At 40.7% G+C, this 1,153,433-nt stretch overlaps 3 protein-coding genes and 2 pseudogenes across 5 annotated transcripts; 1 reads left to right on the forward strand and 4 right to left on the reverse strand.

The window, feature by feature from the left end:
- Positions 1-168,525: 168,525 nt before the first annotated feature.
- On the reverse strand, positions 168,526-185,352 carry MTNR1B (melatonin receptor 1B). The gene is given in 7 exon segments (XM_053656925.1): positions 168,526-168,596; positions 168,599-168,643; positions 168,646-168,856; positions 169,151-169,263; positions 185,127-185,241; positions 185,243-185,307; positions 185,310-185,352. Coding segments are annotated over 7 exon segments (663 nt in total).
- Positions 185,353-194,994: 9,642 nt separating this feature from the next.
- LOC119052913 (COP9 signalosome complex subunit 2-like) lies at positions 194,995-196,518 on the reverse strand (annotated as a pseudogene).
- A 45,280-nt stretch (positions 196,519-241,798) lies between these two features.
- FAT3 (FAT atypical cadherin 3) lies at positions 241,799-891,438 on the reverse strand. 3 transcript variants are annotated; one of them, XM_053656924.1, is made up of 29 exons: positions 891,065-891,438; positions 868,761-868,859; positions 754,189-757,497; positions 596,157-596,471; positions 434,824-434,885; positions 372,312-372,626; positions 369,346-369,556; positions 357,036-357,175; positions 339,755-340,030; positions 337,086-337,296; positions 328,460-332,533; positions 324,237-324,433; positions 323,078-323,231; positions 320,226-320,459; positions 295,363-295,752; positions 292,706-292,920; positions 291,371-291,508; positions 290,897-291,040; positions 287,866-288,063; positions 283,999-284,797; positions 273,507-273,641; positions 271,507-271,664; positions 264,857-265,325; positions 253,165-253,318; positions 250,664-251,319; positions 247,599-247,712; positions 245,490-245,549; positions 244,644-244,679; positions 241,799-244,024 (listed from the first exon to the last, which is right to left on the reverse strand). In XM_053656924.1, the coding sequence occupies exons 3-29, from the start codon at positions 757,478-757,480 to the stop codon at positions 243,402-243,404; spliced, it is 13,770 nt and encodes a 4,589-aa protein (XP_053512899.1). In that variant the 5' UTR covers positions 757,481-757,497; positions 868,761-868,859; positions 891,065-891,438; the 3' UTR covers positions 241,799-243,401. The 3 variants fall into 3 exon arrangements, with proteins under 3 accessions (XP_053512899.1, XP_053512898.1, XP_037006228.2); XM_053656923.1 differs by lacking the exon at positions 868,761-868,859; XM_037150333.2 differs by lacking the exons at positions 241,799-244,024; positions 244,644-244,679; positions 245,490-245,549; ... (21 more) ...; positions 434,824-434,885; positions 868,761-868,859 and adding an exon at positions 589,878-589,945.
- LOC119052915 (cell division cycle protein 123 homolog) lies at positions 409,644-410,636 on the reverse strand (annotated as a pseudogene).
- Positions 891,439-951,724: 60,286 nt separating the features above from the next.
- Positions 951,725-952,765, forward strand: LOC119052917 (immunoglobulin-binding protein 1-like). Its single transcript, XM_037150330.2, has one exon. It carries the CDS (start codon positions 951,725-951,727, stop codon positions 952,763-952,765), a length of 1,041 nt encoding a protein of 346 aa, XP_037006225.2.
- Positions 952,766-1,153,433: the final 200,668 nt, after the last annotated feature.

Below are 1,153,433 nucleotides of genomic sequence, written 5' to 3' on the forward strand. Positions count from 1 at the left end.
TATATGAAATGTTAAAGGTACTTATTTAACAGAAAGGTCAAAACTATGAACAATAAAATGACAACAAATATACATCTATCAACAATTGAATCTAGAACAGAGTAAGCACACAACTAGGACAGAAAGAAAATCATGGATACAGAGAGCATTTTGATATTTGCCAGATGGGAGTGGAACATGGGGGAATGGGTGAAGTGGTCAGGGGAGTAAGAAGTACAAATAGGTGGTTACTGAACAGCAATGGGGATGTAAAGTACAGTATAGGAAGTGGAGTATCCAAAGAACCTATATGTATGACCCATGGGCATGAACAATGGTGTAGAGATTGCCTGAGGCAGTGGAAGGTACTGGGTGGAAAGAGCAAAGGGGCAAAATCAGGATGACTATAACAGCATAATCAATAAAATATAATAAAAGAATCTTTCTTTCAGTCTTGGGCATTCTTGAGAAAAGCTGGATACTCTTATCAATTTAAACAATGTGATATATTCATTAGAATAAATGGTGGTCTTGCTGGAGATGGCTATAGGCTGATCACTGACCCAATCATGTCCCTGAGCACACTGTTCTTGGTTGCTGGGTTTATTTATTACATAACCCATGGCTTATGGAGTACAGCTTCCGAAGGATGGAAGCATGACATGCGCACCTCCAACTACTCTGTTACTAGCAAGGTATTCAAACTGAGGAACCCAAGACTCTGAAGCTTCCCCATGGATGGTCCAAAATGGGCACTTGGAAGCTCTTGCTAGTGAACAAAAATCCGCTTGTGACAGAAGTATAGAAAAGTGCAATGTCTATTTTCACCACTGAAACTTAACAGAAAGTCATATGTTCTTTGCTGCAGAAAGAACATGGCCACCCATGAACATAGTCAAAGTTCTGAAGGTGACTTTCCAGATAACTCTGAGGGACCCACAGATGTACAAAATTTTAAGTCCTAGCCTGAGCAGCAAACTCGAGAATTGTTTTGCTCTGGATGACACCTTTAGATTAGAAAACTCTCATCAAATCTGGGTCCAGAAAGAGGACCAATGGTTCACTAATGAATTAGACAACAAAATAAACAATGGAATTATCCAGATACCAGCAATGGCCAACAATGCCCAGCCTCCTTAAGGACATGAGACCAACTCTGAAGACAGGCATTCTAGGGGACCAACTGGCTGACTTTGCTGTCAAGCTCATCCCAGACCCAGGGGAGTCTTGGAAAGCAAGTAGCATCTCCAGTACAAATGTATGGCAGCCTGGAGAAAGCCTCAGAGGCAAAGTTTACTCTTATTCCTTAGATAAAAACATTATACCCACCTCTGAAATCCTAAAAGACCCTCCAGGGTGGCGTTGCAAGGCAGGACAGAGGCCCTACAGAGAATGCTGGAGGAAACTCACATGGCTTCCCGGCTTCCCGCTGTGCCTCCTGGGATGCACCCTGAAGGAGCCTGTGGGGAAGTCCCCTCACTGACCTGCCTGTTGGCCAAGTGCCCATTTTGTTCTGTTGTTGATGACCAAGTAATTTTAAAAAATTCTTCTTATTATTTAAGTAGTACATGTTTGTTGTAGAATAAAAAATAAACATTTAAAATTCTTCCTTGATTCTGTCACTGTTGTTAACATTGGTGTTCATTTTCATGCACATAGGTATACACACTCACGTATTCCAATTGGGGAGGGAGAAGTTAACACAAATAACTTATACACATAGCTGTTTAACGAACTGCTCTTCAAACATTAGTACATTATAATATGAAACATTTTGCATGTGGATGTGTACACTTACGGCAACACTTTTAATATTCTCACAGGATTCTATTGTATGAATGCATCATTTATTTGACCCATTTCCTATTCAGTTAGCTGGTAAATATTATTAATTGATCACCTATTCTTTGCTAGAAATGGGGGGTGTAGCAATAAGCAAAAGCATAGTCTGCTTTAAGGGAACCCGCACTGCAGGGGCGGAGACAGACAGTAAACATGCTCAACAAGCGCACACAGAAGGGCGGCGCTGGTGTGTCAGCATCTAACGACCTCTAGCCTTCATCCCCTGCAGGAACCTGGTATGTGCAGGAAGCCCGGGTAAGGTTATTTCAGTCAAAATGCCCAATAAAACTGACCCAGACATGACTGCACAATTAAAAGGAATTTTTAAAACCCAGTTTTAGGTTTTTCTCTATAAAACTGAGGTTGTATTTGGGAAAACTACACAATCTGCATAAATCAGCATTGGTGCCGTCTCTCACACACGCACATTGCTCTATACCTTAACGGTGAAGCATGGGAGCAGGAAAAAACTTACAATTCCATTATTGCAAAAATATTGAAAGATCCACAGCATTCCTAATGTCCCATTTATGTTTAGTTTTTCACTTTTGCAAAATCTAGAAGTTAAGCATTCTCATGCTGTTTGGAAGTGTAAATTAATCAACATTTTTGAAGACAGTTTGGATGTGTCAAAAATTTTAGGTGTACACTCTACTTTTTATGAAGATATATATATATATCTGAACTAGATGCACACTGTAAAAACAAAATCACACAATATGATAGAGTATATTGGAATACAATCTTCTTTTCAGTCCCTAAACCCAACCCCCCTAGTCACCCTGGTCCCTCTCCAGAGAAGATCACTGTTAGCAGTCTCTGGTATCACCTTCCAAGAAGAGTCAATACAAAATACCTGTGTCATAGCAATTCCCATTCTAAAAATCTATCTAACAAAAGTAGTGGCACAAATAGGTGTATATACACAAACAGATGTATAAGGATATTCATTTTATAAGTGTAACAGAAGAATATAGAAACAATCTGAATTTCAACAATAAAGAATTTATAAATTGTGACAATCTATTTTTAGGAATGCACCTATACAAAGAATGAGGAAGATCTACTGTATTTATCATGTACAATACATTCCCATGTATAATGCACACCTATGTTTTTGAGCCAAACTTTCAGGAAAAAAAACCCTTTCATTTTAATTTTTTAATTCAATGTTTTATTTATTTATATTTAGAAGCAAAACTGATTATCATATACCAGGGCGTTATTTTGCATATGGATATCATTATTGCTTTCTACAGTTATACTTTTAACACATAAGCATAAATAAAATAATGAAAAACGTTTATTTAAATACAGAATTAGTACTACCCATGTATGGTGTGCATCCTTATTTTTTCCTAAAAAATTTGGGCAAAATAGTGTTCATTATGCATGGCAAAATATGCTATATGTATCAACCTGGAAAAAGTCTCTGACACATACTGTTTGGTAAAGAAAGCAGAAAATACGTATAGTTTCATCACATTAATAACAAATAATCCTGTCTGAGGTATGCATATATGTATATATAGTATATAATCATGTACATGTCTACACATACATTGTTTAAATTCATACATATATGTATATATGAAATATCTGGAAGAATCACATATCTATTAACAGATAACTTTTCAAGAAAGAATTGGGCTAGAAGAAATGAAGCATTTCTTAACCCTACAGTTCCATATTGTTTGAGATTTTTACTACAAGAATGTGTTTATGTATTATTTATATAATAACTTTTAAAGTAAAAAAAACTTAGTAGCAGTATGAATAATTTTGGGTTGTAAACAGTAATGAGGTGTTAAGCTGGGAATGGTATTTACCTATTTTTTGACATTTAGATATTACACAAATTCTATGGTTATCTGTGAGCACCAAATGCCTGTGTTCTGTATGTTGAGCAGTGGCAAGGACCATGGACAGGAAAATATAACAGTAATAAATTTATATTACAAAGGCCACATTACAAACCAATGGAGCAAAAAGAAACAACAAGATTTGGATATAATTGATTAATCAAAAAATGAATAATAAAATTGCAGCTTTATTACCAAAAAGAAGTAAGGAATCAAGGTAACTACCATGTTTCAAAATTCAGTATAATTATTTTTCTATTTTTCTCACATTTTAAAATTAAAATTTCGATATTATTTTTAAGGTTATAAATCTCAGATGGCAAAGCTATCATCTGTATTTATCTTTTATGATAGAAACATTGACAAAAATTATTAAAGTTTCTTATCATATTATTCACAAAAGACTATTTTTTCCTGAAGTGTCCTGAAATACAGATAAACCCCATTTCATTTCTTCTCTGTTGGTTAGAAACAGTATTGTTACCGAACAAGAGGTCCGAGGGAGGGGCAATACAATATTCGGCCCACCTAGGGATGCCAAAAACTGCTATACAACAGGGGCCCCTCCTAAAAACAAAATACTAATATCTACTGGGCTCTTCTGTCCACCGCCAATTGGAAAGACATCTCTCAATGCCAGAGATTTGTGAAAAGGAAACAAAATGTTTATTTAATGCTATTCAGGCCTAATGCCTCCACTAAAATATCAAAGTCCTTTAGGTTGTACACCTACACCCACACAGCGCTCCCTTCTCCCACTGTCCCAACTCTGGGTACCGTAAATCAGGAAAAGAGCACACGTCTGTGTTTCAGGCCGCTGGCACCGTCAGCTGTGTCACTGTGCAGGATCTCGAGTTAATCCAAAGTACTGTGGTACCTTCTCATGGTCCACTGGCAAGAGTCCTTTGTACCCAGTTCCAGTCAAAGTCTCTCTTGCTTTTCAGGCCACGCGGCCAAAGGGGGCACCCCAAAGCTGCGTGGGCCTCTTCTACCAAAGCTGCAGGGGTTCGCACTCCACCAAAAGCACGTGGCTTTCTTCTTCACCTGGCTGCAGGGATCTCCATTCTGCCCCAAACGGCGTGGCCCTCTCCTCACCTGGGCAGTTATCCCCTCATGTCCTGGAGCCAGTCTTTTCCAAGCTCTCACCCAGGCCTTCTCACTCCAGAGCGCAGACCCTAGTTTCCATCTTGAGTCCCAGTCCTTCTCCCTGGCTCCAAACTTGGCCACAGCTATTTATACGTATCTATGAAACCAGTTAAAGGTTATAGATATGTTAAATAATCATTTCAGAGGTTAGCTGCGAAACTGTTGCTATGCAAAACAGCTCTCAATGGCCCTGCTCCATTCCTCCCTCCCTCCTGGGGGGGCTGGTGAGGACATCTTATATGTCTCTCCAATATTTCTATACACTTTGAATTCTGGACACCATTCCAAATCTTTTCTTAGGGCCCCCCCTTGGCTGCACCCTGTATCAGTATGATATGGGAAACTTTGAAAAACCTCTGTTTAACCTTTATTTGCCCAGGCCCCAGGTGCCCTAGGGAGAATGATGGGGCTGTCTTGGAGGGCAGGTGGCTGGATAGTCAGTAGGACTGGAACTAGCACTCCGCTGGGAAAGCAAATAGCTGGATAGTCAGTAGGACTAGAACTAGCACCCCCCACTGACAGAACAATTATCACATTCTGCTTCTGTATCCTACGTTTGTCACGTAGACAGGAAGACCCCTAAGTTATATAACCCTCCAAGAATCCTTTGTTCGGGGCTCAGAATTTGGAAATTGACTCCTCTGAGCCTGTGCACGTTAAAATAAACCTCATACTCCAGAATCCCTCAGTGTCTGGTTGCTTCGTTTTCCTATAACATTATATCACAAAATACTATGCTTTAATCAAAACTGACAAATATTTTAAGCTCCAAATGTCATTCTTTACTATTATGTTTACTAAGTTATTTATCAATTATGAGAATCATTGTGCTTAAAATGTTCATTATATAAAATCTTTACCCCAAACAATGCACACGAATAGTGCTTATGTTGGAGAACAGTTGTATTATAATAATAGGTGTGATTTATTGAATGGTTACTGTGACCCAGAAAACATACTAAATGCTTTGCCCACATTGTCTGATTTACTCCTCACAATTCTGGGAGGTAGGTGCTATGATCCCCTGCGTTTCACACACGAGGAAACTGAAGCTGAAGGAAGGTAAGTGGCGTGCAAGATCACACAACTAAACACAGGGCACAATCTGTAAGGTTTAAACTGCAGTCTTGCTTCAGACCCAAAATTCAGTCTATATCCCCATGCCTCCTATGTTAGTAAAGAGATCTGAAGAAAAAAACTTGACTTTTTTTCATGCAGCACTTACTCTTAAAAATGTCAGTTTATAAAACTCAGCCAAGTATAGTTGGAAGAAAATACCATTAGTTTTGAGCTTACAAATAATTTTTAGCATCAAAGAGGAAAAAGCAAAATAAAAATATTACATAAATGGGTTTTTCTTTCATTTTCCATAATTGATAGGAGAAGCCCTGGGAGACCTTTGCTCACCCAAGACCCCAGGAGCCATGGGAGAACAATAAGGCCGTCTGGGAAGAACAAATAAAGCAGATAAAGCAGATAGCCGGATAGTCACTAGGACTAGGGCTAGCACCCCCGCAGATAGAACCAATTTTCACATTTAGCCTTTGAACTCTGCTTCTGCCCCGTAGATAGAAGTAATTACCGCATTCTGCTTCTGTATCCCGCTTTGCCACGTGGATAGGAAGACCCCTAATCTATATATTCCCCAAGAATCTTTTGTTCGGGGCTCAGAATTTGGAGAATGACTCCTCTGGGCCCGTGCACGTAAAGGAATAAACCTCGTACTCCAGAATCCCTCGGTGTCTGGTCGCTTCATTTCCGGTAACATAATGAATGGCGTATCCCTTAATGTTTCTGTTTGGTCTCTGTCTTTCTAATTATAATGCACATCTCAGCAAATGTGTTTAAATACTTCAGGGCTTTGGGATTTGTGAATCCTTTCACATTTAGCATTTTACCAACAACAGTTCAGAATTTGAAAATTTTAAGCAAAATTTATTCACTTAGTTTGGACTATGATAAAGCATCTCAGAACCATATTGCCACTGTAAGTTTAATATGTGACATTATTTGTACATTACTTCCTTCATTCATACAGCTGTTTAATTTTCCCTGACCTCTAGTGACAGGGTCATAACAGAGTACGTAAAGTAATTTGAAATTCAGCCATTTTGCTTATTTCGTCTTAGGACTTCACATGTCTTGGATACAAGGTCTGGAATTACAAAGAAGGACAGAGCTGCCAGAGTCACGCAGGCGGCCTGGAGAGGGTTCCTCGGGAGGCTTTGTGTTGCAGCTTTACTGAGATACCATTTAGATAGATGGTCCCCTGTTCAGAGGGCATAGAACCCTCAGCGGCACCTCTGCACTGCTGCAGATGACCACTTGGGCCTCGGGGTGTGGCCGGTGGGAGGGGTGAGGAGCCACTTAATCACCGAGAGAACTACTTTGAACACTGTCAGTGGTCTTATTTTGAGTGATTTTCCAAAGTACAGAAGTCATTTTGCAGTAGTTTTTCTTAAATTTCAAGTGATAGAATTTAAAATTTAAGATGTGTTTTAAAACATCAACAAAATTGTATTGTATTTTTGCTATAATCAATTGTATATTGTAAACATAATTATTTTATCATGGTTTAAAATTTTTACGCATTTTCTTTATCCTATGTTGCTGACTGTTTAAGTGAGATTGTAAGATTTTGTGTAGGAGACCAGGGGCAAACATTTACTGCAAATTAACTTCCTAAAATTCATGCTAAATCTTCTGAGGGTGAGTGTAACTGGTTCAACCACTTTTGCCTTTTCATTTGCAAATATCCCTCTTCTGTGATGTGATTAGAGGCATTGATTCCTTTGTTTTCTGTAAACTGTGATGTGATTAGAGGCATTGACTCCTTTGTTTTCTGTAAAAGGTAACCGCCTACAGCAACCTGTGCATAGTAAATAAGGACCATCCTGTAATGTGCTGAGAAACCCAATAAAGGTCGGTCACAGCAACCGCTGGGGCTTTTGCTTTCCTTGAGAGAAAAGCCATGCTGCCCCTTTTCCTCCACAGGACTCGGAAGTCCCTGTGAATGTCTCATTTCATCCATAATGATGCAGACACTGAGGGCTGGTGTCTGCATCGATTTTGTTTATCAAAGCAACTATTATGCGGTGACTTGCCTATATCATGAATTATTTAAGATTTTTATATTTTAATTAGAAATTATTTCAAAAGTCTTGTCCAGAATGTTATCCTTCAAAGTTAGATGCTTATCAATGAAATAACTACAGAGGAATGAGGGGAAATAACCTATAACCAGTCATGTTCAGAAATAACTACTGTCAATGATGAACATATTTTAAAAAATCCCTCCAGTATTTGTTACTTGCCAATCCTGATTTAGCCACAGCAATTGATAGTTAATTCTATCAATTAGCAAATACATCATTTCTATCTAGTAAATACAAATTCTATCAATTAGTAAATACAAATTAGTAAAGATAGTAAATACATAAATTTTGGAAATAGCCCCATCACCTAAATGGCAGAATAACCAAAGATGCTGGGCGTTTACCACCACCCTTCTATTCCCCCCACCCAATGCAATAATAGAAAATTAAAAAGAATACGGTGTTTTCTGAAAATCTATGGCATTCTCAAAGCTTATGATCACATCAAGAGGATACTTCATGAATGATACATTTCAATGCAGACAAACAGTTCACGTCTACCAGTGGCGAGCCTGTTTTTGTACACGCTGAGTGAGACTACTCCAGCTGCAAGGTCTGGCAATGGTCTCAAATCCGGTGTTGCCCTTTCCTGCAGCCTTGGGCCCTTGGACCTTCCCAGTTTCCTGTGAAAGTGTCAGTCAGTTGAGCACCAGTTCTGGTGTTTTTGGTCATTTGGTTCTACCTGTAGCTTAATCATGTTTATATCCACTCTTGGGAGGTTCCAAAGCCTACTTAGATTTTTGTGGGTAATATATCAAATGAGCAATACACAGTTCATCTGAAAACAGTAGCACCCAGCCCTATATATTATTTTCCAAGGTCTGTTGCTTCACACTGAACAGAGAAGGCACAAGTGGTGATTATTTAGTCTGATTCTTTCATTTTTTGTATTTGGTTCTCAATAAAACATGCCATGTGGATGTTGAGTAGTGTAAGAATGGTGCTGCTCCTGACGAGTGGGTGTTAAATGTTTACATTTTATGTTTGCAGAATTATTTCCCTATAACTGCATTGTTTTTAGTAAAATGTCATTGAATCTCATCTCTGAAGTACATTGTCAGTAATGACCCAGGCCCCTTTTGTAATATTTGGAAGAAGAGGGACTGCATGTCATGAACTAGGAAATGCATATTTATTTATTTATTATTTTATTAAAACAAATTTAAATATAATTATTTTTCAAGTACAGTTTTCTGTCTTTTACTCCCATCCCAGCCCCCCCCCCGCCCCGTGCTCCCCACCTCCCTCCCATTTCCACCCCCCTTAGTTGTTGTCCATGTGTCCTTAATGCTAGTTCCTGTAAATCCTTCCCCTTTTTCCTCTGAAATTCCCTTCCCTCTCCCCTCCGGTCACTGTCCCCCAATTCTCTATTTCAGTGTCATTGTTTTTATTTTGCTTGCTTGTTTGTTTTGTTGTTTAGCTTCCTGTTAAAGGTGAGATCATATGCTATTTGTCTTTCAATGCCTGGCTTATTTCACTCAGCATAATGCTTTCCAGTTCCATCCAAGCTGTTGCTAAGGGTAGGAGCTCCTTTCTTTCTGCTGCATAAAATTCCATTGTGTATATGTACCATAATTTTTTGATCCATTCATTTACCGATGGGCACCTAGGTTGCTTCCAGCTCTTGGCTATTGTAAATTGTGCTGCTATGAACATTGGGGTGCATAGGTTCTTTTGGATTGGTGTTTTAGGGTTCTTAGGATATAATCCCAGCAGTGGAATTGCTGGGTCAAAAGGCAGATCCATTTTTAGTTTTCTTATAAAATTCCATACTGTTTTCCATAGTGGTTGTACCAGTCTGCAGTTCCACCAACAGTGAACTAGGGACCCCTTTTCCCCACAACCTCTCCAACATTTGTTGTTTGTTGCTTTGTTTATGATAGCCATTCTGACTGGTGTAAAGTGGTATCTCATTGTAGTTTTAATTTGCATCTCTCTGATAGCTAGCGATATTGAGCATCTTTTCATGTATCTCTGGATCCTCTGGTTTCACAGAATTCTACAAAGCATTTAAGGAAGAGCTAACTCCTATTCTTCACAGACTATTTCAAAAAATCCAAAATGATGAAAAACTCCCAAACTCTTTTTATGAAGCCAGCATCGTCCTAATTCCAAAAACTGATAGAGACACAACAAAAAAAGAAAACTTCAGGGCAATATCACTGATGAACATAGATGCTAAAATTCTCAACAAAATATTGGCAAACCGCATCCAATAATACATTAAAAAGATCATACACCATGACCAAGTGGGATTCATCCCAGGGATGCAAGAATGGTTTAATATTTGCAAATCAGTAAATGTAATACATCACATAAACAAAAGCAAAGATGAAAACCACATGATCATATCAATAGATGCAGAAAAAGCTTTTGATAAGGTACAACACCCATTTATGATAAAAATACTCAGCAAAGTGGGAATAGAGGGAACATTCCTCAATATAATAAAGGCCATATATGAGAGACCTATAGCCAACATCATACTCAATGGGCAAAAACTAAAATCTTTTCCATTAAGATCAGGGACAAGACAAGGATGTCCACTTTCACCACTTCAATATAGTACTGGAAGATTTAGCGACAGCGATCAGACAAGAAAAGGAAATAAAAGGCATCCAAATTGGAAAGGAGGAAACAAAACTGTCATTGTTTGCAGATGACATAGTAGTGTACATGGAAAATCCTATAGACTCTACTCAAAAACTGCTCGAACTAATAAATGAATTTGGTAAAACAGCAGGTTATAAAGTCAATATCTGGAAATCAAAGGCATTTTTATATACTAACAATAAATCAGCAGAAGCATAAATCAAGAAAAAAATCCCATTTGATATGGCAAAAATAAAAATAAAATATCTGGGAATAAACCTAACCAAGGAGGTAAAAGACCTGTATGCAGAGAACTACACACATTGAGAAGAAAGAAATCAAGGAAGACACAGACAAATGGAAACATATACCATGTTCATGAATTGGAAGAGTTAACATCATCAAAATGTCCATACTACCCAAAGCAATTTACAGATTCAATGCAATACCTATTAAAGTGCCAATGGCATATTCCACAGACATAGAACAAACACTTCAAAAATTTATATGGAACCATAAATGACCCTGAATAGCAGCTGCTATTTTGAGAAAGAAGAACAAAGTAGCAGGAATCACAATACCTGATATCAAATTGTATTACAAGGCCACTGTAAAGGAAATGCATATTTAAATCAGTGACAATGTTCTAGGCAGAAAGCCCATGGGAATGAAAGACCAGAAGGAGCAAAAACTCATGCAGCTCAACATGCAGTGTCTGAAAGTTTGCTCCGCATGTTATTTGTGTGTTTTGTGCAAAATTCCTTTTTAGTAAGATATTTTAGATCATTGTTAATGTGCAGCATTTAGCATTAAAATACATTAACCTTTTTATATGCTTTGGAATAGCAAGTTTGTTTTTGATGATTTCAAGTCATGATTTCCAGTCTCCTTTGAAGCTGTCAAACTTTTTATCAATTTCTTTTCTACTCATACAACATCATGTGTTAATGTCATTAAGCACATTAGAACTTTGAGACTATAACGTAACACTTTGACTTGTAGAAACAGGATTGGAGTTACAGAGAAATTTGAGCATGAGTGTGTTATTAGTTTATATTAGTTTTACAGTTAACTAGCACTGTTTCTAGGATAGATCATTGCACTATTGCACTTTAACAACTGATATGCTTTCAGAAGTGTTCCATTTTATGTTTGATTGCTTATAAGCCATTTCTATTAATATAGGTTTTGGTTAAACAAGGAGAACCAGGTATTCCTACTGTATCATTTGTTATAAAGCCAGCTCCTACTTGCCAGCCAGCATGTTGCAGTTGATTCAGAGAAAATGAACTCTTATTAGTTAATGTAGTCAAAAATACTTAAATTCTATCCTGAAAACAAAGTCTATTTGTTAAATGCCCTAGGTTTTTAAAATGCAGCATCTAAATACAAGTTTCCCTCTTAAATTTGTTAAGCTAAAGATATACTTGTTAGTTTTATTTTGGAACATTTTGAGCCTTTAAAATATCTTAAACATTTGTGTTTTTTAAATAAATTATAAAGAAGATTTCTGTCAGGCAGAATTTAATGTGAAGCCACCTACCATGTCTTATAAACGTTGCTTTTTCAACTTTACAAATTTAACACACCCATCACCTTACCATCAGAAAATGATTTTGACCAAGATCTGTTACTTAACTCTGTAGATTAGGAAAGAGACAATAATTCTAATTCTTTCTACGTACTTCTTCCTGGTTCACATTCTGTTACCCTTTAATGTATATGGACCATTTATAAAACGATTGTATTGTTGGAAATGCTTAATTATCACAAACACACACAGAGCATCTCAACTCTCACTCTGTTCACTGAACGGTTCTCATTTTGTCACACACCCTCAGCTGCTGGTTGTTACAGGTGTGCACTCTTCCAAGGTGGTAAAGGCGCAGTGCATTCACACCAGACTTCCTAAGAGAAATGCCAGCCTCTTAAATGAAGCTACCACAGAACTCCTTTAACAATACAGAGGAGCTTGATTTTAACTAAAGCAGCAAACTTCCCTGTAAGCCGTTGTTAGACAGTTCCGTGCAAGTCCCGCCATGCTGTGTTGGAAGGTGAAGGTGAAGACACGTCAGTGTGTAACAGTACAATCAGCTGCAGGTGAGTGAAGCTGCCATGGGGTTACAGACAAGACGTGGTTCACAGTATGGGCCAGTGAGTGCTCCCCATAGGAAGACTTAACTCCTCAGTGTTGCCCAGGCACAAGCCTGCAGGTTTTGAGGTCAAAGCCATCTGTCTTCAAAATTGCTGTTGTGGGTTGGTTTGATCATTAGTCACCCATTAGCTGTGGAGGGGCTGCATTAAGCCCCATGACCCCAGGACACTTCTCTAACCGTTAGAAACCCAAACACCACCACTGTCATTAGCAGCCCTCTTCAATGCCGACTCTGTGTCCTTTACATTTTAGCATCGATTGTGTTTCCACTGATCTCTCTTAGTTTTTTTTCTGAATCAGGACAAACAGGTTTTTCCCCTAAAAGGAGAAATATGAAGAGATAAAGAGCACTGAAGCAAAAATACATAGTGTGGGGTATGATCAGAAAACTTATAAGGAAAATAGAAAAATGGGCAAAGGACCTGAATAGAAACTTCTCCAAAGAGGACATACAGATGGTCAAAGACATATGAAAAGATGGTTGGTGTCACTAATCATCAGAAAAATGCAAATGAAAACCTCAATGAGATATCACCTCACACCTGTCAGAATGGCCATTATCACTAAATCAACAAACACGTATGGGTGAGAATGTGGAGAAAAGGGAATCCTCATGCACTGTTTGCTGGAACGTAGATTGGTGCAGATTGTGGAAAACAGTGTGGAGTTTTCTCAAAAAATTATAAATGGAACTGCCTTATGACCCAGTGATTTCACTTCTCAGAACATATCCAAAGAAACCCAAAATGCTACTTAGAAAGAATACATGCACCCCTATGTTCACTGAACTATTATTTACAATAGTCAAGATTTGGAAGCAGCCCACATGCCTATCAGTAGATGAGTGGATAAAAATCAGGTGGCACATGTATGTAATGGAATACTACTCAGCTGTTAAAAGAAAGAAGAAGGAAATCTTGCTTTTTGTGACAGCATGAATGGACCTGGGGAGTATTACGCAAGTAAAATAGCCAGTCAGAGGAAAGACAAATACCATCTGATTCCACTCATGTGTGGAATCTAATGAACAAAATAAACACACAAAAATAGAGACAGATGCATAGATAAAGAGAACAAACTCTTGGAGGAGGTGGGTAGGAAGCTGGGTTGAAGAGGAGAAGAGATTAAGCAAAAACAAACAAATAAACGAACAGGCACAGACACAATAAGGTGATCACCAGAGGGAGAGGAGGGCAGGGAGGGAGGGGAGGGCAAAGCAGGGTAAACTGCGGCAACAGGAGTCCTGACTGTGGGTGGTGAGCGCAAGGTCCAGTGTGCAGATGACGTGTTCCAGAGCTCTGTGCACTTGAAACCTGCAAGGTTTTGTTAACCAGCATCATCTCAATAAATTCCAGTTTAAAAAGGAACAGAAAAGAAAAAGCAAGAATAAAATAAACGTGTGGCATACAAACTTCACATTTAAGATACTGGGATCTTTGTTTTTGTCATATTCCAATACATAACTTAGGGACTTGAGAAATGTCAATGAGATCACTCTCTAGGTCCAAAGAACATTCATTGCCTTTTTGTCATGGGGCCATTAAGAAAAACTACCGGACTGTTTAGACAGAGATGCAGCATACCCCGGGCTGGTTCTGAGTAGCAGGCTTCCCAGTTCACACCGCATGCTGAGTTGTCTGCGGGACCCAGACTGAGCTCTCTGAGGGCTGGCTGTGCTGGCCCTGCTCCCTGCTGTTTCCCGAGGAACCCACACCATGCCTGGCACATAGGACACTCTCAGACTTGAACAACATGAGTGAGAGTTGGCACACATTTTGTTTTAGAATTACTTATTCAGAAACAGGAAATAGAATAGTAAAGATATACATTCAATACTACTAAAAGAAATCAATATAAAATATACAATATCATTAAGGTGCCATTAAAATACTCAGAATGGCACATATCTGTATTATTTCAAGCCAGCATACCAGCTTTTACATTTTTTAGAACCTAGCTAACTTAAGTCTTTAGTGAGACCAAAGTTTTTTTCTCTTTGCTTTTATTTGCATTAGACAGACCATATCTGAATGTTTAGCTTTTCAATTTAGAGACTGTCCATAAACTTATTGTCTGATTTACTACATTATGGCCTTAATACACTTATTTCTCCAAATTTCACTTTCCTCGGGTGTAAATTGAAATAATATCACTAATCTTGCAAAAGATGCTGCATGTAATGTACATCAGGTGCTTAGCATAGAACAAATATTCTATAATTAATATTTTAGAAATACAACTACTACTCATTTGTTCTTGATAAATTCCTATCCTATTTATTTCCAGACAGTGTTTCAGCATGTAAAAATTCTTTAGAATTCTAATTTTCTTACCTATAAATTAGTGATTCTCCTAGGTTTGTTATCTGCAAATTTGGTAAACTTTTCAAAGCCAGTAGTGAGAATATTTGAACAGGACAGAAGCCAATGGCCCATCCATCAAGGTTGTAGAGTGGGTCCATGATGTTCTTCAAAGCTCTTTGGATACATCTACTAGCAAGAATGCTCATAGCAGCATTATTTACAATAGCCAAGTGCTGGGAACAGCCTAAGGGCCCATCAGTAAATTGGTGGATCAAAAAACCATGGTACATTTACATGATGGAATACTACGCAGCAGAAAGAAGGAGCTCCTACCCTTTTCAACAGCATGGATGGAACTGGAGAGCATTAAGTGAAATAAGCCAGGTAGTGAAAGACAAATACTATATGATCTCACCTATAAATGGAACCTAATTAACAAAAGAAACAAATGAGCAAAAAGAACCAGAAAAATGGAAATAAAGAACAAACTGACAGTGACCAGAGGGGAGGGAGGAGAGGGATAATGGGGAAAGTAGAGGAAGGGTTGAGTCAAGAAACATGTAGAAAGGACCCATGGACAAAGACAATGGCAGGGGAAGATTGAAAATGGAAGGTGGAAGGTGGAAGGTGGGTAGGGCATGGGCAGGGGAAAACGGGGACAACTATAATTGAACAACAATAAAAATTTTTTTAAAAATTAAAAGATTTTTTCCCCTGAAAGTTTGGCCAAAAACGTGAGTGTGCATTATACATGGCAAAAATGTGTTAACATCTCAAAGAGCATAGTACTTGGCAGAGTGGGCTTTCAGTAGATGTTTCTAAAATGAATACAAATATGTGTCTAAGTGGAACAGAATAGGAAACCCAGCAATCAACCCACACTTACAGGGTCACAATCCACAGCAAGGGAGGCAGAAATACACATTAGGGAAAAGGTGGCCTCTTCACTAAATAATGCCATGAAAACTGGACAGATGCATGCAAAAAAAACCAAACAAACTGTGGACAACTTTTTTACACCATACACAAAAATAAACTCAAATGGACTAAAGACTTAAATGTTAGACCTCAGAACCATAAAACTCCTAGAAGAAAACATAGGCAGTGTGATCTCTTTGACATCAGTCCTAGCAATATTCTCTCCAGATGTGTTTCCCAAGCAACAGCAACCAAAGCTGCTAGATGGACCTAACGCGTATTATAACAGTGAAATGAGTCAGTCAAAGAAAGACATACACCCTGTGATTTTACTTATAGGTGGAATCTCAAAAAAAATCAACAAAACAAATCAGAAAAAGACTCATAGATAAGAGAACAGTTGCCATGGGGTGAGGTAGGAGGTGAATGAAAAAATGAAAGGTATTAGGAGGTATAAACTTTCAATTATAAAATAAATAAATCACAGGGGATACAGCCAATAATATCGTAATAATACAGTAATAGTATTGTATGCTGACCTACTAGATGACCATCTAGAGCTACTAGATGATGATAAATCTAGTAGGTCCATAAGTGTCAGGTCCCTACGTTGTGCACCACCTGAAACTAATGTAATATATGTCAACTATACTTCGATAAAAATATATATGTGAATATAAGAATAATACAACACTACAAAACATTTCAGTCATTAATTATTATGGTAATTATTACTTCGACTAGAATCTGCCCCATTAAAAGCTGAGTATATAGACCTATGCAGGGAAAACCACAGGGAACTGCAAATTTCCTTTCACAGACACTAGCGTTGGGTCACAAGCTCCTTTGGGACAGTTTACGTGCCCAACAATGAGCGCCCCACAGGAGTTCCAAGTAGTAAAAAGATAAAGCTAGTTAGAGCAGAGGCGCTGCAGGTCAAGGCAGGCTGCTTCCACAGGAGGTTAGGAAGGAAGTGCATGTGATATATTGGTGAGGTCCCAGGTGAACTGAAAGAAGGGGAAACTATTATGATTTTCACCCACAGTCCTTTCCTTAGTACCAGAAAGCACTGAGATGTATAATTCTCACAATGAATTCTATAATCTATAATAGAAACAGATTATCCAAATAATTTTGACATCAACAATCATCTGCTCTCCCTTACCTTATACATCGCTTACCTTCTGAAGATACCATCACCACCAGCAATGCCCACCCCATCCACAACAGCTCTGGTGAGTCTAAAAGGAGCAGTTTCAGGAGTAGGAAGGATTGTACCCTGTTCAAAAGCAACTTCTAATGTAAAAAATACAGTGAGATCAGGAGGTTCCAAAACTAATGGACTTTCCTCCCAACTGGCACATAAACTTTATAGAGGCGCCAATTTGCCATGCACATCCCCTCAGAACGACAGCACCCAGTACTTCACTCTGTTTCTGCTCTGTCTGACCTCCTCTTTTAGGAGGTCTGCCTCAAGTTAAACAGACATCCACTACTTCTGGACATAATTACAGAAATCTTGATTACAAGATGACTTATAAAAATGAACTAGTTACAGGTAGAACTTAAAATGCAGAGGATACTTGACATATATATGTCAATTTATATTTATAAAATTCTTCATCTCTTTCTGATGCAATTCAATTTTACTCTCTTAGTAAACTGCTTATGTGGATTACACTGAACAATTTCTGATTTCCTAAAACTGCGCCTTCTTAGAAATCGTCAATTCTACATTCTAATCAAAACCTCCTCTCCTTCTGCACACACTGAACAGTCTTCAAACTCACTGAGATTTCCAGTCCACTGGCCTCTCTTCCTTCCCTGCTCAGCTCAGAGTACAGGCTGCGAGGGTGATTGCTCTCACTAGAACCTCAGACCTCCATGTCTCACCACACCTCTCATTTCAAACTCAAACGCAAACTACTTAGTCCTTCTATGTTTAAAATAAAGAGGTTTTAGTGACAACCTAAAATTGAGGAACAGCACTGAAGGTAAAGCGCTGTTCAGCAGACACCGCAGAACTGACCTGTGGCTGACCCGTGGTTTAGGCCCTGGTTTAGAAGTGAAGACGCAGGGGCTGGAGACACGGTGCAGCTCAGGGCCGGAGCATGCAACGGTTAATGCGGCTCACGGTGTGATCGCAGGTTACCCCCCACTGGGGATCAGACCACATTCCACCTGAGGGGCCAGGTTGAGCACATTAAAATAATTATGTGCTTTAAAAAAGTATTACATTAGATAATTATGTAATATATTCCTGCCATATTACTTTTAAAAGTGACTAAAGGATGTGATGATATTTTTTCTTTGCTTAGAGGAACACAATGAGAGGTCTCATTTTAAAGTAATAAGAATTTAAATGAGATCAGAAAAAGGAATATCATTATTGAAGTCTGGGGAGAGAGATACTTTTATAAGTGAATGCATATTCACTTATAAAATTGTAAGTGGACCAAAATTATAGTAGCTGATAGTTATTTGAACAGACACAGCAAAAAGAGGCAAGGGATTACATGGAGAAAATGGAAGCCTTTTCATTTTTAACTCCTAGGGCACAGTGAGAAACTAAAATTATTTTTAAAAACCTTTGACCCTAGCTCTGGCTGGCATGGCTCAATGGACTGGGTGCAAGCCTGCAAACCAAAAGGTTGCCAGTTCAATTCCCAGTCAGGACACAAGCTTGGGTTGCAGGCCAGGTTCCCAGTAGGGAGCATGAGAAAGGAAAACACATATTGATGTTTCTCTCCCTCTCTTTCTCCCTCCCTTCTCCTCTCTCTAAAAATAAATAAAAATCTTTAAAATTTAAAAAAAAACCTTGATCCTAAAAACTCTCAGTTGTTCAGTTAAAGGACTCACTTCCCTACAATTCTCTGCAACAGAAGATTACCCAGTGCAGTCACCTATTATCAGTCCTTCCAAAAGATATTAGTGAAGAAGTGGAGGGTGTTGAAGCTATTAGATAAAAACTAAGTTTTGGATCACACATGAATGGTATTCATCAGGACCTTCATGTCTGTAATTACAGCATTGCATGTGATTTTAAAGAGAGTGACATATTAGGCTCTATAATTAATATACCCCTACAGAGAAAAATAACATAGCAAGAGGTGAACATTCATTCTTTAAACACATACTTCTTGATATAATAATAATAAATCATTGAAAAGCTCAACACTCCTAACCTTCTGAGGTCTCCTACTTCTAATAATATGTATTATTTTGTTTGCAGCCTCAACTTGATCCTATTAATAGAACACAAAACAAAAAACAATGCACAAGAAAATACCCAAAGACACTTCAACCTTACAGTTGTAATAACAAAAGAAAGATAAGAACGTGTGCACACACGTAGACAATGCAAGGACTGTAACCCTTGGGTCCAGACCAAACAGGCCCCTTAGGAAGGAAATAGATAAAAGGTACAGTAATCTTGAGAGTAAATGCACAGGTGCCTTTTAAATCTATTTGTTAGTTGTTCATTACTGTGAGAGAAAATGTGAAATACTATTGGTACCTCCTATGCTTTGAGAAATATTCAGAGATTTTGAAGCAATTTTAGGTGGAATCATAACAACAAAGGATTACAAACTGAGGACAGTCACAACACACATTCTCAGAATTCCTGAGAACTAAAAAAAATATTCTGGGAAGATATGAATATCACGATTCAAAGTGTTATGCATGTTTAATCCAAATACCTCATCAAGCTGACAGCTTTGTTTAGGTGCATTTTTAGTTGTTTGATTTCTTACTGCTGCCTCTCATTTGCTCAAAGATCATCTTTGTTTGCATTTGCTAAGGCCAGTACAGCAAACAGAGTGTGATGGGGGTGATCGTTGAAATTCTAGAGATGATCTGACAGAAAATGAAGAACTATGACTTTTATGCACAAAACCAAAAAGTAAAAATCCACAACCATTTTAATTTTCTGTAACATTATGATATGTGTACCCGTGCCAGATACCACAGTGGGTAAGGTGTGTGTGAGAGAGACAGAGGTCTGTGAGGAAGAAGAAAGAGAAATTAAATAACTTACATGCAGTGAGAGGAGATAAAAGGAAATCTTCATTCCTGTCCTTACACAGCATAATAAATAAGATTGAAATTTTTTTTGTATTTCCATTTCCTAGAATGGAACAGCAGTATATACTTGATATAGTATATAATAATATTAATATGAAAGAAAAGCAATTGTTATTTTGATTTTCAGGTTTACTCACATTTTTGAGGACTCCATGAAATCCTAGACCTCCCTTATCTTGCTGCCCATTCTAGTAGCCAATTGGTACATAAAAGGCAAAAATTTATATCATGGAATCTTCATTCCATCTTTCCGTCATTAAAAAATACAAAACTAGTAAACAATACATTTCGAATCAACACATTCTCAAATCGAAGCAAATAAATTACTCTAAAATAATGCTCTCCAAATAACACAACCACCTAGTGACTGTTAATAAAACTTCACTAACTATGCTTTTTTCCTTGTCATTTATGTTATTTGAAAGTCTTTATGATTGGTAGTCTAGACTGATTCACCAGTAACTCATAGCATTTGATCCTAAATGAATCTGCATTGAGAACTGATATACTTGACCTGCTTCTATTCCAGTGAATTCCCAGGAGGACAAACGTGGCTCTGAGGACCACAGTGATCTTGACTCCTGCAAGTTGGTGCATAATAAAATGAAATACTTATTACACCCTTTATGCTGAAGGTACAGGAATGTGCACCAGTAGCAGAGATTGGTTATACCTGTTATGAGTCCTACCATTCTTTTCATCCAGCAGGACCATTTTACTTTTAAGCTTCGAATTGATTGCCCTTATATATATAATTCACATAACTTTAATGTTAGGCGTCATCCATGAAGTCTAACACTTTTAAATAAAAATTCACAAAATACTGCTACCTTGATGCTTTCTTGCAAACCTTTGAACTCTGGAGCTCTCTGCAAGCTCAGAGGAATAGTGTAAGTACAATTTAACTAAAATGACTGATGGTTTCAATTACTGGGTTAGATTTTATTAATACAATAAATGTATAAATACAATGAATACAATATTTTTCAAAGTGGAAAAATATTTTTTCATTTACAAAAGTAATTCACTAGAAAAATTCCAGAAAAGCATAAAGTAGTGGGGGAAATCCTTCCTGTGATCACATCATTCGAACTGCTTTTTGAATCTCCCAGTCTAGCATTCTGGGTACTTTCCTGTGGCAACTGCACAGAAACAGGAAAACAATGACCTAAATTCTCTCATCTCCATATAGAACTGAATCATTGCAGCTAATTAAGAATAACTATGTGTACTTGAAACTATGTGTCCTATGACCACTGAACCAAGTACTAGGGATACAAAGAAGTATACATAATCCATGACACTGACAGACTGATGCCAAAGCTTTTAAAGCGCAGGGTGGAATACTGGGTTGAAGTAGACAACTTGCCTTCATCATGCCATTGACTTCAGAAGCCCCAGAATTTTCTCACCAGGGGGAACACAGATGAAATATCCACATATCATGCCCTTCTTCACTGAACAGGCATTAATGTAATTTTCAACTGCTTTCCATAGGAAACGTTTATGATCCTCATTCAGTACACAAAGACCATCCATCCAGCTCCAGATCTCGCTGAACATTTACTGTGTATCTTGCATTGAATAATTAAAGCAAATCACAAAAGCCATCAGATTTTATAGAACTACAAAATCATGCATGATATATAACATGAATAAAAAATCAGAAAAAGCAAAACTCTGAGGATTATAAAAAAACAAACTTACGCTTTTTCTTTTTTTGATTCTTTCTCTCTCTCTTTTTAACTTTTTGTCTTAAAATAAGTTTGTGCAGCACTGACCACCTGATTTTGCTCAGTTGCTTGGGCTTCATCTGGAAGAGTGGAAGGTTTCCATTTTGATTCCCTGTCAGGGCACATTCCTTGCTTGCAGGTTCAGTTCCCATTTGGGGCATGTCCGGGAGCCAAGCAATGGATGTTTCTCTATCACATCGCTGTTTCTCTCCCTCTCCCTCTATTCCTCTTCCTCTCTCTCCAAAAAGAAATAAAATCCTTAAAAAATAAGTTTGTGCAATTAAAAAGCTATTCTAGGCAACTAAAGATAAGGTAAAAGCATTTAGTTAACTTCGTCTCTACTTACACTAAAATTAACAGACAAAAAAAGTCTTGAATAAAAGTTTTAATTATATTAAAATAGGTAACTGTTTTGCATTTAATTTCCAATCATATCACTTCTCACCTATGATACCAACAAATCAAAAAGCAAAATGGAAAGCTAACATCCATATACTCTACAATGAACTTAGAATCAAGACACAAATTCATGCTCTGAGTTCTGTGTGTCTGTATACACACAGGCACTTTGTATCTGTACATCTTGTCACTCGTAGACACCCAGTTATCTGTCATTGGTCTGAATGGTATGCTCCCTGATAAGGCCCACTTCCTCTTTGGCATTTTTCAGGAGAGCCTGTTTATTTTCAAATTCTATTGATTTTGTGTATTGTAATTTTCAGTTCTCTGGTACTGAATATCTGAGAACCATGCTAATGAGAGAAATGCCTTCATTTTTCCATCTCTTTCTGTTTTTATTGTTGCCACTGTTACAGACGCCTCCCCTTCCCCCCACTCTGCCACGTCCAGCCAGCCTTCACTCTCATCCCCAGGCCTTCACCACACTATTGTCTGTGTTGATGGGCTACGCATAACACTGCTTTCTTCATCATAATTTCCAGCCAATGCTACTGTGTTAAAAACATTCCATTTATATTATACTTATAGGTATGAATGGTATCTAATCACTCAGGTCAAAGAAATCCCTACACTCATGATTAACTTATTTATGTACCACCTAAATTATATGAAGTACAGTATTTTCTTGACTTTGTAAATAACTCTGATATGGACAGCTTATGTGTGTAAACAACTGTGCAAAAAACAAAGGCTGTATACCATTTAGAGATAAGAATGTGAATTCTGTCAAGATGGAGGTGTAGATAGATACATTTGGCCTCCTTGCGCAACCAAAAGGACAGCCACCAATTTAAAAACAAAAAGCAACCAGAACTGCCAGAAAATCAAACTGTGTGGAAGTGTGACAACCAAGAAGTTAAAGAAGAAACATTCATCCAGACCAGTAGGAGGAGTGGAGATGGGCAGCCAGGGCAGAGAGGACTAACAGCAAGGTGGTGACCAGGCAGTCCCACATCATGCATGGAAAAGCTGGGAAGAACAACTCAGGAGTGAGATGGACTGCACAACCCAGGTGTCCACAGCAGGAAACTAAAGCCTCAAACCTTTGTCTGTAAAATCCTGTAGGAGTTGTGGCCACTGGAGAAACTTCCAGCCTCATGACAGACTTTGTTGGAGGGACCCATGGGGTCCTAGAACATACACAAACCCACCCACCTGGGAATCAGCACCAGAAGGGTCCAATTTGCTTGTGGGTAGCAGGGATGTGACTGAAAGAGGGGCAAGAACCAAGCGAGTGGCATTGTTTCCCCTTGGACCCCTCCCCTACATACAGCACCACAACTCAGCAAAGTGGGTTGCCCCACCTTGGTGAATACCTAAGGCTTTGCCCCTTACAATGTAACAGGTGTGCAGAGACAGAGAAATATGGCACAAATGAAAAATAGATCAAAATTCCAGAAAAAACTAAGCAATGAGGAGAAAGGCAACCTATCAGATGCAGAGTTCAAAACACTGGTGATCAGGATGCTCAAATAAATGATTGAGCACAGCACAAAATAGAGGAAGAAATGAAGGCTATGCAAAATGAAATAAAGAAAAATATACAGGGGGCCAAGAGTGAAGGGAAGAAAACTGGAACTCAGATAAACAATTTTGAACAGAAGGAAGAAATAAATATCCAACTGGAACAGAATGAAGAAACAAAAATTCAAAGAAATAAGGAGAGACTTAGGAACCTCAGGGATAAATTTAAATGCTCCAACACCCAAATCATAAGGGTGCCAGAGGGAGGAGAGGAAGAGCATAAAATTGAAAACATCTTTGAAAAAATAATGAAGGAAAACTTCCTTAATCTGGCAAAGGAAATACATTTCCAGGAAATCCAGAAAGCTCAGAGAGTACCAAGTAAATTGGACCCAAAGAGGAATACACCAAGACACATCATAATTAAATTACCCACGATTAAAGATAAGGGGAGAATCTTAAAATCAGCAAGAGAAAAGGAGACAGTTACCTACAAATGAGTTCCAATAAAACTATCAACTGACTTCTCAAAACAAACCGTACAGGCAAGAAGAGTCTGGAAAGAAGTATTCAAAATTTAGAAAGACAAAAACCTATATCCAAGATTACTCAATCCAGCAAAGGTATAATTTAGAATGGAAGGGCAGATAAAGTGCTTCCCAGACAAGGTCAAGTTAAAGAAGTTCATCACCAAGCCCTTATTATATGAAATGTTAAAGGGACTTATCTCAGAAAAAGAAGATAAACACTATGTACAGGAAAATGACAATAAACTCATAACTATCAACAACTGAACCTAACAAACAAAAACAAAGACAAACTAAGCAAACTAGACCAGGAACAGAATCACAGAAAGAGAGATCACATGGAGCATTATCAGTGGGAAGTGAGAGAGGGGAGAATGGGGGAAAGGTAGAGGGAATAAGAAGCATAATTGGTAGGTACAAAATAGACAGGGGGAGATTAAGAATAGTATAGGAAATGGAGATGCCAAAGATCTTACATGTATGACCCATGGACATGAACTAAGGAGGAAAATGTGGGTGGGAGGTGGGGTGCAGGTTGGAGGTGGATACAAGGGAAAAATGGGACAACTGTAATAGTATAATCTATAAAATATACTTAAAAAATTAGAGACAATTATATTATGGTTTTCATGTTACACTTACTTAGTGAGGTAAGTATTTCCAAAGTCAGTTAAACTAAGGAACTAAGAGGGAGAAACAGGAAGGTTGAAAGGGGCGGGAGTACTGAGTCCTCTCACTCCTGGTTGGGTGGTTGGATGGTTGGATGCAAATGGATAGCAAAGGCTGATTTGCACATTCCGTAATCAGCTAGTTTTATAGATAACTGAGTAGAGAAATGATCAGAAACAATTTGCTGAAAGAGTAGCTGTTGGTGGGAAATAGAAGGAAGGTACATTTGAGCTTATCTTTCACATATGCTTCTTCTTTTGTAACATGCTGTTTCACTCTGCCGTAAAGTTATTTAGAGCTACAACAGTAATAATATATGAAAAGGTGAAATCATACTTTATTTACTTTTGAAATGGATTTGGCCTTGATGGAAAGGTCAAGTGTATTCCCAATAAACAACTGTCTTAATGGCTGCTAGAAAGTCTGCACATGTTCAGTACGAATGCAACAATCATATGTCTAACTATTACACATTACATGACAGCAACAAGGGAAAATTTCTTTTTCGAATATTTTTGACCTGCAGTTGGTTGAATATGCTAATGTGGAACCTGCTGATATGAAATCTGAAGACAGGAAGGGCTGACTGTAACTATAAACAATAGAATAAACAGGACTGAAGAGCCCTTTCTGTCACTCTTTTTGGATCACAGACACCTTAAAAAATCTGATGAAAGCTATGGACTATCATCTCACATAAACTGAAGGTTAATACTTCCCCTCCACCAAGGGATCCAGGAATCGTAAGCTAGAAATAGGCTGCATCGAGTAAGTAGTAACACATACGTGACTTTTTTGTTTTAAATGGCCTATTTCATGAAAATATTGTTTCTTCTAAGACACAGTTACATGTCCTTCCTATTTGCAGTTCTAATTTTCTCCTTAGTTTTTCCATCTAGGTTGAGTTACTTAATAAAACCTTTCACTGTGGTAACAAAAGACCAGAATGGAAAGGAACCTAGATGTTACCTTTTTGAAAATTAACATTAGTGAGTTGTGACATGGTAATGGCTAAGAGCACTGGTTTTGAGTAGGATTCAGCTAGGTTCAAATCACCTGCATAAAAAAAAATCCATCAGGATCACCTACTACAAACTGTATGATTTTCAGCAACTTAACTGCTTAAGTCTCAGTTTCCTTATTTGTGAAACCTGGGAACAATATACACCTCAGAGAGTGGTTGCAATGAGTAAATAATGCTTCTAAAGTTGATGAATAAATGGCCTATCATAGAGTCAACATTTAATTGTAGCTATTCTGAGGCACTGAAGTTCAGATATCACAGATCTTCAAAGTATCAGGCTTGGACTTAAACTCAGGTTCTTACCCTTTATTCTATGTCTCATTCATTCTCTCTCGAGAAACTTTTTTAGTTGTATTCAGAACATTTTTTTATTTTTTTAATCTATTTTTTTATTGATTATGCCATTACAGTTGTTCTATTCCCCCCTTCATTCCCCTCCACCCTACCACCCCCGGGTGAACCATTACCCCCCCTTTAGTGTATGACCATGTGTCTCAAGTTCTTTAGATTCTATATTTCCCATACTATTCTTGCCCCCCCATCTATTTTCTATCTACTGTCTATGCTACTTATTTTCTGTACCTTCTCCCCCCTTCTCCTCCTCCCACTCCCCTGTTGCTAACCCTCCACATGATCTTCATTTCTATGTTTCCACTCCTCATCTAGCTGTCCTTTTAGTTTGCTTTTGTTTTAGGTGTGGTTGTTAATAACTGTGAGTTTGCTGTCCTTTCACTGTTCATGTTTTTTTAACTTCTTTTTCTTAGGTAAGTCCCTTTAACATTTCATATAATAAGGGCTTGGTGATGATGAACTCCTTCAATTTGATCTTATCTGAGAAGCACTTTATCTGACCTTCCATTCTAAATAAAAGTTTTGCTGGATAGAGCAATCTTGGTTGTAGGTTTTTAGATTTCATGACTTGGAATACTTCTTTCCAGCCCCTTCTTGCCTGTAAGGTCTCTTTTGAGAAATCTGCTGACAGTCTGATGGGGACTCCTTTGTAGGTGACTGTCCCCTTAGCTCTTGCTGCTTCTAGGATTCTCTCCTTCATTTTAATCTTGGCTAATGTAATTATGATGTGCCTTGGTGTGTTCCTTCTTGGGTCCAACTTCTTTGGGACTCTCTGAGCTTCCTGGATTTCCTGGAAGTCTATTTCCTTTGCCAGATTGGGGAAATTCTCCTTTATTATTTGTTCAAATAAGTTTTCCACTGGTGGCTGTTCCTTTCCCCCTTCTGGTACCCCTATAATTCGGATGTTGGAGCGTTTAAAGATGTCCTGGAGGTTCCTAAGCCTCTCCTCATTTTTTTGAATTCTTGCTTCTTGACTCTTTTCTGTTTGGCCATTATTTGCTTTCTTCTGGTCCACCCCATTGATTTGAGTCCCAGTTTTCTTTTCATCGCTATTGGTTTCCTGTGCAATTCCATTCATTTCAATTAATTTTGCCTTCATATATTTGTCTAATTTGTGGCTATAATCAACCAGTTCTGTGAGGATCCTGATGACCAGTGTTTTAAACTGTGTGTCTGAGAGTTTTGCTATTTCTTCATTGCTTAGATTTATCGGCTCTGGGGCTTTGAGATCTTCTTGAGCCATTTTTGGTCTGTTCGCGCCCATTAAGTATGAGGAGCAGAGCCTTGGACTCCCAGGTCACTGGGTTGTGATGCTATATGTGGGGGCGTGGTCAGAGCGGGGAAATGGTGGCGCCCTCCGCTTGCCGTGGGGACCGCTGGGTCCCGGTCCAAGGTCCAATTGCCCACTCCCTCGCTTGTCTATCCGCGCACAAATGCGCGACCACAGTCAACCTGCAGCCCTGCTCCCTTGCTGTTTACCCGAGGTCGCTGGGTCTCTCACTAGGTCCAACCCTGAGCCTGGATTCCGCACGCCTGAGTCCCTCTGACCAAGATTTCCTGTGCTACCCTGGTTCTCCAGCTGCTGGTTTCGCCTCTTACAGGTCAGGCTGAAGAATTTGTTGTTAACAGACTTCTGAAAAGTTCAATTTTCTGTGTTCTGGCTGTGTTTTCTGTTGCTAATATTTAGTTGTCTCTAAACTTGGTTGTGTGAGAAAGCACAGAATCTGCACCTATGCCTCCATCTTGGCGGAAGTTTTTGTTTTCAGAACTTTTATCTTCTCCAAGGCCCACCAATCTCAACACCGTTCTACCTCAAAGATAAATCTGAAATAAATGATTCAAAGATAAACCTGCCTCCCAACACCAAGATAAGAGATGCTTTCAGCTATAGTTAAAGCTTCTTATGGGCTTTTTTCAGAACAGAATCTATTACAAAACAATAAGGTGAACCAGTAACTCTCCAATCAGAAGCCAAAAACAGGAAGGCCTAACACTTCTTTTTCTAAGAATGGAGTGGAATGGTATGAGGAGAATAGTAAGGAATTAATTTTTAAGATGTAATGCATTTAGGTTAAACAAATTTCCACTTTCTCCCACCTGTTCCTCCCACTCTCTACCAACTACTGCCACAACCACAGTACACACTCGTGAGACATCCGTTTTTGCCTACTCAAGTTAGAGGCCTACTACGTTACTTCTTCCATGTTCTCGTCAACACTGGAGCAGTACAGATCAGTCAGATGACTGACTCACTTTGGCAATTCCTACATTCACTGTTAAAAATCTACTGAGAAAAAACAGGAGCAAAGATACTATATTGTAAAACAATTGATCAGACACAAGAAAAATAAACACTGCCATAGCACAGTATGACCACAAAGCACCATAGATTTTGAGGGCCATGATACACAGTAAAGTGATGAAGATGATGACTGAGACTTTACACAAACACGATTGGTCAGGAGGCCTGTGGGAGGGGTTCTCATACTCTACATCACTGCGAGAACCCTACAGGAAGGTCTCTGTGCTCACAGTAAAGCTCTATGGTGGTAATGACCCCTCCTGTAACCCCTTTTCCCTCCTATAAAGAGCTCTCCACGCTGTGCCATGTGTGCAAGTGGGCTACCGTGTCTGCATGCACTGAGTTGTAAACCTTTGTTTTTCCTGAGTAAATCCCTTTTGGTGACAAAGCACCTAATTACTACTATTTTCCAGTGGGCAAAAGAAACTTGTATCTTATAATAAAGGTACATAAAAGAGACCTATAGTTAGATTTATGAGCTAAAAGTAAAGAGAAAAGTTAAAAGAGAAGTAATGCAACTAAAAGTAACCTAGAAAATAACTTCTTTCCCATCATTTTGTAGATGAAATAAAATAACACTTCAAAAGGACACATGATTTAGCAAAAGTAATGATGCTACTGGTACAGTTAGCACTGGTACTCAGAGTTCCTGACATGGATTTAACCTAAGTACTACTCTTTTTTTTTTTTTAATATTTTATTTATTTATTTTTTCGAGAGAGGGGAAGGGAAGGAGAAAGAGTGGGAGAGAAACATTAATGTGTGGTTGCCTCTCGTGAGTCCCCTGCTGGGAACTGGCCTAGCAACCCAGGCATGTGCCCTGACTGGGAACTGAACCTCGATACTCTAGTTCGCAGGCTCACGCTCAATCCACTGAGCTACGCCAGCCAGGGCCTAAGTACTACTCTTAACATGAATTATTACAGGGAGATATAAGCATCACACAAATTAAGTACAGCCCCTGGCAGCTACATCACTTCAAAGAATCATGTTAAAATTCAGCCAACAGTAACAAGCCACACTTCCAAAACCAAAACTGAAGATGTGCTATTCATTAATCACCCCTTTTGTCTCCTCAGGTAGTCCACAACATAAAGCATCCTTCTCTGTGACTTTTTACCCAGGCGACATCGGGAGAAGTGCTCTGGCTCTGACAAACAAAGACGCCTCCTCTCAGACCCAGGTGCACTTGCTTAAGCCCATTCTTCCTTCTGCGTGTGTGCGCCTGCCTCCCTCGGCACTATGGGGGGTCCAGTGGGCAGTACCGAGCACCAAACTGGTTCTTCATAAATATGAATTGATAAATGGAATGTAATGGCATTCCTTTTCTTTTAAAACAAACTATTATGCTTAATAAAACCAAGGAATTAATCGTGATTTGTATTTTCTTTCTGAAGAAGACTAATTCATTGATTCAATAAATATTTATCTAAGATCTTTTATGTTCTAGGTACGCTATACAACAACGAATAAGACAGACTATTTTTGACCACCTAAAACTCACTAGCTAGCCTGAGAGACTCAGTACAATGTGATAAATACTATGAGAAGAAAAGTTTAAAATACCTTAGAGGAGTATAGAAAGGAATGTGACCTCAACAAAATAAGTTTCAGAGAAAAAAGTGAGATCTGGAAAAAGAGAAGTGGTCCAGCAGGAGAGTAGGAAAGGACAGTGTTTCAGGCAACAGAGATACTATCTGAGATGCTGGAACAAGAGAGAACTTGAAGAACTTACTGAAAGAAGTTCAATATGGCTGAACCACAGAGAATTAGAGCGGTGAGGATGCTGGGAACAAGATTATTTCACACAGAATTGGCAGGACTTGTAATGAGGTGAGACATATGAGAGAGATGTCTGGCTTGGGCAACCCCATCCCATTCATGAAGAGAACACAGCAGAGAAGCAGGCTGGGGGAAGGGAAGGGAGATGTAAGTTTCCCTTCAGCCAGTTGAGTCTGAGGTGCACGTGGGACATGTGAGTGAAGGCAGTGAGACTTACAGACATCAGAAAAGATAAACCACTTAATTTGATAGAAATCTACATTTACTTTGGTTTTCCATAATAGAATTTTACTTGTAAAGTTTCCATTTTCAATGAAGGCAATGAAAATATTGGTGCTGTACACAGACTTAAAGCCGGCTGATTTTGCCTCTGAAAAATTGTAGTATCATATGGAGGCACAAATGGTAAACGTGAAAAAAAGTCTTGGCCGTGTTCAGGACAATAAATTGTCAGGTTATCATAGGCAGTGATTACATGAAACTTGGTAGATAATAGAATTGTTTTTAACACTGCTTTAAATTACATAATACCTAAGGTTTAAATGCTTATTGGTAACTATGTATTATTTATACATGTATTTCTCAACTTAATATAAGGAGATCTAGGTAATTTGCAAAGCCTCTGTGAGAATTTTTATTTGAGAACTTCCATTACAATTTCCTAAAGGAAATTCATATAAGCATATTGTGGGTTATTTACATGAGCAATTTATAATCTAGTGGGACCACAGAATGGGCATCCCTGTTTACGTTTGTAACTGTGTTATTTCAAAGAGATTTGCGGTTGCCATTAGCCAATAGAAAAGAACACGCATAAAACATGAAGCAGAGCAAAGTGAAGTCTAAGTGCCATCACAGTCCTGTCAAATTAAAGTTGCACTAGTGAAGTCAAAGCAACTGAGAAATCATGACCTATGCCGAAGTCACTAGTCAAGGCCAGGAAGACAATTTAGGTGAAGCACATATCACATTAAATTAATTCGTCTCTTATAATTGTATTGGTCTTAAAATACAGTAAGTGAATTTGCACATAGTTTTATGTTTGCACATAAAATACATGAATACAATATATTAAAAACAATTAGTTAACATTACAGGTCTATGAATGTTTCTTTTTCTCAAATTAAAGTTTGAAAACCTGACCCATATTGAGTCCTCAACTCTGCACACACATGTAATGTGCACCCGGTTCCTGGTGGCATTTCTCCTGCTCTGAGCTCTTAGCATGGGAAACATTATACTCACATAGCATGGAAGGAAAGTTAGTTTATGAGAGTAAATAAATTATAATCCAATTTTTGTTTAAAAAAACTAGGGGGATACATAGCAAATGCTACTTGTAATTATTCTAGGTTATAAGCCTATGGGTAATTTTAAAATTTATATTAATTTTCTTTACTTTCCACAATAAATATAATTTTGTAATGAAAAGTTTGCTTTTAAAAAGGAGTTGGTCAGAGATTTAGTAGGAACATTCCATCATATCTCCAATGCAGCACCCATAATAGTTGCCTGCACATTTGTCTGCTTTTTCCTTTGCTAGGATACAGGGTCTGACTTGTTCACACATATGTTGCCAGTGCCAAGCACAGTGCTTGACACGTGCTGAATGCTCGACCAGTTGCTCCATGACTAGTAGCCAAATTTACTGAGGGAACACCATCCATCAAGGATTATGTCATTGAAAGCTTCCTACATTTGTTATCTCCATTCTATAGGTGAAGAAACTGATGTTTAGAGGTTATGGAATGAAACCTACAAAGCAACTTGATGAAATTCAAACAAATCTATGTTTCTCTAGAATGGAGACATAAACAGTATAAATGTGAGAAATTTAACAGAATATCTGAGTTTAAACTTGCAGGGGTTGTGAATGAATTCTTTTGTTAGGAGTTTCCTAACCAGTTAGTGAAAAATCCCTGAACATGTGAGGAAAGTAGATTTCTCCATGATTCATTTGTATCTTGGAGTGAGTACCGTGAATCATGTATGAAAACACAGTCTGACAAAGTCAGCTTTCACTACAGTACACAAACACATTCAGTCAATAGTGTAAGTAAAAACAATATATTAAAAATGTCATTCCAACAAAATAAAAAGACAACCCACAATATGGGAGAACATATTCACCAATACTTCTGATAAGGGGTTAATGTCTGAAATTTATAAAGAACTTACAAAACTCCACACCAAAAAAGAACAACCAACCCAATTATACACTGGGAAAAGGATCTGAATAGACACTTCTCCTAAGAGGACAAACTTCTCCAAAGTGGACAGATGGACAGTAGACATATGAAAAGTTACTCAACATCACTAACTATCAGAGAAATGCAAGTTAGAACCACGGTGAGATGTCATCTCACACCTGTCAGAATGGCTCTCATCCATAAATCGACCATCAACAAGTGCTGGCTAGAAATGTGGAGAGAGGGGAACCCTGTTGCACTGTGGGTGGGAGTGCAGACTGGTGTGACCACTGTGGAAATCAGTATAAAGATACCTCAAAAAATTAAAAATGGACCCTCCTTTGGACCCAGCAATCCCACTTTGGAACCCAAAACACTAACTCAGAAGAACATAAGCACCCCCATGTTCATTTCAGTGTTCTGTACAATCACCAAGATATGGAATCAGCCCAAGTGTCCATCAACAGATGAGTGGATAAATCAACTATGGGACTTTTACACAGTGGAATACAATTCAGCCATAAAAATAAAAAGAAAAATTTACCCTTTGCAACAGTGTGGATGGACCTGGAGAACATTATGCTAAGTGAAATAAGCCAGCCAGAGAAAGACAAGTATGATATAATTTTACTCATATGTGGAATCTAACAAAGAAACTGAACTAATCAGGAAAATGGGGCAGACTCATAGATGGAGAGCAGGATGACAGCTGGAGATGGGGGAGGGTTTAGGCAGTGGAGGGATTGAGCAAAAAGGCAAAAGGACTCATGGACAGGGACAACAGTGTGGTGATTGCTGAAGGTATAAGGGGACTGAAGGGTAATAGAAAAGTGCACAATAAAGACTAAAAATAATTAAATAAATAAATACTAAATAACTTTCATTCTGAGTTACTAGCATGTAAGTTTTAATAAATTGATAGGTGAATAGACCATAAGCTCAATGTACTGTTAAAAATATACAAAGACCATGGGCACCACAGAGTGGTTTTGAAGAAAAAAATTCCAACTAACCTGAAATATCTGAATAAAACTATGTGGTTAGTTAAAATGCTAATTGTTCAATTCCAGTATAGGCATTTTATATAGAATGAAACAGAATAGTACTTACAAGTGAAATTATGTCACTGCTGTAAACAAATTTTATTTATTAATCTTATTTAAAATACATTTAAATTATATCTGGCACAGTTTTGCAGAGATTTTCTATAGAAAGTTTGTATTCCTTAAGTGTTTCATTTTTTACACATTTTTTTTTTAGTAATTTGCTATTGGTTTTTTAAAAAGGTACACAGAGACAGAAGATTGACTTTATCTTGAGAAGCCTAAGTAACAACTGAGGATCTCCAGCTGAGGCAGGGGCAGGCGAAAGCCACCAAACCTCTGTTCCCGGGGCTGTGGTCATCCTGGAGCCCCAGAATCCTGATGGTGACCATGTTTTCTGGATTTCCACCAAGGCCGCTTCTGCTCACTGCCTGCCCCTGCGGCACCTCTTCTACCTGCTGGTGCTTGACATTCTGCAAGGCCAGGGCGTTGGACCACAGGGATTCCAGCCTGGCCTGCAGTGGCCCTCCTGAGACACCTGAGAGATGACTGTGTCTTCTCTCATGGTTTAAGGGGGTGGAGCCCTTGAAGCCAGGGTCACTGATGCATACCCTTTCCCACAATCCAGTCTTCCACTCCATGGTAAATGTGAGCTCTTCTTTCTCAGTGCCAGTACACTCTATCAGTAGGTTATTGGTCTGGGCAGAAGGCACTGAGGCCATGGCCTCCTCCCCTCCTCCTCCTGAGCCTAGGAGCCCAGGGTGAGTCAGGGTGTTTTGCCAGCCCCCAGGCCCTGCTGACCCTTGCTCTCTGGCTCTGTCCCCTGCAGCAGGGCCACCACAGCCTCAAGCTGGGCTGCTTGGAGAGCTTTCAATGCTTCTAATAGGGGGGTGTGACCTTGAGTCTGAGCCCCAGCTTCTCTGCAAGCAGGGGTCTGAAACATAAATTGGTTGTTACAATATCATCATGGTGATGTAAAATATGGCATAGGGAATATAGTCAATGATATTGTAATAACTGTGTGTGGTGTCAGATGGATGCCTTTCAATAGGTTTATGGAGGTGATCACTTTGTAAATTACATAAATGTTTAATCACTATGTCATACACCTGAAACTAGTATAATAGTATGTCAACTGTAATTTAAAATTATTTTAAATATTATCATTAAAACAGGTATGGGAATACATATTTATTCAGCAGGTGCATTCAGATGACAGGTGCTGAAACTTACACCTCAGGAGCTTCATGGTCCATTCACTGTGGTTCCCAGTGTCCTGTGGAAGTTTGTATTCCTTAAGTGTTTAATTTTTTACACAGTAATCTGCTATTGGTGTTTTATAAAAGGTACAGAGAGACAGAAGTTTCACTTAATCTTGAGAAGCCTAAGTAATAGGTACGATTTGTTGCTCTTCTGTTTTTGTAAGAGGAAAAATACCATGACAGGTTTATGACCCCTCAGGTCTGTTGAGGGTTGTTGACCAAGGAATTCCCACAACTGCTGGTCATGGAAGGCTGTGCTGGGGAAAAGGCATCCTGCTGATCTGAATGATCAGAAATCAGCTGGAAGATGATTAGGGATAAAACGTTCCATTAAGTTCACAGTGAAAACATGGCAGGTAGACACTACTGCCAATCATTTATTTCCCCCCAAAAAGGAGGGAGTGTTTGGAAGAACACAGGTGAAAAACACCTACTGATCTTTGATAGATGCTCAGTCGTGGGAAAAAATTCTTTGATACCCCATCCCCCAAATGGTGATGAGGTGCTCTATTATACCAAAAATAAATAAATCAACAGATAGATAAATGCGAAGGGGGCAGAGAAAGAGAGAAAAAGTAATCTTGCAACCAGCAAGCTGACATTATTCTAATATCTATTGTGATTTTATTTTCCAGGGATTAAATGGATAAAAGAAAACTGAGCTGATTAAGTATTTGAGTTGTGAAATTCCTGCTCTAGACTACTCTGAAAAGTACTAAGACTGTAGCAGAAAAAAGTGGCATGCTTGATTTTAATAAAGGCCCCACATATCCCAGTTTGGATCCCCCATCTTAATGGTCTATGGGGAAGCACCTGGCAATTTTCTTATTATCTGTTTGTCTAGTCTACTCTCCCCAGAATTTCACATGGACCGGGTCTAGTATATTCATCATTATATCAAATGCCTGGTCCATAATAGGGTTTCAGTAACTTTGTACTATAATAAAAAATTAGAGTACAAATAAAAATTAGAGTACAAATTTTGTACTCTAATACAACAATTTTCATTAAAATACTTGAAAGGAAAGAATGGCAACTTAAAAGAGCAAGCTTTAAAGTTATTGGAAAAATTTATTTATGTGAAGTATCATTCTCATTAAATGTCAGATTAAGTAACTGGTCTCATAAACAAAGTCTCACCAGTCTTGTTAAGTACTCACCAATCTTTTACCATTGTGTTATTATTCAGGTAGGTCAGAATTAGGAGGGAGCAGTGAAGTTTTTATCTTCACCTACCTCAAAAGCCTTAGGGTAAGACAAATCTTTACTAGGTTGTGCAGCTACCTTAGAGAAATCTACAGGCCTCACTTCTCCCAAGCACCTTCCAAAACATCTACATGTAGAATTTATATTTCAGTAGAGTTACAACTAAGAGATCATACAAGGAACAGAAATTTCCTAATTTCCAAGTAGTAATAATACCATTCTGTCATTGTTCCAGAGTTGTCTTTCTCAAATATATTTCATAAATTGAAGGAGCTACAGAATACTGTATCATTTCCATTACATTTCATCCATGTGGGCAATACTTTTCCCTATATTTTTTTATTCAAGGGATACATTATTTAGTAACTGAATATAGATAATAAGGGTAAGAGTTTAAACAGCTATAATAAGAGTATCAACATTCTTTAAAAACTTATAATTTTAAAGGTGATATGTACGTAAGGACCACAAATCTTAAACACTCACTTCAGCAAAAACTCACACATACAAAACTGCATGTGTGTGCACACAAAACACTCAGAGCTCACAGTCATTCAGCCAAGGAGTTTACCTACAACTTCCCTTTTATCAGTGTGAGTGGACGTCATCTCGGATAATGGCCACCAGCTGACTTCATGCTTGACCATTGTGCCATCTTCTGGGTTATCTAGGAGAAGTTTGGAAAACATTAAACTATAATGGAAATGGCACTTTTGTTTACCATACGCTTACATATTAAAATGATCTGACCAGGAAGCTGATATAAAATTTTGGGGAAGGGTTTTAAATCATTAGCACTTTAACAATATAAAGTGATAACAAGTGTATCCTCTAACAAGAATGTTTGAAATCAGAAATCGACTGTAAGAAGAAATGAAAACACCACAAATATGTGGAGAGTAAACAACAAGCTACTAAAAACCAGCTGGGTCAAAGAAGACACAAAAGGTGAGGTCAAGATATCTATAAAAATAAAAGAGAACGGCAATATATGATATTGAAACTTCAATCTAAATACAATTTTCCTGAAAATGGGCAAGATGGACTTGTTTACTTTTTCTAAATTCTTGTTTATTTTACTTCAGTTGTCCCAAGTTTTTTCCCTCACCTCCTTTGCCCAGATCACCCCACCACCCCAAAGCCCATCCCCACACAGACGTTCCTGTCCCCTGGTCACTGAGATGTGTTCTTTGACTAATCCCTTCTCTTTCTCTCCATCCCTCTTCCTCACTGCTTTGCTCTGGAATCTGTCAGCCTATTCCCTGTTTCCATGTTTTCTGGTTCTGTTTTACTTTTTATTTAATTTTGTTCATCAGATTCCTCTTAGAATTGAGATCACATCAAAACTTTGGGGTGTAGAAAAGTGGTAGTTAGAGAGAAGTTTGTATCCGTAAAGGATTCTATCAAGAAATGAGAAATCCCAATTATATAACCTAATATAGTGTCTTAAAGAATTACAAAGAGGAAACCAAAAGGAGTCCAATGTCAGCAAAATATAGAAAAAAACAAGAAGTAGAGAATCCCTGACCCAGTGGCTGGGTAGTAAAGTGTGTTGTCCTTTATAGCAAAGGGTCATGGATTTGATTCCCAGTCAGGTCACATACCTTGGTTGTGGGTACAATCCACAGATAGGGCCCATAAGGGGGCAAAGAATCCATGTAACTCTTACACTGATGCTTCTCCTCCTCCATGTGCCTCCCTCTCTCTCTCTCTCTCTCATCAATAGGCATACCCTCAGGTGAGGATTGGGACAAAAAGTAAAGAATAAAAATTAGAGCAGAATTAAATGACAGAGAGAGTGAAAAGATTATATAAAAATTAATGCAACAAAGAGCTGGTTCTTTGTAGACATTCATAAAATTGATAAACCTCTGGCAACATTCATTCAAGAAAAAAGAGAAAAGACTCAACCAAAATCAGAAATGAGAAACAAGTTACCACAGATACCACAAGAATATAAGGGGTCATACAAGGATACTATGAAAGGCTCCATGACACTAATTTCAGTAACATGGAAGAAATGGGTCAGTTCCTAGAAATGTATAACATCCCTGGAGTAAATCACAAAGAACTGGAAAACCCAAACAGACCCATCAACAGTGAGGAAACTGACACAACCGTCAAGTACTTCCTCAAAGGTTGAAAGTCCAGGACCAGAGGGCTTCACTAGTGAATTACACCAAGCACTCAAAGAAGACTGGATACCTATTCTTCTTAAACTCTTCCAAAAGTGTGAAGAAGGGGAAAGGAAGATATTTCAGGATATTATATTATGTCTCTTAGATATCATCTATGTGGGCAATACTTTCCCCTATAATTTTTCATCCAAGGGATAGATGAACTAGTAACAGAACATGGATATTAAGGGTGAAAGTTTAAATATAGCTACTGTGTGAGAGTGTCAAAAGATGTTAAAACTTACAATTTTTGAGGTATTATGTACATAAGGACCACAAACCTTAAACATCATTTAGCAGAAAATCACACAGAATATACATATTAAGGATGTAACAGAATATTGATACTAACAATGAAAGGAAAACAATATGGGTATTAAGGATGAAAGTTTAAATGGAGCAAGAGCTTTAAAGGTTACAATGTTTTGAGGTGTTATGTACATAAGGACCACAAACCTTAAACACTTTAGCAAAAACTCACACATATACAAATGCACAGGGGTGAACACACGTGTTATATTTCCCATGTGTGTTCTCACTACCCAAATAAAAACAAAACATTTTTTGAACACCACTCATTCTCCCTCATGCCCTTTCACAGTCATAGTGGAATTGATTAAAAATGCCCACAAATTTTGTGGTAGATAGTTCTTCTTTCAAAAGGTGAAGTCCCATTACCCACCTGTTAAGTGTGAGCTGTAATTAGTGACTCTTTTCTAACAAAAAGAATGTGTACAAATCTTTAACCCTCTGATTAAATTTATCTGCAACTATTTAATTCTTAGATGCTTTTATAAATTAAATTGTAATTGAAATGCAATTTCCACTTGGGACTGTTCACTGCTGGTGTACAGAATCATGACTGAATCATGGGTCTTGATCTTCTATGTGCAACTTTACTACACTCATTTATTAGCTCTATGAAGGCAGCTTTCTTATAGATTCTCAGGGATTTTCTATGTGTATAATATGTCACCAGTGAACAGAGATACTTCTACATCTCCCTTTGCAATCTGAGTAATTCTTATCTCTTTTTCTTGTTCAATTGCTCTGGCTAAAACCTCTGATACACTGTTGAATAGCAGTGGTACAAGTGGGCAAACATTTCACATTTCTGGTTTAGGGGAGAAAAGTTTCAATCTGTTACCACTAAGTACAAGGTTAGTTGTGGGTACAAAGATTTCATCACACAGGAAAGCCACTTAGGGTTCTTGTAGCAAAGGCACTTTGTGGCCAATGGGAACATTTATTAGTTAAAGGAAACTTCTGGGGTATCATAGGTTCTGCTTCTTGGGCTGGGCCTAAATGCACAGCTGTTTTCTACTTGTGAAAATTCTTGAAGGTCTATACACATGATCTGCACTCTTTCCAGAGGTAAGATCTATTGCAATAAACAATTTATGAAGAGAAGTGTCCTCCAAAGAGACTCCCAATGAGAAGAAAACTCCACTGAGAGGCAGTAGGGTCTGCAAAGCAGCTCTTATTCTTTCATTTGAAACATGCTGTCATGACATCTTCAAGCTGATTTCAATATGACTTTCTCTTCTGCCATCACCGACCTAAATACCTACACTAGTCAGGATATTGGTTCTGTAGCTTGAATTAGGGTACTCCATATGGTGATGGTAAAGGATTTGATTACAGTTTTAATATTTGACTTTAATTCAGCACTTCGAGCCCTCAATTCTCATTTTTGTCATATGAAAGTATATAAAGTACCTGACATTTATAATATATACCAGAATCCAACTTATTTACACCTTAGTGATAAATAGATGAATCTGAATTTCTTAAATACTTACCAGGCAACATTTTCAAAGGGACAGTTATGCATATGTGTAAGTGACTAACATTTTTATTCATATATATATTTGTATATTACATATACGTATATATACACACACATACACACACTCATATACATACATGAATATATAGGAATGAAATAGGGTGGCTTTGGATACTTGAACTAATAGAAATATGACTTAGCTAGCCTTTTTTGAAAATATTATGAAATGACCATTCAAACAAAATACTCAGAGCTCACAGTCATTCAGCCAAGGAGTTTACCTACAACTTCCCTTTTTTCAGTGTGAGTGGATGTCATCTCGGATCACAGCCACCAGCTGACCTGGAGCATCACCATGTGTCATCTTGTGGGTTATCTAGGAGCAGTTTTGAAAACATTAAACTCTAATGGAAACAGCACTTTCTTTACCATATGCTTACCTATTAAAATTATCTTCCTGAAAAGCTGATATACAATCTTTGGGAAAGGTTTCACATCATGAGAACTTCAAAAACATTAAGGATACCAAGCACATCCTCTAACCACAATGCTCAGAAATTAGAAATCAACTGCAAAAGGAAGTGGGGAAGACCTCACATATGCGGAGAGTAAACAAAAAGCCACTGAAATCCAGCTGGGTCAAAGAAGACATGAAAGGAAAGGTCAAAAACTATATAAAAGCAATGGAGAATGGCAATATATCCCATCAAAAGTTAAATTTCAAAACAATTTTCTTGAAAATGGCCATAGTAGGCTCGTTTATGTTTTAAATTCTTGTTTACTCTACTATAGTTATGTCAGTTTTTCCTGTTTTCCCTTCTTCCTCCAACCCACACCCCCAACTCACAGCCTGTCCCCACACATTGTCCTTGTCCCTGGGTCACTCAGATGTGTTCCTTCACTAATCTCTCCCCCTTCTCTCCACCACTCTCCTACCACCCTTTCCTCTGGAAGCTGTCAGTCTGTTCCCTGTTTCCATGTGTCTTGTTCTATTTTGCTTCTTACTTAATTTTGTTCATTAGATTCCTCTTAGACGTGAGATCATATCAAAACTTTAGTGTTGCAGAGGACGTGGTAGCAAGAGAGAAGTTTATATCATTATAGGTAGGCTTATGTAGGAGACCATTCTGTGTGGCATGGGCCAAGCCCCCAGTGGCAAACATTTACTGCAAAGTAACTTCCAAAAATCCATGCTAAACCTTCTTAGGACCAGTGTAACCAGTCCAACCACTTTGGCCCTTTTCATTTGCATATATCCCTCTTCTGTGATGTGGTTACTGGAATCCTCTCCTTTGTTTTCTGTATAAAATAACCACCTAAAGTGAACCCGTGCATGGTTAATGAGGACCTTCATGTTATGTGCCAGTATGACAATAAAAACTCATTGAAGCAAGGGCTGAGACTTTTCGCTCCTTTTGAGAGAAAAGCCATGCTGTCCCTTTTCCTCCACAGGACTCGGGAGTCTGTGAATATCTCACTTCATCCATAATGAGGTGGACACTGCAAGCAGGTGTCCACATCACCCTTACATCAAGAAATAAGAAATCCCAAGTAAATAACCTAATACAGTGTCTTAAAGAACTACAGAAAGGAAACCAAAAGGAGCCCAAAGTCAGCAAAAGAAAAGAAATAGAACAACAAATAGAGGATCACTGGCCCAGTTGTTTGGTAGGTAGGAGTGTTGTCCTGTACAGCAAATGGTCCTGGGTTTGATATCCAATCAGGGCACATACCTCACTTGTGAGTACAGTCCGCAGATCAGGCACATAGGGAGGCAACAAGTCAATGTCTCTCTCAGGTCGATATTCTTTCTCCCTCTTCCTGTGTCTCCCTTTCTCTCTTGAATCAAAGCGAAGTGGGAAAAACCACAAATATGTGGAGACTATGCACCTGAGGGCATACCCTCAGGTGAGGAATGGGACAAAAATAAAGAATAAAAATTAGACCAGAACTAAATGATATAGAGAACAAAAAGACTATAAACAAGTGAAGGCAACAAGGAGCTGGTTTTTGAAGAAACTAATAAAATTGACAAACGTCTGGCAACACTCACTAAAAAAAGAGAGGGAAGACTAACAAAATCAGAAATGAGAAAGAAGTTACCACAGACACCACAAGAATACTAAGGGTTATCCAAGGGTACTATGGAAACCTTTATGTCACCAAATTTAATAACGTAGTACAAAAGGGTCAGTTCCTAGAAATACGTGACTTCCCTGGACTGAATCATGAAGAACTGGAAAATCCAAAGGACCCATCACGGTGAGAAAACTGACACGGTGAGAAAACGACCATCAAGAACTTCCCCAAAAGTTAAAAGTCCAGTACCAGAGGGCTTCACTGGTGAATTACACCAAGCACTCAAAGAAGACTGGTTGCCTACCCTTCTCCAACTCTTCTGAAAAGCTGAAGCAGAGGCATTACTTCCTCACACATTTTATGAGTTCAACATAACCCTACTACCAAAACTTGGGAAGAGTAATAGATATAAAAAAACCACTACAGACCCATATCTCTGATGAATCAGGATACAAAATGCCAGCAAGTGAAATATAATGATACATTAAGAAGTTAACATTAAATGTAGCACTGATGAAGTCGGGTTCATTCAAAGGGTACAGGGATGGTACCAACACATGCAAATAACCCTCTGTGATATTCTAAATTAATTAACAAAATTGAGGTTAAAAATTACATGGTCATATCAATAGGTGCAGAAAAAGCACCTGAAGGATACAACATCCATTTATTATGAAAACACTGAATAAAATGTATAACAAAGAGAGCATACAACCTAATAGAACCTATATGACAAACCCTCAGTGAATATCCTACTCAATGGTGAAAAGATAACAGCTTTTCCTTTAAGCTCAGGGACAGACAGGGATGTCCAGTCTCACCACTAGTATTCAACACACCACTATTGGAGATCATAGCCAGAGCAATGAGGCAAGAAACAGAAAGAAAAGGTATTCAAGCTGGGACTGAAATAGTACACTTGTCGCTTTTTGTAGATGATGATTCTTTATGCAGAAATTGTAGAGACCCCCACCCAAAAACTGTCAGGAACAATAAAACAATATAGTAAAGTGGCAAGATAAGTGAACAAAAATCCATTGCACCCCTGGTCTTGCATGAGTTGGATCCCTGACAGGCCTCCCAGTTAAGAGTGGCAACAAGAAGAAGTGAGAAGGGGACCACCTTTTTTTGTGCTCATCTCCCACGAGGTAAAGCTGTGCCGTGTTGTATCTAACTGACTTCCACAGTGCGAGGGGGAGCGGATTACACAACCATGGAGGAGATCAAGCAGCAATTCAAGCAGGACAGAAGAAGCTCCAAGAAGGGGGCCACAGGAGTACTTGCAGAGGCCTAAAAGCAAGAAAGAGAAGTTGTTTGAGGAGGGGAGGACCTGGACCTGCTGGTGACAGCAAAGTCAGAGTCAGTGCAGTGTGACCACCCCAACCACACATTCACCATGACCACCATCCTGAGCAATCGTTTGGGTGTGTCTGAGGAGGAGGTGGCATCTACAAAGAAGCTGATCAAAGCCTTCCCCAGGAAGACCAGGGCCCCCCTGCCATCCCAGGAGATCTCTTCTCTCAGGACACCTGCATCAGTGCTGCACACAGTAGCAAAGAGTCAGGAGGAATCATCTCCAAAAGGCTCGGAACTCCAGTGAGAACGCGGGAATGCTACTCACCAGCAAGACTGACTACTGGGGGCTGAACAGTGAAGACCCACACAGCGCTCAGCAGAGAGTGAGCTCAAGAACCAGGCCAGTCCCAGCACAGGCTGCCAGGGTCTGCCCTGTCTCTTCTTGGCTGTCCCCACAAACCAGCCTGTATCCAGGCCTGAAGCTTTTATCCCAGAAGTAGTAGGGTACCTGATAGAATACTACTCAGCCATAAGAAAAGATAAAATACTGAGAAGGATGGATCTTAAAAATAATGACCCTAAGATGCCTTGGCCCGCGAGGCAGTCAACGGGGTCCGCCGATATACCTGTAACGGATGAAGGGGGATGGGACAGGAGGCGCGAAGAATGGCAGCAAGACAAAGGATTCTGATCAAGCTGCAAATTTTATTTCAAAATGGGGGGAGTTATATAGAGGAGGGCAGTGGAGGAAGTGCAGTGGATAGGTGGTTTCAAAGCGTGCTCTAGCCTGCGATTGGCCGGGGGGTGCATGGCGGGCGCGTGATCAAGGCACTGATTGGTGTGCCACCCGCATGTCCAGGAGGGGGAGTTCTATGGCTCCTAACCGCAGCATCCTGTTATTCAGGCGCAACCTTCAGGTCGGATTGTATCAGCCTGTTTCAGGCTTATCCCAGCCCCCAACACTAAGAGAAATAAGTTAGACAAAAAATGTGAAGAACCATATTGTTTCACTCATATGTGGGATATAAAACTGAAAGCAACAAATAAATAAGACAAACACATAAACAAAAATTCATAGACACTGACAATAGTGTCGTAGTTACCAGAGGGAATGGGTATTAGGGGAGATGGTTAGTTAAGGGTAGAGGGGACCAAGGATATAGTGATAGAAGATTGGACTTAGGATAATGGGCACCCAGTGCAATATACACATAATGTGTCACTGAATTGTACACTTGAAACCTATCTAACTATAGTAACCAATGACACCCCAATAGATTTAATAAAACCATAAAAATTAAGATGAAGGAAATGTACTTGAAATTGTCTATAATGAAATCATGTAAAAGTGATCAGCAACATTTAGCAGGTAGAAAGAGAAAAACGTCTTAGGTTGTACAGAAAAATTAATACCTTAGCAAAATCACAAACAGAAACACAAAAATCATTCAATATTTACCTAGAAAGAACCTGGAAGTTTTAATGCCTAGCATTCAGTCTAGACCAGCATTGGGAATAGAAATTTTGGCAATGATGAAAATATCCTATAATCTGCACTTTGCAGTGACAGCCACTTAGCTGTATATTACTACTGAGAACTTGACATGCGCTAGTACAAAGGAGAGAGCCAATTTTTATTCTATTACATTTTCATTCATTCACATTGAAGTAGCTACAGACAGCTAGTGGCTGTATTAAACAAGGCAGCTCTTAGCCAATAAAATATGCAAAGTAATGAGAATATAGATAGAGTGTTTCATAATTTTATATATGTAGATCTCAGAACAGTTGCAGTAGAAACTCCGATTTCAGATGGTTAAAACCAAAATAAGTCTTAAAAAGTACTGAGCATAAAAGGAGCAAGGTAGAAATATGAAATTAGAGGCCACACGGGATGATGAAAATCAGCACAAAACTAGGACGAGATTGCCCCCCCCCAAAATAGTATAATAACCCAAACTCTAATGAACATAACTTGTTTTCTTAGGTTCAGCGAAGCTAGAAACATGTATACATATGTGAGTATATAAACATACAGAAATACACACAACACACATAGTTAAATTGTGTTTAAAATGAGACAAATTTCTTTTCCCTAAATAAGTTGGAAAGAAGAAAAAACAGAAAAAAGGAAGTTGGAGCAGTAGACTGACAGATTACCTTGTGTGCTGGCTCTAAGGAATTCAGGTTCCTTTCAGGAAGCAGGAAGTTAACACTTTTTAAGCAGTAGAATAACAAGACCATGTTTGGTTTGCAGAAGCCATTCTGGCAGAGGTGTAGGATGGATAGAGTGGGAGAAGTGGAAGGTGAGGAGATCATGAGGAAGACTTGTGTTGTTAGAGGAGAAATGGTGAGGGTCTGAAGTAAATGATGAGGATCTAAGTTCATGGCAATTAAGACCAGAGCATGAATTTCCAAAAAATTCTTTTGAAAAAGAGTGGGTACAAATGATCTGCCTCATGGAAATTAGTTCCTTGAGCTCTGATGGGTAGGGCTCAGTTGGCCAAGCATCGTCCTCCAAAGCCAAAGGTCACAGGTTTTATTTCTGCTCAGGGCACACACAGAGGTTGCAGGTTCAGTCCCTGGTTCTGGGCCTGTACAAGGACAACCCACTGATAGTTCTCTTTCACAATATGTTTCCCTTTCCTCTCTTTCTCCATCCATTTTCATCTCTCTAAAAAAATTTAAAAAACACTAAACTTTAAAAATAAAGAAAGAAAATAAAATGAAATAAGTACCCTGAGATGGTCTCATAAGCTCCATCCTTGAATCTTCCTCTTCTGGTGGTTGTCTCTGGAGATATATCAGTACTTCAAGCCTTGTCAACATAAAGGTGCCAAAAACACTTACTGAGGGAAAATGGTTAATTTCCTAAAAGGGAAATGGGTAAAAATGGGTTTGTTTTTGACATTTATAGGTTAGGTCCATGATATAAAACTTAAAAAAAAAACAGTAAATGCCTTTTATAAACACTGACTCATCTCACTGTCACTGTCAAACAGGTTAGAAGTAAATGGTTTCTTCTGCTTCAAATCCTACAATGTTTTAGTTTAAACTCTAATAAACTTCTTCGTGATACATTGTTACATTTTAAGAATATTATAGGATGCTCAACTAGAAAGAAAAGCTTAAGTTTCTATGTGTTTAGTACTGTAGCTCTAGTTTTTGATCTTAACATGCTTATGTATATTTTCATAATGATATATAGCAAAATATAGAGTATAAAATTAAATATAATGAGATTTCTAAGAAATATATACTTGAACATACTTTTGAAATTCATAAAGGTTGAAACAAAACTAAAATTTCAAAAACTCTGTAAAGTGTTAAATATCTATAATTCAAATATTAAACATAAACATTTTCCCTCAAAAATCAGATGCTAATTTTAAGATATTAATGGACCTTATGCATATGAAAATCAAGCATACATTATATTGCCCCTTCAATATTTAAATTAAAATGTTAACGAGGAACTTTGATATTTATACTTGTACTGCCATACAAGAAAATATATTAAGACTCAGTTTTTTATTTAAGTGTTGAACTTATGTTATCCTTCCATTTCATGTTACTTTAGTAAATGTTAACTTTAGTAACATCCTTACAGTAGTTACTGCTGTTCTGCACACCTGGCTTACTAGGGAGAAGGTATGTAAGTTCAATGGGAAGGCCTGATGTAGAGAAAAAAACATAAAGTTCCAGAAAACTCTTTTGACATAAATTCATTCCAAAGTCATCTTAATTCAGCAGCTCTAATTCTGACATGGTTTAACGTGAAAGTCACTTTTCTATTCAGTTCCTTAAACCTGAAAAAGACAAGTGGCTTAGCAAAATGGCAGCTCTTCTCCCGACAGAAACACGGGAAAACAAGCAGAACAATGAGTTTGTTTCTCTTTCATTTGTTCATTTGTTTTTGGATTCCACATGTAAGTAAAACCACACATTTTTCCTTCTCTGTCTGACTTTAGCATAGTATCCTTTAGGTTTACCCATGTTATCACAAAGGGCAAAGTTTCATTCTTTTAAGGTTGAGTAACCTTCGTGTGTGTGTGTGTATGTGTGTCACCTCCTTAATGCAGTCATGTGTCTTTAGACGCATAGGTCACTACCATTTCTTGGTTATTGTCAATAATGCTGCAAAGAACATAGAGGTACATAAATCTTTTTTGTATCTTTGTAGATCAATATCCAGAAGTGGAATTGTTTGTCATATGGTAGTTCTATTTTCAATTTTTTGAGAAACCCCCATACTGTTTTTCATTAGCTGCACCAGTTTACACTCCCACCAATGGAAACAAAGTCAGAACAAATTGAAGGTCACTAGATAGATCTGGGAATAGAATAAGGGTGCAGAAGATGAAAAAGATTAGGAAGTACAGGTAGCCAGTTATGAAAATAGACATGAGGGTTTAAGGTACAGCATAGGGAATACAGTCAATCATATTGTAACTGTATATGGTGTCAGATACATACTAGATGGATCAGGGTGATCATGTCATGTGATACATATGAAATGTGATACATGTGAAAATACTGTCCATTCATATAGTCTAATGACTATATGGTACTATGAGAAATCAATATAGTATAGTATGTGAACTATAATTGAAAAATAAATTAGAAACATTTAATAAATAATGCAGCAGCTATGCAGCGTGCCATGAAAAGATCTCTAAGAATAGTATAATATTAATTATGCTGGAAGAGCTTAGAGACCAGGGAAACTGAAGACATGGTGTATCAAAACTCATGGGATGCAGGAAAAGCAGTGCTGAATAAAAATAATATGGAGCTGTAAACACTTACATGAAAACTAAGACTTGAGCCCTGGCTGATGTGGCTCAGTTGGTTGGATGGTCACCCCTTCACTGAAAGGGATGATTCCTGGTCAGGGCACATACCTAGGTTGTGAGGTCATACTCTGGTCATGGCATACACAGGATGTCCACCAATGGATGCTTCTCTCTCTCCATTTTCCTCTCTCTCTAAAAAGCAATAAAAATATCCTCAAGTGAAGATAGATGAAAAATGAAAAGAGTTGAAGAACACTAACCAACACTGACATAGAATTAACTCCAATATTTCTCAAACTCTTTTAAAAAAAAATAGAAGGGGACACTTCTTACTCATTTGATGAGACAGGTATTTCTCTTATTCCAAGACCAGATATGGACTCCACAGGAAAATGATAATGTCCAATACACTTTATGAATATAGATGAGAAACTTCCCAACAAAATACTAACACACTCATTCTGAAGCATAGAAAAAAATTATATGCCATGAACAAGTAGGATTTACCCCATGAATGCAAGAAGAGGTCATACAAGAAAATCACTCTATATGATACATATTAATCAAATGAACTTAATTATTGATTACCATAATAACTACAGAAAAGGCAGTTAACAAAATCTAACACCCTTTCATAATAAAAACGCAGAAAAACATGAATAGACAGGAACTTCCTAAGTGTAATAAAATGAACTGATGAAAACCCCACAGATAACCATTTAATCAATGTTGAAAGACTGAAATATTTCTCAATGGGATCAGGAACACAACAAGGATGCCCATTTTCATTTCTGCTATTACATATTACACTAAGTTTCTGGCCACAGAAATTAGACAAGGGGAAAAAAGGCATCTAAATCTGAAGGGGATAAGTAAACTACATCACAGGTGGCATGAATTCATTCATATATATATATATATATATATATATATATATATATATATATTTCTCAAAGGATCCATCATAAATTTACTAGTGGTAACAACATACACACTGAGCAAATTTGTAGGCCGTAAGATCAACATAGCAAAAGCACTTGTATTTCTATATATCAGTAAAATCCACCCATGAGAAAAATTAAAACTTAATTTTATTCTCATTAGCACCTAAAAGAACTACATACTCAGAAATAAACTTAGAAGCAAGCATGTGAAAGACTTGTACATTGAAGACTATAAAGAATAGATGAAAGAAATTGAAAATGTCTAAATAAAAAGAATGACATCCTGTGTTCATGAATGAGAAGATAAATGATTGAGATCTCAATACTCTCTCAATGAGTAAATATTCCAAGCAATTTCAATCAAATTTCATCAGCCTTTTTATATAAATAAAAATACTGATCATTAAATTCACATGGAATTGCAAGGAGCCCCAAAATAGCCAAAGCAAAGTTGAAGAAGAACAAATCAGAGGACTCACACTTTCAATGTGCCGAGATATGTGAAAAAACTTTCAAATAAAAAAGACCCAAACAACTGAATTTTTAAGTGAGATAGAGATCTGGAGATTCTGTCCCCAAGAAAGTATATGTATGGATGGTAATAAGCACCTGAGAAAGCTCTCATTACCCACTCAGAAACTACAAGTTAATGCCCGGAATGAAATACCAGTGTTCACCTATTAGAATAGTGAGCATTAACAACCATTTTGAAAATCATCAGATCTTTCAGGGCATGTGAATAAACAAAGTGGCATATTTCCATACAAGGAAATACAAGTAAACAATTAAAACCAACACACTATTGATTTAAACATGACTGAATCTTTAGAAACTATTTTTAGTTCTTCTATAATATCAACTCTAAACAAGTTAACTGTGCCCATGCTCGCCTGGGGGACTCTGCAGCCCAGGCAGGAGTACCTGTGCAGCACTAAGGAGGGGATGGGTTTGTCAAGCTGAGTGGGAGCTCAGGGGAGCAGGGGCCCTGGCCCAGCCAGCAAACACAGGCTGCAGCTTTGGCATCAGCACCTGTGAAAATGTGCAGTCCTATTTAGTCTCTTCAAATCACAGCTGTCTTACCTAATGTGAAAGGAGAAAGCAGGCCATCCCATTGCCCAAGATCTTACCAATTCTGCCTCCTTTGGTTTCTGTAGTTGCCAGCTTCCTTTGGTCTGGAAAGAGACCAAGACTCCTCCTTCATATTTGCCTGCACCACCCCTTCATCTCCAACCTCCTGTTATAGACAGTACAACCTCTCGGACCCCAGAGAAAGGAGAATTAGATTTGAAAGTTCATATCAGCTCCCTCTTCACCATTCTCTGGCCGCTGAACAAAGCCTGTGCTGTGACCCTGTCTTGGGTTTTATGATGTTCTTGGCTGATACCTAGCAGAAAAAAAGGCCCTGCACTGGGGCTCAAAGAGAATTCTTCCTTCTTCAATAAAAACTCGGTTGATGACCCAAAGGTTTTCTGACAAAGCGATGGTGCGGCCAAAACTGCAAGGTTTTCCTGCTGGTGACAGAGAGGAGCCCCCGAGAGGAAGCTACTTAGGTGGGGTGGTGTCCATGGGGGTGACATCTGTGTGGGAGGCAGGCTTGGGAGCCAAGCCCCAGGACTTGCTGGTTGATGGGATTGCAGCAACTGCCCAAGTGATTGGTAGGTTGGTGGTCCTACCAGCTCCTGAGGTGCCCACAGCAGTGGCAGGGTAGCTGGGTGTGGAGGCTGGGAGGGACCCCCCACTGGATGCCACGTTGCTGGTGGTGCCCAGCCCTCCACTGGAAGGGTGGGCGCTGTGCTTGGGTGCACCTCCTAGGGTGGGAATTAATGTGGGGGCAGTGGTGCCCCCAAGCACAGGGTTGTTCTGAGGGTTGGGGCCTGCGGGCACTACGAGGGTGCCCCAGCTAGAGAGTTTGCGGGAATTCTGGCCCAGGCCTCCCCAAAAGCTCTGAGTGGCTGTGCCAGAGGGACCAAGGGCAGCAGTAGCTGACCCAGTGCTGGCCTGTGTGCCAGCCTGTGTGCTGGACTGTGTGGCGGCCTGTGTGCCAGCCTGTGTGCTGGTCTGTGTGCTGGTCTGTGTGCTGGTCTGTGTGCCGGCCTGTGTGCCGGCCTGTGTGCTGGACTGTGTGGCGGCCTGTGTGCCTGCCTGTGTGCTGGTCTGTGTGCTGGTCTGTGTGCCGGCCTGTGTGCTGGCCTGTGTGGCGGCCTGTGTGCCTGCCTGTGTGGTGGTCTGTGTGCTGGCCTGTGTGCCCAAGGTGGCCAGTGTGGTGCTGCCCAGGGCTGTCTGGCCTGCAGTAGAGGTTGGGGCCTGGGCTGGGGCCGCAGCTGCCAGTTTTCCATGTCTGGAGACCCGAGGAGGCCCCAAGATACGAGCATAGGAAGGTGGCGTCGTGTCCATAGGGGTCGGATCCATAGCGGTCGTGTCTGCTGGGGTCGTGTCCATCGGGGTGACGTCCGAGTCCGAAGCAGTCTTGGGAGCCATGGCTGTGGGTGTGCAGGCTGAGGGGCCCGCACTGCCTGCGGAGGTGACTGGCAGGCTGGTGGACCAAGAGGTGCTGGGAATATGAGCGGGAGCAGTCCCTGTGGCAGGCTGCAGGGAGGACCTCAGAGGCTGTGGAGCACCGCAGCCCGACATGGCCTCTGGGTCACCCCGCAGAGCGCTGCTGATGCGCTGCCAGATTGCCTTCTTCTCAGCATCCAAGTCTTCAGGCCTGACTCTGTAACCCAGCTCAGGCGCTGGTGGCAGCCTCAGGGGTCCCCTCTCCTGCGTGGCAGCAGAGGAAACTTCCTCTTTCGGGGCCTGTCACAGGAAGGTGAGCGCCTCCTTGAGGATGGTCTCTGATCGCGGGTGTCACCTGGGCCACTGTCAGGCTGGCTCTTCCTCTGAGATGACTGGCAACTGAAAGAGGATGGTCTCTGACCGCGGGTGTCACTTGGGCCACTGTCAGGCTGGCTCTTCCTCTGAGATAACGGGTAACTGGAAGAGGATGGTCTCTGACCGCGGGTGTCACCTGGGCCACGGTCAGGCTGGCTCTTCCTCTGAGATGACTGGACACTGGAGGAGGGAGCCTGAGGGCCCTGCTGGCTCACTGTCTTTGTGAGCCTCTGGGGCAGCCTGGCCTGGCGAGTGGCAGGCTGCCTCCTCCTCTCCACTGGCGGGAAGCCTCGAGTGGAGCTGTAGGAGCTGGTGATGGCGTTCCTTTTGCAGCAGGAGCTCCTCACAGAGGCCTGGGGTTTCGGGCGGCTTCCGTGTTCTGGGCCCCTTTCCTGATGGGCCTGCCTCTCTAGGACGCTGGGCTCCTGCTCCTGCTCAGGCATCACTCGCCTTTGTCCAAAGGCCTTCTGATGGCAACGCCTGCAGAAGGAGGTAAGGGCCCCCAGGAAAAGGCACTGGGCCCGGTGGATCCTCCGACACAGTCTCAGGAATGTTACAACAGGCCATGGCCGCCAAATCCGCAGGTACTTAGGGCAGCGTGGAGGAGAATGGACAACTGGCTGCTGCTGCTGCGGGACCAGCTGGTGGGCGAGGTGATCACCACACTGGCTTCCCCGGCCCTGGGGTCGGGGATGGGGGCAGAGTCTGCCCAGGTAAGTGCCCGTTGGGCGCTTCATGAGGTCTGTCCTCGAACAAATAGCGAACAAATAGCCGGATCTCAGCAAGCTCCTCAGTAGCCAACAATACTGTTGAAAGCCAAGAGCCAACTGTTGGGCCTGTTGCTAGGATACACTGGGAACTCCCAGTTGGGGGGTGGGGGTTGGGCTCGAGGAAGGATGTGCTTGGCAAGGTTCTGGGGGAGGGGCGTGCCCAGAGGACCCTCGAGGACCCTTAGGTGCTTCTGGATCTCCAGCTGAGGCAGGGGCAGGCAAAAGCCACCAAACCTCCATTCCCAGGGCTGTGGTCTTTCTGGAGCTCCAGAGGCCCGATGGTGACCATGTTCTCCGGATTTCCACCAAGGCCGCTTCTGCTCACTGCCTGCCCCAGTAGCACCTCTTCTACCTGGTGGTGCTTGACATTCTGCAAGGCCAGGGTGTTGGACGACAGGCATTCCAGCCCAGCCTTCAGAGGCCTTCCTGAGACACCTGAGAGATGACTGTGCCTTGTCTCGTGGTTTAAGGGGGTGGAGCCCTTGCAGACAGGGTCACTGATGCATATCCTTCCCCACAATCCGGTCTTCCACTCCACGGTAAATGTCAGCTCTTCCTCCTCAGTGCCAGAACTATGGATCAGTAGGTTATAGGTCTTGGCAGAGCGCACCGAGGCCATGGCCTCCTCCCCCTCCTTCTCCTCCTCCTGAGACACTGCCTCCTCCTCCTCCTGAGCCTAGGAGCCCAGGGTGAGTCAGGGTGTTTTGCCAGCCCCCAGGCCCTGCTGACCCTTGCTCTCTGGCTCTGTCCCCTGCAGTGGGGCCACCACAGCCTCAAGCTGGGCAGCTTGGAGAGCTTTCAGTGCTTCTAGTAGGAGGGCATCTCCTTGAGTCTGAGCCCCAGCTTCTCTGCAAGCAGGGGTCTGAAACATAAATTGGTTGTTACAATATCATCATGGAAATGTGAAATACGGCACAGGGAATATAGTCGATGATATTGTAATAACTGTGTCTGGTGTCAGATGGATGCCTTTCAATAGTTTTATGGAGGTGATCACTTTGTAAATTACATAAATGTTTAATCACTATGTCATACACCTGAAACTAGTATAATAGTATGTCAACTGTAATTTAAAATTATTTTAAATATTATCATTAAATCTTAGGTATGGGAGTACATATTTATTCAGCAGGTGCATTCAGATGACAAGTTCTGAAACTTACAACTCAGGAGCTTCATAGTCCATTCACTGTGGTTCCCAGTGTCCTGTGGTATCCACCTTGGATGCTAAATCTTTCACCATCCGGATCCTTTGCTGCCTCAGGTAGTCTTTAGGGAATCTGGGCATGGAAAGAAGGAAAATGGGGAGATGTCTCAATGTCACCTTGGGACTCTACCCAGGACTATAGCTATGACAGGAGAGCATGTGCCTGATTCCAGGTGCTGTTCAAAGTGTGGTCTCTGAGCTGTGTGTCTGTGAGCTGTTTGTTCACAACCAGGACAATATCAATCAGACACTGAGCTGACATATAGGTGCTGTTGAAACACCTAGTGGTTGGAGAGCCAGCTCAGTGCTGAGCTGCTTGTGAAGGGAGCTCATATTGTGCACATAGGCCCCATCTCAGTCTGTGATGTCCTGGGAAAATGACAGAGCAGGCCCTTCACCACAGACAGTTTGAGACACACTCATCTCAACCTTGTTAGGATCATTGTCATTTTGAAAACAACCTATCATCAGCATTTCATTTTGTTTCATTCAAACTGAATCGATAAGAAAAACAATGGCAAAAATGGAAAGTTAAGCCAATAATAATTTGTTTGAGTTTTAGGTTAGTTGCTTTTTAGACAGATAAAGTAGTAATATTTAATCCTTTTCTTAGTAGCTTTGGAGTAGTTTATACCAGTGGCTTTCCCCTTCCTCCATTTCCCCTTGTTCCTCAGTATGAAGATCTTAATTTTATCACAGGACAGCAATGGGATCATCTAAATTAAGTACTACTACATGACTATGGTTATTAAGACTCATGGTTAATTTAGTTGTGTGTAATATCAAGAACAAATAATTCGGTTGTTTTTTCCCCGTAGAAACATGTCCAAATATTAGTTCAGAAACACTTTAACAAAATGTACATTTCCAATGAAAATTGCTTATTTTATACAACAACAGTAATTTAAAAAGGAAATGAGATTTCGTATTCACCAAATGTAAGGCCCATGTAGTTGGAGAGGATAAGGGTACATGGATGTTCAAACAGGCTGTCCTCACCTGTATCTTTCTCTCACATTGGGTATGCAAGCACTTGAGGTTCTATAATTGTGAGAATCATGAGTATATTTTAAATATTTAAAAACCCTATGCATGGATATGAAAACAAAGTCCAAGAATCAGAGACCATCAAAAGTGTCTAAATTTATAAAAGGACAGATTATGAAAGGAATCTATTAGAACTATTAGATATGAAAATACAGAAATTAAAACTAATCATTTCTTTAATGAGTTATGCCAGTTAGAGATAGATGAAAAAATATATAGAAATGGAAATAGATTTGACATATTTTCCCAGCTCAGATATACAAAGAAATGGAATATTCAAATAAAGCAGTGAAATAATAAGAAACACAGAATTGGAATATCTGATCATCTAATTTTATTCCAAGGAGAAAATGTAGATAATGAAGGAGATAAAACATTTGAAGTAGTAAAAGTCGAGATATTTATTTTGTACTTTGCATTATAAGCCAATACTTATTTTTTAATTTAAATTATTTTATTGTTGTTGAAGTAGAGTTGTTTGTATTTTCTTTCCACCCATTCTCTTCATTGGTCCCACAACCACCTCCCTCACTTGCTTCCATCCTCCCCCTTGGTTTTATCCATGTGTCCTTTATAGCAGTTCCTGAAAACCCTTCTTCTCACTGTCCCCTCCCACCTCCCCTCTGGCTATTGTTAAATTGTTCTTAATTTGAATGACCCTGGTTATATTTCTTTTGCTTTTTTCTTTTTTAAAATAATTATTTTATTTTTCTTTAATTACAGATGATTGCATTTCTCCCCAACCACTCCCTCACTACCCGAGCCAAACCCACCTTCCCCCTTGCTTCCCCCAACAAAAGCTCGGTATTCATTAAATAATAACTCTCTCTTCATCTCTCCTTTCAGGCCCTAGCAACCTGTATTTTTTATTTTGGTACCCACTTATACATGAAATCATATAGTATTTATTCTTGTGTGTCTGGCTTGTTTCACTTAGCACAATGTTTTCACGGTCCATCCATGTTATAGCATATTTCCAAACTTCACTCTTTATGGCTCAATAATATTCTATTGTATGTGTATGTCACATTTAGTTTATCATTCAATTTTGATGATGCACTCTTGTATTGCTTCCAGCTTTTGGCTATTATGAATGATGCTGCTATGAACACTGGTGTACAAGTATCTGAGTCCTGCTTTCAATTCTCTTGAATACACGCACCTAGGAGTGAGATTGCTGGGTCCTCTGGTTGTTCTCTGGTTCACTTTTCGAGAAATTTTGCCAAAGTGTTTTTCACAGGAGTTGTCCCAGTTCACATTGCCAAGTACATTGCATAAAGGTTGCAATTTTCTCTACATCTCACCACCACTTGTTATTTTCTGTTTTTGTAAAAATTATTGTTATTCTAGTGGGTGTGAAGTGGTTTTCATTTGCATATTCCTAAGGACTAATGATGTAAGATCTTTGACAAGTGAAATCTTTTCATACGTTTCTTCACAATTTGTATATGTTCTATTAAAACATGTCCATTAAAGCCCTTTGCCTATTATTTCAATATTTTTAAAAAATTTGTATTATAAATTTTCCTTTACCCATTAGTCCCCTTATACCTGCCTCACCCCAGTAATCAGCACACTGTTGTCCTTATCCATTAGTCCTTATGCTGTTTTGCTGAATTCTTCCACGCCCTAACCTCCCCCACTGTAGTAGTCATCCTGCTCTGCATCTTGGAGTCTGTTCTCATTTTCCATTTTAGTTCAGTTTCTCATTATATTGCACATATGAGTGAAATTATATGCTTTTTGATTTTCCCTGTCTTGTTTCACTTAGGGTAATGTTCTCCATGTTAATTTATAGTGTCCCAAAGGGTAAAATTTTCTTCCTTTTCATGGCTGAGTAGTATTGCATTGTGTAAATATCCCATCATTGTTTTATGTGTTCATCTATTGATGGACACTTGGCCTGCTTCCACATCTTGGCCATTCTAAGTAATGCTGCAATGAACCTGAGGTGGCATATGTTTTTGGAATTAGCGTTTTAGGTTTCACTGGGTTTTGTCATTGTTGAGTTTAGCAGTTCTTTATGTATTCTGGATACGAATTCCTTATAAGATATATGATTTGAAGATGTTTTCCTTTATGGAAAATGATGGACTTTCACTTTCTCTTTCCACAAAACTCTTGAGTTTGATGAAGTCAAATTTTTATTTTTTGTTGTGTGTCTTTTTGGTGTCATTTCCACCAAGTCATTGCCAAACCTGATGTCATAAATATTTTTCTCAGGGTTTTCTTCTAGAGTTTTAGAATTTTATCACTTAAGGTTAAGTCACTGATCAATTTTGTGTTAATTTTTAAGTATAGTGTATGGTGATAATCAAAACTCATTTTTGTGTATTAAATATTCCGTTTTTCCAGTCCCATTTGTTGAAGAAGCTGTCTTTCCCCAATGAATTGTCTTGACTACCTTATCAGAAACTGACTAGCCTTATAGGTGAGGATCTAGTTTGAATTCTCTATTCTATTCTATGGCTGTACATGTCTGTCCTACACTCGTGCCATATTGTTTTAACTACTGCAGCTTGTTAATAAGACTTCAACATCAAAAGGTGTGTGCTCTCCAATTTTGCTTCTTTCCCCCCAAATTGTTGTATTTATACAGGTTGCCCTGAAATTACACAAGAATTAGAGGATGGACTTATCTATATTTTGGGGGAAAATTAGAGTTTTTGTAAAAATTGTATTAAAACTGGGAATCATTTTGTATACTATTGAGATCTTAAGAATATTCAGCTTTCTATGCATGAACAGAGGAAGTCTTTCCACTTATTTAGGTTTTCTTTCATTTCTTTTAGCAATGTATTTTAGTTTTTAGCATACAAGTTTTTACTTCTTTAGTTAAATTTATTTCTAAGTATTTAAGTCTTTTTAATGTTTTTGTAAATGGATTTCCTTTCCTATTTACTTTTGAGATAGTTCACTGGTGATATATGGAAATAAAATTCACTTTGATTGTTAATCTTGCGCTCTGCAAGTTCCCTGAATTTATTCATTAACATTAGAAGCCACTCTGTGGATTCTTGGGAATTTCTAAATCATAAGATAATGTCACCAATGACTAGAGGCAGTTTTATTGTTTTCCTTTACAATTTGAATGCGTTTTTTAGCTTGTCTAACACTTTTGACTAGACCATCCAGTACAATGTCAAATCTTAGCAGTAATAGTGGGCATTCTAATATTTTTGCTGATATTAGGGGTAACATTTTCAGTCTTCCACCAGCAGGGAGTAGAGTGGAATGTTCAAGGTAATGAAAAGCAAGGACTGACAAACAAAGCTACTTTATCCAGAAAGGCTATCATTTAAAAGTGAAGGAGAAATTAGGAGCTTCACAGACAAGAAAAAACTAAAGGACACAAAACCAGTATTGCAACTAATGTTAAAGGACTTACTTCAAGATGAAGGAGAAAGAGAAAGAGGAGAAAGAGAAGAAGAAGGAGGAGCCATAGGAGTAGACGAAGGAGGAGAAGAAGAGGAAAAGTGAAAGTAAAAAACAGAAGAAAATCAGCTACCAAGGGAATGACTATTGATAGACTTGTCTATCAATAGTCACCTTAAATGTAAATGGCTTAAATGCTGCAACCAAAAGACAAAGGGTCACTGAATGGATAAGAAAACAAGACCCATATATGGGCTGCCCCAGGAGACCCATCTCAAATCAAAAGAAACACAAAGGTTAAAAGTATAGGAATGGACAGAGATATTTCATGCAAACAGAATTTTATTAATAAGCTGGGATAGCATTAATATCCGACAAAAGAGACCTTAAAACTGAGGTTATCTTAAGAAATGAAAAAAGCTAATACATACTGATAAAGGGAATAATCCACAACGAGCATATAACCATAATACATATTTACAGACCCAACATAGAAGAACCTAAACACGTAGAGCAAATATTCATGGACATAAAGGGAGAGGGTGACAGAAATACAGTCCTTGTTGGTGCTTTTGACACTCCATTGACTTCAATGGGCAGAACTTCTTGACAGAAAACCAATAAGAATACAATGGCGTTAAAGACACATTACAACAAATGGATTTATTTGATATCTTAAGATCATTTCACCACAAAGCAGTAAAATATACATATTCTTCAAGGGCACGTGCAATGTTTTCTTGGGTATGCCACATGATACAATGAGTCTCAACAAATTTAAGAAGGCTGAAATCATATCAAGCTTTTTCTCTGATCACAGTGCTGTGGAACTAGAATTCAATCAAAAGATTATCCTGAAAAACACACAAAGACATGGAAGCTAAATAACATGTCATTAAACAATCAGTAAGTCAACAATGAGATCAAGGAAGCAATGAATAGACACCTTGCAGCAAATGAGAATAAGTCCACAAAAATCCAAAATCTGTGGGACACTGGGAGAGCAATTCTAAGATGAAAATTTACAGAATAACAAGCGTATCTCAAAAATGAAAAAAAAACATGAATAAGCTCCAATAACCAATCTACAGTTAAAGGAATCTAAAAAGAAGATCAAAGTCTAAAGTGAGTACAAGGAAGAAATGATATAAGAAAGAAACACATGGATTTAAAAAAAGAATACAAAAGATCAATGAACCCAAAGCTGTTTCTATGAAAACATACTACTGACAATCCTTTAACCAAACTCATCAAGAAAGAACGAAATACAAATGATTTTAAGAAAGCATTAGGAAAAACTATATTGTAATAAACTGGACAATGTAGATGAAATAAATAAATATCTCAACACACAAAATCCTCAGAAACTAAACCAAGAAGAATCAGGGGAACTAAATAGATAGATTAGACCTAGTGAAATTCAAGCAGCAATCAGAAAATTCCTCAAAAACAAAAGCCCTAGGCTAGGTAACTTCACAGACAAATTTTATCAAACATTCTGGAAGGAATTAATACTTCTGCTTCTCAAACTATCTCAAAAAATTTAAGTGGAGGGAGGCTACTAAACTCATTTTCCAGGCCTTCATTATTCTATTTCCAAAACCTGATAAAGGCACTACAAAGAAGAAAAGATATAGGCCAATGCCCCTGATTAACATAGACACTAAAAGTAATCCAAGAAATATTGGCAAACTGAATACAGCAACATAAGAACAAGATCATACAACATGATCAAGTGAGTTCTATTACAGGAATGCAAGGTAGGTACAACATTCACAAATAAATAAATCTGATCCCCCACATAAACAAAAAGGACTAAAACCACATGATCATATCAATAGATGAAGAAAAAGCATTTTATACTATCCAGCACACATTTTATGAGAAAAAAAATCTCAGCAAAGTGGGAACAGAGGGAACATACCTAAGTATAACTAAATCAACTTATGACGAACCCGCTTCCATGATCATGCACATCAGACAAAAACTACAAATGTTCTCCTTAACACTGAGAAAGAGACAACTGCTGTTGGGAATATTGGACAGATGCATACAGAAAAAATATGGAACTAGATCATCTTTTTACACCAAACACAATAATAAATTCAACAGTGATTGAGCAACAGATATTAGACCTGAAAGCATAAAAATCCTAGAAGAAAACTTAGGCAGCACAACTTCAGACCTTGCTCATAGCAATATATTTTCACATATATCTTCCGAGGCAAGGAGAACCAAGAAACAAACATTAAACAAATGTAACTACATCAAACTAAAAAGTTTTTGCACAGCAAAGGAAAATATCTAAAACATCTACAAAATAACCCCCAATAGGGAAGAACACATTCACCAATACTTCTACTAAAGGCTGAATATTTATAAAGAATATTTATAAAGAACTTACAAAACTCAACACCAGAAAAAAAACAAACAAACCAATTATAAACTGGACAAACGATCTGAATAGAAACTTCTCCAAAGAGGACATACAGATGGCCAAGACACATATGAAAAGATGCTCAACATCATTAACCATCAGAGAAATGTGAATTAGAACTATGATGAGATATCATCTCACACCTGTGAGACTGGTTCTCATGTATAAACCGACAAACAACAAGTGCTGGCAAGAGTGTGGAGAATGGTGTACAATTTTGCACTGTGGGTGGGAATGCAGACCACTGCAACCACTGTGGAAATCACTATGTAGATACTTCAGGAAGTTAAAAATGGACCCTCCTATGGACCCAGTGATCCCACTTCTGGTAAATATACAATGGAAACCAAAACACTAACTCAAAACATAAGCACCCATATATTCATTGCAGTGTTCTGTACAATCACCAAGATATGAAACCAGTCAAAGTGTCCATTAATAGATGAGTGAATAAAGCAACTGTGGGACATTTACACAATGGAATATTAGTTGGCCATAAAAAGAAGAAAATCATACTTTTTATGACAGTATGGATGGACACAGAGAACATCACACTGAGTAAAATAAGCCAGTCAGAGAAAAACAAATACCAAATGATTTCACTCATAGGTGAAATCAACAAAGAAACTGAACTAACAAGGAAAATGGAGACACACTCATAAATGGAGAGCAGGACCATAGACAGAGATGCAGGGGAGGGGTTAGAAACATACAAAGACCATGTGTACCTGAGAGTGTTCTTAAAGAAAATGTTCAGACTAAACTATAATATCTCTATGAAACCATGTGGTCAGTTAAAATGTTAATTGGTCAATTCCAGTCTAGGCAAGTTGCATATAGTGAAACAGAATAGAACTTGCAAATAAAATTATGTCTCTGCTATGAACAAAATTTATTAACTGAATTCATTTTAAAGATGTATTTTAAATGATATCTGGCATAGTTTTGAAGAGATTTTGCACTGAAAGTTTGTACTCCTTCAGTGGTTCATTTCCTACACTGTAATTTGCTATTGGGCTTTTTAAAGAAAGGTACTGTACACAGAGATAGCAGTTTGACTTAAGCTTGAGAAGCCTAGGGAACAGGTACAACTTGTTCTTATATTTTTGTAAGAGGAAAAATACCATGACAGGTTTACAACCCTTCAGGTCTGCAGAGGGTTGTTGACCAAGAAATTCCCACAACTGCTGGTCATGGCAGGCTTTGCTGAGGAAATGGCATCATGCTGATTTGAATGATCAGATATCAGCTGGAAGATGATTAGGGATAAAAGGTTCCATTACATCCAAAATGAAAACACGGCAGGTAGACATTACTGCCAATCATTTACTTCCCCAGAAAAAGGAGGGAGTGTGTGGAAGGAAATAGATGCAAAACCCCTATTGACCTTAGGTAGATTCTCAGCAGAGGGCAAAAATTCTTTGAACCTGCACCTGCAAAATAGTAATGAGGTACTCAAATATGCCAAAAATCAACAAATAAACAGATAGAAAACTGGTAAGGGAAGCAATGAAAGAGAGCAAAAGTAATTTTGCAACCAGCAAGCTGACATTATTCTAATATCTACTGTGATTTTATTTTGCTGAGAATAAATGGGTAAAAGAAAACTGAGCTGATTAAGAATTTGAGTTGCGAAATTTCTGCTCTAGACTAATCTGAAAAGTACAAAGATTCTAGCAGAAAAAAGTGGCATGCTTGATTTTAATAAAGTCCCCAAATATCCCAGTTTGCATCCCCCATCTTAATGGTCTATGGGGAATCACCTGGCAATTTTCTTATTACGTATATGTCTAGTCTACTCTCCCCAGAATTTCACGTGCACCTTGTGTAATATATTCATCATTATATTAAATGCCTGGCACATAATAGAGTTTCAGTAATTTTGCTCACTAGTAAAAACATAATGATTTTCTTTAAAGTACTTGAGACCAAAAAAAAAAAAGTGCGGCAACTTAAAAGAAAAATCTTTAAAGCTACTGTAAAAGTTGATTTTTGTGAAGTATCATTCTCCTTGAATGTAAGAATAAGTAAATGCTCTCAGAAATAAAGTCTCATTAAGTACTTACCATCAACTACTGGTTTATTATTGATATTCAGGTAGGTCAGCATTATGAGGGAACACTGAAGTTTTTATCTTCACTTACCTCAAAGGTCTTGGGGTAAGATGTATGCTTACTAGGTTGTGTAGCTACCTTAGAGAAATCTACAGAGCCCAATTTTCCAAAGCACCTTCCAAAAACATCTACATGTAGAGTTTATATTTCAGTAGGGTTACAACTAAGAGATCATACATAGAACAAGCAAATTTTTCAAGTCATAAGATCAGTTATGTTCTTACACAAGAGCAGCAATGCTCTTGACCAGCAATGAGAATCCTGCAGAAAATTATAAATACCAGTTCCATTTTTAATAGAATGTAAAAAAACTAAATATGTGCTAGCATACTTAACAAAAACTATGAAAGATTTCTATGCTGAAAACTGTAAAGAATGGATGAGAGAAATTTAAACTATCCAAATAGAGAGGATGACGTGTTGTGTTCCTAGATTAGAAGGAAAATTACTGAGAGGTCAATACCGTCTAAATTGCTACATGTTATATGCAATTCAGATAAAAATTTCACCCTTTTGTACTTAAATAGAAAAGGTGGTCACCAGATTCACATGGAATTGGAAGGAGCCCAAACTAGCCATAGCAATTCTGAAAAAGAAAAAATTGGAGGACTCGCTGTATTACAAAGGACATGGGACCAAAACAGGTTACAAACCTATTAAATTAAAAAAAACAACAACACACAAATAACTATTTCATGTGTGAAAGTGATCTGAAGATTCTGCCCAAAAGAAAGTATAAGGATGGTAATAAGCACAGGAGAAAATCCTCCTTAGTCATTAGGAACTGCACATTAATTCCCCAATGAGATACCAGTGTCTACCTAGGATAATGCTTAGCATAAAAACCATTTTGAAAACTGTCAGATCTTTCATGGCATGAGAGTAACCACTAGTGGCATATCCATCCCATGGAACGCTACTAAACAGTAAAAGATAAAACCCTATTTATTTAAACAAGATGAGCTAATCTACATAAATGATTCTGAGTCCTCCTAAAATATCAATTCCTAACGAGTAACAGTGCTCCTGCTGCCCTGTGTGGCTATGCAGTTCAGGCAGGAGTACCTGTGCAGCACAAAGAGGTGAGAGCACTTGCGGGAGTTCTTGCCCAAGCTTCCCGCACAACACTGAATGGCTGTGCCAGAGGGAACAAGAGCAGTAAAGGCTGGCCTGGAGCAAGCCTGTGTGACCAAGCTGGCCTGCGTGGTATTGACTAGGGCTGGCTGGTCGGCAGTAGGAGTTAGGGCATGGGGTGTGGTGGAAGCTTCCTGTTCTAGTCCTCTACAATGAGGGGGAGCCCCTGGAAAAATCATAGGTGGGTGGGGTGTTGTCCATTGGGGTGACCTCTGAGTTGGAAGCCAGTTTGGCAAGCCTGGGACTATACTGGCTAAGGGGCCAGCACTCCCTGCAGAGGTGACTGGCAGGCTGGTGGATGAAGGGGTGCTAGGAGTAGGGACAGGAGCAGGCCCTGCAGCAGGCTGCGGGGAAGACCAGCAAGGCTCTGAAGCATCTCAGCCTGAGGTGGCCTACACATCACCCCACAGCTGTGCTGCCACAGTGCTTGCTTGTCTGCATCAACATCTTCGGCGGTGACTCTGTAATGCCATTTAGGAGGGCATTGACAGTCTCAGGCGTTCCCTGCGCCTGCGCATCAGCAGGGGAACCTTCCGCCTACTGGGATTCCTCAAGGAATCCCTTGAGTTCCTCAAGGATTGATTCTGCCCTCCAGTGTCACCTTGGCCCTTCTGAAGCTGGCTCTTCCTCTGGGCAATCACAGCAGCTGAGGTGGGAGCCTGAGGCCCCTTCTACCTAACTGTCTTTGTGAACCTCAGGGGCAGCCTGGGGAGGCAAATGGCGGGCTGCCTCCTCCTCTGCACTGAAAGGAAACCTCCAGTGGAGCTGTAGGAGCTGGTGATGGCATTTCTTTGGGAGAAAGAGCTCCTCACAGTGGGCCTGGGGTTTCAGGTGGCATCCGTGTTCTAGGCCCCTTTAATGATGGGCCTCTCTCTGTGACTCTGGAGTCCTGTTCAGGCATCACTCTCCTTTGTCCACAGGCTCTCTGATGAAGACACCTGCAGCAAGACATAAGGATCCCCAGGAAAAGGCATAGGGTTCTTGCAGTCCTGAAACAAAGACTCAGAAATGGGGGAACACAGGATGGCCACCAGATGGGCAGATACATAAAGCAGGATGACCGTGGAGTAGAAGGAGGTTCAGGGACAACTGGGTGGCACTGGCAGATCATGTGTTGGGTGAGGGGAGCATTGTGCTGGCTCCCTGGTACCCAGGGTGGGGGATGGGCAGTGTCTGCCCAGGTAAGTACCCACTGGAGTCTTTGGTGAGGTGTGTCCTGGAACTAACAGTAGGATCTCAGCAAGCTCCTTCACCAGCCAACAACACTGTAGAAAGCCAAGAGCTGATTTTTGGGCCTGTTGTTACAATACTCTGGGAACTCCCAGTTTGCGGGTCTTGGGTATTTGCTTGAGGAATGAGCATCATTTCCAAGGTTCTAGGGGGTGGGGTGCACCCAGAGGACCCTCAAAGACTCTTAGGTGTTTCCTCATCTCCACCTGGGGCAAGAACAGGAAAATTGCCATACTTCTGCTCCCCAGGACTGCAGTCATCCTGGGGCCTCAGAGGCCTGATGTTGACTGCATTCTCTGGGCTCCCACCACAGCCACATCTGCACTGTGCCTGTTCCTGCAGTCTCCTCCCACTGGTGGTGCAGGTTGTTCTGCAAGGCACAACCTTGGACCACTGGGACTTCATCCTGGCCTTCAGGGGCCCTCCTGACACATCTCAGAGATGACTACGCATACCCAGTCACCCTTGCAGGGCATTGAAACCTTGCAGACAGCCACTCTGACGTCCACCCTTCCCACAAGCCCATCTGCAACTGGGTAGTAAGTATACCTCTTCTTCCTCAGTGCCAGAACACTCTCTCAGTAAGTTATTGGCCTTGGTAGAGGGCACAGAGGCCATGAAATCCGCCTCCTCCTCTTCCTCAGACACTGCATCTTCTTTCTCCTGATCTCAGTAGCCCAGGGTGAGTGCTGGTGTTTGCCAGCCCCACACCCTGCTGGACCCTTGTTCTCTGCATTTGTCCCCTGAACCAAAGCCTCCACAAGCCTCAAGCTGGGCCTCTCATAGAGCTCACAGCACTTCTAGTAGGGGGGTATGACATTGAGTCTGAGCCACTGCTTCCCTACAAGCAGGGGAGAGAAGCATAAACTGGTTGTTACAATACAGTCATAGAGATGTAAAATAGGGCTTGGGAATATAGACACTAATATTGTAATAACTGTGTGTGGTGTCAGCTGGATACTATTGAATAGGTTTATGAAGGTGATCACTTTGCAAATTATATAAATGTCTAATCACTATCTCATACACCTGAAATGAATATAATAGTATGGCAATTGCAATTAATACTTATTTAGAAAATTATGAATAATCCCTGGTTGGTGTTCCTGAGTGGATTGGGTGCTAACTTGTGAATCAAAGGGTCACTGGTTGGCTTCCCAGCCTAGAGCACATGCCTGGGTTGCAGACCAGGTCCACAGTAGGAGGTGCTCAAGAGGCAAGCATACATTGAAGTATATTTCTCTGTGTCCTTCTCTTTTCCTATATCTAAAAATAAGTGTATAAAATCTTTAAAAATTATTAATAAAACTTAATGATGGAAGTATGTATTTATTTAGCACATGCATTCAGATGAAGGGTTCCTAAACTTGAGCCTCAGGAGCTTCATAGACCGTCCACTGTGGTTCCCAGTCTCCCTTGGAATCCCACCTTGGATGCTAAATCTCGCACCATTAGAAGCCTTTTTCTGCCTCACATACTCTTTAGGGAATCTGGGCATAGAAGGAAGTACAATGTGGCTGATGAGGAGGTGTCTTAATGTCATCTTTGGACTCTCCCTAGGACTATAGCTATGACAGGAGAGGCTCTGCCTGACTCCAGGTGCTGTTCAAAGTGTGGTCTCTGAGGTGTGTGTCTGTGAGCTGTTTGTTAACAATCTAGGAAAATATCAACATTTTATCATTTTCACTATGTATTATCCATGAGGGTAATATTTTACCCTATAAATTTTTTACCTAAGGCATAGATTATCTACAAACAGAATATAGATACTAAGGGTGAAAGTTCAACATAGGTACTTTATGAGACTGTCAAAACTTTAAAACTTACAATTTTTGAGGTTTTATATACATAAGAACCACAAAGCTTACAAACTCATTTAGCAAAAACTCACACATAGACAAATGCATGCATGTGCACACACGTACTATATTTCTAATGTGTGTTATTAATACCCAGCTGAAAGAAAACAGAATCTTTTCTGCCTGCCAGAGAGCTTCCTCATGCTCTTTCCCAGCCATGGTGGAATTTGTTAAAATGTTCACCAATTTCTTCATACATTATTCCACCTTTCAAAAAGTGAAGCCCAATTCCTCTCCTCTTAAGTGTGTGCTGTCCTTAGTGATTCCCTCCTAACAAAAAAAAAATGTGCACCAATCTTTAATGCCCTGAATAAACTTATTTAATTATTCTTTCAAAAATTTACTCCTTAAAAGAATTTAATTCCTAAGAATTATTCTTAAGAATTTATTTAACTCTTAGATGCTACTATATATTATATTGTAAGTGAATCGCAATTTTGTCTTTGGACTGTTCACTGCTGGTGTACAGAATCATGACTGAATTTTGTGTCTTGATCTTCTATCCTGCAACTTTACTAAATTCACTCATTAGCTCTATTAGTGTAGCTTTCTGATACATTCATTGAAATTAAATGTAGATATAGACACATTATATGTAGATATACACACACAAACCACACATGTATCACCTGTGTATAGAGATGATTTTACTTTTCACTTTCCAATTTGAATAATACTCTCATTTTTGCAGTTGATTGCTTTGGCTAAAACCTGATGTAATGTTGCATATCAGTTGGTAAAGTGGGCAAATATTTCACATTTCTGGTTTAGGTGAATACACGTTCAATCCCTTACCACTAAGTATGATGTTAATCTTGGGTACAAAGATTTCATTCTACACAGGAGAGCCACTTAGGGTTCTATTAGCAATTGTGCTTTGTCCCCACAACCAGTACCACTATGCACAAGCGGCCCACCTGTTGGTTAAAGAAGACTCCTAGGGTATCATAGGTTCTGCTTCTCCATCTGGGCCTAAATGTACAGTGTGTTCTACTTGTGAAAATTCATGAAGTTATATACATATGACCTCTACACTTTCCTGACTTAAGATCTATTTAATTTTTTTAAGATTTTATTTATTTTTAGGAGAGAGGGGAAAGGAGGGAGAAAAACAGGGAGAGAAATATCAATGTGTGGTTGCCTCTCACTCTCTTCCTACTGAAACACAGCCTGCAGCCCAAGCATGTGTCTTCTCTGGGAATAGAACTGGCAATCCTCTGCTTCACATCTGGCACTCACTCCACTGAGCCATGCCAACCAGGCTGTAAGATATATTTCAATTAAAAAAGTACAAATAGAAAGTATCCTAGAGTTAGACTTCCAATGAAAGGAAAGTCTCCCTGAAAGGTAGTAAGGTCTGTAAAGAAGTTCTTATTCTTTCATTTTTCTCAGTTGAAGCATGCTGTCATGATACTTTGAAGATGATTTCCATGTGACTTTTCTCTTCTGTGATCACTAAACATAAACACCCTACATTAGTCATGATATTAGCTGGTTACCTGAACTTAGGGTGCCCCAAATGGTGATAGTAAAGGACTTGGTATGTTTTTAATATTTGACTTTAATGCAGCATTTTAAATCCTCATTCTTATTTCTGCTATATGAAAATATACAAAGTACCATTCCTTTGAAATATATACCAGAATTCAATTTATAGAACTTTGGTATAAATAGGTATATCTGATTTTTCTAAATATTTACTGGGCACAATTTTGAAATGGACAGTTATGCACATATGTAAGGAGTAACGTTTTACTTCATATATTTATATATTTGTACACACCCCCATAAATGTATATGCGCACACAAACGTACATACATACATGAATGTCTAAGAAAGAATAATATGAAGAGGGTGGATTTGGGATACTGGAATGAAGCAGAAATATTACTGAGCTAGCATCTCACATTTCCCTTAACCCCAAATGACAAACTTTTACAGCTATAGAAAATATTATGAAATGACCCTTCAAAGAAAAATGTCTGGCCTCACAGTCATTTACCCAAAGACTATACCTGAAACTTCTCTTCTGCAAGTGTCAGGTGAGTCCATCTTGGAGAATGGCAAGAAGCTGACAAGAGCGTCACCATTATGTCATCTTGTGGGTTACCTAGGAGAAGTTTTGAAAACATTAAACTACAATGGAGACAGCACTATTCTTTACAATATGCTGCTACATTGAAACCATCTGACCAGAACGCTGACATCAGTCTTCTGAAGCACCATAAGAACATGAAATGATATCAACCATATCCTCTAACCAGAGTGCTTTGAAGTCAGAAATTCGGTGCAAAAGGAAGTGGAAAAAACTGCAAATATGTGGAGAGTAAACAACACTCTAGTAACCAAGCTGGGTCAAAGAAGAAATAAAAGGTGAGATCAAAATCTATATAAAACCAAAGAAAATGGCAATTACATCATGTTGAAATGTCGAATTAAAAAATATATTTTTTAAGTGGCCACAATTGTGTGTTTCTTCTTTTAATTCTTTGTTATTCTATTACAGTTGTCCCAATTTTTCCTGGTTGCCCTCCTTCCCCCTACTCACCCCACCACCCCACCCTCCATCCACACTCTTTTGTCCCTGTCCCTGGGTCACCCAGACCTGTTCTTTGACTGACCCCTCCCCCTTCTCTCCACCATCTCCCTCTGCCTTTCCTCTGGAAGCTGTCAGTCTGTTCCCTGTTTCTGTGTCTCTGGTTCTGTTTTGCTTGTTACTTTATTGTGTTGATTAGATTCCTTTGATAAGTGAGATGCTATGAAAACACTGGGGTGCAACGAAATTGGTAATAACAGAGAAGTTTATATAATGATAAACTTCTGTATCAAGAAATGAGAAATCCCAAGTAAATAATCTAATATTGTATCTTAAAGAACTACAAAAAGAAAAACAAAAGGAGCCCAAACTAAGTGAAATAAGAGAAATATACAAAAAGTAAAGCACAAGTGGCTGGTCAGATGGGTAGGTAGCAGTGCTGTCCAGTACACCAAAGGGTCATGGGTTTGATGCCCAGTCAAGGTACATACCTCTGTTGTGGGTACTATCCTCAGATCGGGCACATAAGGGAGGCAAGCAATCCATGTCTCTCTCGCATTGATGTTTCTCCATCTCCTTTGTGTGTCTCCCTCTCTCTCTCTTTAATCAATAGGCATATCCTCAGGTGAGGATTGGAAAAGAAATAAAAAATAAAAATCTGAGCAGAATTAAATGAAAGAGGAAAGAAAAAGACTATACAAAAACTTATTGCAACAAAGAGCTGGTTCTTTGAAGAGATTAATAAAATTGACAAACCTCCGGCAACACTCACTAAAGAAAAGAGAGAAAAGAATCAATCAAAATCAGAAAAAAAGAAGTTACCACACACACCACAAGAAATACAAAGGATCAACAAGGATACTATGAAAGACTCCATGACACCAAATTCAATAACAGCAAATGAACTAGCTCCTAGAAATATACAAACTCCCTAGTCTGAATCAAAAAGAAGTGGAAGATGGACATAGACCCATCAGCAATGAGGAAAGTGAGACAACCTTCATGAACTTCCCCAAAAGTTAAAAGTCCAGGACCACAGAGCTTCACTAGTGAATTATATCAAGTATTGAAAGATGACTGAATATATATCCTTCTTAAACTCTTCCCAAAATGTAAAGAAGAAGCACTGCTTCCTAACACATTTTATGAGGCCAACATTATCCTACTACCCAAAACCTGGCAAGAGTAGCACACACACACACACATACATACACACACACACACACACACAGAAACTACAGACCAGTACCTCTAATGAATACACATGAAAAATACCAGCAAATCCAATACTGTGAAACTTTAAAAAGATAATATTTGATACAACACTGATCAAGTGGGGTTCATTCCAAGGGTAAAAGGGTGGTTCAGCATATGCAAATAACTCTATGAGATATACCACATTGATTAACAAAATAAAGGATAAAAATTATATGACTATATCAATTGGTATGGGAAAAACTGATAGGATACAACATGCATTTATTATGAAAACACTCAATAAAAGAACTCTCCAAGGAAAGCACCATAACCTAATAAAAGGTTTGACATATTTCACAAAACCTCAGCAAGTATCCTACTCAGTGGTAAAAAGATAAAAGTTTTTCCTCTAAGTTCAGGAACACAACAAGGATGTCCATTCTCACCACTATTATTCAACACAGTACTACTGGAAGTCCTAGCCAGAGTATTCAGACAAGAGAAAGAAATAAAAAGCAACCGTTTGGGGAATGTCGAATTATACTGGTCACTTTTTGTAGATGATATGATTCTTTATGTAGAAACTGTAGAGACCCTATCCAAAAACTGTTAGAAACAATAAACCAATATAGTAAAGTGGCAAAATACAAAATCAGTGTACAAAAATCCATTGCATTCCCTCTCTTGGATGAGTTGGAACATGGGCAGGCCTCCCAGTTAGGAGCAGCAAGAAGAAGCAGCAAGATGGGGACCACCTTGGCTGGTGCTCAACTCTCAGGGGAAAAACTGTGCCATGGTGGCATCTGACTGGCTTCTACTGCAAGAGGGGGAGAGCAAGAAGAGAGCCATGGAGGAGATGAAGCAGTGACTCAAGCAACAGAGGAGCTCTGAGAGAAGAGTCACCAGGAGTACTTGCAGAGAGCTCCAGGGGGCGAGACAAATTGTTTGTGCAGAGGAAGAACTGGACCAGCTGGTGATAGCAAGGTCATAGTCAGTGTAGTGCAACCACCCCAACCACACAGTAACCTTGACCACCTTCAGTGACATGGACAGCCATATCTGAGCAAGGGGCTGGTTCTGGTCTGAGGAGGAGGTTGGATCCACTGAGAAGCTGACCAAGTCTTTCCCTGGAAGTCCAGGGACCCCTGCTTTCCCAGTGGATCTTCTTTCTCAGGGTTTCTGTATCCATGCTGCACACAGTTACAAACAGTCAAGGAATTATCACCAACATGACCAGGACTCACCTAGAAGACCTGAGTGCTACTCAACAGCAAGACCCAGAAATGCTGGGTGAACAGTTAAGTGCCACACAGTGCACAGCAGAGACTGAGCCCGAGAACCAGCCAGACCCCTGCCTACGCTGCCAGAGTCTCTCCTGTCTCCACTTGGCTGTCCCCTCAGACCAGCCTGTATAGAGGCCTGGGGCTTTTATTCCAGAAGTAGTGGGGTATATAATGGAATACCATTCAGCCATAAGAAAGATAAAATACTGCCGTAGATAGATGCTGATAATAATCATGCTAAGTGAAATAAGACAAAAATGTCAGGAACCATATTATTTCACTCATATGGGGGATAAAAAATTAAAAGTAACTAGTGAACAAACATGACAAAGGAACAAACAAAACCTCACAGATGCAAAAAGCAATATGGTAGTAATCTGAGGAAGAGGTATTGGGGATTTGGTTAGAGGAGGATAGAGGGGGCCAAGTTCATAGTGACAGAAGATTGGACTTGAGCACCCAATGCAATATACAGATGACGTGTCATTGAATTGTACACTTGAAACCTATATAATTTTATTAACCAATGACACCCCAGTAAGTTTAATAAAGTAATAAAAAATAACTGTACTTGAAGTAAATGTACTTGAAATTGCCTATAATAAAATCACATAAATTTGATCAGCAACGTTTAGCAGATGGAGAGAGAAAAACATCTTAGGTGGTACAGAAAAGTTAATACATTAGCAAAATCACAAATAGAAACACAAAAATCATTCAACTCTTAGCTAGAAAAAACTTGAGAGCATGTTTTTTTTTCTTTACCTCTGGCATTCAGTGTAGACCAGCACTGAGAAGAGAATTTTTTACAATGATGGAAATATTCCATAACCCACACTGTCCAATGACAGCCAATTAGATGTTTGTTACTAGCGAGAACTTTCATGTGCTAGTACGATGGAGAGAGCAAATTTTTTTATTTTATTTAACTATTTTTCAAGTAGAGTTTTCTGTCTATTTCTCCCATCCCAGCCCATCCAACCCCATGCTCCCTACCTCCCTCCCATTTCCACCCCCCTTAGTTATTGTCCCTGTGTCCTTTATACTTGTTCCTCTAAATCCCTCCCCTTTCTCCCCTTAAATTCATATTTCTATTGTCGGCTTGTTGTGCTAAGTATGTTTCAAGGTGTATTTTGAACCATCTAAATTCAGAGTTTCAAGGGCATCTGTTTTGGGATCTACGTATATAGACCATACAGGTCTATACATGGTCTAGACCATACACAGGTCTAGACCAATGAAATACCCAAAGCAATGAGAAGAAATGATAGATGCTTCATATTTTGCATATATGTAGATCCCAAAACAGATGCCCTTGAAACTCTGAATTTAGATGGTTGAAACCAAAGTACACCTTGAAACATACTTACCACAACAAGACTACAATAGAAATATGAAATTAAAGGCCATACAGAATAATGAAAATCAACAAAGAAACCAGAAAAGCTTCTCTGGAAACATACTTAGCACAACACTCTATGTGCTTTTTTATGTTAAAGAAGCTAGAAAGATGTGTATATGGTGTACCTATATAAATGTATAGACATGCACATAACACAAAAACTTAAATGATGTTTAAAATGAAACAGATTTCTTTTATCAAACAGATTTCTTTCCAAGTAAGTTGGAAAGAAGAAAAAAGGAAGTTGGAGCAGTAGGCAGATGCAGATTACCTGGTGTGCCTGGCTCTAAGGAGTTCATGTTCTTTTCAGGCAGCAGGAAGTTAACACGCTCTAAGCAGTAGAATAAAGTGACCATGTTTGGCTTGGAGAAATTATTCTGGCAAAGATATAGGATGGACAGAGTGGGAGTAGTGGAAGGTGAGGAGACCATGAGGAAGACTTGTGTTTTTAGAGGAGATACGATGAGGATTTCTCCTGAAGTAAATGATGAGGGTCTAAGTTCATTGCAATTAAGCCCAGAGCATGAATTTATAAAAGATTCTTTCGGAAAGGAAGAGGTACAAATGACCCACCTCTTTAAAATTAGTACCCTGAGCTCTAATCAGTAGGGCTCAGTTGGTTAAGCATCATCCCCCAAATCCAAAAATCATGGGTTTGAATGCCTGCCAGGGCACATGAGTGAGCTGCAGGTTCAGTTCCCAGTTCTGGGTGTTTGCAAGGGCAACCCATGATCTTTGTCTTTCGCAACTTTTTTCTCTCCCACTCTTTCTCCATTTCTTCCCCTCTCTCCATAAAAAAATTAAGAACAGTACACTTTAACAATAAGTTTAAAAAATTAAATGAAGTGAGTATCCTGAAATTCTCTCATAAGCTTCATTCTTGGACCTGAAGATTTTTCAAGTCCTTCAGCCTTGTCAACCAAAGGGCACCAGAAACAATGAAAGAAAATGGTTAATTTTCTAAAAGAGAAATTAGTTAAAAATGGAATTTCTTTGGACATTTATTGGTTAGGTCCATGAAATAAAACTAAAAAAAACAAAAAAACAAAAAGGTAAGTACCTTTGATAAACACTGACTCGTCTCACTATCACTGCTTGTCAAACAGGTTAGAAGTAAATGGTTTCTTCTGTTTCAAATCCTACAATGTTTTAGTTTAAACTCCAATAGACTCCCGCATGATACATTATTAGATTTTAGCAATGTTATAGCATGCTCAATTAGACAGAAAAGCTAAAATTTCTGTGTTTAGTACTGTAGCTCTAGTTGTAGATCTTAACATACTTGCCTATATTTTCATATTGATACATAGCAAAATACATAGCAAAGAATGTATATTAAATTAGAAGATTTATAAGGAAAAGTATACCTGAGCATAATTTTGAGGTTTATTAAGGCTAAAAGAAAATTAAAAGTTAAAAACTCTTTAAAGTGTAAATATTTATAATTCAAAACTTAAATTGTCCCTCAAAGAACCAGATAGTAATTCTGTAGATCCTTAAAGACAACATAATCAGAAATAGGATCTAAAAGTTTAATCTTGATCTAGAGGTTCCCAGTATCCTTGTTACCTATCACTAAGGATTTTAACAAGTCCATTACTTATGCACAATTTCAAAAGAAGAAAAAAGCAAAAGGAGAGAAATGCCTCAGTTGTATTGAAAGTAAAATACCAAACACATTGTAATATGTGATAACTCTGCTAACCTAATTCAGATAAAATATTCCAATGACTTGTAAGGTACCCAGCTATTCCTGTTTCACTGGTTTCAAATAATATAACAGACAGTAACATGCTTCTACAGGGTGGACACTGATGTGTAAAAATGCCAATATTACCAAAACGCTTAATTTAAGTAATACTTCACACACCATCACAGTGGTGCCAACTGCTATCCCTAGATTTGACTACCTTTGCATTTCACCACAGAAGACAGAAACTGGACTGCCGCCAAGATAGAGGCATAGGTGGAGATACTGTGCTTCCTCACACAACCAAGTTTAGAGACAACTAAATAATAGCAACAGAAAACACAGTCAGAACACAGAAAATTGAACTTTTCAGAAGTCTGATAACAACAAATTCTTCAGCCTGACCGGTAAGAGGGGAGAAACCAGCAGCTGGTAGAGCGGGGTAGCACAGGAAAACTCGGTCAGACGGACTCAGGAGCGTGGAAACCAGGTGCAGGGTCCAACCTGGTGGGCAACTCAGCAAGCAATTGTGGGGAAACGGCGAGGGAGCAGGGCTGCGGGTTGACTGTGGTTGCGCATTCATGTGTATCACAAGCGAGGGACTGGGCGATTGGACGAGAACCAGCAGCCCCAACGGCAATCGGCAGTGGAGGGCGCCGCCATTTTCCGCTCCAACCCCGCCTCCACATACAGCCTCATAATCCAGCGACCTAAGTGGCCCCGCCCCTGTGAACAACCTAAGCTCTGCTCCACACCCAGCTGCTAGAAACAGCAGAGGGGGACGCCATTTCCCCGCTCTGACCCCGCCTCCACATACAGAGTCACAACCCAGCGACCTGGGAGTCCAAGGTTCCGCTCCTCACACTTATCAGGCGCAAACAGACCAAAAATGGCTCAAGAAGATCTCAAAGCCCCAGAGCCTATAAATCTAAGCAATGAAGAAATAGCAAAACTCTCAGATGCACAGTTTAAAACACTGGTGATCAGGATCCTCACAGAACTGGTTGATTATAGCCACAAATTAGACAAACATATGAAGGCAAAACTAATTGAAATGAATGGAATTACACAGGAAACCAATAGCGATGAAAAGGAAACTGGGACTCAAATCAATGGAGTGGACCAGAAGAAAGCAAATAATGGCCAAACAGAAAAGAGTCAAGAACCAAGAATTCAAAAAAATGAGGAGACACTTAGGAACCTCCAGGACATCTTTAAACGCTCTAACATCCGAATTATAGGGGTACCAAAAGGGGGAAAGGAACAGCCACCAGTGGAAAACATATTTGAACAAATAATAAAGGAGAATTTCCCCAATCTGGCAAAGGAAATAGACTTCCAGGAAATCCAGGAAGCTCAGAGAGTCCCAAAGAAGTTGGACCCAAGAAGGAACACACCAAGGCACATCATCATTACATTAGCCAAGATTAAAATGAAGGAGAGAATCCTAGAAGCAGCAAGAGCTGAGGGGACAGTCACCTACAAAGGAGTCCCCATCAGACTGTCAGCAGATTTCTCAAAAGAGACCTTACAGGCAAGAAGGGGCTGGAAAGAAGTATTCCAAGTCATGAAATCTAAAAACCTACAACCAAGATTGCTCTATCCAGCAAAACTTTTATTTAGAATGGAAGGTCAGATAAAGTGCTTCTCAGATAAGATCAAATTGAAGGAGTTCATCATCACCAAGCCCTTATTATATGAAATGTTAAAGGGACTTACCTAAGAAAAAGAAGTTAAAAAAACACGAACAGTGAAAGGACAGCAAACTCACAGTTATTAACAACCACACCTAAAACAAAAGCAAACTAAAAGGACAGCTAGATGAGGAGTGGAAACATAGAAATGAAGATCATGTGGAGGGTTAGCAACAGGGAAGTGGGAGGGGGAGAAGGTACAGAAAATAAGTAGCATAGACAGTAGATAGAAAATAGATGGGGGGGCAAGAATAGTATGGGAAATATAGAATCTAAAGAACTTGAGACACATGGTCATAAACTAAAGGGGGGGTAATGGTGGGGCTGGGGGTGTAGGGTGGAGGGGAATGAAGGGGGGGAATAGAACAAGTGTGACGGCATAATCAATAAAAAATAAATTTAAAAAAAAAGAAGACAGAAACTACCAGGTTATATTTACTAGATGAAAAGTACTAGGTGTTCAGTTATTGAATGTTTGCAACCACTAAGTTATTGAGAATGTTTTTCACCATTTAAAGAATACTTTCACTCCAATTGTGAATTACACCAATGATACAGAACACTCAGAACTTTATAAGAATACTTTACACATGTATTTCCAATATCATTTTGAAGGTGACTTACAGAATTACTTGTTCCTGAAACTCCATCTGATCATCAACTAGAGGTATAAGTGTGCCAAGAATAACACAAATGAGATTTTCTAAAGCATCCTTGCAGTAGCTCACTGCTCTGCTGCAAACCCAGTTCACAAAAAAGGAAGAGGCTAGGTAATGACATATTAATAAAATGAGAAAGCTTGATACAGAAAGAGATAAAAACAGTTACACCCTGGGTGGTGTTGCTCACTAGACAGAGCCCCAGCCTGTGAGCACCAAAAGGGTTGATTCCCAGTCAGGGCACATGCCCAGCTTTCCCATCAGGTTCCCATTCAGGGCTTTGTGAGGCACAGCAGACAGGTTTCTCTCGCACATCAATGTTTCTTAGCTTTCTCTTTCTCCCTTCCTTCCCCTGTATCTAAAATTAAATAAATAAAATATGTTATTGAAACAGAAGAAAAGAGGCTCCAGTAAAGTCCTTTGATATAAACTCATTCTCACATCACTTTAATTCAGCAGCTCCAACTCTGATATGTCTTGACATAAAAGTTACTTTCATATCCAGTTCCTTAAAGCCAAACAGAGAAGCATCAGCAATCTCCTCTGACAGAAGCGCTGACCAACAAGCAGAACTATGAACTGGTTTCTACTTCTTTGTTAATTGTTTAGACTCCACAATAAGTGAAACCATATAGTATTTGTTTCTTTTGTTTTCTTTAGCATAATACTCTTTAGGTTTATCCCTGTTGTCACAAATTGCACAATTTATTTCTTTTTATGACTGAGTAGTATTTCTGTGAGTTCGTATGTGCCACGCCTTTTGATCCAGCCATCGCGGGTGGACACTTAGGTCGATACCATGTTTTAGCTGTTGAAAAGAATGCAACAAGGAAAAGAGGGGTACATATGTCTTTTTTGGATATTTTCAGATTAATATCTAGAAATGGAATTGTTGTGCCTTGTGGTAGTTCTATTTTGATTTTTTTGAGAAATCTCCATAATGTTTTCCACAAAATAAGGAAGACACATGGGAACAAAACCTATGGGATGAAGGAAAAGCAGGGCTGAGAAAAATATGGATAGGTAAACACTGACATTAACAAGATGACTGGAATCCTGGCTGGTGTGGCTCAGTTGTTTAGAGGGTCATGCCCCAACAGAAAGGTTGTGGGTTTGATTCCTGTTCAGGGCACATGCCTAGACTGTGGGTTCCTATCTTGGTCAGGGCACCTATGCAACATCAACCAATCAATGTCTCTCTCTTTCTCTCTCCATTCCTTTCACTTTCTATAAAGCAATAACAATAAGTATAAAAGAAAGAAAAAAAACCTTTAAAGAAGAGAATCAAATGCTTAGGAAGTATTCACTTGACTATTTCTCATATTTTTCTAAAACAGACTGGAAGAGAACTTTTCCCAACACATTTGATGAGACCAGCACTTATCTTACACTAAGGTCAGATAAACACACCACAGGAAAATTATAATATTCAATGCTCTTTATGAATATACATGAAACACTTCTCAACGATGTACTAACAAACTCAATCTGAAGCATAGAAAAAGCATGAAACACCATGAGCAAGTAGGATTTTCCCAGGAATGTGAGAAGAGTTCAATATAAGAAAATCAGTCCATATAATAGACATTAATGGAATAAAATTCAGTGTTCATCACCTCAGTAAACACAGAAAAGGCATTTAACAGCCTGTCATGATAAAAACACTGAGGAAAACATGAATAGACAGGAACATTCTCAACATTGTAAAGGTAACCCATGAAAACACCACAGATAACAACATAATCAATGTTGAAAGACTGTCGGCTTTCCTACTGCGATCAGAAAGAAAACCAAGATGCCCATTTTCACCACTGCTATTCAGTACTTCTGGCCAGAGCAATTCCACAAGAAAAATGGTGTAAAAATGCATCCAAATGACAAAGGAAGAAGTAAAACTATATCCCAGATAACATGAATATATATATTTTACAAAGAGTCCACCATAAATCTACCAGCGGTAACAACAAACACACTGAGCAAATCTGCAGGTCATAAGGTCAACAGACAAAAATCAGGGGAGTTTCTATACAACAGCAATGAGAATCTATGAAGAAAATTATAAAAACCAGTTTTATTTTTAATACCTTCTAAAGAACTAAATACCTGCAAATCAACTTAACCAAGGCCCTTAAAGACTTGTACACTGAAAACTATGAAGAATGAATGACAGAAATTTGAGACGTCTAAATAAAGAGAATGGAATGCTGTGTTCCTGGGTTAGAAGGCAAATTACCGAGAGGTCAATACTGTCTAAACCAGTACACATTATATGTGATTTCAATAAAAATTTCACTACTCTTCTTATGTAAATAGGAAAGCTGGTCACCAAATTCACATGGAATTTCAAGGAGCCCAAAATAGCCGAAGCAATGTTGAAAAAGACAAAATTGTACGATTCATATTTTTATAAAGGTATGTGCCCAAAGCAGGTTAAAACCTGTTAAATTAAAATTTAAAAAAATGAATAACTGTATTTCATGTGTGAGAGTGATCTGAAGATTCTGCCCAAAGAAAATATGTGGATGGTAATAAGCACAAGAGAAAGTCCTCATTAGTCATTAGGAAGTACACATTAATTCCCCAATGAGATACCAGTGTCTACCTATTAGAATGTGTAGCATAAAAACCATTTTGAAAACTGTCAGATTTTTCATGGCATGTGAGTAAACAAATACTGTGGCATATCCATCCAATGGAACACTACTAAACAGTAAAAAGTAACACCCTATTGATTTAAACAAGATGAACTAATCTTACATAAATGATTCTGAGTTCTTCTAAAATATAATTCTATAGAAGCAATTTAGGACCTGCTTCCCTGTGGGGCTGTGCAGCCCAGGCATAAGGACCTGTGCATAACCAGGGAGGGGAGGGTTCTGTCAAGATGAAGAGGAGCTGGAGGGAGCAAGGATCATGGCACAGCCTCCAAACACAGTGGCAGCTTTAGCACCAGCACCTAAGAGACCGTAGTATACATTTTTTGTTCTTACATGTCATAGATATATTGCACCATGTAAGAGAGAAAGTAGGCCATCACATTGATCCAGATCCTCACCAATTCTGTTTCCCTCTTTTCCTTTCTGCAGTTGCCAGCTTCCTTCATTCCTGAAAAGACCATGAAGATTCCCCCTTCTTGTTTGCCTGGACCACTCCTTCATTTCCAACCTTCTAGTACAGATAGCACAAGCTCTCAGAGTCCAGCAAAACGTGAAGTACATTTGAGAGATCCACTCCCACTTCGCCATCCTCTGGTCAGTGAAGAAAGCCTGTGCTGCGACACTGACTTGGGTTTCATGATTGTCTTTGCAATACCTCACAGACAAAAGACCCTTCCTTGGGGCTCAAAGTTCTTAGTTCTTCTGTAAAAACTCAGTTTATGGCCCAGTGGATTTCTGGCAAAGTGATGGTGGGGCCCTAATAGCAAGGCTTTTTCCATTAGACCCAGAGAGGGTACCCTGGAGGAAACTTAATTTGGTAGAATGTCGTCCATGGCTATGATCTGGGAGTCACAGAGAGGCGGGGCAGCCTCTCCTCCAGAACTGCTCACTGATGGGCCCCCACTGATTGCTGAACTGATTGGTGGACTAATGGTCCTAAGAGTCCTCTCAATGAATACAGAAGAGGCAGGGAAGCTGGGTGTGCAGGCCAGGACACACACCCAACTTGACCCCACCTGACTGCTGATGGTGCCAAGCTCTCTTCTAGAAGAATGACAAAGGAAGAAGTAAAACTATATCCCAGATAACATGAATATATATATTTTACAAAGAGTCCACCATAAATCTACCAGCGGTAACAACAAACACACTGAGCAAATCTGTGCACTGTGCCACCTCCCAGGATGGGACTTAAGGTGGGTGCATCAGTACTTCCAAGCAAAGGGTTGTTCTGAGGTTCTGGGGCCTGTGGTGGTTATGAGGGTGGTTATGAGGGTGCCCTGGCAAGAGCACTTACAGGATTTCTGGCCCTAGCTTCCCCCACAGTACTGAGTGGAAGTGCCTGAGGGACCCATAGCAGCAAAGGCTGGCCCAGAGGAAGCCTGTGTGCCCATGGTGGCCTGTGTGGCGCTGCTCATGGCTGGCTGGCCTGGAGTAGAGTTTGGGGCCTGGGATGGGGTGCAAGCTCTCTGTTTTTATCCTGTGGAGTCAGGGGTAGCCCTGAGAGATGATAGGTAGGTGGGGTGGTGTCCTTTGGGGTGACCTCCATTTCTGAAGCAGACTTAGAGCTCAGCCTGAAGATGTGCAGGCTGAGGGGCCAGGACTCCCTGCAGAGTTGACTAGTGGGCTGGGAGATGAAGGGCTGTTAGGAGTAATGATAGGAGCAGGCATTGCAGCAGGCTGTGAGGAAGACCACAAAGGCTCTGGAGTACTGCAGACCAGGATGGCCTCCACATAACCTGAAAATGCACCCTGGATTCACTACCACAGTGTTCTCTTGTCTGCATCAATATCTTCGGTCTTGAGAGTATATCCCAGCTGAGGAGGCAGTGGCAACGTCACAAGTGGTTCCCCGAGCCTGGGGTGCAGCAGAAAAACCTTATGCCTTAGGGGCCTATCAGAAGCAGGTGAGCAGATTCCTCAGGGATCGATTCTACCAAAGGCTTTCACCTTGGCCCTTTTCAGGCTGGCTCTTCCTCTGGGCAATCAGAGCAGCTGAGGAGGCAGTCTGAGGGGTCTGCTGCCTCACTGTCCTTGTGAACCTCTGTGGCAGCCTGGCCTGGCAAGTGGCTGGCTGTCTCCTCCTCTCCACTAGTAGGATACCTCAAGTAGAGCTTTGGAACTGGTGATAGAGTTCTTCTAGGAGCAAGAGCAGGAGCTCCTCAGAGAGGTCTGGGGTTTCAGGTGGCATCTCTCTTCTGGGACCATTCTCAGATAGGCCTGCCCCTCTAGGACTGTGTGGTCTTCTACCTGTTCAGGCATCTCTTTCCTGCTTTGTCCACAGTCTCTCTGAAGGCAACGTGTGCAGAATGAGGAAAGGAAACCCAAGAGAAGGCATAGGGCCCTTGGGATCCTAAAACACAATTTTGGGAATGTGGGAACATGGCATGGCCAGTAGATAGGCACATACATAGTGCAGGACAGCTTTGGAGTGGATGGAGGTACATGGAGAACTGGGTGTCTTGGTGGACCAACTGGTGGGCGAGGTGATACTATGCTGGCCATCTGGTACTCTGGTTGAAGGATAGGGGTAGAGTCTGCCCAGGTAAGTGCCCATTGGGCTCTTTGATGAGTCTGTCCTGGAAGAAATAGTAGGATCTCAGCAAGCTCGTTTAGCACCCAACAACACTATTGGTAGCCAAGAGCTATCTCTGGTGCTTATTGCTAAGATACACTTGGAACTCCCCTTTGGGTATGGCAGGGGAAGGGAAGGAGTTAAGGTTCCCTTACCAAGGTTTTGTGGGGAGGGGTGCACCCAGAGGACCCCTTAGGTAATTCCCACTTTAGCTGGAACAGGAGCAGGTGAAAGCCACCAAACAACCTCCGGTCCTCAGGGCTGTAGTCATTCTGGAGCCACTGAGGCTTGAGGGTAGCTGCATTCTCTGGGCTCCCACCACTGTGCCTGTCCCCAAAGTCCCTGGTGGTCCTTGTTGTTGTGCAAGACAATGACTTTGTACCACTAGGACTCTATCCTGGCATGCAGGGCCCTCCTGACACACCTCAGAGATGACTATGCTCTCCTAGTTACCCTGGAATGTGGTAGAGCCCTTGCAGCCAGCTACTCTGGTGCCCACCCTTCCCCCTAACCCCATCTGCCACTGGGGGATAAGTGTCAGCTCTTCTTCCTCAGTGCCAGACTGCTCTATCAGTAGGTTATTGGTTTGGCAAAGAAGAGTGAGGCCATGGACTTGTCCTCCTCCTCTTCCTCTTCAGACACTGCCTTCTCTTCCTCCTGAGTCCAGAAGCCCAGGGTGAGTGCAGGCATTTTGCCAGCCCCAGGCCCTGCTGGACTCTTGCTCTCTGCCTTTGTCCCCTGCCTCAAGGTCACCACAGCCTCAAGCTTGTCCCCTTGGCTTGTTCACAGTACTTCTAGTAAGGGGGCATGACTTTGCTCCTTAGCTTCTGCTTGCTAGCAAGGAGAAGTTAGAGGCATAAATTGGTTGTTAAAATGTAGTCATGGTGATGTAAAATACAGCATGGGAGTATAGACACTAATATTGTAATTGTGTGTGGTGTCAGATGGAGACTATTGAATAGTTTTATGGAGGTGATCACTTTGTAAATGATAATGCATGTCTAATCACTATGTCATATACCTGAAATGATTTTATAATAGTATGTCAACTGCAATTAAACATTTATTTTAAAAATTATGAATAATCCCTGGCTGATTGATGCTCCTCAGTAGATTGCATGCTAAACTGCAAATGAAAGGGTCACCACTTCACTTCACATTTTAGGGCACATGCATGGATTGCAGGCCAAGTTCACAGTAGGGGTGCACATGAAGCAACCATGCATTGATGTTTTCCTCTGTTTCTTTCCCTTCCCCTGTATCTAAAAGTAAATAAATAAATTTTTAAATTATAATAAGACATAATGATGGAAATACATATTTGTTCAGCAGGAGCATTCAGATGAGGTGTCTGAAACTTACACCTGAAGAGCTCCATAGTCCATCCACTGTGGTTCCCAGTGTCCTGTGGAATCTCACCTTGGATGCTAAGTTTCCCACTATCAGAAGCCTTGGCCTGCCTTAGTCAGTCTTTAGGGAATCTTGGCATAGAAGGAAGCACAATGCGGCTGATGGGGAGGTGTTTTAATGTCATCTTTGGGTTCTTTCTAGGTCTATAGCTATGATAGGAGAGGCTCTGCCTGACTCCATGTGCTGTTCAAAGTGTCATCTTTGAGCTGTTTTTCTATGAGCTGTTTGTTAACCATCCACGACAATATCAATCAGACACTGAGCTGACATATAGGTGCTGTTGAAACTCAATGCTGAGCTGCTTGTGGAGGGAGCTGGTCCTGTGCGCACAGGGCCTCATCTCAGCCTGTGATGTACTTGGGAAAATGACAGAGCTGGCCCTTCATCACAGACAGTTTGAGACACACTCATCTGAACCTTCTTAGGATTGTTGTCATTTTGAAAACAATCTATCGTCAGCATTTCATTTTGGTTCATTCAAACTGAATCAATAAGAAAAACAATGATAAGGGTGAAAAACTAACCCAATAATAATTTGTTTGAATCTAGTTTAGTTGCTTTTTAAAGAAATAAAGTACTAATATTAAGTCCTTTTTCTTATAGTATTTTTCTCATAGTCTTCTCTTGTGAGATTGTGAGTTTTTGATTACTTGTTAAAAGCTCTCTGAAAATTTACTGCCCCCCCAGAGTCTTCTTTCATAATAAAATATGCATAATATAATATTCATTGTTTTATCTACTCATACATGTACACACTTCAATGACATTAACTGTGTTCCCAATGTTATGTAAACTCCACCACTGATTATAATCAGAGCTTTACATCATTCCCAACAAAAACTCAGTATTCATTAAATAATAACTTTCTCTTCATCTCTCCTTTCAGGTCCCAGCAACCTGTATTATTTATTTTGGTACCCACTATACATGAAATCATATAATATTTATCCTTGTGTGTCTGGCTTGTTTCACTTAGCATAACGTTTTCAAGGCCCATCCATGTTATAGCATATGTCCAAACTTCACTCTTTATGGCTCAATAATATTCTGTTGTTTGTATATGTCAAATTTTGTTTACATTCAATTTTGTTGATGGACTCTTGGGTTACTTCCACCTTTTGGCTATTATGAATGATGCTGCTGTGAACACTGGTGTACAAGTATCTGAGTCCTGCTTTCAATTCTCTTGGATGCACACCTGGGAGTGAGATTGCTGGGTCTTCTGGTTGTTCTCTGGTTTACTTTTTTTTTTAAATCAGGATGATCTCTCTTGACTCTGAGTTCTTTTTTTTTTTTTAAAGATCTTATTTATTCATCCTCAGAGGGGACAGAAAGGAGAGAGGGAGAGAAATATCAATGTATGGTTGCCTCTTGTGAGTCCCCTGATGGGAACTGGCCTGCAACCCAGAAATGTACCCTGACTGGGAATCAAAGCATGGTTTCTGGGTTCCCAGGCCCGCACTCAATCCACTGAGCTAAACAAGCCAGGGCTTCTGGTTCACTTTTTGAGAAACTTTGCCAAAGTGTTTTTCACAGGAGCTGTCCCAGTTCACATTGCCAAGTACATTGCATAAAGGTTGCAATTTTCTCTACATCTCACCACCACTTGTTATTTTCTGTTTTTGTAAAAATTATTGTCATTCTAGTGGGTACAAAGTGGTTTTGATTTGCATATTCCTAAAGACTAATGATGTAATATCTTCAACAAGTGAAATCTTCATATGTTTGTTGACCATTTGTATATGTTCTTTTAAGACATGTCCATTCAAGCCCTTTGGCTGTTCTTTTGATATTTTTAAAAACTTTGTATTATAAATTTTCCTTTACCCATTAGTCCCCTTATACCTGCCTCACCCCAGTAATCAGCACACTGTTGTCCATATCCTTTAGTCCTTGTGCTGTTTTGGTGAATCCTTCCACGCCCTAACCTCCCCCACTGTAGTAGCCATCCTGCTCTGCATCTTGGAGTCTGTTCTCATTTTTCATTTTAGTTCAGTTTCTCATTATATTGCACATATGAGTGAAATTATATGCTTTTTGATTTTCCCTGTCTTGTTTCACTTAGGGTAATGTTCTCCACGTTAATTTATAGTGTCCCAAAGGGTAAAATTTTCTTCCTTTTCATGGCTGAGTAGTATTGCATTGTGTAAATATTCCATCATTGTTTTATGTGTTCATCTATTGATGGACACTTGACCTGCTCCCACATCTTGGCCATTCTAAGTAATGCTGCAATGAACCTGAGGTGGCATATGTTTTTGGAATTAGGGTTTTAGGTTTCACTGGGTTTTGTCATTGCTGAGTTTTAGCAGTTCTTTATGTATTCTGGATATGAATTCCTTATAAAATATATGATTTGAAGATGTTTTCCTCTATGAAAAATGATGGACTTTCACTTTCTCTTTCTACAAAACTCTTGAGTTTGATAAAGTCAAATTTTTATTTTTTGTTGTGTGTCTTTTTGGTGTCATTTCCACCAAGTCATTGCCAAATCTGATGTCATAAATATTTTTCTCAGGGTTTTCTTATGAGAGTTTTAGAATTTTACCACTTAAGATTAAGTCATTGATCAATTTTGTATTAATTTTTAAGTATAGTGTATGGCGATAATCAAAACTCATTTTTGTGTATTAAATATTCCGTTTTTCCAGTCCCATTTGTTGAAGAAGCTGTCTTTCCCCAATGAATTGTCTTGTTTACCTTATCAGAAACTGACTAGCCTTATAGATGAGGATCTAGTTTGAATTCTTTATTTTATTCTATGGCTGTACATGTCTGTCCTACACTCGTGCCATATTGTTATAACAACTGTAGCTTGTTAATTAAACTTCAACACCTGGAGATGTATGTTCTCCAATTTTGCTTCTTTCCCCCCAAATTGTTGTATTTATACAGGTTGCCCTACAATTAAACAGAAATTAAAGGATGGAGTTTTCTATATATTGGGGAAAAATTGTAGTTTTTCTAAAAATTGTATTAAAACTGGGGATTATTTTGAATACTATTGAGATCTTAAGAATATTCAGCTTCCTATGCATGAACAGAGGAAGTCTTTCCACTTATTAAGGTTTTCTTTCATTTCTTTTAGCAATGTGTTTTAGTTTTTAGCATACAAGTTTTTACTTCTTTAGTTAAATTTATTTCTAAGTATTTAAGTCTTTTTAATGTTTTTGTAAATGGATTTCCTTTCCTATTTACTTTTGAGATAGTTCACTGCTGATGTATGGAAATAAAATTCATTTTGATTGTTAATCTTGTGCTCTGCAAGTTCCCTGAATTTATTCATTAACATTAGAAGCCACTCTGTGGATTCTTGGGAATTTCTAAATAATAAGATAATGTTATCAATGACTAGAGACAGTTTTATTGTTTTCCTTTACAATCTGAATGCATTTGTTACATTGTCTAACACTTGTGAGTAGAACATCCAGTACAGTGTTGAATCTCAGCAGTAACAGTGGGCATCCTAGTATTTTTGCTGATATTAGGAGTAACATTTTCAATCTTCCACCATCAGGAAGTGGAGTGGAATGTTCAAGGTAATGAAAAGCAAGGACTGACAACCAAGGCTGCTTAATTCCAGAAAGGCTATCATTTAAAAGTGAAGAAGAAATTAAGAGCTTCACAGACAAGAAAAAACTGAAGGAGTTTGCCAACACCAAACCAGTACTGCAACTAATGTTAAAGGACTTGCTTCAAGAAGGGGAAAGAGAAGGTGAAGGAGAAAGAAAAGAAGGAGGAGGAGCCATAGGAGTAGAAGAAGGAGGAGAAAAAGAGTAAAAGTGAAAGTAAAATGAAAGAAAATAAGCTACCAAGGAAATGACACTAAATACTTGTCTATCAATAGTCACCTTAAATGTAAATGGCTTAAATGCTCCAACCAAAAGACACAGGGTCACTGAATGGATAAGAAAACAAGACCCATGTATAGGCTGCCCCAGGAGACCCATCTCAAATCAAAAGAAACACAAAGGTTAAAAGTATATGAATGGACAGAGATATTTCATGCAAACAAAATTTTATTAAAAAGCTGGGATAGCATTAATATCCAACAAAAAAGACCTTAAAACCAACGTTATCTTAAGAGATGAAGAAAGTTAGTACATATTGATAAAAGGAATAATCCACAAAGAGGATATAACCATAATAAATATTTAGACACCCAACATAGGAGAACCTAAACATGTAGAGCAAATAGTGATGGACATAAAAGGAGAGGATGCAGAAATACCATCCTTATTGGTGCTTTTGACACTCCATTGACTTCAATGGGTAGAACTTCTGGACAGAAAACCAGTAAGGATACAGTGGTGTTAAATGACACATTACAGCATATGGATTCATTTGAAATCTTAAGACCATTTTACCCCAAAGCAGTAAAATATACATATTCTTCAAGGGCACATTCAATGTTTTCTTGGGTATGCCACATGATACAATGAGTCTCAACAAATTTAAGAAGGCTGAAATCATATCAAGCTTTTTCTCTAATCACAGTGCTGTGGAACTAGAATTCAATCAAAAGAATACCCTGAAAAACACACAAAGACATGGAAGCTAAATAACATGCTATAAACAATCAGTAAGTCAACAATGAGATCAAGGAAGTAATGAATAGGCACCTTGCAGCAAATGAAAATGAGACCAAAAATATCCAAAATCTGTGGGACACTGGAAAAGCAATCCTAAGATGAAAATTCATAGAATGACAAGCCTATCTCAAAAAAGAAAAAAAAACATGAATAAGCTCCAATAAACAATCAACACTTCAAGGAATCTGAAAACAAAAACAAACGAAGTTCAAAGTGAGTAGAAGGAAGGAATAACACAAGAAAGAAACACATAGATTCTAAAAAAAATACAAAAAATTCAATGAATCAAAGCTGTTTCTTTGAAAAAATACTATTGACAATACTTTAACCAGACTCAAGAAATACAAATAATTGTTAAAAAGTATTAGGAAAAACCATATGCTAATAAACTAGGTGACCTGGATGAAATGAATAAATATCTCAACACACAAAATTCTCAGAAACTAAAGCAAGAAGAATCAGGGGAAGTAAATAAATAGATTAGACCTAGTGAAATTGAAGCAGAGATTAGAAAATTTCCAATAAACCAAAGCCCCGAGCTAGGTAACTTCACAGACAAATTTTATCAAACATTCTGAAAGGAATGAATACCTCTGCTTCTCCAACTATCTCAAAAAATTTAAATGGAGGGAGGCTACTAAACTCAATTTCCAGGCCTTCATTATGCTATTTCCAAAACCTGATAAAGGCACTACAAAGAAGAAAAGATATAGGCCAATGCCCCTGATAAACATAGACACTAAAAGTAATCCAAGAAATATTGGCAAACTGAATACAGCAACACAAGAACAAAATCATACAACATGATCAAGTGAGATCTATTCCAGGAATGCAAGGTAGGTACAACATTCACAAATAAATAAATCTGATCCACCACATAAACAAAAAGAAGGACTAAAACCACATGATCGTATCAATAGATGCAGAAATAGCATGTTATTCTACCCAGCACCCATTTTATGAGAAAAAAATCTCAGGAAAGTGGGAACAGGGGGAATATACCTAAGTTAAGGCAATTTATGACAAACCCACTGCCAGGATCATACTGTAGATTTTGTAGGAAAAATCTGCAAGTGTTCTTCCTAACACTGATAATGATACAATAAATGCTTTGGGGAACATTGGACAGATGCATACAGAAAAAAATATAAAACTAGACCATCTTCTTACACCAGACACAAGAATGAATTCAACAGTTAAACAATAGATATTAGACCTGAAACCATAAACTCCTAGAAGAAAACTTAGGCAGCACAACCTCGGACCTTGCTCATAGCAATATATTTTCACACATGTTTTCCAAGGCATGGAGGATGAACAAACATGTAACTACATCAAACTGAAAAGCTTTTGCACAGCAAAGGAGCCCACCCCCACAATAAGAAGACAACCCACAATAGGGGAGAACATATTTGCCAACACTTCTGATAAGGGGTCAAACCCAAAATCCATAAAGAACTCACAAAACTCTACACTAGAAAAAACAAACAAACCAATTATAAACTGGACAAAGGATCTGAATAGATACTTCTCCAAAGAGGACATACAGGTGGCCAAGACACATATGAAAGGATGCTCAACATCACTAACCATCAGAGAAATGCAAATTAGAACCATGATGAGATATCACTTCACACCTGTGAGACTGGCTCTCATGTATAAACCAACAAGTGCTGGCAAGAGTATGGAGAATGGGGAACACTTTTGGTTGTGGGTGGGAATGAAGACTGGTGCAACCACTATGGAAATCAGTATGGAGATACTTCAAAAATTAAAAATGGACCCTTCTTTAGACCCAAAATCCCACTTCTGGGTATATATACAATGGAGAACAAAATACTAATTTGAAAAAACATAAGCACCCCTATGTCATTTGCACTGTTTTTTTCAATCACAAAGATATGGAAGAAGCCCAAGTGTCCATCAATGAGTGGGTCATTTACATACTGGAATATTAGTTGTTCAGTAAAGAAAGAAAAATTTACCCTTTGTGACAGTATGGATAAACACAGAGAACATTAAGCTCAGTGAAAAAAAAAACAGTCAGAGGAAAACAAATACCATATGACTTCACTCATATGTGGAATCAATGAAGAAACTAAACTAACACAGAAAATGGGGACAGACTCATAGTTGGAGACCAGGATGACAGCCAGAGATGGGGGAAAAGATTAGGCAGTGGAGGGATTGAGTAAAAATGGAAAATCTCCCATGGAGATGGACACCAGTAAGGTGATTGCTGGTGGTATAAGGGGACTACAGAGTAATAAAAAATGCAATACAGATTAAAAATAAATTAATAAATATGAAATAAATAAATAAATTTCATTGCACGTGACTAGCATATTAGCTTTTAATATATTGATGATGAATATACAATGAAGTCAATGTACTGTTAAAAACATACGAAGACTATAAGAGTGTTTTTAATGAAAAAATTTTAATTAAGTTACAATATCTGTATAAAACTATGCAGTTAAGTACAAGGCTAATTGTTCAATTCCAGTCTAGGTGTGTTGCATATAATGAAATAGAATAGAAAATAGAAATGAAGTTATGTCACTTCTATAAACAGAATTTATTGATTAATCTGACTTTAAAAATGTATTTTAAATTATATCTGGAAATGTTTCGAAGCAATTTTTCACAGAAGGTTTGTATTCCTTAAGTGATTCTTTCTTACACAGTACTTTGCTATTGGTTGTTTGAAAAAGGTATTGTACACAGATATAGGAGTTTGACTTAAACTGAGAGGCCTAGGTAACAGGTACAATTTGTTGCTCTTATGTTTCTGTATAGGAAAAATACCATGACAGGTTTACAGCCCCTCAGGTCTACAGAGGGCTGCTGACCAAGGAATTCCCACAACTGCTGGGCATGGAAGGCTGTGCTGAGGAAAAAGCATCATGCTGATCTGAATGATCAGAAATCAGCTGGAAGATGTTTAAAAATAAAACATTGCATAAATCCACAATGAAAACATGGCAGGAAGACACTACTGCTGATCATTTATTTCCCCCCAAAAAGGAGGGAGTGTTTGGAAGAACACAGGTGAAAAACACCTACTGATCTTTGATAGATGCTCAGTGGTGGGAAAAAATTCTTTGATACCCCATCCCCCAAATGGTGATGAGGTGCTCTATTATACCAAAAATAAATAAATCAACAGATAGATAAATGAGAAGGAGGGCAGAGAAAGAGAGAAAAAGTAATCTTGCAACCAGCAAGCTGACATTATTCTAATATCTATTGTGATTTTATTTTCCAGAGATTAAATGGATAAAAGAAAACTGAGCTGATTAAGTATTTGAGTTGTGAAATTCCTGCTCTAGACTACTCTGAAAAGTACTAAGACTCTACCAGAAAAAAGTGGCATGCTTGATTTTAATAAAGGCCCCACATATCCCAGTTTGCATCCCCCATCCTAATGGTCTATGGGGAAGCACCTGGCAATTTTCTTATTATCTGTTTGTCTAGTCTACTCTCCCCAGAATTTCACATGGACCTGGTCTAGTATATTCATCATTATACCAAATGCCTGGTCCACAATAGGGTTTCAGTAATTTTGTACTGTAATAAAAAATTAGAGTACAAATAAAAATTAGAGTACAAATTTTGTACTCTAATACAATAATTTTCATTAAAATACTTGAAAGGAAAGAATGGCAACTTAAAAGAGCAAGCTTTAAAGTTATTGGAAAAATTTATTTATGTGAAGTATCATTCTCATTAAATGTCAGATAAGTAACTGGTCTCATAAACAAAGTCTCACCAGTCTTGTTAAGTACTCACCAGTCTTCTACCAGTGTGTTATTATTCAGGTAGGTCAGAATTAGGAGGGAGCAGTGAAGTTTTTATCTTCACCTACCTCAAAAGCCTTAGGGTAAGACAAATCTTTACTAGGTTGTGCAGCTACCTTAGAGAAATCTACAGGCCTCACTTCTCCCAAGCACCTTCCAAAATATCTACATGTAGAATTTATATTTCAGTAGAGTTACAACTAAGAGATCATACAAGAAACAGAAATTTCCTAATTTCCAAGTAGTAATAATACCATTCTGTCATTGTTCCAGAGTTGTCTTTCTCAAATATATTTCATAAATTGAAGGAGCTACAGAATATAGTATCATTTCCATTACATTTCATCCATGTGGGCAATACTTTTCCCTATATTTTTTTATTCAAGGGATACATTATTTAGTAACTGAATATAGATAATAAGGGTAAGAGTTTAAACATAGCTATAATATGAGTATTGACATTCTTTAAAAACTTATCATTTTAAAGGTGATATGTACATAAGGACCACAAATCTTAAACACTCACTTCAGCAAAAACTCACACATACAAAACTGCATGTGTGTGCACACAAAACACTCAGAGCTCACAGTAATTCAGCCAAGGAGTTTACCTACAACTTCCCTTTTATCAGTGTGAGTGGACGTCATCTCGGATAACAGCCACCAGCTGACCTGGAGCATCACCACTGTGCCATCTTGTGGGTTATCTAGGAGAAGTTTGGAAAACATTAAACTGTAATGGAAATGGCACTTTTGTTTACCATATGCTTACATATTAAAATTATCTGACCAGGAAGCTGATATAAAATTTTGGGGAAAGGTTTTAAATCATTGGCACTTTAACAATATAAAGTGATAACAAGCGTATCCTCTAACAAGAATGTTTGAAATCAGAAATCGACTGTAAGAAGAAAGGAAAACACCACAAATATGTGGAGAGTAAACAACAAGCTACTAAAAACCAGCTGGGTCAAAGAAGACATAAAAGGTGAGGTCAAGATATCTATAAAAATAAAAGAGAACGGCAATATATGATATTGAAACTTCAATTTAAAAACAATTTTCTTGAAAATGGGCAGGATGGGCCTGTTTACTTTTTCTAAATTCTTGTTTATTTTACTTCAGTTGTCCCAAGTTTTTTTTTCTCACCTCCTTTGCCCAGATCACCCCACCACCCCAAAGCCCATCCCCACACAGATGTTCCTGTCCCCTGGTCACTGAGATGTGTTCTTTGACTAATCCCTTCTCTTTCTCTCCACCCCTCTTCCTCACCGCTTTGCTCTGGAAGCTGTCAGCCTGTTCCCTGTTTCCATGTTTTCTGGTTCTGTTTTGCTTTTTATTTAATTTTTTTCATCAGATTCCTCTTAGAATTGAGATCACATCAAAACTTTGGGGTGTAGAAAAGTGGTAGTTAGAGAGAAGTTTGTATCCGTAAAGGATTCTATTAAGAAATGAGAAATCCCAATTATATAACCTAATATAGTGTCTTAAAGAATTACAAAGAGGAAACTAAAAGGAGCCCAAAGTCAGCAAAATATAGAAAATATAACAAGAAGTAGGATCCCTGACCCAGTGGCTGGGTAGGTAAGTGTGTTGTCCTTTACAGCAAAGGGTCATGGGTTTGATTCCCAGTCAGGTCACATACCTTCGTTGTGGGTACAATCCACAGATAGGGCCCATAAGGGGGCAAAGAATCCATGTAACTCTTACATTGATGCTTCTCCCCCTCCATGGGCCCCTCTCTCTCTCTCTCTCTCTCTCTCTCATCAATAGGCATACCCTCAGGTGAGGACTGGGACAAAAAGTAAAGAATAAAAATTAGAGCAGAATTAAATGACAGAGAGAGTGAAAAGATTATACAAAAATGAATGCAACAAAGAGCTGGTTCTTTGTAGACATTCATAAAATTGACAAACCTCTGGCAACATTCATTCAAGAAAAAAGAGAAAAGACTCAACCAAAATCAGAAATGAGAAACAAGTTACCACAGACACCACAAGAATACAAGGGGTCATACAAGGATACTATGAAAGGCTCCATGGCACTAATTTCAGTAACGTGGAAGAAATGGGTCAGTTCCTAGAAATGTATATTGTAACTGGACTGAATCACAAAGAACTGGAAAACCCAAACAGACCCATCAACAGTGAGGATACTGAGACAACCATCAAGTACTTCCTCAAAGGTTGAAAGTCCAGGACCAGAGGGCTTCACTAGTGAATTACACAAAGCACTCAAAGAAGACTGGATACCTATTCTTCTTAAACTCTTCCAAAAGTGTGAAGAAGGGGAAAGGAAGATATTTCAGGATATTGTATCATGTCTCTTACATATTATCTATGTGGGCAATACTTTCCCCTATAATTTTTCATCCAAGGGATAGATGAACTAGTAACAGAACATGGATATTAAGGGTAAATATTTAAATATAGCTACTGTGTGAGAGTGTCAAAAGACTTTAAACTTACAATTTTTTGAGGTATTATGTACATAAGGACCACAAACCTTAAACATTCATTTAGCAGAAAATCACACAGAATATACATATTAAGGATGTAACAGAATATGGATATTAACAATGAAAGGAAAACAATATGGGTATTAAGGATGAAAGTTTAAATGTGGCAAGAGACTTTAAAGGTTACAATGTTTTGAGGTGTTATGTGCATAAGGACCACAAACCTTAAACACTCTAGCTAAAACTCACAAATGCACAGGGGTGCACACACGTATTATATTTCCCATGTGTGTTCTCACTACCCAAATAAAAACAAAACGTTTTCTGAACACCACACATTCTCCCTCATGCCCTTTCACGGTCATAGTGGAATTGATTGAAAATGCCCACAAATTCCGTGGTAGATAGTTCTTCTTTCAAAAGGTGAAGCCCCATTACCCACCTGTTAAGTGTGGGCTGTCCTTAGTAACTCCTTTCTAACAAAAAGAATGTGTACAGATCTTTAACCCTCTGATTAAATTTATCTGCAACTATTTAATTCTTAAATGCTATTATAAATTAAGGGGATAGTGACCAGAGGGGAGAAGGAAGGGAAGTTAAGGGGAAAAAGGGGGAGGGATTTGGAGGAACAAATAGGAAGGACACAGGGACGAGAACTAAGGGGGGGGAGGAAATGGGAGGGAGGTGGGGAGCAAGGGGCAGGGGAGGCTGGGATGGGAAAAATAGACAAAAAACTGTACTTGAAAAATAACTAAATAAAATTTAAAAAAAAAATTGTAATTGAAATGCAATTTCCACTTGGGACTGTTCACTGCTGGTGTACAGAATCACAACTGAATCATGGGTCTTGATCTTCTATCCTGCAACTTTACTACACTCATTTATTAGCTCTATTAGGGCAGCTTTCTCATAGGTTCTCAGGGATTTTCTATGTGTATAATATGTCACCAGTGAACAGAGATACTTCTACATCTCCCTTTGCAATTTGAGTGATTCTTATCTCTTTTTCTTGTTCAATTGCTCTGGCTAAAACCTCTGATACACTGTTGAATAGCAGTGGTGCAAGTGGGCAAACATTTCACGTTTCTGGTTTAGGGGAGAAAAATTTCAATCTGTTACCACTAAGTACAAGGTTAGTTGTGGGTACAAAGATTTCATCCACACAGGAAAGCCATTTAGGGTTCTTGGCAGTTTGCGGCCAATTGGAACATTTATTAGTTAAAGGAAACTTCTGGGGTATCATAGGTTCTGCTTCTTGGGCTGGGCCTAAATGCACAGCTGTTTTCTACTTGTGAAAATTCTTGAAGGTCTATACACATGATCTGTACTCTTTCCAGAGGTAAGATCTATTGCAATAAACAATTATAAATAGAAAGTGTCCTCCAGTGAGAGACTCCCAATGAGAAACAAGACTCCACTGAGAGGCAGTAAGGTCTGCAAAGCAGCTCTTATTCCTTTATTTTTTTTATCTGAAACATGCTGTTATGACACCTTCAAGCTGATTTCAATATGACTTTCCCTTCTGTCATCACCAAACCTAAATACCTACACTAGTCAGGATATTGGTTCTTTAGCTTGCATTAGGGTACTCCATATGGTGATGGTAAAGGATTTGATTACAGTTTTAATATTTGACTTTAATTCAGCACTTCGAGCCCTCAATTCTCATTTTTGTCATATGAAAGTATATAAAGTACCTGCCATTTATAATATATACCAGAATCCAACTTATTTACACCTTAGTGATAAATAGATGAATCTGAATTTCTTAAATATTTACCAGGCATCATTTTCAAAGGGACAGTTATGCATATGTGTAAGTGACTAACATTTTTATTCCTATATATATTTGTGTATTACATATATATATATATATATATATACACACACACACACACATACACACACTCGTATATACATACATAAATATCTAGGAATGAAAATTATGAAAAAGGGTGGCTTTGGGATACTTGAACTAATAGAAATATGACTTAGCTAGCCTTTTTTGAAAATATTATGAAATGACCATTCAAACAAAATACTCAGAGCTCACAGTCATTCAGCCAAGGAGTTTACCTACAACTTCCCTTTTTTCAGTGTGAGTGGATGTCATCTCGGATCACAGCCACCAGCTGACCACGAGCATCACCATGTGCCATCTTGTGGGTTATTTAGGAGCAGTTTTGAAAACATTAAACTCTAATGGAAACAGCACTTTCTTTACCATATGCTTACACATTAAAATTATCTTCCTGAAAAGCTGACATACGATCTTTGGGAAAGGTTTCAAACCATGAGAACTTCAAAAATATTAAGGATACCAAGCACATCCTCTAACCACAATGCTCAGAAATTAGAAATCAACTGCAAAAGGAAGTGGGAAAGACCTCACATATGCGGAGAGTAAAGAAAAAGCCACTAAAATCCAGCTGGGTCAAAGAAGACATGAAAGGAAAGGTCAAAATATATATAAAAGCAATGGAGAATGGCAATATATCCCATCAAAAGTTAAATTTCAAAACAATTTTCTTGAAAATGGCCATAGTAGGCTCGTTTATGTTTTAAATTCTTGTTTACTCTACTATAGTTACACCAGTTTTTCCTGTTTTCCCTTCTTCCTCCAACCCACACCCCCAACTCACAGCCTGTCCCCACACATTGTCCTTGTCCCTGGGTCACTCAGATGTGTTCCTTGACTAATCTCTCCCCCTTCTCTCCACCACTCTCCTTCCACCCTTTCCTCTGGAAGCTGTCAGTCTGTTCCCTGTTTCCATGTGTCTTGTTCTATTTTGCTTCTTACTTAATTTTGTTCATTAGATTCCTCTTAGACGTGAGATCAAATCAAAACTTTGGGGGTGCAGAGCACATGGTAGTAAGAGAGAAGTTTATATCATAGGTAGGCTTATGTAGGAGATCATTCTGTGTGGCATGGGCTAAGTCCCCAAGTGGCAAACATTTACTGCAAAGTAACTTCCAAAAATCCATGCTAAACCTTCTTAGGACCAGTGTAACCAGTCCAACCACTTTGGCCCTTTTCATTTGCATATATCCCTCTTCTGTGATGTGGTTACTGGAATCCTCTCCTTTGTTTTCTGTATAAAATAACCACCTAAAGTGAACCCGTGCATGGTTAATGAGGACCTTCATGTAATGTGCCAGTAAGACAATAAAAACTCATTGAAGCAAGGGCTGAGACTTTTTGCTCCTTTTGAGAGAAAAGCCATGCTGTCCCTTTTCCTCCACAGGACTCGGGAGTCTGTGAATATCTCATTTCATCCATAATGAGGTGGACACTGCAAGCAGGTGTCCACATCACCCTTACATCAAGAAATAAGAAATCCCAAGTAAATAACCTAATACAGTGTCTTAAAGAACTACAGAAAGGAAACCAAAAGGAGCCCAAAGTCAGCAAAAGAAAAGAAATAGAACAACAAATAGAGGATCACTGGCCCAGTTGTTTGGTAGGTAGCAGTGTTGTCCTGTACAGCAAATGGTCATGGGTTTGATTCCCAAGCAGGGCACATACCTCACTTGTGAGTACAGTCCACAGATCAGGCACATAGGGAGGCAACAAGTCAATGTCTCTCTCAGGTCAATGTTCTTTCTCCCTCTTCCTGTGTCTCCCTTTCTCTCTTGAATCAAAGCAAAGTGGGAAAAACCACAAATATGTGGAGACTATGCACCTGAGGGCATACCCTCAGGTGAGGAATGGGACAAAAATAAAGAATAAAAATTAGACCAGAACTAAATGATATAGAGAACAAAAAATTATTCAAAAATGAAGGCAACAAGGAGCTGGTTTTTGAAGAAACTAATAAAATTGACAAACATCTGGCAACACTCTAAAAAAAGAGAGAGAAGACTAACAAAATCAGAAATGAGAAAGAAGTTACCACAGACACCACAAGAATACTAAGGGTTATCCAAGGGTACTATGGAAACCTTTATGTCACCAAATTCAATAACATAGTAGAAAAGGTCAGTTCCTAGAAATACATGACCTCCCTGGACTGAATCACAAAGAACTGGACATTCCAAAGGACCCATCACGGTGAGAAAACTGACACAACCATCAAGATCTTCCCCAAAAGTTAAAAGTCCGGGACCACAGGGCTTCACTAGTGAATTACACCAAGCACTCAAGGAAGACTGGTTGCCTACCCTTCTCCAACTCTTCTGAAAAGCTGAAGAAGAGGCATTACTTCCTCACATTTTATGAGTTCAACATAACCCTACTACCAAAACTTGGGAAAAGTAACATACAAAAAAGACAACTACAGACCCATATCTCCGACGAATCAGGATACAAAGTGCTAGCAAGTGAAATACGATACATTAAAAAGTTAACATTAAATACAGCACTGATGAAGTCAGGTTCATTCAAAGAGTACAGGGAAGGTACCAACACATACAAATAACCCTCTGTGATATTCTAAATTAATTAACAAAATTGAGGTTAAAAATTATATGGTCATATCAATAGGTGCAGAAAAAGCACCTGAAGGATACAACATCCATTTATTATGAAAACACTGAATAAAATGTATAACAAGGAGAGCATGCAACCTAATAGAACCTATATGACAAACTCTCAGTGAATATCCTACTCAATGGTGAAAAGATAAAAGCTTTTCCTTTAAGCTCAGAGACAGACAGGGATGTCCACTCTCACCACTAGTATTCAACACACCAGTATTGGAGATCATAGCCAGAGCAATGAGGCAAGAAACAGAAAGAAAAGGTATTCAAGCTGGGACTGAAATAGTACACTTGTCGCTTTTTGTAGATGATGATTCTTTATGCAGAAATTGTAGAAACCCCCATCCAAAAACTGTCACGAACAATAAAACAATATAGTAAAGTGGCAAGATAAGTGAACAAAAATCCATTGCACCCCTGGTCTTGCATGAGTTGGATCCCTGACAGGCCTCCCTGTTAAGGGTGGCAACAAGAAGAAGTGAGAATGGGACCACCTTTTTTTGTGCTCATCTCCCACGAGGTAAAGCTGTGCCGTGTTGTATCTAACTGACTAATAGTGCGAGGGGGAGCGGATTACACAACCATGGAGGAGATCAAGCAGCAATTCAAGCAGGACAGAAGAAGCTCCAAGAGGGGGGCCACAGAAGTACTTGCAGAGGCCTAAAAGCAAGAGAGAGAAGTTGTTTGAGGAGGGGAGGACCTGGACCTGCTGGTGACAGCAAAGTCAGAGTCAGTGCAATGTGACCATCCCAACCACACATTCACCATGACCACCATCCTGAGCAATGGGTTGGATGGTTCTGAGGTGGAGGTGGCATCTACAGAGAAGCTGACCAAAGCCTTCCCCAGGAAGACCAGGGCCCCCGGGCCATCCCAGGAGATCTTCTCTCTCAGGGCATCTGCATCAGTGCTGCACACAGTAGCAAAGAGTCAGGAGGAATCATCTCCAAAAGGCTCAGAACTCCAGTGAGAACCCGGGAATGCTACTCACCAGCAAGACTGACTACTGGGGGCTGAACAGTGAAGACCCACACAGCGCTCAGCAGAGAGTGAGCCCGAGAACCAGGCCAGCCCCAGCACAAGCTGCCAGGGTCTGCCCTGTCTCTTCTTGGATGTCCCCACAAACCAGCCTGCATAAAGGCCTGAAGCTTTTACCCAGAAGTAGTGGGGTACCTGATGGAGTACTACTCAGCCATAAGAAAAGATAAAATACTGAGAAGGATGCATCTTAAAAATAATGACCCTAAGAGAAATAAGTTAGACAAAAATGTGCAGAACCATATTATTTCACTCATCCTTGGGATATAAAACTGAAAGCAACAAATAACCAAATAAGACAAACGCATAAACAAAATTCATAGACACTGACAACAGTGTGGTAGTTACCAGTGGGAATGGGTATTAGGGGAGATGGTCAGTTAAGGGTAGAGGGGACCAAGGATATAGTGATAGAAGATTGGACTTAGGATAATGGGCACCCAGTGCAATATACACATGATATGCCATTGAATTGTATCTTGAAACCTATCTAACTTTATTATCCAATGACACCCTAATAGATTTAATAAAACCATAAAAATTAAGATGAAGAAAATGTACTTGAAATTGTCTATAATGAAATCATGTAAAAGTGATCAGCAACATTTAGCAGGTAGAAAGAGAAAAACATCTTAGGTTGTACAGAAAAATTAATACCTTAGCAAAATCACAAACAGAAACACAAAAATCATTCAATATTTACCTAGAAAGAACCTGTAAGGTTTTAACATCTAGCACTCAGTCTAGACCAACACTGGTAAAGGAATTTTCTGCAATGATGAAAATATTCTATAATCTGCACTTTGCAGTGACAGCCACTTAGCTGTATATTACTACTGAGAACTTGACATGCGCTAGTACAAAGGAGAGAGCCAATTTTTATTCTATTACGTTTTCATTCATTCACATTGAAGTAGCTACAGACAGCTAGTGGCTGTATTAAACAAGGCAGCTCTTAGCCAATAAAATATGCAAAGTAATGAGAATATAGATAGAGTCTTTCATAATTTTATATATGTAGATCTCAGAACAGTTGCAGTAGAAACTCCGATTTCAGATGGTTAAAACGAAAATAAGTCTTAAAAAGTACTGAGCATAAAAGGAGCAAGGTAGAAATATGAAATTAGAGGCCACACGGGATGATGAAAATCAGCACAAAACTAGGACGAGATTGCCCCCCCCAAAATAGTATAATAACCCAAACTCTAATGAACATAACTTGTTTTCTTAGGTTCAGCGAAGCTAGAAACATGTATACATATGTGAGTATATAAACATACAGAAATACACACAACACACATAGTTAAATTGCATTTAAAATGAGACAAATTTCTTTTCCATAAATAAGTTGGAAAGAATAAAAAACAGAAAAAAGGAAGTTGGAGCAGTAGACTGACAGATTACCTTGTGTGCTGGCTCTAAGGAATTCAGGTTCCTTTCAGGAAGCAGGAAGTTAACACTTTTTAAGCAGTATAATAACAAGACCATGTTTGGTTTGCAGAAGCCATTCTGGCAGAGGTGTAGGATGGATAGAGTGGGAGGAGTGGAAGGTGAGGAGACCATGAGAAAGACTTGTGTTGTTAGGGGAGAAATGATGAAGGTTTGAAGTAAATGATGAGGGTCTAAGTTCATGGCAATTAAGACCAGAGCATGAATTTCCAAATAATTCTGGGTTCTGGGTCTGGGTCTGGTTCTGGGTCTGTACAAGGGCAACCCATTGATAGTTCTCTTTCACAATATGTTTCCCTTTCCTCTTTTTCTCCATCTGTTTTCATCTCTCTAAAAAAAAATTAAAAAACACTAAACTTTAAAAATAAAGGAAGAAAATAAAATGAAATAAGTACCCTGAGATGCTCTCATAAGCTCCATCCTTGAATCTTCCTCTTCTGGTGGTTGTCTCTGGAGATACATCAGTACTTCAAGCTTTGTCAACATAAAGGCGCCAAAAACACTTACTGAGGGAAAATGGTTAATTTCCTAGAAGAGAAATGAGGTAAAATATGGGTTTGTTTTTGACATTTATTGGTTAGGTCTATGAAATAAAACTAAAAAAAAAAACCAGTAAGCGCCTTTGATAAACACTGACTCGTCTCATTATCACTGTCAAACAGGTTAGAAGTAAATGGTTTCTTCTGCTTCAAATCCTACAATGTTTTAGTTTAAACTCTAATAAACTTCTTCATGATACATTGTTACATTTTAAGAATATTATAGGATGCTCAACTAGAAAGAAAAGCTTAAGTTTCTATGTGTTTAGTACTGTAGCTCTAGTTTTCGATCTTAACATGTTTATGTATATTTTCATAATGATATATAGCAAAATATAGAGTATAAAATTAAATACAATGAGATTTCTAAGAAATGTATACTTGAACATACTTTTGAAATTCGTAAAGGTTGAAACAAAACTAAAATTTCAAAAACTCTGTAGTGTTAAATATCTATAATTCAAATATTAAACATAAACATTTTCCCTCAAAAATCAGATGCTAATTTTAAGATATTAATGGACCTTATGCATATGAAAATCAAGCATACATTATATCGCCCCTTCAATATTTAAATTAAAATGTTAACAAGGAACTTTGATATTTATACTTTTACTGCCATACAAGAAAATATATTAAGACTCAGTTTTTTATTTAAGTGTTGAACTTATGTTATCCTTCCATTTCATGTTACTTTAGTAAATGTTAACTTTAGTAACATCCTTACAGTAGTTACTGCTGTTCTGCACACCTGGCTTACTAGGGAGAAGGTATGTAAGTTCAATGGGAAGGCCTGATATAGAAAAACAAAACAATTAAGTTGCAGAGAACTCTTTTGACAAAACTCATTCCAAAGTCATCTTAATTCAGCAGCTCTAATTCTGACATGGTTTGACGTGAAAGTCACTTTTCTATTCAGTTCCTTAAACCTGAAAAAGACAAGTGGCTTAGCAAAATGGCAGCTCTTTTCCCGACAGAAACATGGGAAAACAAGCAGAACAATGAGTTTGTTTCTCTTTCATTTGTTCATTTGTTTTTGGATTCCACATGTAAGTAAATCATGCATTTTTCCTTCTCTGTTTGACTTTAGCATAGTATTCTTTAGGTTTACCCATGTTGTCACAAAGGGCAAAGTTTCATTCTTTTAAGGTTGAGTAACCTTCCTGTGTGTGTCTCTGTGTCTGTGTGTGTGTGTCCCACGCCTCCTTAATGCAGTCATGTGTCCTTAGACGCATAGGTCACTCCCATTTCTTGGTTATTGTCAATAATGCTGCAAAGAACATAGGGGTACATAAATCTTTTTTGTATCTTTATAGATCAATATCCAGAAGTGGAATGGTTTGTCATATGGTAGTTCTATTTTTAATTTTTTGAGAACCCCCCATACTGTTTTTCATTAGCTGCACCAGTTTACACTCCCACAAACAGAAAGAAACTCAGAACAAATTGAAGGTCACTAGCTAGAACTGGGAACAGAATAATGGGTGCAAAAGGTGAAAAAGATGAGGAAGTACAGGTAGCCAGTTATGAAAATAGACATGAGGGTGTAAGGTACAGCATAGGGAATACAGTCAATCATATTGTAATCACTGTATATGGTGTCTGATAGGTACTAGATGGGTCAGGATGATCATTTCATGTGACACATAAATGTCTAATGACTATATGGTGCTATGACTTGAGCACTGGCTGTTGTGGCTCAGTTTGTTGTATGGTCACCCCTTCACTGAAAGGGATGATTCCTTGTCAGGGGACATACCTAGGTCGTGAGGTCATACTTTGGTCACGGCATACACAGGATGTCCACCAATGGATGCTTCTCTCTCTCTACCTTCCTCTCTCTCTAAAAAGCAATAAAAATATCATCAAGTGAAGATAAACAAAAAAATGAAAAGAGCTGAAGAACACTAACCAGCACTGACATAGAATTAACTCCAATATTTCTCAAACTCTTTTAAAAAAGAATAGAAGGGGACACTTCATACTCATTTGATGAGACAGGTATTTCTCTTATTCCAAGACCAGATAAGGACTCCACAGGAAAATGATAATGTCCAATACACTTTATGAATATAGATGAGAAACTTCCCAACAAAATACTAACACACTCATTCTGAAGCATAGAAAAAAAATTATATGCCATGAACAAGTGGGATTTATCCCATGAATGTAAGAAGAGGTCATACAAGAAAATCACTCTATATGATACATATTAATCAAATGAACTTAATTACTGATTACCATAATAACTACAGAAAAGGCAGTTAACAAAATCTAACACCCTTTCAAAATAAAAACACAGAAAAACATGAATAGACAGGAACTTCCTAAGTGTAATAAAAAGAACTGATGAAAACCCCACAGATAACCATTTAATCAATGTTGAAAGACTGAAATATTTCTCAATGGGATCAGGAACACAACAAGGATGCCCATTTTCATTTCTGCTATTACATATTACACTAAGTTTCTGGCCACAGAAATTAGACAAGGGGAAAAAAGGCATCTAAATCTGAAAGGAATAAGTAAACTACATCACAGGTGGCATGAATTCATTCATATATATATATATATCTCAAAGGATCCATCATAAATTTACTAGTGGTAACAACATAGCAAAAGCACTTGTATTTCTATATATCAGTAAAATCCACCCATGAGAAAAATTAAAACTTAATTTTATTCTATTAGCACCTAAAAGAACTACATACTCAGAAATAAACTTAGAAGCAAGCATGTGAAAGACTTGTACATTGAAGACTATAAAGAATAGATGAAAGAAATTGAAAATGTCTAAATAAAAAGAATGACATCCTGTGCTCATGAATGAGAAGATAAATGATTGAGATGTCAATACTCTCTCATAGAGTACATATTCCAAGCAATTTCAATCAAATTTCATCAGCCTTTTTATATAAATAAAAATACTGATCATCAAATTCACATGGATTACAAGGAGCCCCAAAATAGCCAAAGTAAAGTTGAAGAAGAACAAATCAGAGAACTCACACTTTCAATGTGCCCAAATATGTGAAAAAACTTTCAAATAAAAAAGACCCAAATAACCGAATTTTTAAGTGAGATAGAGATCTGGAGATTCTGTCCCCAAGAAAGTATATGTATGGATGGTAATAAGCACCTGAGAAAGCTCTCATTACCCACTCAGAAACTACAAGTTAATGCCCGGAATGAAATACCAGTGTTCACCTATTAGAATAGTGAGCATTAACAACCATTTTGAAAATCATCAGATCTTTCAGGGCATGTGAATAAACAAAGTGGCATATTTCCATACAAGGAAATACAAGTAAACAATTAAAACCAACACACTATTGATTTAAACATGACTGAATCTTTAGAAACTATTCTCAGTTCTACTATAACATCAACTCTAAACAAGTAACTGTGCCCCTGCTCCCCTGGGGGACTCTGCAGCCCAGGCAGGAGTACCTGTGCAGCACTAAGGAGGGGATGGGTCAGCCAAGCTGAGGAGGAGCTCAGGGGAGCAGGGGCCCTGGCCCAGCCAGCAAACACAGGCTGCAGCTTTGGCATCAGCACCTGTGAGACTGTGCTGTCCTGCTTGGTCTCTTCAAGTCACAGCTCTGTGACATGATGTGAGAGGAGAAAGCAGGCCATCCCACTGCCCAAGATCTTACCGATTCTGCCTCCTTTGGTTTCTGTAGTTGCCAGCTTCCTTTGGTCTGGAAAGAGACCAAGATTCCTCCTTCATATTTGCCTGCACCACCCCTTCATCTCCAACCTCCTGTTATAGACAGTACAACCTCTCGGACCCCAGAGAAACGAGAAGTAGATTTGAGAGTTCATATCAGCTCCCTCTTCACCATTCTCTGGCCGCTGAACAAAGCCTGTGCTGTGACCCTGTCTTGGGTTTTATGATGTTCTTGGCTGACACCTAGCAGAAAAAACGCCCTGCACTGGGGCTCAAAGAGAATTCTTCCTTCTTCAATAAAAATTCGGTTGATGACCCAAAGGTTTTCTGACAAAGCGATGGTGCGGCCAAAACTGCAAGGTTTTCCTGCTGGTGACAGAGAGGAGCCCCCGAGAGGAAGCTACTTAGGTGGGGTGGTGTCCATGGGGGTGACATCTGTGTGGGAGGCAGGATTGGGAGCCGAGCCCCAGGACTTGCTGGTTGATGGGACTGCACCAACTGCCCAAGTGATTGGTAGGTTGGTGGTCCTACCAGCTCCTGAGGTGCCCACAGCAGTGGCAGGGTAGCTGGGGGTGGAGGCTGGGAGGGACCCCCTACTGGATGCCACGTTGCTGGTGGTGCCCAGCCCTCCACTGGAAGGGTAGGTGCTGTGCTTGGGTGCACCTCCTGGGATGGGGGCAGTGGTGCCCCCAAGCACAGGGTTGTTCTGAGGGTTGGGGCCTGCGGGCACTACGAGGGTGCCCCAGCTAGAGAGTTTGCGGGAATTCTGGCCCAGGCCTCCCCAAAAGCTCTGAGTGGCTGTGCCAGAGGGACCAAGGGCAGCAGTAGCTGACCCAGTGCTGGCCTGTGTGCCTGCCTGTGTGCCAGCCTGTGTGCTGGACTGTGTGGCGGCCTGTGTGCCTGCCTGTGTGCTGGACTGTGTGGCGGCCTGTGTGCCTGCCTGTGTGCCTGCCTGTGTGCTGGACTGTGTGGCTGCCTGTGTGCCAGCCTGTGTGCTGGTCTGTGTGCTGGTCTGTGTGCTGGACTGTGTGCCGGTCTGTGTGCTGGACTGTGTGCTGGACTGTGTGGCGGCCTGTGTGCCGGCCTGTGTGCTGGACTGTGTGGCGGCCTGTGTGCTGGTCTGTGTGGTGGTCTGTGTGCCGGACTGTGTGGCGGCCTGTGTGCCTGCCTGTGTGCTGGTCTGTGTGCTGGTCTGTGTGCTGGACTGTGTGGCGGCCTGTGTGCCCAAGGTGGCCTGTGTGGTGCTGCCCAGGGTTGTCTGGCCTGGAGTAGAGGTTGGGGCCGCAGCTGCTAGTTTTCCACGTCTGGAGACCCGAGGAGGCCCCAAGATACGGGCATAGGAGGGTGGCGTCGTGTCCATAGGGGTCGGATCCATAGCGCTCGTGTCTGCTGGGGTCGTGTCCATAGGGGTTGTGTCATCTGGGGTCGTGTCAACTGGGGTGGTGTCCATCGGGGTGACGTCCGAGTCCGAAGCAGTCTTGGGGGCCATGGCTGTGGGTGTGCAGGCTGAGGGGCCCGCACTGCCTGAGGAGGTGACTGGCAGGCTGGTGGACCAAGAGGTGCTGGGAATATGAGCGGGAGCAGTCCCTGTGGCAGGCTGCAGGGAGGACCTCAGAGGCTGTGGAGCACCGCAGCCCGACATGGCCTCTGGGTCACCCCGCAGAGCGCTGCTGATGCGCTGCCAGATTGCCTTCTTCTCAGCATCCAAGTCTTCAGGCCTGACTCTGTAACCCAGCTCAGGCGCTGGTGGCAGCCTCAGGGGGTCCCCTCGCCTGCGTGGCAGCAGAGGAAACTTCCTCTTTCGGGGCCTGTCACAGGAAGGTGAGCGCCTCCTTGAGGATGGTCTCTGACCGCGGGTGTCACCTGGGCCACTGTCAGGCTGGCTCTTCCTCTGAGATGACTGGACACTGGAGGAGGGAGCCTGAGGGCCCTGCTGGCTCACTGTCTTTGTGAGCCTCTGGGGCAGCCTGGCCTGGCGAGTGGCAGGCTGCCTCCTCCTCTCCACTGGCGGGAAGCCTCGAGTGGAGCTGTAGGAGCTGGTGATGGCGTTCCTTTTGCAGCAGGAGCTCCTCACAGAGGCCTGGGGTTTCGGGCGGCTTCCGTGTTCTGGGCCCCTTTCCTGATGGGCCTGCCTCTCTGTGACTCTGGGCTCCTGCTCCTGCTCAGGCATCACTCTCCTTTGTCCAAAGGCCCTCTGATGGCAACGCCTGCAGAAGGAGGTAAGGGCCCCCAGGAAAAGGCACTGGGCCCGGTGGATCCTCCCACACAGTCTCAGGAATGTTACAACAGGCCATGGCCGCCAAATCCGCAGGTACTTAGGGCAGCGTGGAGGAGAATGGACAACTGGCTGCTGCTGCTGCGGGACCAGCTGGTGGGCGAGGTGATCACCACACCGGCTTCCCCGGCCCTGGGGTCGGGGATGGGGGCAGAGTCTGCCCAGGTAAGTGCCCGTTGGGCGCTTCATGAGGTCTGTCCTCGAACAAATAGCGAACAAATAGCCGGATCTCAGTAAGCTCCTTCAGTAGCCAACAACACTGTTGAAAGCCAAGAGCCAACTGTTGGGCCTGTTGCTAGGATACACTGGGAACTCCCAGTTCGGGGCTCGGGGTTGGGCTCGAGGAAGGAGTGTGCTTGGCAAGGTTCTGGGGGAGGGGCGTGCCCAGAGGACCCTCGAGGACCCTTAGGCACTTCTAGATCTCCAGCTGAGGCAGGGGCAGGCAAAAGCCGGCAAACTTCTGCTCCCAGGGCTGTGGTCATCCTGGAGCCCCAGAGTCCTTATGGTGACCATGTTCTCCGGACTCCCACCAAGGCCGCTTCTGCTCACTGCCTGCCCCTGCAGCACCTCTTCTACCTGGTGGTGCTTGACATTCTGCAAGGCCAGGGCGTTGGACCACAGGGATTCCAGTTCAGCCTTCAGGGGCCCTCCTGAGACACCTGAGAGATGACTGTGCCTTGTCTCATGGTTTAAGGGGGTGGAGCCCTTGCAGGCAGGGTCACTGATACATACCCTTCCCCACAGTCCGGTCTTCCACTCCACGGTAAATACCAGCTCTTCCTCCTCAGTGCCAGAACTATGAATCGGGTCTCGGCAGAGCGCACCGAGGCCATGGCCTCCTCCCCCTCCTTCTCCTCCTCCTGAGCCTAGGAGCCCACCATGAGTCCAGGCATTTTGCCAGCCCCCAGGCCCTGCTGACCCTTGCTCTCTGGCTCTGTCCCCTGCAGTGGGGCCACCACAGCCTCAAGCTGGGCAGCTTGGAGAGCTTTCAGTGCTTCTAGTAGGGGGGTGTGACCTTGAGTCTGAGCCCCAGCTTCTCTGCAAGCAGGGGTCTGAAACATAAATTGGTTGTTACAATATCATCATGGAAATGTGAAATACGGCACAGGGAATATAGTCAATGATATTGTAATAACTGTGTCTGGTGTCAGATGGATGCCTTTCAATAGGTTTATGGAGGTGATCACTTTGTAATTTACATAAATGTTTAATCACTATGTCATACACTGAAACTAGTATAATAGTATGTCAACTGTAATTTAAAATTATTTTAAATATTATCATTAAATCTTAGGTATGGGAGTACATATTTATTCAGCAGGTGCATTCAGATGACAAGTTCTGAAACTTACACCTCAGGAGCTTCATAGTCCATCCACTGTGGTTCCCAGTGTCCTGTGGGATCCCACCTTGGATGTTAAATCTCCCACCATCAGAATCCTTTGCCTGCTTCAGGTAGTCTTTAGGGAATCTGGAAATGGAAAGATATAAAAATGGGGAGATGTCTCAATGGCATCTTGGGACTCTACCCGGGACTATAGCTATGACAGGAGAGCATCTGCCTGACTGCAGGTGCTGTTCAAAGTGTGGTCTCTGAGCTGTGTGTCTGTGAGTTGTTTGTTCAAAACCAGGACAATATCAATCAGACACTGAGCTGACATATAGGGGCTGTTGAAACTCAGTGCTGAGCTGCTTGTGGAGGGAGCTGCTACTGTGCACATAGGGCCCATCTCAGTCTGTGATGTCCTGGGAAAATGACAGAGCTGGCCCTTCACCACAGACAGTTTGAGACACACTCATCTGAACCATGTCAGGGTCATTGTCATTTTGAAAACAACCTATCATCAACATTTCATTAGTTTCACTAAAACCAGAACAGTGAGAAAAACAATGATAAAAATGGAAAGTTTACCCAATTATAATTTGTTTGAGATCTGGTTTAGTTGCTTTTTAGAGAGATAAAGTAGTAATATTTAACATTTTTTTCTTATTAGCTTTGGAGAATGTTTTATGGGTGGCTTTCCTTTTTCTCCATTTCCCCTTGTTCCTCAGTATGAAGATCTTCATTTTATGACAGGACAGCAATGGGATCACCTAAATTAAGTACTAATACATGACCACGGGTATTAAAGACTTGTGGTTAATTTAGTTGCTTGTAATATCAAAAGCAAATAATTAGGTTCTTTTCTCCTCCCATAGAAACATGTGCAAATATTATTTCAGAAACACTTGAACAAAATGTACATTTCCAATGAACATTGCTTATTTTATACAGCAACAATAATAAAAAAAGGAAATGAGATTTTGTATTCATTAAATGTAAGGCCCATATAGTTGCAGAGGATAAGGCTGCATGGATGTTCAAACACGCTTTTATTCTCCTGTATCTTTCTCTCACATTGGGTATGCAAGCCCTTGAGGTTCTATAATTGTGAGAATCATGAGTATCTTTTAAATATTTAAAAATCCCATTCATGGATATAAAAACCAAGTCCAAGAATCAGAGACCATCAAGTGTCTAAATTTATAAAAGGACAGATTATGAAAGCAATCTATTAGAACTATTAGATATGAAAATACAGAAATTAAAACTAATCATTTCTTTAATGAGTTATGCCAGTTAGAGATAGATGAAAAAATATATAGAAATGGAAATAGATCTGACATATTTTCCCAGCTCAGATATACAAAGAAATGGAATATTCAAGTAAAGCAGTAAAATAAGAAACACAGAATTGGAAGATCTGATAATCTAATTTTATTCCAAGGGGAAAATATAGATAATGAAGGAGATAAAACATTTGAAGTAGTAAAAGTCGAGATATTTATTTTGTACTTTGCATTATAAAAGCCAATACTTATTTTTTTAATTTAAATTATTTTATTGTTGTTGAAGTAGAGTTGTTTGTATTTTCTTTCCACCCATTCTCTTCATCCCTTCCACACCCACCTCCCTCACTTGCTTCTATCCTCCCCCTTGGTTTTATCCATGTGTCCTTTACAGCAGTTCCTGAAAACCCTTCTTCCCACTGTCCCCTCCCACCTCCCCTCTGGCTATTGTTAAAGTGTTCTTAATTTCAATGACTTTGATTATATTTTGTTTGCTTTTTCCTTTTTTTAAATAATTATTTTATTTTTTTTAACTACAGATGACTGCATTTTCCCCCAACCACTCCCTCACTATCCGAGCCAAACCCACCTTCCCCCAAATTGCTTTCATCCTCCCCCCAGTCTTGTCCGTGTGTCTCTCATGATAGTTCCTGAACCCATTCCCCTCATTATGCCCTTCCAGTTCCCCTCTGGTTACTCTCAAATTGTTCTTAATTTCTATGTCTCTGGTTATTTTTACTTCCTATTTTCTTTTGTTGATTATGTTCCAGTTAAAGGTGTGATCATATGGTATTTGTCCCTTAACGCTTGGCGTATTTCACTTAGCTCTCCATTTCCAACCATTCTGTTGCAAAGGGTAGAAGCTTCTTCTATCTTACTGCTGCATAGAATTTCATTGTGTAAATGTACTATAGTTTTTTGATTCATTCATTTACTGATGGGCACCTAGGTTGGTTGCAGTACTTGGCTATTGTAAATTTTGCTGCCATGAACATTAGGGTGCATAGGTTCTTTTGGATTGGTGTTTCAGGGGTCTTGGAATATAATCCCAGCAGCGAAATGGCCAGGTCAAAAGGCAGTTCCATTTTTAGTTTGCTAAGGAAATTCCATACTGTTTTCCACACTGGCTGTACCAGTTTGCATTCTTACTAACTGTGCAGTAGGGTTCCTTTTTCTCCACATTGTCTCTATCACTTGTTGTTTGTTGATTGTTTTATGATGGCCATTCTGAACAGTGTGAAATGGTATCTCATTGTGGGGTTTTTTTTGTATCTCTCTGATGGCTATTGATGCTGAGCATTTTTTATATGTTTGTGGGCCCTCTGTATGTCCTCCTTGGAGAAGTGTCTGTTCAAGTCTTTTGCCCACTTTTAATTGGGTTTTGTGTCTTCCCAGAGTCTTGTAAGTTCTTTATGTATTTTGGAGATCAAACTATTGTCTCAGGTATCATTTGCAAGTATGTTTTCCCATACAGTAGGTTGTCTTTTCATTTTAATGATGTTTTCTTTGGCCATGCAGAAGCTTTTTATTGGATGTGATCCCATTTGTTCATTCTTTCCTTTATGTCCCTTGCTGTAGGGGATGTATCAGTGAAGATATTGCTGCATAAAATATCTGAGATTTCTCTGCCAATGTTTTCCTCTAGGGCTTTTATGGTATCACAACTTGTATTTAAGTCCTTTATCCACCTTGAATTTATTTTTGTGTATGGTGTAATTTGGTGATCAAGTTTCACATTTTTGCATGTGGCTGTCCAGATCTTCCAACACCATTTGTTGAAGAGGCTATTTTTACTCCATTTTATGCTTCTGCCTCCTTTGTCAAATGTTAATGGGCCATAGAGACTTGGATTTATTTCTGGGCTCTCTATTCTGTACCATCAATCTATTCTCATGCCAGTACCAGGCTGTTTTGACTACAGTGGGCTTGTAATACAGTTTGATGTCAGGTACTGTAATCCCTCCTACTCTGTTCTTCTTTCTCAAAATTGCTGCAGCTCTTCAGGGTCATTTAGGGTTCCACATACTTTTTTGAAATGTTTGTTCTATACCTGTGAAATATGTCATTGGCATTTTAGTAGGGATTGCATTGAATCTGTAAATTGGTTTGGGTAATATAAACATTTTGATGATGTTAATTTTTCCAAACCATGAACATGGTATGTGCTTCCATTTGCTTGTGTCTTCCTTAATTTCTTTCTTCAATATTGTGTAGTTTTCTTCCTACAGGTGTTTTACCTCCTTGGTTAGGTTTATTCCTAGGTAGTTTATCTTTCTTTTTGCTATATCAAATGGGATTTTTTTCTTGATTTCAGTTTCTGATATTTTAATGTTGGCATACAAAAATGCCTTTGATTTCTGAATATTGACTTTGTATCCTGCTGTTTTGACAAGTTCATTTATTGAGTCGAGTAGTTGTTTTGTGGAGTATATAAGATTTTCTATGTACGCTACTACCATGTCATCTGCAATCAATGATAGTTTTGCTTCCTCCTATTTACTGTGGATGACTTTTATTTCTTTTTCTTGTTTGATTGCTGTGGCTAAGACTTCCAATACTATGTTGAATAGGAGTGGTAATAGTGGGCATCCTTGTCTCATTCCTGATATTAGTGAAAAAGTTCTAAGTTTTTGCTCATCGAGTATGACATTGGTTGTAAGTTTCTCTTATATGGCCTTTATTATGTTGAGAAATGCTCCCTCTATTCCCACTTTGCTGAGTGTTTTTATCATAAATAGGTGCTGTACCTTATCAAATGCTTTTTCTGCATGTATTGATATGATCATGTGGCTTTTGTCTTTTGTTTTGTTTATGTGCTGTATTACGTTTATTGATTTGTGAATATGGTACCATCCGTCCATCTCTGGGGTGAATTCTTTTTGACCATGTTGTATTATCTTTTTAACATATTGCTGGATGCAGTCTGCTAATATTTTGTTGAGGATTTTAGTGTCTATGTTCATCAGTGATATTGGGGTAAAGTTTTATTTGTTGTTGTTATGTCTTTATCTGGTTTTGGGATTAGGTTGATGCTGGTTTCATTAAAAAAAGTTTGGGAATCTTCCATCTTCTTGAATCTTTTGGAATAATCTATGAAGGATAGGGGTTAGCCCTTCCTTAAATGCTTTGTAGAATTCTGTTGTGAAACCATCTGGTCCAAGGCTTTTGTGAGTTGGAAGCTTTTTGATTATTGTTTCCATTTCATTGGCTATTATTGATTGGCACAGGCTTACTGCTTCTTTTTCATTGAGTTTTTGAAGATTATGTTTTTCTACATATCTGCCCATTTCACCTAGGTTTTCAAATTTCTTAGCATACATTTCTTCATAGTAATTTCTTATAATCCTTCCTTTTGTATTTCTGTGGTATCAGTTGTAATCTCTCCTCTTTCACTTCTGATTGTATTTATTTGGGTCCTCTCTGTTTTTTTTTTTTTTTTTTTGAGTCTGCTTAAAGACTTGTCAATTTTGTTTATCTTGCCAAACAACCAGCTCCTGGATACACTGATATTTAGAATTGTGTTTTTGGTCTCTATGTCATTTAGTTCTGCTCTGATCTTGGTTATTTCCTTGTTTCTACTTGCTCTGTGCTGTCTTTGTTGTTGTTCCTCAAGTTCTTGTAGGTGAGCGGTTAGGTTGTGTATTTGAAATAGTTTTATCTTTTTTAGGTAGGCCTGTATCACTATGAACTTGCCTCTCTGGACTGCCTTGGCTGTGGCCCATAAGTTTTGGATTGTTGTGAGTTCATTTGCATTGGATTCCAGAAACTTTTTTATTTCTTCCTTAATCTCATTCTTGATCCATTCATGTATAATAGCAGTTTCCGCTATTCAAACTCCCCTAGTTTGCATATTTTTTAGTTTTTTCCATGAAGTTGGTTTCTAGTTTCAGTCTCTTATAGTTGGAGAATGTGCTTGATATGATTTCAATTTACTTGAATTTGTTAAAGGATTTTTGTGTCCTATCATGTGGTGTATTTTTGAAAATGTTCTATGTGAGTTTGAAAAGAATGTGTATTTTGCTTCTTTGGAATGAAAGGCTCTATAAATGTCAGTTAAGTCCATTTCATCTAAGGCATTGTTCAATGCCACAATATCTTTGTTGATGTTTTGTTTGGTAGATCTGTCCTTTTCTGACAATGGGGTGTAAAAATCCCCTAGTACAATTGTGTTGGTGTCAATATCTTTCTTGAAGTCTTCCAGGATTTTCTTTATGTATTCAGGTGCTCCTATGTTGGGTGCATATATATTAACAATGCTTACATCTTCTTGATGGATTCTTCCCTTGAGTATTATGAAGTGACCTTCTGGGTCTTTTAATGGCTCTTTTTTTGAAGTCTATTTTGTCTGCTATGAGTATTGCTACCCTGGCTTATTTTTTCCTGTTCATTTGCTTGGAATATTTGTTTCCAGCCCTTCACTTTCAATCTATGTAGCTCTTTTGTCCTGAGGTGGGTTTCCTATAGGCCATGTATGTGTGGGTCCTGCTTTCTTTTCCATTCTGCTATTCTATGTCTTTTGATTAGGTTATTTAATCCATTTACATTTAATAGTATTATTGATATGTGCTTATTTATTGCCATTATTTCATACCTGTGATTCTCCGTCTCTCACTGTTTTTCTTCTTGTTCTTATAGCAGACCCTATATAGCATGTCTTGCAGAGCTGGTTTGGAGGAGGTATATTGTTTAAGGCTTCTTTTGTCTGGGAAGCTTCTTGTTTGGCCTTCTATTTTAATTGAAAGAAAGAAAAGAGGAGGAAATACAAAAGAAAAAAAGAAAGTATTAAAAATTTAAAGACATTAAAAAGAAAGGAAGGAAGGAGTTAAAGAAAGGAAATATGGAGAAGAAATAAAAAATGTAAGGAGGAAGGAAAGGAAGAAGGAAGTAAAAAAAATAAAAATTAAAAGAAAAAAAAGGAAGCCTTCTGCTGGCTTTAAACAAGCCAAACCAGTTCTGATGGTCTTTTTTGGCTGCAACAAATTGGGGGGGTACAGATATGTGGGGCTGGGTGAGAGGTGCCACTAGGTGACTGGGTCAGATGCATTCCATCCAGGGGTTCTGCAGGCATGAGCGCTTGACCTCTGCCACTGGGGTGGGACAATTAGCTGCTATACTGTGGGTTCAGGCATGCACTGTCCCCAGGGCTATGGGTCTGAGTTCTGGGCAGCTGCTGAGCTGGGAATTTGGGTATGCACTGTCCAGTGGGCCTCAGGTATGAGTGCCCCATGTCCGCTGCAGTAGCCATGGAGGCTGGGGTGTTGGATCAGGTGTGCTCTGCTCTCAGGACTGTGGGTATGGGTGTGGCCGTTTGGCCTCAATGCTGGAGTGGGACTGGTGCTGGGCCCCCTGTTTGGCTGCCCCCCATTCCTGAGGTTTTAGGTGTGTGTGCACATAACCAATGCTGTGTCAAAGGCAGGGCTGGGTGGGGGGTGGATGGGTCAGTGGTACACGGCTGGGGTCATGGGTGCAGCTGAGTGCCCTCCTCTGCTGGGGCCAGGATTAGAGACTCAGTTGCAGTCCTGGTAGCAGAGGTGGGCCCATGGCTGAGGCTGTGGAGGCTGCTCAGGCCCAGTGGTGGGGAGACAGGGGTGACTTCCCTGGGGAAATGCCCCAAACAGCTGCTGAGTGCCTCTTGTTTTTTTCTTTTTGAAAAATTCTTTCTGCTCAAGTCTGCCATTCCATACAAGGGCCTGGCCTCTCACACAGCTCAACTCTCCAACAAGACCAGGGACTGTCCAGGTCAGGGTCCCTCATGGCCCAACTCTTCCCAGTCCGTATCCATAGTCTCAAAGGGTCTACACAGCACCCCTGTGTTTGCTACTTCATCCTTATTGCCCCCAGCAACTTCAAGCATCTAGGTTCATCTGGTGGTCCTCAAACCTTCTTCGGCAGGTCGTGGGGGGTGACTTTGCCAGCAAGTTCCCCCACCTGCCAGGGATGAAAGTAACACTACCAAGACATGATCTTCACAGGGAGGAGAGGTGGCTAATCTCTCAGAGAAGAAAGGCCAAGAACCCCTTCCTCAATGGCTTTTACTGGGATATAATACACAGGAATAGAGGCGGCAAGGATCAAACAGTAGATAAAATTTCAAAGAAATATGAGGGCTTAATCTGAGTCAGTGTCTGTCAGGAATGGGGGTTACAGAAACTTTGGGAGACATACTCATTTCCTGCTTAGACCCTTACCATATGAATGAAAGCACTCTTTAAAAAGCAGTCTTCACAAGACTTTCAGAAATTCTTACTTATGCTGATCACCCAGGATACAGCTCTAGCAGGGCTAAGGGCTGCACTGCTTCCCCCATCACAAGTTTTCAGGCTTCAGTGGATTAGAGCCAGGAAATGCTTCTCCCAGAGGACATGGGGACTTGAGCTATGTCAGAATAGCGAGGGGGAGGTGAGGGTCTATCACTCCCTCTTTGTTGCAGTTTCCCGAGTCCTTCCATGATGACCTCCCAAGTGATCGTGTCTGGCTTAGGTTGCCCCTCTTCTGAGGGGTTGTAGCTGTCATTGACTAACCAACCATGCGTTGGGGGCAGGGGACAAGCTTTGTCTCCTTAGTGGCTCACATTCTGGAGGTTGCTCACTCATCCTTTGCCATGGGAAGCATTTACAATTCCTGAAACCAGGCGAGGCAGTTTCCAACAGCAGGGGAGGGAGCCATTGACCTGGCTGTTTCCCAAGACTCTAATATCAGACTCATGGGGCTCCGTACCTGGGGCTGCAGCCATCCTGGTCACTGCACTGGTCGCTGGTCCCAAGGACCTTATTGTCCCAAAGCACTCTCCTTGCCATCTGATTTTTTAAATGTCTTCTACAGTTTTGGTGTCCAGTCTTCATATATGCTGAGGTACCATTGGCTGGTCACTCTGTTCCTCAGAAGACGGGCTAGGTTTTCCACCCATGTGCAGGGGAATGTGAACTCCACTCCCACCTTTCCCTCCTCCTTCTTTTTTTATTTTATTGTTCAAATTTTTCCTGCTTGGGCCACTGGAAATTCTTTCAGTTGGCTCCTAGATCCTTCTGATATAAACCCATCAATGTAAGTTGGTGGGTTTTTTTGTATTCTTTTTTTTGGGGGGGGGGACTACTAAATCCCGTCCGCTCATTTGATTTCCTGCCCCAGTTCTAGAATCAGCCCTTTCTTTAAAATGGAGGGCAGGATTTTTAAGATATTATTTTTTCCACTTTACAACTGAGATAATAGAAGCAGATTAGGCTAATCATTTAAGTTCCCAGAGCTAGTTAGAATAACTATATAATAAAATTAGTATAAGAATCCCAGGTTCTTTCCACTGGACCATAGTTTTTACCTGCTTAGTTGATAAACACTATGTGGTTCTGCGCAGGAATCTCAAGTAAGCACAGACTTTTCATAGTTCTTAGCACAGAACCCAGTCATTTGCTGAGAATTGTAAGGTTCTAAATGTTGAAATCTAGTAGATGTCACACTCTAAATAAAAGAGGAAAGATGGGAGTATTAAGAAGACTTGTGATGAAACGTTGGCTAATCCATGGAGCAGTTGTCATCTTTCAGAGAATCAGGATTTCTGTGGGGGTCTGAGTAGTTCTTGGAGCAGGAAAGGGCCCCTGATATGGATGCAATGTCTGCCAGGGCTGCAGGGACCCTGTGGCTCCAGTCACAGGAGCCAGGGCTACCTGGTAGGAAGCTTGCTCTCTGTGTAAGCCCCAAGTCTTCCTGCACATGGTTCTTGGTTCTACAGGGAGCTCATGGAAACCTCTGGGATCAGCTAACATAGAAATGCTCAGAATAATTTATGATGCTTTGAGTATAAAGTTGGCCTTCTGAATCAAGCTGGGAATTAGTACACAAACTCTGTGATTGAGGCCTTCAGACATTTTGGAGGCAGACTGTTCTCATCAGCACATTTCCTGGAAAAGATATTAAACTACCACATTTGGGAGATAAGCATGAAGTATGCTCTTTCCATGACCAACACCCATTAATGTTCACATCCTATCACTTGGGGCAAAAAGCATTTCTTAATCAAAATTGACCAGTGGGATTTATCAAACTAAACTCTGTTTTCCCATTGATTCGTTTTCGTGAAATTCTCCAGTGCTGATCGACTGATTCCCAAGGAAGCTCTCCTATTTTCAACGTAAATTTTCAAATGTAATTTTCAATACTTTATTGCTACATTAAGTTAACCTTATTAAAATAAAAAAATTTATACAGATTCTCTTGCCTTCTCCAGTGTACTATTTTAGCCTATTGCCTGCATGTTTAGAGGCCCCACAAGAAAATTAGGATAAATTTAGCTGATGAATCATCCCCAACATTGCTTGTACTATAGTCTCTATTTTATGGATCTCCATGATTTCATCTTAAACAAAGGATGTTAACATTCTGGATAAACAACACCATTCCCAGAGGGCATATTCAAAGCTCTGAATATGCATGACAGTGGTCTGATTTATATATAATAAATATGTTCAATTCTGCCCTTTGCCTATGTGGATATTTAGCAATGAGCTTTGATAAGTATTAGGGAGCATCTATATTGGTCAGGGTCTAGACAGACACAGAAAGTGTGGCAGTTATTTTATAGCATGGAGAATTTAACATAAAAGATTGTTAGCTAGATGTCAAGATTTGTCAACAAAATAGGTAACTAAGAAGTTGAATAGAGAACTAAGATATCACAGAGGTAGCAAAGGCAGGAAGCCACTCACATTCTGGGTTAGGAGAACAGAGGGAAGAGGTTGTGATTATTAAAATTCAGAAGACTGAAGAGCTGTAACTTAGATGTCAGCATGGGGGGCGGGTAACTTCTCAGGTGCTCCAGGCATTTCTGTGCATGGCAGAAGGGCCCCAAGGACCTGAGACACCCACCTCAGAGGAAGGGCACCTGCTGACTGGTGGTACAAGTCTGGATCCATGAATATTGGAGAAGTTGCTGCTCTTAGGATGAATCCCATGGTCATGGAAAGAGATACCTGTTCCTAGGGGACATTGGCAGGAAGGGAGGCCAGGCCATGTGGATGGTGGCAACAAGAACCTGCTCTGGAGTCAGAATGACTGTATTTGCACCCAGCTCTGCTACTTGCTAACTCTGTGAAAGTTCCTCTAACTTTTGGCAAGTTACTTAACCTCTAACAGCCTCAGTTTTCCTGTACATAAAATGGAGCTGGTGTTCTTTATCTGACACTTCTTATCTGAGGATCCACAGTGCCAGTCTCTATAAGGTGCTTGGAAAAGTACCTCATACATAAATCCCAAGTGCACAGTGGCTTCTGTAGCTGTTAATAAATGCATGAGGGTGTAAAGCAATGCTTCTTATTCCAGGGTGATACTTTTTTCTCTCAAGGGACAGTCATTGATTCCTGAAAATATTTTTGATTGTCACATCTTGGGGGACATGTGTGGCATCTAGTGGATAGAGGCCAAAGATGCTGCTTAACACTGTAACATACAGGAAAACAAATAATAATATGGCCTAAACTTCAATTGTGCTAAGGTTAGGAAACCTTGGTTTAAATACAAACCAAAAAGTATGTTCTAAAAACTGTGAAGAAGTAATAATTCAGAGGGAAGAGAGCTCAGCGAAGACAGGAGTTGTCTGGGCACACTTCAGAGAAGAAAAGCCCAGAAAGATAGGTGGATTTGCCTGAACAATGTGGAGTAAAAGGGCATTCCAGGCAGGGGAATGACAAGGCAGAGGCTTGAAGGTGGAACCTTGTCTTCTTCTCTGCCTTTGTTAGTAAGTTTACATCCAAACCCTCAGAGAGATGGTATAAATCACTGACTCTGAAAGGGAATGTCGAATGTGAGTCTCCATTCAGGTTGCTTTTCCCATGGAGATCTCAGACAACCACATGTCATCATTATGCGGGAGAAAATGTTCCTGCATGATATATCCTGGACTTACCTGTCTGTTAATCTCAGCATTTCATAGATTTGGCACCGCAGTCAGACAAATTCCAGATGATGGGGGGAGGCCAGAAAATTTGGCTATTTTTCCAGACTAACACCTTCTAAAAATTATTTGTCCTTTAGAAGTTTGATGACTTTTCAAAGTTTTTATTGCAATGTTTCCATCACCATTTAGCCCTCTTATATACTCTGCCCCTGCAATTACCACACTGTGGTCCATGTCCATGAGTCCTTTTCCTGTTCACTAAATCCCTCCACCTCCTAATTTCCCCCCAGTAGCTGTCATCCTGCTCTCTAGAGATGATTCTTTCTCTATTTGGCTTGTTAGGTCAGTTTGTTCATTAGACTCTGCATATGATTAAAATTGTATGGCATTTATCTTTCTCTGACTGGCTTATTTCAGCATAAATTTCTTCAGGTCCATCTATATTGTCACAAAAAGTAAAACTTTCTCTTCTTTTTTTGTGGTGGAGTAATATTCCAGTGTGTAAATGCCCAAAAGTTGTTTTATCCATTCATCCACTCAGGGATACTTGGGCTACTTCCATGTCTTAGCTATTGTAAATAATGCTGCAATGTATATAGGGGTGCTTATGTTCTTTCAAATTAGTGTTTTGAGTTTCTTTAGGTATATTCCTAGAAATGGAACCTGTACTCAGAAAATTATAGGATATAAAAGAAATTAAAGAAGATACAAATAAAGTGGGAGCACATACCATGTTCATGGATATAAAGAAGTAGCATCACTAAAATGTCTATGCTACCCAAAGCAATTTATGGATTCCTATCAAGATTCCAATGATGTATTTCACAGAACTAGAACCGATATTTCAAAAATTTATATGGAACCACAAAAGGCCCCACATAGCAACAGTGATCCTGAGAAAGAAGAACACACTTGGAGGAATCATGCTACCTACTATGAAGCTATACTATAAAGCCATTGTAATCAAAACAGCATGTTACTGGCATAAAAACAGGCACATAGATCAATGGAACAAAAGACAGAGACCAGAAATAAACCTACACCCTCACAGTCAATGGATGACTTCTGAGAACACTGGCTTTCACAGGAAGCCAACCAGTCTGGCTAAATCACTGCTTGGCAAAATGCTTGGCCTTGGATCCAATCCTTCACCTTATGCAAATGACCTTACACAGTTCTAAAAAGACACCCTGTTACTCCTATTGTTTATTTTTTAATGCCTTTTTTAAGTGTCATTACCAAAGAAATCATTGACCCATATTAAGGAGCTTATATTTTATGTGGTCTTTCCGTTTTATTTCAGATCTCATATCATGTATTTAATCCATCTTGACTTACTTTGCTCTGTATTCCCATGATCATTGCAGTATTATTCAGAACAGTTATTATCTGGAAACAACCTAATTGTCTGTCAGTGAATGAATGGATAAAGAAGACACCATCCATATTTACAGTGGAATATAATTCAACCAAGAGGAACAATGCAACCCTGCCATTTGCAACAATATGGATGGACCTTGTGGGCACGTGCTCAGTGAAATAAGTCAGAAAGAGAAGGACAGAAGACTTCCACCAAGATGGAGGCATAGGTGGATAAGCCGTGCCTTCTCACATGACCAAGTTTAGAGACAACTAAATATTAGCAATAGAAAACACAGCCAGAACACAGAAAATTGAACTTTTCGGAAGTCTGTTAACAACAAATTCTTCAGCCTGACCGGTAAGGGGCGAAACCAGCAGCGGGTGGAGCGGGGTTGCACAGGAAAACTTGGTCAGACGGACTCAGGCGCGCAGAATCCAGGTGCAGGGTTGGACCTAGTGAGCGACTGAGCTAGCGACCTAGCCAGCAATCACGGGGAAACGGTGAGGGAGCAGGGCTGCGGGTTGACTGTGGTCACGCACTGGTGCGTGGATAGACAAGTGAGGGAGTGGGCGATTGGACTGGAACCCAGCCTGTCCCCGGGGGAAGCGGCAGGGAGGGCGCCGCCATTTCCCTGCTCTGACCCCACCTCCACATACAGCGTCATAACCCAGCGACTCTGAGTGGCCTGGCCCAGGTGAACCACCTAAGCCTCTGCACCTCATCCAGTGGCAAGAAACAGCAGAGGGTGCTGCCATTTCCCCGCTCTGACCACACCCCCACATACAGAGTCACAACCCAGCGACCTGGGAGTCCAAGGTTCCGCTCCTCACACTTATCGGGCGCAAACAGACCAAAAATGGCTCAAGAAGATCTCAAAGCCCCAGAGCCTATAAATCTGGGGCTTTGAAGAAATAGCAAAACTCTCAGATGCACAGTTTAAAACACTGGTGATCAGGATTCTCACAGAACTGGTTGATTATAGCCACAAATTAGACAAATATATGAAGGCGAAACTAATTGCAATGAATGGAATTGCACAGGAAACCAATAGCAATGAAAAGGAAACTGGGACTCAAATCAATGGAGTGGACCAGAAGAAAGCAAATAATGGCCAAACAGAAAAGAGTGAAGAAGCAAGAATTCAAAAAAATGAGGAGAGTCTTAGGAACCTCCAGGACATCTTTAAACGCTCCAACATCCAAATTATAGGGGTACCAGAAGGGGAAAAGGAACAGCCACCAGTGGAAAACATATTTGAACAAATAATAAAAGAGAATTTCCCCAATCTGGCAAAGGAAATAGACTTCCAGGAAATCCAGGAAGCTCAGAGAGTCCCAAAGAAGAAACACACCAAGGCATATCATCATTACATTAGCCAAGATTAAAATGAAGGAGAGAATCCTAGAAGCAGCAAGAGCTAAGGGGACAGTCACCTAAAAAGGAGTCCCCATCAGACTGTCAGCAGATTTCTCAAAAGAGACCTTACAGGCAAGAAGGGGCTGGAAAGAAATATTCCAAGTCATGAAATCTAAAGACCTACAACCAAGATTGCTCTATCCAGCAAAACTTTCATTTAGAATGGAAGGACAGATAAGGTGCTTCTCAGATAAGATCAAATTCAAGGAGTTCATCATCACCAAGCCCTTATTATATGAAATGTTAAAGGGACTTATCTAAGAAAAAGAAGTTAAAGAAACATGAACAGTGAAAGGACAGCAAACTCACAGTTATTAAAAACCACACCTAAAACAAAAGCAAACTAAAAGAACAGCTAGATGAGGAGTGGAAACATAGAAATGAAGATCATGTGGAGGGTTAGCAACAGGGGAGTGGGAGGAGGAGAAGGGGGGAGAAGGTACAGAAAATAAGTAGCATAGACAGTAGATAGAAAATAGATGGGGGGCAAGAATAGCATGGGAAATATAGAATCTAAAGAACTTGAGACACATGGTCATAAACTAAAGGGGGGTAATGGTGGGGACGGGGAGTAGGGTGGAGGGGGATGAAGGGGGGAATAGAACAACTGTAACAGCATAATCAATAAAAAATTTAAAAAAAAGAGAAGGACAAATATTGTATGACGTCAACTGTATGTGGAATCTCAAAAGCCAACCTCATAGACACAGAGACTACAATGGTGATTGCCAGAGACCTGGGGATGGGGGGATGGGGTCAGCTGATGTTGGTCAAAGGGTACACACTCCAGTTATACAATGAACAACTCCTGGAAATGTAATTGATGTACAGTGCGGTGATTATTATAATTATCCTGTATATATGTTTGAAACTTCCTAAGAAAGTAGATCTTAAGTGTAACCATCACAGAAAAGAAGTGGTAACAATGTGACATGACAAGGTGTTTGCTAACACTATGGTGGTGATCATTTTGCAATAATAAGTGCAGCATATCAACAGGTGACACCCCTTAAACTTATACAATGTCATTCATCAATGAAATTTCAATAAGCCTGGAGGAATAAGACCCCAATCACTTTCCAGACTGTGCCATAAATGAGTTGCCTGGAAGTGCTCATGTTTAAGAAGAAAGAGACTGAGGATGCAACCTGTGATGTTCATTGAACAAGTCCATGTATATCTCTTTGCCTTAGTTTTCCTTACACTGCTGCTTCATAAGTTTAGACTTACACAAGGCTACTCATGAATGAAATTTCAATAAAACTTAGGAAAATACCCCGATCACACTGTGCCATAAATGAGTTTCCAGAAAGTTCTCATGTTTTAGAATAACGGGGTTGAACGTCTAACCCTGCTACCAGTAAACCATGTGACTTTCCTTGAACAAGTTCATGAATGTCTCTTTGCTTCAGTGAAATTTAGGAGATAGAAAAAAGACTTGCTTGGGTTAGTTTGAGGTATAAATTTCTGAGGTTTTATCTTCCTTCTTTCTTTTCAGAATCTAAAGTCTCCTGGTCTTCCTTATCAACGTTAAAAACATTAGCTTTTTTTTTTAATCCTTTTTTTTTTTTCTGCTGGAGTGAAGAATACATGAAGATAGGGATTGATTTACTTTAACTGTAAATCTTTGGGTGTGTCTTCAGCACTTAGAGTATTTCCTGACTCATAAGGGAGATTCAATAAATATTTGTTGAAAGGTGAATGATCTCAATTCTCCCACAGTCTACAGGTTGAAACAGAAAAAAAAAAAAAACAGGGAGAAAGAGAGAGGACAATAGGTGTTTGAGAATGCCCACTTGGCACAGTAGAATAAGAAAAAAGCTTCAAGATAGGTTACTTGAGCTGAGCTTGTAGTATGAGTAAAAGTTTGCATGGGCAAAAGTGAGGGAGAAGACTATAAATAAACTATGAGGTATGCTAAGGCTCAAGAAGAACAAGAAGCAACTTTTTTATTCAAACACTACAGATTGCCATAGTTCAGCTCTGGCTGGGCATAAGATGCTTCAGGGCAGACATGAAAAGATAATCTGAGAGGAGGGCCAGGACTCAGGGATCTCTGTGTTCCAGGTGGCTCTCATCTTCAAGAAATGCAGAGCAACCAAAGGGCAGTCACATGACCAGACTGGGATGTGACAAAGCTTTTACTGGAGCCATGGGGAAATGCGGGCCCCAGCAAGAGAAACAAAGTGGGGTTAAACACAAGGCCTGCCTGTGGCTGAGAGGGAGATCGTAGATCTCTAATCCATCAGATCTTCTGAGTTATGCTAGGTGTGTTATATCGACTATTATCAGGGACATCTCTGCTCTTCAATATAGTCTACCAAGTTCTGAAAAAAAATTCAAAACTGAAAACACCCGATAGTAGAATAATTATTGGGTATATTTTTTCTAAGCTCAAGTGAGATGTTAATTGCTATTTCCATCACTAAGTGTTCCGTACTTTTAATGTGATGACTGGGTTTGAATGAGTTTTACAACAGCCAGGTTTCTGTATTTAGGTCATATTGTAGGCATTTCCTTGGCAATTTCAATAAGATATTCTGCCATCATCTTGCCAAAATGCCTGGCAGGCTTTGTATAATGTATATGCAAATATTTGTTTTGAACTTTGAATTTTCCCTACCAGATTCCTTATTTCTGGAAAAATTAGCAATATAATTATTTTTTAGAGTGAACACAGTAATTTATTCAGGTAATTAGAAAGGAAATTATACACAACTGAGTACCATAATTGTTTTGAAGTCAGTAGCTAAAATTTGTAATTAAACACATTTCATTTTTAGTACATGAATAATCGTGCCTCACTCTTCTATCTAATGGGCATCATAAAAATGTTAAAGCAAATTTTCAAACAAAAATTTTCTTTGGGTTTAGAAGTTAAACTTAAAATTTAAATTAATGAAAGTTAGAAAGTCAGATATTAGAACCTAACCCTATGCATTCACCACATACTTTTTCTTGACATTTAAACTATTGGCTCAAGTAAAGAAAGGCAGTTTATCTTATATATGTGTATTCTTTTTGCTAATTTGGTAGTCCTCTTGTTTTCTATTCCTTATGTCTTTTCTATAATACAAAGATATATATCCCGACTTTGCTTGTCCATCAATCTGAAATCTACAGAATCCTAAAAAATCTAAAAAAAATTAGAAAATAAAGTTAACAGATAATATTTCATTTACTATAAATGGAGTACACAGCACTATCTTATTGATGTTATAGCAAACTGCTTTAATAATTTAAGACAGTTAATATAGATGAGTCATTGCTGAATTTTGGGAGATTTATGGCCTAATGTTTTTCGAACTGTTAGCTCCCATGTATAAAGGCCACCTCTACTTTTTTCTTTTTTAATATATTTTATTGATTATGCTATTACAGTTGTCTCATTTTTTCTCCCCTTTGTTCTTCTCTGGCCTACACTCCAACTCCCACCAGCATCCCCCCTATTTAGTTCATGTCCATGGGTCGTACATATAAGTTCTTTGACTTCTACATTTCCTATACTGTTCTCAACCTCCCCCTGTCTATTTTGTACCTACCATTTATGCTTCTTATTCCCTGTACCTTTTTCCCCATTCTCCCCCCTCCACATCCCTGCTGATAACCCTCCACATGATCTCCAGTTCTATGAATCTGTTCCTGTTCTAGTTGTTTGCTTAGTTCATTTTCTTTTTTTCTTTTTAGGTCCAGTTGTTAATAGTTATGAGTCTTTTGTCACTTTACTGTTCATATTTTTGATCTTCTTCTTTTTCTTAGATAAGTTCCTTTAACATTTTATGTAATAAGGGCTTGGTTATGATGAACTCCTTTAACTTGACCTTATCTGGGAAACACTTTATCTGCCCTTCCATTCTAAATAATAGTTTTGCTGGATATAGTAATCTTGGATGTAGGTCCTTGCAATGACTTTGAATACTTCTTTCCAGCCCTTTCTTGCCTGAAGGGTTTCTTTGAGAAATCAGCCGATAGTCTTATGGGAACTCCTCTGTAGATAACTGTCTCCTTTTCTCTTGCAGCTTTTAAGATTCCCTCCTTATCTTTGATGTTGAGTAATGTAATTGTGGTGTGGCTTGGTGTGTGCTTCCTTGGGCCCAACTTCCTTGGGAATCTTTGAGCTTCCTGGACTTTCTGGAAGTCTATTTCTTTCACCAGATTGGGGAAGTTTTTCTTATTTGTTCAAATAAGTCTTCAATTTCTTGCTCTCCCTCTTCTCCTTCTGGCACCCCTGTGATTTGGATGTTGGAACATTCAAAGTTGTCTCAGAGGTTCCTAAGCCTCTCCTCATTTTTTTGAATTATTGTTTCTTCATTCTGTTCTGGATAAATGTTTATTTCTTCCTTTTGGTCCAAACCATTGATTTGAGTCCCAGTTTCCTTCCCTTCACTGTTGGTTCCCTGTACATTTTGCTTTATTTCACTTTCATTGCTTTCACTTTTTTCCTTTATTTTGTGATTATATTGAACCAGTTCTGTGAGCATCATGATTACCAGTGTTTTGAACTCTGGATCTGATAGGTTGGCTATCTCTTTATTGCTTAGTTGTATTTTTTTCTGGAGTTTTGATCTATTCTTTCACTTGAGCCATGTATTGTTTTTGTCTTGGCACACCTGGTAGGTAGGAAGGGGAAGAACCTTAGGTGTTCATCAGGATAGGGCAACCCATTTTGCTGTGTTTTGGTGCTGTATGTGGAGGAGGGGTCCAAAAGGGTACAATGCTGTTTGCTCAGCTCTCGGTAACTTTTAGTCATTTCTCCTGCTACCCACAAGCAAATTGGATGCTTATGGTGCTGATTCCCAGGTGGGTGGGTTTGTGTATACTTTAGGACCCTGTGGGTGTCTCCAATGAACTCTCCTGTGAGGCTGGGAGTCTCTCCTGCTACTGCAACCCCCACAGATTTTTTTCAGCCAGAGGTTTTGAGGTTTTATTTCTCTACATTGGAACCCTGGGTTGTGTATTCTGTCTCACTCCCCCATTGTTCTTTCCAGTTTATCCACACGTGAATGTGGGACAGCCCACTCCACCAGCCACCACCTCTCCTGGTCCTCCAGTCACACCTTGCCTTGTGTCCATCTCTGCCCCTCCTACTGGTCTAAATGAATGTTTCTTCTTTAATTCCTTGGTTGTCAGAGTTCCATACAACTGGATTTTCTGGCAGTTTGGTTATTTTTTTATTTTTAAATTTGTTGTTTTCCTTTTGGTTGTGTGAGGAGGCAATGAGTATCTAGCTACATATCCATCTTGGCAGAAGCCCCTTGCAATATAATTATTTCTTACCAGACAATTCCAGTGTCACCAAATGGGATTATGTAGAAACAATGAAGGAAGGTTTCTGAGCTTTTCATTGTTGTGAGACTGATCATGGCCTTCAGGACAAAGAGACATGCTGCTTATTGAAGCATTGTGTTTTTCTTTTCCTTTTGTGCATTCACTCATGTCATTGAATGGATATCAGTATCACATCATTACAGTTTACCAGCCTCAGCACTCTGCTTTAATCAGAGTTCTAACTACTTTCAGCTGCTACCAATGAACTCTGGATGTGGAAAGAAACACACCTTTAAGTAAGCATACTAAAAACTACATTTGTTCAGCTTTTCAAGGTCAGTGGACAGGTATATTCACAGGTTTATTGACAGTAAAGATCATAGTGACTTTTTTTTCCTGCAGATACAGATGATCATGTTGCACTTTCATCAAATTGACTCATGTGTTTTTTTCTCTGTTCATGGAAGAGAAACTCTTAATTCAGTCTATTTTTTATTTTATTTAACTTGGAAAAATCCAGAGAAGTTTCAGCTGAAACACTAATTTTTCTCCCCATTGAGCATCTTCTGCACACCTGTTCAGAATGATTGTGAAGATATTTTCCAGACTTGGAATATCATATAAAGAACGATGACTAATAGTGTGTGCTCTACTGAAAGTACTCCTTTCTGTTCCATTCTTCAGGTATTCACTGTGCACTTACTATGTGCTTTCCTCACATCACAGGGCTGCTAAAATTTTTCAGGGGTGCTCCACTACCTGAATAAAATTCAGACCACTTATCCTTGTGTCCTAGCCCTGACTCTGGTGATTCTCTTCATCTTCTTCCCCCAGCTACAACCAACACACACACACACACACACACACACACGCACACGCACACGCACACACACACACACAGATGCTTCAGACATGAGTCTCCAAATGTAAGTACCATTCCTCCTTTTGATCCTATCCTTATGCTCTGGGCACTGCCTAGAGTCCTCCTTCCCTCCCTATGTGCATGGTTGCTCATCATTTTTCAAGGATACCTATTACAAAAAAACTATGGTGTACTAATAAATATTTTACAATCACTTGTCTAGAAAAATAAGCAAATAAAGATATTTGCAGCATTTACAGAATTTCATGGAGTAAATACTCCCATTACAGCAATTTCATTCCACCAATGTGGTGTCACTACATGCAGAGCTGAGAAGAGATGAGCAGTGGCCCACCATGATGAAATATTTCTATCATCAGATGCAATAAAATCAAACAATCTTAAGAACATGATAGGAAAAGAGTATGAGTAATTAAGAAACAATGAGTGGATTATTTATTACCTTTATTTTTCACATAGTTTACTTATAACATATTTAATTCACTTTTTGATAATGGCTATATTTAAAAACTGAACACTTGACCATTGTCTCTTGTGAGCTGGTTTCAGCCAGCTCCAGCACACCAGTGGGTGGACACTACCACTGCTTGCCTAACCCACAGAAATCTCCCTCACTATGCATTTACTGTGTTTGTAACTATTCTGACAATTCATTCAAGCAAATGATTGTTGAGATCCTACTATGCACCAGAAATTCTAGCTCAGGGATTCAGGCAAAAAGCACACAGGGAAATAAAAATACAGTTTCAGGTGTAATCACTTCCACCAAAAAAATAGTGACTTGCAGGGCAGTGAGTGGTACCATTTATGATGAAAAGATATGGAGAGGTGAGGCAGATAGGGGCTGGGTTTTAGATATGTTAGGTTTCGGATGCCTTTTAGATATCTAAGGGGAGAAGCAATCAGACAACCTTTGTATGGATTCTAGAGCTGAGAGTAGAGCCAAGGCTGAGGGTATAGCTATGGGTGTCATCAGCATAAATGGCATTCAAAGTTACAGAAAAGGAAGAAATAATTCTCAGAAAGATGAACGATGGAGAAGGAAAAAGTACAGGAACCTGATAAATTCAACATTTAGAAACCAGGTGTTACAGACTAAATTGTGGACCCATCAGAATTCATATGTTGGATTAGTAACCCCCAGTACCTCGGAATGAGACTATATTTGGAGTCAGGGTCTTAAAGAGGTACCGAAATTAAAATGAGGTCACACGGGAAGGCTCCAATCCAATGGACGTGTGTTCTTAAAAGAAGAGGAAGTTAAGACATAGACGAGTTCAGAGGAAAGGTCATGTGAAGATACAGGGGGAACAGAATCATCTGCAAACCAATGAGAGAGGCCTCAGAAGTCACCAACATTGCTGACACCTTGATCTCAGACTTCTATGCTCCACAATTATGAGAGAGTAACTTCCTGTTGCTGAAGCTCCCTAGTCTGCCCCTAGTCTCTGGTGCTTTGTTACAGCGTCCTGAGCAAACTAACACACCAGGCAAAGATAGTAACTGTATTCTGCTTTCCACAAACTGTTCACACGTTTATCTTCTTGCCTCAGCTACACTACACACTCTCTGAAGACAGGAACTATGTATCTTCCCAGTGTCTGCCATACAGGTGGGCTTCTCATACTTACCTTGCAAGGCTTTAATTGGGCCCAATGGCAGCAGCACTGGGGGCTGGACCCTTTCATACAGAGCAGAAAAGGAGCTGAGAACACCAGTATCTTTGTTCCATATGAGGCCTTTCCCAGGCGTTAATCACCTATGGGGCAGTGTGCAGTGGTATAGGAGCATTTAAATGCCTTACATTTGTCTTGCATCTCATAATTCACTTCAACAGCTTGCAAGCCAGGCTGAGTTAGCATTATCACAACTGTTCTGCAGCAGAGACAGTGAGCCCAGAGAGGGGCAGAGAGAGAGCCAGGTCTGGGGCAGAACCCAGAATGAAATTCAGATTTTCTGTCTCCCTGTCTGTTTGTGTTCCTGGGGAGATTTTGTTAGAAAGGCTGATTCCTCAAGGGAATCCCTGGATCTAAGAAAGTATTGACTTAAAAGTACCATAAGGAGTGTAAGGCAAAGGCTCCCCAAAGACCAAATAGCATTTAAATCTAAGAAGAAGAAATGAGTCTCCATATTGACATTGGAAGTAAACGAATTTGTGTGATGCATTATTCAGAAAAGGCACTCTTTAACATGATCCAGAGTGTCGTTTCACTTTATTCGGTGGAGAATTTATCATTTTAGTAATGAACTCTGAAGTTCCAGAGGCAAGAACACTTCCCACATTTGTAAACACAGCCAGACTTCCTTTGTTTTAAACATGTGACTGAAATGCAGCTTTTGGGTACCAACAAGGAGATTAATATAATCTGTCTGTCCATACAGTGTTTTTCTCCAAGGACAAACCTTAGAATACCAAATGATGGTTTTGATGTTCCTCCTAATGCAGTCTCTCCAGACACTTCAAAGACTGGAATGTAGTTATCTAGCCCAAGTTGCTTTTTCCATCTTTGTTTTTGCACAAAAGGTAATTCTTGCAGAGCTGGTGAACTTGTAAGTGCCTGCTTGTTCTTTGAATCAAGTCCTCCATGTATCAGCATCCCATTTCCCAGGCTGTAGTCATTCCAGGTACCTAGCTATCTGGAAGCCACATCTTAAACTTTTCTGTGCATAAAACTGCACAGAAAGGTTTAAACCATCATATGCATTTTAAGAAAGAACGAATAGCCCATTTATTTTTGTGCTTAGTTTTGGTTTTATTTTCATCTATACTTTTAAAGCCACATTAGGTTTGGTTTTATCTACTTGTATCCAGAAGCATTCTAAGAAAAAACATGATTTATAAATGTTTTTTTCTCTTCTAGTTTACCATTTAGTTCTGTTACATGCTATTTTTCCTCAATTTTTAATATTGTGTCAAAATACATGTAACTATTTGCTCTCTTAATCATTTTAAGTGTATAGCTCAGTGATATTAAGTACATTTATACTGTTGTACAACCATCACTATTCACCGATAAATATGTATGTATTTTTATATGTACTTTATGTATTTTTTTAAGTCAGCAAATTCTCAATTGTTAAGTCACATCTGCAGTCCACATAATAATCCACACATGTCACAGGCACGAGAAATTGAGAGGGCAGAAGGGGAGGTTCGCCCGCCAGAGGGGAGCTGTGGACTTCATGGGGAGAGAGTGATTGGTTGAGGACTGAGAGTTCCTTTGGAGGCCAAGGAGTATTTTGAGAGAGGAAGAGGACGAGAGTATGGCAGTCAGAAGTTGTGTTCTAATGTAGTCTAAGATAAGAAAGCTAATGTAGTCTGAGATAAGAAAGAGGGAAAATTTCAAGAGGTGTGGTCTAAGAGGAGGTAGCTGAAATAGAATGGAGATGAAAGTTATGGAATTGAGGAAGCCAGCTGAAAAGATAGAAAAATGTCCTGTTTTTGGTCACTCGTGGAGCTGTCCTTTTGCCTACGGAGCCCCTCTTTGGGTCCTGACTCTAGGCTCTGTCAAAGCTCCAGTTCTATCCTTTTATTTATGGCCTTAAATTAGCAAACATTTAGATGGTTAATCCCACCAAGTGGTGCCCCAGCTGTCCTCTTGGCAGAGGTCTGGGGTGGACCTCCAGGAAGATGGACAGGCCTGGTGTAATCCTGGTAAAATGGTTCAAAACTATAAAGAATTCATGTTCACATGCAATGAAAACACACTCCATGAAATAGCAATTCCTGTAACAGTATCATGTGCACACGAGGGGGTTGACTTAGTGTCTGTGAGGGCTCTGAGAGAACTTACCTTGACACTTAGGAAGAACTGGAACAATTTTGGGGAGAGGAAACAGGTAAAATGTGAAAAGTATGTAACTTGCTGGACACTTCATGGTTCATTCGGCAGACACAGTCCTGTATATGCACAACGACAGCTTAAAGAAAGCTCAAATGTTTTGAAATACAATCTCCTGCCTCCAAATTTGGACATGATAAGGGGTATGAAGGACTGTGGGTGGTGTGAGGAAAGAGGATAAAAGTAGTGTGATCTAATCTGAGGAGTCTTTCCCTGAGGAAATGATGTTTGGGCTGATATCTGAAGGATGAATAGGTGCTGAGTAGTAACAGGGGTGGAGGAGGGTGCAGAATATTTCAGCAAAGGTCAAAGCACATGCAAAGGTCCTGAGGTGAGAGAGAGAGAAAAATAAGTTTGAGAAATTTTAAGTGGCTACTTTGGCTGAAAACTAATGATGGTAATTCAGAGTGACTAATCTAGGGAGGCAGGTAGGTTTCTCAGTTTTAACTAGCCCATCTATGGCTGCAAGTAACAAAAGACTCTCAGTTGTTTTAGCAGAAGTCCAGAGGTAGAACGGGAGGCATGACATGACTTTGTGTGATACAAGGCCCAGAGGCCTTTCATCCCTCATCATCAACATTGGCTTTCTTTTGGGATTGGTTCTCATCGAGGTGGCTATTGACAGCTCTAAGCTGCACTCACTTCAGAAACAGAAATGAACTTCTCTCTGGTATCTCCTTCTTATGAATGAGATATCCTTCCCAGAAGCACCTCTCTAATACACACACACACATACACACACACACACACACACACACACACACACACCAGATAATTCTGTGATGGAAGGGAAGTGTGTCACAGGCTCACACTACACCAGTCCCTGCTGAGGGAATGGGAATTATCATAATTCACTGAATCCAGATTTATCTAGGATCTGGTGATAAGGTTCCCTTCCAAGAAGTCAGGTATAGAGCTGGTGGACACTAGGCAAAATTGAGGCTCTGCCAGCAAGATATAAGGAAAAATGGATGCCCAAGTACTTGCCATAGCTTGTAGGCCACAATAAAAACATGATCTTTAAGACAAAAGCTGTTTGTGTGAGCTCTCTCTTGCTCTCTCTCTCTCTCTCTCTCTTTGGGAAAGACCTCAGTTAAATGGCCATGAGTCATAAGTTTGTTTTAAAAACACAGTTTTTCTGACATTAAAGAATTATGTTTTTAAAGTATCATGGCAAAATGAAGGCAATTCTTAAAATGTTTCTACATTCCCCAAGTGTCCATCAGTGGATAAAATGGCTATGGGACATTTGCACAATGGAATACTACTGGATTGTAAAAAAGAAGAGAACATTTTATCCTTTGCAACAGTATGGATGTACCTGGAGAGCATTATGCTAAATGAAATGAGCCAGTCAGAGAAAGACAAATACCATATGATTACACTCATATGTGGAATCTAATGAACAAACTGAACTAATAAGCAAAATACAGACAGACTCAGAGAAGACAGGCTGACAGCTTTAGGTGTGGGGAGTGGTTGGGGGTGGAGGGATTGACCAAAAAAGAAAATGGGCTCATGGACATGGACAGCAGTATAGTGATTGTGGGGTCCAGTGGGGAGGAGGTGGGTGGAGGTCGACAAGGGTATAGGACGGATAAATGCTAATGGAAAAATACTAAATAAATAAAATGTTACAAAAATTTTAAATGTTTCTATATTTGCAAAATTTCTTTTGGTAGGCACCAACCTCACTATGTACATTTTTATTGTTTTTTAATAAAAATTATAATTGAGATGTAAATAATAGAGTAGAACACACTAATCTTAGCCATGTAATTTACCAAATTACTCTACATGTAAATACTTATACAACAACCATCTGGATCACGCATGACATAAAACATTTTCAGCATCTAAAATGCTGTTGTCCTTTTCCCAGTTGATCCTCCCAACCCCTGCAAGAGCTGCCATTATTTTGACTTCTCTAATTATTAATTCTACCTGTTCTTGAACCTCACATCAACAGAATTATACTGTGTGCACTTGGGTGTACTCTTTAGTGTGCCTTCTTTCACTCAACAGAGTTTTTAAGATTCCAAATTGTCGTGGTGTCCATGCTCTCTTAAGAGACTGTCCTTTGCCCCTGAATTGCAGTGCCTGAACAGACCTAGGCATATATGATCACCATTATTAAGTGACAACTCAACAAAGGTCCCTTAAGGGTGGCTGACAGGTGGGTTTTGATGCCGTTGTAAATAGTATTTACATTTTCCAATTGTTACGAACAACTGCTAGCCCATAGAAAAACAATTATTTTTTTATATACTGCATTCAATGAACATGTTAAAATAACTATTTAATTCTAATAATTTGTCTAATTACACAACTGGCTATTCCTTTAAAAAGTTAAATAAAAAGGTAAAATTAATTTTAAGACTGTTTTATTTAACCTAATGTATGTAAATAAATGATCATTTTAGTATGTTATCAACACAAGATACTTTACACTTTTTTATCTCATATGAAGTCTTCAAAATTCAGTATTTTACATTACATCTCAATTCAGCCTAGCCTCATTTTAACTACTTAATAGCCACTCATGTCTAGTACTGGATAGTGTAGTTGTAAGTTTGATTGGATTCAGAATAAGCATTTTTGGCAAGAATACTTCATTAATGATATTGTATACTTCACACATAACATCGCATCAGGAGGATTATGGTGTCTCATGATTAGTGATGTAAGTTTTATCACTTGATAAGTAAGGGGGTGATCATCAGCTTCCTTCTAATATTACTAAGCTATATTTTCACACTTGTTAGTTGGAAATCTGTGGGTTAATACTTTGGCACCATGTAAATGTCCTATTCCCCAGCCAAGTTTTAGCCGCAGATTTTAGCTACTATTGCTAATAATGCCTGCCTGGGTCATCTATTATAATGGGTGCTGGAAACCACTGATTTTCCAATTCCATATTCCTTTTGTATTATCCAGTATATTCTGTAAAGAAGAGCTTTAACTTATCCTGTTCCCCTTTTTTTGAGGATCACTGTGGCTTGCGGGTTTTTATTTACTTGGCATTTTATGATTAACTAGTTTTTCGTATTCAAATTATTGCAAAGTTTAGTCTCTTCAAGCTCATTTCTATAAAGCAACTAGTAAATTTGTTTTTTACTTCTCTAGACTCTTGCCTAAATAATAGCTTTCCAAAAGACTTCATAATCCGTTTAAAGTAAAATATCAGTAACACTTCTGAATAGCAATATTCCATATTCTACAACATGTCTGTATTCTGGTGGTTTTTAGATGTTCATGTCTTATTCTAACATTGGCAGGATTGTCTTTTAGCCAGAATGTAAAAATATATTCATTTTTTTCGTCTAAGTAACAGTAGGGTTATTTATTTTTTAAACAAAACAACCAGTGTTGGGGCAATAATAGACTGCTACTTCCAATCTCCCACTCTCCACAGACATGTATCTCCTGACAGGAGTTCCGTCAATGCCAAGATCAAGACGACTACAATCTGTCAGTCGCAAACTGACTGATGGAGGTTTGTTTACTTTGTGTTTCCTTATTGGTGAATGTTCGCCCTTTCCCCAAACTCATACCTTCTCCAAGCTAATAGACTAAGAAATCGATTTGACTCTGTTTTAAAAGAAGGAAAGCAGGGGGCATAAAACTCTCTTTCCTTTTATAAAATAAGCCAGGCTTTCCCTTAATTAGCAGCTGTACTCATTCAACAGCAGCATCATCTTTAGTGCCCTAGATTCAGCAGACAAGCGTGTTTGGAAAGCTGCCCATCTTTCCATGCCTCAGTGTTTCCTCAGTATAGACAATGGAACTGGTGGTACAGGGAGCAGTGCTGGAAGTGTCCCTGCCTTGACCTGGTGCTTGCCTGTGCCAGGCAGCATGACAAAGCAATCAGGGTCAGCAAGAACACACAGGACACACTCCTGTAACCCTGCTCTGACCTCGGGGCTTCTTGCTTATGTTATTGCATCTTTTTCAGCAGAAGTGCTGGGTTTTCTCTGTAGCATCAATTCACATTGGCCAACCTAAGAAACAATATAAACAAGACTTTTGGTGAAGATGGCAGCATAGGCAGAAATGGCTCATCTCTTCAAACAACCACACCAAAATTACAACTAAAATATAGAGCAACCATCACTCAGAAATATCATAAATTGGGTTGAATGGAAATCTGACAACTACAGAAATAGAGAAATCACATCAATCCAGACTAGTAGGAGGGGTGCAGGTGTGGAATGTGCTAGTCCCTCACTCATGTGTGGCGGATACAAATATGGGAGGGATGTCTCAGGAGCAAGGAGTCCCAGCCCCACACCAGACCCAATAGTCCAGTGCCAGGAAGATAAGTCCCCACAACTTCTGGCTGCAAAAACCAGTGGAGATTGAGTTGGTATTAACATTGCTGAAGGTCCAAGTGGTTTCTCTTGAAGAACACACACAGTGACTCACCTTCTCAGACTCACTTCCTCTGAGTTTCAGCATTGGAGTAAGAGCTTGAAAGGTACCAGCAGTATACAGGGAGAAAGTGAAGTGTATGGCATTGAGGCAAGCAGAGGCCATTGTTCTTTTTCTAAACCTTTCCCCCACAGAGCCAAGCTGGTTCCATATGTAAGACTCCATCAACCTGAAAAAAAATGCCCTACCATGACACTCCCCCCACCTTACCCAACTTACAGGTTCTCCCAAGCTGCTTTTCCATATGACTGTCTGGTCTTAACTCATTCTTTGAAACTTTCTAAATCCTCTAACAAGCAACAGCTGTCCTCAGTGAATCCCCAGTGCCACATACTTCTTGCTAAGGGGCCATAGCCTGGCATTAGTAGCAGCCAGCCTAGATTCACAGCTTGGCTTTACCTGGGAATGTCCAAGTCCAGAAAAAGTAGCAACCACCTCAGATTGCTTTATAGCCCAGACAGGATGGCCCCAGGCAAAAAACAGGTTGGGGCTGACCTTGGCCTGCACCACCCAGGAAGACCCGGAGCCTATGCACCCAGTGGACAGCTACAGACCATATCAGAGGACCACCATACTGCTCCCTGCCAAGCTGATCCTCCAAGGAGGATGGAAGTTTGTGGTCAGTGGTCACAGCCAGTCCTTGCAGCTGACTGGCCTTGGTAACTCCCTCCCATTGACTTGCCAGCAGCAATCAAGGCTCAACTACAAGAGAAGGGAGTACTCAGCCCACACAAAGAGTGTACCTTGAGTACCCAGCTCGGTTAATAGAGGTGGTTGTGTCACTGGATCCTATGGGATACCTATTACTTTAGGCCATGCTACCAATACAGGGAGTCATGGTAGTTCTACCTAACACATAGAAACAAACACAGGATATTGCCAAAATGAGGAGACTAAAAAATGTGGTTCGAATGAAAGAAAAGTTCAAAACTACAGAAGAAGAGCTATATGAAATGGAGATAAGCAATCTATCAGATGTAGAGTCTAAACACTGGTTATCAGGATCCTCAAGGAACTTAGTGAGGAATTCAACAGCATTAAAGAATGCCATCAGAAATGAAGTATACACTAACTGAAATAAAGAACAACTTATAGGGAAACAATAGTAGAGTGGATGAAGGTGAGAATCAAATCAATGATTTGGAATATAACAAAGCAAAAATCAACTGACCAGAATGAAGAAGAAAAAAGAATAAAAAAAGACTAGTGTAACAGCCTCTGGGACAACTTCAAGCATTCTAACATTCATATCATAGGCATGCCAGAAGGAGAAGAGAAAGGGGAGGAAATTAAAAATATGTTTGAAAAAAATAATAAAAGACAACTTCCCTAATTTGGTGAAGAAAATATACATGCAAATCCAGGAAGCACAGAGGGTCCCAAACAAAATGGATGCAAAGAGGCCCACTCCAAGACACTTCATAATTAAATTGCCAAAGATTAAAGGTAAAAAGAGAATTGTAAAAGCATCAAGAGAAAAGCAGTTAGTTACCTACAGAGGAATTTACATAAGACTATCACCTGATTTCTCAAGAGAAACTTTGCAGGCTAGAAGAGATTGGCAAGAAATAGAAAGTCATGAAATGCAGGTATCTACAGCCAAGATCGCTTTACCCAGAAAAGCTATCATTTAGAATCAAATGGCAGATAAAGAGCTTCCCAGACAAGAATAAAAGTAAAGGAGTTCATCATCACCAAACCATTAATATATAAAATGTTACAGAAACTTATTTAACAAAAAAGAAGATCAAAACTATGAACAATAAAATGACAAAAATACATATGTATCAACAATTGAATCTAAAAAACAAACTAAATAAATGAGAACAGAGAGAGAAACATGGATATGGAGAGTTTTGATGGTGGTCAGATGGAAAGGGGGTTTGAGGATATAGAGATGAAGGGATTAAGGAGTACAAATAGGTAGTACTCTATAAAAGAGAAGTCTAAATTTTTTAGCTATGGCTTTACCCATGGCCCTTGGGTCATGAAACAGTGGTGTGGGGATTGCCTGAGGTAGTGAGCAGTGCTGAGTGGAGGAAACAAAGGGGAGAAATGGGACAACTGTAATAGCATGATCAAAAAATATAATTTAAAAAGAGAGTACTAGACATCAGATATGAATTAATTCCATCTTTCATGGAATGCATTTCTAAAGAAATGCATTTTTCAAGCCTGCAACAGGTAAGAATGAGGTAAGTTCTAAGTAAGGATCTGGAAAGGGTTGAAAGTGAACATATAAACATGTTTTTAGTACTCTTCTTAAAACAGAATGTAAATCTTTCCTTGTAGAACTAAATAGCAGACAAAGTTTTTTTTTCTGCTGAGTACCCAACATGAACTTTTTTCTTTTTGATAAGAATTACATAATGTACTGCTTCAAATTTCTTCTAAACTGACAGGAAAGAGCTATAGGCTTAACCAGATTAACTATGAAAAACTTTGTAATCTGTATAATTGGATTCTATTTTCTGCCCCTGGTCAATATTCCTGTATCGACTTACAACTTTTTGGTTTTGATTAATAGTGCGTATCTGTGATTTGCCATTATATTGTATGTATGTAAGATACTTCACATCTTTGGTAAAAAAAAAAGGTAAGGGCAGCAGGAAGAGAAAGGAAAGCAGGGGATATAAACCTGGAAGAGGAAACCATGACTAGATTTTAGCATGGTTTCTTTAAGTTACAAGTCATGGTGGACTAATCTAATTTTCTTCTATAATAAAGGGTTAGCTTGGACCAATAGATAAGAAAAGTAAGGGGCATAGGCACCTCTGTTATTTGTACCTTCTGAAATGCCACAATACCTTTCTGGTCAGCTTGAACACATCTGTACTTACAACAAAGCATCAGGCAGATTCAGACTGCTTGCTTTTAAGCCAAGGTGAATCACAGGAAGCTTCTGGATGGCAGAACTTATGCATGGGCCCAGGCCCTAGCCCCAGGCTCAGTGTCTTCATCAGTGACTTGGATGAAGACTTCAAGAGTAGCCTCATCACAGTTCTAATGCAGACCTGCCATCAAGATGGAGGTGTAAGTAGACACGCTTCACCTCATTGCACAGCCATAAAAAGGATACCAACTAACCTCAAGACAAAAAACACCCAGGACTTCCAGAAAATTGAAGTGTATAGAGGTCCAAAAACCAAGGACTTAAAGAAGCCATAGTCATCCAGATGGATAGGAGGGGTGAGATGGGGAGTCAGGTCAGAGAGGACATGGTGTGGTGGTGGCAAAGCAGCAGCAGTGGCCACCAGAATTGGCATTCCCACATTCCCATGTGGTGAATAAAAATTAGGAAGAATACCTGGGGAGTGAGTGATCTAAGCCCCAGGCAAGTTATGCAGCCTTCATTTCCCTAGCATGGGAAATAAAGTCTCTTAAATTCTGGCTATAAAAACCAGTGGAGTATCAAATAGCAGAAGAAACTGCCAGTCTCTCAGGAGAGTTCATTTAAAGGGTCTACACAGTCCTAGAATATACACTCTGGGGACCAATTCCAGGGCAACAGCTAGAGGGGTGCCAGTCACATAAAGGAAGTGGGTGAAGTAACTGGAAGTGGGGCAAGTGCTGAGCAAGCCTCCAGCAGCCAGACAGTGGCATTGTCTTCTGTCTGACCTCTCCCCCATATACAGAGGCACAAGGCAGTGAAGTGGGTTGCCCCTCCCCGGTGAATACCTAAGTCTCTACCCCAGACGACTTAACAGGTGTGCTAAGATAGGGAGTCAAAGCAGCTCTACTTAATACATGGAAGCAAACACAGGGAGCCTGCCAAATTCAGGAGACAGAGAAATATGACCCAAATGAAACAAAATGGAGATAGCCAACTTATTAGATACAGGATTCAGAAACACTGGTGATAAGGATGACCAAAGAACTCAGTATGGCAAAACTATAAGGGAAAAAATGAAAGCTATGCTAAGTGAAATAAACATCCACAGGATACCAAAAGTGAAGGAAAGGAAGCCAGGGTTCAATCAGTGATTTGAAACATAAGGAAGAAATAAACAATCAACCAGAACAGAATGAAGAAACAATAATTCAGAAAAAAGGAGGAGAGAATGAGAAGACTCTGGGACATCTCTCAAGTGCCAACATCAAAATCATAGGGATGCCAGAAAGAGAAAAAGAAGAGCAAAGAATTGAAAACTTATCTGAAAAAATAATTAAACAAAAATTCCCTAATTTGGCAAAGAAAATAGACATACAAAATCAGAAAGCACAGAGAATCCCAAACCAGTTGGACTCAAAGAGTGGCACACCAAGACACATCACAATTAAAATGTCAAAAGTTAAAAATAAGGAGAGAATCTAAAAGCAACAAAAGAAAAGCAGAGAATTACAAAGGAGTTCTCATAATACTATTAGTTGCTTTCTCAAAAGAAACTTTGCAGGCAAGAAGAGACTGGCAAGAATTACTCAAAGTGATAAAAGCAAGGACTTATAACCAAGATTACTCTATCCAGCAAAACTATCCTTTAGAATGGAAGGGCAGCTTAAGTGCATTTTAGGCAAGTTAAAACTAAAGAAGTTCATTATCACAAAGCCCTTATAACATGAAATGTCAAAGGGACTTATTTAAGAAAAAGAAGGTCAAAACTGTGGACATTAAAATGACAACAAACTCACAACTACTGATACTTGAATCTAAAAAAACAAACAAACCACGCAACTAGAACAGGAACAGAATCATAGATATAGAGATAATTTGGAGGGTTATCAGTGGGAAAGGTGAAGGAGGAGAATGGTGGAAAAGGCACAGAGATTAAAAAGCATGACTGGTAGGTACAAAATAGGCAGGGGCATGTTAAGAACAGTATAGAAAATGGAGAGACCAAAGAACTTATATGCACAATTCATGGACATGAATGGGGGGACTGCTGGAGGAAATGAGCATACCAGGTGGGGGGGGCAAAGGGAGAAAATTCGGACAACTTTAATAGCATAATCAATAAAATAAACTTTAAAAAAAGTTCTAATAAGGTATATCATAATCTGGATAAGTCATGGGCTTGGTGTGAAAAATTACTACCTTCAAGTTCTATCTACCTTTGCCCACATTCATTTCATATTGGATGAGCTAGAGCTGAGCCTTACTTTTATTGCCTATAAAATGGGAATGTTAATAATACCTCCAGGCTTGTTGTGAAAATTAAAGTCAATCTATTGGGCACCTGGCATGGAGTAGATAATAAATGTTGAATATATTTGATGACATAATTAGGATTGAAAAAGATTAGGCAGGCTGGAGAGAGGAATTGAAGCTACTAAAATAACATGGGATCATTGTATTTTATAATTTTGAATTTGGTTGAAACAAACGAAAATAAACTGCCAAAGTTTAGGGGAGGGGAAGCTATGGGACTAGCTCTCTCTACAAACCTGACTGTGCTGGACTCTGACAGCTTCACTTTGTGTACCCATTTTAGTCAAAGCAGACCCTGTGAGGAAACCAGGAGTTCTTAACCAAAAACAAACTTCAATATGTTAGTTGTGTGACCTTGCATGGCCCCAAGGACATGAGCTGCTGGTTATTGTCTCCTAGCAGTTGCTGCATGGCAACATTCTGGTGCTGAAGCACGCAGATCTTACCCTGGTGATCCGTAGATCCAGTGCAGCTACTGGAAAGCATTTGCTAAGATGCATCTCTCTCATTCTATTCCTCTTAAATCCACCTCTTTACTGCTTTGAGCACATCTCAGGAAAGCGCTGGCCGTACTTAGAATAAATTCAGAGGTAGAATTTTTCCTTGGTAAGAACCAGAGATATTTTGGGTTATTATCTTACCTGAACTGATTAACTATAGCTCCCAATTCAAGAAAATAATAAAAATAATCTCTTCCACTTATTTAATTCTGCCTGAAGAGGCTGGAAGGAAGAGGAATTTTTTCATCATAGTCCTTTTCACCAGGTCTGAGGAGAAACAAAGTTGCCCCACTAAACTAAGTCAGCAGAATTTGGGGAGCAGCCACTGTGTTTTAGGTACCACATTAGGAACATAAACATTGATGATGTTCTCTCTTGTTGGTCCTCTTAACTGGTCATGGTTCAGTCACAACAGAGGCCACAGATATTCCTTAAGAAGTTATTGCTTGTCCCTGAATTAATCTTCCCTCCATCTCCTGTGACTTCACAAGTCAGTTTTCTGAAATCTCCCATCTGCTTGCTTTCTAACTTTTCATCTATTCTCACTTGATTTGTATCTTAGTCTCAGACTCTTCCCTTGGCTCTGATGCAGAAACTCACAGAATGCTGCATTTAGATTACCACTGAATCCCACACCAATCCCACAGGCAAGGGGAACCCAGGCCAGGTTATTGCAGGTCCCGCAAGCAGCCTCCCCTAGGCCCTTACCACCCAAGAAAGAAGGCGAAACCTCAGTGGATCTGTCAACTTGCAAGGCACTCCAGATCCCCCTGCTTATTCCACAGCCAATTCAACTTGAAGGCCCCCTCATACATGCCCTAGAACTCCCAAGTGCAGAGCAGGTGGTCTCTCTGAATTCCTTGAAAAATAACTTATGCAAATACACAGTGATTTAATGGTCATGTTAACAGGTGTTCCCAGGTCTTGAATGGGATAGAAAACCTGTTGGATTCCTGCTCACCTTCAGTGTTGTCTGGTGGATGATAAGCCTGAACCTGCTTCAAAGTCAGCCTTGCCTCTTTGCTTGACATCTCACAGCTTGGCTGCCCAGCTGACTAATGGTCCACACAGCTGTCCCCCAGCCTTCCCAGTGACTTCTGCATCGAGTACCATATGCTCACACTAGAATTCAGGAGCTCATCTTGGCAACTTAAACTGTGGCTACATTTCACAACTATGAATTTTTCTGTCCTTAACCTATCTCATCCAAAAACAAGTGTTATTCCCCAGGCTTGAAGGGGCTGGAACATATCTATTAAGAGAAATTGTATAGTGTAGCCAGAAGAACTCTGGACTAAGAGGAAAAAACACTAAAATTTATCAAGCACCTACTATTTCTTACTATGGTACTTAATCTTCATCACAACCCAAGTAGCAAATACTTTTATTTCTGCTCTTCTTGGAAGAAAACTGCAAGACTCAGGAACATTAAATAACTTGCCCAGTGCCATGTTGTTAATAAAAGACAAAGCCAGGTCCACCTGGAAAGCCCATCTCCCCCCACGACCAGCCTCCTTCGAGCAGAGGCCCATCCCTGTCACTTACTTGTTGAGCCCAGTGCCTCCTCTTTCAAATGGAAATGCCTGAACTCACAGTACTTGCAATATCCAATGTGAATGCGTATGTGAAGGCATTGACAACTCTAAAGCCCTGACTACACACATGAGACCAGACTGTTGACCTCAAGGAATCTGCATGGGCTCTCAGGGCAGGAACCTTAGGCCGCAATCTAGAATTGAAAGGCAAATTTGCAAGGAGTTGGAAAAGGGAGGGATGCTGTTATAAAGCTCAGGTGCCTTTGTTTCTACCCTTCCTGGGTGTGTCTCTGCATGAGGACTTGAAGACTGTGATTCAGAGTCCTTCTTGTCTTGGCTCCTAGGCTAAGAGGCGGGAAATAGCTGGTGACATCCAGGTATGTATATCAGCTGTGAGGATAGTGTGACTTTTTCTCTTTTCTGAGAAGGGGAGGAAGAGGGCCCTGCAACCTTTGGGAGAGGGTAGAAATAGCAGTGAATGCCAGTGGTACTCACAAGGGCACTGGGTAAGACCAGGAGAAACCTCCCTCCTGCCTGTATGAGCCAGGAATTACAGTGGCCCAAGAGACTGGACAATAGAATGAGGACCTTCTGGTAGCAGCTACAAAGAGTTTGAGAGAGCAGCTCCAATAGGGACTCCCAGAAGGAGGCCTTTGACACACAGTGGCATCTGAGGCAAGGGCACAGGAAGGTCTGAAGGGTCATCATTGGATTGGACTCTCCAGATTAATTATGGAGAAGAAGTTCTACTCACTGGTTGGTTAGGATTCACATGTATGTTAAGTTGTTGAAGAAACTGTAGATCATTCTTTATAAACTCCCCTAGATTCACTTAATCTCTCCACTTCACTCCTCTGCATGAAAAAGATTAACCTGGTATTTCTTGTGAGGGTACCAGTCAATTTTATACAAGTATGTGATGCTAAAATAAGTCAACTTATTCATCTTTTTATATCAAGAGTAACATTTTTTCTTATAACAAAGTCAGTGCATTTTCAATAATGAAAATTAGAAAATGCAGACAAGTGATAAGAAGGAAAAAATATCCATCATACTATGACCTGGAGATGGTCCACTGATGAAATCTCTTGTGGAATTAACCTTTTGTGTATTTTCCTATACATATATTTTCTGAAAATAGAATTAAGTCATCCATGCTGATTTGGTGTATGCTTTTTATTCACCTGACAATAGATTTTTTAAATATTAATAAATATTAGTCTACAACAGCATTTTAAAATATTTTCTTTTAGATGGGAAGGGAGGGAGAAAGAGAAGGAAAGAAACATCGGTGTGTTGTTGCCTCTTGCACACCACCCTATTGGGGACCTAATAGGATGCCCAACCCAGGCATGTGCCCTGACTGGCAATTGAACCAGCAACTCTTTGGTTCACAGGCCAGTGCTCAATCCACTGAGCCACACCAACTAGGGCTTCAACATCGTTTCTGATGGTGGAACAACATTCCATAGTATTGATGCAACTTGACTCTTCTATTGGTTGAACAATTAGTTGATGATTTAATTTTTTAATTTTGGGGATACATTTAAAATAGATCTAAAAGTATAAAGAACAACACTAAAATACCCATATGAAATTGTACTTTGACTACATAGAAAAGATGATAAAATTTTTGTAGTTAAATATTTGTACTTACCTTTAATTATATCAATGAGATAAATTCTTATAAGTTAATGCCTGGCTGTAGTTGTATGCACATTTCCTCTGAATTTTTATTTTGAAAATATTCAAATGTATAAAAAATCACAAGAATGTACTCTAAGCAGTACTTTTTCCAAATTTTCATTATTTTTCTCTACAAATTTATATGGGGAAGTATTAAACACTATAAACATTATGAAACTTTACCCCTATACTCCAGCTTGCATGTCCTAAGAACAAAGTCATTAACCCACTTAACCACACCATTATTGTACCCTCAAATTTTAACATTGATTAAAAATGTACCCCAAATTTCTGCAAGTATTCTCCAAATACCTTATTACTTTTCCCCTACATTTCCAGGATTCATTGAAAATTTATGCATTACCTTTGGTTGCCATGTTCTTTTAGTTGTATTTAATATAGAATAATCCTTTTGTCTTTTATTTTCTTTCATGTCTTAGTTATCTATTGCCATGTAATAAATTAGTAAAAAAAAAATTGCCAAAACTCAGTGGCTCAGGAAAATTCTAAATATTTATTGATTCAAAGTTCCTGTGGCTGAGGAATTTGAGAATGGCTTAGTTGTGCCGTCCTGGTGTGGGGTCTGTCAGAGTTTGCAGTCAATAAGTCACCTGAGGATGCAGTTATCTAAAGGCTCTTTTGAGGCTGGGGGATCACTTCCGGGTGGCTCACACACACATGGCTGATAAGATGATTCTGGCTGTTGACAAGAGGCCTCAGTTCCTTACCACAATAACCTCTCCATAGGGATCTATAGATCTTTCTCATGACCTGGCAATTAGCTTCCTCCAGACCGACTAATCCAAGAGAGTAAAAAGAGAAATCCACAGTGTCTTTTATGACCTAGCATTGGAAGCTATGGGTAGTAAATTTTGCAATACTATATTATTTACACAGGTCAGCCTGTTCAATGTTAGAGGGTACTGTACAAGGGCAGGAGCACCAGAAGGCTAGGACCATTGAGGGACCACCTTGGAAGATAACTAACAGGCATGACATTGACATTTTCGGAAAGGCCAGGCTAGTTGTCTTACAGGATACCACAGGTTCTGGATTTGTCTGGTTGTTTCCTCCTAACTAGATTCAGATCATGTGTTTTTCCCATTGTATTACATCAGGGGATACATAATGTCAACTTTTGCTATTAGTCAAGCTAAGTTTGTCCACTTACTTGAGGGAGTACAGCATGTACACTAAGTCTTTGATTCACTGTTATTTTCTTGACGGTCTCTCTTGATGAAGCGTCAAACATCACATGTCAGCTGATTCCTCCACAGAAAATTTTTAAAAGCTTTAGTGTCCTTTTATACTACCAATCATATAGTAGCAACCAGCTGTGCATGTTTATGTTGATATTTATAGGTATTCTGAACTGAAGAATTCAGTAGAGAGAAGGTGAAGGGGCACACTAAGGAGTGAATTCACTGAGGATAGAAGCTGCTTTTTTTTGGCCCTGGCTGAGTAATTCAGCTGGTTAGAGCATCATCCTGATACTCCAAGGTTGCAGGTTCAGTTCCTGGTCAGGGTACATATAACAATCAACTAACGTATGCATACGTCAAACAACAAATTGATGTTTTTTTTCTCTCTTTCCCCCTCTCTCTAAAATCAATACATAAAAATTAAAAAAAAAGAAAAAAGACATCTTTTTTCTTTTGTATTCTTATTGTCCTTCACACTGTTAAACAAATAATAGTAAACATGTGTTGAATAAATAAAAAAATAAACACAATGAAAGAAAACAGAAATAAAGGGGCACTTTCTAATCTATAAAAATATAGAAACCAAAATAGTAACATTCACCAAAAACAATGAGTAACTACCCGGAAACTATCCCCTCCCCTTCCTTCTCTCAAGGCAGATTTAGGTGCTTCTGTCCTTGCTGTCCTTGGGACGTGCCATCATATCCTGACAGTCCAAATCTCCAGTCTCCGTGGTTCATTAGATAGCACAATGAACTCCACATCAAATCCTTCCTTTCTCTGCCATGAAGATAAACTGCTCACATGACATCTTGATCCTTGCTCAACTACTTTGTCATTCCAGGAAGGAAGTAAAGTGGAAGTAATGATATTTTCCGAATGGTGAGAGCCAAGATAGACGAAATCGCCCCAGCTACTCTGAGTGCACTTCTGTGTTCAGACTTATCCTCTCACATTCAATTCTATTTTCAATTAGTTTTCTCTGTGTCATATTGATTCATGAGACCTCTCTCTAAGTTTCATGAAATCATGGTAATATGTCCCCTGGTGAACCAAATAATTAAAATAACGTGTCTTATTTTTTAACTCCTTTTTCTTCTATAGGAAAAAAATGTGGGAAAGCCCAGGGCATCATGGAGTTAAATTCCCTGCTCTTAAGCCAGGTCAATGGAGAATGACCTGCTTGGGCATTTTCTATCTCTGATTCATACACATAAATGCAAGAACTGAGCAGCCCACAGCACAATAGAAAGAAGAAAGGAAAATGAATGAGAGAGGGAAAAGAATTTACTACGAGCCTCCTGTGTCTGGACTGAGAGAAACACTGACCCATAAGCTACCTCACCTGGTGGGCATTAAGAGCTTGCTCAAAGCAATAGGCAGCCAGGAAGTGTAAGGTGCAACTTTAAAGCTAGGTCTCTGCTGCCAAAGTCAGTGCTCTGAACACTATGGCACCACACCAGTATGCCTTTCTTAAGTTAGGATAAAAAGCCCTCAACCTCCAACCTTTTGAGCTCACTTCTCACTGAACACATTTATATACACCCTAAATTCCAGCCACAGAAGATGATTCTCCAAACAAACTATACACAGTAAAGTTACTGAGGGTATATATCTCAGTAACTATCTAAGAAAATAAAATCAAGATCCATTCTACTCACACAAATAGTAGTCGTCTGTACCTGCTGCTCTACACCTTTTGCTTTTTTTTCTTATGCACCCTGGAGATCCTTTCATCTCAGCTATAAAGAGCTTCTCTTTCTTTAATGGCATCGTGGTGTTGCAATGTAGGGCTATGCTGAGGTTTATTGGCCTGGTCCCTTATGTCACATGCTTAAGTTGTTTCCAATCTTTTCCTCTAACAAACTATGCTGCAATGATCAACCTAGTACTTTTGCACAAAAAAAATGGGTTTATCTCCAGGACAACTTCGTAAAAGAAGAATTGCTAGATTACATGTCAGTGCATTTGTAACCATGAGCGATCTGATCATGATTCCTGCAGGGCTCACGCCAACTAATACTCCAACCAGCAACCCCTGAGAGGGCTTGTTTCCAGTACCACTGCCCACACAGCTCATATTCATTTTTCATCACTGACAGTCTGATAGGAAAAATAAGACTATACATTTCAGGTCTTCATGCCTTTGCATTTGCAGTTCCCTCTACTTCATACAGGTGATCTTTTGCCTCCCATAGGTAATCTCCTCCCTACTCTGTATTGACCAAAGGCCATTCTCTCTGTGAGGACAACTACAGTTCCCACAAGCGTATGAAATGCTCCCACAGCACTTGGTCCTTTCGCTTCTATTCACCTTCCACATTATTTGTTTACGTATCTCTCTCGCTGACTTTTTAAAATCCTCACTTGAGGATATGCTTATTGATTTTAGAGAGAAGAAGGGAGAGACAGACAGACAGGGAGACACCTATGTGAGAGAGAAACATCAATCAGTCGCCTTGTATAGGTGCCCTGACTGGGGACTGAACCCTCGACTTAGGTATGTGGCCTGATCAGGTATTTAACCTGCAACATTTTGATGTATGGGGATGATGCTCCAACAAAATGAGCCTTCGGCCAAGTGGCTCCCTGACTATTAATTTCTTTAAGACAGTAATTCTGACTTATTCACGTTGATGTGCCCAGCACACAACACCAGGCCTAGCAGATAGGTGCTTGTTTAATAAATTTTTAAAACACTTTGATTGCATTTGGTGACAAAATTTCTCTTCTCTGACTTACTTGGGTGGTAACCTGCCACAGTGAAACATGTATAAGCCAGGACCCTTCTCTGGTTTGCCACTGAGTACCTACCCCTTGCAGAAAAAAGAAAAATGGTGACTCGGGATGGATTGTGGAATTGATGATCAGAAGTGACCCCATACTTTCTGAGTATGTCCTGGCTTTGACTTCTGAATGCATGTGAGCAAAGATGGAAAAATTCCATCATATGTGCCAGGCTCCAAGGGAGCTCATTTCATCCATGACTAAACTAGAATGGTGTCATAGCTATAATATTTCAGCCACTGAAAATTTTGCTTGCAAATTTGCCTTGCTAAAATGGAGGGTTATATTATTGTCAGACAGAATAAACCAGACTTCTTTTAAATGAAGACATGAAGCTAGTTTGTACACTAAGTATGAATCTTAGGATCATGGCAACAACTCTTGACTACTTTGAAAAGAAAATGAATGTGAATTTATTGCCAGCCCTGCTCATTTTTCTCATATATGAGTGTTTCTTTCTCCTACCCACCTCTCAGCTAGGTTAAATAAAAAGGAATAATGATTTATCATATCTATTTACCTTAATCTCATTTTTTCCTCACCATAAGAAATTCATATGAGTACTGACATTAATTAATTCCAGCTTCATCTGTCATGTAGTTCAACAGTTAATCTAGTCTCATGCATCTGACAAAAATATAGTATTCTGAAATCTGTAGTGGGTGAAAAAGGAGGTCATAAATCTAAGACAGCATTCGTGTCTCCTCCTTTTGCCTGCTACTCCATCAAGTACAGGTAGATACTGGCTTCTGGAAAATGCAGGAAAGAGAACCATCAAGATGGATGGACTTAGACCTAATGTGGAGGTGTGCATAACCATGACCAGTGTCTCAGTTCCTAATGACCCTCAAAATAAGAAGTCTATTATGAGAAATGTTCATCAGAAATTTTAAAGCCTTCACTATGAGTCAGTACTATTTCTAATATTTCTTTATATTGTATTGTGAATTCCTGTTTTTCTTCTACAACCTAGACCAAACAAGCTCTAATTGTCCAGCTTTGGAGATTCAACCAGAGGCCAAGGTCTGTAGTACCGCCCCAGTTACCCTAAAAAGCACCAACACCTGCCTGTCTCCCCCTCTTACAGCCTTCTTATCCAGAGCTAAGAACATTTTTCCTTCCAATGTGAGCTAGGCCCAGCCCCATACACTGGTTGGTCAGTGGTCATTTTATAAGTGAAGAGATACCTTACCATTGTTCTAAAATTGGGGTCTGTTTTTTCCTTTATGGCTCTATAGCTGTGGCTTTGTCAGAAGGATCTCCCTCACTCTTGCCATCTTGCTCTGCTCCACTCTAAGGGCTGAGGCCCACCCCCTGCACTGAGGATTTTGGCTAGGCCTCAGATTCCTGCTGCCGACCACATTCCAGCCTACTTTCCTAGCCAGCCACCTGGGGATAAGGATATTCTGCGAATCCCTGGGACCAGGTACACTGGCTGATTGCTTCAACCTACTACTTCTCACTATTGTCCCCCCAAACCTGGTCCGAGGTGTTGGACATACTTTTTTCCAATACTACTAATGCAACTCCATCTCCCCATTAGCACCAGGAGAACTGAGTTTATACAGACCCTTCTCTATCTGATCCTTTTGCTGTGGATAAGCCATTCTTTTTCAGTGATCTCATGAGAGATGACAAAATTCCAGCTATTTGATACATATAAAAATTGTTTTTTATTTTTAATTGTTATTTCCCCAAATAAGACATGCTGAGAGAGGGAGGAAGATATTAAAAATAAACACACTTTGTTTCAGCCAAGATGGAGGCATAGGAAACTTTTTGCTTCCTCTCACAACCAAAAAGAGGATAACAACCAATCTAAAATCAATAAACAACTAGAAAAAACAGAAAATCAAACTGCATGGAAATCCAACAACCAAGAAATTAAAGAAAAAGTCAACCAGACAACCAGACTAGTGCGCCAAGACAGAGAAATATGGTCCAAATGAAAGAACACAGCAAAACCTCAGAACTAAGCAATGAGGACATTGCCAACCTAACTAATGGAGAATTTAAAGCTCTGGTAATTAAAATGCTCACAGAACTGATTGAGCTTCATTTAAAAAATGAAAGAACAAATCAAAGATACCCAAAATGAAATAAAGCAAAATATTCAGGGAACCAACAGTGACAAGAAGGAAACCAGAATTCAAAGCAATGATTTGGAACAAAAGGAAGAAATAAACATCCAACTGGATGAAAACAAAGAAACAAGAATCCAAAAAATGAAAGGAGGCTGGCTGAGGATTCTCTGGGACAACCCAAAACATTCCAATATTCAAATTATAGGGGTGCCAGAAAGAGAACAGCAGCAAGAAATTGAAAACTTATCTGAACAAATAATAAAGGAAAACTTCCTCAATCTGGCAAATGAAATAGACTTCCAGGAAGTCCAGGAAGCCCAGAGAGTCCCAAAGAAGTTGGACCCAAGAAGGAACACACCAAGGCACATCATTTAAGTTACCCAAGATTAAAGACAAACAGAAAATCCTAAGAGCAGCAAGAAAAAAAGAGACAGTTACCTACAAAGGAGTTCCCATAAGGCTATCAGCTGATTTATCAAAAGAAATCTTACAGGCAAGAAGGGGCTGGAAAGAAGTATTTGAAGTCATGAAAGGCAAGGATCTACATCCAAGATTACTCTATCCAGCAAAGCTTTCATTTCGAATGGAAGGGCAGATAAAGTGCTTCCCAGATAAGGTCAAGTTAAAGGAGTTCATCATCACCAAGCCCTTACTATATGAAATGTTAAAGGGACTTATCTAAGAAAAAAGATAAAAAATATGAGATATAAAAAGATAAATAAAATGACAACAAACTCATAACTATCAACAAATGAACCTAAAAGAAAAGAAAAACAATTAAAACAAAAACTAAGCAAACAGCCAGAATAGGAACAGAACCAGACAAATGGACATCACACAGAGGGAGGTCAGTGGGGAGGGGGAAGGGAGGAATAGGGGGGAAATGTACAGGGAAGAAGAAGCATAATTAGTAGGCATAAAATAGAGAAGGAGAGATAAAAAATCATATAAGAAACAGAGGACTCAAAGAACTTACACGTACAGCCCATGGACATGAACTAAGGGGGTTGGATGCTGGAGGGTTGGAGGGGCAGGGTGGAGTGGGGATGAAGGGAGAAAAATTGTGAAAAATGTAATACCATAATTAATAAAAATACTTCTTTTTAATTTTTTTGTAATATTTTATTTATTTATCTTTAGAGGGGAAGGAAAGGAGAGAGGGAGAGAAATATCAATGTATGGTTGCCTCTCATGCATCTCCTGTTGGGAACTGGCCTGTAACCCAGGCATGCACCCTGACTGGGAATTGAACCACAATCTTTTGTGTTCATAGGCCCGCACTCAATCCACTGAGCTACACCAGCCAGGATAAAAATACTTTTAAAAAGAAAAAATAGTAATAATAAACACTTATACCATAATATACACAATCTACACACAATTGTCTTATGTCTGTGGTTTTATATTTAACCCAATGTGATAGATACATTCATGTTAGTTTAAAAATCTACCCTATGTTATGAATACCTACAGAGTATTCCATAATTTATTTGTACTGTTTTTTATTTAACCATGACTCTGTTGAAATATACTTAAATTGAATCCAATTTTCAGCACTACAAATAATGAGGTGATACACATTCTTATACCAAATGGTACACATATTTCCACAGTTGGAGAGGGTCAAGATGGTGGCAGCAGTGTAGGAGGACCCTGAACTCACCTTTTCCCATGAGCAAACTCCAATACACAGGTATGCAGAGAGCAATTACCCCTGAGAGACAACTGAGGACTGAACGAGCAGCTTCTGAGCAACAAACTCAAGAAAGAGACTGAATAGTGAAGGCTGAGAGGCCAGGGGAGCCCTCTGGGAGCTGTTGGAGCTATCCCCCCCAGAGGAGTTGATGAGCACCATTGTTTGCTCCCCTCCATTTGGAGAGGGCTGGTGGGAGCTCTACTGGGAGGGCAGGGTGGAGGAGGGGTGGGCTTTGGTGTACCTGCAGGACGACCTCACCACATTCGCTGCTACATTGCCGGGAGCCTTTTCCTCCAAATGAAGGGAGTTAGCAGAACTACACACATTTGGCCTTCCTAATAAAAGCTTGTCAGACTTAGCAAGCCAGTACCCCAGGCATCTTTAGTGCCTGCCCAGAGCCAGGGAGCTCTCTGGTAGACTGCAGGAATTCTTCAGGGTCAAAAAAGGCCAGTGAACACTATTGTTTACATATCCTTCCAACTCCCAAGTGTGGGCAGGGGTTCTATCCAGGTGCTCTGGCTGCAGGTCCCTGCAGTGCACTCTCAGATTGTGTCAATAGAGTCCATTATGGCCCAAATAAAGGGAGCAAGTAGAATCAACAGGACATTATTACAGGCACCTAGCCTCTTCACCTGGAACTGCTGTCTCAGTAGGCCAGTGCCAGATGCCTTAGGCACCTAATGAGCTCCACCAGTCTGCTAAGAGCACCTGACACATCAGCCTACACAGAGGCTGCTTTTTCAACACTGTCTGATTTATATAAAGAAACATAGATGGTCCCCTCCCAAAAAGACAGAAGAATATCTTTCAAATGAAAGAACAAGAAAATCCCCAGAAAAAAACATTAAAAATTGAGGTAAATAATTTTCCTAACAAAGAATTTAAAAAATGGTCATAAGGATGCTAAACAAACTTGAGAGTGGAATGGAGGAACTTAGGGAGAACTTCCACAAAGTTAGAAAGTATCAAAAACCAAGTAGATCTGAAGAATACAATAGTTACAATGAAAAATACAGTGTCTGACACAAATAATGCCCCCTTTTCATTACAAAATCATAAGCATGTAATTCTCTAACATAACAATATCACACTCAAGTACATCAGATAATATTTTAGGTTAAAATGTTCAAATTAAAACTATAAATTATTACGCCCATATTATTACCTTAACAACCACACTCAGCAGGTCATGCTTGAGCTGGCCCCTGTATATTAGACAGAATCAACAGCAGACTAGGTGATACAGGACAGATCAACCACCTGAATGTAGACTAGCGGAAATCAACCAACCAGGGTAGCAAATGGCAAAAAAAAAATTAAGTGAGGATAGTCTAAGGGACCTCTGGAATGACATCAAGCACTCAAACATTCACATGATAGGGATTCCGAGAGGAGAAGAGAGAGAGAAAGGGGCAGAAAGTATATTTGAAAAAATAATGGCTAAAATCTTTCTTAATCTGATGAAGGAAACAGACAAAAAGGTCCAAGAAGCACAGAGAGTCCCAAACAAGATGAACACAAAGAAACCCCCAGCAAGACATATTATAATTAAAGTGGCAAAATTTAAAAATAAAGGAGCAAGAAGAAAATGAGTTATACTCAATGGAAACCCTATAAGGCTATCAGCTAATTTCTCAGCTGCAACTTTACAGGCCAGAAGGAAGTGGCAGGACATTAAGTGCTGAAAGAAAGGAACCTACCATCTAGGATGACTTACCCAGCAAGGTTATCATACAGAATTTAAGGAGAGAGAGTGTTTTCCAGACAAACAAAAACTAAAGAAGTTTATCGCCATTAAACCAGCTTTGCTAGGAAGCTGGTGTGAAAGGATCTTTTTTAAGCAGAAAAGAAAAAGCCATAACCAGAAAATATAAGAAAGGAAAAAATCTCATAGGTAAAGCCAAATATTTAATCAATACAGCAAATCAGTTATTTAAAAGGTCAAAGAAAAAAGTATTAAACTCAACTCAAAGCATAATAACTAGTTAGGAGACACACAACACAAAATATCTAAAATATGACATTAACAACAAAACATAGAGGGGGAATGAAACTCAGTCTTTATAGAATGTATTAAAACTTAAATACTTATCAGCTTAAAATAGACTGTTACAGATACAAAGTGATATACATAAACCTAATAGTAATCGCAAACCAGAAACCTATAAAAGATATTCAAAGAAAAAGATAAAGCAACAACAACACCATCATTACCACCAACAAAAAAAATCACTAAAGCAAAATAGCAAACCGCAAGGGATGAGATCAAGGCACAGAGAACTATAAAAACAACCAACAAACAGTTAACAACATGGCACCAAGTACATACTGTCAATAATCACTTTAAATGTAAAAGAATTAAGTGCTCCAACAAAAAGACATTGGATGGCTGAATGAGCTAAAAAGCATGACCTGCCTAGATGCTGTTCACAACAGACTCACTTCAAATTGAAAGACATGGACGGAAAGTGAAGGGATGGAGAAAGATATTCCAAGCAAATAGAAACAGAAAGAAAGAAGGCATAACAATACTCAAATCAGACAATATAGATTTTAAAATAAAAAGATATATTAAAAAATGCAAAGCAGGTATTTCCACAAGTTAAATTGGTAGATATATACATATAAAATGTTGATGACTACTAAAAACCTGTTTTATTAAAATTTGCATTTCTCTGCAATAGTGAATGACAATTCTCATGTCCTTGCTAACACTGTCTTCCTTCTTTTGCCAGTTTTCCAATCTGGTGAGTGAAAAATTTTATCACATTAATTGGCATTTCTTTGATGTTTGGTTGAGTATATTTTCAAAGGCTTACTAGTCATTTCTATTTCTCCCCTATGCATTATGTCTTTTTGACCTTAAAAACATTTTTATATTGTAAATTTTTTAGAAACCATAATTTAGATATCATTACTTTTTGAAATATGTTCCAAATATTTTCTCTTCATCTGCTATTTGTTTTTAAAACTTTATTCATTAACTATTTCACCAAGTAGTGTTTTAAATTTCTAGTAGTCAAATCCGTCAACCATTTCCTTTAAAGTTTCTGGATTTGGAAAGGCCTTCCACACACCCAAATGATAAAAATGTTCTTTTTTTCTCTAGTACTTTCATAGTTTCATTTTCTATGATTAGTTCTTTCATTCTTATTTTGCATGATGTGAGTAAGGGCTCTTACTCCACTTCCTCCAGCAGGAAAAGAGCCAAGTGCAGTTTGTTACGCCCTCTGTTCTTTTGTCACTGCCCTGTGGTGACAGTTTCGGTATACTGCATCCCTCACCTGCATGTGTCTCCCTGGACCTGTTTCTGTTCTGCCGATCTGCCTCTATATCGCTGCAGTGTGCTTTAGGTGAGACCGGGATTAAATGACTCATGCTATACTAAGAATAGTTGACCTTAATTTATATTCATATAACACCATTGAATACAACTTTGGTGTTCTGTGAAAAATTTTAGAAGAGGATATCAAGTGACTTTCTTTAACACAGGTCCTTTGGGATCTATGTTAGCTTCAGCAGAGTGGAAGAAAAAGTGATTATATGAATCCGAAACTTCAGGACAATTTAAAAGTGTAACTCTTCAGATTCCATTTCCTATAGCCAGTCTAAAGATCTGCGGGAAACGTCTGTTCATTCATTCATTGAGTTTAGATTTATTGCACACTTCCTGTACATTACATATACCATATTAAGTACAGAAAGAACAAAAACAATAAAGAAACAGACCTTGCTGCCGAAGAATGTATAGCTTCATTAGGGGACACAAAAAATGTCAACAAGCTTTGGGGTTAAAAGGCATGAAAAAGATAAGTCTAAGATAGAGTGGTGACCCAAAGCGGGAATACGTGAGCTCAGGGAAGAGGAGCAGAGACACAGCTGAGTCCAACAGGATAAATACGAGTGCACGAGGTAGAACAAGGCACACAGCACACCCAGCAGAGCCAGCCCGGACAGAGGCACAGGCTGCAGCTGGCCGGGAGCCCTGGGTAAGGGTGAGAGCTTCCAGGAGCTGGAGGATAGAGAAAGAGCTGGATGCAGCTGCCGTTGTGGCAGTTGGACAAACAAGCAAAGAAAAGGGCTTTTGAACTCCACAATGTGGAGAAATGGAAGGATGATTTCCACAGGAAGATGAAATGATCATTTTTACATTTTGGAAAAATAACTTTGGTTGGAGTATGGAAAAGAGATCACAGGAAAATGGTATTAGGGCCACAGCGACTTGTATGGGGTTGTTGTAACAACCAGGCTACTGTGACAGTGTCTACTCACAGAGAGATGATGAGAGAGAGACAGGGGCTCATACAGCCTGTGACAGGTTCAGGAGCCAAATTGGTTTTCTTCAAGCTTCATTGAGAATGATTCATTATCTAAGGAGAAAAAATAATTGAGAGATTCTTATGGGTAACTAGGTAAACCAGGCAACACAGTATGTACATAAACAGAAAACTGGGCGGTAAAAGTTGCCTACAAATAGAGTCTTAGGAAGATTTTTCTGAGTCACTAAAATAAGAGAGACTTAATCCTAGGCTACGTTATAAATTCCATCCACCCTAATCTCCCTGACTGAAATTTTGAGAGGGGACATCCGTCTTTTTGAGGTCAGTTCAGAACAATGACTGGCTTCAAGTACTCTTGAAGGAGTCTCCCATCGTAGGGCTGGAGGTGTGTTCCCCACTTAAGCAGCAGAGGTCTGGAAGCTAATATGTTTGAAAAACAGGTCTTCCCCACTACTCCACCAGGATGTAACCCACTGCATTTCCTTGTGAACTGAAAAAGAACATGTGCATTTTCTTGTGTCTTAGAAATTTGCACCTGTGTCTTTACCCAAATTTATACTTTCTATTCTTTTCCTGTCAAATTGATTAGTTAATATTTGGGGAGGGTCAAAGAACCACTCCTCATGTGATCCTCACACGTGGAATAAAGTTTCCAGTGATTGACAGGGGTATCATCCATCTCAAAGTACTGAAACCAGAGGCTAAATCAAATGGAGAGGCATTGGACAGGTTCACTTCTTCTACCTTTCCTGATAAAGGCTCTGCCACTTGTCAGAGGATATGGTTGTTATGGTGACAGCATGGAGGAGGACGAGGTGGAGGGTGAGTAGAGAGGGCAAACTGTGACAGTAGAGTAAAATGTGACAAGGTAAAGAGCTTCAAGCATGCTTGTTTGGACTTGCGTAACCTTTCTTAAGTCTTAAGACATCCATAGCCTGTTGCCGTGATGAGGCCAAGAGGATCTAGATCAGCTCCTCTCCGCCCTGTCACTCAGCCATTCTTGCTGAGCCTGTCCCACTGTGCCTCACTCATCTTACTCACACTCGCTGACTTTTCTCCCAAGGTTTCTGTCATCTCCCAATGCTATCCTGCTTCCCTTGTGACAACTCCAGCAATCCATCCATCTTTGTCCACTTACGCCTAAGCTTTGGTTAAAAATGGGGTACCTGTGCACAGTCAGGGCTGCGTCGACATGGAGGTGGGGTGCTGTCGCCTGATTTTCCTCAGCAGCACATCCAAACATGAGCTCCAGCCTCACAGGATCCCTAGGACACGCATAAAGCACCCAGCACAGTGCCAGGGACATGTTTCTAGTAGGATTTATATGAAAGAAGGAAGCAGACAACTACCTCAAAATACCAAACCAAATGTACAAAAACCAAGAGAGAAGGAAGACAGCTGCAACAGGGAAGGGTAATGCCAGGATATGCAGACCGATGTGCTTTTCACTGTGGATTTCCAGTGCATGTAAGAGAACAAAGAAACTAAAAAAAAAAATCACGAAGCACTTGGAAAAGAGCAGGAAGAAGTCTATTTTGTAAAGCCAAACACAATTCTAAATTATAACAGAGATCTTATTTTTAGAATTTTGTGTTAGGGGGAAAAACCCAAAGATTTCACATTCCCTTTGACTTGTTCTGCTTAAATGCTTTGGGAATCTTTAAAACCACCTTTGGAAGAAGCTTGTTTTTCCCTGGTCAAGTGCCTGTAGGTGGCGCTGCAAACAGCAATAACACAGATCCATGCACAGCTCTAACGTGAGCAAAGGAGGGGGACACCAAGAATGAGCGAGTGAGTGTGTGTGTACATTGGGGGGGAGTTGTTCAGAGAAGGGAGTGTCCTCATGGAGTGAGGACAACAGGCGTGACGGCACACGATCATGGTCTCTGACAGCAGGCTCGAGGTTCCTCCAGCGGAAGAACCACGTGCGGTTGTGGATCTCAAGTTGTCGGGTTTGACCTGATGCTTGTCAGCTCGGCAGAGATCCCCAGAGAGCCTCTTGGTCAAACCAAGCTACATTTACCAGGCCCGTGTGTAAGGGAGAACACCACATTGACAGTCTTAGCAGTGTCCCAGAAAGGGGACTCAGGGAGGGTGTTTGTAAGGTTTGGAGGGTCCAGATTTAAGGAGTTGAAGGGGGGTCCCAGTGGGTAAATAGCTGGGATTGGGCAAGTTCTGTGACATGATTGTTTAGCAGTAGCACACCTTGAGAAGTAAACTGCTGTTTGCTATGAAGCCATTTGCCCAGGTGAAGAAAACCTATTGTTCTTGTAGCAGAGCTGTTTGCTGAGATAAACTCTGCCAGAATTAATCAGTTTATAAGAATTTCCTAAAACACACAGTGAGATGATATATTAATATAAAACCTTATCTTTCAGGACAAAATTTCTTTCGTGAAACAAGTGAAGTTTTGTTGACACAGGTGGTCTCAGTTCTCTGTTTCACAGTTAAGGTATAAGGTCGTCCGATTTTCAGGTTAGTGCTTAGAATGAGATAGAAGATAATGGGAGAAGGCGCCTGAAGGGCGGGCTGGTGTAAGCCACAACTGCCAGGTAGCAGAACAAATAAATAACTTGTAAAAACCTACTTGAAATCTGTGGACTTTACCACTGCAGTGTTGCTGCTTTGGTCACCTGCTTTGTCTTCACATTGCTGCCACCCAGGTAAAGTTTTCTTTGTATTTTTCCTAGAATTTAAAGTCTTGTAAGTGGTCCCCCACCCTCTGGTGCCTCTCCTTCCCCTCCATTCTACACGCTGATGCTGCTCTCAGGTTACCTTTGCCGTCACGTAACTCAGGCCCTGTCACCGCCTCCCACCCTGATCACACAGCTCTTGGACACTCACAGTTAGCCTTCTGCTAGATCCTGGCCCTTCCACTCATTCCAACCCCTGCATGTCCTGTGTGTTCATGAACACCTGTGGTGCCTTCGTACCTCGTCCCAAGGTCTGCAGACCTGGGAGGAGGGCACTGTGAGTGGGACGTGAGGGTGGCCTCCAAGTTAAGAAGGGTGTGACTAACATAGGCACAGTCTATTGACCTCTGTGAGAAAGACTCAAATAGAAATCAAGGTGTGTGATCCTTAAGGTTTAGACTGCCTTAGATTTTGTCACCTTTAAAAGTGGTTTTCTAAGCTGTGCACTCAGTGTATTAAAAACAAACAAAAACCTGGCTTTAAGAAAGAGGGTGAACAAAGTACATGAGTTTCCCTCAGTCTTGCCTACCAGTTTCTCCTTCATTATAGACGAAGTTCTGATACAGGGTGCAGCCAAGATGGGGGACCCAAAAGGGATTTGGAATGGTGTCCAGAATTCAAGGTGTATAGGAATTATTGGAGAGACATATAAGATGTCCTCCCCCCTCCCCCCACAGGTGTGAGTTGGGGGAAGGGACACCTGGAGCAGGAACATGCAGGGCTGTCTTGTACAGCCACAGCCTTGCAGCTAATCCATGGCGTGGCCATTTAACATATCTATAGCCTTTGGCCAATCACTTGAATATGTTAAATGGCTTTGGCCAGGCTTGGAGCTGGGGGATGAAGTCACTTCCCCTTCAAGACGTAACTGGGGGCAGGTCCCCCGAGTTACAGCGCCTGCATAAGAGCTTGGAGAAGATTGGCTCCAGGACATGTGGCCACGCCTGCCCAGACTCATGATGGCAGCCCAGTAAACTTGTAATAATACAGAAATACTGGCAGGTGTAACTGGTTGCGGGAGGAGCCTGAAATGGGGGTACAGAGGAAGACTGGTGTGGGGATTTGAACCCAGACACAGCAGCCATTTGAGGGGGAGCCACACGGTTTGGGGCAGAGTGAAAACCCCCTCTTGCCCAGGTGAAGAAGAAAGCCACACGCTTTTGGTGGAGTGCAGACTCCTGCAGCTTTGGTAGAAGAGAATCACGCAGCTTTGGGGTGCTCCCTTTGGCCGCGTGGCCTGAAAAGCAAGAGAGACTTTGACTGGAACTGGGTACAAAGGACTCTTGCCAGTGGACCATGAGAGGGTACCACAGTACTTTGGATTAACTCGAGATCCTGCACAGTGACACAGCTGACGGTGCCAGCGGCCTGAAACACAGATGTGTGCTCTTTTCCTGAGTTAGGACAGGGGGAGAAGGGAGCGCTGTGTGTGTAGGTGGATACCCTAAAGGACTTTGATATTTTAGTGAAGATATTAGGTTACTATGTTAAGTCTGTATGGCGTTAAATAAACATTTCCTTTCCTTTTCATAAATCTCTGTCATTGAGAGATGTCTTTCCAACTGGCGACTGAAGATTGGGCCCAGTAGGTGGTCTGGACCCACCTACTGGTATTAGTATACCATCCACTAGAGTCCGGGCCCTGGTGTGTCTGTTCTGTAACAGTTTTTGGCATTCCCTGGGTGGGCCAAATATTGCCCCCCTTGGACCTCTGTTCTGTAACAGTTCTAGGGATGGGACAACTACTATGTGCCAGGCCTAGGGCCCGGCACTTGACTACCCAACAATCGTTCAATCTTCTCTGTGACCACAAGAGGTCGCTATTATCCCCCACATTTCACAGAAAAGGGACCTGGATGCTCAAAAAATTTACACAAGGAAGCTAGGTTCTCATTGCTAGTAAGTGACAGGTCAGCATTTAACTTCTGATCTGTTTGATCCCCATATCATGCTGTCTTGGAGGCTGAACCTGCAAATCCAAGTTTCAAAAGGACACAGCAACTCCACCTCGATTCCATAAGTCTGCTGCATCCTCCTGTTGCTGCTTCTTCCTCAAGTGACCAGGTTGCTCATGTAGACCAGCCACGGCCCCAGGAACAGCCTTCCACTCACAGCTCCCCTCCGGAGCTCAGCAATGCTGCTACCACTAACGCTGCTACTGAGGCCATTCCTCTCATAGCACCCCTCCACCTTGGCTAACACTGACGGGTACTTTCTCTGGGTCAACCGAGCTCTCTACAGACATGGTTACATTGCCTTCTGGGGTTGGCAGGGTAAGGCATTTAGAAAAGTATTTCAGCTTAAACCATTGATAGCTTGAATTCTTCCTTTTTTTTTTTTTCTCGTAAGTGTTTGACTTCACATAGCCAAAAACTAACATTAACTGTTTCTGGTTCTGTCAGATCTGTTCTCTCAAAGTTTTACTGTAGCTTTCTTTTGTATCAGTATATTTTTCTTAAGCCTGGGAAAGCCACAGGTCCCACTGAACACAGGATGATCTGCTTTGCAACTATTATATTTACATGGTCATGAACAGTTTCCTCTTTCATTTCCAAAGTGTTTGCTTATCCTTCTTAAACCTGCTATTGCAGCTAGGGAGAACCGGCAAATGTTTTGCAAGGCCGTAGGGCTCACTGCAGGCTGTAACTCTACACTTCTCTCAGAAAGCTTCACCCTGTGGGCATCTTTGCAGACAGCGTGTAGGTCCCACCTGCTTTCTTCTCCTGGGGGTGGGGTGAGGGGAGCTTTGTTCAAGTGAATGATGCTGGGTGTGTGTGCACAGTGCCTCTCTCCATGCACCCCTAGTGGTCCGGCCATTCCAGGAGTGGGCTACATCCTTCACTTCGCAGGATGAAGAAGAAAATAATGTGATTTGCAATCTATACTAAGAAAAGCAAAGAAACACGAGGGCAGAGAATGTTTGTGTCCCATATCAAGACATATTTCCCTGCCTAAGGAAAGCCTTCCTTAGAAAGCATCTATCATCCACAGCAGTGTGCACGCTCAGCCTGAGAGGCGATCGTGTTAAGGAACCCAATTTGGAAGCTGCAACTTGGTCATGTTACCGAACAACAAGAGGTGGTCTGAGGGAGGGGCAATACAATATTTGGCCCATCCAGGGATGCCCAAAACTGCTATACAACAGGGGCCCCTCCCAAAAACCAAAATACTAAAATCTACTGGGCCCTTCTGTCCGCCGCCAATTGGAAACACATCTCTTAATGCCAGAGATTTGTGAAAAGGAAACAAAATGTTTATTTAATGCTATTCAGGCCTAATGCCACCACTAAAATATCAAAGTCCTTTAGGTTGTACACCTACACCCACACAGCGCTCCCTTCCCTCTTGTCCCAACTCCGGGTACCGTAAATCAGGAAAAGAGCACACGTCTGTGTTGCAGGCCGCTGGCACCGTCAGCTGTGTCACTGTGCAGGATCTCGAGTTAATCCAAAGTACTGTGGTCCCCTCTCATGGTCCACTGGCAAGAGTCCTTTGTATCCAGTTCCAGTCAAAATCTCTGTTGCTTTTCAGGCCCCGCGGCCAAAGGGGGCACCCCAAAGCCGCGTGGGCCTCTTCTACCAAAGCTGCAGGAGTCCGCACTCCACCAAAAGCATGTGGCTGTCTTCTTCACCTGGCTGCAGGGATCTCCATTCTGGCAAAGCTGCGTGGTTTTTCCCTTTCACCTGGGAAAGAGGGGGGTCCACACTCTGCCAAAACCACGTGGCTCCCTCTTTCACCCCACCAACAGGGGGTCCTCACTCTGCTGAAACCGCGTGGCTCTCCCTCATCTGGCCAAGCGGGGACCCTTCATGTCTCGGAGCCAGTCTTTTCCAAGCTCCCACACAGGCCTTCTCACTCCGGAGCCCAGACCCTAGTTTCCATCTTGAGTCCCTGCTAGTTCCATCCTGAGTCCAAACCCTTCTCACTCAGGAGAGCAGCTCATAGATCCCATCTTGAGTCCCAGCTACTCCCTTCTCCCCTCTAGTTCCTTCTTCCTTCCCCCTCCTGCTCCAAACTTGGCCACTGCTATTTAACATATCTATGAAACCAGTTAAAGGTTATAGATATGTTAAATAACCATTCCTCCGGAGGTTAGCTCCAAAACTGTTGCTATGCAAAATAGCTCTCAATGGCCTTGGCTCCATTCTTTCTTCCCCCTGTGGGGGGGGGGAGTGAGGACATCTTATATGTCTCTCCAATATTCCTATACACTTTGAATTCTGGACACTTTTCTAAATCTTTTTTGGGGGCCCCCCTGTCTGCACCCTGTATCAGTCACACAGTAATAAGTTTCTATTTTTTAACTTCCATGTGCAATTAGAAAAACATGATGCTACTGTGGCAATTAAAGAGCAACTACTCTTGATTAGAGGATTCCTGGAAAGCAAGAGCCCCCTCAGAGATAATCTGATTGAATGAGGAAGCAAAGGTGAGGGTATTTAGAAGGAAAAGAAAACCTCTGGCCTGGAGGTAATCTAAATTGCTACCAGTGTTGGTGTGCCTGTCAGATGAATGGGTACACTCTGCAACACTTGCGCAATGGGGCTTTGCATGATACACACACTATTTTCATCAGTCATACACAACCACATAATGGATGGCAGAAACCATGTGTGACTCCTGCCTACACTCCCCTCTCCCTGCCAAACCCCGTGCACAGTGCTGACACAGGGGTGACAGTCCACGAAAGAGTCCAAGTGTGATAGCTGACTCGGCACGTGGCAAATCAGTGCCACCATCCCTCTTTCATTCCTAGCCTGTCATTTGGCTGTGGACACTGGCCCCCTGATGGTCAGTGGCAGATTGCTTCATCTCACCAGGCCTTTGGTTGACCTCGCTTCAGGGTAAGGTCACCCATCATGCATATTTTGACCTGGTCCAAGAGCATGCTGGGGAGCTTACTGATCTCTGAGCTTACACCTTCCTACCAGGACAGAAACAGTGCTGATGCTCTGGGAGTACACTTCAGCTCTGATTACAGTCTATCAGCCCGAGACTTTTCAAAAAGTGCACATTCCAGATGGGATGGAGATCTGTTGGTGTGACTGATTAATGGACAGATAAAGATATGAGGAACTTTTGGCCACAGTTTTGGCTTGTAGCCTTTGGGGAAGCAAGGGAGGCTCTGGGTCTCCTGGGAGAGGAGGGCTCCAAGGAAGAGTGCTCTCAGCCCCTGTGGTTGGAACCCTGTTAATAAAAACCTGTTTCCTTCAACACTAATTATTGGGCCATGTGTCAAGACACCAGGTGGCAGAGCCACTGTTTGCTTGGTAACATTACGTGTCTCTCAGATTGAGCTTTGAACTGGGAGGCCTTTCTGGGTAGGACTCTCCACACCCAGCAACTGGATCTCAATGCTGGCAACCAGGGCTGGAACATCTACCTTTCCAACAGTTTGGTCCAGGACCTCCAAGGGCTGCACCGGATTCCTAGGGCCTTCCTCAGATTTCCATGATGGAATCCTTCCTCATAGAGCCCAGAGGATTTGCTGATATTTAACAAGGTCCCAGGTAACATAACTGAGTATGGTACCTGGCTTGATTCCTCACATTACAAGGGAAGGGAGAGCATCAGCAGAGTGCTGAGAATTGGCATCGGTCTCTTCCCTCTGGAAAGCAGCCACTGGCTCAGGTACCTTCTCCCTCTCTTTGGAGCTCCCAGGCATCTCTACTTTTGGGGTACTTACCCTCCGCCACCTTGTTGCTGCCACGCTTTCCAGGTGTGTGTAGAGGGGGAAGGTGGCCAAAGTGGATGCTGCTATCGGACAGACTTGGGCTCCACAACTAGCTTTGAATTCAAAAGCTCTGTGGACTAGCAAGTCATTTCACTTTGAGTTTCAGTTCCTTACTAAAAATAGGAATTATATCTTCTCGAAGAATTTTATTAGGATTAAATGACATAATGCTTACCCAGTGCCTGATACAAAGCCAACATCTCATGCATGTCAGTTGATCTTATTTGTTAATACACCATGGCCTCCCAGAGGGCAGATGGTGAGGTTTTTGTTGCTCCTGCTGGACCTGGCCCTCGGTTAGTATTTGTGGATTGGAAGACAGATAGATCTGTTGGTGCTAAACAAAGACCTGAGATGTCTAGAGATAGGAAGCCCATAAATAAACTAGTCATAAGAAAGAAGTTTGGGTGGAGCGGCCCTTCTCCATTGCCACACACATCTTCCCCTTTCTCTTTTCGTGCATTCCTTTGTATGTGTGTGAGTGTGATTTCTTTTTTCCTTCAAGGTTAGCTTTCATTTTACGTAGTTAGAGTAACAGTAAAGACTAATGATTACTGAGTGTTAGCCATGTGTCAGGCCTTATCCTCAGCTCTTCATCTGAGTTATCTCAACAAATCCTAGGAGGCACTGGCATGATCCCACATTTTAAGATAACTTAAAAATGCAGAGGTTTAGGGACTTGCTTCAAGTCACAAGCTTGAACTTGGTGGTACCAGGAAAGGAACCATGCAGACTTTGTGTTCCAAGTGCCTGAAGACTGTGCATGTATGTGCACTTGCAGTACATGTACACATACACTGTGACAAGTACCTATACACAGATCACACATGGTGTGATGTGTGGCATGTACAATGTACATATGATGGTGAGGTTGGGGGCAATGCATGTAGTATGTGTAGGGAAGGTCAGTGGGGAAAGTGTGGATGGCTTGCCAACTCCCCGCAGAAGTTCTGGTTCAAAAGTCCATAGATGATGCATGCAGGCAGCTGTTGAAGTAAGCCAGAAAGTAGCCCATGACAAAGAGCCCTCTGGCACCTGAGGAGCTATTTCTTTTGGGTTGATGCTCACAGCAAAGCTGATGCTGTTCAGAGGGGCCCAGCAGATGGTGAAGATCACAAACACCAGGAACATGGTTAGAAAGTTCCGGATGATGCTGGGCCTCAGGCGCAGCCTGCTCTCTGGCTTGGCCTTCCGACCAGCCTGGAGCATCAGCACCCAGAGGCGTAGGGGCTGAGGCTGGAGCAGAGAGCAAGCCATCTACACTCTCTCCCCCAACCTTCCCTACACATACATACATGCACACACCAGCACAAGTACACTGTACATGCCACCATATCACACAATGTGTGGTCTGCATATGTGCACACATCACACTGTACACGTACACATACCACAAGTGCACTACACATGCACACCCTTGCTGAGGCCTGAATGCAGCCACGCTGCCATGTGGGTAGACACATGGCATGGTGGCTCAGAGTCCAGTCCTGAAGAATGGGGTGGATGATGCTGTGGGTGCTCCCATCTCACAGTCTCTGCAGGCCTCCCGGCTTTGTCTGCATATTCCCAAGCTTCCTGAATGGTCTGCCTCCTCTGAACAGAACATTCTCCAGGATCACCAAGCTCAGCCCTCCAGAAAAAGCCTCAGAAAAATCACACAACCATTGATCAATATGCTTTAGGCATATTCTGGGCCAGCGTCTTAGGAAGGAGATAGGACGTAATCTAAAGTGTCTGCGTTCTAAAACCAACACTGACTCATGAATAAAGCACTGAAAACCTGAAAGTTTGGGCAACATGAAGTTCAAGGCATGAGCTAATGCCATTGCTAATGCCATTTGTTTTATTCACCAGGTGCTACACTTTCTGAGCTCCTACTACTGTGTGTCCAAAAGATAACCTTCCCACCAGAAGAGGCCCTCAAGGACACAGGAGGTGCTAGACACAGTGCTTCAAGTCTGCTGGCCACTTGTCACACAGTAAATGCCAGCTGCCAGCCTTGGAGTGGCTGACACAGAGGGCAGATGAAATGGATTTGCAGGAGGGACTCTCCAAAGAGGCAAGGACACTGATAATCCACTGCCACCATGCATCTGTTCTGCATGCCAGAGACTGAAGTGACCAGCCCAGGGGTCCAAGGTCCAGGCATATGGATAGAGGCCCTAAGGCACAGTAATAAGAGAGGCCAGGCTGTAGTCTGGCTTCAAGAGGGTTCAGGTAAAGGGAGGCTCAGAACCACCCAGCTGTGAGTTCCCCCAAGTCAGACCTTTAGGTGAGGTAGACCCCAGACTTGCAGACCCCACAATGTGGAGAAAGAGCTATCTTCAGCCCTCCCCTGGCCAGACACACATGCTCACCCCACCTCAAGGGAGCCTCTGTGAGACATGCTCCATGTCCTTGGGGACTGGAGGACCCACAGGCAGCCTTCCTGAAGCGTCTATTTTGGCCTCAGAGGTTTGGGGTCAACCCCACTCAGAGCCTACAGAGTAGAAGTTTGTTAGCTCCCTGGAAGTTCCTAGGACCTAGCTACTTCTAGGTCCTGAGCTAGGTCAGGGCCCAAAGGAGACAGGAGTTAACTGAATTGAAAGAGATCACTTGGACAATTAGAGGGTTGTAGGGTGAGCTTCCCTGTCTCTTGAGGGTAAAGGATACTCTGGCCTGCTGGATTCCTTCCAGTCAACTCTTTTGGGGAATCTATTTATTTAATGGGATAAAGCCCCCTCATATTCTTCCTGGTTGGTACTGCAAGGCAAAAATGCACATCTGAGGAATTCCTTGAGGTGTAGAGGGGTCTCCTGCTTCTCTACTTAATTCCCAGCTTTGTTCACTGTCCCCACTGGTAGCTGTCTGTCTCTGAGTCCCCTGTTCAGACCTCACTTGGTCCCCAAAGACTTGCTCTCTTGAAATTCTTGTTTTCAGCTGAATTTAACATGTCCTTTTGACATTTGAAGGTGGTGCTGGGAGTTGGAGTGACCTAGGGTAAGCTCAGTTCAGCCACTTTCTGGTCTAGTAAACTTGGTCAGGCAAGTTATTGAACTTCTTTCTCAGTGATGATTCCTTCATGGGTTCCCTCCTTGTCTTTTAAAAGCCTCCTTTCTCTCCTCACACACATTGTGCATGGCTGTTTCTATGAGGAAAACCACTTCCTTCCAACAAAGGAATCTTGGTGTCTGCCAGGCCTGCTAAGCGGCAAACCAGCTTTTGGCACCTGCGAGTATGTGGGGAGGAAGTCAAGAGCTGCCGGAGCCTGTGGCAGCTTGTCCAGCTGTTTCCCCAGCAAAGCCAGTCAAGCTCTGTCATTTTAATGTGGCTCATCCCCTGATAATGCCCCAGAGGCTGGCAAACAGCTGGTAAATAGTGGGAAAACACATTCAACTCCACGTGGAAAGTGATTCAATTAATCTCCCCTATTACTCTGGCTGTTCTTGAAAGGCTGAAATCAACCAGTTCCTGCTGTAGAGTCCTATAATCTTCTGGCTTTCTTGACACCAGTCAAAATTAGGTAGATAAAGCTCTCATTTTTTCCCCCATCTGGAAGAAGCCAGGCCCTATTTGGATGACAGTCAGGGAAAGATCCAGTCGTCTATCCATTTCTTACCCAGACAGATGAGAAATCAACCAGGATGCACACAGCACTGCTCATCAACTCCTGCACAGGCTTCTAATGAATATTCACATCACGAATCCTGGTGTCCCCTATTTCCTCCATTAGGCAGAACATGTTAGTAGAGACAGGCAACAGAGTTTTGGTCACTAAATGTAATTCTCTTCCATGTTCATACACAAATCATAGCCCTTCATATACCAGCCATCACGATCCCCTCCCTCCCTCTTTCCTTGCCTCTTCTCTCCTTCTTTCTGGGGAATCTATTTCCTAATGAGAACCTGGTAATCTGGGAAAGAGCCAACAAGTGTTGAGCTACCTAGTCTTCATCTCATAGTAGAATTCTGGAAGACAAACCTACCTCTAATCCCTTGCTCTTTTCCCTGTGGCCACACTGCATGTCCGTGAGAAGTTGGCTGAATTTCAAGTGTCCCTCATCACTGAGCTAAAATAGGCAATGTACAAATACACAGTCATTGAGTTATTTACTCAACAAGTATTGCTAAGTATCTACTAGGTATGGGGGCTCTGCCTATGCAGGGGCTCAGACAGAGTGGTAATCTAGACAAAATACTCCATCCCCTTACAAAGCTCAGGATCCCATAGAGGACACACTTAAGTAAAAACATGGTGAAGTGAGGCTTTCAATAGCAAAGTCAACATATGGTCTATTATTTCTAACAGGATTAAACTTCCTGCGCCTTGAGGTTTTTTTTTTTTTTATCTTCTATCTATCCAAGCACATAATGCCTTTGTTGGGCCCCTACCCTGCTTGGGGAAGGCAGTGATGAATGAAAGACATGGACACTGCCACTGAGATGACTCATGCCGCCGGGGAGCAGAAAGAGCAGGGAACAGTGCCCATCTGTGTGGTGAGATCTGGGAGAAAAGCCAGCATGAGATGGCAGGAACAGTGGCGTGGGGCTGGGGAGAGTGTCGGGGGACAGGACTGCTTGGGCAAGACAATTCAAGAAACTGGACAAAATCACCAAGATTCTGCAAAGAGGCTGCCTTCATCTCAGAAATAGGATTTCTCAAATAGGCTCTTGTATGGGAGAAGGCATAAGGAATTATAATAATCTCCAAATGAATGTGATATATTTTTATTGTTTTTTAGGGATAGGCATTTGAAGTCATTGTGAACAGATCATTTATTAAAAACTTGATTCCTTACAAATACTAAAACAAATCTTTCCTATTAATATAAGCTCCTAATTCAATCACCAAATTCTTTGAGAGCGAGGATTGTTTTCCTCTTAAATCATATTGTTTATGAAAATCCTAGACTTCTGGTAAAGATGGCAGCATAGATAAACATGGCTCAACTCCTCAAAAAAACACAAAAATTACAACTAAATTATAAAACAACCATCACTTAGAACCATCAGAACTTGGGTTGAATAGAAGTCTGACAACCAAAATATATAAAGAAAATATTAGAGGAATTCAAGAAAGATATAGACAGCAACACAATTTTAGTGGGGATTTTAACACCCCACTATCAAAAATGGACAGATCTTCCAAACAAAATATCAACAAAGACATTGCGGCATTAAACAACACTCTTGATGAAATGGACCTAACTGATATATACAGAGCTCTTCACCCCAAAGAAGCTAAATACACATTCTTTTCAAATGCACATGGAACATTCTCAAAGATAGACCACATGATAGGACACAAAACGAGCCTCAACAAATTCAAGAATATTGAAATCATACCAAGCATTTTCTCTGACCACAAGGGACTGAAACTGGAAACCAACCCCAAAGGAAAAAACCCAAAACACCCAAAATCATGGAGACTGAATGGTATGCTATTAAACTATGAATGGGTCAAGAATGAAATTAGGGAAGATATCAAAACGTTTCTGGAAACAAATGAAAACAATCTCACAACAACCCAAAACTTATGGGACACAGCGAAGGCAGTCCTGAAAGGGAAGTTTATAGCAATACAGGCCTACTTAAAGAAAATAGAAACATTTCAAACAAACGACCTTACTCTACATCTGCAAGAACTCGAGGAACAACAACAAAAACAGCCCAAAGCAAGTAGAAGGAAGGAAATAACCAAGATCAGAGCAGAACTAAATGACATAGAGACTAAAAGCACAATTCTAAGGATCAATGAATCCAGGAGCTGGTTCTTTGAAAAGATAAACAAAATAGACAAGCCTTTAAGTAGGCTCATCAAGAAAAGAAGGAAATGAACACAAATAAACACAATCAGAAATGAAAGAGGAGAGATTACAACTGATACCACAGAAAGAGAAAGGATTGTAAGAAATTACTATGAAGAACTGTATGCCAAGAAATTTGAGAACCTAGGGGAAATGGACACATTTCTAGAAAAATATAATCTCCCAAAACTCAATGAAAAAGAAGTAGAACACCTGAATAGACCAATAACAGCAAAAGAAATTGAAGCAGTAATCAAAAAACTCCCATCACACAAAAGCCCTGGACCAGATGGATTCACAGGAGAATTCTACAAAGCATTTAAGGAAGAGCTAACCCCCATTCTTCACAGACTATTCCAAAAAATCCAAAATGATGGAAAACTCCCAAACTCCTTTTATGAAGCCAGCATCATCCTAATTCCAAAACCAGATAGAGATACAACAAAGAAAGAAAACTTCAGGCCAATATCGCTGATGAACATAGACGCTAAAATCCTCAACAAAATATTGGCAAATCGCATCCAACAATATATCCAAAAGATTATACACCATGACCAAGTGGGATTCATCCCAGGGATGCAAGGATGGTTCAACATTCGCAAAACAGTAAATGTAATTCATCACATAAACAAAAGCAAAGACAAAAACCACATGATCATATCAATAGACGCAGAAAAAGCTTACGATAAGGTACAACACCCATTTATGATAAAAACACTCAGCAAAATGGGAATAGAGGGAACATTCCTCAATATAATAAAGGCCATTTATGAGAGACCTACAGCCAATATCATACTCAATGGGCAAAAACTAAAAGCTTTTCCACTAAAATCAGGAACAAGACAAGGATGTCCACTTTCACCACTTCTATTCAATATAGTATTAGCAGTTTTGGCCACAGCGATCAGGCAGGAAAAGGAAATAAAAGGCATCCAAATAGGAAAGGAGGAAACAAAATTGTCACTGTTTGCAGATGACATGATAGTGTACATGGAAAGTCCTATAGACTCTACCCAAAAACTGCTCAAACTAATTAATGAATTTGGCAAAACAGCAGGATACAAAGTCAATATCCAGAAATCAAAGGCATTTTTATATACTAACAATGAATCAGCAGAAGCAGAAATCAAGGAAAAAAATCCCATTCGATATAGCAAAAATAAAAATAAAATATCTGGGAATAAACCTAACCAAGGAGGTAAAAGACCTGTATGCAGGAAACTACACAACACTGAAGAAAGAAATCAAGGAAGACACAAACAAATGGAAACATATACCGTGTTCATGGATTGGAAGAATTAACATCATCAAAATGTCCATACTACCCAAAGCAATATACAGATTCAATGCAATACCTATTAAAGTACCAGTGGCATATTTCACAGACATAGAACAAACACTTCAAAAATTTATATGGAATCATAAATGAGCCCGAATAGCAGCTGCTCTTTTGAGAAAGAAGAACAAAGTACGAGGGATCACAATACCTGATATCAAACTGTATTACAAAGCCACTGTAATCAAAACAGCCTGGTACTGGCATAAAAACAGGCACATAGACCAATGGAACAGAACAGAGAGCCCAGAAATAAGCCCAACTCTCTACAGTCAATTAATATTTGGCAAAAAGGGCAGTAACATAAAATGGAGTAAAGATAGCCTCTTCAACAAATGGTGTTGGGAGAACTGGACAGCTACATGCAAAAAAAAAATGAAACTTGAGCACCAACTTACACCATACACCAAAATAAATTCAAGGTGGATAAAAGACTTAAATATAAGCCGTGACACCATTAAAGTCCTAGAGGAGAACATTGGCAAGAAAATCTCAGATATTCCACGCAGCAACATTTTTACAGATATGTCCCCTAGAGCAAGGAATATAAAGGAAAGAATAAACAAATGGGATCTCATCAAAATAAAAAGCTTCTGCATGGCTAAAGAAAAGAGTATTAAATTAAAAAGACAACCAACTGTATGGGAAAATATATTTGCCAATGATACCTCAGACAAAGGTTTAATCTCCAAAATATACAAAGAACTTACACGACTCCACTCTAGGAAGACATCGAACCCAATTAAAAAATGGGAAAAGGACTTGAACAGACACCTCTCCAAGGAGGACATACAGAATATCCAGACACACATGAAGAGATGCTCAATATCGTTAGCTATCAGAGAGATGCAAATTAAAACCACAATGAGATATCACTTTACACCAGTCAGGATGGCTATCATAAACAAAGCAACAAACAACAAATGTTGGAGACGGTGTGGGGAAAAGGGGTTCTTAGTTCACCGTTGGTGGGATTGCAGACTGGTACAACCATTATGGAAAACAGTATGGAATTTTCTCAGAAAAATAAAAATCGACCTGCCTTTTGACCCAGCAATTCCACTGCTAGGATTATATCCTAAGAATCCTAAAACATCAATTTCAAAGAACCTATGCACCACAATGTTCATAGCAGCGCAATTTACAATAGCCAAGAGTTGAAAGCAACCTAGGTGCCCGTCAGTAAATGAATGGATCAAAAAAATGTGGTACATATACACAATGGAATTCTATGCAGCAGAGAGAAAGAAGGAGCTACTACCCTTTGCAACAACATGGATGGAACTGGAAAGCATTATGCTGAGTGAAATAGGCCAGGCATTGAAGGACAAATACCATATGATCTCACCTTTAACAGGAACCTAAACAACAAAACAAACAAGCAAACAGAAGAAAAACAAAGACACTGAAATAGAGAACAAGCGGGCAGCGACCAGAGGGGAGAGGGAAGGGAATTTAAGGGTAAAAATGGGGAGGGATTTTGAGGAACAAATATGAAGACACAGGGATGAGGACTGGGGGGGAATGGGAGGGAGGTGGGGAGACAGGGCAGGGGGGTCTGGGATGGGAGAAATAGACAAAAAAACCCTGTACTTGAAAAATAACTAAATAAAAATATATATTAAAAAATAATAAAATAATTAAACGTAAAAAAAAAAAGAAGTCTGACAAAAATGAAATTAAAGAAACCACATCCATATCAACTGGTAGGAGGATGGAGATGCAGACACACCCATGTGTCCTAGGTGAAAATTAGGGGGAGATAGCTGAGAATCAAGGAGTTGTAGCCCCACAACAGGTGCCCCTGCCCAGGGTTCCAGTACAGGAAGATAAGTCCCTGTAACTTCTGGCTGCAAAAAAAGTCCCCAGTAGGGACTGAGTCAGTGGAAGAAACTTCTGGAGTCTCAACCAGTTCCTACTAAAGAACCCACACATGGACTCACCTACCCAGACTCACTCCCTCTGAGCTCCAGCAACAGGTTAGCAGCTTGAAAGGTACCAGTGGCATACGGGGAGAAAATGAAGGGTCTACCTAATATCTAGGCGAGAGCTGAAGGACAGCTTTCTTCCAGACAGAAAGGCCATTGTCCCCTTTCTGAACCCTCCTCGCATACAGCCACAGAGCCTGCAGGTGGGTGCCATATCTGAGACTCCATCAACCTGGCTAAGCAAATCTGCCCCACCATGGAGATCCCCTGAGGTTATACCACTCAAGTTACAAGTGCACTCAAGCTGTTAACAGAGACTTTTCCATACAAATGACTGGTCTTGGCTCATGCTTCACAACTTCCTAAATCCCCTCAAATAATCAACAGCCAGAAGCAGTTAGCCCCAGCCCCTATGTCTCTTGCTAAGTGGCCCCAGGTGCTGCACTAGCAGTAGCCAACTGATATTCACGGCTTTGCTTCACCTGAGAATGTCTAAGTCCAACACAAGTAGCAACCATCTTAGATTGCTTTATAGGCCAGACAGGGTGGCCCTGGGCAAAACACAAGTGGGGGCAGACCTCGGCCTTCACTAAGCACAAAACCCTAGAGCCTATGCACCCAGTGGACAAAAAAACAGGGACAGTGTTAGCAGCCTATGGGACAAATTGAAGCATTCCAACATTGGCATCATGGGCGTGCCAGAAGAAGAAAAAGAGCAAGAAGTTAGAAATCTATTTGAAAAAAATGATGAAAGAAAACTTCTTTAATTTGGGGAAGGAAATAGACATGCAAGTCCAGGAAGCACAGAGTGCCAAGCAAGATGTGTGCAAAGAGACTCATCCAAGATAGATCATAATTAAAATGTCAAATGTTAAAGATAAAGAGAGAATCTTAAAAGCAGCAAGAGGGAAGCACTCAGTTACCTACGTGGGAATTCCCATAAGACTGTCAGCTGATGTGTCAAAAGAAACTTTGCAGGCTAGAAGGGAGTGGCAAGAAATATTCAAAGTCAAGAAAAGCAGGGACCTACAGCTAACATTGCTGTACCCAGCAAAACTATCATTTAGATTGAAGGGCAGATAAAGAGCTTCCCAGACAAGAAAAAACTAAAAAAGTTCATCATCACCAAGCCATTATTAAATGAAATGTTAAAGGTACTTATTTAACAAAAAGAAAATCAAAACTATGAACAAAAAATTGAAGAAATACATATCTATCTACAATTGAATCTAAAAAACAAGTGAAGCAAACAAGAAGAACAGAGACAGAATTGTGGGTACAGAGAGTGCTTTGATGGTTGCCAGGTGGGAAGGGGGTGCGGAGGAATGGGTGAAGAGGTGAGGTGATAAAGAAATACAAATAGGCAGTTACAGAATATCCAGGGGGATGTAAAGTACAGTATAGGAAATAGAGTAGCCAAAGAACTGATAGGCATGACACATGGACATGAACAATGGTGTGGGGATTGCCTGAATTAATGGGGGGGTGTTGGGTGGAGGGGGAGAAAGTGGAGAAATTGGGAGAAGTGCAATAGCGTATTCAATAAAGTATAATTTATAAATCCTAGAAGTTGTGGATGAATTGTATAAAGGCTCAATTGAAATCTGATGTCACTTTAATCAAAGGAGGAAAGAATTGCTATGCAAGCTAATAATGTAAACAAAAATAAGATCAGAAATATTTGTACCACTTAAAAGAAGAAAATATATGAGAACATAACCATTCACTTAAAAAATAACTATGTCCATTACAAAACCTCCTGCCATAATCATCAAAAGAGATCACTTGGTGAGACTTATGGCAGCATTTTATTACTTTAATAATAACAACAATTTGGTATAGCCTCTTAAAGTTCATAATGTGTATTTACATAAATTGACTTGAATGTTTCACAGCAGAATCCCTTAATGTTGATAACATAATTTCCACTTTATAGATCAAAAATCTAACACTCAGATAATGTAAATTGTTTATAGCCACAGAGAAAAAGTGAGAAAGAACAAGAAGAGAAACAGGAGGAGACCAGCAAAAAGAAGACAGGAAGGCAAAAATAGTAGGGGAAATATAAAATCTAAAGAACTTGAGACATGTGGTCATAAACTAAATGGGGGGATGGTGGGGGAGGGAGTATACAGGGTGGAGGGGAATGAAGGGGGAATAGAACAACTGTAATGGCATAATCAATAAAATATATTTAAAAAGAAATGTCAAGTGGATCAAGGGCAACAGTATAGAGTTTCTTGGATATCTCCCAAAGTGAGAAAGAACAGAAAAATGCCCATTTAGCTTGGCAGTTAGGAGAACAACAGTGATAGGAGCAAGGGCAAATTCTGTTGAATGTTGGAGAATGAACTTTTGTGCTGCAGGTTGCTCTTGATCAGGTCTGCCTTCAAGGGAAGGAGAGAAATGGAGCGGACTTAGAAGGTATGTCCTTTGACTGCGGATTGTTCAGAGGTTTGTTTTTTTTCTCTCCCTCTTTATTTTGTATGTGAAATACTTATATTTGGCATTTAATAAGCACATAGCTATTTTAGCTACTATGATTGTTGTTTTTATATTATTATTAGTTGCATAGGAAGAATAAGAAAGAAGTTCAGAGTGCTGGACTAGATTCCAGTGAGATAAGCTGGGGGATGAGGATGATGAAGACGGAAGGTGTTGCCTCTAGAGCATGAACTCTTTAAGAATTGAGGCTTTGGACTTTACTTCCCAACTCTCTATCTTTTAGTCTTTCAGCAATAAATATTGAAAATAGTAAGAGTTAAAAGCAGTATCAGTATCTTTTGAGTTTTGCAATATAGCATGCTAAATACAGAACCTAACTTTCTGGAGAGAAAAACAAAAGCAATCAAACATGCAAGACTTCATATCCCTGCGCTACTGAGAGCTACATATAGGAATTAAAGAGGATTATGAGCTTTCGTGATTATTTGGCTAAAGAGGTAATTATAAGATTTAAAATGTGTTCATTTTTGCTTGGTGAAGAGATAATAAGGTTTACAGAACTGAAATGAGGTTAAGGAACTTATTTAAGAAAAAGAAGATCAAAACATAAACTGGCTGTCCGTGCGCTGAGCCCGGCCGCAGGGGAGACCTCTTCCAAACTATCAACAATAAAATGGCAAAAATAGATATCTATCAACAATTGAATCTAAAAAGCAAACAAAGCAAACCAGAAGAACAGAGACAGAATTGTGGATACAGAGAGTGCTTTGATGGTTGTCAGATGGGAAGGAGTGTGGGAGAATGGGTGAAGAGGTGAGGGGATTAAGAAGTACAACTAGTTACAGAATAGTAGTTACAGAACAGCCATAGAGACATAAAGTACTGTATAGGAAACGGAGAAGCCAAAACAACTTAGACGCATGACCCATGGCCATGAACAATGGTTGGGGGACTGCCTTAGAAAGTGGAGGATACTGAGTGGAGGGGGGCAAAGGTGAAAAATCAGGACAACTTTAATAATGTGATCAATAAAATAGAATTTTTAAAAAAAAGATACCTGCCAGGCTGAACATTCCCATCAGGAAGCCTGCAGCACGCTCGCCTGTCCCAAAGAAGAGGTGGCATTGCTGGGCATTTGCAGGACCAAGTAAACAGAGTAGATGAGGTCCTGCAGTCAAATCCTTCAAGTTTTCTTCAGGAAATCCACTGTCATTTTTAAAAAGATTTTATTTATTTATTTTTTAGAGACATGGGAAGTGTGGGAGAAAGAGAGGGAGAGAAACGTCAATGGATTGCACATGTGTCCAGACCAGGGACGGAACCTGACCCCAGGTCTGTGCCCTGACTGGCAATCGAACTGGCAAACTTTGCAGTATGATGCCTAACCAACCGAGCCACACTGGTCAGGTCTCCATTGTCAAATTTTTTATATCTTTCCTCCTTAAAACGACCAAAATGTCATAGAAATGGCCATGTGTCCACTCACTAATATCACCTTCCTAATAGCTTCTCTAACCCAGTTGTACCATTAAGAATCCATTGTTAGTCCCTGGCCAGTTAGCTTATTTGGTTAGAGCATTGTCCTAATATGACAAGGTTGTAGATTTAATGCTCAGTCAGGGCACTTCCAAGAATCAACCAATGAATGCATAAATAAGCAAACAACAAATTGATGTTTCCCTCTCTCTTTCTCTCAAATCAACCAATAAATTAATTAATTTAAAAATAAAAATAAGAAAGAATCCATTGTCTGACCATGGTTCCTGGCTATTGCCTGAGAAGTCAGGGTCACTGTGTCTATGGACCAGGAATAACTGATGCTGTTGGGCTTTCTCCTTTGCTAATGGAGATTATCCTGACATTACAGTAAGGATACATTTCTCTCAGCTCTCTTCTGTGTGGCTGACTATCTAGACAGTGCAGGTAATGATAGCAAGCTCATAATTTATGAGCATCTTAAAGGGCCAATTCTCTAAGGGGTCACTGGAACACAGTTTTAGCCACAGTGAGGCTGGAGCCTGCTGGCCACAGAGTAGCAATTAGGGAGCAGACACACCTTCATGCAGATGGTGCTCATCAGCCTTCAAGAACAAGAAGGAGGTGTACCTTGAGCTATCAGTGCTGAAGGCAATTTGGTTCCATGAGAACTGTGCTAATTTCATGAGCAGTTCTGAGTACTGTAACAGGCCTACCCCACTTCATGAAGTAATGCTCCGGCCCGCGGAGCAATCAACTGGGGCTCGACCACCTACCTAGAACAAATGAGTTGGGGGGACAAGAGGCGCGAAGAATGGCAGCAAGACAAAAGATTCTGATCAAGCTGCAAACTTTATTTTTCCGAACTGGGTATATATATGGGGGGAGGGAGAGATTAGGTTGCTTGCTATTGGCTAGCTTGAGACAAAGAAGGGCCCGCTTATTGATTACTTGGGTGCAACTGGTACTCGTGGACACCTCATGTGCCTGTAGCCGATTGGCTTGTGGAGCGCACAGGTTCCTGTAATCAACGCAATGTTTTTAGCTAGAAGCCAGGTGTAAGGTTCCCAACAAAGCAAAATTAAATTTTGTTGGTCCCACTGCTTTCCTGGTATCTTATCTATTTTCTATTTGTCTCAACATACCTGCATTCAGGGTTTACTGTGTACCTGGCTCTGTGGACAGAAATGGAATAAAAGTGTCAGTATTCAATGAGTTCACATTTCAGTGGGGAGAGAAAAACACTAAAAACAAAACAGTGAGGTGAGGGCCATAATGGGAGGGCACATGGAGGCTGGAGGAGAGAAACGGTAATTTTACCTTCCACAGTGTTAATATTAGAAACATTGACATGCCCTTAGGGAACCCGAGGAAGGGATTTGCAGGAGATATTCACTAGCAGAAAGGAGGCAGGTTGCATCCCAAGAGGAAGGTAGTGAGTGGGTCAGAGAGCACAGCAGAGTGGGACAGGCAGCAGCCCACTGCTCCAGAGTTGAGCCTTGGTCTGTGCATGAGGGCAGTCACTGAAGCAGGGGGAGGGAGCAGCGAGAGCCATCTGGGGACTATGAACACAGTTTGCTCAAGAGATAATAAGGGGGAAAACTGCAGTAAGAGTAGAGAAGACAAGGAAGGGGAAATCTGAGACATACTTAGGCAAAAATCATGAGGATTTGGGGAATGAAGGAACAAAGAATAACTCCCAGGGATCAGGTGTCTGGGGGAAGAAGAGAGGAAAGAGATTTAAAAACTTGCACCAGGTTACCCTGACCAGGTGGCTCAGTTGGTTGGAGCATTGACCTGTACACCAAAAGGTTGCGGGTTCTATCCCCAGTCAGGGCACTTATGGGAGGCAACTGATCAATGTTTCTCTTTCACATCGATGTCTCTCTCCCGTCCTCCTTGTCCCCTCTCTAAAATATCAATGGCTATATCCTTGGGTGAGGATTAAAAAAAAAAAAACAACTAGCACCAAGTAAACCAAGGGAATAAAAAAAAAGGCCCCAAGGAGAGAGTGGCTCTCAGTGTCACACAGACAGAGGGGCGTGTCTGAGGAGGCCAGGCCCCAGAGCACCGAGGAGGAACTGGAAAGCCGTGAGGTGGTCAGCGGATACAAACTGTCGTATTAAGGTGTCTGGCCAAGAAGGAAGGAAATTAGAGGGAGGTATATAATCAAGAAAAGATTCTTTTTCTTGTAAACACAAGAGACCCCTGGGTATATGTGCACACATGCATGTGTGTTGCCCATCTCTGAAAGAGCCCATCTCTGAAAAAGTCATCTGAACACACGCAGCAGCAGAAGCGGCACAGGGGACAGTCCCGGAAAAATGACAGTTACTCTGACCACTCACCCTGCCGGCAGGAGCATCCCAACTCTGAACAACAAGGGGCTGCCCCACAGAGAAATTGGTGTGTAACAGGCAAGTAAAGAATACTGACATCTGCTAAGAAAGGAGCTATAACCTTAATATGACTGTGTGCCTTGGTTATTAGAAATGTATTCTCTTGTTACTCCTATCTTCTCAATACCAAAGGGTTAAAGAAGCAGACTTAATTACAGAAAGATCTGAGGTAACTTTTCCTTAAAGAAAATCCAAACACTTCGGTAGAAGACCTGATTAGTAGCGGAATGAGTGCTAACTGCTCAAATTTAAGTTTTTAAGCATTTGTTGAAATCTTACTCTGCCAACATTATTTGAAGTCAATATTATGATTTTTCATTACTATCATTAATAAAGACAAGAGTCACATAAAAACTGGTAAAATTACATGACCAGGGCAGTCACCAGTGTGTCAGAAAACAATGTCATTTGGCTATAGTGTTTTTTTTTCTGGTGCTGAGCTGTAGCAGATTTGACAGGAGGCAGGAAGGATGGAACGGAGGATGTGGCTGCAATTAAACATGCACATGACCTGCTCCTACCATGCTCTCAAATCAGCGAGGTTTCTGTGAACCTGGCTGGGAGCACAGGGAAGGCCAGAAGTGTGGCAGAGACACTGGTCCGCCTCCTGCCCTCAGCCACCTCTCTTACAGTAGGTAGCCCGAATTACAGAGCTGGGTGGGCCTACAGCCCACCAAGGCCTTCTCCAAACACCGATTAGTCAGGGAGAGAAGGGGCCAGTCTCAGAAACTGAGGGACGCCGTCCTGCCTCCCCCTGCCTCTCTGTGCAAGAGATGAATGTGTGGCTGCTGCAGATGATATGATCAGCATTATGCAACACAGCTTTCTCATCGTAAACTGCTTTTATCTAATACACAGGGTTTTACTCAAAGGACACGGTAATATCTTGAAAATATTCCAGATGATACTAGCCACTACTACTGAAGTGACTTAGTTAGAAAGCTTACTTCTTAATAATGTTGTTTTCCTTATTATGGGTAGAAGCTCACTTTGTGGGGGCAGGGAGTTATTCTTTAGATAAAAATCCTAGAATCACAGGGTCACATGAAATACAAACATAGAACCATTTACTAAAAATGATCGTTCTGAATGGTCCAGCTCTTTAGAAAAGTATGTTTAAGGTACATAATTGGCTTTCTGCTGTTGCCTTTTCATTTTAATTCATGTCATACATTAACTGCCTCTAAGACCCAAACTGGGGCATTACAAATTGACAAATAGGTCATGAAACTTCTTCCCAAGCAGAAATGGTCAGCACACGCCAATGACCCTTCTCCCACCCCCTACTTCCCACCCCCACTCCCACCCTGTCTGGTTTTGTTCCCTTGCAGACTTGAGTGTGGGAAAATAGAAATGAGCATGGACTGAATGGAGAAAATATTTTCAGGATTGCAGCACTATTTAAGACAAATCATTGTTTTAATCTTGGGTTAATCCCACAAATGCCCTGTTCTTAGGGGGAAAAAAAACCCAAAAAACAGACAAGCAAACAAAAAAAAATGATATCTCATAGCAATCTAGCTCAGTCCAAGCAGAGCCTGCAGGTTGCTGCATTTGCACTTTCTTGGTTGGAACTGGATCTTCAAATGACTTGGAGATAACTTCCTGACAGGAACCCCATCAGGTTGCTTCCATCCATTTATTCATTGTCTCAGCAAACACTTTCTAAGCACCTACTGAGTAAAGCCACAGCGCTTGAGGAGAGAGTGAGAACTATTAAAGATCCTGAGATTTCTGTGGCCAGAGAGGCGCTGCATCTGTACCTGCATAAATTGCAGCGCCAAGGGAGCGATGTTGTCCAGCCTCCTGGGTTCCTACAGATATTGCTCCCTGCCCCAAAATGCACGCATGAAGAACTTTCCCCAATCCACGCTGGCAGTGATGCGCCAAGTGCGCGCTCAGCAACTGCAGAAAACAGGCTTCAGAGACACATGAGGCACGTGGGGGAGGTGCGGTGGCGTCGGAGGCAGCAACTCACCCTAACTTTTGAGTTCAAGAGCAAATTTGGGGACGAAGTTACAGAGACACAAAAGAGGAACCCGGGACTGAGGAGGGACAGGGCAGCGGAATGCAGGGTCAGGGTGAAGACCAGATGCTAGGGGACGGCCTGAGCCCAGAAGCAGGCGTGGAGCTTACCTGCAGAGTTACGGAGCTTGCGGTTTCTGAGCTCCGAGAGGGTGACCAGCCCTGAGAGGTTGCTCAGGACGTCCACTGAGGTGGTGAGAAGGTGGCGAGGAAGAGCACTGCAGACAGAACGGAGGCCGAGGATACCCCTGATAGGTGCATGCAGCTCACCCCTGCCAGCCTGGCCTCAAAGCCCGCCCGCCTCGCCGCAGTCCGCAAAAGATCCCTTCTCAGGCATCTCAGACCTTCTTTCGCTGCCCTTCAGCCACCGCCCCTTCTTTGACGCAAGGCACGCTGTGCGCTGAGATGCACTTCTCCTGTCCTCTTCTCTGTCCAAGCGGCTTGCGCTAGCGAGGATGCAAATGGGAAAAGAGCTAAAGGAGGTAATTAAGCAAGTCTGAGAAGGGAGCGGAGAAAAATATGGGAACAGGAGGAGAACTTGAGGTGCAGGTGTTGTCAATAGGAGTGGATCCCTCGGCAGCTCGCTTAAGAGCCGGTGCAGCGGGGAGCGGCTTGCTCTGCTACACAAAGACGAGCATGTGTCTTGTTCTGCTCAGACTTCAGTTCTGGAGCGCACCACTGATACAGGGTGCAGCCAGGGGGGACCCCCAGAATAAGATTTGGAAGGGTGTCCAGAATTCAAAGTGATAGGAATATTGGAGAGACATACAGGATGTCCTCACCGCCCCCCCCCCCCCACCAAGGGGGAAGGGATGAATAGAGCCAGGGCCATTGAGAGCTATTTTGCATAGCAACAGTTTTGCAGCTAACCTCTGGAATGATTATTTAACATACCTATAGCCTTTAACTGGTTTCATAGATATGTTAAATAGCAGTGGCCAAGTTTGGAGCCAGGGAGAAGGGAGTAGCTGGGACTCAGGATGTAACGAGGGGCTGCACTCCTGAGTGAAAAGGCCTGTGAGAGAGCTTGGAAAAGATGGGCTCCAGGACATGAGGGGATAACTGCCCAGGTGAAAGGGAAAACCACTCAGCTTTGCCAGAATGGAGTTCCCTGCAGCCAGGTGAAGAAGAAAGCCACATGCTTTTGGTGGAGTGTGAACCCCTGCAGCTTTGGTAGAAGAGGCCCACGCGGCTTTGGGGTGCCCCCTTTGGCCGCGTGGCCTGAAAAGCAAGAGACACTTTGACTGGAACTGGGCACAAAGGACTCTTGCCAGTGGACCATGAGAGGGTACCACAGTACTTTGGATTAACTAGAGATCCTGCACAGTGACACAGCTGACGGTGCCAGCGGCCTGCAACACAGGCGTGTGCTCTTTTCCTGATTTACGGTACCCGGAGTTGGGACAGTGGGAGAAGGGAGAGCTGTGTGGGTGTAGGAGTATACCCTAAAGGACTTTGATATTTTAGTGGAGGCATTAGGGCTGAATAGCATTAAATAAACATTTTGTTTCCTTTTCACAAATCTCTGGCTTTGAGAGATGTCTTTCCAATTGGCGGCGGACAGAAGAGCCCAGTAGATATTAGTATTCTGTCCTTGGGAGGGGCCCCTGTTGTGTAGCAGTTTTTGGCATCCCTCGGTGGGCCAAATATTGTACTGCCCCTCCCTCGGACCTCTTGTTCGGTAACAGGGACAGATCCCAGAGCAAAGCAGGGGAGAAAGTTACACTGTCGGCAGCTACAGGAGAAAGGTTAGCCTGTGCTGTTTATGGAGCACTTGCTGTTTACCACCAGGAACATAGGCGATGTCTCTTTATAAAGCCGAGACAATACTTTGATAAATTTATGAACATCTATTTAAACTTAATAATACTTAAATAGATTCAAGGTCAATACTTGGGGTTATTATAGGTTTTAGAGGGGTCAGAACAAAAAAGAAAAGATATATAGGAAAGAAGAAACTTAAATGCCCTTTATTTAAAATGTTTCAGCATTTACTCTGATAATAACAATAGCTACCTCTGTAGAGGGCTAAGGTTATGCCAAGCACTGTGTTAAGCATGTCTTGTATCACTAGATTACTAAAATATAAAAGGCCGATAAACACAAATTTGGCAAGGAGGTGAAGCACCTGGAACTCTCACACATGGCTTTCATCAGAATGCAAAATGGTACAGCCACTGTTATGAACTGTTGGGTAGTTTTTTATAGGCTTAAACCATCCTGTGATCAACAGTGACATGCATATCAAATAAACAAAACACATGCCCACAAAAATATCTGTGCAAGAATATCCAGAGCAGTCTTATTTGCAGTAGCCTAACCCTGGAAGCAGCCCAAGTGTCCATCAACAGATGTGTGGCACACTCCTACAATGGAGTGCTACTCAGCAATAAGAACTACCAATACTCACAACAACATGGATTCATCTCCAAATATTCTATTGAACAAAAGAAGCAATGTACAAAAGAGTGCATACTATATAACTTCATTTATATGAAGTCCAAAACTGGAAACATTAATTTAAAGTGATAGAAATCAGACAATATTTGCATTTGGGGGTGAAGACTGACTGGAACAGAGTACAAATTAAATTTCTGGACTGTTATTTGTATGTGTGTTTTAATATAAATTATACTTTCACCCCCAACCCCAAACACAAAAACAAAAAGGAAGAATGAGCCCCGGCCAGGTAATTGGAGTGTCATCCCCATATGCCAAGGTTGCTGGTTCGCTCCCCCATCAGGGCACATACAAGAAGCAACCAGTGAGTGCATCAATAAGTGGAACAACAAATAGATGTTTCTCTTTCTCCCTAAAATTGATCAATAAAAAAGTTTTCTGAAAATTTTTTTAAAAAGGAAGAGTGCAGTGGTAAAAGAGGGACTCTGATGAGGTGATGATGCAGAAGATGATAGTTAAAGGAACAAACTCCCTGAGAGGTGAGCTCATCCAGGAAGGGGTATTGTTGTGGGAGTAGAGAGGCTTCCTACTCCACAGTGGAAAGGAAGCAGACGTCAGGTGCCAGTTCAGAAGTGCTTCTTGACTGGTGTGAGAAGATGAGGGGGCTCCTTTCTGGTTGCTATATTCTTGGGAAGTTTGAGTCTCCCTCATTAGCCAGTATTCAGGGGGTGAGAATGTGGGATGTGTGCAAATGGGAGAAGGTATGGAATATCATTTAAGGAAATGAGAGCATTATGTAGGAAAGCATGACACATATGTCAAGAGAGCAAGTGTACCTGTACTTTAAGACTGAGGCAACAGTGGAATCTAAACTTTTGTCATCTGTGCACCATACCGGAAGAAGATTGTCTTGGGCCATACATTAAACACTTTGTGACATGTAATCATAAAAAGCCTCATAATACTTTAAGTAAATGTATGATTTCTTGGTTGGGCTGCATCCACAGCCATCTTGGACTGCATGAGGCCATAGGCCCCAGGTTGGACACCCCTGTGCCAGCCAGCTACGTAGGGGGGTGTTAATGACCAACTTGGAGCTGCTGTGGACAGGCACAGAAAAGGCAGAGTGAACTTCAGTGAGGATTGGGGTTTGCCAGCCAGGAGTAAATAATATAAGGAAGTTCAAGGACATGATGGGAAGATTGATGTACATTAAATGAGGGGTGATGAGAAAATATAAGGGGGCTGGCTGATAGACCAGGAAAAAGATGTTGGATCAAGGAATTACAGGCATTACAGGGATTGGATTCAGAGAATTATGGTGAGTGAATCTGAAAAAACAGACTGAGGTATTTTAGAGACTGACTTGTTTGAAACTGAGGTTTCTGAGGGGCGCAGATTCTATTGATGCAAGGGCTCCAATGGTGATTGTGGGAATGGGGTGCTTTCCCAGATGAGGGAAAGCTTTTTAGAAATGAGAATCTCAAACCTGAGAAGTCAGGGGGTGGATATTATGGGGATGAGATTTAAAAAACAACAACAACAAAACAAAACCTGTGAGTCAAGCGGCAAATCCCCAGTGACTAAGATGAAATGACCAGCTAGTTGGTAGGAGAGTTACAGCTGGAAGAAGGGACAGTCAAGCTTTCCTTATCACACACACATATATATCAAACATGTAATGGCACTTCTTTGGCTTACAAGAGCCCTCATATCAATAAATGAGTTGAATACAGTATAAATGGCTATAGTTCAGACACACTAACAACACATATTTGATTAATTGAGCATGAAACAGGAGTTTGTCCTATGTTACCCTAGGATGCGATGGTACACACCATGCCATATCCACAATAAGTATATCTCAAGGCGTGTGGGCACTAAGAGTTGGGATACTCTCTACCTAATAAGTCAATGTTGTGTCTTGGCACAGCTGGCCAGGCTGTGCCTTAAAAAGGTAGGGAAATGATGCAGCCACTTTGGAAAACAATTTGGCAGTTTCTTACAAAACTGAACAAATACACTCTTACTGTGCAATCCAGCAATTGCACTCCTTGATATTGTCACCAAGAGGTTGCTGCCGCCAACCTAATACCAGTAGGAGTCCCAATCCAGGAGGCAGAAAAAGGAGAAATTTTTTCAGGTGCACAGAATCTACCAAGCTACTAACAAGACAAATGAAAGCAAATCTAGAGAGAGGAGTCACAATGGTGAGGAGGTTGGAGCTATGACACCTGAGGTGATGGAGAGCAGTGCTCAGACTTAAGAGAGAGGGTGTTATATTCAAGGAACTGAGAAGACATCTCTGAAGGCGTAAGATCAGGGCAAAGAGGCTAGAGACTGGACTATGGAAATGGACAGGAACTTGTCCATGTAAGCCTCAAAGGCACCTTAAAGACTCTGGACTTAATTCCAAGTGCAGTGGAATCTGTTGAGGGGTTATGCAGGCATCTGTACCAGCCCCACTTTTGCAGTCCTCCCTTCCGATGCAGAGAGGATGTCTATAGCAGAAAGTGATTCCCATGTTAACATCCAAGTGTAGAAGGGGGGCGATTGCCTCCACTGTTCCAGGCTGGTGGACTCCTAACCTAAGATGATTCCTTTCACAATAGGTGAAACCAATAGTGGCTGCAACAGCAAAATAAAAGTAATGAGAAGAAAACTCAAACTCTGAAGAAGGCAAGGGAGAGAGACAAAGGAGAGAGGTTCAAGATTCTTAACTAGTTTCTTAACAAAACAAATCAACATTTTGAATAGCTCCAGAGTGTCCTAGGATTACAAAAATGAGCAGGGCTGGTGTTTCTCATACCTGCTTTCAAGTCCAAACTCAAATCCAAATATGCTCACAGAAGCTCAGTTTCCTACATCCCCAAAATAATATCCTTCACTCTGGATAGTGCTTGAAACCTTTTCCAAACCATTTTTACATATGCTGTCTGGTGTCTCCTCTTAACAGCTCTGTGGGGCCTGAGAAGCAGGTATGGTTGTCTAGCTGGAAAAAAAGGAAACAGATTCTCAGAAATAAGTAACTTGCCAAGGTTAGTGGCTGGTGATTGGCCAATAGGATTCTGTTACCCAGTTGTCTAACAAAATCCATTTCCTTTATTGAATGCATGATGGTTTTTATTTCTGTGGTATGAAACGTACAAAGAATATAATCAAAACTTTCTTTTGGTAGTCAGCTCCAGCATGGCTGAAACAACCACTTGCCCTTTCAATAATACTATCAATAGTCATATTAGCAGCCACAGCTCATACTGAATATTTACTATGTGCTAGATAGACATTTGGGATACTTGGATTCTCTCATTTAACCCTCACATCTCTATGAGTTGAATATGATTACAGTGTACTGTGAAGAAACTGAGATTCAGAGAGTTGCCCAGCTAGTGGGCCTCAAGTCTAGGATTGGAACGTAGGCTGAATCTAAAACCTGGCACGGTTCTGCTCTCGAATTGGGGAATATCAAAACATCTGGACTCTTCTCCACCTCATGAGGGGAGATAAGGAAGCTCATCAATGCTGGGCATGTTAAGCCATCTGAGAAAATGGTCCTATCAGTTTTGAAAGAAATGGTTTTTGTAGATTATTTAGAAGATAAGCCACTGCCTAGCATCATGAAGCTGCCCTAATCTTCCCTTAAACTGAAGAATAGTCTGCAAAGAAGAATATTACACAAGAAAAGAGTAAAAACAAAACAACAGAAGCCTCACCTTTGGGGCAGTCTGTCTTAAGTCACCCAGCACATGGCCATGGCAGAGCCCCACAGAGAGGTCCCGGAGTCAAGCCAGGACAGGCAGGGTCAGAGCAGCAAATGGCCACCACTGCTGGGTGCAGGATCTTTGCCTGTGCTGACTTTTTCTTTCCCTTTGGAGGAAATGTGAGAGTGAGAACTTCGGTCCTGGTTATTTCATATTTCCAGGTCAACTAACAGCTCAGTGTTCATGCAGGAGGGGCTGACCCTTCCCAGGGAATCCACTGAACACCAGGTCAGTGTATCTCTATTAGCACACACTGTCCACACATGGTCTTAGTTAGCCAAAGAAATTTATATAATTACAATTGTTTAATGTTTGATTTATTGGAAGATTTTCATTTATAGTTTTCAATTTACCAGAACAGTATACTTTCCTAGCAAAGAAAAATTGTAGCTGAAGATCAAAAGCAGAAATATCCGAGTGAAAGGGCTACGCCAATGGTGTGATGGCTTTGACTTCTACAGAAGAAAATTTATTTTAAAATCTTAATGCTTATTTTTAAGACCTGGGGATGAGGGGACCCAACCATAAGGAAATCAGTGAAAGGAAGAGCTATTAAGGAAGCAAAGCCCCGGCAAGAGCTGTACTGTCCAGAGGCCCAGGTGGATGTTATCTCCTGGGGCAGTGAGTGCTGACATACAGGCCTGGAGCTTCAGCTGGATGGAATGTGTGAATACCTGCTGCCTCTCGGGGGCACAATTTTTTTTTATTATGGCAGAATATCCAAGGCTCACAGAAATGCTGTTAGCAGACTGGGCCTCTTCCCCAGAGACTGGCTGTCAACACCCCGGAAGGGCCACAGTTGATAATGCTGCACCTTTGCCTCCAAGGCCAGTCAGTAGAACATTCAACCTGAGGCAGAATTTTAAACATGAATGACTCAGTCTAGGTTCTCCTTGTGGTGGCTTAACTAGAACTATTTTTTTCCCCGCCAAGTTAATTGGCCAGGTCTGGCCTGGTTTATCCCCAAACTAAGCCTAAGTTGAAGTCTTCACTGCAGAGATTTGAGTCTGCTTCTGCACTTGGAGAAGCAGCCCTTGATAATGTCCTGTGGGGAATGTCTTTTGCCCCCAAGGCCACCAATCCCAAATGAGCCTCAAGAGTGCCTAAAGAAGAAGATATGAATTAAATGTGGAAACCCAGCTTGTGTGTAAAGGTCTGTCATCACCAGCACTATCAGGCAGGAGGCAGAGCTCGGATACCCATCCACTGATTAGTGAACTCCCTTTGAGCTCTCCTTAGGGAATGGATGATTTGACTTGGAAAATGGTTTGTCCTAAGAGGAGACTGAATTCTTACCCAATGCCTGGGGACGTCATTAGAGTGGATGAGCCTTTGGCTGAAACTTCTCAGAATTCACTGCTCATTGTTTCACCCAACACACACCTGTCATCCCTTAGGTCACCGCCCCCATTTCTGCACACAGGATCCTTCTGGCACCCAAGACCTACCTTCACCATTAGGATAAAGTAAAACAATGTTGGTTCTTTCATGGGATCTACATCCACAGACCTGTCACTGTGACCGTCTACTCCTATAATCTTTTCTTTCTGTCCCTGCATTCCCTGGCCAGTGCTACAGCCAATAATAATAGTTTTTTTCTTGAGCATATTCAGGTAATGTGTTACAACTTCCTATATATTACCTAACATGAAGTCTCCAAAGTATACAAACTTATTCATATTCATTATTCATATTTTATAGGTGAGGAAACTGAGGCACAGAGACATTAACTAATTTTCTGAAGGCCATAGAACTAAGACTGGCAGGCTCATGTTCATCTGATTCTAAAGCCTCTTCACCATGCTTGTCTGCTTGGTTAATAATATCTCAGAAATACATAGTGTGGTAGTTAAACCTAGAGCCAGACTGCTAGCTGTGTGACCTTGAACAAGCTGTTTAACCTCCCTGTGTTTTCATGTGGTAAAATAGGGATAATAATGCTCATGTCACTAACATGTCATGAGGATCAAATGAAGTGATATAATGCCTGGCTCATACACTAAGTAAATGTTACCTATTATTGTTACATTTTCAAGGGCTTTCACTTTATACGTCACTTAATCCTCACATGCAGAGCCAGGAATGTTCTCATTTTACGCTGAGTTTCCAGGAGATTAAGTTGGAGTACCCAGGAGGTGACAGTGGTGGGGAAGCCGGGGCCACAAACAGACTTTGGACACCTCTGTTCCACCTGCCCTCTTGCACTCTTAAGAGTACGCTGAGATATCTGGCCCTCCCTAGGTTCCAAAACATCTCCTCAGGGTCCATGCTTGGGAGTTTGCCATGTTCTGCCTTGTACAGACAACTGACTCAGAACAGGCTAGCTCCTGCATTGAGTGTCTGGACACATATTCTTTTCTTCTATTTCTTTCTTTCTTTCTTTCTTTCTTTCTTTCTTTCTTTCTTTCTTTCTTTCTTTCTTTCTTTCTTTCTTTCTTTCTTTCTTTCTTTCTTTCTTTCTTTCTTTCTCTCTCTCTCTCTCTCTCTTTCTTTCTTTCTTTCTTTCTTTCTTTCTTTCTTTCTTTCTTTCTTTCTTTCTTTCTCTCTCTCTCTCTCTCTCTCCCCTCCCTCCCTCCCTCCCTCCTTCCTTCCTTCCTCCCTCCCTCCCCTCCTTCCCTCCTTCCTCCTTCCTTCCTTCCTTCCTTCCTTCCTTCCTTCCTTCCTTCCTTCCTTCCTTCCTTCCTTCCTTCCTTCCTTCCTTCTTCCTTCCCTTCTTCTTCTTCTTCTTCTTCTTCTTCTTCTTCTCCTTCTCCTTCTCCTTCTTCTTCTTCTTCTTCTTCCAATTTCTGTGTTTCTCTGTTTATTTTGCTTCTTGAAACCTAAGTGACACTATGCCACTATAATTATGGGGTTTCATCAAAACCTTTACTACACTGCAGATACAGAAATATAAGGACACATTTTTTTGGAGAACTGATATGTTGCAAAATGCAGCAAACATTTTAATTTCACATGAGACAAGCAAGTGTTAAAAAAGGTGTGCATTTCAAGCTATTGCAGGTTGTTTGTGAGAAAATTTTTGCAGGTAAAACATGTTTAAATTTAACCAACCATAGTGTGTTAGTGTGTTTAAAATCAGGGCATCCTGGCCAGGTGACTCAGTTGGTTAGAGCATCATTGTGATACACCAAGGTTGTGGGTTTGATTCCCAGTTGGGGCACATACAAGAAGCAACCAATGAGTGCACAAATAAATGAGACAACAAATTTATGTTTTTATTTTTCTCTAAAAAAACCAAATCAATCAATCAATAAAAATTTTAAATTAAATTAAATTAAATCACAACAGTTGCCCTGGCCAGGTTTCTCAAGTTGGTTCTCATGTTATCCTGATATGCCAAGGTTGCAGGTTTGATTTCCCACCAGGCACATTCCTATCAACCAATGAATGTGTGAATAAGTGGAACAACAAATAGATGTTTCTCTCTCTTCTCCCTCCTTTTCTTTTTCTCTCTAAAAATTAAATGAATAAATGAATGAATGAATAAACAAATAAATGAAATCATGACAAAAGTCTTCTCTTGGTCATATTGCCTGTGATGAATTACTATTACTACGCTGTTTTATGTTTAGGAAAAGATTTCAATACAGTCTAAATCCCATGCTACTGTGGTTTTCTTCTGGAAATTTAAGCTGTTTTTTTGTTGGGATAAATGCCACAGCAACAGGCAAACCAGCTGATCATAAAAAGCACTTCTGCCATAACTTTCATAATTTTCAGGACACATCAACTGACAGTAGTTTTGGCATTCCCAGTTCTTTTAAGAACTATATCTCTGTACTGTTGCGTTAAGTATGTCTGTAAAAGCTTGTTCTCTGTTAAGCCAGTTAACTGACCACAGCCTGGCTGAGAGAATTTGGTGTTTGGTCCATTTATCTAGTGCAGTATATTGGGCACTACCCCTCTTCTGATGATCCAGTTCAAGGAGTTGGTTACTTGACCAGTTCAGCCAGGAATAGTATTGTCCAATATGCACTGCACCAGCAAGCTCTCCACATCAGCTACATTGATGCTTGCCTCCTTAGAAATAAAAGCTGCTTGTGTAAGGTTTAATTAATTTTACGAGCACTTGTGTAGTGATGTTTTGCAAAAGCTCTTCAGTGTGTTCCCTTTAAAAGAATTATCCATGATGTGGCTGTAATTTGTTTTCAGAATCTGTTCAAATTTAATGATGCCATTATTCTGATAGGCACTTACTAACTTCATCATTGTGTTTCATAATGAATCATTTTTTACTATGTGGCCTTCTATAAGTCAAATAGATTTACTCCCAATTTCATTAGCATATTTGCTAAGACCAAATCACCACGAACTTCCTCCCTCATCATAATTCTTGAAGGCTTCAAAGAAATCAGTTGTGTGCCTTTTCAAACTCACATTCTCTCAAGTGCATATGACTACTGCACCCTCTGATGATGCCTGTGATCAGTGGGCGAGGGATGGCAGATGTGATATGAGTGACTGTTCATAGAGTGCTCCAAATTGTTTGTCGTTTTCCTGTGCTATGTACCTTTGAATTTCCAAAGTATAAATTTTTAATAACTGTATACCCTTTTTCAAGTCATCTTTTCCATCATCAGTCTGGCGGGACTGATATAACTGTCATAAAATGTGATGGAGCTTTCCATATTCTTCTGGTTCTAAATACAATTTTCCAAGCTTTGTGTTTGCCTTAAGCCACACTCCATCATTCTTAGCATCTTTAAAAGTTTCCAGTGTTGTTTTGCAGAATTCCTGTAGTAAACCTATCTGTTCAGAAGTAGAGACATAGTCAATAATTAAATTAATGGATTTTTCGGAATAATTTCTTGTGACTGTATTCTGAATATAGGTCAGTGGTTGTTTGTATCTGTTCATCATTTCTGGGAAGTTTGTCAACTTGAAATTAATCTTAATCATTTGTTTCAGTGCTTTAAATACTCATTCTCCCTTTTCACCTTGAAGTTCCAAAATCTTCTGGAAATAGCTTAACTCTCTTTTTGGGTCATCTTCCTTTAACACAGGAATTTCAAACTCATTTTCACTGGGGGTCACATCAGCCCTGTGGTTACCTTCAAGTGGCTGAATGTAATTTTAGGACTGTATAAATGTAAGTACACCTTAACTAGGGGCAAGGAGCTCGGAGCTGCTGCTGGGTGAAAATAAGGTGCCAGGCTGCATAAAACAAGGGGGAGGGCTGGATTTAGCCAGAGAGCCTTGTGTATGCCACCTGCATTTTAAGGCTTTGGAATTATACCATTGAGTTTCCAAATCCACATTTGGCTCAGAGCTACTATCTTCAGAGTCTTCTAGACTGTAGTCCTCTCATCATCAGGCATGAAATTGTCTTCCATAGCAGACATCTTGGCTGGGAACGGGGAAGGGGCAGGCCCATGTTCTATAGGCACAAAAAAGTACAACCAGAGAAGTTATAAATGCCTAGTGCATGCATAAAAATGTCTCTAAAATACAAACACTGGAGCTACTATGTGTAACAGTCTGGTCTATATTGGCATGGTATTGAGGGTCTTACTGGCAGTTCTCTGACATGCTGAAGGAAGGTGAGGGAGTGAATTTGCAGCCTTGACCAGATTAAAGCTAAACTATAGCTGATGATGATGCAGGCCTCCTTCTAACATGAAAAGGAGGTGTAGTCTCAGCATAAAATCTTTGCTCAGCCCACCCCTCCACCCTCAGGATGTACCAGACATACCCTCACATCCTCTACCCTTTGCTCTCACCTCTCTCCTTCTCAATGGGCCTACTCTTCTGACTATAATAGAAAATCTTAGGGCCTAGATTCTTCATGACACTCATTTATAGTCGAATACCTCATTCTTTTATCAGACACCTCATATGTGTTTCCTGTTCTTGGTTGGTAAAATGCAGTCATCACACCTTTGTCACTCTAGTCATTGCCACTCACTGTGGCACAGTCCAAGGTAACCCAGCATGGCTGTCTCCTTCTCACCTCAAAGCAACATAGATGTGACTGACTACAAACACCTTGAAGAGCATTGTAGATTTTTTTGATGTCTTGAGTATCCAGGGCAGGAGATTGTGTAGAGGCCTCATGGCAAAATATTTTAAGATCCTTTTAAGCTGCTGCCTCTTTTCTTAAAGTTGCTTACCCTTTAGCAACTGTTCTTAATCTCTCTCTTCTGCTTTTATTTCTTTTCCCCCAGGCTTTCTCTTCCTTTCTAGATTTTCTGTCTTCAGTACGTTCTTGAGCAGAGAAATGTTGCCCTCTGAGAACACTCTTACCCATCATTTTCATTAGCAGAACACTTCAGTGTTTCTTTTCTTGCTCAGTCTCCTTCTTCAGCTGAAGGAAGGAAATTCACCATTCTTAGAAATTAGTAACAGTGATAGGAAAACCTATGATTGATTTTTTCCTATCCTGCAATACTGTCTTATAATGGGAAAGAGAGAACAATGTTGAACATATGTTAAGTACCCATTATATACTACAGAAATTCTTATTATATGTTCAAGTTAGTATGCATTAGCCATCCAGAAATAAGGCAATTTACTGAAGAATAAGGTCCATTTCTTCAGGGAGTAAAATAAGTTTTGCTTGACCACAAACTTATGGCTCATAAGGTACTTTCTAAATATTTTAATTAGAAGTCAACAGTTGGGTATATGAAGATCTCACTTAGAAATATTGACATCTGGCTTCTTGTGAAAAACTGGGCATTTGGCATGCCTGGCCTGATGTGGAGTGGCCAATTTAGCACAGATCAGCCAATTTAGTCCAGAGACTGATTTATAATCCTCTAAAGCACCCATCTTAGGCCCTGTTTTTCAAAGAGAATCAACTAAATTTTGGCAGTCATATCAAGGGGGAACTGGGAAGGCACTGATAGAGCAGCAAATGACATTACTTCCAGTATGCCTAATTGTATCTTTTCTCCATAAAGACAATCTGTTAATTGGATAATCATATGTGACCTAATTTGCATGCCTTTATAAATCTTTTTATGTAAATAATTTTAAGAGTTAGGGAGAAAGATGTCATTGTTTTACCATATAACTAGATTTTTTTGTTTTAGAAAATATGATAGTTAAAACTACATAGCTCATTTTCCAGCAAAATTGGTGCTCCCTGGGTAATACAGAGAATCTTGAGGCTATGGTGGAGGAATGATGTTAGTGCTGGGGAAATTACTCCCTACTATCCTTGGAGGAACATTGGATTCATTCGTGTTTATGCTGGCATCTCTCTACAGTCTACTTCACCTTGATTTAGAACCCACTTGGCTCCCTACTGGTTTCTAATAAATGTACCCTCTCTCCCTCAATACACCAGAATAATTTGAGAATGGACTGTGCCATCTTTTTTCCCTTTTTAGCCTTCTTAGTACATGACATGGTGTCAAACATGAAGTAACTGTTTAAAAATGCTCTTTGAATGAATGAAGATCTTTTTCTGGAGAGTGGAAACTCTCTGAAACACCTCCTGTGGCTCTGTCCCCTCTTATAGCTCTTCCTCATTGCTCCCTTCTCAGTGTTGAGAGAGACTGAACATAGTGGGAACACTGGAAAGGAGTGGCTGGAACCAGACCTACCTCCAGTTTTTCCCACTTTAATTCCTGCACATCTGAGTCTAGAAGACTCGTTTGAAGAATTTATTTTCACTCTGGTTGGGTGGCTCCGTTGGTTGTAGTATCATTCCACACACCAATAGGTTGTAGGTTCCATCCCTTGTCAGGGCAAATACCTAGTTTCAGAGTTTGATCCCTGGTCACAGTGCATATGGGAGGCAACCAATCAATGTTTCTCTCCCATCAATGTTTCTCTCTTTTTCTCTCCCTTCCTATTTCTTTCTAAGATTAATGAACATATCCTCTGGTTAGGAATTTTTTTTTAAGGATGAACTGCCAGTTAAGATGGGAGCATCACCTCCTCAAACAACCACATCAACATTACAACTAAATTATAAAACAACCATCACTCAGAACCATCAGAAATTGAGTTGAATGGAAGTCTGACAAGTACAAAATTAAAGAAACCACATCCATTCAGACTGGTAGGATGGGTGGAGATGCAGAATGGGTGGACCTCACACTCACGTGTGGTTAACAAATTTCAGTAAGGATATCTCGGGAGCAAGGAGTCCCAGCCCCACACCAGGTCCCACAGCCCCAGGGTTCCAGTGACAGCAAGATAAGTCCTTATAATTTCTGGTTGCAAAAACCAGTAGGGACTGAGTCAGTGGAAGGAATTTTTGGAGTCTCAACTAGTTCCTCCTAAAGAACCCACACACAGACTCACCTACTCAGACCCACTCCCTCTGAGCTCCAGCACCAGGATTGCAGCTTGAAAGGCACCAGTGGCATACAAGGAGTAAATGAAGGGTCTACTATGAAGGTGAGAGCTGGGGGACAGCTTTTTTTCAGACAGAAAGGTCATTGTTCCTTTTTTGAACACTTCCCTCAAAAAGCCACAGAGCCTTCAGGCAGGTGCTATATCTGAGACTCCATCAACCTGGCTAACACTGGTTGTATTGCCATAAAGATATCCTGAAACTCTGTCCCACCCAAGTTATAAGCCCACCCAAGCTGTTAACAGAGACTTTTCTATATGAATGGCTGATCTTGAATCATGCCTTATAATTTCCTAAGTCCTCTCAAACAAGCAACAGCACCTCAGTGAGCCCCAGCCACCATACCTCTTGCTAAGTGGCCTCAGGTGTGGCACTACTAGCAGCCAGCCTAGAGTCAAGCTTTGCTTCACTTGGGAATCTCCAAGACCAGCAAAAGTAGCAACCACCTCAGATTGCTTTATAGCCCAGGCAGGGTGGCCCCAGGCAAAAAACAGGTGGGCGCTGATCTTGGCCTGCATCACCTGGGAAACCACACAGCCTGTGCACCCAGTGGACAGCTACAGACCACATTGGAGCACCACCACTCTACCCCTGCAAAGCTGATTCTCCACAGAGGGTGGAGATTGGTGGTCAGTGGTCACAGCCAGTCCTTGCAGCTGACTGGCCTAGGTAAATCCTTCCTATTGACCTGCCAACAGCAATCAAAGCTCAACCACAAGAGGAGGGTATACTCAACCCACACAAAGGGAGCACTTCAAGTACCCAGCTTGGGTGACAGTAGAGGTTGTGCTACTGAACCCTATAGGACACCTACTACATTAGGACACACTAACAAGGTACGGAGCCATAGAGCTCTACCTAAAACACAAAAACAAACACAGGGACCTGCCAAAATGAAGATAAAAGAAACATGGACCAAATGAAAAAAAAAAATATCAAAACTCGAGAAAAAGAACTAAACAAAATGGAGATAAGCAATCTATCAGATGCAGAGTTCAAAACACTGGTTATAAGGATGCCCAAGGAATTTAGTGGGGACCTCAACAACATGAAGAAGATCTAGTCAGAAATGAAGGATTCACTAATTGAAATAAAAACATTTACAGGGTAACAACAGTAGAGTGAATGAAGCTAAGAACCAAATCAATGATTTGAAACATAAGGAAGCAAAAAGAAACAATAACAACAAGAAGAAAAAGAATACAAAAAATGAAGATAGTGTAAGCAGCCAATGGGACAACTTTAAGCATTCCAACATTCATGTTATTGGGGTGCCAGAAAAAGAAGAAAAAGAGCAAGAAATTGAAAGCCTATTTGAGAAAGTAATAAAAGAAAACTTCCCTAATTTGGGGAAGGTAATAGACATTCAAGTCTGGGAAGCAAAGACAGTCCCAAACAAGATGGATGCAAAGAGGCCCACTCCAAGACATCATAATTAAAATGTCAAAGGTCAAAGATAAAGAGAGAATCTTAAAAGCAGCAAGAGAAATGCACTCAGTTACCTACAGGGGAGTTCCCATAAGACTGTCAGCTGATTTCTCAAAAGAAACTTTTCAGGCTAGAAAGGAGTGGCGAGAAATATTCAAAGTCATGAAAAGCAGGGCCCTATAATGAAGACTGGTCTATCCAGCAAAGCTATCATTTAGAATCAGAGGGCAAATGAAGCTTCCCAGACAAGAAAAAAACTAAAGGAGTTCATTATCACTAAACCATTATTATATAAAATATTAGAGGGACTTATTTAAGAAAAAGATCAAAACTATGAACAATAAAATGGTAATAAATATATGTCTATCAATGAGTGAATCTAAAAAACCCACAACCTAAGCAAACTAGAAGAACAGAGACAGAATCATGGATATGGAGAGCGTTTGGATGGTTGCCAGATAGGAGGCAATTATCAGGGAATGGGTGAAGAGGTAAGGGGATTAAGAAGTACAAATAGGTAGTTACAGAATAGCCATGGGGATGTAAAGTATACTACTATAGGAAATGGAGTAGCCAAAGAACTTACACGCATGATCCATGGACATCAACGATGGTGTGGGGATTGCTTGAGGGATTGTGCAGTGTTGGGTAGAATGAGACAAAGGGAGGAAAATTGGGACAACTGTAATAGCACAATTAATAAAATATAATTTTAAAAAAGATTTATTTCCCTCAAATTGAGGAGGAAGAACTTAGGCAAGGTGCTAGCTGTGGCAAATTTTTCTTAGAGGACAGGGGTCTTTGCTCAGGGAAGGGAGTGGGTTATGGGTAAGCATCACTGCATCATTATTGCCTGTGGGTGTGGGCTCCCCAGAAGGGGCAGCCAGTTGGAAACCAGGTTCCTAGGTGTTACGTGCTACCCACCATGCAGGACCAACCAGAGGTTTTGATGGATGCCTTCAAATATCCTCACACCATACCTCAAACCAGTCACTGGAACTTTATCCTTAATGCTTTAAAAAGGAATTTACCATAGCCATCCTGAATTCTGCTGTTGGCAGCTATGATCTTTTTTGAAACATAAAGAAATTCTGAGCCAACATTTTCAAATATCCAGAGTCTATCTCACTTTTTAAAAAAATCAGCAGATCTGGCCTTGGCTGAGTGGTTCAGTTGGTTGGAGCATCATCTGTACACTAAAGGGTTGTGGGTTCCATCCCTGGTCAGGACACATACCCAGGTGCCACGTCCACAGTTGGATCCCTTCCTTGACAAAGTCAGGAGGAGAGGTCCAAGACTTCAAAGAAGCATTTTCCAACCTGGTGGACGTGGCATGGAGGGCATGTTTACTCCCCGAGTCAATTTTAGACATATCTAATACACAGAATAAGAATAGGCCCCCTGTGACAGCCTAACCAAGGCAGACAGCCAAGTTCCTGTTCAGACCAAGAAGCATAGTAACATTAACTGCAAAAGCCAACGAATCCCAAATCACTTGCCAGCTGAAATCGCTTGCCAGCTAGAATAGTATAAAAGCTTCAGCCTTACTTTCAATAAAGGTCTTCAGAGCATCACCTGCCTTGAGCTGCGTAGTTGCCTGATTTCCGCGCCGAATCCTACCTTCACCTCGAGGGGACCCTTAGACCCGCTGCGGCCGGACCGCAGCACCCAGGTTTCAGGTTCAATCTCTGTCAGGTTACATCAGGGAGGCAACTGATCAATGTTTCTTTCTCATTCTTTCTCTTCCTTCCTCTGTCTCTAAAAAAAATCAATAAAACATATCCTCGGGTGAGGACTTATAAATAAATTTTAAAAAATCAGCAGCCAAGATGGAGGCATAGGTGGAGATGCCGTACCTTCTCACACAACCAAGTTTAAAGACAACAAAATTTTAGCAACAGAAAATACAGCCAAAACACAGAAAATTGAACTTTTTGGAAGTTGGATAACAACTAATTCTTCAGCTGGACCGGTAAGAGGGGTGAAGCCAGCAGCTGGCAGAGTGGGGTTGCATAGGAAAACTCGGTCAGACAGACTCAGGCGCGTGGATCCCAGGCATGGGGTTGCAACAGGCGGACCCAGCTAGGGTGGAGGGCATCAGGTGAACTGTGGTCACATATTCTTGCGCAGATAGACCCATGAAGGAGTGAGCAGTGAGATGAAGGGTGCAGGCCCCATAGGTGGGAAACAGTGAGATTGTCCCGCTCTGACCCCACCCCCACATACAGCGTCACAACCCCGCTGGGCAGCCCGGCCCTGGTGAACACCTAAGGCTCCGCTCCTCATACTTAATGAGTGCAAACAGACCAAAAATGGCTCAAGAAGATCTCAAAGCCCCAGAGCCAATAACTGTAAGCGACGAAGAAATAGCAAAACTTTCAGATGCACAGTTCAAAACACTGGTGATCAGGATGCTCACAGAACTGGTTGATTTTAGTCACAAATTAGAGGAACATATGAAGGCTAAACTAATTGAAATGAAGGGAATTGCACAGGAAACCAATAGTGATAGAAAGGAAACTGGGACTCAAATCAAGGGAGTGGACCAGAAGGAAGAAAAAAATGACCAAACAGAAAAATATGAAGAAACAAGAATTCAAAAAAATGAGGAGAGACTTAAGAACCTCCAGGACATCTTTAAACACTCCAACATCCTAATTATAGGGGTACCAGAAGGGGAGGAGGAACAGTCACTAGTGGAAAGCTTATTTGAACAAATAATAATAAAGGAGAATTTCCCCAATCTGGCAAAGGCAATAGACTTCCAGGAAATCTAGGAAGCTCAGAGAGTCCCAAAGAAGTTGGACCCAAGAAGGAACACACCAAGACACATCATCATTACATTAGCCAAGATTAAAATGAAGGAGTGAATCCTAAAAGCAGCAAGAGATAAGGGGACAGTCACCTACAAAAGAGTTCCTACCAGACTGTCAGCAGATTTCTCAAAAGAGACCTTCTAGGCAAGAAGGGGCTGGAAAAAGGTATACCAAGTCATGAAATCCAAAGACCTACAACCAAGATTACTCTATCCAGCAAAACTTTCATTTAGAATGGAAGGGCAGATAAAGTGCTTCTCAGATAAGATCAAATTGAAGGAGTTCATCATCACCAACCTCTTATTATATGAAATGTTAAAAGGACTTATCTAAGAAAAAGAAGATAAAAAATATGAACAGTGAAAGGACAGCAAACTCACAGCTATTAATAACTATACCTAAAACAAAAGCAAACTAAGTGGACAGCTAGATCAGGAGTGGAAACATAGAAATGAAGATCTCATGGAGGGTTAGCAACAGGGGAGTGGGAGAAGAAGAAGGGGGGAGAAGGTACAGAAAATAAGTAGCATAGATGTAGGTAGAAAATAGACAGGGGGGAGGGCAAGAATAGTATGGGAAATATAGAATCTAAAGAACTTGAGACACGTGGTCATAAACTAAAGGGGGGAATGGTGGGGGTGGGGGTGCAGGGTGGAGGGGAATGAAGGGGGGGATAGAACAACTGTAATGGCATAATCAATAAAATTTTAAAAAATCAGCAGCTCTGACATCTCTGGCCTTACTCCCAGCCTGGCCTCCATGGCCTGGACTACATGGCAGCTACCCATGTGGAAGAGCTATTCTTCAAGCCCAACCCAAGCTGATTCACTTAGCCATTGTGCCTGCTTGGCTACTGAAAGCACCCAAGTTCAGGACTCCAAAGCTTCATTAGCCTTAAGACATTTAGAGCAAATGCCAACTTTGGAGCAAATGCCATCAGGGTGCAGAGCTCTTTGGGTTATTAGATCCTTTCAACGATAGCGTATTATCTGTGTATAAAATCCATGTGTATAAAGAGAAAAATAAACCTCTAGTACTCTTTCCACCAATCCACAACTGCCTGACCTTCACTTCTACCTAAGCCCCAGCCCACTTCCCTGTGATGTGATCTCATTGGCTGTGCTCGTCCATGCCCTGCGTTCTTGCCTCTGAGCTCATGTTCCTAATGAACAGCTCAGACTTGGCAGCTTCCCTCAAAGCAAGAGTCTGAGAGCAAGAAAGGGTGCTCAAGTCAGAGTTACAGCCTTTTTGTAACCTAGTCTTGATGATACCAATCACTTTTGCAATATTAGATTTATTAGGAGGGAAGGGTTTACACAGGGACATGGATACTAGCAGACAGGTGCCATCTGCCACACATACCTTCCAATTGTTCTTCTCTTCTTTACCCTGTCCTTGCTCAGTCCCTTGATTCTTCCTTCTAGTGCTTATTGTGAGTCTACCATGGTCTGGAGCTTCGCCAGGCCCTTGGAATTGTGGACCTAAGAAAGAAGGTGCCTGCTAAGAAGGGCTCCTGGTGGCTAACTGGGCTCAAATTTTCAAAAGCAGAGTTTAGCGGCCATTTCTACCCAGGGGCCTCTCATGCAAACCACACTTCAGGAAGCAGGAAGCTGCCTGCCTCCTGCACTGTAGTGTTTCTGCCACCTGAGTCAGCCTTCCTAAATGAGTTCCTGAAATCCTATGTGGACCAATGTGACTGAGACCATCCCTATCCAACCGGGACTCTGCAGCTATAGCCCATCAGCATCTTCACCACCGAATAATCAGAGCAGCTCCATTCTGACCAGTCAGGACAGTGCCTTTTGGACCAAACTATGAGGATTTGGAGTCTTCATTTGCATAAGGACAGATCAGTCAGGGACCAGAGGCAGGGACTATTGTTTATATAGTCCCAGTTTCCCTCTTCCACCTACGACTGAAGACTGTATTGCTGTGCTGGAGCTGAAGCAACAGAGATATCTCACCAGAGCAGATCAGCGCAGGGTAGAGCAGATGGGCTGGGTACAGGGCCAAGCTGTCTAACAGGAGAGGGGCCTGGCCCCGGGGCCACCTCACCCCAGGACCTCCTAACAGCAGGGCTATTGCACAACCATACTGCTTTGTAACTGAGCTGTAATACCATTGGGCTGTTCCACCACCATGCTGTTCTCATAGCCCTGGTGTATCACAATTGAGCTATTTTCACAGAATAAAGTTTCCCTCTTTGCTGCACCCCAAATTAAGGATTCCTGTTGATAAATAGGTGCCAACAACCACCAGCTGACAGAATACAAAGTCTGAGAACACTGAAGGTCCCAGCCTAGTGGAATAGAAAGATCCAATAAAGTTAATTGTTTCCCAAGCTTAAGTCGATGTTTTTTATTAAGTTGATTCTCTTCTAAAATACAACCTTACCCTAAGCCAGTTCTTCACTCTGGCTGCTCATTAGCAGCACAGAGAAAGGCTATTTAGCCCAGAGGTGAAGGAGACATGGCTGTCACAGAGCAGTTCTTCCTACTGCTCCACACTTACTCTAGCATTCACTTAAGCCCCAAGTGGTCACCCACAGGGAGGAGGCAGCTTTCTGCACTGTGACTCCAAGCTCAGTCTCCTTATTTTCCCCACGCCCCATCCTCCACCAAAATCCCCCACCTCTAACCCCTTTAATCTTTCATCAACAAAGGGGCAAAACTACCTTGTTTCACCAAGACACAGCTTTCATTCATGAAAAAGAACCTGGGTTTCTAAATTAGAGATGGTACAGTTTTGTGGGCACTTGTGACCCCAAGTGGTAGAGAAGGGAAAGCACATGCAGTGAAGTCAGGCAGGAAGGAAGCATCGCTCACGAACAACCTCGAGCCTCCATTTACATTATGCAAAACAGTGTCTGCAGGGGGCAGAAGCAACACACAATGGTAGGATAAGACTCTCCCGCCTCTGACCTGGTGTTTGGAGCAGTTTTATTCACATCTAAGCAACCATTACCTCTGCCAGTACAGAAACAGCCAGAAGATATAAGTGCTCCTGTTTTTTCTGCATTTGTCTTTAGTTATTTGAAGCAAAATATAGGAGGAGCTTCTCAAACTTCCCAAGAACCATTACTGGCCAAGAGGACTAAGTAGGTGATCAAGGGACTAAGGGGCTAGTCCTAAACTGCAACAGCAAAAGTACAATTGTTTTGAAGTCTCATGTTTCATTTTAAAAACTCATTGAATACAGCATTCTGATGCACTCATATATCACTATGCCTAACATAAAAATGATAGTTCACCCAAATCTCTGACTGAAAGCAAACTTGTAGAAGGACACACCATCTTTACGCAGAGTACCCTTGAGAACAAGGTGAAGGGCATAGAGAACATATGGCTGCCTGGGGCCAGGCTCAGCTGATTCCAATCCCTGCCCCGTATTTCCTGTCTGTGTGATATTGGCAAGTTAGCTGCCCTGAAACACAGTTATCTTGTCTGTAAAAGCAATGTGAAGCTCTGAGCTCTGGAGAGAGCCAGAACTACTGAGAATGGTAATACTATTGTTGGTACAGTGTTTCACAAGTTACCAAGCATTTTTATGTGTTATCTTGTTTTGATAGGGTGCCTCCATGTAGCAGAAAGAGCAGATTTTGGAAGCCATAAACCTCTGCGGACGCCCAGCTCTGCCACAGAGTGGCTCTGTGATCTTGGGCAAGTGACTTAACCTTAGAGAGAATCCACAGCCTTCTCCCAGAAAGATTTGTGATAACAACGTCACAGGCTTTGGGGATCATTAAACAAAATGTGCCTATAAGGTGGGCATTCTTTCATAAGTGAGAAGTCTTCCGGTGCCTGAAAGCAGCTGCAGTGGGTGGTGAGCAGGCCAGTCTGCAGTCAAACTGGCTCAGCTCTTACAAGCTGGGTGGACTTGGGCAAATTACTTAACATCTTTGAGTCTCAGTTTCCTCAAAGCAAGATAAAAATGATATTTTCTTAGAGGGTTCTGAGGATAAACTGAGTTAACATAAGACATATTAACCACCAGAGTGGCTTACTCACAGAATGTTAGTACCCATGTGTGATCAGCTGGACATACTATTGTCCTGTCCAGGTGTGAAAGCAGCGGCTCAGAGTGGTTCCCTTCCATGAGAATGATTCCCTTCCCAAGTGTAAAACAAAGAGTTGAAACCAGGTTATGATTTAAGACCCAGTAGTTTTTTTTCACTATAGCCCAACAGGGCCTCCTAGGAGTAGAGGCTTCCAGTGGAAGCCTCAGATCCCTGGGGTGGGCCCATAAAGGGCAATGCTCACACAATATTCCCAAATGCAAACAACAACGATTCTCAGGCTACTCACTTCTAGTTCATGAAATAATGCACTCCAGTTTCCTGGAGAGGTTATAGAATAGACAAAAGCCCTATGTCTAATGGAATTTCTCTATGGGGCTTAGCAACCTCTCAGCTACCTTAGATGCTGTAGGAAACCAACATCATCCTTCTGATACCTACATGGTTCCAACAGAGTTATAACATGTAAAAGTGGAAAGGGATCATAGATTGTTTTCTCCAAACAGGTGAGGAAATTGAGTGCCGCAGAATGTAGACCACTGATCCACACTCCTATATTTATTTTGATCTGTTCTATTCAATAGCCAGATACTTTCTCACCTGGACCCCACCAAACATGCTCCCCAACCTATTGAAGCTACTGTACCCACCCCATGTCATTCTGTGTCCAAAGTGTCAAGTCTTCTCCTTTCCCTTCAAGGCTCCAAACCTCCCCACTCCACCTGCTCTCTCCCAACCCATGACCTTCCTCCTACTTAATACACAGAGAACAGAGATGCCATGGGGGGAATGTGGGTAACCTCCACAGATGTACCTGCATTGTACCACCCCCTCCATCTCCTTGCCTGCCCTTGGAGAAGGGGGTCTTTACTAGTTCAGTGTCTGGATGCCACTCCACCCAGCCTTCTGAAGGAACTTACACATCACTGATTTGTCTTGCTCTCCCATAAGTCTCCCACAGAGCTTCCTCTCATCAGCATTTGCACATGGTTCTACCTCTCCTATCTTAAAAAATCCATGGATGGTGCCAAGTGGGTACCACTTTGTGAAGTATATATTCTCTAACCACTGTGTTGTGTACCTGAAACTAATGCAAACTAATACTGAATGTCAACTGTAACTGAAAAACAAAATGGAAAGTTCTTCTAATTAAGAATTTTTCATATGAAAATTAATTAACTAATTAAAAAGAACAATGAAAACCTTCCTTGATTACACAGCTCCCTCCAGATACTTCCTTTATCTTCCTCTTCCCCTTTGCAGTCCATTTTCTTCAGCATTGTCCAAACTCGTGGCACTCCCTACGTTTGCCCCAACTTGCTACAAGTCCCTCAGTTGGTCTCCCACCCTCATTATACCATCAACACCGCCAATGCCAAGATCAGCAGTGAATGAGGTCTATATCAGTTCATTGGCAAATACAACATCAACGATGCTGCAGACACTCTGCCAGGTGCTGGGAACACACTGTAAACAAATAGCAAAGATCCTTGTCCTCATGAGGCTTACCAGCTAGTCAATATAGGAATGCAAAAGTTCAGTATTCATTTCACTTCATCCTCAATGGAAGTTGATCTCTCACTTATTTTTTAAAATAGCTGGTACTGGGTGTCATTTTTCTTATAGCTGGTACATTTCAGAATTTTGTGTAAACTTATTGTCATCCTACCTGACTTTTTAAACTTGTCATTTATTTTTCTCATTCCAAAGATTTTTACTGAAGACCAGATATGCTAAAGGCATACCTGGATGTTGGGAAATAACAGTAAAAAATAAAAAGGTAAACATTTCTGTCCTCACAGAGTAGAAAAGTGGATGGAGAGTGATAGGTGTGAGTGGAGGTCATATAGGTGTCTCTTCACAGAGAAGATGTCATGTACCTTGGAACCAAGTTCTGCCACATGGGAGCTCCAGGCAGAGGGAGCATCTGGTATGAATGTCCTGAGGCAGAATGAGAGGATGAGGAGCTGACAACAAGGTCAGCTTGTAAGAGCTGAGCCAGCGTGACTGCAGCGCTGCTATGCTCCCCAACCACTGGGCAGCTGCCCCCAGGCATTAGGGAGTTACCACTTATGGAGACATGTCCACCTTCCAGGTTGGATGGGTGGATGGATGGGGGAGTATGTGTGCTGAGTCGTGCAGATCCTTGCAGTCCACCATAAAGACTATGGCTTTCCTTCTGAGTGAGCAGGGGGCTGGTGGAGGGTTTTGTGGCAAGGAGAGATGTGATCGGACATGTGTTCTGACCACTCCGACTGCCTTATGGGGAACGGGGATGATGGCAGCTGAGACCAGTGTGCTGGTGGTGGGGGGCTTAGAAGTCATGGAATCTGACACTGAATCTCCCCAGGGCTCAGCCAACCCTGGCCGTTCTCCCTAGTGAAAGCCCTGTAATGAGATGTCACTTAGGTGACCTCATGTCCTCCGCAGCTCCCCTTGCCTTCTACTCATTGACAAGTCCACCCACACATCTTCTCTGAGTTCCCTTCTCAGCTTCTTCACCTGATTTTCTCACATTTAACTCATCCGAAGCTGCAGGCAAAGAGAACTTTTAAAATGCAGATTTTATCATATTATAACCCAGTTTTAAGTCCTTAAATGCCTTCCCATTGTTCCTACATAAAACCTTACAAAACAAAAATTTTATTACATCCTGAAGTATCTCACCCCTTCCTACATCTCTAGTCATTTTCTGTACCCTCTCCATCTTTCTGTGCACTCCAGACATAGTAACTTTCTTGTGGATTCTTCCCACTTCAGGGCCTTTGCATATAATGCTGAGTCTTCCTAGAAGACTCTCTCATATCTGCTTTTCCTTCCATATCCTCTAGGTCTCAGTTCAGGTAGCTTTCCAAGGACAACCTTCCCCAAACCTGAGATGAGGTCAGGGACCTGTCTTCACATGCTCACAGTACCTTGGAATTCCTTTTTCACAGCATTGTCAACATGGGAGTGAATTATTTGCTTATGTAGTGATTCAATGTTTGTTTATACTATGCATTTCATACTGTGTCTGTCTTTTCCTCATGCTACCTCTGGTGTCAGGGGTAGAGCAGGCACAGAGTGGTACTGCCACCAGCACAGAGGCCCAGGCCTAGCTCCTTTCCCTTCCTTCCTCCGGAGGCAACACCTCCCATGGGGTAAGGAGACAGGGCCAAGGGGAGTTTTCTATCCGAGGTTATATGCTCTTCCTAGAGGCCCAGCATCCTGGAATCATCTACCCTGAAGGCCCACAACCTACTTCCATGACTATATGCAGGTCTCACCTGGCTCTAGCCTTACACATGTGGATGATGCCATCAGGTGAGCACCATAGTCCTGAAGTGTGTTCACAGTTGATGACTGTACATACAGCTGGGACACACAAGCTAGAGCATCCACACTCCAGTGTGCAAGGACACAGGTGCAGAGTTGAACTGGGGTGGGGAAGAAGGTGGCAGGCCATAGGCGGGGCTAGGGCCCTCAATCCTTGCACTGACTGCCACATCTGGGCACAGAACTCTCAGAATTCTAAGAATTATAAATTCAAACCTGGCTTTGCAGTTCACCTAGAGAGAGAATTTGTCAAAGAATCATGGGCATCAATCCCCTCAATGGCGAGTACATTTTATTTAAGGCAAAGATCCAGTTGCCGTGTGAATAATCTGTCTATGAAGGGCGATTTTCCCCCCTCAGGGCAGTTATTACTTGGACGCTCCTTTTCCATAATTCGGTGACAAGTATAAATAACCATAATCGTTAAGATCTCTTGGGTGCTTAGCCTCAGGCACTGTTTTAAGCCCTTTCTATGGATTAATTAATTTAATACTAATGATCCTAGGTACTAGTACTAAAGATAAGTACTGGCAAGATTGTCATTTTACAGATTAGGAAACTGAGACTCAGAAAATTTAAATGGCTTGCCCAAGATCACACAGCTGGTAAGTAGTAAAGCTAGAGGTACATTCACAGACAGCTTCTGCTCTGTACATAACGCCAGGGTGTATGTGGGAGCCCAAGTCCTCCTGTGCCTCCCCATAGTTATCAGTCCCTGGGGTTGACTAATATTCTCATGCCTAATTTCTACATTCAGTCTCCTCTTGTAGATTTATAGGAATGCAGAGATAAGACAAAGAGCATCTTGTGGTAAAGAAAGTTATTGAATTTTCATTTATCAATCACAGCATCAAGAGGCCTGGATGGGAAAATAAATCATAAGCTCCTCAAAGATGAATTTTTCACATGCTGTAAACTTTAATTAGCAAGAATATTGACTTTCTGCAAATGCTCTTTTTTCACCTGGTAGAATTCCACTGTCAGAATGGAAAAGCCCAAATCCCGAAGTGAAAGTAGAGAACCCCCTTCCTGCTTTCTGGCCATAGGATCGCCAGCAGCGAAGCTCCAAAGACCCCCAGGTGCAGTGTAAGCCAAGCCAGGGTTAGAGATTGTGGGGAATAGGATGGGGGAAAGAGGAGGGGACTCAAGGTTATGGAATCCCCAAGTACTATGTCCCCAGCTGCAGATTTTCAACAGATGCCGATGTTCTCCCCTGGGGGCAGGAGATGGAGGAAGGGGCGCCATTACCAAGGTCAGGCTCAGTATTAGCTTGATCTATGACCTACCCTGGGGACATGCAGAAGCCACTGGAGGAACATGGGGTAATCTCAGGCAGTGTCAAAGTGTCAATGTTAATCAACAATTTAAATAAATATTTTTGCATGATAAAATGTTCTTATGTCAGTGTTGTTATAGGAAAACTGATATAATTCTCTGTAGCATTATTCCTAACTGCAAAAAAATGAGAAATACCTTCTTAATGCCTTAAGTGGCAGTGAGTTAAGGTCAATGCTCTTTCCCTCTTTCACTTAGGGCTGCTACAGGAATGAAGTGAGACAGAATATTTATATGCTCAATACGGTTGCCATTGACTCATAACTATGATTTATTGAAATGATGTAATGTAAAGGTTTCCGACACATGGTAAACACTTAACACATTGACTAAAACAAAACAAATCAAAACAAATGCTTAACAAATGACTAAGCTTAAAAGAACAACCCTCTCCTTCCAGGCTCCCATGGATGTGTCCCAAACCAGAGTGGTTGAAGTAAAGCGGACGGAAGACCTGGGAACGTCCCGACGATTCCAAAGCAGGTAACAAAATCCAGGCTTCACCATCAGATCTCCTAAAATACAGATGGCAGCCCTGGCTGGTGTAGCTCAGTGGATTGAGCGCGGGCCTGCGAACCACACGATTGCGGTTCGATTCCTAGTCAGGGCACATGCCTGGGTTGCAAGCCGGTTCCCTGCAGGTTAGTTCCCAGCAGGGGACGCACAAAAGGCAACCATACATTGATGTTTCTCTCCCTCTCTCCTTCCTCCCCTTCCCCTCTAAAAATAAATAAATAATAAAAAAAATTAAAAAAAAACATCTATAACCTTAATTTAAAAAAAAATAAATAAAATACAGATGGCAGCACAAAGTTCTCGGGACACTTTCAGTTCATTACAAAGTGTTCTACATTCTTGAATGGTTCAAAAGTCACATTTGTTGTGTATCAGCAAGCACTTTAAGTTTCCACTTGTAGTTGTCTCCTGACTAAATCTGACCTATTGCTTGGGACAGTCACCTGGACTTTTCCATCTGCTTGGCCTCCCAACCTGTGGCCCAGGTGGTTCTGCCCTTGTTGTCATGCAGCTTCCTTCTGTAGGTCACATGGGCCTGGACATGAGAAGCCTGGAAGTAGGTTCTAGCCTTGCCCCGACCCTGCTTTACCAACTGGCTTCAGCAAACTATTGGGCTGTGTGAGCTTCTGTATCTTCATCTGCAAAATAGTGATGCTGGCTGGTTTACCCTACCTTTCACTGTGTGGTCGTCATGTCCGAGAGCCCGGTGGACTGTTACCTCTTTCCTGAAGACTTTACTGAACCCTCTCACCCCTTGACACCCTGTTACCATGCCCCACCCTGGCACTCCCCTAGCTGTGTGCTCATCTCTCTCCCAAACCACTTTGGATGCTGCATGTTTGGTGTCATTTGTTTTCCTGCCTCCCTGGATCTCAGCCTCCTTGGTGCCTGGAGAAGGTGGTGCTCAAAAACGTCTGATGAATGAACACTAAAAAGCACAAAGCTCTAAATTAAGCAAACTTATCAATAAAAGTCTAGATATTTTGGGCGCCATGGGCCTATTATAACTACCCAGCTTTCCTGGCGCAGCCTCCAGACAGCTCCTGACATCAGTAAATGAGTGGATGAGGCTGCATTCCAGTGAGAGCTTATTTATGGGCACTGAAATTTTAATTCCATATGATTTTTGCATGCATTAACTATTATTCTTTCTTTGATTTTTCTCAACAGTTTCAAAAAGTAAAAATCATTCTTTGCATATAGACCATACCTGTAAACTGCAATCATTTGATCAATTCTGTGCTACTAGTTATTGGAGGGAAGAAGATTATTGATGTTTCCAAAGTTGACCTTGTGACCTTCATTTCAAGCTCAAGGGATCTTTTAAAACTCCTTCTGCTTAGAGTCCCAGCATATTTATTATGACTGAAAATATTCAACATTTTCTCAAAAGCCAAGGTAAAATGCCGCTTTTACTACAAAGGCCTGGAGAGCAAAAGGCATTTGCACTATACTAGGAAAGCAATATTCCAATGGGGTTATGTGTCTCAGCAGCCTCCATGGGAAAGAGATTGTAATGGTGCCCAGCTCACAGGGCTGCTGTGGGGAGAAAATGAAGCAATCCACAAAAAGCGCTCACAACTGCGTCAGAAGGTCAATGTTCTTTTTTCTTATTTTATTCTCGTTATTTGACAGTGAAGCAAGTCACTGATGTGGCAACTATAGTGATAATCTTTGCAGTTTACATGCAGGCCCCTGCTTTGTCCAACTATCATCAGACTCAATCAGAGGCAGGAGCCCTTTGCCCTCCCAATCCAGAGCCAAGGGGGCTGGGTGGTGTATGGGACTCGCAGCTCCTCCCAGGCACAGATCTCGTGGATCCAATGGTCAGAGACAGGACACTGTTTTGTGCTCTAATGATGTGAAAAAATGACAGCAATAGCTTCACTATAAAGACTTGGTTCTCGTGTGTACAAAATCAATAAAGGTTGAAGGGGTCATTTAAATGTCCCAGATATAGTCATACAACATTTTATTTTTAAAAAACAGCATGTTATAGGTAACATTTAGAAATCTGGGGATTCGGGAAGGCTTCAAAACATCTCTTATAATGGTTAAGTGCCAAAGATAAGCGGGAGTGTGATTTGTTCCCTCATGAGAAGCGTGGCCACCATGCGGACTGCTCTGCTGTTCCAATTTTCTGTGCTCTCAGCCAGTGTTTTCCAAATAGTGTTTCTCAGTACATTAGCTCCACGAGTGGCTAACAGTGTGCCTCTAAAAAAGGATTCCCTAAATATGCATGATGGATCTAAGATGCACTTTTTTCTATAAAACAGGGATCCTGTAGAATTAAAGTGCGGATTGCTCTGTTCACACCACTGATGAAGCTGCTGCTTTATCCATGCTAATGAAGACACAATTCTCCTGAGATTACATTTTTATTGGTTTCTTGGGCACTTAAAACATACAGATTATTGCTCAGTTGGGGGTACTTCTCCAGAACATTAACCTCACCAATTACTAGTGAATTTTCTTCATTATTTCTTCTTTTTTAGTTTCATTTTTCAAGCATTAGAAATATAGATTTCTTCTATATGTTTATGATAGCCTCAACACACCCGACTAATCTGAGCTCATGTTCCTTCTGTCTTTATTCCTTCTGTTCTTGCCAAGTCTTTTGACTTCAGTAATTAATCAACTGTTTTGACATTTACTTTGACTTTTTCTACTTTATAACCATCCTCTCCCCAACCCTTATTCTCTGCATGAAAGCTAATGATGTTTATGAATCTTGTTAAAGTGCTACCTCATTCACTCACTCAGTCAATCAGTTGTTAAACACTGAGGACCTATTACGAGCTGAACATTGTTGTAGGATCTGATCTAAAGGATCAGCGAATAAATGGATTTACTCATCCATGTCTGTCGGGAAGATCTGTTTAATAATGCATGGCTAGGTATGATTATCTTTTAGAGAGAAAGTGCTCTATAAATCAGGAGCTATTATAATATTTACACGTTGGTTTCATGAAATACCATATAAGCAGTTTTCACTATAATACAAATTTTGGTAATTTGCATTTATATAGCACATTATTGGCACAACAGCTTTGTCCCTTTGAGTAGCTTCATTTAAAATGGTTTTGTTTTAATTATCTCTCACACAGCAACTATAAAATGATTGTAAAACAATTTGTAATTATGAGTGTTATCTGTAAATGCTAAATAACAGTTAAATTTTAAACACTATGCAGTGAAATCTGACATTTCTCAGGATAATATTTGTTCATTCACCTGATGTACTGTCAACTCTGGAGCATTAACATCTGGAATAGGGAAGATGTATGTCTGGGGAGGTGGGGTCGGGAGTGCGCTTGCCTTAGGAGCATCTCAGAGGAAGGAAAACTTTGTTTTATTCTCCTACCATCTTACCATCTCTCAGTAGATCAAATAAAATTGTTTCCAAAGAAAACCAAGGTATTCATAAAGCATGGATGTATTCATGGACTGATAGCTTGCATTCAGATGTATAAGGTGCTTTAAATATTAGCTAATAACTGGACACAATAGACATCTGAGCACATCCTTCATTTAATGAACTGTGCAAATCACTGTGAATGGCATCTTGAAAACAGCACTGAATGAGTCTGTCAAGATCCCTGAGCATCCATCCAACAAAGGAAGCACCTGGTAACATTTACATAATCACTTTTCTTCTCCAGTGCTCTGAGAATAACATCTATTTTTGCCAGCACTGCAGAGTTAAGTTTAAAGCTCTCAATCTCGACTCACTTTCTGTATAGTTGCTCTGTGGGTCCCTCATGGAGCCTATGGTTTCATGTCCAATCCATTATCTTATTCTCCTAAGGACTCTTGGAGGACCAGGGCAGGGATAGTACTGGACCTGTTCTATAGCCTAAGAGCCTACAATTCGGAGAGTATATTAAAAAAAAAACTCACTCACATTTATACAGTGATAAATAAGAGGTAGAACCTGAATTTAAGATGTCTAGAATCAAGGGAAGGAAGGGTGCTCCCAAATATGAGATATCTACAATCCGATTTTCTCCACATCACAGGCTTCACAATGACAAACATTAGAATTGCATATATGTACTTTTCCATTGCTACCTTAATGAATGATTGAGCGAGTAAATGAATGATTAAGTAGGAAGTTCTATGCTGATATCCTCTACTTACTTCTCAAACACTTGCTGCCTTTAAAAGGATGTACCCTGGGACATTTAATTTTAATTGTGTCCTTAGCATTCTCTTCTTATCACCAACTTTATCACCATCTCATCCTGCTTTCTTCTCCACCCCTGTTACACCACAGAGGAAAGGAGCCCCTTCTTTGTTCTAGTTCTTCCCCTGAGATACTTCTTTGAGAAGATCCTGGAGCTAGAGGTGGGGCAGCTTGGACACTTTCAGTCTCCATTCTGTGCCCTACTCTGCCTCTGAAGTTCAGAATCTACTTACTTTGGATTTATATTCCTATCTGGCCTATGATCCAACATAAGTGGAGATTGGGTGTCTCAAAATTAACTATAATCCTTGCAGAAAGAGATGCTCCCTTTAGAGCACTGGAGGAGAAAAATGATTATGTAAATATTACCAGGGGCTTTTTTTCTTGGATGGAGGCACTTGTGGTCAAATCAATCAGCAGGATTCATTGATGGTCTGTGACCCCACTGCTTGTGTATTGCAATACTCTACTGTGTGAGCGTATAAATGTGTAACTCTACCTGGCCTGCGAGTTCCTAGAGGTATGGATCCTTGCACAGTGCCTGGCAAATAAATGTATATGGACTCAAATCTGATTGAATCAGACTTGCCTGAGCTTCATACTCCATACCTCAGATGGAGGTTCTGCTCTAGAATGCTGCCTAGGGGACTTCTAAAAAGGAAATGTGTTCTGGCCAGGATAAGGATGTTGTTTTTAGAAAAGAATATGTCTTGATTAAAATTCCAGGTCCACTGCCTATGCACTCCTTGTATGTATGGCTTAGACACTTGTTTTACTTCTCTGAGCCATCTGTAAATAAAGGCAGAAGTGCCCATCCATAGCTTTGAGGTGAGGACTCGTCAACAGAAGGTGCTCAGGAAATATTTGTTGAATGAATGATGCTTAAATAGTTCAGAGGAACTGCTTTCCATTTCAATGGTCTTTGACTAGGACTTCCCACGCTGATTTCTCCCCAAAGTTGTCAAGCTTTGGAAAATAAAGGTAAGGACCATCTCCCTTTATCCCTATTCCCCACTGCAGCTAAGGCTACTTGTGCAGAAAATCACTAAAGTCACTAAAATATTAAGTCCTTTGTCTCCTCCAGTGCTTCCACTCCAGCTCCATGGTTTGGTATGGGGTTAACCCATCCTTGTTTGCCACCTTATGCTTGACTCAGTGAGAGCAGGTATCATGGTCTGTTCATGGGGCAAGACCACATCATGCAAGATGCTCTCTAAGTATCAGTTGTGAAGAAATAACATCTTCCTGTTACTGAGCAGCACTAGGTGTCCTGCCATCACTGCCCTCTAGACAAAAGTTCCAGAGGCAAAGGTTTGATGATAAAGGAAAGGAGTCGTTAGTCAACAGCAGTTACTTAAGCCTTTCAAGTCACAGCTTTCATCACTTAAGCCTATCAATTAAGGCTAAACTCTAACACCTGTGTTCTCCAATCTTTTCCCTGTTAGTTTTTAGTTACCTTCTTTCTGTAGAGTTAGTTTACAAACTAAAAACAACATAATGTACAAAAGCTACGCAATTTTGGAAGAATGGCAGGCTTCTGCCTCAGAGCCTGTTCCCTCTAGAGCACTCAAAGAATGAACCTGCCACCCTCTGCCAGGACAGCTTGATCCTAGGTTGTGCCTGAAGTTCCTTCCCTTACAAAATACAGTCCACTGGGAAATGCAGGCGGCTGCAGTGCAGCATGATGATCCAGGCATCCTCGAGGAAGAAGAGCCTGAGAACGAGCCTGAGAGCCCAAGCCAAATCAGAGCAAGAGCCTGAGAGAGAGCCATCTCAGGAGCCACAGAGCTCTTTCTAAGCCAGAGAGACAGCTCTCTTTTTATTCCATTGGCCCTGGAGGCATCCAGCTTGTCAGCCAAGTCTGTCCTAGACCACCCACAATTGCCTTCACAAACCCCTTCTACAGTCCCTCCCTACTTCTCCCCCAGTGATGTGAGTTATTAATCAGATCTCTTTGTATCATTCCTACTTGGAATTTTATTTCCTACATCAGCAGGTCTGCTAACTGGATATCTTCTTATCTAGGTGATAGATCAGAACCCTGGGAAAGTTGGCTTTCTCCACTCATGAACACACTTGAAAATGGGATGAACTAAGTGAAAACAATTCTTTAGCTGGAGAAAGTTTATTTTATAAATTAGGATACCAGAAGCTTGGTTGCTAGAAGGAATTGGAAAAGGGGTCTTCCACATGTCCACTTCAACCGAACCACTTCTGGGAGATACCCACTTAAACAAGCCCCAGACAAAATAGTTGGACACCTACCAGAGACACAGAAGACCTGCAGTGCAGTAACTTCATCACTTTGTTTGCTTTCGGCCTGTTTACATGGCCCAACAAAAATAAACTTCTGTGGTTCCTCTAATTTCTCAGTGTTCAGTGTTGAACATTTATCATCAAGGTTCCCCATTATTCCAGTTTGTTTCATTTTGTGTATTTCTTCTCAAACATGCTGGTTTTATTGTGCAGACTCGGTCTATGTCTGTGATGAATTCTGTGTTCCGAAAGTTGGATGAAGTGTGGGAATATCATAGCTACACCTCTGTTTGTTAACTGTAGAGACTGAGGGGCTTTGGTTAACAGTTGTGTAAATAGGGAAATTAATAGATGGATGTATTTAGTTCATATGCCAATATTGGGGGCATCATCAGCATCATCTAGTCGTTCAGGCGCTGACCCTCCAAGTTTGGTTTTCACGAGAGAGTCACCTCTTCATGGACTAAGCTTTGCCCAGCCAGCACATTTTGATAATGTGACTTCATTTATCTCTGTGACTTCTCATTGCATTGTGCTTATTTTAAATGGCTTTATTTCCTCCTGTCTGAAATCTGCCTTACAGCTACTATAGATTCATCTCTAATTCTTAACCATCCCATTCCAAAAACTCTGATGACTTTACATTTATGAATTATAAATACCATTCAATAAAGTGATAGTGAATTGCCAGATCCCTTCAAATGAGTAAATATTGGTAATGTTTCCCAAGCAACAGCCAGTTATAGTAGGCAGGGGATTCATCCTATCAGGAACACTTATATTTCAGCTTATTTCAATGTCAGGAAACCTTACTTAATTGTGATTATTCTTTCTGTTCAGAGTCAGTCAAGACCACAGTGATAATATGCAAATGGATTAAATGGAAGAAGTGTAATAACAATTCCTAATGGGGAGACAGTCTGGCTCAGAAGTAGCCTGGAAACCCATTAGACTGAGAGGTATCACCCTGTTTCTTCATTATTGTCTTCTGTGGCATTGGGGAAATCATTTTGTATATATGTGGGCACTTTACCTCTCAGTGGGTAAAGTCTGGCAACACAAGACAGAGAGAGAAAGACAATAGCAGAAACCAGGTATTGATCACTTGCCCTGTGCCAGGCACTGTGAGGGAGAATCTCATTTAATCCTCAGGTTCAGCAAGAGATCAGTATTACCTCCATTTTACAGATAAAGAAACTGAAGTTCAAAGATACTAAGTTCAGTGGCTGGTCAGTAGTAGAGGCAGGATTTAGAGTCAGGTCCATTGGACTGTGAAGGGAAATTATCTTATCTATTTATTTTGCCTTTGTGCTATTTCCGAGAGGCTAAAATACGAAAGGTGGTAATCTAGTCTTAGGCTATGATTAGCAATTTCAGACCAAGAGAAGGAAGTGACCAGCTCAATTACACCCACTGGGTGGGCCGCAGAGTCAGGAAGAGGTCTAAACTCTGGCCCTTTAGAATTCATAGCAGAGTCTTCAGGGTACAGCATCTAGTTCTTGACCCTGACTTTAGGGAGAGGGGGAAAACATTGAAAGAGTCATGAGCTCCAACCTGATGGCATGTGCCCCCGTTAAAGCCCATGCTATTTTTCTCTCTCTGACCCTCTTTCCTCTGATGTCAAATGTATGTAAACTGTACCCCCTGGCTGAGGCCCCATCCCCTCCATCCAGGGCTGCCGTGGTGGCCCCTAAGGAGTACCCTGCCTCCACTCTCAGTCTCTTCAGGCTTCTGACCACTTTATGAACAGAATAATTTTTCCCATAGACTAATCAGCAGATTTAAGTGGGATGGTTACATAATTAGATTTACAGTTTAGAAAAATTAAACTCTGAGGAGTTAATGTATAATCATCTTCTCCTGATCCCTCCAGCCACCATTCTCTCCCACCTATTCACCGCCCCCCAGGCAAATTGAGTGCAGGACAGCTCAGCTGATTCCTCTGCCAGGTTTCCCTCTTGCCCCTGTGGGGCCCTGAAATGTTCACCGTCTTGAAGACCTAATAAAGCAGGAGTGTCAAACTCATTTTCACCGGGGGCCATACCAGCCTCGTGGTTGCCTTCAAAGAGCCAAATGTAATTTTAGGACTGTACAAATGTAACTACTCCTTACCAGTTAAGCAAGAGCTCAGCACTGCCACAGGGTAGAAACAAAGTGCTAGGCCAGATAAAACAAGGTGGAGGGCCGGATTCGGCCTGCAGGCCTTGTGTTTGTCACCTGTGCAATAAAGCTTCTCTACGAAGCTCTCATCACCTCCTCAGACACCTGAAGAAGCCTTGCTCAAAGTCCTCATGATTCATTCATTACATTACAATACAGTTGACCTGTGAACAATGCCAAGGTAAGGGGCACCAACCCCCTCTACCTGACCTCATATTGATTTTGACTTCCCAAAAACTTAACCAGTAATAGCTTACTGTTAACCTGAAGCCTTACCAACAACATAAACAGTCAATAAAACATATTCTATATATTATATGTATGATTTACTATATTCTTGCCATAATGGAAGCTTAGAGAAAAGAACATTATGAAGAAAATAATAAGAAAGAAAAAATACATTTATACTACATATTGAAAAAAATCCAAGTATAAGTGGACCTGCAAAGTTCAAACTTCTGTTATGAAAGGTCAGCTCTATTTTCTTTGTATTCTGTCCTCCCTACCTGAGTGCAAACCCCTCAGAGACAGGGGCTGGATTTCTCATATTTCCATCTGCAGCTCCCAGAGCAGAGCCAAGCAGTGGCCTCTCCCATATGATGGTGGAATAAGTTGGCTAAATAAATTGGCACCTTCTAGAGGTGACGTGATAAGGACAAGATACTGATTCTTCATGGTTCTTTAGGGGTAAAGATGCAAAATGGCTGCTTAAGAATGAGCAGGATGCTCTATCACATGGGCCTTGGGAAAACCAAGAACCCCAAATGTCCAGACTCCTGGCCTCCCACTGCCCTGGCACAAACACAAGTTAGGGAGGAGAGTGGGAGAAAAAAGTGAGCATTTACTGGATGTGTGACTGAATTGTGTGGATGACTTCCGCAGGGAAGAATGAAGAGACCTGGCCTTAGAGAAAACCCCAAACAGCCCCAGCCAGACTCCGTGCAGTCTGAACAGACCTCCTTCAAAGTAATCAGAAGCTGCAAAATGGGACAAGCCTCAGTGGAAGTTGCTGTCTTCCCAGGAACCTGACAGCTTTGGAGAAGAGAGGCCGGGACTGCTCCCTCATCTGGGGTGCTCAGCCTCTCGCCGCATTAGGCACTGCTTTCTCTAATAAATGCTGAAAGAATGAGTGACCAGCCACCAATCTGCACCTTAGTCTTCAAGAGTCACCTGCACAAAGTCTGGAACTGTGAAGAATTTATTTTCTATGTTCTCCTGCAGCTCACCTTTTGTGGTTTTTAAATTTCCAGGTTTTTCCCTATCACCACTAAACACTCCCAGTAATTTAATTAAATGAGTATTACTAGACCTCACCCACTCTTCTTCCAAACATCTGACCAGTCATGGGAGAAGCCTAAGATTTGGCCCCTGGGGGTAGAGAATGGCAATTCCTAACCACTAAGTGCTCTGGTTTCAGATTGGGTCGGAACCGGAAGAGGGTGGGTTCAGCGTTGGGTTTATAAAAGCAGGAAGCAAGAAGTTCTGACTGCACAGCTGCTGTAGTTCTTGCTTTGCGTCTTTTTCTTCAGAGATGAGGACTTCTAGGGGAGTAGCTGTAAATATAGAACATCAGGGTCTCCTGCCTTGGGAGTGAACCAGAGTGGGGAGCGGTAGGCTGAGCCCCAGGTGTTCTAGAAAAAGGAAGGTGGCTGGAAAAAGAATAGGATAAAACTGCTGGGAAGTAGCCAGTATGGCTGTCAGATTAGTCAGGGTGCAGGTAGGGAGCTGACTGGGGGAGCCTAGGCAACTCAAGTTGATGTTTCAGTTCATACCTACCATCGCCTAGACTCTGGGCATGGCACTGAGTGAGGAGGGGATGCTGGAGAGGATCTGAGGATGAGATGAGGACAGATTCTCACTAATAGCGATGCTGGTCTGGACAGAGGAGAGAGGTCTAGTTCGAGGCCAGCTGGGAGTGATCCACACATGGAGTGGTATCCCCTGTTTTTAAGATTTTGCTAGGAGGTGCTCACCATGAACATACACCTCACTCCTTTGAAGGAAATGAATCAACTGCACAACAATTGCGATCACTTTTTTTAAAACAAAGCATTAAGCATCAAACATTGAAAGTGTGATCGAGATGTGCCAAATCCTGGAAGGACTGTTGGAGTCTTTTCCGCAGCCACGTTGGGAATGTCATCCCTTCCTGACCATTTCTGAGACTTTTTTTGTCCAAATGTAGACTAGGTATGCTGTGGCCTATTTTTCCCACCGATCATCTGTTCATGCCAATCAACTTGACTCCCTTTCAAGTGCAAATCTCCCAGGAAATCCCAGACGCAGCACAAACCTAGAAATAATATCAGGATGACATATCAGAACTGCCACCACAACAGGTATCAAGCTCACCTGTCTTCAGTGCTGGGAAACCTGTCAAATTCCAGCTGTTGTCAGCGTGAATCTGCCTAATGGGACCTGGATCAACCTCTGGAAAACCTCCAGCTTGTCAGTGTCACCGAAGGCCTCCCAGCCTGGGTCTGAGAGCCAGCTGGACTGATGAGCTGTGGCAGGGGTAGGATGCAAATTGCTGGCTTGTTGGTTCCCCACCCCCTCCTTGGGTCTGTGCAAAACTGCTAGTCCTTTTTGTCCTCGGAAGACATGCTTTGTAATTCTATCAGTCACAGACACAGGCTTGCTCGAAAACACTGGGGCACTAAACTTCTTAGTGGCTGGGTTGCTGATAGGTACTCAGCAAACTTTTGTTGTGCAGTGAATGAATGTCAACAAATGTTTGTTGAAATACAAGAGTGTCTGTTTGAATGGCAATTTACTTTCTTTTCTTTTTCCTTATTGAGGTATATTAGTTTCAGATGTGCAACATAGTGATTTGATATTTGTATATAGTCATGTGCCACTGAACAATGAGGATACATTCTAAGAGATCCTTCACTATGTGATCTTGTCACTGCATGAACATCATAGGTACACTTACACACACCTTGATGGCGTAACTTACTGCACACCTAGGCTATGTAGTATATAGACTGTTGCTCTCAGGCTACAAACCCGTATAGCATGTTACTGTACTGAATGCTGTATTCAATGGTAACACAATGGTAAATCTTTGTGTAGCTAAACCTATGTAAACATAGAAAAGGTACTATATTGATACCATGTAAAGGATTTTAAAATGCTGTACCTGTGTAGGACACTTATCATATGGAACTTGCAGGACTGCAAGTTCCTTTGAGTCAGTGAGTGAGTGAGTGGTGAGTGAATCTGAAGGCTCAGAACATTATTGCACACTCCTATAGACTTTATAAATGCTGCACACTTAGGCTGTACCACATTTATCAAACAACATGAGAATAAATCAAGCACAAGAAAGATGATGTAATTAAGAGATGCAGTTAAAGGCTGCTGGCAGTATAACATGGCATACTCTTATAGCAAACTTTTGGTTAAAAAATAGTGAGAGTACACTATGAAATAACTAAAGAAGTCTAGTATAGTAGGTACAAAAACCAGGAACAAAGACATTCATCACCATCATCCAGTACTGCAGACCGGACACAGCTGTCTGTGCTAGACTTCTGTAAGGCAGGCACTGCCGCAGGTGTGCTTACACCGGCACCACCTCAGACCCGCGAGAAGAGGACGGTGCTACGAAGTCACAAAGACTTCAATGTCTGTCACTAGGTGACCAGGATTTTCAGCTCCATGATTATTTTATGGGACCACCGTTATATATGAGGTCTGTTGGCCACCAAAACATCCTGCACTGTGAAGTGATTACCATGTGTAGTTAAAACCCTTCACCATAGGTAATTATAGAATTTTTTTCTTGTGATGAGATTTTGTTAAGATTCACTCTATTATCAGCTTTCAAATATTCAATATGGTATCAGTAACTACAGTCACCATGCTGTATTTTACATCCCCATGACCGACTTATTTTATAATGGGAAGTTTGTAACTTTTGGCTCCCTTTACTCATTTTGCTTATCCTTCCTCCCTCTATGCCTCTGCCCCACACTTCTGGAAACCACCAATCTGTTCTCTGTATCTACCAGCTTAATGTTGGTTTTCTTAAAATATTCCACATAGAAGTGAAATCATATGGTATTTGTTTTTCTCTGAAAGACTTATTTCACTTAGCATAATGCCCTCAAAGTCCATCCACATCATCACAAATGACAATATTTGATACTCTCTTTTTTTTAAAGTGAGTAATAGTGTGTTGTATAAATGTGCTACAATTTCTTTTTTTTAAATTTTATTTAGTTATTTTTCAAGTGCAGTTTTTTGTCTATTTCTCCCATCCCAGCCCCCCCGCCCTGTCTCCCCACCTCCCTCCCATTTCCCCCGCCCCAGTCCTCATTCCTGTGTCTTTCATACTTGTTCCTCAAAATCCCTCCCCATTTTTCCCCTGAAATTCCCTTCCCTCTCCCCTCTGGTCGCTGCCCACTTTTTCTCTATTTCAGTGTCTTTGTTTTTATTCTGCTTGCTTGTTTGTTTTGTTGTTTAGCTTCCTGTTAAAGATGAGATCATATGGTATTTGTCTTTCAATGCCTGGCCTATTTCACTCAGCATAATGCTTTCCAGTTCCATCCATGTTGTTGCAAAGGGTACAATTTCTTTATCAATTCATCTGTTGATAGATAACCAAGTTCTTTCCATTTCTTGGCTATGTAAATGATGCTACAATGAATATGAGGATGCAGATATCATATCAAATTAGTGTGTTTTTTTTGATAAATAACCAGAAGTGGAATTGCTGGATTATATAGTAGTGCTATTTTTCATTTTTTGAGTAATCTTCATATTGTTTTTCATAGTGGTTGCACCAATTTGCATTCCTACCATAGTGCACAAGGGTTGTCTTTTTCCACCTTTTTTGACGTTTATTTCTTGTCTTTTTTCTTTACCGTGTTAACAGGTTTGAGGTGATATTTCCTTATGGTTTTGTTTAATTTCTCTGATGACTAATAATTTAGATATATCTACATGTACCTGTTGGCCATCTGTATGTTTCCTTTAGGAAAAAACTGTCTATTTAAATCTTCTGTCTATTTTTTAATTGGATTGTTTGGTATTGTTTTTTGCTATTAAATTGTATGAGTTCTTTACATATTTTAAATGTGAACCCTTTACCAGATATACGCTTTTAGAATATTTTCTCCCACCCAGTAGGGTGCCTTTCCATCTTGTCAATGATTCTCTGCCGTGCAGGAGCTTTTCAGTGAGATGTACTCCCATGTGTTCATTTTTGCTTTTGTTGCCTTGGCTTTTGTTGTCACACCTAAAAAACTTCTCACTAAGACTGATGTCAGAAAGCTTACTGCTTACGTTTTCTTCTAGGAGTTTTATGGTTTCAGGTCTTATGTTCAAGTCTCTGATCCATTCTGAGTTAGATTTTGTGTGTGGTGTGAAGTAAGAGGTCCAGTGCAAACAGTGCTGGTAGGTGGGGCAATCCATCTCCTTAGAAACCCCAAGACCATTTCTTTGCAGCACTGCAAGGAGAACTGCAAGAACTGACCAAAAATTGGCACTGCAGCAGTGCAGACTGTCATGTTAGGGATCTGACGTTTTACTTGAGTATATACCTGCTGGTTCAGAGCCTCCTCATTTACTCCTTAATATAACGTTGCAAATGGATCTAAGGCATCTTGGGCCGTCACAATTATTAGGTTTTTTGTTGGCCAGTATTGGTGACCTCTTCTCCTTTGTTAGATCTCCCTATGCCCATTCCCGAGACCATGTGGTACAACAAAGCCAGTCTCAGACTGAGTGCCCGCGCACATATTTCTGTTGGCAGGCATAAAGCAGTCATATGTCTGTTGTAGGATTTGATGAAGTCTCAGCTATTTTTCCTTTCAGTCTCTGATGAGCATCTTGCATGCTGGTAGAGGACAGCACCTGGCTTCAGCTAACCTTGTGGCAGACAGAACCGCCTTGAAATAACAGCACTGGGTAGATTCCTTAGGCCCTGGCTGCTGCTTCAAAGGGTAGAGGCTACTGAGCTTACCTGTTCATTCAGGAAGATACCTATACAATAGTTCTAGTCAACTCATCGGTCAACTGTACTGGTTTCACCAGTGAAAACCCTTTACTAATATTCCTTATGACAAACAACAACCCTCTGATGCCAGCCGGAAATAAATAAGGTTGAGGCTGGCCTGACCTGTGTGGTAATAGCATTTCTGGGGAGTGGGGTTCTGATTACTCTTTCAAATGCTAAGTAACCACCTATAGAGTGTGTAGGCCCCATTAGGGTTCTACAATCACCCTTACTGTGTAAAATAAAAGTGCCCTCTAGACCACTTGTCATATTCAAACACTCTATATGAAGTCGTTGGGCCCACTCTTCCCTGAGAGATTATATGATCCCAACCCAGTCCCACTACCTTCCAAAAATCCAGGCTTGCTTTCCTGGTAGCAGGTTTCCTTCCAGTTCTGGATCAGGCTGGAGAAGCATTCAGGCCATCACTGAATCCCCCTATCAGGAGAAAGCCTGCTGTACCCCACAGTTGCCTCGGCTCTAACAGTCCCTGGCTGCAGAGTTGACCCAGCTTCCTCAGACCCACAAGGAAGCACCCTAGCCTCCAGAATGCTGAGTACTACTCTGTCTGTCCTATTCCAGGGTTCTCAAAAGCTTCCTGTCTGGTCAAATGTTAAGTCCATCTCCTCTGGCTGATTTGGGAGGCTCCATAGCTCCCAACCCACTCTCCGGGGTGGTCTGTGCTATGTGAAGTGAACACGTCCTGAGCTGACATGCACTGCTCACAGGGCCCGGCCATTCAGCACTCTGGTCATAGTGGGTAGGCCTTGATCCTGCAGACTCACTGTGGACACCATGCTTACTTACCCCTCATGACTGAGGCCAGGAGGTTGGGGAACCACTTACCATTCAGTCATTCACTCCCTCTTTTAGCAGATATTGACTGATGACACACATGCTGAGCTGGGCTGAACACTTAGTCCACCTGGCTATCTGTCTCTGAAGGAGACAGACAAATGACTAGGAAATTATACTATGATATGAGAGATGCTGTGACAGGGAGAACGGCAGGAGGCTACTGAAGGATAGAGGGGCAACAACAAAGCTTGAGGAATCAGAAAACTCAGAAATACTGACCCTAAGAAAAGCATGTTCAAAGGTTCAAAGGGGAGTCAGGCCTAGGAGGTCATGTGGCTGGCTGGAAGACTGGGACTGTCAAGAATGGGCAGGATTTTGCAGGGCCTTGGTGTCAAGCTAGGGAGTCTGGACTTCGTGGTGATAGTAGGGAGGGGCCATGGAGTGCTCAGGGGACAGCTGCCCTCTAACGAGCACTGCAGGCTTTGAAGTGTCTCAGAAAGTTCACTTGGGCCCTGGTGCAAAAAAGAACACTACGATAGACCAAACCTCATATTCCATTCACTGCTAGGTGGTCAGGTAGGTACTCCTTCCCACTTTTATTAGCACTGAGAGGGCCTGGTAATGATGGCATCCATGTCACTGGCATGGAGAAAAAGAAGCAAGACTCCATCAGACCGAGAAAATCTCTTCCTGGGGTAGAAGTTAAACTGAAACTCTAAAATGACTCTATTGTCATGTGTCTGAATACAAGTGATTTCTTTTTGTTCTATTAAACCAAGCCCCAGATACTAGAAACGGAAATCCAAGCTGCCATTGCCTATTCACATAAACAACTGGTATTTTGGCCTTGGATGGAGACACACCGGCTCAGGTTTACAGAGCTGCTTGCGTTTGATGATGACAACATAATACAGCTGAGAAAAGTCACCCTATGGAAAAATCTGTTTTCCTTCTGTTCTGAAAAGAAAACTCACATGACATCAGAGACAGTGAGCATGTCCAGCATAAACATAGAGCACAGCAGACAAATAATCTCAAAGAAAAATCTGCCCCCGACATTTACCTATAGGCCAAATGGAGGGTAGAAATAGTTTCAGAGAAGAACTTTATACCTTACCCACTTACATTCCCATTTCCCATAATTAAGCGAGTCCTAATTATTCCCTATATTGTCTCTGCCACATTAGTTCTCTGAGACAATGGTGTGTAAGACAATGGTGCATAACTCAAATACAGGGCCAATCTAAATGAGAAACAGGAGAGGACTCACGGGACAATTGCATTATTCATGAAAAGACATCAGAACAATTGGAGGATAACATTAGATTTTAAATCACAGTGGCAATTACAAGACAATTATCCAAAATGGTGTAATTGCCGCAGCTACAGTGTATGTGATAGAACCTACACAGTGTTCATGCCACTTTCTCTAATGCCATGAGGAAAACAGGTCTGTACATTATAAGTGAAAATTCTGCAGAAGAAAACATTTGTAGTTTCTCCCCCATGCTCCACACAGTTAACACCCAGAGCCTAAATGAGAAATGGAGCCCATGGCCATGCTTACATCTTTCAGGACCCCTTGCCTTGATTAGTCCAAAATGTGCTGCTTTCAGTTATTCCACTGTCTTTGTGTGAGTTTCAATCCAAGCACAGAACCTGAACCCCATTTTTCCTAGATTTTCTTAGCCAAGGATGCCCCATATAGGGCAATAGATAGTCAATTGATTTGGAGGCAGCAAACTGGGGTCTATTAACTGTTCTAATACTGATAGAATGATTTAATATCTGCTATTACAGAGGTAGCTACCAGGTACTGAATGCAAGATACTTCTCATAACTTACTGAACTTACTCTCGTGACTCTGAATTTTCATGCATTCATTTATTCAACAAATATCTATCCAATATCTTCTTTGTGTCAGGTTCTGTTCTAAGAGCTTATGACCAAAAAAACCCCTGTCTTCCTGGAGCTTCCCTCATGGGAGTCATTTTTGCACAACACTCATGGGTACTATGGGCTGTCTGCAGCACTGGTAGAGCCAAATGCAAATTGGTGCCAAAATATTCTCTGCTTCATTCTTTATCTCTGTCTTTCTGTTCCATTTCTCTTTCTTCTACTGTCCTTTCCTTGTAACTATGGATATTTTCAAATATGTTCAACAAACACTACTTCAGCACCTATTAATTTGACAATATGAAGCAAATTTTTAAATGGGCATACCCTTTAATTGAACAATTTCAGTATTAGATCTTTATCATATGATATACTTACAGAGACTTGCTAAGATATCTTCAATGATATACATTGCAGTGTTGTCTGTGACAGATCCAAACTGGAAACAGTGCAAAATGTCCATCAAAAAGGGGACTGTTAAATAAACTAGGGTGCATCATCCACATAGTAGAATACTATGCAGCTGCCAAAACAATGTGATCAAGGAAAATGTCCAGAGACTCCCATGAAGTGAAAAGGGCAAGTTTCAGAACAATGTATACAGTTGGACCCTTTCTGTGTAAATTTCACACACACATAGAAGAAAGGCTGGAAGGATATGCATCAAGATGTTATCTGGGAGAGCCTCTAGGTCTTCACTTACCTTTTAATTTAAAATGTACACAGACTCCTTTTGCAGTTAAAACTGTGTGAAGGACATGGACCATCTCCGCAGCTTGGGGCACCGGACCTTCAGAGATGACTAAGAAGGCGTGGTTTTCTGACTTGGAGGAGGGTGATGGTTAACACTATGTGGCTGTGCTATGGTGTCCAGATATTTGGTAAAACATCATTTTGGTTAAAAGTTATTTTGGTCAAAAGTTATTTTGAAAAGATGTTTTTTTCCCAATGAGGTCACTATTTAAATTAGTGGACTGTGAATAAAACAGATTATCCTCTACAATTCAGATGAACTTCATCTAATCAATTGAAGGCCTTAACAGAACAAAGAATAACCACCCAGAGCAATGTTCTGTCAGCCAACCATCTTTAGATTTGAACTGCAACTCTTCCCAGAGTCTCCAGACTACTGGTCTACCCCATCAGATAGACAGAGATGGAGACAGCAACAGAAATATACTGTTGGTTCTCTTTCTCTGCATAACCTTGGTGTGGTTTAGTGTCTAATGTACACTCCCAGGGGAGGGTATTTGGGGCAAGCCCTTAGGCTAAAGGTGTGACCACACAAGTGGACATGCAGGGGTGACTTGGGGATGCTTTGGAGCTCCATAATACCCTTCAGGCACCCAAAATAAACTTAAAAATTAAGAGTTTACTTGCCCTGCCAAAGTAGCTTTAAGAAAGTCCTCATAAGCTATCATAGAGATTTCTTCTGGAGAACAAAGTATGAAGTTTTAGAAATCCCCATTCCTTGTGACCAGCAGGGCACTGAGGCTTGGTTTCTTGGTTTCCCAAAGCCTCTTGGCAGCATCCATATCCCCAGGGGCTCTCATTTTTGAAACAAGATCCTTGGCTCCCCACCCCAGTGGACAGGCCTGTGATTCAGCCTCAGGAGTTCAAGCATTCTTCTCATATCTTCCTCCCCTCAACTCTCCTGTCTTGGAAGCCCCATCTTCCATGAATCCATGCACAGCCCTCAAGTACAAAGAAGACAAATGATTAAAACTTAAATATGATGACTTCGTAAAAGCAAGAAAAGTATTATTTATACAGAATGACTAAATAGAATATACAATGATGTTAGTACTGTAATTACACCTGTAAAAAGTATGCAAATGAGTCAAAGACTGTAAGGTAATAGCAGAAAACAAAAACAGAAATTATTAGGATGGTAGAATTGTAGTGAGTTCTCCTTCCCACAAATAAAAGCTTATTTAGTTCTGAGGGGCCGTGTGCAGTTGGCCTGGGTACCAGGCTCCATTCTCTTCAGGTGGGAGCTTACTTAGGAGGGATTAATTATGGGGTGTTTACTGAGTGCTTTTCTTACTCTTCTTTTAGTGGGGCAAAGAGCAATAGAATCCTAAACTCAACAAATAGAAAATAAAGACATTTAGAGGCATTCTGCTTTTTTAAACAAAGAAAAAAAGAAAGAAAGAAAGAAAGAAAGAAAGAAAGAAAGAAAGAAAGAAAGAAAGAAAGAAAGAAAGAAAGAAAGAAGTTCAGTTAGCACTGCTGTGGTTGCTTGTGAATCAAATCATGTCAATCAAAATGGAAAACTGGATGACGTCTTTTTGTCTGAGGAGCACAGGGCTGGCTATTTCTCCTGGGCTTATTTCGTATTTCTAAGCCTCCTTTAATTAGAAACTAGAATCTTCACACACACCACGTACCCCTGGTATTTGCACCTGTCAGCAGCATTTCATGAGACTACCACCGCAGTTCTGCAAGGTAGATGTGGTTTGTTAAGACCAGTTCTTGAAATCTAGGTATCAGCAGGGTTGGCTCCTTCTGGAGTTTCTGAAGACAGATCTGTTCCATGCCCCTCTCCTGGTTTCTACAGATTGATGGCAATTCCTTGCTGTTCTTTGGCTTATAGACAAGTTCCTTCAATCTCTGTCTTCATCTTCACATAACATTCTCCCTGGTATGTGTGTGTTGTGTCTCTTTTTTCCTCTTCTTATAAGGAAGGCAGTCATATTGGCTTGGGGCTACCTTAACCCAGTGTGACCTCATTTTAACTTGCAATGACCTTATTTCTAAATAAGGTCACTTTCACAGGTTCTAGGGGTTAGGACTGCAATGTATCTTTTCAGGGAACACAATTCAACGCACAACACAGGGAGTCAAACCCAGGCCTCTCTGACACCAAATCTGTGTTCTTAGGTGGGGCTCTGGGAAATCTTCATAGATAGCACAATTAAAGTAGGAATTTTATAGGCACAAAATGAGGCAACAGATATGGTAAAATCATTCTAACAGCCTTGAAAATGCATGCTGGATAATTGCTGTATTAATAAAAAAGCATTACAAGTATACATGGAAATATTGAAGTAATCACCACTGAAATAATGTGAAAAATAGGTAATTCAAGCACAGTAGATTACAGCACATCAGAAGGTGGATTTAATTCTTAATTTTTAACTTGATGAGTACTAATTGGAGATTAAAAAGTGATGACAGCCTCTTCCTGTCAAAAAAGTTGTAATTCCTTGGTAACTGGAGTTTGCCTCCATCATACATAGGGATAATTTATTCATTCCCCTGACCCCGGTACATAATAGCAGATAATGAAATAAACACACACACACAGTTACAAAGGGAGCAACTGTGTCTGATGAGTGTTAAGGAAGACACAGTACTCAATTGCAATTTTCACCCAAATATTTTTAAACTCTGAGAATTATTTCCATGATTTACATTCAATCCTTTGATCTTGATTTTCACTGGGAAATCAAAATCAAAAGAAATAATTTAATTTGCTGACTGCACTGTATGAACCTTGCTCTATACATTATCCCACTTTAAAATTTATGGCAGGGGATGAGAAAATTGAATTTTCTCATTGTTGAAAATGATCGGAATAATTTAGTAGCATGCCTCCAGGTTATGGTTTCTCTAATTACCTTGTATCCTGAATTCTTAATTAATTGTATTTCTCAGACATGAAAGAGTCCCTTTTCACTCAGAGCCCGTCCTAAGCCTCTCTCCGTGCTAAGCGAATTATTTACACAGTCAGTCTTATCATTGCACTTCAGTTTTGTCCCGGAAGTTGTTGCCCTTTTGGTCATTTTAATCTCATTCCTCTCAGAGTCAATTTCCTACCATGTGGAACAAGCATCTGGACTGCTAACCTTCACACACACCGGGATCTCCTCATCTGTCACTGAATTCCTTTGTGACCTAGTTAAATGTCATTTTTTTTCTGGGTCACAGAAATGACACTACTTAAAGTCTCTGCCTCAGAAAGTTGCTCCTGAAATTGGTCAGGACTCAGTTTCATTAGAGAACGACTGGGTTAGAGATGATGAGCCTCGATGCAGATATGTAATAGCACCAAAGCCCTGATCCTCCTACCTGTGCAAAACACATTTATTTAAGTAAGATACTGGATAATGCTCCAAAGAGTGTTCTCAGCCAGCATGACTCCAGAGAACACCTGAGCTTTAATTCAAAGATTATTCTTTTCTATTAATAGTTTTAATCATTATGACTGAACTGTTTCTCCAGCAGCCACACTAGATGAGATCCCTGGAAGTGATTAAAGCTCATTTTACACAGTGGGACTTAGATAGAAATGAGGAAAAATGATATATGGCTACCATTTGAGTGCTTATTATTTGTCAGACACTGCACATACATAGCGTCAGTGTCTTCTTGGAACTGACTTATTTTGTAGATGAGGCAGCTGAAGTACACAGGGATTGAGTAACTCACCCAAATTCACATAGCTGGTATGTATCAGAGTCCAAGTCAAATACCCAGAGTGATTTCCAGACCTTCAGGGGCATACGAATTACCTGAAGGGCTTGTCAACACAGCCATTCTGACCCAGTGGGGCTGGGTTTCTGTATTTCTAGCAAGCTCCTTCCTGGTAGATCAATGCAGCTGGTTCATGGACCACAATTTCAGGAGCAAAGTACAGCATCCAGAGCAATACATCATGGTTTCTTTTAATGTTCCCCTTCCCTTTCAAACTGACAAAAGCTCACACAGAAATTTATGTTTTAAAGATTTCTTTCTGCTTTTCGACATTGCAGAGATGGATATTCTCAAGGTTAACAGTTGTGCAATAACAATCATCCAGACACACTGGATGTTATAAGAACCTCAGCATTCACGCTCTATAGAATTTTCTTAGTAATCTTCTCTTGGTAAAATTTGTCTTTCCTGGACCCTTTTGTCCAAATGTATGACCTGGATCCAGGAATTCAGTGTTTCAGAGAGATGAGCTCTTGGTGATTCTGCCAGCCAGCCCTCTGGCCCTCCTCTGTGAGCCTTGTCCTGGGAGGGCAGAGAAGAGGGCCACAGGTGACAACATTCATAGAAGTGGAGAATTAACGGGTCAGTTCTCATGGTGCAGGCAAGTTGCAATAGAAGTCTCCAACCTCAGGTCTCCTGAGAATCTATACTCTATGGCTTCTGGAACACAGGGCCAGTTCCATACACTTGATAGAGTGAGCTATGTAGATACTATATACTCTGTGAAACTGTTGGTGGGGTTACTCTTTGATGAAGCCATTTCAAAGGCAATTAAAATGGGAGAAATACTCTTATTTAAAAATAGACATATTATTTGACATGCAAATTCTGCTTCTAGAAATCCATTCCTCAGAAATCCTCACATGTGTGCTCACCTGTTTATGGGAGCATTGTCTGCAATATCTGAACATAAAAACAGTCCATCAATAAGGGCACAATTAAATAAATTATGGAATCAACACAGTATGGAATACAGTGCAGCCATTAATTATAGTACTGACCTGTAAAGATATCTGAGGCAGATTGTTAAGGAAAAACAGCAACCTTCAAGACAGTATATAAAATAGGACCCATTTATTCAACAACCCCATTTATTACATATGTGCTTATGTACATACAAAGGGAGTCTTTATTAGCTGATCATTTTTGGAGACAACTGTAGGGGTTCTTTATGACCTTTATCCTGTCTTCCTTTTCTTGATAATCTTGTATTTCTCAGGGAAGAAAGGAGAGAAAGGAAGAAGGAAGGAAGGAAGGAAGGAAGGAAGGAAGGAAGGAAGGAAGGAAGGAAGGAAGGAAAGAAAGAAGGAAAGAAAACCAAACTAGAAAGAGGGAGGGAGGGAAGAAATAGCAATAGAACAAGTAAAGAAACTTTTTTTTTAAAGTTTTTGAATTTTCTACTTCTAAGCCATTTGTTCCTGCTCTGCTTTTTAGGCTGTTTTAATTTGTTTGCCACTTTGTTTTAAGTTATCATCTATTGTTAGATGTTTTGGTTGTTTCAAATATTCTTTGTTAAACAAAAACAGAGTAGCAGAGTTGGCTGAAAATTAATTAGAATTTAAAAACAAAATAATGGAGATGAAAATGGAAGAATTCTGAGAAATGGGCCAAAACGCTTCCAGATGCATATTAGGTTGTACACCCAAACTAGAGAAGTTATCCAGAAGTAGTTACTGGAAATGACACTTTACTCACATCAGCATTGGACAGCATCATTGAGTGACCAGCTTGCATTCACCTGGGATGTTGTGGCAGAATTATGTTGGTCGGATCCTTTGCTTCCACATAAGAGAGCAGTACTATGCAGACCACATGGAATGGTCCACGGAAAGTGGAAATTGTTGATTACAGAGAGTTTGGGCAGACAAAAGTATCCACTGCAGGTAGAAATTCCAGATGGATTGTGCAGGGACTAGGAGTTCCAGTGCTATTCTCTGTAAGGCCTGCTTACCAGGTTGGTCTTTGGCTGGTGTCTGGGAAGTTGAATTTTGAGAGTGTTTCTACTGTTTCACTATCCCTTATGCTGAACACCTGCATTCTTTCTGGGAGTCTGGAGTTCTGGGGTACCCCTGGCAGAGGTTAATGATGAGACTATAGTCAGACAAAACTATAGGCACTGAAAGCCTAATGAGCTTCCTAGGCTAGCAACAGCCAGGAGCACAGCTGTATTCCAGGTCCTGAGCCTTCCTAGGGAATCGAACCTGGGAGTGCTCTTGAGGACCCCTGACCCAGGCACAGAGAAAGAAAATGACCTTTCCACAAAGACTTATTTCCAAGCTTGGAACCAGCCCTTTTACCTCAAAGAACCAGCAGAAAATGAAGACTGACATGAAAAGACTTCTCTTTTCCCCAACGTACCAATGCTATTTCTTAATTGACATCTCTGGGTTCCACTACCATTTTTGCAGGATGAAGGGAGATTTAAACTGATTCTCTTTCTGCTAAGGGTGGCCATGCAAAAGACATGGGCATGAGTATTTTCATAAATACATCACTGTGGTGTTGGATTGAAAGGCAGAAGAGTTCTAGCATTTTCAACACCTGCCTCTCCTGAAATCTTTCTCACTGAGATCACTAAATTCACCAAAATGAGAAAGGATTTACACTGGAGACATCATTAATGACTTTTTCAACCAAAAACATTTAAGGAAGGCCAGTATTATACTGGGAAACTGGGAAACAAAGATGGTGTAGATGCAACTCAAGTAGCTTATGGTCTTGGTGGCGCCGGCAATGATCCACTGAAAGTGGGTCCTGCTGGCTTGTAAGAGCCCACTGTTAGACTCAGAAATTGTGTGAGCTGGTTCATATTACCTTGGTGGTTTGAAATCAGCCATGATATGAGTACTAACACCATAGAAATTAGCAAATGAAACAAACTGGGGCTCCCCCTTTTTTATCTGGGCATTAAGCTTTTACCCCATACCACTATGGGGATGGACAGGTGATTGGAGGATTGTAGCACACATAACTGCCAGCACAGCAAAGATTTCAAGGAACCAAGTGCCCATCCAGGGGCCATTCTTTAGCAAGTGACTCCAGAATCCTGGTCAGCATGGGGCAGGGACAGTTCTGCTGCCAGCCCAGGCAGGGCACACCTAGTGACAGCCAGCAGCAAGGTCCTGGCCCTTGCTCACAAGGCAGGGCAGAGGGTCCCTCCCTGTCCTGTTCTCCCTGGTATTAAGCTAACTTATTGTGATGTCACTTCTTCTTCAAAGGATCACTATGTCCTTCTCACAACTCCTGTATGTATTTTGACTTTCACTCTGCAGAAAACTCTCTAAGGCTATTTGCAGGAAAACTCGAGTGTTAGCCATGTCCCAAACTTCTGGATTGATTGATTGATTCATTCATTCATTCATTCAGAGGGAGTGGAGTACTGGAGAGGCCACCTTAATGGTGTGGGGTTGCGTTGAGGAGAGATTTCTGCAGAGGTGGATCTCGACGGCCCTCATGTATCCTAGTTTCTATTGCTGTTTTCATTTTCATCAGGGAAAAACCTCACAGGGTATGTGGGCAGTAAGAAGCTGCGTGAGATTCCAGCATGTGCACACCAGAACCAGTAGAAGTCTATCTGGGGATGAGAAGTCTCTGAATAAATCCACCCCGCCCTGCAGAGTGTGACTGCCCAAGTGCCACGTGAGCAGTGGCCATAACTGAAGACAAATAAAAGGAAACGCTTAAGAAGACTCAACACGATTGCTAGTTTTGTTTTTTACTTTTTACTTGAAAACTTGTTTTAACCACCAAATTTTGTAAGTTATAAACCTGTACACTGTTGAGTTTTTGTTTTTGGCTGTCTTTTTTTGTCACTTTTGTTTTTCTTTCTTTTTTTTTTTTTTTAAGAAAAAGAACACCAGAGTAAGAACTGCCAACAGCAATATATGCAGAAACAATCCCTTTCCATAAGGGACAAGATCCACTCTGAGTGTTATCTTTCCCCTTTGCATAAGGTTTGGTGTGAGAGGCGTGTGCAAGTTTAGGGGATTACACATGTGTGTGAAGAAATGATATATTTCATTCAGAATCTGAAATGGCATAGATCTCAGGTACTTAGTAACTGGGCAAAACACACTCACTTAAAAAATGTCAATAAAAAACATTTCCTTGAAAACAGAGAAAGTTAAGTGAAAACAGTAGAACCAAAGAAAGTTTACAGTACATTTTGAAATGATTAAAAAACACCATTTTCAAATTTAAAATCCTTTTTGTAGGTGTGTGTAGTTACCTCAAAAGTTTGCAGACCGACAGCATGGATGACTTAGAAGTGTATTCGACCCCCCAAATTAAAGCATCCTGATAGGCATCAAATACAGTATCTACAAAAGCTTGGAAAATTGAAACCATTATATACAATTTTATAAACATTTTAAACACCAAAACGTACATCTTTTACAAACCAGCCTGTTTGCAACAGGTAAATATACAAGACAATCTCTCTGGTACAGTGCTTAAAAAGAACTGCTTCCATTTCCCGACACTTTTGTCACTTCCTGAAATGCAGTAGTACGGGCTCATAAAATTGTTAAATAGTAGCAACTCAGGTCTTTGTTTGCTGGAAGGGCACTACAATACACACTCACGGGTCCAAACACGCTCCAAATGGCCGTACGATCCTCTAGTGCATCCTGAACATTGGAAGAGACGTATTATGGCCTTTGTGTAACAGTACACACTTGTAATTATTGCTTTTCATTATTACATAAGGAAAGAAAACCTTATATTCTTTTCCTATCTCTTAGCCAGCTGGCTAACTATTAACTGATGCCAAACCCACAAATGGGACTATAAACCCTAGAATTATACAACCAGAAGCTTAAAGACGCTGTGGATTTCCACTAGAATAATGTGCAGTCGAATGTTGCAGGACAGAAACCAGGAAAAACACACAATCATCTTCTCACAGACCACACAAAATGAGGGCAAAGAAGAAATGCCTTTTCAAGTTCTCATGTCCCATGTTTTGAAGCTAAAAACATAAGACATAAAAGTCTAATTGCTTTATCAATATTTGAGTACCAGAAGAGCAGCAGAGGAGAGAGAGCAGATGATTATCTGGGTATCCCTTGCAAAGTGAACACTAGATCTTCCTGAATTATCGCACATGAAAGTGTTCTCTGGACCTGAAATGATTTATTTTGTTATCTCTTTTCTCAATTCCTCTGCCTTTGATTATGTAGACACTGCATTAGTGGGAGAGTGGCATGGGAAGTAAGTAGGAGTTGGTTGATGGTGTGTGCGTGTGTGTATGTGTGTGTATCACTTATTTGCTTTTTTCCAGGCTGTGCTAGTGATACGTAAGGGAAGTCCCAAGGAACTCCCAGGAATGCAGCATAAATTCCTTCCCACACCTTTCTCTGATAAGAAAAACCTCAAATGCCTGGACGTGGCCTATTGCTATCACTAAGCTTTCTACAGTGGTGCTTCATGAACGGTCAGGACATGAGCATGTGGAAAGTTGGCATGGAATGAAACTCAGCAGCAAAATGGTCATATGAGAAATGGAATAAACACCTACTTTTACAGCCCCAGAGCTTCTGCTTACATATGACAAACCTCGATAGTCTATCCACTACCGACTTAACCAGAAAGTGTGCAATGCAAGTAAAGTGCTTTCAACAGGCTGCAGAAAATGGCTTCCAGGAGGTGCCACATACATTTGGGGGAAAAAAGGAATAACACTAATTGGCTTAAATATTTTCCACGTTGTTCATCACACTGGAGGGGGATAGGAACACACACCAGAACTGGTAGAGGAAGGGAAAAAGGAAAAACAAAAATGCAACCAGTTGGTAATATTATAAACACAGTTTCACCATAATTGATGACTAGTCTGGGTTCCATTCTGTAATTATCATTCCATCCTCATTTGAGAAAACATTCATTTGGTAAAAGCAGCATTTTGATACATGTCCAAAGACATGTGTGAATTCCATAACTGCACCCTTCCTAGTGGGACTGCTAGAAATCATGAGATCAGGAGGCTTCCAAAGAAATGGCATCCATGATCTCTAGCATTTTCTAAAGGAATAATGGTGGGAAGTCAGCAGGTCCAGCAGATGACATGCCCTGGGGAGGTCAGTGGTGGACAATGTTATATAGAAAGAGTAGTGGCCACGTGGATGTTCAATTACTTGACTTCCTATGTGAGCTTGGGCAAGTGCTTTCCCTACTTCGGGCGTGTTTCTTCTTTTATAAAAATAAGAGGGTTGGACAAACAGATCTTAATGACCCTTCCAGATCTTTATATCAGTAGACAGCCCACCTAGTTCCATCTTGGCCTGACTGAAAAACCTCATAATCTACAGGGAAGTCTAATTTTCCAAAAAGTAAAAAGGTACAATGTTTAAAGGGTAAGAAATCAAAATATCACAACACATGCTTGTTTGGTGTGCATTTAGGTGCAGAGCTATTCTGCAGAAAATGAGGGGAAGCTATCCTGACGAAAGAGGTATTTTATGTAGGTCAGAGCCAAGGGAGGGCACGGTTTTCTTGGGTGGCTTCACAACTGCATTAGGATCTATTTATTCCTTCATTACTGTGTCAGTCAGGCATTCTCCCCAGAGGAGATGCTGTGTAAGCAGTAGTGACTCACTGGCATTAATCTTGTTCTAATATTTCCTGGGGGCAAGAAATGAATTGTTGGTTTTACTTTGATGGTTTTTATGACATTGCATTATCAAAAGTGTAGCAGTGATTCTATTCTAGACCATTAGTTTGTCATTTTCTCCATGATTTTGCAAATGTGCTTCTTACAAAAGAAGAATACCAAAGATTTTATCCTCAAAAGCAGCCTTAGTGAAATTCATTTATGTCAAGACCACAGTGCAGATGATGCTTCCATGAGTAGGTCTAGCCAAGAGATAGGAAAAGAGGAGAAGCTGAAAAATGGGAATTGTTTCCATGTACTCAGGAAGCTTGACAATGGAAAGGAATTTCTTTTAGGACAAACTTCAGAAACACTGACTCCCACAGAGAAGTGGACCAAACACAACTGAAACAACTAAAAATATGATCGAGCGGGTGATACACAGACTCAGGGCAGCACAATGACACACCAGTGCCATGTGCCAACAGAAACTGTGCACACAGATTTGCTCATTAAGCAGATAGTGCAAATATACATTTATTCACCATGGCCACTGCACATGCAACCATAATCTGACTGAAGCAAAAGAGGAAAGTCACTCAACTTGTCAAATTTGAGCTTCCAGTATTGAGTTACTGTGTTTCCAGTGGAATGCTTCCCTTGTCAATTTTGGAAACTGACAGCCAAAGTCCACATGTCAGAGGAGAACCCCAGCATGTAATTAAACAGCACACATTTTTCAAATAAGTGTTTAGTTTTGGAAAATTATAACAAAATACTGCTTTTTTAAAGCATGGTTTTGCTTTAAGGTAATATAAATGGCAGTATCAAAATAAAGTTAGTTGGACCGGAGTAAAATATGGCATTTGGTGCTTCTCTCTCACATGGCAGAGATTAAAGAAAGTGGAAGGCCTGCCTCACAGGCAGGGTTTTCAACAGAACTCCCACGAACTCCCTAGAACTCCCACGAGAGCCTTCCTCAAGAGCAGCCTTGCTGAGTGTAAGCCCACGTTTGTGCATCGGCCCGGACACACACACCATTGCCATCCATACCTAGGAGCTAAGCTATTTTCTTCTTTTTAAACTATGGAATTGCATTCATAGCAATGATGCTAACCAATTTAGAACAATACTCAGATGCTATTTGCATTGTCAAAAATTGTGATTATCTGGCTGAAAACTTTGAAAATGTTATATTTTTTTCTAAATTTGTGGATTCTGCTTAAACCTCTAAGTATCTGTCATTCTAGAGGACAATGTATTATTTGTTTTCTCTTTATTTCCTGCTTCTCTGGACCAAAGTCAGTTTCTGCAGCAGTGTTATGGTTGTAGCTGCTTCTAGGCCTGTAAACTGGAAATAGATGCCCATCGTCTTTCTGGTGGTTGAATAATATTAACATCCCCACCCCACAAAATGGAACCCACAAAATGGAACCCCCAGATCCTCCGATTCCTCTTCACCACACCTTTCTCAAAGATCACAAAACCCAGCTGTATTACATTGGATGCTTAACACAAATAAACAAAAATAACTAAGCATACTAAACATGTTACCTAAACCTAATTTTATAGCTGAAAATTGGGCAGCTTATAATAAAAAATAAAGTTGATCTTTAAAGGCTTCAGCCCATTTTCTTGTTTGTTTCATAATAGTTTGTTCTTTCCTTCTGCCTAAGTGACTAACTTTTCCAACAACAATAAGTAGCATTTCCCTTTCCCCCACTGGCTCAATATCACATGCCTCTTTGCTCATCACCAGTTACTAATACTGCAAGGACTGACACTGTAACACTTCGCAGGGCGCAATACTGCACGAAGCCACATGAGAGTGACTGTGTAACCTAGGGGGTGAAATTTATTCCCCCTTTAAAAAGTTGGTGAGCATTCCTGGTTCTGAACGCAGGTACAAACTGCAAGGGCTGTCGCCACCTCTCAGAAACAAGTTCTGAGCCTTTCCTTTCTGCCCAGCCGGAGTCAAGCTGGCTTGAAGCACTGTGACTTGTGAAGTTCCTAGTGGAAAACACCACATTTCCTCCGTGCTCAGTGCACTACTCTCCATGCAGACACAAGCCCAGCCAGTGTCCTTCTGTAGCAAACAGGGCAAAGCACCAGAGGTGCATCCTCTTACACTTGGGTCTGGTGTTGAGTCTCAATAAAGGGAATGTGAAGGTTGGCCAGGCTGAGCTCCCCCACGCTCTCGTAGTCACTCATGGCTACTTCCGCATCGTCAAATCCACAGTTGGCCGACACATCTGAGGATGAGGTGCCTCTGGAATTGTGCAAGGATAGAGACACACTGTCTGCTGGGCCTGCAGTCTCTGTGCCCTGGTTCATGTTCACAGCAAAAGTACTAAATTCACAGGTGGCAGGCGGGCCCACCAAATCTGCTTCATTGGGGAATGAGTGAGGTGGGAGGTACTGGCTGGGATGGAACTGGGGTCTTCTCCTGCAGTCTGAGCTCAGTGTGCTGGCCAGTGAGACAGGCTGGGAGGGGGGCAGGGTCTCGTACTGGTCTGGGAAGTCCTCTGGCAGGGGAGGGGGCAGCTGGTCCTGACTCAAGAACTCCTCTTCATGAGGGGGTGGGTACTCGCTGTCAATGTCGTACCCACCCAGGTAGTAATCGCTCTCCAACTCCCGCGTGCTTCCCTGGTGTGCAGACCCTCCCTCGTGGTTCTCAAAGTTGGGCACCTCCTCTATGTCGGATAGGCGGGCCGCTGGCATCCAGTCAGAGGTGTCCCAGTGATAGGCTGCGAGTAAAAAAGCCACAACAGTTACTTTCCTCAAGGCTGGAGTTGGGGAGGGTTTGGAAAGAGAAGGGACCTGGCATGCAATTAACATCCAAGAGATCCTAAGAATCCAAGTCATGTGCATGCTCCTTACAAGGGTGGGTCAGGGGCCAGCCATGCTCTGGCCCTGGGAGAACAGGCGGTGGCAGCTCTGAGAGGTGGTGGCTGGGTGCTGCAGAGCCTTACACTCAGCCATGCCATAAGAGATGGCCAGCGAGGGCATGCTGAGGAGACACTGTTCTAGGACCTCCTCCCGCCATCCTTTCTTCCTATCCATACACTAAGTGAAGAGTGAGGCTGGCGACATGCTCGCAGAGAGAGCGTTGCATCAGCTGTACTGTGGACCACAGAAGGCAGGGAGGTGTGCACGCATATGGATGAGCTGCACGGCAGGGGAGTGGTTGGGAAGGAATGTGGGCAGGGAGCTCACCTCCAATACCAAGCTCACAAGACACCTGAACATGCAAAATTCAGACCAGAGGAACTCAGAATAAATGGAGGGAGAGGGACAGGGCAAGAACAAACTCAGCAATTGAAAACACAGAAGTAAAATGCTATGCTGGGGGCGTAGCAGCGTCACCTCGGTTGTAGTTCTGCCCTTGATCCATGACAGACACTGTTTAAATACAAAGTGAGAGGTCAGACTGACAATCCAAGTCATGTGAAGAAGGCAAATGAGAACATTTGAGATGCCTTAAAAAATGCTATTTCTCCCCATTGCTATTTAGGTAATAAAAAGATAAATGTGGCTCAGTGGTTGAGTGCTGGCCTGTGACTCAAAGGGTCACCAATTTGATTCCCAGTGTACGGCACATGCCTGGGTTGAGGGCCAGGTCCCCAGTAGGGGGTGCATAAGAGGCAACCACATATTGATGCTTCACCCCCTCTCTTTCTCCTTCCCTTTCCATCTGTAAAAAATTATAAATAAATACATAAATAAACAAACAAACAAACAAATAAATCCCATCTACACCAGACTGTAATTGTATTATGTCACTAATATAAATTATGTCACTAATATAAATTACGTGATGGAAATCAATCCTCATTATATTGTAGGTGTGAATGATTTCTCAAGCATTCCCAGGTCATAGTAGGTGCTCAATGAATACATGTTGAATGTAAGGATAGATTTAGTATTACTCTGGATTCCAAGTAATTGGGTACTCTTCTTTTGGAAGATATTTTATAAAAAGAGCATCCCACATATTTAAAAAATATGAACTTGATTTTCTCTAAACTTTTAAAATTCACCTCAATACCTGGAGAAACATCCAGGGTCTCCTCTGAAACCACCTCTTTACGAGTCCCCCCCCAAGTTGTCAACTGATTAAAATCACCCCTAGTTCAAAGTAACAAGGAGGCAATCTTTCCAAAAGAGTAAGTCTTTACACAAAGAAATGCTATGGAAGAAAAAAGTAAATACCTTCATTTTCTATAGTGTCAACTACATTGTTGACAAGCTGAATGACAGTCACTATGGATGCTTGTGGCCAGGAAAAGAAGACAGGAGGGAGGGGAAGGACAGCTTCAGGTTAGTTATGTATTGTAAACATACGTTAATTTTTATCCACAATAATGACCACAGCGAAGGTGCGCACACAAACCCCTGGAGACTTCCCACTGTTGTCTATGGGGCAGTGATCCAGTGGACACTTTTTCCTGCAGTCCCAGGATTCTGGGACCAGAAGGGGAATGGCAGCAAGTCTGGGGCCAGGCCTCCTGAAAGGCACGATGGGCAGGGATGTCTGGGTTATAAATCCCACTTCATGGCCCAGTGAAATCAATCTAAGAAGGCAATGGCTCATCAAGCTCATGCTAATTTCTTGCTAGTAACTCCCAAAGACTCTAGGGGAAGACCTCACTACTTCTGAAGAGAATTCTCTGTTGGTCAGCCATGCTGCTCCAAACCAAACGCCATGATGGAGGATGAACTTGCAGGACTCACGGCTTCACACTCACCTGACACCACTCAAACCTAGAATGATCCAAGGTCCAGCTCACACCAGTGAAGTGTAGAGAGACATCAGCATTTAGGCTCTGAAATGGTTAGAATCTGGGAAGGTGACTTCTGTGCTCTATATGAGCCGACTTAGCACCTGGTACTAGCAGCTTGTGGCCAGACAATCAGGTTTAAAGCCCATGTGCTGAAACTTGCACCCACTGCCTGCGTTAGTCAGCACCAATCCAGAATGCTAAGCATGTAAGGCCGACTTGAGGGCACACAGAGCAGAGAGAGCCCATGAGAAGAGTCAACCCAGCACCGCTGCCGGAGCTGCTTCCTGGATTGTGGGAACTATCTGTTCCCAGTTGTTTCTCTACAAAACAAACCAGTGGCAGCTTTTCTTCTGCTTGGGGATGAGAGAAGGTGTGAGCATCCTGGTAAACAGAGCTGGAGGCGTTCCCCTGGCCTTCCGAAAATGGCCAGAAGAAATCCACTGTTACAGGGTCTGTTGCCCCAGCCAGTCAGGTATGCTGTGGCTTCTGCAGCTCTCAGGAATACTGGGTCTCGGGGGTGGAAGTGATTCAAGGGTGGGGATAGTGAAAGTGGACTATTTTACTTCTGGGATTGCTATGGCCTTCAAGCTCACCTGGTTCTGCATTTACCTGGGGGCAAAGACAGTGTTGTTTTAATTTCACGCTTCTGGGTACACAATGTCCAGCACTGTGTTCAGCACACAGAAGAAACTCAGCAAGGGTTTATGGGTTGAATGATTACATAAATTAACAAATACTCAATTTTTGCCAATTGCTTATAAATGGGAAAATGACATAGGGGAAGGCCAACTATCTCTGTGAATGACAATTTGAAATTATTCTTGGTTCACCACTCTTGCTGCCTCGTGACCATTTCTGCTCCCTCCCCTGCCCTGAGGAGAACAACCCATCCTCCAAAGCTGGCTCCTCGGCTCTGGAAGTCCAGTTCAGCAACCTCTTCGTTCACTTAAGTTCACAGGAGGGAGAGGTCCACGAACCACGGGGAATTGCATACAGCATTTTGGGTGTGTGTGCATTTTTGTAAGGAGCTGATCCATGGTATTCAATAGATTCCTCCAAGGCCATGAACCCAAATGGTCATAAGGGGAATTCAAATGAATGAAGAGGTCACTTCTGTAGGAAGGGTGTATTGCTTCTGAACTTATTTCTAATGACTTGGAGGTTGGATATAGAGTGAAGGCATAATCATTAGTAAAATTTAGAAATAAAATATAAACCACACTGTTTGCTAGAGAGCATCATTTGGGATACGGCAGTTCCGTCACAAACCAAATCGAAGAGGGTGCATTGCTGGAGGTCCAGGGGAACCTTGTCAGCCTCTGACTGGATCCCTAGGTCTGCTCACAACTGCAGCTCAACAGAACTTCCTTCAGCAATTACGCCCAACAACGGAGCCACCTGAAAACCTGGTGAACACGTGCAGGGACCCATGAGCAGGGCAAGAAACAAAACTGGTCACATCACCTTCCTTTCAATCACTGACTGCTGGCACAGGAGGCAGAAGTCGCCCCAGGGGATCAAATCCATGGCTTCTTACCATTGTCATCGCCAGAATCTGACTGGAAGGAGCTCAGGGACTGAACTTCAGAGTTGCTGCCTTTATTGCTGCCTGCAAAGCAGGTCACTTCTCCCGGGTCTTCAACTCCTTTGTCTTCGTGGACAGCCAGAGAACAAGCAGAAATGCCACTGGTTACCTCGTGTGTATTTGCATCCTGCCACCCCAGAGTTCACTTCTCGGAGCTCTTCCATTTGCTCAGAGAAAATAATTTAGCTCCCCAATGGAGAATTGATTGTGCCACGGGGGGCAAAGGTCCGTCTGTCAATCAAGTGATTTACATTATGGCTACAAAACCCTTAACCCGTGGTAAATGAGCTTCCAAATAGCTGACAGCCGAAAGTAGCAGTTCTCTCCTCAAAGCGAAGCCTAAGTGAAGAGTGAAATGAGGATGAAGTGCCTGGGTTGCTCCTTGCCATTCAGAGTTCATTTAAATCATTTACATGGACCGATGTGGTGTCAACACCAGGTTAAATGAGATTACTTTTCAAATAGGGGTATAAATATTTTATAGGCAAGAATGCTATTACATTTATCCTAACTTCCATCTCCCGGGAGCAAGTGGCGTTCTCAGCACTGCCTCCTAGAGGGCAGTGTCACCCCATTTTTGGGAGTGATGGTGTTCGGCACTCAGGTGAGAGGTAGTTAGCAGCAGGGTAGGGAGGGATGGGCTGGTACCCACACACTGCCTCCCTCTTTGCCGCACAGATACAAAGGCAGACGGAACCACTCCCCCCTCCCCAGGCCTGCCTTCTTGTTTCTTATTTGATGGACTGAAGGAAGCAATAAAAACAACCCATATCTTGAAACTGTCAAGTGGAAAATGAATTAGCCACCTAAAGACTGTCTCCCCAGATAAATGCCTTGCTTAACAAAGAAAGAAATGTATTCAATAAAAACCCAATAATACTTTGGAGGAAAATGCGTTTATGGGCTTGACGTAGTTTCCCAAAATAAGGCTGTCACATTACAAGTAGGTGGAGGGAAATGATCACTAGGAAAATCTTCAAATCATCACATAATGTGACAGTACAAAGAAATGGTGACTTGTGATTAAGGAAAAAGTTTCTGTCCGCAGCGGGAGAAATCCCTGTCCCTTCTACTATGGGTGATGTCAGCAGCGGGCAGTGGCTCCGCATCTGCTGTCGGATGCTAAAGACACGGCCAAGTCATCAGTTGGATAAACAACTGATATAAACAGAGAGAGACACACCAGGGAGGAATTCGCCTTCCAACAGCCGAACCACGGAAAATACAAAGATGTGCCTCGGAAAAGCACGCTGTGGGCGCCAGGCTTAGGCCTGAACACAAGGGAAGAATCGACAAATGGTCTGCACTGGTGACGCCCTGGCTGTGCACCCAGCTGCTTTCTCTGCTCCTCCATTCATTCAAACTCCATTTCTCACTGTTAAATAATAAAACAGCCTTTCCTTCAGCCAGTGATTGGCAAGGCTTTGGTAAAGCCCGACTTTACAGATGATTTGAGAGAATATATTTATGGTGAAAGCTCAAAATATAAATGTGCCTCCAGAAAAAGAGTCAGACACCCCTCATATGTCGTCTCCACTGATCCAGGTACGTCTTGCTTCCGGAAGGTCCTCTTCCACAGTTTCCTGCCTAAATTTTACCCACGGGCACAGACACCAGTAGGAACGCCCCCTTCCTCCGTGAAGGCACCCAGTATCTCCTCAGCTATGTGAGCTCTTTAGCTTCATTAGAAATCTGCCTCTCCCCCTACCCTCTACCCCAACATATATCATAACAGTCCCAGGGCATCTCTGCCACTCAAACAGAAAGCTATTTGGCCTGATGAAAAGTCATAGGTGACAAAAGAGCTTGTCTTAGTTTCATCCCACTGCTGTTGAGGCAGGGACAACGATCACCATCTCTCACCTACATGTTCAAGGACACCGCCTAATTAGTCTCTCTGCTTTCCTCTTTCTTTGGTCCTGTTTAGTCTCTTCTCCAAGGAACACAGCCATCTTTTTAAAATGTAACTTAGATCAAGGCAATCACCTGCCTAAAAACACTCACTAGTCTTGCTGTTAAAGTGAACCCACTCTCCCCTCATGCTCACCGAGCTCTGGCTACATGGTTCTCCTCCATGGTCTTCAACATGTCTTTCCCACCCCAGGGCCTTTGGACCTGCGGCCCTTCCCTTCGTCAAGAATGCTGCTGCATGAAGCTAGTGGAGTGGGACACACCACCATCTGGCCCAGCCCACTTCTCCCACCTGCGGTTCGCCCTCTTGTCTCATGGGCCCTGCATTCTAGCCAAATAGAGTGACTTGCTTTTCTTCTGATCACAGGGAAGGCCCTCCTTTCTGCAGATCTAGAATCCCACCGTGATCCAACTCAACTGTCCCTCTGCTCTTCTCAAGTCTTCAGTCCATAGGACTGGAAATGCTCTCTTCTCCCGACCTTCCAGAGAGTACCTTCTGTGTATTCACTTACGCAGCTGCACTGCTTGCTTTGTTCCAATGGTTCAGTATTGTGAGACGAGAATGGGTTTTAGAGTTTGGCAACCCTGGATTAGAGTACCTCTTATTAGCCTTTACCAGGGAACAGACTGACAGCTGTCAGGGGATGGGGGGAGGAGGGACTGGATGAGAGAAGGTGGAGGGATTAGCCATGGAACATCCGTGCATAACCCATAGACACAGACAAGAATGTGGTGATGGCCAGAGGGAAGGGGAGTCTGGGGACTGGGTGGAGGTGGGCAAGGCAGGGAAAAATGGGAACATTTGCAATATGTCAACAATAAAAACAAGGTTAAAATAAGTAAGTAAATAAAAGACTCTTAATAGCTTTGTGACTGTGGGCACCTTATGATGCTCTCGGAGCCTCATTTTCCCATCTGTAAACGGGGATAAGACCCAGATCGATTTTTCAGGGCTGAAACGTGAACGCTCAATGCCGCAGCATGTCGCAACGTGTGCTGTGTCCCAGCAGGTTCCCTTTCCCTTCCCTAATTCCCTTGTCAAGTGACCCCCGCACACCTGCGGCTTCCCCGTGAATGACAGAGGAATAAATAACATTCCTACTCACTCTCAGTTCCTGCATCCCAGCCATTCTTGCGGATGGAGTCACAGTCGGAGCGGCAGGGCGACACGGCTGGGAGGTTGGGAGCCACACTGCACACGACCACACCGCGCCTGGCGGTCAGGATGCGCGGGGACTCAGGGTGGAAGGTGGTCATCTCCTGGTGCTCGCTGCCCAGCCCGTCCACGATCTTATCCAGGTTGCTCCTGGAGTCGCTCTGGAAGCACGGGGTGTAGGCCATGGGGCGCACGGGCACCTGCGGGGGCCCCACCTCCTGGTAGACGTTGCGGCCGTCCCCGCCGCCCCGCAGGTTCCGGAAGGGGATGCCATTGCTCTTGTTGAGCAGGGCGGCCGTGGCGGGGTCCTGCACCAGCGTGATGTTGTTGCGGGAGTAGTTCTTGCGGAAGACCTTCTTGCGGAAGACAATGAAGAGGACCACCAAGATGAAGATGATGAAGAGGACCACGGCGATGCCGATGAGCTCCTCCTTCCCCACGTAGGAGTGGCCGGCCTGGATGTTGGGCACCACCACGGGGCGCAGCCCGCAGTACTGGCCCACGAAGCCCGGGGTGCAGTTGCACAGGAAGGAGCCAAACACGTTGACGCAGGAGCCCCCGTTCTCACACTCCTCCCGCTCACACTCGTTGATGTCTTCTTCACACCTTCAGGGCCAAACATACACACACCCCCCTTTCAAACAGCAGGCCTGTATATTGGAGCTTGATTTAACACTGACTTTAAAAGAAAAGAAAGCACCTGAAGGGTGCGTGAAGCTCCGCACAAATGGTGTGATGGTGTGTGTGAGCGGCAGCTGGCCGCAGTGGTCAGCATGCACTGAGATATTTCTCCCACCAGTGTTCCCAAACGGTCTGACCCTACCCTGGTGGGAGCAAGGGGAAGGCCGTCTTGGGAGAGAAGAGAAGGAGCAGAGAGAGAAAGAACAGATGCTGCTGAAGAGGTACTGGCTTCCAAATCCTTGGGCCAGATGCACTTCAGAATTTAAAATTTTGCAACTTTAGAAATGTCACATAGTATATATCTTACATATTATATAAAATACACATCCCCACTCCAGGAATTGGTGCTGGCATAGGACCCACAATCAAATACACCAGTGTTTCAACAGTAAAACATATGGATATTGACATTTAGTGAAAGAAATAAGGACTTAGACATAGCCTCAAAGTGGGTTTGGCTGTTTTGGGCAGCAAATTAGTTTGCCACTAATTTATCCTCAATCCTGTCTGTTCCTGGAGCTTTGGGGTTTTGTAGAACTGCAGATAAATATCTGTAAAATTACATATTTCTATAAAGAGCTTCCTGAGAGTAGGAAGTCTTTAGTTCTGATATCTTTCTACAGTGGTTACAGTAATTTGGGGGAGGCCTACACATCTACACATCTTCTAGATTCTATGCTTATATTAAAAACCAATGGTAATGCAGATTATCAGGAAAAAATGGACTAAAACACTGTAGTGAAAAATAATTTGCTTTGAGTATAATCACAAGGCAAACATTTAAGTATTATTATTTCTTAGTTCAAAATTATTAGAGCACACAGACCATTTTTCTTTCACTTTTCTTTGCTTCAGCAATTGTTCCGCTATGTTTACTTAAAGGGCCCATCACCTACCTACGTTTCTGGTAATTCGCTTTGTAAAATGTAGTCAAATGTCCCTAATTTGAACAGATTGAAACCAGGTCAGTTGGAAATTAGTCAGAAACACAGAGTATTTAAAAATAAGTGCAGCTGTATTACTTTAAATTTCATCCAGCGATTCAAAGTTGGTTAAGTATTTCCTGGCAAAGTCCTCAGAAGATTTGCTTTAATGAATATATAAGACTGATCTGCAATTAGGATATCACTTCCTTGAGAGTATATATATGATAAAAGTATATATATATATATATATATGATAAAAGTATATATATATATATATATATATATATATATATATACCTCACCCATCCTTGATGGCTTTTAAAAGTATATACACTTTTAAAAGCCATCAAAAGTGTGTGAAAGTGGCACTTTACTAAAAACTTAAAATACCCCTTTCCATTCATTCGCCTAGCACTTTAATTTTACTATTTCTTGGTGGGGGCGGGCGTTTCAAAGGAAGGGTGAGGTTTAGTTTCTCAGAATGATCACGAAATGCTAGGCAGTGGAGTCTGGTGAACGAATTCTGGGGAAATGGATAGTGTGTCTGCCTCACAATTACACTGGAAATATTAGGGGGCAGAGGTGACTTTCTTTAAAAGAACCATTTTCTTGCTTACAGGACACACAGTAATTAAATAAAAATTGAAAAATTTAGAGAATTATAAAGTATATAAATTACCCAGGACCCTGTTGACATTTTAGTCACTTGTAAGCACTCTTTATATAAAGATATTAACCCTTTGCCCGTCCTTTTATGGGTTAATATTTTATCCCAGTTAGTTGTTTACCATTTTGTTCCCTAAGCAGCAAGAAACAGCATAACCACTTGAACAATCTCACTTACGTGACTCCAGTGAGCCCAGCTTTGCAACTGCAGATGAAAGTATTTCCTATGGGGTCGCAGGAGCCTCCGTTCCGGCAAGGGTTTGGGAAGCAGGCTGTGATCTCAGATTCACAGTTTCTCCCCGTGAACTGTGAGAGACACGTACACTGATAGCCTGGGGAAACAGAGGGCCTCGTAAGCCACAGGTGCTGCCGGTAATACTCAGAGTGCACGGACTCGGTTACAACACATCCTCCTCATTCCCAGTGAACCCAATCGAAGGCAGATCCTGACTCCCAAAGACGATTAGCAAATTGGTTATTCTGAACTTGGAACACAGCTTTTCACAAAAACGGGAAGTAATAATTTGGATCTCCCACTAGTCCACACAAATTCACCTAATTAATCACATATATGAATGACAGTGAGAATGGTAAGAGGCACCCAAGGAACACCCAAGATTCCAAGAACAGAGACCAGGATGGGGAGAGAGATGCTTTTCCAACCACACTGTTATTGTACAAGACAGGATCTTTTTTTCAGATAGGAGTTTATCATAGGTATCACCCTCACGTTATTAGGGCACATTCTACAGTAGCTGTTCAAGAAGTGGTTTGTTTATAGAAGGTAAATGTGGTGAGACCTTGCATAGCTGGGTGTATCTTTATTCCACCCTTACACCTTTTTGATAGTTAGGTTGTATATGGAATTCTAAGCAATTCCCTCCGAGTTACTTTATAGAAATCCAAAGTTGTTTCAGTTCCTCAAGTTTATACGTGACCTGGTTTCTTTTTCTAAAGGCTTGGAGTGTCTTATGTTGTCCCCAGTTTTCTGAGCTTTCCCTGTGATGGACTTTAGTGTGGGTTTATTTTGATCAGCGCTGGGTACTCAGTGAGCTTTTACAATCTGGGGAAATTTTTCTCTAGTTATTTCATTGATGAATTCCTTTGTTTTCTCTGTTCTGTCTTTATGGAAGTTTTATAGTTTGAATTTCAGATCTTTTGGATCTTCCTTGAATGTTATCTTTTTCTCTTATCCCTAAGGGTTTTTGCTTTATTATCCACTACATCCTATGGGTTTTTGCTTTATTTCTCAACTTTTGAAACTTTTGTGAGATTTTCATTTATATTGTTATTTTCTAAGGATTGTTTATTTGCTTGCGAGGTTTTCTTAAAAAAAAACCATATTGCACCCTGCTCCTATTCCTTGGTTGCAATATTTTCTCTTATTTCTTTGCAGATACTAATAATATTTTTAACCCTCACCTGAGGATATGTTCATTGACTTTGGAGAGAGAGGAAGGGAAGAGAGAGAGAGAGAGAGAGAGAGACAGAGAGACAGAGAGAAAACATCGATTAGTTCCCATACACACTTCAACTGAGGATCAAACCTGCAGCCTTGGTATGAGCCCTGACTGGAATCAAACCCTCAGTCTTTTGGTGTACGGGACAACACTCCAACCAACTGAGACACATGGGCAGGATGATATTAACCATATTTTTATGAGGTTTTCTCCCTGCATAGTCTTCTCCAAGTTGCTTTTCTCTTCTTCTGTGTTTCGGTCTCTGTCATGGTAAATTTTTTTGTCAGACTGATTAGGCCATGGAGCTCAGCTGTTGGTCAAATGCCATTCCCGATGTTGCTGTGAGAATATTCATGGATGTGATTAACATGCATGATCAATTGACTTTAAGTAAAACAGATTACCCTCCATAATGAGGGTGGGTCTTGTCTATTCCACTGAAGGTCTTAAAAAGAAAGAATTCTGCCTCAAGAGTGCAACATAGAAATCTTGCCTGAGTTTCTAGGTTGAGAATTTCAAATTCAAGACTAGAAAATTAACTCTATTTATGTAAATTTCCAGGCTCCTGGCCAGCCCTACAGATTTCAGACTTGCCAGACCCTACAATCCTGTCAGCCAATTTCTTAAAACCCATCCATCGATCCATCCATCCTATCGGTTCTGTTTCTTTGGAGAACCTTAATATAGTCCCACTTTCAAGTTAGAGGATTTTCTTCCTTGTCTGGTAATCCTGGCTTATCATCAGCTTATATTGTGGTGGTAAAAACTTGAAATCTGATAGAAAGTTCTAAGCACCTGAGTGGGGCTTATTAGCCATGATACTGTGTCAGTACCTCTGACTGGGTCATTTTCTCTGGTAATTGCTCTCACCATGTTCCCAGAGGGAGGGCAAAGGCCTGATTTCTAACATTCAGAAGACTGGGTGGTGGTAAAGGAAGGGTAGTTGTGGGTCTCAGCATCCAATGAGCACATCACATTTACTTCCTCAATGAACACTGGAAATGACCATCCTCACTCTTGTTTGAAGGGCTCTAGGGCTAATCTCTGCTTCTCAAGTGATCAGAGACCGCTGTTGGGATTTTGTAGATTGATCTCTTATAGGTATAAGATATCTAATCATATATAGATTGAAATAGTGTATGCTCTCGTCATCATTTTTCTGAATCCAATGCTGCAGAGAACTTTTTTCCTGAATAGGAGGACGTTACGATTATGTGTGAGCGTTCACAGGTTCAGAGACAGACAGACCATCTTAAGAGGCAGGGGTGGAGTTGGCAAGAGAGAGCTCTTTACATTTTTAAAAGGAGGGAACTCTGTAGCCCGAACCTCTCTGGCACCGAGAAACACAGAGGGCCAGGGATGGAGGCTCCAGGAGAGACACTCTTAAATGCAACACTGATGGAGTTGAAGGGAACTAGCTTATAAGGAAAAACCATTATTAATACAAACTGTGTCCAATATGACCAGCCTGAAGTCTATGGGCAGGTGAGGTGATGTGAGATATGCTTGCTTCAATTATGCTGATTTGGGGTTATTCTTTTCCAGTTTGGAAAACTGCTCACTTAAATGGAATTGCTGAAAGCAGCTGGGATTGGGAAAAATGCTTCTTTGTGTCACCTGGCCACTCCTTAGTTAGGATGGCATGCCATTTGGAGGTAGAGTAACTTGTGAGGATAAATTAGATTCCTTTTTAAAGGAATCTAAACAGGAGGGGTGGGACTTTGGAAAGCACGTCAGTGATGATAAAGAAGGGAAGTCGTGAAGGGGGAACCTAAGGCAAGGTGGGTCAGCTCAGGTACAACTCCTCCCTCCCCAGCTTCTCTCTGGCATGATTCTGGCAATTGCGCAAATAAAACTATAGCAGAAATAGTAGGGGGGCCAGGGAGGGGTAAGGAGAAACTGTCTAGAAATAAGGAACATTTGAATACTATCATGGAAACTGGATTCTGTAAGGGTTGTGGGTTTGATTTCTTTGATTTGATGTCTCTGTGTTCTGGAAAACCAGAATTTAAAACTAGTACCTCTAGTGCACTATTTTACACCCACACATTTCTTTCTGCATTTTGCCATTTGCATTATCTTTTGTGGGATGTCTAGTGCTACCTGATGCAGCAGCCAGCCTGACTGATTAACCTGTTCACCGACTGAGTGCCTAAGCAATAGGCAGTAGAGTGCTGGAGCCAGCTTAGACAGGGGTGGGAGAGCTGACTATGTCATGGGCAGACCGGTTCTTAAAACACTGGTAGCCTGACCTCAGCCATGGTGGGAGTATATACACTGCAGAAATCAGTACATGCTACAAATCAGTGCATTTAGTTTTAGGGAGCTGGCTTGCCAGCACACTCCTGGAATAGGGACTATGGCAGGCACCAGGGATACAATGACAGAAAAACTATGGACATCATGAACACAAAGACGCTATGAAACTGGCATGATGACAGGCACAGGGTGCAGTGGCAGCACAGAATGGGGACATTGGACCTATGCTGGAGAAAATCATGCATGACAGAGGAGCTCAATCTGAGAAAACTTGCTCAATCTGAGAAAACTTGAAGATGATGATGATGATGGTAGCTGACATTTATATGACATTTATTATGTGCTAAGCAATTCTGAGCACTTTACATATATTTTATCATTTAATTCTCCGAAAAGGCTTATGAAAAAGGGATTATTATTATTCCCATTTTATAGATGAAGAAACTGAGGCACTAAGAAGTAGATTACTTACTCAAAGCCATGAACCTAGTGTGGACTTGAACAGCAGTAGTCCGGCTCCAGAGTCCTGAACTGTTCACTATTATCTTGAATGAATTTTCCACAACCACAGTTCATCACACTCTCCATCTGGATCTCTCTGTTAATCTAAAGGCAAACCGTGTAGGATCTATTCTCATAATCTCAAACCCATGGACCTAAGGAAGTAGAGACCCTTTGGAAGAAATTGTGCTTTTTAAAACTTTAAGTTTGGAGGAGTTTTTATGTTAACACAATGCAAGGGAAAAGCAACTGGATTTTTTTAAGTGATCAGATTTTTTTTTAATGAAAAAGAGTGGTATCTATTGTTGGCTCTATGAAAGAGGCTTGTTGATCAAAATTAACCTGTTCTCACGAAGTATTATTTATGACCTCATTATCTCAGCATGGGCCCTATTATTAATAATTTTTATAATAACAGTAAGTCTGCCATAATGATATTAAGTGATCGAAGGCTTTAATGGTTTAAAATCACTTTCAGTCACTCTATGAAGGATAATAATAGTCCTACAAAGGAAAATAAGAGGCCTATTAACATCCCCACTCCATGGGGTGTTAGAGAGGTTAGCAGCTTGTTCAAGGACATACAGCTAGTAAATGATTGAATTTGAACTTGAACCCAGGCTTTCAGTCTCAAATCTTTCTACAAGATTGTACTGGCGTTGGAACTTGTCAGTGAGCCAGAACTCATTACTTGCTAAGAATAAGGCAGGGGCTTGTAGTTACTTCCCACCAATCGCAAGGGAGCTGCTGAGACACACTGAGATTAACAGTATCAGACACCCTTTTTGGGAGCCAAATAATCATCAAATAATAAAGATAACAGCAAAATAAAGTTTCTTCTCTTCTCAAGCATTGCTATATGCTGATACACAACACAAATAAAAGAGACAGAATTTCAAGAGATATTCAGGCATTATTTGGTCATACATTATTTCAATTTTTATAAATGTAAAAGAAAAATACAATTCAGTGGATAATATCAAAGCCTTGTTTTTTTAATCCTTACCTGATGATATGCTTATTGACCTTAGAAAGAGAGAAAGAGGGGTAAAGAGAAAGGGGGGGGGAGACCCGAGAGAGGGAGGCAGAGAGAGATGTGAGAGAGAAACATTGATCAGTTGCTTTCCATAGGCGCCCTGACCAGGGACTGAACCTGCATCCTTTTGGGACAATGCTCCTACCAACTAAGCCATTTGGCCAGGGCTCAAAGTCTTATTAAAAAGAGTGGATGATTTTCTCTGGGCTGGGGGAGAATATCAAAAAAGAAAATCATTAGCAAGAACAGTAGCTTATTAGGTACAAAAAATATGCTAAGAACTTCCTGTGCATTTTTCTCATTTAATTCTTGATAACAACATTATGGCGTAAGGATTATTTTAATAGTTATAAATGAAGGAACTGAGGCTTAAATAAGTTGGTTTGCTAAAAGTTACACAGCCAATAAGTGGCATGTACCACTTTATACGAGTTCCCAGATTTAAAAAAGACAGTCATCTTACAAGTATTGAGATATGCATTAAAAAATATCCCCTCCCAAAACAAACCTCAAAGCAATGCCACAGCTTCTCTCCCCTCAAATCTGGCAGAATGAGAAGTGTATTTTTAAGCCTTGCCTCCAAGTTGTGCTCCTGTTTATAATCCTTCTACTTTCATTGAATGCAGATGGTTTTGAAATCTGCACCCAGATGAACGTAAAATGCTCCCTCCTTTCCTTGCCCAAAGAAGGACATGGCAAAATCTATCAAATGGCAAAAGTAGAAGTGGTTTGAGCAATTATAGAGTGAGTTTGGGCTGTGTAGGTAAATAATCAAGATAACTCCTATTTTACTTCTTTGGCTTATTAGTCATTTTCCAAACTGATTCATTCAGGTAATGGCCTCAACCCTTGGCCCTGCTCGCCAGCTTAGATGAACATCACTCTGATCGGGTTTGGCTGCCTTGACAAGGAAACATCTGCCTGATGCACAAAGGTGGAAATAATGAAATATGTGCAACTACCACTTGGGATCTGAAGTCAGCATCAACCCCTGTGTTTGCTTGCTGAGTTACAGATTTCATTTAGAAATTCTGAGAACTTCCATGATTTGGAGAGGCAGCTATGATTTGGTGGCGAGGCCCTGGATGTAAGCGTGTGTCCCGGCTGTTCCCCAGCAGCTGGGTGTGATCACAGCCGAGCCGCCTGACCTCTAGGAACCCCCTGAATTGTATCCAATAATTGAGCCCGACTAAAGCCCATTTCATAGAGGATAATAGTTTCTGGATTCATCCACCACAACACAGCACACAAACCTTAGCTGCTTTATTGTTGTAACTATCATAATTGCTATGGATTCTGAAATTTCTGTGTTGCTTATAGGCTACACAATTGAAAGCTATGGGAATTTTTTACTCTTTTAGGCTGAAAGTTGGAAAATATTGAAACCTGTAGTCTATATGAATCTCAGGTAGTACGAGAAAACTAGAGGGTACATTATCACGTGAAAGGCTAACTCCGAGTGCGGTGAGCTCAGCCATGTATCATGGCCCTCTGCCATTACCCCACCATTTCAACTTGTAGTCACTCGGACTTTTCTCTTCCACCAAGCAGGGTACACACAACACCCTAAGACCTTGTAAAATAAAAACCTTTGAATGCTGGCCTGTACTTTTCCCTAGGAAATCTGGCTCATATTTCATATATCGTATATTGATTGGGTCAAACCTCTAATATTGTCTTTGAGAGTCTGGAAACATTTAATGTGTTAACAACACTAGGCACACAATAAATCCTCACCTTCTGGCATGTTCTTTCGTGTCTGCAATACAACCTGACTGGGTTTTAAATTAGTATCAGTATTATACAATTTATGCTGTTACCACAAGATTTTTCCAAAGTATAAAAAAGTTAACTATTTAAAAGCCACACAGAAAAACATCCCCCCCCCAATAAACTGTAAATCTCAGAATCTCAGTCAAATTACATCCACAGTGTATTCACTGGGAACCTGGTTTTTTCTTCTCTGCCCTCTGTGTTCAGGGGGCTGGTGGGCCCAACACATACAGGGGAACTCTGTTCAATCCCTGTAAGCCAGCTGTGAGGGGACGGAGGCCATGGGGTTGAATCCACTGGTCACAGAAACAGCAGTGGAACCCCAGAATTTAACACAGAGCTCAGCATAAACTGAGCACTTAATTAAAGTTCAATGGACTGAATTTACCCAGACCATACAAGTTAGGGACACAAAATATGTATTCAGTAATGCATCACCCAAAGTAGCATGGATGGCTGTGTTGCTGAAAACACTTCTATGCCCGACTACTTGTAACATCTAAGAACTTGTCATTTTGTGCAACTTGCTTAGAAGGAATAGGTCAACACTGTGACTTTTATCTTTGAAGGGAAGCTCAGGGGGACTCCTTTGACTGACTGGGGAACCAAGTTCAATCATAATATGAAAACAATTATAAAAATATGAGATGAGCATCTGACATTCAATTACTAAATGTGCTATGACTGCTTAGCTCTTCTGGAATTCACTGACTCACGTTCTTGCAAATACAGAGTTTACTGAGATCCCCAAGTATCAGTTGCTGTCAAACTCAGACGTGCATAGTACCTTGGAGGCTTGTTTAAAATGGACATCCATGAATTCCATCCATGCAGATTCTGAGATTCTGACTTGTATGTTTGCGTCTTCCCCCACCCCCAAACTTTTCACCAAAAAATTGTTCTTGGTAGGAAGTTCAGGAATTCACAAATACAGTTCAGTGACACAGCAGAAAGTCCCTCTGACCAGACAGCCGGCCATGGAGGCAGGTAAGCAGATGCTCCTTTTCCCTGAACAGTCAAGAGGCTCTTCTGTAGCAAAGTGTTATTTTAATCAGGTCTTCAGGTAATGCAGATGCACCTCAGAGTGTGAGAACCACTATGTGCAATACACATACCCACAAAAAACTAGTGTTCTCAGGTTTTGGGGCAGTGAAGAGAAAGAGAGAAGAATCAGTCTATCACCTAGGAATCTTGTTAAAATTCCAATTTACATTCAGTAAGTTTGGGGTGGATCTGAGATGCTGTGTTTCTAACTTTCCCAGCGATGTCAATGCTACTGGTCCCTGGAACACCCCTTGAGTGACAGGATAAGAGCACAGGTTGTGCACGTCTACATACTAGGACCCACTTTCCTGGCTGTGTGATGCTGGGAAGCTACTTAACTTCTCTGGACTGTTTTTTAATCTGTAAAATTGGGGTAGGGGGAGAAGAATAGTGCCGGTCCCGGAGCATTGCTCTGAGGATTGTGTCACAAGCAGAAACACTTGCTAGGTAAGTGCTTCCTTATCTAGGGCCAAGCACATAGCAAGCATCTAACAAACAGTAGCTCTTATCATTTAAAATTGTACCAACTTTTCATTTTAAGATTTAGACTTTCAGTCTCATGCAAAGCAGTCTGAATGACTATTTTGTTTTACCAAATTATAGTTTAGCCTCAAATCCATTTTCCTGTAATGGGCTTAAGCTGAGCAGGGAAAGGCATGAGGACCATGGACTCCTTATTCCGACTGCGGCTGCTCCCTGCCCACTGGGTCTGGAAACGTAGGGGTCGGGATGGGATGAGACCGTTTCTCCTCCGCAGTGGTTGCTATTTCCAGTTCATGTTTATGAACTACATATAATTTGAAGGCTTTACCAAAAGAAAGCCTTCCCTCTGTGGTTGATTTACAGAGTCATATTTACACTCTTATTACAAGTCAGTGTTCTGGGCCCTGACTCCCCTGGGGTCCCCATGGCTTGCTCCCGGGACAGCCAGAGTCACAACGCTGGTCAAACCTGCTGACTGTGTCATTCTGAGCTGGCAGGCATGGCTCCCTTGCCTCTCATGCCCAAAGTTTGATTGTGTTGGATGTGGTGTAATCAAAACCTCGCTTTTCTGACAGAAAATGCTCCTTGCTGTGAGTTGCCTGTTTAAAAAACCCCAAATGTTCTAGTATAATGTGCTAAGGTGACCATAGTCTGAGAGTTGGCCAGTCACTAGGAGAGCCAATGACCAAAAATACTCCAGCATTTCTCAAGACATCATGAAAATGATTGTGCTAAATATGTGTCCTGGGAAGTTATAGTAACACATAGCACAGGGTCCCAACAATGGTTAGATGTTCAAACAGTGAAATTTTGCTATCAACACTCCACTTCGCATGAAGTCACGTTTTAAATACTTCACTTTCTCTAGCTCAAATTTCCTCTTTGAATACGGCGCGCATTCCAGCCTTTGATCTGGGGAAGCACGACTCCCTCCCTCCTGTTATTAGACACCCTTGGCAACTGGAGGGAATTCTTCAAGGCATGAATATTCTTTCATTAATGACTCAGTATTATCATTCTTTTAATCTATCACTCATAACTAAGATAATTTTTATTTTAAATAACCTTATAATTAACTACATAGTTCAATGGACAAGAGTTAAAGAAGCCAGATTGTTGGTTCTTTCCTTTCTTGTCCCCGGCCCTTGCTATTTGGCACTAACTGAGGGGACTTGCAGACAGGACACAGTGACCAACAAAAACTACTCTAATATGAACAGATAATGGGGTGAGCAAATGGATTCTCTCTCTGCTTTTCTTAGAAGCCAAGGCCTTATCCCTAAAGCCAGGAAGCAAACAGGTGCCTCCTCACACAGCAGAAGACAAGCCTCCAGGTACAAAGGAGAGACTTGAGCGGGTAAGAGGCTCTATCATTTTGAAGACAGAGCACCTGTTGTGGAACCCCAGTCCCAACCATTGGTGGGAGTGGGGAGCAGAGGGACAAAGAGGAGTATGAGCGCATGTAGGGTGGCTGACCTTGACCACTGTGGGCAGGGCTGGACCCCTGGGGAGGGGAGAGGGAGCTCTCTAGGTCCTGTGATAAGTCTGTGACAGGTGGGTACTCGGTGCTGGAATCTGATTAAACCAAAGGGGATTAAAAATAGAAGAAAATTGCTGTTTGTGATGTGGGTTATAGTCATTTCATTAACATACCTGCACTGAATACTTAGCTCAAGGCAATTAAAAAAAATTACAATGCACTGTAAAGAGCAAGATTCCACCATCTTTTCCCTTAATATAGTGATTATTATTATTTTTAAAGATAACCCATGGTGGAAGCTCACAGCTTTGCCAGCAGAAACCATGTCCTGCCATGTTAAAAGTATGTTACAATTTGTGGCTGTGTACCCAGCATTTGACATGGAGTGGTGTTCTATTTCAACCCAATTTAATTACATGCTCCTTTTCTGTATTGTAGATGGCTCACACTAGCAGAATTGTTTTTGCCTGCTGAAAAACTGGCCATGACTTGTCATAATGGGCTGGTTTATAGAACCACCGAAGTATAGTTAGTGCCCATCGTTTGGGAATTATGGCACCATAACAACCCTTTATTTACATATACTGCTGAGATAGTAAAAACAGCAAATAGATTTCTTGAATCGAGACTGCAGAAATTTTCCCCCAGGGCACTTGGGCCTCGTTGTGGCAGTAACATATGCAGGTCTGAATAACTTTGGTGTCTGTATTTCGGCCGTGCATCATTCCACGGACAGTTTATAACATTCTAATAATAAAATGGACTCTAAATTTGGAGTTGGGCTTCACGAACATTAGATAGTAATGTGCATGGCAGCATCTCTAAGTGATTTGTGAGGGAGGTTTAAATTTGCTAATCACACCGCCACTGAAAGACTCTGTCCGAAAGTGGCTGCAGTAGAATCTCTGTTTGAGAGGCGGGGAGGTGGTGAAGGCTTCAGCCAGGAGAGCGCCTGACCTAGTTTGTGTTAACACACAATGCATAGGAGTAAACCTGGGATTCTTTTATCTTCGGAATCCTAGGACTTCAATAATCTTGGTATTTTCCTCAAATAGTAGATGCCCTCTCTAAGTCCTCCCACCCCTTTATGTGGGGGAGGGGCACCCTGTTTGTTCGTTCTTTCACCTTTATGATGTATCTTTGGGGAGAAAATGATTGGGGTCAAGCATCAAATCCTCAATGACCATTTTTCCATCTGGAGATTTCATGTAAATCGGCCTCTCCTTATTCTTGACTTTCCACTCCTTTGTAGGGAGGGGTGTCACTAGACTTATCTTTAATATACACATTTCAAAAGCATCTCTACTATATTTCTATTCCTGAGGTAGGGGGTTCATGGCCACAGCACCCCTTTAGCTTCAGGTAAAGTTATATGTCTATGTGTGGAAGCGTTTTGTGCCAGTTGTCACGTGGTCTTCATAACTCAGACTGCTACCAGTCACTTGCAGTGACATGCAGGTGACTCAACAGGGTAAAAACTTAAAAGGAGATCCTGTTCCTCCAAGCTGCCAAGGCTTGGAAGTGTGTGGTGTGGGGTGGGCAAAGGAAGGGGCAGCTGTGATAGCATCTCCTGACTCCAGTGGCCACAGAGTCTGTGGGTTGTTGCAAATGGATTGTCTAAACTGGACACTCCTGGAATTAACTGCCAAGCTCTCAATCCCCCCCAAGGGGATTAAGAAGATTTACTGGCATCTTGGCTAAATGCTGGTCTCTGGGTGAGCACTTGGGGTGGTTATGCAGGTGTGAGAGAGGGCCCGCCCTCCCGCAAGTCTACCACTCCCATCCCTTCACCCACCCCTGCCCCTACAGGGTGCCCAGGGCGTAGCGCACTCACCCCCAGAGGGCAGGCCGGAGCAGCTGCCCCCGTGCTGGCAGGGGCTGCGCTCACACGCGTCAGGATACAGCACGCAGCCCAGCTTCAGCTCGGTGAGGCCCACCACCTCGGCGAAGCTGCTGCGCTTGTTCTGCAGGGGCAGCTCGTTGTTGTTCAGCACCACTGAGTCCAGGCAGCCCTGGAAGCCACTCAGCACCTGCGTGACCCGCGTATCAGTCAGGCTGCGGATGTTATCTGCCTGCACCAGGGCCCCGAAGTAGATGGTACTCTCGGTGCTCAGCGTCTGGAAATAAAGGGGCGCCCTGCGCCGTTCCACGTAGCTGTCGTCCAGGGACAGGCTGGTGAAATTGCGGTTGAGCTCCAGGAAGACCGAGTGCCAGCTCCCGTCGTTGACGGCGCGGCCTGAGATGCCCAAGAGTCCGGGGCCACTGCCACAGTCCAGCTGGAACCACAGCTTACCGTCTATGATCTGCGTGGGGAAGGACACCAAAGCGCTTTTTAATATGCTTCTGGCAATAAGTTCCTGTACACTCTGTTTCCAAACGGGGAAGAGGAAGGAAAAGGAAGACAGACTTTCCAGGTCGCTAAGAGCTAAGGAGATATAAAGAGCATGTAAATTCATAGAAATACACTGAACCAGTCTTTCCGAAATGTTTAATTTGAGATAGACCCCTTAGGGATTCTCGCAGCCTCACTCACTGTCACAAATAGACTATATATCTCTACCTATGCTTGGGTATGTTTCACAGACAACTCATTCCTAGGGGCTCATTTCTGTCGCTGTGGCTGCATGGATTCCCTGTTGCCCTCTCTTTCTGCATAAACTTTGTGGGCTCGTGCCACATAGACATGCACACTAAGTAAGAGGTAGGAAGCTCTGTGAACCAGGCAGAGCCCTGGGAATTGAGGAATGAGGAATCAGACTGGGGCCTCGTCCTGCATCACCCCGGTCACCTGGAGAGAGTCACCGGGTTGACCTCTCTGGGTCTGGGATCCCTCATCTGCAGAGCAGAGACAGCTGCAGTGGCTTATTTTACAAGGAGACGATGTCCACTGTAGAATGGTTAGCCACCTCAGACACTGTTAGTACATACACACTGTGCTCTGTGATACAAATGTATGGATGTAAGAAAACTGGAGACAAATATTTATTTTCTTTTCAGAGAGCTTTCATGAGAAATCTATGCTGTTGTCTTTGTCACTTTTTTGTTCAGCAAAATGGACTGAATACATATTGCAAATCATACCAGAATACTTGCTTAGTGACAGCTCCTGATACATATCCATATTTGTATTTCGATGTGAGTAATAAAATGATCAAATGCAACTTTGGGGACCACCTTCTTCTGCACAGTCCATCTGCTGTTGTGCTCTGTGGCTACAAAGTAGTGTCCCTAGTCTGTCGAGGAAAATCTGGTGGTGAAGGTGCACCTCATGTAAGGTTTTATAAAAGGAAGTATTTGATTAATATAGTACTTGGTCCATTCCCCCTTCAAACCTACACTTTACCAAGTCACAGATTCACCCAGGAGAGCTGACGTTTCTCCGATGTGCTCATATAGTTTGAAGCTCTGTAACTAAGAACCACACAATTATCCCACACTGACATGGAGCACTGGTAAGTTTCATTTTTTTCTTTTCTGTTGAAAAAGTAACACCACTTTTCGGCAGTAACACTACTGAATGCACAGGAAACCAGAGGCCTACGTGATCCTCAGCTTTTTGAAAATAAAGCTCATTTGTATCTTCAAAATTCTAAGCCTTGTTTAGATGACAAACTAGAATGCTGATGCTGAAAGCTGCCTTGCAAAACATTAATCTTTTGCAAGTTCACGAGTTTATTGTGCCAGAGAGAGAAAAGAGTACTTTCATATGCTCTCAGACTGGAAAATTATACTATGATCATATTTCGTTTTTCTCTGTCTTCATTCAGAACAGGGTTTACTCAATTTTAAAGGATCTCTCTTTTAAGAGAACAAAGCTTTCTCAAATCAGGGGGCAAGCTATTTTAGTTGAAATTGAGATGTGCATGAAGCTGTAAGAAAAGTCTACAGCAATGATCTGAAATTGTGCCGGGTAAGGGGAAGGAGGCAATTTCTGCAATGAAATGCATAATTCAGAGAGTGTGGCCCTAATATCTCATGTTATAAGATATTTCAGTCCTTAGGGTTGTTTCAAATTGGTGATGTGCTTTAACTCAGATCTTCAGTGGCTTGGGCTTGGGAGACAATATATCAGAACTGTAAGAAGTCTTCTTGTAGGATTTTGAGTAAAAAAGTTTAAATTATGTGACAGAGTCTTACTGCCTCAGATCCTTGGTGTGTGGCTAAAGAAAATTTACTATTATCATTAAACTTGTAAGGGTGGTTACCACATGTTCTTTGAAAAGGAGACTTTTAACAAACCTATTTTCATGGCTGCCATTAATCTCTACCTGGCACACAGCAAGTTCTCAAAAGTACGTTTTAAATGCATAAATGAATGAGTAAATTATCATCCCAGCCCTCCAAATGTCTTCTTGTTATGAACACTCTTGGGCTCCCAGCCTGTTTGCCCCGGTCAGAGGCCCAAATCCACTACCGACCAGCCATCACTGTGGGCTGGTCACCGAATCTCTCTGAGCCTCAGCTTCCTCACAGGGAGAAAAGGAGTCACTGTATCTACCCACAGGAAAGTGAGAATAAAAACATATGTATGTGAAAATACTTCATTAACTTTTAGGTATGTTATTATTGTAACATGTTAACCCACTTCTCAGTGTTCCTCTTATATAGACCATTGAAATTCTGGAATGTTGTGGGAGGCTTCCCTGTTACTCCTCTGACCCATGGTAGAAAGATCTGGACGCTCCATGTGGCTGAATGAGCTTTCCCTGACCATCTCCCTGGGATGGTAACTAGCTGTGTTTGAGAATCACCAAAATGAAGCACTATATCATCGTAACTTCTCTCAAAGATAAAATATGTGATATTTTTATAGTAATAACCAAGGATGGGTGCTTTTGCCATAATACTGGACCTAAAATCTGGCATAGGGAAAAAGTTACTTGTGTCTGGCAAATCTCTCCTGGTGGTCTGACGTGTTTTCCTTACAGGTTCGAGGACAACCACAGGACCAGTCCCGCCATCTTCACTCTTGCTTTGGCTGCTAGGAAACTCAGAGTCATGGTTTGTGTTCAACTGAATTAGAAAGCCTGGGTCTAGGTGTTTAACGACCATATTCTGCCCTTCCCCACTTCATTGGTTGGCTCTTAATATTTTGTTTTTATCTTCATGGTGCTTTTATTTTGCTGCATTTGGATGTTCATGGTAAGCCTGGACTCTGTTTTGGAGGGAAACTGGGTGTCAGTGGCAGACAGACGAGTGAGCACCTTCACCGCTACTTAGAGGTAGCAATGCTCCCTATCCATGAGCATTTTCACTCCTTGAGTTCTCTGTGCAATTCTTTAGCTGTCTTCAGGGAGTGCCCTCTACCCCACTGATTGTCTTAAGTACTTTTTAGAGAATGCACTCTAAGGGGGAAAATATAAACAACCAAGAGTGCAATTTAAACAATGCATTTCAGTATAGTCATTGAACCAAAGTACAAACTACATACTGTACATAAAGCCAATGAAATTAAATCTTGCACAAGCTAAAAATCTTGTTCAAATCCCATAAGTGGATGGATATTCCCGGCCACTATAGGAGAATATCTGCAATAGGTCAGTACAGCTGTGTCCTGCTTTGGGCAAACCCAACATGTGAAAAGCAAACTCAGAGAACAGACAGATTGGGGGTGATTATTCACCCCACAAAGGGATTAATGGGCGAGTCCCTTTAAATAGTACCTGTTCCTAGTTTATTAGAATTCCATTTATAGAGAATCGATTTATACAACGTTCAGAAACATGCTTGTTTCATGAAATACAATCTACCTTAGGAGCTAGAGCTGCCTTAAAGGTTTAATTCTTCTTCTTTTTTATCCTCAGGGATCTAAACATTTTAGACATTTGCCAGTGAGGTGTCAAATGACAAGCTCTATTTTAGGGTCAAGCCATCCAGGTCCAATATTTCTTCCTTCTCAAATCTAACACAATATAAGAGATTTGTTAATAGAGAGTATTTCCTCAGAAAGATGCTCCATGACTACCAGGTTTTTTGAAGGAGGAAAGAGAAAGATCAGTGACACCCAAGCAGAACCCCTAGGAGCTGGTAGCTCTGAAGAAGCAGAGATTTTTTTCCAAGCAATTATGCCAACCCCCACCACTCAGGGCTGCTAGAAAGTGATCTACCAACTGAGGGCAGGGTGCCTTGGGGCCAGGAGAGAATAAAGACAGGGCTTAGGTCTTTGATTTTTTTTCCTTACACCATGAATATTTGATTTGAATAAACTATTCTCTAAAAGTACACCTCCAGAGTGAGTGTTTTGAAAACACTGCTTTAGATCCCCAGTCAGGGCACATATAAAAATCATGCAATGAATGCATAAATAAGTGGAACAACAAATTAATGTTTCTTTCTCCCACCTTTCCTCTCTATAAAATCAATAAATAAAAATAACTTAAAAACACCACTTTCCTTTCCAGAGCTGAAATTCTCTGGGCTGAATGAGAAAGGAGAGTGGGAGAGTCCCCCCAAAAGTAGCCAACTTTTTTTTTTTAATATTAAATTTTATTTAGTTACTTTTCAAGTATATATTTTTTTTATCTATTTCTCCCATCCCACCCCACCCCCCCGCCCGGTCTCCCCCCTCCCTCCCATTCCCCCCCCCCCCCAGTCCTCATCTCTGTGTCTTTCATACTTGTTCCTCAAAATCCCTCCCCCTTTTTCCCCTTAAGTTCCCTTCCCTCTCCCCTCTGGTCGCTACCCACTTGTTCTCTATTTCAGCGTCTTTGTTTTTATTCTGTTTGCTTGTTTGTTTTATTCTTTAGCTTCCTGTCAAAGGTGAGATCATATGGTATTTGTCCTTCAATGCCTGGCCTATTTCACTCAGCATAATGCTTTCCAGTTCCATCCATGTTGTTGCAAAAGGTAGTAGCTCCTTCTTTCTCTCTGCTGCATAGAATTCCATGGTGTATATGTACCACAATTTTTAGATCCATTCATTTACTGATGGGCACCTAGGTTGCTTCCAACTCTTGGCTATTGTAAATTGTGCTGCTATGAACATTGTGGTGCATAGGTTCTTTGAAATTGATGTTTTAGGATTCTTGGGGTATAATCCTAGCAGTGGAATTGCTGGGTCAAAAGGCAGGTCAATTTTTATTTTTCTGAGAAAATTCCATACTGTTTTCCATAATGGTTGTACCAGTCTGCAATCCCACCAACAGTGAACTAAGGTCCCCTTTTCCCCACACCCTCTCCAACATTTGTTGTTTGTTGCTTTGTCTATTATAGCCATCCTGACTGGTGTAAAGTGGTATCTCATTGTGGTTTTAACTGCACTCACTCTTGGCCACCAAGTGCTACCTGACAATACCAGGGTGGGCAAGTAAAAGTCTATGTCACAGGGGAAGCCACTGGCGTTCATTTCTCTCCCTCTGGAATTAAAGTCTGGGCACCTATTTGACTTGTATGTGACCTATCAAACAATCAAAGGACGGAAGCTAGAAAGGTCCACCATGATTCCATTTGAACCTGGCGATAGAATCCAAGGAAGGAAACATTTCCAGCCATCTCCACTGACATTTCCTGCTGGACCCACTCTGTATATCTCCAAATGCACTTACAATGGGCTGGTATGGTACCCTGGCAAGAACAGTGTCAGATTAAGCATGTCTCCCTCCTTCTTATTGCTCCACCTAACAATGCTGGAGGACTTCATCTGCCCTACAGATGCTCAGAATGTGATTTCTGATATGATAAGATGCAGTGGCCACACTGAGAGCTGGGAGAGCATGGGGATAAAGAGCCTGGAGTGAGGGAGGCTGGAATGTTGGTCCTGGCCTTGACACTTATGAGCTGTACACCTTAGGGAGATTACTCAACCTCTCTGAGCCCCTAGCTTCTCCATCAAATGGAGTGATCACATACAACAAATGTATTACATTAACTATATAATAAAAATTAAATGATGCATGTAGAGCTTCTGGTATTATTTCTGTTGCTGTTTTCATGAAGGCACCAGAAGCTCTGAGTGGAATACAAACACCAGACTTGCTCTAAAGGAAATCTGGCTGCCTGTGGAGGGTTCCTGAGGCTGGGAATTATTTTCAAAATTGGGCTACTTGTGTCACGATGGCACATATGGAATCTTCTGTGCCCCAGATCTCCAACTTCAACTTGAGCAAGAACAGAAGTTGCTTTCAGAGGTCAGCAGAAATGGAAGAGTACACAGCCAGTCTTTTTAAAGGACTACCCTCGCCGTGGAATTGATTAGGAGATACGTTCTAACGAACTGTTGAGTGATTATAGCTTAAAGGGGGTTGGCCCTTGAACCCACTCTAGAGAGAGATGCCCCCATCTGCCAACAGCCAGTCGTGAGACTGAATGTGCAAAAGGAGACAGGGCATTGGCACACTTCCCAGTTATGCTGCTGTTCTCTTTGCCCCAAAGTCTGCTTCTGGTCTTCCGACTTTAAAAGACAAAATGATTTCAGCAGCCCCCAACCAAGAGCCAAAATACTGACATGAGAACTGACTGCGGGACAAGATAACCCATTCTAATTACCTTCAGAATTATGCAGGGATTCGCTCTGGTGTACATTATAATCCCATTGCTTTGCAGTGTTCGCAAACGCAGAGCTAGCTTAAAGTCCTCTTCTTCACTATTTTCCGAAAGCCGGTATTTGATGTAACTGTTTCCAGCAAAGCTGAGAGAAGTGTGCCCTGAAAAGACCATAACAAGAAGACACACATGCTTTTAACTTCCAGAAATGAGCAGGGACACATGAAATCACCCAACAACTACCAGGCAAGTTAATTAAAGACCATGGGAAGTTAATGAAGGCATTGAGGAGAAACCATTTTTGATTAAAAACTGATTCTCCATTTCAGGTCACACTCTAATTTCAAAGTGAAAAAAGAAAACTATTAACTAGTCAGATGCCAAAACGTCTTGCTTGCCTAATGACAAGAGCCGCTTGGTCAATTCTATAACCTGAATTTTCCCAGTGTCGCTAAATTCCCAATTCCCACCTTCTAAAATTAGCTCTATTAAAGGACAGCTCGTCACACCCACTCCCGTCACTCAGGCACTTTAGTGAATGTGGGAAAAAGGAAAATCATGGCCATTTTCAAAGAATATCCACATCCCCCACGTATCCTAAGGCCGAGTATCCGAGACGGGGCATTTGCACTGATGCTAACAGAGATAACTGATACAAAGGAAGTTCAAGTCTTGTGCAGCCACGATTCTACCCTCTGACCATTAATTTCAAGGCTCCTCTTTCTAGAATTTTTAGCTCTCCTCACATCTCCCTCTTTTTTTACTGTCTCCAACTTTATGTTTTAACAAGCAAAGTAATGGTTGAAAAGCTCTCTTGCTGGGGTGAAAGGTGGAAAGTTTGAAAATATACCACATGGACGATAATTGTGGAGAATCAAACATTTTCTATATAGAAAGGAGAAGGGAGATGGGCAGAAAGAGACTTCTGAAGTTAGGAGGCCGGCTCTATTGTCACCCTGCACACCCGCCTACGATGTGCATGGTGTGTGAGTTGGGGTGGGGACAGCATAACTGTCTTTCAAGTCTAAGCCTCAGATGACTTCAAAAGCAAATACGCTGGTGATCCCTTCACTTAACAGGCAGCTCCATTCCTGAAATCAACTATGAAAGAGCTTTGGCTCTTATTTTCAAGAACAGTGCTGCTCTTTGCAAAGGCTGACTTTCTAGAACCCAACGCTCAGCAAGGTGCCTTGCACACACTAGTCAGGATCATTTTTTATTTCCACTGTAATTACTATTCTAGTCATTGTTCAAAACATTCTTGGGTTCCAAAATGGGTATCAGTGTTCCTATGTTTTACATGTATCTTCTACCAAAAAGAGGGTTTTATTAGTACCAGAAATGAACAATATTCTCTTTAAGAAAAAAAGTCATAGAGAATACATAAATCAAATGAAGTACTGAAACTTAGGGAAGATCAGAAACAGAGGATCATTTGGATTGAAAGAACATAACTACTGATTTCCTTTCTTTCTTTCTTTAAAGACACGGAGGAGAGTGAGCACACACCGTTTGGGGAAGACGCAGTCAGCAAGATGTCTCCACTGGAGCGTGGAGAGTCTGCTTACTTGGTGCTCAAGCCTGGGCTTACCCACTGGAAGGCCAACTACACTGGCTCAGCTCTACCTTCTGTTGGTCTCTGTTTTGGGGTTATGGCCTTGGGCAGCCCTCTGAACATCAAAGGTCGTGCCACAGATATTCCAACTCCTCTGCCTCACCACAATTTCACATCCTCATCCACATGACATGACTGAAAACACAGGTGTGGCCTCCCTGTTGTATCAGGAGTCCACAGTCACTGCATGTGTCCTTAGCCCAGGCTGCAGCTGCAATAAATGCCAAGCACCTTGGAGGGCAGATGTCAGCGATGGTCCATTCTGAAGGACAATGTTGCATGCAGACACACGTGTCTTCTGGAAGGGCTAGGGCAAGTATAATTTACTCAAGGGCAAGTGCTTCAGGAATATGAACTTAGACCCTCATCATTCCAACCCAGTCTTCACCTGAGCACTCTCCAAGTTTCCCTGGTGGACACTGGCAGAGGAATGGTCTCCTGCTGGCTTCGTAACCAACACACTGCATGTCCCCTGGACACGGCTTCTCCACGCAAGGATCGTTGGACCCTGGGCATAGCCCTCCTGTGACAAAGGGAGAATATACATGATCAAGACAAAGGGAATCACCCTGCACTCCAGGAAGCGCAGGGATGGTTCAAGAGCTCAATTCTGTAGGCTCAGAGCTGAGAGGCAAAGAGGCTGCCCAGAAGCAGGAGCACCTGAATGGGCTTCATCTGGGGTGGTGCCCATCAAACACCCCTGCATCTGCTGAAAGCTTGTAGCCAGACTCCACTTGGTTGGATGCAAAGAGTAAATGAGCTTTCTGTTTGAGGATAAAATATGCTAAGGTTGTGAGTGGTCCAGCTTCAGCAGAAAAAAATTCACTGTACAGCAGCTCTGGTAGTGTTTCTTGGAGTGGGGTTCCTACATGCGGTGGCCATTTGAATGCATCACTTGAGTTTAGATTCTTTTTTTTCACACCCCTCTCCTGCCCTGGAAAACTAGGAGTAGACATCAGAAAATGTCCGCTACTGTTCTCGGAAGGGGAGGGCTACTTTTCTAAAGAGCACAGGGCGGGGGTGGGGGGCCTGGGATGGGAGAAATAAACAAAAAAACTGTACTTGAAAAATAACTAAATAAAATTAAAAAAAAGAGAAGTATCATAAAACTAATGATAAATTGTGAAAGCAGAATTCACATTGTTTCCTAATCCCTTCTGCTACAATAGGATTGTATCGATTAGCTGTAAATGTGCCTTAGCAGCTATCAAAAATAGACTTGTCCTTGGCAAAGGGAGGCTTCCCTTCTGCTTGTTCCACGTCCACAGCCCAGTGAGATGAAAGGTTAATCCCTCTCGGAGGAAACCCCGGGAAGCAGATTAACCGACGAAGGCAGAACGCAGGCCCCAAGTGAGTCATTTTGGAACTGCAGCCATAGCAAACATGGGCCCACTGACCGAACTGCTCTTTCCACAGGCCCTCGTACTTCAGATGTAATTAGGCCACTTTCAAGCTGGTGAGAGTTTAAGTGGTAAAAGAACTACAGAACAGGAGACATTAAAAAATAACCCACAACTAGGTTAGCAGTGGCCTTCAGGAACACCCCTTCTTGGGAACCTAGAGCAAGGCTGGACATCGGCAGCTTCTCTGCCCAGTGAGACCTGGGCTGTTCCCACACTCCTCTCCATTCGAGCCATTTCCTCACCGGTAAGCATATGGTTCCATCGTGCGGGCATTTCTTTGTCCAGGAGTGAGCAAAAACTTAATGCTTACAACACATAAACATTTTAAAACCTGTAATCCTTGAGAGGAGCAGTACAAGTAGCAGCAGCAAACTCAGAATTCATAAATCTTATTTTCCACTGGTTTAGAGCTCAGCCAAAAATGATACTCTTGGCAATGGTCCAGCTTATAAAGTCTTCGAAGATGAAGGGATTTTCAACTGAAAATTTAGAACGATCTCTACAAATGGTTCTAAAAATGCATAATTGCCCTGAAACACATCTTCCCATTTTGGTTCCAAGAAATCTTTATTCCTGCCACTTGTTTATCAATATTTATGGAACTTAAAAAAGCTGTTCAACCACCTTATGATCTGTTTCAAGGGTTTTTTTCATAACCAGTTTTAAAATAACTCTTGGTGCATATTCATTCAACGAATAATTTTTCAGGACCAGTGAGGCAATAGGCCTGTTCAGTAAAGATGGAAGGAAATGATCCTGCCTCTTCCTCCCCGCAGGCAACAGCAGCACACCAGTACAGCAGGATAAGGAAACCACTTTCATAGAGGTATGTGAGTGCAACAGAAGCCCCAGAGAAGGAAAAATTGTGTTTCGTGGGAGAATGTCAGAAGTCTTGCGTAGGAAAGGGGCATTTTAAACGGGCTGGAAGGATGAGAGAATGAATGAGGGCACGAACCAACCACAGCTGGTGGCTTAACTGCATCCCTGTGTTTGTATTTATTCACGGAAAGTTCACAACTCTCACAGCTGGCCCGTGGCTGTCTCCACGAGTGGCCCCCTCTGTTTCTGACGGCGTGCACACTTCTAGGTTGCTCCTGAATGCTGACTGGTTAGTATATGCTTACAAAATGCAAAAGGAACCCCATGCTGACTTCTGTCACATGGAGGCGGCAACGTGCTTGAATAAATAACAAATGCATCCCTTTTAACTCTGGATTATCTGGACATTTCCTTCCAGTTAGACACAGAAACAGTAATTTAGATCTTTAAGAAACCAGTTGCTGGGTGTGTCCCATTCCATGGACATGCCTCTCTCTACTCCCATTTTAGCCAGCCTAAGGATATCCTTTCCACAAACGTCTACGTTTCTCAGATACAGCTTATTTGTTACATAATCTTTTCTGCTCTAACGTGATGGCTACAGTGCTAAGAAACTTTGCATCATCAAAAATCCAGTTAAAAAGCCACCGATTCAAAGGGGAAAAGAGGGCTAGATAATTTCAGACCCACAATAGCAAAGCTACTTCTCATGCAGGAATTATGGTCACTTTAAAAAAATTGTTATAAGTGTATATAATAAAAACTAAACACTATATTTCAAAATAAATATACACTTGGGCACTTCTCCCTTTTGTTCACATGTTTCGGCCTTTTCTTTTACCATCAGTCCTGCCCTGGTAGTTAGCACAGGCTTCCCTGGTAGTTAGCACAGGTTTCCCCTTTACCACTCACATCACTTACACTGGGTTAAATCACGGGACCACCTGGACCCACAAGTGAAGTTCAAACCCATAGCTCTTCTTCACCTTTTTTCCTTATGTCATGACTACAGAACTCATATAATTGCATGCAGCACATTAATGAATTACGTTAGAGCCAATTCCTATTGTGAAAATTCTAGCTGGAGGATATATACAAATATATTAATACAAATATTATGACATATGCGTTCTAAAATAAATATGTTAGATATATAATAATGTGTATTTCTATTTATTTCTATTTCTATTCTATTTAAAAATAGAGTTTTTTTTCAAGATAAAGAGGTCAGTTCTTGGCGAGGTATTTTTCTCCTGATGCTTTAAAAATCCTCAGGTTCTGTCCTCAGTCCTGGCTGAGATGGGAGGAGCCATAAACACGTGGTCTCCAGCCGCAGCTGTCAGATTGCTGTGCTCACAGCCCACTCTCCTGTGGTTCAAGGAAGCACAAAGGCAGGTGTGAGCCTGGAGGCCCCTGTAAAGGTCCCTGGAGGGCCTTCCTAGGTGGGAGCAGGGGTACGCGTGTGCCTAAAGTGCAGTCTATTTCGAGTACAGCAAGACTTGTAGTTACCGACAAACAGGTTTTCCAAAACTAAATCCTCCCCATATGCTGTGTTTTGGTTCTTCCTTCCCTATGCACTGAGACAAGAAATGAGATTCTTTCTGAAACAGGTGTTGTCAGAAGGATTTGATCTTTAAATGCCAACCCTGAAAAATGCCACGTCCCTCAACTTCAGATGTGCCCGGGTCTGGGTCCTGGAGACAGATTCCTGGGGATAATGAACATCTTTCATTATCTTCTCCGGCAACATAAAATCCAGTGTACTGGTAATGGTTTGCCAAGGGGTCCCCTTGTTTTTAGAAATCACGTTTACATCACGCCCTTTCAGGCACTTGTGCACACTTTCCACTGCAGAGAGCCTTCCAGTCCCTGTCTTTGTGGTGGAAAGTGCCTCGCCAGCTTCCGAGTCACAGTGAAGAGACAGCAGCGTCAGCTCCTGTTGGCTTCTGGGAGGAAGTCATCTTATTAACTATCATTAAATAATCCAGGTTTAATTAGCTGTGCTGTTTAATCAGTGACAGCTTATGGGGATGAGAACTCTAGACCTACATGCTCGGCATCTCCTGGCACCCATCAATCTGCTGCCAGGATGAGCGTGAGGCAGAAAGATCCCACTTCATCAAACAAACTGACGCCATTTGTGGTAGGTCAGGGCAGGACAGAAGGAGCAGACATTTTTAGCAACTGTCAGAACACAAAGCAGGCGGAGAAGGCGCTGTCCCCCATTCCCGGGGACCCTCTGGAAGGTGGGGCCGTGTAACAGAACATGGTGCTGCTCTGACGAGCAGCAGACCTGGATTTTGGCCCCAACTACTTATTCCATTTATTTACTACGTGGCTCTGAAAAAGACTGGGTCTCAGTTACTTTTTCTGACAAGTGAGGATAATGATTCTTCATAAGGTTGTAAGAATTAAATAGGCTAATATATGTGAAAGCAACTTGCAAAGAAAAAAACACTTATAGTAGAAACAAATCACTGCAAGGTCCCCAAAGTGGGGACACTCACTAGCTGACTCAGCAACATGGCAGAGACCTGAACTCCAGTGTCATCTTTTTCTTGCTGTCCTTTTTGGGCCCAATTCATGGCCTGTAAATTGACAGGCCTTATGAAATACTGAGTGCATGAGAGGCACAGAATAAAACCTGGAGCTTTTTATTAGCAGTGCCGCAGGCCACGTGTGGCCATGGGACCCCCTTTCCCACTCTGTAGCTCTTCTTTTTTTGCAGGCTCTCTGCGAGGAGAAATGTCTACACAATGCAGCCACTCTCCAAAAGAAGGTTTCCCACCTTCTGAAGTTTGGCTCAGATGGAAATTTAGGTCATTCTCTACCAAGTTAACAGTGTGCAATTCACTTTAGCAGAAGCTTCAGAGCTTTGCAAACTGCAGCGAGGAAAAAAGGTAATCCTCTGGAGGCTTTAGAAGGTTCTCGCTACCACAGATAATGACTCTTCTCTCTTCCTCTCCCCAGGATTCCCACAGCCCCCAGGATTAACTCAATGCCTTTAGCTAACACATCAATATCTAGCTGTGATTATTACAGCTACCACTATGAGCTCATTCAAACTCTTGATTTATGTCTCTGCCTAATTATACTGAGAATCCAATAACTAATGGTTAACAATATACTGAGAATCCAATAACTAAATGGTAAGCACCTTGAATTCACATGCTTTGCCAAGGTGTTATGTCTTGGCAAATGCCACAGAAGTCAATAATCTTCCCCTCAATTTTTGGTCTGCATGAAATTTTAAAACACCTTCTCCTAAGGTCTCTTGGCTTTGAAATGGTCTACTCTGGTTCTCCCAGAAGCACAGGATCATCTGTGATGGTGTTTTCTCGGCTCAGTCCTATTTTCTGGATGATTTTGCTAAAGGTTAAGAGTAGTTTCATTAACGACAACCTCTCTGGGGCATTTGTGCGTGAGCTCAATATGCGAGGAGGTATCCACACGTTGAGAAGCTGTGTCACCACTGGGTTAGATGCCTCCGACCTCTCCTGGCACTTTCAGACTCGCACGCTGGACGTGAGGGGTCTGCAGAGATGCATATGTTATGAATGAAAGATGGACACCTTCTAGTTTGCAGGAGAAACCTGGTGAAGATTTAGAGACAATAGTGGAGGCTATTCGAAACCTCTGGGATTGGGACTGCTGGCTGTCCTCCAAGAATCGGCATTAACAATCCCCAGCCCAAGAGCGAGCACAATCGCAGATTTTTGTCTGCTTTATTTAAAAAAAAAATCAAGGCTAACTTTTAAGTATCTTAGTGCCTCCCAGAAGCCTACATCATTTCACTTGACTTTATTGTGCTTATTAGAAGCACATTACCATGGCTGCCTATCTACCATGGGCTTGCTTACCTGTCCTGTCCACGTCCCTCTCAGGACTGTCCTGGCTTCACACCATCCAGCTCAGCCGAGCTCCTCGTGGTCTGACCACTGCTGGGTCATGTTCCATGTGGGTGGGGAACATGTCCAACTCACTCACCGTTGTATCTCTCCAGCACCCTGACTGGGATCCGGCATAATATTCCGTTCCAGGCAGAGTGAATGAGCAAATGAAAGGGTGCCCAGATCCCTGGATCTTCCTCCCCACTGCTCCTTAAAATGTATTCTCTGCCTGGCATAGACCCAATAAATCAGCTGTATTGCTTCCAACGCCTTTTGTGGACTCTCTCTCTAATTAGGACTGAGGGCACCCCCTTTATGTCTCCTCTGTGTCCCACCTCCTGGGTAGTGGGGGCAACTCTTTATAGCTCCTATCTGTTTAAGAAACTTCTGCTGTTTGACTAGGAAAAGCTGATTCAAGAGCTCAAAATAACTACCCTTTAGATATCTGGATGGCAGCCGATAGAGGAGGAGTCAGACAGGTCAGGTTCTGCTGAGGATGGCTTCGGGTGACATTACAAAAAGGTGGACTTTGGTGCTCTGTCAGGGAGAAGGTGTACCAGGTCCATCTTGTGAGGTGGTGAGCACCTGGCAGGATGTGTGAACACTGGCTGAAGCACTGTGCCAGGAGTAATGCAGACAGGGTGTCTACAGTCGGTGACTTTCAGGCTCTTTCCAAGTCTGCGCAGAGGTAGTGGGGTCGAGTAGGTAAGACGGCCAGTCCTTGCTTGGCCGTTTATTAGCTCTGTGACCTTGATATTTCTGATTTTAGTTTCCTAAGCTTTTGAAGAAAGTTGATGACACACGCCCTTTAGGGTTATTGTAAGGGTTAAATGCAACTACATATGTGTATGTCTAAAAAACAGGATGGTAACTGGTCATGGCTCAGTAAATGTTAGTTGTCATGTCTGTCCCTGCCTTCACCTGTGCACTGAATTGCACCATTTCTCACCTCCATTCTTTTGCTCTAAGGCTCCTTGGCCAGGAACCCTGTCTTTCCATGTCCTGCCTGATTCCTGGCACTCTTTCAGACCTTCAGCAATGGGCTTCAGTGCTCCCTTTACCTGCCCAAGCAAACCTTTATGACAGTGCTATAGCCCATGTTGAAGGCACGGCTGCTGCTGTGTCACCTCGGCTTGGGGTGAGCTTCACCCAAACACTCCACCCACTTTATGGGGAACTCTGGGCTCCATTCTGTGTCCCACATCTGAACCAGGAATGGGCAGATCGAGCTTCTACTTCCACCATCAGTCATAAACACACTGGTCTTAAACGCTGATAGCCTCACAGCATGTTCATTCTCCTGGACAAATGTTTCCTTTTTGATATATTTCTGGACCAGACTTACGAAAAATCTCCAAAATAGACAATCAGCCCAGCCCCATGGACTGCGCCTGGAGCTCTGCCCACTCACTGCTTCTGTGGGGGCTCAAGGGCGTCTGTCGCACCCGTTTACTTAGGTCAGTGTCGGGTTTCTTCAGCCAAGTGCAGATGTCCACCTAGCATCTGAAGTTAACTAGGCACGATCTCACAACATCAGAACTTTGTATCTCTTGAACTTCTGTTCAGATGTGATGCTTGATGGTGGCTGAGATTTAATGAACCAACTGGCACTAAAAGTCAAGTTTGCTCTCATTTTCTCAGAGCAACTTGGCATTTGGGTTCAAGAGGCTAACGATGTTAATTGGGCCCAAAAAGTCCGCATGAGAAAAAGAAGTTAGGAGAAGGATAATTACTGAGGCCAAATCTGTACAAATATTACTATGTAGCCTTTATCATTCCAATTGTTCCGCCATGTGATGGGAAGGTCCGCTGAATGAGTCCGCCGATCTTCCAGGGCAAACTGACACTGGCTATGGGTATGTTTGTGTGAGTTGAGGGAGACATTTACTGAATTCAGTTATATCTCCTTTCCAATAAATGAGAAGAGGCCTAAAATGCCTAATGCTTTCCTTAATAGTTCTTCACTGTATTTTTATTTGAGAGGACACTTTATAAGAAGTGAGAGAGCTGTTACTATTATATCTAAAAGCTTGCCCCCTGAACCTGGAGAAAAAATTTTTTTCTGCTTTATCTTGCTGTGACAGTTCTCAAAGTTTGATTTTCTGACCACTAGTATTAGAATCACCCAGGCTACATGTACAGATCTGAGGCTCCACCCAGAACCTCTCATTATATATTTGTGTGCGGCTCAGCAACGGGCATTTCTAGGAAGCCCCACGGGCACTGCGGTCTGAGAGACCCTCTGCTATCTGGAGATGGTTGTGGTGAGTCTGGAGATCAGTCTGCCAGGAAAACGGGGTTATTTGAGTATTCCCACAGAGTATGTAGTACTGGGGTTATGACTCACATAAAACATGGAAGTCTCTGTTCTTAAGATGCAGATAATACAATAGGGGCTCTAAATTACCTTTACTGAATCAGCCTGCCATTCTCACCAGCTACATAGCCCTGGGCAAGGCACAGAGCTATCACATTTATAAAACGGAACTTATCATACATCACCTGCTGAGACAAGACTGGGCCAGATGACCTGTTGGGCTCCTTTCACTGTTAAAATCCAGTGTTTTAGATTATAGCTTAATTATAAGAGTGACTTGAAGGTGAGAAGAGTCTCCAAGGTAGACTCTTAGAGCTCCTGCACAGAGTTCCCAATGAAGAAATGTTTGCTTTTCAAACCGAAGCTTCCTCTTGGGCTGTCTGGGGGCTGAATCACAAAAAAATCCAGCATTCTACATTTCCCGGCAGTAGGAAGATCTGCGAGGACCAGAGGACAGGAGTCCTGGACAAGGACCACACCTTGAAACCTGCTGCATTTAAAACATCAGTGTCTCGTGTAAAATGCAGAGCAAGACCCCCTCTTGCCAACTAAATTCAACCCTTCTACATTTCTCCTGTGAAGAAATTCTGCCAATTCTGCCCCCGACCTGTCTCTTCTTGATGAACTCATACTCACCTCTCAAGGCCCAACACCTAGGTGATCTCTGGTATACAAATGTCACGGAAAACTTTTTTCTGCCCACAATCGGGACTTGTCCTTTGTATGTCCTAGCATTTACCAGAACATTTTTATTGCTAACAGGTACTCGCAAGCTGACTTCACAATAGCCAGCTCCCGAGGGCAGGGATTGTGCATTTTTTTTTTACTTAGAATCTTCAGTGCCTAGGACATTATTGCCTCCACAGATTTTTGCTGAATGAAACACATTTTCAGAGCTAAAGGACTAATTAGCTGCTTTAGTTTCTCTTGATAGGTCTGCAACTGTCCTGTGGTGAATGCTTTTTGAGCCTTGCTGTGAATGCTGTACAAAAGCCCCAGCAGAGCTTTGGTGCATAAATAAGTTTGCCTACAGGAGAAATCTAGGTGTGACTCAGACAGCTGGCATTCATAAATCCTGCATGTTGGTGGTATCTGCCAGAAAGGCATTGCACCTAGCGTGCATGCTTTGATTTATTTTGGGGCTAATTTACATATTCAACAGGTCAGGCATCACTGCCTCTACCTGATGAAAACACAAACAGAACTCAGTGCAGAGTAAGTGTCTAGAACTCTTCCGGGCTGCTTGGAGGCTGTCAAAATGTCTCTTAAAGGAAGCCATGATCTCCATGGTCTTTCTCTGATGAGCTTATTTTCCAAACTGCAGCCAGGAACTTCCCACAAGGGAAGAGGCCAGGGGCCCCGCTTGTCCCTAATTATCTGGGGGGATGTTTTACAAATGGCCTTTCTTCTGGCTACAGTCCCTTTGGGCCAAGTTCACTCTGGCTAGAAGTACTCTGGGTGCAATTTTCTTAGAAGAGAGCAGTGAATTTATAGCTCCGCATGTCAGAGAGAAGAAAAGAGGGAGGGAACAATGTTTCCCGCTGACCACTGTGGGCATGTTATTCTGTGCAGTTATGGCCTCTGACCAGGAAAGGTCAAGGTTCAGTGGCTCTAGTTACATCAACAAACATGAAGCATTCCATCTCTGCTACTCAGAGGGCTGAATCCATCCCCCGACTGTGCTCCCGGATGTCTGGCCTGTTTTCCACTGAAGCAAATCTAACTGACTTGCCCTCTGCAATAGCTTCCTAACTTGTTTCCCTGCCTCTGGCCTGACCCAGTCTACTTCATCCCCTTCTGCAGCCAGCATGCTCTCTGGGAAAGATGGGGCTGACCCTGTTACTTCTTCACCTCAACTCAGCCAATGGTTCCCATAGCCCTGGGATCATTTCTAAGATCTTCATCCTGGCTAACCCTTGTGTGGTCCTGGGCTTGCTTACAAGTCTCATTTGTCATCACTCTGGGCTGCTCCCAGTGACAGGAAATCTTTTTCAATCCCCTCAGTGCAGGTTCCTCTCTTGCCCTTAAGCCTTCCTCATACCAGGTACCCATCTACCTGGAATGCTCCCTTTCCCCTACCTGTCTTCACATGTCTGATTCCTACTTATGCTTTATCTCAGCCTAGAGATACTCCCTTCAGGAATCCTTCCCACTGGATTGGCTCCTCTGCAAGGACCTGGTACTTGCCCTAAAGATACTTATTGCATGTGCTCAAGCTAGCTTGTTTGTCCATGCTGCTCAGAAGCTGTAGGCTCCATGGGAGTGGGGGCTGAGCTTGTCTTGTTACCCCCATAGCCCCCGAATCTTTCATGGTTTCTAGGCACATAGTAGGTAGTCAGTAAATATTTTGTTGAGTGAGTGAATGGGCAAATGCACACTTACCAGGAATGGTAACCCAGTCTACTCAAATCTCAGGCGGTGAGGTGGGAGGGCACTCTATGCCACACTCACCGTTACAGGTGCAGCGCACGTTCCTGTAGAAACGCGGACACACGAAGCTGATGCGAGCCGTGCTGTAGGTCATGAGTGCATGGGAATCCAGTGACAGGCCCTGCTCACAGTGCTGCTCCTGACAGTCCAGCCCCGAGCAGTTCTTCTCCAGGATGGCTGAGATGCGCATGACATTCTCCAGATGTCTCCTGGCATTGGACAGCTTCTGGATCAGGTAGGCCGGCTTGTAGAACTCACTGCTATGCATCTCCACGGCAAACAGCATGTCTAGCTGGTTGGTGCCCACCACGGGCTGGATGCTGATGATGTGCAGGGTGTCCTGCTTCTGGGTGAGGACCACGTTCCTCAGGGTACGCCGGAACCCGTGCATGTGCAGCCCCACAAAGTCCTCGGGGGACACGTCCTCAAAGCGTATGGTGACGGTGTTCTGCAGCATCTCATGCACCAGCTGCTCCACATGTACGACCACATCGATGGGCACCTGGAAGCGACCATCACTCACTGACACATTCAGGACATACTTGCCACTGTCCAGACCTCCCAGGGCGATAATTTTCCCATCATGACTGTTAACTTTGAACAAGCTTTTCTGCTCCGATTTCAGGGCAAATGTGAGCACGTCATACATGTCTTGATCTGTGGCATGGATCTTCCCAATGACTCCACCAGGAAAGTCGTCCTCCATGGTGACGATGAAAATTTCCAGAGGAATGGCTGTGGGCTTGTGGATACTTTCCTCAATGACCCGTATGCGGATGTAGGAGTGAGAAACTTGCTGGGGTTTGCCTGAGTCTTTTGCCTGAAACAACCAAGAGGAAGACAAGGAACTAAGGAAAAAATCATAATCATTTAAAAAACAACAAAACTTGCAATATGTCTTCTCCTTTTACCACATTCACTTCTCCTTCCACTAGTCTGAAAAATGCTGCAGATGTGTATTTAAGAGGAGTGATTTGTCACCTTTAGTCCCCATATGCACACTTTGTTATAGACAAGGACATGTATAGACATAATAAAGCCAGTAGGGGTGAGCAGTGATGGAGGCTAGAAGGTGCTATGAGATCCAACCTGCCTAAAACAGGCTGGCCTTGTTTTAATTTTGCATAGCACTGGCATTCCCTCTTGGATATAAAAATTAATTTTTATTTATTGATTTTAGGGAGGGTGAGGAAACAGGGGAGAGAGAACTTGATTTATTGTTCCACTTATTTATGCATTCATTGGTTAATTCTTATATGTGCCCTGACTGGGGATCGAACACACAAACCTTAATAAATCAGGAAGATGCTCTAACCAACTAAGCTACCAGGCCTGGGCAGAAGAAAAACTTTTGTTCTGTTCAGATTCTTTCCTTTTGGTTGGACAAGATGGCGCCTTTCTGCACATTTAAGAAGCAACGTTAAGTGGAAATTACACAAAATTAAGATTTAGAATAAAGAACGGTGCATGAAAGGAAAAAATTAGTATCCTGAATGAAACCTTATTTGTATTCCTTCTTTATTTTAGAATCGATGGAATGGCCACTCTGACAACCGGTGCTGACTGAACACCCACACACATCCCGTGAACGTAGTTTTTTGTTGTGGGGCTTCAGTGTAGGGCAGGCTCCCATGGGCTGGATCCTGGGGAGGATGTCCAAGGAGGCAGGGCTGAACTGGACCTGGGGAGGGGTGTGCTTGTATGTGGAAGGCAGCGTACAAGCAGGGGCTTGGGCATCCCACAGACTTGACTTCAAATCTTGGTCCTGCCACTCACTACGTGTCCGGCTTTGAGTAAGTTACTTACCCTCTCCGAGCTTCAATTCTTGTATCATTAATGTGAGTAAAATAGTATTTATGTCACAGGATTCTTGTATAGTGAGGATTAAAAGACTCTAATTGCGAGTGCTTAGCACAGACCTGACCCACAGAAGTACTTAGTACATGACAGTTAATGTGATTGTTGTTAATTGTATTATCAACCTCACCACATATTTATTTGATGGTCAATGTGAACCAGAGAGGCCAACAGGGAAAATTCATATAGAACAGGATATGTTTAGCAAATTAGGTTGAACTGGAAGTCAAATGGTGGAGGGTCTCAAAGGACAGTGATGAGTTTGAACTTTGTAAACCAGAGGTTGTTCACTCAAAAGTCAGAGGCCAGAAAGATGACAGAAAAGCATGAGGCAGCTGAGTGTAAGGTAATAGACTAGTGGGCTTTGGCCTGAGAAGGCCTGGAGAGTCATGTCTGCCTAAAGACCCTGAATTCAGAACCTGAAAGTGTCGGGGCCAGGATTTGGCCCACAGACCCACACATTTTCAAGCACTTGGAAGCCCCAGATGATTTTAGTTTAGGGCTGGGGTTGACATACCTTGTCTGTGAAGGTCAAGGTAAGAGAGAGTAGTTTAGGCTTTGAGGGTTATGTGATCTCTATCAACTGCTCAGCTAGGGTTCCAGCACAGAGGCAGCCAAAGAGCATATATAAATGAATGGGCCAAGCTGTGTTCCAATAAAACTTTATTTATAAAAACATGCTGAGGGCATGATGTAGTCTAGGAGCCTTAGTGTGTGGGCCCCTGGTTTAGGGGAATGACAATCAAAGTAGAATGATTACTTTGAAGGGGATAGAAAGGGATCAGAAGAGAATGAAGCTGAAGCCAAGGGGCCTCATCCCCAATGAGGCCTCTGCAGTGGTACGGGGCTGAGGCCATGCAGAGTACACAGGGCAGGGGCACAGAGAGGGTAGCCGATGCACACAGGGACCTTAGGAAGGCAAACGTGCAGGACTTGGTGGTTTACTGTAAGAAACAGGGAGGAGGAAGCCTTCTCTCATGTTTTCTGAGTCTGAGTGGTGAACCTGCTCTGTAAAAATCAGAAAGGGCAGGCAATGAACTATGCCTGCTTCTGTGAGAAGGCACTGGAAATCTCTCTGTGCACTTGAGCACATACACTGTGATATAAAATTATTTACATAATATTGTTGCAGGAACGGGTGGCAACTGAAGCATTCACTGATGTGCAGAGCCAAAAGTCATTAATTTGGAAGGTTTCATGGAGCACAGTAAGCCATAATTCATCAAAAGAAATAATGTACACAATCAAATGGTATACCAATATGAAACTTATTATGGTTATTATTACCACCATTAATAATGACTCCAGGTTTCCCTCTGTGGCAATTGTATACAAAAATTCAGTGACTGTATACAGTTACTCACTTTCACTGATGGGACCCAATTCTTGGTACTGGCAAAATTCACGGATAGGAACTTTTTGGTGCTCTCTCATTTCTTGCTCCTACCTATGCCCATTTCCTACCTGTCACTTCTGCCTCTTTGACCCATTTCACTGTGCACAAGCCAATGAATGACCTTGAGGGAGCAGGGATGTTGGGAGGCCTTTGCCAACTAAGCGTTTGGTACTCTCCTGTCTCATTGAGAAAACTTACCAATTAGGGGTCTCTTCAAAAGCAGAAGCCATGATTTGGCTCCATTACATTAGGACCAAGACTGATAGACTCCCCAAGTCGGGTGACATCACAAATACTACTCAGTACAAAGCAGCAAGCCTTGACCAATTAGTTGTCTTTGGGGGTCATTTAGAACCCTGGGAATGTTCAGAATGCAGATATAGGCCCTGAGACTGTCTGCCTGGTACATCCTCAGGAATGTCCCTCCTGAACTATGATGCTTCCCTTCCTTCCTGTTCAATTTTACACACAGAGGCTGCTTTTATTGGTGTGAAATTGAATTTGAGATTAAAAGGGGAACTTTCCTGCATGGTAATGAATTATGTTGACTTGCTCAGCAAAGGGAAACCAACCAATGGGCACAGAAACCAGTCTGAGAGAAAGCCAGCCTGACGGGGACAAGAACAAGGCCGTACCTGGACACGCAGCATGTATTCTGGAGACTCCGTGTGCTGGAAGACCACAGCTGACCTCAGCGTCCCATGCTGGTCCAACATGAACTCCTCCTCCTCATTTCCCGACAAAATAGAGAACGAGAAGGGTGGCCCATTGTGAAAGGAGTCTCTGTCTGTCACCACCAGCTGTAAAATGCTGGTGCCCACTGGCTTATTTTCCTGAATAACAGAGTATATTAAAAATGAAGATAAAATTATACCTCTCTCCACATTTTAAGAAACCCCATCATTACTGGCTGACAGTGCTGCACTAGAGAACAGGCCTTCAGAGGCAGGGATTCCCTGTGATATTATCGTGCCTTCTGAAACTATGCTGGCATCTGTAAGCATCATGCTTCCCATCCTTGGCTGCCTCCCCACAACTGCCCCATGAGACAATGAGCTGCAGGTGAGAACACAGGACTTCCCCTCGAGTGGATTTACAGATTCCAAAGATGGTGTTCCTGTGCCTTGTCCTTGGAAAGACTGGAAATGGGCTGAGTTCCCGGGTACGGCTCTGGAAATATATGCCGCTCACTCACATTTGTGATTACATCAAAAATCCTCACAGGCCAAGAAAACATCAACCTTTGGGGATCAGAAGGCACTTCCTCACATTTGTCACAATGTAATTATGCTGAAGCCCAACACTGTGACGCAATGTCACAGTGTTGGACTTCTGGAGGGGGCATCCTGGCAACTTCCCAGTACATATACAAAAATATATGCCAGGTGAAAAGTGGGCTTTACACCCCAGCCCTCATAGCAGTTTTGCCACGTTTCATGAGAAAAGGGAAGGGGGGTAGAATGAAGTTGGAAATGAAGAGAAGAAGATCCTAACTTCATCAGAATTTTTGGAGGCCCTGATGTTATTATGCAAGCAGTATTTTGCAGAACCTCTCTGCTTTCCCCCCCAAATAGAAACACATTCTTTCTTGGCTCAAAGGTTATCCTCGCTTTGGAAATGCCATATTAAATTCCTCTGTGGCTCAGGCAGTGTGTCCCTTGCCTCATTCTGTTTTGACTTTAGCATCACCACAGCCTGAGCCTAAAGTCAGTTTCATTAGTTCAGGCCTTCTGATGACAGCGATTTAGGATTAAATGGGTTTGGGTCACAGAGATGAAGACAATGATACACTGATGTTTGGAGGGGAGTCATGCATGGGGCAACACACGCTAGCTTTATGTGCTGAATTAGCCTTATAAAAACCATGTGTTGGAATAGGAAAATTAGTCTTGGTTGAAAAAAAGGAGAAATACTTTTTGAAGGAGAAAGAGAGAAGGACCTCAAAGACCCCTTATGTTTCTCCTTGTCTCCAGCTGGCTTTTGGTCATGGGGAACTAGACATGTTCTCCCTTGGGAATCAGTCATGGAACTGCCTCTGCCCAGCGTGGACTTACTGTGTCACGCTGACAGCATATTCAGCACCACACAAAACAGAAGTCTCATTGATTTGTTTGCTCAATCTATAAAGGCCATTTCCTCTATAGAAGTGGGGGGAGGGGAGGAGAGAGAATGCGTGCCCTAGGGTCACCAGCTGAGAAAGAAGCACAAAGTGTAACATAGACAGGCCCTGGTGCTGCAGACATAAGCCATGGTCCCTGCTCCCAGACAGAGGTTCTCAGTCCTCTCACTGCTCAGGACTTCTTGTTGCGTGCATGAAAGTGGACTGTCAAGCTGAAGGATGTGTGTCATCAAACCGAACGTTTAGTAGGCAAAGCCCACTTTGTTCAGGGGCAAGCACACTGAGGTAGAGAGAGCAGGGAGGGCCACGTGGTGGTGGGGACAGTCCTGGGAAGAGCGGCTGAGAGGAGGAGGGATAGAGGAAGGTGTAGACCCTGTGTGAAGCTGTGAGCAGGAGATAGAAGAACACACAGTGGCTGGAAAAAGTATCAGAGAGGAGAGGAAAGCCAAAATACCACCAGGTGAAGGAACCGGGTTTCGCTGACAAGGGCGGGAATGAAGCAGAGTTGCTGGCTTTATGCCTGCCTCTCAGCCTCATTCCAGGACATCTCAGTGGTGCAGGGGGGAGCCAGCTATGGATGGCCAGACTCAAAGTCTTGAATGTTACTCCAAAGGGGTCCCTCAAAACCTGGCTCACTTTCATCTTGCCTTCTACCCACAAAGTAGGGGGCTCTGTGAGGCATGATTCTGAAGCCAAATTGGATTGGACAAGAGCTGATTCTCTTAGAATATCTGTGGTCCCCCCAAGGCAAGTATATCAATCCCTGTCTCCTCTAAGTCTTCCACACTGACATTATTCCTGGACTAGGTTTCCTTATCCTCCTGATGTCAGGTTTTCAGCTTCTAGAAATACTGGGAAGTAGAGGTAGCTCAGTGCCTAGTAGTGTGCTCATGAAATATCTTTTGAGTAAGGAAAAAAATAAATGGGAAAGAGAGTCACTCTGACTGCAGAATACTAGCAGGAAGTAACCCTAACCTGCAGTCTAATTTTAAAGAGTTAGTGGATTTAAAGTGCTAAACAAATTGCTTATGGAAGAGTGACTGTAGTGAGTAGAGGCTCTAGCTTGATCCCCAGTCTTCATCGGACTGATAACACAGTTGTATAAATCTCCCTCCCATGCCAGCATAGCACAGAGTGGTGATAAAGGCAACCTCACCGTAGAGAGAAAATAGTTTTTGCTGAAGACATACCTCAGTTCTAATCCTGACATTACCACTTAGCTGCTTGATCTTGGGTGAGCTACTTACCTCCTCAGATCCTAGTCCCTTCGCTGTACGGTGGGGCCTGGTCCACCATTCCACTTTGTGGGGCCATGGTGGGGACAGAAGGTGTATGGAAAGCACCTGACACTTGAAAGAATCCCATTGGTGATGGCACTCATTAACATTAATCAGTTGCAATAGAAGCACCAGCTCTTTTTATACAAGCTCTATGATTGGATGAGTTGATATTAAGTAAAAACAATAATGAACCATGAACAGTAACCACAGCAAAGAAAGAAAGCTGAGTGCATAAAGACAAGTACCTGACAGGCAAGATTTGCTCACCTGAATCACAGCAGTATAGTTAGCAGGTGTAAAGACTGGGCTGTTGTCATTCACGTCAGAAATGTCAATGTTGACAGTGGCAGTTGATGACATCACAGGAATGCCGCTGTCTACGGCCTGGACAAGTAGGGAGTATCCAGACACCTGTCAAAGCACAAGGGCTGACAGTGAAGAAGTGCTGCGCTTCCTTCCTTCTGCACCCGCTCAGAAGAGCTGCGGGCTCTGCTCTGCTCCCTCCACTTTGGTTCTAAACCAGAGTTTCTCAACCTCAGCACCATTGACATCTATTTGCAGAAAATTCTTTCAATAGTCTTACCCAATCATTGTGCTGCATTTTAGCCCATCCCAATTTGTGCACAGTGTTTAGAACGGACACTCTTCCTACTTCTACTCGGTAAGGCTGTGCCTGATTTCAGTGAAGGGATAGGCGTGGATGGGAGTGGATGGAAAGGGAGCTGCCCTGAACTAGCTTACCCGTTCCCGGTCCAATTTCTTCTTAACCTTCACAAGTCCCAAGACAGGGTCCACAGCAAATTCATTGTCACGATCTCCACTCACAATGGAAAAATGAATCTGTCCATTGGGCTGGCTATCAGCATCTTCTGCTATTAGCTTCACAGGATATAAGCAAAACAAAGAAATGACATGACAAGAGAAAAGGTTTATTTTTAGGGTTTCAGGTGACTACCAGTTGGCACAGCTCTGAAAGTTGTCTTAGGTGCTATACTCATCAGTGACAGTGATCATGACCCCAGTGGGAGAGGTGGTGGGGTTGGCTCCAGGAGGAAGCCGCCACTGCTGGAGCTGCCATTTTATTCTGCTGATTTTTACCTGCCTGCAGCCTAATACTTATTAGGCCTGATTTTCTGCAGGCCTTGAGCTAGTAAGGATAGAGCGGAAGCTAACTGATAGGGATACTCCTGTGGTCCTGTTCCAGTTCTGCAAAACAATGATTTCTGTCACCGCGCTGGGCATTCTCTCAACCCATGCATTTCTATGTTATGGAAGACTAAGAATATTGCCTTTCCCACCTGGGCAACACACATCCCACTGTCTGATGCTCATGTTGGTGGTGCTGGGATTTATATGTGTGGAAGCAGTTTCATAATGTCCAGGAAGGAGCAAGGACCTGGAAAGTCTATATCTGATGTGTAAAGAATGCACACCCACAACTTAGTGCTGCAGGAGCCAGAGATGAGGATGGATGGAAGAGACCTGTCCAACCCAGGGATGATGGGGATGGCAAGGATGGGATTGATTGTTTCCAAAATGTAACATGTAAGTCTCAGAGAGCTGATGTTCTCCCAATACTTCATTTATTCTTATTGGTATTAGAAAAAAAGTCCTTCTGGAAAGAAGAGCTCCTGTAAGAGTAGCCGACTCATCTTATACTTGCTCCCATTTGTAGCTGCCTTTGCGTGTGTGCATGCACATGCACACATAGGGGGCTGGAAGGGATTTTATTCTATCCTTAGCTACCTAATAACTTGTCATCTAATGTTACAAGCTAGTAGGGGCCACTGTTACAAATTCATTTCATGGTATGTTTTGGTCTCTCAAAAATACATTCCTGGGGAATTGTGATTATCAGTGACTTGTAGTTTGATATAAATGCATTTTTCAGACCCTTGCTGACAGGCAAACTGAAGAAGGACAAGTTGAAAGACTCGTGCCTGAGGAGAGTTACTGGGGACAAAAAGACATTGAAAGGAAAAAAATGTGAAGAGAATCCACAACAGACTTTGCCCACTTTTTCACTCTGTTGAGGACTGTTAGTCCCAGACATCTGGGCCTCCCACTGGCACCTACCAAAATGACAGAGTCCCCAACCAAGGCATCTTCACTTATGACAGCACTGTAGATGTCTTGACTGAACTTGGGAGGATTGTCATTCACATCTGTGAGGTCGATGTTCACAGTGGCCACGGCGCTGAGAGCTGGGGTGCCCCCATCTTTAGCTTCCACCACCAGGTAAAACTTCTTGCATAATTCATAGTCCAGGACTTCAGAGACTGATATACCCCCTTGGAAGAAAAATGGGGAGCTTTAGATTGGATTAGGAAAAACCACTGGTCAGCAATTCCATGATCATGGAAATACAACATCATCCTCGGCCAAGAATATTAGATAGTCCGGAATTTGTTTATTTAATTTCCTGCTGAGTCTGATTAATGCTGCCAGTTAAAAATGTAGCTATGCATCTGACACAGCACTGAAGAAATGAAGTATATGCATGTTTCTATAATAGTTCCTGAGCGTCTCTCAGGCAACCTGACCGTCTGGCATTATTCATCCTCGTGTAACTGGGAACGGGAATGTGCAACTGGGGACAGGAACAACATCCCTGGTAAGTGCATCTCAGTTTTTCAAGTAGACTCAGGCTCACTGGGAATGAGCTGAGATGTGTGGGTGCAAGTGCGCGACCCCAACCCTGGTGAGCCAATAAACGCTTTCAGACAGCTGCACTCTCATAAAAAGTCTCGTTCCCTGTGTCCCCGGTCTTCAGCTCTCTGTTCTTATCTAACACTGTTATGAGACAAAGAGGGCAACGATTGCAAAAGTGTGACAGTATAGTGACAAAGTAGAAGAGAAAATACCCGGGAATTAGTGGCCAAATAGTAAGCATGAGCTCAGTGTCCACCACTACAGGACAGCAATAACATCTGTGTCACCGATACATTTAGATTAAGCAAATAGGAGGCGTGGAAGCAACTAGCTGGGTGCCATCCCTAGGAGAAGTTCCATGAGAGCTATTTCCCTCCCGTGCAAGCCCTTTCTAGTGAGGAAACCCAGTGCTTCCTTCACGCCGCAGTTGGTAACTGGTCACTGAGAAACAATCAGCCGGCCCAAGGTGCGTATGTCACATCTATTCACAGTAGAATGTGCTAAGTCTGCCCTTCTACTTAAGGTGAGAAACAGAAGTCATACCTGTACCAAGAGTCTTTTTCTCCCCATAATTAAGTTTTCTTGCTAATTATCACCCTTAGCATCTTATGTTGCACCCAGTCTTGTTATTCAGTGCCAAATTTAAACAGCACTTAACCATTTCCCCATGGTGTTTATATAAAAATGGACATAACGAGACAGGCTAAGGCCAATGCACATTTAAATGAGGAAAACTTCCATACATTTTAATTTGAAGTAATGGCCTTAATAAACAGAGTTGGTGCTGGGAGGAGCTGCTAATGTAATTCCTCCATCAATATTTCCACCTCCCTATACTTAAGGGCAGGGACTATACCTCCTTCATTTTTTGTACCCTCCATAGCATGGCAGTGTAATTAGATGTTAAGCATATATTCCAAAGTCAGCAAGATGTGAGTTCAAATTCTGAATCCTCCACTTACTCACAGTAGGCATTGGATAAATTATTTAATCTCTCTGAAGTTCTGTTTTTCTCCTATGGAAAATGTGAGAAATAACTAGTGATTTAATAGGAAGCTGGTGCATTTGCTATGTTAAATGAGCATTGCTAATTTTCCTAATTATGATAGTCTCATGTTTGTATTTATTTACTGGACTATCCAAATGGACCTCCTTTGCCACATTGTGCAACAGGTACATATTCCTTGAGTAATGGGGGAATTGTGTCCCATGGCCAGAAGGTGTGAGAGTCTCATCTTTCTTATCTGCAAAATGGGACTGCCTTGCCCACTCATGAGGTAGTAAACAAATGAGAATATCCACAAAAGTGCTTCAGAAATATTAATACAAACACTGCATTCAAATTATCCCTAATCATTATTAAGCCTCTGATGAAGAGAAAGCCCAGGGGTTTCTCTCATTTTTTTCCCAGGCACCTTTTCTCCAGATGATGCCACATCTTCCCCTGGGGTGTGAAAGGCATGTGGTGAGAGATGACAGGGTGGGGCCCAGGAGCAGTGAACAGGACTCAGCTACGGAGCCAACTCCAGCTGACGGCGGTGCCAGGTGAGGAAGGCCTGCAGGTCACTGTCAGGTTCCTCATCAGTGTCTGCCTTGGTAGGCGACCAGAGAGTGGCAGCCTGAGTGTGGATGGTGGCAAACAAACACTAATCTCCAGGAGCACTTCCCAACTCATAAACACACAGTCCAAGTTAGAAAACAAAGGAACACACAGAAAAAATAGGGAAATGAACAAACAAACTCTTGTGCTCAGTGTGCAAAGAACACTTCCTCTCCCCATCAAAGAACCACAATTACTGCTCCCCAACCTTCCTGTGGGAAATCCGGGAGACAACCTGGGGGTCAAGCATCTGCCAAGTGGGTCCAAAGTTAGGAGCTTTGAACTTAGAGGGGCATCCTCAGAACTCAGAGTGCCAGAGGGCACTCGGGCCTGCCTGTAGGCCCTGCTGTGAGAAGACTTGTTTCTGCTGCAGGAAAGTATCAGGAGGAAAAGAGCCCACCAAGCAAAGTGGTTACGGGGGCAGGAGCTGAAGGAGAACAGAATGAAGCCTTGAATTCTAAGTAGGCTGCTGTCTACTTACCTGTCTTTGGGTTGATCCTAAATTTCCCTTTTTCATTCCCAGAACGAATGAGATATGTAATCTCAGCATTTGTGCCAATATCTTTGCTGGTGGCAAAAACGGCAAGGACTTGAGTGCCAGGGGAGGTGTCTTCAGGCACAGTCACCAGGTAGTCTCTCCTTTCAAACACAGGAGGGTTGTCGTTAATGTCCAGGACAGTGATGGTGACGGTGGCAAGGGAGGACAGGGCCTGTCCAGGGCTCTGGTCGGTGGCCTGCACGCTGATGTTGTAGGAGGGCTGCTGCTCCCGGTCCAGCGGCTGCTCCAGGATGATGATGCCAGATGACTCATCAATGGAGAAGAAGCCATCAGCTGAGTAAGCCAGGGAGTACACAACCTTCCTGTTGATACCTGCAGGAGACGTGACAATGTGAGAGCAGAAGGTGCTATCTGACCCTCTGCTCTAGCATCTGAGGACTGTGCTGACTTTCGAAGGACCACACAAGGGAAAAGCAATCCTAACCCACAGCTTTGGTCCTACAAGGATGTAAACTTCAGTTTGTAAAATATATGCAACAAAATTAAAGAGTAAGGAGGTAAAAATATTGGCAACAAATATCAGAAATAGTTGCATATTCCTAATATATTAAAAGAAAAATTAAGATGCCAATAGATATGAGGGTGAAAAGATGTGCCACAGAAAGGCAAATATAAATTAATTGACTACTTCAACAAATGTTTATCTAGAATCTATCAAGACTATTTATTCTAGATGCTAGAGAGTCTATCAATGAACAAGAGCCAAACATTTCCTGTGGAAATTTTTACATCCTAGTAAATTAGAAATCAACAACAAAGAATAAAACTAAGTGGCATGGAGTGAAAAGGGAGAAAAATAAAACCACAAGGGGGGGGATGAGGAGTGCTGTGGGGGATGAGTATCTGGGAGATGGAGAGAAGGGCAGTGATTTTAAATAAGGTGGTCAGAGGAGGCCTTGACATTTAAGTGAAAACCTAAAGAAGAGGAGGGAATGAACACGACTACCTGTGGGGAGGACCCCCCAGGTGGAGGCACATGCAAGTGCAGAGGCCCTGAGGTGGGAGCCCGTCAGCTCCGTTTGAGGAGCACTGTCGAGAGGACTGGTGTGACCAGGGTCAGGAAGGGAGAAAGAGAAGATGAGATCAGGGAGCAGACCCTGTGGTGGAGCGAGCGGGGAGGGGTGGGAAGGTGGGAAGCCACTGGAGGGCTTAGGAGGGGAGTCGTGTAATGTCCCTTGGGTTTTAACAGGATCACTCATGATGGTTGTGAACAGGATGAAGAGCAGTTAAGAGGGAAGGCAGGGAGAGCAGGTGGAGGCTTCCACAGGAATACGGGTGCGTGAGATGGCAGCCCCAACAGGGGGGCGGGGAGGAGGGAGAAGCAGCCTGGTCCCAGATCTATTCTGAACGTGTGGGTGGTGAGAAAAGACTGTTTTCTGATTGGGGAGCTGGCAAGATATGGGATGTGACAGAAAAAGAACATTCGAGGATGACTTTCACCCAGGTTTTGGCCTGAGCAAGTGAAAGAGGGAGTGATCACCAGCTGAGATGGAGAGTGTGCAAGGGGATGAGGATTTGGATGAAAGACCAGGATCCCTGTTTTGGGAAAATTAAATTTGGGATGGACATTTTATATTTAAGTGGACATTCAAGTAGGAAGTTAGGGCAGGAGGCTGGAGAGCAGAGAGGTTCAAGCTGGAACTGTAAATTTGAGGGTCATCAGCATTTAGAAGGTCTGCAGAGCCAGGAGAATGGGTGAGTTCATGAGGGAATATAGATGAAATCCAATGGCCATGAGCCTGGAGCACCCCGTCAAAGAAGGGAGAAGATCTAGTCCCAGGGGGATCTCCAGCTCTACGATATAAAGAAATGCACTTAGTTACCAAAATACAATTTTATCTCAATAGGTACTAAGGCAAAAATGTATCAACCAGGAAACGTCCATTAACAACCACTGAGTCAGCAACTGGTGACTGGGTTTACTTCTGGTTCTGAAGACTGATTTAACTGTTTTTATGATAGGATCTCAGCACTTCAAAATGGTTTCTAAATGTCAAATTTGCTGGTAGTTAAGATTTACAAGAAGCAAAATTTAATTATCCATAGGCTGAAAAAACACCCAAATCCTCTTAATGAGAACAGTCATCAGTCATGACTTTCCCTCTGACAACACCTGGCAATGACTTTTGTGAACCATGGACCCCAGAGTATACACCCTTAGAGGGGAGGGCCTAAGTCTGCGTTGTTTTCTACCTTCACAGCTCACCATGGGGATGGACATTTGGCAGTAACTCCCCCAGTGTACATTTCCCTTAAGCCAAATTCCCAGCAAACCAATAAAATCATACATCCTGAGCAGATGGCATAAATCGCATTATGTGGCTTTCGCCAAAAGGTCAACACTAAGAGCTTGTTCTTGGTTCCATTCCAGAGAGTCCATTTTTTCCAAAGTTTGATCATTTACTTAAATTTATCTCTCAAAACAACCACTCTATGATATATAAACAACAACCTCTGATTTCATAGGTAATGAGATAAAAAAAAAGAGAGGCCTTCCTCTTCTCTAGAAATAAGGCCCCAGAGCAGAGGTCTTAGGGGAGGTTTTTGGCTATATTTAGTGTCTGGAAGATTAAATTCTTTAGCATAGCTCTCTGGGGTAAATGCACAGAGGGTTGTGGAGGTGATTGAAATTGTACCTAAAAAACAAGTCATTGCCCGCATGTCAGAGCTGGGTGCATGCCCCAGGAGATACCTTGACTAACTGGGTGGTCTCAGGACACCTGTCAAGGTCACAGAAATGAATTTATGGAAACATATCATTGATTTACATAAGTATACCACATAAGTTTCTAGGTTTTCAAATCACACATTCCCCGTGGATTTAACATCCACCCCCAACATATGGTACAGCAGTCTCACCAGCAATCAAATGGGGCAGGAAATCCATCCGGGGCCTTTCCTCAGAGCAACTGCTGACAACTACAAAACCCACTTCACTGACCCATAAACCAGGGCTGATGCACTTGTTTGGTGCCATCAGGGTTTTTTAGGTATGCACCAGAGAAAAAGTCCTTTTTTCCCTACGCTTCTTGCTCAATCTGCTTAAGGATTTAAGATCTGCCCCCAGAGACACTTCCTCTTCAGGCCTGAAGATCATTTGGGAAGGTAACTTTGGACTCCCTGCCCTGAAAGCCCTGGTGCTTAGAACAGCTGAGTTGGGAGAGGAGCTGGATGCACACTGTGCTGCTGTGTGAGGCCCCTGGGCCTGAAGGGAACGTGCTTTAATGGCTGCCTGTGTTTCCTTCCCTGGGACAGAGAGCTGGAATCTCATTAAACACATCTCCTACATTCCTGGTCTTTGCTTTCTCATCTAGCCTTATTCAGATGCATCAGGCCCTGCTCAGATCCCCAAGCAGACGATGCTGTCTCCTCCCAGCATCTGCTCAGCGGGCGAGCCTTGTGGTTGGAGCACTGTGTTTACAAGGCTGACATTAATCAGCCACACAAAGACCATGGCTCCCCTCCGGGTAGAGTCTGTTAATTTAAACTCAGTGACAGGGTTTTTCTGCTTTACCACAGCAGAAAACCACCTCCACCCCCAAAGTGGCTGACCTTAACTCCCCCCACCTCCCCATACATTTTGTTTCTGACAGTATCTTGGGAATTCACGCCACAAGGAAGGGGAGATTTATTGTTTACCTCTCCTTTCTGTGACCAATCAGACCGATAGAGAAACAAGACCAGAAAAGGTAGGGGAAGTGGGGGATCCCAAATCAATGAACCGGCTAAATTGTATCATTTAAGATTTGGTAGCTTTCAAGAAAAGAGCAGGATTTATTTTTGGAACATACTAACTTCAATTGAGATAAAATTGTGATGGATTTCAATGATTTCTAGAAATAAAGTCAGATCTATAGATGCCAATTTGGAGGCAGTACTTTTGGTGTACCAGTTTTTTTTGCTGTGTTTCCAGGCGATGGGGTGATGTCTTTGTGAAATGAATGCAGGTCATATTCCCAAAGTGGAAACTTTCTATCCAAGGGCATTTGATAAATGCCATCCTTCAAATCACCATCACTTTGCTACATACCCAGCAGAAAAGATGAACCCGGGCAGAAGAGTCGCTTGCTAATTGGTCTAATGCTCTTACTGCATGTCACAATGCGTTACATTAGGTATAACATTAATCCATCATTTTGCCTCTGTGTTGTTTAAGTATGTAATTCTGTTCTCCAATTTGAGTCTAATTTAATGAGGACGGAGCTACTTAGCTTCTTAAAATGCTGAAATGCCAGGCTACCAAGAGAAGTATGACTTTCATCGCAAGTGAAGTTTCTGCACGTTAACTGTGGCAAATGGAGCAGGACTTTGGAGGATTAAAATTAAGTAAAAAGAGAATGATTAAAATTCCTATTTGTTCAAAGGAAGTAATCGGTAGTGGCACTTTGCAGTGTGGGGTTGGAGGACAAAAATAGCACATGAAATTCCCAGTAGGAAAGGCTGGGAAATCCTGGGATGGCTTGCCAAGGGCATCTCTACTCCTTCCCTTGAAAGGTTTCTAAATAGAGGTGAGGTCCCTTTCCATTTGGCCAAATGGGAACATGAATGTTTTAGATATGGGACTGTCAATGTGGTCCAGTCTGGAAGACAAGTCACCTTGCTGCTAGCCCATGATCTGTCCAAACTATACAAGTTAACTTGGGCAAGTCACTTCACTTCACTGTGTCTCAGTTCTCTTCACAGTTAAAATGACAGAACCTGGGTCTGTTGAGGTCTAAGATTATCTTCCAGCACTATGATTCATTTCCAAGTTAAACTAATGGCACTGGTTTTGTTTTTACTTCCAAAAGACTGCCCTTCTTCCCCAACTGCCCATGAAGTTGCTAAACCTGAGCATAAGTAGGCCATGTCACCAGCGGAAAATTTCACAGTGACCTTGACCATGATGAACTATTGGATTTCCTGGGTATAAAGAAAACTTAACAGAGCAGATTCATACCCGTTCAGTTAAGTGTTCAGAATTCACACATAATAGGGTATAGCAAGGCTCTTACACCTCCATGAGAAATGACACCCACTGTTAGGATCATCCCCGAGGACCTAACCCAGTGTCAGAATAACACAGCTTTATTCAAAATTGCTAAAGGTGTTAAAGTCAGAACCAAATGGCAAGAGAGGGCAGCACAGCAAGTGCATCGTGACGTTTTTCAACCTGACCTTTAAAAAATGTTTTCTTCCCTTCTCCAAAGATCAAGCTCCCTAGCTGAAGGAACCTAAGGCCAGCTCTGTTACACTTCCTCTGAGGTCTTGAGTTGGCGGCTGCTTTGGCTCTGGCAGGGCAGGGCCTTGTCCTAGATGCTCACCACTATACCCTCCAGCGACCACACGGGGTCTGACCTGCAGGCAGTGCACACAACACCTGGGCTGCACCGAGTTGCTATAAGTGGGCTTTTATAAAAAGGTTTGAATATACATGGAATACATATCTGGGGAAGAAATAGTTTGAAACAGTGTCGATAATCAGATTGTGGTAACAATTTAAATTTTGGTTCTAATGATCTTTATATCAACTTCATTAAGGCCTCATAATCTATATAGAATAGCATGAGCAAGTTTTAAGCGTCCAGCTCACAAACTCTAACAAATGTATAAGCCCATGAAATCACCACCCTCATTGAGATACAGAACAGCATAACCACTCCTTAAAGTGAGTGTTGCGCTGTGGTCAGTTGCATGATACCATGCCCTGGACGATCTAATAACTTGGTTTTGAACCAAAATTTTCTCCTGCCTTCATTAATGCCTATTCATCAGTGCTTAAAATCTCACAAGCATATTTAGATTTCATAGCTTTTATGATCCAGGTGTGGTGATTAAGACATGCTCTTATTTAAACTATAAGGATTATACTTTAAAAGATGATAAAGCTTTGGTTCTTGAATATGTCACTGTATTCTTCTGCTACAGCCTCGTGCTTAAAAGACAGTAGCTACTTTTAAGGAATGCAAAGGTTCTGTCTTCCTCACAGGAAACACTGGTTATGACCCTGCCATTTAATAAGGATTAGCTAAGAGCCACCTGTTTGATTGCCACAGGCTCTGCACTGAGGACAAGGTCACCCAAAAGACATCATCCTGAACTCTAGTAGCTTAGCAAGGTAACAAGGAATTACTTAAACTAGACAGCTTCCTGAGTGTCTTCCCCCCAAAGCCCTCTCCCACCTGAATCCGAATGTTGGGTTCTTTGGATTATACTGCCTATAGTGAGGCCAGGTCTCACAGCCAGGTGAGGCTCCCCACCCCTCTCACCTGGATGGATGCAAGACTCCTGATTACAGACTACCTCAGACTCTATCCCCTTCCAGCCAAACTCAACCAGAGTTAAGTTCTTAAAACTGGATCCAGTCTTGCTTCCAGCTGCTCCAGATAGTACTGACCTCTCACTTCTTACAGTCAGAAGTAAAAACTTGTGAGAATGGCCTTTAGTCTTTGCAGTCTGCTCCACTTCCATTATGCACTGTCTACTCCACTTGCTCCTGAAGACACGGTGCACGTTTACCCCTCGGGCCTGGGCCTGTGCTCTTCCTTCCACTCAGAGCACTCTCTTCCCCTCATTTCCTTATCAAAACTCTATGTATTTCCAGGGTCTCCTCTGGCACAGTTTCCTTAATTCCTCAGTTACTTCCTTCTTTTTGCTCCCTTGACATTATTTTTGCATTATCGTTAGTTATATTTATGTCCTTTTTCCTACTCAGTTAAGGTATCTTTTAGGCAGAGGGGCTGTGTCTTATTATCTTTGTACACTATACTGAGCCCAAGGATATTTAATATTAAAAATTTAGATGGGAGCTTCTGGCCAAGATGGATGAGTAGGTGGAAACACCGTGCCTCCTTGCACAACCGAGTTTAAAGACGACAAAGTTTTAGTAACAAAAACGCAACCAAAGCACAGAAAATTGAACTGTATGGAAGTATGACAACGATGAACCATTCATCCAGACTGACAAACCAAAACATTATGGCTCAAGCAGAAGAACAATTCAAAGCCCCAGAGCCAATACTTCGGGGTTTTTTTTTTTTTTTAAGATTTTATTTATTTATCTTTAGAGGGGAAGGGAAGAAGAAAGGGAGAGAAATATAAATGTATGGTTGCCTCTTGCGCGTTCCCTGCTGGGAACTGGTGCAACCCAGGCATGTGCCCTGACTGGGAATCAAACCGCGATCCTTTGATTTGCAGGCCCATGCTCAATCCACTGAGCTACACCAGCCAGGGCTGCAGAGCCAATACTTCTAAGTGACAAAGAGATGGCCAACCTATCAGATGCAAAGTTCAAAATACTGGTGATCAGGATGCTCACAGAACTGGTTGATTTTGGTCACAAAGTAGATGAACAAATGAAGGCTACACTAAGTGAAATGAAGAGAAATGCACAGGGAACCAATAGTGATGGAAAGAAAACTGGGACTCAAATCAAAGGGGCTGTGTCTTATTATCTTTGTACACTATACTGAGCCCAAAGTATCTTTGAACTTTGCATTATCTTCAGAAGGAAGAAAAAAATGACCAAACAGAAAACAATGAAGAAACAAGAACTCAAAAAAATGAGGAGAGGCTAAGGAATCTCCAGGGCATCTTTAAAAGTTCCAACATCTGAATTATAGGGATAGCAGAAGAAGAAGAGCAAAAAGTGGAAAACGTATTTGAACAAATAATGAAGGAGAACTTCGCTAATCTGGCAAAGGCAATAGACTTCCAGGAAATCCAGGAAGCTCAGAGAGTCCCAAAGAAGGTGAACCCAAGAAGGAACACACCAAGGCACATCATAATTACATTAGCCAAGATTAAAATGAAGGAGAGAATCCTAGAAGCAGCAAGAGCTAAGGGGACAGTCACCTACAAAGGAGTTCCCATCAGACTGTCAGTGGATTTCTCAAAAGAGACCTTACAGGCAAGAAGGGGCTGGAAAAAAGTATTGCAAGTCATGAAATCCAAAGACCTACAACCAAGATTGCTCTATCCAGCAAAGCTTTCATTTAGAATGTAAGGACAGAGAAAGTGCTTCTCAGATAAGATCAAGTTCAAGGAGTTTGTCATCACCAAGCCATTATTATATGAAATGTTAAAGTAAATTATCTAAGAAAAAGAAGATAAAAATATGAACAGTGAAAGGACAGCAAACTCACAGTTATTAACAATCACACCTAAAACAAAAGCAAATTAAGAGGGCAGCTAGATCAGAAGAGGAACCATAGAAATGGAGATCACATGGAGGGTTAGCAACAGGGGAGTGGGAGGAGGAGAAGGGGGGAGAAGGTACAGAGAATAAGTAGCATAGGCAGTAGGTAGAAAATAGACAGGGGGAGGGCAAGAATAGTATGGGAAATATAGAATCTAAATAACTTGAGACACATGGACATAAACTAAAGGGGGTGTGGTGGGGGAGGGGTGTGCAGGGTGGAGGGGAATAAAGGGGAAATGGGACAACTGTAATGGCATAATCAATAATATATATTAATAAAAATGTACATAATACCTTCATAGCTCTATTAATAAGCTATTGCTAAATAGGTGTCTGTACTTGTGAAAAATACCTTGAAATGACCTAATTTTCTAAGAATAAGTATGGGTTGAATAAATTATAGTACATGCATTCAAAGAATACCATATATACATACCTATATACATACACACATGCCATAATAAAGTATAAAAATATATATAATGAGACAGAAATACAGGGTGGGGCAAAAGGAGGTTTATGGTTGTGAGTACGTGAAACACAGTTTATTCTTGTATTACTTATTACAAACAACAATACATCTACTTTTGTCCACCTTGTGTATTATAAGCAGGTTGCAATACAATACCTAGTTTATGAGCCCATTTTTGTAAAGAAAAAAAGGCAGAAAGGACTTCTATCAAAAAGCAGCAACAGTGGTTAGACCGACTTGTTTTTTTCTTTCTGCTTGTCCTAGATTTTATACAATGGACACAGGTCATGTTTGTAATAAGTAAAAGAACTATTATAAAAATCACATACATAGAAAATAATTATTTAATGTCAATTTTACAGAGAAGTAAAAATTTCAAGGTATTTTCCAGACCAGTTTAATGCTTACCATAAATACCATTTGAAATATTTATAGAAAAAATATATTTAGATATTCTATATTTCTTTTCCTGGAAATTTACATTCCTCAGTTTAGTTTGTACTCATAAATTGACTTTACATAGAAAGTCATTTTTGTTGAAGGTCTTACTATAAAGTTATCTCAAGGAATAAACCTAAAAATTGTTTTTATGTTTATTGGTATTTTTTCCATTCAAGGGTATACTTTTGCAACAAGTTTCTTTCACACTTAAATTAAGCCACAGAGGAAAATGGCTAGGCTAAAATTCTTCTCTCATTGTCTGTGGGAGGCAAGTAAAATTCCATTATAGTGAAAGAGCTCAAACTGACTGCTCTTATCTATCTTTAAAATATGCCTGCAGATGATATGAAATAAAACAGAGAGTTGCTGTGAAGAGGTCCATGGACTTGCAATTACTTTTCAAGTTAGAAATGACTTTTTAATAGACTCTAATTATTTGTTTTAAGTGCCTTTTAAAGGTTTTTCACTGGGCGACGACTAACCCTGACACTTTCCCATGGGCACCGTACCAACTCTGGGGTCAGTAGTCCCTTGACTCTTTGAATAGTGAAAAGGAAAATAAAAAGACCAAAGGCAGCACCCGTCACATATTCAGGGAGATCCTAACTATACCATAATCTCTCGAGGACCTGCCTGTTTGGCAGGCACCAGCTCTACCAGGTAGGATTGGTGACATGAATATGAGGTCCCATGCAACATAAAAATGTTTTAAAAATATTAAGGAACGTGACACAGTCACAGCAGAGCCCTGAACCAAGCAAGAGGTCCTCCTCAGCAAGGTGCCCTGTGTAAATGTAAAGGCCACACACCTATAGTGCTGGCCCCCTTGGTTGAGCAAGACCACCTTTTATGATACCTCAAAGGCTACAAATCATCTGGGTATAAACTGTTTTAATTTTGCTAGGCCTGAGATAGTTGAGTGTAAGTAAATTAATTTCATCAACCAGGTGCTCAAAACTCCATCTCTGTTGGTGCATAGCGCCTTTCAGCTGGACCGCTACCTGACAATAATACTCACAATGTTTCCTAATAGTTTTAACTAAGTATGACTGTTGCATCAGTTCATCCACCCCTTCAAGAAAGGCTCACAGGACTTTGACCCATGGTAAGCACTGGGGACGCAGCGAAGAATAGGTCACTCTTTGACCCTGAAATGGCTCCCTTTCTCAGGAGACAATCATATATATTGTTGATCATTGGAGAGGGGTGGCCAAGGGAAGTTTCCCAGAGAAGAAAAGAACTGAACTGAGACATGAAGGAAAGACAGGAGCTGTCAGGAGAATGAAAGTGGAAAAGTGACAAGCAAAAGGAGCACGTCAGGTGATATGAGCACATGTGAAGGTAAGAGTGACGAAACGGCAAGGTGTACTCAGAGAAGGGTAAAGGGTCCAGTATCGCTAAATTAGAAGTTTAGGACAGCAGAAGCTGAAGCCATCTGTTTCCAGAACCACTAGCACATTGTCAGAGCTGTTATAAACAATTGTAGCTAGAGTAATCTAAAAACTGGGCATAAGTTCATGGATAAATTTGCAGAGAGAGAAGAAGAAAGATCGGAAGAAGCAAGTTGGAAAGGGAGTGTGGCTGTGAACTGGTTTTTAATGTGTGGGAAGTTATTCAAAGAGCTCCCAGCAGATGATGGACAACATAATTGCACCTGTCAAGGAGGCTTCTCAAGGTGAAGTGAGAGTATCCTGCAGCAAAGCTGATAAGCATACTCTGCTGAACCTCCACATACTGTGCAAAGGCAGGAAGCCAAAGCTGGGGGGTTCTTGGATTCTGCACAAAATGCCCAGGCAGAGGTGGAAATTCCCCCAGACATCTAGCGCTCTCTTGGACCTATGCTCTGCATTGCTGAGTGTTGAATCAGGACTGGTCCAATCGAGCCCCTCAGAGGCACTACCAACCAGTCACATCTATCGATGAGGCCACGTGTGAATGGGTGAGCTCAGCGAAATGAATTACTGTGATCAACTATTAGAAACAAAAATTTCCTGCCCATGGATGATTACTGATATGCTTAATGAAGATAACTTGTCAGAAAGAAATGAGCTGTTTCATTTAACTAGTATTTTGTACCCCCAGCTTGGAAGACATTGGATTTTTAAAAAGAATAGTAATAACAACTTGTATATGTTGAATGCAAAGACTCCTTAATCAGGCAAACTATCACAATCAACTAGAGAAAAAAATATATGCAGAGCCCTGCCCTGAACTTTCTGAAACATATTTTGGAGATGGATCCCTTGCTTATTGGTTTACTTTTGTTTGTTTATTTTTAAAACTCCCCAAGGGGATTCTGATGCACAGCCCTTGCTGATAACCAATTTGTCTGATTTTTGTGCATTTTTAAATCTGTTGCTGGATTCTGGAATTTGGGATAAAGTGGTTCATGGAGCCCTAATCAAGTGAAGGGATCCTGTGTTCTTGTGCATGGCATCACTTCATATTCCCAAATTAACCTGTGAGTGACAGAAGACATTCACATTATCTCCAGTGGAACTGGAGAGGGGGATTTCCAGCCTTTGATGATTCCTGCAGGAGGAAGCACAGGATGTGTGTGTGTGAAAGCTACAAGGCTTCCTTGTAGCAGTAAATTCCTGCTACAAGGAATTTACACGAGCAGCAGACAGGACCTTAGGGCACTTAGGTGGACTGTCTAACTCAGTTCTCTCAGTAACTCAGCAGTTCAACAGACGTGTATTGTATGTGTGCTGGGTGGCTGGTGCCATGCCAGTGCTGGCAGCACGCATATTGTCTAGCGGTGGTCCCAGCTTCCCAGGAGCTCATGATCTGGTGGGAAAACCAAACAACGACATGAATATCTCAATTTTTTTCAGAGAGGAGGAGTCCAGAAGGTTTGGGGGAACTTATTTAAGGTGAGACAGATAGTAAAGGTTGGCACTGGGATATTTAATCAGGACTTATACCAAAGCTACTGTATGATGTAGCTTCCTCAAATGACAGGCAAATGTGACCCAGAGGTGATGGGGTGTTACAGCCCCGGCCTCTGGCTACACACACTGGGGACGGTGTCCTGATGCTGGTAGGAGGTGAAGAATTCTGGGGAGGGGTTTAGAGGGCCCTAGAGCCCTTTAGTTAGGACCTCTATCCATTTAACATACCTTCGGAAGAACCCCTTAAACCTTTTGAACCTCTGTTTCTCCATCTGCAGGTGGGAGTGTGAAGATCTGTTCTTGCCACAGTAAAATTACATGTGTAAGTGTTTGGGGGTCTCTGGAGAAAGGCTTCAAATGTGAGATTATATTTCTTGATATCTGCAACAGACAAAGGGCTTTGACCTCAACATGCTTGAGAGAATGGTCCACATCTCTCAGTCTTTAGGGGGATTACTTAATTTTTATGTATGTTTTGATAGTTCCTCAAATGCCTTCAAGAATTTAATACTTCAGAGAATAAATGAGCTTTGGGAAAGAAAAAAAAAGCATTAAATCACTGACCTATGCAGTTTAGAGGTAAGCATTTCTAAGGTGTTAGGAAAAATACAGAATACATGATATTTAAGAGCAGATGGGCTAACTTCAGAACTGAATCCTTCTTGAAACACCTTCTGGTAGAAATTACTAGAGGAAAGAGCCCTGGACTGAGTGTCTGGATTCCCTCCTTCCAGCTCTGCCCCTAATGAAGTCATGCCAGGCAAATAAATCTCTTTGTCCCTGGGACTCAGTTTCCTCTTTAGAAAAAGAACAAACTGATGTTTGCCAGAGGTGAGGGGGTTTGGGGGGTGGATGAAAAGGTGAAGAAATTGATAAGTGCGACTTGGCAATTACAAAATAGTCACAGGGATGTAAATTCAGCTTAGGGAAGACAGGCAATAATATTGTAATAACTATGTATGATGCCAGGTGGGTACTTGAATTATCAGGGGGATCACATTGTAAATTATGTAATTGTCTAACCACTATACTGTGCACCTGAAACTAATGTATAATAATATTCAATATCAACTGTAATTGGAAAATAAAATTAAAAAAGGAAAATATGTATTTTTAAGTTATTTTTTCAATTACAGTTGGTGTACACTATTATATCAGTTTCACGTGTACAGCACAGTGATTAGACATTTATATAACTTATGAAGTGATCACCCTGATAAATCTAGTACCCACCTGGCACCATGCATAGTTATTGCAGTATTACTATGTTCCCTATGCTGTACTTTACATCCCCATGACTATTCTGTAACCACCAATTTGTACTTCCAAATCCCTTCACTTTCATCACCCAGTCCCCCAAGGCTCCTCACCTCTGGGAACCCTTAAGATGTTCTCTATATCTATGCATCTCTTTCTGTTCTGCTTGTTTGTTTATTTTGTTTTTCAGATTCCACATGTAAGTGAAATATATAGCATTGGTTTTTCTCTAACTTCTTTCACTTAGCATAATACCTTCTATGTCACTCCATGTTGTTGCAGACGATTGAGTCATATTCCAATATACACATGCACCACTTCTTCCATTCACCTCCTGGTGGACACTTAGGTTGCTTCCATATTTTAGCTATTGTAAATAATGCTGCAGTGAACATAGGGGTGCATATATCTTTTCCATTTAGTGTTTTGGGTTTCTTCAGTAAAAACCCAGAATTGGAATTGCTGAGTCCTTCTTTATATCTGATATATAGCCTTTGTTTTAAAGTCTATTTTATGCAAATATTGCCACCTCAACTTTTAAAAGAATTTCTATTTTCATAAAATATCTTTTTTGTTTATTTACTTCCAGTCTGTATGTGTCTTTCAATCTGAAGTGAGTCTCTTGCAGACAACATATGTATGGATATTGTTTTGTTATCCATTTGGCCACTGTATGTCTTTTGGACAGAGTCTTTAATCCATTTACATTTAAAGTAATTGTTGATAGATATATATTTACTGTCATTTTATTATCCATATTTTTATCATTTTTTCTTTTTCCTCTTTAAGAAGACCCTACAAGCCCTTTAACATATCTTGTAATATTGGTTTGGTGGTGATGAACTGCTTTAGCTTTTTCTTGCCTGAGAAGCTCTTTATCTGTCCTTTGATTCTAAATAAGTTTGCTGGGCAGAGTAACCTTGGTTGTAGGTCCTTGCTTTTCATCACTTTAAATATTTTATGCTAATCCCTATTGGTCTGCAAAGTTTCTCTTATAAATCAGCTGATAGTTTTATGGAAGCTCCTTTTGTAGATAATTCACTGCTTTTCTCTTGCTGTTTTAAGGTTCTCTTTTTGTCTATCACTTTTGGCATTTTAATTATGTTTCTTGGTGTGGAACTCTGTGGGTTTATCTTGTTTGGAACTCTCTATGCTTCCAAGACTTGTATGTCTTTTTTCTTCACCAGGTTAGGGAAATTTTTCCATCAATCTTTTTTCTTTTATTTATTTAAATTATTTTATTGTAGTTCAATTACAGTTGTCTATATTTTCTCTGCACCCCTTCTCCCCACCTCCTCCAAACTCACCTCCCTCCCTTGCTTCCACCCTCCCCCTTGGTTTTGTCCATGTGTCCTTTATAGTAGTTCCTGAAAACCCTACCATCAATGTTTTTTTCAAATACGTTTTCTTTTTTGTGTTGTTTTTCTTTCTTTTTTTAATGGTTCATTTTTTTATTGTATTTTTCCCATTAGCATTTATCCCCAAGACTCTCTTCCACCACCATTCCCCCTCCGCTCCATAATCAGCAAACAGTTGTTTGTGTCTATGAGTTGTTTTTCTTTTTGGCCCAACCCCTTCACAGACCCTGCCATGCTGTTATCTTGTCTCTATTTTGCTTGTTAGTTCAGTTTGTTCATTAGACTCCACATATGAGTGAAATAATATGGTATTTGTCTTTCTTTGACTAGCTTATTCACTTAGCATAATGTTGTCTGGGTCCATGCATTCTGTCACAAAGGATACATTCACTGATACATCAGATAAGCAGTTAATATCCAAAATTTATAAAGAACATATGTAACTCAACACCAAAATACCCAAAAGTAATCCAATTTAAAAATGGGCAAAGGACCTGAATAGACACTTTTCCTACAAGGACATACAAGTGGTCAATAGACATATGAAAAGATGTTCAACATCACTAAGCACCAGAGAAGTACAAATTAAATCCACAACAAGCTATCACCTCACACCTGCCAGAATGATTATTATCAATAAATCAACAAACAGCAAGTGCTGGCAAAGATGTAGAGAAAGGGGAACCCTTCTGCAGTGTTGGTGGGAATGCAGATTGATGCAGCCACTGTGGAAAGCAGTATAAATTTACCTCAAAAAATTAAAAATGAAACTGTCTTATGACCCAGGCATTCCACTTCTGGAAATTTAGCTGAAGAAACCTGAAACATTAATTCTAAAGAATGTAAGCACCTCTAGGTTCATTGCAGGATTATTTGCAATAGCCAAGATTTGGGAGTGGACCAAGTGTCCATCAGTAGATGAGTGCTAAAACAGCTATGGCACATTTATACCACCTGGCTGTCAACTAGTTTTCCATTTTTTGCTTTCTCTCTTCTTCCAACATCCCACTAATGTGAATGTTGGTATGCTTGAAGTTTTCCCAGAAGCTCCTTATACTAACCTCGTTTTCTTTCTGTCCTGATTTGGTGTTTTCTGCTTCCTTGTCTTCCAAATTGCTGATCTGGTCCTCTGTTTCATCTACTTTACTATTTCCTTGTAATGTATTTTTCATTTCTGTTTGTGTAGTCTTCATTTCTCATCGGTTATTTTTTGTTTTCCAACTCCATTTTATGTTTCCTATCTCTTTGTTGAAGTGCTTACTAAGTTCACTCACTCTTTTGCTAAGGTCACTGAACATCCTTATAACCAGAGAGGCCAATGACTGGGCCGAGGTCACACAGCTTACACAGAGAACAGGGCACTCACCATCCAGGGCACTCATCACCCCCTCCCCATGTGGCCTTTTGATCAATCTAGTTAGTAGGAGATGTGTCCCTGAGGAATGTTTGTGGATATCCTCATCCTCATTTGCAGAGTCCAGAGGAGGCCAAGATGTTGGCTCAGTATGTCTTTCCTCCCTGTTCTCAACACACCCAAGTGCTGAAGGCAGTGGAAAAGGATGCTTCAGGCTAGTGTGGCTCAGTTGGTTCTGTAACTGAAGGGTTGCAGATTTGATTCCTGGTCAATGCACTTGAACAGGCTGTGGGTTTGATCCCTGGTGTGGGCATCTACTAACCCCAGTCTGGGCATGTACGAGAGGTGACTGATTTGTGCTTCTCTCTCACATCGATGTTTCTTTCTCCCTTCCTCTATCTTTAAAAGCAATGAAAAATGTCCTCAGGTGAGAATAAAAAATTTAAAAAATAAAAGAATGCTTCAGAATTTACCTTCTCTGTCAGATATAACTTTAATTTTTTTTCTTTTGGAGACCAGTGCAAAGATAATATATATAATTAAGTCATTCAGATAGCACATGCTGAACATATATTTGTTTACCTCCATGAGATCAATGGTACTGATGAAAGATTTAACATCAAAAGGCTTTATAGTTTCCTCCATTAGATCATAAGGGTGAAGAGGAAAGATTTAAAATACACAACCACTACTGGTTTTAAATTTCACCTTTGGTGGATAAAAGACTTAAATATAAGCCATGACACCATTAAAGTCCTAGAGGAGAACATTGGCAAGAAAATCTCAGATATTCCACGCAGCAACATTTTTACGGATATGTCCCCTAGAGCAAGGAATATAAAGGAAAGAATAAACAAATGGGATCTCATCAAAATAAAAAGCTTCTGCATGGCTAAAGAAAAGAGTATTAAATTAAAAAGACAACCAACTGTATGGGAAAACATATTTGCCAATGATACCTCAGACAAAGGTTTAATCTCCAAAATATACAAAGAACTTACACAACTCCACTCTAGGAAGACATCGAACCCAATTAAAAAATGGGAAAAGGACTTGAACAGACACTTCTCTAAAGAGGACATACAGAATATCCAGAGACACATGAAGAGATGCTCAATATCGTTAGCTATCAGAGAGATGCAAATTAAAACCACAATGAGATACCACTTTACACCAGTCAGGATGGCTATAATAGACAAAGCAACAAACAACAAATGTTGGAGAGGGTGTGGGGAAAAGGGGACCTTAGTTCACTGTTGGTGGGATTGCAGACTGGTACAACCATTATGGAAAACAGTATGGAATTTTCTCAGAAAAATAAAAATTGACCTGCCTTTTGACCCAGCAATTCCACTGCTAGGATTATACCCCAAGAATCCTAAAACATCAATTTCAAAGAACCTATGCACCACAATGTTCATAGCAGCACAATTTACAATAGCCAAGAGTTGGAAGCAACCTAGGTGCCCATCAGTAAATGAATGGATCCAAAAATTGTGGTACATATACACAATGGAATTCTATGCAGCAGAGAGAAAGAAGGAGCTACTACCTTTTGCAACAACATGGATGGAACTGGAAAGCATTATGCTGAGTGAAATAGGCCAGGCATTGAAGGACAAATACCATATGATCTCACCTTTGACAGGAAGCTAAAGAATAAAACAAACAGCAAACAGAATAAAAACAAAGACGCTGAAATAGAGAACAAGTGGGCAGCGACCAGAGGGGAGAGGGAAGGGAACTTAAGGGGAAAAAGGGGGAGGGATTTTGAGGAACAAGTATGAAAGACACAGAGATGAGGACTGGGGGGGGGAATGGGAGGGAGGGGGGAGACCGGGTGGGGGGATGGGGTGGGATGGGAGAAATAGATTAAAAAAAATGTACTTGAAAAGTAACTAAATAAAATTTAATATTTAAAAAAAAAGAAAAAGATAAGAAAAATATTTTAAAAAGGGAAACGTATTTAATATTAAGAAGACATGTTAAATTTTATGTATTTGTGGTTTAAAAAACTCTATTTACTTCTAAAATAATATTTTTGGAATGTTTGATTTCAGTTTTTATTGCTTTTATGTATTTTTAGACAGGAGCAACTAGTTTGAGTTGATTAAATTTGTTTTGGCATTTAAAAAAAAATTTCACCTTTGGCTATCCAATTTGAAGTTAAGGGATAGACAGCACCAAGTGTAGACAAGTGTTTCTAATTCTTACTGATTGGTGTGAATAGAATTCCCTCGAACTTCATCCCAGGAAGATGTAGGACACTGCTAACTGGATGTGCTTATTTGCCATAGATGTCCAGCATCTATCAATCACACTTTGCTGTACACTTATCCCATCTCTCAGCTTTCTTCCTGAGTCTCTTTTCATGGCCTCCAATAAGTGGCAGACACACAGGCTAGGATGAGTCAGGAGAGGCAAGAAACATCTGGATAGATTGATCTAAATTCATTAGGTCAGAAAGATTTCCATTTAACAACACTCAGTGGTTATTTTAATGAGCCTTCCTTTCAGATAAATAATTTCTTCCTCCTTCATAAGGAGCTACACTCTCAGAGCAAATGGTGCTCCAGGATACTAGATCAGATTCCTGCAAGATTGCTACATTGGAAAACCAAGTTCATCCCACCTTCCGCCCCATGAGAGCATGGCACAGGGGTCATGACACCATCTCCCTTACAAAACATGCAGAAAACAAGTGCCCAATATTGACAGTAAGCTTACACTCTTACACTGAATGACAGTACAAAGTGAAGGGTGCTGAGGGCTGCTAAAAACAAACCCTTGGTTAAAAGTGGAAAAGTCCTGTCAAGAGATGTTTTCTCTGTCTCTTTCCTGATCTTCATTGATGTGAAGATTTAACTGTTAATTTTAGAGGGAAAGGCATCATTCTGGAAGACCCCAAAATAATTTCTCTTATTTCTTATTAATATAATTCACTGTACTGACTGAGTCCACTCATTTATGTAACCCAGCACCTACAGAGCCCTCAGTGGGTGAGACATTTCTCTCCCTCATTTCTTGGTGACTCCTTTTCACTTTCCTTGAGTCCCTGAAACAAACTCCTTGCATTCTCCTCCGAGTGCCCAGCCAGCTGCTGCCATGTCAGTCTCCTGAGATGACAGAACTTCTTACTATATGGAGATGTCTAAAAGCAGATGTGTGCCTCCCATTGGGTTATCCTCAACATCTCCCTTTTTCCTTCCTATAGGTATCAGATTTTTTTCCTTCTACTTCTTTCCTTTTCACTTCTAAGGTCAAGTGTTCTCTCCATGTTGCTGAGGTTGACATATTAGTAAGGTCACCCTCTCTGCCTCTTTGGGATCTGCTGATCCCGCTGTCTTGTCCTGCTTTCAACAATGTGACAGAGTCGAGCACTCACCCAACATCCCATGGCCACTCCCACATTTCCTAGCCTCCTCAGACTAGTGCTGGACAATGGACAGTGACAGAGTAGTGTGGGTCTCTCCCAGGCTGAAGCAGCTAAGCACTGATGGGCTTGTCTTCTGCAGTAGTGAACTTGGGAACCGAAGTCCAAAAAGATGGAGTTTACCGGATAGGGACCAGATGTTTATGTCACCTGTACTTCACATGGGAAAGAACTAAACTTTTGCTATGGTAAGCCACTGAGACTTTAAAAAATCACCCCAGTTTAGCCAAGCTTATCTTGGTAGATATAATTCTTTCTCTCTCTGCCCCTACTCTTTTCTCTCTCTCACTTGCAACTGGGTCTTTCTCTTCTTCTTGCCCATCTGAGTTCAAGCCCTGTCCTTTAACACCCAACTTAAATGCTATTGTCACTTCGTGGACCCTTCCTGAGTCCCCCCAGTTGAAAATTCATTGCTCACATGTTAATGTTTCTAAAGAGACCTGTACTAACATATTATATGTGCTGACTCATCCTTACAAAATCTTTACTTTTACAGATGTACTCTATAATAACATTTACTACATTATTCTGTGAATGTTCATGGCACCTAACACTATGACTGTAACCCCCTTGGAGGCAAGATCTCCCCACTTTGTCATGAGTAGCAAATTTATCTCATCTGAACATTTTTTCTAAAGGGATGCACTTTTAATATCCAATGTGCCTTCAGTCTTTATTCTTTCTCTCTACACCGAGTCCTATTCAGGCCACTTGTGCTGTTTCTGCTCACTCAGCACCTTTACCTGGTGCCCATGTCTGACTTCTTGCCCAAACTATCACATCTAAAATTTCTCATATGCTCCTTCCTTTTATTGTTCAGCCCTTTTAAAAGTTAATTTTTAAGTTTTCAATTATAGTGGACATTAATATTACATTAGTTTTAGGAGTACACCCCAGTGCTTAGACTTTGTATAGCTTATTAAGTGATCGTCCTGATAAATCTCATACCCATCTGACACGACACGGAGTTATTCAAATTTTGTTGACTATATTCCCTATGCTGTACTTTACATCTCCATGATCCACAGATACAGAGAATATTCTGCTCCTTCACTTTAAGTCCCAAAGCCACCCCACTTGTTTTGGCCCTCGTGGTCTTTCTCATTCTCCTTCTAGTAGCTTTTGTTACCCTTGTTTTGTTTTTATTCTTATATGAGGAAATGGTCATTGATTTTAGACAGAGGGGAAGGCAGGGAGAGAAAGAGGAATAGAAATATCGATGTGAGAGAGAAACATTGATTGGTTGGCTCTCACGCATGCCCCAACCAGGTATAGAACCTGCAATCTAAGTACCATATGTGCCCTGACTGGGAATAGAACCTAAGACCTTCTGGTTTACTGGACAATGCTGCAACCAATAGAGCCACACTGGCCATGGCCCTTACCCTCATTTAGATGCTTCCATCAGATTTGCATTTTCAAAACCCAGAGCTGATAATTTTTATCAAAGGTGCTCCATAGTTCTTTTTCACCTACTGGTTTAAGCACATTAATCCCTTCATGAACCCCCACAATCAGGCTGTAGGCTATTTTTCTCACCTCACTTACCTCTTTTCATCTTGCAAAACATGATATTCTACCAACTATTTAATTGGGCCCACCATTCCCAGCTTTACAACATTGTCCTCATGTTCCCGCCCTCCTGAATGGCTTCTTGTTAAAATCCTATTCAGTCTGGGGCTCTGCCTTTTAGTAAAGTACTTGTGTACCTGACTCTTGCCCTTCACTCCTGCATATGACCTGAGGCCTGTTCCTGCTCCTTCTAGTTAGTTGGTCATTAAGTGTCTGTTAAATTGAGTGGGAAATAGCTGTAAAGTGTGTTATGAGCCTTCAAGTTCCTCTGAAGCTCCCGAAAGAAGTTACAGCCTTGCAGGAAACATTCCACAGGAAAATAAGTGAGATGCTCATTAGAACATTTCTTTGCTTTATGTCCCTCATCCATGAGAGGAAAACCATGTCTTCTTGCATTTCAAATATGTGTATATTGCCCTCTCAATAAATCACAAGCTTAGCACATATTTCAGTGCAAGCTTACATTTTATTTTCATGTCATCTGCCCAAAATAGTCACAGATTTTAGCTTTGAACCTCATTCATTACTTTACATTGCATTTGCTAGAATAAAAAGCCCTCAAAATTTGGAACCTGGACATAAGTGGTACCCCAAGAGGTAGACTAAATAGTAACTAACATGTTAACCCACAGACATAGTGCAAGCAAACATCTTCTAATCTTTACCAAAAGGGCTAAATTTTAATAAATGTCAGGTTGTATCACTCCAGTAGTTCATGGGATTGAGGATATTTCCATTTTAAAAGAAAACTAAGAATTTCATGCTAAAAGCTAGACAATTGCTATGCTATTTCTTAGAACTTGGAAGATAGGTGTTAAAGTGATCTTGTCTTTCCCTGGTTTTATTTTATTCCCGACTTGGCAGCTACTTTCAGGTAAAAGAATACACTTCACAGAGCCAAACAGCCCCGTCACTTACACAGTGCAGCCAATGTTCTTCACTAGAATCAAAACCAATTGAACAACTTGGATGGGTCTCGAGGGAATGGTGCTGAATGAAAAAAAAAGCCAGTCAAATGGCTGAAAACTATATGATTCCATTTAAGCACAATTTTTGAAATAACTAAATTACAGATATGGAGACTAGTGGTTGCCAGGGATTAGCGACTGGGAAGCTGGTGCTGGAGGAGGTTGGGGTGGCTGTGGATAAGGGAGCCCTGTGGTGGGTGAAGGTGCTGGTGGTGATATGAAGTTGCACAGGTGGTGAAGTTACACATATTATACACACACACACTCATGCCAAAATCTGATACTTTAGTTACGCAGAATGTCATCATTGGGGGAAAGAGCTATATGACCTCCTGTACATTATTTTTTGCAATTTCCTATCAACCTATAGTTATTTCAAAATGAAAAAAAAAAGAGAAAAATCTTGTCACTTTAGAGAATGGACTTCTGAGATCAGGTAGTAACATAAGTAAGTGAAGTGGGTGGGAACGCGGGGCCTGGGAACTGACGAACATCAAGGAGACAGCTTTTATTTATCTCCCACCGCAGTGGGCTATGCACCAGGAATTGCTGAGTCTTCTGAGAGCTATTGTTGTTTTTATAAAATGCCAGAAACTAAAGTTTTGAATAAAAATTTCCTGACTTTTACTGACAACTAATTCAAACCTTTCTGAATGCTGTATACAAGCCAAATTAAATACACTAAGGGGCTGGATTTGGTGTAATGATTCATGTGCAAACTTAGCTTTAGGCTAGAGGTTCAGTTTGACCCCAAGAGGAGCTGCTCACTTCACAATCTGGTAACCTCAACATGCAGCTCATGCCCCTCTGAGGTTCCTAAGAAAGACTGAGAAATGGGATTCCTGACAAAGTAAGTTCTTCTCAGGCCACTGATGAACAGTGGCATAAGCCCCCGGTCACTGACTCTCTGGAGAATGTCAGGCTGTTTGTGGCTCAGACTGACGCTCCTGCAGCTGGGACCTCCCGCAGGCTCTGACCAAGACCTTCCCCCTGGCTTCCTCAGCGCACCCCCCCCCCCCCGCCCCACCCCGTGCATGGGGCAGAGAAGATGCTAGAGAGGTTAGTGTTTTTGGAAGTGTTCATTTGTTCTTCTCTAGCTATCTCAGTTCTCTTATTTTTAAAAGCTAAATGAGTTCTAAAAAAACAAAAAATGAACCAGATTCTGGTCCTAGGTTAGAATTTTCCTGAGGCTGATATGGTGGCCAGGTGAATGTGATTTACGTTTAAGTGTCAGCAGCACTCACAGCTTCTGTGTCTATTTGAAGCTTGAACGTAAGGCATTTGTTAATTGGTGCAAAATGAGGAGACAGAGGTGTTGATAAAACCATTATTCTGGATTCGACCCTTTAAAGGCTTCATCATCTCCGCCCTGCTTAAGGTTCAGGGTCTAGTCAGCCTTTCTTCTTCAATTCCCAGCCGGAAACAGCTGACTCAGAAGTAAAAAGGAGGGGAGAGCTAACAGCATACTCTTCCACCAAACCGCACCGTGGTGGGGGGTATCAATGACGCCTCCCCACCCCTGCTGTCTGAAACACCCCATGCACTGATCACACCCCTTCCATGGTCTGTCTCTGGTAGACGGAGCCCACCCAAGTCCTTCATGAACAAAATGAGTAGAATTCTTAAAGTTGAAATTTTAACTCAATTTTTGTTTTAATTGAAAGAACTATTAAATCTTAAAATTCTATCTGTGGCCCAACTAAATATTATCAAAGTCTAATTTAAATTATTAAAAATTCATTTGCATAATTTCTGTCCCCTTTTCCCAAAAAAGTCTGCTTATAAGAGTCCAGAGAATGTTTTCTAACTTCCTTTATAAGACAGCATTTGTAGGTATTACATAATTATAGATCATAAGAGTCATTTCCTGTTTATCATTTTTCATCAGGCAGATTTTACAATACGCAGATTTTTAAAGGGTTGGTTGTCAGCCTAGGAAATTATGTTAATGAGATAAGAGCAATAATTCAAAGTGTAGCCACTAATTTCTCTCCGGGTACATATGCAGAGACCCTGGGCTTTATGTTTGTTTTCAACTAATTATAGTGTATTTACTTTTCCATTAGCCCAATAATTTTTCTTGCAATTCAGAATCAAGCAATAAGACAATGAATTCTCTAAAGGCCTGTTTAGCATAGCAGACACACCCTGTCATTTCCTACTCCTCTATTTATAGCCTTTAAAATGCACAAACGCTGCCTATATGCCCTTTTGTATTTACATTCCATCATGCAGTCACCTCAGTAACTTATGCATTCTCAGAAGGACTACATAGCAATTAACTCCAGTCTTTCCTAACTCACCATCTCATTATATAAAGTGGGTTTGAACACAAACTTTATTAGCAACTGTCATTCTAATTTCTTATCTCGCCCATCCTCAGCCTGCCTAGAAATGCCAGTTTATATGTGACCAAACTGCTCTAGAAAAATGGCAGTTTTTAAAAAAAACCCACATTGGACCAGCAGCACATTTAGTAATCAATCTTTGCACTATGGGTAACCGCCATAAATCGAGAGTGTCATATTTCAGCTGAAGCATGTGATGCAATGCTTTATAGAAATGGAAATGAATTCTCCCTGCCACAGCATTTTAACTATGTTCAGGAGGAACAAGCAAGTAAGGAAGCAGTAGTTTTTATTCTAAAGGTTAAAAGAAAAAATTCTTTGTTAGTAGGTAAAAGAATTCACAGTATTGGAAGAGCTGAAATGTGGTTTGATGTCCATGTTCTTGGGAAGGAACCACAGTGAGCTGACGAAACAACAGGAAAGGCAGGTGTGTCTGCCTTCAAGTTCAGGACCTAAAGATGTGTCAAATGCATGAACAGGGAGACAGCCCCTCAGTGCAACAGACTTACCAATGTCTGGATCCATGGCCTGAACTCTGGTCAACAAAGCCTTGGCAGCCGTATTCTCGTAGACACAGGCGTTGTAGTGGTCAGAGGAAAACACAGGGGGATTATCGTTCACATCCTCCAGGATCAAGCGGACATCAGATTGGCAGAACCTGCCACCCCCATCGGTGGCTCTGGCAATCAGGTTGTACACAGGGACCCTCTCCCGGTCCAACAGAGACAAGGTTTTCAATTCACCTGTGAAAATAAATAGCTTGGCTTTTTAAAAACTGTTTTTCTTTGAAAAGCAGAGGATTGATTATATAAAGAATCCCAGTGCAGGAAAAACCAATGACATTTGGCTTGAGTGCCTCATATTTTGAAAAAAAGAATGAATTCAATTTTAAACATCAGGGACAAATTTACGTAGTTTTGGATGCAACAACATGCATTGCATGACCTTCAAATTAATTAATTACACTGTGAAACCTCTGGAATCAGTGTTCCTCCTTTTGGCTACATGGCAGGGAAGCTCCATACCTCCCTGAACCTCCTGAGACCTGCTGCATCTCTGGATTTCTGCTGCATCTCCAGCAAAAGCATAGAGAATGGACAAGTGTCCTGAGTTCTCTGATAGTCTAGTCAGTAATATGTAGACCCCAAAGGGGCAGGCAGTGTCTCTGCTTCCAGGTACTCCCCACCTTTTTATTCCATCTTTTTCTAAATGCACCATAAACATGTACTTATTTATTTATTTATTTATAGAGAGAGGGAAAAGGAAGAAGAAAGAGAAGGAGAGAAACATCAAAGCAAGAGGAGAACATGGATCAGTTGCTTCTTGCATGCCCCCTACCCAGGACCTGGCTGCAACCCAGACATGTGCCCTGAGCGGGGATCAAACTGGTGACTTTTTGCTTTGCAGGATGATGCCCAACCAACTAAGCCACACCAGTCAGAGCTTTACCCCACCTTTTAGAGGAAAACAAATGATGAAAACAGAGGCTGTGGCTGGTGTGGTTCAGTGGATTGAGTGCTGGCCTGCTACCCAAAGGGTTGTCACTTTGATTCCCAGTTGGGGCATATGCCTGGGTTGTGGGCCAGGTTGCCAGTTGTGGTTGTAAGAGAGGCAGCCACACATTGACATTTCTCTCCCTCTCTTCTCCCTCCCTTCTCCTCTCTAAAAATCAATAAATGAAGTCTTAAAAAAACAGAGGCGATGCTAGTTACAGCAAGGGCCTTACTATGGGCTGTGGAAGGGCCTGTGGTTGCTGGAGAAATCAACAGGATGGTAGGTTATGTATGTTGACCATTGGGACAGCTGTACTGGTGCTGGCTGCCAGCCCCCATGGAGATTCTGTTATTGTTTAAAATGTAATGGTTAAACGTTAAGCACAGTGAGAGACCTGAATCAATGCTATTTGGTGAACAGTGTGACTCACTAACCATTATTACACTGAACTCAAATTAGTAGATGCTATTTGCACCATGCCAGCCATGCTTACAGAGCAGCTTCTCCACTGGCTTCCTTGCCACAGACAGCCGGTTCTCAAACACAGGTCAGACCATTTTCCTCTCCTACCCCAAAACAGCCCGTGGTGTTCCAGGTGGGCATGCAAGACCTTTGATGGTGTGGCCTAAAGTCATTTTCCAACCACTTTTGTCACAAACCATTCTTCAGCCCCTCCCTCTAGTGACCCTGCTGTGTGAGGCACACCCTGGAGGTACCGCACTCCCTGCTCACACCGCCCCGGGCAGTATCCTGCCTCAGCCGCTGCAATCCCGGCTCAGTTCAAACACCAGCTCTTTTAAAAAATAGTTTCCTCTCCCCTCTCATCAGAATATGAGCTACTTCTTCCTCTGGGCCCAGATAAAACTCCCCTGGGGTCTTTCCTGGGCACTCATTTCATCCTGCCTTTTCTTCTTCTTATTGCCTTATTGGTCTGTCTTTCTTACTTGGGCATGGTTTGTTTTCCTCATCTTGAAGTATACCAAAAACAACCCATAACATTCTTTTACGTTGACTAGCCACCCAATAAGTGGTAGCCGTTGAGCACATGAACACCAGGCACACATAGCCAAGCAGTACGCTCCTGTGTAGCTCAGGGCTTCCACGTAGAGTGGCGATGCCGCTGGACCACTGCCTTTTGCAGACCAATCCAATAGGGTGGTTCCAATAGGACTGAGACAACCCTGGAAATACACAAGTTATTCTCTCCTTACAGTTCATTTAAAAATTGTCAGTGGATGACCCATCCCGTACATAACACTGAAAGAGTTTACCTCCACAGAAAGTGCCTTTCCATTAGCTCTGGCCCTCAGTGCAGGCATCTGCTTTGGCACACACAACCTTCCACTTTATAAATTTTACCTGACTATGTAAGCAAATCTAAAGGTTCACAACTTTGGAGAAACTAAGCAGGGATGTTTAATAAAAACCAGACAAGTGTGTTAATAAGCATTGGGAAGGGACCCAAAAGAAATTCCAGCAGGGAAAAACTCTCCTTACTGTGCACTGCTGTCTGGTTTGCATGGCAACCTGAACTTGTGATGTAATTCTGTTCATACTCTGTACAGGAAAGATGCTTTAATTCACAAACATGAGAAACAGGAAAAGCAAGAAGACATGTCTGATGACTTGATGCTAATAAATGTAAGTAAGTCAGGGCAAGTTTATAAGCCAAACAAAGTCTGTGTGCTCCAGAGAACCCATCTTCAGGTACCAAGTACAAATAGCATTTCTTAGAGTCCAAGGTCGCCAGGCAGCCTATCTAGGCTCTGGCACACCAGCTGCCCCACTACTGATGAGACCAAGTGAGAACTTCACGTCTCTCATGGGTTAACAGCAGCATTTACCCAAAGAATAAATGTCACCTTACCACTTTCTGGGTCTAGAAAAAATTCATTGTGTCCAGGTCCGTACAGTGAGTATCGTATGTCTCCATTGGATCCAATATCAGCATCCTTGGCACTGACCTTCAGGATAATTTTATTTGATGGGATGTCTTCCGGAAATAATGCTGTATATGCAACCTAGGTGAAGGTAACAAAAGGTAACTAAATTATCAGTATTTGTGGGTCAACTATCATATTTAGCATGATACATGATTTTTAAACAAATGCATTCATTTAGCTTCAGGGTTTTTTTCCTGTATCATAGAACCTTCTTAGATTATATGATGAAACATGGTGTGTCACTTGCCTAGCCTTTCCTATGCTCATTCAACAAATGCGGATTGAGCACCTACCATATGCCAGGTACTACTTAGATTCTAGGGGTACAATGGTGAAGAAAACAGGTAAGAACTCCCGCGGCCATGACACAGCTCACATATTGATCAAGGTAATCTTTTCTGTTAAGCACCTGTGAATCCTTGGGACCCTTCAACTCTTTAAAGAGCCACTATAACATTTGGCATGAGAATGATAAATTACATCTGTTTATAACACTTTTCTAAGCTACAGAACACCAATAATGTCTCTTGGTTCTGATGGTGATTAAAAGAGGAAAGGTAAATAGTAATTTAATTTCGACAAAAAAGAAAACCCAATCTTCACTGGCATTTCTCTTCAGCTGCCACGTTTTGGACTGCGATAGAAAAATTATCCCATGAGGAGCTTGGGGATCTGGGTTCATTGCCAACATGGCCACTAACCAGCTGTGGAAACTTACACAAAAAAAGTAATTTATGCTTTTGAGTGGTCCATTTCTCTTTTATTAAATCAGTGATTTAGACAGAGTAAATTCTAAGGTCCTTTAGGATTCCTTAAAAATTATTTAATTTTAAGACTCATGGCTTTACTTTTGTTTTCGTGAGCAAAATTAGATACCTGACCGTGCCACCTGCCCTCTTTCCATGCCCGTAACATTTCATCCTGGACTCCACCTCCCACCCTCTATGCAGCTGGAGCTCCCTGATCAAGCAGATACAGCACAAATTAGCCCGGCTTTAAGCAGAAAGGGAAATGGGTTTTGGTTTAATTTCAGAGAAGCAGAGTGAAAAGGAGCAATGTATCCAATATATCCACAAATCTTACCTGGTCACACACTGGGCTGTTGTCATTCACATCACTGACAGTCACTTCCACCATGGCCTGTGTGACAAAGAGCCCATCGGTGGCAGTGATATTGAGGAAGTAAATATCTTGTTCTTCCCTATCTAGAGGTCTCTTCACATAGACCTTCCACTCACTCTGCACCAGCCCCAGGGCAAACCTTCCTCGGGAGTTCCCTCCTGTAGTGAAAAAAAAAAAAAAAAAAGAGTTTTTGCAGCTGTGCAATGAAAAGCTCTGGTCTTCACTTACCATGAGAGACCTGTGTAGAGCCATCCAGGTGCCTTGCAGTTGCTATCATTTATGATATTGAACAACTGACGCTCACTTCCTTTTGGTCCTTGTACAAGAAAGTCTGGTATTTATGTGCTTGGCTTGTGGGGAAAGTAAAACAGTAACTTTGCAAGAGAATAAAATGCACTTAGAGAGGCTAGAGATGATCTTGTGTTTAGTGCCCCTTAAGGACAATCAAATTCAAACTGTGAACAATCAATCCTCTTCTCAGGATGATACAATTGTCTTTCCACTTTGTCTCAAGAGAGGATATAATACACTGTAGCTCTTGTTACCAAGACAATTTCATTAGCTGCTGATTATGCAATCAAGGAGAAGACAGTCAGTTCTAGTAAAGAATCTTTTTTTGAAGAATCTTTTAAAAAATTTGTGGAGGTGGCATTGGTTAATAAAATTATATAAGTTTCAGGTGTACAGTTCTATGACACATCACCTGTGTATTGTATTGTGTGTTCACCACCTCAAGTCAAATCTCCTTCCATCACCACTTGTTCCTCTTTACCCTCGTCTATCCCCCCCATCATCTCCCCTGTGGTAATCACCATACTGTTATCTGTGTCTATGAGATTTTTTCTTGATCCTTCAACTATTTCACCCAGCCTCCCAGTCCCTTTCCCCTCTGGCAGCTGTCAGTCTCTTCTCTGTATCTATGAGTCTGACTCTATTTTGCTTGTTGGTTCTGTTTGTTCATTAGATTCCACACATAAGTGAGATCATTTGGTATCTGTCTTTCTCTGACTGGCTTATTTCACTTAGCATAATGTTCTCCAGGTCCATCCATGCTGTCACAAAGGTAAGATTTCTTTACTTTCAATGGTCAAGTAGTATTCCACTATGTAAATATACCACAGCCTTTTTATCCACTCCACTCATCTACTGATGGGCACTTGGGATGCTTCCAACTTGTCTGTTGTAAATGATGTTACAGTGAGCATAGGGGTGCATATATTCTATTGATTTAGTGTTTTGAGTTTCTGCGATTAAGGAGTCTTTTAATGAAGGCTTTATCATACAGCTGCATTATTCTTATAAGGACTAGAGTTTGGGAGAGAAAAGTGTATGTGACAGAAGAAGACCCATCAGTATTAAAGAGCCCTAACAAGGGGTCGCTGAAGGAGCAGTTCAAAGAAAAGACTACAGTCAGATCACATTTATCACAGTGAAGCTGTGAAAGAGGAAGAAAAAGATGAGAGGTGGAGTGGAACAGCTTTTGACGATGCTGAAACACTGTGGTCCCACAAATACTATGAAGGAAGAAAACTGCTTTGACCTTCCAATCTGTAAAGAGGAAAATAATGTCACTTCAAACCTGGAGGAAGACTGGAGGAGACAACTGGCAAAGAGCCTGGAATTCAGTTAAATCATCACCTTTTCACTGGTTTGGCCATTTAACAAGTATTTGTCACCCGCTCTGGGCCAGGCTCTGCTCCAGGCAGTGGCACTAACTGACAAAAGCCTCTGCTGTCTTGGTGGAGCTCACATTCTAGTGGGGAGGTCTGACAGTAAACAAACAAATAGGAAAACATACTGCATACTGGTTGCTACTTTATTGAAAGAGTGGAGCTAGCTTGCCTTCTCACAATGAATCTTCAAAAAAGAAGAGGGCAGAGATCATGTTCCTGCTGAAGGGATGGAGGGGGAAGTAGTGGAATTCCAAGGGCCAGTATGTACTCTGCACCACAAGGCACGGTGGGTGGTGGGGGTCAGTCCAGGGGCCTCAGCAGTACAGGGCAAACACGGGATAAACAGACCACGCTGGGCAGACAGTCCAAAAAAGGAGAGGGCTGCACATTCCTCCAGGGCAGTGGTTCTCAGTTGAGAGTGGCTATGCCTTCCTCCTCTCCCACCCCCAGGGGACATTTGTCGATGTCTGAAGACATTTTTGCTCATCACATCAGGGGTCCTGATGGTGGTGCTACTGGAATCCATTGTGTAGAGGCCAGAGATGCTGCTAATCATCCCACAAGGCACAGAGCAGCACCACAACAAAGACTTTTCTACCCAAAATGTCAACAGTGTGGAGCCTGAGAAACCTGCTCTGGTGAGGCTTGGGGTCCTCCCTGGGAGATTGCTTTCCTCCCTCACCGGCTAGGATTCAGCCAGGCTGCCTCTGAATGTTATTTCAGCACACGTAAATTTAACCTGTTAAATGCTTTTGCAACAGGCCCACACTGTTCTTTTGTTATATCAAATGATTAATGGTCCTTTGTTAATCTGTGGCAGCACAGCCAAGTTGTGCTACATCAAGAGCAAAAGTTAAATCTCATTAAAATCAGTTGGTGGTTGGCAGTGGGAGCAGTAACAGTAGTAGCTTTAAGCTACTCTGTTCTCATTACTTTGGTAAAGTTGATAGTGTGGTCCCTCTAAATCATCTATTCAGAGTAAATGTATAAATAATTAAAGTTGATTTACAATTCTTCCAAATAGGAAAATATCCCTCAGGATGCCTAAGAAACTTTTTACTGGAAATGGAATGCAAATAAAATCAAAGTGATGCTTTACTCACCTTTCTTTCCTTACCACTGTTGTTCATGTCTTTATTGCAGAAATGTACATTTCAATAAAAATGAAGTTATCATATAAAGCATAAAATGCATAAAGAGCTTTAAACAGAAAACATCAGGAAAACAGCTCCATAAAGAAGAGTCATGAGGAAAAGCATGGCGGTCCCAAGTCCTGACACACATGCTCCCCTGTGGACCTTATTCTGCAGTGATTAATTAACTTTCCCACCAACGTACTTAAGCAGATTCTGTGTCTTGAGGGCATTCTAATTAATTCATTTTTAACATTGAATAATGTAGTTTTCCTAAAGGGAAGCCACCTGACAATAAGTATTGATGAATTCTTTAAAATCTTTTGGCACTTTTCTCATGTTCTGCCTTTGAATATCACAACATCAGAATGTTAGTTTTCAAAACCCCAAAAGACTTTTTAGGAAGACTGCTCCCATACCACCCACCCTCTCCTTTTTGCAGTTCAAGGCCAATCACCACTGGAAACCTTTTGCTGATCAAGGCACGCCTTCTTCACTCCAACATGAAATCCTCAGGCCCTTGGAGCAATGGTGACACATTTTGTGCCTTCCGGGTGACCTCATTTGTCTATCTTGCCTTTCCCATTGAACTGCTACTTACTATTTGGAAATACAGAAGAGGGATCAAAGAAAAGTGAGTTGTCAAAAATATCCTTGGCTGAGAGTTACAATGGGATTTTTTTAATCAAAAGGTCAAACCAGGCTCTGGAGTTTGTATATCTGTATGCATTTGAATTTTTAGCTCCAGAGGAAAGTTGTAAGTGAAGCTTACAAGGGTCAAGCTCTTTGCTTTTTTTCACCTTTAAAAAAGGTAGGGAAAAGGAATATAGTTAAAAATACATCTCCCTTTTTTCTATCTACTGTCTGTGCTAGTAGATAGAAAATAGATGGGGGGGCAAGAATAGTATGGGAAATATAGAATCCAAAGAACTTGAGACCCATGGTCATAAACTAAAGGGGGGGTAATGGTGGGGGGGAATGAAGGGGGGAATAGAACGACTGTAATGGCATAATCAATAAAAAAATAAATAAATAAATTGTGAAAAGAAAAAAAATACATCTCCCAAAGCTCCCGGACAAAAAGAGATGTTATAGGTGACATATTTGGCTAGACTCCTTTTGAAATGATGAAAGGTGACTCAAGGACTGGGTCCCAACCTGGGACATTGGTCATAGGCAAACTGGTGAACACCAAACTAAGGCTGAGTTAGGAGCAACCAACAATCATGTGTACTCAGAGATCTCTTCCTTGGCTCCAGAGCATTATTACTCTTAACCCCTCATCTCATCTTCTTTCTTCTCTCCTATTCTTACTGCCTGCGACCTTCCATCTTTAGAAAGCAGAGCACATAGCAAAAACCAAGGGTGGTAGACTCACCTGTAATATGGTAGCTCACTTGGCGATTAATGTCAGAAGTGTCTCTGTCCCACGTGCTGAGGACCGCAACCACCTCGCCTGGAGGGTCACTCTCCTTCACGTTCCCCTGGTACACCTCATGGGCAAAGACTGGTGCGTTGTCATTTATATCTGTGACCCTGACAGAGATCAAAGCTGTGGAAGAAAGAGAGAAGGCCTCTCCAAGGTCGGACGCCACCACGGAGAAGGTGTATGAAGGGTCAGTCTCGTGATCCAGGTCCTTCAAAGTACTGATCCAGCCTGTGTTGCTGTCGATATTAAATGTTTCCATTACCTTTTCAGGCTGGGTATCTGAGTGGAGGGAGTATGTGACCTGTCCATTAGCTCCCCAATCCATGTCAATGGCTCTCACCTGTGTGAGTTTGGTGCCGATAGGCATCCCTTCCATTATGATGGTCTCATAGCTTGAAGTTTCAAAGACTGGCTTGTTATCATTCAAATCTGACACCTTGATATCTACATCCACGGTAAACACAATGTCTACCTTGTCTAGGGGGATAGTGGCCGCTACTTTAAAGTGGAAAGCTGGGCTGATTTCATGATCAAGGCGTTTGTCAAGCTTGATGATGCCTGTTTCCTGTTCTATGATGAAGACACCCCCTTTGTTATTCTCTGGAAGTTCCCCATTAACTGTGCTGAATCTGACATTCTGACTGGGCAAAATCCTCAGGGTGTCCACTGTGCTCCCAATGGCTGTATCTTCTGAAATGGTAAATGAATACTGAGACTGGGTAAAGGAAGGCAGGGAGGTTTCTGGGGGCAAGACATGGATATAGACAGGAATGAGGGAGTGCTTCACTGGGATGCCCCCATCTAAGGCTTTAACAAAGAACGATAGCACTGTGTTTTTCAGCTGGCTAAAACTGCCCTTTGTGACCATCCAGCCATTGTCAGGATCGATTTCCAGGAGGTCAGCTACGGAGACTGAGGCCTCACTATATAGGGAATAAGTAATCCTTGAATTGGCTCCATCATCTGGGTCCATGGCTTGAACCTGAGTAACCAAGTGGCCCCTTCCAACATCTGCCCTGACACTGGCCCTGTATTCCACTGTCATGAACTGGGGAGCATTGTCATTTTCATCCACCACAATCACCCTCACAGTGCAGAAAGTCGTTCTCCCTCCACCATCAAGGGCCCTCAAAAAGATACTAATGTCTCCTTCCAGAGGGTTTTCCCGGTCAAGCCTTTCTGTCGTAATGACTTGTCCATTGCTGTCTATGAGGAATCGATCTTTAGCAAAGTCATTGATGATGGCATAGGTGATCTGCCCATATGTCCCTGGATCCCCATCTGTTGCTCGAACATGAATTACTTTCGTCCCAGCAGCGGCATTCTCTCTAACCTCAGCTACATAGGTGCTTTGTGAAAAGGCAGGGCTGTACAGGTTAGCTCCAAGGACCCTAATGTGCACCTGTGCAGTGCTAGTGAACAACCCATCAGAGACAGACACATTCAGACTGTACAGAGGCTCCATCCGCTGCTTCCGGTGGTTGGACAGTGTGATGACACCACTCTTGCTGTCCATCAGGAAGCTCGTCCGGTCATTCCCAGATAAAATGTTATATTCCAACCGGTCAAAATCAGAGCTATCTGCATCAGAAGCTTGCACACATGTTACAAAATGGCCCCGGGGGGCTAATTCACTCACATATGACTCATAAATGAGCTGATTAAAAACTGGAGGGTTGTCATTTATATCTGAGATGTAGATATGAACCAGGACCTCACTGCTCAGGGAGGGGAAGCCATTATCAGTTGCTCTGACTCTCAAAGTGCAGTGCTGCACTAACTCGTGGTCCAGCATCCTTGCTGTCAGGATTAAGCCACTTGCACTGTCTATGTGAAAATAATCGGTGCTGTTATACGTATCCTGGACAATCTGATAATGTACCATTTTATTGTTTTCTGAGTCTGCATCAGTAGAGACAACTTGCAAAACAGGTGTCCCAATGAGAGACGCTTCTGACAATGTCGTATTGTATGTAAGCTGATCAAAAATAGGGGGGTTGTCATTTACATCATTAACTAGCAAGTCAACAGTGACTTCGGCCCTGGCACCAGTAAGGGCATCACTGGCTCTTACTGTCAACTTGTAAACAGATGTAATTTCATAATCCAAAGGGCTAATGACTTTCAGGACCCCAGTGTCAAAGTCAATGTTAAATTGTTTATAAAGATCCCCATCAATAATGATGTATATGATCCCTTGACCTTCTGGACTGGTGGCATTGATGCTCAGGATGGGGGTGTCCATCCCGATGTCTTCGTTAATGGATGCTGTATAAAAGGGCTTGTCAAACACAGGCATTGCTTTGTTGACAATAGTGATGGGAAGTTCCACAGATGTGGACAAAGAGGGTTTTCCACCATCTTTGGCTAGGATGGTGATGCCATACTCAATGTTGGACAAGTCAGAGTTGAATGCTTCTTTTAAAATAACATTCCCTGAATTAGGGTTAATTTCAAAGTGGCCATAGTCATCCTGTAGGACATAGGTCACTTCCCCATTTGCACCTTTATCTTTGTCAATGGCTGTCACCTGGTAAATCAGAGTCCCAGGCTCAGCATCGACTTGCACAGCAGCATAGTAAGGCAGGCCCACAAAAACTGGAGAATTGTCATTTATGTCTTCAATGTTAACTCTAACCACCACCCTAGCCACACGCAGATGATCCATCTCCCGGCTGGCTTCCACCACCAGCTCATATAACTCCTGCTCTTCACGGTCAAAGGGGACTCCAGTGGTCTGAATGACCCCTGAGGTAGATTTTATCTTGAACTTATTTCCTGGGTTTAAGATGCTATATTTTAAGGGCTCATTAAGGCGATTTCCTACTGCATTGACAATAGCAACTTTGGTTATGTTAGTGTTGTTCTCTGAGATTGAGGTGGAATAAAAGCTTTGTGTAAAGTGGAGGCCACTGTCCATGGCTTCTTTAACTGAGACAGTAACCATGGATGTACTGTAGAACTTCCCATCAGAAACTTTAACTATCAGCACATAGTGATCTTTGGAGAGGTTGTTGTTTTTTATGGTGAGCACTCCAGTATTTGAGTCAATTAAAAAATGATCCAAACTGCCTTCCATTAAGCTGTATGTCAGTTCTGGGGGTACTTCTGAGTCAGGATCTGTGGCACTAACTTTCAGAACCTCCACTCCAATGTAGGTAGGTAGAAGTAAGGTGGTCTCAAACACAGCCTGAGTGAAAACAGGTGGATTGTCATTCACATCTGTCACCTCGATGTTGACTTCAACAGGACTCTCTGCAGTCAGCTGGGGGCTACCACTGTCTCTCACATGCACGTGAAAATGGAAGTGGGAGATGGTTTCATGGTCTAGGGGAGCAATTGTTCTGATTGCTCCTGTACTGGAGTCCACCGTGAAGAACTTCTTGGCCGTGGACTCCACAATCTGATACACAAGCAGAGCATTCCGGTTGCTGTCAGCATCGGTGGCTCGAATCACCAGTGGGCTGTTATCTAAGCTCCTAACAATGCTATTGACAGGGGCAGCCTCACTCAGGCTGCCCAAGTATTGAGAAAAGAGAAAAACTGGGGCATTATCATTTTCATCAACAACCTGAATATTGACTGTGACATTGGAAGCCATTCCTGCCATGTTAGTGGCCTGCGCGATGAGGCGATAAAAGGAAGTACGCTCATAATCCAGTGTCTTCCGAGTGGTGATGACTCCGGAATATGGGTTTATGGTAAAGATCCCATCAATGTTTCCATCTTTGATTTCATAAATGAGGGTAGATTGACTAATAGCAGAAATTAGAATGACTGATGTTCCAATATCAACATTTTCATTTACTTCTGCTTGGTAGTCTCTGTGAGTGAACTTGGGATGAGAATTATCAGACATGGTGACAGAAATGCGCACAATTGCCGTGGCAGACATTGGTGGGGAACCCTGATCTGTGACTTTGACTGACAGGACAAACTGACCCATGGTCCTCATGTCTGGTTCTTTGGAAACAGTGATGATGCCCAGGACTGGTTCAATCTTAAATGTGTTCCCAGTGTTCCCTGCAATGAGGAAATCAATGGGGAAATGAGTTACAATTGGGTCATTCTTTGAGGATTAACTTTTTATCTGGAGGCTACTTTACTGCAACAGGGCAAATAGAAAGCAGTGGGGTTTATTTATTTATTTTTTGAATTAATTCCATCTCATTCTGAAATAAAACAGGAAACTTCTCTTTCAGAAGTATTCAAAAGCAACCAAAATGAGTTTTCTGGTAAAATTGTGCATTTCAGATCATTATCTTTTTAGTCCAGGTTAACACCCACAACATAGTACTGTGTATATTAAAACAGGTAAATAAATAAAAGCTTGTAGGAGAGACTTTTCTGTTAAGAATATTTAGGATCTTCTTATTCCCAGCCTTGTGAGAAAAGACACAGATTGGGCTGGAACGTGCCAATGTCATTAGGAAAAAGGTAGTTGTACCTAAACCATATTTTGCATTCTATGTTACCAGAAAGAAGGTTCTATAAATTGTTTAGAACAGTATCACAGTCATTTGGTTACAGACCACCCTAAAGGGAAGCTTTACTACATGGAATGGATATTGTTTCATGCTATCAAAACCAACTTCATCCTAAGCACTACTTTGGTGAGGGAGGGTTTGTTTGTGGAGGGGGAATTCTTCCCAAGTCACTGTTTACTTGTAAGTCCTGAGGATTTTTTTTCTGACTAACCGCGTCTTCATTTCCCTAAATCTGAACATACACACATGCACACACAGACTTAAAACTAGACAAATAATTATAAGGCAATTGCTCCAATCTGCAATCATACTATTTGCCAAGTTTTTCAAAGGTTTCTGGGGAAGTAGGAAACTGTTGATAATCTGAACCAGCATCCAAACCAAGAATCTGAGGTGTAAGCCTTACGAAACTGAGAAACTGGTGCCCATTCTGGCATAGCTGAAATAGGAAGTGGCATGAATCATGAAACGGTACGAGGTTAGAGCTCTGACTCTGGAACATGCAGTGGTATGAACTTGGGGTTCTGGAGGAGGAGGAACATTAAGGAGGGGAACAGAATGGAGGACATGTAACTGGAAGAGTGGAAAGAATGACGTTCAGAAATAGTGGACAATGTGAAGCACAATTCTTCCCCAAGTTTCTTTTGCTTTTCTCATAAGGCTTTTCTAATACTTCTCAAAGAACACACATGTGTGTGTCTAGGTTCTTTTAAATCAAAAGTTAATAATGATCTTAATTATTCAATTATATATTATTCTTTCTTTTTGAAGTACTGAGTAGGCAGACACATGGATAGTTTAAATGTCATTATCATTAAGGAAGGCTCCAGGACTGAGAGAGCCATTCTATAATGTATCCGTTGAAAGATAGAGCAAATGCAGCTGCATACATACTTCTTACTATGTATGTGTTAAATAAACTTTTCCATGTCTGAAAGTGAAAAAGTCATGCTCATAGAAATCAGTTTCTATGAGACATTTGCTCATTTTTAAAAGAGGAAGTTAATCTAACAAAGAGGTAAAAATTTAACTCTAGCCCCAACATGTGAATATTAAACAATATTATCTTTAATGTTGGGATGATTATTTTACTTTGCCACCTAAACATAACCATTCTGTGATGACAACCAGCTTGTACATTCTCAATTACTAGCACTATGGAACTGAGTAGGAGACTGACATCTGGTTCAGAGACCTCACAAACAGGCGGCGGTCATCTCACTTTTGCATCTCAGAGGAGAGAAGTGTAGATATCGGAGTAATGGCCACCTTCCAGCAGTGGTACCCACATGCAATCCTGAATGACCAGTGCACCCGAGCATCCAATATCTCACTGTGGAGTTTCCTGGTACGTCCTTCTTCACTCTAGGAACAGCAGATTTCTACATACCCAGCAAGATATGCAGGGCCCAGACACAGAGGCCCTGGCTTCTGACTTTGAGTAGAACTTCATCACCTCGCTATAACCTGGCTGCTGACCTGTTTGGTTCACTCCTCCAGGATGCTGTTCTCACACGTCAGGCTCAGAGTGGGCTCTCTGCCTTTTTTCCTTTTCAACATACTGGCCCATATTCTTAGAATCCACATTCTGCTTACTCTCTACTGCTATACTTGAATCCTTAGAAACTAACCTCTGCTTATTTTCTTGGAGTCTATAGCCTCTCGCAGACTTTCAGTAATTGGCAAACACTGTGCTTATCTTACATATCACCATTTATCTAGTACACAGCAGAGTACCTGACACAAAGAAGGTGATCAATAAACATTTGTTGAATGATTGAGAGGAGAGATTTAAAAAGATTTTTAAATTTTCTATCTATGTATATCTTGGGATCCAATACGTCTCCATGCTAACTCAGCTCTTAGTCCTGGTCTCCCCTATACTGCCCGGTCTCAGAGCCACACACAAGCCACTGTTTGCACCGACATAAAACCTGAGTTAAGTAGAAGACCTGAAGCTCTGAGCCTCAATTCTGCCTCAGCCCCTCAGACCAAAATAAGATGCTCTGATAGTTACTTAGAGGCCAGGCAGGGGAGGAAATTTATAGCCTGCCAGTAAGCAGAGTAAAATTTGCTTATTGGAGGTTTGTGAGGTAACTTAAAATGTACACTTCACACAATTACTTGTCATTTGCTTCAAAATGCTGATGCATCTGGGATCTGCCTCTCTCCCACCCTGATCTGGGAATAACCTGGCTAGGGAGGACCAGTCCCATACAGCATAGGTCTGTCCATCCATGATGGGGACCCAGGGACCACTTGAGATTTATCATATACACTGTAATTCTCATCAGCTTTTTACATAGAGAGTCAAAGGCCATTTTTGGAGATACCAGTCATTCCTGTGGATTTCTGGAAACTCAAGCTTTCTATATAAAAGGTGTTTTAAGGAAACAACTTTTCTCTCTAGTTATAGTTGACTGGAAGAAATGACCAAGTTCTCTCTCTGTGCATAGCGCCAGATTTAGCCTGTGAAGGTTCAAAGATAAAGGGAGGCAGTCCTTTCAGCTGGGTGGTAATTTACTTTTAATTTAGTCTTCAAGAACCTCCAAATTGGTTTAAGAATGATCTGGTGATCTAAGAGGAATATTGTTGTAGCCTTAATGACAAATGTAAAAAGCAGCAGGCACACAGGAAAATAATTAGAAAAAGTAAGTAAGGTAGAAGTAAGACTCTCTATCTAAATGATTATAATGACATGGAACAATGTATATGTGTGAGTGAATATGGGAGAATATGTAAGTTATGGGAAAACTATAGAAAGAATATAGAGAGTTATTGGATTAGGTGACATTTTCTGTGATGCTATTGAAAAATTGGTTTCTTGAAAGAAGTTTCTAGATTATCTGTGGAACAAAAGAACAAGAATCACACAATGAAATAATAAAATGTCCTGTGATAAGTAAGAGATGTAAAATAACATTTAAAAATTGTTGGGATTTATTTAGATGAAAAGGAAACTCCATAGAAATCCAGAAAAAAAATGGATGAATCTGCTGAAGGCACCAGGCTCTTATGAACAGTTTTTTTGGGTGTTTTCTTCTTTAGAGAGTTTACAACAGACTTATAAAAAATGTGGATGCTTAATATAGGACATAATTTTAGATTATCATTCAATGCAGGCTTTTTAAAAGAAGGTTGCTGGCTTTCTTTTCTCTAATATATTTTAGTCTAAAACTGTCATTTTAGCATTCATATTTTAATTCCACTACTCATAAAATTGCTCCACATTTAAATCAAGGGAAAGGAGCCTTCCCGGTGCTGGCATGAAAGGAGACAGCATTTGGCAGGATACATGACAGACATAATGTTGCAGAACATTTTGGAAAAATGTGGCCTGAATATTTGGAAAAAAAAGACAGAAGAGAAGGCAAAACAGAGTGGATGAAAGATATTTGTAATTTTTAAGTTTATAGTCCTATCCCCTGATTGAACATTGATCTCTTCCATCATAAATGTCTTCTGGTGATCCATCTTTGAACCATCAGTAAACTATGTATGGCCTTGTCTTACAGATGTTAAAATTAATTTTTTTAAAATCTCACAATTAACAAAACGAGAGTCTATATTTATTTATCTGTCCGGTTAAGCAGTCAGTTAAGTACCCACCAACTACTCTGCTACTCAGATTACCTCCAGTGAAGTGAATGTGTCAACTGTGGGGGCATGGGACTGTCTGAAGCCCACAGCCCCCTACTGACAAGTAAACAAAGTCATGTAAGATTCAGTGAGGACTGTGTGGCAGTCCTCAAATAATGGGAAGCTTTGGTTATTTCAGTCTGAGACCATGGCTTGTTGACCCATAAGTAAAAGACAATGAATTTACTACACATTTCTCTTCTCTTTCCCATTACAGAAAAATCTGAAATTGAACAAAATAAAAGGAAACTCTTTCTTTGCTTTCAGTGATGGAAAACATTACTGAAATGCCAAGAACTTTATACATCATCATCACACAAATGGGGCAGTTGCCTGGCCAAAAAATTCATTTGGACGTGTTCCAGTGGTAACTATGTGAATTTTGCAAGGTGATAAATACTACTGAGGGTCCAATGCCATTATTGGGCAATCAGTGCAACAGCTCTCACCTGCTTCTATGGTATATATGAGTTCTGCATTTTCCCCTTTGTCTTTGTCCAGAGCCGTCACTTGCAGAACAGCTGATCCCAAAGCAGCCGATTCAAACACAGATGCTTCATACAGTGGGTTGGTAAAATAAGGGCTGTGATCATTAGCATCTTCCACATTCACAATGACTCGGGCCAAGTTTCTTCGATAAGGGAACTCCTGATCTCTGACCTTTGGGCAAAATACAACAAGCAGTAGGACTAAAATCTAAAGTTGCAGAGAACTCACATGGCTATCCCTGTAGTGAAAACAAAATGACATAGTGCACGCAAAGTGCTTAACCCAGTCCCAGGCTCATAGTAGGTGCTCCATCAAGTCGGGACACTGATTGGGAATAAATGGAGAGCAGGAACCACATCCTTTTTATTGCTCATATTATGCCTGATGAATGGTCTGTATTCAGTATGTGTTTGTAGAACTCATGCCTGGGTACCACAAACACAGCAGTTTCCCCTGCTCCCCCCACCCCCCACAAGCACACGCAGCCACTACCTTTCATCTGTGTGTACAGCTGCTAATTGAGTGGTGCATGGAGGTTCTTTTTAAAAGGAAACTAAAAAGTAGAATCAATGAATGCAACATAAGCATTGCCATCCATTGATTCAATCATTCAACAAACATTTACTGTCGACTATTATTCTTCGAGTTCCAGGACTGACTCTGGTGGTTCGTCAGTGAATCAGACACAATCGCTACCCTCAAGAACTTTGTAGTTGACTGGGGAATGCAAACAAGTAGAGAGGCAGGTATAAGGCCCAGTGGTAAGCGCCAGGACTGGAGTGAGTACTGAGAAGAACTTCACTTTGCATTCGGCCTCTTTGAAGAGGTAACAAAAATAAGTACAAGAGGCAAAATGGTGGTGGTGGTTGTGTGGGGCACATATTTCAGGCAAAAAGAACAAACATATACAAAGGCCCAGGACTGAGCGAGAACCCTAATTATTGGGAAGATGAACTGAATCTTAATTTCTAAAATGTGAGATCCCCATTGTGACTTCACCAAAGAACCTGCCTGATTGCCTTAAAGTTCCCCATTTTGCATAGGGCAAAAGCTTGCAGATAATCAATTCTTTAACCACATGATTCCACTGTAATTTTATGTAGCACTAATCAAATGTGCACTTGCCATTTGTTCAACTTTTAGATTCTATATCTTGAGAGATGCAAAAAAAATTAGAAAATATTCCAAGAAGAGCCATCACAGGGAAAGGGGTTTTCAGAAATGACACCTAGAAGGAATGAACAAACTGACTGAACTATTTAGCTTGGAGAAAGGCAGTATCAAAGGACTTGTTTGCTCTAAATATTCAGTTACATAAATGGTAATGGTACAGGGTAACCAAACTGAATTTTGAGTTTGTTATGAAAAGAATGAACAGAAATGACTCAAAGGATTGTGAGAATGGAGTTAGTCACTGGCATAAGGTTTCTGCCCCTAAGAAAATGCGTGCCAAAACAACCCAGGAAGCGTGCTGAATTTCTGTCTACAGATTTGCCTCCCACACCCAGGGACCAAGCTGGACTCTGTATTTTGGGCTTACTGAAATCTAGGTCTATTCCATATGAATGTACAAGGGTGCAGGGACTCAGTCTATTTCCTATCTTCAGTGCTTTGAACAGTGTTTAGTACACAGCAGGTGCTGGAGAAATATCTGTTGAATGAATGAATGTGGTCAGAGGGATGGATTTGAGGATGCCCTCTTCTGTTCCCCCTGGAAACCAGGACTGAGGCCAGGACACTCAGGTTTCCTCTTGTCCACATTGGTTTCTAGGGTTGGGCAGGCAGAATAGCACTTAGTAGAACATTAATTACTTAGCTGCTTGGGAATTGGTAGCATCTTTGTGTATTTTAAAGTCAATTAGTGCACAAGATTAAGGCTCTGTTATCCCACCTGGTCTTAAGGAACTCAGGAGGGTTCTGTAGGCAGAGGCTGTGCAATTGTCCATAGGTTTCTTAGGTGGTTAAAGGGATAGATTTTAGGTCATAAACCAGTCAAGGATGCTTCTTATTAATCTCTACTTCCAAATTATGGGACCTAGGCAAACTTCAGTTTAATATTAAAGCATCTTCTACATAATTTGGAGGGTCATGAACCCAAATTCAGATTTAACACTCTTGACAAGCTTCTGTGTGTTTGGGGTTCTCTTTTGTATGCTAGTATTTACTACTAGATCCAGTGCTGGTGCAAATGAATGAATTCTCTAAATGCTTCCAAGGATTAAGCATTGCATAGGCTGAGTAAATGATTGCCATTGAAATTAACTTCTTAAGGAATCTCTTTTAAACTTTCCCACAAAGTCTTCTGGATGTGAACCAATCCTATACAATGGAAGATTTATGGCAACTTGGCCTGTTCCTCCCTCTCACCTCAGTCTCTCAGCAGCATTTTCTGAGCTACCGCTGTCTATGCATCTAATATTTTAGTTTGGCAAAAATATGGAGTCACTGCCTAACAACAGTAATTCTTCACTGAAATAAAAAGGCACAAATGAAGGCAACTATGTTGTGAAAAGACCAAATTTAGCACTACTTATAACATTTAAGAGCCTTGCATATCAGGAGACTAAGGTGTGTGCCTTGAATGGTCAGTGATTCTGGTAGGAGAGCACATTAAGCAGTGTGGGCCTACCATTATGTTGAGAATGTGCTTGTCCTGGGCCTCGTGGTCCAGTCTCTCAGCGGTGTAGAGCACGCCTGTGCTGGGGTCAATCCGGAACTTCCTCATGCTGACTGCGTCGATGCCGCTGTGGACAGTGTAGCTCAGCTTGTGCTTCTCGTCTCTGTCTGTGGCTTCGATCTGCAATATCTCTGTGTCTGGGGCAACATCCTCGGATATTGTTACATCGTAATTTGGCTGAGAGAATTCTGGGCCATTATCATTATTATCCAGCACTTTGATAAATACCTGTAGTTAAAAGAAGACACAAGTGATGGTGACTGTCAACTTACTCCTTGCTCATGTGAGAGGCCCCAGCCCTCTTGCTTCCCTCTATGTCCTCAGATGCCAGCTTGCAACAGCTATCTCAATATGTAGGAAGTTCTTTTGTGAAAACACTCTGTAATCAGAGGCTGACACTAAACCAGTAGTTCACAGTAGCAGGAACACAACCTATGAACTGATCAAAATTCTCACTATTAATTGCACAGCTGAGACAGCCCCCAGCAGGAGATAATTCCACAATGTAAGAGACCACAAGGTGACCTTAGTGTGTTCCATTCCTATTACCCTAAGTTTTTGTTATGTGTTCCTTATAGTGGGCTTAATGTGGAGGCAGTGACAGAATGGGAACAGAGGCTGAGGAAAGCGGTGGCAATCTGGGAGTAATCAGAGCTTCTCAGCTGCAGTGTGCAGGCACTGTGGCTCTCCTTTACACGGGGCATGTTGAGTAGGGAACACAATAGGGAAGTATGAAGCTCCTAACTTGTTTCCCTTTATGAATCATTTTGCTTTGAACACTTTCAGGCAGATATAAAAATAATAGCTTAATGAACCCTCATGTATTCATCGCTCACATTTGACAATACTGAATTTATGGTTCACCTTGTTTTCTCTGCTCCCATGTATTATTTTGAAGTAAATCCCAGCCATCATGTACTTTCAGAATGTGTCTCTAACAGAAACTCATACACATAATGCCATTATCATATCTAAACAGAGAAAATTAATTCCTTATGATCATTAAACATTCAGTTGGTGTTCATCTTTCTATAATTATTTTTAAACGTGTTATGTATGTTGATAAACATATGCATATAGTTTTTTCAGTTTATTTTATTCACAATATGCAAATAAGATTCAACATTGCATTTGGTTGACATGACTTTTAATTTACAGATTTTTTTCCTGTTTTTCCCTGTAGTCCTCACCATGTTATTATTGTTAGTATTGAACAAAGAGAGCCATTTTATCTTTAGCTTCCACATTCAGAATTTCACTCATTGCATCCTGGTGGTTTCATTCTACATGTCCCACTGTACCCTGCAGTTCTTATAAATTGGTAGTGTGAGGTAGAAGACTTGATAAATTTTAGTTTAACTTCCTCTTCCTCCTCTTCCTTCATCAATGAAGGTCTTTTTTTGATAAAAATCCTTCATGGGTGATATAGTATACTTCCGTCTGGAGATACATAGTACCTGGTTCTTTCTTTGTTATGTGATATTAACAACCATTGATGATCATTACATATATAACATTAATTCATTAAAATGCAAAATGGTAGCTTAATTTCTTTCTTTCTTCCTTCTTAGCTAGAATAGTTCTAAAAGGAAACTTACTACAGTTATTTGGTTACTCTGAAGTACACTTCCTGTAGGAACAGCAGGATAAATTTTTAATTCTTTTTCTCTATTTATCATTTCAAAATAATGAATTGGGTTTTCAGCTCCTCCCAAAGTTATCCATGAAGTATTTTTTTTCGAGCATTGTTATGAAGCACTGAATTTAATCACATCTGATATATTTCTGTCCATTGCACTTACTATTCTCACTGATGCACAAACAAATCTTTTGACACAACTCTAGTAGTCTTTGATAGCCCATTCGCTTTCTTTAAGTCCTATTGGTAATTTTTCCCAGGTTGTCTCATACATTTTCTAACCCCAGTCCTGAATTATTCATTTCTCCAAAAAGGGCTGGTCACTTTTATTTAGAAATGGCATTTAGAGACCATGCATGATCTGGTATGAAGAATGCCTATTGTTGCTTGATCTGCTATTGTGTCTATCTTTTCTTCGGTGGAGAGAAATCAGAAATTTGTTCTGTTTTTAGTAATTATTTCATGAGTTGCTATTGACACTTCCAATTTAAAATTAGGGCATCAAGGTTTTTACTTAATTGCATTCTTTTTACTTTTGTACCTCCACTCTTCCATACTGAAATTCTCATGCTCAATGACATCCTCATAGCTAATCCTTGCTTTATTTAAAACACACAAAGTCTCAGAATAAAAACACCAACATTGTTATTACAATTCCATTACAATTATGATCATTAAAAATCACTTAATATTATTTTGCAGTTCTTTTGGTCCTTAGAATTTGGATATACAGTCAAATTAGACACTTAAAGTCACTTAGAATACTTTTTCTTTTTTTCTAAATATTAAATTTTATTTATTTACTTTTCAAGTACATTTTTTTATCTATTTCTCCCATGAATACTTTTTCTTTGTGTAGATGTACTACCAACTGAATATACATATTGAGTTCATTTGCTTCCATTTACTTCCAACTTTTAGATTTGTTTTTTTCAAGCATTTAATTTCATTTTATATTATATATGTATATATATAAATATCAAAGTTAAATTTACAAAAATGGTGTAGTCAAAGAAATTGAGCTTCTATATTTTCCTTTTATCTTATTTCTTCCTTCTATAGGTAATCAGTGTTTAGAATTAATATTATATATCCTTTGTCTCAACATGCTATTTCACTTAACATTATATCAACGGTTCTCAATTGGTGATGACTTTATAACCCAGGGAAATTTTGCAATATTTGGAGACATTTTTGGTTGTCACAACTGGGGGAGGGGTGGTGTTCTTAGGATACAGTGGGTAGAGGGCAGGGATGCTGCTGAACACACTACAATGCACAGGACAGCCCCCTACAACAAAGGACTATCTGACCCAAAATATCAACAGTGTCATGTCACTGCATTATATCGTGAAGGTCAGTCCACTTCAGTTTAGAGATAGCCTTCCAGCAGATAGATATATCATAGTTAATTCAATCAGTCCTCTACTGGTGTTCATCTGAAATATTTCCTATTTTACTCTTAGCGTGTGTAATAAGGAGCCTTGTGCCCGCGTCTTTTCATATATTTGCTAACATATATTTGGGACACTAGGTTGGAGGTCACTGGATCAAAGGAGAAGTGCTTGTACAGTTTTGGTAGACACTGGCTTGGCCAAAAAGTCCATTTAGTTTTTCTGTAAAAAAAAAAAAAGACACATTTTCACCAATAACTTTATTGACTGTATATTTTGAGTATGTTGGCTACCTCTCACATGGTATAACATTGATTGTTCTCAATGTCTGGAGTTGATTGCTATCAACTTCAACTGGTCTGACTGTGGAGTATCATCCAGCAAGATATCTCCAGCACAAAATTTTTGCAAACTGCTTTTGACATGTTTGATCAGTCACAGCACTGTTTCCCTACACTACACAAACCTTTCTTTGTGTTTCAGTTGCATTTTTTCTTTCTTGAAATAATAAAGCATAATATGCTGTAAATGTTATGAATTTTCTCCCATCTTTAATATTAAAATGGCTATGTAAAAATTCACCAGTTTTGATGTTTTTAAAAAATGCATGCTGATATGTCAACTGTCACAATACAATCTAACAAAATTGTTTTGAATAAAGTTCAAGACAACCAAGCGACTACTAGAACCATCTTAGAGGAAAAAAAAACAAATAAGCTTTTTGGCAAACCCAATATTTCCATACTCTCCTACCCAAAAGTTTTATCATTTTGCATTCCCATAGCAACGTAGTGTGGGGCAAAAGTAGGTTTGCAGCTGTGAGTACATGAAACACAGTTTATTCTCTTATATATTAGTTACTGTGTTATTTTCCAGAGAAATAGCTGTGAACCTACTTCTGCCCTCCTCCACCTGTAACAATGACTGTCTTCCCATAGCCTCGCCAACAGAATATGTACACAGTAAAACTTTTGAATTTTTTGCCAATCTGATAGATGAGAAATCGCATTTGAGTGCAGTTTTCATTTGCTTTTCTCTTACTATGAGTAAGGTTGAACATCTTTTCATTTTCACATGTTTAAGGGTCAGTCGTATTTCATTTTCTCTTAAAACTGTATCAATCATTCTATGGGTGAAATGGCCTTTTCCTTTATTTTTGGAAAGTATGATGATTATAAATTCCAAATGTTCTCAATTTTGTCATTTATCTTTATTTTGCTCATGGTGATTTTTTGCTATGTGAAGGTTTTATTTTCATGTTCATGTAATTGAATACATCAATCTTTTCCCTCATTGTTTCTGGACCTTAAGTTATAGTTTAGAACATTTACTATATTTCTATGTTATAGGTGAACACACTCATATTTTAATGAATAGCATATACGTGTTTATTTTATTTACATTCCCATCTCTAATCCATTTGGAATTTTTCCTGGTTTATTACGTGAGGAATGGACCCAGTTTTATTTTTTTCCACATGGCTCTCCATTTATTTCAATGCCACTTTTTAGATAATTAATTCCCCAGCAATTTAAGAAGCCCCTTTTATGGTATACTACATTTATATATGCAAATCATGAACATCAGGCTTTTCTGTTTTGTTCCATTGGTTTACCAGTCTTTTCATACATCAATATAAAATGTTTTAATTTCAGAGGCTTTACAAAACATTTTAATTATTTGCAAAAGCTGGGCCTTCTCTTTTTTCAGGGTTTTTCTGGCCATTCTTGCTTGTGTTCTTCCAACTAAACTTGATACTCAACCTGTATAGCAACTGACAAAACCTAAAGCAATCTTCCCTTCCTTCCTTCCTTCCTTTCTTCCTTCCTTCCTTCCTTCCTTCCTTCCTTCCTTCCTTCCTTCCTTCCTTCCTTCCTTCCTTCCTTCCTTCCTTCCTCCCTTCCTTCCTTCCTTCCTTCCTTCCTTCGCCTGAGCATATATTTATTGATTTGAGAGAAAGGAAGGGAGATAGTGAGACAGAGACATTGATGTGAGAGAGAAACATTGATTGCTTGCCTCCCTGACTGGGTTTCACACCTACAACCTAGGTATGTGCCCGGACAGGAAACTGAACTGACAACCTTTCAGTGCACTGCATGACCAAATGAGCCACCTGGTCAGGGCAAAACCTGAAGAATTTTAAATTGGAATTGCACTAGGGAAGAACTGATTCTTTATGATGGTGTCTTCCTATCCAAAAAAGATAGTTTGTCTTTTTTCATTTGTTCAAATATACTGCTTTGTTTTTCAGAGTTATGCTCATTTTCCTGAAACAGGTCTTGAACATCTTTTTAAGTTTATACATGTGTTATGTTAAATAGTCTCCTTTTCTATTATATCTTTTCACCATTTCTTTTTGGTTATAAATGTAGGCTATTGATTTTTTACAAGTTAAATTTGTAGCCTGTTCCTTTACTACATTTTCACATCACTTGCAGTAGTTTTTTCATTCACTCTTTTGAGTTTTCAGATGCATACTTATTTTATATGCAAATAGATATCATTTTACTTTTTTCTTTATAATTCTGATAACACAAATTGCCTTATCTAATTTCATTGATTAGTACTTACAGCACAATATTAAATAGTAGTGAAAATAATGATATTTTTTGTTTTATTCCTGACTAATAGGGATGCCTTTAGTGATCACCATGAAATGATATGCAGGCATTTGGATGCATTCTAGAAAATTACTTACTTTTAAAAACAAAGTTAGACAGTCATCATTCTTACAACTGCATTTTGGTCCAGATGTGCTTTCCTGAGTGAGAGAAACAGGGCAGTGCTCTGACCTCTGTGCCAGGACAGCTTGCCCATGGGAGAGAGCCTGACATGGGGACAAGCTTTGTCTGTAGCTGCAGGCAGAGAAAGGATGGAGAAGTGTGCCTACAGGGTTTTGTTGTTTTTATCTCCACTGTATTTGGAAAGTCTTTGAATGTCAATTCTTTCCTTTAAAAAGTTCAAGTTAACTTAGTCAAGATGCTAAAATATTTGTGTTCACAGAAGCAGTTATATTAATGGGGTAAAAAAAGCTTTCTGGCCAGTAAGCCTGCCCTGACCCTCATGAAGTTTCAAAGTTGATGTGCTCTTGAAAAGCTTGCCTCTTTCTGCTTGCTTTGTCCTGAGCCTAATCGACAGTCAGAACAAGTGTTTCTCTGTAAAAGACTTCCTTTTCCTCATTTGCTTTATATTTCCCACAGTTGGGGCCATTTGTGAGTTCCTGAACTAACAAATGAAGCAAAGTAACCCTCAAAGATGTTGTGTTCAAAATGGTAATCGAAAGGCCTTAGGAAGGACAATGGAATCAAAGCAGGAGGAGACCTGAATGCAGGGAGTCTCTTCAGAGTTGGTTTCAGTGCTGCCCACCACAAACACTTGGGGCTTTGCAGGCTCCTCTAAGCTAAGTCTGGGTGGATGCCAAGCCTGGCTTTACAAAGACTCATGTTGGGAAGCATCTATGGGGCAAGTTGCAGGGTAAGAACTCTGTCTTTTATTAGAACCAATTAAGTGCTAAATGACTGAAATTCTGTTCTGCCTACACTGGCATTTCAGAACCATATTGAAAACATTCTATAGTTGTGATTTCAAGGGTGATGCCCTTGGATTTGCCCCAAGCTAACAAGTTGTGTTTTTTAATGTATAAATATAAACATCATGTCAGTTTTTGTGCTTGTTTTACAGTTTAAAATCTGTGCCATCTTTATTTCTTAAACTTCATATCTCTAATTTACCAGTGTTGTGAGAATCAGAGAAGGTACAAGATATGCACAAAGTCACTTTCTTAGTTCACACCATCCATTCCATCATGCCATTTCATGTGCACTTAAGTTATACACACATTAATTGTGAAACACATCTGAACAAATATGTGCTAATATTGTGTACCTTGCTATACAGAAATCCTAATTTACAAAACAGATAATTGACATCAATCATGGGATTATTCTAAATAGAAAGTTTCCTGTGGCCCTTAAAACTAGAATCCACTTCCCAAAACTAATTTACTCATAAATTGTCGGGCACAGATCTCTGGCCAGCAGTGAAATTTTGTCATTATTATTCTTTTAACAGAAAGTTTCATATTAGAGTTGGCTTACTGCCTTCCAGCATTTTTTTTCTAACTTAAATATATAAGAAAGTTCTGGGCCACTGCCCCTTTTATCCGCTAAGTGTGATATGACACTAAAAGAGATGAAAGAAATCCTTTGATAAAGGCAGGGTCCCTTTGGGAGTCCCTTGATCTAGAAAATCATGGGGCAGCTTTAGCAAAAGTGGCTTGTTTCTACCCTCCCTCTCCCCTCACCTTTTATGCAGGTGCAAGGTGGAGAGAAAGGATAAGACAAAGTCCAAATTTTCAAGGTAAAGTGTGCTTTTAAAGAAAGGAGGCTAGTAAGGAACCCCTGGGACATCACTTGGAGACAAAAGAGTATGGAATCCTCCTGGCTGTAGAGGATAAAGCTAACTCTAGGAATGCAGGCCACGGACCTCCCAGCCCCAGTAAATATAGACCCTTTGTCAGAAAGCCTCTGTGGCCAATCTCAATGGACTGCCTTTGTGTGGCTTAAGAATTCTGAAGATCATCTAAAAGAGATTTTTAATCTCAGGTTTGGTTGTAGAATATATAAATACAAGCTGATTTTCATATCTCTGTAAATCAAACCAGGATTTGAATAAGAAAAGTATATTAAAATCCTAAAAGCACATATCATTAGTCCCTGAATTGAACCAATGCAATTTTTAGATTATTATTTGGGCATGACTATCTCTGGTCCTTTGTAAATAACAATAAAAGCCACATATACAATATTTTATAGTTACCTGGTATATTATTCCAATTTTAAGTTGAAAGGGAGACTGTAACAATAAAACCTGTACATGTCCAACACATCAGAGTTCTCCAGGGCCTTCTCATAGTAGTTTATTCTTACAACAACCCATAAAGCACATAACATTTCTCCCCATTATAGAGAAGAAATTGAGTCTCACAGAGGGGGAGCTACCTTCTGTGGTAACACAGACAGCAACTGAATAAGTGCTAACTTGAACTTGAGCACCTGATTCAGGGTCAGTGTTCCTTCGACTATATCAAATGCTTCCCCAAATGAATTAGATTGTATAATTTGTATCTATAAGTGTGTAGGGGAAGGTTCCTAATTCTGAGAAGGAAGAAGTGGGTTTATATCTCTTTACCTGTGTACACCTAAGGTAGCCACTTAACCAGTCTATAGCCTCAGTTTCTCACCAGAAAAATGAGTATAATGGTAAAACTTTATTTACCTACCCCCAGTGTGACAGGGAAATAAATCTTAAGAATGAGGCTTGTTAAGTCTTACTATACAAATATCAAGAGTTTTATATTACAATGTATTTCCATCTATTGACCTTTTGAAAGAGTCACACTCTAAATTTGTTTAAGTATTTGTGAAGATGCAGTAGCTCAGACTGGTCTGGCAGATGTTTGAGGAAAGTTATTAAAATTCATAATTTCTCATCCTTGGTAATGTGTGTCTTTGTGGCCCATAAGCTCAGCAGGTTGAAGGGAGAGCTGAGGAGGGCGGGGTGCATTGCTTTCTTCCCAGCATGCATGGCTGCCTACAAGACATTCTGATGGCCATAGGTGGTGCTGTGTACCCCAGGAACCCACTCTAAAGTGTCTCTCTGGTAATTAGGTTAAATTCTTCTGCCTTAGAATTTAATTATGACTTCAGGAGGCAACACAGAGACTTCTAGTCAAGAGGAAGGCATAGGTAAACACAGCTCACCTCCTTGCACAACCACATCAAAATTACAACTAAATTATAAAACAACGATCATTCATAAACCTCAGAAATTGAGCTGAGAAGTCCAACAACTAGAGAATTAAAGAAACTACATCCATCCAGATAGGTAAGAGAGGCAGAGATGTGGAATAGGCTGGTCCCACATCCAGGTGTGATGGATAAAAATTTGGGAGGGATATCTTGACAGCAAGAAGCCCCAGCCCCGCACTAGGTGCCCTAGCCCAGGATTTCAGTGCTAGAAAGTTAGGTCCCTATAACTTCTGGCTGTAAAACCCAGCAGGGATTTAGTTAGTGGAAGAAACTGTTAGAGTCTCAAGCAATTCCCCTTAAAAAACCTGTACACGGACTAAATCAGACTCACTCTCTATGAGCTTCAGTAGCAGGGTAGCAGCTTGAAATTTACCAGTCACATACAGGGAGGAAATGAAGTATATGGCATCAAGGTGGGAGTGGCTGAAAGTTTTCTCCCAGACAGAAAAGTGGGCAGAGGCTGCAGTCCCTTTTCTGAGCCCGACCTCTGCAAACCACCATGTAGGTAGAGCTAGCAGGTAGGTGCCATATTAGAGACTCCATCAACACATCTATTACTGTTGGCCCTATCCTGGAAAACCCCTGAGACTCTGTCCCACCCAACTGACAAGCCAACCAAGCTGTTAACCTTACCTTTTCCATATGAATGACTGGTCTTAGCTCATGATTCACAACTTCCTAAAGCCTCTCAAACAATCAGTAGGACCTCAGTGAGCTCCTAGCCCCCATGTCTATTGTTAAGGCGGTCACCAGGCAACGGCCAGCCTAGTTTCACAGCTTGACTTAGCCTGGGAATCTCCAAGCCCAGCATAAGTACCAGCTATTTCATAGTGTTTTATAGCTCAGGCAGGGTGACCCTGGGCAGGGCACAGGAAGGAGCTGACCTTGGCCTGCACCACCTGGGAAACCCCAGGTGACAGCTACAGACCACAGTGGAACACTATCACCCTGCCTCTGTGCAGCTGATCCTCCACAGAGGGTGGAGGTTGATGATCAGTAGATATAGCCAGTCCTTGCAGCTGACAGGCCTGGGTAAATCCCTTCCATTGATCTGCCAACAGCAACCAAGGCTCAAGTACAAGAGGAGGGTATACGCAGTCCACACAGAGGGCATACCTCAAGTACCCAGCTTGGATGATAGGGCTGTGCCTCTGGACCCTACGGGACACTTACTATATTAGGCCATGCAACCAAGGCACAGAGTCAAAGCAGCTCTATGTAATACACAGAAACAAACACTCAATTTTGGATGTTTGTCTCCTAATTTTGGGAGGCTGACAAAATTAGAAGGCAAAGAAGAATGGTCCAAATGGATGAGCAGATCAACACTCCAGGAAAAAAAACTAAATGAAATGGAAATAAGCAATCTATCAGATGCAGAGTACAAAACACTGGCTATAAGGATGCTCAAGGAAGTTAGGGAGGACCTCAACAACATAAGAAAGATCCAATCAGAAATGAAGAATGCACTAATTGAAATAAAGAATAATGTATTGGAAAATAACAGTAGAGTGGATAAAGTCTAGAATCAAATCAATGATTGGGAACAGAAGAAAGCAAACACACACACACACACACACACACACACACCAAAAAACTAGTCAGAACAACAAGAAGTAAAAAGAATTAAAAAAACAAGGACGGTGTAAGCAGCCTATGGGACAAGGTCAAGCATTTCCAACATTAACGTCCTGGGGTGTCAGAAGGAAAAGAGAAAGAGCAAGAAATTAGGTATCTATTTGAAAACCCAATGAAAGAAAACTCCCCCAATTTGGTGGACAAGAATAGACATGCAAGTCCAGTAAGCACAGAGTCCCAGATGAGATGGATGCAAAGAAGCCTACTCCAAGACACATCAGAATTAAAATACCAAAGGTTAAAGATAAAGAGTCAGTCTTTAAAGGAGAAAAGTAGTTAGTTACCTACAGATGAATTTCCATAAGACTGTCAGCTGATTCTCAAAAGAAACTTTGCAGCCTAGAAGGGATTGGCAAGAAATATTCTAAGTAATGAAAAGCCAGGGACCTACAGTCAAGATTGCTCTACTCAGCAAAGCTATCATTAAAAATTGAAGGGCAGATAAAGAGTTCTTCTGTCTGGAGAAAAAAACCTTTTCTAAAGAGTTCTCCTTTAGAAAAAACTAAAGGAGTTTAACATCACCAAACCATTATTAAATGAAATGTTAAAGGGACTTTGTTAAGAAAAAGATCAAAACTAAGAACAATAAAATGTCAATAAATACATATCTCTCAACAGTTGAATCTAAAAAACAATGTAAATGAGGACAGAGATAGAATCATGGATACAGAGAGTGTTTTGATGGTTAAGAGATGGGATGGGGTATTGGGGAATGGGTGAAGAGGTGAGGGTTTTAAGAAGTATAAATAGGTAGTTACAGAATGGCCATAGGGATGTAAAGTACAGTATAGAAAATGAAGCAGCCAAAGAACTTAGATACATGACCCATGGACATGAGCAATGGTAGGGGATTGCCTGAGGGAGTGGGGATGGTCTGGGTTGAGGCGAGCAAAAAGGAGAAAATGGGACAACCGGAACATTATAATCCATAAAACATAATTTGAAAAAAAGGGGGAAGCACAGTGCGTGGTTCAGAAACCGGGCTCTGGAATTCAACTGCCTGGATCTGAGCTCTGATCTGTTCAATTGAATAACATGCTTTGCCTTAACTGTCTTACCTATAAAATGGGAATAACAATAGAGGATTCATTTTGTGAATGATAAAGGGCAATGCATTAAACCTGACAAGCTCACAGGGGACCTGTGGCAAAACTGACAGGATCAGTGAATGAAAGTAACCACATAGTGTGGCCAGATCACAAGTTCACAACTGGGCAGGTCATAGCAGGTAGTCATGTCCCGGGCCTATAGCTTCCTTAGGTCAATGTTCATTCAAGTGAGCTCTGTCCATTGTTCTTATGCATCCAGGATAACATACCTTTGAAATGTCCGAGGAATTTTCTTTTCCAGACCTCTGGAAAGCATAACCACTGGTATGAGAGCACAAGACCACTGAACCCCTCACCGTTATCTTCCTCCCTGCCTACCACCTCTATATGCTGTTAAGGTTAATTGTTAACTATCCTGTACTCACCAATGTAAAAGAAGTATATGTTTCTCCATTTTGTCTTTTAACCAATCCTAGATATTTTCCTGCTTTGCTTTCTCCCACCCCCTTAATCTATCACCAATGGGTTTCACGCACCTTCCTTATGTCTTGATTTTAATGTATATAATAAGCTACCATTCTCCAGATCATTTGAGATCTTTCTTTCCTGCCTACATCATCAGTTTGGCTCAAATAAACATGTGAAAATTCTCTAAGAACTGGAGTTTCTTACATCTAGTGTTCTATTTCTAACATAACAAATTACCACAAACATAGCTGCTTAAAACAACACACATTTGTTATCTCCTAGTTCTGTTGATCAGAAACTTGCCTGGTATGGCTTAACTGGATTCTCTACTTAGAGTCTTTCACAAAGCTGAAATCAGGGGGTTGCAGAGATGTGTTCATTTCTGGAAGCTCTGGGGATGAATTAGCTCCAATTTGTCTAAATCCAGTTCCTTGAGGTTGGAGGCCTGAGATCCCTGTTTCATTGCTGGCTATTGGTGGAAGCCTCTCTCAGTCCCCCTAGGCTGCCTGTCTTCCTTGTCATGTTGTCCTCTCTATGCTCAAACTAGTGGTGTTGTTTCAAATCCTCTCACAGTTGGAAACTCTGCCCCTTTCACTGCAGCTGCATTTCTTCTGACTTCAGCTGGAGCAAGTCATCCACTTAGGGGCTCGTGTGATTAGATTGGGCCCATCTGGATACTTCAGGGTATTCTATCTTAGCATCTGTAGCTTTAGCTATCTCTGCAAAGCCCTTTCATGATATAACATGACATATTCACAAATTCTGAAGATTAAGGCATAGACATCTTTGGGAGGGTGATGGAAGGGCACTCTGCTTACTGCAAATTGTACCTGCTTTATAAAGTAATTGTGAGACTTCAATGAGTTTGTTTTTAATATAATGTAAACACTTGGGTTTTTAAAAATCATCTATTTTATGTCTCAGTCAATTAGAATCATTACCTTTTAGATATTCAAAATATCCCATCTTTGAGTAGTGGAAGGCAGTTTAAGTTGTTTCTTGTTACCTTTTAACACAATTCCACTGGTCTCTTCTGCCAGTAAAGATGCCCATCCTCCTGCCCCAAACCTGAAACCAGGTATTTCTATAAGAAAACCTGGCTCCTTTCCGTGGGAAATGGTATGTAGAGACCACACTCTGGGCCCTAAGGGAGAATCCCTCTTACAAGAGATGCGGAGTGCTCCATATATTTAAACAGTAACCTCACCTTCCTTGGCTTCTCATTATTCCTGCTCTTTCTGGGCCTCTGGTTTCACACCTTTCCTCTACCAGACTGGACCACCTCCGTCAACCCTTTTATCCTTCCCTTCTAAGCCAGACCCTCATACTAATCTCTGGCCTTCTTGAAAATCAAAGTGGGGAACAGTTCTACAATGCTAAAGAAGAGTGGTTCTTTTTTTCCCCCACAGACAGAGTTTCTTTCTTTCTTTCTTTTCTCTCCTTCCTTTCCTTTTTTTTCCTTCCTCCCCTCCTTCCTTCCTTCCTTTTCTCCTTCCTTCCTTGTTCCCTCCCTCCCCCCTCCTCTCTCTCTAATTTCTCTTGTTTGCTATCTAGGAATTAGGTAGACAAGCTTAGTCTCTTCTTAACTTAGACAAACAGTGCTTTGTCTAAAGCAGGAAGGCTTTATAAAGCCAACAATCCCATCAGGTGTGTGTGTGTTTCCTAGGAAGCATGGGTGGTTGCATGTTGAAATTTTCAGCTGGAGTTTCTTAATACTGAAAAAATATTGAAGAGTTAGATTATCGTAATCATTTTCAGGCCACATATCCATTTAAACACTTGATTAATACTAAGGATCTACACTCTATAAAGAAACACATACACACCAACCTTTATAAACAATGTCATGAGCTTCAAGCAACTCACAAGACCTCAAACTATCTTGGAGAGTTTCATTTGTTTGCACAACTGGGTCCTAATTTGTACTGGCTTCCTGGGGCAACAGGATTTGGAGGTCAGGCATGGGTCTGGACAGGAAGGAATGTGGCTGGAACCAGGGTGCTGCTTTTAAATCTTTCCACTCCATGTTATTCATTTTTTGGTCTAGAACAATGCTATTTTTGGTGCCAGTCATGAACGACTTGCTACCATTCTCTGACATTATACATGTAGAAATTGGGAGTATATTTTTAAAACATTGGAATAATTCTTGGAACATAGAAAATACTCAACAATGTTGGCTGGTTTTAGGCAAAGAGAAGACAGTGAAAGAGCCATCAAGGGTGACTATCCTGGGAGGAAGCATCAGGAACCGGGAAAAGCCCATGAATATAACTCTGGTGTGCTCAGAGTCCTTGACAAATTCTACCTGGTTTGATCTGCACTGAGGGTGCCTTAAGGGTTCGTTTCGCTCTTTCCATTCCAGGACAAGTCACACAGTATCCAGAATAGCCCTTCATTAAGAGCCTGGGATGAATCACTGGATCATCCCTTTTCCCAGAGCACCGTCTCAGGCTCTCGTTCATTTCTCACAACAGCCTGGGACACAGTCCCCATAATACAAATGCTCGCAGAGGCTAAGTGATGACAGTAATAATAGCAGCAGCAGCAGCAGCAGCAGCAGCTAATATTTGTTGAGAACTTACTGTGTTTGGACCTCGTACTAATACTCTGTATATATAAATTCATGTCACCCTCAGCAATTCTAATGATGCAGATATTATTGTGCCCATAGATGAAAGGACTACAATACAGAGAAATTAAGTGACCTGTACCTGCTGGAGGGGATGCAGCTACTAAGTGACAGAGTTGGAGTGGGAACGTGGATTCATCACCACAAAGCCCATGTTGTCAAATACTCTGCAATGTTATATAAATACAATAATGTCCTTCATAAAGTCAGTTATTTCATGCAGAGGCTCTTGTCCATCTTGACAGGAGGTGTTTGTATATGTTGGGATGCTTTGTTCTTCCATTTAGTACATCTTCGTCTTTATAACTTGAATTCCACAGGACCTTTTTACATCCTGTACTCAAGCAAGGAAATCTCAGTAAGGAAAAGGAGGTTTATTCACCACCAGATATTGTAGCTCAGAGGCACAAGACTCCTGTGAGTTGGGAGAACAGGCAAAACTGAAGATAAAGGAAGAGTTTTCATGTGGACAGGGATCCTCGAGGCTCAGATTTATTTGACATTTGTGAAGTAAACTTCCACATGTTGTTTATGGCTGATTGAAACTTGTGTCATACCATGTTTTATGGTTCCTAATGAACAAGGTAGAGAAACGTTCCCAAAGGAAAACTGAACAGGTGTTTCGGGGATACAGGACATTAATTTAGTTATATGGTGAAGGGTGTCTGATGGTAGAATCATTAGGGTCCTGGGTTGGAACAGACTTTAGCGGTTTCTAAAAGAAACCTAGGATACTTGTCTTTCCCCAGACAGCCTTCTGTAAAATGTCCTTGACACTGAGGGCTTTGACTGACTCAGAGAACTGCTGCTGTCACTGCTGCCAGATGAGCTGTGGCAGATTCGAGCAGGGGCCTGGACTGGCAGGGGCTGTGGGGTGTCGAGGCCCAACGCAACCCCATGGGTAGAGTAATGATTTTTTTATGGTAGTAATGATGACATACAAGTTTATGCTTCGGAAACTGTTAGTTCTCACTTCTCGAGAAGGTCACAACCCTAGAGACACAGAGTGACTAAGAAGCTTTTGACAAGTAAATCTCTTGATACCCATTATTAACCTGCTGAGCTTGGCCTTGCTAAGAGGAAGCTCCAAGTTCACCCCATTCCTCCAACTCCTGCCCAACTGCTCTGGAGTTAAGTTTGAAATAAAATCAATGAAATTGGGGCTCAAACAATGTATACATTCAAATTCTTGTAATGTATGCTTCCATATTAATTTTTTTAAAGTGGGTGTACATCAGTCATCCGGGTTTAAAATTATGAATTATTGTGACCTCGGGCATCTAGTGCAGCTCCTTGCACAGGTATGAACTCAGGAAATATTTGTGAAATCAATGCTGTGAAGTGATTTTTCACTGGGTCTTAATGAAATTCCAAAATAAAAGTTTCACTGATAATTTTTTTTTTGGTTACCATGAATCAGTTTTGTGCTTTGGATCCAGCATACCTGCCATTTAGGTCCTGTTGAATGTACAGTATCTGCTATTCATTCATTTATTCTAAAAATATTCAATGTATTTCTATAATATTCTGAGCCCACTGAATTACTGTTTAATCCAACTATTCTAAAACCCTGAAGTATGGAACTAAATATGGTTCCATGTTTTATTTGTATTTTACTCAAATATGTCTTGCGTTTTTAAGTGATGCTAAAAACTTGAGGTTCAGTCTGCTAAAACATGGCTAATTTAAAAAGCCTATTTGAAATTCCCATTTGAATAAATTAGCACTAAAGAGTTAGCAATACCGCAAGTGGGTTATTTCATATTAGGTTTGGGGCTTTCTTTTAGATTATATAATTCCTGTAGGATCTCAACCATGGTGCCCTTTCCCAGTGTCTTGAAAATACTCTGAAACAGAGCAGGTTTAGGTGGGGTGGCTGTGTAATTTGCCCAGGTCTCTGAGGCTAAAATATAAAACAAACCCTGGCCATTAAATCCCTGCTCAGAGCACATAGCTGAAACAACCAATGGATACATAAATAAGGGCGACAAAAAATTGATGCTCTCTCTCTCTCTTCCTCGTTCCTCTCTTTAAAAAGAATCAACTAAAAATATATATAAAACAAAACCATTTTCTTATATTTAGGGTAAACCTGCCTCACACTGATACCTAACATTGTGTTGGTCTCACCTAGAGATTTTTCTCCTCTTCCTGGCATCCACAAGCACTCAAGTAGCGGAGTGTGAGCAGTGGTCCTCGACCCTGGCTGCATGTTAGAACTCTGTGGGAAACCTGGGGGTGGGGCCCAGGCTTCTGTGGTTTCAACTCTGCCCAGTGCCCCCAACCAGGAGATCCCACAGTGCAGCCAGGGTACAAACCCACTGGCACACAGGCTAAAACAGGAGATGGGAGTTAGGGAGTAAGGCACCGAGGCCTCAGGCCTTGTTTTTGCTTATTAATGCTGTGTGACCTTAGCTGTAGCGCTCATCTGATCATAGTTTATAAAATAAATGTGAACTAAGGTATTCTCTAGCTCTAACTGACTGTGGCTAACAAAGGAGGAGCTGAAGAACATCACTGTGTTTTAACTCAGACAACATAGATGTTCTTCTCTTTGTAAATTCAAGAAAAGGGGAGTTTGTTGTTAGAGATCAACAACTTACCTGAGTGACAGCAACATTTGTCCCATCGGTGACTTCCACGCTCATATTATAAATGGACCTCTGCTCTGCATCCAAAGGTTTTGCAATGACAATGGTCCCAACACCCTTCTCTGCATCAAAAGAGCTGTCAAAATTCCCCCCTAATGATTTCACAAAAACATAAAATTAGCATATCTGAGAAGTTATTACATGTACTGAAGCACAGGCACCCTTATGTTTCAATCTTGTACACACTAAATGAGACCTCTTTATTTCTAACTTAGTTCATATTTTAAAACACAGCCTCTACAGTGCATAGCAAGTGTCACCCCAAATAATGTATCGCGAATAATGTAACCTCAGCACTGATGTTAGAGTAGTGCATCATAAACTGGCATGAAACACTTTCAAACTTAAAGGCCCATCAACCCCTTGTGGCTTTGGTGCTAGGAATTTGTACATCCTTTTGCTTTTCCAAAGTAGACTGAGGTCTAAGTACACAGGAGCCCAAATTAAGATGAACAAAAATGAGTAGACACTCTTAAATCTACTCCAGGATTGATGGTGAACATCTGGTTGGTAGAGTTCAGAGTCCCTCAATTAGATTTCAAAAATAAAATGATACATAGTGGAAAATAAGAAAAAGCAAAAAATGAATTTCATATTAAAAATTTTATATCTGCAAGTCGAGATATTTTACACATATGTTTTTATGCCCCTTAGACAATGTGAATTGTTTTTCTCTCCCTCAAGAAGAAAGCGTATGGATGATTTACAAAATGAAGTCTGGAAAGAAGTTGAAGAAAACATCAGCTTATGTACATCAATTTATAAAACAATTAATACAAAAGTTTAGAAAACTTTACTTGCCTCGCCCCAAACCAGATATAATCCACAGTGTGTGAATGATGTGCCTATGATAACAGCAGCTTTATTAAAACTACTATAGATGTTTCCCATCCTTGTGAACCAAAGTGTGCTTTACGATCATTCCAAAATAAATGTTTTTTAGGGGAAAAAGGAGATAATGGTTTATAGTTTTTGTATGCTGGAACAGTTTTAGTTAACTATCAGTATATGTTCACAAGCTCTACTTATTTTTGTCTGAAATGTTACAATGTCAATTAATTTTGTTCTCAGTAACTTTATTTAGCTACAGCACACAGGGCAATGCATTTACTAAATTTCCTATTTTAGAAATGAAATCTTGGCTTCTTTTACAATCAACATTCTTTCCATTCCATTTTGCTGATCAATAAATAATACTATATGACATTTCTATGATATCACAATTGCAAATGAGGAAAGAGTAAGGGAAAGGAGAATTTTACTTGAACTACTAGAATTTGATACACTGACACAAAATAACTGGTTCCCCCTTATCCGGAGGACACAAGGAGTGACTCTTAATAGATGCCTGAAACCCAGGACAGTACCGAACTCTGAGTACACCATGTTTTTTTCTATACATGCATACCTATAACAAAATTTAGTTTATAAATTAGGCACAGTTAAAAGATTAACATTAACTAATAATAAAATAGAGCAATTATAACAATAAATATTTTGTAATAAAGTTATATGAATGTGGTCTCTCTAATACATCTTGTACTCTACCTGCCCTTCTTCTTCTGACTATGTGAGATGATGTGATGCCTACGTGAAGCCAATGACAAAGGTATTTTCAGACAGAGGTTGACTGCAGGTAACTGAAACCAAAATGATGGATAAGGGGAGGACTACTGTAATATGGTTATTTAAAAAAACTGGTCGTACATATTTCAAATACTTATTGCTTGCAGCTGTCATATACTTAAGATTATATAATTGCTTGAGAGAACATAATTGCCCTTGACATTTAATTAAAGTTATGCAGCTACAGGGGTATCAGAGAATTGCTTCGAGATGATATATTTTTCAAAAATTTCATCTAAAAAGAGACTCGTCATCTAATTAATATCTTTAACTGATTTACTGAGAATTATTAATTCTTAAAAAAAGATGCTTTGAAAAACAGGATAAAGAGAAAGGGGAGGAAATCTAGACTGAAAGGGAAGCAAGCTGTAGGTCACCATGTCTTTTTCAAGGGGAATGTTTCATGTTGATAACTCTATGAAATCAAATGTAAGGCTGATTCAAGTGTCTTGAATAACCATCTTAATGAGCAAAAGAACATAATTTGCTATCAAGTGGTACCTTCTGGAAAAAAAAAACTTTCAAAGAAAGAACATAAAATTTTCTTGGACCTGTATAAAAAAAAAAGGATGAGAATGCAACTTTTTAAGACATCTCTGGTGGGTATGAAATCATGTTTTAAATCACATTTAAATCAGTTTTATAATGTTTTGCTAACCAAGCTGTTTACAGTAGCCCTCCCTTATCTCCAGTTTAATTTGAAACTGTGATTTGAAAATATTAAATAAAATTTTTCAGAAATAAAGAATTCGTAAGTTTTAAATTGCATGTCATTTTAAGCCCTGGCTGGTGTAGCTCAGTGGATTGAGCGCAGGCCTCCGAACCAAACAATCGCGGTTCAATTCCCAGTCAGGGCACATGCCTGGGTTGCAGACCGGTTCCCTGCAGGCCAGTTCCCAGCAGGGGACCCACGAAAGGCAACCATACATTGATGTTTCTCTCCCTCTTTCCTTCCCTTCCCTTCTAAAGATAAATAAATAAAATATTTAAAAAAATAAATTGCATGTCATTTTAGTGTGATTAAATCTCGACCTGCCCAGCTCTGTTCTGCCTGAGGTATGAGCCATCCCTTTGTCCTGCCCCTTAGTCACTTAGTAGCCAGCTTGGTTATCTCTTGCATGCCTGTAACTTGCACTCAAGTCAAGTTTGACTTAATAATGGCCCCAAAGCATATAAGGCTAGTGATGCTGGCAATTTGGATATGCCAATCAAAAAGCAGAAAGGTTCTTTATTTCAGTGAAAGGGTAAAAATTCTTGACTTTAGGAAAGAAAAAGAAATGTATGCTGAGGATGCTATGATCTGTGATAAGAGTGAACTTTCTTTTCTTTCTGTTTTAGTGTATTTTATTGATTATGCTGTTCCAGCTGATCATCAGCATGATTATGCTGAATACGGCTGTGCCATTTTTTTCTCTCCTTTATCTCCCTCTGCCCTGCAGCATTCTCTTCACCCATCTCTTCAGCATTCCCATCCCCTCTTAGTTCATGTCCATGGGTCATACACATAAGCTCTTAGGGTTCTCCATTTCTTATACTATTCTAAACACCAACCCCCCCGTCATCTATCTTGTGGCTAACAATTATGCTTCTTATTCTCTGTACCTTTTCTCCCATCTTTCCCCATTCCCTATCCCCCCTCCCCACTGATAACCCTTCAAGTGATCTCCACTTGTCATTCTGTTCCTGTACCAGTTGTTCGCTTAATTTGCTTTTGGTCTTGTTTTTGTTTTTTAGGTTTGGTTATTAATAGTTTGGGTTTGCTTTCATTTTACTGTTCATAGTTTTGATCTCCTTATTTTGCATAAATAAGTCCCTTTAACATTTCATATAATAAGGGCTTGGTGATGATGAACTCCTTTAACTTGTTCTTATCTGGGAAGCACTTTATCTGCCCTTCCATTCTAAATGAAAGCTTTGCTGGATAGAGTCATCTTGGATGGAGGTTCTTGCCTTTCATGACTTTGAATACTTCTCCCCAGCCTCTTCTTTTCAGCCACTTTCTTTGAGAAATTAGCTGACAGTCTTATGGGAATTCCTTTGTACATAACTGTCTCCTTTCCTGTTGCTGCTTTTAAGATTCTCTCTTTATCTTTAATCTTGGGTAATTTAATTATGTTGTGTCTTCTTGTGTTTCTTCTTGGATACAACTTCTTTGGGACAATCTGTGCTTCCTAGACTTGCATATCTATTTCCTTCACTAGATTGGGGAAGTTTTCCTTCATTATTTGTTCAAGTAAGTTTTCAATTTCTTGCTCTTCCTCTTCTCCTTCTGGTACCCCTACGATTCGGATGTTGGAATATTGAAAGGTTTCCCAGAGGTTCCTAAGCCTCTCCTTTTTTTAAAAAAATTTTTGTTTCTTCATTCTGTTCCAGTTGAATGTTTATTTCTTCCTTTTGTTCCAAATCACTGATTTCAGTTCTAGTTTTCCTCCCATCACTGTTGGTTCCCTGTTTATTTTGCTTTTTTTCACTTTGTATAGCTCTCACCTCTTTCTTTATTTTGAGACCATACTCAATCATTTCTGTGACCATTCTGATTACCAGTGTTTTGAACTCTGAATCTGATAAGTTGCCTGTATCCTCCTCACCTACTTCTTTTTCTGGAGTTTTGATCTGTTCTTTCATCTGGGCCATATTTCTTTGTCTCAGCATACCTGTTATATTGTAAGGAGTAGAGCCTTAGGTATTCACCCAGGCAGGTCAACCCACTTGGCTGTGTTGTGGCAGAGAGGGAACAGTGCCACTTGCTTGGCTCTCACTCTGCTTTCAGTGAGAATGAAAGCACCACACTTCCTTACTTCCTTACTTCCTCACTTCCCACAAGCAGATTGTGCCCTGTTAGGTGCTGATTCCAAGATGAGTGGGCTTGTGTATGTTCTAGGATCCCACAGGCCCCTCCAACAGAGTCTCCTGTTTGAGTGGGAGTTTCTGCCATTGCCACAACTCCCACAGAGGTTTTTGATGCTTTAGTTTCCTGCACTGAAACCCTGGGCTGTGCAGTCTGTCTCCCTCCCCAGTTGTTTCTCCCAGCTCATCCACACACAAATGTGGGATATCCAGGTCCACAAGCTTCTGCCTTGTCACACATCCTTGCTGCCCTGGCTTCACCTCTCTGCTCCTCCTACCAGTCTGGATGAATGTTTCTCTAACTCCTTGGCTGTCGGATTTCCATACAGTTCAATTTTCCCAAAGGTAGTTTTTCTCTCTGGCAGTTCTGGTTGTTTTTTGTTTTTAAATTGGTTGTTATCATTCTTTTGGTTATGCAAGGAAGCAAAGCATATTTACCTATGCCTTTATCTTGGCCAGAAGCTCCAAGAGTAAATTTTCTATTTGTGAAATTGTGAAGAAGGAAAAAGAAAGTTGAGCTAGTTTTGCTGTTGCACATCAAGCTGCAAAGGTCCTAGTCACAATGTATGGTGTTCAGCTGAGGTGGAAAAGGCATTATTAGATTTGTGGGTGGAAGGCATGCACAGAAACATGTTCCCATCGACATCTTTGCTTTGTGCCAGAAGTATTGGACCTACATGAATATGTCGGCAAGGGACCCCTGAAACCAATGACACAAAACCATTCATTGTAAGTGAGGGCAGGTTACACAGATTCAGGATGAAATTTAGACTGAAAAATAAAAATTACTGGGGAAAGACTAGACTACATGCACATGACTTTTATTACAGTATATTGTTATCATTGTTCTCTTTTATTATTACTTACTGTTGTAAATCTCTTATTGTGCCTAATTTATAAATAAAACTCTCTCACAGGCATTTATGTGTAGGAAATAAGAGTACATGTAGGGTATGGTGCTACCAGCAGTTTCAGGCATCCACTGGGGGGTCTTGGAACATGTCCCCCAAAGGTAAGGGGGAACTACTCTACTTTCTTAAATCTGAGGACACTGATTACTTTTGCAGGGGTGGATGGGAAGAAAGGCCACTGTTCAACACCAATTATTTTAGAAGGTAAAAATGTGTAGATTAAGGCAAAATAGAAATTATGCAAATTATAAGACTTTGGTTTAGAGAACACGCAAGTAAAGATTTTCTGGTTTCAGTTACTATTTATTTTTTGTCTTTTGTTTTGATGAAATAAAATATACTAAAAGACCTATTTCAATTCAGCAATTGTTTAAATGGGGCAATCCTGTATGTTCTCCCTCAACTGCCTGAGGCTCACAGTGTCCCCGGGCCCCATGCAGAAATACATCATCATTTCATGTGCTTAATGGCATAAAATTGACATATTTTACATATGGCGTATGGATTGTGCCCTTTATTACTACTTGTTTTTCATATCAGACGGTATTTCTGGCTACTGTTCGGGTTGCCAGTTTTTATAGTTCTCTCTTCCTGTGTGTGTGTATGTGTGTGTCTCCTTCATTTACTGTTTCAAGTACTCTAGAACACAGACCTCTGAAGGGGCCAGGGAGTTGGATGAGTAGGAAGCAGATTGGGAGTGCTTGAGAGAGCCTGTGGAGTATCTCTCAGTCCATCAGTATGGCGAACAGCCACTGATGATCGCTTCCAGGGCATTTGCTCCTATTGAAACCAGGAATCCATTTACAACAAGGTTCCTGAAATCTTCCCAGTGTTTTAAAATGAACTTCTGACAGGGGACGCAGAATCTAGACCAGCAGTTCACCATCAACCCTCACACAATTTAATAACCTACCACTTAAGCATCCCATTTCATAAACAACTGCATGTCTCTCCCCCAGGGCTCATTTTTTCAGGCTCCCTTTTAGCCTGAAAGGTGATTTCATTTCATAGGAAACCATGTCCAATCCATCTGGGGTGAGATTATCAAATGAAAGGAGTCCCTTTTCACCAGCAGCATTCTGTTTAAACAAGATGTGCTTCCTCAGAGCCAGTAACACAACATGCAAAGCCAGAGTGTGCTGCTGCAGCAGCGTTAGGCTAAACAAAAGGTGGGAGAAGGGAGGACACCGCCAAGCTGGTCTGAGTTTCAACAAAGTGGGAAATTAGAAAAGTCACAGCCTGAGCGTTGCTGCGGGGGTGTGCGGCAGAGATGGTTAAAGCGAGGTTGTGAACAGCCCACGTAACAGATAACTCATGTTGGGGACATTTCTCTGTGACTGTTTTCTGCCAGGACCAGTGTAATAGGGTGATCAAAGAAAGAGCAGAAGAGGCATCTTGGATTTCTACTGGATTCTAAAGTTAAACATAGCAAGTTGGAATGTCCTAAAAAGCTTTTAAAAATGGGACAAGAATGGAAACACTTTGAGGCAGCAGCTACTGCTTGAATATGCTGGGCAGCAGGTGTTGGGCCATGGTTTAGTCAAAATTTTCTCTAAAGAAGGGCACCGAAGCACCACCATCTCTCCATGATGAGTTCCAATGGTGAATATCACACTGCTTCCCCTTTAGAGAAGCTTCCAGCTGCCTCCCCCAGCATATGATTCCATCTTACTCTCCATGTAATTATCAAAATACTACCTGAAATCTAGTAGTTACCAAGGGGGAAGTGTTATGGGAGAAGCTTCCACAACACTGAGCTGCTGAATCTCAATGAATTGAGGGAGTCACTCACAAGCTGTTCATTCAAGTTCTGCATGTACACAGAACTTATGGGAAAATGTTAAGCACCAGTTATGGTTTCATCATGACTAATTTTTCTGCCTTGGAATGAAGCAAGCACAGCACAGCTGAAAAGGATATTTACGTGGATGGCAGGAGATGTGAAGTGGAGGTCAGGAAAGAGTCACAGGAAGGAAAATCCCTTCTATAATCAGATTTAAAGTTCATTTTCTTAAAACAATGAATATGGGGATCACTGGTTAGGCTTTTTACTATTTCCCTAAAATCTCTTCGGGTGTGCTCCCATGGTCTGTATTGTTGCTATGGAGAGAAGAGATGCCTGTTTGGGATCAAATTAGGGGCTGAGTGCAGAATAGGAGAAATGATGTATATGAAGTCCACTGGACAACTTTGAGCAAGCGTCACCCTGATGGAGAGATAGCTATATGAGAAATACTACACAGATGTGGCTTCTTTCAGGAGGGATGGGTAAGAGTTTGGCAATAAAGAAATATGACCATTTGGTGAGAGAAGACCCAGATGTGTCCACGCTCTAGTTAGAGAACTGCTGTTAGTGCTACCAAACAGTTTAACTTGTCCACTTGATCCAACCCTCTTAAGGAAGGGCTGCAGTGGGGACAAGGTTCAAGAAGGACAGGCGCTAGCATAGGAGACAGAAGCATCCGAGAACCCACCATCTGCAGAAGCCTGTGACAGTAAGTGTCCAGTCAGTCCAGTCAGTCTTTATCTACCTGCAATGCAGAGAGGTATTTCCAGTAGAGTGGGGCCTATGATCTAGCTCACACCATCAGAGAACAGCCCTTCCCCTCTCTATACATCGGGTGAAGCAAATAAACAAAAATATCGTTATTATTTACTTTCTACAAGAAAAAATGTTGTAGTCTAAGTCAAGCACGAAGATGGAGAAGTGGGTGGCAACATTACCCATCAAGCTGTGTGTGAAGAGGAATTATTTAAAGTGTGATAATGGTAGTCTTTACAATACAAATATTTACCATTGGGATACAGACTTAGGGAAGAATGGTGAATCTCACTGTGTGCACAATAGAGAGTATGTAAATCATACAAGTACTAACTTAAAATCACGGTCTCCTGGGAAGTGTGAAGATATGCCATCAGGCCACAAATGATTATGGGTTAATTTTGTTTGCTTTATTTTCTCCTCTTTTAACACACAGAAGGAATGTGCTGTATACTGGGCTGTTTAAACACAGAACAGCCGAATTTTATTACATTTGTTTTAATAACAGCTTTCTTAACTGGGTTACAAGTTGGGCTTCTACTTCTGGAACCTAAGGAGAGCTTGGCTGTACAACATCTTGTAAGCAGAGGTCTCTTTGCAGGGGCACAAAGAAGCAACTGGTAGATCCTTGGTACAGGAAGTCCAGGCATGGGAAGAAAACCATGCTGGCCATCCAGTTTTTGTGAATTCACATTACGGTGGGAGGAAACAAATGCAGTTAAACAAGAATTTGGTAGATGTGTAAATAGGGAAATGAGGAGACTATGCCCTCAGGGAGGAAAGCATGCTCAAACCCTATTTGTGCCCATTTAATGCAAATTCACCAATTTCAGCATTTGTAAGCTGTAAGTGCTAGGCCAAGATGTTATGCTCTTTGTAACCCTGAGTGTCAGGATAGGTGTCTGAATGCACTAGGTTTATAAAGGAAGAAAGCCTTGACTCCCATTGGAAAAGTCATAGAGTGTTTACCTAGGAGAGACCTACGCTTTAACCTGAGAACTCACTTCAGATCCATGCCTCGTGTCTACTCTTACCACTCAACTCTAGTGCACTTGTGGGTTTCTCACTCATTGAAAAGCACTGTTCCCTCTATTTCCCTTCTATTGTTAGCTTGGCCAGGGAACATGCTTAGATAAGGAGAAAGGAAAGAGAGAGCAAAGTTTCAATGGCTAAGGAAAAAGAAGCAAGAAATCTTGAAAGTGAGGATAAAACATCTGAATATGATAAAGAAAACAATAGTTTTTGTAGAGAAAAAAAAAGATGTCAGTAGACTGAAAAACAAACAAAAAAAACCCTGTTAGATTAGAAAGGATTTTCGGAAGAAAGATCATTTTTATACTGAAAGCAACCAGCACCTGGGGAAAAGATTTTACTTTTGCAGTGAAATAGCATTGGTGTTGCAAGATGTTGGCTAGATGTTGAAGTGGAAGTAAAATCATGTTCTGTTTGGGCCCCTGGCTGAGTGAGTTTCATTTGTAGAAGCTTGGCCAGATGTTACCAGATGTCCAGTGAGATCCCTGTGAGGGAGGCATGACAGACCAGAGGGACAACCCTGCAGTCTCGATTAAAAGAGCTACTCAGTCCGCTGAAACCGAGAGGGTTCTGTGGGGAGAGTATAGCATTTAGGAATGCAAAGAGGCAGAAACAGAAAAACTGATACCATGTTTCTGATAATGATTCCCAGATATATATTTGGAGCAGCCTAAAGGGACTCCTTCCAGGGAGGGCTGTCATTTGTAAAGTGCCCCTCTCACCTTGGAGTGTTCTCATTTTGTCAGAGGTGCAGTGGTTGATATGGCTGGGAATACAATAGAAGGTCACACTGCCTCTGAGTCAGTCTCAGGCAGCATGTAGGATGAGGGCATTGGCTACCTGGGCCTTCTCCACTGGTCACCATTGTTTACTCCAGGCACCCTTGGTAGACTGCAACAGAAACACTGCCAGAAGGAAGGGATGAGGAAAGAAAGGCAGTGAACTTAAGGTTTAAGAATGGAGATAGGATAAACATAAATGAAAATATACTACAACACTAATAATAATAATAATAATAATAATATAAAACATGCAAGTAAGATTACATGCAGAACTACTAAGCATGCTTACCTATATGCAGTCATATATACACACAAGCAGGAATGCCGAGGAAATGCAAAATTGACTCGGCCTACTGGGATCAGACTGGGCATTAGAGAATGGCATGCTTGCAGAGTTTTTGAAAAGGGGTATAAACAAAGACATCCGGGGGTGGGGGAGAAGGTGGTGGGATGTGCTGAGGGTCAGGAGGTTGCATGCATGGATCATGCAAGGGACAGAAGCACCGATGTTAAGCTGTGGAGGTGCTTGCAAACTGGACAGTCAGGGAAGGAGGAGGATGAACTGGTAGCTGATGAGAGGGGGCAGCTCCCTCCATAGCTCAGGACAGCACACAAGGAGCCTGGTCGAGTTTTGACTGTATTCTCCTATGGGCTATTAATAAGGAGTCATTCTCTATCACACATGCTCCTGGAGGCCCTGGACCAAGGGCACATGTTGACACTGAAATGCACTTTTTGGGGGTGGTGGTGAAGGGATCACTGATGATGATAGCACAGACAACCAGGAAATGTATATATGCAACCCTTTGTTTCACTAAGAGAGAAGAAGCTGCAGCAGATAATGACTTAATGAGCTGAAAATTACTGAGGAGATACAGAAGCAGAGACATCTTTCATGGATCAGAGGAAGTTCCATTTCAAATGCATTAAGTAGAAATGAAGAAGGAGTTGAAAGCCTGGAATGAGGATGGCTGTGTACAGTGATGCTGTGATTAAAGCCAATTAAGTTAAAACAAAGAAGTTCCACGATTATTCCATAAAATGATTCCCTTTTTTCTGGGACTTCACAGGACCCTCTACTGAGGTCTGATTGGGGGTCATGGGGCATTCTTTTTCTGTGCCTCATTAAAACAGATGTGGAATGTTCCAAATGCTTTCCCCAGGTCCAGCCATTCCTGGGAACAGAAGCAGGTTCCTTATCCTTTCCAGGCAGTGACATGTGGAAGGAAATGATTCCTCCAGACCAGAAATCTGGATTCCCCGCCTCCCATGGAGAACCGTGGGAAGTCAGATCCAGCGCAAGCAAGAGTCAGATCCAGGGTTGGCACACACTCTCCCCTCTCTCCTCTTAGCAACAGCCTGTGATATTTCCTGGTCCTGAATTTATTTCCTGTCCATCCTTCCTGCCGGTTTTTGAGGGCAGTAGTGCTTTTTTACCCTCTCCTTTTGCAGCCTGGTGTGCTTGCTTGCTTGCTTTCAAGGAATTCAAAGGTTGACTTCCAAGGTCTATCCCGCATACTCCCATCTGCTTTTTCTATCGAACTCTTGAGGGAAGCTCTCATTGGCTATATATCTAGGTTCCATTTCCTGCCCTTCCATTTGTGGACAGCAGCCAGGAAACTCTTCCTGGTGAGTTTCTGTGTATGTGTGTGTCTAGGAATGGCATTACTGCTGCAAAGCAGACAAGTGGGGATATGTTTTAATTTAGTTCTCAATTGGAAAAGGTTCAGTTAAATAGACCAACCTACAAAACAAGATGAAAACAAAACAACGAAAGCCCACATACCACAAAAGCAAAGAAAAAAAAAAAATCAAAACAACCCCCACCCGAAATCCAAACCCCATCAAATCTCAAACAAAAGAGTCACTGGATCCAAGTAATACAATAGCCGTTAGAGGCATGTATGGAGTCTGTGGGCTGAACTTCAGCCTGTCACAGGCAGTTATGAAAGATGTCATTTAATTTGCTTAAAAAAACTGTAAAAGGCAGATTGGATAGCTGTATTTTAGCAAATGTGTTTGCACTAAGGGTACCTTCTGTTGAACAGTTCTGCCCACAAGCTGTCTGCAGAATATAGAACATCTCTCGAGCATGCTTGCCACCTTGAAGCAGGGCAGTCGGGAGCAGAAAAAAAAAGAACAGAATGCAGAAAAAAGGTGAAGAAAAAGAGAGAAATGAAGGACAGCAAGTCTAGTACCATCAATACATTTAGAAATGAGATTAGCCAAGTGTGACAATAGAATTTAAATGACACACAGAGAGACATTAAGATTGCAGTAAATAACATACTATGGAAAATTCAGCCAGAGAGCACTTTCTGTTCAGCTTAGCTACAGAGTTGGAACGAAAGCACAGGTCTATTATTCATTTTACTGGCTCTTTTGCATTCCAGCACTATACATCATGTTTTAATCTTAGCACTAATCATTAGTGGTTTTTGTTTTGGGTGTTTTTTTTTGCTAGTTACTCCAAACAGTCAGTGATCACATTGCCCCACACAGCTCTGAGGACTCACACTTACCAACTATGTCAAACCACAGAGGGGTGTTAGCTGGCTGCACAGACACCACCCCCACAATCTCGGTGACTCTATCGCTCTCCATGACTGTGAAGTTATAAAATGGCTCGTCAAAGGTAAGTGGTATAGGTGAAGGGGGTGGTTTCTTAATCCATTCAATGTGCAGGCGGGCCGTGGAGGATTTCTGTGGGCGCCCATTGTCCACCGCCTTTATCTACTCACACAGGGAGAGAACACAGAAAACTGTCTTAGAGATTGGAGCTGGTGGACATTTGGATCTGTCACTCATATATTGTTGAGCTGAGCATCTGTACTCATCACAGTGTCAGCAAAAGGAAGAAGAGAGTGGAGATCTGGGAAGCGTGATCTCAGGAATGGGGAGGAAACAAGTTGGTCATGTGGGGGCCGCATGTCCCATTTGCCAGACAGTGATTTGGACCACTGCCAACTTTACAGATGTGGAAAACTTGAAAAACAAATGTTGCGTTTACAATTTTTATGTTTTATGGTCATGAATGGAAATAAAGTGCCTTGTGAATTCTGCTTACGTGTGAATAAAGTGTGTGTGCACAGAAGTGTGTGTGTCTGTGGTCATGTTTTGCAGCTCCTTCCTTCTGCTTTACTCTGGAGAAAAATTTCACTCACACAGATTGCCAGACAAGCGATGGGAGTAGGTGTGGGAAAGGCAGCAGCCTTGCTCTAACCACCTCAGAGCCCCTCCAGTTATGCCAGCAAGCTAGGGCACCTGAAATCAGTGGAGTGGGAATGAGGTGGTTAATGATTCTTCTGTAGGGTCTGATATAAAAGCTGAGGGAAGTAAGTCTCCTCACCCACATGTGCAGGGTTAATTGTTATGGTGTCCTGGACTCAAATTGGGGCAGGGCAGTTAAGTCCAGCAAGTACTCACCACTGAGAGAAAATAAAAATAAAGGATTTTTAAATACTACATTAAAAATAACATTTTGGTCCTGGCCAGGTAGGTCAGCTGGTCAGAACATTGTCCTGATACACCAAGGTTGCAAGTTTAATCCCAGGTCAGGGCACATACCAGTATCAACTGATGAATGCATAAATAAATGGAACAAGAAATCAATGCCTCTTTCTCTCTGTCTCCCTCCCCTTCCCTCTTCCATTCTAAAATCAATAAATAAAAAATTTTAAATAATATTTGTAGATGAATAACTAATAGTTACAGCTTTTATAAACAGTGGCAATTCTTTGTTCCTTAATGCTATGTACTCATGAATGATCACTCTGCCCTGGAAAATTCCGGGGAGATGGAGGACCCTTGAAGGTAGATTGCTTATGTCAGGTCTCTTAGGAGCAAAGCCTGAGTAGGAATTACAGTACAAATGATTTCTGGGGACAGGGAAAGTGTTCTCAGGAGAAAGGAATGAAGAAAGCAGGATGAACAGGAAAGATGTGAAGCAAGAATGTGGTCTCAGTTGAAGTTTAATCTCAGCCTTATCCCACAGGGAGTTTGGAATCATTAACTGCACCACAGAGTTGGATCCATGTGTAGACTAGGGAGTTGGACTTTTCTATCAGGTGTCAGTCAGTCCTTGGTTGTGGGCTGCTGGCTGGGGTAAGAATGTGGAACCAAGAAGTTCAGCCAAGGATGACTCTCTGGTGAAGAGGGCAGCTATGAGCCTTTAGCAGCCAACAGTCAGTTATAGTGGCTGGGGGTAGCTACACCAGCCTGGTAAAGGAAAGCTGGGTGGGGCATCAACTGTATCCACTTCAGTCCATCCAGTCCTCAAAGATTCCCACTGACAAGTCTCACATAGCTGCCATAGCACTTATTACACCAGAGCTTTAATGGTAGCAACAGGGCTGGGTTTTTTTTTTTTTTACCATCTTTTGCCTGCTCACTGTTCTGGATATATTACTGAGCAGGGAAAGAACTTAAGTCCAGACTGTAGAAGTGTAAGATAAATTAAGAGACTCAGATCATTCTTTAAAATAATAAAGAACTGACTGCATATAGCAGAGAAAGTTGAGGACTAAGAGGAGGATGGCAGATAGCAGCAACACTTGACATTTTGGGGGACCCTGGAAGGTGCTCATCATTTGCAGGATGACCAATTGCATTTATGGCATAGGTGCTACATGTCTAATGTGGTTAACAGTGAGGGGAGCAGGCTGGCACCTTAAATATGAGAGTTTATGTTTCTATTTGATATGGTACTTATGCTTGTTTTTATGTTTAATTTTCTTTTCTTTTTTTTTTAAATGTTTTTTTTAAATAATTTTATTTATTTTTCTAGACTTTATTTATTTATCTTTAGAATGGAAGGGAAGGAGAGAGGGAGAGATATATCAATGTATGGTTGCTTCTCATGCGACCCCTGCTGGGAACTGGCCTGCAACCCAGGGATGTGCCCTGACTGGGAATCGAACCACGACCTTTTGGTTCTCAGGCCCGTGCTCAATCCACTGAGCTACACCAGCCAGGGCTTATGTTTAATTTTCTAATACTAAAAACAAATTAGTCAACTTTTGCTTTTTTCACTTTTTAGAAAATATATAGCTGTGATTTGTGTCTCACAATTCACACAGCTAAATTCATGCTTTGTCACATAGTCAACAATTACAAGTATGGCTGTCTTTGGGAATTCTTGGAGTCATATTGACTGATGTTGAGTAGCAGGTGGGATATGTCATTCTGCTATTCCCCTACCCTCTGTTTACATCTATGCTCAATCCCTTCAAACAATTTAGGGTTGCAGGAAGTATGTTGAATATGTGATGGAGCAGGCTGTGAATGGAGAATGAGGGGGTTTGCTGATAGGAAACAACCAAACGAAATGGTATCATTATTGAGGAATACCATTGAAACAGAAGTAGCCTTCCATTGCTATGCGATCTGTACATTTTACTCTAAAGATTTATTGTTCAAAGGAATATACATGAATAAGAAAGTGGTTCTCTCCCCTCATTAATGTTATTGAAGTTCAGAATAATCTTACCGTTAGGATGTCATAACTCCCTGCTGTAAACTGCTTTCTGGAAGAAACCATGCCAGTTTTAGGGTCAATAAAGAACTTTCCGTCATCATTCCCATCCACTATACTGTAGGAGATTTCAGCGTTGGGGCCCTCATCTCTATCAAATGCAAAAGCCCTGTAAATGGGTTCTCCCCGCTTCTTCCGGTCACGTTCTGGTAGCTTGATCTGGTAGACCTTCTCTGGGAACTGGGGCTTGTTGTCATTTTCATCCAGGACCTGAACCACCACCCAAATGGTTGACTGTTTTGGAGAGGAACCGCCATCTGTCACAGTCACCTGAGATTTTAAAGAAAAAGCATTTTACAGTCAGAAAGGAGAAAGTCTTTTCTTGCCACTCCTCTTCCTGCTTCCCCACAGAAGGTCTATTCTGTGCTTGAGAACATCTCAACTTTTCCTATTCCTATAGTTCATGTCAAATGCACAACTCTTGTTAGTTTATCCATAAACACAGGGGAATGCCCTAAATCAAATAATGGGAACCACTGCTGAAAGGTTCAGAGGGAGGTAAGCCTCTCATGGTATGGAGCGAAGAGGAAGAAGAAATAGGACTGCTTTGCAAAATGTACCAACTTACGCAGACTTACTAGACCTAAACTATGCCCCCCACAACAGACACAGAACAATGCGACAAGTATATGTTAAACCATGGGTGTTTCTTCTAAACTTGGCCATTGCCATTCAATTTTTTTCACCATTTCTTTTTTCTTTTTCTTCCATCTTTGCATAAAATTTGTGATATTTGCATTGTTAATAAACAAAGACAAGCTGAAATATACACTTCACAATTTTGATGCTTGGTTGGAACTATATTTGACAGTTAAAATATGATTTTGACAGTCACAAAATAACTTTTTTCCTCTAAAAAATGGATACCCCTTCCCATATCTCTGAGATGCTATTCTTATGTATGTCTTTGAAAACTGAGAAAGAGGAGAGATGTGAAGAGCACAAATATAAAAATTTTTGTATGGCAAATGTAAAAAGTCTTTGAGTTTTACTGTGAATAATCTTCTTAGTCATAGTGATAAGAATTACTATTATATTCATACTTAACATGTGGATGGTGGCAAAGTATATAAAGCACTCTTCCATACATCATCTCATTCACTTTCCAAGACACCCTCTTCAGTAAGTGGAACAGGTTTATTTATTCCCATTATATAGATTAGAAAATAGAGGCACAGAGGTCCCATTGTTACCAAGTGCTAAAGCCAAGTATTGAATTTTTGGCAATTCTGTTTTACCACAAAACCTGGAAGAACCTATACTTAATCTTCAAATCATTACCTTGAATACAACAACTTATTACATCAAAATTTGTATTTGGAGACTGGAAAGAACATGCAGATGACCTCGTCATCAACAGGAGAAAAACACCAGTGAATTATAGCACCTGGTCATCCACATTTTTAGCTAATAAACCAACCTGACGGGAATAATGGGGAAAAAAGGCCAAAAATTTGGCAAAACAAATTAAAGACTTTTTGAAAAATGGAATTACAATCTAGTTTGGTTTCTTTTCTAAGGTGGAGGATAGATATTTTAGAGTTCTTGCTTTCTTTCAAAAATTAATCAAGTTCCCTTCCAAGGTTATTTTCCCTATTGGTTTGTTATATTTCACACACACACATACACACACACACACACACCCAAAACATCAAGGCCAACATGTGCCAAGGCTGAATTTTGACTCTTGAGCTAATTTCTGGATATGCTGAATTCTGAAGAGGCATGTTCTGCTGCGGCCAAACTAAAAAGTTACACTCCCAGGTGAGCTGTGTGGACCAAACAAAACACATTGATTTCTTGGCTGCTCAACTCCTCTGCTTCTCTTTTCTGCTTGAACAGCCTCCTTCCATATTCATACAATTCTCAGTCTTCACCATGCACAAAATCACCTCCTCACTGGTTGTCAATCAGTGCCCCATGGTGAGCCCTGAGATGGAGCTCTGGTACTGGTTCAAGGCCAGGTGGCTGCCAAGGAAAAGAGCAACTCCCTTGGCTGTGGTTCACTGCTCACTTGAGTGTTCTGCTCTTGTAAAAATGTTTTCCTTTGGAGTAAACCGGCATCATCAAACTCTGGTGCTCGAGGTGTGTGTAAGCAGGGAAGGAGGGTAGCTGCACAGGCTCCTGAAGCAGCTCCCAGGTGTGCTATGGGAAACTGGGTCACCTATGTCACCACCTGACCTCAAGCACACAGCTCTCTTGCTCCCTCAGGCTGCACAGGCATCCTTCAGGTCCCACAGCACATGCTTCCATCTTGGGGCTTTTGCACATGAGGTCCTCTCACCCTGAAGTGCTTGCTCTCTCCATCCCTCCCCCTGGGTCTTGCCTACTTATCCTTTAGGTCCAGCTGAAATATCATTTCCTCAGGGATGCCTCCTCTGACACCACAGGCCAAGTGCCAGCCCCTTCCCCTAATCCCCTCCCAAATTATTTACTGTTAAATTGTCCTAAGTACTTCTTTTTTGTAGTACTTCCTATTGTGGAAATTAGCTACATATATGATTCTCCAACTTAACTTGATAGGCTGCATGAGGGAAAAAGAGTTTGCTTTTTGTTCACCGCTCTTACGCATGTCAAGCCACATAGAATATGCTCTACATATGCTTATTTAATGAATGAGGCTTTAATTCAACTCCTACTGACATAATCTCTTTAGCCAAAGCAGTCTTGCATTGTAAAACACTCCACAGAGCATTCAAGGGCCTCTATAACATCACCACAAGGTGTCCTTCCTATCTTTGGCCTATATCTCTTACATCTTCTTACCGATGGCTTCAATTGCCACCTGTACGCTGATAATTCTCCATTGTGTACTCTTGCACCTGAGCCTCGTTTCCCATCTTCAAACAAACATGTTTAACTATTTAGTAGGAATCTACTCTCTGGCCCTCTCACATGTACCCCAACATCCCCAATCACAGACTGAAATCACTACCCTCAAACCTCCTCCTTCTCCTATTTCCATCGTCTCAATGAATGGCACCCCCATCTACCCTCACACTGGTACACACCAGAATCCTGGGAATCCATCTAGAATCCCTGCTCTGTCTAACTGCCCACATTCGATCGAAGTTAGAGGCCTCATGTGTTTCTCATGTGCACTCCCTATGCCAGTCTCCTCTGCCACACTGCCCTATGGACAGGCCTCATTTGTACCATGCTTGGACTACCACATTAGTCTCCTGGTGTCCCTGCCATTAGCCTTCGCTGTTGTAAAGTGTTATTTGTTCCTCACAAATCAGACCTGCACATCACTCTTCAGGGCCTCCTTGAGGTCAAGGAGCTGGCTGGCCTTGATTATCTTCGGTCAATCACTGTCTCTTCCCTTCCCTCTATGCTCACTTACACTGTGAGTCTGGGTGGTCCCGAGCATGCTGTGCTCTTATACCTCCACTCCACTGCACAGCTGTTGGGCTCTATGAGTGCCTTCAGTTTGGACAACACCTGACTCATTCTAGAAGCTTCCATTCAAACGCTCCTTCTTCTACAAAGCCATTCCTGCCTCCTGCACACTGAGGTAGGCACCATCACCCTGTTCCCACTCCACTGTGTGCACAGTTCCAGGGTACTAATTATCATCTTGCTTTTTATATGTCTGCTTGTTGGTCTCTACTCAGTCATTTCAGACCTTGAGCAGTTTGAGATGAGGGATGGTCTCTTATTCATTGTTATGTTCTGGCAGTCGGTATAGCCCTAAGTGCCAAATAAGTGTTGTTGAATAAAATTAAGAGTCAATTTACCCAAAACTCTTCCCTATGATAATAAACAGAGAGCACATTCAGATACTGAAGGGTCTGTTTCTTCAACTATAACAAAGAAACTGATAACATATCTTTCAAGCACTTCTCACTCTAGGATTCTATGAATGGAGTTCAGGTAGAGACAAAGTTTCAACCTTGCACTCTGTGGTTCATAACCAACTTACATCACTGAGAACACTACTAATCCCATAATTACTCTCAATGATTTCTAGGCAATTCTAAAAGTGTGCTGGCCACTTATCTACAATCTACTGACATGATCTATTCATGTGTTTGGCTCCTTCAGTTCACTGTGAGCTATTCAAAGGCAGAGACCTTGTCTTTTGCATCTCTTTCCCGGAACCCGGGGTACTCTTACTAAATGTTTCCTGAACTGAACTATGTCTTAATTTCCATTATTATTTGTGTGAAAATTCATAAACATAAATCTCAGTTAAAATGGAGCTGGGAGGCTAAAAAGAGACACGTCACACACATGTCACTCAACACATGCTACTGATCTGAACAGAAAGAGATACGATATATGCCTTGCATCTTCAATAGGTATACCACATCACTTCCTCAGCAGGAGGAAGAAAAGATTTCCCCTTGCCCTGTAACAGCTCAGCCAGTGAGAGACTGCCATAACACAGCCAATCAAAAGTTACATATGAGGTCTGTCCAGAAGCTATCCAGCCATGTACTATGAAATATAGAGACATTTATTGAAGATACAAGATACAAGAAACATTGGATGTAGGACAATGACTCCTCAATTCCCTTCAAAGTAGGCACCTTGGGACCTCACACAGTTCTCCCAGTCACCATCAGCTGCCCCATCATATTTTCCTGAATCTCATCAGTGGTCTGAAATCCCTTCCCTTTCAAAGGTGATTTTAGTTTTCGGAAAAGCCAGAGATCACAGGGCACCAAATCCGGGCTATAGTGGGGCTGAGTCACCTGGGTAATTTGATGTTTCACAAAATAACTGAATGAGATGTGATGCGAGAGTTGGCCGTGGCCATGATGAAGCTGTTAATCACCAGTTGCCCATAGCTGCGGCCTCCTCAGTCATCCAAATAGTTTTCACAGAGGAATGCTCATGCTTAATGGAAAATTTGATGCATATTCATTGCTTTACTTGCCAGTTGCTTTTGAATGCAATGGCCACACAGTACACATGCTCACTCAACAGCACCTACCGTCCCCACTGACTAGTACAGTGAGATCATCATTATTCATGCATGTATATTTCAGTCCACTCTCCTTGGCTGCCAGTTACATCAATGTGGTGCGATCTGTTCTTGTTATATTAACAATAGCTGGACTTTATCTGTATAGACCTCATCGTATATATTTACAACTTTCAGTTTGCTTCAGTGGAGTCTTCATTTACCACAGCACCTACCAAGTCCTCTTGCATTCCTCTCCTTAGTTTCTCTGGATTTGTGTGTGGTTCAACTTTAGACCATGTGCCCCAAACTACAATTCTTTGTTGTTTTCAAATTCTTTCTTCATTTTGCTGGAGAAATATCTGGCAGTCTATTTGTTTAAGGTCAACATTTTCCTAGACTGCTTCATGTATCCAGCCATGTTTGTACCTAGATGTCTGTTCTTTGATGTTTCCATCATAATAGACTTCATACTTAATACTGACATAGGTCTCATCACATCGTGAGGAATTAGCTTATAAGGAAGAAGTAGCAGCAGTGGAGATCAAAGCAACTAACTTCAATAAGTCCCTTTTTTCTCCTCCTTTGCATCATTTTTCCTTAATGACGCAAAGAATTAGCCATTGTTCAGACACTATCTATTGTCTTCTTGCTCTGCCACAACCTGACAAAAATATATGAAGCCATTTTAACTTAGATTTTATGTTCTCATCATTGGTCAATAATCAGTGGTTTGGCAATTAATCAAAAGCCTGGAAGATTAATTTCTTCAGTTGTTTGTAGCTAACAAAAGGAACCACAAGTAGTCCAGTACCACTGAGAGAATAACACAATCCATTTCAATTTTCTGTGGTACTTGTGGTCTGTGAAATCCAGGCAGAACCAAAAGGTAATCAATGTGGTCCAATGGATTATGACAACATTACAAGGAGGAACATGTTTTTCACTTTATCTGTGGAAGATGAAGAAGCTTTATAAAACAAAATATGGATGAACATTGGGAATTCTGAAGCTTTGGCATCTGGTGGAAGACTATACTTCTCACTCACTGAAATTGCCCGACAGATTTATTTTTGTTGTCTTCCCGCAGTAGAATATAGTGTGTAAGCTGACTCAGAACTGACACCTTGTGTCTTGTCACTGGCTTGTCCCTAGTGATTACATGAGGGTTTGAGAATATATTCCATTGTTTCTAAGATGGAGAGTTCAATTCCATCATTCTCCTCAACCATTAATTTGTTGAAAATTAATGGTTATTTACAGGCCACTATATATAAAAAACTCTCTTCAGGGATTACATACCTCCTCCCACTGCACTTTATTTGTCTTTGACCCTTTATCTTTATGTGGTTTAACTTACCATATATACACATATATATGCTTACTTATTGCATGTCTGTTTCTATTAGAACCTGAGCTCCGTAAAGCATAGACATTCATCTGTTTTGTACACAGATGTATCCCTAGCATCTATAATAGTAGGTGTAGTAAGCATTTAATAAATATTTGTTATAAATGAAATATTCATTTACTGCCTTCTTGTTACAAAACTCTCTTCCAGGCAAATTGAGAGATAAACCAACCAACAAATATACATGGATTCCTATTGAATTCACCTCCCCCATGCCTCAAAACCTCTGTAGTATCCAGACCTGCAATCATTTTGCCACAGTTTAGATGTTTTCAATAACAGCTCAAAACAGCCCATTTATTAATTGATAGCTTTAATTTTTACAAAGCTCTTCATAATATTGAGCGTGAAGCTACTTGCCTATATTTAGCCTAGACTGCCTGTAGCTTAACAGACTACTTTTACTCTTCAAAACTATGCAGAAAAAGTCAGCTTCCTCTTCCAAATTGTTTCAGTTATCTACTGTGGTATAATCCCAAAATAAGTGGCTTAAAATAACCATATCCTTTTATTGTCTTTCCCGGTTCTAGGGGTGGAATGAGGCAGCTCTTCCTTGAAGTTTCTCATGCAAACACAGTCATAGGTAGCTGGGCCTCTAGTCATTAAATATGCCTGTTGGCTGATGATGGCCCCTGGCTGGGACCTCGGGTGTAGCTGAGGCCAGCAGCCCCAGTACTTACAAGTGGCCTTTTTGTGTGGCTTGTGCCTCCTCGAAGCACAGTGGCTGCATTCTAAGACCAAAGGGCCTAAAGTACAGAAAGTAACAGGTGGCAATTTCTTAAGGCTGAGCCCAGAAACTGGCACAGCATCATGTGACCCATATGCTACTCACTAATAGTCTCAGAGTTCAGGTTCAAGGAGAAGGATCATAAGCCCTACTTTATGAGAGGTGAGTTAAGTAATTTAGGGGGCCATATTTTAAAATCCCCATACTCATAAAATCCTTAAGTATATATGATATTCCTCACCCAAGACTGAAAGACTCTAATTCATATCATCACTTCTCAGGTCATTCATTATACATAATGAATTGTTATTCATTATACTGGTTACCTCTTTCAGGTATTTTCTCATATACCAGCTTCCTTAAAATACAAAGGCCAGGACAAAACAACAGCATGTTAAACTTGTTCAGCTCTCTGCAAGCTGCCTGTGTAGGCCTACAGACAATGTCATGTGTATTTATTCAGTCCACAATGCTACTTATTTTGGATGACAGCCCTGTCACACAGCTTTGTGACATGAAGGAATCAAACTACTTAGGTCTTCTTCCTGTGAAAAGCAAAAAACTCTTAATGTGTGCTTTCCTTTTGGGGGCCAAACTGCAAGATTTTACATTTTTCCTTATTAAATTTTATGTTACTGGAGACTTTGACTCCTAATCTAGATTGTTGTAATAATCATAATGATGACAGGTAACAGGCATCAAAAGCTTATCCTGTATCTGAACCCTGGCTGGTGTAGCTCAGTGGGTTGAGTGCAGGTCTGCAAACCAGAGGATCATGCTTCAATCCCCAGTCAGGGCACATGACCGGGTTGCAAGCTAGTTCCCTGCAGGCCAGTCCCCAGCAGGGGATGTACTAGAGGCAACCATACATTGATGTTTCTCTCCCTCTCTCCTTCCCCTCTAAAGATAAATAAATAAATAAATATTTAAAAAAAGCTTATCCTGTATCAAAAACTCACTGTGAGAGGCCAGCTCATGCTGCTTAATTGGTCCTTTAATTTCTTTATTTGTTAAAACAACCTCATGAGATAGTTACTATTATTACATATATTTTATAAATAAATAAATTGAATTTATAAACATTCAAGGTCACACTGCTCATATGTAGCAGAACCTTATTTTAATCCTGGCAATTGGGCTCTGCACCAGAAATTATCAAACTACAACCAAATCTGGTTCTTGTTTTTGTAAATAAAGTTTTATTGGGAGGCAGTCATGCCCATTCAGATTATCCATGCATATTATCTATGGCTGCTTTGCTGCTGTAAGGCATAGTTGAGTAGTTGAGTAGTTGAAACAGAGGCCTAAAACATTGTCCTTTTACAGAAAAATTTGCCGATCTCTGTCTTAAACTATGCGTTCTGCTGCCTCTTTTGTTACAGTGACAAAATGTCACTTATTATATACCTGCCTTGCTCAGTCCTCGGCACAATCATTTACATTGTCACTATTTTTCACGGGAACACTGTAGGCTACGCCATTTTTATTCTTTGGCTGGAGACAATGAAACTTGGGAGTTAGGTAACTTTTGCAAGGCCACTCAGCCAGTAAGTGACAGAACGCAGGTCTGCACCCAAGTGATTTTGGCATCACAGCTCATGCTCTGGTTCCTACCTTGCACAGGTTGTGTAGAGATAGAGGCATCTATTAACCACCTGTGTAAAATTCTCTCCCCAAGTGTAGCTTTGGATCAAAATCTAGCTGGTAGCCATGCTTCTAGAATACAGCTTTTCCCTTCTGTGATCCTTGGGACCATCTTTGACTGTCTCCAGTCTTTGCACACCTTTCCTATTCTCCTCAATTGCTTAAAAACTGCCACTAGGTCTGAGTCATGATAGCAGCTTCTGTCAGCTCTCCAAGGTCTGAGACCCCAATTTACATAGTGCAGCTACATCTTCTTCTGCTACCTTGCTATTTCCATATCTTCAGCTCCTCTTCACAAATCCTGCTCTACTCTTTTCCCTGGTGAAGAAGATGGGAGGGTGGAAGGGCTGGGTGGTCCCCAGTTCCCGTTGCCTCTTATTTTTCAGGCACTTGGTGTTTACTCTGTGCAGGCCCTCTCCCTTCTATATGCTTCACAAATATTAACTCATTTGTGCTCTGGTCAGTCCTGGGAGATGGAGGAATGGTTGTCCCCATACTACAGATTAGAAACATGAAAGATGGAGTAAAGTGAATTCAACCTGGTCCAGGGTCTGCGCCCTTAACCTCTACCCGATGCTTCCTCTCACCTAAATGCTTGCTTCAGATAGTGAGAGTGGCCACATTCTCCTTCCTCTGCATACAGTTCAAACATGCCCCTTCATTGGCCTCAGCCCCATAGTTTTAGTAAGGAGGCAAGTAGATGGCATGTGGCCTGCGGCTGCTCCACGGTGCCAGCTGTACCCTGAAGCCTCAGTAGACAAACAGGTTACTCTTCACATGGCAGGTGGGGGCTGTGGTCTCAGGACATCCAAGATGCATCTCCTCAGAGCACAGTTCCTGGTAATCCAGCTGCCACTATCTAGGCTGAACACCCCCCTTCAAATACCAAGTATCCCTGAGCTCATACTTGGCTGCTGCATCCCTTCTCTCTGTTCTGGAAATACTCCTTCTTCTCAAGTACTCCATGCCCTTATTTATTCTGAGTCTCTTGATTGCTATAAGCTATTTTAGTACCTGGTATTCTTTTAAAGAAAAAGATAAAAATCAAAAGCAGTTTATTTTTCCCTCCTCCCCGTTATCATTAAAAGTCTTAGGGTCCAGCTAATAGAATTTGCGCAAGGAAGAAATCTAAAGATAAAGCTATTTCAACTAAGTCATAACTTCCAACTCCAAGTGTCAAGTAGATTACAGATACGCAGCAATATCAATCCTCCTGACTCTTGGGTAGACGAGTATAACCACATGCAGCTGGACCCTAGGGCTACTCACCTCTGGCTGGGGTTAGCCTTTCTCTTTACCTAAAGATATTATACAAATATTATCATACTTTGTGTGTACCATACAGGAAAAAGATTAGGAAACCCTGTAACAAATTATTAATATTAGAAGTATGTTACTCTCTCAGATCTGGTTGCATTTTAAAACATTATGTCTAGAGATCACTGGATCCAAAGGACATACTATCTAAGGGTAGTGTTTTAGGTGCTATGACTGTTGAAAATTAATTTCAGTGAGGAAGCCTATTTTCACTAGTTTCTTACAAGAGCAGTTGCAGACAGCACAGCTTTCCCCATTTGTGTGTGCTTGGGCGTTTCCGTTCTGTCACCGCACGTGCAGGATGACAGGAACTACTGTTGAGCATTCTCTTAGCCCTATCATGTTTTCACATGTACAAAAGAACTTCATAGCAAAGGGGAACTGTCTTTCCTTACCTCTATTATACTCAGGAAAGCAGAGAGTCATGAGGCGTTAAAAGAACTCTAGAGTAAGTGAAAGTTTATACTTCATTCTCGTTCAGTCCACTAGTTTTACAGGTGAGAAAACAGGTCTAGACAGATGAGCTTCACAGCCGGACAGCATATTACTAGCAATAACCTCAGTCTTCCCGGACATTGGTTCCACAATTCCAAGCTGCCCTCCCAGCACTGCATTCGTAATAAGACCGGCATTCATAAATCTCATGTGTGCGATTTCAATGTTGCAGAGGTTTTGATTTAGGTATTTTTCAGAATGTTAAACCCTTCAAAAAAGGGATGTGTTTAGAATAGATATTATATATATTTTTAATTTGCAAAATGTTTCATAAACATTACATATTCAATCCTTCTAAGAGAGCAGGGAGGTTGCAAACAGCTCTACCTCCTCTTCACAAGTGGAGAAACAGAGAAATGATCTTTCTCAAAGAATACTCAGGGGCCGATACCAAGGTGCGGGCTGGAATTCAGACCTCTCTGAATTCCAGCACAGTTGAGAAGATAAGCACAGTTGAGAAGACAAGCATTTTCAGCTTTTTCTGGAAAGAAAACTATCTACAAACAGTAAATTAAAGGGTAGGTCTCTAAGGAGGAACAACTCTTAAAGATAAACCTTCTGAAAGGTGAAATCACTGAGCTAAAATGAACATGCACTATGACCCACATTTTCCACAGAGGAAAAGAATAAAGCCAGCCTTAAACCATCAGGTTTTATTACATGTGATTTATTCGACCTGTGGTTTAGCATTAAGAGTTAATTATTTGGAATGGGTAGATGCTCTGGTTACTCACCATCCTGCCTTCTGTGCTGAGCCCCAAGCCCTGTGTTTGCTTTTAGGTACCACTGAGGGCCATGTTCTCTGGACGGTGAAATAGTCATGTCCCTGCTATTTCCAGTTTAAGTAAGTCAGGTATTTCAGGAGATGTACACTTATTGAGTTGAGTAAATTTATAGAAATGGTTTATTTTATAGGGGAAAGTCTTTCTCTGAAATAAGGAGAAAGGAATTAGGAATTAAAAGGAAAGGAGGAATGAAGGACTAGACAAGAGGAAGGAAAAATGGAAGGGGGAAGAAAGGACTGAATATGAAAGGACTGAATAAGGAAAAGGGGAAGGCAGGTAGCCTTTGGGAAGAGTTGAGTCTCAGAGGCACAGAGAAGCTTTCTCAAGAGAAAGAAGTGTATTCCCTTTCTATGGGCAGGGCCCTTTATAGAGGAAACAAGAAAATCCACTGCAATAGATTAGATAAATCAGATGAGAGTTTACTCTGGAGTGTCTTTCAGAAAGCTCATTTTTTCCTAAAATGTTGTAAAAAAGGCATAAGCTATAGGTGCGCTATGATTGGAAACCTGTGAGTGGAACCAGAGAACCTAGATGTTGTGGCCACACCATTCATTTTTGTAATCCTTCTCTTTTCCCAAAGATGCCACAATACTGTGGAGCCGCAGGACAGAATCTAATCACAGACCCTTTCTGAGCACCTGTGGTCTGCCTTCGGTAGGGTGTGGATTCCCACGGGTCTGCAAGCCACTCCAGGGATGAGCACAGCATGGGGACGTAGCTGGTCCTCAATAAACATTTTTTGGTTGAATGCATGTGTAAACCTTGCATCTCAGGACAATGAAGGCATCTTTTCCTTGCCATGGTTAGACCCAGCAACTGCTAAATGGCAGTTCTTTAGAAAGATCCTTGACCAATTCACTTTGGCAGCAGCTGCTGAGATTACAGCTTTGTCCAAATCTCTTCTTTGCACTTCAGGAAATAAAGCATTTCCCAGCCTGACGTCTCTTAAAGCTTTTTTCCCCTACAGAGAGGTATATATCAGCTACTAATCTCATCACATTTCCATTTCCTTCCAGGCTCATCTGCTCATCATTTTCTATTCATAAAACCTCCTTGATTCTAATCTTCCCTATCAGCAGGAACTAAACACCTCCTCAAAGTTTCTTTAGAAGGATGGTGATTACCACACGTGTGTGAACTCCTCTTTTCAAACACATGGGTCCAATCTACGGGCTCACATGTGAGCCATTAGGAAGGTTCTGCCATGAACTAAGATGTGACATCATTTTAGCCCCAGAACTAACGCCCCCTTCACTATTTCCCATTTCCCCTGACACCAAGGCCTTACTTAGTATACTATTCCACATTCCCCTCTGTGAGAAACAGAATCCACCGGATAGGAATTACGATGGAAAATGCATAATCGTAGCCTCCCTCTATTTACAGCACCGGACCTCACACTCCATGTAATTGTTATCCTGGCAGACTCTCATGCCTCACCTTCAATGATGATGCTGTTTGGATTTAAGCACTACACTCCTGCAGGCACCAGATTTTCTTTCTTCCCACAGTAAAGATTTAATGCAAAAATAAGAACATGTTCTAATCATTAGCTCAGGAAACACGGCTTTTCTCTTCTCACTCAGTAATTCACCATGGGTTTACAGAGCAACTGAGCAGGTCATTTAACACCTTGTCTTCCTAAAAAATATAAAATTTAAATCCATCAACTTAAAAAAATTTGGCCCATATGAATTAAGGTAGAAATCGTCAACCAACCAGTGGCCCAGAGACATGTGTGTGTCTGTGTGTGTTTTGGCCTACACTGTGTATTGTAAAAATTTCTGTCAACCTTTAAAACTACAGAAATTTCACATAAAAATTCAAATGACCAGCTCCTCCTGAAAAATCAGAACAACTGGCCCACCCTTCCCAGTTGTGTGCCTAATACTACAGCCATGTGAGTTGTCAGTCACCACTACTGCCCAGAGCGTTTTCTTGGAATAGAGAAATATTGCTCACTGTCCATGTTCCCATCAAAACTGGTTATAAAAAATAGATGGAGAAGACTTCATATTCAAAGGCAAATGAAAGAGAGCATATTTCCTTTGACCAGTGAAGTGCTTTCCTGTAAGTTTAATATGTGAACACTCAGCCTGTTATATGATGCCTGACTGGGCTGTGTGGACATTTGAGTTTGTAACCCTTGGCTCAAGGTCTTTGTAAAAAAATCTCTGTGTGATGATAGAATGGCTATCTTAATGTGTGTTGGAGATAAACCACAGCTTTTGGTAGAGACTATTGTTCAGAGCAATAGAGTTGCACATTCATTACTGCAACTCTACTGCTCTTCAGATACTTATGACTTTGGATACTATCTTTTTTAGAAGAATTAAAGGAAGTTTAAAAAATTAAGGCTACTTTAGCCATACAATCATTTTAAAAAATATGAGTCACATTGAATGCATCTCTTGCTTTCTTCCCACAACTCCTCAGACATTAACTGGGGCCACAGCTAGCTGTGGCTTAGAAATAGATGGCCTTCCTGGATGGGAACAAAGAGTGTGGGCCAGAGTCAGTGCCCTGCGACCTACTCAGTCAGACGTCCCTGGGTAGGGCACAGCCTGTGTACCTGTAATGGCTGCTCTGACAAGTTCTACCTCTGAAACTTCTGTTCTTGGGGTCAAGCTCTCGTTATCTCCTGCCTAAACTGTTGCACCTGTCTTTAACCTGGTCTCCTTGCCTCTGGTCTTGCCTTAACTCAGTTCATCCTTCAGAAGACCAGAGAATCTTTTCAAATGAACTTCAGATGATACAACCTCCCTCTGAGAGGTCATTAATGCCTCCCCATTGCTTTGAACAGATTCCATACAATGTGCCATGTAGAACTCCAGCCTTGCAAGGTGCCTACCTTAAAAAAGATGGTCCAGGATCCTAGAAATTTGAAGAACGCTATGGACCTTTCTAGGAGCTTTACAATGCATATATTCAGAGTAAAGGCATGAAGGAAATTGAAGCAAAGAAGCTGATTTAATTTTGCATAAACCAGTATTTCCCAAACTTATTGGACAACTGAACCCTTTTGTTGGGTGATGCTTCTTAACATCCTTCAGCTTTGATATTTCAAGGAATATTTCTTTAGGAAGTGCTAAATTACAGGATAAAGTCCACACACTTAGTATTTACTTAAAATATTTTTTTAGCATTGATACAGCCTACCCACTGGGCTACTCTCAACCTTGAGTTTCTATCCACTCTATACCTAAAGTTTCAATCACACAACCAGACCCCTTAGTTCAGCTCACAGTGTGCAGTGTTGTAGACACTAGGCATACAGTGTGAGCAGTGGGCTTCCTTCCCGTGGGGTGCACAGTCCACATGTTCTCCTTCTGACATACAGCACATACTTCAACACCCCTGCAGCTTTAATTGGGGTTCCCACTGCATGGAATCCCCATTACTCCGTTATTCTTGTAGTTCTTACAAAATCCTACAAGGCCCAGTACAAGTGTCTGTTTCTTATAATGCCTTCTCAGAGAATACATTCAGGTAGAATTGCTCCCTTTTATGATCCACTTGACTTTATTAATATATTAACACATTATTATCACATATCAAGTTATTACGTCTGTCCTCTTTAACACCTTTGCATTGAAGTAGCTTTTGTGCTTCCTGGGGGTGAAGACAATTACTATACAACAGTATCCAGTACAATGTTCTGATACATAGTAAATGTGAAACTAACATCAGTTCCTTCTGGTTTTCATAAAAGAGATCAGGAATGAGGCCCTGCATTGGTGAAGGAATTATTTATCTTGCTTTGTTTTCCTTCTTTAATGGCATGTGATTTTAATTTTTGAGTCATAGCAAGGCTCAGAGATTGCTAATAAATTTGGATTAATTAGGTAGATATTCTGTTGGTTGGAAACGAACATCATTCATTATCCCATTAACAGAGCTATTAAAAATCCTGTGAACTCATGTATGCATCTCACCACAGGTAGGATTTGTTCTTCACATATAATAAAATTAAAATCCCTGGGGAAACATGTCTCTGGATACAGCTACTAAAAGATAAAGATGGTTCATTTTAGATATTTAAAGTATCTCAATTACTTTCGCAAGACAAAAGGAAATATATGTGACTTTTAAATAAAGATCAATTCAGTAAATTTAATAGATTCAGAAAGATAAATTCAATGAACATCATGGTCAATATGCAATATGTAGGAAGCATTTATCACGTATCTGTATTCAGCAAATTTATTACGTGTGTATTTCTATCCATCCAGTTTCGTCCTTACATGGGAATGTAAGACACACACGCCCAGGCCGGGGTGTAAACTACACTCCTCTCCTGGGTTCCTGCAGGGATCACGTCCATTGCTATCACACCACCTGTAAGCCTGCATTGAAACTGTTTGCCTGTGAGCACCGTGAGGGCAGGGACGGTGCCCTTCATCTTCCCATTCTCAGTGCCTAGAACAGGATGAATGAAAGCAATGTATGGAAAAGTAAACTGCCAAAGATACGAGAATTCAGACATGAAAATATTAGTGATAAAACAGTTCTGCCTTGTATCTAGAAAATGAAACCAACCACAAATATAAAAGTTATCCATTAGATGAAAAGCTTGGAACTTTTAATATTGCAGTAAAAAATGTAAAACAAGAAAACAATGGGTGCTCTAGCACCTCTTCTGTTATCAATTCTTGAAAATTTGAATGCCTGTTGCAAAGTCAAGAATGCAACAGTTTTCTTTTTAAGTATATACATTGTTTTTTTTAAAATTCCTTCTTTCTTTCAGAAATAAAGGGAAGGAAAATAAGGCCCAATTAACTTTTGGTCATGAAATCAAATAGATTCAGAAACCCAATAACTTCAGAGAATGAAGAATCACCCAAAAGAACAATTTTTAAAAAAGCTTCAACCTTCCCCTCTGTTCCCAGTAAACACTCTGTTTAAATCCACTTAAAGTCTCCCATGATTCTGTGCTTTTCACTCTTTCAGCAATGGAAGCAGAGGACCAAGTACGAGCCTTCTCTTCATTATGCCCTCGGCAGCCCCTGTTGGAGGCCCAAGTAGTGTAAAAACAGTGGCTGGTGAACTTTCTGACCTGTCCAAAGCAAAACAGATTAAACATGTTAAATCATGGAAGATAAACCACAGCCACACTGCCCCAGGAGTCGACTAAAAATACACAACTCAGTTGTGCACCTGTAAACCCTAAAAACAATCTTTTGCCCAGCGGAAAATATTGAAAAGTCATTTGAAATGAAAAACCTCCAACAAATACTTTCTCTACTCGGGGAAAACATCTACTAGTTTTCACAGACGAGGCTTTACAATCTTGAGTTTTATTCTCAGTGTTATTATGATGACTACATATGACTCCCTACTATGTGTTGTCCTCACCTGTGCCAGATTTGTCCCTGTAATTAATAGATATCGCCTTCCCATTCATTCATTTTGTGAACCAGGGCACGCCATGACTAGGACAGTTCGAGCACTTTATTTTTTTCTCAAAACTTTCTTCTCAGAAGCTCAGGCCCACCAATACCCATGTGTGAAAACTTCTGAGATCCCTGGTGGGCAGCACTGAAGAAAAAGTGCATAATGAATAATGAATGCCTCTTTGTAAGAACTCTATTTAGCAGGCAGCTAAAACTACTTTTACTTTATGGCAAACGTATTCTGGGAGAAGTATTCCCAAACCATGTTTCAGAATGTGTGAGAGGCAGCAGTGACTGCCAAGCGTTTGGAGAGATTTAACACCACAAAGCACATTCACGGATGGTTGTTAATTGCTCCAGTGGTCATGAAAAATCTCATTCTAGACTTAAACATGTAACTTTGTGAACTAGCATCTTTCTTTTCCTTCTGGCTTTGTCAAGGAGTATGTCAGGGATTCTGACAGTCAACCAATGTAAGAAAAAGTAATCCACTAAAATCTGTGGAGAATGTCCCAGGAAACATTGTACTATGATAGCAAGAGGGACTGGTTTATGAAGCTCCCAAACTGATTAGATTATTCCCAGGCTACAAACTCAGCAGATATGGTGATTACCAGAGGAACAGGGGAGTTGTGGGGTGGGGGGAGAGGGTATAGGGGGGATAAATGGTGATGAAAGGAGACTTGGCGTGGTGAATACGCAATACAGATGATACATTATAGAACTGTACACCTGACCCCTATATAATTTTATTAACCGATGTCACCCCAATAAATTCAATAGAAAACAAACACAAATATCTCAGCAGGAAGCTTACGATAAAAACAATCCTTGAACAGACTTAAGAGTGATAGGGATATCTATTGATCATTAAGAGTTATCAGGCCATGGCCAGTGTGGCTCGGTTGGAGTGTTGTCCCATATGGAGACCTAACAGGTCACAGGTTTGATTCCAAGTCAGGGCACATGCCCGGGTTGTGGGTTTGATCGCTGGTCAGAGTGTGTGCAAGAAGGCAACCAACTGATGTTTCTCTCTCCCACTAATATTTCTCTTTTTTTCTCTCTCTCTTTTTTCTCCTTCCTCTAAGAGCAATGAAAATATGTCCTCAGGTAAGGATAAAAAATTAAAAATTAAAAAAAAAAGTTATCAGTTTCTAGGCTTCAATGAATAGGCACATTACCATAACATATTAGCTCACAGCCTTCCCTGGAAAACTGCAGAAATTATACAAACGAAAAGATCACATGAGGTATCAGGACAGTGTGCTGGCAGCAGTTGAGAGCTCCCTGGCAATGATGCATGGCTGTTACCCAGGTGCTGCTGGCCCCTTCAGTTTTGACACATGAAGGTCAGGGGGCCCAGGACACAGCATGCAGTCCAGGGCAGGCTGAGTGTGAGATGGCCTAAAGCTCGTTCCGCTGCTCTCTTGACACACTTCATTTATTTTTATTAAAAAAGTTTTTAACGTTGTTCAAGTCCAATTTGTCTCTGTTTCCTGCCCCGCCCCACCACTCCTCGCCATCAGGCCTGGTGCTTTTGAGTTTGGTGGGTTTGCACCATCCCTGGTGCTTTTGAGTTTGATGGGTTTGTATCCAGAATGACTGGGACCCTTCACGTTCTGGGTCCCTAGCCCATTGCAGTCATACCACTGAGGCCACCTCATTCAGGTCACCTCATTCATGCCACCCCATTCAGAGCTCTCTCTTATCTGTGATCTCATTGGATGCTCCCAACAGATGAACTACGGAAACTGGTTGAGGAATATTAATCCATCACATAGAAGATGGAAGACCCAGCAAGGCCAAAAGCTTTGCCTAGAGTCACAGAGCTCATGGGTGACAGCATGGTCTTAGAAGACAGAGCACTTTGTGAAATGCAGACTGATGCTATGACACCCTCATGGACTCATAGGGCACGACTCAAATTTGCATACACTCCCATGAAAACCAACCAGAGGTGGGGAAGTGGTGTCATGTTTTTATGTGTGAGAGTATTGTGCTGTTTATATGAGAACACTCTGAATCCACTACTCTCCACCTGAAATATGTATTGCATGTGCAGTAACTACTCTTTGAGGGCTGCAATGCAAAAGCACTGGGGGGTAGAGGGACACAAAGATGAATGGAAACACGGTCTCTGCTCCTGTACCAGCTTGCCATGTAGAAGAGAAAATGGGTGTGCTTACAAATAAGAAAGGATGATGGAAGGGAGATAAAGCTCTGTGTGTGGGCTGTGTATGGAGGGAGTCACCCTAAAGGTCCCTAGTGGCATCGTAAGTATCATGGTGCCATTTTTTTTAAAGATTTTATTTATTTATCTTTTAGAGGGGAAGGGAAGGAGAGAGGGAGAAAAACATCAATGTATGGTTGCCTTTCATGCATCCCTTGCTGGGAACTGGCCTGCAGGGAACTGGCCTAAAACCCCGGTATGTGCCCTGACTGGGAATCGAACCGTGATTGTCTGGTTCGCAGGCCCGTGCTCAATCCACTGAGCTACACCAGCCAGGGCTTCATGGTGCCATTTTAAATGCCACGATAGTGTCCTGGGAAACTGGTGTTTTGAAAAAATGCCCTTTACTTTTGGAAAGTCAAAGTCCTGGAAAAGAAATCTGTATTATTTATTTCTCTTTTTATAAGGTGATTATAGAATTCTTCCTCATAAAAGTACATGTTTTTAAATCTATCTGGAGTAATACATTTGTGTTATTTTGGAGGACTGCCCAGAGGATTTCTGAAGGTTTTGCTTATCCTTAAGACCGGTACTTTTCACAAAATGTTACAGCATAAAAGATGATAGGTTTTACACATCTTTTTTTTAATGGATTTATAGGACCTCAAGTTTATTTGCCACTGACTCTCAGCAACCCACTCCTCACCCCCATGCCTGTGCTAATGTGAACAAGCAAATGAGTAATGCTAGCTTCTGGTGGCCTGCTTAGAACTCAGAGGGCTGCCAACAGCCAGGTGACCTGACCTGGAAGGCAGCAGGGCTAAGGGACTCAGGGTGGTAGCCTGTTACACAGCGGAGTGATTCTCAACACCATGTGGCATGGCTCCTGGACTCCTGTGGGGTGGGTTGTGCATTTTCTGATTGAAAACAAAGTTTATGTTTCCCAAATTTAAGGAACTAATTCCACTGAATTTTAAAAAGCTGGCTAAAATGTATTAAGAATTGTGACTGCTTACTTTTAGTAATTCTATGTGAAAATGACATTAACCAAGTAAATTGCTATCGAATGTCTGGCTTTTACTTTTTATTAGTCATATGACTTTATCCTGTGTTCCTGTGTGAATAAACTTGCACACACATACAGTGATGGAGACATATGCCTGCACACCCTTAAACTGTGGTTTAAGATGCCCCAAGTGAGGTCTTTCACATGCTCTTGGACTGCTGTGGGTAAGGACTGGGGTCCAACCACTTGCATCTGACATCACCATATCCTAACCGAACAAATGCTCTTTGCTATTCATTATATCATAAGCACAATGGCTACCCAGAGAGAAACCCTGTGGTAATGAAAGGAGCCCAGATGAATGTACATTTGAGAGTAAAATCAAGAACTGGTGTCTCTTATTTGTTACAGAATGTAATCAGAAGGCCAGGCAGATTACTCAAAATTCCAATTTCTTCCCTCTCTGCTGACAGCATACTTGAACTTGTGCTTTTCCAAACATTTTGAATAGTGATGGAGGATTCTATGAAGCATTACTGCTTTAGACTTCTGAAAGTTGCAATTACATACACTGAAAGTATATGTCACCTTGCCAACTTTTCAGAAAGGTATAAGAAAAAAAATTAGCCATCAGAGGAAAAGAATTCGTAGTTAAGGCTCTTTCTTCTTCCTTAACCACAGTCTGTTTGTCTCTTTATGGTAACAAATGTCTGCAATCAGAGCCTGGTTCCAGCTTTCTAAAGACGTCAGTGAGATGGGAGCAGAGTGGGAGGGACATCTCTCCTTTTACATATATGAAAGGAGGAAAAAGAAATAAAAGACCACCCTAGAAGGTACTAAAATTGCATCTGAGTGACAGATCTTTTAAACAAATGGATCAGATTCTGAATTTATAGCTCGACTACTAGGAATCTTTCATTTTCAAAAGGATATGAGTATTGTTATATGCATAACTTTCTTAATAAAGACAACATTTCTATAACATTATTAGCTAAATGAGGCCTTGGGACTTTGGATAGTTTGGTAGGATGGTGCTAATGGCCTCTGGTGCAGGGATTCAAGATACAGGTCTCTTAAAATGTGTTTGTTCTTTCAGGAGTCTTATGTGGGTCTGACCAAACACTTAAAGATCCAATTGGCATTTTTTACCTTTTATCACTTAACAGTTCTGCCCTCAAGTGCCATTCTTTTACTCCATTTCACCCATCTGCAGTGTAATTGGTTCTACTGAATCAATGGTAATCGTTTTCATGGTTATCTGAAGTCAGCCTGGTGGCCTATGGGTGAGGACTGCAGCATGCTCTGTGGAGGATGCACATCTGAGCTGGAGGGGCATCTTGCAAGGCTGGGACCATGAAAGTCATTATCTGGTTCATTGATTGAAACTGGGGAGCCTGGGGTGACCTCAGCTCAGCCTCTTTGCTGGTGCTTCATCAACAGTGGCTCCACAGGGAGATAGGAGATGTCTGAGTCAGCACGAACAAGTCAACTGCTAATGATGAGACTGCTCCATGACCTGAAAGAGTAGCTAGTGAACTGTGTAGAAGCTCAGGTAGGATCCCACAGTACTTTCAATAGCCCCATCTCCATGACAGTGGAGAGAACAAGAAAAGCAATGCTTCTGGATCACAGGAACTTGTGTTCAGTTTCCAGTTTTTCCACTGCTTTGGAGTTGTACCATCTTTGGGGCAAGTTACTTAAATCGTGCCTCATTGTCCATGTCTGGTATATGAAAAGAGTGATATCTAGCTCACGGAGAGTTTACCAGAAGTAAATAAGTTATTATGTTAATTATCCAGCAAACATTTTCAGAGCACTAACTACCTGCCACGGAGCTGCTGAGGATACAGAGGGAGAGGATGCTTCACCTGTTTTTCAAGAGCAGTTTTCCCGCATTGCAAGTTGGAGGTTAACACCTCCATCATACCACAAATGACCATTTCTTTTGTGGTGAGAACATTTAAGACTTATTCTCTTAACTATTTTCATGTATGTAATACAGTATTTCCAAAAAATGTGTACAAATGGCCAACAGGTAAATGAAGAGGTGCTCAGGACTATCAGGGAAATGCAAATCAGTAGCTATCATCTCACACCTGTTAAAAGGGCTCCCATGGAAAAGACAAAAGATAACTAGTGTTGAGGAGGATGTGGAAAAAAAAACCCTTGTGAATGGGTGGTGGGAATGTAAACTGATTCAGCCAACAGCTTTGACTCTGTTAATGTATATAAGTGATCAGAAACAGTGCCTTTAATGTAGCTGTTTAATGAACATAAGTGCTTTTGTTACTAAATCAGTTTCCTTTAAAAATTTTAAGAATTATTTAAAATTTGTTTTTAATTTTTATTATTTTTAACATTTTCTTTCACAATTGTTAACATGTTCACAGAAACAGAGCACTGACTGTTATCATGGCTTTCTATTTGTCTATTTATCTACATCCATCTGTGGATGTAAATTAATATATCCTGCTAATCATTCATTCATGCACAGTCTGTGTCCATCAGTTTAGCTCACACACACACACACATCTGGAATGAACAAAGTATTTAATATTCAGCGGACCTCTGTGGTAACTACGCTTTTGAGAGCAAAAGCAGTCTCAATAGTGATTTTCATGACATTGCTCTTATGGAATGGTCTTAATGCAAATAACTTTGTCCTAAGACAGTGAAATCTTCTTCTGTGTGAACTGCAATGATTTTGCCCTCAGTACTGCAATTCAGTGTACAATTGGGGAAATGGCTTCCAATTAGCCCCCTAGTGACCTGAGAGTGTTAATGTGACTTCAGAAGAGCATTGGTGCTGGAGAAATCCGGCTCATCAATCAGCACAAGGTGGGGTCAGATATGCATGCTCCAAGCCACATGTGATTTGCTCAGATTCCACCGGCAGTCCCTAAATGGTGGCATTCTGAATCCTTGCCTGTTTATTCACAAATTCAATTAGCTACCAAGTTCTGCTCACTCTACCATCCAAATCTACCTTAAATCCAGCTTATCTCCCTCCCTCCCTTAGTTCAGATCCCATTCATTCTCCTCTAGACCAGAGCAATAACCTCCTGACCTGTCTCTGAATCTGGTTTTGCCCAGGTGGTAATCCATGCTCCCCACTTTTTAAAACAGGCTCACAGATTGTTTTATAAAGCAAATGCTATCATTTACTCACTATCATCTCCAGCTTGATCGCCTGACAAACCTGCACACCACACACACTCTTCCTCTGTGTTTTTGGATACTTTCCTTATTTTTTCCTTCTGGAATAGACACGTCATTCTTTAATTTCCTTATGTACCTAACATTTTTTCCCCATTTTTGAATACTTTCAATGTTCTAGGAAAACAAGGGTGCTGCTTTAAAAAAATAGACTTCCTAGTTTTTTTTATTCTTTATATCTTGTATTAGGGTGGTGCATTTGTTACCATTGATGAACTGATATTTGTATATCATTAACTGAAGTCCCCAGTTTACACCCCAGTTCACTCTTTGTAGGGTACCGGCTATGGTTTGACAAATGAATAATGACATGTGTCCAATATTACATTATGCACAGTTTCATGAAAAGGCCCCTGTGCTCTACCTTTTCATCTCTCTCTCCTTCCTTGCAAGATCCTGGCAACCACTGAACTTTTTACTGTCTCCAGAGTTTTGTGTTTTCTAAATGTAATATAGATGAAATCATACAGTACATATCCTTTTTAGTTTGGCTTCTTTTACTAAGCAATATGCTTTCCAGGTTCCTCCATGTCTTTCTGTGGGTGGATTGTTCATTTCTTATTATTGAGTTATGTTCCAGTCTCTGGGAATTTTATCACCTACTGAAGGACACATTGCTTATTTCCAAGTTCTGGCAATTAAGGGTAAAGCTGCTATACACATCAGTGTGAAAGTTTTGGTGTGGACATTAAGTTTCAATCTCATTTGGGTAAATACTAAGGAGCATAATTGCTGAGTCCTAATTTTAATTGTGTAAAAATTTTCCAAACTGTCTTCCGAAGTGGCTGTACCATTTTGTATTCCCACCAGCAATGAATGAGAGTTCCCATTGCTCCAAATCCTCACCAGCAAACACTGTCATTTGTGTTTTGGATTTTAGTCATTCTGATAGGTGTATATTGCATATCACATTGTTGTTTACCTTGAGTTGCCTCCTTGTTTTTCAAGATCAGTGTTTTACCTTTTTTTTTAAGATTTTATTTATTTATCTTTAGAGGGGAAGGGAAGGAGAGAGGGAGAGATACATCAATGTATGATTGCCTTTCGTGTGTCCCCTGCTGGGAACTGGCCTGCAGGGAACCGGCCTGCAACCCTGGCATGTGCCCTGACTGGGAATCGAACCACGACTGTGTAGTTCGCAGGCCCGCACTCAATCCACTGAGCTACTCCAGCCAGGGCCCTGTTTTACCTTTTTAATACCCTTAGAACACCCTTATACTAAGTGTTGATGTTCTTAAACTAGACAACTTGTATGATTACTATGATTTTCAGAAACCTGCATGCAAGGCAACTACCATTATCTGATTAATGAATACTTTATTACTCACAACATTGTCAGCTAAGTTGGATAAACAAGTTTGTGATACTAACTTAATATGGTCTAGATGTTACTTATAACAGATATGCCCTAGATTTGACATCACTAATAACCACAACAGCTGAAATCCTCTGTGATGGTCCTCTCCTTCCCTCCTAGCCAACCTCCTCCAATATTCCTGCTCACACAGCCACTGGGTCCCACATCCACTGGGTTTTCTGCACGTCCACCATATACTGCTCAGCTTGGACTCCCTTCTGGCCTACACAAGGTCTTTGCTCTTGCAATTTTTCTTCTTTCTCCTGGATCACCACTTTTTACTTCTTCAATACAGGAGAATTCACTTAGGAATAAAAATATGTCTTCATAGTAGTCTCCTTGAAAAAAACCAACAAAACAAAAACCTTCCTTAACTCAATTCAGTTGCTGTTATTGCCTCATTTCTTTATTTTCCTTCACAGCAAACCCTCTCAGAAGAGTTGGCTCTTCTGGCTACCTGTATTTCCTAACTTCCCACTCCCATTCACTTGAGCTTTTGCCACCACAGTTCCATTGAAACAGATCTTGTCAACATCACCAGTGTGGTACACTAGCCAAAGCCACTGTTCCAATCTGTCTTCATCCTACTTGGCCTCTCACTACTTCTGATATCTCTAACCATAGCCATTTGGAAACAGTTTTCTCAGAGTTTCTTAGGCACTATTGCTCATAAGCTTCCCTCCTGCCTTCACCACCTCCACCTTTCCAGTTAGTAAGATGTTGGACAGCCCAAAGCTCACAGTCCTTTCCCTTAATCTACCTACATCTGTCTCATGGCTTCGAACACTATCCATATAGTGATGACTCTCAGTTTCAGATCTCCAGCCTGGGATCTTTCCCTACAGCTCCAATTCCCAGCATAAAATTCTTTAATGCCTTCCCATTACACTCAGAGTAAATAAAGATTTTTTTTTAATACAGAGTTTTTCTTAACCATGTCTTGTAAGGCATCTAATTAAACTGTCAGTCCTCTAACCGCTTGCCAACTCCATCAGTTGCTGCTGTCTTACTCATTTACTCCGTTCAGACCACTCACACTGGCCTTCTTTCTGCCCCTAAACATACCAAATTCATTCTGTTTGGGGGCCTTTGTGCTTGCTGTTGCTTAAGGTTGTAAATCTTATTCTCAGTCAGTCCTCTTCCTTTCATTTAGGTCTTTACTCAGATAGGACCTCCTCAGCAAGGCCATTTGCTGAGGCAATCCCCCCAGTCACTCCACTGCATTATTCTACTTCCAACATGTTTGCTGTCCACCTAATCCCACTCCACCACAAAGTTATATGAAGACAGGCACCATGACTGTCTCTTCTCTGCTACATCCTCCATGCCCAAACAGTGCCTGACACAGACTAGATGCTCATTATATACATTTGGTGCCAGTAGACATCTCCTCACTTAACTGCTAAAACAAATATTACTTGGCCTTCAGAGTTAAGTTCAAATGACTAGTCTTTCTACCCTACTTCCCTGGGCAGGGTCAACCTCTGCTTCCTCTAGTGCTTTTTAAAAAGATTTTATTTATTTATTTTTAGAGAGAGGGGAAGGGAGGGAGAAATACATCAATGTGTGGTTGCCTCTTGCATGCCCCCTACTGGGGACCTAGCCTGCAATCCAGGCATGTGCCCTGACTGGGAATCAAACTAGTGATCCCTTGGTTCACAGCCCATACTCCATACACTGGGCTATACAAGCCAGGGCCCTCTAGTGCTTTTATAACTTTTGGTGCAGACCCCTATGTTAGCCCTTACCATACTCATTGAGTATCCTGAGTACTTAATCCAGTGCCTGATACATATTAGGCACTCAGATATGTGGGGGTCCCACTAACATAAGTGACACCAAACTGGACCTAAGCCTGACTCTCCTTTCTGACCAGAGACTTTTTTCCAGAAAAAGCAAGTAGGTTACTACACACAGGGTCTGATTATTAAGAACTCTCACCATAATTAAACCAGTGATGGTCCCCTATGTATTACAATATCAGACACTCAGACAGTGCTTTGGAGGATGGAAATTTTTACACTGCTTCCAAAGGTGTCAATTTATCACAAGGGACTTACAGAACATGCTGGCTTATTAGGTAGTAGCACTTATTAAACAGATGTTTTCTAGAAAAGAAAGTGTATTTACAAATGCTGCTGTTAATCAAACGTCATACTAAAGCAACTATTTAACACCAGAAAAACTTCTTTCAAAAACTAACATAAAGAACATGAAGAAGCATTTGCTTACTGTTAATCATCTGTTTTGCTCATTCCCAAATCTGTACCTGCAGTTTCAATTTCTTGCACATGCTTTTACCAGATATTTCCAAGATCCAAATGAAGGACTTATTTTTTTTGGCTCCTTTGCATCTAAAACATAATGTACAGAACTCAACTCACCATCTCTCTTTCAAACCGCTTCTGCCTGTTTGAACCCCCATGCTCTCATTTTTCTCAGCTTATAGATAGTCGTAGGCTCTCTCCTGTCCTTTTCACACTGGTGGTTCTCCTTCCAGAAGATGGGAATCCATCTCTTCATTTCTGTTCTGATGGTTCTCCCCTATCCTGGTCTACACTTTGATAACTAAATACATAGTAATCACATGATCATATTCAAGCCTCAAGTCTTTCCCTTATCTATGACATTTTGCACATGGACCTAAAACACTCTGGTACTCTGCAGATAAGTGACCACCAAGACTACCAAATTCCATCACCGTCTTGCCTCATCCTACTTACTCAAATTGGCCTCCTAAATTTTCAACCATGATCCTTAGGCTAGTAATGCCAGAACATGCCACATTCACTTAAATCTTCACCTCAAACTTTCTGGAATACAGAATTAGTTCATTCACCTATGAAGTGGTTACCAAATACTCTGTGTTTCCCAGTAGCTCCCAGCTGTATCTGCCCATTAACCAGGCTCACACAGCCTGCTGGCCTCCAGCTCTGCTCCTCAGTTTTTACTGATCTGTGTCGCCACTGCGCCTGTCCCTGTCTGCACCCCATGTCTCACCTCCCTTTAGGTTCCAGTCAACGACCTACCTACCACTCAGCAACCTGCTCTTTGTTACGCCTGGAACACCATGCTCATTTTTTTCCAGAGACTAACCTCCAGTCATTTTTAATATTAAATTTAGTGGTTTTTCTTCTTAGGAAAGCTGTTTTTCTTCGTCTCTCCACACTCCAAATCAAGTCAACCTGCTCTGTGATCCCTTGGAAGGAATTTATCACACTCTCCCAGAAGATCTGTTTACTGTTCATTTTTTTCTTCCCAAATCATGAGCTCCTTGAGGAAAGAAACAATATTGTATTCATCTTGGTATCTCTAGCAGTTACTCAAAGTATGCTTATAAATAAAAAAAATACCTGTTCAGGAATCTGTGTTTCAGTCTATGTTTCAGGAACATAAATTGAGTCACTTCACTTCCACAAGCTCCTCCTCTATGATCCAAATTCTGTTTTGAGCTTTAAATGAACAGAATCCTGTAACATCTAGTCATTATCTGACTATAATTAAATTGTTTACTGTTTTTACCCAAGACTTGCTTCCTCATTCTGAAAGACAGGTTCCTTATACCCTTTTGGAAATGTTGCATCTATCATAAGGAACAATTAGTCAACTGATGAATTAACTAACAGTAAAAACAGAACCCCAGATGACAAAAGTACCCAATGGAAAAAAGTAATACTGAACTCAGAAGGCACAGTGATTCTGAGGGAGGTGGTAAGGAAATATAAGCAACTGGAATATATGATCTATAACTTGAATATGAAACTGCAAACAATACAGTTAAAGTCATTAATTCAGCAAACATTTATTACCTGAATTTCTATGTGCTGCCATTACACTAGGTACTGGCAAATTTACGAAGCAGACCAAAACAATACCCTTAAATTGTGAAGAGTGAACAAACCATATTCCACTAGAGAGATAAAGAGAGGACACAGATGAAAGAGCAACCAACTGTGCTCTTGTGCCTCTTCTTACTGTCCTAAATGCCTTTTATTTATTTTTTCCCTAAAAGAATGAAGCTAAAGCCTCACAGAAGGAGCAGGCACTTACTTTCTTTACCCTACATTTGAGGTGATTTGAAGGCCACTTGCTATGCTATGTTACCAAGAAGAAGTAAGGATGAATCTGGATCACTGGAATAATGCAGGACAGCCTGGTTTAAATGCAGTTTGTAAAGCCTGCAGCTCTGTGTTCCTTGGTGGGAAGAGAGCTGGGTACATCTGTGAGGTGGAGACAGAAGGTGGATGCCGTGCCAGTGTTTCTTAGCATGGGCAGTACTGACATTTGGGGTCATGTAATTCTTCATGGTGGGAGTATATCCTGTGCATTTGAGGATATTTAACACCATTCCAGGCTTCTACCCACCAGACATGCATCCCCTTGGGGCTCTCCCTACTCCCACTATTATGACAACTAAAAACTGTCTCCAGATATTACCAAACTTCCACTGGGGGCAAAACTGCCCCTAGTTGAAAACCAGACTTCTATGTCATGATGTGAAAATATTTCTGGTTAAGAACAATTGGAATGCCCGGCATCCATTATTTTTCTCATACATATTTCCATATTCAGTAAAAATGTCTAACCACAATACTATACCCATGAAGTAACATAAAGTAATATTGAATGCTAACTATAATTGAAAAATTAAAAAACAATTTTTAAACATTTCCTTTCCTAATGATTTTGACTAGAGTTTTTTAATAGCAATTTACAAATTACATATGGATAAATATGTGTTAATCACACTGTACATGCAATTTCATCTCTTATCTTTTTTATTTTTTTATATTCATTTAAAAATTATATTTTATTGATTATGCTATTACACTTGTCTCAATTTTTTCCCCTTTGACTCCTTCCACCTAGCAACCCCCACTTCCTCAGGGAATCCCTACACCATTGTTCATGTCCATGGGTCACGCGTCTGTTCTTTGGCTACTCCATTTCCTATACTGTACTTTATATTCCCATGGCTGTTCTGTAACTATCTATTTGTTCTTCTTAGCCCCCTCATCTCTTTACCTATTCCCCCACACTCAAATCCCATCTGGCAACCATCAAAATACCCTCTATATCCATTATTCTGTCTCTGTTCATCTGTTTGCTTAGTTTGTTCTTTAGATTTAATTGTTAATAGATATGCATTTATTGCCATCTTATTGTTCATTGTTTTGATCTTCTTTTTCTTAAATAAGTCCCTTTAACATTTCATATAATAATGCTTTGGTGATGATAAACTCCTTTAGATTTTACTTGTCTGGGAAGCTCTTTCTCTGCCCTTCAATTCTAAAAGGTATCTTAGCTAGGTAGAGCAATCTTGGCTGTAAATCCTGTTTCAACTGACTGAATATTTCTTGCCAATCCCTTCTAGCTTGCAATGTTTCTTTTGAGAAATCATTTGACAGTTTTATGGAAACTCTCCTGTAGGTAACTAACTTTTTTTCTCTTGCTGCTTTTAAGATTTTCTCCTTATCTTTACCGTTTGACATTTTAATAATGATGTGTCTTGGGGTGGACCTCTTTGCATCCATCTCATTTTGGACTATCTGTGGTTCCTGGACTTGCAAGTCTATTTCTTTCACCAAATTAGGGAAGTTTCCTTTCACCATTTTTTTCAAATAGAACTCCCAATTTTTTGCTCTTTCTCTTCTCCTTCTGGCACCCCTATGATGCAAATGTTGGAATGCTGAATTTGTCCCAAAGGCTGCTTACCCTATTGTCAATTTTTTTGGATTATTTTTTCTTCCTGTTCTGATTGGTTGTTTTTTGTTTCTTTATGTTTCAAATCATTGATTTGATTCTCAGCTTCATCTACTCTACTGTTGTTTCTAAGTAAATTATTTTTTATTTCCATTAGTGAATCCTTTGCTTCTGATTGGATCTTTTTTATGCTGTTGAGGTCCTCACTAAGTTCCTTGAGTATCCTTACAACCAGTGTTTTGAACTCTGCATCTGATAGATTGCTTATCTCTATTTTATTTAGTTTTTTTCCTGACATTTGATTTGTTCTTTTACTTGGGCCATATTTCTTTGTCTCTTCATTTTGGCAGCCTCCCTGTGTTTATTTCTATGTATTAGACAGAGCTGTTCTGACTCCCTCCCTGTCCTGGTAATGTAGTGTAATGTAGTAGATGTCCTGTAGGGTCCAGTGTCACAGCCTCCTCTATCACCCAAGCTGAGTGCTCAAGGTATGCCCTTTGTGTGGGCTGAGTACACCCTCCTCTTGTAGTTGAGCCTTGATTGCTGCTAACAGGTCAATGGGAGGAATTTACGTATGCCAGTCAACTTCAAGGACTGGCTGTGACCACTTATCTCCAACCCCTGCCCTCTGTGGAGGATCAGCTGTGCAGGGTCAAGCTGGTGCTCAGATGTGGTCTGTAACTGTCCACTGGGTGCACAGGCTCTGGGGTTTCCTGGGCAGTTCAGGCCAAGGCAAACTTCCTCCTGTGTTCTACCCATGGCCACCATGCATGAGCTATAAAGCAATCTGAGGTGTCTGGTACTTGAGCTGGGCTTGGAGATTCCCAGGCAAATACAAACAATGAATCTAGGCTGGCTGCTGCTAGTGCTGTGCCTGACACCCCCTTAGCAAGAGATATGGGGGCTGGTGGCTTACTGAGGTGCTATTGCTAGTTTGAGAGGATTTAGGAAGTTATGAATCATAAGCCAAGAGCAGCCATTCATATGAAAAGTCAAGGTTAACAGTTTGGGTGGGCCCATAATGTGGGTGAGATAGAGTCTCAGGGGATCTCCAGGGTGGGGGCCACAGTGTTAGCCCTGTTGCTGAAGTCTCTGATATGGCACCCACCTGCTGGCTCTGTGGTTTGCAGACGGAGGCCTCAGAAAAGAGAGACAGTGGCCTGTGCCCTCTTTTCTGCCTTGGGGAAAGCTTTCCCCTAGCATTGATGCCAGATACTTCAGTTCGAAGTATTTGCCTTGATGCCAGATACTTCAGTTACTATCTGTATGTGACTGGTGACTTTGAAACTGCTACCCTGGTGCTGGAGCTCAGAGGGAATGAGTCTGATTTAGTCCACGGTGGGTTCTTTAAGAGGAACTGCTTGTGACTCTAGAAGTTTCTTCCACTGCCTCAATCCCCCTGGTTTTTGCAGGCAGTAGTTGTGGGAACTTACCTTCTTATTGCTGGTACCCTGGGCTGGGGCCTCATGTGGGGCTGAGGCTCCTTGCTGCCAAGATATCCCCCCTGAATTTTCATCCAGCACAAGTGGATGTGGGGCCAGCCAGTTCCACATCTCTGCCTGTTCTACCTCTCTGGATGAATGTGGTTTCTTTTAATTTCATAGTTGTCAGACTTCCATCCAATTCTATTTATGAGGGTTCTGAGTGATGACTGTTCTATAATTTAGTTGTAATTTTGATGTGGTTGTGTGAGGAGGTGAGCTGTGTTTACCTATGCCACCATCTTGACTTGAAGTTCCCATTTATCTTTTCAAAGAATAAATTCTAAATATTCACAGTTTATCTTCACAATGTGGATAACTTGTCTTCTTCTGGTATTAGTTGCAATAAAACACTGGTGATCTCAAGCCTAACCTTTGATTACCCTCAGGTTTCTAAAAAGGACCCCTGGGAGTGACAGCTGTCGAGCAGTAGGGCAGCATAAAACCCTCCTGCAAGTGTCAGAGACCCAGAGGCTGCATCGAATGAATGGAGTTTTCAATCCTCCTGAGTAAAGCACAGGGATTACTGCAACTGGCCAGCATGTTCTCTCAAAGCCCTGGAACTTTAAGATGTGTAATAGGTGACAGGGAAGTACAAGAATGAAAATAAAGAGAAGAAAAGGAAGGAGGACTGGGGTGACCAGCCTCAGCAGGGGCAATGGGGAGCAGTCACAGCATAGTGAGCAGTAGGCAGGGAGAAGCTAGAAGCCTGCAGGTGAGACAAAAAAGTGCTTGAGAATGTGGCTTTAAGGACATAGGTCATCTCCAGTGAGAACCAAAAAGGATCCCAGTGCCTGGTGAACACCAGGGACTCCAAAGAAAGCCAGCCCCTGCCCCTCCTCAGGGTCCACTTGGCCCGTGGTCTGCATGCACCTGCCCCGGCAGCCCAGCCACATCATCTGTGGCACCCGGTGCAGGGAATGACACTGAAATCTAGTCCCCTAGTCTGTTTCGGCAGGCGGAGCTGCACTTTCTATTTTACAAAATGTTTCATTACGAACCAAGTAAAAACAAAAACTTCCAGTGACTAGGTCCTTCTCTCATTTCACACTGCCTTTAAATTTTTTACACATGTTTATTGATTTTAGAGAGAGAGAGGTAGGGAAAGCGTGACAGAGAGAAACCCTGATGTGAGAGAGAAACATCATCTGATTGCCTCCCAAAAGCACCCAGACTGGGGATTGAACACACAACCTAGGTATGCGCTCTGACCCGCAACTGAGCCCCCAACCTTTTGGTGTAGGGGATAACACTCCAACCTTCTGAGCACACCAGCCAAGGCACATTATGCCTTTTTTTTAAAAGCACTATTTCAATTCTAGCTAAATATTTGTGTAACTTTTATTTAATGTTTGTGTTCCCTGTTACACAGTAACTTCTGCCAGTCTTGGGGCAGTGCTTCTTTCAGTACCTCTAACATACCCAATTTCCCAGCCAGTGTGTTTGGGCCCTTGATATTTATTTATTTTTTAAATGACTGTCTGATTATCCAGTTTGTTCTTTCTCTGAGGGCACCAGGTATCAGAAGAAAGCTGTAGTGCTAAAGATCAATACACTGAATTAACAATGTACAGAATGACCAGTTTGCCAAAGCCACCGTGCTAAAAATCACTGTTATATTTGCCAAACCACTTTTTGTAACTGTTTACATATCTAATGAAAATGCACTTCCATTAGACAGTTTTAATAGTTTCTAAAGATTTTAGGAAAGTGTTAAATGACTATTTTTTCATTTTGTCTTAAGTGCAGCATTTTAATGAATGTTCATTTTACTGAGAGTTAAAAACCAGAGTGATTTATACTTCTACGGAATAGATTTAACATAAATAAATTTGATTGCATCCTGATCTTTTGAGAAATCTCATCCTATTTCCTTCCTATTGCATTGCACGGTTTTCACTTTTTGTACTGAATCTGCCTGCCCGTGGTGACCAGCTCGACATTTCCTATTTATAGATATCCAAGTTGCTAGGTAATAACACATGAGCTTATCATTTGAGATGGAATGATTGTAGACATTCTAGATTTCTTTAGTTGTTTTTGAGTGGCATTTTCTATTGTTTTAGAGTTTAACCATTCTTATAGTTTCAACCAGAGTGATTTAGACTTAATTTGCCTTCTGGCAACTCACCTGCTAAATTTTATTATATCACATGTGAAGAGGTTGTTTTGGGCATCTGAGTGTCTTCCATCCTCCGTCATTAAAAATATTTCAAATTTCGGGCATTTTATTATTCTTTTATGAATGGTTCAAATGGTATATAGTTGAAGATTTGCATTTATAAGAATAAAGAACAAAAACTTCACCATTTCCTATTGATATGGGTCTCTGGATCGTTCCTCAGCAAATTCATCAGTATGATACACGGGAAATTAATCTCATTCTTAATTGTGATTGCTGACTATAAAATATACATTTCTGAAGGTTAAACTTATTGGTAAGGAAATTAGGCAACTGTGACTCTTATCTTTGAAAAATTAAATATACTGAAAATGATAGATATAGAAGAAAAAAAAACAAACCCTAAACTAGAACTTCCTAGAAACTGTCACAGCTGTTATTGAAACAATCCCATCCCATGTGAAGTCCTGTAGACTTTATAGCGGCTATTTTAGTAGAGTTGGTGAAGTGACTTAAAGCGCTAGATAGAGTAATTTTGGTAACTAAATAATTTAATTTTTAATTGAAAGTTTTAGAAATTAAAACATGTATTAACCATGTACTTGTGGAGCAATACTGGAAAGATGGACAGACTCTCTGGTGCAGCACTCTGGCAAGGCATCCGCCGGTGCACCACTCTCGGCCCAGCAGACAGAAACAGCGGGAAGGGGTCTCTATTTTTTTAAATTTTTTAAATGTATTTAATTATTGCTCAAATACAGTTTTCTGTCTTTTACTCCCATCCCAGCCGACCCCTCCATGCTCCTCACCTCCTTCCCATTTCCACCCCCCCTTAGTTGTTGTCCATGTGTCCTTTATACTAGTTCCTGTAAATCCTTCCCCTTTTTCCCCTGAAATTCCCTCCCCTCTCCCCTCTGGTCACTGTCCCCTTGTTCTCTATTTCAGTGTCTTTGTTTTTATTTTTCTTGCTTGTTTGTTTTGTTTTATAGCTTCTGGTTAAAGGTGAGATCATTTGGCATTTGTCTTTTAACACCTGGCTTATTTCACTCAGCATAATACTTTCCAGTTCCATCCATGCTTTTGCAAAGGGTAGGGGCTCTATTTAGTGTGTCAGCTGGAGGATTATGGCAAAGAAACAAGAGCTCAGCTTTGAAGAGAAATACAAAAGCTCTTTATAATCCTAAATTTCCACGCTACCAAGAAGCATGACTAGTACTTTTATTTAAAAAATCTCAACTGTATCTGAGGCAACAGATTATGAAAAGAAAATAGTCATCTAAGATACCTTTGAGGATGTCAGACTTCTATACCTGTGTAATCAGCTCTTCTATCAAACAGCTGGGAAGCATGCATTTCATTTGATGCCATCACACTTAGGAGCTGTGTTTATAGAAAGTGGATGCCTCAGGATAGGAAGTCAAACTGGACACTACACTTTGAAAAGGTAGCTGGGGGATGACTTTTTCTGTTTGAGACTCACGGTTGAACCTGAAGAGGTTTTTCAAAGTTGGATTGCAAGCATTTTTAATGGTCGTGGACAAAGGTCTTTGGCTCTGACTCATCTAATGTTACATGTGTGGAGTAGAGTGGTGTCCTGGCTAGACCTGGGCATTCTGCTCTCCACCTGTAAGGAGGAAGCCTCTCTCTTGGGGACAATTGGCAATGGAATGATGATTGCATGGTTTTAACAAGGATGTGAGATCGTACTTGGAAATGTCTTACTCCTAGATTTTTCCCGTTGCTGTGAGAAAACTTTTAGCTAGCAAATGACCAGAATTAGAACACAAATCACAATGTAGCTGATTCTCCATAACCCAATGTGTGCTAACCACAGCATAATTTTAATCCCATCTTGGCTTCCCCCTGCTCCTCTGGCATCAGGCTCCTATCTAATGATATAAAAATTTGGAGCACAAAGAAATATTTATGTTAGACAAATCTGTGGCATAATTCAAAAACAGAATTTAAATAATTTTGGTTATAGCCGCTGTTACCCCGGCCGCTTCCAGTGAGGCAATTATTTCAACACTTAAAACACATGTAATGTCATGACTATGTATTTCACAACACGAGGGCCACGTTATCTTCATTAGGAGACTTAATCTAATTGGAATGAAATGGGTATACTGGATAGCACCAAAACAGATTAACATAGACGGTATATTGTGGTGGATTCCAAAAATGGCCACAAAATTTTATAGCTCCCTGTACCAAGAAGTCAATTCTATTTCCCTACCTTTTGAATCTGGTCTGGCTTGGTGTTCTGGACTGAATGTTTGTGCGCCCCCGCCCCAAATTCATATGTTGAAATATAATCTCCAGCGCGATGGCATTAGGAAAGGGCCTTTGGGAGGTCATTGGGTCATGAGGGTGGAGCCCTCATGGATGGAATTACCAGAGAGCTAGTCGGCTCTCTTTCCTTTCTGGGAGGACACAACAAGAAATTGGCAATCTGTGATCTGGAAGAGGGCTCTCACTAGACCCCAAACGTGCTGACACCCTGATCTTGGACTTTATGACCAGTCTGTAGAACTCTGTTTTAGTAACCCAAGCTAAGAGGCTTGGTGACTTGCTTTGACAAATAAAATACAGCTGAAGTGACACTGTATAAGTTCTAATTCTGAGCCTCAGGAGGCTTTGTGGGTTTTACTTGTGCTACCTTTAACTCCTGAGATCACTATGTGACCAAAGTAGAAAATGAGAGGCCATGTGGAGAAGAATCAAGCATCTCAGATGCCAGTCTACTGACTCCCAGACATACAAGCGACTCTGTTGTAGATCAACCAACTTTCTCACCAGCTGACCACATGTTCTGGAAAAGCCCAGCTGAGATCAGCCAAGCCAGGCCAGGTAACAACAATCCAGAAATCCACAGCACTGTGAGCTAAATATGATGGTTGTTGTTTTAATCCACAAGGTTTTTTTTTATATTGGCAATATGTAATTGATGCTATTGCATTTTATATTTTATTCCTTTGGCTCTCCAGGAGCAGTCCCTATCAAAATTGAACTTAGTAAACACTTGCCAATGGTAGGAGCATCAAGGATACTGCATTTGTATGTCATAAAATGGAACCACAGCCATAGATGGAAGCACAGCCACAGATGGACACAACTTAAAAAAAATTCCTTGGGCAATTGATGTTTACACCTTTAATGCTGCAATTACTATTTGTTTCAGCTGAAGGTTTATTAGTATTACTGATGTCTTTAAAAGTATATATAAATTAAACCCTTATTTCATTAGTTCAACAGGAAACAGCTTTTGAAAAAATCATTTTTATTGAGATATAATTTATATGCTATAAATTTCACCTGTTTAAAGTATTCAATTAAATTTGTTTATGTTTAAGATCTGTTTATTATGTTATATTTACAAGTAACAAAGTCCCTCATTGTCCCCCCAGGTTAACACACATGAACATAAGAAGCTATTGATTTTCACAGTGCCCACCTCATCCATATTCCAACTGGGTTCATAGGAAGTCGTAAACCAGGAACAGCCTCCTGAAGTAACCCTGGTTCCCTCCTTAACTTGGTCTTCAACTTTAGCACTCTAATCGGTCACTCTCTTTCTAATTTCTTTTTTGTTTAAGAAAATTGATGAGTTTGTGAGCATCTTCCTCAGTGGAGAGGTCTGCAAAGTCCTAGAGCGGTTAATAACTGAGACAGAACCTGGGTTGGATGGGATGCAATTTACTGCTTGTGCAATGGAAAGCTGTTGGACCCTATTCCAGAGCATCTCCTTCACAAAAATCCCCTTTTTGCTTTCTGAAATCAGTTCTTCCCAAGTAAACAGCAAGGAATCTGTTACTTCATCAAATGGATTAAAATTGACTTGCCATACCTCTCACTACGGTCTTTATAGACATCCAATACAAAGTCTTCATGTAAGAATTTATACTGCATGTGTTTCTTGAAGAAGTCTTGTATACATCTGCAAATCTCTTCCCTTCGTTTAGAAGTATGATCACAGTATTGTGTGTAGTCCCATTGAGAAATACCAATAAACTTGTTTTCCTTGACAAAACATTGGAACTCAGCCCTAAAAATTAATTCATACCATTTCAAAGAACAAGCTCATATTCCATACAAGCATCTGGGGAATCATCAGTGCAATGGCTGAATGAAGGCACAAGTGATGAAACCAGAACTCTTGACGTCCCTGAAGGTTTTACATTTTAGAGAACTATTCATTGCTGTGCAGTGCTCCTCCTTTGGGGCACTCCAGTTAAGCTTAGGAAATACAGTGCCCATGGGGAATTGATACCTTCTTGGACTGTATTGGTGAACGCAGGGATTCCAGTGCCTAAGTGGGACTCTGCTCTTGTCATCTGACTATAGCAATTCTTCTGCTTCATCATCTCTGTCTGCCTGTGTGTGTTGGAGAATCATCTCTTCCTGAAACCACCAGAGTTCCACCATGGAGTAAATAATCCTTCACATTCTGAGGAAGCGGAAGAATGGCCCTCTTGATGGGGGCTTCAGAACAGTGTGTACCACACAGAGAATTGATAGTGTCACACATGCTCCTTCTTCATTCTGCAGCTGCTGCCCTTGTCTCCTCTTTCTCCTTCCACAGCCGCCCAGAGACCCAGTTCTTCAGTGCTTGCTGAGCTATTTTGGCCCAAGGACTATTCCATCCATAAAACAAGGAGGAAGTGACAGGAAAGGGAGCAGAGGAGGAGAATCTTGGGCCTTGCTTTTAGTGTATAGTAATACTCACACATACACAGACTTTGGATCCATGAAGAAGAATTCTGGGACTGTTGCTAATGGGATTTAAAGAAGTACATGCCTCTGCCTTGCCTCCTAGGTGCAGGAGGTTCTACAAGGCAAATGTGCACATACCATTGTAACTGTGAGGTATGGCTGTCTCTCCAGCAGTAGCACTGGCTTCTCTAGAAACTGTCCCTGGGCTCCTGCTTTCCTCTTCTGTCCCCCTTTCCAAAGGAGTCTTAAGTGGGTTTTTTTTAGTATATTTATAGAGTTGTGCAATAACCCAAGTCTCATTTTTTAGCATTTTCATCACCCCAAAAGCAAAACAGCTGTTTACATATTTTTATTTTAATGATAGCTGATAAGACCTTTTACTATCCCATTTAATTTGTAATAATATATTTCTTGCATTTGCCCAATTACTCCATATTGCAATATATACACTGTGCCTTGTTACTAAAAACATGCTGACATTTAGAATCCTGGACTATCACACAAAAATCCCAGGAGGAGAGCAAATGCTGAGTTCAAATATTATTTGCATTAAAAGAGGTATTCAGCAGATTTTGAGTTTGAAGTCCTGATGTAGTTTAATAATAATTCATTTTTGAGATGCAAAAAAATCAGCAAATTTAGATGTCTATTAAGATAGTACTATAAATTGCCATTAATGAGATGGAGAAGAGTTAAGTTCCAGGAGCAAAAGCATAGCATCTAGAAATGTGGAAAAAAAATGGGATAAATGAACAGAGTTGAGGACATGTTGCAGACTTCTAAAAGCATTAGGAAACTTTTATCACTCTCTTGCCTGGTATGCAATACTGTCAGATTAAAAGCCTTTCCTCACTAAATGCTTCACAATTCAGTATCTGAAGACATACCTTTTTGGGGGTAAATACTGGCTTATATATTTGCTCTTTTATACTTTTATCACTTTTAAATTTCAATTTTTTCTTTTTAATTTAATTTTATTGTATTTTTACATTACCTTTTAGTCCCTTTATACTCTCCTCCCCTCCCCAGCAATCACCACACTGTTGTCCACGTCCACAAGTATTTTATCCATTTTGTTCAATGCCTCTACCCACTACCTCCCCCTACCACTAGCTGTTATCCTGCCTTCCATCTATGAGTCTGTCCCCATTTTCTTTGTTAGTTCAGTTTGTTCATTAGACTCCACATATGAGTGAAATCATATGGTATTTCTCTTTCTCTAACTGGCTTATTTCACTTAGCATAATGTTCTTCAGATCCATCCATACTGATGCAAAGGGTAAAACTGTCTTCTTTTTTATAGCCAAGTAGGATTATATTGTGTAAATGTCCCATAGTTGTATTATCCATTCATCTAGTGATGGACACTCAGGCTGTTTCCATATTTTGGTTATTGCAAATAATTCTGCAATGAACATAGGGGTGCTTACATTCTTTCAAATTAGTAATTTGAGTTCCTTCCAATATATTCCCAGAAGTGGGATTGCTGGGTCAAAAGGCTGATCCATTTTGCATTTTTTGAGGTATCTCCATACTGCTTTCCATAGTGGCTGCACCAATCTGCATTTCCACCCACAGAGCAAAAGAGTTCACCTTTCTCTACATCCTCACCAGCACGTGCTTGTTGATTTATTGATGAGAGCCATTCTGACAGGTATGAGAGTGTATCTCATTGTGGTTTTAATTTACATTTCTCTGATGATTACTGATATTGAGAGTCTTTTTATATGTCTACTGGACATCTGCATGTCCTCTTTGGAGAAGTTTCTATTTAGGCCTTTGCCAATTTTTGAATTAAATTTTTTTTTTTTGGTGGTTGAGTTTTGTAAGTACTTTGTAAATTTTGGATATTAACCCCTTATCAGGTATATAAGCAAATATGTTCTGCCATTCTGTGGGTTGTTGCTTTATTTTGTTGATGATTTCTTTTGCTGGGCAAAAGCTTTTTAGCTTAATATAGTTCCATTTGTTTATTTTTTCTTTTGTTTCCCTTGCCTGGGGAGATATAGCCAATAAAATATTGCTATGAGCAATGTCTGAGATTTTGCTGCCTTTGTTTTCTTCCAGGGTTTTTATAGTTTGGGGTCTAACTTTTAAGACTTTGGTCCATTTTGAAATTATTCTTGTGTGTGCTGTAAGAAGGTGGCCTAGTTTCATTTTTCTGCACTTGTCTGTCCAAGTTTCCCAAAACCATCTATTGAATAAACTATCTTTAGCCCATTGTATGTGCTTACTTCCTGTCAAATATTAATTGACTATAAAAGTGTGGGTTTATTTCTGGGCTCTCTATTCCATTCCACTGATCTATGTGTCTGTTTTTTTTTTTTTGCCAGCATCATGCTGTTTTGATTTCTATGGCCTTATAGCACAGTTTGATATTAGGTAGCGTGATCCCGCCAACTTTGTTCTTCTTTCTCAGGATCACTGTTGCTATGCGGGCCCTTCTGTGGTTCTGTATAAATTTTTGAAATATTTGCTCTAGTTCTGTGAAATACATCATTGGAGTCTTGATAGGAATGGCATTGAATCTATAGATTTCTTTGAAAATTATGGACATTTTAATGATGTTAATTCTTTCTACCCATGAATATGGTATGTGTTTCCACTTATTTGTATCTTCTTCAAATCCTTTCTTCAGTGTCTTATAATTTCCCAAGTACAGGTCTTTTACATCCTTGGTTAAGTCTGTTCCTAGGCATTTTATTCTCTTTGAAGCGACTATGAATGGGATTGTTTTCTTGATTTCCCTTTCTGTTAGTTCATTATTGGCATATCAAAATGCAACTAATTTCTGGATATTAATTTTGTATCCTGCTACTTTGATGAATTCATTTTTCAGTTCTAGTAGCTTCTTGGTGGAATCTTTGGGGTTCTCTATGTACAGAATCATGTCATCTGTGAATAAAGTTTTACTAATTGCTTTCCAATTTGTATGCTCTTTATTTGTTCTTCTTGTCTGATTGTTTCTGCTAGGATTTACAGTACTATGTTAAATCAGACAGGTGAGCCCTGGTTGGTGTAGCTAAGTGGATTGAGTGGGGGCCTGCAAACCAAAGGGTTGCCGGTTCAATTCCTAGTCAGGGCACATGCCTGGGTTGCAGGTCAGGTTCCCAATAGGGGATGCATGAGAGACAACCACACATTGATGTTTCTCTCCCTCCCTTCCCTTCTTTCTAAGAATAAATAAAATATTTTTAAAAATTAAGGAAAAAAGGTGAAAGCACACATCCCTGTTTTGCTCCCAATCTTAATGAAATGCTTATAGTTTTTGCATGTTGAGTATGATGCTGGCAGTGGGTTTGTCACATATGGCCTTTATTATGTTTAGGTATGTTCCCTCTATTCCCACTTTGCTGAGAGTTTTTATCATAAATGGGTACTGGATTTTGTCAAATGCTTTTTATGCATCTATTGATATGAGCATGTGGTTTTTATCCTTCATTTTGTTTATGTGGTGAATCACATTTATTGATTTGTGAATGTTGTACCAACATTGCATTCCCAGAATAAGTCCTACTTGATCATAGTGTATGATCTTTTTGATGCATTGCTGTATTTGGCTTGCTAATATTTTCTTGAGTATTTTGGCATCTATATTTATCAGAGAGATTGGTCTATAATTTTCTTTCTTTCTAGTGTCTTTATTGGGTTTTGGAACTAGCATAATGCAAGGCTTGTAAAATGAGTTTGGGAGCCTTCCTTTCTCTTGAATTTTATGAAATGGTTTGAGAAGGACAGGTGTTAGTTCTTCTCAGAATGTCTGGAAAAAATTATCTGTAAAGCCATCCAGTCCAGAGCTTCTGTTTGTTGGGAGATTTTTGATTGCTGCTTCAATTTCACTAGGTGCAATCTGTTTGTTTGGATTCTTTGATTCTTCCTAATTTAGTTTTGGAGTATTGTATATTTCTAGGAATTTATCCATCTCATCCACGTTATCCAGTTTGTTGGCATATAGCTGTTAGTAATATTTTCTTACAATCTTTTGTATTTCTTTGGTGTCAGTTGTTATTTCTCCTCTTTTATTTCTGATTTTATTGATTTAGGTCCTTTCTCTTTTTTTTTCTTGATGATTCTGGTTAAGGGTTTGTCGATCTTATTTATCTTTTCAAAAAACCAGATCTTGGATTCATTGATCTTTTGTATTTTTTTAGACTCTATTTTGTTTATTTCTGCTCTGATCTTTATCATTTCCTTCCTTTTCCTTTGGGCTTTGTTGTTCTTTTTCAAGCTCTTTTAAGTGCGAAGTTAAATTGTTTATTTGAACTTTTTTTGAGAGAGGTCTATAATGCTATGAATTGTCCTCTTAGAATTGCTTTCCCAGTGTCCCACAGATTTTGGATATTTGTCTCCTTATTTTCATTGTTTCAATGTATGTTTTTATCTCTTCCTTGATCTTTTTAAAAATGTTTTTTAATACAGATTTTATTTATTTATTTATTTATTTTATAGAGGGGGTTCGGGAGGAAGACAGGGAGAGAAACAACAGTGTGTGGTTGCATCCTGTGTGACCCCTACCGAGGACCTTGCCTGCAACCCAGGCATGTGCCCTGATTGAGAATCAAACTGGAGACCCTTCGGTTTGCAGGCCAGCACTGAATCCACTGAGCCACTCCAGCCAGGGCTGATCTTACAGTTGACCCATTATTCACTGTTTAATAACATGTTATTTAGCTTCCATGTCTTTGTGTGTTTTTCAGTGTTCTTGTGTTTGATTTCTAGTTTCATAGTATTATGGTCAGAGAAGATGCTTGGCATGATTTACATGTTCTTAAATTTACTGAGACTTGTTTTATGTCATAACATGTGGTCTATCCTGGAAAATGTTCATGTACACTTGAAAAGTACGTATATTCTTCTGCTTTGGGGTGAAATGCTCTGAAGATATCAATTAAATCCATTTGATCTAGTGTGTCATTTAAGGCTGCTGTCTCCTTGTTGATTTTCTGCCTGGAAGATCTATTGATTGAAGTCAATGGTATGTTAAAATCCCCTGCTATGACTGTATTTCTGTCACTCTCTCCTTTCACGTCCATCAAGATTTGCTTCACAAATTTAGGTGCTCCTATGTTGGGTGTTATACTAGGGTTATATCACATACTAGGCATAGTATTGGGACAATATGACTTGATATAAAGATATAGTTCGAAGCATAGAGAAGAACTGAAGGTTAACATTTCCCAGCCATTCTCTCAGGGGTATCAACTTACAGGAGATGCAGACAAGTTACTCAAATTTAAGATTATTAGAATTACTGCAGTGAACTTGTTCTCTGATAGGTCACTAAGCATCAGGATTGAGCACAGAGAAACTAATGTTCACTTGTAGAAGTTCATTCACACATAAATATTTATTGAGCACCCACTATGCATCCAGTACTAATCTAGAGGCTAGAGATTCAGCAGAGAACAATATAGATTTGGTCCCAACCAATACTCAATTTATAATCTGTAGAGGGTAGAGTAAGTAGAGAAATAAACAATAAATAAAAATTTTAAAGATAATTTCAGGTGCTAAGTGCTGTGAAGACACTTGCATTAAAGAGTAATAAAGAGCCTGACTCCATTTTCCTGACTGCTGACAGCTTTTAGGCACCACTGCAGTCCCTTCTCTTGCCCCACATCCCAGCAAGCAGAGAGACAGCTTAGGCACTCCCACTTTTAATGCTGATAAGAAGAGCAAATCATGTCAGTACCAGCTCAACAGCAGGGACATTCACTCTAGCCCCAGCTCCAAGCACATATCACTCCAAGCCAGTCTCCTAACCCTACATGCTCAAACCATTTTTTGACCAACTTAAGAATTTAATCTGCTTTCCCCAGAAAGTGCATTATTCAAGTAATAAGCCCTTCATAACTTCTTAGTGAATGTGTGACATCATGTCTAGACATTCAAACCAAAATGTGGTTGGAGGGTCCATCTTGCCTCTGAAGAGTGACCACATCATGAAAACAGAGCAAAGTCTCAAGATAACAAGCACAGGAAGAACAGGAGCAAGGTCTCTTGGGGCTTAGACTCAGAAATTGCATGTTGCTTCCACTGGATGCTATTGGTCACAGCAAGTCACCAAGCCAAGGCTCTACCTACTGATGAGAGAAGCTGCAAAAATTTGTGGCCATTTTTACATTCTGTCTTGCTCATCTTGCTGAATCCAGTGTGTAATCATCCAATTTACCCCTTTCATTCCAATGTCCCTACCTCCCTGAGCACAGAACCTCCATATCCTAGGCACTGAAGGAACTGTTATAGAAGTGAACTAAAATCTATTTTAACTTAAGAACAATATAATAGCTAAAGCATAGAATTAAAAACAAATCTTTCATAAAACTTAAAAAAAATCTTCCATATGTGTTCATATATCATCTCATGTATTATTCACATTTTCAGTCATTTGAACACAGCAGTATCAAACCAAGGTGTGTTGCCAGGTGGGTGACAAAGCCATTCCAAGTAGTTCTACATTCTAATAACATAATTAGACATTTTATCTGTAGGGGGTGAGTCACCTCAGCCTCCTGACAGACCTGTGAGATGGGATAAAATAGTTCACCTTTGAAAGTACAAGTACAATGCACACACTTTCATGTTAGCATGGATGTACATTAGCCGAAGTGCTGAATAGGCTTTTCCAATGGAAGGCAAATGGGTGTATTTACCTTTGGACATTTCTGCTTTCCCTAGTTCTCAAAATGCCCTTTGGCTTTTGAATCCACTGAGCAAAATATTCACTGATTATGCTGGAACTGTGCTAAGTATTACAAAGAATGAAACATAAAGAGTCTTTGCCTTGGAGAAGAAGAACATTAACAATAGTTGATATCTCTGCAGGACTGTGATTCATAGGATAGTTGGGATCCATGGGATAGTTGGGATAACAGATTCATCAGGTAAAGAGGCCCTGCTGAGTGAATTACCTAGTCCTCATGGTCAAATCCCAAGTACCCACTCAGTGAAGAAGAAGATGAAAATACATGGACTCTAAGTCAAACTCACCTATATTAGAAACTCTGTAGTTACCAGAGTGGTCCCAACCTCCAGAGTCAAGAACACTATAAAAATGAGTAAAACTAAATTTACAAAAAAAAGAAGGAAATTATCTTTCTATATATTTTTTTCAGAATATGCTTATAAAAGCTTCTTTCTTGCACAAGACAGGAGTAGACCAATCCTGAGATCATATTCTGATGGTGAGTGAGAAGAGACTAATTAAACAGGTAGCAGCTGGCATGAAGGTCACATCACTTCACTTAAAGGGAAGAATAATAGATGAAGCCAAGGGCACTTACGAGGTCTTGATAGGTCTGCTGCTGAACATTAGCATCTGACAACTGTGGGAAACAATGACCCTTGTTCCTCCCTTGAGTCTCTCATTCAACCTCTATTTTGCTCATTTTCCCATGTCTTGCTCATCTTACTGAAATCCCCACCTGTGTGTGACTGGGTAGCAATCCTCTCATACCTGGGTCTTGCCTCCTCTAAACTTGCTGGCTTGCTCTCAGTCCCTTCTTGCTCAAAGTCCCATTTCACTAGCTAAGTGATCTTTATACACAATTTCCATTACCTCATCATTCTGCTCAAAAACCTTTCATTGCTCTGTATCTCTTCATGTTTCTATTCAAAAACACTACCTTAGCCTCCCCCTCCACTGTTCTCCAAATCCGATTTCCCTTGGCCCTTGGGCTACTCTAGGCCCAATCGCACAAGGGTGCCATATCTATCCCTCCATACTTGGATCATACGTGTTCTCTTCTTTTACAGGGCTCTTCTCCTTCTCTAAGGTGCCAGTCAATTCTCTTATCTTCCATGAAGTACCCCCTGATAAGTCTAGCCCTTAACTCTTATTGGACATACAAGTTGTTTCTCACAACCAGATACATAATTTTATTACATACCATCCTATAGTTAATTATTGTATCACTCGTATTATTCTGGTGCCTGCAACTGTTTTAGGATAACTGTGAGTGTAATTGCCATGTTGCATGTGTTGGAAGTACTCATGTGTATGTATGAGTGTGTGTGCACACACATACATGCATTTGTAGTTATTTATTGTAGCAACCATGGACTGTTAACTATATCTCACACCAAATATTTACACATTCTCACAAATAATAATTTACATAGATTTATTATCAATTTAAATATTCCTAGAACATTTTACTACATTTATTGATATAAATTAGATTTAGATATAAGTTAGACATTTTAAAACGTTTTTTAGAGAGGGGAAGGGAGAGAGAAAGAGAGGGAGAGAAACATCAATGTGTGGTTGCCTCTCACATGCACCCCTTACTGGAGGCCTGGCCCACAGCCCAGGCATGTGCCCTGGACTGGGAATCAAACAGGCAAAGCTTTGGTTCAAAGGCCAGTGCTCAATCCACTGAGACACACCAGCCAGGGCTGATAAATTAGATTTTTAAAAAGTAGTCTCCTTGCCCTGTAATTCCAAAATTAGATACAAGAAAAAGTTAAGGATTTTATAAGGTAGCCCCAACAATGTTCTGCTTTTAAAAAGGCAGTAAAATAACCGAGAGCACGGTTACTGAACAGTTGGAAATTTACTTTCATGATTGCTTAATTAATTCCTTTAACTAAATAGTCCCAAAATGCCTTTTAGATGCCAGGTACTGCAGCCAGTATCAAGGACCTTACTGGTATCAAAACTCTGTGGATAATTTCTATTACTCCAAAAGAAAAATTAAATTTTGTAGGAGAAATATACATGCAAACTGACAGATAGTCCAAAGTCAAGTCGATCGAGAGCTGAATTAGGCTAAAGGACATTTTTTGTTTTCCTGATTTAAAACGACAAAATAACAAAAAACTTGTTCCAGCCCTGTTTTATTTCCATTTCAACCTCTACCATGGACAGAAACAGTTTGACTGAGGTTGGTTAGAGTTATTTAATTGTCATGGACCTTCTCAAATTTTCTCTATTTCTCCCCTTTCTTGTGTTGGGGGATTATGATGTGGATGGCTTAGAGCTCAGATATTGGAAAAGCCAGTACACTAAGCCCTAAATTTTAGTGTGGGAAGTAAAGTTTCTCTGCTTTTTAATGAATTCTTGGACAACCCCATGGCTTTGCTCCAAAAATGCCCTGCTTGAAGTAGAGGATTATCATACATGGGTCATTACACTTCCAAGCTTAAAGCCTCAGAATGAGCATTAAATTAAAATTCCCTGCACCTTGTAGGCAGAACATTGTGACACTCAAAAGATGTGAAAGTGCTAATGAATTCTGAGCAATAATATTATCACCATTGCATATTTATTGAGTTCAACAGGGTGCTAAGTCCTGTACAGACAGATAATACAAGCAGCCTCTACCAAAAAAAAAGCAACAGCAATAGTCTTATAAAAACTCTCCCATTCATATGCTTTAGGAATACATGTTTTACTAGACTTGTTAGAAATAGTCTCCTCTTTTCAGAAGTATCCTCTGGGCTCGCTATGCTTTTGTTTGATTTAAAAGTAGCCTGGTTTTGTACAGTTACCATTTATGGATGTGGCCAAGTCTCCCAATTTCAAGACTACCATACCAGTGCTGTAGGCTTTAACTGAAGCACTTCATCCTCTCATAACTGGAAATGACAAATGGAGTTTTCTGGGAAACCTTAAATAAATCTGTTGCAAAATAAGATATATATACACCAGTATGTTTTTTATTCAACTGGGGCAGTATGTGTTTTCAAAATTTTTAATATTGCTTTTTTAAAAAACTAGCCTTCAGTTTTCCAAAAAATGTATAAATTTAAATGCCAAAATATTATAGTTCAGCTTACAATTAGAGTGCAAAATTCAAAGTTAAAATGTGAAGCAAATATCCTATTTTTAACAAATCTAGATACAAATAGAAGAAAAGTTAAAGTACAATACACACAATGTGTAGGTGCAGGAACCAATATGCATGGGGATGAGCACAATGAATAATTTTGCATATACAAAAATGAACTGAATTTCAGAATCTCGACTTTCTTTATTTAAATGCCAGCCCATCAGGGTTATAAAAAAATTAAGTGCTTTAGAGAAAATGGGTTATAAACTGTCATTGTTGAGTTTAGTGTTCTGACAACTTTGAAAGTAACTATAATGTAATTTCCCAAGTTGGTAGCTAAAATAATGGAACATCTGGATGCCATTGAAATGTATGACAATCAAAATGAGAGCAGAAAAGCAGTGGGAACAATGGTTTCCTTTGCTTATAATTCTTTGCGGTTTTGAACTCTTGCTCCAAACCTCAGTTGTGGCAGTCAAAGACAAGTACCCTCCCAAAGATTCACCTATCATTCCTGACCATATGAGTCCATCTCTGGGCCTGCTTATTGCTTCCAGCAGCTGTACTTTCCTCTGGCTGATCTTCTTTACGCTGCTGTTAGACCTTATGCCTGGACCCCTATGTGAGGAGCTAATCAGGGTCATATGTCAACTGGTCAGTGAGCTGATTTCAACCTCATATGCTAGGCCTTTCTTTTGGAAGTATAGGCATCTCTAGAAAATGCCATTTGTCAGGCAAGCACAGAGTCCGATGCACTCTATTCTTCTGGGAACCAGTAATCCTATCGTGGATGACATAATGAAGTTGAACTGGGGCTACAAATGATCCAGATAGATTGTCTTGCAGCTGGCAGTCTCATAGATAGTGCTTCCTTCCACAGTTTCTGGACTGGCTTTGCCATTTGTCAGATGTCTAAAGTTATATATTATGTTGTTCGAAATACCTGGGCACAGGCCTGCAATAGCTAAAGCTCCTCCCAGATAAGAACTAATTGTACCTGAGATGCATTTCCTCCTTCCTGTATCTAACCACAACAGAGAGAAGGGGGCAACATTTGTTTTCAATCCAATCCAGCCAATACTTATGAGTGCTTTGAGTCTAATAAGTATAGCCTCAGTGCCAGGAGAAAAACAAAGATAGTCATTAAGGGCCTTGTAATCTACGGTCTCACAATAGACACAATTTCATGAATTATATATTTGTTTACATTTCACCCTCAAAAAAAGGATATTCCGTAGAAGCATATTATTTTTCTTGCCCTTCCTTACTAAAAACCACATTTCAAGGTTGTCTGAAAGTGGGGTCTGAGTGCAGGGAGGACTTATTCCTGGCAGGCACGCCTGGGGCTTTCCAGAGTCCCTTCTACTTAACGGCTCCAAGTCCGAACTGATGTGGCATCTGAAAGGGCTGCCCTTCTGTCTACGCATTCTACGTGCATCATCTGATGGGACTTTGCTTTGAAACCTGGGAAGGCATATGTGTCCTCTCAAAGGCATGTCAAGCCTCAGCTACAGTTTGGTTTGGATCTCTTCCCTCATTTTACACCACAGTGTGTCGCTGGTACAGAATGCACACAGCAGTGCCAAATGTGAATGTCGCTTGCATGCCCACGTTTGGCAAATATTAACTGAGATCTTTAATTTGGGAATTTATAGACTGTCATCTAGTACATGATTTCTAAGGTACTGTTTAGTGCTGAAATTTTATGATTCGGTGGGATTTATTTGCACTTTTGTGAAAAGATGCTTACAATCATTTTGCCTCAGTGAGAAAATGTTACATGCATAAGGTATAATATTAATGTTCACCAGAACACTGTCATATTCTACAGTGGAAAAGAGAGGAGTGGTGCATGTTTGTGCACAAAACATTCAGCTGTTTACGTTACTGCATTTAGTTTACAGGTTCAGATTTCTGATATAATTTTCCAAAGGACATGAGTTAAGATGCAGTAGTCTTTTTTCCAAGTATTCAGAGATATTTATGTACAAATTTACTTACATAGTATATTTTTTCTTTCAGTAAGTGAATGCCGTAAGGTAAAGTGTTGCAACTCCAGGCAGGGGAGAGATTTTTGCTCCTAGTTGTGTGTACTCTGGTCAAGTGCCAGACACAGCCTGCTAAACGACATTATATCATGTCCAGGGCCTTTCTTTCAGCTGACCCATGGGCAGGAGACAGGATAAGCAGACACCTGCCTGGAAATGGGCACCAAACCAGCGCTACAGAAGTACCAATAGGGGGTGGGACTGTGTCACGCAGTCTTCCAGAAAAGGTGACAGATGGTCCCTTACTTAAGGTCATTAAAAACCCTACCTCATGCAATATCACACAACTAAAAAAAATTGAATGTGAATTTGTTAATATAGAAAATGCTACAAAATAAATGAATAAAGGCAAGGGGGTTATAAAACAATGTTCAGAGTATTATTTCGATTTTTTTGACAAATTTTATGTAGGATTATATGTAATATGCCAGCTTAAAGAAGTTATGAAAGTTTATATTCCAAAATGTAAAAAGTGGTCATTAAAACATGGGAAATGATGAGTGTTACATTTTTCTTCTTTTTTGCTTATTTCTCTCTCCTTTTTTTTTTTTACACTGAACATGTATTCTATATTATATATTTCTGGCACATCATAGTTATAGGTTTCTAATTATTCTATAATTAAAAATAGCTTTTTAAGAAATCTTACCATAAGCACTAAGTGATTTCTAAAAGAAGAGTGTTGAACACAGACTGTCATTTTCCCTCTCTCACTGGGGTACATACACATATTTTAAACCATAAGAGATCAAGTTCACTCCTTCTTCACTACTGATGTCCTTAAGATGTGACAGGAACTTTTAAATGAGTTGTTCCTCCAAGTGTCATTTTTGGCAAATGGTTTTGTGAGTGTATCAAAGCACACATCATAGTTCTGTCACGGCCTTGTAGGGAGAGACGTGTAATTCTTCACTCCGAGGTGGAGCAAGCATGTTCCGGTTACTGCTGATAGAGACGGGACAACACCTGCTCTTGCAAAATGCTAAATACAAACCCATCGTATTCTCTAGCCAAAACCAAACCAGCCCATCTGAATTCCTGCATTCCACAAGAATTTGTCTATTGCAGCCCTGTTTCCTGGAGGGCAAGGCTGTAATGTTGCCTTAAACTGAACAGCAGACATTCTGACTTCTTCTTCACCTGAAGAGAAGAGGTCTAAGGTTGTTTCTGGTAATGATGGAAGATGTAAAGATTAGACTTTGCCACACTGATTTTCAAGTGGCAAAGAGGCTGTCCCCACACTACGAAGAGAAAATTTCAATGATTCCGTGATGCGGTAGCATACCAAAAGTTGTTTTCACGGCAATGAACAGCAAGAGCAAATTAAATGGCTCTCTATAAGAAGAAAGTTAGAAAACCTTTTTCATAACACAGGGCTTCATTGGTTGGAGAGCCCCAGCTCGGCAGGTGCTAGTTGCCTAATTTAAATTGACCTACATGAAGCTTCTTAAGAGGGCAATTAATGAGTACTCATATATTTTTAAAAATATTGAGCTTTTTCTATTTTACTTAAAAGTAGTATCCTGAAAGTAGATTTAATCTCAATTACACAATAATGAGGTATGTATTAACACAGAGCTTAGCCCCTTACCCAGTTTTAAGAATTATCAGCAGAAGTTTGTTGTAGCATGCCAGGAATTACAACAGGGTATTTCATGAAAAATCAACAGTCTTCCTTCTGAATAACATATTTATGACCTCTTGAGGATGATAAGTTTCAGGGAAATACATGTGATTTAGAGACTGTTTAGGCACCAAAACCACGCTGGGTTGGCAAGCAGCGTCTGTGCTGACTGGTATGCGGTAGGGTGAGGACTTGCCCCTTCCTGCCCGTCAGCTTGCATAGTGTGAGCCCTGAGAACCCCTTGCCAAAGCACCTCTTTTATGTGGATTTCTGGGGGCAGGAGAAGTATGGATTATCTGGATTGTTGGTTACCTGGAGCCCAAAACTTAAAGTTTAGCCAACACTCACTGAGTGTCTGTGATGTCCCAGGTACTTCTCCAGGTGCTATGAGTACTCCTTAGTTCTGGCCTCCAACCCTACTGTTGACCTTTACAAATGGTAGGGCCAGGAAGGGAGGGGACCCAGAATCTCTGAGAGCTCACTCTGCAGCTTGCTAATAGCACTGAGGATGGCATGAAGGGGAGGAAGAGCATGAAACTAGTAAAGGTGATGAATTTTGAATTATGGTATCTGTCACCAGGTATGAACCAAGCTGTGGGTTGCCTCCACTGAGAATCTCCTGACTACTCGTGACTGGTTTATTATCTCCCCACAATTAAGGTAGTGACATTTGAATGAAAAAGAAAAAATCCCATAATGTGTTTAAATATTAAACATGCTGCATTAACAACTAAACACAATTTAGGGCCTTAAAGTGGTTATAGTTCTGGAAAAAGTGTGGAAGTTAACGATGAGACCGGGTAGGTCTGACGATGGCTAACCCAGAAAGCTAGTTACTTGTCCTATGCTAGTCTCAGGAACACTTACTTTATTGAGACCTTAGATTCTCCGGAACGCTACAGCTCTGCCCTTGAGCTTTCATGACTTATTCCCCATCTCAGAGTCGGACTTAGAAAGCCAGGGGACTGCAGATGCTCCAGGAGAGCCCCAGCGGCCCACCTTGTAGCCAGGCCAGACGCCTGGTGGACTCCCCACTCAGCCTATCTGAGGAGAATAAGCTGCTCTAGCTTATGTGGTAACCATCCATTTAAATGGAGGTTGGCAAATGGAAGACAACAAATCTCTGAAACTTTGGGCTCTTGTTCAGGGAAGGAAGAAAGGAGTTAATACTTTTCTGCATGCATACCACGTGCCAGGAACTACTCCAGGTACAGTCATAGATGCTATCGCATTGAAGTACCATAAGTATATTCAACAGCTATGGGCCAAACTATGAGCCCAATGAGTAGTAAAAGGCTCTAAGTGTTCAGAATTCTGCTGCAAGAAGACTGCTTCTGGAATCACAAGGAAAAAATTTAGTCATTTAAGGCTTCTAATCATCATGGCTAACATATATGAAACAATATGTGCAATGTACACGCAACATGCCAGTGCTCACAAAATCCTATGAAGAAGCTATTATTATTATTGTCCTCATATACAGGAGAGGAAACTGAGGCTGGATCGAGAAAGGTTTACCCAGCCAGTGCATGGCGGGCTCTGCCTGTCTGTCTCCAGATTCTATGCTTTAACCTTCTCTGTCTATAGTTGCGGTAGGAGATTAGAGTGATACAAATTTTGGATCGACATAAACTTTAAAAGGCCTACTGTAATAAGGACATTGTTTTATGTGGTGTTTTTATTATTAAGTCAGCTTAAATAATTGTGTAAAATATATACAACCCTACATGGAAAAAATCAAATGTATTGTAGATTTTTTTCAATTTTAAGGGAACCGATAGCATTCACCCTCATACAGCAACCAGTTTTCCTGGGTTCTGCCATTGAGACCCTCCTGACTTATCACCCTTGCAGCATTCGAATGACAACCTCGCAGCCTTCACTAAACCAGTCTTGTCACAAAATAGATGAGGCTGGTAGGCCCTGATCTGCCACAAAAGCAAGTGACTTGAAAGGTCCTGAAACAGCATCTCATTGGATCACAGCTGTCTGCTGTGAGCAGGAGGCGAGCCAAAGTAGTTTTTCCTTTTCATTAGCAGAGGCATTTGAGTTGGAATCTCACGTTCTGATCCTACTGCCATTACATTTTTTATGTTCCCACAGACTGCAAATGCTCGACAGGGTCATGCACATCTGGTGTTAGGCACCAGCGTGGAGGGCTTCTGAGGGGCCCGGATTAAATCAGAGTGGACAGACCCTTCTGTAGCTCAGAGAGTGTGCTGCCCAAAATACACTAGGAAAGCAAGGCTATGGAATAAGAGGGAAAAGGTGCTTCAGGATCACAGGGAAGAGGGTTCATTTAGCAGCACTGCACAAGGGGCAGAACGCAGCCTGGCTTCCAGGATGTGTGGTTCACAGTGGGGAGTTCGCATGATTGTTCAGAGCCATGCATGGAAATCTGAACCTCTTCTCTGAGAAGGGATAAGCCATTTACATGACTAAACCTGCTGGGTCAGAGGTTCTCTCCCACTTCTTCCCTTCCCACAGGACCCAACTAGCACTGCCCAGGGAAGCGTGAAGGAAGCAGCAGCATAGCACCCCATTCGGAAAGGAAGCCACTCACGAGTAAGCACCAAAGCGGGGCCCCAGCTCTCTGCAGCTTGTGTGCCCAGCTCAACAAGCTGTGGTCTGCCTGGAGCAATTATCGGCCGGGAGCTGCCTTGAGCAGAGTGGTAGAGCCAGGTCATTTCTGCTTCCACTAGGAGCCACTGGATGGAAGGACCTTCCCAGCCCCAAGGAAACAGGTTTCCTTCACTGTGGCTCGACTAATCAGGATTCAGATTCAAGGGAAAGCAAAACGAATGCAACGTTTCAGTGCCAGGTAAATTAGAGATGGTTGTTTATGGCATCAAGGGTTTATTTCAGACAACTGTCCAACTGTGTTCGCCTGCAGACTATTGCCTTGGAGGCTAACCGGGGACACAGACAAGCAAGGCTAAGAAGTGCAGAACTGCTGGGGGAAGGCAAAGCAGACACGAGGCCCGGGACATTCTGTGTATCCTAGGATCCAAACCATCATTTCCCTTCCTTGGTTCACACACAGAGGGGGCGGGAAGACACCCTCAGCTGAGACCCTAGCCAAGTCCTCACGTGCTGTCATTTCCAACCTCAACAAGGTCTCTTAGGCGGCCCTGGGTGGCCTCCTTTCTTCTATTTCGATGGGTCCAAAGGGGCACTTGTGAAAAACTCTGGGGCAGAGATGACAAGAAGCTAACTGCATTCCACAATACATGTGAATTATTTATTGTGGGAGGATTACACATTGTAAGGCAGGTAAGAAAAACCTTCCTTTATATCAAATGGTGCAAAGCAGGGCTCATTGGTGTATACAGTGTTAAAAAAAAACAAAGGTGTCAACATTTACCATAGGGAGTTTGACATGTAAATCCAACTTTGTTGTTTTGGAAAAAATATATGAGTTTCTGATGAAACTGGGCCCAGCTGTTTTCACACCTGCTACTGGCTGAGCCAGTTTAAACGGGGCAGGCCAGACGGCCCTGCTTCTTCACTGACCTGCACCGCACACATGGGGCTCCTCTGAATTACCTACATTGCCCCCTGGGCGTCTTTCAATCTCTGTTTTGAACAAACTATCTCTGAGAATTAATATTTGCTTTGAGAAATTCATTTGCGTCTCTGATTCAATTTCAGCACTTTGGTCATTTGGGAAATGCATCTGCCATCCGAACTGCTGGGAAGCTCTCATGAAGGATGGCTCTCAAGGGCCCACACCAACTGGAACTTTCTGCAGGAAGTGGAATGGCAGCCCTTGCTCCTACCGCACACGATGCGAGTACGCATGTGTCCGCACATGTGCCACCGCCGCCACGACTACCTCTGCCACCACTCCGCCCTGTGTAACTGCACTGGGCCTGCCGAAGGCCGCCCTGATGCCTTGCTGAAACCGTCTTGGGACATTATTTCAGACTTAAAAATGACTGCTGAGAAGGGGTTTATTCCTTGAGCGAGAACAATTCCCTTGGGAGATGCTATAGGCTTGGGGGAAAGTTGGGCTGGAAACCTTCAGTGAGGCGTGGGAAGGAGGTGGGCACTCAGAAAATCAGACCCGTGAGGGAAGGGAAGCGGTTAGAGCCATTGTACACCCAGAGGGCCTTCTGTGAAGATTTTAGCTTGCGGCATGGAGCCTCGAACATGTAAATAACCACATTTAGATGGTTTTATCCCCCTGGACTGTAACTGTGGTTGCCCCAGTCCCTTAGCAAAGTCTGATAGGTTAGATAGCCTTGGAGGTGGCAAGGGAGAAAAGAGGGGAGGGGCCAGGCCAGGGAATGAAGTCAGGCCTTCTGCAGAGTTGGCTTGGGCTGGCCATAACGCAGGATAAACGCTGGGTGGCTTACACCAGAGAAATTAATTTTCTCATGACTCTGGAGGCTAGACGTCTGAGGTCAAGGTGTGGACAAGGTTGCTTTCCTATATAACCTCTCTCCCTGGCTTGCTGGTGACCGTCTTTTCCCTATGTCTTACATGATCTTCCTTCTATATGTGTCTGGTCCAAAGTCTGTTTCTTATAAGGACACCAATCATACTGGGTTAGGGTTCAGGGCCATATCTGTCGTATAAAGGGAGGAGACCTACAGCAGACACTACTATGAAGTGATTATGTGTCCTCGGACCTCTCTCTTCTCTTTTCTCAGCCTCACTCTCTGCATCTATGTGATGGAAGAGAAACTGTTTGGTTGATATGAGTGAAAAGCAGCTCCTTAAGTCCAGGACAGCAGCTAACCGTAGTAGCTCATGCATAACCAGCAGTTTCGTCTCTAATAGACTTCAGTGTGACTGACAGGCAAAGGAAAAACACTCACTCCAGTAACAGAATGTTAATGCCTATTCCCAATGCCAGGCCCAGAATAAGCACCGGATAAAGCTTTCAAGACAGGAGGGGGAAAGAGTGAGTCTCCATTAACTGAAGTTGATACCACATGAATGTAAACAATTACAGCTTAAAAATCCTCATCCTAACAGTAGAGAACAGGGGAGAGGGTACCACGCTCTCTCAGGAACTCTGGAAAACAGGAGGCACGCCCAGCTCTCCTTCCCAGTCCAGAGCCTGCTACAGGTGCTGTGTGTGTGTGTGTGTGTGTGTGTGTGTGTGTGTGCATGTATCCGCCATCTTGTCTGAGGGCCTACTGGTACTTCTTGCAAAGTTTTCTGAGGGTGGCAGAAAGAGGAACCCAATGAGAGAACCTTCCATTCCTCTTGGAGTTAAATTACGAAAATATGGACTGCTTAATGAGCTGAAATAAGCCTGTAATTCTTCACCTCCAGAAATGGCCATCATTTCCAAAGCAGATACTTATTAAAGTAGGAAACTACTAAGGAGTGCACTCACTGAAGAAATTAATTTGCATCCTAAGGCAAGAAGGAAATATTATAAAAAACTGTCCAAAGGGCAGTGTTTGTTCCTTCAGAAAATAAAACTTTAAAATGGAACGAGAATTTCTGACAGGGAGGAAAAACAGTCGCAAGAGGGGCACTGTACAGAGGACGATGGTGTGGACGAGGATGCTAAAGGGACAGATACTAAATAATTCCCATTCTCTATAGATGCAGTGTGTTTCTCTGTAATGTGTTTTGCTATTTATACTGACTGCACTATAAAATATCACCACTTTCTCTCGGCTACTTCAAGTTATACACACACACACAACATCACTTCACATTTCTGTCTTTATACTGGTTACTATGCCTTGTCATCTTTTTTGATTTGCAAATAAACCACGCTCTCTGCTCTCTTGAAGACCTTTATCAGAGCCATCCAGCCCTGAACGGAGAAACATTTCAAGATCAAGAGGGAGGCAAGCTAATACTCTTTCAGCAAGCAAGATAAAGATTCACACATAATTAAGCCAGGACTGTAGAGTTATCTAAGTGGATATATCTTTTAAGAACAGTCAAACTGCTACAGGCTACTCAGACTGCTGGGGTCAGTACTGAAAAAGAAAGGAAAGTGACAAAGTGTTGAGGACCAGGGGGAAAAGGGAGGGGCTAGAAAAGAGGGAGGGACAAAGGGTGGGTTAGCAGTCTGTGTGTGGTGGGCCCTTTGTGTAGTTCACCCAGGAGGTAAAAATTACTAGCTCCATTTCACAGGCAAGGCAACGGAGGAGCAATGCAAATGGTAAGGGTCAGTGTGTTCCCTGCTTTCTGTCTCTGAGACCATCCATGTACTTCACAGTGTGCTAATACTCCCTTTCCATGATCTCAGATAGGATAAAATAAAGGTCTCTCCGCATAATTATTCATTCACAGGACATTTATTGAGTGCCTCCTCTTTTTTAGGTATGGGGCTAGATGCTCTGAATAACGAGATGAGTAAGACAGTTTGTGCTGACAAGAGCCACCACTGTTCATGGGACAAGTGGCATCTAACAAGCAGCATCCTGAGCACTTTTTACCTGACATTTCATAGACTCTGTATATCAACCCCATGCTAGGAATTGCTGACCTTGCTTCACAGATGAGGGAAATGGGGTCCAGAGAGATCCAACAGCCTATCCAAGCTCTGCGAACAGTCCTCAAACGGCATCTCAGGCCTGCCTGAGTTTAACACCCACGCTTTCCCATACTGCTTCCACTCACTAGCTTGAGAGATCAAGTTGCAAGCCCACGAGGAGATTAAGTGTAGGAGGTGAGGAAACAATCTGTACAAATGGTTACGACATAAGAAAAAAATTAGTGCAGGCATTATTTCACAGATGCCTTCTCCGGTAATGGGGAAGCCAGGGCTGAAGTCACAGCTACTGACACGAAGCTAATACATTAATTCACTATTTAGTTTATGCATTCATGATCAACTCTCTGCATCTATTTGCTGGAATTAGGCTTCTACCTCCACTACAATCATAATAGGATGTCAAGGAATGTATATGACTGTGAATAAGTGAGACGAAATGTCCATATTTGGGGAGTGAGAAAAGCTCACCTAGTATTCTCACATAACAGGCTTCTAAGTTAGGCAAGAGTTTAACACTTACAATTCACCTAAGAGGTATATGCTATACTTGTGATTTTTTTTAAAAAAACTTCTGTGCTGCTCTTTATTTCTTTAGCAAGTCCCTTGGATTCTGTTAATAACTTTTCACTCACAGTCAGGGATTTGAGGTGAATACTTACAGACTCAAAAACCCTTACACAGCCCATACGTGGTCAAGTAAAATATCTTAAACCAACGTACAGGCAGACACCCAGCAGCATACAGTTAAATGCCTTCATCATGAGGATAGAAAACTATAAACAAATCATTAATATCCTCCCAGTTATCTATTCTTAAGTGTACCTGCTGGGTCAGCTTCTAATGGGTCCTTTCAAGAAGAGAAATTTTATTTTATTGGGAAGGAGAAAGATAAAATAGAGCCAGAAGGTTAACAGGAGTTTAACAGGAACACAGGGTCATCTTAGCAATTAAAGGCTGCCCAGGAGGTTAATCACCCTCGCCCAGCACTTACAAATGACACTTGTATCAGCAGCTGCAAAAAACCTGTGTGCAGCACAGAACTCGGATCTGCACTCTGCAAAGTGTTATCTTACTTATTCTGAGGACCTGAGTTATAGCAATATTCTTTCCATGATCTATTTAGAAAAAAAGACACGAATGTCACTCAAACTGTCACGGCAGTGTGGCCAAGAACCCTACAATTCAGAGAGCGAGAGCTCACTGGTTTCTGTAGCAGGAGTTTCACTAAGCAGAAGAGCGCATGCGATGAGGGGTCCCTGGGAGCCCGCCGAGGGCCAGCTGGGGGGCTTCAAAGGATCTCCCGTTTCAAAAATGTCCATCCTGAAAACTCAGAAAAGATAGCGTGCTGCTTCCTGGCCAGAATCATGAGGGGCCTGTATTAAGACAGCAATTCCCTTTGACCCCCTGTCTTCACTCTGGTGACAGAGCTTTCTAGGACCAACACGGCACCGCTTCTGTCCGGGGTGCCCTGTCAGCGAACCGAAACTCAGGTAACTTCCCTGCCCTGCAATGTGGTCTGCTTGACCTGAAAGGCGGCACACCCAGGCAGCCAGTCCCAAACACCACAGCAACCCTGGGCCTCCTCACCCCAGACGAGGCTGAGCAGGTGGCCCCAGCCAATCAGGTATTTTCTGTTTTTCTCCTCCTTGGCCTTTATTCTTTATACTAAAAAAGCTTCCCTCCTCCTGCCCCATTTGGCAGTTCTCTGAATGGAGATAGTGTGCTTCGTGAAGTGTTAAGTAAAGTTTGTTTCTATCACCTAAGCAGTCTTCTTTAGTCATTTTTAAACAACACTCCTCCAAACCACCATCACCTCTCATGCAGCTCCCTCTAAAAGGCCCACATTCCCTCCACTCCTGGCGCCCTGCCCAGCGGAGCAGCCATCCGCCTCTTATCTGGGCAGTTTTGCATCATGTTACCCCAGCTCAGTGGCTTCCACTGCACTCAGAAAAAAATCAGAACCATTACTGCAGGCTCATTTGCTTCCTCCAACTTGATATACTACCTCATTTACAGTGCCCCCTCCCCAACTTTCTACCCTGAATCACACTGGCCTTGGTGGTCATACTCGCCTTGAATAGAATCTTGCCCTTGTGTCACCAAGTTCTGCCTTCTTAAAGAGGCCTTCCCTACCAGTCCGTTGAATGTAGCCCACCCCCCGCCCCACTTTCAGCACCACCATGGCACCTTCTTGGAGTGGCCTGAGGAGCTTCTGTCTGAAGTCACAGCATTTATTTATCATGAGTCTTCCCATCCTTCATGTTCCCTCTGCAGCCCTAGCAGGCAGGGCAGCCCTCGGACACGGCCCAGGCCAGCGGTTGCTATCTACAGCTCCTGCAGCATGTCGGGGCCTGGAGCTGCTGTTGGCGTGGAATATGGAGATGAAGCCGAATCTTTAGGAGGGTCCAGGTATCACGACACCATAAGATAATAATTAAAACCACAGTGATGATGACTATACTTTACTGAGCACCTACTTAGCACCAGATATGGGACTGGACGTTTTACGCGTATTTCATATTTGAACTTCCTGACAGCCCTCTAAGGTTGCTAACTGCAATGCTGCACTATTTTGTTAGGCAGAGGAGATCAGACACGAAGAAATGATGTTCCAGATCCTTCTGTGTTAGACTAAAGAACCCAAATGTTTGGTCAGTATTGATGTAAGTCTGTAAGGATGTGAAACCCTAAGGATTTTTTTGGGAAATAAATTCACGTGCCTGGAAAACATTCTTGTGTTTTTGTCTACAGTCACACTCTGCACCACACACACCCTGAGGACACCACCTTCCCGGGGACAAATGTATACGTGATCTTGGGCAGATCCCTGGCTAATGAGACACCCTCCCTCTTCCCTGCTGGGAGGTAATGGGTTCAACCACCTGAGAACACAGCCCCTCCAGGAGCCCTGGACTCTTTGCTGCAAAGGGAAGGAGCATATAAATATAATATAAAGTGTCATTATTCTGGCAAACGTACTCTAATTCTGGGCCAGGGACATACAGCAGCTTAATAGTATAATTTTGAAAAAAAATTATAATAATTATGTTTTGGCAGCCTGGAGTCTTTCATCTTTATAAGATGATACTAATGTTTTAAAAAGATTATTATAATGCTGCACGGCAATAATAATAATAATAACCCTTTATTATGTGTAATGCTTTAAGAGTTTTAAAAATACTTCAATATAAAGATACAAGACTTGATCCTAAAAGTTACCCTTTGAGGTATGCATGTGTGTATGCTGGGAGCACCTCTGAATTCCAGCGAGTCTTTCTTAGAGCCTAACAGATCACCTTAGAAGCATGGACACATTGTAAAACCCTAACAAAACCCTAACTTCCAAGCACTGTCATCTGTTCCGTACCAGAGGGTCACACTTAAAGCACAATGTCATATGTATTACTCAGACTTCAAGCTTCCCAATAAAAGTACTTTCTGATAAGTACAGAAGGAATGTTTCACAAAGTCCTTTCATGTATACTTTCTTTCATCCTTTGCCTTGTGGTGATTCTTTTCCCCTTCCAGAAATAATGTTCTTCTAGTTTAGAATTGCTGTTTCTGTCTTAATGAATCATAAGAGTGCATTTGACAGTTTCAGAAACAGTCATCTCAGGCAGGGAATCAACTAGCAGCCTTCTCTTCCTCAACTCTCTCCCAGAAAAAAAAAAAAAGAAAAAAAGAAAGAGGGACACAGACAATGTGAGGCAGTTCACAGCTGATCCACTTCACTTTAACTGCAGAACCTTTGCTCTTCCTCATTCTGCGCCTGAGGCTGCAGTGGCTCCGGGGGCTCTGCTCTGGAACTCTCCTTTCCTATTACTGACACCCAGGCCAGAAGTCCAGGCAGAGACACCCACCCATCTGCTGGTTTTCAGCAAAATGCCAAGGCTGCTGTGCCACCTTTGCTTGGTACACAGAAGTGCATTCCAAGGAATATACCAGAAATCTCCAAATTTGGAACCAGTCAGCCCAAGAGAAATATCTTTATTGTGTAAGCCAGGGTTCAAATATATTAAAGTTCTAGTTTGTGTTGAAGGTTAAAGAAGTTCATCGAAAGTCAGTTTTAATGAACGCCAGTTCCCTCTATGCGCTTACCTCCAGAAAATGTTCTGCTTGCTGTTCTCGATCCAATTTCCTGGACGTTGTTGTAATCAGACCTGCGTAGAAATGAGAATATTTGACTTTTAAATTCAGGGGCAAGTAATTTACTGAGGCTGGGAAACAAGTCCAGTTAAAGGAAAAGCAAAAGTGATGGGAACAGTCATTGTCCAGTCCCCAGTGGCAAGTGGGCGGTCTAGGAATTACTCTTTTTTTTTTTTTTAGGGTAAGCAATTTAAGAAACTTCAGAATTATTTAAATTATTCTTTTTATTTTTATTTACTGATTTGAGAGGGCAATAGAGGGGGGGAAAGAGAAAGAAACACATTAATCTGTTGTTCCACTTATTTACACATTAGTTGGTTGCTTTTTAATGTGCCCGACCAGGGGATTCAACCTACAACCTTGGCATAAGGGGACAATGCTTTAACCAGCTGAGCTACCCAGCAAGGGCTTCAAAATTGTCCTTAAAACAAAAGAACATTTACAAAAAAATCTGAAAAATTTGTTCAGGTTTTGCTTAGGTATTGTAATCACTTTGGTGAAGTAAAAATTTACTGAAGAACCATTTTTTTCTGATAATGAGGAATTTCAATGATTTATTTGCAGATGACTAACATTCTGCAGCAGGAACCTCATTAAAGATTTTAGAATTCTTGAACAATTAATACGTGGTTGATGCTGATTAGGTTCAGGGCATGGAGCAGCCCTTTCCTACTTAACTCTCTTTATGCTTATCTTTTTTCATCTATACTTGAAAAAGAAGGTTATTTCTGCAACAACTATTGTACACAAAATTATTGCAAATTTAGTAACTCACATACCTAACATTTCATACTATAATTTTATGATTTTATTATACGTGTTTAAATCTTCACAGAAAACAAGTCCCACATGGGCAATACCTACCTTTCTTTTGAATGGTGTTTCTCACAAATGAATCGCCCATTTGTATATAAAGATAAAGAAAGGGAATGAGAATACAAAACCTTGAAGGCCACTACGCTTATTACACTAATTTGTCTTTTGCAGGTTTTTTTTTATTATTGTTATTGTCAAATGGCAATTAGGAGGTCAAACTTACATTCCTTTCTTGATTTTCCAGTGTATCTTCCTGAAGATAAGAAGCTAGGGATTGAGCTGTTTTCATGACATACACTGACTGACACAAAATTGCAGAGAAAACCCTACGAAAACTTCACTCCTGAGACTGGAGAGGTAGATGAAATAAGGAAGAGGCACCTTATCGAGGTTTGCTAAGGATATCATGACCACCAGCTTTTACTGTACACAGAAGTAGTGGGTGTGAGTGCGTGGTGCATTTTAGAGGAAGCCAAGAGGTGATGGGAGGTTAAATGGCCTTCACAATAAAATCCCACAAGGGTAGCAGAGCTCTTTATCAGCTATCCTCCATCCCCCCATTCACATCTGTCTATACTCTCATGGAAGGGAAATCTATGTTTCCATTGCACAGATAACCGGCCTTCCCATGAATTCTGCCTGGAATGTGTCCCACTCTGCTGCTTCACCCTCAGATCTTTCAAATGTAGGTCATGTGTTAGCTCAGGTGTTAGAGAGGTGATCTCCCCACCAGGGATGGGTGCCCATCTAACTCATCCCAACAGAACTGGTATTCTCCACCATCATTGTCCTTCGCTCTATATGACAATCCTTTGCTCACTGGTCTGCACTTTCCTACTAGAAAGATTAACAGAGTTCCTTCAGGGGAAGGGCCTGCCTTTTCTCTCTAAAGCCCCGGTGCCCACCAAGCTCCTGGCCTAAAACAAAGAATGGGAACCTCATTAATGCTCAGTTAATGGAAATTGCTGTAGAAAAGACAGATTATTTATATTCTAATCTGCAGTTTTGCTACAGTCTGGGATATGTTTGCTTGGGAGGGTATTGTTTGGTGGGTAGGGAGAGTATGAGATGGTGGGCGGAGTGTATGTGTCTTTAGTACTCATTTGAAACCATTGATTGGGGTCTTCTGTGTGAATAGTGACATGATCAGCGCCCTTGGATATAAAGATGAGCTATTCTTCAAGGTTACAGAGAACAGACGGTTCTCAGGAATTTTAAGTGAAGGAATCAGTAACTTCTCTTCTCTAGCCGCCCATCAAACCTCCCAGAACTCAAAACACAGATTCAGTGTCCAGCTCCCTCCTTCCTTCACTGTATCTGAATTTCCCATGGTGATGACAGTCCCCCGATTCTAAGAGAAGGTTCTACATAATTCCTCCATCCTTTGTTGACTCTCACTATGACTTTTTCCTGACATTAATTTTTCTGCTCAGCCACATCCAAGGGGGAAACACACTGAGCTGCTTCAGCATATGGATCAGGTGTGGGGGCTTGGTGTGTGTGTGGGGAGGTGAGCAGGGGGAGACGGAGAGGCTGTGTGAGGACATGGTGATGGGGCTGACGAAGGACCAGTAAAGGGGAGCACAACTCTCTGATTTACATGGACTGCGGGTTGGTTGTGGTCACACCAGTGGGCATCTAACACACCAATCTGATGCCTTCATTTCCAGGACATTCTGTTTTACAAGGTCATATGTCACAGAGGGTCTTTCTCAAGAGGCGGTTGGAGGCTTTCACCTTTTCAGGGGGCATCCTCTGTGAGAGGTCACAGTGGGAGTGAGAAATACTCATTAAATTGAGGCTATGAGACTTCCACCAAGATGGAGGTTTAGGTGGATGTGCCGTGCCTCCTCACACAACCAAGTTTAGGGACAACTAAATATTAGCATCAGAAAACACAACCAGAACACGGAAAACTGAACTTTTCGGAAGTCCACTAACAACAAATTCTTCGGCCCGACCGGTAAGGGGCGAAACCGGCGTAGGGTGAGGAGTTACAAAGGAGGGCTCGATCGACCCGGGCGTGGAATCCAGACGCGCGAATCCAGTCGCACGGGTTCCAAACCCAGGATTGGACCTAGTGAGCGACCGAGCGGCCCACCGGGTGAGCGACTACGGAGGACACAGTGGGGAGGCGGTGGCAGCGAGTTGACTGTGGTTGCCTGGTTGCACGCGGGTGAGGGAGTGAGCGGTTGGGGCGGCGGCGGCGCCATTTCCCCGCTCTGACCACGCCCCCACATACAGCGTCACAACCCAGCGACCTGGGAATCCAAGGCGCCGCTCCTCCCACTTAAAGGGCCAGAACAGACCAAAAATGTCGCAGGGAGACCTCAAAGCCCCAGAGATAAATCTAAGTGATGAAGAAATAGCAAATCTCTCAGACGCACAGTTTAAAACACTGGTCATCAGCTTCCTCACAGATCTGGTGGACTATAGCCACAAATTAGAGAAACATATGAAGGCTAAATTAAGGGAAATGAATGGAATTCCACAGGAAACCCATAGAGATGAAAAAAAAACTGGGACTCAAATCAATGGAGTGGACCAGAAGGAAGAAGAAAAAAATCATCAAACAGAAAGGAATGAAGAAATAAGAATTCAGAAAAATGAGGAGAAGCTTAGGAACCTCCAGGACATCTATAAACGCTCCAATATCCGAATTATAGGGGTACCAGAAGGGGGAAAGACACAACCACCAGTGGAAAAACTATTTGAACAAATAATAAAAGAAAATTTCCCCAATCTGGCAAAGGAAATAGACTTCCAAGAAATCCAAGAAGCCCAGAGAGTACCAAAAAAGTTGGACTCAAGAAGAAACACACCAAGGCATATCATAATTACATTAGCCAAAATTAAAATGAAGGAAAGAATCCTGGAAGCAGCAAGAGGTAAGGGGACAATCACCTACAAAGGAGTCCCCATCAGGCCGTCAGCAGATTTCTCAAAAGAGACCTTACAGGCAAGAAGGGGCTGGAAAGAAATATTCCAAGTCATGAAATCTAAAGACCTACAACCAAGATTGCTCTACCCAGCAAAACTTTCATTTAGAATGGAAGGACAGATAAGGTGCTTCTCAGATAAGACCAAATTCAAGGAGTTCATCATCACCAAGCCCTTATTATATGAAATGTTAAAGGGACTTATCTAAGAAAAAGAAGTTAAAGAAACATGAACAGTGAAAGGACAACAAACTCACAGTTATTAACAACCACACCTAAAACGAAAGCAAACTAAAAGGACAGCTAGATCAGGAGTGGAAACATAGAAATGAAGATTATGTGGAGGGTTAGCAACAGGGGAGTGGGAGGAGGAGACGGGGGGAGAAGGTACAGAAAACAAGTAGCATAGACAGTAGATAGAAAATAGATGGGGGGGGCAAGAATAGTATGGGAAATATAGAACCTAAAGGACTTGAGACACATGGACATAAACTAAAGGGGGGGGTAATGGTGGGGTTGGGGGGGCAGGGTGGAGGGGAATGAAGGGGGGAATAGAACAACTGTAACAGCATAATCAATTCAAAAAAATAAATAAATTTATAAAAAAAATTGAGGCTATGAATGGGTGAAGGGCCGTCAACTCCACTCTGCTGGTAGCCTGCTGCTCTTCCAGACATAAAAGACCAGGAGCCCTTTGCCCTCTGTTCCCCTGACGGCACTTGCGCCATTTCAGGCCCCACTCGCCCAGGTCAGGCCTCCACAGCCCATTGTGCTGTGACTGTGCAGAGGGAAGAGGCCAGTTTCCTCTCCTCATCATTCTTGTGGTCATTTTTTAGGAAAGTCGCTTGTTTTCGCAAAGCACATATGTAACCGAGAGAGCAGCATGACTCCCTTTCCATCCGTACACCTTCACCAGGATGTGTTTCTCACATATTTATCAGCCACCAGAGAAAGCTGCAGGCTTCCTGGAAAGTCTGCAACAATATCCATGACAGTGAACTTGGAGCTGTGAGCAAGGCAAGCAGGTTCTGCTCCTGGAAGAAAGACAGGGCAGCCTCTGCAGGATCCGGGTCTCTGGGTTTGTGTCACTTTCATCGTCACAGAAATGAGGTAAAAATATCTATTGCAAAAGTGAAAGCCAGCAAGAAATCAGATGAGATAGAGTTGGGGACAAGGGTACACTGTTTCTTTAGGAGATGAAAAAATACTCCAAAATTACAGATGATGGTGACAGTCACACGGTTCCATAAGCATTCAGAAAAACATAGAATTGTATGCTTTAAACAGGTGAATGGAATTTTATGTAAATTATACATCAGTAAAGCTGTTCAAAAATCAGTAGGGAACCATAACTGTGCCTTTTAGATTTTAACACATCTTTCTAGCTGGAAAATACTTTGAATGAATGAATGAATGAATGAATGATGGGCTGAGGGAGTTAGTTTAATAATCAGGTACAAAGAGGGTTTGAATGGAGTGATGAGGTTTGTTCATGAGGACCTGGAGCATAAAAATAATGAACAAAGCATTTAGGGTTAAAGCCACAACTGGTAGTTATATGCACTGAAAAAAAAAACCCTTATCAAGCCAGGGTCAGCTAAATTAAAAAGGGTCAAAAGCTTTCTTCCTTCTAAATCATCAATTTTCAACCCTGTTTTAATCTGACAGCACACATAAACTAGTTACTAACATTCTGTGGCATACCAAAAAAAACATATGTTTTTGCTGATCTGACCAAAAAAAGGTAAAATTATGATTAATTTGCAATCATCATCATCATCATCACCTACCCTTTTTGCTCCCAGGTGAGAAAATCAGGTGCCTATACTTGTATAGAAAGATTTCTAGTACCAAGAATTAACCAATCAGACCCAACCTTATTATGTGATGACCTCTGTTTATAGTTCAAGCCAGGGTATTCACACAGGATGGCTATTGTTGTGTTGGCTGTTACTGCTTTTTGTTTGGTAGTCTAAGGGAAAAGAGGTCAGTGCCCCTGACAAAACAGTCAGGTATTGTACGTCTGAAAAATTCTTGAGGCTACACTAAAGGAACATACTTAGCATGAGCTATGGGGCTTTGGCAGCGTTGTGTTTTTTGCAATCCGAAAGGAATGCTGGGAGCCATCCCTCACGGGCCAAAGGAATTAGTCAAATTGCCAAAGCTGCATCTTCATTTTAACGGCTTCGTTGTAGTGGAATGCAGTGGGGCTGCAGGAAAGGAAAATGAGTAAAACAGAGCAAAATCCCTCTAGAACTGCTGTGATTCATCACGGTGGACGGCCACCTCATTGCAGTCTCTGCAGGAAAGGGGCATGGGCATCGCACGTGGAATGTGGGCCCACAGGGTACATTGCAGACTGACATGACAAAATTGACTTTCAAAGATAAATCATAGGCAAGCTTTTGAATGTGGTTCAGAGATATAAACAAACACATCATTTGATATAATTACATATGCAAACCTCCAATTTAGGAGGGGAGCCACGCCAGACCTAAGTGAATGATACTCGGTAGAGCAGGAAGGAGGGCACATGGGCTGGTCCTGTGCAATTACATTAAAATGGCCACTGTTGATTTTTGGTTGTGGAGACGGAGGCGTCTAACAATCTCCCTGAGAAACAGCCTGAGCATGAAAATGAGGCTGCCTCTTCAAAAGAGAACCCCAAACGTTCTAAGTAGTTACAATCAGAGAAGTGACACTTGTGAGCATGACATCTTTTCCCTGTGCCTTCTCCCTGTGGGTATCCTGGGTCACAGCTGTGTAATCTACTGCTACAACATTCACATTTTCTTCAAGTGTTACTTGAAGCAGCAGAGTTCTTAGCTGTTTCAGCATAATTTTCCAAGACTCTTGGAAGCTTGGGTTTGTCTTAAAAATAAAACTAGAATCATCAGCCCTCTGAACCAAAATTAGCACTTATTCTTTCTTTTCCATATCCCATCTCTCCACGCCTACTCCCAGCTCTCTGGTAAACCCAAACATCCTTCCAGAAAACTCAACTATCGCCTTCTCTGTGAAGCCTCTTCTGACCTTTCCTTCTCTTGCGCGATGCATGTTACTCAACGGCTGTCTCAACCCCTTCACAGTTTCAGGAAGGCAGAGGTTTTGGGTAGTTCACTAGTTGAGCTCAGGAGGCTAGATCAGTGCCTGTCACACTGGTTGGCCACGTAAATACTGCGTTATACTACTATATTATTGCACCCAACATTGGGCTTCAGTTATTTGTTAAAGAGTCAATCTTTCCAAATAGTATACAAACAAAAGGGTGGTGAATAGGTCTTATTCACCGTGTGTTCTTGGTATTTAACACAAAACCTGGCATATTACAGGTGTCAAGGAAAACTTGTCTCAGTGATGGTGACAAGGATGCCATTTTCCAGATCCCTAACCTTGTTTCATAAAGAGACCACAGTGGTCCCAACGCGCAGGAGTTAAAAGTGATCTACTTGCTCTCTTCCATCCTTTGAATGATTTTAGCATTTTCCCAATTTTGGATACTTTCCTCCATGATGATAGATGGAGGTTATTAGAATAATTCCTGATAGCCTTTTAAAAATTCTCATCTGCTGATTAAAAGTTTTAATCTTTAACGTCATGCATGCACAGGGGCTTTGTGGCCATTCCACTGTTCTCCCACATTCTGGTTTCTTTCTAATTTATAGAGAAAGGTGGGCAAACAATAATATAGTAGTGTCCAACATTTGACTACTATGTGCCAGGCACTACAGCAAACTGTTCACATACGTGATCTCATTTAATCTCACAATAGTTCATGGAAACAGGAACTATTCTGACTTAGTTTGCAGGAGGAAACTGAGTTAAATAACTTGCCCAAGGTCACCAAAGACTGAGCAAGGATTCAAACCCAGAAACTCTGAAGCTTCTTCACTGTCTCCTTAGCAGAGGAGCATGCAGAGCGGTGGCAGAGCCACCTGGCCAGGAGCCAGGAGACCTGGGTCCCAGCCTCCACTTTGCCAGTCACCAGTTATGAGATTCCAGCAACCACATCTTTTCTCTAAGCCTTTGTTTCCTCTTCTCAGAATGTTTTAATGTCTCTTTTCAGTGTGAAATGCCTACAACAATACAAAAACTTTAAAAGGAGGTGCTTCTTCCTCTTCCTCCCCTGCTTTCTCACCTTTCTTCAGTGAAGGACCCAAGTCCCTCTCTGAAAGTCACCTAGGCAGGAAGAGGGGCTGTATTCTAACTTTTGTTTATCCACAAAATCAACACTTAAACATCCTTGTGCATAGATCTCAAAGGAGAAAAGTAAAAATGTCACTTAACTGATTTTATATTTTTAAGTACGGAGTAAAAAACCACCTTAGTCATTCCCATGTTTGTCGCCTCTTCTCCAAGATTATAACTTTTAGAATCCATTTCATGTCTCATTTTAGCCCATTAGGAAGCCCTAAAATGTTCCCTGCAGTATTTATACATAGACATAAGGCTGTGTGATGAATTTACAGAAAATAAAAGGGACACAGTGAATGCAAATTCAGAATTGTGGGAAAAATCAAAGTTGAAGGAAACACATATATTAGGCTTATTTTAAAGAATCGTAAGCAATGGGTGGTCTTAGACTATAAGATGTTTGTTTGAAAAGAAAAAAGAATAATCAAAAAGAAAAAAACACAGGAAGCTTACAACACCAGTTATGAAGGGATTAAAAGCAGAATTCTGGAAGCTGGCCCCATCACGCCCACTTCTGAAGTAAGGGCTGTTTCATCGACTGTAAAGGTTGGGAGCTGCTTCGGGGGCACACAGTGCTGCTATTAAATTCACCGAAGTAAACCTGACAGGGTAAATCACTGAAGAGGCTCAAGCCTACAACTTAAACTTTTCTTTAAAAACAGTTATTTTCAAGATGCTCCCAGGACAGTTTTAAAACTGGGTAAGTGAGGGTGCGTCTAGAGCCAAAGCAGGAAGACCATGTGGATTGATGTGGTTCATAGCTGTGGCTTTTCTGTAACAGATAAGTTTCATTTTTTTTTGCAAGCCCGTGGATGGCACTGCCTGCCTTGGCAGCAGAGACATCGCAGGCAGCATTTCTCCTGCCAGAAACACCTTCCCCGTTGGGTGCAGGATTTGGTAGGTGCTGCAGGTCGCAGAGGGAAAAGGCAGCTTGTGAAGGACAAGTGTTGATGTTGGCACGTACCTTGTGCCTTCCCTTCAGGCCTGGTTGACAGATGGAGCTGCCCGCAGCCCAGAGGGAGAGTGCTGAGCTACAGACAGGCCCTGCTCACTCATTGTACCCCTTGTTACAGACAAGATCAGTTAGGGACATCTGAGTCAAGGCAACTTGTCATCAGGGTGAAGGATAGGACAGGGGCCAACAAAGGAGGACTAATGAAGAAGATACGTGGTGGCGGATGTTTCCACAGGCCCTTTCCTCCGGGTAATTCTCTCCTGTAGCAGGTGGTCCTGCCATATACACTCATGCACACACACATATACTTAGGACCAGAGATGCTGCACGTGAGCTTACTTTTGCCGGAATACCTGGATACTCACGAGTCCCACCTGCCCTTCCCTCAGTTCCTTCCTCACACCAGTGCTCCTGGGTCTCCTCCCAACCTCACACAGATCCCTGCGACTCTGCCTTCCATTCAGCTGAGATAAAGAAGTATTTATGCACCTGAAGAAGGCGGTTTTAACTAAACCTTGAATGCCATATTGGGTTTCATCAGAGAAATTCAGCTACAGATGGCGAACCAATATTAAGGGTGTCGTATGAAAAGATGCCATCTTTAGGTGCCATTAGCATACCACCGATGCATGTGCTCAGACTCGCATTATGGCGCACTTCTCCCCTTTTCTGTCTCTGTCAAGATTCTTTTTTGCATAATTCTAAATATCGGTTGATTAAAGTAAGGAAGAAAAAGTGACTGGCAATCTAAATGACACTGGACGGATGGGTCTTCAAGGTTACTGCATCTGAGAAGCCCCCTGCTGTCCTGGTTAGCAGCACAGCGACCAGCCCCCAGGCTCTGCAGGACACCACCTGGCTTTGCACCCCAGCCCCACCCCTCAGCAACCGGCTGCACTTTGGCAAGTGGTGTAGTTTCTCTAAATATCAGCCTCCTCCTCTGTAAAGAAGGCTTATTACATTAAATAACCAATTTCGAACGCCCAGCTTGATTCCTGGCACATATTAAATGCTCACGGAATGTTGCTTTACTGTGAGCTCCAAGGACGATGCCTGGAGTATCGCATGTGTTCAAGGGTCTAATCTTGCCTCCTTTCCATCCCGAGAGAGTCCCTTCTGATGAGTCTAGACATTTGGGCAAGAAAAATTGTAAAATGTCTGCTACTTACTCTGTCATTTGGCAGATAGAGAAACTGATGCGCACAGTTTAAGTAATTTTTTCAGACTTTTTTGTCAGAAGCACGTCGTAGCACGTCGTCCGTTTCTTGCTACATGTTATCGAGTGGACGGTATACACCCTTGGCCCTCCAACTACAGTGCAGGTCAGCAGCATCTGCATCACCTGCAAGCAGCTGAGAGATGCAGAACGCAGGCTTCTTGCAGCACACTGAATTTTGAGACACCTGGATTGAGACCGTTGCTGGTTTTCAAACGTGGCTGTGCACTGGACTCCCCTGGGAGCTTTAAAGTATGCAGATGCCATGGTCCCACATCCAGGGGTTCTGAATGATTTGGTATAAGGAGGGCCCAGGCACAGAGATTTTGAAAAAGCTCCAGGTGATTCTGATATCCAGCCAAGCTCGAGAATCACTGTCTCTGCAGTCGTTAGCCTGGGGGAAGGTGTTCTGGTAATTAATTTCTCTGGCTTATCTAAATCGTCTAGTTTTCTCGCAATGAGCAACACTCAATTTTATAATCCAAAAGAATTTAAAGGCCAATAAAATGGCACGCAGTCTCTTGAATGTCCTCACTGGATTCCAGAAAGTTCTGTCTGAATCCCCCCAGTGGAGGAGTCAACTTGTGCTTGCCAGGTTTATTCTTCCTTTAGATCTGACACATGCTTTGTGTCTTCCTCTCAAGCCCTGGCTTATGTCAGCTGCAGTTCGGCTTTTTCATTCGGCATACTTCCCTGTTCTGCCTGTAGGGTTGTGCCTCTCCTGGCTCCACCTGGCCCCCACAGTTCTCACTGCCGAGGTAAAACACCACCTATGTAGTGATTCTAATATTCCCCGTAAAAACATGTTGGACACAAGCCACAGGGGTAAGAGCCAAGAGGATACAGCAAGTCCCCATGTCTGCCTTCATGCAACAAGCAACCCCGTGAGGCAGTCAGACACACAGGCCAGTGACTGTGTGATCTGATGCATTTCCTTGATAACTCTGGGTGCCCTGAAGAAGGGAAGATAATGCCGGGCTGTACGGCTGGGAAAGATAAGAGAGTAAGGTGTATCTGTTGTAGGCCTTTACTAGAGAATAAGATCTCAACACATAGAGAAGTTGGAAAAAGTTACAATATCTAATCACTACTGAGAATAACAAGATAAAAGACTAACAACAACAACAACAACAAAAAGGTAAATCTGGTTTTAAATCCCGGCTCTGCTATTTCTTAGCTGTGTGACCAAGGACAAGTTACATAACTTCTCTGAGCTCAGTCTTCTCCTCTCTGACAAGGTGGTGATAACAAGCCCGACAAGGCTTTGGAAACAAACAGCACAGACAAAGCCCTTGGCTGAGTGCCTTGCACTGAGCAGATATTGTTCGGAAACACGGGCAGAGCCTACACAAAGCAGTAAATTCTTTCATTTGTGTTAAAATCTCTAAGAGCACTGGGTTGCTGTTACTGATCACATGCGAAAGGGAGACCTTATTGTCTCTAGATAGGTCATCTCGGACAACGTCTGAAAATTCAGTAATCAGGCAACTGAAAGTTTAAGTTTCCTTTTGTTTACCTGAATGAAAACACACTATAAAGTTCTTTAATTCCTGCACACTCTGGAGGTGTGAAAACAACCACTGCACTCCCCTTAGAAATGATTTCACTGGAAATAATTTGTTTCTACATCTGTTTTCACAGGACAGACAAAATCAGGAGGATAGATGGAGTGTAAATGACACCGTGGAGGATGTGCAGAGTCTTGAAAACACATGTGCTTTGTAGGTGCCCAGTTCTCTCAGATGCTCTTTGCTGCATGACTGATACAAGGTCTTAGGAGCGATGTTTACAACCTAATTTAAAACATTCTGGGAGAAATATCACTTGTTGTGGGGGCTTTGAATGTTATCAGAAGACTGACAACACTTTTTTTTAATATCACACATTTTCAAGTTAATTTTCACACAATTCAATGCTTTCTTTCTGTCTTAATTTATATATATATACATATATATATAAATTAAATATATATATGTGTGTATACACACACACACACTAAAATACCCAATTTCTCATTCTACCCATCTGAAAATTTGTAACAGTTTTGTGGCTGGTTGAAGCTTACCTTTGTACCACCTAGGTAAATTAATAGGGTGGAAAGGTCTCAGGGGAGTATTTAATGTACTGGAAACAAACCATCTGCAAAGCACTTTAACTTTAACAACCACCATTTTGATGTTTTAATCGCAACCCCCTATGTTCCTGTTCTGGAGAGACGGTCCAAGCAGGGCCTTCATTTGGCAGCGCTTCGTTAAGAGTAACATTAACCTTATGTGTTCACTGGAAAACAGTAAACATGTGTTCCGGGAATATTCTAGAGCACGCGTTTTCAGCTGCTATAAAATCCTTCTCAGTGAGAGTCTGAATTAATGAAATTTCATGGTCTTTCTGTTCTCTGGGCAGAAGGACCAAGTATTGCAAGAATGATGAAATTTATGCCTAATCATTTATCAATGCAGCGACTTTGTGCGAGTCTTTAAAATTGCTGTGTCCCTCAGTTTCTTCTTTTGAAACATAGTGATGATTTAATGGGGAAGCAACCTCTTCCTCACTAGGAGTAACTTACAGGGCTTTTTTTTTTTTCTTTATAAGTGGAAATAAAGGAGGACCTGGAATCCTTTACAGTTAATCAGGAAAACTTGCTATCAGTCTGGAAAAACGTGTATATTCCCTCTCCTATTTAGTAAAGAACTTTATAAACAACCCCTTACAGCTTTAGCGCAGTGTCTTCTGTTGGCACGCTTGTTTCCTTCAATAGCCCCATGGCCTCTCCAGGGCAGCCATGTTTTTATCCATTTCATATTCATCAGGGGGATACCTTTTAACAGACTTAGGCTAATCTTTGTACCTTTTGTGCTTGGCACAGCGCCTGGCATACAGATGGCAATCAACACATATTAGTTTACTGGATAAGTAAACTATGCTATAGAAAATACCTATGGAAGCATGTGTGGACACGCGTGTACCACCCAGAGCAGGAAATGGTCCATAGATGCGAGAAGGATCACCTAGCATTTATGTCGTGGCTTTAATAAGTTTCCATGCCTTTTGGGAAAGGCTTCCAAATAAACTCAGAATAGAATTATGAGCTATGGTGATTATTCTGGACTTGTAATATAAAACATTAAAAGTTCATGAAGCCATGTTCTTTTCACACTGTATGCCGGAGTCTGACGTTTGTGTGGTTAATTGAGGTTAATGGGGAGGAAATGGCAAATTGTCAACGTTAATGGGTTTTTCTATTCTAAAATGTATTTTATTTCTCTTTTGTCTTTACTTTATGTTTAACTAAATTGTTATTTATCCAATACTCTGTCAAATAAGTAGGGACTGCTAACCTGTCAGAAAGGGTTCAGCCCACATTTCACTTACCAAACAACATTAAACCCTGGATGGGGGAGGGGTGGAGAAAGACAAAGGGGAAGGTTGCTGAAAGCGGCAGCCTCTGCTGTCTCCAGGTCCACCAGGCACTCCACGGTGAACATCCAAGTGGAAGGGGAGCCAGAGGGCCTTGCTGGGTCTCACTCCCGGCTGGAATCAACACATTCAAAATGCAACCAACAATCTAGCAAGGAGTGTGCTCAGTCATGTAATAGCAAAAGGATAACATATGTGGCACTTCAGTTTCTGTTCAGAAAATGAAAACAAAAGACTGGCAATAAAGTGAGAGAATCAGTGAACGAGTGAAACTGAGGAGAACTCAGAGAGCAGCCGAGGCTGGTTCTGCGAGGTGGGGCTGGTGTGGGGAGCGGGGCAGCCTTGAGGACCGACCGCCACTGCATCCGTGCCTCGATCTCGTTTAGTCTGTGTTTACCCACAACAGCAACATCAACACATTTCATGTATTGACAGTTACTCTGTGTGACTCCTAAATCTGTGCCCTTCGGCAGCATACTGTAATTCGTTTTGCTCGCTTTTCCTTTCCTGCTCCCCTTGGTAAAGGAGGCAGATGTTTGTTTAGGGTTTCCTCCTACATCCAGGATGAGTTTGGTGACCGCAGACCTGAAATGGGGACACGTCTCCTGGCCACTCGCACATTAGGGGTTCGGCCGTTGGTGGACAGCAGGGCACACATGCTGAGGTTTCTGTCTCTTACTCCTCGTCTTGTCATCGTGGTTGACCCCCAACCCCACCCACACGGTCCAGCAAAGGCACCCGAGCAGAGCTGCTAAATGTTTCTTCCATCAATACATTTCCAGTAGTTTAGCATTCCCTCCTTGGGGCTAAGAGTTCACACAAAAGATATCCATTTAAAAACCAACAACATGCCAGATAAACATGCCACCCATTTCAAAAGAAAACGTCATCTTTGCTGGCATTCAGTATCTTCTGAACGAGTGGGTATGCGTGGATGTGTTCACGGAGCCATGAGTGTGGATTTTTAGACCATTCATAACACTGAGTCAGTCCTTTCCCGGAGAAGTCGAGCTCAATTCTTCTGCGGCTGTGATCAGTGGCTGGTTAGAATTTGCACGTGTCGATGCTACATGTCATGGAACTGGCCCTGGTTTAGCGTCCACTCCACAAGACTGTTTTATTCTGTTGCAATTTTGCTTTTTTCACATCATACTGGTGCCCCGACACCAGAAAATCTGGGACTCTCAAGCTAACCAGACTAAAGTTTGAAATTATATGGATGGGTTTCATTTTTCCCATGGAAAAGAAGACTGTCGGAAGGTTTTGCATTAATGAACCAAAGCAGCAGACAGGACAGAGGACAGGATGCATCCCACAGGATTCAACAGCTGTTCCGGGCACTGGGTTTTTAATATAACACAAACTGCAGTTGCAGCCCCACCGTTAGCTTGGCACCAGGTACTGGTTGTGGGAAAACCCTGAGAGTTATGGGGAACGAGCAGTGACTCAATGGTTATAGCCCAGCTATTAAAGGCTCAGGTGGAACTATGCAAAAAAGTAACATGGGGGCACAGAAGGGTCAGCCCTGAACACTACCTGGGGGGTGCAAGGAAAAGCTTCTCATCATGGGGTCCCCTGGCTGGAATGAGTAGGTGTTTGTGGGAGGGAGACAAGGAGGTGGGGACTGCTCACCACATGTTGATGGGACAGGAAAAGCACACGGCCAGAAGTACCCCCAGACTTGTCCCAAGGTCACTTCAAGAGACCTTCGGGGAAACCTTGGAATTTTCAATATTTATGGCTGGGACTGGAAGGAAAATAATATCTTTCTCCTTATGAACACTCAAGTCAGTCAGCTCTAAAAGGTGCTTTCTTAACTTTTAACATGGAAGCGTTTTTACATTTTTAGGCATCACGAAACAGCATTGAGGGCGAGAATGGGAAAAGTTCTCCTTCCATTTCTGTCACACTCCAAATGAAGGGACCAGGAGCACATTATAAGCAAAGACCTGACCTGAACAAAATGATGGTGTGGGGGGTGACCGGGGAGCATCGGAACACCCATCAGACACTATTTAAATAAGGCTGCTTCCCATTCCCTGTGCTTCCTCCTGGGAGCAGCACTGTAGGAGGGTGAGCAGCGACCCCAGTCTGCCTGAGACTTTCAGTTAGCACCGAAAATGCCAATTCTACACCCCAAGAAACCCCTCGACCTTGGGCAGCCAGGGCAGTTGGACTCCGTAGGTTTAGATCCCAACCCAATGCCAGGTGTGTCAGACTAGCTGGTTACATGGGAGATTTTCAGGGCTGGGTGCATGTGAGAACTTTTACTATCTTGCCCTGCCACCCACTCCCACTTGTAGACGGGGAAACTAAGGCCCAGCGAGAAGCGGCACTTTGTCAGATACCACAATGCTTAGAGCCAGGCATGTGGTGCCTGCTCCAGAACACTCAGAACTGCTCTGAGACCACTTTTTGTCTTCCCCACAGCTTATCACTAATGTAGCTAACAACCAATACCATTTTCAGGATACTCTCCGTATGGCCGATGGTTCACTTAGCACTTAAACGCGACATTTCATGTAATCCTCAACAGTTCTAAATAACTATTACTAAATTGCTAAGTGCTATTATTATCCCCAAACTGGAGATGAGGAAACTGAGTCTTAGAAAGACCAAGTACCCTGCCAGAGGTAACACAGTCAGGAAGACAGATTTGAATCTTGATCATGTTTGACTCCAGGATCCTTATTCTTAATCATGAGGACACAAGGCTCCTTTTCCTATTTAGTTTTATCTTCCACTGTTTCATGTGAAATTACTCCATCATTTCACCAAAATATGCAAAAAAGGCCAGGAATAGGTTTCCCATCTCCACACTTTGTTCTCCCTCCTGTGCATTGTTTCATTCACTGGAGAAGCATCTTCAGATGGGAGTCTACATTTGCTTTCCAGGTCCCAGTAGATTTGGAGCCCCATCAAATCTTCCACTGTAAAACTGCTTCCAAAAAGTGCAGATTTCATGTATGGACATTGTTTTGGTCTTAAACCACTGAACTGCTACATGATGAATCAAATTAAATGACACTGGGTCCCCCCACTCACCAAAGGAGACCCTAAAGGGATCCAAACACCATGCTTCTCTTAGGGAGTTTCTCAAGGTCATCACCTTCCTAGAGCTTCTCTAAGGTTTCCCCCCGTTTTCCTCATCCAGCTCTTCTGCTTGATAATCTCTTTATTTTGACAGCAAAGTCTTCATACTTAAAAGCTCAATTCAATTCACTAAAGTATCGATAGTCTGTCACCAGGTTCCAGCTACCCTGCAATTATATCTGTTTATTGAACATGTAAATCTTTTTTTTGCTTCCAGCCTTTGTCCTTGCCTTTCCCTTGGCCAGTATCCTTTTTTTTCTGATGCCCCTTCACCAATATATCTGCACATCTGGTTCCTTCTTTATCATACAGTCCTAAGGACAAATATCACCTCTCAATAGAACACTTGTGTTCTCTGAGCACCCCACCTAAAGTCTCCCCTTCCTTGTTTTTTTTTCTGATCCAACCTGTCTGAAACCATCCTGTCTGTATACTTGTTCATTTACTTGTGGTCTGTCTTCTCAAGAATGGAAGCCTTACAAAGCAGGAGCTTCATCTGTGTCCTATGTACTGCCCTATCTGTAGCAGCTAAATGAATGTCTGGCACCCAAAAGACCCTCAATAAATGATGTTGAATAAAATAAGAAATGCCTATATGCAAAATACTTATACACATTGCTGAAGGCTTTCTGTCTTTGCATTTAAATATTTTGCACACTTTTGTTCTATTTTAGTTTTCACAGCAAATGTTTTTATCATTGGTTTTGACTCTAGGACTGAGATTTCTGTATGTTCTCCAGCTAAGAACGTTCCTGAAAGGCTGTGGACAGGAGTCAAGAAAGATCCAGGTTTGGTTCCAACTCTCCCCACTTCCTAGCTTAAGGGTCTTGAGCAAGTGACCCAAACTCTCCGAACTTCAGTTTCCTCATCCCTAAAATGGGAATGAGGAACACATACATCATGGGAACACCGTGAATATGAGATGAGATGAGGTGTGAAAAAGCAACTGCAGTGCAACCAGTGCTCAGTGTGTTATTTCTTCTGTCCTTATGTTGTTGTTAAGGACATTTAACTTTTATAACTCTACCTATGCATCTGTAAAACCTAAACAATTGAATTATTAATTTGAAAATAGAGAGCTTAGAATATATAGAAGTTCTGGAAAACCTTGGAATTCTCTATTTCTTTTCAAAAACCAAGGAGCCGCTAGAGCCAATTATCAGGAAGGGTCATTTAGAAGTTTGGTTCCAAAGCAATACCTGGAGGTCAGCACCACCCTGGCAGGAAATTCCAGAGAATTGGACGTAACTTCCACTATCAAACCAAAAAGGTCAGTGTGAAAGTTAAGACAGCTAACCTCATTTGGGCCAATTAAATAAATATGAGTCTCAGAGTTTATTTTAATCCCCTGCACATGAGATCATCAGAATAGCTCTTCACCCCTCTGGTCAGGCTTCTCTCACTTCTGTATCCCTTTTGCTCAGATGTGTTCTTCTACTGGTATAAATGGGGCTCTTCTCTGAGGAGTCCATGGTAGAAATTCCTAGCTATCTCTTTTCTTTTATCTTGCCCCTATGTTTTGATAAGAGCATCTGTGGTCTTTGTGAGAAAGGATAGTGACCAAGGATAGTGGAGAAAGCTCCAGAGTCCAGAGCACGAGGCTGTACATCAGCTTCTGCCCTTTGATATTCTGTGATCCTACACAAGTCACATAACCACTCTGTGACACAGGGTCTGCCCCTCTAACAGGAATAATATTAACTGCACTGACCACATATTCCATCCATTTATTATCACCCATGACTTCCTACCACCACAGCTCAGGAGCCTATTGAGGAAGGTCTCAACTCCACCTGATATTCAGGGACTGCTATGATCAGACCCCAGCATTTTTCTGCTTAACTCTCCTGTGCACTGTGCCTTGACATGGTACTTTAATAAATACTAATTGAGAGAATGAATGAAAATGAGAGGATACAGGTAAGACAACTTTAAAAAGGCTATTTCATGTAAAAATATTACTTTATTAAAATAGGACAGTGATTAAAGTCTTTCATATTTTAGACCTCAGAGATGTGAATAGAAAAGGACATGAAAATGGCAAACTCACCAGCCATTTCACAATTAAATAATCATGCTTTGACTAAGACCACCTTTTTCCTAACCATACCTATTTAAAAACCCAGTTTAAATTTCATCCCATTCATCGAGTCACTCAACAAGAATGTATCGAATGCTTTCAGGCTAGGTGCCAGGAATCCTTGCCTCCTTCAGCATTTTTCATGTGTGATGTGTTGGGGACAATGCCTGCCATTTCATATGCCTGTGGGTGAAATGCCTTCATAACAATCATGCTGACCATAGATATGTTAGGAGGACCAGAATAAAACAGAATGGGTTCTAACCCAAGCTTTGATATTTACTTTCCATGTGATATTGGGCTGACTCTCTCTGCTCATCTGTTAGGTGGGGAATAATACCAAGGTTTTGTGCTTATTGAAAATATAAATTACAATTATACATATAAAAGCACATAGCATGAGGGTTGGAGCATACCAAGTGATGAGCACATGTGAACATCTGCCTTACACTGACCATATCATCATCATCCACGACTCCCTACCATGACATCTTAGTAGCCTGTGGAGTAAAACCCTGAATCAACCTGATGTTCAGGGCCTTTTGTGATCAGATCCCACCCTTATCCTTGTCTTGGTTGGACGCTTTCCATTTGTAGTAAAGTCTTTACCTTGGGTGAGATGGCAGCGTATCACAGCAAAGGTAACAACAAGTACGGAAAGCCAGAACAGATACCTGCTGCTTACTGCTTTACAGGCATTCTGTGTTTCTTCCTTCTGGTCCCTGTGGCCTCAGCCTCCACTTGTTGCCCCCCTCTTATGTTATTCTACCCCAGAAGGGATCTCATTAGGGCTGCTCCAGTCACATGGTCTCTGGATGAAAACAGAACAGATCTGAGGATCCAGACCATAGCATCATCTTTCCAGCTTTCTCACCTGTGAAGGCAAGGGACTGGAGGCATCACCTGAAGTTACCCAGCCAACCTAGAAGGGGAGGTCATTTGTTCTTCTCCTGAGGGAACTTTAAACAATGAATAATATGGAAAAAAAAAAACCAAATGAATCTTGTGTTTCACTCCTCTAGGAATGTTTCTTAGTGGAGAATAAGATCAAGTGAAATTTAAGTTTCATTTGACCCAAGTTCTCTTAATATAAACATACCTCAGATGGAGGGTGATGGTAACCTCATTACTTAGAACTGGACAAATAACTTAAGGCAGTGAGATTATAACCTGGCAGCAACAATGGTTTGCTCAGCCAACTACTTGAACCTCTACTGGGAACATTTAACACCACTTGTATTTTGAAATCAGAGGCTACATCTACAGGCAATAAAGACTGTTATCTCTCCGATTCATTGCAGTTGCACAAACACCTAGTTAATTTGGCTATAATACATCTGCCCAGAGAAATATTTACTTCTGGAGCCTCCCGGGTATGCTTTAAATTTCTCCTAATTGCTTCCCATTGAGTTCCAAGTTTAAGTGCTGTTGAGATAGACTCTAGGTCCTATTTCTATCCTGAGAAGTTCACCACTATCAAGCATAAAGAGCAGATTCTTAAATGACCTAGCTGCCCATTTAGGAACTGTTTTCTTCCTCTAAATTGCACAGAAGAGATTCTCTCTAAATCTAAGAAGATGAGTTTTTCTCAATGCTCATTTGGCTTCTCAGTAGAGCAAACAGACCATAAATGTTTTTCAAGGATCACAAAGAGAATAACATTCAGGCTTCTTCTTTGAGAATTAGATTTCTCGACTACTCAAGCTGTGGGAAATGAAGTCTCAGGGCACCTTTTTAAACTGCAAGGATAAGGAGGATTCTTATCCCATTAAGCTAAGAAAATACAGTCAGGAAGATCAATTTCAGAGAAGGAACAAGGGATAAAACCTAGCAGATCTAATTCTCAGAGGAGGTGCTAATTATGAAAATATCTTAATGAATGTAACTTACTTATCTTGTTCCTTCCAAAACACTAATTATATATATATAATACATATATAATTAATGTATATATAAAATGTATATTACAAATAATATATAATTTTATATATGTATACACACATATAGGTATTCTGGATCATTTTGCTCCTTCAAGAAGCATAGTAAGGTAACATAATTCACAAGCAAAAGTCAGGACTGGGGCTCATAAGGAAGAAAATGAGAGTCCCAACATATTGACACCAGGTTCTCCATGTTTTATTCTCTGTGCACCACAGCTCACACCTGTAAATCTCTTCCTCTCTCCTTGTCCTAAACCTCAGGAGCTCATAGTCCTTGGAAGCACTAACGTCACTGCGCTCTGTCTTCTACATCTCCAAATTTCTCATTGCTTCCCACATCACACCCAGCATCTTGCCTGAACTGTAACAAGAGTTTCTATGGGTAAATGCAGAAGAGGCCAGAAGAAGTCAAGGAGAAATCTTCACTCACCTGGTTTCATACCAGTCTTCAGATTTTGAACCATTTCCACTCCAGACTCCTAAGAAAAATTCTATTGCGAGATTGAAGTCCAGACTAAATTGAAGACTAATGTATAGTAATCATGTCATAGCTAAGGAAATTGGGTAACAATCTAACATACAAAGAACTAATGTAGCACCCTGTGGACATTTAGTCATATTCTGATGGCAAAATATCAATTTAATTGCAAACTCTTTGAGGACAGAAAACCTGTATAACCCTTCTTTGCATCTGTGCCTAGCATTTAACCTCCACTTAGAAGGCCTCCCTGCCCACTTACCTCACCGAGGATGACTTAGATAGTCTTCGTTACATGCACATAGGGCCATACATTAATGTCTACATGCACCCTCACCATCAGGATTGTTATTATTGATGGACTTGCCCGAACTTGACCACAAGTTCCCTAATTACAAGGTCTATGTTCTCAGTGTCTAATACACTCTGGCCCATAGAAAATAGGTAATAAAAATTTGTTGGATAAATACATATAACAAGTGTCCAATAGTGTTTATTGAATTGAACATAATTAAATATCTAACAGTAAAAATATAAATAAAAATGACACTTGGAAAAAGCTTTTTAGCTAATGAGTTCTTTGCAGAGCACTGAGTGTGTGTTGATTGTATACAATTGAGAAAATAATCTAATTTCAATTTAATTCCACTTTTAAATCAATTTAGGAGATCATCCTGACCTTAAGATCCAGAAGCATGAAGTAACGTAGACTAAATCCAAATCCAAATCAAACTAATAAATGGATTTTAATACTAATCCCAAACAGAATTAGAATTTCTAATGCCTCAAGCGGAAAGAACTTTAGAGTTTATCTGAGAGTCAATACACATGCTTTTTGGCAGTATCCCTATCATACAGTTGGCCAACATTTACCAGAACAGCCCCATGACAGGTCATCCTCCACTTCTGAATCCACAAGGAGACCACATGTCGCTCCTTGTAGTGACTGAAACGTGCATCCCAGTAATGCCCACCTAGTAGGGTCCTCCAGCCAAACACCAGAAACCCTAGTCCTGTTCTGCATGGCACTCTGAATGTAATGACAAACATCGAATTTCCCTTTTGCCTGTAAGAATAATCTTTAGTCCCAGTTCCCCACTCTGACTCAGGGATTTCAGATCATGTCTCATCATGGTCAGCCTCCTCTAAACAAGCTCCCTGATCTGTATGTCTGGTCAGATCACAAAGAAGTGGGAACAAGTGGGCTGGCTGATAATTTTTTTGAGAGATTATAATTGATACTGAGACATGTCTTGATTCTGCCAGGTACGTCTGTCACCAGAGAATAAACAACAATATTATTGTCAGATACTTTCCATCATAAACTGCAACCATTTCGACCCAAGGGCAGAATTGCTGGCAGTATTTACTCCAAGGTTTCTAATGTTTAGAAACATGGCAAAATCCCTTTCTGCTCTAAAGATGCTTCTGTTGGCTTCTGCTGCCCATCCAACAGGGAGCAGGCTTCAGTCGACAAAAATGGAGAGCCTGGCTCCAAAGGATCTTCCCCTTGTGAAGATGCTGTCAGGACGCCAGGTAAAGAGAACCAGGACTGGATGGATGGGCAAACGAGTCTGGGCACGAGAGGGCACCCACTGCATATTTTGCCCCATTTTCCCAGCAGTTACCCCTGCTAAAACCATCACTCATTCATTAATTCATTCTAAAATTTCTCTAACAAACCTCTATTATTGTCTAAGCTCTTTATTGGGATATAAAAAGGTTATAATGAAGAGCAGGCAGATTCAATCCCCACACTCATGGGATTTACAGTCTTACAGGAAGGACACACATTAAAACAAATTGGCACACACATACAAGATCCGAAACTGTAGGAAGTGCTTTGAAGGAAAATCGGTGAATGCAATAAAATGGATAACAGGGCCCAACTTTACACTGGAGTTTACAAGGAAGGCCAGTTTAAGCGAGAGACCTTAAAGGTGAATCCTGGAGGATGGGCACAATTAGTCAACCTGAGTAGGCAGTAACCAGCATGTGCTAACATTCCAGGGAGGGTAGGAGCTGGGTGGAAGAAGGCCCGTGTGGCTTCAGAAGTGTGAGTCAAGGAGTAATGGCGTGGGATGAGGCAGAAGCTTTGTATGCTGGGTTTAGGAATTTTAAAAAAACTATTTTTACAGCAATGGAAAGCTACTTACAGGTCTTGAGAAAGGGAGTGACATGATTGATTATCACCCCGGGATTTGGAGGCTTCCTGAACCTTCTTCTTGTCCTATGAGTAAGCTCCGGCTAGACACCGAGTGTTTTGTGTCCAGACAATTTGTCCACCTTAACCTGTCTCGCTTCCCTGCCACAGGTGTTACCCATTTATAAAATGCCTTTTCTCTTTTGAAATTCAAGCCATTTCTTCTGCAGATGTTATCACCGTGTAAATAACCGAGCACCCTCTTTGCTACAGAAAATTTCAGGCAGTGGAATTCAGGAAACTTGTGTCATGAAACACTGTCTGGCCCCCACTCCCAGGCATTCAGGCAGCGTTTGCTCAAAAGGATACCTGATACATCAACACAATTCAGCCCCCTAAACAAGGCAATTCAGCTCATTAACCAAGTACAAAGCCCTGGAGGTAATTTGAGTATCCTCTAAAAGGATGTGATTTGCTATGTTTCATTAATAAAGAAACATGCAGTGCAGATTTCAGATCTGTATCTAGAAAAGGCTGCACAGTGGTTTTGTCTAATTGGGCAGGAGAGACACTGGTGTTTGTGCTGATCAGCATTGAGTCAACTGAAGTCTGTAAATGGGACGTCTGCTTTTAAGGAATGAAAAGCAGTTATTTCAACCAAAGAAATGAAACACCCCACTACAAGCATATTCATTGAAGATAAATTAGAGATCACTCATGCCTCAAAAGCATATCTATAAATCAGATGCCAAGTCATCAGAATGAATGCCATCTATGGGCAGCACCACAAAGAATAATTAGAGCACTAATAGAGATAACACAGGCACCACTTTTATGTTATCTCCTTTTAGCCAGAAAACACCACTGTGGTATCCACAGGAGAAGAATCATTATGTCTTTTGACAGCTGAGAAAACAAACACAGGGAAGGCTGAATGGCTCCCCTGTCGTCGTGTAGCTAGTTCTTGGTAAACCTGGGTCTTTGGCTTCTGATCCACTTTCTGTGAATGGCTCATGCTGCCTGTTTTTATGACAGCAGCACTAGCTGCCTTGTGATTCATTTCCATGCTCTCATGTAATCTCCACAGTCACACTGTGAGGCTGGCGCGAAGATTCCCATTTTCTGAATCAGGAACAGAGGCTCCCACGTTAAATGACTTGCCCTAGGGCCTGAGGCCATTAGGTGACTGGGCTGGAATTGAAAGTCAGGCTTTTCTGTCCCTAAAGCAAATGTTCTTAACACTGTCACTGCCACCCAGCCCCTGGATAAGAAGGCTAACCATCTTACCCTAGCCCAGAATGGACAAAAGTTCTGTTTCCTCAGGGGGCGCTACAAAAGCAGGCAAAGTATTGAGGGACTGGTTATCGACGTGTTGAAAGTGAAAATTCTGTGTTGGACAGACCAGGTCTGGGAGCAACAAGCACAAGAAGAGATATGGTCAAAATTTGTATGTTCTCCAAGACATGGTGGACACAATGAACATGGGCTTGCCTGTGTACTTCAGAAGGGGACTCATGTGTTGAAGTCCCCACTCCTGACCCCCAGCAACATTGTGCTTGCACAGGTCAGGGTGTGAGTTATTTCCTTTATTTTGCCCAATAGCTGTGTAGTGCTATTGATTTCGTAGTCACCATTCTAGAAGCTCAGGCACATTGAGTGACAGTGTGAGATCACAAAGCTAGAAAGCTCTGGAGCTGGAATCTGTCTGCTTGAAACCAGGCCCCCTCTTTGCAGGATGCAACAACGAATTCTACTAGTACTGCAGTTACTTGAGATGGCCAGAGTCAACTTAGGTTCTTTATTCCAGGGGTCAGAATAGGGTGAAACCCTACAAAAACAGAAAACAATCTGTGTACCTCATAGTTGTTGGTCCTGTAAAGGTGTCTTGAAAAGCCAGGCATGTTTTATAGAGCCCCCATAATCCTATAAATTAAAACCACCGACGGCCGCTATGTCCTCACATAGGCCCCCTTTGTTGCTGTTGCCTCAGTTCCTTGCTTCGTTCACAACTTCCCCATTTCACCCCAGTCCGGGGACCCCTTCTCCAGCTGCAGAATTTCTCATGCTGCTTGGACACAACCCACTCAGAAAGTTGCCCCCAGTGCCAGAGCAGCACAAGGAACGTTGAAGCTCAGAAGGTGCTTAGATGTCGTCTGGCCCAGCCCTCACGTTTCGCTGGTAAGGAAGGGACTGAAGAAACAGGCCTGATGAAATCCTTTCACTAAACCATTTACACTGTCGGGCGTGGAGCTAGGAGCTGGACACATTTATTCTAAACCTCACAGAGATCCTTCCAGAAGACACTGTTTTCCGTGTTTTACAGATAATGGCAAACCCGTATTAAAAGAAGTTAAATGACTTTATCAAGGTGACGCAACTTGCAGGCACTAGAATCCCCTTTAAAACCCGCATCGTGTGAGTTCAAAGCTCACATTATTTCTCTATTCCTACTGCAATCTCTCTCTACACTGCAGGCCCCAGTCACTGCCTGAGACCAAGGCAAGTCAGAACCCCCTGGATCGCTATAGAAACAGAAATTCCCAGGCTTACACTGACATAACAAATTTCCCACGGGCAAGGGTCACACCTTCTTTCCTGTATCTTCCATTGTATCTGCAGAGCACACAGAAGGCACTGAGGATGTGAACTTGTAAAAGGCTCCCTTAAAGGTGTAACAGGATTGAGAACTTTGGTTGAGGTCACATTCAGCCAACCTGTATCCCGATATGTTTCCTATGGCAATTTCGCAATTTTCTGTAAGAACTCCTAGTGAGTTTTTTTAACTGTTGTCTCGCCTGTCATCTAGCCATGACGACATGCTGTGCTCCCAATCCCGAGGAGACAAAAAGGAAAAATGTCAACCCAATGGTCAATGCACATTTCTTGCTGCTCTGATGCAGCCCAAGACGCTCCCGCCCCGACACCCTTCCTTAAAGCAGGCTCACTTCTATTTGCACAACGAAAGCATACACATCACATCACTATGCTGTTATTGAAAGGGCCTTGGAAGCAAAAGTTGCTCATAATCCACTTTTATATGAGACTCTGACATTTGGGCAGCAGAAAAAAAGAAATCAGTTCAAGCCAATGACATTTCTATGGGAAAGGCCCCAACTCCACAAAAGAGCCAGGGAAAGTGGCAGTTAACCCTCTGGTGGCCTTATTGTTCCTCATTCATGACTGGAAACACTAGGACCTCCAAGAGGAGAGCTCAGAGAAAGAGGCTTGCCACCTGTTGCTAGGCATGACATCATCACCCCAGCAAGAGCAGCTTGTGTGTATGTCGTTAATCAGCACTGGCTTCTCTGCAGGCCCATTCACTAAGATCTCAACTGTCAGCACTCGGGCTTCAAAATTCCAAAGGGATCTGCCAAAACGCCTGGCCTTCGTCCTAAAGAAAGTTGGCCTGTATTCAAATTACCTTGGAGGGGAGAGAAGGGGAAGTGGTGATGTGGTGATATTCTCTTGTTTGTTTTTTCTGTTACTCTTGTGTTTGTTTATAAGTCTGCTGGGGTTAAGTAGGAGAGGAGAAAAGGTAGAAGGGACTGGGGAGATCAAGAAGAAGCCTACCTACGCTGGCTGGTGTAGTTCAGTGGATTGAGTGCAGGCCTGCAAAATAAGGGGTTGGGGTTCAATTCCCAGTCAGGGCACATGCCTGGGTTGCAGGCCAGTTCCCAGCAGGGGACACACAAGAAGCAACCAAACATTGATGTTTCTCTTCCTCTCCTCCCCTTAGCCTCTAATGATAAATGAATAAAATCTTTTTAAAAAAGAAGAAGCCTACCTTCCTCTTCCCATGGGGTAGGAATGGAAATAGGAAAGAAGGGAAAAGAAAGAAGTCAGAGAGTACACTCCCATTAACATAAGTGTTATAGGACACTTTTCATTCTTCTTTTTCTCTTAATGTTGAAAAAATTATCTAAGAATTAACTATCATTAGTGTTGCAGAATCAGATCTACTGCTGAGTTGGAATCATGGATGTTAATTATAAGCAAAATCTTAGGTATCACCCCTTCATCTTGCAAGTGAGTAAACAGTCCCAGATATGATGAGTCTTGGACCCAGTCCTTTATTGGCAATAGCTAGCTGCTTACCATAGCTGGTTTATTCTTCTTTCTGCGTACAATACTGAACTAGAATTCCCAGCTTTTCTTGCAGCTAGCTGGGTGTGGCCATGTGACTAATTTGAGATGAAAGGCATGTCATTTTCAGGCTGGCCAAGGATAAGTTTCCATGCCCTGGTTTCATGCTCTTTGCACTCTGCTGGCTTTTTAAAGTCACTGAAAAGGCCGGTTCAGCTCTCCTATCTCCTCCCTCAGTGCCTGCTCATTCTGCTATCTCTCGCCTTAGCAGAACAATTTATGCTAGCAACCTGCCCCTTCAGGATATATGAGAAATGGCTTTGAAATTCATCCTTAATTTACAAATAAAATTGGGATGAATTAATCTACCAAAAATATTCTGTTCCTTTGTCAGATCAAGATCTTTACCAGTTAAATCATCACTCATATTTCTTCAGACTCCTCTCAACCTTGAAGTTCCTAGTCCACTCTGTCCATAACTCAATCTTCTCTGAGCCTCTTCTTTAGCATCATGTAGCCAAAAGGCAATGCCATAAAATTTGCATCAAACAAGGCAGAGATGTTTTCAGAATAGAGAATGTGGACCCCAAGAAAGAATACATGAAAGTATTCTTGAAAGACTCCTTGTGGTTAACTGGCCCCAAATTCATACCCAGAGTCTGCTGCTGACAGAGGACTCTCACAAGCACTGCATTTCAGGGAAATTCCACAGGCTGAGTTGTAAGCATTCTGCAAGACCAAGAAGCGAGGAAGACTTAGTTCATATGTGACTAATCTCTGGTCATTCTCTTAATTTTTAAGGTTTCAATGATTAGCAACTGAAGAGGCATAAAGTATTTTACAGTTCAGTTCAGGGAAGTTACAACAACCCCAGAAGAACTCTATTGGGGCTCTTTGAGAAATGTACCTATTGCTGTTGTTGAGTATTTTATTTCTTCTTTTTTTCATTAATTAGAAAGAGAAGCCTCTATTTTATTTATCATTCTTTCTGAGGCTTCCTCCTTTCCTTTTATTTGGGGGAAAGAATAAACAAATGGGATTGCATCAAAATTAAAAGCTTCTGCATGGCTAAAGAAAACAGTATTAAAATAAAAGGAGAACCAACTGCAAGGGAAAACATATTTGCCAATGATACCTCAGACAAGGGTTTAATCTCCAAAATATACAAAGAACTTACATGATTCCACTCTAAGAAGACAAGCAACCCAATTAAAAAGTGGGCAAAGGACTTGAACAGACACTTCTTCCAGGAGGACATACAGAGGATCCAGAGACACATGAAAAGATGCTCAATATCGCTAGCTATCAGAGAGATGAAAATTAAAACCACAATGACATACCACTTCACACTGGTCAGAATGGCCATCATAAACAAAGCAACAAACAACAAGTGTGAGAGAGGTTGTGGAGAAAGGGGGACCCTAGTTCACTATTGGTGGGATTGCAGACTGGTACAACGAATATGGATAATAGTATGAAATTATCTAAGAATACTAAAAATGGACCTGCCTTTTGACCCAGCAATTCCACTGCACTGCTAGGATTATACCCTAGGAACCCTGAAATACCAATCCAAAAGAACCTATGTACCTCAATGTTCATAGCAGCACAATTTATAATAGCCAAATGTAGGAAGCAACCTAGGTGCCCATCAGTAAATGAATATGGGTAAAAAAACTATGGTACACAGTGGAATTCTACACAGCAGAAAGAAGGAGCTCCTACCCTTTGCAACAACATAGATGGAACTAGAGAGCATTATACTAAGCAAAATTAGCCAGGAGGTGAAATACAAATACCATGTGATCTCACCTTTAACAGAAACCTAATCAACAAAACCAACAAGCAAGCAAAATATAATCAAAGGCACTGAAATAGAGAACAGGCTGACAGTGACCAGAGGGGAAAGGGGAGGGAATTTCAGGGGGAAAGGGGAAGGGTTTATAGGAACAAGTATAAAGGACACATGGACAACAACTAAGGGGGGTGGAAATGGGAGGGAAGTGGGGAGCACTGGGTGGGTGGGCTGGGATGGCAGTAGAAGACAGAAAACTGTACTTGGACGACAATTTAAATAAATTTTAAAAAAAAGAAAGAGAAACCTTGTAGTCAGTAGAACCAGATGAACATAACTGCAGTTGGTACATTAAATTTTAAAAATATGTTATTTTTACTGGACTCATTCTTCCACACTTGACTACATCACATTGCGAGATGCACCTGGTCAAGCATTTGTCTCTGGCAAGAACACAGCAGAAGGGATGCAAGGTCAGTGTGGTGGGACCGTGGCATTCAAATCAATGTCAACATGCATTTGTGGGAGGTTCTTGTGGAATCTCAATTTATGTTTTAGGCAAACAGAGACTCTTCTAACCCTTCTGTCTGACAGTATTAAAATTATTTTGACTGCAGGACATAATTGGATATAAATGACCTAACAAGCTCTTGGAGAAGTTTGAGCACAAATTGGCACAGCAACTGTCAGAAATGAAAAATGAGACAAATATGAGTCCTTGCTCAGGATATTTAGGGTGGACATTTCAGCCCAAACATATGACCAAATTAAGATGGTTTCTTCTTCATTAAATCTCATACAGCAAACAAAACCTAAAACCAATAACCAATCTGCTTTTGTGAGGAGCAAAGGTGGGCATTGGGGGGATGAGAAGGAAAGACTGAAGAGAGAAGAGGAATTCATAAAAGTACCTACTTCAAATTGCAAACAAATAAGTAAACAATCTAATATTTAAAAATATATAAGAAAAATATCTTTCTAAAATATCAGAACTTATTCTAATGCTCAAACTTCTGGTACAATGACTTCAGTGGTAAATTTTACCAAACATTTTAAAAAGAATTAATACCAATCATTCTCAAATGCTTCAAAAAAAAAAAAAAAACTAAGATGAGGAAACACTTCTAGACTCATTTTATGAGGCCAGCATTATCTTGATACCAAACCAGAAAAGGAGACTACTGGAAAAAGGAACTACAGGCCAATATCTCTGGTAGATATTGTAGATGCAAATATTCTCAATCAAATATTAGCAAACCAAATTCAGGAGCACATTGAAAAGGTTTTCCACCATAACCAGGTAACATTTACCCCTGCGATGCAAAGATGGTTCAACATAAGCAAATAAATCAATATGATACAAATTAAAACCACAGTGAGATACCACCTAATGCCTGTTAGAATGGCTGTAGCCAAAATAAACAAGACACAATACTGGTGTGAATTTGGAGAAAGGGAAGTGTTGTACACTGTTGGTAGGACTATAAATTGGTGTAGCCACTATGAAAAATAGTATGGTGTTTTCTCAAAAAGTCAAAAATGTAGCCACTATGTGAGCCAGTAATTCCACTTCTCAGAATATATCCAAAGGTAATGAAAATGCTAAGCTGAAAATGCATCTGCACCCTCCCTGCCCTCCCCGTTCACAGCAGCATTATTTACAATAGCCAAGACCTGGAAACAATGTAAGTGTCCACTAATGAGTGAGTGGATACAAAAAGCTGTGATACAATGGGATATTACTCTGCTATAAAAAAAGAAGAAAATTCTACAATTTTCAGGAACATGGATGAAACATTATGCTGAATAAGTTAGAGACAAATATTATATGATCTCCTTATATGTGGAATCTAAACAAAAGAAAACAAAAACATAAAGTCACAGAAAAAGTGATCAGACTGTGGCTACCAGAGGCAGGGGATGAGGGAAAGGGAGATGAGAGGAAGATGGTCAAAAGGTACCAGCTTCCAGTTGCATAAACTAAATAGGGACGTTATGTACAGCGGATGACTATAGCTAACACTGCTATATGACATACAGGAAAGTTGTTAAGAGAGCTAATCCTGCCCTGAGTAGTATAGCTCACTTGGTTGGCCAAAATACTGTAAAGCAGGGGGTGCCCAACCTGTGGCCCGTGGGCTGCATGCAGACCAGCGTGGCTGTGAGCGCGGCCCAACACAAAATCATAAATTTACTTAAAACATGATGACATTTTCTTGTGTGATTACATGTCACAATGTATTTGATGTATGGCCCAAGACAATTTTTCTCCTTCCAGTGTGGCCCAGAGATGCCAAAAGGTTGGACACCTCTGCAAGTGCAAGGTTACCAGTTCAATTTCCGGTTAGGGCACAAGCCTGGGTTGCAGGTTCAGTCCTTGGTTGGGGCCCATATCAGCGCCTCACATCAGTGTTTCTCTAACTCTCTCCCTCCCTCCCCTCTCTAGAAAAATAAATAAATACAACTTTTTAAAAAGAGCAATAATTTTAAAAGTTCTTACCACAGTTTTTCTTTCTCTTTCTTGCCTTTCTTTCCATTGCATCTATTTGAGAAGATGGATGTTTGCCGAACCTATTATGGTCGTCATTTCTCAATGTATGAAAATCAAACTATCATGCTGTACAACTTCCTTATACAGTGATGTATGTCAATTATTTTTCAATAAAACTGAAAAAGCCCTGGGATAAAGGTATATATTATATTCGTTATGTATTTCATATTCTACTTCATAAGCTACATTGGTAAGTATTATTCTTTAAAGAGATAAATTATCTTTTAAAAAGTGCATGCTAGGCTAGTAGGATAACACATTTGTCAAGTCCAAACAATGTGTTAGATGCTTGATCTCTATTAATTCATCTTACAGAAGAATAAAAAGTAAATTTAAAGGATATTTGAGACCTATCGGGTAGTGCAATTGATTAGAGCATTGTCCTGATATGCCAAGGTTGTGGGTTCAATCCCTGATCAGGACACATACAAGAATCAAGCAATGAATGCAGAAATCACTGGAATTGATGTCTCTCTCTCTCCTTTCACCCCTCAAATCAATAAATAAAAAAAAATTAAAAAAAGATATTTGAGAGCCTGGTTAAGAAATAGGACATCAATAATCAACTGATCACCAAGATCCTGATTGCAGTCATCTCTAATCTTTATTCATTCCCAACATTGATTAATTATCCCCTGTATATCAGATGACAGGAGAATTAATATCAATCAAACCAAGTCACTATCCTCAAGATGTTCCCAGCTCAGTGGGAGAGGCAGATATGGGAAAAAAGCTTGAGAAAATGTAATGGGTTACACAGGCTAAAGTACTCACTCTGTGCACACTGCACTACTGAAGCACAGAGTAGTCAATTGATTATTCTGAAGAGGGAACAAATAATCCAGTAGGGTTTCGAAGGCTGAGTAGGAGTTTGCCAAACAAGGAAAGGCCATGTCATGTTAAGTATGCATTATGTATAAAACCAGGGAGATAAGAACAAGCATGTGCATCTGTAAAACACAAGTCCAGGTGTGTGTGTGTGTGTGTGTGTGTGTGTGTGTGTGTGTGTGTGTGTGTGTTGGGGTAGAGGAATAGATGTGTCAGGATTGAAAGGGACAGTTAGAGGAGGCAAAATTTTGATATTTTATAAAAGGCACAGTTTATTCCTTTGCTAATGGAGAGCCAATGGTGATTTTATAATATCCAAGTACGTGAGTGTATCTGTTTTCAGACAATAACCAGCATCCACATGAAACCTGGGCTGGGAAGGGAGAAGCATAACCTGAACTGGCTGCTGTGGGTGTGTTTTAAGACAGTGGATGGCAATGAGTAATAGGGAATAAACTGATTCCTAAAGTGGGAGTGAGAAACTATCAGATATGATGGATGGCATGATGAATGGTTTGATGGAGGAAGTGGAAGACTTATCACTTAAAATGATAAGATTTTTTTAAGTTTAAGTGGGTGGATGTGCAGTTTCTCAAAAAGAAAGAGTTAGTTTAGACTGGTAGAACTTTTGGACATCCTGGATTCAAGGTTTTACATGAGGAATCCAGGTAGAGATACTCAAGAGGCAGTCAGATATTTAGGTCTGAAGCTCAGGAGAGAAGCCAAGGGAGGGCAGTGGTGGTACATCTGGAAGTCAGTCAGCACCTGACCTTGTCCCTGAACTGCAGGTCTGTCATCCAGTCCAGCAACATTCTTTCGCTCCTCCACTGCCCATAGAATCAGGTGTGGACTCCTTATCTGACTTTCTAAGGCTACTGTGAACTAAATTCAACCTGTCTTTTCAGCCTTACCTCCCTCAACCTGGGTGCTCACACCACATAACCCACTGTCCCTTTGTGAACAGGACCCTACACATGTGCTCTTATTTCTCAGCTTTGCATTCCTACTCTGTCCAGATTCACTCCACTGCTTGAAATCTGACTCATTTCCAGTTTCATCCCAAATCCTATCTTGGCCTTCAAGTGTTACTCCAATGGTACCCTCAGTAATAAACAACCTCCTCTTCTTCTGGGCTTCCAGAACACACAGTTTGCACCTCTGATTCAAGGTCTTACTTCCTCCCAACTGGCCCATCAATGTCTCCATAAGTCACTCTCCCGCACTAGGTTGGGAGTTCATCTGGAGCAGGGACATTCCCGTAGGACAAGCTAAATAAAGGAGTGCTGAAAGGAAATGGCTCCTCGGGCTTAAAGCATATAACATCCTTTGCTCTGCTCTTGGGAACAGAGTCTTGCTATCACATCGGAAGCTAAAAGCTTCAGGGCTGCTCACTTGGGCCCCAGTGGGGAATAGGGAACTCAGGATGATGTGATGAAACATGACAAATGACTTAGTGAACTGACAAAATTGCAAAGATTGGATCTTCTTTCTTTTCTGGTGTTTATCCCGCTTCTCTACTTGTCATGACCCTTCCTGCCAAGCCTGAGCACCTAGGCTTCCATGTGCAGAGCACAAGAAGAGAGGAAGTGTGAATTCTTTGGCAATTGGGTGGTTTTTGTGTTTACGCACTCATTAGATTTTTTTAAATGATCATTGTTAGTTATATGAAAACAACAAGCATCTGTCACCCCGACTATGGATAAATGTAGGCTGTAATCTCAGCTGTCAACAGTTAACATCTTTCCAGGAACACAATATAACTCGACCTCTAATTACAGAGGAATTACTCTAGAAAGGAATTCAGTTAATGAGGGGTGGACTTCAGAGTAGAGGCAGCCTGTTCTTCCTTGTAGTCTCTCTCATCACCCAAGAGTTAGGGATGCAGAGACAAGTAGAAAGATGCTCCCCACTCCCCAACTGCTGCTTCCAGTTTCTGCTGATTTGAAGGCTGATACCATCCTTGTGCCTGCTCCTGATAATGGCTCTTGGCATTGGATGCCCCTTTCTCACTCAACATTAGTTGACAAGACACTAGTCACTTGGATTCTGAGTGCCAACATCCTTAGATTCTGCTCATACAATATAGATCCTTCCACATTTATACTGGTCAGTCATGTCCATGTCATTCTAATAATTATAGTAACAGCAGTAATAATATTAATTTAGAGGGAGAAGAACTACAGATCATCTTCTTGGTGACCAAAAGGGCCATTTTTCTGTGTAATAACCACCCACACTCGCAGATGTGTAAGGCATGCATCTTACATCTGCTTGAAGATCCTCTGGCTGTCAAACAGAAAACAAAGATTCTTTGTATTATTCCATCTTATAATTCCTTTCTTACAGTTTGTGCCTGGACTATATAAATAGCCAGTGCTTATTTTAGGGAAAAAATTAGATGCTGATTTATCGATCATTTGTAAAATGCCTCTCATCTCCTTCTGAAATGTGCACTTTTTCAATTTCTAAAGACAAATCAGTTTCCCCCACATGAATTTCTTGATGCTTCAGACAGAACAGTGGAGATGGAAACATTTATATAGTTGAGTGAACATGTGTCAACATGCTCTAAAAGAAAAAAGAAAAGAAAGGCACTAGTGTATCATAGGAGCACTGCCAACCACACACTTTAATGCCCATCCATTATGACTTGGAATCCATGTGTGAAACTGTCTTCATGACTCTAGGGGGTCCTTGGAGGCAGGATGTGGATCTTGAAATTGAATTAATTTCAAGACTTCACCACATATGGTAACAGCATCTCCCCTCAGAGCTGTGGGGCAGTTCCGGACACCTCATAGACCATGGCCAAGGTTCAAAAGACCACACACCTTTCTGTCTAGTTCAAGTAACTACATTTTGTCAAGTACATTCCATGAATATTTCTGTGTAACCTTGCCTCATACGGAATTATGCACTTGGTGTGAATTCAGGCTCATCACACAGTCTCCACTACCTCCTGTCCCAACCCCATGGTTCCTCTTGGATTCTGAGCCATTTCCAATACCACTCAACACATTTCTTTGCCTCAATCCCATAGCTATTTCTGCTTCATTATCAGGTACTTATATAATGAAGTACCAAGATTGAAATATACATGTGTAGACAGGCAAAGAAATAGAATAATATTTTTTGAAAGATTAACTTACTAGGTCTGTTGATACTACTCTTATTGCCATTGGACCCAAATGTTGAAGAAATCCCACTGTGAAGACAGCTGTTGCTGTTTAAGACATAATCTAGGACAAGACATGTTTATGTGCTTATGACTTTGGAGAAAATTTTAGGCAAAAGCTACATGATGAAAGTCTTTCAGCCCATGAGGTCAGTGACATGCTGACTTGGTTATTTACCTTTGTCTCAAAGCTATGAAATTCAGAGCAAGAAAAGGCTAAGTCCACAGTTTAAGACCACAATTTAAATCACTGCAGGAGAGACCCAGACTTTTCATTTCCTATTCTCCTCTTAGCTTAACACTGACTCTCCCAGGAATAACCATCACTCTCAAAAAGTGACCACTGTGAGACACCTCTTTAGCATGCTGAAAGCAAGATTTCATTAGCAAGTGGGATGCAGAATGGGTGGAGCAGGGCTGTTCTCTGGTGTAGGACTGTTTATCAGTCTTGGGCATCTTAGTGGACAGACCTCTGCTTTGAATCTCAAAAGGCCTATCTCATCACCCAGCCCCTGCTGGCCACCACCACTCCTGTCCAAGCCCCCATCACCAGGTATGATGTCCAAGAAAATGAAATGCTCTTGTTATCTTTATTTAGTGAAGATTCTGAATGTTAATTTTAGGAGCTCATCTCTTTCATGGATTTAAAGAGTCCTTTATAAAACCTGTCCCCTGATCCCAACCCCAGCACAAATGTTCATGAAATTTAAATCAGCAATTCATTCTTAGGTTAGATGCTAAAATGCTTTGCAAAAAATAAATAAGTAAATGAACAAAAATTAATGGCAGAAATCCAAAGAGTTCTCTGTTTTTTTTTATTAGATTGCTCCCAGACTTATGGCAGTCTCTACAGTTTACCAGGGCAAGAGAAAAACAAAGGAAGTGGTGCATAGCATGGCCACCCTCAGTCCACGGCCACACTCAGTCTTCCCTGGTTGCCCTTTCCTGTTTTTTCTACTTGCCACCAGGAATGTACCACCATATTCTCCACATGTGGCTAAGTGAGAGCCCCAGGAGAAAGCTCTAAATATTGGCTTGTGTTCTTCCTCCTTGTACCTTTCTAGTGTTCCCCAAAGAGTTTCTGTGTGAAGCGGCCCATGCAGAGGGTTCGTGTCCACATGCAGGAGGTCCAGTCTGAGTTCCCTGAGATGCACCTGGCAAGCTCTCCATCCTCTTCCCCACCTGGCTACTCCCTGCAATGTGTCTTCATCACTGTCAATTATCACTTGTCACTCATGTTTTGGGAACAATGCCATCTTCCACCACCAGCTTCACACTTCTATTTTTCTGTTATGCTCCTGACTTTACATGAGGGAGTCTGAACCTAGACAGCAGCCCTCCCTGAGATACTGTTTCTCCAGAAACCAATGTTCCTTTTCTGACACTTGATTATTTTTTCTCTCAGAAGCTTCCTGAACTTTTCATTAAAAAAAACCAGGATCATTAGGAGGAATCTGTGAAAAAAGTCATAATATTTGTGAGCATTCTTAGAAAGAGAAGGTAAAAGGAGAATCCTCACCTGATACTCTTAGGTATGACTTTATAACAAGAGGTAGGAAGGCAGTCTGCCCATCAGTCTAATGACTGCGCCCTTGTTTGTGAGTACAAACACAACACACTACACAACTGTGTACCAATCTTGCTGTGTTATTACATTCCCTGAGCACTATTGTTCAACAAGGATGAACAGCAGAAATAGCATAGACTTGGGAGTCAGGTCCCACCTGGGGTTACATCTGAGCTCTGCCATGAGATCTTGGGCAAGCTAGTTAGCCTCTGTGAATTTTAGTATTTCATACCATTATAAAAGAAGGAGGGGAGGACTAGTCAGCCTTCTCTTTGTGAGGCTTATGTATGGATGCATAACATATTTTAGGGTTTTCCTCATAAACTCCACAGTTGGGTACTTGGTATGAGGATCCAGTTTCTCCTATCCCCAAACAGGGGCTTCAGTTGGATAATGAGAGTTTAATGTTCTGCAAGGGAGAAAGGGAAGATGACAATACTAATGATGTGGTGACAATGGCCAAGGGTCTACTTTTTAGACCCTTTACCCATGAGGCATTTACGACTCATGTGACTAGGCTAAGCTGATGGAGCAGCTATCTCTCCAAGAGAGAGGTTATCTATTCAGAATGTGCAGTGCTCGTTGAGGAGCTATAAGCATGTCAACTCTTAGAGAAGACCTTGAAAAAACAGGTGACACAGTAACTCTACAAAGACTAAAAATGTCCACACCTTGTTTTCTGAAGTCGGCACTGAGCCAACAGTCCCCAGAAAAGACTAAGGCAAAGGGAAATAAATCACTGCACTGGGGCTCAGCAAGACTGGATGAATCGAGATCAAACTAGAGGTCATCCAGCCTGGCTTCCTTCCACTAAGTCCATGATGGGTGTGAACACCTCCTTCCCCTTTGCCCCAGTCTGGATTGAGACACTACCTCATCCTGATGCCCACACTGGAATGATTCTGAGTCCACCCTGCACTGCCCGATGTGCTAGCTGCCAACCTCACGTGGCTGCAAAGCACATGAAATGTGGTCAGTGCAACTGAGGAGCTGGCTTTAAAATTTCACTTCAAGTAGTAAAATGTAAATTTAAAAATTGATACCTGATTTTGTTTCTGAAGGATTTTTAAACATATTTGGAATAACTTGGATATGTAATTCTATTTTTCAGCCATAAATTTTAGGAAATCTAAATACAAATTAGTTACTTCTGGTGAAAACAGCATTCAAATTGAGATATGCCATTAGTGTAAAATGCACATTGGATTTTGAAGACTTAGTATGAAAAAGAATGTAAATATCTCAGTGATATTCATATGTTCATTACATATCAACATTCTGTAAGTTAAATAAAATATATTATGAAAATTAATTGTGCCTGATTATTTCTTAAGCTTTTAATGTGGTTAGTAAAAAAAATTTAATTACATTTATGGCTCAAAGTATATTTTTTTGGACAGCACTGATCTATACACTCCTGAAATGGAGATAAAATTTCAGATATTGCCTGACCACTAAAAATGTGCTCAGAATATCATATTCTTTGTAATGGATTTGTCGGGTCTAAGAGGGCACAGACTTTGGAGCCAACAGCTGAATCTGAGTCCAGCTTCTACTAATTTCTGTATCGTCAACCTACTGTTGCTATCTGAGGTCTGACTGAACCCTGATGCAATATTCAAAAGTATTTGCTTTCCCTTTTATCTTTATACCCTCTGAAAATTTGATAAATATGCCTTCTACTATTTGGTTAAATGACAAAATGCTGTGGAATTTATCTGAGAGGGCTTCAAAGATGTGTGAATTCCACAACACACTCCAACTCCCTGACGTCATGTGTAACAGTGAAGACGTCTCCTCTCAGTCTCGTCAGACGGGCTCTTCTGTACTCTACATGCTCACTTTGTAGTCTTCACCATGAACTTGGCTATCTCAAAGTCTGGGGCTCCTTCCTTTCTGTGTGCCCACACCAAAAATATTAATCAAACGCTGTGTACTGAACATCTACTGTTGGGGAATGCTCTGCCTGGTTTCAGGAATCATAACTACCCCCCATGGCTAAGGATAAGTGAGTGACCTCTGGAATGCAAGCCAAAGGAGACAAAACTTGTCTCTGGTAGCAAACGCTGCCTCAGTTTACTACCCCTTCCTCCAAAAGCATGGTTGATGTTGATGACGGGTAAGACTCCTCACAGCAAGGGGCAACCTAAGCCAGACTCGATCACTTGGGAGGCCATCATGGAAGGACTCGGGGAACTGCAACAAAGAGGGAACAATGGACCCTTGCCCCTGGCTATATGACATAGCTCAAGTCCCCATGTCCTCTGGGAGAAGAGCTTCCTGGCTCTAATCCACTTAAGCCTGAAAACCCAATGGGGAAGGGGTGCTGCTCCTTGCCTTGCTACAGCAGGATCTGGGGAGAAATCTGGCATCAGAAAGAATTCCTTAAAAATCCTGTGAAACCTGATTTGCTAAGAGTGTTTTCATTCATATGATAAGGGTCTGAGCAGGAAATGAGTACATCTCCCAAAGTTTCTGCAAACCCCCTTTTCCTGACAGACACTGACTCAGACTAAGCCCTCAGATTTCTTTGAAATGTTATCTACTGTTTGATTCTTGCTGCTCTGTATTCCTGTGTATTGCAATCCAATAAAAGCCCCTGGAGGAAGGGGTTCCTGGCCTTTTTCTTCTGAGAAACTGGCCACCTCTCCTCCCCAAGCAGATCATGTCCTGGTAGTGTTTACTTTCATCAGTGGTGGATGGGGGGACTTGTGGGCAAAGTTGCCCCCACGGTCTGCCATCAAAATTATTAACCAAGAAATATTAAATAAATCTATTTATCCTTTAGTGATTATCTTCGTTCAGCAAAACTTCCTCACTCTAAGTTTATTGGGTATACTATTGGATGTACTACAGTAGATGCATTTGGGGGATGGCCAGCCTCTCAGTGTAATAGGGATCAGCTTGACCCCTATTCTGGGGACAGGGTGAGTCTTTGATGATACCGCTGGGAAATAGGCATGCCTTATATAAACAGATCTGGAAGATGCTTAACAATGTGACTTCCATGTGGAAGTATAAACCTGACTTCTTTTTCAACTTGACCCTTTTCTCTCCTAGGATAAGATCTTTAGCTTAATTTTGGTGGTAGTCACCAGGGTTTCTTTTGTGTTACAGCTATCTCTGACTTCTCTATGCCTTTGCCCCCCAGGACAATCTGGATTACAGGTTTTTGAGGGAGGAAACATGTGGCAAATGAACAGTAGAGGAGGAGGCAGAGAAATAAAAGGAAAAGACAGATCTCTAAGGGGCCTGAGTCAATCTGTCTCTGTTGGTCCATCTCTAAAGTAGATTCTGGGCTGAAAAAGTTTTCCACCTGTAGATGCGATATTAATTGGCTAATTAATGGCTGTAACTCACTCTTAAAAATCCAAAGAATGTCATAAATGTTAACTACTTTTTACACAGAAACCATTTAAGTAATTAGCAAAACTCAGGTTGCTCTGAATTAGAAAGTAAATTTCAACTTGAGAGCCCATTATGGGCATGGGTGGAAAAAGCAGAACCAATTGGGGTCTAAGACATCTTAGTGGGAATTTTATGTCATGGGTGGTTTGGTTGTGTCACTACATCGAGGAGATGGGCTATGTGCAATGAATAGGTGGCTTGGGTTACAAAAACAAATATGTAGGAGAAATGTATGCATACAGGTACAGAAAATGAAATAGAAAAGAAGACATCTCTACGCTGGAAGCTGATGGGCCCAGAGAGGACAAAGAATCACTTCCGAGCCCCCAGGTAGTTAAACCAGCACTAGGGTGGATTTTTAATGAAATGGAACACAAATTCATCAGCAATTAGCTATCTGTATTCTACAGCTGAGACAAAGTGAAGTTTAACAATTGAACCCCACCCTCATACCACTGAAGATGATGGTATTTTGTTTCTATTACCAAGATGACCTGGAGATCATTTGCTACAGAAGAGACAATGGCTTGAATCAAATGTGGGGTTAAGCAACCCAATTCCAGGTGCTCGCAAACCCCAAATTCAGAGGTCTGTGGGCCTTTGCCACTTTGTGGGCAAAAATTTCAAATATCTCACAGCCCAGTCCCTCCTGTGTCCCCAAGAAATTTAGGCTAGAATGAATTAAATGCATCTAGTAGCTTAAGATTTAGTTAGGATTATTCATTCATCATTTATTCATTCATTCAATATGTATGAAATGAGGAATGAGGGCTAAGTACAAGGTAGAATTCTGGCTGGACAATATGAGGTTACAAAGCTGAATCATACACAGACCTACTTTTAAGGAGCTTCCAGTCAAACTTCAAAAATAAACCAGTAATAACTCACAAAAATAAATACATTTGTACCCAGCACAATGCTCAGTACCTTGTGGGCACTCAAAGGATGTTGAATAGCTGAATGCAAGGCAGAGAGGTTGTAAATGCCATGTTCAAGGCAAACACTTTGAAAGGTCCGAGTCAGGATAGGGACCTTCCCACCAAGGACAGCTGGTGGAACATGTTCTGTGAGAGCTGAGCCTGAAGGATTTGGAGCAGCCAGATGGAATGGCAAGGCAAAAATGTATAGAGAAATAACAACAGTGATAGCAAACATTCATGACTGCTCACCTTACTAAGAGGATTACATGGCTATCATACTTTGTCCTGATGACAAACCTCATTTACAGATGAAGAAATTAAGCAATACGACTATGGACACAGAGTGATAGAGCCGGCATTCCTTCCTTCATTTGTTCAATCAGTGAGTCACTCATTCTAGGTGCTGGGGATACAGAACGTTACAAAAGTGGCACTGTTGCTGCCCTCCCAGTGGGATCCTGAAGAAAATGTCTAATAAATTTTCCTTTGATCAATTTATTTCCTGAATACTGCAGAGGTGGCAACACCTGAAGTCCCTTAAGTAAGTGGATTTCTGCCATCACTAACAAAGGAAGATACTCAAAGTAACATAAAAATACGCCGCAGGAAAAGAAAGGAATGATGGCTTAAAATGGAGTGATTTAGCAATTCATAAACAAAATTTAAAATAAAATATCAAAGGCTTAGAAATAGGTAATATGTCAATAAGATTTGTGGAGAACTTTGAAAAGTGGTATAGGAGTCATTTTTTCTAGAAGCATGAAGAGGCCTTGTTTTAGAGGCAGCACAAATAATCTATTCTAGTGAAATAAAAGTGGATATATTTAAGTTACATGGCAGAATTAATGTTAATTAGGTCCATGTGTAAGCAGTGAAGTGGATGAGACGTAACTTGTTAAGTTCTCAGTAGGAAGGGATGACAAGGAATTGGACATTCCAACTGCAGTATATGGAAACACTGAACAATATAATGATTTGAGACTTCTGGTGAACCAAACCCCATTGTTTCTTAATAGTGGCAGAGCAACCAATTGCTTGAAGAAAGGGAGGTCTGGAAACTCTCCAACTCATTTACATATTTACATTTTTGGAAATCAAAGATCAGATTTGATAGCCCTTAACTGAGTACTAACATAGGAAAAGCATCATATTGATGGGAAGGTGGGCTGCAAAGATGATTCAGGCCTCCTGTCTCCAAAGAGCTTATCTATTAGCTTAGAGTGGGGCTCAGGAAGTCAGGCACAGCCCCAATTTAGAACACCACAAGGCAGCGGGGAAGGGCCACTGGCAGGGTACAAAGGGCCACAGAGACACAGGAGCACTTTCTGTGAAATCAGGTGAGGGATTCAAATAGGCTCCATGGGGGAGGAATATTGTAGTTGGATATCAAAGGATGCGCACCTGCACACATATGCATCCTTTTGGAAGGAGGGTTATTTTCTTAAATTGAATTTATTGTGGTGATATTGGTTAATAAAATTATACAGGTTTCAAGTATACAATTCTATGATATATCATTTGTATATTGCATTGTGTGCCCATGACCCAAAGTCAAATCTTCATCTGACAACATATATTGAACTCCCTTTACCCTTTACTACCTCCCACCCCCTTCCCTCCAGTAACCACCATACTGTTGTCTATGTCTGTGAGGTTTTTTTTACCTTGTTGTTCCATTGCAGTTGTCCCAAATTTTCTCCCATTGCTCTTCCCTGCCCCCCAACCCTCCTCTCTCTCAGTCAGTCCCACACTGACCATTACCATGGGTCCTTTATATATGTTCCTTGTCAATCCTTTCCCTTCTTTCCTGTTATCCTTCTCCCCCTTCCCCTCTGGCTACTGTCAATTTGTTCTTTATTTCCATGTCTCTGGTTCTATTTTGCTCATTTGTTATTTTGTTGATTAGGTTCCACTTATAGGTAAGATCATATGGTCTTTGTCTTTTGCTGCCTGGCTTATTTCACTTAGCATAATTCTCTTCAGTTTCATCCATGCTGTTGAGAAGGGTAGAAGAGCTCCTTCTTTCTTTCAGCTGCATAGCAGTACATTGTGTAAATGTACCACAATTTTTGGATCCACTCATTTACTGATGGGCACCTAGGTTGCTTCCAGCACTTGGCTATTGTAAATAATGCTGTTGTGAACTTTGGGGTGCATAGGTTCTTCTGAATTGTTGTTTCAGGATTCTTAGGCTAAAATCCCAGCAGTGAGATCACTGGATCAAAAGGCAGTTCCATTTTTAGTTTTCTGAGGAAATTCCATACTGTTTTCCACAGTGGCTACACCAGTCTGCATTCCCACCAATAGTGAATGCACTAGTATTCCCTTTTCCCCACATCCTCTCCAGCACTTGTTGTCTGTTGACTTATTTTTGATGGCTATTCTGACCCCTGTGAAATGTTCTCTCATTGTGGTTTTACTTTGCATCTCTCTGATGGCTAGTGATGCTGAGCATCCTTTCATGTGTCTCTAGGCCCTCTGTATGTCCCCCTTGGAGAAGTATCTGTTCAATTCCTTTGCCCATTTTTAAATTGGATGGTTTGTCTTCTTGGTGTGGCATCATACGAGTTCTTTATATATTTTGGAAATCAAACTTTTGTCTGGGGTATCATTGGCAAATTTATTTTCCCATACAGTTTGTTCCCTTTTCATTTTGCTGATTTTTTCTTTAGCTGTTCAGAAACTTTTTAATTTAATGTAGTCCCATTTATTTATTCTTTCCTTTATGTCCCTTGCCCTAGGAGATATACTGGGGAAAATATTGCTGCATGGGACATCTGACATTTTCGTTTGTTGTAGTTGTTTGTTCCTTTGTTGCTTTCAATTTTAAATTCCACATATAAGTGAAATCACATGGTTCTTGACTTTTTCTGTCTGACCTATTTCCCTTATACATGCACACTTTTTGACAAGCAGAGAAGGGGATTTTGAACAGCATATGAGCCCAAACTCAGGCCATAGGCAAAGGAAATAAGACAGGGGCCAGGGCCAGAAGAGGTAGTAGCACTTCAGGAAGCATCTTCCCAATTTCTATATTGAAATGGAAGATACAAAATTGTTATACCAACACACACAGAATGCCTATCATTTCCCAATAGAGTGCTTTCAGACGCTTTTTTTCTTATCTATTTGTTTTCTTATCTGTTAAGGGAAACAGATTAATGTGAAGGAAAATATTCACAGGCGAAGATGGGCTCCTGGGGAAGTAGGAGAGAAGGGGAGGAGCATGGCATGCAGAGGTTCTTTACTGCAGGTAACTTACCGGTTCCTGGCTTTTAATTGAGGCTTTATGTGTGGCTTGAAGGAACACAAGACCAGTTTTATTGAAAACTGTGGTCCAGAGTTTCACATAAGTTTATCTCTTCAAAGTGGTTTAGTAAAGTTTTGAAAGCAAAGTCAGTTTGATGGCCTTAAAAGCACAAGTGAAATTAAATACTTAAAAGTTATGTTAATTTGAGTGTCTGACCTCCTTAACTAGACAGGCAAATATCTCTATGTGGTTTAGGGCTTTGATGAGAGCTGAGCTCCTTTTAAGCTGGACCCAGCAGAAGAGGGAGTGCTTTGCTGTAGAGCTAGAGGAGAGGATGAACCACAGGCCTTGGGAGAGGGGTTTGGAGCCAGGCTACCCCAGCAGCACCACCCTCACAGCACAGGTGGGCGGGTTACAATGAGTTGATGCATTCAGTAATCTCAGCTCCCACGGGGGGCTCGGCATGCAACAGTGAAGCCCTTACTCTCAAAGTGTGCACAGTCCAGACAGAAGGACAATTAAAATGAATCCATTATGCAAATTGTCAAATCAATTTTCACTTCTCTAAACCAAAGCATCCCCTAAAAGTCAGAAACAATATTCAAACTCTCAGCAATTCAGGAATTATCTAGGAAAAACTCAATAAGGACAGCTTTGGCATTGCCTAAGGGGGACAAGCACAGATCTGCTAGATATTCATTCCCTACACAACCCAGAAGAGGTAAATAGAATAAAGGGGGAAAAAAACAAACGGGAAACCATGCAGTGAACTATCTGGTCTTGTGGCAGAAGTGGCTGTCTCATCACCAGTCATGTCAAAGTATTAATGCACACTTCTTGACTCCAACTGGCTGAGGTGGCACTCTCTGGAGTGGGAGGCATTGGGTTTTATTCTGAGAATTAAAAAATTGTGTCCACTGAGACTTCAGTCTAAAGCAATGTACAGTCCCAGAAGAGATTATAAAAGGAACAGACCTTTTTTTCTCTGTCCCGAGGCAGATTCCCACACCAGGAGAACCTATTTCACATTTCGTTTGTCTCTGAAGCTGGGTGCACTAATTATGCTCAGCAGTCCTCTTGGCCCACAGCACCCTGAGCCCTTCTGGCTTCACAATTCCTTGCTACTTGTGTGTGTCTGCCTCTCTCCACTAGACCACAAACTGCTTGAGTGAGGTCTAGACCTGCTTGGGTATTTCTCCTCCCAGTATCTAGTATGGCACACTCTTCTGTGAACATTAGCCATTTAATAACCAATAAATGATTATCACGTAAATATGATAAAATGGAGCTATGGGAGATGAGCAGGGCTGCCAGCCCCACTTTGGTCAGTAAGTACATCTAATAAGCCCAAGGAAGCCAGTCCCTTTCCCAACTGAAGAAAACATCATGAGTGGGGTTGGATGACTCATGAGATAAAGGTGTCTTGTGTACCTAGCTAACCATGTGTTTCTGACTGAGTGGTATGTTCTTCCTGCTCAGCTAAGGTCTATGTTTGAAATATCATCAAATACAATAAGCCATGAAAACAATTATTTTCATATTAACCTCATTTCACACCTGAGGAAACTGAGACTTAGAGAGAATAAGTAATGCTCACCAGGGCTGGCAAGGGATGAATATATGCTCAATCCTATGGTCAACGGTGCCAGGTACCAGCTCAAAAGAACCAGTTATGCTCTCATCTTCTCCCAGTGCTGTGTCCAGTGATTTCATTTTGCATGCTTGAACTTGGCCATGGTGGGAATATTTACAGCATGAAAATCAGCAAGCACTACAAATCAAGGCTGTGTGTGTGTTTGTGTGTACTAGTTCTTACCAACATGTCCACTGCCTATAGCTGTCTGATCCTAAAGTCTTCATGCTAATGAGCCATTACTCCACATATAATCAATAAATAATAGTACACAAACTTGGCAATAGCTGCATGTGGAAAATAGAAGGGTAATGTGTAATGATGAGTACAAATAGAAGGACAGAGGTATATAAAGAAATTAGAAGAAAAAGAAAAAAAACACTGAGCATTAAAGTTGTCAGGAAATCCTCAGCACGCAGCAAACACTGTATCTGGAAGACCCAAGCCACCAAAAAGTTGTTTCCTTGTAAAGCAGGAGAAAAAGTTCATTAGTTTCTACCCCAGGCTGGAACAAATATCTCTCCAGGTCATCTAGTGCCCTTCTCTGATTCCTAGCAGCCTCCTGATACCTGGGAGAAAGAGCAGATACCGGCACTGTGCTCATTAGAAAATATACTCTCAACTGTAATGACAGAAAATGACACTGCTATCAGCTCTTCTTGGACCTAGTCTGATAGTTCTCTAGTGTTTGATTCCACCTAGGTCGACTAATGAAATCAGTCTTCTCTATGCACATGCACAGAAAGAACCCAGCAGTCTCCTTGGTAAGGCTGGACTTCCTCTTCATTTATTGCTGCAGAAACCAAATGAAAAGGGAGGGAAAAAAGGAAAAGAAAGGGAAACGAGGTACATATACACTGGGGTACAAAGCAGGTGTTCGATTAATGCTTGCTGAATAATGACAAGAGACAATGAAGAAAGGAGAACTCTCTTACGATTTCAATTTGATCCCTAACCATCTACCATCTCTGACATCAGAACTCATCTAAGACAGACCAACCTGACTTCATTGGGACACAAGGCCCTTTGTCCTATAATTGCTAGCCTTTGCATTAGGTGGCACTCTGCGGCCCTTGAGATGGAGGTCTGAGTAACAAAGCACTTAGCCAAGATGTCAATGTCTGCTCTTCATGGACCTTTCCAAAAACCTGGGTAATGGGCATCTGGAACTGGTACCCTCTGGCAACATGAGTGGGAGATAAGTCCTCAACGATGGATAAATGAAAAAGAAAATGAAGAAAGAAAACAGCCAATTTTAGGAGTTCTAGAGCAATAATAGCACATGCCTCAATCAGGCCAGTATTAACAAAGAAGGGCAGGGAGACATTTGCAGACAAAGCGCAAGCAGTTTTTTAAGTCATAACACGTCAGACGAGCATCAAAAGCTGATTTTTATGCTACTCTCTAGAGTCCTGCTTGCTATAAAACACTATCCTAAGGTATTTATAGCCTTGGACTTCCATTTTAAGATTCATAACTCCACACAAGGTAATGGAAATCAATAGATCCAGTGATCCCATATTCTTTATAATTAGTGAGAAATGCCGGTCTTCATCACAATCCAGGGTGAGACCTGTTTCATCATCATGCACCCAGACACTTCTTTACACACCAGATATGAAAGACAAATATCACCATTTATGCTTCACTGGGCAGGTACATGAAGCTGAATGATAAAGACAAATAGACATGGAATGACTCAGAACAGGACCAAGGGAAAACGGATAGAAAACAGGAGGAAAGAAGTGACTGCTCAGTTCTGGACGAAGTTACCCAGAGATTCTTGCAGTGCTCTGGCACTATTCCTACTATTTCTCGACAGCTTCAGACTGTGGGGTGGCCAGAGGCTTTACTTCAATGTGTATCTTCATGCCTGTCATGAGTCCCTGGCAAAAAGTATGGGCTTTCCGATTGTTTGTTGGATCCTGGTATTGGGATGCAGTTCTGAAGACAGTCCACATCTGGGGCTCCCCCAGGTAGCAGACTGAGGTGAAGATTGGTGTGTGGGGGGTCTGCTGGAGAGACCCTGGGATCACCAGCCATGGGCCTGTGGCAGCAGGAGGATTAGGCACATGGAGGACAGGAGATGCAACACAGGCCTCAGCTGATCCAGGGAGAACTCTGGAGCTAGGATGACCCTGCGGAGCTGTTCTCCTTTGAGAAAGGAAGGCCTTTGTGTACCCGGATGTGCACTGCCCCTGGGGAGGACGAGATGGCTCTCTTCAGCTGACTATTCCCTGAGATGGAATCAACTTAGAGTCACCAGCCGCCAGCACTCCCAGAAGTGGCAGGAATGGTGTCTCAGCCCTGAGGGGTCAGACGGCACATCACAGTATCTGCTTCAGACCACAGTCAAGAGTAGTCCAAAGTGCTGCCCATGTCCAAAGCTATTATAGCTCCTTGTCTGGATAGCAGTGGCATCTGACTGTAGTTATCCTTCAAGTAACCATCTTTGTAAATCTTCTGTGCATTAAGTCTCATTCCTCCAAACTAAAATAATTCCTCTGTTATTCACGCTGCAGTCCAGAAAGAACTTTCATATGTTCCTCGCCCCACCCATCATCCACCTGCCAGAACAAACTACAGCACACCAAGTGATCAGAATGAAGATAAAAACACTTACTCTACCTCAGGTGTCCCTGGTCTCTAATGTCCCTCCACTATTTTTCCCGGAGCATGGCCAGGTGAATTTCTCCTGAAATCTCCACTAAGGTCATTCTGTCCCAAGAAGGGGAACACAACTTCCTGAAATCCAGGTTACCAGTGAATAAGGTGAGGTGCACTTTTCACACACAGGGTGAATGAATGTACATAGTGGGAAACAAGTGCATTATTATTTCATGTGGCCATTTCCTGTTTCTGTACATTTAACATTTATTAAAACCCCGGTCATATGTAGTAATTCATTCCCCCATCAAACATGAGACAAAAGTCTACCATCTCCTGTGTCCCTTGTCCAGAAAGCCAGAGGAATGAAGATCCAGAATATGATAGGGGGTATACAGCTTATTTGGTAGGCTGCTGGTTGCTAATAAACCAGTGTTGTCTCCCCAACACTGGTATAAGCTCGCTGGACGTGCAAACTGTGTTTGACCCATCCTGACATTTCCCAGACCCCTACCAGGGCTGGCTGTTCTCGATGGGCTCTCAGTGATGATGAACTGAAAAATGGTACAAGAATTCTGACCTACGTTCCTACTAAGGAAACAAGATAGAGAGAAATAGTCATAACAATTCAAGTCTTTGGGAAAAGGACTTGTTGTATCAGTTTGAAATACTTTGCCATACTGATGTCAAACTTCTCCAACTTTACCATTAAGACAGGCTCTTTATTTTGGCATTCAAGGGCTCAGCCAGGGAACCGCAGCTCGCCTTGTTCATCTCCTTTCCAGCAATCCTCTCATTTGAAGTCCATTCCACATATTTGCTCTTGTTCTTAACACTCTCCTGTTCAAGAATCCTAAGTTAAACTAGGTATTCTTTTTAAATAAGGGTTTATGTTATTTGCTTATAATTATTCATCCACCTCTTTTAACTCTAACTACTAGCACAATCAGTATAGTTTGGCTTAAATTATTTTGTGGCAAGTTTGTGAGGTAGATTAAAGCAAAAAGTTCATACAAAAGGCTAGCAAAACAGGAAGTGAATTGAGATATTCAAATCAAAGAAAAGAAGATGCTGTGAAAGTCCTAAATGGAAGGTTCAACACAACTGCCCGAGTCTCAGTTTGGGGGCAGCCTCCCCAACGAAGCCAACCAGGTAAACAGGAACTGTCCCAGCTCTTATCAGAAAGGAGAAAGCAGAGCAGTTCTCACGAAGCCTGTTCTTGGCCTGATTGGGAAAGGTAAGTCTCAGCAAGGGACTCTATCAGGAGACACGCCATCAGCATTTCACAGAAAAAGCAGTCAGAAATTGTGTTGCTTGGTGCCTACACCACCTTTTCAAAAGTGGCGAGGGTCCTGTCCTCCTATTGCTGATTTACCGTGACCCAGCAGCCACCAGATGAAGAGATGTCAGTGTTGACCACTCTGGTTCTCCACCCAGTCAAGCAGAAAGTTCCTCCTTTAGGAAAGCAGTCCTCCATTCTCTTCAGGTCTGTTTAATTTTATTTTAATATTAAGGTTAAAGTCAGTATTATGCTTCAGGTTGAGGTTAGAAATAAGCTCAGAATGGAGTTAAAGTTCAACACAGTTAGGGCAGGGTTACTGTCAGAGTTGAGTTTGGCATTTGATATTAAAACCTCATCCTTTCTTCCAGACTCTGCTGCAAACTCACGCACGGCCTCCACAGAGCCTCCCTCCACCACACTGCTTTTCCTATTCTGCATTCATGTGACTGTTACACATGTGGAATTAGCATTCTTGTCTAAATATTGCTCTGAGTTTGTTCAGTAAGCATGCTTTTCCTTCATTTGCATGGTGTGGTAGATTCAAGATGACTGCAATTATTTTTGCTACTTCTCCCACTAAGGGGCGGAAGCTAATCACCCTCCCATTAAATCTGGGCTGGCCTTCATGCCTTGCTTAAACAATAAAATATGGTGAAGTGATATTATACCTATTCCAGGTCTACCCTCTCAGACAACTGGTGCTTCTGTCTTGCTCTCTTGGAATCCAGCGTGGCTGTGTTGTGGGAGGCCTGTGCCACAGGGGAAAGCCACACAGGTGTTCCAATCAATAGTGAGAGTTTAGCCCATCCTCCCGTACATCCTCATAAAGGACTAGGCATGTGATAAAGCTGTCCTTGACCCTTTATACCAGTTCATCTGCCGGTGGAACACCACCAAGTGACCGTCAACACCAAGTAAAACAAAAAAAATTCCCAGTTGAGTCCTGCCCAAATTCCTACAAAAACAAAATCTTGGGATCTAATGAAATGTTAGCTGTTTGAAGTCACTTAATTTTGAGGGTGGTTTATTACTTGACAATTGATAGCAAATCAAAAGTGTCCTGAGGCTGAAATCATGTAATCTACTTCATTTATTCATTCACTTCAGCAAATAACCATTGGGGTAGCCACTAGGTACTAGGAACCATTGTAGAGGTTGGACATGCCATAAAGTGAATTGACTGCTGGAGTGGCGGGTGGGATGGGCAGAGGAGGGCAAAGGGGGAAAAACTTGGGACACCTGTAATAGAATAACAATAAAAGTTATTTAAAAATGAATAAGGCAAAAGCTCTGCCCTTTTGAAGCTGATGTTTTAATAGCAGTCAAATAGTGCACACAAAAACAAATACTGTTACTTTTGTAATATCCAAATTGCCAGGCCCAGCACTAACAACAGAAAGTGACTAATGGGTGCTTGTTCCTGTGCACCCACAGCAGAGCTAAACACATCATTCTCAAACCCACCTAAAAAACTTAACCGCATCCAAGTACTTGGAAACGAACGTTACTAACAAGACAAGTTAGATAGGCCAGAGAAGTGAATAAACAACACAGTTTTGCAACAATGAGTATAATGAAGGGATGTTTACGTATGTTCTCTGAAGCAGTGTGTCTTTTGCCTGTGGAGTTCTAAAACTTTTCTTAGGAAAAAAAAGGTAAACCTTTAGATTTTCAGAAATGTAGGTTCTTACCTAACTAGGGTGCAATGTAATGCTCCGTAAAATGTCAACATCAAAACAATATAGAAAAGATAATTACAGACAGTGTTAGTGTTGTAAGCTGATAAGGACCAGATGGTCTTTTGTATTTATGGTTTTCCTTGTGCATACAAATGCTTTGGAGATCTAATTAGCCTTCTACAAAACTCAAACTGGGTAATTACTATCATTATCCCCTTTTCAAATAAATCTGAAGTCTAAACTGCAATTATGTTTTTTATTTTACATTTGGTATTCACACATTTTAAGAATTGTTCTTTGCCATCTACTCAGAGAACTTCTTAACATGGACCGAAGTAAATAAAGTGCAGCAGGGTTATAAAAATCATTTTTTAAAAATGGATCATTCTGTTACAGGGAAGTGCTGACAGCCAGAGAAGCACTTTCTCGGCGACAGTCCTGTTTCTGTCACATTTTCACTCCAATCAAGAGTACAGTCCCCGTTCGCTGGGATTTTCTATTTCCACTTATGCTTTGCACAGCAAAAGAGAAGAATTTCTACATGGAGACATAACCAGTCACGCATGTTAGAGAAAGGATTTTCTGCGAGATGCAATGTGGCAGCCATTTCAATTAACTTCTGACTCTGCCCCCACAGTGTAGCGCCTGGGCCGGCAGCGAGCTGTGGAAAAGCTGCAGGACGCATGACAAGGCTGGGATGTCATCTTTATTGGAGTTCTGGCCTCGGGACAGTCAAGTCACATGGCAACAGCATCTCTGTACTGGGAGGCGAAGGAGATGTAATCAAGTGCGCTAGTGACTCGTAATAGAGAATTCATCAAAATCCGTCTTCACCGAGCAGCAAGAGATGAGGGGCGTGAGGAGGCAATCATTTTATTTCAGGCACGAGGCCAAGGTTTAGGGGTTATCAGGGGATCTATGGGTCTTGACAGAAAAACACATGGACAGTGACAGGTATTGGGAACCATCTCTTCTGTAACGGCTCCCAGTGAGGAAGGTCAAGATTATTCAGAATGTCTGACCGATATCTCACAAGGTAGTATCATGATTATTGGTCCAGAGGGCAAAACCTGAAAATAGTTGACGGAGGGAAAAATGCAGATGATGAACTGCAAGTGAGGTGGGTGCGTGGCAGGGGAGGCATTTCTTCTAAAGAGCGGTGCCATCTGTCAACGCAGCTTCAGAGGTGGCGGCCCCCTCCCACCTGCGGCCTGCCTGACTGAGGGATGGCGCTGGGGCTGCCACCTCGGCCCTGCACCCCGGAGACTGCCCTGGGCTGCCTTGCAGGCAGCAGCTCAGGCGGCCAGGCATGGACAAGGAGGGCTGCACAGCCAACATCTCTCCCTGCTGAGATGCTGGCAGCAACCTCACAGCTCACAGATAAGTATCTGGAAGGCATACATTCATTTTTCCATCCATTCAGCAAACAACTACGAGGTATCTGTTTAGTGCAATGCACTATAGGAGGCAATTTATGCAAGTTCAGATGTCAATAAAACACTGGCTTTACAAATGTTATAATTGGGTTCCCATTATCAAAGGTGTTAGAGACTCAGTCCAACGGTGAGCCAAAGAGACAACGAGTCAAGCAGTGCTGATGGCCTGGAGGGTGAGGTCATCCTTACATCTTGGGCTTCTGTGCCAGCCTGGAGTGCGCACAGCCGTGATTATGGTTGAGGATTGTAATACAAGAGACTATGAGTCCATGCATCATCTTGCATTAGCACCTTAACATTTGTGCAGCTCTTTTTACATGGTATCTTTACTTACCACCACCGTCCCTCTTGTTGGAAGCCTGATGTGACAGGTGGTATTATTCTAATTTTACCAATGCACAAGGCAGATCAGAGGTATTAAGGGACTTGCCCAAAGCTATAAAGCAAGTAAGAGGCTGAGCAGATTCCACACTCAGGTCTTCTCTCTGCAAACTCAAGACTGTCCAGACACTGCACTGTCTGGTGAGGACTTCTGCTGAGGCTTCTGCACAGAGGTTTCTGTACCAGGGCCCTCAGTGTGGGGCTGTCTGAGCAGACTGTTTGGCAGACTTAAGTGGCTCAGAAACTCAAATGTCCCTCTTGTTTCTGAGGTTACAGGTCTAGAAAACCCCCAGGGGAACTTGAATCAGGACAGGATCAAGGTATTTGCATTAATTAACCTGCAACCTGTGTAGCAGAAAGCAAAAAATTTCAGTTGGCAAGGATAGGAACATGTCTCAGCCCAGCCTGGATGAGCTTTATCAAGTAACTTAACTCCTTTGGGACTTGGCTTCCTTACAGGTGTGAGTGGCCTGTGGGTATGCAGTGGCTGACAGTAAATCATAGCATCCTGAGGCCGACGTCATGTGTTCTACCTCATTTATTCATTCGTACCCCCTCTCAGGGTCACTGTGAGGATGGAATGAGATGACGTGGCTAATACACAAGTGCAAAGCCTGGAGCAGAGTAAGGGAGAGCTCTGTTCCTCTCCCTGTCAGACTCCCCTGCGGGTTTTGTTCTACTCTGTAAAGGGGAGGAGAGTGTTCTAAAAAGTTTCTGCCATGGGGATGCCCCAGAACTGTAGGCATTTAGAGAAAGTCTAGCTGTTACTAGATGTCAAAGAACAAATCTGAGGGATGCACCAGGCATGGCACAGTCTGCTGTCTCCCGAACAGTGAGGTGGGGGGAAGCTGGGCCCCAGTGCCATTCAGGTATACTCAGCAAATCCTTCAACAGGCTGTAGCGCTTCACTGTATGTCCTTGTTTAGGAATGTTAGTTAAAGGGAAAAATAATAGCACTTGTGTCTGCAATATCCTAAACATTTCTTGCTGATTTAAATGTAGTCTCCATTCTCTGAATAGGATGAGATCCAAATAACCTTCTAACATCCACTTAGCACAGTGGGTTTCCTGCCAGTCAAATGGTTGTGTGGGGCCCGGACAATAATCAAGATGACAATCCAGTTGTGTGCTGGAGGTTAAAATATCACATTGTATCAGTTCTGGGCCCTGATGGCAATTCACCCCGTCAACTTCCTGTGCTCTGCTGCTGACAATCAGTGGGGCAGGTTGGCCATTCTCTTGTGTGAGGGCATCTCCGAGCCATGGCATTCAGGAACCCAAAGGTAACCATGGAGCAGGATGAAGCTGGGAAAGAGCATGAGGCTGAAGGCCAAGGCAGATCTGCCAGGAACTTTTCCGCTGCTTGTATCCAAAGCCATCATGGATCAGCAACTCAGGTTTCACAAAGGCAAATCACAAAGGAAGATGCACAGGCCTGTTTTCAATACATGCACCTCATGGCTTACTGAAGCTGCTCCTACCTGGGGGCATGGGCAGGTGGTCCAGGTGGACCAGTGCCACCCATGAGAATTCAGTCTTCCTCAGAAGACCCCCACAGTGTGCTTTGCAATCTCCTTCAACCCACGTTCTATAGACCTCAGCACCTTATTGGTAGTCAGCGAGTTGAAATAATTTTTCAGTTAACCTAACAGCTATTATTTTTGTTTAGTGTTTTAAAGTTACAGTAATAAACTTCACTTCCAAAGTTAACATAAGTGACAGAATTACAGGATGGTTATAACAGGTATGCAGACTGGCGGTAATGTGAGTTGACTGTGTTGAACGGTAGCCCCCCCAAAATATAGGTTCATATCTAACCCTCAGAACTTGTTCGAGCGATCTTATTTGGAAAAAAGGATGTTTACAGATATAATTAAGAATATCGAGATGTAATAGGTCACCCTGGATTATCTGGGTGGAGCTTATATCCAGTAACAGTTGTCATTTGAAGAAAGGCAGAGGGGGATCTGAAACACAGCCAGGAAGACCCTGTGAAGACGGAGGCAGACACTGGAGTTACTCAGCTACAAGCTACGGAATGTGTCCTGGAGCCACTGACACTGAGGGAAGCAAGGGAGGATTCTCCCTTAGAGCTTTCGGAGAGCATGGCCCTGCTTAGATTTTGAACTTGTAGCCTCTTATAACTGTAAGAGAATAAATGTCTGATATTTTAAGCCATAAAGTTTATTGTAATTTGTTATGTCAATTCTTGGAAACTAATATAGAATATCATATATATATATATAACATATATCTGTGTCTCTACCTATCATCTATCTATCCATCCATATGTCCATGTATCCAGTATGTGCGTATTATATGGTGAATGTGCTGTTTTATCACATTGGATATAAAGTCATCATCCCTGGTTGCACGATGGGACACAAAACAAAAGAGGTGTAGCCCATCGGCCAGCCACATTCAACAGCTACAGCTAATGTGGGAGAAAGAAATAATGCCACCAGGCCTCCTAAAATGGGAACTGAGCAGATAAGAAACAATACTAGGTTATCTTCTACTCAGAAGGAATTATTAAATCCTAGCTCAGGTTAGGCTACCTGACAGAAATCGAGCTAACTGCACTAAGAGAATCTATATTCAAATCCAATGGTGTAGTATGCTCGGCATTCAAGGGGGTGTATGCTATGAAATATAGAGGAATTACAAACTATTTTGTAATTATGTCATTATTTTCATGTGTATGCATTTGGGAAACAACTTACTTATATATTTCTAACCTGCTCTATAATGACCATAAAATATAGTCATAATGGTTATAATTAATCATTACTGAACACTTCCTATGATTCAGGCACCCAGCTTAACCACTCGTGTACATTATCGTGCTTAAGAAGTCCAGACATAATTGTCCTGAAGAATGTTCATGTTTGTCTTTCAAATAAAGAGGCAAACATCATGTTCAGCAAGATGAGGGGCTTGGGCAAGCCGGTGGCTCTTTCCACAAGCAGGCGTGCGTGCCTCCGACCAGCTCTCGGGCTCCAAGCCTCCGGAGACTCACTGGTCCAATGGACCTGTGAGCAGGAGGAACCTACAATCTGTTGTGGGATTCTCTTGTGTACTCATCCTCAGTGACAGGACCCTGATGTGACCTCTCCACATTCCCTGCCCCAACTTACGAGAAGACAGAAAAGGAAAAAAAGTGGTAGTACTAAAATGAAGACTTCTAGAAACTGAGAGGTATTACAAAGCTGAGTGGGGTTTAGACAGGGAGAGTTTGGGAAATGGGCCCCAAGGAGGAGGGAAACAGAGGTGGAATATCCAGGCGCGTTTGGGAACCTGACCTGGCCTAGACCGTGGAGTCTCCAACACCAAGTGCGTGGGTCTGAGTGTCCCGGGCCCTTTCCCGCAGGACAGGGACTTTCAACCAGTGAGCTGCAGGAGTTTTTAAAACATGCAACACCTGAGTATTTAGTCAGAGGCTCTGGCCTCTCTTCCCTTAGACTGTCAAATAAAAAAATGACAATGAGCCAACACAACACCAGCCATCTGGTGTAAATGAGTCAAAATTATACCTATTTTTTTGTCAGTTTGACAAAACATAGAACATATTTTTTGGTGTGTGGCAGAATTTTAGTAGTTAGTTCATGTGTATCATGAGATGAAAAAGGTTGAAATCGCTGCTATAAGGTGCTTAATAAATTTCCACTCCAGAAAGATACTTGTGAAGTGGTTCAGTTTGAGTAGGACCCCTGTCAATGCATCAAAGTGGGCATTCTCAGAAGCGCCAGAGCCTACCTGTGAATAAAGGCCAAAACTGGCAGGAGAAGGAGTGAAGAGTGCATGGCACTGGGGAGAGGAAGGCCCACAGAGGCTCTCAAACACCTGTCCACACACAGCTCAGGTACTTCCGCTGCAGGCCTATTTCCAAACTCAGGTATCTTGTCAAGCATCATCCTCAAACTTTAAATGGCTCCCAAGAATGGGCAGGTCTGGTGGGCTAAGCAAGAAGGAAGGAGGGAGGGAGGGAGGGAGGGAGGGAGGGAGGGAGGGGGGAGGGGGAGGAAGGGAGGGAGGGAGGGAGGGAAGGAGAGACTGATTTCTTCACAATCACACTGAAGTGCTTTTTTTTCCCTTTTTATTTTCACCTAAGAACTTTTTTTCTATGTTTTTAGGGAGAGGGGGAGAGAGAGAAAGAAAGTGAAACATTGATGTGAGAGAGAGAAATATTAATCCATTGCCTCCCATACATTCCCCAACCAGGGACCGAACCCACAACCTAGGTACGCTCCCTGACCTGGACGCAAACTCGCAACCTTTGGTGCATGGTCTGATGCTCTAACCAGCTGGACCACCCTGCCGCAGCACACAGTGCTGTTTGCTGAGAAATACAGGAATGGAATCGGCCCTCTGGGTAGGCATGATTCTCGGAGTGTAACTTACTAGACTAGAAAAATCAGGCTTGTTTGCTCCCCAAAGTATAGAGAATGGGAGACACATTAAAGGCGGTGTCCGAGAATCTTGCTCTAATGTGGCAGATACAAAATCTGAAGCCCCTGTGATCCCATCATGGCTTCTTGTTGTTACTTCTGCCACCTCACACGCACATGCTGACACCCATATTCAGGAGGGCTGGGGGGGTGATTCTAGTACAAGAGCAGATCAGGTCTCGAAGGAAGCCTGCCTTAATATCTGTGTCTGTGCCTCAGGCTCTTAGCATCAATAGACGTATCACATTATAATTACTAATTAATGTGTTAATCTGGAGAAATGCGGGTGCATGGGGGATGAACGATGCTGATTGCGCTTGGGGGTATGGGACCTGCCCCTTCTCAGACATGGCTTATGGCAGACTAGCAAGGGCTCTAAGAGGTTAATAATACATCAGCGAACAAGTACCATTACAGTCCAAAACGTGACTAATGTCACTGCTAGACCCATCCCCATCAAGTGCCTTTATTGCATCAGGTTGAACTTTTGGAAGGAGGAATAATGAGTATTGGAAATCAGGTATGCTGCATACGATTGCTCAAGTGTCACTTACCCCTTGATGAATACGACCCAGAGAAGCAAAATTCACAGTGGAATGTCTTCATGACACCTGAAGCCTTATTGACACTGACATTCGCTGTGATGCGTGCTAATAAGTTTCCAATTCCATTGCAAAATTTACAGTGGGTCCAAGTGTGTAGAAAGAAGTGCAAGGACCCACATTTCAGAAATCATTTCATGTAGATTTAAATACCATAGTGCCAAACATTTATTTCCCCATTTATAAAATCTGGACTCCATAAAGTCCACATTTACAATACAGCATAGCTTATTCAATTCACTTAGAGGTGAATCGAGGACCAGGGAGATGCTATCAAGGCTGACGATCATAACGGATACACTTAAGACCTTACCTATAACGAACGGACATAAAAGCAAGAGTGGGAAATGGCCAAGGAAAAAAATTCTAAAGCAGGAGTCTGACTAATTTATGGCATTTGGGTCAAGATCATGTTCAACAGATCATGACATAGGAGTTCAGGGTTATGTGTACACTCGCATACACATGCCTATTTGACATCCATATTATTTAATGTATTTTAAATTTAATATGCAAATAGTCACCCTATTACCCAGTCCAATGAGTCCCTGTCAACCTTTTTGAAAGGCCTTTTACTGATCTCTACTTATTGAAAATTGAAGTCATTTAAATCTATGTGATGAGATTCACATTTCCACATGGCTGTGACCCATGCTGGGGGTGGGGTACCAAACACAACACGAACTATGTGGGCTTCCCCAGCCTCAGAAATACCTGTCACCTGAAGGATGGATGTGTAATCAAGGTAAAAAAGGTAAAAAAGGGTAAAAAAGGGAATATACACACAACATGCAGTTTTTGCTGAGAGATTTATTTTTAGGAGCTTCATACATCTGACGTGCTCGCTCATTTATTTTAAAAACAAAAGCACCATGTACAATGAGGAAATATTATCTCAACATATGATAGAGTCAGAATCATATCCACAATACAGACCATATTCAAAAGCTCAGCAAGGTGAGGCAGACCCCATTTGTTCCAGTTACCTTGCTCCTGTTTTCTTGGGAGATTTTCATAACCACTTGAACTTCATAACACTCAGGATGTGCCTACAGCTCTTACATCACTTAATGACATATGTGGATGCTGGACCATAGGTAACTTGGCTACTCAGTGGAAACGAAAATTGTTTCTGTTTGTTAGGCCCTGCGGTGAGGGAGGCATTCCCGACACCAGTGGCATGAATGATGAAGATATCCTTGGGTTATTATTATTCTTTGTAATGACTCATTGCAAAAGTGAGAGAAATTAATGATCTTTTCAGCATGGTAGGAGGCAGATTACATTGTCTTTATTTTATCGTTAGTGAAACAAATAATGTAAAAATAGTATTCACCCATCCTGAACCCTGTTAACTATTTTCTCTGAAACAAACAAACAAATATGAATGGGGCTCTGAGAAGAAGAAATATGCAAGGAATTTGGTACTCTTTCCTAAACGAATGACCATTGGAACATTGTCTTTTCTTTCTTTTCTTTTTTTTAAATTTATTTATCGTTAGAGGAGAAGGGAAGGGGAGAGGGAGAGAAATATCAATGTATGGTTGCCTCCCATGCATCCCCTGCTGGGAACTGGCCTGCAACCCAGGCATGTGCCCTGACTGGGAATTGAACCACGCTCCTCTGGTTCGCAGGCCCATGCTTAATCCACTGAGCTACACCAGCCAGGGCAGGAACATTGGTTTTTCAATCATTCAGTCCATTCCTTATACCACCTCCTCAAAAATCCGCAATTTTTTGAGGGTAAAGGCTGCCTTTGCCTTCTCATTGTGTCTTTGTACCTCCTTTTTTTTTCTCACTATCAACATAGCACTTAGCACTGAACTTCACTCAGTAAAGGCTTGCTGTAGTCAAATGATGGATCCATTGAATATTGACAGAAGAGGGCAAGTTGGAGGATGGAGAAACCATTCTGAGAAGAAAGTATGGATGGTATGGCACATCTTGACTTTGCAGTGACGGCCAGATATCCAGGTAGAGAGGACAGACAGGACCAGCACTGGTGCCCTCAGTGATACTGATATTTGCAGCCAACATAACTTATTTTTCCTAGGGTTGGCCATTATGTCACATGGAGCATGAAACAGCTGAGGCTGATGTGAGATGGCTACAGCTGGGTAGTCACTATGGTTCTCTTACAGAGGCAAACCTAATGAACAAGCTAGTGTGTGTCTTCCGCCTAAACCAAAGGGAGAGTTCTGACGCCTGAAGTCCAGTCCAAACCCAGTCTTCAGTAGATTCCAAACTGTGCAAGGCCCAAAAGCTGCTGTAAATCGTGCAGATGATAACACATGGATGTCTCCTTCATTGTTGAATATTTGTTTCTATGGCATTAGTGAATGCCCAAGGATGTTTTTGGAAGTTGCTAAAACTCACCGCCAAACAGTTAGGGTGATCTAATTTGTCTGAATTCTACTTAAACATCTCAAGCCGTACCTGTCCCTTCGGCGGAGTCAGTCCTTTAAGACGAGGTAATGACTGAAATTCAGGACTGATGCTTCCCGAAGAACTCAGACAGGAATGTGGATTATGGGTACAGGAATGACAAATCTCTGATTTGTAGAAAGATGAGTCCCTGGTAAAACTTGGCCTCACCTTCTTGTGCTCAATCATGCATCATAGCCAAGGTCAAAGAGACACTTTTGTGTCTTTCAAGAACAGAGCCCTGTAGGAACTTCTGACATCTACCTCTAAGACTTTGTTACTGAATTGTCACCCAGTGACTCAGTATGCTTTTCCTAAAGACATTATAGCCACTTCATATTGTAATATTTATTTTGAATTGGAAGAGAGAACACTTTCCTCCTATGCTTTAATCTTCCCTTAGCACAAAAGACTGTGAGTGTTTAAGTCGCTCCAGTTACATCAAAAGAGAATAATCACTTTCTGTTCCATACTAGCTGAGTTAAATAGCAGCTCTGTTTCCAGGAAGACAATAATGTCAAAAATCAGAGAGAAAACAGGAGGCATTCTGGGGAATTAAACTGTTGAACAAATGGCTGGAAAGTTCTCCAAAGTCAAATTAAAGAATTAAAAAAAAATTACACCCTGACTTAAAGCCTAAGAACACTTTTTCTATGTAATTAAAACATAATGTTGATGCTAAAACATAATGCTGAAGACCTCATCAGACAATGAGTCCTGATATTTTAATAAAGTAGAATGCCCTCACAATATGGCTTATTATTAAATATATTTGAATGTATTATAGATTAAGTCAATTCCAGAGGAAAAATAACTACGGTGCACGGTAAAACCCTGATTCGACACAATTTTCTATATAATGGATTCCCTAACATCAGTAACATGCAAATGTCCAGCTGAAAAATTTGTCTTAAATATTCTGCTGGAGAAGTAGGTCAGCATGGTGGGGAGGGGAGGCGTGGGGAAGATCTGTGCATCGCAGCAGGCTCCTGCAGGAACGAATCTTGTGAGGACTGAGGGACAAAGTGCGGTACAAGGAATGGCCGAGAGCTGCTTGTATTGGTATGCTCAGGTGGCCATCACAAAGCGCCACAGACTAGGGGCCTAAATGACATAAATCTATTTCCTCATCATGCTGGAACCTGGAAGTCCAAGAGCAGTTGCTCTCATGGTCGGTTTCTGGTGAGGTCTCTCTTCCTGGCTTGCAGATAGTAGTCTTCCTAGCAAAGCCTTTCCTCCTAGTGGAGAGAGAAAGTGCAGAGACAGAGAGCGAGCTCTCTGGTGTTTGTTATTATAAGGACATTAATCCTATCAGATCAGGGCCCTACCTCAGGAGCTCTGTAATTATCTACTTAAGAGACTTCATCTCTAAATACAGTCACACTAGAGATTATGGCTTCAGCACAGGAATTTTGAGGGGACACAAACATAGAGACTGTAACACTTTGTTTTCTAATCCTCACTGGAGGGTGTGTTTGTTGATTTTAGAGAGAAGGGAAGAGACGGAGAGAAACTTTAATGTGAGAGAGAAACATCGATCGGTTGCCTCTTGTGTGTGCCCTGATAGGGGACTAGGCCTGCAATCTAGGCATATGCCCTGACCAGGAATTGAACCCATGACCTTTTGGTTTATGAAATGATGCTCCAACCAATGATGATCTGAGCCACACTGGCCAGAGCTAGACTGTCACCTTTTTCATTGCATTCCTACTCTGTGGAAGGTGCCGGGTCCTCAGAGGAGAGGAAGGGGCCTCACCACCTCCCAGTGTGGAGACCCTACAAGAAGCCCTGCCCTCTGCTCCCCGGAGTCCATGAGCAGTACGTGATTCAAGAAAATTAAACTCATGAGGAAAGGTCAAAGGAATAAGAGTTGTATGACTGTGAGAAGAGAAAATGGAGGTGACTTAGTAATCCTCAATATAGGAGGAGGTATTATGTACAGAATTCCGATCAGCTGTTTCCTATGGCTACTGGGAGCCAGTCGGGAGAAAACTGGATTAAGCCACAACACAAGAGGGATTTAAATAGGATACAATGAATAGCCATCTTGACAGCACAGGTTTGTTGCTTGACCCTGACAACTGACATACAGGAAAACTGATTACAGTAGGGGAACCTGAACTCCCAGGATCTGAAAGTAATAGGCAGGGGTCCAAACTGGTGGGAAGGAACAGTGGTAAGTTGGGAACAAAGCACAGAATCTGTCATGCTGGTCCTGTGTTGGGCTCTGTTGTGTTTGAAATGTAAGACTTCATCGTTGGAATCTGTGTTTCCAAATGTGCCCTGTGCTGTGCACTGCACAGGGCAGCCACAGTCAAGAAGGTGATTGTTTATAACACTCTATGCTAGCAAGCAGGGGACAGAGGGTCTCAATTCCCTGGCACAAGGAATGAAAAGTAATGGGTATGCCATGATTAGTACATGCCCATGCACCTATCTCTGCTTTAGGCCAAGCTCCTTGAGATAAGGGACATTCGTTGAATTTGTATTCATAATACTTTGCACAGTACTCAGTACATATAGGCAAAGATAAATAAATAAATATTTTCTTCCTGAAGTAAAAATAGTAACACCTACAGGCAGATGATGAACCCAGCTGAACCTTGACCATGATCAATTTTCCCTTACCTTTAACCTCACCCACTGAAGATCTCTTTGGGAACACATCACAGGAAAGGTGATCAGACTCATATTTATCAAGTGATGTGCTTCCTTCCATCCTTCACCTCTAAAGCTAATAAGTAGCAGGATGAGCAAGAGTCTGTTGAGGTTTGCTGACCAATGCATGTTTGAAAGGGGAAGTTCACTGCCTTGCATTCTGTGCCTTACTCTTTTGTTCTCCTTTCCTCATATCAGTTTCCTGAACTTGAGGACACAGAAAACGAATGACATGCTGTAGAATTACTCAACAACTTACTGACTCCACCAACCTCCCACTCAATCAGCAACATTTGCAGAGGTCACAGGGGCACCAGCCTGATTTTTAGAATGCTGGCAAGCAAAGAATGCTATTAAAGTCACTGTCTAACAACACATTTAGCTTATTTTTGCCTGGAAAATTTCACTAGCAAATTTACTCTTCTTTAGGAACACCCACCAGACTAGAAATGATGGTGCGAGTCCCCGGAAGCTGGGGCTCCCTCACAGCAAACCTGGGGAAGCACTCTCTCTTACATTAAAAAATACTGACCCACAAGGTATTAAAACCCCCTTAACTGTAGTCCTCTGGTGAGTAAAAAGCTCTTTTTGTTTGCAAAGTTACCTGTGCATAAATAATTGGTGAAAGGAAGTCAACCCACTAATGTGTCATAAAGTATCAAAGCATGAAGGAAAATAACCAGAAACATCAAACTAGCTTACCGAACAAAATATGGTAAACTTTAAAACAATGATTCCAGTTAATTATTAACAATAAAGGTAGCAAGGCAAAAAGAAGAAAGATGTGCAGAGGGTAAGCCAAGGTGCTACTGTCCCCTCTGAAAACACTTTTTCAGAGGCAGTAGAAACAACTACATACTAGCCCATGGTGCCCATGTGCTCAAGACATGTGTTTCTCCAAAGATGGAGGGATAAAGAGAGGCATGTCTTTCCTGAACTTAAGCCCAGAAAAAGGATTAACCTGATTATACACACACACAATGAAATTCAAAAGAATAATTACAGGCCAGAGGTGAAGTCCCATCAGTGCTTTCTGCTCTTGCCTCTGAAACTGTAGCAGAACTTCCCCATGACACTGACCAGGGACTGGATTTTTATTAGAGGAATGTGTGTAGGACCAAGTTTGTTTACCTTCTCGACTTCTCTCTCATCCCCTGAACAGGACCTGGCTCTGAGGAGGCCTCAGTTAATGCCTGTCGGGTAGAAGTGACTGCCTAGCCTCGGGAGCATTCAAAACCAGTTTAATGATGCTTTTTGAAGCTGATTTTCAGGAGCTGATTATCCAGTGGTTGCCTCAGCTCATGCCCTAGCTACAGCTCCTTCTCCAGCAACCCACCTGCCTCTTGGCCATTTTGCCTCTCATTAGAGCCTTTCATGAAAGTGTACTGGGAAGGAAGAACATGTGAGATTCAAATGACTGCCCGTATGACAGCAGGAAAAGATAGATAATGCTGAGTGACTCGAGATTTTTTTATGATCTGTAGATTTAAATTATCCATACCATGTCCAGTCCTCATTAGCATGGACAGTCAAATCTTTCTGGAATGGTTATATTTACCACATGGCAGGTTATGCAGTGAACTGCCCTACAAGTCTTCATATATATTCTATGTTGATGATCTTTCCAGTAGCTAAAGCGAAAAAAAAAAAAAAAGCAAATATAATCCTAAAAACAGTACTGTAAACATGGGCTTTCAAATGTCACCAATCACTCATGGGTACAATAATGACTACTTATTTAACTTGACATATTTCCTCCAAGAAACTACAAGTGCTCTTTATACATATCACATAATGCAGTTATCCAGTGAAGGACCAGGAAAGCCAGCCTGGTTTTACAGAGGGAGATGGGAGTGTCAGCAGATGGAAATGTTCAGTTCTCCTAGGTAATCAGCTGATTGGACAAGTGCTTGCTGCCCAGAGCTATGCTTTCTGCCTGTGCATGGTGGACTGGGGGCAAAGAGAATGACAGGCTTTAATTTTTCAGTGATATTTTATTGCAGCAAGTATTCCCATGTTGTGAGAGATCTGACAGGGAAATCAGAGACTCAGTGAGGAGACTACCATAGTGACCCTTTGTGACAGATGAGAGCTGAGCCACACTGACCATGCCTGTAATTCACTGCTAATCTGAATAGGTCAGAAGAGAATATACAAGTTTGAGTAACTCATTGTAAAGTTGAGATTCATGGCAATGAAACTAGAAAAAAGGTCACTTTTAAATGAAATAGCTGTCTCTCTCAGTGTGAGGGGAAAATTCAAGTTGACCTAGTTTGGTGATGAGGACCTGAGGGAGGGAAATAAATTGCAAAATTCCCAACTTGATGCCAATACCAATCGGGTTGCTAGCAATTCAGGTTTTAAACACCCTGGCCCTCAAGCTCATGGCTTTGGATGTCTGATCTGTAAGTAAGAATTTCCAAAGAGGCTGTGTGCTAGATGGCTCACGCTTTCATTTATCTAATGCTATTGATCACCTGCCAGGCATTCAGCTAGATGCTGAGAATACAGCATGAAGAAGTCATATTTTCAAACTTCATGGAGCTAACCATCCAAGAAGGGTGGGAAGAACATAAATAACTGCTAGATCCTGGAGGAACCTGTTAGAAGCCTGTCACAATGGTTAATGAAGGTCTAGAGCTGGGAGAGGAGAAAACACAGTAAGAAATATTTAGGAGAAAAATTGCAAAGATTTGGTAGTGTTTAATGCTGGAGGTAAGAAAAATTAAAAGATGACTTCAAGTTTCTGGCTCGTCGGACAGTGGGGTATCTTCTAAAAGAAAACACACTATGGAAGGTTTAGTAAGGAAGACAGTGGGTTCAGTTTTGGACAAGCTGAGCTGAAGGAACTTACACGGCATTGTGGCATGTGTACGAAGATAGCTATGCACTCAAAACTTAGGTAAGAGGTGGTCAGGGTTGTAGGTACATGTGAATATCATCAACATAACCATAGGGATAGATGAAGTTGCTCAGCATCTATGGGAAATAAGATTAGAAGTATGAGCATGGTATTTGAGGGAGGGAACAACATTTTGAGGATAGGATGAGGAATTAGAATCCACATAGGGTGCCAAGAAGGAATTGTCCAAGAGGCCAAAGGGATGATGGGGATAGCACAGTGTCATCAGTACCAAATGGGGAAAGTTCCAAAGTGGGAGTGACCCTCCTGTTAGGCACTCTCAGTGGGCCAAGGTGCCACTGCCTGCAGTGGTTGGGAAGGACCATGGTAACCTTGGTAGAAGCATTTTCACTAGTATGAGAGTGATAAACGCCAGACTGAGCAGGGCTAATGGGGGGAACGAGAAGAGAGGAAATAAGAGGCAATGAGTCTAGATTAGCATTCCAATACCTGACAGCACACCAGAATCACCCAGGGAGCTCGCTTAAAACACACACACACACACACACACACAACTGGAGCTAGGAGTCTGTATCAGGCTTCCCGGATGATTCTGCTGTACTGGGTGGTTGGGCACAGCAGAGTATTTTTTTAAGACACCTGGCACAAAATGAAGAGAGAGACGGGGCAGGAGTCCAATTTAGATGATAATGGGAAGCAGGGATCATGTGGGAGAGATGAGCATATTCATAGATCGGTGTCAGGGAGAGAGGAATGCAAGGTCATGGTGCCAGGAAAGAAGAGGCAGAAGATAACAGGAGATGTTAACTGCTCATCACATAGTAAGAACTCAATAAAATGTAAGTCTTCTCTCCTTTCATGTTCCCTTTAAAAAGGGAAATTTTTCCCTTTTATTCCAAAAATAAAACTTCTGCATGGTTATAAGTAATTGGATTCTATCACTGCTCCTGTATCTTGACTCATTTCCAGTTACACTGGTTGATAAAGAATGACCACTTTGTAAGGAAAGATTTGGGTGCATGCTACTAATTAACTGGTCTGCTCTATAGTGCTCCAGTTTAGAAAGTATCTTACGTAAGAAAAATTGTCCATCTTTCTATTGCCAATATTTTAATCCCAAATGACTGAGAATCCAGGCTGTCTGAGAGTATAAGTTCAACTAAAATATGAAAAAAAAGATCAGATGCACTTTTCCCTTCAAAAAGTCTGTGACAGGCTCATTTCAAGGAAGAATTTCTATAATGCTGTGCATATGTGAAAAAGAGAGAGAGACAGGAAGGGAAGAGAAGGAGGAGGAAAGAAAGGAGGAAGGGAAGAGAGAGAGAGAGAGATGCAGAGGTCCTCTGCCAAGTCACCAACTTAAATAATAGCTGCACATTCATGACATCACAATAGTCTCCACAGCAACTGTAAATGATATTACAAACCTGCCCGAGACTAAATGGGAAAGATAAGCAAGAAGACAAGAGTGGACAATCTCCTAAGCAACAAATGCACTTTTTCCATGGAAACACTGCCTTGTGAAAAAAAAGGAAACACGATAGTAGATAAAGGTACACAAGAGTTTCTAAATATAGCATTTCACTAAGCACTGTGTCAGTTGCAATTTAAAGACCATTCCACCTATGAGAAATGTTTCCCCTAGTTTAATGTTTCAAGAGAGGAAAGCAGAGACATTTTTCTTGAAGTCAGTCATCACATATCACTACAGCTGCTCACAAAAAAAGGGCAAATGTGAATGGAGCAAGTTATTAGCAAGCTTTTAGGTCTGCTCCACTTTAAGAAAACACCATGGAACAGAAGCCAAACAAGCCAGATAAATTATGAGTAGGAAATCAACATTATTAAAATCCCTTTATGAAGAGAATCAAGCTGGATTCCTTTGGAATAGAGTCCATTAGCAAACGTATGAAACATTTATATTCTCAGAGTTATTTAAAAATTTTAGGGAACATTTGCTAAAAATGCTAATGACACAGTGCACATATGCATTACTGAGAATTCAAGGCCCCATTGCTGATGGCCCCCTATCTATTGATGCCATACTATGCTCTGGGCATCCAATGTCTGAACTACCTTATTCAACAACCCAGTGAGGAAGACTCTCTCAACCTGTTGGTCAAATGAGGAGACAATGGTTGTGGGAGCAAACATTCTGCAGTGGACGCTGTAGATGTCAAGCTCTGATTCAGACCAGCTTCCCTCACTCTCTTGGCTGGACTCTGTCACCTCCCAGCACAGGCCTGCTTACTTACCATGTGGTGTGTACCTTCCCTTTTCCTGTAATCCATTCATGATTGACGTCAACTCATCTTCCCAATGCCATCATCCTGTTTGTCATTGGCATGCACATTCTGCTCTCCACATTACAATCATTAACTCTCAGAAGAAGGGAAGACTTCAAGACAACATGAAATATCTCATTTTATTGCTGGGAAAAAGCAAAGTTCAAAGAATAAATTCCAGCCCTGGCTGGTGTAGCTCAGTGGATTGAGCGCGGGCCTGCGAACCAACCATGGTTCAATTCCCAGTCAGGGCACCTGCCTGGGTTGCAGGCCAGTTCCCAGCAGGGGATGCATGTGAGGCAACCACACACTGATATTTCTCTTCCTCTCTCTCCTTATCTTCCCCTCTCTCTAAAACTGAATAAATAAAACCTTAAAAAAAAAGACTAAATTCCATCCACAGAAGTGAGAGTGGAATCATAGTCTTGCCTGACTTGAACCATAGCTTCTCATCACCCCACACCCCCATAACCTAATTCTTGTTATTTACTACGGACAATTATTTTCCATGTGGGCATCTCCACCTTGTCTTCCTTTCCCTCTCTTTGCCCCTCTCAACTGTAAATTCCTAGAGATTTAGGAGCCATTTTATGTATGATAAAAGTTTAAATCCCAGGGAAACTATTCCCTGGGGACCAAGGGCTTCTCCTTCCACTCTGTTAACTGCTACAAATGACTTTCAGAGGCTGCCTCTTTCCATCCCTCCCCAGCCCATCATAAAGTTACACTTCTTTAGGTTGTATTTGTCTTCACTGATACAGAACCTTCACCCACAAATCAAGCCATCATTGTTATTTGCTCATGGAGGACCTCTGAAGTCACTGCCTATGTCCTCCTCACTGACCTTTGTATAAAGCGATCTTCCTCATTAATCTGTGACGATCACTGGTTAATGTTAAGATGACTTACATGCATAGCAAAGAAGATCTTGATGATTCAACAATTCTAATTTCTCTGAAGGCCATTAAAATGTGAGACATCGATAGATTACCCTTCACTAATAAATGGGGATTTGCAGGCTGATTAGAATTCACAGGGTGAGGAAATCTATGCTTATTCCAACAACGCTGTAGCTTTATTAGTAAAATTCATTCATTTTTTTTCTTAAGTGTATGTCCCTGGGTGAATGAAAAGTGTAGTCGTATCAGACAGCTCTTACTGAGATGAAAGCATGAGCGATGGGCTCCTTCCATACAAGAACAAGTACTGTGCAGAGTTCCTACGCAGTGAAATCAGCAGCTGCCACAGCTGGCAGTGCCAAATGGGGTGGAGGTTATCTCCCTCGATAGCCACCTTATTAACTCCATATTCTCTAAGTCTTTGCTGGGTGGAGGAGAAAATCGGAACCTGCAAAGGCAGTTATCCCCAGTTCCTCATGAAAAAACACTTCACTTCTCCATCAAAATAAAGTTCTAGCCCCTAACTGGGTGGCTCAGTTGGTTGGAGCATCGTCCCCTACACCAAAGAGTTGTGGGTTTGATTCCCAGTCAGGGCGCATACCTAGGTTGCAGATTTGACCCCTGGTCAGGGTGCATACAGAGGGCAACCAATATGTTTCTCTCTCACATTGATGTTTCTCTCTCTTTCTTTGCTTCATCCTCTCTCTTTCAAATAAATAAACAAATAGATAAACAAACATGCCCTTGGGTGAGGACTATAAATAAAGGAATATATAAAATATAAAATGAAATAAAATAAAGGTGTAAACTACTCCCAGTCATTCTGGAGCTGGCACGTGTGAGAAACTTTAGTGTCTTCTAGGTTATAATAATTGGCCCAAAAAAGGACCTAAGGAATGTCAACTGATGGTCACTGACACAAATTCAATGCCAACAGGAATCTCCATTTTGGGGTGGTAAATGGGGACACTTTATTCAGTGAATTCAGTTCAGTTGTGATATAGCACAGCTGTGGAACAGCATGACTATGAGAAAACTCACTAATTTACAGCTCAATTATGATACAGCACATGGCTATGAGGTAGCCTGGGGGCTAGGCATCCCTAGTTTGCAGCTCCATTCAGCTCTGCGTAGCAAGACAGTTGCTCTGGTCTGATGTTGCAGCTTAGTCCCTCTGTGGCAGCATGGTTCCATTCCACTCTGGTCTGGCAAGACAGCATCCATGTTACAGGTCCAGACAGGGAAACTGTCTTTGGTGTAAAGGGAATGTGTATACCCCGGGGCCAGAGAAGGGCCGACTTATACAGAGGAAAGTCCCTGTCCCTTGCTGGTCTGTCTTCAGACAAATGAGGACTCCAAATCTTCAGAGTTTGGTCCAAAAATCACTGCCCTGATTGGTCAGAATGGTGCTGCTCTGATTGGTCAGTTAAGATGCTAGATGAGGATATAGCTGAGTAGCTCCTATTGAACAGAGAAAATCTCAGTCCTATTGGTTGAAATAAGATTCCATGAACTCCTTTATAAGGGCTGGCTCAAATGGCAGTTCAGTGAAGGTGCCTGGCAGTTCATTGCATGCTTCTCCCTGAACACATGGCTGTGTGAGAGGCCCTGTTTAACACTGGATGCTAGGCTATTTTATTTTATTTTTGCTTTTTTTCCCCAACTAGCTACCAGGAGCCCTTGTTCTTAGGTATTTTCTTCCTTTCTCAGATCAGTAGCAAGTATCTGAGACAGAAGCTACCAAGTCATTTGACAAATTAATTGATTAAGGAAAGCAAAAGGTTCTTTTTTTGAACAACAAAAATAGAATATGCCATGCCAACATCAATCTCCCTTTACCTTGATCTAAAAAAAAATTTTCTGCTTAGTCAACAAAATGATACATATAAAATTTCCCTTGGATCTCTCTCCTAAAAAGTCCCAGAATATAATTTCTCTAAATTTTCTAATTAAATCAGTCTACCAAATTAAATCCCAACTTCTAAAACTATTATCTCAATTGTCTTTCTTTAAAATTTACTCTCAATAAAAATAACTTAGACAAATGTAATTCCATTGTTTTTCTTCAGTTGGGGAGAAAAACAGCCTTGGATATATCCAAAGTTAGGCTTTGGGGCAGCTCCAGGAGCTATAATAAAAGGTGTTTTCTACAGTAAAACTTGGCCATTTTCCAAACCTCAGGCATCTTCCAGCTAATCCTCCATTAGGATGTCATTTGTTTGGTTCACTTCAAAGCCCTGGCTACTGTCTTACATTTTTTTTAAAACAAATATCTGTGGAAATCATAGTGTCAGTCAATTTGTTAAGTCGATTACAATGCTCATGATTTTTGGTACTTTAATTAAACCCAGGAAGTTCCTCTGCCCAGAGTGAGTCTCCTCTTTGAGTCTCAATTCATCTCTGCCCTCAGGGGGATCCAATGCTTCAAAGTGACAAAGGGGAGGAATCTCAGGCTTGGGGTTAGCTAAATACGTTTCAGGATCTGGGTAATACTGACTATCCTGCTCAAAAACAAATTGAAGGACAGATACTTGGTTTACTGAATTAGTGGTTGCAATCTACCCACCCTCCCTCACCTCAGGGCATGAAATGGCCATAGTCAATGACAACTTTGGGCAAAACAGAGAGTCGATGTGGTATCTGAGTATATTGGCTGCTAATTTGACAGCAACATCTTTGCTCTCTGGGCTATTGTTCTGAGCTTTGCTGGGGGCTCCAACTAACAGTATGATTGTGCAGAGCTTTGAGAGGCTGGTTTCGCTGGGCACACATGTCATTCTCGGCAACGACAGCCACTATCTAGAGAAGGGGAGAGTTAGACATGGATTAATGTCATCCACAAAGAATATCTTAAATGCTACAGAATTTGACAGCCCATGTATAAGCTGGACAGCACATGGTTTATCCACAGCACCATCCCCTTAGGCTCTGTCAGAGGACTAAACCAATAAAGGTACATAAACACAGACACGAAGGTGCTGCATATGCAGAAAACAAGTCACAAAGCAAGCAGCTGTGTGACTGTAATACTATATTTAAGCAAATGTGGCATGTGCAACATAGCACGAGAGAAAAATCCTCCCATTACCCCTACATCCACCCATTCTCTTCCTTTGTTTTCAGTGAATGGCCCACTAATTGGGGCTGAATTGTGTCCTTCCATACATTTGAGGGAGTTCTAATCCCCAGTACCTCAGAATGTGACCTTCTTTGGAGACAGAGGTTACCAAGTTAATATGAGGTCATCATGGTGAGTCCCAATCAAATAAGACTGGTGTCCTTATTTGAAAAGAGTTGGGGGATTTGGATACAGGGTCAGACATATGTATATACAGGGAAGAGGGTGTGGAGTGGTAAAGTGGGAAGATGGACATCTACCAGCCAAGGAGATGGGACCTTGGACAGGTCCCTCCCTAACAGCCCTCCTGCTGACTCCTTGACTTCATTCTTCTAACCTTCAGAACTAGCAGAAATACATTTCTCTTTAAGTCAACCAGTTTGTTGCACTCTTTATAACAGCCCTGGCAAACTAAAACAGCTGCCAAGCCAGGCATTGACCTTTTTTGACCCATAGCCAAGAGAAGTCTTTGGTCCCACTAACTTTAACTACTTAACAATTTTGAATCCATTCACCTTTGTGAATATATACCCTATTGTCAGACTTCAGACCACCTTGATGTTTCACCACGTGAATCACCACCAGAGGCCTCTAGCTGGTCAGTTGGCCTTGAAGCTTAACATCTTCCAGTTCTCAGTATTACCAAAGCAGTCTTTCCACAATGCAAATCTGTTTCTAAACCTTCCTGGCATCACTGTAGGAAAAGAGTGCTTAGCCTATATATATCGCAGACCCTTTTTGATCTGCTTGCCTAACTTCTCCTAGAGTTTTATCTTGTTAATTTTCCCTTCCTCAAATCTGTCCTTCAAGCCTTACCTGGGTTCCCATGCCTTCCAGGTTCACCTGCCTTCATGAATCTGTGTTTATGTTACTCCCTCTGCAGGGAATATCCTTTCCCTTGCCTTGCACCCTGCAAAATGCCTCCCAACCACAGCCAGGGGTCAAGGCTTCCCCGGGCTTCTCTGGGAAGCCTTCTCTGGCCCCAGCGGGGCTTTGTTCCCTTCCTGAATCGCTCCCATAGTACCTCTACATGGCTCTGTCAAAAGACTTAGAGTCATTCCCCTTATCTGCAGCTTTGCTATTTGTGGTTTCAGTTATTCCCAGTCAATCATACTCTAAAAACATTAAGTAGAAAGTTCCAGAAATAAACAATTCATAAATTTTACATTGCTTGCTGTTCTGAGTAGTGTGATGAAATCCCATGCCATCCTGCTTTGTCTCACCCGGGACGTGAATCATCCAGCCAGCTAGGTTCTCCATGCCCTCCATGCCCCATGCTGGTTAGCCACACAGCAGCCACCTGGGTTATCAGAATGACCATCACAGTATCACAGTGCTTGCATTCCAGTAATCCTCGTCTCACTGTCTCTTTCACCTCACTGCATCTCGTCACACCGGCACTGTATCATCTCACATCATTATAACAAGGGTGAGGACAGTATGAGATATTTAGAGAGAGAGACCACATTCATATAAACCTTTATTACAGTATATTGTTATATTCTTCTATTATGTTATTATTATTATAATCTCTTACTGTGCATAATTTGTAAATTAAATTTAATCATAACTATGTATATATAGGAAAAAACATAGTATATACAGCGTTCGGTACTATTCTCTATTTTAGGCGTCCGATGGGGGTTCTGGAAAGGGAGTCTGGGAATGGAGAGGGGGACTACTGCACTCTGCTGCACTGCAACAGCATTTCGCTTGTGAGTGACGGGAGCAGTGGCATAACCTGTTTGACTTTCTATCCTTGTTTGCTTTTGTATCTTAGCATCATACTGGGCACCTGGTAAGAGCTCATACACATCTCATGCGGTAAAAGTTTTAATGTTTAATAGAAGGTGATACTGGGTCTACGACATTCTAAATATTATAATTTAAAAAACACTCATAATCTCTCTTTTTTCACAATTTAGTATCTTTTATAAAAACAATAAATAAGTAATAAATTATCTTGTCCTCCAACAATGTTGATATGGCATATTCCTATTCCCTTTTAGGTACACATGACAAAATCATGAATTTACATATCCTCTGCTAATCCGTCTGACTTAGGACAAGTTAAGACCATTCTGTTTTAAGTCAATGCTATTCTAAAAAGCACATATGTACTGTACTTTGCATATATGTACTGCACATTTAGTGAGGCACTGAAGGGCATAGTGATGAGGAAGGCAGGTGGCGTGGGTAAGATTAAAAATGAATGATAAGGTCTCTATCTTCAGTAAGCTCACAGATCACTGGAAAACACACCTCCTTCTCTGCAATATTTAATAAGCCCGCTACATGTAACTACAGGGGATCAACATTACAGAAATATTTTGTGCTCAGATTCTTTTTTAAGTTTTTAAGATGACATCAGAGTTAAACAACAAGGCCTCCAAGAGCAAGGAGTGAAAGGCACTCAAAGACATCCCTTGGTTCAGCCTCATTATAGGAGCAGTGTTGAGTCCAAACTTGCTGGGAGGCCACCCTGGGGGAGCTCTGAGTCAGTGACTGATATATATCACAGAATCACCCAGGACCACAGCTATAATTCTTTCAGAGGAAGCTGGTTCGCATAGCAGAGGCAGACATGAGGTTACTTTTATAGCCAAGTCTCTTACAGGGAGTCTCAGGGAAGAAGAACATCATTTCAGGCAGAAGATTTAAACTCTTTTTATTAACCTCTGTGGCTTCACCATGAAACCAGTAAGGCTCAAATGAGAACTCTATGTGACCCTGCACTCGAGAAGCCATCCTTCTTCTCCTTTTAGCAGACTTTACACTACTCTTCCTAAAAACCCATGAAAAGAGGTCATGCATGACTTCTGATGTGCGATGATTCTGCTTGGAGGTTGATATAAATACACACAGCATACACATTTTTTATCACAAGGGAAAACCCCAAGTGCTCCCCAGCAGTCAAGGTTGAGGAAACAGCAAGGATGGATTTGCAATCAAATCTCACTCAACGATGATCTCACCCTCTGTCTCTCTACCTGCTTGTGTAAACACCTGGGGCTGTATGTATTCTACTCACTCCAAAGAACTGCTCGTCAAGGAATTATTGGGAATACTATGATTAATAAATAGTATTTAGTATGTAAAATAACTGCATTATTAAGAAAGTCTAGTCTCAGGAACTCTTTCATAATTACATTCTACCGAATTTTTTTAGGTACTGGGGTAAAAACTAAGTAGAGGCTAATAGTGAGGGCAGAATTCTTACCTGTAATGGAATATTTACTGAATAAGTCCATAAATCAGTGGATCTTAAAGTTCAATACATTAGAATACTGTGGGTTGTTAAAATGCAGATTCCTGGGCCATAATCTGTGACAAAATCTGATTTTTAAACAAGCAGCCAGGGGTTTTGATACTGTGGTCTGCTGATCAAGTCACAGGGAACAATAGAGTGAATAGTCATTCGGGTTGGTTTTTATTATAGATTCATCCAACTTCAATGCTATTCTTACCATAGAAATTCAAACAACTCAAAGAACAAACGTTAGGAATCATAAACATTCAAAAAACAGCATGGACTACAAGGAAAAAGTAAAATAAGAAGGAGAAGAACAATTCTGATCATTAATGGCAAAAGAATGGTCATGAGCTGTATGTGCTGTGCAAACTACTGATGTGCAGTGGCATCTGGGAGAGGGAGCCACACGGCACACAGGGGAGCCTTGCCAAGTACCTTTGTGAGACACTTGATTCTTTCCATTGCCCCCAAAGAACTGATCTGGTTGAAGGGGTCTCAACATTTCAAGGCGGAGGATTTAGGAATGAAATGTAAGCCTTAAGGGTAAGCAAAAAGTGTTGGTGATTTAGTTCACTGGGAAGTAGTTTTCCAAAGATAAAAAACCTAATTTTTCTTTCCTCCTGACTTCTTAGACAAGCCAAAGAATTCTCCCCCACCCCCTCCTCTTTCTCTTTGTTTGGAGACTCTTGATTCACTAATGAACTTAGAGAACATATGTGAATGTATTATTTGGTTGACTGGAAAGATGTTCTGATAGGAATAAAAGGCAGAGTTAAATTTTAGAATCAAATCAGGAGGTAGTTTTCAAGATGAGGTCTTGATATGGAAAGGTACTTTGCTATGAACTGCATGTCTGTGTCCATGAAATTCATATGCTGCAACTCTAATGCATAACATGATATGTGGAGGTGGGCCTTTGTGAGGTATTAAGTCACAAGGATAGAGTAGTTATGACGGGAGTGGTCTTACAAGAGAATGAGAGCCTGCTTCCTCTGTCTCTACTCTCCGGTCTATGAGGGCACTCTGAGAAGGTGGCTGCCTGCAAACCGGGAGCAGGGCTCTCACCACTTCCAGGATCTCTCAGCACCTTGATCTTGGACATTTCAGCCTCCAGAACTGTGACAAATAAGTGTTGGTTCAGACGTCCAGTTTATGGTATTCTGTTATTGCAGCCCCAAATCACTGAGGCAGTGATGGAGGGAACAATCATATGCACATACACACAAAAATCAAATAAAAGAGATTTTGATGCAAATAAACCTAGTGAACTGCATCTTCAGTTAAAAATGTAAATAATCCAATATTGCAAATTGGATTCTAATAAATAGTGGGAGATTGTAATAAATCGTGGGAGAAAGTATACTGAATAAACCAATTAAAATTTTTCCTAATTAGTTAGGAGATAGTATGTTAGAAATTTGGTTAAAAAAAGATTTTTGCTACAGGAAACTACTGGAGATGAAGGTTAAAAATCTTAAAACATGGGACTTACATCAATATAAAATCTATACTATGAAGATTTTATGTCAAAGCACATATACTATAGACTAGGCAAATAAATCAACAAAGAAATAGAGGACTTGAATGCCATTATAAACCAACTAGACTAGAGACATCTATGTAACACTCGACAAGAGGTTTCATATTCTTCTCAAAAACACATGAAACAGTTTTTAGAATAGGTCACAAAAAAGACTCAGTAAATTTTAAAAGATTAGAATCATGCAATATTCTCTGACCACAATGGAATGAAATTAGAAGCCAAGGAGAGAAGGTAATTTGGGACTACTCATATATGTGGAAATTATACAATATACATAATCAATGAGTCAATGTCAGAATTACAGGGAAATTAAGAATTCTCTAAGATCAATAGAAACAAAAGCCTAACATCTCATGTGAAGGAGGCAGAGGACTGAAGCCTGCTGCAGCCTTTGCACATTACGCGCCCCCTCCGCAAATATCTAAGAACTACCTACAATGTGCCAGGCACTGTCCTCAAGCAAGATAAACATGGTCCTTGTTCTGTGAAGCTTTTAGAATAGAGGTGAGAGAAACACTAAGGAAATGTATTTAATTATGTAATTTCAATTATGAAAAGGGCTATGAAGAAATGTAAGATGCTTTGAAATTATGAAGACGGTACCGAACCTGTGCTAAGATACTAAAGAAAGCATCTCTGAGGACAAGACACCTAAATTTACCTAAATTTCATAAGTAAAAAGAGAGGTCGATCTAAAATAAAAAAAGACACTAAAAAGTCTGAAAAGTCTGAGGTTGGGCTTAAATACTATTCTCAAATATAAAAATGATTGAACTTTAGAATATTTGAAAGGCATATATATTATTAAATATGTTATAAATATGTGTTATCAAAATGTTTTTGAAGATACTATAAACTTGTTTTAAGGACTAGTTAGAAGTCATTATACTTACTCTACAAAGTCTCATTGATATCTAAAAACAATTACAAAGATAATGTCCTTAAGAAGAATCTGTCTGACAATAATCTGGAAATGGCCAATAAATACTTCCTGAAAGGGTGACTGCAATACACCTTTTAATACAGTTTTTACTACTAATTTAGTGTAATAATTTAATTTAGTTAGCAATCCTTTATACCAGTGCAATACTAAATGTCAGCTCTATTAAAGTTAAAATATCTCAAATTCTTACTTATTATCAACTTCTAATGTTTATATTAAATGAAGAAAAATTCAAAAGGAATCTGCTTAAAAATGCTTTGTGCACCATTAATGTGAAAAAAATAAGAAGCTCAGAGGGAAATTTATTTCTAAAGAAATTGACAATATTTCAAAGTTAATAAGTAACTCTTCATCTTGCTTACTAACAAGAAAAGACAACTTTAGTGTGCCGATTTTAAGTAGCTCAGTGTCAATTATGCAATGCCTGAACTCCCAAATTGGTAGTAAATGATCTAGCTTCCAGGCCCTTTTGTACTGCACAACTGAGATGGAATCAATAGGAAACACTATGATCAAATATTAGACACACATACACACACAGTCTTTCCCGTCCTCTCTTTTATTCACAAAGTGAAGAATCTTTGATTTCAGCCCTGATAATTGCTTTTACTTGTGCATCTGATCTCTAGTTCTTATTACAACCCCAGAACAAGCTGTTATACAAAAGTATATATATTTGCCACCCACTTAAGTCAGGTTAGATAGTACTTGAGCTATAATGACCTTTTGGTGAACCTGCTATTTTTTAATTCAAAAAGTAAAATTAAATTCAGAATGCATCAGACATTTGTGTCGTACACATTTAAAACATGTTAACATGCAAACTCATGTGCATCACGCCAAACAGACACACGCTCTCAGAATCCCAAATCAAATGCATTTCGATACCTGCAAATTCCCAAGAGATTTTAACCTACCTTTACACTAAATATTAATTAGAAACTCTCCTAGCCCCATTTTGTACTCTGTAAGTGCTGTGCATTATCAAGGAATTGCTGAGAAGTTCATTTTTGCTATGGAAGTGGCAGAGAGACACCATGGAGCAAGAGGTGTACCTAGCGCATTAGAGTTCTGAGCACCCAATTAATTATTTGTCAATCATGAATAAGTAGCAGTGGAAAAGAAAGGGCCTCTTTGCTCAAAAGTGCTCAAGGATACATCACTTGAAATGTATGCAAAACAAAACATATGTGTTCATAAGCAGCAGTATTAAAAACCCACAGCCACAAAACTGATAAGTAGGCAGTATCTCTGAGAAGGGTTCCCATTTATCTTCATGATCTCTTTTTCTTGCTTTGTGTCACAAAGCTATACCCTCAGGAAGCCTGGGCCATGGCAACCGTTTGCTTCCCAACTTTCCAGTAGGTTCCTCCAAAGGGGAGGTTCTCAGAGTATTCCCTGGCTGGCTGGCTCTCTAACATTACTTCCACCCTCTCTGGGGGAAGTGCTATTTCTCAAGCATTGATTGCTACAGTAAAACACTGCCTCATTAGATATGAGTTTTTTATTGCTAAAGTTTGGACAGTAATTCCATGGAGACCATTACCTCACTTTCAGGTTCTTTTTAATTCTCTCATTCTTATAGGCAGCAATACTATTGTGCAACCAACCAGCCCATTCTAAGAGCTATATCCTATTTCATTATGCTGTCAGGAGAGACAAGATAGGTTGGGAAAGTTTTGAGGTATGATGCAAGAAGAAGAAACAGGCAGAAAATATGTAACCTGCAAATTCACATATTTCACACCCAACCAAGATTTTTCCATTTACTTTTCTATTAAAAGCTGAGTAATTGCACTATGAAAGCGTGAACACAAGATTGAAAAGTAACAACTAACAGCATATCATTCCACAAGGAGATGAAAATGAAAAGTAAATTAACTGAGCGTTGGCAAGTATCAATATCCTGGTAATATAAAACCCATCAGAACTCATGTGTGTAATGCTGCCTCAAACAACTCACTGGAAATAGAAATAAAACGCATTAACTTAACGTTTGAAGATTTTAAGGTCAGGGAATTGGTATTTGTTCACAGCAAAAAAGCAGTGATGACTCAGCTTTCAGATAAGTGAAATTTGCTACACTTATCATCCATGTATTATTATCTTATGATTCCTGCAGGGATCCCAGCTTTTAATTTCCTGAACACACTAAAAACTCAGCTACAGTGTTAGATGTCATGCTATTTCATTTTAAGGTGAAAAAAAAACAAAACAAATCATTCAAGAGTGGAAGGCACTCTGTTCACTTGACCACATATATAAGGAAATTTTAGGTGTATGTGAGACATGTTGGTCCAAAGTTTTATTATGATAAAGGAAATTGGAAAGGGCTATGGGAAGTAGAGACCAGTAATATTAAGGATGACACATAGGTGTATAAAGCATTACAATATAAGGATGACCCATAGGTGTATAAAGCACCTGTTTCAAAAATGGATCAGCAAGAAAAGTAAAGTGTTGCCTTTTCCATTTTAAAGTTAAATTATAAATTGGTAATAATTTTTGCCTAAAATATATGACTCCTGTGTAGTAAAAAGATTATAATAATAAATAGTACATGAACTTTTAGGACAATTTTAACCAAGAAGATGTTCGACATTTGCATTGTTTATAGTTAAATACATGTTTACAATATAGTTCTGCTTGGTTAATTTGTTTTAAGAACAAAGAACTAAACAATAATTATGCCATCACATAATTCCTAAACATTTGCTTCAAAGTTGGTTTGAAAAATGTAAGAAAAAGAAACAGATGAAGCTCTTCAAGGAGACAAAATATTCTGTTATTAACAAAATGTTATATTAAAATTCCTTTAGAAGTAAATTTTAATAATCAGTGGAGGACTTCTGGCCAAGATGGAGGCATAGGTGGAAACACTGTACCTCCTCATATAACCAAATTTAAGAACAACAAAGATTTAAAAACAGGATTTCCGCCAAGATGGAGGCGTAGGTGGAAGCACTGTACCTTCTCACACAACCAAGTTTAAAAACAACAAAGTTTTAGCAAAAAAAAACAAAAAAACAAAAAAAAACCACAGCCAAACCACAGAAAATTGAACTACACGGAAGTCTGACGACAATGAACCCTTCAGCCAAACCGGTAAAAGGGGCAGAGCCAGCAGCAGAGTGGGGTCAGGCAGGAAAGATCCACCAGACGAACCGGGCACGTGACCCAGGCATGCCGGCAGCTGTAGATAGATCCCAGGTGTGGAGTAGAAGGCAGAACCACTGAGGGCGCAAGGCTGCAGACCCACTGAGGGCTGACTGCGGTCACACATTTGTGTGCAGATAAACCGGTGAAGGAGCTAGCAGTGAGACAGATTGTGCAGGCCCCAGTGACAGGAAGTGGTGGAGGGGACCACCATTGTCCCCCTCTGACTCCGCCCCCACATACAGCGTCACAATCCAGTGACCTGGGCGGCCTCTATCTCTGACCCGCCCCCACATGGAGCATCACAAACCAGCAACCTGGGTGGTCCCGCCCTGGTGAACATCTAAGCCTCTGCTCCTCATAACAGGCACGAACAGATCAAAATATGTCTCAAGAACAACTCAGAGCCCCAGAGCCGATAAATCTAAGCAATGAAGAAATAGCCAAACTTTCAGATGCACAGTACAAAACACTGGTGATCAGGATGCTCACGGAACTGGTTGATTTTAGTCCCAAATTAGAGGAACACATGAAGGCTAAACTAATTGAAATGAATGGAAATGCACAGGAAACCAATTGGAATGGAAAGGAAACTGGGACTCAAATCAAAGGAGTGGACCAGAAAGAAGAAAAAAATGACCAAACAGAAAAGGATGAAGAAACAAGAATTCAAAAAAATGAGGAGAGGCTTAGGAACCTTCAGGACACCTTTAAACATTCCAACATCCGAATTATAGGAGTACCAGAAGGGGAAGAGGAACAGCCACGAGTGGAAAACTCATTTGAACAAATAATAAAGGAGAATTTCCCCATTCTGGCAAAGGAAATAGACTTCCAGGAAGTCCAGGAAGCTCAGAGAGTCCCAAAGAAGGTGGACCCAAGAAGGAACACACCAAGGCACATCATAATTACATTAGCCAAGATTAAAATGAAGGAGAGAATTCTAGAAGCATCAAGAGATAAGGGGACTGTCACCTACAAAGGAGTTCCCATCAGACTGTCAGCTGATTTCTCAAAAGAGACCTTACAGGCAAGAAGGGGCTGGACAGAAGTATTGCAAGTCATGAAATCCAAAGACCTACAACCAAGATCGCTCTATCCAGCAAAGTTTTCATTTAGAATGAAAGGACAGATAAAGTGCTTCTCAGATAAGATCAAATTCAAGGAGTTCATCATCACCAAGCTCTTATTATATGAAATGTTAAAGGGACTTACCTAAGAAAAATAAGATAAAAAAGATGAACAGTGAAAGGACAGCAAACTCATAGTTATTAAGAACCACACCTAAAACAAAAGCAAACTAAGAGGACAGCTAGATCAGGAGCAGAAACATAGAAATGAAGATCACATGGTGGGTTAGCAACAATGGAGTGGGAGAAGGAGAAGGGGGGAGAAGGTACAGAAAATAAGTAGCATAAGTGGTAGGTAGAAAATAGATAGGGGGAGGGCAAGAATAGTATGGGAAATATAGAATCTAAAGAATTTGAGACACGTGGTCATAACTAAAGGGGGAATGGTGGGGGAGGGGGTGTGCAGGGTGGAGGGGAATGAAGAGGGGAAATAGAACAACTCTAATGGCATAATCAATAAAATATATTTTAAAAAATATTTAAAAACGAAAACACAACCAGAACAAACAGAAAATTGGACTGTACCAAAGTCCGAAAACGACGAACCGTTCATCCAGACTGGTAAGAGGGGTGGAGTTGGCAGCCCGTGGAGAGGGGTCCAACAGGAGGCGGTGGTTGGCAGACACACATGGGGAGGAAACTAGCAAACCCAGTAAGGGTGCAAGGTGGTTGACTGACCACGGACACACATTCCCGCTCAGATAAACTAGGCAAAACAAGGGCAGTGAGACAAACTGCACAACCCAGGGCCCCAGCAATGGGAAATAAAGCCTAAAAGCACCAATTAAAAAATACTTGCAGAGGTCAAGGTGCCAGAAGTGGCTCCCAGACTCACAGGAGAATTTGTGGGAGAGACCCATGGGGTCCTAGAACATACACAAGCCCACTCACCTGGGAACCAGCACCAGAAGGGCCCAATTTGCCTTTGGGAAGCAGCAGAGGGGACTGAAATCTGAGAGAGAGCAGAACAAGCGTCATTGCTCCCTCTCTGACCCTGCTCCCACATATAGCGTCAAAACCGAGCGACTTGAGTTGCCCCACCCTGGTGAACACCTAGGCTCCGCCCCTCATGCATAACAGGCACAAATAGACTAAAACATAATGGCTCAAGCAGAACATCTCAAAGCCCCAGAGCCAATACTTCTAAGCAACAAAGAGATAGCCAACCTACCAGATGCACAGTTCAAAACACTGGTGATCAGGATGCTCACGGAACTGGTTGATTTTGGTGGCCAATTAGATGGAAAAATGAAGGCTACACTAAGTGAAATGAAGAAAAATGTACAGGGAACCAAAAGTGATGGAAAAATGAAGGCTACACTAAGTGAAATGAAGAAAAATGTACAGGGAACCAAAAGTGATGGAAAGGAAACTGGGACTCAAATCAATGGAGTGGACCAGAAGGAAGAAAGAAACAATCAAACAGAAAAGAATGAAGAAACAAGAATTAAAAAAAAAATGAGGAGAGGCTTAGGAACCTCCAGGACATCTTTAAACATCCCAACATTCGAATCATAGGGGTACCAGAAGGAGAAGAGGAAGAGCAAGAAATTGAGAACTTACTTGAACAAATAATAAAGGAGAACTTCCCAAACCTGGCAAATAGACTTCCAGGAAGTCCAGGAAGCTCAGAGAGTCCCAAAGAAGGTGGACTCAAGGAGGAAAACACCAAGGCACATCATAATTATATTAGTCAAGATTAAAATGAAGGAGAGAAACCTAGAAGCATCAAGATATAAGAGGACGGTCACCTACAAAGGAGTTCCCATCAGACTGTCAGCTGATTTCTCAAAAGAGACCTTACAGGCAAGAAGGGGCTGGAAAGAAGTATTCCGAGTCATGAAAGGCAAGGAACTACATACAAGATTGATCTATCCAGCAAAGCTTTCATTTAGAATGGAAGGGCAGATAAAGTGCTTCTCAGATAAGGTCAAGTTCAAGGAGTTCATCATCACCAAGCCCTTACTGTATGAAAAGTTAAAGGGACTTACCTAAGAAAAAGAAGATAAAAAATATAAACAGTGAAAAGACTGTTTTCAGAAACAGCAAACTCACAGTTATTAACAACCACACCTAAAACAAAAGCAAAATAAGTGAACAGCTAGATCAGGAGCGGAACCACAGAAATGGAGATCACATGGAGGGTTAGCAACAGAGGGGTGGAGGAGGAGAAGTGGGGAGAAGGTACAGAGAATAGGCATAGACGGTGGGGAGAAAATAAACAGGGGAGGGCAAGAGTAATGTGGGAAATGTAGAAGCTAAAGAACTTATGACACATGGACATGAACTAAAGGGGGGGAAGAGGGGGGGAGGTGTGTAGGGTTGAGGGGAATAAAGGGGGCAAATGGAACAACTGTAATGGAATAATTAATAAATTATTTTAAAAATCAGTGCAATCGCACCCTGAGCGGTAGCTCAATTGATTAGAGCATCGTCCCATTATGCCAAAGTTATGGTTTGATCCCTGGTCAGGGCCCATAGAAGAAGCAACCAATCAATGCATAAATAAATGGAATAACAAATCAATGTCTCTCTTTTTCTCCCTTACCCTTTCTTTCCAAAATCTATGAATAAAATTTAAAAATCGTTGGGGACCTCTCTGCCTAGTTTCAGGAACTGTAACTGCCTCCTATGGCTAAGGATGAGGGAGCGACCTCCTGTGGAATGCGAGCCACAGAAAACAAAGCTTGTCTCTGGTAGCAAACTCTGTCTCAGCTCCACCCCCCCCTTTCCTCCAAAAGCATGGTTGATGTTGAAGACCGGTAAGACTCATAGTGAGGGGCAACCTAAGCCAGACTAGGTCACTTGGGAGGCCATCATGGAAGGACTTGGGGGGCTGTGACAAGGAGGGGGTGATGGACTCTTGCTCCCTGGCTATGTGACATAGCGTGAGTCCCCAGTTCCATCTGGAAGAAGGGCTTCCTGGCTCTAATCCACTTAAGCCTGAACACCTGATGGGGAGAGGGGGTGCAGCTCCTGGCCTTGGTAGAGTGGTATCTGGGGAGAAATCTGGCATAAGAAAGAATGCCTTAAAAATCCTGTGAAACCTGCTTTGCTAAGAGCGCTTTCATTCATATGGTAGGGGTCCGAGCAGGAAATGAATATATCTCCCAAAGTTTCTGCAAAACCCCTTTCCTGACAGACACTGACTCAGACTAAGCCCTCAGATTTCTTTGAGGTGTTATCTACTGTTTGATCCTTGTCACCCTGTATTCCTGTGTATTACAACCCACTAAAAGCCCCTGGAGGAAGGGGCTGGAGGCCTTTTTCCTCTGAGAAACTGACCACCTCTCCTCCCTAAGCAGTTCATGTCTTGGTAGTGTTTACTTTCATCCATGGTGGACGGGGGACTTGAGGGCAAAATTGCCCCCACAAAAAATAAAAATCAAAATCAGTGTAACTGCTGCCATGTTTCTTTGATCAAATAAATGGATGACAGGTCAGTCAGCTCGCTGCATGACTGGGGACAACTCATTTTCTCTCTTTTTCTTTGTCTCCGCTGTCAGCAGGCACCCTACTCTGCTTACACAGCAGTGCATAAAGCAGTGAGAGACTGCAAGAGAAATGATGGAAAAACATCATGGGGTAAATCCCAGCGAGTACTTACACGGTTCACAAACAAAATTTTCTCAGCATCACAGAAAATGCACATCTACCTAAAATAGTAACTGAGTTCCCGGCTGAAATCTTTCAACTGAGAGATACAAATATCAGGATAGACTACACATGTGAAAACTAAGGACCTCAACAGGATGTGATGATGGTTAGGTCACACCTGTTCACTGCTAAAGAAGGTGCCTTGGAACAGGGAGGATGAAGATGCAGGAGTTGCTAGAGCAATTGTGTAAAGTAACAACATGCTGTGGTCACAGTAACACCTTCCATTTATCCCACTTCTCTGCCTCCTTTGGGAGGGGGTACCTGCAGTGAACCAAATGACCATAAATTAAAATGAGACGGGGTACTTCCCACTCCCACCTGCTCCAAACCCACCTGGGCTCATTAAGAACCAGGTTTGGGATTCTGACAGGGCCAAGTTTGAGTCATGAGTGAATCAGCTGACCACCCTGAGTTCCAGTTTCTTTAGCTCTCAAATGTGATTTAATAACAGCAACCTCAGACAATCTGGTGAGGGTTAAACAAAGCCATGCACATAAAAACAGGGAGCGGGACCAGTGGCTCAGAGAGAGCACTCAACAAATGCAGGTGCTCCCATGACTGCTAGTATCCCATCTAGCAAGTGGGGACGTGTGCTCTCAGCAAGCTGGAACGAAGAGGCAGGCGGGCGGAAGGAGCCAAAGCAGACCATCTCCCTGGTGTGGCCAGGCACTGACCAGCAATGCCCAGGTGCTGGGTCTGCAGGGCGCCAGGTCCCTGGCCTAGAGAAATTTCCATTTTTCAGGCAAAGAAATGCAGGTTGCTGTCCTGTCCTGGCAGGAGGAGGGGTGACTGCAAACTGGAGGAAGCTGGAAGGGATGACAATAGAGTTTTCTGCTTAGCAATTAAAAAAAAATAAAGCCATTATCAGAAAACCTCTGGGACAGAATTATGAGGCACAGACACTGCAGTAACAGAAATCTCCTAACTCGTTTGACTGAGCGAACACTGTGATGCTTTCTTAACTTTACAGAAACAAGTGGAGAACAGGAGGCAGCTGAGCACTGGGAATCAGTTCCCTGGCCCAATGAGAGCAAAGCAGAAGCTTTATCACAGGAATAACTCATTCGGCTTGTAAATGAGGAAAGAACAGGAGTTTTTGGTTAAAGGATACATTCTGTGTTCACTGAATTTGCCGTCTGCTCCACTCTAGCATGCTGCCTGGCTGCTCCCCTATTCTGAAAACTGATGGTGGCAGGACACTGGCGAAGGGGCCCTGGCAAGGACAATTCCAAACTGGTCACTACACTAAGCTCCCTGCACTGTGGACACCCCTGGTGGCAGTCCAGCCTCCACCAGTTCCTAGGGGTTGATTTAGGTAAGAATTTCTTTCCCTGAGTTTCAGGTTTTTTTATTTGTAAATGGGGAATAATCGTAGCTACTTTATTGCATTATTTTGAAGTTTAATTTGTTAGGAGGCTTAATTTTTCTGATGTGTATGGAATACACAAAGTAAACTGTGTACCTTTTCAATGATTATTAAGCCATTGGCGCAATTCAGAAGGAAATTCCCTGAATTTTCCAGACATATTAGTCTCCTGTCCCGCACTTTTTCTCAGGGAACCCTCTTCTTTTCCTCAGTGTGGGCTAACGTGTATTTATTGGAGCACCTCTTCCCCCGACGATAACCTGTCTGAGGGCAGGAATTGTGCGTGCTTTGTTTACCGCTGATCTGCAGGGCCGCGCTCACGGCTGGGTAAAATTCAGCAGCTGGTAAATACTGGGGGGGGGGGGGGCGGGCAGGAATGACTCCATCACAGCACAGCGCCACCACCACCACCACCCCACCACCGCTGAAGTCACAGGTGCTCCAGGAGAGCCTTCTTCGATATACACGCTGCTGGTTTATACCTTCGGCAGGGGACGGCAAGATTGCTTTCATAAGACGAGAGGCAGTACTTGTCAAGCCTCTCTTGTCTGTCCAACTAGGTGGCATGTGGGAGGGAATAGCAAAGAAGACAGCAGTTAGGCTTCTGCCTCACAGGAAGTCTGAGACTCAGATTCCGAGGGTAAAAGGCAACTGGAAGGGAGACTTGAATGGCACAGGGGGCATGGGGCAGCCTTCACGAGGCCGCGGCCCTGCTGGAGCTCTGTGCATCAGCACCTACTGTGCGCCAAGCAGTGTTTGTCACTTCACATCCTTTCCCCATATACATCTTCACATACATCTCGCCCGAGGCATTACATTTCCAGACGAGGAAAACCAAGTTCGAAAGGTTTACATGACTTGCTCAGAAGCTTTCAGCTACTAGATAGCAGAACCCAAACCTGAGCCCAGGCCTGCCTGATCCTGAATCCCCTGCTGCAACAATCTCTGCACACCCTCCTCCTCGGCTGGTGGAAGGAGCAGGGTGACACGCAGTAGGAGGACAGGGGATGGAGACCAGCCATCCTGGGTCCAGTGCTGCTGTTGGGAGAGGAGTAAGATGACACAGGATGGCCATGTACACTGGGGTCAATTACCGAAGAGTGGCAAATGCCAAAATCCCCACGTAAGTTTAAGCAGTGGGAGAAACTTCTCTTCTTGGAACATGGTCATGAAGTACAGCTCAGTTTGGCTCCGGGAAGACTGTGGGACTGGAGACCACCCAGGAGAGATTATAAATGAATTACCTGAAAAAGGGGCAATAATTGTGCCATTTATTTCTTCATGATTCCCAGCCTAGTGCAGTATATATAGTAGAAATTAAAGTATAATTAAATATAATTAAGTTTATAATTTTATTTCTCCTCAAGCCTAAATTTATAATGAAAAAGAAAATAATCCTTCCCCAGAAAATTTATTCATACATATTACCATTTTAAATTTAATCCTTAATGTAATTTTTTACCATTATCATTTAGGTTCCTTATATACCCCCTACCGCCCTCCCCAGCAATCAGCACACTGTTGTCCATGTCCAGGAGTCCTTTTTCTATTTTGCTCAACTCTTCCACTTCCTAACCCTCATCCCCACTGTCATCTGCTCTCCATCTATGAGTCTGTCCCCATTTTCCTTGTTAGTTCAGTTTGTTCATTAGAGTCCACAAATGAGTGAAATCATATGGCCTCTGTCTTTCTTTGACTGGCTTATTTCACTTAGCATAATGTTCTCCAGGTCCATCCATACTATCACAAAGGGTAAAATTTTTCTTCTTTTTCACGGGCAAGTAGTATTCCATCATGTAAATGTGCCATAGTCATTTTATACACTCATATATTGATGGATACTTGGGCAGCCTCGATATCTTGGTGATTGTAAATAACACTGCAATGAACACAGGGGTGCTTAATGCTTTTTGAATCAGTGTTTTGGTTCCTTTGCATATATTCCCAGAAGTGGAATTGCTGGGTTCAAAGGCGGATCCATTTTTAATTTTTTGAGGTATCTCCAAAAGGTGATTTTTGAACATCCTGCTACCTGCTCAGCACTGTTAGTGTGAGGGACAGGCTTTGAGAGAGCCCCACCTCCAGGCGAGAATATTGAAAAGTCACCTGATGGCACGCTCAGGGACAAAACCGAACGCTTGAGCGCATACCGACACTCAGGAGACCTCAAGGAAACGTGTACATGAAACTGTTTCATTGTAAATGAAACTGTGTTGGCCTCTTCCACATTGGGAAATTCCGATGCATGTCACAACATTTTAAATATAAGTGGTTGTGGAGGGTATTTCAATTTTTTTTATTTCTTGATTTGAGAGAGAGAGAGAGAAACATCAATTTGCTGTTCCAATTACACATTCATTGGTTAATTCTTGTATATACCCTGACCAGGGATTGAACCTGCAACCTTGGTGTGTTGGAATGTTACTTTTACCAACGGAGCTAACTGGCCAGAGCTGAGAGGCTACTTGAGACTGAACATTAAGGGCAAGATAAAATAAGCACTTCAGTTTGTTTTTAGGATGCAGAATATGACAGTCAAGTCCATGTGAGAACAGAGATCTTGGGATGTCTAAAAGTTCGAAAGAAATACATGTTTTTGTGCTTTTTGGTATGATATTTCCAATGCTGGTTGTTTAAGTGCAAACTAATGAACTGCTTGGAGCTGCTGAATTTCAAAAACGCATTTCAGAACCATAATACGCACAAAGCTTGGTGGTCTGCAGTATGAAAATCCAAAGATGAGGCAACACCTAGGGGCCTGGAGGAAACAATGAGACAGCAGCCGACCCTGGTGAGGGCTCAAGGGAAAACTAATCCACACTCAAACCAAATAGCTAATGGTTTCAACTGAATCTACACCTTTATGAGAAATGTGGAACTTCTGACATTCTAACTCCTCGTTGAAGTCAAGGTTCAGCTTTATTTAATGGGGCTCTAATGAAAAGCAAAAACCTTTTACTGAAATGACCAAGCAATTAGCCTTGAGAATCGCAGATGAACAAACAGTTCATTATTGTCCCATCATTTAGACTGGTGAGTTCTGAGCTGCTGGCCTAACTCTTTCATACACAATCTAGTCCTTCAGAAGGAGGCAGAAGCTGCTGTGGAACTGTGCGATCTCGGAAATGCTTTTCCCAGCACAGCGAGGGCCGGGCCCAGCTCCCACAGCGGGGAGTGGGCAACAGCGGAGAGCAGGAGAGAGCCTGCATTCTCGCTAATGACTTAGAAGCCCTGTGAAACTTACCGAATTTCAGGAATTGCTGAGAAAACATAAGCCAACACAACACGACTTCTGTACATTTATTCTGAGCAGTAAAGTATGGGTTAAATGATTTATCACCCTATCTCACAGAATGCATAGTAAAAGTAATGAAGTCTTAGCAATAAAGTGTGGGGCTATTAAATCTTTGTTGAACAGCATGTTGAAGCTGCCAGGATCATTGCTTTTATTTATTTATTTTTTGGCCGATACCTGGGAGAGACAACAAATAAATGAAAGAAGATCCACTGACCCTGAGTCCACTAAATCCTTTGTTCAAGGGCTCGGAAAACTTGCTCTCTGTTTATTATTGTTGTTATTGCTAATAAACCCAACAATAAACTTCTTCTATCCGTCTATCGGAGAAGAAGCCACTTTGGGGCTGGAGTTAATTACAGTAGCTGTCTAACAAGGAAATGAAGCAGATGGGGTGGAGCAGAGTGGTCAGCCCTTCCCAGGAGCACTGAGTGGCAGCTCACCTGGGCCTCTCTGATGCGCCACAGTTCATCCACACTCGTATCCCTAAGCATTCTTGCAGGAACACACAGCAGCCACTGGGGCCTGAGGGAGGTACACTGATGAGCACCACGGACTCAGAAGTCAAGCTGACTGGGTTCAAATCCAGACACTACCTCTCATTATCCGTCACCTTGAGCAAGATAATTGGCCGATTTGCCTGTCTCCTCATCAGCAAAATTGGAGAAGAAATATGATGATACACATAAGCATGTAGGACTGTGACTTGCACACAGTATAAACTCAATGAATGTCAGCTATTATTATCTTACCAAGAGAGAAGCAGAATCAAGGCTGTTCTAAGTACCTGGCTGGAATCACCCCAGATTCACTTAGGTCATGGGCCTGCAGAGTTTAAGGATTAGCTGTTTTGAAATGACAAACTGCAGTGTCATTTCTTTTATGTGAACTTTCAGAGGCAATCAAGTCTTGGTGCTAATGGTGTGAATTCCAACCTGAAGCTATTTTGCAGGACAGACAGAGAAATGTAGCCCTATCAGATACAAAGTTTGTTCTATATGTAATAGGTTACATACAGTCATTCCCCTCCCTCCAGCTCTGTTTCTTTCTCTCTCATTCTCTCTTACACACACACACACACACACACACACACACACACACACACACCCATTCTATGCGCTTTTCCTTTGAAGATGCCTGCTGGAAATGGCTTGGCCTGTCTTCACAACATCCCTACTCCTGCTGCCAACTCTACCTTCTCACAGCAGCCAGGCAAACTTTGAAGAAGCAGCTGGTTCATGTCACTCCCCCCTTGAAACCTTCTCTACCTCCTGCTTGCATTTGTAGTAAAACCTAAGCTCCTATGTGCTCCTGCTCTTCCTCCCTCTCTGATGACACCTCTTGCTCTCCTCCTGGCTCCTGCCTCTGCAGCTTTTTCTCTGTTCCTTGATGTTGCTAAGTTTGCTCCTGTCTTGGGACTTTTCTGTTCCCTTTAGTGAAAATTCTGTTTCTCTGTTCTTCGGAAGACCAGATCCTCCTCACCATTCGAGGTTCAGCTGAAACGTCACTTCTGTTGTGGACCTTTCAGCCCCCCCCCCCCCCCAAGTGGCCCCTAACGCTCTAACCCAATCAGTCTCTCTCTCTCTCATTTGCTTTTCTATGTTTCTATCTTATTTGTTCCCAGTGATTATTACCCTTTGGTACACACTCTTGCTTCTTTTTTGTTTACATACCTACTGTCTTTCCATTCTCACACATTTGTTCCATGAGATCAAAAACCTTTCTTGGCTTATTTATTTTTATCCTCTGCACCTACAACACAACCTTTTCCCATAACAGGCACTGCATAAATATTTCCTGAACAAATGAATGAATGAGTGAGTAAATATACACCTCTAAGTAGTTCTTGGAGGTCTGAACTTGCTCTTGTTCTACAATGCCTTCTCTAATGGCTTCACCCAACCTGAAATCTTGATGCACTTCCTATCAAGACTAAGCACTTTCTTATAAATATAGTTGTCCTGTTTTATCTGTAAAAGTGTAAGTCTTCTTTCCCCAACTGGTTTTAACTTCTTTGAGAGCAGTGACCGTGACCATCACAAATGCAGTGCAGATCAGAAATAATCAGGACTTCATGCACTTACTTCACTTGGGGGAGGCTGTCTGGGGCTCAGTAAGGGCCCACACTTATTTCAGGCACAGCTATAGCAACTAAGCAGATTCTGGCAAAAAGAAAACAGACTGATGGCTAAGAATAAGAGGCAAGGAGGACAGCTATAAGAAGAGAAAAAGCAGGTATGAGCATTCCCCATGTGTAGGGGGAAGGCCATTCCATGGTGAATGCCAACCCCTCTTTCACCTCAGTGATTCCTGAAGTGTAATGAAATGCACCTTCATTAAAGCCCGGCATGATCGCGGATGTGCTTAATGATCGCTATCAGTTTTAAAAGACACAGGAAAGCATTACATGCCTTAGAAAAGTTTACAATCAAAAGAAGTTATTTGAGGTAGAAGCACTTAAGGGTATAGTTTTCAGTTGTCTAGATTTCTCCCCTTTGTGTGGGGCACCTCTTTTCTGGCGAGGTCACATAAATAAGGTGTCCTTGTTGTGTGCTTACACAAGGATGGGTACGTCATTCTTAGTGCTGGGGGAATTAGCGCAGACTGTGACATTTATCTCTGCAATCACTAATTCATATTGCTAAGCAATAACAGTTTTATTTATTTGCTAGGAGAGTGATGGGGCTTGATAATTGGAACTCCTGAACTTTCTATTCATTTTTCTTCCTGAAATATTGAGACCATTCCCTCAGGTAGGAAATTAGCTTGTGTATAGTAATACAAAGCAGAGAGGTGAGAAATTGCAGAGGACTGTCCTCATCTCCAGTTCTGAAGTGGTACAGAAAAGATGTCTTCTCGAAAGCTTCTCCCATGGCCAGCATGTGCAGGATAGTATGGAGGAAGGAGCACAGACCTGGGAGTCAACGCCATTGCAGGAAGAGCTGATATTTATTGAGTATCTATTTTGTGCTAGGAACTGTGCTGAGTACTGTTGACTATCAGTTAATCTTAAGAATAGTACTGTTAGGTCTTCTCTATCATCATCACCATCATCATCATCACACAAAAGAAAATGAGGAATACAGAGCTTAGGACTTAAGGTTCACCAGCTAGTAAATAGAGGAGCCAGGATGCAGGTCCAGACCATGTAATTCCAAAGTCTCCCAACTTACCCTTTACACAACAATGCCTCGAGGTGCCGTTTCCATTGTTTCTTGCACTTTCTAGTTGGATGTGTTACAAATCACAGAAACTTTTCAGCCTCAGTTTTCTCTACTGTAAAGTAGGAATACATACATCTATACACACACTCTCTCTCCCCCTCACAAAGCTACATGAGGCTCAAATGACTCCCTCAAATCCCTGTGGAAACTATTTTGTGTTATACAGAAGTAAACTGTATATAATATATCTGATTATGTCTATGTGAACACCCATAAAGCACAGGAAACATGTTTTTCTCAAACCTAGAAACCCATTTGAAAAAAAATGCTATCTAGTCTTTACACCATAAATTCACATTTGATTATTCTCCCCCAAATCCCAATCAGGTTCTTCAATATGGGTTTCAAAAGTGTTCTGCTGAGATTGTTCTTTTTGGAGACTCCAAATTAATCACAGATCTTTTAGATGAATGAGGCCATCTTTATTCCCATGGTTCACTGATGTATTTTTTGTTTTAATATTTCAACCATTTCCCAAAGGCTTTTTCTTTTTTGCTTCATATTGGTCAGGCATATTGAACTTTGTTATACTTTGGACTAGTTATTCATCTCTGGGTCATTCAGTTTTGTATCCTGTTCTTGGTTATATTTAATAGGAGCTACTTCAGAAGAAAAGCCTACATTTCTTAGAATATACTTTGAGTCAAAATTTTCAGTAGTTTGCCCAGGAGTAAAGGAATATGTCAAACCATTAACTCCCATGTATGCAAATAAGCTGCTAAGGAAGAATTGCTTGAGATATTGTCAAAGGGGCTTCCAACAACCAAGAACTCTCTGTTCATGAAGGGGCTTCTACTGCAAAAATGATAGGGCTTGATTAAAGCCACAGAGACCAGCAGTGCAAATCTAGGGAAAAGACTTAAGTTCTGTGAAGTGGGAATAACAGTAGACTATAAATTGTCTTCCACTTATAGGCACTGAATACCATGTTAACCAAAAAAGGGGGAGTATTCATTCACCTTGAAAAGATAGAATGGATCACTATGTGGAGGCTCTCAGTTAAGCTCCAGCTTAATGCAGCTGTAAGAAAAGACACCCTCGAGTCATTTCTAATCACAACTCTGCCCATAAATGGCCCAGTTACAGGTGCTTTCAGACAAGTTTTTAACAATTGAGCTAATTCATGAAAATCCTCTGTATCCAGGAGGTTATAATGAGTTAGGTTTAAGGAGAAAAAATATTGAGGGGGTGTGGGAAGCAATAAAAGGACAGAAAAGTAAAGAACAGGCACAGAGGAGAAGAGGTAAATAAAAAGCAAAGGGGAAAAATTCACACAAATGTCAAGGTTGGTCACTCAAGTGATAAGGGGGCTAAGCAGGAAAAAATACATTCACAGTCTCAGTAAAAACAGAGCGTGGGCACACTAGGAGAGAGCTGCACAGTGGCTACAACTGAGCCCAGGAGAGAGACCTTGGAGGAATTAGAGAAAATGGAGCACCAGCAGCTGGGGAGCCAGCGACAAGCTGGACGTCTGGCAGTACTGTAGCCTGATGTAGGCTGTCTAGTCAAGGCATTTTGATAATCATGGCCACTAGGAAGCTGGGAGGAAAGCAAGTTTGGTGTTCTTATAATTGGATACCAAAGAGCATGGTACAAACAGACTAAAGAAAGAAGCACATTTCTCACTGTACCCATGGCTCACTCCCTTTCACTGTGCAGGAGAGTCATGGCAAGATGGCGCCCTCTCTGATCAGAGAGAGAATGGGCAGTGGCCTGTACACTGGAGTGTGGTGTGCACAAGCCACCAACTCAGAAGGGCATTTCAAAGCATGGTGCTCATAACCTCTTTCAGCCCCACAAGTCACCTTGAATGTACATGCAATCTAAACAACAACAACAAAATGTATTGTGTCTAAAAGTGTAGGCCAAGGCAAGTCCCTAAAGTCTCTATCAATCCAACAGCTCCCATAAACCCATCTGATGTAGAAATTCTAGACCTGCTTGCTGGCGTTTCTCAGAAAGATTTGGAGGGTCAGGGAGAAGGTGGTAGAGTTAGGTTTCACAGGTCGCCAAGTGGGGAAGACCTCACAAATCAAGGGATGACCAACATGGCTAGGGTGTCCCCAAGAATTTTTAAAAGATGACATACATAAACAAAAGCAGCTGCCTGTGGGACTAGTGCATCAATAAGGATGACCTGGGAGACATCGCTCTTATAAGAGTTCTTCCAGCAACCCCAATCCCCCCAATCTTTCTTGGGCCACATGCACAAACACCACCCAATGTCCCATCTTGTTCTCAAATAATCAATAAAGAGTGAGTGGTGATTCCTTTCCAGGACCCAGGAACCTGGATCTCAAGCATGAGAACATGAACATGACAATGGGGTTGGGGAAGCTGCTCTGGGGGGTCTGACCCACACTGCTCTGGGTGACATTAACAGCATTTGAGAACAGGTCTGCATGTGCATAGATGTCAGTCTCAGGGGGAAGGTCTCTATGAATAAGGTCATATTTATTCTAATGCCTAGTACACTTAAAATGCTTTCTAATGAGAAAGCATGTCCTGTACCTTGGGATAAGATGTGGGAATAAGCTACCCTTGAGAAAGAGCTTACTTATGACTTCATTATTTAGATTACAAAGGTCTTGTCCTTTTCTTTCTTTTCTTACAAAAACCAACAAAAGAGAGACCAGATTCAACAATTATGGAAATCCTGGGCCAGGAAGTACCACCATAATGTTTGGAAAGAAAAGCAATTTGTGTTGTGGACAAAATGCATTTCTCTCCCACTATAGCCAGAGCCTGTTAAAGGCCTGTCAGGAAATAAATGAAACACTTTTTGTTCAGTTGCCCACATCCATGCACTCAATTCAACAGAGTCTAGCCTCCTCAGAAGTGCAATCCAAGGTGAAGCCAAAGAGGACACACTGGCTGGGGAGGGGAAGCGTCCTGGTGGAACTTTGTTCAGTAGGGACACTCGCTCCTCGGCACTTGCTTCACTGGAAACTCTGCCCTGCCACCCTCTTCTGAAAGCAGGCGCTGCTAAATTCAGCTTCAGCCATGAGACCACATCCCTGTCAATACCATGCCTCCTGCCAAAGAGAGGCTTTCATCTTACAAAGGGAGAGGGGGAGTGTGATTAAAGAGCCCACATGGTGTACATGACTGAATGCTTTAATATGTATGCTTTTTCTGACACTATATTTTATTTTAACTGAACCCTACTATATATATTTTTTCCTCTAAGCAATCCACCTCACACCCATTTAGAAGCACTACCAAAATAGAAAGCGATTTGAAGCACAGAGTAGATTTTGGCAGCAAATATCAAGGGTGGAAAAGGGGGAGCTGGGTTTTATGGTAAAACTATATGGGCAAAATGTGCAGGCAATCTTTTGACTAAGATCCTCTGCCTTATGAACAATCCACAAAAACCAATAGACTCTAAGTGTCATCCATGATTAGAGACTAAGTTGTCCTTTCCACTCCCATATTCCCTGTGCCCAGCACTGCAGCTGACCCACACTAATTACTAAAAAGATGTGTTCAGTATATTCTATCCCTAAGTGAAGCGATAACTAAGGTACAGAAGGAATTTGAATACAGAAGTGAAAATGGCCTTGGTTTCATGGCCTCTGAACACCTGAGGAACCAGGAAGACGACACTAAACCATTGTCTTATGCACATGTGCAAGTTAAGTGGTTGGGATCCCGAAGCTTCTGCAGTGCACACCCACCCCCAGCTCCCGGAGTCCTGCCTCCAGGCCCTTTCTGACCCTAGAGCTGAGCCCTTATTATGACACATGCTGCTGCCTATGAATGGGGAAAAAGAGGACCAGGGGAAGGGGCCCCCGCCCCTCCTGGTTTTGTTCAGGGTGTGTATGTAAGATAGAGCAAGGATCTGGTGTTTCTGACATCGTGACCAGGAAGTAGGAACATACGTGATTGAAATAATGCTTTAAAGTAAAAAAGCTATCATACCTACCATCATTTCTTGCTTCAATAGGCTTTCCTGGCCTAGCCAGGGAATCCAGTCCTATGTCATAATGGCACATGCAAAGTTTTGAGGGTGCAACATCTGGCAATAAGGTCAGTGTTGCAGGTCCTTAGCCATATGTTAGTTACCCTTCTGGGACGTGGAAGGTACAGATGCACTGATGTTAGTGGGTCCCCCAGGTAACTGTTGATCAGTGTTGATGAGTATATGGAAAATACTCTCAGAGCCTGGCACGACCTAGCCCAGGGTTTTCTACCCAGCAGGGGCTCCACAAACATTTGCTAAATGGCTAGTTAAAACCAAATTAGATCACCTCACACCCATTATGAGGGTTACTATAAGAAACAACAAAATAATGGAGGATGTGGAAAACTGCAACCCTTGTGTACTGTTAGTGGAAATGTAAAATGGTATAGATGCTACAGCAAACAGTATGGTGGTTCCTCAAAAAGTGGAAAACAGGATTATCACGCATGGCTGCAGTCCCACTGCTGGGTCTATACCTAAAATAACTGAAAGCAAGACCTTGAAAAGATGGCTGTGTTCACAGCAGCATTAGTCACAATAGCTGAGAGATGCAGCCCCAGTGTCCGACCATGGATGAATGCACACACAGACTGTGATATAAACATACAGTTGGATATCATTCAGCCTTAAAAAGGAAAAGAAATCCTGATACATGCTACAACCTGGATTCATACTGAGGATTATGCCATGTGAAATGAGCTAGTCACAAAAAGACAAACACGATATGATTCCCTTTACATGAGGCCCCTAGAGCAGTCAAATTCATAGACACATGGAGTAGAATGGTGATGGCCAAGGGCTTGTTGGGCATGGGAGTGGGGAGGTATATAAGGGGTACAGCATTTCAGTTTTTCAAGATAAAAGGAGATCTGGAGATTGGCTGCCAAACAATCAAATATCTTTAACACTACTGAACTGTACACTTAAAAATGGTTAAGATGCTGCCCTGGTTGGTGTAGCTCAGTGGATTGAGCACGGGCCTGCAAACCACAAGATCGCGGTTTGATTCCCAGTCAGGGCACATGCCTGGGTTGCAGGCCAGTTCCCAGCAGGGGATGCATGAGAGGCAACCATACATTGATATTTCTCTCCTTCTCTCCTTCACTTCCCCTCTAAAAATAAATAAATAAAATCTTTAAAAAAAGTTTAAAAAATGGTTAAGATGATAACATCTATGTTACTGTATTTTGCCACAACCCAAATAAGAAGATCCGTAGAAACAAACGCAAAAGAAATCCACAATTCCTAAAGAAACACGATCTCGTAAAATCAAATATCCACCAATAGTCCAAATGTCCCATAAACATAATGGATGTTTTAAATATAACTTGTTTTAATCAGTACCAAAAATGGTTCATATTCTTTAAAAAATGAGAAGACTCCTGATCTATGATTGTGGTCTACAACAGAGTAGTAGCTACACAACTTTAAAAATGATACATGTTCCTTGACCATAAGATTAAGAAGTACTTGAGGGGAGGGTCTGTACTATTAATTACACATCCCCAAAGTCTAAGAATGACTACTGAATAAATGGCCAGAGAGTGCACTCTTTCAGTGTAACTACCTTTGAAACATAAGAGGTCAAAGAAACCGAGGTAGAAAATGTTCATTTACTTTGCAACAGTTCATATGTCAGAAGCTCGATGCCTGCTCTTCCATCTGCAGCTAAAATGAAAAAAATCTATGTCTGTTTAGGAGTAAAATATTTTAAACCTGTATCATGAGCTTTTGAAATAGCTGGTATGCTTATAGTTCAGCAAAAATTGACTTGGTACCAGTTTCTGCATTAGACATTAAAAAAACCTATTTCTGAGAAGGTAACATTACCATGAAATCGGGAGCTTAAGAATGATGTAAGTAACACATTGAATGTCCTCGCTGCTGTGCTTCTGTTGTTGCGACATGGGTGTTAATGATAAAATCCTGCCTTTGGATTGATAGAAATATATGAACACATTCCATAGTGTTCTCAAATACTTCCAAAATCGCCTCTCTTAGAACGCTCCTCTTTTATAATGCTTCCTCTCTGTAAGGTCTGTCCTGTGAAAACCAACCCATTGCAAGAGCCCATTTGTGGCAAGCCCAGAGGCTATCAGGAACAAAAGCTCTTCTGACACTTACTGCAGAGATGAGGGATATTTAACTTTGGCCAAAGAGGGTGAAGTCATCAAAGCCACATTTTCAAAGCCAGGAGGCCATTCTGAGTACTTTAAATAGGTTCTATTGCTTTGTTCCTAGGGCAAGTAAATTTACATTTGGCTTGGTAATAAAATTCCTTCAAAGGGTGCTGAATTTAGCCTCTTGGAGACTCTAGCCTAAAACATCCAGGCCAGCATACACAGAAGTCAGCCTAGTAGGGCTTGTGGTTGAGTTGTCTGTTTAGTAGTGGAAATGGGTTTGGTTGATTCCTTCCCAATTTCTAGTCCATTTTCCTTAGTAATCACTTTAGCATAGTTTAGGCTATGGGTAAAAATCCTACCTCCTCTGACCACATAAACAGAGACAGAGAGAGGGATGGTTGTCAAAAAGTTGAAGAAAAAAAATGATATAGAAGAATACGAAAATACCACCTTTGTTTTTTTTCACTAATACATCAGCATACCATCTTTGTCCAGTATATAGTGAATGATAAACTATTATTATGGGAAATGCTCAGTAAGCGACGGCTCTTGAAGAGTTTGCACCTGACCAAACCAGATTACTTAGTGTACGACCCATTGGGCTCGTCCACGGACAAGCGGTAGTTTCCGAGTGCTCTTCTCTTTAACTTTTTTACATAAAGTCAGCTACTTTTCGGTTATAACAGAAGCAGTGATAACTAGTTAAGATAAGAATTTGCTTTTGTTATGAGAAGTTCTACTTTTGTGAGCCTGACCACTTCCTGTCACACAACTTCTCAGTTACTTGTTCATCTACTGTTTGGCCTCCAGCTACGTATGCAGTTGTTCTCATCTGCTCTCCAGCCTGTCCACACCAGTGCACTCTCCTTCTGAACTGTTCCTTCTTGGAAGCTCAGCTCTTCTTCCTGCCAGGCGGAGCCTTCCTACCATACGTGTTCTACGGTTTAACGGCCAAGTTCAAATCTTCCCAAGGAAACTGTGTCAGACTTTTTCATTTTGAATTAACTTGTCCCTCCCCCCATATTCCTACAGTATATTGTGTATACTTTGATTATAACACTATGAGTAAGTTCCCTGAACTGAAAAAAAATCTCTGTGTGTCAGCCTTCACATGCTACATATTTGAAATGTGCACAGCGCTTCAATCATAGCAGCTACTTATTGAAATGATATTAAATAATACCAAAAGAAAACAATGAGGGAAATAGGTTCCACAGGGAGAGAAGTTTGTTCCAACTTGAAACAATCTATGGAAATTAAATTTGAGATACACATGGGCATCTAGGCATCCATTTATATTGATCTAATGTAGCTGGCCAGTATTCCATGTGCTTCCTGATCGGACAAGATTGATGTCCTGTATTTAAGCATCCTTTTATGACAAAGGGTGCTTGATATAGAAGGAGACAGCAGCCTCACAATATAAATAGCCTCAGTTAGGCCCCAGTTACGTGGGTCATATCTCTGTTATTGAGATCTAAGGGGAAGGAATGCTGTTTATACGACCAGAGAGAGAAAGATCACCAAAGGCATTCCAAAAGATAAGCTTACTCAACTAAAGCAGGTATAATATAAGTGAGCAAGTTTAGGTTTAAGTAGATAGCACAGCTAAATTAGAAAAAAACCTGTGCTTAGATAGTGTGTGCTTACCCAACGGGAGAGGGTCGGGACTTGGTGTCTGTAGATTGGAGCTTGCCACACTTCTTCCCACCTGAATCAACTCATGCAATAAATATATATTGAGTACTGACAAGTGCCAGTTTTATGCCTCAGCAGCGAAGGAGAAATGCCGTGGCAAGTGAATCTGCCATCTGTGGTAGAGACTGCCACTTGTCCACCACTAAATGTCCTCTTCTTACACAGTAATGGGAAATCATGGCCACTCAGCTGGAAACCACATACATTTCTCAGCAGCCTTAACTGCCAGACAAGGCTGGTTCAGGCCAGCAGAACGCAGCTTCCAGGTCATCTGCAATGGGAAAGTGAAGCCACAGGCCCCGGGGTTCCTTTCTTTCCTTTTCCTGTGAGCTGGCACATGAATGTGCCTACGACTCAGCTTCAACCATAGACACAGAAGAGGCCCAGCCTTTGAGTGACTACCACCAACCCATCTCCCTGAACTGCCACCTTGTGTCTCTCAAAGAGAAATATATGTTCTATCTTTATTGTGCCACTGTACTTGGGGAGTTCCTTTCTTGTAAAAATCTTTATCCTAACTAATATAATTCTTCATTGATACCCTAATATAAATCTCTCAGAACTCTTAGAAGGTGGCTGCATTCACACTTTCCTTGTTGATTGAGAATGAGAACCAGGATACGATGATCATATTTTGTGGGAAATGTTCACATACTGTTTGTCCACCTTCACTCCACTCCCACTCATCTGGCTGATCCCTGAAAAAACAATGGCTGATTCTTTTCTCATTCTGTCTGACGGGGACCAGTGATTGGCTGAATGGTCTGGAATAAGTCTCTTAACCTTTTCATCTGTGATAGACTAAATACCCATTTTCCTCCATGGAATGTTTTGTTAATTAATGTTGGTAGAGCAGAGACTGTTCCAAATCAGGACTATTATAATATGCCTCCTTTAGTCCAACTGCATAAACAACCACTGGAACTAATCACTCAAGAAGTAAAATCAGTAGCAAACTGTCAAGAGGGTCAGCCTGAAATTAATCAATGAGGTCACTGCCAATAACAATAGTACATTCTGTTACATGTATAACTAGACTTAATGGATGTACTACACTAGCAAGTGACTGGGGGAAAAAAAGCTTTCCATTCCATCTCTACTCTGGAACGGCATCTAACTGCAAAAAGCAAATGAAAAACCAGGGAGCCATGCCAAAATAACATCAAAAGGGGACAACAACAGAGGCTATAGTTGGAAACACTTGTTTTAAAAATGGACCAAGGTAAATGATGGAAAAAGGACACTGCTGTGAAATATTCATGTTTTCCAAGTCTCCACCATAAATCTATTAGAAAACGTCAGAACACGCAGATCCTTTGACCTGTGTGGTCATCCTCTTGAGGGTGAAGCGAAGTGGGAGGCCGAGGGCCTGAAGTCTTGGACGGCTTCAGGTGGCCCGGGAAGCAGTGACTGAGTAAGGGGATGGTTGTATGTGCTGCTAGGCAACCTTGCTCCAATTCCACTGTTGAGGAAAAATGAACACATTTGTTCCTTGTTGAGATTTGGCTTTAGTTGAAGATAGATAAAGGCTGAAAATAGAAAGAGAAATTTTGCCTCTAACGTAGTTGTATCCCTGAAAAAAGCAAAAAAGTAGGGTTGGGAAGAATTGCCAAGTGTTTTTTGAAGGAGGATCAGCTTCCACATTGGCCCTCCAATACCTTCTCTGGGGGGCAGAGCCTTCAGCCCCACCTTCTCTGACGCCTCCCTGGGCATCAGCCCTCCCTGGGCTTCTGTGTCCCTTAGTCGCCAGACTCACCATTCTATGAACACAAGGGGACACTAGAAGTTGGGGCTTCATTTTGGTAGGCAAAATGTGCTATAGCTCAGTATTTTTAATGTTCAAAATGACTTAAGTTATTGAATTTTGGTTTGTGCTACTACAAATGATCTGGCAACATTTACCACAAGCCTGAAATACACGCATTGTTTTGACATAAAAAGTCGGCCTCTGGGAATGTGTTCTAAGGGGAAAATAAAAACAGATTAGTTTATAAAGAGGTTGATCACAACACCTTTTTAATAGAGTAAAACACCAAAAATAGACCCCACCCTGGCTATTGGGGGAAACAGGAGAGGTGGTAACTATGATCTGTTATAATGAGATTAAGCTCATAAGCAGTTTAATATAATTAAATATCTCACCCTCTATAGATCAAGGTCCCTAAATATATTTTAGTGAATTCATTTGCATTTAAGAGGATTATAAAAGTGGGCCCAATTTACCATCAACTACAAAAGCCCATAGAAAATGTCATATTGATATTTTCCCATCTTTAGAAGAAAGTGAAGAGAAGAAAATCAGCTATAACTATATTCTCATAGCTACTAATGCAGGTAAACATATACTAATAGGAAATCAATACTGGAGTTTCATACATTTAATTTCTACCATGCCTCTTACATTTAAAATTATTTCAAGACAAGGAAAACACCTTTCCCTTAATCACCTGGAATCTATTATCTAAAAAACTCTCCAGTTAATATCATTCAAAAAGATGATTTTACCAAAGCAATTCAGGTAAAGAGGTTGTTGAAATGCAGCCCATTTCTTAAAAGCATGGTATTTCAGTGAGTCAAAGTATGTTCCTAAAATAGAGCATATAAAAATATTGCCATTATTCAAACTCATTATTCACAATTAACCAGAAATTCATTTTAATACACTATTAGTGAAATTTAATAATCCTAGATTCCAGAGTCTTGGTTAAATTCCAAATTTTAAATTCACTGACAAAAAGAACTAGAAAGTAACAAGACAACTATTTTCCTAGCCATTCTTATTGTTATTTCAAAATAATTTGAAATCTAGAGAAAAGTAGCAAGAAGAATACAAAGAACTCTCATAAATCCTTCACTTAGAGGCCCCACTCAAATATGACTAGTAGTCTTAATAATTTCCTCCCTAGTGAAAGTATCTGATCCAGGGTCACAGGTGGCACTCAGCGGCCCTGACCCTACAGTCTCCTTCAGTCAGGAAGACATTCTTCAAGCCTTCTTGACCCCATCCCCTTTATCACTGTTGACAATGCAGGCTGTGCTCAGGTATGCTTAATGCTACCAACGTGTCCCTACTTCCAGGTATTTGTACTGGACAGAACTCAGAAATATTTGTATGTAAATACACACACACATCCTTGCATCCATATTTACTTCTATAGCTAGCTAAATACCTTGGAAATGTACCTCAAATTCAAATCCAACATCACACAGTCTAGCCTTACTGTTTTCCTATCTGCAACACCCTCTCCTCTGATAGTGAAAACAAAACAAAACTAGTTTCCATTACCCACTCACCTATCTGCTCAATGTCCCATATGTCACCTGCATCATCTCCTGACACAACCAGCCTCCAGTTGTCCCAGAACCTCCCTCCATCCATCTCTGGCCCCAGGGTGCCATCCTGCTGAGGAAACCTTCCTGGTGCGGTCCCACCCACCCAGTCACTCCCCTCCACTTAGGCTGGCCTTTTTAAAAACTGAAATAAAAAAGAGGAAAAAAAGAAGGAAAGAAAAAGACTGTAGCAATAGTTATGGTGCATTTAATGAGGGAAAAAGAGGGAGACAGAGGAGGAAGAGGAGGAAGAGAAAAGAGGCAGCAGAGAATGATGATCTAAGAACATCATCCCCGGAATCAAACTTTCTGGGTTTGAACCTTCAGTTGGCTACTTACTAGCTCTGAAAAATTTGGGCAATTTATTTTACTGTGTTGCACCTCTGTTTTCCCCATCTTTAGAACAGAAATTATATATCTATCTTATTAGATAGATATGTGTTCAGACCATACATGTAAAACATTTAGAACAGCATCTGGTACTTTCCAAGAAAAAGGAAATGCTAACTATTTTTGTACTTATCTACAGAAGTGCATCATTTCCCTCCTTAGGCAGTATTGCAAAAGGGGCCACCGAGACGAGCATTTTGAGACACAAATGAGTTCAACCAAGAGTTTTATCCTAAGATGTCCTGGAAACAATGCTGATGAAATGGAAAGACAGTGCAAAATTAAATCTATAGTCACCAGAATTTGAAACACTGAAAAATGATACTCACTGTCATATCCACCTCAAACTCCTACCTATTCTCAATCCCTCATTTCTACAGAATGTCTACATCATAAAAAGAGTCTAGATTATCTTGGTATTCAAAGATTTGGAAATATTAATTACTATCCCAATAATTTCATTGTCAATGACTATTGTTATCATTTCAATCATCCCCCCCCCACAGGATATTAGGTATTTCTTTAGCAGTTAGCATTTCTCAGATGAAAGTGTCTACATAAATAACAAAGGGGTACTATTTTAAATTATAAATCTCTAGCACAGATAATCTAAATAAATTCCACAGGCTATTCAAAACACAGCTCAAGGCAAAATACTATTCTCCAGCTGAGATGATGACTTAATTTTCTAATCAGTCTTTTTTTTTTGAATTTTTTTCAATCTACTGAAAATGTTCCTCAGCATGTCTAGAAAGTGAAGTGGTCCCTAAAGAAATTTTTTAAATTTACAAACAGTTACCACACACACCTCCTGAGGACCGCAGACTATCAAAGAGTTACAATGGATCCATTCCCACATTACGTATCTTTTGTGACACTTGCCTTCTCACCATTCTCACCTCTGTATCAGCAGCCGATGCAAGACCTGTTTCAACCTCTATATCACATTCCTGCACACTGACATGGCCACCTAGGGAAACGCTAACTCAGCACACACTCACTTTTGGGTCTACAAACAGGTGCAGGGGCTGCAACTAACTGAGTATTTATGTCTCCCCAAAACACACGTGGAAAACAAAACCCTAGGAGACAGCGGATGAAGCTGTGAGCAAATGGCTACTGCAGTGACTGGCTGGCATACCTGACCTCAACCATCATATACATCAAATATGACAATATAGCTATTATTTATGGAGATTCAAAACTAGCCTTCACCTGACAGGAAGGAAGGATAAACAAAGAAAGGATAAGGCTCTCTTGTAATGCCCCCTAAACTTTTCTCCTGTTCTCCTTAATACAGAAAAGAGGTTTTCTATTCAAGGGACTATACCAAGCCCCTCCCTTAATAGGAAAGGCTTGCGTAATGCTAATTAGATCCAGTAAATGCAAAGATATTTCCTTTTAGACAAGGAAGCCTGGATTAAAATTAATTTAATGTAATTGTAGGAGATGGGTGGTTTAAAAAAATCTGCAAAGTGCTAATGTGATTTCACTATAATAACAGTCTAATAAAGGAAACCAATATTTACAGGGAAGTATATTAAGTGAAACAAGAAATTATTAAAGAGTATTTAAAAGCTTCCTCATAATGTACAGTATATTTTATTTCCACTGCTCTCTGCAGTACCTATTGTGGCTCAGTTTAGATGCAGGATTTGCTTTCAAGGTTAGGAGAGGTCCACTCCTACATTAAAATAATATGTAGAGAAATGTATTTTCCAACAATTGAATAGACCTTTTATCTTCACAACAGAAGACCTGAAGATGATCCAGAATTTACATAATTTGCCCCTTTAAGGCAAAGTGGAATTTAGGGTATGCTGCTGGATATCATGCCATCTTTTTCACCGTATTAGTTCACACTCACTAAGTTAAGAACAGTATTTAAAGAATACACACTTTTGCAGCCACCAAGTGTCATTTGAAATCTCTCTGGGCAAATTCCTGAGTGTCAGTTTCCTCGTTCATAATAAATAGATGTAATAAATATTTTTCTCTTAAGTATTTTGTGTAACCAGTTGCTCAGTTAAATGTGAATATCAAATAAACAACAATTAATATTTAGAGTAATTATTTGTTATGTTACAGGAGTCAATATTGTATTCCATATTTTATCTAGCCTAATTGTGTAGATTACATTTAATAATTCATGTGGAACATCCAGTATCATGCCTGGCACATACCAGTCATATTTTCTGAGAAAGGTTTAATGGCAAATGAAAAGTTTATGGCAGCATCTCCCCCTTGGGATACTTTATAAGCTAGCTGGGAAGATGAGCTGCCCATTCCTGGAACAACAATAGAATGATAATTCAGTGAAGTGCGAATCATAAATGCAATGTGTGGGTAAGGATGGGAAAAAATAAGATGGCCTGAAATTGTTGCATAAAAATGATCTCAGATTGAGTAGCTCTTGCATTGGGTACTAAAGAGACTGTTAGGAAAAAAGGAGAGTAAGGAAAAGGTGTTCCAGATGAAGGGACCACTCTGTAAGCAAACCCCAGGGGGACGAGACTGTCATCCTCACAAGTGACCGAGAACAGCCCGGCCTGGAGGAGGGGGTGTTTGACAGCAAGTGGCAGGCAGCTTGCCCAGACAGTGTGGGTGCTGGTGTAGGAGGCTGACCTGCCAGCCTCACAGGGGCCACACTTCCCTTTCCTGCAAGAATAGCAAACCTCAGTGCCCCTTCGAGGATCTGGGGGGTGCTGGATGGTGACTTGCACTGGGCTGGGGAGTAAAAAAGTGCAAGCATAGAAGAGCCAAGACCCAGTTCCTGGACAAAACTGAATGGAAAACAAAGCTAAGAGCTGTCCTAGGAGGGCACCGGTATGATGGAATTAGCCAGAGAGGCCAAACACAAGCATGTGGAAGTAAGTTAGAAACTAGGAACTGCAAAGCAAACGTAAAACATCAAACAGAGTAATGAAGGTAATTTTTTAAAGATTTTATTTATTTATTTTTAGCCAAAGGGAAAGGGAGGGAGAATGAGAGGGAGAGAAACATAAATGTATGGTTGCCTTTCACACACACACCCTACTGGAGTCCCAGCCTGCAACCCAGGCATGTGCCCTGACTGGGAATCAAGTGGGCAACCCTTTGGTTCACAGTCTAGTGCTCAATCCATTGACCCACACCAGCCAGGGCAAAAGTATTTGCTGGAAAAGGTCCCTGAGCTACTAAATTGGAGCTGTGGGGTTTTGAACGGTGGGTGAGGGTGAGATGGCCAGGAAATTCAAACATGCTCAGAGGAGGTCGCTAGGGTGGCATTCAGCCATAAATCACCAAGAGAGGCCCTGACCAGGACAGCCAAAGTGAAAATGGCCAGAAGATGCTCTGTTTGAAGGACAAGAATGTAGAGGCAGTGGGCAAACAAGAGACTGGGGGGGAGTGGATTCAGTGGATATTTAGTGAGTACCCAATGTATACAAGATAACACTGTTGTCTTTGAAAAGAAGACAAGGGTAAGTAAGACATCAGTGCCTTCAGAATGATCCTGACCAAAAGGACAAAGGTTGAGGATAAGATCAGGAACAATAAGCAGCCGGGTTCTGATGAAGTCCATCCTAGGTACCGTGGATGTGCTCATGGCAGGGAACTCTCACCAGATTAGGGGTGAGGAGGGAACTGGAGAAAGTTTTGTGGACTTGGATCTTAAAGAATGGACAGGGCTTTAGCAAGTGTTATGCATGCTGGCAGAAGAGCATTTCAGACACAGGTGACCTCCAACCATCACCGTAGTGTTCCTGGATTAGAGGATGCGTTGGACCCAGGGCAGATGGAGGTAGCGAGGTGAGACTGCTCTGGAATTGGCTGGAAATGCAAGATTAGAGGTAAGGCAAAAAGTAAGAACCTCTGTAAGAGAGATAAGTCATTATTCATCTCAACCTAATATTTTTGTAACACTAGCAAAAAACTTATATTTTTAATTTTTTCCATGGTGACTTAACAAAAATACTAAAAACAAAATTAAAACCCAGACTGCTTCACATCATGTGTTAAGCAATTCAAGTGCCTATTAGACATATAATGTACCCTGCAAAACTATGTTTATATAATATTCTAGTTTATGCCAAATCATTTGTTCGCCCTAACTACTGGTGTTTTAAAAGTATATTAATTCCACTGAAATGTTCACAGATTATGTAATTACTGCATTTCATAAATTTCTCATAATTTTTGAAGAAGGCATCCAATACACTTTGCCATTAGCAGTACCAGGGTGTTTTAAAAGGTGATAAATACAGTGTGGCTGGTCCTGTAACTTCCACACTCTTTCCCTAACATACTGACGATGGGAGAGACCTTTCTGCTGCCTTTGCTAAGGTCGTCAGAAAACTGTAACTATAAGAAAGAGTGACCACACTGCATTTTCTTAAGACTGAAACACAGGCCTTTTCTTAATAGGCTCAGTAGCATTTGACTGGGGTCCTGAAACACTGCAGCTCTTCTAGTGATAGACTCCACAAACTGAAACACTCTGTCCCCAAATTTAATTATCTCAGGGCATAAGCACACTCTATGATAGAATGTGCCCTTTTATCCAGAGCCTTGAGCACTTTGCTGAGATGGAAAGGTGGCCTATTATTAAATATATCTCCAGAAAAAAAGAGATTCCACAGATTCGATCAATAGCACATTTCAGTAGCTTACGACCTGCAGATGCATCGGGGTGTCCCTGGGGCACTACCCACAGTCCTCTGGTCATAACTTAAACCGGTTTCTTTCCATTCTGTCCTCTGGTCACCATCCACCTCCCCTCTCTCTCTCATTCTTCAGCCTTGTCTCCTATTTTACTCTCTCCCTCCAACCTTTCCCTAACAGGTTCTGCTTCCTAATTGTTGTCATTTCCACTGATCCATTCCTGACTTTTTCTGAACATTTCATTTGTCATAGGTTCTTGACATTGCCATTTTATAATAACAGATTGTTGAGCTTTATGTTACAAATTTTACTCCCAGTAGCCTGGCTTTTAGCTTATAACACAATTAATGGAGCTAGAGACACTCATCTGTTTTTTAATGAAGAAACTGTCTTCATGAACCATGGGCTCAGAAATGCCCTTCTAAAGTAACACCATTACAGTCACAAAAGTAGCTGTTTTTATTTTCATCAGGTTTTCATCCCTTTCAATTCCTCTGTCAAAGCCACATACTTAATTACCTTTCCAGCATTGGTTTTTATGACATATTAGATGATTATAGTGAAAAATGTTACTTTGCCAGGTACCTTTCTTCTAAAGAACATAAAGCTTTTCTCATAAGTGATCTAATGTGTCCTTAAAACACTCATCCCTGAGAGATGGAAGGTTTTATTACTCCTTATCAGGTAAACAGGACCGAGAAGCCTCAGAAGATTACTTGATTAAGGCTCCACAGACCAACACCAAGCCAGCACTGGGCTGCCTTTCCCGGGCTCTCTGCTGCCTAATGCGGCTGGAAGATAGCACTGTGTAATAGCCCTCTCAAATTGGCAGTCCATTATCACAATAGGAAATATTTCCAGCATAGTGTGACTCTGTGGCAGGCAGCACGGCCTGGTGGAAAGCCAGAACAGTCTGCAGCGTGAAGACACCAGGTCACCATTTCTTGGATGTGTGACTTCAAGCAGACCACTCAGGTCTCTGGATTTTTGTTTTATAAAATGGTCTTGAAAACAGTATGCAACCCACAGGATAAATCCTGGAGGACACAGCCATACTTCCAAACTGGGCACAGGAGTTATCACCACGATAGACCCCTGATGTTTTAATGCACTGTTTAATTATTTTAGATTACTTAGCACATCTACACGTTGTTAATAAGGAAAACCAGGTAATTCTGTGAACACTATTACTTAGAGTTGGTTAAATAATCTTGTGAATGCTACCTGTTAGTGCTGGTCAAAACGCTGTTTTTTTCTTATCCTTAACACTTACTACTCAAATAGTGATATTTCCATTTGAGAAATAGCAATGATTTCACTATCTCTTTGAGTCAATAATTTATTAGCCTGCAAATAGTTTTTCTGTCTTTGGTTCCAGTTTTATTAAGACACAGTTGACACACAGTGCTGTGTGCGATGGTTTGATTCCCTCACACTGGGAAGTAGTTCCGCTTTAAGTTCAGTTAGCACCTCTCAGCACACACAGACACAATGAAAAAATAAAACAAAAAAGAAAAGAAACCTTTTTCCTTCTGATGAAAACTCATACTAATTTCCATCCATGTCATATAGCAGAATTTACACATTATTTTACATACTAGCAATGTAGCTAATCATACTGTATGTATGTACCATAATTATACCACAAATATCTACTGATGTATTTCTAATGTGTATACACTTTTCAGTGTACACAGTCTCTAGTGCAGTGCTCATTCGGTTTCTCTCTTCTGCTTCTCTCTCTAAATCTCTATTTCTTTGTCTCCACGGTGCCCCACGAGACACATGTAAAGGATACAAGTCAAAACTCGCATATCACAAAAGGTGTATCACAGACAGACCTATAGTTTTCCTTGGAAATGGCCAGGGGCCTCCCTGCTTTCTGAAGCCCCGGGAAAGCCTTGCCGAGCTGCTCCAGGCAGCTGGCCCCCAGCACCTCAGTGCCCCACCCTCAATTTCTGTTCAAGTGTCTCTTCTTTCTCGAGGATGTTACAGATTTTATTGTAACTAATGTACTGCTTCTCGGTCATTATCCAAAGCAAAACCTAAGTTAAAGTTGTTTTTTTTAAAAGAAAGTTGCTTTTGTACCACCCAGAGGGGTAACGGTGTGGTCTTGCTCCCTAACTTGCTCCCTTCCTGTGACAAAGGCTCAACTGATCGGACCCTTTGCTTCGAAGGGACTGACAACTCTCAGAGCAGGATTTCCTTAGCGTAGGCAAACTTAGAGGTCTTTGCCAGGTCTACAACTTTCAGCATTTGAATACAGAGGTTAGAATTTGAATAGATTCTCCCAACGGCCTAACAGTGTTTCACAGACTGTATTAATACTTTGTAAAATGGGAATAGCATATACATCCTGCTTGGTAATGAGCACGAGATCTATAACACAGAAATATGAACTCCTCTCTCGGGCTAAAGATTTATAAATTTCCTTGTGATATAATCCACCTGTTCATAAAAAATGTCCTGGAGACCTCACCACGAGATGCTATTTAATGACACAGGCAAGGTCATGTTAAGGTTCAGACCAACATGTAATTGAAACCAAACCAAGTCATGAAATATTCTCTGGGAACTCACTTTGGGGAGGCCCCTCACCACCAGAGAAAGTGGGTGCAGCTCTGTGAGGAAGCTGGTGCCAGCGAATAGAGCTGCTGCTTCCTCTGCCCCAGCCCTTCAGGACCAAAGGCCCCGCCTCAGAAGCCACTCCAGTGATTTGCTTGGGCTGCTGAATCTAGGCCCAGGTCTGGGCAACTACCTAGATTGGCCAAGATGATACTTAGGATTAGTGCACATTTTTAAACTCTTAATTTATAATTCGTTTCATGACAGTTAATTATTGAGGTAATTAGCATGTAAAACTCAAATTAAGTATGACACATTTTAGTACAACCTAAAGGGCAAGGCATCTGATAATTTTAAGTGTCTTTCTTTTATCCCCAACGCTAACTTGTTATTTCTAGTCTCAAAAAACTAAACTAAAAATAGTCCTGAAGGAAAGCCTTCTGCCTATTAACTCATTTGGACTAAAAATAATTTCAAAATAATAATAATAAGATACTCTCAGGGAAGAAGAGAGGCAGATAACATTTATATTATTTATGAAACTATACTATTAAAGGTGCCAAATATGAAGTTAACATATCCTCTCTTCACTAAATTAATTATTTGTTATCAACCCCATTTTACAGATAAGGAAAGCAAGGAATGAAAAAGGAGGAGAAACGTTAATGTCAAAGAAAGACTCCCCTTCACCAGCCCTCCCCCCAAATTCTTTTACAAGACCTTTAAAGGGGCCTTAGATACTATACTTAGATAATTAAGTCAAAAAGTATGAGACAAAATATAGAAATAGTGTTTAAATGAAAATTTGATTCATTTTAGATATCTAATTATAGACTCACAATGCATTATTATTGTTTCTGCCATGTCACTTGTAATCAATTCATTGCCTTGCCTGAAAGGAGAAAGAAGGAGACAGGACTGGACAGGGGAGGTGGTGATGGTGGGCACTGATGGGAAGCCAGAGAACTATGTAGGGTCCGGCAGAAGTGATGCCTACTTGAGTGTGGCCGGCAGGGTAATAATACAGGTGTAATAATTTATAGTTTTAATTTGAACATTTCACCTAAAATATCATATGGCGTGCTTGACTCTGATATTGTTATGTTACAGAATTATATGCTTATGATTTTGTAATAAAAGATTTTGTAATGAAAAGGGGGCATTATTTGTGCTGGACTCTGTATTTACTGTGCATCTTTAATGGAATGGAAATGGGGATGGAGTTTACCTGTTATCCTGAGTAACCCTTACAACACATGTATTAGTTCTATAAATTGTCCCTCAAAATTCATGAAGTAGCTAAAAGATATGCATGGAAAACAACAGCACAAATAACTAATAAATGGGAAAATCAGGGTAAAGGACAATGGTTTTTTAAAAAGCAAGACATAGGCATTAGCACTAATGTTTTGTGAACTTGGAAATGGGCTTGAAAGCCATGAGATCTGAATCCAAGGGCCGGCTGGCAACTCCACTCCCTGACAGAGGGGGCCCTTGAGTTAGTGACAGGGACACTCAAAGCTTCAGTTTCCTTTTCTGCAGTGCGGCAACCCACATAGGGCTGCTGTAAGATAGACAATCGAGAAATATAGTCAATACTTAGCACAGTGCCTAACATGAAGCAATGCTCCACAAATAGTAGCCATCAATACTAAAAATAGTATACAATACGTAGCACACAAGAAGTGTGCCAAAGACCCAGCACATTTGCTAGAAGCTCACCATGATGTGGCTCAATCTCAAACCATTAAAGTAAAAGAAAAACAAAGATTTGCTCTTAGATTTGTAGGTTGGCCATGGCAGGGTACTCAGCTGGAGTGTCGTCTCAATGTGCCAAAGTTGTAGGTTCAATTCCAGGTCAGGGCACATACAAGAAGTGATCAGTGAGTGCACAAATAAGCAGAACAACAAACTGATGTTTCTCTCTCTCTGCCTCTCTCTGTCTAAAATCATCAATTAAAAAAAAGGACTCACAGGTTGTATTAGAAGAAAAGTCAACCACTGAAGGGAAATATACCTGCTTTCCCCTCCATTTGAGGAGGCCAGCGAACAGTGGCTCCTGTGGGGGGAATAATTTCCCCCATTTCATTGAAGAAATGTAGCTCTGCAAAGTTAAACGCCAGGTTCAAAGGCACATGTTGCAGGCTGGGCAGGATGCCTGAGCCCTTTGACAGCTTAAGGCATGTGGGCTCTACTGAGCGGCAGCCAGGGACCCCACCATGGGAGCAGATACTTCTGCCATCTCGGGCACACACCGTGAACACATTTCAAATTCTCCTCTAAGTGTGCTTCAGGAATCCCACTCAAGGGTGGGATTTTTATTTCCTGTGACTTTGTTGGTATGGTATCATTCCAGACACTTGTGTTTAACTTGGTCCACCTGAGATGGTAACGCTCCTGAACAGGTGAGGGGCACTGCTCTGTGGCAACCGGCCTCACCCACTGCTACACTATTTTCAACCAGCCTGGAGAATAAATCAAATTTCTCTTTCCTCTGAAAGCCCTCGGGATGTTTCAAGGCTTGTCAGCCTTGTGAAAATAAACATTTGCTCTTTTATTAAACTTGTCTTGAGAGGAATGTGCCAGTTTTATGTTGCAGCTGAATGGAGAACTTTCGTTGTAGGTGATTTCAATTTTCTTTATTAGTTTTTTTAATTGAACTGTGTGTTCACTTCCTAGGGCTGCTATAACAAATTACAGAGACTTGGAGGCTTAAAGCAACAGAAATTTATTCTCTTACATTTCCGGAGGCCAGAATTCCAAAATCAAGGTATGAGCTGGGCTGACCTCCCTTCTCTGAGAAAGAATTCATTCTGTTGTTTCTCTCCAAGGTTCTGGTAGCTGCTGAAAACCCGTGGCATTCTTTGGCTTGCAGCTGCATTAACTTCAATCTCTGCTTCTGTTTTCACACACTCTTCTCTCTGGTTGTCTCTACATCTTCTCTTTCTCTTATAAGGAGACTCACGACTGGACATAGAGACTGCCCTAAATAATGATGGTCTCATTTCAAAATTGTTGATTTATCCACATCTGTAAAACCCTATTTTCAAACAAGGTCACATTCACAGGTACTAGGCTTAGGACTTGGACATATCATATTTTGCCACGTATAATGCACACCCACGTTTGTGTGCTCATTACACACGGGATTATTATACCCACATTATGTAATCATTATATGCACATGTAATGCACATCCTTCTTTTTCCCTAAAAAAATTGGGCAAAAAAGTGCACACTATAGATGACAAAATATGGTACATTTGGGGGGGGCCACTATGCAGCCTACTACAACCAGTAATGACTATAGTTTGTGTTTACTTCCAACAAAACAGAAAGTATAAGGTGTGACCTCTTTGGGGAACTTCTATCTCCTACCGGAATAGATACCCCTAGGGGCCAAGTGGTGGAGGCAGAGTTAGCCACTCCTTCAGGGTCCTCCCACAGCACACTTAGTTAAGAATTTATGACCCAAGATAGTAATTTAGTTGATTCTTCCCCACTAGTCTGTTGGTAATTTAGTTGATTGTTCCCCACTAGTCTGTTGGCTCATGAAAAACAGGGACAACCTTTTCCTATTTGTACCTTTAGCAGCTGCCTAGGTCCCAGCACATAATAATGAGCACAATCTAGCAATAGGGACAGTAGGGGAATATTAAAGGCACTGGAATATGAGAGAAAATGAAAGAGCTTCAGTTTTGTACAACTCATCATTGTTGCCTCAGTCAAACCCTGGCGCTTCTCAATTTTGACATGAATCTATCGCCAACAAGTTGCCTTCTTTTTTTCAGTTGCATCCTAGGTACCACCTTCACATGGCATCAACTTCTTAATTAGGTTAGCAAGATTCTGCATGCTTATCAGCTAACTCAGGAGGAAATCAAATGCTTAAATTGTACTTACTAAAAATTCAATGTATATTAAGGAAGATGAAGGGTTCTGTTGTCATGGTAATGGGTACAGGCTGAAGAAGGACAACTCACCCATACAGCAATTAGCTACTTCAATTACTAGTTAATTAGTTAAAATCAACTCAGTGGCCACAATCATTTTAATTCTTTTTTTTACCCTGTGAGATTTTTAATCTTCATACCTTTTGTGATGTGTTAGTGGTTATAACGATGTATTGCTACTTGCTACTTTCATTTCACTATATTATTAAAGTTGGACTATTAACAGATTTTTTAAAACTATGGTCAGATATTATTACTCTGCTCGAGTAGCACAAAGAGCAGCATTCTTTAAAATATACCTGGGCATTTACTGCCTGGATGAGCAAATACTGCACTATTTGTAATGTTTGTTTCATTTTATTTTCATTGTCAGATGCTCAGTTATCATTTCATCCTGACTGGCTTTAGGACGAATCTCTTTTCAGAATCTATCAGCTTTTAAGCCTAAAAATTACAATAAACTTGTTGATATAATGATATACTAACATAAGTAAATAGTATCTTTAAAGTTGTAGACTGCTGTAGACCATTCTGCCTGGTTCTAGGAATTGTATCTTGACCCCTTGTGGCTAAGGGTGAGGGACGACCTTTGGAGTGCTAGTCACAGTAGACAAAACTTGTCTCTGGTAGCAAATATTGCCTCAGTTTCCTCTCCCTGCCCCCAAAGCTTGGTCAGAAGTCAATGACAGGTAAGACCCCTCATAGCAGGGGGCAACCTAAGCCAGACTCAATCACTTGGGAGGCCTTTTATGGAAGGACTCAGGGGGGGCTGCAACAAAGACCAATGGACTCTCACTCCCCGGTTTTGACATAACCTGAGTCCCCATGTTCTCTGGGAAAAGTGCTTCCTGGCTCTAATCCCCTTAAGCCTGAATATCTGTTCCTGGGGGAAAATCTGGCACCACAAAGACTTCCTGATAAACCCGTGAAATCTTCTCTGATAAGAGTGCTTTTATTCGTATGTTAAGGGTTCAAGCAGGATACCCTAAAACTCTGCTCCTGACAGACTCTGACTCATACTAAACCCTCAGATTTCTTTGAATTGTTATCTACTGTTTGATCCTTGCTGCCTTGTATTCCTGTGTATTACAACCCAATAAAAGGCCCTGAAGGAGGGGGCTCGAGGCCTTTTTCTTCTAGGAGAAACTGGCCACTGCTCAAGGCCTTTTTCCTCTGGGAAAATGGCCACTTCTCCTCCCCAAGCAGATCACATCATGTTGCAGTCATATTTACTCTCATCCATGGCACTTGGGGGGACTTGTGAGGAAAGTCGTCCCCACAGTAGACCTCCCATATGATTGCTCAATTTAAATTGTACAATAAATGATGTTTTATAGAGGCTGTTTCACTATAAGAAACACTGGGTGGTGAGCCCCATGTGAGCCAGGGCTGTGTCTCCTTCACGTCCATTCGAATCTCCATGCCGGTGACATAGGAGACACTAAGCCAACACTGTTTGAATGAACAAAGAATGTATGGTCTTTATTGAACCCAATCCCTACAGGACAAGCATTTCATCCCCAGAGAAGAGATGAATGAACAAATTAACAAGCTCCCAGCCTCTGACACTGAAATTATACCTTGTTGGTACTTTAGTTCCACCAGCTAAGAAACAACAAGAATCTTCTGAAACCCTGGAAAAGCCTGGTTCTGTGTAGTCAAAACAGGGTCCAAACACACAGGGACTCTGCCTCTTTCAACCAGCAGCATTAAAATGCCACATACAGCCTGCTGTGAGCAAACATCCCTTGAAGGGTGACAATGCAAAATAAGCCGTGTGTTTACTTAATTTAGTGAATTATCTGCACATACATGTCAAAATCTTTCCCATATATTTTCTTCAAAATAGTCTGTTGGGTGAAAGGAATGCTGGGGTTATAGATGAGACACGATTGGCCAAAACCTGACAGCTGTTGAATCTAGATGATTGCTACGTGGGGATTTGTCACACTGTTCTCTGTCCTCTTGTGTGCATTTATGAATCTTCAAAATCAAAACTTCATGAAAGCACCCTAAAGCAACATCACTAATGCTTATCCAACACCATGCAGCCTGCCCTCTGACAGTTACTGAGGAGTCACACATGCTGGAAATGATTTCTGTGCAAGTGCAAGGATGACCAAGGACTGGGCCTGTCTTAAGGGAGCTTACACTCTCAAGGAGCCACAACCTGTGCATTACTGTTGTGACCCTGTGGTAGAAGCTGGAAAGCGCTGCCAGTGAATATAGAACTAAAGAGCAAATTCAGCTTAAACCAATCACTGCTTTTCACTCTAGCCAGCTATTGCATATTTACTCCATCCTTTATTCAATAGCTGAAACCAATTTTTCTTACAGGGTGCCAAAACAACCGTTAAGGACACAGGAACCACAATTCTCATCACCAACCAAAGTTGTGAATTTCAGAGAACTGCTGTCAGAGGCATCAAAGGAACCTGCCTAGCCAGACAAAAGAGAGAAATAACACATCCCAGGCGGACAAAGAGGCTTGTGGTGAGATGAAACATTCAGCTGGAGCTCCAGACAGCATAAGCTGTTGGAAATCACTTTCTGACCAATTACTGTGAGGAGCCACCGAGAGGGTAGGGCCTGCAAGTTCCGCAGCATACACTGGGCTCCTAGTGAGGGGGCGAGTGTTCCAGCTTTACTGAGCACCCACAGTGATCAGATTAAAGGGGGCTTTAATTAAGCAGAGATGTGTCCTCTGAATTGATCGGGAATACAGTGGGATATATCACAATGTTAACCATGTCTCTTTTGGGGTAAATAAAGAACAACAACTACAAAATTTACATGGGCAGCAGTTTTCTGCTAAATTTTCAACTAGCACAACAGGAAATCTTCCAAACTTAACCAATTTCTTTTGGGAAAACGGGGGAAATAGTGTTTTGGTGTCTCAGTCTCATCTTTCTCTTCCCTTCTTCCTGTGGTAACATCCCCTCCCTCCATCATATCAAACATATTCAAAACAAGCAAGAACATCATGACATAAGTATGTCAATTATACTTTGACTGAAGGCTATTATACATATGTGCACTGTCATAGACTTTGTATTTTAACAGAAGTAGCTACATTTATTAAGTGTTCTGACAGTTTTGCCTTTATTATCATATTCCTCCCACTTCATACCAAGGCTATAAAATAAATATGCTTGTTATCTTCATTTTACAGAACAGGAAACTGAGGCACACGGAGGTTAAGTAACATAAGATCATGGAACTCTGTATGCGGCAGAGCAGGGACTGTCTCCAGGGTTACTGCCACCCATATTTAACCACTGGGTCATAACGGCATCCATTAGAAGCTTGCACTATATTCGAAAGCAGGGAGCTTGGATATCTGCTCAGTCAACTTCAGTCAAGTGAAAGTTGATGGGGTAGATGCACAGGGAAAAGAAGACTTCTTAACTCCAGAAAGTCAAGCTATATGCATAATGCCTCAGGGTGGTGCCACTTGTTCAGAGCTTAGCAAGGAAAGGAGAAAAGTAAAGATAATTAAAATAACAGAGACCTCAGGGTTGACAGGCAACCAGGTAGAGATGCTCCTGAGGTCAGAACACAGTGTGAGCAACTGTCTGGAACCAACCTGGTGACTTTGCAGAGGGGAAGATCTTTCAGCCCAGTTTTGGAGAAGAAATTGGAAACAGTCAGGTACACCCGGTGAGGATGGCACTCTAGGCATGCACGAATGTGAAAAACAGTGAACATGACTAGAAAGCAGGCAGGAGCCAGAGAGTGACAACATCTGTATGCCGGGTTAAGGACTTCGGAGTTTACCCTGTGAGCAACGGAGAAGCACACAAGGGTTTTAAGGACTCCCTTATAGTCTGCCTCACCTAGCTGCTGCCCGGGGGTCTATTCCAGCTCTGTGTACCTGGGTCTCACAGGTGCATGCTTTCTGCTCTTTGCATTGCTGTCCTGAGTCACAATGAAGCATCATTACATAAAATTTTGGGCTCACTCTAAAGCAGATCAAAACATAAAAATCACTGAGTAGTCCACTTCCTCATGTTTTGATGATTGATGTCCTCAGGACACTGTAAATACTATATCTGGTAGGTTACCACCTAACTCATGGATAAGGGGTGTGCCAGTGTGACTCTGTACAGTAAATATTAGTAAAATTTAAATTCTTCTGATCTTGGCAGAGGTTAAAACAAATGTATTCACAAATTACAAAATGAATTTTGCTTGCCCCCACTCTGCTGTTCCACCTGGCAGGTTGATTTGCCCAAGGACAGAGACCGACACTGTGAGTGTCTGTTCCTTTTTGTACTCAGTGCCGAGAACAGTGCAGGTGGCTGAGCAGACATTCAAAAATATGTTGTGTTCACTGAATAGGCTGAATGTTAAACTGGGTTTTACAGTAGGTTAGGTTGAGGGACAGTGAAGAATTTCTTGAATTTCTCAGCTAAAATGAGTAATTTATCAAGATGCCTATCTTCCTTCATATCTTTTGGCTGACACTTAAGGGAGCCTTAGATTTTTTTATTATGTTAATAATAACAATAATTAGAATAACCATTTAGTCTTTGAAGTTGGCTGACATAAATCTATTTTTCTTTTTTTAACAATTCATTCTTTGCTTTTTTGAGGTACATACATTTTATTTTTGAATTTAATCTTGATTATATTTTTCCCATTATCATTTAGTCCCCTTTTACCGCCCCCCCCCCATAATCACCACGCTGTGGTCCATGTCCATGAGTCCTTTCCCTTTTCGCTCAATCACTCCACCCCCATCATCTCCCCAGCCACTAGTTGTCATCCTGCTCTCCATCTATGAGTCTGTACCCATTTTTCAATGAATCACAAAAATATTGGGATGCTTGCTTAGAAATGTTTTACTGACCCTGGCTGGTGTAGCTCAGTGGATTGAGCACGGGCCTGCGAACCAGACAATCGCGGTTCGATTCCCAGTCAGGGCACATGCCTAGGTTGCAGACCAGTTCCCTGCAGGCCAATTCCCAGCAGGGGATGCATGAAAGGCAACCATACACTGATGTTTCTCTCCCTCTCTCCTTCTCTTCCCCTCTAAAGATAAATAAATAAATAAAATCTTTAAAAAAAAAAGAAATGTTTTACTGATAAGAGTGCATGATCAAAAACTTGGGAGGCCACTGTCTTAAGTCAAATCACCTTAATTACTTACAATCTCTCTCTCCTTTTCACATGTTTTCTATCACTTTTATATTACCCATATTATATGCAGAGGATCCATTTTACATCCAGAGAATTAAGCAGCTACTCAGAAGCCAATTAGAAGCCAAATATTAAAATATTTTCTGAGCAATTACTCTGCAGATGACATTGGACTTGGAGCAGAACAATCTACGGGCGGGAGACAGCAGAGAAACAAGAGAAGCCCTGCTCTCCAGCTCTTTCCAAACCTAGTCCAGAAATCAAAGCTGTTCATAAAAGTTATCCCAATTCATACCCACTGTAACACTACTAGATAGTATACCCATTGTATAGGTGAGATGACTGAGGCTCAGTCTATGTATTTAGTAATTTATATCAGAGTAACTAGGAGAACATAAATCAAAATAATAAATTATATAAATGCAGGAGAGAGAATATGAATGAGAATGCATAATTTACATAAGCAATTTCCTGTTTTGTACCTCCTATATGACAGAGCCACATATATACACATCACACCTGAATATAAATATCCAAGTGACTCATATATGTAAAAACTTCAACTGGTGAAAGGCTGCAGAGTGATGCTCAGAGTCGGGCAGAGCCAGGTGAGGGCTCAATTAATGCTGCCAGTGGGAGGTGATAGCGTGCAGGGCACAGGACGGGGCACAGGGGGTGGTGGACAGTAACAACCAGCCTGGCAGAGTATTAACCACCCAATTCGTTGAAAGAACGGTGACACTGTTAAAATCAACACCCCCAAATACTTCTTCTTAATAGGCGAGAGACAATTTTATTTACTGTTTAAAATTTTTAAATGGTTGATACCAATTGGAAAGAAATGTACTGCTCCCTCTGAGAAAACAACAAAGAAAAAGTGAGGGAAACCAAGAAAGACAAGACTTTTTATGTTGGATGAAGTCCTAATTCATTTAGAGTCAAGGAACATATTTCAACATTCTAAGTTCCTTTTAACTGCATGCGTTTTGGTGAAAATTTTATGAATATTCAAAAACTAAATAATTGACTTTTCTTTGTGTAAAGGCCATTCTTTGCTTTGAAGGGCTCTCAGAACATCATTGATACACAAATCAGATAATATCATTAATGTATAAAGCAGATAAAAATGTCACAATGGAACCATTCTGGGTAGACACACTCACACACACACAGGGTAGAGGGGTCTGCAAGACCACCGATACTGAAGCAGGATAGTTATAAAACTGTAAGCCATTCTGTATACACACTAGGGTATGGTAGTTACAAAAAACATCTCTAAAATTTGGAGAATTTTCCTTGAATATGCCTCAGATAGGTTACTAAGTGACTGAAAGAAAAAATTTCTCTCCTACTGCTAAGCTCTGTCTGCCTGGTCTTAAATCACCTTTTCAACATTCTGTCAAAAAAAGTTGATAACATAAGAGGGTAGTGAAATGACAGCTGTTTTTTCTTTCTAAAAAGGTTCCCTCAATTTTTTTTAAAGTTTTTGCAGTAAGTACTCCAGTATTTCTGCAGAAGTGTTTATAAGGCCAATCTGGGAAAGTATCAGAAAGTAGCAAAAGGACATAATCATCAGATAAACCACAGGTGCTGAAATATGTAACTAACCTGACAAAGCAACCAACAAACAACAGCCAAGCCCCAACCAGAGGCTGCTCAGCACTTACAATGAACAAAAATGATGTCTGACTGGGGGAAGGAACCTTTAGATAGCCCCGACATTGGGTGGCAGAAGTTTCTACAATTATATACAGGAGAAACAAGATTTTTCAACAAATTCCAGTATTTTAGAATTAGGGAATATACATATAAAATCAAAAATATATTTGAGAACACTATAAAGGAAACATAGGAGCAAATTTTTGTGACCTTGAGTTTCTCAGTGTGTTCTTAGACATGATACAGCAAGTACAAGGGAAAAAATAGACTGAACTTCATCAAAATTAACAACAGTTGTTATTCAAAGGATGCTCCTAAGAAAATTAAAGACAAGTCACAGAACAGGAGACTATATTTGCATAATATATATCTGTAAATGGACTTGTATCCAGAATATATAAATAACCCATATAATTTAGTAACAAAAATAAAATAACCCACTTCAAATGTGGGCAAAGGACTTAGATAGACATTTCTCTAGAGAAGATACACAAACAGGCAAGAAGCACATGAAAAGATACTCAACATCATTAGCAATTGAAAAAGTGTAACTCAAAACCACAGTGAAATACCACTGGATACTTAGATGACTGAAAAGAAGAAGTGAGATAACAAGTGTTGGAGAAGTTGTGGAGAAATTAAAACCCTCACACACTTCCGGTAAGAATGGGAAGTGGTTCAGCCACTTTGGAAAACACTAGGACATTCCTTAAAAAGTTAAACATAGAGTAACCATGTGGCCTAGGATTTCTACTCCTAGGTATATTCCCGAGTAATTGAAAATATACATCCACACAAAAACTTGTACACAGATAACCATAGTAGCATTATTCATAACAGTCAACATAACTCAAATGTCCATCCACTGAGGAATGGATACACAAAATGTGGTGTATGCATATACTGTTCAGCCACAAAAAAATGAAGGCCTTGTACATATGGCAACATGAATGAACCCTGAAAACATGCTTACATGAAAGACCATGTGTGACGTAATTTAATGTATATGAAATATCCAGGAAAGGTGAATATGCAGAGACAGAAAGTGGATTAGTTATTCCTTAGGACTGGAAAACAGTGGGTCAAGAGGGTGAGAAAGTATAGGATTTCTTTTTGAAGTGATGTAACTGTTTTAAAATGGACTGTGGTGATGGTTGCTCAGTTCTGTAAATGCATGCAAATATATCAATTGTACACTTTAAATAGGTGAATTATATGGCATGGGAATTGCATCTCAATAAAGCTCTTATCCAAAAGTAAGGTAAGTTGGAAGCTGACAGTGGCTGCAGGTGAGAGTGAGCATATACATGCCTGGTGTCACAGAAATGAGGTCAGTATGGTACATAATGGGCCTGTGAGGCTGAGAAACATAGACTGAATTCCAGTTACAATACTTATCAATGGAATGACTTTGGGAAAGGTACGTATTCTCTTTAAGCCTCAGTTGCCTCTTCTGAAAGAATGTAGTGACAATGATACCAAACTTAGAATTTTTGTATTGAACACTAAGAATCCCCTTATTTCAGTGGCCCGCATTGTCCCCTGGCCACTGACAGCCCCGTAGAGAGAAGCAGGTCCCCACCCTGTTAGATCATGGACTTGGCCACTCCTGGAATAATGATTAAGACCTTTGGGTGGGGAGAAATCACTCTTAAAATGCAACAGTAAGTTTAAATACTGTGTTACTAAATACCAATTTGCTCCCCTCTGGAATGGAAATGACAGTAGTGACCTCATTGTTATGAAGACAACTAAAACGTATGAAAAGAACTGATCATAGTATATAATAATGTTCAGAAGGATTTCTTTAAATCACTGGTAGAAGTCAGAAAATCGTGCTAGAGAATAAAGCTCTGGCTCACTGTTAATATACACTGAAGACTAGTCACGTGTATGTGTTTTAATACCCTCTGAAATTCTCCTTGACCCACAATAAATGGGCCTCAGAGGTGTGTGTGATGGTGAAGAATAGACCCCTGGAAGTATTTTAAAAGTTAGCTCTTAGCTGTCAAGGGCAGCAGCTCTCCAGGCAGGTGCAAAGTAGCTATTTGAAAAGGCTCCTGAAAAATCCTTTGGGTAATCAAAAATAGAAAAACACACCAACAATATCGCCCCTGTATTATTAATTACCTCTCAGGACAGAATTAAAACAAAACGAATTACCCATGCTGAGTAGTGTGATAACCAGACATGGCACCAGATGAGCTAAGCCTGTTTCATGCCAGAGACAAATAGGGCTTGCTCAGTGCCAGAGATAAATTGGTCAGACTCATATCCTATTAGAAATAGCCCTCAAAATACAAAGGCAGGTTGAGGCACTCAGTAGATCTCTCTCACACACACACACACACACACACACACACACACACATTACTCACATATATAAACAGATTACACTCTACACTCACACTTCCGTTTCTGAGAGACTACTTGAAATCTAATTTAATGCTGGTTAGGCAGGAGCTTATCTTCAAGAAAAGAAAATCCCCTCTTACCTAAACAAACATTTTATGGACTTATTAAAATAAATTCCTATCAGTGTTTAGTAACCATGTTCCCTGGAATAAGCATCCTGACAACCAAAGGACAGGAAGTGTCCCTGTATCTTCTAGAGATCCAAGCTTCAAGCACACCCAGCAAGCCTGGGCCTGGCCTAGAGAATGATGGCACTTCAGGGGACTGTTTGCAGTTCACAGCGTTTCTCACACACTAGAGGCCAGCAGCAAATGCCCAATATGACAGCATGAGACACCTGCCCTGGCCAAATAAAAGAAGCCACTCCAAAACAAGGCCCTTAAAATACAAGGCAAGAGCCTTCAGACACATGAAAGTTTCACATTTTGTCAAAGGCAATCCTGGGGAATCTTTACCCCTACATAAGTCATCCCTCAGGATCATAGAATGAGCTCTTTTAGTTTCCTTATTAAATTCAGAACATTTCTAGGTTTCTAGCACACCAGAGGCCAAGATTTCAAAGCATTGTAAGTCATCACATGATCTGTTTTCCTTGCTTCCAAACCAGGACAACCTTACTAAAGCACAAGTTTTATCTCCCGCTCTGCTGCCAGGAATTTACAATGGCTCTTTGCAGTCTGACTGGGGCATGAGCTGCAGGCTGTCACCACACAATGGCCGGACTCAGAGCAGGCCCAGCACGGACACCAGAGTTTATCAAGAATGGACCAATGCCATCTTGGCAAGGCCAGGGCTGTGCAGGTGATAGGTCTGGGGCTGCATGGGAGAGAAGTCTGGGGTGACTTCTGGCTTGAGGGATGGCATACCGCACAAGGCCAAAAGCAGGAGATGAAGGTGCAGAGATAAAAAGTATAGATCCACAGAGCCCAGGAGACCTTTAGTTGTTTTAAGGTCTGCAGAGTCCTTAAAATGAGTCCTGCAGAGAGATCCTTGGGAGGGAATTTGACAATTAAATTCAATAAACTTCCCTTCAGCCTGTGCTATATATTGCAGGTGGCTGACCTAGGCACAGTAGGAAGCACACATGGAGGACAGTTCTGAGAGGAAGAGGGACCCCATGATCCCTCCCACTGTTTTCTGTACTGGGTGGTAGTGAGGCACAGTGACAGGCAAAGCAACTTGGAGAGAACCAAAGGAAACTCATGTAAAAAGGTATCAAGATGTTTGATAAGTATGAGCCAAATGCTTCTGTAGAAAGTGAAGATCGAGTGGGGGGTGCAGGGCAGCAGAAATGTTTGAAAGAGATGCTGTAAGGACTATTATAGAGAGTAAAAGAAAGAAACAATATATATAAATGGACTTGCCAACTGGCTGGTGTATCTCAGTGGACTGAGTGTGGGCCTATGAACCAAAGGATCGCTGGTTCCATTCCCAGTCAGGGCACATGCCTGGGTTGTGGGTCTGGTCCCCAGTAGGGGGCATTTGATAAGCATTGATGTTTCTCTCCCTCTCTTTCTCCCTCCCTTCCCCTCTCTCTAAAGATAAATACTTAAAATCTTTTAAAAATGGATTTGCCAATCAGCAGTTAGAGATAGTTGCAAAGTCAAAAATGAGAAACACATTAATTGACATAAATTCAAGATATTAATTGAATCTTTACTACAAGCCAGGTTTGAATCAGGACTACAGACATATTAAACAGTGTATGGAACTCCGAGTTTAATTGGGAGACAGCTAAGTAAACAGAAAGTTACAATTCAGGGCATGGTGAGTCTGAAAATGTAATGGAGATGATTAGCAACTCTGAGATGTTTCTCCTTCCTCTAGTGGGGCTTGGCACACTAAAAATGGCAGATACAATTGAAGGCTCTAGAGAGCCAGAGTTACGGATCTATAAATTGGATGTGGAGACACTCTGAGTTCATGAAAGAACAGTGTTGTTCTGATTCGTGTTTCAGCACCTTGGAGAGTGCCTGGTTAGACAGGGACTTCAGCAAACCTTTTTTTAAAATTTTAAACTATTTTTATTGTATGTTTCCATGACCATTTATCCCCCTTATACTCCTCCTCACTTCCTGCAACCACTTCACTGTTGTCCATGAAATTAGAAGAGGAACACATTAATTAAGTAATAAATTACCATGGCTTTTTAGCGAGTAGGGAGGCTATAAACATGTAAAGAAGACCCAGGAATCGTGGGAATTCAGTTTTAGGAGCAGGAATTGATGGAAACACAGTAGCTTTGCTATGTAAATGAGCTGAAGAGTAGAGAAGATGGTTTCTGGGTTCGGTAGTGAATTTGGTGCTCATCCATGAAGAGGTTGCAGGCCCTGAGGAAGACAGTGAGGGTAAGGATAGAGAAGGTGATGGCACATGAGACAAGGAGCTCACAATGAGTGAGAAACCATGTGGGGGACTAGTAGATAACAACTAGAAGAATAAGGTGAACTTAGGGCGAGACACTAGATATAAGCTACCTTGATTCCTTCTCTTCCACATTATACCACATAGGAGAATGACCTCTACATGACACAGTTTCCAGAACAGTGAAGTTCTCCATAGTGAGCAAGTGGAACTGGCTATGGGTAAATGCATAAAAGCAACAATAATCGTGGCTAACATCTGTTGAGTGATTGTTATGTCCTGAATGTTGAATTAACCATTGTGCCCACATTAACCCACTTAATCCTAACCATAACCCAGAACAGACAGTACTGTCATTGGTCTCATTTCAGACTGAGGCTTTTAGAGTTTATGTGTAACTTGTTTGGTCTAAAGCCAGTGGTAGAAGAACTAGGATATAAACACAAAGGACACACTTTTAACTAATAGGCTATGGAAAGGGATGACAAGTTGTAGGGTTTGGGGGAAATATGGTGATTTTTGTGCAAGTTTTATTAAAAATATAAAACTACACATACCTTTCAAAATAAATTCATGAATACTGCTGATTTTACCAATGACTGACCAAGTCTTGCCCTGGACCAGCCTTGAGGCAGACATGTACCAGCCAGGATTAATAACCACAGAACACTGTTCTTCCTCGGTCTCACACACAAGGCACAGAGGGGCAGTGAGGAGGGAGTGACCCCTCTGCTGAGCTCAACTCTGGGTCTTAAATGAAAGAGACCAACCAGAAGTGGCCTAGATGTGGCTGAATGAACAAAGCAATACTAGCTTTAAAGAAAAAAAAAACAAACAAATTTGTCCCAGGAGTTTAAGATACACAAACTGTTATCCAAAAGGGAACTTGGCTTAATAAAAAAGGAAAACACCTTCAAGCAACCACAGCTTCCCATTTCCATTTAAAATTAATTTTAGAGCATGTAGTTCAAGTTATTTTCCATGTAAAGATGCATAAGAATATTATTCCTAACCATAACCAAAGGGAACATAATTTTTTTTCATCTTGCACTAAGCTACTTAAATAGCTAATTCTGAAGCAAGATCCCCATTACACCATGGTAGTGACAATCGCAGAACCTCAGAATCATCTCATCAAGTCATCTTGTTTCCTAGGAAGAGAAACTATATCTGGGTCTGTTGTATCCTTGCAAATTTTCAACCTAAAGCACCAACTAATTACCAATATCATGAGGAAAAATCAAAATGAGAGGGTTTTTTTTTTTTGTTTCAAAGCTTTTGTTATGACCACAGAATTGAAAAACATGACTCTGTAATATTAGATGTTCTTTCTGAGATACCAGTGAATTAGCCCAAAAGACAAATGAATAATAAGGTGCTCCTAGCTCTCTAATCCCCAGTGTCATCATTCTCCCAATTTAGGAGCTCTGTCCAGCACACACATTAGAATCAGAAGCTGCAAAGAAGGCATTTCACACTTTCTCCATTGACAGACACAGACATGCACACAGCCAGGCCAGCAAAGACACTGGCAACACGCCATGACATTGAGGGCATGTGGTTCCTCGTCAGGAAAGAGGATGTCTTTGCCTATAGACAGCATGCGTGGGCCACAGGGTGTATAAGGCCTGGCACAAAGTGGGGCCTAAGGAGGACATACTTCCTGACTCTTATGTTATGCTTAAAGGAAGGGGTTCAAGGATGGGGAGTAGAGTTAGACTGTAGATATTATGAGCATTGATCTCATCCACGAAGCCAGTGGTCGCTTTTTCCTACTTCAGTTGCGTCCCCTCTGGTGACGGGTTTGAAATAGACAATGAGCACTGGCAAGCCCTGCATTTCCTTCCTTTCCTAAAGCAAATCCTAGACTACGCTGCCTCTCACAGTGATAAAAAATAGTGGGTTCTAGAATTTATGTCTTCAGTGCCCATGAGTGCTCCTCTAGGGATTAGATCTGCTCCTGGTGTGGCAAAAAGCCCAACTTCATTTCTAGTTTTGCACACAAACCTCTGGCTCTCGTGTGTAATGTTGGCCTTCCCACCTTCTGCTGCTGAACAGAGGCCTGGCAACTCCAGTGACGAAGTATTCTGCCGTGAACTCCTTCTTTCTGGAAGTAACAGCCTTTCTAAATGATGAGTTCTCTGATGCCAGTACTTTGTGTCTCTTTCATCTTTGTATCTCACAGAGCTCTTGGCGCAAAGTAGGAACTTCACAATTATTAATTTAAAAAGAAAAGGGGAAACACCTGGTGTATGAAAGCATCATCTCTTTACACTTAGGTCAAAGGCTAGATTGTGTCCATGACACAATCTAGATTGTCATGGACACAATCTAGCCTTTGACCTAAGTGTAAAGAGATGATGCTTATAGTCACAAAACTACAACTGGATCTTACTTTGTAACCACAATATTACAAAATGCCATAAGATGGTGATATTATTCCTTGAAGACTGAGATTTTTTTCCTTTCTTTCTCTTTCTGTCTCTGTCTTCTTTTATGCCCCTATGTTCATCAGGGATATTGGCCTATAATTATTGTATTTAAATTTTTATATCACTGGCTGCAACCCCAGGGTATGAGCAATTTGTAATGTTAGACTTTCCTTAGATGCTGAATATTAAAATCTACTTTTGTATTTCAAGGGTTATTTCTAATTACATGCACAATTGCTAATCCATCTGCTGACTACATAGATGTCTGTGGTTATATATGCTTGAACAATTATTGAAAATTAAATAACATCGTAAACAGTCCAATTGATTCCTCTGAGTCCCCCAGAGGCAGGAGGCAGCACTAAGACAAAATGGGGTTTTCCCTGAGAACATGAAGAGAGCTTATCTCATACCTCACTGGTTTATTGCATTCTATTCTTACTTGATAAGAGTTTTTTTTAACTTTGTAAAATCTGAAACAAGTAATATCTAAGGAGTATGATTGAACAGCAAATAACCTTAGTTGGATGAGTAATTTAAAATGTTAGTCTAACTGTCAAAACAATAAGCCCACAATGTGTTCCTGTAGTAATATAACAGGGTACAACCAAGAGATGGGAGGCAAATAGGGATTTGTAATCAGGTCCAGAACTCAGCGTGTCCAAGAAATATTAAAAAAATGTGGGATGTCCTCAACCCTGCAGGTCTGAACTGGGGAATGAGACACATGGAGCAGGGCCATTGAGAGTTGTTTTGCATAGCAACAGTTTTCCAAATAATCTCAGACATGGTCATTTAACATACCTATAAGTTTTAATTGGTATCATGAATATGTTAAATAGCTGTGGCCATGCTTTGAGCCAGGGGTTTGAAAATGACTTCCACCCAGGATTTAAGTGAGAGGCAACTCTCCCTGGTTACAGAGCCTGTGTGAGAGCTTGGAGATGGTTCTCTCTACACCATGGGGTCATGCCTGCCCAGACTTAGTATGGCAGCCAAGAAAAGGCTGGAAAAATACAGGAATGCTGACAGGTGTAACAGAATGTGGGAGGAGTCGGAAATGAGGCTTCAGAGGAAGATTGGCGCTGGGATTTAAACCCAGGCATGGCAGCCATGCCTAGTTGGGACCACATAGCTTTGGGGAAGTTGGGACTGTGCAGCTTTGGGGTGCTCCCTTTTGCCATGTGGCTTAGGAAGCAAGAAAGACCTTGACAGGAAGAAAAGGGGTAAAATAACTCTTGCTGGTGGGCCATTACAAAGTGCCAAATGGTTTTGAATTACCTGGAGATTGTGGTGGTGACACAGCTGATGGTGCCAGGATCCTGAATTATGGACTCCTACTTCTTTTCCTGTGATACGGTCCCCTGGACTGGGCAGAGGGAGAAGGAAGGACTGTGTGTGTCTGTGGGTATTCTAAAGGACTTTAATATTTTAATGAAGACATTAAGTCATTACTCTAAGTCTGTATAACTTTTAAGTAAATAATTCCTTTCCTTTTCACCAGTCTCTGGCATTGAGAGACAACTTTCCTCTGGCAGTGGGCAAGGTGAACCTAGTACAGAGTCGGGGAGACCCCCAGAGAAAAAGGGGGGCCCTTTCTGTAATAGTATATTGTTCACCCCCCAAGTCTGTTCTGTAACAATGACATGGCTGAGTGCAGCAGTTTCAGGAAGAAATTGTTTCCTTGAGTGTCCTAACATAATACAAAAGTCGTGTGTGTGTGAGAGGGAGAAATCATCGCAGAAATCTTCTGTTTCTGCCATAGCAGGCAGTCCTGTGGAACGTGAAAAAAGTGGAAGGCTGGTCTTGCAGGACTTATGGAAACTATGTTTATCCAAATTTAGAAAAGAGGTTAAGGAATAGTTTGTTGCTGGGAACACCTGCACACAAGAGGGACAAGGATCACCTAGGCCCAAGCTGCCATTGTAAAACAGGTCGGTTCTGGCAGGAGGAAACCAAAGGAATAGGTTTCCCTGTTTTAAATTAGGAAGGCAGGTAGAGTCCAACCCCAAGTTTCAAAGTCAGGTAGGAGTGTTGGTACTGACTGAATTGTTTTCCTAGAGATTTGTAAAGTCCTAAGAGATGCACATTTGAACCTTGTATTTCCATTACATGTTCCTTCAGAGGGTAACCCTTAGATGGGACCATGACATCTGCTGAAGTGGAAGGCATTTGCTGGCCTCCCATCAGTCTGTAGTAAGCACTCAGGGCCTAGCCCCATTAAAGAGCAATCAGACTCTTCACACAAATAGAGGATGATGGCTGCACAGGTAAAGGCACTTTGCCTAAGATTCAGCATCTTCGGGACCAAAGAAGTACAGAATCTAGAGCTTGGATCAAGCTCTAAGATAGAGGCTGGTGTAATTCCTGGATGAGGTGCCTGAGCTCAGATCAAACTGAAAGCTCTGCCCAGAGAAGGGCAGAGCACAAGTGCTTTTTCATGAAGCAGGTGGCAAACAATAAGCAAGGAGGGGTAGGGGCCTTAGAACCACAGAAGCAGCACAGCTGGGATGCTGCTGAGGGAGGTCAGAGGCATGAGTACTCCTTCTGGACACAAGGAGACCTGAAATGAGCAGCCAGCAGGCCAAGGACACTCAGTTTGGGGCCAAAGGACAGTGTCTCCTGGACCATCCCAGGGTCCTGCCCTTAATACCTCAGGGGTTCATTGTCTATCCACACAATATCAAAATAAGCAACCATGTTTTCAGTGTTAATTAAAATCATTTTCCCATAAGTGGTTTCTTAAGAGCACAGCTTGACTTGGTACAAGTCTAAATTAGAATTCTATTCTTCCATTGGTGGGCTATGTGACTGTGGGCAAGTCCAATGACCCCAGGTAATAACACACAGGCCACTTAACATTGCTGTGAGAAGCACAGGTATACACGGGCAGTGTGGAGCACAGGCCTCTTCCCCAGGCCATCTGTGCTCTCTTGTTCTTCATGTTGGCTCGCTCCCAGAATGCTCTCCATCATGCCTCCATGGGTTTCTATGCAGCAGATCCCAGTGTCCCCCAACCCTGCATTTCCACAGCACCCTGTCTCATCAGAGTGTCCATTGCTCTGTGCTGTTCCTCCCCACCTATCCATGTGCCCCACTTGACCTCCATTTCTGTGATGACAGCAGCCATGATGATGTGCGTCTTCATGTGTGCTGGGCTATCCCTGAGTCTAGGAAGTGCCTGGCATCGAGCAACCATTCAGTACATCTTTTCTGAGTTAATAAATAAGCAAATAAACTCAGGTCTAGGCCCTCTGTGGTCTCTCAGACCACACTGAGCTCTTTTCTCAAGTAAAGTCACTATTTCCAGGGATAATATTTATTTTTTAATTACACCAAGAATTAAGCTGTTGTTGAGTTCCTGCATGTATATAACGATTCCCTCACAAAATATATTTAAATATTTTTTACCTCAATGTCACCCCCTTCACACACACAGAAGGTGGGTGAAGGAATGTCTAATGAATTATAATGAGGTTCGTAATCTTTGGTGAATGAATTACTATCTGACGCTCTCTGTTGCAGTTGCTATGTAATGAAGAGGCTAGATTACATAAATTCTGAATACCTTTGATTCCATGCTTATATTGAGAGGAAAAATCGAGATGACAGCCACTCAACACATTGACATACAGCACAGACCTGCATAAACAATCTATCCTCTTACGATTTTCAGTTAAGGTGCCAATAAGATGTCAAGAAGCAGAGGGCTCCCAAATCCAATCCCACAGCCAGTAAGGAGCTGCATTTCAATACGAAAGGTCATCCCTTTCACTGAGCACCTGTGAAGATCCAAGTACACCCCCGCCAAGGGCTGTTTCAACCAAAAAAGCTATAAAGTAACACATTTGCACACACAAAGCCTATTTTTTTAAAGAGTAAAATGAGGCAACCAGGGAAAGGAACAAGGTAATCTCAAAAGTCCTAGCTTTCTCTTGGCAGGGGCTTTGGGTAATAGCTTGCCAATTGCTAGTTACAGCTGCCAAGGCCCAGGACTGCTGTGCTCCAATTGCTGGCAGTGGTCACCTATTGTTTGTGAATTTCTGTCTCAGCAGGGACTCTGCAGAGCAGCTACTCAGGTCATCAGGTAACCAGACTGGGTCACTACTACCAGGGGTCACCACTGCTTAATGCAGAAAAGTCACTAGAAGTGAGAAAGAGGACAGCCACGAAAATTTCCCTGGATGACTTCCTGAATCTTTAGCATATTAAAACTATATAATTATATTAAAAATTATATAAAGTTTGTAATATATATATGTAATCTGCCTATATGTATGAAAGGGAATCCAAAAAACAGGAAATTGTTTATAAAATGGTGTATTTATTCTCACATGTTTAAACTTCAGTCACATTCAAAGTCCTCTCCATTTCATGCAATATACCTATGGAGACATTTTTTTCCTACAGTTCAAAACAGATTTTGAACTTGTCGATTTTGATACGTTTTAGTGTATCTGCTGTTTTTTGTTTCATCTGTTCCTCATAGGCAAAATGTTTCTCTTTGAGGACTCTTTTTCATCCAGGAAAACCAAAAAAATAGTCGCTCAAGACAACATATAATGAATAGGCAGGCTGAGGCACGAGGGGGAGGGTCATGCTGGTTTTGGTCAAAAACTGCTGAGCACGCAGCACGCTGTGGGCAGGTGCACTTGCTTGTAAATCAGCCATTGTGGAATGGACAAATGCATTGAAAGAGTCTTCAAAAAAAATTCACTGAAGCCTAACACAGCCTCTCACAACAACTCTAGCCAGTACGCGGATACAGATGAGCTCCTAGAATACTCACCTAGCAGGGGAAGCCTGGACTACAAGGGACCAGGCCTCCAGAAGATAATTCCATTTGGGGAGGACTCCCCTCTTATGTACATACAGATAGATATGTCCTGTGCAAAATAAATTATAAAGTAATATTAATAATCATCCACTCTAATCACTGAACATTCAGAAAGCCAAAGCTTGCAGCCTGCTGGCTCTCTTGACTGGCTGGTAGTTTATTCATTTATGCTGGGTGGTAATACAACATGCAGTAATAGCTCACGCAGGCAGAGAAAAGGACTCATTTGGAAATTTTTGTTTGGCTAACTCAAATATAGATACTTTGGCATCTCTTATGAATTAATTCTCCAGCATTATCTGCTACATGTCATAGAAAGTGATTTAACACAAAAATTGGCTTTTAATTCTTGAAGGTTCTTCCCCCAGTGCAGCAGTCCAGAGGCCCCAGAGGAAATCTCAACTCTGCATCCGCACGCTGTGGTTTGGGCACCGCTGTAAAATTTGCCGAGCTTCCGCGTCCTCATCTATAAACGCAGTTACTCACAGTACCCTCCTCTGGCTGTTGGAATGAAATGAAATGATGGCACATGTGTAAAGCATTTCCTATTGCTAAAAAGTATGGGCCATCATTCGTCTCTCTCTCTGTGGTCTATTGGACAAAAACACAGCTCCCGTGTGAGTCAATGCAACCTTGGGTCTGAACCCTGCTATTTACTAATTGAGTGACTCTGGCAAGTTAGAGTCCTACATTTTATTTTCTTCAGTGATAAATTGGGAAGGATCATTCTAATACCACAAACTTCAGTGTGTTGCTGTATGAAATCACAGTTATAAGTATGCTTGGCTAAGATATACCAATGTATAAACTATCATTATCATCAATCTGTACCATCACTAAATGCCAAAATCATAACAACATTCACATAAATCGTCTTCTACCATTATCTGAGATCCATTACATAAACCTATCTTCCAGCTCATCAGGGCCATGTAAGACATGAGGATAAAAGGTACTCCAAGGAGAGGTTGATGTTGAGTGAAAAAGAAAAACTTCATCCCCAACATAATAGAACTAAATGGTTCCTTTATTATTAAACCAGCAGGAAACATTTTGAATGGGCTTCTAGGCCTGAAATATTCTTATGTACAACTAGATCTCCTATTTGTACCAAAATACGAGTTATTGCTTCTTCTAAGTAGGATGTCCCGAGAATAGGAACAATGTCCAAGATAAGAAAAATGTCACTGCATCTGTGAGGAAGTGAGTATTCAGTAACATCTGCTACATCTACACAGAGGCCCTGATGACATTTTTTGGTCATTTGGAACTATCTGGGACATAAAAGAACTCCAAGTACTCTACGATGGGCTTACGCAGCCTCACAACTACACAGTTAGCATGAGGGTCTCGGCAGGGCAGTCAGGCTGACTGTCTTTCTGAAACAGCTGGCTTAATGTACTAAATTTAAGAGAATAGAAACGTGGTTCCAACACTCAGTGGCCACCATTATTGGCCGGTGAAAACTAAGTGCAGTGCTCTCGGTGCCCTGTTAAATTCTAAATCCCCCACCAAATAGCAGTCTTGTAATGTAAGAAGCATTCTGGTTTGCATTGTATTTAAAATATTTTCTTCATAGTAAGGAAACCCTCCCCTTTTCTCCTTCCTTCCTAAAACAAAAACAAAAAGAGAAGGCTGTCTTTGAAAAGCTCTCCTACTGTGGGGGTCCATAAAAGTGACACAGGGGTAAGTTTCCAGGGACACTTGGGCAAGATTTTCTGCACCAAGTCTCGACAACAAATTAATTAAAAAATTACACATAGCTTTGAAAATAGTGATAAGGACCTCAAAAAGACCAAAGTTATCGCCATCAGATTCAGAGGAAAGACATGAACTTTTTCATGTTTAAATAATATCATTTTGCTAATTCCCTTTCTCATTTTTTTTTCCTTCTCATGAAATAGCAAAAGATAATTCAAGGGCTGGAAAGGCAGGCTATGAGTCCTTGAGTATTTAACCAGAGGAGCCTAAGCAAATGACTGTGGCTGAGAGAGTTATGTGGAACAGACATTGCCAAGGGTAGATGTTCTGTCTGTTAGGATGAACCAGTACCCAAAAGTCTCCCCCATAATTGGTCAGCAAAGCTCTTAATATGCCAGAATAAATTTTATTTCATCTCCATTTACCAGAGATGCAAACCAAGCCTCAAAGCAGCTAAGTCACACACCACTGATTTAGCAAGTGCTAGGGATTAGGTTTGGGTGTGCCTGACATGGCTGACTAAAAAGCCTGTAACATACCAGAATATATACTGCCTTTCCTAAACTGGATTCTCCTTTGTAAACTAAGGCATTGGGACTAAGAAGGTGATCTCTGAAGTCTCATGAAGAACAAATATTCTATATAAATCAAGGGCTAAAACAGTGCCATTTAGATTCCAGCAACTGAGGCTTCTGCCCCTGCAGAGCAGAAGGCAGTCCCTGGCCCTCCTTCAGCCAGGCCCCTCCTACAAGGCCAGGAGTGTGAGCAGCCAAGGAGATGTTCCCACTTGGTGTCTGTGCATGTGGTCTTCCACACACATTCTCGAGTCTGGATTCTAGACCAAGCTCTGGGTCTAGGCATTCTGGAATTCTCTGCCCCAGTGACCACCCAGGCTATTTCCATGGCCTGAGTGGGTCTCTTCGCTGAATCCATTCTTACTGGGACAGGTGTGGGGCTGTGCTGGACACGGCTCCTCCAAGCACCCATAATGGAAGGCTGGTCAGAGGGCCCCTGACCAGAAGAAATGTGCATCACTTTGGAAATGGATTGCAATTCTCTCCTTATCTCCTTTTGGAATGGCTTCTTGACCTTTTCTCTTTGCAAGTACACACAGAAGTAATGTAGTTTAGAGTCATGCACAAGACATGTGCCCCCTTGGTCTGGGACCCCTTAAAACAAGTCTCGGACTCAGGGACGTGCTGTCCTGCTTTGCGATCTGCCACCTTCGGTGCTCCCTGTACTGTGACTGATAAAGGCCATGTTTGCTCCATCCAGTCTCCCATGTGGTTTTTTGGCTAATCTCAATGAGCAGTTGAGATCCCTGGGCTCGACCCTCTGCATTACAGCAGGCCATGCCTTCCTGGTGCCCAGGACTGAGAACTGGTTCATAGGAAGCTGTTTACAAGGGGTGGTGAGGTGTGGCCTGAGGCACAGGGGACAGAGCTGGGGGCAGGAGTGGGTGGGAGTGGGAGGGCGGGTAGGGCTTGGACTCCCCACTCTGGTAGGACTTAGAGAACTCTAGTTTCAAATCTGGCCTTTCAGATGTGAATATCAGTCAGAGTCAGAGGATGGAATACATTCATTAATAATTTTGTTAGAGTGATGTATTAATTTTAAACATTTATACTTGCCATATGTGGGTCTCTACTTGTTCTCTTTTTGAATTCAGACCTATGAAGTGTTAAGACCATAGGATATTTGTTAGGCTGGAAGGAATGATTGCATCGTTTAGATTTGAACTATTGTTGTATAACAATCGGCGGATTTTGCATGGAAACAGCACTTTGCAGTCACTTTTGAAGGGAGAGCTCTGCCCACTGCAGTGCTATTTTCTGCATTCAGCCATCCTTTGGGATTGAACAGCAGCAGCCCCCTTTTAGACTGGGTGGGACTGTCCATTTGGTCACCTTCAGAGATGGAAGGTAAAGCTGCAGCTGGATCTGCATAACTAATGCCCCCTCTTCCGTGGAGACATCTGGCCAGGCCCAGTTCACTTACGTTACCTGTCCACCTGGGTAGGCATCTGAGCATAAAACCCCTGACCTGACAAAACTGTAGGACATTAGCTGAATCACCTCACCTAAGAGGATCATCCAGGGAAATTAATCTAATTGAGCCTGTTTTGTGAGCAAAAAAGTGTTATTTGGTATAATTGAAGATATAATCCCTGGCCTCAAGACTCTTACTTAAGACAAGAAAATGCAGTAATCACTGAAACTGGGAGAGAAGTCTCTTTAACTATCTGTTTTTCTTTAGTTCAGGGCAGGCCAGAAAAGCAGTTAGTTATTGGGATCCTTCTTATGGTCACTGAAAAAAAAAATCCCCCTTAAAAACCCTCGTTGAAAAATAATAAATCCAAACAATGAGGATATCATTTGTATTTTCATATGGAACCTTCATCTTTAAAAGAAGGGCAGTGTTATCTGTGTATCACTGTGTCGAATAATTTTTTTTCTTAAAATTAAAAACTCTATGGTGAGTCTAATTTCAGTTAAGATCAGAAAATAACAGCATATGGTGGATGGAAGCAAAATTAATTATGGCTTCAACATCCCTCCTTAGCTCTTTCTCGTCATCACGTATTAATCTTCTGGGTACTGTTCTACATGTTAAAATAAGAAGTGGGAATTGCTGTTAATATGCTGTTGCCAGGTTAGAGTACCAGGGAATGTGAAAATGTCAGAAAACAAATCCCAGAGAGAAATGAAACACTGTTTTCCTTAGCTTGTGATTAACATACAAATAGACTGCTTCTGAATTTAAATTACAATGACAAAAAAAAAGTCCTTTACATTCATTTAAGCACACTGACAGGGATGAAGGGAAGGTGATCTGCGCACTGTGGTTCCCCGGTAACACCTCCTTTCCACAGTTCTGCATGCAAAACCGCCATCAGGCCACACACTCGGCTTGGAAACTTGGAAAGTAGCATGTTGCAAAACATTACAGCAGACGACACTTCTTGAATTAAAAGCAAAAATCTGTTATCTTCAACCACAGGGAAAAGTTATTATAAACAACGTATGGAAAAATCTAACAAGCACGTGGAAAGAGGAGGAAAAAATGACAATTTCTCTAAGTACAATTGTGAATTTTTCCAGGATCAAACGCTTAATTCTAGTAATGCCTGGTCACAGTCACCTATCAGATATAACCTCAAGATGGACAGGTGATTATTATTTTATTTGCTAAGCAACAACAGGTCACAAGGTGGCTCTGAAATGGCTTTGGTACAGAGCATGAAATACCCATGACTGCCCAGGGGAAATGCTGTCCGTAAACAGATGCTTGGCCAGCAAATCCCCAAACACCCGCAGGACAGTGGAGAAAGGGTGTGGGTGGCTGCCTGAGTTTCTGCACCTTCACGTTGCTTTTCTCCTTGACCAACTTGCCAACACCCACACATTTCTAAAGATCAAGCACCCATCTCACCTCTCCCTGTCCTCTGGGTTTGGAAGATTAATACACAGCCTGTAGACAGAGTACACATTTGGACCTCACTATTTGTAATCTCTCAGGGTGGGAATCCTGGCAAATTTATTCTTCTATGAATTCATCCATCCATTCAACAAATATTTACTAAATACCGACATCTTGAACATGCCAGTCCATGTTCAAGGCGGAATATACAATGGTCAACACACAGACAAAAGTTCTGTCTTCGTGGAGATTGCTCTGTAGTGGGGAAATAAAGAATAAGCAAAACAAAGAGGTTGCACATCCACTGTGTTAGATAGTAATGTGAAATAAAGCAGAAAGGGGCAACAAAGGAACTGGGCACTGCAGTATCCGATGGGGTGGACAAGGGAAGCTGTGTTAGAAAATGATGTGCAAAACTGCCCCAGTGGGACTTAGTGACTCAGTCACGAGGGGACTAAGGGGAAGAACATTCCAGGCAGCAGAACCAGCAGGAGCCACAGTCAAGAGTGGGCCTAAGCACTCAAGTAACATAAGGAGAGAAGTGAGGAGGGAGATGTGGAGGGCACAGACACAGGGCAGATCAGACCTGCCCTCACCAGGCAGCAGAAGAACCTGAGTGAGACCGGATTTCGTTGAGCATCTATAGAACAGTGCACGTGCATTACATCGTAATGGACTCGGTAAGACCTTGGCACAGTGCCTGGCGCCTATTAGCCTCAAAACTCACTAGGAGAGCATTAGTGTTCACACTTCTTTAGCACCCAACTACAGGAGTCGCTGTCCATGCTTGACCAGGAGCGCCCCGAGAGCCGAAGTGGCCGGTGAGTCCTTCCTGTCACCACAGGAGGGCACTGCACACTGGGCGCACCAAGAGTCTTTGTCAGTCCTAAGAGCTTTCCCAGTCGGGGGCAGAGCTCTGGGCACTTCTACCGAGAATGAACCTGTTAAAGGTCCGGCTTTCACCGTGTGTGTAATTTACTTCCTGGGTGAGGGGAGGCAGGCCAGGTAATGACAGACACAGCATGTCCTTGTCATGTTTGATGGCTGGTTATAATGGTTTGGTGGTTCTACCTTTATTTTTTAATAGACACCAGCTTCTTTCTGCCAACATCCTTTTAGACATGTGTACATTTTAATGTTTCACTGGGTGCTGTATGCCTTGAAGCAGAACCATTTGAGATTCTTCTCTGCACAAAAGGGCTGACGATGGGGTTCACGCACAGGGTAGCTCCCCTAATGCATCAGAGTGCTGGTTTATGATCACTCTTGTCTTGGCAAAGAACCTGGGATGCAGAGGAAATTAAAGCTATAAAGGCTAAGAAGCCATTTGTTCAGTAGGGATCAATAAAAATGAAATGAAGTACCGCAAAAATTGGAACAAAAGTCCAAGAGAAGTGGGCTGTGACGGACAGGCCCTGCCTGCCTCGAAGGATGGCTGTTTCTCTCATTGCACTCCCAGCCCCGAGCACCAGGCCTGACACAGAGCAGGTGACCATACGCGTGTGTCGAATCAATTAATTCATAATTAATACATAAGTCAGGGCACAATAACACCATCAACTCATTAAAGGCCAGAGAATGTGGAATTTACTTACTATGAGTTCATGACGAAGGCCACAGCCACAAGTACACAATCTACTACTTTCAATATTCTATTCTTCATAGGGTTCGTAGACAGCTGTACCTCCTTTCATCCCTGCCTCCTCCTTTATTTTAACTATCAGTACATACAATGGTTGACCTTCCTCAAAAGTGAAGGATCTATTTAGGGTGGTTTGGTAATCTAGATTTGTCTGTTGCTGTTGATTCTAAGGTACAAAATTCTAATTCTAAAAAACTTTTTTATAGCTCTCCCAGGTGGACATTTATCTTGCAAAGAGGTTATTCTTCATCCATCACAGATAAAATAAGTGAGAGTTTTAATATTGTGGAACATCAAATAAGTTATAATTATGGCTCTGGCTGGCCAGCTTGGTTGGTTACAACATCACTGATATGCCAAGTTTGGGTTAAATCCTTGGTCAGGGTACATACAAGGAACAACCAATAAATGCATGGATGGGTAGGGCAATGAAGAGATGTTTCTCTCTCTCCCCCTGCTTTAAAATCAATCAATAGCTGTTTTCTTTTATTACAATCATCATAGCGATTGTCATTAGGGTCTCTATTAGCAAAAACCAATGCCTATTTTTTCTTGTTTATGGAAGTACAAGGAATTTCCAAATAAGTACCTGCTTTCTCCCCGCAAACAACAAACTGAATATCGTTCTATTGTTTGTTTCTAAAATCAAACAATAGAACGATAGTGTCGCTGGGCTGGAAAGTCACTGAGACATTGTTTTAGCCACGCCTGGACCTCCAATCAGTTAAGGTTAAGGCCTGGCATAAAATTGATGCTGTAATTCCCCAAGGGCTTTAACAATCTAGAATAAACTGATGTACAAAGCAACTAATGACCCCTTAATTTTCCTTTATAAACACTTATGAAATTTCCAGTGCTGTGTACATTCTGACGACTTGCAAACTATGTCAACATAAAATTTCTTTTCATTTCTCAGAGGCAAGTTTATCCAGAGATGACATTTTGAAAATAGTTCAAATGTCAAGTGGAAGTTTACACAAAGCAATTAGAAAAAATTTCAGCCATGGTTAGATTTCAGAAAGGTGTAAGTACCTCTTGCTACAAAAAAAGTTCAGAAATCCCTGTGCAATATTAATAGATGATACGTACTATTCAAAGCATTCATTCATTTACTCACCCATTCGTTCATGTAGCTTTTCCTTAGAGCATCTGCTATGTATAAAGAATTGTCCTTAGAATGGGTAACCATTGTCTTATTTCCCACCGTAATCTGGTATGTACCACAGTGCCTAGCACACAGTAGGTGTTCAATAAACAACATTAAATGTTGCATAAACAAGAAACATCACTATCTCTGTTCTGAAAAATCTTATTTTCTTACAATACAAATGCCAGCACATTTTGAATGACCTAAAAATAAAAACAAAGCTTTAAAAAATTTTTTGGTTTTGCCTTGCTTTTGCTGCTGATGTTGGAAACCAGAAAGATACACCAGAAGAATACTAGAAATCACTGCAGAGAGAACACTTCTACTTTATGTAGCTAATAAGAGTATAATTGCAAGGAAAATCTAGCAACTATAACCTGTGTCAAAAAGGCATGCCCTGGTTTACTTTAGGACAAGACACAAGCAAGAACATGACTTTGAAGGTATATGGACAAGCTGAAGGGACAGAAACTACTGGAATCCAAAACACTCTCTCATGGTCAACAGTGAAAACTTCATTGTTTATAAGGTTTATTTAACAGAGGTCTCATTAAAAGAAACCTCCCTTACCTTCTTATTGCCCATAGCAATTTTGCAAAAGGCAGACTTTTAAATAGATTGTTTACAACACTTTTCATTTAAAGGAAATGGGCCAGAATTGGAGGTCCCAACTGGTACGCATACAGAGACAGCCTCTTCCAGGAGAGGAGCAAAAATGGCCTGTGATCAGGGAACAGCGTCTCGAAGCCCAGCTACTGAGCCCTGGCACTGTCACTCTGTGGGAGGAGTCCTCAAGGTCACCCTTCAGAGCCTAGCGATTCTCAGCCTACTTACTATTCTAATACCTTATTTATATGATGTCTCAGCAGATGAGAGGCAGCAAATTAAAAGGCAGAGACCTGGAAGAGAGAGGCATACTGATAACAGAAGGGAGAGCCGGCAAGCTGAGCTTAAGTGGGGAAATCCGAAGGGTACTGCGTTGGAAGGCCCAGACAATAATTATCAACCCAAATGGAGTCCTTGTATCCATGACTGGATACATAATTTGCAGGGCCACGTGCAAATGAACATGCCAAGTCCCTGTTCAGAAATTATTAAGAATTTCCAGACAACGACAGCAGAGCATTAAAGTAAGCACGCGGCCCTTCTGAGCAGGGGCCTTCCAAGGCAGCATCCCCTGCAAGACCCTGCGGCCGGAGCTGCTTGTATCTCACTACATCTGCTACACTAGGCTTGAAAACGAAAAGGCACATTTAATGCACTTTGGAAAAGCGGTTCAGAAATATACATTTTTGTTTGCTTGTTTTGGACCCTAAAGAGGTTAAACTTCAGTTATCTGGGAATACCACTTATGCATATCTGCAAATATGACTAAAATTCCAACATGCGACTTCAGTAACAAGCTCAGGACTCGCCCCAAAGTGCAGATTTTCCCTTTATTGTAAAGTGTTTTTTTGTCTTGAAAACAGCCCGTTTGTCCTTTTATGCTTGAGAAATTTCCAATTTCTGTGTGTTCCTCCCCCAACCTACCTACAGAATCCAAATCCATAAAGGCTTATTAAGTCAGAGAAGGGGAAAAGCACAAAATAATTTGTCGTTTACTAGTCATTACAACTCAGCAAAGCATTGATAAAGATCTACGGATAACACCTCTCGTATTTTCACACATATGCAAGTAAATACAAATCCACCAAGTGTATTTGATTAGGTCTAAAAGGAGACTTTGGAGACTGCTGATCAAAGTCCACTTCACATTGAGAGTCATTTCATTGCGCACTAAAATGCTTAAATACTAAAACTATAAGAATGGGCCCACATCTAGTTTCATAATGGCCATTTTAATAAATATTCCTATTTCCCATGCATGAACATCATTTCTTCAGGGGAAAGCATTTCTCACTGTGACAGAAAACAATTTAACTAAGTAAAAAATGAACAATTTAGTATGTACATAGCCAAGATAAAGTATATCTTTATAAAATAGGAGATTTTACAGGAAAGAGAAATTAACTTAAGTGGTAGGAGGTAAAATCGGATTTGTCTTCCTTAACTAAAGTATCTGCAGTGGCAACATGTCTAAAAATGGTGCACTGGTGAAGGCTTGGCCTTTTCTGCCTATAACAGTCGGTTTCCGACATGACAGGCTTGTCTTCCATCTTCTCACTCAGTGTCTCAGATGTTTTCCTTCCTAATACAACCAATGTGTATCACACCCATGTATTATTGCCAGAAACATCCCATAAAAAGTCTTACTGTTATTCACTTAACATTTTCATTTTAAAGCTATGTGACAGCAGTGATCAACAACAGCTTCTGGTGGAATAATCCCGACCTGTCAGATATTAAAGGACAGGGTCCCCACTTCGCCAGCCTTGACCCTCTCCGCCTGGCACAGCACTTGCTGTCCAAGAGACACTCAGAAAACCAAAGCATGCATTATACATCTTCGATCTTCAAGATATTTAATCTGACAGATCCTTCATCAATTTTTAAGACAGAATTCTTTATAAGCAAATTCTGTCAAAAGGCAAGACTTTTGAATGTATTTAATAACTATAGTGTAATAGTTCACATTTATTGAGCACCTCACATGCACAAGGCTAAACTATGTGTCTTATGTAAAACGATAGCCCTTCTACACTCATACCCACTCACCTGGTATCCTCCCTTACAGCTGGGGAACCTGAGCCATAAGAAGTTAAAAACTTGCCCATTGCCATGTGAATGTGAATGAGATGGGACCCCAGTCACGGGGAGATCCATGCCTCTCACAGCGGCACTGGGTCAATTTCACAGAGTGAAGTTCCTGTAAGGTCAGTGTGCACATCTTGTTCAACAGGTCAAGGATAGGCAGTGTTGTCTGAAATAGGATAGTTTTGCTTTTAACAGAATTGTTGGCAGATTTTCCTATGGAATTGTTGGCAACATTTAAACCACTAAAGATCCATCTAAGAACTATTAATAGAGACAGCACTCAATCCAAGCACATGCTGGAGACCACAAATATTTTAGGTCATGACCCAAAGAATTTCACAAATGAAAGATTAAAAAGTGGAAGTTAACATTTAGGCTAATATACATGAAAAACCCAGCAATAATATAACTTATGGAGACAACTACCATTCCCTGACCTGCCCCCTAGTTAGCACACCTGATGGCTTCTTCTGGTCTTCAACCTGCATGCCGCCCCAGACATCAGAGTGTTTCTTCTTTCTTGATCCTCACTCCTGACTTGGCTCCTACAGTAATGGTCTAGTATGGCCCTTTCACTTACATAGAGAGAAAACCATTTCAACCTTCAGAAAAAATTATATGTTATTACGACAGAGTATATTAGAACATCTAAAGGCAAAGAGCAGGCTGAGTTTCACTCTCGTCTGGACCAGCCATTGAAAAGCCTTTAGGATCAAGTCTGTCAGAGAAACAAGCCCGAGAAACAGGTCTGTCTGTTTCTCAGCTACTTTGCGCACAGGGCCACTATCTTGGCCTGCCGGGGGTGCTGTAACAAAACCCGTATACTGGGCAGCTTATACACAACAGCGATTTCTTTCTCACAGTTCTGGGGGGCGGGTAGAAGTCCAAGGTTAAGATGCTGGCAGCTCAGGAGTCTGGCAAAGGCCCACTGCCTGGTTGATAGATTGCATCTTCTAGCTGTGTCCTCACATGGTGGTAGGGAGATGCGTCTCTCTGGGGTCTCTTTTATAAAGGCATTCATCTTATTAATGAGGGCTCTGCTCTCATGATTTAATTACTTCCCAAAGGCCCCACCTCTAAATACCATCATACCGTGGATTAGGTTTCCACATGTGAATTTGGCAGGGACACATTCATGTACAGTTCTAAGGTTTACAACTTCCCAACTCCACCACAGCCAGAGATTTCCTCTGAATCCCACTAACAAATTCCTGGAAGATGGAATCTCGGTCTCAGTGTCTATCTACCCCCATCTTTGGCTGTGGCAAGGAGGAAGGGATTGGGGGTACTCTGAGAAAAGGGGTGCTGTTGTGGGCTGGATATATAGGTCCAACAGTATTTACAGCAGGACATCTTCTCCATGAGATTTTGAGCCTGGTGCTCCTTTTCATGGCACCCTGCGGACTGTCTTCACCTCTTGCGTTCACCTCTTCTCTGTGTCGCCAAGTCCCGGGAGACTATATTTCTACACTGTCTCTCCCATCATCAGCTCCCTTCTTTCCCTCCCATCAATGCCACTGTCATCTGCAGACTCAAAGTCTAACAAAGGTAGAAATGGTCTCCAGGCCGTCAGTGGAAAATAAATATAATTTCTCATACCAGCTCCCCTTCAGTGTGTTAGATTGAACTGGATGCCAAATGCGGGCACCGCGTGAAAGGCCGCCACAGTGACTGACGTCCACCATGGGGCAGAAACAGAGTGGCAGCACATGTCAGGTGCTGGTGTTTCTGATTCTTGCTCAGCCTGATTTACGAGCGAGGATTCTGAGGCCTCCAGCACCGAGGTAAATGTGTCTTCTGTTATAAGAGTAGTTAATGGCAGGGGCTGGATAACCCAATTGCAATTACCAGTGTTCTTTCCAAGGCCTCTTAGTCTTTTACTCGTGCGAAGTAGATATATCTAAAACAGGGAGGAAGGTTTCCAGGAGCCTGAGAGAGGGCTCTCTAGAGACCTCTCAGAGTTACCGTCCACGTTTCAGCCATGGTTTCATTGTGGTGAACACACCTGGAAGTCAGGATGGCAGATGGACACAGTCTTACAAGATGAAACTTAATGAACCTATCAGTAAAGTGTCGTTTGTAGCTTGAAAACACCAACTGCCTAAGAACTGAATTATATAATGTAGATGCCAAATTACCTAAAACAAATTAACGTGAAGACGGTGTCATTTTACATTTATTGCGAGTTTACTATATGCCAAATACTTTTCAAAGTGTTTGTTAATACAGATAAACTCACTTAGTTTTGGTGGCAAGCCAATTCATTAGTTACTATCATTTTCCCCATTTCCACAGTGGATGAGACTCTGAGAAGTTAAGTAACTTGCTCAACATCGCACAGGTAAGAAGCCATACAGCTCAAATTCAAATGCAAAGACATCTGATTCCAGTGTCTAAGCTCTTGAAAGTACTCCCTGTGGCTTCTCCCCTCTCCATGCTGTGACCAACCCTAACTATGACTGCACTTGGCAAAATGCTGAATTGACATTTGTCATTTTGCTGTGAAGTAATGAGACTGCGATCCATAACTCACCACACGTTGGTTCCATAATTCTGGTGTTAGATTCTCATACACTTTCCTAGAATATACTACCTTAATGTGAATAAAATGTATAGATTTTTAAAACATTTTTACATTTGTACATTTTTATAAGGAGGTCAAGAACTTAGAAACAAAGTCACTTGCAGATGACAGACAATGACAAGACCAGAATATAAAGTGCTAACAATACTAAAACTGGACTTCCAGTTCTCCAGGTCAATGGTAAAATTCTACTTCACCCTCTAGCAGCTGTCCAGCTGAAATCTTTCAGCGATGACAGAAAGGACTTTCAGAGACTTCTGCCAAGATGGAGGCATAGGCGGAGATGCCGTGCTTTCTCACACAACCAAGTTTAGAGACAACTAAATATTAGCAACAGAAAACATAGCCAGAACACAGAAAATTGAACTTTTTGGAAGTCTGTTAACAACAAATTCTTCAGTCTGAATGGTAAGGGGTGAAACCAGCAGCTGGCGGAGCAGGGTTGCACAGGAAAACTCAGTCAGATGGACTCAGGCGCACGGAATCTGGGCACAGGGTTGGACCTAGTGAGAGACCCAGTGACCGTGGGGAAACAGTGAGGGAGCAGGGCTGTGGGTTGACTATGGTCGCGCATTCGTGTGCGGATAGACAAGCAAGGGAGTGGACGATTGGACTGGGACCCAGCGGGTCCCTGCAGCGAGTGGAGGGAGCCACCATTTCCCCGCTCTGACCCCACCTCCACATACAGCATCATAATCCAGTGACTCTGAGTGGCCTGGCCATGCTGAACCTTCTAGGGCTCTGCTTCTCACCCAGCGGCACTAAACAGCAGAGGGGGCCGCCATTTCCAGGCTCTGACCACGCCCCCACATACAGCATCACAACCCAGTGACCTAGGAGTCTAAGGCTCCGCTCCTCATATTTAACGGGCGTGAACAGACCAAAAATGGCTCAAGAAGATCTCAAAGCCCCAGAGCTTATAAATCTAAGCGATGAAGAAATAGCAAAACTCTCAGACACACAGTTTAAAACACTGGTGATCAGGATCCTCACAGAATTGGTTGATTATAGCCACAAATTAGAGAAACATGAAGGAGAAACTAATTGAAATGAATGGAATTGCACAGGAAATCAATAGCGATGGAAAGGAAACTGGGACTCAAATCAAAGGAGTGGACCAGAAGAAAGCAAATAATGGCCAAACAGAAAAGAGTGAAGAAGCAAGAATTCAAAAAAATGAGGAGAGTCTTAGGAACCTCCAGGACATCTTTAAACGCTCCAACATCCGAATTATAGTGGTACCAGAAGGGGGAAAGGCACAGCCACTAGTGGAAAACTTATTTGAACAAATAATAAAGGAGAACTTCCCCAATATGGCAAAGGAAATAGACTTCCAGGAAATCCAGGAAGCTCAGAGAGTCCCAAAGAAGTTGGACCCAAGAAGGAACACACCAAGGCACATCATAATTACATTAGCCAAGATTAAAATGAAGGAGAGAATCCTAGACGCAGCAAGAGATAAGTGGATAGTCACCTACAAAGTAGTTCCCAACAGACTGTCAGCTGATTTGTCAAAAGAGACCTTACAGGCAAGAAGGGGCTGGAAAGAGGTATTCCAAGTCATGAAATCCAAAGACCTACATCCAAGATTGCTCTATCCAGCCAAGCTTTCATTTAGAATGGAAGGACAGATAAAGTGCTTCTCAGATAATATCAAATTCAAGGACTTCATCATCACCAAGCCCTTATTATATGAAATGTTAAAGGGACTTACCTAAGAAAAAGAAGTTAAAAAAACATGAACAGTGAAAGGACAGCAAACTCACAGTTATTAATAACCACACCTAAAACAAAAGCAAACTAAAAGGACAGCTAGATCAGGAGTGGAAACAGAAATGAAGATCTCAAGGAGAGTTAGCAACAGGGGAGTGGGCGGAGGAGAAGGGGGGAGAAGGTACAGAAAATAAGTAGCATAGACAGTAGATAGAAAATAGATGGGGGAGCAAGAATAGCATGGGAAATATAGAATCTAAAGAACTTGAGACACATGGTCATAAACTAAGGGGGGGTAATGGTGGGGATAGGGGGGTAGGGTGGAGGGGAATGAAGGGGGGAAATAGAACAACTGTAATGGCATAATCAATAAAAGAATAATTTTAAAAAATAAATAGACATTTAACCAAAAGAAAGAAAGAAAGAAAGAAAGTACTTTCAGAGAATCCGCTTTAAAAGACCGAGAAATGGGAACGTAAGGGAGACTCTGATGACAGCTAAGGGATGGAGCACATGGAATGCCCGTCGACAGCGTGACCTCCTGCTTTACATTAAACACTCCCAGGGTCAACTCCATGCCAGAGGGGAGTCCACCTCGGACAATCATTCAGAAGTCCGGAAATGATTACCACAGTTCAGTGCCACACAAGTCTCTCTTCAAAACCCTATCGCTTTTTAGAACTATTAAATAATTAAACTCAATTAGGTCAAAAGTACTGAAAAACAAACAAAAAAACTAAAGTCTGGCTTGAATACTGTAAAAAACCACCGGATCTCTTAACATTCAGTCCAGTGAAAAGACCACTGTGCTAGGAGTCAGTGGGCCGTGGTTCTGCCAACCAGCTTCACTCCCTCGGGAGAGCCGACCCTTCCGTCTTCAGCCTGAGATGGCACCTTGTGATGTTTCTTCCCCAGGCCCACCGTAAGGAAGTGCCACAAACTCGGTGCCTTAAAACAGCAGAAATTTACTCTCATAAAGCTCTAGAGGCTAGCAGTCTGAAATCAGGTGTCAGGGCCATGTTCTTTTTGGAGGTTCACGTGAGAGAGTCCTTCCTTGTCTCTCCCTGGCTTCTGGTGGTTGTGGTGGACAATCCTCTGCACTCCTTGGTTTGTGGCAGCATAACTCCCATCTCTCCTGCATCTTCACATGCTGTGCTCCCTCTGTGTCCCTGTCTCTGTGCATGAATTTCCCTCTTATAAGGACACCAGTCACTGAATTAGGGTACACCTGAATCTAATATGACCTAATTCTGCAAAGACCCTATTTCCAAATAAGGTCACATTCAGGGGCACAGGAGTATAGGGACTTCAAACATGTCATTTTAGGGGACACAATTGAACCCATAATTCCCCTGTAATTATGGGCATGGGCATATAATCATCTGAAAGATTTCCTTGAGCTCCAAAGTTCTAGGATCAGTAGCATGTTTATTGAGTTTGCTCACATTTTTCAAACTCAATAGCATTTGACCTTAGCATTATGGACCATTGATCAGACCAACCTTAGGTCTGTGCTCAGTAGCTGGGTGACCTTGGGCCAGTCACCTAGGTTCCCCAAGTCCCAGTTTCTCCCCAGGACTGTGGTGAGAGCCGAAGGAGCTGTACAGGAGAACACTGGTGTGGCTCAGGGCACAGAGCAGACCTCTGCACCTTCCTGTCATCCTGGAAGAGAGGGGATGCACCCCCAGGGAGATCCAGGAGTCTCTCTAACAACAGCCTGAAAGAATGAAAGGAGGCAGGCCGTAGTTTCAATTAAAATCCACGGTTTCTCTCAGAACAGAAGAAAGTAATAAACCAATGTAGTATATCATTGCAGTGGAATTAACAGCTAGATAGATGAAATGGAAGAGAAATGTACAATCTTAATCAATCAATATCTTTCTCTCTACACACACATACACGTACCTCCATCATCTGCTTTATTTACATGACTCTATCACCTCTCAAATAATTCTCAGTCATTTCCAGCAGCAGCTATGGCAGCAGCTGAGCTCCAGGGGCAGGCTGTATATGCAGAATACTGCCCCGTGCCCGCCCCCCAGGATGGTTAGCAGGACACAGGACCAGCACAGAATCCAGGCAGCACCACAGGCCACGGCAAACAACCACCAGCACCCTGACCCTCCAGGAGGCACCTCGGAGTCACCTGCGAGCCCAGGGTAGGTTCCCAGCCAAGCAGCAGCATCATTTCTCTTCCCTCCAGTGTGAACCTACACAGTCTTCGCTCCCTTTTATCGAAGTTCCCCGTCCCTGCCTGTAATTCGGTTTTATAAAATCACCCCCCCCAAGAATCCTTTTTCCAAGCAACAGTCATACTAACTCAAAGATCTGAATCTCATAAATTGGATAAAACACATGATGCCTTCTAACTAGCAGCCAGGTCTATGGAAACTTGACTTCATTGGGGAGAAAAGGTTCCCTTTCCATTACTGATAGTGACACTTAGCTAAGTCTCTTCAATCCTGTGATATATCCATAGCAGGTGACCTGGGACACTGATTTAGGTCCCCAAGCATCTACCACCTCTTGGGGCTTGTACGTCCGTGCAGCACAGACACAAGGCACACCTGTTAGTCTAGATGTGTGGCTGCACAATCCCCCAACCAAGGTCAAGGGATTGTTTTTTTCTTTCTCACCAGCTTTACTCCAGGGAAGAAACAATCCACATATTTATCTGTCAGAAGGCTGACTTTAAGCAGGAACAGGATTTGGAGCTGCTTAAGCATTTCAAGAAAATAAATCCCGGAACCCTCAAAATCATCTCCGCGTACTCTCTTCTGAGAGTGCTGCTCAAAACGGACTCTGAGGAGACTTTTGCGAGCAGCCAAATCCTCTGCAATACTAAGAGTAGAGAAAATGACAGCTTCATCCATATTCATTCTGTTTGAAGTTTTGTTATTGCTTTGTACTTTTTTGTTTTCCGATAGATTTGATTTCAAGTGTTCATGGGACCTTCAAAGTACAAAGACCCTGGAGTCAGAGTGGAGTGAGAGGCAGTTTAGGATTTCTTCCTTCTTTTATTTTGTTAATGATATGTACATATGTGTATATGTAGAGATATAGATACATGCACACACACATTTTTTTTCCAGTTAACAATACCATCCTAGCTCCATAACCAGTAAATCATTTTGTATAAGGTGCTTTGCTCAGGGCCATATGTAAGAGTCCTACAAAATATTACACATTTGTTCAGTGGTTCTCAGTGGGCAATTTTACTCCCAGGAGACATTCGACAATGCCTGGAGATATTCTGGCTGTCACACCCCTGGGGGAGGGGTGATACTGGCATCTAGTAGATGCCATCGATGCTGATAAACATCTTATAATGCACAGAACAGTCCCCTGCAGCAAAGGCTTTCCCAGTCCAAGCTGTTAACAATACTGAGACGGGGAAACTCTGAAATTGCTGCTTAGATTCACAACCAGCATTTAAATAAAACCAAACCACAGGAAGGCAGAGTTGGAGCCCACCCCAGGAAAGAGCAGGCTCTCCCTTCCCATGGCCTCCCTGAACAAGCCTGCACCCCCAGAACCCCACACTCCCAGGGCCCTAGCCCGCAGTTAGGAGCTGATCAGATGGGGAAATGCACAGACTCCTTAAGGACATAATGACAGTGTACAAAAGTTCCCTTTGTCCTTGTTCATTTGGAGAACATGCACAGGGAAACAAAGGTCACCGCTGAATTTAAATAACCCCCTGAGATAAATCTGCAGGAGCCCAATTTGTTCTAGGGGACTTGTTGGATTAAATTAACACAATTCCATGTTCTATAGGATGAGGTTTCCTTTCAGAGCTGAAGGAAGGACAAGGGTGATTTACAGTTTCATACATACTCATTTGCTACTGGATTTGCACCAGGACTTAAGAATATCACCTCATCATCTAGGAGCCATTTCTACGCACTCAGAAGTTAGCTTTCCCCTGGGAAGGAACAAAAGAGACAGCACTATTTCTATGACATTCACTATGAAGAAAAGCACCAACATTTGTATGTATCCTTGTCCCTCACCTTGTGTGTTTTTCCTTTTTAATCTTTGATTTTACATATGATGTAACATATCCTTCTGTTTTCGAGGAAAAGGTGGTTTTCTAAGTGCATTACCACCAAACAGAGCTGTGCATAGCCAGAGACTTAGCTTACTTAAGACACCAAATTATTTTTGAGCACCACTGTCTTATGAGCTACCATTTTTATAACAAAATACTAAATATCAAATGTTTGTTAATTCTTTAAAGTAGGTCTGATTCTACTTTAGTTAAAATTTTGCTAAATTCTATAAATTTGTAAACAATACAATTTTAATCTAAATTTAAAAAGTGGGTTATTATATAACCCCCTTTTTTTTTATCAACCGCAAGCCCTAGTTCTGATATTTTGCTCATGAACAATTAAGGAGACAGGATTTTCTTTTTTTTCACTTCATAAAACAGAAAACATAAGCAAGGCTGTGAAAGTTGACTGGGAGGTGATGGCAGAGAGATCACTTTGAATTCACAATCAAATGTCAAAACTCCAGTGCTATGAGGCCGGAGGGTCTTATGAATGATGACATTGGCTACCCTGTCCTCAGGTGCATCCCTTAGCACCGTGAGATCTCCCTCCTCCATTTCTCTCTGGATACTGAAGTCTAGAGTCTTATTCACCAGGCTCTCGGGGTAGCAGCATCAGCATCATCTGGGAGCTTGTTAGAAAAGCAAATCATTGGGTTCTACCTTAGGTATCTCTAGTCTACCAAGCTTGCGCTGTGATTACTGTCATGCTGAAGTGTGATCTAGATTTCTTTGTTACCCCTTCTGCTAACATTTAGCCACTATGTCTTTTTTTTAAATTTTATTTATTTATCTTTAGAAGGGAAGGGAAGGAGAGAAGGAGAGAAATATCAATGTATGGTTGCTTCTGGTGCATCCCCTGCTGGGAACTGGTCCCTGCTGGGATCTGGCCTGCAACCCAGTCATTTGCCCTGACAGGGAATTGAACCGTGATTTTTTGGTTCACAGGCCCATGCTCAATCCACTGAACTATACCAGCCAGGGCTAGCCACTATGTCTTATAGCACACACCAAAGGCAAGCTCGTTTTATTTAGACTTGATATAAAAAACAAGGATATTCAATATTTTAATAATGCACTCTCCTGTTTTAATAGGCAAATTTGTCAGACTCCAAGGGAATGAATAGTTAAGGGTAGAAATTGAGGTACTGCTGTGGCAGACACACTTTGGAAAGGGGGCTGTTCCCCTCAGCTCACCTGGTGGGAGGACAGCTAGTCTACCTATAAGTAAAGTAGGCTTTGGTCAGGTTTATCCCAAGATGCTCAACAAATGTAAAAAAAAACAACTGAGTTTCACCTTCAGTTAAATACAGGTGAAGATGCCAGTGTGCCAGTGCCAGGGACAGAGGGAGATACTGCAACTGCAGGAAGGCATTTACAAAGCCAGGCCCCGGATAACCCATCATCAGGAGGTCCAGAGTCAGCAAAGATTGCTTTCACAGACACAGGCTCTCAATGCAGCATATGCTGACCTTGGATTGATATTTAATGGAGTCAAAGGAGATAATAAAGGGACCACTCTTTTGTATGTTTCCCCCTCTAAAATAATTACTTCAAGTAGGTCTCTCAGAAGGGAGATATAAAAATACATACTTTAATATATTTTAAAAATACACAAAGAAAATACTAGCGAACCTCAAAACAAAGGTGTGCATATTTGCTACTTTAATATCTTACAATACTCCAGACATTTATGGGTCTTTTAAAATTTCTTTGCTCATGATATTATGCCTCTCAAACTAGCTCCAATAGCAGCAGATGGGTTTCAAGGTCAGCTGAACTTGTTTCTGATCCCTGGTTTGTCTTCTGGCATTTCTCCCTGCAGATGGACCCAAGCTTCAGGGCCCCCTTCAGGTCTCTGAAGTCCTTGCCCCAGCCACTCTTACTCCAGCTGGCCCTGACCTCCAACCTATTCAGATGTGTTCCTCGTTCACAGCTTATATGCCACAGAGTTTGACCATTTATTTACAAACTACTGCACATTCTTGCTAAAGCACATTGTATGTGTGATCCCTATCTTTTCCCATGAGACTAAATTCCCTGAGTGTATAAACTACCTTATACTTTGTCACATCATCCATCCTGCCAACACCTGGGGTCTAGAAGAGCAGCAATACCAAGTAGTGCACAATATGTTTTATAAAACTGAATGGAAGGTGCCCATGCTACATACTAACTGGTAAGACACATTGCTGTCTTTGAAGTACACCTTCCTCAAAAGAGAGTGGAGTTGTATGCTTGTAACTTACATAAACTTTATTCCAGTGGGGACTACCAGATGACACCAGTAACAACAACCAGCATTCACCCAGTGTTTTATTAAATGTGGCACTGTGCTAAGTAGATTCCAGGCTGTATATATGACTAAAATAGACATTTTGAAACCCTAGAGGAACTTGCTATGACTGTTCCTCAATTCAGCCTGGATGACCAATGTGTGGCCAGCTTGGATATGGTTATAAGAGCTGGAAGGAAGTCTTTGAGTGCCTACTCACCCAGAGAGGCAAGTGAACAGCAGCCTATTGGGTGTCTTCTGTTCAGAACACATCCAACAAACACTGACCAGTTACTGACCAGCAAAGGCATGCACAGGCAAGGAGGTTACATTTGATTAAATTCAACTATTTATCCTGTAATTCATCAAAGGTTCTCTTTATAGGCCAGAAAGAATGTCATAGCATTACAGCTTTTTTTTTTCTTCTTGAGCCACAGGAATTAATGAAGAAGGCCCATAGACTACTGATTCTGTGTGATTTTAAATCTGATAGAAACCAACAAGTAAACAAAGAGTTCTTTGGGTAGAGAACAGAATGTTCAATACTGAAATCTCTCTCCCTTCCTGCATCCAGGACATCTGTTATCTGCCGCAAGCTTTGGATCATAAGAATTGGTATTATTTGACTTTGCATTAATCATTTTAATCTTTATTTATTATGTAGCACATTGCCAAAACAAAACAAAACTATAAATTTCAGGTCTACCGCAGAGGAAGGAATGATAAGTCTGTTTAAAAACGTCTACAGCAAATTTTTTGTTGAAAAAATCTAAAGCACAAAGCTTTCATTACTAAGAAATATTACAATAACATAACTATTTCAGGCAAATGACTTTAGAGACACAGGAAGTAATGCCAAAAATTAAAGTCTCTCTTTTTTTTTAAATCCTCACCAGAGCATATGTTTACTGGTTTTAGACAGAGTGGAAGGGAAGGGAGAGAGAGAGGCAGAGACAGAAACATCGACCAGTTGCCTCCAATATGCACCCTGACCAAGGAGTGAGCCTGCAAGCTAGGGACGTGCCCTGACTGGGAGTTGAACCCACACCCTTTTTGTGTGGGGGACGACGCTCCAACCAACTGAGCCACTGGACCAGGGCTAAAGTGTCCTTTTAGAAAGCTGGTTGAGCTGGCTGGAAGTTTCTCCATAGGAATGATGGCACTTAAAGCAACAAGCCTAACAAAATCACACTAGGCTTGTGCTTCTGTAAATCACAAGAGAAATAGACATAAAAAGATGGTTCTTACAGAGCTTTGTAGTTTATCAACAGGCTTCAAACCCATCATGGCATTCAGTCTTTCATGAGCAATCCTGTGAAGTATGTAAGGTTATTCTCATTTTCCAGATAAGAATCTGAGGTCTAAGGAGATTAAATGACATGCCAGTAATTGGGGCTAAAGCCACCAACCTGCACTGCAGAGCTTCACTGCAGAGGCACTGCACATAGCATTTCACATGAGGACTTCTGTATTTCTTGCAACAACAATCCTTTCTCACTGAACACTGCGTTCAGAGAGTTCAGTGAGAAATTTTCCCAAGTAAAAGAAGCTGGTGAAGGTGTCTCGTGTAGTCTATGTTTTCCTGTTTCTCAGATAAGAAGTGCAGTGCAAGGATTTGAAACACAAGACTTCTAACCTTAAATGTTACCTCTTCCACAAAACACTCTTTGATCATCACTCTCGCCAAACTTGTAATGAGTGAAAATTCTCTATCAAATCAGTTATTGTGCTCCTTTATTGTATTATATACACTTGTTAATCATTTTAATTTCATTTTCCCTGACTCCCTAAAAAATGGACCATATCTTAAGTTTAAAACTCTGCTTATTAGATGTCATTTGTTAAGTAGTATGCACAGCATACACTTGGTGAGGGAACAAATGAATAAACAATATCCAGTGGTTTCATGTTCCTGAGAATAACAAAGCATGCTACATTACTGTAGGCAATTTTAAAAGTTACTTTAAAATGTCATTCCTGGCACAAATGCTTTTTAAAGTCTGTGGCAAGAACAGAAAAACAATAAATATGGTTAAGGCTCTTATTAGCTAAGATAGGCCAAAATGTAATAGTACTATCCTTTCTTAACATTCATGGACAAACTTTTAAAAGCTGTATAAAAGACAGCTTTAATTGAATGAGTGTACATGTTCTTCTCTGCACACAATGTTCCATCTATGTTTTTCACACCCAACCCCAATTCTTCCCTGTGATAGTCACGTTTCACTTCCAGCTAAAAGTTCCCATCTGCTGTGCCTTTTACCTTATCATAAAAGGCTGCTGGGCTCACTGTTAATGACCAAGGGGCAACAAAACCAGATTCCACGGGGGCTGTGAAATGTAAAGATGTCTGTGTCTTAAGCTTCTTTACTAAGACTTCTTTTGTCATTGTCCTCTCTCTCAACTTCCTAAAGTACCTGAATTCATTTCTCTGTCCCCATATTACATGGACCTCTCTGTCACAGGAAGACAGTGAGTCAGAGGCATTTCCCAGCTCAGCTCAGGGGTCGTTCCCATGAAGGAGCAGTTTTCCCCACTTAGCGGGGCTCTGAAAAGTTGGGCTAGATGCCACATCTCTGAGACTTCTTCAAGTTCAAGCAGGCCCCCATCAGACCCTGAGAGCTGTTGCCCTCTCCTCCTCTTATAATGAAATTCAATGCAAATCCTGATCGAACAGTATGAGAATGCTAAACTCTGCTTAACTAAATGACTCACTCATAGTTAGAGAAAATCAATAGTTTCCAAAAAACTTGTCATTCTCTTTAAATTATGTTAATGGGAACCTCATGTTTCTAAATGCTTGGGGCCACCTGCTTGTTTCTACTTTAACAAACATGGGCAGCAGAAATAACAATCGATTTGAGCAGCACTTTGGGAACCTGAGCATGTCCACACCAAAACACTGACCTCCTCTACAAGTTGACCACCATCACCTCACTGGCCCAGGGTGAGAGAGCAGTAGTGCCTATTTATTTACATTCTTCTAAATTTCAATTAATTAAAACATTACCCATCCCAATTCTCACTGAGTGTTTTAATCCCTTATTAAGATCTAGAAGAGGCAAATCACAAGAAAGCAATAAACTGAGATTCACTGTACAAGGCATTTTTCTCGTGTACGCACTTGTCTCAGATTGCGTTCAACCAAACTTCACATCAGCCTTTTCTGATCCTTATTCAAAAAAGTAAGCTTTCATTATAATCTCTAGAATTTTTTTGAGCAGAAGACCAGAAAATAAAAATTTTGTATGCTTTAGGTAAAGATTGAGATATCAGAAGTTCTTCTAAACATTGACACTTCATTGATGGGTAGGCAGAAGAACCACAGAAAACTTGGGGCTTAAAGGAAAGGACTTGAGGAGAGCATTTACAGCAAGCTGGGCTAAGACGGAGCAAGGGAGGAACTGCGGGAAGGAAGGGGTCACAAAACCAGCTTACCCAGGGCCAGGCTACCCTCTCCCAAGAAACAGAAAGGCAGCACTTGGCCCTTTGAGTATCCTGGGAACCACTTTTTATTATTTTGAGAATGCAAATCTAAGGACTTCTATGAAAGTCTCTATTTTTATCAGATCGCTTCATCTTGGTATCAGTTGAAATTAAAACTGATTTTAATTTCAAACAAGTAGAATACCCAGTCGAGTAGAATACCCAGCTTTTTGGAAACTACCCCTAGAAAAGAGGATGCTATTCTCTACGTGATAAAATAAATAAGGGGATAAATAAAATAATATATGTGAGCCAGTGTCAGGGTGATGGATTTAACAGCCAGACTACCAATTTTAAAAAGTAATATGAGTATTCCCTTACCTGTTTTGATATTGATGGCAAAAAAATTCTGAGGGTTCCCACTTGTAATCCTGTATGTCAGTTTTTCACTGGAACTAGAGTCAGGATCCTCAGCCTGGATCTGAATGATAGACACATCCTTTGGAGAGTTTTCCATGACAACCGGATAATAAATAGGTTCCGAGGTCAGCGGTGCATTGTCATTCACATCCTCGATTTCAATGTAGACCTCAATAGTGGAATAGAGTGGAACGACGCCCCGGTCTGTGGCATACACTGTCAGCCAGTAGGACCCTGTTGTCTCTCGATCGAGAATGTCTGCAGTAGAAATGACTCCTATAAGAAAACAGAGGGAGCATGATTGCTACCATAAAACTGAAAGACATTAAGTAAATCATCCCATATTTAGGATGGCTGTGCTGAGTAATCTTGGCATACTAAAAAAACCCATTTACATGAAGATGTTTCTCCTTACATAAAAAAAAAATATTTTTTTGTAAAACTGTATTATATAGTACTCCTACTCTTTGAGAAGTACAATTAGAGGCAAAAATAATTTGTTTAAATTTTAGGGACAGACAGAATCTCAATACATGCATACCCACTACTGAAGAGACAATGGGAAGCAATGGGAAGAGAGTGGGGCAGAGGTCAAAGCGCTTCCTATGTTGCACAGGAAATTAGAGCAATATCAGGTCAATATCTCCATTTGACCTGATATTGAATTGATTTGCTTTGCAACAAAACGCTCTCTCAGGGTAAATTACTTCTTGTGCTCATTCACAAGAATGAAAAAGGCCTTTCAAATATTCCTTTGCCTGTTAGGATAAAAACTACTTGGCATGCAAAGATGTAAGCCTTTTTCATACTGTTTCCCTGAACATCAAACGTCACAGTTATTCCAAACAATCACTGAAGATGCCACAGCAACACACTTTCTGAATGAGCACTCGCCCCGTGAAGAACTCTACAGAGAGCCATAAATAAACTCAGAGTTACTTGGAGAGATACTCATGGACAATCATTCAGATTTAGGAGCAGAAAAATGCCTCATCTTCTTCCTCCCACCTTTCTCATTTTGTGGTTGAAACAAGTGCCAACCAGGAAATCAGATGTCTGCCAGAAAAGAAAGAGGAGACACAGTGCTCTTCAGTGTCCTTACAGCCCTTGCCCAAATCACCAAGCTGCAGAAACTTAGTGTAGAAACAGGAATGTAAGCATGTCCACAGTGCTGGGGAACTCTGGGCTCAGCTTATAAAAACTCTGAAGTAGTCAGTATACTCAAGGAAGGCATGGGGTTCGTGTTATACCCTAAAAGACACCCGTGGGAATAGTCAAAAATAGTATTTCAGTTCTGACCTGAATCCTCTATCTTCTGCATTCCTGTTGGACTTTGGACTATATTATGCACATAATTTGGCCTATACACCTTGCATAAGCAAATGGCCAAGTATAGCAACTGAGAGGGAGGAGGGCATCTGTCCAGAAACAATTAGGCCGAAATACTCAGTTGCCTAAAACTCAGAACAGCTAACTCTTCAAAGGAGATAACCCAACCGATGCTGAACTTCAGCTCCGAAGCTGTCCACCAAAGAACCTGCACCATGTTATGCCATTTGACAAAAGATAACATTAAATATTCTCAGTGGAAATATGTAAACCACAATCGGTTCCTATAGATTCATGAATGATACCTGAAAGTCAGAAATGCTAACATGACATTAGAAGAATAGATTCTAGATATTAGATAAAAAGAAAAACAGGTAAATAAAAAATAATGACTGCAAACACGAAGCTATGCGTCCATTGACAAAATGAATAAAAGGCAGCCATACAAATTAGGTCAAGGCACGGTAGAACGCCAACGTGATGGTAAGGTCCAGAAGACCCAGCCAGGTGTAAGAACATTTGCAAGTACAGGGCGCAGGTCCATCACAAAACCATGGCTAGCCTAGTGGAACACTCGCAGCAGTCATAGTCATGTGCCTCCACACAGACGTGGGTTGTGCTATAATTGGAGCTCTTCAAGTCAGAGGAAGGCCAAGTGATGGGGAAGCCAAGGGGTCTCTGAAATGAAGACAAAGAGTAGGCAGGCAGGATCTAGGATGTGGGGCACAGCCTGTGAAAAATGCACTGGGAAGCACCTCTTGAATGACACCTGTCCATTTAATTTATAAGCATCTAGTGTAGCCTGTGCCAGACACCTCAGAAACAAGGATAAGTGAGAGAGGACATCTGTCTTCAAGGGACTAACAATCTTTCTGTGTAGACAGACCTTGAATGAGGAGATCCACACAGAGGGGATAACTGCACAGCTGACAGCCAAGAGGACTCATCCTCATGTGGTTGAGATTGATACACTGGAAAGGCAAAGCATCTAGAACCAGAAGGGACTGGGAAGCAAATGAAAAAGCATTTACTGAACATCTATGATGTGCTATGAGACTTGCAACACAACTTCCCTACGATGTATATGTTGTAATTCTCTCTTATATATGAGGGCACCATGTATGCTAAGAGTTTAGTGGAATGCTTGCAACGTAGTACGTGCTGAGTATAAGATAAATCAATGTGAAACAAAAGTAATACCAAAAGCCTTGTAAATAACAACCACACCCCAAAGGAAGGGCAATCTTGAGGGGAGGGAAGTCTGGAATAGACTACCTTGTTAGATGTTTATTTCTTAACTGGTCATCGGTATTCTGGCACAGTTTTTGCAACTTGCCCATGACACACTCTTTCATAAAAATATGCATGGGAAACAGAAAAGTAAGGCCACTAAAAAGAGAATGTAAATTAGTAAGCAACAACGGCAAAGAAGTTGGTGTTGTTTGTATTTTGCCTGACCACCCACCCCTCATGCACTCAGGTGCATTCACACGCACACAGATGTGCAGTCACAGAACCACTTTGTGATCCCTGGAAGCCACAGAATTATCTTTTCTTGCACTGGTCAGACTGGAAGATGGTATATCACAGACTTGGGACATTAAATGATTTGGGGAAGTCCTTGGGTGGAAGGTATCCACTAATGCAAATTTTATTATCTCAGTGGAATTTAAACAAAGGATCAGAAATGCTCGGCAGAAACAGAATCCTCTCATTAAGATAAACTATGTCTATAGCTATATTTTTACTCATTAACTAGAAGTGTGAACAAGTATCATGGAACAGTGTTCGAGTGTCAGTCTCACGATCCAAAAGCTGGAGGACAAATTTAAAAGTGTGACTGAAATGTGTTAACAGTCATTTTAAGATTCATCTAAGGCTGGTGCATATTAACCATATCACTACAACTAATATCCAGTGAGAGCGCTTCCTCATTTTCTTCTCTGCTCTCACAGGTCACAAATGAAAACACAAATCCACATGACCTTGACCATCAAGCAAACATTCACTTTTGAGGTTGCCCAACGGTTACCAAAATCACAGAACAAGCCGTTAGCTTTGTGACAACCATCATGCATTCTTCACTACTTTTTTTTTAAAATGAGGTGCAATTGAAACACAATAAACTATACATGTTTAAACAATTTGGTAGGTTCTGATACTCATGAAACCATTAACACAATCAAGATAACAACCATTATCCTTGAAAGTACCCTCTTTCTCATTTTTCATCCCAATAATAAATGTTCCCAGTTCTCCCTACTGCCAAGCCTCAGATTAGCTTCCTGTCACTACAGACTAATTTGCATTCTCTACAATTTTATAGAAATGCAATCCTACTGATGTACACTTTTTGTCTGGCTTCTTTCAGTCAGAATAATGGTTTTGAGATTCACCCACATTGTATATAACAATGCATCATCCCTTTTCCACTTTATTTCTAAGTAGTATTCCATTGTATGGACATAGCACAACTTTGTTTTAACATTGACTAGTTTAGGGATATTTAGGTTGCTTTCAGTTACTGGCTGTTACAAATAAAGCTGCTAAGAACATTTATATATGTTTTCTATGGAAATCCTGTCATTACTCTTGAGTACCTAGGAGTAGAATGGCTGTATCACATGGCAGGCCTCTGCACCATTTGATATCCCCACTAGCAGTAAATGTGGGGCATCCTAGTTGCTCCTCATCCTCACTTGTGGCACACTTGGTATGATTAGTTGCCTGAATTTTAGACATTCTACTGGGTATGTAGTGGCATTTTCAAGTTTTAATTTGTATCTGCCTGATAGTGTTGAACATCAATCATTTTTTAAAAAAGATTTTCTTTTCGAACAGAGGGGAAGGGTGGGAGGAAGAGAGTGAGAGAAACAGCAATGTGTGGTTGCCTCTCACATGCCCCCTACTGGGGACCTGGTCCACAACCCAGGTGTGTGCCCTTGACTGGGAATAGAACCAGCAACCCTTTGGTTTGCAGGCAGGTAGGTGCTCAGTCCATTGAGCCACCTGCCTGCAAATTGGCAGTGTTGAACATCTTTAAAGTGCTTATTACCTTCTGCTTGTTTGGTCAAATGTTCAAACTATTTACCTATTTTTAAAATTGGGTTGTTTTCTTGTTAAGTTTTAGGAGTTCTTTATATATGTGGATAAAACTCCTTGTTCATATAAGTGATTTACAAATATTTTCCTCCAGCATGTGACTCGTCCTTTCATTCTCATAATATCTTTTGAAGAACAGATACTTTTCATTTTGATGATATTCAAGTCATCAATTTTCCCTTTGCTGCCAGAGGAAAGGGAGTGGGGGAAGGATGAAAGAAAGGGAAGGGAGTAGTCAAAGAACATGTCAGAGTGACCCACGGACACGAACAATGGTGTAGGGATGGGCTGAGGGAGTGCGGGTGGGCTGGATGGAGGGGGGGAAGGGGGAGGATTGGGACAGCTGTAATAGAATAAACAAGAATAACATTAAATTAAAAAATCCCTGCCTAATTCAAGGTCACAAAGGTTTTCTCCTACATTTTCTTCTGGAATTTAATAATCTTAGGTTTTACATGTACATCTATGATCAATTTTGAGTTAATGTCTGTAAGTGGTTCAAGGTATAGGTCTAAGGTGTGTAGATATTAAGTGTTCCAGCCCCACTTGTTGAAAAGACTAGTTTTTTGTCTGAACTGCCTTTGTACTTCTGTCAAAAATCAATTGATCATATGTATATGAGTCTATTTCTGAACTCTCCATTCTGTTCCATTGATCCATTTGTGTATCTTTACACTGATATCACACTGTGTTAATGTATTTTCATAGTCAGTCTTGAAATCAGGAAATATAAGTCTTGTTATATGCTCTTTTCTTTTCAAATTTGTTTGGGCTACTATAGATCTTCTATGTTAACATATAAATTATGTAATCAACCGTAGAATCCATATAAAATTTAGAAAGATCTCCTATGATTTTGACTGGGATGGCACTGACTATAGATCATTATGGACAGAGCTGACATCCTTACAAATTTTGAGTCTATTGATCTTTAAATCTCTCCTTTTATTTATGTTTTATTTCTTTAAGCAATGCTTTATAATTCTAGTATGCAGATCTTGAACGTGTTTTGTCAAATTCATTCCTAAGTATTTCATGTTTTTCACGGTATCTAAAGACATTATTTTAATTTCAATTCTTGGTTGTAAGTACATAAAATATAATTGATTTTTGTATGTTGATCTTATATGCTATAACCTTGTTAGACATCTTAGTTGTACCAGAATTTTTACAAATTCCATAGTTTTCTACATAGATGACTATATTACCTCCAAATAGGGATAGGTTTATAACCACTATTGACACCACTATTATCTTCACATCCATTCATTACATGCCTGGTACTATAGGAGGTGCAACAAATGCATTCTTTATTATGTTTTCTAAGTCACGCACTTAATCATCAAAATTTTATTAGTGTTAAATTTTTATCTCCATACTACAGATAAGAAAACAGAGATTAGGTTAAGCAGCATATTTTTTGGACCATAAGACACACCTAGGTTTTAGAGAAGAAAAATAGAAAATAAATTTTTGAAGCAAAAAATGTGGTAAGATCTTTAATAACATAAATAACAAAATATCTCACCAATGTAAATGTAAACAGAACTCAACAGCAGCATTAACAACAATTATTCCTCCCAAATTTTGGGGGTGGGAGGAGAGTGCATCTTGCAGTCTGAAAAATATGGTAACGTGCTTAACCTATGATCACTCTCCCAGTAAATCAAAGATCTGGTTTTCAAACCCTGGTGTGTCAAACTTAAGACCAGTTGTCAACTACACAGTTGTTAACTATTAATCCATATAAATTTCAAGAACTTCTGGTGAAAATGGAGGTATAGGTAGACAAGTTTCACGTCCTTTCACAACCATAAGAAGGATCACAAGTAACCTCAAAACAAAAAACACCCAGAACTGTCAGAAAAATTGAATTGTATGGAAGTCTGACAACCAAGGATTTAAGGAAGCCATATTCATCCAGACAGGTAAAATGGGCAGAGAAGGGGAGCCAGGGCAAAGAGGACACAGTCGGGCAACAATAAGGTGGTAGTGGCAAGGAGGCGGCGGTGGCCCGTGGAATGGGTGTTCCCACATTCACATGTGGTGGATAAAAATCTGGAGGGACACCTTAGGAGCCAGTGATCCCAGCCCCTGGCCAGAACACGCAGCCTACGTTTCCAGGGCTGGAAATTTAAAGCCTCATAACTTCTGGCTGTAAAAACCAGTGGGGATTGAGAAATACTAGTCTCTTCAGAAAGTCCATTTAAAGGGCTTAGAGGGTCCTAGAATGTATGCAAACCCACCCACTCTGGGATCTACCACAAGAGCAGCACCTGGAGGGGTACCACTCACATATGGGAAGGGGGTGAAATGACTGGAAACGGGGTAAGTGCTCATCAAGTCTCCAGCAGCCAGACAGAGGCATTGTTCTCTCTCAGACCCCTCCCCCCCACACAGAGGCACAAAGTGGTGGAGCAGGTTGCCCCACCCTGGCGAATACCTGAGTCTCTATCCCGTACAACTTAACAGGTGTGTTAAGATGGGAAGTCAGGGTTGAGGGGGGTGGGAGGAGGAGAAAAGAAAAAAAAAGATGGGTAGTCAAAGCAGCTCTCCTAATATATGGAAACAAATATGAAGATGCTGTCAAATAGAGAAGACAAAAAATATGGCCCAAATGAAAGAACAGACCAAAACCCCATAAAAAGAACTAAGCAAAACAGAGATAGCCAACCTATCCAATGCAGAGTTCAAAACACTGATGATCAGGATGCTCAGAGAGCTCACTGAGTGTCAAAAACCGTAAGGGAAAAAATGAGGGCCATACAAAGTGAAATAAAAAAAAATCTATAGGGAACCAATAACGAAGAGAAGAAAGCCAGGGTTCAAATTAATGATTTAGAACATAAGCGAGAAATAAACAGTCAACCAGAACAGAATGAAGGAACAAGAACTTAAAAAAAATGAAGAGAATAAGAAAACTCTGGGACATCTCAAAAGGGCCAACATCTAAATCAAAAGTATGCCAGAAGGAGAAGAGAAAGAGCAAGAAATTGAACATTTTTGACAAAATAATGAAAGAAAACTTCTAATTTGGTGAAGGCAATATATATGTAAGTCTAGGAAGAACAAGAGTCCCAAACAAGATGGACAGAAATAAGCCCATGCCAAGACACATCAAATTAAAAAGCCAAAGGTTAAAGATGAAGAGAGAATGTTAAAAGCAGCAAGAGAAAGGCAGAGAGTTACTTACGAAGAAGTTCCCATAAGACCATCAGTTGATTTCTCAAAAGAAACTTTGCAAGCAAGAAAAGACTGGCAAGAAGCATTCAAAATGATAAAAAGCAACTAAGATGACTCTATCCAGCAAAGCTGTCATTTAGAATGGAAGGACAGATAAAGTTTTTCCCAAACAAGATAAAGCTAAAGGAGTTCATCCTCACCAAGCCCTTATTATATAACATGTTAAAGTGGTTTATTTAAGAAAAAGAAGACCAAAACTATGAACATTAAAATGACAACAAATTCGTAACTATCAACAACTGAATCTAAAATACAAAAACAAAAACAAACTAAGCAAACAACTAGAACAGAAACAGAATCATAGATATGAAGATCATTTGGAGGGTTATTAAAGGGGAGGGAGAAGGGGGAGAATGGCAAAAAAGGTACGAAGATTAAGAAGCATATTTGGGCCCTGGCTGGTTTTGCTCAGTGGATTGAGTGCCAACCTGTAAACCAAAGGGTTGCTGGTTCAGTTCCCAGTCAGGGCATATGCCTGGGTTGCAGGCCAATTCCCCAGTGCGGGACACATGAGAGTCAGCCACACTTTGATGTTTCTCTCCCTTTCTCTCTCCCTTCCCCTCTGTCTAAAAATAAAATTAAAATTAATAAAAAAGAAGCATAATTGGTAGGTAAAGAATACACAGGGGGATTTTAAGAATAGTTTAGGAAATGGAGAATCCAAAGAACTTACATGCACAACTCATGGACATGAACTAAGGGGCAAGGATTGGTGGAGGGGAGGTAGGTACCCACCAAAGAGGGGCAAAGGGGGAAAATTGGGACAACTGTAATAGCATATTCAATAAAATATACTTAAAAATAAAGCAGTCAAATAAGAATGCATACAGATATCAAACTTTCATAGGATTTTTGCATCCAAAGAAATTTTTTTCTCCTCTGATACAGAAGTATCATTAATTGGGCAAACAATATTAAGTTAATATTATATTGTCCTACATGAGTTCTTCATATTGACTGTAGAAATTATCATAAGGTAATTCTTGGTATATCTTTGTAGAATATCAAAAAATAAACTACATAGTACTTATCCTCTGCAAAGAGAGTTTGCTTTGATTTTGAAAAATATGCAGAATATAACGTTTTTGACATATTCTTGGTTCACAACCCAACACATTGCTGGAGCACTGATCTCCAGAAAGGAGTCTGCTTCCATGTGCCAGTTACAGAAAGTAGGCAAGTAGGTTCTACAAGGAGAGTCTGCTTAATCCTTATACTCTCATTGCCAGCTGCAGTGCCTGCCATATAGCTGGCACTCAATAAATCTGTTTCGTGAATAAAGTCAGTCAGTCCTGACACTGAATCAGTGGTATGTTAGTTTACAACAGTGATGAGATTAAGTCAGCCTCACTCAAATCAGAGCTGGAAGGGACTTCAAAAATCACTAAGTATGACCAACCCCCTACTGAAAGCATTTGCTCCCACAACATCCTTGACCAGGCACCCAACCTCTGCTCTGAGTCTGATGGCAGGCCCCTCTCTGTTTGCTACGGGATTTCAGCTAACGTGAAGTTCTTCACACTTAGAAAAATTTTGGTCTCTCTCAGTCTGTGTGCTATTTCTGTTGGCACCTCCCTTCACCCGCTGCCCCCCCCCCCCAACAGAATAAAACAGAACAAGTCTGCAAACTACTGCTCACTGTGACAGCTCTTTAAATATCAGAAGATGACTTTCTCGTTCCAGGGATTTTCCTCTCCGGTCTAAGAATTCCAACCTCATGGGCTATGCAGGCTTCTAGACCTTCCTTCCTCCTCAGTCATCTCTGTCTCTCAATCAACAGAGGGTCCAACTCTGTCCATTCACAATTGTGTATTGAATTGGGGGTGGAAATGGGTGAGTAATATATCTAATTAAAAATAAATCATTCACAGTGAGTGTGTAGCATGTTCCAGGCAGTGCTGCTCAGTGAAAAAACTCAGGTGGAATAGCCAGAAGTGGACACCCTCAACCTTCACATTTTCATCTGTCACAGAAATGCCCAAAGTGGATTCAACTGAGATGCTCAAATTATATGCTGATACTTATGAAGCTGTCATTTCAAAATTCTTTAGAAATATATTGGAGATGTATTATACCCTTTGATTTTGTGATTTGCTTATGTTTACAAAATTTTTCTTTCCCTGTTTCATCTTTATTTGCTGTATAGAAAAGGCAATAGCAGACCAGAATTCTTTGTGCACCTTAACATTTCATTGTATAAGCACATGCACAAACAGTATGAACATATATGTATATATATGTGTGTGTGTGTGTGCACAAGAACACATGCATTTATAAGAACCGTGCACAGCTTTAACTGGAATTAGTTGACCCTGGCATGAAGCACATGTTAGCTATAATTGTTCTTCTTGATTCAAAATCAAGTTGTAAAAAAAAATACGTACATTGCTCTAATCAACTAGGCTCCAAATACTTGAAAGAATATGAAAAAATTCATGGAGCTGTTCTCAGTCAGATTGATACACGGTGCAGCCTGGGGGGGGGGGGAGATTTGGAATGGTGTCCAGAATTCAAAGTGTATAGGAATATTGGAGAGACATATAAGATGTCCTCACCGACCCCCACCAGGGGGAAGGGACCAATAGAGCAGGGCCATTGAGAGCTGTTTCACATAGCAATAGTTTTGCAGCTAACCTCTGGAATGATTATTTAATATATCTATAACCTTTAACTGGTTTCATAGATATGTTAAATAGCTGTGGCCAAGTTTGGAGCCAGGGAGAAGGGAGGAGCTGGGAACTCAGGATGAAACGAGGGGCTGCACTCCTGAGTGAAGGCCTGTGTGAGAGCTTGGAAAAGATGGGCTCCAGGACATGAGGGGATAACTGCCCAGGTGAAAGGGAAGACCACACAGCTTTGCCAGAATGGAGATCCCTGCAGCCATGTAAAGAAGAAAGCCACATGCTTTTGGTGGAGTGCGGACTCCTGCAGCTTTGGCAGAAGAGGCCCACATGGCTTTGGGGTGCCCCCTTTGGCCGAGTGGCCTGAAAAGCAAGAGAGACTTTGACTGGAACTGGGTACAAAGAACTCTTGCCAGTGGACCATGAGAGGGTACCACAGTACTTTGGATTAACTCGAGATCCTGCACAGTGACACAGCTGACGGTGCCAGCGGCCTAAAACAGACATGTGCTCTTTTCCTGATTTACGGTACCCGGAGTTGGGACAGTGGGAGAAGGGAGAGCTGTGCGGGTGTATACCCTAAAGGACTTTGCTATTTAAGTGGTGGCGTTAGGCCTAAATAGCATTAAATAAACATTTTGTTTCCTTTTCACAAATCTCTGGCATTGTGAGATGTCTTTCCAATTGGCAGCAGACAGAAGAGCCCAGTAGATTTTAGTATTTTGTCCTTGGGAGGGGCCCCTGTTGTATAGCAGTTTTCGGCATCCCTGGGTGGGCGGAATATTGTATTGCCCCTCCCTCGGACCTCTTGTTCGGTAACAAGATGGCCATTATATGATGGCATGCACACACCATATCCCAAGTCTCAACAACATCTTGCCCCCAAAGAATGACACCCAAATGCTCACAAGGTGCTAAAACAAACTGTCAACAAATAGCTCAGGGAGTCCTGTGGTAGTCATGAGCTGAGAACACAATGAAAACCACCCTGCAGAGATAAGCATTATGGATTCGGAGGCAGTTAATAAACAACAGGACAACTTTAAAAACACCCTGATAGCGTTTTCTTTGAAGATGCTCTGAACACATTCTATTACTTGTGCATATGTGTTTAATTCTTATTTCCAGTGAGTCCAAACATTAACTCCTAATTCCCAGTGCATTTAAATATTTGTCAACTTTCTATTTTGAAATTATTATAAATTCAGAGAAAGGTGCTAAGAAAAGTACAGGGGTTCCCAGGCACTCTTCACCCAGCACCCCCACTGTTGACGCCCAGGTGCGTTTTTAAATTGCCGAGAGTGCTTGGAGTCCCTTCATGGTCTCAGTAACCAACTGCTTTTCGCCAACCCTGGCCTGCCTTCAGCGGGATCAAACAATAAGTGTTTTACTTTCTTTGCTTATTCATCCCTGGGCTCTTAATGCCTTACAGGGGATCACTATCATGGCCAGGGATTTCAGAGTGAATCCCTATTCACTAAGAAAGAATGGGGATTTTTTCACTCTCATAAGCCCAACCAGGGTCCCTCTGCACAGTGCTATGGTCACACCTGTGACTGCTGCCAGACTGCCATGCATGACATGACTGAAATGAGCTGGAATGGAATGAGCCAACCTGAGTAGAGAAATTGTGGGTGAATAGAATCTTAACTTAGATGTCTAAAATTACTTAGACAAATACATTTCAGTGTATGCCTATATACAGGCATACACTTTTACATAATTCATACATCACATATTTGATATATATTTAAATATGTACTTTAATGCACTTTTTTAATTGTCAATTTTAAGTGAATCACCCAGCTAATGAAGGGACAAAGTCAAGCCTGGAAGCTGGCTCAGTAAATAGAAGTCACAGGCTCTTTCATTACAGCAGCTGCCTGCTGATCTATCCACGTGTGTCCATTATCATGAAAAAGAAGGCAATTCCATGCCCAGGAGCTCCTCACAGTGGGTTGTTATCAGCTCTTCGGTAATAGGAAATTCAATAGTATTATTACCTTCCTCCATTTCTAAGAGTTGCTGCAATATGTTATTCTGAATCCATTTTTCTGTCTTCTCAGAAGATTCTCACATGTCGGACTGGGCTGAGGCCAGGTGAATTGGTGGACTGGGTCTTCCTCAAACACACATCACTCCTTCGTTTTTGTGCAAAGAAGGCTGCACATGCTGCTCCTTCAGTCCCTGCTCCCCAAACTGCCCTCTGTGACCCTCAAGTTTCAAGGTTTCAGATTCAGAGGATGCCTCACCCAGTCTGGCCCGGGTAGGGGCTTATGTCTCTGCCTTTATGTCAGTGCCTTATTTTTGTCCCTCTATCACTTGACTGGAGCTTCTTATGAGAAGGGACCATTCTGTCTCTATTTGCTCTACTCAAGGATGGTGACTAGATATTTGGAACACTATAAATATTCAATAAAGAAATTGAGGAATAACATTGTAACATCTGGTAAATTCAAACACGTTGGGATGTCTGGGTTTTAATAGACAAACACCCTAGCCAATAGGTACATAGCAAAAAACAAACAAACAAACAAAAACCCAAACCTCAAGTCAACTAGACATTTTCCTGTCCTGTGATCACTAGGAAAAATGAAATGATAGATTGTCATCTATTTTAGACTTCTCTAATGTATTTGCAGAATTGATAGGTAACTGGCTCTGAAATGTAACTCTATCTGTGAATTATCCTATTTGATAATTTTATTAAAAAAATCAACCCAAGTTTGGGTTGTCCCCTTTGCTACCTACAATGTAGCTGGTGTCCTGATACTATCCCCAAGGCTTAACGCCAAGGTGCAGCCTTATCAGTTGATTTTATCCTGCACTGGGCTGCTTCAGAAGCTCACAGGTACCGACCACAGGCAGTAGGAATCTATGCCTTCAGGCCCTGGATAAAGCACCAGCAGGGAGCTTTCTTTCCCGGGCTCTCATTTACTGATTCACAGCCACCCTGTGACACTTCTGTTGTACTCTGTTCCCTCCTCTTCATGCCCCCTCCTATTGACTAGATAGCTTGCAAAGTTGCAGAAGGAGAAGAAAAACCCACAACAGAGTTGTGGGGAACAATTATGTACTGGGAGGCAAGCCACCTTCATTCCCTGTTACATCACAAAGCTCAAAACTGGAGAGCTGTGCATAAGATTAAGACAAAGGGCTGCAGGCTGAGGCCCAGCTTTTATTTAGAGTTAATGAAAATGGACAGCTCTCCTTGCTTGTTTAGGACCTAGGAATTCTGAACTCCATTGCACGCTCAAAAGCCTCCCAGGCAGAGAAGATCTGTAGGCTCAGTGAACATACACTTGGGATTTGATGATTTTTAAAGATAAACTTTTTGGTACTAGTTTTTAATGGACTCAACATGTATATTGTTCTCTCTCTACAGCAATTCTAGTCCATGTAGCCAGCACCAGGCACCAACAGCCTGAAAACAGAAAGCACACAGAGAGTACCAGGCTGTAAGCAACATGTCTAACTTGTATTCAGTTTTTTCTTTTCCATAACCCAGAACCAAGTATTTTCTGTGGCCTGTGCTAACTTGCATCTCCACCATACTCAGTACAATGGTATGTCCACACAGCAAACTGGAAAGGAGGGCTGAAATCTAAAGCAATGGGGAAAAATGCTTTCAGGCAATACGGAAAATAAAATCTACAAGTGGTTTTGCTAAGAGTCTGAAAACATGGAATCTATTACATGAAGGGCATTAATTAGCTAGGTTATATTTCTTTACAAGAAGAAATGAGCACAACCTTCAGCACACAGGATTTGGGTTAGCTATCAAGACATAGATTCTGTTCAAAATGGCAGACAAAGGAGTAACTATGGGAGGGAAGATTTTTGTATTCCTGTTTCAGTGATGGAAGACAGATGAGAGCGGGAGGGAGGGGGGTAGTGAGGGAGAAAGGGAGGCACACACTTTTGAAGCAATCAAACTGGTTACTAGGTTAGTGTTTGTGTTAAAAAAAATTAAGGCTTCATTATAGAAGAAAATAGGCAAGATAAAAAAGTGAAAAAAGAAACCTCATCATTCCATGACCCAGAGATAATAACTGTTACTATCCTTGGTGTATTGCTTTGTTCTATATTATTTTCACCCCAATGCAGCTTATTTCTCTGTAATTGTAGATTCTCACTTATCACGCATACCAAACATTTTTCCACATCAATAACTATAGTTCCATATAATTCACTTTCCATATAATAACTTCCCCACTACCCTACTAACAAAATAAAAAAATGTAAGCATCTTATGTGCAAGAATTTTCTCTGTTACATTATTGTTCTAATACCCTAGAGGAATGGCTCGTGTGCACCAGATGCTCAGTACGCACTTGTTACAATGCTCATACGATATTTATCCTTGATTTAATGAGGCCCCTCTTGCTAGGTCATATTTTGTTAGTTCATATTTTATTTTCCCCTATTACAACCCATTATTCAATGAATAACCACGTATCTATACCTTTGTCCAACTATTCTTTAGAATAAATTCCTAGAAGTAGAATTGATGGGCCAAAGGACATGTACATCTTTAAAGGCATTTGAATTATATGCCTCCCAGAAAAAGTTGCACCTATTATCACCCACCAGCAGTTTCTGATCACATTTTTTAATAAATCTCTGTAAGATTTGTATTATTGTTGGCGAAAGAAACAAAGATAGAAAATACTACAATTTACCATCTCTAGAGATAATAACTGACCTCATAAATAAATACAGATCTTGACACCATTCCTCATTGTATTTTAAGCATTTGCTTAGGCAACAAACGACTAAGGCAGAACTTTGTTGACAAAGACATGGTGCTGAAAATTTTGTTTAAAAGAAAAACTTTACATGTAGCACAACTTTCATGAAGTAAAATTTGTCCATAAAGCCAAACCCTTCAACCTTGAAAAGTGCTATGGAATTTTTAAATAAAATGTCAGAACATAACCTTTAGCTCTTCAACTGAGAATATTTTCAGATGGATATACTGTCAGTATTTGTCACACTTTAATCCAGTATTTCGACTTATTTACTACTAACTCAGCACAGAGAGCATCTGGGGTCTCTGAACAGACCAGCTGTAAGGAAGTCTCCGCTTGAACTGGAACTGTGTGAGTTTTGCTAGAAAAGCCTTTTCACTTTGCAGAAGCTAGCCTTGAAGAGAGCAAAACACTGGGCAAATGCTTCGGAGAGCGTACACAAGTTCCCTTTCACAAGGGCGCACACTTTACTCTGTAGGCAATGCTGGATGATATGAAGAAGTCCAATCACTAATCTGGGACCGACCCACTTTACCTGCTCTTGCTTTATGCTGAAATTTTGTGGGTTTTAAAAAATTTAGGGAACGCTGTTTTCTTTCTTGCATTTCTCCCATATTGGATTAAGAAAACTGGAAGTAAAGCCACATTCACCCAGATACAAATCTCCTCCCACCACTCCCCACAGAGAAACAGCCTTCAGTAACTTCCCAATAAAATAATAAAAGCACACAGCTCACTTACTCTCCTCTCAAGTGAATGAATGCACCCTGACTTCCACAGCTGATTTGATGTTTACCAAGAAAATACATTTACTGAGCTTGCAGATAACTATACATATGATGCCAAAATAGCTGAATTTATTCCCTTTGGCAGAAACACATTCAAGGTGATGGAAACAAAACACAGACCAAACAAAGGAAGATGGATTGGGGTCTAAGTTTAGTATTGTTGTTTTTCTTATGTGACCTAAAAACTTTTAACTATCTTTATTATGACAAGTTTATAAAAACTCACCAAGGAAAAAGCTCCCTAAAGAACTTCTGTTTTCTTTCACCCTTGCAGGTTAAATCCCACTAAACTTCTTTTCCCTTGACCAGCATGGCGGCAATCACACAGACCATGCCATACTTAGGTAATTAAGTTAGGTTGATTAGGTTGTGGGGGCTCTGCAAAAGCTTTAGAGCCCATGAATGGGATCCATGAAACCACCTTACCTTTCTTCACAATGGAAACAATGAACTCTTTGCTTTCCTATTTATAACCAAATAAGCAACTACAATAGTGCAAAGAAACCAGGGCCCAGAAGGAGGAAAGTGTATGGTTTTCTCCCATTGAGTTTCTCCCTCCCATTCTCACCTCCCGTAGATCTCCTGGATTGTTTTCCAATTTTCACTCACGTTTCATCCCATTAAACAGTTCTAACCTCTGACCCAGGCACATCGCCCCGTATTCATCTTCTATTCGTAATTGAGATGAAATGTGCCCACTTGCTCTGTGGGCAGGACCAGAAGCACTGACCAGACACAGACAAACACTAACTCACTCTGTTAGACCAGGCTGCCACAAGAAAACAAAAGAAGAATCTTCTTCCAGTTACAGTCATTAAAATCAGTGTGCATGTATGCACAAGGCTTGCATTTTTAGTAAATAGGTGTACACTTGTAGGGAGAAGAAATAGAAAACGATGTTATAAGACCAGTTTGTTGTCAACATATTGCTTTATGGTGCAGATAGACTAGCTATTTCAAAATTTCTATTTAAATGGGCTTAACGATTCTAAACTGAGTAAATAGTAACACAGGTAAATGTTGGTTTTAGAAAAAGTGATTGCGACTTGTGAACAAGTTGCTATGCAGTTTCCTCAGGACAGAGATGAAAAATCACATTGATTTTTCTCCCCTTTACAAAAACATTAATTTAGACTCTGCCTATAATGTAAAGCAAGTGATATATGTAGAATCAAATCTAATTATTTTAGGAACTAAAAAAAGCAGTAATAATGTGATAACTGGATTACTGTGAAAATTCAAGATGATATGAAAAATGTTCTGACCTTATATTAGCAAACTACTTTAAAAACTTCCTTGCATGGCTCAAGGATTCCAAGGCTAGATACAGACAGTGTATGTACATCACTGATAAATATCTAATCTCCAAAGAAGAGCTGGTTCACTGAAATAAAAATGTATGAGACTGGTATTTGGGAGGTATCTCTCAGTGTATGCAGCTGTAGGTTCAATTGATAGTTCCTTGGTCTGACAAAAAGGACAAGGTAGCATCAAAGAGAAAAAAAGGGACCATGTTTCAAAAGGGACCGTGTTCCAAAAGGAGGGCCCCTGGGTCCTCTTGGCCGTCACCATAGCCTCCCTCCCTGCTTCACTCATCTGCACTTCAGTGTCGAACACAGGTGACATCCCAGGTACCTAGAGAAGGTTGCAAAAGAGAGAAAAAAAACATGGGAACTATGGTGTTAACAGAGAATGCAGGGGTAGCCCTAGAATGTCATGAGATCATTCTGTACTGTAGGTTGAGAGGTGGAATTTTTGATTTCAGGGTCAGTTCTGACCAACTGCCTGTTCAAAATGTTAGTTAGGCATGTTCTGTAGCCACAAATGTATTGTCCTGTCTCTCTGAGGAGGGGGTTCCATGGCATGTGACTTTACTTATAAGGGTGATGTCTACATCCCCCAGTAGACTGCAATATTCCTCAGGGCAGAGAGGATCCTTCTGTCCTACTTAAAACAGACCCCATCACCTACAGAGCCCCTGAGGTAGCAAAGTACCTGTGCAAAGGGACAAAAAAACCCATTATGAAAAATTGTGTGTTTATTCTTACATATTTCAACTTCAGTCACCTTCAAAGTGTTCTCCATTTGATGCAATACACCTGTTGAGACATTTTCCCACTCTTCAAAACACCTTTTAAACTTGTTAATTTTGATGTCTTTTAGTGCTTCTGATGTTTTTTATTTCACCTCTTTTACTTGTCAAAACAGTTCCCTCTGAGGATGTTTTTCATCCAGGGAAACCAACAAAAGTCATTCAGGGGTGAGATCGGGTGAACAGGGAGGGCTGGCACAAGGCTCATGCCATTTTTGGTCAAAAACTGCTAAACAGTCGGTGTGGCGTGGGCAGGTGCACTTGCTTGTCAATCACCCATCGTGAAATGGGCAAATGTGGTGAAACAGTCTTCAAAAAAATTCACTCAAGCCAAACACAGCCTCTTACAACAATGCCTGCCGGAACACTGACACAGATGGCTTCTTAGAATACTGACATAGTGGGGGAAGCCTGTGCAAGGTGCCCACCCTTCAGAGGATAATCTTGTTTCGGGGGGGCCCCTCTTGTACAATAAATATTTGTTGAATGCGTGAATGGTGCTTCTACTTCCAATGGAGCTTTGGTGATTGTGCAGGGTGAGCCCAGCAGAGGATTATTATAATCTGTTACATCCATTCAACAGTGTTCAACATGTGGCAATGAGTTGAAAAGCAAAAACACACCTAGTTAGCCCCAGGAGAGTGAAAACACGAAGAATTGCTACAAGCAAAGTTTAATTAAAGTGGCGGGAGGCCCAGATGAAAAACCTAAGCTTCTCTCCAGTTGGCACAGTCTTCACACAACCCACTCAAAGCTGCTGTAGATGTAGCTCTGCAACCATGCCCCAGTACACACAGCCAGAGAAGGCAGTGACATACATACATCAGCAGAAAACTGGCACTTTCAGCTCCGGTTTCTCCAAAATGTGCCTGCTGCACAACTAGGAGCTAGGACCAGAGATGTACACAGACACCCAAAGTCATGAATCAACTCTGTTCAGTCTCCAGTGAAATGTCTCAGCAAGTCCAAGAACAATTGTAAAGAGAGTGCCAGACTGAACCAGTCTCCCCTGAGCCATTTCTCAGAAAACCTGGCCTGTACATAACCAGATGGGTGCAGCAGCATCCAGAGTTGGTTCAAAGGAGGCAGCAAGAGCACCTGGACGACCTCCAGTAGGCACACACGGCCTTCTCAGTGATCGGAACTTTCCACTCCTCTCTCAGACCTCATCTATGTTCACCCCTGCCCCATCCGTCTGGATACTCCAGACACCCCAGAATTGTTTCATGTTGTTCCCCTGCCTGAAACAGCCACCTTTCCTCACCTTTAAGCAACAAAATTTCCTGCTTTGTGGTACCACTAACCCCCAAAATAGGCCTGGCCACTTATTACACTTGACCTTACCCAAAAGGCCAATTAAGTGCTTGGCCACCTATTTTACCACTATATTTATATCTACCACTACTATGGCACTCAGCACACTATTTTGCAATTTTCTTCATATTTGACACATCAGTGTCTTAAAGGGGGCCAATGTCTTATTCATCTTCCATGTTCTTGATCCCTGGCACACCTAATCACTCAACAAGTGTGTATCAAGTGAAAGGAAAACATTCCCGAACTGAAGGCATTTGCAGAAATGTCCTGCCAGGGAACACGCCAATTGGTAAATCTTGTTGGGAAACTGTAAAGTTTGCCAGGATGACTGCTCTTGTAGAAAGAAAAATTACAGCGAGGAAGGGGAGGCAAAAGTACAATATATTAATTCATAACCAGTTAAAGGAATGCTTTAGAGACATGGCCAACACAGGATTTTAAAATAAGCCGTAAAAATGCTTCATTTTCAGTGGGTAGAGCTTATCGGCCATCTGCATGATTTCCTGCAGAGAACCAATATTAAAGTCCTAACAACCAGAGGACTTTGGAATACCTTTCTTCAGTTTCTGCTATTAAACCTGAGCACCAAGCAGAGAACAGAGGGGTTTCAAATGGCCCTTAAACAAACAGACACAGTCGCTGGGAAACATCCAGAAAAGATGGGTGGAAAAAAGTCACCAAAGTAAGTGAGACCTGCTCCCTCCACACCCACGTCTGAGCACCGACCTCCCAAGAAGTCTGGCTCCTTCACAGAATCTGCGCGTCTTCCGGTTCCCACACTGCATTGTTCACGGCACAACGTGGCTTTTGTGTATGATCCAGACCTGACAGCTATGGCTGTTCTAAAATGAAAAACTACAACTATTTAGCTTCCATTACATAATAATTCACAATCTCTGATGGAAATGTTCAAGTCACTTAGGACTCTGATTTGGAACAAGGTATCTGTTTTAATTCAGATGACAGCAGTAATTCATTTGGACAACATGATTCATTTAATGTGCTTCTCCTTCACCATAACCTCTGCCGTTATGAGGTGACACTGCTGCACGGGACCATCTCAAAAGAGTAAGGGGCAAACTCCTTTCTATGTGTGAGTACCATAATTCATCCAATGTACACAATTTTTACTTCTAAGGAAAGGAAAAGAACAAGTCTGCAGTATTTCTTAGATTGTAGTTAGTAATGCTCACTAGTGAGCTCATTCAATACATTTGATCTGTGTATTTTGAAATGTAATGCAATATAATGAAAAAACTCAGAATACGTCGTGTATAATAAGGATAAACAGTGCTTTATAAGATCTGTGTGCCTGTGTGAGAATAAAAGGGGAGGAGGAAGAGGTGGGGAGGGGAGAAAAGAGGAGGGGGAGAGAAAGAGAGGGAGAGATGACTTTGCAGGTACACTGGATAAGTGTGTTCTATTTCCCCTTCCACAGTAAAACAGTATTTACTGTAAAATGTTCCACCAATCCTTTTTTGTTTGTTTTTCAATTACAGTTGACACACACTATTATATTAGCTTCAGGTTCACTACAAAGTGATTAAACGTTTATACATCTTACAAAGCAATCACCCCCTTAAGTCTAGAATCACCTGAAACTATACACAGTTATTAGACTATGATTGACTGTGTTTCCTATGCCGCACTCTACCTCCCCATCACTATTTGTATAAATGGAAATTTGTAATTTCTCATCCCTTCACCTTTTTAACCCCTTTCCCCAGCCCTCCTGCCAACTGAACACCATCCATCTGTTCTCTTTGTCAGTGAGTTTCTGTTTTGCTTGTTCATGTATTTTGTTTCTGAGATTCAACATACAAGTAAAATCATATGGTGTTTGTCTTTCTCTGGCTTATTCCACTTAGCATAATATTTATAGGTCCATCCATGCTGTCACAAATAGCAAGATTTCATTCTCCTTTCTGTCTGAGTAATAGTCTATTGCACAAATGTACCACTGCTTCTGTACCCATTCCTCTGTTGATGGACACTTAGGTGGCTTCCATACCATACATATTAAAATAATACTTAAATATTTTTCTTCCTGAGGGTCATGGCCAAAACAAGGTAGAAAACAGATAATTAACTATAAAGGACTCTGATTCTGGAGTAAGGGTGCACAGTGAAAACTGAGGTGAAAAATCCTAAGTTTAACTCAATTACTAGCGATGTGCTCTTGTAACAACTTCTTTAAGTCTCTGTTTCCTCATCTATGAAATAGGGATGGTGCCTCATAAATATTGAGGTTTAAAGAATATAGTGTGTTTAATTCACCTTCTATGATGATAATGGCAGAAAACAGTGGTTGTTTATGATTTATTTATTTTTTTGTTTATGATTTAAAATACCCAGCACATAACAAGTTCTCTTTAAATGCCAGCAATTATTGCTCTTACTATTATTATTTTTATATCATTAGTATTGTTTTATAAGGCAATATATGTATTATAACTGGGTATTTTTCTAAAATGCGAGAATCAAATATTACTTTCTAAGTTCCATGAACATAATGAAGAAAAATAGTTTGGGACTCCTTTTTGGCTGCCACACTTGGTGCTTCAAACTGCTTGACATTCAGCTGAAAAATTAACCCCTGGCTAACGATACCAAGGACCTATGAATGGAGCACACAGCAGAATTTCATCAGCTCCTCTGTTACCAGCTGATCATCACCAGCTCGGTTCTCAGACTAAAGCAAAGGAAGAATAGACACGAACGATTAGAGCACTAGTTAACTATCTTTTATTGAGTGCTTACTATAATTTACTTACATGCATTGTATTCAACCCAATTTGGAGAGGCGAAAACAGTTTAAAAGTTTAAATAATTTTTTTCAAGATCACCTTATTAGTGACAGAATCAGGTCTCGTTTCCATGTCCATTTGGCAGGTCTTGAGAACTTCAACACTGTTAGTACATCCTGATCATCAAAGGCAAACATCCATCTGTATAGGCTTCACATTTTAGCATCATTTTAGTCTGAGTTTGGAGGCTCAGTATTCATGAGCTCCCTACTTCCCAAGTCCTTCTGCTCCTGCATAGGCAGCTGTGATTGTTAGAAATTCTTTCTCGTACCAGGTCCATGTATTTGCCTGCCTACATTTTCCATCCACTGAAACAGCACAGAATATATATGCAGCCTCTTCTACACCACATATTTTAAAGCAATGAATGAGTCTATTTCTTCTCTGTCTTATCTGCAGTCAACATTCTTCCTCGTTCTTGAACTTCACTGTATGACAGAGTTCTTACACTTTTCTTCCCTGCTGCTTATCTTTTCTTAGATAATATTCAGTCTGAAATTATCCCCTAATGCAATACTCCCCATGGGTGTGAGCTGCCTTGGCAGAGTATTGGAGAAATGGCTCATTTAATATCCATAGTTGTCTATCACTATCGTTGGAAGCTGCATTATGCTTCTTGCATAATGCAAGAAATAAAGTACTTTATTCTCATCTTCATCTCAAGGTTTTGGTCACCTAAAACATGAAAATATTTTTCAAATGAACTGCTCAGCCATCTTTCCACCCTGTATTTCTTATGTTTTTTAATTGTATTTACTGGGATGACATTGGTTAATTAAATTATATAGGTTTCATGTATACAGTTCTATAATACATCATCTGTATATTGTACTGCGTGTTCACTACTCAAACTCAAATTGCCCTTCTATCACCATTTATTCCTCTCTACCCATTTATAACTCCCCCCATCCCCCTTTTTCTCTGGTAATCACCATACTGTCATCTGTGCCTATGAGGGTTTTTTCTCTTTGCTTAATCCCTTCACCTTTTTCACCCAGCCCCCAAACCCCTTCCCATCTGACAGCTGTCAGTATGTTCTTTGTATCTATGAGTCTGTTTCTATATTGCTTGTTAGTTTATTTTATTCATTAGATTCCACATACAAGTGAAATCATATGGTAGGTACTTGTCTTTCTTTGATGGCTTATTTCACTTAGCATAATACTCTCCAGGTCCATCCATGTGGTCAGAAAAGTTAAGATTTCTTTTTTTTCTGGTTGAGTAGGATGGCATTGTACAAATGTACCACAGTTGTTTTTTTTTTCTTACTCATCTACTGATGGGCACTTGGGCTGCTTCCATATCTTGGCCACTGTAAATAATGCTGCAATGAACAAAGGGGTGCATATATTCTTTCTAATTAGTGTTTTGGGTTTCTTTGAATAAAGTTCTAGATGTGGAATCTCTGGGTCACAGGGCTGTTCTATTTTTTATTTTTCTAAGGTATCTCCATACTGCTTTTCACAGAGGCTGCACCAGTCTGTATTCCCATCAACAGTGCACATCCTTACCTTTTCTCCACATCCTCACCAACACTTATTGCTTATTGATCTATTGATAGGCATTCTGACAGTTGTGTGGTGATATCTACCTTGTATTCCAAATTGCTAATATGATCCTCTGCTTCATCCAATCTACTGTTTATTTCTTCCAGAGTATTCTTGATGTCAGATATGGTATTCTTCATTTCTGAGTGGGGTTTTTAAAATGGTTTCTATGTCCTTTTTCATGCTGTTGTACTTCTCATTAAGTTAAGCATTGCCAAGACCATTACTTTGAACTCTATATCTGATAAACTGCTTGCTTCCATTTCACTTAGCTCTTTTTCTGGAAAGTTCTCCTGTTCTTTCATTTGGGGACTATTTCTTTCTTTCCCTATTTTAGTTGCTCCTTTGTGTTTTTTCTATGTATCAGACCAATCTGCTGGCTCCTAGACTTTGTGGGGTGGTCTTATGTAGTAGGTGTCCTGTGAGACCCAGCGGTGCAGTCTTCTTGATCACCTGAGCTGGGTGCTCCAGGAATGTTATTTGTGTGAGTTATGTGGGTCCTCCTGCTGTAACTGAGTCTTGACTTCTATTGTATGTGGGATCAGCCCTTAGGCTGGCTGACTGTGAGGCTGGTTCCCAATCACTGTGTGTGAACTGCTGTGCAGGTGCTGACCACACAGGGCAAAATTTGCCTCATCAGAGTTTGGTGCCAGCTGAGATCTCCCTTTGGATATTGTGAAGCTTGTTGGATCCTGCTCTGATGTGGCCTGGATCTGACCACTGAGTGTATTGGTTCTGGGCCTTTTGGAAGGGACTGTGGGTCAGACCAATCCTAGATGCTGCCCATGACTGGCCCTTGGCAACCTATGTTGAGCTACAAATGATCCACAGTTCGTGGTGGCCTTTGGTGGGCTTGAGTGCACATGGGAAGGACCAAGCTGTGCACCAAGGCTGTCTTCTACCAGTACCAGGCCAGGGGAAGGACAGCAAAAGTCCCAGGGCACCCTGAGATCCACCTCCAGCAGCCTCTGCCTGGCAGCTGCCTGTTAGGTTCAGTCACTGAAAGAGCTTCCGGCAGACTTAGGAATATGGGGCTAGTGCACTTCCAGTGAAGGGGAGGTGCTGGTCAGGCTTCAGGGAAGGGGGTGGGTGTGGCCCTACCGCCTGTCCTGGATTTCGGCCAACCACAGCAGACTGGAGCCACTGGGAGTCTGGAGGGTAGGGCCTTTGGAGTCCAGAGGTTGGGTCTGCTGGGAGCTGTGAGGGTGTTCTATCAGATTGCAAATATGGGGAAGTAGCAGTCAAATTCAAGGGCCAGCAAGGGGGATGGCCCCACCCCTAAGTCAGACAGCTCAGTCAGACACCCCCTGCATCTGCCCGGACAGTCTCCTTGGCAAAGGCAGCTGACTCCTCTGAAGGGTCTAAGCTCCTCAGCCACCCTGCATTTCTATATCCTCATTTCGAACCTCGATTAAGGTTTTAATTTTATCCCTACAATATTTCCTTGCCTTGTTTTTGGTCCAGCTTCCCAGCCAACAGAGGTCACTTCAATTCTTAATTCTGTCTTTCATAAAGTAAACTATTATTCTCAGGAGTATATCACATGCAGATGTAAAAAGCATGGGGTTACATTAAACTGTAGTAGGTTGACAGAGTATGAGAAATACATATATACTCCCCAAAGCATGCATTTTTGCTTCTCTTATTAAATCCTAAGCTCCTGGAGCTCCTGAGCACTGCATCCTTCTTTTAGTACATCGTGTGGGCACAAAGGTCACTATATTCATTTTGACTGAATGATTATTAATTTGCACATGTCAAAATCACTGCTAGAATTGATGATAAGCCAAGAGGCAGTAGAGGAAATAAAACGCCACACATCTGAAGTGCAGGTTCAAAGGCAACAACTGGCACATGTTGCTTCCCTGAACCCAATCAATCATAGAGTTGACAGAAAATGGAAATTCACACTAGAAAAGAGCCCAGCAGAAAGACAAAGGGGAGGGAAAGAGACAAGAAGAAAACACACATGTGCACATGCATGTGCACACACATACATAGCTCTGACTGGTGAAATTCCTTAAAGTAGTTCCTGGAAGCCTTTCACACATGAGTAGCACCATTTAATGGCATTAGGTCCGTGATTTTGTAGGACTATTAATAGACAGCCTATTAAGGCATTGCTATTTTGGGGTTTCCACAAGGCAACATGATTTCCCAGTAGTATATTACCATTAATTGGTAAAAGGCACTCTAGGAGTACCAGTCTAAGACAATAGCTCAGCCACAATTAAAACAGAATTGCATTTGCTGACCTAGACGACAAACCCAAGTGTGCCTGGGAAATTCTCTGCAATATTTTACAACCTGAACTAATTAAAGATCACATTCCCCATACAGCCAGAAAGCAAACATGAGAAATACCCCCAGCCAAAGACTTTCTAGTTTGATGGTTACTTTAATGAGTTCAGTCCCAAAGGTCCGAGACAATAGGAAGTACCCCCCTGCGAAGGTGGTGTGATGCAACTCTGACTTCCCTGGATGCTGGAGTGGTTGCTCCTTGTGCAGCCCCATCCGTAGGCCACAGTCCAATTTTCTGTAGCGAACACAGGGAATGTAGGGAGGGAAATTGATCTCACTGTAGCCTGCTCAATTTCTTCAACAGATTTAATGTTGACAAAGATTAAGAATAGCATATCCTCATTGCCAGACTGTATGCTGGATGAATTTCATTTATTAACACAGACGAGTCTTCTCTCATCTGAAGCAGGCAGCAGACTAAGAATGTTTTTACCGTATGATTAAAGTGTCCCTACACAGGCAGCCCTAGGCGGCCCAAGTTATTGCTCCACCGCCTGGAGGTAAATTAAGGTGATACTTTTCCTTTTCCCGATCTCTAATAGGACTCTACATTCTGCTGCTGGCAAAACCAATTGCACTATTACCTATTGCTAAAACCTCACTCCTGAATGCCGATGTGTGTTCTGTCACATTTGGCTTGAAAAAATTACCTCTTACTAACTTTGTTCTTCTGAAAAGGGAAAAACTTGAAGGAAGAATGTTTCCAGGGAGAGGGAAAGAAACATAAAGGAAAAATGTACATTAGGCAATAAATGAGAGCTAAGAGATGTCATAATTTTGAAATATTTTATCTTGTTTTTCCTCCCTCAAATCTCTTTTACAATTAGCTTAATCCTGTTCACCAGCATTTTAGAGGGTGGATGCTGTACAAATACGTATGTGTAGTTTTGCCCTTGAACACAAATCTGTTCTTAGAAGAAACACACTTTATAGATAATAAGATATCTAAAATGAAAATAAGCTATATAATAACTTAATCTAAACTAGTACCGTATGACCCAATACAAGTCTCTGGGAACTGATCCTTAAAGGAAAAAGTGTATGTGTATGTGATGAGTCTGAGCACTGCCATGTTGACAGGCCTTTTAAAATCCAGTCAACAAATGTTTATTAAGCATCTACTATATTTACAGGCACTTTGTTTGCTTGTTTTTAGAGAGAGGGGAGGGAAGACAGGGAGGGAGGGAAACATCAGTGTGAGAGAGAAACATCGATCACCTGCCTCTTCCTGTTCATCCCCAGCTGGGGACTGAACCTGCAACCCGGGCATGTACCCTGACTAGGAACTGAACCGGCGACCTTTCACTATGTGGGACAATGCCCAACCCACTGAGCCACACTGGTCAGGGCTTTACAGACATTTTCTCAGCCTGTGGATAGAGTGTGGAATGTGAAATCCCAAGGAAGCTGAAAGCATTTTAAATTTTGCAACATTATTTAGCCTTAGTATTACTGGCATAGAGCCCAGCTCTCAGTACAGTCCCATTCTGAGTATCAGAAACTTCTACGTCTTCTGGACTCGTGACGTGTAACAGAATGGGTGTTCTGCATTAATTCTTTGCCTCAGATGCTACAGTAGCTTCTTCTTGTTTATGATATCACTTTTCTGAGAAATGCCACATTTCTTATGCATCTGCTTCCAACGTAAGTTAACTGCCTGACTTTCCATGTTTTCCAAAGCTTAATATTTCATATGTGGTCATTTCTAACAGAGCATTCAAAGCTTTGCTTATACACAAGATGACCCAAGATGACATGGAGCACAACAAAGCCAAGTTCAGGTGTGACTGCTGGGAAGCCAGCTGGGGCCACTCACTCCTCAAATCCTTTCCTTCCATGCAGCAGTCCAAGTTAGATGATTACAACTTGACTCTCAGTGAAATTAGAAATTGCTCATATCAGGCACTCTCAAATTAGTTTTGAATAATCAACATCACTAATGCTAAATCCATGAATAGTAAAGGTATATAGTCTGCTGGAAACTATTTAGCAAGATTTCATTGAGTTATCACTTATAATTAACATGGGAAGAGTAAATGACAGTTGCACTTTATACAATGTGATAAAATATATGGTCCCAAGCTCCTGCTCAGAAAATGAAGTTAAATCACTGGGTCAGCTCACTCCATATAGAGACTTACCTAATCCCTCTCCTGCTTTTCCCAGCAGAATTAGTTACTCCATCCACTGCATTTCCAAAATAAATGTTGTGCTTCATTAATAAGGCACTCACCATGCTATAAGCTATTTACCTTTTCAACAGGCCTACCCAAGGTCACAGAGTAGATGTGGTCACATATAGTGACCACCTCTGTATCAAGAAGACAGTAGGTCTGCAAGAAATGTTTGCTAAATGAATGATACCACAATGCCACACAACAGAAAAATACAATATAAATGTAAAAAGAAGAGCACAGGTGGCACTTCCTTTTCATATGAGAAGTTTCGAGTTATTTTTAAGAGCAAGATACTGTGGTATAGAAAGTAAGGTGCTACAGGGTACATTCTTTGAGGTCAAGAGCGGGTCCCCTCTTCCCACAGCACAGCAGTCCCCCCAGCATCACGGACTGTGTGGGTTGCAATAGAGACTTGGCCTGCACCGGGGGGAGTGAGATGAAGAGTATTACAGGGCATCTCGAAACCAGACTTGTGTCTTTTGTGTGCTTTATCTGTAGTGAAATTGCCTCTATAAGTACACTATCTATACTGAGATTACAAGACAGGCAATCAAACTGCGGACCAGGGGGTACAAAAGAAACTCAGAAGAGCCATGTAGTCCACATTTCGCGTCTATGAAAGACCTTACAAAAATGGCCAAAGACTCGATTCCTTTCTATAGTATCCTTGTCCTACTGATTGATGGTTGCAGACCAACTTAAGCTGTGTCACCTCAGTAATTACCAGATGATGTCATATTATAAGATCTGGAGACAGACTAGGGTCAAGGTCTGGCTCCATTATTAGCTCTGTGACCTCCAGCCACTGACTACATTTCCCGAGACCCTCGGTTTCCTCCTTCACGAAATTGAGATGAGAACGTCACCTACCTCACAGGACAGGTAAGAGAGAAATGTATGTCTGGGAGCTGCCGTTGACCTTAGTATTTATTATAAAATGTTCCATACTAAAATAATATCTTTCTAACCAAAAGCTCCACACAAGGCACCTATTGGTGGGATTTAAAATGCACAGACATTGACTTGGGTTTGAATCCTCTCAGTAAAATCAATCTTTCTGATACAGATTCATTTATCTAACAAAAATGAGCTCAGACCTGGAATGCCAGGCAGCAGAGAACCAGCCACGGTACCTTCTCTGATGCAGTAAAAAGGCGAGGAAAAGGCAAACGGAGCACACAGGTGTGGCAAAGTGCACGGAGGGGCACGTTCAATACATACTAAATCCATCAGCAAAGGGGAAGCCCAGGGGCCTATGGAAACAATACCAGAGAGATCCAAACGAGGTTATAGAATTCCAGATAAACTCTAGACAAACACACTGAACTCCACGACCAAAGTCAGGTTCAGTGCAAAATACACTCTACTCAAATGAGGAGGCTAAACACAGGCCAATGTGTGGCATGCTAAGTGTTAAAGTCATCACTGTGAAGTGAATACAGTATGGAGTACAGGTGAATCATTTTTATGACTATCACGTGAGGACTTATGTATGCTGAATTTTTAGCACTGCCCAGCTCTGGAGTGTTACTTCAGTGCTCTCTTGTAGCTTTCTCCAACCACGCAGAAATATCTCAACCTTTAAGACTTAATCCCCCCAGCCAGGTAGCTTAGTTGGTTAGAGCACTGTCCTGATATTCCAAGTTTGTGGGTTCAATCCCTGGTGAGAGCACATAAAAGATTGCCCAATGAATGCCTGAGTAAGTAGAACAACAAATTGATCTGTCTTTCTCTTTCTCTCTTTCAAATCAATTTTAAAAATTAAAACTTAATCTCTTTCCTCTATATAAAGTCATTTGCAAGTCTAATTCTTTTGGGCTACATTTAGCATCCCTTCCTTCCTTTAACCCAACAAGGACTTAGCGAGTGCCTACTGTGTGCCCACCACAACAGTGAGTAAAGCAGACGTCTTGTATCGATGGTTATAGCCTAGGAGAACTTAGAGATACTGCAGATGTGTGACAAGGAAGAGTGTCACGTACGGCCATGGGAGTGTGTGCCAGGGAAAGTCAGGCACGACAGGGAGGCACGCTGTGAACTCTGCACACAGATGTCGTACAAGGCCCCACGGAGGAAGAGCTCGTGATCTGGGTTCATGGAATGAGTGAGACCGCTGGGCAGAAATGGGCTATGGGAGAAGAAGTTTTTCCAGGAAGGAACAGAAGGCATGGTGTGCTCGTAGTAGGGGGCACCAGGGTTAGAAGTGGGGGGAGGGGGAGCAGACGAGAAGTGGAGAGTCCAGGAGAAGAGAGAGCAAAGGTCCAAGACACTGCACTCATGCACAAATATTTACTGACTACTATGTGCCAGGGCCTGGGGATAGAGTCATTAGCACCATCTCGATGCAGACTAAATATTCTTTAAGCAAAAGGCTACACAGGCTGTGAAATCCATCGGTTTTTATTGCGTGTTTGCTCTGTAGGTGGGACAGTGTGGTTGTGTGCTGGCAGAGCGGTCCTAGTCCAAGCCTTCCCTCATCCTCTGCACAACACATTTAAGCAATCAACAGTCCCCAGATTTTTGCACTGAAAATACTCAGTGCTCATCTTTTGGATGCATCCACAGCAGAGTAAATGCACATCTAATAAAGATTTTACAGATTACCAAAACAAATAGCTAAAACTTGGAAATGTCTCTTCAACTCTGATTTAAACCAGCTGATTTGGGTTCAAATAGCTAAGCGTTAATGACCAAAATCATCCCCAGCCCATGTGGCTCACACTACAAAGAACTCTGTTAAAACACTCTATCAAGGATCTGAAAAAATAGTATACTGTGTACATAGTTTTATTACTCTCAGGACCTTCTAGGGGATGTCATGTCCTAGAAGCCCCTGGAGTTGGATGGGTGTCCTCCCCACCAGGAAGCTGGACTTCATTTGACCAGCTCCAGGGAGATCATCCCCAGTAATGACTGAAGAGAGGGGAGCCTGTGTTAGCCATTGGCGGCAACAGCACACCTCCCTGCTCTGCGATCGATCGTTTCAGGCGCCCGAGGAAACAGCTTTCAAAACTCGTCCATGGTTTGCTTTCTGCTTCTTTCCTGCACATCAGCAAACCGGAGAGAATGCATCCCTAAATAACTTTAGAGAAACAATGGAAATCATAGTGAAAATATCTTCAGTTATCTTGAGCCAAATCCACCAGTCAAGATTTGGTGAAGATTTCAGCCTGTACAAAGTGTTGCAGCCCTCTGATACCAGCCAAACAAGCAGTTGGGAGAAGATGCAGGCTGAGCCAAGAGACCTGGATTCCAGTCAGTGGTTACTAATTACTTGTGTGACCTTGGATAACACGCCCTCCCTGAGAGCCCCAGCCACCTCATCTGTTCATGAAGAATAATGTTCTTTGCCCTGCCTACCTTTCCTGGTGCTAAAGGATCAAATGAGACAGGTTTACAAAAGCACTTAGGAAGGTACACTTTGCTAGACAAATACAATGATTCATTATTAAGCGGAAAATCCTACCTATCCTTGAGGAAGTAAGAAGGAAAAAAACATACAAGATAGTTGATTTTTTTCACAGCAAATCAACATATATATCTGTTAATCTGAGAACTCTAAAGAAAGACATCAACAATTGATCTCTTAGCCCAGTTTTCATGCTGATTCTAAATTATGCTCACCATTTCAGCACAAAATTTATGTATTAGGATTACCTGGTCCTTTGGTCCATTCCTGGGTAAACTGGGGACTTGGAATACAGTGTTTTGTCTCATTGGTTTTTGTTAAAGGCAGAAATCGCATTTTCACACGTTCTGCTAAGGCTCCTGTCGACAGTACTCCAGGAGACAGCCACAGTAGCCCCCTTGGCTACCCCCTGGCAATGTGGGAAGCAGTGCTGTAGGATGGAGGTGCGGAGCGCAGGGACTGCAGCAGGATGGGTTGGCTTTAAATCCCAGTTACTCACTATGGGAAATGTTGGGCAGATCACCTACATTCTCTAATCCCCTGTTTTCACATCTGTGTCATACGTACACCAACAGAACCTCTTATTTTACAAGATTATTGGGGGGGGGGAATTAAACGGGAAAATGTACAGAAAGGGCCCACCACAGTGCTTGGTACACTAAGTGTTTATTAATGATCATGGTGATGGGAACAATACGATAGATGCTGTGTACCAAGACGATGCAAAAGATACAGGCAGGGGACACCTTGAGTATGTATGTTCTTCAGTCCTGAAGTTAACAGCAGGGCATTCTCTTGAGTGCCTACCACTGGCCAAATGCATTACCTCTAAGCAGGTGGTATTACCCACAGTTTTACCAAAAGTGAAACATAGCATCAAAGAGCTGAATTCAAATGAAATCACAGAGCTTCTTCACAGAGCTTCTTCGAAGAGGTGGAACGAGGAGTTGCCCTCAGGCCTCCGAGTCTGGCTCAGCCCACCATTCTCCTAGCCCACCGCTGCTGCGGCTCAGCCTCTGAAACTCCCGGGATCCCTGGTATGCTCACTTTCCAAATGGTTAGCTCCTGGTGGCACCCACAGAACGAAGTCTGAAGGATCTATTCATAGTCCCATTCCTGCCATTTTTCTTCAGCATGTCTGGAGGTCATCCTTGCTTCTCTCCCTGTCTCCTTAATTATATGCATTCAGGCACATGTACTCTATGCTTACATTGTCCCAGGGGCTATGACTCCACTGAAGATTCATTCTTCATAGCCTCTGTGCCCTTTGAACTCAAAGTCTTCAAAATCTTGCTGGGACATGTGAACCTAACAATGTGAATAAGTATTATAATCTGATCATCACAAATGATGTTAGGTGCTTGGGAAGTAGTAGCAAAGTGTTCTGGGTTGAGGATTGGAACTGACAGTCACCCCCATCCTTGGGGTGGAAGAGCAATTCAGTCAGAAGGAAGGGAAGTATCAGCATATTCAAGAACCAGCCAGCAGTGGAAGGTGTCAGAAGAAATATCAGAAGACTGTGGGGAAGCTAACTTAAGACACCTGAACTCCAGTTGGGCTCAGGCTGGGCCAGGGAAAGTGGAAGGGCTTGAGGCAGAGAAGAGCACACCCTCAGTAAAGCACCCTGGCACTCTCCCCGCTGGGAGCGAGGCCAGGAGCCAAAGGGCTGGGGCTCTGGGATTAAAGAGGAGAATCCCTTCTATGCCCTGGGGGTCTAGTGCAAGCAGAACCCCATAGGCCAGGACAGAAGTGACAGCCAGAGAAGGAATTCTGGGAGATCAATCTGGGATCAGAAGGGGTGTAACCAGCAGACTGGTGCAGACAGGGGTGAGGTATCTCCATCCAAGGTCAAAACCATCCATGAGAAATGTCTGGAGATGTCTAGTGATCAAATCAGAAAAATAAATTTCATCTTGGAGAATGACAGGTCATCTGAAATCCACTGAAGTCAGAGGGAGAGAAGAATATCTGCATGTTTTATGAAAGTTGAAAGAAAAAAGAGCCAGATAAAACCAAACCTCTGCAATTCTCCTTATCTTCACCCTTGGCTTTTATTTAACCTTTTTGCTTGGCAGCAGTAAGCTCCACAAACATTTGAGGACCACTGCCTCAGGGAGAGCGGGAGCGGCATTTGTTCAGTGCCTACTTCACACCCCAAATGTTAGTGTTTCATCTCATTTGGTTCTTGCAATTCAGCTGGTGATCTGCAGAGAAGTTAAATACATACCCAAGGTCAACAAAGCTCAGGCTTACAGCTGCTGGTACAGGGTCAGTACCAAACTGACGTGGAGGGAGGAAGCAGTACAATGGCCATGGTGGGCTGCAGAGTGGGAGCTCTCAGCCTGAGCTTCTCAAACAGGATGAATTTTACCAACCTTCATACCCTCTACTATCATCGTCATTGTCATCATGGCAGTAATAATAAAGCTAATATTTATCTAGCATACCTATTATGTTTTAGATTCTTTGCATGCTACCTGTGGTCCTGAATACGACCTTGCTAACTGTTATCTCTATTTTAAAGATGAAGGCATTTGCCCAAAGTCCCACAGCAAGAAAAAGCCAAAGGCAGAATGCAAACCGAGATTTCCCAGCACACGCATGCATGTTAGGGTTGAAGGGTACATTGAATAGCATTGATTTTAACCAAATTGAAGTTGTGGTATAATGAAATGGAGAAAACAGTCTGCATAATTGGTTCAATAGCATGGAAGGCTAGCAAATTGCACTGGCTCGAGATCCCCAGCCCTGTCTTTACTGCATGAAAGGCCACTGAACAGCACTCCCATAGGCTGCCTCATTGAACTCCTCTGGATCTCAGACTGCACAGGAGACATTGTATCAGGGGCCGTGGATGCAAAAGCTAGGAAAGAGGAGTTCAACACAGGTGTTCACGTGTTCACCTGCGTGTGATTCAATTCTTGCAGACTCCTGCCAATGGGAAACAAGCACATATCTGTGGGGACTGAGGTTCTAGGGGTGTCCAATCTGCAGCCCGTGGGCTGCATGCTGCCCAGGATGGCTCTGTATGCAGCCCGACACAAAATCATACATTTACTTAAAACATTTTTTTTTTGCTCATCAGTTTCTGTTAGCGTTTGTGTATTTTAAATGCGTGGCCCAACACAGCTCTTCTTCCAGTGTGTCCCAGAGACGCCAAAAGTTCAGACACCCCTGATTTGCCCACCTCATTGCTGTAGTCTCTGGGAGATCTTCTTCAGAACAGGTGAGATATTCAGAGACTGTCTGGCAGAAAGAATTATTATGCAAAACAAAACCAGTTTACAATGCGACTCATCGTGAATCACTGTGAGAAGAAGGAGCTTCACACATGCCTCAGTGTCATCTCCCCACTGCTCCCGCGAATGCCAAAACAATGCCAAGGAGCTCAAATGTTCCTACACCTGAGGCACGATTTCAGGCCCCTGTACTTTGGCAAATGTTACACCCTTTGTCTGCAATACCCTTTCCTTCTCTTGTCTGCTTGAAGAATTTTTGAATTATCTTTTCAACCCCAGTTCTGGTGTCATCTCTTTCAGGAAGACTTCCTTGACCCCTCCAGCTCGAGTAAGGGCACTTGACATTGGCCCTGTTGATATGTTGAGCCAAAATTCTGTGTTGTGAGAGGTATGGCTGCCCCACACATTATAGGATGCTTGGCGGCACCCCTGCACTCTAGCCACGTAGATGTCAACAGCACCTGGCCAGCTGCAATGATAAGAGGTGTCTCCTGATATAGTTATTGTGAGGGGCAGGTAAGGGCAACATCACCAGTTGAAAACCACTGAGGTAGAGTATTTTGGTGCTTAGTTTATGCTTTGGTTGCAATGGCCCAGGCTTAGCTCTAAATAGAGGAAGAGATCTTTCAGGGTCCCTCCCAGTTCCTTGTTTCTCTGCTAATATAAGTGAAGGTTGAGGTTCAAAGAAAATAATTTGCACAGTGGTCCACCCTGGAAAACTCAAGGCTGCTTAGTGCATTATTTATAATTTCCTTCACAGAAAAGAACTATGTCACTGAGGACAAGAGAATGATAAATTATGAAGACCTAAGGTCAAGGTGTATAACCCTGAACCCTGATCATAAATTGTTTTATGTAGAAAGTGAAGCTAATTTGAGCTTCCTTACAAGGTTTCTTCTGGGTTAAGTAAAACATAGACAACAAGCTGCCTAACAAGATCACCTTTCCTCTTTCACCAGAAGGTTAGGAATGGGTTAATATGTGAGAAAATGCTTTAAAATTTCTAAGTGCTAAACAATAATAAGTGTTACTCTCTGATTTCTAAAAATAATCAGTAATAAAAATTGAGCTTTCATTTCTGAACATAGCCTTCAAACAATCTTAAAAAATCACTGTGGGGATGATATGAATTAGAAATAATAATCACGTACAGCTAAAGAACACTTTGCAGTTTATAAAGTCCGTTCACACTCATGTCTTTGATGGTCTCCATTGCTCAGGAAGGTGTTAGTGGAAGGGTGAGGAGACAGCTGAAGACAACTGAAGAATCTCCCCACACTTCCAGAGGTGGAAAGGAGAGGCTCGAAAGCCAGTTTGCAATACCAGACCTCTTTCCAGTGAACACTGAAGCAGTATTTTAAACACAGAACAAAGAGCCATTCGGTCCAGCCTTTCGGAAAATTGAATTATATTCTTATATGCAAAACTAGGTAGACAGTAGAGACCATTAGAACTGATTATGTCCATGGTTATCATCATTAGTTGCATATAAGCCAGCACTAAGGATTTGCAGACATAAAAAGAGCTATTATTGTATAATTGTCCAAAGCAATTATAATTAATTCTCAAAAAATATATATTTTCAACCCAAATCATATGAAGGAATAAACCAAGAGGAGAGATGGGCTCTTTCCATAATTGCATGCAAAAACTCTTAATTAAACCCAGACATTCAAATGTAGTTTCAGAAGAAAGGTTAATGAAATAGTGTAGGGAGGGAGAGCATCCCCAGAGAATCCTGCAGACTATAGTTTTCTGGGCCAGCTCTCAGGATAAAGTACAAAATCTACAAAATGCATTTCTCTTTTGGCAATCAAGAATGAAACTGAGCTACTCTCCAGCCCGCTGCAAAGAGAGCTGTGTCATAATGTATTTTGCAGCACTCTGCCTGGCCCTGATGAAAAGTAGCTGAATTCTGGACACACAGTACTTGATCTCAGAAGGAAGCTAATAAAGTCCGGTTTACGGCAAGGATGTCCTGTTAGCATCTGGTAGAGGTACAACTTTGAAACAATGTTACAGTAAGAAGGAAAATCTGAAGCAGCAAAAATGCTCAAGTGTTTGACCCAAGTACAGCTATTGAAGACTACCTTTTCTCTGTGCTCCACAGCACAAACTAATTATACCTGGTTGTTTAGAATCCACTGGCACCTGAGATCAGGGACAGCTCGGCAGTCTCACCACAGACCCTGTGAGTGAGGGGTGGAGCTCAAGGACTGGTACAATTAGGGACTGAAATACAGAGGAAACTGCCTTCTACCCAACTGGAAAGAGGACTCACTGATCTGGGAATAGGCCTCTCGCACTGGGGTCCCCGTTACCAGTCATTAGTTCACTGAATGTTAACTGTACCTTCGGACTGTGTTGTGCCAGGAACTGCTCCAAGAACAGGGGCTAAGAACAGCAGCAAGAACGGTCATGGTTCCTACTCTCGTGGTGCTGACAGTCTGGAAGGGGAGATGGACATTCTCATGGACCAATATGACATTCCAAGCAGTAAAGGAACATGTGCCTATGGGAGAACACGGCAGTAACAACAACACAAAAAAGCGGGCGCCATCCCGTTTGCTGAGAGTGCACCACATGCTGGGCATGCTTTTATGTAGTTAACTCATTTGATTCTTCCAACCTGATAAAAATAACCTACTATCATCATCCTTTGTGTGTGTGTGTGGGGGGGGGGCAATGTCACTTTTCATAATTTGATGACGTAACTAAGCACATCACTTTAGTGTTGCGGTAATGGAATCACAGAACATTTAATTAATTTGTCCAAGTTTCCACAGCTAATAAAATGGTAGAATTGAGATTCAAACCCAGACAGAGGGAGTTCAGAGATCTCCATATTTTTCACCCCAAGTTAGTGTACAACATGGATTCCTCATCCAGGTTGAGGTCTGAGAAGGCTTTGATAAGAAAGTAACGCTTGAACTGGAAGGTGAGCACAGGTTCATCCAAAGGGAGATCAGAAGTGAATCTTTAGGGACCAGCGGTTCTAGGCAGAGGAGAGAAACTGGGGAGTGGAAAGTGTACCTGGAGGGTGGAGTGAGGAACGACGGGGGAGAGAGGCTGCAGTGGCAGACCCTGCACCCTCGTGGGTGGAGTACGAGTTTGGGTATTAATCTCGGGAAAGTGGGAAGGTGCCCAAAGGCTTTTAGGAAGCAGTAACATGATTTTTATCTTAAGAAATTCTCTGGGTGCAGTGCGGAAAATGGAGCAGAGAGGTTCAGAGGGTGCATGAAGAGAGCAAGAAGAACAGAAGGCCATTGTCTAGGGTCTAGGCCAGTGATTTGCTAAGTGAGGTGCTAAGTCTCAGGACTAGCAGCAATATTATCCCCAGAGAAGTTTTTCCAAATTCAAGATCTTGGGACCCACCCCAGACCCACTGAATAAGAACCTCTGGAGATATAATAGTTATTGCTGTGTTAAGAATGAGCACAGGACTTCCGCCAAGATGGAGGCGTAGGTACACCCACCTTGCTTCCGTGCACAACCAAATCTAAGAACAACTATTTTTAACAATGATTAACACAACCAGACCACACAGAAAATCGACAATACAGAGTCCGAAAAAAGGACGAAATGCTCAGCTAAACGGGTAAGCCAGCAGCAAAGCCGGTTGACCAAAAAGATCCCTGACCTGGTGGCGCACAAGCAGCTGAAGGCGCGGATCGTGGGCTACCTAGGGCGCACGCAGGGAAGAGGCGTGGCTGGCTGTGTGCAGTAGGTCGCGCATTTGCGTGCAGATAAACCAGTGAAGAGGCGAGCATTGAGACCAGACTGCATGGAGCAGGGCAGCAGGCTCGGACAATTCTGCTTGGATAAACAGGCCGGGGCGAGTGGTGGGACGGGACAAACTGGGCTAGCAGAGAGGACCACCATTGCTCCCTCTCTGACCACGCCTCCACACACAGCGTCACAAACCAGCGACCTGGGTGGCCCCGCCCCTCTTACTTACTTACCGGACGGGAACAGACCAAAAATGGCTCAAGAACAACTCAGAGCCCCAGAGCCCATAAATCTAAGTGATGAGGAAATAGCCAAACTTTCAGATGCACAGTTCAAAACACTGGTTATCAGGATCCTCACAGAACTGGTGAATTTTAGTCACAAATTAGAGAAACATATGAAAGCTAAACTAATTGAAATGAATGGTAATGCAAAGGAAACCAATAGGAATGGAAAGGAGTCTGGGACTCAAATCAATGGAGTGGACCAGAAGAAAGCAAATAATGGCCAAACAGAAATGAAGAAACAAGAATTCAAAAAAATGAGGAGAGGCTTAGGAACCTCCAGGACATCTTTAAACGTTCCAACATTTGAATTATAGGGGTACCAGAAGGGGAAGAGGAACAGCCAAGAGTGGAAAACTTATTTGAACAAATAATGAAGGAGAACTTCCCCAGTCTGGCAAAGGAAATAGACTTCCAGGAAATCCAGGAAGCTCAGAGAGTCCCAAAGAAGTTGGACCCAAGAAGAAACACACCAAGGCACATCATCATTATATTAGCCAAGATTAAAATGAAGGAGAGAGTCCTAGAAGCAGCAAGAGCTAAGGGGACAGTCACCTACAAAGGAGTCCCCATCAGACTGTCAGCAGGTTTCTCAAAAGAGACCTTCCAGGCAAGAAGGGGCTGGAAAGAGGTATTCCAATTCATGAAATCCAAAGATCTACAACCAAGAATGATCTATCCAGCAAAGCTTTCATTTAGAATGGAAGGACAGATAAAGTGCTTCTCAGATAAGATCAAATTCAAGGAGTTCATTATCACCAAGCCCTTATTATATGAAATGTTAAAGGGATTTACCTAAGAAAAAGAAGATAAAAAAGTTGAACAGTAAAAGGACAGCAAACTCACAGTTATCAACAACCACACCTAAAACAAAAGCAAATTAAGAGGACAGCTGGATTAGGAGTGAATCATAGAAATGAAGATCACGTGGAGGATTAGCAACAGGGGAGTGAGAGAAGGAGAAGGGGGGAGAAGGTACAGAAAATAAGTAGCATAGATAGTAGATAGAAAATAGGGGGAGGGTAAGAATAGTAGGGGAAATACAGAATCTAAAGAATTTGAGACACGTGTTCATGAACTAAAGGGGGAAATGGTGGGGGAGGGGCATGCAGGGTGGAGGGGGGGAATAGAACAAATGCAATGGCATAATCAATAAAAAAGTTAAAAAAAAAAAGAATGAGCACAAACTTAGAACAGTTTATATTTGTTATTTCAGAGTTCCCATGGACCAGCGAGTCTGGGCACTGCTTAGGTGGGTCCTCAGCTCAGGGTCTAAAACACCTGCAATCAAGATGTCAGCCAGGCTCTGTTCTCATGTGCAGGCTTGACTGGGGAACATCCGCTTCCAATGTGACTTACAGCACTAACTGAATTGTGATTGTGGAACTGAGGGCACTGGGTTCTTGTGAGCTGTCATATGGGAGAGGGTACTCTCTGGTGCTGGAAGCTGATGGCAATTCCTTGCCTCATGAGCTTGCTCAGATGGCTGCTGACTTCATCAGCAGCTAGCTAGCTGGCTGATGACTTCATCATCAAGCTAGCACTGGCTCTACAGCAAATCCGTTAGCAAGACAGAGCCTTTATATAACATACGGTAATTGTGGGAGTGGCAGCTTTGCAGTATTCTACTGGTTAGAAGCTAGCTGTTAATCCCCTACACAACTGGAGAGGATTATAACAAGACACAAACACCAGGAGGTAAGGATTGAAGAGGACCACCTTAGCATTTGTCTACCACAGACCCCATACATGGGTTTTGGTGAATTTTCTAGATAACTGTGATGTATGCTCAAGTTGAAGAACCACTAGTGCTCACAGCACATATATTAATATTGGAACAATACAGAGAAGTTTAAGAAGCACTAGTCCAGACTATCTATCTGAGAGGTATTTAGAAGGAAACATCAACAGAAGCAGGAGCTGCTGTAGCTCTGTTAGATTTCATAGTGTAGCACTGTGGTCACGAGCATGGGCTTTGGAGCTGTTGAGATCTAAGTTCAAGTCTCTGCCACTTTCTAAATCGTGTGACCCCAGGAAAGTTCCTTAAAAACATATAGCTTCAGCTTCTTTATCTATACCATGGCATTCCCATGGAACCTATTTCCTAGAGTTCAGGTTGTCGAGAGTCACATGATCATCCACATAAACTACATCTGGATGTCTGATACAAAGACCATGCTCATGCCCTGGCTGGTGTGGCTCAATGGATTGAGTGTTGGCCTGCAAACCCAAGGGTCACTGGTTCGATTCCAAGTCAGGGCACATGCCTGGGTTGTGAACCAGGTCCTCAGTAGGGGGTGCACGAGAGGCAAACACATATTGATGTTTCCCTCCCTCTCTTTTTCTTTCCCTTCCCCTCTCTCTAAAACTAAATAAATAAAATATTTGAAAAATAAAAAGTAAAGTTAAGAAAAAGACCATGCTCAAAAAATACAGGCTGCTGTGGCTAACATCCATGGAATTCAGGTTCTCCTATGAAATGAAATTAGACCATGTAATTGTCTCCTCATTCTATAAGTCAAATATTATAGGTGAAAAATCTTCCTTTTACTAAGGGTGTATTTTTTCTCTCTGCTACCTATAATAATAATAGCAACACCCAGAGGATAATTTTTTAAAAAAATATCTCCTGTGTAACTGGAAGTAAACCTTTTGTTTGCTAGAAAAACATCTTCTGTGTTGACCTCCTGAATACTTTGCACACCTTCCAGGGACCCACTTCCTATACTTACCTCCTTTGAAAGAAATAACATGAAACATCATGAAAAGAGATACAAACACCCTCAAGGAGGCATCTAAAGCATTATAATGTGGGGATCCCCTTCCTTGGAAACTCTTGTTTTCAGCACTTATCACACAATCCTGTAATTGCGTATGGAGTTTCCTATCTCTCCTACTAGACTAGATACTCCGTGGAGGCAGGGACCATCTCTTACTCTCCTGGAGGAGGGGGAGGAAAAGCTGCTTCTGGGAAGAGGAGGTGACTCTTATACTCTGACTGTCTCTGTCCCCTGTTCTTTAGCATCTCCTCCCTCTTCTCCAATCCCAGTTAACCCCCCAGTATTTGGGAAAAGCCTTTCACTTAAAAGAATGTCTGCTAGTAGGGATCAGAAGGAAGATGGGAAAAGATCTGGATAGAAATAAAGGACAACTAATTTCAAATTCTCCTCCAGTTCCCTGCCTGTATAGGTAAAGACCAGAGGTCATCTTTCTAAGCTCTTTTGCTTAGGAAAATCACTTGAGTAGGCTTTTAGCCTTGCGAAGGTAAAAGAAAGACTTAGAGAATGGAGATGGGACTACAAAAGAGGGAGATATGAGGAAACATCTGAAGAATACCAAACTTACAGGTATTGGCTGTGGAGTTCTGGGTCATGCTATTTGTGTAGATCACGGAGGAAACATAGAAAATCTGGGATTTGTTTTTACTGTGCATGACTATAGTATCTGGCACAAAGTAGGTGATTAATAAATGTTTACAGAATAAACTAAACCATGAATGAATAAAGTTAAACCCTATATTCTTGTCCCTGTTCTTTGCAATGGACCTCTCACTACTGACTCCTGAAATAAGAGATGGACGATGCCCCAACACACAGCATGTTAAAACACACGCATACACACACCAGACTGTCCCTTTGAAACAGGCACCACCACCTGCCTATGCTGGAAAGTATAATTTAGTGAAGAAACAGGCAGAACATGTAGTTCAGAGAATGGTAATGCACAGTCAATAAAGTAACTAACCAATCCATAGTAACAGCCCCCCAAAGGACAATTCTAGAGTGTTTTATGCAGAGAGAAAATTAAAGCAAAACAAAGATGAGTCTACTGAAAAGGGGGAAAATGGGGGACTCTCCTCTATTTCACATATGAGTCCTTAGAGGAATTTATGGAAATTATTCATATCTTGCCCATACCTCCTACCTGCAGTGTATAAAAACCCCTTTGTTTGAGTACAGCTACACTGGATGAAATGTGGCTCAGGCTTTACCCTTTTCTATTCCCTGCGCACAGAACATTTTCAGAATTAACTATTCATGAGCAGTATTAATCTAGGAACAGATTCAGAGTTCTGATAAGATTGCAATTAGCCAGTTAACCAATCAGAAGTCCTTTCATCAAATCATGAATGATTATTTTTAAACAGCACAATTCTCAGGGTACATAAAAGCAGATATTTTATTCTTTGCAATTGAGAAGAGTTTCCATGCCTTTTTGGTTTGCTCCAGCAGCTGATGAGAATTCCCACAGGGCCCGTGGTTGTTTAGTACATACCCATTTGTGTGCTTCCGCACGTGGGGTGGCAGGCTGGAGACAAATGTTTTCATTCACATCGTATACACATGACCATGGAATTCAGACGCTGATTTGGGCTTTAGGCCCTGTCCCTTCTCTGCAGTCTATTGACTTTAGTGCCCTTATTAAGATGATTAAAATAAGCCAGTCTATCAATATGTGGTCCAATTATTTCAATTGTCTAAACACAGCTTTAGCACGGTCCTTTTCTGTCTCCAGAGAAACACGACTTTGGAGATCACGTCTCTGGACCTTTCGCAGTAAATTTGGGACACCCCAATCTCCTTCATGTCTCCCAGGTGGAATCTATCAATGAGCAGATAGGTGGACGGAATACTAATTTTCAGTCTTCAATATTTACTTAATACCTATTATAAGCCACAGTTTCAAGATAGTAAGTAGTGGACACACATAAAACGCAACACTAGGTCTCAAAGGAGTTACACTATTGATACATGATACATGGAAGGTTTTTTTTTCTTTCTTCACCTGAGGATATATTCACTGATTTCAGAGAGAGACACGGGTTGGGGGGGTGAAGAGAGAGAGAGACACCCAACATTGATCGGTTGCCTCCAGTCCGCACTCCGACCAGGGATCAAACCTGCAGCCTTAGGTGCACACAACAACACTCCAACCTACTAAGCCACTGAGCCAGGGAGCTTCTTTTTAATTTGATTTTTTATTTTATTTGACATGCATTAAGATTAAAAATGAACTCCTTTTTTCCCCATAGAGGAGCCTACTGATGAGCTTATTTCTTCTGTATTATTTTTATTTTAAAGGCTTTATTTATTCTTAGAGAGAGAGGAAGAGAGGGACAAAGAGATAGAAACATCAATGTGTGGTTGCCTCTAGTGCGCCCCCTACAGGGGACCTGGCCCACAACCCAGCCATGTGCCCTGACTGGGAATCAAATCAGGGACCCTTTGATTCACAGGCTGGCAGTCAATCCACTGAGCCACACCAGCCAGGGGTTCTTCTACATTCTTTAACCTGTAAATTTTGTTTCACCAAAATTATATACTCTGTAAACTGTTCGATTGTATCAATATATACATGAATACTCACATTCACTTTTACCGCACACATATTTCCAAAGGCATTTCTCAAAAATCACTTGTCCAATTAACTTCTTTATGAACAAATAAATCCTGTTCATCTACAGACAAGCTACAGTTACAGTCTAGCAACTGGGTGTCTGGTTTCAGAATATTATTAATGGTGGTTATTAGCTGAAGACGCAATGTAGAAGTGAACATATAGGGGGAAATTTATGGTTACTGCTCTGTGGAGAACAGCAAGAAAGGCTCAGTCCTTCTAATTTAACTTACATACAATAAGCTGTGGGTTTCAGATGAAATGCCGTGATATTTTTCCTGTGGCCCAATATTTTGTTTTCCCCTCTCTAAGGAGGCCTTATAATAAAGGAGGTGTGCCATTGTTCTAAAGTAATTTTCCTTTTCTCACTTTCCCTGGTCTATCTCATTTTCAGTTGCAGGCTAGTCCTCTCTCTCCACCCAGTAAAAACAGGTACCCTTATCAACAACATTTTTCAGGCAGAATCTTCCAGGGTTTCTTTCTTATATTAGTCACTGTCTTATATTAGTGAAAATTCTAAACTTGGGTAAATTTGCCCAACCTGAGATTCTACTTTATGGTAATAGTTCTAGCATAAAAAAAAGCAAATAAAATATAAAACAAAAATAAAACTACTGAGGAGAAAAATATCACGATAGAACTTGTGGAGTGACAAGGATTTATTTTTATAATTTATGTGGCATAGAGATAGATGGGGTCTGTTGTGGAGCTCTATGACAAAAGGACACATCTGAGGACAAAGGTGATTTTTTAGCAAATTCATGCAAGTGTTCACATTGACAAAGTGAAGGGATTAGACACCTGTCTGTCTCACATGCTAATTCTTAGAGAATTAACACTGATGATGACCTGAGACATACTACCCTCACTCTTCTTAGTGTATTACAATAACAAAACCACTTTAACTGGCCAGGCAAGTTAAAAATTGCATCCTGGCAACAGGCATTCACAGCTTGAGCTGTATGAGCAAGCAGATAAGTCAGGCAATAACCCTGAGAATCAGTTTTCGTATCTGTAAGAATTTAACAAATAAATGTAATAAGTGCTTTTATTGGGTGACTTCCTGTGTCAGATACTATGCAAAAGTGTAGGTTTTCCAGCACTTTCTATTAGATTACGAGCCTGAAGATGGAACAGGCTGTATCTTTCACACACATCATTGTACCTCCAGGTACAATGTACATTGTACCTCCAGGGATGTGATGCGCCTCATGGTGCCTGGCATAGCAGAGGTGGTTGCTAAACTTGGGTGGGAGAAAGGAAGCAAAAAAAGGTTGAGGAAACTACTGTGAGGGGGAAAGACAAATGCAGTGGGAGCCACACCCACAGAGAACTCAGTCTGGAGGACAGAGCGCCATGTAAACAAACATTAGAAAACGACTCTGTGTAGAAATAACAAAAGAAAATAAAAGATAGTAAAAAGTGTTTGATGGGGAAACTGGGGTAAGATTTAGAAAGGAATTGAGTTATGATGGACACACAGAAATTTGCAGACAGATGTACTCCTCCCACGTAATACCTAGAGGTCATTCAAATACTGTATCATCTGTACACTGTAGTTCACACAAACTGTCTAACCATCGGTACTGGATGGTGGTTATTTTTGCCATATACTCGTAAGTTCTACTGAAAGACATGCCAGCATCTTCCAGTTCATTTATTTGGCTGCTTCCAATTCCTGGTTGTGCCAGTATAATTCAAGCCTCCAAAGAGCATTGTGACTTTCCATGTTGGACATACAGTCATTTTTCTTTCCTTTCCCCACCCTTCCCTGATTTATTATGACAACTGCTCTGTACACCTGCTTCTGAGACTGCTGGTCAGCTGGAATCTGTCAGCTGACAGCAAAGGCATTATAAATCCAGGAAACCTAGAGGGAACTTTCCCTCTCTCTCTCTCAGACCTAGGCAGGCTGCACCTTCTACCAAGATTGCAGCTCTGCAAACGGGAGGCCTATATGGGCTTCAGGAATAGTCCAGGCCCAAACAAGGAGGAGGGCAGGGGGAACTGGATGGTCGGTCCTGTCTTCAGATATAAGGCAATAAGGAGAGGTCCTGGGGGTTCTCTATCTGGCTGCCAAGATAGCAAATGGGAGAGGAATCTGGAGCAGAAGTTCAAGCTGAGAAAAGAGAATGCATTCGGATGAAGAAACTCAAATAGAGATGTGGGTGTGGCGATGGCGGCAAGAGGGCAGTGATGGCCTTTAATAGCAGAAAGACCCAGATTCAAGTTCAGATTCTGCTTCTTATTTGCTAGGTGACTTTGGGTAATTGTTTAATCTGGAAAATGAGGACATATAAAAGAACCTGCCTAATAGGGTTGGTGTAAGAATTAGAAGGGAACATGAACACAGTTCTCAGACCTGGCTGATGGTAAGGACCAAAAAGTGACCAACAGCTACTTCAATGATTATTAAATCTCTAATATCCCCTATAAAATATTAATCCCCAGAAGTATTCTTATAAGTAAAAATGTCTATTCACTGTAAGAATGTTGGAAATGATAAAAAATGGAAGACAACCCAAGTAAGCATTCACAAATAAAAACAGGGTTTATAGCACAGCTCATCCTTACTGTGTTAAAGTAAATGTGCTATGTCTATCTGAACCGGAACCCAGATGTCCAAATGTACAATTCAGTGAAAACAGACCAAGTTCAACAGCACCTATAACTATGGCCCCATTGCTAAAGTGAATAAAATGCCTATTTTAACATCTGAAAAATATAAGCATCAAATTATTAAAGTGGTTATCTCCATGGAATGACATAAAAGATTTTAGTTTTTTTACATTACATTTTTCATGTTTTTATGTTTTAACAAATGGGTATATATTTTTTAATCATTTTTAAGTATTATTTTCAAGTAGCACATATTAATATGGCTGAGGGTTTTTTTCATAGTCTTATTCCCAATAGTCCATTCGCTACGTGGTGTCCATAGGGCACCAGAATCACATAGCTGGTGCTTCTCTGCTTGCTCATCACCAATTTAGATCTCCTCTGCGCTGAAATCCCACAATAGAGAAACCTCAAAAAGGTGGAGTAATTGAGGACAGAGCTACAAGGACAAAAACACTTGTATCTTAGGTGTGGACTCAATTCATTTCACTAGTCAATTCGTTTCTTAAAATCCTGATGAATTATTAGAACTAATGAAATACTGCTCTGTAATTTTCCTTGAATAATACAAATAAACCCAAATCTACCTTCAGTTAGAAACTCTTCAGCAAATTTCTAAACAAAATAAACTGAATTAATGCACGAATGCACTAAATTAGGTAATACACCATTTCCTTGAATTTGTTGGTTTCATATAATCTCACAGTTTATGCTCTAATTCCTTTTTTTTCCTTTAAAACTTTGGGATTACATTTATGAAGCACTAATACCAAGCTAAAAACATCACTAGGCTCCTAATATATAATATGAAGAAATATATGTTCCACACAGATTCAAACCAGATACAGTTGAAATGTTATTGCCCAGATACTTTCCTTTTTTAGATGAGCAAGGAGTAGAGACAGTTTAACTGATTAGAATACTTTAGGCTTGTCCTTGCAATACAAACTCAGAGCTCAGACAAGTGCTGAAATGAAGCAAAGATTACACTGCCAGCCCAAGTCTTCCTGATCACTAGTTCAGGTTTTCATAAGTGAAGCACCGTAACTCCTAAATATGCATCCACGGCTTTCACTTGTGTGAATGAATAACAAGGACTGGACATAACAGTTTAGTAGCTTTCCTAGGCCTCATTTACAAAGCAGACATTGGCCAGGAATTATCCTAATATTTCCTCCTACTGCTTCTCCCACAAAGTCATAATTTCACTTTGCATGATTATTTATTCATAGATTTTGGTTATGCAACATTCAATGAAAGAACATCATTAAGGTCAAAGTCAGCTACCAGCCAACTCCCCTAGTGCTTACAACTGTTTACTTCCCTTACAGCCACAACAAAATGTGTGTTGCTTCCATTTACATGACTTTGTAACCTCCCAGGAAAATCCTGGGATTTTCTGTGTAAAACTACTGAAAGGGAACATATGGAGGATTAGGTACCTTTTGTGGGTAATCTTCGCAGAAGCTAGAAAATCTGTTTCATGTAAACTTACCAGGGAAGCAGAACATAAAGTCAGTTGTTCCTCTTGCCTTTTACTCGCTGGGTGCATTCCCCCAAAAAACTCACCACCACAGTTTTGGTATTGGGAGTCCTTTAATAAAAATGCTTTCCTTAATTCTAGAGCAAAAGTTCTGATATCAGATTGCTCCATAATTCAAGCCCACAGAGGCAGTAGACTCTAAAACATATCCACTCCTTGAACTTTCTCCATTTGAAATGTGTTTCTGGCACTGTTTCAATGGCCTCCTATTTGCCGTATTACTGAGGGAAAGATTCCCAAGGTAGGGCCATGTGAATGGCAGAACGCACAACACTCCACACTGGACAGATGAGAACAATCTCAGTTTATTAGTCACATGCACTCACAGGGCAGGGCAGCAGGATAATGCATGCCCTGCAGGGTCACAAGGGGTTTGGACTGGGAACAAAGGGAACCACCAGAGGCTGTGCGAGGCAGACTCTGTGGTACCAAGAGGAAAAGGTTCCTCCTGGTTCTTGGGAATATTGTGATTGCCTTGTTTGAATAATTTTGCAAGCTGGCAGGAATAAGCAGGAACTGCACCCAGTCCCTGTGATAAGGGGGCACATTCGACCAGGGGATCTTATCTGCAGGACCAGAGTGGGGAGGAAAACTTGAAGTTAGGCTGTTTGAAGACTTCCTATCTTACCAGATATTAGGGAAGCACATAACACTGAGCCTTAGTTTAAACCTTATACTAGTAAACACTCATAAATATTGCTAAACAAGTGAGTGAATGAATGAATGTGTTGAAAGTGGTTGAATTCTAAAACTTTGGAGTATGCCATGAGCTTGACACTTGACACCTTAGCTGCACTTCAGTCGTCCATAAAATGGGAATTGTAGTATTTTTTGTGTGTGTATCTTAAGATACATTATTTTTCAAATAAGTTTTCAATTTCTGGTTTTCTCCCCTCTGCTCCTGGCACCCCTTACCCATAACGTGAATTTTGTCCCAGAGGCTCCTTACACCATTCTTATTTATTTATTTAGATTAATTTTACTGTTTTGCTATCCTGACTGGATGTTTTCTTCTTTCTTATCTTCCAAATTGCTCATTTGATCCTCTGCTTCACCTATTCTACTATTGATTCCCTGTAATGCATTCATTTCAGTTGCATTTTCTTTATTTCTGACTGATGCTTTTTGGTTTTCTAGCTCCATTTTCACACTTCCTGTCTCTTCAGTGAAGTTCTTACTTAGTTCATTTACTCCCCCCCTAAGTGCATGAAAACATCCTTGCAACCAGTGTTTTGAACTCTGCACATAGTAAATAGTATGTCTCCATTTCATTCAGTTTTTTTTTCTGTAGTTTTATTTTGTTCTTTCATTTGCAGCATGTTTCTTTGTCTCCTCATTTTAGCTGCTTCCCTGTGTTTTCTTTCATGTACTAGGTAGAGCTGCTACGTTTCCCAGTCTAGGTAGAGTGTTCTTATGTAGTTGGTGATGGGTAGGGCCCAGTCGCATGAACTCTTCGGTCACCTAGCTGTATGCCCCCTGTTGTATTTGAGCCTTGATGGCTGCTGGTACGTCAGTGGGAGGTGTTTACTCCCAGGCTGATCGTTTTCGAGGAATGGCCAACACCACCATGAAGGATCTGCTATACAGAAGCAGGACTCACTTTGGCACTGCCTCTGGTACCTCACTCAGTGCACCTCTTGAGTATTTCTCATGGAGGTGATTTGGGTGGTACTTTGGTGTCATCTGAAGCTGTATATCACGTGTGCTGGCTCTGTACCTCCCAGGAGGTGCAGGTCAAGGTCAGCCACAGCCTGTGCCCTGCCCAGGGCCACATGGCATGAACTAGAGGGAGATCTACGCATGGCTGCTACTTATGCTGTGCTTGAAGGTGCCCAGGAAAGACCAACCTGTCACTAGTCCTGCGCCTGGGGCCACTTAGCAAGAGGTACAGAGCACATTCTGGTCAGATGTTGCTTATTTGGGATTTGTGAACTTTTGAGAGATTTTAAGAAACTCTGCAGCATGAGCCAACATAGGCTGTTTGTATGGAAAAGGGTTTGTATTGGGCAGGATCTCAGGGGATCATCAGGTTGGTGCTAACAGTGACAGCCAGGTCAATGGAGACTCAAACACAGTGTGCCCCCGCTGGCTCTGTGGAGGGCAGGCTCAGTAAAAGAACAGTGGCCTCTGCCAGCACTTCTATCTGGGGGGAAGTTGCCCCTCCAGCTCCCACGCTGACGCCAGACATTCCCCACTTTATGTCCTTGTCATCTTTCAAGCTGCTGCCAGCAATGGAACTCAGAGCAAGTGAGTCGAATTAAGTCCTCACGTGGGCTCTTTAAGAGGAACTGCCTGGGACTCCAGAAGCCCTCCATCTCGCTCAGCCACTATCTCTGCCGGTTTTCACAGCCAGAAGTTATGAGGACTTTTCTTCTGGCACTGGAACCTTGGGCCAGGGAGGCTGGTTTGGGGCTAAGATCCCTCTCTCTTCAGGGAGGACCTCCACAGCAGACATAGCCCTCCCGATTTTTATTGGCCACACACGGTGTGGGACCAGCCTGCTCCACATCTTCACCCCTCCCACCAGTTTCCATGTGGCTTCTTCTTTATATCCTTATTTATGGGGCTTCTATTCAGCTAGACTGCAGGTGGTTCTGAATGAAGGTTGTTCTGTAGTTTAGTTGTAATTTTGATGGAATTGTGGGAGGAGGTGAGGACCATATTTACCTATGTCACCATCTTGACTGGAACTGGGATGACATTTTTTAAAGAGACTCTAGTATGTCAAGCCTGGTGACAGGGAAAATGATGTTGTCATCTGAAGAAACTTTAGTCAAAAGTAAAATGGCTGAAGAGAGACAGCCAAGGTGATGAATTCAGTTACCAGCTCAAGAGGTTCTCTTAGAAATATATGTCTTGAGTCACTGAAGTATTTCAGTAGTATTCTGGTAGTATTTCCCAGGGATAGGAAAGCATTATGTTTTGAAAATGTTTGCCTGGCCTCACAGAGCTGGGGTTTAGCCTATAGCTAGCTGCCTTAAATAACCTTTCTACACTGTAATTTTTCCCCAAAGGACACTTTAGAAATGTAATGTGCCTTGCTAGCTTACTCGTAGGCATACAAGGCCTTCTGACTCCTACGATGAAGGCTGTTACTGTGGACAGTTTTACTGACTTCCAGTGACCCCCACAGTTTCACAGACCCATGTCATGCTGCCATTTTGACAGACCTCCCAGAGCATGCTCTTGTAAGTTAACCAAGGTCAAGGCTGATTATGACTTGCGTACCCTGAGCTGTCTATCTGATCTCATGTTCTAATACAGATATAGAGAAATTCAGTGATCCTTGAACAAATTCAACCCTATACACTGACTGGGCATCTGCTCTGGGGTCAGACACCAGCTGTGTTAAGTGTAAGAGCTACCAAGCTGAATAACACATTTTGTGCCTTCAAGAAGCTCACAACCGAGCCTGAATGTAGACAATAAAATAAATAAGTACTGTAACACACATAAGGTGCTAGAGAAGACATAAGAAAAACCGTGGTGGATGTAAGGGGTGAGGAAGCCACTCATTTCCAGTGAGATGGTAACTAAGGTTAGAAAAAGAACACTATGGTAGGACTTGTAAAGTACATGCATGTCTACAAGAACAAGACATCACAAAAGGATAGACACAAAAAAAAATACCAGAAAAAAAGGGAATATACACATTCAATTTGGGGGATTAGGCTGCATTTGCACTTCTTTATTCAATTCCCTAAACTAGTAGTCTGACAGTGCATATTTTTAGAATGCTGCTTATGCAACCTACTTAAGCACGAGGCCATGGGCAAAAATACATTTCACACCAGAAACCTCTAAATAGTGAAATCTACATTGTCATCTGCTACAAAGAACAAATAGCCTCATGTTACCATAGAAATCCCTACTCTCTTCTGTGGGAAACTATTTTGAATAAAGATGTCAGACAGTCTCAATTAAAAATAATAAACGAAAGAGCAATTATGGTCCCTCTGGATTCACTAATAAACTTCATCAATGAACTTTCCATCAGGTATTCAGCAACCAAAAAGGTGACATATGGAGGAATTTCAGATGCAATTAAAGTACGCCATTTACATTTTATATTACCACCTCTGGCTGCTGATAGTCTAAATGAAATTAAATAACTGGTTACATAATACAGATTCTCTCCTGGTGGTCAATGTGGCCGAGGAAATAAATAAGTAGATGAGAAAGTCACAGCAAATATACTTGATGCGAGCAATTTCCTAGAACAGATTTTAATTCATTTTAGCCCCTCTGAACCACTTTCTTCAATCTGATTCTCTAATATGGTATACTCATATCTGACTCACTTCAGTAAATGGCATTTTGTCCCCTTTTTCCATGCCCACCAGCCCAAGCTCTTTGGGAGTCCTAGTATTTAAAGCCCCTGGGCCTCATAAGGGCAGTGGTTAGCTTTACATTCTCCCAAGGACCAGCACTTAAAACACAGCCCACTGTGTTTTGATAGAATCAATACATTTAAATACCTTTTATGCTGTTACACGTGAACTGCTAAATCTTTTGCTCTCCCCTTTCTTTAGTATCTCCTGTCATTGTCTTGTTTTGTGCATTTCTGCATGCTTACATGAAAGAATGGTGTGTTGTGTGTCTTGATCTGCTGCTAAGTCCCATAAAATCCCGAACCCTCTGTCTACCTCCACAATAAGATAGTAGCCTATGGAAAATAGAAGCAAACTTGATTCTGATGTAATTTTTCTTATGACCCAAATGTACTTAGATGACTTCTATGAATGATTTTGAAAGGAGATTACACAAACAAAATGTATCACTGATCAGGCATTTCCATCTGGTCAACTGACGTCAGCTGACTTGGTCAGGTGGCTTCAACAAAAAGATGGTGATCTAGCCAAAGCCAAAACAAGTTAAAGGCTACCCTCTTGATATATGTTTTCCCATCCTACTCTCAGTGCTTTATAAATACCTCTTTACTGCATACTCACCCCATTCTGGAACCCTCTCCAGTCCCCAATACATGCTCACACATGCCTACATACACAATGACCGTAACTCACTGCTGGCGGGACTGGTGCCTTCATTAGTCATATGACCCCTGAAAGGGAGTTGATCTCCCACTTGAGTTGTTTCATGAAATCACTTAACCTTCCTCCTTTGCTCTGCATTAACCTTTGGTCTTTAATGTCTTCTTTTTCATTTGATTTTATGACCTGTTCTCTCAATGAAGCCTTTTCATGAAGATTTGTATGGAGGTGACTCTTCAGAATAAATTGATATTTGACTATGATGGTTGCAGCTTATAACATTAGGCTTAAAATATCATGTTTCAAAAACATACATGTAAATAAGCACACTAATGATAATCAAAACTCTTCTTTTAAAAATTTACAATATTCTCATATATTTTGTTTTGCTAACTTTTTTTGGTTTGTTTCTTTGTTTTGTCTTTCCCTGCTCAGCAAGCAATTGCTGAAACACTCACAAACAACATTAGCATCTTGTAAAGTTAGGACTGAAAACTCCCACCCGTAAGAGTGAACATTGTAAGGTTTGTCTTTGTAGGGGGCACGTAACCAGCTTTTCACATGTGTATGTACATCCTTTCTGAACAGTCTCACCTTTCTCCTGACCCTGAGCTCCTCTCAATGAATAATAACAGTCTAGAGCAACACCCTCAGGGATGGCCATGTCTATTCTTCATCTGGGACCCACAGACAAAACATAGACAACCTGAACAAAAGAGCCAGCAGAGCGCTCCTGGTATGTGGGGTTCTCTGCCAGGGGGTGAGAAACATGACTTGAAAACTGTCACTAAAAACAGCACAAGGATAAAAAATGCAGAGAACCACAGAATCTCTAAAGAGATAGGAGAACTAAGGAAGAGTGGTCTCCCAGAAACCACAGGACACACACATCCCCCCCCATTCAATGACCCTGCCTTGAAAATGGGAGAAATAAATACATGGACAAAAATAAACTTTAATAAAGACCCACAATGACTAAAGACACACCCATCCATATCAGGTGGGGTATGGAGAAGAGAATTACCTAAGATAAGTGAACGTCAAGGAAAGGCAGGGTTCCCACTAAGCCTTCCCAGTGCAGTTCATCATGATAATATCGCTGCATGTATTTTTCTAAACAGAGCAGACACTAAATAGAATCATGAGGGATGATAGACTATAAAGACAGCAAGGCATATTTTTTGGCATCTCCAGTATTTTCTCCACCTTTTAAGCTCCTTAACTCTCTTGTGTTACTAGCCTGGGAGTAATCTGGTATCGGTCTTTACCTTGGCACTACTTAAATGAAAGGAAACACTCTCCTTTGTATCTCTTCCCTGATAACTCTTACTCAAACTTCAGGTTTTAGCTTTTATTTCTGTCTCAGAAATCTTTCCTGAGGCCCCTGGTTTACAGGAGTCACCCCTGCCGCAGACTCCCAGAATCCCCTCTGCTTCCTGACACCCTCATCACCTTCTGGTCCATTGTCTCAGGACTCCTGCCCCTGCCCTACTGTATCCTAAGCACCTAGAGAGCAGGAGTTCCTACCCAACGCATCCCTGTATTCCTAGCACAAGGAACACATTCAACACATGAACTGTTACCAATTAAGGTAGATCCTGTGCCCACCTACTATTCCCGAGCCCATAATTCACTTGGCTGTAGTGACTCAAGGCTTTTATAGGAGTTCATCTATTTTTCATGAGTCTTTATATTTTATACATGCTCTTTCTAGGGAATGCATTTGTCTAACCGCTTTGCTGTATCTCCTCCTAGTAATAATTTTCTGATAAAGGAATGTGTCATTAGCAGAGCCACTCATCAGTACTAGAGAAGTTACTGTTGCCCATGAGCAGGCCTAGGAGGCCCCATTATGCAGAACAACCCTGTGCCTGCGTTGGGAACACCCATAGCAGTGAGCCTCTCTCAAGGTTTACAAGAGACCGCTGGGACAGGCCAGGAGAAACTCATCCCAGGGAAAAAGAAGGCTGCTCTTCTATCTTTGGACAGCCAAACGTGGTGTTCTCCAGTTCAATTTAACACCACCGAAGGACCAGGCATCCACATGATGTTTGCAGTTCTCAGCTTCACAAGCAGATTGACAGCTCTGGTGTCCTGACGAGGGCCCTGAGTGGCAGCATGTCCACAGATTCCCACAGATGTCTGAGGGGGTCACTTCTTTCACAGTCTTTCTAGACACAAGGCCTGTGAATAACTTAGATTGTTCTGTACTAGGACGGCAGGGATAGTATTTTGTTTTATTTATGTGGAAAAAAAACATCCTGTGTTTCTTGCCAGTCCCCACATTCACATGGTGCTTTCTCTGAGAAAGGGCTTGCTGACCAAAGTCCTCTTATTTCCCATATGAGGCACAAAACACATGAGGGGATCCCAGCTTTAGAAATTAGTACTTAACCTCGATGCAAAACCAAAGGAAGCAAATGTCGCAGAAGCCATTGGGGCGACTAAACATGCTTTCTCACAGGAATAAGTCCTAAAATGCAATTTATTTCTGTCTGTATTGATGCCCAAGATTAGGTTATCAAAGATGTGCTTACTAAATTTGCAGCTGACATTACATTTCCTGGGGTCCCAATAATAAAAGTGACTAGATAAAATTTCAAAATTATAATGAACTAAACATGGATCCCAAAGGAAAAAGATGAAATGCAAAAATATACAGAAGGAATTGAATAAGACAGTGGCTGACATTCTCTCTCTCTCTCTCCCTCTCTCTCTCAGGGAAGGCTGAATATCCTGGTCCTTCTCACACACAAACTGAGATTATTTCTAATTCCAATTAAGTTAACAAACATTTACTAAGTATCTGCCCTAACGCTATGCCAATTAAGTATGTAAAATGAAGAGTGCAGTCTCTGACTATAATAAGCTTATAAGCCTAATTAGGGAGATGGATACACAAATGAGAGTCACACGTGAGGACCAAAACGTGCAGATGTTGAGATATATACACAATCTCAGGAGCACATGGGACAGACTGAGGCTCAGGGAAGAATTTCAACAAGAATTTACTTTTAAGCTAAATCTTAAAGGCTAAGTGGGGTTTGCCAAATAGATGAAGGGCTGAAGAAAATTCTAGAAACGCATTAAGAACAAACAGGAAGTCAAAGGTGAATGGAAGAGGAAGCAGCCTTTCCAGGAACTGCAATGCAGCCTGTGGGCTGGAGTATGGGAGCCAGGCAGAAGAGCAGGGAGAGCTCAGATGATCAAAGGCCTCAAATGCATCATCACTAGCATCTTCTGAATGGTTTCTCCGTAGCTGCGGCAGTGCTGAATAAGAGCTTTACAATGGCCCCTCTGGCCAGTGGATAAAGGGAAAGCAAACTGAGGGTGGGTGGCAGGCAGCCTAGAGGCCATGACAGTTAACACTGAAAAACAGATCCAGAAGCAGAAAGGGTGTTGGTACTTCAGTTTTTACATAGAAAATTCAGATACACTGCGGTCTCAAAACACTGTGTGGCAGATGCTTAAAATGTGCGTTGGCTTGAACTATTAGCTCAGCTGGAAATGACTGGGAAGTCTGAGGGTCAGGTAGTTTTTTCCAAAGAAAAATCTGTTCCACTGTTTGTAAAATACCCTTGATTCCTGCCAGTAGTATCTTCAAACTGCTTTTTGGTTTTCGTAGGCTAAACCTAAAGAGTGTGCACCTATCTGTCAGGTCAAACCTGTCATGGCAGGTAGAAAAAATTACTCAAAATTAAGCTATGGAGACCAGAACTGACATTAGAAATGAGGCAGTCAGAGTTGGCAAGGGTGGGAAGAACGGATAACCCCTTACAATGATGGTGGAGGTACAATTTGTCCTTTTCTATTTCGGAACACTGAAAACCATAGAGGATAAATATAATATACATTATGTACTACTCTATTTAGCTTAAGAGCTAAAACTTAACAAACATAATTGAAACCCCATGAAGACTTTCCACTCCATTTCCCTCCATATATCACTACCATGAACTTCTCATTTGCCTGCATGCTTTTTAATATATTTACTCCCTGTGAATATCTCCAAATGTAGTATACAATAATGTTTTGTGTTTTAAATATTATTTAAATGGTATACACAATACACAAAAAGCAGGCTTTTTGAAACCTCTATCTCCCTTCAATAGTTTGTTTTCTGAAATTGATTTCTACTGATTTATGCAGCTCTGGTTTATTTGTCTCACAGATACACAGTGTTCAAAAGCATGGACATACTGCACTGAGTTCAGCCCTTCCTCCAGACTTTCAGGTTTCTCCCAGTGCATCAGAAGCCACACGAGAACAAACTTTTGTGTGCAAACTTGTAGGAGACTTTTCGATGGCGTTAATGAGTGTAAGTGCATTTTCGGTTCTCCTTCACTAAATATGGCTGAATTATGCTCCAAAGGTGCTGAAACAATTTACACCCTTCCCAACAGTGCATGAGTTTTATTGCTTCACAGCCTTGAAACCGCTTGGTTAGAGCTAAATTTAATTTTTGCCAAATTAATGAGTGTGAAATGGTTCTTGTAATTTTAATTTGTTTCCCTGATTGCTAGTGAAAGTGAGCATCTTTTCATGTTTACTGATCACTTTGGTTTACTCTTCTATAAAATGCTTAGCCAAGATATTTACCCATTTTTCTATGAAACTATTTTCTTTTTGTTGTTGAATTTCTTTTTACATGTCAATAGTAATCCTTTGCTTTAAATTTTTATAGAAAGCAAATTATTGCCATGTATTAAGGCCTTTAAAAATACTCATACACCTTGATGCAATAATTACACTTCAATAAATTAAAACTAATAAAGTAGTAAAGGTGCATGAAAAGATTTAGGTTCCAAAGATGCTCATCAAAGCACTGTTTATAACAACAAATATTTCAAAAATATACTTAAATAATATCCATAAAAATAGATAAAGTTCTCCACCAGAAAAAGATTGGCATATCCATAAAATAGGCTGCTATGCATGCATTAAAACAGATAGTTATAGAAGAATGTTTAATGTATAGAAAAATCTCAAAAATATATTAACTAGAAAAAGCAAGTTGCAAAATCTTTGTAAGGAAAAATATGACACTAAGTGCAACTACTGATAGTTTATGGAATTGTATTTTCTTTTTATTCCTATAGTTTTCTAAAATTTCTATAAAGGGTATTAAACACTCCTTTAAAAGTTATATATACAAATATAAAGGGGAAATTCTTTCAGAACTTGACTATAAGGAGAAAAATTAATCTAAAAGACAGAATTCTGCCCTGGCTGACACAGCTCAGTTGATTGAGCGGGGACTGTAAACCAAGGAAAGGGTCACGGATTTGATTCCCAGTGAGGGCACATGCCTGGGTTGCAGGCCAGGTCCCCAGTGGGGGCCACATAAGAGGCAACCACACACTGATGTTTCTCTCTCTAAGAAAAAAAAAATAATAATAAAATAAAATAAAATATAGAATTCTGAAAAGCACCAGATTGCAAGGAACACTAAAATCTACAAGTAAGACCAGTGTATACATGTATGCAGGGTTTCCATTCCCAAGACCAGATATTTCAGCCAAACCCATAGAAAATGATCACCCTTGGATCACTGATGTCTCATCTAATGGAAAATAATAACCCCCGAAGTTCTGTGGGTTCTGTACACAGCAAGGCTCAGTGTTTCCCAAAGGACTTACAATCTAAGGAAGACGGATGAGACAATTAAGACAAACAGACAGGATGAGAAGGGCGATTTGTACCCCAGCCGTGGCGTGGGCATATGGTTTCTGTGTCTATGCTTATATTTCAGGGCAGTTTAGAGAGAGTCAAGCCAGATCTAAACAGAAAATGCAGCTAGAACTCAATTCTGAGGATTATAAAATAAGAAGTAGATTTTACATAGCTGATAGTAGAAGACATCAACTCAGAATGAGATGAATTTTAAAACACTTTGACCCCAAAGTCTGATGTTCTGAACTGCTGGTGTAACTGTCCTTAGTTTATGAAACATTTCATTATAATTACCCAGAATTTTGAAAGATCCAAGGTCGAATGGGGAGGGGACGACAGGGAATATCCTTCAGAGTCAGGACTGGGTGAAACCAGGGACACATTTTTCAACCTCTTTAGCCTTGATTTCCTCATCATACGAATGTGAATAATAACAGAGTGTCAACCTTGCATGTCTACTGGGCCTTTAGAGATAATGAATATAAGCCCTGCATGTGGCCTCTTCAAGGCACCGAATAAATGAAAAATATATTAATCCCCCAAATCCAGTGGTTTCCTGTGCACTTAGAATTAGACCATCATTAGATAACACACCCCAGACATTTAACTGTCATAATATGTAAACCCAATAAAACTTTAAAAGCTTGATTATAAGCTTACTAGCAACATTTGGTTTCAAGCTATATATATTTTTATTTAGAATATATTTTTATCTTTAATAATTACAAAATACAACAATTTAAAAGACTTTATAAAAAGGAGCCACCCACAAAGGCAAATACTAGCTATCCCTGCTTCATGCCCATGTAAAATATACAATTAATATTTTAATCCAGCTCCTAAAATAGTATTCAACCATTTCTCCTTTGTCTTGCCAAGAAGAGACAGATGGTGAATCAGCTTATAAATCAGCCCTCAAAATTCTTAAAGGCAAATAAGTGCTTTATAAATCAGGGTTTTAAAAAGGTCTCATTTTTATAACAGTTATTACATTGAAGCAATCTTTCCCTAATTATATTCATAAACATTAAACAGGGCTAATTTATGAGTTCCTGCACAATTTGGGGTTTTTGAATGAAACAATCGAGATCCCACATGCCTGCCTTTTCTCTTTTAATCATCACTAACATATACAATGACCTTGACCAGCCCTATGGTTCGTTAAGCTGTGACCCTCACACAGTGAAACCATGCTGAGAAATTACTATTCAGCTTTAAAACTCAGAATACATTTGAAAATGACTTTGGGATGACAAAACACCTTGGTGGTTAGGCCAGGGCCTCATATCCAAGAAAAAGAAAGGATCAGTGGGAAAAATGATTTATAAAGATTGTGACAGACCCTCTAAGCACCACCAGTCACACCCCACACACCTTCCAAAGGTTGTTTTGTTGTCTTTGTGCTGACTGCACCGCAGTTTTGTAGAGGAAAAAAGGGTGGGATTAAGCTACACTTCTTTTCTGAATATACTGTGCCGGTGCATTATGGATGCTTTAAGAAAGGATACATAGAACAGAACTGTCTAAGGCTCTGTTCAGTTTATAAAGCACCATGTTAAGCCAAAGATATCCAAATGTGGTACATCTTATTATAAGAAAATATGTAGTTTTCTAGTCAGTTGAATTTCTATAATGAGGCATGTGTCACACAGAGTTTCTTTATATAGTGACTCTTGTCTTATTACAGGGCTACAATTTCTGATCTAGTCGCAGCTCCAAAATACCCAAAGCTCTGGAAACTCATTGAACTCCAAAACCCTGAGCTAACCAGAAATCACTTAATGATTAAACCCAACCTGGCCCAATGTGAGGCTATTAAACTCAGCCTACTAGTGTGACTCTCCATATGTTTTGCACTGAAATACTAAAGTATTTGATTACAAGCTACTGCCCTAGATTCTGCTGAGGATGTCATGCATACATTACACTATATGGCCCCTCTCTATTGCATTCTAAATTCTGAAACACATCGGGCCCCAAGAGTTTTGACACGGGACAATGGACTTGTGTTAACATTTGTATTTTCCGTTCTTCTACTAGCAAAGCAGGAGGAAGTTAATGCTGCAGCCCAAGGTTAGAGAAACAGTGAAATCTCAGGCAAATGTTTTAAAATGTCAATACTGTTGCCTTCAAATTAGAGGGCACTGTGGTAAGGGTGGTCCTCAATAACACTCAGTGATTCGAATGACTGGTTTGCTCTGGGCCCACGATGCAAGCACAGCCTGCAGGAGCCGGCAAAGGGCAACACACTGATACCAAGGAACAAATGTAGGACTCAAATGAGCCCCGGACATACACAGACATGATTAACTAAAGTGTACATTGGGCAGGAGATAGAGGCATTGAGGACTGGTGAGTGGAGTCAAGATGAGTTTGCAAAGTTGAAGCTGGGATCATGACTCTTCTGACTGACCCAAGGAAGGGATGTTGTAAGAGAAGAAGCAAGACAATAACTAAAGGGCACCTAATGTGTGTGAGAATGCGAGGGTGCGTGTATATGTGTACGTATGTTCCCATAAGAGAAGGGGGAAATTAGATGCCAAAAGACTTCAGGAAAGGAGGCAAAGATGTGGCACCTTGGGCAGGCCAAAGGACCATGGGGACTCCCTGAAGATGCTGAGCACAGAAGTGACGGATTAAGTCATGGTTTCAGAACCAAGAGATAAAACTCTAATGACCCAATGTCTGGAAGTCATTTTCTTCTGCTCTACATTCTCACCTTAATTTTAGGTTTTTAATTGCTTGTTTTCCATTTTCCTTTCCCACCCTCTGGTTTCACTGTATAATTGACAACAGTAATAATCATCCTATATACATGTATAGGTAGTACTTTACCATTTCATAAATATTTTCATAACATGACTTTTTATGAGACAACAGTGTTCCAAGGACAGATGTTATTATCCCTGAACATGAAATGATTCGAGTCCGAGTTTAAATCGCAGTTGGTTTGATCATTCCTACCTTGGACAAATTAAGTAAGCTATTAAAACCTCAGTTTTATCATCTGGAAGACAAGAAAAGTAATACCTACTGGACACAGTTTTTAACAGAATTAAATGAGGTGATACCTACTATAGAGAGTTTTTAACAGAATTAAATGAGGCGCTATACATGAAAGTGCTTTTCGACACTTATTAACACTATAGCCCTGAAACTAGTGTCTGTGGTTGTGGCGATTTCTAAATCTGTGACTTGGCTCAGATTTTAGTCTTAGGAATCATCTCTAATCCTTTCTCTTCCCTTCCACTGACAACAATTTATTTTTGAAGGCAGGGCTTTATAACATCGTCAAAATCAGTACTAGGAAGCCTCAATTCAATTTTCACTTTAAAAATAATTCTTATAATTGCATTGGCTTAATATGAAATTTCTGGCATAAAGCAAAACCGTAGCCTAGTGAGACACTCAAAACTTAAAATGCAATTCCATTAACTTGCAATTAGTAGTTTTCACACGTACAGGAAAGATAAATTGATTTAGCACCTTTTTCCCGTCCACAGGAATAGTGAAATTTTTTTTCCTTGCCGTTATTGTATCCTGGCTGCAAATATTAGTCACCCTAACTGCATACCACGTAAATCAAATAAATGTTTCCCCCATCTACACCCCCCCCCATAATCACGTTGGCAGCTGCTCCAGCATGTTTCAATGGCCATCCACTGGAACTCATTAAGAAAGCATTAAGTATAGTAAATTAAAATGCAAGGTCTATGATCTGCAGACAAAAAGATGACAAAGCTTATCACATGTATGCTCTGGCCCTCTCATTAGCTCTCAGGGTTTAAATAGCATTGTCCTCTCAAACAGGTCCCAAAGCATATTTACTCGTTATGAGCAGGGCTAAGTCAGACAACCTTTACATGCAAGAGATACTTTAACATTCCCCAAAAATAATTTTAGACAGAGATTGAAGCCTTGGATTATGGCTCAGAAATACCCTAAAAACTATTCAGAAGCACTTATTTTTTCTATTCAGCTTTTTAACATTCTTCCACAATAACCAAATCCATCCACTTCAGCTTTACTGGTCCATCCAATTACCAGTTGCAATGGTATTATTTCAAATGAGAAATAGTTGCCACATAGGCTCTTTAGGCATCCATGCTGTTCCCCTAGTTTCTTTTATGGCTGAAGGTACCCTTGCTAACAGGACCAGAATGTAGGCATAGGGGAAGCCCCGAAATCCCCATATGAGAAACAACTGAAGAGTTGGGGAGACTGACTTGGAAGGTTCAAGTCCTGGAGAACATGCTATCTGCCTTCAGATATTTTGAGATGGCAACTTCAACCAAGGTCTTACTCTGCAGAAACCCAGAGGGACCTAGCTGCCAGTACTAACAATGAGAATGCACAGTCAGCTGGCTGAAAGGAGAGCACTTGTGATGGAACTGTGTACCTTTTAGATGACCGCCACTTGCAGGGAATGTTAAAGGAGTAATCCCTGCACCAGATGGGACTAGTTGACCTTTAAATGACTTTCCCATTATTGGGCCCTTCCAACTCTTGGGTGCTAGTCTTCATTAAAGCCCTAGTTGTCCTTTCCACTTGTGACTGCAAACCTGAAGACGACTATTGTCTTCACATTTGCAACTACTAATGCAGTGCAGTGGGTGGCACGCCCTCACAAGACCAGCAGCCAAGCTTTACTGAGCACTTACTATGTGCCAAGTGCCAAGTAGTCAACATTTATGTGTCACCACATGCATGTGGTTTTACCGAGATGTTAGACGGTATTATTTCTAGTTTACAAGTTAGGAAACAGAGGGCCAGACTATTTAGGGAATTGCCCAACATTACACAGACAGGAAGGGAATGAGAACTGAACCTTCAAAGTCATGCTTTTCTACCTGTGAAATCCAGGTATTTACCCTCTGAAGTCCTGGAGCTGACAAGCCCCAGTGCACATATGGGGGCAGCAGTACCTGTGTAAGAATCGCCTGGGGTGCATGTTAGAAACCCAGATTCTGGAAAATACCTAGAAAAGATGACTGAGTGAGTCAGTGGGAACTAAGAGCTGGTATTTTAAACAAACTACCCAACTTGATTCTGATACTAATAAAAAGAGCTATCATTCTTGAATACTTATTAATTGACAGTCACTACATTAAGTGCTTCAGTTCACATGGACCATTTCTTTTCTTTTCACAGGGATTCTATGAAGCAGCTTCTAGTATTATCCCCATTTTACAGATGAGGAACCTGAACTTTGGAGGCATTCAAGTCTTCCCCAAGGTTGCACATGCTGTCGGCTAGTGGAGCTGGAATTTGTACGCAGGCAGTTTTGTGCTGGAACCTGTCCTCTTAACCATTGAGCTCCAATGGTGTGTTCATACACTATCTCCCAACAAACACACCAATGATTCCATGGTTTGCAAAAGAATATCGCCACTCACTTATTCAGAAAAGGCTGGTATAAACTGACAGCGTTCCAGAGACTATATTTAACAAACAGTGTATAAATTTGGTCAGTCTTACACATTTGGTAGGCATCTTTTAAGTGCTGGCACAAATATTTGCTCCTCTATGAAGCGTCCCAAAATATCCATGAAAAATACACTTCTCACTCTACCACGCTGCCAAGGCACACAAACCACCTTCTGTCGCCCACACGCCAGCAGGAGCGAAGCCTCTCCCGGCTGGCCATGGGACTTTGGATCAGTTCTCAGCCCACAGGGACACCAACATGCGCTTGTGAAAGAGAAAATTAAAGAGCACAATAAGTGCCAAATGGACAACAGATCTGGCTGCAGAAAAATTGTATTTCACTCTGAGAGAAACGAGAAAATGAGGTGTTAGAAGTTCTGCTGGCCAGAGAATAAGACACTATTTTTAACCTCTTACATTTTGTTAGAATTCCAATTCCTAAAACAACTCATTTTCTCCTAGTTTTACTAAGGTATATAGTTGATATATAATGTGTACATTTAAGGTATATAACATGATAATTTGATACATTACATATTGTAAAATGATTACTGCAATAAAGTTAGTTAACACATTCCTCACCTCACATAGATATGCGTGTGTGTGGTAGAATTGTTAAGATCTACTCTTAGCAACTTTCAAGTATACAGTACTGTTAACTACGGTCACCAGCTGCACACTAGATCCCTGGAACTCACTCATTGTTTAACTGGAAGCTTGTACCCTTTGACCAACATCTCCCTGTTCTCCCACCAGCCAGGACCCTGGAAACCACTAATCCACTCTGTGCCTCTATGAGATTGAGTTTTCTCAGACTCCACATATAAGTGAGCCCACACACTATCTGTCCTTCTCTGTCTGACTCATTTCACTCAGCATGATGCCCTTAAGGTTCATCAGTGTTTTTGTAAATGGTAGGGTTTCTTTCCTTTTTATGGATGGATACTACTCCATTATAGGTTATATATATTCACACTTTCTTTATCTATTATTCTTTGTCCATCATGAATAGACACTTAGGTTGTTTACACATCTTGGCTGTAAAACACAATTCTTAATGAAAAGCACTGACAGAGGAGAATAAGTCACTACATTGGGATGTTAATACTTGAAAGCTAATGAATAATTTAGATTTCGAACTCTCCAGCAGGAGCACTGAAAGGACTCTGGGTAAAGCATGCACAAAGCTTCCTAGGTTTTCCTGGAGAATAAACAGGGAGGAGACTGCCCTTTGTGGAAGTTCTCTATGTGGTCCTCCACTTCCCCTGGGTTCTCTCCTCCCCTTGGTGGCTGCTCACTGTGTTTCTGCCTTCCTCTGCTACTTCTAAACACAGGAGGATGGCGACTGTGCCTTTGCACTTCAGATAAAATTATAAAGCTAAGAGGAGCTGGCATTTTCTTTATAACTCAAGGGAAAGAGAATGAACTAAACAAAACATAAATATAAAACCACTCACATATTGAGAGTACAGGATTTTAGTCCTTAGACTCCCAGGGGATCCAGCAAAGAGCTTTCCCAAGTCTCACCTGTTTTTGGGGGACAGATCGCTACTCTCAGTCCCAAAGGGGAGTGTCATCAAGGTACTCCCTGTGCTTTTCTCAGCCAGGTTGGTTCCTGCTACCAGCATGTCTCCTTGGACACTAAGGATTAGTTTATGTTACTGTACTTATTGAGCCCCATGCTAGACACAAGAAACATAAATGAACAGTCAAGACATATTCCTTGTCCTTGTGCAGTCTTCAGACTAGAAGAGGTTTGAAGAAATATAAACAATCATTTATGATGGTGTGAGGGAGGCAGCTGCAGGTGCTCCAAGGTAGTGGAGAGGAAGGGGCAAAGTTTCTTAGAGGAGATGGGCTCAAAACTCTATCGCCCCTATATAGACTTTAACCTTCTAAGGCCTTGAAGTTTAGGTCCCTGCCTCCTAGTCCAGACCCTCTCTTGAGCTTCTTTTCTTCCACCACTTCCCTGCCCACTTGGCCACTTCTTTGCTAGAACAGACAACCATTTTCTTCTAACTTTAGCTCTTTACCCACATGGTATCCTCTGCATGGAGTTCCCTCCCCATCTCTTCTTGTGGACCAGCACCTTTCACCAGCTGTTAACCTGTATGTCAACTCCTCTGTGGGGCTGTTTCTAAGTACTAGGAGAAAGGTTCTCCATCACCACACCTCCCAGTCTCTTTCAAAAACATACTGTGCTTTTGCAAAATAGTGCTTTGCATTTTGTAAAAAAAGATATGTGTTTATTCTAATTTTTATAAATGTGTTTAATCTGATTTTGTCTGTGATTACTTCCAGACCATTAACTTGACGAATGTGGTGACTGCATCCGATTCGGTTACTATCCCATAACCAGGCAGAGTGGGGAGGAGAGGACAGTGGACTAGGCTGTGGGGACAGCTTGAGTAACGCTGCTGTCTCTGACCTTTCCTGTCAAAGAGAAATGCAAAGGACCTCCTGGGACTAGGGTGACTCAAGTGAGGTACCTGTCTTGAATGCAGAACCTCCATAATCTAGATAGATAATATTCTAATGCAACATTTAAAAAAAATTAAAATTAATGCAATCCATAATAAACAAAATATATCAATCTTAAATAAAGACAGGGTTGACATTCCCGATTCTTCCCTTAGTCACAGGCTCCAATGTGGCTAGGCAAAGCACACCCTTTTCAACATTTCCCTGCTTCACACAGCTGGGGAAAAAGGGGCCTCCTCTCCGTGAGGGTTTCTGGATGACTTCACAAGATGTCTATAGGGCGGCAGTGAGTGGCGGGTTCATCTGGAGAGAAGTCCCTGCCTCTACTCCCACAGAAAGACCCTGTATCATAAAGCTTCTCTTTTATGTCTACAACATAATCACACTTTAGCTACAGGACAGCCATAACATATATCTAATGAGAGTAGAGATACTGGGTACATGCATTTTGCGTGCAAATGAGCATGTCTCTGCAGAATATAAAGGTCACTGCCTTGTAATGTGATTCTACATTTCATCTATTTGTTTTTATAAGCAATGGTGGCTTTGGGCTGGTAGCAAGCTTTCTATCCCTGGGCCCCTAGCATGGATACATACTTTCTAACACTGTTGTTGAAAGTTTTTGATTTCTTATGAATGCTTACTTGCCTGCTAAAATACCACTGTTACATAAGTTAATGCCAAACCAACCCACTGTCACAGATAAGAAAACAGCACTCCCAGTCCATCCATCTGTGTGATGCTGACAGCTGCGTAATTAGTCCCGCCCTGCTCGCCTGTGGGTTAGAGCTGGACCTGTGCAGAACAGGGCAATGCAGGACTGGCTGCTTTGCTTCAGCAGCCATCTGATTTCCCAGACGGCACCTCCCTTTGAAAAATATCCGTCATTCATGAGAAAATAAAAAAACACATCAACAAGCTGCCAGAGACCAGACAAGAGCTTAATTATCTACCTTCTCTTGAATATGTGGATTCAATATTTATGCTTCCATTCCTCTTACCTCTGAAAGAGATACCAAATGCATACCCCAAGACTCATTTTACAGAACATTGCTAAAATTAAGCTGTGCCCAAATATTGAAGGAAGGCATCATTGGAGGTAAAAAGAAGATGGAGAACAGATGCTTTTAAAAGCCAGCCAACAAATGGGTCTCTGGCAGCAACAAACCTTAGGCTAAAGACGAAACAAAGGAAAACATTTTTTTCTGTACCTTGCACTGGCCATAGCTCCTGCTGCTTGATATTACATTTTGAAGGAGCTCCAGGCATGCAGACAAGGCTGAAGCTCTGGCAAGAACACATCATGTCCTACAACAGCTAGATTCCCACTCTTGATCCCCAGGGAAACATGGGTTTGATGTTTGGCAGATAGATGACATCAGAACACTCTTGGCTGTTCCCCTCAATTAAGCTAGTGAGGCAATTGCTGCACCTTCAAACAAGCGGGAAGTGAATGAGAGCCCATCTGCTCAGAATGGAAAGGTTTGACCAAAATTATCCGTGTAGAACTTTATATTCACTCTATCATCAAATACTTTCAAGGACCTCCTCTTCTCCAGGCATAGACATGCAACTTAGAGAAAGTTTCAAGGAATGTGAGGATCCCAGAAGGTAGGCACACATGAGGTATAGTTACAGTAATACGGGGGAGAACTTTAAGGCTCAGAGAGAGAGACGTTGAAATTTACCCAAGCTGCAAAGTCGGCAAGGAGCAGAGCCAGGCACCAAAAACTGCTCCTTCACCTTCCACCATTCATTCTCTTTTGTCTCCAACGCAGCACAGGAACAGTTTTTAGAGCCAGAAGGAATGTACTAAGGGCCTGTGAATGCGCCAAACCCTCTGTCGTGTCTGAAACAGTTCTGAAGCCACAGGCTCTGAAGCCTGAGCATCCATCCTACTGTGCTAGCACCCATCAGCGCGGCCTCATTCAGGGGTCTGACCTTCCTGAGGTCCTGAAAGCTGTGCTCTCCCAAGTCCTTGTACTGGTAAAGGACAGACGGACCCACGCCTCAGCAGATCATGTTGCACAGAGGTCACAAGATTGTAACACAGGGCTGTCTGCATTTCAGGGTTGTCAGAGGATGCTTTTTGGATATGGTGAAATATAATCAACTATCTTAACACATTACAGTAAATAGTTGCAAATTTACCTAAATTCAAATTTAGCAAGTTATCAAGTGCCTATGCTTGGTCCCTGATGGTCACACACGGTGCTGGCTAATGAATTTGGTTAAAAGAAGGCAATGGGCTAAACAGTGATGGGTCAGGACAAGGGCTGAGGACCGGGGTCTCTGACCTCCAGCCTTGGACCAGTACCAGTCCATGGCCTCTTAGGAAAAGGGCCACACAGAAGTAGGGGGGCTTCAATGTAATGTGTTCGACTTATCCTGAAACCATCCCTGACCCCTACCCCCAGTCCATGGAAAAACTGTCTTCCATGAAACTGGTCCCTGGTGCCAGAAAGGTTGGGGATCACTGCTCCATAGGACTACTATCAGCGCTGCCTCACAGGCTGTTCAGACCCAAGACCAAGCAAACTGGTGCTACCTCTTGTCATTTCTCTCGCTAGTATATCACACACTATAAAGGCCACCATGTAAAACATCTCTGGAGAAGCCAATAAGAGGTCATTGATTCTGAGGAAGACAGTCACTAGAGCCCACTCCATTTGGAAACTGAGCAGGTAAAGGACATAAAGGAAGGTCACAGCGATGGCTGAGCAGGGGAATGGCAGAAATGGGGGGAGGCAATAAGAGCACTAGTTTCTCATTTCATAGCAAATTATAGAAAACAAGCTGGATCTCACTGTTATACAAACACTCTTCCCTACCAAGTAAGTGGTGGAGAAAAATATATGTTACAGGTAGTAGAAATTTAAAGGAAATGATTCTATGGAAAGTGCAGCTATTTAAACCTACATACACAGAGGCAAAGAGTACAAGTAAATGTCAGAACCTGCAAAAGGCAAGGGAAATACTGCTTCCAAATATAGATTAATGTACATTATGGCATTTATTATTCATCAGTTAGCCCTGTATGGTTCTACTCACTGCTTCAAGTCCCCAAGGCAAAAATACAATAAAATTCCATTAGTTAAAATATTAAAATAACCAAGCTGGAATACCACAGTCTCACCATAGCACTGCTTATCATAGGAGGAAAAAGGAAATCATAAATTACCCCCAAAGAGTGATATGTTGCAGAAAACTGCAACATAAGGTCATAAGTAGGAGACTTTGAAGAGAAAGGTGATGCTTTTTTCTCTGCTACTAGCCAGGTGGGAGGCAGGTAGACTGTCGGCTTTATTTTGAGCCAGTTGTCTAAGATGTTTTGGTTTCTTTATTTTAATGTGTAATTATATTAAGTACAATTTCATCCTTAGAGACTGGATTGATTTGGATGAGTAATTTTCCAAGGATTTTTTTAAGGTAAGGATAACCACTGATATTCAACAATTAGCTTTTCTTGCCCTTTTCTCTGGGCAACCAAAGTCGGCTCGAGTCCTCTTTGCAAAGCAAGTCACAGGCAGCTGCTGCCTCAGGCTCCCCAGTGTGATGTGACCACAGAACTGCACTGCCAGCCTGTCAAAGCTCATGGGACTGAGCCTCACCAGACCACCAGGGCTGTTCTCTCATCTGAAGCACTCTTGCATTTCCTCTCTACCTGTCTATTTTTATTTATAACCAAACACATCTGTTTCAAGGTTTTCTAGCTACCCCTGCTCACAGAGCTTTTGGAATTTCTCTGACCTCTTAGGACAGAGGCTCACAGGCCCAAAGGGAAATGGGTTTAGGGGCCCAGCACTGCAGAGAAGACCTCTCCTGTTAATGTGGGTTCTGCCTAGGCTTCCTTGCAGGACACGTGGGCTTGTTTTTGCCTGCCTCTCCTATCCGCTCTTACATCTTAATTATACTCCATTTCTCCTCCACTCTAGGATCTGCTGCCTGGGATCGCCCCTCTCCTGCATCTTCCTCTGCTATGAAAGTGGACGACAGTTCCACCTCTACCCCACCTCCTAGCTACAGACCCACGACTATGGTCTTTATTCAGAAGACCAAGCAAAAACGCTTCTACTGTTCCAGTATGAGGCAGTCTCATCACAGTGATGTTGCCCACGCACACACACACACACAAAGGAGAGCTCCCAAATATCCAGCAGAGGGTAACGTTTGAATGAATTATAGCACAACCATACAACAGAATAGTGTTTAATCATTAAAAATTGTTGCTGGGAAACATCTATTAATGGACAAAAAAGTCATGATTAAGTACAAAAATATTCACTATATTTAGTATGGATAGTATAATACTGTATTTATTTCATTTTTTAAAAGATTTTATGTATTTACTTTTAGAGAGAGGGGAAGGAAGAGAGAAAAGGAGGGAAACATCAATGTGTGGTTGCCTCTTGTGCTACCCACACTGGGGACCTGGCCTACAACCCAAGCATGTGCCCTGACTGGGAATTGAACTGGCGACTCTTTGGTTCACAGGCCAGTGCTCAATCCACTGAGCCACACCAGCTAGGGCTATGGTTCTATTTTTAGGACAGTTATGGGTTTCATTTCCCCCCTCACTTTGCTTATCTATAGTTCGTAATTTGTCTACAATGTCCATTCATTGTTTCTACAATAAGAAAAAATAAAAGTTTTTGTGTTGTTGTTTTGCTCTATTTATTTATTTACTCCTCTCCCAAGGATATGTTTTTTATTGGTTTGAGGGGTTGGGGGGAGAGAGAGAGACATTGATTGGTTGCCTACTGTATGCACCCTGAGAAGTGATCCAAATCACAACATTTTGTTGCATGGCATGATGTCCCAACCAAATGAGCCACTAAGCCAGGACTGTTTTTGCTTTATTTTTTAAGTAATTAGGGTATGGAACAATAAAGTACTTGCGGTTGAAAAGATTTGAAATTACTGTTCTTGACTATAAGTTATACCATACAAGTGGCAATGAATCATAGGTTACTTATTACTTCCTGTGTAAGGTCCACCTCCCTGAGGAACCTATAAACTCTGAAAGTAATGTCATTATTATAAAGAAGAGCTAATTACTCATGAGTATTTACTGTGAGACAGGTGCTCTTTTAGGCATTTGATGTTTTATTTATTTAATTCTCACTATGACCCTGGGAAGTAGGCATTATTATTATCAGCCTTTATAGGTGAGGAAACCAAGTGGTTGAGAAATTTCCCCAGGGTCACTCAATTAAGTAGTAGTAAAGCTAAGACTGTAGTCAAAGTCCTTCTGAAGTCACATTACATAAGAACTAGAAGCCAAAGTCTCATCTGTAGATTCTTAGAGTTCAATGATCCAAGCCAACCAGACTACACTCATGACTTGCTCCCTCATCTGTAATTCCTTTCCATCTTATTTCTACTTATTTATTTACTCTTACTACCCAAAACTAAATATAGTACTATTTCCAAGAATCTTTTCTTTATCTCTAAAAGTAATTATCTATATATATTTGCTAAAGAAGTTAACATATTTTGAGTGTTTGTTTATTAGGTTAAGAGTTTGTGTCTTATAACACTGGTTCTATTATCATTCCATCATCTAGATGAGGACTCTGAGAGTTTAAGTAACTTCAAGATCCCCAAGTAAGAAGTGGAGCTAGGATTTAGCCCAGTTAAATCTCACTCTGGAGTTTGTTTTATCCCACACTTCAATTAATTAAATTTCTGCTGAGTATTAGCCCAGTGCAAAAGACTATATTCACCAAATAGCATTCTTTCCACCTAAAATCATATCATATAACCAAGCTAGTAGAAGCAGACAACTGTCAATGTTTTCCTTGCCTCCTTGATTTGATTTCCCAAATCACTACCTACAGGAAGCCATGCTTCAGCCTGGAAAACATCAGCTCATGAATTAATAACATAATTACCATATGATATCAGCCAACACCGCACAGTAGTGAACAGGTGTCCTGGTAGAGTAAGATTAATGAAGTGACTGCAGCAGGAGCTTGTCAGAGCCACGATTTCTGGGAATAGAGAGAGTCATCATGTTGAAATTGGAGGCTGGGGATAAATTGAAGCTACACCCAGAGAACAACCCTGACTCTCCAGGACTATGTTCCAATTACCACCCCCAAGTTTTAAAATAGAAATGTTATGGTCTTCACATTCACAGAACTGAAGAAAGTATTTGAGCACCAGGTATCAAGGCTATTCAGAGATCTTCCCTGAAGGCCATCTTCATGTGAGTGCTGACCCCAGAAGGCTGAGGATTCATGGATGGAGAGCACATGGGAGTCCTATGCTCTGTAATAGCATGGGCTCTGGCACTGAATAAAACTGACAACTGTAAAACAGTCAAAGTTTTCTCAACTGCCTAGGCCTCTTTTCCTTGTCTATATAATGAGACAATTCGTAGAATTATGAGGATCAAAAGAGATGATGCCTATTAAATAGGGCTTTGTACATGGAAAATACTAGGTATATGTTCAATATACTATTATTACCTATTTCCTAATAGACACATGCACACTTATCTACTCCACTTAACATTACATTTGAAATTTCTCTGGCCCTCAAAGACCAGTCCAGGGTTCTATCTAATAAGTCTCAATACCTTTCTTCTACCACATCCTCATGCCTATCAGGGTTTCAATACAACCAAAGTCAACCCAAGAATCTGCCCTAAATAAAATTAATATTATCCTAACAAGGTAAATTGAGGTTTCTCTATGCCTTCCTGTTGAATTTCAATAAATCAAAGACTTCCATCAATTATGTTCCCTCTCTATTGAGTAAACCTGATGTTGGAGCTGAATGAGACAGAAACAGCAAAGAAATGTAAACATGCAACTAAATGTCACTGATTCACAGAGGTGAACGATGCTGTTGGGGTTAAACGAGAACTGGAGCACTGCGCTCTTGGAAGGAAGGGCAGGGGGAGGCTTTCCCATGAGGGCCACCTGGGTGTGGACCTGCATGGTTCAGCCTCGAGTCCCATGCGGCTACTGAGTTCCCGAAGTCAAGCTAGTCTACATTGAGATGTGTTGCAAGTATAAATTATGCCTGGGATTTTGAAGATTTAGTAGAAAAAAATGCAAAGTATCTTATTACTAAACTTTTATATTTTGGATGTAGTGGGTTAGTAGGATATAATATTAAAATCATTTTCGCTTTTTTCTTGCCCTTTTTGTTGGAATATCTAAATTTGCATATATGGTTGGCAATATGCCTATTGGGCAGTGCTGATGTAGACCATGAGGCCCACAAGTCACACATGGGAGAATGTCACTCTGTTTTACTTCAGTGCTATTTATTTGAAGGTTCTGCACATCACCTAGGCAGTTAATAGGTCTTACATTAAAACCAAAGCAGGGTAGGCAATAAAATAATGCCCAGGACAGTAGAGTTCCTCTAGCTAGTCAGAATAGTTTTTGTCATGTTGAATAAAGTTAGGTAAAGCTTAAGTTTAAATAAAAAAATCCTTTTTAGTTCAGTACTTCTCAGAATACTGGTTTATGTTCGTTGGAATCTAATTCTCAAAGAAGGTAAGTTTCTCAGACTCATTTGACCACACATCAGTTGTATTCTTCTATTTTTTTGGATGACCTTCAGAATTAATTTTATTCCATAAAAAGTTTTGAGAAAATGGCTCTAATATTAATTTGAAACCTGGAGAGGTACAAAAAGGTGTCTTCTACTTGGGACTAGAAATTTTGGCCTATGACTAGCACAGTAAAAAAAAAAAAAAACCCCTAAGAAAGAGGAACAGACCATTTGGCCTGACCTAATATACAGAGAACACAGTGCATAATAATACATAATGAATATTTAACTTACAACATTCAGTTTTATTAATGAACAGTCTGAAAAGAAGCATTTTAGCAATTATCTGTCTTACTATGTATGGCCCATTCACTGAATCCAGGCCCCAAGAAATCTTTTGGTTAACTTCTTAGCATTCAGATCCTCTCAATACTGACTGACCGTGGAAGAAAAGAAGGGGAACTTGCCAGCAATAATGGAAGTAGTAATGGGTAGAGACCAATAACAAAAATAGGATATCAATTTAGAATTTTCATGATGGATGTTTGTGAGGCAGTTAATTCCCCTGCCCTCCTTTTAGTCACTTCTGTCAAAGAAGGGATGTGTGCTGGTCCCATTTAGCACTCACTGAATCCCATATTCAGGTCATTGCTGCAGCGACTCTGTGTGTGTATGTGCCCATCAAATTGCTCTGGCAATTCTTCTGAGCTTTTCAGAAAATCTCTTCTCTGACAAAGGGCTTCTACTAATCTCTAGTCACTTGTTGCTCTCTACCACTAGATGCCTGAACCATTTCACTGAAGGTGTCCGAAGTCACTGTAAAATCCATGTTTTTACAGCTAGAATGATACTCTTGCTTTATCTCTGTGGACAATCAGACACTATCACTTGCATACTTTATGGCAGTAATGCCAACAACATGGAGCAAAGGCCAGAATGAGTCGACAGGAAATACACACCATTACAACCAGAGCTCATTTACAGGTAAGTCCATAGGACAAACACACCATTACAAGAGCTCATTACAGAGAGCATTTACAGATGGAATGCTAATGCTCATTGGTTGAGAGTGTATCAACTGCCCATTCTTTAAACTCCCATTGGCTGAAAGCATACACCCACACTCAGAGTAATCGATAGATAAATAGAACTCTTTTCTAAGGGAGTATGTTCTCTCTGTGTGTGTGTCTCTCTCTCTATCTCTCTCTTATCTATCAGTGTATTTATCTATGTGCACTTAAGGAAATTTCAGAGAAAGTAGTGCTATAAATAGTCACAGTTCTTTGGAGGTATTTGAAAGACAGGCACTCAAAATCACATGTTGCACATTTTGGGGGCATCTACTTGTGACCAACATACACTAGGCACTGTCACAGCTTAGAAACATAAAATGAACATACACAACATTGTGGTCTAAAGTTGTTTTTGTTGCAGAAAAGTTAATGTAGTGAACCTAACTTTTGTCTTCCCTCTAAATGAGTTTTTCAGTTCTCATCCCTGTTCATTAACTTGGTTGCCAGCTACTTACTTCCTTCTGTTTCATGTGACTGGTGTTGCCAAGAAAAATAAGGAAAAATGCAGCATTCAATTTCAGAGAAATACTTACATACCTATAATCAGGAACACCCAAATACTGCCATGCCTACATAGCTGATGTTCACTTGCCCTCACTCAAAAGGTTTGCTTCTTTCCTCCTTTAATGTCTTTCATAAATTTGGTCTCCAGGGAGTGCTGGCTGCTGTTAATTATGCATATCAAGTTCCACTGTGCCGGAGGAAACTTAATTATTCTAATTTTCAAGGTCATAGAAACATCCAAAGGTGCCAGTTTGAGAGTCCGAAGAATAACATCAACTCAAGGGAATCAGCGACAGGACTTGTTACGGAAGGCTGGTTACAACCTTACTCACGGAGCTGGGCTGAAGGTTCACTAGCTTCACAGCCTGAATTAAATTGCTTAGGACAAGCTCCCCCAGAGTGACCGCCCAATGACCTGGCCACGGGTAGGAAACACTTCTTCGCCACAGGAGGGGAGGGCAGTTCTCCCTCCAGGGTCCCTGGAAGCTGCAGCTTTTTTCAGGTCAGTAAGTGCTTGTGAAGTCACTTCACAAAACCATGGAATCCTTCCTGCGTACTCACTGGGGTTTTAGCCATGACAACAGGGAAAAGAAAAAGTAAGAAAAATGCTTTGTATAATTTTAAATAAAATCTGTTCTACAATTTCTTTAAAAAAAAACTGTCTCCTGGACACAGTTCAAGAGACTAATCAGCAAGAATCAGGATCTATTTTTAAATTTCTTGATTTCTTGTGGAGCCCATGTCTAGAAGCCCAAGTTTACAGGATTTCAATATTTCAAGTGAAATGAGCCATCCTGAAAACCTAGTTTCAAAACAATGCACATCTATCTAGTTATAATATTTTAGGGCACCACAACCTATAAAATGTCCATATGATTAGTTTAACACAACCCCAAAGGCAAAGAATATTAAGGCTCCTAAAATCTAGGAGGTAAGTAGACTTTGGGATTTCTGGCTTCTGAAACATAACTTCTAATTTACCCGAAGAAGATACAATTCTAAATTCCTGTGTCTAACTCTGGGTACAAGATTTACCTTCTTCCTCCTAATTCCCAAATCTTGCTGCTGCTAATTATTTCCAGCCACGTGTGGTTCCTAAGGTCTTGTGGGAACTAGAGACTGTGATACTCTGTCTCCTTGAGGCTCTTTATCTAACTCATTCATAAGGATCTCCCAGAAAAGCCTCTAGTGGGAACTGTGCTCATGAATCCCTCCATATACACAAGCACAGGGAAGCCAAGCTATGAACGTGAACAGCAGGGTCTCACCATCCAGTGGCAAAAGTTTAGAAATTACAATTAAAATTTTTAAATATTGAATATCCTAATAATCACATTTTAAAGAAGGGGAGTGCTTTAAACACAAGGCCTCAAGACAGACACGGGGCCCTCAGCTGGCCTGCCAATGTGAGTACATCAGGTCCCACAAGTGGCATAGAGGTGGGTGTTGCAGCCTGGGGCAGCACGCCCCTCTGGCTGAGGAGGTGGTCACAGCAGGGCAAGGAAGGAAGCTGGTCTCCAAATAGTCTCTGGTCTGAAAGCAAGTTTTTCAGGGGTGGCTGTTGTGCCCCAGGTCAGAGTCAGTTTTGAGAGGAAAAAGTCCAGTGGCCAGGATAACTTCAGGACAAGAAGGTGACCCACACGGTGAAAGATAAGGTCTCTGGAACTTCCAATAGCTTGTTAACAGAAAAAGTACAGAGTTCGCAAATCTATGGGGAAAATACTCCAAAATGCAAATCCTCCTGGAATAGTTTATGTAAAATCTTGTTTTGGATTCTAGACGATGAATGACCTTGCTTTTTCCTATGTCAAAATTCCAATTTCTCAATTTGGAGAAAAGCTCTACTTCAGCCTAAGGTGGAAGAGTAGAAAGACTATTCAAATGTCAGCTCCACTGCTAGGCAGCTGTTGAGGCCTTTTGCAAGTCGTTCCCCTGTACCTCCATCTCACCCGAACTTTACCCTACACTCCTTCCATGAGGGCATGTTTTCCCTAAGCAAACTGCTGGCCTCTCTCCAACACTTAACTCATTCCATTCACCTCTAGGAGGGGTGGCTTAGTGGTGTACTACTTTTGGGAAGGATGAAGAGGAACACTCCACTCAGTTCTATACTTCCTCTTGGAACTGAGCTACCCAGAGAGAAGCCAAATTTCACTGCCCTCCCAAGGGCTGGGATGCTGCTGGGGTCCAGGACCCAGATAAGGAAGCTTCTACTGATGCTGTAACTGCCGTGCACATCTGCCCATTTCTGGAACTGCAAGCTCATTTGGCTATGACGACAAACCTACAACCGCCAACCGAGCATGTCTGGAATAAAGGTGATTTTTTTGCTTCGATCTTTGTGCTCTTGCTTTACTTCTCAAATTGTTTAGAACTCAGGCTGACAGGAGTTATCTCCTTGGGCACTCCCAAAAGTCTTCAAAAGTCTTCAGGGATCAGGATTTCACAAGGAGTAAATGAGGACTTATCTGAAGCCACCTAGTAGAGCCCAGTCCAGTATAAGATTTCACTAAATGTTTGCCAAATGGAAATCTCACACACTCTGTGAACTGTTGACCCAAGTGGGCCCACTGCCAAAGTGCCAGCCAGCCACGCACATCTTCAGACTCCAGACTGAGGCTGGTACCTGTGCAGATACATGCTGCCCTTGGGAACTACCTGGGTAGCAACATCTGCGAGCCTTGGAGTGCATTTTGGAGTAACAGGATGAAAATCTTAGCAAACTTCAGAAATCAGTGCCTCTAAACTGGGCTTAGGGACAAGTTAAATCCCAGAGCCTCTGAATGCAAAAGAGCTGGGAGAAGGAGGCATGAAAGCAGAGTTCTGTTTTCCCAGCATACTTTCAGCAGACAACAAAGACAATAAGTTAATGAACATGGGAGGGAGTCCAGAACTGCCAGCTGCAGTTAGAGGAACTTATCACAGAAAAAAATCTCAATCCTAAGCAAGTACCTTTACTGAAAACTGATACACATTCTAACCTCAGAAATATGTAGACTGGAATTTTTGTTGGGTTTGCAAATATGTTCTACCCACTTGCCTATCAAAATGCAGATAATGAAGATAATAAACCATCCTTAAAAAGTAACTGTTACCATGACTTTAATAACAGAACAGGCTGAAAACTTATAATTCATAATGCCATATGTTTATCTGCCTCCCCCAAATCAAAAACTTTAAAGAGTCACCTTTTAAATGGAAAAAACACATAAATCCAGATACGATCATGAAAAAAAAGACAGAAAAGGAGGGAGAAAAAAACACCTTAGCAAGAGCAAAATGAGTCATGCAGCCCTCCGGGGTTAAGTGGGTTATGATAGCTAACATTAACTGAATGCTTACTTCTTGCCACACATTGTTCCAAGTACTTTCATAAATTAATATCCTCAATCTACACAATGACCCCAGAAGGTAAGCGCTATTTTTACTCCCACTTTATAAGTAAGGGAATTGACCACAGAAAAGCAGAAAGACTTGTCCAAGGTCATATAGCTAATTAGTGGCTGAGCCAGAAGCTAAGCCCAGGCAACCTGGTCCCAGAGTGACCTCCATTGGCCATCTCCCACAAGCCTGCCCCCTCGCTCTGGAAGGAGCTTTTAAAACTTTAAGTCAATCTGAACCTCATTCTTGACCCTGCCTACCTGTCACTGTGTTTGCAAGATTTTATTCAAAACCTACCCCCTGCAAAGGAATAAGTGCTCCACACAGGCCTGAGTATAATATTCCCTCTTCCACTATTCACAAGATTAGCCTTGAATAGAAGAAGCCATTCCAGTTCTCTTTCCACTTCTCCTTCCAGAAATGTTTCTATATCCCTGACTCCTGCTCCTATTTCACTGCGGTACATGAAGACATTTGTTCCAGCAACTCACACAGGAAATTCTCAACCAGATTCAGCAAAAGAAGTGCTGTTTTGTCATTTTCCAAGAAGCACTAGGGGAAATTCACTGTGTCCTATCTTCATTGTACCTAAAGGAGTGGGCAAGAGTCGGTGTACAGTTTTGAGTACACAAAACACAGCATTGATTCTTACATTGTCTATTAATTATTGTATTATTTTATTTCTTTTTATTTTTAATCCTCACCTGAAGATATATCCATTGATTTCAGAGTGAGAGAGAGAGAAAAGAGGGAAAAGAAACCATCAACACAAGAGAAGCATCAGTTGGTTGCCTTCTGCACATGCCCTGACCAGGGTTGAATCTGAAACTTCCAGGTGCACAGGATACACTCCAACAAACTGACCCACCAAGCCAGGGCTAATTATTGTGTGTTTTCCATATGAACAAATGTAAACCTACTTTTGCCCACCCCTGTATGTACATGTGTGTATCCACACAAAGCATTACATGTATGATGTGCACATGCACACACATGCATACACACAGGGTAGGCAAAAGTACATGGATACACATGTCCATATATGTGTGTATGTATATATATACACACATACATACACATATACATGTGTTACCTTGCTTTGTACTTTACTGTATTTGGGATTGGGGTAAATGGAATCTTCATTGTAAAACTGTTTAGCTGTTATTGAGCACTTATTAGGACGTACTGATACATCTTCAAGAATTCCACCTTTATTCTATCATTTAATCTCCATCTACTAGTAGATATTATTGTCCTCCCTTTATAGAAAATAAACAAATGAGACTAAAAGAGGTAAATTAACTTCTCCAGAGTTACTTAGGGAGTAAATAGTGCAGCAAGGATATTAGTCTAAGTCAGCTTAATTATGAAACATGTACCTGAAATCACAACACATATACATATACATATGTGTGTATGTATGTATTTATGCATATATATGTGCCTGTCTGGAGAAAGTCTAGCCATTGTTAATATAACAAGAACAGGTTGCATCTGGCAGCCAAGGAGAGTGGATTGGAATCCATACATGTGAACAATGACAGCTTCACTGTACGAGTTAGGGGGTGTGGTAGACACAGTTGAGTGAGCATGTGCACTGTGTAGCCATTACATTCAAAATGACTGATCCAGTAGAGCAATGAATCTGCATCAAATTTTGCTTTAAGCTTCAGCATTCTTCCACAGAAACTATTCGGATGATTCAGAAGGTTGCAGCTGTGGACAACTGGTGATTGGCAGCTTCATCACGACAGTGCGCCAGGTGATGTGTCACATCTCCTATGGAGTTTTTTGTTGAAACATCAAAACACCCAGGTGACTCAGCCCCCTTACAATCCAGATTTGGTGCCCTGTGACTTCTGGCTTTTCCCAAGACTAAAATATCCTCTGAAAGGGAAGATATTTCATACCATGAATGAGATTCAGGAAAATACAATGGGGCAGATGATGGTGATCGGGAGAACTGTGTGAGGGCCCTGGTGCCTACTTTGAAGGGGACTGAGGCATCACTGTTCTATCTACAATGTTTCTTGTATCTTATATTTTGTTCAATAAATGTCTCTATTTTTTATATTATAAGGTTGGATACCTTCAGGACTATATATACACACACACATATGTATATACACATATATTGTGCAGATATATGCACTGTATATATAAAAATATGTATATGTATATACACATGGCATATATGCATATATATACATATATATATATATACTGTATATGTGTATAGCATTTCCAGTTAGAAGACATATTAATAAAATTTATTAGACAACAGTCAGTCAACATTAATTGGCTACCTAATTTGTTCTATGGTATGCCAAGCTCCAAATATTTAGAGACAAGTTTTAGACAGTTGTCAAACCGCAATAGCCTACACTGTAGATAATTTAAATTAATCTATTTGGACAGAAAATGTTGAAGATGCTAAGACAAAGGAGTGCAAATCCAGGCATACCATCAAAAAACTGTTTTACTTACACAATGAAATTCTATGCAGCAGAAAGAAAGAAGGAGCTCCTACCCTTTGCAACGGCATGGATGGAACTGGAAAGCATTATGCTGAGTGAAATAAGTCAGGCAGTGAAAGACAAATACCATATGATCTCACCTTTAACAAGAACCTAAACAAGAAAACAAACAAGCAAGCAAAATATAACCAAAAACACTGAAATAGAGAACAGGTGGACAGTGACCAGAGGGGAGAGGGGAGAGAATTTCAGGGGAAAAGGGGAAGGATTCACAGGAACTAGTATAAAGGCACATGGACAAAAACTAACAGGGGTGGAAATGGGAGGGAAGTGGGGAGCACTGGGGGGGATGGGCTAGGATGGGAGTAAAAGACGGAAAACTGTACTTGAACAATAATTAAATTTAAAAAAAACTGTTTCACTCTGATGACTGCCTGGACCTACTTGGAACTATAGAAAATGTCTTTGCACAGGTCAAACACTGAATACAGAAAATATATGCACTCCATTGTAGGGACAGGAAAATACAAGAAGGCCGAAGACTAGGATGTAATAGGGAAAAATAAAAATAGTTTTTGTATTAAGATAGGCTTATAAACACAGGCTGCTCACATATGGATATTTTTACAATTTAATACATGAGAAGATTATTATCAAAACCACTATATTCAAGAAAATCATACTATCTTACTTTTTTGTAAGTGAAAATAAAAGACTTGTGTAAAGGGACCAATCACCCTAAAAATATCTATCCCCTAATTTCTGACCTTGGGTTTTTGATTGGAAGCCTGTTCTAACCTGCTGTTGGTTGGGAAAGCTAAAAGCCAAGCTTGCTGGAATTGGGTCTGAAAGAAAACAAAAGTCTGAGACAAGGGCTCCTGGAGGAACTGGGTAAGTTTCAGGCTAGAAGAGAATAATGACTGTCAAAAGCATGGGCTCTGGAATCAAACTGCCTCTGCCAATTCCTAGCTCCAGGATTTTAGGTGAGTTACCTGACATCTCTGCCCTGGCCTCAGTTTTTTCATCTATAAAATGGGAACATTAGCATTAACACACAGGTTTGTTTTAAGATTATAAGTACTTATATAATTCATGACACATGTCAGTTATTATTTTGACATTTACTTTGATCTTCCATAGGCCTTCTTAAAATTTTTAACCTGATCTTAATTTGTTTGGCTGGGGATCAATGACCTTAGATCAATGAAATGCATATGTTGTGTGTGTGTGTGTGTGTATATATATATATATATATATATATATATATATATATATATATGACTGTACAGGACAAGCAAATTCCCCAAAGAGGCTAATTTGTATATTCATAAGAAGGGATGATTAGCAAACAAATGAATTAGGAATTCAATTTACACTTCAATTGGGAATGACATAATTTGTTTAGCATCGGACCTTTTGCCCTAACAGCAGGTTTTAGAAAGAGAAAACACTTATTAAACTGAGGTCATTACTACAAAACACTGAACTGTAAAATTCTACATCTACTTATGAAAATTACTCCCAGTGTCCTTAATACTCTCATCACTAAACTGTATAATAAAGGGAAAAAACCCCAGGAAACAATCACATACCAGAAGCTTGAACAGGCTCCTTACTGGTACAATCACAGGTAATTTTTTCCTGTTGAAGACAATGCATACATACATACACACATGCATATTGGGTTGGCCAAAAAGTTCGTTCAGTTTTTTCCATAAAATAAAAGACACATTTTTCATTTTCACCAATAACTATTTTAAAAATTATTTTATTGTTGTTCAATTATAGTTGTCTGTTTTCCCCCCACCACTCCCCATTCTCACCCCAGCCAAACCCACCTCGCTCCCTTGCTTCCACCCTCCCCCTTGGTTTTGTCCATGTGTCCTTTATAGGAGTTCCTGAAAGCCCCTCCCCCCATTGTCCCCTCCCTGCTCCCCTCTAGTTATTGTTAACTTGTTCTTAATTTCATTGTCTCTGGCTATATTTTGTTTGCTTTTTTTCTTTCATTGATTATGTTCCAGTTAAAAGTGAGATCATATGATATTTGTTCCTCACCACCTGGCTTATTTCACTCAGCATAATGCTCTTTGGTTCCATCCATGTTGTCGCAAAGGGTTAGGAGCTCCATCTTTTTCTCTGATTTGTAGTATGCCACTGTGTAAATGTACCATAGTTTTTTTATCCACTCATTTACTGATGGGCACTTTGGTTGCTTCCAGTACTTGGCTATTGTAAATTGTGTTGCTTCACCAATAACTATTGATTGGGATATTTTGAGTATGTCAACTATCTCCCACCATTGGCTTCTAGTGGGTAGAAGCCAGAGGTGCTGCTAAACATCTTCCAATGCATTAGACAGCCCTATGGCAAAGAATTATTTGGCCGGAATGTCAATAGTACCAAGAAACTTCACAAACCACTCTTGACATTTTCAATCAGTCACAACATCTTCCTCACACACTGCACAAATTTTTTTGCATTTTAGTTGTATTTTTACCTTTCTTGAAATAATACAGAGAGAATGCTGTGTATCTCCTTCCATCTTCAATATTAAAATGGCTACACAAAATTTCACCAATTTTGATAAGTTTTTTAAATGCATGCTGACATGACAGCTGTCACAAGACAATCTAACAAAATTGTTTTGAATGAAGTGAAAGACAACTAAGTACTACTAGAGCCATCATAGGGAAAAAAAGGAAACAAAATTTTGGTCAACCTAATACATGCATGCATATATACACACACATACACACATACACAAACACACATAAAACAAATGTCAGGCAATTCTGAATCTACTATATCAGAAGAATCACTTATAGACTATTTTAAATATATAAACTCTTACCCTATCCCAATGCTCCAAAGACTCACAAATCAGAATTTTTATGAATCTGCCTTTTTAAGAGAACTCAGGTGATTTGAAGGATCAGCCAGGTTGGACCATTCCTGATCCACTGGCATGTCTTCCTTTGCTCTGTGACTTATGAGCTGCAACAACCCAGTGGGTGAAAAATTTGTGTTCCCTCCTTGAAAGGAACCAATCAAGAACTCTCCTGGAAAGACAATGTGATCAGTAGTAGTTCTCATCCTAAGCTGTGGCAGGATTTTCTGGAAAGGTTTGAAAATACAGCCATCCAGATGGCATCCTTGGCAATTTTGACTCTACTGCTGTGGGATGGAGCCCTGACACTGACATTGTTGAAAAGAAAAAATAAATAAAAACAAAGTGATTCTAAAATATGGCCAGGTTTGAGAGCTACTGGCTTAAAACAGTGTATTAGTTTACTAGGGCCACTGTAACAAGTACCACAGGGTCTATGGCTTAAACAATGCATTTTATTTTCTCACAGTCCTGGAGGCTGAGAAATCTAAGATCGAGGTGTCAGCAAAGCTGGTTTCTTCTGAGGCCTCCATCCTTTGGCTTGTTGTCTCCTCGTGTCTCCATGTCATTGTCCCTCTGTGTGTATCTGTGTCTAAATTTCCCCTCTTTATAAAGATACAAGTCAGACTGCAGTAGGGTCAATCCTAATGGTCTCGGTTTAATTTAATTAGCTCTAAGGACCCTATCTACAAATACTCACCTTCTGAAATCACAGGTGTGAATTAGGACTTCAAGACTTCAAGATAATTTTTGTTTGGCAGGCAGCCGGTTGGCAGGAGGGCAGTGGGTGGCATACAGTTCAGCCCATAAGAGTTTGCGGCCATTGACTTTTATTATGTTCCATCAAAATGACAGAATCTTTTCCTTCTAAGGCAGAGAACATTGAAGGACTGTCATCATTACATTTCAATTATGCAGTTTCTGCTAATTTCCTGTTGATGTATCCTCGAGAAAGAGAAGGGGTTTGTGCACTGACAGCTGCCACGATTAAGATGTTCTGAGCATTTTTATCAGACTTCTCTAAAGCCAAGTCATCCACTCTGAAAAATCTGTGTGCTTCTAAGAAGACAACATACACTGTATTTGGCATGATTTTATCCGCATAAAAGTCATTAACATCATTAAAGTATTTTTCTTCTGGAGAAATCGGAAGGCATTGTCCATCTATGTCGGAGATGAACTCTAATTATCTATGTTTCATTCTTTCTTCTCATAATACAATATGTATTTCATTTATTTATCAGATTTGAATATAGCACTCACCCTGGGCAGGACACTGGAGTCCAACCATGTTACAAGTCGATTTGCTCGCATTTTAAACCCCACACTGTACTTGTAGAGCTATGAATGCAGATTTGGGATACGCTGTTTGGGAGAAAAAATGTCAGACTTTGAATTGAACGCTAATGCTCTAGCCCTGTCACTTGCTGAAGATGCATGCCACACAGGAAACAATATCTAAAAATACCTGCTCCTGCACTATTGCTCTTCTATGGTCTCACTGGGCTATTTTAAATGTTAAATTAGACACTAACACACAGAACCACTTTGTAAATTATAAAAGAATAAATAATTTGAAGGGCATTATTATGATCTCTTCCTCTTCCTCTTCCTTCTCTTTCCAATTCCTTCTTTTATTCCTTTTCCTCCTCCTCTACCCCCACCACACACGACACTTTGGAACAAGTGATTAAAAGTGAAGAGCTCATTAACAAATAGCCATCTTCCCACATAAAATGGATTGGTTCCTTATAATGCCCTTCAGGAAATATCTCAAAATATAATGTTTCAGAACAAAAACAAAAGACATGCTCTCTGCTAGACTGGGCTTGGCAACTTGACATATTAACTGTGTAAGAGACCACGTGGCTATTCATCTTTGGTTTTCCACTTCTGTCCTCAGGGCCGAGTTGAGGGCTTAAATCATCCCCTGGCAATAGTTCAAAAGAACCCAGGAGAACCAGAATATTCTATAAAAACAAAATTTTAAAGAGCATGCTGTAAGCTAAGTTGTTAAAACAAAACACATATGCTGAAAATTTCCTCAGTAGCACTGCAAGCATTCAACAACACCGCCTGCATTTGGAGACAGGGCTACTCCCGTAACCACCCTGGCTGCCCGGCAGCTGTGCCAAATTAGGAAAGATTATTTTTAGAAACAAATAACTGGGCAGAGCCTCTCCTTTCTCAAAAGACTGGTTTGCTAATTAGATTTTTCTCTCAGTGATTTAGGAGATTGTAGAATTACATCTCTAGGCTTGAAAATACAAACTTGTGCAAATGTAAAAGACATGAGCATTTTCTTGACTAAACCTCTTAAATAGTTATGTTAACAATGAATTATAGAATCAAAACAGACATAAAAGAGGAAAACTTTGCAGGTTCGTCAACAGACAGCCCTTTCTGGTGTTAGTATATCACTGTATAGTTTACATATCTATATATCTATATCTATATTATTAGATATATATATTAGATATATATAGATATATCTAATCTATATCTATATCATCTACATCTATATCTATCTACATCTACATCTATATCTGTATCTGTATCTATATCTATCTTTTGCTATTAGAAACATTTTTGAAAATAGAAAAGAGAAGTTTTATGTGAATTTTAGAGGATGCTAAGGCTCAGTGAGGTCAAGCATCTCAGCCCAAGCATGTCAGCTAATAGATAACATGGGCAAACTAAAGCTTCCATCTTTAATGGTGCAGTTTGGGGATCTTTTCACTACATGAGACAGGGACAATTCCCTGTCAAGCTTAATCAGAGAAGGAAGATGAATCCTACGTTTTGATTCAGCAGTGTGAAAATATGGCCCTCTGGGCCCCAGAGTGGAGGGCAGATATAAACAGATATTAAATGCAGGCAAACACGCACAACAAAGGAGCTTGACCAGAGTCATGTCTTGATTCCTTTTGCCATCAGCTCTGCAGGGAACTCCAGGTGTCTGTGCTTGACCTCTGCTTTGCAAAGTGCATGTGGTCTACATTCACCAAGCAACGCTGCAGTTACTTCAAGGCAGAGAGAGCACACATGCATTTGTTTTATTTATTTATTTTTGGCGGCACCACACATAACTATCTGAATCACAGGTACACAAATATATTTCCAAAGTTTTGCATTAAAAAGCCTATACTTTACTCCAGGATTCCACTCTCTTACTGAATGTCTGATTAAAGAGGTGCATGAATTTCCAAAACATTTCTAGAATAACTCCTGGGTCATGAATGTGTCTGCAGGAGGTGGGGTAGTTGAAGGTAAGGGTAAGCTTCTAAAAGATCTTTGTAGAGTTTATTTAAGTGGCATCCACACCCAGGAAATTAATGAGGTTCTGAATAAAATGCATCCCTAAGAGTTCCGCCATCCACAGTGACTAGATCCAGGATTAATTTGGTTGTTACTATTTATATTTCAAGTCCTAACCCAGGCCCACTTGCGTCTGTGTGTTGATCAAGTGATGGAAGGAGACAAAAGACTGTTTGATGGCGGTTTAAACACAGGCTCCCCTAATGGGCATGAGATGCCATTTTTAGTTTTAAATCAGTGAGACAGACAGCAGGCTCTCTGGATTCTGATAGGGGGCAATGAAATGATTCAAGCAGCTGAAGACCAATATTAAAGGCCGGTATGCACAGCGCAGTTCCCATTGGTCATACTCATGCCTCCCAATTTGGGGGTCAGCTGTAATTCACAGTCAATGCTAAAATGCTTTCAAAAGTATTTATTATCTTGAAGACACAATTTACTGCATTTGATTATTCATCTTTCATTACTATGGGAAGCAAGATTAAATTGTTTCAGAAGCAACTGCTTATATTAATCTTTCGAACACATGCTCCATGCAAAATTCTCTGTCAGGCCAAAAGATATAATTCCTGCTCCAAAACCACCACAGGTAAAAATAAACGTACACTAAATGAAAATATTTCTGAAGTCCAAGATGAAGGGGAAGAACAGCAGCAGAAAAAGAGGGTGGAAAGCATTCAGAGAATGGGCATGGATGGGAAGGGATGCTTGACAGTTCATTTATTAGTCCCACCAAATTTATTCTATGAACATTTAATTTCGAAAGTAATTTGAATTAGCTCTTTATTTAAGTGTGAAATTAGATTACTTCTCCATTTAATATGCCACACACTTAAGAGTTTAATAAACAAGTAGTGAGGTGGCAGTCAGACTGCATCTTTGAATCCATATAAACTGCATTTTAGTGATGGGAGATTGCAAACAACCACCTCACTGTACACACAGGAGCCTGAGGCACAGAAAGGTTCAGGCAGGTACTGAGGTCCCACAACTGGCTAAGAGCAGAGCCAGAATGAGAAACAATTTACAGAGCAAGCCTACCCATTACAACCCTCTGGTCAAAGCATATTTGGATAGGTTGGGGTCCGAAGGCATAATTATCACTATCCTTTTAGCGAAATGTTACTTTCCCTCCTTACTGAACATCTCCTTCTCATGGATTCCTAAGACACTGCATGGCATGCTACTTTGTCTGTCTTCTCTTCCTCTGTTTCTTCCACTGACACCACCACTGACCTCTTATTTGATGGAGGTACTTCAACATTCTACTATTTTCCTTTGTAATAGATGCCGAGAGCTCTAACTACAAACACCACCAAGATTTTTTTTTCTCTAGCAACAGAAGCACACAGCGCCTGTGCGTGGCAAGCTGAAAGGGAAAGTGTCAATGCGGGAAGAGCAGTCCTCAGCCAACGACAGTCTGAGAGTTATGGACAGGGACTTCCTAGGCCTTCAGGTGGGACAACTCAGGTGTGTTACAAACTGTGTCTCAGAGTTCCCCAGTGGGGCTGAGATCCACTGGCCTTCAGTGGTTACTGGCTTCCTAACGCACACGCTTTACTGATTTGTTTCCCTTCCCATCCTCCCTTCCTTAACCCCCTAGTAATGTTTCCTGGGTTCATCCCATAGTAAATGACTCCAATTCTGCTTTGGAGAGGAGGCAAGAAAAGATGTCATCCAAACATCATACTATATACATCTTTAATTCTGCACTTTGATTGGGGCCGTTCTTTTTGTCCAAAAAAACATCCTTTCATGCAGATCCACACTGTCAAAGTTACCCATACTCCAAGGCACAAGGCCAGCTCCTCCCTGCCGAGGCTCCATAGCCAGTCACCCGGGAAGAACCCCACCTATCCAAGCCCTGTGTATTTCTCAGTAGCACGCTTCAGCAGGCCTTGTATGAGGACATGTACATGTGTATTTGCTTCAACTACAATCCAAGGACTAAATCATGAGCTCCTGCAGGGCAGGCACCCTGTCATATTCCTTCTTACCTCAAGAGCAACTGTGCTTTTTTACATGGTAGGCATTCATTAAAAGTCTGCTGGAAGGAGAGCAGCCTTAGAAATGTCCCTAAATAAAACCATGTGTTTCTTATTGAAGAATGCTTCCTTATGAAGTTTTTTCCCCTTATCTCCCAGGAAGATCTGGCTTTCACAATGTAGAATAAATGCACCTAATAAGAGAGAGTATAGGAAAGGAAAAAATGCTAAAATATTCTCAATCCTCTGTTTTAGATCAGAGGCACTGGAGCCTGCCTGTTGCAGAGAATTAAAAAGAAAACCATTTTATGTTTTGTTACTTTGAGAACTTTGCTTAAGGTTTTGCAACAAAAGCTCCTGTAAGTTAAGGGATTTGGGTATCAGGGAATCCAAATATAAGCAGCATAAAATTGAGGTTGAAATGCTTGATGCTGAAACAAAGCAAGGATCTCCCACAGTCAGCTATATGCTAATGCACGGATTTCTGTCTCTACCTATGTTCTCCTCACACATGTAGCCTTAGGCAGATTTGAGACTGTTGTTTCCTGAAATTGGTATGACCAGCTTCATCAGGGATCATCGGTTTGATCAGGGATCTGGTGGTTTAGCTGCACTTTTCATGCTATTATAATCAACTGGTGCAAACCTATAGGCCCTCACGTCCTAAATCCAGGCATGCCAAGTTTATCTCAGGAAAAAGCAGCTCTTCTCCAAGGGGATGAGCCACAGGAGTCAGGCCTTCTCTCAGTCCCTGTATTTCCTTTTCATTCCAATGGCCATGATCTTGAGTCAGGATATAATTTCCCACATCACAGAAATTATCCTACATTAGTATCCATTCCTCACTTTTTCTATCCTTACCCAAAGAGATGTTTATTAATTTGAGAGAAAGAGAGAGAGAGAGAGAGAGAGAGAGACTGATGTGAGAAAGAAACATGGATCATACCCCTCCCATACTCGGGGCATCGAACCCACAACCTAGCTGTGTGCCCTGACCAGAAATCAAACCCTCCATGTTTTAGTGTATGAGATGATGTTCCAACCAATTAGCCACCTGGCCAGGGTCTCCCTTTGTATTTTTTAACTAAATTGGTGTTTTGGTTATAAAAATATTCAAACAGCATACAAAAGTATGAAGAATAAAGAAAAAATCATCAATATTTTATATATGGAAAATGGTGGTGGCTGCACAACAGTATGAAATTTATGTGATAACACAGAGCTAAACACTTAGAAATGGTTGAAATGGTAACCTTTAAGTTGTATATATTTTACTACAATGAAAAATCACCTATAGCACAATCTCACAAAGAATATCATTGTTAAAACTTTGATTAAAGTTCTTTCTGAATGTTTATGAATGAAGACACATTCTCTCACACATGTAAACTTTTAAAAAAGAAGATCACAATAACATAATATTTTATACTTTAAAAATCCTTTCAGCACTCACTTGGTGATCTATGTTGAAGTGCATCAGCTTTAAACCATTGTTTCTGAATACTCTTCTGCAATAGACTGGCCAGGACAGAGGGAGGCACATTTGTACTTACAGTGCCAACAACCTCCCATACTTCCACTTTTTAAAAAGAAAGCCTCCTCCTTCTGTGCATCATCACACAGCGACTGCCTCTTAGCGCAGGTCTAATCATCTCTCTGTCTCTCTTCATACACATGCGCGTACGTGCGTGTGCACGTGCACGCACGCACACAGACCCCTCTCCCCCAACTAAGCCATCCACTGGCCTCCCTGCTTCTCCTGGGCTGATAACTGAAGTGTAAATTCCATGTCCTGGCATTCAAGACCATCCACGGTCAAGTCTCAATGACTTCTTCAGAGCTGCCTCTCCCGTCTTGCATTCGTGCAGCACGCAACAGCGCGGAGTTGGGTTACTCCCAATGTGCCCACTGCGACTCTCAAAGCCCCGCCTCTGTCTGTGCCCTTTCCTCCTGGAACACCCTCACCCACCGCTGAGTGAGGCACCTGTTGCAAATGTCTTCTTTTTGTGCAGTCCAGCTCAGAGCACCTTGTTCCTGACCTCTCTGCACTCCATAACAGCCAATGCTTACTGCTGTGCACTAACCAGTGGCAAGCTTATCTAGTTTAATGCATAAAAGCTCTGTAAACCTGATTGAGGTAATTACCCCCGGTCATATAGATGGGGACACTGAAGCTTAAAGAGGTTAAATAAATGGCCCAAGGTCACATAGTTAATAGGATGGAGAAATGAATTCAAACCCAGTTCCTCTGCTTCCAGTTAATCACTATGTAACAAACATTGGGCAATTCTAACTTGGCTTCAGTTTTCTCTTTGTTAAAATAAATGAAGGTAGGCTGAATAACCATGAATGTGCTTTCAACTCCCATATGCTATGAAATTTTAGAGTTTCTTTACTATTTCATGTCTGTTTTCAAGCCCTTCGCATCCTTCCAAATAAGCATGGGAGTTTATTTGCTGCCTACTCAGAACATTACTTAGGTAATAAGATTTTTCCCTCTAAGTTCACTGGAGACAGGAATAAAAAAATCACAACACACTGCAAAAATGTCACTGCTCTTACGACTTCTCAGTGACCAATCCATTCGCGAGAATGGCAGCATAAATATCAGCCAAAAAATGCAACAAGAGGGCTCAGGATAACATTGGAAAACTGGTGTCATAAAACTACTTTTCATGCAAAACTAACATTTCCAGAGGCTTCCACATCAAGGACAAAAATGTGCCTTCTCTTGTTTTTCTTTTTTGTTCACTTGAGGGTTGTGTGTAACACAACATTATCCTGGTTTGTGCTGAGGAAACAAAACAACACAGCACAGGAACCAGAATATCAAAACGGACCTGTCAGAAATTAGAAACTCAGAGATCAAAATGGGACAGATGGACCTCATACCTGGCTCAGAGCCTCAAGCCAGAGGCTTGTCTTGATGGGTCCTGTCTGCAGGATCTGAGAAGCAGATTTTCATCTCTGTCCCTGGGAGGGGAGGTGCCTGATGCCAGCCCATCCCCTGAACGAATCAGGAACTGGCTGTGAAGAGCCAGTCCTGGAAGCTGTGCTAAGCTGGCAGACTGTGCCTGAGAGGTGAAACCTGTTCTTTTAAGAAGAGGTTTCTGGCAAAGCAGAGGTAATGTTGGGTATCAAACTGAAGGGAGGACAAAGAGGCCTTCAGGCCTGTGAATCATTAGGGTGTGACCTAGGCAGATGAGATGCGTTATCAGATTAGCTTTACGTCAAAGGTTTATATGTTTGTTATCTGGGAACTACTGGACAGCAAAGCTAATGGGAAGTCAGAAATGATGAAATGGTGTTTTATTCACTTAAATCTCCAGCACTTATAGCATTAGACAGAAAGTAGGTAATGAAAATAAACAGAAAATAAAAAGAGAAAGTCCTAAAGAATAAAGTCTGTAAGAGTTAAGTGATCACCATGGGCTGGTTCTTATTGATTGACTAATCCCAGTTACTGCCAATCCCCTATAGACTGAGGAAGAGCCGCCCACCTGTGCACAGTAATCTCGTACATGAGGACACTGAGATACACATCATTTGGGCCATCCATTAACAAAAATAAAAACAGCTTTGTTTAATGTATCCTTGTCATACATAAGCCAGGTGACGTGTGAACTGCTAGAAGCAGTTTATCCAATCCTCAGAACAACTCTGAGAAGTGGATGTAGTATATCCACGCTACAGAGGAGCAGACAGAGGTCCACCTGGTTAAGCAGCCTGTGTTACATGGCAAACCAGTGGTGGAGACTGGTTTTTAAGCTGAGATCTGTCTGGCTCTAGAACCAGTGCGATGAACCAGCAGCAAGTGTCTAGAATGGCAGCAGGAGAGACTTTGATTCTCCCCAATCACCAGTTGTATTCTCTCCACACTGCATCATGATCAAGGGCTTCTGGGGGTGGTGATACCTCTCCCAGGTGAGACGAGCCTTCCTGACCACAGAACTAAGGTGATGTGAAGGTTTTTCACACTCTGCTAAGGAAGATTATAGTCACTGCTGAGTAAAAGAGTAAAAGAAACTAGCTAAGACATGAGCCCTTTCTCTACTTTGGATGTCAGTAGAAATGATGTAAATAGACCCAAACATGAAATTCTAATAGAGCTGCTGACCCCTTCAACCGCGCTCCTAAAAATCCACTGGTGATGCACTGCCTTTGGGAAACCCAGGCATCCCCAGCAAGGCCATCTCTGCTGCACGACTACTTCCCTCTGTCTGCTCTTTGTGCACCACCTCCGTTAACCCACCTCGAGGTGAGACTCTCTAAGACTGACGGTGCCTCTGATCAGCAAACTCTGAATTTCACCACTCTCCACCCAAGTGAATGGCTCCCCTGAAGAAGGAGCATTGTGGTGCTGCTTAGCAAGCAGCTCAGCCCTCCGAGAAGGTCTCCAAATCTGCTGAGGTTTGGGTCCTGTCCAGCCACCCTCAGGACCCAAAGCAAGCAGGGCCCAGTAGGAATGCTATAATCCAGATATTCTAAACCAGCCAAGAAGGTAATCTTTTTAAAAATAAAAAAATAGAGTGTCATCCATAAAGCTGTTCACTGCTGCATTATTTATGACAAGGGGACAGAATTAGAAAAAAACAACTTGAAGGTCCAAAGGGGATAAAACAGTGTAGAGATGGTAACCCTAACGCTTCTAAAGAGCACTTCCTGTCATTGGAAAGTGTTCCCTTATTAAGTCACGTGATGAAACACAGGACATGGAGGTAGTAACCAAGGCGATCTTAATTTTTCAAAGTTCATAGAAAAAAGATAGAAGAAAAACACTCATATGTTAATGGTCATACTATAATAAAATCAGAGCTATCATTAATTTCTTTTATTTCTTCATACTTCTATGCTTCTTCAATAGTTTCCAAATTTTCTACAAGTAATCCTTCTGAAGCAAGCAGACAAAGCAAAGTTAAGGAATTTGCAACTAGGGTTGAGTATCAATTCAGCAAAGATGAGAGGAAAGTTTCACTTGGACATTTTTCAGTGTACAACTTTGCAGAATTCTTCCTTCTGCTTCAAAAATCCTAGCAACACCAGGTTTCTGCTGAGGATTTACCAGCTGCTACTCCCTTGCAGTGTACTACAGGGTGAAGCTGCCCAGTGGTCAGTTCCTGCCACATTGTAAGATCAAAGCTTTTACAGATTCTTGGGGTACTTCAGACACTCGCTATTTATGTGACAGCAAGAGAAATGCAAGTTGTTGAATACTCAAAAAGATATTTTGTGGTAATTTTTATAGGATAAACAGTGTGTCCCAAGAACACTAGCTAATCCAAACATTTCTTAAAATGTTTCATACAACATTTCATAAAATATTAAAATATTTCAAATATAAACAACTACATATAACTCACATCTAGTTAAAAAGCTATCTAAATTGCCAAAGTGAGAGGTTAAATCTTTTTTTTTTAAGAATATTTTAAGAAGACACAAGGTCAAAATGGCAATACTCAGTAAGTTCTTTGCGAATATCTAGGAATGAAAATAAACAGCACAACAAAAATCCTGACAAGTTACCCAGCCTCATCACAGCCCTGGGGCACCAAAGAAAACTTCATAGCTGTGTTCATCCACAATTTCTGCCCCTCAAATAAGTAGTGCGCTGGCTGATTTTACATGATGACCTGGTTAGGCTATGACGCCCACTTGTGTAGCTGTGAAGATTTTATTTATATGTGATAAATAGTTAAATTGGTATACTTTGAGTGAAGCTGATTATCTTCCATGATTTATGAGGGCCTCATCCAATCATTTGAAGGCTTTCAAAGCAAAGACTGAGGTTGCCCAAGGAAGAAAGAATTGTCCTCAAATCTGTGTCATAGGAGGCCTGCCTGAGTGTCCAGCCTGCTGCCCTCCAGCACCAACCAGACTCCAGGCTGCAACATGAACTCTTACCTGAACCTCCAGCCCGCTGGCCCACTGCCTTACAGAATTGGATGTCAGAATTGCCCACCCCACAGTCATGTAAACCAACTCCTAAAAGTAAGTCTCTCTCTTTCTCTGATAGACAGATAGGTCAATCTAGATGTGGGTCCACATATAGATGTGCATATGTATAATATATCTATATTTACCTGGATATAGATAGATGTGGATATATATCTCGCACTGGTTGAGTTTCTCTGGAGGTCTCTAATACAGTCAGAGCAGAGTGCCCCTATTTCTTAATTAGCTTTAGACAGTCCTTGTTTATGCCCCTTGCTGTGGTATAATTAAGAGCCACCCCTTTCCCTTTGAAATGTGTCCTGGAAGGGATGATGAATTATATAATCTCTTTACATGCAGAGCTAAAGACAGATTTATGGTATTCCTAAGTAATGAGCTCCTTTCCCTTACGATGTTGTTTTTCAATCTTCTCAGTAACCCACAATAAGAAATAACTTCTGTCACAAAACAGAACTGAAGCTTGTGATGTGCAATGCAAGGGGCTATTTTATATTTGATAATAGGTGTCATTTCAAATGCTTTCTGCAACCCACTAACTTCATGGCATGATCTATGGATAGGGTCATAACTCAGTTTGAAAAGCACCGACTTAGAGGAATCAGGGCTGACTGGCATGCAGGGTTCATTCCTGCCTTAGGACACAAGGGTGGCAGGGATGGGGAAGACAGGGGCCCACGTATCAGAGATTTTACTTCATCTATAGACCACAGAGGCTTTGGTGTGATTTCTCTTAAGTATAAATGAAGCAGTAGTAAATGTGACTACATTAACCAGAAACATGATTCCAGATCATTTTCCTTTAGTGCATCTCTGATTTCCCATGAATCCTACACACAGAGAAGAGGGAGAATGAACAAAACTAGCATCCTAATGGGCTATGCTGCTTCTAGTTTCACTCTCCTCCTGTGCAATTAATTTCCCTTACAGAAGGACCCATGAAGCCCAGGCCCAATCATTGGCCATTCAATAAATAATCACCGACTCTCTGTGCTATATACAGGGCAAGGCCAGTTTCTCCCGGCACTAAGTCCCAACAGTTCTCAGCTGCAAACAGAATAAATTTCAAATCCTACATTTGCATTCCAGGATCCGTAACCCAGTCTCAGCTGCCTTTTCAGCCTCTGTCTCTCTTACCACACACCCTTCCATGAGCAACGCAAGCATACAATTCTCACACATAACCCATGCTCCAACTTCCTCCTGTAGCCCCTGGTCAAGCTCTGTCCTCCATGTGGTATATCCCACCAGGCTTCTCCTCTTCAAAGCCCCCTTCAGACCTCATCCCCATCACAGGGCCTTCCAGGTGTTGCCAGTGTTTGAACAGGTCCCAGAGCTTCAAGGTGGGATATGGCTGAAGCCAGAGGAGCTCAAGTTCAACACAAGCATTTTTCCATCAAAAGTTGCCCGTAGGAACTGAAAAAGTGAAGGAGAGTCAGGGAAGCACAAGCAAGAAACAAGGGCAGGAAGAGAACTGAAAATAGTGGCAGAGGGGGCAGGAAACAGCCCAGTCCAGTTCAGGAATGAAAGAGTCAGAACTCAAACAAGGAGGGAATGCCTTTGTGGGTAAAGGCCATGAAAGAGAATTAGGTGTCTCTCCCGATGGAGCAGTCAATTAAATTTGACCACCCCAGGGGAAGATGACATAAGATCTGCTTCAGGTGGGCAAAGGGCACAAGAAGCAGCTCCTGACCTTTAGTACTTGTCAGACCTGCACTGAAAATTTTCTTCCATCACTTGCTGGGTGACTCGACAAAGGTCACCTCATCCTGCAGACCTCAGTATCCTCATTAGTCAGTCTGTGGACTAGGAAAGCTATAGTGATGCCAGCGAGGGCTTCCAGAGCTTAAAGCACTCCAGCAGAGGGCTCAGCCCACTTGTCCCCCTGCCTTTTGCATTTCACTCACTCACCTTGCAAATAGAAAGTTGCCTCCATCTTCAAGAGGACAAAAGCCCAAGAGACAGCCAAGAGTAAATGGAAATACATTCAGTACAATGAGAAATACGTATTTTAACCACAAGACTATTTCAGAACTCTTCTACTTCAAGTCTGTTTAGAGACAAAAATATAAGATCTACAAAAGTTGCTCATGCAAATTTCATAAACCCACATAAGCACACAATTGCTCAACGGCCATACACGTGGTCACTTGCCAAAAACACAACAGGAGGCTAAGAACAATAATTCAGGTGTCCTATGCAGACTTAGATCCCTGCGGCCACAGACTGAGAGACTCAACGGACAATTAAACACCAAACTGTAACACTGATACAGGACCAGATATCTGTTCTAACTAATTATGATGACAAAAAGAGCTGATTAAATAAAAACTGAATTATAACTTCTTATCTAAAAAATAGAAAATAATTGTTTTTAAAAATGCCCATGCTCTCAGCAACAAGAAAATACTAAATAGCGAACTAAAAAATTAAAACAGTTAAATTCAAAGTGATGTTTAAGTGATATGCAATGTCATATTTGAGTTACAACACTGAAAGTGCAGTTTGACAAAAACAAAAATTGTTCTTTGAGATATATTCAGATATGTTCATCTTACCCAACCTTCAAAGAATGTTTTATCTGTTCTTTTGAAAGATGAATTTCCATTGAACTATCCAATATCAACAGGCAGGAGAATTGTCTGAGACAGGAAAATATTGGCTAACAGAAAATTAGAAAGTAAATAAATGATGTCATACTGGGTATTTTATGAGCACTGCTGAAAACACAATTGATAGAAGTAAAATACCATTGATATGACTGAGCATAATAAACCCAACTGTCTTAAAGGCTATGCGTGATAGAAATCACTTAAATAAATTGAGTTACTATTTCTTAGCAATTTGCTAAAAAGGAAAAATAGTGTAATTTAGAATCAAGTGTTCCTCTGGGGGCTGAAAAACAAGTCAGCTGGGTTTATAAGGGCACTTTAATCTGTTTTTGTATTTTTTCTCTTTGAAAAAAACAAAAAACAAAAACAGGAAAAAGTCCTTCCTTTCCTGAGTCAAGCTGCCAAATCCTTGGAATTTATAGAATTTAAATTATTAATAAGAATTTAGCTATGATAGAGAGTTTTTTCTGCTCCTCAGGAGCTATCAGAGAAGTAAATGGCAGATCAGAGCTTATTCCAGGCATGTCTTCGGGAACTGTCGACTCCCTGAAATCTGCTGGGACTAGAAGTTGAATGAGAAATCCCACTCAATATGAAATCGAGGGCAGAGCGGATGAGCACAAGAGCCCTAGGAGTCTCAGGGAACTGATCACAGCTATCTGTCTACACACAGTCTTGGTTCAGTCTTTCCTAACACTGCATCCTTTTTGAGTGGGCAACGAAAAGATCGAACACTTTTAGGAAAGCAGAAACCACAATACAGATTTATCAACAGGACCTTTTCTCTTCATGACTTACAATTATCAGCTAAATTGTCCTAATAAATATTAAGCAACAGTAATACTCTAAGTCAGGGTTTTGCAAACTTTCTGAGTAAAGGGTCAGGTTTAGGTTTTGTGATTCAGACAGTGTGGCTAGTAGTCAGCTCCGCCCTTGTATGCCCAAAGCTGCCCCTTGAGACTTTATTTGCGAAATCAAGGCAGCTAGTCTGTAGGCTAGAGTTTGTGGGGCCTGCTTTTACAATCAGCTATAGAAATTAGAATGGGCTTAAAATCTAAATGAACTTTCCATGTTTATCCTGTCTTGGACATCCTTGAGGAAATGATTTTTCATATAAAATGTTTCCCACTTTCCTTAAACACTCTAGGTGGTTATCCTGGAAATATGATTAAGTGCCCCTTGAGCCAACATGTGATTTTGTCATTTAGCCAGAAGTGCCAATGAAATTGACTCATCTATATCATTTAAACTTGATCAAGGGGCCCTGGCTTTAGTGATAGGACATAGTTAAAGATAAAAAAATATAAAGCAGTAACACCAACCATAAGTACATCAAGTATTGAAAAGGCAGGACATGGAAATTCAAAATTCCACCCTTACCTCGCTAATCCATTCATGGACACACACACACACACACACACACACACACTAATCATCACACCTAGGGATTGAGGAAACCCCAGGTCTAAAAAGGAATGTAACAGATACACTCTTAACTCTGCTTTGTATCTTATAAGTAATCTTCATGGGGATCTTCAGTTTTGGGTTTCTCTTTAAGCCTCAAACCCTCTGCTTCATGCACCCTCATAATAAGATTAACAGAAAATAAGAAAAACTGGGGCCCAGTGACTTTCCTGGATCTTTGTGGGTCATTGTCCCCCACTTGCGAGTCCCGTCTATTCAGAACCGTGGACGTGCCTTAAACCACCTCTAAGCACGCCACACAGATGAAAGCAGCACAGGGCCACGAAGCAAATCTAACAGCAACAGAGACGGTAAGCTGTTTCATAATGAGAATGTTTACACAAGAAAAATAGAACTCAGAGGACATAGTAATGTTTCTGGTTTCCAAAAGATCTTCCACAGAGAGCATGAACAACTTCAGACAACAGTAATTGGGGTCAGGGAACGAGAAGCCTGAGCCCAGGGCTTTCATGCAGTGAGTCTAACCTAAGTGAGGGGTATACTGAGGAGGCCCGGAAAAGGCCAAAGCTTCTTCTGAAAACTCATTTTCTTTGTTGGTAATTCTGAAAAGCTAGATAAAAGTTCGGCCTAGAGGTCTGGATATTACAAGAATGTTTTTCTCTCCCGGCCCAGTGATTTCCTAAAAGCCACAACAGGCATAGCTTTGTCTTGCAGAGCCCAAAAGCACTGTGAAGGCAGACGCCAACTTCCTGGTCACCTGTACCACTGAGCCGATTCCCAGCAAAGTCATGTCGATTAAAAAAAAAATCCCCCCCCAAAACAGCTTTTTAAAACAGAACTTTGATTTGAAAAAAATCCAAACAAATTCCCTGAGCAAACTACAGCATGCATCTGTCACTGTTGGCTGGAGTGACTCCGGAGCAGTGGGGTCAATAAACACTCCTGATGGGCCCAAGGGACCTGCAGACACCGCGAGGCAGACTCACTCCAAGTCCAGTCTCTGCCAAAGGCGCTCATTGCCTTCAGATGCCTTGGCAGACAGGATCTCACCTGGGGGGCGACAATGAGGACCGCAGCAAGGAGCCTGAGATGCTTGGTGGTGTTATGATGCAAAAGGCTTTTTTCTCTTTGGGGGGATGAAAGAATGTTTAACTCTTTCACTAAAGTTTGTTGTTACAATTTTCCCTAAATATTATTTTTTTAAAGGAATTTTTTTTCTAACCTAGTAAAAGCTGGTTTCTTCAGGGTATGAGGTTATCATACATAAATACATTTACTAAGTGATATGGAATAATACCCTGGTTATCCAGTATGAGAGAATTTTTCAGACACATGAATTATTCTATGTGTAAAAGTTAATCCGAAGATGTTTTCACAGGCGATGGAATCAGAGTTGGAAGAGAATTTAGATATTGTACATACAAACAGCTAATTTTAATCAAGAGGCAAGTGAGACTTCTCTACGTGACCTGCTCATGGCTGCACCCCAATCACTGAGGACTGAAAGGAGGACAGGCTGCCCACCTGAGAACCCCTGGCCCCCCCTCAGCAGGTCTTCGGGAGCTCCAACTGGCTTCTAAATTGGCTGCAATTGTCTTCTTCCTTAAATCTAAGGAAGATGGTTATTGTCTAATGTTACGGACAGCTAGCTATTAAAGATCCACAGGGAACACCAATGGTGCTATGTTATTTAGTAAAGCCAGCGTCAATTACTGTATTTGTTTTTTTAAATGTTAATTTTTAATATTTTGTAAGTCGAGTCTTTCACATGCAGAGTGGTTTAAGACTAAGGTACGTGAAATCTCATCCACGCAACTTCACCCGTGCTGTGACTCTGCCCAGTACGTCTTCCATAGTATATCTTTTTCCTTTTTGGAAAGGAATTGCATCAAATTGTGCCAAATATCACTTCCCCTCTGAAGACAGCCCTGATTCACCGCCCCCCGCCCCCAGGACAGTTAACCATGACCTCTCACAGGCTAGCAGTTTTCCTTATGCATTTCTGTGGCTACACTCACTCATCACACTACTTGGTAGTTACAGATCTACACATCTGTCTTCCCACAATAGGGCAGGTGCTGAGAGAGCAAAGTCCACTCCTCATTTTGGTATCCCCAGAATGCAGCATAGTACTTAAAAGATACCCAGTATTTTTTTATGTTTACTTGAGTGTATGATTCACAATCCAACCCTTGGAAGGGGTTTAATTATCTAATGAGAAACATACCCTGTTACCAGCTGACAGTGAAGGGATCCCCACAGCTGTGATTTGGAAATAACTTGCATAATATGTTAGAACTTTTAAAGTAGAAATTAAACAACAAAACGTCACCATAGATTCTTAAGAACTATCAGAACAGCAGTTCATTTTTAGACCCCAAAGAACCCATACTATCAAACAATTGACTCAATATCCTATTTATCCCCCGTTGCCTTGTTACAGTCCCAAGACTGTTCTGCATGGCTGGTATTTTCCAAGGCACACATCCAAGCTACCTCAGCCAGATTCCCTGGGACACTGCCTAACCTCCAGCATCTGTCGTGGTTCCCATCCTCTGCTCCAGCCGAAGGTCAGACACATTAATCTTTCTCAGCAGGAGGTGGACAGATCTGCACCTGTGAAGGATGCTAGAGGAGCCAGCAAGAGAGAGTCTCGTCAGTTTCTCTGTGTTTGCCCTCTGAACTGGGACCTAATAAACAAGGGCATCCCACAGGTGACCTCCCGGCCCACTAAAATCTCACCCAAGGGGCATAGTTTCTGGGGTGGGCTGCAAAGACGTTAAGTACTTTCAAGGGACAACATTTTATGTGAACTGTTTAATCTCAAGCCAAGTTACTGTTGTGCAGTAGACAGAGCACTGATAGAGTTTAGAAATAACCTGCTCTGCCAGTGGCTTCTTGCTCACACTTAAGAGAACAAAGCACATTCCTTTCCCCCCAGTTACAGAAAAATGCATAAAATACACCGAGTCAAGTATCATATAAATAAAATACCATTTACATTAATATGAGAAACTTTTTTTAAGGCTTTGAGGAGTACTACCATCTAACTGTGTAAAGATGGCTAGCTCTGAATTGTAAGGAATAGAGTTCAGAACAAAGCAAAAATTCTTGTACTGGAAGATGGGTATGGTTGTTTACACCCTTTCTCACCATTGAAGTGGTCAAGGCCACCGCAAAGCATATTTCAGTGGCCAATTTGGACCCTGCAAGGCCAATAGTATGAGGGAAACCTCCAAGGTGAGTCCTAGAATGCAGCTGCTTTGAACCATGTGAAGGCACGTGGAGTTGTGCCCACCAGCATTTCTGTTCCTTTCTGACACCACAGCTGTTCTTTTTCAACCAAGACAATCTAGCATCTTCCTAAACCACAGCCATTGATATTGGAAGCATGGAGGCAGAGGATGGTCTAGTGAGGCTTTGCATTCTTGAAACGGTGGCCAACACTGGGGGAATGAAGGGCAATTCTGCTGCTCCAGTGATGGAGGAGGACAGATTAGCTAATGACCGGGGGCATCTGCTCCCACTCCAAGGATTCTGACTCTATGCCCATCCTGATTCAGACATGCCAAGAACACATGAACATCTAGGAATGAAGCACCCAAGGCATGTAACCAACCAAGAGGCTGATCAGTGTGCAGAATACCATCCATACTCATTGCTGAATAAATTAGATCAAAATGAGAACACATTTGAAATTGTGAAATGGCAGAATTATTCTAGGCTTGTCACTTACAAAGAGAACAAGTTAAACAGGCGCCATGGTTATTCATGCTGAAATTGGCAGGAGAATCTATTTTTTCCCCAGAACATCAGGAAAAGAAAATTTTGTATTTTTCAATTGGGAATGTTCTGAAGCAGAGATGTCACTACAAAAATATTAAGATACAAGCCAAATGTATCTAAGGAAGTGTATTCTTTAGATTTTTTTAAAGCCCAGTTGCGAAAGGGTAGTGTATTCTGTTCTCCTGCTGAGAAAATTAGACTTTTATTATATACAGCTTTGTCGAGCATGTTCCAAGAAAGAAAATTGTCTAAGCCCATGTGTTGGGTTTCTTGCAGGCCAAGAAGTAGCAGAGAAATACAAAACTGATGCAATGCTTTATAAAGATAAAATAAGAAAAGACAGGCTAAATTTAAAATTGAATTCTGTGAAAATAACTACATTTTATTTTTGCCATGGAGAGCCACCAGTGCCAAGGCCTGAAAGAAAGGGAAATCACCCAGGACGTCTAATTTTCTAAGCAATTTCAAATGTGCTTCGCTGACCAGGTCACCAAATCCATGGAGCATTTTCTTTCTGGTTCTATTCTTAAACATTGGACTCTTACTTGTTCCCTAGTTTCTGTGGCAGCCTTGATTTCATAAGAGCTCCTAGTTAGTTCCCTGCTCATGAATTGAGGCCATAGGGACGCAGATCTTTCCCAGCTTGGTTTCAGACAGGTGAATTTTGTTGTAAGCAAGATCATTCAAAGAAAAGCCTAAGGAGAAAAGACAAAGAGAAATGACAAAGAGAGGAAAAGTCATTCCAGCTCACAGAACAAGAAGAAATCGTATGACCCGAGCCTTACTAATTGAGCAGGGAGGCATCAAAAAAACACCCATACAAGAACATTCTCAAACTCCCTCGCTGAAAATGCAAGGCAGACACAGAGTAGATGTGGTGTCATCAGTTTCTGCAGCCACAACCAAAAGGGCACCCTATGCCAACATCACCAACATACACCATAGGTCACAGAGTTACAGGGAGATTGGATCAAGAAACCTGTACCTCTCTTATGAGAGGCTGCACCGAGACCAGCCACACCTCCATCTCAGTTGTGCTAAGAACATTTACTTAGTCTTCAACATGTTGTAGGCTCCCAGGTTGGAAATCCCCCTCTCCTGCCTGCCACTGTGTATAGAAATAATGTTACTGGGGAAAGCTTAAATGATTATATGGAAAAGTGCCTTAAATTTTCAACATGGTGCTGTTCAGCAAACCCACTCCATACTCTGTCCTCTTTTATTGCTTTTAGTTCAAGCCAAAACTCTAGACAAGCAGTACAGTACAGCAAAAGGCGCAACTGAGAAGGCCAGCTCAGACAGAGGGAACTTTCAGAACAGAAGTCTTTCTCCATCCCCTACTCTCAGAAACTTAAAAATAAGAAAGTGATAAGAACACAGGGTGCAGCTGGAGAAAAAGGTGCCCCCATTTGATGGATACCCTCCAAACACTCTCGGGCTGGCTGAACACAAATTCATGTGGGATAAAAAGGCACATGGGAGACATAGAGTCAATACATATAAATAATAACTTCCATTTGCTAAACCCCTACTATGTTCTTTTACATGCTGTAACCATTTATCATCACAGTTGACGACATGACAGACAGACAGTTTCCCCTATTGTACAGACCTGGACAGGCCACCAAGCTCAACATCTGACCTACTGTTCCAATAAACACGTTCTCAAACACAGAAGGGTTCCTTAATTGGCATTAAAAACAGCAGATCCCCAACATGATAGTTAGGCTTTTTGTCTAAGAAAACACAGGAAGATAAAATAACAGATTTTAAATTTTACTAATCCCTATTACAGCTAACTATATCAGGAAAAAGATAAAGTGAATTTATGTGGATGTCATGATAGTTATTGAGTCTCTGGATAGTGGCTGATTCCTATATAAACCTAAGAATCTTGTACGAGCATATCTCACTCGATTCCCCAAGAGTCCAAATACAAGGTGTTAAAAATATTGCCTGCATCCTGGGTGGATGGCTCAGTCGGTTACAGTGTCGAGCCGATAGGTGAAGGTTGTAGGTTTGACCGGGGCACATCCAAGAATCAACCCATGAGTGCATACATAAGTGGAAAAACAAGTTACTATTTCTCTCTTTCTTCCTGACCCTCTCTCTCTAAAAGTCAATCCATAAAAAAATTTTAAAAGAAGTCCTTTATTAAAAAATACTATCTTACACTCTGCTTCCTCTCTAGGTAAATTCTCCTAAAGAAAACTACCATGTGGAGCTAAGACACTCGCCCAGTCTGCCTGCAGAGGCAGAGACCTCTGCACAGTGCCCAGTTCAGTCTGGATCTCTGTAACTTCAGAGAAATATGGAGAATCAGGAGAAAGCCCAGACGAGAGCAGTGGAAATGATGAAAGGGTTGGAAGTTAAGAGAAAAGGCTGATGGATGAGGATTAATTAGCTTGGGGAAGAAAAGACAGTGGGGAACTTAATATTTTCCTTGAAATATAGCAAAGGCTATTATACAAAATATAATCACCGTGATTCACAATTCCACTGAGAATGAAAACCAAGGAAACAGCCTTATGGAAAACCATGACGTCTATAAATTAAATGTAAAATAAATCTTCATTCTAGGAGATACAGGCACTAAAATTTGTAGCAGCGTAAGAACTCTGAAACTTTGCTTTCCTGTGGCCCTACTCACATGGAAATGCCCCTGCCCCTGCCCAGCTTAAACACAACTTCCCCCAAGAACCCCTTGGTCCTCTTTATACAATGAACACAGCCATATTTCTCAAATTTTAGTGAGCATCCCTATTAAAATACAGATTCCCTGGCCCACACATGCAGAATAGGTTCAGGTGGGGCCTGTGAAGTTGCATTTCCCACAAGGAGCAGGTCGGCAGACACTTTTAGAAGCAATGAACTAGAAGCAATCTTTCCTTACTGTACCTTTCATAAAAATCCACCTGGGACTTCCGCCAAGATGGAGGCATAGGTGAATATGCCGGGCCTTCTCACACAACCAAGTTTAGAGACAACTAAATATTAGCAATAGAAAACACAGCCAGAACACAGAAAATTGAACTTTTCAGAAGTCTGTTAACAACAAATTCTTCAGCCTGACCGGTAAGGGGCGAAACCAGCAGCTGGTGGAGCGGGGTTGCACAGGAAAACTCGGTCAGACGACTCAGGTGCGCAGAATCCAGGCGCAGGGTTGGACCTAGTGAGCAACCGCGGGGGAAACAGCGAGGGAGCAGGGCTGCGGGTTGACTGTGGTCGCGCATTGGTGCGCAGATAGACAGGCGAGGGAGTAGGCGATTGGACCAGGACCCACCAGGTCCCGCGCGGTAGCGGCAGGGAGGGCGCTGCCATTTCCCCGCTCTGACCCCACCTCCACGTACAGCGTCATAACCCAGCCACTCTGAGGGGCCCGGCCCAGGTGAACCACCTAAGCCGCTGCTCCACACCCAGCGGCAGTAAACGGCAGAGGGTGCCGCCATTTCCCCGCTCTGACCACGCCCCCACATACAGCATCACAACAGAGCGACGTGGGAGTCCAAGGATTCGCTTCTCACACTTAAAGGGCGCGAACAGACCAAAAATGGCGCAAGAAGATCTCAAAGCCCCAGAGCTTATAAATCTAAGCAATGAAGAAATAGCAAAACTTTCAGACGCACAATTTAAAACACTGGTGATCAGGATCCTCACAGAACTGGTTGATTATAGCCACAAATTAGACAAATATATGAAGGAGAAACTAATTGAAATGAATGGAATTGCACAGGAAATCAATAGCGATGAAAAGGAAACTGGGGCTCAAATCAATGGAGTGGACCAGAAGAAAGCAAATAATAGCCAAACAGAAAAGAGTCAAGAAGCAAGAATTCAAAGAAATGAGGAGAGTCTTAGGAACCTCCAGGACATCTTTAAACGCTCCAACATCCGAATTATAGGGGTACCAGAAGGGGGAAAGGCACAGCCACCAGTGGAAAACTTATTTGAACAAATAATAAAGGAGAATTTCCCCAATCTGGCAAAGGAAATAGACTTCCAGGAAATTCAGGAAGCTCAGAGAGTACCAAAGAAGTCGGACCCAAGAAGGAATACACCAAGGCCATCATAATTATATTAGCCAAAATTAAAATGAAAGAGAGAATCCTAGAAGCAGCAAGAGCTAAGGGGACAGTCACCTACAAAGGAGTCCCCATCAGACTGTCAGCAGATTTCTCAAAAGAGACCTTACAGGTAAGAAGGGGCTGGAAAGAGGTATTCCAAGTCATGAAATCCAAAGACCTACAACCAAGATTGCTCTATCCAGCAAAACTTTCATTTAGAATGGAAGGACAGATAAAGTGCTTCTCAGATAAGATCAAATTCAAGAAGTTCATCATCACCAAGCCCTTATCATATGAAATGTTAAAGGGACTTATCGAAGAAAAAGAAGTTAAAGAAACATGAACAGTGAAAGGACAACAAACTCACAGTTATTAAAAACCACACCTAAAACAAAAGCAAACTAAAAGGACAGCTAGATCAGGAGTGGGAACATAGAAATGAAGATCTCAAGGAGGGTTAACAACAGGGGAGTGGGAGGAGGAGAAGGGGGGAGAAGGTACAGAAAATAAGTAGTATAGACAGTAGATAGAAAATAGAAGGGGGGGCAAGAATAGCATGGGAAATATAGAATCTAAAGAACTTGAGACACACGGACATAAACTAAAGGGAGGGTAATGGTGGGGACAGGGGGGTAGGGTGGAGGAGAATGAAGGGAGGAATAGAACAACTATAACAGCATAATCAATAAAAAAATTTAAAAAAATCCACCTGTACTTCTCTGGGCATTTGTCATTGCTCTTATATCACAGTACTTCATGTACTTTCCTACGAGAATTTTGTCTGACTTAACTTTGAAATTTCTACGGCGCTTAGCGTAAGATAAGTAGCATGCTGATCTGAGAAACACCCTCCTTAACTTGTTCCCTCCAAAGTGGGTCATTCTAACTTGCCTGGAGTTTTTCACTGGCTTTATAATTTTTCTCATGCACTTCCTTATCATGTTCCCTGGGCCAAGTGACTCCACCACTTTAAGACCTTCCAATCTCTGTACAAGAAATTGTTGCCTATGCCAACTTTATCTAACATTCAAAATTGAGAAAATAAAATCTAGTTTAATATATGAAAATTTCCCTCCCATAAGGTTTATTCTTCCTCATTAGAGCAGAGTTTGGCTCAGGCCCCCAAGACTATATTCCAAGAAAACAGCAGGAGAGGAACCATATGTATATATATTTTTATTGTTTATTTTGCCTGGTTTCTGGTTGGGAGGCCAGGGAGGTCAATGAGTAAATAAGACTCTGGCATGTCAGAAATCCTGCTGGTTGCAGCTGACGTCTGGGCCAGGAACTGATCTGGAAAATTATTCAGTAAACTCCAAGCTTACTTATTTGCTAAGAACTAAAATTAAATAACGACAAAAAATTTACACAACACCAAAACTCGGGACCCCCCCAATGGAAACATTGGCAAATTGTCTCCTGGTCTTCAGGTTAAAGCTCAACTGACTTAACAAAGCTGTTTGCTAGATTGTATGCCTGGCTCTGGGGCATCGTATCATAATCTCTCAGATGTTTCAAAAGCATAGTGAAAGCTCCACTATTCCAAATTAGTCCCAGAGTGATTGTTCACACACACACACACACACACACACACACACACACACACACAAAATACTCAGGTACAGAAAACTTTTAAATGACCACATAGCACAATTAGCATGCATGTAAGGAAGACAAGCAGACAATAGTGCAGAGGATTTCTGGATTTGCGGACTCCCATTGGTGCAATACATCGGACGATAAAAAAGAAAAGAAAAATCACAGGCCACCTTTGCACACAGCAGGTATCATCATAATCCTAAAAAGAACCTTGAGTAAAGGAAATCTAAACAGTGGACTTTGTTTTTCATCCCTTGCATTTTGATCCTCCTTTATTCCATGCAATTTTCCCCCTAGAATCAAACAATGCACACTCTTTGTTACTTCTCCTTACAAATGAGTAGATAAACCAAAGCACCAGAACAATTTAGCAGTCAAAAAGATTATGTCCATTCCACTACACTCCATTTGGGAGCATTAAACTGCCGGCACAAAATGTTGTCCGAGGCTGGCGGAACACAAAGGAAAATAAAAAGACACAAGTGTACTTCATCTAGGAATCACTCTAAGCGGTGAGCGCTACCCTGTAATCACACCGGCTCATAGCTGTAAAGTATGGTCATTATCTTATGGAACTGATCTAATTTTGTACTCAATGCCCTAAAATACAGGGTTTCTTTTGAATACCAAATACAAGAACTGGGACCAAAAAAAGATAATAATTTGACAGCACTTTAAAACACAGTTCATTTTCTTCCCTCCTGTCACACTAAACAGCACCAACTGACAACCACCTCACAGGCTGAAAGAATGAAAGGAGATGCGTTTGCAGAGCGGAGGAAATGCCACAGACACACTGCAGTGCAGGGCTGGTATTAGCTCATTAGAGGGCTTAATACACAGGGACAAACAGCACATTTTAAAAATCTACACAGGTATTGAAATACAGCTGGAATAACAGACGATGAAAAAAATGTTTTGGTACAAAGGAATGGAGAAAAAATAAGTTTATCTCTTTAAAAGTGCCAATGTTCAGGCTATATGGATATATTTTATATATAATTATGCATATATATAAAAACTTCATTAATTTGGGATAATAAAGAAAGTATATATGTGTGTGTGTGTGTGTATACTGTGGTGACATTTATTAACAACTGCGCTAAAATCATAAATTAGAATTACATATAACACTTGGCCTGATGAGTTTAATTTGAAATACCATGAGAAGAAAGCCCAGGGAAGATGTAAAATCTTTTCTCATGAGTCTTATTTGCAGTACGAGAAATAAAAACAACACTGCTATACATAATGTTTAATTCATTAACCATTGACAGGATTATTAAAAAAATATTTAAAGATGGGCATGATTTTACAATGAAATTCCACTGAAAATTATTCCATTTCATTTTCTCATCAAAGAAAGCCCTTAGCCTAATCCTGTAATTTAAAAGAACGGAATTAAGGTCATTCTCTCATTTACTCAAATCGTTAAAAATATCTTCCTTAGCATCACTATTCCATAATTTCCATTGAAGTTGATGTGCTTGCTAATCCTCACATTTTCTCAACCTCACCACTTAACTCAGATAGCCTGACATTCGAAGTTTGATCCAGCCTTCCGAAGATTTTAATGCTGTCCTGGAATAAGATCCACTAATCACTGAGAGAGGCATCGGCACCCAAAATGTGCCTGCAAACCTGGAGCCCGGCCTGCCCAGGCAAAGGACAAAATCCTAGTGGCCACACTGTGGTGAGGGAGAAGGTGGAGGGCTGGCATGTGGTGAGCCTCTGCTCTATGCCCTGCCCGTGGCAAGTTCTTTCACACATCTATTTAATTCACTGCCATCTCTTGACTCGGCCGTGATTATTACTTGGGTGATCTATGTATGTAGGTGGGGAAACGAAGACGCGGAGAGCCTAAGCACCTGGACACAGTCAAAACAGCTAAGCTGAGAAAAACCTGCAGTTCACACCTGAAGTCATTCCTGTGCTATGAACTGAATTGTGTTCCCCAGAATTCATGTATTGCAGCGCTAACCCGAAAAGTGACTGCATTGGGGAAAGAAGTCTATAAGGAGGTAATTAAGATCGAATGAGGTCATGAGGGTGGGGCCCTGCTCTGGTAGGACTGATCTAATTGTGAGTCTCCTTGGTTCCCTCTCTCTCTCCCTCCTGCTCTCCCCCCCCCGCCCCCTTCTCTGCATGCTCTCAGGCCACGTGAGGACAGAGCAGTCATCTACAAGCCAAGAAGAGGGCTCTCACCAGAAACTAAATCCTGCTGGAACCTTGATCTTACATTTTCCAGCCCCCACTATGTGGTATTTCACCACGGCAGCCCAAGCTAAGACACCTACTGGGAAGCTCTTCCCCGTCACTTTGCCCCATGAATGGGACAGTCCATTCCCCCTCGTTTTCTGCAGCAAATGCTCCCTTCTGATCCTCCTGGTCTTTTACTGTCTCCTTATTAGCTGCATTCATATGAATGAAATGTATGATTCTGCAGGAAGCTCATCATAATTTAACAGGAATTAATGTCCTCTTATTATAAAAGACCCTACAAGCCACTGCTTAACAGTCAGCAACAACTAGAATTAATTCATGTCAAATGAACATCAAGAAAAATCCATTTATGACCCCTGAAGTCATGAAATTTAGCATAATTACATATACTCTTGTTTGGGTAATTTTTTCTCTCCTCATTAAATTAGGTGCCTACATTACATTTCAGTCTGATCAGTCCAGACTAGTTATATGTCTGTAATTAAGGGCATTTCCTCTCCAATCAACCAGGGTTTTAGAGGCAAACTACGCTAAATATATGAACCTAAGCTAAAGTACAAGAGCTGAAAAACTTTGAAAATAACACATCTCTGATATGTCAGAAATTCACTCATAACATTTATTCATGTTGTCCCTCAACGAATATTAGTAAGTACCTACTATGTGCTAGGTGGTGTTCTAGCTATTCTGGGGATGTATGAAGTCATAATGAATGAGAATAACTCTAAGTAGCTCCTTGATAACTATACCTGCCTTTCTTCTCATTGCTGTATCCTTAGTTCTTACACAGCACTTGGCACTTGATATTTGTTCGATCATCAATGGGGAATGAACTCGTTGTCTCGAAAATATTCCTTAAGTATTAATAGTCCATCTCCACCTCCCTATATTTCTTTTAAACACAGTCTGCCCCTCCAACTCTCTTATAATATCTCCTAAATAATTTTTCTATTAAATAAAATCACATGTTTAAGCCTGAGTGGAGATTGAACTCATGAGGCTCGTTTCTGGCAGCTAGAATGATTTTTAATTTCAAAAACGTTTAGCCGTCTACAGTCCCTTTCTCTGGTTGTCTCCATGAGTCAAGCCTTTTACAGAATTAAGAGAAACTTTTAAAAATCAACTAGACAGTGTGATGGAGAAACAGAGACTTCTCCAGGCTTTGTAGGGTGCACTTCGGGACTGGTCAGGAAAAAGGCACAAAGCCAGAGAAATCTGCCATTGCCTATGAGGAAATGTCTATTCAGTCAACGTTGAAGTCTCAGTCAGCCGATTTCCAAGGCACCTGGCATCTGCACTTGGGGGGAAGTACTTCCATGAGCCATTTCCTGTTCCTGGAAAGGGGCCAAAGCCCGTTTGTCCAGGCTATGCTCACACGGAGCTCATGACCAGAAGGACTCCTCATAAGTCATCTCTCCCTTTTCAAACCATTCTGAGAGTCCACTGGGGTCTGTACAGCTTTCAGGGCAAAAAATCAATTGTGTGCACGAAGTAAAGAAGTCAGATTATTTTGGGGACATGGGGTGCTGTTCCCTTGGTTACTCTAATTTAGGAGGCAGTAGGTATACATTTAAGAAAGGGAACAGTTAGTTATAAAGGAATTTTAAAGGATCCCTTATGTGCTAAAAATACAATTAGAAAGGAAGTGTATAAACTGCTACTAAAGTACAGTTTTATGGGAGATGGGGGTAACACAAGCAACCAGAAATTAAAAAGCTCAGTTTTCTACATGACTAACTCCTAAAACAGTTTCTTTCTCAAGGACAAGACAATCTCCATAGAAACACTCAAACAAACTCATAGAATGTGTGGCTCGATGGTGAAAGAGAATCCTTTTTAAAATTTTACTGCTGCCAGGCCGACAACCAAAAATGGGGCTCTGAGTGGAGACTGAGGGGCTGTAGAAGCAGCACCATATAAATCAAGCAACGTGGACTAATAAACCAGGGAATGAAGCTTTTTTTTTAGTTTTTGCAATAACAAAGCATTTTTCAGATTCCAAAAATATGTCCTGATATATTCAAAGTTTCGAAATGTTCATGAGTTTAACTAGGAAACTGGAAAAAGTCCAAAACAATACAATTTTGCTAACAGAATTATCATTAGTAATAAAGAATTTTAAATTTATGCAAACTGCCTAAGAATAGAAAATTGCTAGTCATTCCCATCCCCCACTTTCTCTACTCCTCAAACACATACTTTTCTAAAAGTTCTCCAGTTGATTAATGGATCTTTAAATACCGTTCAAAAGAGTATTTTGATGAGATCATGTTAGCGGGTTCTTGAAATGTAATAAACCTTTTTGATTTGGACCAGACTTGAGAAAGACTATGCAGCAATGAATTTCACATTTCAGCAGGTACTGTTCTAACGATGTTCCCAGGTGCACTCTCAACGATTCCTCTGCTTCTCTAGAGCATCATGGGAAGGCATCAGGAAGGCTTCCTCCATGACCAGAGTGATATATATACACACACATGGGTAAAGTAGAAGCAACCTCTACACCTGGTAGTAAAATATCTGTCAAACAGGACAGCTCTGCCTGGGGAGAAATGGCCATGAAAAAGAACACAGGAAGAACCAGTAAATAAAAGGTGTTTTGGAGCAACTGCCAGCAAGCCACCCTCATCCACCTGCCACACTCGGCTCTGAAGCCATGACCCACACACACACGGGGTCAGGCTACGACCAAACACAGATGGGAGACCTCCAACGCCCACTGATGGCTGAGTGGGAAGTAGTGCTGAGGGTATGACAGAGATGGATCATCTATGCTAAGTCATCCAAGGTAGTTTACTTGAGATTACATCCTCCCAGCTCTTTGTTATTCTTCCCCTCGCCTGACAAAATTAATCACGCTTTCTTCTGGGCCTCCCATACCCCATCATACATTCCACCAATACAGCACCTGTCACAGTTTCTTTCAGTTATAGACACATCTGTCAAGTTCGTTGAAAAGCTCCTTGAAAGCGGGAATCGTGTCCTTTTAATACTTGCACTCTGGATGGGGGGTATAGAGATTCGATATTTGTTGCATGGGGATCAAAGAAATAAACATTCCAAAACTTTTATCTATTTTCATTATTGTATAGAATCCCAAAACAAACTTCTCCCATACTTATTTCCCATAATTCCTCAATAAAAACTTTCCCCTCCAGAGTGACCAGGAAATTGACCCGCCTCAGGGTCAATTTCCACCTCAGGACTTTAATAAAGCTGTTGCCCTGGCCTACAACACCCTTGTAAATCTGCAAATGGCAATCTGGAATGATAAGACCTACTTCAAGTCTAATTAGTTTATTTTGCCTTGCTGGACTATGCCCACAGCTTTCATCTTTCAGCTCCTACTGTACTTGTGATCTGTAGTATCCACATGATACTTAACCATATGTTGCCATGATGTGTATTTAACTTGCTTTTTCTGAGAGCTTTCTTTATGTTCCAAAGAGCAAATGTCCTTTTGATGAAGTAAGAGGGAGTAAGGCTGGCTAAGGATGAAGCAATTTAAGATGACACCAAGGGTGGGAACTTAGAAAACTTGGTAAAATAAAGGAACAAAAACCCAAAGAAAAGGTCAATGTAATGAGACATCATGCTCAGCTACCACAATCTTATTCTACTTGCTGCCATCACAATGTTTTCTGTACCCCCACCCTCACCTTCTTCTTCTTTCTTTCTTCAGAGAGAGAATAATTGCCAAGATCTTGGGCTCCAGACTATGCACATTGAAATCATAGTACCAGCAATCAACAGCAATGTGACTGAACAAATTACTTAGTGAAACATTTTCCTTTAACCTGTTAATCAACATTTTTAATTGACAAATGTCTTGATATTAAACTATCTCCTAGAAGAAATACCACTTGGACATAATGTATGTTTTTTTATTATATTATTAGATTCAGTTACTGGTATTTTATTTAGGGTTTTCACATTTGTGTTTGCAAGTGGGATCTGTCCATAGTTTTATTACCCTGTGCTTGTCCAGTTTTGGTAAGAAAGTTAGCCATATAAAAGAATTTATATAGTTGCCTTCATCCCCCATTCCCATTTTTTAACTTCCTGGAGGACTTTGTTAAAAAAATACAGATTAAAGTTAGGTAAATATGCTTGTAAAACTTATGGACTGGTGATCTTGTTAGAGAAGAAGGCAAGGTTGGGTGGAGGTGGAAAAAAGAGTGGAAGAGTTTCGACTTCTGATTTCACTTTGTCATGTTCCCCTGGCACTGGCTTGTTTCTCTGTCTTTAGTTTCCTACAGTTTGAATAAAACATGTGTATGGATGGGTTTTCAGTGGTTTGTGTTCTGGTAATTACCATGCTTGGTAACCTGTGAGCTTCCTGGATCTGTGGTTTTGTGTCTGTCATTAATTTTGGCAATTTCTCAACCATTATTTCTTCTGCCCTATTCTCTCTTTCTTACAAAAGATACATTACAGCCTCTGGCTGGTGTGGCTCAGCAGATTGAACAGCATCCTGCAAACCAAAGGGTCACCAGTTCAATTCCCAGTCAGGGCACATGCCTGGGTTGCAGGCCAGGTCCCCTGTAGTGGGCACATGAGAGGCAACCACACATTGATGTTTCTCTCTCTCTTCCTCCCTCCCTTCCCTGCTATCTAAACATATATAAATAAAATCTTTAAAAAAAAGATATGTTACATATTTTACATTTTCCCGAAGTTCTTGAATGGTTTGTTTTTTCCCCATTCTTTTTTCTCTTTACATTTTAATTTCAAAAGTTTTATGGGCTTATCTTCAAGTTCACAGACTTTTGGGGAAGGGAGCTATGATAAATCTATATATGAGCATATGAAAGGTACTCTTCATTTTTGTTACTGTATTTTTTATTTCTATAAATTCCTTTTGATTCTTTGTTTTTTTTCTTAGAGTTGCCATGTCTCTGTTTACATTACCAATATGGGTTTGCATGCTCTCTACTTTTTTCATTAAAGCCCTTAACATATTAACCATAATTACTTGAAGTTCTGCCTGATAATCACAAAAGCTGTGTTGTATCTGGGTCTGGTTCTGATGACCGTTTTGCCTTTTCAGACTGCCCGTGCACATGCGCGGTTTTTCTTCCTTCTTGCCTTTTGGCATGCTTTGAAATTTCTTACTGAAAGCAGGACAGGAAAGCTGTACTGGATAACAGGTGCTGAAGTGTGAACGGGCCTTTAGTGTGAGAATTTATACTAACCGGGTTAGGAGAGGACCTGTGTTTAATACTTACTGTAGCTACGGGTACCCGAGGCTTCAGATTCCTAGGGCGGTCTTCTTTGTTCCTTCCTCTTGGTTTTGGAGCTTCCCTTTCTACTGCTTCTCAAACACAGTCTATGCTTTTTGGTTTTTTTTAGCTGTATTCCTTTGTTAGTATTACTGAAGGTTTGGTAGTGAGGCAGTAGGCTATAGGGAAGAAAGATATTCTCAGATCTTCTGTGTTAATTACGTCTTAGTGAGCATGTTTTGGGGGGTGTGGATCTGAAGGGTTTTTTCCCTCCCCAGGAGTAGAGCTTTGTTTCTGCTCTGTCCCCTAGTCACTTCCCTAGCTATTTCTAGTCTATTTCCTTGAAGTTCTCTTCCCTGTTGACTATGAATTTTATTTAGGAACATTTTCCCCTTGGGTGAAAAGGGAAGGTGGCAGGCAGCTTGAGTGGGGACAAGTTTTCTTCCCACAGCTGGGATGAGGCTTTAGAATTGCCCTGGGGAGAAGTCCTTGCCCCTGAAGACTAGGCCTACTTTAGAGAGACGAGTTTAAGTGTTTCTTGTTGGCTACTCTACCCCGCTTCCCCTGGGGTATGACGGGAGCTTTCTGGAATCCTCTCCCAGAGTACCCAGTAGAGTTCCAGAGGGTAAAGCCTGTGAAGCATGGGGACCCACTTGAATTACTGCCCCTACGAGCTTTTTTAATAACCCACTTCTCTGTATTCAGCCTCCAGTAATTCATCAACATTGCTATTAACATATTCTTACCAGTTTATGGCATCTAGTGGCCTCTGCTCCACGTAACCAAACCTTAAGCCAAGTCAGTTTGTCCAGCACTTTTGTAGTGGTGGAAACATGAGGATAATACAGGGCGCAGCCAAGAGGGAGGCCCCAAATAGGGATTTGGAATGGGGTCCAGAACTCAAGGTATCCAGGAAATATTAAAAAGATATATAGGATGTCCTCACCCCTTATCCACACAGGTGTGAGTCAGGGGAAGGGACACATGGAGCAGGAACATGCAGGGCTGTTTTGTACAGCAACAGCTTTGCAGCTAATCCATGGCATGGTTGTTTAACATATCTATAACCTTTAACTGGTTGCATAGATATGTTAAATAGCTGTGGCCAGGCTCTAAGCCAAGGGGATGGAAGTGAGTTCCACCCAAGACGTAACTAGGGGGCAAGTCCTCCTGGTTACAGCACCTGTGTGAGAGCTTGGACAAGACTGGCTCCATGACATGGGGCCACACCTGCCCAAACTCACAATGGCAGCCCAGTAAACTTGGAATAATACAGGAATATTGCAGGTATAACTGATTGTAGGAAGAGTCGGAAATGGGGGTACAGAGGAAGGTTGGTGGAGGGATTTAAGCCCAGACATGGCAGACATAAAGGGAGGAACCATGCAGCTTAGGCCAGGGTGGGGACCCCCCAGCTTTGCCAAGGGAAAACTACATGGTTTTGGTAAAAGAGAACCCCATGGCTTTGGGATGCACCCTTTGGCCATGTGGCCTAGGAAGCAGGAGAGATTTTGCCTGGACAGTGACACAGCTGATGGCGCTGGAAGCCTGGATCATGGACCTCTACTTTTCCTGAGATCCAGTCCCCAGTTTATGACAGAGGGAGAAGGAAGGACTGTGTGCATCTGTGGGTATCCTAAAGGACTTTGATATTTTAATGAAAACATCAGGTCACTAGTTTAAGTCTGTATAGCTTTAAATAAATATTTCCTTTCCTTTTCACAAATCTCTGGCATTGAGAGCTGTCTTTCCTCTGGTGGCGGACAAGCAAACCTAGTGGGGGTCCTTTCAGTAAAAGTATATCATACCCCCCTTGGCCCTGCTCTGTAACAAGGAGTCACAACTCCCAAACTCTGTACATGCCAGACCTGAAGGTGGAAGTCTCCTTTTTATGGTTTTGGTCCCTTTAGGTTTTCTATTTCTTCCTGGACCAATGTTAACAATCTATATATTTTACTGAATGCTGTTCATTTCATTTAGATTTTTCAAAACTACTGGCACATAGTTGCTCATATCACTCTCTTTGTGAGTCTGTACACATATTCATATCAATCTTTTAATCTCCACTAAGCTTATTATATCTATTATTTGAATATCACTGATCTGTGTTTTCTCTCATTTGTCGATCATATTGATTTTTTCATTACTGTATCATATGTTATACTTAATTTCTACTTTTACCATCCATCTGTTTGTTTAGCTTATTGTCATTTACTTGGCATTTAAACGTCTTAGCCTCACATTTCTTTGGGAAGACAACTGTGCAGACACTACCTTTCTCATGGGGCTGTCTTGTCTGTAAGAGAAGTGCAGCCAATGAAGAAGTGATGCACAAATACAAGACGATGTGACGGCTTACTGCCAACCTACAGTACTCTCCATCTCAGATGCCTTTATTTCGGGTCCTTTCATAGCCTGGTTCATGCACTACACTTGTCATTTCTCACCAGTCTTACCCTTTCAGCATTAGACCAGTTTGTTGAGTACTGTGATCTGCTGAGAGAACACTTAAAAGCGAGCAGAGTCAAAGCATATTCCTTTCATGAATAAGTGATCCAAGGCTAAGACAGTTACAAAGAAAATGTTTTCAGTTGTTCCAAGCCAGGCTGCAGACCTCCTGTGGATTTCTTTGGCATTAACTCACTAAGTTAATGAAACACCACTTGACATTCCCTAATAAAGACTTAGTAACGATTACACATCTGCTTTTTCCAAAATTCAGCCTAAACTATTTTGCTATTTTTGCCATCCAAGATTAGTGATACAGTCAAAAAGTCACCTACATCAGTAGGGAAATCTCTTCCACTGTTAGGTGTGGATTCTCTGCCTGGAGAACAGCCAGAAGGAGCCAAGAATCTCTGGATCTGGATAACTGCATCTATCCCAAGTCTGCTGTACAAGCACCCTTGAAGCACACTGGGCACAAGAACACATACCTATGAAAGTTCATTGCTTTCTCTGCATTGTTTCACTCTTAGTGCTGGCTGGATCTGCCTTCCCAATCCTAATCTAAGTCCTAAATCAGTGGTGGATGTACAGGCAGGGAGCGCTGCAGAAGGTTTAGACAACAATCCCCTAAATCATATAGAACAGTGACTTCAACCTTTTTTTAATCTCATGGTACACATAAACTACTAAAATTCTGTAACATACCCTAAAGTGTTTTTTTGCCATTTGGATGAAAGAAAGGCATAACTTTGATTCATTCACACTGGATGGCTACTGTTGTGTTGGCTGTTGTCATTTTTTTAACTTGATAGCCTAAAGGAAAAGAGGTCAGTGCCCCTGACTAATTAATCAGGTATTGCATGTTTTAAAAATTCTTGGGGCCCACTGGGTGAACATTGCTGATCTAGACTGTGGCTGAGAACTGATTCACACAGTGGTTGTGAAATCATGGAAACTCCCTCAGTCCAGCACCACTTAACCAGCTCACCCAATCAACTGGGTTCCGGATTTCCTCTGTAACAATGACCCAATGTCCATGTCAGGCCGAAGGGTCTTGGCCACTGTGTATCTCCCCAGTGCACCTCCACCGCGGCCCCCACTCACCAAGCCGTGTGCTCATCCAGAGTCAGCTAGGTTTGGTCCTAAACTGTGCATGCCAGTTTAGTAAATTAGCAACATTTCCTAATCTAATTAAATATTGCAGAAGCTAAAGAAAAGTGTGAACAAAAAGATAATTGTGTTGAATGAAATCAATGTTTAAAAACCAGTCATCGTGTTAGAAGTGAGCAAGACAACTGTGAAACTTTCCAGAAAAATAGTCAACTATTTCTTACATCATCAGAGAAAGTTCTTCTGAAAACTGTACACTCAGATTACTTTGTGTTTTTAACTCACTTCATTATAATACTTTTAAAAACCTCTAAAAGGAAACTATAAATGATAGTGAGTTTCATGCACAAAAAATTATGTAAAATGTCAATCATGGTACTTTTAAAACACATCACAAACAAAACTCTTGGGAAACAATGTTAAAAGACTAGAGAATAAACAAATAATTTATATCTTGAACAGTATGTGTATATAGGTATATAATTGTTAACAGTACAATGCTTTCATTGAATTCTTTTTATTACAACTATAGATCCTGACCCTATCAGACATAAAAGGTTCTATATAGTTTCACTGAGGAGATAAAAGGTATTGCTCATATTTTCCTATTCATTTTTACTTTGTTCTCATTATATTTAACTTATTGAATACCTTCTCATATTTTATTGTTAACTTTTACCACAGACTTGTAAAGTAGAGATTACAACTTCCACTTTTAAAGGTGGAAACTGAAGATCAAAAAAGCCAGAGTTCAAATGCAGAACCATTGTCCTAAACAGTATTTTCAAAATGATGTGAAATCAATATAGTGAGAAGCAAGGCATGTTTTTAAATGAGAGAACATAATAAGCCTTAAGGCATTATTTAAGGGTTAATTTTTGTTATGGGTTAAATTTCGTCATCCCCAAAAGGTATGGTGAAACCCTAATTGGGGGCATCCCTGCTCCAGTACCTTAGAGAATGTGACTTTATTTGAACACAGTGTCATCACAGAGGCAGTCAAGTTATTAAGTGAAATTATTAGGGTGAGTCCTCATCCAATATGACTGGTGTCCCCACAGAAAAGGGAAATCAGACACAGGGACAGATATTCACAGAGTGAAGGTAATGTGAAGACACAAGGAGCCAAAGAGAAGACAGTCACATGACTGAAGTGATGCGTCCGCAAGCCAAGGAACACCAGAAGCTAGGCAGAGGCAAGGAAGGATAACCCCCCTAGGGTCATCAGAGTGATCACAGCCCAAGCGGACCTTGATTCCAGACGTCTGGCCTCCAGAACTGTGAGGCAATACACTTCTGTAGTCTAAAGTCAACCATTTTTTGATGCACTGGTACAGCAGCCCTAGGAAATTAATACAAAGCTGTTTTGTAACAGCTTCTGTGGAGTGAGTTGGGTGTGGCTGTGGGTGTGTATTCTGGGTCACAATGTAAATTTAATCCCTACTGCAGACTGTGGTCAAAAGAAGTTTGTAATACAGTGTTTCATAACAAAGGCAAATCTACTGTTACTGAAATCTATATGGGTAATCCCCTTAAGATGAAAGGTAGGCAAAAAAAAATCTGGAAAAAGAAGAGAGGTGTGGCCTTTGGGGTGGGGGATGGAGTTTTTCTGGGAAGATAGGTAGAGAGCAGCACAATTAGCACAATTAAATGAAGTAACTGGTGACTGAGTAACATGCTGTGCGAGACTAACCATGTGTCACGTGCAAAACAAAAATAGCCGTGTTGGCAGGTATTTGGGAAAAGGTTTTAGCCAATCCATTTTGCATAAGTAGGAATGATTTAACCCAGCCCAAGCTTCAAGAGAAACTATGTGAAGCATGTTAATGATGTTGGGAACTCCATCCAGACAGGGAGAAAATCAGGGTAATGGAAAAGCAGACCTTAAGGGACCCATGCATTATTGACAGCAGACAGCAGAAGACTGCTTAATATTCTTACACAATTAAACTAATTCCCTTTAAGCTTGCTTCACACGCCATAAACAAGATCTCCCCCTCCCTCAGAAATTAACTTTTAACATCTGGGCAAGTGTATTGCTTAATGCCCAAATCCCAAAAGTCCCAGGTTTGGTGGTGGTGGTTGCTGTTTTTAACACAGGCCAAAACAAAAAGCACTTGGTAAACAGTTTCAGCCTTGCTCTGGGAGTGCACACTGTGACACAAGTCAACTGACACGAAATTCCTATAATGTGGAATCAGATTGTCTTTAACTGAGAAAAACTGCATTGTTATGAAATCTCACTTATTTGTAAATGTGCATAGCCAATAAACGTGTAGGAAGGACAAAAAGATGCAACCTAATGACCTATTTTTTACTAAGAACAAAATGATGAGATGGGGCAACCTGGTGTGACTTACTCAGAAGCTGAATCCCACAGGCCTTCCCAAAGGGTCCTGTGGCTATTCACTCTGAGCTAGGAGAGGCAGCTGATTCATTTAATACTGCTTAATTTAAAAAGTTAGGGAGATGCAGGAAAAGTGCTAAAAATTTTATCGCTTAAAGCCTTCATCTGTATATGTAGGTAAAATACTCTATGGCACATATATTAGGGAAGAAAAATGTATATGAAGGATAATAAAATGAACTGTGGAATGTCCAAAAATCTCTAGAAAGACTGTAAGTCTAACTTAAAAATAAGAGCTTTCTGCTGTAATTCCTTATATATAAATTTTTTATTGAATCTATTGGAGTGACATTGGTTAACAAAATTATACAGGTGCCAGGTATACGATTCTATACTATATCGTCTGTATATTGTATTGTGTGCTCCTACCCCAAGTCATTTCTTTCCACCATCAGTTGCCTTCCCTTCACCCTCTCCCACCTTCCCCAAACCCCCTTTCCCTCAGTAATCACCACACTGTTTTCTGTTTACGAGGGTGTTTTTGTTTTGGCTTCATCCTTTCACTTTTTTCCTCCACCAAAACCCTCCCCTCTGACAGCTGTCAGCCTGTTCTCTGTATTTATAAGTTAGTTTCTATTTGGTGTGTTATTTTATTTTCTTCACTAGATTCCACACTATACATAGATCATTTGATACAAGTTTAATATGTTGGTGACTGAACTATAAGTAATGCCCCCTAAATAAACCTTATTTGTCAGCGTTCTTCTTTGACTTACTGTCTCCTACATGTACAATGCTGTTGCATTCTTAGGGGTAGAAAGCAACAGAGTATGGACCCCTTCCCTTAACAGGTTTATCAGTAAGAGGATGAAGACTAAAACATATGCATATGACACAATTAGGCAGCATTCAAGAGCAATCCTCGAGATATTGCAAGGTAACAAATCAGAAGCATATAAAATTCATGTGTTGGTGACAATGGGAAGTGGAGTTGTCCCCATCCAGAAGTTTAAGAAAATACCTTCTGCCACTCAGAAAAACAACTGCTTGCAAGTGAAGCCCTTCACACCATTCTGTTTAATGATGCTTCTCACAACGAGTCAGTAGATGAGGCCTTGAAAAAATACTGCTCTTTGTAATTAATTAATCCATTAATTACACTGTCAATTATTGTAAATGAGAAGTAAATTCAACATTATTTTTAATACCTATTGTTTTGGAAATCAAAATTGCAGAACACCCCATCCGCTCCTCTCAGTTATCAAAGCCAAGCACAAGCCGTGCTTATCCCAGATGAGACGTCGGTCGTTGATCTATGATGCCTCGCCCTTGAAAGACTGGGATGCGGGTATTACTGCTGATGAGAACATATGGTTTGGGTGGTTTGGCAGGCGAAATCCTGGCAGAAGAGTCTCAAAGCATCAGCAGATGCTGCCATCGCGCAGACATCCAAATGGTGGCATAATTGCCGCTGCCGCTTTGACACCACATGTTTCACTGTGATGACAGCAATGCCTCTGCCTGAGAGGCTGGTGGCAAAACAGAACCGCTCCCTGATCCCCACGGACAGACACACAGGAGCATGAATACACGTACTTGGGCATGCGCGCATGCGCGCGCACACACACACACACACACACACACACACACACACACATGCACAAAATCGGGTGAGGTCTGCCTGCCATAGGTCTCTTTCATCTGTCTCTAATGGTGTAAAGCCTGTTGGGAAGGGAGAAGGAACTGGATAATTACTTTGTTCTTTGCTTACATAACTGATATTTAGGTTCCCATCACAAACAGGAAGTCTCCACTAGTCTCCCAACAACCTCATAACGGAAGAAAAGAAGGCTTGTCAGCAACTCAGAGATAGGCCCACAGTCCCCTGTCTCCCTGCCAGCCTGCAGCACTGGCAGACCCCAGAAAGTTTTCTGTCGTGAATGTCGCAGATTGGTCTTCATCAGACGCAGTCAGTCAGTCAACAAATGTGTACCGATCACCAGCTATGGACCAGGAGGTGTGGGGGCTTCGAGAGTCACAACCTCTAGCGATAAGGGGTTGCTGGGGAGCATTCTCCTCCCCCACCTGCCAAGTCACTTTTAGCCATTCATTCCACCTTCGCTGAGCAGTGGCAGTCTAGCATTACACTCAGCCTGGAAACACAGTACCCAACAGAGAAGAGGTGGTGCCTGACTCTAGTAGACAAGTTAGCCAGTTAAACCAGTGGATGCAGAGGGCTTCATGTTACAATAGGGATAGGCTGGATTAGAGACCCACAGGGGTGTCTCTCTGAGTCCCAAAGATAAGTTGTAGTCAGCCAGGTGGCTAGGGAGGGGTGAACTGAGGCAAAGGGAGCAGATGTAGTGTCAGGCAGAAATTTGTGCTGGGTCCGCAAGTGCTCCAAACCCGAGCTCTTCGACTGTTAAATAGCAAAATAGTAACACTCAAAGAGAAAATGTGAGTACAGAACTTAGGACTCTTGGTTCTAAAAATTGGTGGTCATTGTTGTCATTATTACTATTAACAATGCAGCATGTACAGACACTTGGAAGTAAGAAAATGTATAGAGTATTCTGGAAATTAACATGGTTCAGTTTGGCTGGAATACAATGTGTATTTGTGCATGTGTGTATTTCTGTGCATGTGCACATGCATGTGTGTGAGAGACTCAGAGAGAAGAGGGGGTTATCTGATGGCGGATGTCTGAGTTACTTGCAGATTGAACATGATGCCAGAAGTCAGTGGAATGGACACAACTGAGGGTCCCCATCAATCTTTGTCACCCCACTGAACCACAATGCCATGTCTGGATACTGTGGACTCTGCACCTAGAAGAGCATTAGGACACTTGCTCCGTCTGTCTCAAAGAACTGCTGCTGTTAATGGATCCCATTCTGAACTCTGACGTGCCAAGTAAAACTCAGAAAGGACAGGTACAAGCACAAGGAAACAGAGCCACTGCCATGCTAATTTAGATAAATCTGCAAGTTGGAATAAGGGATCGAAAAGCACAAAACGCCAAGCTGTCTGTTCCGAATGTCAAACATCTGCATAGTCCACATTTGTCATTCACTGAAGAAAGGTGGACAAATTAATGAGCTGACGGAATACAGATCTAAACCACATGTACATGATAAGAACTCACAGTAAAGCATACAAACGGTCTTGCCTCAACACAGGCACTAAAGTTACTCTGAAGAAGTGAAGGCAGGGAGGGGGAATCACACACCTGGATCTTTCACAAAGCACACATGCAGAAACGGAGATGTCCAGATAAAAGTGACCCGCCTACAGCCTCGGGGCCAAAGTGTGTGGGTGATTCATACTGATTTCACTTCTCAGCCAAAACAGAAATTTAGAGAATGAAGGCCCATACAACCTGGGAATAACTGGGCTAGAAAACACTGTTGGAGGACAGGGGTATTAGGAATTGATATTCATTTGACAGGCTGCAGGGACACATGGGGAACTCCAGCAGTTTGACCCCTTGGGAGAGTCTGGGGTGTGACTACTCTTGAGTCAAGCGAGGCGAGGGTGGAGGAGGGGCTGCGGGGCAGCTGGGTAGAGCTGGAAAGAGCACAGTGGTTTTTCCAACACAAACCGAGAATCCAAATCTGCTGAGTTCTACCTCTTCCCAGTCATGTAAACTTAGCCTCTCTGGTGTTGTTTCTGAATATTAAGTGAGTCATATGTCTGTGTAAAATGCATAGTAGAGGCTTCCATCAAGCCATAATAAAGATCAACAAACAAACAAAAGACAGCTTCAATGGCTCCCCGCTGGCCACAGCCTGAACTCTAAACTGTAATTTCTCATTCGAGACCCTCTGTGCCAGATTCTAGCCCTGCCCTGTAATCACAGGACTGGAGTACTTGCACAACACTGACTCGGCCTTCCCCCGTGCCTGTGCTCATTCTGCTAGCCCTCCTTGAAGGCTTCTGCTGTCCCATCTGTCCTCCTGGTACCTACCCACCCCTCAAGGTCCTGCGGTGGTCCCTCCTGCTCCCGAAGCCATTTTAAAATACTCTTAACTGCTCCTTTTGAAATATAGTCAGTCCTATCTGGGTAAGAAATAGGTTTCCTGAGTCACAAAAAGGGGGAGTGTCCAAACTGAATGGTTCGCATTGAGGCACAGCAGAGTCTCAGGGCGCAGGGAGAAAACGGTTTCAGCAGCGCACAGACAGCCATCAGTAGAGGCCTGGAGGCAGGGTCGAGCCACTGCTGTGGCTCCTTGACACAAGTGACATCTGATGCCCATTCCAAAGAGGAAGGAGAGTAGGTTTTGCCTGGGGTCCCCAAAATGGCCATGGATGCTGCTTGGCATATTCTCCATACTTGGCTTTGCTCCTCTTATTTGAGGGTTAGCCCAGCTCCCACCCATTCAGTACAGGCCCAAGACCCCTCATAGCTGCTCAAGTCCTAACTACTCTCCCTGTCTCCTGGCCCAAGGATCCTCAGTTAGTCTCAGGAACTCTTGGGGAAGGATGGAGTGGAGAAAGCTTCTACGTCTTCCTCTAGTCTGTTTCTGATTTATTATTATGGCATAAACTCTATGTCTAGCTTTACCAGAACTTTCATTTTTTTTTTTTTATTCTCAGGAGCCTTTGCTTCTCCTAAAAAAACTTAGCTCTTAAGATCAAAAGCTTTGCTTTTAAAACTGTCATTTTTCTTAAGTAAACTTCAAAGCCTATTTTGGAAGTTAAAAAAAGAAGTCTTTTTTTATTTGCTTTCTTTGCTTTTCTGTTGACATGCCTCCTACTTTCTCTGCTCCCTGCCTAAAGCATCCCTAATTCTCCACAAGGCACTGTGAAGACCACTAGTCCCAGGCATGGGACCACGTGGAGAAGGAAAGTTCAAAGTCTAATAGCTCAGTGTTATACTTCTCTAATTCCATAGTATTTAAGAGAATAAGCACCATAGACAAACAGAGCTGGTGTTTACTCAGACACTAATACAAGGCGGAGCAAAAGTGGTTCATATGGAAAATAATCCAATAATTAAATAATAATACAAGAATGCATTCTGTGTTTTATGTACTCAGATCTGTAAAGCTAATTTGCCCCACTCTGTATGGGATCACAGGCAACTAAATTCTCTGTGCTGATATTATCATCAATATAAAAGTATTAGTACTCACTTCCAACTGCTATTATGAAGTTTAAACTATTATAAAGTGCTTCACCCAGAACATGTCACATCCACACCACTCAATAAAGTATAGCTTTATTATGCACCAGGCATTTGACAATTGAATACGTTCTACCTTATAGTATAGCTAATATCACTAGTCTTTATTATTGAAATCTATTTTTATTTCAGTTTTCTTGTGTCTTTTCACAACCGTAAAACAAGAATAATTTGCCTTGTCAAGTTGTAAGCATTAATAGGGGTAGTTATGACTTCTTAGTGTGACTCTAGGATAGAGAACAACAGTCACTATTTTTATGGCTCTTACGGGCAAAAACCAAGTACCCGGGAAACTCCTCTATAAGCTTGGATCCATGCCAGACAGGCTGGTGGTACAGGAGACATTGTCATTGCCCCCCTCTCATCCCAAGGACTCCAGCATTTCAGGGTGCTCTAGATGACAGCCCACTACATCTCTGGGTCTGAGAGGGTTGTTTTTTTTACTGGAACTAAGGCATTCTGTCACCCCATAGTAGGCTGAATGCGCCAGGAAATTGAACCTCCCACCCCTCGGCAGCCCCCAGCCAATGACTGAATGCCTACAGTACCTCAATGTCTCAGCTCCCTCACCCCTTGAACAGGGTAATTCTAAAATGTTTTTCATACCATTTCCCAGTTTCTCCTCGGAATCAGCCCCAGTTACTCACTGTGGCAAATATCTAACAACACGTCCTTTATTGGCTGCTCTCCTCTCTTGAACTTCTCTCTTCCATCAGCATTGATTACCCTCGTAACAACCTCCCTCAATTCAAATTCTAGGAAATCCGAGCTAAGATAGTGCCCAGGGGTAGATAAGTGGATAAAAAAGCTGTGGTACATTCATACAATGGAATACTACTTGGACATAAAAATATTAAATCTTACTGTTCGCAACAGCATGAATGGACCTAGGGCATAGCATGCTAAGTAAAATAAGTTAGACAGAGAAAGACAAATACCTATACTTTCACTTGTATGTGGAATCTAAAGAACAAAATAAATTAATAAATGAAATTGTAACAGATTTATAGACACCAGACAGCAGACTGGTGGTTGGCAGGGGGGAAGCGGTGCAGGGGACTGGGAAAAAGATATCAAGCAAGGGATTAGGAAATACAGACTGGCAGTTACAAAGTAGTCACAGGAATGTAAAGTACAGCAAAGGGAATAGAGTCAAAAACACTGTGGTAACTATGTATGGTGTCAGGTGGGTGTTGAAAATATTGGGGGGAACACTTTTAAGGTATATGATTGTGTAAACACTATCAGTGATTTTCAACCCTTTTAAACTCATGGTACACATAAAGTAATTATGAAAATTCCATAGCACACCAAAAATATATTATATTTTTGTCAGTCTGACAAAAAGAGGTACAATTTTTATTGATTTACCAAAAAAATAGTAATTACCTACTCTTTTTTGCTCCAAAGTGGCTTTTTAAAAAATCAGGTGCCTATACATGTGTATACAGATTTCTGGTAAGAAGAATTAACCAATCAGATACAATCTTATTCTGTAATGTGACCAATAAAATGCAACTATAATATGTGACCTCTGTACTTAGTGTTCAGGACAGGACATTCACACAGAACAGCTGTTGTTGTGCTGGCTGTTGTCATTTTTTAATTTGACAGTCTGAGGGAAAAGAGGTCAGTGCCCGAGACTAAGTAGTCAAGTACTGCATGTTTTCAAAATCCTTGTAGCGTACCACTTGAAAATTGCTGTATTGTGCTGTGAACCTTAAACCAATACAAACTAACATTGGAAGTAGACTGTAATTGAAAATTTTATTTAAAAAATGTAATAGTGGTCCCCAGATACATCGGTTCATTGTGCACAGAGCTTCCACAGGGATGCAACACCATACCTGTCTCCAATGTAGTGATGCTACTGAACAGCTGGATTCAGTGGAATCAAAGAATCAAAGAATCAAAGAATCAAAGAATCAAAGTCAGAAGATCTTGATTTGGTCATGGTTTTCCCTCAAACAGCGGTGTGACTCTGTACTATAGATGGAATGTTGGTGCCACCAAAATTTTGTATGTTACACCTTAACTCCCAAGGTGATGGTATTTGGAGACTGGGCTTTTGGAAGGTAATCAGTGAGGTAAGGAGAGTAGAGCCCTGATGAAGGAATTACGTTCCTCTGTAAGAGACAGGAGAGGACTTGTTTCTTCTCTCCCTGCTCCCCACCAGCCATGTAAGGACACAGAGAGAAGATAGTGGTCTACAAACCAGAAAAAGGACCCTCACCCAGACTTGACCATGCTGGCGCCTGATCCCAGACTTCCAGATTCCAGAACTGTCACAAAATAAATCCCTGTTGTTGAAGCCACCCAGTCTCTGGTATTTTCTCAACATAGCCCTAACTAAGGCCCCTTGGGAAAGTTTTCAGTGCTCAACTTTAGTTCTCTTATCTGTAATAATGGGACTAACAACAGCATCTGTGCCACAGTGCTATTCTGAGAATAAAAGGATGCAGTTCCCATGTTACTATGAGGCTTGTGGAGTATGGCAGAAAACAGGAAGTGGAACGGACAGGAGGAGTTGCCCTGAAGATGCTCTAGGATATTGTAGGAGAAACGACACAAAGCCGAGGCAGCAAACGCATTCAGAGAACAGGTAACATATGAAGAAAAGTGCAGTTCAGGGTAAGGTGCATGACCTTGAACACAGTTGCCCGCTAATTTGAACAAGGTAAGCACGTGTGTGAACTGCCAAAAGAGCACTCCTTGGCACAGAATTTCTTCCAGTTCTCCGGGCAGTCATTGTGTGAATCCCCACACTCTTGTGGACAGACTATGTTTATAGTGCTTTTCGCTCAATGCTCTGTACTTATTTGTGCAGAAGCCCACCTTCCCCTGGGAGATAATCAGCTTCTCCAGGTTAGGAGGACTAGGTTGTTTTATGTACAAAACCCGGCCATCCCCTCACCAGGAAACTAACCACAATATGTGGTACACAATAATAAGCCTAAATATATGCTGTTGAAACATAACCTGATTTTCTGTTTTTCCATGTCCGAAATATGTAACTTCAGAATGATTAAGAAATGAATTATAGTGGCATCTTCATTTTTCTGAATATTGTTTCCCCACCACTTCTCTTCCAGGAAATGTGTTGACCTGAGGCACCGAGCACCATTAAGTGAGTAAAAAAAAAAAACAGGCAACGAGCATGACCCTCCACCCGTCGGTGACAGCCAGGAGAGGAGGAGGCACGTCCCTGAAGAGTGTGTTAAGGTGACCTGACCAGGTGTGGAGGGGAAGATGGGCTGGAAACACCAGCCACACAGGCTCAGCCTCAAGATGAGGGCACAGTTTCTTCTACGAACTGGCATTTCCTTCACTTAAAAAAACAAAAAAACAAAAAAAACAGATGAACAGCTGTGACACATCCCCAAAACCATGCTAAAATCATTTTTAAAAGTCCTTAGTTTATCAGCTTGTAGCCAAAACATCAAACACCAAAGTGGGTGCTAATCTACTTCTCTCCCCCTCTAAGTGCTACCACCAATGGCCTGACAAAAGGCCCCAAAATGAACATTAGTTGTTCAGATTAATTCCCTTCACCAGAAAATATCCTTGTACTGTATTTAAAACAAGGACAGCGTACCACAGTTCTTCATTGACTGGGCAATTACTCAAAGAAGACAGAAATTAATATAAGCTAATAACTCCCAACGCTACTTCATAAGGAAAAATCAAGAGGTCTACATTACTCCAACTAGAAGACGGTGATCTGCATAAAGAAGCCCAGGCTTCTAGCATCAGCTTCACAGCAGTTCCTCCTCTGTGCTGTTCCCACTCAGAAGCTCCAGCTGACTTGTCAGAGGTTCATCCAAATGCACGGGTACACTTCTCCCCACCTCCATCTTGTTCTTTCTCCTATGCTTTAAGTCTACATAAGAGGCCTCTTCGTGCCATGCAGTCCATGACAAGCCACAGACTTGAGAATTATCATTGACTTGACTCTCTTATCTACCCCACCTCCACCCTTCTCCCCCCAAAAGACACATCCACTGGTTGCCAAACTCAGTGAATTCTCCCTCCTCAGTAACTTGAATCAGTTCCTTCACTTGATCCTTGCTGCCCCACCCTTACTCCAGCCCCTTATTTCTGGATTCCTGCTATGAGTCTTCCTGGCTCCAGTCTCACCCCAACACCGTGCATATATAGCTTTTGGCCAGCTTTCCAAAATGCAGCTCTGATCATGTTGCTCACTGCTTAAAAATCAATCAAAAGCAACCTACCCCAGTCAGCATGAAATTTCAAAACTCATAGCCCTCTTCACCCTAGGCCACTAGCCAAGCTAAACTAAGGACAATTACTCACCTTCCCAGTCTTCTCTCTCTCTCCTCAATCCTTATAAATGCTACTCGTGTGTCCTCAGTTTGTGATAAGCCCCACGTACCTTGTGAGGCTAATACCTAGGCCCTTACTGGGACTTGGGGCACACAGGCACACTGGCCCCCACAGCCCTGGGCATTGCTGGCTCACAGCATGCATCACGGTGTGTTATAATTCCCCTCTGCATCACAAATATCTCTAACAAGACTGTGATCTCTGCAAATGTTTTGGATCTCTAGCATCTGACATAGTTCCTGTCACTCAGTAAGCACTCAGGAAACGCTTATTGAGAAAGAGAATAAAAAGGGGGAATAAATGAAGCCATAGCATATTGCCCATTCTGTGATGAGATGATATGGTCCCAGATCTATCACCTGGTAACAATCAGACTGTGATGGGAGCAGTTGAAACAACTGAACACACCAAGGAAACCTCCCTAATAAAACAGGGACCTCTCCATTCAGATCGGGCAGCAAGTAGCTCTCCGCTTATTTATTGTTTCATGAATCTTCTCTTGTCTTCTCTCTCGAGTTTCAACTACCCAAAGGCAGTGACTGCTATCTCTTCATTCACCAAATATCTGACAAACAGTAATAATGTGCCAGGCAACAATAATAACTAATACGTAGATGGTACTTACTGTGCCGCACTGGGCTAAACAAGCCCCATTATGTTTTCAGTGTTGCCGCAGGCAACGGGCTGGGGACCGGACACATGAACAAGTTCATATCACATGGGAAACGGTCCGCCTGAGTATTTAATGTCCTTTCCAACAAAGGTTTATTGAACGCTCACTATTTTCAAAGCCTTTTAAATATATCAAGGCATTTTCTTAAGGTAGCCATCCCTATTTTATCAAAAAGACACTGAGATACAGAGAGATCAATTATTTCCCCCAAACTCAACAGATGAGAAGTGGCAGAGTTGGGATTTCAATTCACATAGCTAGTTTCAGAGCCCGGTTTTTATTTTGTTGTTTTCTTAAGTTGCCTTTTTAAAAGATGTTTATTTATTTATTTGAGAGAGGGGAAGGGAGGGAGAGAGAGAGAGAGAGAGAAACATCCATGTGTGGTTGCCTCTCATGCATCCCCCCCCTATCATGACCTGGCCCGAAACCCAGACCTGCGCCTTAAACTGGGAATCGAACCAGCAACCATCTGATTGACAGGCCGGCAACTCAATCCACAGAGCCACACCAACTAGGGCAGGGCACTGCTTTTAACTACTAAACAAAATCACCTCTTGCTCACTGTTCAAGAGTAGTAAGTGGTTATCTGTGAATGACTATAAATGAGTTTTCTTTTATCATTTCCTACATTTCCTTTGTTTTCTCTTATCTGTGTTTTCTAGTTTTTCCACATTGAACCATGTAATCTTGAACATAATTTATAACAGAAAAAAAATAGCTGACCGTGCAGTGGAAACGATTGCTACATGATAGGGAAAATAAGCAGAGATAATAGACCACTAATGAGACGAGCTGTCTACAGTCCCCACGAGTCCACTACCAGGCTCTCCACTGACGGACACCCAGGGACACCAGCCTGCTTCCTGCGCTGCCACTGACCCAAGTCATAGTCAAAGCCAACACAGATGCTCCTGTAATTCAAACGTTTAAAAGATTTCTTCGTGACTTTAGAAAGAGATGAGGACAAGAATAAACAGGAAGAACTGGTCGCTGGTAATGTTTTCTTAGGAGGAAACTACAAGTGAATGATTTCCAAGTGAAAACATTGAAGTTCAAGGCACTAGGTGAGCCCTACATGGTGCTATTTTGCCTGGAGCTAGCGGTTCCTTTCTCTGCTTCATCTTCTGGGTGTCTGCAGAAATCTGGGTCACTCAATCACATGGCTGACCCACATTTACAGAAACGCAGCCTTCTCAACCTATTAGAAAAATAGAGCTCTGTGAAAGCATGTTTTATGAATAACTAAATTTACAGATAAGCCCGTTTTAATTAGCTAGGGAAGAGGAACCCCATTCCTTCTTTCAGAATGAGCCAATACTGATTTTTCTACACTGGCACATCTGTAAACAGCTCCCGGTTTCTCCCCCTGAACTGATTAGTCTACTTTAAATTCCTTTTCAATGTCATTAATTTGCTTTCCCTACATTTTAAGCCCGTGCCTCAGAAAGGCAATGCTTTTGAACCAGCAATTTTCAAGGGAGGACAGCAATGTGTGATCTCCCAGATGCCTCGTACTCCAGTTTCTGTTGTCTGCTTAAATTCTGTTTGCTGCACGTCTTCACAATGAGTAACACATCACTGTGTGGGGTAGGGGGGAGGATGGGGGAGGAATTAGCTTAAGATGTGAATCAAATTCTTTTCTGTGGTTTTAAAGTCAGCATTATGAGACGTACACATTTCTACTATTCTTTTTCTAGAAATAAACCCTCTTAGAAATATAGTTTTGTCATTCCAGTGTGCTGCAGGAATTCCCCTTTCTATGGGTGCCTCACCCCATGCCCATTTCTTCCCTGTTACACGAGAGAAACAGGTGAAGGCATCGGGCCCTTTAGCACTAATGGGAGTAGTGTCATGCAGATGAGAAAATGAGGAATGACCGGTCTAAAGCCTCCGGAGATTTTCACAGGAAAATGCCCATCTCTGCACCCTTCCCAAAAATCACTGCTTCAGGGTTAAAAGATGCCTCCACCCCCACCTTTACACCATACAAAGAGGGTGGTTGGGATTAAGGATTTAAATCTGCACGTGTTGCTGTGGGGAGGGGAAACCTTTCTGTGAAATGCACGTGGATTCCTTTGTTAGGCTGTATTAGGCTACGGTGACTCCTGGGAAGTGCATTTTACAATCTGCACATTCCAGATGAAATAACCGAAGAAATTTGTTGGTTCAAATTTATATCTTTGGATCAGCAGGAATGGGGATATCACTTTTGTCTTCCTTTGTTTAAATTATATTTTCCTTTCAAAAGTGTGTTTGCTAAACTGGTGGATCAGGGAAATTCTGTACGTGTAGCATAGCTGGATGTCAGCAAGGCATTTGACAAAATCTCTCATGAGATCCCAAAGGACAAGCCAGGGAAAATGCGGGCCGAATGACAAGCTGGGGAAGGGGTTTAAAACAGATTAAATTTCAGAACACACAAGGCAGTGTCAACCTGGAGCGAAGTCTCCAGTGGCTTGCCTAAGGACTCTGAATTCAGCCCTGTGTCTGTCAACATTTGTCCTAATGACTGGGGTTGGGTTACAAACAGCTCACCAAATTTTCACATGACTCACAACCAGCAGAGAAACAAATATAGTAGATGACAAAGTAAGGTCCCTAAGGACGTCAATAGGCGAAGAAGGTGTTTCTCAAAGTGCGGTCTGCACAGCACCTATGTAAGACTCGCCTGATTTAAAATGAGCCATCTCATTGAAAATGCAGATGCCCGGCCCCGAGCACACCTGCTGACTTGTGGCAGACACAGTCACCTAAAGCAGTAGATCCTGACTTTCAATTCAGTGTGTCTGTGAACATCCTTTTATTCATACATGACAAAGGCCTTCGGACTTTGGTTACCTCGAGATGAGTGAAACCTGAAGGAGGAGAAAACCTCCAGAAAGTTTGGGTTTTGGTTTTCAACTCAGGAAAAAGACCAGGGAGTATCTTTCAAAATGAATTCAACCTGGAGGCTGATAAGTATCTAGGTGGTGGCGTAAGAATTAAAGCCAAATTACACTCAGGTAGAATGGAGGAATGTTCCAGTTCAGCCCTTCTAATGATCTCCTTTCAGCAAATGAAAGGTTTGGTTCCAGGTGCCTTCCTCAGCAGGTAATTCCATCAGCCTTGTCACTTTAATAACAACCAGATTCACCAAAGGGAAACTGAAGAAAACACTGAACAAAGGACAATGTGAATATTGCTTGTCCCAAAAATGACACTCAAACTTACCTCTGCACTGAGTCTCTGTAATTTTTTATATTCTGAATAACAACTCTGAAATCTACTCCTAAGAGCTAGTTCAAGACTAATGCAACTTTAAACCTTGAGAAAACTAAAAATAGATGTGAAGCCATGTCTCTTTACTATTAGAAGTTGATATTAAAATCTGGAATCAAAGGAGAACCCAGCTCTTGTCCTTTAACATCAGGTCGCTGTCTGCTAACATAACATGTAATTGATTTGAGCCCCAAAGCTCAATTTTCTCCTCAATATTCTGGCATTTATGAGATCTGGCCCATGGAAACTAACTAATATTGTAATGAAGAAGCAACAAAACCTCATGGAGCAAGAAAATGTGCTCAATGAACACAAACAGAAAAAGGCAGCATCTCATGTCTCCCTCACTCTCTCTCAGACACTTTGTACAATCATCTTCCCATATTCAAGTTTTCAAAAAAATTTCCCTTTAAGAAATAAAATGGGATACTTAAAACAGAAGATTAATCCATAAATTTGCCAGACTGTTACTAGGATTCGCTAAGGAAAAAAAATAATTCATCTATTAATAACCTTTCCGCTAGCTGTCTATCTTCTTGAACAAAAATATATGGGTTTACTTCTTGAAAGTCAGATCAAAGGTGCTTTAGAAAATTAACATCTTTCTTTTATTACTAAAGGGAAGATAAAGAACGATGTAGTTTTATTCTGGAAACTCACCTCCTGGATTTATGATAACATAAAAGAAATGCCAGCCCCTACGATCCCACCTTCTCTTTCAACGTTGGGCTAACTGAATCGTGTTGCATCCCATATGGCTCTACTCGGTGCTCAGGCAAAACAAAAACAGGAGACAGAAACCAGACTGGTGGTTGCCAGGTGCTCGAAGAGAGGGGAAAGGGTATGAGGTTCAGAACTGGAGGGGGGCAAAGAGTTGCATGACACTGTGAAAGCCCTAAATGCCCCTGAATTAAAGACTTCGAAATGGTTACTTTTTGGTTACGTGGCTTTCATTTCAATAAAACAAAAACAGTGAAATTCCATGGTTACCCTGAGGACCTCATCTCATCAGCGGCTCACGCACAGACAGAGGTCAGCAGAGAGTATCAGGGCACAGAGTGGGAGTCTCTACTCCAGCACCCACTCATGGAAATGTGACCCTGTACCTGCCTGAGTCTAGAAAGGAATTCTAGCTGCTACACTAAAACCGAAGTGTCACCTACAGGTTAGCTATCAAAAGTGAGTTGGCCTGAGGGTGAAGGGGTCTGGGCATTGCCTCAGCGCTATGAAGAGCTCAGCTGTGCTCTCTGCGTGTCCTTCCTTCTCTGTGAAGCGTGGAGAATTACGCCTCACAGGGTGGCCATGAAGGTCATGTGGCGCCTGCAGCCTCATGTGACGCAGCACAGGCAACATGGTTTCTTTTGGGGTGTTCAACAAAGAAGAAACAGCTGTGTAAACTACAGTTGACTGATCAAGTGGACAGCCAAGTGTGGCTGGAAGAGGATGGTGGAGCCTGCAGAACCCATTAAGGACCACAGACCCTGAGGGCTATAGAGCAAATGGAGCGTTTGTGTACCAGGCACAAACTGTTCACACTAGGAATTAGCAAGAGGCACAGTAAGTGTCAAAGGTCAACCAGAAATGGGAATGTATGTGACTAACAGGTGCCTTCACATTAGTTCTCAAACTTAATCGTCACCACACATAATCCCTGTTATGAAATTTAACAACAATTATCCTCACAGCAGAACCTCACCTGTACCATTTTGTTCCTACTTTCCTTGAATACGCCTCCGCACATCCCCCCTCACAAAAATCTGACTACAGGATGGCATTCCAGCCCAACAGCATCATCAAAAAATAGCACAATCCATTTTGTCTCTCATGGTTATTTCCTCCAAATGTTCTTCCAGTCAGTGACCTAACCAGCACCTGTAAGCTGGCCTCTGACCTCACCTACCCTCACAGACCCCATTCTGGGACAGCCATCACCCAGAACCTGCTCTGATTCCTAATTGAGCTTCTTCCTCCCACATGTGGTTAGAACTAAGAAGCCCATATTCTTCTACTCCAAAGATGTAATTCTGGCCATTTGAGCAATTTCAAAACAATGATAAACATGATGTACAAACCCAGTTAAAAATCTGATTTTTTTCCCAGTACTTAGTATTGTTTTTCATCACAGCTGTGAAGGTCCTGGCTCTGAAAACAAACAGATAAGGAAACCCAAGCCAGGAGCTGACCGGCAAGCCTTCTCCTCATTGTTCACAAGGGCTCCCAGATCTCAGAAAATGAACTGTCCCAGCTCAGCATTTCCAGCTTTCTTCTCATCTATAGTCTGGTAAAGTGATTTTGGCAAAGAGAGAATAATCTGCTTTGGTCTGAGTCGCCACCGAACTGCCTGGTATGTACACAAAAGATGATTTCTTGCTCTCGGGGGCCCTTTCCTGGCCCCTTCAAACAGAGTAATCACATCAGAAGGAGTGTATGTTACCTGCCAGAAGAAAAAATTGAAGCCATGGCGTAGTAACTGCAGACATGTCTGATAATCGAAAGCTTCTGTGTCTCAGACTTGCATGTCTGACAGTACGGGGCACACACTTCTGAGCAACAGCAGTGCCCACTACATTCCTTTCCAAATGGGAAGGCTAAAGCAAATACATCAGGAATCCAGACATGTGCTCTATGCTGCATATGAAATAACTCATTTAGTATATAACACGAAATCAGTTGTGGAGCATGCTCAAAACTGCGCTCTCCAAGGAAAAAGACAATAAATCTTACTGAAAAAGACAGAAAGAATAAAGGAGAAGACAGAGTGTTCTGAAGAAGTCAGAAGTGTTGCCTACAGAAAGCATATGGATGGAAGGGAGGGAGTGCCGTGACAAGGCCAAAGACCTGACTTGGAAAACCACCGAAGTCCTTTTGCAAAGAAACATCAAAAGAGGTCGATGTTTATGAAGTAGAAATTGAGGGACTTGAGGGTGAAGATACTAAAAAACTCTCTAAGAGAGTGGTGAAATCTGAGGTCTTTGGCACAGTCCAAATAATATATAAAGTCTTATATAAAAAACGGCTGCCTAAAATGTATCCAAGGTTCCAACCAGGGTAAGAGAGGCAGCACCCACCCAATGAGGGCTGAGGTGTGGAGGGGCTTGTTGAGCTGAAGTAACCAATAAAAGGTTTAAGGGGCTTTATTGAAAGAGAGGTGAGAAGAAAGATAATAAAAGAATCATGTTGAGGATAAAGTCCTCCAGATAATAGAAATATAAAGAGTCAGCCTGAGAACTGACCTAGAGAGGATTAAACACACTGAAAGGGAAGAGCAAGCCAGGTGACAGGAAAGCCCAGGAAAGATGAGATGACTATACTTATAAGAAAGTGATGGGTAGGTTAGTAGACATTTTCTTGGCTCTGTTAGGGCAGAGAGAAAGAAGCCATAAATATAAGCTAAAAACCCTATTGGGGTCAATAAAATATAGTGAAAATTATTGAGAAGTCAAATGCTATTTTTTTCAATGTAAGTTATTATCATTAGTTTTGTCACTACCTTAAATGGCTGGGGGAAAAAATAAGCCGCAGACTCCCATATTGACACTTAAGCTCTTCATAGATCACCCATGTCTCAATGTTCTTGGTCTGTCTACACATATGTCACTCAAAGCTTTGAACCACAAAAGAACAAAGATGGTACTGGAACAAACCCCAGACCTCTTTGGAGGTGAAGCTGATGGCCATAAAAGACCTCCTCTTCATCGCACCCAACCTCTGGGGAGGAATGAGACAGAGACACACAGCTGCTGTTGGACATGCGTGGCCAGCCCTTCCTTCTCTTCCTTTCCTTCCAGAACCACCTCCTGAGTAGTGATCATATGCTGAGCTCTGAGTGGCCGAGACACAGGACACAGCAGTGCATTAGATGCAAATCCTGCCTTCAAGGAACTTACAATCAAACAGAAGTAATAAGGCAATTAACAACTGATGTTAAAATAAGATGAAGTATTGCCGATGGGTGTGAATTCGAGCTGGGCGTATACCCAGATCTTGGGCATATTCAGCAATTCTCAAAAAAACAGTCAATCTTACAGCATAAGCCGGAAATAGCCAGATAGATTCTTTGACAATGTGACTAACAGCTAAAAACATTTTTATCACTTGCTCTCTGGGCAGTTGAACAGTATCTTAATAAAGACAGAATGCAGAACACAGAGTGTAAATGTGATTTAAAATAACTGGACAACAGTTTTTATTTCATTTCCTAGGGCTATGTGGAACACAGCTGAATTTTTAAAAAATATCCTGTATAAACAATTAAGTTTAACCACCAGCAATAACTCCTGTCCCTGGTTGAGTGTTCCTGGAAGAAAAATGTAATCAAATGTTGAAGACAGATTATTTAAATTGTTAGTCCTAAAAATCATACATTCATAAACACAAGAAGAAAGAGTCCAGTATGTTGGAAAGTTGAAGTATTTGGGCAAGTCATCAAACCTTACTATGTCTCATTTTTTTCATTTGTAAAATAGGAAGAGGGTAGCTAACCCACGGGGTAACTTTTATAATAATATGACACATATAGCAACACTTTTAGAACTTTTTACCATTATACTATTATATGTTCCCCTCCAAGGAGCTATACACAACAAGGTGCAGATGATGGGCATAAATATTTGCTCCTACACATAAGCTCTTGTTGGGTTTCACTCATTTCTTTATACATACACACATACACACACAGAATGTGCAGGTTTGAAAATTTGTACCTCAATAATCTGAAGCCTTTAAAGTTGCTTCCAATTGAGCATCTTCTTAGTGTCTGCTGATGGGAATTTACACTGTATTTATGGCCTAGACATAATCATTACCTTCCAATAAAAATGACTCATTAAATAAAAAGCAATTTTCATCCATGAGCTCTTAGGATATATTTGCTTACTTATAGCCTCTCGCTCAATATTTTCTGTATTTCTCAGTACAATTATTTCAGGGTCACATGCCTGTTCAAGATTTGCCAAAACACAGCAACTCAGAAACCCTAAAAGACAAAAAAAACCCACTAACAATAAACACCCAAGCAAAGAAAAATACACTCATTATCCAAAGTGAGAGACTCTAGGATCCATTTGAGAAAGACAGAGAACTACTGATCTTTATTCAGCTCCTGGTTAGAAGCCAAAGCACAGCAGGTTTGCTGTTTCCAACATCTTTATTAAGAACCCCATGCACTGAGTAGGAAATATTCCCCTGCCACAGAGAGAAATCTTGAGAGTGACAGGCCATCTACTCAAACCTGGGTACGGACCTCTGCATGTTAAGTGAGCACTGGAGGTCCCCAGAATGATTAACTGTTTGCTGGAGAGCCAACTGCACATTCTTGCTCCCCACATGGGCTGCTTTCCCACTGCAACTCCGTCTGCCTGAAACTCAAACTGGTACTAGACAAAGCAGACAATTTAATTTTACGGAAGGGCTGGAAATTTGACCTTACAGCTGGAGAAACAGCGTTGGTTTGATCAGAACAAAAGAATGCAGAGCCTGTCATTCCCACCTACACCCAGCTAAAGTAAGTGGTCTAGGCAGTCAGTCCCAGCAGAGAAGTTTCAACACCCCAGTGTTCACCCAGGGAAGCTGGAGGACCCAGGGGCAACATGTGGTTTAACAGGCACTGCCAGGAGCCGCAGGGAAGGACCGTGTTGTTTGTGTCTTTCACAGCTCCCTAATATGTTATAATAACAATGATACTGCTTCTCAGTTTAATGTCTAGTGTCTTAATGTTGGTTTTACTCATCTTACCTCAAATAACATAATAATTGCAGAGTAGAAAACCACTTTGGGAAAAGGAATGTTTGCATATGCTAATGATTTAATTTAAAGAGTTCTGTGACTAAAAACTGAGGATGTGTGATTAAAAAATGAGCTTTCATCTGTACTTCAAATGTTATGTATGTTTTTAGGTCAGTAAACATCAGGATGTGAAATACTAACTTGTAAAGTAACATAAAGGGGGGCAGTCACCCAAAAACCTTACAAGTGCACACAGTCAACTCCGGCATCAGCCATTCTAGTCAAAGTCAGTAGCTCCACACCTCAGTAGTATATACAGTGGGTGATGATCACCTCAGACACCAAAAAAAGCATCTTTTGAATCATCAAGACATCTCTGAGGGAACAGTGCCCATGCTTAGAAGTCCTGGGTTCAAAGTTCAGTTACACTAGGGAGCAGCTGTGGGGCCATGGAAAAGTCATATGATCTCCAAGAGTCTCGCCTTCCTTGAATGCCCATGCAGGGGACCGGGCTACGTGCACTCCAGTTCAGTCTGAATTTAGCAGGAAGAGTATTAAATTACTCTAATTCTTTGAAAATTAGCAATTTAGGTACAGGTGTGTATTTTATTAAACAGGACAACATGCTTCTACTTCTCCTGTATGCATGCTTTATCTTCCCAATAAGAATGAAGTTCTCCAAGCAAGGACCAAGCTCCAAGCCCAATACTAGGACATCACACCTCAGAGCAGCTGCTCCATCTGACAGAATGAAAGACAACACATTTGATACTAAAAGCACAACTGCCGTGTGATAGTAATCAGAAAACCAGACTCCACAGGAAGATGGGAAATGTGTGTGTAATTAACAAGGATGGGGGTGGTAAAAACATTTTTCCCCTTGTGCTGTAGACATGGTGGAGTGAAAGGAAATTTGAGATAGGGCGCATTTACATCAAGACTTTTGATTCACTACAAAATGCTTTCAAAGAGAATACTTCTGAGTTTAACAAGTCCACCCTTACAATGGTGTCTCTTAAATCATGTTTTTCCTACAGTCATAGTAGTTTTTTTTGTTCATCACAAAGAGTAGTTTATACGTGGCTATCAGCTAAGTTTGCGCACATCTTTCTTGCCTTCCTCTGAGGTGAACTAACAAGCTGACAATCTCAAGTCTCTCCAGACCCAATCCAGAACCCTTAAGAACCGGCTACCACCAGTCCATCTTCTTTCTCCCTTACTTGCATTGTTTTTCTGCGTAGCACTAAAAGCCACCTAATATGTTATGCACTATACTTATCTTGGTTATTTACTTCTATTAATTTCATTATACGTATTTCTTGATTATTATTAGAATGTTACAAGAATAAGAATTTTTGTCCATTTGGTTCACTGGTCTAACTTAGTGCCTAAAACAATGCCAGCACACAGTAGGTGCTCAACAAATATAATATATAATAACAATAGCATACATGATCATATAAATAATACCTTATGATATGTATAAAATACAGGATGGGGCAAAAAGTCAGCTTACAGTTGTTTGTATGGAATATAATATAATAATTAATAAATAATAATACAAGAATAAAATCTGTTTCACATACTCACAACCATAAATCTACTTTTGCCCCACCCTGTATTATATAATTGTTTACATTACATAATATATTGTACACTTATATTTAATGTGCATTAAAGTTAGCCTATATTGTATGTTCATTATATCATATATTACATGTGATAATATGCAATGCATATTATAATAAATGACTGAATATTGCAGATATTCCCTTTACACTCCTATCAACAAAAGGACATGAGAAAATGGGATGCACAGAGTCGGGTTGGGAAAGTGACAAATTTCTTGGAGGACCCAGACAGGTGGGGCCCAGGAACAGTATGTGGTCAGGACAAAAACAAGGGCTGTGGGATTAGACGATATGAGTTGAAGCCTTGGCTCTGTTACCAGGTTCATAAAATCAGGCAAGTGATTTAGCCTCTCTAAACTTCAATTACCACACCCATAAGTCTGGAATAATAAGAGCACCTGCCTCATAAGTTTACTGTGAGGACTGAGTGGGCTCAAGTATGCAAAACACCCTGCAGATGATCTAATAGCAAGCCTTCTGTAGTACTGGATGATACTGGTGATGGTGCCGGCAACGGACACAATGACGGTGGTGATATTGTGATGAGAGATGGAGATGGGAAAGTCCAACAGACAACCCTCCCCCTCTAGGCTGCCTTCTGCCTCCCTCTGCATTGCTAGCCTGTGAATTCAAACACACACATTTGAAAAAATAGCACTCGATGTCAGGTGCTCACAAGAATTCATAGGTATTAAGAAGATGCTTTGCCCTCATCAGTCACAGAATCAGAAAAGCTGACACCATTTCCCTTGTAGTTCTAAGCATTCCAGGGTCCAGATAAATAGCAATTATAACACCTTGACCAATCAGAGTCAGAGCCTTTAGGGGATATGTTGTGTAGTTTTCTTAGTATGTAGCTGAACACCTGCCCAGGTAGACATCACAATTTTACGGGTTGTTTAGCTTTGCTTAGGTTTTGTTTATTTTGATGAAAAATCTTTCCCAAATGTATTTTTTTGCTCAGATCTCATTTGTGCAACCAAGATCTGCTCAACACAAGCCGTGCCACTATCCCCAGGCCTCAACTGTTCACCAGCTTCCAGACAGGACCCCTCACTGCTACAACAGAAAAAAGCACTCCCCACAGTTGACAGCAGAGGCTGTAATGGATGAACAATGACCAGACTGCGCTATAACCACAGAGCACTGGCTTCTGCACCAATTGCCCAGGCACGACAAGCACAGTCCCGAAGAGCTGGGAAGTCACTGTCCTGGGTGGCAGAGCTCACCAACATGATGCCTGAAATGGGGAAACAGCTAAAAGAATCTCTTGCCCTTCTCTTCAACTCTCGGCCTAATGGCCAAGATGCAGCAGTTCTGCGTGGCCTCCCTGGAAACACGCAGTGACCGAGAAATGGGTTGCAGCTATGACCAATTTAATAACACACCAATTTATATTTGGTCTCTCTGCTTTCCAGCCTGGCTTCCTTTTCCCCCTACTCTTACCCCCCACCTATGGTCCGCAGCCTTAATAAAACATTAGCCTGTACTGTAACTTTTGCCTTGGGCTGTTTTCTAGGGAGCATACTTGGACAATGTCTGCGAGTTTTCATGACAATGATCAGTTATTACACTCTGTGGTAAGGAAGTGATGGACTCCCTTTGGGCTTCTATCCTTCAGGAGCTACTTAGGGCTATTTATCCAAAGAGTGTCTGAAGTGTAGTGATTTGAAGCTCAGATTCTGGGCTGAACTGTCTCATTCCAATTTCAGCTCCACCACAAGCTGTGAAACCTTGGACAAGTTATTTAAAATCCAGCTTTTGTTTCCTCATCAGTAAAATGTGAATAATAAGTACCTATCTCATAGAATCCTTGAGAATAGCAAATGAGTTGAGACTTTTTAATGCCTGGTGCATGATAATCATGCACTGGGGATTAGCTGTTTATTTATTTTGCTGCCAGATTTTCTCATTGACTTTAGTATGCTGCTTAAAGACGTATCTCTGCTTTGCAATCTCTAAAATACTAGAGGACTATGTATCAACAAGTCTAGCTTATTAGAATTGTGTGCAAAGTCAAAGTCAACAAGGTCTACGTAAAAACACAAGTTCATGTGTATCAATGCAAATTCTTCCTTAACTTCAACTTTTTATTATCTTTTAGTTCAGTTTATATAATAAGTATCTGTGAAAGCATTCAGATTTATTGAATTAAATGCTTTGCTTGCTATTTATAAAGCAAACTGAAAAGTAAGTTGGTAAAGAGGCAGCATTTAGTGAATTAAATACTACTGTTCTGGGGGATCAGTAGTTGATGTATATTTGATTGAAAACATAAACTGCATTAGGTTAGCATGCAGATTTACACATCAAATGTAGAAAAAAAACACAAAAAAGTAAAGTTCTCTGTGATCCAAACAGAGTGCCCTTTCCTCGATCGTAAGAGAATCATATATTTTTAGAAGCTAAATCTATTAAGTTTATAGAAGTGCAAAACACTACACAAAAACTTTTTTAAAGAAAAAGTTTGTCATTTGTCTTCTCACTTTCTATTCTTGGCATACATTTTAATTCTTCCAGTATAACCAAAACCTCCTAAATCTCTGCCAGTGTTACCCAAAACTTAAATTTACTTCTGGGTAAAACATCCATTCACAAATGAGCTATGGCATTCCGTCACCCTTTTTTACTTCAGACTTTTCTTTGCCATAATTAAACACTATGACCCCAATATTCCCTCTATCACCTTCTCTGCAACACCAGCTCCGACATCTCTGAAGTGTGTTGTCTCTAAGCCAGGACGTGTGGCTGCTCTTCCATGGCACCCAAAGGCAGAGTGATCCGCACTCAGTCTTCTCCTCCAGGGTGGTCCGTCAGAGCCTGGCGCAGGCCCCTTGGTCTGGGAGATGGCTGCCCTAAGAGCCGAACAAAGCAGGGCCTTGACCACTTGCTGCCTAGGGAGATGGTGGCTGCTTTGGTGCCACAACATCCTGGGCTCAGGCTGCGAGTGCTGGACAGCGGCCGGAACCAGTGCAAATTCTTTACACACGCTATTTAGAAGACTCCCCAACAGCAGTTTTTGCTTATGTCCTGGTTCTTGAGCATATCTACCAAATTATCAAGTTCTCCATTAGCTTAAGTATTACTACCCAGTTTTGAATCTTGCAGTGTGACTGTGGAATACAGAATTCTGACTTAGTATTAACAGCCGTCAGTGCCTACATTATCCTAGCTGTGAAACCCATAAGGGACCTCTCACCTAGTCTGATTCTGATGATGTGTGTTCTAGGATAAAACTACCAGACACATGGCAAAAGGATTACATCTGCACTTTTAGCAACTAGAACAGTGTTTTATGAAACGGTTTTCCATGTATTTAATCACTCTTTTCATCTCAAGGCTCACTCAGTTTAACCATGCAGTAAATATTCCTTAAGAAATATACTCTGATGTAAGAGAAAATCACAGAAGTAGCCAGATTTGGGGAGAGATGTGTGATATGCACAAGGGCAGGGCACACGTACACTTGGAAGAAGACTGAAAACTTAGTTTTCACCACTAAGCTTCCTTCAGGATCTCAGGGCCTCATACTGGCTCAAGTGTGATATAATATCCCAACTGTATAATTCTATGTTGAAGCTGACCTCAAGTCAATGTTTAGTTTTAATAATCACAGGGTTTTAACAAGGTCACCGTCAATGAAATAAAAAACATCCTACTGATGCCCATAGTGATGAGAATTACTGATTGTGACATGTGCTATCAATATGCACATTATTATAGTAATAAATTAGATGATCTATAATAAAATTTAAAAATCATATGAAAAGTATGGTTAAGTGAAACCCACATGATTTAGGGGAAAATGCCAAGTCATGCTTTTAGGATACAGATACTGAGTCTAAGTGAAAGAACTTTGCGACAGTCATTAAGACAGCTCCCAAAGGCCCTCTTTTATTTTTTGCTTCCAGATCCTGATATATTCTCACTAGTGAACTGGTAAAGAGGTGTCATAAAAAAGAGGGGGCCCTCTCAACAATGCAACCCTCTCACCAGCCACCCGCTCTGAAAGGGCAGAGCTCAAGCCTCTGCATTTCTTAAACATGCGTGTTTTCCTACTGTTCAAGTACTGCTTTGGCAACAGAGCTTCCAGGGGACCTCCTTCGAGACACCTGGGAGCCAGACACCCTCACATGTAACCTCGATCTTACGTCCTTGACACTAGTTTGTCTGTTAGCTTAATAATACATGAGGGAGACAAAAATTCTTAAGCCTGATCTAAGTGTCACCAGCTTTCAAATCAGGACCAACCTTTGTGGCCTGATGAGCAGTCACTGTCTCTTATCACCTTGAAGACTTATGTCTTTAAGAAAATGTTCATTTATTAACATTGCTTGGCAGATGCAGATTTAACATGCACCTATCAAAGTCAAAGCTTTTAAGCCACAGGGAAGACCTAGCAATGGTTCACGCCGTTAACCATTTTTGCAAGTAGAGTGGCTGCAGGCATTTGGGCGATCTGACCCAGGGAGAACTGAGCTGAGGATACATTTAATACACAGTTAGTGGCATATACTTGTGTGTGGTTCACCATGAATTCAACGTATAACCAAACTGTCGTTAGTCGTCCCAGTGTGGAAATGGATTCCAACAACACTCCGACTATATACAAGACTGAGACACCCACCACTGTAACATTTCCTTCATGGAAATGAAGGACGAGTACCTGTACCACTCACTGCCTGAACGTTTCCTGGGGTGGCCAGTGCTGAAATTATGGCAGTGGGGGAGGAGAGAGTAGATCAAAGTTCACAAGTCAGAGGTCATCTGAGAAAAATTCCCCATTGTAAACTTGTAGTTGGAGGTGTGGTTCTTGCCTACACAGTCCAAATGAAAGTTTTCTTCTGGAATTCAGCCTACAGATTATAAGCTCACCATGAATTTCTTCATTTGTTGATTAAACTCTCTGAAACAAAAATTAATAGACTCTTTTTGCTTATAAAGCATAGACCCATAGCAGTATTAACAGCAAACACATCTGTTGTAGCTTGTATGAGATATTTGATAGATTTTTTTTCAAAAATGACACCAACATAGAAAATTTAGATAACATCACCAATAACAAGTTGCAACAATAAAAAAACATTTCTAAAGTCTCAATAATGAAACACAAATTTCAGTTAGCAACACTGGAGGAAAGCAAAATAATCTTTCTGTACTTTTTAAAATTTTATTTTCAATTACAATTTACATTCAATATTATTTTATATTACTTTCGAGTATGTACTTTCTATAGCAACAATTACAAATTGTTACCCTATAAAGAAGCTATCAAAACAAAAACACAACCAGAAAAAGTAAGAGAAAAAAGTATTAGAGAGGTATGAAAGGCATTTTAGTCAACAAAAATATTATATTACTTTTCTGAATTGGGTGAAATGTGCTGTGTGTTGACTTTCAAACTGATGAGTTATTGAAATTTCTCTCCTCACTTCAAACAAATACAATAATTTTGTAGTCATAACTTCTCATACTTTTTCTCAAAGCAGGCACTCAAAATTATATGAGGTATAAGCTTTCATCCTCACAAAACTTAGCTCCTTCCCAGGGTTGGGCATTCCATGATAACTGAGCCCCCCTTACAGATCATCAGCTCACTTTAATGCTCCAGGGACCTCTCATCCTGTCTTGTCTCTGACAGGAATTTGTAAAGGCATCCACAATGCTAAAGGGTGACAAGAGCTAAGGCCACAATGAACATGATGAATGTCTGGCACAGGCACTTAGGCACCGCACAGTTTGCAATTACATGATTTCCTACTCGTCCCTGACTTAATCTTTCATGCATGCTTTTCAGTGTAAGGCAGGGAATCAGTGCGCTGTAAACGTGGGAATGAGGGACAGAGGTGGAGGGCGAGAAAACAGGAACAAGGGAAACAGAGTGGAGACGGGCAGATTTTAACAGAAGCAAGTGGAGAAACAGCTATGGAAGTGGTTTAAGCTCTATTTATTTGATTTTCAAGGTAAACCACAGAGCCTTTATATTTTTTCATAGTATCTTTTAGTGTGTCTGTGTGTATACCTCCAATTTTTAGCTTAATTCCTTCAACTTTTATTCACTTCTTGACTCAAGACATTTCATATTCGATGTTATTCTAACTATTATTCTCACCAGCATACTGCTTCTTAAAAGCAACCAGAATATTACCTATGTTATGCACATGAAAATCTGTGAGTTGAATCACAAAGAGTGGCCTTAGAGGAGCCACTAAATCCTCCAGTGTCCAATAGGAAAATCTGGAGAGTCCTATTGTATTCAATAATTCATATACCAGTGTGCAGAATTTAATATAAATTGAATTGAATGCTATATACAACTCTGTAGATTCTGACTGTTGATAAGTCATGCTTTCATAAAAACTGGCAAGCTAAAAATACAGACTACAGCTCACTTTAATCTTCATTTCAGTTTCCTTTCAGTGAAACACTGTGACTGTAGCAGCATCACATATGTATTTATCAAACTCTGTAATTCTTCCAAATGTAATGATAAATACAAGTATCTTCAAAACACCAGCAAAAACATTTTTAGAGACTGAAATAAGATGCAAGCTATCCAGTCATGGAGGGTAATACATTATCTACAGAACCATTGATACATGAAGTAATCATTCGATAGTTTCTATAACCTCTGCTTACGAGACCTTTGGAATTTCATTCTTACTGATTGAAGAAATAAAAACAATTCAATATCACCTGGTATAGCAGAAATAGTGATCTTGACACGAAGAGCAAGGTGAGCCATTCAAAATGTCCTTTACTAATAGAAAAGAAAGCCCAATTTCAGAAAAGACAAGTTTCCAGGTTGTTGGCTTGCCACTGTCTTTGGACTCCCTCCTGATGGTGGTCATTACTGTCATCATTTACTAGTTACAGAGGGACAACAGCGGCTCGAACTTGCTACATGAAGCAGATGTAACTACAGATTTGAACCAACAGTCCTCTATTAAAACCTAAACTGCCTTCAGTCAACAGTTAAGAAAAGGTCAAGAAGAAGGCACTTGCTGAAAAGAGTCATAAAAATATGCTGCTCATTATTTTCCAGAAGCCTCTAATCCTTTCTCCCACCTGGCTTACATGACAACCACTAAGTTCATCTAAATGTTGTGGACTGTTCAGGGCTCCTCTGGGAAACATTATTTTTCTCTCAAATAATTATGTTCAAAAAGTCTAGAGCTAAGGTTAAAAATCCAGACACAAGAAAAATTTCTGCTGTCACTTGTTCATAGCTTCACTTCTCTCCTTTGCTTACTATGGTCCCAAGGGCAAATTTTAACAGGAAGCCTGGGCCAAAATTCTTTGAGTCTGTTTTGACTTGCATGGGTGGAAGTAAAATATCATCTCAAACAACAACTGAGGATGGGGAATGCCATTTAGTATGGAATTGTCATGAACTGCACCAAAGCCACCAAGGAACATCTGTCTTACTCCTCCATGTGTTAAGGAAGAAGTTAACAGGCAAGTTGGAGGAAAAAAGCTGGAAATATTAATAACCTTCATAAGATAAAATACAATTTCCGGTGTCTCTGAATAGAAGAAAAAGGAAGCTTATATATTATTACATTATGCAAGAGGCTTGCTACTATGAGAGTTACTCACCACTTTAAATGTCTGGGCTGGGCTAACAGTTTTTGCAATGACAAAAGGCTCCTCATATTTCTAATATTTATCATTTTTATTAATATTTGAATACAGGTGTCTCCATTTTCCCACCACCACTTTCCCCCATTGTACCTACCCCCACCTCCCACCCTCAATCCTACCCCCCTTTGGCTTTATCCATGTGTCCTTTATACATGTTCATTGATGACTCTTTCCCTTCTTTCACCCATTATTTTCCTTCTCCCTCCCCTCTGGGTACTGTCAGCTTGTTCTTAATTTCAATGTCTCTGGTTATATTTTACTTGCTTGTTTGTTTTGTTAATTATGTTCCACTTATAGGTGAGATCATATGGTGCTTGTCTTTTACCGCCTGGCTTACTTTACTTAGGACAATGCTCTCCAGTTTTATCCATGCTGTTGCAAAGGGTAGGAGCTCCTTTCTCTCTACTGCATAGTATTCCACTGTGTAAATGTACCACAGTTTTTTGATCCACTTATTTAGTGATGGGCACTTAGGTTGCTCCCAGCACTTGTCTATTGTAAATTGTGCTGCAGTGAACATTGGGGTGCATAGGTTCTTTGATTTGGTGTTTCAGGATTCTTAGGGTATAATCCCAGCAGTGAAATTGCCAAGTCAAAATGCAGTTCCATTTTTAGATTTTTGAGGATCTAATATTTTTAATTTTCCTTTTTTTGGCTTTCATTCACTCACTCTTAACTAGCTGATGATTAGAGACCACAAATAATTGGACTCAGCACTGGCAGCTAGCAATCAGGTCTTCAGCTAAACTAACTTGACAAAATATACTTAGCTTTATGTCTTTTTTTTTTACTCTTGGTCACCAGCTGAAATAAATCCTTCTCCCTGTAGAAGATTGAAGCACAGCAAAACAACATTTGAGAGCTTGAAAAATCCCGATATCACACCATCCAGCCTGACTCCTCTTTTTCCTGTGTGTGGTAGGTCAGGGACTTCAGCAAAGTGTTTTCTTTTCATCACAGAAAAAATGTGAAAAGCACAAGCTAGATGGGAAGACAAAGTCCTCTGGTGCATTTTTTTCTTTGTAAAACGAAAGCACTAAATAATTATTATCATTCTATGGTTTTTCCAGGTCTCCAATGAAATGTGCTAACACATAGAGAGCCACAACACAGAGATTGAAATTGGTAGGAACTGCTAGACAACATCAGTTTTAAAAATATTTTTAAACTTAGAATTTGTTTTAGAATATTTAAATAAGAAGAATATTCGATCAGTCAGGGCCCTGTCAGAAAACATGGTACACTCACACTGGGTAATTGAGAAGTATTTAATAAATAGACTATTTACAAAGGTGTGGGCAGGGTGTCAAAAAAGTTATAATATTAATATAAAAAGATGTGGTGCTCCAGAGTTGGTAACAGTAGGGAGCTGTCTCTTCCCATCAACAGAGGGGTGCGGCCAGTCACCAGTTACCAGTGTACAGAAAGGGATAAATAACCTGAACTAACTCTCTTTCATCCTCTCTACATTCCCACTGGCAGAACCAACCAATGTCAGGGAACAAAGGAGCCCACTGGCCAAGGAGCTCAGGTATCTGGATGTAAACAGAAAGGAGGGTGGGAACTGAATCTGGAGAGGTAAATGGTAAAAAGCTAGCACAGACACTAAACACAATTATAAAGTTATAGTTATTGTTGGAATAGTCTGTTCACACACACACAAAAATAGTTTTACAGTGCTTAATGAGTACAAGAAACCTATTTTGGGCATCTAGTTGAAGCAAAGTGCACATTAGACCTCCGAAGCCTCTGCTGATCCTATTAAAAGATTTGCAATAAAGACAGAATTCTATTCTCACATAAGTTGGAAAGATGCTGGCTTGTACCTCAACATAAAGAAAGGTAAAAATAAATGCATATGTGCAGTGCATGCGAGTTTTTCCTCTTAAAATACCAGAGGTGTAAAAATAAGAAAACCACTGTTCCTATCACATGGGGTGACCGAATGAGAGCATCTGTATAAAGCATTCTAGTTGGTCTGGAGGTTGTGGGTTATTGTTAAGCTGTATGAAGCATCTGCACAGACCTGTCACAGAGATGGTACTCAGTCACTGTTAACCACTGCTGCTATCGCCACAAGTATCATCACCTGCAGCTGCATTCCGACCTCTCAGAGAGACTCAGAAATTCCCCACTATACACCTGTAGCTGTATGTGTCACTAGTGGTTGGCTCAGTGCCTTACACATAGGTAGCACCCAATTAATTTTAGACTATAAAGACCACAGTGAGAGTTGTCATATACTATGTCAGGCTGTATTATTATTAAGTAGTTATTCATTTCTCTCCCTTCCTCCCTACTTCCCCCAACTCTGTAAAAGAAGTAGTCTTCCCTTCCCTACATCAATGCTGAGCTTGGCCCATGAGCTGTTTTGGCCAATAGAACATGGGCCAGTTTTGAGCAGTGGCAGTAAGAAGCACTACAAGCTTCCAGCAGTCCTCTGGTACTTCCGACCTCCAGTTTGACTACATCAAATCCCAGATAGTTTGTGTACTCCTGTGGCCTGCACCCTGCAATGGGAACACACGTAAAATGTACCGCAACTCAATTCACAGCCTGCAACAGTGCTGATTCAACTATTCCCCCAGACTCAGAAGCAAGAAGAAAATGTCTGTTTTGACAAGCTACTGAAATTTTGTGTCTGTTTGTTATGCAGCAATAATACAGAAAAAGAATGTGACTAATATATGTACTGGATAAGGTTATTATGGCATGTTGGAGTGGAAACAAGGGGATTAACATGATATCTGCACTCCATTTCTGGAGTCCCAGTCCCAGCTCTGATAACTTCCAGGTGCGTGACCCCAACTGGGCAGGCGTCCTTAAACTCCACCTTGCTGAACTACTGTGATCATCAGAAATAGTACCCACAAAGCAGCTAGCATGGTGCCTGGCACAAAACAGATACTTGATAAATGGGAAATATACATATAATTAGCAATAATGGATGGCAAAAATATCTTCCCAATTATCCATGATTAATGTCCTAAAACTAGAAATTGTTTATACTAATTAAGTATTGCTTTAATCTCAAGTAAATGAAATAATGAAACCATTGCTTAAAAAGATCTAACTGCACCTTTCAAAAGATCTAATAGAAAAAGAGTTTAAAATAGACAACGTGCTTTTTCTAAACCATCAAAAACTTGAGTGTTGAAGAATCCGAATCCCTGCTGGTCAAAGAGTAAGAATGTATTCTTGGTGAATGGAACAATGGTTACGCTGCATCTCCCAGACTAGCAATTTACACTGTGATCAGATCCTCTGTGTTTGGGCCCCACAGCTAATCCGTTGATTGTGAACACTATTAAACATTTATTAAATGCTGGTGTGTGGCAAAGAATTAATTGCAAAGGTATGGTTTTGTTCACCCAGTTCCAAAAGTGTTAAATATGTAAAACCACTAAATGGATCAACTAATCCCAGCCTATGCAGTTTCACCAAACAGGAGCACGTAATTACTGAGGCCCAGAAATAGATTTTTGATCTATTGGAAAGGCATTCAGAAAACTATCACCACTAATGGATAGTAGAATATTTATTTGGATTATAAACTTGACTAATAAAGAAATTTATCTAAAATATGAGCTCAATTCCCTGCCTTTCGAAAAAATAAAGAACTTTATAGAAAAGACAAAATCTCTTAGACACTCTCTGAAGAGCCCAGGTAAATTTAGGGTAGTACTTCAAAACCACATGCAAATGAGATGCTTGCAGTGCTTAAATGAAGATTCCTAGCTCCTGCTTCAGACCTACTGACTTGGAATTGTTGGGACCTGGCCCTGAGAATCGGCATGGCTAACAAACTCTGCAGCTGGTTAATGTGCACTCCTAAATTTGAGAACCACTAAACAACATGAGCTACTAAGTAACCTTTGGCAGAAGACTTAAAAGTTTCTTGAAAGACAAAAGTCCAAACAAGTTGAGGCCATTCTATGCCCAAGCATCAAATGAAGACAATTGAGTCTGAACTTGAGACTCAGTAACAGCTGCAGGGATAAATAGCTGTTCACTCTGCCAGCATCTCAAGCCATGATTTTTTTAACACTGGAAAGCCAAGAACTGGTGGATCATTCTGTCTTCTCCTGTTGGGCATACATTTGCCAAATTTCCTCTTAACCCTAGCATCCCCCTGGCACAAGTCCAGACAATCATTCCTCATCAGCTTCTTGGGCTTGGCTGTTAAAATCTGTAAGAGCTGAGAGGGGAGGAAGTAAGATGATTATGAATATTATTATATGAAAATTCTAAACTTCATGAAAATATCAAGTCTGAACCTTTTTTTTTCTACATTAAAAAAACATAGTTCTACTTTCTAGGTGAAGAAAACAAAATGAAAAGTGAAAAGGGACACTGCTACTACAGTTTTAAAAATTAAAAATCCTCTGGGAAAGTAAATCAGAAACACATGTAATAAATGCAGAGAGAGAGAGAGAGAGTGAGCACTGAATTATGACTGAGGAAAGACGTGGGTTCGAGATCCATCTACACCCTCCTGTGGGGATGTGACCTGACACAATTCCACAGCTTCTCTTTAACTCAAAGCAGTATGTGTTTTCAAGAAAGAGCTTTGTAATTCACATAGTAATGTCAAAATGTAAGTGGCATTATTATCATCTGTGACAAAACTTATTTTATGCACTCCAGAATCTAACAGAACCAATGCAGAAGAGTGAGTTGTTTTCTCAACAGAGGTAAAGGGTATCAAACTCTTGGAGTCAAGATAAGGGCAGCTATATCATCAGATGAAACTATACACACATTTTTCTGAAGTAACACCCAAAATGAGAATGAAATGGGGGAAATCTAGGTCACTCTCACCGAGTTGATCCTATCCATTCTCCCCTGCATCGAGCTACTACAGCAAGATAAAACTTCCTAACAAAACAACTCCTTGTGGTTTAATGCAGTCATCTAGGTAGCGATGGTTAATGATTCAGTCCCACACCTTCCTGCTGACCTACCTACCCACACCCACATGAGTCCTAAAGGTAAGCCTCTCTAACTGCAGAGAACACAAGCAATGGGAGTCTAAAGAAAAAGGAAGGGTGATTAATGACCTGTGTCATCAGCCAATGAACCCAGGAGTTAAGGACTTTAAATCTTGTTTAACACTTTATTGCCTTACAGGTTTTAGATCAATACCAAATTGGTGTATCAAGGAACATGCAAGGAAGCCTGTACTGGTCTTCAGATGCAAACAGCATAGTATACTGCAGTATTCACAGCTAAGTTTGAAACTAGGCTCCAAGTTATCTACTCTCTTTGAATGTCAGTTCATGAATTCATTATTAGTTCTACTCACAGGGCCATTGGGAGAAATAAATAAGACATATAAAGTCCTTCATACAGTGTGCTGCCCATTGTAAGTATTTGAAGAAGTCATTATTATCAGTAGTAAAGTATTAGCACAGAATAGACAGTCAGTATAAGTTACTGTCTTTCTCATTTTGTACTTCAAAATATATTCTAATCGAATAGCCAGTTATATATAATAAAACAGAGTAAGTGGTTGAATCAGAATCCAATTTTCTTGGCATTTACTTTCTCCTTTATTACAGCTATGAAGACAAATTTTATAATTTGCACTGTCCATAATTAGAGCCATGTATACAAAAATTACAGTTTAAATCTATGAGGATACATATTTTGTACTTCTATCCAATATTGAATACAATTTCTCAAGTTCTTTTTCTAGTATTATTGATGTACAATTAGTACCCCTATAATGGACCTTCCCACTCCCTGTTTTAATGAGCATCATCATTACTGGGAGAAAAACACCCTATGAGTGTTGTTGAAAATGATTTAATATACATACATATGTCCTGAAGACTGGAAAGTGCTGATATTACCACTCACACAAGAATAATAAAGACACAGCTCCTGTCGTGAGATGTCTACAATCTACAGTAGACTAGAAAAATGCACACTGCTCACCAAGAAATAGGAACATATACACGCATGTTGCAGCACATGTACACTTAAGGACAAATAATAAGAATGAGAATAAAAAAATACATATCTGTTTCTATGATGGGGAGTAAATAAATAGGAAGGGGGAAATAATAATATTGGGTTTATTTTGCCCATAATTAAAAATTAAAAGAATTAAAAATATTAAAAAATCAGTTCTCACAAATAAAATTGTTAAATCAGTTTTTAAAAAGTCCACAACACTCCTGCTCTCGTCTATCATAACAACATTTGTGGAAGCATGCCTCTGTATGCTAGTGGGGCCTGCACAGCACACACACCTGCCGTTCCAGGGCCAGGTGTGCCACTGAAACATGAAAGACCACGCAACTGATGCAGTACCACTTCAGCCAAGTATTACCGTGAAGGGAAAGATGAGTGTATAGATCCACTTGAAAATCCATTTCACACTTCTAATTTAAAGCCAGTTCAAATGTAATTTACTTTATCAGGACGCTTAATTTAGTGAAAGCCAAAAGTGCAATCAACAGAGGTGAAAATTACTTCACGCTTATCAAAAGATAACCTGGTAACAGGGCTAAACCAGAAAAACAAAAAAATAAGGACTCCTACTGAAAATGATGGCTATTATTGTATAAACAGGTCTTATAAACCAACATTCTAGGAGAAAGCTTTTACTGTGTCATCTCTGCACCAAATGCAACCTCGCTTGTCCCTCTTTTTCATTGCGTGAGAATATCCTTTTACTTTTCCAGTGTTGATTTGTGAGAAGTGAAATGACACTTCTGGCACAGAAGATTAAACTTACCACTCTCGTCATCTATATTGAACCTTCCGAGACCACTGCCATCCCTGATGGAGTACTGGATCTCTCCGTCCCTCCCAGAGTCCTCATCCCGGGCGGTCACCCGCAGTACACTTGTTCCAATACGCGAGTTTTCTTTTACAGATCCAACAACAGCAAAGTCTGGGAAATAGGGGGTATGGAGGTTTTCATTGACATCCACCACTTCCACTTCCACAAAGGAAACAGATGACAGAGAGACAGGCCGCCCTTTGTCTTTGGCCCGAACCGTGAGGTTATAGAACTGCTGCTTTTCGTAGTCCAGCTCTTTGCTCAAGCGAATGGCGCCACTTGCTTTATCTATTTCAAATCTCCCATTATAGTCATTGACCAAAGAATAACGCACTTGACCCCCCAGTCCAAGGTCTGGATCATGGGTCTCCAGCCATGCGATGACAGTGCCAATGGGGAGATCTTCAAGAACCTTCACACTATAGCTGCTGGGAATGAAAGCTGGGGAGCAGTCGTTGACATCATCCAAGAAGACCTTAAGAGTGACAACTGAAAAGAGCTGCTGGCCACTTTCTGCCTTGTCTCTGGCTTCTATTTTTAATGAGTAGTTTGCTTTAGATTCCCGGTCTAGCTGGTCAGCTACATAAACGATTCCAGTTGAGCTGTTGATGGCAAACTGCTGTGTATCTGTCAAGACTGAATAAGTCACTTCACCATTGGAACCCAAGTCTTTGTCTCGGGCTTCCACTTGAATAATCTCAGTACCAATACTTGAACTTTCAAGAATGTTAACCGTGTAAGTGTCTTGAAGAAAAATTGGGCTATTGTCATTAGCGTCTTCCACATTGATGGTCAGCAACCTCCATGAGGATTTCTGCGGATTGCCTAAGTCATAGATGGTGATATTAAGGAGATAGAGGTCTGTGTGCTCTCGATCCATGGGCATAAGGACTTTAAGTTGCCCAGTTTCCATGTCAATATTAAAGCAACTATCTGTATTGCCATCAGATATTGTAAATAGCACCTTTCCATTGAAACCAGAGTCGGCATCATAGGCTTTAATCTTCAGGATGTTAGCACCAACTGGCAAATTCTCCTTTACAGCCACATCAGAAGGAAATGACTTGTCGAAATGTGGTCCTTGCCTATTCACTGAATAAAAGTCAAGAAATCCATCTTCCAGATTCAGTTTCCCATTTGCTTTTGCCTTCATGAGTAGTTTCTCTGCCAGCTTTTGAGCCACACGAGTTTCTCTGCAGCTGAAGCTCTTTGAAGACACCTTCCCATGCAGGACTGAAATGTTCACAGACATGGGATCTGCAAAATTTTCTCCATCCGTTGCTGTAATCCTGAGGGCAAATTGACCATTTTTAATGCCAGAATTGATCAGTGACTTTTTAAGCTGTAAAACCCCAGAGTCTGGGTTTAAATAAAAGAAACCAAGTTCATTTCCAGAGATGATTTTGTACTTTACAAGTTCAAGTTCATCAATATCGATTGCTGAGACAGCTGTGATATGACCCCCGACCGGAAAGTCATATGAAATAACCCCCTGGCAAGCCACTTTTTCAAAGAGAGGGGTATTGTCATTGACATTCCCTATTCGAATAGTCACATTTACCTCACTTTCATGACGGTACGGGGAACCCCAGTCAGAGGCTCTGACAATGAACCTGTAAATTTCTGGACAGGATTCAAAATCCAATTCTTCAGTTGTGCTAATGACACCTGTAAACTGGTTAACAGCAAATGGCAATAAATTCAGGCTGGCAATACTGTAGGTGATGTACCCATTCTCTCCTTTATCCTTATCAGAAGCTGAAACTGTCAGAACACTTGTGCCCACTGGAACACTTTCATTCACAAAAGCGTCATACACTGGCTGCTGAAATTCTGGGGTGTGGTCATTTGCATCTTCTATGCCAATGGTGACTTGTGCTTCTAAATCTCCTTCCTTGTTTGTCACCACCAGTTTATAAACCTCCTTCTTGACGGTATTCAGTGACTGTGCAGTGACAATCAGACCAGACCGAGGATTAATTTTGAAGTACTGTGTATCCTCACCAGGAGATAATTTATATTCCACATCCAGTGGTTCGGGAATTAATTTTACTATAGCAACCACAACTCCAGGAGGGGAAAATTCACTAATGCTCACATCGTATACTTCTTTTTCAAATCTAACTGGGGCAGTGTCTCTTTGGGGGTTGGCAATGTGGACTACCTTTATGGCAGAAAATTTCTGAGGTGACCCCTTGTCTTTTGCTTGAAGAGTGAGATTGTAGCCATATGGAAAGCTCTCCCAGTCAACCTGCTTTCTCTCCTTAATCTTATATTCGTTCATCCACTTTCCTTCCTTAGCCAGGAAGAACTGATCTAAAGGATCCCCAGCCACAATGGAAACAGACTCAATCTCTCCATTGGCCCCCTCATCGAGGTCATCCACTGTCACCATCGCATATGTGGGCTCTCTGTCCAGTGAGAAAGGAACATGAGTGACTACATGGATAGTTGGGGCATGCTCATTGACTCGTTCAATGTGAACATAAAGCTTTGCAGTACTGCTCACTCCATTGTTTCCATACAGTTTCATCCCTCGGTCCACAGCCAAAATTTCCAGGTCGTACCTGTTCTTTTCATCATAATTTAATCGTCCACTTAAAGAGATGACACCACTTGTGGGGTGAACAGAAAAGAGATCAACTTTGCTTTTAAAGTAGTAGTAGAATTCTCCATTGGAACCAATATCTGCGTCTGTTGCTGTCACTTGGGCGACACTAGTCCTTAAAGGTGTGCTTTCTGCTATCGTAACTGAGTATGTTGTGGGTGAGAATAAAGGTCTCAGGTCGTTCATATCCAAAACCTGAATATTCACTTTGGTCCATGCTTCCAGATCCTCTCCTCGGACAGAACCTTTTATTATCAATAAATAATTGTCCTGAATTTCCCTATTCAGTATGGCAGAATTGCCACCTTTAGTTCTTATTCTGAGAAAACAGAAATCTGCAATGATGACTTCCTCTGCTTTGAAAAAGCCTTCCTCATCTCCAGATACTATTCTGTATTTGATATCCCAGGATAGATCAATTAAGGTAATGCCCATTCTACTCTGACTGTTGACGTATGTCCGTGCTGCTGAGTTCTCATACACTGTCGCATTGTAAATGGAATGTGTGAAGTGGAAGCCCAGGGGCCCAGTCCCCGGCAGCCCCTGGGAGACAGTGGCCAAGAGCTTGAGAAGCAGGAGGACGAGGCAAGAAGGAGGAGGCCGTGTACCCACACAGTGCCCCATAGTTATATCCATCACATCATACTTCCATCCTGGAGGGGGGAAAAGAGAGAGAGAAAAGATAAATCAACCAGAGCAAAGTGGGAGAAAAAATAGAAAATATCTTTCATGAAACATTCCTGCTAATTTTTTTATTATAATTTGTCTTACTAAAACATGAAAACCACTATGAGATGACAAGGAATTCAAAATCACTAGGATTTAACTTCAACTTGTTTGATTATTTTTAAGGAACATTTTTACACTGTTGATGAACATAATCATTGGTAAAAGACTTCTTGCATTCTGAAGGTCAATTTAGAAATATGTACTGGAAGCCTTAAAAAGTGCATTTACCTTTGACTTAGAATTATTTGTAGGCAATTATCCTCTGGAAATAATTATAAATGTATATACTTATAACTTAGTTTAAAATACAAAAAAAATTTAAAAGATACTAATGGCTCATCAATGGAGAATCAAATAATTTTTGATGTATTCATAAAATGAAAGACTATGTAGCCACTAAAAAGAATCATTTAAAAAGATATGTATTTTCAGATATAATGCTAAGTTAAAAAAAAGATCATAAAACAGTATGTGTGGTATGGTGCTATTATTATTTAAACATCTAATGTAGAACTAATTCTTACATTAAAAAGGATTAACTGCATAGTGAGATTTGGGGGCTTATGTTCATTTTCTAATTTCTTCAGTTAACAGTATTCATTAGTGAGTACATACATAATTAAATTACAATTATTATCTTTTAAAGAAATTCATCCAATATATACCATCTTTCATTATGCTGACTTTTAAATTGATCAAGGCTTATACATAATCCATCACAATGAAAATGAACAAAGCATCATGTAACAAAGCAGAAAGGACCATTCCTAAGAAGTTGCACCATCTAAGTAATATCCATGATTGGACTGTGCTACACAAAACAAGAAAAGAAGGATTTTTTGCAAAAAAACCCCAACAAATTAAAAAATTACAAGAAACATTTTCTTAAGGGCAATTTATGGAATTACTTTCAATTATTTTATCCATCTATTAAATTTCCACAACCCACAGTTCTAGGAAGAGTAAAAGATAAAAATACTTTCCTATTTTGAGATGTCAAGTATTTAAAATAGAAGATGGGAGATAGGGGCTATTTAACAAGGACAAGCTAAGTCTACTTACACCTTGATGGCTCAGATTTTAGAAACCCCCAATTTATGAGTCCTTCCACTAAGGTGTCCTCTATAGGACCTCACACTTCCTTTCTTCTGTATGAAGAATGTGGAGAAAATTAGAAATGGGAAATGAATCCTTTTGCACACTGTGAGCTAGGCATCGTGTCAGGCATTTTCCCACTGCGTTACACTTAATCCTTGTAACAATCCTAATCGGTAGGTACTGTCTCACCAGACCACACGTTAGAAGACTGAAAGAGAAGTTCACCTATCTGGTTGGAACACTGTCCCACTCAACAGATGCCTCCCCGCTGGTGAGCAACAGAGCAGGAACCCACACCCTGGTCTTTCTTATTGTAAAAGCCATGCTTTTTTTTCACCATGCTTTTTTTGATCACACTATTTTTCTCTTTAAATTATTTGTGACAAAAATGAAAGAATTAAAGCCCCCTAGAAACATATATATGTCATAACTTAATTCTATTAAACTAGTCAACATTTATCATCTGTGGAAAAGCATAAAGCCCATCCGGCTTCTCTATCTAGTTACCTCCTTTCTGGTTTTAAACTTGTTCCAATTACTGGCTGTACACTGAAGAAGACCCTACTGAATTTAAACTTTCTACAATATTATAAATTACTTTGCAGTTTGCAGTAGTCTCCCCTTATCCAAGGAAGATACTTTTCAAGACCTCCAGTGAATGCCTGACACTGCAGGTAGTACTGAACCTTATACACACAAGGTTTTTTCCTATATACATACATACCTTCTCAGTTAAAGGAAGCACTTTATGGCTTCTCTTTGGCATATGTGAACTGCCAGCATTACTACTCTTACACTTACTTTGGGGCCATTATTAAGCAAATTAAGGGTTACTTGAACACTGAGACACCAGGAGAGTCTATTTGTTAATCAAGACGGCAGTTACAACCAGAGCAAAGGTCAGGAGCAAACACAGCGCAGATGCTCTGGACAGAGAGGTGATTCACCAGAGAGGTGGTCATCCTGCCAGAGCAGGATGGCACGAGGCTTCATCAAGACCCTCAGAACAGTGCCCAATTTAAAAATTATGAATTGTTTATTTCTAGAATTTTCCATTTAATGTTCTTGAACTGAGGTTGGCTCTGGGTAACTAATACCTTGGCAAGTGAAACCATGGATAACAGAGGAGTGACTGCCTAAAATGCTTTCATACCCAGGGTTGGCAAGGCACAAGCCATCATACCCGTTCCATAGACAAACCCACCAAATCTTATTTTCCCAGTAGCTGAGGGTGGATTAGAACTCAGGCTCTCTCCACATCAAACAAGGTGTGTCTCTATTTTTCCACCCCACTCCATACTTCAAGAGACTCACATAAAGCACAGTTCCAGGCATGCATTTCCCTGGTTCCAACTGGGGATAAAAATGTGTCTGGCTGTTCTCATCTGCGTTAATATCTAGGAAACACTGAGCAGGCAGGTAGAAAGAGAATAGTTTAATGTAGGGATTTCGTGAGCAGAATAGATACTAAAAGTGAAAAGCAGAAAGATGGAATAGCTTTTTATAAAAGAAGTTCATTTCATATGTAATTCCCCTGCTGTCCGTCCTTAGGAAGTGCCTCAGGTGCTAAGTATGTGAAGCAGTAGCTTGGATGTAGTAGGTTCCAATATCCTACCCAGCAGAATGGGACCAGTGCAATGGGGGTGCCTCTTGTGGAACACACAGCTGAAATAGCGGTCCCTCTGTAGGGATCATGGACATAAACCAGCAGAAGCCTTAATAATATCCTTCTGCATCAATAGACTCTTTCATTTCATCACCTGAGAATGCTCCAGAATAAGGAGGTATTTTTAGGCTCACAATAAACACAGTGGAATGAGACATGGCTCTTATAAGGGAATGACCAAAGGCCATGCACACTCTCTCAAGGCAGAAAACAGGGCTCATTCCCAGCATCTCCAGGGAAATACAAATTCAGTTTCTGCCTCATTTCCCACTCACTATTTTACGCCAAGGGCACTGCCTAAGAGAGCAGTTTTGTTGACACTTTGCTTGAAGACTCTGGAATTCATGGTCATTGGGAAGAAGAAGACCCCAGTGGTAAATTCAGTTCAACTGAACTTTTTTTAGTCTGTCCACCCTCCTCACCATTGCCATCCTGCACCCAGACTGAGAGAAACCAGATGGAAGGAGCAGCATCTCCTATATGGCTCATCCTATTCCCAGCTCCCAGGACAGCTCGGGCCACAGAGAAGGCCCACAGTAACCAGAGGCCCAGAAGCCTTTACTATATTCACTTCCTAAATCCCCCAAATAAGCACATCTTACTTCAGGAAACAGAATCAGGAAATCAGACAGATTCGGAAGAGCCTTAGAGGCCAGCTGGTCCCTCTCCTGAGTTTATAGGTGAGGAAACAGAGGCCCATAAAGATGAAGTGGTCTCCCTAATACCAGTTCTCAGGTATCCCAAGTTCGGAGCTGGTACCAAACGGAAATGTGTGTTGCTCGAATTATTTTTCTGAGTTATGTAATGATTTGAGCGCTGTGGTTTATCATCATTTTGCAGTGACTGTCATTTTCTGACATCTTATTACTCTCCCTGGTGCTACTCCCCGCCACTAAGTAGTTAACTGTTTATAAGTAAACATTGAAGTACCCAAAGGGGACAGTTACTTTTACAACCCTTCTGGTGAATCCTTCAAAGCACAGAATGCTGTCATAATATGCAGAAACATTCTTCAATTTAACTGCTCCAAAATTGGTACTTTGCATACTAAGTTTTTCTTTCAGCAAGATACACTGCTGGAATTTTTTCATGTGAAGCAAAATTAGTGGTCTTAAATGCAAATAGAAACAACTTCAAACCAAACTGACATGGAACAGTATTACTGTGTGCTAAAATTGAAAAAGTAAAACCAAAAGACTGAGCAGGACTAAACTTGTTGGCCTCAGTTTTTGAAACCAAAACATCTCATGAGGTTTTTGTATCCTTATTTTTGGAAGAAAGGAAGGAAGGAAGATAGGAAGGGAGGGAGAGAGGGAGGGAGGGACAAAAGGTGGGAGGGAGAAAGAGAGATAGAGAAAGAAGGAAAGGAAAGGAAAGGAAAGGAAAGGAAGGGAAGGGAAGGGAAGGGAAGGGAAGGGAAGGGAAGGGAAGGAAGGGAAGGGAAGGAAGGAAGGGAAGGGAAGGAAGGAAGAAGGAAGGGAAGGGAAGGGAAGGGAAGGGAAGGGAAGGGAAGGAAGGAAGGAAGGAAGGAAGGAAGGAAGGAAGGAAGGAAGGAAGGAAGGAAGGAAAGGAAGGGAAGGGAAGGGAAGGGAAGGGAAGGAAGGAAGGAAGGAAGGAAGGAAGGGAAGGAAGGAAGGGAAGGGAAGGGAAGGGAAGGGAAGGAAGGAAGGAAGGAAGGAAGGAAGGAAGAAAGAAAGAAAGAAAGAAAGAAAGAAAGAAAGAAAGAAAGAAAGAAAGAAAGAAAGAAAGAAAGAAAGAAAGAAAGAAAGAAAGAACTTAAGAACTTATCTGGCACAAATTAATTTAAAAGCTTTACATATTTTTTCATTGAAATACTAGAATAAAGTTTTTTTGCTTCCTTGTTTTAGAATACCAAGTTGACTGTTCCTATTTTTTTTGGTGGGGAGAAATAGGACAGCTTTTTCCACATTGAAGCTAAGCTCCTTGTGAGGCCAACCTGATGATTATGGTGTTTTAGATGTTCTGCACATTGATTTATTCTACTGCTTCTGGATCATTTTAAAGAAAGCACTTACTTCCCAACCTCAGAGCCTATTTGCTATGACTTAGTAACATAATCAATAATTTTTGATATGATCTCCAAAGAGATCTTCAAGCCATCCATCAATCTCGGAGACCGTTAATTTTCAGAGGCAGTCCAACGTGCCTGCCCATCTTCCCCAGCCCACTCAGAGAAGATCTCCGAGTGGGACCCAGAAAGGCAGGCAGATCTTCCTTCCCGGGGATGAATAAATACCAGGGACCTCAGGGCAGGGAAGAGCTCTCAAAAGGCGCCTCCCTGGGACTGCCCTGACTCAGCAGGTGCCTCCGCTTGCCTCCATAAGCTGTGAAGCCGTTTTCTGCCATCATTAACCCAGCCTCCTTAAATAGTTGGGACTTCTGAACAGTAAAAGTGGCATCTTCGGAAAACACTGTTTTTCACTCTATCTCTTCTTACATAATGTGAAAGCATTCAGTGAGCTAGACAGACATCATCCTGGGGAACTGTGCTGACAGACTGTACAATAAGGAACAAAGTCGATACATGAAGGCCTTGATTTTACAGACATCCTTAACAACAGAACCGCAAATGGAAGCCAGCTTCCACGCAGGTGAGTCCTACACCTACACAAAGTTGTGTATGTGCAGTGGGTCCAGAATACACACTTCGGTGTCTGACTGGCTGGCTTTGAATCCCAGCTCTGCCATTTATTTGTTGTGTAACCTTGGACAAGTTATTTAACCTCTGTGCCTCAGCTTCTTCTTCTATCCAGTGGGAAAAATAGTTCCTACCAACCAGGATTTGAGTTAATAAATATGCAGCACTTAAAACACTCTGTGGTATGTGGTATATATACAATTGCCAGCTATTAATACAAGTTAGGAAAGACAAAATTTGTGAGTCACACGATGGGGAAGGAAACTCACAACATATTCTGGCATTTTCTTTTCCAATAGGAAAAGCTGCATCACAAGTAAAGGAAAGGATGTCTTTTTTTTTTACTAAAAACAAAGGATTACTATATTATACTAAAAAGTCAGAGAAAACTGACTTGAATGCAGGCTTTGCCTCTTGCTGGTTGGGTAATCTCGGGGTAACACTTTGAAAGCATTTTAAGTATCAGTTTCCTTATCTTTAAAACAGAATTCCTCCTATCATGTAACAGGCTTAGAATCATGTCTGGCACACAGTGAATGTCCCATAAATATGAATCGGTATTTAATTATTAAGGTGTTCAGAAGAAGGGATACAAAATGGAAAGCAAGTAAAAACTGGGTTAAGAATAAGGGGTCCAGGGAGAGATGATCCACAGGGTAGCCCACCCTTAATATAAAAGCCACTCCCCTTGCATGGGTCAGGGTCAGTGCCGGACCAGTTGCACCAGCAACTGCACATGGTGACATGGGCCAAGGACTACTGTCATAGCTATGCAATTTATCCCAACTCCCACATGCACACCGTCAAACTCAGGAAGCTATAACTGCATTAGGGAGCTACTCCTCAGATCTGGCATTTAATTCCAGAGGAGTTACTAGCAGGGTTTTCCCGAGCGATGATGAGTCCCAGAACAGCCAGATACTGCTAAGCCCTCTCTTCCAGAGCAGCTTATTCTGATACTGCTCAAATTACCGCCCTCATGACACTACTTTATGTTTGGAGTCCTTGCTCCTGAAATCAGTTACACGCTGTCTGTATGACACACTGGGGAATAAAGTTTTACTCTCTGGCTGATGCTAATGGCTGCCTGAAAAGAAGAAAAAATGTTTACTATGGCGTTTTTCTTAATACAAACCATTGTAGCTAAAGCGTGTACAGGATAATATATTAGGCACTTGGGTCACAAATAATTCATGTCATGCTGTTATTCAGCCTATATCATAATATACTGTACCAGAGCCACATAAACTAATTGAGCTTTACAGTCAAAAGGATCGTAAAATTGTCTAGTCCAACACTCTAGTTTTAGAGTTGAGGGAACAGATTGAGAGAGGTTAAGTGATTTGGAGAAGGTCACATAACTTGCTGGTTTAAAAAAACGACAACAACTAAAATTGGCCCTCAGATCTCTACTGTGATTTTGACTTATATTGCTATTGTCTGCTTTAAAAATATAGGTTTACTGTTCATGTCTATAAGTTTTACTCCTCTTCTAAGATTTAAAATGCTACCTATTCCCCATCCAAGTGTGAGCTCTGCTTCTACAGTCATGATTCTCAGACTTTACAGAGAATCAGAATCATGGAGGGCTTGTCAAATCTCACACTTCTGGGATGCACCCCAGTTTCTGGATCTGGTCCTCGGGGTTGGGGTCAAGAATTTCCCATGCCAGCAGGCCCCCAGCAGACTCTGGTCCTGGAATGGCCACACTCTGAGAACCACTGCTCTAAAGTCTGTCTGTTTTTCATATGTACCTTTCTGATAGCACTTTCTATCTTGTATTAAAGTTAATTACATGTGCTCTTAAATTGCATATTGGGTGGTAAGCTCCTTTCTTTCTTCTTATAACGGTATTCTTGAAAGGCGAAAGCTTAATTCATTTTTATTGAGTGAGACTTGTCTAATCAGCATACACCTTCCACAACCTGCTCCAGGGAGGAAATGAAAATGAGCATCAGACAAATCAGGAATTACAATGATAAAACTCAGAGGCCCTGAGGAAATTGATAGTTTACCATTTCCTATAGCATGTTATTTTATGAGATGTGAATAGGTAGACAATTAAAAAACATAACATTTTAGGAAATGCTGGTTAAATAAAGGTAAACAGATTATATAATTTAGAGCTTCTTGGAGACATCAGTATGTTTCAGAATAAACTCTCCCCATTTCCCATCCTTTAGTCATCTCCAATAATTAACCCTACTTTATTATCTGCTTGTGAAAACACAGTCTATATTGTCAATTTCCACTGGTAGCAATAACGTTTTCTGGTGCATAGTCAAGACTCAGTCAACACTTCTCTCATGTACAAATATACTATGTAAATTGTGATTCTAAGGGATATAATATGTACAGTTTCTAAAATCTGTTTGATCATGAATCTCTCCCCCGCCTTGCGCAGCATATACAGCCACTTGCAGGAGAAGAAAGCGTGTTTTGTGAAATACAGTTGGGGAAACACTGAGTCCAAGCTAGACACTGTGCCTCAGACAGTTCAAACAGTTGCCTGGAAAGCTTTCAATGTGGGGTGTAATCCAAGGATTCTTGACACTAGTTCATTATTCTCCCTCCCACACCATATTACTGGGTATACATTCTCATTTCAACTAAGCTGTTATTCCTGAAGAAACTGCTTCAATACTTGTCATATAAACACATCTCCATGCTCCAACTGAGGAATGAGACAACTGTTCCATAGTTTGCTGCGCTATTTTCTTCTCTCATTTTAAAAAAAGCAGTAAAGAATGTTCACAGTTCTGTGAGCTACAAAAACTGGCAGGAAAGGAAGGGTCATATTAATGTTGAATAATCACCCATATATTTTCATAGTTTTTTATCTGTATTAGTCAACAGGCAACATCAGGTGGCCAAATTAACAGCCCTCTGAGATGCAAAGTCTATACCCAAGTTCATATTTTACTCTGCTCTGGAAAATGCAGCTTATCTACTTGAGCCCCAAGTCTAGGCAGGACTTTATAAGCAAGAAGAGCATTTCATTTAAAAAGACATGATATCACCTTCTGTCATTCTGAACAAGGAAAAAAAATCCCGAACCAAAGCCTCCAGTTGCTTCTGCTAACCAGCCAAGCAGGCCGTTACCCAAACCCAATGTTTTTCATGGTAATAACACTGCAAATTCTAACTTTTTGCCAACGGTGCAAATCTTTCTATTGTTTAAAAGTGGTCTCTCAGGAGAAAAGTCAGTCAGCATGAAGCAAGTGTAATTCAAGTTGGTCCTGAGAAAACCGGGAGACTCAGCCACACAGCGGCACTGCTATGAATACCCTGCTTTATTTTCTCCCCAGGTGCTAGAAATATTTCCATACAACACTGGTTCATGTCAAGTATCATTTCATCAGTCAATACTCAAATTCAGGGGTAATTCAACCAGGGGCTATCAGAAGGAAAGATTAGCATGTTGTTCAAGCTTTTTAAAAATCACTTCTCCCCCTGGAGAAAGAAATTCATCATGGGCTAAGAAAAAGAAGGTATGGAGAGGACATAATTTGCTCTCATGCTTGGCCATCTGAGAAAATGTTCCAAAGGAATGCATGGTTTCCATTTTTCTCTGGTGGGCCTTACTGACGGCAACCAAAGGGTACACACATTAGCATGCACTGAGGCTCATGATGTAAAAAACAAAACAAAGCAATAAAAACCCTTTCCAGGTAACAGCACTTCCTGCGACATAGCTGCCTGAAAAAGAAAGTAAAAAGAACCCAAATAGTTTCAAATAGAACAAATGTCTATAATAGAGTTCATCCCAATAGTTAAGGGGCACAGTCCAGTCGAAGGGGAAAGTGATCTCAGCTTGCTGCTTGCTGCGTTCTGAAAAATCCTTATTTAATGCTGTGTTAAGGTCCTGTGCTCCATCTCGTTTTCAAAAGTTAACATTATTTCAGCCTTTCCAATGGCCATTCTCCTTTATAAAGAGACCCCTTCAAGAAAAGAGTGTTCTGCACAGTGAAATAAGGAATCAGGAGAGCAGAATAGGAGGCTTCCCTCAGTCCACCCCTTTTCTGCTGACTGGCATCAGTACCGTCAGGGCAACGGGAAAGTGGGGGCATCCATGGGAGGGCTCAGGGATATACGGAGCTCCAGGACCTAAATGAGATAAAAACATCAGGCTTCCCTTTTCCAAACGAGCTGAAGCACCAAGGAAAAATGTGATAAATGATGAAACACCCTAAAGATCATGGAGGACTTCCAGAAGGAGAGGGTTCAATTCCAAATTCGTCCAAGGGTACTGCTGGGACCAGGTCTGACTCTGACTAAAGCAGACCACAGGCTGCAGAGGGCAGTTCTGGAATAGCCTGTCTGTGTGACCGAATGTTACCCAGAACATGAGACAGCAGCACTGAGCCCGCACACATTACTTGTGCAGCCTACAGTGGCTAAATAAATCTAATGAGAAAGGAGATAATGCTACCTGTTCGCCTCCTGAAGGCTTGGAAACAGGCAAATGAGGATGGGAAAATGAATACTTGTGCAAGAAATAAAGAAACAGTATGTCAGGAAGTCAGTAAGGCTCTAAAAAAAGAAGAGATGACAACATATGAAAAATTAACTCACTGTGGAGAGAGGTTAAAATTATACTATAGGAGGAGACAGAGATTATTTGGGAATAGGCAATGATAAAAGTTGCCAAGATTTAAAACAGCTTGTCCACAGGTCAGAAAATGCAGTCTAGAAGCTTGCTGACAATCCAGAAAACTTGTCAGTCATGTCTCTTCTCATTTTTATCACTGACAACTGTGTCTTAGAAAACAAGATGAACTGCAAATTTGGTCCCTCCAGCTCTCCCATATTCCCCATTAAGGTTATTTATTATTGACTGACAAGTTTATGCCGACTTCACCTGGATTAGTGCTCAAAACCAACTTACAGGTTTGGTTCCCACAGTCTTCCTAAGAGCAGGTCACGGAGCACAACTGAGCACCAGCTACCAGCCATCTCAACTAAAGAGCTCAAGGCTACAAAAACCATGACTAAGTGAGGGGTCCTCATGTTCACTTAAGACAACATATTTTCTTGGAGGGGTAAGACATTTTTAAACACTTCTGTAGATATAAGTTGAAGGAATTGTCAAAAACCTACTAAGCACGTGCTAGCAATTTGCAGCACAGACAACCTTAGCCTAATTTACGCAGGTCCAGGACAGGCCTACTACCCGAAAGCAGCCAGGAATGGACTAGGAGAGAGAACACTTCGAGCCTCATAGATGACCTGATACGAACTGTGCCCTCAAGAGGTGCTGCCTTTAAGTAGAGGTGAAAGGTCAAGAGCAGGTTCTCTCTTTGAGAGTAACTATTAAGCCCACCCAGACAAGGCTGATCAACTGTGCTCACTCTAAGAGATGAACTATGACATGACATGAACTATGCATGCCTGTGAATTCTACTGCACACTGCAATTTTGAAAGAATTAGGGCCTGGGGTTAATAAAGTGGCTTCCTGGAACCCTCTCTCAGCCCCTTTCCTGGGACCCTGGCTAGCATCGTTTTTGAAATGGAAAGCCAGAAGTGAAAAATCAGCCATATGTAGTAGGTTCAGAAAGAAAATGAATGTTTAACAACACAATGAGTACAAACTCAGGGCTTTGGAGATGGAACAAATCAAACTCACACAAGGTTGTCAAATAAGAAAACGAGGGTACCACTAAGGACCAGGTCCTGGCCATCTGTGTAAGAGAGGACAGTACCCACAGCCTCAAACCCCTGATAAGTGTGACACATCACTGTCATCCCCTCCACAGCACTCCTGCTACAACCAGCCAGTCACATACTTGAAACGTGAGCAAATCCTACCCCTGCTGAAACACTTCAATACCTTCCCTATGCTTTCAGGAGAATAAAGCCCCAAACTGCCAACATGGTTGAGATGCTTCTGCCAAATTTGGCCCTGACTTTTCTGGACTCATCTTCAACCACTGTGAGTTCCAGCCTCAGTGACTGTGGGTTTTTTGTTGGTTTTGTTGGTTTTGTTTTTGTGGTTCTTGGGAGACCACCTCCTGCCTCAGGTGCTTTGCACATGCCCCTGAGTTCAGTCCCTCTCATTCCTGATTCCCCATCACAGAAGCACAGCCTCCTCTACCTCCACCTTCCTTAGGGCACACATCTCGGGTCCCCAGGACTACCTGTGGCCCCTTGTTATGTGTTCTCAGAGCACCCGGAACATTTCCTTCATAACATTTATTACTGTTTTAATTACATTTTGGTAGGACTCTTTCATTAGTGTATTATATCACCTTGACTTCATGCAGATTACACGAAGTATTATATCAACTTGACTTCATGTAGACTACATGAAGTATTATATCAACTTGACTTCATGTAGATTACATGAAGGTACTCTCTCATACGGTCACTATTGTTGCCTACACCAAACGTAGTGCTTGACACAAAAGAGGTGCGCAATAAACATTTGCTGTCAGGTAAAATATAAATGCTTACAAAACCCCAAGAAAATGCAGGATTAAAGGAGTGGTTCTCAAGTAGGGACTCTTTGGTCCCCAGAGGACATTTGGCAGTGTCTGTAGACATTGTTCTTTGTCACAATGAGGAGAGAAGTGCTACTGCTGCCTAGTGGGTGTGGGCCAGGGATGCTGCTAAGTGTCTTCCAAGGCACAGGACAGCCTCCCAAACAAGCATTACTTGTCTAAAATGTCAATAATGTCAAGGTCACAACTGGATTAGAGGAACTATGACAATGACATTGAGAGGGGGGAGCCAAACAATTCCCAAGAAGAATGGGCACCGGAGACACTGTATGGAACTCTTCCGGTGCCACTGAAATGTTCCCAGGATAACGTCCCTGGGAGATCAGCTCTGTATACCTGGTGCTAAGAAATGAACTCCCCTCTTCTGGGGCTGGGATGACTTCTGCCCTCAAAGTATGAACCAGGCTGGGTGCTGCGCTCCTTGGCTACAACAGAGAATGAAGGCCTCTCTGCTCTCGGTGGCAGAACCCTTTGGCATGGCTTTTCCAGCAAGTATTCACATATGGCAAGGCCATCAGTCACCCTGACACCCCCTTTGCTCTCAAGGACCAATGTCCTCCAGTTTTCCACCAACCTGACTTGGATCTCCCTCTTTACAGAAGCCTTTATTCTGCCAACAAATCAAGGCCCTGAAAGGTGGATCTTTCGAAGTCAATAGAGGGCCTTCTCTCCGGCAGTTTACATAATTCTCTCTGCATGACTACTAAGATCACAGCCTCCCAAGCATTTGAGTGGCCTCGCTTTTCCACGGTTTGGGGCAATCACTTTACCCCGCAGCATGGTGTACGAAGCAGGACTACCAAGCTCTGCCCTGGCCTGAGAGACCGAGCATAACTCCTACCATTCTACCTCAAGCTACAAGAACCCAAGCAGACTTTTAAATGCTCTTTAATAGCAACAGCTGCTGGAAAGTAAACGGGCTGCAACTCTGACAAGTCTTGATCCAAGTACACGCATTCCGTGTAGTCACACTGAGTTTTCTTCTAGTCCACCCCTGAGTGCATGCAGCTAAAAACCAAGTGCTCCACACTTTGCCACTAATTATGTACTACAAATAAATCGTTTACACAAGCATATGTAAACTGCAAAGTGAGCGAGGACCCATCCTGGGCACCGCAGCAGATGTTTCGGGACAGCTGTACAGGGAAGCTGACAAGAATTCAGATGAAATTTATTTTAAAGTCCCACTGGAGTGAAAGAATGTTTGTTTAACCTTTACCGAACCATCCACATAGGTGGTGCAGGTCTGAATTTCCCTTTAGAACAGATTTCTTTTGTTGTGTTTAACACAACTCTCCCGCTTTCTCGCTCTCTAATAACTAAAGAAAGAAGCTCTGCTGATTTGACCATTGTGAGCAAATGTCATTAAGCTGTTATGAATGTGAGCCCAGAAGCTTGCATTTCCATGTCCAGGTTTTATCAGTAAATGCTAACAGACAAGAGTAAATATTATTAATAAAGGATTAACAACAGCAAAGTCTGTAAACCAAGCAGCCCATGTTCTGAGCTTCAAGAATCCACTAGATTACACCGTTGTTTTCAGGAACTTTTATCTGTCACATCAAAAAAAAAAAGAGATATTAGTTCTCAGATTCAGGGAGGCAACAATACCATCCTTCCATTACTTATGTGTTTTTAGGAGAACAAAAAAGTGGTATAATTAGTGAAAAGTTACTTAGATTACACATCCTTAACCAGAATTTTGGTAGCAGCTACTTTTGCCTCACATATAGTCTTCCAAATCAAATACTAGTCATTCAACAAACATCAGTTAAACTGGGGAATATGAATAACAGCTAACACAGAACTGGTGCTGACCACAGTGCCAGACCTTGTGTGTTGCTATGCTACCTAAGATAACTTGAAAGCTGGCATTTCCACAGTCAGGGAGGTTAAGAGGAAGAAATTTCAGCGATAGTTGAGTTCAGCATCCTTGCCTGGAGGGGAACAATGGTGCCAGGAATTCAGGACTCATCCCGCGGGCTCACTGATGGCAAGGCCGGATGAGGACTGAGGCCACAGAGCAAAACCAAACAGTTATAGTACTATTATACTTTACAATAATATTCTAGAAGTATAGAGAGAATGCTTATTTGCCAAACTCTCTTGGAATCTCAGGTGAAAACCATGGACTTTATGACCCTACCTCTCCCATACTTGAATTGAACATGTCATAAGAAACAATCAAAAAATTATTTGGTAGATTAAGATTATTTGGGTTTGTAATCAAATAGTTACTGGTTATTTGATTTTTTTCCAAAAAGTCAGTTCTGTTCTAGAGTATCATTATGCTGATCTTTCCACTAAGTAAAAGTGAAACAGATTAATAAATTATTTGTATAATTTTTTCCCTTCACAATTCATATACAGATTACATAAAATATATCCCCAGATGGTTAAATACCTATCAGTCTACTTTTGAAACTTTGAGTTTTACCGTGTCTATCTGATTGGTGGGGGGTGGCAATTTGTGAATGACCTCTGTGTGGTAGATTCTTCTCTTTTTCCACTGATTCAACTTTAATATCCATTTCGATTTTTTTACAGCCTGTTCACAACTCATGTGACACATTATACCCACTTAAGTCTCCACTAGGACCACTCCAAAAACATTTATTTACCCTACAGTTGGAAAACAATGCGAATGTACTTAAGACCATGAAATTGTACACTTCAACATAGGAAAAATGATCGAGTCTTGTTACATGTTTTTAACCACAATTTAAAATATTTTAAAAACATTTCTTCAAGGCCAGTGCTCTTACGTTTTTACATCAGATTTATATGCTGACACACAAAGCAGAACCTCTGAGATTTTCGGCAGTCACGAGTGTCTTGGAATTGGGGGTGGGAGGGGAGTGTGACTGCAGACTACATCACTGCGAGCAATCCCCTCGCTCAAACCCAAGGGAGTGCACAGCAACCCGATACACCAGCTTCTGTCTGTCATCCCACCGTGCCCCTCCACGGCCTGTCGAGGAAGCCCTAACCCACCGTTTAACCCACAGTTAAAATTCAAAGGAGTAAAACCTTCCATTTCAAGTCACTAGGAGTTTTTGCATCCATTCTCATACATTCCTACATTCCTTGTCTCAGTGGGGGCAGGGGTAGAGTAGACATTGGGGAATTTTTCCCTTTTTTAACAAAAACAAACATGTAGGCTTCCTATGTAGATCCTTAGGGCATGGATCCAGCACACAAGATGGGAGGAAATGGGCAAAAGGTAACCCCTAGCGATGCTCAAAGTAGCCGGGTGACAGAGACGGCTTTGTGTCTAACGTTCCCACTGTGGCATCCGCACACAGAGGGGTAAGCCCTTCTCCTTTCCAATATATGCGGAGTTCATCAAGGTCCTGGCACGCAGTCCTTTCAGAATAAGAATTCCGCACGTCCAATCAATGGTGAACACGCAGGGCAGTCCCTGCTGCCTGAGGTTCCCTCACAGAAGCCTAATTTAATTGTGACGGATTCTTATCTGAGTCAGCTCTTCACGCACAAGACAGCAGCTCTGACCAGGTTTCACCGACGCTGGCCTGAGGCTGTTTCAAAGTCTTCCCATAATTGAAGCAGCTATCTTTCTCCTCAAGGTGATGTTTTCATATGCTACCAGGGAAAGAATTATAAGCTTGATATGAATGGCATTACTGGCATGTAAAATGCACTCTCCTAACTCAGCAATTTTCAACCTTTTTCATCTCATGGTTCAGACATACTAATTACAAAAATTCTGGGGCACACCAGGAATGTATTGTTTGCCAATCTGACACACAAAAATAGGTATATTTTTATTCATTCACACCAGATGGCTATTGTTATATTGGCTGTTGCCTTTGTTTGTTTGTTTGTTTTTAATAATCTAATGGACAAAAAGTCAGTGGCCTTGAATAAATAGCCAGGTATTGCATGTTTTAAAAATTCTTGTGGCACACTGGTTGAAAGTCACTCTCTTCCTAGAAAGAATCACTCCCTTATCAATGGCACTGTTTAGAATCGCTCCATAGATGATGGAAATTTAAAAAATGAAGACAGAAAGAAAATCAGAGTCCACAGAGTGGCCTCATGTGTGGGGGTGTACAATACATCTTGGTAAAAGTGGATCCTGACAAAAGTCATAAAGCGTCATTAGCAAGATATTTTTCAAACTATCAAATATAATGGTGTTACTCCCTTTAAGCTATTGCACTCCTTTCTTCCATGTAAATATGGGAATACTGGTTGAGTACTCTGCTTCCTCATTCAATATTCACTCCCAGGCCCTTACCACTGTAATCAATTTAACTGGGAGCAAAATGGAAAAGTTTTTTGGGGGGGAATGGGTGGGAAAATGAGGGGAGGGTATTGATTAAAGATATGCATTAAAAAGAGTATGAAGGCTCTGTATCCAAATGTGTAGATTATAACTAGGGAGAATCCCTAACACTTTCTTCAAATATGTCTTGTTGCTGCCTTAAGAGAGAAATAAAATAATTTTAAATTAGGAGATACTTATGAGACAGATACAGAGAAGATGATCATTTGAACACCATGAAGGGATGAAAGAAGTGTTCTCGCTTGGTTTTTGTTTTTTTTTTTCTGTCTTTGAGGCTTCAAGATGAGAATCTGGAGAATTTTAAGTTCCAGGACTCACTGCTCCCAACTCCCCACCTGGCAAGGGGATTGGGAGACAAAACACATATACAAGTGGGGCAAAAGTAGCTTTATAGTTGTGGGCATGCAAAACACACATTTATGCTTATATTCTTATTAATTACGGTATTATTTTCCACATGAGCAACTGAAAGCCTACCTTTGCCCCACCCTGTACATGGAGAGGAGGAGGAGGACAGGTGCAAAGTGACAGCCAGACACTGAGCATCACTGCACCTCCCTCTTGGTCACAGGCCACCAGTGCCAGCTGCTGCTTTGCTTGACAGCTTGACTCTCTTATTCTATAATTTCAGTGATTTGAGTAAGTCAATTGCTATGATCAACAGAATGTTAGCATTGCTACTATAATTTAATGAGCATGTAAAACCCACAGAAATCTCTATTACAATAAATATTGGTAACTGTGCAATGGGTGCAGATGAACCAGTGGTGTCTGGACATGTTTCCACGTTGAATGACCTTCAGCCAGCTGTTTGATCTTTTCTGTGCTCTCCGGCTATTTATAATTGAAGTATCTGGACTTCTCCTCTGCTCATTTTCAGCTCAATTTCAGTAATTATACTATAAAAATAAGGTGCTTGGGCTTTAGGCATGACCTACCAACAATTCATTATCTAAAATTCCCATTTACTTTATGGTGAAATCACTTAAACTCTACTGTTACTAAGTACACTGGTTCAGCAACTCGATTCAACCAACATGTGTGAAATACATAGCAGAGATAAACTATGGACCTTAAGGAAAGGGAAATGCTGACAGGATATGGCATTACCAGAAGGTGAGGATCCAAAGGATTATGCGAGGGGAGGCTAACTGTGTGGGGCTGGGAAACAGAGAAAGTCCACAGTGAAGGAGGCGTTTCATAATATTTTACCAAGTGCCTACTAAACGCCAGGCACTTTGGTCCTGTCTGTCTCACACATTTAACTCCCACAATAAACTCACGAGACACCATTATGCCCATTTTATAGGTGATGAAATTGAGGTTTGGAGAATGTAATGCTCTTCTCCATGTTCTCACTCATACATGACAGAAGCTACATTGCTAACTTGGGTGCTCAGGCTCTCCCCCACAAAGAACATCATACACTTATCTGAGGTGGGTCACAGAGGCAGAAGGAAGGCTAACAACTGGTTGAAATCCTTTTGGGTCCCAACTCCATAGGAAGCAAAGAAAGTAAAACATGCAAGGCCACTCATTGAAGGGACCAGTGACTCAGTTTAGCCAAAGCAGAGGAAGCAAGAGGGGAAGAGGGGGAAATAGGTACATAAGGCACAAGAGGTAGGCCTCCAAGCCTTAAATATCAAAATGAACACCATAAACTTTAACTTAGAGGACATTCCAAAACTCCCTCCCCACCTCAAGACTTGCTTCAGGAAAATTACAGCTCTTTACCTAATGTGTGTGGGGTATAATTGAGGGAATAGATAGACAAGAGGCAGGGAAGTCTGAGAAGGTACACTAAGCTAGGAAAAGGCTATCTTAGCAACACATAATGACCCTTAGTCAAGTTAACTCATTTCAGCTTCAGTATTTTGTATACATGCATTAGTGCTTAATGTATTATTTTATTACACGTCAATACTCTCTTTAGTCAACAGATCAAAAATGATTAAGTCACAGAATGCAGTATTTAAGAAACTCTGTATTTTTAAATTTGGTTTTCGATTCCCTTTAGGTTTCATTGTATTATGAATTTCACAAAGACAAGAGTTAGTATCCCACTCCTAGAGTATCTTCGGTGAAGGCAGAGAGGTGGACATGTGGTTCTACAACCACTTTGGTTCCAAAGAACATCAGCTGCTTCTGCAGCCCCATGACAGCAACTTTAATAAGAAGGGGTTTACTGCTGAAATAACACTCCGCACCTGCCCTGGGTGGCTCTGTGAAGGGCTATTTTACCATAATGTGCAATTTAGTGCCTTTGCCACAAGCCTTTATTTTGTTAAACAGACTATAATATATGACCTGCCTGAAGAGAAAATATTTATTCAGACCAGAGAAGGTCTTTTAATATCTTAACGAGGTTTCAAAGGAACTCTCATTTAGAAAGAAAACACACCTATGTGCTCTGAATTTTATTATCCGTTCAACCACAGATAATGTTTAACTGTACAATAGGAGTGCTAAGTAAGCTTGAACTACTCTTGATCTCCTGCATCTAGAGATGGATGGGAAACTTACCTCAAGCAGCACTGCTAAGTATGTGTTTTATTTGATGTGATAAAGTATTTTAGTACAGGTCTTATTTTCTTAACATGTATTTACACGGCCATGTAGAGCATTCAATAACAATATCTGAAAAGCTCTAAATGTAGCCATAGATATTTTACACACACACACACACCTGTCAGTTTCACAAGAAATCCAGTCTTTTACTTCATTACTATAATTTTAAGCCAAAGTCAATGGAAACTCATTAAAATACTTCACAGTATTTAATATTTGCTAGGTTTATCTGATACTTTAAGCTTTTCCTTCCAAAGTGCTAATGTTTCAATAATAAAACAATTACAAGTTTTGGAGCCATAACAGCAACATTCAAATGAATATTTACTCAAATAAGCAACAATGAAGAATAAAGTATTCCACTAATTGCATGTTTTTGTCCATTACCCAAAGTTGTGCCCTCACAGTTTATACTAGCGATTTTCAACCATTTTTATCTCATGACATGCATAAACTAATTACTTAAATTCTAGTGTATTTTTGCCAATGTAAAAGAAAAATAGGTATCATTTTGATTCATTCATGCTGAATGGCTATTACTGGGTTGGCTGTTGTCAGTTCTTTAATTTGGCAGTCTAAGGGAAGGGACGTCACAATATACAATAAACAGTTGTGTATTGCATGGACTAAAGATTTTTGGAGCAAATGAGTTGAAAATGGCTAGTTTACAGTACCCTGTACTGTAAATATTCAGTACCCTGTACTGTAAACTAGCTAAGAAGCAGAGCTAAAGACACTGGATTCGGAAACTGAATTGTACTCCTACTTGCCTTGCAGCTCTGAGCAAAATGTTTCAATCCTCTGACCTCCTTCTTCCTCACTTTTCTCATGGAGCTATAATCATGGATTTGAAAGCACCCTGAAATTTAACTCAGACACTATTTATCATTGTACTGATGAGGAAGCCAAGGTTGGAGAGAGGAAATGTCTGGCCCGGAGTCAAAGCCTGAAGGTGAGACAGCAAAGACAGCTGTGCTGGCTTCCCCAATAGTAAGACTAACCATTCTTAGAACCTCAGCAAAGCAGAAGGGAGGAGAGGGCAGATTCCATGACTTCATGCCAAATTCTGCAATCATGCAATCTAGAAATGTAGCAGGCAGTTAGACAGACATGAGCAGAGCAAGGATGATAGGCCAGATACAAAAGATCTTTAGAGCAGAAAGCCCTGAGTGCCTAGCAACAGGGAAAACAAGGACCCGATCCCCAGTGTGACCTTTCCTCCCCTTGCATATCACTGGTCATGTGGTTTAAACCTCTGACCTTTCATATTGCTGGTCATGTGGCTTGGACATTCCCCTGAATTTTTTCCCCCTGATATGTCACTAGTCACATGGTACACTCTTTAGCAGAGGAACAAGGGGACTGGAGAATAGCCTCATACGACTCCCATACAAATCCTTGCAAAACCACTCCCTTAAGCATTAAGCCCTTAAGACAATGAGTTTCTGACTGCAGCAGATAAATTTAGGAGGAAACCTCAATCTGTTAACCACAGAGACAGAATTTTGGTCAAACTAGAGATAACATCTAGGCCTCAGTTGCGTTTCAGCTCCAGAGAAGCAGGTCCAGAGAAGCAGCAAAACAAGACTGGGTGACACCATGACTTACATCAGGACCAGCTTCCATGATTAATGACCCCCTACCCTAGCACTGACCAATCAGTGAAGGCCACAACCCCAAAGGGACACACCTGGAAAGCTAATGAATATTCTATTAAGACCCTTTCCTAGGACCTTCCCTAAAAGTCCTCAGGACAGAGGACCCAGTATAGTCTTTCTCTCCTCTACCTCCCTCTTTTCCTCTCTCACCATCCACACCTCCTTTGCTTTCTTACTCCTAAGCTCAAGTGGCCCTTCTTTTTGCCTCTGTAACTTGCTTCCTGAGCCCACGCAGCCCAGCAGCCTCACTTCCTCCATGGCTCGCTTCTTTTACTTTTGTGGCTTTCAAAATAAATGTTTACTTGTACTTGAGTCTTGACTCTGAATTCTTTCTTACCCAGAACTCAAGTACCAAGGTCCAATCACTGGTGACATTCTGGGGCTGTTTCATGAACAGAAATACAATATTTTAATTTCCACATACATAATCTTACGGCATTTCAAAAAACAGCACTTCATTTCAACTTACCTATGGGAGGTACACCATAATCTTTCCTCCTTTGGGACAAAGGGAAGTCTTAACCGGTCTCTACAAAAATAACTTTGGCTTCTACTTCCTCCTTCGGTTCTCTTTCCTCACACTACCACTGCTCTCAGGGTAGCCTCTCATCTTCTGCTCATGTTATGGATTTGCATCCCCCCCTTAAAGTCAGTCATTTTAATGTTTGACTTTAAGAACAAGCCCAATTTCTCACAATGGTGAAAAATCTGTTCAAATGAGACTGAAGTTTATTAAGCACAGGTAAAAACTTCCTAAATTATCATCAAAGTGTGCAGGTTGCAAACCTACCCAATAGGTTGTTACTGAAGAAACTGTCAAGATTGTGACTCACTGATACGTAAGGCTCACAAACACTTGGAAAAAAAGCTAACAAACTAGGACTGGAGAAGGGTTTTTTGTTGTTTTTTTTTCCTTTCATTCAGTAGTCCTTTCTGCAACCTCTCCAGAGCTCCTTGCATGAAGCTGCCAGGTTATCACAAAAGAACTGGATGCTTGTGCAACCCTTACCCTCTGTTTACTGTCTGAGACAAGGAACAAAGAAAGACAGGTGCCCAGCAACGGAAGCTCTGCAGGAAGAATTTAAGTTGGCCCCCAACCTTCAGAAGCTGAGGTTAAAACAAGTTAGCAAACAGGCAGTCTCCCGGCAGCAATCCCTTGAATCCTCAGGTCCCAGCTGGCTGGAGGTTTTAAGTGCCAAGATTGTGTTAGATGCAAACAACTCCTAAGGATGTCTGAAAGGAGAAAGATGAGGGCCTGTTCAGACACTGTCTGCCAAGGTTCATTTCCCATAGAGTTCTGCAAGGTCTGGGCTCTGGAAATCTTAGTGCGGGAGTGTATGACTGGTCACAGGTCTCTGTGGCAGGTATGTGAGAAAGCAGCTGAAGGCTGGTGGATGCTCTCGTGCCCATCTCTAAACAGCTCTTCATCTCCCCAAAACGAGAGGTGGGAGGATTTTTTGACAATCCACCTGGAATCACAGCATTTTAATTTGAGCTGGTACAGAAGCATTAAGAGGTTCTTACAGGGATAGTGATACCTCAACTCTCCACATTGCAGGTCAATTTGGAGCATAGTTCAGTGGCAATCTGTGATCACCACCAAACTTCTATTTAGTGTCTTCCATGTGCACCTCACTTTGAGAGCTGGACACCAGCAGATAAACAAAAGCAGACAATGTGATCCCTGCCCTAGAAAGCTTAATTCACCATACCCCCCTTTACAATGCCAAAAGTACAATCCAAATTTCCCTTCTAATGTCATATTTCTGAAAAAAAATGTATTTATAATGCGAAATTCTTCAGGTCACAATAAGTCAAGATAAAAACTTTACTGACATCAGAATAAATTTGACTTATATAAGAAAGAAATTCAAGAAATGTTCACAATCACAGTGCTATGACATTTTTACTCTCTCCCTCTGCCCAGGGTTTTCTAAAATTATTCAGATAATTTTCACGTGTATTAGGTTTTTCTTCACAGCAACCCTTACAGTCATTATCTTGCATTGTGGGGAAGCTGAGGCTCAGAGAGGTTAACTGACTTGAAAAAAATCAATCAGCCAAGAGAACATATAGCAGGGACTAACATCCCAAGGTCTTGGATCACTGGTCTCGGTTCACAATGGTCTTGATGATCCTAAGATGTGGTTTCTATTTTTCTAAGAAAAACTTACTGAGAATTTCTTCTGCACACATTTTTTTCCTGACCTTCTGACCTCTGCAAGCAACCCTCTAAGCCAATTATCTATGTACGTCCCCTAAGCCATTCGGGCATTCTGTGTTATTTAAACATACTTTCCATGACTGCTGCCGGCTTTCCTTTTTGCATTACCCACAGTGCAGCTGCTTACTGACAGGATTCTCTTCCAGATGAAATGAAATGTAAATTCTGCAGGCAGCATAAATGTGCATCTTTGCTATACTCCATCCACTGAACTCTCCCCTTCATCTCAAGGTGCTTTCTCTTCCAAGTGCCTTCTTGGTCATCAAGCTTGTTCTTTTGCACTGTCCACTAAGAAACCCATTCAAGTGACTGACTCATTTTCTCTCATTAGTCACTAAGCCCCAGTAAACTGGTCCTGAAACACGCCTTGATGGATTTAAAATAGGAGCGTGTGGTAGTTTATAACCTCCTAGATCTTGGTGGGGAAATGGCTTTTAGAGACCCCAGCACCTTTGGGTGTTGCTTATCATGAACCCCACCCTGAATGCTTCTCCAGATCCTTCCTGGCCCCTACTAGGAGTACATTTTGTTTTCTGGTGAACTTTATATCTTATTTTCTTTCCTAAAATAATTGTCTGTTTCTGGGAGTTCATAGTAAAATCATAAACGAATCAGGCATCTCTACACTTAAAACAACCAAACAAAAGTAAAAAAACCCAAAAGTTTAAAAGTATTCAAAAATATTTTATAACATCTCTCAAATCTTGGCAGGAGAAGCCCTACTTAAACATGACACAGTATTTGTGAGCCATGACAAAAATGCTAATGCATTTGGCCACATATAAATTAAAAACCTCTGAAGCAGCAAAAATAAATAAATTAAATAATTATAACAACAAACCAAAAAGCACTATAAGGAAGATTAAAAGACAACAGGAATTCCACCAAGATGGAGGTGTAGGTGGAAACACTTTGCATCCTTGCACAACCAAACCTAAAGACAACAAGGTTTTAACAACAATAAACGCAACAAAACCACACAGAAAATTGACAATACGAAGTCTGAAAACGAGGAACTGGTCAGCTAAACCGGTGAGAGGGGCGAAGCCAGCATCAGAGCAGGTCGGGCAGGGAAGATCCTCCAACCCAGGTTGCACGCAGGCAGCCGAGGGCGTGGATCCCAGGTGTGGGCTAGCTAAGGGCAAACACAGGGAAGAGGCACAGCTAGCTGTCTGCTAAACAGGCAGGGGGCAAGCGGTCAGGTGGACTGGGCTAGGGGAGAGGACCGCCATTGCTCCCTCTCTGACCCCGCCCCACATACAGCATCACAAACCAGTGACCTGGGTGGCCCCGCCCTGGTGAATGCATAAGGCGCCTCTCCTCATACTAACAGGCACAAACAGATAAAAACATGGCTCAAGAACAACTCAGAGCCCCAGAGCCAATAAATCTAAGTGATGAAGAAATAGCCAAACTATCAGATGCACAGTTCAAAACACTGGTGATCAGGATGCTCACAGAACTGGTTGATTTTAGTCACAAATTAGAGGAACATATGAAGACTAAACTAATTGAAATTAATGGTAATGCACAGGAAACCAATAGTAATGGAAAGAAAACTGGGACTCAAATCAAGGGAGTAGACCAGAAGGAAGGAAAAAGATGACCAAACAGAAAAATATGAAGAAACAAGAATTCAAAAAATGAGGAGAGGCTTAGGAACCTCCAGGACATCTTTAAACACTCCAATATCTGAATTATAGGGGTACCAGAAGGGGAAGAGGAATAGTCACCAGTAGAAACCTTATCGAACAAATAATAATAAAGGAGAATTTCCCCAATCTGGCAAAGAAAATAGACTTCCAAGAAATCCAGGAAGCTCAGAGAGTCCCAAAGAAGTTGGACCCAAGAAGGAACACACCAAGGCACATCATCATTACATTAGCCAAGATTAAAATGAAGGAGAGAATCCTAGAAGCAGCAAGAGATAAGGGGACAGTCACCTACAAAGGAGTTCCCATCAGACTGTCAGCGGATTTCTCAAAAGACACCTTACAGGCAAGAAGGGGCTGGAAAGAGGTATTCCAAGTCATGAAAACCAAAGACCTACAACCAAGATTGCTCTATCCAGCAAAGTTTCCATTTAGAATGGAAGGACAGATAAAGTGCTTCTCAGATAAGATCAAATTCAAGGAGTTCATCATCACCAAGCCCTTATCATATGAAATGTTAAAGGAACTTACCTAAGAAAAAGAAGATAACAAAGATGAACAGTGAAAGGACAGCAAACTCAGTTATTAACAACCACACCTAAAACAAAAGCAAACTAAGAGGACAGCTAGATCAGGAGTGAACCATAGAAATGAAGATCACGTGGAGGGTTAGCAACAGGGGAGTGGGAGGAGGAGAAGGGAGGAGAAGGTACAGAAAATAAGTAGCATAGACGGTAGGTAGAAAATAGATAGGGGTGGCAAGAATAATATGGGAAATATAGAATCTAAAGAACTTGAGACACACATGTGGTCATAAACTAAAGGGGGAATGGTGGGGGAGGGGTGTGCAGGGTGGAGGAGAACGGAGGGAGGGAAATAGAACAAATGTAATGGCATAATCAATAAAATAAAAATATATATATTTAAAGTTAAAAAAAAGACAACAATAGACCAGAAAAAACTCTTACTTACCACTGAGAGGAACCCAAATACTTCAAATAAATTTGGAACAAGGATATGAACTAGCTCTTTACATCAGAGTACATACAAATAGAAGAAAAAAAAAGCACACACACTACAAAAAATGTCAAAAAAGATGTATGACCAGGGAAATATGAACTCAAATGAAAGCCCATTTTTGTTTACAAATTGCCAAAATCAAACAAACTTACATCCCCCCGTGTTAGTGAATACGGGGACTGGGCCCACTCCAACATTGCTAGGAGAAGGCACTACAGGGTGACAGTTTGGAGGACAACAGGAGGCCCATAGTAAAAGTTTAATGACACATATTCTTTGACTCTGCAATTTCGTTTCTTTGAATCTATCTATGAAAATACTGTCATAATATTTTTTTACAGAATTCTTTAAAATAGTGATGAACTGAAGATAGCCCAAGTGCCCTTCAGAACAGAAAGGGTAAATACCTCTGGTGAGTCTGCTCAGTAGAATAGCGGGTGCTCACTAAAAAGGATCAAGAGAGTCTCTTTTTACTAACAGGAAAAAAAAATGAACAGCAAGTATTTATGTGTGTGGGTGTAATACACACACACACACACACATATTTGTATGGCATAAAAGAGGTCTGGAAGATGCACACTGAAAAGTAACCCAAAAGGGGGATTAGAATGGAGGAGATTTTACATTTTATTTAAAATTTCCTTTATTTGAAGGAAGAAAAATTGTCTGAAGACGATTTTTTAAAGAATGAAGAATTGTTATTTATTATTTGGTGACTTAAGCACAATCTGCTAAAGCATCAAAGCAGATGGTGGCCGGGTGCCACCCCACTGGACTGCCCCTGCTACATCTCCTTAAGTATTATCACCAGGTGGGTCGTACTTAATGTGACAAGTCATGGTATAAAATATCCCTACTTCTCCATGCCGCACAGTCCAGCACCTGTCTTCACTGAGTCTGCTTTTAAAAGATGGAGAAAGCTGAAAAGCAGCTGGTAATAAATGTTTTACAGCTGCAAAAAGAAAGAAGGGAGCTGAGTTCCATCCGACTTAGTAGTCATCTTCTAAGTCAGCAGGCCCCTTAAGTAAGTGGTGATACTATGGTAGGCACACTCGATTCAACAGGGAGAAAGGTGATGAGGCCTAGAAAGCGAAGAGGTGGCTTTTAACAGAAACCAGAGCATTGGATGGGAAGACTTGGGTGCAAGTTCTTGTTTTTTTGGGTTTGTTTTTTTTTTTAGCTAGATGACCTTGAGCAATATCTGCTCAACCTCTCTGAGTCTCAGCTGTTACAATGAGATGCATAAAATCCCAGAGAAACATCACTATTTAGTTCATGTGTCTGGTATGAGGATTATGGTAAATGTAATGCTTCATGTGAAAGCCTTTTGCAGAGAATAAAGCATTATATAGGGTGTTATTCTTATCTCCTTCACTTAGCCCACCAACTGGAGATCCTTTTCAGGGGGCACAATGCTCTTTACAAATGCAAATACCACTGCTGAAGTTCAGCATCATATGACAACCTAATGTCCATCACGTTAATACAATAATCTGCCAACTAGCTGAGTCTGGTTTAGTGTTCACTTGTGGAGAAATCGACAGGACTGGCAACTTGCATTTGAAGCAGGAGGGCCAGTCTGGGTGGGCTTTGAGAGCCCAAAGCACTTAATTTCTGGACATAACTACAAAGAAAGGGAGAGGGACAATGACCTCAAGTCCAAGATGGAGGGGTAACGAGAGAGAGAAGAAACAGACCCAACACGGAGCTGGTCTGCACGCTGAAAATCACGGTCTTCCCAAATACTGCCTGGTCTTCTTGTGGCAAAGAGGAAAGCAAGGTGGAAACAGGGGTTCAGAAACTCTGACCTCTTCTTGCCCCATTGTTAATATCTGTTTAGGCTCAGAGCAATGATCCGAGAATTCACAGATTACCTCAAAACTGCACAGTTTGAAGTGAAAACAACACCCTGATTTTAGAAGTTAAAGAAGCCAGGTAGCCCCGTTTTTTCAATAGTGAGAACTCTCTTGGGTTAAGTGCTTTCCTCATGGTTTAGCCATCCATTGCCACATGGCTAGTTACCATGTAGTTATATGCAACCAGAGAGACACTTTTAATCCACCCTCTAAGAATCTTCCCTTGACAAATGATTAAAGAAAATTGCCAAATAACTTCCCTTAATTAGAAAAAAAAATCATGCCGACTAGTAAGTATTTTCTAATGTTTTATAGGCTGCCATCCACTATAAATCTTGGCTTCTGACTTTTCTGAAACACTCTGCCCCAATGTAAGAATCCCTCAGAGTCCGAACACTCCAAGAAATTCCTCATTGTCCTGGGCTTTCCAACACAATGTGACCTATTTCTGTCTGTTCCAGGCTTCACTCTGCTTCAACTATAAAGAAACCTGAACCCTCTGATTCCATGGTTCTGATTCCTGGGTTCACAAGTAGAAAAAATAATAATAAAAGGAAATCTACCTTTCTGCCTAGGTACCTTTGAATAGAAACCATACAGATATAGATATAGATATAGATATAGATATATTTTATTCAGAAAAGGTCAGTAATAGGTTGCATGACAAGCAGAAGCAACTCCCTATCTTTTTATAAATATTATTGAAAAACTACCTACACTGCATAAGAAACATCTTCAAGTTCTGGCTATACCAACTTCCCATTGAAAAATGACTGACTAGAGGAAAGGAACTTTCAAGTTTGCTTTTCAAATGCATCAGTAGCATAAGGAATCAGCTAGTTTGTCCTGGGCCCAGTGAATGCTGATTCTAGGAAAGATTTAGTCCCTAGAATTATTACGGAATTATTCAGCTGTGGGGCACTAATCTAGATAATAATTGAATCAATATAGGTCCTTATTTATAAGTGAGCCTTGGGACCACAATATGCAGGTAGGAAATAACACCCCATTGTGGATGAAGTAGAGGTGGGGGTGGGAGGGATGGGCTCTTGCCTTGATGAAGGTAGACAGAGTAAGAAGACACCAGTTGGCTCTGCCCAGTCCCATGGTCAAACATGGTCCAACATTAAATCCATTATATCCATCTTAAATTACAACCATCCTGATGGATACAATGAAACAAGGAAGGGAGATGGAGGCAGGCTGGTTCAAATGCTTCCCTTTTTGTCCACTGCACCTGATAAATACCACCACATTAGGCATGTTCCATTCATATGGAGAAGGATTAGAAATCCTTAGAACCAGCTGTTTCCCCTGGCACCTAATATAGAAAGCTTGCACAAAAGGTGAGCTAAGTCTGTAATATTGTGGGGCACTGCTTGTGTCTGCCCAATATTCCTCATCCTGCTCTTGCTTAAATAGCACTGTATTTAATTAGAGAGTGAATATGTCCAACTCCAGGTGATTATCATAGTTGACCTCCATTGTAGCTACGATGTGATTCAGTTTAGTCCAATGACATTAGCACAAATAACAAATACTAGGTGACAGAGAGCATGACCCTTCCTTCTTTCCTTCTTCCTGCATGGATGGAGGAGATATGATGTCCAGAATTCATTAGCCATTATGCAACCACATGAAAAAAAAAGAGAGAGAGAAATCTACGAGAATCACAGAAACATCGGCCCTAAGACTGCTGAGGCCTTAAGCCAAAGTTAGTAACCACCCACCTCTGAACTACTTGTTAAATCAGCAACATAAAGCTCTATTCATTTAAGCTGCTGTAGTAATGTTTTCTATTATTTGCTGTCAAATGCATTTCTAAACAATACAAACAATGTACATTTTCTATCTTCTTATAAAATTAGATAAAATACAAGGTCTGTCCAGAAGGTATTCAGCTATGTAATCTGAAGAATACAAACATTTATTGAAGAAGATACAAGATACAAGTAACATTGTACAGAGGACAGTGATACCTCAGTCCCCTTCAAAGTAGGCACCTTCAGACCTCACACAGTTCTCCCAGTTGCCATCAGCTGCCCTGCCGTATTTTCCTGAATCTCATCGAGGGTCTGAAATCTCTTCCCTTTCAAAGGCGAGTTCAATTTTGGGAAAAGCCAGAACTCTCAGGGTGCTAAGGTGGGACTCTGAGTCATTTGAATGATGTGATATTTCACCAAAAACTCTGCGTGAGATGTGATGCATGTGCAAGTGTGTTGCCTGCGATGAAGCTGCCAACCACCACTTGCCCATAGTAGCAGGCTTCTGAATCATCCGAATAGTTTCTGAAGAGGAATGCTCAACTTAACACAAAATCCGATGTAGATTCGTTGCTCTATTGGCTCAGTCATTTTGAATGTGACAGCCACACAGTACACATGATCGCTCAATGATGTCTACGGCCCCCACTGACTAAGTACAGGGAAGTTGTCATTGTTCACACATGAGCATTCCAGTCCACTCTCCTTCACTGCCAGATTACATCAATGTCTCACAAACCATTTTCATTATATAAACAATGGCTGGACTTTTCCCAGACAGACCTTGTATTTATATATGACTGAAGGGGAAATAAACTCTAAAAATAGCCAAAGTAAAAAAAAAAGTTAAGGAACACCAAAGCGCCTTCCAGTAATCTAAAGCTTGCTGACATGACAAGTGACCATATCTATTCCATGTTCTATCATAACCACCAAGGTAGGGTAATCAACTTCCTGAGAGCAGAGATGGATTAATTCAAAAATTCTATTCCACACTTATATCAATATCATTTATCACTTGGACTGTCAAAGAAAGACCCCTGTTTCCCCAAAAGATAAAAGATACATGTACTTTATGTTAGTGCGGTGACTCCAAACAATAATTGTGGTACCATCTATCAAGTACATACTGTGTACCTGACACCGGTGTTCTAAATACACTGTCTCATTTTACCTGAGGACAACCCTGTGAGGTAGGTTAAATTAGTCATGTTCTACGATGGGCAAGTGGGGAAACTGGGCTCAGAGACTAGTGAGTACATGACGAAGCCTGCGTGAAGCCAGTGCTCAGTTCCTGGGTATATTAGGTTGCCTACTCAGGGACCACAAACTGTTTTGCCAACAGGAATATGGCTCTGGAGCCAGACCCTGAGTTCTAGGGCTTAGGCAATGCCTATAAGAAATGCACATGTCCTTTCACATAGAGAATGGCCCCTAATCTATGTCACCCAAGCTGCTGCTGACACCCCACAGCCCTGCACGCCAAAAGCACAGACACCACATTAGCTGCACGTCAAATGAGAGCTAAGGTAGGGAGTTCCTGTCAGAATGAGAAAACGTCTGTCTTCAATTAAAGCACAAGTAAAAACCGGGATCAAAAAGAAAGAAGGAGAATTATGCCCATTCTGTACACTTAGAGAGTCAGCGATAGGGTTTCTAACTTAACAGCAACCACCAACCTGAGGGCCTTCCACCTTTTCTCAGAAAAAAAAAAAATCCTTTCATGCCGCATTAGCCAAGGGAGCAGAATTTCTTCACCTTCTGTACTACACGGAACCAAAGAAGTATCTTCAGGTGCCCACCAAGTGTTTGGAGCTGGCAGGCAAATTAGAAAGGATCAAGTCAAGCTTGTCAAACTGCACCTTAATGACTTCACAAGCTGCAGGACTCTCACCTGATCCAAGTGTCACACAAGGATCCCCAGAGAATATGCACATTCCAGAGATATCTCCCCAGAGCCTTGGCATAATTTACCTAACATCCTTGAAATGGATTTTTGAATGTTATCAGATTAAAGGACCTGGTTCCTAGAATCTCTCTGCAAGAATCATCTTCAAATTCCTGGCGGCAGTCCTCAGTGAGGAACTACAGAGTCCCAGCATGCAGGAAGATCCGAGATAATTGGTCTTTTCTTCCAGGCAACTTCAGATCAATCATAATTGTCAGGAAGTGGGTTAGAGGCCACCATTCACATACTGTTACGCTTTGTTATCTTACCTTCTCTTGGTTCCCCTGGACTGTATGTAAGACAAGGCCTACATTTACCCTGAGTCTGAATTCCCACAATTAAGGTTTTCAAAGCTCCTTCCTCTCCCTATAATCCCCTCACCTGAACAAAGGTGGTGATCTGGTTTACACGGTACTGAAATGAAGTAAGTGGGCAGAAACTCAAAGAGGTGTTTTCGAAAAAGTTTTCCACACAGAAGAATACTCAAAATGAAAAAAAAAAACAGATTTTATTTAGACTTAATCTGGTGCTAATGCCCACGACAGAGGCCAGCCCCCACAGCTTAGTATCTCCACGTGAGACACAGGTCTCTGAGTCTGAGCTGACTCCACAGCCTGGCTCTGCAATCTGGCATCAGAGCGTCTCTGAAGAGAAGGGAGACCTCTCTGTAGACGTTCCACCTTTTTCTCCCCCTCAGGAAAATTATAATCTTTCAGAAGAAGTATTTTTGCATTATATTTGTTTAATTTTATCACTCTAATTATGCCACTATAAAGCCCTTTAGCATAATAAATTAGTAATCTAAAAACCAGGCCTAAAAACAATCGAGAAGTTTTGTAGTAAGATCTTTTATTCTCTCCTCTCTTTGAAGACTTATCTGTTTCATCCCAAGACCTTATCAAATTTGCTTTAATTACAAAGTTTCCTACCCCTGAGGATTTGGGTTTTATATGAAATAAATTTAAGCATTATTCCCTAGAAGAGTGAGAGGATAAAATGAAGTTCACTTCATATTACGCTCAACCTCTGTGGGCAATGTCTGCCGCAGAGAAGAAGAACAGATGTCTAAGGATACTATAAATGAAATAAGCACCACTTTAAAAAATAGTAACACATTGGCATGGTCTCAGAATACGGGCTGGATCTTTACTGCTGCCTGAACAACAACCGCACACAAAACCTACAACTCAAAGGAAAGTCCCAAACTAATAGACTTGCTAATGATCGTTTTTTTCTTTGGGCTTTTAGTAAGACAATGTGTCAGCCAGCATTTCCTAATCTGTTAGTTCCATAAATATCAAGGTGCATTTCTTAGATAAATGAATTTTTGCTATTAAGTAAGTTGAGGAGCCTACTTTCGGCTTGGTGCCTGGGGCCAGTGCTGAAACAGACTAACTACCTAAACGTAGTCTCCCCAAACATATTCTCAAGGAAACCCCCAGTTCTCAACCTCCATGATTGTGGTTCAGTAAATCTATGGAGGGTGGGGATCTGGGATCGCATTTCCAGATTTGACAACTGTTGCTATAACCCGGGTTGGAGATTCACAATGGTCATGAGAAATTACATGTTATGAAAAGCATAAGTAAAAAAATGTGCTTGTCTCCTTTAGTCCAAAGTGTACCAAAATCATTCGGCCATGGAAACTCCTCCACAGCCGTCTCCCATAGCTGGTAACATTTTTCCATCAAATAAAGTTTTGGAAACATTAATATAAGCAAGTCTAGTATTTTTATAACCCTCATATTTTCAGAATTTCATTTTTAGGTCAAAAATGGTAAGTACACAGACATGTTTATAGTAGGAATTTATTACAAAGGACTCCCTGAAGATATATACTGAGTGGTTTCTATTCAGAACTCATTTTCCTTTTCTCCTCTCCACAGACCTATAGAACTATATAAGAAATAACGGCTTTCAGAAGCAGATATCCATAAGGCTTTCAAATAATTGATTTGTAAGTCCTTAGTATAGGGATCATTTCATATTCATTTTTGTACCAGCAACACTTCACACAGGGTATTAAATGAATCAATGTTTGTTGCTGGAGCTGTTAAAATGAAAATTCACATTATCCTACTTACTAAATGCAAGCTGGGTTTAAAAGATTTGATACAGCTTTTTAAAAAACAACATGAATTGAAGCAAAAATGGTTTATCGTTGCCTGAATCTCAGACAACCAAACAATGTTTGAAGTCATTTACTTTGCATTTTCCAATCATTTCCATGTCACCTGTTGAACACATCTTGCTCACTACTTATCATCTTGACTCATTCCAGACTATCAATCCATGAAACCCCAGTGAATCTGAGAAAGGATGGAAAACTATAACAGACACCTAGAGAAAGGCATTTGTGGTCTTCCACTCCTTCTTTGTGAAAATACGAATTACACAGGGGCAGAGACCCTGTTTTCCTTGCTCCATGCCGTTCTGAGAAAGACCTAATAATCATTTGGAGTGCATCTTCTGTAGACTGTGTATAAGCAAGTGATCAGAGTTCTCCCATTGGAATGAAGGTCTCTTGAGAGGAGGATGTTTGCTTCGGACACTGATGCAGCCCCAGCCCTAGGACAGCACCAGGCACGCTGCTCCGTGAATTGTTGTACATGAGGGAATTAATGAATTCCCCATTAAGCACAGGCAGTTTTTTAAATGTGCATGGTCCTGACCCTCCTTCTTCCCATCCCTTTCTCCCCACCCCCTTTTCCCTCTGCCCTCCCTCCCTCTCCCCATCCTTCTTTCCTTTCTTCCTTCCTTGCAACCAACCTACCTACTTTCAGAATGATCAGCACTCAAGTCCCAATTCCTCATTTGCTACCTCCTAGGATTACTTGGGAGAGTGATTGGTTAATTTCTTCTTTGTTCAAATTAAAGCATGGCTCTCCCAAAAAAGCCTAGCCCCAGAATGAAGAAAGACTGGCATGTAGGAAATCACTGCCTGAAAGCTACAATGAAACTATTAAATAGTTTACTCAGCTTAGCACACAGCAGCATAGAGATTGCACAGACCTTCCCTAACCTAGACCCAGGATCAACATGCTATGAAACAGAATGATTCCACAGTGTGATTTAATCATCTTTTCCCACAACATAAAAGTTGGGGACCATGCAGTCTCAGTCACCATTTACTTTGTATGCATTTTTGCAGCTTAATTTTGGGGAAACATTAGAAAATGGATCTACATTTGGGTTATGTAATTTGCCAAGACTAACCAAAGCAATTAATTATGAAGTGCTCAAGAAGTAGACAAACCATCTCCAATTCGCCTTGTGAAACACAGCTAGGTGGGGGAATATTTTTGGCATGATATTAAGAGAGCCATTGTAAAAAGCAAAACATTTAGATTAGTTCTTTTTTAATCAAAGCAACTAATAAATATGTATTTTGGATATGTTTCTTCAACAACCAACATTTATACAGCTGCCAACAAGCATGTTATCTTGGGGTGCAGACTATGAGAACTGAAACCTCACTCTTTCAGCTAAATGAGACCTTCTGTACCTGCTGAGTTACAAGTGGAATGTCTTCTTTATACTTTCTAGATAATCGCTTCTTCCTCTCCATCTTTGTATTCCTAATTCTGCTTTGTTCCAAGTGTATCAGAGAACTCTAGACTCTGCAGAGGCCTTTGGGGATCTTTCAGCCCAGCATTGTCTATTCATTTTTAACTGGGGAATACTTTATTCACAATAATGTATAATCACCGGAAACCCCTTAGGAAATCTTTTAATCATTCCATCCTTTTTGCATAGTATATGATAAGAGATTTAAAATGAAACATTTCGCTTGAGATCAATACATTATTAAAGATTTTATCATAAAGTTCATTTAAAACAATTTTAATAACATTCATTATGTATGAAGACAAATTTCAACCTTTCCCCATTTAATAAGTAACACGATATATACTGCTTAATTTACTTTAAATTTATAAGAAAAATAATGGTTTGTCTACAATTACACTTTTTATCTTTAATCCTTACCCAAGGATATGTTTTTATTACTTTTTAGAGAAAGAGGAAGGGAGACAGAGACACACAATGATGTGAGAGAGAAACAACAACCAGTTGCTTCCCCTACCCACCCTGACCGGGAATCGAACCCACAACCTCGTGTTTGTAAGGGACACAGCTCCACCAACCCCACCAGCTCAGCCACCTGGCCAGGGCTACAATTAAAAATGTAATAATATTATATCAGGTTTTATTTTAGGATCAAGCATATACTAAGATATAAATTAAGTTTTAACCACCCAATACTGTTTCATAAATAAATAAAAAATGTCCTCCAATGGTGAACTATTTGTATTCTGTGCTTAAACAACTGTTTTGTAACATCCGTGGTTTCAGAGTTCCACTAGCATGTACCTCTCAACCAGTAACTGCAGAGCGGGTACAAATAAATTTTAATCTCAGCAAATGAAGAGCAAAGTAGATGAAACGGGTGCTGTGTTTTATATTTTTAGCACCTGACATGCTAACTCAGAGCCCCGATCAACTCATCTTAAGGATCTTCTCAGGACAATCGCAACGCTTTTAGCAGGATTATAATTCCTATGCTCACTTGTCAATTTATCTGTATTTTAATATCAATATTTCTCATGTGTCCTCTTTTTAATCAGAAGTTCATTAAGGTTATAAATTACATTATGTATGTGTATTAATCTGCACGGGCTGCAATATCAAAACACTGCAAGAAGCTGGGTGGCTTAACTAGCAGAATCTTAATTCTCATAGTTCTGGAGGATGGAGAGTCCGGAATCAAAGTGCCAGCTGTCTCAGTCCCTGAGGAGGACTCTTCCTGGCCTGCAGACGGCAGCCACACTTCCACTGTGTCCTCAGAAGGCTGAGAGACAGAGAGGTTTCTCTTCCTCTCTACTAAGACACCAGCCTTACTGGATTAGGGCACCACCCTGATGACCTCATTCAACCTTTACCACCTCCTCACAGGCTCTATCTCAAAAAAATAGTCACTTTGGCGGTTAGGGCTTCAATGAATGAATTTGGGGTTGATGCAAACATCCAGTCCATAATAGTATGTTTAAGAATAAAAATGCATCAAATGGTCAAGGCTCCAACCCTTTAGCCACATGACTAAATTCTGAGCATGGTCAGCCATCCTTCTCTAACTATCACAGGTTTGCCCTAAAAGCCTTCATATGGTTCACATCAAACGAAAAAAAGTTCTAGGGAAGGACCAGAAAGGAGCTCCGTTTTACAAATGAAGACCAAAGAACCTGTCCATACAGCCTGACAGACAGCAGAGCTAGGAACCAGCCGGAGAGGACCCTAGGACAATTCCAGGGCCCCGGTTATAGCTCTACACTCTGACCCAGTCGTATTCCATTCCCTAGAGAAGTTCCGCAAAGTTCTAAAGGGCAAGTTCAGTGGTAAAACAAGTGTTAACCCAGCAGGAAGTAGCAAGATGACCCCCAGAGCATGATTAGGCTGTAAGTGCTGGCAGCCAAAAGTCAGAAACCTGAGCAGAATCTGAAACAAAAACCCAAACTCCAATGCCCAGGCCCATAATAAGAAACCGATAAAAGCAAGCCAACCAACCTGCAGTATGTACCACCACTCTACCGCTTCTGGGGAGCAAGGCACCCCTCCTTTCTACCAAAAGAGCCCAGCATTCCTCCTTGTGTCTTACAAGGAAGTCCTTAGCAGTTTTTTTAACTATAAAAATGATCAAATTTGGGTTAATTTGATAATATTTTTAAAATATTTTATTTATTCATTTTTAGAGAGAGGAGAAGGGAAGGAGAAAGAGAGGGAAAGAAACATCAGTGTTTGGTTGCACTCCGTTCTGGGGACCTGGCCTGCAACCCAGGCACGTGCCCTGACTGGGAATCAAACTGGCAACGCTTTGGTTGGCAAGCCTGTGCTCAATCCACTGAGCTACACCAGCCAGGGCAATTTGATAATATTTTTTAAAATTATTTTATTGTTGTTCAAGTACAGTTGTCTATACTTGATAAAGTTTTACACCAAAAGAATGATATCATCTCCATGTTTTAATCTGAACCTTAGAATTTGTTCAAAATTACATGATCCCATGGCCTTAATTATTAATTACCTAAGACCACAAAACACATTTTTAGGACTGGATCAAGTATCTATCTTCCAGTGGTGATCACTTCCGAGAATCTCATACAACTTTTCCTGACATTTGGAGTCTGAAAAGTGATTGTCCTGAGGCAATTCTATAGAGGTACTGGGGGGGAGGGTACAAAGTAGGAAAAAGCACGTGAAGTTGACCACAGAAAATAATGCTAGAACATGCTGTATTGCCTCAGCATTTAGCTTCTAAAAATGTTAGCACACCAAAATTCATTAGAGTCAGTTCTGCTGCAATAAAACATATGCATCCCTAAAAATCTCTATGCCATGCAAATGGTGTAGTAAAAACCAAAGGGCTTATGGAGAGCGTAGGCCTAGCAGTACAACACTGGAAAGGGGTACCAGTAACAGTAAATCAAAAGCAGAAGCGTCATAAAAATAGTAGCACAGTTTTACATGGGTGGAATAGTGGAGAAACAGATAAATGCTACAATACTAATGGCATTTTACCTCTTCTAAAAGCCTGGAGTTGACCTAGAATTGGGTGCAGCTTGTGAATGACAGGGAAGCGTGGTGGAAGGGTGGGCTCACACCGAATGCAAAGCTGGAACACCAAACAGGGATTGGTGGGGCTCATGCCCCACGGGCACACGGAGGCTGTAGCTGACTGGCCGTGTACACGTTTGGGGTCATCCTGAGTGGCATACAGCTGGCTGGAGTTTGTGTTCTCTGCATTCACTGGTGTTTCTCTAGGAGGAAACGGCACATAAGCACAGGTAGCATCTACACTATGTTCGTTCTCTAACACACCAATTGCTTTGCAACAAATTCCCATTTTCAAAACAAGTGTTACAGCAGAACTGACTCTACTGAGGAGATTAAACTGATAAAAGAAATAAAGACTAAAATTCAGAGATCAGAAAGCTGGGAATAATTTAAGGGTCATTTAAGATATCATATCACAGGTAATATTAAGATAGTAATAGCTTTGAGCTTCCTTTTATTTAAGGGTCTTCCCTCTATCCCTTAGGGACCGCTCACAATTTTTAAGACTCACTCTAAAGTAGAGAAGATACTTTACATAAAGTGGAGAAGAGAAGCTCTAATAAAAAAACCAAATGCTTACATCAGGTCCACAGATAGTGTGCCTCATCTGATATGTAATATTTACCGAGGTGCTTTAAGAATGTTTGGGGACACATAATTATTATCCAAGAAGCACACTCCTACTGGTTCAAGTAAAAAGAAATATATAACCCAAAATGCAGAAGGGAAAAGACAGTGTTTCCAATTTGCTGGGTTCCCTCCATCATATCATTTTGAGGTTCATGAGAACCATGGAACTGGGCTACACAGTCATTTGTAAGAGTACTGTTATTAGTATCAACTGCCACAAAAGTATAACTACAGAGGTGGGCAAAAGTACATTTATATTTGTAATATTGTACAAATAAACAATATAATACTTAGTCAATTACAATACACAAATAAATTCCATGTTTCACGTCACAACTGTAAACCTGTTTTTTTCCACCCCTGTATTTGCTTTGCATGGTGGACGGTGATTAGAGGACGGCATTCACCTGCTTTCAGAGGTTTGGAGATGGCTGCAGAAGGGGTCCGTGCTTTTGAAAGAAGCCCTATTTTTCCCACTATGCATGTAGGAAGCACAAAAGTGCTTTTCTCCAAATTCACCTAAACAGAAAAAGGGAAAGATTTTGCAGTGACCGTTTAGCAATATGGCCTGTTAGAATCTACTCTGAAAGCATTTCAATACTTAACATTCAGTGAATATTACTGAACACGTACCATGTACCAGGCATGGATGCCAACTACAGAACAACCTCCTGAGAGTGGCAGCTGTAGTAGTATCATTCAGAAACCCCCCAGGTGAGCCCTATGGACACCCCCAGGCTGAGAGTCACTGGTTGAGTACATAAAAAGTATTATATTTTATATAAGGGGTAAATCCCGTTGTAATTTCAGAAAACATGGCTTAAAAACTTGGAACAGAGAAAAAGTGCATATAAGGAAGGATCGGGAGTTTTGTTTTGTTTTTTTTTTCCCTTTTTCTTTGTATTATGAAGGAGATGTTTGGAATACAATAGGTCTTCAGAACATGTGCTGATCCAAGCCATTCTATTGATTTTGAATGGAAGGGAAAGCCATCCTGCTGACACATTAAAGAAACCAGAAGAAATTAATGGCAAAGACACCCCACTATGGAAAATGGAGGTAGGTGAGAGCTAGCTGTGGGAGGGAAGGGGCTCTAGAGCTGGGTCCTATTCCATCTACTCCATCTCCAGCAGTCCCCATGGGACCCTCTGAGTCAGGTTCAAGGAAATGAAGGTCTTCCCCTTTACGGAGCGCATCTTCCCTTCAGTATGCGCAGTACTTCTTGTCTATTCTCGAACAAACCACTGAAGAAACGGTTTGTTTTGCTACCACCCCTAGACTGTTTAAGTAGATGCATCAACACGCCCTTTTGGAGGGAACATTTTGTACACAAATGTTCTTTGGACCAAATTTTATAAAGTAATAAATAAAATAAGTTGACTTAAATTGGGTATCTCGACATATACCTTTCCTTCATTTATAGCTCATGAGACAAGTTGGTAAATAGAACTAAACTGCAACACACATTGCATACCCTGAGTAGAAGCCATAAAAGAAAATACCATTAAAGGGATCTCTGTCTCCAATAATATACAACCTACACTGCTACCAAAGAGACTGCACAAACCACTGATGCTTAAGAAAATAAGGCATATTCATTTCTTTCAATAAACCTCAGTTGGCTTCAAACTGTATAAATTCCATAATGATGTGCCATTTGTTTTTGAAATTATGTTTCTTAACCAAAGGTTAAGTTTTTCTGAGAGCTAACAGGCTATTGATATTCTAATTTCAATTACTTTTAATAAGGAAGTTTAAAAACAGGGCTGTATGGTCAGTACTTTTGTAAGAGTCTTTCCCTGTGCTTCAATTTTATATCTAAATTCTAAACACAGAACATTTATTCTAAAAATACATAAAACAAAAGGAAAAATGGGTGATTCATATTTATCTGCACCAACGAAACTGACCAATCAGTGTAAACGCTACCATACATTTAAAGTCTCTAACTTGTTTCACTTTGATTACTCGAATGCACTGTAATTTTGCATTGGAAAAAAATGTAATCTGCTGAATTAAAATATTCTTATGTTAAGACAGAATCACACTCTTGTTCCCAAAGTTTACAGAAATCATTGAAACTGTTGACTCTGTATGCACCTCATCTTTTCTTTGGTTAAGTGAAAGGTTTTAAATGAAAAGAAACATCATGGAATTGAAAGGTTTATTTCCCCCTTGAATACATGTAAATAGACATTCCATCAATAGCCCCAAGATTGCCAAGATTATTTTTCCTTCAGATACTCAAAAAAATCAGAGAGATCCACCAGGGCAAACTACAGAAGTCAAGTAAAACTCTCAGTCCAATCTTCCGTCAAGAGCCAATTAGTTGAAGGCCTTAGAAATAAAACAATGCCCCAATTCTTTGCAGCAGCAAATTACAGAAGCCCTTACCTTTTAGTCAGAATAAGTGAAAGAAAGATAGCCAGCACAAGAAACTCAGCAGGCTTGTCTGCAATGCACATTTCTCCGTGGACTCATTCTGCAGCCCCCAAAGACCTGGACATAAAAACTCCAGCCTGCCCGCTCCATCCTTCACTGTCTGAGATACCAGCTACCAGGGTAACAAGAAAGGGCCGAACGAAGCAGCAATCTTAAGTTGCTTAAAAACCTTTGTCCTGAAAAAAAGTGAGGGGAAAAGAGCAAGGGGTGGGAAGAGGAAAAGGGGGAGAAAGACAGAATAATGACTTTCATGAAGGTGAAGTGGTTTTTGCCATAAACTAAATGCACAGCAACCAGCTAAGTTTGAATGACTCTGCTTCAAGCTCCTGAAAGAACCAGCCCCTACTTCTGCCACTTGAGGGGAGAAAGATAGAGAAAGAGGAAGAGAGAGAAAGAGAGAGAGAAAGAGAGAGAGAGAGAGAGAGAAGAGCCAATGTATGGAGGATAGGGAAAAGAAGGAGGTGGGCGGAGGAATGGGAGGCCAGTGAAGGGGTGGGGGAGAGTGCTAAGATGTGACCCACATATGGAATGAGCATTAGAACAATGAGAACAGAACAGCCAAACCAGTGCACTCTGGGGCAGCAGTTTTCAAAACAAGGCTTCACAGCTTTGCAGGAAAAGGGGGGTGTGGGGAAACATAACACAAAACTAATTGAAATAAGCAACTGGATAGAAAATGAGCTGGCCAAATCACCAGCAACTGGGACGTTGTAGGCTCCTGGATTTCATTTCTATGCAGCCTGTGGGTGTTTTTTCCCTTCCTCACTAGAAAGCTTTCGGTCCCGGGGGTCTAGAATTCCAGAGGACCCAATTAACACCGTACTTGGCAAGCTCCCTCGTATGATCAATATAAAATAAAGCTGCCTTTTAGCATCTCCATAAAATACAACAGCCTGGAAACTGGGTCTGCTGCTGCTTTTTTATTTCCTCTGTAGAGTGACAGCCAAATTTGGCGGTGAAGGGCAGGCAGAGCCACACGCACATCCAGCATCACATCCGGGACAGGAAGGGCACGGCGGCTTGGTTGGACATACTGAAGAACATTAAACCTAATAGAATTTGAAGTCAATGAAATCATCTCTCATCATCTCTCCGTGTCCACAGGTCTTTGATGGCCAGCAGGATGTTTCGCATGCGAGGCTTTTACACTCACTCGGGACTCTAATGATTGTTGTGTTCTTTCTAACATAATCCCCGTGTTTCGGCAAAGGATGTACTCATACACATTTTAGGAACACTTTTCTGGTAAACCTGTCATGGTTCCCCCCATAACCTTCACAGCAAGTCTCCCTTAAAAATGGTATTCTCTCTGGTTCTGATTTCCTTTCACCATCAAATAACTGATTTTTCCAAGGCCCAGAGGTAAAAACAACATCAAAAATAACATTGCTAGATTTAAGGAGTTCATTTAAAAAAGGGAACAATTCTCAAGTGAGGCTTCCACCCCAGCAGCCTTTATTTCACAGTATTTTATTCCTAGTGCAACTAGTTTAATATAATACTGAAAAGTATTTCTACATTCTGTCCCCTGCTTACTATGGAAGCAGAGACATTCAACCAACCTATAAAGGCGAGAGATGGCTGTAAGACTCTCCAAACTCACACATGCACACACACGGTTGATTCCAAAATGAGTGCCATGTTTCTTGTATTGTAATTGTAACCTTCACATTTCAGCAGTGTGGGGCCAGAAAAAAATAAGTGCATGGTAAATACAAGGCTAGAATGACTAAGTCCACAGCTAAGAAAAAACACTCCCCCAAAATAGAGATGAAATTTCCATCAGAATAAGCTCAAGATAAATGTTCATAGAGAAAGAGGTCATTAATTCCCTACGAGTTACAAAGGCCTTAAGAGTTAAATCACAGAATATGAAAACCTGTGTTTAAATAATTTTTAGGCAATGACACAAGCCGAGGAGGAAAATAAAATGAATAAGTGACAGGAAAGAGGGGCTGTCAACACCGAGTCCAAATTTCTTGCTCCCGGGCTTGATCCTGTGTTTTATATAACACATATGAATAATGTGCCTCTTCTTGTGAGGTCTGGTGCTGTAAAACCTGAGGCTGAAGAAACTTGGACTGCGATTCACCTGAGAGATAAAACAAAGTGGGATGAGCTTGTGGCTGGGCTGGAGGTGGAGGCTACAAGTATTGGGTGGTGTTTACAGCTGCATCTTCAAGTCATAGCCGAAGCAATGTAGCTGCTGAGAGTCAAGGTGGGCTCTGCCAGGCAATGACCTTCTGGGTGTGGCAACACTGACCTTCAGAACTAACATACTCAGTTCCAGGTTGCTGACAACACACTTTCCATTTGCATTTAGCTCTGTTTATTTTTATTGTAATTTGGCTTAGCCAGGTCCTGAATCAAATCAAAGGAAGAAAAACTTTCAAAATATTCTATTCCAGGTTCAACTTGATGTTGTTTTCCTCTCTGTTGTTTTGAAATATGAGCCAGGATGTAAATGAGCTGTGTTATCTTGTATGCGGGCTGCCTGAGGCAAAATATTCCTAGTAAGTCGGAGCATTCCAGGTGTTGCGAGGCCTGAAGTAAAGCACAGGAAGACCCTTTTTAAGAAAAAATTCTGGTATTACGAATTGAAAATTAAATAGAGGGCTTTGGAGAAGGCCTGTGGGAGTGAACGGCTCTGTACTGGTTTCCCCAAAACATTTGTTGGGGAAAGTAGTTAGCTAGTTATTAATAAGGGAAGGAAGCAGAGGAAACCAGACATTAAGCATAATAAACTAGGGAGCAGAAGCCTGCTTGCTTAACCAGGAAGTTACAGCTTCACACACTCCCCAGAGAACCCTGGGTCTGCCCCTTGCAAATCACTGGGGAAGAAATAGAATAAGAAGTGGGGAGGTAAGCACATGTGTGGTAGGAGCCAAGACAGTGACCATAAGAGGCCTGTCCATGTAGCTTGGGAAAAAGATCAAAGTCGATAAGAGATATAATGCAGGAGATCTGGGGAATGGGGTGGTTAGGGGGTGGACTCATCAGAAACACACAAAAGCTTGGGAAGTTGATTGGTTATTCTGAAAAAGCACCTGGTCCTCCCCAGGCCCAAGATAATATAATCCCAGCTAACATAGAGCTCCCCTCCCCAACAGGTGCTTGCCCCATTAGTTAGCACATTCTCTTTCCTTAGCAACCATGCGGCCTTAGCAGCCATCTGGACTCCAAACTCCAAACACAGTCTCCAGGCAGGAGCCTAGGTACAGCAGCACAGCAGCGGATCGCAGCCAGGAACAGCACTAAGCTACCTGGTTGAAGACTGAGGCTGCTGATGCTGGGTCAGTGGCACAGAATCTATGGACACTGGCCTTTGTTTCGGCCTTGAATGAAGCCAGGGCTGGACTTTTTTCATGGAGATGAGACACTGGGCACCTAGAGGCAGCCCTCTAATCTTACCATGCCACAAACCCCCATGTGGGAGTCTCTCGGAATGCTTTCCTTGAGATCCCATGACAGAATTCAATTTCTACCAGCAGCATCCTCACAGTATAGACGCCCTACTATCAACAGGGCTCTTCGATGACAAATCTCAAGGGTAGGAAGCCCCAGGAACTGGGGAAGCTAAAACTTTCCTATCCCCACAGAGCTATGAGTATCTTCTCTTACTTGTGATAAGAGGAGAGAGGAGCCTTGAGAAGCTCAAAAATTTAGTCTGAATATCCAAGTAAAATGATAACGTCAAAGGGAAGTCTCCACGTGCTTTTATTTTCTTGACTCAGTATATGCAGCAGAGACAGGATATGAGGGAGTTAATGAATCTACTAGTTCACTGAAGCTTCATGTCTCCTAAAGAAGAGTTTTCCTTTAAAAAAATAATTCAAGTTTACAAAAAGTTGATAAACTAGTACAGATTTCTTATTGACCTGTCACTCAACTTTCCCATGTTACATACCAATATAACAATTAGCATTGCTTCTACAGTATTAACTAGTAAAGAGACTATTCAGTCTTCGCCAACAGTCACAGGTATGTCCTTTTGTTGGTTCAGAATCCAATTCAGGAACCCACACTGCATTTAACTGTCATGCCTCCTTAGTCTCTGTTAATCTGTGACATTCCCTCAATCTTTCTTTGTCTCCTATGACCTTGACATTTGAAGAGTATTTTCTAGTTATTTCATACAATGTCTTTCATCTTAGGTTTAACTGATGCATCCTAATGAGTAATTCAAGGTGTGCATTTTTGGCAAGACTATCATAGAAGTGATTTCTCCTTTCTTCTGCATCATCTGAAGAGGTATATGATACTGATGTGTCTCACTGTTGGTGGCATTAACTTTGATCATTTGGTTAAGGTAGTGGTTGCCAAGTTCTCCACTGTAAAATTACTATTCTCCCTTTTAAACTTATACATTTCTTGTAGAGAGATATTTTGTGACTATGCAAATACCCCACTTCTCATCATACTTTCACCCATGAACTTTAGCACACATTGATGCTTCTTGCCTACAACTATTATTGCTGTGCTGTGTGCCAAAGGATGATTTCCCATTATTCCTTCTACATTGATTAATTAGAAGTCAAATGTAAGACGGAGCTGTCCCTTCTAGAATAGAAACTTTTAAAAGAAAAATATTATAAAAGTTGAATTATCCTGAAATCAATACAGTTGATTTATTCATATAATAGCACCTTTCTGCGCCACCCAGACTGTGATGGCATGGACATTCTGCAGCCTTCCCTTTTAACCTTCTGCTGGCATTTCAAGCTTCTTCAGCAGCATCATTGCAGTGAAGGAGAGGGCAGCAGCAATGTGAGGACACAGAAATGCCATCAGTTTCCCATTAGCAACTGTGGCTTATAATGAGAAAAGTTTGAAACAAAGGGATAACTTTGCTTACAAATGTCTCTTAAGCAAACTTAGCCAATATGTCTTTTTGGTTTAAAAAGAGTATGCCTTTTTTCTGATCCAGAATTGAATTCAGCAACTCATAGTGCATCCAGTAGTCATGCCCGGTTGGTGTGGCTCATTTAGAAGATCACACCTACCCAGCATGATACACCTGCCCTGCCAAAAGGGCCAATGGAATGGCCAACATTCCACGCCTCACATCTGCTGACCACCAACTCCTGGTCTATCCTGGTCTCCATGTATGTGCTTTTGCTGAGCCTTGTCTCACCCCTGCACGTCTACAAAAGATCTAGTTTCTCTGAGTCCCAGACTGATGCTGTCTCCTTAACTTCCATTCTTCAAATGATGGCCTCTTGGTTAGAAACAGGACAGCTCATCTTTCCTGCCCTAGCGTGTCCTGATCAAAGACAGGACCCGGATACTAACCATCTTTGCCCCTTCACATCTACGAACAGTTGAGAGACAACCACAGAGCTAGCTTAACACACTAGCTATTAGACTACAGTTTCAGTCATACAAACTACACAAATAGAAATAAACTCAACCAAGAGGAAATTCTATGAGAGCAAAGGTAGATATTCATTCCAGAAAGAGATGATCACACTGTTACCAAGAACTGGGCACACGCTCACCGAGTGCACAAGTGCTCACCCATTCTTTCTCCTGGCATCTGTAGAACAGAGGAACCAGCCTTGGGGTTTCAGCCTATATCAGACTCTGCCAGAAAGAGCAGGGAGAGAACTGAGAAGCGAAACACTGGATCGATCATGCTCCAGAGAACTCATCATGGTATGGCCATCCAGACCCAGGGGGAAACCTAATGAATTATGCAGGAGGAAGGCTGGAGGCCAGCAATGGGGCCACCTAGGCCCCTTCTAAGCCAACAGAAAATCACCTGGTGAGGATTAAGGAGGGAAAAAGTCTTAGGAGGAAAGAGCTACAGAGTTGCTTGGAAACCGCATTACATAGCTCCCTGACTTTCCAGGTATATATTCTACAGGCACCCTTTAAAATCACTAAAACACCAAACAAAGTATGTTCTCAAATCCCATGGGCTTTCAATCAAAATCTGTATATAACCACACAATTGCTTAAACAGATTTCTGTATTTATTATTTGTTATTGGCATCTAAAACCCACTACATTGAATTTTAATAGGCTGTCACCACCAAGATTTCAAGATTTGAAACATCAGGTGCTAATTTTTCATCCAAATAAATGATGATTTAGTAAGGTGAATCCAATTCACTCCCTATTATGATATCACTGTTTCTCTGACTATCCATCCCAAGCTAGAAATATTCCCTGAAGAAAGAAAACTAAATGGCTAGTTCAATAGCCTAAACTGTTACTGAAAATCTGAGCTAAACAATAAATTTATTGCTCTTAAATTCATTTTTATGGTCATAATTTCAAAGACCTTCTAGACATCATTAAGAACAAGATACTGAAACAATGTCTCCCCCTTGGTTTAAAGTGTAGGACTCAATTCTTCATTTCCAAGGGTAAACAAGATGATCAGGCCCACAACACGTTAGCTATCCAGATGGTACTTTAAAGAATTAAGAGAACCAAACACTCTCAAATGTAAAACTTTGAAAGATACTCACAAGACACAACCACAGGGCTGGTATAGGAGATGGAGATCTCTATTCTGGCAAACAGGAAAAGAACTCCCATCCTCGGATGGAAAATGGAAGAGAAAACAATGCAACAGAATTCAAAAACTAACAACGACAGACCAATCCTAATTAAAAAATAAACTTCACCTCCAAATTCATAAATAAATTGCCTGCAAAACTGATTTCCACTTAAAGGGGTTTCCTCGTCTTTACATTAAGAATCAGCACAAATTTACAATTATGCAGGGGCTCGCAATCCCCCTCATTAATTCACATGGACCAAGCATCCATGGACATGCCACGCTATAGGAGAAGCTAGACTCTTTGATCCAAAGTACAAACACTCTAATGATGTCGGTGACCGCCCCGTGACTCACACCCCGAAGAGCTCTGCCAACCTATTTTTCCACAAACTCTTGCTCTGCTCATTAGCTACGCACTAAAACGGAAGATGACAAAGCCTGGATCCCTGCTTATTTCCAGAGTTGTTACCAAGTAAATACTGTTTTGGTGAGTAAAATTAAAGTAAAACCGCCTGCATGAAATGTCTTCTTTCCCTTCCTTGAAATCTTATTAACATAACACTGTCAGAAAATTAATCAACACCATGCAATTGTTAAATGCTTAATAAAAACAGTGATTATAATAATAAATTGCAACGTGAGACTATTTCTCATTCAAAATAGGTCTGTGAATTGTTTGGATTTTTCTGCCAGCATGGAAAAAACGATGTTTATAAATGTAGAGAGTGTTTGTAAATGCAGCACCTTCCATGCTACTTAAAAGGTTAGATAGTATTCCACCAAGGGGTGATTTCTATCAATAGGTTTTAGCAATGTTTTTCTTCTTTTCCCTAAATTAAACTTAATAGACACATAAATGGTGCCAAGCCTGAAAGAAAAAAATCAGGAAATAAAACAACCTTTTCAGTAACATGCTTAACATAAGAAAAGGTTAGGTAGATAATTACCATTTACATTTACACAATAAACTGCCCGATTTTGTAGCTGACTAAATACTACTCTAGTTCATTATGCAGCCATCCTATAAAGGCCATTTTTTCTTTAGAATTTCAGTTTCCATGACGTAAAACCACCATGAGATTTGAATATGGTCCAACAGTATTTTAAAACTTTATAATATATTCTTTTTAAAATTTAATCTTTACTGTATTTTTCCATTACCATTTAGCCCCTTTATGCCCCCCTCCCCCCAGCAGTCAGCACACTGTTGTCCATGTCCATGAGTCCTTTTTCCTTTTTGCTCAGTCCCTCCACCCCTCATGTCCCCTCCACATTAGCTGTCATCCAGCTCTGCATCTGTGAGTCTGTCTGCATTTTCCTTGTCAGTTCATCTTGTTCATCAGATTCCACATGTGGGTGAAGTCCTATGATACTTGTCTTTCTCTGACTGGCTTATTTCACTTAACAGAATGTTCTCCAGGTCCATCTATATTGTCAGAAAGGGTAAAATTTTCTGCTTTTTCCCAGCTCTGTGGCTGTCTCTCAGTGGTTTGTAGATGTGAAGGGGCAAAGGTGGTTAGTATCTGGGCCCCAACGAAGTTGAGTGTTTTGAACTTGTCAAGGGTACGAGTGAGACTGGGAACCTCTGAGTGTCCAGTCTGCATGTTCTGTCAGGCGGTTTCTACCATTTATTCTAAAAATCTATAAAAACAAGGCCACCACATATTCCTATAGTGGAGAGAGCCACGGGGTATATGCATATATGTATCTGTGGGTGTGTGCACACATGCATTGCCAACCCCAAAGCAGAAACTAGACGTATTAACACCCTGACATTTCAGTAGGATGTGTCAGTGGAACTCTAGCAGGTTCTGCAGAATTAGACTGTACAATGACTGATACCTTAGGCCCTTTGGGAAGAGATGGAAGATTTTCTGGATTCTTGTGCTTACAGCTTAACCTAAAAGAACATGTGCACACACACACGCACACACAATAGACCTAACATGAGGCTTACGAGGATGACCCAGTTATGTCCCCTACCATTTATATCATTGTGAGCCCCTTCCTGTTTCCCTGGAATAACTGTGAAACAAACAATAAGCTCACTTGGAACAGAGAAACAGTATCAGCTTAACTGGCTATTCTGGGTCCCAAGGTTGAGAACAGTAGGTATAACTGTCCCCACTGAAGAGTGGTGCTGGACTGGCCATCCAGCAATTGTAGTTCTGCAACCTCACCACATCACCTACCTCTAGACTGCATAGAAGAGGGTGGTCAAACTAAGGAACTGCACATGGCTGGCTGGCTAGAGTTGTGGGTGCAGAATTGGGGCATTCTGTGCCTATTCTGCTCCCACTCTATGGGTGGAGAAGCAGATTCTACAAGGGGAAGGAAAGAGGAACTCACCTCCTGCCAAGTAAGCAGAGTCCTCTGCACACAGGGAATAAACACTCTCCAGTGGTTGGATCTCCAGGATTTCCCAGTCCCAGCTTATCTACTGCATTATTCTCTTTGCCATGTACCTAACCTTTTCCTTCAAGTCTGTGTCCTTCTTCCGTATGGACCCATCAGCAATCATTAAGAAAAGAAGAAAAGAAAATCAATTTTTTTCTTCCCTCTCCAATGTAACTCACATATCAGGGTCAGCCAGCTGACTTGATGGAGACCAGCAGCCAAGGAAGACAAGGGAGATCAGGAGAAAACACCTGACGCCGTACTGTCACTCACTAGAAGCACACTGAGTAGAGCATTTGGGCCTCCATGATCCAGAAAGAAATCATGTTCTGTGCAGCATCCACTGAGCAAAACTCCACAAGAGGATAGCGGCATGGAGTCAAATGTGGCAAAAGAGAGAACACCACCTTCAAGGTGTCAGGGAAACTCAAGCCCAGAGTGGAAAGAAAACACTATGAAAAAACTGTGAAAAGCTTATTTTTTAAAATAGCAAAAGGTTTGTTAGATCACATATAAAAGCAAGGTAAAAAGGGAACCAAACGCCTTTCATGTATTAGACAAATACACACTAAAGGCTTTCCATGGGGCAGATACTGTTTAAACAAGACAAACATCTCCATTCTCGGAGAACTAGCCCTTAGTTGCAACAGACAAAAGCAATTAAGAAATAATTTCACACAGTGGTATATGCTATAGAGACAACATACACTGACAAAGTAAAAATAGAAAACTGGATGAAGAGCAGGGTTTATTTTAGTTAAGGTAGCAGGTAAGGCCTTTCAGAGACTGAGTCATCCATTCAAAGATCTGAGGAAAATGTATCGTAGACTCTGCCTTAACAGCCTGCCTGCATTCCTGTAAACTTGCATTAAGCTTCTATTTTTCACAAAAGTGAACCAGACAAATCCCCTGCCTTTGAAGTCCCCATGTGTAGTGACATGATAAGTGCACACCCAAGCTCACACACGAATACCAATGGGAAGAGTCCGTGACAATTTCTAAGAAGTCACCTTGAAGCATGAACTTGATTGAAGAGTTGGAATTGCTCAAGACCTGTTTATAACAATATTCTGGGCACAGGAAATATAATGAGCAAAGGAACGGTGACAGGAAAGTGCATGGCATATCAATGAGCTACATTTATACCCTATAGAAATTACCCATAACACTTCAGCACTTAATTGTATGAATTTGTTTCATGTTTTCCCCCACTGTTAGAAGGTACATTATCTGACAAAAGGGAACTTACTGATTCTGAATCTTGAGCTTCCCATACAATGCCTGGCACATAGAGTCAATGTCTGTGCAATACACGGAATGAGGAGTAAAAAGACAGGTTAATGGTACTTTGCGAAGGTTAGAATATGTCAGGCTGTGGAGTTTGACATCTTTCTGTAGGTTTGGGGGCCATCAAGGTTTTATAAGTGAAAAACCTTAGGAAAAACACAAGTGAGCTTAACCCACTACTGAACCCGGAAGCCTTCCATTATAAAGCCTGTATTGGGGGTGCTGACAGCTGCAGCTAATGTTGTTTAAATGAAGATGTGGCTTTCTGGTTCCTTTACTGAAGAGACTTATATTAATTGCAGTGCTTTTTATGCCACGAAACATGGTTTTAAAAGCTTGATAATCACTTCTACTACAGGTTTCCTGCTGTGATTGTCAAACATGAGACTTCACCTACTCCCTGTGACCCACGTCCCCACCATTACCTTGCTCCTCACTGAACCAGCCAGCCCATATGTATATTGTCTTCCTCCGCTGTGCACAGCAAGAAAGCACTGTGAGAGAGAACACACTCCTCACACATCAGCATAATAAAGTAGCCTTAACACCCCTTGGAAGGACAAGACCATTTATGGCATTTCTGTCCCTGCTGTATTTTATTTTCTAGTTCAGCCCTTTTATCTCATTTCCAAGATCTGGTCCGACCCAGGTAACTAGGTTGGCTCCTGGAAGAGTTCCCGATAAAATGTTTCCTGGCTTCAGGTCATCAGGAACCAATCTTTGTTCATCTCGGGTCTCTCCAAGGATGACCCACACAAGTGTTTGGCACTTCTGAAGGTCAGTGCATTCCCTCAGATAAATTAACCCATCCTGTGCCACCACTGCTGTCTTTGTACCCTAGGGGCCCCCTCCAATCTCTATTCCCTTTTCAGACCTCAGCCAGACGTCAGGGCACTATGTTCCCAGAAGCCAGAGAGCTGGCCCCACGTGGTACAGCTCTGTTCACCAACAGGAACTCTGGCATGGGGACAGATGCAATACTTTGCCAGCCAGAAATAACACAGATGTGGCCACACACCTTTAAGCACACAAGGCACTAAGATTAGGTAAGTGTGCTAATTTCAACAAAAATGAACCAGAGACTGTGGAAGCCCAGCTGATAAAATAGATCCACTCCTTTTAGAGACCCATCATCCTACTGACACAGAAAGGATCCAGGCAGCTCCATGAGTCAGGCTGAAATGCAAACTGGACACTTGGAGGTTCCCCATCTCACTCATACCCTGGCAAGTTCACAACACTCAACTTTGTTGGGATTAAAACATTTTAGTTACTTGGGCTACATGGGGTTTTCTACCTTAGAGGAAGAAAATCACAAGTAACTTAATGAAAGTCTTTAATGGTATGATTATTTATTATAAGAAAAATAATGAAAGGTAGTTGTCCAGCTCAAAGATGTTGAGCCAAAAATCCAATCATCAGCATGAACCTTCGATAAGCATGACAAACATCCCTTCTAATATGCTACTATTTTTAATTCATGTAACTTGTTAATGATCTAATACCATCCCATTTTATAAAACAATAAATTGGAAATAAGAAACCTAAGACACATGAAGGAGACGTCACTGTACACAGAGCAAGGAGAAATCCATCAGCAGAGAGGGAAAATTGGTCTCTAAAGGAATGGGACGAGTGAGACCCAAGGGGAAGGACTGCATATTCTAAGTAAGCTCACAAATGAAGAACTTTTCCAACACCTCTGCAGATTTCCATCCACTATGTGCACAGAGTTATTTCCTTAGGCATAATTCATTTATCTCTCCAAGACAGAAAACCATAATTTAATTAAAGTTAAAATGAAGAACTTAACGATTTGCTACATTATTGGATCCCTTTAAAACAGTTAAATGTTCCCATGCTCAGATCTCCTCTCTTCCTGTGCTTCAAGATAAGTACTGGGAGATTTATGTGCTATGAATTTCCAATTACCCATCTCTACCAGCTGGGCTGTCAATCACCACTAGTCTTATCCTGGATGTCTTCACCACCCCCTCGTCCTTGTTGTGCATTCAGAAAGAAGCTTATTCTTCCAAAAAGAGCTTACCACCAAGCAGCCAAGGGCTCGTTTTTTTATGTCTAGCTTCTGCTGGACAGAATTTCTGACTCAAACTACTACCATTCCATTGTCCCAACATAGTCAAATAAAGCAAGAGTTGCCACAGATTGTGGGCAATTTAATATTTCAAAAGAGAATTGACATCATGCATCTTCCCAGTGTCCACTGAAGCAGAATTGATGAGCTCTCAGGGGCAATCTGCCTCCTGCCTTTGACATCTGAAAGCAGGTGGGTGAATTCTAAACGATAACTACATTCACTTAGAGAACCAGTAGAACACAGAAAATAGTATGTTTGCAAATGCATGCTTATACATATGCTAGTTGTAATTTTGGAGAGAAAAAAATAACGGTGGAAGCTCTCCATGGCTCTTGGACTTGGGTTTTGTCTGAAGAATGAACATTAAAAAATTAAAGCTTCAAGGACTCTTAAAGGGGATATAAGAGGTCTGAATACCAGTATTGCGATTAAATACCTGAAAAATAAATAACAGTTGTCATTTAATGGTCAGGATTATAGTGGTGAGTCTTAATGGCACAGATTCACTTCTTTTGATTATGTCCAAGGCCAGTATCGCTACAGACAAAAAAATATTGAGTACTTACTGTGTTAAAAGTTCTGTGTTAAATCTTAAAAGAGATACAAAACAACTAATACAATATAGTCCCTGTAAGAAGCATGTGGACATATGTGCACAAATAATATTAGCAAAAGAAAAACTGGACTCAAAATGTCTGTGGAACACTTTGTGAATTCAGAGGAAAGATCTTGCAGTTTGGCTGGAGCAGGACAGAGTTCAAGGAGAACATCATGAAGGAGGACCTGACTAATGATGCACTAAATCCAGTCAACTACAACATTCCAGTGCTTTGGACCAATTCTTTGGTTGTTCCTCTTCCACCTGCCCTACTTGGCTTTGCCTGTTTCTAGAGAACAGGGAGAAGCGAGATAACTGAAATTCAAGCTCCAATTTTGTTTTAATGAAATTTGGTAATTTTGATGCATACCAAGTCTTTAATTACTAAAATAAAATCTAAGGATCACTTAATATTCACTGCTCTGGGTCACTGTGTAGTATAAATAGCACGAAAGTCATATCCAAATCTGGAAAAGCCAGTCCTTCTTTCAGGTTCTGAACCTGGAGTGCTATGGCACGGGGCTGTTGCGATTTGGGAGAGCATGTGCAAAGGATTCCTTCACGCAGCATCCTGACAAATGGGGAGGTCGTGATGAAGTGGGAAATGCAGGCTAACCCCTTAGATCAGCTCTGTTTCATCCAGGGCTTTGAAATGTCTACTAAATATTTCACCCAATTATTCCTGATTATCAAAAACACATGAAACAGATGGGGCATGACAAGTTGGACCTGATGTGCACCCAGCCTTGGGTGTCCAGTCTCTGACAAGACAGCATCCTGAACTTGCTCTCCTCCTCTGTGTCATTAGATAGATGGTGGCACCCCAGCATTGCCAGTGCTCTGAGAGGTGCTCGTGGCCCAGCATCTGTCGCTGACCCTCACACTAGAAATGCAGCTACCATGATAACCAACATGTAGTGAGCCCTCCATCTGTATCTGTTCCACTAAAGTGTTTTAGGAACAATCTCATTTAACCATTAAACAATCCTTATATGCATGAATCATTTCACAGTTTTCCACAGGTTGAAACTAAGCCATGATGACACTAAGTAACTTACTTAAAGCCGCACACCTGGAAAGTGGAAAAGTTAGAGTTTGAATTCAGTTTTTTCCAACCCCAAAGCCTATGGTCTTAACCATATGCTCTTAGTCACAACTCTGTACTGCTTCCAAGAGACTGGGAATTAGAGGTGGAACTCTGAGTTTTTAACCCAGGGTATGCTGTCAAGAATGTGGGTATTATGCTGAACAAAAACACCTCTACTATATTTTTCCCTCTTACTTGGGCCATGACCACTGCACCAAAAGAAACTATTAATGTGGCCTCCTCTCTGTCCCCTTCGTGTCCTGTCCCACTACTCACCAGCAGCGGCTGCACCAGACCAACCATCCACCCAGCCAAAACCTGGTGGAGGCTGAACTTGATCTGGTGACATGATGGTTCCCAACCTTGGCTGCACATTAGGAATCTCTTGCCTGGGGGAGACCTGTTTTTTTTTTTAATATCCAAGGTGATTCTAATGTGCATCCAAGAATGAGAATTATTGTGTTAAGAGAAAAACGTCAAGGGTTTGAGGCCCTTCTTTCCACAGTCGGCAGAACAGCTGGCTGCATCTCACACTGTTGTGGAAGCACATTAATATATCCCTGCTGATGACAGGTTACATTCTCCAGAAGGGAACAATTTGCCAACTGTAACCTAAAATTTAAGGAAGATGAGGAAGAAAAGCAAAAGACAAAAAACTTTTCAAAAGAGTAAAATGTATCTCTAACCAAAATTTAAACATAAAATAACTGATCATAATATAATGGGAGACTTTTTTTTCAACTTAGGAGATTCGTTTTATGTTTCCTTTTTTTAAAACTTGCATCCACAATTCAGTGGAAGAATTACATTCAGACATCATGCAACCCAACATAGCAAAGATGCAATTTTCAAATCACTACTTCCCTTTCCCTCACCTTCCCGTACGCTAACAACCATGGTGGCCCCCACTAATCCAGCACAGCCTTCTGACTGAGTCTGAATGCAGCCTCAGAAAGAGTTAACACGGGTGCTGGTAGCAGCCTCTGTGAACTAAGGGTATGTATGAGCTGAACAGTATTTCCCTCCGCGTACTAGCCTACCCACCTTTCCAGGGGAAGAATTTCTCTCATTCCGCTTTGTTCCCACTAGTTCCACCTAGAAGAGTTTAAGGCAAGTAGTAAATACTCTGTAAATATGAGTTGAATGAGCAAAAGGGCAGCAAGATAAAAAGAGCATTTGACAGAAACCCTCCAGCTCTTTGATGTCCTTTTCTTAGCAAACTGAGATTTCAGGTTTGGTCCTGATGAGGTGATCAAGGTATCAAGAAAGACCTTGAGAGAAGAAACCATGCCTATGGCCACTGAATAAAGCAAGCGCACTACACTAGGAGAGATCAATAGGGACTGATAGAGATTATGCAGCTCTATGAAATCTTTCAACTATCTCTTTAAAAAGACAAGACTTAGAGGAAAACAGAGAGAAGTACATGCCTAGAATGAATACGACAATGGCTTGACTTTGGCTCTGCATTTTATTTCATTTATTCATATTCCAGCTTTTTAAAAAGGGGATGGGGAACATGCTAGAGGTGTTGCATGGCTTATAAAATTTCATATAATCCAGCAAGATGATGCTAGATAGAACAAAGTAAGGAAAAAAGACAAAAATAAGTTTTATTTACTTCTCTGTCCTAGATAGAGGTAGAAAGCAATATAGAGCCAACCCTTGACTGCCTTCCCCTCTGCTGCCTGACACTTACTTGTCTCGAAAGGTGTATCTCACATATCACTGCCCAATGGATGACCACTGTAACTAACAGCTCTATGAATGTCCACACTTGATTGATATGGTCCACTCCAGCATGATATGGTTATTGCTTATGGATGTGTCTCCACACCTCACACTGTTTTGAGGTACAAAAGCAGTAGGTTCCTAATGTTTGTTGGGCAAGTGTGATAAAATAAATAGTATGCCCTCAAATTCATGTGCTGAAGCCCTACTCCTTGGTGTGTGGCTATATGAGTGACCTCCAAAAAGGGAGTTAAGGATGAGACCCTGATCCTTCATTTTCTGAGAGAACTAGGGTCCTTATAAGAAGAGACATCAGCCCCAGCTGGTGTGGCTCAATGGATTGAGTGCTGGCCTGTGAATCAAAGGGTTGCCTGTTAGATTTCCAGCCAGGGCATTTGCCTGGGTTGTGGGCAGGTCCCCAGTACAGGGTGTGCGAGAGGCAACTATAAACTAATGTTTCTCCCCTTCCCCTCTCTCTAAATAAATAAATAAAATATTTTTTAAAATGTATTTAAAAAAAGAAGAAACATCAGAGAATTCTAGAGGTCTCTCTTGCTCTCTTTCTCTCTCTCTCTCGCTCTAGCTCTCACCATCTTTATCTCTCTGCTGGTGGTGTTCACTCACCAAGGAACAGCCATGTGAGAGCAAAGCACCATGACAGCTATCTACAAGGAAGAAAGAGGGCCCTCGCCACAAACTAAATCAGTTTTTAGACTTTATTTTGAATGTCTGGCCTCCAGAACTATAAGAAAATAAATCTCTGTTGTTTAAACCACCCCAGTCCATGGTATTCTGTTATAGCAGCTAGAGCTGACTAAGGCAACAAGAAAGAAATAAACTTAATAATGTGGTGGTAAAGTGCTTCATTAGAAAGCTCTCTGTCCAACGATATAGTCATAAATGAGAAAGCAACTTCAGTCCAGTACTTCATTTCCTCATCTCTAATATGGACAAGATAAAACATCCTTTATCTACCCTTAGTGACAATAAGGATCACAGAAGCTCTGAATAATTAAAGACCTTTCGGAATTCAGGGCTGCGCAGCACTGTTATCATAAACAAAGCCGGGCTTTTCCCACGTATTCTGACAATCATTCCCCAGGGGCCAGGAGCGCCAGAGGGCCTCTGATCCTCCCCTTGAGGTCTATCTTTCCCCTCACAGGGCCTTTATTTTCTAATTGCTCAATTAAGTAAACCAATGGCTAATATATTAAGTATAAGGGTATATTCTGTATATTCAAATTAGATAAGAAAAATTATGTGCTATTTGAGGCTCCACTTCAAAAATGTACATTGGGGTCAGGTAGTTATAGGCATGATTAGAATTTTCTCCTTTATAATCATGTGTATTCTCTAAATTTTCAACAAACAATTGAGTTAATTATGAATTAAGAAAAAAGAAAAAATACACCAGGTAAAGGCTAAAGAAAAGACTGACATCTGACTAGCAACCTCATAACTGCCCCTCCCTTTGCAGGGACTGAGAGGAGAAGGGGCCGTGTGCGAGGGGAAGACCTTGGGCCCTCCTCCATGGGCTCACCCGCATCTCTGCTTTCCACTCCTGCTCCCTCTCACAAAACCAGAGCTGTCTCAGTAGATCACCTGCCACAGTTCCCAAATGGCTTTTCTCCTCCATCAGTTCAGGTCATTGAGAGCTGATTTTATTCCGAAGTGTTCAGGCTGTCCCAGCCCCATCACTCTGCCTTCTTCAAATGCCTCTCACTTCAGAGCTCATTTCAAATGCCAGCTTGTGCACAGAGCACAGATCTAGCCCACTGCCAATCTCACAGAAGGCTCTTGATAAATGCCAGTTCCCTTCCTTCCTACTGGGTCCCATGCTTAATCCCCCCTTATAACTAAAAGGGTCATTGCAGGTAGGCAGAATTTGCCATATGCGGTACTGCCTAAAACTTTTATACACAGTCACACAGATATGCAGGGACATAAAATGAATTTGCTTAATAAACACCAGCATCTCCATTCTGTGCTTGAAAACTATACATGCTAATTTTCTGGAAGACAGAAGGCAAGTGTCATAGAAATTAAGTTTCCTCATAGACAAAAGCAGCTGTCTCACCTCACTTACCATCCCCATGGTCATGTTCAACAGCTCCAGCTTTCAAACTACTGCTGCAGGTATGTTTAAATTTGAGGGGAAAATACAGTGCTGGACATCTGGATTCATTAAAAAATAACCTAGCCCTTTCTCTCCCTAAGGATAATAATGATAAACCCATACTTAATATAGTCACACATTTATGCTAAAGATACCCACCTAGCATGTTTTTAAAAATACTCTTCTGTTTATCATTAGTCTAAGAATATGTTTAACCAGCAGGCTGTGCCTTGATTACAGGCTATCAAAATCCATTAATAAATACACTTCTTTGGGTTTTACACCATAGTTAAATTTTGCCTTGTAACAGAAAAGAGGGATTAAAAGATTGACCAAAATTTTACATGCTAGCATCTACCTCATCCATGTACACCATTACTTACACAACGTATTCCCTTTTCCAGCAAATAAACCACAAACATAAAAGCAAACCATGACACCGCCATCCTGACTTCTCTAGAAAAGATCATTTCAAATTTTCAACTGCATTTTCTCTCTCAGGCTGAATCCTAAAGTGCAAGTACAGTTTGCCAGAGGAACATGGGAGGGAAGTTTAATGGGAAAGGGAGTGGAGTGGGCAGAGGTCCAGGTGAGGAAAAGAGCAATGCTGGCACTCATGGACAGAGACGTGCGGTGCAAGCTTCAAAATCCACTCCACTCTGAAATCAGTCCTCTGATGCAGGTGGTAAAGAGTATACTGGGTGCTTCTCTGTGGCTCAGACCTAGGAAAGCAGAAATATACAGAGCTAGAGATGTATTTGGATATATGTGGAGGCCGAACCCCTTTGTCCAGAGAGAACAGGAGGTATACACTGTATTTATGCCCGGCAAAGTTAGAGACTCTGGGCTCCTCTTCCCAGCTGAGTTTCTCATTCGCTGAAGTTCCTCCCCTCCCCAGCCAGAAGCACAGAGCTGAGGGTGGGAACAGGGTACCATCCCAACCCTGGAGGAAGCAGCAGGACCTCTTTCTACTTCCCTGGCTGAGCCTGATTTAAGAGTACAAGCATCAGACTCCTGCCAAAGGTGAGAAAGGAAAGATCTCAGTGAACACCTGAGGAGTGCATCCCTCCAATAGTGCAGCGTGGTTAGCCAGCTCCTGACATGACCACCTACTATTCTTTGAACTTCTTTCCAGAATGGAAAAAAATACCTGCCTTACAAGATAGGCGTGTGTGTGTGTGTGTGTGTGTGTGTGTGTGTGTGTGTACAAGAGACAAAGACAGAGAATAGAAAGCATTTAGAAGGGTCTAATACAGATTACCCAGAGTGTTATATATTTAGATATCTTGGCTTCCCACATATCTGTGCAAATCCATACATTTCAAGTCAGTATTTATAATAGCACCACTATAATTATGTGAAAAAATCCCCGATTCGTTAAGACAAGAGAGTCACCTTGGTGTTCTAAGGTAGCTGGTGTTCAGCTGAAGAAAACTGTACAACTAAACCCATTTCTTTGGCTGGTGGGCTTGGAATATGGCATACTAAATATTAACATTGCAGAAAACACAACCTTTGGGCCATGAAAAGGAAGATTTCACCAGAAAGCATCCACTCAGTTTTTCAAGAACTAATGGCATATTATGGGTCAGGCCCCATTAAGGAGCTAGTGATACAGGCCCCAGGGGAAAATGTAAAAAAAATGATAATCTTTGCCCAAGAGGGGTTTACATTCTAGTGCAGGGAGACTGAAAAGAAATTAAATTACTAAAATATGAAGAGAAAAAAGGCAAGAAAGGATGCTAGACTGCACTGTGGACAGGCTCCAGTTTTCAACAGGATATTCAGGTAACGTGCCGCAGAGAAAGTGGCACTTGAATAAACACATAAGCAAGGTAAGACAGTGAGCCATGAAGACACATGGGGTGAGCAGGCCAGGCTAAAGATACCACAGAGTAAAGGCCCCAGGCGTGCCCAGGTGCAGGAATGGGAGTGGTGTGGCAGGAGTTGGTGAGCAAGAGAAGGGCAAAGACAGAGTTGGAGAGAACCAAGGGGCCAGACTCTGAAGTGTCTCTGTGAAGTACACTCTGAGTTAGATAGAAAGCGTTAGGTGTTTTCAGCAGGGGAAAGAGATGGTCACACTAGTTTAGCCATATGAATGAGCTGAGGTGTTGAAAATGGACCACAGCAAGAAAGTGTAGACCAGTCAAGAGGCCATCACAATAATCCTAGAGAGAGATGGTGGTAACTTGAACAAAGGCAGTAGCAATAGCAAATGGTCAGGTTCTGAAAACATTTATAAATATAATTGCTATAATTCAAAATTGTATAAACATAAGTATATAATACATAAATACAATTTATAAATTTATATCATAATGTATACTATATTAATAGCCTATATACATCATAAAGATTCCAAGATGGAGTCTGACATCACAGCCATTACTGAGATGAGACAAGGAAGATGGCAGAAAGAAGCACGTATGTAGGATAAGCATGTGGAGATTCATACTGGGCGGTTTCAGTTCTAGAGCCCTTTAAAGATCACAGTTGAACAGTGAGTGAAGTCTTGAATATATGAATAAGAGCATAAGAGAGTAAGGCTAGGGCTCTACTTTTGGGATGTATAGATGGTACTAACAGCCATGATACTGCAGAAGATCACTAAGGGGTCTGACAACTGATCCCAGGTTTTCCAGTGTTTGGGGATAAGAGAGACCAGGAGTCACCAGCAAAGGAGGCTGAAAAGGAACAGGCTCAGTACTAGGAGGAGAGCCAGTATTTCCTTCGATGAATAATCTGTCTCAAGCCAGAGTGATGGAATGATAGATTGTGTGAAATGCTGCTGATACGTCAAATAAGTGGGCTGAGTGCTGACCGTGGGTATAGCAACATGGGTCACTATGACACCAAAAAGGATAGTTTCAGTGGAGTGATAAGGACCAAAATCTGGCTGGATTAGAGCTAAGGGAATATGGATGGGAAGGAAGTGAAAGAAACAAGAACAAGCAACTCTTTAAGGAGTTCTACTAAAAAGGGGAGCATAGGGCAGTGTCTGAAAGGACATGTAGAATCAAAGGAGTTTTCTTTTAAGGTGCCAGGGATTATATATATGCATGCTATTGGGAAGTAATAAGAAGAAGTAGTAGGAAGCAGAGAATGATGCAAGAGAAACAGTACAAAAGGAATTTCCATTCAGAATCAAGGGACCTGGAAGGGGGACCCCAACCCGGAACCTGGAGAAAAACACAGCTAAGAAGTAAGGTAACCTGTCCCCAAATAGACAAGCCTTGGAGTGGGGCCTGGGGCTTAACCGTTCAAACACTGGATGTGTCCAAACTGCCTGCCAACATGTGTGATGAAAGCCACCCAAGGTGATTTAGACAGCACCTGCTCTTGGACGGACCACAAAAGGGTTATCTAGGATTGTTTTCACAGCCTGTGCCTCTCTGCCTGACCTCGCCCTCTGACTCCTGACCCCACGAGCAGGGCCTGAAGCTCAGAGCAGATTATTAGTACTCATGCTCCAGCAGTTCTGAGGTGCAGTTTCAGCACATGCACTAGGAACAGAAAGGGAGGCAATGACATGGGAAACCTTTCTTTTTCTAAACCAGGTTTAACTACCCATCGTCAAAGAGCTTACCCAAGTGTCACCTGGCCAACCTGGGAGATAAAAAAGAAATGACAAATACTTGATTTATGCTGTTCATTCCCTAGCAACATTGTTTGGATACTCACAGGCACAGGACAAAATTTTAGAGGGTATAGGTTTGTTTTAGTTTAGACAAGGTCCTTGCCTTTATGTAATTCTGATTTGAGGAGTGGAGGAGAGAAAGTAAGCAAGATAGGCAAACACATACAGATTTACAATATGAATAAACAAATAGATTGATAAGAATGAACGTGTTAAAACACAAAAGGCAGAAATTCATTCAGTTATTTATATATCGCCTTGTTCCAGGAAGATTTAAGATGAAAAAAAAATGCATAAATAAGCCAGCCACAGAGCTGAAGGGTAGGAGATGACAGAAGAGAACTCAGGTACTGACGGGCTCTAAGGCTTCAGGGAGGTCCCTCCGTCGTTCTGAGAGGCAGTTCCCTCATCTCTGGTTCAGGGGAACTTACTTCACCTTAACACTTTTTTGAATTTACAATTTGCCTTATTTCCCAGAAGATATTTCATGGCCCAGCAGTGACTTCTGTTTTACAAATGCATCCTCCACATGTACACCTATATCATTAGACAACTCACTTACTCTGCAACTTTTCTGTGCATCCCAAATGGCTCCAAACTCAGGGAACTAATAATGCCTCAGCTCACCATTCCATGGCCATTCCAATGTAGTTTACTGCAGACACATTCTACAAGAGCTGTCCCCTGGCACAGGTGGCACTTCTGAGCAGACAGGCTCTTTCCAAGCCAGCAACACAACACTGAAGAGGCTGGGAGGGCAGGGCAGAGGTCCCCAAAATTATCGCCTTAAAATGACAACTCAACAAAGCAATGCATGGAGGGCAGAGCTTGCTTCTAAAATAAATAGCATGGCTGCTAGTGGAAGGTGAAAAGAAAAACCATGAAATCACTTAGAGAAGAACACAAGTATACACAAGGGTGAGGGGAGATTTTAGCCAAGTAGGAAATGGAAAATGGAAAATCTGGAAGGTTTGAAATGTGCTTCTTATTTCTGCACACAATTCTACTTCTTGACAGTGGCATTTCTGATTCCAACAACAAGATGGGAAAGTCAGGCCCAAAATAGGAGCCAAATATGGCTGTAATACAAATTGTTACACTATACAGTGCGTAGAAATAGAACAGTTATGAAGGACCTGTGTTGGTTCTGAACAAGTGTTTCAACCGTACTGCATATTTATTACCGTAGCTATCACAGCAGGTTTTCACTCCAAACCACCCAAGGATGTAGCTTTTTAAATACCACTTACACCATCTTCTCCACAAAGAATTAAATTACCATGTATGGCCTATTCCCCGATTAAAAATTAATGAATTTCCTAGCTCCTAGGAGGGAGGCCTTCATTTGTTTCATAATGAAAAAAAGCTTTGATCTGCAATTCTCCAAGGCTGCGATTGTTTTTATTCTTCAGTTCTCCTCATTAAAAATAAATACCTCCATTTTCTAAGATACACCTGCAAAGCACTTAAAACACCCATCTGAACAATAGGAAACCTATTTTCGTCTCCCTGCAAAAGAAGCTCCTGTTCAAACTACTCCAGCGATGGGAAAAGCACTTTTCTTCAGTACCCAGGCACCGTTCTGGGTGGTGAAGGACCAAAATTGAAGGTTTGCAGCTAATCAGTATTTACAGACCAAGCTCAAAGAGCAGCTTCTTAAAACCGAAGATCTGAACTGTAATCAGAATCCTCCACATATTGTTTTTTTTGCTCAGGAGGGAGTAACGTGCCAACTGGAAGTCACAGCTCCATTCATACAACACTTCAGGCTGCACCCCTAAGGCAGTCCGCACCACAACGAGCGCCTTTTCTCTAGCAGATGCCACAGCCTTAACAGCAAAAGATAAATGAGCTCTTAGTGTACAAACAAGAAACAGCCGGCAACAACTAGAGTTTTTCTCCCATGCTATCATTATAATCAAATGCTCATCACCAGGCCCTAAGTGTCTTATGTGTTATTAAACAAGGGAATTGTGAGGCCTTTCAAAACGAACTAGTAATTAGAGACCACTGCTAATTCAAGTGTGGTCATTCAGAAAAACAGCAACACCAAAACTACACTCTGTATCTGAATAACACGACCCATTCCCCTCCAGTCACTACACGCTAATTATGCAAAGGACTGAATGGACAAATGGAACAAGTTCCCTCACGGTTTGAGGGAAGGTTTTTCAAAGCTATTTCTAGAATCTGGGCATTTACATCCATTACTTGCCATTAGACATATCCAGGCTTCTGCAACACGAAATTTAGAATAATCAAAAACCCTGCACTGATCCTGCCACGGGCAGTGATTGCCTGCCTAGCAGTCAATAATGTAGGCTTGAACCCTGAATTGTTCCAATCCACAGACACCGCTTACCGAGTCTCTGCAATAAATCAGCTGCCAGAATGACAGAGTGTCACCAGCAATGTGTATCCCTGCTCCCAGAACTGGGGAGAGTTTCCCATTGGGACCCGGGTTTGATCCAAAGCCCTGGGCCCGCAGCAAAGGGAGCCGTGGTCTCTGAGGAGAACAGGGGAGCTGCGCTGTTGGTCGGCAGCAGCTCCGGCCAATACCCTCATCCTAGGGAAGAGTGTCAGCAGTGCCACTCAAGGGCGCTGCCAAGCTGTTCGCCCACTGCCAGGGAACAACGTGGAACATTCTAGAAAACAAAACACAGAATACCCCAAATGAGCTACACTGCCATTTCAACCCTCTACTGCCTCAACTAAAAACACAGAATATAAACACATAAGTGACAAAAGAGAATTTTTTTCTTAATCTGGCACTGAATTAAAAATATATGAATGCCTCCTCCTAGGAGGAAAAATATTGACATTCAAAACAGAACCAGATATAAGACTCTTCTGCCAAGATGACTGCTTCCCTTTAAGTATAAAGAAAATAATTTCAAATTTGGCTGACTCTTTTACATCCCTACACACATAAAAACTGGGACAGCAGAGTCAACTGACCTCCATTCTGGAAAGCTTAACCACTTGGCAAAATAATAATAATAGTATTAATAATAATTAACAATAATAGCACCATGTTAATAGATAACAGCTTGTCCTTAGTAAAAACTGGATGTATATACAAATGTGTGTCTAATTGGAAAAACAAACAGACTGAATAGGTTTCCAGAAGTTGCAGTTTTAGCCATGCACATGAAACTCATAAGCAGATCCCACACAGCTATCTCAGATACTCTGTCTCTGCTCTCTCATCCCTCCCCTGTTAAAATGGAAGACTGGCTTGGCCAGGTGGCTCAGCTGGTTGGAGCGCCATCCTGTACACTGAAAGGCTGTGGGCTCAATTCCAGGTCAGGGCACATACCTAGGTTGCACGTTCAGTTGCTAATCAGAGTGCGCATGGGGAGCAATCAATAGATGTTTCTATCTCACATCAATGTCTGTCTGTCTGTCTCTGTCTCTCTCTCTCTCTAAATATATCCTCAAATGAGGATTTTTTTTAAAAAAGAAAACATTAGCCCTTGACTTCACCATGTAACCTAAACTTTCCTGAACACTCCCCAACTCATATCCCAGAGACAACCAGCAATTTGAAGACAGTCTGTTGCCCCCTCTATGTTTCTGTTTCCTTCCATTCCCATCCCATAGAGAAACCAGGAAACTCATACCTGCAATGTCATTTTCCTAATAGAAAAATGCTATCGCCAATGAGCTATGATCATCTAACTTTGGTCTAGATGAAAACCTTGTCTCTGATGTCCCTGCGGTAATACCATCCTTGGCTATATTTCAGCAATTCAATTCCACTCGGATGATATTTATAGAGGATCTGCCATGTGCCAGCACTGCACTTGATCTGGAGAAACAAAGGAGCATCAGCCAGTCACAGCCATCAGTGGAGAAGACTGGCCTGAAAGCAATCCTGGGACAATACTTGAGGTACTGTGTTGCGAACATGTACAAAGAGCAGGGGACAGAGCAATAAAGTCCTCGTACCACTCAGCCTCTGTGAAGTTCATCTTTAAAAACCCAACTCAGGCCCTAGCTGTGTAGCTCAGTGGATTGAGTGCGGGAATGCAAACCAAAGGCTCACCGAAATCTATTCCCAGTCAGGGTACATGCCTGGGTTGCAGACCAGGTCTCCAGTAGGGGACATGCAAGAGGCAACCGTACATGGATGTTTCTCTCCCTCTCTCTAAAAATAAATAAATAAAATCTTTAGGAAAAAACCCAACTCAGGTCTTTTCAAACACAATGTTCCCCAAGACAGACAAATGATAACCAAAAGCACCCTAGGGTGGGATGGGCCTATTCCAAGAGCCTTGCTGCCTCTCCATCCTGATATTCTCATTCTGACCCCATTTAGAATTACTTCCCCCCCCCTTAAAACCTAACAGGTGGATCCTTTAGCATCGGTGCAAAGGCCAGTGAGTGGTGACACTATTGGCTTTGCCTCCGCTGTAAAATCCACATAGAACCCCTAGCTCCTATTCCAACACTATTTCCATCTCTTACCTTTGTGAATCCCACACTCCACCCAAAAAGAATCACTTCTGGAGTCACAAAGACTTTCTGATTTCCTATTTCCATGTCTCTGATCTGCTGCATCCAATTCTTGTTAATGCCTTCCCTTCCTCTGCCTCACATCCATTCTTCAAAGCCACCTCTACCATCTTCCCAATGGATGTGTACTTGATTTGATACCTAACTTTCCATTTACTTGTTTATTCACCACACATTTATTGAAAACCTATTCTGTGCCATGTTTAGTACTAAGGAAGTAGAAATGAATAGAATTTGCTCCAAGCCATCAGGAAATTCACAGATACATGTATGTAGAGAAATGCAATACAATAGGATAAGAGATGTAGTAAAGTCCCAAGAAACCTTTGTGTCCCAAGACCCAAAAAGAAAAAAAATATATCATCTGCTTGGGTAGGTCAGAGAAGGCTTCACAAAAAGCTCTTATCCTCCCTTTTAGACTTTAAGCTACTTCAGGGCAAGGCCAATGTCTGGTTTGTATGTCTTAAGGTGCATTAGCCCAAGAAAGTGTATGTAAAATAAAAGAATAAACGCATGGACAGGAACAAATGAGTGATATATCAAATTCACCCCAGGACTTTCACTTTATGCAAGGCCATTTTAACAAATACTTCCAGAAAGCACCAGGGTTCCAACCTCACTGAGAAGGGGTTTCAGACGAATTATATCACTCAGCTGTTCCTGAATTGAAGGGGAGACCAGAAACTTATTCATGTGGATAGGTCATCATTAACTGTAAAAGCTAGAAAAACAAAACAAAACACTGGCTTCAACTCTTGGGGCATTCACTGAACCATGAGAACTAATGAGTAGAAAATCTGCGAGGTGCTACAGAAGCAGCGTCCTGATGGAGCCAGCTTACCTGGCTGTCATAACACCTATGACACTTCAGAAAATGATTTAAGGTTTAATTCTGGAGGTGGCAGTTTGGTGTCAAAACTTTTGACTGATGAACTTTATAATATTTCAACCTGCATGTTAACTAAAAAAACAAAAACAAAAAAACCTGAATGCCTCCCAGATCGGGGGTAAAGTTTGCCACTGATGAGACTCAGATTTTATTTTGCTTTAACAAGAGAAAAATGGTTAGCAGTATGATCATTTCTGGGGGGAGGTAAACACACAATACTGTGTACAGATGATGCATTTTAGATTGTATGCTTGAAACCTGTACAATTTTATTAACCAATGTCAGCCTCTGATCAGACTAGAGACATTAGGAAGCGCTTCAAAGACCTGAAGGCATTTGAAATAGACCTGAAAGAAGGGGCACAATTTGTACAGGTCCGATAGTGTGGGTGGGGACTTAAACAGTAGGACCCTTGAATATGAAGACTCTATTTCAAATTCTAGAAGAAGCAATCATCCAAAGTCATGCAACCAGGACTCAATGCTCTCCAGGTCTATTATTATCACCAGTGGACTAAGGAGTGCTTAGGGTGGCTGCCTTACTCAAGAAAAATCTTCATTTCTAGTTTATTGATTCATCACCTTTGATTGAGAACTCACCATAGGGCAATTACTGTGCTAAACGCTGAGGAAAAGTCACTTAAGATTCATGGTTGCCCTTAAGAATATCATAGCCTAGGATCCGGGAGAGATGAATAAATCAGTTATTAGCATTCAGTGCCACAGATGCACAGATAAAGTTAAGCACCGGGCTAGCAGAAACACAGGAAAGGCCTGAACAGGAAGGGGGTTTGTGGATGGCTTCTCAGGAAGGTGGATCCTTGAGCTCATTTGCATGTGTTTAATTAAAATGTCTTAATTACAGAACACATGTATACTTGTAGAAACTTAGAAAACCTAATAAATTATAATATAAGGAAAAATAAAAATCACCTATAGTTCTAACACCCAAAGAGTTTCTACCAATTTTAAGGTATTGTCTATTTGCAACCTCTCTGTTCTCCTCATTACTAAATATAGACACAGACACTAAAACATATAACTGAGAACACACACACATATTTGCATTTCATGTTTCTTCATTTATCTCATAAATCATCTCTAATGTTATCAAAAATCTATGGAAACATAAATCTAATGGCTATATGATATTGCATATCATTTATTAAACCATTTCCCTAGCATTAGATGTTTAGGTTACTCCAAATATAGCATTTTGCTATTATAAACAATATCAATAAATATATTTGCACAAAAATATTTGTTCCAAAGTGGAATGATTAGGTCAAAGAAAACATACATTAGTCTCGAGTTTTGGAGAACAGAAGGCGAGTAATAAAAAAGGAAGTGCAATGTTGGCATAAGAAAAAATATTTATGAAAATACATGGTCACAAAGCAGTGTGACAACCTCTAGGAACTTCAAGTAATTTGGTAAGGCTGTATCAAAGGGGTGTGTACAGTGGGGTGAGGGAGTGTCTGAATGGAAATGAAGCTGAAGAGATGAACAAGGACAAAACCGTAAACATAAACAGTTTGGGAGCTGAGTTATGGAGGTTTAACTGCATCGTAGAGTTAGTTATAAGAAACTGAAATGTTTTCAGGAAAAGAGGAACATGATGATATGTGTGATTTAGGGAGGCCACACTTGTGGCAGTGACAGGTGGGGAGTACTGAGAAGCAAAAATGACACCTTTGAAAGCTACTGTAAAAATCCAGGAGAAGAGAAGACTAGGAATGGCCTGAAGCAAGGTGACAGAAATGAACAAAATGGGATACATATGAAGGATAGGAAGCTGCTGGGATCTATAAAATTTGGTAACTGATTTCAAAGACAGTAAGGCACCCCTGTCAGGGGGAACCAGAGTTGACCTGTCTCATTTAAGAGGGAGAGGGTGGCAGGAATGGATGAAAATTCTAGAGGTAATCTACAGGTTCCTCATGTCAAATACTCTGTTCGGGTTCTCTTCAAAACCTTCACATGTCAGCATTTATTCAGTGTTCCTGCGGAGTCCTGGCAGATGGTATGTACTCAATATCTTAGAGCTTTGTCACCAAAGTGACCTACACTTGCCCTTTATACCTACAGAGGAGAGGATGACCTCAGTGGCAGCCAGTGAAGGGAGAGATTGAGCCACACACGGGGCAGATGACACCAAGGACAGGAGGTAGGCAGAACCTGATGGGTAGGCACTTAGACAAGCCGGCATAGCCCAGGGTTATCTTATGCACAGTATACAAGGTTTATAAAGTCTTACATAAAAGCAACAGCAATGTGATTTCAAATGATGCTACTTTTCTTCGGACCTACCTTTACACTACTCATGTGAGGATTTCATGCTCTTGGTACTGGCATTTCCTAATTCAGAGCTACTGTTTTCCTTTCCTCTTCTCTTGGCATACCTGTGATCCTTAGAATCTGGTAGTACCTACCACAGAGGACAGGAAGCCACCCAGGATATAAACACACAGGAGAAAACAGGGCGCCCTTAATTAACTAGCACTGTGTTTACCACACTCAGGGTAGACTGTCTCCTGAGATCGGCTGGTCTCCAGAAAAACAGCCCTCACTCCGTCACTATACCTTTTTGATTTGGCACTCAGGGCAAGGGGACCTAGCACGAATCACTGCCTGTTGCAAAGTCACTTTGGACAAGTAGAATTCAAAACTTGAGAGATGAATCACAACTTGTTTTCATTCTTCCATATATTTTGACAAATGCTTATAATGTGCTTCTATTGGAATAATGTGTATATATAATTTCTGAAATATATATATGTGTGTACATATGTACTATGTACTTCATAAAGAATAAATATAATTATGTATAGTACTCCAACCACTACAGCTCCAAGCCTCTATTAGTATGTATTATTTAAGAATATTCTTAGATATAAGAACCCAAAAAAATGACCTTTAAAACTGCACTTGAGAAGTCCAAAAAGACCCTACAAATTCTAACTATGTAGAACATCCAATATGTGCCTAACTATAAGAAGAACTATTACAGCCCTGGTTGGTGTAGCTCAGTGAATTGAGCAAGGGCCTGCGAAACAGACAATCGAGGTCCAACTCCCAGTCAGGGCACATGCCTGGGTTGCAGACCGGTTCCCTGTAGGCCAGTTCCCAGCAGGGGACGCACGAAAGGCAACCACACATTGATGTTTCTTTCCCTCTCTCCTTCCCTTCCCCTCTAAAGATAAATAAATAAAATATTTTTAAAAAAAGAATAACTATTACAATGAAGCATAAACATAAGGACATGATCATTCTGACAGCCAACATTCTTCAAGAATATCCCAACACTTTTTTACAAGGAGTCAACTCCAATGAAATATCCTTGACAAAGGATAAGCTTCTCTCTAATTCAATGGTTGGTCAATTATCTCAAAAAGGTGATTAAAGTAAGGAATCATGCCTTAAACATGCAATTTTAACATAAACTGCATCAATATAAGTTCATTCTGTAATCATCTGAGAAGGGCCAAGACCTCCTGCAGCTCCACCATGTAAATAAAACACATAGGTCGTCACCAACAATTTCTAGTTAGGCATTCGTAAAGTAATAGTTTAGGGATACTTGCAAAGGAACTTCAGGATGTTACATGTCTTTCCATTCTCAAACAGTTATCTGACCTGCCTAACTTGACAAAAACTTTTTGGAAACTAGCTTTCTCCCAGCATTTAACTTATTTCCCAGAGGAAATATCTTTACACAGATATATTTCACTAGTTTACATAACATTTAATCGAAATGTGTAAGTACAACTGGTGTCAGTTTCAGCACAACTAAAACCTTCTCTCCTAAGTGCCTAACAGCCGCTGAGAGCAGAAGTATGTGGGCTCACTGAAGGGGAAGCTGCCAGCTGCAAGCTACCCATGAATCACAGGCAGCAGCCAGACCGAGTGGGATGGCAGCGTCTGGGAACCCAGAAAGGAGCTTACGTGGGTTAGTCGGGCAAGTGTCTAGAAGAAATGAAAATTACTTAATAACAAATATGGTTGTCCTATGAGACTGTATCAATTAGCTATTGCAGCAATAATGCTATATAACAAAGTACCCCCAAGGCGATGGCATACAATAATAAGCAATTTGTTCCAGTGCTCATAGGTCCCCAAGTTGACTATGATGCAGGCAGGTCAGCACCTCTGCTTCAAGCTGCAGGTTAGATGAGCTTGGTCCCTCAGTGGAGATTGGGCGGGGTCTGCTCTATACATAGGCATTCGGGCACCCAGGCTGAAAGAGCAGCAGCTACCTAGGGGAAAGATCTGCTTGTGGCAATGACAAAGCTCAAGGTACCTTTAAAGCCTCTTCCTGTGTCATGAATGCTAATATTCCATTAGCCAAAGAGGGTCACATGACCACAGCAGTCATCAAGGGACAGGGAGCAGACTCTACCAACCTTAAGGTCAAATTGAGTCATATGGCCCAAGTCCAAGCCACCAGAATGAGAAAATGCACTTGTCCCACAGAGACAGGGGAAGGAAGGGAATATTTTCAGCATTAATCTAACCTATCACACAGACCAAAGTAAAATGCTTACTTGGGGTCTTTGAATACGTAAAATTCTGGTTAAGACTGATTTTCAAAGTTGCTTCGAGTATTCTATAATGTTATAATTTTATGATTACTTTGATAAAAACATATTGCAAGACTGATTGATAATGTTAATAGAGACAGAAAGAACTAGTTTCTTAGACATTACTTTGTTAAACACCTTGGGATGAAAAACCCATTTCTGTGCAGGGCTGGTTGCCCACACAGTCACACACAAAGAGCTGCAATTTAGCAGAAAACGTATCCATCCCATCAGATGACAGCACCGTTGCTTCCTTTTCACATTCAAAGCTTGATTTAATGAGATATAGTGTCCTTTTCTAAAAAAGAAAGTCATTTAATATGCATCACATAGGTATGATACCTAAATATAGGTTAACTATGTGCTTTTAAATTTGATTTGAATTTCAATGGTGAAAATATCCTGAAGATGAGACACCTAATCCAACCCCTTCATTTTACAGGTTAGGGAAGTTGCTGGGAAACAGGAATTATTAAATATAAAAGGTTGTGGTTAATAAGCATAAAGGTATCCAGGTCTCAAATTGGAGAATCATCATCATCAAAATGAAAATTTAGAGGTGTTTCTTATTTTACATACCACATGTGCTCCTGAAAAGTAAACCAATAAATCAGTAGTTCAGTATTAAATTGCTAATAGAGACCTAAGTGCATCTTCAGAAGTAAGAAAAAGTGGTGATTTGGGGTACACAGTGAAGGTAAGAATCAAACTGGACTTTTGAGAACAGATAGGTTTTGATGAAAGTGAGGAATGTAAGAAAATATATTTCAGAAAAAGATGGGAGAGAGAATCACAACTGATGTCATGGGAATAAACAACGTGTTATGTCTGCCAATCACTGGAACCAGAGATGAATACAGGGGCCTGTGTGTGGACATTTAGAGGAAAATAAGTTTAAATGTAGAAATTGAGGCCATTTATGGCAACATAAACTTAAGACATGGGAGTGTGAATTTGATATGGCGAGGAAGTTAAATGTTGGAAGCGGCTGAAAATGGGAAGTTGCATGGAAGGGCTGATGGCTAGGGTTTGGCCAGAGATTGCAGCGCCCCTGGTGGAGAGATGGAGAGGTTCCTGCTTTCAGACTGGTACCCAGGAAGACTGGAGAATCGAGGCCTTAGAACTCATGGCTCATGCTACTACTGCCAAAGTCCGGTTATTGTGGCTATGTTTACTCATATTGCATTAAATACCTAACATACACAACTAAAGTATGGAAGTAACCATTTGTGTCCATAAATGGGCCCTTGTTTGAAAAATACCTCCTAAGGCTCTCCATTTACAAAGTCACTGTTATTTCACATGGACCTAAGGGTTTCTAACAGCTGTGAAAACCTCTTTGTATTAACATTCATAAGAGCAAATAGCACAGCAAAATAAATATGGGAAAAAGACTAGACAAATGTGGGTGCCCACACAGTCATAAAAAAGGTCAAGAATTCAGTGTTCTATTTTCCTCTGGGTTTAAAAATGGGTAAAATAAGATTATTAAGAAGATATTAACATTGATATGCTATAGCTTTGTCCCTAAGCTGGTAAAGAAATCAAAGGAATATAATGAAATAATATAAAGATTTCATTATAGTAGTCTTTAATTTTTTAGGTTCTCAGCCAAAGATGTTTATTATTTTTTTTTAGAGAGAGAAGGGAGATAAAAGGGCAGAGGAACATCAATGTGAGAAAAAAAAAACAGAAAAGTTTAAAACTATGTGTAAACTTTTGGGCAAAATATTTTCTGCAGGAAGAGGTCCCATATAGTTTAATTATGTAAGAATACTTTATAACTGACATATCACATTTATAGAAGATGAGATTCAAAAATAAACCTGATGTGGTCAGGTAAATTAATGCTTCTCAAGTGCTCAAAAACCTGGGTCTCTAAATTTAAACCTAACATTTGTAATCAATTTAACTGCAATTAATTTCCACTATACTATACTATCAATAATTCAAAACCAAAAACATTAGTGACCCTCCAAGTTACTAGAAAGCTTTAATTGAAGATCAAATTCAGAAGGCTTTACAGCATTATTACTGTAATAACAGAATTGTTTTTTGAAGTAATAGAAACTATATTGTTCTCTATCCCTGGTCCCTGTCACAGCTCCTAAAGCCCCCATCATTTCCTAAGTGATAACAGCACCAAGAGCATCTTTTGTCTATTTGCTCTTTGAGCCTAGTTCCTGACACAGAGGTCCTAAATCCTTTGGAATTCCCTGGATGATAGGGTGTCTTTGTTCTTATGAGGTGATTCTTGGTGAGCTCCTGCATAACTGCAGGATGGGACTGGTCACCAGAAAGACTGAACCATGCTTAGAAGATTGGGCCTTTGTATCTACTTCCCCGCCCTACAGAAAAGGTAGACTGGAGACTGAGTGAATGATTGATTATGCCTTTGTGAGGAAACCATGAAAATCCAAGAAGTTCAGGATTCATAGAGCTTCCAGGTTGGTGAACACACGGAGGTAGGTGCCTATAGAGTGGCTCACTCACCCAGAGAGGGCATGGGAGCTCCCGCCCTTCCCCCCATACCTCGCTTTATGTATCTCTTCCATCTTGATGTACACCTATATCTTTTATGATACCTTTATGATATAATAAGCTGGTGAATGTAAATACTTTTATCCCTCAGTTCTGTAAGCCATGATCAAATCCAAGGAGGAGGTCAGGGGAACCCTGATTTATAACCAGCCTGTCAGAAGTACGGGTGACAACCTGAGGCCTGTGACTGGTGTCTGAGGTGGACTGAACCCTTTATCTATGGAATTCGATGCTCACTCCAGACAGACAGTGTCAGAACTGAATGGAAACTGTAAGACACCCAGCTGGTGTCACAGAACTGCATGATGTGTGCAAAACCCACACGTGTGGTATCAGAGCAAAGCGAAGAGTGACAGTAGTGTGAGGGGAGAGGAAGGTTCACAGGAGAGGGCTTTCTGACTTACACAATTTCCAAAAGAAGAAAGATAAGTCTCCCTCAACAATGCTCAACCATTTTTCTATAATCAGATTCTAACTTCTGCATGTGAAGAAAACAGTGAAGAATGCTGAAGAAAAACTTAAAATTTTTGAACTTTATTGTCCAAGAAAGATAATAAGAGCATGAACTGATTAAATTAATAATGAGCATTTTAAAAATATTGGGACTTGATTTTTTAAATAAGGAAGCTAATAAATACCATCATATTTTCATTAAACTTTTGATAACAGCAGACATTTCATCATGGGCCATTAAAACCAGTCATTTGAGCTGCACAATAAACTTGGAACCTGCTGATAGTAGACCCCTCATAAAGTCAGTTTATTGTACCAGAAATGTTCTAATAAACATAATCATATTCTATAAATCAAAAAACTTTGTGTGCTAATTTACGTTATCTCAGAAGAATAATAATGGTTAAAGCAAATGAGCAAATGAGGATCTCGTGTTTTACTCTCTGTAGAATGACAAGGTCCAAGAGACTCAGAGCCCCATGCGGATATTAACTTAATCCTCAGAAATCTATTCTGGCTACAGAGCTTTATAGTCTTCCCCTAATTTGGTCCTCTAGGCCTTGATGTTGTTCCTTTGTCACCATCTTCTAGACTCTCTGACTTCTATTTCATTTTACAGAGGTACCATAACAACTTCATTTGCTGGCTTTTAAATTATTTTGATAAAATGTATGATATTATACAGTTATTACAACGAGGACTGCAGGGAACATTACCAGATCGATATCACCATCACCCATTAAATGGCGATTCAGTGTGTCAGTAATTTCCTTTCATTGCACTTCAGATCCTAAAATACCAAAGCTCTTTTTTATTATGTCATCTACAACCCCTGCAGGCTTAGAATGCTACAGAATCTCAAAGGGGGTGGGGATGACAGGAGGGGAGAGGGAGATGAAAGACAAGGACTTAACAGGACTGCTACAAAGATGTTGAAGAAGTAATTTTATTTTTTTTGCCAAAGCTGAAATGATTTTAAAGGCAGAAGATACAAGTTCTCTATAAACAGATCCAGCATCACTTGTATAAAATACAGGAGATGAATGTTAGTGGTTTACAATTTGAGAAAACCTGTAACTAGTAAACCTATAACAGACTCATGATCTCACAGATACTGCTGTTTAGAATGGGATTTGATGTAGGTAAGTAAAATAGAGGATAGATTTAAAGACAATTATTTGGTAAGGAGTGGTCCAGGGGGGCACCCAGCAATGGCATGTCAGCAGAAAATGATGTATGAAAATCTGACTTGAAGGATTGGGTGGGTGAGGCTTCCCCCAGGTCCACAGATGGCAAACACGACAATGGACAAGGTGTAGGGTCAGATCTCACAGCTGGCTAATAGGTTTGCAGATAGTTTATTTGGCTCCAAAATGTCTAGCAGTGTTCCTTGGCAATCCTTTCCCTAACAAGGTTGTCCAAGGTCATGGGCATATCAGAATGCAGGAGGCCTGAAGATTACCTGTCCTCAACATTTCAGTCATTTGGACACATTTTATTCTGGGGTTCCCCACCCTATACAACACGTGCCCCTCAAATGGCCTCCCTTCCATGCAGGTTCCCCTCTTTATTTTTTCCCATCCTGCCTCGAACCTACATGTGATTCTCCCCCTCTAACTGCTCCCATATTTTGCTTCTTTCTTTCTTCTGACTCAAATCATAGGCCACTTTCAACATTGACGATTTTCATATCACAAGCTTCCAGAACACATGATCCATGTCTTACTCATCTTCTTGACCACTATTACCACCACCAATCAATAACTCAAAAAAAGTCTTACATTTATTAGGAATTCAGAAAGTAGTTTTATTGTGCCAAGGGAAAGCAGAGTTTATGCTAGAATAGAGAATCCTTAACCAGAAAGTTAGCATAGCCCATTCAGCCTTATGCGCTAGATCTCTATCTTGCTTGGTGATCTGCAACCAGAGGTTTCCCACTGAAGTGGGGTACCATGAACAATGGAAGCCCACTCCTCAATTTCCCCCTGACACCTTTTAATGGCTTCATTGCTCCTTCCCACCATCACCTTCCCACCTCTACATACAACATGTGTAGGAATTTAGAACAACATCAATAAATGAGCTCTCTTTGATGAATAAGCCAGACATTTTTCCTTCTGCATCCCTGGAGAAGTGAGGTGGAGGGCAATGGCTCCCTGAGAGAATTGATCTCAATTTTTATACAGCCATATAATGACAAAGATGCAATCTTATCGCAAAACACTCTCAACCCAAGACAGAAGTGAAAGAAATCAAGATAGTTTTCTTCCAAGAGTTGCCATGCACAAGGTAAAAAAAATAGAACACTAGTTTTGCAACATAAAATAAATCCACTTCCAAAATGGGTACCTAGAGGAAGACAGAAACAGCAAAGTGACATTAAAAAGATGAATGGGATCTGAAAGGATGGTTTATTCAGATATATGTGGCAAATCCAATTTACTCAGTCCAGCATATCAAAGGGAATTGTCACGTCTCTCCTTAAAAGATAAATCAAAAGAGTTGTAGAACCAAAGAGAAAAATATAGTAAACCAATGCTTATTGAGCAGCTACTATGTGCCGAGCTGTTGTGGTCACTGAGAATACACACCGGAAGGCTTCAGCAAAATAGTAATTCGGCCTCATAGGCACTTTGGCTCAGTGTGGAAGATGGACTTCAACAACGCAAGACTGGAGGCAGGAGTCCACTCCAGACGAAAACAACAGCAGTAGTCCAGGGGAAAGACACTGATGGATTGAAAAAGGGGTGTACAATGGAGATGGTGAGAAGTGGTTGGGTTTGGGATAGACACATATTTGGGAAGTAAATGAGAGAGGATTTGCTAATAGACTGGATGTGGGAAATGAGGGAAAGAAAGAAATCAATGATGAGTCCTGGGTTTTCAGCCTGAGAAATTGTGTGGATGGTAGTGCCATTTATAAAGATAGGAAAGACTGGATGGGATAAAAGCAAGTTTCATGATGGGACTGGAATGTTAGTTCTCTTTAGCCTTGTATGTACATGATATCTCTCGGACATGCAAATGGAAGTTCAATTAGATATATAAATTTAAGAGTAATTAACCTACATTTGGTATTAATACCAAAGGGCTAAATGATATCACTCAAGGCAAGGAAGGAGAATGAAGATAGAAGAAAAAGATGACCCAAGTTCAAGCCCTGAGGCTCTCTCTGAATATGTAGCGGTTGGTCTGAGAGTCAGCAAAGGAGACAGAGAAGGAATGGCCAGTGAGGTGACGTGGAGGAAAACCGGAGCAGGACAACATAACTGGAGAACAGAAATAAAAGTGTTTCGCGATGAAGAAAGTGCTCATCTGTACCAAATGCTGCTGAGCAATCTCACCTCCTCTAGGAACTTAGAACACCTCCTCTAGGCTAGGAGTCATCGGCCACATAAAAGAAAGTACCTTAATGGAAAGGATAGTGGCCATAGCCAAAGAAGGAAGAGAACATCGTATTCCTCCGATGGCTTCGCCATAAATTACTTCTGCAGTGTCCAAAGTAATAACATAATGCATGTTTAAAAAATTGAGCTCAACAGACAGCAAGGAAAGAATTCCTCAGGGGAACTAGAGAATGTATGGGGGACTACTTCCCAAAGCCCAGCCTTCTAGGTGGGCTGTCAAATGGGAAGGGAAACAGGGCTTAGTGGGTAGACTGGTATCAGGCAAATGGAGTACTTGGATTTTATTCTGAAACTCATTTCCTCCATTTCTAAAATGGTAATAATCAATACTAAGTATCCTCTACACACAAATAAATTAGACAGAAGGTAGGTCAATATTTTATTGCCCAAGAGCGCTTGGTATTGGACATGCACATTATTGCTATTATCCTTTCTTTTTCCATAACTTCTAATGAGAAATCCTCTTAAAATAGTTCCATCCTATGGCTTCAAGCCATAGGCTCTTCCAACAAATAAACAAAAGATGAACTGAAGAGCAAAAAAGTTCTGTTTGTTCCAATGATATGACCCAGGTTCATTTTTTTCATGGGATGTGGATAAAATCAAGGAAAACAAAAACAAATCAATAGGATAATTTTCACTTTCATCCAAATATTTTGCGAAAGAACAAGTGGGAGTCTTACCTAGTATACACACTTGCTCATAGGTCTGAAAACAGACATAAATAATTTGAATTCAAGGCACTTGTGGTTGGGGGTGCTAAATGGCCAGGCAAACTGAGCATTTCCAACTCATTAGGACCACACATCTCTCAACTCCTGCAGCCTTTCTGGAATCTGTCAACATCGTAAGTCATATTGTAACTATAAGGAAATGCTTTTAACTTAACTTTTGACCTTTAGTATAATGAATCCTCTAATTCTACCAGTTCAAACTGTTGAATAATTCAACAAACAGTGTTCTGACCCAAGGCAATTTAAGATATGGTGATATTTTTGCTCTGAGACTAAGGAAAGAGCTGATTCTGCATTCTATTCCAACTCATCATGTTAAAAACACCTGAATACATTCATTTTTAAAATTTTCTTTATGCAGAGTAAAAGGCTGAAATGGTAAAAAATAATGGTTTCAAACCATAGTCTCTCTCTACTGTAACCAAAATCTCCCTGAAAACGCCTCCTTTTCCCCTCCCTTCCTTAAATGGAAGAAAATTGTAAGTTGGAACACTGCTTACCAAAGGGTATATTTTGTGCATGTTTATAAATGCCAGGAGTTTTCTGAAGCCAAGGGTAACTTATATTTTAGTTAATTCTCTATGAATGCCTAGGGAAATATGTACAACATTAATCAGGGTAACCTCAATTGCATGCTATCATCTGAACAGAAAAGAAATACATAGAGCAGAATGACCAGAGATTAAAATTAAGTTAGTGATGCATCTGAGAACTCTATGCAAAGAACCAAACAAAAAAGGAAAAGAGGGATTTTGAAATTACAGTCTCTAGGAAAATTATTTTTATTTTTCAAAGAATTGAGGAAAGAAATTCTATACTAACCTCTTTCACAACTGGCATACATGTTCAAATTTTTCCAAGTTCAGTAGTATAATATATTGGAAAGATTATGGTTTAGGGAAAGAAGATGCTTAGTTTCTGGTCCATTCTCTTTATCACTAACTAGTCCATTCTCTTTATCACTAACTAGCTGAAAGGCCTTGACATGGGCCAGCAGAAAGAGCAAAGGTCCTGGGCACTGGCAAGAGCCAGATCTAAATTTAAAAGCTACCTCTGCTGTGTTCCCCTGGGGCAAGCTCCTCAACCTCTCTGAGTGTGGTTGCCTCACACGTGCAATGGTGATAATAGCAATCAGGCAGGGCTAAGATTAAATAAGACAATGATCTGAAAGTGATTAGCACAGAGCTGGCACCAGGGTTTGTTCTCTTGCCTAAGGAACTTCAGGCAGATAACTAAATTTTCTTTACAATCTATAAGCCTATAATGCCAGCACTGCACACTGAAGGAGGAAGAATCTCAGTTTTCAGTAATCTAGGCACCTGCCTGAGGAAGCACCACCCCATTCTATCTGAAGAACCAGCTCTCCAGATCCTAACAGGTAAGTGCTCACATGGGTCATTCTGCAAACGACAGACCTTATGCACTCCATAAAGGATTTTCTCAGATTCACATTACCAAAAAATTTCAAAATGCTAGCCTTAAAGGAGCATCTCCAAATAAATAATGGTAATCAATGGCTTCTGTTGCAAACTGTCAGGATTAAACATTCCTTTTTTTAACTTTCTTTTAATACACTTCCAGGTAAATCTACATTTTAGCCATTTAATCAGAGAATATAAATAATCAACAGGAGGTGAGAGATCTGATTGGTAGATCTAGTTCTTTGGGATCACTTCCCACCACCATTACCGCTGCTTTCCATACTTTCAACCCCCCTTAGCTGTTCCCTCCTAAACACAACTGTTCTCAAGCTGCCCATCTTGGCACAAGGACCCTCCACAAACCGCGCACCTTCCAGACTGAGGTGGGGGACCTCTGGCTTCTGTGTTCTTTTTGCCCTGTTCCCAGTCAAAAACCTATCCATCATTTCTTCAAGGTTTAGAATGAATTAACTAATTCAATTTCTGGTAGGAGGTTTCAGCCTTTACTTAGAAATTCTTTGCAAACATGAAAGAATGTTCCTGAGGAATCTGTATACTGTTTTCATCTTTGAGAAGTATAGGTGCAAACCAAACCAAACCAAACCAACAAACAGAAAAAAAGAATTTGTTTTCTATCCCATTTCTTCTGTCCTGAATTATAAGTAATAAGATAAACTCATGAATGCCAAGTAGGTTTCTCTTTCAAGAAATGTTTTCAGTAAATGAATTGGTGGGAATTTAGGGAGCAATGGCTGGGGAGAGGCAAGGCAGTGTCAGGCAGGCAGCCTTCCAACGTCCTTCCACACCACAGTGGAGCAGTAGCAGAAGTCCGAGCTCCTTCCAGAAAATCAGTACCAGCACAGGGCAGCATGCAGACACATGCTCATGGGCCATTTGCTCACAGATTGTAACTCTGCGTGATATGTCAGCATTAATTGAGAGTTTTGGAGCATGAATCACAGAAAGTGAAAATCACCAGGTAAAATAGGGAAGAGGTACCCAAAAAGCATGCCCGAATTTTCAGACGGTGTTTCCATAAAACTTCTGGCAAATAGTCACCCTATAAAGAAAAGACACAATTTCTCTGCAAAATAGAACTACAAATGAGGCAAGTCTCAGAACAATTCCTGCTACCCTGGAGTAGAGGGCTTTCATCCAGCAGTTGGGCAAAAAGGCTTCTTGAGCCACAACCACACCAGATGCAGCAGGCTGAAGCTGTTAGAGTGGAAAGAGATGTGCCTTTCTCTATGGCATAGAGTGTCATAGTAAATTCCTTAATATGAAATATACCCACTCAAGTTAATCAAGAAAGGAAAGCGCCCTAGATTATGCTTAATTTTCTGACACAAACAGTGATAAAAGCTTAAAAGTCCCTACCAACCAAGGCCACGCAGCCCAGTGTGCCTCCCTAATGACATTTTATTAAGGATGATTTGTACGTGTCGAACACGGGATAAATAGCATTTTGGTCCTGAAGATGCTTCTTTGGCTCCTGCCCATACAAAACAGAAAATACAAATTCAGGAGTATTGGGGCATAATTTTTCATTGTGAGACCAGGTTCTCAAACTAGGAAATGAAACAAACAGTATGAATTGCTCAGAGAGCTACTTTGATGGATTTTGAAAAGAAATGTAGCTTATTTATGACCCCTCTCTTTTAATAAAAAAAAAACTAGCACCTGAGATAAATCTCCTTCCAAGTTAAAGGCTTGGAGGGAAATATTACAAGCTGTGTCTTGTGTTTAATAATAAAGAATAGTTGTTGAAACCATAATTTGAGTTGGGACACATGCTAAAATTAATATCAAAAAAAATTAGGAAGAAATGATAGAGGAAAGGGGAAAGAAAGAAGAAAGGAAAGAAGGAAAAAGAAGCCTGAAGCGTCCTGCCCTTCCCCCAGCCTCAGCCATTCTCTGGAAAGTCTTCCCAGGATTGGAGGCCTTGGGGTTCCCCTTGCCTTTTGTGACTTCCTGCTTACTCATCTGTCTTCCCCATGACACTGGGCCCCTGTGCAGTCAGAAAAAGAGTTACAAAAGGCTTCACCAGGTTACCTGCAGCTCCCCCCACAAGACCCAGCACTCACTCAATACTGGAGGATGGGGAGAAAAGAGAAGGCTATCCTCCATCCTGTAGTGGAGGGAGTGGATGAATGAAGAAAGCACAAGGTGGAAGAGTTGTCATTGCTTCTTAATCTTAGGTTTTGTGGTTAGCCTAGTGGAGCAAATGGCAATAAGTTTTCAGTCTTTCAAATAAATAGAGAGGGAAAACTCAAAAATTGCTCAACCATCATCTACAACTCTCAGTCTTTTTAAAAATCCTTACCTGAGGACATTCTTTTCTTCATTGCTTTTAGAGAGTGGAAAGGGGAGAGGAAGAGAGAGAGAAACATCAGTACAATAAAGAAGCGTGGACAGATTGCCTCCTGTAGACACCTGGACCGGAGATGGAACCTGAATCCTAGGCATGTGCCCTAACCAGGAATCAAACCTACAACCTTTTAGTTATAGGACTATGCTGCAACTAATTCAGCCACAGCAGCCAGGGCAACAGCTCTCTAATCTTGGTCCTCTGAACTACACCATGGGTCCCAAATGGCCCCCAAGACAAAAAAGCTCCAGGGCACAAGTAACCATTTCTAGACTCTTGGCTTAGCGATTGTTTTGCCTTTTTCTCCTTTTATTTCATTTCTCTTTACTGAATATCAAGAAAGCCCCCATAGAATATTTACAGAATTCAGTCCAATCTAGAAAGGTGAGCATGCAATATTTCTGAGTCCGAATTCTCTTTACCCAAGGAGATTTAGATTTAAAATCCAAGTTTAAATAAATACGTATTTATCTCTGAAGGATAATAGTGAGGAAAGATGTCTGATCTCTTGGCATAACTTCCCTAAGAAAATATTGTCAGGGTAGTCTAATGACAGCCATGCTGAGTTTCAGGACCTTCCCCGGGAGGTAGGAGTGAAGGAAGAATAACTCTGAAGAAGCATGGCTAGTGTCTTCCTCACTTTTTCCCTTTGTAACATGAGATCAGGAAAGATAAATGTGAAATGCAAACTTAAGCAATATTCAAACTTCATGTGTTTATATTCTAAAGAGAAGATGAAAATGTTTCCATTTCATAGCAACCTGCATTCACCCACAGTATGTGTATGCTATGTGACAGTGGTCATTTTGAATGACTGGTTAAGCTCCCTCTAAACGCATAGTTTGTTCTGCAGGGCAAGGTGCAGAGATGACATTAATGTCCTTAAAACAACTTTGGTTTCTGCAATTTAACCATTTCAACGCACAGTTTCCTACACTCTAGATAATCATTTTTGTGTTCTGTTCTTTATGTGCAGAAACAGTCCCATAAGTACCACTATCCTGAAGAAGTATAAACTAGGCTTGCAATTTGAGTCTCAAGGTGTTCTAGATTCAAATCCGAACTACCGGCCTTAGTGCCAATGCCCCTTGGTTTGTCATGAGAAAAGGAAAGTGTCCCATTCCCCTGGTTTCCATTATTTCTCATTTCTATGATTAAGTTCGTCAAAGTTAACAAAATGGCACCTAGAATACACAAGGTAGAAGAGTTATAATAATGGAGTCCTAATGAGACTTGGCACTGATTGGTCAGTAGCTCAAACATAACCATGTACCTATAGTTCTAACTACTCTGCAGCTCAGTTTCTCAATCTGTAAAGCAGAGGTGATGACACCCACCTTGCAGCATTGCCTGTCTAGCTCGATGCCTAGAGCACAGCAATTGCTCAGTGTACATCAACTTTCTTTCTTCCTAACAGCTTATACCAAGTGCAGTGCCGTGCTTGTGGGGCCTTGGAGATGTAACTGCAAAGGTTAGTCAAGACAAGGAAAAAGAAAAGAGAAAGAAGACTAGAAGCAATACAAACTCAGATACAATCAATGATGAGAGATGATATCCTGAAGAAATGTTTCTTCATTTGTTCATTTTTAAGCATTCAGAATTAAAATTAAAGTTAGAGCATGCATATATACTTATATTCAAATACCACATTTATCCCATGATATTTTAGACTAAAGGGAATTAGACTTAGAAATTCCAATTCTGATATTTGTATCTTCTGTAGACATGAGGCAGGAAATTTTAGAGGAAGGATAAACAGATTTTTCAAATCCTTAAGATCTTTATAAAGTAGCAATATCATTATCATCCCTACAGTTTTAATGATATAAAGTATTTTTCCAAAAATGCCATCTTTACAACTGTCTAGTGGGACATAGGAGCAAATTGTAGCACACACAATTCCAGACTCTGATAGGACACAAATCCCAAGAAAACCAGGTTAATTTTGGTAGCCACGTTGACCGGAGTAAATATCTCCATTTCTCTATGCTTCTCTATTCTGGGCTTTATAGGACAGAACTGTCAATCACCCTTCAGAAGCATCTACAATCACTACATTTTGTCCAGGTGCTGCAGACTCAGAAGGGTAATTCCCAAGTAAATTACTATATTCCCAAGTAATTATCAAAATAAAAATTGTTTCAAGTCTTTCATTAAATTATTTCTAATGTATTATGCTCTGCCCTATTTACAAAGTACCTGCAAAAATGCTACTGAATGAAGAAAGGGATTTATTTAATTCCTTTAGATTCCTGATATAACAATATCATTACAGGATCTGATGATCTTTTCTGAGTTCTGACTAGAAGGATCAGACCAAGGATCCCTTAAAAGTATCTCCTAACAGTTCAGAGATTAGCTTCTCCAAATTCTGAGCTAAGATTTCCACAGCTGATGAAAAGAGCTTGATATATCAAGTAACTCCTTTGAACTCAGTAAAAGTGGGTCTATCCTTGTTCTCTCTATCCAGTCCTCAAAAGGTTCATTGAAACTAGTCTGGAAAAAGACACTTACTTGCAAGAAAATATAGGAGGAAGAAAGATGAGAAATTCCAAAGGTTTTTAAAACTACCTATGAACAGTTATTACTAATCAAGGGCAGCTGCAAAGGTCTCCTATTTCATTATCTGTTCAACAGTAGAATTTCCAATTAAATGTTCCTCCTCTGAGGTTCTTATCACTGTTCCATCGTTTCAGGTGCTGCTCATTAGCAAAAGGAAATCTATCATGGTAGCCTTTGTGAACTGTTTCTAGGAAACAAGACAAAAAAAATAATGCCTGAGTCCATTTACTCTTCTATAGATTAAAGCATTAAAATAAAAAGGAGAAGAAATGAAGTAAATTAATATATATGTGTATGTATATATGTGTTCATGTATGCAATATAGGGATAAATGTTAACTGGATAATTGACTAGAAGGCTTTAATTTGGTAAATCCTTAATAAAGGAAATGGTTATTAAAAGGCCTTGGCATCCTGCACATGATTTGGTCAAATCATGAACTAGTGACCTGGAATTTCAAAGTCCATTGCACTTAACATTTAGTTGTGGCATTGTTCTGCTTTTAGAAAGAAATCTCTTGAGGAACCAAGTATTAATACATAAGTTACATAAGTTACATCCATGGATTAGAACAGTAAAAAGATTTGGAAGCTACAGGACCCTTAGAGCAGATGCTGTAAGGAACTGGGTCCAACTGGTGGCGGCAATTTTGCTGCACAAGTCTGAGTCGAGCTAAAGTGTCAGGTAGTTTGATTTTTGGACAGAAAACAGCCAAATGAAAACACAAAAACAGAAAGTAAACTAACTTATTACTCTCATAATATCTCACCTTAGAGTGCAATTCCCAACTCTGTATGTATGAGGCCTTGTTAATATCCAAAAAATAGAAAAGCATATAATTTTTATTCATTCAGTCCACAGACAGTGAGGGTCTGTGACGCTCCAATCACTCAGAGGTCTAAGGCCCCAGGCTGGGAAGAGCTGCTCTTTCAGAGGAGAGGAGGGTGGGGGGGGGGTAGCAGAGGGTAAGGGGGGAGGGGGAATAAATGGAGATGGAAGGAGACTTGACTTGGGGCAGCGAACACACAATACAATATACAGATGATGTATTATAGAATTGTACACTTGAACCCTATATAATTCTATTAACCAATGTCATCCCAATACTTTTTTAAAAAAGTATACTTAAACTGGGCATAGTCCTCCTCACCTTTCCTATTTAATGATATGACCTAAGTCAACGGCTTTCTGGGTTGGACGAATTCCTCCTTACATTCTAAAATTCCTCCCATGAAGAAGTCAAAATAATTTCACCTCTGAAAATACTCTATTTTAAAAAATCCCCTGAGTACAGGGATTTGGGATGATTTATGGGAACAATACTCATCTGAAGGAGTATACTGTCACAGCATTTTTTAATATGAGTAATGATACAGCTCTTTCTCTTTCAGTAACTCTGCCCTATAATAAACAATCACCACACTACCCACAGATAACAACATAACATTTTTTCCCAGCTATTCAAACTGCTTAATATCTGCAGGCAAAAAGCAAATTGGATACCCACTACTTAAGTCATTTTGCTGTCCATCTGATGTCCTGCATGTCCGCCTACTCTGTCAGTGTGCAGTTCTTAAAATCTTCTATCAAAGTATGTTCAAATGTCCACTTGAACTTTTCAAAGACAGGCCATCTACTGCACACACACCCCCAGGCACAACCTAAGAATGGTGAGTACACTATCTCAACTTGAGGACAGAGAATGCACCAGGTGATATCATAACTTCATGGTCTATTTATCACAGACACATAAGTAGGCTTCCTGGTGTACATCATGGGTCCTGAATTCGCTTATGGCCTACTTCCTATAAGGTTACCTGGAAGAGAGTTTGTCACACTGAAGCATGTACCCACAAGGCCCTTAAAGAACTAGTAAAAGTGGAAGTTTACAAAGATTTTAAAGAAATTGTCAGCAAAATTCAAGTAAAGTAGAGGAGTCTCACTATTTTTATGCCAACTGTTCCAATTTCATGCCTTACCACTTTTATAACCAAACAAGAAAGCTGATAACAATATCTGCTCTTCTTTTTCCCTATATGGCAGAATTTTTGGTGCCCGGAGTCACTTTTTTTTTGGCCTTTTATGACCCCTCGAAGAAAAAAAGGAGTCAGAGCTCAAGCACACAAACGAACACTCTTAAAACATATGCACACACACACATCACTTCTAGGTACTAAATCTGGAACATTCCTAATAGGAAACAAAAACAACACTGATGAAAGACAAGGGTTAGAGGGGAAAGCGGGTACAGTCGAAGACTGCATCTGCCCCAGAAACCAGGTCACGCCAACAGGTTTTATCAAATGGGTGCTTAGAATTCTGCATGACAGCTGGGCAAAGCTCTTCAGCTTCCCTTTTCTGCCTCCAAAAGAGCAGCTGCAGCGCAGGGCGTAATGGATCCCACCCCGGGCAGGTAAAACTGTCTTATCCTTAAAAGACTTGAGGGCAAACTCCAGTCCCATCTTAAAACACCCCAACCACATCTCCTGCTTTCCACCCCTTATGTGAAAAATACCCGAAGAAAGAGGGGATGAAAGCAGGTTAAAAACTTTCTCTTTTAAAAACTGGGAAGGTCTTTAGGTTCCCTCCAGCACTGAAAAAAGCCCAACCTGGTAGTTTTCAGTAACAGGTCTTGTTCCTTTCCAATTCATTCCAATTCAACCAAATTTCAAGGAATTTAGAAGCACTAAGATTATTTACAAGTTGTTAGACATAAAGAAACAGAATGTTGAAGAATAGCATGGGAAATATAGTATCTAAAGAACTTGAGACACATGGACATAAACTAAAGGGGGGGTAATGGGAGGGAAAAGGGGAAAAACTTAAGCATAATCAAGTAAAAAGAAACAAAAGTGTTGAGTTTTGAGCACTAAATATACCTATACCACTACTCCAAGGTGGAAATATTCTTGCGTCATCTACCATATATAAAGGCAGTACAGAAACTTGAAGTTACAATGTTTCTTAAGCTTATAATACTCACTATATTTCCATTAGTGTGGTCTCTTTCAAAATTTCAACCCATTGCCTATTGCGCAATTAGCCTTGATTATAAATGTGCCCAGTGTCGGCACCGCCCCAAATTATTGCCATCCTAAGTGCCAGAGGGGAAAACTTCCTATTCGCTAATTATCAAACCCCTTTCATCACTCATTCAAATTGTATTTTTCCGCTTTAAATGTCAAGAGTCTAAATCTGATGCAGCAGCAGAAAGTTCAGAAAATGTCTACATTGTATGCCCTGTTCTTCCCTTTTCTTACTTTCTGAGAACTGCTCAAACCATTCCTTTCTCTATTTATCTTAAACAAACAATATTTAGGGTGTTGAATTATAAGAATAAAAGACGTATTTTCCAAGTGCAGAAACACGATCAGAGGGTTCATGTGAAGCCGCTTGCTCAACATTACACGGTACAGAAAGTGTCAGATCAAGCTCTGAAAAAAGGGTCCCTCCTCCTCTCTCATTTAATTCTGGTAATGCCACCACCTTTCTCTGTTGGACAACCCCCAATCCTTCAGCTTCCCCCCAGAGTGAATCAGTGATCAACGGCTGGTTCTCCCGCCACAATGTTCTTGGTCTCTGGTCCCCATCCCCATCCCACCTGCTCCAGGTCCACCCCTTGTTACCATGCATCCCAGCTCATCTGTCTCTTTCGTGTCTGTCTCTCTCTCTCTCTGCCTCCCTGTCCCTCCAATCCGTTGTGCCCGCTGCACTGCCTCCAGTTAACTCTACACTAATCATGGTTCTCATAATAATGCCAAGAGGCTCATGTTTTTTCAGCAAAGCCTCACTGTCTCATTAATAAAGTCCAAGCTCCCTCCCTGACACTCAACACTCTTCAAAATCTGGCTCCCATTTTCTCTCACATTAGCACCACCCACATAAACAATACTCCAGTCAAATGAAACCATACACAGTCCCCCGCCAGTCACCTCTGTGCCCCCCAGGCCTGGGTCCTTGCTTGTGTTGCTGTACCTCGCTGGACTGTCCCTTCTTGGCACAGTCAACACTGTTGCTAAGTCAAATGATCTCTCCCATGACCCCTCAAGCCAAGGTGAAAGCTCCCTTGTCCGAACTTCATAGCACTTCCATCCTTTAGACCTCATTTCATATACACCAGGTATTTTCACTTCTTCTGTAAATGACTCACTTCTCGCAATCAAGAGTTTGTTTCACTTGTGGGTTCACTCTGCCTTAACACAATATTAGGCACACCACAAGAGCTCACACTTCCTGTTCCACTGACTGTATCTGGGATCTCAGAGGCTGGCTCCCTCTCTTGGAGCATATTTATTCCCAGAGCCAAGCAGTCTTATACACATCGGCCAATAATAAAAGTTAGAGCAGGAGGAAAGCAAGTAGACACATTGTCATTGTGGGACAACCTGAATAACAATAAAACACATTAAAATAGAAAAGGGATCGGGATATATCCAGAGCAGGGGAAACTGGCTTTAATGTCTCTGCCTCCAGATACAATTTCCAAGCAAGATGAGGATGGAGTGTGGGGAGTGTTCTGGGTGAAAACTGATTACATAATGGCCCCTCTGACCAGCAAACCCTGGTATGCAAACAGCTAAGCCACTTAAGGAATACTTTTAGAGTCTGTGGAAAAATAAAATACTTAATTATAATTAGGTTATATCATTCACTAAAATATAGTTCCAGCTGCCTCCAAAACAATCCTGAATGGAGCTGAATCCCAGTATTCATCAATGATTCTGAAGGGAAAATGGACTGGGTAATTTGTGTTTTTAATTACACAAGAATCTGATTTCTCTTCCACATGTGTCCCTTGCATGTCTGTATTCCAGTACACACATAGTCTTTGAAGCATAGACAAGAGGACAGGACTTCACAGTCCTGAAGAAAAACGGAAGGGGTTACTGGTTTCACTTTTTTTTTTTGTTGTTGTTATTTTTTAAAGGCAGTTTTTTCCTTCCTAAAATTCTGAGAAATGGAAAATCCATTAGGTAATTATGTCCAACCCTAGAGACCAATTCAGGATTGTTCCCTCCAGTTAGTTCACTCTCCAGCAATTTTCCAGTCCACTTCCCTGGGGAAATGTTAAAGTTGTCTCCCCAACACAGTTACTTTTAAATTTAGCGGGAACCTGGGTACCACTGCAAAACTTTAAAGGTAAACTTTATAACAAGACCTGAGCTGAAATTGCAAACAGCTACAAAAACCAGGATCTCTGCTTTCTGCAAAGGGGCAAAACAATACTAGGCACGAATGAAAGCAAGCATATCAGGTTTTTACACATTTGAATTAATCTCACCATAGCTGTTCTCCCCAGCGAGTCTCAACTCCTGAGGCTTCCTTTTTTTTTTTTTTTTGGTTCTGTAATTGTCAAAAAAAAGTGACAGCTTCTGAGCTAGGACTCAGATTCTTATTTGGGATTTTTCTGCAACAACAGAATGGTCCAAAGCAGGCTACCAACTTCTAGAACTTGCAAAAAATTAGCAAGGGAGAGGAGCAAGCTTTGCTCCCCAACCCAGGACGCAGTGTCAGGGTTACAGGTATGCAAGGTTCGGGGGGCTGAGATGATATGATTTGTAGCCTAACCGTGGTCAGCAGTACCACGCTGAGTTAGTGCACACCTGGGTTCCAATCCTGACTCCACGATTTCTTAGCTATATAATCTCAGACAAATTCAATGACATCTCTAAACCTGTTTCTCAGCAATCAGTTGGGCATAAGGATACTTATCTCACAGAACTCCTCAAAGAATACTTTTCAAAGGACTGAGATGATCTTGAGATAACACATATAAAACGTTTAGCACAAAACATCCTGTGGTCCAGTGGAAATCCACAGTAAATGATAAGAAACACCTACTTTACTATTAAACCTGAGAGAACCACAGGACCTCGCATCTAGAAAAGGCTTGAGTCAGACATGCCAAATGCCACCTGGGTGTTCTTTTGGTTTTGTACTTTGGTTTTATAACTCTCTACTTTCTTTTCATTTATTTATATCCTTATTTGTTTATAATAGTAACAATGTTACATTTGGAGGACATCTTTTATCTACAATTTACAGTGCTTTATAAACTCTACAAATGAGTCATATGTAATCTTGCTCACTTGGAAACTCTTCGACTATAAATTCCAAACATTGAAAGCATTCCGCCTGTCGCTGAGGGAAACCAGGAACCTGTTAACAATGTATGTGACCTGAATGTGCACTCCTCCGTCTGCACCGAATGCCCGTCTTCCTCTGGCACCACCGTGCCCTGTTCCATGGCGGAGCTGTCTGCCATGCCCACAACAGATGGATGCCAAATCCTTTCAAAGCAGAACCAGGAAAAGGCAAGACAGCACAGCCCCAACTACTCAGTGTCATTTAGGCTCAATAACAATGATCTATTATCCATTATTACACTGCAATATCCAGATAAGGTAGCTTTGTATTAAAAAAATTGTGTCCATCAGTTTTTCACATGTAAGGGCACTTGCACCAGACTCCATATTTAGATGGCTTTCTCTGTTTAATGGGGTAGGCGTCACCTCCACATTTCAACAACTTGGGCACAGATGTCTCTGGTTTTACCCACTCCTGAATTCTTTGTCATAGCGATGGCTGTTTCTAATTAAATGACAGTCTGAAAAATATATGGCAATGAAGTGACTCTTTTACCTAGTGTTAAAGAGCAGGTCCGTTCCTACTTCTACCACTTCTATGTTGTTAAGCACATCCCAGATCCCAGATTCATAACCATACAATTCTGTAGGGCAGGTGCTATTATTGTTACCTGTTTATAGAGAAGGACATTAAAGCACAGAAGGGTTAAGGGAATTCCCATCATGCTAAGAGCTGAGGAATGGCAAGGCCAGGTTCAGTCCAAAACCACATGGTCCTCACTACTTCGATTAGACAGCCTCCTCCATATCCGAAGTACCACAATAGCTCCTCCTCAGGAGGAAAATATGGAATGATTGTTTCAGCAGTCGTTCATTCATTCATCCATTCATTCATCCATCAAATAGGCTTTGTTATCAAGTCTCTGGTCCATTGCAGGGACTATGCTAGCTAGTGGGGATCCAGAGATGAAGAAGACAAACATTGTGTCTGCCCATGAGGAGTTTACAAGCAAATAAGTAATTTTTATTTAAAAAAACCTAAAATTCAAAATTATCCAAATGTTTAAATAAAATTTACCAAAGAAAACTCTACAATTAAAACATGCAAGGAATTAAGTAAAATCAAGATGTTGCTACGAGACCAGGGAGGGCCCTGTGAACAAGTTTGGCAGAGGGAACCATCCTGGTCTGAAAGACCTGGAAACCCAGATTTCTGATGTTGCTGATGAAACCATTAGCCAGGGATAACTTTGGCCACAGCATCTACAAAGGCAAAGGACCACTGAATTTCTTTCTATAGCATTTGGATTTCTGATTCCTCCCCAGTGGAATTGTTCAGTCAATTGTTGATTTTCAAGAATAATACAAAAGGGCTGCCAGTAAAGTTTCAAAACGCCAACCTTCCTCCACCTCCCCCTGGTTATCTACGTACTAATAGGAATTAGATAAGTTCCTCTAAAGGTTCAATAGGTTAACAGGCCATAAAATGCTTTCCCCAGCCCTAAAATCTCAAGTAATTCTCTATCCTCTATCCTGGCATCTGACATTAGTTTGGAGTTTATCTAAGGCTCTTCCCTGCCTAATGATCTGAAAGTTTTAATACAGAAAAGTTTAATATATAGCAATGCCTTCTTCTCCGCAAATGTTTATTAGAAAAAAAAACTAATAGTTCCAGCCAGCAAGATCTTATTTGAAAATTCTTTTTTATACTTTGTCTTTTAAAAACTTTACAAAATGCATTAATGCAAGGTTTCATCTTAGTAACATTCTGGTGAATAAAATAAAACTGATATCTGTTTAAGATGGGATCTTGGATACTTCAGTGAAATTTCTCGAGATATCAGCATTTCTTAAATATTGACACACCGACCATTCTTGATGTGGAGAACAGGGCCCCTGTGGTGGAAGAGGCAGTATAGTTTTCAAAAATGACAGGGAAAAGGCAGAGCTACTGGATTTCTACTTTGCCTGCACCTTCCATCTCTCAAGCATGAAGCACACATACCAGGTAGAAAAAAGGAGGGGGTTAGAAACCCGCAATCCTGAGCCCACCACACAAGCATGGAACATTCACCCTGCTCCTGCCACAACCAGAAAAACTTCACTTTTATCTATTTCACACCTGGAGCTTCCATGAAGGATTTCAATGTCAAGAAAGGATGCTACTGCTTTAAAAGGTTAGAATACTACTGGTACCTCCTTTGAATGAATTTAAACATCCAAACTCAAATGAATTAAACCTCAGAGTAATCTAGAAGCCTGCAGTGTGCTCTTTTCAATCCGGAATTCAACAACAGAAGATTGGAAATCTTTTCTAACTCTCTACCCATCTGAGATGTTGTAACTTAATGATATTTGCTGTCAGTCTAGGTCACTTACTTTGGGTGTTTCTGAAGTAAACACATTTTTCATAAAGGCTGATCTTCTTAAAACTTGCCAATTAAAAAAGTACTAGGAAGAAAAAATGGCTAACTAATAATTATAATTTTGTCTAAGAAGGGCATTACTTCACATTAAAAAGAAACCTGACTTTCTGTAAAGCAATGCTCTCTATAAATCCCAAGTACTGAATAAATGTCCTTAAGTTTTCCAATTGACTTCCTCTACAAAGAGCCAATAAATATATCCTAGGTGCTTCTGGCAAACACAAGCACCAAGTCCCCATTCTCTGGGGAGAAAACTCCAAGCAGAAACCAAGGAAATAAGCAGAAAGAATGAGTAAGAATAAAGGGCCATACTACTAATTGTGAAGTTAACATTTTAAATATGTTTAAGTACAGGGTGGGGCAAAAGTAGGTTTACAGTTGTTATATTAAGGAAAGGACAGAGCAACTGAAGAGAGAGAGCCCCTCAAAAGAGGAAGCACCGAATCTGAAATTCAGTGGTAACAGGACGGGAAGCTAAAGCTATCCAGGTGCTGGGGATGGGAAGGGGTGCACAGTCGGTGCATATTCCCTACTATGGTGTGATAGATCAACGTTGCTCCGAGTGGATATTTCATCCTGATCCACTCTGGACATGGGACAGGGAGAACCGGCTTCAACATTACAGCAGAAAACTTGGCCAGACGTGTATAGTTCCTGCCCAGGGGCTCCAGGTCCTGCTCAAAGGGAATAAAAGATAAGCTGTAAGGCTGCTCCTTGGGCAATGAGGAAGAGGTGAGTGAGTCTATTTGATTGCCCAAACTCCTGCAAAATACCACTTGATTCAGATAAAAAGGCAGTGGTCGTAAGGAAGTGTGGCAATAGCTTTAGGTGCAAAAGGTACTTTGGCTTGAATGTTGATGTCAGAGTGTCAGTGGATCCCCCTGGGAAAAGCACCATGGGATATTTGCAACTTACTCCAAAGTTCTAGACGGCCAGAGGGAAAAAGGGGGCTGATGAAGAAATCCCTTTCCAGCAGTTTCGCTGGTGAAGGTTCAGAGAAATAATGACGTATTGCTGTTAGAGAAAGGTTTATTAGCTCTTACTTGCTTTTGCTTCGGCAGATAAGGGGCCTCAGTCACCAGAACCTGGGAATCTGTATTTTAGAGCTCCCCTGATTATGATAATAGTTAGAGTTAGGAACCACAACTTAGAAAAACATTAGCACATAGGACAGGGCCAGGAAACATCAGTAGAAAGGAACATAAATGATACATGGTGCCAATGCAGTGCTTGCAGTCAAGTAAATTCTTTGAGTTCTCAGTTGACACTATTTAGAGGAAGGCTGTTTTCACCTTGGTGTCACCTCAGAGAAGAAGCATAAGCATAGGATTCCTAGGAAAGGCTAAAAAGTTCCAGCCCTGGCTTGCAACAATTTAGCCATGTCACTTTGCGGCAATACAGATGGCTAGTGTGGTTGAGATGGCCAGAAAGGACACATGAGCCTTCAGGACTTCATTGCATTCCATTTCACTGGCCCAGCTCTGACCCAGATCCACAACTTAGTAGAAAGAACTCTCAATTCCAAGAATTCCTTCAAAAGCTAGTCTTAGACGAAGTTGCTAAATTTAGTTTCTACGTTCTTCCCTGAAGCACTTCATGCTTCTCAGATGTGTGGTTCTTGAAGATCTGGAGTCTTTCCAGTCCACTCCACCAAGTGGCCTCTGATTCCTTTACACACTTCCGACCAAGTCAAGGCCCTCAAAACCTTAACATTTCATAAAATAATGACTGTTGAAAATGGAGTAATATACAACCCTAGATAACCTCATCACATTTTCAGATGTAACCAGTGAGTTATGTGTCTAGAACTGTCTAGTTTGTTAAGGCAAAACAGTGCTTTTCGTTGACTTGGCAAACTTAAGAGGTAGTTTGCCAAGTCAATGAAAAGCACTGTCAACACATGCATTTGTTCATTGGGTCTTTCTAGGTCACAGGTGAATCAAAGGTGGATAAAAGCAAATCAGATTTTATTATCTGTCTCTCCTCAAAAACCCCTAAGATTTTTGAGGGCAAGACCTTGCCTGTCATGTTCCTCATGTACCACTGGTGGCTTCAGAAAGCTAACACAAGGTGAGCACTCAAGTTTCTGATTTTTTCAATGAATTAAGGAAAAAGTCATTTTAATTGTAAAATATGACTTCAGGCCTTTCTTCAGCAGACTGATCTCTCTAAAATTAAATTTCTATTTCAATTAATACTAAAATAAATATAAATTACTTAAGCACATTTCTGAAGAAGTGATAAGGAGAGAAAAAATATCCTAGTTGTGGGAAAAATCATGAGGTAACTTCATTTCGATAAATTCACCTATTACTTTCCATTGTTTTAAGTACCCTATTTTTGTCCACATGTCATATTCCAAATGTTTCTAAAGAAATTAAGACAGCCCTGGCTGATGTAGCTCACTTGGTTGGAACATCACCCCATGAACTGGAAAGGTCACACACAGTTCAACTTCCAATCACAGCACATGCGGAGGCTGTGGATCGTCCTGGCTGGAGCGCCTGTGAGAGGCAATGGGCCCATGTTTCTCCCATTGACCTTTCTCTCCTTCTCTCACTCCCTCTCTTCCCCTCTCCCTGAAATCTAAAAGCATGTCCTCAGGTGAGGACAAAAACAAACAAACAAACAAACAAACAAAAACATAAAGGGGAGGCAAGAGGCAAGATGGCAGCACAGTAAGAGATTCTTTCTCACATTAGAAATAAAACTAGCCCTGGCTGGTGTAGCTCAGTGGATTGAGCTGGTGTAGCTCAGTGGATTGAGCATGGGCCTGCGAACCAGAGGATCGCGGTTCAATTCCCAGTCAGGGCACATTGCCTGGGTTGCAAGCGAGTTCCCTGCAGGACAGTTTCCAGCAGGGAACGCACTAGAGGCAACCATACATTGCTGTTTCTCTCCCTCTCTCCTTCCCCTCTAAAGATAAATAAATAAATAAATATTACAACAAAACAAAAAAAAGAAATAAAACTAAAGAGAAGGAACCGCCACCCAGAATTACCAGCCAAAGTCTACCTGAACAGGAGACTTATCCAAGGACGGGCAGAGACCACCTCCAGTCTGGTAGGAAGGGCGGAGACACGAGAGGGGCGGAGACACGAGAGGGGATGGCCCCACTCCCAGGGGCAAGAGGCCAAGGCTTTGAGGGATAAGGCTGCTATGAGAGCCACCCCTGGGCGGAGTGAAGCCCGGACACCAGACCTGGCTCCCAAGCTCAGAGCACCAGAGTCAGGATGAGCTGCCCACATAGCATCCACCAGTGAGAGGCAGCAGAGTTCGTGTCCGCTGGAGAGAACCAGAGCCTGGTGGAGGAAAAAACAGGTTCATAAAAAACAGGTTCATTTGTTTTAAGGGGCCAAAGCACAGGTTTTTCATTGGCAGCCACTCACCTTGGGCTCCAGTGAAGGGAGGGCAGTGAGAACTAGAGTCACCTGAGGAGAGTCTGGAGTGGGACGCATTAGGGCATTAGGGAGAGACGTAGGGTAGCAGCTGCTGGGATCCCGCTACTGGGTCATCCCCCAGACTCACAGCAGCCCTTTTACCTGAGGAGCAAGCACCTCCCAGAGGAATCGGCTTAGGGAAAAATAATTACTCAGCCCTTGGGATACTGCTAGTCCCACCCTCTGGAATCCTGCTCACCCCACCCTGGACCTTTAAAAAAAAAAATTCCCCACCCAGCATCTTAACCGCTGCAGAGGACAGAGCAACACAGACAGACACGGGGGTATGAGAAACTGGCTTGGAGGTGCCCCCATAACTTACACTTTCCTGGGAAACGGACGGACGAGCACTTACGGCTCACAGGAGAGCGGACAGAAACACTAGTCTGGTTTTCCATAGACTCTAACTCTGGGCTCTCCGGACCCCACCTGCCTGCCTCCCAGGGCTCCGCCCCGCCAAGTGCAGGGAAATAATCTGGGGTGGACTCAGATCTCAGGGGGAGGAGAACACACCCACCAACTTCCCTGAAGTCTGAAAGGCCCATCCCTGCCAAGATCCAGGGGTCCCATTCTTCAGATTCCACCAAAAGCCTGTTCAGAAACAACCGGGTCAGCAACTAAGACTGACAGTAGTAGGCCAGCAGGCAGACAGGTGGAGGTGGATCCGGTGGTGCCCGATACGTTTGCCGACCCACCCTTGCGTCCTGTGCTGGTAAAAGCCAGCGTTGCAGCAGCACAGCTCGGCCCCTCACACGTGCAGCCAAGGCTGGCAGAGGCAGCCACAAACTGCGGATTCCTTATAACTTCCAACGGGCTGCTGAGGACCAGTCGTGGACAATGTCTGACATTGGCTTACACCATCTTCAGACAATATCAGAGTAGGGTCCAAAGAAAGATCCTAACAGGCAGGAACTAAACTCTGCTGAGACAAATTTCACTTTGCTCTTTTTCATTATACTTTCTTTTTTCATAGCCTTATTATTACTTTATTTTTCTCTATTTTTTCATTTTGCTTGGGACTATCTGTGCTTCTTGAACTTGCTTGACACTCTCTCTCTCGTACCAAATTAGGGAAGTTTTCTCTCAAAATGACCCCAAAGATGCACATACCAACACACATCATGACAAAGTTAAAAGACAGAGAGAATCTTAAATGCAGCAGGAGAGAAACAGTTCTATCTACAAGGGAGTCCCTATGTCTTTCAAGTGATTTCTTAACAGAAACACTTCAGGCCAGAAGGGACTGGCATGACGTATTCAAAGTAACGAAGAGCAAAGATCTGCAACCAAGACTACTCTATCCAGCAAGGCTATCATTTAAAATTGAAGGTGAAATAAAGACTTTCCCAGACAAAAAAAAAGGCTAAAGGAGTTCATTAACCCCAAACCAGCACTGTAAGAAATGTTAAAGAGCTTGCTTTAGGAAGAAGTACTAGAGAGAGGAACGTAAGTATACAAAAATAAAAAGATAATGAATAAGTACCAAATGATAACACATTAAATGTAAATGGATTAAATGCTACAATCAAAACACACAGAGTAGCTGAACAGATAAGAAAGCACATCCCCACTTACATGCTGTCTATGAGAGGCCTACCTCAGAACAAAGGATTTACACAGGCTGAAAGTGAAGTTGTGGGAAAAAATATTCCATACAAATGGAGAAGAAAGAAAAGCTGGGACACAATACTCATATCTGACAAAACAGACTTCAAAACAAAAGCCATAACAAGAGACAAAGACTGTCGCTATGTAATACAAAAGGAAACAATCCAACAAAAGGACATAACCCTTGCAAACGTATATGCACCCAATATAGGAGAGCACCTAAATGTATAAAAAAAAATCATGGTGGACTTCAAGAAAGAGATCTACAATAATACAGTCACTGTAGGGAACTGTAAAACCTCACTGTAACCAATAGATAGATCTTCCAGACAAAAAATCAGTAGGGAAACAGCAACATTAAATCACACATTAAATCACACAGATTTAATTGATATTTACAGACCATTTCATTCCAAAACAGCAGAATACACACTCAAGTGCTCATGAATCATTATCGAAAATAGAACATGTGAGGACACAAAATAAGTCTTACAAACTTCAAGAAAAACGAAATCATGTTATGCATTTTCTCTGATCACAATGGCATAAAACTAGAAATGAACCTCAACTAAAAATCTCAAAAACATTCAATTATATGAAGGCTAAATATCATGTTATTAAATAATTAATGGGTTATCAATGAGGTCAAGAAAGCAACCAAAAGTTACCTGTAAACAAATGAAAATGAATACACAATAACCCAAAACCTATGGAACATAGAAAAAAGAGCCCTGAGAAGGAAATTCGTAGCATTACAGGTTTACCTCAAGAAGCAAGAAAAATCTCAAATAATCTAATCCTACACCTAAAAGAACTAGCAGGAAGAAAGAGAGAAAGAAAGAAAGAGAGTAGAAGGAAGGAAATAATCAAGATTAGAGCAAAAATGAATTGCATAGAGACTAAAGGAACAATTCAAAATATCATGAATACAAGAGCTAGTTTTTTGAAAGGATAAACAAAATTGATAAACCTTCAACCAGACTCATAAAAAAAGAGGACCCAAATAAATAAAATCAGAAATGAAAGAAAAATAACAACTGCTACCACAGAAATACAAAGGATTCTAAGAAAATACTATGAACAACTGTATGCCAAAAAAAAAAAAAAAAAAAGGACAACCTGGATGTAATGGGAGAAATTTCTAGAAATAATCAATCTTCCAAAACTGAATCTAGAAAAAGCAGGAAAACCTAAATAGACCAGTAACAACTAATGAAATTGAAGCAGTGATCAAAAAATCCCCATAAACAAAAGTCTGGATCACATGGTTTCACAGGTGAATTTTCCTAATCATTCAAAGAAGATCTAATACCTATCATTCTCACTATTCCAAAAAATTCAAGAGCAGAAAAAACTTCAAAGCTCTTTTTAGAAAGCTAGTATTATCCTAATTCCAAAATCATATAAAAACATAGTAAAGAAAGAAAATCATAGGCCAATATCCTTGATGGATATAGATGCTAAAATCCTCAACAAAATGTTAGCAAACCAGATCCAGCAACACATTAAAAAGATCATATACCATTACCAAATGGGATATGTCCCAGGGATGCAAGATGGGTACTAATCAATAAATGTGATACATCACATAAACAAAATGAAAGATAAAAATCACATGATCATATCAATAGATGCAGAAAAAGTATTTGATAAAACCTATCACCAACTTATTATAAAAACTCTCAGCAAAGTGGGATCATCCCTCAACATCATAAAGGCCATATACAAAAATCCCTCAGCCGACAACATATTCAATAGTGACAAACTAAAAGCACTGCCCTTAAGATCAGGTACAAGACAGGGATATCTTCTTTAATCACTCTTATTCAACATAATTATGGAAGTCCCAGCCATAGTACTCAGAGAAGAAAAAATAAAATACTACTAAATAGGAAAGGAGGAAGTAAAACAGTAATTATTCTCAGATGACATAATATTGTACATAGAAAACCCTATTGACTCCACCAAAAAAGCTACTGGACTTAATAAATGAATTTGGCAAAGAAGCAGGATACAAAATCAATACTTAGAAATCAATGGAATTTTCATACACTAATAATAAACTTTCAGAAAGAGAAACTAAAAAAAAAATCCCATTTCCTATTGCAACAACAACAAAAAGTTACCTAGAAATAAATGTAACCAAGAAAGTAAAAGACTTGTACTCAGAAAACTATAGGACACTAAAGAAAGAAATTGTTGAAGATACAAAGAAGTAGAAGCATATACCATGTTCATGAACTGGAAGAATTAGCATCATTAAAATGTCCATATTACCCAAAGCGATTTATAGATTCAGTGCAATTCCTATTAAAATCACAATGGCATACTTCACAAGTCTAGAACAAATATTCCAAAAAATTACTCAGTACCTAAAAAGATCCCAAATGGCCTCAGCAATCTTGAGAAAGAAGAACAAATTCAGAAGTAACATAATACCTGATATCAAACTATACTCTAAGGCCATGGTAATCAAAACGGCCTGGTACTGGCATAAGAAAAGACACATAAATCAACAGAACAAAACAGAAAGCCCATAAATAAACACACACCTTTATGGTCAATTCATATTTGACAAAAGGGGCAAGAGCATACAACAGAGTAAAAACAGTCTCGAGACTGTTTTTGGTACTAGGAAATGGTACTAGGAAAACTAGACTACTACATGAAAAATAATAAAACTAGAGCACTAATTTATACCATACACCAGAATAAACTAAAAATGAATAAAAGACTTATGTTCAAGTCTTTTGAACATAAGCCATCACATAAAAATCCTAGAGGCAAACATAAGCAGTAAAATTTGAAATTTCTCATGTAGCAATATTTTTGCTGATATATCTCCTCGGGCAAAGAAAACAAAGGAAAAATTAAACAAATACAACTATACCAAATTAAAAAGCTTCTATACAACTAAAGAAATCATCATCAAAATGAAAAAGGAATCAAGTGTATCAGAGAACATATTTGCCAATGATACACTGCACAAGGGTTTAATTTCCAAAATATTTAAAGAACGTTTATAACTCAACACCAGAAAGACAAACAACCTAATTAAAAAATGGGCAAAGGACCTGAATAGACAATTCTCAAGGAGGACATGCAGATGGTCCATAGACATATGAAAAAATGCTCAACTTCACTAGCCATCAGAGAGATGTAAATTAAAACCACAATGAGATATCACCTCACACCTGCCAAAATGGCTATCATTAATAAATAAACACACAACAAGTGCTGGCGAGGTTGTGGAGAAAAGGGAACCCTTGTGCACTGTTGGTGGGAATGCAGACTGGTGCATCCACTGTGGAAAACTGTATGGAATTTCCTCAGAACACTAAAAATGGAACTGCCTTTTGATGCAGCAAGTTCACTTCTGGGAATATATCCTAATACTCCTGACATACCAATTCAGAAGAATATGCGCACCCCTATGTTCATAACAGTATTATTTCCAATAGCCAAGATCTAGAAACAGCCTAAGTGCCCAGCAGTAGATTTAAAAAAAAAAAAGCTATGGAACATTTACACAGTGGAATACTATAAAGAAGCAAAAAAAAAAGAAGGAACTCTTACCTTTTGAGACAGCATGGATGGACCTGGAGACTATCAAGTTAAGTGAAATAAGCCAATCAATAAAAAACAAATACCATATTATCTCACTTAGGAGGGGTACAGCAAAAAAAACAGAATTTATTTATATAAAATAGTGTATTTATTCTTACATGTTTAAACTTCAATCACCTTAAAAGTACTCTCCATTTGATGCAATACATCTATCAAGATGTTTTTCCCACTGCTCAAAACAGTTTTTTTAACTCATAGATTTTAATACCTTTTAGTGCTTCGGCTATTTTTTGTTTCACTTTTTCCGAGTTGGCAAAATGTTTTTCTTTGGTGACTTTTTTCACCCAGAGGGGAGAAAAAAAGTCACTTGGGGTGAGATCAGGTGAATAGGGAGTATCAAGAATGGGAGACATGCCCCTTTTGGTAAAAAACTGCTGAACAATCAGTACCATGTGGGCAGGTGTGCTTCTAAATCACCCACCATGAAATGGGCAAACACTTGAATCTTCAAAAAAAGTCACTGTAGCCAAATGTAGCCTCTCACAATAATGCCAGTTGGTACACTGGTACAGATAGATGGGTTCCTACAACACTTACCTAATGTCTTCCACATAATGTAGAAGACTGTACTACAAGGGGCCTGCCCTCCAGAAGATAATTCTGGGTATTTGGGGAAATGTAATGAAAATAAATTAATAAACAAAATAGAATTAGAGCCATAGAAATATGGAACAGACTAACAGTTTTTAGGGAGGGTAGGAGATAGGGACCCATTGTAAAAAGGTGAAGGGATTAGCCAAGGAACGCATAGACATGACCCATGGATGTGGACAACGGGTTCGGAGACTGCCCCAGGGAGTGGGGCGGGGGGATGGGTGGAGAGGGACAAAGGGTGAAAAAAAACGGGATAACTGTAATCTTATAAACAACAAAATATTTTTTAAGTTAAAAAGACAATCAGATGAATTCAGATGATATGGTACATATCATGTTAGTATAACATGATATGCACCATAGTTTTTAAAGAAAAACTATAATCTGCAACACACTTGGGTTCTATTACTTATCACCTGTGGAACTATCAATCAATTCACCTCCCTCACACTCAGGTTCCTCATATTAAGACGAAAGAAAGGCAGTACCTCCCCGAGAAGCAGTGAAGGTCACGGGAAAGGAGCTATGCAGAACTTAGCACAGTACTGGTTTTCAGTTCATAGTGATGCTTATTATTACTGAGACACTTGATATTTATTCCATTGGGTGTTTTTGGATTCTAGTTTAAAGGGAATTTCTCTGGATCTCTATGCTTACTAAAACTGCCTCCAGAAAAAGCCATGTGTACTGTAGAAATTGACTGACCCATAGTAAACATGGTGATCTTTGTTACATTACTTCATCGATTTGACTTTCTGGAGCGACACTGTGAGGGTTGATGTCACTTTACCAACCTAATGCAGAAGACACTTATGCCTGTACATTGTTTGTGAACTCTGTTAAGAAATGACAGCTATTCCCAGAACATTTCTTGTCTTCCTTCCTCATCCTCACGTAGAAAATACCAGCAATGGCTCTGAATCACTAAAGTGGAAATTAGTTCAGAGACCCTCTTCTCGAGCCTCCACTGTTTTGCCCTTCCTAAGAACTGTCCCTTCAGAATAAACACTTCTCACATGTAAGGGTTTAACAGTCTGTAGTTTTTCAGAAGTCAGCTCAATTAATTACACATCCTCAATTTCAGTTTTGCTTTCTTTTTCCTTTTTGATGTATTAAATTGGCTGTCAGAAATTAATTCAGACAGAAATGACTGAATATCTGTGAATTAAATCAGTTGTTAATGACTGCCTGGACTATGATTTTTTGTTGCTAATACTGGATTAGCAACCTGTAGAGTTGACTGACTTGTTATTTAGGAGGATAATAGACATTAACATTGTACAATTGCACAGGTATTTCCATAAAAAGTTCCATGTAACTGGTTGATATGACAATAAGAAACACAGATGCTAAAAATAGAAAACCATTCCTTTGCTGTTTATATACCAGTTTGTAAACAGGAAAAAATGTTTTAGGATTCATCTACAAAACAATAATTTAAAATGTCATATAACTGGTTTACCTTATAATCAAGAACACTGACATGCTAGAAATAGAAAAAATACTTGCAGAGATTATGCAGAGTTTGTTTCCAGAAACTATAAAAATATTAATACTTTAAAGATTCATCCATAATATAGGAATTTAAAATGTCTACAGCAGAAAGAACAATAACAACAAAACTTCAGTTCCTAAGGTTGATGCACTCAGAAAATTTTAGGAGCAGAAATAATTATAGATATTAACTCATTTATTACTCTATCACAGGCAATATATAATGTAACCCTCCAAGAGAGATGAAATTCAGTCTATCCTGCACTGAGATTACAGATTTGCTCTTGGGTAATAATATCTGTCATTATTTGCACGGGTGGCATCTCATCACATAATTAATATTAAATACTCTCTCTGCCTGTAAAGTCTCTCCAGCTGTCTCTCTGATGACTTCATGTATACGAGACAAGAGGTGCCATCAAACCGAGGGGGGCTGGCTGCTGGCACCATGGGTTTTTATAAGGTGTTTGCACTGCTTTTGAATCTGTTTCATCATAATCACACTACCTTTTGATGCTTTGCTCTTGCATATGAAGCTGAAGGAAGAAAGATGAAGTTCTTTGTTGCTATAATTCCAGTATCAATCTTTTCCAGTACTCTCAGTCTACACACACAAAAGCCACGAAGCCTCTTAAAAGAAGGTGATTTATGAACTTGTAAAACCCAAGAAGTCAATCAATATGTAATGAAGTAAAAAGAAAAAGAAAGAAAAGCAGGCAGGTGTGACAGAATACTTGGTCGATGGCAATTACTGACATGCCTGGATTGAAAGCATTCAGTTCACTTACTAAGACCTCCAGTTCTGATAAGCACTGATTGATGAGTGAGAGACACATCTTAGATTGCATGTGCCTCTGCATCTTCACTTGGCCTAAGTCAGCAGGTGATGGGTCCGTACTTAAAAACACAGGCTGCCTGTTACAGCCTCTCATTCCTCCTTCTGATTAGCTTTTTCACCTGTTACTCCCCACAAGTACACCTTAATGTGATAATGTTTGTTTCTAGAGTGAAGTAGCTGTCAAAATGTTCCAATTTTTTGAAAGCAAAATGTAGGTAGTACATTAACTTACTTTTAAACCACAAGTCTTTCAAAATGCCCAAAATTGAGCCAGAAGTGCTGAAAATGCAAGTACTTAAAAGTAGATGGCCAACTGAAGAAGAATAGAACCCGAATTTTAAAGTACTGAATTCTAACCCCTCGCCAGGTCACTAATTAGTTATGTTATCCCGGCCAATTAGCCATCTCTGAATCTGAGTTCATCTGTTAAAAACAAAAACAAAATCAAAATGTTTGATTTGAGAGAAAGAGAGGAAAACATTGATTTGTTGTTCCATGAATTTATGCACCCATCGGTTGATCTTGTATGTGCCCTGACTGGCAATCGAACCTGCAACTTTGGTGCATCGGGATGACTGACACTCCAACCTACTGAGCACCTGGCCAGAGACCCCCCCCAAAAAATTAAATTGGATTCACTCCAAAGTTTTTTCCAGTCCTAAGGGTCCATGATTCTTATATCTTTTCAGGATTATTAATGTAGCTATGTTGTTGGAATTTATTCTGCCCCTTAGGGATGTCTGCATGTATAGATTATTTAAACACCAAACCATACACCTTTCTAAAATGTACATAGAAATTATCATTGTCATATAGCAAGTTGTGAGATCCAGCGTTTGACTCCTCAGCCCTGTTCCCATCAGCTGTTTCTCTGTCCAATACCTATTATTTTCCACAATGACAATATACATAAACTAAGTTGGGGTAGGGTTTTTAAAGAAATTTTTAAATTTGTTTTTAATGTTTTAGTTGTCAATATATTGACCAATGTCAAGTACAGAGTAAAATCTTCAACAGGAACTTAGTTTAAGAGTAAATTTTATACATTCCAGCAAAACAGATAAGGTATTCACATCAGCTATTCTAAAAATCTTTCTCCAATGTTCATTACGTTTCATATTTACATCTTTCCTTAGGCAATTCTAAACTGGAGCAAAAATGTGCAGAAGGTAATGCCATCTGTATGAGATGTGAAACCTAGTGTGAGATATGTTGATTCAAATACAAAAAAAATGATACTCTCCCAATTCATTTTCTCTGATTTTTCAACGGATAAAGTGACAGTATAAGATAGAAATCAAACCATTCCTAAAATAAAAAGCTTTGAAGACAAAGACAAATTTAAAACATAGTCCTCTTTTCAGGAGAAGGAAGAAAATGGTTATATCCTAAGAGAATGAGGAAAAAAAGGGGGACTGGGGCAATGGGGAAATATTTCTTTCAAAGCATGGATCCTCTGGTGAAATTGTTTTAAACCTTTCTTTTCATTTAAATGTTATTCTTGTTTGACTTACTAAATTTGTCATATACATAAGTTTGTACTTTGTAGCAGAAAGATATTCAGTTTGTTTTTCTAAGGTAATTTTATATCACAAGTTGAATATGAAAGATGAATGAGCCCAAATATTTTACAATAGATAGGCTTCTTCAAAGAAGTCAGCTGTGATACAGACTGAATATTCAGCAATGCCTAACAACCAGTAATGCTTGGCTGGGTGGAAGACTTGATCTCTCTATTATTGAGGAAACTGGAAAATGACTACCATCTGATTTTAAAAAGATGGTCTCAGAGTTCAAGTTACAAACAAAGAGATACCCCGCATATCAGTAATCTTAAATGAGGCAAGTAAAAATGCGTGGTGAATTCCTTCAATGGTCGCAGATGGGGCACAGCATCCCAGGCAAGGGCAGACCCAGACAAAAATGAGCAAGGGTTGGGGCCCCACACAAATCAGAAGACAGGGTTTCACGTCTTAGCCAAGGACAAAGGGTAAGGCAGATAGTGGATCATGCCTCCCTGCTGTGGCAGATTTCTCCTCTCCTGCTGTCATCTTTTGTGACTTCAAGGTCTATCCTTCTAACCTGCACGACACATTTACCTCAATTTCTGACATCCCTCTAGTTCAGAGCCTAATTCCACAGTCATATCCCAGGCCTTTGTCATTTCTTGGAATTGCTACATCTCTGAAATCACTAAGAAATTACAGTCCTCTCCATCTCACTTCTGTCTCTCCCTAAACCTGTTCAACTCAACCAAGATTCAACTTGTGACAAGTATACAGGTCTTTTAAAAAATTACTGTTGACATTATTACAGATATCCCCTGTTTTTCCCCCTTGGCCCACCTCCACCCAGCCCCTGCTCTCCCTCCCCTGGCCTTCACTATACTTTATGTCTTTGGCTATTGCATATATGTTCTTTAGCTAACCCTGCCACGGTCTTTTGTCCAATCCCCCCACCCCCTCTTCTCTGACATCCATCAGTCTGTTCCATATATCCCTGTGTCTCGTTCTATTTTGTTCATTAGATTCCACATATTAGTGAGATCTTATGGTATTTGTCTTTCTCTGACTGGCTTATTTCACTTAACATAATACCCTCCACTGTTCCGTTCCCTTCTGCACTTAATTTTCCTTAGTATCCCGATTCACAGGCACATGAAAATCGATGACTTGATGTCTTTCGCACCCATATCTCTTGCCAATCTGCAATTCTGAGCATCTCCCCATCTGTTTTATCTTTACAGTTCCCTGGCTGCTAAGAACTACAGCAAAGTTCCATACAACAGGACGGCACAGGTGCACTAATGAGTGAGTTCCAACACCAGCAGAACCCCCAATGCTGCTTGAACTTGGTACTTACATTTGGTGTATTCTCTGCCTCGGTGCCCATTCTAAACCTTCACCAATTTCCTTAAAACCCCTACCATTTTCCACAATCTCTTCACTCCAGCCTAGCTTCCAATTTTTCCAAGGAAACAATCAGCTTAGAACTCTCAGATTTGCCTTCCCATGAATGGAGTGATGTGATCCTCACCCACTCGTGTCTCAGAGGAAATACTTCCCCTTCCCCTAGTCCAGGGTGCAGGCCCTGAAGGCTCTCTTAATCCCTTTCCATGCTGTTTCTTTTGAGAACGTTTCTCTGTTAATCCTCTCTCCTCTTCTCTGTTTTCATCTGCTCCCTTTTCAATACATGAGACACAACTTTAGTGGCACAATTTTCTTAAGAAACAATGTGTTTGCAGCCCAGGCACCTGTTTCCAATGGTCCTTTCCTCTCTGCCTATAAACATACCTGTATTCCTCTGATTCTCATTATTAAAAAAAAACTTCCTGAACCCAACTTTCTCCTCAAGCTTTAGGGGCTACCCGCTTCTTTCCTCCACTGCCAAACTTCTTGAAAGAGTATTCAGAATTCGCTGCCTCCACCTCCTCCTTTGCTTGAGCCCATTGCCATCTGGCAGGCATTCCTCACCACCACTCTATTCAAACTGCTCAGTCAACAGTTAGTCATTACCTCCTAACTGCCAACACCAACGGCCTCTTTCAGCATTCATCCACTCCCGCATCCTTAATTGCTCTGCAACAGTAGAGGACAGTGACTCCTGCTTTCATTCTTAAAAATTTCTGATTCTCGGCTTTGGGGACATTCTCCTACCCTCTATCTCCCACCACTGCTCAGATTGCTCTTTCTCTAGTTTTTTTTCCTCTGACCAATTCCATCTTTTTAAGATTTATTTTTAGAGAGAGGGGAAGGAAGAGAGGGAAACATCAGTGTGTAGCTGCCTCTCATGTGCCCCCTACTGGAGGCTTGGCCCACAATGCAGCGTGTTCCCTGACTGGGAATCGAACCAGTGACTGTTTGGTTCTCAGGTTGGCACTCAATCCACTGAGCCACACCAGCTGGGGCTCTCTGAGCAATTCTTAAACCTGGATATCCTTAACTTTCATTTTTCACTCTAGAGCAGGGGTGTCAAACTCATTTTCACTGGGGTCACATCAGCCTCAAGGTTGCCTTCAGAGAGCCGAATGTAATTTTAGGACTGTATAAATGTAACTAGTCCTTAACAGTTAAGTGAGAGCTCGCCACTGCCGCCTGGCAGAAACAAGATGCTGGGCTGGATAAACTAAGGTGGAGGGCCGGATTCGGCATGGAGGGCTGGATTCTGCCTGCAGGTCTTGTGTTTGCCACCTGTGCTTTAGAACGAGAACAAGGGCTGCAAAGTATGGGAGCTACCATGGGCCACACTGGGCCAGTCACCTGCTTTTGTAAATAAATTTTTATTGAAACATAGCCATGTTCTTTTGTTTATCTATCGCCTATGGCTGCTCTCAAGCTACAAAGACAGAGTTTAGCAACTGCAACAGAGGCATTACATAGCCTGAAATATTTACTATCTGGCCCTTACAGAAAACACATTTGCTGATTCCCTCTAGAATATCTACTACACAGGGGCTCCCAATGTCTGATCTCACACCAGGAGTACTGACATTACCTGGGAACTTCTTAGACATGCAGTCCTTGACCCCACCTCAAGCCTACTAAATCAGACATTATGGAGCAGGCCACAAGTACCCATGTTTTGTGTTTTACAAGCCTAGACAGGTGACTTTGATGTTCTAGTAAGAACAGTTTGAGAACTGCTGGTCTACACAATGACCCTGGAAAATCTCCAGGGCTTCAAGTCCGCCCCATGCATGTGAAGGTGACTCTTGACTCAAGTTCTACTCTGCTCTAAATCAGTATTTTCAGCTACCAGATATTCCCACCTATAGGCTCATTCAGTCTTTCAACAAATGCTCTCTCAGCTTCCTCTATAGCATAAGCTGTGACCGCTGCAAGAGTCAAATTGCCAATAAAAATATATTGCATGTGACATTTGTGACATACTTTACTGAAGAATTATTTGTTGTTTATCTAAAATTCAAATTTAACTGGAAATCTGTACTTTTTATGTACTCAGTCTAGCAATCCTATGCACAGCTACAAAGCGAACATAAAAGGTTTTTACCCCAAAGTGGCAGAGTTCAATCAGAGAGCCAATGATATAAACATAGTACAAAACAATAGGATAACTTGAAAATCTCATATTTGAAAAATCTCCCTCCCCACTTCCTGAGTCAGTGAATTATGGGGTGAAGCTACTTCAAAGACCTCTTCTAAACACCAAAACAGGGTTTCTGACCCCAGAGCTGAGGGTAAAGTGGTAAGGCAGAGAGGAGCATTCTAATCGAATGTGTGCCTGAGAGAAGGATTGTGCTGTGCATCATAATGAATTCATAAGAAAAACATTAAATATACTTGGATGTTCACTTCCTTAAACTTTGATCTATATCAATCATTATATATAATGAGCAGTAACATAGTCAAAGCTTACTATTTTAAGATATTTTAATAAAGGTTGGTTCCATTGTTTAAAAATGATATGCAGTACAGAACTCATAGTTTGGAATCTGTACCTAAAATTAAGTCCTTGGCTTATGGTTCAGACTCCAGACCACAAACTAAAATACTGTGGCTCATCTGGTAGCATTTTACCCTATTAGCAGTCCAAGGGTCCGGGCAGAACTCTTTAACACTGGGTTCGCCAACAATGATGACAACAGTGGTTCCAAAGCATTTTATTAGCTGCAGTACCTGCAACAAGAAGGTTGATTTCTAAAACAATGGGTAAAATGCAAAATATTTGATGTAATATTTTTTAAATTTTCGAACAGGTTTCTATTTAGAAAAAAAAAAGGCAATTTCCTAAAACATAGACCAAGGCCATTTTTTTTTAAATCACAGCTTTCAGCAAAAGCATTTCCATCTAACTCTGAACAAACTCATTTTTAAAACTTTCCCCGCAAGCCCGCAAAGAAAACTTACTGCTATTATAATTCACCCATGCCTGAACACAGTGCACTGAATTACCTGGGGTAATGGAAACAATGACAGCAGAGACAAATGAAATTCAGACTTTATCTCATTTTAGCAAATTCATAGTCTTTAATTTTTTTCCCTCCTCTTTTCATTTTAATCAATATTGGTCGATTTCATTTCAACAGGTCTGGCACTCAGCATCTGGTTCAGCTGGAAAAAGGAAGGCAATGGAGAAGCAGCAGCTGCCAGGCACCCGGATAACCTGAAAATTTAATACAACTGTTCTCTGATTTTAAATTTCTAATGTTGTTTTAGTAAATCCAAATTCACAACCCGTAAGTTATGTGTTTCTTTACAAAAGGATAACATGTACGGCTTCTTTAAGTGAAAAGACTTCACCACAATTTAAAAACAAAACAAAACAAAACACCTCCAAAGATTACAGATTCTGTTTCCTAGAACAGACCGACTAGATAAAATTTTCTTCTAACCCTTCCATGAGTAAATTCAGAAAAGAAAGAGCCAGAACAGATCAGGAATATCAAGTTGAGAAACTTGACTCCTCTAGTGGTCACTATTAGGCAAGAGGCCACCCTGAGCGACTGTACCAGGATGTTCCAGCAGTGGAGGGGGAGTCCTGCTTCCAGGTGACCCAAGGGTCCTGACAGGAAACCAATCCCCTGGTGAGTTCAAAGAGGACACTTTCATGTCAGAACCCATAGAGCTTAACCACTGCAGCAATACCATGTTCTACTCCTTGGAAATATCTCATCCCCATACCTTAAATTCCTTTGGGCCAAGAACAGTGTTGTTTTTAATCTCCTTGACCCTTCTAGTATCCAGCAAGATGCCACATTATAACAGATTCCTTGAATATTTATGAGCCAGTAAAGAACAGGATAGGAGTTGGGGAACCACATAAAAAGGATAGTTCTAAGCGTTCATTTGGAAGTTGCACTTAGCTGGCTCTTCCAATATTGTCCCACTGTTTGAACCACAATAGTTTTCTACTGTCCTTGATAAAAATCATGCACTCATAATGACTCTCTCAGAAGAATTAAACATAACCTGTCATTATCAGATATCTGAGTGGTCCTTCATCCAGCAGGTGGTCAGATAAGATTTTGGAAAGGTACTGGTTTATAAAAGGTCAAAGTATCATCTTTAATAAAATTTGCATTTGATTCAATACCTTAATCTAGAGATGCCTTTTTAATCCTTGAAAAGAGTCAAATCCTCATTCTAGAATTCTCCATGTTAAACACAAAGTTGTTCAAATCAACCCTCCTATCAATGTCATCATTCTGAGTGTCAGTGTGTAGGAGAAGATGGTGTCAAACGAATGTTTCCTCCATACTCCCCAAGCCTTCTTCTACTAAGTATAAAGTGCACTTTCTTTGAGTGAGCAGTTATTTTGGCCAAAATCTCAGAACAAACTCCGTGTCTAGTCAGCTCTATATCTGCATGTGTGTAAAAAACCACTAAGAGAATAATTACTTAATAAGTTAACTTTTAAAATATAGCTACAGCTCATTCAAAACTAGAATCAAAAGGAAAAGAATGATTCTTCCATAATTTTTTTAAAACAACCTATCATACTAGTGAATTAAAAACAACCCCTTAACCAAGCAAATGAAACACCTACAAAAATCTGCACTTATTAAATGTAGCTGGTTTTCTGAATTAAAATCGGATTCCACCCCCTTCAGTCACTATTTATCAATACTATGAATACATCTGATAAGTCAGGTGAAATCAAATTTGAATCGCAGACAATTTAAAAATAGGTATTCCATGAAGGTTTACCAGCACAAACAAGACATTCTTCAGTGAAATATTTGCAAGAACTTGTCACAGATGCAGGTGAATAAAGCATCTATCCAAAAATATATTGTTTAGCCATCATAAAAATGCCTGAGACACCAAAGGAAACACATCACAAATGAGTTTTCCCAATACTGTGTTGGCATACAAACAAGTGTACCTTGCAAATATGAGAACAGGGCTTCCTGCTAGAGCCTCTATGCTGGCAAGCTGAGGAGAGGTTACAAGGGGGTCCCCACAATGAAAACATCCACAAAAAAAGGAGGTTAAGCTCAGCAGCCTGAAATAGCAGGTTCAAAGCCAACAAATAGTTAAACACCTAGACTAGCTCAGTAATGAATGCTTAGCAAGTTTGGCCAAAGAATATCAAGTAGATACCAGGGCTAGAGCAACTGCTAAAGGGATGACCTTCTTGAATCTCATTTGCATAGCAATGAGATGTCACAAAGGCACTGAATCTAAAACTACAATGCTGTTTCTAATCCATGCTTTATTTTGTTGTGACATTAAGCAAACTGCTTTTTAAAGTAAAACAGAAATGATTCCAGCAATGTGGGGCGAGGGGGAGTGGAGAAGCGGGGACAAGTATAGATTATAAAATAGACTGGAGAACAGCTAGGCAGCTAGCTACTGAGTCTCCGTGAAGTCTGAACAAAACCAGCTGAAAAAGATAATGAAATAACTTACAAGGATATTTTCAAAGTGAGGCCAGGTAAGTTACTGGCTTTTGTAAACTGATACGTGTTACTTGGTCCAAGAATAATTCTTGTCTACTCACAACAGACAAAACAATATGTCAATAAAATGAGCCCAGTATTCTCAAAGTATCTGTTACTGCCTCAGGCTGTTGCCTGTAACGCTGAAAAATCCTTCAATTGCAGCTCGGGATTTGTTTTTGTTTTGTCTCATTTTGTTTTAAGGAATTGTGCTTGCAGGTATTGTAATCATTAGTTATTACTAAGGAAGATGGAGGGCTTTTCTCCTCTACCATTGAGGAAACTTCTTTTTAATGCACTGGATTGAATTACACTTACAGCCAAGGCTGCAAAAGAACAACTGGGGGAAAAAAAACAGCATTGAAGTCAAGCTTTTGTGTTCCAACAGTTACAGACTGAAAAGGCATTCAACAAAATGTTGAATACTCAAGCTCTACCTATATTTAAAAAAGGAAGAAAAAAGAAAAACAGTTCCAAGTTTCAAATGTCACAAGTTCATTTCTCTCCCAGAGTCTTATGCATCAAATTCAAACCCAGTCACAATGCAATTAAATAAAAATAAGCAAAACAACAACAACAAAAACAAAAACCTCCCCATAATTCCTTGAATATGCAACTTATCCAGTTATGGTTGTTCATTACATAAAGATTTTGACTCATTTCTGCCATAAAGACAGGCAAAATGAGTAAACTTTTAGCTGCTTGTTACTCAAATTCCTGAATGACCTTTCCAAAGGCATAAAAAATAACTCTATTACTTTGTGATTTTGACAGAACTTCAAGTTATTCACCAGACCACATGAATCTACTCTGGGCAATGAAATTAATATTTCAGTAAGTCATCTTCCATGAAACAGGAAGTCTTTAAGTAATGACCTTGGACCTGACAATAGAAAAAGCAAGAAAGCAGGGTCCAATGCCAGAGGGTGGTGATTGCAATTCAAAGATATTTTTTTTATTATTATGCAGCCCTGGCTGGTGTAGTTCAGTGGATTGAGCACAGGCCTGTGAAGCAGAGGGTCACTGGTTCGATTCCCAGTCAGGGCACATGCCTGGGTTTTGGGCCAGGTCCCCAGTGGGGGACACATGAGAGGCAACCACACATTGATGTTTCTCTCCCTCTCTTTCTCCTTCCTGTCCCCTCTCTCTAAAAATAAATAAATATTTTTTAAAAAAGACTTTTTATGCAGCTAAGACCCCTAATTAAACTAACATAATTTCCTACATTGTTTCTTCTGTCTTTTTACTTACATTCAGCTGTGAAGCCCAAATCAGAATACAGCAAATTTCCAGCTTCTTAGTCCAACCTGTTTTGTGCAAGCACAGCCATGGAAAGTGCATGAGAGTCATGCAGAATCTAGCGGCCCACTCCCAAGAGCAACATGACAGGAACTCATAACATCCCAAGTCTGAAGTTAGTTCTACCAAGTGGCGAAGGACTCATACAGGAGCTATAATCCACATTTATTAGGCACTGGTTAGCTTTCCCACTTCCTTTTTTATTTTATTTTATTTATTTTTAGAGAGAGGGGACAGGAAGGAGAAAGAGTGGGAGAGAAACATCAATGTGTGGTTGCCTGTCATGTGTCCCCTACCAAAGACCCAGCCTGCAACTCAGGCATATGCCCTGACTGGGAACCGAACCGGCGACCTTCTGCTTCACAGGCCTGTGCTCAATCCACTAAGCTGCACCAGCCAGGGCCCCACTTCCTTTTTTTTATCAGACTAGTCTGGAAGGAGAAAGTCATTTCCAAGAGGGAGCTTCTGCATTGTTACAGGACTCTCTGGAGGCACTCAATTTGCTTCCTGCTGACCTGGGTGCACACTCAAGTTTAGAAAATCAAGCCAAATTTGCCATGCATGGGCTGGCAAATATTTTCAGGGATACTACAGAGGGTGACTTGAGAGTCACTATAACTGTGAGTGAGGCCCCTGGAGACCGGCCATGAACCCAGAATTCCACTTAGGAGAGACACACCTGTTGGCCCAGCAGAGGGGTAAAGAGCACAGGTTGTAAAGTGAGACAAAGCTGAGTTAAAATCCTAACTCTGACACTTCCTCAACCACGTCACCTTGGGCAAGTCACTTAGCTCAGTACCTCAGTTTCTTTATCTATGAAGTCGAAACAGTAATAGTACCTGCCTCACAGAGCTGGGGGCAATTGAGATAGTATATGTAAAACTCTTTCTTATTCATGTTGGTTGTTGTAAAACACAAAAATGAATGAGAAAATCATAAATGGCAAAGTTCTACACAAATGCAAGTTCAGTACACATTGCCCAACTAATATTATCAAAAATTCCTTTTTCAGTCTCCTATCAATTCAGTGCCTGCCAAGCCTAAGGAACTTTGCGGGTGTTCTGTTTTTCAGGATTCTTTACCCATATTCTTCTATTCTTGTTTCTTCCATAAACTTTATCACCCACACAGTAAAAGCAGGACAATGAAACAGTCCTTTGTCATTAACTATATGTGTAGTATTTGTCCTTGTCAGCGTCGTTATTACTATTATTCAAATAACTCAGGGCAGTATAATTCTGCACCTGCCTCTCCGACTTCCATCAGCAGCAGTTACATCAATGACGCTTAAAGCTCCTGGATAAACAAGAATGAAATCCTGGGGAGTTTCAGCACCTTCCTGATCTCTGACAGCCCCTGGCCCCTGAAGATAAGCGAGTCATCTAGGTAAAGCTACACTAGCTAAGGAAATAAAATGTCAAAATAGACTTCTCTTCCCACCAAAATTGCCACCTCTTTTTCTCCCTACACAGAAATTCCAGAAATGTCCCAGAGGATACCTTGGAGCCACCTTTAGGTGAGTCAATTTTAATTAAAGATTCTGGGAGGAAAATTTAAGTACTTTGGTAAGTAATTTAAAATATTTCATGTTTTAACACACACATTATATAACAAACCATAAAATTCACGTAAATTTTTGGAGCAAAATACTCATCCATCAAAGAAATCTGACTGATGCTCATGCCCGATCTTCAGGCTCCACCACCAAGCTCTGAGTAGGAGACCAGCCTCCTCTTTCCAATTAGGAATTTGTATGGCTGTGTTTGAAAAGCCCTGGTTGTCAGCAAGAGCTATGAGTTTAAATCCCAATCCTGCCAATTAAGGTATATGACTTTGGTTCAATTCCTACCCATATCTTTGTCATCTGTGAAATGATTACACTAATATTCACCTCTTAGAACACAGTTGATACCAGAACAAGATAAGAGTGCATGTGCAAAGAGCCTAATGTACCATATGCTTAATAAATCTTAGCCATTTTCTTCTCCCCACCTCCACTCCCCCTTTCTTACTCGTTATTCAGGATCTCAGATCATAATGATGCTTGGAACTCCATCAAACACCATCTATAACTTCTCTAGATGTTAAATCATTCCAGTATCCAATACCTATACAACAGCTCATTCATTCATCCACTTGGCAAATATTCACTGAGCATCTATTTTGTGTCAGACACTGTCTATGAGTAAAAGGGCCCAGGAGGCAAGAAAGGGTATACAAGTGTACTACTCCAGGTCACCATTTCACGGACAAAGTATTTTCTGTGACATCGAATGACTACAAAGCTTTCTCAGTTGGGAGAAGGAGGCAAGCAATGACAAAACATGCTGGAACTCCAGACAATTCAAGTGTAGTTTAATGTTCTCCCCAGTGTTCACTGGGATACTGGGGTTCCAATTTAGTTCTCATCAGGGATATTAATAATAAGCAAAAGCTATTAGTGAGACCAAGGGAAAGAAATGAAAAGCCCCAGACCCAAACAAAAAAAGGTTTCCGGCAGCAAAAAGCAACCAAGAAGAAACTGCTGGAACCTGATTTTCAGTGCTTCATCTACACCGCCTGCCCATTCACTGTCTTTCCAGTTCAGTGGTAACAGTGATCACACCATTTAGGCTGCTCCAGCCGGCCCGGAAATCTGCATGGAAGCAAAGGGTCAAAACGCCCTTTCATCTAAGTAACTGTGAATTAACTCTCTGCCTTTTTAATTGCTCTCAATTACTTTCCCACTACTTATAAGGATTTTTTTTTGCATAACAAAATCCAACTCTAATCAATATATGCAGTATATCCCAGCTGATTAGTATAATTCTTGCTCCACCATGATGCTGGAATTCTGCCAGCCTTACCTAGCGCACAATTAAACGTCTGGTAACGCCTGCTGCTACCCAGCAGGCTTCATGAGTTAATAAGGAAGAAACAGGATTCACATTTCCTCCACCAGCCCCTAAGTGCCCTCGCTCTCTCAACTGCTTGCAGACATGTACAAAGTGTGCCTGGAGAAATGAAAGCCTGGAACAACCACACAAAACTAAAAGGCACAGGAGCAGAAGAGGATCTCCGAAGTCTAACTCATCATCTCCTCTTTTCAGTAAATCCTTTCAGAAATAAGACATCACTCTACCCACCACCTATTCCAGTAATGAACTGTGAGCACATTCTAAGTACAGAAAAGGCTTGGGCATCTAGACTCACCTAAATCCAATATTATGAATTATGTTCAGTGTACCTTCAAGTCAATTTTCAATAAACACAAATCACTTAATAAGAAATTAAGAGCATTACATGTTTCTCATGCTCCCATGGATTTGGAATTAATGAGATTTTGTTTGTTGAGCTCACAGGATAGCAAAGTCTCTGAAAAGACACACACTGCCTTTTCCAATTTCCATTCATTCAAAAGGGTTATTGAACATTTTTGCAATTTAATATTCCCAAGACACATACCTGTTTACATGTTGATATTACCTGCCTGCCCTTCCAATAATGCTTTAGTGCAATATATTTGAAAAAAACCATAATATCTGGAACTTCACATCTTGCATTTTAATCTATTCTATTATTAATTGCAGGTAACTACACACATCCATTTATACAGAGAAGCTTTAGTATGTGCCACACACTGTAAACGTCACCCTTAAGAAGCAAGAGTCTCTTGGCCACAATGGTAAGCAGTACCCCAGTGCAACTCCGTGTCTCAGTATCCACGAGAATGGTGTAACATTTCTAATTCTGCATAACGATAGTTACTGTACAGGATGTATACAAATCATTTTTAAATACAAGTTAGAAAAGCTCCAGGGTTCCTCCGAATCACATCATTATGTACACATTCTAAGCTTTCCTAAGACAGAAAAGACTTAGCACTGAGAAGACTCCTACCTCGTAGTATATTTGTATTTTTGACTTGTATTTTTTACTCGTATATTTACCTTCCTGTAAATAGCAACCTCCATTGCTGTATACCATCAGGGATGTAATTCCTGTCAGGATCTCCTCAAAAAAGTGTTTCTACAGGAAGATGATCAAATGTTTGGACGCATCCAACACACCCTCCTGATGTCTTCACCTCACTCGCAGCCAACTTACAGGAACAGTCTGTAGCTTTGACAGAATCTGGGTAACAGAACCTGGATTGAAAGAACTATCAAGAACCTGGGTATACATGCTTGGAGGACCTTTCCTTCAAAGAGAAAATGTGGAGCTGAAACATGCTATATCCCATCAGTCCCAGGACCATAATGCAGTAGTAATACCTCGGGGATATTTTTCAGTATTCGATCATAAATGTTCCAGTGTGAAAGTCAATGACAGACTCTTCAAGTTGAACATAAGTAAATATGGTCATTTGTTTTTAAAATTTAACACTGGTAAGATCCAGCAATAATAAGGGTGGGGGGCCAAAGATTGTTATGCAACTGAGCCCTGCAAATACAGGTGTATAGTGCGGACAGAGATGCAGCACAGGCAAGTTCACTACCAGGCAGGTAGGATTAGGTTCTGTAACAGTGGATTGGCCAACAAGGCTGTTTAGTTTTTTTTCCAATAAATAAAAGACATATTTTTATTTTCGGCAATAACTTTATTGATTTGTATATTTTGAGTATGTCGGCTATCTCTGCTACTGGCTGCTAGTGGGTAGAGACCAGGGTGCTGCTAAACTTATCCAATGCATAACACAGCCCCACAGCAAAGAGATATTTGGCTAAAATGGCAATAGTATTGTAACAAGAAACTTCACAAACCACTTGGGACACATTCCATCTGTCATAGCACCTCCTCCATACACTGCACAGATCACTTTTTGCATTTCAGTTGTGTTTTTACATTTCTTGAAATAATACAGCATAATACCCTGAAAATATTGTGTATCTTCTTCCATCTTCAATGCTAAAATGAATTCACAAAAATTCACCAATTTTGCTAAGTTTTTTTTAATGCATGCTGACATGACAGCTGCCACAATGCAATCTAACAAAATTATTTAGAGTGAAGTTAAAGACAATTAAGCACTACTAGAGCCAATGTATGGAAAAAACTAAACAAACTTTTTGGCCAACTCAATAGTAGTAAAAACTGTAGTGGGGACCTGAAGAACAAAAATGTGAAAAAGAACTGTAGAGGGTAAGCTTTAAGCAAACTGTAGGATGTCGCAGGCCTCCGAGAAGTGACTGCCAAAGCTGGGAAGAGTGGGCAGATACAAAGGGACCAAATGGCAACAAGAAGAGGAACAGGTAGGAGGGGCTGGTGAAGAACAGGAGAAACCCTGAGTGGTAAGGGCCACCTCTCTGGATGTTCCAAAGTCTGGGAACCGGGGTGACCTTACCCAGGGTATTCACAAAAGAGCTGATGTCGTCAGAGGTGTAGCTCTGTGTGGGATTGGACTGCACTTACTGCCCCCAAATTCTTGAGCTTTAACACTTTCCCAAGGTCTCCATTATTGACATGGACATTTATCCTAACTCCAGTCCTCTTTTCCATCTCCTCTTTAGCATCCCTTCTAGTGCTTCTCAAAGCAGTACATTTCCCATACATATATACTCTTGCCTCATTTTAAAAAATTTAATACCTAAAATTTTAAATTAAATTTAACCAGGTAAATTAAGGAAAAACAAAATATTGTTCATCTTATAAAAGAATGTGCTACAAGATCTGCTTCAATAGTTATTCTTTCCTAACTGAATGCATTAAAAATGTAATTTGCTTTGAAGAATGTGATTTACACTCCCATTTAAAACATATCTATTGTATAAAGGCAATCCAGGCATATTTACTTTGATTATTATAACAGGCACTGATGACCTATATGAAAGTGGTGAATCATAAAATACATGAAACTCCCTCTATCTCTTTGGAGAGGAGGTATAATGTGCTATTAATCCTACCTATTTAGCAGAAATAGAGAGCATAGATTGAACAGACTGGATGCATTGCTTAATACAATTTGGGAATAAAGTAATTAATGCAAATAATTACACATAAAAATCTACACTTCCAAAGTAAAAGAAGGTTTTTTTAAATATTGATTGGATAATTCAAGGAGATCTAGGAAACTGACTTGGCAATACAGTGTTTTTGTCTTATATTTCCTAATCAATTGTCTAGACTGCATAGTTCCCTTATTGTTGTGGTAATCTCCTGAATATAAATGAAAGGCATCATAGAACCATTGTTAATCCAGAAACTTCCAAGCAGATGACATTCCTTAAACTCAATAAAAGATGCTGGTCTCATCTTTCTGATTTGGGGTCACATGTGCATTATGTCCTCTTCTGGGCCTAAGTAGGCATCATCCAATTGAAAAAGCCAATTTTTGAATGATCAGATACCACCTTTTATTTTGTGTTTTTTTTTCTATTGTTGTTCAAGTACAGTTGTCTGCATTTTCCCTCTACCACTCCCCACCCATCCACGCCATCCCTACTTTCCTCCCCCAATCCTATCTCCCCTTGGTTTTGTCCATGTGCTCTTTATAGTTGTTCCTGAAAACCTTCTCCACCTTTCCCCCCATTATCCTGTCCCACCTCCCTTCTGGTTACTGTCAGATTGTTCTTCATTTCAATGTCTCTGGCTATATTTTGCTTGTTTGTCTTGTTGATTAGGTTCCACTTAAAGGTGAGATCATATGGACCATATGGTATTTTTGTCTTTCACTGCCTGGCTTAATTCACTTAGCATAAGGCTTTCCAGTTCCATCCATGCTGTTGTGAAGGGTAGGAGCTCCTTCTTCCTTTCAACTGTGTAGTATTCCATTGCGTAAATGTACCATAGTTTTTTGATGGGCACTCATGTACTGATGGGCATTTACATTGCTTCCAGCATTTGGCTATGGTAAATTGTGCTGCTATTAACATGGGGGTGCTCAGGCTCTTTTGGATTCATGTGTCAGGGCTCATAGGATATAAATCCAGCAGTGGAATTGCCAGGTCAAAAGGCAGTTCCATTTTAGTTTTCTGAGGAAATTCCATACTATTTTCCACAGTGGCTGTACCAGTCTGTATTCCACCAACAGTGCACTAGGGTTCCTTTTTCTCCACATCCTCTCCAACACTTGTTTGTTGATTTGTTTATGATGGCCTTTCTCACTGATGTGAAATGGTATCTCACTGTGGTTTTAATTTGTGTCTCTCTGATGGCTAGTGATACTGAACATCTCTTCAAATATCTTTGAGCTCTCTGTATGTGCTCCTTGGAGAGAGACACCACCTTTTTAAATATGCTCCATGAAAAAGTCAGTCCCAAGCAATAAAAGCACCAAGCAGAAATACATTTCCAGGCACATGTATTTAAGGATCCAGCACAGGCCATCAGAAAGTCTAGCAATATAATGCGTACTCAGTACACCCAGACTGTGAATGATCTGCTCTGTCTACGGGAAGGATGGAATGCTAGATTAAGTTAAACAGCTCCAAATTAGAGAACATACCTATGAAGATGAGGAATTAAGAAATCTCATAAAACTGGCTGTTCACATGAATGCCAGTACAGGAGGCAGCTAAAATTTAAATTATAAAGCAGGTAGTGACAAATCCTCAAGGAGTCAATGAAGCATGTTTCTCCCTCACTCACTTATTGTCAACATTCCCAAGTTATTTCTTTGCTAATTGCAGTACTTTTAAGCATTTAAAATTATCAAATGCAGTTCAAAAAAGTATATATCCCACAACAAATATGTTAAAAAAGAACTTCGCAGTGCCCTGTACGATTGGAAACTTTTCCTCATCAACAATCTGTAGTAAGAAGGATTTATACCACTAAACCACTAACCATAAAACTGAGAAGGACACAGAAAAATGTATATTTAAATGTAAACTATGCTATTAGGTAAATATAGTAGAGAGCTAAAAGTTATAAAAAAAGAAATCTCACAAATTATTTTTATTTTAAAGTATATTTTATTGATTATGCTATTATAGTTGCCTTATTTTTTTCTCCATTTTATTCCTCTCCACCCTGCACCCCCCTCCCACCAGCATCCAACTCCCCTTAGTTCATGTCCATGGGTCATACATATAAGTCCCTTGGGTTCTCCATTTCCTATACAATTCTTAATCCACCCCCTCTATTTTATGCCTACCATTTATGCTTCCTATTCCCTGTACTTTTTCCCCCATTCTCCCCCTCCTGCTCCCCGCTGATAACCCTCCATGTGATCTCCATTTCTGTGATTCTGTTCCCGGTCTAATTGTTTGCTTAGTTTTTAGTTTTGCTTTTTTTAGTTTCAGTTGTTGACAGTTGTGAATTTCTTGTCATTTTGCTGTTCATAGCTTTGATCTTCTTCTTCTTAGATAAGTCCCTTTACAATTTCACATAATAAAAGCTTGATGGTGATGAACTCCTTTAACTTGATCTTATCTTGGAAGCACTTTATCTGCCTTCCCATTCTAAATGATAGCTTTGCTAGATAGATAATCCTAGATGGAGGTCCTTGCCAATCGTGACTTTGAATACATCTTTCTAGCACCTTCTTGCCCACAAGGTTTCTTTTGAGAAATCAGCTGATACTCTTATGAGAACTCCTTTGTAGGTAACTGTCTCCTTTTCTTTTGCTGGTTTTAAGACCCTCTCCTTATGTTTCATCTTGGATAATGTAATTATGATGTGCCTTGGTGTGTGCTTCCTTTGGCCCAATTTGTTTGGGACTCTCTGAGCTTCCTGGACTTCCTGGAAGTCTATTTCCTCTGCCAACCTGGAGAAGTTCTCCTTCATTACTTTTTCAAATAAGTTTTTAATTTCTTGCTCTTCCTCTTCTCCTTCTTGCACTCCTATGATTGGGATGTTGAAAGGTTTAAAGTTGTCCTAGAGGTTCCTAAGCCTCTCCTCACTTTTTTCAAATTCTTGTTTCTTCATTCCATTCTGGTTGAATGTTTATTTCTTCCTTCTGGTCCAGACTATCAATTTGAGTCCCAGTTTCCTTCCCTTCACTGTTGGTTCCCTGTACATTTTCCTTTTTTTTCACTTTTCATAGTCTTCATTTTTTCCTCCATTTTGCCACCATATTCAACCAGTTCTGTGAGCATCCTGATTACCAGTGTTTTGAGCTCTGCATCTGATAGGTTGGCTATCTCTTCACCACTTAGTTCTATTTGGGGAGCTTTGATCTATTCTTTAATTTGGGCCATATTTCATTATCTCAGTTGCCTGTTACATATGTTTTAAGGGATGGAGACTAAAGTATCCACCAGGGTGGGGCAACCCACATAGCTGCATTATAACTTTGTATGTGGGGGAGGGGTCAGAGAGAGGTCAAATGTCTCTTGCTTGGCTCTCTGCCAGTTTTCAGTCACTTCTCCTGCTACCCACATCCAAATGGGCCCTTCTGGTGCTGATTCTCCGATGGGTGGGTTTGTGTACGTTCTAGTACCTTGTGGGTCTCTCCAACAATTTCTCCTGTGAGGCTGAGAGTTCCTCCCACTGCCACAACCTCCACAGGTTTTTTCAGCCAGAGGCTTTGAGGCTTTATTTCCCCACGCTGGAACCCTGGGTTGCGCAGTCTTTCTCACTACCCAGTATCTGCATGCAAATATGGGACCTCATGGTCCACCAGCTACTACCTCACCCACCCAGTCCGCCAGCTACCACTTTGCCGTGGGTTCTCTCTGCCCCGGCTGCCTGTCTCTGCTCTTCCTACTGGTCTGGGCAAATGTTTCTTCTTTAACTCTTTGGTTGTCAGACTTCCACACAGTTTGATTTTCTGGCAGTTCAGTTATTTTTCGTTTTTAATTTTTTGTTGTCCTTCTTTTAGTTGTGCGCAGAGGCAAAGTGTATCTACCTATGCCTCCATCTTGGCCAGACATCCACCCACACATTACTTTTAAAATGCTAGAGCAAAAATTCCACAATTAATACCTTTCCTCCCCAAGCCTTGTTTTTAAGCAATACAAAGCCCTGCCTGATGTTTTGGTGACACTTCATGTGTTATGCAATATCATGTGCTCAGCCCATGAGAATGGCCACCGATGGGAGATGCACCATAATCCAAATGAGTTGCAAAGAAAGAAAAAGCACAAATCACTGAAGTCAAGAAACACAAAAAGGCAAATGGTCAAGTCCCAATAGCTATAAAAATCCAAGACATTATAAGCTTTTAATGAGTGAAGCATGACATGAGAAAGAGACCTTCTGTCAATAAATCCAAATCCTGGTTCACTAATTAAGCCATTTAATACAGTGTCTGAATATGTAGACACTAGACTTCAACATTTCTTAATTATATTCAATTCCAGGCATATTTTTCCATAAATTGACATTCTGAAATGCCTTTACAGTTCTATGAGATAGGTACCAAATTCTCCAGGGATACGACTACTCACTTCTGAATTCTGATTCATCTGATTGAAATTGTTATTGTAAAATTATTTTTTGATATGTGGGAAAGAGTCACAACCAACTTTCTCCATAACTCCAACAATGTTAAAGTCATCTGCATTGGGCCCACTTTCGATGTGTGCCTTTCTGTACAGCCTGGCTCTCTACAGCCAGGCCAGTCTGATGAACTAGCACTAGCAATTCCAACCTGGCACAGGATCTACCACATGAGTCCCACAACATACTGCTCAACTCACCACAGTAGCACCTGCCATCATTTACCACCATTTAGAGCAAAACGGAGAATTTCAAACCAGTCTTAAAACAGGCTTCAGATGCCCTATTAATCACATACTTGGACTTTTGAAAAAATCAACAGTGCCATTTGTAATAGATGCTCTAGGTTTCAAAAAAGATTGAGATACCTCCTCCAAAGATACAGCCTCATTCTGCCTTTGAAGAACACGCACAAACAGAGTATTTCTCTAACAGGGGAAAAAAGGAAGAATGACATTCTGTCATTAAGTATATTTGTCACTAGATTTAATCTGTATTATCTGGCACAATTTCAGATGTTTGCTAGTGTTAAATAATGTTCCATGATATTTAGTAGCATTAATAATATGGGATTAATTTTAAAATGTGAAACATGATAGCTGCTCCAGTGAGCCTCACTTTTTAACCTTCAGTGGTACTGAAAAGGCTATATAATTTTGATCAAATTGTTTAGAATTTAATTTAGTTAAAGTCCTGAAGTTACAATTAAACCTTCAGTTAATCTTTCATATTTGTGTCTCATTCCACAGCTGGGTTTATCACTGACAATTCAAAAAAGAATAGAAATAAAAAAAATAGGTGAAATGTTGTTTGTAACTGCTTTGCATGGTGTAAGTATCGGCAAGTCATGGTGGACATCCAAGGTACCAGTTCTGGCCTTTCCACCCACATTCTGGAAGTTCATGTTACTAGTTGTATCATTTACTTGACTTATTTTTTTCTAACGTTGAAAACCAAGCAACAGACCTGAGTGCTGAATTTCTAAAGGATAGAACACCTCAGAGTTCTCTGTGCCCAAGCTAACTCTGAGATTTATAACTAAGTCTCAAATTGAGGAAAACAGGGAATTCAGACCATACCACGTACCTCATTCTGCAGGAATGAAGTTTCTTCCTAGTATATGCCAGAAGCATGCCTGCCAAACTTAGTACGTTCCTTCCACCTCCAACATTAAATAGTGCTGTGAATTTTTCCTTAAGTGTATACATCTTTAGCCACAACTAGATTGTAAGCTCCCTCAGGACATGATTCATTTTTTTAATGCATTATATCTCTTGTAATCCCTACAAATAAAAAGAGAACTCAGCAAATATTGATGAATTGCTTGGAATCGACTCCCTGAATTTAGAATTACATTATCAAACAGAGCCAGAGCAAGAGTTCAACATGAGAAGAGGGGGAGTTTCTGCTCTTGGAGATGTCTGAAACCTTTTAAATTTCATTCATCAGCTCCTGGACCATGCTATGATTGCTATCTGGAAAGGAACGGAGGTAAACTAGAGTAAAATGAAGGACAGATCCACATTAGGCAACAGAAGGAATGTAAACCACTAGCAAAACTGAGAACCAAAAAATGCAGGAGGAAGGAAGCTGTGAACTTTCCTAGCCACCTTCAGGTCAGTCCAGCACAACTTCAACTCCACATAGTGTTCCAGTGGTCCCATTCACAGCAGGAACCTGAAGAGCACATATGCGTTCTTGATTTTCACTCAAATTCCCTGAGTTCTAGGAGCTTTCGAGAGGAGCGACCTGTAATTCCAGGTGTAATGCACAACCTTTGCAGCAGTGTTCCTTGACACAATACAATCATCTACAAGGATTTTAAAAAATATGGATGCCCGGGGCCTTCCCCCAGAGTTTCGGATGTAAGTGGTCTGGATACAACGTGTGCATTAGTGGTTTTAAAAGCACTTGGGTGATTCTAAATTGCAGTCAAGGATGAGCACTCCCGCTCTAGGGCCACTTCTGGAAGCTTTGGGGGGTGTGAGAAGCCTCTCAGGGTTAACTGTGGAAGAATAATAGGTAGTGCCATAAACAACCCGTTCACTGCTATGAAAACAGCAAAAATGGATGATTCCCTAAAAGGTAGCTTATTTGCACCAATACTTTTTTGATAGTACTAACAGTTTTGTACAAGACCCAGAATAGGTGCTGTAGCCACGAGGAAGCCACAGAGTGTGTGTTGAGGAGGAAGCAGAGCCATGAAGGTGCACCTGCATACAGGCCTGAGACACATTTAAAACACCTGAAGGTCCCCTCTGAAGTTGGGGGCAGGTCCACAAAAGGACAATGGAGAAAAGGGGCCCAAATAAATTCTGGTGTCTTTGCAAAATACTGGCATTCCGAGATCTTATGTGGCCTGTTCCATGAGCACATTCTTCCACAAAGAAACCCTATCCCACAGAAATGAAAGAACTATTAATTTTATGCTTTGTTGCCTACATTAAAGTTTCACTAAGAATTATGAAACTGGATTCTATTTACTTTATACTCCTCCTAAAAGTTTACTTCAGCTCATAATTATCTCTCCTCTTCTAGGACCCTATTCGGTGACACTTTTTTATCAATTAACAAACATGGTCAATGTGCTGATTTCTACTTTGCACATGGCATATCCCACCTTCCCAACAAACCAGTAAGTACACACAAGCAAAGAATATATTTCACATTTACAAATATATCCTTTGCACTGCCTTCAATATTACTAAAAATAAATCTAAAAGAAAAAATTGTGTGAAGAGATAAAAGCAACAAAGAAAAATATAATCGAAAAAGTGAAAGTGAAGCTTCTTTAAGAAAGAAAAATAAAATAAATGACTTTTAAACTGCGGGACTTTGCAGAATTAAAAACGAAGGGATAAATGTGACACACAAGACTAAGAGTTAATTAAATAAATTTCCTTTATTAAATAGAGGCTGTAACCCACAGTCTTGTAACCTGAAAGATCAGAAGGGTGAAATACTAAAATCTGCCTAAGGGCCCGGTACAACTTTTATGTCCAAACAAGGGGACACGCTCATAAAGCCATGTCTAAAGAAGGAGAGTCAGGCAACCCTCCCCTGAACTCCACCATCCATATCTACGCAGTGAAGGAAGAAACATCTCTCATTGTATGAAGAGCCTGATCACTTAAGTTTTGAAATCTGTTCTCTGTTTTTCTCTGACCATCATCGTGCCAAGTAAATTCATTCTCAAATTGTCATTCCTTCTGCTTAAAACAAAAATACCTCAATCCTAGGATTGGCTAAAATTAAGACTAACCTGGGAGGGCCATTCCATTTCAGAACCACTGGAGTGGGTCGTTTGTCACTGTCACGCATCACTGATAACCTGTTCTGGTGGACCAGAAACTGGCTTGAAGCCACCAGACCAGTGTCAAATACGTTCTCAATAAATTCAATCAGAATCTTTATTTCTTTATTTAAGGGAAGGCAAGCTTTCTTGTAATTATTCTTGGAAAGGGATTTGGGGGAAAAGAGGCAACGTAAACAGAGAAAAGAAGCTTATTATAGGAGTAGATACTCTTCAGCTGACAGAAAAATCAGTAAGTTTCAGAAGCCAGTAGAGTCATATTGACCAAAACACAGGCAGGATATTTACCCTCAGGGTTTTCCTGGAGAAAGTCACCTAAAGCAAAAGTATTTACTTTGTGCCTATCAGGCCGTAGGCACTGTGGTTGTCCTTATGAAGACAGACAATAAAACATAGACCCAACTCTTCCAAGTGAGTGGAAAGCTGGTCATAATGACACAGTCAACTATTAAAGACTGAAAACTCTCTCAGAAAAATTTACCAATAAGCAAAGCAATATACAGAGGAGTTGTGTTTCTTCCTTCAATTTTTTAAGACTATGAATGTCTGTGTAAGTCAGGGCTCCCTTATTTGCAGGAAGAAATTGGGCAGGAGATGCGTCCTTCCCTCTGAGGGTCTGTCTGATCCCCTCTTTTCTATTTTCATGCCTCCCTGGTGTTCATCACAATAAGCAAAGAAGATGGTTTCATCAATAGTCCTTCCTCAGCAATCAAAAGAAATCCATCTGAATGGACTTGCCCACCTGATCCCATCAGATGATCCCCACTCAATGCTCCTGCAGAAAGAAAAAACCTAGGGATGACCCACAGTGGAAAAGAAAATAAACGTCCCCAAAATTATCCTTTGCCTCTTGCCCCAGAGGAAGAAGCCAATCCACCAGCCCCTGGACAGATAGGGGCATCATGGAATACCACACCCAACTCCAAAAAAACAGTAAAGGTAAAGCCACATTGGTCCTATTTGCATCATGAGCTATTAATACAGCCTAACAATACAACGGCCATAGGAAGCACTTCTCAGACCAGCTGGTAATGACTAAATATCCTCTTCTCTGGTAATTGCCTACTTCTTTCTATTTGACATAATTCATCAGCCAGATTAGAGCAGGTCATTCTGCAGCGAATAAAGAAAGCAAGGATAACACAACCTGACACGTCAGAATGGTCTTATGTGAGCAGCCTGAAGAGCTGCTGCTTTACAAAAAGCTATGAGCTGGCAAAATAACCATATAGCATACAGGTCAGTGGGCATACACTCTGTTTATTGCTACTCATTTCATTTTTGAGTAGCTCAGCACAACTGTAATTGCTAGTTAAGAGATAGACTGGGTCCTATTTAAAAAAAAAAATCCCCCAAAATGACTGTGCCAGGAACCAGAATAAATAAAATTGAGAAAAAGCAAAGGAGGGGTAGGGTGGGAGCTTGATAGCTGGTCACTGGGCAACAAACGCTGGCTGTGAAAATCCTGCTGCTACAAGAGATGGAGCCAGTCCAGCAGCTGACCGATTTCTGATCTCTGGGCCAGCTGCCTTTCATGTGGAGTTCCCTGTGTGGTTCAGATATGAAGACATTATAACTGGACAGTTCTGGGAACTTTCTCATCCCAGCTCACTGTGCACAGAAATTGGCCCCAACACTCTTCATTGTCCAAGTTCCAAAAAGGCAACAACTAAGATTCATGATTAAACATCAGCACTGGTTTTAATTCTTAGAGACAACTTTTCTCCTGGTAAAACGTTTAAAAAAAAAACCCTTCCCCCACTCCAACCCTACTAGAAAAAAAAGAACATCAAAGCGCTAAAGTTATTATGCATTTTTTGTCTTTGTCTCTTGGCGCCCTGGTTTTCTTGGCTGTTCTTTATTCTCTCACTGCTCAGCAGCTCCAATTTAAAAAACCAAAAAAGAGAGAGAGAGAGAGACAGGAGCAGTTGGCTTTGTGCAATTTCCAGGATTCTGCAGAATCTCCCTCTCTCAATTGAGTTTCTCTCTCTTTATCCCCTTCCTTCTATTCCTGGTCAGATTCAAATCTACACGTCACAAACCAGAACATCATTCAAGCGTTCAATAAACGTTAGGAGTTCAGTGCCTGCTGGTGGAAGCGAAATCTAGACTCTCTTTGATTTATACTGAAAAGTGGGCACCTCAGCTCTCAATTCCTAGACGGCAGGCTAACCCCTTTTTTCCACCACCTGAACTTAACTCCTGAATCAGAGGCAAAGTCGTCTGCAAGCTTTCTGGTCGGTTCACAGTCTCTCTGCATCTATTTTAACTCGGCCCGGGCACAATCGGAGAATCTAATCCTAGCAACAAAGCCAAGAGCACAAATCCACCGTGATGAACTGGTGGGCCTGCTACCCCGCCCCCTTCCTCCCACCGCCCCAGACCAGCCTTTGAAAAGACGAGCACCGCGGCCAGAAAATTAATACGTCCAAGGCGAGGAGGAGGAAAGCACCGGTATACAGTGGCCAGGTCTGGTTGTGGCTTCGTTGTTTTGTTTGTGTATTTTTTTAAGCATCAAGGACCCATACAAGTGTGAACCCAAGCTGGACAAGTCCCCAAGGCTGCGTGCACAGCCCTAGGCGCTGTCCAGAGAGTTCTCCCCCCGCTCCCTCTCCCGTCTGGCTCCGGGCGGGGGAGTGGGGGAGGTTTGCGCGCATTTGTCTGACACTTGTAAATGGAAGTAGGATCCAACTTGGAAAACAAACGCGCCAGAGTCTGGGTCGGGGAGAAAGGGGGAGGAGAGCAGAGGAAGAGAAAAGGCTCTTCCCTTGTTAGCGCGTTCTGCTCGTCCCTCCCACCCTCTCGCCGCGGCCACAGCAGGTTCGCCTAACCCAGAAGCGGAGTCTAAGTCCCCGCGCGGCAGCAGTGAGAGACAGCTCCGCGCCAGAGTCTGCCAGCTACCGCCGGCCACTGCCACCAACTGCCCACCCTCCGGGCTGCAGGCGCATCTCCCTCCCAGAAAACTCTCCTAGCCCCCCACGGCCACCTCGCCGGGTCTTTACATTCTCCCTCCCTCCTCACATTCACTCGGGGACCCCCTTCCACTGCCCGGTTTCCCCACATTATTACACCGAGCTGCAGCTGCAGGATGCCACTACCACCACCACACACACACCCCTGGAGCGCCACCCTTGCGTCCTAGGCTACTCGAGGATCTTTTAGCTCGCAGCCAAACTCCCGCTACCCCCATATCCTTGCCCCAAGAGCACGCCCGTCCACCAGAGTGGGGCAGGGAAAAGTGAACAATAAAAGTTGCCTCCCGCAAAGCTCAATCGTGGACAATGTTTAACCATTTCGGAAAGAACTCGCGACAATGAGATAAGGGAGGGAGAGATACAGGCCACAGTACTGCTAAAAATACCCGTGCTCGCCACCTCGCGCTAGCCGGGGGGCCAGATGCACTTTAGCTCAGCGACCCCCACTGGCGAAATCCTGGTGTGCACTGCACGCTGCGCGAAGACAGTCTGTACTAGGACGGCTGCCTGCCTCCCTGCCCGCGCCCCTCAGACCCCCATCTCGGCCCCGCACCCACAATGGCCCGGGCGAGGGAGTCCATACAGGACCTCCTGGGAAAGCGCCCAGAATGCATAAGTGTCGCGCCTTCACGTTCCCTTCACCAACCCAGAGAAGGCTGCAATGCACCCCTAGGACGGTCAGGCTCGCTCAGCTTTTTCTTTTTCTTTTTTCCTTCCAAAGACAGTAACCTTCACTCACGCCCGCCAAAAATCATGCACTCTTCTTCCAACGAACTCGGTTTCCCTCCCCCTATCAAGATAGCAGGAAAAGTCCCTCCTCCCACCATTCTGTAGAAGGCTGTCGCTCCAGTCCAAGAGCAGCTGCCAATTCAGTAAATCTCACCCTGCCCATGCATGACCCTCGCAGGCGGGAATGAAGCCTGGAGCAGACCCGCAGACTGGTAATCTCTTCCTCCAACACCTTCCCCCCAGGCCAAACTACAACTGGATTCCCAGCTCTGTTGGCTGCTTCAGTAAGCGACGACCCAACTTGTGCCGCCGGGGCCCCATCGGCATCTGAACATCCCCACTGCGCCAGACGGGGACGGGCTACCAAGCCGGCTCACCGCCTTGACCCTCTCATCCACCTGCACCAGCGGCAGGAACAGGGAGGGGATGGGGATGGGTGCACCGATGCGCAATCCCCCCGTACCTCTTGCCCAAATTCACAGTCCTAAACTTGACCAACTCTCCTTGACAACCTCCCGGCTGCCGCCACAGGACCGAACCTCCTTCCCTTCTCTGCGGTGGTGGCTGCTCAGAGCCATGCCGAGGCAGGAACTTTACACGGTGAAAAGTTTCCCCCACGCGCTCTGCCGGCTCTTGTCTCCAGAGCCCGCCTCACAGCCCGTTTGCACTGGGCTGCTGGAGCGGTGGTCCGGATGGCGCGCTCCAGTCGGTGCAAAGGACAGCCAAAAAAAAAAAAAAACCACGTTAAAAATCCCCACGCACCCTTGCCTCTGCGAGCGATCCACAGATCCACTAGGCGCCTTCCCGGTGGTCTTCCTCTCCCGGAGCTCCTGCCCAGGGCGAGCTGGCCACCCGGCCGCTGCCGCCGCAGAGCTCGCAGTGCGCTCGCAGGGACTAGAGCTGTGAGCAGAGGCGCTCGGCGCCTGGGACGCCGCCGCCGCCACGCGGGCTCTCAGGCGGAGGAGGGAAACCGGGAGGAGAAGAAGGGCAGCGGGAGGAGGGGGACGGGGGCGCGAGATCCAAATCCGCAGCCCAGATCACAGCGCAGCCTGCCGGGAGGAGCGCCGACTCTCCGGTAGGTTCCGAGCCGCTGCTGCCACGGTCGCTACTGCTCGCCGCCTCGCAGCTCCCAGCTCCTCATCACAGCCGACGCCGACGCACGGCCAAGCCCCTCTCTCTAGTCTCCCCCCTCTGGCTTCTCTCTCACTGTCTCCTCCTCCCAAACCGCAAGAGAAAAGGGCGAGGGGGAGAAAAGACTCGGCGTCCGGGATGACTAGCGATCTCCGAGCGAGGCGCAGAGGAAGGGGGCGGGCGGGGAGGGGGGTTAGTAGGGGAGGCGGGCGAAGTGGAGGGCGCTCCCAGCGCCTGGCCTGCAAGCTGGACTAATTTTAGAGCTCGAGTCTTCCTCCACTAGTCTCTCGGGGCGGAGGATAACACCAACGTGCCTTCCAGTGGCGCATAGAGTGAAGTGCCGGCTTCAGAGAGCGCGCTCACAAACACTGTGTAGTCCCACCCGTAGGACAGCAACGCACAGAGGTAGAGCGCCCGGTGCTCTCCTAAGAGGACACTGAGGGATATCGAAGTGGAAATGGCTTCTCTAAAATTCTAAGGTTAGTTTGTAGTGTTAATATAAAAACCATCAGATTTGTTCCTCTTAAGTCCAAATGTACTACACCGACAAGGGTCCTTCTACTTTCCCACACATTTTTGGATCCTGGGGTCATCTGACAACCTTATGGAGAAAGGAGGAGCATTAAAACAGAAAAGGTAACCTGGCACATTTTCTTCATTCCTTCCCAGCCCGCAAATCGTTTTAAGCATTTTTGTCGAAATGGAGAAAAGGCATTCTGAAGGGAATGAGTGATTGATTTAGGGCTTGATGGTTTGCAACTACAACCTGCCAGTTGGCCTGTTCCAGTAACTCTACAGCCACACTCCTTCTAAGACTCCCATACCGCCCCCCCAAACACACACATTCTGCTGCAGGGGAGACTGTGCTCGCCCCCCTACTCCCCAGTCCCCTTCTCTGGGTATCCTCTTCGCTCTTCTGCTATTCTTTTTCTTCTCCTCAAGGCAGAAAGAGGCAGACTTAACAGCCGCCTCTCCCAGCCGCAGGCGCGCGCGCGCGCACACACACACACACACACACACACACACACACACACACACACGATCTCCCTTCCCTACCCCCAACCCCAAGCACAGCAGCATGCAGCTGTCCCTAAAGCAGACCTATAAGGATGCGTGTGCCTCCTTGCAGCCTCCTAAGCTGTTTCCCCCCAGCTCAACCTTTGGCACTTGGGGAGAGGCACACCAGGCCTGCAGATCTGTTCTCCAGAAAAAAAATCTTTACTTTTTTTAACCAAGAAACTCTCTTTGGACAGCCGGGGAGGGGTTGCTACTAAGGAGCTTTGTGCTCAGCTACAAGAGTGAGCCCTTGGAAGAGCCAATTCAGTTTACCTTTCTGTCTCCCAGCTCCCAGTCTGGGGCCTCCTCCCTGTCACAGCTACACAATGGCCTGCCATTCTCCACAGGTGGAAAGTTTTCCCATGAAAGCCTCTGGCATCCGTGCTGCCTTGACTGCTCCATAAAGCATGGCATGCCCTGGTCACCCTACTCTGAGACTTTATGTGAATACTAAAGAACCCAGACAGCTCTCCATACATCAGCTAATTCAGAGGTAATCAGCATGATGTTACCTAGGGCTGCGTTGTCACATAAGGACAGAAGATGGGTCTGGAGTGAGGGAAACCACCAACAAGGATAGGAAGACTTACTTGCCCTCCAAAATATTATCATTTGAATAATTTCGTTCCTATTTTTATGTCAGCAGGGCATAAAAATTCTTATTTTTATGTTTTCTAGGGCATTGAAAAATTTAATACCATATAAATATGTTCCTACCATGGCATTTTTCTTTTGACCAATGGAATACAGCTAGCTACCTACATTGAAGATTTTAATGAACCAATATATTTCCTACCTGTTTGTTTCTGTGGAAGTACTGAAATAAGTTGGTTTCTAAAACCAAGTACTGTGAGTATAGTCATCTGGTGGTTGTTTGGCCAGTGGATGCCTAGAGAAAGAGTACCGGCAACCAAATAGGGCATCTTCCACCTTTTTTGCCTGGAAAGACTATCAGAGTAGTGTAGGTGTGGCCACTGCTGCTGCTACTGTGGGTGATGCTCTGGTTCCAGCTCCTAGAATGTTCTCTGATGCCTCGAAGGCACCACACAGATAGATGAGTACAAAAATCTCCCTAAATTTTAGCCTCCTTTATTCCCCTAAGCAGTACATAGATAATAAACAGTCTTGACTCCCAGGGCAGGAGCCAGCCATTACAGTCTGTGGGTAAGAGGCTTCCTGCAAGGATGACAGAATGGTTTATCTAGCTGAACATCCTTCTGGTAATTTAAGATTTGCATAGCACTTAATCCTCATTTAATACTGATTGTATTAGAAGACCATTGTTTTTAAAAAGTGCCTACTGTGTGCTAGTACTGTAGTAGGCACAGAATTGATAACCCAGTAACTTATGACAGCAGAAAATCTGTTTCTCATACAGAGTGGGGCAAAAGTAAATGTACAGTTGTTGGTATAGAAAACACTATAGCAATTAAAAAATAATCATAGAAAAAGAAACTGTTTCCTGTACTCAAAACAGTAAATCCACTTTCACCACACCCCACACCCCTGTGGGTAGAAATTTAGATTTCTAAATTCCCCACAGTTCCCTACACGGGGCCCGACATACTCAATGAATAGTAATAAATGCTCAATACATATTCAAAGAATGAACAGATAATGAAAGCCTGAGAATCTTCTGTTATACCCAATCAATATGATATATAGGACATTGAAGTCCTTTCAGGAAAAGAGGCCAAAAAATGAAAAATTATGAACCTCTAGGAAAATGATGTTACTTGCTATATTATACTTCCCATACACCACTTTAAGTCCTCTGGGCCTCACCTGTATCACCTCTGCAGGGATAACCAGTTCCCAGCGGCTCCAGCGAGCTTCACACAGGTGCAATCTGACAGTGCCCTGCCCTGGGCCTCTCTTACATCTCTCCTGCCACCCCAGAGGTTTCTTTGTTCCGCTTTCAGTGTAGACTAAAAGCCAGAAAGAGACATGAGAGACTAAACACCCTGTGGCAAATCTCTGACCAATGAGAAATGGGAGTCCATGAGTAAATGCTCCCCCTCTGTCCTCCAATGGAGGATCTTAAAATGTGTTAAATAGTGCTCTCGGGTGGTCTTACTGAATTAAGCAGCTGCAAGCAGTGGCCAGCTTGTACTGGCTCTCCTTTGTTTGCTGGGTCCCTCCCTTTTTCCCTCACAAGCTTACTAGGATCACACTCCCCCAAAATGTACTTTTCCATAAGTCCTTGCATCAGGCTTTATTATCTGGCAATTCCAGGCCAACTATCACTCATTAGTCCTAAATATTTACATCAAGGAGTAGTCAAATGATTTTTCAAAATGCGCTATAGCATGGACTTATTTACTCACACACACACACAGGCGCCTCTTTCTGATCAGTTATACCCCGCCCAGCTCTGTTCTTATTATTTCCATTCAGTTTGTGTTTTAAAAACTGATGATCAGTATGGAATGTGTGTGGTGTAACATTTGAGACAGTGCCTACCTTATTGTTAAGCCTTCCATAAACCATTTAATAATGCTTTTCTTTAAAGAAGAATTTGTTACCACAATGAACTATAGAGGAAAGTTGTGGAATTTCCTTCAACTTGGGATGGGAGTGGATCTGTCAAGAAACTATTATAGTAAGATTTTTTTTGGAAACAGATCAAATCAAGCTATATTATGAAAGAGTCAGTTTAGGGTGGTAGTTAAGTGAGCAGGCCCTGGAAGTAGACAAACTGACTGAGTTAGAATCCCCGCATTCCACCCTCAAGCTGTATTATCTTGGCTAAGTTTTCTAGTTCCCCTAGGTCTTAATTGCTTCACATGTAATATAGGGCCTATAATAGTGCCCATCTTATTAGATTATTGTAAGAGTAAATGTAATAATTCATACAAGCATGTGCTCAACATATAGTAGGCATACAACAACTTTTAGCTATTATTATTATTTTAGAAGCAAATTACTAGGTAATTATTTTATATCATCTGAGCTTAAAGTCAGTGCCAGGAGCCAGAACAAGGATTAGACTCTACTACCGTAGTAGGCAGTTAGATAGGCATGAGCAGGGTAGGAACAATGGGCCAGGTGCCTCAGACACCTGGCAAGGGGCAGAACTACAAGTCCCTGCACAACCACACCCTTAATCCCTGAAGATGACATCTAGGCTTCAGCTGTGTTTCAGCTCCAGGTTGAGAAAAGCATCAAAACCAAGCGGAGCAGAGCCATGGCTGACAACAGGACTAGCTGCATTGACTAATGACCCCCTAGTGCCAGCCAATCAGAGGAGACCAGAATGGGGGCACACCTGGAAAGCTGATGAATGTTCTATTGAGATCCTTGCCTGATGAGGAAGGAGGACCCAACACCACTTCTTCTAAGGACCACAACAAAGCAGTGTCTTTCCCCCCCTTATCTTTCCCCAGGGCATGCATCCATTTATTCTCTCTCTCTCTGCCTGCATCTCATTCTTTGGCTCTGAATTCTTCTCTTCACCTAACCAGAATTCAAGTATCGAGATGGCTGAACTGAAGTCCACCCTAACTCTTCTCTAATGCCTGGTGCTGTTTCTCCACCACCAATACTACTGTCCCTTCCATGTTAAGGTTGTGATTCTGGCTCCAGATTTGAGATAGCACCTTATTATTCACATAGCTGTGACAGGCCAAACTTTTATTCAGATATAGCAAAATGTTGTTCCAGATATTCATTATTTATATATATACATATAACAGGATCAGTGTGGATGGGAACATTTATTAATATCCTTTTTGTTCTTCATTAATAAATAAAGCCCCGTAGATTCCAAATTTACAAACATAGCTTTTGTAAAGCCCCTTAGATTCCAAATTTGCAAACATAGCTTTTGCAAAACTGTTTAATAGTTAAGAATGACATACATCATATACTTAATATATATGACTAATTTTAACTCAAATATTTTTATAGAAAAATGGTTTTTCATGTAACTACATATTATAAAACATTGACGAATATAGAGGAGACATTGGATACACATTATACTGGTGGCTTTTAATATTTTATATATAAAATATAAATGTATTTTATATTTGTATATTCTCTATATTAAAGACTTCTTCAATTAAATTTATGGAATCTCTTTTTAAACATATATGTATATACACTCATATTTTTTGCATTCTATTTCAGCATTTCCAGAGTCCCTCTAAAGTCCCTCCACAGAACACAGATTAAGGAAAATGTTTACATGAGAAAATATTGTCTGGAACTCAAGTTCTGTTTCTTCAAGTCTTTAGTTATACTAGCACTGCTTGTTTGTCCGTTGTTTAAAGGAAGGAATGCATAGTGCCTCAGGGGTTTGAAGTACACACTGTACCTGGAATAAACTTGGATCATTCCAGACTTTTAAGAATTGACTCTTAAACGTGTAGACAAGGCCACTCTGTTGGGGATCCACTATACAACTAGAAGTTCTCTGAGTTAACTGCTACTTAGACTACGAAGCTTATTAAAAGATATGTGATTAAAATGTGCTAATTTGGAGTATACGAACTCCAAATTAAAATTCAATGGTACCTAACTAAAACAATAGCAACTGCAGGAATTTTTTAGAGCTTAGACCAAAAATATCTTGTTATAGAGCAATACTTTATTGTGGATATTTTTTCTTAATTACAGGTACACAGTAATACTAAAAAGCAGCCTGGCTTTTTAAATTCTCTACAGATAACCTTTCCACAATCCATTACCTGTGCACTATGCAGACCACTCCTACTGTCTGCCCTTGGTAGCAAGCCACTGATTAGTCTTGCATAGGACCATCTTTTTCACTTAGCTATGCTGAGGCTGATCGAGCCAATTCCCCTTGTTTTGAAACAAACACCAAACAAAACTTTGGGCAGCTTTTTGCTTTTTACCAAGCTTTTACTAAGTAAATTGTCTTGCTGACTGCTTTATCCTTAAAAAAAATTATGCCCCTCTTTGGCTATGACTCTCCTCTCTTTGGCTACACACTGACTAATAAATATAATTTCAGGCAACTATTTTTTTTGTTATTTATTTTTTATTGTTGTTCAAGTATAGTTGTCTCCATATTCCCCCCACCACTCCCACCCACCACAGCCATCCCCACTTCCCACCCTTGATCCTACTCCCCTTTGGCTTTGTCCATGTGTCCTTTATACATGTTCCTTGATGACCCTTCCCTTTTTGTCCCCCATTATCTCCTTCCACTTCCCCTGTGGTGACTGTCATTTTGTTCTTATTTTCAATGTCTCTGGTTATATTTTGCTTTCTTGTTTGTTTTGTTGATTAGGTTCCACTTAAAAGTGAGATCATATGGTATTTGTCTTTCATGGCCTAGCTTATTTCACTTAACATAATGCTCTCCAGTTCCACCCATGCTATTTCAAAGGGTAGGAGCTCCTTCTCTCTTTCTGCTGCATAGTATTCCATTGTATAAATGTACCGGGTTTTGATCCACTCATTTACTGATGAGCACTTAGGTTGCTTCCAACATTTGGCTATTGTAAATTATGCTGCTGTGAACTTTGGGATGCATAGATTCTTTTGGATTGGTGTTTCAGGGTTTTTTTAGGATATAACCTCAGCAGTGGAATTGCCGGGTCAAAAGGTAGTTCCATTTTTAGTTTTCTGAGGAAATTCCATACTGTTTTCCATAGTGGCTGCACCAGTCTGCATTCCCAACAACAGTGTACTAACTAGGATTCCCTTTTCTCCACAACCTCACCAGCACAAGTTGTTTGTTGATTTGTTAATGTTGGCCATTCTGACCCATGTGAAGTGGTATCTTATTGTAGTTTTAATTTTCATCTCTCTGATGGCTAGTGATGCTGAGCATCCTTTCATATGTTTCTGAGTCCTCTGTATGTCCTCCTTGGAGAAGATTCTGTTCAGGTCCTTTGCTCATTTTTTAATTGGATTGTTTGTCTTCCTGGAGTGGGGTCATATGAGTTCTTTATATGTTTTGGAGATCCAACCCTTGACCAAGGTATCATTGGCAAATATATTTTCTCATACAGGTGATTCCCTTTTTGCTTTGCTGATAATTTTTTAGCTGAGCAGAAGCTTTTTATTTTGATCAAGTCCCACTTGTGCATTCCTTCCTTTATATACCTTGACGTAGGGGACATATTGGTGAAAATATTGCTGCATGGATTATCTGAGATTTTCCGCTCTATGTTCTCCTCTAGGACTTTTATGGGTTGTGACTTATATTTAAGTCTTTTATATATCTTGGGTTTATTTTTGTGTATGGTGTAATTTGGTGGTTGAGTTTCATTTTTTGTACGTAGCTGTCCTGTTCTCCCAGCACCATTTGTTGAAGAGGCTCATTTTACTACTCCACGCTTTGCTTTTGCCTTTGTCAAATATTAATTGACCATAAAGACTTGGGTTTATTTCTGGGCTCTCTGTTCTGTTCCATTGATCTATATGTTTGTTCTTATGCCAGTAACCAGACTGTTTTGATTACAGTGGCCTTGTAATACAGTTTGATATCAGGTATTTTGATCTCTCCTACTTTGTTCTTCTTTCTCAAAATTGCTGCAGCTATTCAGGGTCATTTACAGTCCCATATAAATTTTTGAAGTGTTTGTTCTATATCTATGAATATGCCATTAGTGTTTTAATAAGATTTATGGTGAATCTATAAATTGCTTTGGGTAGTATGGAAATTTTGATGATGTTAATTCTTCCAATCCATGAACATTGGTATATGCTTCCATTTACTGTGTCTTCCTTAATTTCTTTCTTCAGTGTTGCATAGTTGTCTGACTACAGGTCTTTTACCTCCTTGGTTAGGTTTATTCCTAGGTACGTTATTTTTCTTGTTGCTATAACAAATGAGACTTTTTTCTTGATTTCTGATATTTCATTGTTGATGTACAATAATGCCTTCAATTTCTGAATATTGACTTTATATCCTACTGTTTTGCCAAATTCACTTATTAGGTTGAGTAGTTTTGTTGGTGGAGTCTATAGAATTTTCTACACATACTATCGTGTCATCTGAAAACAATGACAGTTTTGCTTCCTCCTTTCCAATTTGGATGCCTTTTGTTCTTTTTCTTGTCTGGTAGCTGTGGCTAGGACTTCCAATACTATGTTGAACAGAAGAGGAAAAAGTGGACATCCTTGTCTTGTTCCTGATCTTAGGGGGAAAGCTTTTAGTTTTTACTCATTGAGTGTGATATTGACTGTAGTTCTCCCATATAGGGCCTTTATTATGTTGAAGAATGCCCTCTCTACTTCCATTTCACTGAGTGTTTTTATCACAAATGAGTGCTGCACCTTATTGAATGCTTTTTCTGCAACTGTTGATATGATCATGTGATTTCTGTCTTTTCTTTTTTTATGTAATGTATTACATTTATTGATTTGCAAATATTGTACCATCCTTGCATCCCTGGCTTGAATCCCACTTGATCATGATATATGATCTTTTTAATGCACTGCTGGATGCAGTTTGCCAATATTTTGATGAGGATTTTAGTGTCAGACAACTATTTTTAACACAACTACAGTTCTCTATTTCTTTAACCATTCCTCTTTTTCTTATTCTCCCATTCATTTATTCATTCAAACATACTTAAGAGCAGCTATATACTTGACTCTTTGCTAAGTGCTGGGGACATGGTTAGCAAAAACTACAAAGGTATCTGCTTTCTAGGATCTTTAGGCCAGAGGAGTCACTATTTATGGAACTGTTGATGGTGATAACCAAAACAGCACCAGGTGTTAGACCAGTGAAATCAGACTGGATTTCTCTTCAGCAATTTCAGTACCTGAACACTAAGAAAGAATTCAGAGCCAAGACTCAAACTATGTAAGAACACTTATTTAGAAATTTATAGAGGTTGAAGCATTGAGTGGTAGAAGGTAAAAGTAACTCAAAAGGGTTGGAGGTGGGGAGAGGGAGAGGAGGGGAAAGGCACAGGTGTGATCCCAGGAGGGAGAGACACTGGGTCCTCTGTCCTAAGGGCTTTTAAAGGTTGAGATTTTAGGGGAGGTCCCAGGGGAGGGTTTCAACAGAATGTTCATCAGCTTTCCAGGTGTGTTCTTCCAGGGTTATGGTCTCCATTAATTGGTCAGCACCGGGACAGGGCGTCATTAGTCAGTGTAGCTGGTCCTGACGTCAGCCATGGCATCACTTGTCTGGTTTTGCTGCTTTTCTGGGCCTGGAGCTGAAACAGGCCAGATGTGGCCAGATGTGATCTCTAGGGCCAGATGTGATCTCTAGGGGTTAATACTTAAGGGAGTGGTCTTACAAGGGCCCACATGGGTGTGTCATGAGGCCACTCCTCAGCCCTTTGTTCTTCCCCCCAAGGGGTCTACCGCATGTCTACAGACATCCAGTGGAGGAGAGGTCAGGGGAGGTTCCAAGCTGTATGAACAGAAATATGAAAGGTCAGAGGCCTAAACCACATGACCAGTGATATGCAAGGGGAGGAAAGGTCACCCTGGGGATCGGGTCCTTGCTTTCCCAGTTTTTCTGCTGCTAGGCACCAGAAGCTTTCTGCCCTGGGGACCTTCTGTACCTGGCCCATCATCCTTGCTCTGCTCATGTCTGTCTAACTGCCTTCGAAAAAAATGACCTTATAAAGAAATGTAGCAGTAAAAAGGGCTGCAAGTTAATGCCTCAAGTTTTTGTGTAATGCTCACCACCATCCCAGACAGGATCATTTTTAATTTCTCCCTCCACTTATTAATAAACTAAAGTTTAACATTAACCATGGCTGATAAGCAAATAGGACATGTAGTGCTACACCTGATATACATTTTGACATAATATTATAAATGACCAATGTCATCAAATATTAAGGTATTACTGGTTTCAAGATCCCACTCCAACATCTTCACTGAAAGTTTTCATCTACCTGATTGACCTCTAATTAAGCCTTATTTTCCTGAAGTATTCTGAGATGAAATTTTTGTTTTTCATCAAAATCACTGCTTTTAATTATTTTTAAATTGTGGATACTTATCCACCCCTATATTTCAATACAGTAGATAAATTATATTAGGAATGAAATGTGCTTATGTGGGCTAATCTAGTTAGACCACAATATATAATATCTTTCTGTGGGAAAGGCATTCCAAGTGTAAAACAACTGGCCTCCAGACTTTTCGAACATGACTGGTTTGTGAGGTGAGACATTATTTTACCAATCACAGAGAAAGTTGCTTCGTAATATGAATGTGAGGTAATCATTTATTTTAAGTTCCATGTAATCTTAGAATTTGAAAAGTAGTTAGAATTCATCAACCTTACTATCTTTAAATTCGCCCACAAGTTATGGCTCCTTGTTCCTTCAGTCTTAACTTTCTTCTCTAGCCTGCTCCCAAAAAATGGTCTCAGTACAAAATGAAGACTTTTGTCTACTTGCTAAAAGGAAGAAATACACTTTTTCTACCTTATTCATAGACTAATGCAGAAAGGAAAGTTAAAAAGAAATCCATCTAAACTAAGAAGTTCCAAAATCAAAGAAAAGGAAAAGCCTTTCAGAGAGTTTGGTGGACAAATTATAGGAATTGATTTTTTTAAACCAGATCTTAATTGAATCAGCAAAGTATTATTAAAAATAAATGCAGGCATATTGCCTTAAATTAAGGAATATAGATCCTTTTTTCATTTTGAATTTATTAAAAAGGCCTATTTACCTTTATTTTTGGAACACTTTAACTAAATAAGTTAACACCTATTTCATTTCACTAGGCCAAATGTTAGCCCTGAATGTCAGTGTAATTTGTCAAAAGTGAACTGCCTGAAATTATTTGCATAACAAAAATGTCACTGTGAACCAGTACCTTGCTGCCTCTGGTTGTTGGAAGCTGGAAGAATATCTATTTTCTTGTCTGACAATTTTGTTCATCTGAAAATAACTGCTACTTCAGTAAAGTGGAGAATATCAGTAAAGTGGAGAAAAAAAGAAAACACTACTGATTATGAGGAAGTAGTAGGTTAAAGGAGTTGATAATAGGATACAGTTTTGTTCTGTTTTTTTAATTTCAAAATCTGCCAGTCCAAACTCAAACCAGATTTGGGGTGATTAAAACTTCTTTTCCTCTGGCTCTGATCCAAGAGTCCATTTGAAACAAGTTACTTCTCTCACCACATTTTCCATTGGGCAGTTCACATCGTCATACAGTATTTATTACACATTGACAGCAATTCTTTGATAACAGAAAAGCTGCTCTGTGCAGAGGGGCAGATGTTGGAGGTCTCTGCAGGATAAATGGTCCCTGGTAAAATGGGAAACTTGCCCATGACAACCTCCCAAATCTTGCCTTGATCAATAACATTGACTCCTATGAATATAAACAGAACTGTTAACCTTAACACCTTTATTTTCAGTTCTGTGCTACTGCACCAAGCCTGGGACTTTTCCTGGTGACCTTCAGTCCCTTTGAAGTTTCTGTGTTCCCAATGGCGCCTCTGTGATATCACTTCTCTCACCATCTTATGCTCATCTTCATCTGGTTTTGTGTCTGCCTCTCTATCAGGGCCAGACTGGGAGCCTCTTGAGGATAAGGGCTGATATTTATCTCTGTATCATCATGGTGAGCATCACATAACATTTGCTTAACAAAATGTTTGTTTCTTGAATGAATAACCGCACCTTAGCCTTGTTTGTACAGGTTTTTGAGAGATGGGAGAGTATGGAGTTGTCCATAGAACCCTCCTGCTGTTTTTATTTTTCTTGGGCCTAAATCATGGTTCTTCAAGTGTGGTCTGCAGACCAGCAACATACCCATCAGTTGAGAACTGGTTAGAATTGCACATTCCCAGGTCCTACACCAGACTTAGTAAGCCAGAAATGTTGGAGGTGGAGCCTCCAGTAATCTGAGGTTTAACAAACCATCCTGGTGATTCTGATGCTTGTTAGAATTTGAGAAACACTAGCTAGGTCTTTCTACTTGGAACATACACATGTGCACCCGCAGTTCAGAGTAAGCCCATGTAAATCCTGATCTTGTGTCCTCAAGTTCAGAAGTGTCACGCCCCTCTAACTCAACCTTTAAATCCATGAGCAGGATGTAGTTAATTAGTCTGACTAATCTGGCAAAAACTCCCTATATCCTACCTCTTTACTCCCCATGGGGAGGTGTTTGGGTTTGAATTGCCAGGCAATTGCTTTAGTTAACAAGTTCATTTTTACTGAGGTAGACATACTGGTGGTAAAACCATCCACAGTATCCTAGGTGTTCTAGCTTCCTCCCCCTAGGTTGAAGCCAGCTAGCGACCTACCCGGGAAGGGAAATTAACTAGCTGGGGAGAGAGCAAGGCCAGTGTCTGCATCTCCTCCACCCTGCTCACAAGTTTCTTTCTTTTAGACCTGGTTCATAGACTATCAAGGTCTGGCACCTGAGTGACAGAAGGAAGTGCCTTCCGATATACAATATGCTTTGGGTTCAGGTCCTCGATTTCTCCACCATTAGAATCATAATAGAAGTGGGTTAGACTGAGAAAAGTTCCTCACCTGCTTCCTCAACAGCTTTGATTTTCCTGTCAATGGCAAGTGCACTTTTGCATTGTTGTGAACTGGAACGTGAGTCTGTGCACTTGATGGACATCATTGTCATCACAGTCAAAGGGGAACACAATTTCTAAAAACCCGAGAAGGGAATTTTCAGGCAAATATTTACAAGCAACTCTTGTTGGTTTGAAGTAATCAGATTACTTAAACAGATTAGGCACCTTGAAATATGAAAGAGTGTTGAAGGAGTCACAATGAAGGTATGTGCCTAAAATCAGTAATTTTTAAAAGCCTTGCTACAGGTATTACTTTCCATGAGATATTTGGAACCTAGTGCCAATAACTTTTTATTTCCCTTTAAGACAAAATTGATTCACTTGATAAGAGTCTTCTATCCTTTCGAGTTGAAAGGCTTAGGTGAAGAAATGTCTAAAGAAAATTTCATTTCTCAGGACGTATTTCTGACCTTGTTGGGGAGTGACAGTAATGGCATTACAAGGTATTGAAGTGCTGCTCCAGGAAGCTAGCAAGAGGCCAGAGCGGTGTGAAAATCTCCTGCAAATCTGTGGAGCGCTCTCCAGCCCCTGAAGGCTGCACAGAGTGTTTTTATTAGTGGTCACAGTCAAGGAAGCTGGCCCCATCTTGATATTGACAAGTAACATTTAGAGATCACATAATTTTTTGTTTAGTTTTTTAAGTGGGGGCAGAGCAATTTTTTCCAAAACTCTGAGTAAACACACATGCTTTAGCTCATTACGGTTAGAATATTTGGAAGCTGTAGAGAATGCAGGAAACACCAGGTTTTAATTTCTGTCAATTTGAGTGTTACTTACAGTAGAATGTTTGTGACTAAATTCTGATAAGCTTGGACTAATGTACTCAATAAGAACGATAGAAAAAGACTGGTACTTTTATTCATTTATTGGCCCACTTATTTACATGTGCAAGCATTAAACACATTCCATAGACACTGTGGAGCATCCAAGCCAAGGGCCTGGAGGATCACATGACCTAATTCCTGCCTTAAGGAGCCTGCATCCTTCTCTAGTTGTATGTACTCACATTTACAATACCCTAGAACACAAATCAGTGGCGGTTTTAATTCAGCATAATACATGTTCTTGCTTCCTTTCCAGAGCGGTTGTCCCTTTCTTTCAATTCCCAACTCTCTTTTATTATACAGAAAAAAAGGAGTTTTTTTTAATAAAGTGGACAACTATTTGGAAAGTATTTCTAGAGAAGCTACTAGGATCTCAGTCGTGGTTCCTGCCATAAGTGTCTCCACCATAGGTGGTGTAGAGACCTAAGTCTGGTTCCTGGACAGCTTCAAGGGGTATATCCTCTTGGAACAACTGGATTCCTCTGGGAATGGGAACAGCTATTGTCGGGAGACAGCTCAGCACAAAATAGTCTCATACCCAAAAAAGGCTAGAAACTGTCCTTGAGAACAGATGTAGGCGGCTTTTTATTTATTGTGGCGGCATGTGCCGGGGGCACAGTGGAGACAGCCCCTCCTCACCTCCACTCTTAATGGCACATTTAGTCAAATTCATTAACATTTCCATAACAATTGATTAACTTGGAAGGAACAATAAGTTTCAGTCTGAATGCTCCTTCCACCCTAAGAAGTATAGCATTGTGGTTTTGCATTAACAAGGGTTGATAAATTACAGTCTTCCCTAGTTTTCACTTTTCACCCTGCCAAACCCTAAATTGGTCTGGTATGTTGGGTGGTATTTCATCTTGTCCCTGTTGAAGTCACTGAGAAACTGCCACAGCAGTTAATATCACAGCAAAATTTGCCGCTCAAAGTCCACGGTTCTTGAATGGAGACAGTGTGAAATCTTGGCCGGCATCTTTGAACCGCAGCCCAGCCTCGAGGCTGATGTAACCTGCCTTTGTCTCACAGTGGACTGTCCCTCAGCAGTCCCTGCCCTGCAACAGAGACACACTGGGACCCTCCCAACAGAAAAGGGTGAAGAGGCAAAGAAAGAAGAAAGGGAGGGACATTTTACAGTATAAAGATATGAGAGTTAGCCCTTTCTTGTTCAAAGTCAGTAATTTCATATAAGTATATTTAATACCTGCCATCTGGCTTGCTTAACCTAAAATATTGAGTTGCATTAACCATTCAACCGATAATTCTCATGTGCTAGATATGGTGTTTGTTTTGTTCCCTTCTGGCTCTGTTCATTTCAACATGCTTATACTCTTGTTTTAGAGACTTTGTGTTATACCCCTAACAAAGACTAATAAATAATCATAGGAACATAATCAAGCTGGTAAGGGAAATTTAAAATTTCTTGGAAATGGGAAATGAGTGCATGCTGAGATATTCAGAAAACTTTCATTGACCAGGTAAGACTAAAGGATGGTGGGGGGGATTCAGAAAGATGGGCAGGATGAATTGGTAATTTCAAAAGACATGCATAAAGGGAGCAATATGGAGGGTGGAAATGAGTAAGAGCTCTTCTGGGGACAGCGAGAGTGCTGAGCTAGAGCTTCTCTGTGGAAGCTTTAGTGGAGAATAATAATGTGAAGGCCATATTTAAAGGTTATGGAATGCTAGGTGAGGGAGTCTGAATGTCATCTTAAGGCAACTGAGAGAGATGGAGGATTTTTAGTTGAGAAATGACAAGATGAGGACTGTTTTAGGGCAATAACGGTGTGATGTGTGATCTGCTTTGAAAGGGGAAGAGCCTAGAGGTTGGGGAACCAGTAAGAAGGAGGAGGGCAGAGGCTGAGAGAGCAGGGCTTGGGACCTCATGCTTCCGGGTTCCAGACTTAACCCCTCCAGTTCCGAGTTTGTGCACATCCATCACTTAACCTTCTGAGTTCCCGAATCATACTTTCCATCCTCTTCATATATTCAGCAAAAACTGCTGAGAAACTACTCTGCCAAACATCATTTTAGGCACTGGGAGTGTAGAGTGAGCAAAATGAACAAATTACCTATCTGGGTTGTAGTTCTTCGTGGATATAGGAAAATTGGAAGGATTAAATGAGGTAATATACATGCAATCTGTGGCATCCAGTGGACACTCAAAAATTGGTGACTTAAAAGTCCTTTGTAGGAATACTCAGGATATTACTACATATAGAAAAATCACAGCAATATGATTTTCCAGACGCGTGGTTGCTGAAGAACAAGACAGGGATACATTTCAGGATATGGATTCCACCCCATGGGCTCTTTCTCCAGGAAGCTCTTTCCTTTTGTTCCAATTTGGCTAGCCTTCTGGAACTTAAACTTTTCATGCCTGCATGGACTTGTCAAAGACCCACTGAGTCAGACGCCAGTGATCCAAGAAATATTCTCCCCCCCCCCCCACAGATGCTTAGGATGTGGAATCTGCCACAGGCCTCCCCGCAGCTGGGAGCAAGGAGCCTTTCCTTCCCTCATACAGTCCGCTCACCAACTCCTTTCCACCTGACAAGACAGGGAGAACTAGAATTATCTCCTCAGCCTCTCTGTACTCAGGTCAACTCTGCTAAAGCAAAATGTATCCTTAAAAGATTTGTTCATAATCTGAGCACCTACATTTTTTATCACCAGGTGGTGAGCTAAAACGACAAACAATTTTGATATCTTTAATACTCTCCAAAGCAATACCAAGCAAAGCTCTGAAACACATTTTATTTTTAATACCCATTAGCAACTCTATACTTTGACTTGAAGTCTGCTGCTTTTTAGTTATTCAGCAGTGTCTGCTAACTATCCATTACATGCAGAACGCAGTGATAGATGTGAGGGCTGAGAGTCTGGAGCTTGCGGCCGTGCTGCTCATTGTCATCCCTCAAAGGAAATGCCACCAGCCTGGAGGGCAGAAAATGAGGGAGGATTCTAAACCTGGCTGTGGCATGTGGTCCTAACTACTGCATTTAAAGCCACTTTGAAATCAGAATGACATAAAAACAGTTGGCACTCATTGAATCACTAAATGCATGGCCATGTACTTAAGTGCTTTATGTATATTATTTTATTCTCATAGCAAACTAAAAAAGTTCATATTATCATTATTCTTTAATAAATGAGTGAGACTTGGAATGCCTCCCTCACCCCAGGGCTACTAGTGGAAAAAAACAAAGGGGAAACTACATCTCTCTTAATTCAGAGTCCCAAGGCTTAACATCCATTCCCCAGGGTTATTATAAACATTTAACTAGTAATGTACATAAAATTACACTTCCAATTTACAGCAAGTGTAGAGAATGCTCTTTATTCAACTGTAAAACCTTTGACATGAAGCATTGTGTCTGATTCTTTTGTGTATCTTCTTCAGGCTCAGCATGAATGGCGAAGCAAGACGGGTTGGACAGAAAACCCCCCTAAACTTGTGCTACTTACTCCAAGCCCCACTACCACCTCAAAGTAATCTCCATGTCCACTGAACTGCCCCAGACATTGCTATGTACAGAATGAAGGTTGGACATTATTAATGGATTGAAATGAAGCGCTTCTACCTCCCAAATTCTGTTTTAAAATTTAAAACGATTTTGAGAACATACATATATAGAGGGCTAAACAGCCATATCAAGGAATTTCTACCCCATTAAATTGAGAATGCATCCTACAGTATTGTCGTGACTGCAGTGTGAAGAGTGCAAAAGTGCCATGCGTGCGCCAGACTAACAGTGCTCCTTTGGGGGAATGAAGAGGGAAAGGCATCCCAGAGTGGTATTTTTAGAAGGATTTTGAAGGGAAGGAATGGCAGGCAGCTGTGACAGTCCTGCTGGGATATGACACACCAAGCCCCCACTCCTGGTTTTCTTTCCTCTTCTCTCTCTTACTCTCCTAACATTGTTTCTCTTTAACATGTGTTTATGGTTCATTTTTGTCTTGTTTTTGGCTTTCCTTAGCTGTAAGGTTGCAGGGCAGAGTAGGTAAGGCCCTCTGCTGTACCTCTTCAGATCTGCCTGCCTCTCTGTCATCTATCATCCATATATCATATATAACCACAGGCCTATTTGTTTACAAAATCCAATTTAACTGCAAAATCTGTATCATAGATTTTGCCCAGTTTTTCATCCTTCCTGCATATGGTTCCCAACTTTGTAGTTCCTCCCTCTAAACTTTGAGCTCTACTATATGTCTTGCTTCTATCAATGATGTATGAACAGAAGTGACAGTCCTCGCTTATTTCCCTTGATGTCCTCCAGCTCTTCCACCATCGTCAAGAGAAGAATATGGCCAGGTGGCCCACTGATCCAAGGGGTACGTATGAGAGGTACTTGAAGAAGAGCATGCTCAGATAAACGTGGACAAACTCAGCTGGGCCCCCAGCTGACCCAGGGGTGCATGATCAGTAATCAATGATTGTTATTTTGAGCCACCAAGTTTGGAGTGATGAATTTAGAGCAATAGCTGAGTGATATAATGCTCTTTCTGTTTCTACATCCTAAATTCATTATAGCACAGCTCAAAAAACTTTGAACCCTGTGGGCAGGACCATTTTTTCCCTCCAGCACAGTGTTTGGGACGTAATACGTGATCGGTGATGTTTGTTGAATGAATGATTCTTTCACCAGCACCCTAACCTACATTTACAGCCTCAACTTTATTGTAGGTTAAGTTGGATCCCCCCAAATGTGTTGAGGTTCTAAAACCCAGTACCTCAGAATGTAAACTGGTTTGGAAATAGGGTCTTCGCAGCAGTATCCAAGTTCAAATGAGACCATTAGGGTGGACCCTAACCCAGCATGAATGATGTTCTTATAAAAGGGGGAAGTTCACAAAGAGTGACAGACATACACAGAGGGAAGATGAAGGGAAGACACAGGGAAAGGACGGCCATGTGACTGGATTGATGCATCTACCAGCCAAGCAGCACTACAATCGCTGGGAACCATTAGAAACAGAGAGAACCCAAGGAGAGACCCTCTCCGAGAGCTATCACAGAGGATGGGCCTGCCAACACCTGGGTTTCATACTCTAACCTCTGGAACTCCGAGACAAAACATTTCCGTTGTTAAACCCACCCAGTTTCTGGTTTTATTATAGCAGCTATGGGGGAACAGTACTCACCAATACTCTTCTTATTCCCCATTTTAGTCACATCAACCCCCCCATGCCGATTTATTCCCCTCTGCCCTTATGCATGGGATTCCCCTTTTTTGATTTTTTTCCATCTTCGTCAGCTTTTTAGCTTTCTATTCAGCTTTCAAAAACCACAGAAAGCTCACCTCCTCCAAAAAGCCTAATCCAAATACCACAGGGAGAGTTTATTTCACACCAGTGTTCTTATTTTCCTTGCTTCCCCGCTGCCCTATAGTATTTGTCTCATTGCAGTTAATGACCTGTTTGGGTGCCTTTTTCCCCTCTGCAGTACTGCAGGACAGAAGCTGTGTATCATTTCCCTCTTCTTACACCTTCCATTTCTACTAGTTTCTGGCTGATCTAGGTCCTTGCTAAATGCTTGCTGACTAACCACAGAGGTTTTTAAAAATGAGACCTTCCTTTAGGAATAAAAGCTTGAAAGGTGACCTGGGGAACACCAGGATGGTGGCAAAGGGCATTGGTGTCTGTGGGGACAGAGGGGGCATTCCATGGGGATGTCAAGGTAGGACCAAAAGGAGGATCTCAGGATGGTTACTCCAGCTCTTTGTCAGGGAACGGAGCTACTCTCCCACAGCAAAGATGCAAGTTCAAGTGCACTTCTGGTTCTAGTCCACACACTTAACACCTGCTATTTATTCATTGCAATTTCATATCTGAAAGGAGAAGAACAAAGAGCTGACAGCTTCCTTACACCCTCCCCTCTTGGCACCCTTAAGAGAATGAAGATCTAGTAGAGAAATGTGCAACAAGCGGGGCCTTTGAAGTCAGGAAAACTTGGACAGGAATTATTCTTGTACCACTCTTTGCTGTGTGACCTCGGGTGAGTTCTTTCACCTCTCTGAGTCTTTGATTCCTTATTTGAAAAAATGGAAAGTGTGCTTTCTGCCTCCTAAAACTTTTGCAAAGATCAAATGGTACACACTACGTGAGAGAGCTCGGAGCATTGTAGGTGTTCTGATTCACAAGCTTCCCCGGTTTGTGCCTGATCAAGTAACAGCTTAACCTAGAATGGGAACGTTGGCTCTTTCGCAACATAGGCAAGTGATTAGAACATTCTGATCTTCAGACCACACTGATTTATCTTTCAGTAATCAGAGTAAAATATATGAGTGATTAAATGGAAGAAAATATCTCTGGCCCTGCAACTCTGAAGAATTCATGTCAAGTTCACCCTTTTACACAGCCTAATAGATGAAAAACTTACAGAAATCAGGGTTAAAATGAAAATGGACAGTCTTTTAACTCAAGCAATAAAAGGGTCTTTCTTTGTAGTGATACAAGTACAGTAACTCTTAGTTAGATTTTACCAGGGTTCACCGCTTTAACTGTTGGATAAAAATTACACTGTAGTACCTGAATACAGGAAAGAATATAAATAACGTATTTATAGATGCCAACAATTTTGTGATCTCATTTCATACCCGTCACCTCACATTAGGAAATACATCTTTCTGTTGGTATTCAAACGCACCAGCCTTCCTTTCGTCTTTAGAACTGTTTCGATTTCCATTTTTAAAGCCTGTTCAGAGGCAAATTTTTGTTTTTGAAAATTACAGTTCATAAAAGCCATCTTCAAACTGAGCAAAATTATTTCCATAGCATCTGGTTCCTTCATGTGTACATTCGTTTTTATTTATTAGAAGAGGCTTTCTGGCAGCCAAATATAGATTCAGCAACAGGTTGGCAGGTGTACCAGATGCTGGACACAGCTGTCCTTTCTAGTGTCGGGTTAGCCTCTTCTCAGAAGGGCTACCTCGGGCACCTCCTAGAGAGGGATTCTTTTCAGACTCAAAGATAGATAAATAGCGCTTTACCTTACAATGAATACAAATATCTTTAAAATATAGTTACCCCTGGAGGTTTAAGTTTTATTGTGTGTGAAAAGGAGAATGTGAGTTTTAGTACCTTTTCTAACCAAGTTCTCCTATTAAAATTTTAAGTTACATATGAGAAAAATAAAATTAAAAGAAAAGCAGTCTAAATAACCAAATTGTAAAACATGTATAATAAACACCTCTAAATCAGAAGAGCTCATAAAGATATTTTGAAGCTTTTACTAATAAAATTAATGTAGGAACACTTAAAAAATTAATATACACAGTGCTGCCCTTTTCCCTCCAGGAAGCTGAAATTGCTTCACTGATACTGTTAGCCAAACCTTTAACACATTCTAAGGGTTGTGGAAAGCACAGAATTTATTTCCCCTGCTTGAATTTGGAGAGATCAGACCACAGAGAGATTAAGTAAGGTGTCCTGATTGTAAAACCCCACATTCTGGGTTTAGGATTATACCTTTTTGAATTCTTTCACATACTGCACCTCATTTTATTCCAGCCCCAAGTTGTCTTCAGCCTCCCCACCTGGCCTTCTGCCATCCCAGACAGAGCCCACTGGCTTTCTTCGTAAGTCTGTGTTCATACCTCCCTCCCAATTATAAAGTCACTTGACTTTTCTCCCAAAAGGTGCCCCTCAGGCAGGAGCCAGCTCACATTAAGAGGGCTTTGTGCAGTCTTTCTTGCCCCGCAAGTGCCTTAACAGTGAGAAATTCCTCAAGGTACTAACTCAGATGGTATAAAATTAGCTGAAAATTTTTTTAAAAAACTGACTACTTTAATAAGCCTCAGGACAGTTATGTAAGGTAGGCATTATTTTCTCCTGGAACAAAGTTGCATGGCTCTTCGGTATTCATTGTTTGTGCATAAGTTTGCTCATTACAAAGATAAGAGACCTTATGTTGAGATAATGTTGTAAATTGTGCATGTAAGTACCATCCTCTCCCTCAGATAGGAAAAAAAAAAAACATACAATGAAAAATTTAAAAAGAGATTCTTCGGCTTTAAAACAAAGCAAGTTTCTCCATGGACCAGAAATGAAATATAAATGCAAAGGAGGGAGCAAAGCTGAGAAGGTGTCCTGCTGCTCTCCTGGCCTCCAGTAAAATGTTTGCATCAGTCAGGAGTGCAGTTTATATGGGATAGCTGGACTGCAAGTGCTTCTCTGTGAGGTGGGACCTGAGCCAGGCTCACTGCTTGAAACCAGTGGCAGGGGTGCACCGTCTATGGGTGAAATGACGTGGAAAAAGCATTGCAGCCGCTTTCTAGGCTGGAGTTTACAGGTAGCTATAGAGTGATGGAAACCAGAGGATGGAGCCCCAGCCTCAAGACCAAGAACAGAGCCATACTGGCCACCAGTTGGGCAAAAGTTGAGTGGAAGCGAATTTGAAGGTTTGACAGAGATGAGTGGGAAGAGGAGGAGGAAGAAAAGGAGCAGGAAATAGAGGGAGTGGAAGAAGGAAAGAGAGACAGAGAAGGAGAAAGTAACAGAAAACTCTGTATCAAGATAGATCTGCAATCCCACAATCTAAAATACATTTAAAAGAGGAGGATGCCAGGAAGATGGCCACAGAGTAGGATTCTAGCTCCCGTACTCGTGGGTGAAAATCCTGGCAGATCTATAGAGAAGCAGCACACTAAACCATTGGTTATCCAGCACTTGTGAAAGTAAAAGACCAGAGATTGTGACGGACGCTGAAACACCGGACAGCGGCAGGTCAGTGGGGTCTCGGGGACCGGAGTAAAGACAAAGTGGCAGCAGGGGCCGCCGCCCCTGGCCAGGCGCCCTGGTGCTGCTTCTACAGTCAGGGTCCAGAGCCATCGGTCTGAGACCAGCACCAGAGGTGTCTGCCACAGGAACCCAGCCGCCCCAGTGGCCACCGGCGCGGGCCAGCAGCTCCCCCACTCCTTGTATAAGCAAAACTGGACAACACCAGGCAGAGACCTTTCTGCTTGCCTGCTTGCATTATCAGGGAGGGTTACAAAGACAGAGGGCCATGTTCAGCTGCAGTCTGTGGTCGCCAGCCCGGGAGAATGGAGAGGCGCATTGTCCTCACTGGTCTGGTTGGGGACTGGGCTGGGCTGAGAAGCAGGCTGTCTTGAGAGGTTTTTTGGGTTTTTTTTTTGAAAGTGGACTGAGGTGTTCTCCTCCCAGGGCAGCTTGGCTTGCTTCCCACCCAGCCTTGCAGCGAGCCAGGGGGAAAGCGGAGGCATCTGAGTCCCCGCCACAGGACTGGGAGGCACCTTGCTGGTTTCACCTGGCCAGTGTGCACAGGCACAGAAGTGGTTGAGTCCCGCCAGAGGACTGGGAAGGACCCTACCAGAACCCGTGGGACCCAAGCAGCTTGTCGAGTATGCAGGCGCCCACACCCCAGTCTGGTAGCTTGGCTGGTGTGCGCACTTGCACCGGCATCCCGGCCCACAGAGAGATACTGCTGCAACCAGAAAACCAGTCTGCACAGTTTGAAGCCAACAAGAGAAGGATTTTTTTGTTGTTGTTGTTATTATTGTTTTTTCCCTTTTTAGTAACTTTTTTTGCGTTTGTTTAGTAATCATATATTTTTTAATTTTATTATTGCTTTATCTTTCTATACTTTGTTCCTCTCCTTTCTTTTTCCCTGTTTTAGTCCTTCTTCCTTTCCTCTCACACTCATTGCTTTTGTCTCCCTTCTCCTGACTTTTTGTTTGTTTATTTGTTGCTTTGTTTTCTTTTACCCACAAGAGACACAAACAACTGGGAACTGTGAAAAGACCAGAGTGGGACCCAAAGAGGGGGTATCTCAACAGTAGAGACAGAGAGACAAATTTCACTTTCCTATAGCAGAGAAGCCATGAGTTGTTGCATATTTTTTCATTATTCTCACTTCTTTTATATTTTAATAGTATCTCTGTATTCCTCCTCTTTCTGTAAAGGCTTCTTAGCCTTGAGTGGTTATATTGTATTATTAGACAGGCTCCCCCTATTTTTTCCTCCACAGTGCTTTGCTAATCCTCTATACTTCACGCCACTCGTTTTCCTTTAGCACACTACCTAAAGCTCTATTCCACTCAGACAGATCACATAGAGTTTGTTATATGATTGCTGCTCTAATATTAGTGTAAATAATAGCTGAGCTATACAACAGTAAATACTTCACAACACATCTCCCGGATCTTAGCCCATTATACAGGTCCCTGAATTCTATTACTGTAGTGATTAACTCTATTTGCTCACACACTACACCTATTTACTGTTCCTTACACTCACCTTACCTCAAAATCTGACCGTCTGTAACCTCACTGCTTTCTAGTTCCAACTAACAAGCCTTCCCTCCCCAACAAGAGGCTTATCTTTTGTCCATCCTTTCTTAAAAGTAGCAAGTTGGGTTGAAGAATACAGTTAACACTATATATAGCCTAAAGATCACCTATCTCCTCTCTACCGGCTGTGACTGTAAATATCATAAAATACTCTTCTGCTGTCATAAACCACTTTGCCTCCTCCTACAACTGATTACGCATACACAATAAAAGGAGTAGGTGGAAACGGAGAACATCAAGATACCTGAAGGAGTCTGCACCACTGAAATTCACAGGTATTATACCACAGAAGTTCACAATATAAACCCAGGGAGTCAGAACGGACCAATTTTAGAAGCTGAGGCTACCAAGAAGAGTCTCACAAACAATGGGAAGACAAAGAAACAATCTCCAAATGAAAGAAAAAGCAGAAGCTTCAGAAAGAATGTTAGATGAAATAGAGGCTAATCAACTATCAGATAGTGAATTCAAAGCACTGGTTATCAGGAAGTTCAAAGAGCTCACAATGAGCTACCAGAAACTACAGGGGAGCTACAAGGATCTCACCGCAAACTATATCAATATGAAAAAGGAAATAAAAACTATCAGCAAGGGACAAGAGGAAATGAAGAATACAATTTCCAAATTGAAGAACACAGTAGAAAGTTTCAAAAGTAGAATTGATAAGGCAGAGAATTGGATTAGCGAGTTGGAGGACAAAGTAGAAAACATCGCACAGAAACAACAGAAAAATGAAAAGAAACTCAGAAAGAATGAAGAGGGATTAAGAGAAATGCAAGACAATATGAAACATAATAATATCAGAATAATAGGAATACCACAAGGAGAAGAAGAACAAGGGATAGAAAACATATTTGAAAGAGTAATGAGAGAAAATTTCCCTAATCTGATGAGAGAAGAAGTCACACAAATCCAGGAATCACACAGAGTCCCAATCAAGAGGAACCCAAGGAGACCCACTTCAAGATACATCATCATTAAAATGGCAAAATTCAAAGGCAAAGAGAGAATCTTAAAGGCAGCAAGGGAGAAAAAAGAAGGAACATACAGAGAGCCCCAATAAGGTTAGCTACTGACTTCTCAATGGAAACACTCCAAGCAAGAAGAGAATGGCAAGAAATATTCCAAGTAATGAGATCCAGAGGCCTACAGCCAAGACTACTTTACCCAGCAAGGCTCTCAATCAAGATAGAAGGCCAAATAAAGAGCTTCTAAGACAAAAAATGTCTAAAAGATTATGCCTTCACCAAACCAGTCCTACAAGAAATACTAAAAGTACTGCTTTAAGGAAAGTAAGGAAAAGAGACAGACAGAGAGGAACACAGGTACAAAAATGGCAATGAATAAGTACCTATCAATAATAACCTTAAACGTAAATGGATTAAATGCTCCAATCAAAAGACACAGAATAGCTCAATGGATAAGAAAGCATGACCCTCACATATGCTGCCTATAAGAGACCCACCTCAGGACAAAAGACCATCACAGACTAAAAGTGAGAGGATGGAAACAAATTTTCCAAGTAAACGGACAAGAAAAAAAAAGCTGGTGTAACAATTCTCATATCAGACAAAATACACTTCAAAAAGAGGACCATAAAGAGAGACCCAGAAGGTCACTTCATAATACTCAAGGGAAGAATCCACCAAGAAGACATTAACATCATAAGTATATATACACCAAACATAGGAGCACCCAAACATATCAAGAAAATCTTAGAGGACTTCAAGAAAGATATTGACAGCAAGACAATTATAGTAGGGGATTTTAACACCCCACTGTCAAAAATGGACAAATCTTCCAACCAAAATATCAACAAAGATATTGCAGCATTAAACAACACCCTAGACGAAATGGACTTAACTGATATATATAGAGCCCTTCATCCCAAAGAAGCTAAATACATATTCTTTTCAAATGCACATAGAATATTTTCAAAAATAGGCCACATGATAGGACACAAAACGAACCTCAACAAATTCAAGAAAATTGAAATCATACCAAGCATCTTCTCTGACCACAAGGAACTGAAACTGGAAACCAACCCCAAAGGAAAAAACCCAAAGCACCCAAAATCATGGAGACTGAATGGTATGCTGTTAAACAATGAATGTGCCAAGAATGAAATTAGGGAAGAAATCAAAATGTTTCTGAAAAAAAATGAAAACGAACTTACAATAACCCAAAACTTACAGGACACAGCAAAGGCAGTCCTGAGAGGGAACTTTATAGCAAGACAGGCCTACCTAAAGAAGATAGAAACATTTCAAACAAACAACCTAACCCTATGCCTGCAAGAACTCGAGGAACAACAACTAAGACAGCCCAGAGCAAGCAGAAGAAAGGAAATAACCAAGATCAGAGCAGAACTAAATAACGTAGAGACTAAAAGCACAATCCTAAAGATAAATGAATCCAGGAGTTGGTTCTTTGAAAAGATAAACAAAATAGACAAGCCTTTAAGTAGGCTCATCAAGAAGAGAGAGGACTCAAATAAACACAATCAGAAATGAAAGAGGAGAGATTACATCTGATACCACAGAAATAGAAGGGATTGTAAGAAATTACTATGAAGAACTGTATGCCAAGAAATTTGAAAACCTAGGGGAAATGGACACATTTCTAGAAAAATATAATCTTCCAAAACTCAATGAAAAAGAAGCAGAAAATCTGAACACACCAATAACAGCAAAAGAAATTGAAACAGTAATCAAAAAACTCCCATCTCACAAAAACCCTGGACCAGATGGTTTCACAGGAGAATTCTACAAAGCATTTCAGGAGGAGCTAACCCCTATTCTTCACAGACTATCCCAAAAAATCCAGAAGGATGGAAAACTCCCAAATTCTTTTCATGAAGCCAGCATCATCCTAATTCCAAAACCAGATAGAGACATAACAAAGAAAGAGAACTTCAGGCCAATATTGCTGATGAACATAGATGCTAAAATTCTCAACAAAATATTGGCAAATCACATCCAATAATATATCAATAAGATCATACACCATGACCAAGTGGTATTCATCCCAGGGATGCAAGGATGGTTCAACATTCGCAAATCAGTAAATGTAATTCATCACATAAACAAAAGCAAAGACAAAAACCACATAATCATATCAATAGACATGGAAAAAGCTTTTGATAAGGTACAACACCCATTTATGATAAAAACACTCAGCAAAGTGGGAATAGAGGGAACATTCCTCAATATAATAAAGGCCATATATGAGAGACCTACAGCCAATGTCATACTCAATGGACAAAAATTAAAAGCTTTTCCACTAGGAACAGGAACAAGACAAGGATGTCTACTTTCACCACTTCTATTCAATATAGTATTGGAAGTTTTAGCCACAGTGATCAGGCAAGAAAAAGAAATAAAAAGCATCAAAATAGGAAAGGAGGAAGCAAAACTGTCACTGTTTGCAGATGACATGATAGTGTACATGGAAAATCCTAAAGACTACCAAAAAACTGGTCAAACTAATCAATGAATTTGGCAAAACAGCTGGTTACAAAGTCAATATCCAGAAATCGAAGGCACTTTTGTATACCAATAATGAATCAGCAGAAGCAGAAATCAAGAAAAAAATCCCATTCAATATAGCAAAAACAAAAATAAAATACCTAGGAATAAATCTAACTAAGGAGGTAAAAGACCTGTATGCAGAAAACTGCACAGCACTGAAGAAAGAAATCAGGGAAGACACCAACAAATGGAAACCTATACCTTGTTCATGGATTGGAAGAATTAACATCATCAAAATGTCCATACTACCCAAAGCAATATACAGATTCAATACAATACCTATTAAAGTACCAATGGCATATTTCACAGACATAGAACAACACTTCAAAAATTTATATGGAACCATAAACGACCCCGAATAGCAGCTGCACTTTTGAGAAAGAAGAACAAAGTAGGAGGGATCACAATACCTGATACCAAATTGTATTACAAGGCAACTGTAATCAAAACAGCCTGGTACTGGTATGAAAACAGGCACATAGACCAATGGAACAGAACAAAGAGCTCAGAAATAAACCCAAGTCTCTACAGGCAATTAATATTTGACAAAGGGGGCAGTAACACAAAATGGAGTAAAGATAGCCTCTTCAACAAATGGTGTTGGGAGTACTGGACAGCTACGTGCAAAAAAATGGAACTTGAACACAGACTTACACCATACACCAAAATAAATTCAAGGTGGATAAAAGACTTAAATATAAGCTGGGACACCATTAAAGTCCTAGAGGAGAACATTGGCAGGAAAATCTCAGATATTCCATGCAGCAACATTTTTACGGATATGTCCCCTAGAGCAAGAAATATAAAGGAAAGAATAAACAAATGGGATCTCATCAAAATAAAAAGCTTCTGCGTGACTAAAGAAAACAGTATTAAATTAAAAAGACAACCAACTGTATGGGAAAACATATTTGCCAATGACACCTCAGACAAAGATTCAATCTCCAAAATATACAAAGAACTTACACGACTCCACTCTAAGAAGACAACTAACCCAATTTAAAAAAATGGGAAAAGGACTTGAACAGACACTTCTCCAAGGAGGACATACAGAGGATCCAGAGACACATGAAGAGATGCTCAATATCGTTAGCTATCAGAGAGATGCAAATTAAAACCACAATGAGATACCACTTTACACCAGTCAGGATGGCTATCATAAACAAAGCAACAAACAACAAATGTTGGAGAGGGTGTGGGGAAAAGGGGACCTTAGTTCACTGTTGGTGGGATTGCAGACTGGTACAACCATTATGGAAAACAGTATGGAATTTTCTCAGAAAAATAAAAATCGACATGCCTTTTGACCCAGAAATTCCATTGCTAGGATTATATCCTAAGAATCCTAAAACATCAATTTCAAAGAACCTATGCACCACAATGTTCACAGTAGCACAATTTACAATAGCCAGGAGTTGGAAGCAACCTAGGTGCCCATTTTACTGACAGGCAAAAAATGAATGAATCAAAAAATTGTGGTACTTATACACAATGGAATTCTATGCAGCAGAGAGAAAGAAGGAGCTACTACCCTTTGCAACAACATGGATGGAACTGGAAAGCATTATGCTGAGTGAAATAGGCCAGGTGTAGAAAGACAAATACCATATGATCTCACCTTTAACAAGAAGCTAGACAACAAAACAAACAAGCAAGCAAAATAAAAACAGACACTGAAACAGAGAACAAGGGGACAGCGACCGGGGGGGAGAGGGGAGGGAAATTAAGCAGAAAAAAGGGGGAGGGATTTAGAGGAAATAGTATGAAGGACACAGGGACAAGAACTAAGGGGGATGGAACTGGAAGTGGGGTGGAGTGCATGGGGGAGGGGTGGGCTGGGATGGGAGAAACAGACAGAAAACTGTACTTAAAAAATAACTAAATAAAATTTTTTAAAAAGTAAAAAAAAAATTAAAAAAAATAAAATACATTTAAAAGAAACTAATAACAAAGAAATCCCAAAAGTCCACAAATGGAGGAAAAATTTACTGCGGAATCAATAACAGTAACAGAAAAATTTAAGTAAGGAGTACTTGTCCCTGTTAAAAAGAAAAGATTAGAAAGATATTTTAAAAACAAGGTAGATAAAGAACGAAACTAGTGGCTATAAAAAAATTTAGCAAATTTTTATGGTAAAATATAAAGGCATTATTTATAAAATGCAAAGTAGGCAAAAGGCCTCACTGTCATGAATTCTCTCCAACATTGTATTGGAGACAGTAGCCAGCAAAATGAGATTTCAAAAAATATATGTATTAGAATTAAAAACTTATTTTTAAAATTCAAAGACAGCTTTTAAAATGTAAAAAGGCAAACGATGAACTAGGAGAAAATATATGCAACAATACATACACACAATTCACAAATGAGGTTGATGACAACTTTATTAAAAATTACATGGGCCCTGGCTGGTGTAGCTCAGTGGGTGGAGCACAGGCCTTCGAACCACACGACTGAGGTTCAATTCCCAGTCAGGGCACATTCCTGGGTTGCAGGCCAGTTCCCAGAAGCGGACTCAGGAGAGGCAACCATACATTGATGTTTCCCTCTCTCCTTCCCTTCCTCTCTAAAGATAAATAAATAAAATATTTTTAAAAAAATTACATGGCACTGTGCCTTCTCACACAACCAAGTTTGAAAACAACAAAGTTTTAGCAACAAAAATGCAGCCAAATCACAGAAAATTGAACTACACGGAAATCCGACAACATGGAACCCTTCAGCCAAACCAGTAAAAGCAGAGTTAGGCAGGAAAGATCAACCGGACTAACCCGGAAGTGCGACCCAGGTACCCCAGCAGCCGTGGGCGGATCCCAAGTGTGGAGAAGTGGGCGGACCCACTGAGGGTGCAAGGCATTGGACCCACTGGGGGCTGACCATGGTCACACGTTCACGCGCAGATAAACCAGTGAAGGAGCTAGCCTTGGTGAGATGGACCTCTCAGGCCTCAACTGCAGGAAGTGGCAGGAAGGGGCAGAGGGAACCACCATTGTCCCTCTCTGACCCCACCCCCACATACAGCGTCACAAACCAGCAACCTGGGTAGCCCCACCCTGGTGAACATCTAAGGCTCCGCTCCTCATACCTAACAGGCACGAACAGATCAAAACATGGCTCAAGAACAACTCAGAGCCCCAGAGCCAATAAATCTAAGCAATGAAGAAATAGCCAAACTTTCAGATGCACAGTTCAAAACACTGGTGATCAGGATGCTCACAGAACTGGTTGATTTTAGTCACAAATTAGAGGAACATATGAAGGCTAATTTAGTTGAAATGAAGGGAAATGCACAGGAAACCAATAGTAATGGAAAGGAAACTGGGACTCAAATCAATGGAGTGGACCAGAAGGAGGAAAAAAATGACCAAACAGAAAAGGATGAAGAAACAAGAATTCAAAAAAATGAGGAGAGGCTTAGGAACCTCCAGGACATCTTTAAATGTTCCAACATCCGAATTATAGGGGTACCAGAAGGGGAAGAGGAACAGCAACAGGTGAAAAACTTATTTGAACAAATAATAAAGGAGAATTTCCCCAATCTGGTAAAAGAAATGGAAGTCCAGGAAGCTCAGAGAGTCCCAAAAAAGTTGGACCCAAGAAGGGACACACCAAGGCACAACATCATTACATTAGCCAAGATTAAAATGAAGGAGAGAATCCTAGAAGCAGCAAGAGCTAAGGGGACAGTCACCTACAAAGGAGTTCCCATCAGACTTTCAGCGGATTTCTCAAAAGAGACCTTACGGGCAAGAAGGGGCTGGAAAGAAGTATTCCAAGTCATGAAATCCAAAGACCTACATCCAAGATTGCTCTATCCAGCAAAGGTTTCATTTAGAATGGAGGGGCAGATAAAGTGCTTCTCAGATAAGATCAAATTCAAGGAGTTCATCATCACCAAGGCCTTATTATATGAAATATTAAAGGGACTTACCTAAGAAAAAGAAGATAAAAAAGATGAACAGTAAAAGGACAGCAAACTCACAGTTATTAAGAACCACACCTAAAACAAATGCAAACTAAGAGGACAGCTAGATCAGGAGCAGAAACATAGAAATGAAGATCACATGGAGGGTTAGCAACAGGGGAGTGGGAGGAGGAGAAGAGGGGAGAAGGTACAAAAAATAAGTAGCAAAGATGTAGGTAGAAAATAGATAGGGGGAGGGCAAGAATAGTATGGGAAATATAGAATCTAAAGAACTTGAGACAGGTGGTCATGAACTAAAGGGGGGAATGGTGGGGGAGGGGTGTAGAGGGTGGAGGGGATTGAAGGGGGAAATAGAACAACTATAATGGCATAATTAATAAAATATATATTTTTTAAAAATTACATGGGATCAAAAACCCTAGAACTAGGTTCAAATCCTAGCTCTGTCACTTGCTAGCTGTGTGACTTCAATCAAGTTAATTCACCTCTCAATACCTCAGGTCCTTCATCTATAAAATGGGGATAATAGTAATAATTCACCTCACAGGTGATTTTAAACACTTAAGAAACACTTTTATTGATTTTAGAGAGGGAAGAAGGGAGAGACAGAGAAACATCCATGCAAGAGGGAAACACCTGTTGGTTGCCTTCCATATGTGCCCCAAATGGGGATCAAATCCTCAACCTAGGTGGTGCCCTGGTCAGGAATCGAACCTGCAACCTTTTGGTGTTCTGGTTGATGCTCCAATCAACTGAGCCAGACTGGCCAGGGCTTCCCTCACAGATTTTTTGTAAGGAGTAAGTGATAAGGGTAAAACACTTAAACAGGGTTTGGCCATTCATTACTATGGAAGAGAGCCTTTCTGATTGAATTAGAACAAAAAAGATGGAGAAGATAAGGTCCTTGTCCTCCAGGAACTTGTCCAGAGTGAGGGTCCTCTGAAGTTGGGTGCAGGGACCTCAAGTTGGGCAAGATCAACGGACAAGATCTGAAATCTCATTTACAACTCTTATTTTAATTCTAAAAATGGAAACCTGTTGGGCTGTTGTAACAGAGCTACGGGCTCTCCGAGGGACCCTGGGACGGGCGCCCGGAGGGGGAGGTGTGTGCTCCTGGAAAAGCAGCAGCTCTGTGGCCCAGGGCGGGCAACCCCGGAGGGTCTTCTCACCCACCGACTTGCTGTCCCTCACTGTCCTGTGTCCTGTGGGTGTCTGTGAAGTGGGTTTTTGAATATCTAACCCTCAGAAAATGGAGAAGTGGCTTTAAAAGATCCTACAGAAGAACAATGGGTCAAAGATAATAAAGCAAACACAAACAAACAGGAAAACACAGCAAGCAGACCTTTTTTCTCCTCTTCAGCCACATCAGGCAGATTACAGACAAGTCACATAAAGTAAAATACCCAGACGAATACTCGAAATATTGATTTATTTCCACTCTCCTAATGACAAACCTTAACTCTAAACCATGTCCTAAATTATTAGTAATATTGTAGTCTGAAGCCATTATAATGATCAGGATATTGAGAACATTATTTAAACAAATTTATCTTATATTAATTTTTAAAAATTTTTTGTATGATTTAAAATATGTATTATATTGATCAGAAAATAGTACTATAAGTAACTTAATAAATATGCTTATATTGGGACTCCATGTCCAAACACGGTTCATTGACAGGATGCTGATGTCAAATAAATGTAGAGACTGAGCAGCAGAGCAGCTGCTTACGGCACATCCCGATGGGTGAGGGCAGAGGCCTAGGGGAGCTTCTGTGAGGGGGAGATAATCCAGCCGGGAGGAAATCGGCTGCAGGCTCAGTGGCAAGTAGTCCTTAGCCAGGCTTGGAGTGGGGACGAGGGCATTTCAGGCAGAAGGAGCAATCCAATGTCTGGATTAAACAAAGAAATGAAAAGGAAAAACACTACAGGCTTTGGACTCAGACGAAATGAGAAGTTTGCTCTGTGACCCTGCTAAATTCCATCTCTTTTATAACCGTGGAAGACCTATCTACAAGTGATTATAATAATGCCTAGCAACAGAATCACCGTGACCCTCAGGTGGGATGGTGTGCTCTGCCGGCCTGGGGGGCATGCTCGCTGGCTCGGTGATTGCTGCAGGAGGTCAGGCTTCCAGGAGAGATCCGTGCAGGGGGCAGCACAGAGCCACCACAGGCAGCCTGCATTGTGAGTGAGGACCTGTTTCGCTTGCACATTGCACACTGACCCCGGATACCGTGAGGTTACAGATTAAGAAAATGAGAGGTAAGGACGAGACCTTTAGAATGAGTCCTGTTGTAATAGGACAGATAATTGAACGAGGTGAGAAAAAGCTTAGAGAAACTCCTGGAAATTGCTTTTAAAAGGAGCACTCTGAGCAGGGAAGAAATGACCCTTCTCTTCTTTGAGACAAAAACTCTGGAGTTAACAACCGCCGTGCTCCTCAGCCAGGGCTTGCCTGGGGCAGTGCACTGGGACCGGACCAAATTACCACTGGTTTACTCCAGTCACATGTCATCAGCAATGCTTTGGGGAAGGCAGGGGGCGCATTAAGTAGAGTCTTAGACCATCACTATCTGGGAAGAATTCCTGTTACTAAGAGAACAAAAGAGAACAATAGACAGGAGGAAAAAAGTCATGGTAGTTGTTGGTAGAGGTGGTGGTGGTGGTGTGTGTTTAGAAGAGAGGATGTTTTGTTTTTATATTTTCAAGAGGTAAGGAAAAGAGAATTAAGTCATTTTATGCCAGGAAAATTTTTTCTTTTTTAAAAAATATGTTTTATTGATTATGCTATTACAGTAGTCCCATTTCCCCCCTTCATTTCCTCCCACCCTGCACACCCATCCCACCCACATTCCTCCCCCTTTAGTTCATGTCCATGTGTCATAAGTTCTTCAGCTTCCACATTTCTCATGCTATTCTTGCCCTCCCCCTGTCTATTTTCCACCTACCGTCTATGCTACTTATTCTCTGTACCTTTTCCCCCTCTCTCCTCCTCCCACTCCCCTGTTGCTAACCCTCCATGTGATCTCCATTTCTGTGGTTCTGTTCCTGTTCTAGTTGTTTGCTTAGTTTGCTTTTGTTTTAGGTGTGGTTGTTAATAACTGTGAGTTTACTGTCTTTTTACTGTTCATATTTCTTATCTTCTTTTTCTTAGATAAGTCCCTTTAACATTCCATATAATAAAAGCAGGGTGATGATGAGCTCCTTGAACTTGACCTTATCTGAGAAGCAGCTCGAGAAAATAACCTTAGAAACCAGAATAGCAGGCAGAGGTCCTCCCAGCTTCTTGGGAAAACCCCCCAGCATGCTGTAACCAACCACAGCTGTCTCAACTTCCTCGTGTCACTGCTTTTTACCTATGAGATTGTCTCGACTGCTGGATTGGTGACTTCCAGAGGGAACAGGCTGAAAGACATAAGGAAGACTAGCCTGAGTTTGCTTTAAATAATTATATGCAACATTCAAGCTCCCCCCCCACCCCATGTGTATCTGGTGAGTTAGACACCTTGTATCTAGTGCATCTAGTGGGTGGAGCCACCTTCTCCCCCACAACAAAGAGACACACTGCTGCTCAGAAATGTGCCTGCTCCATGGCTGTACACTGCGTGCACCTAGCAATTGGACACAGCCATGTGTCTCTTTTAGGGAGCACCGGGGCCAGAATTGGCCTCTTCCCCACTCGGCAGTCTCTGCAGGAATGCCCATCATCTTTGTTGGGGGAGAGAAGGTGGCCCCAACCACTGGACAGTGTCACTTCCATGGAAATTGGCATCATGCGATGTGTTGGAAAGAGTTTTATTAATCTGCTTTGCCAATCACTTAATGATTTGGTTTGGGCAACTTAACTTCTCTGAGCTTCAAATCTCTCATCTATAAATGGGAAGATAACACTCACCTCAACAATGGTTAGAACAATTGAATAAGATAATATGTTTGAGGTATCAAGGATAGATCCTGGCATATACTGTAAATGCAACAAATGCTGGTAACTCCACTTAATTAGAAATCACTGACTTCTCTAGCAAGTCTTTCTCCACAGGGTGAGGGAGATGACTCTTGGCTTGAACTGTTGTCACTATTAATGATCCCATCAACAAGAGGGTGACCACTTTTTTGGCATCACTATCCATCTTCAAACAACAGAGGTCAGAATAGTGGTCACACATCTACCCTCAGACTGTGATAGTGTCCAGAGTGATGGGATACTTTGACTTCCCTATGTCACTTGACCATCCTCATGTTGAGAGTAGACAGATAAAAACAACAGCACAAAGGTGCAGATGAGAGAGATTTGTAAGGGAAGCTTTGCAATGCTATCCACAACTTCCAGGGAGAGCTTGGACTTCTTAATCTGCAAGATTCTTCCCATTCCTTTAATTCCATAATTCTAAGACAACTGCCTGGTTGTTCTAAACACAAGTAGTAAAATATTGTATATTTAGTATTAAGAAGAATGACTAAAGAAACAACATAAGGAAAGGTAAATCATCGGGAGTAGCATTCTCTAGGTCAGGGGTTCCCAACCCCCGAGTGGTCTGTGGCCTGTCAGGACCCGGGCCACACAGCAGGAGGTAAGCGGGCTAGCCAGCAAAGCTTCATCCCACTCCCCATCGCTCCCGTTACTGCCTGAGGTCCATCGCCTCCCCCCACCCATGGAAGAATTGTCTTCCAAGAAAGTGGTCCGTGGTGCCGAAAAGGTCAGAGACCGCTGCTCTAGGTGACCCTGAAGTAAGAACCCAAGAAACGTAAAAAACAAAATGCCCAAAATCCCAGCGCATCTGCTACATGGATACCTCTAGTGTGCTAAATATCTATCTTTAACTTCTATGGAGTGACCAGAGAATCTGGCGAAGTCTGGATGAAGCAACAAGAAAGGAATCAGAGAAGTGGAACAGGGCTATGGCAGGTGTCCTGACAGACAGTTATGGGGTAGACAGTGAAAGTGTACATTGCAAACACACCACCAGGCAGGTACAGAGTGATGTCATATCCCCACAGCCAAAGTATAAGAGTAATAATAATAATATAGCAGTAGGTCTATAGCGTGCATTGTGTCCCGGTTTCAAGTACTCCATTTATCATTTAATCCTCACAAGAATCCTATGAGATAAGGAGGTGATATTGATCACATTTTGACACCAATTAGTGGTAACAAAAATAATGAGAGGGTAAAAGGCCACTTATTAAAAGAAATAACTTTTCCCCTAGTGATTTGCCACCTTCTTTTACCTATAGAAATGCCAATTTGACACTATCTTCATCTAGCACAGCAATTAACTTTAAATGTTATCATTGATTTATTGCATGTAAAATGGTGAGAAATCAAGTGTCTCTGTAATAAAAGTCTTCCAGGTTATCAGGGGCGGGTTTAGCACCTGGATCACATGATGAATTCTCTGGAAATTTTCTGTGGTACTTTGGGCCTTGTAAAATGAACCACTTTGCTTCATGCTTGCTTTAGAGTGCAAAATATTTAATTTATAAGCTTCCCAAGTTAGGAAATAAAGCACTTTCTATAATTAACACTCTCATTAGAATGTATTTCTTACTTTTCCAAGTTAATGATGAAGATGACACTTAAAAGAATTAATAAAGGATTATCCAGTGATAGATCATAGATCTGTCAAAGCATCAGATTTGATAAAGGATATCAGCTGCCCACCATAGAAATATAATATAGTAAGTAGAGTTGGGCTTTACCTCTGCTACATCTGTAATATACAGTGTTCTTTGCTCCATCTGTCACTCTTTAAAGAAACTCTGGTGACAAGCGCTGTATTGCTTATTCTGCATGGCTACCTGGAGACCAGAAACAGACTCTGTGAGGTGAAAACACTTAACTCGTCTTCATTAGAAGTTGGGAGCTAGACTTCAAGTTGGAATCTGCATATTTCTTAGTTCCTTGAGCCAACTGGTTTGCTTTAAAACCACTGTGTTTATTATGATTTATATATTTTTCAAGATAATGAAGAACCTTTAAAATAAAGGAAGGAGACTCACAAAACTGCCATTCTGTATTTCATGATATTATCATTCCCTGGTCCATGCGTACATGCAAATATATTTTATGTGTGTTTAACCGACACATATCTGATAGTCCCAAGATTCAGGAATCACTCTCACTTTTAGTTCTCAGATACCAATAGTTGCAGGAAGGAAGGTGTGTTATTAGATTTTCCTTTGTAAAAGTTTCTATACATACTTCCAAACTCTCAGCGTTTTACAAATTCTGTTCTGCAGACGTGGCCTAGACCTAGTGACGTACTGGCTCTCCTGAAAAATATGTGTGTGTTCATTTATATACATAAGTTTATTATTAATTCATTGCTATAAAGGATGTATAACACAATTTATAATAATAATAAAAAGGCAATATATTTTTATAGCAAATTCCATATAGCAGTGGATTCTCACAGAATGATTCCATCAATTTTTTTTTTTTGCAGAAGTTTTGTGCCCATGGACAACACATGGTTGCAATTGACAAACAGGTGTGGTTCTGACATAAATGCTGGCTGATATTTTGGTTTATATTAAGGAATATAGCAAAAGTTAAACAATGAAAACATATGTTGGGGCTTCACTCGTTCGGTTTTGGGCAATGTCTTCTGCTATTCACCGTGAAATGGCTACAGACATGACACAATTGAACTTTAATCTCGGTTTTTAACATTTTCTGTATCGCTTTCCCAGTCTGGAAAGTCAGCAAAGAACCAGCCCCCGTTTTGTTTTGACTTCCTTGGTAAACACAGCCACCACGGCTGATTACAGGCCGCCCCCAGGGCGCGGTCAAAGGCGGGCTCGCTGCGAGGAGCTGTGTCGAAGAAGCAGCCCATTACACAGCACTTCCAACGTGCAGGAACCAGAGGCCTTGAGAGCGCCGGGGATAGTGAAAATAATAAAATACTTAGAAAGTAATGAATTTTGAGTATCCGTTACCTTTATTTTTAATAAAATTTATGTAATTGTAAGATTACATCGTGAGTTTTAATAAAGTCTGCATTTAACAATGATCTCACAAAATTCCTTGTATGCGCTGCTTTCAACACACTATTTCCTTTTCCATGTTTCTACAGAGTTCAAGTCCCAGCCTCCTTGAAAGACCCTCCTCAACACTGCCAAGCACAGTGGAGGAGGGGAGGGTGGGTTCGGGAAGTTTTTTCAAAAAGGACACAAGAATCAACAGAGACGCACCTCTGCTTACCCTGAAGAGAAACTCCTTATTATACAGAACAGTTAAGCTCAACATATCTTTCTAGTTCGAAACGGGTATTTTTGCTTTGCGGCGTAACCAGAAGGCCCACCAAAGCATTCCATTCCAGGCAAAGGGCTGATGTGCTGACAAACTCCAGTTTCCACCTCAGAAGACAGAGCCTGCTAATAAGTTTCTAAATAGATATCCCTCTCTTTATAACCAAGATTGGTTAAAAAATATGTACATCCACTCTATGTTCTAATGGAATCAATAATATGATAAGTGTTATGTATGTCTAAAATACATACATATTGGAAATAGGCACAATTGTATTTTACATGACGTTTCTTATTTTGCTTTTCCCACCTTATATACTATAAACATTTCCCTATTATGTTTTTAATTTCCATTTTTCTGGCTGCATATAAGGTAGAATATTTCCTACTGATTACAGTAATATTTACATAGATTCATTTATTCATTTAGCAAAAACTTATGGAGAACCTACAAGCCAGATGTTTTTGTGCAGGCAGATGATGGATGATGCATTAAACCATTGTGGTCCTCCTTCACATTGCTGACACTCCAGTGGGGAAGAGAAACATTATACTAAACATATAAATACTTACAAATTGGGATAAAAGCTGGGTGGAAAGGTCAGCATATGCTTGGAGGGATTAGCAGAGGCAAGACTATATAGGTTTTGTAGGGCTTTTAAGAAGATTAGATTTTATTCTGAGTGTAAGGGAAGCCTTTGAAGGTTTTAAACAGGGGGCCATGGAATGCAGTTTACATTTTTAATAGCACTCTGTGTCTTTTATTTGGAGAGTGGGTTGGGATGGGGACAAAAGTGAATAGATGACTTTGAAGCTCGAGAAGATGCTGGTGGGTTGGACCAGTGCGGTTTCTGTGATGATAGAGTTAAGTGGAGATATCTGAAATGCCCTTGGGGTTGGAACTGACTAGATGTGGAGGCAAATGGTTGGAGAGGTTTGAGCAACTGGGTGAATGGAGGCATTTGTAATTCAGAGAGAATAGGAGAGGAGGAGCAGGCTTCAGGAACTGGTGGACACTTGGCAGTGAATGGTCAAAGGTTCAGGGTGGGTTTTTATTTTCTTTTTTTAAACATAGTTAGTACTTCAAAGTATGGTAAGATAAGGTTATTCTCTCTACTTTCTTTTCTGATGACTAACATAAAAAGTAAATTTAAAGCCTTACAGAGCAAATTAAAGAATACATCTCATGGGCAACAAGACATATAAGAAACAAAAGAGCCTTGGTAACTACTACAGGGAAGAAAGAAGGAAAATTTAAAAGAGTTTCTTTCAAATCACAAAGAACCAATGGAAATATACCACATTATGAAATTCTGAAAAGACTAGCTAGTCATTCACATAAAATAATTGGAAGCTTATACATTTCATGTATGTGATTTTCCCCTACTGATTAAAAATGGCTTTTGCTTAAACTGTGTAAGAGACTGGGTTAAATAATGTCATAAATGGGAAAAAACTGGTTACAAATAATTTAGCTTATATTGAAGCTATATCTTCAGGTGATCTGAATTATGAAGCCTCAGAATAAGTTGCAAAAATACTTTCAGTTTCTTTTCTAAAAATAAAAGTCCTTTTGCAATGTGACACCACAAATATGAATAGACCTGATTTAGTTACACTCTGGTGACTTATGCTTCTGACCGTACTTGTGCATTCTGGGCTCCAGAACCCTTGTCGTGAGTGTCATTGGTGTCCCCCAAATTCAGTCTTCTTTGTAACAGTATCTTGAACTATTCTGTATGGGGGATTTCAGGAGCAGATCTAAAACATACGTTTAAACATATAGGTATTCAGCAGACTACACAGAATGCCACAGAGATATGTATTTGGAAAAGTTGCTTGGCCTCTGTTAGCCTTCCTTTCCTTATGTGCATTATAAGAACAATAATACTTAATATATAGAGTTGCATGAGGATTAAAAGAGATCCTATCACTAAAATGTTTTGCACTGTGCTTGGCATAGAGTAAACTCTTAATAACCAGTAACTATTATTAGTTTATTTACTAAGGTCAGTGTTAATCATTCTGTTGTTTATCTCAAGTCTTTCCTAAAAGGGATTTGTTGAAATCCTTATTTTATGTGCCTTAATAGATTTTTATCTTTTTTTCACTTTATTTCATAGTGTCTGATTATCTTTTATTGGGAATTTCTCCCACACAGATGGCTGCTGGATGATCATTTCTTTAGTCTCTACTGTGGGTCACAGGAGTCCCCAAATCAGCAGGTGCAAGTGTTCTGCCATAATGGAGTGGGGCGATACCAAGCCACCAATGCAGGATTTACAAAACAATGTTCAAACTCCAGTTTTGTAACCCTTCAATAAGCACCATCATAAAAAGAATTATAAAAGTATTAATTAGAGAATGCATGTGAAAAAGTTGTTGCAGTGCGGAGGCATTTTCTCTTATATTACTTCTGACTCTATTCACACGCCAAACTGAGCAAGCGTTGCTTCAAGGAAACCACTCTAAGAGATTTATTTCTGTTTTCTGTAGCCCTAGGTCAAGCCTAGAAAGGCCCAAATTTATGAGGCTATGGCTGGTTAGATGGGTCTACAGCAGAGTGAGGTGAGGTGGTAGTCTTAGGGAACCTGAACTCCAGAGTCTGTGGGAGCAAAGGATGGGGGAGATTTGCCTGACAAGCAGATAGACAGTAAGAGACAAAATCTGTCCAGATGTTTTAAAATATCTTTCTCTAATTAGGGGGAGTGATAGGTGTGGGGATTTTAAGGGACCAGACAGATGAGGCATTGCTTCTGTTATTGGAATTCAGGTGAAAAATCCTAATGATGATGCTATGAAGAATCCCAGAAAAGAGTCTAAATTTCTGTCAATTCCAAGGAGACTTAGTTTTTGTGGACTTTGAAAAGGAATATATCTACCAAAAAGGACTCCTAATGGTTAACTGGAAAAAGTTTATAACTGGAGCCCAGCAGTCATTGCCAACAGAGACCTCACACTGAGGCCTACACACTGAGCTGCCAGTCTGCTGTAGTTTTCCTGTAAACTGAGCCAACCCTTATAAAGGAGTTCCTGTATCATCTTTTGACCAAGGAGCTGAGACTTTCCCCTTCCAATCAGCTGTACAGCTGCATCCTCATTTGCATCTTTACTGACCAATCAGAGTGACTCCATACCAACCAATCAGAATGTATGATTCTGACCAATCAGGGCAATGCTAAATAGACCAATCAGATCTTATATATTTGGATTCCTCATTTACATAAAAATGGACCAATCAGAGACCAGGACAGGAACTTCCTCTATAAAAAGGGGCCCGCCCTTTGTCTCCATGGGAGCACTTTCAGTTTCTTCAGGAGGCTGTATTTTTCTGGTTTGCACACTTTTTACCTGAATAAAGTTTCTCCTTTTACTGACCCCAGACTGGGGACTCCTGTTGGCATAAGATTGGTGGTAGACACCTTTTATTGACATTTAAGCCTGCAACAAATGCAAAGGAAACCAAGGATAGAATGCTAATATCAGGTGAGTGACACTGTCCCTTACCTTTTTTCTCTCTCTTGGCTTGTATCCTGGAAGAGCCTTGTGCGGAACAGGGCTGGGAGAAATGAAGTGGGAAGGTAAGAAATAGCTAAACCATTATTAGAAGAGGTTATTTAAAAGACATGAAAGCCAAGTGACCTGAGCACAGTATTTCTCACGCACTCAGAGGCTCCTCACTCCCACCCTTGTCCCTGAATGTATGTTCTGGCCACCATTCCCACAGTTGGAGCCATTTTCAAAGACACAGCCTGGGAGAGTATGGGGTTCTTGAGACTATATAGGTGGCATATGTGACTGATCTCTGTAGATTAGGTTTGCCCAGAAAGTATCCAGCCATCTACTAAGAAAAATAGTGATATTTATTGAAAAAGATACAAGAAACATTGTACATAGGACAGTGATACCTCAGTCCCCATCTAAGTAGGTACCTTGGGACCTCACACCATTCTCCCAAATGCCATCAGCTGCCCTGTCGTATTTTCCTGAATCTCATTGATAGTCTGAAATCTCTTCTCTTTCAAAGATGATTTTAGTTTTGGGAAGAGGAAGAAGTTTCAGGGTGCCAAATCTGGGCTATAGCTGGGCTGAGTCACCTGGGTGATTTGATGTTTCACAAAAAACTCTGCAGTGGATATGGTGTTGCATGACCAGGCCCATTGTTGTGATAAAGCTGCCAATCACCAGTTGCCCAGAGCTGTGGCCTGCTGAATTATCCAAATAGTTTCTTACCAGAAAATTTAATGCAGATTTGTTGCTCTACTGGCTCAGTCATTTTGAATGCGACAGCCACACAGTACATATGCTCACTCAATTGCAGCTACCGCCCCCACAGCCTAGTACAGTGAAGTCGTCATTGTTGACAAATGCTCATTCCAGTGCACTCTCGTTGGCTTCCAGGTTACACCAATGTCATGCAGACTGTTCTCATTATATTAATGGCTGGGCTTATTCTGGACAGACCTGGTATACTTAAGATTCCTATGGGCAGATGCAGTGATTACTCGCTTTGCAGCCACAGAAGACAGGCCACACCAAAAAAAGTCTCATTTAAGTTCCTTTGTTAACTAAACTGCCATCTACCTGTGGGGTCTGGTCTGCTTCCTTTTTATTTTTCTCCTTACCCCTTCAGGCAAAGGCCAGTTTGAAAGTCATGTCACTAACTCTCAAGGTTGCAAACCAGCATCCATTTTCATGGCGGAGGAGAAGAGAGGCTTTAATTTTGAATAATATTTACTGAAATAGTCATACTAATTACTGAAACAAGACTATTTTTTGGACTGATAGTAACCAGTATAGGTATATAGGCATGTAGGTATATATGTATTTAGTATGTACCTACCATATAAAAGGGAGGGGGCAAGTTATGGAAACTGCCTGAGATTTTATTGAATAGCAGGGGAAGAACAAACCCCACAGAATGGGTTCGAATGCCCATTTGGAGTCCGAGGACTCCTTTATTGCCCCTCTGAATCTCATTTAGTCAATGTACTGGTTACATTCGTGCCTGACACTGTACCGACTGAGTAATATTTGCTAATATTTTTTGAGATTAATCACATGCCAGGCACATTATGTCTCAACACACTTTTCTTGGCCTGTTCCACTTGTCATTCACTGTTATACCTGCCCTCTATCAGAATAAGGTTTTCTTACTTTCTGCCCCATAGATCCTTGGGGCTCTAACACTTTCTATACATTTATTTTACTTTAAATAGTTCCCTATTTAATTGTCCTTCTCTAATAGACTGTAAATGTATGAGAATAGGTCTTTTTGATGTAGGGACTTGATGGTAAGGAATTTTCATAATTATTTCATAATAATCTAATGTGCTATTCTGTAGGTGAGTGATGTGAAATTCAGAGGTAATGTGCCTAAATTCAATCAGCTGGTGGGTGATAGAGTTAGAATACCATCTTTGGCTTGGAGTTGGTGTCCCTAACACTAAGGAGTGTGGGAATTTATACGGTCTACTCTCTCTGACAGAAAGAACTTGATTACTGTTTAAACATCTCTTGACATTAAAAAACTCAAGACTTTAAGCAACAATTTAAAGTAACAATAAAGGCTTCTATTCATGCATCATGTTACTTTAAATTGTAACACAGAATCCCAACAGGGTCTTTTAAAAAAACGCAGTGAATTTCAAATTAAGCATAAATTAAAAAATTTGTTGGTCATTACTACTTATTTATTACCTCTTTATTCAAGAGCTAAGTGTTTTAATATTCTGTGCATTTTAAGTCAATAAATACAATATACATTCATTCTTCACCCTAATTAAAAAATTTAACAAAATCTCTTGGGTTTTTTCCTTTCTGTATAGTGTACATTGTGTCAGTGCAAAACCACAATCACCACCTTCTCTTTGTTCCTCTACATTCAATTTACACCATTTACCACATTCTGATAGGAAAAATGATGTCCACTGGTCCCAATCTCCTGAGCCTTTGGGTGGATTCAACCAATGGGAGTCCAAGTTAGAGGTGGGAGGACGCCAGAATGGTGGGCTCAGGGTATTTACTCCTCTGTGTCCTTCTTTGTGGAGTCTCTTCAGGCTGATTGTGCTTCTCAAGCACAAGTCATGGCTGCTCCCCAAATCGTCTCCTGTGTATGACTCTGGTAATTCTATTTCTACCCATCCCTTAGGGTTTAAGGGTGGTAATGGCTCCACAAATCCTAATCCTGATTTATGGCATTATCACTTGTGGTTCCTTTACACCTCTCAGCCCCAACACCTTTGTAATTATACTCCATATTAAATCCTCCTCAACATTTTCATTAATTTGAATGTTATCTAGAGGATGTGACCACCCATTGATCCATGAGCTAGTGGACCTGGGCAATTGGAGGCTCCTTACCTTCCCCCCACAAACCTTTCTTGGAATGTACATTCTTCCCATGTTGTCATAGCTAGCCAAAGACATTTTCAAGGACACAGTCTTGACAGAGTGATGTGTTGTTGGGAGTCTCTAGACAATATACATGACAGAACCCAGTTAAGGCCTCTATATAGTATAAACTTTTAAGATTACAGTAGGCAAGTGCAGAGAGCAACTCACCTTGCCCTGTCCCAAGACAAGCCTGGTGTATAAGTTCTCTTGCTTGTCAAACCCACAGCCTACCAATCCAGAGTGACCTGAGTCTTCAGTCTCTCTTTGTACTTGGGATAGGGGGGCCAGTTAAAGATTTGGCCTGGACAACTCCTGAGTTTACAAATAGATAGCCATCTATGCTTATGGGGACCCTGATGGATAAACTGAGGTAAATTATCGTGAAATTTCAAAATATCAAAGAAAAAGAGGAGTGCTTTAAAGCTACTGGAGAGGGAAAAAAAAAACAAACAAAAAACAGGGACAAGGAATGAGAGCCAAATGAGCAGAAACCCCCTTCAACAACACTTGCCGGTGGATGACAACAGAATGATGGCTGAAATATTCTGATGGAAAACCATTTTGAATCTAGAATTCCATTCCAAGCCAAGTTATTTTTGAGGACAAAATAAAAACATTTCATATATCCAAGGTTATACCCTTCTTACTACATATTTATGATACCTTTCTAATAATGCACCTCCAGTGAAATTTTGGTGAAAACTAAGAAAAAAGATTGAAGCATTTTAAAAATATGGGATAAAGAGTATGATTAAAATCTAAAAACATAACTGTTTTAAATTCCAAAGACAGAAGCCTCTACAAAGACACTGTTCATGAAAAAAATGAAGTGGATTATAAGCAATAGAAAGAATAATCAGAGGAAAATTGGCAATATTGGAGAAGCAACATTATTATATCAAGAAGAAAATAAAGGCAATTAGAAACTTTTGGAAAATTGAAGTTTTATGAGAAGTCATGGTCCAAATGTGAAGGAAATAAAGCTGTTGCATTAATTAACAATATTGGACCAATTTGATCTTGATAGTAGAAGGATTCTCCTTAGAAGGGAAGAGAGGTGGAGTTAAAGGTAAGGGCAGTAATATCTTCATTGTGCATAACTGGGAGTCAAGGTGCACTCTCCATGGCTGATGAAACAGGATTAATAAAAATAAAAAAATGAGTCAGGACTAAAAATATAGAAAACAAGATAAAATACTTTGAAATTTATTCTTTCATAGCAGGAATCAAAATATAATACCTTAAGCTTTTATCTCCAGAAGTAAAACAGCTGGTATCTAGACGTGCTAGTATCTACGCATTTTCAAAAGCTGTTAGCTTTACGGCAGTTTGAGGGATGCCTATCAAGATAGTGAGGGATGGATGCTGTTGATTTCCATAATGATTTCTTTTGTATGAAACATTTTATCATTATTATCTACTTAATATTATATGGTTTTATTATCTTGATAATAAAAATAAATACCTTCAAAAGCTACATACAAAGACATACAATAGGAGATGTATTATAAAGTGTTACAAGTGAAAGACAAATGGTAAAATGTGCTTAGCAAATACAAGAGGGGGAGTTTATTCTGGGCTAAAAGAATGAGAGAAACCTTCATGAAGTAGGTTATTTTAAATCAAAGCATATTTTTGACAAGAAAATTTAAGGATCAAGGAAATGCAACTGTGTGTGTGTGTGTGTGTGTGTGCATACGTACTACACTAACAAAAGCTAGGGGCTTGAGAAATGAGCAATCTATTTTTCCTATTTCAGAGATAGTTCTAAAAGCACAATGAAATGAGGGGAGAGAGGTATAAGGAAGACAAATGGTAATGGGAAAATACAATAAAAAAGAAAAACAAAGGCACGATAAAATTAAACTGTAGTGAAATAATTATAAATAATCGTTTTCATGCCTCCAACACCTAGCAGGTTGAGTGACACTAACAGTAGACAGTTGGTACATGTAGGTGATTAATTGATAAACGAGGGAATGGATTGCAAGTGATTAAGACATTACTTAAAGAGAGCATTCACATATACAAAAAAGCATGTTGTGGTTTGATATATAAAATATATCAATATACAATATGATAAATGTGTCATGGATTGGAAAAATCCCCTACACAGAGTGTCAAAGCTATAGGACAAGGCCGTTGGTTTTGTGTTCTGTAAACCGTTAAATGCATGTGAGGCTTAGTGAAAACAGGTATGTGATGAGCTGCTAGTCTCTGCTCTTTGTACTGAAATCATTTCAGGTACTGATTGGAGAAAGGCTTAAGGTAAGGTAGTAAGCCACCATACTGAGGAAGTCCAGATACAGTGCTCAAGCTACAAAAGCAAAACAAAACAGACCAGATCTGAATTCTAGTCATAGACAGTCAATTAGAATTTGGCTGACTTCTCCTGCTCATGGCTGTCTGAGAGTTTCCTTAAACATAATTAAAATAAATCAGGGAGTATTTCTCTCTGCATGCCTATTTCTCAACTACAAGTTTTGTAGTTTGGAGAAAAAGAGTGTTTAGTTTTATAACTTCAACCAGGTCATCACTAGGCTGGAAACATCTATCTGTTCACTATCACATCCCTGCGTTTTTACAGTTCATGGCTCAGGTAGTCACTTTATTGGTGTTTTGGGGGAAGGAAGAAAGGAATTCCTAATGTTCTGACTTATTAAGTCCCTTCAAAATTGCTCTCTGAATTCTCTGCTTGAACAACCTTCATGGTGGTGAATTCACACTGGCTGGGAGAAGGCTCTTTCATTTGTAAATACTGGTACATAGTTCATAGTCCTCCTTATCTCTGTGCCTCAGGTCTGAAACTGCCCTATGTATGACCTCCATGGTACAGAATAACAGGGCATTACTCCCTCCTTTATTTTGAATTCTCTGTATCTATTGAGTAAATTGATTTTAGGGGCAACAATGCCAAGGAGTTTGCTCATATTGAATTCATAATTGTTTTTTATACTTTTTCTCCATGGATGTATATGAAACTATATATTCTTTATCATTTTGTATTTAGGTATTTTGTAAAACAAAATATTTTAAAGTTACTCCAATTATATTTTGGGATGGGTTTTTCCATATAAAAATTGGGGCATAATTTGCATGGAGTAAAATTTATGTATTGTGTAGTTCTGCTAGTTTTGACAAATTTATATAGTATGTAAACACTTATATGATCATGTTCACAGTCTCATTGCTCAAAAATTTTCCCTAGTATAGTTCTGGAGTCACTTAGGCTCCTGTTCCCAAGTCTGGCAACCGTTGATGTGTTTTCTTTTTATATAGTTTTGCCTTTGTAAGAATATCACTTCAGTGAAATCATATAGTATGTAGGTTTTTGACAGTGGCTGCTTTCATTCAGTACAATGCATTGGAGACTCAGTTACATTGTTGCACATATCAAGTGTTTGTTCCTTTTTACTGCTAAGTAGTATTCCATTGTGCAGAAATGCTTCAGTCAGGTTTGTCTATTCCCCATCTGAGACACTTGTGCTGGAGAGAGGGGGAAAAGGTACAGAGAATAAGTAGCATAGACGGTAGGTAGAAAATAGACAGGGGCGAGGACAAGAATAGTACAGGAAATGTAAAAGCTAAAGAACTTATGACACATGGACATGAACTAAAGTGGGGGAATGTGGGTGGGAGGGAGTGTGTAGGGTGGAAGAGAATGAAGGGGGGAAATGGGACAACTGGAATAGCATAATCAATAAAATATATTTTAAAAATAATTTTAAAAAAGAAAAGAAATGTGATTTGCAAATACTTTCTCCTAGTCTTTGGCTTGTGCTTTCAGCCTCCTTGGCATTATCTTTTATTAAACAACTTTTCATTAAATTTATTGGGGTGACATTAATTAATAAAATTATGTAAGTTTCAAGTGCGCAGTTCTATAACACACCATCTGTATATTGTATTGTATGTTCACCTCCTAAAGTCACTTCTCCATCTGTCACGTATACTTGACCCCCTTTATACTACTTTCCACCTCCTTTTCCCTCTGGTGACCACCATATTTCTGTCTGTGTCTATGAGATTTCTCTTGTTTGTTGATTTGTTGCTTTGTTTAGGAGCCCACAGATGAGTGAAATCATAGGTATTTTACTTTTCTGTCTGATTTATTTTCCTTAACATAACATTCTCGAGATCCATCTATGTTGTCACAAGTGGCAGTGACAACTGCCCATCTTTTCCTGTGGCCGAGTAGTAGTATATTGTATGAATGTCCCACATCTTCTTTCCCCAGGCCTCTATCAAAGGGCACCCTGCTTGTTTCCATGTTTGGGCCACAATGAATAATGCTGCAATAAACACAGGAGTACATGTATCTTTATGAATAAATGTTTTCAAAATTTTGAGTAGATACATAGCAAAGGGGGTTGATGAGTCATACGGTAACTCTATTCCTAATTGTCTGAGGGATCCCCACATTGTTTTTCATGGTGGCTGCACCAGTTTACATTCCCACCAGCAACACATGAGAGTTCCTTTTTTCTCCACAACCTATTCAACACTTGAACATTGTTTTTTGAAGAGTAGATGTTCTGAATTTTGATGAAGTCTGATTTTTCTGTTGTTTTCTTTAATGGACTATGCTTTGGCTGTTTCATCTAAGAAATCATTGTTTAACTAAACACAATGATTTTCTTTTATCTTTTAGATGTATCGTTTTAGGCTTTACTTTTAGGTCTATGATTGATTTTCAGTTTATTTTTGTACAGAGTGAGAGCTATGGGTAGGGGGTTCATTAAAAAATATGTTTACCTATTGCTACCCAATTGTTTCAGCACCATTTGTTGAAATGACTTTCTTTTCTCCATTGGACTGACAGCACCTTTATAAAAAAATTGGTATTATATGGGTGCATTTATTTGAAGAGTCTCTATTCTGTTCTATTACTTATATGTCTATCATCTCTCCCACATGAGACTGCAGGTTTATACAGAGGCATTGAAGTTAAGAACAATCCAACAGTAACCAGAAGGGAGGTGGGCGGGGATAATGGGAGGTAAGGAGGGAAGGGGTTTCAGGAACAACTATAAAGGACACAGGGACAAAACCAACGCAGGGGGTAGAAACAAGGGAGGAAGGGCTGGAGTGTGTGGGGAGTGGTGAGGGGTAAATGCAGACAACTGGAATTGAGGAACAATAAAATAATTTAAAAAAAAGACAGACTGCAGGTTTATAGTAAGTTTGGAAATCAGGTAATGTGAAACTTCCAATTTCTTTTTTTTTCCAAAATGTTTTGACTATTCTATTTTATTTGCTTATTTATATGAATTTTGGCGTTAATTTATTAATTTCTAAAAAAAGTTTTTCTGGGATTTTGATTGGGATTATGTTGACAGATTATGTTGGGAAACTGTACATCAGTTTGTGGATAATTGACGGATTAACAGTTTTGAACCTTGCAGTTTGTGAACTGTTAGACTGCTCCATTAATTTAGATCCTTTTGATTTCTTTCATCAGTGTTTTATAGTTTTCAGCATACTGATCTTGCACTCATTCATTTTGTAAGATTTTATAGAAATACTTCTTTTTGGGGTGCTATTGAAAGTAGTACTTCAAAAATTGAATTGTGACTATTCACTAAGAGTATACAGAAATACTAAATTTTACACTGACATTGTGCCCTTCAACCTTGATACTCACTAGTTAGTTTTAGTAACTTTTTTGAAGCTTCTTTAAAGGACTGTATAGACAAACCATGTCATTTGCAAGTAGAGACAGTATGTCTGCCTTTCCAGAGCATATGCCTTTTTCTTGCATCTTTATTAATTATATTTTTTCTTTCTTTCTTTCTTTCTTTTTTATTTAGCTCATTGTTCTAGCCTGTCAAAAACTTTGGAATTGTGAAACTGTCATCTAGTTTTTTACTGCTGATCCAAAAATTAATCAATTCCTCATCTTATTATTTGATTTAAAAGTACTGAACCAGATAGTTTTTGTAAAAAATAAAATAAAATAAAACAAAGCAAACCTAATTTTCACTGGGAGAAATTTCAAATATATGTAGATGTGGAAAATAGTATAATGAACACCTTGTACTCATCAGAACTTCAAAAGCTATCAACACATGGCCGATTCATCTCTGTCTCCACTGACTCCCTCTTTGTGCCCTGCCATTGTATTCTTTTAAAACGACATATTATTTTTAGATAAAGCTTTGACAGTGAGATCCTCCACTATGTTGTAAGCTATCCAAGTTGGGAATGGTGACTTATTCATGATTTTATAGTCGCTGATAGCTTCAGCATCTTGTGTGTGGAATATATATTCAAGAAATTTTTGTTTAAATTCATTTTTTATGGAATCTCTCACTTAAGCATATTTAGAAGCCCTTTCTACCTTTGCTTTTTAAAAAATCAGTCTAGCTTACTTTGAAGTACTTTTCCATATTCAGTTATTTACAATTTTCTTTTTGAAGTATTTTATTTAACACATATCACAAAATAGAACTAATATATTTGGGAATGTAAAAGCATAGAAATGCAGTATATACTCAACAACCAACTCAAGAATCAGAATTTCACCAAATTACTGAAGCTGCAATCCTGTACTCTCTCTCTTTCCAGAAATCGTCAGTAATGTGAATTTATCATTCAAAATTTAAATGTTATATAAATATCTGGACCCACATTCTAGAAAGGATATTGTTTAGTTTTACTCACTTTTTGAGGCTTGTAAAAATGCTATCATGTTGTAGTTCAGTTTCTGCAAACTGTCATTATTTAAATTAAATAATTCAGACAATTTACATTTTATGTAATTATATGTATGGTTCAAATTAAGTATACCTTCTTACTGTGTATTTCTCTGGGCTGTTTTTTGTGCCTTTTTTTTTGGCCTTTCCTGACCTTTTTTTTTTGTTGCCATTGTTGTTTGATTAAGTGAATATTTTTAGATTCTATTTCACCTCCACTTATTCTTTTTAGTAAAAGCTCCTTTATAATTTTTTTGCTGATTGCTCAAATGTTTACAGTGTGTCTTTAAATCCTTGTAGTCTATCTTCACATTATATCACTGCACATGGAGTGTATGAACCTTATCACAGAAAACTTGCATTTCTTCCCTCCCACTTTTTTACCATTGTTGTCATACATTTTACTTCTCATATGTTATAAACCCAAAAATACAGTGTTACCATCTGTGCTTTAAAAAAAGTTAATAAGAAAAAAAATAATTTAAAACTTTATAATTACTCTAATTTTTAACATTTCTGATCTTTACCTTTCTCTATGCAGATCCAATTTGCATTTGATACCATCTTCCTCTGCCCAAGAACTTTGTTTAAAACTTATTGCAGTCCAGATCTGCTGGCATTATATTGTCTCAGCTTTCTTTTTGTCTGAAAAGAGTGTTTTTTAAAATTACATTTTGTTGATTATGCTATTACAGTTGTCCTGATTTCCCCCCTTTATCCTCCTATGCCCAGCACCCCCCACCCCTTCAGGCAATCCCCCCACCCTTATATATGCACACGGGTCATGAGCGTAAATTCTTGGGCTACTCCCTTTCCTATACTGTACTTTACATTCTCAAGACTATTCTGTAATTACTTATTTATACTTCTTAATCCCCTCACCTCTCACCTATTATTACATGAACACCCTTCCAACTCTTTAACTTTAAACTTTGGCATTTTACTTATTATCTCTCTTGGTGTGGGCCTCTTTGTTTGGGACTCTGTGCTTCCTGGACTTGCATGTCTATTTCTTCCACCAAATCAGGAAGTTTTCTTTCATTACTTTTTCAAATCAATTTCCAATTTCTTGTTCTTTCTCTTCTTCTGGTACCCTTATGAAGTGAATGTTGGATTGCTTAAAGTTGTCCCATGGGCTGCTTACACTATCTGTATTTTTTTGAATTTTCATTTCTTCTTATTGTTCTGATTGGTTGTTTTTTTTTTTTTGCTTCCTTATGATCCAAATTATTGATTTGATTCTCAGATTCATCCACTCTACTGTTGTTTCCCTGTTCTTTATTTCAATTAGTGTATCCTTCTTTTTTGACTGCGTCTTTTTTCTGCTGCCAAGGTCCTCATTAAATTTCTTCAGCATCCTCATAAATGGTGTTTTGAGCTCTTTATCTGATAGATTGCTTATCTCCATTTTGTTTAGCTTTTTTTCTGGAGGTTTGATCTGTTTTTTCATTTGGAACATGTTTCTTTGTCTCCTTGTTTTGGCAGTCTCCCTGTGTTTGTTTCTATATATTATGAAGAGCTGCTTTGGCTCCATGTCTTGGTAGTGTGGCCTAATGTAGGTATTCTGTAGGGTCCAGTGCCACAGCCTTCGTTATTACCCAAACTGGGTATTTGGGGTGTGCCCTTCATGTGGGCTGAATGCAACTTCCTCTTGTAATTGAGCCTTGGTTGCTGTTGGCAGATGAATGGGAGGGATTTACTCAGGCCAGTCAGCTGCAAGGCCTGGCCATGACCACTGACCACCAAACTCCACCCTCCATGGAAGATCAGCTATGCAGGGGCAGAGTGGTGGTGCTCCATGTGGTCTGTAGCTGTCCACTGGGAACGTTGACCCCTGGGATATCCCAGGTGGTACAGGCCAAAATCAGCCTTCACCTGTGTTTTGCTCAGGGCCACCCCTCTTTAATTATAAAGCAATCAGAGATGGCGGACACTTGTGCTGGGCTTGGAGAGTCCAAGGAGAAGCCAGGCTGTGAATCTAGACCGCTAGTTCCTAGACTGAGGCCAGCTGCTGCTTGTTTGAGAGGATAGATCAGCCATTCATATGGAAAAGCCAAGACTATTCATATGCAAAAGCAGCTTGTATGGGCCCTTAAATTGGGTGGGGTGGAGTCTCTGGGGATCTCCAAAGAGAGTCAAACAGTGTTAGGTTTATTGAATCTTGGGTACAGCACCAGTCTGCTGGCTCTGTTGGGGGAGGTCCCAGAAAAGGATCAATGCCCTCTGCTTGCCTTGATGCCAGATACCTCAGCCTCCATCTGCACACCACTGGTGCCTATTGAGCCACCTGTTCATCACCAGAGCCTAGACAGAGTGAGTCTGAGTAGATGAGTCTGTGTGTGCTTTCTTTAAGAGGAACTGCTTGAGGTTCCAGAAGTTTCTTCCACTGACTGAATCCCCACTGTTTTTTGCAGCCAGAAGTGTGGGGACTTAATTTTCTGGCACTGGAAACCTGGGTTGGGGGGCCTGGTGTGGGGCTGGGACTCTTGGCTTCCTAGATATCCCTCCTGAATCTTTATCCACCATACGTGGATATGGGACTAGCCTGTTTCATGTTTGTGCCCCTCCTACGAGTGTAGATGGATGTGGTTTCTCTAATTCCATAGTTGTCAGACTTCTATGCAACTTGATTTCAGTTAGTTCTGAGTGATGGTTGTTCTACATTTTACTTGTAATTTCAACGTGGTTGTGCGAAGAAGTGAGCCATGTCTGCCTACACCACCATCTTGACTGGAAGTCTGAGAAAAGTCTTTGTTCTCCCTTCCTTTTTGATATATAACTTTTCTAAATGTAGAATTCTGGGTTGACAGTATATTTTCTTTGAGTATATTAATTATGATGTTTCATCACCTTCTAACTCACAAAACTTCTGACAGGAAATCTGTTCTTTTCTGAACTCCAATGACTTCTGTTAGATATTGACTTATATTTGATATTGTTCCACCGCTCTTGGATACTGTGGTCTGTTCATTCTCTAGGTATGTTCTCTCTGTCTCTCTCCTTTGTTTTATTTTTTTCCTCTCCCTCTCTTTCACCTTTGCTCTTGAGTTTGAATAATTTCCATTGAATTATACAAAAGTTCACAAATTCTTCCCTCAGCTATATGCAGTCTACTGATATGACTGTTGAAAGAATTATCTCTGATATCAAGTAATTATTTATAGCTTTTCTATTTGACATTTTTAGTAGTTTCCATCTCTCTGCTAAAATGTCTCATCTTTTTATGTATGTCATAAAACTTTTCCATTAGATCCTTTACTATATCACTTATAATTATTTTAAAGTCTCTGATAGTTCTAACAACTGAACTGTCTCTGAGTCTGGTTGTAATATTGCTTTATCCCTTGACAATTTTTTCTAGCTTGTCTGTCTCACGCTTTTTTATTGAATATAGGGCATTATTTGTAGACAGTAGAGAATGGAGTAAATAGCATTTATGTTTGGGAATGGACATTTCACTTTGCTCAGAGTGTTATTGTGGGGGGTTGACTCAATCTAGTCACTGGTGCAATTGAATTTCTGTTTTGTCGTTGCTATAGTTACTCTCAGTATACTGCAGACTTTAAGTTCCTCCATAAATGAACAGTTATTACCTTGATTTGTCTGTGGGGTCTGGAGTACTAAGGGTTTATTTTTTTGTGCCCCTTATCTCCTCTCAGCATTCAGGATTCCAAGTATGCCTAGGTTGCAAGGGTCTCCACACTCTTTTTTTTTTTCCTTGGAGAGGGTCTATTATTGCTTGTCACTTACTGCTAAGTTTGTTGAGGGACCAGGAAATATTTTCATTCTTCTGGATCAGACTTATCTTTAGCCAGGGCCTGTGCACCTGGGTCTTGTTTATATGGCATTTCCAGTGTTCCTGCCAATTCCACTTGTATCAAGCAAAGTATCTGTGGCAGGTAGTAGGCAGAAGCATTTCTTGACCCTCCCCTAGGGTAGCAGACTTCTGCTTTGTATTGGTGCAGCATGCTGGGATATAGAGATTTTCCTTTCTCTGCTCTGGGGAAGAAAAGTTTGTGTCTGTCCTTACCCAAGAAAGTTTGTAGTGGCAGGAAGGGGAGTGTCATAGTCTTTCTTCAGAAGTAGACAGATTCTGTTTCTACCTCTTCTGTGACCCTAGGTTGTAGAGGGTTTCTGTCCTTCCCCGAGTGGCTTAAGGTTTTTGTTTTTTGAGAGAGATGATCTACAGAAGTGTATGTTGTTTTGTACCTAAGTCTAAACAGAAGCTATTCACCTTCTGAATACCTGCCCCACTATAGGAAGATCTCTCTCATCTCTTGTTCTGTCCCTAATCTTTCATAAGAGCATGATTGGAGCCCAGTGGGGAAGCACCAGTGTGTGATTATGAACTGCCCTATGTCTGGGCTCCTAGTTACTCTAAATGTACATACCTGCCCACATTTGGCCTTTAGGAATTTGTTAAAACTTTAGCTGATTATTAATATTTACCTTCTTTTAAAGTGGCCCCTTATTTTTCTTGTATTTCCGCGAAGGGAAAGTAATTTTCATGCCTTGTGTTTCCCTGGAGGGGCTTACCTCTTATGGAAACTCAGTTCTTGTGGTATGACCTCAGCTCCCTGATGGGTTCAGTAAAAGTTATGATCTTGTATGTTATCTGTTTTTTGTTGCTGTTGTTGGGATAGGAACAACATTTTCCTGCAGCTTTGTGTGGCTTAAGTGGAAGCAGGATTTATATGGCTCATTTTCTTCACTCAGCGTCATATTTTTAAGATTCATTTATGTTATTACATGTAGCTACAGTTCACTTATTTCCCCTGATGTATAATATTCTATTATGCGTACCTAGCACAATATATCCATTCTCCCATAAATAGATATTTGGGTTGTTTCTAGTTATTTATTTTATGAAGGGCTCTGCTTTGAACACTCTAGTCACATCCATGTATATTTGTAAGTTTCTCTAGCTTATGTATCTAGGAGAGGCTTAGTATGATTGTAATATGTACGCTGAAGTTCAGCCTTATAAAATAATGTCTTTGATTTTTAATTCATGCCTCTATACCTTCTGAGAAATAAAAACTAACATATCACTTATAGTTATTCTCTTTCCTTTTTGTCATTACCTATGTCTATTCTTCCTTTTTATGAGATCTTGAATACTAGTTACCCCCCCCTTTTTTTAAATATAAATTTGCATTTAGCTTTACCTGTGGCTTATGATTTATCACTTGTCTTGATGTTATTCCTTTGATATTTGACTCTTAGTGCTTCCTAAAATATTTTGGCTGGGACTTGCTGTAGTATAATTGATCTATATAATGTAATATTCCTCATTGTATCCGGCCCTTCCATTTGCCATCAGCTCTGGCTAACTGAGCCAGCATCCTGACTTAGCTATGTACTAGGTGCCCTACTATGTGTTTGTGTGCAATTATCTGAACACTTGAGGTTGAAATAAACTCTATCATTCATTACCCTTTAGGGGGACTTAATTTCACTTTAGAAACTGGTCTATGTAGTTAAGTAGTCACAACGCCAAGCCACATTTGTCTGCTTTGTCTTCAGGGGTATTAAGAAAGATAAGTTAATCAGGGGTGTCCAACCCAAAGCCCTCAGTTTGCATGGTGTCCAGGATGGCTATGAATGCAGCCCACCACAAAATTGTAAATTTACTTTAAACATTATGAGTTTGTTATTGTTGTTGTTATTATTGTTGTTATTATTGTTGTTATGTGTTGCAATGTGTTTAATGTGTGGCCCAAGGCAACTTTTTCCAGTGTGGCCCAGAGATGCCAAAACCTTGGACACCCCCAATAGATACAGAGTTTAGGACAGTTATCTATATTTTTCCTCAAACTGTAGGCAGCTCAAAGAACTGCCTCATAAGGTACAAATTAAGATTTTTTTTCTTCTTCTTTTCTCTTTTTTGGTCTCCTTGCAATGAATCTATGAGCCAGAATTAGAGTGCTTATGGGGAGGCATTAATAATTGGAGCATAATACATATGAGAATAAATTTAGGGAGATTAAGAGTTTATGCCCTCACTGTCAGTTGTCTGGGAATCTATTTTATGTTAGCAGAAATGTAAAGAACAAGGTAGAATTTATGGGAGGAACTAAATAAAGAAACTCTTATTTTCTATATGCTCTGATTTTTATTTTCCCAGGGGAAATACTTGATTCAAAGTTGCTACGAAGTGATAGAATTTTCTTCCCTTGATAGTTAAAACATGGTCTGTGCTCTCAAGGAGATTACAATTTAACAAAAATTAGTATGCGGACCAATGCCAATGGCTGCATCAATAAACACATGGTAGAAGACAAATATAAATAAGTGAAGATACCCTGAAGGTTATATAACTCAGTGTTAAGAAATAGTTTGATCAGAATAGGTTAGGTGATTATATTTCAAAAATAAGTAGACTTATCAAAAAGGGAATGTGTCATGAATAAACATTTCCTTATTCAGAAGAATATTTTTTTTAATGTACATCTTTCCATAATGTAAGCTTGTTGAAGTATTATGCTGGACACTGTTAGTGCTCTGCTGAAATACTCTTCATCAGGCAAGTTCATCAGGCCTCTAGCTGTTGTAAGTGTTGGCTGCAAAGTGCTCACAGCTACCCCTCCTACTGAGAATCATCTGATCTCAGTGATCACAAACAGTGACTCCCCAAAAAGTAGCATTATTTTCACCTGGAGACTTGCTACTAATGTAAATTCTGACTTTATTCCAGAAAAACTGAATCAGACACTCGAGGGGTGGGGCCCAGAAATCTGTGTTTTGTTGAGTCTCACATGATTCTGACTCGAGGTCAAGTTTGTGAACTACTGTCCTGGTTGATGGGAACCACCTTGTCTTGGAGGCTAGGCACCACCCAGCTCCATAGGTGACGACTGATTGATTCACAATACAAAAGGCCAAATTCCTTGCCTTGGGGTGGGGCACACTACTCTGTGGTGTTGATTTATACTGTAGAGAAGCAGTCAGCAAACCATGGTTTTTGGTCAAAATCCATCCCGTTGATTTTTTTTTTTTGTAAATAAAGTTTTATTGGAACAGAGTCAGCCTCCTTTATTTTATTGTCTATGGATGATTACATGCTACAATAGCAGGGTTGAGTAGTTGCAAGAAAGACAATATAGCTCTTTACAGAAAAAGCCCATTGACTCTTGTGATAGAGTCTTACCTATTCCCGGTGTATCAGATCAACACGATACTCATGTGACACCATGTCCTTGCTTGGTTGGCCCTCTCTCCTTCTCCATTCTGCTCCCTTCTCTACCTTACAGATTGCATCCAAATCTCTGCCTAAGTAAGGCTCTGCTTCCCAACAGTGGAACTTGACAAGTATACTTACATGCTTCTTTATTTTTCTGCTACTTTTTCTGTGTTTGCATTGGCTTTAAGGGAACTGTGAAGTTTCTCTGACTTGCAAAACTTGCTCCATAGGCAGTGCCCTCCTAGTTGGTCTTCTGGATCAGTGATACTGTTCTCAGAAAGGGATGGTGTTTCTCATCATTGCAACCCCAACTTTTCTCTCAGTGACGGACTGTAACAGTCTTTACTACCCTGTTTTAAAGGTCATATATTATTATTTTATTTGTATTTACAATGTATAGAGAATGAGGGGCTTCCATTAAATCTCTCACCATATGATATCGTATTTGGTTTGTGGCTAAGGACCTGTGGAAATGCAATTAAAAGTAAAATAAAAATACCCTAACCACCAGTGATGGTAAAGTATAGGCAGGGGTTGAGCTAGGATATTATTGCAATTTATTAAGTTAAAAATAAAAAATAGAGAGAATATTTTGTCTACACTTTACTAAGTGTTCTACCAAATGAGTTAGACTTTAAGTAGCACTAAGCCTGAGGTGTACATTCTGAGTTGTATACCTTCCTAATAATGAAGTAGTGCCATATTTTTTCATTATAATGATGTTTTTATTGTGTGATACTTGCAGTTGATGCTAAGAAAAATATTCAGTTTCTAATGCAGCATGTTTTAAAATATTTTCTTATAAGATGAAGTAGGGCTAACAAAAAAGTGAAGAATATAATTAGTATCAAGAGTTGAAATAGCAAAATTCATTTTCTGGAAGGAGAAAGAGCTGGAATGAGAAAAGAGAGGGAAAGGCATTAATTAAATAGGATCAATCATGATGAGGTTGCACTTTTAATATTGGCTGAGGATTCAGGCTGGGATGAAGAGTGAAGAGACTGTTCTTGTTTGTATTGAAAGACAGTTGATCATTTTATAAAATCTGTGACTGTTCCTCAGAATACAGAAAAGGGATAGTTTCTCTCTTCATCTTGAAAAAACCTGTATGCAGGTCAGAGAATTACTGTAAGATTTTCAAATGCATGGTTTCCTAATGCTTGCAAGAAGCTGTTATATATATGGTAGAAGAATGATTTCTTTATCAGAATAGGAATTTTATGAACTAAAGTTTAATTTAGAATGTCATTTGTTGGTGAACCTCAGTAAAGTATTTCACATTTGGGGGACTTTTATCAAAGCCCTATTCAGCTTTCTAGTTGAATAAAAATTATTGTTGAGTACTAACAGAGTGAACAGTGAAGCACTGAGGATGTATAGGTACATGCTCACATCCAACCATTAGATTTTAATATAGTAATTCAAATCTTACAATGATCAGTATAATGGAGTGATAAATTATAAAATACTACATTTGTGTACCAAAGTACCTTCATATCTTCAATTTTTCCCATACAGCATTACTGCAAGGGGGAATAGGTTATTTACTTAATTAATTAACTTAATAATATAGCTCAGAATAAGTTTAATACAAAAATTAATGTTTATTCCTTTTCCTAAGATGGCATCAGCCACAAAAGAAGACTATTCACTGCTACCTCGGCTGCCTGACCTGTTTGAAACCGTCCAGCAACTTCTGGACGAAGTGGAAGAAGCAGCTGAACCCACCACTTCCCGAATAATCCAAGGCAAGGTGTTGCAGGGACTAGACCTCCTTAAGACAGCTGCCGAAATGTTGTCACAGCTCGACTTGTTCAGCAAAAATGAAGATCTGGAAGAGATTGCTTCCACTGACCTCAAGTACCTGCTGGTACCAGCATTTCAAGGTGCACTCACCATGAAACAAGTTAACCCCAGCAAACGTCTAGATCATTTGCTGTGTGCTCGAGAACACTTTTTAAACTACTTAACTCAATGCCAATGCTATCATGTGGCAGAGTTTGAGTTGCCTCAAACCAAGAACGACTCAGCTGAAAGTAGCCCTGCTAGTTCCCCCACGGCCTATCCTAGCCTTGTTCTTATGGCATCTCAAAGACAGGCTAAAATAGAGAGATACAAACAGAGGAAGGAGGTGGAGCATAGGTTGTCTGCAATGAGATCTGCTGTGGAAAGTGGTCAAGTAGATGATGAGCATGTCCGTGAATACTACCTCCTTCACCTCCGAAGGTGGGTGTGTATCAGCTTGGAAGAGATAGAGAGCATTGACCAGGAGATAAAGATCCTGAGAGACAAAGACTCTTTTGAAGAGGCATCAACTTCTCACTCACCTCTTCAGGACAAGCCTCCAGTGAAACCCTTCATTCTCACTCGGAATGTGGAGCAAGCCAAAGTATTTGGAGCTGGTTATCCAAGTTTGGCATCTCTGACAGTGAGTGAGTGGTATGATCAGCATCAGAAATTTGGAGCATTACCAAGTCAGGAAAAAGCCAAGACAGCAGCAGAGGTCAAAATAGCAGCTCAGGAAAAGGAAGATCAGGAAGAAAAGGGAGACAAGGAAGATGAGTACGAGTATGATGAGCAAACGCTACACCAGGCTCAGCAGCGGGATGACTGGAAGGACACCCATCCTAGGGGCTATGGCAACCGACAGAACATGGGTTAGTCTGCCCACCAGACAGGACTACGGGACTGTAGAGGGACACATCTTCCCTGGGATGGAAAGCTGTGCCATCTCCCCCTATCTGGCTTCCTGCCATGGCTCTGTACCCCAAAGGCAAAGATGCTTAATCTGCTTTGAGCTCAATAAAGTGTCAATCAATTAAATGTATATTTGTACCCTAGATGATGAACCAGCAATCTTGTTTGGGCATTATTGTGCTCATCATGATGTATTTCAGTGGAAAGAAATGAGTGCTGAGAAATGGCTGTATATAATCAATGGCTATATGAATTCTCCTTAAAAAATAATACAAGTCCCTTCTATAACATAATGAACCTGTGCAAAAAAATGAAATAAAAATTAATGTATATCCTATAGATATACAGTAGAGTCATAGATAGGAGCATGTGCTTTGGACCAAACCAGAAAAGATCTTGGTTCAAATATCGGCTCTGACTCTTACCATCCTTGTAGCATAGATCATGTTATGTAACATGACTGAACTTCATCTTTAAAACAAAAGAGGGTGTTACTGAACAACACCTAAGGTTATATATATGAAAACTACTTGGCACAAAGTAAAAGTTCAGTGAATTTTGGTTTCTTTTATACTCTCAGCTATATGCCTCTAAAATTTAAAAAAAGATAAAAAGCAGCCTCCAAATTAAACGTCATATAAAAAATGAGTATTTGATGACTAGAACAGAAGAAATGCTACCAAAAAAAACTCCAAAACAGGTAGTGACTTAAACCTAGGTGAGCTAATTTTTAAGACGTATATGTAGCTCGGAGTTTCCTGACTTCTGAAAGGTAATCTCATTGGTTGCCTAATGTTCACTGCTGACAAAAGAAAGCATGCACATTCACAGCCAGAAACAGACCTTTACATGGAATCAAGTTAAATGAGGTGAATTTCTGTGGACCTTTTTAAAACTCGTATTTGCAAGCATAGCGTATTTGCCTGGTTAGAGCTTTAAAAAAACTACAAAAATACCGATGAGACCGTTTCCATTTCAAGCCTCAGTTTTGCTTAGAGCAAAACTTTGTATCATCAATCAGTGAAGGCATTTCTATGGAGAATTGAGATAATTTGGGCCAAGTACATTGCTTCTTGATAATTTAACTAAAAATGTGGCAAGCTTGGAGAATCTAGGAGAAAGGGTACTTGGCATGTCCATTGGACTGTCTTTTTCAAACATCAGATGTCTGAGGCCAGCCCTTGGCAGGTCCTGGCTCACAGACAATTCATGATTGAACACTCTAACAACTACCCATGGTGCAGCTAGTCTATGCTACTGGCTAATGTGAAAACCATGTGCTTTAGACACCAGACATGAGGAAGGCAGAGTTCTCATTATGTTATAAAAGTTAGGAATTTTCCTTACATTTTTGCCAACTCAGAAGGCTAACCCAATTTCAGTAGAGGCTTGGGGAGCAGAGGTGTTTATTGGTAAAGTTGTTATTTCCCTTCCAGAAGAGTTTAGATTTTTTTCAAGTGCTTACGAGAAATCTTTGGTTGCATTTTTCAAGTTCTGTCACTCAAAACACACAAAGGACAAGTATCACCTTCATAATACAGAGGCAAAGTGTCTTTCCTAATGCTGCAACTGGAAGCATATTTACTAGGACTTTTATTCTCTGATTCCTTCAACCAGAGTGGTTTACAGTAAGCAGGGTGCCCAGCCCACGCTGCTAAAACAACCCAATCACAGTTCTACTATAGCATATTGCTTCTGCCACTCTTTCTGGTTCAATCCATTTCAGGTTGAGGTGTCAATAATTTTGTTTCATGTCATAAAATCCTGCTTTGGCTGTGTGTTTCCAAAGATGAGATTTTTTCATACTCATCTGGTTGCCCTGATGTCAATATACATTTTCAAGGACTGATTCAGTCATGTAGAGTGGACATGATTAAAAAAATCTATCTCACAATATTTATGTTACTCTTGCAAATATTTTCATGTATTTTTGTGATTCTTCTTTTAAGAGACCACAGCCCCAAGAACTGAAGACCAGAATGTGCTCTGGAAATTTGAGGCAGCCACCCTGTCCTCATATTTGGCTCATCAGTGGAGTTATGTCAGTGCAGGTGGCACATGTTTGACAGACGAAATTGATGGTTGTATAATACCTGCTCACTGGTTTCTAAGATTTCTTAACTGATGATGTTGCAGCTTCCATATGCTACATATACCCCTGACATGCACAGCTCAGGGGAATTACAGCAATAATACGTGAGCTTGTTTTTTCCCCAAGATTGCACCTGATCTCTTAGTTAATGTAGTAGTTCTTTATCATTATTTTTTGTGAGAGAAAATTTTCCAGACATGGGAAATATACCATATTCTCTGGGTCTTATAAAATTAAAATTTGGAACGTATAGCCTCCACCTTTGTGGTATTTCTTGTTACAAAAAAAGAACGTCTAAGTTCTGAAATGTTCAAAGGGAAATACAGAGCTTGCTCTTATGGCAGTACTATTTTCTTGGGGGTAACACAACACTTTGATATGCATCCTCTTTGAAAAACTTTAATGTTTAGTCTCAACAACTAAGGATCTATCACAAAAAGATATTGACTCTATAGGTTATGAAAAAAAGATTTCATGCTGGGAACAATGATAGCTGTTTAGTGAGGGATTTTTTAATGTACATGTCTGCTTTTCAAGGTATGATAAAAAACAAACAAATAAACAAAATAGCATTAAAATTCTTCTATAGGAAAATATGCAGTACTTCTATTACAATAGCTCCTCATTCCAGAACTAATCAGTAAATTTTTTTAATAAAGCATAGAAACTTCAGTAGTAAAAGCCAAATATGAATGCTAGCACAATGTATTCAAGAAGTAAGAAAAATATATACAGGCAAGAATGAATTTTAAAATTCTGGTTTTGCAAATTTAACATGGCTATATCTAGAAACTACAAATAAACAAGCCCCAAAAGTATTAAAGATAATTAAGAAAAAAATCAAAGGAATTAAGAGTCACAAAATTTGATGGTGTTCCCTAACACTGATGATGCACCACTAGAAAATACAGAGTTCCTATAAAAACAACTTTTTAAAAATTGTTGTTCAAGTACAGTTGTCTTAATTTCCCCACCTCCCACCCTCAATCCTAACCCCCTTTGGCTTTGTCCATGTGTCCTTTATAATGTTCCTTGATGACCCTTCCCCTATTTTCCTCCCATTATCTCCTCCCACCTCCCTTCTGGTTACTGTCAGTTTGTTCTTAATTTCAGTTTCTCTGGTTATATTTTGCTTGCTTGTTTGTTTTGCTGATTAGATTCAACTTAAAGGTGAGATCATACAGTATTTGTCTTTCACCACCTGGCTTACTTCACTTAGCATAATGCTCACCAGTTCCATCCATGCTGCCACAAAATGTAGAAGCTGTTTTTGCTTTCTGCCGCATAGAATTTCATCGTGTAAATGTACCACAGTTTTTTTATTCAGTCATTTACTGATGGGCACTTATTAATAAGTAGTTTTTTTTATTCCAGGTTCATTCAATCAGACACACATAGATACAAATTTCCAGGAGTGAAACAAACATTTTGTGTCTCAGAAGTTTAGAGAAGTGTATAATTTTTATGAAGACTATATCTTCATTAGTAAATTTACATGAATGAAGCACTTGCATATTTTTATCTACTCTTCAAACACTTCAAGCGGAAAAGGGGTTTATTTAGCAATACCGTGTCAAACTGGTGAGCCAACACATCTAGCTCTGTTCTGTGCCTCTGTAACACCTCTCCATATCTTTCAGAAGAGGGTCACCAGGGCCTCTGCAGTACATAATGAATGCATAAAATATGCAACAGGAATCTGAGCCAACCAAGGGCAAATGCAAGGTAGGGTCCCTAAATCCTTTTCTGATTCCTTCAAGATCCAGTATAGAAGTCGTCTTGACTGAGGAACTTTCTGTGGCCCTCAGGGCTAGGTTAGTTGTCCCTCCTGGGTTTCCATATTACCCTTTGCCCAAGAAACATTCTATTGTATTATAATTACAGGTTACTTGAATTTCTAAATGGTAAGCTTTTTGAGGATAGAGGTTACATTTTTGTATTTTTTGTATTCTTGCTTATTCTATTACAGTTGTCCCAATTTTTCCCCCTTTGCCCTCCTCTATTCAGTCCATCCCCTCACTCCCATAGTCCTTCCCCACACCATTATTTGTGTCCATGAATCGTTCATGCATTGACAGAAAGTAGAGGTCACATCTTATTCATCATTGTTTCCCCATGTCCGAGCACATCTAACACACAGTGGTCTCTCCATAAGTGCCTATCAAATGAATAAACACAGAAACACAAGAATAAATGTTTACTAAAGTTTTCATCCCCACCAATGGCTTCTAAGCTCCAGCTCCAAAATTGTGTTAACTGTTGATGCTAGTCAGCTAACATACTCATGAAGGTTAGCTTGCTCTTTTATAAGGCACAGCTCAGTTGTCACTTTTTTTGTGATGCTTAGACAGGAGCACTATTTTTCTGAGATATGAACTGAGAAGCTAGGCCTGATAACTGTGACATTCTTCTAAATAGCTACATTAGGAATTGGAGAAGGTGCCTTTCATTTAAATCACCTAGAATTCTATCCCAATAACTACCCTCTTAATAGGCAATCTTGCTACGGTAGTACCAACACCTAACTTGTTTTACTTTGTGGTTGAAGAGCTAAAATGTTTGTTGATCGCCAGGACACTGGTGGGCATTTTTTGTACTGGGCACAGGGTAGAACACAGCATTAGAATGGTGGGGTGCTGCTACTGGAGGAGGCTGGCAGGTCTTGTCCTTGGGACCCCAACCCAAAAAGTAACTCTGGTGGGAGATATAACAATTTGCATGAATGAAATGTAGTTGCCTGGTTTCTTGTCTCATTTCTTTGCAAATCTATAAACCTCTTAAAGGCAGGATTATATTCTGTGCAATGTTGTGTTTCAACTCCTCATACATTAATGTAATATTAGAAGTAATGTAGAGGTAATTATTTTCATTCAGTATGAGAGATTTTGTGGGGTTGTTTTAAAGTTGGAATATTAGGAAGAGCAAGAAGCCAAGAATGTGTTTTGTTGTTCTTTTTCCTTTCATACCTAAGCAGATAGAGAACATTAGAGAAGTAGTTTCACCAGGTATATGTTTCACCATAAGGCTTTCACCAGAGAGGGAAGCCTTAGTTTCTTGCATTGCACAGACATATCCAATAGAAAACTGAGTGCAACCATGTTTATAGCTGCTGAATTAGAGAAGATAGAGACCTTCTAAAATTATTAACTTCTGGAGTTACTTTTAAAAACCATTAAGAAAGGGGGGAAGTTTTAATTATGAGAATTGGTAAAATAAGTTATTAGGGAGAAAAGAATGAAGCAAGGCTAGGTCACAGAACTTTAGTTCAGTCACTTCTGCCCAAGAAGTGACTTTATGATGAATAATGTCTTTATTCATCCGTTCTTTCATTCAAATACATTCCAGGCAACATATTAGGTTCGAGGCATTAAACACACACACACACACACACACACTGCAAACCTTCATGAGCTCATTGTCTAGAAGTGGACAGACGAAACAAGAAAATAATAAAGTAGCAAGATAATATTTTGCACTAGATATAAGTAGAAAGTACTAATGAATACATGGAAGGGGAACTTACTACATGTCGAGAAATGAGAGAAGAATTTATAGTGAAGGTGATATAGGAACTTAGTCTTGAAATCTTAAAAGCCAAGGTGAGGAAAGAATTCTGAGTAAAGGCCTCATCAGCTTAAAAAAATAAAAAAATAAAAACCAAAAATTACCCTGCTCCATGCTCTACAAAAAGAAGTAAAGATAGGTGCTTTGGAATGTAAATAGCAAGACATGGAGTTATTACAGATGACATTGAAAGGAAAGCAGGGTCACCTCTTTATTACTCTGTCTGGGAGCTTGAACTTGTAATATAAGTGATGTGGAGTCATTGAAGGGTTTTAAACCAAGGGAACATACTTGGATTTTAGGTAAACCATGGTGAGGACTGCTTGGAAGATGGATCCAGAAAGAAACCAATGAAGTTAAAGAGTTGTGTGAGTTGTCCAGAAGAAAAACAATGAGGGTTTAAACCCAGGAAGTAGCTGTAGGAATAGAACAAAGAAACATCTTTTGAGAAACAGGAAGTCAAGTTGGAATTATTTAATAATTCACTGTAATGTGGGGATGAGAGAGAAAGTTAGAGGTTTGGATGAATTTTGCTAGTTCTATGGGTAGATGTTTGGGGGGGGGGGCTCCACCCATAGGGCCTGCCCCACCTGGCTGCTGTGAATGAGAATAAATCTACCAAGACGTGATCTGCTGGGGGAAGAAAGGTGGCTAATCTCCCAAAGGAGAGGGGCCGAGAGCCTTTTGCTCAATGGGCTTTTATTGGGTTCATTTTGCACAGGAGCGCAGGTAAAGTTCATTAGTCATTATCAGGCACTAAGGATCAAACATTAGATAGCATACAAAGAACTCTGAGGACTTATTCTGAGTCAGGGTCTGATAGCTAAAGGGCTACAAAACTGGGAAACAAACTTGTTTCCTGCTGTGGCCCTTATCATTTAATTGAAAACACTCTTAACAAAGCAGGCTTCACAGTATTTTCTATATTCTTTCTTAGGCCTGATTACCTGGGGAACCTGCCCTTTCCACCACAGGGCTGTACCGCCCTCTGTTATTGTTTCAGGCTTGAATCAGGCAGGGAAAGTAAGGCAGCCAAGAGATTAGGAGACTTCTCACAGACACATTTAGGGCTCAGACTTTGTCAAAGCCGAGGGGCGAGGGTCTATCACCTTCTTTTGCTATAGCTCCCCAACTCCTTCCCTGGGGCCTCCCTGTGATTGTGCCTGTCTTAGGTTGTCCCCCTTGGGGAATCTTACCCATCACTGGCTAACCAATCAAGCATTGGGGGCCAGTTATGGATGAAGTAAAAGGAGCAGAAGCAGCACTCCTGCCAGGGAGATAAGCCTTGTCTCCTTAGTGGCTTATGGTCCGAAGGTTGCTCACTCAGCCTCAGCCATGGGGTGGGGGAGGGAGTTATAGCTTCTGAAACCAGGCAGGGCAGTTCCCAACAGATGTTTACATGATAAAGCTAAAGAAGGAGGAGAAAGAAGATAAGTGCAGTTTTGTGGCTGTTCAGTTGATAAGTTTGAAGTTCTAGCTGAAATGTAGTTGCAATACATCCAGAAGAGGAATACAACACAGATCTGAATTTTTATATGCCATCAATATATAGTTGGAAATCACCAGAAGAACCTTATTGTACATTGCTACATATATATGCATATATTACATATTTATATTATATACATTAATTTATATATCATGAAATTACAGTTTATATTAATACTAAATATAATACAACATGGATTTATATATTATGTAAATATATCCTAAATTAACTTATACATATTAGTATGTTTGTATTTGTACTTAAGCTATTTTTCTGATGGAGCATACTTTAGAAATTAATTACTCTATATTCCAAAAAACAGTGATTTAATGTGGTCACTGACACTTCATATCTTCCATTACTTCTGTTGTGAAATGTGAATGGTTGGTTTTAGTGATTTGGGGTCTAGCGATTATTAACTTTTTATCTAGTACACAAAACCTCAAATTTTCAAGACGAAGAAGTTGTCTGTAAAGTTTCAGGCTACCCAACTTTTTACTTTTTAAATACAGTGAAGAAATGCATTATGTTTGAGAATTGGAATTATAAACATTCCAGAGTCACCAAATGAATACTTTTTAATTTTCTAGACTTTGTAGGAAGAGTCTCCAAAAGTGAATCCATATTCTTAACAGGCATGTTAGCTCTAGAACATAAATGGAATTTAACATCCTTGGAGTCCAACGTTAACACTATTAACCCCTGGTATGTACATCACCAGGGGTCTGGGCTGTGGTGGCACTTTGTTAACACTTCATTAGGGAGAGTCTACTCTGGGTACTTCAGTGTGGGTCCAGAGATAGAATTTTTTTTCCTTGCAATCTACATATTTCCCCCAAAAGTTCCAGGGCTTTTTGGAAATACCTAATAATATTTATGCATATTTCAGTTGTACTAGAAAGAAAACCCGATGGCTTCAGCTAACATTCCTATACCTCATGAAGAGTCAGTTCTCAGAAGTCCCTCACAGGATTAACTGTAGATCCAGAGTGAAACTGGCTTCATGAGATACAGGATAGGTGTGCTGACAGGTGACCTTTGGGAGGTTGGAGGTGTGAAGTAATCTAGGGTGGGGTGGGTTGGTTTCATTCAACCATGCTCATATTCACTCAGCACTTATTAAACATTTACTATGCTTTAAGCATACTGTGAGACTTTGTGGACAAAATATAAATAGTGTTCTATTCTTATCCCTGATGAATTCACTGATTAGTTAGGGAACCTGGACATAAATGCATGACTTTCAATAGAGTGTATTAAATTTTAAAGCAGAATTATAAATAGTGTGTTATGGGATCCCTGCTTCTAGGAAACTGACACAGAGAAATGGGTATTTGGTCTGAGCATTGAAGGATAAGTAAGAACTTTTTACATGAAGAATATTGTGTATATGTGCATTCATGGTGGTGGGAATGGGACAGGATTTGATAAAACCCAACTGTGTCCTGAAGTGCAAGAGGTAATGGTATGTGGAGGAGGTAAGCACTATTGAAGCAGAATATTTGACCATAGAGAAAAGCCCACCGTAGGTAATATTAACTGGACTGTTCGACTTCAACCAATTGGAAGACCTAAAGAAATTTCTAGTACATACAGTTATAACTTACTGAACAATAATTTCAGCTGTAATAGATACCTGAGTCTGAAATATCTGGGATCTGAGACTGGGAAAACGCCACACTAAAGCCCAACAGAGGTCCCCACATTTTACTTAGGTAACTTCAAGTCCTGGAACTAATGTAGTAGAAGGATGATCAATTGCTCATGACATTTAGGCCTCTATTTGTCTGCAGTACAATCCAGGCTTCTGTGTTCCTCCTTATCTATGGGACCACAATGCCACGCTGACATGATAGGCAAAACAAATGTCAGTGGCTGCATCCTCAGCATGCTGAGTGCTGCATGTTCACACTTTCAGTCAGGTACCTGTGCGTGCCTTGCAGCCAATGTGCTGAGGCAAAGTGTCACTTTGATAAGAAGTGATGGGAAAATGTAGGCTACTTTTAAATAGTGACATTTCTGCAGTACTGAAATGAGGGTCTGATCACTTGTCATCATCAATTAACCACTGCTGATCTCCTTTTATGGAATTAACTTTGATTGAAATGGGTTTTCTTTATAGAAGGCATTTAGGCTGGCAAAACCTTTTACTATTTTCAAGACCCTGGAGACAGACTCCTTGAGGCCAGTGGCTGTGGCTATCTTGTTCATCATTATTTCCCTGGTATTTATAAGAATGTTCATTACTTACTGAATAAGCAAATATTTATTGTACAGTGTTATATAATTTTTCTTAGATATTTTTAAAGATCTGCTTTCAGGTACTTAAACTTGAAGGGTGAATAAAGCAATTAGGTCTCCATCTACATAGTGGAAATTTTCTTATAAAGTATTCTTTTGATGTTCTCCTGGAAATAAAGAGTAACAGAAGTCATAAAGACTATATTTAGGGTTCAAATAGTGAGTATATCTTGACTTACATAGAACCAATTTATTCATATTGGTCAGCATGACCCAGTCAAAAACTGCTTTAGCGTCCTGTATTTCTCTTGTTAAGTAAGGCAGAGCTGAGCAGTTGAGGCAGTAGTAGTGAGACCCTCGCCCTTGGCCCTAGGTTTCAGAGGAGAGGACAGTAAGGGAAATCTCTCGTGACTGAGGTAGTAGCACCTGGGGAGAGGGACAAGGTAAGTCAGAAGGAGGGCAGGAGGTGGTTACTGAGCTCCCTATTAAGCTCTGAGTCCTGTCCCGGCCTGAGGCTGACATCTACAGTTGTCACAGCATTCATCCAAGTGACTCCTCCAGACCCAACACTACATCTCCATTTGTCACCAGGACAGGTAAAGCCAGACAGCATGGCCAAACCCTAGTCTAGGAGTCATCTAAGCTACCTCAGCTTTTAGTTGCATCTCCCCTGAGGGCTCCATGATTAAGAGGAAAAGTTCTATTGGGTTAGTGTGTGGCAAGCCCACCGGAAGGGCCATTCCCATAGCTGACCATTGCAGGGTTCCCTGGAGTCTTGCAATGAGCAGTGTGGGTGTGGGGCGGCCCTGATCTGTGCTGGAGATAAGGCCAGGAACCAGGAGCCATGGGGTGGTGGAACTCCTCTCTTTGTTTTCAACTCCAAGTAATATGCTGGGTACATTGCTTATATTGTTTGAAACAGGTAAATTAGACATAATAGAAATAGATTGTAAATAACTCGGTTTGGTACAGTAGGCTGTGATTCTACTGGAAACAACCATTTATTGGACAAGAAGAATAAAAGCCTACCTCATTACATTAGCCAAATGCCAATCAGAGGAAGGGTTCATGGACTTTTTCATCTTTATTTTAGTTATCTGTCACTTACTGAACACTGTCTATGAGCCATATGCTGTGTTAGAAGCTGGAGGAAGGGACTCATCATCATTGAAAGGGTTATCCAAAACAAAGCCGCTGCTCCTCTTCTGTCTCTGTCAACAATTTGCATTTAGAGGAACTATAGAGTTGATATTCAAAAAAGGGGAGATAACCCAGTAGTTACGCTCGTAGCATTAGGGGCTTCATTAGGAATATGCAGTGGATAAATACCCTACTTTGAAAATCGCACCTTTGTATTACTGACCTGCCAGAGAAATGTGGCTGGTGGCTGTACTGTAGTGATACACGGGCAGGACAGCTGGTTTCCTACCCAGAATGCTCCCTTTTTCTTGATAAAACAAGGTTTTTGTCATACATGGCTTCAGATAACATAATTCTGAGAACAAGAACTAGCATTTCCAAGGAAGTTTCTGGTAGTTGCTTGCAGAAGGTTAAGTTAAGTCTCAGTATAAGGTTCATATTTGTTTCCTTCGATAAAATTGCAAAGAAAGTAAGGCTGTAGAATCATGGGACTACTTTTGAAGATATTTGCAGATAAATAGGTATCCAAATAATTGGTATAGTTGTATTGTGCTTAATTCTACAGTTTTTGAGAATGTTGATGTGTGATAAGAATTATGAATTCTGATTTCTGTTAAGTAAAATAAATTTAGGAAAGTAGTTTACTTATTTGCTTGAGATCTCCATTTTACTGTTAATCAGATCAGAATATAATGGATTCACATCATGCAGGGGTTGAGAAGCAGAGTATAGACAAAATAAGTGTAAGGAGTTCTGTGAATATTTTAGTAGCACAAAAATGGTTATTATCAATAATAATAGTAATAAGCAGTGAAAGATTCAGATGAAGTCAAAGGGAAGACATTGTTACATTGTTTTGCTGGGGTTTAAAAAAACAGTGGCTTTCTCATGCTTGTGACACTTTCAATTGTGTTGGAGAGAATAAGAGTTCTAAATGTAGCACTCAGTTGTCTAAGGAATTCGTGATGGAGGCAGACTTCGTGTGAAGTCTAAATTGTGTCACTCACTGTCTGAGTCTTAACATTAAGAACTTTAGAAGATAATTTGTTTATTCTTAATATAACCCCAGGCTGAATTCTCTTAGGTTATCACAGAAGAAATGTCACTTTTAAGTAGGAAATATCCCTGAAATTGCTTCAGGCTTGAGTATAATTGTTCTTGTCAAAAAATTGAGTCCCATCTTGAAGGTTATCAGTATTTGCATATATAGCCACCCCTGTTTTTTGGTTCCCTGGGACTAAAGAGTAAAGTGATTAGAAGTGGGTGGAAAGGAGCTTGTTTTTACACTGAAAAATATTAAACATATGTAAAAATATCTTCTAAGATGGAGTATGCTAACAATCTGTGTGTGCCTGAGCGATATATCCTTGAGTCCTTGCAGAGAAAGGTCATAAGCTGTGAGCTCTGTGGACAGGATCTGAACTCCATTGTGTGTATCCAAATCCTTTTACCATTTCCTTCTCAAATGATAGTTTGTTTTACTGAATAGATTATTTTTAAATGTGTGCAAAATGAATTTAAAAATAATATATAAAATTATTTTAAAAGGCAAGTTAACAATGTTTTGGTTATAGTGTGTGTTTTCCATGTGGAAATTAGAAAGGAGACAACCGCAGTAAATTTATTTGGTTTAGCAAGGTTCTTCCATTCATGAAAAACAACATTGGTAAGACAAATTCATATTTTGGATAATTAGAAAGAAAGAGGCAAGCATCGTGAGCCTGGTGAGCTGGTGTGAGGGTGAGTGCCCCCAAGGCCACCTAAACAGAGGGAAAGAGAAGGCTCACATTCTGTAATGGCAGGGAGGGCCTCCCTACTACTCTGATGAGTGCTGGAGTCCAAGACGTTTCTTGATGAAGATCAGAAATCAAGTTCCTCTAGAGGAATTTTGTTTTCATTTTTAAGCAGATGATCACAGTGCTGCAATCTTCTTTAAACACCAGCACCGGGGAAACTGTTACAGACAGGAATGCATCTTGTCAATCACAGTTTAGATTGGTTTGGCAAAGGATTAGTAAGGATTTGGAAAATTCCAGAACTAGTTTGATGTCAGGAAGTTAGGAACACTTTATGCTGAGGTCAGAAAGGTGACTTTGAACCTCTGGGGTTTGTCTGTTACCCAACTAAAGCACGGATTTTTTAGTCAAGATAATATCTAGGCCTGCAGAGAGGCCCTTGAAGAATTACAATCTACAGTCTTTGTTTTAAAAGCGATTGCCTTTAGTTGTGAAAAAATTCAGAAGTGTATGAAAAAATAATGGGATAAGGCAGAATATGTAAAGTGCCCAGTGAAATACAGAAAAGGTAGACTGAAGGGAAGAATGCATATGGGTTAGCGTGCTTTGATTCAAATCAACAATATTGCTCTCAATAACTTGGGCAAAAGAGAATTTATTTGAAGAATTTTAGTAATTCACAGACTTGCCAGGAAATCTTGAGAGTCTGACTCGGAGGCCTGCGGGACACAACCTTTGGAGAGTGTATAAAACAGGCTCGTAGGAACTGTCCGGAAGTCTGAGGTCCCACCAGTCCTGGTACTTGAAGAAATCATACCTGTTACATTACTCCAAGTTGTGGAAAATGTTTTATATTCCACCATAGATGTAGAGATGAAGTTTATAGTATACTTGGAATAATGAATAGATCCTCCATTTGCTTGAAATGAAGGATTAATGCATGAGGAAAGAGATCAAATTGGCAAAGTAGGTGGGAAGCAGATTATGGAACCTTGCTAAAATTATCTTACTGGCAGTGGAGAGCTTTTTGTAATATTAACAAGAATAGAGCACAGTGATAATAACAATGTTTTAACTCCACTCTTCATAGTCATAAGATTTCAAAGAAAATAGCTACACCCTTCGGTGTTCCTGAGGTTTCTGAATTCAGCCTTCCCATGGTCTGTTCCTGAACTACTTACTTTCCTTGAGTCTGTCTTTATCTAGGGCAGAGTTTCTCAAAGAAGCAACCACAGGCTGCAAGTGTCAGAAATGACTGGGGAGATTTGTTAAAATGCATTTTCCCAGGGCACTACTGTATTAGGATATTTGGGAATGGAGGCAGGAATCTGCTGTTTCAGTAAGTTCCCCAAGTGATTCTTTCGTGAACTGATATTCAGGAACCACTGCCTTGAGCACTTACGTGAACCTATCTAGGCCCAGAGCAAGGGTGAGATCCTCAGACCCTCCCCTCTGCCTTTCTTTCCTCGTCATCTGTGCCTCTTCTTTCTTTCATTCTCTGTATTTTGCTCCTCCTCTTTGTCTTCTCTTTCTCACCTAACAAACACTTCACACACTGAGCACCGATTGTGTGCAGAACACTGCTAAATGCCTTTACTGACACTAGAGACTTACAGGCTTACCTACGGAGCTTACATATATGTCTAGTCAAAATATGCGTTGGCAGAAAACCAGTGTTATTTCAGAATGAGCCCTTTATAGGAAAGGCATTTAGCTTAAAGTACTGCTCACTTTGATTTGAAAGCTTGGTAGGGCTTGCATCAGCAAGGTCTATGGAATTTTGGCTCTTGACAAAGGGGCAGCAGTGAGTGAAATCAAATGGCAGGGATTGGGGTAGAGTTTTGTCCAGATCAAGTCAGAATGTCAGTGAGAGTGTGGGTCAATTTCTAGTGTGTAAATGGATTATTTCTCCCCTTATCCATTGCTTTTGTTTGAGATATCATAAAGAGAAATAATATTGATTTAGCATGCTTAATACTTTATAGATATCACCTTATTTATTATTTATATGAACCTAGCTACTAGAACAATACTTAGCACAAATAGGCTTTGAGTGACTATTATTGTTCAATCATTCCTTCAGTAAATGTAGGCAGTGCTCTAGGCAGGAAAGATGCATCACAGAAAAAGATCCCTGTCTACAAAAAACTTATATTCTGGTGTTGCATTATATTTTATATCAGGCTTATTTGGTAGATAATATAATTCCTATTTTACACACAAGAGACTAGAGCTTGACTAACTTGATTTGCTGGGGTCAGACAGCTAGGAATTTCTGAAATTTAGCTGAAGGAAATGGATTCCAACATCATTTGGCTTTCAAATTCATATATTTTCTATGACATCATTACAGGCAGATTTTTAAATAAAAAGCTATCTCCCTTCCTCTGGAAATGCTAGTCGCCCTCTGGAATTGAAGCGTATTTCCTAGAGACAAACTTCACGCAATAAGATGCTAAAGAGAGCTGAGAAGACCCCGAATAATCCACGGCATCAGTCTCTTGCACTTTATGCAGAAATCAAAGGCTCCAGTTAAATTCCTGTAAACTGACTCTGGACCGAAAACTTACATGCTTTTGGAAATGTCCTCTCACATGCCTAAAGTGTGCTCCTGCTTCCGGTATTTCAGCTCATTACTTTTGGGAAGGGCACTGTAGCCCTGCTGGTAAGTCAGCTGCTCCACATTAGTAGTCCTTCCTGCACTATTCAGCTGAAGATGCCGAGGGTCGTTCTCCACGCCCCTCTCCCAGTGTGTGGTTTCCTGTTTCTTCCTGTCCTACTGATCCTCTTCTCTACGGGCCCAGCATGCTGACATTTCCAGAGCCTGCCAGACACAGCTGAAAAATGATCTAAACAAATGGCTGCTTTAGAGATGTAATACCTTTTTCCTCTTTCAGGAAGACGGGTTTGCATTTCAGAAGAAGGTGATGCTTAGCCTAAAGGAATGACATCCCCTCAGAAGTAGCTCAGGCTCTGAGGCTCACTCAAATGCCCTTTCCACTCTGCAGATTTCCCTCTTCTATCAAGTAAAATTAACTACTTTTTTCCTTTGAGTCCATAAAGTTATGCTCATATCTCCTTCGTAGTGCTTTTTACGATCCAAAGTGTTTGTTAATTAGCTATAAGACAAAGCTGGACCTGCATCTCAAAAACATTTGTATGTCTGCAGTACCTAGAACAACAGTGTTTGTATTCTGCAGGAGCTGGCAGCAGTTTGGTGCACTGAAAAGCCTGGAAGGAGTTCCATGTAGTTCTGGGAGAGGGGAAACTAAAAGAGCACCATGTATACTTTTTCTCCGAGTCTCTTCATGATAATTGGCCAGAGATGTAAATAGGTGGAGAGAGATGAGATGGGCATTCCAAGTTATTCTCTAAAGAGATCAACTAAATACCATTTGTTTCGTTCCTATTATACATTTAAACACTACAAATGAGGGTGTCATCTGTCTGCTATTAACCGATTGGTCCCAACTGCACAGTTCTGATTGGGTGGCATTATAATTCCAATTGGTTATGGAGTAGTTCTGAGGAGATGGGACAGATCTCAGTCCATTGGTCAAAAGACAAAACCAGGAACTCCTTTACGGTTGTTGAGGCAGACGGGAAAAATAAGCCTGGCATAGTGTGAGAAGCTGAGCATTCAGTCAGAGATTCTTCCCTGTATACAGAGAATGTGAGGAGCCCCCTGCTAAGCCCCTGCCAGCAGATGGCTTAGACCCATTATAAAATTCGAGTCCTTGGTTGACCATAGAGAATCAGCCTTAGCAGATAAACTCTTTCTTGGGAGTAACATCAAATTACTCTCTCTTCTTGGGGTCCACAATTATGAGGATTCAGTGAGATAATACATATAAAGCACTGAGCACATTGTAACTCTCACTAAGTGTTCTTTATTATTATTTTTATTCTCATAACACTTTGAGATTCAAGATCCCTCCATTTTACAGATAAAGTAAGAACAACAACTACCGTGTATTACATAGAATCTTTCATTGAATTTTTACAGCAAGCTTGTGGGAAAATACCATTATCATCACTGCTTTCAGAAAGAGGAACTGGGCTGTATTCAGAGGTCATCCAGCTGGATAAATGGTAGAATTGGAGTTGAACTTAACTGACAAATGCCTGTGGCTTTATTCTTTTCACTATGACAAGCTGCCTGTAAGGAATGATTGCCACTTCAAAATTGCACTCAGCCTTCTTAAAATATTTGTTCTTCAGATGAAATACCTCAAGTCAGTTCTACATCTGTAATACTTGGGGAATGAGAGCCTCATCCAGTGTAATGCTGCATGCAGTGTGCTCCCTTCACTGCAAAAACCTCAGACACAAAGGCTTTCGCCACTGAGGCACCTGCATTGTACTGATGGGCTGAAGGCACTTGGGATGAGGAACCTTATAAATGTAAGCCACTGTTCATTATATGTCTCCAAATAATTAAAAAGCATGTTCAGCAAGCATTATGCAATGCATATGTCTTGAATCCTGCCCTGACATTTTATAAGCTTTTAGTTATTAGCATGTGAGTTTTAGCTATTGTTCCCTGCCAGAGGTAACTGATAGCAGAATAAAAATTGTTAAATGTAACTTCAACTTTGAATTGTGAATGGATAGGGCCAAAGCAAACTTTGATTGGAAGCTGGATCCGTGCCAGCTCTTGAGCCCTGAGAGAGATCTGAGACCTGGGGGGAAATGGCCAAGTTATAAAATATGATTTCCTTTTGCCTTCACATTGTTTCTTCAAATGTAACATTCCCGTGTAGTTCTTAATGATGTTTGATCACATCAAAGCTGACTTATATATGTCTTCTGAAACACTCAAAATATTTTGCTAAAAACCCAGAGAGGTCATTTATACATTAGTGTGAATAAAATCCAGATTTATTAGAAGTGATTTCAGGTTTCACCCCACCCCAAGATTTGTACCAGTTCTTGACATAATTGTGATAAATCTGTGGCAAAATGAAGGGCAAGTTGGCATATGTTTCATGAAGCAAAATTTATTTAATCGTAAGTGATGATCCATATATTTTAAAAGTTTTTATTTGTTGATTTTAGAGAAAGAGGAAGAGGAGAGGGAAGGAGGGGGGGACAAAGGAAGAAGGAGAAACACATCAATTTGTTCCACTTAGTTATGCATTCATTGGTTGATTCTTGTATGTGCCTTGAGACCAGGGATCAAACCCATAACCTTGGTGTATCAGGACGACGCTATAACTGAGTTACCTGGCTGGGGCCTAATCCTCTGTTTGAGATTCAATCTTTTTAAAATGTTATATGTTTAAATGTCCCTTTTCATTATGAAATGGTGGTAATAGTAGACTAAAATTTTTATTTTTTAGTGTTTTAGAAACTATCCAAAGTTGCTAGCTCTATTTTTGTTTACCAATTTTTGTTTGTTTGTTTTTAATTCACTAGCCTCGTAATACAAATCTGGGAACCACTGGTGTGGTAGAAAGAGGCTTTGAAGTCAGAAGCCCTTAAATTTCTTGCTGGATCTGTGGTAAACCAGATGAGCTAGGACCCTATTAGTCCTCCTAGAATCTCAGTTCCTCTGTTTGTAACATAAAGGCAATAGTGTTGTTGAAAGAATTAAATGCGATCACATATGCAAAATGTCTAGCTCACAAATCTACCTAATAAACAAAAATCTCTCCTCTTTATTTTCTTCCTTCTAAGGGAAGAAAAAGAGTATGCTCTTTGGTAAGAGTTTTGGGGGTAAGCAGATAATGGAGACAAGTCACAAAATAGGAAGTTAAGATCCCAAAAGCAGGTTGTATTTGAGGTAAGCTTTTCTTTGTATACCTTAGAATATTTTCTGATAGTGAGGAGGTCTTGGGTGGCAGAGATATGTTTCACTGCCTTTTATTTCATAGCATCTGGCACAAGGCAGTCAGAGAAGCACTGCTGAAAGTAATATGACATGGGAAGCAGACTGAATTGGCTGCTTGCAGTCAGGAAGCTTATCGTGGTACCTTTTTCAGTTCAACATCTCTATGGGAAGCAAAGGTAGAAGAGACAGGCAAAGAGGTCTCTGCCAACACTGCAGGGAGTTTTGGTGCTGGGCAACCCTGCAAATTGATCCTGAATTAGACCGGGGATCCAGGCCTTTATACTCTCTTCACAGATTAGACACAGGATGTGAATTGATGCAGGGAATGGAGCCCAACTTGGGAGAGGTGGGTCTCTTCAGTTGAAGGCAATCTCAGGAGGGGTTTTAGCCATGAATTCTCAGTGGCTGCTCTGTGTTGAATTGTTTCTTTCCCAAAGATGGTGTAGACCTAACACCCATTACCTTTATAGGTAATGTGACCTTGTTCGGAAAATAGGGTCATTGTAGATCATCAAGTTAAGATGAAGTCATTAGAGTAAGCTTTAATTCAATGTGACCGTGTTCTTATAAAAAGAGGAAAATTTGGACACAGAGGCAGACATGTGTCAAGGGGAGACAATGTGGAGATACAGGGAGAACAGTATCTACAAGCCAAGGAATATTTGAGGCTTCCAGAAGCTAGGAGAGAAGCATGGACCAGACTCTCCCCCAGAGTCCTCAGAAGGAACCAAGCCTGTCAACAGCTTGATTTGGGACATCTGGCCTCCAGAACTTTGGGAGAGTAACTATCTTTTGTTGGAGCCACCCAGTTGTGGTACTTCGTTAAGCAGCCCTGGGAAACTAATATAGGTGCCAACATTGAGCAGCTGTGTAATGTACGCCTGAGCCCTGAAGTGGGGGCAGCTGGTAGCATCCTTGATGGCATGGGCAAAGTAGTCTTTGTGTTCCAGTTTTGATCAATCTGGGTCATTTTTCCTCCTGAAAGAATTCTACTAACTAGGCCTTGGACTCATGGGTCCATCTAATGATATCCACACACCTCCCTGCAGTGAGTCACCCAGTCCTGTAAGAGTGCCTTGAGGCGAACTGTGTCCAGAAACTGACAAAGGTATGAATAGCTGCACAGACTCAGAAAGCAGGCTTGACCCGAAGTGCCCTAGAAGCCAGGTATATTTATGGAGCTGGGTCTCAAGGCAGGCTAAGACCATTCTGGGGCTTATTACCATGCTTGTTCACATTGTCAGCTTGAATAAAATGATATCTTAAAATATATCAACAGTCTTGGCAGTGGAGAAAGAAGGAGGCATGAAAACATGACAATGAGGAATCTTTATGTCACAATTCTGCTTAAATGCTAATGAACAATTGTCTCAGGATACAAGAGAGAGATGGATTCACGTTAATTTTAAATTGATATTTGCTGGTACTATATGTGTTTGTTCTCTTTGGATTTTGTCCAGCCTTTAAAAGGCAGAGGATGGGTCTTATTCATCTCAGTAGTAGCAGCAAGCAGAATGGACAATTGCTGGGGAGTATATGAAATTGGCCTGCATAATACCCTTTCTTCCTGTAAGTTGTGGGTGTTAGCTGTATTCTTTTTCTATCAATAGAACAGTAGGAGAAGAGGAATCTATTATCTCATTCATTCCAATAACTCAGTTGTCATCAGAGTTTAAATTGCATTTTTTTTGCATCAAAGGGAGAAAGAAAACAACTTGCTTGCTACTGAACTCCAGGTAAGCACTTAGGGCTTAAGGTTGAAAAAGGTGATTGTTGAATGGATATCAAAAACATGATTAAAGCCCTTCAATACTTGTAAGTTTTCATCTTTGCATTGTATATAAGTTTATGTCCATTAAGGAAACCATACATGTTAGTGATACATGTTAGTGGAGAAAGGCCCAAACTTCCATTCCTTGCTTGCAAATCATTGAAGATTCTCCTAGTAGGTGCTCAGTAAATATCCTTAGAATGGAATGTCATGTTGTATGATACAAATAGGTTCCCCAAAGGGAATTTATCAGGTTTCCATGGAAACTTCTTTAGGAGCAGAGAGTCAGGTCCTCTTAGGTGGTACTCTCCATCTCTCTTTTATTTAAGAATATTTATTTATTTTTAGAGAGAGGGGAAAGGAGGGTGAAAGAGAAGGAGAGAAACATCAATGTGTGTTGCCTCTAGTGCGCCCCCTACTGGGGACCTGACCCTTACCCTGACATGTGCCCCGACCAGAATTCAACCAGCAACCTTTTGGTTTATAGGCCAGTGCTCAATCCACTAAATCAAATCAGCCAGGGCCCCTTCTATCTCTTTTTACTGCTTATTTGTGAACTTCCTACTCACTTTTTTGGTCTATAGCTCCAGCACCAGGGAGGAGACGTGGTGAAGGAGACTCTGGACAGCTCTGTCAGCTGAGTTCAGTGTTGGTGAACACTGTGGGGGTCGTCAGTAGCAAAGGCTACAAAAGACCACAGTGGTGATGAGGCTTGCTGGGGCTGTCTGCTCTCCTTCTCCCTCTGGGGTGAGGCTCCCTCTTGGTAGTCAGCTGCTCTAGACTGAAGACTGGGGCAATGCAGAAACACAATATTTCCTATGCCTTTCTCTGCACCCATCCTCAGTTTTGGGGCTTAGCAAGATTTTTGCTGCTGCTTCCTTATATTCCAGAGCTTACACAGAGCTATCTTCATCAGTTTATAGTTGTTTATTTATTGACTTTGTTGTTTTTTTGTGAGAAAGATGAGCACTGAGACCTCCTAGCCTAATATCTCATTGATATCTGCCCTAGTTCCTTTCAAGACCAACCCTACGGCATGTAGAAAGTATTCTCCTGAGGAAAATCTCTCCCGTGTGAGGGGAAACTGAGTAATGCATCAGCACTACCTTGGAGCCACTTCCATCAACAGCCTAAAGACTTGAGAGCCATTGCATTCAGCCTGGAATGAACTCTAGTTCCTAATTTGGTTCTGAAACTCAGAGACTGTTTTGCTTTGTATGGACTGCTCCAGAAGCCCTGCCAACTCACCTGGAGGATAGACTGCCCACCCCCTACCACCACCCCCACTTTCAAATCCATCTGTTATAATTTATTGTGAGGTTCTGGGAGCAGAGACTACACCTCACATACTGAAACCACTGGCACAGCATATGGCCCTTTCATAAGAGACTCAGCAAATGTTTGCTTGGTGATGTCATGTCCACCAAGGATTGGATTGTGCTATCAGCCTTGAAATTTAGGCAACTTGCAAAATCGCTCAGAGCTTAACTTTCTCTGTACCTACCACATAAGATCTCTGTACCTACCACATAAGACTGTGGTGAAGATCAAACAAGAGAGTGGAGAACAGCCCAACACCCATGCCTGGTACATAGTAGGCACTATGGGGATCCTTATTTCTCTCTTCCTCCATCCTTCTTCTTCTAAATTCCTATTCCCTGCTATAGATTTACCTATATTGCAACCTCAAGGCTAAGCACAAAACCTCCATTCTTTCCTTCTTTCTTCATTCCTCTCTCAAATACTTCCTTCTTTCTCAGCTGACTGTCCTTTAGTCTTTATCATCTCTTGTCTCTATTTCCTACTCCTCTCTTGTACTCAACATTCAAATCAATCTACATTTTCTCCTCTGACTTTCTTAAAGTTTAATATGGACATAAAGTCCCTCCGGCCTACCAAAAAAAACAAAGCAATGGAGATTGCTCTTTAGTTAGATCTACATATTAGTTCTCCAACTGCAGAAAAAAGATTCTATGAAGCTTGTCTTCTGTTCCCTGCTGAGACCAAAAGGGCTTCCTAAGCCCAGTCAACCCAAGTGCTGAAATATTAATAAGAAAAAAACCATCAAGGCAAGGGGCCATGACAGTTTGGGTGTGAGACCAGCAGGTCTTCTGGAGCTCTCTTCTGTGTGGAGCCCCGGGAGGGCTGACATTCAGCCTGCCTCCACACGGAGGTGCAGATGGCCACGGAGCCTCTTTCAGTGAGCATACGATGAAGGGGATGGCACAGACTGGCAGAACAGAGCCATAGTCCCTATAGATGGCATTAAGTTGCCAAGATCTGAAGACAATTAAAGATGAATCACTTGAGGGAAGGACACAGGGAGACAATTTGAGCCTTATTAAAATGCATTGTAAAACTATTTTTTGTGGGGGAAAGGAGGAAAAATATTCCCATTTATTTTTAAGTTTTTAAGAAGAAATATTCCTTAAGATTGGCCTCTTCTGAATAGGGTCAGTAAGGGCATGGATATATAAAAATAAATCCAATCAGACTTCCCACAGTATTTTCCTTAAAAAAGACGCCACTAAATTTGTAATACTGCCAAGCTCCAAAAGAACAGATTGAAATATCCAAGATTATAAATTCAAATTTTCCCATTGAAATGGCATTTTAATTTCCTGTCCTAGAATATCCTCGATGGAGGCAGGGTCACTTTCTTTAGATGCTTTCTGGTTTTCTCTTTCTTTTATTATTTTTTTTCAAGTAGTAGGTTCTAGTTGAAAGAGGTAAAAATACTTAGGTAGATTTGATTCTAAATCACTTTAGGTTTCCATATAAATCTACCAAATAAAGAATATATCCATATGTGAAGATGGCAAAACAATACACTAAAGATAGTTAATTAGTTCTGATAGTTCCTGCATGGCCAAGTGAAACCCATTTACTTCATTTCATTCATATGCTATAAATGAGCCTTGCATTTATGAAAGTATGGTATTTTTATTGTTGGCTTCTTCTTCACCACTATAAAGTTTATAGTTCATTTTTATAGTAGAGTGTTAAACTCAAGACCTGAATTTCATTTTGGGTCCTATCCCATCCATCATTTACTGTTGAGTGATTCTGAACAAATTATTTCATTGCCTTGTGCCTCAGTGTATTTATTCATAGACCAAGGGTGTTAATACCTGGTCCTTATGGTTTTTGTGAGGATGACATGAGATTCAGCATGTAAAACACTGAGCCTACTGTCTGCTAGAAGTGCAAGGAGTCAATAATGTGTGCAAGGAGTCGATATTATGTTAACTAGTGTTATTTCTGCTACCTGAAAAGTGTGTATTACATTGTCCTACCAACTTCTGATATTTTCATAGCACTTTGCAAATTTCAAAACATTTCACTTACATTACATCATGCAACCTGTGAGTTTGGTAAGGCAAGAGTCACCTATTCTCATTTAACATATTATATTTATATACTAAACCAAATTCATCCACTGAGAAAGTACTAGGTCAGGACTTGATCCTTGGTACTTTTTAGTCCATTGCTATATGTATAAAATATTAGTAATACATTTAAATTGTAGTGATTTTTTATAATGTGCTAGGCACTGTTCTATGTTATTTACATGAATGAACTCATTTGATCCTCACAGTATTATGAGGTAGGTGCTATTAATCCCCATTTTGCAGATTACTCAAGGGCACACAGCTTTTACGTGGGAGCGAGATTTGGACTCAGCATCATGTGACACCAGCATCTGGCTTCCTAGCAAAGCAGCTGGCTTTCAGGCAAGGACACTCATGGCTGCCATAAGTATGTCTGAGTTTTCAGCTGTGTAAGCTTGGATAAAATCGCTAAATTTTTCTGCATTCTTGTTTTCTCATGTATGAATTGAGAATACTAACTCAAGCCCACTTCTCAGAGTTGTAAGAATAAAATAAGATATTTGAATGTCCTTTGGAAAAATAACATGCCGGTACTATTTATTATTAATATGCTAATAAGTCAATTATGTGAATGTGTGTAGCTAAAATAATCACCAATGATCTGGCATACTTTTTTTCTTACATTTTATAATGTTGTTTGGCAATATGTAGATGCAGGCATGGTAAGAACTCGTTAGTAGTAGGTTAACTGTGGTTTGTTTCTTTAAGAAATGCTAAATTAACAACATTTCCACAGCTCAGATAAGTTGATTTCCTAAGTCTAAATTGTCCACAGCTGGGTCAGTGTGGGTGCTTGTGCTTCTGGCTTCTGTCTTCTGGACCGGCAGCCAATGAATTCTGGACACCACTCTTTATCGGATTAGAAGTCATTCTAAATTCATGCAAAGTGTTTTAATATTTGTGCAGGTGACCCAGATGGACTCTGAAACTGCAGTTGGTTGTGGCTGCTCATTCCTCAACTTGAAGTTCACTTAATGCAATTGTTTGATGAACATGTCTGAGTAAATATCTGTATAGAGAGATCTGGGAACCCCTTCTCTAGTATTGCTTATCTTGGTATTAAAAAAAATTAAACAGTGGTGACTTAAAACACAAGACAATAAGACATGTGCTCTCTTCTCCACGCTGGTTTTCAAGCTTGCAGGGTGTCATGTCATCCTAATGTGAATACAGAGGTAAAGTCTGAATGTGACACACCCGATAAATGATGGTCCTCACACCTCTTCTGTTGCCTCTATTGCCTACAATGGCTGGTGCAGAACATTTTATATGGTAAAGACATTGGAATGTGATGATTGCTACCCACTGTCTGAGTCAAGGGCTCTGCAACCTGGCACCTTGCTGAGACTCCAGACTCTGGTGTGTGTTAACCCTGCAGACTTGAGTAAGTTCCTTCATCTTCTTGACTTGCTTTTCCTCCTCTGTAAGGTGGGGCTAATAGTAAACCCACTTTTGGATTGAGTATAATGATGTTGGTAAAGTACAGATACTATACAGAAATATAACTATTAATTTTCTGTTTGTCCTTGATAATTTAACCCCTTATCTCACAATCTGCAATTCTAAATCAAAGACCTTCAGAGACAGGGTCATAGAAGGTGGGATGTTTCTTAAATGTGAGGTGTTTTATATTTATTAATTTTGTCTTATTCTCACACAGTTCTATGAAATAGGTACTATTACCTTCATCATGGATAACAAAATGAGTCCATAGAGAGATTAAATCACATACTCAAATTGTCCTATCTAAAAGGTGAAAGATTCAGAATTCGAACCCTGTGTTCTTTATTGAACAACAGACTAAATTTGGAGTTAGGTGGCTTTTGTCCAAATAACCATAAGTGACCTCATATTAACTGAGACTTCACCACATACCAGACCTGTGTTAAGCAATTCCAAACACTAACTGAGTTATGTCTGCCATAACATTATCCCCATTTTACATGTGAATAAATGGTGAGGTTACCTGAACTGCTGCAGGTCAAACAAGCAAGAATCAAGAGTCAGGATTTAGCCCCACATGATCTAGATCCAGAATCTTTGCTTTCAGTTCTGTGCTGTATTTTCTAGGGGTGGGTTCACCTCTGACACTCTCAAGCACAACTTTTGTCTTCTCTGGGCCTCAGCTTGATAGTTGGTAAAATGAGCAAGTCATTTGGATAAACCATCAAACCATTCTGTGAGTGTATTCAATAGAGTGAATCAATGCTGTCATAATGAAAATCACACAAGGGCATGTCCTGCAGGTCAGACCCATTCCCCCTGCTGACTCATGAACTGGGGCTGCTCAGTGAGCAACAAGGAATGTGGGTGCCATTTCCTCTCTCTGTGCACTGTTGATACAGAGCTGAGGTTTATTAGACTGCAGAGAAACATGTAATCTGTACCTGTAGCAGGACTTTTCTGTCCTCTGAGAGGATTCCTCTCTGTTCCTTTTAATTTTTTTCACAAATTTGAATTTCCTCTCACTGCAGAGTCACAGTGTATGTGACAAAGGGATTGCAGGAGTTGTGACAATTAACCAGGAAGGGCCTCATTTTAAATTTAGCAGCAATGAAGCCTCTTCAGTTATTTTGGTCTCTTTTTCTTTATTAAGGACTAGCCTTGCAAAATTTCAGTCTTAAACTTGTAAGCTATGTAGCACAATATTAGGCGCAATCTTTATTTTCTGACATTTTAATTTCAATCTCCTCTTATAGAAATTCGATCAACACATTTTCAAAACAGTTAAAGGAAAGCCCACCCAGGACATATGTAAGGAGAGAGGGGAGTTCTCAGTGAGAAATTTCTCCCTTTTTGAGAAGGACCCCCTTGCTCTCACTTAACTCTCTTCATACCACAAGCCCTTTTGAGACTTCTATGAAGAAAGCGATGAACTGCTTTCCTAGTCAAAAGCCAACTTTCTGTCACACAGAGGTTTGCACATAATTTCGGGAGTTCGTAAACACTCCCAAACCTGTCCACCATGGTCGGTGACTCCAGCTAAATACCCTCCTCTCTAGGGTTTAATTCCTTTTTTTTTCTCTCAGCCTCTTTTTCTAGCTGTCATTTTCCTAATTCTTTTCTCTTCACTGAAGTACAGTAATAGCCTCTTGGATGTGGAAAGGCTCTCAAAGCCCAGTGTACCTAGTCTTTGTTGGTCCAAATGGCCAGTCAGCATAGGCTGCACCTCTTTAATTAAAAGAAATTTACTCTGCACTTAGGACTGCTCATTTAATTAAAAAAAGTGAACTAATTAATAACTAAATTTTACTAGAAACTTTAAAATTTTTTTAGCAGAATTCTACTTTCTGCTGCATAGTGGCTGCTGTCAGGCCCATCCCATGTCCTCTACTTGCTGGTACATCCGTAGCTGAGCCACCATGAGGGTTGGCTGATTACAATTCATAGCTGTGCTTTCTCTAGAGAGTTATCATGGACTGAATGCAAGCTGCAGTTGCTATGCACTCCCCCACACCTACTGCAGACTTGGGCAGTGACACTTGCATATAGGTAGGACCAACACTGGCGCAGTTTGAGTCTCAGAGTACACCTGTGGGATCAGACCTAAGCTTGTCTTCGGTTGAGGTCACATTCTTGCCCAGCATGTATCCTATCACTGACCCTGTGACCTTTGTTTTCCTTCTTAAGAGCACTCCCATTTCCCCTCTTGGGCTCTGCTTCTAGACCTAAGGCACTTTGCATTCTTCATGGTCCTGCAGTGGAATTCTAGAGTTGGGTCACTCACTGGACAGATGGCAGTGAGACCCCTGTCACTTGTAGTAAGGGGGACCTTGATAGTCTGCAGCAGTGGTGCAATTGTTAAGTCACTCACCTGAGATGAGCTGGGTGGATACCAGTGCAAGGGATACTAGCTCATGCAGAGTCTTGGGCATTTGAGATGTGTGGGGAATTGTAACTCAAAGGATTATGGAATTATGTAGTCCTTCTAAGTAGCACTCATTCATTCAAGAAAATATGACATTTTCAGATCTAGCTATCAACAATTTAAAGCAAAGTGAGGGGAAGAGAACTTACTTAAAAGTTTTTTTTAAGAGCTGCTATCTCCTACAGCTAGAAGGGAAGCACATTTGAGGGTAAGGAACAAAACTTACTCAGAAGAGAGCAAAAGTTCAGAGAAGCCTAAGATCTTATCTTAGGCATCTTCTATGCCAAAATCAAGGCCCTCACAGGGAGCAAATGAGACTCTGAGACTTGAGATGAAGATTATTGGTAGATTTATTAAGAACCTTGAATCTCCAATTCTTGGGAACTCTCTGAGAAGATAAAGTAGCTTCCTTTACTCTGTTGGAAATAGAGTACTGCCACCTTATCCCCTTGTGTGATTATGAGGGGCTTTAAATGAGAGAGGGGCCTTATAAAACTTTGCAACTGTCCTACATTCTGTGACCTTTAAAGACTCAGGAATTCTTACCTTCTCTGGTCCACATATACACAATTAAGGTCAAATTGCAATATAACCTAGCCATTCTGCTAAGATAGGACAGGGACTTTATGCTGAAGGAGCTATAGGACTATGTTAACATGTATTGGCAAAAATGGATAGTATTCCTGTGAGTGTGGATCCTAACCATGCTATGTCTCAAGGGAAAGAAAATAAAGCTAATCTCCTGTTACATAGGATCTAGCACCTGTGCAAGGACCCTGAGTGCTGGGGTAGCTTTCAAAAGCTTGGATATAAGCAGTTGTCCACATTAGACAAAACAGAGATGTCAGAAGTGCTGTGGAAAACTGGAGGAAGAGGAATAAAAATCTCAGAGAAGCCAATATACTAGAATGGGACAACCACAGAATACTGGGAATTCTATCAACTAACCATATTCCTCTCAAAACCCTAGGGGCCACTATTTTTCAATGATAAGGAATGTGCTGGTGAGGGGTGCACCAGCATCACTGATAATCTCCTATTGGATGCTTTCGGTAGACTGGGCATGGCAGTGGAAGAGCCTGTTACAGAATTGGACTCCCCACTGATAATAGCAATGAGAGGATCATGGTGAAACAGAGGACAGGTGGCAGCACAGAGCAGTCAGAAGTGATGTAGGTGTACTTGCCATCCAGTGGAATGGCAGCCAGGGAGACTGACTCAGAGGTGTATGCAGAGATGGTTATAGAACACAGTGTTCCTAAATGCATGATAGAAAGGCAGCCAACAAATGTATTACTTAATATATATAATTAAGAAATCACACATAGATGAACAAAAGGCCGAGGACAGCTGCCTTAATGGAAAGTCATAATATCTTACTCAGTTGTTATGCCTTATATAGTTCTCAGACTCAGAGGGCATTGACTGAAGGACGGATGGGTCCCCATGATAAGAACTATGAAACATCATGACAAGTGTATCCTGTAATAAGTACTGTAGTCCTTTCCCTAAAAGCTATTTATTTGAGTGTGTATATATTGGGGAAGGCTAGCACCTAGATCTTTTGAGAACTTTGGGATAGAGAATCTGAGTTAACAATATCTACAGCCATGGCCTCTCTGATAGAATAAGGATGTAGTGGGTGTTGGATAAGAAATAGGTGCAGTTGAGCCACAGATTTACCATATAATTTTCCTGATTCCCAAATGTATAATTGGAATCAACATATTTGGCAGTTGACAGGATCTCTATGTTGGTTCCTAGTTTTGTACAGTGAGAACTATTATAAGACAGACCAAGTTGAATCTCCCTAAACCACCTCCTCAACTAAATTAAAATAAGAACATGTTCTGGAATATCAGCAAGAAATGCCACCTTCAGGTTTAATGGTTTCTATCATATCCCTATTTGCTTCATCAGTTAAACCCTGCAAAATCCAAATGGATCCTGGTGAGTGACGGTGGACCACCCAAACATAACCAAATATTAATTCCAGTTACAGCTATATACTGATGAGGTAGCTTTACTAGATCATATTAACACACAGATTTTGGTATATGGTATGAAGCTATTAATCCAGAAGATTCATTGATTTCCATGATCATCAGGAAGGATGATTAAAAGCAGTTCACATTCACAAGAGACAAGTAACAATACACATTCATGGTATAGTGGCAGTGCTGTGACTTCTCCTGTTCTCTGTCACAATATATTTCAAAGGGGCATGGACTGTCCAGACAATTCAGAACATCACGTTAGTCTACAGAAATTGATGATGTCATGTTACTTTGACCTGAGAGTCATTTGGTATTAAGTATTTTGGATGCCTTGGAAAGGCACATGCACTGCAGAAGATGGGTGATAAATCTTACAAAGATTCAAGGCCTGCCACATTGGGGATTTTAAGGACCTAGTGGTTTGGGTTATGCCAGGGCATCTCTTACAAAGTAAAGGACAAATTATTTCACCTTTCTCTTTCTACCACAAAGAAAGAATTACAGCCCTTAATAGCACTCTTTGGATTTAGGAGCCATCATTTCTCACACATGATACATTACAACTCGTTTATCAGGTGATATGTGAGGCTTCTAGCTTTGGTGGGCAATAAAGTTGAGACAGACACCACATGGTGTCTTTGGCAAAACCCAACAGGAGAGTCATAGAGCAGCATCTTGTGGTTCTGAAACAGGGTCTTGCCATTTGCAGCAGAGCACTTACACACCATTCTAAAATCTCTCCTGATGTGCGTGGGGGCTCTGATTGAAACTGATCCCTGACTCTGTGTTATTAAGTGATCGTGGGCCGGAACTGTAGGTCAAATGATGTGTTCTGTGAAACCCACCAATGTGGAAGGTAAGTAAGCCCAACAGCAGGTCCTCATCAAACAGTAGTGATACATCTGGGATCAAGATTGGGAGAGTGCAGAGGGACCCAGTGAACCTCCACAGCAGGAAGCCAGGCCCGAATGTCACTTCTTGCACTCTTGTGTTTTCCTCAGCTCACACCTAGGCCCTCATGATGCAGATTCCACAGGACTAGCTGATGAATGAAAAAAAACCTGATTTTGGCTCACGAGTGGCCTGGCTTTGTATGTAGGTACAAACCCTATGTGGACTGCTGCCACTCTGCAGTCTCACTCAGGAGTGACCCTAATAACAATGGTGTGTGGAAATTTTTCCAATATAAATATATTTGAAAGAAGTGACAGAGGAAGAGAAGGAAAAGGAGTGAGAAAAAGTACGTGAAGACTCCAAAATGTTACTGAAAAGTGAGACAGACCTCCTAGTCACTTTATATTGCCTATGCATTCAGCATTTGTATTATCATTCCACAGAAACAATGGGCAGAGCTTTTGGTGCAGAACATGGTCATCCACTTTGTGTGACCAGGGTTATACACAGAATTGTAAGCAGTAGTGAATAGCTTAGTCACTTGTTCAGAGCAAGGTTGGACACCTGGGGATAAGGGTCTTAGGAAAGAACCATGTGGATGTTTCCATTGAAGTAGGGAAAAATGGATTTTATATCACATGTCATTGGCCATCAGAAAACATTCAAGGCAGAAAATGACTAAACATCTCAATGGACATGCTAATCTAATATAACCAGCAGATGCAAACCAGCCTCTGTCACCAGCTACCCAGTAAATGGATTACACGGTGGCAGAGCTGGAGGCTGTGCATGGGCTCACCGAGGTTGATCCAGCTAATACTACTGCTGAGTACTCAGCCTGCCAGCAACAGAGACCCTGATTCTATGTCAGCCTTTAAATAGACCAGCAAGTGGTGAGTTGACAGACTGGACCTCTTTTATTTTGAAAAGGCCAGTAATTTATGTTTACTGGGGTAAACACAAAATCTAGACACAGATTTGCCTTTGCCTGTCTGTAGTACCTTGGTTAGTTCCAGTATCTAAGGTCTCACAGAGTATCTGAACTACGAACATGGAACTTCACATAACATTGCTTGGATCTACTTTATAGTAAAAGAGATGGGGCTGTGAGCATATAGCTGTGGCATCCACTGGTCCTTCCTCATACCATACCATCCAGAAGCTTACAGCCTAGTAGAGCAATGAAAATAAACTCTTAAGATGCCACACCAGCTTTGAGAAGATGCCATGCAAAGATGGAGTGCTATCAGTATGTATCTTAAACCATGAAGCACTATATATTATGTTCCAAATAGGTAGAATACATGGGTCTGAGAACCAAGGAGTGGCAGTAGAAGTGGCACCAATGATTTTGACGTCCTATTTCCCATTTAAAAAATTGTGCGACCCTTCCTGTAAATTTTGGTTTTGTGGTTCTAGAGGTCTTAGAGCCCAGAAGGGGACACAGTAAGAGTACTCCTAATATAAAGCAATGGCTGCCATTCGGTCACTTTGACCCTCAAGTTAGCTGGCTATCAGCCAAAGCAAGAAGTTATCCTAGTGGCAGAGGTATTCAACCCTGATAATCATGAGGTGGTAGGCTTGCTTATATGTAATTAAGGCAAGGAAGATGATGTCTCACATAAAGATGATCCTCTTAGATATCTCTTGGTACTTTAATGCCCAGTTACAAATTGACAAATAGAGCAACCACGGTTGTTAAAAGCACAGAAACCAGGGTTTCAGACACTCTAGGTATCTGAATTTGTGGCAAATTGTAACACAAGATGCCTAGAATAGCATTAACACTGGCCCATGGGGAGGGAAAGCCAACATGGATATTAGAAGCTATGGATGATGAATATCATTATGCAGCAGTGGATGTGGTTCATTCCAGTTAACCCTCGTCCAGTAAGTTCTCCAATAAATTGAGGCCAGTGAGAGTTCTGAGAAGCCACACTCGGAGGGAGTGAACTTAATGGAAGAAACAAATAGATCTAAGTGATACAAGACATGGGCTGTAGTGGGTGTTGTCAGTGGCTTGCATGGATATATTTAATCAGTCAGTGTACCCATTGTCCACCTGCTGAGGGTGTTGGTTGAGAATAGTTCACAGCTTTCTCTTCTTGGGAGAATTGACTTAGATAAAAAGAAGGACCTTACCTTGGAGGCTATCCCTGTTTGGGAGGCAGAAGACTCACATGCATAGTCACATGAAAGGCCAATCAATCCACTTGCCTCCAGGTGAGACCAACTTTGTGGTGCAAATTGTTCTTTAGACATTTTCTGTGACATCAGAATGAAGCTCATCTCTAGATAAAATCATTTGCTTTCCCCTCTTTGTTTTGTCCCACTTCATTCACTCCCTTCTCCCAAGATAGCTTACTGAATAAACCACTTGGATATATTTTTAGGGAACCCTACCTAACACACCCTTAGCTTTTACTCCTTGGTTCTCACGTAGCCATGGCTCTTTGTACAATGTAATGGTTAAGAGATAAGTGAAAAGAATAAAGCATGAAATGATAATGATAAATTGTTTAAGTTCTGTTTTTTCACTTTTACAAACTTCAAAACTGAGGTCTCCTGATATTCACCTCTAAGTTTATTTCCCCAATAGCTTCTGAAAAACAACCCTGATTTAATTTCAGGATGGTTTAGGGAGTACTACCTAGAACCTGCAAAGGCATGTCATGTCATTTCACAGTTTGAGGGCTTTCTACTTTTCCACTAGGTATTGACCACTTCAGATCACTCTGTACCAGTCTTATTGCCCATACCTGACTTTTAGCATTGCCATCCTATCTGGAAGGTAGGTTCTCTCAACACTGAGACTTCTAGTTTACATGAACCCTGCTAGGATCTCTAGTCCTGGCCCTGAATCCTATTTGAGCAGTTGGTGTCTTGCTTCATTCTGGTCAACCACTCTGATGCTAACTACTTGATAGACATATCTGGCTCTTGCATTTCCCCTCCTCTGAAGTTGGCCCTTGTACCTCTTTCTGGAACATCCAATCACAAAGTATATCATACTTTGCTGGATCTGGTGTTCCTTGGACTTCCTCTAGGTACTTTTGCACAGGATGGTTCATCCTCGCTGGCTCTGCTTGGATTTCAGAAACCCTTTTCTTCCCCTCAGTTTTTCTATTCAGTTTATATACAACTTTGTGGAAGAATTTAATATCTCTGTTCCCCATTTCCTCATATAATAAATGGAGATAATTATTTCTTATATGGGTTAAACAAGAAAATACTCATAAAGCATTTAGAAGAGTTCCTGACAAATAGTATTATTTAATAAGTGAGTTATTTTGTGAGTTAGTTATTACAGCCTGCTGTGCAGACTTGTCAGGAAAACAGTAACCACTTTAGGAATTTCAGACAGGAACAAATTTAACACAGAGAGAGGCTTACACAATTTGGAAGGACCTGGGGCAAGAAGATTAGGAAGGCCACTGCCGGGTTTCAGAACACACTGATGTTCAGGAATAATGGGGCAGCTGCTGCCTGGGGCCTCAGCCGCCAGCATCATGGAAGTGGGTGATTATAAGCTGTCCACTGCAAAGCTTCTGGACAAATGCTCTACCTGCCAATGCCCAGGTGCCTGCACATAGCGGAAAATAGTGGCTTTCTTGTTCTTCTATGTTTTACAAATCTTGTGCAAATACTTTATTGGTTAGGGTATAAATTGTGGAGGAAATACAGAATTGAAAAACAAGTTCTGGACTTTCCGTCTTTGCAGGAGAGAGATTAGAAATGTAGGGATGGTGCTGAGTATCGGTAGACAATATGTGCCACAGTTATTATTATTTCTATTATTATGAGGGCAGTTCCAGCTCTGTTCTTGTTAGGAATCAAGTAATGGGCAGTCTACTGTGAGGGAAGTCAGAGGGTATAATGGCTGGAGGTGGGCACCACAGCCTTCCTTAAGAAATTTGATTTGGATGCTTACTTAGATGACCTGCAGGGAGGAATAGATGAGTCCCATAATACAGTCCAAATGATTGACTTTAATAAAGACATGACAAAGCTTGGTCACAGGCATTCTTGGGCAATTTATTGCTAAGCCTCTCAAAGCAGCTAAAAAAATGTCAGAAACAGATATATACCTGGTAGGAGGAATATTATCTCATGTGTTGTTACTGCTGACACTGCATCCCATTTCATTTCATCATACTTGGCTTCGGCAGTGATGCTTCTCTCTGTCACATTCAGGAATAACCTGTCAGTTGTACCATTGCCTATACAGAGATCCAGACCCAAGGTATTATCAATCACAGACTAATATTGGGAACTAGGGTTAGGAAGAGCTGGTCCCAAGGGACCCCTATTCCCTGAATTTTGCACAGCGCCTGTCATGTAGAAAGTGCAAGAGTATGGTTTGTCAAATGAATGAGAGAATATTTAATCCATGTACACACTTCAATGACAAGGGCCCACACCTTGTAAAAGCAGCTCATTCCACTGAGGGTTCAGATTTCTCAGAGGAAAACTGCAAATGGCAATGCAAGGCTTTATGGGAGTAAGAGAATATTGAGTTGGAAACTCCGTGGGGCCTACCAGGCAACTCTCAGGACATCTGTTTTACCTGGATAAACAAGGTTAATTCAAGGTCACTGCATACAAGCTGAGCAAATAAATGACTGGAGGAGGCTATCTAGGCCCTCAGGAAGGAAGAAAATGCCGGTGGGAATGCTAAAGGATTATGCTAAGTGCTCTTATTAATACTACAAGAAGGTGGGGGCTAAACCCATAGGGTCTTTGGACTACTTATACACTTAAAAGATGAAAAGCAAACAGATCCTCTTCATACATCCTTAGGGTCATAGAATTTCAGAGTCAGAAGGAACCTTGGAGACTATCTGGCCATACTCTTACATGGTACCCAAATTTTGTTTTCATTTTTTCTTAGTTTTTAAAAAAATTTATTGTTGTTCAAGTACAGTTGCTTGTATTTTCCCCCACCACTCCCCCCTGCCTTAGCAATCCGCACCTCCATCCCTTGATTCCACCCACCTTGGCTTTGTCCATGTGTTCTTTATAGTTGTTCCTGAAAAAAACCCTTCACTTTTTCTGACCCCCCATTATCCCCTCCCACCTCCCCTCTGGTTACTGTACATTTATTCTTAATTTCAATGTCTCTGGTTATATTTTGCTTTCTTGTTTGTCTTATTGATTAGGTTCCACTTAAAGGGGAGATCAAATGGTATATGTCTTTTACCACCTGGCTTATTTCACTCAGCATAAATGCTCTCTAGTTCCATCCATGCTGTTGCAAAGGGTAGGAGCTCCATCTTACTTTCTTTTTTTTCCTCAATAAATAGAGACCACATTTATTTAAAATACTGTATCAGGAAAGAAAAAAAACATCTCAGGATTTTTTAAAATCTTATTTAGTTATTTTTCAAGTACAGTTTTTTGTCTATTTCTCCCATCCCATCCCCCCCGCCCCATGCTCCCCACCTCCCTCCCATTTCCACCCCCCTTAGTTCTTGTCCCTGTGTCCTTCCTATTTGTTCCTCCAAATCCATCTTACTTTTTGCTGCATAGTATCACATGGTGTAATGCACCAGTTTTTTTGATCCATTCATTTACTGTTGGGCACTTAGGTTGCTTCCAACACTTGGCTATTGGAAATTGTGCCGCTATAAACACAATTTTGGGTGCATAGGTGCTTTTGCATTGATGTTTTAGAGTTCTTAGAATATAATCCCAGCAGTGGAATTGCTGGGTCAAAAGGCATTTTCATTTTAGTTTTCTGAGGAAATTCCATACTGTTTTCCATAGTGGCTGCACGTCTGTATTCCCACCAACAGTGCTTTAGGGTTCCCTTTTCTCCACATCCTCTGCAACACTTGTTTGTTGCTTTGTTTATGATGGCCTTTCTTACTGGCATGAAGTGGTATCTCATTGTGGTTTTCATTTGCATCTCTCTGATGACTAGCAATGCTGAGCATCATTTCATATGTCTCTGGACCCTTCATGTGTCCTCCTTGGGAAGTATCTGTTCAAGTCCTTTGCCCATTAAAAATTTTTTTTTTGTATTCCTAGAGTGGAGTCATGTGAGTTCTTTATGTATTTGGGAGGTTAAACCCTTGTTTGAGGTATCATTGGCAAATATGTTTCCCCATATGGTTGGTTCTCTATTCATTTTAAGGCTGTTTTCTTCAGCTGTGCAGAAGCTTTTTTTTTCTATGTAACAATTTTACCCTTGTTTCCTGTGCTTTTCCCTCCCCAAAGTGACTACTCTCATCCTCAACATTCTCTTCTGTCTTCAGCTAAGATGGTGTTTAAAGTGGTGGCTTCAGCCATTTTGGTGAGGTACTCAGTTTTCCTGGATCTCTCCTATGTAGACAGGAGGTATACATATTATTAAGCTTTTACTCATTTTCTCCAGTTACTCTGTTTTTTTATTACAGAGATGTCTCAGCCAAGAATCCAGGGAGGGGGAGAAGAAATTGTTTCTCCTCCTCTACAGGGCAATAGGCTACTCCATATAGCTAGGTGTATTGTAGCCTATACCGTATAGGTTTGTGTAAGTGCACTCAATGATGTCCACACAAGGACCAAGTCATACCTCTCAGAGCAAATCCCCTTCGGTAATCAGCGCACTGCAGTGTTGGAGAAGCACACATGTGTGCTCACACATGTGTAGTCGCACAAATTTGCATTGAAGTCAAGCACTCTTTGTTAAATTTTGGTCACTACAAGAACCTTGTGGAGCAGAGTTAGTTCTCAAAGAACTGTCAAAGCCGAGGAGTGCTGCACCAGTGCAGTTTACCTTCCTGTAGACTTACTAACTAGACTATCTGAGCCAGAAGGAGTTTTGGTGAGCATTAAATAGAACCCCCATTTTATTAGAGGAGAATGGAGATACTGCACTGTGAGGTATTGGCACAAGTGCTCTCAGCTAAGTAGATGCTAAGTTATTCCTTAGCCTCAGGACCCTCTAAAAATCTTGCTTGTGTGAACAGAAATGTAACAGGTGTGGAACGAGGTTCAGAACTTGGGGTGCCCAGAAATATAGGGAAAAACCTCCACGACCATTGCTTGGGAGATGGGGAAGTGGACAGACTGGTTGAGAGGTACTTTGTCTATCAATAACAGCTGGGTAGCTTCACAGATATATTAAGCAGCTGTGGCACATGCTCAGAGCCAGGGAGATGGGTGTGACTTTAACCCATGTGGTGTAGCCTAGAGGTGGTTCCTGGGTTGCTGCACCTGTGGCCTGTGAGAGAGCAGGAAGGAGGTTCCCCTGCCTTATAGGACCATGCCTTCCCTGATGAACAATGGCAGCCAGAGAAAGGCTGAAGAGCACTGGCAGGTGATAACCCTTTGTGGGAAATGGGATTACGTAGGGGATTTAAACTGGGTGTAGGAGCCATCTCCTGCTCTGGATCATGTATCTTGGGAGTAGGAGAACCATGAGAGGCCCTCTCTCTCTTTTGCTCTCTCTGCTACATAGCTTAGAAAGGAGAAAGGTGGGTTTCAGCCCTATGGGCTGAAGTAAGGGATTAAGCCATTCACTGCTGCTGTGATTGTGTCTGCTCTAGCTGACGCCAGAGCTGCAAAGGGCTTCTTTGCAAGATGCTGCCTTGCAGACTTAGACTTTACCTGGACTTTTAAGACCTGTTCCTTTCCTGAGTTTCACCATGATCCAGAGTATCAGGGCACAAGCTTTACCGGACTTAAAACAGAGGCCGATGACCACATTATCAGATCCTGAAGAAGAGAGCTGCTGCCTGAGGATGGGACTTGGGTACATTCCAGAAGGACTGGAGGACTGTTTTCGCAGCCAGTGTAAGATAAGAATATGGGGAATTTGGGGGGTTTCTGGCTAGCAGCCTGGTGAGGAGCATGGGAAGTGCTGGGTCTCATGGGAAAGGAGGGCTCCAAGCTGGGGTGCTCTGAGCCACCCCCCCCCAAGAGTTGGGATGTTGTAAATAAACATGTGAATGGGCCCCAGTCTGCTCACTTAAAGTTTTGGCGAGCTCTGTAACAGTAATGCCCGGCACTGTGTTGGTGAGAGTGAGTGGATAAACTACACACATTGAAACACTGGAAGGCTGATATCTACATTTTAAATCTCCTTTGGAAACCTAGACTAATATATCATTGTAATTTCATGCTCTTTTGATTCAACAACTCACATCATTTATAACTAGTCTCTGTGCACAAAATTATTGCCAGACAAGAGACAAGAGGGGGAGGAATGAAGGAATCCCTAGTACTAATTGAAGACAACATGGACCCAAGATTAGAGTGATGATTCCTTTAGAACAAGAGACCAGCCCCGACATGATCTCAGGACTTCAGTAGATGACAGTGATAAGACCTATGCAGATCTGAATTCAACTCCCACTTCTAGAACTTTCTAACTGTGTTCCCTAGAGTAAATTTTCTATTCCTGCTGAACTTTACTTTTCTTAGCAGTAAAATGGGGATTTTATAAGGATAATGAGAAGCACATAAAGGAAAGTCTCTTGTCTAGTAATTGAGACATAGCAAGTACTCAATAGAAAGCATACCCTATTATTATTATTATAGCTTTATTTTACTCCTTGTTCCCTTTCCATAAAGTGGGTATTTAATAGATTTCTCTCAAATGAATGCATAAAATTCACAAGATCTTTTCGTTATTGTACAATATGGAAAGAAAAATGGTATCTCTTCTTCTTAGCCTTAACAGTCAGGGAATTTGTTTCTAGGACATTGAGTAGTGAACACAGGTCTAGACCAGGATTTGGCAAAGAATGGCCCACTGGCCAAATCTGTCCCACTGCCTGTTTTTGTAAATAAAGTTTTATTTAAACACTAGCACCCTTATTTGTTTACATATCGTCTATGGCTATTTTTGTACTGAAGTGACTGTTGACTAGTTGTCACAGAGGACAAGTGGGCCTCAAAGCTTTATGTATTTGTTGTCTGGCTCTTTTCAGAAAAAGTTCTTCTGGCCCTTGATTTACAGAGATATGAACCAGTTGGATGCATAATGGAAATCTCAGAATGTCCCTATCTGTGAGAGAAGACATGAAAAGAACAAGGGAGAAACAGGACAAAAGGGCTGTGTAATCTAGTTGGAGAGATTGTGAACTAAAGTCAGGAGACCTGGGTGACAGTCTCAGCCTTATTGATACTTGGGTACTTGCTTAATTCCTCTAGGCCTGCTTCTTTATCTGCAAAATGAATAAGTTGAATTAAATCAGCCCTTGGACAATTTATCACTGATATTCTATGATTCTTTGGAAAATATGTCAAGGACAGAAAAACTTGGGTTGATATTTTCTTTATACATTTGAACCTTTATTATCTTTTTAGGATGTAGCAAAGGTTGGGAAGGGTTCCTGGAATGAAAGAGATAGACTTGAATTCAGGAAGAATTACAAAATATACATATTTCCCCCAAAATAACTGAGAGTGAAGTATAAACTTTATTAAGACTTTTCATATTCTAAGGGGAATAAAAAGGGTGCATTTTCTAAAGCTATTTTTGGCTGTATGAACTATGGTAACTGTGTGGTTCAGGTACAAGAGCCAGGCACTAAAAGCATTAAAGGGAATTCCTTTCTTCAGCATTCCTAACGTGAGATTATGGCAACAGAGCACTCAGGTTGAAAAGTTTAAAGAGCCTTTTAGAGAGTTGCTTGGGAGAAATAGATTTTAGTACTTAAAATTACATATATATATGTATATAAAATACATATCTCTAATGAATGGCATAACTGTTTCTTAGGTATATATGAATACATCATTACTGGTCCCTGGCCTGACAGTAGTAGTTGAATATGTACTTTTGAATGAATGACTGAAATCTGCCAGAGCTTTTACATTAGACTACTTACTCCTTGAATTCAACAAACATTTATTTTATGGCTATTATTTGGATTATTGGGTCCCTTTTCAGGGTTACCCCCTTACAGAGAGTAATGACTTGCTTTTAGCACTCCAGATGTTATTAATAATGTTCCTTAGATGAAATACAAGGAGGGAATCCCAGAATCATAGTTTTAGAGCTGACAGGGGATAGACGAAACTATTCACTCTCAGTATTTTTCCTCAGCCTCCTACTCCAGGTCCCAAGGCTAGTTAAAGGCAGTTAGGAAGAAAGCTTGTTCTTTGGATTCTTAGTTGAATGTTTTTTTTTACTATACAGTACCTTAGCTTACATTTTAGAGTTTGGTGATGAACTTCCAACATAGAGTATCCTTGAATATGGTAAGGAATTTGGGTGTTCTGTTTAATGGCAATACAGTTATTCATTTATCTCTTCAAGAAGTATTTATTAAACACCAGCCATATCTGTTGCAATATGCTATGCTCTCCAAAGCTGACCTAAGATGAAAAATAATGAGACACAATTCCTTCCCTTAAACCAAGGGTCTCCTGCAGGAAGATTTCTCTGAGCCTCTTTTGATATCCCCCCAGGCTTACCTCTAGCACCATATTATATTGGAATATAATATAACAATCTAAATCTTTCTTTAGCCTATAAGATGCTTGGGGACAGACATCATGTCCTCTCTACCCCCAAATATATTTGAAATGCATTAACATGATCTCATGGTATATTTGGGAGAGAAAGTGAGTAATAAATAGCTTTCCAGTTTAAGATCTATGTCCCAGACTAAAGGTCTCTCTCTTTCAAATGTATGTTGAAGCCCCAAATTCAAATATTATGGTATTTGGAAATGGGTCCTTTGGGAGACAATTAGGATTAGATGAGATCATGGCCCTGGCTTTATGAGATTAGTGCCCTTACAAAAAGTGACACAAAAGAGCTCTCCATCTCTCTTTTTTGTCTTCGTCTCTCTATATCTCTCCATCTCTATCTCTCTTTCCACCCCCTCTCCCCACCACCACTGTCTCCCTCTTTCTCTCAGCCCTAAGGAAAGACCATGTGAGGACACAGCAAGAAGTCAGCCACCTGCAAGCCAAGAAGAGGGTCTTCACCAGAGACCAACCATATTGGCACACTGGCCTCAAATTTCCATCTTTCAGAACTGTGAGAAAATAATATTCAAAACTTTGTAGCCTTTCTAGGTTTTTGTAAACTTTTCTAGTGAATCAAAGCATCTCTAGTTGGTTAAGACTGGCAGTTAATGCAATGCTAGCTAAGTGGAGAGACTCTGTGAATAAGAATCAGGACTATATTAGTTTCTGGTGACTGCTGTAACAAAGTACCACAAACTAGGTGATTTAAAAAAACAGAAATTTACTCTCTCACAATTCTTGAGGCCAGAAGCCCTAAATCACAGCGCTTTCTGAACTATGCTCCCTCTGAATCCTCTATGAGATGATTCTTCTTTGCCTGTCCTACCTTGACGGTAGCCCCAGGGACATAACGACTCCAATCTCTGATGCCAGTTTCACATGGGCATCCTCTCCCTCTGTCCATGTCTGGTTCTGTGTTTCTTCTCTTCTTCTTACAAGGACTGCAGTTGTTTTGAATTAGAGCTTACTCTAATGAAGTCATAAAAATGTTACTTTTTACCTTCCTCACAATAATAGCATCAACTTCTACTATTTGGGGCCATGCATTCCATGCTGATCATGGTGCCAGACATTTAATTATTTCTTTTCTTTTTAATGAGGCCGAGAGGTGGAGAGTGTTAACATTGTTAGTAGCTGTGAAGTTGAGACTCAAGGAGGTTGCCCAGCACACACCAGGACCTATACTAGATGGTGGAGCCAGGATTTAACTTAGATCTCTCTGATATGAAGGTTGATGTTCTTAACCACAACACAAATATTTGTATTTTACTTATGAGCTTATTAGTCATCTTCTGATTTCCTATGTCTCAAAATTTTAGGAACTCTCTTCCTAATGTCTGCATTGAGCATTGTTCTATCATATATTTACCCACTACCTCCCTGAGGTAGACACATAGGTCTATATATGCTGTTACCTTGTTAGGGCCCTGAAACTGTACTTCACCGTTTCATTAGAACATGTCATCTGTCACTGCCACATCTAATCTTTCCCCTTATCCTTGTAGTCCATGTCATCCTTGAAAGCCATTTCTAGGTGCTAGGTCAGGTCCCAAGGGGACACTCGATAACTCTTGTACAGGTTCTTTTATTCTAACCTTATTCTGTATCAAGAAAACCTAACCCTTATATTTCTATGTTCAGTCACTACTTTTTCAAAGCTGACCTAAGACACAAATTGAGCCAATTTTCCCTGGATTTGGCACTCTGTTGTGTACTCTGCTGACTTTCTCATCTTCTCTTCTTGCCCTGGAGCTCCAGCCAGAGGCACACTCATGCACCAGCCCCACTTACCTCTGCATGGCTTGTCCCAAGGCACTTAGAAAAATCGTCAAATTATTTTCAATTGCATTTCTGCAGTTTGCAGTTATTTGAAAAATTCCAGACTGGTTCTCAGCCAAGCCATGCAGCCTCAATCCTAATAAGGTTCAAGCACTGAAAAAGTACAGTGATGAACCATTGATTAAGTTGACACTGCAATCTGTTTTCCCTGCCCCTGGTAGGCTGAACTGGCTGCTTGCACTTGCATTTGTTAAACGTTCCTTGGTTTTATCTTTGTGAATAATCTCCTCTGAAACCAGAGCTGGTCCTGTGTTTGGTAGCTCTGTCTGGGTATCTGTCAGTGCCTCTTTCCAGGGGTGTGAAATAAAAGCTGAGGAAATTAAGAGAAGTATACAGGGAATTCACCAGTCTTAAAATCTAGTGTCCTTCTTTGCTACTGTGCACAATCCCAGCTAGAGAGCTTAGAAGGAAGCCTGTGGTTGGAAAATGAACATGTCCACGGGGAAATAACACAGCAGGAGAGCGTACGACAGAGTGAGTGTCAAGTTCAGGGCATGGATGGCCTTTCCATGCTGGGAAAGTGTCCCTAGACAGTGGCAGCTATGTTGTAAATATAAATCACTGAGATATACAACATTAGCCCCTTCCCTCCATTCTAATGCACCCACTTTCCCAGCTTCTTTGAAGTGATGTGCTTCAGTTTGAATTAGATTCTTGAAACTGTAGTGTGGTTATGGGAGCGATACTAACTTCTGTCAGCTTCAGTATCTTCATCTCTAAAATGGGTATGTCACTGGTATCACCTCATAGAGTATGGTCATGATCAAGTAAGCTAATAGATATAGCAAGCTTAGCATATAGTAAGCATTCAATAATAATAATGAAGCAAGGTTTCAATTTGAGACTGATAAAATCATGTTGAAAGTCAACTAATTTTAACCAATTTTTTTCTTTACATTGGTATTTAAGTGGCTGGATAAAAATAAGTGGCTTGGTTCATTCTCACAATGGGAAAGAGTATGAGGGAGGAGACTGACAATGAGACAGACCCCCTACCCCCACTGAAGGAGTAGAGAGCCGGACTCACAATGTCACAGTGATATGTCTCTCCATCAGCAGTGACAGGATGAAAAAACTGACTGGGGAAAAGGCACACCTTTTGTTCACAAGCTGCCCACCCCTGGCTGCTCTGCCTCAGCAAAGGCACCCTCCCTGCTCTCCTTCCTTCAGAGTGATTTCTAGTCACATAATAGTTGTTCTAGTAGGGCAAATATTAGGTCTTCCAAATCTAATGTAGAGGGATTTTAGCCATCTGCATAGAGTAAACATACACATACATCTATACACACATACATTCTTCTATGAATATTTATGGAGAGTATATAAATGATTCACACACAACCCCTCGCATCTCGCATTGTAGGAGAGGAATGGTGAAATGCGCTGTTCTTTGAACTGATACCTCAGCCCCATCAGAATGCAAATTACCTAACCCTGGACATGTAATTGCTCAAATAACACAGGTCCTAGAGAGCTGATTCTCATGTGGAGCACAGGCATATTCCAGACACTTTCATCAGTCCACTCCTTCAGTAATAGTCCCCCAGACATTTCCTACCAGTTCTGTGCCTGCCTCCAGATTATTCTGAAAAATTGCCACAGTCATGTGTGTGCCTTCTAAAGCATAGATGTATGCGGAGGGGAGCCTGGATCAGACTCCTGATAAAGTTGCTGCCTTAAGAGGTGGGGGGCAGAAGGGGGTCTTTTCAAGCAGCACTGTCCAAGAGCACTTTCTTTGAGGATGGAAATTTCTTTATCTGTGCCATCCAGCATACTAGCCACTAGCCACGTGTGGCTCTTAGACACTTGAAATACAGCAACTGAAAATAAGGTGTTGAAATTTTAATTTAGTGTTAATTAGTTTAAATTTGGATAGACACTTGTTACTAGTTACTAAGCTACTACTTAGGACATAGGCCACCCAATTTCCTGCTGTTAAGGAGATAAACAGGAAATAAAGAAGATAGAGGATGATCAAGGTAGAAGCTGACAGGTTAAATCCTATTTCTGTTCTGACTAACACACTCAGTGTCTAAATACTAAATAATATTTAGACTCAGTGTCTAAATACTCAAGATTTGGTAGCATGAGAAAAATTGAAGATTTAAAAATGAGTTATCAATTCTTCAGCCATTTACTGAGAGCTTTGTGTCAAATCCTCATTATGCAGGGAAGTGGAATGAAGAAATAAAATAGCAACAGCACAGCCTCTGCCCATAGAATGTGTATACTCAAAACATCAGAAAGGACCACATCAGAATAATTTTATATGGTAGATTGTAGAAGAAAGACCATAGAAAATAAGAAAAGTATTATTATATTGTTGAGAGATTAGTTAATTACAATTGGAGTTAGCACTCAAATTCATTATGGTCTTCCCAAAATATAAAATACGATTCCCTTGATTTAATGCCCTTTAAAAATGATAATAAAATATTGGCCATTCTTTCTAATTTCCAAGTCTGACCATCCCTATGACAAGTAGCTATGTTGCCCTGATTCTCTTACCAGAGCAGCTAGAATGGAAAGTCCTTGCTTTGTGATGTTGACCAAGTCTTAGAAGCCTGGGGTGTTTTGGGGTGAGATAAATAACCCAGGAGGGCTTTCCTATGACATCCTATGACAAGTAGCTATGTTGCCCTGATTCTCTTACCAGAGCAGCTAGAATGAAAAGTCCTTGCTTTGTGATGTTGACCAAGTCTTAGAAGCCTGGGGTGTTTTGGGGTGAGATAAATAACCCAGGAGGGCTTTCCTTGGATAGCTTCTGGACTACCAATATAAATAATATTGCTATTATTTATAGACCAAACAAATACCCAAGAGTGAAGGAAGCAGTGTATTCATCCTGCCCTATTCAAGATAATTCAGAACTCTAAATATTTACAACTATATTTCCCTTCAGTGACTGCTTCCTGGCGACAACAGACCCATCACTACCACAACCACATGAATATATAATACTGCTTTTCTTGCTGATGATTTTTTTCTAAGGGCATCCTTTCCCCTCCTGTCTTTTCTGTATTGTCTCCTACCTTTGTTTATCTCATGGTAGTTATTGAGTGCTCACTATTTGCCATGCATATAGAAAAGTGCTGGGGATGCAAAAATAAGTGCAACTAAGCTTCAATGTCTTCATTTGCAGAATGGGCAGTGTTGCCTAATGGCTAGGATCATATGCTTTGGAGTTGGACACATCATCATTAACTATATTTGATCCTGAGAAGGCTAGTCACCCCTTTATGCTTTAGTTTCTTTTACCATAAAATAAGGGTAGGAAGGTGTGTACTTTAAAGGGCTACAGTGATAATTATGTGGATAATGCATGCAAAGCACCTAGCACTTTATCATGGAATAACATGATTAATTTCCCAGGGATTTTCTCAGGAAGTATGTTGAAATAGGTAATGTTTTTTTTTTATGTGTACTCCTTGCTTTTGTTTCAATGCACCATGTTTTTTATATTTCTATTGTAGCATTTAGAGGTTACTTGCATGTTACTCTCTATATTTTCAACCCCCAACATAGACAATGAACTACTTGAGGTAGTTCAGGTACCTTAAGTAATTCATCTTTGTTTAACAACAAAATATCTGGCCCTTGGTTAATACTGAATAAGTATTTATTGGCTTTTTTTACTAGTTTTGAGAAGCTTACAGGAATTAGGAGAGACTGCTGTCACCTGTATTGGATAAGCTGGAGAAATTCAGAAGTTCAGTATACACACATTCTCTTTCCTAATTCACCAGTTAGGTGAGTCACTCCATTTGCTGAGGGTAGAGTAAAAGAAGTTGAGCAGAGAAGCCAGGGTTCACATGTTAATGGGACAAGTCTAACAAGGAATGAATCATCAGAGTTGGGAAGACCAATTATCCCCAACAGGAAGGATTAGAATACCCATTTTAGAAATAAGAAATCTTAAATAAAATAATTTGAGACCTTGCCCAAATTGATAAGTCACAAATCTAGAATGTGAACTTAGGACTGAGAGAATTCAGATTTAACTGTTGTGCTATTGTACTACTTTAATCTTTGCATTAGTAATGTGAACCTTGACTGGAAAAAAAAGACACCTACTAAAAAAGGCTCCTGGTGGCAAACTGGGTTCAAATTAAAAGAGAAAGAAGGGAAGGAAGGAAGGAAGGAAGGAAGGAAGGAAGGAAGGAAGGAAGGAAGGAAGAAAGAAAGGAAGAAAGGAAGGAAGGAAGGAAGGAAGAAAGAAAGAAAAAGAAAGAAAGAAAGAAAGAAAGGAAGGAAGAAAGGAAGAAAGGAAGAAAGGAAGAAAGGAAGGAAGGAAGAAAGAAAAAGAAAGAAAGAAAAGCAGAGCCTAGCAACTATTTCTGCACAGAGACCTCTCCTGTAAATTGCATTTCTCAAGTAATCCTGTGTGCCGAAATGTCTGCCTCTGGGTAAAACTGCTTGCCTGCACACTGACCTGCCTTCCTGTACTGTGTTTCTGCCATCTGAGCCAGCCCTTATAAAGGAGTTCCTGAAGTCCTATTTCAACTAATAGGACAGAGCTTTTCCCATCAAATCAGAGCTGCAAAGCTCTGACCAATCATAGTGGCTTTATTGTGATGAATCAGTAGAGTGCCTTTGGACCAATCAAATTGTGAGAATTTAGAGTACTCCTTTACATGAGGATGGACCAGCTAAGAACCAGGGGCAGGGACTTCTGCTCATATAAGCCAGCTCCCCTTGGGCTCAGAGAGTACTTTCCACTAAAGACTAAAGACCCAAGGCTTCATTTCTCCAGCTGGAGCTGAAACACTGAGGATGCCTCATTAAAGCAGAGTGAAGCTGTCTAGCTGGAGAGCTGCCTAGCTGGACCTTGGCCTCAGAGCCACCTGACCTTGGGACAGCCTCACAGCTGTGCTGTTTTCACAGCCATACCATAACACTATGGAGCTGTTTGTACTGAAAGGTTTTTTTTTTGGTTGTTTTTTTTTTTTTACCACAAACCAAATTGGGGATTCCTGTTGGTGTTGAATTGGTGCCAATGACTATTGGTTGATATTAACTCTTTCATTCAGAGGTTAAATATTTATTGATTTGTCTACTTTGTGCCAGGCACATTCATAACATAAATGAAAACTTGCAGAGTAAAGAATAACCTCTGGTGTTCTGTCAAGATGAAGTAATCCAATTTCTCCTGGTCTTTCCTTTTACAACTAAAATTTCCTGGTCATAACACACCAAACAAGGGCAGGAAGACTGAGGGATGGAGAGAAGAAGGTATACTCTCTAGGGATGTTGGGACTTGAGAAACAGCATGGCGATGGGTGCCATGGGTTTCCTTACAGCCTCCAAATATTCCCAACGGGGTGCTTCCAAAGCCTCCATCCTAGAACTGCCAATAGACACAGGCAAAAGACTCCAAGCTGTTCCCTTAAGCCAAACAATTACTGAAAGGGTGGCCTAACATTAGAAAATATTTGAGGCAATACACCTTACTCCAGTCAAACACCAACAGAAGAGACATACCACCTTTTCCCCATGGTTTCCACCCTCTAGCCCATGCCCTGTGGAAGTAGATACCGTGCCCCAATTCTCCACTGGCTGATGTCAGCTGGACAGAGCAGGGACCTCTTCCGTTTTCTGCTTGGCAAAGTAGGTGGCAACACTCCAACCCACTTACCAGATAGGATTGGTAAACTGAATGGATAGCTGTTTTTTTATCCCTCACCCAGAAGAACCAAGCAGTACTCAGATTTCCTCACCAAGTTAGTGTCATTGGGGTCGATTAGCAGGCTGATGGCTTGGAGACTGAACAAGGTGATATAAGTTCAGGGTAGAAATCACTTCATTTTCCACCCACCCCATGCCAGTGGGCCCCACTGGGGATGTGAGCCTCCACCCCCGTTCTGTAGCAACAAAGCATTATGAGTCATCTTTCTCCTTACCCTTACTTGGTGGTAGCAGGGCTAGAGACGACAAGACAGTGTGACCACTGGTGCCTCATTTTTAAAGAAAGGAGTCAATAGACAAAGCAGGGAACTGATCATCTGCCTCACCAATCTGTACCAGGGCAGTGCAAGTCAATGCCCATCTTATGCTGGACGGTGTTGGGTGTTGGTGGGACCCATCTGCCCACATGTTACATCTCAACAGATGAACCAGCTACTTAAAAAAAAGATTAAATAAAATCTAGGATCTTACAACATCTAATATGTCCAGGATCGAATAGAAAATCTCTTATCATACCAAGAACTAGGAATATCACAATATGAATGAGAAAAGACAATGAATAGAGATGAATTTGATGTCAGAATATTCTGACAAGAAGTTTAAAGCAGCCATCATTAAAATGCTTTAAAAATGGTCATGGAACCAAAAAATATAGAAAATCTCACCAAACAAATAAAAGTTATGAGAAGAATGAAATGGAAATTAGAGACCTGAAATAAACAATTATTAAAAGAAAAAAAGGCTTCATTAAACACTCTCAAAAAGTAGGATGGAAATGAGAGAGGATAGAATTAGTGAACTTGAAGATAGATTAATAGACTTTGCCCAATCTGAGTATGTGAGAAAATGGCCTACACAACAATAACAAAAAGAACAGTCTCAGGTAACTAGGGGACAATAAAAAAACCTGCTAACATATCATTGGAGTTTCAGAAGGAAAGGAAAGAGGGATATTAAAGAAATATTTAAAGAAATAAGGACTAAAAGCTTCTGAAGTTTGGCAAAAGACAAACTACATTCAAGGTGAGCAAATTCCAAATAGGATAAACCCAAAGAAATCCATGCAAAGGCACACCATAATTAAATTCTGAAATTAAAAAAAATGAAAGTAGTCATAGAGAAATGGTGAATCACTTTCCAGAGCAACACCAATTAGAATGGCAGTGGGCTTCTCATCTGGAACCATGGAGGCTGGAAGGAAGTGGTGCAACTGTCTTTGCCGAAAGAAAAGAGCCGTCATGCCCGAGTTCTCTATTCAGTGAAAATATCCTCCAGGAGTAAAAGGGAAAGAAAGACATTTTCAGATGGATGAACACAAAGAGGATTTGTTGTGAGAAAACCTCTCTTTGAAGAATGGTTACATAGGTGGGTTGAAAGTGAAAGAATGGGAAAAGTTACACCATTCAGACACCAATTTTAAGAAGGTGGTATTAATATCAGATAAAGTGGAATTTAGAGCAAAAAACAGTCTTTGTCCTAATTAAGAGAGCTTAACAATTTACACTTTCAGTGTTATTGAATGTTACATTTTCAATTTTTAAAAGGAAACTTTGGTCACCAAAGCCAGATCATGGGCTTCAAGACACAATTAAAGAATAATTTAAAAGTTAATTTTTAAAAATTATAATCAGCTCACAATGTTTTTTTCACATGTGTATTTAGCTTTATGCATGTGTTGTTTGCTGGTACAGATGATAGGGAAGTCTCATGTAACATGGAGTGTGGTGGGACTTTGAGGCACTTCTAAAATATAGGGAAGGGATCTTTTGAGTGTGAGAAACTTTCATTTGATTTACTATAGTAGAGTTGGATAAGACAAACATGGTCCCTCCCCTCACAGAAATTAGGATGAGGTTGGTTTGGCAGTAATGAATTTATGGGGTTGGGAAATAGGGTCAGGTCAGATTAAGGGGAGTTAGGAAAGGGTTTAGTAAAGGGTTACCCATTGCCTTGACTTTGTCTGTTGCCAAGTTCATAGTGAAAATTGACTGTATTTAGTGATGGAATTCTCTTCTAGTAACTGCTCAATTGGTGGGGGTGATTTTTTAGAAATATGTAGAAATTTATCCTATAATATTAAATAAAATAAAAATACCTTTTCTGTACTATGGTTACAACTCTATGAAAATATTCACACATAAGGAAAACAACTGAAAGGGAAATGGACCTTTGAAAATATGTCATCTCCTGGGGTTGAAAGTGATACGTGATTTCTTCTAAGTGATCTTTACCAATCATTTTAGATCTTTACCAATAGAATACATTCTTTAAAACAAGTTGATTTTTACTGATAGAATGCATTCTTTAGAACAAGTTGAAATCAGCCGGAGATGGGTAAGCTGAATCACCGAAGGAACAAAAAGCCCATGGATCCTGCTCTCCGTGCGTGTGCATGAGATCTGAAGACAGCAGGCAGAGCAGTGGACCTTCCCCCGCTGTGAGGTGGACACCTGGCCAATGCCCACTTGGGGCTATGGTTCTAGTTGGTACCAACTGTCATTGGCTGAGTTGAGGCTCACATTTTAGGACCTACTTTCTAGTGCTGCATGTGAATTGGTCTGCCTTCCACTACATTTATTAAAAGAACAGCTTTAATATTAAAGGTGTTTCATATTAACACTTTTGCAAGCATTTTTATATCATTATTGCTCTTTATGAGAATGCAGTGAGGTGGGCCTGAGAGGGGTTATGTCCACACTTCCCAGACAAAGAAACTGAGGCACACAAAGACCCCTCCACTAAACACCTGTAGGACCTTTGCCTCAGTTTCCTCACCTATAAAGTGATAATGATGATACCATTTAAATCATAAGGAAACATATAATTAAAGAAATGACATATAAATTACTTCAAACAGAGCCTGGCACATTGTAGGAACTCCATAAATGTTAGTTATTATTATTTGATAAATATTAATATCATTGTATTACTTAGCTTCCAGTATTTATTTAAATTACTGGTGTAGTCAGAACTACAGGCCTGTTTTCTAGCTTTCCTTGGTCCTATACTTCTTGAGAAAGTGGCATGGTGGAGAAGAAAAAAGTGGGCTTTGTAGCTAAGAAAAAATCCTTATTTTAAATCTTAAGTTTTTTACTAAACTATGAGATATTGGAAAAGTCTATGAATCTTAGTTTTCTCATGTTTAAAATGAAGATGATGATGATGATATCAATGGTTTGGGTCTTGGTGTAGGTTCTCTGAAATACTAAGCCTGAGAAAAAGATAAGGCTATTCCTGGTGCTTTATTTGGGAGATGCCTTGTCAGGGCTTTAAGGTGGAAAAGGAAGTATAGTAGGTAAGGAAGGGACATTATGTAACGAGATGGAATACTGTGTGGCTTGATTACAGAGACACAGTCAGCCACTTGGCCGGTGCACCTGTTTGGCCTAATAGAATATTTCCAGACAAATAGTACTGTGCTTCCAGACTGACCATCAGTGGGAGGGAGGGAGAGACAATTTATCAGTTGGCTTCCTCCTATAACCTATCTGCAATTGGTCACAATTTGTTAATTTGTGCCACATGGGAATTAACTTTGGCAGTTGCTCAGAAAGTCAGATCCCATATCATGTTTCATGGAAATTTATTGGAATCTGGAAGTAGAAATGGTAGGAGTAGTTAGCAACTAAAAGAATTAGGCTAGTTGGCTTGTGGAAGCAGAGCCTCCCGGATGTGTAGTGTTTTCTTTTTTCCTTTTTTTTTTCCTTACAGCAGTGTCAAATTCAGACAAAGTAGCCAGGGATCCAGAAATCTCTGGAGGTCTATAAGCTGTGCCTATTATGTCCACAGATGGTGAGATAAGATAGAAGAATTGCCTTAGTTTGGGTTGCTATGATAGGACACTAGTAGACTGGATGGTTTATAACCATATAAACTTATTTTTCAAAGTTCTGTAGGCTGAGAAGTTCAAGATCAAGACTATAGTAGATTCCGTGTCTGGTGTGCACCCATTTTGCAGTTAGTAGATGGCTGTCTCCTCATTGTGCACGCACATGGTAGAGGAGAAAAAGGAGCTCTCTGGGGTCCCTAAATGGACACTGATCACATTCGTGAAGGCACTACCCTCATGACCTAATCACTTCTCAATGCTATCACTTCCCAATACCACCACCCTGGGGACTGGATTTCAACATATGAATCTGGGGACAATAAAAACATACAGTTTACAGCTGGGCTGTATTAATATTAGGTTTTAAATTTGGTCCACTCTATATTAAATAGTGGCAGCAACAGGGAGGTAGCACTGCTGTGTGGAACTCTAGAAGGCACTTCTAAAACCACAACAGACCAGACCTAGCAGATATTCTTAGAAATGACATCATCTATCAGTGTATGTCCTAAAGGCAAGGTCTCTGCAAGTTCATGTGTGATGCTGTATTCCCTTAACAGAAGCACCTAATAGTCTGGCAAAAAAAGAACAACAGCTAGTAGCTAGTAGTCAAAGCTGGTGGAAGGGTGGGGAGAAACCCTATTATTTAAAAAATGCTTATAAATTTAGAAACTCTTATTTTCCACAGTACACATTGCATTTTCCTAAAATGGCCACACCAATATATGTCTTATTCTTGGTGATTTACTCACTTTGTGACACTCATACTTCTCTCTCTCTATGGAGGTGAAGTATGTGTTCTCAACCCTCAAAACTGGGGGGAACATTGTAACTGCTTCAGTCAATAGAATGCACTGGAAGTGATATTGCATGTTTTCTAAGACTGGATTGTAAGAGTTGAAATAGCTTCCCCTGGCTCTTTCTCTTGGGACATGCCTCTGGAGATCCTGAACTAACATTAAGAAATTCAGCTCCCCAGAAGCTGCTTGTGGGAGAGATTATGTGGAGAAACCAAACCATAGAGAGAGGGAGAGAGAGGGAGGGAGAGGGAGGGAGAGAAAGACAGAAGACAGAGAGAGACAGACACAGAGATATGCTTAAGTTGCTACAGCTGCTTCAGCCTCAGCCGTTGGTGTCTTCCAGCTCAGTCACCAGCCCCACGAGTGCAGAAATCTGAGCAGAACCCAGCCCCAGCCACCATCTGACTGCACCCTCATGAGTGAACAGAACCACACCAGTGGGCTGCACCAGATCTCCAGGCCATAGAAACTGTGAGTGAAAAATCAGTTGTTGTTTTAAGTTGCTAACTTTGGGGGTAATTTGTTTGCATCATAAAAACTGGAAAACCTGTGGAGCCTTCGGTGCTTTGATTAGGAGGCTGTCGCTACAGCTGTTTTAAAAGTGTTACTTTTTTGTTTAAAATATGTAGCTCTAATAACTTTGTTAATACTACAATATTTATTGAGTGCCTACACATTGCCCAGACTGTTCTAGTTGCAAGGGGTGCAAAGTGACCAGGGACCCTGGCTTCCTAAAGCTTAGATCCCAGTTTTTAACTGTGGTGCAGGGGCTGGCATTGTCACGAAGATGTCAGCTAATATGTGATGTAGGGATATGTTACACTTTTTCAAAGCTCTTCTGCTTCTCATTTTGGGGAAAAACAAAACATTTTTGCACGAGGCAGAGGCTGACTTACATTAAACTAATGAAGCTAAAGCTTCAGAGCCCTTTGGTTTTTATGTCTTTTCGACATCCTGCCTGCAATCACCTGATTTTATATATTTATAGTTATATGTCAGATATATATATATTTTGTATAGTTTTCAAAAGTAGGATATTTTAACTAAAAGCATTTGCAACCTATGTCTCTTTCTACTCTGCCCTCTCTTCCATTATTGTCCTCCTGCCAGGTGGTATAGGAGGGACTGTGACATTTTTTTGATAATGGCTAAGAGCAGGCAAAATTGAAATTGAAGATGCTTTTTTAAAAATCCATACCTGAGGATGTGTTCACTGATCTTAGAGAGAGAGAGGGATCAATCATTTACCTCCTATACATGCCCGGAGCAAGGCTCGAACCTGCCACCTAGGTATGTGCCCTGACTGGGAATCAAACCCGCAACCTTTTGGTGCATGAAATGATGCTCCAAACAACTGAGCCACCTGGCAAGGTCAAGTTGAGGTTACTTTTGGTTTGAATTTAGTGAGTCCTACATGCATTGTCCTCAGTTAATTCTCTATAAAGCTAAGTTATTGCTAGTCCCCCTGGTGTACGATAGTGTCCAGGAATGCTGCCCCCCCACTGTGCTCACTGGCCTGGTGTCGTGGTTCAGAGGTTCAGAACTAGAAGTTGCGCTGTCACAAGAACACATTCTGTATAGCCAGCACCACTACGGGGGGTGCGGGGGTAGTGGAAGGAAAGCACAGAACGCAGTTCTCACTGATACCTGGTCAGATTTTTATCCCCTCCTATCAGGAAGATTTCTCAATAAGGCACTGTATGCAATTTTAAATGCAAATGATTAAAGCTGATAAATAACTTGAACATTATAAAATTCAGAAAAGTCACATGATGTTTTTATTATTTAAATATCAAATCAGCACAAAATTAAAATCTTTTGCCAATGTCGTCCTATTATGCACTCCTCTCCATTAACTGGATTATTGAAGTCTAGTTACTACTGCTATTCAAAATTCATCTCTTCCTCTTAATAATTTATTGCCTTGGATATGAGCTGAATAGATTTTTTAAATTATTTTCCTCTTCATGACAAAACAGTTTCTATTGCTTCCATTGCTTATCTTGTTTGCTTTCCTTTCATATTTCATTAACTTTTAATTTGATTTTTTCTTCATTCTTAATAAGTAAATATAAGACAACAAAGAAGGGCTCTTCCATGCAGACCAAATCATGTGTAACTTCTTATTTTCTTTAAATTTGTAATGATTGCGATATTTTTTCTTATTGTAAATAAATATTTACTTTTGTATCTCATTTTTAAATGTTTTTTATCAAAGAAGATCATCCAAATTGTAGAAGCTTCAGGCTTCATACACCTGGATCTGTTTCTGACTGGACATTGAAGCATATTTTCATTGAGGAATTCTGTCCTGATACCTGAAGCTTGAATTAAGCACCCCCTTAGGTTCCCAAACTGTCTGTGCTGATCTCTAGAGATCACCACTTTGAACCAGAGGTGTGTTTTTTCTTTTAGAGCTTACAAGGCTCTGTGTGACAGCACAATGGTCGATTTATCGTGCTGACATGGCTGGGATACTGTTGTTGGGTCCAGTACTAGTATAGATGTAGCAGTGGAAGTATTTTGTAGATGTTATTAACACCTACAAGCAGTGATTTTCAGTAAAGGAGGTAATTTGAGTAGACCTCATTCAATCACTTAAACACTTTCAGAGAAATACTGAACTTTACAAGAGATGAAGCAATTCTATCTCAAGAGTGTAACATAGAAATCCTGCCCCAATTTTCAGCTCACTGACCTGACCTGGGGATTAGGATTTGCAGGCCCTGTAGTCCCCGGAGCTCATTCAAATCTCAGCCTGTCTGTCAGTCTCTCTCAATACACACACACACTGTTATCCTGCTGATTGTGTTTCTCTGGAGGACCCTGACTGGAAAAGGTAGTAACTGTCTGGATTTTATGGAAAGTAAGCAAGGTTAGCAAGTAAATGATCTCAGGACTCACAGCTGGTGTGGGCAGCCAGGTGTATAGACAGGGCTTGCTCTTTCTACTCTGCAAGCAGACTCTTTCTGGAATCAGAAAACACTCCTCGTCCAGCTTTGTCTCCTTGGGTTGAGTGGTCTTGGAAGTTTGATACCCGACCTTACTCAGTCTCTTTTTCCTCATGTGTCAAGTGCGGTAACAATGGTTCTTGACCTACATATGTTACAGGACTGTTTTGCGATTCAATGAGAGAAGCAGGTGAAAGCAAAGCAACTACACAAATATAATTTTATTGTTAAGTGAGACATGAACTTCATGATTTGCCCCTAAGAAAAGTCTGTAGCAAACATACTCACATGTGTGTGCTCTCATATACTTTGTTTAATCATCAGAGCAAACATGGTTAGATAAATATTATAACAATATCACAGATTAGTAATAGACACAGAAAGGTGCCCAAAATAATATGGTCAGATAACAATAGAACTGGAGCATTCTTCCACTATATCAAAGTGGAAGAAAAAATATTGTAAAATTCAAATCAATTTGAACCCTGAAACTATGGCCATGAAAAATAATCCCTCATATTACAGGAGGGAATGTCTTAAATTCAGGCCTGCTTTCTTCCCTGAGGGGAGGAAATTATAGTTTCAGTGACTAAGCTTTTAGAGTCAGTGATTCCATCGGAATGCTCTGGGTCCGATTCACCGGCCACCAAAACTGAAGCTATCAAGCATTTGGTGCCCAGCTGGCTGAAGAAGATTAAACTCCAGAAAGGTGTTTTAATAAAATTTAAATAATTCATAATTTGCCTCCTTCTAAAGAGCAAGGCCTCTGTAGTGCAAGTGGAAGAACTAGTGGTGAAGTCTTTAATAGAAGGCTGAGTTATGAGGGGAAGAATGTCCGAAATCTGATTTTCTATGTAGATTGTAGCTGACAAAGAGGGTTGATATCTTTTCTTTATACATCCCCAAACCAACTACTCTTATAAACTACTTTAAAATTAAAGTGGCCAGAGAGTATAGAGTGTATTGAGACTAGAATTTGGCCACCATATGTTTTGGAGGTTACTGGGGAGCCAGAGCCAGTGTCAGCATTGGGAAGACACTGTTCTAAGAGGAGCTGGGGGTGCTCAACATGATGATGGCTTAGAAAAAAAATAAGAAAACCATTTTACTGTCTGAAGGGTAGATGTTTAGCTCCACAGAATCCAGTGGAGTATAAAGGGGAGCAGATTAAAATCTTTTGTAACCAACAGCACTACCCAAAGATGGGACAAGCTGGTTTGTGGGGCAGGGCTCATTGATGCTGGGGGTGGGTTCAGGATGGTGACCAGGGATGCTGATGTCTAAATTCCTGCTTTGGCATGTGCAGTGTTGGACAGCACAAGATTTAAGGCCTCTTCTATTGCTAATATGCAGAAATAAAAAGTTGGTTAGAATAGTCTTCACATTAAAAATATGCTCTAGCTTGAACCTTTTTAAGTAGAAAACTGTGACTTGCTCATTTGATTTATCTTAAAGGGAATCGGTATGCACTAAAGACTTTTTACAAACTGATAGTCTTGTTTCTATGTTTCAGATTCTTTACACATAGAATGGGATAAATATGGTGACTACTTCATGTGGCTATTGTGAAGATTGGTTTGAAATGATGCACCACTAGTGTTGAGTGCCTTGCACATAATCTTTTCCTAATAAGTGTTAACCATTATGTTGTTGTTGTTGTATGGAAATTTATTCTGACATGCGACCTTGTTGATGATGAGGCTGATGATGTCATCCTCATCTTAGAAATGAGGCATCGGAGGCCTAGCTCAAGTAAACTGAGTTTCCCTGGTTGGAAAGATGTGGAAATGGAAGTCAAATCTGTGTCTTGGTCACTTCAAAGCCACAACAGTTTCTTTAGGCCTCTATATGGCTATAGAGGCCTTTTAAAATTTTCTCAGACATTTGTTTCATTTTGATGTGTAATCGTTCTGAGCTCCAACAGAAGCAAAACTGTGGTTTTGTGTTACATACGTACATACACACATACACTCATACGTACAGCCTCAGTGACTAGAGTGGAAACTGGAGGCGACAACTTGATTCTGTTATTTGAAACATCATTTACTGATGGCTCCAGCAAACCTTTTGATCATGCGAAGCTGTGTGGCTCAATGAAATCCATGTATAGAATCCTATCTCGCTGCAGAAAGATTGCATCAGGGAAGGCTGAATGGTTCAATTGCTGTTATTATAAAGCCGGCATTCTGGGGAGAGCATTAGTATTCACAAACATCAAAAGAGTCGCTAGAATGGAAATTGACCCTGTCTTGTAATATAAACAGGTCAGCTGTTTGAGGGTTTTCAAAGACAGTTATGATGTAATAGCCTATATACAGTACTCACAGTCTAATCTGTCTTAAGCTTCTCCTCTGGCATTTCTCTTTCCCAGGGATAAAATAAAAGGGAAAGTGAATACAGATAAAGAAGGGAGCTCATCCCTCTTGGCATTTAAGAAACGGCCTATTGTCCAGCCTCCATAGTGGTACGGCAGCGCTGGTAAATACAATATTTAAATCACCGGAGATGTTTTCTCAGAGACTGTCTTTTCATGTGAGATGTTATCATCTTCTGATTTATGATCTGTGCATCTCTACTGACATTTTTTTTCTAAAGTTTTATTGTTTATAAGTGTACTTGACACCAGGCAAATAGCTAGCACTGAGTTGTCTGCAGGTGCTGCAGACATTTTAAATAAGAACACAATTAAATGGAAATCTGAGTTCTAGCCAGCAGGATGTTAACAATCATACTGTGCACTGGGGTGCCCTGTGATATTGATTCAGTGGCACCTCTCTAAGCAACAACACACAGAGCATTTGCCACAAAAGGATGCATGTATTTCAGCAGAGCCATCTCCGTCTCTGTCTCCATGGGGTACCCTTGTAGGAGGAAGTAGGTTGAGCCAATCCATTCAAATGTAAAATGTAGGTCAAAGATTGAGCTATACTTTGTTTTATTTAGATTCTCCTTTCCCTTTAAGTTTGCTGATTTTACTAGTCTCTTGTCAATTCCCACACCCCCAAATCCTGCAACAGTTATTGGTGAGGTGAAAAATTTAGAGTGAAGACTTAATTTACACTGAAAAATATAACATCACAGTTTCCCCCAAAGTGACTATTTCTAAAATTAAAGGTGAAAAGCTGCCAAAAGAACCTGCAATTGGCAGAAATGCAAACTTATTTAACTCATCTCAAGAAAGGCATTAAAGTTGAACACACAGCTATAACATCGTGGGTGTTTTATCCAGGTCGGTATTTTGGGGGGCATGTTTGACCTGGAGGACTCTGACAATGTCACATCATACAGAAACAGGGTAAGAATGTTACCGAACAAGAGGTGGAAGGGAGGGGCAATACAATATTTGGCCCACCTAGGGATGCCCAAAACTGCTATACAACAGGGGCCCCTCCCAAAAACAAAATACTAAAATCTACTGGGGCCTTCTGTCTGCCGCCAATTGGAAAGACATCTCTTAATGCCAGAGATTTGTGAAAAGGAAACAAAATGTTTATTTAATGCTATTCAGGCCTAATGCCACCACTAAAATATCAAAGTCCTTTAGGGTATACACCTACACCCACACAGCGCTCCCTTCTCCCACTGTCCCAACTCCGGGTACCGTAAATCAGGAAAAGAGCACATGTCTATATTGCAGGCTGCTGGCACCGTCAGCTGTGTCACTGTGCAGGATCTCGAGTTAATCCAAAGTACTGTGGTACCCTCTCATGGTCCACTGGCAAGAGTCCTTTGTACCCAGTTCCAGTCGAAGTCTCTCTTGCTTTTTCAGGCCCTGCAGCCAAAGGGGGCACCCCAAAACCGCGTGGGCCTCTTCTACCAAAGCTGCAGGAGTCCGCACTCCACCAAAAGCATGTGGCTTTCTTCTTCACCTGGCTGCAGGGATCTCCATTCTGGCAAAGCTGCGTGGTTTTTCCCTTTCACCTGGGCAGTTATCCCCTCATGTCCTGGAGCCAGTCTTTTCCAAGCTCCCACCCAGGCCTTCTCACTCAGGAGCGCAGCCCCTCATTCCATCCTGAGTCCAAGCCTTTCTCACTCAGGAGAGCAGCCCCTAGTTACATCCTCCTGAGTCCTAGCTACTCCCTTCTCCCTCAGGAGTGCAGACCTTAGTTACATCCTCCTGAGTCCCCCAGTTCCATTAGCTTCTCCCTCCGGCTCCAAACTTGGCCACTGCTATTTTACATATCTATGAAACTAGTTAAAGTTTATAGATATGTTAAATAATCATTCCAGAGGTTAGCTGCAAAACTGTTGCTATGCAAAACAGTTCTCAATGGCCCTGCTCCATTCATCCCTTCCCCCTGGGGGGGGGGGCGGTGAGGACATCTTATATGTCTCTCCAATATTTCTATACACTTTGAATTCTGGACACCTTTCTAAATCTTTTTTTTGGGGGGCCCCCCTGGCTGCACCCTGTATCAAGAGGACCATGATTCTGACACAGGTCAAAAGGCTGGTAACATTTCATATGCCTGGATAGTTTTCAATTCCATCACACTGTAGATCTCTAAAGTTCTTTTCCCCCACAAACACTTACTTCGTGATAGATGGTGTGCAAACATGTTATCATTTTTGGAAAAATATCTCCATATATGGTTTTAAAACAAAAGTTTAGTGGAAAGAAATTAGTACCTTACTATATCTACTTCCCAGTTTACAATTTAATGAATCTATAGGAAATGATGTTTGTCGGAAAGCACTTGCTTTGAAATTACCTATCCATCAGCCATGCAAAAAAATCAGTTAGACTAGAGAACTTTGTGGCCAGTAAACCCTGTAACATTTCCCCTTTCTTTTAGAATCCCCTCATTCCCCAGTTGCCCACTGGCAGCTCAGCACCTCCCATCATAGCCCCTGAAACACAGTAGGACATACCAAGTCATTTGTGCATTCCAATGTTAGGCACCCCTCCTCCTCTCACAGCTCCATTTTCTCAGAGACAGGCAGAGCAAAGCAGTACAAAGAGCTACTGAATCAGAGAAACGGATCCATGACCTCAGCTCTACTGTTCCTGCTTGATGTTGTTGGTTACTTATCTTCTTTGAGTTTTGGGTTTCTTATCTATAAAGACATACTTTACAGACTTGTGAATATTAAATGAGATAATGTGTTTGAAGTGCTTAATGCAATGCCTGGTGTGTAGATGTTGCTCAATAAATGTTAGTTTGCTTTTTCCCTGTACAAAAAGAAAAGATAAAGGAGATGGGATAAGTCACTTAATGTTTGGCTTTCCCTGGCAAGATATACTTGGATTTTAAAAGGGATTCCTTGTTGACCAAAGGAAATACAGGTGATGGGATTTTAGAGGGTGGGGAAGGCTATTGTAGAAAATATTCTTAAGTAAGGAAACATTCTGGTTTCACTAATTGTTATAGTGAGGACAGCGAGTCAATCCATGTCTCTGTTAACAGGGAAATAAGAACATTGTCATAAAATTGCATTAAATAATACCTCTCATATGCTTAATGATTCTGATTTCTGGAAATTAAAGATCATTTTTACTTGATCGAATTAATTAAACGGATCCCACCACCTTAGAGCCCTTGGGCTTCTATAAAGAGAATATGAATGTGATAATTAAATTAAGTCACAGCCAATAAAGATTCTCATCAGAAAAGAAAATGGAAGTGATTACCTGATTGTGAGCCCTGAGTCAATTATATGCCTTGAATGTTTCATGAAAGGGCATGGGAATTTACCTGAGATGAAATGGAAAAGAGACCACTTAGCAAAGCTATGCATTTATTCATCCATCCATTCATTCATCCCCTATTTATCAAGCTTCTTCTGAGGTGGACACTATGCTGGACATCTTGTACAAAATACGTGGTTGCACAAGAAGCGTTTTCTGCCTCCCTTCCCGTAAACTTAAAGGATGATGCACTCCCAAATGCATATAATCAGTAGTACTTTGGATGCAAAAAAAATGTATCAATTTTGATTTGAGAATATCAGGAAAATATTATCTAAATAGGTGGCAGTGAATCTAGGTCTCAAAGTTAAGGTAGTTCAACAGAAGTAGTGGAACTATTCTTCATTAGGTATTTACCTTAAGTCAGGACCTCACCTAAGTACTGGAGATGCAATTTCAGAAGCAATGGGATCGTGTCCTATCTCTGCTATTTTCTAGCTGTGAACTGTGGTGAAAGTTATTTAATCACTCAATGGCTAACTTTCCTTAACTCAGTTAAAATAAGCTTTGGCCTTTTAGGTAAATATTTAGTAAAATAATGCGTATAAAGGTAATTATGTGCTCAATAAAAGCTAACTGTTGTTATTATAACATTCCTTTGATTTCCTCTCTTCTGTTATCTTTCTCTAAACTTGCCTATCTCTGGCAGTTAGTTTCAATCTCATTATATAAAACTTTAAGCACTGAAATTGAAACAAAAACTTTGGTAGCTCTTTAGCATCTCTTGAGAAATTCTAAATAAATGCTTTGTGTTTGTATTTAAGGCATTTCATTATCTGCTTCTGACCCTCCTCTCATACATACTGTCTGATTTCTGGGTAAACCAGATTCCAGGGTGTTGTCGACATGGGCTCTGCTGCCTTTGAGTTTCTACTTATCTTTGAGCAAAACCTTTTTGCCTTCCCTTTGATTCTTATATTCTGAGATCGTATTCAAGATCCAGCTGAAAGGTCACCTCCTCTGTTAAGCCCTCCCTGGTTCTGCTGGCTTATTACCTTTCCTCGAATATAGTATTGATCACGTTAAGGCCCTTTTTAATTGGCTTTTAATTCCCTGATGAATCAAGTCCAAATATCTCAGTTATGACATGCCCTTTATAATCATCATCCATATGATTTCCCAAATGTAATATGTACTATTGTGCTTTTATTTTTATATAATAAAAATATTGTCATTTTTCTTCATTCTTGACATGTACCACTCAATATATAGGGATATTAGAAATAGAAACTATATTCTTATATATCTAAGCACATTTATTTTTAATTTTTTATTCTTATAAATTTTAAACTTTTAAAATTATTATTATGGTTATTATTATTTAACAGGAAAGGCAGGGAGAAAGTGAGGAAGAGAAACAAAGATGTCAGGGAAAACCATCAGTCAGTTGCCTCCTGTACACACCCTGTCCGGGACCAAACCCTCAACCCAGGCTTGTGCCCCAAATTGAAACCGAACCTGTGACCTCTCACTCTGCAGGACCACGCCCAGCCCACTGAGCCACATCTGTCAGACACATTTTTGAGATTAAGTTAAAACCCTAGGAAGGTTTGTTAACATAGAGTAATGGACAAATTCAGGGTACATGGTCCAGTATTGATTGAAATATTTAAAGATTTTTTAACTTTATTTTCATCGTTGGCACTATTACAGATGTCTGTCTCCATTTCCCCCCCTTTGCCCACCTCCCAGCTCCCACAGCTCCTTCCCTCTGGCCATCACCACACTGTTGTCTGTGTCCATGAGTTATGCATACATGTTCTGGGGCTAATCCCTCCGCCTTCTTTCAGCCAGTCCTTCCTCCGGTCTTCCCTGTGACAGCTGCCTTTCTCATGCTATATTTTCTGCATTAAATGTTTCACATTACCTTAAAAATCTCTGGCCTCTTGAGAGGCCATGTCTGGGAAGCCTCTCTGAGTTGCTTCAGTAGGTATTAATTTCTCTATCCTTTAGGTCGACTCTGTTTACATTCTATTATAGCACTTAGTGACACCCCAGCCCACAGAGTCTGCTGCCTGTTTCTACCTCGCTTAAAATAGTATGGATTCCTTAAGATACAGACTGATTTTTATTTATCATTCAGAGCCCCATTTGTATTGCAGAGCCTGACACAAAGTAGGACTCAATAAAAGTTAATTGAATGGTATAGACTGTATAGACTCTTCCAGGAACAGAATAGTGACTCTCAACGTGGTGCTCTTTCTGCTGGATTCAAGGAGTGAAGTTCTTTTTTTTAAAATATATTTTATTCATTATACTATTACAGTTCTATTTCCCTTTTTCATTCCCCTCCACCCTGCAAACCCCCTCCCCCACCATTCCCCCCTTTAGTTTATGACCACATGTTTCAAGTTCTTTAGATTCTATATTTCCCATACTATTCTTGCCCTCCCCCCCATCTATTTTCTATCTACCATCTATGCTACTTATTTTCTGCACCTTCTCCCCCCTTCTCCTCCTCCCACTCCCCTGTTGCTAACCCTCCTTGAGATCTTCATTTCTATGTTTCCACTCCTGATCTAGCTGTCCTTTTAGTTTGCTTTTGTTTTAGGTGAGGTTGTTAATAACTGTGAGTTTGTTGTCCTTTCACTGTTCATGTTTCTTTAACTTCTTTTTCTTTGATAAGTCCCTTTAACATTTCATATAATAAGGGCTTGGTGATGATGAACTTCTTGAATTTGATCTTATTAGAGAAGCTCTCTGTGCTTTATTTTCGTATTATAAGCATGTGGAGGAAATTCCTCCTGGATTTATTTATCTTAGAATTAGGGCTCTTGTTAGAATGCTTATGTAAGTCATTTTTCAGACAGTGTGCTTTAAAACAGACCTTGAGGGAGCCAAGGGGTGGTTGACATCAGTTGGTCTGACCAGTTGGTCAGACAGTGACCGCTGGAGAGCAGGGACTAAACAGATTCTCGGGCATCAGTTTGATACTCAGGCTTCAGTTTTATCCTCTAGGCTTCGTCATGTCCTTTGTGAAGACTGGGTGGCATCAGGCCTGATATATTGTAGCATCTCAGTAAAAATAATACTGATTTCTCTTTTATTTCCCTTCTATAAATCAGTGTAGGACCATTTACCATTAATCTCTCTCTCCCAGAACCCTGAAACACAGCACAGTGTGCAGGTGCTGCACCCTGGGCTTTCCCTACATGCTCATGCATGCCCTGCTCCATATCCACTTAGGCCTCCTTCTCAAGGATGATGACCGGGCACTGGGGCTTCTAAATAGTGGTATTTAAACTATCGGACAATCTCAGCCTGGTCCCTTCTCTTCCTTGGATAACTGTCAGATGGAAGCAAGTCCCCTGCTTGGTTTTCTTAAGGATGTGTGGGGCTCCATAGTGTTTGCTCATCAGCTTCCCTGCTCTTTTGCTTGGGCACTTCAGCTTAGGACTTGAGGTGGGAAGAGAGTTTCACACAGCATTTCTGTCTCTTCTGTCTGGTCCATGACTCTTCACTGAGAAGGAGGATGAGACTAATGATGGAAAGAAAGAATGGGGAATAATGACAATGACAATATCAGTGACATAATTGGTAGGAGCTAAAACTACGATTAAAATCTAGAACAGAACATACTCTCATTTGGTTGCATCAATTCTAATGTTCAAGTCATTATTTTCCATGCAGCGAGCATCTCATTGATGGTGGCATGCAAATGAGGAATAGGTAATTACTTTTGGAGGAATGGCATAAAACCTCACGTTTAGTGTTCTCATAGATTTATGATTCTGTATTTTTGTGAATCCCATCCAGGCCAGTTCATAATGGGTGATACCACTGAAGATGTGGACCCTTGAGTAAAGCAAAGGAATAACTAATTCTACCCACAGCAATGAGAGGGCTTGAAGCATCTGTAACCTTAAGGGGGCAGGCAAAGCCACCTGCAGAAACAGTGTATTTTACTCATAAAATCTCTAAATGAATTTGTGATCATTCAATTACCTATTCAAAGATGAACAATAATAATCAAGTTAGTGAATCCCATTACTGAAAGAAATAAGATAATTTAAATTTCTTTTTTTTTTTACAACTTTACTGAGGTATAATTCACATGCCAGAAAATTCACCTCTCTAGGGTGTAAAATTCGGTGGTTTTTGCTGTACTTACAAAGTTGTGCACCCACCAGCCCAAATTTTAGAGTACTTTCATCACCCCCAAAAGAAGTGCATACCCATTTGCAGTCATTTCCTCTGCCCCTAGGTCCTAGTGACCAGGAATCTACTTTCTGTCTTTATGGACCTACCCATTCTGGATATTTCATATAAATGGGAACATATAACATATGACCTTTTATGTTAGGTTTTTTTTAATACACATAATGTTTTCAAGGTTCAAAAATGTTGTAGCATATATGGTTTATTTCCCCTTTATGTGGCTGAAAATATTTCACTGTAAGAATACCAATAGCCAACTCATATGGTTGTTCTACAGATTAAATCACATAATGTATGTATAATCCTCTACCAAAGTGTCTTGAACACTTCTATCATGTGATGGTAGCGTTTGAGGAAGGTTTGGATCTCAGGTGGAAGATATTGGTGAACATGGCTCTTTTGTGCTTTTTTTCTGTCTTTAATTTGCCCACTTTCATTAAACCTGAATTTTAAAAAGGTAAACTGGGAGAAGGCAAAATGTATGAACAAGTGGAATTTTACTGAGTATCCTTGTGTGAATGAATAGCTGGAATGCTGGATGACTGTGTGACTGGATGTCTGTTCATTCATGTGTTCACTCATCCATCATTTGTTTGTTGGAAATACTTACTGAGTGTCTGTGCCGGATTCCTTTCTGCCTTTCTGCTCTCCAGTCACTTGGGTCAGCTCTCTGACTATCCCACACTCCCTCCCATCTCAAAGCGTTTCCGTATTCCCTTCGTTCTGTCCAGGATATTCATCTTAGTTCACTCATATTCCTTGTTGGGATCTCAGTCCAAATTTAGCTTTTTCACAGTTATGTTTGCTGACACTTCCCAAGTCCACTACATCTCAGATGAAAGCAGAGCCCACAGACTTGAGCACCTGCCTGTTATATATAGATCAGTACCTATCTATTGATTCCACTAAACGGCAAGCCTTATCAGGGTGGCATTTGTGTCCATATTTCTCCCCACTTTATAGCTCAGTGCTCAGCACATAAAAATGTTTTGACTAATGGCCGAGTGAATGAATGAACAAGTGTTAGGAGCTGTTTAGGATTCCTGGTGAACGGATGTGACCTGTTTCAGCACTCGCTGGGCAGGTTGTTTAAGGTCAGCATGAGTGTCTGCTGATCATAGGAGTGAGGATGAAAAAACCCTGGGAGAAGATGGACAGTAGGGCCTAATCTTCTCCTAAAGTTAGTCCTAAAAGCATCTTAAAACGGAACTGCCATCTTTACCATGAGGTATTTCAGTGGCTTTGGCTATGGAATAAAAATTGTTCCTTTGTTCCTCATCTGACACATTCTCTCTCTCTCTCTCTCTCACCATTTGAAGCTAAAATCCTTCTTCACCACTTTTTTGCTTTAAAAAGCAGTGCTTTTTAATTATGAACATATCTTTTCTATGCAAAATAACTCCTAACTTGGTCTAATTAGGAGTCAGGTTTGCCTGTGTGTTTCTTTTAGCTTGTTAGTAATAGGCATAATCAGTAGGATGAGGTGGGAAGTGATGGGCAAATACATTTTTAATATACATAGAATTTATTCTCTAAGCTTATAAAAAGCAAATTAAAAAATGTACATTTGTTAAACAGTCCCTGTATTGCTGAGAAGACTGGCTTTGCTATTGTTAGTATATGAGAGAAAGTGGCCTTTATCTGAGCTTGAAGTATGTACAGTGAAACATTAACCACTTGCCTCATATGAGTACCTGCCTCGCTCTGCATGGGCTTGGAGTACTGCTGATTTGCAGCTGTGACACCTTTGGGTTCACTGGAGAGAGGAGTCTCGCTTGTTTCTCTGGTGAATATGAGGTAGGGCCTGTTCACTTTATTGCCACTGCCCACCAACCCTGAAAATACATCTTGTCCCAGCAGACAGGACGCCAATGTGGTGATATAGTGCTGCATATTGCAAAGCTACAAACTGAAACTCTATCGTGAACATTTATTTGTCATTTTACAAAGCTACTCCCTTTTCCCATGTCTGAAGCTGACCAGAGAAAGACAGATGACCCTCTGAGAATGAAGCGGTGAGGAGGGAGAGGAGATATGGAGAGAGGGACGATATGTGCAGTCTCTTCATTTCCTGGATTGCTGATGCAATTTGGACGAATGGCTGTATTTCCCAACCTTTTCCTGCAGGCCTATGAATCTGTGAGGTGACCAGAACTATAAGCAAATCACCATTATCAATTTAATTTGAAATCTGAGGAGACCACTTTTAACTTTATGTATTGGAATTATCATCTGTGGATGGGATTTCTCATTTCCCTGTTTACAGCAACCTGGAATTTGACTTGTTTTGTTATTCATAACATTTGTTTGTATAGTGGTCTCAATAATTAAAACAAAATGTCACTACATCCATACGCCTTTATATATCCATTTTCTTGTTGAAAGGTTTATCCCACAGGAAGTAACCCAGTTTTAGTCAAGTTTTGCTTTGCCTTAGGGGGAAAAAAACGCACAGAAATCAACTCATCTTTTCAAATGTTTTACTCAAACTCTAGGACAATTAAAATAATTTATAGACAACCATGCCACAGGAATAATGAGATGATTAAAATACACTTAATGAGTTTGCATTTTCCAGTTGTTTGACTTGATGTAGCAAAACATATTTATCACTTTAATTATTGTTTGGCCTCAGAAAATATCTGTCTTTAAAAGATCAGCAGGGTTTCTAAGAGATTTGATATGTTGACTTGTTGACTTCTTGATTCTTTTCTTAGACTATTAGCAATTAGAATACTATTCAGTGATGAGGACATAATTTAACAAATTTATCTAAACATGTTATGAGCTTCAAAAAACTATAATGCCAAAATTTCTTCTGCTTTCCTTTTTTTAAGTAATCTTTAAACCTAAGGGTCTGCTGAGAAGTACAAAATAATCCATGTAGCATTTAAAGGCAATTAACTTTATAATGGGGGAAGAGCCTCCTGCTCTTTCTTTCTCTTATTCCCATCCTGGTAGATGGGAGGGGAGCTGCAAGAGGTGGAGGCTAATCCCACCATTTGTGCTCTGGCACCTGTTTTCCCCCAGAGACTCAGGTCAGCAGTTACTTCTTTGTCCTGTTTCTTTGACCCCTGCTGCTATTTACTCAGCCTAAACAATACTCATGCCCCCCCATCAGTATACAACAAAACATATTCCTACCATATGACCACAATATCACTCCTTCACTTAAAAGAGTTGAAGGTTAGGTCCATATAAAAATTTGCACATGAACATTAATTACAGTTTTATTTATAATTACCAAAACTTGGAAGCAACCAAGCTGCCCTACAGAAGGTGAATGGATAAATAAATTGCAATACCCTCAGAAAATGGAACATTATTGACCACTAAAACAAAATGAGTTATCCACCCATGGAAAGACATGGAAGAACCTTAAATACACATTATCAAGTTAAAAAAAATTTGAAATGCTTTGTACTTCATGAGACCAACTACATGACATTCTGGGAAAGGTAAAGCTGTGCAGACAGTAAAACAGGTTGGTGGTTGCCAGGAGTTATAGGGGAGGGGGTGGTGAATAGAGGGAGTGCAGAGGATTTTTAAGGCAGTGAAACTGCTGTTTATGAAACTATAATGATGGACACATGTCAAAACCCCTAAAATGCACAGCAACGAGAGTGAGTTCTAATGCAAACTATGGACCTTGGGTAATAACGATGTGCCAGTGTAGGTTCATCAGTTGTAACAAATAACGATGTGCCAGTGTAGGTTCATCAGTTGCTCTGGTTCAGAATTTTGAGAGAGGGGAAGGCTTTGTATATGTGGGGAGCAGGAAGTATGTGGCAAATCTCTATACCACCTGCTCAGTATTTCTGTGAAGCTAAACTGCTCTAAAAATAGTCTATTAAAAGTTATTTTCTTCTTTCAGCTTCTGCCCTATGCCTCTATACTATCTTCTCTCCAGCTAGGACATCCTCAGTTTTCTGCCAGCCCCTTGAAACAAACCAGCAAAACCTGCTCTCTTGTATCTACTAGTATTAACCCCTGTTACTACTATCCTTTTCTCCAGGTTTAGCTCATTCACCTATTTCTTCTTCAGGCATCTTAGCCAAGTGTCTATGCCTGTCGGTTTCACTTTCTTCTTTCCATTTGAATCCTTGCTCATTGACAATATGGCTTCCATTCTTGCCCACACTGACAATGTTGTCAATAACAACTTTATGTTGTCAAATTTAATGGGCATATTTTGGTCCTTATTGACCAACTTGTAGCATTGTCACTTTGTACTAATCTTCTTAGGACTCTTTTTGCCTTGGATTTGCCTTGGTTTTGTTGTAGCTTCTGTCCCCAAACACACTGTCTCCTCCTTTGCAGTGTCCTCCAGAAACACTTTCCTCTTCTATCTAGTGTTGTTGCCCCATGCCCTGAGGCTTTGTATCTGACCAAGCTTTTCTCCTATTGCACATTTTGCCTGAACTAGAAACAATTTGAAGATGGTTTTTAAGGAATCCTTATATGCAAATTATTCCCAAACCTACCCCTTTACCTCTAATTTCTCTTCTTGACATGTGATTCCAGCTTCTTTTCAATGCAGACCCTGTGCAATTGGAGGCTCTCAACATGTTTAAAGTTGATTCCAATCTGCTCTTCCCACCCAGACTGCTCACCTTCCTCTATTCACTGTTTCCTAGCTTCCCAGCATCACTCTGGCTCATAGGCTTTTGAGAGGGTCAAGTCAACATGTGAACATATTGGGCCTGTCAGATACTTAGGTTTCAAGACATGTTTTAATGTTATTCTGTTGTTATTCTTATCTCACCTACTCATATCACTAAACCAGGTACTCACACCAGCATATTGAAAGTCATCACAAATCTCATCACCTGCTCTAAGCCCCACCTTCTCCTCCACAACCAAATAACCATAGGACCTGGCCTTTGTCTGCTTATCCAGCTTTCATTCCCACCATTATCTGTATTGTGGGTTTTGCTCTAGCAGAACTCAAATACTTGAGTCTTAAGATTTTTCTTTCTTTTATGTTTCATTTTCTTGTGAAGTCTCCAATGCCTCTAGTCATCTTCCTTTCTTTCCCTACCTGCTTTCTTTCCCTACTTGCTTCTTCACACTTAGTCCAGCATCTTTTCCTTCAGGGACTCTTTACTGTCTCTCGGTCCTTGGTGTAATTTAGATGACTATTCTGAGATTTAATGTAGTGTCTTGTGCTTTTCTGTGTTACCCACAGCCTTCCATGTTGAACTGTGAATTCCAAGGACCATGTCTCATTCATCTTTGTTTTCTTCTCACCCAGTAGAGTGGTGGGCATAGGCCGTGCATGCGATTAACACTGGTTGAGCTAAACTGGGGAATTAGTTTAGATATTAGATATTCAGCTTGGACAGCCCCAAAACTTTACATTTGTCTCCTCATATGTTTCAGAAGTCAGCTGTTTTAATTTATAAAGCTATAGATACATCCCTATGAAATTTGCTTCATATTAGATACTGTGTGTATTTTGAAAATTAAGAATATTTTTTTCTGATGCTGATCTTCCTATTTTTAACTCAGTAATACAGGCATCAAAATACATGTTTAACCTGGTATAAAATTTGACAGGTTCTAAAATAGAGTCCCCAGAATCCATATACTCATTCATTTAATCACTAAATACGACTGGCTGTGGCCTTTAAGTTTATTTTTTTTTAATTTTCATTTTAAGAGAGGGGTTTGCAAGTTTCCCCTTAATAACTATAGTAAACCTCAATATAGTAATATTAGAAAATAATGGAATTTACAGAAAAAGAAAACAAGAATTAGCTATAATTCTACCACCAAAGATAATTACTGTTATAATTTGGTTCATGATCTTCCAGGATTTTTTGTAGTTTTTTCTTTATAAAAATATTATAATTTAAGTACTATTTTGAAGTATGTTTTATTTTTCCCTTAGCGATGTAAGAAGAACACTTTTTCCCTGTCAATAAAGATTTGCCTCTAATGCTATTTTTAATTTCTGCTTGGTATTTTATTGTATGGATATAATCCCTTACTATCTAAGCATTAAAATTGTTTGTAAAAATTGTATTGGAAAATTGTATGTACATATCTTTGGTATATTATCTACTTAGATAGTATTTGTGTGATAGAGTGCTTATATACACATGTAAGCATATAGTTTAACTATACAAATACATTTCAGAGTGTTCGCTTGTGTATGCGGATGTGTCTCCTGGAACAGTGAAGAAAAGGGCCAGAGTGAGTCATGTCTTTCAATTTTGTAGCTGAGATAATAATGATATTGTTTTGTCGACTTCTGGTGTTAATTTGCAAGTGATTTATCTATGTAAGGCTGGAAAGACATGTACCTTTGTGATCCTCAATTTTTAATGGAACATAAAAAGTGTAAAATAGAACTAATAATTGCCCATCCTTTGCGAAAAGCAGGAGACAGTATTAAAGCACCAAGATGAGTGAAGCCATGTGTAGTTTTCATGGTCAATATTTCCTCATTGATCTTCCTGATTGTGATTTTGTTTGCTACCATTACTCCCCACACCCATCTGATCATGAATTAATGACAACTCTTAGGTACAATTTCTTTTTTGTGTAGGTATGTGGAGGTTTCTTTCTTATAAAGCAATACTTTGTGCTATACAAAAACATATAATAAGTATCAATTACCTGTAAAAATGAGCTATTGTTTCAAAGTGAACTTTGTAATGTGGGAAGTCTCTGAAGTATGGGAAAATATAAAACGATGGATTAAATGAGATGTGGCCACCACAGGGGACATCCTACTTCATAGAAATCCCAGAAATCTCAATGAAATTGCTACATAATTTACGCATGTTCATAAATAATCCATCTCAACCTTTTTCTTTAAGGGTCTCATTTTCAAGTGCATAAACTAACCAATCCTGGTGACCTACCTCCAGCATGAGATGGGGAAATATATTTCAAGTTTAAAAAATGACTTCATGGGTTGTGGTTAATGGAATATTTGCCAGTTTCTTTATCAAGGCCAAAGGGACATTAGAAAATGCACACCCTTTGATCATTTATTAATGCACCATGCTCTGAGCTGCTTAAAATAATTTTAGCACTCAGGAATTGGCTTATGAGAATGGCAGATGCTTGAGAGGGTGACTGAACTATATTTTGAAAAGGGCTTTTACCATCCTGGCTGAACTGTGCTATATAATCCTTTTCCTTGCTATAATTAGACACAGGTATCACTATTACAACTCCAGTTTTCTTATTGGGATATAAAGTAGCAGAGACGATAAAGGGTAGTATTTTGTTTTTTGGATGATTCAGAGTTTGCAAGGAGAAGGAATACTAGAGCTTGATGCAGAGTTCTAGCCATCCCACCATCCTGCACTCTAAGCCTCAGAAGTAACTTCAGGTATTACAGAATAGAGCTTTCCCTCCATTGATGGATGAGGGTCTTGCCTTAGCCAGGGTAGGAGCTTCACATGAGCCTAAATGCTAGAGATTAGCCTCTTGGTGACCAGACATACTCTTCCCTATCTTCCCCAGGAGTTATTCCATGGGTGAAGAGATCATTCATCATCAGTGAAAACACAACTTACTCATCTTCTATCACACAGGACTGGTCTCCCAAATGTGCACATCTGGAAATCTTATCTAGGCCTGCATAATGACCAGTGTTTAAGCATAATCTCTGTGTAAGTGAATTCAGCTGAGAGGGACTTTGCTTTCCAGCTTTTGCCGTCTGAAGCCTTGGCAGTACTGAGCTCTCTTCTGTTACATTTTATCGTCTGCACAAGGAAATTGATGGGAGCTGGGCAAGAGGCTCTAAACCAATGATTTTACAAAGAATATAGCTGTGTGTCTCGCCATAAAATCGTACACGCTGGATAGCACTACTGGGTAGCTCAGCAGCTTTCAAGCTGTGAGTCAGCTTTTTGGATTAGAATGTCTTCTGATCAGGGATTCCTTGTGTCCCAAGGAAGGGTGAGCACTGCATGAGGGCCCACAATTTATGTTCTTTTTGTATTATGGGTGAAAAGCATTCCAGCAGACTTGTGTGGATTATCTCAGTGAATCCTTACAGAGTCTTGAGAGGAACATTATTACACACATTTATAGATGACAAATCTGATAATCGAAGGGTGAAGTGACATACTTAGCAAGTAACAGAGATTAAAGCCCATCTCTTAAACTTCATGAGTTTTCTTACAGTTTCTTTCACACATATTTTCTGTGGGGCTCGAGACTTCACCGGTGGGCATTTATTGACTCTTTTTGATAAAATGTTCAGAAGTCCATTTATATTAATAGAGAAAAATGGTATCTATGGCAAGACCACATGGAAATTCATGGGCAACAGCTACTGGTTTGCTTAGTGGTAGATGACATCCTTGAGGATGCGAGTGAAGGCATTAGGTGTTTTTCTGCCTTCCTCCTGGTTTCGAGGGGCCTTCCATGCAAGTGGTCATTGCTGGCTTTATAGATGTTTGCAGTGGTGCAAGTGGTTTCATCACAAGCCCCTTATCAACCAGACCAGCTTCTAATCTCACCCATAGTTTTGCAGAGGTCCTGGGCCTAGAAGCTTACTAGAAGCCCAGAGTCTCTGAATAGTGATAGGCAACAGTGGAAAAATAATACCACTTCTAAAGGTAGTCTTGCTACACCCCACTGTCTCTGCACCTTTTAGAGAACTGAGAATATTTTAGTTTTATCAGGATGTTATTCGGTGTATTATTTTAGCTTAAGGTTTGGGGTCTGTACTCAGACCCATCTGAGTTTACACTGTGGCTCTGCCATGTCTAAGCTTTGTGACCATGGCAAGGTGTTTAACTTTCCTGAACTTGCTTCATTATCTGTAGAATGGAGACATTCATAATTCCTTACCTTCTAGCATTGTTTTGAAGCTCAAATAGAAGAGTGATGGCAAAGGACTTAGAACAGTGTCTGGCAATGTTGATTGCTATTATTTTTATTTTTAAATATTAATTCAAGTGATTCCAGAAAATGTTTATGAAAATTTTAATCAGAAACAGTGCAACGCCCACTATTGCTGAAAGTATGAAAATATGAATGACCACAGGTAAAGGCAGAACAGCTCAGCCACTTAGATCTTGGACTTTACAGTCTGAAAGGTCTGGGTTAAAAATGTGCCCCAACTTATCTCTGTGTGATCTTAGGGATTTTTTCTTAAACATTACATGTCTGTTTTCCCACTTGTAAAATGGAGTTAAGTATAGTTCTTGTACCCTTAGGGTGCTCCAAGGATTAATGCGATAGGTCCTTTAAAGTTATTAGCACAGTGCCCGACACACAGTATGAGATGAATACATATTGAATATTGCAAAGCAATAAATAGAGCTGCACCAGTGTGATGAGATGATGAGCATTTTAATTTAAACGAGATTTCTCTAACACTACTTTCACACATGTCACCTAAGTATAAAAGTGGGATCCTCCCCCAGAATTATGTCAACCCAAGTCTGTTTTTAGAATTGAGATTCAAAATGATATTTACATTTTTGATATTTGTATCCCCTGACCCCTGTGATCACTTTTAGTGGATGTGGCCTGAAAATATGCAAAGAAGTCTACTCTGTGACAACCCAGACTGGAGATGACAAATCAAAGGAAACAAAAAGGAAATGAATTATTCTTTGTACATATGGAAACATGATTGGTGTTCAGGAATATACTTTTCCAGATGAGGAAGTTGAATTATAATGAGAACCTCATTCAGTTCCCTGTGGGAAGAGGGATGACAGGGCCATCCTTGCGAATGGAAAACGTGAAGGAAGCAGGGTGACGATCCCAGTAATGTCATCACCATCAATTAGGCCCACTTAGGTCCCATGAGAGGTGCACTCCTCTAAGTCTCCAAGCCCCTCACATAGAATCTGTGTGTCAGAGCCAGGAGTGATCTTAGCAAACACCTTGTCAAGCCTTCTCATTTACAGAGTGGTGAAGTGAATTGCCCCTTTATGTGGCTGAGAAGTGGAGAAGCCACTGCTGCAGCTTTCTCTGATACCTTCTAGCCTAGAGCGCTTTGCACTCTGCAGGGGCCTCCCTGCCCTAGGCAGGTTTGAAGAGATTACTTTATGGAGGGAGTCACAGTCAAAAAAGAAATTACGGTAGTGTAGGAACTGAGGAAAAGTTCCTCAATGGCTCTTAATTCCAGTTTCCTCAACTGCACTGGGATGAAAGGATTACGATTTGAAAAGTCTCCGTGGCATCAACTGTATGACAATAAAAATTAAAAAATGGTGAGGCCCTTACAGTTGTCTTACATAAATATTTAATCTTCAGAAAAACCCTAAAAATTAGATAATGTATTTATTTTCATATTATCAATACTCTAACCAAAGCTTAAGGAGGTAAAATAAATGCCTTTCATATAGCTAGAAGGTAATGCAGTGGGATTTTATAGGTGTTCTGACTCCAAAATACACCTTTCCAATTATAGTTGACTCTTGAATCACACAGGAGTTAGGAAATGCCTACTGCCCATGTGGTTGAAAATTTGCAAATAGCTTTAGACTTTTCCAAACCTAATTGCAGCTGTCCCTTTAGTTAGCCCTGTCTGCAGGAGGTTGGTCCCAGGAACCTGTCCCTAGCAGATACTAAAATCCAAGGGTGCTTAAGTCCCTAATATAAGGTGGCATAAAACAATGCATATAGTTGGCCTTCTGTTTCCCAGGATTCCCAACATAAGTTGAAAATGAAGTTTCAAATCCACAGGTGTTTGAATTCATGAATGTGAATCCTAGGAATGCAGAGGGCTCCTGTATATTTACAGAAAAAGATCCACATATAAGTGAACCCACACAGTTCAAATGTGTATTGTTCAAAAGTCCACTGTGCCATGGAATTCTGCCTCCCTAAGGGGTGCTCCGTACATGGAAGCCACTCCTGTCGCGACCATCTTCACACAAATCTACTTGAACAACCTGAATGATAATGGCATTACTCTACGGTAGGGCCTTTGTCAGGCCCTGTCTGATACAGTCAAGACAGGATGAGTGATGTCTCTAATAGCGAATGAGAAAAGTCTCCCAGATCGTTTAGGTTGTTAACATAGTTCTCAATGAGCAGGTAACAGCAAAATGGCTCAGGATGAATGGGGAGGAAAAGGCACCCAAATTAAGGAACATACTGCAAGGGATGCTTTCCCCGTCAGAAGGGAGAAAAAGGAAAGACACTACTGTTTGAGAAGTGCCAGCTGTATGCCAAGTACTTTGTTGTTTGACTCATACAGTTGTCTCCATTAAATCTTCCTGTAACCCATGAAGATACATGCAACTGTTCTCTTTCATGGGTAAGATCACTTAAACCCAGAGAAGTGGCCTGGGTAAGGTCATATGGCAAAGTAAAGGTTAGAGGTAAGGTGTTCCTAGATCTGTTGGTCATCAAGGTCCAGGCTCTTCCCATGTCATTCCATCTTCCTGACATGTTTATCTTTTTACATCTCTTAACCACGCTGAGACAAATACACATTCCCCCGTGTACACACACATCTCTCCTCACAAACACAAACTTCCTGTCAGCTCACCTGCACTCCCTTCCCATCCCCCATTCTCTGTCACATCCAGTGGATCCTCTGATGAGCCTTTGGCTTCTTCACGTGATAATTAGACTTATTTTTAGGGATTGATGAGGCTGGAGAGACAACTTGTGCTGATAGAGGTTCCAAATCACTGCACTAATGCACTACATCATTTACTCATCTATGCTATCTGTGAACTAGATATGCACACAGAGAAAGTAGTGAGTCCTGGTAATAAACTCGGATGAACCTGTAGAGCATACGCAGGTCCCTGTGCATTTAAATTCTGAGACAAACGTCAAGGCTGCCCTTTGAACAGGTGCGGCAGCTGAGCCCTGGGGAAATTACATGAAGACACTGAATTCATAGGGAAGACTGCAGGTGTGCCCAGGAGGTTAATTGGATCTTCTCCCTCAGATTCCAGGGCTTGCTCTCAGGCCTGCCCTCTGGTCTCAGATCATCAGACCAAGAAAGAAAAACATGGCTTGCAATTTGCATTGAGGCATGTGGATTTTGGTTTTTTTCTTTTACATTCCAATAAAACTTTATTTACAAAACAAGCAGTAGGTTTTTGTATACTGCTATCATTCATTTGTTCAACAAATATTGAAACTCTACTGTGTAAAGACACTGTGTTAGGTGCTAAGCTTACACCAGTGAACCAGCCACAGACAGTCAAGATGCAGTTCATTATTTTTTAATCTGTTGTGACTCAGGTGATGGATAATCTTATGCATAACTGTGATTCCCATTGCTGTATCCTTTTGTATAATTAGAGTTACTCTAGTGGGATACAATACTCTGGGCAAAGAGGGTAGCAAATTAGTACACATGGACCATCTGTTAGCACCTAACCTCTTTCATATACTTTATAGTACAGGGTCCTATATTAAGTTTCTGAGTCACTCAAAGCCACTTGGCTATCTCTTCTGCTGCAGCTGATTTGATCAACTTACCATGGCTATCCTTGGAAGCAGGAGTCAGCTTTCCCTTTCCCAGAAGCTCAGACACTGTTCAGACACAGCTTGATATTCATGTTCTTAATGGGAGGCCATGTGGTACAACGAAAGGAGGAACCAAGATCTGAAATCAGATGTATCTGGGTATGCATCCTGGGCCTGCTACATATTAGCAAGTGATGAGGGACGGAGCCTTTATTACTTCCTCTGTAGAAGGGGGTAACAATATCTGCTTCTGAGGTCCGCTGGAACAATCCAATGAGATCCATGATGTAAATGTTCATTCCCCACACCTCAAGCAGTTTACTCAGTTTCGCATCAGTTCTTTTATTATTAAAGCATTGTTGGAAATAAGTGACTTGTGGTATAAAAACCCTCCTGAACCAGGCCCAGTTTACTCTCCAGATCCATGCATATATGGCGAATTACTATATATATATATATATATATTCCCAGTGTATTCTACAGTTCCAACTCTGCCCACCAGAATGGGAATTCTTAAGGGCTGGAGTCATGGTCAATTTATTCTTGCATCTCTGGAGTCTAGCTCAGTTCTGGTCTGCCATTCATGGGCATTTAATAAATGCTTGTTAAATTAACATTGTCTCAATCTCAGAACTCCCATGTTATATGTGAAACAATTCAATGATTTTATTTTTCTGGTGACATTTGAATCTCTTCACCATCACATTAGATCTTATCTCTTGAGTATCTTTAATTTCTACAGCTGTTAACTTCTTAAAAATAATTATTTAGGAAGACTTTATATGAAGAACACCTTTTAAAGCCACTTGGCTGTCTTGGGTTATAGCCATTTGATTATACTGCTAAAAGTAATACTGTGAAATCTTGTAGCTTGCTAGAAGAAACTGTAAGGCTCATACTTGGTTGTAAAATCAAGTTTGCCATAATTAGAACAGAGCTTGTGTCAGAGTTTCATTAATGAGAAGATAACTTTAACTGAATGTCTGAATTATTTTGTTTACTCAGATCTAAGTGTGAGACTGCATCTTCATGTTTCATTCAGTCACATTAAACTCTTACTCTAAAGCATCTTATTCAAACATAGCATTTAAAAAATTTAGTGAATTCCAAGTTCTAGGAGATAGGCATTGTCCCATTACTCCTATTTCAGAGGTAAGAAAACTGAGGCTGAGGTTAAAATGAGTATAAGTCAGAGAAAAGCCCTGAGTCAATACAACACTATTTAGGGTTAACTAGGGGAAAGGCTGATGTAAATTACTGAAAAGTCTGAATATGTATTATAAAAATACTCTATTGTTATTTTTAATGACATAAAATTATACAGAGAAAATACTTCTTTAATATGTTCTAGATTGCTAATTATTTTATAGTAAGAAAGAGTAATTTAAAACTAACTTGTCTTTAGGCAACACTGATCCTATGAGTGACAGTACTCACTAAATATGTAGCTAAGAGAAACTTCCAAGCTTTCTTTCATATCATAGAAATTAAAAATGTGGCAAAGTTATCGATAATTATAACAAATATTAAAATAATAAGGGAAGGTTATTATGATGGTCTTAGGCCTCCAAACAGCAAGGATCACATGGCTTCCACCTTGGTCCAGCCTTGTGTCTTGGTGTGAAGTCTCTGAGGGAAGTCAGTGCACAAAGATTTTGAAGTAGAGCATACTAACCTTTTATCACATAGGAGTTTGGTTCAGTAAATTGAGCTGGGCCCTAAGAAGGATTGCTTCTTTCTTAAACTATTTAAGATGAAATATCCTGGAAAGAAAAAGAATTTAAGACCTCTTCTTGCTACTTTCACCAGGTCCAAACTGGTTTTTTTTTTTTTTTGTCTTTCTCATTGGCTGGAGGAAAGGACATTCAAAACAAATTAGGCAGGCACAGGAAGTTGTTCTAGGGACATATCAAGAATGTTGTCTTCCCCAGGACCTAGAGCTGAAGTGGCCTCTTGCCCTTGCCCTGGATTCAAGAGAATGGGGTGATGGTGGTAGGAAAAGAGAGACTGGGAGTGAGGCAGCTGGGTGGGGGGTAGAGAGCGAGAGAGAGAGAGAGAGAGAGAGAAAACACAAATGAATCTTGGGTACTCTTCCTACTCAGGTACAATGAAGAAATAAAGAAGATAGTGAGGTCAAACTAGGAACAAGGATTATTTCTTTCACTAAGTGACTCCACATAATAATAAAGTGCCAAAAACAAACGCTAAAACCTGGTCTGACTAGAGTGGGTCTCCTTCCTCTTGGGATGGAATAAAGGGAAGGTCTCACAGAATTCTCCTTGAAGTTTACACTATAACCATTTACACTCATTTTCTCACCAGGTATGTAGTAGGTACTATTGTAAGACCCATTTTATATGTTATTAAACCAAGTCTCAAATAATTTAGGAAAACTTCGCAATTCACAGAGTTCGTAAGCCATGAGATTCTAATATAAGTCTTGTGTGACTCAAAAAATCTAACACCATATCTGGCAATAATTCCAGTGCTACAAATTGCTCATTGTGTAACTCCCCCCCCAAAAAAAAACAGACTAATAAATACTTGTTGAATAAATACATTATCAGATGTAGCTACCTTGTTTCTCAGACTGAGGAAGGTTAACTCCCATTTCTTAGGGTTGCTGTAAAAATTAAATAAAATAGTTAAATGATGAGCTCTAGATAAAAATTTAAAACTATTAAAGGGCTGAAATAAATTCTTCCTGAATTAGAAAGAGGTATCAGGACTAATTTTTTCTTAATCCATAACCTTTGAGGATGAGGTCAGATAGAGCATGTGTTCTTTTACTGTCTGTTGTTAGGATTCTCCTGAGGAGTAAGACTGGGCGTTTCTCTTTGAGTTGGCTGTGGAGACCCTGCTATTTTTATGTTAATGCACAAATGAGTGCTGGTAAGTGCTTGCAAGCACTAAGTTCTCTAAAGAAATATAAAAATTCTTCTTGTTATGCACATGATTATTTTACCTGCATGATTCTTTTCTTTACTAAGTGCAGAGACACCAATTCACAGGTGAATAATCACACATTCAAAAATGAATATGGAATTGGATTTTTGCTTTCTCTGTAAATACAAATCTACTTGGAACTTATTTGTACACAAAAGAAGTGATTCCCAGATGAAGCACCACAGACTCTCTTAAGTGCTCCAGAGGTCAGGTTGACCTCAAGGGAATCTTCTTGTGCATGAAACCTCCTTACAGTGCTTGGCAAGGGTCAGTCTGTGTCTACTTACTTTGAACCCTTCTGGGAAGACTTGGTGCCTTTGGAAATTTCTAGCTTCTCTGTCATGTTTAAATCATGATGGAATTTGGAGAGATTTGGCAGAAATGCTCAAAAATATTTATGACTTCATCAAGGCTTACCTAGATAATTCAACCCAGAAGTCTAAACATATATTCTATATGTTAAACTTGACACCAATATCCCCCTTTCTTTATAGGACAGTACTTCACTTTTTCCTGCACCCACCATACATAACCTCAGCAAGTTACCTCTTATTTTCCATGCCTCATTCTCTCTAAGCAAACTAAAAATATATCTTGAAGAATTTGATTTTAACAAAAATTTTCTTTTTTCATTTGCTATACTTTTTTTGTCTCTTGAAAGGACCTATTCTATCTTCACATTTTTTATCTTCTTTCCATAAGACACCTCCATTTTCACAGCTGAACTCTGAGGAAACACAGAAAAATTAACACATTTTATTTGGATCCAACTGATAACAAGGCCAACAGAAACCTAAATTGCTAATCTGCTCTTCTCTCCTTTTTAAGTCATCATTGTCATTTATCAGCCAAGGTGGGACCATTCCCTTTGAGACCACAATTAGTCTTCAGACTTCATAAGAAAATTTTATAACTTGTAGTGAAGATTCCATATTTTATTCATGATTTTGATACTCTAAAATCATTTAATATTTTAGTAACCTTCCATTCATGACATCAGGTTAATGTATGTGATAAATTTGTTTGCTAATGGCTCTAACAATAGACTGGCATGGCTGGAGGTAGTCTCTGGCAAGTCGTATTAGTCTCTTGGTTGGAGATGCAGTCATACATACAGACTAGTTCAAAGGTGGCCAACCAAGTTTCATTTCTAAAATGAATTGTAAGAATCAGACTTAATCTCACTCTAAATATTATAGTTCATAACTTTACTTTTGTATCATTTCAGACGGATAGATATAACTTTATCTTATTGAAACAACTGGAGCATTTTTACATGTAAAACATTGCACTGTGATCAGTGGACTAGCCGAACTATTTTAGAATCAGTTTTGTCAGTGATTATCTATGTGACCATTGATTAATTTCTTAATTAACTTAATTTAATTAATTTCTTTGAGTCTTAGATTCCAGATGACATTTTGCATGCTATGAAAAAAGATTCTCAGCAAGTACTGTTGAGTAAAATCTATTAGAATTTAAAATCTTCCATGCAGCCAGAATTCTATTTGGCAGTGATTCTCTTTGTAGAATCTCTTTTGACTGTTTTCTCTATTCCTATTCTCATTCTTTTAGTTCAGACCACCATCATTTCTTTCTAATGTTAGGTCAATTGTTGCCTATTTTTCTGCTTCTGATCTTACTTCTCAGTTAGTGTCTTCCTTACAAGGCAATGAGGATGATCTTTCTGAAGTACATATTTGATTGTTTACTTTCTTGCTTAAGGTTTCTGCCATAGATTGAATGTTTGTTTCCCCCTCAATTCACATGTTAAAATCCTAACCCCAGTGTGATGGTATTTGGAGATGGTGCCTTTGGGAGGTGATTAAGTCATGAGGGTGGAGCCCTCATGAATGAAATTAATGCCCTTATAATAGGGACTCCAGCCGCTTTACTTTACATCTCAATGACTCTTTTGTAACTACCGACTTTACATAATGTAATAACTATCTGTGCTTCCAGGTGTATGTACTAGATTTATGGGGGAGGGATCACTTCTTCAATGATATAAATGTGCAACTGTGATGTGGTATATCTGAGCCTAATATAAAATAATATTGCATGTCAAATAAAATTGAAAAAAGTTTAAAATAGTGCTTGAAATATTGTAGAAGGGGACCCCCAGAGAGGTCGATTTTACCCCTTCTTCTATGTGAGGACATAACGAAAAGATGACCATCTATGAAGCAAGAAGCAGGTCCTCCTCAACACCTGATCAGCAGTGCCTTGACCTTGCACTTCTCAGCCTATATATGTTGGTTGATTAAGCCACCTGGTTTTATGGTATTTTTGTTATAGCAGCTCTAACAGATGAAGAAAGTTTTTCTGCTGTCCTTACTACAAAGTAGTTTCTCTGCTGTTGCTTAGAACTGGCTCTAGGTTTTTTGTTTTTGTTTTTGTTTTTGTTTTTGTTTTAGCTTTATTTTGTCACTATTCCTTTCCTTTGAACACTTCGAAATTCTAGGATTTTCTAAACGTTCTTTCACTTCTGGGTCTTTGTAAATGACATTCCCTCTGCTTGAAACACTAGTGTCTTCTCTTTGACAAGCCAGCTCTTCCTATTTATTCTTTAGGTTATAACTCACAAGTTACTTTCTCTATGAGGCCTTTGCTGCCATTCTGAATTTGGTCTCCTCTGATACATTTTTCCTCACCTATCTTAGCAGGGTTTACATTGTAGTATAATGGCCTATTTCTTTGTCTGTGATTGTCCCTAGACTGCAAGTTATACTGAGGGACAGAAGCTACATCTGCCTTGGCCACTGTTGAAACACCAGTTTCTAGCAAAGTGCTTAACACATTATATATGTTTGTTAAATGGATTAATACATGAAATAAATGAAAGAATTTTGTTAGGTCCTTTCACTCTTTTCCTATAGTACATGGAAGCAAATTTGTTAGTATGCACTATTTTCAATTTGTACCTCATTTGATGTGAAATGTCTTTTAAAAGTACATAGAAAATATGATAATATGTTTACTTGAGCACAAATAATGAATCTTATCACTTAATAGAAAGAGAAAAAAGAGAAATGTTTAAGTATTAAAAGATGATAATAATCTAATTATTTTTTTCTACTAATTACCATGCAGGCATACTAAGTGAAAAATGGTATGTCTTTGATGATTTTTACATACCTTAAATTGCATTACTAAGTTGACAAATGAATGGTGTTATGCTCTTTTGGGAAAAAAAATAGTCACTTTCTAATAATGAACTAGCTGTGAGACATTAGCATCTGTGGAGAAAGATATTAATAAAAAAGCAGAAATTAAACCAAGTTAATTTTCTTTTTTTATTTTAGTATGTTCAGAAAAGAAACTCAAAAACAATAGTTTCAGATGGCATATGCAGATTATATTATAGGTTCATTATATGGTACAGAAATCCATGTGAGGATGGATATGAAGTATGCTTAAATTATATTTCTGTATAGTGAGTTGCATTTTCCCCCATAGATATTTCTGGAATGGTTGGTATTTTGAAGTTAGAACAAAAAGGATTGGCTGATTAGTTGAATGTGGGAGCCACAGAAAGAAAGTCAAAGATGTCTGTAATTTCTGGCCTGAGCAAATGGACAAATATCATTGCTAACAACAGGAAGAGAGAAAGCTGAGCATAAAATAGATTTGGGGGATAAGTTTGATAGTTTTTAGTTAAGTTTGATAGTTTTATCAGACACGTGCAAACAGAGATGTTAACAGGCAGAGGACAGCTGAGTCTGGACTTTGAGAAAAAATCTGTACCAGGAGCACCATGTTTATATATGTTTGAGACTCATTAGCATGCAGGTGATACTTAAAACTCTGAGACTGGGTAAGATCACCAGGGAATGGGTGTAGATAGAGAAGGGTGGGTATAAGAGAGATTGGGAGGGAAGGAATTGTAGATTGCAAGTATAAACAACTTTCTATAATCTACACATTATATATTTAAAAGAATTTGACCCAACTATAAATGATCCTTTCCTGGGTTTTTATACATTAAAAAATCTGAAGAACCAGAGTCACTCTTCCTTTAGTGAAAAATATTCCTTAGTAACAAAAAGAATACTGTGTACATGAGCAGCAGTGAGGAAGTCTAATCATATGGACTTTAATAATCGGTAAAAGTGCGACAACTCACTGATGAACTTTCTGGTTACAGGGCTCTTATTTTAAATGGGATTTGCCATGAACATATAGGCAGAAAAAATATCAAGTGTCTTCATAAAGATGTAATACTTTTACTTTTGCTAAACTATTTCCATTGAAATCTGGTAAATAACTGCTTTGTTCTGTGTCAGTTCAGCTCTTATAACACCTTATACATTACAGAAAAAAAGGGCTCTTCTTTGTTTATTGAGCTTAAAGAGGGCAATGTGAACTTTTAAAAAATGAACAAATGTCGTGCATTTTTATTTGTTGTTGTAGCAGTTCTGTAATAGGCACACATTTTGATTAGCTAGTTCTGTGGGCCATGATCACCAACTTTAAAGATTCTTTTTGATTCAAAACTGAGAGTGTATTCCTAGATTATCATTATAACTATCAATCCCTATCTTATAATAGCTTTCATTAGCTGCCAAGAGTAAATGGTCTAGAATTAGTCTACAGCCCTCTGTTCCACTGTATGGTCTCCTTGGAAGTAAACTAAATTTGTGAGTACCTCTCTAGGCATTAACTGTGGTCTCTCCCCTTTGTGTGTCCAGTCTGTTTAGTAGACTATCCTGGTACATACTTCCATTCTGTGCTAGAATGGAACCTTGGTCTACTCATTCTCAAGAAAAGGATCTTAGCAAGGAAATAGAAATAAGTTCTTTTTCTTTCCCTAGGTACTCCTACTCTGATTAAAGGCCAGAGTACTCAAAGATACCACTATTGAGGACCTTATTACATGAATTGATTCATCTTTGTATATAGGTCTCTTTTATAATTGAATTCATAATGATCCAGGGATATATACATGTCAGGATACAATATGTTAAGGATTGTGATAGAATTTGTGTGTGGAAATGGTGTGGGAGCACAAAAGAGTAACAGTCTGCTGTTAGACATTTGAACTAGATACTAAAGTGAGCCTGGGAGTGATCATGTGGACAGGAAATACAGAGGCACATCTGACTATAGGACCAGCAGCTGCACGAGCAAAGGTCTGGAGGTGGAGAGAAGCTTATGGCTTGAGCAACGTGAAATGTTTAGTGTGGCTGGAATATTGCATGCAGAGGATGAATGTGCAGAGCAGCAAGGGTTAAGGTCTTATTTCTAGATTAATACAAAACAAGACTCATAGCTGGTTGAGACATGTGTTGTCATTTAATAAAATCTTTTGTATCCAGTTGACTATTTCAGTCATCTGTTTATTAAGAAACTAAACTTTTGAGCATCAATCAGTAAAGAAGACAGCATTCCTAAATACTGTGGGTCAGGGAGGATGAGAGGACACCATGTCTGAGACTTAGGAGGTGAGATCCCCCTTGGTATATTCAATGAGGATGGCAGCTGGCCTCTATCTTGCTGTTAGGCTTCTGCCTCCCATTGTTGCTCCATGACTCCATGACAGTGACTGCATGTATAATTGGAATAAGAAGAATGACAGATGACCTCTTTTTAACGTGCTTGCCTCACTTCCACTGGGAGAAACTCCCGATAAGGTGGCAGGGCTTACTGCTGATTCTCTAGCTTTAGCTCCACTTGGGTAATTTCCCTCATGTTAGAACCTACTGTTTCCCTGACCTGGCTCTGTCCTTCACACTCACGGAGTGTATCTCCTTTCCTTTGTAGTCAGAGAGCAAGTGGGAATAGAGTTCCAAGACTGTAAAATTTTTTATTCATCGTCCTCCTTATTTCCTAGGGCAAGACTATAGAAACTTTTTGCTCTGTCTCCCAATTTAACTTCTTGTCTCTTCCTCTAATCATTAGAGCAGACGTTAGACTAATGTCTTCTTTTCCTAAAACTTCTATTTTTATTATTAAATTTTATTTTAGAATGATTGGATAAAAACTAGAAATAAATACAAGATTCTTTTTTGCCTATATTTCCAGAGAATATCTTACTTTAAAAAAAGTATTTGTTAGCTTTCTGGGCAATGAGTCAGTCAATGTGACTAACTTGGAATGTAGCTTTTATCTCCAGTTTAAAATTCATAATATAATTAGGTCATGGTTCCCCATGTTGATCTTTGCTAATTCTGATAGCTGATAGTCTAATTGAATTTTCATGTGTTTGAAACAGATGCTAGAAGCTAACTCCCCCATCAAACTGGAAATGCTAGTCACACAGATTTAGAGGATTGTGCTTCCCCATCGTTCATGACCACATGGCAGGCCATAGGTGATTGAACAATTCACTCATTTTAGCACAAGCATTGACATTAATCATGGGAGTTATATGTTTAGATTTTACTGGCCACCAGAAGAGACATTTCAGAAATAGATTCAAGTAAGGAGTGTGATGATGTAAACTGCTTTTTAAAATTGTTTTACCTATGCAAAGGATAGAGTATAAAAGTAACTATGCTTGTCATTCTTCTATGTTCTTTTTTAAAAATTTATTTAATTATTATTGTTCAAGTACAGTTTTCTGTTTTTTACTCCCATCCCAGCCCACCCTCCCAGTGCTCCCCACCTCTCTCCCATTTCCACCCCCCTTAGTTGTTGTCCATGTGTCTGTCCTTTATACTAGTTCCTGTAAATCCCCTTTTCCCCCTGAAATTCTCTCCCCTTTCCCCTCTAGTTACTCTTTAAAAATAATTCAGTAGGCCAGAAAATTTTTTGCTCTTTTTCTTGATTAATATTAGGGCACACTCTTTGTATTTTGGGTTTAATGACTGAAATTTTGGGAGCTATAGATGCACACATTATGAGGGCCTAAAATAACATTACCATGAGTTCTATTATAAAACACCTAGAATTTACAGTAAATACATACAAGCTTACAAATAATGGGAGAGATTTAATCGTGTTGACCTTGCTCAATCATAAAAAACAATACTGCCTTATAAACTGGCTCTAATTGCCCCCTCATTACACAGAAACTTTTCTAATCCTTTCCAGTCACGAACACCTGAGCTACAGTGCTCCTTTAGGTTATTGCATTTCTTTATGAGAAATTTTTCTCCATTTCCACTTCTCTCTTTTGAGTTCTTCCTGTTCTTTGCACATTATCACCCACTGTGATCTCTGTCTCATCAATACAAGTGATTCTCCACTGTCCCTTACAGGAGCTTGGCGGGCTATGGAAATGCCTACCCATGGAGAGATTTGGTCACCACTCTCCTCCTTTAACAAATGGCATACACAGAAGTGCATAATTTCAGGACTGAAACTCCCATGGCTTTGTAAGCAATTGTATGTATGATTGTCCCTCCAATATTGTTAAGTAATGCCTTTTGACAAACAAGATATATAACTGATGTAAGAGTGATATCTACTCAAAAAAAAAACTACGAGTGTTTGGGAGGCATAATATAATAAATGGGCATTAGTAAAATTCTATCGTATTATTTATACACTGAGATGAATAAACATGTGAAGAAATAGAAAAAAATAAATGTGGGTAAAGCAAGGGTATTCCCCAATTCTCCTGTCAAACACTTGGCAAATATGAGCAGAATATGCTAGATGGAGAATAGATGGGGAACACTTCTTGTCTTAAAATTGTATGTTTGATGTGAACACAATGACACACATACACACACAGGTATAGTTACCAAGGGACAACTTGGGTTGGTTCGGGAGCCCACTGAGTTACGTAAACATGCTGATGATCATTTCTTATATTAATATGGTGTAGTGTTTCCCTATTAGCTACAGAAGACTGTGCCTACCTGTTACTTTATTTGTGTGAATCCAGTATAGTATTTGTCACATGACAAATTTAAGTTTTGCATTTTAGAAATTTCTGATATAATTTTTTTCTAAATATTTTCTGTGCATAGTTGATTGAATCCTCAATGTGAAATCCATGTTTACAGAGGGCCAACTGTATATATGTGTATATGTGTAAAACAAACCCTGCTGCATTAAAAAAAACCTTCAAACATTAAATATTAATAGTGAGTTTTATCTGTACAGGTGTAAAACAATAGAAATTTTAATATCTTTCTATTTTAAATATTTTTTTCAGTCTGGTTATATCACATTAAAATGATAAATAAACTTTAAAAACCTGGCAACTAGTTTGAACTGAGTTGCACTGTGTATATATTTGACTCCAACAATCAGACAGAAGTTAGAAACTACTTGCACTGATCTAATTACCAAATTACCCTCTGCTGGCTGCATGCAGCACACTGTGGATTGGAGGGTGAAGAAAGCAATGGCTCAATTAACATAAAAGATTGCCGTTTTGCTGTTTATGGTTTTTTTTATCCATGTGATTTGGGCACAAATAAATAATGGACACAGATACATTGCTTTTCATTCTCCATGATTTTGTTGTGAACTTGCCATTCTTATCAGTGGAATAAATTGATAAGTGCCTGGAACACAGGCCATGGAATGAACAATGCAAACTGAATCCACATTAGTTTTACCCTTTTCCCTACTAGCTCACAAGGTTTGTCCTGTAATGATTCCCTGGGCTTGCTACTAGTCACTGAACAAATATTTCTGGTTAACAGCAAAATTCATCAATAAGCAAATGGAAAACAAATCAGGTTAGCAATAAAGTTGAAAAATAGTCACGGCCTAGTAGAGGAAACCTGCAAGGTGACTTTACAGTCAGAGTGATAGCAAAATTGCTTGGGCGTGACTTGAATTTACACTGCAAATAACAGTCACAGGGCCACACCATAGAATGCTAAATGATGGTGATATGACTGCTGTGAAAAAACATATTTGTGCTTTCCAGTTATGGGTAAGAATGCCAAATACTTTTTGAAAGTAGAGCCTCTGAGTACTGTGTTGTGAGCTCTTTCAGTGTAAAAGGGGTATTATTGTCCTTCATGGACTCACTGTATAATCAGAAAGCTCATGTTGTCTTATACCCAAGTGGCTTCCTGAGCATTTGATTAAGATGATGAAAAAAAGGTAGATTTTTGCATACTTTCTATGCCCCAGGCATTGTGTTAATGCTTTTAATATACCTCATTTACTGACCACTAATCCCTGTGAACTTTGGGGCTGTTACCCAGTTGTCTCATTGTAGGGGACATTCTGTCATAGACACATGCTTTACTCTTATTATTTGACTGAGAGGCCTGACCTTCTGGATCTTCTTCTTGGTTCTCTTGTCTCTCATGATTTTCCTGTCCTGTACTTAATGCCATTAAGGAATGTATAGTAATTATTATAGGAAGGCTTTTCAAACACTATGCGCCAATAGGCACGCATTCTCTGTCTCTGTCTCTCTCACATACACATACACACACACATACACACACATCCTCTCTCCTATTATCTGTCTGTCATCAATACCCTCGAGCTAAAGACCACAGGACTACCAGAAGTTGAACAAGTTCAGTTTATTACTAATTGCCCAGTGGTAGAACACACAAGAACACTGGAAGGGAACTGTGGGATGTCTCAATAATAGGCTGCTGAAATAACTTAATAATGGATTTAGGATCTAATTGAGGGATTTATGGAAAGGTCTAAAGAAGCAGGGATTTTTTCCTAAATTGGATGCTGTCAAAAAGCAGGGGCAATTTTATGATCTCATTAAATCGTATCTATGGGGAGGGAATATTAGAGCCAGAATAAAGCCGTCATTGGTAAAGAACTAGCAGTCTCTCATTTTAGCCAAGAGAAGGGGGTTGTTTAGTATATTTGAGCAGTGCTATGACCTTGCTTTTGTCTATTCATTGATGAAATTATGAAGTGGTATTGCCTTGCCTTACTTTTTTCATAGCTTCAGAGTAAATTTGTCTGAGGATGGTATTCCATGAGACTTTTTTATTGTCCAGCAGGAGAATAACATGACCAATCTGTGAGTGCCAGGCCAGCTTCCAAATGGTAAGAGCTGTTGTTTTTGTTTGTTTGTTTTTAAATCTACCTATCTATCATCGACCTATGCTCATTTAATAGTGACATCCACTCTGAGGGGTAGCTATTGTAGTTATCTCCATTTTACTGAAGATGAAACCGAGGAACAGAGAGAAGCAGCATGCTCAAAGTCTTAATGCTAATAAGAAAAGACCTGCTATTCAAACTCAGGCAGTCTGACATTACAGTCCATGCTATTAATCACTACACTATACTGTTTGACAAGAAACCAATCTAATAAGTAGTTCATCCTTCCAACACAGATAGCATGACCTTTTAATAATGATTTTCTACATTGTTGCTTCAGTGAAGGAATAGTAGAATATTGAACTAGTTAGGAAGAGAGTACACAGTCATGGAAGGCTGATGGGCAGAGCTTTTTGTGAAGGAGAAGTTTAAGGACATCTAAATTTTATCTTAAGAATCACTACTTATTTCATTCACATTTAGCTCTGAATGGGCTGATCAGCTTAGGGGATGTAGGCCGCAGAGATCTGGAGAGGGAGCGGTGTCACTCTGGGCTTCCTTGTCTCTTGGGATGAGAGAGTGTCTCAGAACAGGAAGATGGATACAGTCACTCTGGCCAGGAGGAAGTAATAAAAAGAAAGTAAAGGCAGCATGAAAAAGTGGAGCAGAGAGGAGAAGGGTAGGGGATATGCAGTGAGAAAAAGAGAAAGCAGGCTCTCGTACTTGCCTATTTCCCTAGGGTTCTCATACTAGCTGAATCCCGCTGAGTGCAGAAGCAAGGGAAAGAGAAAGGGCCACAACATCCCTTGTGTTCTATAACTGCTTTGCCCACTAGAGGCTGATTGATGTGCTCCTATATAAGGTGCCCCCCAGACCCTTGGAAACATGGGCCTGTCCACATTTGGGGACAGAGAGAGGAGACGATGTGGGTAGAGGAAGAGATGCCCCTAGCCCTGCTGGAGACTAACAGCAGGAGGGACAAGATAGCACCTTCATTATGTCTGCCCTCAGCCTTAATTTGAAAATCAAAACAGAAAAAAATTCTTAGCTGAATTTCTAGTCTATAAAATTAGATAAAATGGAAAGTCAAAACAGGAGGAAACAACCAGAATCCTAATTACATAGAAAGAAGAGACATACAGTACATCTTGATAATAATTTTGGGTTTAATTTCTTTTTTCTTTTCTTCATTCATCACATATTTATTGAGAGTCTACTGTATTTTTGGCACAGTGCCAGGTAAGGGAACACAGTGATTAATGAGAGAGTTAGGCTCTCTGCTGGTCACAAAGTAGGCCCCAGACACTAGGTCATACTGCTGATTTAAAGACAAGAAACCTAAGAATCTTAAATGTATTCTGAGAGCATACATAAATTTGAGTTTTAATGCTATTAGATTTCCACAAATCAACCTGCTACATGGTAGTCAGCTTATCTATTATACTTGGGAGAAAAGTAATTTTAATTTTGAATCATTGTATTTCCACACTGGGCCATTTATGCTTCTTGCTTCTTTAGTAAGTGAACACAAGCCTGCCTCTCCATGGTTTACCCAGGATTCCTGGATGATTAGGTAGATTGGATTCATGAGTTCTCACCTTTCTCTGCCTTTGCTTTCTGCCTCCTATTTATGATTTAGGAGCTAAACTCTCAGTTGGGTCAATGCTTGATCAGGTGCCTAGTAGAATGCAGTTGCTCAATAAATGAAAATAGGATATTATCAAGGTAAAGCAACCTCTGACCCCAGGTGAATAGCACTCCCTAAGAGCTGTATATCAGTATTCACTCTCTTCTTCCTTTTGAACTATCCCCAAGGGAGGAATTGTTAGCTGACAGGTCCCAAGTTTTCCCACCTGAATTGACTTTTCTAAATAGTCACATAAAGAAATTCCTCCAAGCTTCCAGAAATGGTCAATAAGTCCAGTCACAAAAGAGCATTCAGGGATTTTGTTTCTCAATCCAAAGAAAGTAGGAGGAAAAATCTCTCTGATGCTATCACTCTTTTAGCTTTAATTTCTCATTAGAGAGATATTTCAAAAGTCTGAAGAGAGCTTTCAATAGCCTGACATCTTGTGAATACAAGCTATTGTGCTGCTAAAGTGTCTGTTCGTGTCAGAAACACGGGGTCTGGGTGCGTTTGTCCTGTTGATCCACTTTAGATATCTTGTCATTGTCAGTATGAAACCTTTCATCACAGGCCTTTTCCCGTCCCCTTCTCAGCTGAGTTGCAGAGCATTTAGGCTTAAAGTGTAGCTCATTTTTGACAAAAATGAGTCACCTGGTTCTGTTTTAATTTTCTGTTTTTTTTTTTTTTTTCTAAGCTGGTAGTCACCTGTAGGGTTGGTATACGAGGAATGCAGAAGGCTCCACCCTCTGGAGTTGGACTGAGAACAAAACCTACGCCCTCAGCAAACCAAAATCAAAACCTCACCACACCAAAAGGAAAATGAGAACAAAAATGAATCCCAGTTAAAAAAATTAAAATATTTATAAGAGGCAATTTTCATCCCTTATCTCAGGCAAAAATATTCCTGAAGCCATATGCAATCTTTTCTGTTAATTTAAATCTGCTTTAGAATACAGGGATCAGGACAGGCTGTTATAATGCCTGGAAACACAACTAAAAAGTGTGTGGACAAAGTCAGAGTGGTAAAGTTGTGGTAAATCAGCAGTTTATCAGCTATTCATGCCAGTGACGTCTGTTTGGAGTTAGCATAGGAAGCGATTTTTTATTTGTTTTTATTGGGTCCTAATGGCCATCATCTTTTGATGAGGGAGAGAGGGTAAGAATGAGGTACTACTGAGTTTTCACTAGATATCACAGGGAAAAAATGGCGTCATGACTTCTGCCTATTCTTATAGCATCTGGGCTATCATTTGATTAAAATTCCAAATACTGTTGGCTTCAGATCTGATTATATGTGTTATAAATGATCTAAGCAGAATGTGCGCTGACTTCATGAATAGGATCCTATGAGGTATGGAACCAAGATGCTCAGGCCAAGGATTTGCTTGCTCTCAAATACCAACCTACCATTCTCAATGTTTTCTTTGGAATTATTTAATAAATCACTTGTATTATCTCTACCTTCCACATTATATATTAAGCTCTTCATGGGCTTGTTAATAGATACATTTCTAGATATTAGCATGGTGCCTAGTACATACTTGGTGTTCAAGAGTTATTTATCAAAAAAACAAAAATAAACAAGTGAGTGAAGGAATAAAGGGATATGCAAGGATTTGAGTTTTTAAATTCCTCATTTAAATATAGATGGAGTCATATCTTGAGCAGGTAGAGCAAACTTTTTCCCAATAATGTGAGATGAGATAATACATGTACAGTAAAGTTGCTGGCACTTAGCAGGTACTCCACAAAGTCTAGCTGTCTTTCCCAGCATGTATTTTGGTGATGATTTATGAAGTCTGAAGAGAGTAGGAGCTTGGAGGATATGGAGATGGGTAGCACTTGAGTGCTGGAAGGGCAACGAGAGATCTTATAAAGGAAATGGGAAGGTACAAAAACCACACATAATCAAACCCATGATTTTCCTTACACTGTGCCTGAAAGACACCTGAAGTGCCACTATTCCCTTTATCTCAGGGATACTGACTTTTAAAGCTACCTTTTTTAGAACTTGCACAAAGTGATGCCAGGATTTCTTGGATAACAATAATGTTTAAATTCCTATTTGGAACCTTACATCATATACAAAAATTAACTGGAAATGGTTCAGAGACCTAAACATAAGACCTAAAACACCAAAAATATTAGAAGAAAATGGAGAAAGCTTGTTGGGATTTGACAATGAGTTCTTGGATATGACATCAAAAGCACAGGGAATAAAACAAAAGTATAGATGAATTTGACTACATCAAAATTTCTATTTGTAGCAAGTCTAAATGCTGCAAGGGGAGCTCTTGCATATGTGAGACTGAAGAACAGTGAGGGTTTGTGCCTTGTAAGGATGGGTAGATTTCCTTTCAGATTGTCTCCTATGTTAATGGCATTATTTTCTCTTAGCACTGTAAGGTTGGGGAAATCATTGTATTTTGCATTTTGGTTGTTATGAGTTGTTTGTATGGTTTAGGTTTCTGGCAGCTTAAAACAAAGTTGGCCTTCTGGCTAATTTTAAAAAGAAGTTGTTTAATGAAGGTGTATGAGTTGATTCACAGAACCAAAGGAGCATTCAAGGAGCCATAGAATCAGGAAAATTTGGACACAAAGGAATTCTTGGGAAACCAGGAAGCAAGAGCGAATTATGGTCTTATCAGACAATGTTGCAGACTGAGGCCCAGCATCTTTTCAAGTCCTTTGCCTGTACATTTAATATCTTACTGCCCAAGTTTGAATCATGAATACAACAGCCTTCCCTTCCAGGAAGAGATTATATCTTTATTTAGGGTCCATCAAGACTGCATGAAATGAAAGAGCCAATTCTACTGAAGGGAGTAGGGGTGTTCTTTCCAGAGAAAGGAAGTGTGTTACATAGCAAATGTAAACCAACCAACAATCCCAACATTCCACATGCTGTGAATTTGCAATTATCACCCATTCCTGAGGGGAAACCAAAGTCCAAGAGTTAGATTCAAAAGGATCCCAATGAGTGGGAAAGCTAATATTGAAGTCACCACTTCTCTACCTGAATTCTATTTCTATGTGAATCTCCTGGGGCCATACTGTAACACGCCAAGGTGTTGGAGCTGTAAAGAAAATCTTGTTTCTCATAATAGAGCAGTAATTTGGTCTTTAATTATGTTTGACTGTCCTGTTTCAGGTTTATGACCATATTTGTCAGATAGAGATGATGAATACCAGGTGTATATTAGGATTTGAGACTCTGGAACACAGCCTGATGGCATCAGGTGTCTCTCCCTCTCATTCAGCTGAAGTCTTCATTGTAGTTTCTGTAGGAAAGTAAATATAATTTCCCAAAGATTCTTTATCCTGATTATTACTTTGATGCTTTTTGGCTCATGCTTCATAAATCATTAGGTAGGAGCACAGCTTTTCAGCCCCTTACAGAGCCTACTGAATTATTATCCAATTGATATTTGTACCAACCCATCTGTGCTTAGGAACATAAACAAACTTATAGTCACATGTTCATAGTATATCTTCACAGACGCTTTCTCAATTCTCATGGACAGTCTGGGAATATGTTTAACATTCCCATTTTACAGGTGAAGAAAACAAGACTCAGATTGGCTATATCCTTAACCAATATTACAGAACAAGCCAAGTTATGATAAAGCTGGGTCTTCTGCCTCCAGACTGTAGTACAAGACACAATTGAGGTGAAGATCATACTTTCTTCTTCTTCACTGTTATTTTTTAAATTCCTGATAACAATTTAGCATGATATTAGATATAAAGACATTCTCTTCAGGAAAGCAAAGGGCTGAACAGTTTTCTTACAGTGCTTGGTTTTCTCACACTCACTTTTTTCTTCATTCTTCTTATGTCTTGCTGTGCTTTTATTCAATTTCTCTCTCCTCTTCAGCTTATTTTTACATTTATTCATGACTTTAGGTACTGAAGGACACAATGCCATCTATATTTGTGTAACACCTTTTACTTATAAAGAACATTAACCTATGTCATGTTACTGGATTAATCTGATTCTCTTAACAATCCTGTGAAGTATCATAATCACAGTTTCCAGGTGAGGAAACAGACTCAGTTAAGTTTATGTTTTAACTTTACATCACTAGAGAGGCCTGGCACAAGTTATGGAGCTAAGGTTTGAATGCAGATATTTTTTAACATTCTGCACTCTCTTCTCTTTCTATTTCTCACACTGCCTCTTACCAGCTCATCAAAATGCAAGACATGCCATGCCAGGGACTGCTGTCTTTGAAGACCATTCACTGGCCTCTCAGCTGCCTGCTATCTAGGCTGCTTTCATTCAGAAATTATTAAGTTGTATATCAGTAATAATGATAGAAAAATTAGTTTTTCATGCTCCCAAGCAATATTATTGAACAGTTTTTTCCTAAAATATAGTATTTCCTTAATCTAATATTATTTTGAAATAGTGCTTTATGCCTTGAAAATGTGCAGTCTTAACATTTTTATGGCACTTGATTTGATTCAGATTTTCTTTGCTGAGGACTTTCTGCAAATGGAATGTCTACCTGAGAATAAATGAGCTCTCCAACACTTGGAATAGTCAAACAATTGTTAGAGCTCATTAGCCACTTAGAGATGTTACAGAAAGAAGACATGTTTCATGTCTGCAGTTAGGTTTAATTAGACCAATGGTCTCTCCCCATAAGCTTCATGGAGACTGCCTTTGACTGGTTGCATGTAGATTAAGGGAAAAGTGTATCTGGAGAGTCAGTATATTGTAGACAGTAAAAAACATTTTAGACAATGATTTAATTTGGTTACTGGTAATTTGTATGGAGTGGAATGGATATATCAGTGTAAGGTCAAGAGTTTTGGAGTGAAATGAACATTGCTTTTTTTCATGGTCCTGGAAAAGTACTTAACTTCTGTGACCTGCAGTTTCTCATTTATAAGTTGGGCGTGTCAGTAATATCTCTTCCAGAGTAATTGTGCAAGATGGAGCTATTTCTTTCAAAGGCCTGATATCTGGTGTGTGTTAGTCATATATATTGGTATATCACCACCATAATTGTACATGACAAATAATAAACCATGGAAACCATATTGTTTATACACCCTGATTTTCTCAGGCATCAACCCTTTCACAAAATCAAATTCTTCTTAACTTCTTTCTGGATGCACAGTTAGACAGGGCTGACTTAAATGAGTGTGCGACCTGTGCAGTTTCACTGGACATCATGCTCAGAGGACCCATTAAACCAGCACAGCTTGGCTTAATGCTCTGCTGTCATTGACCTAAATTTCCTTAACAATGTTCTCTTTGACCTATGTTTTGTAAGTGAAAGCCAATGGGACACTAGAGCATGCACATTAGCAGGGAAGTTTCAAATAATATGCACATCCACCGTTTCTTGCTGACTTATTTGCATATAGCAAAATAAAGTTATTACTTGTGACACTATCATCCAGATAATTTCTGTTTGTATACATATATAAATATATTAATACATATTGTACATATATGCAAGTATCTGAATACATATACATACATTACACATATACATATAAAAGGGTCTGGTATTTGATTTTAAGCTTATTTTTTATATTTTACAATGGACATATTTACAATAAAAACTAAAGCAACAAACATACTTTTAAAACTAAAAAACAACAAAACAGAACCTGGCCATAGTTCAGGAATAGATTAACATAATTTGATAGCATGAGTTAAAAATAGGATGTTCTGTACTACAACTGCATTCAGAGGCGAGCAAAAATGGTGAAGGGAAATCGTCCTAGTGAGCAGAGGTTCAAAGAATTCCTGATCATTGCCCTCACCAGTGTGGCTCAGCTGGTGGGGCACTGTTTTGCAAAGTGAAAGGTCACCAGTTCGATTCCCAGTGAGGGCAGATGCCTGTGTTGCAGGCCCTGTCCCTGGTTGGACAGTGTGTGAGAGGCAACCAATTGATGTTTCTTTCCCTCTGTTATCTCCTTCCTTTGATATCTCTCTAAAATAAATAATAGATAAAGTCTTTTTTTAAAAAGAATCAAGACTAGGATTTTTTTTTAAAGTTTCTGATCTTCAAGTTTCTGTGTAGGATGGTCAGAGGTAAAGATACTGTTACACATATCTCTGGGAAGTGGCAAAATGGCTCAGCTGGCTGGTTAGGAGACTAGAAGGAATTGAAATATTGGAATATTGGAAAGTAGGGGTCAAGCAGTTCTGGAGAAGTGGGAAGAGCTAGAAGAGTGGGCACTCAAAGTGTGGATCTGCATCTTTGTGTTTCACAACAGTACCCACAGGGGATTGTAGCAGACAGTTCCTTAGATGGTCCCTTGGTCCCTGTCACCTGTTGGCCATGCCCTATGTAACCTCCTACTCTTTACTGTGCGCTGAACTAGCTACTGCAGCTAGCTGGTGCATTGTGTCAAAAATAATATAATTTCACTTCCAGATTATGTTGCGTAAGATAGCTAACTCCATCTTGCTAGCAGTTTCCTTTCTCGCTTGCTGACTTGATGAAGCAGACCACTACAGTGGGGAGACCCATCTGGCAAGGAACCAAAGGTCATCTCTAACCAAAAGCCACCAAGAAGCTGAGTCCCCCAGTAACCACTGGCACTTGGAAGCAGATCCTTCCCCAGTTGAGATTCCAGCCCTATCAGACAGCTTGTTGCAGCTCTGAGAGATACTTGAAGCCAAGGACCCATGTAAGCAGTACCCAGATCCATAACCTACAGAAGCTAAAATGATAAATGTGTATTCTTTTAATTGCTAAGTATGGGATACTTTGTTATGCAGCAATCAATAACTAATACAGATAGCATGTCTAATAGAAGAATTGACAAAACCAAGCGGGTAAGATGATTCATCCAGGTAATGCCAGCCAGCCAGCTTCTGTCCTCAGCCATCACAGAATTACACAGTAGTTAATGACAGGGAAGGCAGGTGACACAGATGGAGAATATATACAAGCTCAACAGTATGCACTCACTCTCACCACAGCTGCCCCGAGTGCTGCTGGTGCTGCACGCCTGCCCTGTCAAGGCAGAGGCAGTGCCAGACCTTCAATATGGCATTTTCTGTAAAGGAGACCAAGTAGCCACTTAAGCCTTCTGAGCTCAGAGTGCTGAATTATGTACTCACACCTTACATCCAAGGTTTTTAAGTCAAAGAATATGAACAATTTCTACAAAATTTAGCTCATAACAAGACTAATTATTAAGTATGCCTCCTACTTATTATACTTGTCCTTTGTTCCCTGTAACTTTGCTCTTAAAATATTTGGCTTCTTAACTTTTACTGACAGACTGGTCCTATCATTGGAATTACTTTCCCAAAGGCATCACAGAATTGATATTGCCCCAATTTAATTAAGCAACTATGAAAACCCAGCAGCCCTAATTAAGAAGGAATAGGAATATAACTATTTGGAGAGAAAGGACCTAGGAGAATGGAAATAATGCATGTTTTGTCATAATCGTACAGTCCTCTCTGGAGTGCTGGCCTATTGATTTATTCCGCTCAGCAGAGTAATACTCTGTTCTTTTGTGGCCATCACCCTAAATAAAACCAGGTAGATGTGCAGTTATTATATCTGATTCTGAGGCTGAAGGATTTAATTTTTGAAGCCCCATGTGAGAGGCCAAAGACTGTTTGTGTAATGCTAGAGCTGAAAATAAATTATAGGAGTCTCACTCCTCATTGTATCTTTTGGACACATCGTTTTTGCCCCCAATTTGTACACCACAAATTCTTATTGACCTAGGCAATGTACAAAACATACATCAAAATGGGACAGTATTCTCTATAACCTATCTTGTTAGCAAGTAGAATCTATATGGTATAAATCTGAGTGGTGATTTTCCATATCATCTAGGTTCTCAGAATGTGTTCCTCATTTTTATTTCTTTGTACTTCATAACACAGAAAATGGTGGCCTCCAAATGCTTTTAGGAATAGAGTATTAAAATTATTTTTTAAACCAAACATTAAGAGTGAGCCTGGAACAAAGTTAGTTTACCACTTGTTCTTTCTTTTTTAAATTGTGTCTTTTCCTATTTCCATTTACCCCCCTTCCACATCTGACCCCATAGTCAACACTTGTCCATGAGTCCTTTTTCCTTTTTGCTCAATCCCTCCACCCCATCGACCATCCCCTGCTACAACCACCTTCTCTTTCCATGAGTTTTAACACCTATTATTCACGGAATACTATGTTAAGGACAAATAAAACATGAAATCTTTGCTCAAGAAAATTTTAGACAGGTCAGCAACCTAGTAAATAGAAAGCAGGATGAGGTTGGTCTAAAATAGAATACTTACACAGAAGCTCTGGCAAGACAAAGAAATGACAGATGAATTAGAGAACCATAGAACATGAAAACCGAGATGGAGCTAAAGAGCCTCTTGACTAGATGTGACCATATTTTTACTGCCAGTGATGTGCTTTATTAGTATATATATTTTTGCCTCAGCTCACATTTTGCATAAAAAATTGTCTATCAAACAGAATCACTTACAAATAATTAATGAGTTAATTATTTGTTAATTGTTTTTTTTTTTTTGGTCTGGCAATCAGAAGTGCATTTAAGCAAAGTTTGTTTGTAAGATGGGGAAATATCTGAAGGCCTAGGAGAAGCAGTGAACATGGCAGACAGTGAAACTGTGAGAGAAGGAGAGAAAGAGAGAACAATTCAGAAAACAAGGCCCCTCAGGAAATGAGAGGGATTTAAAACAGTGGTTGGGGGTGTGGCAGCAAAGGTTTTCTTTGGGAAGTGATGGTGGAGAGATAAGGTGGGAAAAATTAGAGTTAGGGAGTTCCAGCCAGGGCAGGCAGAGGGACACTGAGGAAGTTAGAGTTGAATGGCCACAATCTTCTCAAGCAAGAGACAAATCTATTTGCAAAAATGAAACAGAAAAGGTAAAGACTCAAACCAAATAGGTAAAGTCTTTGAAGGCTGTTGAGAACATTTAAGGGAAAGAAAAGGGATTAGAGATGGGATATTATTATTATTCTAAAGCCAATCAGCTGATAACTCTGACTGTGCCAATAGCCCTAAACAGTCTGGAAGCAGGAATGGAAGGTCAATTGACTGGGTGGTGGGGGTCAGGGTGGGTACTTGAGAGGTAATAGGTGCTGAGTGCTAAGGGCTTAAGAGAATTTGGTGTGATGCTGAATGTATATAGGAAATAGTGGGAATTGGGGCCCAGACAAGTTCTGGAGAGGCACAGTGTGAGAAGAAAGTTTGTAGACAGAGATGACAGGAAGGTGACAAAGAATAGGCATTCACCATGGTGGCAAAGATTGGGTTCAGATATTAGGAGAAGTAGGAGAAAGAGAAGTTGGGGGTATTTGCAGTAGGTATCTCCTGTCCTGTCCGATTGTGCCATGTGTGAGTGGCCATCATGAAGTAATGGGATGAAGTTCAGCACATTTATGGATTGTCAGCCTACTGCGTTTTCATAGTATCATTTATAGGAATGCTGATGTTTCTGGCGCTGGCAAGATAAAGACACAGTGGATATCTCTTTTTTACTGCTGAGTGATCTGGTGGAAATACTCTTAAACCAGAGTTCTACAGACTTGGTGTCAGTCCTGATTCTACTACCATAGACCTGCAACTATGTTAGTAGTCACTTAGGTCTATCAGTAGTCTATCTGTGACTTCAGATATAAAGGCCCTTGTTTTTCCTTTCTTTTGCTTTTTTTCCTTTTCTTTTTAGAAAACACTTCATTTCAGAATAGTATTAAATTTGCAGAAAAGTTGAAATGATAAGGTAGAGTTCCCATATACCCTGCATCAAATTTTCCTTATTATTAAAACCTTACATTAGCATGATACATTTGTCACAGTTAATGAACCTATCTTGATTCATCATTGTTAACTAAATTCCATACTTTGTTCAAATCCCCTTAGCTTATACTTTGTCAGTTTTCTCTTCTAGGATTCTATGTGGAATGCCACATTACATTTATTCATCCTTTCTCCTTAAGCTGCTGTTGGGTATGACAATTTTACTGGCTCTCCTTGTTTTTAACCACTCTGACATTTTTGAGGGCCACTGGTCAGATATTTTGTAATTGCACCTCTATTGGGATTCATCTGATATTTTTGTTATGATTAGAGTGAGAATATGGGTTTCGCCAGGAAGACCACTGAAGTGAAGTGACATTCTCACTATACCGTGTCCAAGGCACATGCTGTCAGTATGGCTCACCTCTCCCCATGCCAACCTCAGTCTCCTCGCTGAGGCAGTGTTTGTCAAGGTTCCACTCTGTGTTCTTCTTTATTCCCTTTCTGTACTGAACTTTTTGGAAGGAAGTTACTATGTGAAGCTCATGCGTAAAAAATGGTAATTATGTTCTACCCCTTTGAGGAAAGAATATCTACACAAATTATTTGAAATTCTTCTGCACAGGGATATTTGTTTCATCACTCCCATGTTTATTTATTAAATAACACTTATATCAGCATGGACTCTTGAATATTTCTTCTACATTTTGGATTATAATTTAATGAGAACATACTGATTTGTTCGAATTGTTCCAATGTTGGCCATTAGAAGCTCTTTGACATGCTTCCATCATGTCCAAGCTGGTTTGTTTGAGCACATCCTTGAATTCTGACACTCCATTTGCTATAGGTTCAGCTTGCACTTTTTCTGTGCTAGTCCTTTCTCCAAGGATACCTGGTTTCTTTTATTGAAAAATAGTTTTAGAAAACAAGATCTGCATGCTAATAGCTTATTGCTATTGAAGATCAATGTTATGACCACGGTGTGCATGGACTTTCATGTATGAACTGGAGCCTGTTATTTTCATTGATAGTTGCTTCTTTGTCAGTCTCACTGACCTTCCTGTCATTGCTAGAAAGCCCTGTGCTTCCTTCAGCCTCAGAGACTGACACATTGTTCTTTTTACCAAATCATCATTGCCATTGGATGTGCTTCTTAACTATCTTTGCCTCATTTATTCCTATCTCTTCTTCATTTTTATATTTGTTTCTACGTTCTTTTTTGGGGGGTATTTAACTTGTATTTCATTGTATTTTTAATAGCCATTGCCACCTCCAACCCCTGCCCTCACCCTCTGTAATCAATATCCCTTTTTAGGGAAGCTATCAGAATAACCATCTCAATCCAAATTAGACATGACCTCTGAAATTTTGACATTTTTATAATTTCCTATATTTTGCCTGAATGCTACTTATCACATTTTTTCAGTGTTATATAAATTTGTATAATTATTTGATTAGCACCTGTCTCAACCTGTAAGCTATAAGAGTATGTGTTTGTATTCTCATTATTATATACCCAGTGGCCAGCACATTGCATAGCATATAGTAAGTATACTCTAAATTGTTGAACATGAATGAAATACATGAAAAGCTGTGCTAAGGGAAAAATGTTACTCTTTAGGATATAACAATAGAATCATATGATAAATTTAAAGAAGGGCAGCTTTTGATTCAAAACAAATACATTTCTTAATTACACAAGTATCTAATTTGAAAATGGTCCACATCGTGGGGCAGTGAGCACCTTGTCACTGATAATGTTTAAATAGAGAAGAGAAAATCATCTTTGAGTAATGCCTCCAAAGGAACTTGTTATACTGATGTAGAATGTTGGATTGGGGCATCATTCATTCAACAGCGTGATATGGTAGAAACTAAAGGAATAGGAACCAAATGGGTCTGATTGTATCTTCCTTCTACTGCACCCTTTCTCTGTGAACTTGGGCAAGTTTCCTGTCTTTGCTGAGCCTCAGATTTCTCATTTGTAAAATGGGGATAACAATATTTTTTGTAGTTAGGTCACGTTGAGGACAAAATTTTATAACATATGTGAAATGCATAGCACAATGCCTTATATAGGCAAGACTTCAATTAAGAATAGTTGTTATTATGGAGCATATAAAACCTAGTAAATGGCAAAGGATTTGGAAACAAGCACATCTGGTTTTGAATTCCTACTGCTGTTTTTCAGCTGTACTATTTTTGCCAAATACCTATGCTCTCCAAGCCTCAGTTTCCTTAACTATAAAGATAATACTATTTCTTATTTTGCAAGGCTGTTTAGAGGAAGAAGTATAAAAACAGATGCATAAAACCTGAGCCTAACATGCACCGAGGTATGCTTGGGAGGCTGGATGACCTGGAGGTGCTGTAAGGGCCTGCTCCAGGAACACAGGTGTTTGTTGGTGACTCCTGCTTTGTTCAGTGGAGCATGCAAAGTGCAGATGAGAAATGAATGGCTTGGTGCAAGGGAAGGGATACATTCTAGAGGCCAAAATGAGGGAGGAAAAGGGCAGGATATGGGAAATGAGTGTCGTAGGTGAGGAAATACTTTAGGAGAGGAAAAAGTTATTAAGTGGTAATGGTGATGAAGCTTTGCTGTGTGAAATGAAAATTTGGTTTCTTGGGAAAGCAAAAGTCTCTTTTGCTTTTTTAAGAAATAGCCCATAACATCTATAATTATTCACCAATTCTTCAATTCTTTTGAATTGTTGCTGTTCTTGAGGAGCTCACTGGTGAGTATGACCTCATGGTGGACCTAAAGTAAGAACAGAGATTGCTCAAACAGCACTAACTCTTTCCTTCTTCTGGTTCTTAGGTTCTGAGATTCTAGTGTCTGTTCTGTCATATTTACTGCTGTCAAAATGACATGAAATAAATAGATGCAGAAAAACACAAAAACATACATTATTAAATATATAAGTAAAGTCATTTTTAATACTAACTAAATGAACCAGAAATTTTGGAATCCTGAAATACTGGTAAATCTCAGTAAAAAACATTCTGAAAATTTCCAACTACTCCCTCATTCGAAATGCATTTTTTTGCTATCAACTTTCCCAACCATTTCCCTAACATTGGACTGTCATGAGAGTAGGGAAGTGCCATTCATTTAATCAAGCACCAAATATTGATTGAGTGCCTACTATATGGCAGCCACCAATCTAGTCTAGTGACAGAATGATGAACAAGACATACAGAGTATTGACAGTTTGTGTTCCAGTGTTTGCTGGTGGTGGTGAGTGGGGAAGGCAAGCAATGACTAAATAGACAAATGGACAAGATAATACAGATTACTAGTCATAACTATGGCTCATACATTAATGTATTCCCTAGCACAATGTCTAACATGTAGTAGGCACTCAGTGATTACCTGCTGACTAAAATATATAAATGCGTATCTGGAAACTCATTTTATCTGAATTGAACACTCTCCTTTTTCCAATTATCAACTCACTTCAGCTAATTCATCTTAAGCATGCATTCTGGCAATTTTTTTAGTTAATGCTGGACCAAAAGGAGTCACTAAAATGCATCATTGACTCAGAAGCTTTGTATCACAATTTAACTTTCACTTACTCTGGCATCTCCTTTCTTTGAACTCAAGGTTCATTTTTCAAGCAGGTGAGGTAATACAGTGTTAATAATAACTGAAGAGAATTGTAAGCTTCCTTTATGATAGCCAATTCTGAATTGTTTGAATATCATTCAGGTCATTATGTAATTCAGGTCTCTCTAACACAAGCTTGCTGAAGATTCAATTCAACTAAGTAGACAAATTATATGAATTATTTACTTAAATGCTTGCTAAGTAAAATTGTAAAAATGAAACCTTAAGGGACCTCATTAGGGGATCAGATATTTTATAAGGACTTAAGATTCTTGATGAAGAATGTAATTTTTTACAAAATCTCCATGGGCTCAAATAGTAACTATTTTCTAAGACTTTAACTCAGTGTAATAGTGTAGAGTGTTGAAGAGTAGACAGGTGAAACAGATGGTATCGAAAAAGATATATCTTTTCCCCACTTTCTGTATACCATAATTTGACTTCTTGATTTTTACAAAAGCAATAATTGACTATACAGGATGATAGGTAAAATTTAATCTAGTGTTAGCTGAATCAGCAATTTAAAGGTAGTACAGCATGAGGATAATTGAAAAATAATTCTAACCTTTAGAACAATAGCATCTTATTTGTTTATATTGATTAGTTTTTTTTGACATTGTACACTTCAGTATACACTCTGACTTCTGAACGAGGAGGGAATAGAAGGTTTATGGCACATAAGAATGGGAATCAAATTATATCAGCTCTTCCAATAATAAGCTACGCTGCCTTGAGTAAATGAAAAAAGTTACTTAAGTGCTTTGATTCTTCTTTCCAAAGCTATAAATGCAAGGGTTGGAAATGGTGTTACATACTTTCATTTCATTTCTAATATTGAATGAGCTTTTTGATGCCTGATTTTAATGTTTTCATTGGAAAACTAGGCCTGAACCATTTGTTTAATATCCAAGAAAGAATTTTTGATAAATTAAACACAATATATTACTCACTGTGTGTCCTGTACTGTATCAACTGTACTTAAAATATTCTGACTTAATTTCAGCTTTTTATTCTTCAAATGATATGCATGCAATTTGTCTTCTGGCTCTCAAATAGCAATTTCAGTTAGAGACTTCTCATTTTTTAAATTTCTATGAATTAATTATCATTCTGCTAAATTATTAGAAAGTAATGACTCAGAAATATAAATATAAATTGTCTACATTATACAGAATGAGATTTTTGCTGCAGGAAATGAAGGAGAACCTGGTATGGGGCTTGTCATCCTCTGTGAACAACTAGCACATTGGACACAATCCATGTAACAATTGTGTTCAGACATTGAACTAGAAAAGGCTATTTAGGCTGTGACCTCTGAGAGAAGGGGGACACATGAGGTAGGACCTATGCTTGCTTTGGCCATGACACAGGAAGGGAAAGGTCAAGCAGAGTGTTGTGTCTTGCTAAGTTATAGGATGAAAAATTTACTTAGATTCTACAGAAGAAAGATTGCTGGACTGGACATCATAACACTAGAAACCATCCAAAATGTGGCATAGAGGGGAAAAAAGAGAAAAGACATTTTAAATTTCAGTAACCTGGTAGGTATTATCAAGGAGTTTAATTTTGCCACTGTGTAATTTAAACCAAGGGGAGGAGAGCAGAAAAAACATATTAAAATTGTTCCATATTTGAAGAACTCTATAAACAAACAAATGCAAGCATTTCAATGAAATCTAAGCAGGATGTACTCCAGAAAATCAAAGACAAATTACAAAGAGGACAAATAAAGCAAAATAAAACCTTTTCTGATAACCAAAAGTGAGAGAATCCATTTATGACAGGATAAACTATTAAAATATTAAAGGAAATTCTTCACACATATGTAAAACAATATACCATGTAGAAGCGTAAATCCATAACTAAATACATAAATAAAAATATTTAGAAATGGTAAATATTAGGGATTTTTTTCTTTTTCTATTTTAAAAAGATAATTCACCACTTATTGTAATAATAATTAATAATAATAATAATATACCATAGGGTTTACAGCACAAGTAAAAGCAATTATATGACAACCATAACACAAGGAACAGAGGGTGAGGGAAATAAACATTTTTACATTATATTTGTGAAGTGGTATAATATTTGATAAGTTTAGGATAAAAATGTAAACCCTGTAACATCTTAAGAAAGGTCTGATGGCCAATAAACTAACAGCAGAGATAACATGGAATAAAAAAATTTACTTAATCCAAAAGAAGACAGGTAACATAAAAAAGAATAAAAAATATAAAAGATAATGAAATTGAAATAAGATTATAAATCAAAATCAACCATATTGATAATTATATTAGCTATATATTTTATCTAAACATAACATTTAAGGGCAGACATTATCAGACTAGGGCAAAATTACACTATCTACTGTAACACCCTATTAGATATGAATCTCCAGATGAATTAAAATTAATGGAAAAGCAAACATGAATCAGAAATAATACAAATAGCTATGTTAGTATTAGACCAAGTGTTCTCCAAAATAGGGAATGTTACTCATGATAATGAGGAAATTGTGGAATCAATTAAGTGGTTAAATCATCAGGAAGACCTACCAAATTTTAAAGCATCTAATAGAGCTTCAAAATACATGATGCAAAAATTTAGCTGAAAAGAAATAAATGAAAGCTAACATATTTAAATAAACCAAAGACCTTTGTAGTAATTAATAAGTGAAAATTAGAAAGAATTGAGAAGACCCAAACTGTTAATCAGCTTAAATTGACATTTGAGAGTACTCCACCCAATTTGAACAGAATACATATTCTTGACAATTGCTAAAGAATAATCCCCAAGATAGACTATATGTTGGTCCATAAAACAGATCTCAAGTAATTTAAAAGGTTTAAAATCTTAGACTCTGCTTTCTCACCAAAACAGAATTAAATTAAAATTTTAATATATAATTATATAAAATATAATTGATTACATTTTAATTAATATAATAAAAGTATAATACATGAAAATCTCTAGATATTTATAAATTAAACAACATATAAATCTAAATTAAAAAATTTTTCTATACCAAGAGTTGGTTAAAATTGGGATCAATTAGAACAGTCATGCCTATAAAATGTAAAGGAGCATAAAAACGTTTCACCCACTCTGGAAAATGGTTTGATAGTTTCTTGTGAAGTTACACACACCTAGTATACAATGCAGAAATTCTACTCTTAGGTATTTACTCAAGAAAGTGAAAACATATGAGGTCTATCCAGAAAAAGTCCAACCATTGTTAATATAAAGAGAACAGTTTGTGCAACACCAGTGAAATCTGGCAGCCAAGGTGAGTGGACTGGAGCGTGCATGTGTAAACAATGATGACTTCACTGTAGTAGTCAGTGGGGGGTGGTAGGTGCTGTTGAGTGAGTATGTGTGCTGTGTGGCCATTGAATTCAAAATGACTGAGCAAGTAGAGCAACAAATCTGCATCAAATTTAGCATTAAGCTTGAACTCTGCAGAATCTACTCTGATGGTTCAGAAGGCTGCAGCTATGGGTGGCTGGTGATCGACAGCTTCATCATGACAATGCATCTGCTCGTGCATCACATTTTGTGCAGAGTTTTTTGATGAAACATCAAATCACCTAGGTGACTTGGCCCGCCTAAAGCCCCGATTTGGCACCCTGCTACTTTTGGCTATTCCCAAAACTAAATAACCTTTGAAAGGGAAGAGATTTCAGACCATCAGTGAGATTCAGGAAAATATGATAAGGCAGCTGGTGGCAATGGGGAGAACTGTGTGAGGTCCCAAGGTGCCTACTTTGAAGGGGACTGAGGTGTCATTGTCCCATCTTATGTCTTCTTAAAAATGTCTCTATTTTTCACATTACATGGCTGCATACCTTCTGAATAGACTTTATATGCCCACACAAGCACTTATACACAAGTACACAGGACAGCTTTATTAATAATAATTCCAAATTATAAACAATGCAAATGACTATCAAAAAGTGTATGAAGCTCTAGCTACTCTAGCTAAGTAGTTGGTTAGAACATCATCTTGATACACCAAGTTTGCAGGTTGTACCCCTGGTAGGGCACTTACAGAAATTAACTGATGAATGCATTGAAAAGTATAACAACAAATAGATGTTTCTCTCTATTTTTCTCTTTCTTCCCTCTTCCCCCTCTTTCTCTAAAATCAATAAAAAATAAAAACAATCTTTTAAAAAAGAAATGAATGAATAAACAAATTATGGTGTGTTAATACAATGTAGTACTATTCAGCAATAAAAGCAGGGATTAATTATAATATTTTATTATAAAATAGATAATGTATAAAATAATAAACAATATATTTATTATATGTATAAAATAATAAATAAATATCAAAAACATTATGCTAAGTAAAAGATACCAGAAACAGAAAAGTATATTGCATGAGATCATACATGACATTCTAGAAAAGGGAAATCTGATCAAATGTTTGGAGTTGTGGGTCTTCAGGGATTGAGAATAAAGGGACACGACTCTTTTGGGTGATAGGAATATTCTATCTTTTTGTGGTGGTGGTTGCACGTGAGTGTTTACGAGATCTGCAGATTCATTGCTATACTCACTCAGTCATTTTGAATGCGATGGCCACACAGTACACATCCTCATTCAGCGGCACCTGCCACCCCCAGTGACTAGTACAGTGAAGTCATTGTTTTTCATGTATGTGCATCCCAGTCCACTCTTCTTGGCTGCCAGGTTATATTGATGCTACGCAAACCATTTTCATTATATTAACAATGGTTGGACTTTTTCTGGACAGATATCACATATTTGTCAGAACTAGTTAACTCTATACTTTATTTTTAACAAATTAAAAAAAATTTAATTAAACTTGATGTACAATATTGTATTGGTTTCATGTATACAGCCAGTGATTAGACATTTATATAAGTTACAAAGCAATTACTTAAATAAATCATTACCCATCTGACATGATAAATAGTTATTACAGTATTATTGACTATATTCCCTATTCATCTGTACTTTATATCTCCATGACTATTCTGTAACTGCCAATTTGTGCTTCTTAATCTGTCACCTCTTGTTTTAATATTCCCCATGTATCTCTATGACTTTCTGTACTTTATATTTCCTTGACTATTGTGTAACTACCAATTTATACTTCTTAATCCACTCACCTTTTTTTAATACTCACCTGAGGATATATTTATTGATTTTAAGAGTGAGAGGAAGATAGAGAGAGAAAGAGAGAGAGAGAGAGAGATATCGATGTAATAGAAACATTGATTGATTTTCTCATATATGTGTCGCAACTGGGGATCTAACCCACAACATTTTAGCGTATGGGATGATGCTCCAAACAACTGAGCTACCTGGCCACGGCAATTCCCTCACCTCTTTCACTCATTCCCTCAACCACCCTCCCATCTGGCAACCATTAAAATGTTTTCTGTGTCTATGAATCTGTTACATTGCTGCTTCTTTTTATTTATTTATTTTTATTTTTATTTATTTATTTTTTAAAATTTATTTTTATTTTTATTTTTATTCTTTAGGTTCCACATATAAGTGAAATCATCTGGCATTTGTCTTTCTCTCAATTACTTATTTCACTCAGCACAATATCCTCTAGGCACATCCATGTTGTTGTAGATGGTAAGATTTTATTCTTTTTTTTTAGTAACTAAATCATATTCCATTGTATATATGTACCACTTCTTCATTTATTTATCTATTGATGGATACTTAGGTTGCTTCCATATGTTGGCTACTATAAATAATGCTGCAGTAAACATATAGATGTGTATGTCTTATTGATTTAATGTTTTGGGGTTTCTTTGAATAAATACCCAGAAGTGGAGTTTCTGGGTCCTTCATTGTTTCTTGTCATAGCCTTTGTTTTAAACTCTATTTTGTCTGGTATAAGTATTGCTACTCCAGCTTTTTTATTTCCATTTTTATGAGATATCTTTCCCATTTTTTATATCCAGTTTGTGTTTTTCAACCTGAAGTCTCTTACAGAGAGCATATGTAAGGGTCTTGTTCTGTTATCCATTCAGATACAGTATGTCTTTTGATTGGAGCATTTAATCTATATGTATATATAGTTCAATTAATTGTTGATATATACATATTTATTACCATTTATTATTCATATTATCTTTTTAACTTTTCCTTAAATAAGACCCTTTAACATTTCTTGTAGTACTTATTTGTTGGTGATAAACTCCTTTACCTGTTTCTTGTTTGGGGAGCTCTTTATTTTATTTTCAGTTTTGAAGGGTAAGCCTTTCTGGGTAATATAGTCTTGATAGTAGGTCCTTGCTTTTCATCGCTTTGAATATTTCAGGCCAATCCCTTTTTGCCTGAAATATTTCTGTTGAGAGATCAGCTGACAGTCTCGTAGGAGCTTCCTTGTAGGTAATTAATTTCTTTTCACTCACTGCTTTTAGAAATTCTTTTCATCTTTAACCTTGGCATTTTAATTATGAGGTATCTGGTGTGGACCTCTTTGGATTCACTTTGGTGCTCTATGCACTTCCTGTACTTGTATGAATAGTTCCTTCATCAAGTTAGGGAAGTTTTCCATCATCAACTTTTCAAATAGGTTTTCATTCCCTGCTCTCTCTCTTCTCCTTCTGGGACCCTCATGATGCAGAAGTTGCTGCATTTGAAGTTGTTACAGAGTCTCTTTACACCATCCTCATTTCTTTGGGATGTTTTTTTTCTTTTTGCCATTCTATTTGGGTGTTTTCTACTTCCTTATCTTCCAAATCTTTAATTTGATCCTCTGCTTCATCTACTCTACTGTTGATTCTCTGTAATGTATTCTTCATTTCAGTTATTGTATTCTTCATTCTCACTGTTTTTTTTAATTTTATATTTCTGTTTTTATGTTTTCTCTTTGTTGAATTTCTCACTAAGTGAATCTATTCTTTTCCTAAGTTTGAGCATCCTTGTAACCAGTTTTCTAAATGCTGCATCTGGTATATTGCTTGTCTTCATTTTCTTTAGTCCTTTTCTCATAGTTTTGTTCTGTTCTTTTATTTGGGGCATGTTTCTTTGTCTCCCCAGTTTGGCTGCCACCTGTTTTTGTTTCTATGTATTAGGTAAAGCTGCTACATCTGCTAGTCTTGGTAGAGTGGCCTTATGTAGTAGGTACGCTGTGGGACATGGTAACACAGCCTTCACAGTCACCTTAGCTGGGTACTCCAGGTTCACCCCACTATATGGGCTGTCTATACTCTCCTGTTATAGTTGAGCTTTTGCTGCTGTTAGCACATCAATGGGAAAGATTTTCTCACTACATAGATTGGCTGAGTGACTGGCTATGACCACTGTGGAGGATCTGCTTTTAAGAGGCCAACCTCACTGAGCAGGATTGGCTTCAGCAAGGCTTTGGTGGCAGCTGAGTGTGCCCCTAGAAGGTGTTATTCATGGAGATAATTGGGTGGTGCTGCCTCATGGTCAAAAGCTACTCACCAAGTTCACTAGGTTTGGGGCCTCCTGAGAGGTTCAGGCCAAAGTAAACAGTCACCTGGGTCCTGCCCAGGGCCACCTGGAATGAGCTACAAAGCAATCTGCAGATGGCTGCTACTTGTGGTTTTGTAGGTGCCTGAGTGGGGCCAAGCTGCAAACCATGTCCAGCTGTCTCTAGTGCTAACCTGGGGCCACTTAGCAAGGGATATGGGGTATGCTGACACCAGGTACTACTTGTTTTGAATTTTAGGAAAGTCTGCAGCATCAGCCAAGACAAGCCTTTTGTATGAAAAAGCCACTGAAAACAGCTTAAGTGAGGCAGCAAGTTGGGCGGAGCAGAGCCTCAGGGCGTCACTAGGGCCAGGTGGACTGTGTTAGCCAGGTTGATGTACACTCAGATTTGCCATCTGCCTGCCTGGTCTGTTGGAGGAGGGCTCAACAAACGAACAATAGACTCTGCCAGGGAGAAAGCTTCTCCTTGAATCCTTACCCCCATGTCAGACAATTCAGTTCTTCCCCATATGTTCCTGATGCCTCTGGAGCTGCTGACCCAGCACTGGGGCTCAGAGCAAGCAAATTCGAGTAAGTCCATCCATGGCCCCTTTAAGAAGAACACCTGTAATTCCTAAAGCCCTCTGTCTCACTCAGCCATAATACTCGCTGGTCTTTACAGCTGGAAGTTATGGGGGTTTCTCTTTCCAGCACTGGAGCCCTGGGCTTGGGGACCTAGTGTGGGGCTGTAATCCCTTCCTCCTTAGGTGAACTTCTGTAGCTGATATATCCATCCTGATTTGTAACAACCACAGGTGCATTTGGGACTAGTTCTTTCTTGCAAATCTGCCCCTCCCACCAGTCTCAATTTGGCATTTGGCTTCTTCTGAGTATTCTTAGTATAGGACTTTCATTCAGCTGGATTTTAGGAGTGTCTGAATGATGGCTGTCCTGCAGGTTGGCTGCAGTTTTGAAGTGGTTGTGGGAGGATGCCTGTATTGCATTCACCCGTTGCTGCCATCTGGACCAGAAGCCTCAAACTCTATACTTAAATGGCTAAATTTTGTTGTATAAGGGAGGTTTATTCCTCAGAATATTTGATTAATAACAGATTTTATGAATTTTGTATGATATTTTCATGTGTGACCCATAAAGAATAAATTTGTGACTAAATATATTGAGAAACTTTCAGTTTCAACAAATTTAAAATTGTAAGAATTCATAGGACTCTTGAGTAGGCTATTTTAAATGTAAACTTTGCAAGATATTCTCATGTTTTTAGCATTTTCAAACTTTCAAATGGAACATCTTCCTGGAGTAGTTTTTTCTCTATAATGTTTTAAAAATACTCCCCTATTTTAACCAGGTATTCTGATAAAGGGGTATGTGAAATAATATGTTCATCATCCTGAAGTAGTTTTACATTAGTGACAGGCAGACTTTTTGATATTGCTCAATAATTGGAAGTAAATGATTAAGAAATGTTGTAGGAGCAAAAGAAACCATAAACAAAATGAGAAAACAACCCACTAAATGGAAGAACAATGTTCACCAATGATACATCTGATAAAGGGTTAATATCCAGATTTGTAAAGAACCCATAGAACTCAACACCAAAAAAAACCAAAAAACAAAAAGCAAACACCCCCCCAAAAAACCCAATCAAATTAAAAGATGGGCAAAGGGCCTGAATAAACACTTTTCCAGAGAAGATGTGAAGATGGCCAGTAGACATCTAAAAAGATACTCAATGTCCCTAACCATCAGAGTAATACAAGTTAAAATAACAATAAGATATCACTTCATACCTGTAAGAATGGCCACCATCAACAAAACAACAAATGACAAGTGCTGGTGAAGATGTGGAGAAAAGAGACTCTTGTATACTGTCGTTGGGAATGTAGACTGTGCAGCCACTGTGGAAACCAATATGTGGGAAACCAATATCTCAAAAATTAAAAACAGAACTGCCTTATGACCTGGCAATTTCATTTCTGGGTATATATCTGAAGAAATTGAAAATGCTAATTTGAATAAAAAACATATGCACCCTATGTTCATTGCAGCATTATTTGCAATAGCCAAGCTATGGAAGCATTCCAAGTACCCATCAATAGAGTGGATAAAAAAAATGGTGCTACAGGTAGATATACATTGGAATATTACTCGGCCTTAAAAAATCTTACCATTTGCAACAGCATAGATGGTTCTATGGAGTGTTATGCTTAGTGAAATAAGTCAGCTGGAGAAAGACAAAGCCCATATGATGTCACTTGTGTGTGGCATCTAAAGAAAAATATAAATGAACAAACAAAATAAAAACACTCATAGATATAGTAAACAGACTGATGGTTGCCAGGAGGGAGAGACTGAGTGATAAAGGTGAAGGGATTGAGAAGAACAGATTGGTAGTTACAAAATACTCATGGGATATAAAGTACAGCATAGAAAATATAGTCAATAATATTATAATAACTGTGTGTGGTGCCAGTTCTGGAAAGATCCTGGGGAATACTTTGTAAAATATGATTATCTAACCACTATGCTATATACCTAAAACTAAAAGAAAATAGTATTAAATGTAAACTGTAATTGAAAAAAATTTAAAGGAGGAATGAGAAAATAATTTGTAAGTTAATGGATAAATATACTTTGGTACATCTAGACAATGGAATATTATTTGGTGCTAAAAAGAAATGAGCTATCAAGCCATGAAAAGATGTGGAGGAAACTTAAATGCATATTGCTAAGTGAAGGTAGCCAATCTGACAAGGCTATGTACATATGATACCAACTATATGACATTCTGGAAAAGTTAAACCTATTGAGACAGTAAAAAGATCGCTGGTTGCCAGGAGCTGGGGAGTCGGGGAAGGAATGAATAACTGGAACACAGTAGATTTTTTAAGACAGTTAAAATACTCTATATAGTACTATAATGATGGATACATGTCATTATACATTTTTCCAAATCCATAGAATGTGCAACACAAGGAGTGAATTCCAGGGTCAACTATGGACTCTGGCCGATAATAATATGTAGTTGTACTAAAGGTACTACTCTGGTGGAAGATATTGATAATGGGGAGGCTAAGCATGTGTGGGGAAAAGGGTATATGGAATATTTCTACACCTCTTAATTTTGCTAAAACTGCTTAATAAAAATAAATTCAGAAAAAAGGAAAAGATGTAAGCATTTTGAAAAAGAAGTATTCAAATGGGTTCACCCAAAAATAAATCATCCATGGTAGAATAACTTTCTTCTTTGATGGATTAGGTATATATAATATATGCAGTAGTTCCTCTAATAATGTTCTTTCATTCAATGTCATCTTATTATAATGATGAGATGCAGTGAGCCCTTAGCTCTTGTTTATATCAGTCTATGATAAAATTGTTTTTTTGTTACATGTAGCTTTGCTTAAAGATGCAGAACCTATTGAGGACATTAGTGATGGCTTTCTGTACTTGGATTTCAACATGATATCAGAGTGTCCAATAACATCTTTCTGAATAGGTGGAACAGCGTGAGGGTGGTTTGGTACAATAGGAGTAATTCATGAGAGGTCCAAGGACTGGCTTCAGAGGATTAATGCTTACATGAATGGTATTATTTCTAGAGGCATGAGAGTTTTTTTTTAAACTTATATGTATGTATGTCTTTGTGTAGTTTTTGTTTAGTTTTTAAACACTACTTTTAAAAAGTTTTTACATTTTTAAGAAAACATTTGAAAGTAATATCATGCTGTACAAGCATGATATTTTAAACAATGTCACACTGGTCAGAATTTTATATGGTTCAAAATTGAGAAGAGTGGTTAAAATATTTGATTCTAAAATTGTTATCCATAAAGAATTCAAGTGACTCTGAAATAACAGACACACATTTGAAAGACATAAAGGTAAATAGGTAAAGATAAATTTATGCCACTGGTTTTATAATAAAATAATTATAACCAGTGAAATATTATATGTAAAGAGAATTAAGAATCATGAGGTGATTGTAAATGGAATGTAAATTAATCATTGACATACCTTGTCCAAACCCAGAATTAATAATAATACTTACAGTTTATTGAGTTCTCACTATGCGACAGGCATTGTTAAGGCCTTTGCATACATTTATTTATAAACCTCATGTCCATCTTTATTTTTTAAGTTTAATATCTGCCATTTAATAAATGGAAATTTTAAGTTTGGAGAGGTTCAATAACTTGCTTACACAGCTAGTAAGAGTTGAGATTAGACTACTAATCCAGGATCCTGCTTTCTCCAGATTTATGTTTTCTTCTCCTTCTACTTTATCAATGTAGTCTTTGAGTGCATTGATAAGTGGGAAAAATAACCAATATAGAAGATGTAGTAGGTACATTTTAATTTAAGCTATGCAAAGTCCCACTGGAGTTTTTTTTTTTTAATTGAGAACATTTGGGACTCATTTTTTTCATCTCATGCAAGAGAAAAGTTGGAGTACTTTTAGAGTCCCCCGGGTAATCAGAAGATATTTGAATTCATTTTATGCAAGGAACAGTCCAAATAACTAATAATTTTTGACCTGAACAACTGGTAGCTGTCTTCAGCATTTGAAGAACTGTTATTTGAAAGATGGGTAACATTTTTCTTTGTGATTTTGCAGAGTGGAACTAGGATCAGTAAATGAAAGTCATGAAACCAGCTTGGAATAACATAAGTGTGAATTTTCCAACAGAGTTATTTGAAAGTGTACTGAAATCTCTGCGTGGTGGTGAGCTGACAGCAGTGGAGATGTTCAAGCAGAGGGTAGTCGGTCACTTAGTTGAGTATTCAACATAGAGTCACCGGTAGTCTCAACTTACTTTTAAGGTTCCTTTGACTACAGTACTGGGAATCTTTATTGTTATAGAAAGTATATTTAGAAGGTGCATTTTTTATAAAAGTAATTTCATTGAATAACTTTATTATGACATCAGATTAAAACAGAAACACACCAAATCACCTGCAAGTTAAAGCAGACAGGCAGTTGTTGGTAAGGGGAGAAAGGATTTAGGTAGTATTCCATCCATTATTCTCAAAACCTGCCAAACAATAATTTTTTACTTTTGGACAAAGATCCCTGGTGTATATTTTCAACATTCTTTAAGGGAGCTGATTACTAAATGTTTTCATCTCCATCTCCAGTCTTTGAGTCTTGGCAAAGGAAGAAGCCAAGGTGACCTTCATAGAAGAGAAGGTGAGCGTTCTTGGCTGTGATGGAAATAACCCTGCAGTTACCTGGGACTCATTCTTTCCATCTCGTACATTGAAAAGACCTCCCAGGAAAAGCTGCCAAAATATCCAAGGTCCACGTAGCCTCCACAAGCAACACTCAGGACACTTTGTGGAAGTCATGGCCGACTTTCACGCATCACTCAGAAAAAAAGACACCCTCACACCCCCCAGTCCTCCATTGCCAGTTTTTTTTGTATTGACTTATTAAGTAGTTGTCATCTATCTAAAAGCATTTTGAAGGTCTTTTTATATTTTTTACCCTTACTAGTCAAAATGTTGTCTGCAGGCCAGTATCAACACCACTGAGAGCTTGTAAAACATAAGATCATTGCCCTCACACAGAAACTATTCAACCAGAATACCCCCTTTTTGCCCCCTTTTAAATAAAATCCCCAAGTGATTTGTATGTACATTAAAGTTTCAGAAGCACTATTTTAGACTACCTGCTCATGATTATACACGTTTCCTAGTGATTTAATACTTTCTCACATTGTTCTACATTTACTTTTTAATGCTTTAAGATGTATCCCTTAGATTGAAGTTAGTGAGCTTTCTGGAACTATTGCCTAAACTAAAATCTTGAACTAATTCTTTACTCTTGAACCTCATAATCCAATTGCCCACCAAGTATAGAGCCTTAAATTCTACCCCCAAATTGTCTTGTTTCCACATGCCACAGTAGACCTGGACTGAGCTCCATTATATCAGCTGGGACTCTAATGCCAGCCTCTCTACTTCTGATTTCTCTCTGCTCTCATTCATTCTCCAAACTGTGAGCAAAGGTGATTTTTATTGAAAATATCCTTGTCCTAGGACAATGTCTTAACTTAATAATTTGCATAAAAACTCTTCTCTGATCAGTCTCTAACAACCATTTAGCTTCTTCTTTTGCCACATTCCTACAGAACACCTTAATTCTAATGTAAGCTACTAGTGGGTATTGCTCTTTGCCATTTTCCTGAAAGCTCGTCCTCATATTTCCTCCTCCTCTCCCTTCTACACTCATTTCTACAGTCTTCTCAGGAAGAATAAATCACTTTTTTCTCTGCTAATGTAGCATGGCTTACATGTTTGTGTCATTCTGTTCCAGTGTTATGTTCTTGTCTCCATACAGTGCTAGACTATGAGTGCCTGCAAGGCAGGAATCATGGAGGCACTACAGTGTTTAGTTAAAGGAATAGATTCTGGAGTGAAAAAAAATAGGTTAAATTTCATTTCCTTCTTACTACTGTCTGACTTTGGGTGAGTTACCCCTCTGAGCCTCAGTTTTCTAATCTGTAATATGGGAATTATTACACCTGTCTTGAATGAGTTTTGTGAGGAGTAAAATAAAATATGAGGGTTTAGTTTCATGATGTTTGGTTTCTAATAAGAGCTCAATACTATTTTCTAGAAGGAAATGTTATATTGGGTAGTAATCAAGGCAGTGGCAGTGACTTAAACATGGAAAGGGCTATACATTTAAGTTCTAGAATTAGAAGGCTAAAGTAGGGCTTCATCAAAGGGAGAAGGAAGAACTAAGAAACAGAAGATTCAGAGTGACCTGCCTTAAAGCTGAGTTCCTTGGACTGGAGCTTCTGAAGGTTTACCCAGTAGCCCCAAAAGGGTAGGCACAAGGGGTGCAGGGTTAAAGAACAAACCATGCCCCTATAAAGTGACTTGTAGTTATCTGTGTAAAGGATGGGTTCATACTTTCCAGTTTGTTTCTACTATCCTTCCCGATGTTACCCAGCATTTTGTGGGTCTAGGGATGTGAGATTTTTGTTTCCTTCTCCCTTCCTTTCTCTCTCTCTCTTTTCTCCCTTTCTTCCTTTAAAAAATTTTTATGGTCTTTAATCTCCCCACTGAAATGCTAGAAAGATAGAACAGAGTTAGTTTAATAACAATGAATGTTTGTTAAATAAATGCTTGATTCAAACCAACAGAAAGCACACACACAATTAGAGACAATTTCCTGTCATTATCAGCACTGACAGATTTTAACTAATATCCTAGAGTGAAAAGAGTGGCCTGCCACTTTCTGTGAGTCAAATGCAGTGATTCTGACTGGAAAACACAGTGTTAAATTAGAGATATAATCCAGGTAATGAAGTACCTTAAATCTTAATTGTTATCACATCCTGAAAAGGCTTCATACTTGAAGCACGTATTTGTCATACAACAAATTCTTATTCACTTTGAAAAAGAGGTAGGAAGTGAGAAAGAGGTTCGTTTCCTAGACTGCAGCCTGGTACCTAGGGCTCAGACAGACATGAGGATTTTAGGGTGACAGAGCAGAGATCTAGGCTTAGACTTTTGACTTACTTGACCTATTTGGATTTACAGCACTTTCCTAGGTGTCCTGCCACATTTCAATGAATGTACATTAATATTCACTACAACTGAGTGTATATATATACTGTTTTAGGAAGTCTGCTGGTATAAGAACGAGTGCAATTTGTTACGAGAGAGAAGGGACAGAATGTGAAGCCACCTTGGAGTCAAAGGAAGAGTGGTGTGGTTTGGATCACGGGGGGACTGGGCCTCACAAGTCTGAGAGGAGCAGAGGTGAAGCAGGAAACTGTTCTACTCGTGCTGGTGATCAGCAAGTGACAATACGGGTCAATAATGTGATAAACGTGGGTGTTTTCATGGAGAAAATTTTATGCTAGAGTAGTGACGGGGTTGTGTTTTTTGTTTTGTTGTTGTTGTTCACAGGTCTAAGGTTTTGAATCCTTTGTTTCTTTCAAAATTAAGCTGCATGCAATTCTAGAATTCAAGTGTGCTGAAGAAAAATTAAGTAAATAGCTACTATAACCAGTGCAACAGTAATGTTACTACTTTTTTCTACCCCCATTAAGTAAAAACTCTTACTGCATGGCTACTACGTGCTGGGCTGTACCACAGTATTTATTTAGTCCATGTTGTTTTGCTAAATTCTCAAAATCGTTAAGTTAGGCATTGACATTCCCATTTTATGGATAAGAAAACTGAAGTTTCAAGGGGTTGCAAAAGATGTTAAAGATCACAAAGCAAGTCAAATGAGATTTAAATTTAGATCACTTAGCTTTAAATTCTTGGCCTTCCCTCTTTATTATACATGTCACCTTTTCAGATGGAAGCAATAAATGTAACATTGTCTGATTGAGATCTATCTATCGTCTATCTATCTATCTATCTATCTATCTATCATCTATCTATCTATCTATCTATCATCTATCATCTATCTATCATCATCTATCTATTTTATATATACACACAGACTCCCCCACACACTATTTGTTTCTATGGCTCTTAGATTATAGGACACTACTAACTGCCCGAACTTAAATACTGTTAACCCTTCAGTGACTCAGTTTCTGACTGTAAAATTAGAAAATTTAGACCATTTCCTTTCAGTAGCATTTTAAGCACTAATCTGTATGTCCCAAAGCTTCTATATAGGAACTTTCACTTAAAATTCTATTTGGGTAATATATAATATATAATATATATGTATATACACACACACATGTATATCATAAGTAGAGACTTGAGCAGCACTTGAGAAAATCTTTAGGGAGCAGAACTCATGGCTTAATTGGGTTTGAACTAACCGAGTCAGGTAGGAGTATCATGTGCTTCATGGTGGATGAGTGGGAATGGTGACAATTCAATGAAGAAGAACTATTGCTGAGACAGTGTTGGACTGTGGTAAAGTAGAAAGAGTGTAGGTTTTAGAATAATGGATCCCTGAATTTGAGTCCTGCTTTGATCAGTTATATAAGCTGAACCTAATTCTGGGTCTCAGTGTTACCTTCCGTAAATTGGGTAGGAATTGTTGGGCCCTTATAAGAATGAGAAGAGATCATGGGAACTAACCACCTACCACGTGACATGGAACATTGTTAGTACTGGATAAGTGCTAGTTTTCCTCTCTTTTCTCCTATATATGTGACCAGTCATAAACTTGCAAAATAAAAATATGAGCTATTTCAGTAAACAGTTCCTCATATGACATCTCTGAAGCATGAAATAATTATATGAAGATCAGAATTGCAGAAAATAGTCTAGACTGACTCCCTTCACTCTTCTTGTTCCAGAAGAACCACACTATCCCTTTCCTCTTCTTTCTATTTTCTAACAGTCCCTGAGTAAGCCTGCATTTTTGAGAAAAGTTTGATTTGTGCAGACATGGAGGCCTGGCCACACACCATGGATGTTTGATTTTCCTTCTCCCTCCTCCAGCATTCTCTCACGAGAAAGGCTTAATCAGAGCTGTTGCCAGGTGATGAGGTCTTCACATTCCTTCCAGCTGCTGCTATTTATGTACAGTGTCTGGTGATGTTTTAACACCTGGTTCAATATTTACCTGTGAGGGCTTCACTTTACTCTCTGACCATATTCACAGAAAGGGGCTGTCCAGGGAATGATGCCTTGGGGATTGCTATTAAGTATCCCCTAAGCCAACCACTTGGTATTTACCTGTCTTTCTCAAAATGTTCTTCTAATTTGAAGGTTCTGAAATCAAGTCTGCTGCCATCTTCTCTTGAACTCTTGAAACTGTGAACACTAGGAACATGATGAATTAATTTAAAGAATTAATTAGTGGGTTTTTGGTAACCATAATTTACAAACAAGGGAATGAAGTGTTTTATTTGCCTTCACTATCCCCTCTTATGAATGAAGAGAAGTAAAACTCTCAAGTTCCAAAACTCTTCTTCAGCTGCAGTGGTCACTTGCAAAGTCATTTTGGTACATCACCTAGCAATTAATATGTGTTTTCAGCTCCATCATTTCATTCCAGCTACCTCATGTCTCAGTGCATGACTGGTGTTATCCCATTTGTGGATGGAAAACAGAGGCCCAGGGCAGTTAGGTAACTTGTCAAGCCATTTCAAATCTTGGGTTGGATAAAATGGGTAGTAATTAGGTTACATGTTAAACATGTATACAAAGCAACACATATGGCCACTTAAAACCAGATGTTATGATGGGACTGTTACCATTAACCCATTTTACAGACAGGAAAACATGGCTAATAATCATGTCTTGATTTGCTCAATTGTATCAAATACTTGGCAGAATAATGGAGAGGATGTGTTTGTACATTGTTACAATAATGAATATTGTGGTGGGGTATGTCATGAAATCGGGAGCATGGACGTGGGTTCAGATAAGCCTGCCTTTGAGTCCTTGTTCCACCATGGGCAAGTGACTTAACTCTTCTGGCTTTCATCCTAGTTGTGAATCACTGTGTAGAGCAGTTTCCTGATTTTTAAAATGGGAATGAATAATATCTAATTAGCACTGTTGTACAAACTGAAGTCAATAGCGTGCCTGGCAATTGGTGGAGACTCAAGGCTGGCTCACACGGTGGAGAGTTTGCTGTCAATGTTTACAGTTCCAGAAAGGTGCTCACACCATTTTGGTTTTCTCTCATTTTTGGCTGGGCCTCTGGGAGTTGAGGAGAGAGAGGAACTGGCTTGAAGCAAACCACCCCTGCACGTACATAGTTCTGGCTCGCTGGCTAGGTCTTCGTCGTATGTAATTACAGTGACATCTCAATGTGTTCTTGGGTCTCAAGTAGTCTTGCTTGTATCACATTTGCATTTGAAAGTTACAGATCCGGTACCATAAAGGTCGAATGGTCTCCAGGTAACTTGATGCCATGCAGAGCAAAGAGTTCCCCTTCAAAATGCTGCCAGGAAGATTCCCTTTTTATAGCACTTTTTATAGAAATTCCCATGGAGGAGAATTCTCAGGAGAAGAATTTGGCCTCTTGGTTTAAAGCACATCTGGTTCTTTGAGTTGTCAAAGAGTAAGTAGTCCATAACAATTGAGAGAATGAGGTAAATGTGAAATTGGAGCTGGAAAAAGTCAGAAGAAATTCAAATTGCAGACAGCTTTGTTTATCTTTCAAAACATTCTGCTGGCTCATAAATTAGATTGAGATTCTTTAAGTTAATCAAAAATGAAAAACCAGTAGAGTCCCAGTGGAGCTGTGATATAATTCCTTATTTAAAGACTACTTATTAATTTGTGGATTTTCCAGGGCCCTTGTTTTTATCTCTCACACCCAATTGTCTACCTTTTTGTTAGTTCTCTGTCTTAACACTATCTTTTGTAGTATGTGGGCAGAGAAGGGGAAAGGGACCCAGTGAGTTAAAGACTCATGTAATCTGTGGTGTATCTTAGTCTCAGAATTAGGTAGGCTCTGAAGATTGTTTACTAGATGAAAGAAATCTGCTACCTATTAGAAGTTTTGAACTAATGGGGTTCTGGAGCTGCCATGAAGTCTGTTAATCCACTTTATTCTCACTAGGTAGGTCGGTGATTGAGCCATCAAAAGTCATAATTTAGAGGTTTTCCTTTGGGCTTCAGGGGTTTTTCATATTTCCATGATAGCCTGAGGGTTGGAGAAAATATTTGAATTTGGAATTTTGTGAAAATTTAATTGCAACCAAACCAGTAAAGATATCCAATTATCCTAGTCAGAAGAAATTTTTGTCTCCAGTGAACTCTTAAATAATAGAGTTTGCGTGTCCCCATTGACAGTGTCACAGGCCTTGCATTGCACACAGTTCTACCTCCCCCACTGGACTGTGGTGCAGGCCTTGAGGGCATGTCTGTGCTCATCTTCATAATCTTCAGAACAGTCCAATAAAATGATGTCAGCCACATTTGTAATTGATAATTTTCTAGTACCCACTTAACTGAAATAAAAACAGAAAAACAATTGAAATTAATTTGAATAATATATTTGCTTAAACCAATACACCCAAATTATTATCACTTTAACATTTATGTAATATAAGACATTAACAGAGTTATTTTCCATTTTTAAAAATACAAAGTCTTCAACATTTTGTGTGCATGTTCCACTTGGGGTACACTTTAGTTTAGACCAGCCAAATTTCAAGGGCTCAGTAACCACATGTGGCTATTGGTTACCACATGGGACAGTTTGACTCTAGGACACTTTTGACTGTGAGATGTTATACAGTCCTTTGCTATTAGACAGTAGACTGTATGGGTTCAAGTACAAGCTCTACTGGTTTTCTAAGCTTCAACTTCTCATCTTCTAGAATGAAACTACTATAATGATGAGAACAATACCTCCCACATCGTATGTTTTCAAAAGTCATTTATTAAATGAATCAAAATATTCTTATAAGGGGTTGCCTGATGGTTGAATGAAATAATGCATATAAAGCATAGTATATGGCACATGGAATTTCTTTGATAAAAATTAGCTATTACTGTGTTAAGATAGTGTCTGGACACTAAGACATATTCCATAGATATTTTCCCCTCAAGTCTGCTAGCTAAACTTCTATTCATTCTTTGTGCATATCTCATAGAGGATCTTCTTCATGCAGCCTTCACCCCTTCCAGTCGAGTCCATGTGGATATTTTCTTGCTCTCTTCTCCTACAGAACTTGATTAATCCTTTTAAAAATTCAAGTATTTTGTGTTTTAATTTCTTTGTACCTGATAAGCCTGCACATGCAGGGGCATTGTCTATTTACCTAGGTATCTATCGCTCACTGTGATCACGCATTAACTGGGCCATAGTAAGTGCTCAGTACATTTTTAGTACGTAAGTAGTGAACAAAGACTTTTTATTGCTGCATGAGAGGTTGAGATCTCTTCCAAAAGAAAGAGTACTAGATTGTTTTTCTGGTATGAACTGTTCTTAGAAATAAATAAACATGAGGTCAGCTTTGAGTTTCCTCTCAAACATTTATTGATCTAATGGATATTTCCCAAGATATTGAAGTTTGTAATTGGTTTTAATGGGACAGTTATGGATCCTGAGGAGAGGGTAAAGTGTCTATGATTGCTAAGTGATGAAAATTTTGTAAAAAGCCACTTGCACTGGTATAACTGACACATCTAAACTGAAGGTAATATGTTCTTTTTTCATTGTGGGTCACAGCTGTGTAGGGCACCAGCTAATTCATGAAGGGTATATCATTACCCAGGACTTAAACTTAGATAAACTCCATACCTGCAGCTGCCAATCAGGGAACATTCCCAGTATTGGTCAGAGCAAAGCTGTCACAACATGAGGTCTCCTTATGTTTCTGGGGTTTAGCCCTTAGGGGCACATCTGTATTGTTTCCAGAAATTTCTTTCTTTCTGAGACTAATGTTCATTCTTTAACTTCCATCAGATAATGAGGAGGTGGGGCTGGGGTCAGAATTACTGGTGTTAGGCCAGCCAAGTCTATGTGTGGTGAGATTGTATAGAAGATATAATTTTATTTCTTCTTGCTGTCCATTATACCTGTCCCTGACTTCCATTCCCATCTTCTCACCTACTGGTACAGCTTAAGCAAAGGTAAACAATAATTTTATCAATAAGTGTTTAATGATTCCACTGAAATTCATATCATTGTGTTAGAAGCTGGGTCCCAGACATGAGTAAGAAGTGACCTATCCTCTTACATGTGGCAAGAGAGATGGGCAGACATTGTAAGAGCATAGTGTAAGGACAAATAATAGTTGTTATATATTAGATAAATGTTAAAACAGAAAAGTCGTCTGGCTCTATCTCTTCTTGGCCAGGTGACCACAAGTAGGTGAACTAATCTATCTAAGCCTTGGCTTCTTCAACTACAAAATGGAGATAATTAAACTTCTTTTCTCTGTGGGTGAAGTTGACTAGGACTGTGAGAAAAATTGCTGAGCAGCAAGGGGCCTGGATACATGAGTGGAGGCATATCTAGCACTTGGCAGAGTAGTGAGTGTTGAGTGAGTGTTTGCTATTGCTTTTGCTATCTAAATATAAGGTGACTCTTTGAAGTGGATTGGTCACTTTATTTCTGTAATTGAATAGCTTGTGACAGAATGCCACTTTATATTAAAATTCAAAGTCTTCTGGTGACAATATAGAAGTTTATATATATATATATATATATTTCAAATCAGGATTTTCTAATTTAATTCGAAATTATATGGAAGAGTAATTAAAGGGAACTTGCTCTGTCTGTAATCAGGGAAGACTTGCTCTGTCAATATGAAGAGGTATTTTTAAAGCCAAAATAATTTAAACCTTGAGATATTGGCAAATGAATAGATAAATCAATGAGTAGAATAGAACATGCAGAGACAAGTATAGGTTATATAACAATTTTATATATAATAAAAGGCATTACAAATTAATAAAGGACTATGTATCATATTGTGATGGAGAATTTGATATTTTGAAAAGAAAATAATAACATATATCCCCTTTTCAAAGCTTATATGAAAAATGTCATCTCTGTAGGTTAATATTTCAATATTAAATATACATACGATATAACACATATGATCAGATGCCTAGTCTTTGGTTAGAGAGATGACTTCTAATTGCCCTTAAACCAAAGGGGAAAATTTTTAATACAGCTTGAGAGACTTTCTGGTTTCTGCCTAGGTCTTCATTCTTATCCAGAATCACTCTCTGGGCTCCCACCCTCTCTGTGTGTTCCTTCTCTAGGGCTTTGTCTCAGTTTCTTGAATGTGCTGTGTTCCCTCCTGTCTGCTGGACTTGACTTTGTTATTACTTCGACTGGATGTTTCATTTCTCCTCTCTAGACTCACCCCCATTCCACATCACCTAAACTTTACTTATTGAGTCAGCTTACCCATCACTTCTTATATTTTAGATGACATTAAATACCTTTCTGGTCTGATCATACAACATCTGAACTTTTCCTTTCATAATCTCCTCACACGTGTTACAGATTAGTGCCTGTCTCCTCACTGCACTGAAGCTTACATGAGAGCAGAGCCCACGTCCATCTGGCTTACTGCTGTTGCCCTAGAATCTAACCATCTCCTGGCGTACATCGGGCACTCAGAAACAATTATACCAAGTGACAAAAATCAAGGAAACTAGAGGTTCGATTAGATAAAAAGGAAACAAAAAATTTGTGTGCCTTTATACATTATTATAGAAGATAAATTCCTTCTACATGGTGGAGTAAAGACCTTTGCACTTTTTATCTCTATTCATAAATCACCCCCAAAACAAGGAGATTAAAAGCAAAACACAAATACCATCTTCAAAGAAACTGCATGACAAATGGAAGAAATGGTAAACTAATCTCTGGACAGAGGAAAATTAAAGGTAATTGCCCCTAGATTGTGGCACCAATGAGAAATATTTTTTCTTTCTCTACAAACTTCAGTAAGGCCCTGGAGTGAAGGCACCAAGCACAAATTAGGGATAAAGTGTGTGGGTTAGGGAGACTTGCTGAAAACAGAGGATTTGTTTGAAAGTCTTTTTAAGAAGCAACTACATCCCTCAATGTTTGCTTCTACCCAGAATAAATTATGGTGACTATGGAGGAATGGAACCAGAGAGGCTGGAGAGGATGGGAGGCCTGGGGAGCTGAGGCCTGGGACAACAAGCAATGGACTAAGCACAGTCCTCTTGCTCAGTACTGCCCAGTTCCAGAATTTAGCAGCCAGGCTGATGCTTCTCAAGAAAGAGTTGAGAGTATTCTTCCCTATAAAAATAGGTCCACCACAGAAAAAAGACTACATGTACTGACTTTTGTCCATCCCCATTGAGGCAGGCAGCTGGCTACCAGCTCACCCCATGTGGACATACAGCAATTGACAGGCCTTACTTCACCCCCTCTCCCAGAAACGTCCAGTCAACATTTTTGTGTCCCACTCAGAAAAATCTATACTAAGAAGGGTCATTAGCATTTGAGGAAGCCTCTGACACAAAATAAGGAGATTAAGATATTAAGTAGTTTGATCGATAGTGAAAGGGGGATTTGAAGTAACAGAAAATGCAAGAATAAATGGGAAGAAAGGTACAGGGATTAAGAAGCAGAATTGGTAGGTACAAAATAGACAGAGTGAGGTTAAGAATAGTATAGGAAATGGAGAAGCCAAAGAACTTATATGCATGACCCATGAACATGAACTAAGGGGGTGGGCAATGAATGCTGGAGGGAAGAGGGTTCCGGGTGGAGTGGGGAACAGAGGAAAAAAAGAAACTGGAACAAACGTAATAGCATAATCAATAAAATATACTTAAAAACAAATAAAAGTTACCATTAATATATTTGGACAGTTGTGAAAATATATTGCATTCATGAAATAAGAATATGATCCTGTAAAAAGTATTTAGCAAACAAAAAAGGATTCCTAAAAGTTAGAAATTTTAGGTTCTAAAATTTAATTTTAATTAAATTAACATGTTAATTAAAATGAAGGTCCATTCATAACCAAGACATACTGAGTGCTGACTGTGTGCTGGTGCTGGTCTAGGCAGTAATGAAATGAGAAAGTCTTGCCCTCTGGTAACGCACATTTCAAAAAGGCAGAGACAGATGATAAGCAAATGCTTGTACAAGCAAAAGCTATCAGCTGGATGATAAGTGCTTTGAAGAAGTAAGATGAGGTAAGGAAGAAAGTACCTGGAGGAAGGGGTCGCTCTTTTGTAAAGGGTAGTCAGGGAAGTCCTCACTGTTCAGGTGACATTTGTGCAGAGATTTGAAATAGCTCAGATGAAGAGTCATGTGAATATCTGAGGGGATTGCATTTCAGGAAGAAGAAAAATCCAGTGCTAAGGGCCTGAGAAGAGACTGTTTGGATTGCTAGGCAAGAAGGCTAGTAGACATGGAGGTAATGGGACCTTGGGGACCTCAGAGGTGACAGAGGCCAGATCATGTATATGTACTCAGAGCCAATGGCCTGTTATTTCAAAATTCCTCCTATACTTTCCTAAAATGAAATGCACAGATAATATAACCTACTACATAAATAATTTCAAAAAATTCATGTAATTCTCAAAGTGTAAAATATTTGAGAAATTGCTAAAAATGTATGTAAACTCTAGTGTATGATCATACCAAAAGACATAATAAAGTCATCAAATGCTTCACCTTTACTCAGAATTACCATAAACATGACATAAAAATGTAGATTGATATAATGGTGACTCAAAGATCATGAGTGACATTGTCACTGATGACATGACTTTGTGAAAAGAACAGTTCTTGATAAAGTTCCAAATGAAGTCATGTGTACTGTCCAGGGAGGACACCAAAAAAGTCATGCAGGTGACGAGGAGATTCTTCACTGTGTGAACCCCCTGTGCATTGCAGGACGTCTAGCCGCCCCACCTGCTCACTAGGTGACTGGTGTGCCTGCCAGTGCTGCTCCTGATAACAACCACTTCCCCCCACCCCCAGAGAATTTTACAAAAGGCCCCTTCATTGTTATCCCCTCCATTGAGAAGTACTCGATGAAGCCTGGAAAGACATTTAAAGGGTTTTGGCATTTATTAGGGAGTGATGTGAAAAGCCACTGGAACATTTTCATCAGAGGTGTGATGAGATCTGACTCACGTTTTAAAAGCAGACCTGTGTTGAAGATAGACTATTTTCATAGTGAGGAAGGGCAGAAGCAGAAGTTGTGTATGAGGCTCTGCAGTCAGCCAGGGTAGCTGTAGCTCGGAGTGTTGCTGAGAAGTGGCTAGATTCTGGATATATATTTTTTATGTAGAGGTAGCGGGATCACTGATGAATTGCACGAGAAGATGATAAAATGGAAAGAGTCAAGAGTGGCAAAATTAGGCATTAAGCTTCTCTGAAGCAGTGTTTTAACAGAGTGTCTATGATTCTTTCATAATGTTTTCTTGGCATGGAGGGCAGTCCAAAGTTACCAGGTTTTGCAAGATATGCCATTTGTCTGTCACTAGTTGGCTAGGTTGTAAGTCCCTCACATTTGTCTTTCACCTCTTACCCAGAGACATCAATGGAGACCAGCACTATGATTATACTTTTGGAATGAATACTCTTTAAGAGTTCCTTTAATGAAGGCATATGTATGGTCCAATACTGCAAATCTCATTAACCTGACCAACATAACATCATTCCACTACCTGATCATCTTACCATTGCACAGCTGGCAAACTAGAGAAAAAGATGAAATGAGTTTTCTAGCCCCCAAGGGAATGGGGTCAAAGCAACACAAAATCTCTGTTTTTTATGGGTAATATCCTTCAAGTCTAGAGGCTAATCACTAAAAAGAGAAATCAATTTTAAAAATTAAGGTGAGCTATGATATAGTAATGAGTGTTTCTAAAACTTTTATATCTTGCAGAGGTGAAGAATCAACTTGCCCCAGTGGCTTGATGAAAAAAAAAGGAATAAATCTAAAAAATAACTTTAATGGATAATAAACTTCCTTTAAATTATGCTTTTTAAAAAATATTTTATTAAAAAATATATTTTTAGAGAGAAGGGAAGGGAGGGAGAAAGAGAGAGAGAGAAACATCAATGTGCGGTTGCCTCTCTCCTGCCCCTTACTGGGGACCTGGCCCACAACCCAGGCATGTGCCCTGACCGGGAATTGAACCAGGGACCCCTTGGTTTGCAGACCAGCATTCAATCTACTGAGCCACACCAGCCAGGGATATGTTTTTTCATTTATAAAATTCATGTGATTTTTGTATTCTATTGCATATGATTTGTAGGCTTTCTTAAAATAGCAAAGTAATATTTTAAGTTACATTCTATTAAGTAAAATTGATGTGTTACTTTTGTCTTGTGGCTTCTTATACTCATACTACCATGTACGCTGCAAGGGTAACCAAAGGGCATTTGTGTGAGATGGGATACGGACAAGCAGCATAACTGAGGCGTGTCCAATGAAGGCATCATTTTAAACAGGGGCAGGCAGAGTTAAGGAAAACCAGAGGATGGTGAGGCACTGTGGAGGGTTGAGTGGTAACCTCCCCAAAACATGTCCACATCCTGATTCGTGGAACTGTGAGTATTGCCTTCTATAGCAAAAGAATGACTATTACTTTATATAGTAACATGTTAAGGACATTGAGATGAGGATATTATCTGGAATTATTCAGGGGAGCCCTAACTTCCTTCGCAAATGCCCGTACACGAAAGAGACAAAGGAAGATAACATAGACTGAGGAGAAGGAGGCCATGCAAAGATGGGGGCAGAGATGGACGCAATGGAGCCTCAAACCCCCAAAGGCTCAAAAAGGCAAAGATGGAATTTCCGCTAAAGCCTCTGGCCTGTTGTCCTGCTGACACCTTGATTTCAGACTGGCCTCTGACACTGAGAGAATAACTTCCTGTGGTTGGAAGACACCCAATTTTGTGGTCATTACTGGGGCAGCCACAGGGAAAGCGGTACAGGCACCTTGACGCTAGCAGTACTGTGGGGCTGTTAGTGCCACCGTAGGTCTGGAGACTCAGTGGAGCGTGTGGCTGCCAGCTCTTGGAGAGAGCAGTAGCTTCTGTTGTGGTTGTCACCTTAGCAGCAGGCCACTGACCAATGTGGCCTTTGGTAGAGCAATGTGGCCTTCCTGGAGGGCCAGGGGCATAAGTACTCTGGCTTCTATCTCCCTCCATCCTCTGATCTTTTTATCAAGACTCCCACTGAATTCAGTCAGAAGCCTGGTGTCAAGAGAGCCTGCTTGCTACAGTCCACACAGCAGCCTCCCCGGAGAGAGCAGAGCAGGATGGAGGGGTGGGGTGGTGGGGAGAGAGATTCTTCAGTATATTTGTACTTTTGTTTGGCCACTTCAGAATGGTGAAACGATTACTGGCTAAAAGTCAGGAGCTTGGATGCTAGTCATTCTGTCACTAGTTGTGTACTTAGTTATCTCCGGGTTTCATTTTTCCAATCTATTAAAAATAAAATTTATTTGAAAACTTTGGAAGTTGGAGATATCTCAGGGATCATTAGCTCTTGAGGGTCAGAGGAAGAAAAAGACTTGCCTGTGCCGCATGACTGACCAGTGGGGCACAGCATCTCACAAGCCTGAGCACCTGCTCTGGTTTTCCAAGCTTTGTAGGAGAATCTACTGTTAAACAGGGAGAGAAGTGGAACGTGCTAGGCAAGTATAAAGTGAGTAAAAGAAAATTTGCTTGTTGGAGTGGCAGCTCTTATTTTCTGGGAAGCCTCATGTGACTTTGTTTCTCTCCTCACTCATGCTGTTCCCTGTGCCTCCTGCCCCTACCCTCTGTCCTGCCTTACCTCAGCCCTCAAAAAAGTCAACTGAAACCTGAGGGGTGCCTTGTCTGACCAACCAAAGTAAACCTGATCTTAAAATTCTTTGGGCCGCCAGTGCGCTTTGCGCAATTCTCTCTTATTTCACTTATCACACTGTCTCATTTTTTGCACTGTTTGACTCTGCCCTTTGACAGTAAGCCCCTTGAGAGCAAGGAAACTGTGGTATTTCTCTCTTTAAAATTTTTTTAAAATTTATTTTTAGAGAGAGGGGAAGAGAGGGAGAAAGCAAGGGAGAGAGACATCCATGTACAAGAGAAACATCGATCGGTTGCCTCTTGCACACCACCAACTGGGGACCTGGCCTGCAACCCAGACATGTGCCCTGACCCGGAATCAATGACCTTTTGGTTTGCAGAATGATGTACACCCCACTGAGCTGCACTAGTCAGGGTTCACATTTCTCTTTATCCTTATTTCTTAGCATAGTGCATAGATCTTTAATACTACTTAATAAATCAATAAAATAGCAGAGAAATGCTTGAAATGTTGTAAGGGGTCGACTCCCTCAGAATCAAGATATACCCAACCATTTGTACTGTGTGCCTAGGTTCACTCTAGGATTTAAAATAGGTCAAAACTGATAAATTCAGGCTGGCTCCTTGACTGTCCCAGTGTTTCCTATTCACCAGAGTGTTCCCATTGCATCTTGGACAAATATCAATTGAAAATAAACCACGGAGCATGACACTATTTCTTTGTACATGTGTCCCCCACTATATTGGGAGCCCCTGAGGGTAGAACCTATGTTTTGTTATTTTCCCAGTACACACCAAAATGTCTGAATATAGAATAAATAATTAATTAAAATTTATTAAAATTAACTGGATGTCTACATAATTGAAATTAATTTTATTCTATCTTCGACAATTTTCACAGCATGTAAGAAATAGCTGAGTGGATTTTTACAATTTTTTGATGATACATTTGAAAATGCATGATGTAAATTTAAAAAAAATGTGTAGCATGTGCGAGACTTATTTTTGGAAAAGTCCCAGGGAGTAACTCAACAAATCAACCTCTGGAGTGGTTGAAATTGAGGAACAATGAAGAGCCCATGGGACTTTGGACCTAGAGAGGCATGGCCTGTGTATGAGAAAACATATAGTGCTTTCAAACAGAGCACAGGTCACTGGGGTACATGCTTTAAAGAGTCAGCATTGATCTGTGTCCAGGCTGCTTCCATTCGGGCACCTCTGTGCTGCCTGCTCCAGTGTGTCTCGCAGCAGGGATTTTCCATTTAACTACAGGTAATTATTCTCTCCAGCCACAGGAGACAGCCAGCTAATCTCTGTGATGGCAAGGGCTTTGCTAGGAACTTCTTATGCATTAGTTGATTTGCTCCTCTCAATAACTCTGAGGAAGTTGTTTTATTCTCCATTTATATGAGAAAGCTGAGGTTCAGAAAGTTTAAGTGACTTTCCCAAGCTCACAGGACTAACAGTTGGCTGGAATGCACAGCACCATTTTCTGATAACAAAGATAAAGATTATTTCACTAAATTTTATCTCTTTCTGCAATAAAAGTTGCTAAAGAATGTCAGTCTGCCAATGGACTCACTGCTCTGATGGATTAGGTCTTCCCTCTCCCTCCCATTGATGGATACAAGTGTTAATGAGAAGGAAGCCTGTGCTTAATCTCCTGCCCGCCTACTTCAAGTTTTCTGATCTAGCCCTTTGTCTCTTGGCAAGTTTTTAATTTAGTTTTATCATGGGAACCAAGGACCCAGACATTTGGAGAGACCCTTCTGAGAGAAAGCTCAAAAAAAGTTATTTAGATTGTGGCTGAGTCCTTACAATTTTTTCTCTGTATCTTTGTTAGACAACAAACAGAAACTAGAGTGAACCTGCAGGAGGCTCAGATGCTTAATGGCAGGTGGTGGAAATAATGGGGACCTATTGCACACTGTCCGGCAGTGGTCTTCAGCTTTTTGCTGGGGTTGGGCAATACTCCATCACCTCCTGGTTCTGATCTCTCCGACAAGGGTGCTGCTGTCTGTCATTCAGTTTCATTTGCCACCAATTCCCATCCCCCTGCCCTCCCTCCTATCAAGTACATCTGGAGTGACACTGAGTGATTCCAAATGGTAATTTTCATTGATCCATTTGGCAGTGTGGTTGAAGGAAACATGAGGTGGCAGGAAAAGGTGATCAGCAAGTGAGCCTGAGAAGGCTGGGAGGGAATCTGCCCTGTGTGGGTCACTACTAACTGGTGAAATGGCTGAGGGTTTGGCCTCCTCCAACTCTTAGCTGGCCTGGAACTTTGATCTCTGTTATCTCGTTTAGCTTCTTTTAGGAACAAAGTAGAATAATTGTTGAAACTGAAGCATGGCTCTGATGCTAAGAATTCAGAGAAGTGGTGGATGTGACTGAGAGGAGCAAGGAAGTGCCCTGAGTATAGTAGTAACAGCGGCCTGCAGGGCCGGCATGTTCGCAGCATCAGCTGCTGGCTACCAGCTCGGCCTTCGAAGACAGAGACCCCAATTCAAATACCTGTATTCCCACTTTATAGCTGTATGACTTTGGAAACATTATTTATCTCTTTGAGTCTCACTTTATTCATGAGTAAAACAATGGTTCTTGCCATGTAGAGTTGTGAGGTTTAAATGCTTTACAATGTGACAATGCTTAGCATCTATAAGTGTTCATTGATACTGGATCTTAACATCTTCTAGTCTCTACATTGGCCACATGTTAGAATTACTTGGGGGGGAAGGTGTTGAAAGTCTCAATGCCCAGACTACACTCAAATCAATCAATTCTGAATCTTTGGTGTTGTGTATCAGTACGTTTTTAAACTCCCTTGGTGATTCTAATGGGTGGCCAAGGATAAGAATAACTGTTAAAAATATTATTAGCCCATAATATTTGATGTAGTAAAGGTTCTGTCAGAATAAAAATAAATAATAGAATGAAGTTAAATTCTGTTTGAGACCAATCACACACTTGGTGCTTTTCACAATATTCCCACTTTACAGGTGCGCAAATTGAGGGGTTCAGAAGATTAAAGTACTACATGATGCAGCTGAAATTCCACTGCAGGAGTTTTACATTTCGGTCACTGCAGTTTATGCTACATTAGGGCCCCATGCTTCCTAGGCTAGTCTGGTGGCCCTGTGCTTGGATTTAGCTCAGAATCTGTTCTTCTTGTTAAGTTCTAGAGTAAGCCCTGCAGGAAGCAGTAAGGTGAGCATGATATTCAGTGCCCTTCCCACATTTTCGCACAGCTGACAGGAGACCATAGCTGACACTGGGTGGTGGTTTAACTAAGTAGAAGCCCAGGAGGCTGATGAGAGTACAGGTTCTGTTCTTAGTATTTTCCAGGTGGTCTTAGGCAAGCCACTTACCATCTCTGAGCCTTTCACTCCTTATTTGTAAAAAGCTATAGACTATGTCCACATGAAAACCTGCACACAAATGCTTATTGAAGCTTTATTCATAATTTTCAAAACTCAAAAGCAACACAAATGTCCTTCAATCGGTGAATTGATAAACTGTGGCACATTCAGAAAATGAAATACTATTCTACACTAAAAAGGAATGAACTATCAAGTCATAAAAGTATATGGAGGAAACTTAAATGCATATTACTAAGTGAAAGAAGACAATCTGAAAAGGCTACATACTATGTGATTTTGACTATATTACATTCTGGAAAAGACAAAACTATGGAGATAGTAAAAAGATTAGTGGTTGCCAAGGTGGGGCCTGGGGAAGGATGAATGAGCAGAGCACAGAGGAGTTTTTAGGGCAGTAAAACTACTCTGTATGATACTATAATGTTGGGTACATGTCATTATATATTACATCAAACCCATAGAACATACAACACCTAGCATGAACCCTTAAGTAAACTACGGGCTCTGGTTGATCATGATGCATCAAGCGGGCTCGTCAATTGTAACAAATGCACTACTCTGGTGGGAGACACTGATAGTGGGAGAGGCTATATATGGGTATGTGTGGGGCAGTAGATAGATGGGGAATCTCTGTACCTTCTGCTCACTGTTGGTATGAACCTGAAATTGTTTTCTTTTAAGATTTTATTTATTTATTTTTTTAGAGAGAGAGGAAGGGGAGAAGAAAGAGAGGGAGAGAAACATCAGTGTGTGGCTGCTTTTCATGTGCCCCCCTATGGTGACCTGGTCTACAACCCAGGGCTGTGCCCTGACTGGGAATCAAATTGGTGACCCTTTGGTTCACAGGCCCATGCTCAATCTACTGAACCACACCAGCCAGGGCTACCTGAAATTGTTTTAAAAAATAAAGTGTAATAAAGAAAAAAGATTAGATAATTCTGAGTATTTCTTCCTTAGTTAAAAAAAATAAATTAGTAAAGGGAGTTGAAAACTCTTGCAGATCTCCTCATAACCCCTCTCATACCTTGCTTCAAACAAACTGAAAGCAAAGCAAGATACCAAACAAGAGGGCACTGAGAGGCTGTCTCCTCTGATGTTTGTGGTCTAGGTTAGGTCTCTAAGGACACAGAATAAGTTCAGTGAAGTCTCTCCATACATCTTACTAATTAATATAAGTAAGCCATCCAATTATTTAGATTAGTTACAGGCATGGAAAGGCATTTACTTCCTCTGTCCTTGAAGCAGCTGGTAAGAGCCTAGGTCACCCAGAGCTGCTCCTCTGGCCCACAGAGCCTACACTACACCCCAGCGTCATGGTGTAGGATGGCTGTTTTTGTGGCTCAAGATGTAAAGATGATATGATGAACCCTGTTTTTGCTTGTCTGTCTCCTCACTCATTTGCACTGAGTTCTGTCCTGATTGTCAGGAACTAAGGAGGTTCTGGGAAGGATGTTTGCCATAACACCCTATTGTCTGTTGCAGCCACAGGATCCTGGCAATCTGAGCTGACTCAGCAGTGGCCTTGGGAGCCAGTGAAGGCTCACCGAGGGCTGAGATGCTTTGTGTGATGCTGACCTTGTAGCACTGTGCAGGTGGTAACAGTACTGTCAAGGTAGCTGAGGCCGGGAAGATGTTGGCTTTTATTGACATACTGGGGGTCTTTGTGCTTGAAAATTTTTCTTACTGTGCCAGGAGAGACAAAAACTGGTCATCATGGAATCTGCCCTTCTAAAAGAAAAACATTAAATTTGCATTGGATCTAACCCCACTGAAAGATAATTTGAAGACCTTAAATAAACTGTTGTAGAAGTGAGACTAAGAACTATCAGATCTAGCTAACATAAAGAGCAGTCACAGAAAGCTTGAAAGCTAAACCTCTTTACTTTGTCTTAAAATAAATTATCAGAAAATCATGGGAAGAAGAGAAATCTAATGCTTATGTCCATTTTGGCTGGTGACCAAGGGATGGTGAGTGTCATCCCTTAGAAGACCCAACACAGCAAGTCCAACAGCAAATATTCACAACAGAGTACCCTTTAAGACCCATGAGAAGAATGGAGAACTGGTTTGGACAGCACTAGTGGAGGCTCTGGAAGGCTACTCCATCTTCAGGGAAACATAAAGATGCTCTCACAGGTGTCTGAAATGGAAGGGAAAAAATGGCAAGTTTGCTGAAGAGGGGGAATAGTTTCCAAAAATCTAAAACTGTCTAAGAAGCAAGTTTCTAATAATAAACATCAGAAAGCGTCTAGGTGAACTCTGATAAAGATGAACGATTGGCTGCTCCCTGGAGTCCCTGCAGCCTGACCAACCCCATGCTGAGTAAGCAGGCTTTCCAGAGGACAGAACAAGACTGAGCTTATTTTGGTGCTGCCCATGAGGATGGAAGCTTGACGGCTCTCTTCGATTCAGCCCTGCCGAATGACAATGGAGCAGCTGGCACAGGCTTTCACCTCCACAGTGCCTTCCAGTCAGAGGTCAGGTATGGAAGAGGGCCCCAAGAGAAAGGACCAAGAAAAGAATGCCCTACCTTCCCCCACCTCCATTCTAGAAAGGGAAGATGAAACTCTCCAGAAGTCCTCTCATGCAAAGGTTATCCCCGGCCCAACACTATTCTTCACTGGCAATGTGGAACATCTCACCATGAACCACCAGACTTGTTCCTTGTCCACACAACCTGGGGGCACAAGTAGGTCACATACTAGTCCCTCTGCCTTCTGTTAAGTCTACTTTAAAGATCCACAACAACTGTTTCTAAGATGTTTTTGCATCTGTCTCAAAATATTCTTTTATACTTTTTAGTATTGTTTTATTAAGGGGCTATGCAATGCTTCAATTCAAAATATAACATGTAATGATTGTTAGTATAATATATTACAGCTGCAGAACATAATGAGTCTTATAGGTTAATTGATTTTATTTTGGTCAATTCACAGATAGTATAATTAGAGTATTTTTGTCGTCATTCACTAAAGTAAACAAGACACACAGTTTATTGGTTCTTGTTTAACATGTCTCCCATAAGATCAAGTGTAGTACAAGTTGTATTTGAAGAGTTTTATCAGTGGAAACATTTCTAGCTGAAGGCTTATTTCTGGATCACAAGGGCTCATTATCTTCTGGTCATAAGATTAATATTATTTACCATTATAAAACTTGATTAACAAAAAACAAAAAAGCTATTTAAAAAGGAAAGTAGAAATCAAAACCACCAGGCAGGCAGGTCTTTAGGAGAAGCAGCATAAAGAGGAGGGCCTCTTCAGGATCACCATCAGGTAGGGTCTTAATTAATATTTGAGGTTGCAGTAGGCCATAGGGAACATGTCTGGACATTGAAGTATCAAACTGATGAGGAGAATGCGCGAATGGCCGTAGGGACTGACAGAAATAATCCAAGGAAAGTCAAGTTAAAGTGTATAGTAATATATTTAGAGAAAAGGGACTCCAACCAGGGAGCCCATTATCAATCATAACTCAAGACAGGGGCTTATTTCTGTGGTTTCTGACACATGAACCCGACACAGAACAGTGGCCATAAAAGTCACGGATGAGACACGCGTGGAAGGAAAAGAACAAGAACTGTCATGCAGCACCTGGCTTGTGCCTTGTATAATGCTTTCAGAAAGAACTATTGCATAAGCAGTCAATCATAGAATTATAGGCTTTTCCCCTAAAGTGTAACTGTTGAAAAAACTTTGAAGTACCAAGTTTTAGATATGCATATATATGGTGGTAGCCTCATAACATGTTAAGGGAATCCATGTATTTTGGCTCTTCTACTTATTTCCTGAGACCAAGCCCTCCCACCATAGTCCTTCAGTGTCCCTGCCAGAGCTGAAGCTCAGACCTATATGGAAATGATTTGTTTTGTTAATCCAAATTCCTGGAAGCACACAAAAAGGGATGTTTAAAGGCTGTGCCTCTTCTTTGGTTAATTGTCTGTAAAAGTTTAAAAATATAAATGCTGATGTTTGAAAAAAATAAAAATAAAAAAATAAAAAGTAAAGTAGACCTACATTTCTGAAAGAAAAAAGAATAATAGACATACTTCTGAAGTTGCTTTTGCTTCTCATTAGTGACTTATATGAATAATTAATTACTCAGTATTACTGACTTATTGTAGAAATCAGTGGATTGAGAACACATTATAGAATGCACGTTATTGTCTAGGATGTGTCTAGGGTAATCTAGCCACACTCTGTCATTACTGGTGAAAATATAGGCCAGAGGAGTGTTAAGATGCCACACAAGATACTAAGTTCAGTATAGTAAAGGTAGCATATGGCTTGAGTTTTCTAAATCTTGGTAGTGTTCTATTTGTCTAAATGATGGTCTCTAACCTTTATCCATCAAGGGGCCTGCTAATCATAAAATGTTCTATACATAATGTTACTATAAAATTCAGCATCAATTGCTGTGTTCAGGATACTTGTAGAGTACCAGCTTGTCAGATCACCTGAATCTGACAAGCTGGTAATTTGTAATTATGCCTACAAATTATTGTAGTCAGTATATTATTTGATTTATGTAGGGGCTAGACAACATTTGGTTGGGAAGAAAATATTTAAGTCAATGCTTATTTCTACCCAAACTTTGACTGATACTTTAGAACCAAATTGGAAGATTTATAGAATATTTAGTTTTAGGACTTGTTAACACATAATAAACTCATTTTATTTTCAGCTTAATGTGTCTGCAAGGTCAATAATTGTTAATGAGCACTGTAATTTCTGATAATCCCTGTGGTTTGGCAGAGACACTCCAGGGTACCCACTTATGCACACCTTCAGAAGGAAATAGCCTGGTGTGAATGTCTGTATCTGTGGTGTGTGCTCAGGGGCCTGAATTGTTTTCATTGTGTGTATGGAGGCTGAACAACTATTGTACTCACTATTATATAGGGTTGCTGTTCATCAAACACATTGCAGTGTATCTGAGAGGACAAGGGCTTTGTGCTGATGTGCCGTAAGGGCTTCATCTGGGAGGGTCATGAAGGAACCTGAAAAGGGAAATGACAGGAGTAGGAACTGATAGAATGGGATTCAGTTTTGGTGAATGCAGCTTGATACACATGAGGCAAAATAATATGAAATACAGATATTACATGGATTAGAAAAACCTGGAAAGCACTGATGGTGGAAAAGACCTTGGAGTCTTGCTACTAGATGATAAACTAGATTTGGACTTGTAATGGGCAAGGAAAATAGGCTCATGTTATTTTTGGCTATGGGGACTAAGGCAAATGCCACATTATTTGGGAAATAAATCTAGTGTCTTTAAAGAAAAACTATCATTCTTATCTTACTATTCCCTTTTCTCCAATTTAGTGGCCCACCTTTCCTCAGTTTTTCTGTAGTGTTGAAAAGGTTGCTAGTTTGGTAGAAGACAGGCCTGCAGATGGTGGGGTTTTATTTCTGGGACATTTTGTTCTACAACTACATTAATCATTCCGTGAGATAGAAATGGCTTATTGGCTAACAAAAATTAAAGAAAAAAGCAGATTAATCTTTTCTGAAGTAATTTTTATTTCCCTACTGACTAGATGTGAAGAAATAATCTTATTCTGGGTAAGAAAAGATCATTTCCGCAGGAGGAAACTCACTCAGCATGAGCCCACCAGAGTTGCACATACCTCTGAGTGCCAGTTGGTGGTTAAAATATCTTTTGGAATTTGTGTATGTGGCCAAGACCCAAGGGTCTGAAAATGGTTGATCTAGTGCTCTTGCCTGTCTTAAGAAATTGATGACTGGATATTTAAGGATTTAAAGAGTGGAGAACACAAATCGTGATTTGACTAAAAAAAAATACAGTAATTCAATTTTCAGCTGTGCCTTGACATCTATAGACTGATTTTGATAATTGATTACATATAAATCCTTGTTTGGGGGGGCCTTTTCTAGTGTATGTATGTACAATCATAAATGTAGAAATTGTTTTCCAGAGTCTGAAGGATTGACTCATATATCTAAGTTGAAGAATTTTGGGCAGTTTCCACAGATAATGAAGCACTTAGATACTGAATTTGTCCAAGGATTTCTATCTACTCAAGAAAAGTGACCACAGAGATCAAGTTTTAGATGATTTAAAATAAAATAAAGCCCCAGAAAAACATGTGGGTAGAAGAATAACCATTGCAGTAAAATAATTTTTCTTCTCCTTCCCTACTGTATTTCACGGTGAGTTGCATCGCAGTCATTTATCACTCCATTTGTTGAGTGTTTTTCACATATACAACATTGCATTAGACACTATGGTAGATATAGAAAAGTATAAAACCTGCTTTTATGCTCTGGAAGAAAACAGAAAGAGTGATAAATTTGGCCAGTGGAAACTGCTGGTGTTTATTAACACTCTGACCTTAGCAAGTTATTTAACCTCTCCAAGATTCATTTTCTTCATCTGTAAATGGAATAGTAGTGTCTGCCAAATAAGATATTTGTTAGAATTAATTTAATGACATGTCTATATACCCAGACCGTCCCTAAAACCCACTAAGCATTCAATCAATTTAAAATCTCTTCTTTTAAAATGACAGTGTGTGATAATATTTGGCAATTGCTGAAAGTGCGCAAAAAGAAAAGGTTTCTGTGTAGTGAAGGAGAGAGAAGAGCATTGCTAAAGATATGGGACTTTAAAGAGAGAAAGATAAGCTCACCATTGATACATGTTTTGCAGAGATTTTTAAAACAAGTAAGGGGCCCAGAGACTAGACACTAACACTGTCTCCCATAGATAAGCCAATGCAGCTTCATGGAGGAGAAAGGCGTAGGAGAGTGTAATGTAGAGACTGAAGACCTACCTGTGCTTTGGACTCAGAAGAAAGCTACATTCCTATTTTGCTTCATTAGTTACAGACTGATCTTAGGAAAGGTACATAAACTCTGAGCATCAGTTGCCTGGCCTATAAAATGGGATGATGGTACTTACCTCAAACAGAAACTGTGAGAAGGAAAACAACTTATGTTATACTAGGTGCTCAGAACAGTGCCTGGCATTAGCTATATAAGCATTAACACAGTGTTATGTCTCTGAACTCAGAATGTACTTTCAAACCAATTACACGTCACCACTATTAGCTGGAGTATCTTGGAAAATACATAATCTGAAGCCAAGATTATATACTGATGCTTGTTTCGGGGTGGGGAGGGGTGCATGAGTTGGAGATTGTAGTTCTAAAACAGTGATAGAAAAAGGGAAGTGAGTCAGGAAAGGAGAGAAGCAAAAGCAAAAATGGAAGCTGTGTTACCAAGCTGGCCGTAGCTTCCCCAAAACCCCAGCTCATTTTAGGTCAGAAAATATGTATCTGGAAAAGCCATATTGGGGTCACTGTGTATCAGAACCTCTTGATGTGTGTGGGGGAAATGGTGAACAATTTATTTTCTTTTTCTTATCACTCATTGCTTAAAGTGTGATTGAATTCCCCCCACTTCTGGTGTGATATCAGACCTCTCCCCTGGGAAAGAGTGAGCCTGCAAAGATCTGGTTGTGCTGGACTTGAATGCTGGAATGGTGGAGACCTACACCACAGTGAACATGATGGAGGCCACCCTGAAGCTAGATGTTTGCACATCAGAAGGCCAATCACTTTCTGGCCTGCTTGTCCCACTAGGCTTAGATGGCCACATCTTTATAACCAGGAAACTGCTTGAAGGTGTCCCTAGAGCTGGAAGCAGGACAAGCAGCCGAAGCTTGAGAAACAGCTGACCTTATGAACACAACTGGGCCCAGTAGAGAGGCACAAAGATTAATCTAAGATGGTACTGTATCTTAGATTCAATTAAATACCACAATGTTAACACCAACTTTTTAGTATGGCCTTAGTACAGAGTTGTCACATAGCAAATTATCATTCAAGTTTAATTCATGTTACTTATATTGTGACTCATTCTTAGAAACTTACAGAGACACCCCCCCCCCAAAAAAAGGTTAAAGTAGGGTGAAAGAAACTTTAAGGCTGGTGAAAAAACTCTGACAGGAAAATAAAGGCAGTCCTGCTTGTTCTTGAGCTTGTACTGTTCTTATCTCCTTCCTTGGGTTTAGTCAGAGTTCTTTAGGCCTGTCTCACTAGATTTGTTTATTTATTTTTCTTTAATACAGTACTACATTATTTTTTAATTTTAGTGGGGGACAATGCAATCCTGCAGTGTGTACGCACCCACTTAATTATGTGTACACATTTGAGAATCCACCTTTTGAATACACAACCTCTTTTTATAGAAAATCCCCAAGATTGCCCACATGCAAATTGATGTGAGTTCATGCTACTCCATTTGGGAACATGCTTTATGAAACTCAGCATGCACATCAAGAGCTTCTTGGAGGAGAATGGTCTCTGATGAACTAAATCACACAGTTTGCAGCATTTAGAGGTTAAGCTTGTTTGAATTTTTATGCAATTCCATGGTTATGGTCTAGTTTGCAATGCAGTCCTGAGTACCAGATCTCATTGATGTCTTTCATTGCTTTATCTTTATGCCGAATTGAATTTCCATAAATTAGATGTTCATAATTCTGTCCAATGATGTGATTTCTTTTTTCAACTTAGCACCAACACATTGTCATGATGCATCAGAGATTTGTGTTCTATGAAGACTATGTTGAGTATGGAAATGCTGATCTGAAAAAAAAACCTTTCCATGGATAGATTTTTTTCCAGATTCTTTTCAAGCCATTTTCTGGATAATGAGATATTTCTTTAATTTGGCAGGAATAAAATATAAGCCAATCAGACGCTTCTTACATAGACTGAAAAATAAGAGCAAGGAATAAAGACTTCAAGGTTTTTCTACATATACAAACTCAAATATCTGTGAAATTATTTGCAAAGGACATATAATTCTTTATATACACACATTTTAGAATATCATTTCATGGCTACAAGGCAAAAATTCTGAATTTTTTACTCAACCCATTTGGGAAAGTCAATTCCCAGTATCTGCCTTACTGTACAAATGCCAGGTGATTTATAATGGTAGCTGGTTGGGAACCACCCTGCCTGGTTTCAGAAGCTGTAACCTGCCATGGCTAAGGCTGAGTCATGGGACCATAAGCCACTAAGGAGACAAAACTTATCCTCATGGCAGGGATGCAGCCCCTTCCCCCTTTACTTCACCTTGCTTGGCCCCTGGAGAATGGCTGGATAGTTAATGACAGATAAGATTCCTCAAGGGAGGAACAACCTAAGACAGGCACAGTCACAAAAGGACCATCAGGGAACAATTTAGGGGACTATAGAAAAGGGTGATGGACCCCCAACCCTCAACTTTGTCATAGCCTGAGTCCTCATTCTATCTGTAAAAAGTCTTTTAATCTCTTAGATGCCTGCATCCCCTACCTTATTCAGGCCTGAAACAATGCCGGAGGGTGGTGTAGCCCTGTGCAAGAAAAGGCAGTTCCCAGAGTGGGGGGCGCTGTCAGGCCTAAGAAAGAATGTGTAAGATCCTGTGAAACCTACTTTGCTAAGAATGCCCTAAATTTAAATGATAAGCATCCAAGCATAAAATGAGTTTGTTTCCCAAAGTTTTGACCCTGACTCAGAATAAGCCCTCATAGTTCTTTGAATGTTGTCTATTCCTTCATCATTACTGCCCAAAGATGATTGATGAGGTTTATGCCCTGTGTTCCTATGCAAAAATAAACCCAATAAAAGCCCATTGAGAAACAGGCTCAAGGCCTCTCTCCTCTGAGAGACTGGTCAGCCTTTTCTCCCCAAGCAGATTTTGTCTTGGGAGACTTGTTCTCATCTGTGACAGATAGGGGAGCTTTGCTAGATGAAGCTCCCCCACAGTAGCTTTCCCTTTATTATCAGTTGACAGTTTTTTTTTTTGTGAAATAATATTTAAATCAAGTTTAACATTCAAATAGCACACAGATTTCAATTAGGAGGAGGGTGCAATAAAAAGATTATAGAGGAGCCAAAGCAGAATCTAAGTGACTGAAGGTGCTGCTGACCAGTGCCATGGAGGGAACTTTGCTTCAGTTGCATTGCTAACTTATCTTTTCTCTGATGTTAAACTAAACCCCTCTTTAAAATATATAATATTATATATGCCCTTGATGGGAAGGAATAAGAAGAAAATTGTTGGTCATTGCTTTTATGTTAAAGTCTTTCAACAATTCTTTATTTTCCTTGGGATAGGGAAAATAAGTGATATGGACTAAATTGTGTTCCTGACCCCAGAGAAGTGAATGCATTTGGAGATAGAATCTTTAGGGTGTAATTAAAATTAAATGGGACCTTAATGTAGTAGGATTGATGTCTTTATAAGAGACACCAGAGCTTGCTCAAAATGAATCCTACTTGGCCAACATTTTGGTCTTAGAATTTCTAGCCCCTAGAAATGTGAGACATAAATTTTAGTTGTTTAAGGCAACTGGTCTGTGCTATTTTGTTGTGGCAGCCTTAGTAGATTAAGACAGATTTTGGTAACAGGAAGTAGGATGCTGCTGTAACAAATAACTAAAAATGTAGAAATGGTTTTGGAACTGGGTAATGGGAAGAGACTGGAAAAATTTTGAGTCATGTTACCAGAAAAAGCCTAGATTGCCATGAACAGAATATGGTATAAATGTAGGTGTTAAAGACCATCCTGGTAAGATCTCAGAAGGAAATCTGAAACATATTATTGGAAACTGGAGGGAAGGTTATTCTTATTATAAAGTGGCAAAGAACTTGGTTGAATTTTGTTTCATGGAAGGCAGAAATTGCAAGTAATGAAATTGGATATTTAGATAAGCAAAGTGTTGAAAGAGTGGTTTGGTTCCTTCTGATAGCTTATGTGACTTAAAAAGTCCCTTGTCCCTTTTCCCTTTTGCTTAACAATTACTTCTTTGGTCCATCTCTCCTGTCACATTTTACTCTAAGCTATCAGAAGCATTATGCTGAGTGAAATAAGCCAGGCAGTGAAAGACAAATACTGTATGATCTCACCTTTAACAGGAAGCTAAACAACAAAACAAACAAGCAAGCAAAATAAAAACAATGACACTGAAATAGAGAACAGGGGGACAGCGACCAGAAGGGAGAGGGGAGGGAATTTAAGGTGAAAAAGGGGAAGGATTTACAGGGACAAGTATAAAGGACACATGGACAACAACTAAGGGGGGGGTGGAAATGGGAGGGAGGTGGGGAGCATGGGGTATGAGTAAAAGACAGAAAACTGTACTTGAAAAATAATTAAATAAAAAAAGAAAAAAATATTTGCAAAAATTTCCACACTTCTATATTGAAAAAAAGGGAAAAACTTGTTGTGTAGAAAACACTAAGGATGTGGCTGGATAAACACTCCTATAAATGTTTCCCATATTAATCAGCCATCTCAGCAGAAGCCAAAGATACAAATGGAATTGTACCAACAGAGATACCATCAGTTTGGACTAAAAGGGAGAGCAAAAGTGGAACAGAATGAAGGAAAAGGTTAGATTGTATAGGACCCGATCATAGAGCTATTTTGCTCTAACATGCAATATTCTTCAAGGAAAGGGAAGAATGAACCCAAATGGGATTCAGATAGCTTCAGGCCTGCCACCCACACAACAGGCCCATGGAGCAAGACTTTTCTTCTTGGTTTTAGAGGGAAGAGCCACCTCAGAGAGCTGCAGATGGTGATGCTGTCACCCTAGTGGGCATGGGATGAGGGACCCTGAGCCAAAGAGGATTATTCTCAAAACTTGAGGTTTAATAGAATTAGCTTGCTTCGCTTTGGGGTTTTTTGGGACCCATCACCATTCTGTCTTTTCTCTTTCTCCATTTTGGAATGGGAATGTCTCTGCTATGTCTTTTTCATCATTGTATTTTTGGAAGCACATACCTTGTCTGGTTTCTCCAGTTCACAAATGGTGAAGAATTTTGCTTTAGAATGAATTGTACCTCCTTTCTCGCCCATAGCTGATCTAGCATACTATGTATATGAGACTTTGGAATTTAGACTTGAATTGATGCTGGAATGATTTAAGACTTTGGGAGCTGTAGGGATAAGAGGAATGTATTTTCTATGCAATCAGTACATGACTTTTGGGTTGCTGGGGGAAATGCTATGAACTGAAATGTGTTCCACACAAATTCATAATGCTCTGATGAGTAGGTCTGTGATCTGATAGAATGAATTGCTTTCCTTATAAGAAGAAAAAAAAGAGACCAGAGTGTTCTCTTTCTCTTTCTCTTCCATCTCAATGCTCATGCATATGGGAAGGTCAGAGGAAGGGAGTCCTCATCAGAACCTAATCATGGCGGCACCCTAGTGTCAGACTTCTAGCCTCAAAAACTGTGAGGGGATAAATGTTTGCTGTTTGAGCCTCCAAATCTATGATATTTTATATGGCAGCCCGACCTGACTGGGACCATTAAGGATACGGCTACCTCTGCAGTTTTTCAAACTTATCCTGTTACCACTGACCGCAAACCTCACTTCTAGGGAACTGGATTCAACCATGCTATTCCTTTCCTGTGGGGCTCATCCTCACCTATTAGTAATGTCACATCTGAAGTGGAACTTGGATTAGAAACTTTCCTTCGTCAAGAGCATCATGGCAGCATCAGAGTGTCTTGTTTTCATGTTCCTTTAAAATCTTGTACATAACCGAAATAAGAGCCATTTTTTTAAAAAATCTACAATTATTTATTCAAATATTTTACTTATTGCACTGACCCTGAAGACAAAACCTTTTTTCTATTGATATTTAAATTTCTGGACTCTAAGGAAGCATAGTTTATTGCTTAAGACCAGAACTTTAGAGTTAGTACTTAGATCTATCACTTATTAACTTGGAGAAATTACTCAAGATATCTAGTTTCTTCATCTATAAAATGGGGCTGATGAAAAGGTTAACTGTGACTGGAAGCCTTGTTAGAGCACAAATGTGTGGGCCAAGTCAGAATTTTGAAGTGAGTAGGAGTTGGGTGAAGTGGGGAAGAGGAATTAGGTTCTAATATGTTCCCAGGTAAGGCTGGTGCTACTCTTCAAGGCACCCACTGTAAGACTCACCATGGCAGTTTGTGATTCTCAACAAAATGATTCATATAGTCTTTTAACACATTTATTAAGTATATTTTTATGTCAAGTTTGGGATAAGCATTAGGTACACAGGAGTGAATAAATCAAAATTTATTTCCTCAGAGACCTTAACAATCTCTGTTGGCAACAGATGTAAAATAATAAATAAATAAAACAAAAGCCAATAACTTCAGATGGTAATCAATGTGAGGATGATAAGAGAGAGGGCATCTTGAAGGCTTTTGATAGATGAAGAACGATAGGTGAAGAAAGGCCTCTTTTTAAAAAAATTTTATTTAGTTATTTTTCAAGTACAGTTTTTTGTCTATTTCTCCCATCCCAGCCTCCCCTGCCCCGTGCTCCCCACCTCCCTCCCATTTCCACCCCCCTTAGTTCTCATCCCTGTGTCCTTCCTATTTGTTCCTCCAAATCCCTCCCCCTATTCCCCCTTAACTTCCCTTCCCTCTCCCCTCTGGTCACTGTCCCCTTGTTCTCTATTTCAGTGTCTTTGTTTTGTTTTTGGTTTTTTTTTCTGCTTGCTTGTTTGGTTTGTTGTTTAGCTTCCTGTTAAAGGTGAGATCATATGGTATTTGTCCTTCAACACCTGGCCTATTTCACTCAGCATAATGCTTTCCAGTTCCATCCATGTTGTTGCAAAGGGTAGAAGCTCCTTCTTTCTTTCTGCTGCATAGAATTCCATTGTGTATATGTACCACATTTTTTTGATCCATTCATTTACTGATGGACACCTAGGTTGCTTCCAACTCTTGGCTATTGTAAATTGTGCTGCTATGAACATTGTGGTGCATAGGTTCTTTGATATTGATGTTTTAGGATGCTTAGGATATAATCCCAGCAGTGGAATTGCTGGGTCAAAAGGCAGGTCGATTTTTATTTTTCTGAGAAAATTCCATACTGTTTTCCATAATGGTTGTACCAGTCTGCAATCCCACCAATGGTGAACTAAGGACCCCTTTTCCCCAAGAAAGGCCTCTTTTAAGGAGATGATATTTGATATGAAACCTAAGGATAGAAAGGGGTTTACTATGTTGAGAACATTGAAAAGAGGTTTCTGTTCTAGACAGAGAGGAAAGCAAGTCATAGTCTCTGGGAAAAGGAGGAACCTGGTTTGTTCAAGGAACAGAAAGAAACTCTCTGGCTTAAAGGTAGTATGTACAAACATACATAATATGAAGTGAGATAAGCAGGAGCCAGATCACCTACTGTTTTATGACTGCAGAGTACAATGGATTTAAGTGGAAGAGGAGTGTTGTTTACTTCATGTGTTAAAAGATGATTGGCTGCTATGTAAAAGGTAAGAATAAAGCTATCACTGGAGTTCACATAAGTTCAGGGAAGCAGATGTGGCTCACAGTAGTGTAACAAAACTGGGCATGAAAAGCAATGGGCAGGAGTTTGATAGTAGCTACAGGGACTTGGTGAGATATAAGGTGTGGTGATCAGGGGAAAAGTGAGTCCAGTAGAAATTAGGTTTTCAATAAAAGCAGTGTAAATGATAAAATTCCTTTAAAAATGCCTGTTGGTTTCATGCTTGACATTTATTTTATTCAAAATAGAAAACCATCATGGATAGGAAATCTATTTCTTTTTCATAGGTAGGAAAAAGATGACTTAAGCTGCCAGATTTTCAGGGATTGTATCTGAGGAAGGGAGCACAGACATCAGGAGCACTGATGAGCACATTAGAGGAGGGTCTAATGGAATCCAGATGAACACACTTCTACTCTGAATTCTTTTGTAATTTTGTTAATTAATTAATATTTTTATTGTTGTGCAATTATAGCTGTCCCTATCCCGCCCATTATTTCCCCCACTCTACCCACCCCCAGTTCCCACATTCAGTCCTCCGCACTCCATTTTCTTTGTCCATGGGTCCTTTATACATGTTCCTTGACTTGACTCTTCTCCTTCTTTTCTTCGTTATTCCCCACCCTCCTCCCTTCTGGTTACTGTCAGTTTGTTCTTTATTTAATGTCTCTGGTTATATTTTGCTTGCTTGTTCGTTTTTTGATTAGGTTCCACTTATAGGTGAGATCATATGACATTTGTATTTCACCACCTGACTTATTTCACTTAGCATAATGCTCTCCAGTTTCACCCATGCTATCATAAAGGGTAGGAGCTCCTTCTTTCTTTCTAATGCATAGTATTCCATTGTGTAAATGTACCACAGTTTTTTTGACCCACTCATTTAATCGATAGGCGCTTAGGCTGTTTGTAGCACTTGGTTATTGTAAATTGTGCTGCTATGGTCATTGGATACATAAGTTCTTCTGAATTGGTGTTTTAGGATTCTTAGGGTATAATCCCAGTAGTGGAATTTCTGGGTCAAAAGGCAGTTTTATTTTTAGTTTTCAGAGGAAATTCCATGCTATTTTCCACAGTGACTGCACCAGTCTGCATTCCTACCAGCAGTGCACACTAGGGTTCCCTTCTCCCCACACCTCACCAGTACTTGTTGTTTGTTGATTTGCTTATGATGGCCACTCTGACTAGGGTGAAATAGTATTTCCTTGTGGTTTTAATTTGCATCTCTTTTATAGCTAGTGATACTGAGCATCCTCTCACATGTTTCTGGGCCCTCTGTATGTCCTCCTTTGAGAAGTGTCTATTCAGGTCCTTTGCCTAGTATTTATGGATTGTTTGTTTTTCTGGTGTGGAATCATGCAAGTCCTTTATATACTTTCAAGATCAAACCCTTGTCCAAGATATCATTGGCAAATATATTTTCTTATACAGTTGGTTCCCTTTTCATTTTGCTGATGTTTTCTTTAGCCATGCAGAAACTTTTTAATGTGATGAAGTCCCACTTGTTTCTTCTTTCCTTTATGCCCCTTGCTCTAGGAAATCAATTGGTGAAAATACTGCTCCATGGGATATCTGAAATTTTCCTACCTATGTTCTCCTCTAGGACTTTTACCCTGAATGCTTAGTTGTGCAGCATATCAAGGCTCCATCAGAAAGGACAGCGAGTGATCTGGAGGAGAAGAGGGGCTGAGCAGTGGCGCATGCTCTTCTTTCCATATCTTTGTATCTTCTCTGTGCAGGCCCTGGTTTCTAGTCTTCTTAAAATTATCTCTTTTTTAACTTAAAATAATATTGAAAAATGAATAGCAACCTACATTTTCAACAATAGCAGATAGGTTAAACACATTTTGGTACATGCATAAAATCAAATACTATAGAAAGCAGATGCTGTTTGACATATGAGAAAATGCATTTTCTCCTCTTGGCTGTATCTGCTCCTCCCTCCTTCCTTTACTATTAGGCTGCCAGGTTGAGCTTATGGTCCCTCAGCAGGGAGGAGGTGGGAAGGAAACAGAGGCATAACTCACTGCTCTAAGTTTCAAACAGTTCTCTTTAAAAAATAGTAGCCAGTCTTTTAACCCATATAGGTGGGATTTTATATGCAAATAAAAGTGTATAGAAGTTTCACTATAGAGAGAAATTAAAGAATAACCAAGAAAAGAATGTGATATAAAGAAATATTTGGCACTTATTAAGTAAAATTTCATTGTGGATTTAGGAATGGGCAAGATAAAAGCAAGAGAGAAGAAGAAAATGTCAGAAAAAGAAAAGAAAATGTCATGGCTTCCTTTTGTAGTTTAGTGGAAGAAGAAACACCAGTAAATTTGCCTAAGTCAAAAAATATCAGGCTGGTACTCTCAGTTCTCAGGCATTGTGGGGAGGACGTTAAGGTTCTCAGAAACAGTCTCGATTCATCATAGTCCTTTTTCAACAAGTGATTGCAGGGATAAGTGGCTATAGGGGGAACCTCATCATGTGGGGGTGAGGAGATTTCAGAGTCTTGCACACTCCAGTATAAAGTAGAGCGAACAGCTAAGAATTATCAGACTCCCTAAGCAAGATGCAGATATTCAAACAGGACCAATGGAATTGAAGATTTTGGGATTCAGAACTAGAAGGCACAATGATGTTTTTGAGAGTAGAGCTAAGGCCAAGATCCTCAGTCACCACCAGTGAGGTTTAGCATGATTCCCAAAGGCCAGATGACACCAGCCACAGCCAAGCAGATACTGGTGAAGGACCACCAGTGACCAGTTAGGCTAAGCTGCACTCTAGTGCATACTACAAGGACCCAAAAAACATTATGAGGTAGAGATGCCCCTCATGTAAAGCTACAAGGATGCCATCATTGTCCTGAGACATCATCTTGGGAAAGAGAATCCAAAAAAGGTGAGAAACCCTGAGAGATAGAGTAATTACCCTCAAATAAGTGATTTACACAGGTAGATAGCAATAATTTTACTTGGCAAATATAATCCTCAGTGGAAATGAGAGCTCAACAATACAAAGAAATTTGCAATGCAAAATAAATTTAGGTTTTATATTTACTGCCATATTTAAATTTTTGTTCATCTGTGTAAATCTCTAATCCAGTTTTATTTACACTAGGTAATCATTTAAAAAATGGCGGGACATAATTTTTATTGATATGAAATGCTTTTACCACCGCTAAAGCTTGAAATGACAAGGCCACAGAATGTTATATATAGTGTGAAAAACTTGTGGAAAGAAAAGTAAAAATATATATATGCATCAAAATCTAAATCATTATTTGTGGGTAATGGGATTATGAGTAGTTTTTTCTTGGTAATTTTCTTAATTTCATCTACATTTAAAAAGTTATTTTTAAAAATCAACTTGAATGACATACAGCTTACAGATAGTCAAGTGCAGAGGTTTTAGGTGCGTTGTTCAATCAATTTTGACAAAAGCATAAACCCATCAAAACATCACTCCTATAAATACTTGGGAATATTCACTTGTGTTTCTTCGAAGTGAAAACACCCTTATACCCCAAGCAAACACAGACTGGATTTTTATCACCATTGATGTTATAGAATTTGTTTGGCATTTTTGGGTCAAAATGATGTCTAGGAAATTTATCCATGTTGTTTTATGTACCAGAAAATCATTTATTTTTATTTTCTAATTAGCATTCAATTATAAGAATATAGATTTTCAAAGATCTGTTCACCTAATACAGGATAATTGAACTGTTTTCAGCTTTTAAACTTCATTTATTTATTTATTTATTTACTTATTTATATTTTATTAAATTTATTGGGGTGATATTTGTTGATAAAATTACTTTAATTAGTTTTTCTAGAGATTCCACTATGAAATCTTATCACAGTAGCCTTATAAAATTATATTGAAATACTTTATACTTCACTGTTCAAAAATCATATTTCATGAGTAAATAAATCTTTTAATAGTTTAATTTCATTTACCTCAGCCTTTGTAATTTTGTTTCCATATATTTTCATTCTTTATACATTGTAGACACATATTCAATGCTATTATTGTTTGAAATATTTGTTTGCCTTTTAAATATATTAAAATAAGAAAAATGGTACTCTTTTATTTAGGCATAAGTTATTCTTTTCTGAGCTCTTTTTTGCTTTATGTAGATCAGTTTTCATCCTGCATTATTTTTTTCCAGCCTGGAAAAAAATTCTTTTAGCTGTTCTTATGGTACAGATATGTTGGCAATGCATTCTCTCAGCTTTTGTTCATCTGAAAATGTACTTTGTTCCCACTCTTGTGGGATGTGTTCACTAGACACATACTTCTGGGTAGACAGTCGCTTCCTGTGTCCTCTCTCCTTCCTCAGATTGCACTTCTTAATTTTTTTTTAGTATATTTTATTGGTTATGCTATTACAGTTTTCCCATTTTCCCCCCTTTATCCTCCCTCCACCCTGCACCCTCCAACCCTCCAACCCTCCAACCCTCTAGCATTCCTCCCCCCTCTTAGTTCATGTCTACGGGTTGTACATATAAGTTCTTTGAATTCTCTGTTTTCTGTACCATTTTTTTTATCTCTCCCCATCTATGTTATGCCTACAATTTATGCTTCTTCTTCTCTGTAAATTTCCCCTCCATTTCTCCCCTCCCCCTCCCCCTCCCCACTGAAAACCTTCCATGTGACCTCCATTTCTCTGATTCTGTTCCTGCTCTAGCTGTTTGGTTAGTTTTTATTTTTGTTGTCTTTCTTCATTTTAGGTTCATTTGTTGATAGCTGTGAGTTTGTTGTCATTTTACACACCAAGGAACATCATCATTAAGTTACCCAAGATTAAAGATAGAGAGAATTTTAAAAGTAGCAAGAGGAAAAGAGAGAGTTACCTACAAAGGAGTGCCCATAAGGCTATTATCTGATTTCTCAAAAGAGACCTTCCAGGCAAGAAGGGGCTGGAAAGAAGTATTTGAAGTCAGGAAAGACAAGGACCTGCATCCAAGATTCCTCTATCCAGCAAAGCTATCATTTAGAATGAAAGGGTGGATAAACTGCTTCCCAGATAAGGTAAAGTTCAAGGAGTTCATCATCACCAAGCCCTTACTATATAAAATGTTAAAGGAACTTATCTAAGATTGCACTTCCTTAAAGATACCATTTCATTGTCTTCTGACCTGCATTGTTTATAATGATAAGTCAGTTTGTCACTTTTTTTTTTACATGTGACATTTTCCTTTGGGGCCTTTAAATATTTTTTCTTTTAAAAAATATTTTAACTTCATTTATTCATTTCTGATACTTTTTATTTACTGAGGTCATAGTTTCTGTCCAACATTACTTTGCTTCTGTGTGAACAAATTTTAACATTTATTATGAAATAGGTCTGTTGAAAATTAATTTTCTGAAATTATATTTCTAGGAGAATGTCTTTATTCCTCTTTTATTTTTGAAAGATGATTTTTCTAGACCTAGAATTATAGGTTGATGGTTTTTTAAAAATATCTAATTGCTCTGGCTGGTGTTGCTCAGTGGATTGAGCATGGGCCTGTGAACCAGAGGATCGCGGTTCGATTCCCAGTCAGGGCACATGCCTGGGTTGGAGGCAGGTTCCCTGCAGGCCAGTTCCCTGCAGGGGATGCACTAGAGGCAGCCATACATTGGTGTTTCTCTCCCTCTCTCCTTCCCCTCTAAAGATAAATAAATAAAATCTTAAAAAAATTTATTTAGTGACATGTAGTTTACATGCCATATATTTGCCCTCTTAAAGTGTATAATACAGTGATTTATAGTTTATTCCTAAGTTGTGTAATCATCACCATCATCTACTTCTAGACCATTTCCATCCCACCATTAAGAGACACTGTAGTAGTTAGCTCCCACTTTCCATTTCTCCTCCACCCAGTCTCTAGAATTCATTAATCTACTTTCTATTTTTAGAGAATTGCTTATTCTGAACATATTTATTCATATAAATGGTACAATGCCATATGTAGCTTTTTGTACCTGGCTTTTTTATGACCCAGTAATTCCACTAGTAGGAATTTATCTGAAGAAATTCAAAACACTAATTCAAAAAAATATAGGCACCTCTATGGTCACTGTGGTGTTATTAGCAATCACCAAGACATGAAAGCAGTTCAAGTATCCATCAGCAGATAAGTAGATAAAACAACTATGGGACATTTACACAGTGTAAAACTACTTGGCCATAAAAGAGAAAAAGTTTGCGACAGTATGAATGGACATGGAGACCATTATGCTAAATGAAATAAGCCAGTCAGAGAAAGACAAATATCATATGATTCCACTCATTTGTGGAATCTAATGAGCAAACTGAACTGACAGGCAAAATAGAGACAGACTCATAGACAGAGAGCAGGGTGACAGGTGAAGGCGGGTGGTGGGGTGGGTGGAGGGATCCAGCAAAAAAGGAAAAGGACTCGTGGACATAGACAATAAGATGGTGACTGTGAGGGTGAGGGCAGTGGATGGAGGTGGAAGAGGGTAAAAGGGGGATAAATGCTGATGGAAAAATATAATAACAAATTATACCTGAAAAAGCCATTTGATTTCAATAAGTACAAAAAAATAATTTGATAAAATCCAGCATTTATTCTTTATTAAACTCTCTTAGCAAACTAGAAATAAAAAGAAAACTCCCTCAAACAGACAGAGACAATAAACCCTATATCTATTATTACAATTCATGGTAGAAGATTGAATGCTTTACTTCTAAGGTCAGGATCAATAAAATGATGTCTGCTCTCATTGTACTCAAGTTCTGTCCATGAAATCAAACTAGAAAATGAAATAAAAGGCATCCAGTTCGGTAAAGAATAACAAAACTTTTTTTTTGGTAGATGACATCTAAGTAAAATATTGCATGGAATCTACAAAAAGCCTACAAAAACCAGTAACTATGTATAACAATGTTATAATAATATAAAGACAGTATATAAAATTCAATTAATTTATTTTCTATATACCAGAACAAATAATTGAAGATTAAAATAAAAAATAATAGCATTTATAATAGCATTAGGATATAAAAATTTTTGATAAATCTTTTAAATTATGTGAAAAGTAACACAAAAATGGACAAAAGATTTGAATAGGAACTTCACCCCCCCCCAAAAAAAAAAGATATACAAATGGCAAATAAGTACTATACACCTAAAGGACGGCTATAACTAGGGAACAATCACAAATGTGACAAGGATATGAAGATATTGGAACTTTTATGCTTTGCTGGTGAGAAAATGGTGCATCCCCTGTGGAAAACACTTCGGAAGTTCTTCAAAAAGTTAAACATTGGGTTATCATATAACCCAGCAAACCCATGTCTAGTTATGTACAAAAGAGAACTGGAAATGTGTGTTTACTCAAAGACTTGCACCTGAACATTCATAGCAGCATTATTCACAGAAGCCAGAAATTGCAAACAACTCGAATGTTTGTCAACTGGTTTATGAACAACAACAAAAAAATACAATGGAATATTATTTGGTCATAAAAATGCTCTTTTGATACATGCTACAACATGCTATAGCTCTGAAACAATTGTATTAATAAAATATTTTTTCCTTATTTTTGGTTTTCAGCAGTATGACTGTGATGTTGATAAGTTTGGTTTCATTCTTGTTTATCCTACTGGAAGTTAGGTAAACATTTTTTGGTCTGTACGTTGATATTTTTTATCAAACTTAGAAAAAATTTACAACTTCTTTAAATATTTTTCTGCCCCATTGTCTCACTTCTCTTATTATGAAACAAAATACATATATATTAAATTAAACTTAATATCTTCCATAGTACTATTTTTTAATTTAGTTTCTCTGTTTATCAGAGAGGTTGATTTCTATGGCCATGCTTTAAAGTGTATTTATTCATCCTATTGCTGTTTCCAATCTTATATTAATGCCAAACAGTGAATATTCAAAAATTTTAGACATTGTAATTTTCAGAGTTAGCATTTCTATTGGCTTTAAAAAATAATTTTCATTTCTTGGCTGAGATTCCTAATCAGGAGTCCCTTTTGTTTAAATCTTCCAGAACTATTTAATAGCTGCTTTCAAGTCATTGTCTGCTAATTATAACATCTGGGAACATGTAGCAGTTCTTTTCCTTTGATTGATTTTTTCTTGATTATGAATCATATTTTCCTGCATCTCTGAATGTATAAAAGTTTTAGAACTTATATGCTGGACATTGTGGATAATGTACAGACTTTCGACTATTTTCTCTTCTATTAAACATCATTGAGCTTTTTTATGACAGGCAGTTGATTACTGGAAGATTTCCTTCATCCTGCTGAAGCTTTGTTTAGTGTTTGTAATGGCAGGTCTAGAGTAGTTTTACACTGAGACGTGACTCTTGCTTCGGAAGCATGGGTACTCTGCTGTTTCAGCTGCCCATGCTCAGGAAGTTAACAATGTCTTTTCATTCTGACAGGACCAGTATTTCAAACTCTCCTAAACGATCTCCATAACATTATCAACCTTACAGGTCTTACACTGAACATGTGCGGCCTGGTCCTTGTCCAGGGATCTGCAGCAATTCCCTGTCCCCTATTCACCCATCCCTGGCATTCTGTCGCCTCCCACTGAACAGCTTCTCTCTCTCTGCTAATCTGTGCTACAGCTTCGGGGTTCCAGGGGCCCTGCCCCCTGATCTTTGCCTCCTCAGTGCAGAGGGACCACTGGGCTATGCTGGGTTGCACTTCTCTGTGCTACAGTTGGGAAATTGTATCTACCCAGGTGGAGAACAGTGTAGATCACAGGGCTTACCTCTTCTGTTCCTGCTCTCTTGAGCACTACCGTGCTGAGTTGTCCACTAGCCAGTGACTGAAAATAGCAGCCTTATATATTCTGCCTAACTGTCTTTTATTTATGGCAGAGAGGCAAGTCTAGTATTAGTTAATCCAACATAGAAGAAAGGGAAGATCCTCTAAGTAAGTGCTATTTTAGATAATAGTAATACACACAAACATTGTTGAAGTTCACTTTATGTGCCACTTTGTTATATGTGAGCCCTGAGACCTGAGGTAGCAAATTCAATGTTAGTTCAAAGATGTAATTCAAGGGCACACAGACAGTGCCCAAAAATTATTGTGACTTTCTGAGTTTTTTCATGCTCAATAGGAATTTTGTTTCAAAATTCAGATCCTTTCTCTTTTATTCCCACTTTATACAGTCATCTCCATGCTCTGACAGAACTGCACACAAACAATTTGGAATCAAGCCAGGAAATGGCCAGTATGTGCCATCACTTGTTATGGGAAAAGTTATTATATTTTGTTCACTGTGAATGGTTAAGGAAAGGAATAAACAAGAAAGAGAGATGTTGTTTTCAACTTTTTAAACTGACAACCTGTATAAACTAATCCTTTTCTTACTCCTCCTGGCTCTTTCCCTTTAATTCTTTTCTTTATTTTGTATGTGTGTCTGTTATTTTGATCTGTCTTTAATATGGATTATTGAATGCATGCTGGTATAAAATTTACTTTATATACTTTATTCTACTATTACCACTATATCAAGGCTATAACTAAAGAAATTTGAAAACATCTACATTTGTTTATAAATCAACTGTAAAATGTTCTTCCTACTGACAAGATCTTTGAAGGGCCTAGGTAAGCCTCGAAGTCAGATCTAGAAGGGCAATGCCTGAAAAAAAAGAATGTCTGTTTATTTTTAAATATTAAGTCAAATGATTCTTAACTGTACAGTTTACTTTCAAGGCATAGAGCAGTACGCTTATTTGTTGGTGGTGGTGGTCTGTTCCTTTCGGAAATTTATAGAGAATTTTTTTCTTTCTGAGTTTTGTATTATTTCATGTTATAATGCTTTGTATATTTGGCTATAAGTTTCTGAGCAAAGGGGCATTTGGAAAGGCAAAAGTTATGAATTACTGATTTTTTCATCTTTAATGTAACTCTTTTTGTCTCTGGTCTCTTAACATATGATTAGTCAGGCATTTGCCCTCTGTTTCCTAAGAGGTAAATGACTGTCTGGTCCACCACGAATACACCAGCAAACCTTCCTGTCTCGAAATGTTCCTGAAAACCTATCTGTGATTCTCTAACTCAGCTCTGCACCACTGATCATTCAGCTTCACGACTACATTTTTCTTTATGATACACATTTACACAGCGCCTGTTCTCAGCCAGACTGAATTTAAAATGATGTCTGAAATTTCTGATCCTGTAAGAGACAGTGGAAAGTGTTCTGAAGGCAGAATCAGATAAACCTGGATTTCATTCTTGGCTCCATTGCTCGCAAGCTGTTTAACCTCACCGAGCCACAGATTTCTCATCTGTAAAAGTCAAATCATAAATATCATTCATATGTGCCTCACAGGTGGATAACTGACAGGATATATCAGCTAAGGTAGGATCTCTTAGCAAGTTTATGATACTTGTAATTCTTTATTCCCAGGACAGGGAACTTGGAAGTAATAGGTTCTTTTTTTCCCCACCACTGTTGATTCATCAAACAATTTTAAAAAATGTTTTTTGCAATTAACTTGTCTTGAGGGGAGAACCTACCTTCTAGGCAGCTGAAGCCAGTTGGATCTCCCGCATTGACTAAGTTGTAAGTTATTTGTGCCTTACCTGACAGTGGATGCTTCTCAAGGGAAAAAAAAAAAAAGGTTTGTTTCACACACATTTAAATCTGTTACCCTCTGCTGTGGATATCATTTACAAGTTCATGTCTTCCTACGTTTTTGTGAAGCAAATTTTTAAAGATGGACCACAGGCCCTGCAGCCAAAAAAAAAAAAAAAACTGAATAAAATGTCCGATGTTTCTACTGACTAGCGGCACGACACTGCTCAAGTGTGGGCCTTATCTTTCTCACCCATGAAATGCAGACAACAGCACCGGCCTTTCAGGGTGCTTGTCGCAATTGAATGTGATGGCCTATGAAAAAATGTTCACCTTTGACTGTCATGAAATATTAACTCCCCTTTCATTCTACCTCTGATATGTGCTGCTAAATAAGACTTTATTTAGCCATTACAAATCTGCTGGGTGTTAGAAGCCAAATTCCTCAGTTTTAAGAACAAAAAAGTTTGCCTTATACTTTGCCCACTTGTGTTGGTCGGGCAGTCATACAGTTTCTGAATCTCAGTGTTCAAGGTTTAGAATGAAAACATATACGTGATTAGCATTGTACACACAGAACAAACTTAAACCGTCTGGCATTTCTCTCCATAATATTAAAAGGAATACTTTCTTTGGCAGAACTGTGAAGTCCAAGTGTGGTTGCCCCGATCCGTGTGGTCGCCCCGCTCCGTGTGGTCACACACGCAGGACAACTCGTGTCAGACCTAGGCCTTCACTCAGGTGTCAGGACAGCCCTGGTTGGCCTGAATGAGTCAGGGGCCCCAGTCCTTCTGTCAATAGTAAGGAGAGAATGGACAACTTGATTGGTTTTAGGACAATATACTCTATATCCCCACCCCCAATCAGACTTCATTATTTATAGCATGTTAATAAATACCTTGATAAATGTACAGATTTGACATAATCATGTAACTATCTTTGAACTTCCAAAAGACCAAACTGTATTGTTAATAATTCTGCAAGACAATACATTTAAGCATGGGAAACAAGTTCTTAAGAGACATGTTTTTTGATGAAATAAGGGAAGAGCTTTTCCTTTCCCTAAGGCTGAGAGACAGCTTGGTTTAGATACTGAGCCACAGAGATGACCCAGGCTTTTCTGGCAAGGAGGGTGGGGACCTGCCCTGGGCCATGCGGAGGCAGCCATGGTGGGGAAGGGAGACGGCTGTACCAGGAGCACTGGGAGTTGTCTGGGCTTGTGCAGTTTGTTGTAAATCATTCTAAGTCTTACTCATTGCCCTTCCATTATCCCTGCACCATCTGTTAACCCTCATCAACAGTAATGGAATAATCTTTCCTACTTTGTGAAAGATTAAGGGGAAGGATGGTTCTATACTTGGAACAATATAAAAAGAAATGGCTATATGATCTTTCCTGAGGTTATTGTGGTGATTGCGGGTACAGTGACCCACAAGGACAGTTGTGCACATCCAAGCAGTGAGCCCTGAGCGGTTGTTGGCAGCAGAGCTGACCAATGGTGGCCCAACCAGAAGGGGAGAGAGGTTGGGTCAAAAGAACACAGGGAAATTATTCTTGATATGATGCCTAGAAGTCACTGACAAAACTGTAGTCATACTCAAGGGTCTAATTACCAGCAAGAGGGGCGGGCGATGGAGGCTGTTTAGTTTTGTGAACTTGAATTACACACAGACTAAATCTAATTCATTCATAAACTATTTTGGGTTAACATGTTAACATTTAAAGAGAGAACTAAGAAAAACTCAAATAATACAGTTACAAGTATTTTTATAATAATCTTAGCCGGGAAGCATTTTAAGCGAAGTTGTAAGATTTGTAATACTTTGCCTCTAGGAAAAAAGAAATTATTTTGCAGATTGTGAGATAGAACAAAAGGTTGGTGTGAGCAGAAGAGATAGAAGAAGTGCAATGACAAGACTTATTTTTAGGAAGGGGGCAGGGACGCTGTTGGGAGGGGTTTTGGAGCAGCTCTTTTGTGAAGGTTCTAGAAAATACTTTGTGAAGATATTTGATCTAAAGGAAAGGTCTACACCATTTGAGCTGTGTAATTAATATCACTTAGAAAAGCAAAACGTTTATTCCCTGTTACACATTTCCAAGCCCCTCCAACGGCATTTCCCCAGCAAGTATGTACTGCTTTATTTGGCCATTATTGATTATTTTCCTCTTTTGCCAACAGAGCTTGAAATAAACTTGTTTTTGTTGAGGCCCTTGAGTGCAGCAAAGCCTTAAGAGTTTAGCCTTTTTTTTTTTTTTTTTAGGATTTAATATTAAACCAGCCGAGAATAACAAAAACTACTTAAAGTTCCATATTGTTCCTTAACAGAATCTCTCACTAGGTTAAACCTTGGATTTATATTAGCTCTCTTCTAGGTAAAGAATCTTAAATGTCTGGGGACATATTAAAGGTAACATAACATCAGGCTTGGAAGTTATCATAGATATCTTGTCTAATCTTCTTCACTGTTCAGGAATCTTCTCTGCATTATTTCTAATGTTTCTTCTAGTTAAGAGTTCCACTTACAACTAATACATTCCATTTGGAAAAACTCCAGTAAAATTTGACTTTCATAAACACCTAAAAGTTAGGAACTTTCTGGATTTTAGCTATTACTCTTCAAATTACCTATAGAGAAGGACCTAATAGAATTTATCACTGTCTGTACCCATTAGAGCAGCACCAGTGTCCTGTGAGCAGCTATGAACCTCCCCCATTTTTTATGGGAGGTTAAACCTAATGACCTCTAAGATCTCTGCTAGTTCAAAAGCTCTCTAGTTAGTTGGAAGCCTGTAGTCTGTGAGCATGCTCAAATTTTGATATCAACAGATCTCTGTTTTTGCTATGTAATCTGATTAATCAACGTTGGGAGGTCTTTGTGGGTTATCAAGAGACCCAGAGCTCTTTCTCTGCTCTGGGGTTCTGTTTAGAATTTTGCCTCAGTAGCATCGTCATGGTGGGTCAGAATTAATGTGAATGGAGAGAACCCGGCAACCACAATGTAGCAGATATATGCGTTAACTATGCTTAGTGCTCAGAGTGCAGCAAAATGTGCCCCTGGCTAAACAGAAAACCCTAGGACTTTCAGCAAAACAAGGAAAGCTACAACAAGCTTTAATCAGGCTGGACATTTAAGTATGATCTGTTGGGCTTATGGTAGGGTCCTCTTCTTCCATCCCTGTATTATCTCTACATCTCTGCTGCCTCCTTGGACCTGAGTGGGTTCTTAGACTATTAGCAGGATGTTATACCAAACCCCTTGATGACTTGGTTGAGATGATGCTCAAAGTTGTGTCAACACTTTGTTCAGCAACCATTCACTGAATACCCATTGCCTTCTGGCATGATGCCACGGGCTTCACCTGCTTCATCTTTTTGTTTTTATCATTACTAACCTGTAAGGCACTACTATTATCTTCAGTTTACAGATAAAGAAATGGAGGCACTGAGAAGGTTAAGTAACACAGCTAATACTTTAACTAATATAGGAGTTTCTAGTATTTTTGTAACAAATTATACAAACTTAGTGGCTTAAAACTACAAAGTTTATTATCTTACAGTACAATAGGTCAGAAATGCAACTTGGGTCCTGCTAGGCTACATTCAAGGTTCCCACAGAGCATCTTACCTTTCTGGAGCCTCTGTAGTAGAACCGTTTCCTTGCCCTTTCCGGCTTCTAGAGACCATGTGTATTCCTTGGCTTGTGACTTCTGTTTGCCATCTTCAGCGCCAACACCATGGCCTCTCTCTGACCCTGCTCCCGTCATCATCATCTCTTTCTCTGCAGAGCTGGAAAGGGTTCTCAGTTTGTAAGGGTCCCCGTAAGTAGATTGGGCCCAGGAAAATCTCTGAATCTCCGTGTTCTTAGTCACTCTTGCAAAGTCTCCATTTTAAAAATTAATAACAAAATTAATCCTCATCTAAGGATATCTTTATTGATTTTAGAAAGAGAGGAAGGGAGAGAGAGATTGAAAAACATCAATTGGTGGTTGGTTGTCTCCTGTACTCTTCCCAATTAGGGATCGAACCCGCAACCTAAGTATGGGCCCTGACCAGGAATCAAACCCATGATTTGTTGATACTCCAACAAATGGAGCCAGCCAGCCAGAACTCTGCAGAGTTCCTTTTGCTATGTAAGAAAACATCTTCACGGGTTCTTAGGAACCTAATTATATTAGGGCATATAATTGGGGGGGGGATCATTGTTCTATCTACTACTCTCCTTTTGAATCTGTTTTCATAAACCTATAACTCTAGACCACATAGTATCCTTGTTGATACTTCTCGTGGTGATATTTCCAAAAACTAATCCATTGCTGACTCAATAAATATTTTTAAGCAAATTAATAAATATACTAAAATACCAGAATTTGGAAATGGTTGTTTTACTGCACTCAAGTGGACTAATAATGATTGATTCTAGGGATAATTGTTTGTAACATCATTCTAGACTCATAAATCGGGAGATAAAGGTTAATCAGTTTTCTCACAGGGGCAGAGATGCTTATTCTGTGTGCAGCTGAAGCAACAAGATGTGGTATAGCCCTGGCTAATTAGTTGACAGCATTGTTAATGCATGCGTTATTGGGGATATTATGGATGCAACTGATCTCTGCCTTAAGGGTGATCCCTTTGGTTTGGAATCCTTCTGGGAAAAAGAGTATTCAGAAGCTCTAAGCATGCTAAAAATTTCAAAGCAAAAGCATTGATGAAGTTTCCCTTATGATGAGGATTTTTTTAAAAATAATTTGGCCTGGTTCAACTGGAGGCGGGGCATAAGCAATTAGTCTGGATGCCATTAATTGGAGTTGGTGGGAATACAGCAGGAATGCTGCTGAATTAAACTCTTGGTGTTATCTAGCAAAAGAAGGGGAACATTAAAGTCTATTTCGTAAGGAGTAATTTTTTTTCTGGTTTTAGGCCTAGCTGGGCTGGGCATAGGGGAGGAAACCTGAAGGAGCAGATGACTAAACAAGGTCAGCTTCCTGACAGAGCTTTTAGACCAGTATGAACTCTGAGGCCTGATAAACAGGTTGCAGCCAGTGAGCTTCCTTGATACTGCAACAAGCAACTGCAGTTGGTACTAAACCAATTTTAGGCAAAGGGCAAAATTTGATCAAGGGTCATTAGGAGTATACAACAAAATAATATCTCGACTAGGATTTGATGTCCTTTTTATTTATTAAATATATATTTTATTTTATTGATTATGCCATTACATTTGTTCTATTCCCCCCCTTCATTCCCCTCCACCCTGCACACCCCTCCCCCACCATTCCCCCCTTTAGTTCATGAACACATGTCTCAAGTTCTTTATATTCTATCTTTCCCCTACTATTCTTACCCTCCACCTTATCTATTTTCTATCTACTGTCTATGCTACTTTTTTCCTGTACCTTCTCCCCCCTTCTCCTCCTCCCACTCCTCTGTTGCTAACCCTCCATGTGATCTTCATTTCTATGGTTCACTCCTGATCTAGCTGTCCTCTTAGTTTGCTTTTGTTTTAGGTGTGGTTGTTAATAACTGTGAGTTTGCTCTCCTTTCACTGTTTATATTTTTTAACTCCTTTTTCTTACATAAGTCCCTTTAACACTTCATATAATAAGGGCTTGGTGATGATGAACTCCTTGAATTTGATCTTATCTGAGAAGCACTTTATCTGCCCTTCCATTCTAAATGAAAACTTTTGCTGGATAGAGCAATCTTGGTTGTAGGTCTTTGGTTTTCATGACTTGGAATATTTCTTTCCAGCCCCTTCTTGCCTGTAAGGTCTCTTTTGAGAAATCTGCTGACAGTCTGATGGGAACTCCTTTGTAGGTGACTGTCCCCTTATCTCTTTTGAGAAATCTGCTGACAGTCTGATGGGAACTCCTTTGCAGTCAGCTACAAAGGATTTGATGTCTCTACATGATGGAGTGATCCTTTCGAACAGGGAGTGACAGACGGCGCAGTGTTCTCCGCAGGATTTCAAAAGTGCCCAGGGTTTCTCCTCGGCCTCCCCAGAGTCTCCCAGGCACCAGGAACCTATAGACATTACAGAAACAAAAAACAGGCAGCTGAGAAAAGCAGGCAAACTACAAAGGGAGACATATACCTTTAAGGAAAAACCGAAGGTATAAATTTGGTCTTCCTAAAACGGGGATAAATATATGCATTTCTCGGTGATTCTAAAAAATAACTGAACATAACAGCGATGTCACTTCAAATTATGTACTGCTGGAGTTAGGGGAGGCCGATGTTTTATTAATAAGCGGGCGGTTAGAGCACTACTTGTTCCCACCTCTAAGAGTTCGGAAGGGCTGGGGAGGCCAAGCTGAAACCTCCAACAAGAGAAATGATTTAGTAATTTAGTGTGACTGACAGACCTGGCGATGAAGAGGCGATGAAGAGGGACTTTATTGTGTAGTGTCAGGGAACAGCTGAAGGGAGATGGTCAGACATTTTAAGAGCTTCAGCTTTGAAGGGTGGAGAGCTTCATCTTAGCCCCTGGCCAGGTTGATTAGGGTGGACCTGGAGAAGGAGCGAGGAAGAGAGGAAGGGGAAGAGAGAGAGAGAAAAGGGAGAGAGAGAAAGAGGGAGGGAGAGAAGGGAAGGATAGAGGAAGAGAAGGAAAGAGATATATACTTCCTCATTTGGTGCAGAGAATAATTTAGGAACTGCACACTCATCCATCATGAGCTGGCTAATAACTAATCAATGATTGCAAAGCACTTTGAAGGTAGTAAGTTTTATATATGTGCTAAATAACAAAAGTGCTAGAATTTGGTTCAGGATTGTAGCCAAATCTAACCTTTGAGTGAAAAGCTGGGCACGTTATTTTTTGAAGAGGAGTCTGGGCTGACTCTAGGACCCTCACTGTAAACCACACTAGGTTCCCCATGTGTGTGACTGGGGGCGATGTTGTGGTGCTCATCAACTGTGCTGTAGTTGGGGGTATCGAACTCCAGGGGGCACTCTTAACTCCTCTAGGTTCTTTGCCACTGCATTGAAACAGCCCTGATACTGGGACAAGGTCACATGATCCATCAGCATGAATGAAACTTCCTAATTAGGGCTGCTCTGGTTGTGATTAATCTGTGTAGAGCTGTCATGATAAGGTCACTCCAAAGACATCCTGCAATTACTACCAATACAAGTGCTACCTCCTGTAAGAGTCTTTGCCTTTCCATAGATATCTGCCCCACCTTCTAGGAACAAGACCTCACATTCTGGTAATTCTTCACCTGTGACAGTTCTTTGAAAGGGAAAGCTTGGCACGCTTTCTGATTTCCAAAGCTTCTTTCACCATTTCAGGATCTGGGGTATTTCTCCATCTATAGTTGATAATATCTGTGGTTTTTTTGTTTGTTTTTTATGAAGAGTGAAATTGCTCCTCCCATTCAGGATATGTAATTACCAAGGTATTAATTTGTCAATTTAGGCTACAATGAATTCTTACTGCAAAAACAGTCAATGACATGGCAGTAGTGTATTTTTAAGCAAACAGCAATGCCTCTGGAATATGTGTGCATAAATATTAATTAGGTAGAGAAACAAGACAGCCATGAAATAGTTTCTGTTAATTATTTTGGCTCCTTTCCAAATTTGTTACAATTTATCTGACTTTTTTTTCTGGAGGCCTTTGGAACCATCTATCTCAGCCTGTGTATGTAGTGAAGGTGTCTGGAAAAGTCAGCGACTACATCCAGTAGCAAGTCCTCCTGAGAAAGAACCTTTTTTCTTCTTTACTAATCTGGGCCCAGGATGAGGCAGGGAGGAGTTATTCTGATTTTTTTCTGGTTTTCCCAGATGGTTCTCGTGGACAAGCTGTCAGGGGATTCCCAAGACTTGTGGCTCTGGGAGGGCCTGTTTCCCAACAGTCACCAACTCGGAACTTCCCAGAGCTCTGCTGTGCTTAACAGCACAGATAGTTCCCATTGGAAAGGAAAAATAACAATAAAGTGCAAATGTAGAAGTTTCTTAGTCATTCAGATGAATGTCCCTGGGCATATCCTTTATCTACAGCACAGTCACTACCCAGAAGTAGAACACCAAATTCTCTGAGCAACCAAATGGGTGCCAAGATTGAATTTCAAAGTTAATTTTACATTTTGTTTGACAGAGTTCTAACAAGTTTGATTATCTTTCTACTTTCCAATTTTATTTATGCGGTCATTCATTCACTCATTTATACTCATGAAAGATTAGAAGTAAGTAAGATATGAAAAAGGCAAGTACAGTGCAACTGCTAGAGATATGTAAGGACAACAGCAAGAAATAATAGCTGATACAAAGTTGAGAGATTGAAATGAACAAACACAGAGTCTGAAAACCAGTGCTATACTGTTCAGAATTCAGAGAAGGAAACCTGCATATCCCTGTCACCTTCTAAGACCTCACTATGAAACATTCCACATTCTTAACCACAACCTTGTATCATGAAGAACAGAGTCAACTTAATTCACCAAAGAAGAATTGCAACTGGTCAATAAACACATTGAAAAATGTTTAGCCATGAGTAATCAAAGAAATGCAAACTAAACACAAAGCAATATTTATTTATCTGTCAAGTTGGCAAAGATTTAAAGAAATAGATGATATATACTGTTGTAGGAATGATAAGGCACAGGCATCCTCAGCTATTTTGGACACAGACATAAATTGATACAACCTTTCTAATGGATACTTTGGCAGCACAAGTAAAAAGCTTAAAAATTTTGTATACCCTCTGACCCAATATTTCTAAACATAAACAATGTGTGTTTATTGTGAGTTCATAAGTTTTCAAAAGTTTAACAAAACTACTTCCTAGTACTGCTGCCTCATAATTGATTTTGTCTGTCTAAGTGGCCTACAGGGGCTTTAAACTGACCTCAGCCCCCGTATGCAAACATGTCCGAGAAGAAAGCTAGTAAGGTACAAGCAATGCAAGTTCCTGACATCCCTTCCCCAGCAGCTCTTATGACCACCAGTCTCCCCCACTTCCCAGGGATTTTTCCTTGCATATCCCTTGAACAAGAGCCCTGTGGAGCTTACCAAAACCCCACTTTTTTGGTGTGAATTAACCTATCCAGCCTGAGCCTGGGAACCTCAACGCACTCCATCCATAGACCCTAACAGAGGTTCGTGCCCCAGGTCCTGCCTCTCTTTCCCTGTCTGCATCCTGACTTGACCTCCCTATGTGGCCCCTGGAGGTGTACTGTGTACCTCCTCCAAGCCCAGGGAGTAATAAAATGTCCTACTTCAATTTCTTTTGTGGATTTTGTTGAACCATGGCTCACCATCTACTGCTCTCTGCTTCACTTAACCAGTGTTAATTTAACAAATTCACAGCATAAGGATGTAGATTCAATGATTGCTAGCAGAGAATCTTTAATTGCAAAAATATTCTAAAAACAAACTATGACCTAGTCAAGTACAATACATTTTAATATTTATCTCTATTCTTTTACTTTTTAAGAAAGACATATAATTTGTCTATTAACATGGAATAAAGTTTGAAAAAATAAAAATTGTTCAAGAAGTTTTATATATATATATAGATTATATATATATTCTTAAAAAATAAAGAGACAGACTCCTATTATATGAACATATTCTAGTTTAAAAACGATAGAAAATGCCAGAAGATTTTAGAATTATACCACATTTATAATATATGATATAATGCTCATTTTTTTATTTATTTGTTTTTTCTATCAGTATTTTCTAAGCACCTACCATGGGTCAGGCACCAGGTGTACAACAGTGAATGAAAGGAGTGTGTTCCCAGCACATAGACAGTGTTTCAGTCAATCTAGAAATGACATCTAGCCCTCAGTTGTATTTCAGCTCCAGGCCCAGAAAATCAGGGAAACCAGATGAATTGATGCCACAACTGACGTCAGGATCAGGTGCGATAACCAATGACCCCTTACCCTAATGCTGACCAATCAGTACAGGCCATGGCCCTACCTCCCTTGGTCACCATGATGAATGATTTTCCTCTATATAACCCTTCCCCTGGAAGCCACTGGGGAGCCAGGTCTTTGATCATTGACTCTTCTGTGACTCCAGGTGTGAGCCACTTCCGGAACTAAAATCCTTACTTTCTTTGCTGAAGAAAAAAAAAGTATGTTTTTTTCCAGGGATCTAATGTAAAGCATAGTGATTATGTTAATAATACTGTATTATATGCTTGGAAGTTGCTAAGAGAGTAGAAACTAGATGTTCTCATCACGAAAAAATGATAATTATGTGACATAATAGGAAGTGTTAGCTAACCTCGTGGTGGTAATAATTTTGCAATATATAAGTACAACATGTATACCTTAAATTTGCACAGTGTCATATGTCAATTATATCTCAGTAAAGTTTTGGGAAGAAAGGAAGTTCCTGCCTTAATAAAGTTCACATTCTACTTGGAGAGATGGACAATTATGTAATTACACATAGAAATTAACTGTGACAATTTTAAACAAGAGAGCCAAAGAGCCCTCTAGAGAGAATCAGGGTGAACGAGTAGGCAGCAACACGTCAGAGGGGCCTTGGAAGGAGGGGCCCAGTGATGGCCTCTGAGGAGAGAGGGCAGCAAGAGAGGGCACTGTTGTATGGAGTGTGGTAGGTGTGGGTGGTGGGTGGTGCAGGGTCTTGAAGTACGTTCTAAGTTTTGCCTTAATCCCTTTTTAAAGCAATGGGAAGCTTTCTATGCTTCCAGGCATATCAATGAGTGATTTGGCTTTTAAAAGGTAATTCTGAATCTCTTGTGGAACACACATTAGAAAAAAACCCAAATGCATGCAGAAATACACATTAGAATGTTATATAAATAAGAGAAGCAAAAGTGAAGGAGAAGAGTCTACCTTGAAACACAGAGTGATGGAAGTGGAAACTGACAAAGAAAAACCTAGATGATTGTTATTCAAGACTTGAATTTAATGATGGCATGGATGTGGGGTTGAGGGAGAGAAGAATCAAAGATGACTCCTGTTTAATTTGTGTCATGACTGACAGAAGGAGGGTAACATCTCCTTAAGGTTAAAAACAGGAAACCAGCGGCAGCCAAGGTGGAGTGGGATCTGGTACTGATCTGACTTTGGACAGGTCAGTCTGAAATATACTTGAGACACCCAACAGTAAATCAAATGATAAGTGATAATCCTAGTGAGGAATCAAGAAAAAAAAGACATCTCAGAACTTTCACAAGTTTGGCTCTTTATTGTTACCTGACCATGAGCCAAATTAAGTCTCAAGGTGGTCGGCTGGAAAAGTCCCTCTTACTCAGGGCACCTTGTGTTTTTGTTGTATTAGGGCCTTCAGCTGGTTGGATGAGGCCCACTTACATTATGGGTATCAATCTACTTACTCAAAGTTTACTGACTCAAATCCAGAAACACCCTCCAAGTTGACTCAAAATTATCCTCTTACCAGGCAGTCCTGGGTAATGTGTTTCTAATAATACGATAGATGACCCACTGACAAGTCAAGACATGGGTTTTTTGTGCAAGGGGTTTTTCTAAAACCCCCTCCCTATCCATCTGCTGTGTAATTTGCTTCCTCATTCATTTCCTCAATACCTATAACTGATAGCTGATTATTACTGTGTATGCCATAATCTAACCTGCTTTGATTTCTTTCTGGGTCTTCCTAGTACTTGGAAATGTTTGTGTGCATCAGGCATGCCACTTCTATGCCTGGGTTGCTAAAGAATGTATCACAGCAGCAGCTTCCGGATATACACATAGGGGAAGTACCTAAACAAATAAGAAAAAGACATTGCCAACTTGCGATTCTTATCTAGTAGTATTCTCCATTTTATTCTGTAGAACCAAATCACACACTCGCATTTTAGAGCAGCTAGACCGCCTAGCAGCTGTGGACTACTTCTCTTTGGTTCAGAAGTCTTTTAAACATTGGCCATCCACTTCTCTACAGAAGCAAATTGTATGACCTGAGACCTGAGGTGCTCTTTCCTAGATTTACAGATGTTGCTTCTGTTACCAGAGGTTTTAACATTTTTACTCATATAAGTAAGATATTTAGAAAACAGAGGTGGTGGGGGCGCTAAATGCATATTTAATAGAGTTGCAAGCCTTGATAATAGGAGAATGTCCTAGGGCAGAATTCCAAACTCATGTCTTTGTGGGCTCACAGTGGTAAGTAGATGTGGGCACTGAGAGGAGGGCTTGGCAAATTGGAGAGCTTATGCTTCCTCTCACAGAGCAGCCACTACTCAGATAGAGCTATGGGGGAAGGAGAGCCCAATTCCTCATGCTTTTAAAAAATATGGATGTACACGTGATCTGTTCGGACAGAATGATAGGTAAAGGATCAGTGCCATTTGAAAATGAATAAATGTATATTGTTATTGAGATGAGTCAATATTTCTAAAAGAAATCAGTAAATATTCCTAGCTTATTCTACTCATCACAATAAATTATAGATACCTAAACATTATTTTTTAAAATTCATAGAAAGAATAGAAATCATTCTATAAGATTTATATGACATAGTAGTTAAGAATTTTCTAATTTTCCAAGAACTATATCAAAGCCAGAACTAGAAAATATGAAGAAATGATGAATAGATCTGGCTAGTAAAAAGACCCCTAAAGCTTAGAATATCTCTATTTTAAAAATATATCATTAAGAAAATTATTTAAAAATGATAAACTATTCTTAACATATAGGGAACAAAAAAGGCTAATATCCTTATTTCATGATGAAGTAATTATAGGTATTTAGCCTAAAGAGAAAACCACTTTCAGAAAAATGGGCAAAGAATATAAATAAGCAGTTCACAAAAATGCAAAATGTTTAAACTCACTAATATAAAAGCTGCAAATTACAATGAAGTATAATTATTCACCAACTGAATTGTAAATATTTTTAAATAATTAATAGGAGAATGAGGTAGTGGGAATTAGAAGTCACATGTGTTACTGGTGCAGAATAAAATTGGGAAAAAATTCTAGAAGGCAATTTGCAAATTGAAAGCCTTACAAATCTGCTTACCATTTGACCCAAGAATTTCTTTTTAGGATTCTATCCTAAGATTCTCTCTCTCTCTCTCCCTTTATCAATTCTATCTCTATCTCTGCCTCATCTATAACATGTATCTATAGTCCTCTCTCTGTTTCTCTCTCTCCTCCACTAAAATATAAGCTCCACAAAGTGAAGAGATGTGTTCATTTAATTCTCTGTACTTTTACCCAAACCTAGAAAATTGCCTATCATGTAGTATGTAATCAAAATGCATTTGTTGAATGGATCATTATTTCTTAACATTTACCAGGGGCATTGGCATCTTATAGGGCATTTAAAGAGAATGACTAGGATGTTAAGGAATTTTTAATTATATCATGAAAAACAAGAGAAAATAACTATTAGAAGAGTAGCCAGCAAAAAAATTCGATAATAGTTTTCAAACATTAGAAGAAATAAGTGGAAGAGTGATTTGACTCATTCTGTGCAACTTCTAAGTGCAGAGATATATCAATGAATGGAATTTATAGAAAGGCGATATGGTAGCTCTATTTAAAGAGTACTTTCAAACAACCCTAGCTGTCCAAAATGAATTGACTACCTTGGGAAGAAGCAATTCCCTGTGAATAAAAATGTTCAAACATAAGTACTTATAGGAAGATTTATATAACAGAAAAAGGCTTTAACTAGCTTACTCTAAATTTCCTCTTCTTAGAAGACTCACCTCCTATTTCTCCCCAACATCACTTTCTATATCCTCTTTCCTTTCAGTTTTTTACTCCTACTTAGTCTTCTGACCTTATATTAAATGTTATCTCTCTCTGGAACCCTTTTCCTACTACTCAATCCAATTTAACATTATATGTTTATGCCTCTCATAGCCACCTGATTCCCCCTTTATATCAAAGCATACTGTAGTTTTCCATTTGCTGGGTTGTCTTCCTTTTGTATCTCATGTCTAGTACAGTTCCTGGTCCATAATAGAATAAAATTATTCTTAATGAGGTGTGCACTTAGTTTGAAATAACATTATATTTTATTTCTTTGAAGACTATGAGTCATTAAATCAGGGATGCGCATCTTTTTTTCTTTATTTTCTTGTAGAGTTTTCAGTTCCTCATGGTTTTGTTTACCTTATTGGTGCATTGGCTTATGAATACGCCTTAAAATTAGATGTTCTAAAAGGAGGCCTTCTGATGGCCTTCCTCTCTCCCTGCACCTATGTGACACCAACAATCCCAGATGGATCCACTTAGTCATCACCAGCAGGTTCAGCCCAGCCCTAGTTGTTGGCCTACATCTTTTGTTAGAGAGATTATATAAAGCTTGGTAAAATTCTCCAGAGGGTGAGCATGCTCAACTTTAATGCAAGACTTTCTCACATGTTGACTCAATTTCTGGGAAGTGACTCATTTGTTTTTTCTAAAGTATAGCTGGTATTAAAAAAATTATTTAAAATGTCAAACACAGTTAATATAAAATATTCAGATAAAACATAAAATGTAAAGTATAAAGTAAAATCACCCATAATTCACCTAAAAAGGACCTTTATTAACATTTTAGTATATATCTTGCCATCTAGACTTTTATAAAATAAGCATTTTAAAACCAAATATCATAATATAGAAACTATTTTGTAATATATCTCTTCATTTGAGATATTGAGAAATCATTTCCAGGTCAATAAATACATATTTACACTATCTTTTTATCTTCTCTGGGTAGCATTTGAGAATATGAATATGAAAGTTTATTTAAATGACTCTCTTTTATGATATTAAGGTTTTTCACACTTAGGGGCAATGAGATACAGTAAATGTTTTTGGTTAGCTATCTAATTGCATGTAATTGATTATGCATTAGTATAGATTCTAAAATAAAGTCCTAGAATTAGAATTACTGGATCATGAAGTATCTACAGTATTTTAGCTTTTGGTGGGAATTGCCAAGTGACACTCCAGAAATTATGTAGTAATTTCTATAAAATACCATTGATATGATTGACCAGCTTGCCATTCTGTGAATTAGTAAGTAAATAAAGTTCCCTTCAACCTACATAATAGAGAACTGGAAAGGTTAGATAGCTCTGATATAATGTAGAAACACATATTGTTATCTTTGCCATGAGAAGGAAAATGTTTCTAATTATTTTTTAAATATGATGGAGATGAGGGAAATGCATTAAGATAACCATTGCTTATCAAATTCCAATGGCTTTGTTGATTTATTCACTAAAAATTTTATATTCAAAAACACACCTGTAATTGGCATTTCCTCTTTTTAAAAAGTATCCAGCTTTTCCTCAGTTGAAAGGACCAAGGTGTATGCAGTGGCTTAGATCTGTAAATTGTGTTATGTAGGCTGCAGATCCTCACTGCTAATACTAGATTAGGTTTTTGTCTACTAGGCCGCTATAGATCAAGCTGTATTTCAGTAGGCTGTTTTCTATTTTATTTTTAGAAAGCCTGTGCTTAGTAACCATTGATGGAGATCCCTACGCGTCAGAACACTCCAATCACTACTCCCCCATGTCTTACTTGGTAATTTGACCCAGATTTACTCTGAAAGTTAAACGTCACTGTCTGGTCTACCACTCTAGTATCCCATTATTCCCTTTGAAATCAGAGACAATTCAATGTAGACTCTTCAGTTACATAGAACTCTTCAAAATAACTTTCCCTACCATGGGTAATATTTTTCATAATAGGCAAGAAATTAATTTTGGGCCCTCCAATGAGATATAGTTTGGAGGGTAGATGCATATACCATCGATTCATTCTATTGCTCCCCTTTTCCTAAACCTCTATTTTTGTTCTAATAAGCAATAAATAAACTTGGTATTTTGTTTGAGTCGGGTATGATGACAGACATGGAGACAACTACTTGGGAAAGACCTTGAGTTATCAGTAATAGCTGCTCTGTGACCGCACACAGGAGACAAGGGAATCCTGCTACAGACTTTACGATTTTCCTCACTGTGTTCTCAGTTGCATAGCTTTCAATTTCTAATTTTTTCTATTTATTCTTTTGACCCTGTAGGTCCATAAAAGGAAGACAGGTAACCTCATAATCTCTATAATTGCCATAGCAACTAAGCGCTGTAGGCCACTTGATGTCCCAAACCTTGCCCTCTATCTGCATTTCATTCCATGCCACCACTGGAAACAATTTAAATGATTTTGTTGCCATCAATGCTCTAGATTACTCAAATCCCAGTTGCCCCTGACTGCAGTTTGTCCATACGTTCTTCAATTATGTAAACAATTCAATACCCAAATATTGTAATTTGGGACTGTTCAGTGGAATCCAGATCCCAATTATTATATCCATTAGGATTATAACAGGAAGTAAATAGTACCCTAAACTTCAGTAATTTGAAGAGATTTTGATAAATGGGCTATTAACTAATAAAGATATGGGCAGAATATGGGGAAATGACAAGGAATTAAAGCAGTTTACAAAACTAGTAATAATGGAGGTCATTACCATCCCTAGGCCTGAGGAGCATGGGGATGAGACAATTCACAGAACCCAGAGACAGAGAACTCTGTGGAGAGGACTGTTTAACAGAATCTGGGACCTTTGGTTAAGGTACATACCTGACTGCCATTGCTACTGGTAAGAGCAGGACAATACCCTAGTCTCGTCTCATCCATTGCTTTGATCTCCTGGGGGGGCTCCTCATGGACTGAACTTAACTAAAAGATGAAGGGCTAGGAATTCACTGATACAGTCCCTACAGTCCCTCCTGAAGCACAGAGTGATTATCCTGGGTGGACTCTGGCTAAAGAGGAGCTCAGTTTGTATCTTATGGTGAATTCCAGCTTGATGTGAGATAGACTTGCTCTTTAAATGGTTTGAAATCAAAGACTTGAATCCAGCAATTAATTCATTTAGTGTTGTCACCTGGACAGAGGCTGGAGGAATAGGAAATGGAGGCAGATCCTGGCAGAGAGTGTGTAGGAGAGCAATCCATAATCCATGGAGTGTATGGAGTGTGTCCTGATCCATATGTTAGGACATTTGTTCTGTGTTCTGGGACTTAAGACAGAGTTTTGGTCACTGTGGTAGGAGCCAGCAATTTTTTTTTCTGCAAAGGGCCAGAGAGTTTAGATTTTGCAGGTCATATGGTCTTCATCACAACTACTTAACTCCTATCAAAGCTCAGAAGCAGCTATAGACAATACAAAGGCAAATAGTTATGATGAGGTTCTTATAAAACTTTATTTGAAAAAGTAGGTTGAGGATAGGGATTGATTCCAAGAGTCATAGTTTGCAAACCCCACTCTATAGGAAGTTGGAATCATAAACAGGAAATTGAACTAGAAGCCATTGTATAGACTGGACCAACCCAGCAGTATCTGGTGAATTCTATGAATTGGTCAGCAATTTTACACTAAGACAAACTAATTTATGATCATAAGGAGTCTATTATAGTAAGATTAATTTCTAGTCCCCCATCTCTCCCCTGGCTGAAGAGTTGATGTTGGTAAAATGCTGTTTTTGTAGTTAGCTTTGGTTCAGAAACCCAGTGGGATGAAGGCTATAGGTAGTAGATAAATGCTTTACTTCTGAGAAAGATGAAGATGTCAGCTAACTTGTTCCATTGGACTTCTAAGGCACCTGCATGGGTCTTACTTCCCTACCAAACCCTGCCCTGAACTTTCTTCCATTTAGGTCTCAGCTATTGCCCTGAATTTCATTCCCCAGATTGTTCTTGGATCTCAAGATCCAAGAATCTTGAATCTTGCCCAGTGGGCCTACTTTCCAGATTCTACCTTTTCCTTATCTGGCCAATTCTAGTTAAGTAGGACGTAGATTAAGATTGCTTGCATTTTGAGCTAGTAGTTTTGTATAGATTTCATTTACTTTGTAGCTAAAGCTTTGGTTGTATTTTATGTTTTTTTTAAGTGACTTGGATTTGGTACATCTAAAAGACATAATTGAAGATTTAGGAATTGAATCCACTTGTTTCTCCAGATATATTAGTCCCTGAATCACATGCAGCAGAAACCAGGATGTTGGAGTGATCTCGTCCAGATTTTGAGTTACTTCATGAAGGTTTCAACAGAGAAGGCCCAGTTAAAGCTTTTAGCTCCCAATTCAAACACTTGTCTCTAGAGAGCTCTGGATTCCTTCCAAAAATTCTGACACGTTGAAAAACTTATGCACTTTTCTTTTATAGTGGTGGGCATGGATTTCCATGGGTGTAACAACCTTTCCTCAGTCCATCCCCTATAAACCTTTCTTACTGAGGGTATGCATTTGAGTGCATAGGGGTTGGCTGGAGACTGAGGCCACAGGAAGAGCTGTGATAACTGGCACATGTGGGATCGTGTCAAAGGATTGAGCTTGTTTTCACCTTGTTAATTGGACTAGGCAGATTTGTGAGTTGGCCTGAATTGATCTTTAAAACAGACCTGCTCACGACACGTCCAGTCTAGTGGCTGTTTGCCATTCATAAGGCAGGATGTGAAACGCAGCAGCAGTGGCTGTAAACTCAACCTTTGTGGAGGAGGGACTACAGAGCTGCTGGATGGGGTACAGAGTTAGGGTGGAGGTTCTGTTGGATTTCTCTCAAGATGCCAATATAATTCCGGCCACCACAGAAGTCAGAGGAGATGCAGAGTGGAAGTGCCTATCCTGGGAGCTCAAGATAGTCATATGCATTCTACTGAGCTTGAGAAGGACTGAGGTTGGGCAAGAATGCACAGTAGAAAGTCTTTGATGTAGGAGTGAGAAATCAGGATTCTAGTCCTAGCTCTGCCTTTAATTGCTATGTAAGCCAAGTCTAATCACTCAGCCTTTTCTGGGAGTTGATTTCTTTATCTGTAAAGTAGGATAATTAGTCTTGCCCTATCTCCCTCAAAGAGATGATGAGTACCAATGAGAACATTAATGAATGTGAAAGAACTTTGAAAATAGTGTAAAGCACAGGAGAAAGACATTATTATCACTGCTGCAAATGCAATGCACTTACTCACTAGCTCCACAATGCTCCCTATTGCAAACACAAACTCCTCACCCAGGCTTCTAAGTCCTTTTCTCAAATGGACTCTATATGGTATTATTACAAATCCCTTACCTGAACTCTGCTCCAACTAAGCTATTCTCACAGCACATTTTGCTTATTCTTACCTTTATGTTCCCTGTATTTTGTTTCTTTTTTCTTTCTTTCTTTCTTTCTTTCTTTCTTTCTTTCTTTCTTTCTTTCTTTCTTTCTTTCTTTCTTTCTTTCTTTCTTTCTTTCTTTCTTTCTTTCTTTCTTTCTTTCTTTCTTTCTCTCTCTCTCTCTCTCTCTCTCTCTCCTCCCTCCCTCCCTCCCTCCCTCCCTCCCTCCCTCCCTCCCTCCCTTTCTTTCTTTTCTCTTTCTTTCTTTTCTCTTTCTCTTTCTCTTTCTCTTTCTCTTTCTCTTTCTCTTTCTCTTTCTCTTTTTTTCTTTTTCTTTTCTTTTTTCTTTTGCTTCCTTCACAGCCCCCACCCTGTCTCTTAAAGCTAAAAGGGCACCCCACTCAGCTACCTTCTCACTCAGAATAGTCATTGGAAGACCTCACTCACTCCTGTGGCATTAACTACCACCTATAAGATGATATAGATTATATATGCATATATACAATTTCACTTCTCACTTCACAGTAACAACACACTTGCCTCCCACTGGAAGTTAGACAAGATGTATTCTTTTTTGCTCCTCATTCATCCCCATTGTCTTTTCCTGCATAGTCCACATTTCCTTAGCAAACAAGCCCTGTAACATTTATCTCCAAAATCTCAGCAACAATATCATCACTGCTGCTTTACTTTCAGTCCAAATCTTTGATAACTTGGATTATTGTCACAGTTTACTGATTAGATTCCCTGTTTCAAGACTGTTTTCCTAACAATATATCTTCCACTCTTCTGCCAAACGCTATTTCTGAAACACAAATCTTATCCTGCCATTTCCCTGCTCCAAATGCTTCAGTAACGCTCACGCTTTTCAGATTTGTTTAAACTTAGAACAGTAGCACATAAGTCTCATAATGATCGGGCCCCCATCTATTCTGCTTTCTGCTGGGTATTAACTCTTTTTAGGTCTTGTACTCATCTCAGAATCTGAGGAAACAGGACAATTGTAGGTAAAGATTTGCAAACAAATGACCATTTTTCTTCTGCAGTACATCTCTGCCACCCCACTGAATAACATTTGTAGTCCCTCTCCAACCTCACTCTCCCATATCCCTTTGCAGACACTTGGTTCTAGTCACACAGAGGTTTTGGAGCTCCAAAGTCATGTGTGGCTTTCTTATACCTCTGTGCCTTCATACTTGGTACCCCTCCACTAGAATTTCCTTCTTGCCATCTTGCTCCAGTTAAATACCACTTGTCCTTCAAACAACAGTTCAAATATCACTACCTCTAAGAAGTCTTTTCTCATCGTCTACCTGGTTTACCTATTACTGTATTGTAGTTCCAGAATAGCCTAAATAGTTTTCCATCCCATCTTCTCTCAACAAAACTTTGATCTCCTGTGTGTTTACTTGCTAAATGATTTGAAGGTAAAGATCTTATCTTAATTGACCATGTAGTTCCAGTTTGTAGCATATTACCTGGCATGTAAGAGCACTCAAGTCCCTGTCTGGGTAGCTCTTTTCCCAGGTTGGAAGTATTTGTTGATTGGAGTATTGTCTCAATGCACCAAGGTTGTGGGTTCAGTCCCTGGTCAGGGCACATGCAAGAAGCAACAAATGAATGTATAAATAAGTAGAGCAACAAATTGATCTCTTTCTCTCTCTCCCCTGACTCTCTCTTTAAAAGCCAATAAATCAAAAGAGCACTCAAAAATGTTTCCTAAATGGCATTGAATTGTTTTTATCCAGAATACTCTTCTCCCTGTTTTTACTAGTACACACCTTATAGTTCTCTTATGGTTAATCACAAAGACAATCTTTTTGTACAGTCTTGCTTCATTATCCCCATCATTTAATGATCATCTCCTTGAATATCCTTCTTGCTCATGTGTGGTTTTTATCACTGCATGTTCATCACTTAGAGGTTGCTCTGAAATGTGTTATTCCCAAACCATCACTGTTCTTTAAGTATATGATGCAATGTAGGGGAAAGAGTTCGGAAAAGAGCCAGAAGACCTACTTCTAGCTTTAGCTCTATAGGAACTAAATGTGTGGCCTCTGGCAGAGTATTGATTTTTTTCCATTTGGTTTAAGTTTCCTTATTTTTTAAATGAGAGATATGTACAATCTCTAAGATACCTTCCTGTTAAAAAGCTATATGCCATTACTGTTTTTGACTCTCTCATATATCATATGTATATATTTCACTTTTTCAATTACATTGTAGTTTCTGTGTGCAAGGGATGATTTGTGCTCCAGGCCCATTTCTGTGTACCTGTCACTGACCATATATCTATGGGGACATACAATAAACATTTAGTAAATCTAAGCATCACCTTGGGAGATTTAGTGCAAAAGAAGGTGTAACAAAAGGTTGATAAAAGTATCAAGCCCTGGCTGGTGTAGCTCCGTGGATTGAGCACGGGCCTGCGAACCAAACAATCGCAGTTGATTCCCAGTCAGGGCACATGCCTGGGTTGCAGGCCGGTTCCCTGCAGTCCAGTTCCCAGCAGGGGACACACGAAAGGCAACCGTACATTGATGTTTCTCTCCCTCTTTCCTTCCCTTCCCCTCTAAATATAAATAAATAAAATCTTTAAAAAATATTGTTGCATCTTCAGATCTCTAGATTACTTCATGAAGTATGTGCAGTTAATGTATAACATGTATACATCCCTATAATGAGGCCCATTCCTTAGAAGGAGAGATGAATTTGAATCTTCAAACCTTCTTTTGGAAATAGAAATTTTCTTCCACCTGGAAAAAGATGTACCCTGATTCAAAGTAGGAAAAGAGCTTTTGGAGACTCTTAAAATATTTAAAGGAATTTTGTGAATCCAAACTATGCTGAGAAAATTAAATCAAAAATAAATTATAACAATGTAATGGGTTGTTTTTGTGTTAATCTAAGGGAAGGTATGCAGCTTTGCAGACCGTAATTTGTTGTTTTGCCAGATTTTTTTATTGAGGGTCATAGATATTTTTCTGATTCCAAAGAAAGGCCAAAGGTTAGTAGCCTGAGTAAAGAAGGATAATATTTGTTGCAGTCATACACACATGAAGACAAAACAAAACGAAAACAAATAGCTCTGTTTATTCAGTGCAGGTGCTCTTCATCTCTTTCCATCTTGGCTTTTGAGTATCAGCAGCATGCTGCCTCAGCAGTGGCCATATGCATGGAGGACTCAGCCTTGGGTTCCAGAGACCACAAGGTTGTAATGAAAGCAAATCTATACAGCCAAATACTGGGTCCTAAACAGCAAGCACTGTCTCCAAAGAATAAATACAGTTTTTACTTGACTAATTCAGGTAGACTCTGTTGTTGAACATGTAATAGTCACTAAATATTTAATCCACCTAAATCACTGTTCCTTTACTCTTGGCCAATTTAGGTGGGAAATGACCTTTATTTTTTAATTAAAAGAGTCAAAATTACAGGAACCACATACTTACTGTAGCTGTTGTGATTGCAATTATTTGTTTACTTTTATATCTCTACCAGAAGTGTACCTAAGTATTTGACACTGAGAGCAGGGCAATTTTTAACCATCCCCTAATATGTGCAACATAATTATTTATTGTAATGATTATTATTTTGTGTGGTACCTAGTATACTACACTGTGAGTTCTTTAAAGCTAGGAATCATGCTTAACTTACCTTTGAATCTCCAGTGTGTAGTATTTTGCCTAATTTTTATTAGGTGCTCAAGAAATGCTTATGATTTATTGAGTAAATGAATGTGTTGGTGGTAGAAATAGGATTCTTCCATGGAATGTCAAGACAAGTATTTCAGGGACCCACACATCGGAGGACTTGAGGCATAGTGGCAAGGCTTATTGGAGTGAAAATAAAGGACTGTCTCTAGTTGCCCAGTATCTCATCCATGACCAGGTGGTTCAGCTCCATCTCCCTGTGGGAGAAGTCTAGCCTCTGGGGTTATAAGCCTGCACCCATGCCCATAAGGGGGTGGGGCAGGGGGCTGGACTCAGATATGTAGAATTTCTCTGTGTCTCATTTCCCCATCTGCATGTCCATGGACAAGGCTGTGCTTGGGCTATGACTGGCACTGCACTTGGACCCATGTGACTGCCAGGCCTCATGGCTTCTACCAGAGATAAAGAGAGCACAGAAATGAACAAGTTAACACACCACAGTCTTTGTTAACCTTTGACTCTACAGTATTTTCTTGGGTTTGGGAAGGGGTAAGCTCTTTTTCAAACTAACCAATCACTTCCCTGACTTTGCAGGCCTGTGCTGGGCCCTCCCATTAACCAACCCCTTTTCTGGATCTTCTGGGCTTCATGCCCTTATCCAGTCCCATCCTTTCCCCACATGAGAGTCTTCTCCTTATGCCACCATTTTAGCTCCTACTGCACATTCCTCATAGCAGAAGGTCTTCCCCCTGCACTGTCTTCACTTCCCACTGCACATGCCTCAGCAGAAAAACTTCCCCTACTGTTTTATTCCCCACCTTCCTTCCCCTGCCTGGGGTAGTCTGGGCAAACAGCCAGTTGTCCTCCAGGGAGATTGGAAAGCTGATCTTCCTGCCTGGGGATTAAGTTCCCTTTGATGGGAGATGTGGCTGTTCAATGGGGTGTCTGAGGCTGTATCTTCCAGGCTTAATCATGCTTAGGCTTAGCCAGTTTTGTTCCCTTCTCTTTTGTTAATATCTAACTAGATGCCTGCCTACTGTAATAAGTGGATCATCATCTGTAGTATGTCCAGGATTGATCACTAAGTAACTTTAAGCATTTTAGAGATCATGTACTGCATTAGATAGAGGTCTGCATTCTCCATGGTATACCTAGGTAATGCCTACAGAATTCTTCAAAGGAGTTACACAGAGTTTTACCAGGAGAAGCCTATGGACTTGATGATAGGTTCATATATTCCATTGTCAAACCGGATCTCTTCAACTCTTTCAAAACTATAATTTCTGACATTTCAAGTGCTCCAGCCATCGGCCCATTGTGGGTCAGATGCCTGAAATGTGATAGTTATTTTGTCCTTATTATTACGAGTCTGTGCTGGATGTCAGAAATCATACAATTATGCCTCTTATCCTCTAATTATTACATGATGTTCACTTTTCACTCATTTTTGCAAGCACTTGAAGTGCAAATTAAATAATAATTAGGGGGTAAAAATACACAATTACGTAATTCTTCAGTCTTCTGTACAATACCAGTTGCTGTATAAAAATTCTCAGTGAAGATGCCAAACTAACCATCATCATTTAAAGAATTTGAGTGTTTTGTTCCTCTAAGAATAACTCATTTTAAAATAACCTTTTTCCTAGGGCTTTTGCTTCTCCATGGCTACAAAACCAAGCAAGTAAGTAAGAATGCAAGCAATTTTTAAAAAGTATCAAAACTCCTTTGCCAGTTTTATAACTTTAGCCTGAAAAAGAGGAGATTCATATCTTAATTTACTTCCCAAGCAGTACTCTTCTTCATTTCATAAGTATAATATTGTATTCATTTTTTTGCTCAAGTAGTAATATCATAAGTAGTACCAGGCCTTAGGAAGCAGGTGATGTGTTGTCTTAAAATATGGAAAGTCTTCAAAGTGGCCCAGTCTTCAAGGTGGAACCAGGTTGGTGGTTCAAGATCATAGTGTCTAGGATTTCTCATGATGGGAGATAGGAAGGGCTATTCTTCCTCTTGATTAGCAGCCTGGCAGTTCAGAACCTTGTATCTGAGGCATTGCCAGACAAACATGTATCAGAAGAAATTTAATGGCCTGAATAACTCCTTTTCTTTTGCCTTTAACATTTGTTGAGTTGTACTGTTTATATTGGTCTGACACTCTGCTAGGTACCTGCGAATGAATACTATAATTGATTTAATTCTCCCAATCACCCTGTGAGGTAGCTTTAGTTTCTCTTCCTTTATACATAAGGCAACTGAGGTGCTCAAGTCATCAACTACTACTTGAAACTAGGTTTTATTATTATGTCATGGGTGAGCAGTATTCTTTCTGCAATAGGATAGCAAGAACAGTGAAAGAGTGGTCAATGGTTACTTCATTACTTTTTTTTACTAGGCTCCTTTTTTGGCCATCTTCTTTCAGGCATAAATTTTGGTCAAACCTAGCATTTTTTTGTTTGTCAAACTTAACATGCATTCTCTCATACCTCCTGGTTTTGCACAGGTTATCCTCAGAGAGATCAGTAGTTCTTTCTGTGCCTGACAAAATTCTGCCTACTGGAGACCCTTCCATAAATTTTTTTGAACCACCTCTGCAAAGTCAACAATTCTCTTAGCACCTGACACTTCTATAATTGTAGCACTGATTACATTGTGTGCTAAGTCCCTACCAAATGAACTGCTCATAAATATAAACCTTATGAAGCAGGGAGGGGCCCATCAGCAGCACCCAGAACAGTACCTGCAGCCTAACAGGTGCTCAGTGCATAACTATTGATTGACCATTCTTGTGTCTGGTCACAATTTCCTTGCTTTCTCTTTGAAGTCCCTAGCTGCGAATGTGGAAAGAACACTAACAATGGTTGTTTCTGGGGTGTGGGACTGGAAGCTAGCTGGGAGGGGAGCACACTTTTCCTGTACACCTTCACTGCAAATAATTACCATGTTCATATAGTAAGTTATAAATAAAAGCAAAACACATTTAAAAATAACTCTGCCTAAATCATTTTGGAAAGCTGTACTTTTCCCCATGCAGCCTTTCTCTAATCTCTTTCTGTGGCAAACCTAGAGCTCTCAACGAAATAACCAATGCGTCCATGTAAGGCTGAGATAAGTATCAGTGCAGGAGCCAGGTGCTTGTGGTTTGGCTCACACAGTCATCCTAGCTGTTACTGGACACAGCATAGAAAGCTGAAACTAGGCAGAAAACATTCTCATATGCAAGGCTTATGACAAAGTCGTGCCCAATATATTTGATCTATAGAAAACTTCACTTTTCCCAAATATACATGATATACCATAAATCACTTGGAGCTTGAAGAAAACTAAGATATTTTGTTTGAAATGTAATAGGATATTCCCTTTTGATAAGAAAACAATATAAATGCGATAGATATGCATCAGCTCCAATAAATAATCTAGGAGATTTTTCAGGTAGGAAAAAGATTTTTAAGGCTATAAATCCATAAGGAAATGGACTTCTAGAGACTATATCGAACGAACTAAGAAGTAAACTCCATTAAGGGAAGATTAAATTAAAATCTCAGAATGACTTCACAGTGCTTTCATTTCTGGGGAAAATATGGAACTCCCAAATGGAAATGGAGCATGTAGTAGTTGATTATAAATATAGTTCATTAATCAAGATAAAGTTATTTTAATTCAACAAATGCCCATTAATTGTCCTCTTTGGGAATGGAACCCTCTCTCAGGTACAGCAAGGTGTATGGGACATAGGCTGAATCCTTCCCTTAAGGGAATTTACAGTCTAAAGCAGGGCATAGGATAAGACAAGTATTCAAATAACCAGAACATTAGAATTATCAGCTGAGATGTACACATAAACAGGTACAAATGAAAAGAGGTAACCTTACACAATACAAGTTCAGGGAGAGACTTCATTCATGAGAAGTGGGATTTGGGATCTGCAGTGGAGCTGGGGGACTTCTGGGAAGATGGAATGAATATCAGCTCAGAGGTGGGAAGGTATGGAGAGAAGGGAGTGGTGGGGTCTACTGTGTTTGTAACAGGATATGTCCAGGGAACTAGTGGGAATAAGGCCTGAGAACTGAGATTCCAGGCCTGCTTTGAGTGAACTTGCCAGCCAACTGGCATAGGGGAAATGATGTAGAACTTGCAAAGAGCAAAGTGCTGGGGCTCAGAGTACCTAGGCTCCTAGGCTCAGGTTCTATCTCAACATTTTGTTTCACACCTAAGCATGTTCTGGATAATTACTTTGATTTTTTGCAGAACAGAGAGTTGGTGTGAGGAGCCAATAATGTATGACTTTGTGAAATATGAAGAAACACATAAATAAAAAACATGGTTCCATTGTAGTGAGGGTCTCAACTTGAGAAAGCAGGGCAGCTCACCCAGAATTCAGTTATGTATTGCTCACCATATTTTGACTTGTAAGATATAACTCTATGATTGTGTAAAGATTGATCTGGAAAAGAAAGGGTTGAGGAGTAAAAGTCAGTATGTGTAATAGATAATAGATAGATAATAGAACAGATATTTATATATATTAATAGATATCTATTCATAGATATTACTTATCTAATAATAGATAATAGAACAAACTTCAAAGTCAGGCCTAGAATTGAATCTTGACTTCTCAGCCCTCATAAGGTATATACCTTCTCTAAGTGACTGAGTTAATAATTGATACCATGTATATAAAATGCTTAATAGACTACCTAGCAAAAAACAAATTCAATAAATCATGACTGTATTATTATTACTAATATTTTATAATTTTGTTTATTATTGTATTATTATCATTACTTTTGTTCTTGGCTTAGAAGCAGTGGGCTAGGGTCTGGGTGCTGAGGTATGGGTTAGTAGTGTTCTCTGGCATTACAGCATTACAGAGTCATGCCTGGTACCTAGGGAGAGATGTAACAATAGTACAATAGGTTAAAATGTGAAGAGTGAATGCAAAAGATGTGGGGAACACAAGGGAGCACCACACTGTAGTCAATGGGACAGTCTGTGGGACCCTTGGGGATGAAGTCTGTTGGAGTCCATTGAACATGGCACCCAATGGTCAAAGCTCCGAATCACATATGTCATGATTAGAATAAGGAATATGACATGATGCTGTGGCACCTTTTTAATGGACATAGGTGGCTCCTACAGCAGCATCACCTCAGAGATCTAAGAGAGAAGGGGAGGAACATAGTGGATAGCCTCTGGTGGCTGCAGAGAGAACTTGAGAACATATGCAAATCACCTTTCTGAGGACTCTTGGGAACTGTGGGGAGGAATTTGAGGAAGTGGTGTAGGAGGCAGGAAATGCTATTTAGCTATTATTTTGTGTCCCTTATTCCCTTGCCTCCTCTCTAACCCCCAGGCTGGTGTAATGTAGCATAACACTGGATACACGGAGTCAAGAGAAACACAGCTATAAGTAGAAGATAAAATGCAGGGGAATATGCTGGGGAGCAGGTGGAGCAGAGGGATCCCTGTTACTTGATGCTGTGCTGCCCGTCTCAGACAGAGTCAAGACAGTTCTTTATCAAAAGCAGAAAAATGTTAAAAATCGCTCTATTTTCTTAACAAACTTAAAAAAAACTGATCTAACTTTTAAGGTTCTGTTTGACACTGGCTTCTCTATTTTATTTATCACATTAAAGGGGAAGAATTTAAGGCTGACCACAATAACTATTGATCAATTTTAATTGGGTTTGGGTAATACTACTTGTGGTTTAATAGATGAGTCTTTGATTTGTTATGCTTCGTAGCAATTAAAGCTTGCAACAACTGATTATTTTAACTTCTTGCTAACATGTTGCTATTCCAATATTCATTTTCATATTTAGCAGCCCATTCTTTTGGTGCACACATAGTATTTTTCCAGTGTACACCCTTGATTCGTTGCCCCTCTTCTGTTTTCCTGAGTTGGTTATAAAATGGGTTTTCATTTCAGCCTGCAGGTGACTTTGAAGACTTTGCCATATGGTGCTAAAACATTGTAATATATCACCTCTTGTTTGCCAGATGTTGTTCTACTCTGCTAGGCAGTGATTCAGATGCTCTGTGATGATTTTGCAAAATGAATCTTGCTAAACTGGAGGGTTTTATTTATCACATCCCATCTCATTATTATTGCCTGCACATTTTAAACATATAAGAAAAACTAACAGTCTGAAACAAAGCCATTAGAGAGCAGTGCTCCCTGTTGCCCAGGTGTCTGCCAGCTTTGCATGCGATAGCAACCCCACTTCACAGAGCAGGAAATAGAGTCCCAGAGCACTAGTTCCATGGGGTAAATTGCATTGTGGTGAGAGGTACCAGGGGTTCATTCAATGCACTGGGATTTCAAGCGGCTTTTTACACTGTGCAATCAGACACAGTCCAGCCATTCTCTAGAAGGCTAAATACCCAGCAGCTTACATGGCATAATTTGAGAAGGGTCAGGGTGACCCCTGAATGTCTAGTTATACAACAGTGTCTACTTTTCACCATTATTGGGATAGAATTTAAGGTAGGAGATTTTTTTCCAAAATTTCTCATTTATTTATTTTTATTTTTAAATTTTTATTAAATTTATTAAGATGACATTGGCTCATAAAATTATATAGGTCTCAAGTATATAATTCTTTATTACATCATCTTTACAGAGTTGGACAAAGGTAGGTTTGCAGTTGTGAATTTGTGAAACACAAAGTTTATTCTTGTATTATATATTTTTATGTAAGAGCAACTATAAACCTACTTTTGCCCAACCCTGTACATCGCATTGTATGTTCCCCATCAAAGTCAAATCTTCTGAATCACCATATATGACCCCCTTTGTAGGGGACCGGTCTGTTTAAGTCTGGCAAATGCGACTCGGCTCTGTATGGAAAACCTATAGAAGCAAAGTGGTGGGCAGGAGCCAGATCTTCAAACCGAGTTTTCCTATGGAAATCAGGCATAGAAAATACTTACAGACTGTTATGGCTTGCTCTTGCTAAAACTCCTCACCATGGTCTAAAGCAACAAATGTGTATTGTTTATCTTCAAGGTAACTTCCAAAGTCTGTGTGAGCTCTCCCAAGGACAGAGCTAATCAGCTCATTGCCATCCCCCTCTGCATGTTACTTTTATTTCCTTGATTGTACCTAGAATGTAGACAATAATGTTCTATGTGATAGATAATAAATCTTTCTATGATGTAAGACCCCAGGAAAACAATAAAAGCCTGTCTAGGCAAGGGTCAGGGCGCTCCCCTCTTGAGGGAGTGGCCGAGGCACCATAGGCACTTTCCCCTTGAAAGAGTAGTTGTGCCTGTTCCCTTTTTCCACACAGGATTGTTGTCGCCTGTGCATTGATTCTCCTTGTCAACCACAACGGGCAGACTCTGCTGGCCAGAGTCTGTGACACCCCTTGACCTTTTCCTACCACCCTCACCCTCTTTTTTCTCTGCAAACTACCATGCTGTTGTCTGTTGGTTTTGTTTATTTCAGTTTTACATTCCACATATGAGTCAAATCACATGGTTCTTGACTTTTTTGCTTGACATATTTTGCATGGTAATCTCAAGATCTATTCATGCCATAGCAAATGGCATGGCTGCATAGTATTCTATTGTATACATAGCACATGAGGTCTGTCTGGAAAAAGGCCAACCATTGTTAAATTAATGAGAATGGTATGTGCATCATCAATGTAAGTTGGCAGCCAAGAAGGACTGGAATGCGCATGGGTGAACAATGATGACGTCACTGTACTAGTCAGTGGGGTGGTAGATGCCATTGAGTAAGCATGTGCACTGTGTGGCCATCGCATTCAGAGTGAGTGAGTAGAGCAATAGATCTGCATTAAATTTTGCATTAAGCTTGAACATTTCTCTGCACAAACTATTCAGATGATTCAGAAGCCTCGTGGGGATGATGCAACGAGTGCAGAGATGCAATATGGTTAAAATAGCTGCAGCTATGGGCAATTGGTGATTGACAGCTTCATCATGACAATGTGCTTGCTCATGCATCATGACTTATGCAGAGTTTTTTGGCAAAACATTAAATCACCCAGATGACTCAGCCCCCATACAGCCCAGATTTGGTGCCCTGCAATTTCTGGCTTTTCCCAAAACTAAAATCACCTTTGAAAGAGAAGAGGTTCAGACTGTTGATAAAATTCAGGATATACAATGGGTGGGGGCAGCTCATGGCAACTGGGAGAACTGTGTGAGGTCCCAAGATGTCTACTTTGAAGAGGCCCAGGTTGCCATTGTCCTATGTACAATGTTCCTTGTATCTTGTATCTTCAATAAATGTCTCTATTTTTCATATTACATGGCTGGGTAGCTTCTGGACACACCTCATATACAACATGTACCACATTTTCTTTATTCAATCATCTATCAAAGGATACTGTGTGTCCTTTTGGTGGGAATATAAACTAGTAAGTATAGTTACTATGGAAAACAGTATGGAGGTCCCTTAAAAACTTAAGAATAGAGTTGCCATATCACCCACTAATCCCTCTTCTTGGTGTCTATTTGAAAATTTTGAAAGTGTTTATTTGTAAAATATATATGTAGTCTTATGTTAACTGTAGCATTATTCATAGTGGTCAAGACTTGGAAATACCCGAGGTGTGCTTCAACATAATTTCTCTTCTATTTATTTATTTATTTATTTATTTATTTAAATAAATTTATTTATTTTTTTGAATTGTTTATGCTGTTACAGTTGTTCTATTCCCCCCTTCATTCCCCTCCACCCTGCCCCCCCAACCCCACCATTACCCCCCCTTTAGCTTATGTTCATGTGTCTCAAGTCCTTTAGGTTCTATATTTCCCATACTATTCTTGCCCCCCCCCCATCTATTTTCTATCTACTGTCTATGCTACTTGTTTTCTGTACCTTCTCTCCCTGTCTCCTCCTCCCACTCCCCTGTTGCTAACCCTCCTTGAGATCTTCATTTCTATGTTTCCACTCCTGATCTAGCTGTCCTTTTAGTTTGCTTTCGTTTTAGGGGTGGTTGTTAATAACTGTGAGTTTGTTGTCCTTTCACTGTTCATGTTTCTTTAACTTCTTTTTCTTAGATAAGTCCCTTTAACATTTCATATAATAAGGGCTTGGTGATGATGAACTCCTTGAATTTGGTCTTATCTGAGAAGCACCTTATCTGTCCTTCCGTTCTAAATGAAAGTTTTGCTGGGTAGAGCAATCTTGGTTGTAGGTCTTTAGATTTCATGACTTGGAATATTTCTTTCCAGCCCCTTCTTGCCTGTAAGGTCTCTTTTGAGAAATCTGCTGACAGCCTGATGGGGACTCCTTTGTAGGTGATTGTCCCCTTAGCTCTTGCTGCTTCCAGGATTCTCTCTTTCGTTTTAATTTTGGCTAATGTAATTATGATATGCCTTGGTGTGTTTCTTCTTGAGTCCAACTTCTTTGGTACTCTCTGGGCTTCTTGGATTTCTTGGAAGTCTGTTTCCTTTGCCAGATTGGGGGAAATTTTCTTTTATTATTTGTTCAAATAGTTTTTCCACTGGTGGTTGTGTCTTTCCCCCTTCTGGTACCCCTATAATTCGGATATTGGAGCATTTATAGATGTCCTGGAGGTTCCTAAGCTTCTCCTCATTTTTCTGAATTCTTATATCTTCATTCCTTTCTGATTGATCATTTTTTTCTTCCTTCTGGTTCACTCCATTGATTTGAGTCCCAGTTTTTTTTTTCATCTCTATGGGTTTCCTGTGGAATTCCATTCATTTCCCTTAATTTAGCCTTCATATGTTTCTCTAATTTGTGGCTATAGTCCACCAGATCTGTGAGGAAGCTGATGACCAGTGTTTTAAACTGTACGTCTGAGAGATTTGCTATTTCTTCGTCACTTAGATTTATCTCCGGGGCTTTGAGGTCCCCCTGCGACATTTTTGGTCTGTTCTGGCCCTTTATTTTTTTTTATTTTTATTTTTTTTTAAATTTTTTATTGATTATGCTGTTACAGTTGTTCTATTCCCCCCTTCATTCCCCTCCACCCTACCCCCATCCCCACCATTACCCCCCCCTTTAGTTTATGACCATGTGTCTCAATTCCTTTAGATTCTATATTTCCCATGCTATTCTTGCCCCCCCATCTATCTTCTATCCACTTCTATTTTCTATGCTACTTATTTTCTGTACCTTCTCCCCGCTTCTCTTCCTCCCACTCCCCTGTTGCTAACCCTTCTTGAGATCTTCATTTCTATGTTTCCACTCCTGATCTAGCTGTCCTTTTAGTTTGCTTTCGTTTTAGGGGTGGTTGTTAATAACTGTGAGTTTGTTGTCCTTTCACTGTTCATGTTTCTTTAACTTCTTTTTCTTAGATAAGTCCCTTTAACATTTCATATAATAAGGGCTTGGTGATGATGAACTCCTTGAATTTGATCTTATCTGAGAAGCACTTTATCTGTCCTTCCATTCTCAATGAAAGTTTTGCTGGATAGAGCAATCTTGGATGTAGGTCTTTAGATTTCATGACTTGGAATACCTCTTTCCAGCCCCTTCTTGTCTATAAGGTCTCTTTTGAGAAATCTGCTGACAGTCTGATGGGGATTCCTTTATAAGTGACTGTCCCCTTAGCTCTTGCTGCTTCTAGGATTCTCTCCTTCATTTTAATTTTGGCTAATGTAATTATGATGTGCCTTGGTGTGTTCCTTCTTGGGTCCAACTTTAAGTGAGAGAAGCGGCTCCTTGGAGTCCCAGGTCGCTGGGTTGTGACATTGTATGTGGGGGCGTGGTCAGAGCGGGATAATGGCGCCGCCGCCGCCGGTCCGACCGCTCACTCCCTCACCCGCGCGCAACGGGGCAACCTCAGTCAACTCGCTGCCACTGCCTCCCCACTGACTCCTCCGTAGACGCTCACCCGGTGGGCCGCTGGGTCGCTCACTAGGTCCATTCCTGGGTTTGGAGCCGGTGCGACTGGATTCGCGCGTCTGGATTCCGCGCCCGGGTCGACTCCTTTGTAACTCCTCACCCGACGCCGGTTTCGCCCCTTACCAGTCGGGCCAAAGAATTTGTTGTTAGCGGACTTCCGAAAAGTTCAGTTTTCCGTGTTCTGGTTGTGTTTTCTGATGCTAATATTTAGTTGTCCCTAAACTTGGTTGTGTGAGGAGGCAAGGCACATCCACCTAAACCTCCATCTTGGCGGAAGTCCCCCATAATTTCTCTTTTAAATAGTCATACATTACGGGGTGGGGTGGAGTTTGTGATGTACAGGAATTAAACTCAGTCACCTACCTTTGGTCCCCTATATCCTATATCCATCTTTGACCCGGTATAACTAGTGCCTGCTAAGCCCTCAATGAATACCCACTGAATGAATACATGAATGAATGAATGAATAAAAGAACATGACTGATATCCATAGCCAGAACAATGGCGAAGAATATACTCCTCAGCATGTGTGTGTGATGATGCTCAGGGTGGGAGGATGGTAAAACGGCAAGTCAATTCACTACCTAAAGTGTCGTGGAGTGCAAGAACAAGTTTTGACAAAGAGGCTGTTCTGCTACACGTAAACTCTCTAGAGTTACTGAATGCAGCTTCTGTGGATGGTGCGTGTGTACCTGCACAGCGTGCTGCTTCCTCATTGCCATGGCCTTTCTACCCTCAATGAATGAAAAGGCTTTCTTTAAAGTGTTCGGTACTAATCACGATATATCAACAGTTTCTCTTGTTTTGTTTTGTTTTTTACCCAGCCCAGGGTCAAGTTCCAGTCTGTCCAGTTCCGCTGCTGTCACTGATGGAGCTGTCAGTCTGTCAACCAGCAGATCCGTCACTGAATTTCTGTCAGTTGCTTATTGTCATATGTTTTGGCAGCTGGACTGCAGGCCTTTTCCTGGCAAAATACCATATTCTTATAAAAATGACTTTAATAGGGATAACCTGAGAACCTGGAGTACATTTAAAATTAATACAGCAGAATATGAATTTGTAGTCAGACTTCGGTATTCGCTACCACAAAGGAAAAAGTTAGACACTAATGGGTTTGTGACTAGCCCAGAATGAAAACTTAATTCATACAGGATAAAAAGAGCTGAGAGAACAACTGTTCCTCTGGAGGTGAATAGCAACAGGATTTTAGGACAAGATTCAAATGTTCACTGTGTGAATTCAATCTATGGTGGAAAATGCTAAGACATTATATTATGGGGGCTGGAATTTGTAAGTTTTGAAATAAATGGTGGGTTAAATAAGTAATTCAACTTATTTTATTTTACTCTGGAAGGAAATGGGCAAATTTTTATATCAACAAGTATTTAATTCATACTCGCTATGGTAATATCTGCTTAAGCATTAATTATGTGCTTAGCATAGTGCTAAATGCCTTTTGTTGATCATTTCTCTTGATTCTGATTATACTCCTATTTCTGTTTTATAGACAAAGAGCCAGGCTTATTGATGAAAAGTCACTTGGCTTAGATCACGCAGTTAGTAGGTGGTAGGTAACAGAGACTTACGAGTTAAATTAGGTTTTGAAACTGGCTCTATTCTGTGTCTGCTGTGCTCAGCTACCACGTTCAACCCCTTTCCTAGGTAATGTGGGAGTGTAGGGGATGCTGTGGTGCCCAAACAGTCCCCTTTAAGAGGCCTGCCACACCTTACCCCTAGGTGATGTATTAGCTGCTAATGGCTTGCAGCTGCCCAGTCCCCTTATCCTGGCTGCCTTGCCCAGTGTTACTCATCCCTCCTCACCACTGTGGCTCATGACACACTGATGCTTCAAGGCGGGAAACTCCTGTGCTGTGATTTATGCTCTAATGAGCCTTATCCTTGTGTACAGGGCTAAGATTATACATGACTGTGACCAGTTTCCTGCTGGGATAGTTCCACTTCTCTATTCCATTCTCTTTTCTCCTTTACAGATTCATTCTTAAGAGCAGTCTGTCAATAAATCATATCTACCTAAATCTGCATCTCAGGCTCCTCTTGCAGGCAACCTGACCAAGAAAAAACTTCTTCCTGTAAGAAGCATGCAATCTTAATGCAACAGAGAACTTTCAGAATAGCCTGTGCTATTCAAAGATCAAATTAATTGTTTGGGTCAATACTGAGTTTCCTCTTTCAGGAAGTATACAAAATAGGCTGCATACCAAGATTGTTGGGCAGGTTGTTGTATAGGGAATTTAGGCATGAAGTAGAAAGAGGGCGTACATAGATTTTATCCCCAAGATTCAATGATTCCATAAACTGAGACTTATTAAGATTTTTTATATGCACATTGTGCCTTTTATTTTCTAAAGAAGTGCTTTGCCTCATAATAAAGTTGTGGACACTATAACCTGACTTCTTGGGGTTCAAATCTTAGCTCCGTTATTTATATGTAATATAACCTTGGGCAAGTTTCTTTACCACTCTGTGCTTTAGTTTTTGTTTTTGTTTTTATTTTCCTGAAAAATGGAGATATAATAGTACCTAGCTCAAAGATTTATTACGTGGATTAAATGAGTTAGTGACCTGTAAAATGCTTAGAACGATACCTGCCATATAGTGAGTGCTAAATAAATATGAAAAGTGGGCACCAAAATAACTGGGATTATCTTCTGGAGGGTGGGCCCCTTGTAGTACAGGCTTCCCAAACTAGGTGAATGTTCTAGAAACCCTTCTGTATCAGTGTACCAGCTGGCATCGTTGTGAGAGGCTGCATTTGGCTTCGGTGAACTTGTTTGAAGACTATTTCAATGCCTTTGCCCATTTCATGATGGCTGATTTATAAGTGCGCACCTGCCCGCATCATGCTGACTGTTCAGCAGTTTTTGACCAAAACCAGCATGGCCCTCGTGTCCTACCTTCCCTATGCACCAGGTCTCACCTCAAGCAGCTTTATTTTTGTCTCCCCATTTGAAAAAAGCCCCCAAAGGAAAAGATTTTGCTACATTTTGCCAATGTGGAAGAGGTAAACAAAAAATGGCAGGAGCACTAAAAAGCATCAGAATCAATGAGTTTAAAAACTGTTTACCTCTTGCAATACTTGATGTATTGCATCAAGTGGAGAAGACTTTGAAGGTGACTGAAGTTTAGATGTAAGAATAAATACACAATTTTTATAAATAAATTTTAGTTTTGGGGACCTCTATCATATTAGCTCTTGTTTTATATATTTTTTATGTATGACATAACTCACCAATGCTTATTATATTAAACAATAAATGTTTGTTTTGCACTATAAATAGTGATTTCTTTTCTTCCCATTGTCCTTGAAACTCCTTCATTATAGAGAATTATTGAGACATAATTTACATACCATAAAATTTATCTTTCTAAAGTATACATTTTGGTGGTTTAAATATGTTATAATTATATATTAGTGATAGTGCAACATTTTTACTATCCCAAAAAAGAACTCATATATATAGTCACTTCACCTTTGCCCCTCCTGCCAACCCTTGGTAGCCTTTGACTCTCTGGATAGTTCTTTGGATAGTTCTTTGACTCTTTAGATAATCTACATTCTTTGACTCTTCTGGATAGTTCATATAAATTGAACCATAAAATATGTGACCTTTAGGGACAAATAGACTTCTTTCACTTTGAATAACATTTTTAAAGTTCATCCATTGAAATACGTGGCAGTATTTTATTCCTTTTAATGGCTAAATGAGAGTCTTTATTTTGTTTATATATTCATCAATTAATGGACATTTACATTTCCCCCACTTTTTGGCTATTATAATTAATGATACTAAGAATATTCAAGTACATATTTTTTGTGAATATATGTTTTTACACAATTTGGTGTATACCAAGGAATGGAATAGCTGGGTCATATATTAATTCTGTTTAACTTTTGGAGGAACTACTTAACTGTTTTCCAAAATGGCTATGCAATTTTGCATTCTTACCATCAGTGTATGAAAGTTCTAATTTCTCTACATGCTCACCAATAATTTTTATTGTCTATCTCTTTTATTATAGTCATATGAAATATTATTTCATTGAGGTTTTGACCTGCATTTGCATAATGGCCAATGTTAAGAATTTTATCATGTGTTATTGGCCATTTGTATGTCTTCTATGGAGAAATGTCTATTTGAATCCTTTGCTCATTTTTGTTAATTGTCACTTTATTATTGAGTTGTAATAGTTTATTATATATTGAAATATTCAGTCTTATCAGATATATGATTTATAAATATTTTCTTTTATACTTCAGGCTGTCTTTTCAATTCTATGATAGCATTGTCTAGAAAAAGGAAAGTTTTTTATTTTGATGAAATACACATTATCTATTTATCTTGTACTTTATATTTATATCTTGTGCTTGTATTTTAGGTGTTATATCTAAAAAACCATTGCTAATCCAAGGTCATGAAGTTTTAAACCTATGTTTTATTCTAACTTTGTCTCTTTTGACATAAGATCCCTGGTGAGAAGCATGATGACTAGAATTTAGTAGATTCTCAAAGAAATATCCATCGAATTAATGACTGGGTGTATTGGGATGCCTGTGTTGCCATAGCAACAGTGACTTATTATCTCTTCATTTCCACCCAGCATTTGGTGTTACATTTGCAGTGCAGGCAGTGCTTCAAGTTTCTTTGACACTTAGTTGATGACATTAATAAGTCTCATGGAGTCTCGCTACAAACTTGAGATTAAGGCAATGAAGGCATTATTAGTTCCATGTGATAGATGATACAAACTGAGAACCAGAGAAGAAAGGAGTTACTCAAGGTCGCATGACTAGGTGTAGAATTTTAGCTCCTCTTCTGGGCTCTCCCACTCAACTCAAATGTGTGGGCTCCTTTTTCTATGCATAGCAGTCACCATGGTTTCCTGACTGTTTTTTTTTTTAGTTAAGTTTTGTGACTGTCTCTGAGGCTTCTAAATATATAGCTAGCCCTGTATGCTTTGAGTACCCTGAAACTCAATTAAAATTCAAACAGGTAACCCCCAAGGCATTATAGTCCTATTGTCTGGCTCTCTTCTCTTTGCCTTTGGGAATATTTGTTTCATACCTTTTCTCTTGGTGAACAAACCTGAAAAACCTGTTCTCTGAGGATCATTTGTATTCTGTTGCTTCTGCCACACAATTCACCACTCAATTTCTATATGTGATGCCCTAGATTGTTCTTCAATTATTTTGAATGTTTAGTTCCTTTCTACTCAGTTTAATTGTAAGGCCCTTGAGCACAGAGATTGCACTTTATGTGTTTCTTTCATCTCTCCATAGGAGCTGAAAAAATGTTTTCTTTCTTCTGAAATTTCTACTATCTCATTTGTTTTATAGTTACATTCTATTTGTGTGTGCATTTATTGAACATTGTTCAGTTTATACACCACCTTCTCCAGGAAGGCTTTGCCAAG

This window comes from Artibeus jamaicensis, unplaced genomic scaffold (assembly GCF_021234435.1).
Source record: "Artibeus jamaicensis isolate MK-2021 breed Jamaican fruit bat unplaced genomic scaffold, CSHL_Jam_final scaffold_3128, whole genome shotgun sequence".
Taxonomy (NCBI): domain Eukaryota; kingdom Metazoa; phylum Chordata; class Mammalia; order Chiroptera; family Phyllostomidae; genus Artibeus; species Artibeus jamaicensis.

Excerpts from the sequence above, each read along its gene's own strand:
- FAT3 (XM_053656923.1), bottom strand. The coding sequence starts at position 757,480 with ATGGATATAACTATGGGGCACTGTGTGGGTACACGGCCTCCTCCTTCT. Across the intron at positions 369,557-372,311 it reads GGAGTTATGACATCCTAACG|ATAAAGGCGGTGGACAATGG; the intron begins GTAAGATTATTC and ends CTGTGTGAGTAG. Across the intron at positions 273,642-283,998 it reads CGTGCGCTGCACCTGTAACG|GAGGGCTATGCCCAGGGTCC; the intron begins GTGAGTGTGGCA and ends CCTTTGTCACAG.
- LOC119052917 (XM_037150330.2), top strand. The coding sequence starts at position 951,725 with ATGGCATCAGCCACAAAAGAAGACTATTCACTGCTACCTCGGCTGCCT.